Source organism: Chelonia mydas, chromosome 10, assembly GCF_015237465.2.
Source record: "Chelonia mydas isolate rCheMyd1 chromosome 10, rCheMyd1.pri.v2, whole genome shotgun sequence".
Taxonomy (NCBI): Eukaryota; Metazoa; Chordata; order Testudines; family Cheloniidae; genus Chelonia; species Chelonia mydas.
This window is the reverse complement of record NC_051250.2, coordinates 10,059,062-11,150,561: the sequence shown is the minus strand read 5'-3', so window position 1 is coordinate 11,150,561 and position 1,091,500 is coordinate 10,059,062. Positions and strand designations below refer to the sequence as shown.

Genomic DNA, 1,091,500 nt, shown 5'->3' with positions numbered 1-1,091,500 from the left:
CCCCTTTCACATAGCAAGCCTCTGAGTGTGACCCCCCCCCCCCCTTATAAGTTAAAAACACTTTTTAATATATTTAACACCAGTATAAATGCTGGAGGCAAAGCAGGGTTTGGGGTGGAGGCTGACAGCTCGTGACCCCCCTCTAATAACCTCATGACCCCCTGAGGGGTCCCAACCCCCAGTTTGAGAACCAGTCTGCCGTGGTGTTGAGAACTTAAGCAGTTTGTCTATGTTGCCCTTCACTCCTGAGCACCAGTGATCACAGTGCTTTCCCCAAGGAGACTGCCTTGCTAAGTTCATAACAGACCCCTGAACTCTCAACCCCAACGCAGAGACCAGAGTTCTGCTCAGGTAGAATCTTCAGCAGGGCCTACAGAGCACATAACCTGCTTGTTCAGAAATATGCACGCTGAACACACCACCGCAATGCTGCAGGTTTTGCTCTCTAGCACTTCATTTTTCTAGGTTGGGGTAGTGGTCCCCTTAAATTGTGTATATCCACAGTACTGATGGCAACAGTCATCATTCATGCTGGGCGAAGGGAGGGAAGGGATTTTGTGGGTATGTGAACAGGAACACGTGCTCATCAGCATTCGGAACACATGTTATGGTGGAGGGAATCCAGCACTGCGCACACTGCCTCCTTGGGGGGGGGCACTGTGGAAGCACTGTAGCTTTTATAAAACTTAGAATGTTAGCTGCTGCCATAGGGAGACTTTTCCATACACACAATACAGCCCGTAAGCAAAATTCCCCATTGCTGTCCGCTCTTAATTTGAGTAACAACTTTAGGCTGTGGCCTGCTGTATCCACATTTTGAGTATCAGAGCAGTTGGATTGAAGCTTATTTCACAGGAGCTTTTTCTAAACACTTGCAGTATAAGTCCTGTTGTATGATCTATGAGGGGATGTGAAATTCTGTGGGTTACTTCTTTTTTCAACAAATTTCAGCACAGCTTGAGAGAAAGGATTTGTCCCTTTAATGGCTCATGCAGAGCCACCAACAGAGAGCATAAGAAAACAAGCATTTTTGGCAACCAGCAGGTCTGCACTGAGATGTCCCTGTCTGCAGAGATGAAGCCTGTTGCAGAGTATGGCTTGGAAATCTGTTAGAATTGTATTTCTTAGTATGCAAAGCCACTGTTCGCAAAAGCAAGTGACAAAGGCCACAACAAAGGTGTTACTGCTGATTCCCCCTGTATAAATTGTAATGCAATTTTTCATAGTGAAACTGCTGAACCAGTTTCCTCCCCATAGGTGGGTGGCTTTTAAAACGTAATTCTGTCACGCATGCCTGTAGAAATGTACATTCTTCACCAGCGATCTGTTTGTATTACATATATGAGACACTTTCAAAATGACATGACATTTTCCTTTAAGAGCTATGGGTTAATGGAACAACTGTATTCATTTATGCCCTGCACTTGACCAGTGAATACAATTGTTTAATTGGGTGGAGGATGTTCTCTGAATTCTAAATAGCAAATTAAAACCCACCAGTGTGTTCCCGCTGCATTGCACAGCTTTAAAATGCACAATGGGGAGCAAATAAGGACTTGCCCACACATAAGTTGCATCACTTTTTAACGATACCAGTATGGCTAGACCAGTACAATCTCACCGCCTCCCCAGCGTGGATGCAGTGACCCTGGTATAATTAAAGGGTTGCAACTCTGCTAGTGTGGATGCAGTCATACTACTATAGCTTAGTCCCATACAGGAACGGCATAAACTATACTGGTAGAAAAGTTACTTTGATACATTTAACTGCATCCACACTGGGGGTTGGACAACAATTTCTGTAAAATAAATTAATAATCCCTAACCAACAGTTGCACCAGCGTAAGCCCTGTATGTAGATCAGGCTCAAGACATTTCAAAGGAACATTTATCATAGCTATAGTATGGTGCTGTGACTAGAACCCAAACTTTAGGTAAGATCCTAGCTTGTAAGGAAATGTATCAGTACATCTGTGCCGCTGTAAGCTTGTAAGCGTAGACATGGCCTCAGCCCTCCAGCTGAGTCACACATAGTCTATATGTGAAATAAAATCTCCTTCTCGTCTGATGGGGGCCTATCCCAGTACCCCTCAGTTGGACTTTCTTTCCTGTAGTCCTCCCTGGGCTCAGGCCCTTAATTAGTCCAGCAGTCTTTAAAATGGCCTTGGCCCTGGTATTGAGCCGGGGGGGGGGGGGAGAAAGAGAGTTGACAGTGATAATCAAGGTGGGCCATTTCCAGCAGTTGACAGACGTTCTTGTCACTACAAAAGGTGTCCTTGATTATCACTACAAAAGGTGTCCCCCCCGCCCTCCTGCTGATAATAGCTTACCATAAGTGATCATTCTGGTTACAGTGCGTATGGTAACACCCATTGTTTCATGTTCTCTATGTATATAAATCTCCCCACTGTATTTTCCACTGAATGCATCCAATGAAGTGAGCTTAGCTCACGAAAGCTTATGCTCAAATAAATTGGTTAGTCTCTAAGGTGCCACAAGTACTCCTTTTCTTTTTTAAAAGAGTTCAGTTCCCTTTATGGCATGCATTAAAGTCCAGGCCACTTTCCCAGTGGTTGGTGAGGGGGACCTAGGCCCACCCTCAACTCCAGATCCAGGCCCAAGGACCCTAAAGAAAGCAGCTGTCTGCTGTGTCCCTTTAACTAAGCTGCCCCAGCTGCTGATTCCCTGGGCCACTTCTCCACAGCCCCAGCATGTTCTTCACCCTTATATCTCAGGGCCTTGTCCTAGTTGAGTTCCTGCCACCAGCCCAGAGCTCCTTCTCACTCCTACCAGCCTCTGCCAGTACTGTTCTGTCTGACATCCTATAGCTCCCTGAACCAGCACACCATCCACATAGCTCCAGCAAGAAAAAAAGAACTCATCTCACTTTGGCCCTGCAGCTCTTCTTATACTAGCCTGCTGGGCCCTGATTGACTGTGTGGAACACAGCCACTCTAGGCAGCTTGGAAGACCCTCTCCACTGCCCTTTTCTGGGGTGGGTTGTGGCAGTGCCACGAAGCCTCCAGCCAGGGGACCTCACGGCCTGGTCCACCCCACCACAATCCCAGAGTCCCAGGCAGTCTTCATTTCTTCCACTTTCAGAAGTGAGGCTCCCAGCTGACTCCTAGGGTATGCTGAGACCAGAGTGAAAGAACTGAATAAAGAGACAGGGCATGTCTAAAGTAGGAAAATTGGTCACATGATCACAACCAGACATTTTTAAACATGACTCACCGTGTCTAACAAGATTTTAGCTGGGACTTCGCACCTAGTGAAATTAAAATGCATTAGCTAACACAATTGATTTTCCTAGTCTAGGCATGTCCCTCCACTAGGATAATCATCATGCAGTGAAGGTACAGTTTAGTGCTGGAATTCATCATTGTCTAAGATAAACCCCTTCCATGAAAGAGGCACAGATTACAATTCGTGTTATATTCTAATAGAAAACTGCATTTCAAAAAACAGCTGTGGTTGCTAAGTGACAGCATTTGTACAAATCTAGCTGTAGTAGGGTGGCTACCCCACTCCTAGAACAGAAGGGGTTAAAAGCAGCCCTGGAGAGGGCTGTGGCTGGGGATGGCTGATTGGAGAAGCAGCGGCAGCTGGGCCACGCCCCAATCAGGCCCCAGCTGGCCTGTATAAAAAGGCTGTGAGCCAGAAGCCCAAGGAGTCTCTCTCCAGACTGGGAGAGAGCAGGACCTGGCTGCCTGCCTGACAGTGGTAGTGCCACGCTGGGGAAAGAGCTGGCTGAGTGGGGGTGCTCCAGGCTGGCAACTCCCCAGGCTGTAGGGCCTGGTCCAAGGCCCATAGAGGTACTGGGAGGCAGAGGAAGGCAGCTGGTCCGAGCCCCCTTGCCTATGATGAGTGGCCTTTACACTGCTGTCTGCCCCAGGGAGCAGGGGCTTGGCGATGACTGGCAGTAGCCCAGACTGAGACAAGGTGGGGATAGTGGGTTGGGGGTTCCCCAGGAAGGGGAGAGGCAGAGTGTGGTGTACTGCCAGGGGGCAGAAGGAGGTGCCGCAGGGGTGAGTCCGCTCCTTTACACTATCATATTCACCAAACCGAGGAAATGAATCGCTACAACCATCGCAAACCTGAATGTGGCCCACACGTAATCAGACACGTTCTTATCAAGCACAAAGAAATGTGTATTTCATCATAACCCAACATCCTTAACCCATGGCTATTCTTTAAGGTTGTTGAGCTGTGAAAGAAAAAAAACAAAGCAGGTCCACAACTCCCACTGAAATCAGTGGCTGTAGGTTTGGGCTCCAAGGTCTCCACAGCAAAAACTGTTAATTTTATTTCATTTCATCCTATTTTCTTGCAAAAATAGCTGGTGCATAAATTTTCAAGATGAGCGGACAACATGGCAAGTTTGGTAGCTACGAGCCATTTCTGAGCAAGAGAGAGACAAAAATCAACATTTCAAATTAGGGGTTTTGCTTGTTTGTCTTTAATTACTTTCAGCTCAACATTCTTGGTGTCCAGGGTCAATCTGGCAATTTCCAGGCCAAGCCAGAGTGACAGTGGGTTCTAAAATAGAGCTTTACAATAGGTCAGGGGTGGCCATCCTGAGCCTGAGAAGGAGCCAGAATTTACCAATATACATTGTCAAGAGCCACAGTAGTACATAATCAGCCCCCCCTGCACCACCACCTCCTGCCCGCTGGCATCCCTGCTGATTAGCACCTCTTCCTCCCTCCCCATGCCTCCTGCCCACTGCGAGCAGCTGTTTTGCAGCGTACAGGAGACTCTGGGATGGAGCAGGGAGGAGCAAGGGTGCAGCAGGCTCGGGAAGGGGCTGTGGGGTAAGGGGTGGAGGGGGGACAGGGCCTGGGGTTGAGCAGTGGAAAGTTGGCACCTGTAGCTCCAGCCCCGGAGTCAGCACCTATGCAAGGAGCCGCATATTAACTTCTGAAGAGCCGCATGTGGCTCCAGAGCCACAGGTTGGCCACCCCTGCAATAGGTGGTGGTTGCAATCTCACCCCGGGAGAGATTACCCACAGCTTTCTATACAAACTACATTTCACAAGGAAGATTCCTGCAATATTCATGACCTATGATAAATATTCCAATCATCTCCTAGGTTTACAGGAGCTCTGGGAGACTCATGCTGGTTTCCTCCCTTCATCCCAATTCCCTGAGAGCCTGTTAGATGCCCAATATCCTCCCAGTCAACGTTGATAACGTGATACATCTAAAATACTAGAGATGATTTTCTAAGCCAAGGGATAATTGTGCTCGACAGGGTCTGATCCAGCTGGAGTCTTTTCAGTGACTAACGAAGTCGGATCTGACTCTTAGCAAACAACTTCTCTTCATTTGTTTTTTTCAAAATGGCATCAGTGAGCCTCTTAACCCAAGTCTGGGTGTGTGTGAGGAAAAGAGGAAGAAACGACATGAGTGAATCCTCCTCACCAATGAGAGAATCAATCCCTTAGTGTTTCTTGCAGTCCAATACATATAATTTTACGCACACACAAATCACGGGCACTTTATACAAATGTCAAACACCTTTGAAGCCTGGGCCCAGTTTGGCAGTAGCATTTGCTTGGGATAAATAACAAATCCCACCAACAAGAAGGGCACTTCAATTTCTTTGTCTCAGGAAATCATAGTATTAGACAGCATGGTCTAGTGGATAGTGCACTAGCCTAGCACCCATGAGACCTAATTTCTATTCCCGACTGTGCCACTGACCTGCTGGAGCAAGTCATTTCACCTCTCTGTGCCTGTTTCCTCTCACACCCTTTGTCTGTCTTTCCTATTTAGATTGTCAGCCTTTCGGGATAGGAACTGTCTCTTACATTCACTTGTACAGTGACTGGCACAGTGAGAAAGGGTCCTTTAGGTGCTATCACAATACAATTAGCAACAGGCAGACTGCTGCTGAGTTCTCAAAGGCTGTTAGATACTGCAGGCTGTGAAGGGCCTAAATGCTTTAGTGAAACTTGCATTGGTATGGACATGGGAGACCTGTGTAGCAATGCAAATTCCCTAATGTAGACAGGTCCTAAGAAAAAAAGCAAGTGTGGTTCTGATTGGGAGATGCCACCTTTCTGAGTTTAATGCCCCTAAAGCAGAGATGTACAAATGAGAATTACGGGGGGGGGGGGGGGGTCAAAATCAGAGTACACACAAAGCTCACTCATCCTGGGTATTATGCATCTGACGAAGTGAGCTGTAGCTCACGAAAGCTTATGCTCAAATAAATTTGTTAGTCTCTAAGGTGCCACAAGTCCTCCTTTTCTTCCTGGGTATTATGTAACTTCACAACCTCACAGAAAAACCTTGCATGGCTGATGCAGCAGCCTTGCTGGAAGCAAAGATAAGGCAGCTGAATCCGTCCACATCCAATAATCAGTGGGACAGATAGGAAGTGACAAAGGAAAAGCATCACCTAGAAGTTAAGGGAAGTGAGAAACTTACAAATAGACATGCAGAAATATGCATACATGCAAGCCTGCTGCACATGTACACAGATCCATGTATACAGTACCCACACAGGTACTGTACAGATACTGCAGCTAGGCATTCAAGCCAATATGAACGTGTTCATCTGTCAACATGCATCTTTGCGAGTAGAATACACTGGCCTAGTGCATGTGGACATGTTTCCTTCAAGGGGCTGATCCCAGTGTCGATAACAGCCTCCTGTTCTCACAACCCTAAAAACATTCTGTATTGTCAAGATTCCTTCCCCACTCTGAAGTCTAGGGTACAGATGTGGGGACCTGCATGAAAGACCCCCTAAGCTTATTCTTACCAGCTTAGGTTAAAAACTTCCCCAAGGTACAAACTTTGCGTTGTCCTTGAACCCTATGCTGCCACCACCGAGTGTGTTAAACAAAGAACAGGGAAAGAGCCCACTTGGAGTTGTCTTCCCCCAAAATATCCCCCCAAGCCCTACACCCCCTTTCCTGGGGAAGGCTTGATAAGAATCCTCACCAGTTTGTACAGGTGAACACAGACCCAAACCCTTGGATCTTAAGAGCAATGAAAAATCAATCAGGTTCTTAAAAGAATTTTATTGAAGAAAAGGTAAAAGAATCACCTCTGTAAAATCAGGATGGTAAATACCTTACAGGGTAATCAGATTCAAAACATAGAGAATCCCTCTAGGCAAAACCTCAAGTTACAAAAAGACACAAAAACAGGAATATACATTCCATCCAGTACAGTTTATTTTGCCAGCCATTAAACAAAAGGAAATCTCACGCATTTCTAGCTAGATTACTTACTAATTAACAGAAGTTCTGAGACTGCATTCCTGATCTGTTCCCGGCAAAAGCATCACCCAGACAGATGAACCCTTTGTTTCCACCCCCTCCCAATTTGAAAGTATCTTGTCTCCTCATTGGTCATTTTGGTCAGGTGCCAGCGAGGTTATTTTAGCTTCTTAACCCTTTACAGGTGAAAGGGTTTTGCCTCTGGCCAGGAGGGATTTTATAGCAGTGTATATAGAAAGGTGGTTACCCTTCCCTTTATTTTTATGACATGTATGGAGCCAGCGTTCATTATACATGGCTACAGAGATATACGCACATGACCACAAACCCCAGGTCAACATGGTAAATGTTTTTAATCTTCTTCCCATACCAGTAAAATGAGAGACCCTTCTACATCCCATCCATAAAGGCAGCACGCCTTGTACATCCCCTCTGTACCCCATCCATAAAGGCGGCATGCCGTGGTATGTTCCCCATTGCCCAAATCACTTCTCACCACTCAAGAAGAAAATCAGAATGCCGCTTACTGCATGGTGCATATCAAAGCTCTGTGTAACACAGGTATCTATGTTCCACAACACGTGCTGGCTAATGCTTTGGGGAGGGTTTCAGAGTAACAGCCGTGTTAGTCTGTATTCGTAAAAAGAAAAGGAGTACTTGTGGCACCTTAGAGACTAACCAGTTTATTTGAGCATGAGCTTTCGTGAGCTACAGCTCATGCTCAAATAAACTGGTTAGTCTCTAAGGTGCCACAAGTACTCCTTTTCTTTTTTGGGGAGGGTTGTACCTACAGGCATCTGGCTTGACCTCACAGCAATAGCAAATGGAACCAGCTCAAAGATATGCCATGTTTTCTGTCTGCCTGAGGAAATACCATATGCCAAAATGTGGCTGCCCTCCACTCATAACCTTGCATAGCACAGGCAGGAGGGCATCCTATTCTAATCATCACTGCAGACCCTGCAGTATCACAAAAACAAAAAGTCTTGGATCCAATTGCTCTGATTCCCAACTACACAGACACAGGCCCAGCAGGAATGAGCCCTTTCTGCATTTCTAGATTGGGACGGTCTTCTCCTTTGTTTATTACTAGATCAAAGATGTGTCTCCATGGAAACATCTTAGCGCCAACAGTTTCAGTACTGTGGCTTTAGATCCTGCTTACTGTTTTCAGCTCTGTTTTTAAACTGGAGCCTCGAGATTAGATAGATCAGCATTCACTTCTCTGCATAAATGATTTGATTAGTAAAACTGATAATGTGAGCAGCATACACATGCGTGGGAGTGTAATTAGTACGTGTGCATCCATGACAGACTGGAGCAGGGCCAAAATGCAAGTGTGCATGCGTTCCTATACAGATGTTTGTATACTTGTGGGTCTCCCTTCTGATCTGCACAGGGGTACATAAGAGAATGGGAATGTGTGTGAGATTGTGATGGCCCACGTGAGTTTTGAAGCTTGTGAGTTTTTGCATTTGGGTTTAGCTGGAAGATTGTAATTGTTCTTGTTGCATCTAGCAGCTCTCGACAGGATTACTGTACCTTAAAACCACTGGGAAACTTCAGGCTGCACAGATTTGCTGGTACCCACCTACTCACTGAAGCATATTACATCTGTGCTCCCAGGGCTGTTTCCTGTTTGCTTCCGGTGTAATTCAAAGTGGTGGTGGATGGATAAAGCCATAAATAGTTTGGGTCTGGGATTGAGGAGAGAGCCTGTCTTTCTCTGCTTTGTCCCCCACAGCTGAGATCTAGTTGGGCACTTGACAGGTCCCAGATTTGTCCACTGAGGAGATGAGACAGTGGAGGTGCCTTCTGCTTTGTAGTTTGTCCCCACCTATGGTCTGACAGAGCCCAAGTCATGCAGGCCTTGGAGGAAGTGGGCTGTGAAGGGAGGAACGCTGGGGGAGCCGATTGCTATTGCTAAATGAGTCAGGAGATGGTAACAGAGACAATCGACAGCAAAACAAAGTATACAGTGCATTAAATCCTGAGCTGCAGGGAGAAGCCAGCAACGTGTATGCCTGTGAATGTTTGTGAAGCTGTGTACATGCTAAAGCTTGGGACAATATTAACCCTTCTTGAGTCAGAAGCAGCATCCATGAATTCTGTACTGAGGCAGCCAGGCACAAATGAAGGCCAGTGACTTTCTCCTTTTCTTCCCCTTGAAGCCCCAGCTGTCATGACTTACAGACCTGAGCCAGCCCAGGGAAATCAGCCCTAGGATTCAGCAAGACTCCAATTACTTTGACTGAGCCATGCCTGAAACCAAAAGGAGATTTTTAATTTGGTTTAAATTTCTGAGATCTCCAAAAAAAAACAATGGCCCAGACTGAAGAAAATTCGAGTCAGTGTCAAGACCCACATTTTAAAATGCATATCATGAGATGAGCAAAACGGGTAGGAGGCATCAAGTGATTTAACTGGCTGATAAGAATGCCAAGCCATGCCTAATCAATCCAATTCACTACTGAACTGGATAATGCTCCCAACATTGCCGAGAGGCGGATCCTGCTCCCACTGAAGCCAGTGGGAGCCTTACTATTGCCTTCAATGGGCATAGGAGCAGGCCCTTAATTACCAACACAAATACATTTTTATAATCACATTAAGAAATTCCAGAGTAAAAACTGCTGTGTCAAATCAGGCTGCCAACACACAGCCTTATCCCAGGGCACAGGCAGAATATGCTACACAGGAATGAAATTCACAAAAGCTGTACCCTGCTGTGTCTTATGGCTTCATTATAAAACAGAAAGCACAAAAACGAAGGGATCTGTTGGGCTAATCAATGTTCTGAGTACTCTGACTGTGATAACAAGAGTTACAGTCAATGGGGGCCAGGAACATACATTTTAAAAGCAGAGTATTTTGTACTCACATGTGCTGTATTAATTCAATCTGGTTGCAATGATTACACCTGGGCATTATGCACAACACCACACCAAGCACATCACCACTGTCATTGAGCCAAGTGCAAACTAAGGTGTAGGTTAATCTTAAGGAAAAATAACAGCCTCACTTACATCACGCCACAAATGAGGTCAAAACAACAAAGACACTCAGACTGAAAGTGCGACAGACCAAGGGTCTGATCCTCCACTCTTGCACCTTGTATGGTCATTTATATCTGCACCGAATGCACAACGGATGTCAAAATGCTACACCGTGCAAGTGATTGGAAGATTTTGGTTTAGTAGCATCTTGTCCGCCCCCGCCCGCCCTTTGCACAGATGTAAATAACCACACAAGCAGCAAAGCAGGGGAGAAATCTGGCACTAGGGATATCCTGCATATAATCAGTTCTCCAAACATCTGTGCAGTAAAAGAGCTAGAAGTACTGATCTTTCTCAGTGTCTACAAACAGCTCTCCTCAACTCCTCCATGATCTCACCTCAAACCAATTCTTATTTCACAGTCAGCTTTTCATCAGGGTTCATTTCTCAGTCACAAACCTCTCTTGTTAAACTGAAATTCTTCCATGAACGGTATTTTGTCTGACTAGACAATTTCCTGTAATAAACTTCTTGTGTTTCCACCTGAGCTGGAGAAAAACTCTCAAAGGAAGCTTAGAGCAGTGACATTGTTAGGCAGAACCTGTCCACCTGCACAATATATACACCAGTTAGTTGTACGATCTGAATTTCATGATCTCACTTAGTCAGGACCTTACTGTTTTATTAAGGGATGCCATCAGTGAGACAGTCCTAGAGCTGAAACATTACAGTATTGGTTACCAGTTTTTACTACATACTCTGAGTAACAAAACCTAGAAGAATCTCAAACACTTGTTTCCTTTAGTTAAATAACCTGTTCTATCAGAAACAGCTTCTTTAATGCAACCCTCTACAAAGCACAGGATTCCTCTAAGAATTTCTCTGCACTGAAGATCAACTATCAAACACCAGTACTTCAAAGGAAACATCTATCCTGCCTGTCTCAAATTAACCATGTTCTACTTAGCATCTCTCTTTTTATTTTTGGTTGAGGTATTATTTCTGCTGTCTTCATAACATACCTCTGTAGAATCCCTTCTATATGCAGAGAAACTTCTCAGAAAGTATATGGAGCGTCCAGCGATCACTCAGGCCCAGTACTTAAGGTACTTGGGCGCCTAACCCTAGATATAGGCACCTAAGTCCCATTTTTAGGCACCGCTACAATTCACAAAACCCCCATTCGGCTGTTGCCTTACCCAGTGGTGGCTAAACTCATGTGGAGCCTAAGGTTTTTGCTGTAAAAGTTCTCTAGGCACCCATGTTTCTGCCTCCAGGCATGAGCACTGCTGCCTCATTCTAGACGTCGGGACCCCTCTGTGCCGCCTGAGCTCCAGAGCGACCCACGGACTGGAGGAAGACAGACAGAGGAACATCTATCTCGCCTACGGGGCCAGTGGAGGAGGAGAGGGCATGCCCCTATAGTCCTTAGCCCAGCAGTTAGGGTATTCACCTGGAATACAGGAGATACCCAGTTTAAGTCCCCCCTCTGGCTGATAAGGAGAAGGAACGTGAACAGAGATCAGCCACCTCACAGATGAGAGCGCTAAACCTGAGGCTATGAGTCTTCCTCCATCTCTCCTACTGAAGTTGTTCCACTTTAATTACATATTAATTGGACCAGAGAGAGAGAGAATCGCCCTCCAGTCCAGTGGCTAGGTCCCGTACCTCAGAGGTGGCGAACACCTGATCAAATCCCATCTCCTTATCAGGCAGAGGTGGGACTTGACTGAGGGTCTCTCACATCCCAAGAGAGTACCCTAACCACTGGGCTAACAGTTTTAAGGGAGGTCATCCTCCTCCTGACAGCCTACTTCCCCCTGGCTACCTAACCTTCTCTCACAAGAAAGTCCTTTGGCGCCCATAAGCTGCCAGACTCCAGGAGAGAGTTCCCAGCTGTGGATTGTAGCCAGAGACAGGCACCTCCCAGCAGCCTGGATTTAAGCACCAAATTCTGAGAGATGGGCAAGGCTTAGGACACACCCCTCATCAGCATCTCCCATTGGCTGGCTTTAGCAGCTCCCCACCTAGCATGCTGGCTTTTGGGGATCCCACTCTCAGGCATCTATCACCCCCTGCCCCCATGCATTGTACAGGGAGCCTAGGTGCCTAACTCAGGCTTTGTGGATCCATTGTTGTTTCAGGGATTTTCTAGGCATCTAAAAGTTAGGTGTTGCAATGCCCAGGTCCCTTTGTGGATGCAGGCCTATGTACTTGCAAGAGCTCAGCTCTGTGTCCCAGTCCAAGTGTTCTGCATAACAACAAGAACTTCACAGCACCCCACCCAGACTCTCTGGGACGCTTGGTCCTTAAAAGGCACAGTCCCCAATACGACAGGAAGAAAAGGAGTACCTGTGGCACCTTAGAGACTAACAAATTTATTTGAGCATAAACTTTTGTGAGCTACAGCTCACTTCATCAGATGCATGCAGTGGAAAATACAGTGGGGAGATTTAATACCACAGGTTACACATAACAATGCCCAAGTTGTAAGATTCCATTTTCCCCACCTACAAATCCTAAACATTACCCATCCTCCTACCCCCAAAACTGAGTGTCTTATTAAGGGATTGGTACTAGGATACAGGATCACCTCAAGGAGAGTGATCAGACCCAAAGTATCCACCTCTTAAAACACATCTTGTGAGGAGCTTGGATACTGCGCTGATGCCATGGTATAAGAACCTGGATCAGTATTGGGCCAGATTCTGAATGGCACCTCTCTAGAGGTACAGCCCAGGGTGGAGCAGAGAAAGCAAAGATGGCTTTAAGCCTCCTTTGGGCCTCTGGAATTCTGAGCCTGACTGGAGGCATATTTATTCCCCAGCATAAATCAGAGCAGCCCCAGAGGCTGCTCCGATTTAAAATAACTTCCCACAGCTGCCTATAGGCCCCCATTCCACCAACCCAGTAGGAGAAAAGCGATCTCTAGCCACACACCCTCTTGCTCTACATTACAGGCTGTACAGGGAACCAGGACAGGCTTCTCTCTCTCTCACACACACACACCCTGCAGTAGGTGATATCAAAGAAAACAGCACTTTATACATTTGCAAGAGACAGTCCCATGCATCAGCAATCCTAAAAGAGGCATTGGGCTTTGTAGGCCTGTGGTGCACACTAGCTCCAGGACACCTGCATTTTCAATCTAATTCACTAATTGGCAGAAGGGAAAAAGCCATTTATTCACAGGTGGGAGATTAGCCAAGGCTTACAAATTGAACTGCCTCTTGGATTGCATGAGTTCTGGCCCCTCTCTGGCAGCACAGCTGCAGACATGCACATCCACACCGCAGCCAACATGGGTTCTTTACACTTGCCATGTCCATTACAGAAATTAAACCCAGAAGATTAAATGTCCCCTAAAAACAAACAAACTGGGACAGAACAATGGTCCATCTAGCCCAGTATCCTGCCTTCTAACGCCTCAGAAGGAATCAACAAAACAGGGCAATTTCATCCCCTGTCGTCCAATCCCAGTTGGAAGTTGAGGGACACCTGGAGCATGGGGTTGTGTCCCTGACCATCTTGGCTAATAGCCATTGATGGACCTATTCTCCAGGAACTTATCTAACTTTTTTGAACTGAGTTATAGTTTTGGCCTTCACAACATCCCCAACGAGTCCCACAAGCTGATTGTGCGTTGTGTGAAGCAGTACTTCCTTTTGTTTGTTTTAAACCTCTTGCCTATTACTTTCACCAGATGACCCTTAGTTCTTGTGCTAGGTGATGGGATAAATAACAGTTCTATTCACTTTCTCCACATCATTCATCATTTTATAGACCTCTCTCATATTCCCCCTTCGTCGTCTCTTTTCTAGGCTGATCAGTCCAAGTCTTTTTAGCCATGCCTCTAATCATTTTTATTGCCCTTCTCTGTCCCTTTTCCAATTCTAATATATCTTTTTTGAAACAGAACAACCAGAACTGCACACAAATATTCAAGATGTGGGCATACCATGGATTTACATAGCAACATTATGATTTTTCTGTTTCATGATCTATCCCTTTCCTAATGGTTCCGAACATTGTTAGCTTTTCTGACTGCCACTGCACACCGAGCGGATGTTTTCAGAGAACTATCCACAATGACTCCAAGATCTTTCTTGAGCAGTAACAGCGGATTTAGACCCCATCGTTTTGTTTGTAAGTAAATTGGTGTGGATTGAAATTAAATGTGGGTCAATAATATTATTTGTATTATGGTGGCACCTGGAGTAATCAGTCTGGATCAGGGCCCCATTGTGCTAGACACTAACACACATAGCAAGAGCTTATTGTTCAAATAGACAAGAAATGGGGAAACAAAAGCACAGAGAAGAAGGGATTTGCCCAAGGTCACATAGCAGGTGAGTGGGAGAACTGGGAAGGTCTCCTGACTTCCACATCAGTGTCCATGCACTAGTTCATGCCACCTCTACTAATGAGGGTCAGCTGAGAGGTACCGTTCCAAGAAGGGTTTGTCACTTTCAATGTTTTTCAAGGTTGTTTAACTGCTGGTGGTTACAGTGACTCCAACAAAAGAGTAGTCCTCCAGACAACCAACATAGCACTTTAGAACTTCATGCCAGGGGAATTTCTCCTCAGAAGCAAGTGATCTTAAGGACTTCAGGTGGTGGATCCTTAGACTTTGCATTGATGTTTTCTATTGACCTGGAACAAATTCACATTTCATCTACCTTTCCTAAGTCCATGTGCTGGTCCTAGTCTTTGTGGTGTTTAAGCATGCCGGGGGAAAAGATTGTACCTGTTGGGTGGCCAGATCTTCAACTGCTGACAGAATCATGTACCACATCAGCCATCTCCCAGACTCAGACTTCCAAGATTTCTGGTGGTGGCTTTAATTTGCTCCTGGATTCAGGCTCCCTACACATTGGTCTAAGAGGAAACACACACACAGTTGGCTACAGCACCTGACACACTGGCATCTCCCGTCCACCTTGTGGTGATCACCACCACGATTTTACAGTGAGCTCAAGCATCTCTGGGCACAATGTCCGCGACTGGTTTAATAAGTAAGGGTCAAGTACACTTCGAATCCAAAGAGAGGAAAAAAGAGTGGATTGGGTGCACAGACTGCCCAGTCACTGTCTGACAATATCCACTCTGAAAGGAAATAGCTGCTGTTCCAGCTAATCACTGCCCTGCAGTTAACTAGGTGCCTCTGATAAGCCAAGCTTTCTGCCGAATCAGGTACCACTGCCAGGAATTAAATTGAGTTTGCAATGGAGGAGTTTTTATTTTCTATTAAATCAAAGAAGGGCCAAGTCACAGACAAATTCTCCTGGATGAAACTCACCATGGAGTATGAGCTGACCAGCAACTGATGAGCTGTAGCTTTGGAATGGCACCTAATCTCTTGAGGTTTGTAACAATGCGGCTTCCATCTTAGAAAGGAATCATGGGGTACGTCTACCCTGCATTTCAAAACCCGCTGTAGTGAGTCTCGGGCCAGGGGCTCATGTGACAGCACTAAAAATAGCTGTTCGTAGAGGTTCAGGATCAGGCTGGAGCTCAGAATCTGAAGCCTGGGGAAGAGGGCGGGTTTTGAAGGCCGAGCTCCAGCTTAGTTCACATCTACGCTGCTGTTTTTAGTGCAGTAGCCTGAGCCCTGCTGAGTCCACAGACCTGGGCTCTGAGACTCGCTGCTGCAGGTTTTAAACCCCAGGGGTAGACGTACCCACGCTGAAGGTCTTGAAGGACAACAGAATGGCACGACTGGCAAATTTACCAGCATCCTCATCCCCAGAAAACGTCCATTGCACAGTCAGCTCCAGAGGAAAAACAAACACATCGAGTCTGATCCTTGGAGGGCCGTAAGTCAACGTAGCTTGTTGGAGATCAACAGAGCAATGCTACTTGGGCCAGAGTTTCAGCTGCTGTTAGAGTCCATATCCCAGATCTTGTCTCCAGTACCTCGCTCTCTCTCTCTCTCTCTCACATGGTGTGAAAACAGGCCATGGAACGAGCCTTCTCTTCACTGCCACTTCTCCCTTCCCCTAGCTCTAGCATTCAGATCCTCACCCCTCCGTCCCTATAGCCAGGATCAACACCCTGCCTAAGCCACCTCTTGATTTATTTCCTTGCTCTCTCTTGTGTCCTGCGTACAGCGGAGGGCTTTTAAGTGTGGCAAGGACTGGAGGAGTGGGGGCTGGTTTAATTACGTGGGTCCACTGCAGTTTGTTAACTCTTTGCTGCCGTTACCCCGTTTGTGATTTCTGCACCAAGGGCAGGCAGCATTAAGAGGACTGGGCCGTGGAGGGCTAGAGAGGGGAGTAGTTCTCCCTGTCGCCTTAGCCAGGCCATGCCTTCGGCTTTGCAATGCTTTGGTTTGGCTGCTCTGATCAAGACAGAGCATTGTACATGGCATCTTGTCCTTTTCTGGGACCACATTGCTTGCACCAAGACTGAGCACTGCCTACCAAGCTCCTGTATTGCCCGCAGGTGGCACTTTGAACTCTGGCAGCATTTGACCACAAGCCACACTTTGGCGACGTATACCGTGGTGCAGCTCCTCCTGGCAACCCTGCCTGCTTCTTCTACACACCTTAGACAGAAGGACAAGGCCCCAATCAGATGCTTTCCCTTTCCTTCCCTGCCTATTAGCTTGCTAAGGCCCAAATGGGGGGGTCAGTGTCCTGAAGAGAGGCGCGCCACAAAGAGAATAAAGCAAGAAACGAGAAATTGATCTCATTTCCTTAACATAAGAAACATTTTCTAGAACAGCGATTAACTGACTCAGTGTTCCTGGCGTAAAATAATTCACAGGGACAGAGCATAGCCCCCAGTCCACGAGGGACAGAGGGTGGGAACGGTCCAGTGTATATTAGAGCCAAATGCAAACACCAGCTTTCACACTCCTGAGGAAGCGATCTTGTGATATGCTGCAGAACCAAGTATCCAGAGCGCTGGTCTCCAGGCAGATGTGGCTTTGTTCATTTCTCATTAGAAGATGGAATTCAAGAGGGCTTTAGTACTCCTGGGCATCATCACATTGCTTGGCCCCAGGCTCATTCAGGCATACAGCTTCTTTGCTCTCATCCATCCCCCAGTCCCTGATCTACACCCACGACTATCCATCAGGGCTAGGACAGAATTGAGACTGTCCACCCTGGGCATGGTCAAGGCCATCCCCGCCTAGAGCCCTGACTTGAAAGCCCCCTCCCTAAGGCTAACAGGAGATATTGCTTTCCCCACACTGTTCCACCTCTTCCCCCATCATCGGGGCTGACGCCTCCCTGGGCTGAGAACAACCAGGGCACTGCTCTTCCACTCGACCAGGGATCCGGGGATGTCCTGGAATGACTATCAACCTGCCCTTCCAGGGATTTGTAATGGCCCCTTAGTTACTGTGTCCTTTGAGAGGTAACAGTGATAAAGCAAAGCCCCCTCCACCCCAGCCTGATGGAAATGCTCTTCTGAGCACCACAGATCTGAGCCAGCAGTCCCGAGGACCCCCAGGGTCAGGACAGACACCATACACTGACGCCAGGCCGTCTGAAGGGCACCCTAACAATCGCAGCAGCGCCGATGTGAACAGACCCCGCTCTCCAACCGGCTGCCCTCGGACCCTTCGGGGCTGGCGCTGAACTGCGCTTCCCCGAGGGCTGAAATCGCCGCACACGCGTGCTCCGGGAGCCCGACCTGCACGGGGGGGACCTTCACCCCGCCACCCGCTTTGGGAATCTCCCGGGCGCTTCGTGGCCGGCGAACGCGGCCCGTTTCCTCCCAGGGAAGGCGCAGATTCCGCCCCCCGCGGGTCTCGCCGCACCTCCTCTCCGCGGACCCCCCCACCAAGAACAGACGTCACGAGTCCTGGAGCCTCCCCATCCCCACTCACCACCGCGTGTCTCTCGCCTCCTCGCCCGCTGCAGACAAGGCGCCGGCCGCTGCTTCCCCAGGTACGTCCCGGCCTGTTCGCGCCCCGGATCCAGCTGCGCTGCCGGGGGCAGGACGAGCGGAGGGCGGCGGGGTCCGCCCCTCGGGGATCGGTGACGGGGCGGGAGAGACGGTGCCGCTCAGGTCCGTGGGGAAATGCAGCCACCGTCTCCCCCCTACCCGCGCGGGGGACCAAAGCCGGGCCCCCCGTGCTGCAGCTGAGGGGAGCACATGGCGGCGTGCAAAACAGTGAGCCCCCGCCCCTCACGGGGAGAGCGGGTCACTCACTGCCCTGGGCGGGACCCCTCTGCGGCGAGGGGCTGGCGCGGCCCCCGCAGGCTACTCTCCACCCCTGGGTCCCTTCTGGTCAGTCTCCGCCTGGCGCTGGAGGGTCCGTGCCGCCCCTCTCTCCTTTCCGGCCGGCGTGCACGGGAGTCCCGGGCCGCCCCCTGCCTGTCTGGGCTCCAGGCTCCAAGGGCTGGAGGCGGGATTAGGAGCCTGGTGTAGCCCAGGCGCCCTGCCCTGGTACCTCGGTCCAGGAGCTGCTGCAGGGGATGCGCTCCCGGTGCCTGGCTGCTGGCACAGGGGTGGGGCAGCGCTAGGGCTTAATTTGTGCCAGAGCGGAGGCCCGGCCCCTCTAAGCTTGGCAGTTCGCAGCCCAGGCACTGGGCTTGCTGCATCAGTTATGAATATTAAAAAAAAAAAATTGCTTAAGTGCCAGCACCTGTTTCATGACACGTTAAGCCAGGAGCAGCACATTCCAGGATGCCCGGAGCCTGTCACATGTAGGATTCCCGAGCCCCAGCAGGGATCAAGGCAAATGCTAGCTCCTTGTATGTAAAAGCCCCCTGATAGACCTGACAGGGTTGATGGGAAACCACTCCCTTTGCTGCCAGGGGACAAGGGTTGTGTGCAGCGTATCTATAGCCCAGCTCCAGGTGATACAATACTCCTGGGGGCTGTGGTTTGGGAAAACAAGAGGCTCGTTAGCCTCTCCCAGGGTAGAGGCTTTTCCCTACAATAACGTTAATGCAAACATTTATTAGCCTCTCCTGGTAACTACAGGAGCCGCACGTTGCTGCAGCTCTGGGACTGACTCAGTAAAAGGGAGACAGGGGAGGAATTGTTGCATTGTCAGTCCAGGTCCAATGGACTGAACCAAACAGGAAGCCACCATGAGCACAGAGGCTCCAGCTGTCATCAGAACAAGCATGTGCTTTTACATTTTCAGTTTATTTAAAACAATCTTTTGAAAATATGCCTTATCAACTATGCTGAAGGGATTTTATGCAAGACAATGCAGTCCAGGCTAGACAAGATCTGGGATTTTATTCCCAGATATGCCCCTGGCTGTGTGGCTTTCGGCAAGTCACAGCAACTTGGTGTGCCTCAGTTTCCCAATTTGCAAAATTGGTAAAATAACTCAGCTTGGTGCAATAAGCAAGGATTAATGTTTGTAAAATGCTTTGGGCATCAGTACAATGCATCTACATTTAAATAAAAATGAAATGTTACCATAACAACTGTCAAGGGGATAAGTCAGAGCACAGACATGTGTATGTTAAACCATTATGATAACACTGCAATTTTATTTAAACTTTTAAAATGTTCAGGAACCTACTTGGGTCCACCTGTAGAAGCATTAGGTCTATCTGCGTGTGTGTAAGGAAGACTAAGGTGCCCTGAGCGGTGAATGATTTGCACTTGGGTACTTCTCCAGCAAGATTTTTCTATTAAAAAAAGTTCTGCTAGATGATCTCCCTGCTTGTGTGCACATTCGGTTGCTCAGTTATCAGTTACATGTGAAACAGCAATAGTTTGCATGGGACGGGGGATTGCTCTTGTCCCCTTTCCATAGGTCTATATGCTCCATTATGTCTTCCAGTCCCCGCCTGACTTTGCAGGATATAATACACATACCATTCTATCCACTGACAACTTTACCCCTCTCCTAGTTTTTCTGAAATGACACCCTGATATAAAGTAGCCAGCAGTATCTCCTATAGGAGCAAGGAAGGGAGAATGCAGTCACACCACCACCACATACATACACATGGTAGCATTTTCAAAAGCACATAAGTAACTTAGGCACTGTTGAAGGTGTTACCCATACACATTAAAATGAGCACTGGAAGAAATAGCCTATTAAAAACTGAATGAAATGATCTACTCATCAGTTCTTTTGGTGACTATTGGGTCCAACACTATATAAAATAGTAACAGTGACAGTAAGTCCCCCATTTCATTCATCCTACCTGCTGGAGGGTTGTGAGGCTGTAATTAATGTCTGTAAAGTATTTCGAGCTCATCAGACGGAAGGTGCTATAGAAGAGGGTAAAGAATTATTATAACGTGATCCATCGGGGAACACAACATATAAAACCCTTGAGAGAGAAGAATGAAGTTAGGGTAATGGATCTGCTTAATACATATTAATATCCAAAGGAGTCTGTGTTGGAATCCACCCTTTTCTAGAAATAAAACAAAGCAAGTGGCTCCCCTTGAAACCATTCACTAGACCTTATCTGCATCTTTAGGCACCTAAATACTATTACAAATCTATCCCTTAATCCTGCAAACCTTTACTCATGAGGCATTTTTTTCAATGCAGCTAGATGCCTGAGGATGATACAGTAAGAGCTTGGATGATTCCCTTCCCCCCTGCAATAATAAAAGAGACTAATCTCAGCTACAGTGTGACAGGTAAATTGTCTTACCAATAATGCATATCTATGCATGTGAAACCCTCTCAGCCTGGGAATGATTCATGCCAGGGAGACTAAATGAAGCATCTGTTTCAAAGTGACAAACATTTATAATGTCTCCAGGAAAATAAGTCTGAGTAGAATCAGGTGGTAACTGTGGGGACAGGACACTTTAATTTACCCTTATGGCATGAAGCACACAAGGCCCTGCACCTTCTGTAGCCATTCACCCCAGTGCAAAGTGGTTGCAAAATGACACAGTCCTGATTGGGTGGTACTTTACATTGATACAGTAATGATGAGTTAGGCCCTGGTGCATTTTATTTTCTCCTTGAGTAGAGGAGCCTGATCTTGCAAGGTGTTGAGCACCGTCAATTTCCTCTGAAGCCAGTGGGAGTAGCAGGTCTTCACCACTCCTCAAGATTGAACCCAGCAGAAAGTTTGTACTCCTTTGACCTCAACAGCTGGGCCCACTTAGTGCAGGATGCATCAGCCTAAACATGGGAGTATGTGTAAGCAAGTACCACCTGGGCCAGGGGAATGCGAATTTTGTTTGCATAAGGGTTAAACACCCTGGCTTCTCTTAGTGCCCTCCCTTCCTCTCACAGACCTTGACTCTCTATACATCAAGAGTTCAGCCTCTTAGTCAAAAAGTCTTTTTCAATACATGTCAACAAACAAATTGAGAAAATTGCCTTCGGCCTTGCATCTTCCTGTGTACTGGAAATAAGAGGATTATCTGAAAGCAGCAGTAGCAAGCAGTGATTGCAGATCTTGGGAAGGGACCTACTGAGTGATTAGAGCATTTGCTGATAATTAGCTAATGTTCTTTATATGCACTCTGGGCTTTTCATTTAGGTTGACAGGCTATGAATTTTCTGCACTATGACTGCTTATTTACAGTAGAGGACATAATTTAACCAATTAATCAATTTTAACAGACTCAGCTAGCATCCCTCAGATATTCAAAGTGCCTAGTTAAATTAATTAGTCTCCAAACACTTCACAGAAATTCAGAGGGGAAGAAACAAAATCCAAAAGATTCCTTCTCGGAATCTGAAATCCATAGTTTGTATGAAAGTGAGTAGAATGATGTATAAAAGAAACAGCTTAGAGGGTGGTTTTTAAATGACCTAAGCCCAGGTTAGGGCTAGATCATGGAAGAATGCTGAGACAATCCCATGAGGTTCTGGGCATTTTTTCTCCCACCAGACCAACACTACATATAATCTATTCACCTAGGGTCCAATCCTGTCTCCTCTCAGTACTTGTGCTGTTTTATTCTACAAATGTTCTCAATTATGCCGTTACTGTCACCTCCAAAACACATCTATCCTAGGGAGCAATGTCAATATATTGAGAATAATTTATAGAATTAGAACAAGAATAATTCATAAGTAATTGTCAATTACAGGGAATAATTTATAGGTAGCTGATTTACAAAGAGAATAATTTATGAGCAACTGAATTGCATGTAGAACCATTTACGGATAACTGTCAGCTCTGGAGGGAATATACTGACTATACCCAACAGAGATGAAGCTGTATTTTTAGGGAGCATTCCTAGGGAAAACATCAACCATTAGAATAAAGTTCAAGTCACAAACTCCCCAGCAAAAGTGGTTGTATAATATGTACAATATAGTGTGAAGTCCCGAGGTACCAACAAAAGCCACACTTACACCACAAACAGCTAATATTCTTCTCAGAAGGTCCCATCTTACAGCATCTGCTCATCCAGACAACAATGCCTGGGCTGGAGTCTTTCAGCTCATCTTACAGCTCCTGTAAGAAGACTGCTTCAGTGCTCCAAGCCTTTGCTGGTCTGGAGTGTGAGAGATGAAAAGCCAAAGCCTTCGGTTCTAAGTGTGTGTATCTGCCTCTAGGCAACTGTCAATCCACTTGATCATGGCGTGCACGTCGGAGGTCTAGTTAGGTGCCTGATGAATCTGCTTATGGCTGACAAGCCCAAGATCCATGTGTTGTCTGAGTTGGAGACCAAGATGACAGCACGCTGCTCTCTTTTTTTCTTGCTTTGCTTCCATCCTCTGGATCAAAGCTGGTTCATGTTGAGCTGCAGCCAGTGCCAGATGTTCCCTCCAGATTGGATGGGATTCTGCGCCCTCCTCCCAGCTTTCTACCTGGATGTTGAACGACTTCATATCATTTTTGTACACATTGTGGTATCGCCATATAGGGTGACTCCGCTTTCTAGAGCTGTCACAAATCTCTGGACAAAATATTCTTGGGGGTTCCGTCTCCTTCTATTCTCTCAACATGATTGAGCCATTGCAACCTCTTCTTAATAGTGGTTTCTAAGTGCGTCCGTGCTGCATGCTCCAGCACCTCTGTGCTTGGTATTTTGTCTTCCCACTTTATTTTCAGGTTCTTGCGCAGGCATCTCATATGGAAGCTGTTCAGTCTCCCGACGTGCCTAGCGTACATAGTCCAGGTTTCTGAGCCAGAGAGCAGGGATGACACCATGCAAGAGTCCTAGATTTGCATCTTCCCCTTGGGCAACAGTTTGCAGCAAGTGGGATGTTTTTCTAAAAGATCTGCTCTAGGAATTATTTTGGGGAAGTTCTATGGCCTGGGTTATACAGGAAGTCAGACTAGATGATCGCAGTGGTCTCTTCTGCCCATGGAATCTATGGATACATCCCCTGGCAGATCCAGAGGGCTGGGCACAAACAGTGTTGTAGATGGTTTCTGAATGTAAAGCTTTGATTGGAGTAAGCCCCCACTGCCTCCCTCAGTGTTACCGACAGGTTTCAGAGTAGCAGCCGTGTTAGTCTGTGTTCGCAAAAGAAAAGGAGGACTTGTGGCACCTTAGAGACTAACAAATTTATTTGAGCATAAGCTTTCATGAGCTACAGGTCCCTTCATCGGATGCATCCTGCTCATCCCTTTCTCTCTCTGGAGCTCTCCTTTTCAGCCTCAGGAAGGCCACACAAAAATGAGTCACTGTTAATGCTTGTTTACACACATTTAGTCTTTCCAAAGGTTATGTTTATTTAGTTGTAGAGCATCTCGGACATACAGAAAAGTTATATATAAAATTTGACCCATGATATTTATTAACAATTAATGAATTATTGGTAGCGCTACCCTATAGGGCCACTGATTGTCACTCTTACTCCACAGAAATACGACTGCAGGTGCCATTATCTAGCTGTACACATGGAGGTGGCATTGCATTTGCAAGAGCCAGTTTCCTGGGGCCATCCTCTGGTTCATTATCTATTAACTATTTACATATGCATAGGCACAGAGTACTCCTGAAACAGATATCACCACTAAAGGCAGTGACTCCAAGCCAGCAGCACCACAGAACTCTGAGTACCCAGTGATATCTCAGCTGAAATCGTTAGGCAGATTTACTCAAGTGCAAATCCCCAAGTCCCTTGTGAGGCTAAATCCTGATGATTTGATTCACTTTCTACAGGCAGTGCCACAGCCCCAGGGCCTGTCAGCAATGTTGCAGTGCAGACACGCTCAGGAATTCAGCTTTGGGCCCCGAGCTCTGAAGGACGCACTCATCTCTACCAACCCTGCCCTCCAGGAGCTCTATGCCAAAGCTTTCTCCAGCGCAGAGAAACTTTTCCTCTCCGAAGCATACAATCCCCAGAGGACACTCTTCTGCACTCTGTTGATCAGGACTGCCTTCGACTGGCTCCTCAGCCATCCTGATGCCCCTGAGGACTTCGAGACCTTCTATCACTCCATGCTGACGAAGAAGCAGCGTTTCTGCCAGAAGCATATATACCTGCAGCCTATAGGTAACACAAGCCAGGAGCCACAGCATCTTTGATGTGGGACACCTTTTAAGAAACGGGAGTTTGTTGTTTTTTAAACATTGTCAACCCTCCATCGTTACCTCAGCCTCCTCTGTCCAAGGGCTGAGCCTGCAAATGGCCAATGGCACAGCAAGGCCTTTTTGGGCAACCTTTACATTTGGATCATACATAGTGGTGCTAAGGGCTGCCTTTGATCCACAGTAAGGAGCCATTGCTGACAACTGGAGATCGGGTCCCAGCCTGAGGGCATTATGTGCCCTTGGGAGTGGTTTCTCCATGAATAACTGGAAAGAAATACATACAAAATGGTGAACTAAGAAAGTGGTCCCAGAGACTCTCGCCCTGGCTAAGCTCTCTGCATGGCCTGCCTGCCCCCAAATGACTTCCCGGACACCCCACATAGAGCTAACTTCTTTCAGTGGCCTGCCCTGTAAATGACTAGACAGATACACCCCATAGCACCTAATCCCCTAAGCAGCCCGTCCCTGAGAAACACCCCCCAGTCGGAATGACTGGCTCCAGAGAGACCTCGCAACACCCTGAAACACGCTTGCAGAGCTAACCCCTTACCATACCTTTGACTAGCCCCAAATAAATCCCTTAAGACATTTTGACCTGCCCCTGTGTACAAGTAACTGACATCGAGGCTTCTGCTCTTAGATCTAATTGAAGAGTCTGCCGGGATCTCGCTGCTGGATTCCCTCAGAAGCTGCCTAGAGTCTTTCTTCTTGGGCCTTCGCGTCAAGTGCCTTCCCTCTGTTCCCATCTCCTCCATCCGCTGCTGCTATCGACAGAGCCAAGATTCAGACAGAGCGCAGCTCCATGCAGGTAAGGAGGGAGAAGAGTGGAACCAGCAGAGAAGTCTGTCTGGCTCACAGGCTCATGGCAGTCTCTCGGCCCACATTCGCTCCCTTAGGAAATGCCTGTAATATCACCTCGCTGCCTACACAGAGGAGGAAGGGAGGGAAGAGGGAGAAATCCTGTTTTCATGGAAAACCCAGCTTTTGGGCTGGAAACCACAACAATAACTAGCCAGGAGGGCAGTTCTCATCATACTTTTTCCTCTAGGTTTTTATTTTTCAGAGTTTTTAATCTTTAAAGTCAGTTTTGCCAGGTAAAAGCTGCTGCTCACCTTCCCTCAGCAAGTACAACGTGCTTTTAGATTTCATTCTGTTTGACTATTTTATGTCATTCCCTCATTTGTTGCCTAAAGCCAAATTAAATGAATGCCTGGGTGGGTTAATGCACTAGCCTTTCATATGAGGAAATTTGAGTTCAAATATCAGTTAGGTCTCAGGTGAAATGGGTTTGTTGGTTGCCAGGCTAGTGTTGCGGGACCATTCATCCACAATGCAAGACTGCCACGCTGCTTGGTACAGCTGACAGCGCTAGCTCTGGAAAGGCCCAGTGCTGGAACAGTAGGGCTGTTGCAGGTCAGGTGTGAGGTGCCCATAGGGAAATTCTTTGCTCTGACCCATCCTTCCTTTCTTTCATGTGGCTTGGACAGGATTCACTCGTTTCTTGGTACTTAGAATTCTCTTTCGGCTTTATTCTGTGCAGCAGTAGCATCTCCAGGGAAGCCAGGTCTAATGGTGCCCAGAGTAGAGGGAATGGGTGATAAAGAGCAAGGAAAAGGACCACCCCCTTCACCCTGGATATTGAGTTCAGCATCTCCACCAGCTTGTGGCTTGGACTTCAAGTTCCATACCAGTGACAAGAGAAATGGGGGTTTTGGCATTGCCCTCTGGGCAGATTGGATTTTTACCTTCTCTCTTCCATTTATCCAGATGGGATCCTGACCTTCCTGAAGAACAACAAGCCTCCGGATGCCCTGTGTGTCCTTGGACTCACTCTCTTGGACCTGTACCCCTGTGAGACCTGGAGCTTCACCTTTGGCAAATTCCTGCCAGGACAAGGTGCAAGTGACGTCCCGTATTCTTCCCATGCAGGGAATGAACAAGAAAGCGCTTTACCTTAAACCACTGCTTGGGAGGCAGAGTACCCAGGCCTTCCCCACAACTTTAATCAACACCCCAGTGGTAGGAAACAGGATTTCCCAATGTAAAGCATGAGAACTCAGGACTCAAAGCCACCAAGAGGCTGTTGGTCCAGGCAGGGAAGGCTGACTAGCTACAAGCTGGTGACTAAACAGTAATAAGTCACCAGGACCAGCTGGTACTCACCCAAGAGTTCTGAAGGAACTCAAATGTGCAATTGCAGGACTACTAACTGTTGTCTGTAACCTATCGTTTAAATCAGCTTCTTTACCTACTGACTGGAGGATAGCTAACGTGATGCCAATTTTTAAAAAGAGCTCCAGAGGTGACCCCAGCAAGCCTGACTTCAGTACCGGGCAAACTGGTTGAAACTATAGTGAAGAACAGAATTGTCAGACACATAGATGAACATAATTTGTTGGGGAATAGTCAACATGGTTTTTGTAAAGGGAAATCATGCCTCACCAATCTACTAGAATTCTTTGAGGGAGTCAACAAGCATGTGGACAAGCAGGATCCAGTAGATATAGTGTATTTAGGTTTTCAGAAAGCCTTTGACAAGGTCCCTCACCAAAGGCTCTTAAGCAGAGTAAGCTGTCATGGGATAAGAGGGAAGGTTCTCTCATGGATTGCTAACTGGTTAAATGATAGGAAACAAAGGGTAGGAATAAATGCTCAGTTTTCAGACTGGAGAGAGGTAAATAGTGGTATCCTCTAGAGGTCTGTACTGGGCCCAGTCCTATTCAACATATTCATAAATGATCTGGAAAAAGGGGGGAAACAGTGAGGTGGCAAAATTTGAAGATGATACAAAACTACTCAAGATAGTTAAGTCCTAGGCAGACTGCGAAGAGCTACAAAAGGATCTCTCAAAACTGGATGACTGGGCACAAAATGGCAGATGAAATTCAATGTTGATAAATGCAAAGTAATGCACATTGGAAAACATAATCCCAACTATACATATAAAATGATGGGTCTAAATTAGCTGTGACCATTCAAGAAAGAGATCTTGGAGTCATTGTGGATAGTTCTCTGAAGACATCCACTCAATGTGCAGCAGCAGTCAAAAAAGCAAACAGATTGTTGGGAATCATTAAGAAAAGGGATAGATAATAAGACAGAAAATATCATATTGCCTCTATATAAACCCATGGTATGCCCATATCTTGAATACTGCAAGCAGATGTGGTCGACCCATCTCAAAAAAGATGTATTGGAATTGGAAAAGGTTCAGAAAAGGGCAACAAAAATTATTAGGGATATGGAACGGCTGCCATATGAGGAGAGACATGATAGAAGTCTATAAAATCGTGACTGGTGTCAAGAAAGTAAATAAGGAAGTGTTGTTTACTTCTTCTCATAACACAAGAACTAGGGCTCCCCAAGTGAAATGAATAGGCAGCAGGCTTAAAACAAAGAAAGGAAGTATTTTTTCACACAATACACAGTCAACCTGCGGAACTACTTGCCAGAGGATGTTGTGAAGGCCAAGACTATAACAGGGTTCAAAAAAGAACTAGATAAATTCATGGAGGATAGGTCCATCAATGGCTATTAGCTAGGATGGGCAGGGATGGTGTCCGTAGCCTCTGTTTGCCAGAAGCTGGGAATGGGTGACAGGAGATGGCTCACTTGATGATTACCTGTTCTGTTCATTCCCTCTGGGGCATCTGGCATTGGCTACTGTTGGAAGGCAGGATACTGGGCTAGATGGACCTTTGGTCTGACCTAGTATGACCGTTCTTATGTTCTTAAGCCTTGAGGGGAGCACGTGCCCCCAACATTCAGTGCAGTGGAGGGCGAAGCGCTATATTGGATGAAGCTAAAGCAGTTTGCCATCATGGGGCCTAAGGCTAGAGGTAGATGCTGGAGGCTGACGTTAGGCTAAGAGGACCTGTCTCACTTTTATTTGCCTCTTTTTGTAGAAGTGGGTGTCTGCAGCTTTGCCAGGTTTTCTGGCAATTTCCCCCAGCCAGACTGCACCACCTTAAATCCAGCTACCAGGCGAGAGGAGCTGCACGAGGTCACCGAGAAGGCCCGAGACCGGCCGTTGCTGTTCAGTGTGCTGGAGATGGTTCAGTGTTGCAAGGTGCGGTTAGCAACCTACACAGAAGCCAATGTCCTGCAATGTGGGGTTTATGTGCCAGTAGCCTGTGACAGTTCCCTGAAAGAGGAGTGACACCGACCTAGCAAAAGCCATTGGAAGTTCCCGCAGCGTGCCTATGCTCACATAACACTTTACATCTTCAAAGCATGGCTTGACCATTCTCCACAACACTCCCAGGAGGCGAATCTAGTAGTTAGAGCAGGAGCTGGGACTCCTGGGTTGTAGCCTTGGCTCTGGGAGGGAATTGGGATCTATCATCTCCATTTTAGAGATAGGGAGAGGTCATGCAATTTGCCTTACATCACACTGCAAGCGAGTGGCAGAACTGGGATTACGAACCAAGTCGTCTTTGGCTCCCAGTCTCATGCTCAAGACATTAGACCGTGCTGCCTGGCAGGCACTGGGTGGATGAATGGATAATACTTTCTCTCTCCCCGAGTCATTGTTCGTGGTCTGGTAGTCTCTTCGTAGGCAGTGTAGCAGAGTTGTGTATAGAATGTTGTGATGGATTTGGGAGGCAAGGAGGATTCGCAATTGCATCTCCCTCCAGTGGCTGCTGTCCATATCGGAGGAAAACCTGGCGCTAATCCCTGCCAGACCTGCCTGTGCGAGCTCATCAAAAAGCCTGAGAAAAGTTTGCACATATATTTATATGAAAATGTGCTTATAATCCTCATAGACATATCCACGTCAGTGTTCCTTCCGAGACATCTCCTATGCTCTCTCCCAGCTGCCCCTTCTGGCCTGCGGGCTGGCCTCTGAGCAATAGTAGCAGCTCCTGCTGCAGGGCTGGCCCTGTATCTCCCTCCCTCTCTGTTTCCCCAGCTGGCACTTGGCATTCCCTGCCCTGGGCACCTTCCCTAGCTCCCTCTGGATCGGACTGGGAGAGGGAGGCAGCCTGACTGGCTGGCAGGGGAAGGAGAGGGACTGGAAAGTCAGAGAGTGGTGGCTGCTGACTGAGGGCCCAGCTCTGCAGGCAGCAGCGGAGAAGTCAGGGTGGCAACGCCATCCCAGGCCATCCTTACTTCTGCGCGGCTGGTGGCGGCGGCTCTGCCTTCAGAGCTGGGCACCTGGCCAGCAGCTGCCGCCTCCGAAGGCAGTGCAGAAGTAAGGGTGGCAATACCACTACCCACCCCTAAAATACCCTTGTGACCCCCCTGCAACTCCCTTTTGGGTCAGGACCCCCAGTTTGAGAAACGCTAGTCTCCCCTGTGAAATCTGTGTAGCGTGTGCGCTTTTACCCTACAAGACCAGATTTCACAGTCCCCGACGTGTTATTCATGGCTGTGAATTTGGTAGTGCCCTACCTATGCCTATGTGCCACCTAAAGGGTCTTCTCTCAGTTCCTTACTAAAACATCATCCAAACTCTCCCTTCTCAGCCCATGCATGGACATTGCCTCTAGGGATAGTCTGGGATTCAGGGTACTGAGTTCCCCTCACACCCCAGAAAAGGGTCCTCCTCCTATGTCAGGGTTGGAGTGCATTAGTGGAAAAGTCTGGTGCATATGTCCAAACAAGGAGCTTGGATTCCTCTTTCACCTCCCTGACTGAGGAAGGGTTGAGCAAGAGGAGGTTGTGGTGAAAGTTTGGTTTGTTTGTTTTTAACAACAAAGCAACTTTGCTTTCCTGAAGGTCACGTGTCATGAGATCTGCCACCTGATTGGCTTGGGGAACTGCAGATGGCTACAGTGCATCATGCAGGGCGTGCTGAGTTTGGACGAAGCGTTGTTGCGGCCCCTGGAGCCCTGCCCAGTTTGCCTCAGGAAGCTGCAATACGTTGTGGGCTTCAAACTCATCGAGCGCTACAGGGTGAGAGATGGACCACTGAGTGGTCCTGGGGGCAGAGGGGTAAAGCAAGAAGTTCTACAGCCAGGTCGCCCATCTGTGAATCTCAGCCTCTTGCCACCGTGTTAAAGTAAGGGCTGGGCTTAGAATTACACAGAGCTCTCTCCTGGCATTGGTTATGAGTTAGCAAGCTATTTAACACAAGATCCAAAATAGAGAGGGTGGGCATCCCAGACACATTCACTGTGACCAGTTCTTCGCACTTTAAACACAATCTCCAAAGCTCTTTGCAAACAATAATAGTACAACACCCGAGCACAAAACTGTTCTCCCTGTTTTACTAATGAGGAAATGGAGGCAAAGGGAAGGTGACACAAGCAATGTCAGAACTGTGGTTAGCGTGTGGAAGTTCCTGGGTCCCAGTCCTCTGCTCAGACAGTGCTGTGTGATTTCCTGGCCCATCAAGGAAATGCTAATAGCACAACTAGCTTTAGACACCATCACTGCCCCTTAATGCTGGAAGGAGTATCTCCTTCCAGTATCTAGAGAGCTGGACTCTAGCCATAGGACAGGTTTATTACATAAAGCATCAAAATAAGCAAGCCTACAATTCATGCTCAGTGCCCTATCTTCTACATTATTTTATTAGTTGCATCATCTTCAGAGACTGGATTTTTCCAGGCTTGCCTATTTTAAACTTCGGTGCACTGTATATTCACTTTGTATAAAGTTAGCTGTGCAGTTCCAGGAACTTTTCTAGGTCCCCCCCCAAGTTCATGCTCATTCAGCTTGAAAGTCAGACACATTCACACAGAAGGATGTCAACATGCTTGGGGGAGAACACACTACCTGGTTGTGCTGCCACTCACTGAGCTGGTGAGGCTAGAACTAGTGCTCTTCATCTAGATCCTGGGCCATCTGCTCTACATCCAAAACTGAGTGGTCCTCAGGCCCAGCACATGCCAGAGCAACAATAGCAGCAAAAGTGCCCTCTGCAAGGCAGCTCTCCCTTTCCCACAGAGAAACACTATCTGAATTAAATGTTGCCATAACTGATTTCCCTCCACACCTGTTTCATTGCAGTAATTAGCTCAGCTTCCCCGCAGCTACAGTGAAAGAAACCCTGAAAAAGGGGAGCCAACTCGCTCCTCCCCCACAAATGTCTCAACTGCCTCCAGGATAATAAAGAAGGAGCTTGAGTAGACTCTATGCAGCGCTATATAGTGGGGTTGTGCCTTCCCCATATCAGATAATGGTGCCAAGGCCAGAAACAGCAGCGCGGGTCATGGGCAGAAGGGGCAGTGGTGGAGGTAGGCAATCTTTCTGTAAGAGGATGAACTCTTTGCCATTAACTGATTTGAGTTTGCACTCAAATATGCTCTATTTTGACATCAGCCAGGGTTTGTTTGATCTTGACAAATTTAGAGCAAAAAAATCCAGGCTGCACTTACGTTACACCAAGTTTCCCTGTTTCCCTTACAGTGTCACATGCTGTTTTGTGCCGCAACATTTCCCTTCACGGCTCTAGGATAGAAGAGCAACTGGATAGCGACTAAGGGTATGCCTACACTACAAACACTCTGGGGCACTGAGTCTCAGAGCCTGAGTCTACAGATTCGGGCTTGCGCAATGACACTAAAAATAGCCATGTAGCTGTTCCCACTCATGCTGGAGCCTGAGCTCGGAAACTCAGGGTGGGGGTAGGTTTCAGAGAACTGAGCAGGAATGTCTGTGCTGCTATTTTTAGTGCCGTAGCGCAAGCTCGAGCCTGTAGCCCTGGCCTCAGAGACTGACTGCTGCAAGCATTTCAGTGTAGCCATACCCTAAGGGCTTGCCTTCGCTGCAGTGTAAGCTCGAGCTCAGGCTAGCTGGAGGGAGAGCAGTCACACCGCAAAACACTCAAGCAGCTCAGAGTTTCTGCAGCCCCACTGCATGAGCACCCTGATGGGTCAGCTAGCTCAAGTTTAAAGCACCAACTCAAGCGAGAGATGTTTGCGCAAACAGGATCTGGGTTGGGGCAACGCTCAAGTTACAGTTCAAGTAGAGTGACCAGATGTCCCGATTTTATAGGAACAGTCCTGATTTTTGGGGCGTTTTCTTATATAGGCTCCTATTACCCCCCTCCCCCATCCCAATTTTTCAGACTTGCTGTCTGGTCACCCTCAGTTTGAGCTAACGCTGCAGCAAAGATGAGTCCTAACTTACTGCTCAGCCAGTTCCAGCCATCGGGAAGAGAATTGGTTAATACGGCCCATTAATGATGCTCAGATTGGGGTGTAGCAGGGTTTGGCTTGAAGCAGGGGATATCCCTGTCTCTGTGGAGTTCGTTCCCTCACTGGCTGATGTAAATCAGTGCTGCTAGGAATGACTTCTCTCCGGCTCACTATGAAAGATTTTTTTTTCCTTTTTGCCTTCAGAATGCAGCAACTGGCAGCTAATTGCAGATGATTACACCCCAGCAGTCCCTAAGTCAGAGGCTTTATTCTCTCTGCCCTCTGCAAATTGCTCAGTTCCAGTTTTTTCACCTTTAAACATCACCAGGTCAAACTGCTCCTGCCTAGCCTACAGTGCACTGATGGAGATGCCACTGATGCTGACAAGGACAGGGTGACTCTGTAGTAAAATCTGAGTAGCACGATTCCCTTGTAATATCAAAAAGTGGACTTCAAGCAGTGCTCAATTGCATACTGAGCAGGCTCCATCCCATGACCACAGATTTCAGGGATCACAGGCTCCTGCAGATAAGAGAAGCATGTGCAGCATGCCCCCATCTGGTTAAGGAGCAGAACAGAAAAATGAAGTTAAAACCACACAAACCCTTAAATAGCTTGTGTAAAATGCACCACAGAGTCTGAAAGATAGAAAAGGATTCCCACCCACCCCCACCCCTCACCTGCATTACAGGGATTTCAGGAACAGCTCTTCCCTCTTCTTGACTTGAAATAAACAAGACCTTAGAGTTGGTTGAATTTTTCTGTAAAAATAACTATGCAGATTTGGCAACACCAAAGCATTTTGTAACTTCATGTCAACTTCACCTAATCAAAATGTTTCACTGACATTTTTGAAATGCTAAGTTATTTTTGGTTCTAAATGACTGCATTTTGAATTTCTTTCAGTTTGATATAAAAATCAAAAAGGTTTTAAAATTATCAAAATCAAAAGTAAATGTTTTGATTTTGGTCAAAACAAAATGCCTTGGTCAATCTGAAGTTAATTGTTTCCCCTACTTTTTGGTTTGCCAAAATTTTTTCAAAAAATTTAGTTTTCAGGTAGACCCAAAATGTTTTCCCCCTGGAATTACCTGAAAACAGAAAAATCCCTTATTCACAGATCTCTACCCGACACCTCTGTGTGGATGTCCTGGCTTCAGCTATCTTTTTGCTTGGATACACATGTTTTCCCCCCCTTACGTGGTTTTAGACTGAGTGGCAGTTCTGATTATTCTGGAGTTTCATTGATGTCTTAGGAATTTAAAGAGCCGTGATAAAACCCAGGGTGTAGCTGCGGCTTTCAGACAGCACCACTGCCCCTCCCTCCACTCTGGCCCCTCCGCAGGCTCTGATGCATGTTCTGTTGAACATGTTTATGGGTGGTCAGGGGTGTGTGCACAGCTGGCTTTAACTGTATAATAGTGTTCACAGCAAGGCAGAAAGAAAGTCTTCCCTTTGCATTTTTTTCTTGGCTATAGGGGATCTCAACTGTTCAGATGCATCCCTGTACACATAGGTGCTGCCGCAACCCCTGGCTTGAAGTGGCTTCCATTATATACACAGGGTTTACAGTTTGGTTCAATGGCTCTCACTGTACAATGGCTCCCACTATACAAATTGTTCCAGCAGCCCTGTCTGTACAAAACTCTTTGCCAGGGCTTCACACAGAGACTGAAATAGGGAACATGGCTGCCTTGCCCCACCCACTCAACTTGGTCTCGGTACTGCTTCTGTCACTGGCCTGGGGAAAGAAGGCAATTATAGAAGGGGGATGGGGGAGTGGAAAGTTCTGGGGAAAGGGACCTCTGCAAATGCCGATAAGGCCTGGAGACTGAGCCAGAGTGCAACACTGATGCCCTCTGCTGGACCACGCACAGTACCATCCTCCATAGGAGCAGAAAGCACAGTACACTCACACAATTAATACATTACCTACCAGCCCCATGCTAGTATTTTCTAACTGCTACCACTGTATTTGCTTGAGGAAGTGTATAGCTTTGCAGAGATACCAGCTGGGGAGTAACAGAAAACAAAGATAAGATACATCAGTATGCGAGAAGATAGGAGTGGGGGTGTGAATGCTAAGGAACAAAAAGAATCAACATGTATGCCAGCTAAATAGACAAGGAGACCAAATTTTATCAGTTGGCAACTGTCAAGTGCTATGATTAATTTCCCACAGCCTAAGGAATAAGTGTGCCAGAAGCAAGCAGCTGTTTGACATATTATAGCATGAAAAATTTCTGAGATTTAAAAAAAATATTACTTTCTGTTAATTCTTTGCTAGAGCCCCAGCCTTTCCTTATGTGTTTCAAGTGAAGAGCTATTCTTGAGACTGAAAATGCATGCTAAATAGGAATGAATACGTTCGTGAAACAAGGCTCCTCAGCTTTGCCACAGGAGCATTTATATTCATGTAACCGAACTTCCTCTAGAGAGATGACACTTGTTTGTTTGTTGCTTTTACACAGATCACATGGCACACAGATTCTGGGGGGGGTAACGCCAGGGGAGTACACAGCTACTTCTCTACCATCATCTGTAAAGTATTCACGGGTAGTTTAGTGTCAGTCTTTTCGAGCAGCAGTCACTGCAAGGAACGGTGCAGAACCACAGGCTGTGAAAGCGGTTTTAAGTATTCCAGGCCCAGTCTCTCCCAAATAGGAATCATCACTGAAGGATATTTGGAATGCTAGCAGTGTTATTCTACTCTTGTTACCGCACGGTCAAGATTTTAAAGAGTGCCTAGTGATTTGGGATGTCGGAGTTTTGGGATGCCCAACTTGAAATGCCTTAAAAGGGGCCCAGTTTTCAGAGGGTGGGTGCTCAGCACCCCCTGGAAATCACACGCCTTTAAAGTGTCTTACAAACACCCCAAAACTGAGGGACCTGAGATCACTTGGCACTTTTGAAAATCTTGGCCAACTTACGTTGTTGTGCTAAGTTGCTCTAACATGAAAATCTTTTCCTCCCACCACAGAAACTCTATGCTTGGACTCAAACTATATTGTCTACCTGGCCTACTCAAGAGTCAGACCTGTCAACATCTGAGGACATCCTGCCATTCAGCTTGGACTCTGGGATGTGCTGTGAGAATGACTCTGAGCCTTTAACTTCCCTGTCTGAGCCATTGACACCAGACACTTGCAGCCAAGCCTTCTCCATTGGGCAGGAGCTGGAGCATGACCAGCAGTTTGTTTCTCCGCCTGACACACACAGCCAGCAGCAGTTGGGCAGGACCACCAAGTCCACAGATATCATTAAAGATTATCAACTATGGCTGGAAACATGCATTGCAGCCCTGGAGAAGAACGTCTCTGAGGAGGAGCTGGCTCAAGTGGACAAAACTGTGGATGCCCTGGCTAAGTGGGAAATGTTTACGGGGCAGCTCCCCACCATGAGAAAGGATCTGCCCTTCCCCAGAGACAACGTGGGGCTAAGGAAAGTTCTTGGAGACAAATTCTCCTCCTTGCGGAGGAAACTAAATTCTAGAAAACTGTCCAAAGCTGAATCTTCCCCTCATCACTGGAGTTGGGAGGAAAACTAGCACTCGGTCGGACTTATCCTTCTGCAGTCCTTGCTCCTTTCTGGGCTAGGAAAAGCAAGCTCAGCTCATCATTTTGATTTAAGTTTTGTTACATGATTGCCATGCATTTGGTCGTTCTCACCAGAAGTTACTGTCTGAGAAGGAAACAGGAACTCCCTACTGGAATGAAATGTGTTTCTTTTGCTGAGGTTCCGAACATGGAATTTCTTTCAATCATTCAGGCGCTCTAAGAGCTTATATACATGAGAAAGTCGCACCGGTTTAACCCAAGATGTGAATCCAAACCATGAACAAAGCTCTGTGTGGATGCTCATGTTTTGGTATAAAAGTGGCATATTTCAGTTTGGCTTAAGTTGGCTGGGAACTGGCTTATGTTAAATCAAAACAAGAGTGTCCACATAGGAGTATGTACCAGCTTAACTAAAACTGATGTAAGTTAAACCCATGCAAACTTTCCAATGTAGTCATGGCCTCAGGCCATGGAGCATTTGCGCTCTAAGCATGGAAACTGTTTCTTCATTGTGTTTTATACCAAATGTCTATTTCCAGCCATGTCCCTGGCCCACACGTTGCAGATTGCACCAAGCACAGGCGCAGAGCTGAGGCTTTCTAACCATCGCCCTGTGGAGTCCGGGTGAAGAGCAGACACGTGGTCTGGGAGAGGCAGAGGGGAACAGGCACGGAGGTGGGGGGGGGGAGGTGGGGGTGGCATAGCAAACAAGCAAGCAGGAAGAGCCTTTTCTGCTTAGCCAACATAATCAGTGGTGTTCGCTTAAAGGGAACTATTGGCTCCCCTCCCGTTTTAGCTCCAGCAGCTGAAAAGCTGCCATCCCTTCTTTTCCCCAAGATCCGTAAGTCTCCGCTGCACAGGCACGGGTGCCTCTACTGAGAGAGAGCTGCAGCAGAGCCTGCCTTTCAGTTGCTACTACATAATAACTTTTCAGTTATTTATAGCTCGGTGCTCCAGAGGCCGACAGTTTTTCAAGCCCTGTAATAGCGAGAGCCGCATGTGCTGGCGGAGGCTGACTCTCCCCATTAGAGTCTCACTCAGAATTCCAACACTGATAATACACTCATCAACTTGCAGCGTAGTGGTCGGAGTTCAGATTGATCTGATCTAAAAATACCTTGAGTTCCCAACTGTCCAAAGCAGAAAGGAAAGTAAAACTGAGTCCATTACATGCAGCGTGGGGGGGGGGGGGTGGGCGTTTCCTACCAGGCTGGAGCTTTGGGCTTTAATGAGAAAACTAAGCATGTCCCCTGCCCGCCCCCCTACAATCTGAGATTGAGAAAGCCACAATAACCTGTGGATTCCATGGGGGATAGGGGGAAGGGAGGGAAGGGTTCAGGGGAAGACACCTGAGGAAAACTTGTGGCCTGCTAATGCAGGTGATTGCAGGAGAAAATCTGTAGTGACCTAAGTTAAGCTTGCTTAAAGAAAAATGTATAAAAAAATTAAAACCAGCATGATTCATACAAAGAACAATGGGGGTTCTGACTTCTAAAAGACTAATGATGTCAATTACTGGAAAGGCATTTTTTCCAGTCTGCACATCTGGAATCCATGTTATGTGAACACTGCTGCTGCTGCTGCCACCTGCTGGCTGTCTAAGGACATTTAAAAAAAAACACTCCATTTAAGATTTCTCAGACAAGCAGAAACTTTAAAACAAGTCATACTTGAACTATAAATCCATCCACTAGCCTAAATCTTGGTCTAGAGTGTTTCTTAAATACATTGACTAGTTTTTGACAAGAGCTTATTCCTTTTTGCCTCTTTACTGCAGGATCAAGCACGAGCCAAGTTATAAGGCTGAATTTAAGAACGTTTCCAGAGAGATGTTACTAATGCAAGACGGGGCTATTGCTAGAGAATCCAGTGGGGAGTGTGGCAGAGGCAGCTCTCAGCTCAGACGCAATGGCGAAGGGAATACAGAAGAGGAGTGGCTAAGCTGAAGTGCCGAGATATGGAAGTGTCCCTTATGGACAATGACAAAAACAGAGGGAATGCTTGGCTATTCTCACTCACTATTTAGGAGAAGCCAAAAACAGGGAGGGACAAGAAACCTTGCTGGGGGTTGGGGGGGGAGGGGGAGGGCAGACTCTGGTTGGCTATAGACATTTTTGCTTATACAGTTATTAGTAACCTGTCAACAGTATCCCTGCTTTCATGGAAGAGTTTAGATCCTCCTGCTTCATGCTCCACAACCATGGAAATGTTTGCAATAGTATAATCACGGATATAGCAACCACTTACCAGTTCAGAGAATCTAGGATCACTCCAGGTAAGGACTAAAGGAGCTCTGGAACTCAGAGCTTCACACATCCACATAGATAGCTGAAGAGGATCCAGGGCCATAATTTAACTTCAGAGAGATAGACGTAAAGCCCCAACGCTGCTCTGCTGAGCCTTCAAGCAGCTGTACAGTAGAGAGAGTCTGTCCAATACAGATCAGTAGACTTTTGTTCATGCAGAAGTATCACATTCCTTTGCAGCAGATTATACTCTGCACCAGTAGATAGATGTCCAGTGAAGTCCTCTTCATCGGGGCACAGTCTTTCATTCCCATTAAGAAAATGTCCAGTTAACAGAGACTACTTTCATTGTAATGCTGCTAAGCAGAGAGCGCTGTGCAGCCCAAGAGTTCAGAAATTGTTACTGGTCAGACTCACGGGCAGCTTATGTGCCTGAGAACATCAACTGACAGATCCAGCAGTAGCCAACGTACACTGATATGGGGCGTTGACACCGAAGGTGCAGATCAGTAATGCTTAGCACACTCACATAGCAGGTCTGATTACCAAGGTGAGCAAGTATAATTACCCACTTAATAGAGATGGAGAAACTGAGGCACAGCATGGTGAAGGGACTGGCCAAAGGTCCTGCAGAAAGTCCTTTTCAGAGCCAAGTCACAAAGATGCATTCTTGCCCTTCGTGTGTGTCACAACTGTGGATGGATGGAAAAGGGGAGGAGCAAACAGCCAGACTATCCCAACAGCTGTTAAATTAGGTGAAGGCTGCCCTGTTAAAAGGATTCAGAGTAACAGCCGTGTTAGTCTGTATTCGTAAAAAGAAAAGGAGTACTTGTGGCACCTTAGAGACTAACCAGTTTATTTGAGCATGAGCTTTCGTGAGCTACAGCTCACTTCATCGGATGCATAGCATATCGTGGAAACTGCAGAAGACATTATATACACACAGAGACCATGAAACAAAACTTCCTCCCACCTCACTCCCCCGCTGGCAACAGCTTATCTAAAGTGATCCTCAAGTAGAGCCATTTCCAGCACAAATCCAGGTTTTCTCACCCTTCCCCCCCCCCCCCCCACACATACAAACTCACTCTCCTGTTGGCAACAGCCCATCCCCCTTTGAAACCCCTCTTTATAATGCGCATGATAATCAAGGTGGGTCACCTCCAGCACTAATCCAGGTTTTCTCACCCCCCCCCCCCTTTTTTTTTTTTTTAAAAGGAGTTATCCTCCCCTTTAAGTATCAGTCAGTGCTATTGAGCACACACAGTTTTAAATTACTTCCCTCCTAGACATCTTGATCAAGGAGAGTGCGCTGGTGAAGACATAGGTTACAGCTATTAGCTGTAGAGGGGCAGGGCACAAGAGGAGGGGATTTGGGCTTAGGAAGTTAATTTGAAGGACCCATAATCAGCAAGAGGTAGATGAGCACTTTACACACACTGTAAGCCAAGAAACTTAGTCACAACCCACTGGTGGGGTCACGGAGTGTTACAAATGGGTCAGGCACATACAGAGCTCCATTGTACTGTAAATAATGGGTAGGAGGGCCTGGGCCTTTTGTACTACGCAGCACTTCAGACCTCAGCTGGGGAGGCTTTGCATAGGGAAGCAGCGTGGAGGGCACAAAGCTTCATGGCTGATGCAGCGTTCATTGATTATTTTGGGAACACCCTCCATTGCATTAGGATAGTGTAAGTGAAAGCACACCACCACTACCCGAAGGCAAAGCACTCCTATGGATCTAAGGAGCTCCCCAGGATCCCAGGGAGACCATTTACAGTGGGTTGGTGGCTCATGAACAGAGCAAGGAGAGGGAGACTGGCATACAGGAGGAGCACTGGCTGCTACCAGAGAAGCTTAAGCTGCCCATGAGCAGAACTTTGCTTCTGCGAGGTTAAGCAGCTCCTTTTCGTTGCTGCCCAGCTCCTAAGCTGTGCAGGGCTCTTCTGCAGCTTCGGTAGCAGCATAGGGCAGGCTAGCTACAGTGTATAACTCCCTAGCCCTGCAATAACAGAGCTCCACTCCTGAACCGAACTGCCTAGAAGTCTTCTCTGCTGTACTACCACTGAGAATATCTTGCTGTCCTGAAGCGCAACAGGTCTAGAACAGCCTTGGCTACTACCTAGCCACTGTCCTCGTGGCAGCAGCTCCAGGAAACCCACCAACTGCAGAGGCAAAGATACAAAAGCACGTAAAATAGTGAGGGGGTGGTGTGGACGTACACACTGGAAGGGGCTAAGATGACTGTCATTTGTTCTGGATTTATGCAAACATCTGCCCAGCTGTATCATCATGCGCAAGGGGCCTCACTTCCACCTGCTTTCTGAAGTTGCCACCTCAATCTTTCAAATGACAACCTAAGAGCAGAGATTTCAAGAGTGCTTTAGAGGTGGATCAGCTAAGTTCAACTGGTGCCACATTAAGTGTCTGAATTCAATATACTTTCTAGCCTGTTACCCAAAAGCTCAGTGGTAGTTCCAGTATCCATTATGTTGATACTGATAAACACTAAAAGCAGACAGACTATTTTAAGCCCTTCTTGCCATTTCTTAAACCTATAATTCTCCATACGGCACCAATGGGCTTAGTGGTTACTTGACCTTACAAGCTCAAGAAAGCAGAAGCCTCCATTAGGAAGGACAAGATCTAATGGGTAGGTCAGCCTTCCACTGCTAAACCATTGACACCCTGTGGGTTGCATTCACATCATCAATACTAGGAAGTTAACTGTGCCCTACAAAGGCAGGGGAGCAAGAGAAAGGCATTAGAAGGATAGTTTCACCCAACCATGCGTGCAACAGCTTGCAAACAAGGGTCTGCACAGGAAAAGAGGGAGGCTGCTTTTCCTTGTAGATAATTCCATTAGTTGAAGACAAGGTGCTTAAGGTATTATCTTTTATTGGGCCATCTTTTATGGAAGAAGCCAAGAAGAGCTTTATGGAGCTCAAAAGCTTGTTTCTTGCACTGTTCATTTAACACAAGTTGTGGTGGGTTTTGTTGGGTTCTTTGTTTGGGATGGGGGGGGGAAGGTGTTATTTTCAAAAGATCCTATTTTTTAAATGAAACCCAAAACATTCCTACAACCAAACTTCCCTCAGTTGACACTACTGTATGGCTTTCCAAGGCTCCACAGTCAGGAAGGCAGAAGTATGGTCCTTGTTAGATTAATAACTGAACAACCCTCCTTTTCATAACCATCACCCACAGCTTTAAGAACAGGAGTACTTGTGGCACCTTAGAGACTAACAAATTTATTCGAGCATAAGCTTTCATTGGCTATATATATATATACACACACATACACACACACTGTGACAAAGTTCCTGCTCTACCTTGGTAGGTCTTGCGCTTATTGGTGGATTTGCTCGCCTTGGAGCTTCACAGCAGCCCTCAGCTTGACCGTTTTTCTGAACCCACAGTCTAGGTCGACTCCTGTGTCTGACCAGGAGTTGGTAGGATTTGGGGGGAACCCGGGCCCACCCTCTGCTCCGGGTTCCAGCCCAGGGCCCTGTGGAATGCAACTGTCTAGAGTGCCTCCTGGAACAGCTGCGTGACAGCTACAACTCCCTGGGCTACTTGCCCATGGCCTCCTCCCAACACCTTCTTTATCCTCACCATAGGACCTTCCTCCTGGCGTCTGATAATGCTTGTACACCTCAGTCCTCCAACCGTCCGCATTCTCACTCTCAGCTCCTAGTGCCTCTTGCTCCCAGCTCCTCGCACGTGCACCACAAACTGCAGTGAGCTCCTTTTAAAAACCCAGGTGCCCTGATTAGCCTGCCTTAATTAATTCTAGCAGCTTCTTGATTGGCTGCAGGTGTTCTAATCAGCCTGTCTTAATTGTCTCCAGAAGATTCCTGATTGTTCTGGAACCTTCCCTGTTCCCTGTTACCCAGGGAAAGGGGACCTACTTAGCCTGGGGCTAATATATCTGCCTTCTATTACTCTCCTATAACCATCCTGACCAACTCTGTCACAATACACACATACAGAGAACATGAAAAGGTGGAAGTAGCCATACCAACAGTAAGAGGCTATTTAATTAAGATGAGCTATTATCAGCAGGAGAAAAAAAACTTTTGTAGTGATAATCAAGATGGCCCATTTAGACAGTTGACAAGAAGGTGTGAGGATACTTAACATGGGGAAATAGATTTAATGTGTAATGACCCAGCCAGGCTCTATTCAAACCCAAGTTAATGATATCTAGTTTGCATGTTAATTCAAGCTGAGCAGTTTCTCATTGGAGTCTGTTTTTGAAGCTTTTCTGTTGCAAAATTGCCACCTTTAAGTCTGTTACTGAGTGGCCAGAGAGGTTAAAGTGTTCTCTTACCAGTTTTTGAATGTTATGATTCCTGATGGGAGCTGAAGATGCTCAGGGCATCGGTGGAAACAAAATTCAAGCCAATTCATATACCCGAACAGTGATATCTAACCTGGGGCAACCAACATTTACAGTTAACAGCCAAGACTCCCATTAAAGAGTCAAATTGTGCTTGTACTGCCCTGTTCAAATGGGATTGGCAATGTAGTGTCAACCTACAATTAAGAACTGCGCTAGAAGTTTCAGTCATACAATAAAAGCAATACTCATATAAGAGGGGGGAAAAAGCTATATATGTGACCTGCCAAAGTACAAGAGAGGAAAGGTTGAAGGGATTGTAAAGAGTAGGAGCTCAAAGCTTGGTAGAATTAGCTGGTGCTAAGACTGCAATACTGTAAGAGGAGGCCAATGAGGTAGATTATTAAAATTGTCCTAAGGTCAGTAGTTCTACACTAGTGATAAAAAGCAAGTGAGGCTGACAAGGGAGGAACTGGCACCATGAGAGAGAGAGAGACAGACAGACACACACACACACACACACAGGTCATACTGCTATTATTGGATACTACACAGCTGAAGAGAAATTATTTCTAACAGGTGTTGTCAACTGAACCAGCTTAAAAATCTTCCCTGGCTGAGTTTGAAATACATAAGCACAAGTGGTTCTAGCTGTACCCCCATCAAACTTTAATATTTACACCAGCTACTGAAATTCTACAGGATGAATCTGAATTTTAACAGTTCTAGGTAACAGTTCATTAGCATTTCCTCCATATGCCATACTAAAGGTCCAATTCTTTGACAGACTCAGGAGCAGCAATTCGGAGCAGAATCAAGGGAAGGACATATGGAATACGTACAGGCTATGGGTAGGTCTGTCAAGCAATTAAAATAATCACAATTAATCATGTAATTTAAAAAATTGTGATTAATCGCGCTGTTAAACAATTGAATACTATTTCTATAAATATTTTTGGATGTTTTCCTCATTTTCGAATATATTGATTTCAGTTACAACACAGAATACAAAGTGTACAGTGCTCACTTTATATTTATTTTGTATTATAAATATCTGCACTGTAAAAATAAATATTTTTTTTATTCACTTAGTACAAGTACTATAGTGCAATCTCTGTCATGAAAGTTAATTCTACATTTGTAAGTTCACGTACAAAAAAATAACTGCATTCAAAAAGAAAACAATGCAAAACTTTAGAGCCTACAAGTCCACTCAGTCCTACTTCTTGTTCAGCCAATCGCCCAGACAAACAAGTTTGTTTACATTTTCAGGAGATAATGCTGCCCTCTTCTTGTTTACAATGTCACCTGACAGTGAGAAGAGACGTTCACATGGCATTGTTGTAGCCGGTGTTGCAAGATATTTACATGCCAGATGCACTAAAGATTCATATGTCCCTTCATGCTTCAACCACCATTCCAGGAGATGTGTCCATGCTGATGATGGGTTCTGCTCAATAAGTATCCAAAGCAGTACAGCAGGAGAGTGAGTTTGTGTGGGGGGGGCGGAGGGTGAGAAAACCTGGATTTGTGCTGGAAATGGCCCAACTTGATTATCATACACATTGTAAGGAGAGTGATCACTTTAGATAAGCTATTACCAGCATGAGAGTGGGGTGGGAGGAGGTATTGTTTCATGGTCTCTGTGTATATAATGTCTTCTGCAGTTTCCACAGTATGCATCCGATGAAGTGAGCTGTAGCTCACGAAAGCTTATGCTCAAATAAATTGGTTAGTCTCTAAGGTGCCACAAGTACTCCTTTTCTTTTTGCGAATACAGACTAACACGGCTGTTACTCTGAAAAGAACAACACATGTTCATTTTCATCATCCTGAGTCAGATGCTACCAGCAGAAGGCTGATATTCCTTTTTGGTGGTTTGGGCTCTATAGTTTTAAAATGCTCTGTAGTTTTATAGCTTTAAAAAGTTTTATAGCTCTGTAGTTTCCGCATCGGAGTGTTGCTCTTTTAAGACTTCTGAAAGCATGCTCCATACCCCGCCCCAATCAGATTTTGGAAGGCACTTCAGATTCTTAAATCTTGGGTTGAGTGCTGTAGCTATCTTTAGAAATCTCACACTGGTACTGTCAAATATAAAGGGTACTGTATACAGTACTATAAAATCCCTCCTGGCCAGAGGCACAATATCCTTTTACCTGTAAAGGGTTAAGAAGTTCAGGTAACCTGGCTGGCACCTGACCAAAAGAACCAATACGGGGACAAGATACTTTCAAATCTTGGGGGGTGGGGGGAAGGCTTTTGTTTCTCTGTTGTGTGTGCTTGCTGAAGAGAGATCAAGCAAGCAAGCAATCCAACTCCATGAGAATTAGGAAGTACTAGCAAGGAAATGCGTTAGTTTACTTTTGTTTTGGCTTGTGATTTTCTCTGTGCTGAGAGGAAGGTGTATTCCTGGTTTACTTTTGTAACTTTAAAGTTTTTGCCCAGAGGGAAATCCTCTGTGTTTTAAATCTGATTGCCCTGTGAGATTAGCTTCCCTTCTAATTTTAGAGAGGTGCTTCTTTTACCTTTTTTCTTTCTAATAAAGTTCTGTTTCTTTTAAGAGCCTGACTGATTTCTCTATTGTCCTAAGACCTAGGGGTTTGGGTCTGTGATCACTTTGTAAACAATTGGTTAGGATATTCTTCTCAAGCCTTGCCAGGAAAGGGGGTGTAAGGGTTTGGGGGGATATTTTGGGGGAATAGGAACTCCAAGTGGTCCTTTCCCTGATTCTTGGTTAAATCACTTGGTGGTGGCAGTGTACCCTCCAAGGGCAAAGAGTTTGTGCCTTGGGGAAGTTTTACCCTAAGCTAGTAGAAATACGCTTAGGCGATCTTTTATATGGGTCCCCACATCTGTACTCTAGAGTTCAGAGTCGGGAGGGAACACTGACAGGTACCTTATTTGCATTTTGTCAAATGTGCAGTGAAAGTGTTCTTAAAATGAACATGTGCTGAGTTATCATCCAAGACTGCTAGAACATGAAATAGATGGCAGAATGTGAGTAAAACACAGAGCAGGAAACATACAATTCTCCCCCAGGGAGTTCAGTCACAAATTCAATTAACACATTTTTTTAACGAGCATTGTCAGCATGGAAGCATATCCTCTGGAATGGTAGCCAAAGCATGAAGGGCCATATGAATGTTTAGCATATCTGGCATGGAAATACCTTGCAATGCAGACTATAAATATGCCATGCGAACGTCTGTTCTCACTTTCAAGTGACATTGTAAATAAGAAGCGGGCAGCATTATCTCCCGTAAATGTAAACACACTTGTTTGTCTGAGCGATTGGCTGAACAAGAAGTAGGACTGAGTGGACTTGTAGGCTCTAAGGTTTTTACAGTGTTTTCTTTTTTAGTACAGTTATGTAACAAAAAAAAAATCTACATTTGTAAGTTGCACTTTCACGATAAAGAGATTTTACCTCGTACAAATACTAATTCTTTTATCACTTTTACAGTGCAAATATTTGTAATACAAATATTGAGTACTGTACACTTTGTATTGTGTTGTAATTGAAATCAATATATTTGAAAATGTAGAAAAACATCCAAAATATTTAGTAAATTTCAATTGTATTTTATTGTTCAACAGTGCGATTAAAACTGATTAATCGCAATTAATTTTTTTAATCGCAATTAATTTTTGAGTTAATCGCATGAGTTAACTGCGATTGACAGTCATAGTTACAGGACAAGTGTTCTTCCACCCAAGTTTTCATTGTATGACAGCGCTGGTCTCGTTTTTATTAATTTCTTAGAATCGTAGAAATATAAGGCTGAAAGAACCTCGAGAAGACAAAGTCCAGACCCTTGTGCTGAGGCAGGACCAAGTAAACCTAGACCATCCCTAACAGATGTTTCTCCAGCCTGTTCTTAAAAACCTCCAATAAGGAGATTCCACAACCTCCCTCAGAAGCCTATTCCAGAGCTTAACTTCCCTTATAGTTAGAAAGTTTTTCCTATATCTAATCTAAATCTCTTTGTGGCAGATTAAGCCTATTACTTCTTGTCCTACCTTCAGTGGGCATGGAGAACATTGAACATTGTCCTCTCAGGTCCCCCTATAGTCTTTTTTTGAGACTAAACAGGTCTAGTTTTTTAAACCATTCTTCATAGGTCAGGCTTTCTAAACCTTTAATGATTTTTATTGCTCTCTGGACTCCCTCCAATTTGTCCACATCTTTCCTGAAGTGTAGTGCCCAGAATTGGACACAGTACTCCAGCTGAGGCTTCACCAGAGCTGAGTAGAACAATTTCCTCTTGCATCTTACGTACGATACTCTTGTTAATACACCTGAGAATAGCAGTCTTTTTCACAGTTGCATCACATTGTTGACTCATTTGTTATCCACTATAACTCCAGATCCTTTTTGGCAGCACTATCATCTAGCCAGTTATCTCCCTATTTTATATCTGGGAACTTGATTTTTCCTTCCTAAGTGAAATACTTTGCACTTGTCTTCATTGACTTTCAACTTGTTGAATTCAGACCAATTCTCCAATTTGTCAAGGTTGTTTTGAATTCTAATTATATCCTCCGAAGTGCTTGCAATACCTCCCAGCTTGGTGTCATCTGCAAATTTTATAAGCATACTCTCCACTCCATTATTCAAATCATTAAATGAAAATATCGACTAGTACCAGATGCAGGACCCCACTAGTTACACCCTCCCAGTTTGACACCACTGATAACTACTCTGAGTATGGCATTTCAAACAGTTGTGCACCCATCTTACAGTAAATTCATCTAGACTGCATTTCCCTCATTTGCTTATGAGAATGTCATGGGGGACTGTGTCAAAAGCCTTACTCAAATCAAGATATCACCCCTCTCCCCCATCCACTAGGCCAGTAACCTTGTCAAAGAAGGAAGTTAGGTTGTCGTGATTTGTTCTGGACAATTCCATGCTGGCTATTCCTTGTAAACCCATTATCCTCCAGGTGCCTACAAACTCACTGTTTAATCATTTGTTTCAGTATCCTTTCATGTATAAAAGATCAGTCATCCTATAAGTCCCCAAGTCCTCTGTGTTCCCCTTTTTAAAGGCAGGTATTGTTTGCCCTTCTTCAGTCTTCTAGGATTTCACCCGCGTCCTCCATGAGTTCTTAAAAACTGCTAACAGTTCCAAGACTGCTTCAGTTAGGTTCCTGTATTATCATAATAAGCATGTGAACAAGGTTAAAATATTACCACAATTCAGGCCCTGTATTGAAAGATCCAACACTCCATAATGAACAGTATAACAAGTCAAGTTTTAATATTTATAAAATTCATATATACAAAACAAACTAATTCACCAAAACTATAAAATACACTTTTTACACATCACAATATAATTTTATCTAGTACACAGTTTTCATAAGTTGAGACTATCACAGCAAATAGGCCGATTGTATGGTGCATGCTGTTTTGGTTCTACAAAGACACTTACATGAGCAATGCCTTTTTCACCTCAACTTATTTTAGTTCGTCACTGTCTTTAAAAAGAAGTTTTATGTGAATTGTTAGAAATTAAGGCTAAACTCAGGCCTTTCCTGCCCAATGCAGCAAACTGGTTTAAAACTAGTTGTATGATATTGCATAGTATGTGTGCTACAATACCTAGGCACCACAGGGCGTTATAGCAGAGAAGGTAACATTTTAAAATCGATTTCCAAGATACAGGATTGTGTCACAAAATTAACGAGTGTTTTGTCATTTCTACAGCTATGATTTTGGCAAAGGTATTTTTATTCAAAGTCACAGATAGGATGCAGGTGATAAACAATAAATCATGCTGAAACCTGAGCTCTGCCGTGCGGGGCTGAAGCCCAAGCAGGGCTGAAGCCAAAGAACTCAGAGACCTGTGTTAAAATCACAGAATCTGTGACCTGTGTGGCACTCATAGCCATAATAATTTCATTTGTATGTGATTCAAATCAAATTAAAAAAAAAAATCAGACAGCTTGTTTAAAAGAGTAACACCACACTTGGCCAATTTTTAAGCAAGGGTTTTAGAGACATTGTTGTGTGCAGTCAGTCATTAATAAAAAGGTGTATTCGCTGTTCTAGTCTATTGGGCAAATTCAAACAACAGAACAGGCTTATCCTGAAAAATGCGCTTTATCCAACAGACTCATGTCTATGAACTGAAACGCAACTTCCAAAGCAGACTTTACCACAGGACCTTTAAATCCTGTGGATTGTTGAAAGATCATTTACTCACTATTGTGCCAAGCATGTGAGTTTAACACATGTCTGTGTGAAGCCGTACTGTAAGAGCAACAGCTGGTTTTGAACAAGATGCCCTCATGTCTCAAAGTAACCTGAAGCAATCTGACCCCTTTAAAGCCGTTGTCTCTGCATACTCCTCACAATTTAATACCTCAAAGCAAGGTTAACTAGTTTTTAAATTGGGGGAAGGCATGCTGACTGACAAGAGGCTTGCATGTCACAAGTTAGGAGGGATTGAGTTTATAGGACCCAGTTACAAACGGTTGGAAACAAAGGTTTATGATGGAAATGCACACAGCTACAGCTGTGCCAATGTGCTGGTAGATACACAGCCAAATAGCTTTCCTGGAGACAGTTCTCAAAGAATACGAACTGACTACTGATTGCATTTTGTTTCAATATACAGACAGTATTTAAGCAGAAGCATTTGGGATCTATTTAGAAACTAGATCGCCGCTCTCTCTCCTCCCCCCCGCCCCCCAATACCCTTGGACTGTTCACCAGAAAGTCCATCTTGGACAACATCAGTGCAGCTCTTTCCTTCTGACTGTGGTTATTTCCAAGTCAATCCGATGAACCATGGACACACGCCAAGAGCAAGACTGTAGTAGTTTACAGAGTACAGCAAGGCAGCCACAGAACTGCTGGCACTGGAGCCATCCCATGTCTCCCTCCCCCACACACGGAAAGGCAAGCATGTCAACACAGAGACAGAAACCTAAACACTGCTTTTAAAAAGATACCATTAAAAAGAGATACAGACTTACAAAGAGCCAAGCAATTCGGAGTCAAGACTAAACTGACTCACACAGAGGCACCACTCGATTAGTTAACAGAGAACCAGCCTCAGTTCTGACTATCCTAGCTGCCCTTCATCCCCATTTGTGTTAAACAATTTAGTGTCATTGTTTAAAAAAGAAGAAGTGAATTTAGTGCTCACAAAAAAAAAAATCCGATTTACAGCACCAAGTGGGGGATCCCTCCAGCTAGCCACAAGAAATACTCAACACTGACAGCAGCAACCCAAGCATGGAGGCAGGTGCTGCATTGTCCTGTCAACATATCTCACTCTCAGGCTGGAACATTCAGAAGTGAGAGTGGAGGGGACTTCATACTTATTCAATTTAAGACTAGCACTGATGAAGCCAATCTTAAAGATCTGTCCTAGGAACACGTCTTCCAAGAAGCAGCCATTGTGCAAATCCTTAGATAATAATTCCCTTACCAAAGAGGGTAATTGCTTTACAGGAGCTGAAGTATCTATCCACCAACTTTTATTGTGTTACAGAGTAAGGGAGAAGGGACACACCTGTAAACAGTTGGGCTCACAATGGAAGTGCAATCTGAACACCGGGCTCCTTTAACATGGGTGGAGGGGTTGATCAGTTCTCAGGCCTACAACCTCACTACACTACTTTGTTTACTGCATACTGGACAACTGATATGGGGAAGAGACTAATACTAGCTTGCAAAAATAGGTACTGCCTTCATCATGGGAGATCAGCATTTGATTTATAGCAAGTTGCACTTTAAAAAATCCATGTTTGTTTGTGTAGTTTTTATTGCCCCAGGATGGCATACAGCCGGTTGCTTGACAGCACCAAGAGCTGTTCTGACGTGAACATCTGTTGATAACCATCAAACATCATGCAGGCCTCAAGGCTCATTCCATTCAGAAGTTGTGTATAAAGGCCGCCTTAAACACCTGAGGGAAGTTTTCTGCATGCAACTTCTTTCAAAGTTAAGAATCAAGGCCCCACCATGTAGCATCACTGCTCACAAAGGCAACTATATGGAGAACGCAAAGCAGAAGGCATGTTTTGTTACTGCAATCAAACAAGGGTGGGGGCTGTTCTCTAGGCTGCTAAACAAGTAAGTTCAGCTATTTCAAGGGATATTCACGATCAAATGCAAGAGGGGCATATCAAGTGAGGAGCATTTACATTTTACCTACTGTCAAAGCAACAAGAGCTAGAGGACTGAACAAGTTATTGTTGTGGGCATAGCCTGGAATTACAGAATAGGTTACAGTGCCACTGCCCTGTTCATTGGTGCGAACAGAAAGGCCATATTGATATTATCTTTATCAAGTGGAGTCAAAGTGCTGTTCCCTGGCAAGTTTAGGGCACAAGTGGAAATGAACATGGGCCTTAGTTTGTCTAAGGACAGGATAAATGCGTGGCACGAAAGGGTTGCTAATCCCTTCAATGGCTCAGTCTCCATCCTGCAATTTCATTGACCAGGAAAATTCCTTACAGGATACCCCTGTGCTTCTGTCCATTCACCAGGACTGTTCAGTACCAAGTGGCCTATTAATGGGGAAGCCGTGCTGCAGAACATCAGCTTAGAAGCAATTTTGTAGCACCTGTTCTCCAGGGAGGTAGAGCTCGAGTGCATGGTTGGATTTTGAGGGCATGGGGGTAGTTGGTCAAAGGCATCATTTCTTGCTAGTCAGTTAATTAAGCAGCCTCAGCCTAGAAGTATGACAGCTACAATCAGCCAAGATATTTTAAAGGAAGAAATACAAGTGATTCGTCCAGAATAAGGCTTGCAGAGATTCAACATTGCCCCCCACTTTAAACAACTCTGGAAAAAGCCCAGAGAAAATGGGCTTCACATGAACAGTAATAAAACACACCCATTATAAATCTTTACAGAGCACTAGAGGACCAGCACTAAATTGAAAGACCATCACAGAAGTAGGGAATACACAAGATACAAGTAAGCTGGACAGACTCAATTAAACGCTGAGTACGCTAGGTACCGCCTCATAACACACCTAAAAGACTTGTGACGCTATCCTGGGCGGAAAGGGGAAATCAGTGTTGTGAATGGACTGATGGGATGCATTTCACATGTCCCAGACTCCATTTCAGCTGCTGTCACAGTGAAATTTTAGTCTTTGGCCCGATCAGCTCCTCCCACACTGTTTAAACTATAGCTCCTGCCATACCAAAATCTCTGAGCTACACCAAATGCTCTCCACTCTGTTTGAACTTAAGCCAGCAAATCTGTTAACCCTTTAGTTAGCTTTGAAAAGCCTGGAGAAATGCGAGTCATTGGAAGCTCCTTCAGACATATTAGCAGCACAGTTCTAGGTTTGACAGCACAATTTTAAACAGGTAATTTACTATGAAGTTGGCAAGCTCAAACAGCCTACTGTGCTGTATTACAGGGAATGAGATTCAGATGTGTAGTGACAATGGAAACTAGACATATTCTTAAGAGTTGTCATTTAAAATAGAGCAGCTGTTAATCAACTCCATTAAATCTGTCACCACAATACCTTGTGTTCCCCCTACATCTCAAGAATATTGTTCAATGGGTTGTTAAAAATAGCAGTTACCTATTAAACATGTAGTTTATCAACAATTATAATGTAAAATTTTAAAGATAAAATTGTTTAAGCCCAATTCACTTGGTAATTCTAGAGCAGTTACTGCCTTGTAGGTAGCTAATTCAAAAAGCAACTTATTGGTTAGCTACTTTGAGGGAAAGGCACCTGCTGGTGACCTGAATGAGTCTTCAAAACATTGGCTTTGACACAAGATACCAACATGATTTTCAGTATAGGCTCCCATCTGCCACTTTTATAAAACTGATAGTAGATCACATTATAGGGCTCTCCTGCTTAAACATGCTGCAAGCATTTCCTCTTTGTCCTTGCTGGAGACAGAACACACGGAGGACCCTTGTCAGTGACCTGCATGTGCCAAATGAGGGAGAGCGAAGAGCTTTTTTTTTTTTTTTTTTTTTAAAAAGCATATGTTCAAGGCCTCCACCTGATTGTAGGCCTGCCTGTGACCCATTTCCTGACTAGTCAGTTGAACAATAACTTATGAAGTCCATAAAAAAGAGCTGTCCCTCGCAGCTGTGTTTACCAGCAAACGTCTTCATGATGTCACTGTAAAATACAATTATTAGTTGTTTCTTGCAAAAGAATTGAGCAGATCACCAAGTCTGGCTAAAGATTGTTGCACAATACTGGGTAGTACCTTTCGAATTCTGCACTAGTAATTACTAGTACCACAGATGACTAGCTTTATTGTACTATTTTTACATAGGGGAATCCAGTAGGGCTTGTATTTAAAAGTATGTCGTAGCCAGGTAAATGTATTTACCACTTTAGAATGCGTGTGTCTTCACAAGAGGAAATCTTGCTGGATTGAGGTTATTTAGATTTTCTAGTGGAAACTTTCAATGAAGTTTCACACTATGACTGGACAATGCATGTTATAACTACACCTGAAAGATGTATATTCACCTAACACAGTAGATAGCTAGTGTCTCCAAACTACTATTAAGATGGTTTAATCATGCACCAAACAAAGACACAGGTCCATTCAAACCTGTTTCAAACTAATTTAAGTATTGCACTAAAAACAGTGGTGCACTTGAATCCTTGAAGCAGTCAGTAACATGGCATAGTGTCAACTTACATCAAGGTGTCTCATTTTGCGTTAAAGTAGTTAAGCACATCATATTCCAGTCTAATTTTTGTTTGTCGTTATGGTCAGAAGAGTGACTAAATTACATTTTCCATTTACAAATACAGAGCCATATTGATTACTTTTGACAAAGACAAGTTTGCTATTTTTTACCGCTCTTTGTTTTGTTGAATTAATATAGCTATGGAATACTGACCTGAATTGTTTTCTAGTTCCCTCATCAAAACTGTTAACCAACTTTAAAGTCTTGATGGTTGGATGATAATGCTTGAGCAAGAAAGCTTCTTACATTACAGAGCCTTAGAATACACAAGCTTGCAGTGAGTAAAACATGAGCTAGATCCTTAGCTATGGCTGAGAGGTGCAAAGCCCTACTCTGACTTGTGCTTCATGATCTGTGCACAAAAAATTCTCCTCTGCATTTCCTCAGTCACAGGGCTACTGTGTGAAGGGATGGTCCCATACCAAAGCTAGGCTGCTCTTACACCTAATGGCCCCAAGGGGACAAAACAGCACCTGAGGATTGATGCAGTCTAGGGGCATCATGATCATGCAGCCCTATGTCCCTACCTTCCTCCTAGGAACCTAACAGGCCAACTTTATGGTACAAAGCAGTCACAGCATGCCAGAAGAACTGGTTGTTTTACTACTATTACAAAAAAATGAAACTTGTTAAGAATTGTCGATATTAAACATGGAAATGCATGCTGTTATTTTTCAGGGTGCAACTGTAACAATGAGAGTTGCTTTGGAGAACCTCATATTTATTAGCTCAGTTCTTTTAAAAATCAATAAGGTGACCAAGAATACAAGACCTCAAATGTGCATTAAAAAGAAAAGTAGTTTCATGCTCCAGTATTGCAGTTAAAGCTACGGCAGACTTCATATGTAAAACCAAGGTAACTTTTCAATAATATCTGGTTCTAAAAAGGGAATGTTTTCTCAAGAGTTAAATGGGCAGCACATTATTCCAAATAGAATACTCAGTAAAATAATGAAGTACACAAAGAATCAACTGGGAAGTTAGGCAGTTTGAGTTGACCTGCTATAGCTCTAAAGCCTTCTGTTGAATAGAAACTACTGCAAAGTCTAAATACAGTATCTGAATGCTTAAGTAATGAAGAAATCTGAATGCTTAAGTAATGAAGAGTAAACACCTTTAGATCTCGTTTAACCAAATAAAGAGGCACGCCCAGAAGAAATATATTGCTCTAGACCCTTAAGCCACAATTTGTAATACCTCATGTTGAAGCATTTACCTTTCCAAATGCAATTACCATAACAGAATCCTCATCTGTAACAATGCAGAACATTCAAGACAGGACTTGATATTTAAAAAAAAAAAATCACTAAATGTTAAAAAAAAAAAAAAAAAAAAAAAAAAGTAAAATTGGTCCATGGTGAGTAAGACTTTTCTAACCAGACAATTAACTTCTGTTTACATTTGAGAAGTAGTGGAAGTGTAATTTTAAAATAAATAGATTTTTCCTATCTGTAGCTCCTTACGGGTTTACTTCACCAAACATTTTATATGCATTATATATAACTAGAATACAACCACATCCTTTTCACTCCTGAAGCCAGCACAAAAAGCTACAAGGGCAGCAGATTTCTGCATTAAGAAGCTGCGTATACCGCACACAGAGAAACGAACTTCTGCAAGCCACAAAAAGAAGGATTCTAGATTTTATCCAAGTTAAACACATGAAAACTCCAGCGCAGGGTTCTTTTTAGACCAGCATTTCTCTTGGGATTAAATGCCGAAGTGTTCCTTTTTTGACATGTCATTACAGTTTTAAAGGGGACAAGAACTACAGAGATTCGACTGACTTGGTCTAGTTAGAGAAAGCCCTTCTGATTTTTTTTTTTTTTTTTTTTTTTAATAAAATCAAACTATGGTACCAATTGCACAGTAAACATTTGTCTTTGAAAGTTCCCTGTCAAGGAAAAAAAAAAGACTGCAGCATTGAAATAAAAGGCAGATCTTAAATTTTGTTTATGTACCTCATTGTAGTAGACAAGGTTGGAATTATCTGTACACAAAGAAAGGCACCTGATAGTTAACTACGTAAGTTTAGAGAGCTAGAAAGTCAACAGTTCACATCAACATTATTCACAGCCTCTTGCAATTTCACACGTATATACCATCGCCTGAAATGGGCAACTAATTTTGACAGTTTACGCATACTATATATAAATTAATATAGGCTAAAGATCCCATTAACAGATTAAAAATGGGCTAGTTTACAGCAGGGTCCTGCTGTCCAAATGTATCAGTGCAGCTGTAAAATTGGGATCTCAAGAGTGCTGGCTCTTCTTGTGTAAGAAGTGTAAGGTCAGCTGTTAGGAAGTAATCAAGCAGCTGCTCTACCACCAAATATTTTGCTAAAAAGTTTAATCAGCTTCCACACATTTGGAGACAGATAAAGCCCTGTGATGTGAAAGACTGGAGCTTTACAAATACTGCCAACTGCAGGTGTGAGAACAGTGATGAATTTCCATAAATAACACCTCACTAGAGCACCCACTATGTGCAGATATGTGGTCAGATGTTCTAGTACATGCCTCAAACTGTATTACTGTGGAAGTCAGTTTCCCATGATGTAAGACACTGTATATGTAGTGCAAAACAAAATCTTGTCCTCATCAGCCAGGCCTTAATTTTCTCCTCCATTTGACTTCAGAGTGGCAGGACAGAGGACTCATATAGCCTGGTGGGTTTCATTCATAGTTCTACTGCATTTCATTTATAGTCCTAGACTTGCATGTCTCAAGAGACTGATGCAAGACCTTCAGACAAGAGTTGTGCATCCACACTGATAAGTGGACTCCAGATCCTTGGCAAACACTGCACATGCAAGGAAGATCTGGTTACATATTTAAAGATTACATGTGGAATTGTGATTAATATATTGCCATTTATTCTCTAGTACAACTACCAACCTCATTATAATTTACATTAGTTTGACTGGTTAACTCAGCACCTCCAAAACTGCAGAGAAAGGCAGTCTGTACAGTTACTGTCCTTGCAAAACAACAGTTTTCATTAAAAGTCTTCCTTACATAGTTTGTCAAAGTTAGATTTTTCTAAGATAGGAAGGTGATTGTGTTATTAAACATTCCAAACTAGGTGTCAAACCCTACAACGGCCACTTTTTTCAGTAGTGTTACTCGTCAAATGATTCAGTAGCTAACATCAACGTTTGACTCCTTCTGCCTCCATGACTGGCTAGTTTCAGCATTCCTGAGCCAAGTGAATAGCATGGGTCCTAAAACCACACGCAAGAGCCATAAAGATAAAATAAAAGCTTGACTTATAACCCCTGGGTAGATTTCAACAAGACAAGGGGTGCTCTTCTTCACTGCAACATAATATCCTTCAGATTCTCTTGAAGGATTGTGTCCTTCACTGCATGAAACACGAAGCGGATATTTTCAGTGTCTATGGCAGTTGTGAAATGATGGAAGAGTGGCTTACTGCGGTTCCGCCGCTTTCTGTCAAAACACTGCACCAAGTAACGCTGAACATCTTCTAGCCTGTGAGGATCACCCTTGAAGTCTGAGAAATACTTCTTAATGCTCACTGTCTTTACCTTCTCTACAAGGAGATCCATTTTGTTCAGGAATAGGATGATAGAAACATTAAAGAAGAGCTTGTTATTGACTATTGTCTCAAAGATGTTCATGGACTCCACCAATCTGTTTGTGCGTCTGTCTTCCATGAGAACCTGGTCATATTCACTGGAGGAAACCATGAACAAAATAGAAGTTATCCCATCAAAGCACTGGAACCACTTCTGACGCTGAGACCTCTGTCCACCCACATCCACCATCTTGAAAGGGATTTTTTTAATGATGAAGTCATGCTCTACGATCCCCTTGGTGGCTTTTCTGGCCAACAAAATATCTTGTTTGCTGGGGAAATAATTCTGTAAGAGAAAGGAGAATAGTGACAAATTGCCTCAGATCTTCCTTTTAAAATATGCAATATCTGCTGGCATTTTAAAAATAAAATTGATCATATCTCAGTGTAATGATAGCTGTGGGGAGCTATAACATTCCAGTTCTAGGAGCTCTAGGTGACATCCGATACTGAGTGACCAAGTGAAGGACTTACTATACAAGGTCAAAATTAATGGACTTGTTGACCAATGGATTGTACATTGAAAATTTGCTGTTGAAAGATGGAGGACTGTGATGGAGCACGTGAAAGTTTATGTATAACTCCAGTACTTTCCTTCAAAGTTTCACCCCTTCTGCATATTAAAATTCAATTCTTCCTTTCCAGGTTGGAAACTACTTTACTATTAGGATATTCTTGCCCATGAAACTATTGATTTGTGTTAATGAATGCAAGTCTCCATAATGTCAGTGAAATTATCTTTTAAACCTGTTTAAGAAGCTTGATACATTTACAATAATAATTAATAATAATAAATAATAAATAATAATAATATCTTGCAGGTTGTAGTGACAGCATCCTTCCACAGTAGGTATGTGCTGACCTCTATCACAAGTTTAATTCTGTTGTAAGTACTGGCCAGTCTCACTGACACCTATGGGAACAACAGTGAAATGGATGAAATTCTTGTGTCTTTCTCTATGCTCAGGAAGATGAGCAGCAGTACATCCCGTCTCACCTTTTCTCCCCATTAGACCTTTTGCAAGAACCCAAGCTATTTTCCCCATTACTGTGGCCCTTACAGGTGGTGGTAGCTCAATGGGCAATTTCTTGTAAAATTCACACTGCTGCTCAGGGCAATTGTGAGCAATTGATCAGCATAGGAAGTGGATGTGGTCCAAAGATGGTGAGAGAGGAGACAGAAGAGGAAGATGTAGATTTTTGTTTTTGTTCATGTAACTTTTCATTGTATTCCTGTTTACTTGTCAATACAAAGGCTTAGTAAAATGTCCAAACATATATCAAGCTGCATAGGCCAAAGTTTAACACATTCCAGGGGAGTGCTGTTTTCTTGATTAAAATATTTGGAACTTATGCTTACTAGTATTAAACCAGGGATATTAAAGCATCTGCAAGAATGCACTTCCTAACTTCAACCCCTGTGGACTATAAATAGTTACATCTCACCAGCTGGCCAATCCGATCCAGGTTATCCAGGAAGTATTTCACCGATTCACCCTGTTGAAAAGGAAAGAAATGCTTCTTAAATCTTGTTTCTAGGCTAGCAAATCAAGCAGTTTATTGAATGAAAGCCTTTTTTGCCCATTTGCTTTTCCACATACACTGAAGTTTAAACACACATACACAGAAAATTGATGTCTGGACTGGATCCCGATGTGCTGAGAGGCTGTAATGAGAACAGTATTGTATAATTTACTTTGAAACAAACTGTTGGTAAGAATATTGGAGCAGCTTTAACATAACCATAAGACAGTACAGCACTTCCTGTGGAATGCCTGTAAAAAAAGAGACCAATGCACATTACTTAAAAAGCAATAAAGAATGTTTACAGCAATAGGTTTGTACAATAAGTGCTCAAAATTCATACACTGAACATGAGCTGCTGCTAGAGCCAGCTCATGCTCTCTCAATGCACTGGGTCGTCTTTTGTATGTAGAATACAGATTAAATATCACTGGGTAACAGTACAGTGGACTACATTTACTGGAAACCATTGCATTTTTGTCTTAAAACTCATGGCAGAGAACAGAAACACATGCTACACATCAAAAATTGCCAAATGAAGTAGCAATAGGTTTAAGCAACCTGGGACGTGTCTGGCTTAAATGTTCACTAAGGAGACAAGCTTGGCGGAAAAATATAGGTTTTTTTTATTATTAATTAATTTCCTTCAAAATATGGTCCCTCCTGAAGGATACACTGGTTTTCAAAAATCTAACCAGGTTGTTTTTAAAACTGAAGTGTCTTTTTCTAAAACTATATCAGACTATTGTTGAATTGGGTATGTAACATTAAGCCTCAAGGGTTATTTATATGTATCTTTTAAAAATGCATTTCTTTGCAAGGACCTCCAATAAATCATTTAAAATAAGTCAAATCAAAGGTCATTTAAAGCTGACACACACGCAGAAATATATTTATACTCCTTTAAGAAGTGACTTTTTCCATTTAGAAGGAAGCTTCAATTTTGCCCCAAAGGGAAACAGGAATCTTCTTCCTCAAACCCATCTGTCCTGGAGTACTCCACATCCTAGACTGAGAATCTAAATTAGCATCCACTCCTCCTTGCATCACTAGTCACCATCCTTGCACCTATAAAGTTGTCTGAAGTTTCCCTTCAAAGCCTATCCATTGCACTCCTGGGGAGCAAAATGTATGCACTAGAGAGTGCTACCAGTAGACTGAACCAAGATTAAGATTGGTAGTTTGTGCTCACCAAATAGTTACATTCAGGATCATATTTATAACTAGGAGTATAACCTATTATCTCCCACAAGAAAGAGCTACCTACTTATTTTTGTATGATCCCCATCACCATAGTGTGTGAGGTGAGAACCAAATTCCTTTCCAGAACAAATTAAAAAGGGTACCATGTTTGGAAGAGTCCCATGGAAGACTGGAGCACTCAATACTAGTTTACTACAACTCAGCAAAAGCTTTCAGACTAAGAGCCCCAAGGAGCCCTTCAATGCCAACTGGCAGAGGGCCCACCATACTATAACTCTATCACACATTCCCCCAACACACGGTCATTGTAATATCTATCTAAAAAGTGTCATGTAAGGTATCATATAACAACTGGTGACACATGAGGTCCTGAAAATCATTTTGTGATGTATATACAGGTTGTGCACAAAGAGGTGTGTGTGTTGGAAATACGTTCTTAAAATGTGTTTGGGAGGCAGTGCATAAGCCCAGCCTGCCCAGAACAAAGGAATGTGTATTTAGCTGTCTGACCATCTTGATTACTGGCAGAGGACAATGAAAGTATATTTATATAAACGATAAACAAAGCTATCAAGCAGCAGTTTAGTGAGCACACCAGGGGGCAGAGTCTGCACCCCAGGAATTCTTCCTGGCTCTTGGGGACAGACAGAGTGGATTTTACGTAATATAAGGGGAGCAAAGAGACTTTAGTAATCCATCACTTGAGGGACAAAGGGAAAAGCACCCTTTGATTCTGTGTAGGTGGAACCCTGGGCTTGGAGATGCTGCTAACTTGGTGTAAGGAAACTGCTTATGTAAAGATTACAATGTGCTAAGATTAGACACTAGAAAGCGGGATTTATTTTGTTTTGTCTGTAACCATACCTGCGCCTCTCTCTCATTTAGCATCACGAATATCCGGTCTTTGTTAATAAACTTATTCTTGTTTTATTACAAAACCATCTCAGTGCCGTATATTGGAAGTCAAGCATGAGTCTTCAGCTATTCTAACAGGATGATGTGTGCTCTGTCTCTTTGGAGACAGCAAACCTAACCATTTTTGAGTGTCCAGTGAGGGGGACTGAACACTGCAGGGAGATCCCGATGTACTCGAGAACTGGAATTCATTGATTTGTTACCTCTACAAGCCCGCTACTAGTGGCCCCCCTCCGACTTGGGTCAGACCAACAAAGATGAAGAACATGCTAAGAACCAAGAATATACCAACATGTCATCTGAAGGCTCAAGTGGCGTATCTACATCCGAACAGCCAAACACACAAATACAGCTACCTACTGAAGAAACAGGTCTCCAAAACCTAAAGGCAGTTCCTGATGTTTGCTGGTCAAACTTTTCCCATTTATTTAAGTTAGAAAAGATGACAACTGGTGCACCTCTTGCAAAAAAAAGCTTACAAAGAAGGAAAGCTTCTCACTGCTTCAGTTGGTACAACTAGAGGAGCTTGGTTTGCCAGACTGATCAGCAAAGCCAGTGCTGACAAACTATGTGAAAAGGCTGCAAAACACCAAGCCTCTGGACTTCAGCGATATGCAGCAAGCCTTATAAGCCAGTCACTGTCAAAGCCAATTTTAGAAGTACTTAATGAGGCTGTTAAGAATGCTAGACTCAACATAGTTTATGCGAACAAACATGACTGTTGCATCATACTTTCACTTAAGCAAGAGATACCTCACACTACAGACAGGAGGCCAAAGTTAAGTGCATTGTCACTGGTTAACCCTGAAGTTGGACACTGGTTCCGAACAAGACCAGCAAATGCTCAATATCTTTCTGCAAGAAACTCAACTACTGGTTAGAAGCATGCGGTGCAACAGCGAAAGACAGCAGTTGAAAAAGTGAAGAACTCTCACCACATTCAAAAAATCTGCATACATGGCTAATGAATACCCTGATGCAAATGGGCATCAAGTATTAAGTCACTGCATACGTTATCTTGATGTCAGTGGTAGGCCAGGAGATGCATTTCTACATGTTCAGGTTACAGCAGACACATCTGTGTCAACCCACATCTTAGAATTAAATGCTTGTAAACTGGACCCCAAGCAGATGGCACAAGCATTTGATGGAGCTTCAAACTTCTCTGGAAGACATGGTGGGATACAAGCTTTGCTCAGAGGAAAGTGTAACCCTAATCTCTCCTACACACACTGCAGAGGCCATCTTAACTTCAGTACCTGGAAAGATAATGGAGCAAATAATTAAGCAATCAATTTGCAAACACCTAGAAGATAATAAGGTGATAAGTAACGTCAACATGGATTTGCCAAGAACAAATCGCATCAACCAACCTAATAGCTTTCTTTGCCAGGGTAACAAGCCTTGTGGGTAGCAGGGGGAGGCGATAGAGGTGGAATATTTTGACTTTAGTAAGGCTTTTGATACTGTCTCGCATGATCTTCTCATAAACCAACTAGAGAAATACAACCTAAAGGGAGCTACTATAAGGGGAGTAAATAACTAGTTGGAAAACCATTCCCAGACAGTAGTTATCAGTGGTTCACAGTCAAGCTGGAAGGGCATATTGAGTGGGTACTGAAGGGCTTCATCCTGCATCTGGTTCTGTTCATTATCTTCATCAATGATTTAGATAATGGTATAGAGAGTACACTTATAAAGTTTAATGGACAATATCAAGCTGAGAGGGGTTGAAAGTGCTTTGGAGTATAGGATTAAAATTCAAAAGGGTCTGGACAAACTAGAGAATTAGTCTGAAGTAAACAGGATTAAATTCAATAAGGACAAATGCAAAGTACTCCATTTAGGAAGGAACAATCAGTTGCATTCATACAAAATGAGAAATAACTACCTAGGAAGTAGTACTGCGGAAAGGTATCTGGGGGGTCATAAATATAAAGGGAAGGCTAACCACCTTTAAATCCCTCCTGGCCAGAGGAAAAAACCCTTTCACCTGTAAAGGGTTAAGAAGCTAAAGATAACCTCGCTGGCACCTGACCAAAATGACCAATGAGGAGACAAGATACTTTTAAAGCTGGAGGGGGGGGCGGGAAAGAGAACAAAGGGTTCTTTCTGTCTGGTGGTTTTTGTTTTTTTTTTTTGCCAGGAACAGGAAAGGAATGGAGTCTTAGAACTTAGTAAGTAATCCAGCTAGATGTGCGTTATTTTCTCAGCCATTTAAACAAAACAGAATCTAAGTTGTGCTGAATGGAATGTATATTCCTGTTTTTGTGTCTTTGCGTAACTTAAGGTTTTGCCTAGAGGGATTCTCGATGTTTTGAATCTGATTACCCTGTAAGGTATTTACCATCCTGATTTTACAGAGGTGATTCTTTTACTTTTTCTTCAATTAAAATTCTTCTTTTAAGAACCTGAGTGATTTTTCATTGTTCTTAAGATCCAAGGGTTTGGGTCTGTGTTCACCTATGCAAATTGGTGAGGATTTTTATCAAGCCTTCCCCAGGAAAGGGGGTGTAGGGTTTGGGAGAATTTTTGGGGGGAAAGACGTTTCCAAGCGGGCTCTTTCCCTGTTATATATTTGTTAGACACTTGGTGGTGGCAGCAATAAAGTCCAAGGGCAAAAGGTAAAGTAGTTTGTACCTTGGAGAAGTTTTAACCTAAGCTGGTAAAAATAAGCTTAGGGGGTTTTTCATGCAGGTCCCCACATCTGTACCCTAGAGTTCAGAGTGGGGAAGGAACCTTGACAGGGGGTCACAGTGGATCACAAGCTAAATATGAGTCAATGTAACACTGTTGCAAAAAAGCAAACATTCTGGGATGTATTAACAGGAGTGTTGTAAACAAGATATAAGAAGTAATTCTCCTGCCGTACTCTGCACTGATACGGCCTCAACTGGAGTAGTGTGTCCAGTTCTGGACACATTTCAGAAAAAAATGCGGACACACTGCAGTAAGTCCAGAGAAGAGCAACAAAAATGACTAGACGTCTAGAAAACATGACCAATGAGGAAAGATGGAGAAAAGATTGGGTTTGTTTAGTCTGGGGAAGAGAGGACGGAGGGAACATAACAGTTTTCAAATACACAAAAAGTTGTTACAAAGAGGAGAGAGAAAAATTGTTCTTGTTAACCTCTGAGCATAGGACAAGAAGCAATGGGCTTAAAATGCAGCAAACACAGTTCAGGTCGGACATTAGAAAAAACTTCCTAACTGTTAGGTTAGTTAAGCACTGGATAAATTGCCAAGGGAGGTTGTGGAATCTCTGTCATTGGGAAGTTTTTAAGAGAAGGTTAGACAATCACCTGTCAGGGATGGTCTAGAAGGTAATACTTAGTCCTGCCTTGAGTCCCGGGGACTGGACTAGAGATCTCTCAAGGTCTCTTCCACTCCTACAATTCTATGATCTACTCAACTAGCAGTAGTACAAGTTGCAGAATCTTCAAAAGCCATTTTAAAAGCCATTTAATGTCTTTGTTATCTTTTCAACAAGAGTCCAAAAGGACTGGACAAAACAGAAGATGCTCTGGGACTGACGTGCATATTAGTCCAACCTGGGAAAACCCACTGGCTTTCTCATGAGTGATCCTTGGCTGTTGTCTTAAAATTACTGGAACCAGTATTACTGGTTTTGGAAAGTATCTACCAAGACTCGGCGGATCTAAGTAGCGAGGCTGGTGGACTACTTTTGCTGCCACATTTAGAGAAGACAATCGCCATTCTCTCTCTTGTAATTCTACTGTTGAAACCACTTGGGTCATTAAACAATTCCATCCAGGCATCTGCTCCAACATTAATAGATCTTCGTCCAGCAACAGAAGCTACATCTGGATCAATCAGAGATATCCACTGAAAATGTACTGTAAGGAGGCAAAGACTGTAGTCCAGAAGTTGGCTAATGAAGACTCTTATATTGAATCTTTAAGTGAAGACTACAAGAAATGTTTGTTAAGCCAGCTGGAGAAAGACACAGACTTGATTTTTCAAATTTACAACAGTGACTTCTGGATTCTACTCAGCTTCTATGTAGCTTTTACAGATGCCTGTCTTATAAAACACCGACAGCTGAGTGAAGTGAGGCACTACCAGCAATGGGGCTGCCATGGGATCAGGACAAAATAGAGAATTTGAACACAAAGTGGAATGTCATATGACGAATGAACAAAGATCTGACTTCAACTTTTTTTTTTTTTTTTTTGGAAACACCGCTAGTGGCTTGATCTGATCTTTGTGCTACGTGTCCTGGGATAAAAGTAGGAATTCATCTCTTGCTACTCCCAAGTGAGCGTTTGTTTTTGTCATTGAATAGAAAGAATTTTGTGTTCCAAAAGAAGCCACCTTCTGCCTGATCTTGTGAATGAACTAATGAGCATATCAATTCAAGGACTGAAACTACCGAACATGTGAGAAGCCACCAAAGATTAACGCACTGCATTCAACAAGTTCATTAACAGAGTTGTGCAAAATTACAAGAAGAAACCAAGAAGGATGCAGATGTAGTGCTTCATAGAAGGCTTGAATAGCCAACTTTAATTTGTGTGATGATTTTAAAACAGTTAAATCTAATAAAATGGTTCTGAAACAGTTTTCAGTTTTTACTATGGTGCCATACAGCCCACCTTAGCCCTCACAGTCTCATCCCTCACCCTTCATCCCCCTGTAAATTCAAACACTTCCCCTAATTTCAATTCTTGGGGAAAGTAATGTCTGCAAGGGAAAGTTTAGACTGGCAGAGTCTTGAAGAATTTGCTGGCAAGGCAGACAGGCTGATGTGTCAGGAAGCTGACACACAGCTTAGCAAGAGAGCTTTGCTGCTGCTAAGGCAGAGGAGTAATACAGTGGCTCAGAATTCTGGGCATCATGAGCAGGATGTCACTCTAATGAATGGAGACAACGGAGCTCTGACTCGTCATTTTCCATCTTCAAGTAAAATGGGAAGAGTTTGTTTCATAAGGGATCCAGCACCTGCACACTAAAATGCAAATAGTCACTACTTGTAAGTGATTCTGAAGGATTTATAGATAGATGGTAGGAAGAAATTACTTTTTTCCAGGACACATTTTCTAAACAATTGCTAAAATAAGAGCTTCTTCCTTGCAGTCATGAATTTTCAGAAGATGAGTGTAATATCCTGCATTTTCTGGCACTCTTTTAAAAAGACTGTCTTGTCAAGGCAGCATGGGTTTGTGCAGAAGAAATCTCACAAACTCCAAAAATAAAACTTCCTGTACAGCATTAGTCACATGGGGGAGTGGTTGGAGGGCCCCCCCCCAAGAGGGAAAGGTCACGGAACTAAAAGTGTATCTTTCACTATATCCCTTGTCCTTAACAATGTCTCTAGATGTGGCACAGACTGAAAGTGGGCTGTATCTGACAACTTGTTCTTTTCTTCAATTACTTTGTACGCACATCCTCCCACGCTCAGAACAGGAAACAGCTGTGTGCATGTAAACTGCTGGAATACATAAGTAAGTTTACCTGATTTATTGCTTGTGCCTCCCCATATCCCCAACCTTACACTGATTATTTTGTTACATATATGCTACAGTTTTAAAGTCAAAACAAGACTGAAGAATAGGGCAACATATTTAACAAAGCTTTCATTAGTGATTTAGTGGAAACAGAATAATCTTTAGCCTATTTTTTTTCCCCAGAGCTTTTCTAAAGCCCTATAATTAAGGAACACAATCACTTTTTAAGGGGGTTCCAATCAATGATTTTAAGCAAAATATTCTCTATGATAAATCCCAATAAGGAGCATGACTACACCAGCGGGTTGAAGCCCATGCTAAGAGCATACAAAGAAATGGACAAATCTAAAGAGTTCTGAATATTCTCTCCTACAAAGGAATGGAAAGAAACTAAGTACTTAACACAAACTACATGACCTCCACATGGTTTCAAGGTAAGAACACCTCATTGCATTTAAAATGCCCACAAAAAGCTGAGGAAGGAGACAGTTTCTACCAGAATAACTTGTCTCATCAGTTTGCCAACAAAATATTTTTTTTAAAAAAAAAGTGTTTTCTGCATAACACATAACAGGACCCAAATATAAATCTGAACTAACCCCATCAGTTTAACACACTGACAATGTAAAGTTACTACAACATAAAAATGGAGGCCAACAAATGGTCCAGTGTTTAGGGCACTAGCCTCGCATGCAGGAGCCTGGGTACAATTCCCTGTTTTATCAAATTTCCTGTGTAATAGGAAGTCACTGTGTGATAGGAAGTCAGCATGTCACCGAGTCTGTACCTAATCTGTAAAATGGGGACAATAGCACTCCCCTACGTCACAGGAGTGTCGTGAGAATAAATGCACTAACATTTTGATGTATTCAGATACTGTGGTAATTGAGGCCATAAAAATACCTGAGATAGAAAACTCAAAGCTATACATAACAGGTGCCAAAATTACAAAGTAGCTTTTAAGTCAAACAGCATCTATTGTACCAAATTATCTGCTCACCTTATCTTGGAATTAAACTTCTTCCCCTACAGCTATTAGCAGCAATGAAATTTAAAATACGAACAGGAAGAAGTGTTCCAAATCATTTCATCATGTATGTCAGTCTCAACTCCTATCAGGAAGAGCTATCCACTTCAGGAACGAAGTCTCTTCCAACAACACCTCAATCCTGGGTTCTCTCTAGAGATACTAATACAACATAAAGTGTTTGGATATGAAAGAAGGCAAGCAAGGTCTCTGAAGATATGTTGTGTGCAAAACAAAAAAGATCCAAAGCTATATACCGTTAGATATGTTTGGCTGTTCTACTGACTGCATTGTTGGTCTACCTGGTGTGTAACAGATTCTAACACATTACCACAGTCCAACCTCCACATATTCTTGACTTTGCATACAGTTTAAGAAGCTAACAATGGACTTCAGCTCTTTACAGAATTAAGGCTATGCTGGATGACAGCTCTAAACCATCAATCTAGCCATTTTCTCAAATTCCATTTCACTGAGTTATAATATGCAACTTCAGAAAAAGCATGTATGGCACAGCCTCATTGAGTAATTGCTATGAAAAAAGCCAGAGAAGATGAATAGTTGGAGGAAAGAGGGTGAGAGAGGAGTGTTGCAATAAAGAATATGCTCTGTACAATTTTCTTGACTCCAAGAAAAATCCCACAAACCAGGGGAAGGACAGTAACGATTAGATTAAAAAGTGAGACCAGGCTAAGACAATTTACACGAAAGGTTGCAACCTTCAGGGGTCACTTAAAAAAAAAAAGTAACTGCCTAAACATTCTAGAGCAGTGGCTCTCAACCTTTCCAGACTACTGTATCCCTTTCAGAGGGGGTCTAGTACCAGGTGACCCGATCACCTAACCCTGTAGTGTCAAAACAACAACCCCTGTATCTTCCAAGTCTTATTGTTGTTCCTAATGGCTCATTGAGGCTGATTGGGAGACACCCACCAGACAGTAGGCAAAGACACACAGTTGTAATTGTTACATAGTCAATATTCCTAACATCAGATACAGAAGTGATACATGAATACAAATTGGATAAACACATTCAGAAGATCATAACCTTTCCAAGGATACCTCACGACCCATCTTGCATAACACACATCTTAGTTATGCCATATTGATAACAATATTTCTATGAAGAATATGGGGTGCAGTGTCACCATAATTATAAAATAAATCAATTGGAATATAAATATTGTATTTACATTTCAGTGCATAGTATATAGAGCAGTATAAACAAGTCACTGTCTGTATGAAATTTTAGTTTGTACTGACTTCGCTAGTGCTTTTTATGTAGTCTGTTGTAAAACAAGGCAAATATCTAGATGAGCTGATGTACCCCCCGGAAGACCTCTACGTATGTGTACCCCTGGCTGAGAACCACTGTTCTAGAGTTCCTAATATTTGGGTTAATGAAACATTCTGAAACAATTGCATATGACAAAACAGACATGGAAATCATTAGCTTCCATTCTACTCAAGGTTTTACCTAACTGATACCATGGTATTGAACACCTTCAACAACTAATTTTGGAAGAAAAAAAAAATCATTCTCCCTTTGCTTAACATTCTAGTTATGGGATCAAAATAGTTTCCCCTGAAAACAGATGAGGCCATACACGAAGGTTTTCCTGCACCGTTTCAGTAACACCAACTGTATGTAAGGAAAAAGTAATCACACCTTTCTGACTCTTCAGTTAAAAAAGGTGAAACCTCTTCAATGTGTTTTTAACTTCTGAAATATTCCATTACTGATTTAGAATTAAGATCTTAGCATCATTCACAGTGAATATTTAAATGCTGAATTTGTTTGTTCTACTTTAGCTGGCACTGTAATTGTGGCTTATGATAGTAACAGCTAGTATCCTCAGTGAATTAAAGTGTAACGTTAATGGGAATATAGTTTTATAGCAAACCCCCCCATGCTCCTTTTTCCACTAACACATTTTGCATAAATCTGTGTTGCTCAAAAGCTTGTCTCTTTCACCGACAGAAGTTGGTCCAATAAAAGAGATTATCTCACCCACCTTCTCACGTGAACACCACCACCACAAACATTTAGCTTTAGGCAGTTATGTTAATGCTTGTGCAGCTCAAGATTCTTTATTACAATGCTGCTACATATCAGATAATCCTGATGAAGCAAAATATGGAGTTAAGTCAAACTGTTCAAGTCCTGCCCCTGACTCCATTTCATTTACTAAAAATAAAAATAAAAATCACAACTCAGTTTTTACTTGTTTTGCATTACTAGGCAACTCTTGGTTAATGCTGAAGTGTTGAACATAATGGCTTCTTAGACTAAGTCTTCCTTAACTCCTACTTTACCACATGAGAGTTATCACAAACACTTGGATGACTCATTCCAGCCCTGCAAATTTCTTCTCCCTTTGCAATGCATATCCTCTAACAGCTTTGCCAACTGGAACCAAGTGAAGGAATAGGAGATGCTGTTCCCATTGTTCAGCAGCACGATGAGTCACTGCACATCTGGGAAATGCAGAAATGCAAAGAGCAGGCCTGAAATGAGCCACAAGTCCCACTGTGCAGCAACACGTCAGGTTTTACAGTTTGCTCTTTACAGATTTTGTGAAAAGTAAGTTTGCAGTTCCAGAAAACACCACAATTAACTTAAAGGGTGATCTGCAGAAGAAAGGAAGATGGGCCCAAGTGGACAAGCCTTTCTACTCCTTTATGATGTAATCAAGCAGTCCGGAAATGTCCCTCTCCATCCCCACAGAAGTTTTTAAATTTTAACACTAAAAATTCCAGGCCAGACAAGACCTGAAGACTCTATGGTAACTGGACAAGTGAAATTACATCACAAGACACTGAAAGCTGAAGAATTCAGAGGGAAAAGTTTAAAAGTAAATTTAAACAGTCATTTCCTATTTTGTGAACACCTATTTAAAACCACTGCCAAACAAACACCCCTCCCTGAAAGAATATTCCAGCAAAACCATAACACTAGATTTGATATCACTGATAGTTCTAGAGTAGGAGGCAAGCAGAAAAAAAGTTGGCAAGACATCCCACAAACTTTTCAGGCCTTCTATATACAACAAACATACAACCCATTTTAAAAAGATCCTTTGCAGGTCACCTTTAACAGTCCCATAAAAGCTTCATACTAAAAAGATTTACTAGACGAGAAAGATAAAAAGCATTAACTTACCACTTGAAGCCTTGGCCAGAAATTCAAAGTAATGCTGGGTTGCTTAGATCAATTATAATGAAATATCAGAATTGTCTACACCATCTAAAAATATAGGCTAATATCTACAGCTACTTTTGAAAGACAAAGTCCTACTGAACTCTGCTCTGAACCAAGAGGACTCAAAATGGGACCCTCTGTTCTATATTTTCTGTTTTCCTTTGCTTGTCCCAATGCCCCTTTCACACAAAATTAATTTAGCCCTTCCTGATCATTCTGTCTCTGTGAAGCCTAGCTGCTAAATTTAGATGGGACAATTTAAGGTAGATCAGTCAGTCTTTGCCTGGCTCAGATAAAAAATTAAGCCAGAGACATACTTTAAGGAAGATTATAACAGTGACAGACTCCCTCAAATCATAGCAAAATATTCTCTTCATCATCAATTCTTCCTTGAGACAGGTTGGATGACAGGGAGAGTCACACTCCTAGACTTCAGCAAACACTTAAAAGCTCAAGGTGGACTAGCTTTTCAGTGTTTGCTGAAGTGATCAGAATATAATAGTGATGTTTATATCACACCTTCCATTCAAAGGGAACCTACGTTTTGTGAGGTATTAAGGAGCAAAGAAGGACAGAGTCAGCTATCACAGCCAGCACAAATGATGAAAACTAGCACACCTCAAAAACAAGTCTGAGATTCAGCCTCCAAGAAGTGCATAGATTTCTATCGTACGTGTACCAGACTTTCTATTTGGCTGACATGAAGGTGGAAAGAAGCTGCTCCACTAGACCATTCGTCCTAGCCTTCCTGGGATAACCAATTACAAGCTGCACAATATGCAAGGGCCCAACTTCGGGGAAAGGTGCCATTTGTGTACTGTTTAAGTTTGTTTAAAGAAATTTGCTGAGAGAAAAACAGGTATACATAAAAAAGCAGGTAACATGAAATGCTAGTATTTCAGAGGTATGAGTATTGCGAAGTCCATTCCACCATAATTCCCAGCAGTCTAACTGCTGAAGCTATGAAGTTGGAGGTTATAAATGAGATGTGTTACAGAAGCAGGTATCCAAGCTGGCCCACTCACTACACGACAGTGGAAACATGGGTTGGTAAACAACCATGCGTATGTCTACACAGCAATGTAAGCCTAAGGTTAGTGGGACTTGAGTCAGCTGACCTGTGTCAGGGAACCCTGGGCTTGAGCATCTAAACTGCATTTTAACCCTAGGTTAAGGATTTTCTTTCCCATGCTCGAACTCAGGGCTCGTGTGTCTACACAGCAGTGGACAGACCTGTCAAAGTAACCCTACCCCAGAGTGCCTGGCATGCCCCTCCCCCACATCAACACTCAGCCCAGTGGTGGGCAACCTGTGGCCCGTCAGGGTAATCCGCTGGTGGGCCAGACAGTTTGATTACATTTGCACGGCCACCCGCAGCTCCCAGTGGCTGCAGTTCGCTGTTCCTGGCCAATGGGAGCTGCAGGAAGCGGCGTGGGCCAGTGGACTACCCTGATGGGCCACAGGTTGCCCACTACTGCTCTAGCCCTACAAGTGTGCTGCCCACCCTATTTCCTAACAGTGAAGGCATGCCCATAAGGAGCACGAATACATAAACTGCATAATTAGCTTCTTTGGGGGCTGTAGTTTGTGAAAGCTTTATACTGAATTACCATCTAATCTGAGAACTGGGCTGTGCACGTATAGGCCGAGTTACATTGGCAAGAAAATGCTCATGTGCACCTGTTCTGAGGTTAATTAGGACAGCAGTCTCCAGGGCTGTCAAAGTATTACAATTAAACTTTGCAATTCTTAATTTTTAAAATGGGATGGTTCAATGAAAGTGATTTTTCTTATTTGTTTTTATTCATTTTTGGCTGTTTGAGAGGGGGCTGCGTGTTGGGCGTCATCCTCCCCAGGCCATACTAAGCCAGAAGCTTTGCTGCTTCCCCTCACTGCAGGGCAGCCGCTTAGCCCCCGCTCTGCTCTCTGGCCCTTACTCCTGAGCCCTCCCGGGGCTACCTATGCAAGGTGCACCAAAATCTGGCTCTGCTCTTGTGACCAGGAAGCAGCTCTCTTTGCAAAAAGCTTCTTCTAATCAGTCTCCATCAAAAACCCTATAGGCTCTCTGACAGGGTGCTTGCAGACCAATGTTCAGATGGCAATGCGTTAACGCTGAACTGAGCTGCTGCCATTTGCAAAGGGAGGTGCGGCTTCCCTTTGCAATAGACTGCACCACAGATTGTTGGTGTAGAGGACTAAGGAAGTTTCCCCAAGGAACTCTGGGATACATCCTAAAGACTTCCAGGACCCAAGTCAAGCTAGAACTACATACACACAGGAAAACACTAGACCTCAGATCATAGGTCTCCGCTTAATACAGGCTGAGATCCTCCAGCCCTGCATGGTCCTGGGATCCCAGGTTCACACAATTGGGGTGTGGACACAAGGGAGTTAGGCTTGAGCCCAAGCTCAATCCTAGGCTTACACTGCTGTGAAGACATACCCAAAGAGACTAGTGCATACAAACTATGAAGACAGTGCTCGAGTGGGTGGGTCCCTTTAATAGGGAATTGGGACTGACAGCACGACGCTGCTTTTCCTACTTTCCTATTTCAGTGACTGAAAATTAAAGGCTTATGCAACACTGCCTGTAGCTTAGCATCCTGCCACAATAACCCACTTAGGCTCTGAATGCTAACACGCAGCCATGCCTTCAGCCTGTCCTCTTGAACCACCACCCATCTGAGAGGGGAACAATAACCAACCAACAGATGTCAGCAGAAACCCCTCATGAGCAGCAATTGTCAAACTGCTTTCAAATGGATACGTCATATAAACAGCACCAACCAAAGCAGAACATTTACCACTGTATAGTCAGATTGGTAATATGCCTGGGAACTATGAAAAACTTTTTCACATAAAGCAATACTCTAAATATGGTTTGTTTTGAATGAAAATTGATGGAATCTACATTAGCTATCTTCCAAGGGAAGAAGTACAGTGAAGATGTTTATATATGTTAACAGTTAACCCCAAAAGATGCCAAAACTAACTAAACATGCATCTGAAATGTTTAAACCCATTCTGTATCTTATTTCTCTACTTCAGTGCATTCCAACTCCTGTCTGTGCACTGGGATTTACTGGCACCAGTATGCACTCTGCTTTTCAATCAACAAATAATTAGGAGGTGGAAATTAACCATTTCTCCTCATTTAAGCCATACAGCATTATAACTGTATCAGATCTTCCCCAATACCATTTAGATTTCCTCCTTAACTGCCAATTGAGTTATTGGCTCCCATCCACGTCTCCAGTACTTATCCAAGTTGCTACTATCTGCACCCTGCAAATACCAATTACAAAAAAATTCACTACTAGTTTCCAAATCCTTAAAAAAAAAAAAAAAAAAAAAAAAAAAAAAACCCCACCCACACACCACATCCCCTTTCCACTATGAAAGGACTGACAGCGAAGCTATCGAGCTTCAGCACCTGCAGAAATCTTAGAAATTTGCTAGCTTGGTACAAACAGGCTATACAAAATCCTGTTCATGCTAGATAAACACAAGGGCTCTCTGCAGGTGCAGCCATGGCTGCACCTTAGCAGACTTATCCAAGAATTTCATGATATGGTTCAACGTCAGTCACTTTTTAGTTTTGCAGTGTACAGGTTAACTATTGCGGACTTGATGTTTCAGATATTGGCAACAGTGACAAGTTGCAGATAAGACAAGATTGCACATCGACTGTACTGTGGGGGTCAGTGAGTCATACCATGCCCCATAATTAAGGTCTAGAGCCATAAGTGGCCTTGTCAAGAGACTATCCCCACATATATATCACCTCAAATGATTTCATACATTCCACAAAGCTTCTATGAATTGGGGTTTATCCCCCATTTTACAGATGGGTAAACCGAGAATAGTAAATTAGCTTATCTAGGTCACAGTCTAAGAGCCAAGAAAAGAATCTGAAGTCTCATTCCTAGTACCCTGTTTTAACTGCTAAAACACAATTTTTATTTGCACTGGAACCCTTCCTACTAGAACAGCCCTTTTCCCCAGAAGTAAAACTGGGAAGACGTGCCAGTTTTGTGTACTGATGTCTTAACTAATTCAGTCCTACACGGAGGCAAAAGCTGTTAGTTCCGGCACAATACCCAGCTGTGAACAGATTATCAACTCTTTCTTCAAACAAGAATGCAAAAGCAACCTCTTACCAAACAGAGGCTGGAAAGTTGGCATTGCTGCAGTAGCAGAATTAACATGTTTTAGATGTCTTAACTGTGCGTTTACACACATTCACATTTGGGTCTCATATATAAATCTTACCTCAATGACCTGGGTTTTAATGGGAGTTTGATAACTACAACTTTGTCAGTATTGTACTACCAAGCTACTGATATGTTCTCTCAGCCCTCACTGTAGCTTGAAGTTATGGCTGAATATTCAATCAATTTTCATTCTCCGTTTCTAGGGCATGAGAAATTAAATGGTTGAATGTTATAGATCACTGCTAGGTAAATGACATGAAGTAATCTGTTTGGTTTGGTCTCCCAGAGGCCTAATGGAAATCGAGACTGCCCATTAATAAACAGTAATAGATCTTCCTGGGTAAGTATTTACATGTAGGTTTTTGGACCTACATCCAAAAAGCTTCTCCTAAAAAAAACTCCACTGTAAAAAAAATGGATCCTCTTGCAGACACTCAAGACTATCTAAAGAAAGCACTTTCTGAACAATTAAGTATTTCAAAATGCTGGTCAAAAGCTTTCAGTGAAGAGGCTACACTTCAGGAGATCTTAGCTGCTCCTATCCTAAATCTCCAAGGAGACTGAGCACCCCTAAGATCACATACTGTAATGTAGTTACCAGCACTGCTATTTAAGCAAGCAAGTTAGATTTGAACTGGATCTTTTCACTAAAAGTTAACAGCAGGAGCAAGTATTGGCGCGAACTGGCCGGTCGCCACAGCCGTGGATGGCCAGGTGTCCTACTATAAAAGCTCCTTTTCAGTAGGTGCAGGGCTTATGACTAAGCACACAACCCAGTCCATCTGTCGCACAGATATGCAGATCACTGAGTGTGCCTTAAAATAAAGTGCTGCCGCCTCCACACACTAAGCCTTCTTCTTGCCAGGAGCAAACACCAACAAAATAGCTTTGCCGCGACTGCAGCTGCCACTGTCCACAAGCAGGAAATTGAAGAGATGTGTTTTATTTACAACTAAGAGGGGTGGGGATCTTGGTAGCTTCACAGAGTTTAACAAGCCATTTACATTAAGAATTTGGCATATGTAGCTGTCTTTAGGCCATGCAAATGTCAGAGTACAGGGAAAAGCTGTTCTAGTACTATTTTGTATAGTCTTTCTGCAACATGACGTACACAACTTGTGGGAATCCTTTAGATTTAACCATCTAAAAACAAAACAATTCTCTCACCAAGTCATTAGTTCAGCTTCAGCCAAATAACCAAAAATTGTTATCACCCAATGCTTTCCATGAAATGGGTTAATGGCATCAGCCTGCAGGCAGGGGTCCAAATTGGCTTTTTGGAAGTCAGACACAAAGGAGGAGCATGGACACTCAACAACCCCACGAAAACCTGAGCTGTTTCCCCTGCTGCCCTTCAGCCATGCCTAGAGTGAGGTCTGCAAAGCCATTTCCTTTGAGGTGCCTGTTCTGAGTTCACTAGGTGAATTCATTCAAGGGGGTCAAGTCAACACATCTTTCCCTACTAAGTAACCTCAAAAAACCTAGATGAATGTTTAGGACAGGGTGGCCATTAGTTTAGAGGAGGAAACTTCATACCAGATGAACAATCTTAATATCCTGTACCCTACTTTAGGTGTGTGAATCCAAAGAATGGTAGACTCCCACCATTTTCTTAAAAATACACCTTCTGCATGTATACAAAAGTAGAATCAGATTTTTACCAGCTGACTCAAAGATTAGAAAAAAATTAAGTGGCTCATAAGTAGCTATAAATGAAAGCAGTAAAATGAGGTTAGAATGCTGTGCTGCTTTATGTTAATCATTAATTATCCTCCTCAAGCCATACAAAGAAAAATCCCCTGATGAATATTTCTGACAAATATGCTTCATTAGTCTTGAACTTGTGTGTACACAAGCTGTAACAGATTTAAGCAAACCAGTTACTGGAACAAGATAAACAGATATAATTGGTTTTAAACAGATAAGAATGTGTCCACACAAGAACTAGTTATAACTGTGTATTTATAACATAACTGTTTAGAGTGGGCCTTACTTGGTCCACAAGACTGCTCTCTTGAAGGGTCAACTTGAATGTTTTTAATTCATGATTCTAGGATTCTAAAAGGTACTAATTCTGATAAGAGTTCCCACTGAACTGTGTATCTTGATGCATTTTCTTTAATTCCCTTTTAGAAACAAAGGTTTTCTGCTCCACTATTTATGTTTAGAAAGACCTTTATGCAATCCTGAAACCAACATGAGGCCCACCCCTTCTCTGTACATATTCCTGTGTGCTGCCTCTTGAGTTTCAGCACTGCTGCTCCTGGTTAACACTATTGCTCAGATTGGAAGAAAGGTATGTACAATTAACACACAAAAGGCTATCATATGCACAAAGCAAGCCCATATTGGAGAGAAGTTACGTATAGTCTTTATTCTGTTAATTGTAGAGGTTACTTTAAAGAGAAGTACAATATTTTCAAGTTAATCTGTTCCCACCTCCCTTCGTTGCTCACAGCAAACAGAAAATGAAGATGACAGACATCTTGTGAGTATGACAGAAGCACAGGAATTCAGCAACATGTTAATTATTCCACTCCTAAAACGTTTTTTCTGTATTTTGAAATCTCATCCTGCACAGCATTCTGCATACCACCAGATTTACCCCATGCACAAATGGGATTTTTACTCAAGCTTGCAGGTAGCTCATCTGGCTGCTTATTTCCCCACATCCCCAAGCCTTCTGCTGACTTGCAGTTAAGGATTCAAAGAACAGGATTATTTTAAACACAGACAGTTTCGGGTATGAGGAGATTACATACCCAGTGTGTGTGGGAGAGGTGAAATTGTTTTGGACACACTAACGCCTCATCACTGTATCCAACATCAGCAGTGTGCCTAGCTCACCCACTCAACCTGGTACAGACTAGAGGCCTAGTCATAAGTATCCCATTAAAAGATTCTTTCCTGTTGCCCTGCCAACTATCTGAGTGAACACATTGCCTGCAATTGCTGTAAGAACCCTTTTTCTGAAGCACGGAGGTTCTCCGTGGATTTGAGCCATGCATGCCAACTCAACTTTTGATTCTAAATGACACTGACACACAGTCAACTAAGCACAGAGAGGGAGCAACTGAAAGCAGCAACTTTGCTGCAGCTAAACTAAAAACATTCCAAATCTAACTCAGAGGGTGTATCCTAGACCCAGGTTAATGATTGGCGAGTAAGTCTGAATTATTCCTAATGGACAGCTGCCAAGCAAAAATGGGCAACTCCACTTACTGCTTCAGAAATTTATGAAAGCAATTAATCGCTTTTACACAGTATCAAGAAACATGCATAATAAGGTTATGAAAGGGAACCTGATCCCATACTTTAGGGTCCATTTTTTAGCCATTGCACACAAAGTCAACACACTTGTGTGTCTCCAGATGACACTGTAAAGATAGATGAATTTAAGACAGAAAAGAGGGTCTTAAGATAGGTTTGATCTCTAAGTTGACAGAGCAGTCTAAATCACAGCAACAGAGCTTATTAATCAGTTTCCCTTTCAAATTGTTTCATTAGGCAAAGGGATTGAAATAAATATCCAGGGTCAACTCTCTTCCTCATGGACTGAGGAACAGCTAACACCAGCCATGAGAGAAGTTTGAGCTTGGACCTTTCTGTGGCAGAAGGCCAGCTGGCAAGTTAAATGCTTTCAAATTACTTGCAACATGCACATCCCTGAGTATTTCACAGAATTTTATCTAGTCTACCTCTACGCCAATGCAATCTTGTTCCCCCAGAATTTTCTAATGCTTTGTCTTATCCAGTTTTTAAAGAATACCATCAATTTAAAGAGACATGGCTGAAAGTTTCACTACATTTATCATTTGTGCCTACTGTTACTATAACAAAGATTGGAGAGAAGTCTCTCACTTTGTAGATTTAAGATCATTTTTTAAAAAGTGAGTTTTACTGCTTTCCTTGTATACTCCATTTCCCTTGTTTGTATGAGAGAGAAAAATCTGTCATTAAAAAGGGATGATGTCATTGTGAAGCCAAAACCTTAGGGGTAGGTGCACTATCTGAAGCCCATTAGATTTTGAGTTGGACATTCCACTTTCATTTTCCTTTTGTTAACTGCACCCTCTTAGTCCTATTTACGCTCAGTTATACTATCCTAAAGAATTCATCTCCTTCAGTATTTACACCATTCAAGTACTTTTAAACAAGTAAAGTTTTCAAACGTGTCTAAGCCCCATTGTTTGTCAGTGAGACTTAGGCACCTACGTCACTTTTGAAAGTTGTATCCTATATCCCTTCATCCCCCTCAATTAATCACTTGCCCAACCTATACAGAGTTTCATTTTCAATCTCTTCAGATGAAAATCCCTGTGGCATGGTGAACTTCCGATTGTTCTTCAATCTATTTTGTATCTATTTGATAATAGTATCTACAGCTAACCACTGTAATCACAGTAGTGTTTCACTAGTTGTAGAAAGGAACACCACCTCCCTTTGCATAAACCCAACTGGTCAGTTTAAATTACAAGAGTTGACTTATTTTGAAAACTGCCATCATGCTTGCTTCTCCAATAACTCCTCAAGTTACCAGAATTTCACGAAGTTTCCTAACCACTATACTCAATACTATGAGATGTACAACACCCAGACCTGATTTTCATTTATTCCTTACTTATGCTTTGATGAGTATTAATGGTCAATTCGGCGGGGGTGTGAGCGCGCGGGGTGGCTTTATATTTCCCTTTCAAAAGCCTCAAGTGATTTGAAACAGACTTGTTTGGTTCCCTGTTCACAATTTCTAGTTTTCTTTTTACTACGATATCTATGCAGTCCCTTGAAAATCAGGTTGTAATCAGTTACACTGATTACGGTATCCAAGGGCTCTTAGTCATCCTTCTTCCATTGCATACAATGTTCAAGTTTGTTGCTTTTTCAGAAAAAAGTTTCCAACACTTGCTTCCTTGAAACTTAATTCTATTGATGATTTAAACCATTTCCTTAGTATGCAGAATGCAAGTAACTTGATCAAGCTCTCTTATTTTTTAGTTTGAAAATTGTTTCTTCGTCATGAAAGATTGAGGACTATTCTTCTTCATTCCCTCACTCCCCTGCCCCACCACTTCCCAAAATTCATGCACTCAAAACCCTGAAGGGAATTGTTACTATGAAAGAAAGTACAGATCATTTCAAACTGCTTCCAGTTTCAGCCTATCGGGGACTAGAGCAAGTGCTGTAGTAGCGTCTTTACGTTCAGGTAGTAAATTAATTCAGACAGTGAATTCTGGAAGACCAAGGGCTTGTGAGATATTTCAGTTCTATAGTGGATGGACTAATCACTCAAACACACTACCCTGAAGTGCTATTCATTAAAAAAGGGAATTAATGGAACAATGAGCAATATTTACAAATGACATCCAATCAAAAAGCTCCTCTTATTTATTCTGAGACCCATTTGCTTTACACATATCAAACACTGCAAAAAACAAAAACAAAAAAAACTTAGAACAAGATTGGAGAAAGGAACTTTGAGAATAGATGAAATATGAATACATCCCCATCTGTTTCTTTAACCAAGCTGGTTAAAGTCTTAGCAGCTCACTATTTTAAGATAGAAATATATAGGAAAAAATTATACCATTAAAACTCAATTTATTCAACCTAAGATTTTACTGAATTAATTTTCCAAGTAGAATTAAGTGAGTATCATGAAAAGTGAGCGGAATGAAGAGGCTTTGGGGGTGGAGTGGGGGAGCAGACCTTCTTAGGACAAACACCAATGGTTTGTTCGGGAGTGAAGCCAAGTGAAGCACAAGTCCACCACAGTCTGAACTGAAGGAATCTGCGTTGTACACAGAGGAGACATTTGAAAGGTGTCAATAAATTACTTCTCAAAGCAACATGTTTTCCACCTTCTCAAACAGAAAATCTTGCGTGATGTTTCCAGGAGCTTTTTTTCAAAATGCAAAGTAAATAGAGTGAATGAAGTTTACTTCACATAGCCTCTTTTCTTTAAGCATAGCTGCAAACTAGTAGGAAGCAGAGAAGAGATTTTGCCTCATTTCTGCCTTTATACTAGTGAATATTCCCCGAGTTACTTTATCTCCTTTTTGGGATGTCAACTAATAGTTAGCCTGTGGAGTTTAGTATACTCCTTAGAGAACAGTGACATCTTAGCAGTTCTGCTCTCTCCACTGGGTTTAATTATCATCTGGACAGCTTGTGACAGTGTGGAAACATCTCACAAAATATTTTCTGCAGAAAAATTACACCCATCCTCTTTACCTTTTAAAGAGAAAACCCTAACTCTCAAAAAATGATGAGATTCAAGCCATCTGTCAAGTTTTTTTTTTTTTTTTTTCCCCTGTGTCCAAGAGTTGAGGCAGGGAACCTGTCTGGGACAGCAGGAGTCCAAAACCTCCTTTCTTTCCCCCAATTGAATACCATGAGGCAAGAGCCCTGAACCACAAGCTCCCATTACACTATTCCAGAGACTTCAGTTTCTCAAGGAGGTAGACGAGGGGTATTGAACACAGCGATTCTTTTACAACTGAGAACATCCTCACAGTACTGATACAGACACTACCAGAATGCACCTAAATTATGACTTAACTGACAAAGAGACTTCATGGGATAAGTTTCATCACTAGAATATTGGTATAGAGGGGCATCGCTTGCTGAGGAAGGACAGGCAGAATAAAAAGGGAGGATTTGTTGCGTTACACATCAAGAACAAACATACTTCTGAGGTCCAGAAGGAGGTGAGGCAGTCCATGTGGAGTGCAGTTCAGAATATCTGGGTAACGATAAAAGTGGGTAAAAAATAGGGCTCTCCTATATACCACCAAATCAGGAATGACCATTTCTAGCACAAACAGAAACATCCAAAACAAAAGACCTGCTAGTAATGGGGGACCCAGATATCTGTTGGGAAAGTAATATTACAAAACACAAAATAGTTATTGAAATGTACTGAGACAACTTTTTGTTTCAGAAAGTGGAGGAAGTAATGAGGACGACAGCCATTTTAGACTTGATACTGACCAACAGGGAGGAATTGATAGTGAATCTGAAGGTGGAAGGCAATTTAGATGAAGTGATCACGATGTGACAGATTTCATGATTTTAAGGAAAGAAAAAAAGAGCAAGAGCAGCAGGACAGGGACAATGGACTTCAAAAAAGCAGACTTTAACAGACAGAGCTGGCAGATAAGGTCCCGTGGGAAGAAAATCTAAGGGAAAAAGTTGCTCAGCCAGGACAGCTGGCAGTTTCTCAAGGAGACAATATTAAAAGGAACAACTGCAAACAATCTCCATGTGAAGGATAAGTAAGAACAACAATAAGAGGCCAATATGGCTTCACCAGGAGCTCTTTAGTGACATGAAAGTCAAAAAGCAATCTTACAAAAAGTGGAAATATGGAAACTTGCTAAGGAGTACAAAAGAATAGCACAAGCATGTAGGGACAAATCAGAAAGGCTAAGGTACAAAATGAGCTATGCCTAGCAAGAGTCATAAAAGGAGATAAGAGGTTCTTTAAATACGTTAGGAACAAGAAAAAGGCAAAGAAAAGTGTCCCCTACTTAGCAGGGAAGGAGAGCTAATAACTGGGGACACGAAGGCGGCTGAGGTTTTTTAAAACACCAGAAAATTATATTAATGGAAGTGTTGTTTGAAAGACACAGAAGGTAATGGTCTCTTCCTACCTCACACCGGTGGGGCCCCTGCTGAAATACTGTGTCCATGTCTGGGTGCTACGCTTTATGAAAGATGTGATCAAACTGGGAGTCCACACAAGCACCACAAAAGTGAGAAACGTTTAGAAAAATCTGACCTATGAGGAAAAGTTTAAAAAAAAATTGGCCATGTTTAGTCTTGAGAAAAGAAAATGATGGGGGGGGACCTGATAAGCCTTCAAATATGTTAAGGACTTTTTAAAGGAAACAGTGATGAATTGTTCTCCATGTCCACTGAAGGTAGGACAAGTAGTAAAATAGCAAGGAGATTTAGGTTAGATATTAGGGAAACATTTCTAACTATAAGGATAGTTAATACGCTTCCAAAGGAGGTTGTGGAACCCCTGTCTCAGGAGGTTTTTAAGAACAGGTTGGACAAACACCTGTCAGAGATGGTCTAGGTTTACTTGGTTCTGCAGGGACTAGACATGATGACTTCTTGAGGTCCCTCCCAGCCCTCTATTTCTAGGATTCTATTAACTACTTATTTCAGCACTGAAATGGGGGGAGGAAGGGGTTTGAGAAAAGGTGAAGGCTTGTCTACACTGGCACTTTACAGCGCTGCAACTTTCTCACTCAGGGGTGTGAAAAAACACCCCCTTGGGCGCTGCAAGTTTCAGCGCTGTGAAGTGCCAGTGTTGACAGTGCACCAGTGCTGGGAGCCTTACAGTGAAGATGTGCCCCGAGAAGAGGGATTTGTGGATGGCGAAGGCAGTAACTGCCTTGAGTGAGATGTGGTGGGGTATTAGAGATGAGGCTGGGTTGAATGCTGGGGTGGAGAGGGAGTTATTTCTATCATGTAGCAGAGCAAACATGTTAGAGTGTAAAAAAAGGGGGTGGATTAGTGAGAATGATATCAGTAACAGAAATTGTACAGAAAGATCGGTTGATAGCTGGCAGGAACACAATAGATGAAACTAGGAAAATGATTAACGTTTCACTCCCACTTGCATAGTGTCTGTAAAGCTTATTCTTTAGGACACGGCCTGCCTTGTGTCTGAAGCACGCAGCACACTTTCAGTGCAGCCAGTCATCACTGACGTTGCCCTGACCCTTTTAAGTGTTTCAAACATCTGTTCTCATTAGAAAATAAGCATTTACAAACTGATATGCTAGTTAGTAATAAAAACTTAAGTATTTGCATGAGAGATCCTTGTTGTTTACGAGTTTGTTTACACCTAACACTTATTCTTAGTTTTGTCTTCCTAGCCTATGTCAGGTTAGCCTTTTCAAGGAGCCCAAGAGAGTTCAGTATCCAAAACCCATTAAAACTTAGGGGGATTTTGAAACCTAGCTCCTTTGAAAACTCCCCACCTTAACTCAGTCAAGATTATAGCAGAATAGCTCCACTATAGCTAAGGTTTATGTTTAAAGGCTGACTTTTACATGCTCTGAAGTCCACGTGGTTATTCGTATTGCACAGAAACTTGCTGTACCTCATGGAGCGGAAGGTAGGGCTAGTGATCAAAATCTGGAATCATTTTGATCAATGGGTTCCCAAGATACAGCTTTTCTTAAAAGGCTGGAAATTCTGGGAATTTTTTGTGCAGAACTAGAGATCAAACTATGGCTCTGATCCTAGACAAAATGTCTTTATTGCTAGATATTTACCTCAACTAGTGTATGGCACCCACTACCTTTGGAGGAGCAAAACTGAAAACAGTATTCAAAAATAGTTTAGCTCCAGCCCAAGCCCAAGCGCCTATACTGCAATTTGTAGCCCCGCAGCCCAAGCCTCACAAACCTGAGTCAGCTGACCCAAACTCAGAACTGCAGGTATTTTATCACAGTGTAGGTTTACCTTAAGAGTCATAGGGCCCATGTAGCTTTGAGGGAATGCTATGGCCATCAAATCTAAGCACTATCCAGGCACAACAAGTTTAAATTGAACTCAGGGGAGAAATCTGAAATTAAAAAAAAGGAGGCAACTTGCTAGAATGTGTATTTATCATAAGGTTTGTGTTTTGGGGTGGGGTGGAATAAGATTTTTTATAACAAGATTCAGAAGGCATTCAAACTAACTGTGAAAAGAAACAACAAATGCAAATGTTTTCAGGGAGGACAGTGGGAATTAGGACGCAGAAGACATGTGACAGTAACAGGAGGAGAGGGGGTTTGGGACTGCATGCAGATGAGTGACAGAGGAGAGGGGGTTGAGGTTAAGAGGTAGGTGCCAGGGCATGTGGAAAGAATTGGGCTGGGAAACCTGTCAGTCCCACATTCTCTCCTCATGTGTACCCCAGGATCTTGGGAGAAGGGGGCAAAGTCCCTCTCCCTACCCCTTTGGGTGAGCTGAAAGTGTCTGTCCCCCTTGAGGGTCTGAGCCCCTCTTGCTGTCACTCCTCAGTTAAACCAGGATTTGGGATGGCATGTCAACCTCCCAGCCTCATCTTGTCCCTCTAGGGAGGGTATGAGCCCCTCTCCCTACCTCCTTTGTGAGCTAGCATCTGGGGAAACCCTGACTGTCTGGGTTGGGAGCTGAGAAAAGATATGCTGGGAGCACACACCAAGAACATAGTGCTGAGTCTGGAGTGAGGAGTTGAGAATAGGCATGCTTGCATCATATTACAGGCTCTCCAGTACCGAGAATGGGAACACCTACCGACATGAATGGAGCAGTTCACGCTTCTCAGAGGGATTGTTTCAAGCTGTATTCATCTCCACGGAGCTGTTCTCATTCACCTAGGAACACTAAGATGAATGGACCCCTTCTTCACACCTCTGAGCCTTTTATACTGCAGATGGACATGCAGAGCACCTCTTCCCTCCAATGTCTCTATCCTTCCTAAAAATAGGTCTCCTTTTTAAAAGGCAATTTCCCCAGGACATCATAATCCCGAAACAGCTTGTAGGGTAGGGCTCCCTGAGCTGTGGACACAGGAAGCTGGTCCTAGGACTTCCAGGTTTCCAATTCTAGGGCAGGGAACCTGACAGCCCACAAATCCCCAACTCCAGCGAGGAGCCTAGCAACCCTAAGAGCGCCAATGGGTTCCCTGCCATGGAGATGTAGACCTTCAGGTTTCAGTGAAAGTTTAGTGGAATCTGCAACAGATACTGTAAAACATTTTGCCTCAATGAATCAGCATTTTCCAAGGAAACCATTTATTAAGAACACTTCTCGGCCAACACCCAATTAAGAATTTCTCTCTGTTTAAAGCTTGACTAAGTGCTCTATAATCTGCATGGTTACTCAAAACGGGGACACATTGTAGGGTCAGTGATCCAAATTTAGGGTAATTTGGAGAAGGTGTTTCCAAGATATGCCTCCCCCACCAAAAACACTTTTCTTAAAGTTCACAGATTCTACCAACTTTTGGGAGGCACACCTGGGTTCGAAAGTTATAATGGCTTAATGGGACAGGAAGGGGAGGGTGAGCTGAAAGTGGAGGCGCAGGGGTGAGAGTAGACAAAAAGATACCACGTGCTTGAATTTACTGTCATGACCACATAATAAAACTGTTCATGTCTGGATTCTCTCACCAGCCCTGTTAGCAACTACGCACAGACAACATTATCCCAATTCCATGATAACAAAGTTTGTTTGGGGGTCAGGGGGCACTTAGGAATCACATAGCAACAGTGTTTCATTGTAGAGAAAAACAGTGGACTCTCACTAGAAAGCCTGGTCTCTATTCGTGGCCCAGGTCACCTTGCAGACCAGTGGCAGAATCAAGTCACTTCACCTCTCTGTACTTCAGTTTCCACAACTGTACAATGGGGATAATGATGTTTTTGTCCTTGGTAAAAGTCTTTCATACTTACAGATGAAAAGTGCTACAGAAGAGCTAAGTAGCATTCTCATTACCTGGCCGTTGCTGCATGTCAACTGCAAGCCTATATACATACACCACTGCCATGACCACTAACTCCTACTAAAAACAATTGTCTTTTTTTTTTTTAACTGACAAAAAAAAGCCTGACAAAAGCCTTCATTAACACAGAATTAAGGTTGCCCAATGGTATCTCATACCATTCCAGAACATCGAGTTCAGAACACTTCAAAAACTTGGAAAAGCAGGGAATACAGAGTGAAGGTATACCACCTTAACTCCACCCCCATACTCCAACTTACCTTTGCACTGTCCAGAACAGGAGTTACCTACACCTGTTCTATACTCAGGCAGTTAAGCTACTTCACAGAAAGAATAACACAGCTGCTAAATTTTACAATCTCTTCATCATCCTGATGCGCACGATGCTATCCAACACTATACTTTCATGTACCCTTCACTGAACTTCAGGCCACACTCAGCACCCACCCTAATTGCTGACAATCCCTAGGGAAAGACAACCCCTGTGCCCACTACTGTCACAACATGGCACTGTAAAGAAGTATACTCAAGGTACACATGCACCTCTTTTCTTTGATCATATACACAGCGGTCAAGGAGAGGGGCACTCACACACACACACACACACACACAGGGGAGCACCCTACCCCCCCCCACCCCCCCGATCATCTCATATCAGTCACAGGTCTGCCAGACTGCTCTAACTTACCCCCCCTCTACCATTCAATACAGCTACATGTAACAGTGAATGCAGCTGGAGTGTATGCAGATAATTCCTAGTAGCTACTGCCAGCTCAAGGGGTAGTTAAGTTTCCATGGGTGTGTATCTTCACTCTGAATCCCATGCTTTTCTAAAGTTTAAGCTTTGCTGAACTTGATGTTCTAGAAGGGCATAAGATGCCAGTGTGCAACCTTAACTCTGTTAAAGGAATTTGTCAGGGAATATATATTTTCCTTCCAAAGAAGCTTTTGGTAGTTTACACTTACAGCACCTTCACTCTCTCAGAACAAGAGCTCTTGTGAAGGGATTAAAACTTTAGAAGCTCTAACAAGTATCTTTGAAATGAAAGGAAGCATGAGGCTTAGTTTTCAAGCTGCTGTAAGCCTCTGTAGCTCCCTCCAACAATTCAGCTTGAAGAAAAAGTAACCTACCACTCAACCTACTCCCTTCCCATAGCTAACAACCAACGTCTGGGGCCTGAGCCTTGCCAGTATCACTCCTCTGGCACCCAGCCCCAGCTTCCCACTGACAGGGCTGGACCTCAAATCCCCACGCACGACAGCAAGTGGCCATTTACAAGAGAATGTCCATTTATCATGGTAAGTATATGGAATCAGTGTATAGATGACAAGCCCTCAACTCACAAGCTTGGAACTTTCTGGAATGCAAGTGTGGCGCTGGGTATGCAGCATAGCTAAGTCTTTACATTTTCTGACCGCAACTCCAGCAGCCACCACTCAGTTCTGTTCACTAAGGTTATGGCGGTGCTTGCAAAAAGCAAATCTAGTGCTGTGACCATATGCTGATGATAGCTACTTCATTCTGTGTACAGCTGATGTACAGTAAGTCTTTGAAACGTGCCCCTAGATTATATGCAGCCATCCTCCAGTAGCCAAAATAGGTGTAATTCAGGGAAACATGGTACTAAAGTCTTTGAATCCATGAAATGGCAAAAGGCCATATAATTACAAACAAGATTTGGACAATAAAGCCAGCCAAAGAACTAAAACATTTTTAAAGCAGAGATACTTTGTGCTATTTTATGTGCATACAGCAAGAGTCATTGCAGAGTAGGAATTACTGTAGCAAAAGCGACACCAAGCAGTTATGTATCCAGTTAAAAATTAATCAGATTACCTGTATAGGCCCTTTGAAAGTTAACCAGCAACACAATTACATGAATGGAACATGAGCACATTAAACAGGAAAAGACTTTGCATAAATTGAAGTAATTTCGTTGTGTTTGTTTAGTAATCTGAAAGATGAAGGCCTGGTAAATGAAGTAATACTTCTGTAACTAAAGGGACAGAGAAGGTAAATTGCTTTAAGGGAACTCATTTCACAAATCAGAGGGTCCTGCAGAACTACACCTGGGAGCACTGAAAATACCTTGAGAACCCATGAAGTGGAAGCAGCAAAAGATAATCAACTAAAACTGCTAACAAGTTTATCAGTTAGTGCTTTGAGACTGACCTCTTCACTTTGCAGCTTGGTTTATTTGAAGGAAAAATAAAAATAAAACCCCAAACACAGCACTGATGAACCATATTCTAGAAGTGCCTTTAGATCCTCATGTAAGGATAAGACTAAAATTAGGTGTTTAACAGCCATATCTTTGTATAGTGGAGATATTACACACCTGAGGAAGAAACTGGAGGGTTCCCAGCAGCTGCAGTTCCCAGCACACCCTAAAGGACTGAGGGGGCAGCGTGCAGGAATCTCCATGCAAGCCCGGGACCCAGCATCAGGCTGTTTCTCCCTCTGGATCCCTGGGCTCTGGGGGGCAGAAGGTGAGCATGTCTGGACCGGGGGAAGGCCCGCAGCTGGCCTCTGTGGCGGGATAGGAGATCTAAGTGTCTGGGCTTGGGGTGGTCTGTGGCTGGGGTCGGGGGGTAGGGGGCAGAGAAACAGGTACTGGGTTGTCAGAGGAGTTTCTTTAACTCTCTGCTCCGGGGGGAGGGGGGAAGGGAGGGAGAGAGAGAGTGTGTGTGTGTGTGTGTGAGTACTGTTACATACATACTTGCTAATGGGTATTTTGAAATAAAATTACCAAAATAATCAAAACTGGTCTGATTATATAATGTTATTTTAACAAATAAAATCTGCAGAATTTTAAGTGCACAATTTTTAATTTTTTGGAGCAGAATTCTCCCAGGAGTAATATTAAGCATGCACTGGTACCTCGTGTTATCAAAAATGGAGAAATGCCAAAAACTAAGACTGAGGCAAACAGGAAAAGCAATGCCATCACCACACTAAGCTGCAACACAGCTGCATCAATGAAAAGTGTAGTCAGGGGCAGATTCCTAGTGCAACTTCTTTATAATCTTCTGATCCATTTCTAATCAGTAGCAGTTTAGGAGGATATTAGTTTTAAAAAACAAGACTGAAGTTTCTGCCGTAAAGAAAACTCTTGAAAGAATTCAAATAGAAGATACATACGAGTTCTGGAAACATACTTTCCATTTCTGCCACTGAGCATTGACACTGATGTACTGTATGCTGTTTTGTGTGTTCACCGATTTTGTTCGCCACAATCATTTTAGCAGCATTTCTGTGATCATCATCACTTCATACGAGAATGATGTGAGAACATAACAGTAACGCTTTCATAATTAATTAGTGAGCCCAAGTAATTCAGCTTTTACAGGACAAAGACTTCCTGTTGGTGTCTGATCAGCAGGCTTCTTTTAATGTGAAAAATTTTAACATTATTGTTTAAGCCTCTAACAAGTGTAGTTAATCCCTATGTTGGAATCAAGTGGGAGGTTTTTCACAAAAAAAGGACTTAGGCACCAACTTGCACTGAAATTCAATGGGAATTGTGCATCTACCTCCCTTAGGTACACAAATTAGATCTTAAAATTTACAGATACTTCGTTTGACCTCCAGTACAGAAGAACACATTCCTGAAACTGATGTCTCCCTGAAAACTATTTCAACAATTTGAGTCTTGAAAACTAAGATCTATTTTAATTACTTCCTAAACATGGACACCAAACAGCTTAATCAAGAGCCAACTGGGCTGGATTTCGGTCTGTGCAGATCTGAGTTTTCTTGTACACTAGAGAGCAGATTATACCAGTGGATTTTAGCCACAGTTGGGTAGTGGCTCAGTGAGAGGCTGAGCTGAAAGTTTCCTCCCTTGTTTCTCACAGCATATGCCAGCATTTCTTGATAGGAATGCAAAGATTAATTACAGCTGGACTTACTCTGAACAAATCCCTATACTCAATAAAATCCTGCAAGATTTAGAGTAGGACTAATTTGTATTTTTGTCTTAATACTTAAATTGTTTCTGTACCTTGGTTGTATGCATAATAAAATTAGAGCCTTCTGCTAGGAGTAGAGAATGCAGTCTCAGGAATTAGGATCCCAAGTTAATTCTTCATTCTAAAAAATCTAAGATTTCATGCTTCAGCAGAAAAGTGTTTAAGGGAATATGCACTGGTAAACATGAAAGACTAGAGCCACATGAAAAGAAAGAGCAAGGACTGGTTCAGCATCTAAGCTAGAAACCCTCACAGGTAATTCTGAAAGTCAAATGTCACTAGACATGAGCTGCAAAGGCAAACAAATGAATCCGGATAAGGATTGGTAATGTACATATAAGTAGGAAGGATTTGATGACAGGAAGTATTTTCAGAGCAAAGTACAGCCATTATTATGCAAGATGCAAATTATGGTCACAGATTCTGAACACTGGAATTGGGATCAAATTACTTTCCGCCCTGAACATACCAAACTCAAAATAAATACTCATCTGCATTTGAAGGGACAGAAGCAGAGACTCCTACAGAATTTGTTTAGTGTTATAAATATGAAGCTTTACACTTACCTCCAAGACCATACTATTTGAACAGAACCAGACAAGCTCTAAACTTTAGCCATTTGGAAGCAAGCAGCAAGCATTAATAAAAATGCCTGGAACATACTATGTTTTATAGACCTAAAATATGGTCCATAACCTGAAGAGTTTACAATTTAATTAGAAAGAATACAGATGAAGGATTGGTTTCAGAGTAGCAGCCGTGTTAGTCTGTATTCGCAAAAAGGATTGCAGCAGGGAGGGGCAAATACAATATAGAAAACCAAAGCAGCCCATCGGCACAGGTTCTCATTCCATATTTTATTTAAACATGAGCTATCCCCAGCAGCCTCTCTAGCCTCCCCTATGTCCATACCTGTTCCTTATTAGCAGCTCATGTTTATCATACAGACACATATTCCTTTTACTCTTTGCCTCATCCTCCCAATTCCCATGATGACTGCACTTCATCCAGCTGTTGAATTTTGCTATAAACCTAGACTGGAAGCTCTCTGGGACAAGAACTGTCTTTGTTCGCAAAGAACTTAGTACAGTTAGCTTTTAACCCTTAGTTGGAGTGTAATATAAAACGTTGGAGAAAGGACACTGTAACACAACCATTCTCCAACGTTTTAAATTACAGATAAAACAGCCAAGCAGAAGATAACCCTGAAGTAGAGCAAAGGGTAGAAACATGTCACATTGTCGCCCCTATTCTATTTATCAGGGGAGAAATCACATAATTGCTCTGTTCATGGAGCAGCTTTTGTTGCATGTGCTCCAGCTTGGGAGAAGAAACAAGCCTCCCGCATGAGGGAAGGCTATCGCACCAGTGTTTCATAACCTACATGGACTTCCAATTGATTTCCAGTGAAAGATTATTTCTCTTTGAATACCTAAATGGTTCAAGTCTTACCTACCTTAGAAGCAGGGTTTCTCCTCATGATGTTCCCCAGCATTTGTGGTCCAGTGAGATGCTCAAGCTAAGGGTCCTTTGTTTAAATGAAAAGGGGATACTAAGCAGAAATTTCTTAAAAGTAGCAAGGAGGTCCTCAACTTTGGAGATCACTCCCCTTCAATCCTGAGCTTGGATTTTGGTGACCTTCAAGATAGCCTGTTTAAGGCAGTTTTTGGGGTGAGAGAATAAATGCTGGGAGGGTTTTGAAGTAGTCTACTTGGGGAGGTTTCTGTTGGCACTGGGTCAGTTTGTTGATCTCATTTAATTACTTTTAATCCTGTAAATATACATAGGATTACACGCTGCAGAAGTACAATGCTAAAAGCATGCAAAGTTGGTCTATATCCAGTAATTTGTATAGAATTTTGCAGTTTTGTTTTGCATGGTGTCAGCCCTCAAGTTTTAAGTTTTCAAAAAGATACTGCAAGTACAGTACTTTAGGGGACAAGACACCCAAAACCAGGGTTTTAAGTCTTGGTTCTGTCATTTAATTGCTGTGTGGCTTTGAGCATCTCACATTACTCCAGGATCAAGTAGAGAAGAAAAGTATCACTGCTCTCAAGGTCCACCCATAACTCAAGATCCAGCCACCTGTTATGTCAAAGCAAGATGTTATTTAGCTTGTTTAGATCTTAATATGCAAAAGTGGAGGAAGTGGAATGTTTTGATCAGCAGTTAAATGGTTAAGTGCTCACATTTAACTTCAGCATTAATGCCTCTTCAAATGAACAGGGGCAGTTTACATCATTGAAAACTATTGTTTCAATGCTGTCTGCATACACTACTACATCATATTACAGCAGGTTCACATTCTTCAAATTATTTTCACAGCCATGTTAGGCAGAGACAAATTTAAGTGAAAGTTTAGGTTCTGGAGGACAAGATGCAACCATCAGCACATAGGGCTGCTAAGAGACAGCTTACACAGAACTTTACAAATACTAGTAACTGCAAAACATGAAGGCCAGTGCGTGACAAGGATGTTTCTGGCTTGTAGCCCCTGTGCTCAACCAATAGGTTATGCTGCTTGTAGGGACACCATGGACTTCCACATGGATACTAAAGTGTGGTGTTGAATAGAGATGTAAATGATGTTGTGCAAAGCTTCCCCATGATGCTGCAATTTCACAGAAGTTTTGCAAACTTGAAAAATCCTGGAAATTTTTAAAATAGTTTTGCAATGAATATTGTGTGAAGAAAAGGTTCTCTCTGTAGCTGGCACCTTGTTTAAATTATGCTCAAGATGAAGTAATGAATAGTTTTGTTATTTCTTTTGTTCATCTTTATCAGAAGCCTCCATGGACACAACTGATAGAATATGTAAGAGTAACTGGACTGAAAAAGAGGTCAAAGTTACAGAACAAGCAACATTTGTAGCCTCTTGTGTAAGTTTATGATTGAGCAGTGGTTTGGAGAACAGCGGTCTACGTGTAACATTTGTTTTATGAACTATTGTACAACAGAGCTAATTTGGCACTTAAAATTCCTGAAGAGCAAATCCACAGTAAATATATAGAGTTGACATTAGATACACAAATCCTCTTCACCATGATTGTATATTATAGTTATACTATTTCACATAGTAAGAAGAGAGCAAAATGCTATTTGAGTCATGCGCTTATGTCTAAAATGTAAAACCACTGAGGGTCTGAGATGGAGTGAGAGCTTTCAATCCATGTTTCACCTTGAGTACTGGAGACAGACTGCCACATCAGGTTACATAGAGCATGTCTACACAGCAATAAAACACCCTTGGCAGGTCCACATCAGCTGACACAGGCTCATGGGGCTCAGAGCTATAAAACTGCAGTGTAGATGTTCGGGCTTGAGCAGGAGTGGGAGCCCTGGGGACCTGCGGGCAGTCCACCCTACAATTTTATAGCCCTGCAGCTTAAGTCACCTGACATGGGCCAGTCGTGGTGTTTTACTTCAGTGCCGACAAACCCATGCAGTGTTTTGATAAAACAATGCATACTACTGAGTTTTCAGATACTGGGAAAGCACCATAAAACTCCATTAGCCTTCCCGTGAAGTCTGATATCCAACAGAAATTTATATTTATATTATCAGCAAGTAAATGAAGTGAACCCTTCGGGGAGATAGTGTTCCAAACACAGGGGTCCCATACAAAGACAGGGAATATCAAAAGAATCTATAAAAGAACAGTTAAGTATTCTTCTTGAGCTTCTCCCGCAAACTGCCCCCCCAAAAGGCTTCAGGGGTTCTAGATCATTTATGGCTCTCTGCACAAGGAATTGCATAGAACACTCTCAGTAGTAGTAGTTTAACATGAGCACAGCAGGAAGTTTCCTCCTACCTCTGCAACCCGCACAACCCCTCCATATATGCCTCTCATGGATTGCTGCATCATATAAAAGCTAATATTTGGTGCTCTCTCATAGGTTCCAAGGTCAGAACAGACATTGTAATCATCTAGTCTGCATTCCTGTAGAACTCCCACAAAATAATTCCTAGAGCATCTCTTCCCAGTTTAAAACTTGCCAATGATAGAAAAAACCACCACAATCCTTGGTAAGTTGTTCCAGTGGTTAATTACCCTCACTGTCAAAAATTTACACCTCCTTTCCAGTCTGAATTGGTCTAGCTTCAGCCAGGTTATACCTTTCTCTGCTAGACTGAAGAGCCCATTACTAAATATTTGTTTCCCATGAAGGTACTTACAGACCATAATCAAGTCACCTGTTAGTCTAATAGGTGCCACAGGACTCTTTGCCTCTCTTAAACCTTGTTTCTTAAGGTAGATTCAAGGAGCTCAGTTTATTTATCAAGGTAGATTTTCTAATCTTTAAGAGGGCTGGGGTGCTGGGATAAAATTCACATTTACACTGACTGAAACAGGAGTCTCTCTTTTTTGCTTAACAAGTCCTATTTGGCCCACGTGTGTTAACGGCTGTATCCATTGCTATGGACCAACACCAAGATACCGATAGCCAATTGAGCTGAGCTATGCTCACACGTCAACTTTTGTGTGCACCAATTTTGGGTAAGAAGTCCCCCATCTCCCCCAAAACACACTAAAGTGAAGAGCAAGTGTGTGCACAGGAAACAGCTTTTGCAAGTTCTATCCCTTGTTGTTTGGGTGCAAGATCTGCTGGATAAAAGGAGTAATCTGCTGCCAGTCTTACTTTCAGAGAAGTGGAGAAAGAGGGTTGAGCCTATGCCATCTCATTGCTGCCAAAGAGAGTTGCCATGATTTCCCCCTCACATGCACAGAGTACACCCAGTGCAGGAAGAGGTGAGAGTAAATCTACCACCATTTATTGCATCCATAGGGCAGCCACTATTCTTGCACTGAGTTTCCCCTAGTACCATTGACACAGAATGGAGCCTTCAGCTGGACAGGAGGCCACCAAGTACTCAGTCTGATGGACTTGGAACCAGTGCTGTCATGGCTAGCAGTCATGGCTACAACACCTAAGCCCTACAACCCCGAGATGTTGGTACATATGGAACTCCAGTTTACACAAGAGCACTGGAAATTCTTCACTTCCATGTATTAGAGACAAGCAACAAAGGATTCCGAAATAACAAGCTCCTTTGTGGAAGTAGTCATGCAAATCAAGTATTCTGTCTCCATCTGCTGGCAGGGAGGAATGTACTGCTAGCAGGGAGGAATCTGAGGTAGCACAGAAGACCTGAGAGAACAAGTGTTACCGGGTAGCTATAGTGAAGTGATAAAATGTATTCCTTTCAAAAATAAAGACAGAAAATATGGGGGGAGGGGGGGGGAAAAGAGAGTCACATACTGATTACAAAAGAATTCTTATTCTTGTAGCTAAAAAAAATGAGGACAGCGACCTGACAATGTAACCAAATACACAATGAAGCTTTTGTCCCAGAACTACTTGCTTGCATACAAGGAAAAGAGGAACTTGGGGGGAGGGAGGAGGAGAGGAGAAGGGGCGGGATGTGAAGAGTGAAATTGGTTAGGCTGCTTTAGAAGGAGAGAGACACTGAAGCAAAGAAAATACTGCTATTGTGGAATCCACCCACTCAGTTCTAAGAGGCTCACATACCCAGACAGGGATTTACAGGCAGCACTTGAATGCATTGTGTACGAAACAGAAAGTGCTGATAAATGCCTAGAGGCAGCTCCTCTGGTCCAAGTGAAGAAAATTTCAGATATTAGGTTATAGTCAAACAGCCATTTTATCCAACAAGCTTTCCACTGCTAAACCAATAATTCAAGTTTAGCATTACAAAGGAAGGCACCTATAGATTAGATTTTTTTAGCTATAGGTAGTCAATCCATGCATCATATTTTACTTTACTTTTTAGTAACCACTATTTTTTTAAAAAAAAAATATACAGTTCAAAAGCAGAATTACTACTATAGTATGGTTTAGTAGACAGGTACATTGCATAATGACTGTACAACATGTTACTACACAGAGCTTAAGTTTAAAAAACAAAAGACGTTTAGTGTTAAATTGACTGCAAGACCACCCTGAAGATATTTTACAGTGTTAAGGAAGGTCTTCACTGCAAGCATCCCTAAGGCCTGGTTTACACACAGTTGTACTAGTTAGGTATTAAAACAGGTGCAAGAGACTTTATAGGCACTTGTTTCAGTTAAGATTAAAAAAATCAGGCTTATTTCAGTTTAAATCAGTAATTGGTTTAAACTAAGAAGCAAACTTCTACGTGGATACTTCCATTTGACCAAGTCAGTTTAAAGTCACGCCTTTAGTTAAAGGAATTCAGTTGCTCACATATACAAGACCTATAAATCAACAGAGACATGTTAAATCTGGTTTACATCTATTTAGACCAATTTAAGTGCCCACGTAGGGATTTAACCAAACCAGTGCACAGGTGTGGACAAGATCTAAACCAGTATCTACAATATGGGGTTATAAATAAGCCTTCCACTTAAACACAAAAAAAACCAGACCACAAGCTACTCCCAATCTCCATGACCTCAGCTATCAGCCTTTTGCTACATCCTAATGAGATTAGGCATTGCATGAACAGCCCTAAGAGCCAACAAGAGGAAGCAGAATCATTCAATTTATTAAGCAGCAAGATTATTTTTGAAAGGACTTGTCTAGTAATGCATCAGTCTGAAAACTAGTACCTATGCCCTCAAGAACATTTTAATTCCATGCACCACATATAGTAGAACCTCAGAGTTACGAACACCTCGGGAATGGAGGCTGTTTGTATCTCTGAACAAATGTTGTGGTTGTTCTTTCAAAAGTTTACAACTGAACATTGACTTAATACAGCTTTGAAACTTCACTGTGCAAAAAGAAAAATGTTGCTATTCACCATCTTAATTTAAATGCAACACAGTAACTGTTTCCTTACAAAGGGTTTTTTAAAATATTATTTATTTAATTTATTTATTTTAAGTATTTTACGTTTAACAGAATACTGTACTGTGTTTGCTTCCCCCCAACCCCCATCTCTGCTGTTGCCTGATTGCATACTTCCAGTTCCAAATGAGGTATGTAGTTGACCAGTCAGTTCGTAACTCTGGTGTTCATAATTCTAAGTTCCTACTGTACACTTATGAAGCTTTAATGCAATAAACTATAATTTACTTATATTTAAGGCATCATTCTGATTGTATCTGTGTGCCATATCATGCATTATAGTTGATAACTTTGAATTCCTGTCTTCTGTCTTAAACTATGTTATTCACAGCAGGCTGAGTTACAAGTAGTAATCTGTACTACTATAGGTTACATTTATGCCTTTGTATATAAAATATTCTGGGCCCATAACAGTTTTGTTTCCCTCAATATCCATAAAATATATTTCTACATAACCACTTTAAGTCATGGTTACATTAGTTCAGAAGTTCCCAAACTGTGGCATACACTGATGAGTTTACTGGAGGACGCAAGGACCTGATAGGTCAGCACTAAAGGGCTGGGAGTACGGAGGGGGCTCTGTCTGAGAGGTCTTGGCTGAAGGGACAAAGCTCCCTGCCCATCTCATTCCTCCATTGCTGCAGCCACCCACCAGCTGTCAATCTCCTCTGCTGGGAAGGCCGGCGGGGGGGACGGGACGGACTCTGAGAACTGCAAGCTGAAGGCCGCACCCCAGGAGTACTGATACTCCTGCCTGACACAGCCCCCTGCTGACTCCAACCCTGCAGTGTGCAGAGCCCTGTCCCCTTGCCTTTCTGGACAGAGTCTGCACAGGGGAAGCAGACACGACCACACTGAAAAGCCAGGATCAGGATGGGGCAGTGTCCAGAAGACAGGGAGGGGGACAGTACTCCACTCCCCTCTTGACCCCATCCCTTCAGCACAGTCCTGTGAATTTTCCCTGCAAAATGGGGGGGGGGGAGGGGGAGGAGAGGGGGAGTGGAAAGAGAAGAGCAAGGACAGGCAGGGAACCAGGACCCAAGAGTTGAGATCACCTGACCACTGCAGGGAGCGGAACACTTCCTCAAATCCCAGTGGTGAATACCCCCATGAACCCTCCTATGGGTACTGGGTACCCCTCCCTCTCCCTCCCTATTCATGGGACATGACTCTGAATGGAGGAGCTCAGCAAAAAGAGTTTGGGAATCTCCGCATTAGATGTTACAAATATTACTGACTTCAACATAAAGGTGGAGCTCTGGTGTCTTTAGCATGAATCTCTGCCTTCTGTTTGTTTAAAGCTTGTAGCTGAAGTTCAAGAATGCAAAAGCAGCCTTAATTTATAGTCTTGGAAAAAGTCTTGTATCAAGGAACTAGTCTTTCCAATATAATAAATTTCACTGCTATTTAGTGATGTGGAGGGAGCATCTGACCTATGTAACAGTTCTCCACTCTGCCACCTGCCCCCCACCCCCTCAGTATAGTCAGTCACTTTTTAACATTCAAAGGTTGTTTTTCCTGTAACCAACTTCAGCCACTTACAAGGGGTGAGTTTCCAATCCCACTATCACAGCTCAAGTAGTCATAAAGTGTTTAGGTCTAAATAGTCTCAGTTATTTAGGGTTAGCAAATATAACTAAGCATTTTAAGAAGATAATAATTTACAGAGTTAAGTTGGCAAGCCGGACACCTGCATGAAAGACTTCAATCTGCAAATTAAAGGATGTTTAGGTATGCTGAAAATATACAAGATTAATTCATAAGTTGTTAAAATACCTAGGAAATATTTATCCTAAATACATTTCCAAGGACTATTAGTTGTGGTGCTGAGGTATATTGGCAAGGGTTTGGTTGTTTGTTTTGGCTTTAAATAAAACCCCTTGTGGCATTACCACACATAGTAAAATAGAATATATAGCCTTTTCTTTGGGGAATGAAAAACAAAACCAAAAAAACCCAAAAAAACTTACTAAACTGAAAAAGCTCTCTAGCTATTTTAAGGGAGTCACTCCTGATCTGAGAATTTTTAAGTCATGTTTCAGCAAAAGCACAATTTTAGAGTTAAAGTTAGAGACTTCTGGAAAAGGGATATAATGGAACTACTGACAATCTTAACTGTAATGGCACAAAAAGCAGAGCGTTGACATTCTGGCACGGACCCTTACTACTAAAAGACACTGCTAAACAGAAATGTTTGTTTTAATCTTGTTATAAGCTATTCCATTAATTCCAGTTCTTCCTTTTAGGGCCAAAAAAGGAAGACACAGCAATGCTGTAATTCCTGCCCTTAAACTTCAAGCACATTCCATTTCAAGAACTTCAGAGTTTATTTATGCAATTAGTTTTCAGAAATGCTTTTCCAGAGTCAGGCAACAATGAGAATATAAAGAATGGCATATATTATGTTTTATGACATTATTGAAATTAAGCCAAAAACTTGACTCCTTAGAAAAAGAGCAGAGCTATAGGGCCACTTTGCTTCCTTGTATGAAAGTACTAACAAAAACACTGCAGACTTGTGTATCTGGGAGCACAAGAGCATGGTGCAAGGGAAGACAAAGAATAATTTCTGATATAGGCAAAGAATGTGTTTTAGTGCTATGCCTGGTCTAGGTAAATTATTAATGTTACATTACTGTCAGTTACATTACATTACAATATCTGTTACTTTTACACGTCAAGACCTAGGACGCAAAAGGACCAAGATTATTTTGGACTGACTATTTCCTCCTTAACTATGAACTGACAGTGTGTGGGTGGAAGTCTGCACAAGTAACAGTTTCCCGTTCCAGACCTTAAAAGTACACAAACTAATCTCAAATCTGGAGAATTACAATCCCAACCGGATGGAAGAGAGGCTCTTAAACTCAACATTTTAAGAGGTCTCAGATCACAGCAGCACCCAGAAAGGAGTCTTCAGAGTACTTCTCCATTTCCAATTTTTATGTTTGCTTAAATCTAAAACTCTGCACTTGACTTTGCTTCTTTCCCTGTGCTGTCAGCCTCAAACACTACGGTTGCTCAGAGGTGGGAGAGGGAGAGATGGAATGGCGTTTCACCTCCTGTCTGATGAGAGTGGTAATACTGATAGTGTAATATACTAAGGGGAGGCCCCAACTTGGAATTCACTACTGCTGGGCTCACCTTTGCATCTGGCAATTCTCACATAAGAAGTCACATTCTCCATCACACAGAATTAAATTCCTTTCTTTGAACACAATGTTATTTATAGCAGCAAAGCAAGGAAAACACTATTTAGAATAAACATCCCTCTTATGCCCAATTTTAGGAAGTCACAACATCTCTTTTCAATGAAAAAAAGGAAGTGTTTTATGTGAAGTTACAGAGTGAGAAACATGGAACATAACTTAATATATAAGCTTAGAAGCTAAGCCACTTAAGTGACTGGTCAGATTTTAGTTATACCACTGTTTGAACCCAAATAGGTAGCCACATCTTGAGGTTAGTGACAACCAAAAAACCCCAATCAACCAAAAGAGGCTATAGTCCCTCAACAATCACCTCATTATTTGGGGCTAGGGGGAGAGGGGAGAAAAGAGGTGGGGAAGGTAGGGGAAAAGACAAGACAGGGGAATAAAGGGTGGTCATCAACTGCTCCAACAGGCATAAAATAAATAAATAAATAAAATGTTCAGATCAAAGACAAAAATGTTCAATATCAGAAGTGCTCTTATATCTGCATTTTATATTATGTAATGAGTTTTGTGATGAACTCTAGAAGTCTGTTTGAAAAGAAAAACAGGGGAAAACCGTTATTTTTAGGATGACATCCAAATGCTGCCTCAAGTGCAACCTGCAGATATAAAAAAGGGAAAAAAAAAAAATCCAAGAACAGCTTGGAAAGGGATCACATTAACTTCAAAAGAGCTGATCTGCAAATAGTAACAGCCTGCCAGCATCAATATAATACAAGTTGGCAAAACTGGACAAATATAAAGAAGTGTGCCTTAATCAGTGGCCTACTATGATCAGCCCAACTGAGCAGCTCAGGTTTTGGGGGTTTTTTGTTCAATCATTTCCTGCCTTTTTTGGTTCCTCTTGTTCTTCCAGTCTATCCAGTCTTGTCCACTCTTTCCTACTGCCCCATATTTTTTTTCAGTTTGGCTCCAGTTACTACTCATTCTTGCTGCTATAGCATGCTCAGATTTATAGCAGTGCTACAGCTTGCTTGTATTATGGCCACACACTGGGTTTAGCAATCTGCTCTTAAACTGGATTCAGACTGAAAAAACCCTGTTTACAACTCTTCAATCACCATACAGTTGGATATACTTACCAGCTGATACTCGCTCCGACGGCTAAAAGCTTCCTTGATCCCAGAATCCCTCCACAGTGCGCTCAGTGCAGGTACGTACAACTGGAATGTGGCAGGCTCTATAGGCATTCCAGCTTTGTTTTCAAAAGCCATCAAAAACATTCCATGCTTCTCGTTCTCCGTGTACTGCCAAGGAATCCCTAGTTTGTCCCGTGCATCAACGAGAACCTTGCAGCCCTGCGGAACGATTCAGATAAAACAGAGTCAGTGATCAAAAAATAAAAATGTAAACGAACTCGAACTTAAAAGTACATGAAGCTTACGGTAGCACAAGTCAGTAGTCCTGTGGGAGGACAATTCAGAAGGGGATACAAAATATGCTCCATTGCAAGGAGCAACATATGAAGGAACAAAAACTTTCCTTGTTCCAGCAACTTAGCTGCTATATATCTGGTGGGGGATGGGGAGAAACACTTTTACAATGACATGGTCAGATAGCAAAGTATAAAAATAAAGACCTATATCAAATGTATACTAGAATATTTTCTGTCTAGCAACTTATAAGCAACTCCCACCCCATCACTGTATTATCTAAACACCTACTGAAGCAGACACATCTGAAACAGTGTTAAGTATTAACATCTCTTTCCACCTGTCCTAAGAAGTTGGATACTGACATCAGTTCATGTCACATCCTGCCCCTGAGAAAGTTAGACTAACTCAGCCCCACGAAAGGCAGTTTTAATGACGATTAATTGAAAGACTTGGCTGGATTGAAAAGCTGAAATAATTTTGGTTGCACACACCTGAAAGGTTTCAGAGTAGCAGCTGTGTTAGTCTGTATTCGCAAAAAGAAAAGGAGTACTTGTGGCACCTTAGCGACTAACCAATTTATTTGAGCATAAGCTTTCGTGAGCTACAGCTCACTTCATCGGATGCAGCATCCGATGAAGTGAGCTGTAGCTCACGAAAGCTTATGCTCAAATAAATTGGTTAGTCGCTAAGGTGCCACAAGTACTCCTTTTCTTTTTACACACCTGAAAGTCCTTCAATTCAATAGTGCACTCCTATTGCTCAACCCAAATTATTTTCCCCCCTCAAGTACTGCAGAGACCTGCAAGTCTATTCCGCTTATTAGCCTTGACCTGAAATACACAATGTATTGTAAGAGCTACCAGAAAAGTCTGCTGGAATATGAAACTGGCTTAAAAAGGAGGAGATGGGAGCACTCTGGAGGTTATTTAATAGAGGGAGTGTTTTACAAAGTTTTCTTGCTACCGAGCCTGGGGGAAATACCTTAGGAAACTTTGATGGTTGCCATGTAAAAAGAAACAGGAACTCACCAAAAAACATGATTGTTTGTTGGGTATGTCACACATGGAGAGCTGGTCACACCTCCCCTCTAAGCTTAGAAAGGAGTTACTCAGCATGGAAGCCAACCCCTGTTTTAGAAAGGGCATTCAGTAGACTATGCTGAAGTAAATCAGGCTGGTTTACAGATCATTGTCTCTATGCCCAAGAACTCTAGGTCAAATAAAAAAAATGTGAAGACGCATGAGACATGTCTATGTGTTTACCACATAGCCTTAAAGAACTAGTGCCGTTTTGCTCAGTCACGTAGTTGGAGTTCACATTAGACGTTATCAATTTTAAATTGCCACTGACATTTTTAATGGACTCCTAGAGGCGTTCGTGTTGCTGTGAAACAGGGCTTTGACACTGGCAGTGTGGGTTCCAATATAATGCCATGGCATTTTCTAGTGGACTTTAAGTCAAATAGCTTAGATCAGGGGTGGCCAACCTGAGCCTGAGAAGGAGCCAGAATTTACCAACGTACATTGCCAAAGAGCCACGGTAATACATCAGCAGCCCCCGCATCAGCTCCCCGCTCCCCCGCGGCTCCCAGCACCTCCCGCCCACTGGCAGCTTCATCAATCAGTGCCTCCCCTTCCCTCCCTCCCTCCCTGCACCTCCCAATCAGCTGTTTCGTGGTGTGCAGGAGGCTCTGGCAGGGAGGGGGAGGAGCGAAGGCATGGCAGGCTCAGGGGAGGGGGCGGGAAGGGGTGGAGTGGAGTATGGGCAGGGCCTGTAGTAGAGCCAAGGGTTGAGCAGTGAGCACTCCCCGGCACTCTGGAAAGTTGGAGCCTGTAGCTCCAGCCCCGGAGGCGGTGCCTATACAAGGAGCCACATATTAACTTCTGAAAAACCGCATATGGCTCCGGAGCCACAGGTTGGCCACCCCCTGGCTTAGATCCTATTCTAAGTTCTCAAGACACCTTTTTTCATCAAGATGGCTGTCTCCAGCCAGTTCGTAGGCAGAACAAGACATTTCAGTTTCTTTGTAATAAATATTTCATATTATCCTGCGAGTTTTCGTACTACAGGGCTGGGCAAAACAGGCACAGTTTGTTCTCTAATAGCAAGCTTCCTTTTAACTTGCCACATTCACAAAAAGGGCTTTTGGTGAGTAAATTGCCACCTTCTGATTTCATTTTTCTAACAATCAGATTTTGTGGGGAGGGGAGGAAATATCTAGTTCTCTAACCAAATAGTTCTTGACAATACAGAATAGACCGAGTCAGTCTTCATGATTTGAAGTTTTACATAAGGCTTGTATTTCAGACTGAATGCACAAGTTTAAATTTGAAAGGCGTTTCAACGGCCATTAAAGCACACCCATGTTCAAGAGTTCCAAGTAGTAGACATCTAGTTCTTAAAATCAAAAGCAATTGGAACGATGGATATATCAACTACAAGGTCTGGTTTTATATGAGCTAACTGACTCATTGGTACAGCATGTCATCTGTTGTAAGCCAATTTAAAAATGAAACTGCTTTGTTCAGAGATGTGAGGGGTTTTTTGTTTTCTTTTAATACACAGAGCACTGAAGTCTTTTTTTCAGCAGGTTTCAGCCCAAACTTCTAGACCAAGGGTCCGAAGCTTGTTTAGGATATTTGACAAAACATTTTGTTTAAAACACATGCAATCTTGGATTACTTAACAAGTCTGCAGTTAATGTTGAAGTACAGACATAAATACCTCATCCGCTCCAGCCCTTTAAAAACACACAGCAAGGATACTGCGTTAAAAAAAATTGGAGGGGGACAGAACTGTGAGATGTTAAACAGTTTTGAGTGCCACAGAACATGAGCTTATAACCAAAGTACCTCAGAAACCATTATATAGTAACATTCTTACTAGTGTGGTTTCCCAAATATAAACAGTTAATCTTGAACGACATTCATTTTAATACAACATAATCCTCCAGACACACTATTCAAAGAACATGTTTTTGTGACACCAAGCACAGAGTACAATTCACCATTTATATCCTCAAAATGAGGTACTAAAGATACGCATTTAGGATTTTGATTTATTGGACTGACCCAAAGCTGAAAAGCCTATTCTCATTTCCAAATAGTTAATCCACCCCCTCATTGTTACTGTATTTGAAGCTCTCACCATAACTAAGAATAAAGAAGACAACAGAATATACAAGGCTATCTTTCAGAATTGCACAGACTCTACACATTCTTTAAAACTAATCACTTACGCAAAAGTACCACTCTGGGAGGAATTCAAAGTCACTACTATTTTTTTTTCAGAACTGGTTTTGTACTGACCAGTGGAAAACTGCTATTTTTGGACTTAACGTCAAGGTTGTGTTTTATTGTCTATCAATATGCAGAGCAATGTTTGGGGGTTGTTTTTGTTTTTTTAAAGAGGAATGGTTATTTGGGCTGTTCTCCAGGGAAGCTATCCAAAATACAATCACATCAGTTGTTACCATTTCTATCTTCCACATCTCTTTAAGTTTGGTTGCAAATATGCATGTAGTGCTCCAGCCCATGCAAGCCAGCTCTGACCTTTCACCTGCTTAGGCTCCAGCTCTCCAGAACCATCTCACTCAGCCCTTTACTATCTAGCTTCTCTATCTTACAATTTTAAAAGTTTCAACCTTTACCCATCTCATTGTTTCAGCATTTCCTTAAGACTCTCTCCAATGAATGGCTAAATGATGTTACAACAGCTGCTTACAAGATAATGGGAATTCCCATCAACATCACAACTTCAGTATTTTTTAAAAGTCTGATATACATTTTATTTCCATACAATGGTCAGCTCTGATTTTTCCTGATTCCACATATACAAAAATACCAAAGAAGTGGAGTTTATTCTAGTTAAGTTTCCCTATCTGTTTGGAAAACAGCCTGATAGCCGACGTAGAGATGTTTTGCAACTGTCGCCTAACAAATGTGACCATTAAACCAGTTTCAGATTCATCCATAGATGCTTCCCAAACTGACAAGTTCTATAACCTGGGACAAGATTTTCAAGCGCAAATAACAGGTTTCAGAGTAACAGCCGTGTTAGTCTGTATTCATAAAAAGAAAAGGAGTATTTGTGGCACCTTAGACACTAACCAATTTATAAGTGACTTCAGGCTCCAAAGTCCAAATGAAAAGTCGATGGAACTTAAGTCACTTTTGAAAATGATACTTAAGTGCTTTAAAAATTTTTAAATAAAAAAACAAACAACATAGCTGGAGTCAACGTATCTTAGGCTGAGTTATCACAGGGTCTACACTGCGGGGGGTCGATGGGAGAAACTCCCATCGACTTACCTTACTCTTCTCATCGGGGGTAGAGTACAGGGGTCAACTGGAGAGCAATCTGCTGTCGATATGGTGGGTCTTCACTAGACCCGCTAAATCAACCACCAGTGGATGGATCTCAGAGCGTCGATCACTGCTGTAGTGTAGATATAGCCTTTGTTAGGATAGAAGCTTTAGACTGATGGTTATAAACTTGAGGTCATTTTAGATCAAGCAATAGGCTGCTCAGACACTTAATACAAAGAGTCAGCCAAGATAAGACTATTGTCAAGATGGACAGAGAAGTAACACCTAGTCACTGCAATCCTATCACTTCTGCAACTTTTTTCCTCCACAAAGATGGAATTTCAGAAACAGATATAGGACAAATGCAACATAAGAGAAAGGGAGTCAGATTTTCTCTGTATGGCACAACAGGCCACCCCCTTTTAAAGGATTTACTACAGTAACTATCTCTGGGGCACAAGTGGAGTTTAGTCTACATACCCATTTATTCCTACTTGTACAGAGTCTTAAAGATAGGTACATTTCTATCTACCTGTAACGTTGCCTTCTTTAAAGTAGAACGTGGTGGTCTATGATCCACTATGACTGTACTCTTCCTCCTCATCAACCAGCCACAGAGAGGCTCCCTCGTCCCACCCACACTCCCCTTCTCATGCTGGTACGACATTGGAGCTGGAGAGAGCAGTTGTTCAGAGAACTGCTTGCCTCTAGCTACCTATTCATCTGCCACAGATGAAAAAGGCAGACTAAACTGCAATTAAAATGAACAATTAACCATATCTTCACCTGTATACTTTCTTTGATCTATATATTCACTCACTATGTAATAAGCGAAGACTAAGATTTAGGACAAAGCAAGATCCCAATAAGAGGGAATCCAATCCCAAGATTCCTCCATCTCCCTAGAGAAACAAATAAGAGAATGGGAGTGAATGGGAAGGGAAGGACTGAGATTTCCCCATCAACTGGAAATTATTCAAGTTAAGTGATGCCCCAGGTTAAGTGACATGGAGCACCAGGTGCCCACTTCAGAGAAGGCAAAAATTATAAGTAATATTTTTACCTCTCCTCTCTTGGGAACCTGTTGCCCCTTGAACCATTACAACTGGAAAGTAACCAGTAGAATAAGTTTTCACAAAGAATGAAATCACATTTCCCTCCCATCTCAAGGATTTTAAAAAAAGGAGAACCAAGAGAAATACTGCAGAACCTTTTGTCCAAATGTCGTATCAGATGAACACAACACATGTAATTTATACCAGTTGGTGAAGGAATGGCACAATTCCTTGAACTCCGTACTTTTAAGCCCAGGAAGAAGCCATGTGCCTCAATGAGTGAGCCTCACTGAAATGGAAGATATTTATAAACTGTATATGGGCTTGAAGAACTCCTGAGTTCATCCATCTGGAAAGAGTGAATATGGTTGCTTTATACCACTTTAGGTCCCTGTATAATCCTAAAAATGGAATAAATCATTTGTTTTGCCTAACCAGAATTTGAATGCTCAGTCTACACCTAAAGTGTGCAACTGTTTCTCCTGGGTATGGAAGGGCTTCGAACATAAAGAAGGAAAACAGGCTGACTTATGTAAAAACCCTTAATTTATTTGTGAGACAGAAATATTGGTGCAAGTCAGAGAGACACTTCATTTGGACAAAACCTCACATAAGGATCCCACTCGGATAAAGATCCCAAAACTGAAATCCCCTGAACAATCTGATGGCCAACAGGAAAGTTACTTTAATAGGAAACATAGCCCTATATATAGTTTGTCAGGACACCTCTGACCCTCCCATTAAAAACAAAATCAGGCCATTCTTTCCGGACTCCTAATAAAGACTCTTCAGGGACACAGCTTCAAGAAAAAGGAAAGTGCCATGATGAAGGAAAAGAAAAAAAGATTAGGAGAAGAAAAAGGCTGCAAAGCTTTAACTTGTACCTTCAAGAAGCTAGGTTTTTGATGCAATCAGTAACCATCTTGATAGAACTCCAATGTGTCTCCTGCATGTGAGACAAATGGGATCCTACTATACTCCATCCAGAGCCTTATCAAATAACTTTGAATTGCCAGCACAATGCCTGCAACTCTTAGCCCTGGTCTACACTACGGGGTTAGGTCGATTTTAAAATGAATGCGTCTACACAACCAACCCCGTTCCATCGACATAAAGGGCTCTTAAAATCTACTTCTATACTCCTCCCCGGCGAGGGAGTAACACTAAAATCGACCTTGCTGGGTCGAATTTGGGGTAGTGCAGACGCAATTCGACGGTATTGGCCTCCGGGAGCTATCCCAGAGTGCTCAAATGTGACTGCTCTGGACAGCGCTTTCAACTCCGATGCACTAGCCAGGTACACAGGAAAAGGCCCGGGAAATTTTGAATTTCATTTCCTGTTTGGTCAGCATGGTGAGCTCAGCAGCACAGGTGACCATGCAGTCCCCCCAGAATCTCAAATGAGCTCCAGCATGGACCGAAAGGGAGACACTGGATCTGACTGATGTATGGGGAAAAGAATCTGTGCAGGCTGAACTCCGATCAAAAAGAAGAAATGCTAATATATATGCCAAAATCGCACAGGGCATGGTGGAGAGAGGCTACAACAGGAACACACACAGCAGTGCCGCATGGAAGTTAAGGAGCTCAGGCAAGCCTACCAAAAGAAAGGAGGCAAATGGTCACTCTGGGTCAGAGCCCATACATGCCACTTCTATGATCAGCTGCATGGCATTCTAGGGGGGGACCCTACCACTACATCACCACTGTCCGTGGACACCTGCAAGGGGGGAGTCTCACGCAACAGGGAGGAGGATTTTGTGGATGAGGAAGAGGAGGATGAGGAGGAGAATGCGCAACAGGCAGGCGGTGAATCCGTTCTCCCCGGCAGCCAGGACCTTTTCATCACCCTGGAGCCAATACCCTCTCAAGGCGGGATCCCTGACCCTGAAGCTGGAGAAGGCAGCTCTGGTGAGTGCACATTTGTAACTATAGTACAGGATTTAAAAGCAATAGTGTTTAATGTTTGATTTGCCCTGAAGACTTGGGATGCATTCGCGGCCAGTACAGCTACTGGAAAAGTCTGTTAACATGTCTGAGGATGGAGCGGGAATCCTCCAGGGACATCTTCATGAAGCTCTCCTGGAGGTACTCTCAAAGCCTTTGCAGAAGGTTTCTGGGGAGGGTTGCCTTATTTCATCCTCCACAGTAGGATACTTTACCAAGCCAAGCAAGTAGTCTGGAATCATTGTAGCACAAAGCATGGCAGCAAATGGTTCTGGGTTTTGGTCGCATTCAAGCAACATTCTGTCTATATCTTTCTGTGTTAGCCTCAGGACAGTGTTATCATTCATGGTCACCTGGTTGAAATAGGGGAATTTTTGTAAGGGAACTGTAAAAGGACCCCATTCATGCTGGGTTGTTTGTGCTTGGCTAAAAGGGGTCATCCTGGAGAATAGCCACACAGCGGGGGGAGGGGTGAAGGGATCATCCCAGAGAATAGCCACACGGTGGGGGGAGGGGTGAAGGGATCATCCCAGAGAATAGCCACACGATGGGGTGGGGGGAGGTGTGAGCTGTACATCCACCTGAAAACCGCAGCCCCTCCTTTTAAACGTGAAACCCAACCAGCATTGCTTGCTATGGGAAAGGATGGTGCTTCAGTTTGAAACCATTCCCACATGTTATGAAGGTGTAAGAAGCCAACCCCGCGTACCAAAAGGCTTACCATGGCTGCCTGGAAACCGAATTCTGTTGCCCAGCCGTTTGTGATGTGTCACCATCCTGGCAGGCGCTCAATATAAAAGGCAAAATGCGACCTTGTACCTAAAGCACGTGTGCTGTCTGCTGTGAATTGCTTGATTCACTGTGAAAGAGTCTCCCTTTTGTTCTCAAACGTATATTCTTAAATTTTATTCTCCCTTTTTATCTCCCCCCAGGTGCAAATGTTTCTATGCTCTCCCTATCATCTCCGTCCCTGAGGTTACCACAGATTAGAAGGCGGAAAAAACAAAACAAAACACGCACTCACAATGACATGTTTTCCGCACTGATAGGGCACAGCTTAATGCATGGAGGCATTCAGTGGCAGAGGCCAGGAAAGCATTAAGTGAGTGTGAAGAGCACAGGCAGAAGGCGATGCTGAGGCTAAGGGGGGATCAAATGGATATGATGAAGCATCTGTTGGAGCTGCAGGAAAGCCAACAAGAGCACAGATCCCTGCTGCATCTATTGTACAACGGCCTGCCCTCGTCCCCAAGTTCCATATCTTCCTCACCCAGATGCCCAAGAATGCGGGGGGGGGGGGGGGGGAAGGGAGCGTGCAGCAGCTCCGGGCACTCAGCCACTCCACTCCAGAGGATGGCCCAAGCAACAGAAGGCTGTCATTCAAACAGTTTTGATTTATAGTGTGGCTACAATAAGCAATGTGGTCTTGTCCTTCCCTCCTCCCGCATCCCACCACACCCGGGCTACGTTGTCAGTTATCTCACTTTTTTTTTTTAATTAATAAAGAAAGAACGCATGTTTTTTATTTCCTTTGCCAGCTGTGATTGAAGGGGGGGGAGGGTGGGTTGGCTTACAGGGAATTAAAATCAACAAAGGGGGCGGGTTTGCAGCAAGGAGAAACACACACAACTGTCACACCGTAGCCTGGCCAGTCATGAAACTGGTTTTCAATCCTCTCTGATGCACAGCACGCCTAGCTGCGTTCGAATTGCCCTGGCATCTGGCTGCTCAAAATCGGACGCCAGGTGATCTGCCTCAACCTCCCACCCTGCCATAAACGTCTCCCCCTTACTCTCACAGATATTATGAAGCACACAGCAAGCAGCAATAACAATGGGAATGTTGGTTGTGCTGAGGTCTAACCTAGTCAGCAAACAGCGTCAGGGAGCTTTTAAACATCCAAAGGCACATTCTACCACCATTCTGCACTTGCTCAGCCTATAGCTGAACTGCTCCTTACTACTGTCCAGGCTGCCTGTGTACAGCTTCATGAGCCATGGGTGCTGGGTCCCCAAAGATAACTATTGGCATTTCAACATCCCCAACGGTTATTTTCTCGTCTGGGAAGTAAGTCCCTTCTTGCAACTGCTCGAACAGCCCAGAGTTCCTAAAGATGCAAGCGTCATGCACCTTTCCCGGCCATCCCACACTGATGTCAGTGAAATGTCCCATGTGATCCACCAGTGTTTGCAACACCATTGAGAAGTACCCCTTGCGGTTTACAAACTGGTTGGCAAGGTGGTCTGGTGCCAGGATAGGGATATAGGTTCCATCTATCACCCCACCAAAGTTAGGGAATCCAGTTGCAGCAAAGCCATCCACTATGACCTGCACATTTCCCAGAGTCACTACCCTTGATAGCAGCAGGTCAGTGATTGCATTGGCTACTTGGATCACAGCAGTCCCCACAGTAGACTTGCCCACTCCAAACTGATTCCCAACTGACCGGTAGAGGTCAGGCATTGCAAGCTTCCACAGGGCTATCGCCACTCGCTTCTCAACTGTCAAGGTAGCTCTCATCTTGCTTCAAGGCGGGGGAAAGCAACTCACAAAGTTCAAGGAAAGTGGCCTTACATATGTGAAAGTTTCGCAGCCACTCTGAATCATCCCATACCTGCAACACTATGTGGTCCCACCAGTCTGTGCTTGTTTGCCGGGCCCAGAATCGGCGTTCCACTGTATCAACCAGCTCCACTGCCACCGCCCATGCTTTCAGGAACATCTGTGTATATGTCCTCATCACAATCGTCCTTGTGCTGGTGTCTCTTAGCTCAGTGCTGCACATACTCCAGGATAATGTGCGAGGTGTTCACAATACTCACAACAGCAGCGGTGAGCTGAGCGGACTCCATGCTTGCTGTGGTATGGCGTCCCCAGGAAAAAAGGCATGAAACAATTGTCTGCCGTTGCTTTCACGGAGGGAGGGAGGGACGAAGGGGCGACTGACGACATGTACCCAAAACCACCCACGACAATGTTTTTGCCACATCAGGCATTGGGAGCTGAACCCAGAATTCCAGTGGGCAGCGGAGACTGCATGAACTGTGGGATAGCTACCAATAGTGCACCACTCCGTAAGTCGATGCTCGCCACGGTATTGAGGACGCACTCCGCCGACTTAATGAGCTTAGTGGGGACATAAACAATCGACTGTATAAAATCAATTTCTACCAATAGACTTCTATAAAATCAACCTAATTTCGTAGCGTAGACAAACCCTTAGACTTGAGAACCTCCTTATGTTTCAAAAAAGGCATTTTCTATCTATTTTATGGCTTAAGTATACTAAATCAAACGTTTAACAGGTGTGTTTGCATTACACAAATTGCACAGACTTGTGGATATTGAGACGATATCACTGCCTTGAAGGCGCTGCAATCTAATGAAGAACTAAGAATTTCTACTGGATCCAGTTAGTCTGTTTTTCTATAACTTAGTTGTTTAGTTGTGTTTTACTATTTCCATACAAAGCCTTGTGAAAGGAGCTACCTTTAGATTTAGTCATTTGTGAGGGGACGCAAGAACTCCCAATTTGTCCCCAAAAGTGTTAGTGAGGAAATAGCAATTGGGATCCATCTAGTTACATAAACAACAACTTGCTGGGAGTTTGTACTGGTATACCATACATAAAAGGAGAATTAGGAGGCATAAAGATGCTTTCTAGTATCAATGCAGTGGGTCAGCATTACCACAGAAAGTTACAATTCCCTACTTTCAAGCTCAGAAGCAAGTGAGTCACAAAGTTCATCTTCTCAAATGTAAGGAGAGATCTCATTTAGATATTTTTGTTCATTTGACAGCTATGTCAGAGAATGCAGATTTGCTGTACTCCAAAATACTTATAAAAAGTGGCTATTTACCACTTTTACAAGTTTTAAAAATTCTTACATAACCTGGCCCTCTCAGCTCAATGAAGTTCAAGATAAGGAACACCAAAATTAAACCATAAGAAATCCTCACCACTCTGGAATGCATCAAAAGATCATATAACACTGTCCTTTGTCAAGGCAATCATAGAGTGACCCCTTGTCTGTCTCTTCCAGATCTTCGCTGGCTGAGCTTTTAAGAGCCCTCCAAGATGCTGTTACCTCTGCCATCACCCTCAGCAACAACATTCCATTTCTTCCTTGCTCTGGAGAGTTTAGTTTGTGTTCTTGTCATGGTGCTATCCCTTAAAGCAGTGGTTTTCAACCAGCAATTTGCATACCTCTGGGGGTACACAGAGGTCTTCCGGGGGGTTAATATCAGCTAGATATTAACCTAGTTTTACAACAGGCTACATGAAAATCACTAGCAAAGTCCGTACAAACTAAAATTTCATACAGTGAAATGTTTATACTGCTCTATATACTATATCAGTGTTTCTCAACCTGGGGTAACAATTTATAATTATACAGTAAAAACGAGAAAGTAAGCAAGTTTTCAAGCAAGCATAGTGTGCTGAAACTTTTGTATTTTTATGTTTCATTTTGTAAGCGAGTTGTTTTTAAGTGAGATAACATGTGGGGTATGCAAGCCAAATCAGTCTCCTCAAGGGGGTACAGTAGTCTGTAAAGGTTGAGAACCACTGCCTTAAAGGAGCCATTAAGCATCAACTCCAAATAAAGTCTAAAAAAAAAAAAAAAAAAAAAAAGATTGACTGACTGCATAGACAACTTTTGATCATCTGAACCCTAGTAAACCCAGTTTTTAGTACAGCCAGTGTGAGAAAGCATTGCCTTATTAATTCAAATACTATACTTGAAGAACCAGTAGTTTTATATAATCTAAAATGAGGTCCTCATTTTCAAGTACGGAAGAAAAGTGTAATTGAAATTCCCAGGCCATCATGGGTCACTGAAGACAATTACTCTTTCGCATGGTTTCCCTGTACACGTAATTCAATAAAAGTATCAATGTATTTACAGAGAATGAGGACTACACAAGCAGATAGCTAATAAAGGAATTTAGCATTTCATAAGTTAAAAGCAGACTACTTAATAGTATATTCAGGATTTGACCTTTAAATATCTATTACAGTTATAAAGGTTTCACGTAGTAGATAAAACAATAGGATCTATAGCAAAACTGCTTGAACTAGAATTTGCAGAGCTTTGTGTCAGCCAACTTCTCTAGTTTATTTTAATCCTCATCTATTTGTGATCCATCCCAGGTTTGAATTTGCTTATGTTCACTTCGTGATCAATTTGAATGATTAAAGATTTGATTAAATTTAAAAAAAGGAAGAGGGTTATGCTACTTGTACAGCTACTTGACAGTTCCTGGTGTGTCAAGGCTTTGTTTTCCCTACGATGGAAATATTCACTAGCCTTAACAAAAAACAAACAAAAAAAACCCACAACTCAGAAGCATTGAGAGCATTCTCACTGCAAGTTCTAAAAAGGTAGATGCCAATGATGCACTATTTTCACTGTATAGTATATTTCATGATGAACCCATGAGCTCTATCAATAAGTCAGAAGATATGGGGGACAGTGAAAATCTTATTTTCAGTCATTTACTTTGCGACCAATTAGAAATCTTATCAGGAGCTCAATCGCTGAAATTGAGAAATACTGGTACACCCTTTCACTTAGTGCTTGTCTACACTTGAAACAGTACAGCAGCATAGCTGTGCCACCGCAGACACTACCTACACCAACTGGAGGAGTTCTCCTGTTGGCACAGGTAATCTCTCTCCCCCCCCCCCCCAAAGAGGTGGCAGCTAGGTCAAAAGAAGAAATCTTCCATCTACCTAGCACTGTATGCTGGCGGTTTGGCCGGCTTAACTACATCGCTCAGGAGTGTGGATTTTTCATACCCCTGATCAATGTAGCTGGGCTGACCTAACTTTTTAGTTAGGCAAGGCCTTGGAAGAAATGTAGTTTGTTTTGTCACCTATTACTACAGCATTCTTTCCTATACTCCAAATAAGAAGAGTAGACACTATCACAGAGGTGGGCAAACTACGGCCCGCGGGCCACGTCTGGCCTGCGGGACCGTCCTGCCCTGCCCTTGAGCTCCTGGCTCGGGAGGCTAGTCCTGGTCCCTCCCCTGCAGTTCCCCCTCCCCTGTAGCCTCAGTGCGCCATGCCACTGGCGCAATGCTCTGGGTGGCTGGGCAGCACAGTTGCAGAGCCGCGGCCTGACCCAGTGCTCTGGGTGGCACGGCTGTAGCGCCGCCAGCCACCGGTGCTCCAGGCAGTACAGTAAGGGAGCAGGATGGGTTGGACAGAGGGCAGGGGAGTTCGGGGGTGTGGTCAGGGCGGTCAGAGGGCACGGAACAGGGGGGTGGATGGGGCAGGGGTCTGGGGGGGGCAGTCAGGAATGAGGGGGCGGTTGGATGGGGTGGCAGGGGGCAGTCAGGGGTGGGGGGAGTCCAGGGAGCAGGGGTTGGTGGATGGGGCAGGAGTCCCGGGGGAGCAGTCAGGGGGTGAGAGGCGGGCGGGGGGGGGGGGGGTGTCCAGATAGGAGGTGGGGGCTGGGCCACACCTGGTTGTCTAGGGAGACATAGCCTCCCCTAACCGGCCCTCCAAACAATTCTGGAAACCCGATGTAGCCCTCAGGCCAAAAAGTTTGCCCGTCCCTGCACTATCATAACAAAAAAGCTTTTTCATTAGGAATTGACTTTTGACCAGTTCAATTGACCTACCAGGTGATTTTCTGCTAAGATCAGATTTTTTTTTAAAAAAAATAGACACAAGCCTAAATCTTGCAATGCATTGGATAAGGAAATCTCCAGATATTAGAATACAACATGTAAACTATGAATGCCCTGGAGGCAGACTGTTTGCTGCTGCCTATGGGCTTTATTTTAAAAAGCCTTTTTTTGGTCATTTGTAATAGATAGCACAGGACTAGTTAAAAGTAGGATCTAGTTTGATTTTCCAAGCTACAGTACTAACCCGAGCCAAAAAAGCTTGTTTTGTAACATTTTAGTTATACTCATGACAGCTAAAATTTCATTATTAGTATTTGTATTACAGTAACACATGGGAGGCTGAAATCAGGACTGTATCTTGCCTATTGTCATGCACACCAGTTCACCAACAAAAATCCAAATTCACATGAGATGGTGCCTTCCATAAATCACAGAAAGATGAAAAACAGTTTTTTTATTTTGCTATGACCATTAGCATGGAAAAAAAGGATTATTTCTACTTGCAAGGCAAGTTCCCTCTCTCAGAAAAGAGGAGTTTTTTGTAAGTTACCCACTGATCACATTTCTTTAGATAATAACAGAGCAAAATGTTTATTTTAAAAAGTAATTAATTAATTTGGTAGAAGGGAAAGATTGTTACACTGTTTTGAGATAACTACTGAAATGTTTTAGACAGACACCTTTCACATGAAAAGTTAATTCTTAGCTGTAACAAAGGAAAAAACCGTAACGTTTAAGATAATTGTGTATTCCGTTGGATGAAGTCTTTCATTATCCCAAAAGATCACATATCTTGCTGAAGACAGCCTGACAGATAGGCTGTGATTATAAAGGTGAGGGAAGCAGAGGTAAGTACTACAGAGGAAAATAAAGCATTTTTGGCAACCACCAGCTCATGTCCATGCTGATTTCACGGACATGGGAAGAACCAAACAACTCAAGTACCACCAACCTGATGGTTCTACTCAAGCACCTAAGTCTACTAACATGAAATACTATCCAGAGTTCTACATAACTGAACATTAGTAAAGTTTGCTCTATCTGACCTAGGAATTGTCTTAAGGAGCCACTTCAAATGCATTTCAGTTCCCATGTAATTAGCAACATGATTCATTTCCCTACTTTACAATAGATGGGCAACAGAATGTAAGCAAGCTACATGTGAAGCAATAACCTTCTCCAGGCTTTTAGCTATTTAAAAAAAAGTTGTCAGACCTCATACAAAAAAACTGTAGATGGCCAATAGTTTATACTACACCATTCAAGATAGTATATTCTACATTTAGGAACTGATGTGACAAATGAATGCAGTTCTGCCAACTCTTATGATTTCATCGTGACTCTAGCCTGAGTTTTTTTTAAAAAAACCCATCTCATGAAAACATGGTGAAGAAAGGTTGCCAACTGATGAGTTTTCACTCATTCAAAATGGCCACCATCTCCTATTGCTGTGAATGGGGCTGACACCAGCAAGATGGCTGCCACTTCATTACAGTCAATCTGCATGAGGCAATGAAACTGCCAAATCCTACTGTTTTCAATGAGACTGAAGTCATGCCCATGTGCAAAATGGCTACAACTCTATGGTTCAGTGGCCTAGACAGGACACGGACTGTGAGAAGCAGCAGACACACTGTACAAGGTAGATGGGGAGAATGAGGAAGACCAGGAGGCAAATTAAGGGGCTGCAGGGGAATGGGGTGTGGAAATGAGTGGAGCGGGGTCCGGAAGAATGTGGGAGCGCTACCCATCTCTGGCAGAGAAGTGTGACTTCTTATAAAAGACTAAACCAATTCCATAGTCTGTACTGTAATATCACTGATATGACTAAGTTTTTATATCTTTATCTGTAACTCATCAACCCTAAATGTAATAAGTTTATGTATGAGTGTGAATCATGATGCATTAAGCCACTAGTTCTCAAACTACTTACCATTCAGCTCTTCTTTTATTAAAGGGAATCAACTAGGAGGGGAGAGTAACAGGAAATGGATGGCAGTTCCCTTATCTTGGGAGCGAGGGTAAGTGGAGTCTCCATCTGAGCAGCCACGGAGAAGTGTGCATTTTAGGAGTGACTTTTCAACCTACTACCACCACAAATGAATTGGTAGAGGACAGTTAAAAAGACAGACTGAAAAAAACATTATGTTTTTAAAATCTCATTATTTTTGTTCTCTTGATATTGACAATACTGTGACTGTCAGCAACATCATCATTGTATGCAATGTTGCTGTAGCCATGTCAGTCCCAGGATACCAGACACAAGTTGGGTGAATTAATCTCTTTTATTAGACCAACTTCTGTTGACAAAGAGAAGCTTTTGTTCTTCCATAGAGCTGTACTTCCCCAGACCCAAAGAAGAGCTCTGTGTAAGCCTGAAAGCATCTCTCTCTCTCACCAACAGAAGATGGTCCCATAAAAGATATTACCTCATCCACCTTATCTCAGCAAAATCACTCACTGAAACACTGGTCTTCACCATGAAGAAAAGAACTGCTGTAGTTTTCAGACTAGACTCATTTTCCCCATGCTGTATTATATTAAAAACTAATGAAGTGTTTGGTGAACAGTATTTTGTAACAAATTAAGAATTTTTGGTGATTTAGTGTTCTGAAGCGGTTGCTTGAATTCCTGAATTCACTCTGAGTTAAAATTCACAAGCTTTTTCCATAGAACACACCAATGGAGTGTTTAAAATACAGCTACCTCATTTAATGGAGTGTTTGAATCAGAAAGGAATAGACAATACCATTAACTTCAATTTTTTTATAGCTAAAACTTAGCCAAATAGATGTTTTACTCTTGATTGCTATAGAAAAAGTAGTAATTTATAAGGATAAAATATTACAGTCTTCTAGCGAATGGAAGTGTTACTCAGTACAAGAGATATACCCCAAAATGCCAGAAAGATCTTTTAGCATTTGAGTCTTACCTCACCTTCAACATGAAACTTACATCAAGTACTTTATTTGAATGGTGGAAGGATAATATATGTAAATACTTAATCCAGTGCTACCCAGGTGAGAGCAGGGTAAACAGTAAAGATGACTACTCTTCCAGACTGCCAAATAAAATATATGAACAAAGGAAAGTGTCATTTACTTAGTCCACAGGAACACAAACATTAAGAAACATTTGGATTAGCTGCGGAATCTCTGTATTTGTAGCAGCAGTGACGTCTGCTTGTCTGCAAACTGTGAAAAGACTTCTTGTCTCCAAATTAATCCAATGAGATGGAGAGATGCAGCAGAACAAAAACGTCTTGCTGCAAATGAAGCTTGCAACTAGAATTCAAGGTAGAGTGACTGCTGAACCCAGAAGTGCAGGTTGGCACAAGCCCTTTGAGAACTTTCAGAATTATGTTAGTAGTTTTTTCATTTAATTTAGATCTTTACAGATCAAGTGCTATGAACTTATGACTGACCTTTAGCGCATAATTGGCTAATGTGTTGAACATTGCTGAAGCAGCTTCTAGTGTTCTGAACTTAATGTGTTGATTCTGATCTATGAAGTGGATTGAGACCATCCCTCCCCTCATACTATACTGCCATAGTTGCAATCAGCAGAGGTGCACACAGTGTTGCCAACTCTCATGATTTTGTCATGAGTCTCATAATTATTGTTTTCTTTAAATCCCCAGCTCCTGGACTCAAGCGAACGTGTGATGATTCCAGCCTTCATTTTTAAAAAAAAGTAAGTTTCTAGCTCTCGTGGCTGTGAAAAAAGCTTCAGTGTGAGACCCCAGTGTATTCTAAAGGCTCAAAAAGCAGAAGGCAAATAAAAAGACCACCACATCTATTATTTTTTACATAATCTCATGATTTTAAAGCCAATCATGATTTTTTGGTGAGCCTGACTCATGAGTTTTGAACATTTTGGGGTGGCAATAATATCAACATGAACTCTTGATCTGAAAGGGAGGGGGACTGCTGGTGGCTCTAGAACAAAGTCTCTCCTTCCCCCACTCCAAGATAGCCCAGGTCTGTTGACCTTTAGAGCACAATGCCAGGTGTTTCTATTTGCATGGAATGATACAAACACAGGCTTTTGAGATTAAACAGATTTGCTAAAAGAGCTGTGGCTCTTTAATTTTGTTTCTGTAATTTACAGAAGGGGTGCTCAGAGCCTGTATACATATTCCTTATTTAGACATACAAACCTCCCCTCCCCCAGAAAACCAACAAATGAATTATCACATGCACAGGAAGTCCCTGGGGTCTCAAGTTCATATTCTGTATGCAAATGGCAGCGACTCTAGCCATCACTCAAGCGTATTTCAATGGCTAGAGAATCTGTTTGAACTGTAATTGGGTATAGGGGTGATTTCTCCACCTTCTGTATTCCCAAGTGGTTTAAAAAAATTAAATGTGAGGCGAAGACTGGAAAATGTCAAGGTTTGTGTCTTTACTCTCCAAAGACTAATCATGTTCTGTGAGAACCATATGGGTTCACCGAATGCTATTTTGGATCAAGAGTGAATATTTATCAAAGAAATAAGCATCGATAGTAACTGTTGATGGTACTCATTATCCTGTCAGCCATGATGTAGTCAGTTACACTGACCACTTCCCTCCTCACCCAAACAAGAAACTATCCAGATCTACTTAGGGTTGATGGGATTTATTACAGTTATTTTGCGCTGTGCAATTTATTAAGTGTCTTATTGATTCTATTCCAAGTGCATTGCAAAGGGCACCCGGAAACAAATTTCAACAACAGTGGTCCTCTACAGTTAAGTCAGGAGTAAAGGTGGTAATGATGCAGGTAGTTTTATTACAAAAGGATCCATATCTTGAAGACATATTGAGAGTGGACTGAAGATAACACTAATTAAGTACCAATTCAATCATACAGTGTACGGTCTAATTAATTACAAAGCCAGGTGTATACTTCCAAGGGCTGACAGTTCTATTACAGCACTTATCTACTGAATTTTCTTTAATTACAAAGTCAGCTTTAATGTAAGAAAATTCAATAGATAAGACTGTTGTAATAGAACCACATCAGTCCTTTGAGGTGTGCAGCTGTCACGATCGAGAAGAAAATGATATTGTCCTGTGACAGACTAATCAAGAATCAACCACACCTACTACAAAACAAAAAACCACTAATCAAGAATCAATACCCAGAATATTTTACCTCAACAGTGAAAGACTATTGAAGGTCAAGTATTACTATTCCCTCACAGGTTACTGAATTCACTCATGTGCAAACCCAAAACATTGTGGATCAAGACCACAGCAGCTTGTGGAATTCCCAATAATGAGATGACATTTCTCCCTGGATTCCCAAACTAATATAAGGGCCAAGTGTGTCCAAGGAGAACAATCAGCTTGCTCACATAAGTACAATTTACAACTGAATGCAACGGTATTCTCCAACTCCACCCTTTCTATTGCCACATAAAATTTGTATGTGTTTCAGACAAACCTCTGATCAAGCACAAACCATTCTGCTTGTGCAGCCATAAGGAGAGTGCACATCTGTACAGCATCCTAGAACTTTTCTATTCAAAGTCCACAACTTAAGTTATGGATTGGAGTTTCTAACAACAGTTTCTCTGGAGTCCCTTCCTACTCAAATATGAATTTTTCAGTCACTCTCAAATTATTCAGGTTGTGGACTGAAAAAAAGAAAAATCACTCAGTGCTCCTTACAGCTTTAATTGGTTTGGTCCATTTCAATATCGACACTAATTTGAAAAAGCTCCACAGATTACACTTTATGCTTTTTTTAAAGCTGAATTTAACTGTTAGATTTCTGTTCGAAATAATCACATGTGCTGAGACAGGCATTGCTTCGGTGTTAGTGGGTAATTTTAATTGTTTTCTCAGGCAGTGAAGCCTGCTTCATTTCCATTTTTGTGGTGCTCTATTTTAATAGTCAAAAACAAATAGAAAATAGCAACAAACATACACAAGGAACATCGGAGTTATAACTCACCAGGTCACAGTACAACCAGAAGTCCCTAAACCTTCATTAATTGTAGTCAGAGGGAGCAAGAGTGGGAGTAGTTATTTTATGTTTGAAGAGTAGTTATTCAGTTTGTTCTTTGACACTCAGATCGGAATTCCAACAAACATTTTTACAGAATAGCAGCAGCCATTCACCAGATCTGAAACTTGCAACATGCAAAGACTTCCTCAGTCTCTCCATACATTTGAGATTCTTCTTTAAAAAACACACCACAGCAGTTACTCCTGTACTCTCCATTTTCCACTTCCAAGTGGGTGTGCTGAAGTAATGGAGTCTGTGTACTCAAAGCAGAACATTAACACTACCGCTTTTCACTTCAATCATCAAAAAGTTTCAAAATTACTTTGAAACTTAGCCTTGATTAACAAGCAAAACCCTAGTTAACCAGTGATTATTTATTTACTTTAAACCAAAGCAAGACTAACATATTTGAAGATTGCCCCACAATGCCAGAAAAAGCTAGCAAGGCTCTGAACCGTCACCTGTACTATATGGAAAAGTAAATTTTGGATCACAGGTTTACTTATTTCAGCATTTTGTTTTTAAACTGTGCCTCCCAAAAGGAGAAGTCTAAGAACCATGCATTCATGCTCAATTTGCCACAAGATACAGGAAAAGTAAGAGGCTGTGAAGTCAGAAAGAAAGAAGTGGGAGTGTTAGTAATAAAGGAAACAAACCAGTTGACATCAGAGTCAATATGACAAACTACCTGCACCAATTCATGCCATTTTCTTTAATCCATATAAAATGACCAAGTACTACTGTAAGAGGCACTTTAGAAAGAACACAATGCAAACCATCAGGAGGGCATAATCTATTCTCTTTCAGAGAGAAATTTAATCATATTGGGGAATAAAAGGTGACCACTTAATCCAAGATATTTACACTACATTTCTAGCAGAGATCCCAAAACTCCAGAAGCTTTAACAGAACTGCTCTTTGATAATGCTGACAAATAGTGAGGAAAGAGGAGCTAAAATGCAGTTCAACTGTCAGCAATAGGGTCAAGCAGAATTAATATTTTATAATGTTAAAAATGCTTAAATACTGGAGGAGAAGACCAGTTGTTTAGATTCACTTAATTCACGTTTAAGATTTAGTGCTTGCAATATTGTTTAGATGATCTAGGTATTTCCATTTAGAGTTAATGGATGGTTACATTAGTTTGAAACAGTATTCCCTCTAATTTTTTATGTCCGTGTGTGGAATAAATTTTATGTGCACCAATATGGAGGTGGTGTGTGACGCATCACACACCACCAAGGGGTTTGAAGTGTGGAAGGGGGCTCAGGGCTGGGGCAGAGGTTTGGGGTGCACAGGGATGAGGGCTCTGGGGTGTGGCTGTGGATGAGGGGTTCAGGGTGCAGGAGGGGGCTCAGGGCTAGGGCTCTGGGGTCGGGTTGGGGATGAGGGGTTCAAGGTGTGGGAGGGGGCTCAAGGCTGGGGCTGCGGATGAGGGGTTCGGGGTGCAGGAGGGGGCTCAGGCAAAGGGTTGGGGTGTGGAGGGGATGACGGCTCTGGGGTGGGGCCAGGGACGAGGGTTATTATAACTAGGGTTTCTCATGCAGTTCTGTCCCACTTCTTTTCCTACCCTCAAACATTTCTGCTGCTTTTTACCATCATTTTAACTCAGTTTAAGGTAGCACTAAAATAAACACACTAATCCAAGATTCATACTACTCACTTTTGGGTATACTTGAAACCTAGTGATATTCTTCTCTTCCCTCCCTCCTCCCCCATTCTGGAATACTAGGGGAAGAAAGAGAAGCAAATTGTCAAGCTATGGATTTTGTGGCCTGAGCTCTCCTTGTGCATTATATGTGCCCACTTCTTCCTGCTGCAGTGGAGTGCAAAGCCAACCCAGGGCACTTGATACCACAGGGAACTCCTTTTTTCCTCTCCTTCCTACCACCCATTTTCAGTGACTTGCCTCATGTTTTTGTAGTGCTTCTTAAAAGCAATTCAGGTAGCGGAATTAAGCTATGAATGGTCTTCCCATTCAGTTTGGATGGAAGCGGAAGCTTCTGAAGGAGTTCTAGACTGCAAGAGTCACTTCTTCAACTTGTACTTAAAGAGAGCGCTGTTATAAAAAGGTTATCCTTGGAAGCGCATCTTAAGACACGGAAACAATTTTCCTTATCTCAGATGGTGCAGTGGCCCCTCCCTTGATTTTTGCAGGAAATCCTGCAGCAACTACAAGTTTCCTCACAAGTATGTGTTCATGCAGAAGTGAGGAAAGTCCTGTACAGATACCTTTGAAGGAGCGAGACTTTTTTTTTTTTTAAATGTAGGCAGGGACCCTTCCCCAGAGGGGAACAAGCCCTCTTGGTAGCCCTGCATTTGAATGGAGAATATGGGAAATAGCCCTTGTAAACAGCATATATCTATTTTTCTGAGCACAAGGGCTCCTTGTATTCTCTTGGCGACCAGCTTTTACGCACCTGTAGGATTGTTCTAAAACAGTGGTTTTTCTACCAGCAATCTGTGGTCCCCTACGGGGGCCACAAAGAGATTTCAGGGGGTCCGCCAAGCAGGGCTGGCATTAGATTCGCTAGGGCCCAGGACAGAAAGCTGAAGTCCCACCATGCAGGACTGCAGCCTGGGGTGCTGAACCCTCCCACCTGGGGCTGAAGCCAAAGCCTGAGCAACTTAGCTTTGTGTTGCCCCCAATGGTGCGGGGGCCCAAGCAATTGCCCTCCTTGATACCCCCTAACACAAGCCCGGGCTTTTATATGCAGAAAACAGTTACGGCACAGCTAGGCCATAGAACTTTTATAGCATGTTGGGAGAGACCTCAGAAAGAAAAAGGTTGAGAACCCCTGTTCTAAAAGATGACCACCACCTGGTTATTATGCAGAACACCTAAGGCCCCCAGGCAGAAGATGTGGGTAGTCAATTTCCCCAAGCTCTCTACACCTTGAGGATGTTCTTGTACATCATGGCCCTGAACTCCAGCAATTGTTCTATCCTCTCACTAGGAAGTCATCATGCCATGAGCCTCAGAGTGCTGGGGTCACCACAATAAAGATGTAAGCATTGACTGAAGGCCCAACTTCTCCGCCAGTATCCCAGTCGGGGTGCTCTGAATCTTGAGGCTATCATGCATAATGTCCTAGACAGGCCTTGGGGCAATCTCCACAGCTCTTTGGTGTTAAGATCCCCCCTATTCTCTTAAAAATGTTCCTCAAATTACAGCTTTTAACTCCTGTAATCTATGTACACCAATACAGGGGACCTCCCCCACCCTTCTTCAGGGTCATCCTCCAGGAAAGGATCCTCAACACTCACTCCTCAGGGGGGAGATCCTTATCTCCTTTTCACTTGCTTCTTCCAAATATGGGGGTCCCCAACTCCTCTGAGGGTGTTCACATCATGGTTTCCCAGAACATAAGCCACACCTATACCTCCTTCTCCTCTGGGTCTTAAAAGTCTCTCCAGCACCCCTCCATGGGTGTCTGGGCCCTTTGAAAACATCTTCTTGGGTGATAATCCAGAAACTCAGGAGGCGCTGTACACAAACTCACCTTTCGGCCACCCTCATTCGTGGCACGGAACCCCTGTACCCCAGCAGCCCCAAAGGGCCAGATGGCGGCCCGGAACTCCATCGGCCCAGTAACCCTTTATCCTGCATGGGGTCCCCCCTCCAACCTTGTCCCCAGCCCCTTGGGGGTGGCTCTCAGGTCGGCGCGAACTCCAGCTGCTGGTGCACCCCGTTCTCTGTGGCAGGGTCAACCCCCGGGCCCGGGCTCCGGCGGCCCCTCTGCCCCAGCCCGGGGCTCGCCCGTACCTTGACCATGTTCTCGTAGATGATGGCCCGGAACTCCAGCAGCGCCTTCTGGTCGAACTCGCGGCCGTGGATGATCCGCATCTGCTTGAGGAAAGTGGACTTGCCGCTCTCGCCGGCGCCCAGCAGCAGGATCTTGACCAGGCGGCGCACGGCGCGCCGCTCCCGGGCCAGCATCGCGTCGATCTCCCGGCTCCGCCGCCGCGCCTCCCGCTCCGAGTCCCGGCTCCGCTCCTTGCCCTCCCGCCGCGACTCCCCGCGGCTGGTGGCTTCGGCCGGCAGCAGGCAGCGGCTCAGGGTCCGCACCACCCCGGACATGGCTGCTGGGGACGGGATCGGCACTCACAGCCCCGGGGACCCCACCAGCGCCCCTAGCAGCGGGCGGCGGCCAGCCAGACGCTCGGAGCAGCCGCAGCTGAGGAGGGGGAGGGGGAAAGGAACCGGGGGGGTGGGGGGGCTAAGGGCCGGGACCGCCCATTCCCCCGCGCAGCGCGGCGGGGGCACGCTGTGAAGGGGAGGGGTGGGGCCCAGGGAGCCGCTGGCCGGGAGGGGAGCGGGGAGCCGGCGGGGCGCGGCCCGGAGGCCCTGACCGGGGCGGGGCTGGTGCCGCGGCGCCCCTCAGGCCGTGGGGGGCGGGGCGCGGGTCAGATGCCTGAGGAGAACGGGACACGGCCGCGGGAGCGCCGCCCACTCGCAGCCCCGCCGGAGAGGTCGGCCCGGCCAGCCGCTGGGGTGCCGCGGGGCGGGGAGCGAGCCTGCCGGACCCTCGGTTACTACTAGCCTGGCTGGCGCCCCCGGAGCGCTGGCCGTGAGGGGTGCGGGCGAGGGCGGGACTTCACTCCGCTCACCCTACGTCTCATTGGGCAACGGGGTGTCAATCAATGTAGGCCGAGATCCGACTGGACACACTGCACTCAGGGAGAGTTGGCGGGGGAAGGCAGGAGGAGGGGCCAAGGGGAGGAGATCCGACGGCAGGGGAGGAGAAGAGGAGGAGCTCCAAGAGGGGAGGCGGGGTAAAGGACAGAAGCACCAATAAGAGACAAAGGGACAAAGAGGCGGAGTCCCTAAGGAGGCGGAGCAAAGAGGCGAGGCCTTAAAAAGGAGGAGGAGGGGGCGTCGCCCCAGAGAAAGGGGCGGTGGTGTCAGGGGAGGGGAGGGGAGGGGAGGGAAGGCTGGTGTCAACCTGTCTCTCTGTTCTCATTGTTGGGCTTTTTGAACTCAGTAGTGGTGGGAAAAAAATTGTGTTTAAAAAAAAAAAATCATAAGCTAGATATGTTGCTCCTTTCTCCCTGGACTGCTTAGGGGGGTTGCTAGTTGATAGCTGGAGTTGCCAACGGCATTTGAAATCAAATCAGAGGTATAGTTAAGGCTGCAGTAGAAACCCTTACACAGTTTATTAAGAAAACAGGGTCAGGATTGGTGTATTGAAAGCCATGCGTGAGCGTCTCATTATTGGAACTACACAAGGGCTTGTTCCTACACAGAGCAGCTGAGGAGTATTGCTAACATATGCACAAGGTATTAAGTGATGACCTAAGAGGAACTGCACAGTGTATTAGGTCCTGCTTTAGCAGCCCCTGACGTTAATGAAGAAATCCCTACTATCTTTAATACATGCAGGATCAGTCCCTCAGTGAGAGTATCGCTGCCAATTCAAAAGTTCTTTGTTCAGTCAAAATGTTATAACCATTACAACAAATCTGCAGAGCAATTTTTAATAGACCCATCTCTAAACTGCCACCTAGAATCAAAAGTGGGTTCCTGAAACTGCAAATCTGACAACGTGACCTCCACATCAGGAAAAGATAATGCTGCAGAATGAATGTATGTTCAACTGTCTAATGATAAAACATTCTGCAAGATCTAGAGTAGCAGACTCATGTACTTTTTAATTATTTCTTAGGCTACTCCTCAGGCCCTAATAAAGGAAGAAATTCAGATTGAAACAGCATGATTGTGACTTTCTTGTTGTATTACCATTTACTTTTATATTTCAAGACAAAGACTCTAAAATAGAGTTAAGTTTAGGAGTACAGAGCAGTAACAATAGTTAAACAAATTATAGTTATCTCCAAAACCATGTATTACCAACGCAAGAAATGCAGAGTTAAGACTTAAAAGAAATTCATAGAATCTTAGAATATTAGGGTTGGAAGGGACATGTTACATGTTAATGTACAGAAATGCACAGGGAAAGCACCCAATGAATGTTAAGTGCCCCGTATTGACACCAGGCAATAACCATACAATTACGATTAAGGCAATTTAGTGTTTGTCATCCCAGATTAGAGGAGACAGAGTTTTTTCATTTTTTTCTCTTCACAATGCCACTACAGAACCAGGTTAAAGTTATTAGTTTGCTTTAACTATGTGTTTCCATACACAAGTTAAAACAAAACAAATTGTAACCAGCAGTTAAGACCCTAGTAAACTCTAACAAAACAAAACTCAGTCCCCCCAAATCTCCCCTCTTTCAGAACCATCAGCCTCTATCAAGCACCCTCCTCCACCCAAAATGAGAGCAGAGAAATTGAAGTGCCATGATGATCAGCACATTATTTTGGACCAAGGGAGGGGTAGATTCCAAAAGAGAGAGCCTCTCTGAAGAATGCTCTGCCCCTGGTACCAACTCTTTCAAATCAAGGGTTTCCAGCTCAAACATTTCCTCCAATAGCAACTGTGGCAGCATAAAACAAAGAGAGAAGCTGTCTTCCAAGTAGGCAGGTCCCAACCTGTTTGGAGTTGAGTTTTACAGGTCAAGACAAACAATTTAAATTCCCGTGGAGAGCAGTAATCAGCAAATGGAGCTCATGGAGCACTGGTGTTCTATTCTCCCACCAACAAGCAGACTCCAGTTTAAGTTTCCAGATTGACTTTAGGGGTAGCTCTATGTACGGCACACTGCAGTAATCCAGTGCTGAGGTGACAAAGGCATGGATTATAGGAGCAAGAGCTACATCTGAACAAAACTGCCACAGTCTCCTGGCCAAGCACTGGTGGAAAAAAGCACTCCTGGACCTGCTGTTTGTGATTCCCTGACAACAGCCAGGGATCCAATACCCTCTGGCTGCAAACTCAAACAATAAATAGCCACACACCCTCAATGAAGATAGAGAGGTCTCCATATCTTGTTGCTTCTCCCCCCTCTCTTGTCCCCCTCTCAATTATTGAATGCACAGACGTACAGGGAACAATTAAAAACAAGCTCATCCTTTCTGGAAGTGTACAGACTGAACATTAACCACACATGATGCTGTTGTGAGCACTCCAAAACAAACCCTTTTAGTCTTAGTAAGTGCAGTGACTTAGGCACTGCAAGAATCTGGAGCAGCAGAGCATAGCAGTTTGTCACAAACTGTCCTCTACTCACTATTGCAGGACCTAATGGGGGTTTTGTCTTCCAGGACCTTTCCTCTTTATAGGGGTTGAGATGCTGCATTGGACCTATCTCCATGGGCTGGATGACTCTAATATATTACATGTAATTCACCAATTCAGTCACCAGATGTCACCAATGTCCTACAAAGAAACGAGTCAAAAGAATAAGATGGGGGGAAAATCCTATGGCCATTCAGAGCAGCTGAGAACACAGGCGTCACTCCAGCTGACATCAGTGAGATGTGCAGGTGCCCAACACTTGTGAAAATCAGGCCCGAAGTGCCTATAAAGTGAGCAGCCTGGTATTTTCTCATTAGCTCCAGAACTCTCCTTTAGTATAATGCTGACACCACTTCCTCTCTGCACTCCAGGCTGCTTCAGGGATTCAAGGGATTTAGAGAGTTCAGACAAGTACCAAGCTTAATTTCCCTGGACACTATGGTCCCAGATGAATTGCTCAGCAAACAAACCAGCAGCTAGAGATCCTCAGCTCCCATTACTGGATCCACATTAACAATACTCACTTGTGGGTTGAAGTGGCTTGTCCATTCATTCTTCCATCCAGCAGAAGGAAAAGGTCCATCCCCCCTCAGCGCTGCGGCTGTTCATCCAATCATTGCTAAGCTATTCTCACTGCAGTGCAGAATGAAGTTTGATCACCATTGCAAAGCTGCTACAATACCTCTTCTGTCGTCATGCTGAGAGGGTGGGAAAGAACCTCACTATGGCTGGGCAGTGCTCGTGTAGCCACCTACTGATGTCGTTGCTAATTTTGTGTGTGTGCAGCACCATTAAGTGTGTGAGCACCCAAAGAAAACAGCTTGTAAGCAACATACTGTGCTCAGTCTGCCACTACTCCTCAAATACACCACACTCCCCATTTCCTTGACTCCTGCCTCTCTCCCCACCCCATGACTCCCAACCATTCCTCTCCCCCATCCTTCCATTTAGGAGACATTAAAACCACAACCAGTGCATGAGTAAATTAAATACAATGTAGTGACCATAATACTGAGTCTTGCCTATCAATTTCATTCTCTCACTCCCTCTGTCTTCCTCCACCTCCCAGTTTCATCCTTTTTTTATCTCTATTCCATACCCCCTTGTTCCTTCTCTATTAGTTCCTCTATTATTGTTCTTTGTGTCTTTTTCCTCCTCCTTCTGAGGTGAAGAGCTAGCTGAGAAGTTGAGCATATTTCTTACCTGCCTGTCTCTCAGTTGCTGGCAGCATAATGAAGAGGAAAAAGTAGAGTGAAAGATGAGTGTGGGAGAAGAGAAATAGGGGCAAGGTGGAGTAACAGTCTCTCCATTTCCCTCACCGGCTGTGCAGCAGTTGAGTTCTGAATAAAAAGATGGTTCTCAGGGAGCTGTTGGGTGATGTCACAGGGTGGCTTGCCCCTTTAGGGCTGGAGGCTTGGTGCCAGCCAATCCTGAATACTGAAGGAACTGCTCCAGTCCACCTGTACTGTGCATGGATGGGGCCTGATGGAGGACAGGTGATTCACCTATAAAAGAACATAAGAACGGCCATACTGGTCAGACCAATTGTCCATCTAGTTCAGTATCCTGTCTTATGACAGTGATCAATGCCAGAGGCTTCAAAGGGAATGAACAGAACAAGGCAATCATCCAGTGATCCATCCCCTGTCATCCAATCCCACCATCTGGCAGTCAGAGCCCGAGGGACTCCCAGAGCATGGGGTTGCATCCCTGACCATCTTGATGAATAACCACTGAAGGACCTATCCTCCATGAACTTATCTAGTTCTTTTTTCAATCCAGTTATAGTTTTGGCCTTCACAACATCTCCTGGCAACGAGTTCCACAGGTTGACTGTGCGCTGTGTGAAGAAGTACTTCCTTGTGTTTGTTTTAAACCTTCTGCCTATAAAGGCAGCAGGAAGCTGTGCATAGACAGTAGAGAGGATGGAAAGACACTTGCAGTGAAGATCCTGAAACAAGGAGAAGTTGCCCCACCCAAGAGGACTGGGAGTAGGCTGCTAAAACAGGAAGAACACCCTGCTACCAGAGCCTGAAGGCTGAGGTCCATCCACGTAAAATCTGAGCACTGGTGAATTAAGACTGTGCTTGGAAGGAGGGCTGGGAGATCCCTACCAGAAAAAGAGAAGGAGGCGGGGGGCGGATATTGAACTGGGAATTCGGCTTGGAGGGCCAATGTGAGTAAAGACTAAATAAACTGGATCCCATAAAGGGAGTGTTCTAATTACCTTTTGAACTGTGCTGTTGATTTATTGAAGCAGAGGCAGGGTCCTACAGAGTGACCTTTGGTCATGAGTGGGTGCTAGGAGGCAGCTGACCCACTACGGGGAGAATGCTGTGGATTGGAGGTTTTGAAGCCGTTGGGAGCTCAGTTGAATGAGGAAAAAAGTAGTAAGCTTGAACCCCCAACATCCCTGTTTTACTCTTCCAAGTTGACCCACTGCACCTAGAAGGCCCAGAAGAGGACACAGTCACAGAAGAGAGCACAGGCACAAGGTAACTGAAATGAGGAAGGGTGGTGCCACGGTCCTGCCTACCTCCAAAGCATCTACCAAGCGGGCCGGACACGGAGTGGGGCAAGTGCTGCAATTCTTGAAAGAAGGCAAAGCTGCCACTTCTGGCTAAGCCAGAATTCCTCATAGGGGACTCCATGGATAGCACAGCCCCTCCACACCCATTCTGTCCTCTAGTGTTACAGAATTATCTGGAGGCAACATCATCCTATTGTGTCCGGTCAGGAGAATGAGGTGTCACTATCATTTCAGTTAAGAGCTTCCTGTGAACAGAATCAAAATTAATAAGTGTTACTTTCATCACACACTGGACACTTACCCATGCTGGGGACACTGATTAGCAAGAACATGACATTGCAATCACAGTTGCACCTGCCTGGTACTGGCATTACTAAAGATGCCACTCAGAGCTGCTGTGGAAAACAGGTTGAAATGGATCAACAAACCAAGTGACAGCCAGTGTCTTAAACTTCTGAGCCATGTGGGGTTATAGAACTGGGAAACTTGAGAGGAGGAAATGACAGAATATGTAGCAATGGAATCCCTGTTGATAAATCACCTGAGTTGTCCTTTCTGATCAGTGGGTTAGGCAATCAAACTGAGTCAGATTACCAGGCTACTATTACTTCAGGGCAAAAGCAGTCGTGGTTTCTCTTAGTTTAGTTAAAGACGCCATAGAATTGCTTACTATGCTTTTAGATGGCAAAGCTGAGATTTGAAGGAGTTTTATGATCTGAGCTCCCTTTGCTTCTCTTACATCAAGGTGATTGTGACTATCACTGCCCAGATGAGGAGGTGTTCAGTTTCCAGGTACACTTCAAACACTTAACTAATCTAGTAGATTTGTAATGTTAAAAGACCAGGCTCCTGTTCCAGTCGCTGTGTTGCCTGTGGTTTTATGTGAATCTCTTGACAGCCTTCTCTCTGTGTATTCTTGATAGCTGAATAAAAAGAAAATGGTCAGACACAAAGTAAACAATGAAATTTATGCGGAGGAATCAGAAAAAAATTGTTCAAATGGAGAGGATGCTTTCTAGAGATCTCAGCAATGGGACCAGAGGCTCCCAGTATGGTAATTCAAGTTCTGGTATTGGAATCTTGACTGAATAGTCTCCACATGTCTGATCATCCCTAATACAACTGGCTTTTTTCTTTCAGGGCCCTATCCTTCAAAGTGCTAGTACCTGTAATCCCCAAAGAACTCAATGTAAATTGATGTTATCCAGCATCCCCAGGATATGACTCTTAATTAAGAATTTGGCTCCCAGCTTCTGCCTTTTTTCCATTTCACTTTACTTTCCCCCACAGTGGAGCCTGGGAATATTCAAACCCCTATCCCACACAATTGGCAGTAATTTGGGATCTGAAGTTTCCCAAGATGTAATGGGCTCCAGGTTCATAATTAAGGGCTTCATTGAGCTATTGAGGGCAGGGGAAGAGACATTTGAAACAGGACTGGACAAAGCACAAGAGAACAGGCAACAATCCTGCATTGGTCACAGTGGACTGGATGGCCAGATGGCCCAATAGCATGTTCCAACTCCTGTGTGATTTCAATACATTTCTATGTTTAGTTATTCCTTCTTTCCGCTTTCTTTTGTTAAATTCACAAACACAGAGTCAGTTCTTGCTCTGTGTAATTTATTTCCAGCATGCGTTATGCTGCGGATGGTGCACCCACCACTAAACAGTGCGGGAGCTTGAGACAGGGAGGAGGGACAAAGCAAGTCTGTTTCTTTTATAAAATTTGTAGCAGAGGGATTTTTGGTGCATGTTCTTTGTAGCACTCATTTTTTGTCCCCTAGGGGATGAAATTGGAATAAAATAAATATGTAAATTGTGGCTTTTTACCCAATTAATCTTCATTCGCAGACTAGTTGGCAGCAGCCTGTTCTTTCCACGCAGCGCCAGCCACTGTCACTCAATTAACTTTCAAAACACTAAACCTCCTATTAGTCTCCAAATTATTAGTAGTTGAAAGAAGCTGATATTTTTAAATCTAATTTGTGGCTTCCCCATAGAATTTCTGCAACATGATACGTATTGTGTACCCTAGCAAGTGTCCTGATGAGTATAAGGGTAGGCCTCGAGTGCTCACAAGGCCTAGGTTCTGAGTATAGGGATATCTTGAGAGCATACAGGGACTGTGACTTGTGGTTCTGAGTGCAGGACTAGGTCTTGAAAGTACAGGGACTGAACCGCCAAGTTGTGCTGGGATGATGTGTGTCATCAGAGTACATGGGCCTTTGGGGTCCAAGCAATGGGCCTCTCTGAATGTTTGGTTATGTCCCAAGAAAACACAGAGGCTGGCTCTTATGTTCTGCCTGGGAGGATGGGTCTTGAAAGCACACAGGGACTGGAATCGGAGAATGGGCATATGTCCTGGGAAAGCACACATAGTGGTGGGCTTGTGGCTTCTGAGCATGGGAGGTGCAGCCCTAAGTAGTCCTGTTGGTTCACACTTGTCCGTGGAACGTCTATATTATAAAACCAACCACTCAGTAATAACATGAGAAACGGGGAGAAAAACAACTTGGCAAAAATGACAAATGCAAGCCAGGGAAAATGGAGCTCCCTGAGAACGGAACTCATCACAATCACTTCTAAACTATGCCTGGTTTTTTCTGCAGTGTTTTTTAAAATGACTTATTTAGTGATGCTGAGCCAAATATCTCTATGGGTAGTATAGAGCTTCCCAAACCAGTAGGAAATTAGCAAGGCTTAATATGTGCATGACCTGATAGTGAAGCTCAAATATAAAGGGGACAACAGATGTTCTCTTTGGTTATTCTCTCAGATTCAAACAAGGGCTCTGTTAGTTACTTAAAAAAAAGAAGCCAGGTGCTAGCTGTAAAAAGGTTACAATGATGTCAATTTTATTAATCTATTGCAGAGCTGTCCAGTGACCTGAATCTTGGAGGTGACACTCACAAATGCAGGGCCACCCACTTGCCTGTCACCTACTTCTTAACACCTGCACTTTTAAGAAGAATGAAACACTGTCCCCAGTGTTTGCATGAGGTCATTGATGGGCTGGTATGTTGGAGGTCCAGCCTTGGTGTGGAGATCAGTATTCTGCTCACTCTGCCTGGGTTCGTTTCAGAGAACAGACAGAACAACTGGAGCATGAAGTTTGGTGGTATTTGAGTTGCCGCGGAGCGAGTCCATCTCTGAGGAGAATCTGAGCTCTTTTACAAGGAACTCCTGGCTCCCCTCCTCTAATTTATGGTGTAGAATCTGCCCATGTAATTTTGCACTGAAAATTGCAGGTGGACAACCTTCTCTTTCCACTTCTACACAATATTTTCAGGGTGTAAAAACAGCAGTACTTACAGTAAGTGTTTTCCACTTGAAAGAACGTGCCACTGCCAGACTGTATGCATGTGTCCATGCATAGGGGTAACCCTCATTTTTCACTTTATAGATGTGCATCTAACATAGATTTAAAATCCTAGCCCACAGTGCTTGAGAGTCTAGTTGGTCCTGTGAAATGTTTATTCATTGTCCCCTGGATGGGGTGATTACCAGCCTTCTCTAGTCTTCTGCAGAGATTCCTGTGGAAAGGGGACGCTTATTAACAGAAAAGTAAATTTCCAGAACAAAAGTGCAATAGATATTCCTCCAAGTACTGACCTGGCATAATGTTGCTTAGCTGGTGAACAGTTCGGAGGTCACAGACAATCGCATGCACCCAGACAAGAGATTACTAGCTAATTTGGGATTTACTGGTCTCTGATGACGAGGAGGAGGGGACTGTGTAATTTAAAGAAAAGGTAGTAAATGCTGCAGAACCTGGCCAGCAGGAAGGCGGAGGAAAGCTGGCAGAAAGCTAACCAGAGGAGTGATCAGCATTTCACTGAGACGATATGTCTGAGTCCACACAGAGGAGATTAAGTATCCTATCCCCTTAATGCAGAAAGGGATAAATAAATCAGGCTTTACTGCAAGCAGGGTGGCAGGGAGTTAGTTAATAATGGAAAAACATATTTCAATTCACAAAGGAAAAGAAATGAGTGAGAAAGTAAACTGGAATAAACAGAAAGCAGTTTGAAGAGCACCTGGGGAACAGAGACTGAGAATCTGGCAAGCAGCCTCAAGCTACTTACTCTACAGCAGGGGTCTGCAGCCCCAGTGGATTCACAAACCAGGTGCTGTGTGATCTAGCCAGCTGAGTTAAGAACAGAAGCCTAGTAGCCACTCCAACCTCCCCCAGGAAGAAAGTAAGCTGTGGACCATTCCACTTCAGCAAAGTGGTATTGCTCTGCATTGCCACATAGAAGCCTAAGCTTTTTATGTCCTGTCCAGCTCTCGCTCTCACCAGCAGCAAATCTGGTGGAAAATGGCCGGGTTGTACACACAAACCAGGTTCTGTTGTAAACTAACAAGCTGTTAAAAATAAAAAGCTGCAAATAAAGATTCAATTTAAAGTTGGGGATAAACTCGCTCAGCTAAATCCTGACAGGTGCTGAGCGCAAGGCTCTGACTTCAATGGCTAGATTGCATAGAAGCTGACCTCTGGGTTTTACCCACAGGGCAGAATGTGGCTGGTTTTGCTACAAACAAACAAACAGAAAAACTAAGAGGGTTGATAACTTGGTGTGCACCACTTAGTGGCAGTGTTAGAGGGGCAGCTGCAGGTCGGAGTATGGTGGTGAAGCAGCTCCCCTGAGTCACTCAAGAATGAAAACTAATTGATGAGCTGCCACGGGACTTATGCTGAGTTACGCCAGCTGAACATATGGCCCTGCATTTATATATATATCTGCCCAGTGGTACGGGAGCACAATGCATGGGCAAATATTCTTCTGGATGAAATCTGACCTGACTAGCCAAGTGTCTATGGTTACCACCCTCTAGTGTCTGGCCCACAAGGAGACTATAGACCCAAATGCTAGTGACAGCTTATTGATGGAGGTTATCTTTTACCTCAGTGGCTCTCAACCTTTCGAGACTGCTGTACCCCTTTCAAGAGTCTGATTTGTCTTGTGTACCCCCAAGTTTCATCTCACTTAAAAACTACTTGCTTACAAAATTAGCCATAAAAATACAAAAATGTCACAGCCACACTATTACTGAAAAATTGCTGACTTTCTCATTTTTACCATATAATTATAAAATAAATCTATTGGAATATCAATATTGTACTTTCATTTCAGTGTATAGTATACAGAGCACTATAAACAAGTCATTGTCTCTATGAAATTTTAGTTTATGCTGACTTCATTGTGCTTTTTATGTAGCCTGTTGTAAAACTAGGTAATATCTAGACGAGCTGATGTACCCCCAGGGAGACCTCTGCATACCCCCACGGGTACACGTATCCCTGGTTGAGAACCACTGTTTTACCTCAAGTGATAAAAGCCTGTGTTTTGGGAGCAGAAGATGGTGACTACTAGGTCCTGGGCAGCGTGTGTGCAGGATAACTGGTCACTGCTGTGTCTCTGTGTAACACTGTGTCACCTGCCAGTGCACATGAGCATGAAAGAACAGGTCTAGGTTTTCCGCCCCATCCATTATTACAGGAGCACAGCTGTAGGGCAGCAGAGCAAGAGCACAACTGCGGGTGGAATGGTGCAAGAGGGAAGTGAGAGTGCTGCCTTGCAGCAACTAACTCATGACTCTGTATTTAGAGCTCTTATTTATGTTCCAAGTTACTTTGCTTGCAGCATTGTGCTGACAACTCCTTGATTCCAAAGGCATTTCAGCCTCTGACCGTGAAGCAGAACAATGCACTGTTCCTGTTAAACAGCCTCCCCACCCCCCCACTGTTGTCAGAATGCAGGGATTAGATGCAGAATAATGCAGTCCCTGCTCAAACCTCCAGCTCTAACTCAGTCTCTGGACATTGCTGCTCAGGGATGCTGGAACAATTTGTATAGTGGGGGTGCTGAGAGCCATTGAACCAAACTGTAAACCCTGTATATGATGGAAGCAACTTCAAGCCTGGGGGAGGGGTAGCCCTCCCAGTACCCCTAGTTCCAGCACCCATGTTGCTACTGCCATAATTTTGTGAGGAAAGTGCAGCTCAGCGGTTTGAGAACAAAAGCTGGTGAGTCCAATTGAATTACAGCTCTGGGAGGCAGCTGGGATCCCCCTGCGCAGGACTATTAGTGAGGCTAGCCAGGCATAAGGGGACTGTTGCCCGCTTACTACCATTCAATAGAAGTGTTTTAGTTGCAAGCTCCCAGTACTAAAAAGGGGGAAGGGTCGATGGGGAATCCGGACCCTGAGACTGATAGTCCCCAGGAACAATGGGGAGAGGCCAGTGCTCCAGGTCAGCCTGAATGACAGGGCGGGCAGGCTAATCAGGGAGTCAGGAGGCCAGGGAGGTCCCGTCCCCCGGGAGAGCTGGATTTGCGTGGGTCAGAGAGTGGGGCTGAGCTAAGGAGAAAGCAGCGGCCAAAGCTGAGCTGGGGAGCAGAGCTGTGCTAGATCCAGAGGGACCAGAAAAGCAGCCCAGAGAGAGCAGACCCTGTCCTGGGAGCAGAGCTGGAGCCCCAAAGCCAGAGGCACAGCCCAGAGAGAGCAGACTTGCCCTGAGAGCAGAGCTGCAGCAACCAGAGCCAGAGGGGCCAGAGAAGCGGCCCAGGGAGCTGGAGGCAGAGCAGCAGCACCAGCCGTGCAGAGACAGAGTGGTGCAGCTGGGGCTGGAGCAGTCCGGAGTTGGGTGCGGTGAGCAGCTCGGGAGACCGAGGGGGAGCCTGGGCAGTGGGCCCAGCACAGGGAGACGCCTCAGCCAAGAGGCTCTGCAGGCCAGGCTTGGATCGTAACCCCGACAGGGCGGGGGCGACACTGGGAAGACGGGTCCTACCACTTAGAGCCTGAGAGCGTGTGGCCACCACCAGAGCAAGTGTCCAACCCACAGCATCCCTGCAGCAAAGCCAAGGCCAGAGAAGAAGGCCTGGGACTTACAAGGAACAGACTGTGAACTGCCCTGACGTTCCAGAGACACTGTTTGTGATGTTCCCTGCCACAGAGCGGGGTGATGTGTTTCCTTTAACCTTTCCCATTTTTCCTTATTCTTTTTAAAATTAATTGATGATTAAATAACTTGCATTTGCTTTAACTTGTATGAAATGGTCAGTGGGTCAAAAAAGTGCCCAGTACAGAGAGAGTACCCCGAAGTGGGGACACCCTAGCCCCTGTCCTAGGTGACCACAGCAGGGTTGGGGGTCGAGCCCCCCAGGAATCCTGGGCCCAGCCTTGTTGGGGTTACAAGGACTCTGCCAGACAGGAGAGTGGAAGGGGAGTCCTCAAGGGCAGGGAGGCCACTGGGTAAAGGAAGTGGGAGGAAGGACTCAGATCCTTTCGCTAGCCAACTTCACGGGGTAGTACAGAAGCCAGGAAGGTTCCCCACAATAGCGGGACTATTCCCCCGCTTACACAGGGAATGAATTTAATGAAACAGATATCATTTATAACCTAGGGTGGAAGAGGAACAGGTGACACAGGGGGGAGTTGGGTGTGGGTGGCAGGACTGGATAGAACAAGGAACCCAGAATAACCCAAATCAAAGTGCCTCCAACAGGAGGGAGCAAGATGACAGCGTCTTTGATAAATCTGGAATGTTTTAGCAAATGGCTGCAATGCAGTGTGGATCCAAGGAAATCATTCCATGTAAGGGCCAGATGACAGAGACAAGGCAGATGACACAAGTTACAAGATGGAGGTATATCCCTTTGACTCACCACAGCCCGTTTATAATATTTTCAGTGTAATCTGCCACGCTGAGATTTTCTGAGCTGTTGCAAAAGGGACATAAGACCCTTTGGGGACACACGAGGTACATATCATGCATAAAGGCTGCAACTAAACACTGCCTCTATCACTATGAACATGTCTGGAGAAATAGGATGGTGCTCAGAAGAAGGAGAGGGGCTCAAAAGTGTCCAAAACCATCATAGTCCATCATTCCAGAATCCAATCACCAGGATGTCATGAATAGATAGTACTGACATTCTCATCAGATCATCATGTTCAGCTTGTTTTATGAGGATCCAGTTTTGGCATTAAATGGATATTTACTGGCAACAACAACAACAAAAAAAGCAAACTGCTAAATATCAGTTGAAACAGGGTGAGGTACGGTTCTGTGGCATTCCCAGTCTTGGAACATCCCCCCATTAGTTCAATATTCTTTGTAATACCACACTAGGGAATACAGCTGGGCTCACAGTCAGGCCCGTGGTTATCAGGGACAGGGAGTGCGGAGTTCATACCGGAGACATGGAGATGAGAAGATCTAGGGAGCAGTAAAGCGTTCGTTTATAGCCAGGAACACATGATGGATAATTAAGAGGAAGTTACAGTGGTGTTTACAGCAGAGGCTGTCAGACTTGGGGCTCGCAGCCAGAGGCCTGCAGCTCAGGGATGATTAGAGTGATCTGGGACACACAGCAGAGGGGATGAGACTTGGAGCTGGCAGCGGGGGGCACAGGAATCAGACAGAGTTCAGAAGAGGCGGTGAAAAGTGCCTGGCCTCTTGGCTTTACGTACATTTTTACAGAAAGTAAATCAATATTGCCTCACTCCAGTGCACTTGTATGATATGGCTGAGTTACAAGGTGATCAGGGCTGGAACATGTCTTGTCTGAACTGAAAACAGCTTAACCCAAAGAGATTTTTTCTGCAAAACGTACGAAGTGGTCTATTACCCTATCCCCTCTTGGCATGACCCAGAATTTTATCCTACATCGCAGGAGTTAGGAGGGAGAAAAATCCCGTCCTACGACTAAAATGATAATTCATTGTCATTCGGGGCATTTTAAAAGGCTGTTATTGCAACGGGGGCATTAAAATGGGATTTAATATACAACAGTTGGAAATCAAAGATAAGGGGGGTTTCTATGAGACAGAGCATTATAAAAGTAAACACCTAACATTGGGGATTTGACCCCTTAGATTGGTCACATCATTAGTTCACATACATATGCACTCCTGTGCGCACACGTCTGCATGCCCATTGCTTCTGGAAACCGAAGTTAACCCCTTTCACCACTAGAGGAAGATAGAATTCTTTTAAAAAGTCAGTAACATCTTTTGTTGGCATAAATGCACCAAAGAAAGGAGAGGAATAATCTTGAAAACCTTTGCAGCTGATTCTGATCCAAGCCAGCTGCAGTACATCCTGGGCCCTAATAACAATAATAAAAAAAATGAATGAACTAGTGCCAGATTTACAAAGATATTTAATGCTTTCACCAATACAGCTCAACTGAATCTTATCCAGACTTCTGTACTTGGTCCTGGTTAAATCCATCACTAATGTCTAGGTACCTCACCTCCTCCCATCACTCACAAGGCTGTGCTTGTAAAAACACATTTACGATACCAACTCCTCAAACGCTTGTTTCCTAACTCTGGGTGTGAAACTTCACGTGTGAGCAAATATTGGCTTGATTGATGGGGTCATCTGAGTTTCCACTGACTGTGGCCTGGTGGCCCACTGTGCAATCACTCAACTACCCCTCCCGCTGCTCCAGAAACCCGGTAAGAAAACAATTATTTGGTGTAGCCCAAGGACCTCAGCCACAGGAGGTGAAGGGACCATCATAAAAACTCAGTCACCCCACTCAGATGCTATGGGACAGCAGAGCACTATATGCATGTGGTACTGAGAGGCATCTCCAACTTCAGAAAAGAAAGGCTTCGGCCAGTGGGGCTAAAGGAGCTATCTGAGCAAGTAGCGGAAGAATGGTTCTCTCTGATCAATTCTGCCACGCTCTGTCAGAAGGTAGTGGTGACACACTCCTTCCCCCTCCCCAATCAGTACAAAACAGCATCTGAACAAGATAAAGCACATGATAAGACAGAAATTCCTGTCTGAAGGAGACTCACATTTCCAGTAACAGTGAAGAACCACCCATGGAAACTTTCAACGCAGCTGAATAGTTGTGGTTTCTTTTATGAACTTTATTAATGAAACGGTGCTAAGGGCCTTTGTCACCTGACAGCTGCCCCCTCACTCCTGACTTGGGCTAATTATAAAATACAAGTAGAAAAACAACTCTCTCTCATCTATTTTCATTACTTCCCTCCACAACTGCCTTTCACACCCATGACTGCAACCAACCCTGGGCTTCCTGTTGTATTCCTTGAATAAGGCAATTGCAGAATAAGTACAACCACAGGCTCAGATGATTGAAAATCGCTAGTGTGAAATCTTGGTCTCCAATAAAACCAATGGGAGTTTTGCCATTGACTTCAGTATGACCTGGATTTCACCCCTAGTACCTGGGGACTCTAGGTTCACCACTACTTTATTTATGGGGCTCAGATGTCTATTGAGGGCGATTTGTAAGTCCTGTTGCAGCCTCAATCCTCCCTTTATTGATGCAAATGTCAACTTCCATGAGAACATTTCACTGGCCACTTCACACCACCACCAGCTCCAATCTTTTAGATCCGCCCTGCTCTGATAGTCTAGGCAACAAGGAGGAAATCTGCAAAATTTGCTCCAGTTGTTCGGAGATTAAAGTCAAATTGCCAGGAATGGTGATTTGGGAGATTAATGGAGATCCAGGGAGGAAGAAGGCCGAGTGTATTTCATCACCAGCACAGTCTCCATTCTTTCCACTGCAAGACAAAAGCCTCACCATGAAGCTGCCAGACCATCCTTGCCCTGAGCCAAATGTAACCATGCAAGTCCTATCCGTTTATCAGTTTATCCCCCCACCTGCTGCAACACTGGCCAATATAGAGGATCTGTCAGACATAACATCTTGGGCTCCGGTTTTCAGGGCACCCATGGAGCTCACTGATTCCAGCAGGATTTGTGGATAGCAGCTCTGAAAATCTGGACTTCCATATGTCTCAGAAGGACTCCATTTCTATAACAACTCCACTACTCTTTCTGTCCCTTAGTAGAGAAGATACTGACCCCTAGCCATTGGAGAACTAGTTGTTCTTACGGCCATAGTAGGAATAGCAGGTGCTAAAAAGAGAATCACAATAGGTACCCACCACACATTACAGTTCAATCTCTTTTGAGGCACACAAAGTAAATAATAGTAATAAACTATGACGGGAAAATCAATCAGTACAAACGAAGCGCCGTCCACAGCCTTCTCTGTCTTACTGTTAGTGCTTTGATTAATGAACAGCAATCTGGTAATGAGGGGAGCAGCTCACCACCAGGGTGTAGAGAAGCAGCAGTGCTACAATGGCAGAGTTCAGACTAAGCAGCATGAGGTTGTCTTTAGAAAAAGGCTCATTTATTCCAGGCTTCTAGAGAGAAAAAGACCATTAGCACAGGAGGGGCCGGCGCATTCCAGGGCAGAGCTCACTGGGAGCAATGCCTATGGGAGCCACTTGGTTTTCAGTTATGTGTTCTCCCTGAATATTTAGAGGCACATTCTGATCCCCTTACTCCCCCTAAATAGAACTGTGCCCCACTAGCAGCCCCATGGAGGGACGTGAGTACAGGAATCAGAATCTGGCCCTTACTACTGTATTTAATCATAAATTTACATTGGTGTGAAGAACTCAGGCTAGGTCAGAGAAGGGACTCAGCTTAATTCCTTCTGGACCATATTTAAGACCAGCTAGAATGAGGTGCAAATCAATGGAGTTATGGCCACTTACACCAGGAATTAATTGGGCTCTTTTCTCCTCTCTCTTTCACCTTGTTTTGCTTAATTGTGAATTATTCTTTACTTTTGACAGCTTGGCTTAATTTTCTTCCTTCCTGCACATTCTGGTCTTCTCCGAGCACAATGCTAGGACTCGGTCCGTGTATGTTCTGGCCTTCTCTGAGCACTGTGCTGGGACTTAGCCCTTGTACATTCTGGCCCTCTTTGAGCGTCACACCAGGAACTGGCTCCCTGCATGTGTTGGCCCTTTCTGAATGCCACACCAGGATGGGAGCCCTGTGAGTTCCGGCTCTACATGGGCTCTGATGGGACTTAAGTGTGCTTCCATGGGCATTTCCTCGCTGTTTTGATAGAGCCATAATAAACGAAATTACTGCGGGCTGTGCTGGTGATTCCTTTTGGTTTCTCCAGACCCTTTTGTTGGCAAAATGAACCAGCTTGTAGAGCACTTCTCTCCTGAGAGCACAGGGAGCACCGTGCTTTAGTGAGGTACTTATAAGAGGAATAGTTATGGTGACTTTAGCTCAGAGAGGAAGGGACATTCTCCAGTGGATAAGAGGTACCTACCCCTTCCCATCAAGAAATGCTTCCAGAGTCTACTTGTCAGCCCTGCAGTTAATGACAAGAGAAGCGAATGGGAGACAGTGCAAGACAGACGCCATCCTTCTCCTAGATTGCGGTCTGAATTCTTCCACTCTCTTGTTCTGTGTTTTCCCTTTTCTCCACCTTCTCCTGAAGCTGCTTACCACTGTGCAGATTGAAATAGCAACTTCATGTGATGCAGGACACCCCTGATCAAAGCTGACAGGTTCTGGTGCAGAAAAGGGGAAACTAACTCTTTTAGCCCTTTAGTCTGGGGCCTTGCTCCGTGATGAACTGCGTAGGCTGAACTAGCCCGCACATCCTTCCTGATAACCTCCAACCTGCTGTCTGCTATTTACATACTAGCTGATTCTGGTGCTGCCGTTACTTTGCTAGCTGGCTTGTCCTGGCTTGTTATTCCCCCCAGGCCTGATCTGCAGCCTAGGGTTTTCTATATGAAAGAACCACCACTCCATCTCTCATGAGGTCTGTAGTTTGGAATAAAATCAATACTGCTGTTTGTTGCTAAATTGACAAACGGCTTTTGATACTAATATCTGATGAAGCAGCTGGGCTGGTATAGATATTTACACTCAGAACAGTTTTTCTATCACCCACCATCTGTTTTTAAAGGGTCTTTTTTTCCCCAGTGACTAATGGCGCATTTAACCCCCGAGAATCTGCTTGTGATCTGAACATCAGAGGGTTGCTGCAGCGGAGGAGCAGAAAGAGACGGCGGGGGAGGAAGGGGGAGTGTGTGAAACAGGACTCATGCAGGAGCTTCCTGTTGTTCTAAACTTGGCTTACTGGTAAGGTTTTCAAGTCAAACTAGAAACCTCACCTGATAGGGCAGCTGCCACTCAAATGCTAGACAGGCGTATCAGAATTGGCCTGTGTGTTCATTCAGAGCCTTGAGCCTATTTCAATGTATCACTCTATATATCTATGTGACTCAGCATTGTCCTGTGGCTAGGGCACGAGTCTAGCAGTCAAGACTAGACTCTAGAGTGCCAAGTGCTCTATTCTTGGCACTGCCACTGACCTGTTGTTTAACCTCGGGCAAGTCCCTTCACGACTCTGTACCTCTGTTTTCCCCATCTGTATGATGCAGATAGCAATACCTTCTTTTACAGATGGAAATCCTAAGAGCTAAGTGTTATTGTTCATCTTGGAGACTCAGGGGTGGGGGCCTGGGGCCAGAAGAGATTTCCCTAGAAAGACTCAGGGGACAGTCTCTGAGAGCAGAGGAAAGTATCACGTGGAAGGGTCAAGGATGATCCTTGAAGGCTAATGGTATCTCTGCAGAGAGACTGAGCGCTATCTCCAGAAGCATAAGAAAACTCTATGTGCCTTGCAAGATTCTATGAGCAGCAGCATTGCAGTGGCTGAATTAGATGATCTGCTCAGGAAAGGGACAGACAGAATGGCCACACTGGTTCCATCAGGTATTGTGTGGGAGCTACAGAGCTCTGCCAATAGAAAAACTACTACTCCAGACTGAGACGTCTCAACCAGATACTCTGTTAACATGTGGCTAAATGGCCATTTAGCAGCGAGGGCAAAATAACCTGATTTGTTTCACTTGTTGCAAAAATCACATTGGGATTCAGGTCTTCCATGCTGAAAGACTGTTGCACTGACCCACAGTAGATTTGCCCACCCACCTTCCCGCCTTTCCTTGTGTGGATAAATCTGATAAAGCCAGTTCTCATCTGGGATTATTGTTGTTGATTACCCCTCCCCCATTTTAATCATTTGGTGCCACGCACTGCCACACAGGACAGCTCTACAGTGAAGGACCCTAGGGCAATGCAAGTGCACTGCAGGCCCTGATTAGATGCATTTATAGATGGGCTGGCCCACAAGAACTTTGACAACTGGACAAGGCAGTTGCAATGGGAAAAAACAAAAGAACTTGTTAAGAGACGAACCAAGCATTTAGTGGCTGGCAGTTTTCTTGTACATTTTAATTTTGTTCAGTGGGTAGAACAATAGAAACAGTGCTACATTAAAACAGAAATTGCAGTGCTGCACATTGTCTTACAGGCCCTGTAACAAGACTGTTCTGATGTGTGTGCGCATGTAACTCACCCTCTGATTTACAGGGGGACTAGATGTACAGAGCAGACCCATCGGGGCAATAATCCCTGAATAGAAATTGCAAATGATTTGGGTTCCAAGGATGTTATTTCTCAGAGCTGCAAGTCTCTTAGCACACTTAAAAGGGGAAGTAGTGAACCAGCCACAAATGCAATCAGTAGGTCTAACAATATGGGTAGATTAAATCCCAGTGCTCCAGCTCATTCAGCATTAAACACAGATGCAAAATGCTCGATTGTCACTGTTGCAGAAGCCCTAAACCCCTGGCTGTGCCTTGCCTCCCCAGAGTCATCATGAGATGGAGTAATTACTGCAGCTTAAAAGCCCCAATTTTACGTAGCCATTTGGCATGTCCTAATCCTCCTGAGAGCACTGAGTTTACACACAAATTCTGAATCCCACAGCACTGAATTCAGTCTGCCTGGATACAGCATTCTGATTTCAGCACCTGGTCACTGCTATAGTCCTCCAACCTCAGGCCATGAAAATGGTTCGGCGTAAACCAGCACAAATATATAAGTGACGTACAGACATTTCTATAATTGCAGTTGACCTCCATCTAAACTTTGTAGGGAGGAGTCTGCTTTGTGCATGCTCTCCCTCCCTGGCAAATTGTTTGCTGTCTGCTACTGCAGAACAATTGACAGGTTAGCCTCCGACCAGCATGCTGATGCAAAAGAAAAACAAATAGTGTAATAAAGTTTGCATGAAATTCTTACATGCAACAATTCCCCACTGTGCTGACCTGTATGATACTGACTTACATAATACAGCATAATTTAAGAGTTGGGCAAAGCAGAATGGAAAGTTGTCTTTAGTTTGCTTTTCTTTATTATCATAAATACTGCCCCACATCTGATGACTGGAAACCACTATTAACGTTACTTTAAAGCTATATAAATACACTTTAATACCCCACCCACGACTTACTGGTACTTTACCAAAAATATAGTAAACATAGCTTGTTTTACTAGAGCTCTGTGGGAACCAGAATTTTTGTGTGTGGAAAATTCCATTATTTTTGAGATATGTTTTTGTTCTAAATTGGAGCAAAACATAGAATTTCAAAATTTCCTGTGAAATTAAATTTTTGAAAATGTTTTGTTTTTGGTCAATTGAAACATTTCATTTCGATTTCAACTTAAAAAAATGAACATAAACACTTCAAAACCAAAAATCAAAACATTCCATTCTGAAAATGTCAAAATGGAATGTTTTAACATTATCAGAAGGCTTCATTTTGATTTAATGATATTTAATCAAAATGATCTTCCTTCTGTGGAATGTTTCGATTTTCATGTAATGGACTTTTTGGTGGAAAACCATACCATTGGAAAATTGTCAACCAGCTCTTCTTATTGCAATTACTTAAGGGTAAAGAAATTAGATTTTCCAACAGTTCATTTTTTAAAAAGATTTTTATTTCCTGGTTCTGTAAGTGTTCTTAGAGAATAAATAGCTCATCAAGTGACAAGGCAATTACCTTGGATGTTGGAAATCTCACCTCTTCAATTTAAGATTTTGAAGAAAGTTGAGACATTTTCCAGCCTCCAATTACAAACCTTCAGCAACTTGTATTTTAAGAGTCTGATGTAAACTTTGCTTACTTACTATAGGCCTATACAAATCAGATGCATCTTCAGTAGAGATGGGCCTGAGCCAAATCTCCAGATTCAAACCCTGGATTCCAATTTTAATGTGGTATAATTGAAGCTTGAATGTTTCTTTAATGGACTGCCTTATTGATACTATTTACTTGTATCATGGTAGCACCTAGAAGTCCCAGTATTGGACCAGGACCCCCATTGTGTTACGTGCTGTACAAATGAAGAACAAAGAGACACTCCTTGAGCTAAAGAGCGAACACCCTGAAATTTGGGAAAGCTTGGATTCTAATCTGGATTTCAAATCCCCACACCCAGGAGAGTTCAGACTGGGATTTTTGGCCCATCTTTATTCTACAATAACTTAAACCAATTTCCAATTAGTTGTCTGGTGGGCAATTTGCTTAGTTATTGCTTCTAATCCTTACAAACTCTGAATAAATGTGGTCTGCTATCCAAGGATGATTAACAGATTGGCTGTGCTCAAAACAATGTCTGGGTGACTGTGGGAGGTGGGGTTGGTAATTTAAAAAGATACATCACAAATAAGAACTAGATGAATCAAAAACCTGGAACTGAGCCCCAGCTCCAAGGATGGATCTCAAACCTATCTCTGGAGCAGGCGGAATCCAAACACAGATGCTGAACACCCTCAAATTTGGAAAAAAACTCATTCACATTTCAAGCCTGCATGTTTGAATATGTGTAGATACCAGAGCTATCTTTGCCCCATCACAGAGAGGTGGCACTTGGATCAGGATCCAGATCCTCAGCTGATGTATATTGTCATAGATAACTCCACTGACTTCAATGAGGCTATGGCAACGTACACCAGCTGTGGCTCTGCCCCTTGAGTTCACATCTGGGGATCAGATGGGGAATAAAGCTTCCAGCCCACCTCCAATAATTCAGCCTGGAAAAATGGATAAGGATTACACATACTATACAGGTTGCCAGACACCTGTGTAAAGGAACTGGGCGTAGTAGAACTGGGAGCTCTGCCTGTTGAGCTAGGGATGACTCCACTAGTTCACACCAGCAGACACTCACAATTCCTTACAGTATCAACGGCCTTGGGAAACACAGTAGGTGCTTTAAGGTGCCAGGAGACTGCATCTCTTCCATGGAGTCACTCCTTTTACAAAAAGAATTCGTTCTATCGTCTCATCCAACCGCAGTCTCTATTGCCACCTTCCCATAGTCTCTGCATAAAGATGGTTCAACACTAAGACTTGTGATCTCAGGACATTACAAATACCTGGAAAATGCCACTCTGACATGTATCCTAAATGATATTGCCTTCAGCTCTTGTAAATGACAGGTGACCTCTAGAGAATCATGCAATGTGCTGAGTACACCAGTTATTTGTTACCTCCTGCCACAGAATGGCTGCATGTCATTGCATATGTATACGATAATCTGTAAATAACTTTGGGATTACAAACTACTAGGAGTGGTATAATCTCTCTACTCCCCACACTGCAGAAGAGGGCAGACTCCCAGCATATGGAGTGGGACAGACAACTAACTATTCTCAGATAAATACTTGCTATGAACAGCTTTTCAAACATTAATGATGTGATGGGCACAGTAGCAGGGAATGAGAGGGAAAATAGGCAGTGATTTCTATAAGGTACCATAAGAAAAAATAAATAAAGTACACCACTGCACGTGTAGGCCCAGGCTGGCAAGCTGACCAGGTCAGAAAAAAGTGCATCACCGTGGAGAGGCACCCAGCACACATGAACATCAGAGACACCTCCCAAGGAGAATGCAGTCACTCATCTAGCAACTGTGACAGTGCCAGATGTTTTGCTTGGGCTCTGTGTGCCTTTTTATTACCAGCTGCTGCATGCTGGCCCGAAGCACTGAAACCAGGGACTTTGGATGAGCACAGGAGCAATGACAACTTTCAGGGTAGAATCCATCTAAAAAGGGAGGCGAATGGGGAGGCCTGGATGACTCAAGGGAAAAGGGATATACAGCTACAGGTCCCTGTTTCATTTATTCCAGGTCAGTAATGGTGGACATCATTATTATTGGAAGGCTGCTGTGAACATTAATTTGGTGGTTTCAATCCAGTGCCTAGTGTACAGGCGTAACATTTTCGAAAGCACATAAGTGGCAAAGAAACTTACGCTCCACTGACTCAACAGAAGGCAGTGCTTTGAAAACGGGGCCTACACTCCTAAGTAATTGGGACGCTTTTGAAATTTTTACCCCAGCTGTCTACAGCCAAGTGTGATACTCATTGGCTTCCATTCTGGCAATCATGGCAGAGGCCAAGGTCATGAAAACTGAACTTCCCCTAGAGGAAGAACTTCCTCCACCTTCCTCTAAAAATGCCCCCTCCCTTTCAGAGCAGGCATGTTGGCAGATGGCAGTGCTGGGGAAGCATGTAGGTCTCTGGGGTAAATGCAGACACCCAGTTTCCAGGAGTGTTAGTCCTGCACCCTCCCACAGCACTAAAATGCATCATCTTCTTTCTTGCCACCTCCCTATTGGGAGTCAGCGACTTTTATAGCCTTCTTCCAAAACTCATGATTGTATGCCTGGCTGTCATGCAGATTGGTCTCTTTGAGGTCTACAGATATTTGGTCTACATACCGAATCTTCGGTCTCCTCTTTTGTCCTCTTCTGTCTACAGACATTGCAAGAGCCATCCTACCGATATAGCTCTCAGGTCTCCATACTGACATAACCTAATCTTCCTCAATTTGTCTTCAATCAGCAACCCACATTAGGCCCCTTACAACCTCATTACATTTCCTATCACAGAGCATCCAACCATTTGACAATCTCAGCATCTTCATTTCCATGGCGGAGAGCATACTGATTTCCTGTCTTGTGGCTGGCCAAGTCTCTGTTCCGTAGATTAAGATAGGTTGAGTTATAGTTTTATACACTCTACCTTTTAATTATATTGGCATCTTTTTGTCACAGAGAACTGGAGTCAGCTCCCATCGTTTGCACCAAGCAGCTTTAGTACTAAAATATGCTTTTGAAATTAAGGATTGAAGTGGTGGGACTAGTAAAATAACAGTAACAGGGATAAACTAAGTGAAGTGTGGGCAGATTTGGAAAGGTTTGATTTGCCATTGGGGTGCTGGGAGTTTGCTTTGTTGAGGGTGCCATGACTAGGCAGGCTCCTGAAAATTGCTAAACAAACTGAGGTTTAAAGATAAAGGGAAAATTGTCATTTTCATTCATTCCAGGAACAATGATTATTTTCTTTCCCTCCAATATGACTGCACATGCATGTACACACAGGGCGGTGTAGCTGCTGAGGGTATCAGCTGCAGTGTTTCTGTTGCTACTGGGCACCCTGTAGCTTCTTTAATGGAACATACTCAGCTTTTCACTTTGGATTGGGCGTGGGGCACTCCATAGATTCCATGTCCTTCAACCTGACCCTCATCCTTTATCTCCCTATAGATTTCACTACTCTGGTCACGTCAGGAGATTAAATGAGGTCCATCTTTATACATAATAAATTACCTCAAGCTCCCTCTCGAGATCTTTGGCCTTCTCATATGTTAAACAGCTGCCGACTCTGAGTGGGGGATCCAGCGCTATGCTGGTAGCCGTGTTCTCATCCATGTCCTAGCTACCTAGCATCTGTGACATTGTTAAACACACAGCTCTGATTCCATTCGACACACAAATTCTGCCAGCAGCAAGAGTCCCCAGCCAGCAAAGACGAAACAGGAGCGGCCGGCACTGCATCAGAGAATTCTGAAAGCCCCAGCTCCACTTTACTGTGTCCTTTCATTGCCACTGAGCTCCACTTTATTTGCTGCTATATTTATAGCTGATCTTCGTCTATCCAGATGGTTTTACGCTGCTCTTCCCCAATCTTCTCCTTAATTATTCGGATGAGATCCTCAATACTGCTCCACATGTCTGCCTCTAAGGGGGCATAAAGGCATGGTAGTGCCTCCAGTTCTTTCTCCTTCTGGCGACAGATGCGTAGGAACTCCTCCTCAGTCTCTGGCTTTGGCAACAGCTTCCTGCATCAGATGACCAAGCCGAAAATAAGCAAAATAGGTTTATGTTTAAAGTGAATCCCTACAATCTCCCTCTCTCCCAGCAAGAGTTGATGTAAAGAAGGGCAGAGGAGAGCTAGAACATCACAGCTACTTCGGCCATGTTCTCTCCCACCAAAACTGACATGGGGAACAATGAAGGAGTGCTCGTTGTAGGGAAATTATCACTACTCCAGACCCAATCTTTCCCAGCAGGAATCACTGTAGGGAATGGCAAGGGAGTGCTAAGTATGGGGGAGCACACAGATATTCCAGTTCAGTGCCATCCTCCTGCAACAAACATTGCCATCAGGAGTGGTGATAGAGTGCTGGATTTGGGGAAACTCATAGTTACTCCAGTGGTCATATTTCTAAGGAGGAGTCATGAGAGGAAATAGTGCCATACTGAAGTACTAGATTAGCAAGAAGAAGCTCTCTCTCTCTCAATGATAAAGTCATTGGACTATAGTGTTATTCAGTGACAAAGACAGAATAGCAAATGTTCGAAAGATTTGATATGTTACCTGAACCTCTTGATGTTTTTCTCTGAGACTCTGATAAAGATAATAATAGGATATATCTTGGCTTTGATTAAATCCTTTGTGCAGCTTATTCCAGCTTCCAGTAGACAATGCTTATTCTAAAAACAAAGTCATAACAGGGTCATGAGGGAACATCCACAGCACTAATATCTTGTGATACAGACAGACATATCTCAACAGGGTCAGGTGAATTGCTCTTCATTCATCAGACCTGATGTAAAACCTTTAAATCAAATGTACATTTCAGGTCCAAACTCCTCGCATGAATTCAAAACTAGCCAATCAGACAAAAGCTAATTTTAGTACTCAGTTTGAGAGCTCTCCTTTTGCAAAGATTTAAAAATGAGTGACTCGATCTAAAGATAACGAACAAGCTAAAATACTATAAATAAAAAAATAAAGTCATACATATATTATATATTCACATGCACAGGTGTGGTCTTTGTTCAAAGAGAACATATACTGTAATTTCTTCTGAAAAACAACCAACTACTCACTTTAATCCTCCTTTTTTTCTCCACCGTGTAACAAATACACTGTATTTGAAGCTATCTCTCTGTCTTTGACAATGTTATCTTTATACTGCATATCATTGTCTCTCTCTGTGTCCCAGTCTATCCTTTTCCTTGTCTAGGTCCCTGTCTCTCTCCTTTGCATTTGCACACAGATGAAACAAAAGGGGGACTGACTAGGGAAGAATGGGTAGGAAATGAAAGGGTATTTCACTATGTCAAGGTAGGCCATCAGAGAGAGAGAGCGCGAATGTAAAAGGATATGGTTAAGGATCAAAAAGAAAGGAAAAATAACTGCACAAAGCTAAAGCTATTTGGGGTAAGATAAATAGAAATCTGGGAACAGGATGAGAAAGGGAGAAAAAAGAAGTTACTCTGAAAACATAAGCCCTTAATGTGGCAGTTAATTGACCACTTTGTTTATGAAAAGCAACCCGCTCTGTAGACAGACTCACAGACAGCCTAAATACTGGCTACATTCCACTCCCCTCACCTTGGCAGTGACGGCCTCAATATTGGCAGGTACAATGCATTCATAGGTGTTTGGATTCTTCTCTCTGGAAAAGATGACAGTCTCCGTCCTTTGCTTCTTTAGGAACTCTTCCTTTGTTACAATATCTGGAGAGGGAGGGGGATGAAGGCAAGGTTAGTAGGTTCACATAATATGTGCACCTAGGAAACTGTCCAGCAGGAATTCAGACAAGACTCTCTGATGGTACAATGAAAGAAGACCAAGAGTCTTTCTGAGTGCTGGTCTCATTTCATTCATTTAATTGAACTGAAGCCTTGGCTCAGTACCTCAAATATGGCCTGCCCCAGTGAATTTCTGAGCAATCACCACAACACAATCAAGGCACCAAATGATGACAATATGATGCAGTAAAAACTATACCAACACCTAAGATCCAAGAGCAATTATGTTCCACAGCACCAAATCACAAGGCTGGAATATTACATAGTAGCTGAGACAGCATTTCACACAGTAATATGTTACTATATCACCACATTATTACTGATGTTGCCATGGGGCCAAGGCGTCCAAGTGCCATTGAACTAGGTCTTGGACAACCACATAACAGAAAGATGGTCCCTCCCCCGACGAGCTTACCCAGCTCTTGTACTCATATTAAATAAACACTGCAAACCAAACTCTATAGCATTGTACAGAGCCTGCGAATCTGAAAATCAATCTGACTAGCAACAGACAATTTCACTGTCCAAGGTGCATGAAATGCAGAATAGTAAACAAACCATACAAATATCAAAGAGTAAATCAGACTATTAAAAATACTGTATTTATATTAGTCTAAGTTGTTCATAATAACACAGACCAGGGTACTTGGATTTCAGAACAGATGGTTTTTAACCTAAGAGTCTCTCTTCATGAGGTAGTTGTGATGGTCTGGGGAATCTGTTTGTATAATTTATTATTTTTGTGTGGGATTATGAATTCTTTGTCTGTAACTCTACCAAGCTGCAAACTCCATTTTGAATGTGGGGCCTTGTTACCTTCTCTGTGACCTCTTTACCTCCGTGTTGGACTGAAATTCGAAAGGGTATTGATACAGAGCTGACAACAGTGGGTCATTAACTCAGATGGTCTTCTATTCAAATATAAACATCCTGGACAATCGACAGGTTCCCAACCAGGAAAATTGGTTTGTCAGGGGAGAGATTACCTGGCAATGAAGTCACTGATTATGGTCTGGGATCATCAGAACATGTTGGTTGCAGAGTCACCTGACCGAAGAACTGAAAGGCTAGGAAAGGGCTCACAGGGAGACACACAGAAAGTGTGGGCAGGAGAGGGGAAGAGGATGGACTGGCCAGCCAAAGTTGGCATGGGTGAGCCTGGGGAGAAGGCTACATGTTTCTGAACACAAATCATGCACTGCAACGGAAGGATGCTGGATGACCTCAAAGGACTCTGACTCCCTAATGCTCCAGAATGGTGGAGAAACTAAGGCAGTGCAATGCACGTAGGGTTTATTATTTGTGTATAGGGATGTATGTCTAATGCTATTAAGAAAGAGCAATAATGTGTTAGAATCCTGTGCGAAGTCTGTATGTGCTACGCCTTACCACGTGCCCTCAAGAGGAAACCCAGAAGCCTCAAAACTTCAGGTGGAGTTCTGAAAGAGGGTGTGTTTAAGCTATGGCAGGAGTCTGAGGGTGCGTTTTGATTAGTTGCTGTGGAATTGTTGCAACTTAAGCTGTTGCATCCCTACTGTATTACTCAGAAGCACTTGAGCTTCAGCCCAAGACCCCACCAATGGGCTAGCTAGCCCAAGCCTACAGCACCAATTCAAGCTAGAGATTTATGTGTGTGGATGGGAATTGAGTTAGTGGTCACAGTCAAGTTATAACCCGAGGTAACTGTGCTGTGAAGACATATCCTGACGGCCCAGCACTGGTTCTAGGGACTGGGCTGTGCAGTCTAAGCTCTCGGGACGGGGTGCCAGATTAAGATCTGTACGCTGAAGGTGTGTTAGGGACCCTAAATCAGGGTAGTGACTGTACTCAGTTCTTAGTCTGCAGGCTTAAAACACAAGGGATTCAGCACTTGGATCCTCATAGCTGTCTGGGGAGTGGAACTCAGGTGGCGCTTAATTGGAGCGGTGACAGTAGTATCCCAGAGCAATCACGTACAGGATACTGCTTTGAATGGTAAACAGTTAACAAGAAAGAGTTTCACTCAGAAACCCAGTCTTTGGAGAAGATCAAATGCAAGATCTTCATGCCCTGGACTGGAAAGAAACCTATAATTGCTTGGAAGGAAGATATTCATCATTATAGCAACAGCTAGACATGAGCTGATCAAAATGTCACATTACCTAGAGTTAAACACATTAGTACTGACAAAGAGCACTCACAACATGCCAGTCCCTGGAGTGTATCATGACAACTGTAGAACATACACATGTACAACATTCACAGACAGCACCTCAGGACCATTTATGATGGATATCTCAGACACATTCAGAATATTCTTACAAATTGTCACATTGCAGGATTCAGAGCTACCCTGTGTGGTGACATGGCAGCAGGAGTCCCCAGCAGTTGGCATTTGTGTATCTACAGTAAAAAGGCTTGATAAATTTAGCATAGTAAAAAGGCTTGCTAAATTTAGCATGTAAATTTAGCACTGCAATCTTTTACACAATTACCTGGCTTGCACATGTTGAATTCCAAGGCACCTCCAGAATTGAGAAGCTTCTGCACCAAGGTCTTTGCAAGCATAGTGGGAGTGAAGAGGACCGGGCGCCTGCGGTCACAGTGGATTGGTCGCACCAAACTATAGGGGATCAGACTTAGGCTCTTATTGATTTCACTTTCTGAATCCAAATCTGAGTAAAGAGGAGACCGTTTACAATCTAGTTTGTTCTTCACCAGTACTGGGAGAAGGATGTAGAAGAATCACATATGTTAGAGAAGGGAATTGCATGTTTGGTCATTTTATCAATCCCTCCACCCAGAGCAGTACTATCCCCTACAGTATATTCTCCAGTGCAATGTCCAGTCTAGTTGTAAATGACTCAAGCAATAGGCCCCTCGTCATTTTCCTCGGGAGACTATTTCACAGCTAAATAGACCACTCAGTTAGACATTTTTCCTGATTAACAGCTTAAATTTTTCTTTGCTCAACTCTAATTCACTACTTGGAGTTATGCCTCCTTGGAGGAAGAACAGGAGAGAACTTAGGAACAGTTGTTAACAAAATAGGCAGTTTCAGTCCAGCGGACTTGTTTTCAAGGGCTATCTTCTCCCTGCCTCTCCAGAAAAATCCAAGGATTGAGTCACATGCAGAAGATCATAAAAATTAGAGATGGAAAAGGCCTCGGACCTGATTGTGCCCTACCTTCCACCTGTGTAGTCATTTAACCTATGTCAAGTGGGTGTAAAATGTTGTCATGCTGTTATGCCCTTACCTTCCAGTTTATCAGGCAGCAGCTTCATTGCTTCAGAAGAGGTCCGGGCCAGACTGGAGGGATAGCCAGTGACAATGCGGACTCGCTCATTGCTGTTCATACGTTTGTATTTGTTTTCAGACCTGCTAACAAACTGAAAGGAGCAAACAAAGAGGCTTGACCTTCATCCATTCTATGGAATTATATTCTTTATTCTTCCACATATTTGTTTGCTCCATGTCCCCTTCCATTATCTACCAGATTTGAATTACCTCAAAAACAAGGCTACAGGTTCACCAACGATTCCACAGAGCTGCTGGCTGAATTCCAGGGCTATTTTAAACAACGTAGATCTGACCTTCAGCTTTTGTTATTCCCTTGTGGGATTTTTTGCCTCTTGTTCTCTCTACTTATGAGTCATGTTCTATTTCTTTCTCAAAACCCTCCAGCATCAACCGAGTTACTACAGCTGGACTCACTGGGGAGTAGCATGCCCACTATGAATGTTAGCACAGCAGTTCCACAGACTCTCCCCATTTCTGTACCCTTAACTTATTGCAACCCCCACATTTAGCTTGTCAGCACTCGACATTTTTTCCTATAGCAGAATTTAATACCTAACAAAATGCTTCTTTCATCCACCATCCACCCAAATATTCATTCCCCAACCTGGGCATTCTCTAACCTTCCGAACCACGCCCTTAGGGATTTTTGTTAATAATGTGCTCTTCAGTCTAGCAGAGAAAGGCATAACATGGTCCAATGGCTGGAAGCTGAAGCTAGATAAACTGAGACTAGAAATAAGGTACAAATGTTTAAGCCAGAGTAATTAACCATTGGAACAATTTACCAAGGGTCATGGTGGATTCTCCATCACTGACAATTTTAAAATCAAGATTGGATGTTTTTCTAAAAGAGCTGCTCTAGGAATTGTCTGGGGGAAGTTCAATGACCTGTTATACAGGAGTTCATACTAGATAATCACAATGGTGTCTTCGGACCTTGGAATCTATGAATCATACCATTCACCCACCCATTCTCCATCCTCTCCATGATATCTGCCCCTGCAATTAAAAAGCTATTCTCTTCTGGGATTTCGTTCTCCTAAGTACCAAGAAAGTTAGTCTGGCCAAGAGAATTTATTGTCATGCTTCAGATGAGGTCCATTTCAGCCCTTCAGGGCAGGGCTGTATGATATATCCAGATTATATTAATAATGGAGATGAGAGTATTAAAAGCTAAAGGTCCCGCATGATAGGGACAGTTAGAAATCAATCAGATTTCTCATATGTTAAAGTTCTTTGTCACAATCATAAGCACTTGTACAATGTCTCCAACATGGGAAGTTAGACTCAGAGAACATGATACCTGAGAATGTCACAAAGAGATGTCTGACTCAAAGCTCCCAGTGAAAAATCATGCTCTGAGGTTTTGTAAAGGAGAATTTTAACTTTATTACCTGTAAAATTTGTCCCAAAAGGAAGCTTGCACGGGAGAGGCGAGGGCTGGCTTTGGGGTCATTCTGTGGGTCCTCTGGCTGCAGTGTATTCTGATAAGAATTGTACAGGAAAAGATCAATTTCAGTAAATTGCAGCATCCAAAAACAAAACAGGCCTTGAGCAGCTATTGGGCTATTTACAGTTAAGGAGACAGTGACTCATTAGCATTCATATCCATTACAAAGTCAAGGAGTTTTTCTGTGCAAACTACAGACCTAGCACTGCCTATGATGAGAAACTCTGCTCCTGTTTCTACTTCACCACATGCCTCTCTTCAGAGGAAGCTCTGTGACTGTGTCTGCACTAGAGATTTGACCAGAGGCCACCTGTGCAGTGACTAGTTTGCTGTGGGATGGCAGGGCTATTTGCATCCAGGAACGCTTTTATGCCAGTGATTGCCATCTACCCTGACACTTGATCAGTGGAGACTGGAGGACCATCCGGTGCTTTGCCTTGTTTGAAGTCTAATCCAAATGGTGATTGTAGCATCTCTGCATTATTGGAAGCATTCTTACGTGTGATCCCAAAGTGCGTTAAAGGAGGGCTAGGTGCACACAAAGTGGCTAATACAGCAGAAAACTAATGTACTAGTGTAGATAATAGGAACTCTTGGGGCTAAAGGAATAGACTCGACCCAGTATCACTGTGAGTAGGGGAAAAGGTCTGAAGACCTGATGCACAGAAGATACAGTAATCCCACTTCTCTGCACGGGATATACTTTTGGAGGAGACAGATTCTTTGGGCCTGGGACAAAGAGAACTCTAGGGGTTAGATGCTTGTTCAAGATAGGGGAGAAGAAATTCTGATTATTAGCTCTAAAGACATAGCTTCTTCCCCAGGTAGGATTGAGGGAAAGACCTTTGGGAGGTTTGAGGTGTGGAAGACTTAAAGAGACTAGAGACCAGGTAGAGTGGATATTAAATATATGGAGACTTCTCCCTGCCAGCATCAGGAGTTAAAATTACACTGGAGCTAGCCTCTGAGCAGGGAACACTGTGGGTAAAAGGAATGGAGACACAAGACAGTTACCCACAGGGTGGACCAAAGGAAGCTTACAGAGAGTGATTCAAAACAGGAATGTAATGTAAAGATGAAGTAGTGATCAATAAAGAATGCTGGAACAATTGGTGTGGAAAAACCCTGGCTGTGGAGACCTACCCGGAGTGCTCGAAGAGTGTTGGATGAACTTTCCGTCTCATCCCTGCTGCCTCTGTGCATCAACCGCTGTAGCTTCACCAGAAAGAGTTGCTGGGCTCTGCAAGAAACAGTGGACATGTGGATCAAGAAGATGCATTTGAGACCATCTAGAGGAAGAGTGGATGCAATGGTCAGTGTTTGGGAAAAGACTAAAGAGAACAGCAGTGAGGAATGGCTGAATCACACAGTAAAGACATGGAACAAAATAGTCAGTGGTACGGAGCTGAGGAAAAGGGGGTCTCCGTTGTACATCTTCCTATCCTGCTCTCTGAGAAACTCACAGTCTCTTAATAAAATCTGGAAACCCTTATGCTCACCTTTCAACCAAACACCCGTCCTGACCACCAACTCTGAGAGTTGCACCTCCCCCCATTATAGCAGGTACTGATTTACACAACAGTGCTCATATAGTTGCTGCTCATGGTCATGGTCACTGTCCTATTTCAGCCTGCATTATGCTCACCTGCTGTAGCTGGGGATGGTCCCCATTTCCAGGTTCCTGTCAGTGAAAGGGTCAACTCTGGCACACAGCCACTCACACTTCCCCTGGTACATGGTGTCAAGAATATGCACAATCTCATCACACTTCACCGACAGGGAGCAGCAGTCCAGCTGGCTAGAGATGTTCAGATTCAGGCGGATGTGAAATGAGTCCCCTGATGTGATCAATCCTTCTTCCAGTTCCGTCAGCAGTTTCCTGTAACCTGTAGCAACAAAGGAAGGAGCCAAGCCTGGTCAATCTGTGGCCAAGTGCTGCTGTATTCCTAGCTTTCAATGAGTAGGCACCGTTGTGGTAGAAGTTCACCACACTGAAATCCTAGTTTAAATTGATAGGGCACTTCCGAGAGGAAACTCATACTTCTAGAGTGATAGCTGGAATGGTCTGGGAGCAGCTCACACTGCAGGTATCCCAGTCCATAAGAGAATCCTGTTGTAAGGATACATTTCTGATAGGTTATATACAAATCATCCATAAAACAGTGAACTTCCCAACAGAGTCACAGGCTGAAAAGCTTAAGCTGCATCCTGCAAATATAACATGAATTCTACCAGGCGGTCTAATGGCAGGCTATTCACTTTATTAGCAGCTGTAACTGGCACTCCCACAATCTGTAACATGCTTTATCTGCAGCCAAGTGGTGCTCAAAAAAATGTGATATTCTTTTCTACTTAAACATCAAAAGAAAATCAAAGCAATCACTTCCAGCATGATCTGTACAACTGAATTCCCCTGACCAGGATAAAGAAGGGGCCAACATAGCTACACAAGTAAAAAATGGGTTTTGGAATGTAATTTTTAATCCAAAATACCAAATTATTACTACAAGCCATGATCATTAAAACCAAACTCCATTCACCATGCATGCACTTCAGCTGCTAAAGATAAGATAAAACTGCAACAGTAACAAAGAAGGTAATCTCCAAAGTGTAACTGTTAAATCAGACTTTAGAGGTGTAAAAGAAAACTTAGCACACCATGTTACATCACAGAAAATAGTATACAAAAATCATCTGGCGCATTGTGATTATTGTTTCCAATGACCCACCCACTAAGCTCTGCAGACTCTTGGAATGCCAGATGTATGGGCTATTTCTGCTTTCAGTTACATTGGTGTAAATCTGGAGTAATTCTATAGAAACCAATGGATTTACCCCAGGTTTACACCAGTACAACTAAAAGCAAAGTTTGGCTCAGTGGATTCTGATTTAGCAGTGGACTTGCCTTAACTAGAATTCTGGCAATCTGTGATGAGCCAAACTTCAGGTCTTACCTTCATGGTTTGGTTTATACTGGAGTGTTACTGATCCACTGCACCTCTGAATTGTCCAGTGAGCTTCTTCCTTTGTGCAGGTATCCAAGGGAACGCTCTGATTTTCCCCTTTGATGCAGCCTTCCAGCTAGATGAAAGAGAGACTCTTAGCTGTGAGCTCAGTGTGTGAGCCAACAATGTCACCCATTACATTCTATAGTTTCTTTCTAGATTAAACAACCTGCCTATTTTTGCTAGCAATGCAATCACATTTAAATTATTTGTCTGTAGCTTCTTTTCTCTCCTCTAGAAATTCTAGAAGTTGATGGAACTGTAACTCCATGATAATCCATGTTTCTCCAGTAGGAGTCACTACTGGGAATGGTATAGGGATGATGGCTTTAGGTTAAGCTGGCAGCTATTCCTTTCCCAGCTTCTCCTATCAAGAGCGGCAATAGGGAAGGGTGTAGGAATCCTGGTGGTGGGGGGAAGCTCATAGTATGTCCAGTTGCTGCAGGAGTTATAGTAGGGAATGGTGCACAAGCCATGGGGCTGGACAAAACACAGAGCTACCACAATGACAGCTTCTCCAGGCAGAAGTGGCTACTGGGTATAACAGTTTAAAGGATAACAGCTCATAGACTCGTAGACATTAAGGTCAGAAGGGACCCTCATGATCATCTAGTCTGACCTCCTGCACATTGCAGGCTGCAGAACCTCACCCACCCACTCCTGAAACAGACCCCTAGCCTCTGGCTGAGTTACTGAAGTCCTCAAATCATGGTTTAAAGACTTCAAGTTACAGAGAATTCATCATTTACACTAGCTGAAACCTGCAAGTGACCTGTGCTCCATGCTGCAGAAGGTGGCAAACCCCGCTCCCCTCCACCCCCCCGGATCTCTGCCAATCTGACCCAGGGGAAATTCCTTCCTGACCCCAAATATAGTGATCACTTAGACCCTGAGCATGTGAGCAAGACCCACCAGGCAGATACCTGGGAAAAAATTCTCTGTAGTAACTCAGAGCCCTCCCCATCTAGTATCCCATCTCCAGCCATTGGGGATTTTTGCTATTGGCAGTTGCAGATGGGCCACATGCCATTGTAGGCAGTCCCATCATACCATTCCCTCCATAAATTTATCAAGCTCAGTCTTGAAGCCAGTTAGGTTTTTTACCTCCATTGCTTCCCTTGGAAGACTGTTCCACAACTTTACGCCTCTGATGGTTAGAAACTTTTACCTAATTTCAAGCCTAAACTTTTTGATGGCCAGTTTATATACATTTGTTCTTGTGTCCACACTGGCATTTAACTTAAATAACTCCTCTCCTTCCCTGGTGTTTATCCCTCTGATGTATTCATAGAGAACAATCAGCCTTCGTTTGGTTTGGCTAAACAAGCCAAGCTCTTTGAGTCTCTTCTCATAAGGTAGATTTTCCATTCCTTGGATCCTCCTAGTAAGCCCTTCTCTGCATCTGTTCCAATTTGAATTCATCTTTCTTAAACATGGAATATCCAGTGTGACATTCTATACCTTGGGGGAGCGTCCTGTAATCCCCATATTCCTCATTTTTATATCATCATGATCTTACATATAAAGCATGCCGTGTAAGGTATCAGGGGAAAGGTTATGATCTGCTGAAAGTAATTTCTCTATCCATATATGTATATCATTAATGCATATGAAGTTATGAGAATTGTGTTGTATGGTTGTCACTAAAACATGCTGTAAATTGGGGAATCAGCCAGATATTAGCTCCCCAGATGCAACAGCAAGGAAAGTAACCAATGCCTGGGAGGGGTGTCATACAAGCATCAGCAGCCATTGTACAGCAAGGGAGCTACAATTCAATGACTCACCTGCACGAGGCCACACCAGGGGAATTGCTCAACCTTGCCTAGAGACTCAGTAATGCCACCAGACATGCCTGAATTTGTGTGTTCCCCAAGCACATGGGACTGAGGGTATAAAACAGAACAGAGCAGGCCCATGCTTCACCTTTCTTCTGCCCCCACCTATGCTGAAAGCAACCAAGACATTCGGAAGAAGACTGAAGACTCCAACAGAGTAGACTGGTCCAGATTTAAGGGACAAATCTGTATATTAAGAACTGCAATATCCAGTGGGGTGAGAAAAACTGCGTAGTCTAGTTGGTGCCCAGTCTAATAGGGTTGAGAGTTTAGACTGTGTGCTTATATTTTGTTTCTTTTGGTAACTAACTCTGACTTTTTGCCTATCACTTATAGTCACTTAAAATCTATCTTTTGTAGTCAATCCATTTGTTTAATTGTTTATCTTTATCAGTGGGTTTGCCTGAAGTGTGTGGTAAATTTGCTCAGGTTTTATACAAAGACTGGTGTATATCCACTTTCCATTGATGAAGAGGCGAACCAATTAATGAATTTGCACTGCTCATCTTGAGCAGTGCAACGCGGTATATTCCTGAGGTACAGTGCTGGGAGCTGGGGGGATTTGGCTCTGGTGCCTTTCTCCATGTGATTCATGAGTGGCTCTGGAAGCATTCATGTAATCTAGCTGGGTGTTGGGTCTCCACATGCGGTTGTGCTGAGTGATAACAGCCCCTGGAGGGATTTGCTGCAGGTCACTAGCAAGGCATTCTGAGAGACAACTCAGGCTGGAGAGAGTTCAGGGGGCACAGTTCAGGCTGCACCCTGGGGATCCCATCACATCCAGAATTGCACACAGTATTCCAGATGAGCTCTCACCAGTGCCTTGTGTAATGGTACTAACACTTCCCTGTCTCTACTGGAAGTGCCTCACCTGATGCATCCTAGGACAGCATTTTTCATGGCCGCATCACATTGACAGCTCATAGTCATCCTGTGATCAACCAGTACACCCAGATCTTTCTCCTCCTCTGTCCTTCCAACTGAAAAGTCCCCAACTTACAGCAAAAATTCTTGTTGTTTGTCCCTAAACATGATCTTGCACTATTAAATTGCATCCCATTTCTATTATCCCAGTTTACGAGGTCATCCAGATCTCCTTGTATGATATTCCGGTCTTCCTCTGTATTGGCTATACCTCCCAAATTGGTATCATCTGCAAATTGTATTAGCACACTCTCACTTGTGTCAAGATCAGTAATAAAACTGTTAAGTAAGATTGGTCCCAAGACCGATCCCGGAGGAACTCCACTAGTAACCTCAATCCAGCCTGGCAGTATGACATGTTGTAGTCTCCCCTTTAACCAGTTCCTTATCCATCTTTCAACTCTCATATTAATCCCCATCTTCTCCAATTTACCTAATAATTTTCCATGTGGAACTGTATCAAATGCTTTATTGAAATCCAGATAGATTAGATCTACTGCATTTCTTTTGTCTAAAAAAATCAGTTATCTTCTCGAAGAAGGAGATCAGGTTGGTCTGGTAAGATCTATCTTTTGTAAAACCATGTTGTATTTTATCCTGATTACCATTCATCTCTATATCCTTAACTACTTTCTCTTTCAAAATTTGTTCCACGACCTTGCATACAATTGAGGTCAAACTAACAGGGCTGTAGTTTCCTGGATTACTTCCCCCCGCTTTTTAAAAAAATATTAGCCATTCCTTTCTACATTGCTGTGTCCATTCTTCCTTGATTTTCTTTCCTCTTAATGTTAAAAGCAGACATGGAGATTACATGAGCATCTGCCAACCATCTCCCCCTGAATTCCTAATTTAAAGCTCTTTTAATGAGTTGTGACAACCTCCATCCCAGAAATCTATTTCTCTTCCTACTCAAATGGAGTCCAACCCATGAGAACTGTCTTCTGTCCATGAATGCCTCCCAATGGTCAAACATCCCAAAGTCCTCCTTATAGCACCACTGCCTGAGCCATCTGTTGATCATCATAACTTTGTCTCGCCTTCGTTCTCCCCCTCTAGGGACAGGAAGAATCCCTCTGCACATCAAACGAGCCTCCATTTCCTTATATGTTCCAGTGAGAATCTAGCTGTGTCATTTGTTCCAACATGAAGGATAATCAGTGGATTCTTTCCTGCTTCCATTAGGATCCTCTTCGGCCTCAGGTCCACATCCCATATCTTAGCTTCTGGCAGACAGCACACCCTTCTGTTCTCTGGTTCAGCCCTGGTGACAAGCCTGTCTGTTCTTCTTAGTAGGGAGTCCCCAGTCATGTAGACCTGCCCTTTCCTGGTGATGGTATGATTTTCCAGCCTTCCTCCTGTTCTTTCTGGCTGCGAGTCCTCTTGTCTTCTATTCTCCCTTACAATCTTCTGCAAGTCATCCTGAGGCTCTGAACTCCGGCTATCTCCATTGACTCTTCCCCTCTTCTTGTAGGACTAGCAACTCTTCTCTTCTTCCTTGCCCTCCCTCCTTCAGTTACAGCCTGCTGTGCCCCTTCTTCATTTTCCAACTTGGCAAACCTGTTCCTGAGCTCTATTTCTCCTTCACCAGCTGGTCTTTTCCTCAGCCTGGTTCTTGTAGTCACACGCTTCCACTGACCACTCTCCTCACCCATCAGACTCTGCTCTGAGTCCTTTCAGTCTAGCTTGCATCTGCAAGTCTTGACTTTCCCCTGCAGCCTCCTCTTGCCTTTGCCCCATCATCTTCTGGAATCCCCCTCGAAACTCAACCATAGTTTCCACCTGCATCTCCATGCCTCGGATCTTCTCTTCCATCAGCTCTATCAAGTGGAACTTCATACAAACAAAGCTTTTTTCAGGTACCCGCTGTAGGATCATGTACATCCCACAGCTTCCACGTCCGGTCATCTTCATTGTCTCTTCCATGGCTTGGGTCACTACCACTGCTGCCTCTGTACCTGCCATAGCTTTTCTGCCTAAATTCCTGTGAAAGAAAAAACAAAGACCCAAAGACCCAAAGAAACACCAGATCAAAATCAGAAGACCACCCATCCCTACCCCCATACTCCCCTTACACACTGCCACTCAAACTCCCCTGTTCACAGCTCTGTTTGCTGCACTTGTGCCGCTGGCTGACTGTTTGGCTGCCCAATCAGGGCTCTGTTTCTCTCACAGCACGCTGCCTCCTACCAGCCTCTACAGACTGAACAAGAGAAAACAAACAAGCAAACACACAAGACAGAGGTGACAGGGAAAGCTCACGGCCACTCCCGTGCTAGTCTTTTCCAAGGGGTATCACTATAACGAAGGGTGTAAAAGGAGGGGACAGTCACTCCTGTCCCAGCTTCTTCCAGCTGGAGTCATTGTAAGCTGTAATTGTGCAGGTGTCTGGGAAGCCCACAAATACACCCACTTCCAGACTTGCTCAGCAGGATTCCTGATTGGATCTAAAGATGTAGGAATATCGGCTGCAGAGACACTCAAGTTTTGTCATTACTAGAGAATTAAAAGAAGAAAAAAGAAACAAAGGGGATTAGTGCAATGAGCACACACTGTTCGTTGTTTGTTTAATGCTCACCAGAAGCAGCTGATGTCCCTCCCGGAGGCCTGCTTTCTCTGCTAGGGATCCCAGCTTGACAGAGCTGATGAAAGTTCCTTTGTCATTCCCCCCCAGCAGAGTGATTTCTGAGTTGAGGCTGTCTCCATTCAGTGTGACGCGCTGGATAGTGTGGCAAGAGTTCTTAATGCGACCAACAGACGTCACAGAAGGACGGAAAGGTCTGTGTTCATGAAACAAACAAACAGCTTAGACAATGCAGTTCTCAGCTTCTCTCAACTAGTCTGGGACCAGCAGAGAAATTCTCCACTCAGGATAAATGTGGGGAGGGAACGGGGCATGCAAATGAGCTTTCTACATTTATCAAGCACTAGGATCTAATACCCCCGAGAAATCTGTCCTCTCTGCTACAATACTACATACGTTGTACTAGAGAGCTGCATCTGGGCACCTCCTAAATGCCCAAACAAAACTGAACAGCTTCAGATATATAATGGCACAGCGTCTAGTAACTAGCAGCAGGGAGACAACAAGGTCACTAGGGTGAAGCTACTTTCTTCAGATCACTTGCCTCCCCTGATTTTTCTGAGATAATCATGACAGTCAATCACAGCCTCAGTTTGCAGGATAAACGGTCCTCACATAACGTGTTGTGTTGCTGCGCTGTGACATGAGGACATAAGGAAGCGAACTGCCCATGCAACATTGTGATATCACCATGCCATACGATATCCCAGCCTCTGGTATTCATGGAGTGATCTAATATCTTGCATTTAAAGATGGCAACCCTACCCTGGGTAGCCTTTATGCCCCCAGATCAGCCTAGGGCAGATAAACCAGCATCCCCAAAATACCTTTCCAGAGAGAACTTCCTAAAAATGGAGCTGACGTGCTCAAGGTCATAGGCTTCCATGCCTTCAGACTGGTGAGAGGAAGAGGAGGAGTGCACTGAGGGAGCTCCATGAGAGTATCTGTCATGACTGTCATCTGAAAAAGGACACAAAAATCAGAAGGAATTCCCAATGCCATGAGGAAACAGAGACTGGGGAAAGGTGCAGGCATAACTGATCCCAGGGCAAGGATTGGGGAGAGACACATTGTTTTGATTCACAGCAGGGAATGGGATCCACCAGCCCTGGAGGCAGGAATGAGAATCCCCCTCATCCAAAGTCTATCTGGTCACTCTCAGCTTCATATTTCTGTCATGCTGTCTATTAAGCCTGGAACAGTCACCTAGTCCTTACCAGCCAAATGCCCTCTGTCTCCTCCAAATCAAATCCCTCCCTAAGACCACTTCTTCAAGCAATCGCTCCCCCCTCCTTCTCATCACTAATCACCACCTTGCCTTTCCTCTTCTGAAGTGCAAAACCGGGCTTTTTCTTGTGCTTTTGTGTCCCATCTTATTTAGACTGTTAAATCTGCAGGACAGAGGATGCATTGATATCTGTAAGGCACCTTGTAAATTAGCAGCCCCACAGAAATGGTTTTCCATAAATGCTCCAGGGCCACTGGAACAGTGAAAGAATGATGAAATGTAACAATCCCTTTGAGAAATTCTTTATAAACATTAACTAATGGTCCCAACAGCCTAAGAAGAAAAGCATCATTATCCCCACTCTGCGCAGGGATAGACTGAAATACAGAGTCATTCAGGGACATGCCCAAAGATCACACATCCGTCCTGGACCAGAGCCAGCATGAGAACTCAGGAATTCCTGGTTCCCAGTCCCTTGCTTAGTCCACACTACCTCTTCCTCCAACAGCCAGAATCCATTCACCATTCCCTATAGCAACTCCTGCTGGGAAAGGCTGGGCTCAGAGAACTGCTCCACAGCCATTGCCCCTATATCACTTCTCATTGTGACTCCCGCTAAAAGAGGTTTGGACGAAACAAGCCGCAGCTCCCTCTCCAGCCAGTGCTCCAACACCATTTTCTAAAATACAAGGTTCAATTGTCATTTGTTTCCTTTTCAGCACTGAATGTCACTTCTGGTCATTACAATCCCTGCATACTGGGGTCTATTCCATATGAAAAAAAGAGAGTCTTGTGTGAATTGATTTGGTCTTAATTGTTACATTTTCCAAAAGGTGTGAGGGTGGGAGTCCTTTATATCCCTGCTGAGGTTCTACCTGTGTTAATGGAGGTCAGTGAACATCAGGCATCCCTCTCCTATCCCAGTTCTGCCTGTGATAATGGAAAGCCAGTGCATATCACGTATCCGCCTTCCTCCAACCATATGTAACACCGGCAGACCCCGGGAGCAAACCTCGGGAGCTAAATGCATGAGCCTCTACTACGTGAGCTAAAAGCCACGTAGCTGTTAGCTAAGGCTGTAGCAGACTCATTAATCTCTTTCTAAGTGGTCTCAGTGCCATTAGATGGGACAGAAGACCACATCCAGGAGGTGTTATACCTTTATGTGATCATAGGGGCTGGTGGATAGTATCTGAATCTGGTGAGTTAAGGAACGATGATCATGGCTCAGAGCTAAGGTTACGAACTGGTATCCTCCCCTCACTTACCATCTAGTTCCAAAGTATCATAGGCAAAGCTGTCATTGTCCTCTTCAGCCAGACTGGAATTAAAAAACAAAGAGAGAGAGAGAGAGAGACTCACTTTTCAAAATTCAGCCGGTATCGGTAGGCTCTGACTGAGGAAGCTCTGTGATGGAAGAAGGTGTTGAAGGTGGCAGGTGAAACAGCAGGACAGCACCAACAGACTAAGCTTTACAGACACGTGTGGCACGGGGAAGAAGCAGGAAGGCTGCATAGGGAACATTATCTAGAGAGGCCTGTGGAGGAGAGAGAGGCGCGGGAAGCAGCAGGCAGTTCAGAAGGAAGAAGTGTTAACAGAGAGGTAGTGAAGGTTCTGACAGGTGGAAGGAAACTGTGGTCTCTGGTGGCCTGAACTGGTTGATCTGCACTTACTATTTCAGTTCTTCTTTTGAACACTTTGATGCAGTGCATGCATAGTACCTGCTTTAGACGGCAATGTGCTTTATTCCACACTGGGTACAAAATGTAAGGGAAGGGCTTCAAGTAGAGCAATAAGAATGATTTATTTTAGTGATACCTTTGAAGTGTACTTGCAGTATTATAACAGCTGCACGGGTCTTTCTGAGGGACCTTTGACAATGGAATGTCTGGTGAAATCAGAGGAATGTCTGGGTGTACCTGGCTATGTGCAGAACCTCCCACTCCACAACCATCGTCCCAATCCAAATCCCTTTGAAATCAGTAAGATACATCACTTCAATGGAAGTTGGATCAGGCACCATGACAAAATACTAGCCACTTCGGGTCTTGCTGACATCTTTACTAAAAATAAAAATAAGGGGCCAGATTGTGATTCCCTTACAGTTACTGAACAGCACCTTCCTACACAATAGGTGACTTCACAGGGACTTCTTGAGAAGGGAGTAAGATGCTGCTCATCATGAAGACGATCAGCCAAGATTAAAAACATACAATTTCCATTTCTGGTGTTGACTCTGACTTGCAGCCTCACTGCTGGAAAAAACACAGGCCCAGCACCTGGTTGTATCAGTCACTCTGAGACCTGACAAACTGGTACCAGCACTGGGCTATTTAGGGCATTGCATTAGTTGCCTTTTTGGTAATAAGCTTTTCTTAATAGACAGAAGGAAAAGGAGAGGATAGGAAGGTGAAACAAGGTGGGGAAGGAAAAGGACACACAGGAGATGACAGTCTCACACCCAGCTTGTATTTGGCATTAGCTGGAGTCAGTGTAGATGGTGATGTCATCTGGTCCCTCTCTATTGGCCCAGTTAGGACACCTTTCAGGATCGGATGACAAAGGTCAGGGGTCCCAGGAGATGGTGGGGGAAGTAGCCATGATGATGAGGCTTGCTCCTTCCCTATCTCCTGTCTTTTAATCAGCTAGTTTTATGGTAGCCAGCTTACCCTGCTACCCCCAAAGTCTCTTAAGGACCCCAAAAGGGAACGATGGGTGGAATAGCCCATCCCCTCATTATTCTGTCCACCAATTAGGCCTAATTTTCAACACATCAACTTTGGTTCATTAATTTCCGGTCCCACACTTCTCTTGTTTACCAGGCATGATCTTAACAGTCCTTGAATTATATTAGTAGCACCTTTTGTTTAGACTAATTCAGTCTGTTTCCCTATTGCATCTTTTCTCTCCAACATTTGTTATTATAGGTTATTGTGACATTTTATGAACTTTCATTCACTTTTCACCACTGAACTCACAATTAAGGTAAATTTGTAGGCCCAGTTATTATAGGTCCAGCCAATTGAGTGATCCAATTGGCTAAATATGTAGACTCTAACTCTGCTGGACACTATGCACATCTGTCTTGTCAGACAGAAACAGGATGTGCTGCTGGGACAGCTTGCATGAAGGAAATGTGAGTCTCTCTCTCTCTCACAAACACACACACACAGCTCCACAAACTAACAAACAAACAAACAAAAAACCACCCCAGTGCCGTAACATCTGGAACTAGAGACAGTCATGGGTCCAAAGGTTTGCGAACATGGCAGATACTATGATTTTAAGATGGCATTATAGTTTTTACTGCATGCTGCAAATGTTAAGTTTTCGTTTGAAAATACTAAGACAAATTTTCAAAAATGGCCACTGATTGTGGGTGCCCAGGTTGAGATACGTTGGTTCGGATTTTAACAGGCTCTGAACCCTCTGCTCCTAGTGACTTCAAATGCACAAGGGCTTGCTCCTCTGAAAACTAGACCCAAGCTGCCTCAGCCTGGGCATTCAAAAACGGGGGCAGCCCAACTCAGTGGCCTAGATGTCTATCTTTTTCCCATGCTGACACACAGCCAACACCTTGTACGCAGATGGGCTGCTCTCTCCTCTCAGCTCAACCATGCTGAAAACTGTCTCAAAGAGATGTGAACTCTGCTTCCTCTTCCACCCCATTTACCTCAATGAGGTGTGAACTTCAGAACCTCTTTGGGACCATTTATGTGTTAATGTTACCAAAGCACTGGCATTTGCCTATTCTCTCTCCTTTGCCTTTATAAAAATAGCTATCACATGCAACCCTCTGGCCCCCACAACAGAACAACTGACAGAGGGCACAGTTAAACCAAAGAGAGTCAGGAAATGTGAAAAATTAAGTACTTATGGCAACATGTTGTACATTTTACAGTAAACATGTAATGAAACAACCAAAAATGTAATACCCTAGATTTTAAGAAGAAAAATAGAAATAAAAATGCTACATATGTGCAATGTACCAAAGTTAACATTTTAGTAAGAACCTTAACTTCTGTATTTCTCGCTTTTTAAAATTTCCACTGATGTTAGAAGTGCTGGATGAGTTGGGATTACCAGTTAACATGAATGAATGGATTGCAGTAACTGTTTTTGTAGCCAAAAGAGTTATTCTGAGAAAGTGGAAATCTGCAATTCCTCCCTCAAACACAGACTGGCTTAGTAAGCTCTCTGCTACTGCATTAATGGAAAAAATGACTCTGTTTAATAGAAATGCTTGGAAAAAATTTGGTCACACATGAAACTATTGCATACATTAGCAGTTCAGTATATATTAGTCCCCGATACTCATAGGTTATGTTCTCACTTATTTATCTAGATAGTCACTTTAAAAATTGATACCCTGCATGACCTCTATGGGTTCACGTTTGTGTTTGTTGGTTTGTTTGTTTCTTCCAGGTTTTACAAATAATGAACACTGAATTGTGTTATTTATATGGTATTTCCATGTTGTGCATGCATTTATATATGTTTTGTTTCGTTATATGTTTATATAAAAATAAAGTTTAAAAAAATTTCCACTGTGTGTCCGGAACACCAGTGTTTTGCATTTCCTAATAAAAGACCAATATTTGGTGTGACAACAATAGCAGCAGTTGGGGTGCTACAATCCCATATGAACACGTATCAAGGTCAGGTCCCAGGACTTCTGCTTTTTTTTTTTTTTTAAAAGGAAGTCTGAACTTAAATGACACATCAGCAATTATGATGAACTGGGAAGTATCTGTATTATTTGTTATGAATATGGTTCAGGCTTCTGTATGTTTGGTTATGATGGAGGTACTTCCTATGGAGTTTAATTAAAGAAACCAAGAAGGACTGGTAAAACAATGACACAGATAACAGTTAGTTGGGGAATACCCCCTAACTGACTCCATCGAGACTGGAATGGATTACTCTTCCCAAGGTTAAAGCCTGGAATCAAGGGGGACCCTACCCTCAAAGACCTTAGAAAAGGGTGGGGGGTTGCAGAAGCTAGGAGAGGCTGTTCACAGTGTGTCAGTGAAGAGCTAACAGGCTGACAAACACAGCAGAAACTGCAGCACGGTCAGTCTGTTTCCCCCTGCCAGAGATGGAGAGAGCTGGGCTGAGGGGAATTTACAGAGGTGTAATGATAGCCATGCATAGGCAGGCCATTCGTCTGGTTTTAAACCAGACAGCCCTGCTTTTCTAAATCTTTGTCCCCTGCCGAGTACTGAGACTAAACCACCCATAGTTTTGTCCAGTATCGGACGAGAGATGCTGTAATGAAGAGTGCACTGCTCTGCCCTTGCCAATGTAATGTCGCATGCACTGTGTGAGAGAAGTCACGCCGGCAGGGGCAGGGTGGCATGCTCTTCAAAACGGCACCCCCATGCGGCATGACCTGGCCCGAACCATGCACATGAGGTCACAACAAGAGAGGTATGGTTATGCCGGCGAGGGCAGGGCCCATGCTATTCTCAGAAGTACCAGAATGTCCGCTACTCCAGGAATGTGTGAGTGGCCATCCTACCCATGCGTGTAGGGGCTTTTTATTTTTTTAACCCTGGGTTCTATGTACTTTGCACCTTTGAAGAATGAATAAAGAAAGCTTTGTTTTGAAGATGCTGTTTCTGTATCACTGCAAACATATGCCTGTCACAGGCTCCTCAAGGGAAATTCGTACCAGTGCCAAAACCAAGCTGGGCCTGTATCATTAACATAGTAGGGAGCCATGCATCCAGTCTGAGTCTGGTTGGACCACAGGATTCCACTCAGAATGAGGTGTGGGAAGCCAGGCCAGTCACCTGAGGGGTGTCTTGGGAAGGACTGAAAGGGGTAGGAGGCACAGTTAGTTCTATAGCCTTAACAATGTTTTTACCCATCTTTCACCAACACAGCTACTCACCTGCAATGAGGAGCATCTTCTTTGCACCGTCGGACAATTGAATCATTTCCTGGAGGTTCTGGAGTGGTGGACATGATACTGTGGTTGCGATTTCTCAGGGTTTGCTTTTATTTTAAAAAGAAAGAAAGAAAATCCATGTTAAGTGTCATCCATTTCTCATTTTCAGAGTAACAGCCGTGTTAGTCTGTATTCGCAAAAAGAAAAGGAGTACTCGTGGCACCTTAGAGACTACGTGCCACAAGTACTCCTTTTCTTATTTCTCATTTTAAAAGTCATAAGTGTTTTGGTCTGGTGCTTTACTGACAGTCTCTGTCTTATATGGAGTAGGATAAACTCATTCCATGGTCACAGAGTACAATGCACATGAGCAATGCAAAGTGGCTGATTCACTGCAGAGTTTTAGCTTTAACCTTGTTAAGTGGGACATATGTTGCATTGTGAATACATGTATCAGAGGATACAGAAAAAGAGGGAAAAATACATGTCTGCTCATTCTAAATAAATTAATAGCACCAGTTCATAAACTATTCTAAACTGCACTATAATCAAGACAGTGTAATTCATCAGTGTATCTGACTAATAATCCCAAGAGTATCCCTATAAAGGCAGCTGAGCTTATTACGAGTGGCAGAGGGTCCCCCACTGGCTAGTCTAGGCTATAGTTTTTAATTTGCTGGGGGCAGCATTTCTTACAGTGCTCCGGCAAGGTGTTTTGTTCTTCATCAGGTCTTTTATTAACACTCTGCAAGATCATTCTAACTACACCTGCTGTGCCAGTGCTCACATTGTGTATAATGGCATGTCTACCTTGGGAGATTATGGGGCTACTGCAGAAATGGATTGGTTAGTGTGTGCAGAAATTAGCAGCTGCTAGCTGCGCCCCTTCTCTGACCCACTGTGGGTTATGGACATGAAGGGCATGAGAAACTCCAATAGAATTTCAAATGTTCCACTAAAATCAATTACAAAGCAGCCTTTGAAGAAAAGCCTCCACCTCCTACACTAAGTGTTAAATGGAGAGATGAGATACCGAGAGCCTGTAAAGTCCTGTTGAAATATCTTTAAATAAACATAAGCCAGGTATGTGATTTTGGGAAAGGTTAATAACATGGTTCTAATAAAATGCTGGTAAAAAGGATTAGGGAACTAGTGACAAGGCCCTGAGTTTGATCGCAGCTGGGCTGCTAGTGCAGAGCTAGTGCTAGGGTGTGGGAGCTCTGAATCACATTACAGGGAAGGTCACAGACAAACAAGGGGCACCCGAAGGTTCCTTACAATTTTGCCAACTTCACAGCCGCTGACTGAGTTATTGATGGAAACAGGATTGGAGGAACTGGTGTCTGTGCGGCTGCTGCTGGCATCAGCCCCATCTTCATCCTGTGCTCTGACTGCTGTGCTCACAAATGACAGAGACAAAGGCAGAGAGGGAGACGTACACCAGAGATATTTATATTAGATCCGCTTCAGTATAAAACTCTTCCTCACATTCCCAACAAGACGTAGGATTTTCCAACCATTCGAGCTTATCTTCTGTCTGTCCCTTCATTCTCTTTACTAAATGGGAGATTGAGGAAGCTCTCCATTGGCTTCTGATTCTATCACCCTTTCCTCCTTATCTTGTTGGTAGATGCTCTAAAGCAGGAATATGTACACTTCTGGGGACCACCCTGCCCCTCATTCAACCCCTTCTTTAAAACACATTTCTCCTATGAGGTTCATGAACATTAAAAAAATATCTTATTTGTATAAAAACTTAAATGAGCTGGAGCTGGTCATCTGCTCCATGGGTGGAGATTAATCCATCTCCTCATTTAACATACTGTGTGTCTGAACTCTACTGATTGTCTGCTTAACATGTAGGCTCCAAGGAGCAGTGACCATGTCTTCCTCTACCTTTTGTACAATGCTGAGCATACTGCCTGCACACAACAAATAATGCACATACTCCCTGCTCAAACCATTACTTTTTGTTAAGTGTCTGTTAGTTAAATGCAGGGCACTAGGAAAATTCAGACAGCCAAGATGCACATGGTAATTTGGCGAGATTACAGCTAACTGATAGATATGTAAAAATTAATATCAGCAGTTAAAAATGAGTTAAAAATGGACTCCAGCTTGCCAACAGATAAGGGGACTGTTTAGATGACCCAGTAGATTAGGGGACCTTCTTACTCAAAGATTTCATCAATATTCAGAATCAGAAGAATGGTTTGATGATCTTTAAAGTAGATCTAATTTTGTCCCTTTTTAAATTATAATCAGATAGAAGATGCAAGTTAAAAGTAGCTAGAAAGCTGAGACTGTCTATGGGACAGGATAAAGGAGTCTATAGAGTGACCATGGATGGAAAGAATGATCAGACAGCCTCTCGTCAATTTGAAATGATGATTAACATCATTTAGTGCAAAAGAAGACTGTTCCTTAGGTCTCTCAGGTTTAGTTCTGAGTTCGCCCTGTTGGCAAGTTTGTTAGAACAAACTGACACAGATGGACTAGATGAAACAGACTGAGACAGACATTTGGGACACTGGTGCTCTCTCTGACCTTGAAAATCTGATGCTTTGCTTGTATTGATGGGGGATTTAGCTCGTGGTAGCTGAAAGAAAGAAGACAGAAATCAAGCCAAACTCAGGGTAGGTGTCACATTCACTGTAAAACAGAGACCTCCCTTCCTTCCCCTTTGTCACACTGCAGAGTCTATGTGCCTTCATCAGACAGGGCCTGGAGAAGAGTTATTTAAACACCAAATGCACTGCAGTTCCCATATTCTGGAGAGGGAATGACAAAAGATGAAGTGGGTCTCTTGTGACTGGTTTCAACAAGCTGCTCATACAAGAAGCCTCCCTTTGCCATATAAAAGGGAAAAATGGACCTCTACTGCTCCCGGCAATAAAGGCAGGCGGGGCTCAGAAAGGTTAGGAAAGGCAGAGAGAATTCAGATGAGGACACAGAGAAAGAGCAGCTCATACATTCTATACCAATCTTAGGTGGTAGGTTTTTACAATTCATGAATGCAGTGGCAGCCACAGTCAGCCCAGTAGTCAGGGAAGTCAAGGGCCTCAGTCAGGCTGCCGCTTATATTTGAATGAGTAGGACATGCTTCATGTAATTCCGAATTAGCTAGCTAATTTTGCTCCAGATTTTGTTTATTTCTTCCGATCGTTCCTTCCAGACGATGCCAGCTTTTCCATCAGTGCTGCATTTCCCACCAGCCATTCCACATGTGCTGGGCTTAGGGCATTAAACCAATTTTCAAGACATACTTTTTTCACTACTATTAAGGAGGCAAAGATCCATTTTATTGAAGCCACAGTGAGAATATAAATGAGCAGCACGAGTACGGAGAGCATAGGGGAGGAGGAAAAGGGGGCAGCAATTGTCTCGCAAAACCTGATTGCTTTCTCCCCGACAAAGCCTGACTGTATCTCCTCCACAACCCATCTGAACTACACAGTTCTGGCCTCAGATTGGGACACACCTGGATTCCCTTCAGGTTCATTCTTCTCTTAAGTCGAGACTGATCAAGGAGGAAGAATTTATTGTCTTCTGCTGACTCTTCAGAGGTGGAGGAGTCATCTGCTTCCTGACCATTGGCTTTGGGGCTAGGAGCACCAAAGGTCTGGGAAATCATGGTAACCGGCAGATTCCTTGGTAAACTCTAGAGATAAAAGAGAGATTTTAGTGACCTTTTTCTGAAGGCTACTGCCAAAAGCATAGCACCACTTCTGGTGGCCTCCCTTTAGTACATCTGGCAGGACTGCCTGTGGATCGAGTGAGGCCCGCATGCTCTGTTGTCATGGTGTTCAGGCCACATACCTGTAGTTCAAGTGGTTCAGCCGCTGTCTATCGACCAAACAGATTGTGGTTCAGGTCTCAAACTAGAGACTGAAACTGAAATTCACAGAAATTTCTGTTCGTCTTTAGCAATAGTTCATGGCCCATTACCAGTTTTCCTATTTGCAAACTTCATTAGAACTAGCTCCTCAGAAAGAGTTGTTAGGAGTTTCCTTCCCCAGTATGCAGGTAATCCACCCTCTACATTTCCTCCTCTTCCATTTGGTGTCAAGGCTCAGCAGAAGTGAACTGCCAGTCTCGTGGTGGCAGAGCCAAGTTCCAACCCTTAGCCCTGGAGGGCTTCTCACAGCATTGAAATTGAATAGAAGAGAAATTTCCCTCAACTGCTTTTTTTCAGGCTAGCATTGCTGCTCACAGACGGAATAAAAATAAAATCCCATCCTCCTCTACATCATGCTGTAATTGAGACAGAGCCATGAAGAGAAGAGAGCACAGCTAGCTCTTCCTGGACCTACCTGGTCATTACAGTTCTCCTTAGAGAGTCGTCGGAGTTTGCACTCCAGGTTAACAATGCAAGCCTCCTTTCGGACTGCCTCGATCCGAAGTTCATCGTTCCTCTCCTCCAGCTCCCGGATCTGCTTCCTGTACTTGTCCTTCTCAATCAGGCACTGTGAGTACTGGGTCTGTGCCTCATCTCGGGAACGGAACGCCTGCAGAGGAAGGAAAACACTGCTTCACACATGTGTGTCACATGGGTTCTCGTCTTAATTTAGATTGCGCCGTCTTTGGGACAGGGACTGTCTATTACTGTGTGTTTGTACAGCTCCTAGCACAATGTTTGGGACCTCTGTGCACTATAGTAGTACGATTAATGAAGATGATGATGGCTGACAACTTTTAGTTGGCAGCAAATGTTGCAGAGTGCTAACCAAAAACCGTGACACTAATAAGCAGCTTACTGTGTTGGCATTAAAGAGTCAGCACCCACTGGCAGCTGCCACAGAACCTCGAAGAATTTCCCTATGCTTAGACTAGTAGATAATAGCAGTATTGCAAATGCCACTACCTAGCAAGTGTTTCCTTTTTTTAATAGCAACCATTATATGTAACAAATGTAGTGACAGTTTGGGTCCAATTACCCCCAATTCCCAGAGGTGGCTTCCAACAGAAACAGAAGAAAGAGAAGATCCAATTTCTCATTGTTACTTCGCCCCCCTCCAAATGTGACGTACCTGGTCTCGCTCCTTCTCTACCTCCTCGAGCTGTATCATCACCGTGGTCATACGGTGCTTGTACATCTCACAGTCTTTCCCCAGAGTTGAGCACTTTAATTCCAGGTCTTCTTTCTCCTCAAGATACTGCAAATGACACAGACTAATCAATAAAAGCAGAACATCAAAGTAGTCGGGAGGTCTGCCCTGTGGCACGGAGGAGATTCCTGTTCACCTGCAGGTGCACACTAATCTATACATTTACTTATATAAGACATAGACACATATGGCTAGAGTGTAGCTCCGTGCTGAAAAGGCATGGCTGTGAGGAAGCTCAGACTACTGCAGTCCAAGCTGATGCTGATGGAGTCTTGTAAATTACCCTCACAGCAGTGAATGTTGTCTATGTGAAAATTAATTGATTTCAAGGAATTGCACCTGCCCTGCCCAGATGACCCTAGACAGATTCATGTGAACAGCTCAGGATGGGAAGTGAGGACTGAACCAAATTGCTACTGCACTTCTCCATCAGCAGTCACCTGCAGGTATCACTGGTCATCGCAATCAGAGATCCCTCAAAGAGATCTGATCCCACTCTTTCAGTCCTGTCTTTCTCTCACCTTGTCTCTCAGATCCTCCACATGACGGATCTCCTCCTGGAGATAAAAAATCTTGTTGACCAGCTCCTGGCGGTCCTCTAGCGCCTCCTTACGGTCATGCTCCAAGATATCCAAGATGGCTTTGTCCGAATCTGGCAAGCTACGTTTGCCCGCCTGAGGGGACAAGGTTTAAAGATACAGGACAGGAGGAGAGAGAAAGAAAGAAACAGAGGGGTGGGGAGAAGAAAGAAAGAAACAGACAGTAGAAGAAAAAGAAGAGAAAATGAGATTGCAGCGGGAAAGTAGGAGAAAGGAGGGATATTTGTTAATGTTTTGAAAGCTGAACAAAGCCCAGCTCACTGTCAGAATGGCTGTGGAGAAGGGGTTGTTTTTACTGGATCTGATAAAATTGGATACATTTTGGATGCAATGACAATGAACAGCCTCTCCTTTGCTCCAGGCCCTGCATTCAAAACCTCTCTCTATTAATCAGCCCACACTGAGCAAAGAGTTTGCCCTTTGCCAAGGAGCAGGGCCCAAGAAAACATGTAGAGGAATTTTTAAAGCATGCAGACTTTGCATGACTATGCTTAATGAATATTAAACACATGCCTAGAGCCACCAATGCCCCTGCCTAGAACAAATACTTCATTTTCTACATTGTCCAGAAACTTTCTTTTCCCCTTTAGGAATTAAAGTTAACAAGATGACTGTTGGAGAAATAAATTGCATCCAAAAATAACTACATAAACCGGGAATCAAAGACAAAAATCTTAAGCAAGAAAAATGCAAATTTATTTTAAAAATACTTATACTAAGTTAGAGAGTCCACTGACATTTTGGTTACTGAATAAAATAAGTATTTCTAAAATAAGTTGGCTTTTTGTTATTTTGAGAGTGTTTTGTTTCCATTTTTAGATAGTTATTTTTTGGTGATTATTTCCTTATTTCCTTGTGTGTCATAGTAATCATCATGTTAATTTTTTAACAGCATACGAGTCTTCAGATTAGATCGCATCTCAATGTAAGATTGGATAGTTTTATACCTTTTTTTTAAGATTTGAGCTTCACCTTGTAGAAAACTAAGGCCTGGTTTATATTAGGAAATTAGGTTGGTATAAACACATCGCTCAGGGGTGTGAAAAATCCACACCCCTGAGTGACACAGTCAAACGGACCTAATGCCCGGTGTAAACTGCGCTAAATCAATGGGAGAATTCTCCCATCGACCTACCTCCTGGGAGATGGAGTGCCTACATAGCATAGGTCTATTTCAGGTGTCGATGATAAAGCTAGATTCTGATCCTAGTTAGAATCATAGAATTTCTGGGTTGGAAGGGACCTCAGGAGGTCATCTAGTCCAACCCCCTGCTCAAAGCAGGACCAATCCCCAATTTCTGCCCCAGATCCCTAAATGGCCCCCTCAAGGACTGAACTCACAACCCTGGGTTTAGCAGGCCAATGCTCAAACCATTGAGCTATCCCTCCCCCCCTACATAGCATAGGTAGCGTCTTCCCTGAAGCACTCTAGTGGCGTAGTGGTTTATGGGAAGGCAAGCCCTAAGGCTTCTTAGGCACTGCCAGAGAGGCTACAGCTGTGCTCTGGCATAAGAATGAGTTGAGAATCTTTAAAAGGTGTCATTCTAAAAAGGAAAGTCTGTTCCTGCAAGGTGCTGAGCACCCACATGTTGAGATAGATCCTGGGGTCTGGCCAAGCCCTGCTTAGCACATCACCTGAAAAGGAGGGCTAAAGTGGCTGTGCCCTCCTTTATGCCCTTCCCTTACCCCAAACCTGGAGCTGGCCACCCCCGGTGAAGCCCCCAGTGCAAGTTAGAGTAGTTTTCTGCAATAACCCACAAGGAGGTCGTCTCAGTAGCTTGTCCCTTCTGGAGAGCAGAAACATTCTGAACAGGCCTCCTTTCCCCAGTCAAATCCTTTACTCCAGCGTGGGTGATGACATAGGGCTGGCTATGCAGACCCTGCACCAGAAGAATTTAGGGGAGCTTGCTAAGGTGGTTTTGCATTGGTGAGGTTGGGCAAAACAACTCCAGCAGAGCCAGGATTTGGCTCACTGATTTCAATAGGAATTGAGAGGGCTCAGCACTTCATAGCAGACACTCAGCACCTTGCAGGATCCAGCCCTGTATTTGCATCTAGCTTTACTAGGTTAAGAATTCCTTTTGCTTGTGCATCTGTTTTATATGGGGTAATCTGCAGAAAGTTGGGGGCTGTGTAACTTTTTGGTCTTTGCAAACACGGTGATTGGGTTCATTGCAGTTTTGGGGGCACAGCTTCACCCCACATTTCCCACCAGTATAATGGGGGGGAGGGTGTACTGATTTCGAGGCAGAGAGTAAGAGGACAGGGTGTAATTCCTCCTCTGGTTTACCTGAATGATAGATTGTAACTCTTGGATTTTGGTCTTCATGATCTCATTCTCCCGCTCCAGTTCCAGAACCTGTTCCTTCTTGGGTCGGTTTTCAATGTCATTCTTCAGCTTCAGTGACTGATTCCTCTCCAGCTTGCATTCCTCCTCCATTTTATTCAACCGATGCTTCAGCTGGTCAATCTAAGACACCCCAGGAACAAATGAAAAGCAGAGAGAGGCACAGAAAAAAAAAGATTATCCAAAATACATCAAGCCTCTGGTATATGCTTCTCTAAATACACCCTCACCTCTAGCTGAGTGCATACAAAACATGGACTTCATGCTCTTGGGGTGGTTAATTCCCAACAGCTCAATACAGTGCTAGCACGGTATGTTGGAATCCTTGGATAATCCACCATGAAACTTTAGTGCATCCTTGGGTAACTGTCCCAATGTATTATTGATGCTGAAAAAACAATGTTTTTCCTTTCTCCATAGGCTGCGAAGTGCCACCCCTCACAGGGAATCTTACACCAATACACATCATCTCAGCTTAACATTTCATTATGCTGTGAGCCTCTAACCTGGATAAGCAAAGCAAGGATGAGTTCTACATACCTTTAGCATAACTGAAAATATCACTGAGCCAATTGTTACACTTCATCCTCCATCTGTGATTTAGACCCAAACCAATCCAGAGCATCTCTTTTACCTCTAACTGGAGGTCCCGGCTCCTCATCACAGCCATGTTCTTCTCTTCGCTCAGCTGGGCGTATCTCATGGCCAGGTTGTAGTTCTCATCCTTCACCTTGATCAGCTCGTCATTGTAGTTGTTCCTTTCCTCCTTCATCTTGTTGTATCTCTCCTGGAAGGTCAGTAACTCTATATTGTTCAGTTTCAGCTGCTTCCTGTCATCCTCCAGCTGGCGGGACTTGGCCAAGAGTTCACAGCGCTGCACATCCTTTGTCTTCACCTGCTGCTGTAGCTTAATGATTTCATTCATTAGGAAATGGGTGAGACCTTCATGTCCCTCTTCCACTGAAAAGAATGAAACAGCCCATCAGCTCCAAGGTCTTTTGCACTGCTCTAGAGCAGGTTAATAATGTGGGTTCAGGCAAAGTTGGAACAGCACAGGTGGGGAACAAACAAATGCACACACACAATACACACACAATGAAATAAACAGACACAGTCAAACTCACTAACAGACACACAAATACCAAACATAGACAGTACAATCATCCATATATGCACCCCATCATATATAGAGTCACTATACACACACACACACATACGTATATTTATAGTCATGCATGCACACGTTCAGAGTACACACAGACATCATATGCAACTGCATATGTACACTCAAACTCACCTAGTCAGTCTTCACACACATTCTAATACACAGGCATATATACTACAATGGTGAATACACACATATACATGCACCTGGTTTTGGACTTGGTGGAGCAGGTTCATGTGCACCCATTGGACCTGATTCTGATCTCAGTTATGCTGTTGCAAAGCCAGAGTACCTTTGTCTATTTCAACAGAGCTACCCCAGACTCACATCAGTGTAACTGAGATGAGATTCTGGTCCCTAATTTATTTCCGTGGGGCACCTTGTAATGACTACCATTCTAGAAATGGAGGCAGACTGGGTAGCACTCCTACTGAAGCTCTTCAGCTTCACTCCAGCTTTCACCAACAGCTTAGTCAATGCTAGGCCATACCAGACCAGAGAGTGAGAGGTGGGAATGAGCTACCACCCACCACTACGCCTCATTAACACTTCTCATCTGAAAAAAGAATCGGAGTCTTCTCTCATGCCTTGACTCCAGCCCTTATTTCCTCAGGGACTGATCCTACTCACCGACAATGGTAGAAAATCTCCGTGTGGGCTCCTTCCCCGTCACCAGTTTGTAGAGTTCAGGATAGTAAAACTCCAGGCTCTCTAAGAAAACTACATAGCCCCTTTGCCCCTTGGTATGAAGGATGTCCAGCAGTCGGCCTAGGGACAACCCAAAAATAGTGCAATGAGAAAGGACACAGGAGTATTGGGAACAGGATAATCAGATATTGTAACCCTGAGGCCAACCCCGTTTCAGATTGAACAGTCGCTGGCACATAAATACACTCCGGAAAAGCCAGTCTTGTCACACTGTACGCAGCTGATCTCATGAAGCTATGCCATGTATTCGCCATGTTTGTGCGGGCTGTTATTCTGAAGGAATGGGGTAGGGAAGGTAGTGTTTGGATTTGAGCCTTTGAAAGACAGTGGTATTCAACACAGCCCACGCTGTACAGTACTGAAATGCCAGAATGGCAACCTTTCCACAAAAAGTGATGCTCAAATCAAAGGGTTGCTGCTGACCAGCCCCGATTGGCAGAGATATCTGGGCACCTGGCATGGAAGTGGTTGCTGCCTATCATAACTGCAATGTACTGGCAAATGTAGGAATGAAAGCTTGGTGAGCGCCATTCTGTACAACACAGGCTTGGCCATAGTCACTATTACCAAACAGCTCTTCATTTTCGTGAACATCAGATTTTTCCCAAAAATCTAACTTAAAGGGAACAGAGACCCCTTCATAGATTTTAATTCAATGCTGGGGTCAGGTCAAACCCAACCAGGCAATGCAGCACACAGTCTTGGCTGTTCAGGAATGAATTACCTGCTCGGTTAATTTTGGAGAGCAGCATATGCGAGTTGAGCACCTCATCCTCATCTTGCTCGTCGATGACTTTACACTGACGCAGATACGGGGTCAACTTGGCTGGATTGATGTACCGGCTCAGCATGTGCCGATTGCACTCTACATTCTCCCACAGGGCTTCCTCCTCATCTTTCAGCATCTCTAGGCAGTCATCCATTTCTGGCTCGGCTCCTTAGCAAGGGAAACAAATCAGCACGGACTCAGGGGGGTTTCAGTCCTGTTTACCATTCTGAGCTGCCCTGTCACATACGATGAACTCGGCTGCACCTCTCAGGAATGCTGATATTGCCCTATATTAAAACTGTTTGTGCTGAAGTGCAACCTGTCTTCAGCTCATCTGAGAAGTGACAGCTTAGAGAGGTTCTAGCTAGACTCTGAATGACGGCATATTGCTCAAGTGATGCTTCTGCATCCCAGTGAACTCTATGATGGTCCCTAAACATCAGAGAATTCCTCCTCTGAATGGTTACTGTGCTGCAGGAAGTGTAATGGAAGAAAGGGGCCTGAATTTGCAGAGCTCAGCAGCCCAAAGACATGCAGTCACTAAAGTACTATGGGGCATTCACTCTCTTCCCGCCCCACGCAGGTTTAGCTCAGCTTTACAGATTTGAGCATGTACTCTTTCAGGTGTATGTGCAATGTGCAGGTACATGTGTAAGTGACTGCATCTGAATTTCCAAAAGTAGCTGTATGCATGGGCAGTACATGGGGGCTGTCTGTGAATCAGTGCATGGGCATGAATGTAAGTACCTGTGTGCGTACAGGTATCTGTGTGTGTGTGCATGAATGGGTTTAAATGTGTGTGACACCATCGGAGCATGAAAATGTTCTTGACTCATGCAAATGTGGTCACATAATATTTGACCTGTTGCTAAGCGGTCTCCTGCCAGCTTTTTCTCGGTGACCAGCTCATCTGGGGAGGTTACAGGGCAGGCAATGAGGTGAGAAAACATGTCGCGAAGTAAGTCAGCACACAGTAAAAGAAATCTCCCAGGAATCAGGTAGGAACGCTAGGTACTCTGAATTTTTATAATGCACTCTAAACTCAGCAATCAAGTCAGAGTTAGCCATTCTCGCTGGCTGGACTCAGCCTGTCTTCAAGATGTTAACAGCAGCCTCCCATTACTATATCACAGTAGTGCCTGAGAGAGCCCAACCCAGACTGCAGATCCACTTTACAAATACATAGGGAGAGATAGTTCCCCCCTGAGGAGCTTACAATCTAAACAGACAGGACAGACAAAGGCTGGAGGAGATGGGGAGCTGAGAGCACAGAGAGATTTAGTGACTTGCACAAGGGGCCGTCCACAAATTACATAACTCATTAGGGGTCCTTAATCTCTGTGTTTGTTCCAGCGTTCCAAGGGGGTGGGTGGATCTTAAAAAAAGTCACCAAAATGTGTTATGTAATTAATGGACAACCCCTAAGTTCACAGGGAGAAAGTCTGTAGCAGGAGCTGAACCCAGCTCTCCTGACTCCCAATACAGGGTTTCCAAGACCTTCCTTCCTAGCGATCTGTTTGAGAAAATAACTTTCTATGTGCATGGCCTACAATCAAGTGTAATAAGTGTGAAGAATGCTGCATATAGCAGATATATCATGTAAACACCACAACACCCTCAGATGGGGAAAGGAAAGGCAGAGACAGTCTCCTTAAAGCTCCTTCCAGAGGGCTCAGATCAAGGATGCGGTAACAGATTTTTGGATGGAACTAGGAGAAGGAAGTGCTCTGGCCCTACTGCAAGCAATCCCCAAAAAACCCTGTCGAGCCCTGAAATCCCACCAGGGACAAAAGGAGGTTAGGGGCTCTATCCAGGAGGTTTCCTTAAGCCAGATATTGAAGCTTTTAAAAGGATAGGTTTCAGAGTAGCAGCCATGTTAGTCTGTATTTGCAAAAAGAAAAGGAGTACTTGTGACACCTTAGAGACTAACAAATTTATTTGCTTATGCTCAAATAAATTTGTTCGTCTCTAAGATGCCACAAGTACTCCTTTTCTTTTTTAAAAGGATGTGATCGAACAACAATGTGCTGTTCTCCAGGTCTGAGAACAGAGTTCTGCTTTATGAGACTTTTCTTAGTAACTGACTTTTAATCAGTAACTAATTAGCTCAATAAACGATTTTCCTTGGGCCAGAAGAGTTCTCTTCAGTGTGTTATGACTTCCTCAGCCTCCAGTTTCAGGAACTGCAAAACTGCCTGGCAAACACTGGGAATCACTGGGCTGAGCCAGCCTTTAGGTCTATGAAGCCTGGGGCCGAAAGCGCCTTCTAATGTGGGGGAACTAGAAATTTGACACCTTGTCTACGTGAGAAAGATTTTTCTGAATATGGTTTACTGCTAGAACTAATGCAGAATAACATTATAACATTCAAAAACCAGTCAGAGAACACTTCAATCTCTTTGGTCACTCGATTACAGACCTAAAAGTGGCAATTCTTCAACAAAAAAACTTCAAAAACAGACTCCAGCTAGAGACTGCTACATTGGAATTAATTTGAAAACTGGATACAATTAACTTAGGCTTGAATAAAGACTGGGAGTGGATGGGTCATTACACAAAGTAAAACTATTTCCTCATGTTTATTCCCTCCTCCTTCCTCCCCCGCCCATCGTTCCTCAGACGTTCTTGTCAACTGCTGGAAATGGCCCACCTTGACTATCACTACAAAATGTCCCCCCCCACCGCTCTGCTGCTGGTAATAGCTCACCTTACCTGATCACTCTTGTTACAGTGCGTATGGTAACACCCATTGTTTCATGTTCTCTGTGTATATAAATCTCCCCACTGTATTTTCCACTGAATGCATCCGATGAAGTGAGCTGTAGCTCACGAAAGCTTATGCTCAAATAAATTTGTTAGTCTCTAAGGTGCCACAAGTACTCCTTTTCTTTTTACAGTAAGGGAGTATGCACACTGCTTTGTTGATGCTGTCTGTGGTCACTTGGGTGCTTTTGGCAGTTGTTACAGTGCCATCCAAGGCCTTCCTCCCCATGCTGGGGTTTGGTGGTGATCTCCCTTGCAAAAATCCAGTCCAGCTCCTCATACTATGGACAGGTAGCGGGCACATTACTGGAGGTCCCATTCTTGTCTCTTGCCAGAGCTCCTTTATTTTGTAGCAGCACTGGCCTGTGTCCCAGGACTACCCCTTCTCCTCCATTTGTTTCTCCTTGCATCTAGTGATGCTGTTCAGATGGGCCTGGATGATCTACTCTTGCCAGAAGGCAAGGAAGTCCAAAACTGCCAGATGGGAGCACGAGGAAGCACAGGGCATGGCTGCTATATTGGGTATGCGGCTCCAGGTGTGTGAACTCACCACAGGCAGGAATTGCAAAGGAATGCACTTGCCTGAGTGCCAGCATTTAAAAGAAAAGATGACATCCATTCAAAACAACCCCAGAACAGAAGAGGGCACACAAGAGGGCACACAATCCAGATGTGAAGCTATGCAGTTTCGACAGCAGTGGGAGGACTGCCTGAAGCGAAACAGTTAATCCAAACTACAGATGTGTTCACAGGAACATTACACTGAAAAAACTCATTCTGGAATAGTGGTATTTCACTTCCAAAGTAGAATAATAAGTGTGGGATACGATGCCAGAGAATTAAAACAGAAAAAAGTATGTGTGTGTAAGGTAGTTTATCCCCGCCCCCCCGCAAAAAACCCTAAAGTTATTCCATGCACACAAGGCCTAAGAGTATTGTAGCTTCCATTCTTTTAAAGCTAAATTTCTAGCCCTTTTCCTTGAGAGGATGGACCAAATGTGGGCCAAAGCTTGGAACTAAAGATCACAGGGCTAGTCTTTTGCATCCAAAAGCCCAATGCCCCAGAACCTTTGATTTTTGATAGGTTCCCAAAAAGCTCACAGCTGGGCCTTGAGGGGAGCAATATAAACTCTTCTCTGGAGTTCACAACACCCCAGAATCTCTTCTAACCTGCTCTTTGGAATCAGGAACTGTTACATTCTTTGCCAGTGCTCCCTTGGGACATCACTGAGGATCCCTCCATGAGATGATTCAGAGCGGAGTTCACTCAGCAATACCACTCTATTGCAGAAACGTTTTCATAGGAATTAAAAAAAACCCTCCATCAAGATCCCCCACATTTAGGAATATAAGGATTTCATTATAAAACAAAGATTTACTACACATGCACTAGCCATCAAAAACATCCAAGAGGCGTGGTCCTCCGTCTCCATACAAGAGCCTTTTTGCTTCTTTCTTTACAACTCCCACCTTTTGAAGTCCAGCATGACAAACATCCTTGACTCCTCTCAGAGCTGCTGCTTGGTCTATTACAGGGGGTATTAGTGAGTAAAATACAGCACCCTCGTCCCTTCAGGAGCTCAGGGTTTTGCTGTCGTGGGATTCCTTGGGTCCGATTCTGTTCTTATTTACAAGAGTGTGAGCCTAGAGTAACTCCATTGTCTTCCATAGAATTACTCCAGCTGTTCACTGGAAAAACTAAACGTGATTCTATGACAGCACCAAATGTCTATTTAACCTAATACTCTATAATGAATTAAATAATAGTGAGAGGCTGGAGCCTTGGTGCTCTGGTCAGGAAACAGAGGTCAACTGAAGGCCAATGAAAACTAACAAATTCACTGCATGAGTGGCTAAGCGTTTTAAATGGAGAAGAGACTTCCAGCAGCACACACTTCCTGCATGTCTGAAGTGCATTATTCCCTGCCTCTGCCCTTCCTTCTTCTGACACCTTTGCAGAGAAGCTGTTTTCACTTAAAATAAAAACCAATTAAAAATGACAGATTTCAATGTCCTTGAAATGTGTAACCATTTATTGCATCTGATCTTTATACGCATTCTCTAGCATCTGATTCCAGCACTTCTTGAGTTGTAACCTGACACCTTAGGAGACTATTAAATACCATGGAAACACTTTGGCATCCATCACAAATCACAGGTGCAAACACACAAACTTGGGCTGACTTGAACAGTGATTTGGCCATAAAGAAATAAGACTAACCACAGCAGTTGAGAAATTGCTCTCCCGCTGTTCCTTTCAGTGTTTAGTATACAAGATATTCTTTAACAGTTGGAGATCTTAATCCAATAATAACCTCCAGCTAGCCATAACTATTTTAAAGGTCTTCGTGGATTCAGAAGAATAAAAAAGAGAATCCCTTTTTACATTAAAAGAAGCATTCTCTTCCCCTCTCTCTTTCTCTCTCAGCCTTCTCCTGGCTGTTTCACACAAACGCACCTTCCTATGTGTTTGCTATTTTTTTCTTTTTGTTATATTTTTTGACTGAACAAATCACCTCACAGTTAAAGCTCTTCTCTGGTCTCTCTCAGCCTTCACTCTTTCACATGCCAGGGACTGCTCTCCACTGATCAAGGGGAAAAAACCACCCAGGCTTCAGAGCCAGGGTTCCATAAAGCACTCATCTCCAGGTCAGATCTAAAGCTTCATTTTTAGACAGATAAAATGCTTGGGGTTTAATTCTTATTCTAACAACAGCCAGTGAATGAGTTTAGCTTTGAATCCTGGGGTTTCTTAGTTAGGCGGAAGTCCAAAGGCAGGACAGGCAAGGAGTTTCCCTTAAAAGCAACAAGAACAGCATGGGAAAAATGCTGGGGATGGAGGAGTTGTTGTTCTGCAATTCAAGCGAGCATCGCTAAAACACTGTTGTGAAAAAGCTCCCATGGCCAGACTTCTATTCAACACAGCAGCGTTCACCATGATGGTGCAGAAGTTAATCCCTCTAGCCCCTTAATTGTTTCCATTACTTTGATCTGAATTCTTGCCACTCTATCAGTCCTGAGGTGACCAGAACCAAACCCTGCTCTCTAGAACTGAGTGGGAGCACAGTGTTCAGCTATCTCTGTGGGTCACTTGGTTGCTCCTTCGTGAGATATGAAAAAACACAGGGTGCCGTGCAAGTGAGGAGGAGGAGGAAGTTTATTCTGGAAGTGGTGAATTATCTGGGTCTCCTGGACTTCCGCATTTTGTTCACAGATGTTCATAGTGTGGTGGCAGTTAAAAAGAAACCACAACACAGAAAATTCTCATGTTAACTTCACATTAATATACAAACGGGGTGGGGGTGGGGAGAGAGTGGGTTAGTGTTTGATGCTAAATAGTTGAAATAAAAGCAAGGTCTTAAATAATATTTATAAAAAAGAAAAGGGTTATATAAGAAAGATAACATTTTAAAGCTGGAACCTGCAAGCTGTGTGCCTATTATCATCAGCAACACTTTGTGTGTATGTTTTAGCTCATTCTCTTCCTTTGTATGTTTCTTTGGCACACAAGGGACAGGAAGTGCCCTCCTAGCATGTGTCTGCAGAGCACCTAATACAATAAATCATAACTAAGGCTGCGAGTTTGTCACGGAGGTCACAGAAGTCACAGATTCCATGACTTTCCAGGACCTCCGTGACTTCTGCAGCGGCCAGTGCGACTGGCCCATGGGGCCACCTGAGCAGCTCAGGCAGCCCCTGGGTCAGCCGCAATGGCTGCTGCTGGGGCAGTCTCAGGTCACCGTGCCTCTCTCCCCGAGCAGCAGGAGTTTGGAGGTGTGTGTGGGGGGGGGGGGGGGGGGGGGGGGGGCTCAGGGCTGGGGGTTGGGGCACGGGAGAGGGTGAGGGCTCTGGGTGGCGCTTACTTTGTCGGGGGGGGGGGGCTCCCCAGAAGTGGCTGGTATGTCTGGCTCCTAGGCAGAGGCGCAGCCAGGGGGCTCTGTGCACTGCCCCTCCCTCCCAGCACAACTCCTGCAGCTCCCATTGGCGGCCAATGCAGTTCATGGCCAGTGGGAGCTGGGGAGCTGGTGCTCGGGATGGCAGCAGCATGCGGAGCTGGCTGGCCATGCCTAAACCTAGGAGCTGAGGGACAGGGTTGTCGCTGCTTCTGGGGATGCATGAAGCCAGGTAGGGAGCCTGCCAGCCCCACCAACCCCCCAGCACCAGCGGGGGTCCTGGGCTGCACGCCACTGCCGCCCTCCCCCCCAGCACCCGCGGCATCCCAGTCTGCCCCCCCAGCACCCGCAGCACCCCATGTCTGCCTTCCCCAGCACCCGCGGTGCCCCCCGGCTTCCCCCCCTCAAATACCCATGGCACCCTTGGTCTGCCCCCCACCTCAAGATTTTGTCTGGGGTATATAGCAAAAGTCATGGACAGGTCACAGGCCATGAATTTTTGTTTACTGCCCGTGACCTGTCCGTGACTTTTACTAAAAATACCCTTGACAAAAACATAGCCTTAATCATAATAATAATGACAGCAGAGAGCTTTTTTCATAAGCCCTCTCTTTGGATAGATGCAGCTTTGCAGTATCAGAGCAACATACAACAACAACAAAACACAATAAAAAGAGAAGGATTTAGTGCTATTTTTTCTCCCAAAGGAAAATCAGAAATGTGAAATGTGATAGGGAAATCACTTCTTTTTTCTTAAAGAACCAGGAAAAGTGTTTTTTGTCTTGACTCTGCCACTAGTTTTTCATATAGCCTTGGGTAGGTCATTGAAGGCCAAATGTTCAAAAGTGGCCTCTGAATTGCAGGTGCTGAACTTTAGACAACCACAGTCTAGTTTCAGAGGTTCTGAGCACCCACCACTCTCACTGATTCCGGCTGGAGTTCTGGGTGTTCTGCACTACTGAAAATCAGGCCCCTTTTATTTAGATGCATAAATATGGATTTAGATACCTAACTCTGGGCACCACATTTGAAAAGTTTGTCCAGACAGGTGTCTAAATTTGGATACCCTAAAGGAGGAGAACCTAAAATCAGAGCCTGCTTTTGAAAATTTGAACCTTAGTCCTGGTCTACACTCATGGGGCAGGGGGCGGATCGATCTAAGTTACGCAACTTCAGCTACGTGAATAACGTAGCTGAAGTCAACATACTTAGATCGACTTACCGCGGTGTCTTCACTGCGGTGAGTCGACTGCTGCCACTCCCCCGTCGACTCTGCCTGCGCCTCGCACGGCAGTGGAGTACAGGAGTCGACGGGAGAGCGCTCAGGGGTCGATTTATCGCGTCTAGACTAGACATACCCTTAGTCTCCTTGTGTTGCAGTGTCCCCATCTGAAAATGAGGATAGCAATAAATACCAACATCACAAGGCAGGATTCATTAGTAACTCCAAAGCACTTTGAAATCCCAGGATGGTAGGTATTCGGGAAGTATTATTTATTATTACTACAGTATTATTACTTCAGATTCTGAAACCCTCAAAGTATCTCTAGGAGGCTGAGAGCATTGCTGGATAATCAGGGTTGAAAATAGCTATGTTTCTGCTTTACGTAGTTTGGGTGGACACTGAAACAACCACTGCTATCAGCACTCGCTTTCTCTGTCTATAAGAGAGTCAACCAGCTTGCTAAATGCCCCAAGGTCAGCAAAATGTAGAAGATATAAAATGATGGACCCATAAAAAATAGAATAGAAAGTTTTAAACACAATATAGTTTTCCATTAGCATAAATACCTTCTATCCACTTCTCTTACTGAGTCAGGTTTCTTGTTACAAATAACTTACAGAGGGAAAGAGACCATTACTAGATTTGCAGGGAATCAGTGAGGTAAAGCTGGGTCCTTGTCATAAGGCATGCCCTCATCCCAATCAGGAGAAGGCTAACAAGCTTCTCTGGGCTCAAATGGTACCAAATTGGCATATCTGCAAAGCGTGTTCCAGCTAAAGGAAGCAAGCTTAAAAAAGAAAGCTTGTCACAGGAAGAAGCAGCAACCAGGAGGAAAGCTGGTGTGTCTCAGAAGTAGTTGACTCTTGCAACAGAGCAGCTGAGAGGGAAACAGCTGACAAACCTCTGCTGCCTACAAGGACTTACTAGTCCCAGGACAACCTGATCACTGCAGGGCAGGGGTTGAAGATAAACCCTGACCCACGTCCATCTGTGCCAGACTGACATACAAATCAGACCTCTATAATGGAACTCAGAGGCTGAATGTCCCCTTAAGCAGGAGATCCCCATAGCGCCATAGAGTTTGGAGTAAAGTTCCCAAATGGGGAAAGGACTCTGGAAGTGAAAGAGACTCAAACTGCCTGAGTGTGACCCAAAGGAGAGGCTCAGCCTATCACAGTCGTCACTGAGGACAGTTGAGACGCACGCTCATACATCACTCGATTTCACTCCCAGTTCACAAGAGAGTTACCCGTTATTCAGTTTCCCTCTGGGTCCACAGGGAACCAACTATCATTTTCAGTACACATCAGAGAAGCGAGGGAGGGACAATCCAAATCAAACACCTACACTGTGGTTCAGAATGCTCTAGAAGCAAACCCAACTCACTGCTGGCAAAAGGAGAGAGAAAGAATTCCTCTTCACTTTTCATATTTATCACTTCCTCAAGAGATTCAGACCTAGAAGAATAAAAAGGAGAAATCTACAAAGTTGTCCCTATATTCATGTTTATGTCCTTATGAAATATTAAACGCGTGGAATAAATCCCAGGAGATTAGTTCCTAGTCAGGAGTTGTAAACAGGAGAGAACAACTGGAATGAACCTCAGAAGAGTTCTACTTTCCCAACTAATAAGAGAACCACATAAAACTCCTTTCCACCAAAAGTTAAAGAATCATGCAGGGATGAAGCAAGGATCAATTATTATTGTTACTGCATAGTGCTCAGAAGTGGCTTTGCACTTTACAGTCTAGAAAAGATGACACACATCGAAGACAGAATGCTGGCAATTGTTCCACATGCCAGGATAATCTTGCTTAATATCTGAACCATACACACTCTTGCTTATTCCATTTAGTTTTACTTGAGGTTGCATGGGGATTCCCATCCCTAGCTTTAATCTATTTTGTGGAAGGGCAAATTGCTCCTTTACTGAGAATGCTGGTTTGTCCTATAAGATGTTGCTGTGGAGGTCATGTGTTCTCCTAATCAGTGCAATAATATTTAGTATGTCCCTGCAGTGACTTCAGTCCAGTACAAGATTAAGATTCATGTTTTCTGCAGTTCTCTCCATCTGGTAAGATATCTGTGGTCCAGGGCAAACCTACTGTATATTCCTCAAGTCTGTTAGCGCTAGCCCTTCAGAGTTCTTATCAAGTTCTCATACAGGAAGGAAAATGACTAATTTTGTCTGAATAGCAAAACCCACAACAGATTGTAATAGCCCAGACAGGCAGCATCCAATCAGATTCGCCTGCACAACATCCATTACCAATAATAAAAACACAGAAAATGGAAAAAACCCTCCTTCGCAAACAGCGGGGTAGCTACTCTTAGGCTTTTTTGTCACCCTTTCTGTGTGTATTCTCTTCTATGCAGGTATTTCTATCCCACCCACCACCATAGCATCTGAGCACTAGTTGTGTGAGGAATCATTCTGAAAAGCATCTGTGAGTGACTTAGGAGTCTACATCCCATTTTGAACATTGTGAGGCTACGCCTGCACTTAAAATGCTACACCAGCATAGCCGCAGCTGTGCCACTGTAGTGCCTCAGGGCACACACTCCCTACAGTGCCGAGAGGGGTTCTCCCATTACTGTAGTTAATCCACCTCCCAGAGAGGTGGCTAGGCTGTAGCTCGCAGTAGCTAGGCTGACAGAAGAGTTCTTCCATTGACCGAGTACTGTCTTTACACCAGGATTAGGTCTGTGGATTTTTCACACCCTGAGACATAGCTATGCCAATGTAAATTTTCAGTGGAGACCAGCCCTAAGACAATGAGACTTGGGCTCCTAAGAGTCTAAGTCATTTTTGAAAATGGGATTTAACTTAGACTCTTCTGAAAGCGTTACCCATGGCATTTCCCAATACATACTAAGAGAAAAAGGAATGATTAAACCTGTGATCTGGACAGACAACTTGACAAGTAGGACTTGTGGCACCTTAGAGACTAACAAATTTATTTGAGCATGAGCTTTTGTGAGCTACAGTTCACTTCATTGGATCACCCATTGTTTCATGTTCTCTGTGTATATAAATCTCCCCACTGTATTTTCCACTGAATGCATCCGATGAAGTGAGCTGTAGCTCACAAAAGCTTATGCTCAAATAAATTTGTTAGTCTCTAAGGTGCCACAAGTACTCCTTTTCTTTTTGTGAATACAGACTAACACGGCTGCTACTCTGAAACTTGACAAGTGTTACTCCTGGGGGAATTCTGCGCCACTGCACAATGCAGAATTTTGCAGAAATTAACGTTGTGCACACAGAATTTCCTTTTTCCCCCAACAGAAATGGGCTGCAGAGATGCTCGCTGCCACTAGGGCAAGTGCAGAGCCCAGCTCGCAAATAGAAGACAAGGCCGGGGGAACTGGAGGGTTCCCAGCAGCTGCAGTTTCCAGCACACCCTGAAGGAAGGAGGGGGCAGTGCGCAGGAATCTCCATGCAAGCCCGGGACCCAGCATCAGGCTGTTTCTCCCTCTGGATCCCTGGCCTCTCGGGGGGGGGGGGTGTGGGGGGTAAAGGATAAGAGTGTCTGGGCTGGGGGGGCCATGAGTGCTGTGAGTGTCTGGGCTGGGAGGGCCATGGCTGGGCTCTAGAGGGGAGAGAGTGTGAGTGTCTGGCCCCCCGGCTGGGCTCTGTGGGGGAGGGAGCAGAGAAAAAGGAACTGGGTTGTTGTAGGGTTTCTTTAACTCTCTACTCCTGGCGGAATTTTTGTGAGTGTCTGTATTGTTACAAACATACTTGCTGACAGGTATTTTGAAATAAATTACCAAAATAACTGAAACTGGTGTGATTATATAGTGAAATTTTGACAAATAAAATTTGCAGAATTTTGAAGAATTTTAAAATCTTGTGCGCAGAATTTTTAAGGTGCAGTATTCCCCAGGAGTGTCTGAAGAAGGAAAGGTGAGAGAGAGGGGAATGCAGACAGAGACAAAGAGGAGACACAAGAGAGATGGGGATGAAAGTAAGAAGGGTTGTAGTAAAAATGGAGAGAGGTGAGAAGCAATTGGGGAGATACAGGGAGTGTAAGATTGGGAGGTCCGGAGACAGACCTTGGCATGCTAAAGATTAGGGTTAGTTCAGAGCATGCAAATCAAGCTAATGGCACAATAATTTTAATAATTTACCATAGGAATTTACTTCGTGCATTTAAAAGGATTTGAGAAGCAGCAAGCAGAGAGACGAAAGCTTGACACTTAGTAAGTACATTAATTTACACATCCTCCATGCTACTGTGCATGATGATGAGGACAACGACAATGAGGATGATAGTGTAATACAAACATGTTTAAAAACTGGAATTTTTTTGTTTGAATGCAGCATTTAGCTGCTGACACAGACACTCTCTTTTTACTTGTGTGTGGGAAAAGCAGAGGTATAAAAAGAGGCTGTTGTCCTTGGGTAGTACATGGCTCATGAGATACTTGATCTAGGGAAAGGTGTTGAGATTGCGGAAAGCCCGTTGCCAGGCTTCACACTTGTTTTTCGTGGTGGTGAACAGTCTGCTTTTACAACTGGGATCTGGACTCCAACGAGGCTAAGAGGAGGAAGAGTTACGAGTTAAGAGGAAGAGGAGGACAAGATGCTAGGTAGAGGAAGATCAATTCGCCAGCCTTTCAACTCAGGAGATCTGGGTTCAAAATTCACTTTGGCCACCAGTGCAAATGAGTCTGGTGATTTTAGCTTAGGTCTTATTGTTAAGGCTAAGATTTTGTCACACATATTTTTAGTAAAAATCACGGACAGGTCACGGGCAATAAAGAAAAATTCATGGAAACCTGTGACCTACCTGTGACTTTTACTAAAAATATGCATGACAAAATGGGGAGCTGTGGGGTCCCCACACCATCCCAGAGGGCCCCAGCTTGGAGCTGTGGGGTCACCCCACTTCCCATGGCTCCCAGCTTGGGGCACCTCAGCAGCTTGCGGTGACTTGGAGCTCCAGGGCACCCCCACCGCCCGTGGGGAGCTGCGTGGCACCCGCCCGCGATGGCTGGGAGCTCCCGGGGGCCTTGCCACCCGTTGTTTGCCAGGGACTACGGGGCACCCCCACCGCCCACAGCAGCTGGCTACGGGGGCTGGGGGAGGAGGGAACCCTGCAGCTCCCAGTTGCCGCGGGCTCAAGTCACGGAGGTCTCTGGAAGTCATTAATTCCGTGACTTCTGTGACAAAATTGTAACCCTACTTATTGTATATATTTGTGTGTGTGTTCGTCTCCATCATAAACTAGCACATAACTCTGGTACAGTGAGCCTTGGCTCATGATTAAGTTGAATTGACAGAGCTGTGTGGGAACTAAGGTTGGGACAGAGATTTATTCCCACATTAGCAAAAGCTCCCACTGCCCTTGCGTGCATTATAGCCAGTTTTCACCAGTGCTATTAGCATCTCCCTTTTATGAGTACAAATAGATAAATATTAAGAGAGAAAGAAATGTAATTGTACCATATACAATTATCATAGGTGTTATTTACTTAAGTTTTGGCTTATTGTAAACCCATATGTTACCTGGGTTAGAACATGCATCCACAAAATTCAAACTTGCAATGTTTCTCTCATCCAGTGAGGTCAATGGGATTCTTGTTGAAAGTACAGTATTCTGTCATTTCCAAACAACCAATTCATGACATGGAATGTCTGAGAGTCAGGACCAGATTGTCTCATTTTCCAGGAAGTGTCCAAATTCAGCAAGAAATAAGCACAAACTCATGTGACATTCCAATGAGCAGAAAGGCCCAAATTTTCATCTGTTACATTCATGTAATTCCGCTGTCTTCATCTTGGCCCAGATAAATTCATGAATAATACTTTACTCAAAAGACTGTATGAGATCCAATAACACCATACTGTTAGGAATGTATTGTCACACTCCCGCTCACAAATGAGAGTACTACACTGTGGCTAGACAAAATCCCAAGAAATATGAGATATGAACAAGTGACAAGCTGACTGACAGTTTCAGCAGACAGATGGATCTTCGCAGACCTACTACTCCCAACACATAAGGCAATATAAGACACAAAACCTCACCACTAAAATAAAATATCACAATACAACAATTCTGTCCTTTCTTGGGAATATGACAGCTATTTCAAACATCTCAAGTGCACTATACACAGGTATAATGATTTCACACCTAGCTCTCTATATAGAATCAATTACTTGTATGTTTACCAGCTAACTGTTTACCATTGAATTTGCCGTCCCAAAAAACCGCTCAGCATCCTATGACCAATGGTTGTTAACAGCTGTGTCCTACTTCTTGAACCTCAGATATATAGTATTCACCTAACTACTTATTCAATTTTGTACCTCCTTGTAATTAATGCCTTCGAAATGCCAACAGTTGCAATGTAAAGACTACTCTTTGGTGCACCATCCATTAATTTACTAGTCCAGGTGCTCACACCTTTCTTTCTCAGATCTGCCTGAAGAATGAAGTAAATGCCATACATAACACAGGCATCAGGTATCTTTCCAAGCCAGAATCAGTGGGTCATATGATGGGATATGATGCTGTGCTACAACTTAGCAGAGGGTGTGCTAGCCTCTGGGGGGCACGTACTTACTCAGCTGGTGATAGGCTCCATTCTCAGTCATGAAGCTGCTTGGAAATGCCTCTTGATGGGCAGTGCCAATGTTCCTCAGACTGCCTTTATGGTATCCCTGGCTTAAAGCCGGTAGTGCCATGAGCTCTTCCCAGCCAGCAAAGCACAAACCACACACAGAAATCTGGATGTCACTTGGCAAGGAAAGTTACCCAACAGATAAAATGCAACACTGCTGAGGAAGGACAATGCCCTGCTAGGAGTGAGAAGCAGCTCCTGGCAGGTTACCTGCTGTTCTGCTGGTTAGAAAGCTGTGCCTTTCATATAGAACTGGCTGAATCTTTTAAATAAGTTTCATCTCATTAAACTGGCTTCCCCTCGTCGTGACCCCCTCTGATCCCCTCTCCTTCCTCTCGCTCTGCGTCCTGCCTTTTCACTTGCTGCTGCAGCGGGACTGTGTGACACAGCTCCGGAAGCGCACACCCACCATCCTCTCTCAGAAATGCTGTGTCTATATATAGCAGGTGGAGAGGTGTTGGGGGCTGCCTCACTTCCCCATTTCTTCTAAACAGAGGCTGTGGGTGACTTTAAAACATGACACCTCTGTAAAGGGAAATCAAAGAGGAAGTATCTCATGGAGATAGAGAGCTCTGCTCTGGATGTGATGGGGGAGACGGGTGTTACCTGAAGGCAGCCCTCTCTTCCGCAGACATTGCAACAGAGGTCCTTCTGCAGTGACGTGCATCAGTGAAAGGGTGGAGAAAAGAGAGATGGAATGCACAAGATCACTCCCAGCCTGGGAGAACATTCCCTTGAGACAGCCTATTAGGGAAGCAGCATGATGAGCCCCACTGTAATGAACTCCTAACTCCTTAACAGGTGGGACTGTACTTTGTTCCTGTAAGCAACGTTCTCCATTAATCATTATCCCACTGCCAGGGAAAAGGAATAACAGCAATACTCAGGATCTTTATAGCAGGTCCTGTAGCATCAAACATTACTGTTTGTGCTGTGCAGACATTACTTAGTTAAATACCTTTGTACTGCTTTACGCTGAAACTGTACACATTCCTTTAGCCAAGGAGAATAAGATGAGGTACAAACTCCAGTATGGAAAAGTTGTTCCCAGAAGGACTAGTGAAACATGGCAATTCCACTTTCACTACAGAAGAGGCCAGTTTGTACAATTCAGAGTCAAGCTGCATCACTGATGAAGAGTGGAGAAGCCAAGAACTGAATGAGTCAGAAATCTAACTACCTTCGTCTCCTAAGAGAATGTGGTCATCATGAGGAGCAGTATGGGGAAACCCAGGATGAAGGAGTACTATTGACTGAATTCCCCTTTCTCACCATAGGAAAGGAGCAGTTAGGAACTGCCAGATCAGATCAGAACAGTGCTCCATCTACATGCATATTCTGTTTCTGAGAGTGGCCAGTACCAGTAAAACACCCTTTCTGGACAATACTGTAAAAACATGGCGGGGGGTGCGGGTGGAAGAATCCTAATCCCAAGCATTTAGGGAGACTTTTTTTTAAAGGCACGGTACCAGAGTATCATTTGAGCCCTTAAAAATTTCCCCTTTTGTATTTGGTTTCTCTCCTGAAACATGAGGAACAACAATCCTTACCCATGTTTCTTCTAGCTCGTGGAACTGAAGAGATTGCAGGTACAAGTTATACGCCTCACTATCTCATTTCACCCACTACCAAGGGTTAATTATGTTTTATGCAAAAGAGCTATTCGCTTTCATTAAACATGTTGCCTTTGAGATCCATTGATGGTCACCTTCTTCTTGTAATCTGAGAATGGGTAAATAATTCCCACACTTGAGGACTGAATTCTTTCAGCTCTCACCTCTACTCAAGAGCCTTAGGACTAGATTTTTTATTTTTTTTCAACAAGCTCAGAACCCACAATCAAGATCATATTTTGCAAAGAGCTCAGCTGCCATGAAAGCAGCAAAATAATGGCTGGTGTGACTCAGGGACCCCTTGGTGTCATTTGGCAGAGGACATAAGGGATGCATAGGAGTTTACAGGGATAGCCTGGGTCTGATATCTACATAATAGTGCATCAAAGGGTGGGATGTGAGGTCTCTACCAACAGCTAGTAACACACTGGTTGTCCTAATCATTGCAAGACGTATGTATGGATATTTAAGCAGCTATGTGTCTACACTGAAAATGATATTCTTAAGGTATGTAAGTCATAAGACAGCTCCCCAGAAGATGACAAACAGGTTTGCATCAGGCAGGGGGTAGTAGACGCTTCTCTCTCTGGCTGATCATTGTGTGACTTGCAGTTTAATCGTGGCTGGAAAATGCTGCAAAGACTTTATTTAGATGGGCTAAACTTCACTAGACAGGAGAGTATATCAGTAATTAAGTCTTGTGTATCATGATGTTATTTTACATGTAACCTTTTGTTTTCAACACTTTGACTTGCTGCTTCTCAAATCTCTAAGCTTTGTTAAATAAACTTTTACTTGTTTTCACTTCAACCATATTTAAGTGCTGTGTGTTAAATAGAGCAGTGATCTGAAGGAAAACTGGTAAACTGGTGCACAATACTTCTTTGGGAGCAGCTAATCTGTGAATACTGTGAGTTTTCAGTGGAACAGGAGCTAGACACTCCAGGGTGGATGCTCAGAGGGCTCAGGGGTTGGAGTGTGCTGATCACTAACCCGCAGAGGGAATGTGGGGCCTGCACATGTCTCGAGGGGAATGCTTGTGTTGCCGGTGGAGCTGGGGAGCTGACTCCTGGTAGGCACAGACAAGAATTCCTCATGCTAATGGCAGGTGGTGGTGGGGTGCCTCACAACCCTAGATGCCCTCGGGAAATATCACAGCTGGACTTTTGAAAGACCTAGCCCAGATGGTGAGGAAATCTGGTCCTATGTGTCACAATGGGTGGGAGCTGCTGGGTACCAAGCCCTTCAAAAAATCTGTCCCTTATTTAGGTTCCTAAATTGCCTGAGCTCTTTGAAAATCTTGGCTCAGTTATAGATGCTGAGCACTTGAAAATCTGTCCCTTAAAGCCTTCTTCAGATGTTCGCTTTGCATGAATAGGATGAGGCTATAGAGCACTTTTTGCATACAAAGCTTGCTGGGAGTAGTAGTTTATAGTTCTGGTTTGCTGACACCATATAAACTCTACACTACTACAGAAAAACTACAGATTCCAAGAGGAAGACACTTGGCACCATGAATCAATGCTTATGTGTGGTAATATTTAATCCTTGGGAACCCAAGACACAGACATTCTACTGGTGAGTAGATGGTGGTAATCATTGTTAGTGGACCAGTCTAAAGTCTTTTTCAACATATTATCTCCCATCACAAACAAACTTTTGAGAGTTAGATTAGTATTTACATCCTGAACCCTTCAAAAATCAAAAAGGTTCTTTCCCCTCTTCTCAGCAACACTGCTTTCTGAGAAGAGCAAACTGAATTGTTTTTCTTGCATTAAAAAATTAATATAGTGTAATAACTACATGGTTTCAGAGTAGACTCTCCTTCCATCATTATTTGTTCTATTTATCTTCCTTGTGAAAGCCGCTAAGTTTCATCTTTGCAGATGCTCTACTGCTGACTCAGCTGCCTGAGCCAAAATGCAAAAAAAAAAAAAAAAAAGAAAAAAAAAAGGGGGACTATTTAAAAAAGGGTCAATGATTTTATTTTCTCATCATAAATATGAAATTTAATTAGCAGCTCACTGCTAATGAAGTCACCGTGGAAAATGAGGTGACAGGCAAGCATAAAACACAACTGTGATGCAGCAACCAATTTAACTCCTGCTTTGCCCTGCCATAACTTCAGCTCTTCTAAGGCCGTTGTGCCCCATTTTTCTTTACTGGGAAGGATTCTCTGTCCTTGTGGTAGCAATCACTCCAGTGTGAAACAGCAACATAAACAGTGCAGAAGAGGAGTACTGGGGGGCTTACCAGAGTCCTACAAAATATATAGAAACCTAGTGTCCCTCACAAGAGTCTTCAGCCCACATCCAGGCCTCCGTGGGCTGTGCACCTTTCCCTCTGGGCTTACCATGTCTCTAGCTCCCACAGCTCCGGAGGGAAAGGAGGTTGTGTGAAGGGGTAGGGTTCCCGAACTCGGGCTCCAGCCTGAGCCTGAATGTCCACACTGCAATTGCCTGAGCCAGCTGACACGGGCCTAAGACATACCCTAAGAGCAAGGGGCTTGTTCCTGGGAGTGTGTGTACGTGTGTTATTCTGCCAGCTCCTCTGAAGTGGCTCCTGAGCAGCAGAAGACAGAAGTTCTTGCAACTGGGTCCGTGTATCAGTGTGAGTGTAAGGGGAAACGAGTGTGCCAGGTTCCTGCACAATCACACAGCCACAGCTGCCTGAGGTAGGTTCAGAGCAAGGATGCACAGGTCCTTTTTGCCCTAGTGGAGGAGCACAAATTGCCAAAAAAAACCCCAAACAACCCTGTACAGAGTCATCACTGAAAAGCGGGGAAGCACTGTGGGAGAACACTGGGAGAGCTGAGTGAACCAGTGCAACCACAAAATCTGCACTTCCCACCTACTCTATCAGTAAAAGGTTGGAAATGAATTGGTGGGGGTGGAAATGTTCACAGGAGCTGCCCGGGGCTAGTGCAAGTGAAATGATTTCTGGACTATTTGGGAAGCATTTGGAGCAATGCTGTGGGTGGGCAAGAGTACTGCTGGTACTTGAACTAGCTGTAAATGACAACCTTTTCTCATTGTTGTATGCAGTGTTGTTGTAACCATGTTGGTCCCAGGATATGAGAGAGACAAGGTGGGTGACGTAATATCTTTTATTGGACCAACTTCTGTTGGTGAGAGAGAGACAGAGTCGAAAGTGTGTCTCTCTCACCAACAGAAGTTGGTCCAACAAAAGATATTACCCCACCCACTTTGTCTCTCTAATATTTTCTGAAGTAGATGGGCCTTAACAGCACTGGCCCTGGTTACTATTTAATTCTTAAAAAGAAAAGGAGTACTCGTTGCACCTTAGAGACTAACCAATTTATTTGAGCATAAGCTTTCGTGAGCTACAGTTGCAGCCGATGAAGTGAGCTGTCGCTCATGAAAGCTTATGCTCAAATAAATTGGTTAGTCTCTAAGGTGCCACAAGTACTCCTTTTCTTTTTGCGAATACAGACTAACACGGCTGTTACTCTGAAACCTATTTAATTCTTCTGGCTTCATTGCTGAGACTTCAGGGCAGGGCTTGAAATCCTGAAAGACGCAGGAATGAGGCTGCATACAAAACAGTTTGCCTACCAATGTGACATACCCAGTGGCTAAGAACCAGCAGCATTCTACCCAGTGTGGAACTGCTACAGAGATGGCTCGGGGCTGCTGAGGATTTTCCAGATGAAACAGGATCTTGTCGTCCTCAGCGTGGCCTAAAGGCAGGGAGTTTACATCTCTGATGTTTGTTTGGAAAAGTAAGAGCTTTGTAATGCTGGCCCAGGAAAGTGCCAGGTGCTGATACCTGACTGCTGGCAAAGCCTCTCAGATCAAATCAAGCTCACTGGGTGTTCGCACAGCACTTTTCAATGGAGGATCACAGAGCATTTTACAAACATCATTTAACTCTCACAACACCTCCATGGGGCACATAAGTATCATTATGTGCACTTTACATTTGGGTAGACAGAGGAACACCGTGAATTGGTGGCAGGGCCAGGAATGCATCCAGGAATTCTGATGCCCAGTTGCCCTACTCTAACCACTGCACTGCCCTCCATTTCTCATCATAGATTTTTCCCCAGCTGAGATGGCAGCCCCTATTTATACCCTGATGAAGAACAGTGAACAACAACTCAGATTCTGGATTCTATTCTCACTCTCCTCCCTGCAGACAGTAGCTGAAGCTGGATCTGAGCAGGTAAAAAATAAAGAAACCACCTGCCCTATTTTGGCATTCTGGCTACTTCTATTTCCTGTAATTAACCCTTTCTCTTTTTGTAGCCTGCCTGTTCAGAATTACTTCTTACCAGCTGAGGATGTTGGGGGAGAGAGGGCTGGAAGAGTGATAACACACCAGGAATAATGAAAAGGGAGTTAGCAAAGATAGAGGTGACTTTTCAGGTTTCCACTCACCAGCAGTGATTAATATGAAGCTTTTACATGCTAATGTTTTCCTGCCTTCTGCCAGTAATAAATAACCAATATGCTTTAATACCTAGTTATTATTCATCCCTTTCAGATATTTGGATTTTGATTCTTTGCTGCAGCTCAATCACATTGAATTTCTTTAACCGGGACAGCTCCATTAAGGCGCCTCTCCAAGGACATCCTGGCAGGGCTGGTGACAGTAATGGATAACATGGCACATGAAAGAGAGGAAAACTACAACACAAAATATTACTAGCCATGGGGAAACATAAGAGAAAACTCCAACATACACAAAACTACATTTAAAGTAATGTTAGGCATGTAACACAAGCCAATACAACGAGAAAACGCACAATTACGCCTGACACTCCATTCTTAACTTGCTCTGTAATGTCTGGGCACTACAGCAAATAAGTTATGCTACTTAATCATGTTTGACATCCTTACACTACCCTAATATAATGTGGTGAGTTAAGAAAGCAATGGCACCATTAACTATGAATTTCCTTGGGTTTTTCTTTTAACTCATCTGTCACAACTTTAACTTTCGTGTGTTAATTTTTTTGGTCTTTTCAGAGGTTTTTTTTAAGAAGAAACGAAGGGTAACATTATCAAAAGCACTTGAGTGACTTAGAAGTCTCAATCCCACTTTCAAAATTTTAGGTGCTTAACTCCCATTGGGATTTTCATTAAAATAAATGGGACTTAAGGGTTACCATATTTCAGGTTTCTGAAAAGAGGACACTGTCGGGGAGGGGCGAAGGGATCTGGAGGAGCGTACATTTGGGGGAGCTGGAGATGATACGTGCAGCAGGGGTACTCACTGGAGGTGGTGGTGGGGGACAGCGTCACTCCCTGTCATGGTGGCAGGGCAGCTGGCGCAAGTCCAGGATGCAGCAACAGCTGTCAGTCAGTGCCTCTCTGCAGGCCCCCACCCTGGGCTAGGAGCTGGGGCCTGGGTGGGCGGGATCTGCCAGCTGTGGCTGCAGAGGAATGGACCAATCAGCTGTCAGTGCAGGGAAGGGACCCATCAGGAAGCGGACCAATTGGGGCTCTTTCTGAGCTGCAGCATCTGGCTCTGAAAAAGTCCCGGACATTGCCTCTTTTTTGAGCCTCCATCCTCTGTCTGGGAGGATTATTCAAATAACAGGCAATGTCCAGGAAAACTCAGTGTATGGTAACCCTGCTTATGAGCCTAAGCCACTTAGGTGCTTTTGAAATTTTTATCCCAAACAACATTCATAATCATAAAAAGCTGATTAATGGACATTCATTTCTAGGATACATGCTCTGCAGTAATCTGCCAATATACCCCAATCCTAACCGGCAAAACTTCTACTATACCAGTGCTGAGGAGACCTTGGGAAAATTCAAATTAAATTTGGCAGCTTCAAATATAGGTAAGAGTATGCTTATAACATTTTCAGATGATACCAAATGGGGGAGGGGGAGAGGAAAAGGGAAAGGGTTGCAAACACTTTGGAGGACAGGATTAGAATTAAAAATGACTTTGAGAATTGGTCTGAATTCAACAAAATGAAATTCAGTAAAGACAAGTGCTAAGCATGTTCCAGATGAATGGAAGAAATTGAAAACAATACTATTGATGAAGAAAGGTGATACAAAAGAACTGAGCAACTACTGTCCGATCACACTCCTCTCACAAGTGTATTAAGTCTTCACCCGTGTCATACTCAATCAGATTAAGCAGAGAACAAGCACAAAAGCACAAAAGCACAAAAGCAGAGAACAAGCTGGTTTCCGCTAAGGGTATTCAACAATTGATCACATCCACTCATTTGAAGGGGAATGCAGTAGGAGGAGAAAGGCGGGGTGGCCAAGTTTCAACAAAATAAAGATTTCCCTACTGGACGATGAACTGCCCATGAAGAAAAGGAAAGAACTGTTTAACTCCACTGTTCTGCCAGCAATGATATACGGAGCAGAAAGCTGGTCAATGACAAAAGTGGAGGAAGAAAAATTTGCTGTCACCCAGACACCAATGGAAAGGCGAATGTGTAAGATATAGCTCCATGATCATATACCGAATGAGGAGATCAGAAGGCATACAGAGGTGAACAATGTAGTGCAGGCGATGTACGATGCAAAGTGAAGGTGGGTGTGTCATGTAGTCCGCAGGCAAGACAATAGGTGGACAACCCGCATCAGTGACTGGATCTCCAGAGACCACAAGCGACTGATGGGCAGACCGAAAATGCACTGGGCCGATCCCATGACAAAACTCTTTGGCCAGAAATGGAAAGAACATGCTTGCAACAAAATAGAATGGTGTGGCATTGACTTGCGTTCGTAGAGGGACAGACGAGGACAAGCCAGACAAAGGTGACAAATGCAAAATACTTCACTTAGGAAGGAAAAATCAAAATGCGCAACTACAAAATGGGGAATAACTGTAATACTGCTGAAAAGGATCTGGGGTTATAGTGGATCACTAATTGAATAAGAGTCAACAACGTGATACAGGTACAAGGCTAATATCATTTTGGGATGCATTACCAGAAGTGTCGTAGGTAAGACACGGGAGGTAATTGTCTTGCTCTACTCAGCACTGGTACATAGCTGGAGCACCAGTGCCAAGGCCAGACACCAGCTGGCCTCAGCTGGAGCACTGTGTCCAATACTGGGCACCACACTTCAGGAAAGATGTGGAGAGTCCAGAGGAGAGCAACAAAAAAGATAAAAGATTTAGAAAACCTGACCTGTGAGGAATGGTTAAAAAAACTGGGCATGTTTAGTCTTGGGAAAAGATGATGGGGAGACGGGGATCTGATAAGTCTTTCCATATGTTAAGGGCTGTTAGAAAGAGGATGGTAATCAATTGTTCTCCATGTCCACTAAGAGAGGACAAGAAGTAATGGGCTTAATCTGCAACAAGGGAGATTTAGGTTAAATATTAGGGAAAACTTTCTAACTCTGAAGGTATTTAAGTTCTGGAATAGGCTTCTAAAGGAGGTTGTGGATTCCTCATCATTGGAGGTTTTTAAGCAGGCGTTGGACGAACACCTGTCAGGGATGGTCTAGGTTCACTTGGTCCTGCCTCAGCCCAGGGGCTGGACGTGATGACTCCTAGCCCTACGTTTCTATGATTCTATCAGTATTCATAAATTCAACCTTTTCTTCTTCTTCTCACAAATCAATAATGGGCCCATTAAAAACAAAATTCAGATATATATGAAATTCAGGCAGGTGAAACCTAGATATCAGAAAAAGAAACAGAAACAAAGAATGTTTACAATTTGTCAACTTTTATCCAAATTGGAATTCTATCCCTTGCTTGCCTCCAATAGCTAATGTTTCAAATGTAGGCTCAGGATCCCATATAGGGTTGGTGACACCTGTAATTTAACAGGCTCAAAAGCCATTTTTCTGATGTTGTCCCTGAAACAGCTTCAGGTTGACACGCTATCAGGTTGTGACTTAGCATCAACGCCATGATGATGCAACTTTGAGTCATTGTGGCTTCCACATTATAGAAAAAAGGTCAGAACCTGTTGCCAGAGCTTTCTGACAACTTGCCAGCCTCCAAAGTGATGGTTAAAATTACCAGCATTTCTGCCCAGACTGTCAGCCATGAATATCATTTTCTGATTGCTTTCTTCAAGTGGAGAGTTCAATCTATCCTCAACAGTAATGTACATAAAAGGCCAGCAGATTCTCACACCTGCGCAACACCCCTGAATTCACTGACATTGCATGTCCATAACTGTCAGCAGCATTTAACCAGGAGCTCCTACTGTCATTAGCCCCAACAAGCACAGGGGAGTCATACAAACGCCAACATGTACAACAACACTCCAAGTGGAGATGCCTCAGAAGTCCCATCCTCCCTTCTGACCAGAGAGTTTCAGGTAAAAATAAACTGACTCAGTGTTTCCAGCCCTATAGGAAACATAAGGCCCCTTTATTTCTTCTAACAATCAAAGCAGAAGAAAAAAAAAAAGCACCCCCTTTCTGACTTGAGACAAGAGTTTAAATACTTTGTGTTTCATATTGCACCAACATCTTTCACAGCAAAGGCTGCACAAAGAAGCACAACTCTCCCAGGTCACCAGTGAAATGAGTTTGATAATCTCAACAAAGTGGATCTTTGGGTTTGCTACAAAGCCATTAGAGATTGATGGAACTGCAATTCTTTGCTCAGGAGAAGCCAATAAATAGAAGCTGCAGTGTGGGAGCAAGGTCTGGAATGGAAGAGTTCATTCTTGTTCAGGACTAAGGTGCAGTGGTAGAGTTTTGGAAGAACCCATAGAGTGCTGCAAGTAGAAAGTAAATAATCCTATTTAAAACACACACACAGTAAAGTGACTTCAGGTGTTTTCCCAGCTTACTTATGCTCAGGATTCAGAATTCACAGAGGGATATATTTTAAGAGTTTCTTCATGGTTATTTCTAATTTTTATGGAAATGGCTCTTCTGCGTAGTTGTAGAAACAATATCCGGAAACCCATTAAGCAAACCCATAGCCATTAACCAATCTAGCATTGCACATACTGATATCTGTTACAATGATCATTATGTAGAAGGATTTTATGTATCACATATAAATTTTTCAGAATTAGTTTATGAACATATGTCCACAACATACTCACAAAACAAAAGGGAAACAATCTGTTAACTGCTAATGGCATCCATGTACATACTACCACCATATAGCCTATTCCAGCATTCACAGAGCAAATATCCTATTTTATCCACATTAATGAGGAAAACTTAATCACCAATGAAGGACCCGATCCAGTGCCCACTGAGGTCAATGGGAGTCTTCCCACTGACTTCAATGAGGTTTTGATCAGTTCCAAAGGCTGTTTTTCTAACACTGATAAGGAACCTTCATGCTTATGAATTTTCTCACAACTCACCCAATTTACTTTAAAATGTTACTATTTAGGAGGGCTCACAGAATAGCGTGATATTCATGCAGAGAGAAAGTATATTTGACTATGCCAAACCAGACATTAGACACCAGAATCCAAGCATCTGTCATCGCTATACCTATTTACTTTACACAGAGATTCAGTCACCGAAGAAACAAGTATTAAGCCTATAGTAATTTTTTACAGAACTAAACTAAAAATTTAAACTAAAAAGTCTTTAAACTAAAACATTTAGTTTGACATTTCTGATAGACTTCCAGGGATGTTTGACACATTCCTCTTTCCTGTTGAGTTGCTACACAGACCCATCACAGCTGATTACATTGGAAAGCAATGCAACATACAGCAGTGAAAGCAGATGAGGTTTAGTGGGGCTTTCACAAGAACTAGCCCTCTGCCACACTTGCACAGGAACTACATACATTATGCCCAGCTGTTAATGGTGCTATTCGTTCTTTACTTTCATGAGCTTTGCAAAATTTACTAGGTTTTTTTGTATAAAAATGGAAGAGCCCTATCTGCCAGTGATTTTAAAGGTAAAACTCCCCACCGATTTCAGTAGATAGTTTTGCATGTGGACTGATGGCAGGATATGGCCCCCACTAAATTTCGTCTCTTCTGGAATCCAAATATTTGGCAGGAGAATGTGGAGCGGAAGAGACGTCTAGATTTAAAGTAAAATCCAAAAACCATTTTTAACTTCAACTGAAGTCATTGTGACAATCCTCCAGAAAGAAGTAATTCACCAACTACATTTAGGACACGTCCTATGTGAAATGGGTATAACCCAGTTCTGCCAAAGCTGCAATTTAAACGGACTGACATTGTTTTCCCTTTTTGTCTGCAAGGGGCAAAAGTGAGGGGGGGCCAAGAGGAGAGAAAAAAGTGACTGAGGAAGCTAGAACAGACACACTTTTTATTACCTTGTTGGATCTGTGCCACAGACAGCAATCATATAAATCTTATAGCGACCATTATAACTCCTGAGCCGTTGAACAAATCACAAGCAGAAAGGTTACTCTCCTGAAAATATTCACCTCCATTAAAACTACTGACCCAGAGAGGAGGGTGAAGGCAGCATTTCTGAGGAAACGTTGGGGCGGGGGAGATGGAAGCTGTTTTACGTGCACGCTTGTAAAAATCCATCATCTGTACTGAAAATAAACTTATTCTTTTTCTTGTTTCCTTTTTTAAAAGTACAGGCACTGTACCCTCAGCCATGAGGGCAGCACTCTATCAGCCCAATCCAGCTTCTGCGGAAGTCAGTGGGCAAAGCTCCTATGGGGTGCCAGGGAAAAGTCAAATGGAGAACTTTATTAACTGTTTGATTTACGGAAACACTTTTTGTCAGTTTCTGGTGTGTTTTCATAAATTCATCAAAACTCTTGACATTGGAGCATGGAGCATTACATTCTGGGGGTGAAATTCTCCTCTCTGTTACACTGTGGGAATGCTACTGACATCAATAGAGTTGCACTGGCAAAACCATGGAGAATTTGGCCCAAGGTTTATGTTAAAACCAATAAAGGGCTTGATCTTACATTCCTTGCACGCCCAAGGAGTTTGGGGTGCATAAGGAGTCAGGATTGGGACCAAAATGTGCTAAAAGCCTGTTAAAGCAAAAATTCAAGATAGTTTTTTATTATAAACAGTACACTGGAAATACCACATTTGCTGTTTTTGCAGCATTGGAGATTGTCTACAAAGGGTGCTGGCGGACTCTTGAAGTTCTCACAAAATGCCTTGGAAGCTCGTCCCAGAAAACACCAGGCTCCAAAGGGGATGAATTTGTACATAATTCAGAGAAAATAAGGTCTGGTCTACACTACGGATCTAAACCAGTATAACTGCATCACTCAGGGGTGTGAAAAATCCACACCCCAGAGTGATGTAGTATATTGACCTAACCCCCAGTGTAGACAGCGCTATGTCGGTGGAAGAGCTTCTTCTGTCATATAGGCGACTGCCCCTCGGGGAGGTGGATAAACTGCGCCCATGGCGAGGCGAGCTCTCTCCCGTCGACAACTGCACCAATGCAGCATGTTAAATGTAGACCTGCCCTAAGCATTTAAAAAACTGTTATTTGCTTTTTAACAGGAATCATAATTTGCCCGAGTAGCAAAATGAAGATTCAGAGAAAAACTGTCTAAACCCCTCATTTTCATAAGTGGTCCCAATTGCCATGCTGCTTTCCCTTGGCTATGAACTGGCAACAGCTCTTGGTCACTAAAGTTAAATTAGTTGGGAGAGTTTGTTCAATGAAGGGTCCAAATTTAGTTGCTGGAAATCAGAATGGTGATAAATTGACAGAGGTGCATGGATGAAGACTGTACTGTTTCCACATACATTATAGGGTTTGTTATTTGCTTAGTTCAGGGCCATCTCTTCCTGGAGACAGCGACATGAAAACATCTTGGAGTCAAAGCCTTATGTCCTGATTCTCCATTCTGGAGTAACTGTTCTCAGTGCAGTGGAAGGGAAGGCAAAGTGGCTTTAACCTTTAGACCTATATTGGAGCAGACCGAGGAAAAGCTAGAGGTTAAGAGAAGTTGTCCATGCAAATTCAAAACTTCTACTAGCTACAATGACAAAGAGCCCACCTCAGACCCCTCCTGGTAATTAATGAAGCCACTGTAAGTAAGCTCATGAACTGAATAACAGCCAAGACATTGTTGCCCTGGGGAGAGATTTTCAAAGGCCAGTTACTTATCAGGTGTCCCAGCCTGCAACTTGGTGCAGTGAGAGGGAAATGCTCTGAAACGGGAGGTCTGATTACCTATGGCGATTGTATTGTAGTCCCACAATCCTTGCAGGAGGACATAATGAAAGGGTACACGAGACATGCCAGGGCCTCACAAAATGTCAGGTGTGGTGACCCAGCACACAGAAGAACCTCAAATGCCAGGTGGAATCATGCAGAATGACTAAAATGGTGCAACTGAAAGCGTGGGGCGGGGTGGGGGGAGAAGGAGGAGGAGCAAGGGGAGCTACTAAGACTGGGGAACAGCAGGGAGCTGGCTCCAGCCTGGGAAGAGGCTTCCTGGTAGTTCCTACAGCCGTTCCTCTGTGGTTAGTGCCCAGTGCCCCCTGAGCTCCAACACACACTTCTTAGCTACTGGCCCCCTGCCGCCCTGCTCAGGTGCTGGTGCCCTGTGCTGTTCCCCACCCCAGCACCTGATGCATGTGTTCCTGCCCCTCCCCCATGCTGGGCTTCTCCACCAGGACCCACTGTGGCTAGTGTCTGAAAGATAGGCTCGGGCTGGGCTGGGGAGTCCTACCTGCTCCCCGGTGGCCAACCTGATCTTGTGCACCTTGGTGGCCACTCCAGCCCCTCCTTCTGGTCCCCCTCTTGTCTGCATGAGATATTGTGGGGGTGGAAAACATCGGGGGGGGGGGCAGAAAGATAGATCCACACCCCCAATATTTTCACTGTGGGGGCACTAATCCTCCCCCTCCCCAGTGCCCCTGACTCAAAGTACTTTTCATGCCCACAAAACTAGCCAACAGACTATGAGATATAATAGCATGAGCTGGAGGGAGAAAGGCTCCCAGATAGTCGATTGCTTGTGATAATATTCTTGACTTGTAGAAATTCTACTTCTCAATAGGCCCACAAGTCAACAGGTGATAGAAAAATTAGACTGCAGTTGTTTCAGCATTCCGGAAGGAATGGTCACTCACAAAAGGCCATAGATTGCCAGCTCTGCATCCCTGAAACTCTTGGGATGCTGTCACATTTCAAGCATGCTATTTGCAGACCCTCCCCCCCTCCCCCCCCCCCCCCCCGCCATCCACAAGATTTTACTTTAAATCTAGACATCTGAGAGAGCAGGACAGAGTGCTAGAAGAATTCCAGAACATAAAGACCCCTTGTTACTTCTGCTGGGATACGGGGCAATTTCCTTGCTTTACGCTGAGAAATCTGAAATCAGAACAACACCGCCAGCCCTGGAAGTAAATCTTCATCTTAAATGGCCCTGGTTTAAGGATGTGAGGGTGTGAGATGTCAAATCTAAGAAGTCTCAGGCCTTGCTTTTAAGTGTCACAATCCAGTCCAAAACGTATCCAAACTTAAACCAGGACACAATATCAGCTGTTGTCACTGGGTGTACTTTTACCCCAATATCCTACATGTTTGAGATGGATCAACATTCTCAGTACATAAGAAACAGGGAGCCTCTTCAGCTGTTTCTAACCTCTGCTGAATTGTTGTGAGGTTCTGGTAGCAATCACACCTTAGTCTTAATGGAGAGACACACACTTATCGGAGTCTACATCTTTGGGATTTGATAATCCAAGAGAATCGACAGGACAACCTCCTCCTCAAGGCTCAGAAAGTCCTGAGCAGAACCTTTGCAGTCAGGCAGAGGGAACAGTGTAATTGTTTTCTCTGTTTTAATTAAGTTCCTTGTCCAGCTTTTGAAGCACATATCTCGTTCTATGATTCTTTACCAAGGACATTTTGGACCAAAGCATTCCCTTTCTCTGCCCAACCTCACTCCCCTCACTGCTCTGCTCATACAGCCTGCAATGGAAGGGGCAAGCACAGATATCGCAGTACTTCCTCCAAATTTCCTGCAGGCACCACTGGGGGATGCAAAGGCCGGGAGGCAGCAGAGAGCTGGACCGCCCAGGTGGGCTCCGGTCCAGTATGGCAGCACCAGGAGTGAAAGAGAAGAAATGGACAAAGGAAAACTGGGGGAGAAGAGCAAATAGGAACATGGGGGAAGCAGGAAGATAAGTGGGGGAGACAGGGATACATGGGGGAAGGGCTGGGCCAGAACTTGGGGATCAATGGGAGGACAGAAAAACTGGGAGGGGTGAGGGGAGAGATAGGAACTGTGGGAAGAGGAGAACACTTGCAGCAGGAGAGAATGGGTCCTTTTCAGAGGAGACCGTATATATGTGCAAACGTGCATGGAGAGGAAGCAATGTGCGTATAAAGGGAGATACAAGGAGGCTCTGTGCTTGACAGTCAGACAGTGTGGGGAAGGGGGAGGCTGTCTGTTGTGTATTAGTGAGAGAGTTGGAAGAAACCTGCATATGCATGTGTGTGTGAGTGAGTGAGTGAGAGATGGGGAGATGTTAAGGGGGCTGGGGAGCTTTTGAAACAAATCCTCCAAGTGTGGACAGGAGGCAGCATGTGTTTGGAAGGGTAATTTTGGGGTAAAGCAAGAGCAGTGCACAAGACTGATTTTGCAGGGCAGGCAGCCCTATGTGTGAGAGAGATTTTGGGGAGAGGAAGTGGAGAGAGACTAGAGGAGGGGAAGAACAAAGAGATGGGAAAGGGGAACAAGACAGAAAAGAACAAAATAATAGAGGGAGAGGGGAGAGAAATTAATAACTTGGGGGAAGAGGTACAGCCCACTGCAGAGGCTAAAAAAAGAGGAAGGTGATGGAGGAGGATGAAAGGAAAAATAGGAACAGTTGTCATACAATAAAGAAAATATGTTGGATGGAAAATAGACGTAAAAAGATGGCAGAAAAGATAATAGACGATATATCAGGGTCAAAGAAAACAGAGTGGAAGAAATGAGAAGTACAACTATAAAGCAAGAAAACATTCAAAGTGGTTTTATTACTTAGAGGAAGCATAAATCCTCAAACAAGAGTTTTACAGAAAGGGGCAGGATGGATTGTACTGTGAGTGGGAACAGAAACTTCCCTATCACCAGCCCTGCTCAGTCAATCTCCTTCCCTCTTACCTACCCCCTAATTCTTCCTCCTGATCCCCCCAAAACATTTTGATTTGTGCTTGCACCTATGAATGCAACCTGGGCTTCATATATCTGTACATGCAAAGTGGACCTAGACCTGCCGAGGGTGAGAAAGGAGCTCGCAGAAAGACTATCAAAGAGGTCACCTCGGAGGTGGGGGGGAGGAGTGAAACTGAAAGCTGCAGTGATCAGAACCAAGTGCCATCCCAGCCGACAATGGTGTGGAGCTGGTCTGGCAGGTGGCTGCTTTCCTTACCTTGGGCGCTCATGAGTGACCAGGCTCACTTGCTGTCCTGCTGCTGGGTGAAATTCACTAGGTCATCTCCATGCACTTGTCAGTATCCCTCTCCAGGAGCCCTAGAGAGGTGAACCTTGCTCTGCATCTGCTGGGACGGAAGGGAACGGCAAGGGCCAGAGCCCTGCAGATAGCCAAGAGTCTAGGGAGAAGAGGGCTCTGGAATACAGGATGCAAGTGCACCAGTGTCAGAATGAGCAAGTGGCAAGACAGAAAGTAAGAAAAAGTGTGTCACAGGCTGGGAGGGGCGGAGAAGGAAAATGCAAAGACCTGACAGGAAACCAGACTCAATTAATCTGCACAAGGTTAAAAAAAAAAAGAAAAGAAAAGAAGAAGAGCTCTGCTCTGCAGTATAGGGACTGCTTGCAAAGGCTTCTGGACGCAGGTGGAAGCAGAGCCCAGAGGTGCGCACTGCAAGCAAACTCCAGCCTCTAAACCAGAAAGGGATTGGGCAGCCCAGCAGCAGCACAACCACAAACTACAGCTTTCGGTGGAAGTATCAGATTGCCTCCCTGCCTCTTACGAGTCTGCCTGCATCACCAGGGCTCAGAGTCTGCACAATCTGTTCCCCTTTGATGCAAAGGCAGACATGGCAAATGCACATGTTACAGGTATTGCTCCTTTCCTAGCACAAGGTAATAGCCCTTCCCTGCCCACAGCCCACGCCAGCCAGAGGGGGGAAGGGAAAGGACGAATGGACACTTCAGCCTGCAGTGAAAAATAAAAGATTCAAGAGCAGCAGTTTCAGGTAGAGTTTGGGGGGTTCCAGCGTTTCCAAGTTCCAGAGGCTTCTCCAGGGGACATCCACCTTATTAGCTGCTTGTTCATTTTGTTGTTTTTAAACACGGGGAAGGGAGGGGGAATTTAAATACTATTATTTTTAAAATAACATTTTACATGTTTTACCAAGGAGGAGAAAAATCTCTGTTGACTTCAGTATAAAGCAGGGCTTTGACTTGCAGAACCTCTGCAGGCTTGATGCTGGGCTGCTGGCTCAGGGCCATACGTGGGCAAACCCCCATATACTGGGGTCTTACTGAGCACCTTCACCTTCCAAAATGTGGAAAGAGGCCTCTTACCATAGGCACAGCCACAAGGAGTAAGGGGGAACAGAATGCAACAGATGGCAGCAGTATAGTAGTACACTAACTCCCCAGCAGGGGGCACTAGGGCAGCCATAGAGCTGGACCCACCTTGATGCTTCATCAGGAATCAGCACCAGGAGTTAAGTGGGAGTAAAGAGACAGATGAAGAGGAGACTGTGAGTGTGTGGGTAAGGGGAGCCACCATGTGTGTGCCCCAGTGTGTGGGGGGAAAGAGACACTGGTATGTGTGTATTTGCTGGGGGGGAAATAGGAGAGCGTGAGAGATGCTAGATGAGTGGAGAAATCAGAGAGACTGGAAATGGGGAACCTAGAGAGAGAAGAGAGCAAGGGCACGGGGAGAGACCACGACACTGGAAAAGAACGAGGAAGGGAGAGACGGAAAGAGGAACAGTTGGTATGCTATAAAGAAAAATACAGTGGACGGAAGAACAATGTAAAAAGCCAATGGAAAAATACCGAGAGACACAACAGGGTCACAGACAACAGCAAGGAAGTGAGGGGGCAAAGTGAAAAGAATGAATGCAAAGGCAGAAAATGCAAGTCTCAAATACTTGTATTACTGAACAGAAAACTTACATCCCTCATGAAAGCGTTTTTTAGAAAGGGGCCAAATGCGCTGTGGCTGGCTGAACGACATTTTCGTAGGGCAGCAAAATGGCGAGGGCCGCCTGCCTCTTCTTCCCTGTCCTCAACTTTAATTCATCCTCTTGGTTCCCCCACTTTGCATCCACACCTCCGCCTCTTTCCTTGATGGCTGGGGAGCACTTGCAAAAGCTCCTCCAAGGGGAAGGAACCGGTGAGGGCTCAAACTGAAGGGGAATCCAGTTTCCTGTTAAAATGCTGTAATTACTTTAATAAATAGAACAAGAACCCAAAGATCAAAGGATACTGGAGTTCCTCATTTCCAGCAGAGAGCTGCAGTAAGTACGACACACAGCCCAGTACACCTCTCATTACCGCCTTCTGTTCCAGTTTTAAATGAGGGCCATCTTTTATCAGACCTCTCACAAACATGTCCTCGTCAGCCTGTGGTGAAACCTCTGTACTGCGTGTGTGCATTTACAGAGAGGATTAGTGGGAGACCGAGGAATGCTGCTCAGCTGCATGCTTCCCTCTTTGAGCAGGAAGAAAACAGTGAGAGGACTTGGGGGGATGGGAGCGTGAATTGACCCCGCAATGTTTTGGCACTTGCTTAAAGTTCCACAGGCCTCAGAGCTGGAGGGGGCCATGACCCTACTATTTTTAAGCAGTGGTCCTGTCTACATCAGTACACTGCTATTGGAGTGGTCCAGAGCATCGCTCCGGCTGCGTGCCACAACGCCATTGAAGTTGACCCAACTGCCCTTTCATACGGACAGAGGGGCAGCCGAGCCTAGTGGTGTTGTGACCAGGCGCATGGGGAATCTGCCAAGAACTTGACTCCTGGCAGTGCTGGCTCATGCTCTGGTGACTGAATTACAGTCAATTAGTGCCTACATGGGGAACAAATACTTAATAATAGACTCTTCAGTCTAACAGAGCAAGGTACAGCATAATGCAATGGCTGGAAGCTGAAGCTAGACAAATTCAGAATGGAAACATGTAAATTGTTAACAGTGAGAGTAACTAACCATTGGAACAACCTACCAAGGGTCATGATGGATGCTCTGTCACTGACAATTTTTAAAATTAATATTGGATGTTTTCTAAGAGAGACACTAGGAAATATTTTGGGGACATTCTATGGTCTATGTTATATAGGACGTCAGACTATATGATCATTCTGGCCGTGGAATCTATGAAGGAGAGAGAGGAAGGTTTCCTGGCCTAGAGAGAGCTGGACTCTCAGAGCAGGAGGGAAGCTGGAATTTGCCTCGTACCCTCCCCAAATATCTGAATTGGTGCTACTGGCAGAAGTGCCATTTAAACACTGCATTCTAAGAGGTTCTGCAGCTTTTGGGGAAGTGTGGCCAACAGGCTGGGGCAAAGGAAGGAAACAGAAGAATAATTTTTGAGAAACAAGTATAGTACTAAGTTCTGTTTTATGCTTTCTACTCTTTTCACAGAGGAAGCTGATATGCAGATGCACGAGGGGAACCATTTGCAGCACAACTACTGGGACTAACTATGCCTGTAGCTCTCACTTCCACACAAATACCAGGCAGTTCAGAGCTGAGATTTCCCAAAGATCTTTCACATAAATACCAAGCCACAGCTCCTTTACAACACTGATAATCCCTCCCTGACTCCAGGGGGAAAATGGGTTTGGAAATAGGGCATGAGGGAATTAGGATCTGTTCCTGGTTTGTTTTGCAAGGTGCTGTTAGGTAAACATAAACAGCTTTCAAAAGACTCAGTAACTTGTTTTAAAGAAGAGCCAAGCATTCACTGGGCTCAGAGTGGGGTCTTATAGACTGGTTAATTATCTGCTGGGGCTTTAGTAACCCTAAGGATCCTGTCACTGAAACCTGCAATGATTTCAAATTATCCTTAATCATAAAATGGAAAGCCCCATACGCTGAGATTAGCCCAGTGTGATCCAGCTCCCAGACACAAGGTCACACTCAATCCCAATTTCTTTCATAAGAACTTTTTTTACCGTTTGATCCCGATTTTCAGTGTCATGGAGAAGGCTCTTGAGCAAGTGGTATTTTCCCCCTGTAGCTTCTTAGTCCAGATTCACTCAGCCTGGTACGGGAAAGTATAAATTGCATCTCTCTGACAAGAAGGGCTCTGGCATTGGAAGAAGAAATTCACCAAGAGGGAAACATAGGTGGTGTGTCCACTGCCACTCTTCATCAGGATAGCTATAGGGAAGAGGAGTTTTAGTTTCCTCTGGTGGCTCCATAGAAACCCTGCCAATGGAGGCTGGTGAATGAGTGCGCCCTTCAGCTGCCCTGTCCATAACCCTCCCCCCCAGCCCAACCCCACCACTTTTGGGGCTTTGCTCATGCCCTGCACTATCCCACTATACCTTCCCTCCCTGTAGGACTTGATCCATTGGGAGCCTTGTATCTGAGTTTACACCTTCAGAAACCAGTATAAGCTGGAGGTGAAGCTAGCTCATTTGGTCTACCAGGGTGGCCAAGCAATAGAGTGGATTTAGCACATTAACAGAGTCCCTTGTCAGGTTGCTGGACTTGCTTTGTAGGCATCCTTCCCATTAATTGCTTTCAAGACATAAACTAGAACTCTTGTGGTCTGTAGGCAGGCATCCTCTCTTTGACTAGGCCATAGGAGCTGTGCAAAGCGTCTCTCTCACTGGAAGATCACTCTTTGCACAACTTCCCATGTTCCTCTCTTTCCATGGCAGTTAGATCACTGGCACCCAGGAAGGCATTCTGTAGTCCAGCAATAAAGCTGCTGAATGTCTTTGGATATTCCCATGCTGGAGAGGCTGACCAGATCAGCCATGGGATGCAGAGGAACACCTAAACTATCCAGCTCCTTAAATTGTCATCCCTGTGCTTCTCTTCCTTCTCGCCAAGACAGTAATCCCAGCCCATGCAAAAGACTGCCCTTAACTCCTAGAAAATGTTTCCTTATCAGCATAATAGTTCTGAAAGTCCCTGGATACAAGAAATGCATTTCACAAGCCATTGATCTGAGAAATAATATGATGCATTTGTCCTGGAGGCCATAGCTCTGTGCTCCTGTTATATATGGTTAACACAACTCCTTTACAGCAAAGAAACAGAACTAAGGAATACCTTTCATGACAGAGATGTCAATTTCCTGCAATATCCTTGAAGAGCCTTATTGTATTACATTTATGTATTATTGCGATCCAGGATTGTGTTATCCTCTTTAGTGGGGAAATGTGACAGAGGTTGAGGACCTGGGAGTTCAAAAGACTATACTGAAATTGTGCCTGAGAAGTATTGACTTTTGAGACAATAAGTGTTAAATCGATTTCCTGGGAAATCCCTAGGGGAAGGTTAACCCAAATTCCCCAAATCCAGTTATACAAAAACGCAGGCCTTTTGAAGCAATACCCACAGAGGGTAATTGTCTGCTGTGATTACCTGTTACAGAAGGCCAAGAGCAAAGGCCAAACTGTATAAAGAATAGATGATCTGCCCAGATGTTGTTCTGGATACTAAGACAGATACGAACTTTAAACCATGGGGAAAAGCCCAATTCTGGGTTTTGAAGGACTGAACCTACCAGAGTCCTAGGTTGAAGTTGGGGGTGGCCTTTGATAAGTTTTTAGCATGTGTGTAGGCTCTTTTATTGTCTTAATATGTTTTATCTGTAATGCTTTTACTGTAAGAATAAATGTGCTTGCTTAGAAGGAGCTGTGTAATAACTTATAACTGTGGGCAATACACGGGTCATAGCCCTAGGCCTTTTTAGGCTGTCTGGCTTGTGGGGCTATCACAATGTAAATCAGGGAGCTGGGAAGCCTTAAAATCGCTGCTCAGGGAGGGAGAGAGACATGGGTCTCCACCCCACAGAGGTGATGGTTGGGAGCCAGAAGTCTAAAGTGGGGTGCCCTTGGTAGACCATGGAGGGGGAATCCAGGCATATTTTAATATTATTAGTGTTTTTAATTATCCTAGATCAATGGTTTTCAACCTGTGGTCCACGGATTTCTGGGGGTTTGCAGACTACGTCTAAGATTTCCAAAGGGGTCTGCACCTCCATTAGAATTTTGTTAGGAGGCCCACAAACATAAAAAGGTTAAAAAACCACCGCCTCAGAACATCATTCTTAATTAAAGATATTCATAATTTATTATGTCGCTCTGGAGGTTTGACTCAGATGTATTTCCCCATTCATTTCACCACCCTGTGGACAAGTAGCTGTTAAGCCTTCAGCTCTAACATCAGATATCAGAAATGCCCTTGATCTTAAAAAGCAATATGCAGGTGGATTTTTGTAACACCTATGGGGATAATGGTTTAAATCCAGCAGGAAAATGTTCCCATCTGTATGCTTATGATACACATTCAAATAGTGTTTCAATTGCCTGAACTATGAAATATTGTGCTAGTGAGGCATATATCACATGGGCAACAGATAGTATAAAATTTTCTCATATGACTGTACAGGATTTTATGTATTTTTGCACAAAATTTGTAGCCGATAGTGACTGGCACAGTATTATTGAGTCTAGCAGTGTGTGCCCGTTCTTAGCACATTCACCCTTGTTCTGTAAGGTGTTGGGGTCAAATCCCACTCCAGGACTTTGGTTTGTATCCATCAAGACCTCACAGTAAAGTAATGATGGGTGACAACTAGAGATGTAAAAGGTTAAACGGTTAACTGGTAAGCATTAGGCTTACAGTTAACCCTGGTGACCCTGCACCGACTGGAGGGACCCCAACCCTGGCCGCGTCAGTCCAGCGGGACCCCAGCCCCAGCTGCGGTGGCTGCTTGGAGTTACCCCAGCCCCAGCTGTGCCAGGCCAGCCGGAGCTACCTCGTTTAATGGTTAACCGATACAATTTTAATCATTTAACTGGTTAACTTTTTAAACCGGTATTTACATCCCTAGTGGCAACCTATCAGAAGAGCAACCTTCAGCTGAAATGGTGAACTCGGATCCATTTTGCCTGCCTCTGGGGTTGCATAGGTGAAGGTTTAAGATACTATGGCACTCTTTCCAAAAGAATACGGGTTTATTTAATGTCTGACTCTAGGCTACAGCCCACGCTAGCTACACAGACATTAGTTACTAATGCTGTGTGTGAGCTATTTCTCAGCATGCTAGCTGCACTATTGGCTTTAATTATACTTTCTATAGGGCTTCAAATCCAAGGATCTTAGTTTTACAGATCAAAAATTTAGCCTCACAGCAACCCTGCGAGATAAGTATTCATATCCCTGTTTTATAGATGATGAAGCTAACTCATACATAGGGAGGTTAGAAGTCTTGCCCACTCACCCAGGAAATCTATTATGAAGACAGGAGAAGAACTTAGGACTCCCAGATAGCATTGGTCAAAAATGCCAATTTTTTGGTCTTCAAAATTTCCCATGAATATATTTGGTGAAAAATGAAAAAAAAAAATTAAAAATAATTAAAAAAAAAAGTTTGGTTTCCAAAACAATATTTTCGGTTATCTCTGCCCACCCACAGTGTGTGTTTGGGTCTTGTAAACCAAAAATATTGTCCAAAACCTGAAAAACATCCAGTTTCCGTTTTTCACTGAAAAAACCTGAAAATGTCATTGTTGTTGAAACCATTTGTTGTAAAAAAAATGTTTCCACTATAGCCCTGATCAGCTCTATTCCCAGTCCCGAAGCACATGCCATCCTTCTGTCTATGCAGTGACTCCACTGTCCATACGTACTCTGTAACAGATTAAGCTTGGGAAGAATGTTAGGACACCCAGAGTGAGAAAGGCCACTTCTATCAAAATTAAAATCGAGCAGCTCTCGGGCTGGCAGGCTGCTACTTCTTGTTCCTTTATGTTAAAGTGGAAATTTTGCAGTCTTCTTCACAGGTCAACATTTATTTTAATTAGTAATTTGCCTGTATTTTTAATGGAAACAAATTGAAAACATCTGCACAGTCTTAATGATTGTGAGTTATTATTAATTTTCTCTCTTTTTAATTCCATAAAGTTTGCATAAAAGGTCAGGAGGAAAGCAAATCTTTGCTAAGTGCCATACACAGAGGGATCTACTACATACACAGACATAGTATAATAAATAATAATAATAATTAACAAATCCAAACCCCTTCCAGTTCTGTGGGGAGGCAGGATTCAGTTTAAAATATTGTTTCTGAGCCCCCCCCGTGGTGTCAGTTCCAGTTTGGGTCTGAAATCAGAAGATACTTGTTTTCTGGGCCCATTCAGCTGCAAATACAACAGCTGTTTTTATGAGAAATCTCTTGAGATCAGCTGATCCCACAAAATTTCTTATCCCAAAGAGCTTGAAAATTTTCGCTTGCTCCTAATTGGACCCTAGTCTTTTACCTTAATTTAGCTTCCAACCTGAACCATACTCTAAATCTATTTTGCATTTATAAGCAATTACGTTTTTAGAGGATCTGGCCGAATGTAAGATAGGTAGCGGGGAAGTGACTCAGAGAGAACTATTAATAGCATACCCAAGTAAAACCTTCTACAAATGCACCTCCAATGCAACTATATGAGTAAGTTTGGGGAGCAAACGTGACATAACTCTATGGCAAATTGGAAAAAAACCCAAAACCCTGTAATTCCAAAAGTGGAATGCTATAGGAGTCTACCACAGAGCTGAAAATAAGTGCTATCTGAGGAAGACAGGAGCTGATGCAATTGTAAAGTTAAAATACGAGTAGATCCAGCTGGCTATCAATCACTGTTTGAAAAAATAATTGTGTTTCAGATTTATTTACATCCTGTCAGATTTAGACTTCCCTTGAATATCAAAATTGTAAACAGGTTTCTCTTTGTCTATAAATACAAAGGCTGAACTTCAGAGTTATAATGGGAAAATATCCCTTGTGGAAAGGAAAACCGACGAAGAGAGGGATATACAGTAGAAGTTGCATTAAGGTTGTTTGAATTTCCGTCATCACGGTGGAGGGTGATACATTCATTTTGGTCATTGCTTGAGATATTCTCGGGGTGTTCCTGCTACTTCCCTTTTTTATTTGTGGGTGTGTGTTGTTTCAAAGCATGAAACTCTTCCACCCAAGGACATTTGAAGTAAGCACTGTGCCACCCAGCATCAGTACACTATGCACTCAAGTGGCCTGCCAGGCTATTTTCTGAGCCGAACCACTCGTACTGCAATGCAGTAGTCCCAAATGTCACATGTTCCTATGTCATATCCCAGGGCAACGGAAAGCCTTCAGGCAGACACTGATTGTTATAGCATTGTCATGGGAAATCAGCAGAAAACCAGCAGGACTTAATCAAAAGTTTGTCACTTAACTTCAAGGGTGAAAAATGTAGATCCCTGCTTGTCCAGGACTAAAAACTGCGAAGAGGGCCTGAAGGTGAAATTCAATGCCATTGGAAAGACACTGAATCCCTGTAGTGGTCTGTAGTGGCCCCTCCCTCTCAGGCTCGGAGGGGAGACCACTCAGATTCCTGCATCAGGCAGAAAAAGCACTATTAATGAGCAGTGTATATGCCCTGACGCTCTGGATGGGGCCGAAGAACATGTGGTCTTTTGCCCAGCCTCCTGGCTAGGCCAGACAGCAAACATAATCTGGGGCTCTGACCCTCAGGCTGGGGCAGAACAACAAAGCAGCCTTTAGCTTCAGCCTTCTGGCTGGGGCATGCCACCAACAAGGTACAGGCCTTCTGACCTAGGGTGAGTAGGCCACCATCCCAAGGGTGGGGGTTGGCAGCAGGCCAGACCCTGGCCCACCCTACTCCACTAGGTCCCCAGCCCAGGCCTGTAACAGAGGCAGGTGGTCCCAACCAGTGGGTCAGCAGGGATCCTCACCAAAACATGCTGACTCATTTCCGGGCAGCACAACTGGACTAACGTCTGGTTCCCCTGGGCTACTTCCCTACTGCCCTCCGTTGGCATGGCTCCATAGTCTGCAAGTCCTCAGACTCTTCTGGATAAATGGTGGACGGCAGTCCCAGCAGCTCCTCTCTGCATTCAGTCCTCTGGGGACAGGGTGCTACAGGGCTCAGCAGCAGGGCCACAGTCCTGAACTGGGCTAGAGATGTAGGCCTACTTTCCTGGCTCCCACCCAACTGAATTGAAGGGCCCGCCTCTGAAACTGTCTGTCCTGCCGCTCTGCTTCCGGCTCTGGCTTGGCTCCACCCACCAGGGGGTCTGTAATGGCAGTTCCCTGTCAGGCTCAGAAGGAAACCACTCAAAGGCGCCGACTCCGTCGCTGCTCCGGGGCTGGAGCACCCACAGGGAAAAATTGGTGGGTGCTCTGCCCCCACCCCAGCTCGCCTCTGTCTCCTCCCCTGGGCGCATCGTGTCCCAGCTTCTCCCCTAGCTCCCAGCGCTTGCCGCCATGAAACAGCTGTTTCATGGCGCAAGCGCTGGGAGGGAGGGCTGAGGAGGGGAAGGGGTCCAATAGGGCAGGGAGGGGGTGGAGTTGGGGCAGGGACTTTGGGGAAGGGGTTGGAATGGGGGCAGGGCAGGGGTAGAGGTGGGGCGGGGCTGGGGGCGGGGCTGCGAGCACCCGCTGGCGCCAGGGAAAGTTGGTGTCTATGAAACCACTCAGCCTCACTACAGTCCTACAACTAAGGAAATACATTAGTAGTTTGGAGAAAGTAAAAAACCAAAGGAAGGAGAAGCTGGTACGTGTTTTGTTTTAATAAATCTATTCTGACAAAACATCAAGGCACTGAAGTAAAAATGATCCAATATACACGGATGATGCATGGACAGTTGGGAGGTAAGAGCAAAGACAATAATAAAAAACTAAATGGAAAAGCCTGGCTTTGAAAATTCTGGACACGGGATATGAATATAGGAATTAACTTTATGGACCAATCTAGCTTCAGTAGAAAGTGAAAGAAACCCTGTAATGGAGTAACCTGCCCATAAATAGAATTTAAATGGCAAAACAAAGGAAAGATGTTACATGTGCTGAAAACAAGCAGAATCTATTATCTTCCACTTATTCACCCTATTCCTCACTTGTAAAGAAACCATTGCAGGAAGAGGGATTGGAAGCAGCTAGACCGCAGGGCAAATGTGAAGGGAAGATACTCTTAGTTTAGGACCTGTAGTCTGCAGAAAAAATTTGGGATAGGTTAGTAACTTGACGGCAGTTGAGGAGAGGTTATCAGGGTCCAGAGAACCAGTTTTCAGACCTTTGGACTATGATATGAACATATTGTTATAACTGTTATTTCTCTTTATGGGCTCATTAAAATAGGACAAGATTCAGGTAACAAGTTACAGGGTATTCAGAAGTCAGTTTAGACAGTTTAGATGCAGTATGTTTGATTGTTCTATGACTTGTTGCTTGTGAAAGATTTTATCGTATTTGGTTCTATTTGTTCTTTTCAGGCTCTGATGTTCACTTTTTAACTGTGTGCCCCCCAAAGGAATGAAACTAACTGTAAGTCTGGAGGAACGCTCAAATTGCTTATAAATAGCACTCATATTTCACTCACTATTATACTTACATGCGATTAAACATGGCTGTAAAATTATATGGCTGCTATTTATTAACCCAAAAAGAAAAGGAGTACTTGTGGCACCTTAGAGACTAACCAATTTATTTGAGCATGAGCTTTCGTGAGCTACAGCTGAAGTGAGCTGTAGCTCACGAAAGCTCATGCTCAAATAAAATTGGTTAGTCTCTAAGGTGCTCACAAGTACTCCTTTTCTTTTTGCGAATACAGACTAACACGGGCTGTTACTCTGAAACCATTTATTAACCCGTAATACCTAGTTTTACTTATGTTATGTTCCTACGTTTTACATTTTTCATAGTCCTCTTTGAAACAATGGTACTGATAGGTAGAAGCTAGGGCTCCCTCGATGCATGATACATCTATGAAATTAATAATTTTGTGTGTGATATATATATATATATATATATATATAGATATAGATATAGATATAGATATATATAGCATTTCCATCCAGCCTGGTTCCAATGCTTTTTACACACACTACACATTGTGGGCCACACACATTGTGGGCCATTATATACTGTAAAATCCATCGTCCACTAGGTATGGCCAAGTGGCTAAAGCAGTGGATGGGGACTCAGGAGACCTGCCACTGGTCTGCTGGGTGACCTTCGGCAACTAACTTTCCTTTCCCTGACCCTCATGTTTCTCCATCTGAAATGGAGGTGATGATACTGCTCTTTTGTGAAGTGTTTTGAGATTTAGAGATTAAAAACCGGGCCTCATCATCATAATATATGGAGTTACTTCAGATTTACACTGTGGAACAGGTTGGAATCTGTACCACAATATGTAACTGAAATCTAAATGTATATAAAGACTGAGCACAGGTGTTTTTTGTGTTCACCATATAACTCCAAGTTCCCATTACGATGATGATTTATTACAGTACTTCCCAGAGGCCCTTATCAGAGCTGGCGAGGCACTGCACAAATTAAGTCCCCAGTTCAGCAATTTATAATGTACAGGGAGACTGCTGTGCCCCTTGTGGCTCCCTGCCGGCACAGCGTTCTGCCTGCACATTGTACATTGCAGGTTTGGGATCAAGGAGGTGGACACTGTCCCTTTCACCTACAAGCTTAATTTCAAACAGAATTTGTGCCTAAATTTGGGGTAACCTTTAGTGAAGCTCAAATGTTCTGGAGAAAACATACAATTGCCCCAAATATTATTTCAGAAAGATAACCATTATGGCATCCATAATTTTATAGGTCATGTAGCTCTCAGAAGCTGCTCAGCAACCTTCAAGATCAAGCTCCTAATGAGTACAATACAGTGCATCTTGGGAAATGATTTAATCTTTGTCCAAGATGAAATAGCTTTTTCTCAGTATTTTATTTTAGTGGTTACAGCTCTGTTGCATCCTGTTTAGCACTACACTTGAAGGACACTCTGAAACTAAAATTTAGCATGTGGTTGGCCACCTATTTGGTGGTAATACTCTCAGAGAGGATAGTCCTTGCCAGCTGCACTGGCTTCCTCTTCTCTTTCAACTGAAATTCAAGATGTTTGAGAAAAACCTGTATGGTTTGTATCCTGGCTACTCGAGAGACCATCCCTCTACTCATATATTGGCCTCAGAGTTGAGGTAATCCAAGGCAAGCACAGCTATCTGTCCCAAGACTGAATTAGCAAATGGTACTGGTGTGATGTTCTCAACAATAAGTTCTGTTCTCTGGAATTTGCTTCTCTGCTTCCCAGAGCATGTTGACCTTTAGACACAAGGCAATGGGTGTCCCTTGGCACAAGCTTTTACCTGGGAACAGTTGTATGGTGGAGTTATATTTCTTTCACTTTTGGCTTTCATTAAAACTGTGTTGAGAAAGGGGTGCATTTTATAAATTAAATACATATGCTGAATATGGAAATTCATTCGGAAGAAAGTTTAATTAAGAGAAATGAACAGGTGGTTGCCTGGGGCAGCTTAATTTAACTGTGTATTTTGCAAGTGGCCATGGGCTTGGAGGGGACTATATTTTCCAGTTGTATTAGGGCAACAATATTCTATAAGGCCTGAGAGCCCACTGAGCCCAGGAACAGGTGCTCAGCTCTCTTTCATGGGAGCACAGAGCTGGAACACCCTGTTAGACAAACCATAAAGTACTTTCATTCTGTGACAGTTTAGGGACTGTGAAGACATGGAGAGTGGGAAGGATTTATTTAAAAGGAAAACAAAGTTCTGCATTTTTAATGAGCTGGGAACCATTACATTGATGCCAACTACAGTCCTGAACTGCCAGAGACATGAGTGAGGACAGATGGCAAAATTGTGACCAACTTTGGAAACAAAAACAAACTACCACCCAAATCCTGCAAAGATTCCCAGCAGATGCCCTCTCATCGGAACCCGTAAAACAACAGTGGTTTAGTTTATGGCTTATTTGAATCTGGTTTTGGTCCGCAAGATGTTTCTGAACAGCTCTGTAATATGTGACTGAATTTCTTGAACACCTGTAATTTAGTTCAAATTGCTACTCACCAAGGAGCTACTGCACACTAAAACAAACAAGATTCATACTTATATTCAAATGTAACTGCAATACAAGCAAAATTAACTTAGTAAATAAGATCCTACTGTCACAGTAAGCATGCATGCGTAAACTATTCTGTACAAAGAAAAATAATCCAGAACAGCAAGTACCCAGTAATAAAGAGAAGGACTACAGGTTTTATTTTTATTTTCATGCTGCAGACAAATAAAGAGAGGCGAGGAGGGTGGAGTCATTCTCACTGGGGTACAATTCAATCCAATTTATTTTGCATCCTTCATACAGACATTTAACAAAATGCATCACTTGTATGTGTAGGTAGAGACTGTAAAGTATGCAGGTCACAATATAGTATACAGGCAGCATCTGCAGACACCACGGCAGTAATGAACAAGGGTACAAAGGATAAAGCTATGCTACTCTTAAACCACTACAGCACTGCTGTAGCTGCAGCGCTTCAGTGTAGCCACTCACGACAGCGATGGGAGGGATTCTCCCGTCACTGTAGTTAATCCACCTCCCTGAGACATGGTAGCTAGGTCAGCAGAAGAATTCTTCCATTGACATAGCGCTGTCTACACTGAGGGTTAGGTCGTCCTAACTACGTTGCTCAGGGATGTCGATTTTTCACACCCCTGAGTGACATCGCTGGATCAATTTAACTTATTGGTGTAGACCAGGCCTTAGTTTCATGGGAAATAGCTGAACAAGGGGGAAAACAGCCAGACTGCTTTTGGAGCCTCTTTTTGATGGTTTTATTAGCGAGGAATAGGAGCCGGGGCCAGGCAGAAGAGAATGCACTGGAGATGGAATTTGAAGGGAGTCAGAAAGTCAGTAACAAACAAGGACATTCGAGGTGATGAGGGAAGCTGAGAGAAGGAACCGCTGCCCACTGTGGAGAGACAGAGGTGGGGCATAGGAAGAAATCTTGTACATAAAATGTCTACGGGTCAGGCTGGAGAACAGGAGGAGATAGTGAGGCATGAGAGGCTGAAGCTCAATCCCTAGAGAACCACGGAGACTAAGAGGAAGACTTTTCTACCAATTGCTTGAAATGGACAAGGAGTTAATATTTCTGAACAGGGAGACGGGCAACAACTGTAAGTAACAGTACTCTGCACCTCCATTAGAGCCTTTCATTTGAGGCTCTCAAAGCACTTTGACTCTAAATAAACTTCACCCTGTGGGGCAGGTAGGTAACAATTATTCTCCTCCTGTCATAGCTGGGTAAAGTGGGGGCACTGATAAGAACAAAATTTGCAAAAGGCTTGCATGGGAGAAAAACTGTGATCTGGGTGCCAATACAGGGGCACAAGTTGGAAAGGGGCAGCTAGATTGTGTTAGATCACAGCCAAGTTCTCTGAGCATTCTAGGACTAGTGTGCTCTAGGTGAGTCCTGATTCCCAAGCCCCTCTCTGACCACTAGACAACACTTCTCTGATCTTCACAGAGAACATGCCCAAGTTCCAAGCTGCTGTTGTATAAGAACATGACGACCCTAACTGAGTCCTCAACATGTGTCACTAAGAGATAATTACAGTCATACACAGAAAGAGATGAAGTCACGAAAAAAAAGTGTTGACAGAGGAGTGATCAGCCTAGGATTAGATACACGGGTGGGGGATCTGGAGCTGAGTAGTTAGCATTGTAGAACTGGGAGATGTGAGAAGCAAACAATATGTCAGAGTCAAACCAAACTCCCATGTTAGGTTTCTGGCACTGGGGGCAAATATAGCAGTGAAGGTAGTTTTGCTGGGAGCACATTTATTGCCATTCAGAAGGATTTCAGTTTTGGATGTGTTAAGCAAATAATCAGAAGATATCATCTGGGGGTAGGTCCCAGAAAAAATCCGTATGAAAGATCTCTGGATGAACAACCTAACCTACACTGCACTAATTACAAACAGAACAGAGGGACTGAGATGGAACCCCTGGGCATTTCTTTAGTGGCTACATATCTGGGATCAATTAAAAACGTTCTGGGCCTGGCATATTAATGGAGTGCACACACGGATGCACACACGTGCACTGAACAGCTGGAAATGGGGATCAGCTGGCAAAAAAAAGGTATAACTATGTGGACAGGGAAGCAAAAACAAAGGATGAGGCAGTGGTCTCACAATAGGTTATTTTTCTGATCCTAAAAAGCTACCCTAGTCTAGGAACAGGCCTGAGACACTGATTTGAGAAAGCCAAGACCCCTGTGCAGGGCTTTATCCTGAATGATAATAGATTCTACCTCAGGAAGGAAAGAATTAAATGAATTTCTCTCTCATACACTCGGATGACTGAGCAAGGAAACAGAGAGGACAATGGTTGCCATTTTGTCTCAGAGAAAGAGCCTCATTGATACTGACCTACATGTGTAGGAAAATGGGGCCATGACACTTTGTGCAGAGAGACATGAAGCACAGGAATACATAGCACTGAGACCTTCCTGCAGTGCCCCTATCAGACAAGGTACAGCTTGATACCTATTTGCCATACAGTTGTGCCCTGACTTTCCTTCAGCAGGGGAAACCATGGCTGACACCCCATCAAACTCAGAAAAAAACCCTAGGACTATAGCAAGTAAGAAAAGGATTAGTAGCGATGAATTAACAAGGAAAGAGAGTGAGAAGAAAGACTTGGAAGATGTTCACAGTGCTTTCGGCTGCAGTTCTCTCTTTGCAGAGTCTAGTCCAAAGTGACAGCCCTTGCTGGAAGCTAAAACACAAGTGTTCAAAGGGGTGGAGAAGTGGATTTCACTTTATTTTTTGCTGAGTTGAAAAGTGTCACTTTCATTTTATTTTTATAGTTGCCTGAGACCATTGCAGCTCACCCCATATTGGCTGTCTCTGCCCTGGAGAAAGTGGACGACATCTGAGAATGCAATAACTGTGTGGTTTATCGGCCCATTACATGGTATCCCATGAAAATTACCACAGGCTTATCTATAACATTTGAGCTTTATGTCAGCTAGATGAATCAGTGAACTGGGGGGTGGCTACATTTGTTTATATAAATCTCAATAATTTTACACTAGAGAAGCAGGAGGACGATGTCTGCTCTGACAGGTCTAATAGGAAACCGTGATCACCACAGAGGACATTTGAGGAACTCAATGCCCTTGAAACGAGACGGGGGGGGGGGGGGGGGGGGAGGAAGGAAGAGGAACCAGGGGTGTAGCAGAGAGCAGACCAACTTTATTTTTGGAGTCCAGAATAGACACATTTTTGGCAACTCAGAATGTCTCCATATGCTGGGGGTGGGGAGGAGATACTGATTATTTCTGGCATAACCCCAAAGGCAAAGTTGGGGCACTGGAACGGTCAAATAATTCTTTTTGATTGCAGACAGATCTTAGATTGACCCACTGCAGATCATTTGATGGAAGAGACACCTCTGGGGATAATGGCACCTCTCTTTTCCTCCCCTGATTCTCTAGTGCTCCCAGGGGAGAGGAAAGGGGGCAATGCCTGGGCCATACTACTGGATAGGTCGTGAGTGAAGGCTAATTAATTCTGTCATGGTGCAAATAAAGAGAGAAGAAAAACAGGAAGGAGAAGTGTTGGCAGATGCTCTGTGAAAATGAACTTTACCAGGGCTGCATTCACAGAGACCATATGATTTAAGCAGAAGCTAAATCTCTCGCTCTGCAGCTCTCTCTAATTGAGATGGAACAACTGTCCTAGACAGTCACCTGGGGAAAGATACAATTATAGTTAGGAAAATACAAAAACACAATTAACATTTTAGGCCTTGATCCTGCAAAGACTTAGGTAAATGTTTAATTTTTCACACTGTGAACAATCCCAGTGAAGTCAGTGAGCTGCTCAGAGTACACGGAGTTAAGGCTGTGCACAAGTCTTTGCAGGATGGGCACCTTGGTTTGGATTTTTAATGTCATGTTACTCCATGAAGGTGGCAGATAGACATGAAAGGCTTTAAAAAAAACCCAAAAGTCTTTTTAAGATTGTTAAGATTCAAGAACCCCCATAAGCCAGACTGATTAACACTTGTTGCTCCCTGATGACACCTGAAGAGAGGTTAACATTCTTGCTATAGTAAAGGATTAAAAGCAGTACTGGGAGGCAGATCTCTCTGCTGGAAAAAGGGAATGCAGTGTCATGTCTCAAAACAGGAGCATAAGGAACAAGAGCCAAATTCTCAACTTATTTACACAAGTGTAAATCCAGAGTTATTTCATTGGCTTCATTGTAGTTGCTCCATATTCACACTGGTGTATCTGAGATCAGAATCCGGCCTCAAATAAGCACTCATTCTGCTCTGGGTCATTTCCAGCATCAGACTTCACCAGTGTGAAACAACCCAAGGCCAGGTCAGGACCACAGTTGCCAACTTTCACGTGGTAAATAAGCACAATAAGCCAAAAATCAAGCTAATCCCATTTCAAAACAAGGCCAAAACAAGCCAATCCTTAAGAACCCCAACACTCTACATCAGAGATTCTCAAACTGTGGTCCGCGAGCTCCATTCCGGTGGTCCGTGGATAGTTCCCTCTAAAGTGCACACCTGGGCGGCCGCACACAAGAGAATGAAGGGCCACCCACCTAATTAGTGGAGCCTCACAGGTGTGGCTCCACTAATTAGGTGCCTGGACCCTGGAGAATATGCACATGTAAGGTGAGGTGGTGGCCTTGGGGGGCAATAAGAGGTAGATGGGAGGGGGCAGTGGGGGGAATTTGGGATGTGCAGGGCTGCGGTGGCCAGAGAAAGAGGCGACTTTCCCCAGCTCCAGGGCTGAAGCTGCTGGGGAGAGATGGCCCTCCTTCCCAGCCCCAGCTCTGTGGCGGGAGAGAGACCCCCATCTCCTTCCCAGTGCCAACTCGGGGGCTGCTGCGGCAGGGTAGAGAGGACACATCCATCACATTAGAAAGGTAAGACTATTGATATTAAAATATGAGTTGTGTGCTTTAATTTGTAGAACAAAAAACATTAATTATTATTAAGGCTTTTTTTATATAGACGTTTAATCAAAAGTGCTTTACAATAGTTAGCTAACGGTACAAACAACATCTGGAAAGATCATTAAGTGGTCTGCCGAGATCCTCAGCAATTTTCAAGTGGTCTGCGAAAAAAAACTTTGAGAACCACTGGTCTATGTGACTAGATCCCCCCGGTGTGCAGTCTGGGACTGTGGTGGGCCTACTGTGCACCCCAACTCTCTCCCCCACTTGTCCCTGGTTGCCCCCAGCTCCTGCTTGCCCCCAGCCCCTGCTTGCCAGGAGTCAATCAAAAAAAGGAAGCAACAAGCTACAAGCCAAAAACTAGCCAACAAGCAACTCACAAGCCAATTAAGCCAAAACCAAGCCCAATTTCTGCATTTTTTTCGCAGGCTTGGCATGTCTGCTCAGGACAGAATGAAGGAGAAAGAACCTACAGCATGCGTTTGTGCAGGTCTGACATTCCATCCAACAGAGGGTACCTGCTATACATACACACACAAATGTTTATTACCCATGCAACTGATGTAGAGGAAAGGGGAGATTTTTTTGCATGTGAAAAAAATAGGTGAAAAACAAAGCTCTTTCATGCTGCGTTTGTAATGGTGGCTCCCTCTGTTGCGTTGCCACAAAGTTATGTTAACAAACAAACAAACTACCAGGTATCTTACATTATTTCCCTGTGGCTGTAGTGCAGATCATTTCAGACATTTGCTTTTTATTCAGAAAGTTAATGATTTCAAATACCTTAACAGCACAAAAACCATAACAAAACAAAACAAACACTAGACTGGAAGTTTGAAAGGTCTGATTTAAACTCATAAAAATTAGGAAACTCAGAGTCAGAAGGAAGACTTTCAGGCTAGAGAGAACTCCAAGATATGTTTCACTCTCTCTGTTACTTTTTCAGATTTGTTTTAAACTAAATTATTGACTCTTCCACTTAAAAAATATATAGTTGAGTTTAAACAAAGGCTTTCGCCCTACAGGGCATCTCACCCTCTTAACCTGTAGAGCCCTGCAAATCCAGAGATATCCACTTTATATCCGCATCTGCGGATCGTTTGCGCAGACCGAATGCAGGCACAAATTTTGTATCCACGCAGGGCTCTACTTACCTCTACTTTCAGTTCCCATTTAAAACCACATGGAAGGAGAGGACCTACCTTGGATATTTTAAAGGTATCCTTAACCTCAAAAGCTTGACATATGCTCCTCTCTGTGAGGCAGAGTTGGTGGTCCAGGACTGACTGGGGAGTCACCTGTTGAACACACAGAGCCTGAGAATCTGAGTTATGCAGGTTCAAAGCCCTTGGGCCACCCACGTGCAATGTACAACTGTCTCTGTTCTCTTTCTCCTACTAGTGGCAGGCAGCAAAGCTGCCTTAGAATGGTGCCTTGGTGGTATTGGTTTCTCCTCTACTAGCCGCACCCATGTGACCCTGACTCCTTCTGCCTTCTCCAGGTCAATTCCTTTTCTCAGGTGCTTCCTATGACACATGGATGTGGATGGGTGGGGCTGGTGGCAGCTAAATTGTGGGAAGGAAAATTCTGCATGGTCATCTTCCCCACCAGACTGCACAATGGAGGGAAACAAAGTGCCCAGATTGCTGAATTTGACACTGCAATACTTCTCCATCACCGGAGATTTTTAAGAGCAGGTTAGACAAGCACCTGTCAAGGACGGTCTAGATAATACTTAGCTCTGCCATAAATGCAGGGGACTGGACTAGAGGACCTCTCAAGGTCCCTTCCAGTCCTACAATTCTATGATTCCCATGGCCACGAGCACATCAAGCCAGTAGAATCTCACAAACTCTCACTTAGCTACTCCAAAAAACTATTTATTGTTACCTTGGACATTTCCCACTTCAGGAAAGATGTGACAGATGAGAGCTTTAGCATGGTCTCTTATTACAGTGACTTTGTTACGCTTACAAAATATGCTGCAGCACATTTACTAGTGTGCTGTGAAGTATTATAAATAATTAAAACTAAGCCAGACTTGTCAGAAATAAATGAATAAAGCTCATTTTGCAACGCAGCATCCCTGATTTATTTTTTTATTGTGTTCACTTACAGCACTTGCTAATTCACAAAATTCAGTAATCCACAATGGGTCTCCCAATCATTAGTGAGGTTCTGCTACACAGGATTATGTTTTCACTACAGGCTCAGCTAGGAGAAGTAGATGAGTTATGAGGAAAAAAAGCTTTTATTCAGAAACATATCTTCAAAAATAAATATCGGATACCCAAAATTACTAACCAAGTTAATTGCTTCTTGGATAAATGTTCTATTTTCTTTTGCACCATTCTGGAAGCCTCTTGAGGATCTTATCTTCTTTTATCTGAGACTATTGTGCTTCTGGGTATTGCAGTACATAAAGGCACATAATATCGTGTAGAATCACATTCTAATAATCACACATAATATTAAAGACAACCACAGCAATATCTACACCTCGTGGGAGTGAGAATTCTTAATCCTGACTATCCAGGCTTCTGCCTGACTTTCAATGTGTTCGTTTGTGAGGAATATAATTAATGTTGCTTCTTTTTAAAGTTTTGTTTCACAGGTTTGTTGTTGTGTCATTGTCTGTTTCACTGATATATTTTGCAAGACAGCTGTGCCCAAGCCTAGGAGAGGATAAATATGCATATTGCTTCTGTGATGTTACCAGTGATATGAAGTCATGTTGACAGGAAAAAACCCTGCTTTTTCTGCTTTGTTTCATATTTCTACAAAGCAGATTCTGTTTGGATGCTTATGCAAACCCAAGGGCAAGTTCTCTCATTACCAGTACCTGTGTAACCCTACTGAAAGCAATAAAGTCGCCCCGGTGTCAGTGAGGTTAAACATTCAGCCCACAATCCTTTTTAAACATGAACAGACCCAGTACAAATGTACTACTACAAAAGGTAAATGTACCATATATAAATGACTAAGCATGCATGACCAGATGTGGTCTTGGAGTCATTTCGGACCCTTCAAACCCCATTCATTTTATAGCATACCAGCACCTCATTGTGGCTCACCCCCTACCAGAAGTTACACCTTTCACAGGAACAGCTCACTGGGCCTCTTTTGCTGGAAAAACGCCCAAGCAAATTGGAAAGAGTCTGAAGTCCATGCGAGAAATGCAAAGTGCTAGTTTGCTCTCAAGCTTCTTGTCTTATTCTGCCAAAGGTTCCAAAGCTGCTGCATGTTTTTTTAATGCTGTATATTGAATTAATTCATTTAAGTAATTCACACTGTCTAAATATGAATTATCCTACAAGAATTCTCATCTACCCTTTGTGAGATTTCTCAGGCTCATTTAGTAAGGGTCAGTAGTTTTTACTGCACATATGTAATCCTTCTGCCCGTCAGAGTTGGCAGCAACAAGGGCCAGGTTCAGTAGCTGGGCGCCTCTAAGAGGCAATACTTCCCCTCTCGCAAGCAGAGTCGGAGTGTAGCAAAAGCCTTTTAATAACAGAGAGAAACACTGTGGCATTATGTTGGGGAAACACCACCAACAGGATTCATAATACAGCCCATGAGCAAAAAACCCACCCCAAGCAATTTGGGGCGTGTCCTTTCCCTTTGGTTCTTGAGTCCAGCAACCCAAAGTCCCAAAAGTCCAACAACCCAAAAGTCTCTGTCCCTGCTCAGTGCAGCACAGCACCAGAACTCAAAAGTTTATCTGCAGAGTTTTACCTCCCAACCGGGGTGGAGATGGGGGGAGGGGGAGATTTAAGGGGCACCTTATGTGGTCCAAAGCCGATTGCCCCACCTCTCCATGGGGCTCCGCTCCGCTCCACCAGCTGTCCCATGAATCGCTCCTTTCTGACAGCCATGCCCCATGAGCTGCTCCAGCCATCCTACAAACTGCTCCGCTCCACCAGCCACTCTGGTCTGCCAGCCATTCCACGAGCCGCTCCAGCCGTCCCATGAGCTGCTCTGCTCTGCCAGCTGTCCTGCAAATTGCTCCGCAATATATCTTCAGGGTCCCCCACTACTTAACACAACACTCAGTGATTTCAGCTCTTAGTAAGTTTAGCTCTTTTGTGATTTCAGCCTGTAGTAGGGGAACCTCAGTGCTGGTGCACCATTAGCCCAAAGTGAATTCAGCTCAGCAGCCTGTAACTAGACTCCTAAGGGAATCAAAATTAGCTCTGATATTCCACAGTGAAAAGAGGAGGAAGTGCAATTAGCATGTAAGGCCCTCATCAGCAGCCCCATACCACCAGATATTAATACCTGTCCCCAGCCTCTCTCAATTCACTGAGTTTTGGAACCTATGTCCCTTGCCTAGCGAGTGCTACTTAGTTGATGGCGAGTCCCTCCATCATAACAAAAGGCCAAATACAGTTCCACTTTCCTTGATTCACATAATCAAGATAATTACAATTTATTCTTCCTGCCCCAATAACAGAGAAACTGGGGATCCCACAGCAGCCAAAGTGACCAGTTGGGCAGCTGTGGGCTCATGCCAGGCGGGGTGGGTGTGTCTATGCAAATGAGATCAGCCCCTGAAGTTCTTTTCCACAACTTGCCACACCTCACCACCAGATGTCAGGGTGGAGCTCATCCTGACTCTGCTTACACATATTTTCCACTGACAGCATTTTTTTTAAGCCTTGCTGAAGTTTCTCTGAGATGAGCTATTCCTTCATGCCTCTCAAACAGGATAAATCCCTTCAGACACTAGGGATGGGAGTGGTCCGGGAACAAGAGCAGGGGGGAGGGAGTCCTGACTCCCGGGTTCCATATGTGCCGATTCCGTGGGTGCTCTGGGGCTGGCATGCCCTGAGTGTGCCGCGTTCCCGCCTATCTCCCCGCGTTTCCTGCCCGGCCGTCGCCAACAGCAGTTTGGCGGTGTTAGCACACTCCGGGGGGCTGGAGGTGGGGGAGAGGGAACATGTCGTGCTCAGGGGTGGAGGATTTGGGGAAGGAGTTGGAATAGGGGCAGGGAGGGGGCAGAGTTGGGGCGGGGACTATGGGGAATGGTTTGGAATGGGGGCAGGGAAGGGATGGGAAGAGTCGGGGTGGGGGGGCCTCATGGAAGGGGTGGAGCGGGGGCAGGGCTGGGGGCAGAGGTGGGGGTCGAGCACCCAGGGAGAAGAGGGGAACTCGGTGCCTATGCTAGATTCTGGTTCCAAATCTGCAATTAGCTTGCTATGTGATCTCAAGTCACTCCTCTGGGCCTTAGTTTATCCATCTGTAAAATTACAGTAAACACTTATGTATATCACAGGCCTTCTGTGAGAATGAATGGTCCCAATCTTGCAATCTTTGGGTTGTCATAACTCTTACCAAAGTCAGTGGTAGCTTTGCCAGCATTAGGCTGCAAGGCTGGGCACACAGGCCCCTCCTACAAACAAACACTCACTAACCTGCATAGTGTTTTCTGCCATGAGTAGTCTCTGCATTGACATCCAGGAAACCACTTGTCAAGGTTCCTCCCCCACTCTGAACTCTAGGGTACAGATGTGGGGACCTGCATGAAAACCTCTTAAGCTTACTTTTACTAGCTTAGGTTAAAACTTCCCCAAGGTACAAATTAATTTTATCCTTTGTCCTTGGAATAACCACTGCCACCACCAAACTCTAACTGGGTTTACTGGGAAATGTAATTTGGACACGTCTTTCCCCCCAAAATCCTCCCAACCCTTGCACCCCACTTCCTGGGAAAGGTTTGGTAAAAATCCTCACCAATTTGCATAGGTGACCACAGACCCAAACCCTTGGATCTGAGAACAATGAAAAAGCATTCAGTTTTCTTACAAGAAGACTTTTAATAGAAATAGAAGTAACTAGAAGTAAAGGAATCACCCCTGTAAAATCAGGATAGTAGATACCTTACAGGGTAATTAGATTCAAAACACAGAGAATCCCTCTAGGCAAAACCTTAAGTTACAAAAAAGACACACAGACAGAAATAGTCATTCTATTCAGCACAATTCTTTTCTCAGCCATTTAAAGTAATCCTAATCTAACACACCTAGCTAGATTATTTACTAAAGTTCTAAGACTCCATTCCTGGTCTATCCCCAGCAAAAGCAGCATACCAACAGACAGAGACACAGACCCTTTGTTTCTCTCCCTCCTCCCAGCTTTTGAAAGTATCTTGTCTCCTCATTGGTCATTTTGGTCAGGTGCCAGCGAGGTTACCTTTAGCTTCTTAACCCTTTACAGGTGAGAGGATTTTTCCTCTAGCCAGGAGGGATTTTAAAGGGGTTTACCCTTCCCTTTATATTTATGACACCACTCATGGTAGTAACCACTACATCCAAGAGTACACATTCACAGCATCAGGCCTATCATCTGGAAAACATATTGAGATCCTTGGATGAAAAAGCACTCTGGAAGAAATCCAGCCTTCACCTCCATAACTGCAAAGGCTCCACCCAGTGGAACAAGTGTGCTCTGCTGTGCAATGGAAAGTGCTCAATGTAGGGAGAGTGCAAAGGAGATGATCTCCCACTCTGCAGTATGGAGCTTGGTGAGCTGCAGGAGGGAGGGAGTGAACACTCATGGGGCTCATAGTTGGCAAAATGTGAGCAGACTGGGGGAAGCAGATCATCCTGTCCTATCTCACGGTGGGAGACAACTGGCCTACTCCAGCCTAGCAATTGGGCTAGCAAATTCTTCATGGAATAGCTGACAAGCTGGTCTGCAGCTTGCAGGAAACAATTTCTTCCTCCCCTCTCCACACCTAGCACCCGATCTAGCTCCCACTGATCTCAACAGAAGGAATCCAAGTGACTTCAATAGGAGTAGGAGCATGCAGCTGGCTACTTGTGGCATGAACTGGGCTCTGGGTTTGAGCCTATACACAATTATTATTCCAATCTGATCATCTTTATGCAAGTCCTGGATTTATTTTATTCTTATGAGCCATTACTTAACAGAGCATGCGATGCAGAAACTAAGGAACTAATACCATTACTGCTGCCCTATAGTGCATGTTCATATGGCTGCAAATGTACAAAATGTCAGCTTATATCAAGTAAACTGAAGATGCTTCTGGGCCCAATGGAGCATTGCAGTGATTTAATTTGTAAAAATTATCTTTCCCAATAATTACGTTTCTAGTGCCGCGCTTTCAGCACTCAACAGTTTGTTTTTCAAAATTTTTCCTTACTGAGTTTTAAACATCTACAAATTATGAATGCCAAACATTTAATAAAGCTACAGAGCTCGAGCTCTCAACACAGACAACAGTTTTTAGAGGAGCAAGTTTATTATGGCTGAACTTTTACACAACCTCCAGCAGCGGAGGCATCTATTTCTTACAAATGAAAGAGCTCTGTTATCTATTTCAAGGCAATTAATATTAGTGACTCAAATACTGAGACTCAGGCCTCTCAAATGTCCCTTATTTCGAGGGATGTCACTCAGTTTCAGTCCCAGAGTTCTCCGCATTCCACACAGTTTGTGTCCCTGCACTTTTAGTATTGCAAATTATTTCCTCAGAAAGAATCATGAAACTAAGATTACATAAAGAGCTATTTACATTAGATGAATGAATCTCAGAGTTGTAAGTTTCCGCCACATGTACATTTTTTGTGTCTCTCATTTTAGAGTCTTTGTCACACATTGTATTCAAGTGGGGAGGTTGAGAGGTATGCTGATGTGATGGTCATTATCTAGGCAAAAACACCATGGCTTGAACTGGGAGCATTCAGAACTAAGTGCATGAGTCTTCAGAACTTGAGATAAAGATCTAGGCTCTCTGGGCAACATTGTAACAGATTCTAATCCTCTGTGCATCAGGCACAGTGAAGGACACATCACATGCACTGAACAGTGGATTACATCTGAGTCTCACAGCAGTGGAAATCCCAGATGAGTAGTTATGCGATGACCACCATATTTTCATAAATCACTATAGCTTGAACTAAAGAACCAGGCTCCCAAGCTAAGAGCTGTAACAGACCCATTGCACACAGAAAAGGGACACATAATACACATTGACTAGTGAATTACACTGTGACTTTGGTTCAGTCAGCCATATTTATGCTATCATAGCTTAACAACCCACACCAGTAGATCTCAGCACAGAAACACAAATACATTACAGTGTCCATTCTTCTTTGTTAAGGAGACACTGTTAACTTTTTTCACTCTATTCTTTCTAATACTCTATTAGAACACTAGAAAAAATCCCACTTAAGTGGTGGTGAGATTTCCTTTGACAAACAGAAGTGGATCATATCATCAGATCATGTACGTTGTCATATCTCCATTAAAATCAACGGACTTTTACAATGGTCAGTTTAAACCAGACGAGAATCTGGCCATAATGAGATTTATTTTAATGCATTTGTAATGCTGGTTGAAATTAACATGAATTTTTTCTTTGTTTGCTCATCTCAATAATAAATTAGGCCAGCATAATGTGCACAATGGGCCTTTCATCTGTGTCCTAAATAAATATTAGCCTTTAAAAAAAAATTATCCGGATTGTAGTGATTGATTAGAAATCCTGGAGCATTTTGGAGCAGATTACCCTATTTTTAAAATCAAGTATGGGGCCTAATCTACTTGACGTGTCTAACTCAGAGCCCCTTTACATGTCAGAAGACTTATCAAGTTAAAAGTTAAAAAAAAAGAAGACAAAAAGGAAGGTGAAAAAAGAGGGGTCACACACCAGCTGTAGAATCACAGCTGAAATAAACCACAGTTAATCGAAGTGTTTCAGAGACATCTGCAGGCTCCCTTCCTGGGAGGCCTCAGCAGTATTCTTCAATTATAAAGAATCTCATAACTGGAGCTATTCAGAAAGCTTCCGGGTATAATTTATCCTGTTCTAATTTATTAGAATGTCTCTCTATATCACTTTTCTTATTTTAACAAAGAGGTCTTTAAACAAATAGAACTAAAGGTAGGTTTAATTTGTTTTGCCCAGTAAAGAATCCTTGAGAAAATCAATTCTCCTTTACAAGGATGTCCTGGCAGGTTGGAAGCCCCATTATTATACTATTGTACCTTTTACATCCAGGTTTATGTGACATATGGCATCGTTTTTCCTCCACGATTTCAGAAAACTATGTTTAAACAGCATTAAAGGTCTAACTTCAACTGACAAAAGTCAGGAAAAACAAAGTGAGTGCTGACAGCCTCTTTAACTTGTCCTATTATAGATGGAAAAAGCAAAACGAGTGGGTAAAGAGCAAAGTGTTGGCAATAATGTAGAATTCCCTAGCTTTTGTCAATTCACGCCAAACCCTATATGTTATTTAAACAGAGAGCATTTTCTCTTTCCAATGAATGGGGATCTATCCATGTAACTCTCATGGACTATTCAGTATCTGGGCTGTTAAGTCCAGTCTTGCAGTCTTTACACAGATAAAACTCTCAGAGAAGTTAACAGGCGTTTTGCCAGCGTGGGGACTAAGGCCCTGATTCAGCAAGCATCCTTGTTTAAGAATGCAGTTAAGCACATGCTTAAGTCCCATTTAAGTTGACAGAATTTAAGTATTTGTTTAAAGTTAAGCACACTTTCCTAAATCACAATCAAAGGGCTGCAGAACGGCGCAGTGGGACTGTCATTAGAAACTCACTACCACTATCGAGTATCATCAACCCTGTACTTCTGCAGCCATGTGATCAGCTAAGTTTATGTTGTACCTTCCATCTCCCCTACCTTCCATATGTCTACTAATTCATTGCCACTGGCACTATTTCTGACCACCTAAGCCTCTGAGCAGCTTCCATTTCATTTAGCCAAAAGAACCTTCCACAAAAGGTATTTTCTTCTTTCCTCCCATGTGTTTAATTTCCTAACCCAAAATTACACTGATCTAAGATCCAGGATAGGTAATATTTAGTGCTGAGCCAGGGATAGATTTAAAATCTGCTGGCTAGAAATATGTGCTGCATTTCAATAGGGAGATGGGAATCCCCATGTTCCAGTGGCATAAAGTTTTTGTTTTTGAGGGGTTTTAATTTTATTCTAGTTTTTCTATCATTCTGAGGCCTGGTAGATGATAACTAAGGCAACTTGGCTATACAGCTGTAGGGATATAAAAATAATGCCAATGTGTGCCAATGCAGCTCTAAGAACAATTTAAAATAACCTCTACAATAAAATGAGGCATAAATAGAATACATGCTGGTGTATGATGATATAAAAGCATGTCTGGGATGACCTGGTTGTATTCAGGGGAGGAATCCTACTCCTGTAGTCCAGGCTGTGTCACCATAGTTGATCTCTTGACACTCCTTTGCTACAGTTTCTTCTGACCTTTTACCATGCAGCACCAACGAGCCAAAAATTATGCCCTATAGAGTAGAAGCAGTGGTTGGAAAGATAGTCTAACACAGGGTTTCTCAAACTTCGTTGCACTGCGACCCTCTTCGGACAACAAAAAATTGCTACACGACCCCAGGAAGAGGTACTGAAGCCCGAGCCGCGCCGCCCTGGAGTGGGGCCGAAGCCAAAGCTTGAGGGTTTCAGGCTTCAGCTTAGTCCTGGGAGGTGGGGCTCAGACTTTGGCTTCAGCCCTGGGCTGCAGCAAATTTAAACACCAGCCATGGTGACCCCATTAAAGCGGGGTCACAACCCACTTTGGGGTCCTGACCCACAGTTTGAGAACTGCTGGTCTAACAAACTAAGTACATTCAGGCTCCAATGCTACACTCACCTCCATGTCCACTTGATTGTAGATCCTGGACCAGGCTCAACAGGTGTAATGCCCAGGGTGGGCTAGGGGGCAGTCCAGAGCAGCAGTCAAGTGTGTGAGGGTGGTCCGATAGCCAGCAGGTCAATCCGTATCAGAGGCAGTCCGGGGCAATGATCAGAGTTCTCACAGGGGTCAGAAGCCGGAAGATCCAATCCAAGAAGCTGGGTCAGCAGTTAGGGAGATGAGGTTAGGCAAGGCAGCAAGACTGGGGCCAGTGAGGCAACAGGGCAAGGCACTCTAGGCAGCAAGCAATGGGCGGCTGCTCAGACAACTTCCTCTTCCTGTTGGGCGCTTTATATAGTGCGGGTACCCAATGAAAGCGCTGCCTGTCCATCTAATCAGGGACCTGGGGAGTGGTTGCTGTGAGTCTGTAGCCTTTAGCACCAAGGCTGTTGGTCTGGGGCAGCCGTGCAGGGACAGCACCTCAGGATATCTGGTGTCCTCCCCAAGTTGTGACTATGGTGCAGCATCACCTATAACAACTCATTGTGCTGGAAGAGAGCCCAGCCCAACATCTGGAGGGCGGTCTACAATGCCTAGCCTCCCTTGATACAGAGATCCTCCTCTGGTTACAGAACCTGGACCTCGAGCTCTGATGCCTGCATATGAAAGATAGAGAGACCCGAATAACTCATATGTGGCTTCCTCCACTTGTGAGAAATGCAGCCAGGATAACTGCCTCATGTCAGGGTTTCAGGATTTATTAGGCCCTCAGAACTGCCTCCAAACTCAAGCCTTTTGGCACTTGATGCAGCCATGGTGGTTTCTGCGCTAAGGGCAGGGGTGGAGCATGGGCAATGTGACAATGCAGGTGAATCTCTGCTTACCCTGTGTACTGCTCGGATGGGCTCCAAGAAGCTGGGGGAGAGAAGCCATCAAATGCAAGGGTCCCTGGAACCAGAGTTACACAGATTCTACTGCAAAGCCCCACTCCCAGCCCCAGAGTTCCATCCCATTGATTCCCATGTAGTTCCACACACCAAGGCTTTGGGCAAAGTAGAGTACAAATGTGTAAAAGTTAACAAAACCATTCAAAACCTCTCAGCCACACTTATCAATCATTGTAAATTTCACGTCAGACTTGTAGCAACTGTTGCCAAGAAAATACATATTTGCATCTACAGTCACCAGACCCTGACCTTCTAACTGTAACAAAATAAGGATCCAAACCTGCAATCCCTTATGCGACTGGTTGACTTCAACAGGGCTATTTACATGAGAAGGTTTACAGGGTTGGGCTTAGCCTGACATAAGGCATGTCCCTACTTTCCCCTTGTTTTAAATCTACATTTGCATTATCTATTTTCACTGGCTTTTAAATGATTTTAAATAATTATTAGCTCGGCTGCCCCAGATGGCTTTTCATTTTAATGTTATTGTAAAGCAGTGGCCTTGGTATGATAAAGCTCTATAAAAGCTTGTTATTTTGGTTAGCAAATAAACCCAAGCATGGCGGTGATATTTAATTCTTCTGCTTCATATAATGCTCTGTTGAGAAAACCACTGCAGAAAAGAAAAAAATAGCTGTGTGAGGCATGCTATTAAATATAAAAAAATACGTGTGCATGTAATAAATAACAAGCAGCTGTGAATTACAGGGCTATAATTCCATCAAGATGTTCTGATGACATCATAAACCATGGGAGAGAAGTTCAAGTAGATTGTGTAATCAGCAGAACTCAGAGCAGGAATTATAGCCCTGTAATTCACAATTGGTCTGCTTTATATTTTACATAATACGCTGATATGAGTCCCTGTGGGTCCTGCCTCCTCCAGAGTCCTGGATTACGACAATTCTCCCCGCCCCCATACTCTTTGATAGCTCCTGCTGAGGCCTCCCCAACTATAAACGTCATCCCCAAGCAGTTTCTGTTTCTGCCTGCTTTCCACCAAAGTCCCCAATTATTATCACTACCAACTCCCCCATTCAAAAAATGCCAGCAACCCCTACAGCTACCCCAAAAAACATTCAGTTTCTGAGGCTGCCTCTTTCCAACAGTACCCAAACTGGGCTACGTTCTGCTATCATGCCACCAGTGAAAACTTGAGGAACACCACTGAAGTTAATGGAACTACCCTGAATATACACTAGTGTAACTAAAAACAGACTCTGGCTCACGGCCTCCAAACCAGCCTACCCCATGCCTATGACGGTTATCATTTTAGTGCCACTTCAACCTACCTCTCATTCAGTGTAGTTTATCCTGTCTCTCCAGCATCAGATCCTTGACAGGCACTAGACTGCTTGACCTTGACTGCTCATGGCTCTTCTTCAAACACTGTTGGAGAATTCTCATAGGTGCGCTTTTGTAATTTATGAGTGCAACATCACACAGATGAATGTTGATTTGAGTGCATGCTATCACACCCACGATTATGAGGGCCTTTTCCAAGAACTGCAGTGTCCACAGTACTGTAATCAATATATCATAGTTCATCCATATACTAAACAACCTGCCTCAACCCCCCCACACACTATTTTTAGAGAACATTACGGTTGCAAAGCTAGACACCCAACAGTCAAAAAATTACAAGGTTAAGGATGTTCACGAAACCTTAGTCCATGAAACCTTTAACTTCCAATAAAGCTTAGTGGGGGCTGAGTGGAGAACTTCCTTAGGACTTGTTTACGTTGGGGTACCCAGGAAAATTAACTCAAATTAACTAAAGGTGTAGATGAGTAGATGATACTGAGATGTAGATGAATTAAACTGCATTAAATCCCTGTATGGACACACTCAATCAGAATTAAAGTAGCCTTAATCTGGTTTATCTTAATTCATTTTAATTAACTTCCAAAGTGAATTAGGAATCCAATTCTTACCTGTGAATTTTCATTCTAGGCTCTCCCATGGCAGACAATTTTCACAGTGGGGCACTCCCCATTTCATGGCAACTGGAGACAGATCAGATCTTTCCTTTGAGCCTGAGTATAGGACTGCCCCTCAGGAAGAACTCTTCAGAACAATAGCTTCCAATACTAGCTATATAAAGGTTCACAGGTGCTATTCAATTCCAATCATTTGCAGCAGAGCCTTGACATGAAATTTAGGGATTCCTCAGAGGAACACCCTTTTCCCTTTCAAACTACTTAACCAGCAAGCAGTAGCTAGAAACCCCCCCCCCCCGAACATAATGCAATCCTCTGAGTGAGGGTCAGCATGCTTGACGTGGCAGTATCCTGGAATGAAAATTCACAAGTTAGAATTTTTCCTTTCTCAGTCCTCTCCATGTCATGAAATTTCCTTCACACTGGGATGTAGCAAACAGTGTCATTCCTAGGGAGATAGGATGATTCAGTTTACCTATGTAGAAATGAAAAGGCACCTGGTGGTTACTGGAGAACCCTGTTTCATAACACCTTTCTACCAAATGTTGCACCAGCAGATGTGAGGACGTCAGTTCTATAGGATTTGAGAAAGTATGGAGGAGAGGCCCTGTAGCAGCCTTACTGATCTCCTCATAAGATGCATGTGATGTCTCTGCTTGCAAAACAGCTGCACTTTTCACAGAATACATAGTACTGAGAGTGTCATACCTGAGGTTTTGAATGCCTCTTCTATATACACCTTTATTCCTTTGCAGACTCTGTTTCCATCTAGCTGATGCATGTCTCCTTCCTTCAGTCCAAAGGGCAACAATACCACTTATTATATGAGAAAGATTGTGGTGCCTGAGATGGAGGCTGGGTTAGTTCACAGAACTACCATGTTTGACAGAATGTGTAACCAAGGTTTCATAAAGAGCATACCAAGTTCCAAAACCCCCTTTGGCAAGGCAGTGATGAGTAGACAAGCTACCTGCACTGAGAAAAGGACAAAAACTACCAACCTTGATGGAGTAAGGTAACTTTATTAGGACTTATGACCCACAGATCAAACTCATGACATGTATCTGCACATGGGGCCAATGGAAGTGGTAGCCCTCAGTAATCGGTTGTGTGCCAGTGACTAGAGATTGTTATGGGTTTCTTATTGTGTAATATGCTTGCAGTTCCTGACTTGTCTTTCCAAAAGTTGATAGCCTTGAGCCCCATGGGTAGACCATCTTGTAAAAATGCAAAACTGTCCTTTGCTTCAGATGACTTTGACTTTGTGTGTGTCCCTTATATCACCAACATCTAGATAGACCCCATTTGTGAATTTCCTCCAAAATGCTAGGAAGGTGTTTATCAGAATGAGTGGCTATAGTTCCTTCCTCTCAGCTTCCCAGCTGACAACTTAGGCAGCGCTAGATATTGGTGCAGGATAGGTCCCTGTTGTACTGTTTTGTATGGGTGTATTAGGAGCTTGAGAGGAAGTTCCAATTACATCTGACTAAGGTCTGAGAATCAAGATCTGAGGATTAATGAGAAGATGACTACAGTCATAGCGGCCTGTTCCTTTACAATCTTCTTTACCATCTTTACTCTCACTGGCTGCAGGGCGGAAAGCATAAAGGACACCTTTAGCCCACTGAGGTAAAGATAAAGCTATGTGACAAAGCGACCATATCATCCACTTTTGACCATCTCTTCCTCACACAGGACTTCCTTTTGTTTTCTTAATTGAGTTTTGATGGACATCGGTTCCATTACTAGGTTTCCAGCCCGGGCAGCGATGCACCGAAAGGCTAGCTGATCTAGACGGCCTTACCTTGGTTCTAGGTACGTCTTGCTGAGCCAGCTGACTCTGACTTTTCTTTTTGGTGTGGGAATCCTGAGAAATAGATAGAGCTTCTGCCCAGGACATGGACAAGGCTACTTTCTCTAAGCAGTGCTGAAGGTTTGCTGCCCTCATAGTAGTTGTATAGACATCATGCTTAAGAATCATCTGCTGAAAATGGAGGACTGAGCTTGGGGGCCATAGACAGGGGGGCCCCATGAGCTTGGGGGCCATGAGACAGGTTATACTACACATCTCCTCCTTGGGCCTCAACCTCCCCAGAATCACATCAGACTCCAAATATGTTCCCTCTATATGGGGTCTAATATCTGCCCCGATGACCAGCTTCTCTGGACCTAACATCAAATAACATTAAGAATGAAGTCACCAATGGGTTCTAGTGACGATCTTCTTTATTAAGAGGCCACAGCAGGCTTAACCTTAGGCAGAATAATGGATATTTTAGTACATTTAGGTACAGGAAGTTCTTGATAGGGAATTCCTACTCCACTTAAAAACCAACCTTCAAAATCCAAGTGAAGAAGAATTACACAGCTCTTCAACTTCGCTTGGTCGGTGGGTGGTGCGTACAGCACTTTATTTTCTGAAAACATAATGTATGCTTAATTCTGGGAAGCTTAGTTGAGAGGCCAAGGCATTTTGCTCAGAGCCCCAGCTTGAGAGAGCTCTCATTCTCTTTAGAGGAGACACTCTCTCATGAGAAGTTTTAAGACTTTGTGCTGCCCCTTAAGGAGCTGGTTGTGAGCAATATCCTTCACCAGTCCCTGAGCCAAACCCCTGCAAGAAAGAAGAAGGGCCCCTGTAAAGGCGTTACTAGGCAGATTGAGAGTCTGCAGGCATGCATCCTGTATGTCTCCCTAAAGAAAATAGTAGCCACTTTATGACCTCCTGTGGGACCCCAAAAGGCTGGAAGGGGAGACAAGGTGGGGCCATCTCCAAGGGAGGGGGAGCTGAATCACTTCACCTCATGCTGCCTGCTATGGGGTCTCAGCTGAGTGGGGCTCAACCACACAAAATGAGGAATGAACCAGACCCAACGGAGAAAATGATTCATTGGTATCAGCAAGGTTGTAGGAGCTGGCACCTGCTGTGACAGGTGAGGTTTTGCAAGTAGAACAGCTTGTTGGAAAGGGGAATGAAGCTTTCTCAACCATCTCACACCAGACTTTGCCTACATGCTGGCTGGGAGCAGGAATTTCTTCCTCCTAGTTGCTATGGGACAACCTTGCTTTCACCTAATATTAGGTGCAAGAGAAACTTTCCTGCTTCTTCCATGAGCTGTGGAAATTGGGGTCCCATGCTGAGGGGAAAGCTGGAGGGGGGGGGCTTTAGAAAACTTCTCCCCAGTTCCATGCCACTGATTCCGGCTTGGTCTTGCTCGATTACGTCAGTGTGGCTCTTGCCCACACAACAGATGGGAGATGGGTTTCACTGTAGCCTGCTCAACTGTCTCAGCATGCACGGTGCCCACTGTCACACACACAGCCCTCAGTAAAGCACCCTCTTCCGGTGCTTTACTGCGGGCTGTGTGTGTGACAGTGGGCACCCTCACACCCTCACCCTCGCCAGGCTGCTGTGTTGGCTCCCAGTCCACGGAACTCACATGCTTTAAGCTTCCCTGGCTCTCAGCAGGCTGCAGCAGGTACATTTCCTGGGCACAGGCGCTCGTCTGTTACCCTTTCATGGAAATGGAACCACACAGACCAGATGCCCTCGGCCCCCAGGACTAGCGATGACCTCTGCCCTAGATCCCCTCGTAGGTTAAGCACACCCTTTCTCAGAACATTCGCGGTGAGGGTGCTATGAATTTACAGTTTAACCCTTCAGGGACATCTGACAGCGAAAGCAAACATACACTAAAGGCTTGTCTACATGAACAGTGAGTTCGTGGCAAGCTGGAGTGTGCAATCTACCCTACACAACTCTGTCTATGTGCATCCTGCTAATGTGTGCTAACATTTCATGAGTATGCTTTAATATACTCCAGTTTCATAGAATCATAGAAGATTAGGTTGGAAGAGACCTCAGGAGGTCATCTAGTCCCATCTCCTGCTCAAAGCAGGACCTACACCAACTAAATCATCCCAGCCAGGGCTTTGTCAAGCTAGGCCTTAAAAGCCTCTAAGGATAGAGATTCCACCACCTCCCTAGGTAACCCATTCCAGTGCTTCACCACTCTCCTAGTGATATAGTTTTTCCTAATATCCAATCTAGACCGCCCCCACTGCAACTTGAGACCATTGCTCCTTGTTCTGTCATTTGCCACCACTGAGAACAGCCGAGCTCCATCCTCTTTGGAACCCCCCCTTCAGGTAGTTGAAGGCTGCTATCAAATCCCCCCTCACTCTTCTCTTCTGAGACTAAATAAGCCCAGGTCCTGCAACCTCTCCTCATAAGTCATGTGCCCCAGCCCCCTAATCATTTTTGTTGCCCTCCGCTGCACTCTCTCCAATTTGTCCACATCCTTTCTTTAGTGGGGGGCCCAAAACTGGACGCAATACTCCAGATGTGGTCTCACCAGTGCCGAATAGAGGGGAATAATCACTTCCCTTGATCTGCTGGCAATGCTCCTACTAATGCAGCCCAATATGCCATTAGCCTTCTTGGCAACAAGGGCACGCTATTGACTCATATCCAGCTTCTCGTCCACTGTAATCCTGAGGACCTTTTCTGAAGAACTGCCTCTTAGACAGTCGGACCCCAGCCTGTAGCATTGCATGGGATTCTTCCATCCTAAGTGCAGGACTCTGCACTTGTCCTTGTTGAACCTCATCAGATTTCTTTTAGCCCAATCCTCCAATTTGTCTAGGTCACTATTGACCCTATCCCTACCCTCCAGTGTATCTACCTCTCCCCCCAGCTTAGTGTCATTGGTGAACACAAGTGAACACCTGGCCCATGTCAGCTTAGTGTCATTCGCGAACTTGCTGAGGGTGCAATCTATCCTATTGTCCAGATCATTAATTAAGATGTTGAACAAAACCAGACCCAGAACAGACCCCTGGGGAACTCCACTTGATACAGGTGTAGCTGTTTCTAAACTAACTCATGGGAATGATGGTCAGGATACACAATAAAAATGCCTCTGTATACCTCCTTATAACCATTGCTTTTTTATTTGCTGCAGCTAAGTGATGGATGCTTACAAAAATAAGTATTGTTAAGCCTGTAACAATAGCCACTGGAGTCAGTGGATAGTGACCTCGCCATGTGACACAAGGCAATAAACTATTACCCCTGGCCCATGTCAGGTGACTGGGGCCTGGAAATAAAGAGCAATCTGTTGCTAGCATTCCTCTGTGTCAGGCCTTTATTACAAAGCCCTATCTCCAGCAGCTCTGGATTGTAATTGGGGGAGGCAAAACATACTATATCCCTCATACAGAACCACCAGCCTAAGAATAAATTCCAGCAAACCATTAACTCCACAAGAATCAATGAAAAACCAGAAGCCAAGCTGTATCTATATAAGATCAGAATTTCTTTATCACTTGTCCTATATATAGACACACACTGTTAATTCCATACCAAATGCTGTTATCACCTCTCAAGCAGCATGTCGGAAGTGCTAAGCCAGTGACCACCATCTTTATCTTTGTCTCAGTCTTCATCCTTCCCTCCCCCACCTCCAGCCCTTACAGAAAAAGCAACAACTACTCCATCCCATGAAGCCACGCTGAAGGCCTTTTCAGTCACTATTGATGGACCTGGACTGGTCATTTTTGCATATTTCATCTTTATAGCCTTCACATCAAATTCAGAGTAAAAACCTAAAAAGGACTAATATGCACCAAAGGCAGAACCAAAAAAGGAAATCACCTTCCAACAAAAGGGCCTAGGAAAAAATATGTATACTCTCTTTAAATTCCCTGTCCCCAACACATGCAGGTTTGCTTTGACATCTTTAATCATTTTCTTTATATACTATTCTTTAATGAATGATGCTCAAGGAAATACAATACCTTTGAGAAGAGCATGTGCAGTATTCTAGCATGAGGGCATAGAAGAACAGGAAGAAAAGGAAGGGCTGCATTTGTGTATGTCGGGAAAGATCAAACAATAGGAAGACAGAGTGAAAGGGACTGGGGCACAGGCAGTCTTACTTAGCAGCTGCAGCTGGGTGGAGGTCTGCCTACCAGGGACAAAAGTCACCGGGCCAGAGTTAGAGGGAATTGTAAGACCTGATTCCATAAACAAGAGCCAGGGTCAGAGACCAGAAATAGTACCAGGTTTGAATCAAGAGGCAGGAATTGGGGTCGAAGTCGGGCTGGTGTCAGGGTCCAGAGATGAGGCAAAGTCCAGCATAGTAACAGGTCAAGGTCTGTATGGTTGCCCAGACAACTTCCGGGGGCAACCCCCGGGGTTAAATATGGGCACTGGGCCAATCAGAGGGCCGCAGGGTACTGTGATTCTGGGTCTTCCTGGCAGTACTTCCTGTGGTGCCTATTCTCCACAGTGCTCCCTTTGTCCCACTAGTCAGCACTTCCTTTACAACAGCACTACTCCCTAGAAAGCTGCTCTTCTATCGCTAGAACACGTGACACTTTTGTCACATGTGGTCTGCTGAGCCCAATTCTAATTAGGCTTAACTGGGGGGGCCACTTGTACAGAGAGAGTTAGGCCCAGAGGGAAAGATTCAAAGCTAAGACGGGGAAGGTTACAGAAGCTTTTATACAAAGCGTGAGAGGATGCCTGACAATACTTAAGAAAAACATCCCTCCAGTTGTCATCACAGGCGGTGTAAATATTAGCTATGTGAACTGGAATAAAAGGGCCATTGTCTGAGAGGACGCCAAGTAATAGATAAGAATGGGATCATTCTCGATTTGCATACAAATTAGCTAATATTTTCCCCTTCTCACATAGAGTGTGAAAGGCCAAAGTCTCTCTTTCACCGCCAAAACCTTCAAGGTCTTTCACAGTTGAGTCCAGCTTATGTTTTATTTTTTAGACAAATTGTTTACGTTTTCATGAGCTTTGCTAGCACATCTTAATCCTGATGAGCAGTACCTGCCTTATTGCCAGCTCCATCAATTCTGCCAATATCCCTCAAGCAGCAGCTCACTTTTCCAGTCCCAGCACACCAGCTCAGTCAATGAGCCTCCACCCTGCTCTGGAGTACCCCTCATACTTCACACCCAGTCTTGCTTCCTCTTCCCCTCCACTCGGTTAGTAGCCTTCAGATCTTTGTAGTTCCCCTGCTATTCTAACCATAGCCTCTCAAGCTGTTCTGTCAATGCACCAAGGTACTAACCTGCAGGACCTATGTAATTTCAGCCCTGGTTAATCCTAAACAATCTAAATTCCACAGTAGGATTGTATGTGATATAGTTCTGTGAGATCAGGTAATTTCCTCCCTGAGTTTATGATACATTTCAGTGATGTGCTTCACTGTCTGTTGCAGAGGCTCACAGCAGTAAGGAAAGAGGAGAGGGAGCCAGTTAGATGGAAACTTTTGAAATCCAGTGACAGCTCTTTTGTGCTTACTGATCCCTTCCCTTAGTTAATCCTGTAGCCCTTTCTCATGTTGTTCATATGGCAGATGGATAAGGCTGAGAAGTCAGACACCATGTGGTTCCACTGAGAGCACAAGCATTAGAGAGACTATAAATGCGAATTAGGAAAACTATCACTTTCCAGATTGATTTTTATAAAGTATTTTAATATTTCAAAGAATTCCTTCTAAATGTTTTAAGAGCTTTAAATTAGAAGCTGTAACCTGATCATAAATTAAAAACCAGCCTTTACCAGTGAAAAGCACTGCAAAGTTATTTATATGTTTATAATTTATTTCCATTTCCCACCAAGTTTTCTCTGGAGACTATGATTCTCATCTCAAAGAGACTTGTAAGAGAGAATGCAGCATTCATGCTAAATCTTCTACTACACCTAATTTAAGTATCTGCAACACTTGTCATTTGTCCTCATGCACAAACATCTATCCACAGAACATGAAATTTTAAATATCAATAAATATTCTGATGTCCACACAAGCAGAGCATCTAATTTCCACATCAGAAGGCAGATAAGTAGGAATACAGGTGTATATTCATATCCAAAAGGAATCTCAGTTGGTGCAACATCTCAAGAAAAGAGATCTAGGCATGTGCAGGAGCAGTGTTAATGCAAGTTTCCCTCTACAGATGCAGGGGAAGCTCAGACTCACAGTTGTGCAAACAAGGTAAGACTGAGTTTTGTATTATTATATTATTTGTATTACATCTCTCATCTGAGTTGGGCAACCATTGTGCTAGTTATAGTACAGACATACAGAAAAAGATAGCTGAACATCGGCAAGACTGGGGGGATGCTGGTATGAAGAAAAAACAAGCTGATGAACTTGCCTCCTCTTTGATATACCCCACTATTGAGGGCACCTTCCCTCAGACTGTTAAATAATTTCACAGCCTTGGGATTTGCTTCAGGCTTCTCAATGTTAATGGGTGTCCTAATAGCCATTGCAACAAAACACATCCACTTCCATCTGTGACTGGCTAGAAAACTGAGCCCCATCCAACTGGCCACAGTGTTCCACACATTTCTATTCTGTAAGTCTCATGTCTGCAACTTGTTCTATTTAGGAATGAAGACACCCACCCTGAGTAAAGTCCAACTAGTACAAACCATAGCAGCCCAGCTACTCAGCAACATAGGTCACCATTAACACGTCTCCCCAGTACTCTGCTCTCTGTGCTGTCTCTCTATTTACTGCAGAGTGCAAGTTAAGATCTCTGTCCTAATAGTCAAAGTTCTCCATGGGTTTCATCTTAGCTACCTGAGAAACCTTTTCCTCTGTAATCATGACCTCTCATGACAGATACATTCCACTAGAACAATGAAACTGTCACCAAACATATGAAAGGTTGTAAGAACAGGAGGCAGACTTTTCACAGAAGCTGGATCTACACTCTGGAACTCATTGCCACCAGAAATGAGAACGACCATGGACCTCACCACATTCAGAACTAAATGCAAAACTTTTTTTTAAACTTAGCATTAAATTAGATTAAACAAACAGTTTACAATAACATCCCCCCCACACACAAAAAACCTCCACCATGCTAGGTACTCAGATATCGTGGGGATGGGGCCCATAGAAATAAAGAGTCAGACAGACAGCAGTTAGAATTACTAGAGACACGATTTTGATCATGCCGTAAGAGCTGGAAGAAAGATACAGTCATTGCTTTGCACACTACAAAATATCTACAAGGCCTCATCGCTTTGTTTCATTTAAAAAGTCTCCCTACTTTGTTCCGTGTAAATTAAAAGGTAGATGATTCACCAATTTTCACCTTGGTTCCACAAGTTATTTCATGGCACACCATACCTGCCAAACCAACAGCTCTAAAGCGCCACCTAATGGCCTTAGAGTCAAGTACATATTTACGAGACTTGCATAGCAAATAAAACCTGGAGAGAAACCAGCCACATTGTTTTGGGATTTTCTTTGCATTTTTGTAAAGGATTTATCCAAATGCCTGGCATGTCATTAGTAATTCTGAAGGTCTGCAGGGGAATAATTCCACAGTGGCTCCTTAAAACTGTTTGATAAACAAGCATTTTGAGTATGATAATGAGGTTAAAGCCATAGAAGAATTAATTAGAGTGGTTACAAACTGCTGAAAACTTTGATACTCAAGTTGCCTTTGTTTAGTTACAGTTTGACTGCCAAATGACTGCAATTTCATACGCATTTGTGCTGAGTGGCAGTGACATGCTCAGCCCTGCTAAATTAATCTCAGTTATTTCTTTTATTTATTAAGATATTTGCACAGGGCAGGATCAATTTAGCTGATATAATCTATTTAGCAACGCAGCCCTGTTTTCAAGGTAGGTTTGTGCCTTGAAAGGCATACTGAAAATACATCCATCCATACATACTGGAGCCATGGATAACATTAACAACTGTGATATAATTCACAGAAACTACATGAGAAAATTATAATTACATTACAGAAGAAATACCACAGTAGCATACGCTAATGCACTTAGCCGTCAAACAAACAGGGTTCTTTAAACTCATTGAGTATTGAAAAGCATTATAAGACTGATAAACAGATACAATTTATTTTATGTAACATCTTTCATACGATGTATTATGTATATTATTATATAATATATTATTATATAATATATAATATTATAATTTATAATAATTTACAAAAGCAGGTATTATAAATGTGGTGGAAGAGCTACATGTTAAATAAATGACTTACATTTGGTTACGTACTTAGTAGCCAAACACTGAAATATAAAGGAGGTAGTAGAATTTGCATATACTCTGCAAATTAAGATACCTTTGGATCAATGCCAGTTTACTATCATTTGGATACCTGGTTACACTTCGGGGAACAGGTTCAATGGAAGATTTAGAAAATAGAGATGTTTGGGTGGGATTACATGGGGTTTTATCACAAACAATACATCCCACCATATGGAATTTGATGGCAAGAGGTTCCCTCAAAACTATATTTATTTCAAATATTACAAAATATACATGTACATAATACTTTCCCTTTGTTTCCAACAACATATCTAAATGAAGCAAAAGCGGCCCTATACCTCCACAATAATAGCAAATGAATACAAAACCAGATAGTAATTTTAAGTCTGTTATTTATTTTGAAATAATTGATAGTTTCCCATTTCCTTTCAAACAGCTCTGAATTCCGTGTTGCTCTTGCTGAGACTTGCTTCATTATCAAGTTCAGGTTGAGCCATTCAGTCTTTGGGTCCTGTCGAGTTAGTGCATGCCATCAGAATTGCTTTTTTTGGCTAGCGTTAACAACAGTAACAGAGCAATTATATCTGTTTTATGGAGTTGCAACACTTCAGTAATATCTCTAGGATACCATTGTGATAACTGAGCCTACAAATTTATTCTAATTGTGAGCTCAATTGTAAAAAATATGTTAAAGTTCATAAGATTTCACAATAGCCTACAACAACAAATATTGATAAGAAAAGGTATGAAAAGGTGACAGAAAAACTGAATTAATGTAAACAAAAAGACCTACTAATATAACTCAAGGACTGTGTGAAGATCATGCCTGGTAAACAAGAAAATGTGGGTCCAGAAATCAGTGAACCAAAATTGGCATGTAAGAAATGAGGCCTAATTAGTGGACAAAGTAATAAAAGGATGGGCTATTCCACCCCTCACTCTCTTTTTAGGCCCTTAAAGAAAGAGACTTTGGGGGGAAAAATAAGGAGAATAGATGAAAGCTACTGAAGCAAGCTTCACTATCATGGCTGCTACACCCCCACGATCTGCTGGGATCCTATGCCTTCGTCATCTTGGTCCTAAGGGATGTCCTGACCAGACCCATCCAGAGAGAGGAACCCAGATAACATCACTACCTATTCTGGTTCCAACTGAATCCCAAACACCAGCTGGGATGAAATCAGATCGGACTTCAACAGCTTCAGCACATTTCCGCTAACTTCTTCTCTTTTCCCCAAAATGACAGTTATCATCATCTCTGATACAATCTAAGAGACTGTCAAACAAGAGGCTTTTCCTTTTAAAAACTCTCTCCAGCTAAGGGGAAAGGGATGTTGTTAAAATGAAAGCCATATTTAATACTTACTCAAATTTTTTAACTGTTTTTACTTCTTTTCCTTCACCTTTAATAAAAAGTTAAAAGGATTTTTAATGATGTGTTTGTCATGGTACTAAGCAGGCTGAGGTCTCTGTATACTAAAGCCTGAACCTTGCTTAACATTGTTTAATGGTGCACAGTGACCGGGTTATGTTAACACCTTTGGCTCATTTATTCCATCTAATTTAATACAACAATTGTGGTATTTTAGGAACAAAAAGTTCTATGGTGAGCATTAGGCTTATATAACTGACACAAACACAGTAACACTGCATGCTTAAGCATTCCCACACATGGTAGTGACCTCCAGTAGAATGGAACTTCATTTATAGTGAAGTAGGATGAACATTCTAAATTCCATGCATTCCAATGTGTGCATTTAATTCCAGGTCTAGTGACCCTCTTCTGCTTATTGTGAAGTTCTTTTGTGGGGAAGAAACTGACAATTATAAGAGGTTTCACTTTGCTTGGAAGGAGACAGATGATCTTACTTAATGCAGCATTTGAAAGAGATGCAAAACCAAACTAAATTAATTCTGTGAACACCTAATGAGATATGGGCCAGGCACTTTTATTTGCTTAAGGATGCCTGTTAACTCATTACTGGCTAATGTTTTATGTCCTTCCATACTGATATTCCAAACTGGAGCCACATAGGCCAGGTCCTCAGGTGTGGCTGAGGAATGCATAGAGCAGGGGATGCAAAGGTGATTTTATGCCACATTCACATTCTCTTTATACTGATCCAGCTGTGCACCAGACCAGTCCCCCACCATAAATTAAAACAGCCCTAAGACTACTCCATCCCCTACATAGGCAGCAAGGCATATAGGGGACACTGCTAGCTTTCTACCACTAGAGGATCTACCTTGCATTGGAGTAATAATCTCAGTGACAGCTTTGCTGGGTTCAGGGCGATACTTTGCCATGATCACAGCAAAAAGCAGCCACAATAGGGAAGAATTTAGGCCACATATCTTACGCTCCTTTACAGAGGATGGGACTCCAGTGTGGTCTCCAGCACAGGATCTCTCCTACAAAGTCTTTAAGCACAAGGACAATGCCACACTAACAGAACTAGAGACGCAAGGATGTAAGCTAATGAAGACTTAATCCCCTTATTCTGCTGGCTATTGATCTTTGCCATGAAGATGGAGCTGGCACATGTGATTCAAACCGTGCTGCAGGCTGACTAACTGACGGGACCAAAGGGATAAGGAAAGAATGAGCTGGTCCAGAACCAGAGCCGGATGACAGGGCTGGCCTTAGACAGAGGGAACTCAGCTGAGCATTTGTTGACATTTTGGCTTTGTGTTTGCTTTCCCCATTTCACCACATTCACACTCTGGAGGTTTTGCACTGATTCACACTATCCCTTCTCCAACAATAGCACCCAGGGGCTGCAAGGTCCCCTGCCAAGCCAAATAATCACTTCCAACAAGGGGTGCCAAGCGGTAGCTTGGGGCCTCACAAATTGTAAGCCCAGCCCTGTCAAAAGAGAAATAAGGGTATGTCTCCACCATAAATGGAGCATGTAATTGCAGCATATGTAGACAGACTCAGCACATGTAGACACACTCAAGTTAGCTGTGAAGCCATGGTAGCATGGGTTTCAGTGCGGGCTAGCTACTGAGTAAGTGTTATGCTATACAGTACCCAGAGTCCTAGGTGGGCTTGTACATCCTGCACGGAATCCCGTTCTGCCACATCTTCACTGCTATTGACGTACCTGAGCTTGGATATCTCTACATATGCTGCAATCAGACTGCCCTACAGACATAACCTAAAAGGCAGAAAATTCCCCAAAGGGATTGAAGAGTCCAGGCTAGAGGCATTTCTAAAGAGATGCAGTTTAAAAAAAACAACATGGTATATGCATATGTGTTGTCCCTACCTTATTACCAGTCAGTGCTGGTGCTACAGTCATGTACACTAAGCCTTTAAATGGCTGCAGTTTATCTAAGTATTATACTCAACCTGCCTTGTATTGTGTCACTGGTATATTTTGCTAACAAGTGGAAGATGCATTCGTTATACCTCTAATTACAGCAGGAATTGAAACTCTATGCTCTATCTTAGTGGAGACTAATTTCCACTGCAGGTGTCCGTAATTAGCAGAGCATGAGTCCGTTGATGTTTGCAGACACAACCTTTCCAACTTTTTATTTGGAAATAAACTTCCCGAATATACAGCTCCCCCTTAATGTATGTGTGTAACTTTCCACTGTAATTCTGCATAAATAATTTAAAATAAATCAATAATGGTTTCCTCCACTGATAGAACATAAATGAAATTTGCAGGGAAAAGAAAAAATATTTTTAGTGAAATCTGTTGAAAACTGCATGAGGTTTGCATGGAAATTCTTCTCACCACTTCCCCTCCTGTTTCCTATAATCATAAATAATTCACCACCAAAATCCCCATCCTGAGCAGGGACTGAACAAATGAAATAAACACAAGACCTGCAGATATCTATGCGCTTTGCAAAAGGCGTAAACAAAATTCTACTTAAACTAGATTTTCACTTGTTGGGAAACTTGCATATAGATGGAATTGTGCTTGAGAGGCTGAGATTGATTCCCTTATTAGGCTCAGTAAGTTGGCCAACACGAAGCAGAGTGTTTGCAGTGAGCTCCTGTATTTCAAACGTGGGGAAGGAAAAGTAATTTCACAGAGATGGTTCCAATTCATGGTAAACATACGTTACTAAAACAGGTGAACAATTCAAACATCACATATTTGCCAAGGTAGAGGACTGGGCCAGGCTTTCTGCTGTCAACTGCAAGATGTTGCTAGACCTTTCTGCGTCTGTCTCATCATGCTCCAAAGATCTTGAAGGCAAAGAACCTTGTTACTGAATAATCCACTTTTAGATCAGTGGAATACGATTTGTAATTGTAGGATGATGTTGTATACTTTCATGCTATTGGTGTCAATATCACTCATCCCCTCCTCCCTCTCTCCCCCGCAGTTCAAACATCATTTCTAGTAGAAGAAACAAAGCCATCTAGACAGAATACTGTTTCAGATCGGGGGAGCCTGTTGAGGCCGCTGCTCCTGCAGTGACGCCTCTCTGATCTCTAGGGGTTAATTTGAGAATTACAGCTTGACAGTGGAATAGTGTCTTCTCAAAGCAATAATAAATAATAATAACCACCAAAGTGTGAACTTGCTTAACTCTTTTTAGTTCTCATTAGAGAGACACAATTATAGCACTGGCTGGAGACATGTACTGTGTGACAGGCACTGCCTCGGCCCTGTCACAGCATTGCATTCTCCCCTCGCTGAAGTTGGTGTAAATCAGGAATTGAAGTCAATGGAATTACATCAGTGCTGAAGTAACTTGGAGGAGAATCAAGCCCAGCATTTGGCCAGAGTGCATTAATCCTGACCTGCAGCTGCCTCTTTTAATCTACTAATGGGTGATACTGAAAGGAAAGAGTCAATAGAGATAGATAAGAAAGGAAAAGCAGAAAGAATATAACAATAGGAGGAAGGGAAGAGCTGTAGAAAGGTGAAAGGCATCTTACCAGAAACACCACCTTTGGTTGCTCACATTGAGGGTAATGAACTTAGAAAATCCAACTCAGGCCAGGTGTCAGGAAGTGGGACAAGTGACAAGAACCACCTGACCTGGAAAATGCATTTGAAAATAATAGATGGAAAGGGCAAAGCATGTTGCATTTCTTGTGGCACAAAAATTCTCCCTGATTGAATCACTTTTTTTCCTCAGAAGGATCCATGGATTTAGCCCACAGCCCCAGAATTAGGATTCAACCCTCGTAGCACATCCATTTGTTCCTCTTCTCCCCCCATTTAACTGTGAATTAACTGCAAAGACAGCACACGCTCAGCAGGCCTTCCCAATGGAACCTACTCCAACTACTCCTTGTCACAGCCCAGTCCTCAAGTCCTGGGTTTTAACAACCTTTATTTCAGTTTCCTGATCTAAAACTTCTAAAATACCTCTAAACCACTGGTACGGCCCCCAATAAGCTCTTCTTGTCACTTCATTCCTGACTAGCAACTCCCTAGCCGTTCTAGTCTCAGGCCTCTCCTGAGCTATTACTGCCAGGCACACTCAATACCTAGGGCTAGATATTCCCAACTGGTATAAACTGACATAGCTCCACTCAAAACAGTGAAGCTATGTGGATTTACATCAGCAGATGTTGTTTCTGATGTCAAAATGCTTCCTAAGGGCAAATTCATCATCCTGTGACTTAATCCAGACATGAACCTAGGTTGCCATACATAAAAGGTTTATGCATTAAATCACAGCTGATCTACTAAACACTGGTATAAACTCAAAGATCATTTTCCCCAGCATGTGCATTGTGCTTTGAGATAATTTACCAGCACGTTAGGGGAAAAAAAGAGAACTGGAGTTCAGGTCATTACATTATTCTGCTGTTGACCCTACTTGTCCCAAAACAGCCTATATGTTGAAGGACGCTTTTGTGTGTATTGTACTGGAGACAGTCATTACTGATTCATCTACAGGGCAAAAACACCAGTTTTGTGAGGCCACGTTTATCGTGTGGTTTGGTATTATCTGTACAGAGGACCCCAAATCATACTAATTGTGAGACAACTGCATGAAAACTAGGACTGTAGCAAAGTTCCATCACACAGTTACAACAAGGTTTTGTCCCATCTACACAGGCAAGACCAAATCACATTATGAAACTATGAGGGGGCTATCATGTTATAATACTGTAGCTGTCCTGCTGAGTGGTTGCAGATGTCGGGGACATGCAGGTTGGTTTCCCATTGGAGAAGAAGTCAGTGTCATGGAGGCATTTTTTAAAGCATACCTTGTTTTATTTAAATTATATACATCAGTTCTTGAACAGAGGTGGTCACAAATGGTATGCAGAAAACCCATCTTTAAGAAATCTCAGCCCAGAATCAGTGCCCAGTTTTTAGGAGCAATTCTTATTAATTATTTGCCATAAAAATTGACTAGATAGAGAGATGAAGGCACAGAACAAACTCTCTTGATATTGGCAACTGCTCCTCCCAAAAGAAACTACAACCCAAAACAATCAAGAATATAGCATTTCTTCAAAGATTCAACACTAGCTGTTAACCATACCATATGATGATCAAAAATCCAATTTGTGGCATAACCCGGTCTTTTGTAGGAGATGAGAGAAAACTGATGTCATCAAAGGGGAAATATCTCAGCTTTGTGAAAGATTTGCATGGGTAAATTCTGCAATTATTAAAGGTACCTCCAGGCAACCCAGTTAAATTCAATAGGGTTGCATGGGTATAACTCAAGATAGAATGTAACCTGCAATTCATAATCTATTCTGTACTCTGCAGGAGTCTGTAGCTGCATTGTGCTGATATTTAGCTGTTCTATTATGAGCTTCTTACTTTGATATGAATGACATACATTGATGATAGAAAGCCTGGGCAAAGTTAAACTCAGGGGGACTGCAAAAGGGTTTTTTGTTTGTTTATTTTTTAAAATTACTTCAAATCCCTTCAGTGGTTTTATTTTGGGGACCAGGATTTTTTAAGGGATCCAGAAGAACTTGCAGAAAATATCAGCTGCCTATCTTACTTTCTGAGTTATTTTTTTTCAAGAAGTTTGTTGCAAGATAATTAAACACACCCCATGCTAACAAATTCTGTCTCTGTGGAAGCAGAAGTGAGAGAATTTGCTAGTAAAACAAAATAAAACAGTTGTAAAAGAAGATTATGGATGTCATTGGGTTCTGCTGCAGCACTGATCTTTGGGAGATAACACCAGTAGCCCACTCCTCCATCCCAAAGTTTGTGGGGGAGAGGGTACACTGATGACCATCTTCTGAAGTCCAGAGATAGCAGGATCATAGAATGTAGCAATTCATTCAACACATATGCCCACCATCAGCTAACTGTACATATGCAGCATGGGATATCAAATCACAATATTCAGCCCTCGGACCATGGGTCTACACTGGGCCAGGTAAGAATGCAGCTGCACTAAATTTAGGTAGGATATTTTTTACTGTTCTAGAGCCCAGTGCAAAGTATCCAGTTGATAGCAGTGAAAAAATATATGCTAGCATGGTTAAGCCACTACAGTGCTTTGGTGTTACTGACTATTTGGCTGTGTGACATACTGGCAGCAAAATTGAAGGTCTGAATGAACATGGAGACTCGGTGCTCACTGGGTTGCATTTGAAAAGGGGATGCCTACCCTCAAGTCCATTGACCCAGCAATAGATATGCTCCAAAGCCCCACTGAAGTCAAAGAAAGACTTTCAATGGGCTTTGAACCAGGCCGAATGTGGGGAAATCCAGGAGGACTAATTCCCTTTTTGCTTCAGCAAAAGGTATCCCTGCTAGGTCAGAGTTTAGGATTTAGTTGATGAAGCAGGGTTAGGGGAACTCAGGACCGAATGCACATAAGAACTAATTTCTGTTTCATCCCAGGACAAGGTGATCCACCAGATGGGAGCTGGGGTACAAAGATGGAACAATATGGGGGGAAAACAATGCTGAAGCAGGGAGGCTGAATGGCCTTCTTATCCTAGAAGGGAGAAGTCACACCAGGTGAGTGGTGCAGTGCACTGGTAGAGAAGGATTGTGAAAGCCCTTGGTTGATTTTGCTTGAAAATTCCCTTAACATCTGCTTCCTTCATCTACCCTTACAAAAGTGATCCTCAGCACAATGACAACAGTGGCTTTTGACACATTGGCATCCTGTTTCTCTTCATCATTATTGTGAAGCTTTACTGGTGGGGAGGTGCAGTTATTGTCAGTCTTCAGCACTAGGTAAGGTGTGAAGCTCACCTTTTCTATCCTCTCTCCTTGTCTGTTAACAAGTGAGAACCAGCTTGTGCTGGAAATGGCTGATCCAAAAGACTGGAGAATTTTCATCTCTCCCATCATTCCAAGCAACTATTTCTGACTTCCCTCAACAATCAGACAGCTCTGCTGCTGCTGCTGTATTGTTTGCATTTAGGGCTCAGTCCTGCAAGGTGCTAAATACTCCCGACTTCCACTCAGCACCACAGATAAGTATTCAGCACATTGCAAGATCAAACCCACAGAAAGCAATACCATATCAACTCACTCTCTCCAAGGCGTGAATCTGATCACAGACCCTGTGTGAAAGAGCCATTGCTCTACCCACCACCTCATGTGTCTGCAAAGCCTTTGCTGCATAAACAACAACAACAATCTCACCCTCACATTTTGAACCTTCTTCTAGCCAAGCCATTGGGCCAAGTGAATATAAAACTTTAAACATAAAGAAGCAAGCAAGCTCTCATTTGCAATTTTCTCCCAGTGAACCCGCTAACACTGAAGACTGCATTACAAATTCTCAGAATGTTTAACTGCAATCAAGGGATTACCCTCCATCATTATCCTATAACTAAGAGAACAGGTTAATAGCTGTCACTGCCATTTCTAAATAGAGTACTATATAATTATGGGTTGTTAACGCACATCCCCACCACAGCATATCTGTAACCTAACACAATAACAGCAGTTATGTTTCACAAGACACTTTGATTTCTTGTAGTCTTTATGAGATTTTAGTAATCACAGTATTTATGGGAAGTGGGGGGAGGAAGAGGGTAAATCTTTTTCTTCTTTTTTTAAAATTTTTGTTTACCACACAGTTCTTACAACTTTTCTGACATGCGAGAACTGCCTGGGGGAAGCCAGTCTCTAGCAAAACAGCCAGTAAGCAATTTATTTACTGTAAGAACAGGGGTGTAGTTACCAAAAAAAAAGGCACATCTCACTTCACGGGTGTGTGTGAGATTATAAACACGTGATAGAATGATGACCAGGGGCTGGCCTTTAATAACCCCTTTCCCTTCCAAGCACCCTAATTTATTTTCCTCCGTATAAATCCCCTGACCACATACATCTTTCCTTTCCTTTCTTCTTTGGAATATTAACAAGGGAGAGGTGCCAGCTGACTCTTGTTATTTGTGCCTTGCTCTCCGGCTCCTCTGGTCTGACAGCAGCTGTCCATCTGCAGACGGATTTGGGGTGGAAAGGGACATTTGCCATGGTCTGTAACCCGAGGGTCTCCCCACCCAGCACATGAGACGCCTAGTCAAAGGCCAAATGCTGATCTTGTTTGCCCAGTGCAATCCCAGTGACTTCAATATGGTAGCACAGGTTGCAAGCAAGGGTGATTTTTTGGACCCCAGTGGGAAATAACTGGGTATATGTAGGAGCTGCCCGTGTTGCATGGGCCTAAAACAGCATGAGCCCAATTGCCCTACAGAGCATAAAAAAGGTGCATACAAATATTCATGATCTTGGGGGGGGGGTGTTCAGTTTAACCCTCCTATCCCCCCACAAAGTAATGTTCAATAGCCCTTTTCACTGCATGCCTCAGTAATGAGGGATGAGTTGAAGCTGCCATAAGTTCCTTTCTATTATGACAATTCTTAAGACAATAAGAAGCAGGAGCAAGCACTAATGAGATTCCTATAGGGGTCTCCCCCATACCATTCAGGCAAAGTGTCCACTGGCTGCAGCAAAAGGAACACTGCAGGCATAGCGTTTGCATTGGCCTAGGTGGGTAGGGCATGATGCAAGCAACTTGTCAATAGGTGACTGCATGGTTTTCCCCACAGTAAAATGGGTGTTAATTACAACTATTACAGAGAGGCAGCATGAGCCAGTAGAGAGTGGCTGCCAGGTCCAGCTGGTCAATTTTTTTTGACAAAACTTGCCCTTTTGTGCAAACTGAAAAGTTTCATGAAAACATATTGGTTTCAACAAAAATTTAAAATGGGATGATTTTTATGGTCGAGGATGGAATTTCTGGTCAAAACAAGAAATTGAAACCCCTGAACAGTCATTAGCCCAGTGATCGGAGCACTTGCCTGGAATGTGGGAGACCCAGGTTTGTGTTGCTGCTCCATATCAGGCAGAGTGTGTGTGTGTGTGTTCTTCTAACACTACATAGCCAATGATGGAATTGCAGGGCCACTGTGCCAAGGCCTACAAGCTTACTGCATAATATATCAGAGTCTAGACTACAGTGTTCCCTTTGCTCCTTTTACAAAGGTGCTCCTCCTGAACCTGTCCCATGGAAGGGTGAGAGAACCCATCTCCCCTACAAACCTATACCATCTTGAGCAAGTTAAAACTGCTGGCGGCAGCTTTAACTTGCAGCCTCTGTATACACTGTTTTACATGGCTTTTGGGTGCAGCATGTAGTGACCAGCATGGACCCCACACCTACTTTTCATTTGACACTTTCATAGTGTCCCCCTTCCTAACCAACATGTCTCTTGTACGTACAAGTTCCAAGAACAGCTGTGGCCTCCCTCACCCTTCTGCTGAAGGAACAAAGGGTCTATCTTACATACCTGCCTAAATCGTGGGGATCAGCTATAGGTATTTTGTGAGCAGATACCCTGACTTCAATGGGAGCCAGACCACTTATGCTAGGGTGGTACAAACTTATGAATGTAGTCCAGCGTTTCATCTGTAGCTTATTTCAAGGGAGGGTCTTTGCTGCAAGGAAATGCACTCCCACACATATTCTCTTTCCTCCCCCAGCCGCCACTCACAAACGCTCCTGCCTTCACATGAATCTCTTTGCAGCATACTAATTAAATATTTCAAATGGTTTTATCCATGGTTAAGCAAAGATAAAATTTTAATGATTTAATTAGCAAGCTCTAGGAAAAAAAATAATAATGAAGAAAGGCGGGTGCAACTGTCCTGGGCTTTCAGTGTCTCTCTTTCATGTTGCATAAGAATTGCAGGAAGATGCAGCTCTTGACAACCATTCTCCTACTGCGCTCTGCAGCGGAGACCCCAGCCCAAGCCCTTGGGGAGATTGTACTGTAGTGAGTTATGCCAGCTCTCAGCTGTGTGTCAAGAAGGGCATCTCCCTAGCACAAGGCGGCAATTTTCCTGTAGGGGGAAAACAGCCCAGCTCTCATTTGGCCCATTAGCCTTGAACTGAAGTGGAAAAGCCTGATGCTATTTTCCAAAGGATAAACCGAAAACAGGTTCTTTTTAACATCTCCTCAAGATTTTGGTATTTTTCTTTATGGTTTACTGCTTTACCCTCCCAGGCCTCTGCATTCAGGGCTTATTAAAGGAAATTCCAGTTCTGTGTTACATGTTTTGGAGGAAAAAACTAATTATCCTGTTTGAATAATTTACTTATTATAATTTGGATATTTTTCTTCCGCTTTGTTCTCCCTCTCAGATTAGTCTGTGCAAATTGCTGCACAGGTATTACTGACACAGATCACGATACAAAGGCTGTCTGAGTCTGCCTCTGGGATACAGCTATTCCAATCAACCCTTTCTGCTTCCCCTCCCCAACCACAGAGAAGTCAGTTATAATATTCTTCTTCAAAACATGCACTGTGCTCTAATATGCATATTGAATACCAAAGGCAGGCTAGGAAGGAGGGGGAGGGGCAGAGAGTCTGGATTGTTCACTCATTAGAAAGTGTCCCCTGTTCAGAGATGTTAAATATGCCAACAGGCAATCTCGGTAGAAGTCAGAAGGACCAACGATGCGCTTCGCTACTGCTTTAAGAATTAGAGAGGAGACCGAGCACAAGGAGGGCACAGAGAACATGCATTTTACAGCGATTAGAATTTCAGCCCATTGTAATTTATACATTTATTTAATCATCGTTTTAAGTTCAGAAAATTTGCAGTTGGCAGAGATCTCATTCTGTCAGATGCCACAAAGCCTGCTCCAGAAAGACCAAGGCTTTGTTCACAACCGGTTGTTGGAAAAAGGGGTTGCTGTGCAGTCGCTCAAAGCACTGTGAGATCTATATCTCATGATATCCATTCTTGTCAGTCAGACTCCCCAGTCAGAAGGAATAGCTGGCTACGGTCTATGTGTGTGTGTGTGTGGTTACTCATTTGTTTTGCGCTATATTTTATTGAATCCACTCTATTCTAGTCTGGTTCTTATACAACGCCCAGGCGTAGTCTCTACCTAAAAATTAGACTGACCTAGCTAACATCACTAAGTGGGGTGAAAAATTTTGCACCCCGTGCAACACAGTTAGGTTCACCTGACCCGCATTGTGGACACGATTAGGTCAGCGGAAGACCTCTTCCATCAACACAAGCTACCACCTCTAGGAGAGATGGATTACCTACCTGGACAGAAAAAACCCTTCTACTCTGGCACTTCAGTTGCACAACTGCAGTGCTCTGGCTCTGCTGCTGCAGTAAATGTAGTGTAGACGCGGCCTCAGCACCATGATATCTGGGCACCACCTGTGCCTTTAGTCTGCGAGTCCTTTGAAGCAGGGATTCTATTCTACGTGTGGCACATTCAACCAACTGTAAACCCCTGGATACAACTACTAGCACTATATACATTATTAATAATAAACCAGTGATAATAGGGGTGGTGAGGCATCTGGAAAGGTAAGAAGAAGAGCACAGGGAGCACCTGTAGAATTTATATGAATGTAGAGAGAGATTGGACTGAGTACCACGAGTTCTACTTAAAATTCAAAGTTCTGGTGTTTGGCTTCAGAAGCAAACTGGGTGATATGTGTATATCCTAAAGTTCCTTTTTCCTGCACTTTTTTATACTGCTCCCTGTCTATGAACCGCATGCTTTTCAACACCATTCTTTTCCCCAGCAGGAAAATGACAAGAAGAAATAAGGTGCACATATCAAAAGTGTTGCAAACCATATTATTCTGTTCCACTTCAGCTGACATTTTCCAGTTAGTCTGTTTTGCCCAGCCTCCCCCTGCCCAAGAGTCAAAGGGTTTGATGTTCTGGAGCCAATGGAGTTATGCTGATTTACATTAGCTGAGTATTTGACCTTTTATCTTTAAATATTAAGTAAACAAGAATCATGACTTATATTCCCAGTATTTAGACTGGATAAGACGACAGAAAAGCTTCAGGCCGCACCAGACCCTTGTCGTCTGTTACATTTTTTGCTGATCTTTCTCCAATACTTAACGGATCCACAACATCCCTGTCATTTCTAGGGAGCCTCTGTCTTTTCCCCCTACTTTAAATAACCCAAGTCATGGCTACAATTTTTGCATGAGAAAGACTTGGAGGGGTTTCCTTTGGAAACCCTCAGTATTAACCCTTAATCATCCGGAAGGATTGTAACACAAGGCACGTCCTCCCCCACAAAGGATAGGTGCACAATCTCAGCATTGATCCTTACCCTGATGACCTGGGGACTGAAAAACAGGGATGGGGAATCAAAGTATATCTATCTTCCTAAGGATTTTTTATAGTGTCTATCACTATAGAAACATCTAATTATTACCACGTAGCATGGTACAGCACTGCCACCTTAGTTCATTGATGTTAACAATGGATTGAAGCTTGTGATATAGACGGGCACACACTAGCCATTTGTGGCCTGTTTTTCAGAGGTTCCTAGTGTGACAGATTGACAATTTCCTGCAATGTCTCTGAATTAAGTTAAACCTTATTGAATAAGGGTTTATACCTTTGGGGTACATTGTATAAAAACTGCAATTGTGTATATGTTATTGTGGCATTGCACATATCTTCTCTAATAGGAATGGGGATGCTAATATATTTCCTCTGTTACCAGCCCTTTGGAGCCAACTCCTGGAGGGTGCACATATCCTTGTTCAAACTGGATTCTCCAGGGACCAATAGACAAAGAAAGGGTTTTTGGATAAATACCCTGGTTTTAAACCGGCTCAAGTCCTTCTTCCTGATCCAGCAAATGGACAGGACTGCTGGTCCACAGAGGGCCACGATCCTTAGGTTAGGGTTGAAAAGGGCTGGGCATACTGAGGTCCCATCAGACTGAGTACTTATTCTGAGCTGAAGCTAGGATGAAGTGGTAGCCACAAGGAATCTCCCTTGGGTGGGGATTTGAAAGACTACTCCTGCCAGAATCCATGTTAGGGTTGCAGTTAACTCTAGTAAACATATTAACATGTGTGTAGGTTCTTTTATTGTTTTAAATAAGTTTTCTCTGTAATGCTTTTTATCTTAAGAATAAAATAAGCTTGACTAGAAAGAACTCTGCAGTACTTAAAACTGTAGCAATTACATCTGTTGACCATCTCTGAAGAGAAAGCAAGCATTTGCCTTGGGCAACCTGTTTGTGCTGGGAATAATGCAGCGAAGGCAGGAAACTGTACAGACTGGAAACACCTCAGTCAGAAGGGAGAGAGATGCATATCTCCACCCAAGAGAGGTGTGGGTGCCCTTGCTGGACCATTGCAGGGAAATACAGGTACAGTAGCCCTGTGACAACTAGCACCCAAAGATCTTACTGAAGCAAATGTGTGTTCTCTGCAGAGGAGTTGGTGAGGAGAGTTGGCAGGAGAGGAAAGAGGAGCCACAGAGATATAAAATATTTGGGATCTGTGCATTTTCTCTGGCTTTCCATATGAGTTAAAACACTGTGATTATTTTCAGTCCTTTTGAAAATGGAAAAATCTTAAGTTACAGGTGAGATTGACACTGATGAGAACATGGCCAAGGCATGGAAGCTCCACGCTAGAATTACTAACTACTTTGCTGCATAGGCATGGCCTGTTTTGAAGAACTAAGCTGGACAGAAGCAAACCATGAAAGTGCACCAATATCTTTAAAAACGTTGAGCAGAGATTCTCAGAGTGGTGTTGCTTTAGTAAAACATCTATCGGCATTTCCATTATAATTCCTGTTTAATTCAACTGTGAAAATCTGCTTGGGACTGAGACTTGTGATTTAAATTCTTCGCCTGGGAATAAATTTTTACTTTTACACATTTTGAATATAAATTCGGCAATAGCTCAGTTAGAGGAGAACAAAATGGTCTCCTAGAAGTTTACCTGTTACAGAAGTTGGGAAGAGCTGGGGGATTTGCACATTTGAACAGTGAGAAAAATCCCATTACCACCCTGGCTGACTTGTGCATATGCATGATGCCTGACATGAGGAATTAATTCATAGGTTACTAGATATTCTACAGCTGTGTCAAGAAAGATGGAATGAGTAAGAAAATTTAATAAGCAAACCTTCTGAATGAAACTATATTTGAGCAGTTTGATGAGCTTAACTAAGAAATTTTAGAACATTTCCAAGGAATCAAGGTCTTGGTCTTTATCTTCAAGGCACTTACCAGTCTGAACTTGGGATACTGAAAAAATCACCTATAATCTCCAGGATGAGAACTGTGGTCAGCAACTCCATTCCTCTGGAACAGTGGAGATTTATGGCGCCAACGTAAAGGCAGGACTCAGAGCTTTCTCAGGGGCTGCTCTAAGATTACTTGTGGCACCTTAGAGACTAACCAATTTATTTGAGCATAAGCTTTCGTGAGCTACAGCTCACTTCATCGGATGCATACTGTGGAAAGTATAGAAGATCTTTTTATACACACAAAGCATGAAAAAATGGGTGTTTACCACTACAAAAGGTTTTCTCTCCCCCGACCCCACTCTCCTGCTGGTAACAACTTATCTAAAGTGATCACTCTCCTACACATTGTAAAGAGAGTGATCACTTTAGATAAGCTATTACCAGCAGGAGAGTGGGGAGGGGGGGGGAGAAAACCTTTTGTAGTGGTAAACACCCATTTTTTCATGCTTTGTGTGTATAAAAAGATCTTCTATACTTTCCACAGTATGCATCCGATGAAGTGAGCTGTAGCTCACGAAAGCTTATGCTCAGATAAATTGGTTAGTCTCTAAGAGCCACAAGTACTCCTTTTCTTTTTGCGAATACAGACTAACACGGCTGTTACTCTGAAACCTGCTCTAAGATTGTGAGGTGAACTCCCACAGGGAGTAAGAACCACCATCAACCTCACCAATATTTAATTCTAATTGGGTCTTTGCTAATAAAAACACATGGTGTGTCATACATTAATTTAAAAAATCAAATATTCAAAAATATTGTTTTTTAAATCCACAAATGATTTTCCCCCTGAGGAGAGGCTGAGAAAAAGAAAGATCAACCATACCTGACAGAGGGTAGTTATATCAGTTAGTGGACTTCTAGAAGGTGCTCAGACACTGTGATGATGGATGTAGTACAAGAACATTAATAAAACAGAACCTATTCATCCCTAACTGATTGGAAAAACAATACTCTCGTCCATTATTCTTAGCATTCTTTTGTGATCTCTCTCTGGGTGAGGGGTGGGATGTTGCTTCCCCTCCAATCATGGTTACAGAGTGAGCTGCACCACTGACCCATCTCTGAGGGCAGTCCCCTCTCCCAGACCCTCCAGCCCAGGTGACAAGCCCCAAGCTTTCACCTCTCTCAGGGTGGACTCACATGGTTCTCCCACTCAGACCCAGTCCTGGCTTACGGACCCCTGTATACTAGTGATTGCCACCTCAGAATACCTGACTTAGGTTCAGTACCAATAGCTTTGCTCTCTGGGGCTTGTGAACAGTGGCATATACAAAGGCTTTCTGATTTTTGGTTTTAACCAATAAAAACAGATAAAACTTGCTAATACATACCCCCTCCAGCACCCCAAACCCCTCATCCCTGGCCTGACCCCAGAGCCCAAATCCCCAGCCAGAGCCCTCACCCTCTCCCACACTCCAGCCCCCTGCCCTAGCCTGGTGAAAGTGAGTGAGGGTTGGGGACAGCAAGCGATGGAGGGAGCAGGGATGGAGTGAGTGGAGGCGGGACCTCGGGATGGGGCAGGACAGGGACAGGGCCTCAGCTGAGGGGCTGGTCAGGGTGTTCATTTTTGTGTGATTAGAAAGTTGGCAACCCTACTTTGAGGGTGTCAACAAGGGTGATCCAGTTGGTATAGTATACTCAGATTTTCAGAAAGCCTTTGACAAGGTCCCTCACCAAAGGCTCTTAAGGAAACTAAGCAGTCATGGGATAACAGGGAAGGCCCTCTCATAGACCAATAACTGGTGAAAAAGACAGGAAACAAATGATAGGAATAAATGGTCAATTTTCACAATGGAGAGAAGTAAACAGTGGGATCCGCCGGCACTAAGGATCTGTACTGGGAACTGTGCTGTTCAACATATTCATTATTTCTTTGGAAAAGAGAGAGAATAATGAAGTGGTGAAGTTTGCAGATGATACAAAATTATTCAAGATAGTTAAATCCAAAGCTGACGGCAAAGAATTATAGATCTCACAAAACTGGGTAACTGGGCAATAAAATGGCAGATGAAATTCAACATTGATAAGTGCAAAGTAATGCACAATGGAAAAAAAATCCCAAATACACATCTATAATGATGGGTTCTAAATTAGCTGTTACCAATCAAGAAAGAGATCTTGGAGTTATTGAGATAGTTCTCTGAAAACTTCAAGGGTAACAGAATGTTAGGAACTATTAAAAAAGGGATAGAAAATATGACAGAAAATATCATAACTTCACTATATAAATACCTGGTGTGCCCACACCTTGAATACTGTGTCCAGTTTAGTCACCCCCTCTCAAAAAGGATATAGTGGAACTGGAGAAGGTCCAGAGAAGGGCAACAAAGAAGATCCAGGTTATGAAATAGCTCGCATATGAGGAGAGGATAAAAAGAGTAGGGCTGTTCTGCTTAGAAAAGAGATGATTAAGGGGTGGGATATGATAGAGGTCTATAAATCATGAATGGTGTGAAGAAAGTGAACATAGAAAAGTGTTATTTACCCTTTCCCACAATACAAAACCCAGGGTGAAATTAGTAGACAGCACCCAATGAAATTAATAGGCAGCAGGTTTATCTTTAAACAAGAGGAAGTACTTTTTCACACAATGTACAACTAACCTCATGCCAAATGCCATGGGATGCTGTGATGGCCAACAGTATACCTGGATTCAAAAAAACAACTAGATAAATTCATGGAGGATAGGTCCATTAATGGCTATTAGCCAAAATAGTCAGGGATGCAACCCCAAACATCTGACTGACAGAAGCTGGGAGGGGAAGACAGGGGTGGATCCACGGGCGCCGACTCCGTGGGTGCTTTGGGGATGGAGCACCCATGGGGAAAAATGGTAGGGGGGCTGCCAGTGAGAGCTCAGCACCCATCAGCTCCCCCCACAGTGCCTCCCACCCACTGCCAGGCCCCACCAATCAGCGCCTCCCTCTCCCTCCCATGATCAGCAGTTTTGCGGTGTGCAGGAGGCTCTGGGGGGCGAGGAGGGAGGAGCGGGGACAGGGCAGGCTTGGGGGAGCTGGTAGAATGGGGTGCAACGAAGCAGGGCAGGAAGGGGTGGAAAGAGGTGGGGCAGGGGTGTGGCCTTGGGGAAAGAAGTAGAGTCGGGGTGGGGCATGTGGGCAGAGCCGGGGATCAAGCACCCCTGGCACACTGGAAAGTCAGTGCCTGTGGGTGAACCTCTCAAAACCTGCCCTGTTCTGTACACTCCCCTTGAAACTCTGGCACTGGCTACTGCCGGAGACAGGATACTGGGCTAGATGGACCGTTGCTCTGACCCAGTATGGCAGTTCTTATTGTTTAATTTTCTCCTTGTTTTTCCTAATAGCCCCTTTTGACTTAATTCCCTACATTCAGGAAACTTCCTTTACAGCTACTGGACAATGGTATAACATACGCAGAAGATGTAAATAATACAGACCAGGCCTATGTCCACCTCCCCACTCCCTCAATCAATTTTATCTTCATTTCTCTATTGGATTATATTGATTACTTTAGCATTTAAAACTGACAAGATCTAAAAAGAATTTAAAATACAAAATTTAAGGTTGCATGAAGGGACAATTGTGTCTGAGTTACCATCTGACTTTTGCCAAACGCTCAACAATCACTCCCAAAACATCTGGAAAGTGGTTTACACAGAAGCAGATCAGAAATTGGATATTGGCTATCACAATGGCTGGACATATGATCAGCCAATGGTAAATTTAAGATAATTTTTTCACTTTCCTCTTTTGCAGAAATTGCTTTATTGGAGATTCTGTTAAAACTGATTACAAAAAAAAGTGTGAAGAGAGAGAATGGAATATTCCATTAAAAACCCCTTGAAAAAGTCAGAATGCACTTTTTCCTCTTTCAGTCTGTGTAAGTGGATTTTAATTTTACTGCAGTGACTGTCTATCATTGCTCTCAAAACATTCTGGTAGCAGCATGAGGCAACACAAAACTGGAAATGACATAGTCCTGGATATAACACAAGTGTAGGGTTGCCAGGTGCCCAGTTTTCAACTGGAAAGTGTGCTCAAAAAGGGGCCTGGCAGTGTCCAGTCAGATGTACTGACTGGACACCAAAAGTTCGGTTACTGTGAGGTGAGGGGAGGCGCTGGGTCATGGGGCTGGGGCTGCCTCCTACCTGCAGACAGCTCCTTGTCAGGCTGCAGCCACTCCTGTCCCAGTCCTGGAGCAGAGGGAGCCCACTGAGGTGGAGATGATCCAGTGAGGAACTGTGGGAGAGGAGCAAATGAAAGGTGTGGGACCTTGGGAGGAAGAGGTGGAGCGGGTGGGAAGAGGCGGGGCCTCAGAGGTCCAGTTACCAGCAATTAGAAAGGTGGCAACCCTAAACACGTGACTGCAAGTGCTGAAGGTGGCAGAATCCTGGACATACGGTATAGGCCCACAAACTTCTGGAAATTTGTTCAGGATGTTAGGCACATATGCACAAGATGCCAGAGACGCCATGTTCCAGCACACAATTCCAGACATGTCAATATTCATGTGTCCACGGAACAAAAATGTGTAATAAATCCTGAACAGCAACTGTGCCCATTCACCATACAAACAGCATGTGTGTGTTTTTCCACTGTCCAGGAATCTCATCGATAATCCTACAGATTGTTTTCCATTTCCCCTCCAGTATTATAATTTCTGCCAAACTGTTCCATCACCATAGAGCCTAATTGTAAAATGATCGAACAAAGAATAAAGGGACAAACTTGCCAGACTTGACTTTGACTAGTTCCTATGTTCTTTGTCTAGGTGAGCGTGATAGGTATTTCTTCTCCAGGCCTTAGTGGACTATCTACTTGGGGACACACCATTATTTGTCTCCTTCTACAGTTCCCCACAGCTGAGAGCTTGCATGACAACTATTTTCAGCAAACTAGAAGACTGATATGAGACTTCGTGAAGGAGTGTGAAGAACTGGCTGGAGCCTACAACTGGGTCACCTGGAGTGTAATCAAGCAGGCCTTGTCCCACTCTGGGGCTGAGCAATTTAAACAGGAGCAGGAAGCAGCAGAGCACAGGAGAGTCCAGGAAGGCTACAGCGGGTGGTGGTTTCTCTCTCCGGAAACTAGTCTTCAGGAGTCTATTCAGTGACTTGGTTTTGTGGATTTTAAGTTTGGGATCTCTGAACCAGGGTAATTATTCCTGTCTTGAAACCTTGCTAACCTAATTAAAGAGGGACATGCTATTTGGTTAGCACTTCTCCTTGCCCCAACTGGGGGAAATTAAGGCAACGACACAGCTTTTCTGGTGATCCCTCAAGCAACCTCCTCTGAAAAAGCCCTCGAGGTCAATACATTCAGGCTGGAATGGACCCAGAGAAGTGAATTCCAGAATTGAGCGTCTTCCATGGAAAAAGTTCTGGCCTCAGCTTCCACATGAATACATCTAGAGACCATCAATCAATTAATCCATCTCAGACTATTTCAAATGCCAGGGTAAGACATGAGGAGAGAAGTGGTTTCTAAGCTATCAGGACCCACACCATTACAGACGTTATACTGTAGATCCAAATCAAGACCTTGAATTGTATCCAAAGACTAAATGGATGCCAGGGCAATCTACAGAGAACAGGGATAACTTGGTCCATTATGTAAGTAGCAAGTGGCATTCTGTGATCTTCAGGTGTAGTCCCAATATAAAGTACATTGCAGACATCCATTCTGGAAGAGATAAAGCTATGGATAATTGCTGTGAGGTCTCTGGGGACTGTGATTATTTTAAAAGTAGAGGAACCCAAATGAAATTCAAAGAAAACAGGTAATATTTCAAAATTCTGAGCACTTAAAAAAGTTTCCTCTGCTTAAATTAGTAAATATTTTACTTAAAGATTTACACAGGAAATTAAATTTTCCTATAAAAAGTTACTGTGCCAAATCTTGACAGTAAATTAAGTCATTAAAGTATGAAAGTCTTTTTTACATTAAAATCTCAATGCAACCTTAACTACAGATTCCCTGCCAATGCCTATAAAATATCTAATGTTACAAAACATTGGCCAAAATTTTCCAAAATGGGTGCCTAAAGTTAGACTCCTAAATCCTTTTTGCCTGAAAGCTACTAGGCACTCACCAATTTTGCTAATCAGGCCACTTACGTGCCTAAATATAGACTTAGACATTAAGTAAATAATCATCACAAGCCTTCCCCCTGCTATCAAGTATTAATATTATGTGAGGTAGTAATATTATCTTACGCACCTATAGGTTTTGTTTCCCAGTGCCAATACCCCCAGGTGTGTTGTGACATTTAATCCATCACTCTGCAAAGTGCTGTGAGATCCCTTGATGAAAGGCACTAAAGATGTGTTTCCAGGATCCTTTTCAGAACTCTGGGAATATTTAAAAACCATGGGAGCTAAAAGGAAGGAGGGAGACCCCTGCAAAGCCCCTTCTTCCTCTATATGATTTACAACACACGCTCTCCAAAGGAAATATAAGCAATTCCCGTTTATATACACTGCCAATCAGAATTCTGCCAACCGGAGCTCTTTTCCCTCTAGCTATGCTCTCTTCTATTTTTGCTTTTCTCTCGCTCTCTTTCTTCCCTTTAATGGTAAGGAAGGCAGACCTACTATAAGATGTGTACTTTTAAGGAAAATAACATACACACCTCACTTCTAGCTTATTAGGACTATTTTACTTTATTACTCTCTGTATATATGCTTGTTTCTTTTAAACTTTTTTTTTTTTTTTTTTAAATAGCATATGCTGAAAAAAGAAAGGAAAGTGTATGTTAAGTCTAAGGCCACCAAAACGGGATAAAATAATTAGGCAATCTTCCAGCAAAGTCACAGTAAAAGGAAGGCACTAGCTTTTGTTGCATATTTGATCTGTCCAGAGCTTTTTCGTATGTCATGACATCTGGTTTACAGCCTTGGTGCCCGATTTAGTGAATAATGAAGATTGTCTCATTAACTCTATTAAATAAACAAACCAAAATGTTCTAGTGACTGCACAGGTTGAAAAGGCTATCTCTACACTGAAACTAGAGGGGCTGCTCCTTACTGTAAAAAGCATGGCTGGTTTGCAAACGTTCAGTTAGCCGGTCTCAGGATACTCAACTTTCAGTATAGAATGAAATTGGAGCTGAACTTCTGCAAAACAAAACTCCAGTGCCCTGTTGCTCTCACGCTGACTGGAAAACTTAGTCACTGGAGAAGCAGGAAATAAAATACAGGGGGAGGGGTAAGTAGACAATAAAACCTATTCTCTCCACATATTTTCATTTGCAGATTGATATTAAAGCCTACTGAGTGGTTTTTAGTTACATTCAGACAAAACCTTGGCTTCGTTTTCCCTATGAAGCTTTAACTTCACTCACTGAGAATAAATATCACTAATTCTGCATAAACAAAAAACGCCTCTTCTGAATTTTTTGTAATTTTAGTTTTTAAAAAATGACAATGGTGTAGCAGTGAGGCAGAGCAGCGCAGGAAGACCAAGTGGAGGACATGAAACTATTCAAGCTTTCATGCGGGAGTCTTGCGTAAGAAGAGGGAGAAATGGGGAAGCAGGCTGAACTCCTAAGTACATTAAAACAGCCCTCTGCCAAAAGGAAAGCAAAGAAATTACACAGCACTTAAATGCTGGTATAAATCAGAGGAAAATCCTCTGACCTGAATGGAGTTACAGTAGGTAAAAGTGTTGTAAGAGACAGCAGAATAATGCCCAACATGTGCAAAACAGTTTTCTGCTGCAATACAGAGGCCAAAGCTACCCTACACTTCCGTTCTAATATTCACATACATACCTACACAAAACCCCCTCTCCCAGGTGCACAATGTGGGATGGACAGAGCAGGAATTCCATTCCACTGAGATAAAAGGTCTCACTCCTTTTCGGCCAGGTGTTTCTGATAGTGCAGCGCTTTAAGCTCCAGCTGTATTGCAACAAATTAAAGCCACATTCATCCTATTCATCATACTGATCTCCCCCTGTCACCAAATTCTCCTCCTCTTCCTGATGAAGGCAAAAGATCTTTCAAGCAACAGGCCTCTGACATGCTGTAGTTTGTCCTATGTTATCTTTCCGGTCTCATTTTGGATGGGTCTCTGCTTATCTACACTGATAATAAGGTCTGAGAGTTGCCATTTTTCGGAAGGGGTGGAAAATAGGACAGAAAAGCCATGTTGGCTTCATACACATACACAACCATATAAAGGCATACACGCTTACATATAGAAACACACTACATAAAGAGGATGGTGGGAAGTGAGAGATATGAAATTGATAAAGTCACCATGCAACTGGCCTCCCACACATTTGTAATGTGGTATAATGGCCATAAATATAATGATTTACCAATATGTTGCTTCCTGTTCTGTAGTGGGTTCCTATAAGACTTGGGGAGAGATGAGGAAAATCTCCCAACAGCCCTCCTTAGCACAGAACATATATGGTACCATATGGCTGCACTGCTACCACACACAACCTCCAGCCTATAGCTACCTCTGCAATACCTAATATTTCCTAAGATCTCTAAACAGTAGATTATCAAAAAACAATGCTAAACAGAACTGGGAAGGACATATGTAAAGGAAAAATGGCCATACAACAGTAAGTCACAGAGCTATTGGCAGGAGCATCCATGCTACATAGGACACGGGTGCGGGGGCGGGACACAGTGAGGAAAAAAATGTTGGCAGCCCTTAGGAAATGAGGAACACTCACTGTATATGGTATGTCTCCAAATCAGGTTCGCTGACTAAGACAGCACTAAATACACAGACCCTCAGATGGAAGGTGCAATAAAAGTGCAAAGTATCCTACCAACGTTTCTGCCAGCTGTGTAAACACAGGGAACCATCTGCCACTGTTAGAATATAATACATAGGAGATCTAGGACAGCAACAGGCTCAAAAACATGATCTTCCTAAGTAGATGAGGCTGGATTGGGTCCTAGCCTCATTGACAATAGATCTGTGGGTTAGGACACAAGCTCCTATGTCTTTCCCAACAGAGCACCTGCACTTAGGGTCTTAGATTAATGGGTTTTATGGTTATGCCTCTAATGCTCTCAGACACCGCATGCGGTACTTGAATCTCAGGGGATGACAACACTCCAACACAGCTTTGCAGTGGATGTTGGCTTTCTTCACAATTTCCACCATAAAGGAGACTGTGCGCACAACAAGAGAAAAAATAGCAAAAGTGTTTTTGTGGCCTAATAGTATCTGATTTAAAAATCTTGTATTGCTTTGTTTCTGCTTTGCTAACACTGCATTGCAATGTATGTCATGTCAAACTGTATCACATTAAAGTATGCCATACTCTTACAGTACCTAATACAATGTCACAATTACTATAACAAATATACATTACTTCAGACTGACTATTCACTATCAGTGCATATGTGAGAGATCAAAACCTCAACTCATGAGGAATGAATGCAGCTTAGTAATATGCAGAAAACAGGAGCTGGGGTAGTTTCTATTACTTATAGCTAGGTTATTATTCTGTGTCAGTAATGCTGTCTTGCAGAGGTTACTGCAAACACTGACTATTTATTCTTGTAAGCAGACTAACCACTTGTGCAACATATTGGAAAACGTACATTATAAGGAAAGAGAGAATGCTAAGGCAGAAATTGATCTACAAATCTAAAAGGACTAAATCATAGTTTCATATTGTGAATGCTTAGCACTTATATTGTGCCTTACATTTCCAAACACCGTACAAATATTAATTCTCAAGAATGACTTATTTTTGAAAACAAAAATAGTAACATCTCAGTGATATCTTGTGTCCCATTATTAAACTGTGGATGCTGCAAAGCATGTATTTAAGTATATATTAATCCATAAAATTGTACAATTATGGAATACAATCCACTTAAACGCAAACTGCTTATATACATAGCAGGCACCCACTCCAAATCTTTCTCTCATGAACCCAGGGGTGAAAGTAAGTTAGAGGACTTACCAGTACTCGGAGTACTGAGTAGGGGGCGTGGCCTCAACCGGAAGAGGCAGAGCCTTAAATCCCCAGGCCCTTTAAATCTTGATTTCAGGGGCCAGGGCTCCAGCTGCGGTAGTGGCGGCTGGGAGCCCGGGGCCCTTTAAATCGCCCCCCAGCTACCAGCAGCAGAGGCGGCTCGGGGGCGATTTAATGGACCCAGGGCTCCAGCTGCTGCTACCGCAGCGGAGCCCCGGGCCCTTTAAATCACTGAGGAGCCCTGGGGGCTCCCGGCTGCCACCGCTACCCCAGGGCTCTGGGGTAGTAGCTGCCGGAGCCCCGAGCCCTTTAAATCCCCGCCTGAGCCCTGCTGCCCGAGCCCTGGGGTAGCGGCAGTGGTGGGGCTTTGGCGGGGATTTAAAGGGCCCCGCTACAGAGGGCTTTGGCAGCAGAGCTCCAGTGGGGATTTAAAGGGCCGGGGCAGTAGGAGTGGCTGGAGTTCCGGGGCTCTTTAAATCCCCGCTGCTGCTACCCCAGGGCTTTAAATTGCCCTCTCTGAAATCTGGTCCTGGTACAGCGCACCGGCTCTTACCGGTACGCCGTACCGGGGCGTACCAGCTTACTTTCACCTCAGCATGAACCACATGTTGATTCCCCTCCATAAAATGTGTATATTATTTATATAAATAACCCAGTTAAGTGCTTGCCTAATTGTGTCACGAGTTGCCTTCCCCTATACACTGTGACTGCATAAATATATAGGTAAAATGCACTGCATTGGTGGAATGTGAAAATGCAGCACTTGCATGAAAAAAGTATCACATGGACTGCTAATTCATCAGTGTTACTGTGACATACTATGAAAATCAACCTGTGGAACTCATCGGCACAAGAAATCACATGCCAAGAAGTTAGTAGGATTCAAAGAAAGGATCAGACTTTTATAAAGGTAATGAGATCGTCCACGATTATAAGGGAATATAAAGCCTCATGCTTCAGGGCATAAACCAAACAATTAACTGATGGGGGTTATAAAGGACTTTTTCTTACAGACAAACTATTCCTTAAATGTTTGTTATGGGCTTTCTTGCACCTTCCTCTGAAGTACCTTGCACTAGCCACTGTCAGATACAGGATATTGGTCCAGGTGGACCACTGGTTTTGATTCAGTATGGTAATTCCTATATCCTAAAGAGCAACTATCAATGCTTTTGTAACTTTCATTGTGAAAGCCAGAATCAATCAAAATCAAGTCCAATACAGTAACTACACTTTAATGTTTTTTAAAATGAATGTACAATAACATTGACAGTGTTAACAGGTTAACTGAATTTTTAATTTGAAATGTTTGTATTAAATGTGACACATGGGTACCATACAGTACTATGGTTTAATTCTTTTTTTTTTTTTTTTAAATCTTTGCTTCTAAAAAATTCAGTAACCATGTTACAACACAGTGGTTTTTATACAGGAGTTATTAAGTGCTCATTAGCATACTGTATACTTTTGAGCTACATGTATACTTTAGTAACAACCACAATTAAAAATCTATATCTTTTAGTACTTTTCAAGCATGAAACTGCCTTATTTAGATGAAGGCACACTGTGCATATGTGCAGACTACTGCGATGGCTCAAGAACTATGCAGGTAAGAGTGCATTGTATATACACAAGAACAAAAGAGTGTACCTCTTCTCATGTTCATATACTGTAAGGCCTTTTCCATTAAACTGTATTCTCTTGATGTCTGTCTCTCTCTCCCCCTTTCACACACACAAAAGCACATACATGCTGTCTACATTTCTCAAACTATAAACTTTTCCCACCTGCAATGTAAAGTTATAAGTGATAGCCACTGGAGGCTAACTACTGAGAATTTCTTTATATGCACTGAAAAAAATACATAGTTTCTTGGCTAAATACTAAGGCTTTAATTAAATCACAGGGTTCTGCTGACATTTATAACTTCCTCCAGCTTCTATGATTTCAGCACAGCACCATCTTTTGAAAGACAGACTGGTGTTCAACTATAAAACATGTATTATTCTAAACGTACAAATACGGTTGTACCCACATGAGCATTAACCTAAAGGAGAGCTGTTCTTTCTGGTGAGAATTACTGATGCTATTCACCAGGATGAAACGTGTTTCCTTGGGTGTGGGGGAGGAGGCAAACCTGCCTTATACTTAAAGGCAAAACCATAATGGAAACCAGACCAAAAATGTTTCAGATCAAAGGTTACCTTTCTCTTACTACTATTGCAAGATCTTGTACTTTGTACTGTAAGGAAGGGGTGTCTGGGAGTCTTGTAACATGAGCTAGCAGCACCCTTCCCAGAAGGCAGTGTTTTCATGGGATATATTTCATTGTCATAAGCAGCATACAATTACAGTAAGAAAAACCATAAGCTTGAAAAAGCTCAGGGAAAGCTTAAAGAAAGCCAATGGAAAAGAATTAGGCCACCGGGGGAAAAATCCCTGATAATGAATATTAGAGGAGATAATGACAATAAGGAAAAGAAGAAAGATGTTATTTCTTAGCTGTGCTTTGGATTTTTTTTTCTCGAAGTCCCCAACCATCCTTAGTTCAGCAAGAGAGATGTGATGTGTTATGCATATAACTGCAGCCTCTCTCACATAGCTATATGTTTCTAGAACACACATTTGTTTTTGTTCCTGCTAAGTAGGCAAAAGCCATGATATTTTGGGAGGGAGGGAACAGAGACAAATCACTTGAAATTAAGAGGGAATGGAGGAGAGAGTTCACTTGCATTAATTCCCATTCACAACCACCTTCATGCTTGAGCCAGAATCATTCCTCTCATCTTTATTATTATTGCCTCTTTTTCTGATACCAGTGTACCATTCTGACACCAACATAGTCCCTCTGACAAGCAGCAAAAGGCATTGGAGCCTTGGAGGTCAGCTTCCCCATGGAGAAGAAATCAGTGATGTAAATTCTGGGTATATTATAAGCGTAACTTGCTTTATTTACACACATATACCAGTCTTGAAATGAAATGGTCAATCAGCAAGCAAGGCTATCCCTCCCAGAAATCTCAGCCCAACACCAATGCCCTGTTCCCAGGGAGCAACTCTGCCATAAGAAGTGACTTTAACATCCTCTTTCCTCAAATTGCCTCACTTCAAAAACCTTGTGTTACATAACCCAAAACTACGAGCAACTCAGCATGTCTTCCTAAGGGCCAAAACTTGCTCGGACACGAAGAAATATAACTTGAGATACTGTGTAACAGCTCCACCTGGGGACACCTGCCATTACATTATTTGCATGATGCCTGGCACTGACCACTGTTACTATGGGGTACTTATGGAAGCCATGGGGTTTAAAGAGAATCTTGAAGGAAGAGTATGGGGCCCCTGTCATCACCAGTTTCTTTACACTTCATCACACATGGGTGGAAGATTTTTGACTGACACTTACCAGGCATGTGGGGTGGGAGGAGGTATTGTTTCATGGTGTCTGTGTATATAATAATGTCTTCTGCAATTTCCACAGGATGCATCCGATGAAGTGAGCTGTAGCTCACGAAAGCTCATGCTCAAATAAATTGGTTAGTCTCTAAGGTGCCACAAGTACTCCTTTTCTTTTTGCGAATACAGACTAACACGGCTGTTACTCTGAAACTTACCAGGCTATTACCAAAATGTTCAGTGCTTCCATGAGTAACCTCTAGTGAGAGGTTATTCAAGTTTTTCTTATGTCAACAACTCTGCTTAGTCTTTTAACAGCTTGAGATAAAAAGGATGGCACTTGGTACGGTTCAATAGTTTCACTGGTTTCCCTATTTGGGAATTAGCACTGACACCCTATTGCTCTTCAGGGGAATTTTTTCCAGGTCAATTCCAGGTCAATTCCCAACTTCAGCAGCAGCAGCATCTCTCTCTCTCTCACTGGTTTTAGACTATTCCAACAGAACTTGTGAGGCCTAGAGAAGAGGGACTCATTGTAGTGGTTGCGGTCACCCATGTTTTTTAGAAAGTGTGCATGCGTGAGAGTTGATTTTTCATCTGGCTAGTAACCCAGGAGAATGGCAGAGGAGGGATGAATATGGGGATTATTGCAAAGAAAATCCAATAAATTAAAACATAACTAAAAAAAGCAGGTTTTTTGGATGTGGTTAGGGTTGTGAATGGGACCCACAACACCATCCGAGAGAAACAATCACAAAGGAGAAGGTACACTGAGCCAAATTTTATACTCAGTTCCAACCATCTCTGTTGACTTTCAGGGGATTGTACAGTTGTAACAAGAGCTGTAATTTGATCCTTTGAGAGGCAATAGGAATCAGGCAATCTAGTTAATTTTTGGAGAGAGATGTTCTCAGGAAGCCAATATAGGGCCCAGATGTAAACTTTTATCTGAATCCAAAACCAGCCACAGTACCCCTCCTCCAGCTGAATATTTCACAAAATCTATACAAGTAGAATGAGTTTGTACCTAAGTAAAGACAAATCTGATTCTAAATACTTTGAGTCCAATTCTCTACTGCCTTGCACCTTGTGTAGTCATTTATACCTATGCCAAGTGAGTGTAAAATGCCACTGTTGCCAATCACTTGGCAAAGTGTAAATGACTTCACAAAGCACAAGGCAGTGGAGAATCAGATCTCTTATTTTACATATTGCTCATCTGTAAATAGCATTTCTGAAGTGCCTCTTGTCTTCTTCAGAAATCCTTCAGTTTACGTATGTCCCTGCCCCTGCTTTTTTCATCCATTTATTTAAATGAATCCTGTTTTGGAGGAGCAGATTTGGTAGATGAAAGTCCCACCTGTACTTTGCATGCTCTGGATCCTGAAGACATAACACTATTGTATGTCACACATTCATCCTTCTGTACTGAAGCTCTGTCAGTTTTAATCCTAATGCATTATCTCCCCTTTTTGTTTTGCTTTGCTATATTTGGTTTTTGTGTGAGCATATTTTTTTAACTTTTAGTCAGGCCAACACAGAAGCAAGTCAAAACGTGCTGCTTATATTCTAACCTAATGCCAGCTGATTTCATGTGGGCTGGCTAGTAGCCAGTCTCCTAATGGATTTTTCTGTGGTTTGCATGAACAGAGGTCACAGGCTGAAATCCTGGGAAACCAGCAACATATTTCCATAAATGCTTGATAATCTAAATCCAAAGTAACTGAACAACCATTTCTCCCTCTGTTTCCCCAAGATAAATAAGATGAGCTGCCTGACCTTGCTTTCCATTCCAAGTTTCCATCTGGAATAGGTCAGAGATAGGATTTCCTCAGTGGAGGGAGCCAGCCTATTGCACACCCTTCCTCGTTATTTGCAGTGCACCACAATCCCTGAGTTACTAACTTCAGATCCATGAAAGAGACTCTTTCCGTCAGCTAATCTTTATTGATTTCAGCCTTCCTTTTTACCACTTTTTTAAAAGTCTTATCTTTTTGTCCATTTTTTTGTTTGCAAGAATGGCTGATCTTTTTGGGGGGAACCATTGAGTCTGGGTTGTATATAAATATTATTGGAGTTTGTAACAGCAATCCTGATGCTACAGATGGATGTCACAAAATTGATAAATATAAATTCCATCGCATAGATGGACCCCAGCCACAGCAAAAAGTGGTATGAAAGTGAAGAATGAGATACCATATATCTTTTATACACCAGTGTAGGAAGATTCATGATTCTCTCTTCTACAAGGCGTCCAAGCCTAATTAGATAACCTGAGACTTCCTACTCTGCGAAGGGCACCAGAATAACAAGAGACTCTTTCAGTATATGAGAAAACTGGACAATGAGGTCAAAAGAGGCAACTTGACTTTCTTTACGAGCAACTACTTTCTCCATAAACACTATCTACTTGTTTCTCAGATAAATACAGAAAGCCAAATTCTGCCTGAATTGTACAAATGCAAGCCCTATCACATTTTTTGTTGTTGGTTATTTGAAATCAGTGGGATAGCTGAGGTAAATGAGGTTAGAATTAGGTCCTGAAAAATATTTAACTGTCTAATGTACTAGCCCAGTTAACAGTTTCACGTTTGTCCTTCTACAGTATGGGGTAGTTCCCTCCTACTCACATTTAGCCATTTAAACTCTGAGCGCTACTTTCCCAGGCTTGGCCCCAGCTGAAAATCAGCCCTGAGGAACTCCCATCTTCTCGGTTCTAGAGATTGCCATTTTTTCTGTCATCAGATTTCACCACTCCAAAAAATGGTGGTTGCAAACATCAAATTCTGACCAGAGGAACAAGTGAATCGCTTCATTTGAGTCTGATGCCAACACCACTTCTTGCAAGGAGGACTTTGTACAATGAGCAAATACCACTTCTTTTCCCTGTCACTTCACTTGGACTAGTGGGTGAGAAGAGTGAGAGGGAAGAGTGGTATTTGCTCATTATACAAAAAGCCCAAGTGTGTCATTCCTATTTAGTGCCGGATTTTCATCAGTCTGGGCAATGGAAGAATCCCACATCACAAGGCCAAAGCATTCAATCAGTCAGCATTCTGTGGTTTTCCTATTGATCCTTTTCAAACAGGGAGAAAATGTTCAACCTTGAAGTTCCTGCACATCTTCCCCTTTCTTTGCAATGAAATCACCCAAAGAAATAAATGATTGTTCTAAATAAAGCTCAGCCTTGCTGTAGCAATATACATGTCTGCTAATGTATGTGACTGTCAGCCAAAATAAGTTAACCGCCAATAAAAATCATTTTAATGAAATTAATTATTCCCATGTCAGCTAAAAGAGACAGGTGCACTGTCACTTTTCCTTCACCCAGACTTGGCAGAGCAGTGTGGCAAAAGCAGGGAGTGTTCACCTGTACTGGGAATGACCCTAGCTTGTAATATCAGTCCCTCCCATTCATAAACATCAAATTTATACATATAAAACAAGTGAAAACAATTATAGGATTCTTCAGGTTTATGTACTAGGCAGCCACACCTCTAGGTATCTACTTACCTCGCTAGGTAATACAGCAAAGCATACTAATGGAACTTTTAGTGCAGGGTAGCGGGGTCCAGAAAGATGTGTGTCATGGATGGCAAGCTGGTGTGCTATGGACTTACACCTTAGCTTGCCGTGCACTAGGTCTACCTATAGACAAACCCTGTACAAAGAATTTGAAAAACTGAAGGAGATAAGTAAAGAAGCCCCAATCCTGAGGTACTATGACAGTAAGTACAAAACTAAGTTGTCCACAGAAACCTCTAAGGAGCATATTGGCATGGTCCTCTTACAGCAGTTCGGTCAACACTAGAGACCAGTAGCTCATGTGTCATAGGCACTATCAAAAACTGAGTGTCAATATGCTCAAATAGAGAAAGAGGCTTTGACTGTGCCCCATACGTGTAAAAAGTTTCATGTCTTTATTTATGGAAGCCCGTGTTAACTGAAGCTGACCACAAACCATTTATTGCCATTGCTGGAAGGGACATGGCAAACATCCCCTTCAGAATATAGATATTATTTTTTCAGCTACAAATGCATGATTTGCAAATTAAATATAAATCTGGGAGAAAGCTGGTGGTTCCAGACACACACTCTAGAGCATTTGACAAAAGCGCAATGGATAAAAGTCCAGAGCTAGATTTTGCACGTCAATCTGATTTAAAAAAACCTGTCCAACGTCAGACGAAATGTGGACTGTGATTGTCAGAGACACTAGTCAGGATGAAATCCTTCAGCAAGTAATTAAGCCTATTAGCACAGAGTGGCCAGGTCAACAGGTTCTTAACTCCTATTATCAATTTAATGGGGAGCCTTCAGTACTCGATAGGACCTTTTCTAAAGGCACCAGGTTGGAAAGTCCTCCTAAAGTGTTACATAAAAACATGACTAATTGAACATTGTTTAGTTATAAGCATTTGTAACTGTGATATATTAGTTGTTGGGTTTTTTTTAAAGTATTATTGTTATTAAATTTTCAGATGGAAAAGAAAGATGTGGTATTAGGGACTATGCCTTTAAGGGCTGAGCTTCCCATACAAGAACCTGGATGAGGTGCTGCAGAATTTCATATTGTTGTCATGCAGACAGTTGGCACTGATCACAGAATGCAGCAAAGATTTGCAAGCACCTTGAACTCCACAGTCAAGTCACTCATGCCAGTCTTTTCACAGAACAGACACTGAGATCCTGAGTTGTAGAGCCCTTCAAATCTGCAGATATTTGCTTTAAATCTGCAGACCATTTTTGCAATTGCGGCTCAGGTGCAGATACAAATTTTGTATCTGTTCAGGGGTCTGCTGAGTTGAGATCCTGGGGTCTGAACTCCAGTAGTTCTGAGCACTCACAGCTGCAATTGAAGTCTTTGGGAGGTGTGCTTTGAGCATATAAATTTGGGTACACAAAATTAGTGGATACTTTTGATCTTAATCTCTCTGTGTCCCAGTTCCCCGCCTGTAAAATGGGGATAATGCCTCATTTCACAGAGGTGTGGTGAAAATAAATTCATTAGTATCTGTGAAGCACTCAGCTACTATTGTGATGAGCACCACAGAAAAGCCCACAAGGAAATTAGTAATCTGTCGTCAGAGCAGGGTTTGAATAATGTGCAGTAAATAAGGCATGGGGCCACACATCGAACAATGAAAAGAAAAAAGTATATTGAATAGTATCTTGTTAAGTGATCACTATGCATCCCGTGCACTGAATCAGGTTGGGGTCTTATGTAAAAAATAGTATGTGATCATGTAATTAAAGACAGTAAAGACCATATTTTGTAAATCACTGGGCATATTTACAGTTCTATATATGGATGATTATTAATTCTTTAGACTCTGGTTATGACTCCATAGTTAAGACTGAATTTCATTGTGCACCTAAAGCAGGGATTCCATGTCTTTGCTATGTATGAAAAATAAGTATATCCTCCCCAAACTTACAGCACTTACCCTGTGTTCAGAATGAATTCTGAGAATTTACAAGTAAAAGCATTAATTATTTTATAAGTTAAAAATAATTAAAAACTGGGTCCTATATTAAGATAGAGTTTAGGTTGAGAGTACATATCAGTAACTTAAAGGTAAAACAAACAAAAACATGTTGTAATTATCCCAAAACCAAATATTACCAATCTTAGCATTAACCACAGTCTAAGAGGTAAAACTTAAAAGAAATCCAAACACGTCAAGGTTTGGAAAAGAATAGTTAAGGTGCCCACCCTTCATTCTGCTCTGTAGTGACACTCTGAGTTGGAGGGAAGTATGTTAAAAAATAATCAAATGCATCTTTAAAAGTCAATTTAATCTAGAGCTACAAACATGAAAATGTCTTAATCATAATCATATAGCTATTGCATGGTGTCACTACACGAGAAAGTTAAGGTTGTTTGTGTACCTTCACTCTGCATTTTCATACCTTAACATATTTGGATTTCTTTCAAGTGTATCCTTAATCTGAATTTTATAGGTTTGCAATGCTTGGTTTTGGGATAACTACAACTTCACATCTAATAAATAAATAAAGTTTATCTGTCTGAAGTTCCTCTCTTCCAGTTCCATCCTAGACCCTTTCCATTCCAGCTTCTGCCCCTTCCATTCCACTGAAGCCACTTTTGTTGACATCTCTAATGACCTCTACCTAGTGAAAGCTCAGAACCAGTACTCCATCCTCAGCTTCCTTGACCTGTGAACTGCCTTTGACAAAGTTGAACATGCTCTTCTTGAAATCTTGTCCTCCCTTGGCTTCCAAGACTATGCTGTCTCCTGGTTCTCCTGCTTCCCCTTCAGTTGCTCCTTCAGCATGTCCTTTGGAGGATCCTCCTAATCTGTCCTCCAACTTTCTCTGGGGGCTCCACAGGGCTTTGTCCTTGGTCCCCTTCTCTTCTCCCTCTATATCCTATCCCTGAGTAATCTTATCTGCAATCACAACTTCAGCTACCATCTCTGCTGATGACTCAGAGATTTACCTCTCTCTCTACTCCAGACCTGTCTTCTTCTGTCCAAATGAAAATCTTGGCCTGTCTCTCTTACATTTCCTTGTGGATGTCGAGCCACCAACTCAAGCTAAACATGGATACAGCAGAGCTCTTAAATCTTCCCCTGCCCCACAAGCCTTCCCACTTCCTCCTTTCTGGATCATGGTGGACAACACCACTATCCTGCTCATCATGCAGGCCCATAACCTGGGCATCATCTATGCTTTGGACTTATCTGGTATTCTCATCCAGGGTATGTCTAAGTCTTGCCAATTCTTTTTGCATAACATCTCTAAAATACAGCCTTTCCTATCTATTCACACAACTAAAACTCTCATCTAAGATCTCATCATCTCAATTACTGCAACACCCTTCTCTCTGGCTTTGACAAATGTAATCTTGTTCTGCTCTCCACCACTCAAAATGCTGCTGCAAAGATGATATTCCTAGTTCATCACTTTGACCATGTCATAGCTAAGATGGTGAAGGACACAACCCCATGCTCCAGGTGTCTTTAAACCTTCAGCTGCCGGAAGCTGGGACTGAACGACGGGGGATGGATCTCTTGATAAACTGTCCTGTTCTGTTCATTCCCTCTGTGCCATCTGCCGCTGTCGGAAGACAGGATTATGGACCACGGCTCTGACCCAGTATGGCCATTCTTATGTCACTCATCTCTTTGAATCCCTCCTCTGGCTCCCCTTTCTCTGTGGCATCAACCTTTAAGCTGCTTGTATTCATTTCATTTCATTTCAAGCAGAGGTGCAATAGGTGGGGGAGCTGGGAATCTGGGCTCCTTCCTTGGTCTCTGACTGGAGCTGGCTGACTTAATGGTTGAGCCCCTTCCCTGCTGGCTTAAAGCAGGAGTGGCTGGGCTGAATTTGAGTGGTGTTGTGACCCTGTGCACCAGGTCACAATACCATTGCTACATGGACAGCTGAGCCAAATTTGAGTGGTGTCGTGACTCTATATGCCTGCTTGGCTCCCCCTACTTTTGCAGTCTTTCCAGCGAACATGGACACCAGACACCCCCCAGTCCCTAGGGAAAAACAGAATGGGAGGCACCTGGAAACCCCAATCCCTAGGAGTGTGAGAGGACTGGATCCAGGCTTTTGGTGCTTCCTGGAGAAGCAGAGATGCAGAAGGAGGAGAGGGTCTGGGTTCCCAGAATTGCCTGGCACCTGGTAGGGATGGTGCTCTTCAGCCTTACCAGCTTTCTGGGTGTGAGCTCAGGGCTCGGTATGGAGTAGGGAGACTTGGGGCTGGGTGTGGGGCAGTGTCGGAGGAAGAGCATAGGGCAGGATGTGGGACTGCAGGAGTGGAATGTGTGCAGAGCTGGATGAATGGGGGAGAATGTGGAGCTTGGTGCATGGGCAATGTAGGGGAAGAGCATGGGTCTGGTTGTGGGGGCAGCAGGCAGGAGTGTACGGAGTTATGTGCAGAGTGGAGAGCATGGGTCTGGGTGCACAGATAGCATGGAGGGCTCAGGGCTGGTGATGGGGGAGTAGCAGGGGGAGAGCTTGGGGCCGGATGCAGGGGCAGCAGCGGGGAACATAAAGGACTGGCTGCATGGCAGTGGAGGGAGAGCTCTTGGCCTCCTCCTCAGGAAAATTCTGCTTGTGTCCCTACTTTCAAGGCCCTTCACAGTTAATCCCCACCCTACCTATCAACTTTCAGTTGTTATTGAGCTCTCCATGCTTGCCTCCAATTCAGCAGTCATGCCTAGTGATGAAAGCAAGAGTTCAGCCTACCGGTTAGAGCTGGGTCCAGGGTGGGCAGAGTCGAGGAAATGAGTCACGGGTCAGTACTGAAAGAACAGAAGCCAAATGCTAGAGCCAGAGGAGGTAAATCAGCTCCTTAAGCCAGAGCTAGGGGTCAGGGCCAGAAGTTTGAAGCCAGAAGGGAGCAGGGGCTGGAGCGGAGTAGAGACTGGAAACAAGCTGGAGCGGGTGCAGGGACTGGAACAAGGGCAAGCTCAGCTCTGGGCATGGTATGCGTTGAGCAGCCACTGAACTGCTGTGGGGGCCAGGCCTATAAACAGGACTTCTGAACCAGCAGGCAGTGCAGCTGGGCTCATTAGCCGCCTAGCAGCACAGTTATTCGGGGAGCAGGCCAGCAGCTGTTCCTAGTTGGTCTGGTCCCTGAAACCCTGCATTCCAGCCTCCACCACCCTTGTTCAATATTCAAACACTGTTGTGCTGTCTCCCATCCTGCCCCACTTGCGTGGCAGATGCTCCCCCTAAGCATTCACAAAGCCACCTCATTATTCACTTTCAAATTCCCCCTCAGAATTCTGCTTTGTCATGATGCCTACCAAAAAATTGCAACGATTAGGCTGCTACTGTGCAGCCTTTAATGTTGACTAATATTTGCCACTGTTTACTTATACTCCTCCTTCTGTCTCTATCCATTTGTTGTCTTATGCTTAGATTGTAAATCACTGTGGGGGAAAGGACAGTCTTTTTGTTCTGTTTTTGTACAGCACCTAGCACAATGGGTCCTGGTCCATAACTAGGGCTTCTAGGGGCAATGATAATACAAATAATAAAATCAACAACAACAACAACAACGTTTTTTACCCTTAAGGTTACTGATCTGTACTCTCAATCTTAACTCCATTTTAACCTAGTTTTTTGTCTGGAAATATACAGATTTGCTGTGTTATCATAATGGTATATTGAAGGTGACAGCTACATATTAGTGGTGGAGGAGTTTAACCATACAGCAACTTATATATGGGTAGGGAAAGATCATAATGCTCTAGACAAGGCTTTGTTGCTGAATAGATTAATCTCCTTCTGCACAGAAGTACTTTTTTTTTATCACAACATTCCAAGAGAGAACTGGAGCATCTACTATTCTATTTTGCAAAACTGTTGAATTGTGCACTTGAGATGGTAAATATGGACAGCATGATAAACAGACTGTTTTTATTCCAGGAAAATATTTTGTGTTGATGTTTTTTGTCATAAGATGCATAGAAATAGCTGCCCTGGGGCAGGACCCCACTGCAATCAAGTTGTCAAGTTTAACACAGATATGCTATAGAAATATCTTTAATAAATAAATGAAGGGTTGGGGCTACTTGCAAAGTAGGATACTTGCTATTTCACAGGCAGTTCAGGCATTTTTTTTTCTGTGCAATAGCAGGCTGCCATAAGACATTTAGAGGGTGATTTTCATCACCTGCAGGATAAACAAACCCAAGTTCCCCACCCTCAATCTCTTTCCCATCTATGTTCTCACACATCAGCACACTAGTGAGGACATGTGCCCTGTCAATTTGTTGGGCTAAAGGACTGGGTTCAAACAGATCTTAGAATACAACTTCAAGTTTATTTCATGCTGCTGCCTGTTTTATTATTTGGAGATTTGAAAAAGCTTGGGGGAAATGAACATCCAACTTAGAATGACATAACAAAAGTACTGTTTCCCCACCTGCTAGCGTTTGCACCCTCTTAATATATTTGCTTCACAAAGGATAAACAATATGATTTTAAAAGAAATACTCCATTAATTATTTGATCGGCATTATTCTCTTTTGCCTAATCTCATGTGAAGTATTGGGACAGAACAGAAGTGTTAGAAGAAATATTCTTTTCCTTGTTGTCATTTTTGGGCAACAAATATACAGTGGGATTCTATTTGTCTGGCTAAACCATAGAAAAATGAAGGTATGATCAACAGTTAAATTGGTTAATATCAGCAAGGAATTCCCAACAGTGGGTATTTTGTTCTCATGACTTCAACAGTTGGGAAAACTAGTGACAGTAATTAGCAGTAAGTTTGGTTTGCACAGCAAGGGATGAAGGGAATAACGTCAGCGCAGCTGTCTTTTTCACAGGTACAAGGAAAGCAGAGCAGATGCTCAGCTAGGCTCCTTCGCCCAGTTGGCTTCGTGGACAGCACTGGAACAGTCTTGACAGAGCTTTCAGTCATTTGGATGTTGTTATGGGAACTGCAAAATTAGAGCCAAATTGGAGGTGGTGATAAAAGAAAAGAAAAAAATTGCTGTTTCTCTTCAAACATATTTTGGTTTTTTGCCATATGCTTGGAACAATAAAAATCAATGGGTAGCAGAAATATTAGGAGCATTTAGCCATTGTCATGGATTATGGGCCAGGTTTTATATTTGATAAGATGGTTTAAAGAAAGAATACTGTAACATCTTATTTTCTCTTCTATGTTAACTTGTGGAAACATGCCGTAATTTTGGGTCTGTGCAGAAATTCAATACTGATCAAATATTTTGCTTTTGCTTTCACTTGTCACTTAAGCTAACGTAGTATATGTCCAAACCTTATTATTTATTGTACTCTAACGACCCTTGCCCACATTTAATATTTTATTCAGAGTAGCCCTACTGATTTCAGTACAACTGGTCATGGAGTAAGGCACCACTCACCATGGGAAAAAGTATCAGAATCAACTCCTTGGGGTGTGGATGGAAGGGAGGACGGAGAATAAGAGAGAAGAGCTAAACACTTTACTTTGCTGAATATAGGCCCCAGCAAATACTATCCTGGAAGGACTGCTACAATCTCTACTATGCAAATGAGTGCCCTACAAAAAGCTAATTACAGAAAACTAGTAACCAGAAGACAAAGGCAATACACTGTTTAATTTAAACAATTCTCTAATACTGTCATCAGCACACCATAGTTCATGCTTTGTAACTAGCAACTGCTCCAGAACTAAAGAATTATTTACCTAATCATATTCATCCACCCTTGAGTAAAGTTTTTCAGCTGAAGTTTTTATAGTGTGGCATGATTTTAAATTGAAGGAACATAATGGGGTTAACATCGCTGAGTGCCAATACTTAACAGCCTTTTAACAGAAACGTTTGTCATGAAAGAAAAGTGTAACTGAAGAACAAAAACCTCTACAATTTGGATAGCAGTTAAGAGACTCTTATTGATGTGAAATTCTGCACTAAAATACAGCTAGAAAGCACTTGAACAGAAAACAGCAGTGGAATTTGTCTTTATAGAGAGCAACTTGTATGGAAAATAAATCACTAAGGGCCGGATTGTGCCACCCTTACTCATGTTGAGTAAACCTCACTCCACTAACTGTAACTGATTCAATGGGACCACTCGCAGGGTGACATACTACTATGTGAGCAAGAATAGCAAGAATCTGTCCCTAAACATGGTATTGACTGCAAAATATTCTAATATATTGTGACATATTTCCCATGGGATGAAAGTTTTCTGATATTCTATATGTCTGTGGCCATGTGTACAAGCTTTACACTTTTGTTAATTTTATGTCTGATTAATGCAAAACTTACAAAAATATATTTTATAATTAACATTTTTTGTCATTAGAGGCACCCTGCAAAGAGACTTTGCAAACATATCCAATTTCATCTATAAACAGCACATTAAGTAATTTTAAAATCATTTGGAAAAAACCCTAAAAACCTAATTACAGAATTCAAATTACAGAACTTATTCATGCCAGTATTAAAAAACAAACAGACCCTATACAATTCTCCAATAGAAATTACTGACCCATTCTTGAAAAGTAAATCCAAGAAATACTATTTGTCTTGAGGCTTTTGATAAGATTTTAATCATTTAAAACTTTGCTGGTCCCCAGTAAGTAAGGCTCCAAGACAGTTTTGATCCATTGATGAGTTCTATCTAATATATTCCCTAAAGTACAGTTCCCCTAAATCTATTAGACATTTACAGCCTTTCAGAGTGTGCTGCCTAAGATGCTCTATCACACTGTATTAACTTGACAAGTAATGTACTGCTATCCTTTATTTTCATAGAGAGAACTATATTTGACCTTGAAACTACTAACAGTAGTTTACTATAACCTCCCTTAAAGGGCCGTTGTGATGTATTGCCATTAGATATCATACTGGACTTCCAAGACTTGCAAATATCCTTCTAGGAAACTATAGGATTTTTCACCCTGGACCAGACCATTGGTCCATCAACATTCAGTATCTTGCTCCTGACCAATACCCAATGCTTCAGAGAAAGTCAAAACAAAAAACCCCTTCCCATGATACATCTAGCTAATTATGCAACACAACTAATGGAGGGAAAAATATCCCTGACCATCTGTCTTTTGCTCTGTGGTTTCTACATAGTGCCTAATACTGCAGAATCTTAGCATTGACTCCTGTGGTGATCACTTACCACTCGCAAACATAGATGCAATTTCTCTTCTCTTAACATATATGATTACAAATATTAGTGGTCATAAATTATCCTTCCCTTATTTGTTCCTCAGCAGCTTTCAAAAGAGCACCCATATATAACTGCGCTCATGTAAAGAGATGAAATACATTAAGCATAGTCGTAAACTCACCTTTCAATGGCCTTTGTAAGTTTATGCCTCACAATAAGCTTCCAGGAATAAGAGCTATTTGTACATTAATATTCACCCGAATAAACCCTTTGTTCCAAATAATTTAACTATACTTAGCTATGTAGAAAGACAGTGAACTGCACTGACCAGGAAGAGAGCTTTGCTCTCATCTTTCTTTTTCAGAACTGCTCTCCACTCAAGTGCTTATCAGCCAACCTGTGCTACCATGCCACCAAAATGCAAGTAAGATTAAAAGAATCCATCTCCTCCACCTCTTAACTGTGCTGCTCTGAAAGAAAAAGATTTCAATGTACATAAAAGAAAATCTAAAATTGGAACCATTTAAAATGGTCTTTATTATGAAAATGCTGTATCTGCAGTGTTGGGTAACAATATGGGATTTATTGTTTGGTTGACTTTCTAGGGAGTTTATGGTCAGCTATATTCTAGAAATTTTCCAAGGATGTTTTTAACTACTTGTTGCTAAGATAAAGAACCAGAAGTGACTGTAAACCTGCACAACTTGTCACTGAGATCATCCAACATGTGTAAGTAAAGAACAATGTCTCCTCATATAGCACCAAATTCTGCTCTAAATGACATTGGTTTAAATCTCGAGTAACTCCTCTGAAATTAAATCCTGCAGAGATTTACACACATGCTTCATTTTCATCTTATGAATAGTCCCATTGGACTATACTGGATTCCTCTGGCGCTTAAAGTTAAGCATGTGTGTTAAGAGCAGAGCTTTATTCTGGATTTACACCAGTGTGACCAAGTAGAAATGGTCTCAAAATTACTTAGGAGTGGCCTAACAGCTCCAAGTATGTACAACTGTTTGATGAGAACTCTTACTGATTACATGCAAGTCTCTGAGACTTCAAACATCCATAACAGGAGTCAGACTTCATCAAGATACTCAAATGTTTAAAGCTATTTGCTTGGGCCAAAAAAAGACGCATTTTGTAAAAAAATTAATTAAGAGTGAAAGAAACAACTCTCTGAACATATGGTTTTGAGTTTTGCCAACATTCAATGCCAATTTATTTTTTATTAATCTATGCTTGTAAGATGTCTGAGCCACTCTATAAATCCTCTCCTTTCGAGAGGCTAAAAAAAGAGAGTCTCTGGAAACGAATGTAGGATGGTGTCCTTGATCAGAGGATGCCACATTAGGAATCGCACTGCAAAGCTGCTTTTGTCAAATGTCAGAACTAAAAAGGGAGACTGCAAAATATTTCTTTATTTACATTTTTAAAGCTCCACTTGTTTTGGATTTTTCTTAGAAGATTTAAATGTCTTCCTTCACCAATTTAGTTCTTACCTTGGCTACCAACATGTTTCCCCCACCCACCTACATTTCTATTGACAAGTGGAATTAATATATCTTTCTTTGTTTACTTTGCTTGTTACTCAGCTTCACTGCTCTCTGAGCCCAACTGCAGTAGGTGCTGACTGCTATCTATTCCCATTAACTTCTACAGGAATTGAGGGTACTTAGCATCTGACAGTATTGGGTGAAATTCTGGCCCCAACGATGTCAATGGCAAAACGCCAATTGATAGAGTCATGATTTCACCCCAGGTTAACTAATTGCTCCTATGTGTCTTGATCCTTCCTGTACCAAATGAAGTTAATGGCAAAACTTCCATTAAATTGCAGTGGTGCAGAATCACGCTCACAGAGCTTGAAGAGGGAGCATACACATTATTTTTATGTAGGGCCAACATATAAACATTGGATTTTGAAAAATCTCTTTCAGTAGGAAGGAACAGATCTTGTTTAAACTTTTAAATTTATAGAATTTTTATAAACAAACAACATATTATGACACATTTCACAACTCCCAAAGCATGTACTCTGCATGCTTAAAGAAATCACATAGATAAGTGTGCATCAAGACTGGATTTAGCAAGCATCATAAATATCTTGAAGAAAGAGAATATATCTATCTTATCTATTTAATAACTTTTAGGTCACTGTTTATTGCTGGGGAGAACAAAAAAAGAGAGGGAAAAATATGTCAGTGATTAAAACAAACCTGTTTACTACAGGAAGAAAAAAGAATAGATAAACTGAAGTAGTTACATATTAGCCACAGAAACAAGTCAATGTACCATTAAAAAGTCTGACTTTTCTAACTTTATTTTCTCCTTTCATATGGTAACAGCGTCTACCCAGTTTGGTGAACATTCACGAATAATAGAAGAGTCAGTAGGCTGTATTCCTTCATTTAAAAACAATATTTTAAATGTTGTACTGCTGCTTTACAAAATACCTGCACCTCAGGCAAAGTACAACTCCTGGGCTACTTGATGTATTGCAGTCAGTATGTCATAAGATTATACTCTGATTAAAGGGAACACTGGAACATCAGGGGAATGCTGCAGGAGTAGGGAAGCAGCAGCAAAACAATGTACGTGATGAGAAATAACACACTTAAGAAAGGAGTATTATACAGAACACAAGGTAAAGCAATATATTTCTGCTTTGACTAGGGCTGCTTTTGGGTGCACCGTTTGTTTCTGCTAGTTTGTACAACGTGGTGAAATCTCTGCACAGGATCTCTCCTATACATCTCAGTAAGGCAGCAGCAAATATCCCTTGAGGGTATGTGGACATTTAAAACATAATGCGGAGCCTCATAACCAGCTCTTAGTGGACTGCTGGCTTCATGCTAAGCAGTCCACGATGGGAGTCTCCAACACTGGCATTTCAGCAATGACTTAGGAACAACTGCCCCTTTTTTCCACCACCCACTCTTATTCCTGACTACTCAAATGTATTATAGTTCTTGTTTAAACCACCCAACAAAATAAATGCCATACACGAATCATGTTGCTATGCCACAACTTTCAGCTAACAGCGGCTTAGAAGTCTGATCACTGAGTAGCCTAGCCTACCTCCACACTGTGATTCTCAGAGGGTTACTGTGTCCATGGAGTACTGTAGGGAATCATTTTCATCTTGTACTGGTAGATTCGCTCTTTCTCTGCATCTTTACCACAGATACCCTGTTGTTATGGTTTGTTGCCAGATTGAATATAGACTCATAGACTTTAAGGTCAGAAGGGACCATCATAGAATCATAGGGTTGGAAGGTACCTTGAGAGGTCATCTAGCCCAGCTCCCTGCACTCATGGCAGGACTAAGTATTATCTGACCATCCCTGACAGATGACTGTCTAACTTGCTCTTAAAAATCTCCAATGATGGCGATTCCACAACCTCCCTAGGAAATTTATTCCAGCACTTAACCACCCTGACAGTTAGGAAGTTTTTCCTAATGTCCAACCTAAACCGCTCTTGCTGCAATTTAAGCCCATTACTTCTTGTCCTACCCTCATAGGTTAAGGAGAACCATTTTTCTCCTTCCTCCTTGTTACAACCTTTTATGTACTTGAAAACTGTTATGTCCTCTCTTCTCCAGGCTAAACAAACCCATTTTTTTCAATCTTCCCTCATAGGTCATGTTTCCTAGACCTTTAATCATTTTTTGTTGCTCTTCTCTGGACTCTCTCCAATCTGTTCATGTCTCTCCTGAAATGTGGCACCAGAACTGGACACAATTCTCTAGTTGAGGCCTAATCAGCATGGAGTAGTGGAAGAATTACTTCTTGTGTCTTACTTACAACACTCCTAATAATACATCCCAGAATTATATTTGCTTTTTTTTGCCACACTGCAATCATGATTTTGTGCAATCATGATAATCTAGTCTGACCTCCTGCACACTACAGGCCACAGAACCTCACCCATCCACTCCTGAAATAGACCCATACCCTCTGGCTGAGTTACTGAAGTCCTCAAATCATGATTTAAAGAATTCAAGTTACAGAGAATCCACCATTTACACTAGATTAAACCTGCAAGTGATTCGTGCCCCATGCTGCTGAGGGTCTCTGCCAATCTGACCCAGGGAGAAACTCCTTCCCGACCCCAAATATGGCAATCAGTTAGACTATGAGCATGTCAGTAAGACCCACCAGCCACACCTGGGAAAGAATTCTCGGTAGTAACTCAGAGCCCTCCCTATCCAGCATCCCATCACCAGCCATTGGAAATATTTGCTAATAGCAGTCGCAGATCGGCTACATGCCATTGTAAACACTCATCATACCATCCCCATCAAACTCAGTCTTGAAGCCAGTTAGGTTTTTAATTTAATTTTAAATCTAGAAGGGACAATTACGATTCTCTAGTTGAGTGGTTTTCAACCTGTGGTCTGCTGACCCCTGGGGATACACAGAGGTCTCCCGGGGGTACATCACCTCATCTAGATATTTGCTTAGTTTTACAACAGGCTACATAAAAAGCACTAGCGAAGTCAGTACAAACTAAAATTTCATACAATGACTTTTTATACTGCTCTATATACTACACACGAAGATGTAACTATAATATTTATATTCCAATTGATTTATTTTATAATTGTATGGTAAAAATGAAAAAGTAAGCAATCTTTCAGTAATAGTGTGCTGTGACACTTTTGTATTTTTATATCTGATTTTGTAAGCAAGTAGTTTTTCAGCGAGGAGAAACTTGGGGGTAACACAAGAGAAATCAGACTCCTGAAAGGGGTACAGTAGTCTGGAAAGGTTGAGAGCCACTGGTCTAATGGGTCTACAAAAGGTGGTTGTTACCATAGAACAGTGGTTTTCAACCGGTGGTCTGTGGACTCTGGAGGTCCGCAGACTATGTCTAAGATTTTCATAGGGGTGTGCACCTCCATTCAAAATATTTTAGGGGTCCACAAACAAACAAAAAGGTTGAAAACCATGGATCTAGTCTGAAACGCTGCATCACAAAGGACAAAGAATCTTGCCCAGTAATTTCTGCATCAAATTCCTAACTTCTGTTACAACTATAGCATGTCTTTTAGAAAGGCATCCAGTCTTGATTTAAAGACTTCACGTGATGGAGAATTTGTAAATTGTTCCAATAGTTAATTAACCTCACTGCTAAAAACTTGTACCTTATTTGTTGTCTGAATTTGTGTAACTTCAACTCGCAACCGTTTGGTCTCATTATACCCTTGTCTACTAGATTAAAGAGTCATTCACTATCACAAATCTCTTCCCTACATAGGTGCCTGAATAACACTGACCTGAGACTGGGTCCCCATGAGACCCCATAAGAAACACCTCCAATGGATGATGATTCACCATGTATGATTACTTTATAAAATCTATCACTCAACCAAAATGTATGATTTCATTAAAAAATTATTAATTTGTTGGACAAGATAATTTTCAAAAAAAATCATGTTAATTGGCATTGATTAAGCTACCATCTTTTAATTATTTACTAATTGTTCCCCCATCTCAGCCTTTTCATAATTTTGTCTGGATAGATGTCAGGTTAACCAGCCTATGGCTACCTGGGACATCCTTCCCTTTTTAAATACTGCTACCACATTAGCTTTTTTCTAGTCCTCTGGAACTTCCCCAGTGTTCCAAGCTATGTTAAAAATTAACATTAATGGTTCATAGAGCTTCTTGGACAATTCTTTTAATATTCTTGGATGTAAATTACCCAGCCCTGCAATTTTAAAAGTGTTTAACTTCCTCCCTATTTGCTGAAGGAATAGAAAGTATTTCATTGTCACTGTAAGATATGAATTCATCATTCTGCTTCTCGCCACATAAAAAAAGAGAACTATAATAGAACAGAGGGGTGACTGCAGGTCAATTGTGCAGCAGCCTAGGTACCAGCCCCCTACCTTTTATCAGCCATATATGTGAATATTCTGGCATTTGTGGGTTGTTGCATTATAATCTTTATATTTACTTCAATATACTGTATGGGCATACATGTTACTATTGGGTATTGGAGTTAACCTACATTTGGTACATTTCTGTTCTCATAAGATGGACTCCGAAATGCTCTTCAGAAGATCACCATGAAGAACTGCAATGTGCACACTCTGGAATATGTTATGGGCTTGATTCAAAGTTCACAGGAGTCCATGAAAAGACCACTATTAACCTAAATGGGCTTTGGATCAGTCTCTTCTACAGATATAAATCAGAAGTAATCCCACTGAAGTCCACAGAGTTGGATCAATTTAAACCATATGTTAGTGAGATCAGAATGAGGCTCTATATTTTCTTAGTGCTCCAGACTTGGCTGGATCCTGTTTTGCTATTTGTTAGATGCTGCAACAGGTGCACAGCTGTGACTAATGAGAGATTTATATGTCATGGCAGCTCCCCAAGCAGTTTTGTAACGATAAGGGCTCTGTAGGACAGCTCTACTGGGGAGCTCCTTTACTAGCGATGGTTGACCTTAAAATACTTAAAAACTGATGATATATATACACACACACACGTGCGTGCGCACACACATACACACACAAAATCAGGAACTATATCAATTTTAAATATGAATCTTAAGGTTTACCGTGATTATTTAGAGTGGTATGTTTTAAATGGAGCTTATGTTCATAAAGCAGCAACTGCAAAAAACTTCATACAGTTATCCCTCCTAATGCAGTTTCCACTCAGAAAATGCTAAGGCGGCCAATGGCATTTTGGGATGTATAAGTAGGAGCATTGCCAGCAGATCGGGGGACGTGATCGTTCCCCTCTATTCAACATTGGTGAAGCCTCATCTGGAGTACTGTGTCCAGTTTTGGGCCCCACACTACAAGAAGGATGTGGAAAAATTGGAACGTGTCCAGTGGAGGGCAACAAAAGTTATTAGGGGACTGGAACACATGACTTATGAGGAGAGGCTGAGGGAACTGGGATTGTTTAGTCTGCGGAAGAGAAGAATCAGGGGGGATTTGATAGCTGCTTTCAACTACCTGAAAGGGGGTTCCAAAGAGGATGGATCTAGACAGTTCTCAGTGGTAGCAGATGACAGAACAAGGAGTAATGGTCTCAAGTTGCAGTGGGGGAGGTTTAGGTTAGATATTAGGAAAAACTTTTTCACTAAGAGGGTGGTGAAGCACTGGAATGCGTTCCCTAGGGAGGTGGTGGAATCTCCTTCCTTAGAGGTTTTTAAGGTCAGGCTTGACAAAGCCCTGGCTGGGATGATTTAGTTGGGGATTGGTCCTGCTTTGAGCAGGGGGTTGGTCTAGATGACCTCCTGCGGTCCCTTCCAACCCTGATATTCTATGAGCTTATTCCTTCCCGTTCTCCCATCTTTCAGTCAATAACTGTGTCTGGCACACAGCTTCTTCTTCTTGATTCCCCCTGCCCAAAAGGTAGCAAGAGACATAAATGGTCACAAGAAAACATTCTACAAATACATTAGAAACAAGAGAAAGACCAAGGACAGGGTAGGCCATTTACTCAATAAACAGAAAGACAATAACAGAAAATGTGGAAATGGCAGAAGTGCTAAATGCCTTTTTTGTTTCAGTTTTCACCAAAAAAGTTAGTAGTTATCAGATGTCTAACATAGTGGGGTTGGATCTATGGGGAAAGAAGAAGTTAAAAATTACTTAGACAAGTTAGATGTCTTCAGGTCAGCAGGACCTGATGAAAACAATCCTAGAATGTTTAAGGAGCTGACTGAGCCATTAGCAATATCTTTGAAAACTCATGGAAGACAGGAGAGACTTCAGAGGACTGGAAAAGGGCAAATATAGTACCGATCTTGAAAAAGGGAAATAAGGACAACCTGGGGAATTACAGACCAGTCATCTTAACTTCAGTTCCCGGAAAGATAATGGAGCAAATAATCAAGCAATCAATTAGCAAATACCTAGAAGATAACAAGGAGATAAGTAACAGTCAACATGCATTTGTCAAGAACACATCATGTCAGACGAACCTAATAGCTTTCTAAGACTTTTGATACTGTCTTACGTGACCTTCTCATAAGGACACTAGAGAAATATAGCCTAGATGGAGCTACTATAAGGCAGGTGCATAACTGAAAAAACATTCCCAGAGAGTAGTTATCAGTGGTTCACAGAGAAGCTGGAAGGGTATATCAAGTGGGGTCCCATGGTAGAGTTGCCAACTTTCTAATAGCACAAAACCGAACACCCTTGCCCTGCCTCCCACTCACTCGATCCCCCCTCCCGCTGTTGCTCGCTCTCCCCATCCTCACTCACTTTCACAGGGCTGCGGCGGGGGGTTGGGGTGTGGGAGGAGGTGAGGGCTCCAGCTGGGGGTGTGCACTTCAGAGTCAGGCCAGAAATGAGGGATTCAGGGTGCAGAAGGGGGCTCCAAGCTGGGGCAGGAAGTTGAAATGTGGGAGGGAGTAAGGGCTCCAGTTGGGGGTGTGGGCTCTGGTGTGGGGCTGGGGGGTTGGCGTGTCGGAGGGGGTGAGGGGTGCGGACTCTGGGAGGGAGTTAAGGTGAGGGAGGGGGTTCTGACCTGGGGTAGGGGAGGCTGTTTAGGGTATATGCTCCAGCCAGGTGGCACATACCTCAGGTGGCTCCCGGAAGCAGCCAGCATGTCTGGCTCCTAGGTGGAAGAGCCAGAGGGCTCTGCACACTGTCTGCACCCGCAGGTGCCACACCTGCAGCTCCCTGGTTCCTGGCCAATGGGAGCTGCGGAGCCAGCACTCAGGGCTAGGGCAGCGTGTGGACCCGCCGTGGCCGCCCCTCCACTAGAAGCTTGACATGCTGGCTGCTTCCGGGAGCCATGCAGAGCCAGGGCAGGCAGGGAGCCTGCCTTAGCCCTGCTGTGCTGCTGCTGACCAGACTTTTAGTGATTTGGTCAGCAGCGTGGACTGGAGCCATCAGGATCCCTTTTCGACCAGGCATTCCGGTTGAAAACCGGATGCCTGGCAACCCTATCCATGTGGGGATCAGTCCTGGGTCCAGTTCTATTCACTATCTTCATAAATGATTTAGATAATGGCACAGAGAGTACATTTATTAAGTTTGTGGATAATACCAAGCTCAGAAGGGTTGTAAGTGCTTTGGAGGATAGGATTAAAATTCAAAATGATCTGAACAAACTGGAGAAATGGTCTGAAGTAAACAGGATGAAATTCAATAAGGACAAATACAAAGTATTCCACTTAGGAAGGAACAATCAATTGCACCCATAAAAAATGGGAAATGACTGCCTCGGTAGGAGTACTGCAGGAAGACATCTAGGTGTTACAGTGAATCACAAGCTAAATGTGAGTCAACAGTGTAACACTGTTACAAAAAAAGCAAACATCATTCTGGGATGTATTAGCAGGAGTGTTGTAAGCAAGAGAGAAGTAATTCTTCCATTCTACTCCGCACTGAGACTTGTGTCCAGTTCTGGGCACCACATTTCAGGGAAGATGTGAACAAATTGGAGAAAGTCCAGAAGAGAGCAACAAAAATGACTAGAGGTCTATAAAACATGACTTATGAGGAAATATTGAAGAAATGGGTTTCTTTAGTCTGGAGAAGAGAAAACAGAGAGGATACATGATAACAGTTTTCAAAATACATGAAAGGTTTTTACAAGGAGGATGGTGAAAAATTGTTCTCCTTAACCTCTGAGGATAGGACAAGAAGCAATGGGTTTAAACTTCAGCAAGGGAAATAGGTTTAGGTTGGACATTAGGAAAAACTTCCTGTTAGGGCTGTCAATTAATCGCAGTTAACTCACGTGATTAACTCAAAAAAATTAACTCTGATTAATCGCAGTTTTAATCACACTGTTAAATAGTAGAATACCAATTGAAATTTATTAAATATTTTTGGATGTTTTTCCACATTTTCAAATATACTGATTTCAATAGCAACACAGAATACAAAGTGTACAGTGCTCACTTTACATTATTTTTTATTACAAATATTTGCACTGTAAAAATGATAAAAGAAATAGTATTTTTCAATTCACCTCATACAAGTACTGTAGTGCGATCTCTATTGTGAAAGTGCAACTTACCAATGTCAATTTTTTTGTTACATAACTACACTCAAAAACACAACAATGTAACACTTTAGAGCCTACAAGTCCACTCAGTCCTATTTCTTGTTCAGCCAATCGCTCGAACAAGATTGTTTACATTTCCAGGGGATAATGCTGCCCTCTTCTTATTCAGAAAGTGAGAACAGGCATTTGGATGGCACTTTTGTATCCTGTATTGCAAGCTATTTATGTGTCAGATATGCTACACATTCGTATTCCCCTTCATGCTTCAGCCACCATTCCAGAGGACATGCTTCCATGCTGATGACGCTTGTTAAAAAAATAATGTATTAATTACTTAGTGACTGAACTCCTTGGGGGGAGAATTGTATGTTTCCTGCTCTGTGTTATCTGCATTCTTCCATATATTTCATGTTATAGCAGTCTCGGATGATGACCCAGCACATGTTCATTTTAAGAACACTTTCACTGCAGATTTGACAAAATGCAAAGAAGATACCAATGTGAAATTTCTAAAGATAGCTACAGCACTCCACCCAAGGTTTAAGAATCTGAAGTGCCTTCCAAAATCTGAGAGGGATGAGGTGTGGAGCATGCTTTCAAAAGTCTTAAAAGAGCAACACTCTGATCTGGAAATTACAGAACCCGAACCACCAAAAAAGAAAATCAACCTTCTGTAGGTGGCATCTGATTCAGATGATGAAAATGAACATGCATCTGTCCGCACTGCTTTGGATCGTTATCAAGCAGAACCCGTCATCAGCATGGATGCATGTCCTCTGGAATGGTGGTTGAAGCATGAAGAGACATACGAATCTTTAGCGCATATGGCACGTAAGTAACTTGCGATGCCAGCTACAACAGTGCCATGCAAATGCCTATTCTCACTTTCAGGTGACATTGTAAATAAGAAGAGGGCAGACTTATCTCCTGCAAATACAAACAAACTTGTTTGAGCGATTGGCTGAACAAGAAGTAGGACTGAGTGGACTTGTAGGCTCTAAAGTTTTACATTGTTGTGTTTTTGAGTGCAGTTATGTAACAAAAAAAATTGACATTGGTAAGTTGCACTTTCACAATAAAGAGATCGCACTACAGTACTTGTATGAGGTGAATTGAAAAATAATATTGGTTGAACAAAAAGTAGGACTGAGTGGACTTGTAGGCTTTAAAGTTTTACATTGTTTTGTTTTTGAATGCAGGTTTTTTGTACATAATTCTACATCTGTAAGTTCAACTTTCATGATAAAGAGATTGCACTTCAGTACTTGTATTAGGTGAATTGAAAAATATTATTCTTTTGTTTTTTACAGTGCAAGTATTTGTAATAAAAAATAAATATAAAGTGAGCACTGTACACTTTGTATTCTGTGTTGTAATTTAAATCAATATATTTGAAAATGTAAAAAACATCCAAAAATTTTTAAATAAATTGTATTCTATTATTATTTAACAGTGCAATTAATTGTGTGATTAATCACGATTAATTTTTTTTAATCGCTTGACAGCCCTACTTGCTGTCTGTCAGGGTGGTTAAGCACTTGAACAAATTGCCTAGGGATGTTGTGGAATCTCCATTATTGGAAGTTTTAACGAACAGATTAGACATATACCTGTCAGGAATGGTCTAGTTATAACGTAGTCCTACCTTGGGTGCAGGGGACTGGACTGGACGAGCTATTGAGGTCCCTTCCAGTCCGACCCTTCTGTGATTCTATTTTCTTTTAAGGACCCTAAAACAGAGTGATGGGTGGAATAGCTTATCCTCCACATTAGTTTGCTTACCAATTACACCTAATTTCTGGACACACCAATTTTGGCTGATTGATTTCTAGTCCCACACTTTTCTGGTCTACTAGGCATGATTTTAACACAATCCTTGAATTACATCAGCAGGGCTTTTTTTGTTTGGAGTTATTCAGTCTGTCTCCTTTTTGCCCCTTTCCCGCCCATCAGCATTTACTGTTATAGGTTATTGTGACATTTTATAAACTTTCACTCAATTAGGGTAAATTTGTAGGCTCAATTATTACAAGAAAACATTTTAAATTACTACTATATCTGGATAAAAAAGATGTTCAGAATAAATTAAAGTGGCATTATAAGAAGTGACCACAAGGCTTTGATGCTTACTTACTTCTTTAAGGATTCATTTTTACTTTTTTACTGCAATATTCCCCCTTCATTTCATCTGCCTTAGTATTGCTGCAAGTGCAACATTCTGCCATTTGGTTAAGTTAATTACAGTTGAGTATTGCTATGGCTTTTTCAAGGAACATGTATTTCAGATCATGTTTACTACTGAAAAGTGACAGTCAGAATTTGAATCAAATGTGCACAGCCAGATAAACTTTATTACACATTAAAATAAATTTCTACAACTTACCTAAAGAATGTGCAGGAACAGCCCCTTGGAAAATCTTTGTAATTAGCTACTTTTAAATAGATGACAATGGATATGGACAAGTCAGAATTTCTGTTACTGGGAAATATTCTTCCCTTCCAAAGCAAAGAACTGCCCTATTGACCTTGAGTCAAAGACTATACTTATTGCTACTCCTGAAATGGGAACCATATAAATGTACAGAGCCTGACTTGCTATTTAAACTACTTTTCTGTATGTATGAGCAGGATACGAATGGCAATAACTAATCAGGTGAGCAAAATTATTGTTAGTGTTCTTCTTGCTCTGACCCCAGGCCTAACTTGACTACATTCAAAGATATAGTCTATTTGCTGTTGATCACCTTTAAATGAATAACTCCATGAAGAAGGGAAGAATCATGTCACTCAGAAGAGCAAGGCTTGAAAAGCAGAGAGGTGCTGATTAGATGCCGGGTGAATAATGGAGAGTCAGTCCAGAGAAGGGGTGAGTTGATTTATGCAAGGATACAGCCAAGGAGAACAGTGGCAACAATTAAATTATTTTGGCTGCTAAGGATAAGAACCTGTTGGTGAAGATCCTCAGCACCAACTGCCTGGGAATAAATATACTAAATGACTTTAATATTGTGCCAACACCCCAGAACTTGTAAAGACAGCTAGCATATTCGCTCATCTGCTTTAATCCTCTGTCTTCATCTCCCTTGAGTCACACAATCTAGTTTAGCTTTTGTTTCGGCCACCTGGAGTTACGAGATTTAAGCTTGATGCCTAAACTTGAGCCATCAGTAAATTCGGAAAATTCTTGTATATGCAAGTATATGCATGCACAAAAGATTAGCAACCAACAGAATATCATTAAAAGATAAGCAACACTCTAAATACAGGTAAAAACTCCGTTGAAATCAACATAATGGCAAATTCCACTGGATTTGAATCTTAGTCTAAATCACTACTAATTAATACCTTTTTATATCCTTCCAAAAGAAACATAATTTACAGTTAGGTCAGGAAGCCTATACTGTAATCACTGTAAACACCTAATGTGTGTTTAGAAACTTATGCTCTCATTTCATGATCCGTTTATTGTTCAAGTCCTCATAATAATTGTTTTCATCCTTCTCTGTTATATCTTTATTACCTTGTATTAAATATGATTTTTTTTTAAAATTACTCCATTATAATCATGTCAACCAATTAAAAAAATGCAGCCTTGTAATAATGGAATCAATATTTATTTCTATGCATTTTTCAACTAACAGTTACAGTAACTCAAGTATATACTAAATTTATTTTAAATTAGGTTTTCTTTGTATATGTTTATATATTTCTTTAAAGAAAAATACTGATAATGTAACTTCATAATATCAAAATTCAACAGGTATCCTTCCTTACGCAAGATAAAATAGCTATGAACAGAACGTATGTATATCATACATTTTGAAACAAGTCTTGTATTTAATAAAAATATTATCATTTGTACTTCTATAGTGCTTTTCAAAATACTTCAGAAACTTTAACTGAGCCCTCACAACACCCTTGCAAGGCAGGTAAGTGATACACAGGGATTATTTCTTCCACCATTAAAATGCAGCTCTCTCTGCGGTGAAATTCAGCACCTAAGAGTGCAAAGGAACACTCCATAACAGTTTAGGTCAGGAAATGAAGAAAATTATGATCAGCTGAAACTGCACTGGAATTAAGGTAAAAAGAATATAATCCCTTAGCTGCCTTTTTGCCAAAACACTGAGGTCACCTCTTCTCATATAGAAACTGCCATGGAATCTTTAATTATTACAAGTGGTCAAGACTTCAGTTTTGTGTCTCGCCTTAAAGACGGGACCTCCAGCAATAGTACACTCATAACATTATGCTCAGGCACTGGTTCATTAATGGCTCAGGGGGTAACTGTACTGAATCACCAGCACCTCTCCCTGCAGCCCTAGGTGTTCCTTGGAGGTCTCCCATCTGGCATGACCCTGCTTAGGTTGACATATTACTGGAATTCAGCATGAAGTGGTATGACTGCAGGTTTAAATGTAATTTATTAGAAGCTTTCTCTTTTGTACAGATGATCAATTTTTACTTGTATTTTAATCCTGATCACTAAGTAGATTCAGAGACCTGCAGGCAGATGCAAAAGGAAGATCAAAATTTAAGAAATTTAATATGATGGAAGAAGTACGGTATAAAGGTTTGGTACAACCTATACATTTTGTGTCTATAGTACTTATGGACAATCCCAGCCATTGCTCAACTTGCTCAGGTCACCTTTGCCTGGGGCATCGTCTGAATCATGAAAGGTAATCATTGCTGCCCGTTGCTGGATGTCCAGACCGATTGGTGTTTGAAGACTGCAGACTTGTTAAAATAAGTCTCTCTCTACATTTTATCCAAACTCGTCTGGAGTAGAATCATTACAGCCCCTGTGGTCTTCCTCCTGGAGGCTCTAAGAATGTTTTCAAACATCTACATTTCAAAAACGCAGAACCTGTTGTCTTGATCCTTTATGTTACTCCGCTAACACTCTACTCCACAAAACACAGCAGGGAAACATGGCCAGGTCATTGTAAGTTTCTTCTGACAGGGAAATGGGATGGCCTTGTGTTACATTGGCATAATGCAGAAGATGGGGGTAATTTAGAAGCTACACTTATCCTTTTCTAGAGACTGTACAGACACTATCCAAATCTGCTCATCTGGCTTTTGAATATATTAAACACAGCTGTGTTAAAGCACTATGAGGATAGGTCTTAAACTCATAAAAGCCATGAAAAGTGGAGTTCAGTCAGTCTGCTCACTCTGCCCTTAACTCTTACCGCTGTGCCTTAGTATTGTAGCTCTACTGTTCTCAGATTCCTATGTCTTGGCACAATGGTACTACGCAGTAAGTGAAGAACTTTTAACTCTGAATTTGCTGGCATCTTGGAGCTTAGGTTCAAATGCCATCCAGAGTCTGAGCCTATCTTCTATGGTTAACTGCTTTTTAGTAAATTAAAACCAAACAGAAGAAAACACAAGACTGTTACTGTGTTTGTGTAAGAGGCATTATAACTCATATCATATTAAGTTCTTTAAGCCTAGAATTCTATCTGAATTCTTATTGTTATTCCTGAGCTGTCTTCTTTGCTAAAGACACTTCCAGAAGTATGGTGAGGTCATTGTATAATGCTTCTCATGGGATTCCCAGCTATGTAATGTGATATTTTTTCATTCTCTTCCAATCTTTATTATTGATGTTGGAGCAGATTTACACCATTAAAGCAGAGCAGCTGGCTAGTGACGCTTGGGACTACCCCCTTGTTTAGGAAGATTTCAGACCCTCCAATAGTTTACTATACTCAGACTGATTTAGTGGGTTCCAAAATCATCCTGTTTGTAAAACAAGTTATTTTTCAATCACATATCTGTTGTTTTCTAAAGCTTTGTCTCTTGGGAAGAAAGGAAGAGTATTCAAAGTAGTATAAAACCTTTTGGGACAACCATATAGTTAAGTTAATGCAATTGTTTTTCCTAGTGATAAATTTGCACTGTAATTTTAGATTAAAGCAAAATCCAAGTCTAGGAATAAGCTCCAGCACTCAGGAAGCTGGGAATTCTTATTGTCACTATTGTACAGACAAGTGTTGTAGAGAACCCTTCTGTGTATACATCAGAAACTTGAATTGCTCTATGGTTTAGCAGCTTATTCAAGATGGAGCAAGGAAGGCCTGGATGGAGATCATAGAGCAAGATATGATGTTCAAGTACAAGAGGATAAATAGTGTTCTTGAGAGTTTGAATATTAACACCTACGCTGATGCCACTTCTTTGTTCTATGGTATTACCTGTCAACGTAGAAACGTCTTTCCTCTTATCTTTCAAAGCTATTGCTGTTTTTTTTCTTTACCAGCTATATTTTCTGAGTACAGTAAAACATCAAAGAAAACATCTTGGTGAAAAATACTATATGCTGGCATAAAATTAGTCAGAAATGCCTTTTCTAGAAGAATGTATGAAAGGCAATGACTAAGTTTAATTACAGGACTAATATAAGCAACAAAATCATAGTGATTTCCTGGTTGGAAAACTAGGATTTGGTGTGATTTGCAACCTTGCAATTCAGTATTATCCATCAGTGAATGGGATAGTTTTAGGAAAATAAGATGGGATACATTTGTTGCAAATAAATATAATCAGGCACGTTTGAGATACTCTCTCCACAGGAGTCTGACTGGCTGACAAAAGTCACAACTGTAGCAGTATTCAGTACAATTGTATGAGTCACGACAAATTAACTATTTGTGACAAAATTACAAAATTTTTGTTAATGTCAGAAGTACAGTTACAACAAATACACCCAAGCCATATGAGTAACATAAAGATGCAAGTTATCAATTGGTTGCATGGCAATTTGTTTTCCCCTTCTCTTTTCTACCAAACCAAGAACTGTGTTGTTTATCTTTAGTTAGGTTCCTCCATAGAGTGGTTGTATGATCCTTCTTTTTTAGCTAAACAGCTGCCCTTAGGTAGCTGGCATCTCTTCGGTAGGTGAGTTTTTTATTCCTTCCTCCACCTTTTCTCTGCCCTCTATTCCCAATGTTTCTCTATGCTCTCATCACGTATGTAAATAAAATGATACAATATTCTACAATGCTGATACAAAACTATATAGCTTACAGTAGAATTGGTATCATGTTTGCATTTTAGACATTTTTAAATTACAGGATCTGCCCCATATTCATCTTTTTTTCTCCATTATCTGCCTGTCTTTTTATACCATTGGCTCCATCTCCTTCTCTTCTATGCTTCCCCCTACTACTGGTTTGCCTTCATAAATCTCCAGTAGTTGTCTTGGTCATATGGGAGAGCTGATCTACTGCCTTTCCTGCCACTGGTTCCAGCAGTTTGCTCCTCACTCATAATGTACATTAGGGAGAGGGGAGAGCAAGTGTAGAACGGCAGCATGGAAACAGCAAAAGCAATATTACCAACATCCAGGCAGGCACCTCACATTGCAACACTTAAAAAACCCCAAAACCAATTCTCCAAAACAACAGAGCTGCATTTTAGAGATATGGCCAAAATGGTATTGTCTTCAATTGTCTTAGCTTAATACAATTTAAAAGCCTTCTAAACACTTGTTAAGATGAAGGCTAGCTTCTTTGAAGTCAGGCTGGTTGTGTTGCAGCCTAAGTTCTGCTCAGCCCCACTAGCTGGTATCCAAACATGTTATTCTGTGTCTTAGCAAACCAGGTAAGAGGGCTGTTCAATTGTGTGAAACTAATATGATTGAAGAAAACACCATTTTTGCCCTTCAGGAGACCAAAGGCACTTTACCAGGTCAAAAGAAAGTAATCAAACACACACTGCCTCCCTACTGAAAATAAAGGGGGGAATAATTTTAAAGAGACATTATCAAGTTGAAGAGATTTTTTTTAAAAAAGCAGATACCTTTATTTGTTACTAAAAGCACCCTGAAATATTAATTTTAAAATGTTTTAAAACTGATTTACTGTTATTTAGATGGTGTATTTATTTTTTTAATTTTACTCAACTTCATATGCTTGGAGGATGAAAATTGACTAGTTTAGTTTAATTTTCCTGTTTTTAGACACCAGCACAATCCTGTGGGTTTGAGACTACTATAAATGAATGTTTAATTCCAAGGAAAAACATGGCTTCAGTGAAAACAAAATTATGGAAACAAACATATTAATGCTAGATTTTCTATAACTCGTCTTTTATAAAGCCTTAATTTGGGGCCTAAACTGCCCGACGATTATTTTAACAACCGCTACTTCTTCAGTAATGATAACCACTTTCAACTTCACTATAACTCAAATAGAGAGTACCTGAGCCTTTCTTCCTACATGCAGGGATGTCATTTCAAGAAAAAAAAAAGAATTGGGGTGTGTGGCAAAGTTGCATCAGCACATAAAACATTATATATCATATTATATCCTCCAAAGTCCAGGAGGGGAGCTAAAAAGTGGAGCACATATACCTATGTCAGGGGGAAGTTGCCCTATAGCAAATGACACCCACTGATTTCAAACTGACCTTAAAATCTGAAACTGAACTTCCAGACTTGTCAGGCAGATCTACAGTCATAATACTGCTTTGTAGTAATTAAAAACCCAATTAAGTGTATTATGCATTCCCAGTTAGGGAAAATTAGAGCTCCACCCCTCCGTCCAAACAACTAGTTTTAAAACACAGTTTCTCCCCACTACAGTGAATTGTTGATAGCTCAACAGAAATTATAAACACAGTTGTACCCTTGAGATCAGTTCTCTACAGTTTAAAACAGGCTTGGCTCAGCTTGTAACTGTAATGAAAACAGACCTAAGGGAGGGATGAGTATAAAAGTAGAGCCCTGAGTTTTATAATTATTCACCTGTTTCATACCAGAGAGGGAAAATGTACTGGGACACAGTGTATCATGCATCTGGTTGTTAATAAGGTTGGGGCTGAGATATAGCTTGTATCTTTCGGTTACTAGGGAGGGGTTACAAAGCACTGGGATAGCGTAGATCTCCAGTTAGTGGATATGGAACACAGTGGGATATCGGTATCACAGAGATGTTAGATACTGGAGTGGAAAGAGTTCATTTGTAGGGGCAGAGACATACTATACACTAATTCAATAATGGAAACAGAGAAAGCCTGGAGAAAAGCTGGGATATATAATGTATTTATTAGATAATAAGTGGAAGAGGGAAAGAATGTGCAGGGCACTGGCTATCATGAGCCTGATACTGACTGGGGCTGTTATAATCACCTATTAGTTACTGCATAGGGAAAAACGTGCACAGGTGGCTATTAGATATCAATGGACCTGTTACACATTAGGGAGAGGAAGGGGCTAAAGATAGATTTCACCTGTCGGATACTATGTAGGAAGGAGGTGTGGAGCTGGTAGATATCATGCACCAGTTTGTGAGGTAGCGTGGGAGACTTTCCTTTTTATTATGCAAGAAAACAGGGGAGCCTGGAAAAAGAACTGGCTTAATTTAAATGCCTCTCATTTCTTTGCCAAAGCTTCCTACATCCCCTAATAATACAAAAACCTCTTACATTTGACGTGACAGTTTACTGTGTGCCCTTGGTGAATCCAACGCAATAGGTATCTTGCCAAGGTATAAAAAAAAAAGTTGGGAGCAAACCTAGTTTAAACATTTGCTGGTCTATCAAATAAAACAAAGCTCAATAACTTTGCAGCGCTGCTAGCCCTTGCACGCTGAGAAGCACCACACAAAGAGAGAAGGGGGGGGTGTTAATTTGTACCTCTAGGCTCCCTGGTTTTCGTCAAATCCCTCTTTTTGCTCGTTGCCGCAAAAAATTAATAGCTGCAGGGGATGCACAGACAAAAAGATTCTTGGCCAGCGGCTACAGCAGTCTCACCCATTCTTTGCTGGGCGTGCCTACCCTTTCGGCTGCAGAGGCTGGCTTGCAAACCTAAAGGGGGCGCAGCGAGCGCGAGGACCAGGGGCAACGTTCCACCGGGCTAGCGCGCGCGGCCGTTAAAGAACGCCCCACCCCTCCCGCTCTCTTTTTCCTCTTCCCCCACGCGTCTTCTGGCCAATCAGCCGCCCGGCTGGAGGCGGTGCCTCGGGAAGGGTCGCGGGGGAGGGAACAGAACCGGTGGAACTGAAGGTCGGGACGCCGAGCGTTCCTTGCGGCGGCTGGAAGGTCCCGCGCTCGTTGCCAGCTAGTGTGTGAGGGGAGGGGAGCTGGCCTCCCTCCTCCTCCTCCTCCTCTCCCCCCCCCTCCCCCGCGCCTGTACAGAACGGGCGCGCAAACCTGTGTGAATACACCCAACCCCCGCACATCGCCTGCCTCTGACAGCCCCCCCCCCGCTTTGCTTGGCCCCGGGAGGGCTGTTTTCCCCACACAGACCCAGCCCTCCTAGGTGTAGGTCAGGGGATGAGGGAGGAAATGGGAGGGCTGAGGGAGGGCAGGGGAGGTGGTGAGATGGGGTATTTATGGCTGGGGAGGAGAGATGGGAGGTGAATGCGGATTGAGTCAGAGGGGTTGGGGGAGAAGGGAGGCGCTGAGGTAGGGGACGCGAGAGGAGTGTCCGGGCGCAGTGTAAAGTGGGGGGTGGGGTGGTGAAGTGTGGGCGAGAGGGGTAGGGTTGATACCAGGTGACAGAGAGCGAGAGGTGAGGAAAGTTCAGGCTCAGGCTTGTGGCGGGCAAGGGAGGGAGCTGGCAGGATTTTTGTTTGATCCGTTTCCCTCCTTGGTGATTTGTTTTACTTTTGGTCCTGATTCGCTTTTTACTGTTTGTATTTTAAGAATCAGGACAAAATCTGTGCAGGAAAAAACCTCTTAAAAAAAAAAACTTCCCCCCACTCTCTTTAAGGAGGTGGGGGAGCAATTCCCACTGTTTGTTTAAATGTTAAACCTTTAGTGTTTACTTTTTTTTTTATTGTGTAGGGGTTTATTGCTACTGCTGCTGCTGCGATAGAGCTTCCCCCCTTGTGTTTACAGCCTCTGTGAGGGAGAGACACACAGGAAGAACCAGGAGCCCTGGGCTGAACAAACAAGGAACGTAGGAGGAGTCCATATAAGCAAAGGGACTGGAAGGATTTCACCTTGTTGCTGCTTGTTTCAGGCGATTTTGCGTCCTCCTCCTTCTTGAAACGCCCCAGCAGAGGGTTTCTTTGTTGCTTCCACAACCAAGCAGAAGCAAAGGCTTTGCATGTTTTTGGAGGTGGTTTTTACTGCGGTTCCCTTGCAAGAAACAGACCAGCACCTTCCTGCTAGGAGGGAAATCTGATCAACTGAGGTTTTCCCCACCTCCGGCTGAGTGTGAGAGTTCGAGTGACACCCCCACTGGCCTGTAGCTGACTTCAGATCTAACTGGAATCACGCCTAGGGCTGCTAAATTTACCTGGTCAAGGACCCTTCAAACCCTCATATTGATGACAGATTTGTAGCCAAAGGAAAATCGGATTAATATAATTGTGGAGCACTGGGGGGATATCTGGAGACTACTCTGTCTGCATGGCTAATCTTGAAATTGTCTGAAATAAATCCTTAGTGCAAGGAGTAGTGCGATATTTCCCCTTGGTTTTAGGTTTATTTTCTTCTTATACAAGAATTTAACACTTCTGTAGCAGGGGTTTCACGAGGAATGGGACATCTACAGAAAACTAACCTGCTCCATAAAAATCACAAGTGGGAATAGTTTCCGTCATCTTTGCGGTATGGGAAAGGTGCTCTCTGAATTGTCTGCTAGTGGCTCTCTAGATGGATCAATTTCTCTCTGGTTTTGCTAGCGATGTGATGAAGGATCCAGATTTATTGGAATACTAACGCCAATAAACTTACTCTCTCAGCGTTGAAGGCATTGGATGTGACGGTGCAAAGAAACATGTGTTTCACATTTCTGCCTGGTTGTTTTGGTGCAATCAATACCTCCACAAGATACATTGATTTAGATGGCGATTATAACACAGTCATGCACACGGCGTGCTGCCTTCGGGTTGCATGCAAAGTGAGCACAAATCACCGAGTCCTCCGTTCTTGTAAACCGGGGGTTTCTGTTCCCCGCAAACTTCAGGATGAAGGCAAAGGGAGATCTCCTCAACCCACCAAAGAGAACCCGGTCTCGGGGAGTGGAGTGATCAATGGCCAAAGAGCTGACAAAACTGTCATCAGGCAGTCGGATCGACTGGGGATCCGTGAAGAAATAATGGTTGGAAGAAAGGTGGATCGAGAAATTATTGCACGAAGGAATAGCTGGAGAGACCGGATGATGATAAAGTTAAACTTCTGTTTCTTCTTCTGTCGCGGATGGTGGGCGTTTCTGTTGATTCAGCTCCACATGTTGCAAGCACTGGCACAAGGTAGGGCTCAGAGACATTTTTGTTTGGAGAAACGCTGCATCTGCCCTTTAAGACGTAGAAATCCTGTTCAGGCATGGATATAGCCTTTTGCTTTAATCACAGAGAACAAATTTCAGAAATCGTAATTAACAATTGATTTATTATATAATGGTATTTTATTTATAAATAGCCCTTTCTTTATAGGAACAAGCGTTTACCCCCTTACCTAATTCTGTTAGTTTACTACCCCGTTTCGACCCTCTAGATAAGTATCAATAGCTATATCGGGACCTCGCTGTTAATCGTCACACAACCTTGCATGTTATTTAATTGGAGATAAACATACGTTTCTGTTATTTCTTAGGCAGCAGAAGAGTTAACTTCTGTGTGAGTTTAAAAAAAAATTGTGACTGACATAAGTTGTCAAGAGAAACGGACTCATAAATTCACCGACAAGAACTAAATCAGGCATGTAAACAAAAATCTTTAAAAATAGTACCAATGCATGTGAACTTTGATTCGAGTCTTGTTCATTTCTTATATTGTTAAAAAAACAACTGCGATTGATTCGTATCTGAGTATTTTCAAATCAGAGATCCTTGCTGTCAAATGAGTCTCTTGTAAACAACCAATCGACTTCAAATATCAAGTGGCAATCACTTTCCATCTAAATTTGCCTCTTTAAAAAAATCGCCAAATGCAGGGTAATTCTAAATAATCCTCTGACAGAGTAAACAATAAGTGGTAGGCGATGGCATTACGGTTGGCTGAGCAAAATAACATGCTGAACAAATGCAGCTTTCACTTTCTTTGCTGTTTTGTGTTTTATTGCTGAGTGTATTGTGTATGCTCCACTAGTGTGTTCGTCTCTATAGGGTGGGCTGACGAGTCAGCGATTAAAACTCAGAAATTAATAATATCTTTAACAGGAGAAATGAGTCCTGTGAACAAATCTTTAAAATAAAGTACCCTCTCTGTTTTGATTAACGCTGTATTTAATAGATGCTTATGAATTTCATTTTTAAAGTCTAAAACAGTATATCTTGATTTAGTCAACTAGCCTTTTACAAATAAAATCAGTGGTTTGCTTCTCTTTGAACGGTTTGTGTGGGTGCTCACTAGCGCTTTAGTTTTTGTACATAGAGGAGAATGCTACAGATAAAGTTTAATAACTGGATAGTCTGTTGAGGGAGAGGGCTATGAAACAAAGTTTGCTGTAATCTGTCTACTCAGCCTTTACTATTGCACCCTTTCAAACATTTTCAGCCCCAGGGTATGGAGTAGTTCTAATCCACTGTCTAATAGTGAACTCCACCCTCATAAATCTGTCTCTTTTTTGAAGTTTTGTTTATGCTGTCATTCCTATTCCCAAACTACTTGTGCTGAGGCCTGCAAACCTTAACAGAGGGTATTGTTATAGTAAAATAGAATGTACTTAAATCTAGTTAATGTAATCCTCTGCAAATTATAATTCACATTTCTTCTCTTTTTTTGTATCCTTGATTGACATCTACCAATGTGACCTTTTATTTTGAGAGGCAAATATTTTAATATATCCATTTAAATTAGACTTCTTGAGACTAGCAGTGAAACCAGTTTTACATGTAGATTCCTGAATCAATTAAATTGACTCTTTAAAAAAATATTTTCGATGAATAGTAAAAGTAACCTTCATCTTGCAGTAAAAACTATGCACATACACGTGTGCAGTACTTAATATACTGAAACAATATTTCTTTTAGTACCATATTTCAAAGTTTACTAAGCACATTCAAAATGCATCTTTATTGAATTTGTTTGGGATTTGTACAAAGTCTAGTGTTACAAACTATCCTAAACTTTAAAAAAGCCCTAACACCAAATCAGTTTATTAAATGCATAGACAAAGCATTAATTAAATAAGCAATAGGCCTGCGAGGGGGCAGAAAGATAAACTACTTTCTCCTTCAGTAGAAAAGCACTTGTGCAACTACATGGGGTTGGGGTTTAGTAACTATTAGTCTGTGAAGTATGAACAATTCATTCAATGAGGTGGCAACAAAGGGTGGGCTACAGGAAGGAACCTGGGCATTGCAGTGCTGAGGGTCTGGGCCCCTAACTTTTTAGATGCCAAGAAAATCGCAAGAATACTACTGTGATCCACAAAGCTGAGTTAGGTGCCTAGGTTCCCTGTACAGTAAAATGGGGAGAGATAAGCACCTTAGAATGCAATCCACAAAAGCCAACATGCCAGATAGGGACCTGCTTAAACTTGCCAATGGGAGATGGTGGTGAGAGTGGTGTGTCCTAAGTCCCATCCTTCTGTTGGAGATAGGTGCTTGAGCCTGGGCTGCAGGGAAACACCCTCTCTCTGCTTAGCAACCCATGAATGGGAATCAGGCTCCTAAGGTGATTCTTGTGAAAATGAGTTAAGCACCTGCCTCACGCCATACAAGATGGCTGCAGGAGGAGGTGTTGCCGGTGCTGCCATCCACCTTATAGCTTTTAGCCCAGTGGTTAGAGCACTCATCTGGGATGCAGGAGACCTAAGTTAACTTCCTCCCTCTCTGCCAAAGGGGAAGAAAAGATGTGAACAGGGGTCTCATCGCTCAGGAAAGTTTAGGGTGACCAGACAGCAAATGTGAAAAATCGGGACGGGGTGGGGGGTAATAGGAGCCTATATAAGAAAAAGACCCCAAAATCGGGACTGTCCGTATAAAATCGGGACATCTGGTCACCCTAGCAGAGTTCTCTAACCACTGAGCTATGGGATATTCTGATGTGGGGCTCCCTCAGTGTCTCCTGCTAAAGCTGTTTCAGTATGGATGAACTATGATGCAGGGGGACTGGACCTAGGGTCACCCCCATTCCAGATTAGTGTCCTAATCACTGGACTAGCGAATCCATCTCACATTTTCTCTCTCTCTCTGGCTCAGTGACTAATGAGGTATTTATCTACAGTGGAACAGCCACTGGGCCAAAAAGAGAGAGTGTGTGAGAATGATTCTGTAGTCCAGTGGTTAGAGCACCCATCTGGGTGCTGGGCAAGCCTGTGTTTAGTCCCCATACTCTGATCACTCTTTTGTTATTTAGCCACAGTGGAACAGCTTGAACAGGAGAGACTGAGGAAGCCCCACATCAGTATATCCCATTGCCCACAGTAGTATTCCTTTTAAAATGTGATGTAATAAAAAACAGTACCAGTCTTAATGCGATGCACTTCAAACAGGTTATCACAAATTTTAAATTCAGTGACAGGTTGCTGTTCTCTATGCTTTCTGAATTGTATGATATATCCATCATTTTTATATCAAATTGAAAATTCACATTATAGAAGATATGTCAGTTTATGACAAAAGCTCATGTATCTTGAAAATGAAAGTTCTGGTACAGCTACACAGGGTTTCTAATGGGATGATGAGTTGGTCATATGGACAAGAGTATTACATGACTCTCTAATCTTTTTATCTGATAAAAATAAAATACAGCATTCTAAATGTGAAGTCTATGGCTGTTAGGATCTGAAATCTTCACAGATGACTGTTCCAGCACTTTTAAAATTAAACCAGGTACACTGAAATGCACTATCAGTTCTCTTCCCAGTAAACTGAATGGAAAGGATCGAGACTAAGTATTTAATATTTTCTAATAAACAATAAAATATTTTTGTGGTTGTAACTAGTTTGAGTACTGGCCACAACTGCATGATCTACATAGAACTTTGGATTCAGAGATGAACATACAAATAGAACATTTTAGCAATATGCTTTGCTCAAAGTTTTCATTGCAATTTTCTTAGGCTATGTGAAGAGGATATTTAAGCATTAAATATTCATCAGCTTTTCAATCTTCATTGATGGCTAACTGTGATACTGGCTTATTGTGGTGGATTTTTATTTTAAAATTAATCCAGTGCTTACGAAAGGTACAAAGACTGAAAGTACTGGAAAGTGAAGTCTTCCCTTCAACTTGCAACATTAGTGCAAGCCTTCCCACGTTGGTCCACCAATGAGCTTGAACTTGTTTGGATAGACAACCTTTAAGGATGAGAGTGTAATTTAAAATTTTTATGTGTATTCAGTCCTTGGTCTTTCTGCGGAGCCTGCCCGCCATAATGCTTGTTGTGATTTTTGACAGGTTTTCCCATTAGGAATGAGCTAGTTAGCACCATAGAATCATAGAATCATAGAATATCAGGGTTGGAAGGGACCTCAAGAGGTCATCTAGTCCAACCCCCTGCTCAAAGCGGGACCAATCCCCAATTAAATCATCCCAGCCAGGGCTTTGTCAAGCCTGACCTTAAAAACTTCTAAGGAAGGAGATTCTACCACCTCCCTAGGTAAAAAATTATTCATAGAATATCAGGGTTGGAAGGGACCTCAGGAGGTCATCTAGTCCAGCCCCCTGCTCAAAGCAGGACCAGTCCCCAATTTTTGCCCCAGATCCCAAATGGCCCCCTCAAGGATTGAACTCACAACCCTGGGTTTAGCAGGCCAATGCTCAAACCACTGAGCTATCCCTCCCCCACCAAATTATCATAGGCCATAAAATAGCCATAAGACAGTCATTTATAACCACTGTTAGTCACTGTTTAGGAATTTCAGGTTCAGATTAGCAGATTAGTGATGAAAGGCTTCAGATCACATTAACAACACCCTAAATTAACGCGTGCTCCTGTAGGTAGCTACTGTATTTTAAAACGAAGGTCCTGATCCTGCAAATTACTCTCGTTCGGTGGATCCCTGTGACTATGCAGAGCCCCACTGATTGAACAGAGCTCATTACAGGATTGGGCCATTAGTGTTTAATAGCCCTGGTCTACACTACGAGTTTAGGTTGAAATTTAGCAGCATTAGATCGATTTAACCCTGCACCCGTCCACACGATGAAGCCATTTTTGTTGACTTAAAGGGCTCTTAAAATGGATTTCTGTATTCCTCCCCGACGAGGGGATTAGCGCTAAAATCGACATCGCCGGGTCGAATTTGGGGGTAATGTGGATGCAATTCAACCGTATTGGCCTCTGGGAGCTATCCCAGAGTGCTCCATTGTGACCGCTCGGGACACCACTCTCAACTCAGATGCACTGGCCAGGTAGACAGGAAAAGCCCCGTGAACTTTTGAATTTCATTTCCTGTTTGGCCAGCGTGGCAAGCTGATCAGCACGGGTGACCATGCAGAGCTCATCAGCACAGATGACCATGGAGTCCCAGAATCGCAAAAGAGCTCCAGCATGGACTGAATGGGAGGTACTGGATCTGATTGCTGTATGGGGAGATAAATCGTGCTATCAGAACTCCGTTCCAAAAGACGAAATGCCAACATATTTGAAAAAATCTCCAAGGGCATGAAGGACAGAGGCTATAACAGGGATTCGCAGCAGTGCCGCGTGAAACTTAAGGAGCTCAGGCAAGCCTACCAAAGAGGCAAACAGCAACTCCGGGTCAGACCCCCAGACATGCCCCTTCTATGATGAGCTGCATGCAATTCTAGGGGGTGCCCCTACAACTACCCCACACCTGTACATGGACTCCTGCAGGGGAGCCTCACGCAACAGGGATGTGGGTTTTGGGGACGAGGAAGATGAGGAGGAGGAGGAGGTTGAAGATAGCGCACAGCAGGCAAGTGGAGAAATCATTCTCCCCGACAGCCAGGAACTGTTTATCACCCTGGAGACAATACCCTCCCAACCCGGGCTCTCGGACTTTGAAGGTGGAGAAGGCACCTCTGGTGAGTGTACCTTTGTAAATATAATACATGATTTAAAAGCAAGCATGTAATGATTAATTTGCCCTGAAGACTTGGGATGCATTTGCGGCCAGTACAGCTACTGAAAAAGTCTGTTAACGTGTCTGGGGATGGAGTGGAAATCCTCCAGGGACATCTCCATGAAGCTCTCCTGGAGGTACGTCCAAAGCCTTTGCAAAAGGTTTCTGGGGAAGGAAGCCTTATTGCCTCTTCCATGGTAGGACACTTTACCATGCCAGGCCAGTAGCACGTAGTCTGGAATCATTGCATCAGAAAGCACGGCAGCCTATGGTCCCGGTGTTTGCTGGCATTCAAGCAACATCTGTTCTTTATCTCTCTGTGTTATCCTCAGGAGAGTGATATCATTCATGGTCACCTGGTTGAAATAGGGGAATTTTATTAAGGGGACATTCAGAGGTGGTCGTTCCTGCTGGGCTGTGTGCCTGTGGCTGAAAAGAAATCATCCCCGCTGTTAGCCACACGGTGCGGGGGAGGGGTGAAGCAATCATTCCAGAGAATTGGGTGTGAGAGGGGGTTTAGTTGAGTTTGTGCTGCATGTTAACCTGAAAACCGCAGCCCCTCCTTTTAAATGGCCAACCCAATGGGTGCTTGGTATGGGAAATGAGGGTGCTGCTCTTTGAAACCATTCCCACATGTTATGAAGGTTAAAGAAGCCAAAAGACTGTGGCTTACCATGGCTGCCTGCAAGCTGAAGTCTGTTGCCCGGCCCTGCGTGTGTGATCTCTCACACCAAATCGGTAGGCCCTCAATATAAGAGGCAAAATGCAACCTTGTAAAGAAAGCACATGTGCTATCTAACGTTAACAGCTTGGTTCACTGTGAAAGAGTCTACCCATTGTTCTCTAAAATGTGTCTTTTTAAATACTGCTCTCCTTTTTTCCCTCCCGCAGCTGCAAATATTTCAATGCTCCCCCTATCATCTCCGTCCTGGAGGCTAGCGCAGATAAGAAGGCGAAAAAATGCACTCGAGATGAAATGTTCTCTGAGCTCATGCAGTCCTCCTGCACTGAAAGAGCCCAGCAGAATGCGTGGAGGCAGACAATGTCAGAGTCCAGGGAGGCACAAAATGAACGCGAGGACAGGAGGGATGCGTGAGCGGATAGATGGCTGGAGCAAGAGGAGTGGTGGCGGCAGCATGATGAGAGGAGGGAGGAAGCAATGCTGAGGCTACTGGAGGATCAAACTGATATGCTCCGGCATATGGTTGAGGTGCAGGAAAGGCAACAGGAGCACAGACTGCCACTGCAGCCCCTGTTAACCAGCTGCCCTCCTCCCCAAGTTCCATAGCCTCATCACCCAGATGCCCAAGAATGCAGGGTGTGGGGGCTCCGGGCACCCAACCACTCCACCCCAGAGGACTGCCCAAGCAATGGAAGGCTGGCATTCAATAAGTTTTGAAGTGCAGTGTGGCTTTGTCCTTCCCTCCTCCCCCACCCCTCCCGGTCTACCTTGGCGGTTATCCCCCTATTTGTGTGACAATTAATAAAGAATGCATGAATTTGAAACAACAATGACTTTATTGCCTCTGCAAGCGGTGATCGAAGGGGGGAGGGCAGGGCGGTTGGCTTACAGGGAAGTAGAGTGAACCATGGGGGCAGGTTTTCATCAATGAGAAACAAACAGAACTTTCACACCGTAGCCTGGCCAGTCATGATGTTACCTGGGATTCTTTCAACCCAAAGCTCTTGGTAACTTCTACACTGTGCGAGGTGGTGTCAGGAAATAAATCAGGGGAGACACGGCTGTCTGACCGTTAGATGGCTGGCACAAATAGGACAACACAAGAGTGCTTTCACTTAAAGCTAAATTTTACTTAGTCTCAAGCACTTATACACACGTCCACAACAGGTTAGTAAAACACCTCCAACCTTTGATAATTACCAAAGCTGAGTGTGGCTCTCGAGTGGCACAGCGGCAGCCCGTCTGCTAGTGGGGAACACAAGATGCATCCAGAGGGAGAGTCCAGTCCTGAAGAGTCCCACCACCTCAAACTTTTCCCCTTTATTTATACATTAGTAATAGAATGACATGTCCCTTAAAGAAAACTTGTTAAGCAAGCAGTTCCAATGGGCAAGCAAGAGGCTCCTTCTGATTATCGATTAACCATAGATTCATAGATACTAAGGTCAGAAGGGACCATTATGATCATCTAGTCTGACCTCCTGCACAACACAGGCCACAGAATTTTACCCACCCACTCCTGTGAAAAACCTTTCACCTATGTCTGAGCTACTGAAGTCCTCAAATCGTGGTTTAAAGACTTTAAGGAGCAGAGAATCCTCCAGCAAGTGACCCATGACCCATGCTACAGAGGAAGGCGAAAAACCTCCAGGGCCTCTTCCAATCTGCCCTGGAGGAAAATTCCTTCCCGACCCCAAATATGGCGATCAGCTAAACCCTGAGCATATGGGCAAGATTCACCAGCCAGATACTACAGAAAATTCTTTCCTGGGTAACTCAGATCCCACCCCATCTAATATCCCATCACAGGCCATTGGGCCTATTTACCATGAATATTTAATTTCCAAAACCATGTTATCCCATCACACCATCTCCTCCATAAACTTACCGAGTTTAATCTTAAAGCCAGATAGATCTTTTGCCCCCACTGCTTTCCTTGGAAGGCTATTCCAAAACTTCACTCCTCTGATGGTTAGAAACCTTCGTCTACTTTCAAGTCTAAACTTCCTGGTGGCCAGTTTATATCCATTTGCTCTTGTGTCCACATTGGTACTGAGCTTAAATAATCCCCCTCCGGTATTTATCCCTCTGATATATTTATAGAGAGCAATCGTATCTCCCCTCAACCTTCTTTTAGTTAGGCTAAACAAGCCAAGCTCCTTGAGTCTCCTTTCCTAAGACAAGTTTTCCATTCCTCGGAACATCCTAGTAGCCCTTCTCTGTACCTGTTCCAGTTTGAATTCATCCTTCTTAAACATGGGAGACCAGAACTGCACACAGTATTCCAGGTGAGGTCTCACCAGTGCCTTGTATAACGGTACTAAAACCTCCTTATCCCTACTGGAAATACCTCTCCTGATGCATCCCAAGACTGCATTAGCTTTTTTCACAGCCATATCACATTGGCGGCTCATAGTCATCCTATGATCAACCAATACTCCAAGGTCTTTCTCCTCCTCCGTTACTTCTAATTGATGCGTCCCCAGCTTATAACTAAAATTCTTGTTATTAATCCCTAAATGCATGACTTTATACGTCTCACTATTAAATTTGATCCTATTACTATTACTCCAGTTTACAAGGTCATCCAGATCCTCCTGTATGATATCCCTGTCCTTCTCTAAATTGGCAATACCTCCCAGCTTTGTATCATCTGCAAACTTTATTAGCACACCAGGTGTGGGTTTTCCCAGAGTTTGCAGCCTTGAGGCCCCAATAAACATTCCTGGGGCACATCCTGCTCTTCTAAGATGCATGTATCAGCAACTTCAACACAATTCTTATCAGAAAGGACACGGGGTCAAGCTGCCCTCTCTGTGGCACCCAAAAACCCCCCTCCCCTCCTTCCTTGGTTAAACTGAGACTGCTGAATGGCCAATTTACAGCCTGCTGCCTTGGCTGCTTTTAGCAATAAGCCATAGTGGTTTCTGGCACTTTACTGGTTTGCCAAAGTCTCCCCGTACAATGAAACTGGTTTTCAAAGCTTCTCTGATGCGCAGTGCACCCTGCTGCGCTTCTAACTGCTCTGGTGTCGGGCTGTGCATATCAGCGGCCAGGCGATTTGCCTCAACCTCCCACCCCGCCATAAATGTCTCCCCCTTACTCTCACAGATATTGTGGAGCACACAGCAAGCAGTAATAACAATGGGAATATTGGTTTTGCTGAGGTCTAACTGAGTCAGTAAACTGCACCAGCACACTTTTAAACATCCACCATTCTACACTTGCTCAGCCTATAGTTGAACAGCTCCTGACTACTGTACAGGGTGCCTGTGTTTGGCTTCAAGATCCATGGCATTAAGGGATAGGCTGGGTCCCCAAGGATAACTATAGGCATTTCAACATCCCCAACGGTTATTTTCTGTTCTGGAAAGTATGTCCCTTGCTGCAGCCATTCAGACAGACCAGAGTTCCTGAAGAGGCAAGTGTCATGTACCTTTTCTGGCCATAGCACGTTGATGTTGGTGACATGTCCTTTGTGATCCACCAGTGCTTGCAGCACCATTGAAAAGTACCCCTTTCGGTTTATGTACTGGCTGCCTTGGTGCTCCAGTGCCAAGATAGGGATATGGGTTCCGTCTATCACCCCACCACAGTTAGGGAATCCCATTGCAGAAAAGCCATCCACTATGACCTGCACATTTCCCAGAGTCACTACCCTTAATAGCAGCAGGTCAGTGATTGCGCTGGCTACTTGGATCACAGCAGCCCCCCCAGTAGATTTGTCCACTCCAAATTGATTCCCGACTGACCAGTAGCTATCTGGCATTGCAAGTTTCCAGAGGGCTATTGCCACTCGCTTGTGAACTGTGAGGGCTGCTTTCATGTTGGTATTCTTGTGCTTCAGGGCAGGGGAAAGCAAGTCACAAAGTTCCATGAAAGTCCCCTTACATATGCGAAAGTTTCGCAGCCACTGGGGATCATCCCAGACCTGCGACACTATATGGTCCCACCAGTCTGTGCTTGTTTCCTGGGCCCAGAATTGGCGTTCAATGGCATGAACCTGCTCCATTTCCACCATGATGTCCAAATTGCCAGGGCCCGTCCTTTGAAAGAAATCTGTGTCCATGTCCTCATCACTCTTGTCACCACGCTGCCGTCGCCTCCTCACCTGCTTCTGCAGGTTCTGGTGCTGCATATACTGCAGGATAATGCACGAGTTGTTTACAGTGCTTATAACTGCCGTGGTGATCTAAGTGGGCTCCATGCTTGCCGTGTTATGATGTCTGCAGGAGAGCAGAGTGGCAGCAGAAGCGGTCGTTAGATGATGATGGTTTGCAGCCCTACTGCACCGTCTGTTGTCAGAGCAGGAGAGCAGAGTGGCAGCAGAAGCGGTCGTTTGGTCATTCGATGATGATGGTTTGCCGCCTTACTGCACCGTCTGTTGCCAGAGCAGGAGAGCAGAGCAGCAGTGGAAGCGGTCGTTCAGTCGTTCGATGATGATGGTTTGCAGCCCTACTGCACCATCTGCTGTCAGCAGCACCCAGGACACAACACTGGTGGCTGAGCTGAGTGGGCTACACGCTTGCCGTGGTTTGGCGTCTGCAAGGAAAAAAGGCGCAAAACGATTGTCTGCCGTTGCTCTCATGGAGGGAGGGGCGACTGACAACATGGACCCAAAACTACCCGCGACAATGATTTTTGCCTCGTCAGGCATTGGGAGCTCAACCCAGAATTCCAATGCGTGGTGGAGACTGCTGGAACTGTGGGATAGCTACCCACAGTGCAATACTCTGAAAGTCGATACTAGCCTCGGTACTGTGGACGCGCTCCGCCGACTTAATGCGCTTAGTGGGGACACACACGATCGACTGTATAAAATCGCTTCCTAAAAAACCGACTTCTATAAATTTGACCTAATTTCATAGTATAGACATACCCTATAGTGCCATGTCTACTAGTGGATTGGAATTGAAGTACTACTGTTTGTTTAAATATGATGGAGGTTGCTAAAGGCTGGGATACATTTTGGGGAGTGTCTTTAAATACTAACAACAAATGATCTCACTTTTTATTAGGATTGAATGAATACTTTTTAAAATTTGATGGTAATGGGTAATTTTGAAAAAGATAAAAACCACTGCAAAGCTCTAAGCATTTCTTAAGAAGAAAAACAGTATCTTAATATTTAAAGAAAGAGAAGCTTGTCTGATTCTTAGTTTAACAGAGATGAAAGTGTAATTTTTCATGCCACTTGATCAAATTTATAATTTAAAATTGTATAAGAAGCAGAATCCTTATTTAAAGTGGTATTAATATCCATTATGCTTTTGATAGAACCTGTGAAATGGATGGTTGAGGAATGTATTTTCATGGGGTATGGTTTTTGTTAATGCCAGTTTGTAATCTGGTGGGATTTGTAAAGTGTTAAGTGCAAGAAACTTGTGAAACAAATTGTACACTGCATTTGATACAAAAAGAGGATGAGGAACTTGCAAAGGATACTTAGCAAATTATGTCAAGAGATAAATAGCTGTTATGTAAGGGGAAAGACAGGCAGGCAGATGAAAGGATGAACTTATTGAAGAGCAGAAGGTATGGCAAGTTAAATGTTAGGAGAGGTATTTTTAGTCTTATAACAGCCTTATGCTATTTGTCAGAGGGCCATCAGATCACAATACATTTTCCTTTTGTGTTCCCTTTTCTTTAGTACGGTTTTTACGTCAGTTTTCAAATGTGTGAATTCCTCTTCCTGTGCATTTAAATAGATTTATTAAAATGGATTCATTTGTATACTTTGCTAAAAAACTTAAATCTAATATTCTAAGCATCATACATAGCTGCTAATTTACTCATATTTTCAGTGAAGTGCCTCAGACAAATTAATGAGAGAAGACCTTAAAGGTAGTGTGAGAGAGGATGGAGAGAGTGTATGTAAGCCACAGCATAGATATTGGTCTTGTTGCTTAATGCACTACTGGAAGGTGGATGACGTAAGAATCCAAATGGAATCGTGTGATAATAGGGGTTTATACTCATGCCATTGTTCCATAAGCTGAATTTATAGCGCCAGGTCATCAACCCCCACTAAAGTCAACATGCACTACTGTAGTGGTGCAAAGTGACTGTGAAGATGTCCTAAAGGAGGAGCTGAGGATTCGTACATTTTAGGGTAATTGTCAAATGCCTCTTGTGGCATCATCAGTGCAGAGGGCATGGTTGGTCCAGCAAAGGGCATGAGAGGGTAGAGTATGATGCTCTTGACTGTTTTCTGACCACTGGAAAATAGGGGACTGTTTTAGCAGATGTAAGTTCAAACAGTCTTATGGCCTGATTCACCTCTGCATTTCTCTGTTTTATGCTGATGTCACCGGTTTCAGTGAAGTTAAGTTACAGTGGTGTAAAACTGGAGTGATGCAGTATTGAATCAGATTCTTTAGGAAAGTTTGAACCAAATGTGTTCAGATGACTTTGTGATAAAAATGTTGAAAAAAAATCAAATGTTTTCTGCTTTAAAATGCCCTATTTGAATCAACATCATAAAACTTCAAATTCAACATATAAGAAAATTATTCTCTTGTTTTCCCTTCCTCACCTATTGATGATATTCAAAGGAAACCAGCAAACCTGGTAGCTTTTCTTCTTGACCAAACACCTACTGTAGTATGTTGGGAATAGACTGTGAAGTTAGTTTTGGGGGTTCCCCAAACAATCTCACGCAACTGCCTCACAAAGTTGTGATGTCTTCATCAGATTTCTCTCCTGATTAGTTCAGGCTCCCTCGCTCTAGGAGTACAGCTTCTACTTAGTTCAGGCTCTCTAGGAGCTCCCCTCCTCCAAAACTTTCTTTCTTCTCATGGGTCTCCTCTAACTGAGCTGTCATAAGCCTTTATTTAATTAGCTTCCTTATTTACTTAACTCACTGTCATACACCTAAGCAGTTAACTAGGGGATTAATTGGGTTGGCTGAATTCCCCTGTGAAGGATGTCAGAGGTGCGTAGGGCTTCTGACCCCTTCACATGGCCAACTACCCTATGTCATTATGTTAAGTGGCATCATATTGGTAGCCACATGGTTCAGCAGGATTGGAATCTATAGATCCACCACACAGACCCGTCACTTGAACTAATGGAGAAACTGATAGCAGTAGTAAGTTGTCATCTTCAGTATGGATCAGCACTAGCATGGTATGGGACACTTTATCAGTGGATTTCACAGATATTAGCAGATGGCAGAGGAATGGTGAGAGACAGGAATCTTGGGTTCTATTCCAGGCCCTGAAGTGGAGTATGATCTGGTGGACACAGACTCTTCTACCCATTTCTCCCAAGCGTGGTCCCTTTTGACCCATCTGACTCCAGTTTCCATATCCAGCATGTCCCTCAGGACATCCTGTTTCAGTCTCTGTTTCCCCACCTATCTCTGTTCCTGTCTCTTTGCTCAGTTGCTCCTTGTCCTCAGTTTCCTTGCCTAGACTTTCCCAGTCCTGTCCCTCAGCCAGCTCAACATCCAATCTATTTCTCCCCTACTCTGGCCTCCATTAACCCCTCCCTGCCCACATTCCACATCCCCATTAGCTCCTTGTCCAATCTCAGTGTCCCATTCCCCTTTCCCCCTCTTCGCTGGCTCCTTGTTCCAGTCTTCTTCCCCTGCTAGTCCTAGTTCTCCTGCCTCGCAACCTGGCTCTTCATCAGATTTGATTCTCCTCCTTCCTTCACTTCCTTCCCCCTACTCACTGTCTCTCAGGTCCAGTCTCCTTGCCTAACAAGTTCCAGTCCCCTTTGCCTGGCTCTTCCTTATCCCACTCTCTCCTTGTCCCATATACTCCTCCCCTGTACCCCGGGTCCAACTCTTGTTCCCTCTGCATCTGAATCAGGCAACTTTCTCCTCCATGTTGCCTGGCCGCAGCATGGGATCACTGAGAGCTCATGAGAGATGGTATCCTAGCTCTCAGTTCACATTCCCAGACATAGAGGTTACATGGCCTGCAGCAGCCCAGAGCTGCAATGGCATGGAAAGTCCTGCTCACTGGGCTGAATAACGCCCAGTGCAGATGGAATTACTGGGGAATTCAGCTGCTAAATCTCAGAAGTCTCTACTGGCCATGTGCAAATTGTGATGATCAAAGTCTTATAACTTGGCCAAATTTGGGCAGATTTTCATGGGAACAGTGAAAGGTACATCTCTGATAACTAAGAGCTTCTGTCCGTCTTATTTAATATCTTTGCTCCAGGGTGCTAAAGTTTTTCACAGAAAAGACTGCCAGAATTTTTTAACATGGCCAAGATATTCTCCCCCCCTCCGCCCCCACACACATTGTTTTCAGAAACAGCGGAAACATTTTGTCTGAAATTTAAAGAAAACAAAACAAAACAGCCTGAGGCAGACACCTAAAACAGAATAAATAGATCAGCCAGTTGGTTAAACTTTGGAAAAGTTCTAAGCAACTGGAAAACAGAGTGTTGGGCAACCTTCTTAATAGGGATTGCTACCAGCTCTATTTCTAATCCCAACTGTAGCTATTTTTCTTCATACAGCTAATTTTTCTTCATAACTTACAACTCTGGCATCCTATATTCCATTGCTGAACAATTTCAACAGTGTCCTTTCTATATTTAGTTTGCTGTGAAAACATATAGAAGTGCCTATCCAAGACGGTAAGAGTCTTTTCCAAAAATTTAGAAAGCTGTCCAATCAAACATGGCAAACAGAATAGTTAATTCAGTCCACAGATGCTGAGGAGTAGTTTTTAGATGCAGATAAGTTGTATAATCTTCAAATGTGCCATTATTATTAAGGTAAAGTGACCCAAGTTTTATAAGACCCAATGTATACTTTGATTAGTATCATCTCCACTTTCCCTAAGTGGTTGGAAATCAATTCTTACATTGGCTGCTCAGTCATAACAATGAAAGAAGCCATGGCGCGCCATGCACTTGAAGATTAAGAACATAAGAGCATAACATAGTCTATCAATCTGAGGCCAATTGTGTGTCAGCATGAGCTGCCAGAAGGCAATAGAAAAGGTTTAGAAACATATCTAGAGGTGGTCTTAGCACTTGTCGGGATAGGATTGGCTGATAGAGCACTGGGAGGTGTGTTGGGCCCAGGTCCACAAAGGAGTTTAGATGCCTAAAACGAAGATTTAGGTGCTACTGCAACCCACAAACCACACTCATTCAGCTGTTACCTAAATTTGTAGGCACCTAATCTTACTAAGCACCTACATTTTTGCTGTAAAATTTCTCAAAGCACCTAAGTTTCTGCCTCTTGGCATGTGCATTGCTGCCTCAGGTTGATTTCTGGACACCAATGGCACGCCTGAGCCCCATCACGATCCTCAATTCAGATAAGGTGGATATTTGTATTCTTCCTTCTATGTCACCTGTGGTGCCTGATCCCATAAGTATGCTCAGCACATGTCTAACTCCACTCAAAATGGCTAAGAGAAGAGGAGGCCTATCCTGTAGCCCAGTGGTTTGGTTATGGTAGACCCTGGTTCAATTTCCTCCTTCCCCCTGAAAAGGAGGAGAGATTTCCCAGGTGAGGGCCCTACCTGCTGGATTATGGGATATTTTGATGAGCTGTCTCACAGTCTCTCCTACTGAAGTTGTTCCACTGTGTATTAAATATGCAATGGACCACAAAGCTCACAAGAGTGACTTTGTAGTCCAGGGGTTAGAGCACTCACCTGAAAGCTACTTAAATCCTTTATGTGGTGGGGGAGGATAGAATGGGGGGGGTCTCCCCCATCCTGGGGAGTTCCTAACCCCTGGGTTAACAGGGAGTCTGCCTTCCTCCCTCCTGATGTCTTGTGTAGAGTTTGGTGTATTTTGCCACCATTCTGTGGAGAAACAGCTTAGGCACCTGTTTTCAGGAGAGGGTCCTGTGGGTTGCAAACAGAGATAGGTGCCTCCTGCTAGCCTGGATTTAGCAGGACTTGAGAAGGGCAGGGTTTAGAACACACCGTTTTTGTCAGAAACTCTGATTGGCCAGTTTCAGCAGCTCCCTACCTAGTGTGCAGGCCTTTGTGGATCCCATTCCAAGGCCCCTATCTTTCTCCATGCATTGTATAGGGAGCCTAGGCACCTAACACAGGGTTTGTGGATTCCAGTGATTTTCATGGCACCTAAAAGTTAAGCATTGCAACACCTAAGTCCCTTTGTGGTCTGAGCCTTGGTGCTGGAAGAAGAGTTGTACTCTGCCTAGGGTGACCAGACAGCACGTGCGAAAAATAGGGACAGGGTGTGGGGGATAATAGGAGCTAATATAAGAAAAAGACCCCAAAATCGGGACTGTCCCTTAAAATCGGGACATCTGGTCACCCTAACTCTGCCTGAAAATGTCTGGAGTATGCAAGGAGCGAGTGTGCTATTGTGGGGGAAGGGTCTTGGAGGAAGGAGTCTCCTAAGACAGTGGCTGTGAAGGTTTCCAGACTACTGTATCCCTTTTAGGAGTCTGATTTGTCTTGAATATCCCCAAGTTATACCTCACTTAAAAACTATTTGCTTACAAAATCAGTCATAAAAATACAAAAGTGACACAGTACACTATTACTGAAAAATTGCTTACTTTCTCATTTTTAGCATATAATTATAAAATACATTAATTGGAATATAAATACTGTACTTTTACATTTCAGTGCATAGTATATAGAGCAGTATAAACAAGTCATTGTCTGTATGAAATTTTAGTTTGTACTGACTTCGCTAGTGCTTTTTATGTAACCTTTTGTTAAACTAGGCAAATATTTAGATAAGTTGATGTACCCCCTGGAAGACCCAGGGGTACATGTATCCTTGATTGAGAACCATTGTCCTAAGACAGTGTTGCACTGCGGCTATGCTTATCATTTTGTCTAGGGGAGGTATCCAGACATAAAGATCCAGACATTATGTGAGGGGGTGTACAGTTCTTTTAGCAACTCTGGAGGATTCTGTGGCTACAGTGTGTTCCAATCCAGTGGTGCTATTATGGGGAAGACCTTACGAAACCAGAAAATAGCATGGTATTTTTTTGGATTAAATTCCAGAATGGATATTCAGAGTCCTACCTTGGAGAGCCTCTCTCATATGAGGTAATTGGGTGGATGAGAATCTTAGAAAGAAACTGGACTGTTTTAATGCTGGAAGGAGAGAAGGGTTTGTTTTCTTGAAGCTGGGGCAGGCTGCTCTGAAGATGGATTTGGTTTGTTTATATAGCATTTGTGTGATGAACTTTTAAAAAAAATATGAATATACAGATTTTTACTATCAATTTATATCACATTTCTGAGAACTTCACATATTGTTACCAGAAAGGTTGTCACAAAGGTTATTATAAAACAAAGAGATTAAAGAAAAAATGTTTTTACTGCATGTTATGTGTAGACCAGTTTTATGTTCCCAATCTAGTGAATTAGTTTCTCATTGTATGAGTTTTTCACTCAGTAACAGGGGATAGAGAAAAACACTTTAAATGCAGCACAGTGTGATATTACAACTGCAAAAATGTCAGGTGGAATATCTGGAATTGCTTTTAACTAACTTTTTTTTTAATTGACTAGATTGCCAACTTGAAATGTCCCTTTAATCTCTAATAAGGGGAATGTGGCCATTGACTCCTATTGGTTATGTTTATAATTGTACACAATAAGCCTTATAAAACAAACATAAAACCCCAGAGAGTACCCTGGGACTCTTGCAAAGTTTCTCCTGAGCTCTGCTGATGCTGGTCTTACACTAATTAGTTCAAGCAGTTGATGTAATAGTCATTCAGTAGCACAAGATACTTTCCTTCCTATGGTCATAGTGCTCTAGGGTAGTGGCTCTCAACCTTTCAAGACTACTGTAACCCTTTCAGGAGTCTGATTTGTCTTGCATACCCCAAGTTTCACCTCACTTAAAAACTACTTGCTTACAAAATCAGACATAATAATTAGGGCTGTCAATTAACTGCAGTTAACTCACATGATTAACTCAAAAAATTGTGATTAAAAAAATTAATCACAATTAATCAGTTTTAATTGCACTGTTAATAGAATAACAATTGATATTTAATACATTTTTGGGGATGTTTTTCTACATTTTCTAATATCTTGATTTCAATTACAACACAGAATACAAAGTGTACACCGCTCACTTTATATTGTTTTTTGAGTACAAATATCTGCACTGTAAAATGATAAACAAAAATAGTATTTTTCAATTCACCTCATACAAGTAGTGTAGCACAATCTCTTTATCATGACAGTGCAACTTACAAATGTCGATTTTATTTGTTACATAATTGCACTCAAAAACAAAACAATGCAAAACTTTAGAGCCTACAAGTCCACTCAGTCCTACTTCTTGTTCAGCCAATCGCTAAGACAGACAAGTTTGTTTCCATTTATGGGAGATAATGCTGCCCACTTCTCATTTATTATGTCACCAGAAAGTGAGAATAGGCGTTTGCATGGGACTTTTGTCACCAGCACTGCAAGGTGTTTACGTGCCAGATATGCTAAACATTCATATGCCCCTTCATGTTTCGGCCACCACTCCAGAGAACGCGCTTCCATGACGTTTATTAAATAATGCGTTAATTAAATTTGTGACTGAACTCCTTGGGGTAGAATTGTATGTCTCCAGCTTTTTTACCCGCATTCTGCCATATATTTCATGTTATAGTAGTCTCGGATGATGACTCAGCACCTGTTGTTCGTTTTAAGAACACCTTCGCTGCCGATTTGACAAAACGCGAAGAAGGTACCAATGTGAGATTTCTAAAGATAGCTACAGCACTTGACCCAAGGTTTAAGAATCTGAAGTGTCTTCCAAAATTTGAGAGGGACCAGGTGTGGAGCATGCTTTCGGAAGTTTTAAAAGAGCAGCACTCCAGTGCTAAATGACAGAACATGAACCACCAGAAAAGGAAATCAACCTTCTGCTGGTGACATCAGACTTAGAGGATGAAAATGAACATGCATCAGTCCGCAATGCTTTGGATTGTTACCGAGCAGAGCCTGTCATCAGCATGGATGCATGTCCTCTAAAATGCTGGTTGAAGCATGAAGGGACATATGAATCTTTAGCACATCTGGCATGTAAATATCTGGTGATGCCAGCTACAACGGTGCCATGTGAATGCCTTTTTCTCACTTTCAGGTGACACCGTGAACAAGAAGTGCGCAGCATTATCTCCTGCAAATGTAGACAAACTTGTTTGTCTTAGCAATTGGCTGAACAGAAAATAGGACTGAGTTTTACATCGTTTTATTTTTGAATGCAGTTATCTTCTGTACATAATTCTACATTTGTAAGTTCAACTTTCATGATAAAGAGATTGCACTACAGTACTTGTATTAGGTGAATTGAAAAATAAATATTCCTTTTGTTTTTTTTACAGTGCAAATATTTGTAATAAAAAATAAATACAAAGTAAGCACTGTACACTTTGTATTCTGTGTTGTAATTGAAATCAATATATTTGAAAATGTAGAAAACATTCAAAAATATTTAAAGAAATTGTATTCTATTATTAAGTGTGATTAATTGCACTATTAATTTTTTTAATCGCTTGACAGCCATAATAACAATACAAAAGTGACACAGCTCACTATTACTTAAAAAATGCTTACTTTCTCATTTTTACCATATCATTATGAAATAAATCAATTGGAGTATAAATATTCTACTTACATTTCAGTGTTTAGTATATAGCGTAGTAGAAACAAGTCATTGCCTATATGAAAGTTTAGTTTGTACTGACTTTGCTAGTGATTTTTATGTAGCCTGTTGTAAAACTAGGCAAATATTTAGATGAGGTGATGTACCCCCTGGGAGACCTCTGCATGCCCCCAGAGGTAAACATAGCTCTGGTTGGGAACCACTGCCCTAGGGAGGTGCCAAGCATTTCTTAAGTTGGAGGCTTGAAGTATCTAGCTATGTTTACTTGTAGACACTTAATTGTTAATTAATTGGTTTCCACTGAATGCATCTGATGAAGTGAGCTGTAGCTCACGAAAGCTTATGCTCAAATAAATTTGTTAGTCTCTAAGGTGCCACAAGTACTCCTTTTCTTTTTGTGAATACAGACTAACACGGCTGCTACTCTGAAACCTGTTATTAAATAGCTGTTACAATAAAATATTTTGTTCTAAATAGGGCTTCCATATGCCTTTGCAGATCTATGGCTTGATCTGTCAAATGCTCCATTCTTGGAACTCTAATTGACTTCAGTGGGAATTAGTGCACAGAGCCTTGCAGGATTGATCCCACTGGGCTATACAGTTGGGAGGGAAAGAGTTTCTCTTTTAGTGTGCTTTTTACCTTTATTTCTTAACAAATACTTTATTGCATTAAAACCCACCTTGCTATTGCAAGACCTCTCTGCATTATTATTTGGCTTCTCACAATGGTGTTGTGTATTGTATTTTACATATTACTATTCTCATTTCAGAGGTATTATTTTACTCTGTTTTGCTATAAAAATAGAAAATATTGTTTAATGTTACTAGAATATTTTTCGTTCCATACTTTGTTGCCAATCCTGTGGCTTACCTGTATGTTGCCAAACATGTACAAAAATATATTTTGCCCATGAGATTCAATGTTAACAGCCTGCTCACTAATATTTAAGTATAGGTTTAGGTTTTCAAAAGTGTGCAGTGTTGGTAAAACTCCCACTGACTTCAGTGGGAACAGAGTTAGTCCAACATTGTGCTTTTGAAAATCCCACCTTTTATGTTGCACAAATGATTGTATGTGTTGATATAATGTAGTACCCTCTGGCAGTTCAGCTATACTACAGTCTTTTTTTTTAAAAATTAAAATGATTGAAATACAGAGTGGACATTTAACATAATACATTTGGAAGTTTAACTGATGGATTTAAGTGACTAGTTGATCAACTAAATCCTAAAAAATAAAAAAAATGTCTTGAATGGATGTACTTGAATGTACTTTTGTGCATTTGAAAACTATACATGAGGATGGAATTCTGTCAACACATGTCCATTTAATTTTCAGCTATATTTCAGGGCTGCATTTTCCCTTTTGGGGAGATTTTCCTCCTCAGCTCTGCTTCATTTCTGAAGTGTTTGCAATGGTTGGTGCATTTTTCTAATAAGGACAAGGCCCTAAGTTACAAGGTGTAGTGGGGAAGGACCTACCAATCTGAATAGGCTAGCACCTAAAAGCATTTATGAATTCACCTTTTATCTCTGGAGACTTGGTTTCAAACATAGGTGAGGTCATAACTGAATGAGTTTGGTAGTCTCAAACTAGTCCCTATTAGACTTTTTTCTAAATTCCTGAAGTGCAATATAATTTGGCTTGATAACGTTGCATATTCTTGGAACAGCAGAAGTGTTGGAGGATAGGAGGAGTGAAGTTTGTTGACAGAACTGCTAAAAAGAAACTAGCACTGTCTATACCATGCCTATTTCTAGCCAGTCCTGCCACTTCCATCACTGTGTAATGAAATTCACTCCCCAACATCTCCCCCACCCAAAATAATTAATGGGGAATCAATTGTCTCAACAAAGTGAAGTAGTTAATTGTTTTATGCTAAAGAAAATTTCAGACATGTAATTAAACAAATCCAAAAATCAAGCAGAACATATTTATCCATTCAGTCAATTAGAATTCTCAAGTATTATGGAACTGGAAATTGGCACAGGTAGTTGTTTTTGTTTTATTTTTTTAACACAGCTAATGTGTTCCTTCTGAAGAACTGGTACTTCCATCTACACAAGCCATCACAGTGATATAAATTGTCCTACCAGCAGATGGAGAAGGGGAAAACATTTCTGTGACATGATCATCCCGCTCTCTCTAAAGGTGACCGACTAACCCTCTTGATTTGTTTTCAGATCTCCTCGCAATCTGGCTAAGCACGAGTGCGCACACTCTCTCTATGTAATTAGAATTACCTTTGGTAATTTCCTCACCAATCTTTTACTTTTTAACAGGATTAAGTAGGTTTGTTTTGGATGTTCTGTAATGAAGTTTTATTTTCCCCTCATTCTTTTTGGAACACACTGTGTGGAGGTAATTGTCCAGGTGCAGTATGTTCTGCTTTTTCTTAAATGGGTAGAAGCTGGATAATCATCTCTTGAGTCAAAGAGAGGATAGCTTCTTGTCCATTGACTCAGTGGAAATAGACTTAGTGTGTGCTAATGTCCATGGTTGCACTGATTCTGCAAGGCCCCAAATCTGAACATGACCTCCCAGTGTGATGCTATGGTGAAAAGAGCTAATGTAATCCTGGGATGCATAAACAGGGAAATCTCGAGTATGATTAGAGAGGTTATTTGCTTGTATTTTTTGGCACTCGTGTGACGGCTGCTGGAATATTGTGTCCAGATCTGGTGCCCACAATTCAAGAAGGATGTTGATAAATTGGAGAGGGTTTAAAGAAGAGCCACAAGAATGATTAAAGGATTAGAATGCACGCCTTATAGTGATAGCTTGAGCTCTTTGAGTGTATTTCGATTAACAGAGAAGGTTAAGGGGTGATTTGATTACAGTCTATAAGTATTGATAAGAAGAACAAATATTTAATAATGGGCTCTTCAGTCTAGAAGAGAAAGGTACAACCCAATCCAGTGGCTGGAAGTTGAAGCTAGACAAATTTGGATTGGAAATAAAGCATACATTTTTAACAGTGAGAGTATTAACCATTGTAACAATTTACCAAGGTTCATGGCGGATTCTTCATCACTGAGTATTTTAAAATCAAGATAGGATGTTTTCTAAAAGATGTGCCCTAGGAATTATTTTGGGGAAGTTCTATGGCCTGTGTTATACTGTTACAGGAAATCAGATTATAGGATCACAGTGGTCCTTTCTGGCACTGGAATCTGTGATTATATGAAGTCCCATGTTGGTGTATGATAGAAAATGCTTTGAGCTCAGTAGGTTGTTGGTACATCAGTTCTGCTGTAGATGTAGTAGCTAGTGGAGTAAGGTGAACCCTTTCTGAAGGAAACTGCTGGATGTGAATCAGTTCTGTTTTCTTGGTTGCTTACTATGCTGTTCATGGAAGTTGATGTGGCCATATCACACAAAAGATTAGGAACTGCCAGTGCTTTTGGAAAGGGAGGCCTTCATCAGATAGCTTGATATTTTAAAAAACTCTTTGTTTTGCAATTTTTTAAAATGTTGTTGAACAAAATAACAAGTAAGCAAAAGTTATAGGAAATGTAATAAAACAACAAAATGTATCATAATACATCTAAGTCATCCAAAAAACTGAAAACATTTTCCTAGTGTAAGATTATGCTGCTGGATTCTTTTTTCCTTTGCATGCAAATAAGGTCCTGGATATTTTTGCAGATAATGACTTGTAGGCTAAGCTTTTAGTTCAAGATAGACCCACTTAGCAATGATGGTGATGACATGGAGAAAGGGGTTAATTCCTGCATGGTATATTTCCCTTAGTTCTTTTCTTTTGTGGCCTTGATCCTGATCTGTCAATGCAAAGTTTTGCCTGAAGTTTTAGAATTCTTAAGGCTCTCAGATGAGTGTGGCATAAAAAACAGGGTGGATGGATAGAAAGCCATTTTGTCCTGTAAGTTCTGTTTTCCCTTTTCCCAAATTTGTCTGTTGGGGTGTGTGTGTGTGTGTTGGGGGGAGCATATCAGCATATATACCACGGTGATCAGCTCTCTACAGGAACATAAATTCCTTTCCACTATTTCAGCCTCATCATGTGGATGTTGCTGATAATACAGCAAAAGATGATAATACAGATATGGATGATAAACAGGAATGATGATAGGAGGAAGGATGGCTTTGTAGTGGAATAAGACTCTGCCACAGACTTTCTTTGTTATCTTAGGCAAAACACTTAATCTCTTTGTATCTCAGTTCCCCATCTGTAAAATAGGGATAGCATGTCTATTTTGTCTATTTAAATTGTAAACTCTTTGTGACTGTCTCTTTCTATGTGTTTGTGTTGTTCATAGCACAATGAAACCCTGATCTTATTTGGGTCTCTGGTTGTTAACATAATACAAATAATAAAAAATGTGAACTCAGCAGATACAAGTGGTGGTACAAGAACCAACAACCCTGATAAGGGGGAAATCCTTTATGACCAGTTTATGCTAAATGTAAGAGGGGATTATAGTGTTTTATTATAAGCCACCCCAGATATATTTTGAAGTTATACTCTTTAACAAGTGATAAGGTATATATGATGATTAAGCACATTCTTAATTTGAAAGATGAGTTGCTAGAGGAGGAAGGTTGGCAGACAGAGAACATACCTTGGCTGGCCAGAAAAGCAATTCTACTTTTTCACATTTCAGCACACTATCATTACTGCTTGAAGAGAGAGTAGGCTGCTCCAAATAAATCATTGTCCTTTAGACCTCTTTAGACACCTTTCAAAGGATAAGACTGATAGCCTTCAAGAGTAGACTCTTATGACTCAGGTGTTACCAAGAAAACTATTCTCCATGTCAATTGGATAATGAACCTCATAGACCAAAAGGCAGAGAGGAGTGTTCCAGGGTCTCTGTGCAGACGGCCAAGGCAATGTGGTTACAATTAGTTTCTGAGCAAAACTGAAGAACTCTTTTCTCTGGGTGATCAACCCCTTTTATTCCTGGTACAGACTATTTTCTACCATGCCTCATAACTCTTCCATTCTGAGATTCAAAATTAGATAAAGATCAACATCTATTAGTTCAGAATGTTGTGGTTATGACAACAAATTCTTGTATCCCTTTAGTATTGTGTACATAGGAAACATGCCCAGTGCTTTTTGTGGCTTTTTTTTTAAAGGAAAATGTCAAGGAATTAATGAGGAAAACAAAAGCATTTACAATTTTTTGAAAGAAAGTAGAATATATTTATGTATACCAATTATACACACACATATGCACACAAAATTTATGCTGTTCAGTTATACTGGTACTGTTTTTGTTTATAGCCATTTTTAAAAGAATGTTTATGGACTAAGATACTCTCAAGAAGATACAAGAAATGGGGCAAAAATAACACTTAATGAATAGCTGACTTAAGTTACTGATTGTTTGTAGTGTGGCCTAGGGTATAGAGTGCTGAAGCGGGCCTCAGGAAATCTGGGTTCTACTCCCAGAGCTACCACTGGCTTGTAGATGGCCTTGGGCAAGTCACTTGTTCAGTTTTGCCATCTCTAGTATTGGGATAATAATACTAACCACATTTGTAAAGTGCTTTGAGACCTATGAATGAAAAGTACCGTACAAGAGCTAGGTATTATTATTACAGGGAGAAAAGAAAGACTTTTTCTATAAGAAGAGAGCTATCATTTGAATTTACCTTAGTGTGAAGGCCCTTTGCACCACTTAAGCCTTGTAGAGGGGGCTGCCAGCAGATTGGCCCTACTAGGAAGTCTTCTCACTTCTTGTCCACTGTGGTGCAGACTCCAGGTTGGCATCACATAGACTGATGAAGAGGGAGGCAATGGAGGTTTCAAAGGGGAGGGGCCACAGGGGATGCATTTATGCTGATACAATGTCCTAATGCCTTGTATGTGGGTGTTGTTTCAGTTTATAAACTGGCAAAGCATCTAAGTGGGGGGCTTACCCCTGACTTTTTGAGGTGGTGGTGGATTTCATTCCCCCAATACTTTGCCTGCATAAAGACTGATTACTTGGGCTTTATGAAAGTAAAGTGACTTCCACTTATTTATGTGCTTTTACATGTAAAGACATATTAAAGGCATATCAAACTTTTATGAGGAAGAAATCTAAAATCCACTTCTCTTTTGGAGGTATGGTTTGGAAAAATATGTTAAACAAAAATGCTGCAAAGACCTGCAACAGTAATGCAGCCCTGTGCACTCAGAGAATCACAGTTTTACCCTTGCTTTCCCCTTGCTCCAGGGGGACAGGCATCTGCACTTGGTACAAATTGCTTCTCACCTCTGTGGTTGCTATAGGGCTAAAGCTCCACCCCCTCCCCACCTCTGCCTGTCCACTTCCCCGCATCTGCACAGGAGGTGTAGTAGCAGCCTAACAGCAGCTGCTCTCCCCCTTGCACAGGCTTTTGTGATGATGCAGCCCGTTTGGGCTTACATGGGGAGTGAGTCCTTATACCTCTTTTCTCCTCTGTGTGGGAGTGCAATAAGAAATAAATCATCCACATATAAAAACACTATTTACTTCTCTTGTTTACAACAAGTTTAGTTTACTTAGATGCCAAGTAAGGCTGATCCATCCAACTTCCACATTTTATGGGTCAATATTTTAAGGCATCCTTGACACACATTTGCACTGTGCAAACTTGTACTAATAGTCAAAATTAAGTTTGTCATGCTGGTTTAAAGTTCCTTCTTCCTGTCTGTCAGACATGGAACTAACTCGTTAGTCATTCTCTAACTGAAATCTACACAGAATATCCTATCTGTGACTAACATTATCTGAAGCAGGGCTGTTATTGTGCTGGAAGACCAAGTTCACAACAGATAATCAGAAAGATTGTTACATGATGAATTATCCCAGATGTTGTTTTTCAAAAATGTCAGATAACACTAAGAGGCAAAAGATCAAAAGCAGTAATTTCTGTGCTATGCCTTCTGTCAAGTCATTTTTATTATCCCCAAGACGTTAGATTTTTTCTTTTTCTAAAAGGGAGTAGTAAGAGTTGCAGTATTTTTTGTGGCATTATGCATGCATGTCATTGAAACAATAGGCATGGCACACACCTGTTTTTTAGAAGTATATCACAAAATATTGTAATCGTCTCTTATATTGTCTTTTTTTAAACAAATATTTCCTAGCACACTAGGTGTATTTAAAATAGTTAGGAAAATGATTACAGTTTACTTTTATCAAAGGTGCATCCTGAAATTCTCACAGCAAGATTTGATCCTGCTCAGTTTGTGGGGCAGTCTTTAAAGCTGTCAATCATAAGCTGAGCCACTGGAAGAACTAATCCATTAGTTCATTGTGAGAAATTTTGCCCATGTAAGATCATTTGAAATCCCTGGTTTGTTTTTTACTAGTATTGCGCCTTTATCCATCTAGTTACCTCCTTTAACCCCAGTCTCCTTATGGATTTTGTTGGACAGGCCTGGGTTCATCTGGATCCTGACCCCCACCTTGCACCTTCCTGGCAGTCACTAGGGCAGGTTGGAAGGAAAATTGTAACCACAGGGTAACCCTCACTTACTTGCCAGATAGTTGGATACTCCCAAGAAATAACACAAACACACACAATATATTCAACAGAGTAATTATATTAAATAGGAAGTAAATATAACATGACAGGGTAAAACACTACTCTCAAGGTCACCAGTGCTTCAATAGAAGGTTCTGCCAGAATAGCCACTCCCATCTGAGCCTCTTGAGGTTTGGATGCTGGTACTCAGAACTGATCCTGTCTTCATATGAACGTTTAACTCCAGGTTCTGGAGAGCACAGTAAATTGTCCTTCCATCCTTCTCCCCAGCTTCAGTGCAAAGAGAAATTGTGGCATCCTTTGCACATCCACAGAGCTCTCCAAACATATATTCACCATGCAGCTCAGTTCAGAAAGACAAATGTTTTGTTTGTGCTTTCTTACTTCGTGTCAAAGGGAAAGGTTTCAAAATCATCCATTTTTAGGTGGCTGAGGTATTGTATGGTTTTGACATGCAATTCAAAAAGTGTAACTTCATCTTCCAATATCAGAACTCACTCTCTCAGAACTGTGGCAACTTCATGAGCAGGAAGATTATATGCCTCATATGAGGAAATCTGTAAAGCTGCCATTTAGTCATATGCTCTTCAAATTCAGCCATCTGGACATCACTCATTGACTGATGTTGTCCTTTGTAGATGAGTGATCCTCACTGTAGTAACCCAGTAACTATTAGGAAAGGCCTGTTGCCTTTTGAATCTCTTCATAACTGTAGATAGTTGACCCTCCTCCACTCCAGTGGACACTGCTGTGAAAATTCTACTGTCATGAATCTGTGGACATTTTTATGAATAAAAATAGGAAAATTATCTCTGCCTTACTTGAAAATTTACTATTTTAGAGTAATGAAGTCCACAAATCCACCCCACCCTGAATGGGCTGTTACCTGAGGAACGATGTGGGATTATTAATTGGTACTCAAGAGTTTGTTTTTTCATTCAATTTGTTGCTCTGCAGGAGGATTGTTCTGTTTAGTCATAATGTTTAATTTTTCCTTACCAATATAAAATAAACAGTTTTCCTAGGCTATGGAAATGTTTTAACTGGCAGTTTGTCAGTGGTGGAGCCATACCTCCCCTGTCACTGATTGATAGGTTTAGTCTGCCTCCAAGGTTTTATAGAGAAGAGACCCAACGTCATGGATTTATGGACCTTATTATTCCATCAGCCCAGTGGTGTGGAGGCTGCAACCTGGTTAAGATGGTCCTCTTAGTGGCTCCTGTAGTCATCTAGATAGGCAGCAGAGTAGGTGCTCTGGGGCTGTAAGGCACAGTCCATCAGCCACTGAAGGTCAGTAGGGCTCCATGGAGACCGAAGAGCATCTGTGTGAACTGGTATAGCCCGGTCAGTGTAGCAAAGGCTGTTTTCTCCCTAGAGCTTGAATTTAGTGGGATTTGCCAATACAGTATTCCTTTGTGAGATCCAAGGTGGTGATAAACTGGGTGTCACTGAGTCGATTGAGCAGCTCATTGATTCAAGGCATCGGGTATGCATCATATTTCAAGATGGGGTTCACCCTTGGAAATTGATGCAAAATCTAAGATCCCATCTGGTTTCAGGATCAGAACAATGGGACCGTGCCACTTGCTTTGGGATTTCTCAATTATTTCTAGCTCCACCATGGTTTGAACCTCCTTTCCCACTATCTCACGCATCTGTCACAGAAGGGGTTGGGAGGTCTCGTGGACGACTTCTCCTGGGCTTGTTAATAATGGTATGATGGGCGAGGGAATTTTGGCCTGGCAGGGGTGTGAAGATTTTGGGGAAAGGCTTCAATAGACTCTGGGCCTGCCTCCGCTGTTCTTTGGTGATTGTGTCCCCCCAGTTGTGGGTTTCCAGAGTCTGTTGGTTGGGGATCTGGGGACCCAGATCTGGCTCAGGGAGATATGGGGCAATTAGCAGCCCTCATGCTACTGCCACGGCTTTAAGAGGTTAACATGATAAATCTATCGTCTCTTCCATCAGTCAGATTGCCGTATTTCATAAGTGACCGGCCCCACCCAGCGAATAATTTCATAAGGTCCTTTCATCGGGCCAGGAGCTTTGATTTGTCCAAGGGAAGCAGGACGAGGACCTTCTTGCTGGGTACAAAGGTTCGTCTTCAAGCTCCCTTGTTGTACATCAGCTCCTGAGTTCCCTGTATGGCCTGGCGGTTTTCTTTGACCAAGTCCCTTGCTTGGATCAAATGCCCTTGCAGCTGTAAGACATACTGAAGGAGGCCCTGGAATGGAGATGGCATTTGTTCCCAGGTCTCTTGCATAAGGTCTAGCAGCCCCCATGGCTGCTGACCATATAATAACTCAAAGACTGGGCTACTTCTTGAATGGCTAGAAACAGGGGTGGGACAAGCTGAACGCACTGGCAGAATTCCTTTGGAGGGAACTTCTGTAGTATGTCCTTAAGGGTCTGGTTAAAATGCTTCACCAGTCCATTGGTCTGTGGATTGTAAATGGACTTCTGCAATTTCTTTATCCCTAAAAAAATCACAAATCTATCGGGGCAGTCTTGAGATAAAATTCATGCCCTGATCTGTCAATATTTCACGGAGAGGCCTACCTGGGGAAAGATTTTAAGGAGTCCCCCAGCAATGGTTGAGGCTGTGATGTTCCACAGGGGGATAGCTTCCAGGAACTGGATGGCATAGTCTAGGATGATGAGGATATACTTGAATCCTGCGGCACTCTTTGTAAGGGGCCCCATGAAGTCCATGGTGTCCCTCTTGAATGAGGTCTCGATCACTGGCAATGGTAAGAGGGGGGCTTTTGGTACTCCTTGTGGGGCCACAAGTTGGCACTTGGGGCAAGAGTTGCAGAATCCTTTATATCCTGGTGTATCCCTGGTCAGAAGAAGCGGGTCAATGTTTGGGCTAAAGTCTTCACTTGTCCTAGATGTCCTGCTACAGGGTCATCATGGGTAAGCTTAAAGACTGTATGTTGGTGGCACTGTGGTACAACCAACTGGGTCTGAGTGTCTTGGATCTGAGGGTCACAGTAGATGCGGTAAAGGCTGTCACATGTCAGTTGAAAGCCGGGGTCCTGCATCACTTGATGGGGTTCAGTCACTTCCCTGTTGACACAACCAACAGTTCACAGGCCCAGCTGAGTGTGGGGCCTTCCCACTGGTCCCAGTTGAAGTCAGTTCCCAAACTCGGGGACTCTTTGCAAGTGGGTGGCAGTCGCAGTTAGTCTCCCAGGTTGGCTGGTCATCCAGATCAGGGTGCTTGGGAGGCTCATCTGCTCCTGTGAGGGAATCTCTCTTGAAGGCCATCTCAGCATGTGGGGTCCCAACGTTCTGCAAATTCCTACCAGTCACACCATAGGATGACAGGGTATGCTAGCTTCAGTGCCAGCCTACCGTCATGATCCACATCACCCCATTCACTGTCATATTGACCCAGGCACTAGGGTATGGCCTCACATCTCCACTGACGCACTGGAGCCAGATAACCCCAAGGGATGTATCTGATGTTCTGACAAGATTCTGATGGACAAGGGTCAGCTCACCACTGCCCACAGCTCTTCCATGTCCAAGAGGATCGTCATGTTACCAGCGGGCTGTTTGTGGGCCCGCGATTCCCCAGTCCAGACATGGCCAAAGCTGCAGTCCATCATTGGACACTTGCATTGCAGGTGCCCGAAATGGCCCGAAATGAAATGGGCTGATTTCAGGCCACCTGGGCCTATCTTCAGGATTCGGTGAGTGTGTGGGCTGGCCCAGGGTTGAGGATCTTCCCACCACATCGGGACCTCTGCAAGACGCCAGGGGTGAGCACTGAGCATGGATGACATCCCTCCTGTTGGGGCATCTCGGGCTGGGCCAAGAGTCGTTCTTTTAACCCTGAGTCCTCTCTTCCCGCAGTAGGGTCATCACTGGTATCACAGGGCAAGCACCGGGGTCATAGGGGTCTCTGTCAACAAAAAGCCTTACGTCAGGGAGATGGCTGCTCTCAATGTTGTCGGATGGTGGTGAAGGATCCAAGCCCTCTCTCAGAGTGGGAGAACATTTGTAAATTGTTCGAGTGCCACTTGGTCCACATCTTTGGTGCTGGAGTGCTGCTCAGGCTGTAGTCACCACCAGCATGCGTCTTTTAGCTGTTGCACTACCATTGTTGGCCAGGTGCTGGGCAGGTAGGTCTTTCCCCGGAATCATCACCAGAATGTCTCAGGTGCGATGTCGAGAGCTTTCAACTGCCATTGGGCTTCCTTGACTGGCAGTGGCACTGAAACAATTTTTACAGTGGGGTGCTAAAAGCCATTGAAAAAAACTGTAAACCCTGTATATGATGCAAACCACTTCAAGCCAGGGGGTGCTGCCATGCCCCCAGCACCCCTAGCGGTATGCTGCTTGTGCCAGGCCTGTTAGATACGGGGCCACTTGGCAGCTGAGGTAACCTGCTCAAACGTAAAGATCCGGGTTGTCCTTGGACCCCATCTTCACCAAGCCTACAGGTACCGCGGGGACAGCCAGTGGTGCTGCTTCTCTGGGGTTTGAGCCTCCGGGGTTAGGTAGCAGGTCAGAGAGTTGTTACAAACATTGTAGCTGCTGCTCCCAATGTTGGGCCCCCAACTCTCAGACCAGCTGCTGCTGCTCATTACCATTTTGTTGCAAGAGTTGTTGTTGTTGCTGAAGCTGTGCCACAAGTTGCTGCTGCTGGCTCTTGGCTAGCCGCTTAATTTTTTGACGTCCATTCTTTATGGTTGGGTAGTTCACTTCTGCCTTAGGCTCAGCCCTTTATCTCAGGGGTGTGGCGTTGCCCACATTCTACACCACATGTAATGGTCCCTCACTGTCGAGTCTGGAGGGACGCCACTCTGTCTCTTCGTGGCTGACACCAACAGTTGGGTTTCTGGGCCTCTGACCAGGGTAGAGTAACAAACAGTCTATAGCCACAGCTTCCCAGCTGGGCAGACAGGAAATAATTAATTTATAGGCTCTGGCCTACTGGATAGGGTAGAGCAACAAACAGTCTATGGCCACAGCCTCCTGGCTGGGGCAGACAGTAAATAAGCAGTCTATATAGCAGTGATCCCCAAACTGGGGGTGCGGAGGAACTATATAGCAGTGGTCCCCAAAATGGGGGTGTGGAGGAACTTTCAAGGGGGTGCAGCAGGGCCCGGGCCAGTCCCCCCAGGCCCGCTCTGCCCCCACCCCTGAGTCCAAGCCCTGGCTCCCAGCGGTGGCCCTGGCTCCCACCCCCTGCCATGGCCCTGGCTCCTGGCTCCCAGCCTGGGCCCCGAGCCATGGCTCTGCTCCCTTTGCTGCAGCCCCGCCCCCAGCCTCATCCCCCAGCTGTGGCTCTGCTCCTGGCCCCAACCCCGCCCCCAGCTGCAGCCCCAGCTTTGGCCCCTTTACCTCTGTTTGCACCCCCCACCCCCACCCCCGAAGTCGTGGCCGCGCTTCTGACCCTGGCCCCCGGGGAGGGGGGGGGAAGAGGAGAGGGCACAGACAAGGGTAAGGGGAGGCATGACGTGAAAAGTGTGGGGACCACTGGTCTATATACTCTGGCCCTGTGGGCAGGGTAAAGCAACAAACAGTCTATGGCCACAGCTGTAGGCCTCAGGTGCATTGGTCACTGGCCCCAAGTGTGGGCTGTTGGTGAGAGGGGTAGGTGGTCCTTGCCCCCCCACCACTCCACTGGGTCCCAAGTGGCAGGTAGTCCCACCACTGGGTCAGCAGGGGAACAACCGAAACATGTTGCCTCGCTTCCCAGCAGCACAAGCAGATCAGTTTCTGGTTCCCCTGGGCTACTTCCTACAGTGGTGTTGCTCCGCTGGCAGTTCTCTCTCTCTCTCTCGCTGTTCTGTAGTCTGCTGGCATTGGCTCTAGCAACTCCTTGCTGCACTCAGCCTCCTCCATTGGCAGGGCACTGTGCAGCTCAGGGGCTGATCTGGGATCCTGCAGAGGGCTCGAGACGTCCACCTGCTTGCCTGGCCCAACACCAACTGAGCTGTAGGTCCCTCTCTTTATACTTCCTGTCCTGCCCCTGTGCTTCCAGTGTGGGGGGCAGGGTGGGTTTGGCTCCGCCCACGATGAAGGCGTGTAATGGTCCCTCCCTCTCTGATCTAGAAGGAGGCCACTCTGCCTCACTACGAAAGGACTGCTAGTCAGTCTGGATTAATACAGTCCAGTCATAAAGGAATTGTTGGGTAATAAATGAGCAGGTAAGAAATAAGCCTATTTGAGACATGCCCTGCAGGTTTTGTAGAATTTAGTGCAAAGCGTTCATTCTGTCTATTTTACTGTACATTTTTTAGATTTCCTAACTTTGAAATGAGCAAATGCATATCTTCTTTTAGGAACTTTCTGTGTTTTTTCAGTGTTATTGTCATAGCACTTCCTGAATAAACCAGCTCTTGTATGAATGTGCACTATTGTGGAATAAGCGTTGGCTGTCATTTTCTTTGTATTAATGGTGTACTTGTGGTGTGTTTACTTGGAAATCATTGCAGCATGAAGTGAATAGGCATCAGTGCTTTGGTAAATTATGGCATACTCCACAATCTTTATTCCCCATCTGTCAGTGACTGTTGGGGCTGGGTACAGCTAGCCCATTCAGTTGTCAGTTGCATTGAATATTGAGTTAATGTAACACCAAAGTCTATACATATAGTAGAACTGTTCTGTGTCACCCATCAATGCATGACAAAGTGGATTAATTCCCAGCTTGCAAAGGCAGTAGGCATTATATCATTAGGGAAAGGAAAAGCAATTTTCTACTTTGCGAAGTGATGTTACTTTTATTATTTTTGTAGACAAATTATTACTTATATGTAAGACAGAAGTTGTGGATTAACTTATTTTTATAGCTATTTTTGGTCTCTTACATAATTCAGTTTTTGTTTCAAAATGCTATTTTAAAATCTCTGACTGGCTCTTTAGTATTCTTGCTACACAGGTTGATTTTTCACATATCTTGAGGGATGTTTCTTGTCATTTGGGGTCAGGTTAAATAATTATCTCTCTTTTGGCCTTTTTTGTCATCTGGCTGTTCAGAAGAATGGCCTTCAGGGTGCAGTGTAAGATGGGAAATACTGTTCCAGCGGCAATAGCTTAGCATTCATTTCCCCCCAAACACTTGTCACTTGGCACAAGTAGAACTGAGAGAAGCAACAGGGGAACTGTCTGAAGCAGTGCTTTGAGCAAGGAAGAAAGAAAATACCCTGAAAGCGGAGTTAAGATGCAGAAAATGGCATTTGTAACCTTCAGATGTGTGCATAGTGTGTTCTCTTAACATAGGCCTTCTAATGTGTCAGTTTTCATAATATTCATTTTGAAGTCCTCCTTTCTCTTCATTTTTATGATTTGCTTATTCCCAGTTCGTTATCTGCTTTAACTTTTGAGAACTTTCACTGTATTAAGATCCTTCTGATAGTTACTGTGTTGAAACTTCTAACCTCTGCATTGATGATTATTAGTACTTCTTGAAGGATTGCTTATGCAGTGCTTAACTGGATTCTAGACACATCAAATTGCCAAATACAGTAGATGTTTATTTCAGTTAATCATATTAACTTGGTTTAAATTGATCTCTTCAAAATTCATTAGCTATCTATTTCCTTTTTTTCTTCATTAGATGTCTATTTTGTATAATGTGAAAAATTGCACTGTGGTTTAATAATTTTAGCTTCCCATTTGGACCATAATAGCTATTCTACACATGTACATATTCCCCCTGCTTCTTTGTTAGGTGTCAGAAACTGAGTGGAAGGAGTGACACTTGAAGTAATCAGCTGAAAAATAGTGACCATCATAAACAATAAGATGTCACTCAGAAGCCAAATGATATATCATAGTTTGGATTATTTTTCATTTTAATTTAAGATAGGTACGTTAATGTTTTATTTTGTATGATATGTCATGGAGTAACGTGGGAAAAAGTCAAAACTGTTTTTGTGATCTACATTTATGTACTGCTGAGTTTCAGATTTCTAAGCATATTTTAAATTTGTTAATGCATCTAAAGGAGGTTTCATTTTAGCTTATTTAGGGCAGAGCCAAAAGTATAAACTCCTTCTGTAATCATGAATGCAGATCCCAACTTTCATAAATCTGTGTTGTCAACTGTAATATTAGAGTAAAAACACTGGAGTGCTTATTGAGTTATTGAATTATCCTTTGTTTCTGTGCGTGTGTGCAATAGTTCTATCAGAAACAAAGATTATAGGGTTGCGGCAATGCTTCGTTTTAAAGAAACAGGTAGCTACAAGAAACAGGTTTCAAACTTTTTTTTAGCCTTGGCTATGAGTTTGGTAAAGGAGGGCCTATCGCCATGTTTGGTCATTGCACATGCTGTTAATGTTCGTAAAGAAATGGAAGATCATTAAGTCCTTTACATATAATATTTGGAAACTTTAAATTTTTTGCCTAACGCTATACACAGGAGAGTGAATGCAGAACTTGTATCTTGTGTGAACTTCCAGTAAAGTCTAGGACAGTTCCCAATAAATCCTTTGGGCATGTGGAAACTAATGACATTTGAATTAGTGTTGTAAAAACAAAGATTGTGGCTTGATTTGATTAGCATTGTAATTTTAATATTTTCAGTTGTAGTTTAAAAATATAGTTGATTTTAATTTCAGCTTGAATATATCCCAGTCAAACTGCCTCAGTCCAGGTGTTAAATTATCATTCAAAATAAAGTTTTTTTTAATTTGAAAATATTCTTCTTAAGGATTATTTTACATTCTGTGAATTCTTTTGTTGATATGATGAGATTACTGGTACAGAATACTTAAAATTTTATATTTTAATAGGGAGTTTTAAAAGCATGACTTGCACTGGTCTGCAGCTTTTAAGCTCTTCATTTTTTGTCTGGGTAATTAATGTGTAGAACAGGGCTTACTAATAAGTATCACTGAAGTTATACAGATTGATCCCAGTAAAGTTCCATTCTTTAATGTAGTGTAAGTTGTTCTCCTTTCATTACTATTGCTCTGATCTAATTTCTTGCACAGATATAAGTCCCTTTTTTGTGTGTGTGGAAAGGGATATGGTTCAATAGGGTTCAAGAACTGAAAAATTAGTCTGTCCACTTAAATTGTTAATGGGCAATAATTCCTTTTCCAAGTAAAGAGTCATTTTAAATGTAAGGCATTTATAATGGAATCACTTATCTTTTTGGTCGTGTAGATTTTATTGGTGTTCATAATAAAATCATATGGTCTTGCATTTATTTAAGAAAAAATTATGAGATTCCTGGATCCTAAAAAGGTTCAAGAGGATAAAAAAGATGAAGTACTCAGCTGATAATTGTCAAATTTGAAAAAAAAAAAAAAGGTAAACATAGAGGAATAATTTATTTGCATGTTTGGAGCAGAGGGAAGGAAAGGGGAAGTTTATGAGAGAGTGTGTGTCCTCATATGTGTAATACATATTTTTTAAAAATGAATACTTAACTAAAGAAATTTTCTACACTTGGGCTGAAAATTAATGTCTGCATTGCAGAATGCACTGAGCAGTTTGATGGCTCATTTAGTACATTACCATTGTCTATCACTGCAGATCATTTTTTACTAAATTAAAATCACCTGGTGCACACAGTCATAAGCTTTAACCAGTTCTGCTGGGGAAAGTATAAGCTGTTGACTAAAATTAAATATTTTTTCCAAGGGTTATGTCTAAGTCTTAACTTGAGATGCATATTAATGCAAGTGTCTTAGACAAATACAGTCTGTTGAATATTGAATGAGAAGTGTGTCCATTTAATGTGATTGAAAGGCCTAGTTTTAATAATTGGATCATCAATAGAAGGTGAAAAATTTAACAATGAAGAAATAAAGCGAGAGGATTCAGTACTCTAAAATCCATTTTAAATGTAATCATTTGGATATTTGGATTTATTTAAAAAACTTAGAAAAAAAATGCAGGATATCTGATTTAAAAACTGAAAACAAGTTAGTTGTTTTAAAATAACATTACATTTAGCAATGGAAAATAATAAAGAACTAGCATAATATCTTAAAAATCAAAATGAAGTCTATCATCTTTCAGAACAGTCTGACTATGGAGGCAGCTTCCACTTCTTCATTTTAGGGCGGGTATGTCTGCAGTGCCTTCTTTGGTCACTGGGTGGAAGTCCAAGGAGTGATGCCCATCCTGACAGGAGCAGCCGTGTGAGTGGGGCTGACCAGGGAGACCTAACTTTGCTTCAGCAGCAGAGTTCCAAGACAACTTAGACAGGGAAATGGAGGAGAAAGAGAAAATAAAGCAGAGGATTTGGCCTAGATCATGAGGAGTTCAGAATTTTTCTATACTTGGACCAATATTCCAGGATTATTCTGATATGTGTGTCCCTCATTCATTAAAAAGAAATATTCTAGTCTCTTCCCTTCTCCTTTCCCAAGATCCAAAGAAGAGACAATAATCATTGTGATCCTTCAGCAACTCATTTGGATAGGGCTTATTACCCTGGTTTGGGTACATTTTGGTTCTCAAGAGGATGGAATACATATGCCTTGTCCTGGACTGAGAGTAGCTAAACCAATTAATTAAATTATAACTGTTGAAGGTAGGCAGTCCTTTTACATGACCCTATCAGCTGTAGATAAAGAGGAATTTCTTCCATAAGTTTCTCACTTCCCCATCCCCACTGCTCCTTTCTCCCACTCCCCCGAAGTACCTTTCAGTTACAGTATGGCATTTGTATTTCCAGAACCGGTCCCTTCTTTTCAGCCTGTCCTCAGTTTCCTGTATATTTTACAAAAATAATGGCCACCTAACAGAGAGAATGTTCATGTAGGAAGCATCTTCAGGTGGCCTCATCAGAAGATGAATATAATCTTCCTATTCAAGAACACAGAAACTAGATCCATCTTGTAATTATGTTTCTCATGAAAGGATCCAAACCTCTTGTAAGTTCTGTGCCCACTTTTATTCCTGACCTTATAACAGTCCCTCCTGTCCATTCTTTCTTGGGCAAGACAGTTTGGAGAGACTGGTACCCTTCCCCCTTGGAGTAAAATCATTCCTGAATTGGTGGCTGGACAAATCCCCCTTCATTGTACTTAGCAAATTCACATTACTGTTGATGTCAGCTTCGTTGTGTGGGAGGCCCCATTCAGCTCCTATGTTAGTGCACGGGAAATCAGTTAGCAGCAGATTGAGGACTCTCCAAATCAGTGCTCTGGAACTTTGAGCAGTCTGCCACACTTTTCTGTCCATGGAAAAAGTCATGTCAGCATCATTACATTTTGGTTCATATGGACAAGTCGATCGTAGCCCTTGTTCCTGCTTTTTGACCACAGCAGCTGGTCAGTGTTTGGGCCTTGGGAATGTATCCAGTTGGAAGTAGAAATTGGTGATAGTTAGGTATTTCTTTGCTACAGTTTTGTTTATTTAAAAAGAATGTACAAAGTCCTGTTTCTCTGAATACAGAAGAACTAAAGGAGCAGTTTCTTAGCTCAGCCCCTCAGTCTTAGCCAACATCAGATCCTAAAACTCTCTTTCTCTACCTTTTTTCATACCACATTGTGCTTACAGGTTCCTGCTTGGCTTTTTCTTGCCTCTTTTCCTCCGTCTTTCTCTCTGTTCTTGTCCGTGATGTCAGTATTTCTGTTCTCTCAGCCTCCCACATACACCTGTCCGAAACAATACTGAGCCCAAAAGCTCCTGGGTGGATTCACACACACCTTTATCTTAGGTGGGTCTTATTTTTACAGTTATCTTAGGTGTGAACTCACCCTTCAATTATCAACCTCAACGGGGCTTTTAACCCAACCCATAACACACATCTAAATAGCCCAGGGAGGATCAAGAGTAGCCCCCTCCTATACAAGTTCCTTATACTGTTCATGTGATCAGAGAATAAAATGAAATCTTTGATGGCTCTGCATATTACAGTAAAGCAAGATCAATAGGAGAACAGGCTAATGAGTAGTTGGTTCTTTCCAGGACAGTGATCTCACAGGGACATCTTCTTGGGACTGATCACCAAGATGGGCACTCTATCCTTGGACCTGCTTGCGTATCTTAGATATTGCCGTAGATACCCTGGCTTGGCACATGGACTTAACCATATTCTGAATGGGGGAGTTTGCTTACAAATTTCCACTCTTCCCTCTAATCTGGAAAGACTTGGAAGATTGCCAATGGGGAGCATTTTTCATGGTCACTCACTATAGCTTCATAGTGGCTGAGATGGTCCTGGTTTATTTATCTTCTTTATCTCTCAGAGGGCCATTGACTTAGCCAGCACATTATCAATAGATTTGTTTGTTAAATTGCAACCAGTTACACCTTTGTAAACCCTGTGAAGGTAGTGGGGCAGCACAAATACCACCGAATGAGATTGCACAGGTATAACAGAGGGCCTAATTTCTCATGTATGTACTTTTATTACTGGTGTTGGTTTTCCAAAAGGAAAGAACCCAGGTTGACTCTCATCTGCTAGGTTGAGCAAGACTGTCAGTTACCAAAAAAACCCCTTTTTTATTTGCAAATAGAAATCATTGAAAGACAATAATCTTGGAAGCACATTACCAATTTTACAATCTCTTTTCAAAGTAGAACAGAGCTTTAAAGTTCAGGCATGAGCTAAATCAGTACTAAGGGACAATACTGGGAGGTTTCATATGGTGAAAATTTTTTGTGTCTTCCAAGGCAGTCACCTATCTTAGGCCTCCACTTATTATAATTTATTATTTATTTATGTAGCACCAAAAGTATGGTACACTAAGTGCTTTACAAATAATTTAAAAGACAAGGTCTCTAATCTCAGAGTTTATAGAAATCTCAGTTCCCTTCCTGAAGCCTAAATTCAGTCTACCTGTAATGTTGGGACAAGATTTTAAAATGTGCATATACCTGACTTGCATATTGGGAGTTGCATATGTACACGTTGAGCTTGGATAAATTTGCAAATGTGAAAAACTAGCCCTTGGAAAGTGGTTTATTTAGTGGGCATTTATTGGCTAGAATGATAGAGTTATCAGCCCTTTTCTGTATTCTTTCTCCCTATTCTGAATTGTTCATTCATTAGAACACTTTTTGTCCTTTGTACCAGTTTCCTCCCTGAAATCAGTCTCCCTTCCACTTAAAGGAATGCTACCAACTTAAAACGCACATTGCTATCTAAAAATTTAATAACCATAGTTAAAGCAAGTAACACTGAAGACTTCTGGAGCTAAGAGAATTTAGACATTATTTCTACTTCTTTTTTTAAAAAAGTGGTTACCCTGTGCATTTGACAGCATTCTGTATATAACTGGTTTCACTTTTTCCCTTATATAGTTAGTCAATGTCCCCTTTATTTAGATATGTTCTTCACACAGCAAACATTTAACAAAATAGGAAAATGTGATAATTAAATCAGCAACTTACGGGAGAACTTAGAGTCAGATGTAATATTTGACACCGCTAAGTTCACAAAAGTGATTAAATTTTAGATTGACGGATACCTTTAAAATAAGGAGCTGTTCTGCTTAGTGTCTATCCCAATCTGAAGGGAGAGTGGAGAGGAAAAAAAACCTGGTTGAGGTTAGACATGCACAGGATAGGGTTATTAAGCTTGACCACATCAGAGTCCAGGAAATTGCCTTAAAAGTCACAAATCAGACCCCTAGAACTTATTTTGTTCTGGACATATGATAAGCTCTGTGAAGTTGTGGGCATCCATTGTTCCTGTCATAAATAAGGCTCATTTATCCTCTTTCATATCCTTTTGGGCTGAAAGGGGAGATGCTTCAGCTGAGTAACTGCGATGTTGTTACTTGGTGTTTCCACTCCATGCTTTCACTAAGAACTTTCACCTCATTGTGCTACTTTCAGCAGATGTCACCTTTGTGAATCATTACCTCTGATCAGTTTTTTAAAAAAGATTTGCTCTTTTCCTTTTAATTGGAGCCACAGGTTAATTTTGTTGATTGGGGCTCCTTTTCTTGAGTTCTGAAGTAAGTACATGTTACTCCCACTCCCGCCCCAACTCTTAATTTTATGTAGGCTCTGTTTAACTAAGGGCTCTTTCTTTCCCCCTCCCTGCCTTTTTGTGTTTTTTTTTGGGGGGGGGGGGGTTTGAGGGGTGAGAAGGAAGGAATACTATGCCAATTCCATCTCTTTGCACTGACAACTAGGATAGGGAAAAGGAAATTTCGTACTTGCTAACTATTTTCTGTTTGTAGCTCCACCAATCAAAAAGTTCTGTGACATCAAAATAGTTATGTTACTCACTAATCTAAAAGATTTTACATCACGGTAAATCTTGCACTGGAGAAGAAGAAAAGATGGTGAGGCTTGGCTGGCTATGCGGAGTGAACTTGGAAGAATTCTATTGTGTGCCACTCTGCCTAGCAGATGGATAAGAAGGAGCCCAGCATTGCTGCGCAACTCATGTTACTAGCTCACAGAAAATAATCAATAGATAAATTATTTTATCAGAACCAAAGTCCTTTTTTGTATTTAGCCACTGGGAATTATTCTAGTTGCCATATCTTAAGAATTGGAAGGGATTTTTCTTGTCCTGTTTAAATTCCTGGCTCACTGTTGTGCTTAGACCATAGGTGGATGGATGTCCATGAACCTCTTTCCACTTTTGACACCTCTACAGAGGTAAAAGTGTAGCACATGTAAAACAATATGTTACTAAACTCCTTGAATCCAGATTTTAATTATGTGGTCTGATGTCATACCACAAGTTATCACTCAAGTTAAAAAAAATGGAAAGCAACACTATTAACGTTAAAGAGCAGTTATTCTGAGATTCTGCTGTCACTAATCCCAGTGAGTGAATACTCCCTTGTCAGAATTTCATGCCTTCTGTTTTGCTGCTGGTCAACGTATCAGCAAATTTTACAGAAAGAACATAATTTTGCCATCTACAAGTATACTTAGAAGCCCAGTGTTTGTGGTCCTCCCTGTTCAGCACATTCATTACTTGTGAAGGTTGCTGTAGGAACATGTAGAAATATGGACTTCTCCACTTCTATGAGTTGCCATAAAAATAGAACTTCTTTCTTCCTAGGTTCAGTTTGGAAGATTGAGGAGCTCGTGGTCCTTTTATGTTAACAATCACTTATGTACCATTCCATGTTTTCTCTGAACTGTAGGTCAGCTTTATCCATTTTTTGCCTCTGGCGCTCCTCTGAATACGAAAGGATGTTACTCTTTCTATAAATTAATCTATTTTAAAAGTTCTGTTGCCTTAAGATGCTGGATCCAATTATTCTGCTTGTGCTGTTAGAAGACCCTTAATATTAACTTTGTAGGTCCAGCAGTGCATCAACGATGAACTACAATGCTAAAATGAAAACCCAGAAAGATATACTGAATGTCTCCACTAACCAGACACTTTTAACTTTACTCTTTTATGTTCTTTTTCACTCCTTTTGTGAGATCTTTAACATATCAGCACTTCCTGGTTTGCTAATGATAACCTAGAATTCATCCACGGCATCACTGATACCTGATGTATCAAGTAACCTAGGGTAGTCAATCCTTAAATTTAGCATGCTTGGTCTCAGAGGAGAGCTGAATAATTTAAGAAAGTTTCAGCTTCAAGTAAAAATTTTAAAAATATATTGCATTAATATTATTTGGCATAACACTGCTTTTTCTGCTGAAATACTTCTACAGTTAAAAAGATAGGTGATAAATCATTCTTCTTTGATTTTTGCTAATAACTTCATGTGTGGATCATTAATTCCTGCATCCCCTCCACAAAAAAATAAAAATAAAAAAGCTTAATGGAAAAAATGGTATTGAACAGAGAAATAAAATAAATTTACTTTCCTTTTTTAAATAATAAAAGTAAAATCCAAAAATCACATTGCTGCTTTTTTTTTATTATTATGAGCGGCAAACATTGTTTTCCTCATTAAGAATTTACCTGGCAGTTGCTATTTAAATGCCCAGTGGAGCTACTCATCAAGCCTAAACTGTTTCAAGTCCCAGCACTGTCATGACAACAGACTGTGAATCACTGAACACAGGGCTATACCTATACAGCTGATGTTAATTATGTATTTACACAATTTGTAGTGTCAATAATATGGATTTAGAACTTCCAATTATTTAAATGGACGTTAAAGATTCTTATAAAAAGGGATAATGAACATTCAGTTTCAGAACAAGTTTGTTGACAACATAGCATAATTTTAAACAAAGAAAAATGGTGTTCAAAGATTTGAAATAGAGATCTTATGTTTTTCTATATTACTAAACAACAGTTTAGGAAAAAATGAAATCGGTTAGCTTGGGTTTGTAGCTAAGGACATTGTTGTTTTAAAAGAATTGCACAAGACAAAAAGTCTATATAGATATACTGCCCACTTTGTACAGAATAATCTTTTATTTCTATCATGATTTGTGTGTGTGTATGTGCGTATTTATGTGTGTGTATATATATATAGTGCATCATAGCGGGGTAGACATGAAACTACTTTTCTATTTAACAGAAAAAAAATCATAAAGCACAAATCTGAGGATTGAAACTTCAAAGACATCCGTGGTCAGAGTATACTAGAGACTAAACCATTCTCATTCGTGCCAGCTCATGTAGAAGTGTCGATAAGGACATTTGAAAGGTGAATAACGTGTGGATTCTTAGAATAGTACCTGAGGAAAAGAGAAAACTCCGATGTCTGGATAAACTGAGAGGAATTTTTTTAAACTTCTTCAGTAATTTTCATTAATAAGCTAAAATTCTTTTATAACTGGTCAATTTATACATTTTTAAAACAGGGACTTGTGGTTAATTTTGTATCAAGTGATTGGCTGGCATAAATAATACTTGATATAATGCAAAATGTACATTTAATTAATACTAGTAGTTTCTTTCTGAAAGTTTGGTATTGTAGTTATCCTAATTTAACATCAGCATATATTGTCATCTAAGGCAATATGACAAAATACATGTGGAATTTCAGTTACATTTTTATTGGAAAGTAACTGTAAAAGTTCATCAGCTTTGCATAGAGATTTGTTACTTTAAGCCTGAACACCCAATGGAGATGAATGCAACCTGAGACAATAACTTTGAAACGTATGAACTACTCCATGTCAGTGGATATTTCTGTCCTCTCTCCCCAATGCTGGAGAGTTTCTGATATCTGTTAAGCAAGCCTGTTCTCAGCTCTTCACCCAGTGTCAGTAGTGGGGTGGTGCATGGTCCAAGCATGCCTATTCTAAGCTTCCCACCTAGAGGGGCAGGGCTTCCCAAAATGCTGAATTATGTGGGAGGGAGCTCTGGGACCCTCCCACCCTGCAGGGTCCTAGAGCCCAGGCTCCAGCCTCAGCCTGGAAGACTACACAGCAATGAAACAGCCCCGCAGCCTGAGCCCCGCGAGCCCAAGTCAACTGGCACAGGCCTGTCACAGGTTTTACTTTGCTGTATAGACATACCCTTGGTTCATTAGCTGTTGTTGCATAAACACTATCAGAAGCATCACTGAAATTGTATCTAAAGTTTAGATGCAGGCGCACAAAGGTGCTTTTTCTTCTATGGAAATTTCTAGTCTTGTTCTACTTTAATACAGAGTGAGGCCTGGTCTACACTTAAAAATTAGATTGACCTAGCTACGGTGCTCAAGGCTGTGAAAAATTTAGTACCTTGAGCGCCTAACCTCTGATGTAGGTTGGCTTAACCTCTGGTATAGATGCAGCCACATTGACAGAAGAAGTCTTCTGTCGCCCTATCTACTGCCTCTTGAAGAGATGGATTAATTACATTGATGGGGGAAAAACCAACCCTTCTGTCAATGTAGGAACATCTGCACTATGGGGATACGCTGAACTGCAGTGCAGTAGCTGTGCCACTGCAGTGGTTGCAGTATGGACATGGCCTGAGTTGCACAAGCACACTCCTTCAGTATGGCTGAAATAGATTTGCTTCATTTTGATTAATTTTCTAAAGGGAAATTAACTAAAATACTACAGTGCTGCAATTCACTTCAGTCTATGAGCTGGTCTACATAGGGACACTCAGAAAAGTTAAGAAGAATTGACTAAAGGTGGAAAGCTAAAGTGCATAAATTAAAGCTCATTAAACCTGTGTATAGATATTCTCATACAGAAGAAAAGTGACCTTAACTCACTGCAACTTAATCCTCTAATGCAATCAGGCAAACAACTACATTGACAGAAATAGATGTTGGATTAGAAATCTTCCTCCAAGGAGGATTAAGCTACAGTGAACCATGGCCATTTTACGTCTGAATGAGGAAATCCACACAGGGATTTAATGTGCTTTAATTTATGCACTTTAACATTCCACCTTTAGTTAATTCATCTTAACTTTCCTGAATATCCATGTAGACAAGCATTATGAGCCTATTTACCTTTTCCTGCTCTACTACAAATTCTCAAGATGGTCTTGCAGACACCTTGTACACTTCACCCTTCTATGTCAAGTAGTTTTGACAAACCTGTTTCAATTGCACTGAAATATGAAGAGATTTACTAACTTCATAACCAGTTTCATTTTTCAGATGGATATGTAATTGTCCTTATATCTTTTCTTCTTGAGCTGCACTTTAATAGTGAAGGAGAGGGAAAAATACAAGCTGTTTACTCAGTCTCCTTCTCCAAGCTTCCAAGTTCAGTGTAGCTAGCTGGATATGTTTTACAAACTAAATAATATTGTCAATCTGTCCAGGATTAAAAATCTATTCTTCCTATTCTGTGGAAGCCTCTTGGGCAGAGGTGAAGCTGGTCAGGAAGAGCTGTACAACATGGCAGTCTGAGCTTCCCTAAATATCTAAATAAAGTACTACAGACTGGATGCTTTCGCTTCTGCTGATATGGCCTCTGGTCAGGGAGTGCTCAGGACCTTTTTTTTGCCCAGTATGGGTTTAATCCTTCTCAATTTAGTGCATTCCCTGCATTTTCTGGTGTCTTAGTTTAGCAGTCCCAGAAAGGGAAGTATTCAGACCTCCATTAGCTTTGAACAAGAATGCTAAAGATGCAGAAACAGATTTTACCGTGCAATTGGATTTCTATATTTGATTATTCCAATTTATTTCAGAACTACTTATCTGAGGATAGGCCAATGAAAATTCATTCTTTAGGATAAGTTAAAATATAAGGTTTAGTTTTCTTAGCCTGAAGTTCAGCTGCATTCTCCTTAGTCTCCAGTAGTTAAGCTTAAAATTTTTTGTTGTTGAGAGAAACTGAAAGTTATTCACGTTAACAGACGGGTTATAAAGAGTATGTATTCTACCATATTATAGGATGTAGCTCTGGGAATGCCATATTAACTAGTATGAGCAACTCTTGGAAGGGAGGGCCAGCAGAGGACACCAGAGATCATGCCTCTTTATTGGTTATTTTCTGCTCAGTGCATCGATGAACTCCAAAGTGCAATCTGTCAATTCTGAAATTCAAAAGTCAATTATAAAGTAATATAATATTAAAAATATAAATGGCTTTACATACAGCACCCTTTTACCTTTTTTGGCAATGGTGCGTTATAAATTATCTAAATAATTTATTTAATTTAGTTGAAGTATAATCTCTCTTTTAATAATCTTAGTTGCAGTATAACCTGTCTTTTTATAATACAGAAAGGATGCAGGAGGACTAGTTTGTGGCATTTCAAATCACCACGGAATCACTTTACCCTTTACATTGAGAATAGTTTTTTAGGTTAATATTTATAAGGTATGCAAAAACGGTACGGCTGACATTTTTGAATATTTTTCAGTTTGTAAACATGCACAATAAAGTGCTCCTATCAGGCTGTGGCTCTCCTACCAACACTTTAAATTACAAATCTAGAATACATATCCCAATCAGCTTGACCCCTTTACAAAAATCTAGCATTCTTTAAATAAGACAAACCCACATCCCTTCCCATGTGAACCCTAACCCTCCCCAAAAGTCAGGTAGACTTTGCAGCATGCCCAAAGGTCAGCAGATAGTGGGGCAATGAATCCCAAACTCAGGAGGTCCTCAATGAGAATACCCTGCCAACCCCCTCTTTTATTATACCATTGTTTTTCCAATAATAGCTTGTGTTGATGGACTTTTCAGTTGATGTCAGGAGAGTGTAAGAAGACTTATGCCACAAAACTTCTCATTTTATTGAAAAAAATCTCAACACTTTTATTGAACACTAACTTCCTACTGCCTATGCTTGGCAAAGGAGAGAATTACTAGTATGCAGTCAAAATCCATAGAGCAAAGATTATATTGTTTTACTGGTGCTTTGCATTTTTTATTTCAGATTCCTGAACTTGGCTCATTCTATCTATGTTCTGCATAAGTTTGGGTTTTTTTCTCCTGCATTTTTACTAAATGTAATCTGCCACTGCTGAAATTGTTTCATGAGTTTACACAAAGTACAGCTTCTCAGTTGCATACCATGTTCCAATTTCTTAGGTCTTTTCCCCAGAAGCTCTGCTGCTGCAATACTATTGAACAACTTTAAGCAAAATGATAAAATGTATTTTCTTCCTAAATTTGTACAAGTACTCCTTTTCTTTTTACAGGTCATAGACTTTCCCCAAAATAATTCCTAGAGCATATCTTTTAGAAAGACATCCAATTTTGATGTAAAATTCAGTGAGGGAAAATCCACCACAAATTTTGGTAAATTCTTCCAATGATTTACTACCCTCATTGTCAAAAATTTAAACTTTATTTCCAGTCTGATTTGTCTAGCTTCAACCTCCAGCTATTGGATTGTGTTATACTTTTCTCTACTAGAGTGAAGAGCCTATTATTAAAGATTTGTTTCCCATGTAGATAATTATAGACTGTAATCAAGTTATCCCTTAACCTTGTCTTTGTTAAACTAAATATATTGAACTCTTTGGGTATGTCTACACTGGAATTAAACACCTGTGACTGGTCTGTGTCAGCTGACTCGGGCATGCAAGGCTAGGGTTGCAGTGCTATAAAATTGCAGTGTAGACATTTGGGCTCATGCTGGAGTCTGGGCTCTGGAACTCGCGATGGGTAAGTGTGACGGTTTGGGTCACAAAAACCCCCTTGGGACTGCCACCTGGTGTGCTAAGACTACCTCTGAGCCTGTTTTCCGTGCCAGCTTGGGACTTCAGTGTCCTGCCTGGTTGTGCCAGACACGCTAGCCTGCTACAAACACAGACCCAGGTCAGAACCACATCCCCCAAAAGCTGCAGGCTTAACTGAAAACAGCTTAAGAAGTGCTCCTGTCTCCAATACCCAGATGCCCAGTTCCCAATGGGGTCCAAACCCCAAATAAATCTGTTTTACCCTCTACAAAGTTTATACAGGGTAAACTCATAAATTGTTTGCCCTCTATAACACTGATAGAGAGGTATGCACAGCTGTTTGCCGCCCCAGGTATTAATACATATTCTGGGTTAATTAATAAGTAAAAAGTGATTTTATTAAATACAAAAAGTAGGATTTAAGTGGTTCCAAGTAATAACAGACGGAACAAAGTGAATTACCAAGCAAAATAAAATAAAACACGCAAGTCTAAGCCTAATACAATAAGAAAACTGAATACAGATAAAATCTCACCCTCAGAGATGTTTCAATAAGCTTCTATCACAGACTGGACGTCTTCCTAGTCTGGACACAATCCTTTCCCCTGATACAGTCCTTGTTCCAGCTCAGGTAGTAGCTAGGGAATTTCTCATGACTGCAGCCCCCTTTGTTCTGTTCCACCCCCTTATATATCTTTTGCACAAGGCGGGAATCCTTTGTCCCTCTCTGGGTTCCCACTCCTTCTTCTAAATGGAAAAGCACCAGGTTAAAGATGGATGCCAGTTCAGGTGACATGATCACATGTCACCGTAAGACTTCATTACCCACTTGCCAGCACACAGGTATACAGGAAGACTTATAAGTGAACAGAGCCATCTACAGTCAATTGTCCTGGTTAATGGGAGCCATCAAGATTCCAAACCACCATTAATGGCCCATACTTTGTATAATTACAATAGGCCCTCAGCGTTATACTTCATATTTCTAGTTTCAAATACAAGAATGATACATACATACAGATAGGATGACCACACTCAGTAGATTATAAGTTTTGTAATGATACCTTACAAGAGACCTTTTGCATGAAGCATATTCCAGTTACATTATATTCACACTCATTAGCATATTTTAATAAAATCATATAGAGTGCAGTGTCACAGTAGGGTCTCAGTGCCTGGGCTACAGCCCGAGCCTGGATGTCTACCACTGCAGCTTTATAGTCTCACAGCCTGAGCCGTACGAGCCCTAGTCAGCTGATACAGGCCAGCTGTGGGTATTTAATTGCAGCATAGACATACCCTTTCAGTCTATCACTGTGCATGTTTTCTAATCCTTTAATTATTCTTTTGGCTCTTCTCAGAATGCTCTCCAATTTATCTACATTCTTGAATTGTGGGTAACAGAACTGGAAACAGTATTCTAGTAGTGGTCAGACCAGTGCCATATGTAGAGGTAAAATAACTTCTCTGCTCCTCAAGATTCTTCTGGTTATGCATCCCAGAATCGCATTAGCGATTATTCAGACAAAACTGAGTAAAGGAAAGTTTAAGGAATCACTTTATAATAGTGAAGTCTATGTTTCATAGTATGTATCATTGTCCCAGGAACGGTAGTGGAAGTCCCACCCTTGAATAATATAAAACTAGACTGGACAAAGCACTTGAATGTATGGTAGAGAAATATCCTGCATTGGTAGGAAACTAACAAGTTGAATGACTGTCTTCCATCTCTAATTACTATTCACGCATTTAAAATTAACACTTGTAAATGTATTTTTTTAAGTTTCCAGGTTGCTGCCTCTTATTGCACACACAGAAGCCATTTGATAGCTTCTCCCTACTGTTCATTAAAATGTTTCATGGAAACTAATTGTGTAGTTCAAAGAATGTCACCAAACTTTTTGGACTAACGACCTTCCTAATCCATGTGGTGTCCTTGATTAGGGTTCAGATATATAGGCTTAAATCACTCTTAATAAGTAAATTAACCCAAACTAAAATCCTTAGAAAACTGGATGGAGATTCCCAGAGCACTCTATTTTTGTCTTCCTTGATTGTTTTCTTCCAACCAGTCTGTTAGATGATAAAAGGATTCATAGAAAAAAGGATTTATTATCTTATAAATTCTTTTCTAAGAGGCCTATGTTACTACAGATGTCTGCCCTAGAATTCAGGGATTTTTTGTTTTGTTTTGTTTTTAAGACTGTACTTAAATCTTGATGGATGGAAGATCTCAAATAGAGAGAGATGAATGATGTGACATTTCTCACTTCCATTTGATTGATCATCAATGGAAAGTGAAAATGGTCACAACTTTCAAACATAAAGATTGTCTTGAGGGAACGGTGGATAGTCAGCCTGTAGTTGTGTAATCATATTTCCAGAAAGGATAAAGGAGAGACATATTTTTCTTTACAGACCTGCAATTGTACAATATTTACTGTGCTGTCTTAGCCTTATTAACATTAGTTAAAACAAATATTTACCTGGAGAATGATTGCAAATACAGTGGCTGGGGCACTGATTGATTGCAGCTGAGATATATATGACAGAAAGTAAGGAGAAAATGAGTAGACAGCAAGAGAAGCAGTGTGAGTTTAGCCCGGGGAGGAAGCCCAGAGAAAGAGTTTCTTTTGGATAGAGTACTTGCTGTCTTCTGGTGTCCATGCCTTTTGGCAGGACAGCTTGCATGCTCTAACGATCCCCAAAGTCTGTGTCCGCTGGGGCTTTTTGCTCCTGATAGGTTCAACCATGCTGGACTTGTCTGTGGGGGACCGGCCAGACAAAACAGATGCCCTGGTCCTCCAGGTTGGGGGTTTGGCACAGGGCTAACAATCCTATCCCATAAAAAACAAAATATGTTACGGAAACAGTGCCGGAGAAATTGACCATTATGTTTGTGATGGCCTTCAGGAGTCAATGACCTATGTGATTGCCAGTGGTGAAAGCCGAAAGGAAGCCACTGGCATGAAGACTGAAGTGCTCAAAACCCAGACAAAAACCAAACTTGTTTTTTGGAACTTGTGGACATTTACGAAACAGGGAAGCTAGCTCAGGTCACAGCAGAGATGAGACGCTACAGCTTACACATCCTGGGTGTCAGCAAGATCAGATGGACGGAATCAGGAAGATTAACAACAGCCTTGGGAGAAACTTCGCTGTATTCTGGATGGGATGATGGACAACCCTGAGGGTGTTGCCATCCTTTTGAAGAAGGAAATGGAGCGGTCCCTGCTTGAGTGGAAATCCATCAGCAGCAGACTTATGAGAGCTAGACTGAAAAGGAAACACAATAATATCACCCTGATTCAGTGCTATGCTCTGACAAATGACAGTGATGAATAAGCAAAGGACAAATTCTACCTTACATTACAGATGGAGTTAGAGAGAGTATCACGCCATAACCTATCATCAGGCGAGACCTGAATGCCGAGGTCAGTAAGGACAACACAAACAATGCCAGAGCAATGGGAAGACATGGGTGTGGCACCATGAATGAAAATGGAGAAAGGCTTGTTGATTTCTGCAATATGAACAATCTAGTAATCGGCAGAACCCTATTTCAACATCGTGAAATTCACAAGCTGACATGGTGTTCTCCAAATGGCAGACAAGAACCAGATTGACCATATGACACTCACTGACAGATGTGAAAGTGAGAAGGGGAGCAGATGCTGGCAGCGACCACCACCTGCTGACAGCCTCCATCAAGCTAAAACTGAGACGTGTGGGTTCACCAAACAAGCGACATAGACATTATGACATTAACAAGCTAAAGTTCCTTGAAATACAGAAAGCCTTCATTCTGCAGTTAAAGAACAGATTTCAGGCACTTGAAGACCTTGATGAAGAGGAGGGGAATGCAGATGAGGGGACCAACAAGAAGTGGACAAAGTAACAACAATCTATAAACAGAGAAGTGAAGCTTTTCTAGGCTACCAGCAGAAGAGAAGAAAGGAGTGGATTACACCCAACACCACAGAAACCAGACGAGCCCTGAAGAAAAAAGTTTTAGACACAGAATCCCAGAAGCTAAAGGACAAATACCATGAGCAGTATAGCAAGGCATACCAGGAGGTCAAACGTCTTGTGAGAGCAGACAAATGACACTATATTGATAATCTGGTAACACAAGCAGAGGATACAGCTGCTTGTGGTGAACAAGGAACTGTCTACAAAATGACGTGCTTTATCAGTGGTAAACGGCAGACACCAACAAATAGTCTCATCGGGGACAAATAAGGCCACCTACTGACAACAGAAAAAGAACAAGAAATGCACTGGACAGAGCATTTCAAAAAATTGCTCAATAGTGAGCCACCTAAAGAGTAAGCAAACATCCGGAAGGCAGAAGAAGATCTTGATATTAACACAGAAACCTCAACTAAGGAAGAGATCATTCAAGCCGTCAAGTCCTTAAAAAATGGGAAAGCTCCTGGCAAGGATAACTTGAATGCAGAATTGTTTAAGGTAAATCCTGAATTAGCAGCATCTATCCTGGCCCCTCTATTTACATCAGTCTGGGAAAGGGAAAAAGTGCCAGATGAGTGAACCAATGGGGTCATAGTGAAGATAGTCATAGTGAAGATACCAATGGAAGGAACTCTCAGTGATTTGTAATAACTGGTGTGGTATCACACTTTTATCTGTGCCAAGCAAAGTACGGCATAAGATCATAGTACAGAGTATATCAGAGGCAGTTGATAGTGTTCTCAGAAAAGAGCAAGCCAGTTTTCGGAAAGGGTGTGGATGCACAGACCAGATCTTCACTCTATGAAACATAATAGAATAATGCTTAGAATGGCAACGGCAACTCTGCATAAACTTCATAGACATTGAGAAGGCTTCTGATAGCATTCACAGGACCAGCCTATGGTGCGTTCTGTGGGCAGATGGAGTCCCTCCCCGTATAATCAACATAATTAAAAGCTTCTATTCCAACTGTATATGCAATGTTGATCACAGTGAGCTCAGTTTTGAAGTCAAAACAGGAGTACATCTGCAAGTCTGCAATCCTCTTCAACATTGCCATTGACTCCTATGTGAACTCCTCACATCTGAGGAGTTCACACAGGAGTCTCACATTGTCTCACATCTGTGAAGTCAATGTGAGACTTTGAATCAATCTCACATTTGACTCACATCTCACTTTTGAGTCAATCTCACATTGACTCACATCTGTGAAGTCCAGGTCTTCAAGGGATGAGAAGGGTGTTCATTGAATGCCTCTTGGCATGTCTTCTGTTGTACGTCGCATTACCCAGTCAATCAAAGTTTGAACATTTTGTAAACCTCAGAAGGTGTTTGGTGGCCTGATTTTTAAATTGTCATAAAAGTAAATCTTGAGTATATGGGTACAGTGAAATGTTTATTTTCCAGCATGATAATTATCAGACAAGAACTGTATTCCAGACAACTTGGCAGATGGTGCTCTCTTAAATATGGGTTGTGTCAACAAAAAGAGACAGCTACACAAATGTTAACCCTTAAGGGATAGAACAATCTCTGTCTTGCCACTCTCCCCCTACCCATTCTTCCCCCTGCCCCACTATTTTGTTTTGAAGAGAATATTGAAATGGTAATTTTGGTCTAATTATTGAAAAATATTGCATTTAAAAAAAATTATCAGTGCAAACCTTTCCAAGTTCTCAAAACTCTCTAAAGAAACACAGCATACTTTGGAAGCTGATATTTAACATGTAGTTGCATAGATGAGGTGTGAAAAATGCACTCTTTGCCTCAGGTCAAGTGTATATCAATTGCAACATCATGAAGATGCTGACATACACTTAACAGAAATGGTTCTTAACTTGTAGTACAATTAACTTGTGCAGGAGAAGAAAATTAAGTTTACTTAAGAAGTCTTGCTATATTTTGATGTTAGAATTATTTGGCTCTTAAATGCTTTATCAAGATCAAAGCTTTGTCCATTGCCTAGAAAGAGATAATTGTAGGAAATCATCAAAGTTATCCTTGACTGACAGAGCAAGAAACATCTGTTAAGAAAATTATCCCACTTTGAGAAGTCTTTGGTCTTTAAGAAATGCTCAGCATACTGAATATTGGATTCTCCAGTGTCCATCTATGCCATCCCAGTCAAGTGAGTTTTGTCCTTCTTTTCTCAATGGGTGAAGACAAGGAAACAGTTTAATATTACTCTCTATTTGGGGGCGGGGAGGGCTTCCTCCTTGCTATACTCCAGTTATTCTTGTTTCCATAAGGTGAAAAAGCTTGCCTGACTTGAGTGACTTAGCTTACTAGGAAAGGTAGATATACATTGTTCTGTGTGGGGTTTTTAGCTTTAGATTAATTAACTTAAATTTTGTTTGTTCCTTTAATGGAACTTTAGTAAGCTCTCAAAAGTGCTTATCTTTTCACAGAAAAAAGAATATCTGCCATCCCTGCCTTTAAAGCTTACAGTCTAAATTTGACAAGACAAAAGTAGTGGTGATTATAAACAGACAAAAAAGGGAGAATTGGCAGAAGGACAAGGGTTTAAATAATAAGATAACATGATTATTTAATAAGGCATTTATACTTCTCAGTGGTTCTGTCTGTTAGATCAGTCTGTGAATTCTTTTTACATCCTCTTCATAGGTGACGTGGTGTAAGTGAGTTTTTAGTGCTGATTTGATCCAAGGTGAGGGAGCTGGCTTGGTGGACCACATGTGGAAGGGGCTTTAATGCGTTGAGGGTAGCATAGAAGAGGCATGAGATGGGAGTAGGATATAGAAACGGGTCATCATGGTTGGCTTCACTGGTGAAATGGAAAGGACTGAAGCGTCTCTCTCTCTCTCTGTCTGTCTCTCATATATAGCATCTGCAGAGCAACATTCTATAGATGCAGTTGTAGGTCCATAAGCCATTTCAAGGCCTTCTCTGTGATGTTGTGGATATGATCTAATTCACCTTTGAATCCATATTTGGGGCAATGCATTATGATGTGTTCGATGGATTGGATGTTCTTACCTTAGTTTCACGAAGGGGAGTCTTTGATTTTTCACTTGTACATCAAGTAGCTGCATGTTCCATGGTTTGTTCGGATGCAGTTCAGTGTGGTGCAAAGTCTGCGTGGCAGGTTGAAACTGGGAGAGTGGCTTGTTGGGTCAGTAATAGTGTGCTTGTTTGGAATGATAGATGAGGTCCATCTGGCTGGATGCAGAGACATGAGGTGATCACCTGTGGTCAATAGTGGTTTTTGTGATTTGAGGCATTGTTGGGGTAAAGTGAAGGCTCACATCAACATTACTCAAAAGTCAGTGGGAACAAGCTCGGGATCAAGTGCATGGGTGCTACCAACATGCCTTGGGCCTGATGTATTCAGTTGCAGAGTACTGTGCACTGGTATGGACAAGAAGCTGCCATACCCAACTTGTGGATAGGGAGAGGAATCAGACCATGCAAATCATCACAGGAATTTTAAAATCAACATCTCTACCATAGCTTTCTGTATTAGCAAACATTGAACCTCCAGCTATCTGCTGAGATATAGAAATAGTTTTTGGTACATTTAATTTCTAGTACTATCACCCATCCATCTCCCTCCACCTCAGACTGGAGCATGGTGCAACAGAAAAGAAAACGAGGTCAGAGATATAGGCTTACAATGTTTGCTGCTTCAGGATAGTTATCTGTGAGCCTAATGCTCAGAAAGAGACTAGCCTTGTTACTCTTTTTTTCAACATGCGTAGGAGGTACCTCTCATGTTGGATGGAAATAAGTTATTGGCAGTCCAATGGGTGAAAGTTCTACTGACTCAGGGTGGTGAATGCACCATTTTGAGATAGAAGAAATAATTTCCTCGTAAAGAGAGTGACTTGCCTGAAAGCTAGTAGCTCATGGTACTTTCCACAAGGGTGAGGGGAATCAGTTATTCAGCAGATGAGTGGATTTGTAGACGTTCGGACTCAGGCCGGAGCCCAGCCTAGGATCCTGTGAGGTGGGAGGGTTTCATAGCTCAGGCTGCAGCCTGAACCCAAACATCTACATTGCAATTAAACAGTCCCTTAGCCTGAGCCCTGCAAGCCCGAGTCAGCTGTCTAATCTGTGGGTGTCTGAGGCATAACTGAGGAGCAACTTGTTGATGTTTTGAAATACCTTTAGTGGGGAAGTAAAGGCATGTTTAGGTGGCTCTGTCTTCCTGCTTTTACATAGGAGTTCACTAAAAGCAGGAGGATCCTGTTTTCTATCATCAGGAAGCGTTTGAACCTCATTTTACATATGTAATGTCCTCATTCTAATCCAGTGTCTCTACTGGTGGGGGTACCCCAGAGATGTCTCACACACTCTGGTCTATGTGATCAGTGGTTTCCTAACTGAATTGGTTTTGCATCATACTATTTTAACATCATGTTATTTATCAGCTAGGATATTTCTTTTTATTCTGATCAAAGAAATAAGTCAGAATCTCTTAATGGGATACTTAGACTTTGGTGATAAAGACAGTATCTTAACTTTTCCATTTCTTAATTTCATCCCATGAACTCTTACTTACTCTATCTACTTGGTGTTGTCAGAGGCTTGTAGATGGTTATCATATCCTCCCACCCAGTAATAAATTAGCTAAGATTTGCTTATTTAATTCTCTTAATTATTCCTCATAAAACAATCCTCACAATCGCCTCACAATTTTTTGTCATTCTTTTTTGAGCTTGCTCCAATTTGTATCTTTCCCAGAGCTGAATGCAGTATTCCATGCCCTGTGCCTTGGTTTTCTCATCTGTAAAATGGGGGTAATGACAATGATCTCCTTTGTAAAGTGCTTTGAGATTTAAAGATGAAAAAGCACTATATAGGATTATGCATTACTATTGCATTCTAGGTGTGATCCCATTGAAATCGTGTAGAGGAACTTGTCTCAGTACTATGACATCATATTTCAGTGCATGCAACCCACAATTTCATGTTTTTTGTTTTGTTCTGTTTTTTGAAGAGCTGTTTTATTTTTCCTATTGACTGTCACCCTCAGGTCACTTTCAACATTAGTACTTCCCAGATTTCTTTCTTCTACTGAACATTTTTGCATTTGGCATTTTTCCTAAGTTGTACTAACTTGCATTTTGTCAAGATGGATCTCATATGTGCTGCCTATATTTCCAACTTCTCTAAGGCCATGATCCAACAAAGTGCTTAAACATGTGCTTAACTTTCAAATACATTAACTTCAAGGAACTACTCGTATGATTAAAAGTGAACTATGTGATTGAGTATTTTGTTGGATTGAGGACAAGATCTCTTTGTTTTACTATTATGGAGCAGCATACCACCACAGTTCAGATTGTGTCCATTCTATTATCCATTTTGAGATAGATGATCAATGTCAAATACCTATTGTACTTTGCGAACTGCTTGAATTTTCCAGGACATTTTGAAGAAAATCCTTGTTATAACTAGAACTATTTCAAAGAGCACCATATGACCAATTTTTTAAAAGGGACTAATGTTTTCTTCAGACTCTTTTTAAAATGTACTAGAATAGTATGAGGTATTAAATGCATATAATGTTTTTCTATAAGAAGTTGGGAAGAATGTTTATTAAAAGGCGCACCATGTTTTGTATAAATAAATAAGGTTAAAAACTTACTATTTTGAATATCAACATAACTTGTGTTGACACAATGTTACTGATGACATAAAGTATGAGGACCTCATAGGTGTTATGTTGACACAATGATAGAGGATTTAGGATGAAACAGTGTATCAGACATACTATTTAGTATGATTTGAGAAGATTCAGAAAATATGATTTTTACCCACCATGCAAGGATCTGATCCCAACACAGCCCCTCCTTGAGGTGTTGCAGTGGATTTGCATGAACTCACTCAGGTCCAGTTACTCCAGCAGGGGCATTCCATAGAACTCTGCCAATGTTGGGTTCTAAGTTGTCTGGCCAAGCCCTTCTGGATACTTCTCCCTCTTTTAAAATTCCAGGGAACAAATAAAGTGCTCAGTAGCAGCAACAGTAAATAAACAAAAGAAAAAAAGATACCAAGAGTCACAGCCAGGACACTGATCGCCCTTCCTGAAGAGGGGCCTTAGATGGGCCACAGTCCAACTCAAAGTCCGCTAGTTCTTTAGCAAAAATTATAGATTACAGTCTCCTCACTTCATCCCAAGAGATCTGCTTTCCTTTTAGTCAAGGGCATGGCCTCTGCTTGCTACCGGGCTTCTTCCTGGGAGCTGAGAAGCTCAGCAATCTGCTCCCCTCTCAGAGGTACTCCCTACTGAGCTGAGTCTCCTCCTTTTAAACTCCTCCTCCATTCCTACATGACTTGCAGGTGCAGTGGGGTAGGGCTACTCCAGCCCAGAGCAACTCCTTAATTCCTGTATGCCCCATATCACCACCCTAAAGTTATTTTTCCTCCCTTGGTATCCTGCTGTTAATTGATTTAACTCGTTAGACTGACCTCACACTTGGTAAAGCAACCCCCCATTCTTTCATGTATTTATACCTGCTCCTGTAATTTCACTCCATGCATCCGATGAAGTGGGTTCTAGCCCGTGAAAGCTTATGCCCAAATAAATTTGTTACTTTCTAAGGTGCCACAAGGACTCCTCGTTGTTTTCACCCTAACATACTGAAGAAATAAAGTGTCTCTTTATCCCTCTGTAGGGCTAGACCACAGGTAGTGATTTATGAGTCTGCTTCTGCCTTTAGGTAATGAATCTGGTCCTTTAGCTCATGCACTACAGACACATGCTTTTAGATCCAGATGGCCCAGATTTAATCCTTGCAGACATGTATGGAGATTTCATTTTTTGTGGACCTCGGATATTGGAATGATCTTCCCTTGCTGGCCTACTTTGCAAGTATGCACTAAAACAATTAGGTTTTTGTGTAGCCACTAGAGTGGAGACAGTTTGTAATTATGCCCCTATTCAGGTCTCTGGATTTAAAACCATGAGCCTTTATTGTTTGAACTGAAATACCAGGTCCATTAACTCAAAGACAGTACCAGACTCATAAAACTCAATAGGTGATATAGCTGTTACAGGGGAACAAAGCCAAACTGTGTTAGCATGGATTACACAATATTTTCTGTAGCAAAGGAGGCTCAGGGCATTTTGGAATAACAATTACATTACTATGGTGGTGTACAAAATAGGGTCAATGTATTATTTGTTGACAAAATTTTGTTCATGTATTAGCAAGCATGATTGATGTCATTCACTGCTGGCTCTGAGTGTCAAGGAGCTTGGTCTCTCCCACTGGAGCCTGTGCCTCCGTTCCTCTGTCCCACCCCTGTTTGATTCTCCTCAAAACCCAGATTCCAACCTCTTTCACCCCAACTTCTGCTTCTTCCTGATGTGAACAAAAAAGTACCAAGTTTGTGTTAATGTAGTCCTATAGTGCTATGCTAGCAGGGTCTACACAGGACAATTAGAGTGAAACATTTCAGAGCACTCTACAAATCACACCCCCATAGTCTGGCCTGCAGCACCATGTAGACAAGCATAAAACCAGCAATCACTCATGTGAGTGTAAGGTTTTACTGCCTTGGAAACTCTTCTGAGGAATGCTGCTAAAGTTAAAGGCTATTTTATGACTGGAATAGTCCAGCTTAAAATAAGTATTGGAAAAAATGCCGCTTCTCATTCCAAGTGTCCACCAGTCCATGGAAATTAGAACCATGAAGACTGAAGGGAGTTCTTAGAATTATCAGTGCTGGCCAACTAGGGCCTGCTCTCAACATGTTCTGTTTAGAACATTCTGCCCTGGTTGTGTGGACAGGCAAAGCACTTCAGCTGATACCCAGCCTTCTTCGGGAGAATTTTCAGATTTCTCTTCTTTCAGTTTCCCCCATAATTTCCAACTGTTATTGAGCCACAACACAAAGCAATCTGTCAGGACAAACTAGAAAAATTAACTGAAAATAAAAATCCATGAATTTGGCAGATCAAGAAGATTCCACTGTGATAAATGAAGTAAACCTTCATAACGGAGTGTAATAAATGGGCTAAATTCCTAGAGCTCAGATTTACACAGAAGGAAACCTTACAAGAGAGACAGAATTTTCCTACTCTGTCCTGTGTCCTGAAATGTTAATGGTCCAAGTATTGCTGTTTCTGAGCAAGAGCTGACCTCTTAAAATGCAGCTGCTTGAAAAAATATTCCAGGGAAAATATCTTGCAGAGAAGCTAGGCACATCAAAAAATATCATTAGAGTAAGTGAAAATATCAATTCTAATAGCACTTCTATTGCACTTGCATCAGGGACCTTGGTACTCCTTTCTGAAGTTTTATGCAATGCCTCCAGCATTCAGCATGAGGAAGAGGACATTGTACCAAGTTTTGCCTTGGCTAAACAATCTGTCCTCAAAGAATATGGTCATAATATTATCATTTCCTCTGCAATATGAGGCTATATTGTCTAAAGATGAAGATATTCAGAAAGCTGCCTCACCCCGAATAAGGAATCTGAATTCCTAATTTTACATTTTCTACTCTCTTCTGACAAGTCTTTTGGAATCTACTCAATCACGAAAAAGTAGGAAAACTCGATCAAAAAGTAAAAATAGAAATAAAAGGTATTAATTTTTGTGTTTCTTTGGATATCAGTTTAAATGGAGCCATCAGTATATAGTAATTATGCCCAAACTTCAGTACAGGATAAGTAAACACATAATTAATATCCATGCACACTCTTCCCAAAGTGCACAAATATTTTGGGGAAAAATTAAACAGGCTTTTGAGAAGTTAAATTCAAGAGAGGTATCAGCTCTCATTCTAAAATTTCTTAAGATGGCATGAATATAGGCTTGAGACATTTCACATATGGCAACACTTAGTATTCTTGGTCAACGTGGAATTCCATCCTCACATTATAAGTTTAATTTATGCTCTTAACTTACACTATCTTCATCTAAAATATCTAGACACCATCAAGCTCTAAAAATAAATACAAATGGAGAACAGCCCAAAGTAAGGGGTGTTGTGGAACTCTCCTCGGGGATACAATGCTTGCTCAAAAATTCACTAGAGTTTACTTAAACTCTGTTTTAAAATGAAAAAAATTAATTGAAGTATGGGACAGTGAGCAAAAGATCAGATTTAAATTGAAACTTTTTTAATTAAGTATTTAGTTTTATTTTAGCACTAGTTAAATGAAATTGAAGTGCTAAAAATAGTTTTAAGATACATATAGTTCCAATACGCTGGTCTAATAAAGTGTAATAAACAAATTATGAAATTCACATTGTAATACCTAGCAGTTACAGATTCATGGTAATATGAAGCTGTTCAATTGCAATCCATCTGAAACACATTTTTTTTAAGGGATATACATATAATATGGACTTTGTGACTGATTACTTATGCAATTTGTTTCCGAATGAATACCCTTTATAAACTACAGCTTATGCAATACAGAGGATAACTTTACATTGACTCAGGAACCTCTGAGGTAATATTATTTGTTACATAACATTACTATTGACAGTATGTGACATAAAAAGGACCTTTAGGATAGAGCCGAAAGAATGTTTTTAGAACATTTACGGTAAATGTTCTTTAAATCCTTAAAACCTTTAAATTTAAAAACAATATTAGGGGCTTTTATGAACATAAATATTTGTTTTCTCTCATTCTTGATAACTAAACTGTTATATGTTTGTGAACATGAAAATCTTTACTGTGAATTAAAAGTTTTGCTGTGAAGGACTGCTGTTCGTGATTTGCCAAAATCCAAAGCACAATCAGTCTTTTAAAGGAAGGACTCCAAATCTGGTTCTGAAGGAATCCATGGATATATTTTTTTAAAGCGAATTGTTCTTGTATTTTCCATAATTCTGTGGTTAATTAGTGAGAACATTCATTGTGCTGATAGTTTTCACTCCTTTTGCTTAGCAATAATCCTGCCTGTTAGCATGCAAAAAAAAAAAAAAAAAAGGGAAATCATCATATTGTAAATATTGTCGTGTGGATTATGCATTTTTGTTGTTAAATGGTTAAAGAAAAGAGACAGAAAAAATGGGAAAGATAAGTTCTACTTATACACATAAGATAGCTAACAGCAATCAAGACATGAAATGAGCTGACATAGGAAAATTGAAAGATAGTGAGGCAAAAACTAAGTTAAGGATTTAGAGCCCATCAACAAAACACTTCAGAGGGTATCTATGGGAAGAGAACTTTCATGGTTTAATTTGAAGGGTAGTAGGATTATTAGAAATGAACTGTATCACACGAGATCATAAATTTCTTTATGAATTGGTACCATATGTCAGCCTGTCAGTTTGCAAATATTTACAGAATGAATATGTCTAATAGACACATCTCATTACAGCTTCTATTTTGATTATCAGAAAAACCCATGTAACAATAAATGGGTAAGAAACAGAATGAGTTTAAAGGGCAAGTGTAGTTTCAGTTGCAATTGCAACCTAAACAGCCCCAAATTGTAATTTTTAAAGCTTTTTATTAATTCTTCATTATATTATGTGAGGTGAAAGAGATGGCAGGTTACATGGAATGAAGGAGTAAGAATTCATACAGGAGAAGGATTCTGTCATGAGAACAAGTGTTGTATGTTGGTTTGAAGTGTTATATTGTTCAATTTTTCTTTGTGGACCAAGAAAATAGCATTTCTTTGTACTGTACTTTATTTAATATTTTAACCAAATCTTACTGCTCAAAACAAGATTATACAATCTGAGCTAAATTGTGTAATTTATGCACTGCCCTCCATTGTGGGCAGTAAAGAGCTTCCGGAATGGATTGTCCCTCATAATAGCTTCCAATCGATGGGTGAATGCAAGGGGGGCAGGCATGCTACATCCACCCTTAGACTGATGCAACATGCTCCTCTCTCCATGTCTTACTGGAGTAGTCTGCTCCTTCAGAGACACTCAACAGGGAGCAGTCTCTGCATTCCCCTTATTACGGGGAATGTGATTTCCCATAGTCCTTGCACAGGAGGCACAAAGCTGATGGAACCACTACTGTATTTGCATTCCCATCTCAGCACACTTGCATAAGGCTCAGGTATAACCTTAGCCCTAAGTGTTTTGGCTTAACAACTGGAGAACATTCTTTGTGAGAAAGGTCTTCAAATGGAAGCATTACTTCTTAAGTTATCTTTTTTTATTGTTTTCATAGTTGGTGCATTAACATTTTCTGATGTTTCCTCCTGTACTTTTACTGCACCAGTAGCTTGCGTTAGGGAGTGCTTTCTGTCCCTTTGGCAGACTAGAAACCTGCTACGGGCATATGCACAATTAAGGTATTATGTGTTTCTAAAAAATAGAGCTGTCTTGTGGAAGTCCTAGAAAGATACTGGTGAATCTCTTGGCAAATCACTACCTGATACACTTAATTGGTCGGCAAATAATTTCCCAGTAGCAAAATTCTATCTTTCTCATTTATCTTCAGTGAACAAATGTATAAAAATAATCTAATTTCAATAAAAATATAAACAAATGACACAACAAAGAAAAACATAATGGGTTTGATTCTTGACTGACTTTCACTTTGCATAGTCATTTATCCCTGTGAAAAGTAAGTTCACCACCCATGCAAATTAGTGGACAGTTCTGGTCAGCTTTATAGTCATAAGTGTAGTGACTATGCTAGTTGCAAGGCAATGGAGAATCAGGCCCAATAAACTGGATTTTTGTTGTTGCTGTTTTGTTTCAGCTTGGTATGTTTGAAGAACTGAAGTCCAGTTCTCCAAAAGTCAAAGGAGGCTGTCACATTCCAGGGTGCAGTCCAGATCAGTGATGGGTTGTGTCACCATCTGCCCTGCAAACGTAGCTACCTCACAATGCTTTGCTGTTGTAGTACCAACCTGGGTTGCTCACAAACAGTCAAACAGCATGACAGTCACATCCTGAGTATCTGTGTATAGCTGCAGTCCTGGTACAGCAACTCTGACCCCAGCAGCCTATCAGCAATACATCAGCAACATTCCAGCATCCAATAGCCTTTGTTATTACGTGCAGGCTGAGCCCAACACACTCCCAGTCCCAAATTTTCCCCAGATTTGTTCTGAACTGTCCAATATTCTGGACAGTTCATATATTAAAGGTCTGTTGCCCTGTAAGGGGTCAATATCCAACAGCATGCTCCTTTAAATGGATTCACCGAACAGCTCACTTTAAACACAACACTGAATTAAGTTTGATTAAAAAATAAAGTTTACTTAACTACAAAGAGAGATTTAATATATAAGTATAAGGTATTAAAGTCAGAAATGGTTACAAGAGAAATAAAAATAAATGGGTTTCTAGTAGCTAAAACTTAACAAATTAGATGTGGTTCAAGGTAAAATCCTTACCACATGTTCCCAGCAATATTGCTAATCCAATTTTTGTGTCAGGATCTTTCCCAAAATCAAAAGGCTGGTTCCTTTGTCTTCTTAGGTGATAGAGAGAGAGAGAACCTGGAGTATTTTTGCCCTTCACTTTTGTAGTCCAGTCACCCATTACAATGCATTTTCCTGAGGGTTACCCCTAAATGTAATTCCTTCCCACTGCTTGAGTCAAAAAGGGGTAATAGTTTTTTGTAGCACACTGGACCTAATCACAGTTGAGACACTCTCGTTTCTGTGATTTAGGGCATGTCTATACTTATGGCTAGATAGATGCAGCGGTGTCAATTTAGCAGGTCTGGTGAAGACTTGCTAAGTTGATGGCAGGCACTCTCCGGTTGACTTCTGTACTCCAGCTCCCCGAGAAGAGTAAGGTAAGTTAGCAGGAGATAATCTCTTGTCAACACAGTGCAGTTTAGACCCTGCTGTAAGTCAACGTAAGTCATGTTGACTTCAGTTACGTAATTTACAGCTTACAGCTGTAGTGTAGATCAGCCCTTAGTAGTGCTAAATTCTGTGTATGTTTTAACAGGTTCCAAAATCATGCCTTCCTGTATGATTTAATGAAATACATCTAATAATGGGCCACATTTTAATATATGTTTAACACTCTCTCAAATATTTGCTCTGTGAAGATGGCAAACACAGTAACATTTTCGCAGTCTCTTCTGATTTGTAACAGAGAAGTACCACCTGCCATTTATGGGCTGCAAATGGATACCTTTAACACTTCATATTCCAGATTTATAGATGTTCAAAAAGCTCCCTTTATCTGTACATTCCTGAAAAAGATGACAATGACCATATACCAAATGTGAACAAAGGCAGGGGAAAACACATGAAACCAGTTTACCCGATAGGAGGGTGTGTGTGCGTGTGTGTAATATATATACTAGGGGTAGTCACATAAAAAAAAGGCGGGGGGGGGACGGCAACAAGTACAGGATACAGGATGAAATACAAATGAATTGACAGGAAATATCTGAAAGAGGAAAACATGACAAGCTAGTATGTTGTGGTGGAAAAGTATATAATTAGAGTGGGAATCACAGAAAAGTAAATGTTCCTTTTAAAACATCAAAATTCTTTGAACTTTGAAAAATAGTATGTAATAAAATTTAGTTATAAAATTAAATACAAAGAAAAAACAATCTATAAAATAGAAACAAATGTGCACCCAGAAGTTAAAGGAGATGGCATTTTAAAGTAATATGCCAAGGAATTTAAAAAAAAAAGGCATTGTGCCAATTTTTGCTGCTTTATGATGTGTTAAGAAGGTCTGAAAGGTGTGGTAGGTTTGAGTTTTTAATTTTACTTTTTCTGCATGGTTTTTAAACTTTGAAATAAAGTTAAATATACTCTTCCCCGATTTTGTTGGTGGACCAGTAGGAGGAACAAGATATGTTTATAACATCTTAACTGAAGTGCTTAGGCTGTTTGTATATTTTACAAAGGCTTCATTGATTCATAATGATAGTAACTGAAGTTAAAGATTTCAGAGTGGTAGCTGTGTTAGTCTGTATCACTCTTGCTAAGTCAATTCACACTTGGTAAGTCAACTCCCATACTTTTATGTATTTATACCTGCTCCTGTATTTTCCACTCCATGCATCTGATGAAGTAGGTTCTAGCCCACGAAAAGCTTATGCCCAAATAAATTTGTTAGTCTCTAAGGTGCCACAAGGACTCCTCATTTTTTTTTTGAGGTTAAAGAGGTACGGATCAAACAAACACATGTGGAAACTGAAAAAATCACTTCCCCTTTAACCATCTCAGTTTTCACTCTTACTTATGCTCTTATCATGTCATTATATTATCTCCTATAATCTTAATGTAAAGAACACTTTTAGACTTTCTTTTATGCATAATGAAAAAGGATTCAAGCTCAGTTTGTTTATTTTAACTTTGCAGGTTACTTTAATAATTAAAAAGAAAAGGAGGACTTGTGGCACCTTAGAGACTAACAAATTTATTTGACCATAAGCTTTCATGAGCTACAGCTCATTTCATTGGATGCATCCGATGAAGTGAGCTGTAGTTCATGAAAGCTTATGCTCAAATAAATTTGTCAGTCTCTAAGGTGCCACAAGTCCTCCTTTTCTTTTTGCGGATACAGACTAACACGGCTGCTACTCTGAAACCTTTAATAATTAAAAATATCAAAACTTAGAGGTACTAGTTTTAGTATGGGGATGCTTCCTGTGGTCGTCTTTTGCTGCAGTAGAAGGAGGTGTGTAGCAAGCATTCCATATGAACTTGTCAGTCAAAAGGTGGGGGGGTCTTTGAACTTTTATTTACAATGTATAACCCAACATATATCCTTTGACTAGTGGAAAAAGCAGGATATGTAGGAAAGTGAAGAAGCACAAGACGGCAGCTGAAACTACTGCAAATGCAGCAATGTTGTCAGGAATTTCCCTTTCCTTTAGCTCTTGCCCCCTGTGACGGTACACACTTGTCCCGCACTGGTACTGCGAGAGTTAACTCTACTATCTGGGCCGAGGAGGTCACGACCCCGCAGCCCTGCTGGGCATGCTCTGGCTGGAGACTAGGTATAAAAGGGAGCAGCTCAGCTCAGCTTCAGGCTGACTGCTGAAGAGAAAGGATGCATGCTGCAAGCTCCAGCCCAGGAACCACAGAAGCCCCAGACGGCGGAAGCCAAGGATGCTGAGACTCCAGACGACACCCAAGGAGTGGCAGAGCTGTTGGGAGCCGCGCTGACCAAGGAGCGCAGAGACCCTGGAGATGCCGGGACCATGACATCAGGAACTGGGTAGGAAATAGCTTTGGAAAACTGGCTGTGGTGCTGAGTGGGGTCAGCATGTTTTGGACGGATTCCCCACTGATCCACTGACAGGGCCCTGAGCTGGGACCTAGTGGAGCAGGGAGGGCCTGTGTCCCCCTACCCAGCTGCCACCCACCCTGGGGTGACGGTCCACTCCCCTGACAGGCCACTAGGCCACACAGCCCCACGGAAGGGGCAGTTATACGGACTCAGGCCGATAGGCTATGCAGCTCCATAGAAGGGGCAGTTATACTGACTCCGGCCACGAGGCCCATGCGGCCCTTAGAACAGCCCTGACCGAGGGAAGCCCTCCGGACTTTTGCTATTACATATTTTGCCATTATCGAGACAGTTTGCTTGGAAGAGGGCAGAGATATTGCTTGGAAGAGGGCAGAGATAGATATGACTATCAGAATGTAGGCTTAATTACCTTAACCCTCTAGGTCAATGGTATAAGCAAACAGTATTCAGAATAAGGTTTTTAACCTTTCCATAATGCATTAGACCATTTAATTTTTTAGATACAGAAATCAATTATTTAAAAAAATGAGTAATTTGAACAATGGTTGATTGCTAAAATGTATTATTGCAAAGGGAATTATCTTTTTAATTATGATTTGGAGTTTGATATTTAACTCCTGATTCATCTGCTTAATGAAAAGTAGGGGTGTTCTAATTATGCTGTATTTTTCACATAGTGATGAGAAATAATAGAAAAAGTAATATCTAATATATGTTTTGTGAGTTTATGAGGTTTATGCCAAACTGATACTGGTTTTTATTTTGAACATTCTGAAAGAGTAAATAATCAAATATAATACATTACTCTTATATATTTTTCTAGCTAGTATTTGGCTTCTAATTCAGCTTTGTACGAATGCTACAATTACACATTTGGTATGTCTCTAAATTCCCTGAGTAGCTCAAAATTGGTATTCGGAAAACTGGTGAGTATGCAATTTCATACTTTTTAATTCAGAAGATTTGGCTGCCAACAATAGCACTTTTACTTGTCCTTCAAGCAGAATAAAAATTCCCAATAGTAAATTCTTGAACTTTCCTCCAAGATTAGTTGCAAGTCTCTGTGTAGTCAGTTGTTTTAAGTTGAGTGTTAATAAACCCTATTAAAAAATGACCATAAAAAGTTTAAATTTAGTTGCTGCTGGGGTATAAAAAAAGGACAATTATTCCAATGAGATTCCCCGCCCCAGTTAGCTCTAACTGAAGCGTGTATTCCCAGAAGGTTTAGATTTTGTAAGGGTCTTTGAGAAAGCAGCCTTTAAATATGGGAAGGCAGAATCTCTGTTTGTTTGGGTAGTGCTGCTGTGGGGTGGTGGTTGTGTGTGTGTTCCCTGGTTAATTTCAGATGAGGTGGCCTTGTGTGTTGCAATCTATTCTGCTGCTTCCATCCAGCTGACTGACAATGCCATTTTCACAATATTTCTAGCATAGACAGTGTGAAACTCGATAGAGTTCAAATCCATGTCTCTTCTTGGTAGCGCTCTATAGCAGTTAATTTAGTTTGCCTAAATAATTCCTCATGTCATAGCCCAGCATGTATGTATGCAACAATTTGAGTTCAATTAAGTTTTAATTTATATTTCTATCCCATTTTAACAAGTAGCAACATCTTCAACCATTTGCTTTATCTAATGATTAGAATCACCCTTTTTTATGCCATAGGAAGAGGCCAAAATCTAAGAAGCCTGATCATATTTATCTATTAAATATTGACATATTGTTCTATATCAATGTTTTCTGACTGTGAGATCCTTTCTTCTTTAAAACATAGTTGGTGACCGTACCATTGCTTCTCACTCTCCTGTGGTTACTACCTCATTCCGTTCAATCGCATACACTTTTAAAAAATGTTGTTGCCACTGCTATTTAGAAAAATCTGATCAACTTTTGCACAATTGATCAGGGATCATTTAAGACCAAGGTTTGCTCCTTGGTACACAATTCCAATCTTATATAGTTCTGCCCCTCCATGCCCCCTGCCACCCCCCGTAGCGTCATGGGCTTCGCCTTCTGATTTCTGGTCATTATCACTTCAAGAGTTAGACACTAAAACTGATGCTAGTATATAGCTCTAGATGCTCAAGAGGGAGAGTAATAAGAAGGTAGGAAGAGTGTGATCAAGGGAAGGAATATTATAATTCTCTCTCAAGTTAGCTGCCACTGATCCTCAACTGCTGGGTTGAGCCCTTTCATGGCAGTGTCAGGAGGTAAGTACAGCAATTAGTCTTCCTGAACCACAATGTGAAGCAGACTGCCCAACACCTGTCTGATCCACATTTTCTGCTCCCCAGCAGGAGTGCATAGCACTTCTGTGCTGTTGCCTTTAGAAAAAGAAATCTTCTTCCTACTTTTTTTAATCCAATTTTTTTTAAAATAAATCTCTTATTGCTTTTTCTTCTCTTCACTCAGCAGCATGCAGGGCTGTCATGTTTTACAGTATCTTTAGAGCAGTAAGCTTTCAGAATTGTAGAGAGAAAGTAGAAAAAATGGCCAGGTGTAAGGCATCTCTCTCTCAGTTCTTAAGATTCAAGAATTCTTCTTGGATTCAACCTAACACTCTCTATATGAGGGGATTTTTCACATCCCTTAGCGATGTAGCTGTGCTGATGTAACTTTTCAGTGAGACCAGCCCTTAGAAAGTAACAGGAATAAAACCATGAGTGTTCTGCAAATATCCTACTTAGGGCATGTCTCCATGAGGACACTTAGGAAAGTTAAGGCAAATTAACTAAAGGTGTGAAATGAAAATCCATTAGTTAAAGCCCATTAGACCCCTGCATGTTCACTCTTCATTTACAAGTAAAGTGGCCTTAGGCCTGTTCTACGCCTAAAATTTAGTTCAACCTAGTTATGTCGCTCAGGGGTGTGAGAAATTCACACCCTTGAGAGATGTAGTTAAGCTAACCTAAGCCACAGTATAGACAGTGCTAGGTCAAAGAAAGAATTCTTCCGTTGATTTAGCTACTGCCGCTTGGACAGGTGGATTTAGTACAATGACTGAAGAACCATTCCAATCACTGTATTGCTACAGCTGTGCCACTGCTGCATTTCTAGTGTAGACATACCCTAAATTCACTTTAGCTTAATCCCCTAAACTAATGCCTCTCTACTTCCGAATAAGTGTCCACACCGGGGTTTAATATGCTTTAACTAATGCACTTTAACTTCACACTTCTAGTTAGTTCATTTTAACTTTCCTGAGTGTCTGTCAGACTTGCCTGTAGAAGCTGAACTTTGTATGTCAAGCTGTTACAGCTGAACCATTCAAGCCACTAGTGGACACTGAATATATAGATGAATGGCTAATGTCTTCAGGAATTGGAGTCCATTCACCACCTTAGCCTACCTAAAAGACAAAGTGAATATTAATTTCAAATGCGGCAAAGACTAAATTAAAGAGAGGAAATTTTACCAAATGTTTCTATGAATGTTTGAGGATTTTAATTATGAAAACTCAACTGTGGTTGATTGTTGAATGGAAATTACCAGGAAGTTGTTATCAAGCTGTGACAAAAATGCTTTAAAGGTCATACACAAAACACAATTATATTTCTCAAATGAAACAATAACATGCATTGTGAAAGCAAAATAATTTGAAGTATTTTTAATGCTGAATAATGCATTATGACATTTGAGTTATTTAAATAAATCAAAATGTGTTGTTCTTCCTCTTAATTGAACTTTTCCCCTTCCACTTTGGTATGTTCTTTAAATACAGAAGTTAAAAGTCTCAAAATTTAGAGCTATAGTCACCTCACCTGTTCATAGGGTTATGCTAGACGTACCCAAAAATTAACTGGTTCATTCTTCAGTGAAAATGTTGCTGTTCTTATACCAGTATCTTTGAAACAACTTTTAGTTGAGTAACTAAGCTTTAAACTACCTAATTGTTTATGGTAGAATGATAAAATGTAATCCATTAATTATATGCTTTCATAATTTTTAATTATTTTATTGTTAGTTTTATAAAATGCATCTATCAGAGTCCCAGAGTGAGTTTACAATTAAACTATTTAAAAATCACAACTATTTCACAATGTCTGGTAAATAAGTGTGACTAATATTTTAAAAAAAGAACTCTCACAAACATGTCCCTTTTTGTCTGTAATAAGACCATGTACTGAAATAGATGTAAGGGAGGGAGTGAAGGATGAGGAAGATAAGTTTTGGTCATCCTATTTAAACTAAACTGTTTTTTTCCCCATAATTCAGGAAAGAGGCAACAATCTTACATTAAGCAATACATGCTGGAAATGTTTACACTTTGTTTTGGACAACTATATAGAGCATATTAATAATATAACAGAGCATTCCACTTGGGTGATTTGGAACGAGGGGGAGAGCATAATGGATAATATTTTATGAGGGTATTTTCCCCTATTATAACTTAAAAAAACCCTAACAGTTGTGGCAATCTGGTAAATTCCAAAGAAAAAGGATTTTGCTTTTCAGATGTGTTTTTTATGAAGTAGGGGTAAAAGTAATTTCTGGTAGGGATGATTTAGCAATATTTAGAGGGGGGAGAAGTCACCCCAACCCTCACTTCATTTGGTGTCAGAATCTTTTTTTTGACGCGCCCATGAACTCCATACCTTGTCCAGCATATCATTGCACCCACTCACCCCAGCTCAGGAAACAGCCTGAGTGAAAAGGCAAGGCTTACACTGTATTACTGAAGAACAGTACATTTGGTCTCTGTCTAGGACCTACAAGTTTCACAGTTGAAAATTTCTCTTCCTTTATATAAATATAATACCTTATCAATTAAATATGTTTATTTAGATATTTAAAACGTGTTTATAGTTTACAAGTAGAAAACTGGATGGAGCAGTGCAGAGATGTAGTAGGGGATCCAGGGGGACAGTGGTCAAGAGCCAGTGTGGCTTCTGACAGTCTGTAGTAGGGCTAAGGTTCCAACTCATCAAACTATTTAAACATTCATATATGTAAGGTCATCTTATTCAATAAAAAACGTAAGAATTGGCTGAACTATACACATGTGCTTCATTCCTATTGAAGTCAATGGAGCTAAAACACACGCTTGAGTGCTTTGCTTAATAGGGATGGGCTTAAAACCCATTCAATATTCAGTATTTGCAGAATTGGGGCCCAGGAGAGGAGCTTCAGTCTTTTTTACTTTTGGAGGTTATGACCCTAATAGCATCCTAGTGCCAAACAGCAAGGGGCTCACTGGTAACTGGTAATGAATTTCAGCTGGCCTGAACAATTCAGTGTGCCCCAATTCACTATGGTTATAATCTGTATTTAAAAGGTGTCATGTCATTGGAAAACTAATAACTCACTGATTATTACTATTCTTGCATGATGTATGTACATAGTATGTATTAAGAATTATGGCTATCCACTGGAATTATGCCTAAAATGTGTTTAAACCGGGCATGTCAGGGGGTGTTGGTAAACAGATCTACCCGAGACAAAGGAATGTATTTTCTTCTCTGACCAGCCCAATCATCAGGCAGAGACAATGAAGGTCTATTTACATATTAGGTAAACAAAGCTATCAAGCTAACAAGTTGGGGAGCAGACAGCCTAGTGTCTGTTCTCCAGCTGAGAAGAGAAACTTTATCTGGGCTATCAAGACAGGAGGCTGAACCTCAAGCAATAAGCAATTGACTCCACTGATTGTATACAATATTACAGTATTATAAAAGTATAACGAGCGAGGTGTTTGATGAAAGACTGACACACTGGTTATGAATATCATCATAAAAATGTATGTGTTAATATTATATAAGGAATTATGGATGCTCACTGATATTAGGCTTTACAGTCTATGCCCAAACAAAGGGAGAAACCGATCTGTTGCAGACAGGAATATCACAGCTATTTACTTGTCTCCTATGTAATTAAACATGGTGGAATTGAAACAATGGAAGCCCTATTTACATACAGGGGGATGGGAAGCCCACAGGAAGGGAAAAACAGCAAGAGGACATCCTGCCTCTTGAAAGATGTTCATTGAACTTTGAAAGATATAAGACAGAAGCATCCATCACTAGACAGACACAAGGAGCCAGAGCTCTTGCAAGCTGAGAAAGATGGATGCTTCAAACAAACGGAGGGGTTGAAGTCTTTGGAAACTGAACATAGGTGAGAAGCCATCTTGAACAAAGCCTTTACCTTGTTAGATTAAGTTTTAGACTTTTAGATGCACGTTTTCACTTTTATTTGCTTATAATTCTTTCTAACTTTATTCCTTTTATGTGGGATCATTTAACTTATGTCCTATTGTTAATACAATTGTTTTATTTTTACTATAAACCAATTCAGTGCTGTGTTTGAAGGGAAGGGTGTATTTTACCCCAGTTAAGTTAATAAGCTGTAATGTGTTGTTGTCTTTTTAAAGGAGCTATGAACCTAATTATTTATCTGAGCAGTTCAGAAGAGGGCTGGACATTTCAGGGCACATGGTTTTTGGGAAATTCAGGACTGAGAGTGTGTTGGGGTGGCTTTGCTGGTTGTAACCAAAGCTGGTGGAAGCCAGAGTGGGACTGTGGGGCTGTCAACAGGCTGCTGGGGTCAGAGCGGCTGAACTAGGGCTGTGTAGCATGGCAGAGAGTGTCCCAGGCTGGGAGCTTCAGTAGCAAAGCACTGTAGGGCACTCAGGGTTGCAGGCAAATGATGACACCACCCTTATTGGTCTGGATTGCATCCAGAATGTGACAGAGGTGCATACGAGGGGAATTCTTCTGCTGATGTTAGTAAGCTATTTGGGACAGGAACTATCTTTTTGTCCTGTGCTTGTAAAATGTCTAGCACAATGGAGTCCTGGAGCAATAGTAATAAAAATAATACAAATATTACAAATTACAAATTAATACAAATATTAATAAATAACAAGAGCAATTCCTCTCTTGCAGACTTCCCAGGAGCTAGGAGTAAAGTTCTGGTTGTGTGTACTTTCTTGTAGCCCATCCAGTGAACACTCCATTGTTTTAAAAATGGTTCACATTTTGGGGTGTTCTTTGTGAGGATTGCACAAGTGCCAAGTGAGGGTGCAATCTTGTATGAAAAATCTTAATGGTGATGACGCATGTAAATGAAAGAACCCAGATTGACTTTCAGATCCCACCACGAACTTGTTCGGAGACTCCATAGTGACTTGTTAAGAGCCTCAGTAGTGATTTTGAAGGTTCCCTGGGCTGGAAGCCAACTCATTCTTGTCAATGTTCTTACATTACTAAGGTCAATTACTGCAGCATTCAACAGATGCAGACCTGGTAAATAGTCCAAATCTGGCCAGTCAATACATTATGTGATTCTTTTTAATGTTATAATTGGTATTTTAATAAATGTGTTTTGATTGGACAAGAATGTAAAAGCTGTTTTGGAGTATTTTAGAAGACACAAGTTTACTGTGGTGTAACTTCCTAACCTTGTTTTTCAAGAGTAATAAAACTGAGCTTTCAGTGTGTACAGTGAATGAATGTTTAAAAATAACCAAGTAAACCGAAAAGAGGTATTGTGTTGTATGTATATTGGAAATAATGCATGTGCATTATTAACTTCAGGCATGTGCTTAAATCCATACCTACTCAGCAAAGCACTTAAGCTTACGAAGGGCTCTAGGCCAGGCCTAGAGCCCTTCGTAATAGGCCTAGGAAATCTTGTTGTTCATAGCATATTCATTATGCAAGAAAAAATTTGACTTTTAAAATTCCCACAGAAGGACAGGGGAAAAATCACACATTGTGGTCTGAATTTCAGTGACCAGACCCAATCAAGAATGGTTGCAAATTGGATGCAGCACTAGAGTGAATCCAACCCTTTGTTCAAATTCATCTGTAACATGCAGAATAGTTGGTTTAATATATAATGTCTTTTTCCTGTTGAGTAGACTTAGAGCATTAAAATCCCTTTGTTTTAAAATGATCTTGATATTCTTTCCCCCCACTTATTTAGCCATTTTATTTAAAACAACAACAAAAACTTTGAACAAGAAGTTTTATAGTGATGTTTCTGATCAGTAAAAGTGAAGGTCACAAATATTTTTATTTGGTTAAGGTTTCGAATTACAGCATGATTTCCTGTGTATTTCCCTAGTGTGTTTTTTAAGCAACAATACACGTGCTCTTTCTATGAGTTCTCTTCATATTATTAAAATCATTAATTCCAGGAACTTATAAAATAGAAGCTCAATTTACATCTCCTACCATTGATTTTGTACACACATCTGATTAAGAACTATCCTTTGGAGATGATGTTGGAGGAGCTAGTGTTTTGCTCTGATTTGTTCAGAGAACAAATCTGCTGTTCTTCCAAGCAGTCATGATGATATTTAGATTGTCTGTAAACTTTAAATTACTAAACCACTTTTATCCTGTGTCTGAACATATAGACATTATTGTAAATGTTCTGGAAAATAATATAAATCAAACTAATCTGGTTTTCCAATATGGGGAGCAGATTCTGTTGCCAAGAGATTTCCATGCTTGTCCCCTTAAGCTCCTAGTAAAAAGGGCCATACGATCTGCAGGAAGAAGAATTACTATTAACACCTTTTGAGGAAAGACTTCTAAGAAATTCATCAAGGTTTCAATTTTTTTCCAAGGCAACATAGTAGAAATATCAGGTCTGAAGGAACCACAAAATCTCACATACAGCGTATGTTCATCTTGAAAACTGTAAGGGTATTCAGAAATATACTGTATCCGTATAGACTAGATATAATAGTTTTCAGTGCAGGTAAGTTGAAGTGTTCTATGAAAGAACTAGGAAAAATGCCTGAAATACTAGAGGTGTGAATGACCCCAGATCCTAGTAGAGAGCCCCCTTTCAACCACTCACTGGATTTCTGTGAGGGAAACCAGCTGCTGGGTCTCTGGGGGCATAGGCTACGGAGGGTGTGTTTGTGTTTGTGTGTGTGTAAGCAGCACCATGGCCTGACCATCCTTTCACTGGGCCGTACCTGAGTGGCGCTGCAATTCTGTGTGCAAGGTTGTAGCACCACTCACTCAGATGTGTCCTGGCTGCCCCTCCGTTATGACAGATGAATCTGAGCCAAACCTGAGTGGCACTGCAACCCCATGCAGCTGATCGTAATGCCACTTAGTCAGATTTGGAGGAGGTGGGTAGGGGGGCTTGTGGGCCATGAGGACTTGGGAGTAGGGAGTCTCAGGCTGCTGGCAGGGGCGCCTGAGTGGAGTAGATGATTAAGCTTTCTTGGTTCTTGTTTGTAGATTTTTCAAAATAGCTTGTTCAATCATCTCCTTTATATTTTTGTAAAACAGGGTCTAAGATGAAAGGTAGTATTTTTGCATTTGGGTCATCTTTGGAGTATGGAAAAAGAAGGCAAGATCAATAATTTTTTTTTTACATAGAGTGAAAGAGACCTTCTGACACAAATACACCTACAATCTTTTAAGTTTGTGACCCAAATAAATAAATAAAAATCAACAGTTTGTTTTCTCATCAGTCACTATTAAATATACTCTGACTTCTGTTAAAAATAGAAAAATTCACTATCTTTGAGAGACAGAAAGGTTTTACTGTTTCCCTGTAAGTTAAACAGGGTCTAACAGGTTGATGATATTCCTTCAAAAAGATGTAAATGGAAAACAAATGTGACTTTTTATATTGGAGTCCCTGAATTAGTGTTTGCTGTGCTCTATCCACTTCTGAATTATGTATGGATGTCCATAGGTGTATTTTATATGTGTTTAACTGCAATTTTCTTTAAATGCCCTTTTGGTACCTAGTTAGTTATTCTCTATATATTTTTGCATTGCTAGTCTGTCAGTGGGAGGGATTTTTTCCTGTGAAAACATAATTATGACGACTTTGGAATATGGTAATATTGGACTTAGTACTTAGATCCGTAAGGAGAATTACTGCAAATCTTTTATTATGCTTGTATCTTTATAGATAATATGACAGAAGACAAGATGTTACTGTGGTATATGACATTTAGTTTGATTTGAAGACTCCTTTTAAAAAAAATATAGACTGCATTATTTCAAAATGGTGGTTTTTTTCTTTTATAGTCAGGTCCAGTATTCCTAATGATGAACTACTTTTATAACCCATCTGCCACTTGTAAATATCAGGAACAAAGACCAGGTTCACTCTGATGTTTAAGAGTCCCTTTTAAAATAGATCAGCAGTTCTGAAACTTCATTGCATCACAACCCCATTCTGACAACAAAAATTACTACATGATCCCAGGATGGGGGACCAAAGCCTCAGCCTGCTTGAGCCCTGCCACCCTGGGTGTGGGGTCAAAGCTGAAGCCTCACCATCCCATCTGGAGATGGGGAGGAGGGGAGTGCAAAGCCAAAGCCAGGGCTTCAGCCTGTAACCTGAGCCCCACTGTCCAGGGCTGAAGCCAAAGCCTGAGCCCCGCAGCCCAGGGCTGAAGCCCTTGGGCTTCGACTTTGGCCCTAAGTGGTGGGGCTCAGGCTTCAGCCTCAGGTCCCAGCAAGTCTAACACCAGCCATGGCAACACCATTATAACAGGGTCAAGATCACAGTTTGAGAACCACTGAAATAGATAATATGTCTGGTTTGAGCTCCTCTCTACAGCCATACTCATACTTCTGGTTCCAGGGAGAAAAAATAAATACCTTGGTCACCTTTAACAGTATTTATCTTCCCCTCTTGCAGGCACACACAGGAGTCTTGGTAAGTGGGAGGAGAACTAATTTTATTTTGGGGGAGAAAGCAAACTAATTGGTGTATGGTCCAGCCCCCCCAAAACTCTGTGTCCAAGCAAAAGCCCTATCTAGGCTTCACCCACAAGTCCTGTCCAACCTAGTCTCAGTCAAGTAGGCTTAGGGTTCCATTCAGGTGGTCCTCTGAGTTGTAGATTTGTTTCAGCTTGCCATTGTTCAGCTTGATTTTCTCTGGCACCTAGCTGCCATCTGGTTTGCTCCTGCCATTCCATGAGGTTGGCTTGGGTCCATAGCTGCTTGCTCTCACCTGGTATCTGGAGAGTCCAAAATGCTCAGGTTGAGCCCCTCTTTTCAGAGCCAAGATGAGACCAGAAGGAACCCCATATTCTTTCTCTGTCCATCTTGGGCCTGTATACCCGATCTAGTCCCCAGGATTTCCAGATCAGAAGTCCTCATTGAATAATCCTCCATGAATTTATGCATTGCCTTTATTAAACAGATAGTTACATAGCTTATTTAACACAGTTTGAGGGTAGAATATGGGGAAACTGCATATGGTACAGATTTGAGCACTTTATGGAACTCCTCAGAAGCACATCTAAATTATATCTGTCGTTAGGAAGACTACCCATTTTTCCCTTTTTACCTATTGGGGGAGCCAGAGATTAGAATATACAAATGACCTTGTCATCTGGTATGAAAACATCATCAATCCTCTCATTTCATTTATAGAGGGAGTCAAAGAGTTGTTTCCACAAGCCTGCCAGCCTTAATGCTTACACTTTCCTTTGCTGCTTTTGATGCAGAACAGCACAGGAACAGGATTTAGTTCTCTCTGCTTTGAAGAAACTGACAGGACTGTTCTGCCTACAGGGAGTGACACAGGCATCATTTTCTTTCCACAAGGGACATTCAAAATTTATCTTTTCTGCAATTAAGCCTTTTCTCTGTGGGCACACAATAAAAATAAGTAGTTTTCAAAGTGTGGTATGTAAAACATGTATTGGTGGTCTGTGAGGAACTGGCCAGGCATTGGGTATTAATTCTCTTTGTTTCCATCTTTTAAATTATATGCAATTAAAATACACTAAGTACTTTCCTAATACTTCCAATATAAGCAATTGTTGTCGTTGCTACAGGAATAATCTACAATCATGAATAGGAGGGGAAGTGGTCCATGGAAAATCTGTCTATAAGAATCAGAATATACAAGGAAAAAGTTTGAGAACTTCCGATCTAATTGCTTTTAAGGCTCTGTGTGTAGGAGGAAATACTCTCTTCCACATCTGTGATGGCCCACCACTTCCAAAAGCACAAAATGTCAATACATTGGCTGGAAAGAAAAACAGGAAGTTCCAGGTGCACCCAGCCAAAGCATAGCTATATTGAGATTGGAAGCTTAACTTTTAAAATTGTTTTTATTTTGTTTGATCAGTAGGAGCAGTCCCCTCAAGCACTACCAACTTCTACTCTCATCTCTTCAGACACTTCTAAAACAGACAAGGAACATATGGGAGGTCCTACAGAGTACTTGAGGCAACCAACACTATAAAAACTTAGAGTTAAGTCATCTCTACTGCAACTTTCAAACAGGCCTCTTTCAAAACTGCCAAAGCTAATGACATCAGAGAAATAACTTATGTCCCCCTAGCCTTCTCTTGTACCTTCATGGTTCTGTGTCAGGCATACCTTTTTTAGACAGCAGCAGTTTCTTCCCACAGGAGGGAAGCCTCTCGTCTTGTCTTGTTAGATATATTGCTCCATGAGGAGAAACAGGTACCCTTTCAATGCCTGGCTTTCCACTACCTCCACTTTCCCTCTCAGACTATAGTATCATTTCAGAGAACAGTTTTTATGGTATTACCCTTTGGGACCTCCGAGCTTTGAACCCTTTGGACAGCCTCTCCAACCTCCCTGCACCTCCAGAGGAAGGAAACTTCTCAACATTTCAGAGACCCTTCCAGGCCATAAACTCCCAGGAACTTCCTGCTCAGAGACCTAGACCAGGATCTCTCCTAGCTAAAGGTTAAAGAAAGGTCTTCCTCCTCTTTCTGTCTTCACAAGGTAAAGTGGAAATGGAAGTTGCCTACTGCACAATCTTCCCCATCTTCAAACGGAGAGAATCCAAGTTCTAAGTTTGTAATAAAGAAAAAGAAAATTGTCCATATCTGTAGAGGCTTCTGAGCTCCATCCTAAATCCAAAAGACAGAAGGTTTACAATATTAGGACACAGGTACTCCATGTTAGGAAAAAAGATGTCCATCAAAAATGGGGGAAGTGGAAACGGTGCTCCTATGTTTGTACAAGTGCATGAGGAGGAAATCAATTTGTGTAAGATTAGAAGCCACTATAGTAATATTTCTCAATGACTAGATGTGTGCATGCAGCAGGCTGATGGCACAGGAAGTAAATGGTATGCTCAGGTGAACACAAATCAGCATCCAGTAGAAATCTTTATCTCACCTTTCAAGAGTATGAACAGACAATCTAGGGGAATTGATCCTCAATAAATACTACTTTGTTACTCTTCTGATCTTCCATTATTGGGGAACATAGATGTGATGGGAACTAGTCTCTACTAAGACGTTCCTAAGTCTACAATAGGGGTTCAGAATACAAAGCAGAGGGAAATTTGAGAATAAAAAAACCTCTTCATCAGGGTATTGCATGATCGTAAATTTGTGTGCTGTTGGAGCAAAAATGTGGTCTTATAAAATTATATAAGGGGAAAATGTACCTTTGTCCAATTAAATGGAAATTATTATAAATTCTGTTTGAAATATTAACAGTGGTGTAGTGGACAAAGGAGGACTTGCAAGGGAAGATGTGAAGAGTCCTTTTCCAAAACTAACATCCTGTTTAATAAAACAAAATTCCATTTAATATACAATTCCTGGATTTAATTATTAATTGGTATTAAATTGTGAGTGATAAAATTAGAAGAGGAATGTTGTAGTATTTGCCTTATCAAAAACTTGCAAAATGTGTACATGGGATTGGCCCATTGAACCTGAAAATAAAGTTTTAAACAAAAAGATTTCAAAATGGTTAGCTAGATTAGTATTTACGTTACACCAGTGGTGGGCAACCTGCGGCCCGTGGGCTGCATGTGGCCCATCAGGGTAATCTGATTGTGGGCTGCAAGACATTTTGCTGATTTTGATTGTCTGCAGGCACAGCCCCCCGCAGCTCCCAGTGGCTGCAGTTTGCTGTTTCCGGCCAACGGGAGCTGTGGGAAGTGGCGGTCCGCAGAGACGTGCCACCATTTCCTGCAGCTCCCCCCCATTGGCCAGAAACAGCGAACCGTGGCCCCTGGGAGCTGCGGGGGGCTGTGCCTGCGGACAGTCAACATCAGCAAAATGTCTCGCTGCCCACAATCAGATTACCCTGTTGGGCCACAGGTTGCCCACCACTGCTTTACACAGTTTGATGGATTGCCAGGAGCCTGGTTCTGGAAGGTTTTACAGCTGACATGGTTTCAACACCCGTCTGTTCTGCTTTCTGCATTTTTGTTTAGATCTCATTAGTTCTTTTTAAAGCAGTAAACATTTTCCTGGAGGCAGAGAATGATTCTTATGTGGAGAGGTGTTAGTGAATCCCTCCTGTGCATGTGTGTGTTTGTTTTATTACAAGTTTTGACAGCCTAGTGCTTATCTGGAGTTTTCTCAGTCTGCTAGTTCTGTTGGCTTAAAATAATAGCTTGATTTTGGGATCTGTTTTTATCTTTTACACTGCCTATTATGTGGGTTGAGAATGTGCAAGGTTATAGTAAGTTAGTGTTCACGTTGTTAAGAGAAATGCAATGCTATCTTTTGTTGTTCATTTCACATAGATAAGTTCATGATGCTATTGTGGCTTAAAAGCAACTGCCATGACACTGTAGAAGATCTTGCCAGGATTCATGACAAGTTATCTTTCAAGTACTTTGTTTTCTACCTTTATGTTATTTATTATCCTTACTGAACTAAGAGAGTACACCAAGGCTATTTGGTAAATAGTGATTTCTCTGATTCCCCCCGCCCCCCGCCTTTAATATCTTATCTTCACCAAAACCTACGTTAATGCACCTCTTAGTGAATTGATAGCAGAGCTATAACTAAAGCCTTCTTCATAAGTGATCTGCTGAACACCTGTTGTATGTTATCAGAATGTTCTCTTTGTATTAGATCTATTCTCGATCAGCAAACTTGTTGCTCAATAGCCACAACTAAAAAATCAGGTAGAACCTGATTTTCAGAAATGCTCAGCAATTACAGTTCCAGCTGAATTCCATAGAAGCGATTAGTACTCAGCACCTCTGAAATCTGATTTGGTTTCCAGCATGGCTTCATCCCATCCTAACTTGATCTAGCTGAAGAGTGGTTGGGGAGCTACTTTCTGTGGTATCATTACACATAAATACATGGGGATTTTCTAGGGTACATTAATGCTGACATATTTCTATCTGGGGGCATGACTTGAACTTCAGATAGGAAAATATCATTATTCTATGTAAGCAAGTAAAGAAAACCTGGAGGTGGGAATATTATCAACACCATTTAAAAAAAAACAAAACCCTGTGAGGAAGATTCTGCCTGGGCAATAAAATGGCAGATGAAATTCAGTGTTGATAAATGCAAAGTAATGCACATTGGAAAACATAATTCCAACTATACATATTAAATGATGGGATCTAAATTAGCAGTTACGACTCAACAAAGAGATCTTGGAGTCATCGTGGATAGTTCTCTGAAAACATCCACTCAATGTGCAGCGCCAGTTAAAAAAGTTAACAGAATGTCATATTGTCTCTGTATAAATCCATGGTACACCCACCTTGAATACTACATGCAGATGTGGTTACCCCATCTCAAAAAAGATATATTAGACTTGGAAAAGGTTCAGAAAAGGGCAACAAAAATGATTAGGGGTATGGAACAGCTTCCATATAAAGAGAGATTAATGACTGGGACTTTTAAGCTTGGAAAATAGATGAGTAAGACGAGATATGATAGAGGTCTATAAAATCATTACTGGTCTGAGAAAGTAAATACAGAAGTGTTATTTACTCCTCATAACTAGGACCCTATCAAATTCATGGTCCGGTATGGTCAATTTCACAGCCACAGGGTTTGAACATTGGTAAATTTCATGTTTTCAGATGTTTAAATCTGAAATTCCACTGTGTCATAACCGTGGAGGTCCTGACCCAAAAGGGGATTGTGAGAGGGGGTGTCGCAAACCTGCTGTAGGGAAGTCATGGGATTGCCACCCTCACTTCTTTGCTGCTTCAGAGCTGGAGCGCAGAGCTTTCCTGCAGCTGCAGGAGGTTCCCAGAGGTGGAGATGGGTCTGATCTCCCTCCCACAAGTCCTGTCCCACCCCAGCCCAGCCAGAGCTAGGAGCCCCCTTTGCTGGGGTGCTCCCAGCAGCACAGGGAAAATCGGACCCAACTCCACAAATCTCCTCCAGCTGCAAGAACCTCTGGGGCTGCTGCCCAGTCCCAGAGTGTCCTGCAGCAGGGGCAGGCATCCAGAGGTGGGTCTGATCTCCCTCCCCAACCGGGCAGCTACAAAAGGATCTCTCAAAACTGGGTGATTGGGCAACAAAACAGCAGATGAAATTCAATGTTGATAAATGCAAAGTAATGAACATTGGAAAACATAATCCCAACTATACATATAAAATGATGGGGGTCTAAATTAGCTGTTACCACTCAAGAAAGAGATCTTGGAGTCATTGTGGATAGTTCTCTGAAAACATCCACTCAATATGCAGTGGCAGACAAAAAAGCGAACAGAATCCTCACAAAATTGGGGTTGGGATGCGGGAGTGGGTGAGGGCTCTGGTAGGGGCTGGGGATGAGTACTTTGGAGAGGAGGAGGCTGCTCTAGGCTAGGACCAAGGGGTTCGAAGGGCAGGAGGGGGATCAGGGCTGGGGCAGAGGGTTGGCATGTGGGAAGGAGTGCAGGCTAAGACTGGGGGTGTGGGCTCTGGGGTGGGGCTGGGGATGAGAGGTTTGGGGTGCAGGAGTGTGCTCCAGGCAGGGGCGTGGGGAGAGGCTCAGGGGTGCAGGCTTCAGGCTGTGCTTACCTCAGGCGGCTCCCAGAAGCATCACATGTCCCTCCACCAGCTTCTATGCGTAGGTGTGGCCAGGGGGCTCTGCACGCTGCCCCATCCGCGGGCACTGCCCCTGCAGCTCCCATTGGAGCATTGGAGGGGACCATTGGAGTGGGGCCATTGGAACTCGTAGGAGCCAGAGTGAGGCCATGTCGCTGCTTCCGGGAGCCACGTGGAGTGGCCCCCGACCCTGCTTCCCAGCTGGAGTGCCGGCGAGTAGCAAGCCCCAGATCCCGCTCCCCAGCAGGAGCTCAAGGGCTGGCTTAAAATGGCTGGCGGGCCGTAGTTTGCCCACCCCTGCTTTAGATAGTCACTTAACCTTCTCTTTTTGAATATGTCGAGGAGTCCTCCCTTACTTTCTTTTGGAAATTCTTCCTGTTAGCCAGGAATGTTAGGGCTTGTGAGAGGGTGTGATTTGTAGAGCTCTTTAGAGTGTTATGCTCTAACTGCCCCCTTTAGAGCCTGCTGGTGTGAAGTAAAAGGCACCTAACCTTAATGTGAACTAGGTACCTTTTAGTTTGCCCCAGCAGGGTCTATGCAGGGTACTTAGAGTGCAGCACATTAGAGCACTTGATATATTACATACCTTTAATTTGCTTTGTTAGTGCTGTGTAGACAACACCTCAGTAAGTTTGGGGACTGTATTCACCTGGAATGCTTATGTGCAGTTTTTCCCAGATAAGGTGATTTCAGGCCTGAACCAGAATCTGGTCCCATAAATTTGTTTTTCACTTGAACCAATCTATTTATTTGATTTCTGGTGTGCCAAGCCCCTCCACAACTAGAAGAATCGGTTGCACGCCTTATTATTGTTTATGCAAACCATATCCAGGAAGAAAGTCAATACAATTTCAGAAATAGTTGGGTGATCTAAAAAGGGGCACAAGTCATCCATAATCACTGTTTTCATACAGATAAATTCAGTACTTTGGCTTGCAAATTGTTCATAAAATATTGCTCTCCTTCCGCGATGGCTTGCTCAGGCAGGCACATGGCTATTTCTTCTGCAGAACAGCACAGTGCTTCATTCCAGTAAATTTGCTCTATGGCTATGTGGTCTTCAGTGTATTCTTTTATCCATTACTTTAACATACATGCTGTTTTTCTTCTTGATTCAGATTTCTTGATGTTTTAAATTTTCCTGCCATTTGTAGAGATTGTTTTTACTGCTGGCTACTTCCCAGATATAGTGGCTCATGGAGCAACAGGTGCTCACCAGGGAGTACGATAAAATGTACTTACTTACCCAGCTGTAATTTTTCCTTCTCTGTAGTGGACACCTGGTGTTCCCTGAGACCCCAGCCTCACAAAATCTTCCATTAAATTCCTGTTGCAGAGGAAATATCTGTTTTTATTTTTTCCCTTTATGGAGCATTCCTACAGAGAGAAGGAGAAGTCTTAGATTTCCCTCATATTGGAACCAGAATTTGCAATGTCTTCATTTCCATTTTTGTATAATAAATGAATAAGTAGATAAAAGATAAAATTTTCTGCCTTCATTTGGCTAATTTTTTAACGTTTGTTTATAGAATATATATAGTTTGTTTTCTCAGCTTGGGCAATTGGTTAGGGAGTTAGAGAGGTAGTCACTTCTCTGAACAGCAGTTGGTGGAGCTTATACATTGTGAAGCTAGAGAGAGAGGGGTTTAAAAACAAAAACAACCCCCCCCCACAAAAGAAGAAGAGCTTCCTTTTGAAAGATGAGGAAGAATAATCCTGTTGTAATGGATGGAGTACCAGGTGAGCGCTTCAGAGGAGGAAAAGTTATGGATGGGCAAACAATTGTTACTATTTTTGAATAAGAGATCCTTCAATGTGTTCTCAATCCTTTTCAGGATGAAGGTGTGTATAACTAAGTAAATACATAAAAATTATATGTAGATATATGTAAAATTATTCCTTTTGGGAAGTAGTAATTTGTGCATGCACAGTTAATTGAAAGTAGAGTTTGATGTATATTTCTAATCTCAGGTCAATTATAGTTTGAGTATGGTCTTTTCATTTGGCTCACAGTCATCTCTGTAGTTCCTTTATTTGAAAGGACTATTTTTGTATTTATTGACTATTTTATAATCCTCTGTATGTGGTTAGTGGTTGTTAAGGCTGCAAGTCCATGACTTTCCGTGACCTCTGTGACTTCTGCAGAGGCCGGTGCTGGCTCCAGCTGCCTGGGCAGGGCAGCCCCTGGGCCAGCAGCAGCAGTTTTGGTGTGTGGGAGGGGGCTCAGGGCTAAGGGCAGGGGTCGCTTACCTTGGGGTGGGGGGACTCCCTGGCTCCCACTGGCATGGCCCTTCAGCTCTTAGGCAGAGGGGTCAGGGGGCTCTGCGCACTGCCTGCGCCCTCAGGCCCCACCCCTGCAGCTCCCACTGGCTGCAGTTCCCAGCCAATGGGAGCTGCCAGCGCTTGTGGTGGGAGCAACGCGTGGAGACCCCTGGCTCCTCTTCCGCCTAGGAGCTGCAGGGACATGCGCAGCTGGGTAGGGAGCCCATGCCAGCCCCACCAAACATCCCCCCCAGCACCAGCGGGGGTCCCGGGCTGTGCACTGCTGGTCCCCCCCCCCGAACCATGGGGTCCCTGGCCATGCACCGCTGCCATCCCCAGCTCCAGCGGGTGTCCCGGGCCACCTCCCCCAGCACCTGCAGCATCCCACCCAAGCTTTAGTTAGGGGTATATAGTACAAGTCATGGACAGGTCACGGGCCGTGAATTTTTGTTTACTGCTCGTGACCTGTCCATGACTTTTACTAAAAATACCCGTGACTAAAATGTAGCTTTAGTGTTTTTTGATCACTGCTTGCTACTTTGAGTTATGATTTCTATTCAGAGAAGTGGATCCATCATAAGAGAAAAGCAAAGTTTGATTTCATATATGTAATGATCAATTGTTCAGGACAGACTCTCTCTGTGTTTACCTAGTATTTATTTACTTATTTATATTTATACAACAAATTAAAAGGACTCCTCTTCTAGACATCCCTGTCATAAATTATATAAAAAAATAAGTTAAATCATCTGCAGAACACCAAACTCTGTCCCCACAAATCTGATTTCCCTCAAAAGTCCACCTTGTAATTTACCCTGAAGATCAATAGATTTGGGGTGTTCAGATCTAGTGGGGGGATCTGTTCTGTAGAGATTTGGCTTAACATAGGATTTCTGTCAAGTCAGGAGAAGAGGAAAAGTCAAATGGAGCTAAAAATGTCACAGAATGTCATCAACATAATGCTTATGTTTATTTAATCAGTTTAAATGATAATTGTCCTATTTGTTGCATCTTCTCACCTTTGGAAGTACTCCTCTGGGGGAATCATGGTTGATTGAGCCATCAGGAAGAGCTTTAAGTTTTAGTTTGACACACAAATGAAGGAGGAACTCTGCCTCACCTCCATTTATTTGACTGGATGGACATGCTTTATGATCTCTGTCCAGAGTAGTGGATCCATATTGGGAAAAATGAAATTACATGAAACCCCCTTCTTTTATCTTTCTAATAACTCACTTTTAATTAAACAAACTGATGATTTTCTGATGGTTTTTAATAGAGTGAGAAGTAGTTGGTAGTTCTTTATTCAGTAGTTCAATAACTTCGTAGTAGTACATCTAAATGTTCTTATTTTACATATAGTATTTGTGTTTCAAAATTCCTAAACTTGTTATCTGCAGTGCCAGATCTTTTATTTTTATGTTTGAAGTAATAATTACACTTTTTGTGCCTTAGGGCCCTTGCTGGATATTGGCATAATTGAATCTGTGGTGGTGTATGTCAAAATGCACCTTTTCTTTTATAAGAAATATATTAAGCTTTTTTATTTTAAGAACAATAATTTCTGACTACTCTCGTATAACCCAATTGAAAATACATCAAATGCCATTCAGTCTGTACACCTTGTTTTTATTGAATAATGTAATTACAGAATTTCACTGGAAAATGAAATTATTTATTTTTATTGTTTTTATACAGGATTTTATGTCTGTCTTTCCATAGTTGCTCTAATAGAAAATTGAAAGATAAGTGTCTCTTGGGCTTCTTACTGTGGGATTACCTCTTTAAAATTCGATGATCTAAAAAGCTTATAACCTGTACACACTTGTATAACCCCAGCGCAATTCTCAACATTCTGTTGACTGTACTGATTATCTTCATAGCCTTATTGCTCCTGAATTTTTAAGGGGGTTGTGGTATTTAGAAAGTTAAGGGAAACTCTGAACTGATTAATAATGTCATCATTCAAATATAAGTTTCAGAATATGGCATTGATTATTACTGGGTAAATTTAGATGGTGAAGAAAGAGAGGGATTTGTAGCACTGGCTAAAATCAGGCATAGTATGCATATACATTATACTCATTTTGCCTGAATAGTTCTTCTAAAATGTTATAGTACCATTGCTGCCATCTCATTTGCAGTCACACCTAAGTAGGATATTGTGTGATTGTATTTAGGATCATGTCTAAGCAATTGTATCAGATAACATGGTGGCTTTGTAATGTGGACAAAGGAATAGCATGAGACTGCTTACACCAGGGGTTCTCAAACTTTTGTACTGGTGACCCCTTTCACATAGCAAGCCTCTGAGTGCGACCCCCCTAATAAATTAAAAACACTTTTTTATATATTTAACACCATTATAAATGCTGGAGGCAAAGCAGGGTTTGGGGGTGGAGGCTGACAGCTCACGACCCCCCATGTAATAACCTCACGACCCCCTGAGGGGTCCCGACCCCCAGTTTGAGAACCCCTGACTTACACCCTTTCACTTGTTTTAGGATGGAATTTGAATCCAGCTTCTTAGAGGTAAAAAGCAAGTGCATGAAATTGTGCTATCTGTAGTAACATCCTTGAGTCCTGAGCATAATGCAGGGCTTCCTAAAACCTTTCAAATGTACCAAGAAATGTCTTCTTAATATAATTTAATAAACACTAGCTTCCAAAATTCGTCTGTGAAGAGTAGAAATTACCTTTGTATATTTAATCAAATTCATCTTAAAGGTAACCAGAAAGTATTGTTTTAAATTACTTTACTGTAGTGTTATGTACTGAACACCAAACAAGAATATGAGGGGCCTTCAGAGCACAGATTATTGTTAAGGAAAATTCTCTGCATCTACAGCATACTGGTTTGGAATGATTTCAAGGGCCTCTCATTAGTTCCTTTTTCTGTAACATCTTGTGTCCCATTGTTGTTCTGCCTGCCACAGTAACACACTAAACAGTTAGTTTCTAGCTCCTTTCTTCAAAATTTAACCAGAAAATAACTGGCTAAAGGAACAGTAAATATGCTTTCATTAATATACACAGCTTGTGATTAGAGCACCACTGACAAGTCTGGCAGACAATTCTAAGACCTTCTTATTTGGTCTTGGCTCTAGAGGTACAACTTCACAAACTGGTGGTTTGACACATTCTGGCCTGGCCATCAACAGACTTTAGTCTTTTATTCTCAAAATGTAAGACTTCCCATTTTGGGCCTATTGAGTCATTTGTGTGCATCGTAATAGATAATTCCTCTGTAGCCATCTACAGAGTTTTTTGCAGGGGTGAACTCATGCAGCTCCATTGATGGCATACCAATCCACTGCAAATATATCTTGGGCTTTGTCTACGCTACAGGGGAAATTCGATCTAAGCTACGCAATTTGAGTTACGTGAATAGCTCTCCCATCGACGCCTCCTACTCTTCTCGATTCTGTGGAGTACAGGAGTCGATGGGAGAGCGATCTGCAGTCCATTTAGCAGGTCTTCACTAGACCCACTAAATTAACCGCTGATGCATTGATCGCCACTCATTGATCCCCCAGTAAGTGTAGACAAGCCCTTGGTGTATATGGAGGTAGTGTAGGCTAATAATTCTGTAAGGCAGAATGTTAGACTCTGATTTAGTGGAGGGATAAAATGAAAATTGTGAAGTTAAGTATGTCCGTGAGTTATCATCAGTGAATTTAAGGTGCGGAACTTAATGCTGGATTTAGAAAAAAAGAGGATCCTTTTATAAAGAAAACAAAAAAGTTTAGAGTCACTTTTGTGCTGATAGTTGCTGTTTTATTGTCCCTATTTGAGATGTATAGCCCAGAACCCTTCTGTTATGTAATTAAAAACCCCTAATATATATGAAATTCTTCTTTAAAAGGGCAGTTTTGCTGTGCTTTTTATGTGGAGGAAAAAAACAAAGCCTTGTAATGGTCTATGGCAACTGTTGCTGGGTGCATTTGGAGACTTTATGGGAAACAGACCTACAGTACATATGTAATGTACATTTATAATGGCAAATACAGTTTGCTTCTGAAGATCACTCACAAATAAGATTGCCTACAAGTAACAAAAACAGCACTTCCTTGGAATTGTGTTCTGGGATTAACAGAAAAATACTGTCTCTTGTGGGATTGTGGAAGTCAAAATTCACCGAATAATTCATGATGTAGCAGACCAATAATGTCAAGCCATTTAGTGCATGGTTTCTGGGCCTCTTTCAGTCTGCAACTCCAGATCTACCTATGTTCCTCCCACACCCATCTTTCACTCTTATCTAGGAGTTCTTTGTATATTTTCAATCTAAGACCAAAAATGCTGTGGTACATCATAATTTATTAAAATAAATTCAGATTTTCTCAATATATACATTGAATGTAATTGCCTAATTTCACATTAAAATATATAATTTATACATTGTTATAAGGTGTCGTAAACTTCACACTCCCCAATGTTTTTATAGCTAATACTTCAGGATGTCACATATAGCCCTAAAAGTGGTATAAAATTCAAAATTATTAATAGAATTTCAATATTCAATGATATGTAGACCCTGATACTGCTGTCAGGATCTATGTGGGTAGACCGTTGTGCCCATGTGGAGCCTAGTAATTTAGATGATTCTGTTCAATAATTCAAAACAGTAAAACAAAATATTATCAAAATATATCCAGCTCTGTGTATGCACGTGCATACACAATGTGAAAAATAGGGAAACAATTTCTTTAGAAATATATGTTAAAGACAAACAATATATTTATAAAACACTCTTCTTGAATGTGAGTTATACCATAACTGATTATTCACTGTTTTTTCAGAAGTAGTTACATTGGAAAAACTAGAAATGGGTAGAACAGAAGAAAATGGGCCTAATTCTTGGGGCTGGCCAAGCTATGCTAGATACACTACCTTGATGGGGAGGGGAAGCAATCATCTGATTCCAGTCCATAAATTAGAGTAGCCTCAGTTTATATTCTGAAGATTATTTTTATAGAGTCTGGAAACATTTATTTTTAAATGAAAGCTTTAGAATCTGTAGCATATACCTCAACTCTGAGAAGACAACTTTGGATTCACCAGGGGGTTGAGCACTGGTTGGGGCCTGAAAATATTTTCTAGCAGCTGTAGTGCTTACTACTGTGAATAATCCTATCTATAGCAACATCAGGTAAGAGCATCTGCAACAGCATAGCACCCACCTCTCATGAGCATCCCTTCTGGTCAGGTGTGTCTGCAGTCTTTAAACAGTCCTGGCCCTGGTGTCAGGCCATACCCCCAGTGCTCTCCCTGGAGGCAACGATTTTGCCCTCTTGGTCTGTTCGGGCTCCAGGTGGGCCTCTTAGCAGTTCAGTCCCCCTTCCAGGGGTTTATCACTGTTCAATTATAGGCCATGGGGAAGTGGCCTACCCACTACTCCAGGTCCCAGCCCAGGGACCCTAAGAATAGAGGCCACATGCCACCATGTCCCTTTAACAAAACTGCTTTCAGTTCCCTGAGCCACTTCCCCACATCCCCAGCCTTCACCGATGCTTCACCTGTAGCTCAGGGCTCTTCTGTGTTCAGGCCCAACAGCCAGCCAGGAGCTCTTTCTCATTCCCCCTGTCCCTGCGAGCACTGAGCTGTCCAGGGTGCTGCCATTCCTTTTGGCCAGCTCAAAGCACAAACTGCACCCTTCCAGCTCCAGCAAGGAACTACTTGTCTCTGGCTCTGAAGCTCTTTTTATATGGCCCTCCTGGGCCCTGATTGGCAGCTCTCTGCAGCCTCTTTGGTTGGCTAGCCCTTTGCAGCCTCTCTAGACCACTTGGAACACTTAACTCCACTGATCCTTTCCTGGGATGGGTGTGGTAGGACCCCATGGCCTCCAGCATGGGGCTTCTGAGCCTAGTCCACCCCATCATAGCATCTTAAATAGTTTTCTGGAAATATCTGATCAGTTTTCTAAAAATAATGCCGATAGGGGTTAATCAACTTGTCATGATGGAATAATTTTCTTCCTTATAAAAATGAACAAAAATGAGACACTAAATAACAGTTGGTACACAACTAGGATGCTCGCCATTTGGAGACATAGCTGCAGTCACTATACAGAATTTTTTTTGACAGATAAGCTATGTGCTTAAGAAGTTAAATGTTATGCTAAGACTTTGGAAAACAGATCACAATGTACAGTGCTGCATTCACATAGAAGACATAAACAACATTAGCTGCACCATATAGGTCTGTTTGCTAAAACTCTTATAGCTATTGCGTAGTATATGCAGAGTTAATAAACTATATACCAAACACCCTTAAGTTTTGACACAAATATTAATTTATTTCTTTTAGTGAAAACAGTTCAACTAGTGTTTTAATTTAGAAATTTACATTTCCTTTTTTCCCCTCTCTCATTAAGATGGTCTTCTGTTATCTTTTTCTTCTTGGTGGCCATCAGCTTGGCCAGAAGGGTCTCTGAAATCAAGGCCCTTATGTTGGAACTGCCTTACATGGTGTTCTTCAAGGACAAGATCCAACTGCGCCTCCTCCTGGCCTTCCTGCCAAAGGCCATGTCACAGTTCCATAGCAACTAGACCATTTTCCTGCCAGTTGTCTTTCCGAAGCCTCACAAGAACTCTGAGGAATGGAGTCTTCTTTCATTGGATGTTAGGTGTGCCCTCACCTTCTTTATTGAAAGGACTAAACCCTTCCGCAAATTCACACACCTCTTTGTAGCAATAGCAGAAAGGATGAGAGGGCTATCTGTGTTAGCCCAGAGGATCTCGTCCCGGAGAACTGCCTGTAATCGGGCTTGCTACAAGCAGGTGAATGTCCTGCCACCAGCCTGTTAAGTGTTCACTCCACAAGAGCACAGGCTTCATCAGCAGTGTTCCTCACACAGGTTCCCATCCAGGACATCTGCAGGGCTGCAACCTGGTGATCGGCATATACCTTCGCATCTCACTATGCTATCACCCAACAGGTCTGAGATGACACCAGATTCGGGAGAGTGATGTTACAGTCAGCATGTCCATGAACTCCAAGTCCACTTTCTGGGTACTGCTTGTAAGTCACCTCACATGGAATGGACACGAGCAAGCACTCGAAGAAGAAAAACAGTTATTACCTTTCATAACTGTTGTTCTTCAAGATGTGTTGCTCATGTCCCTTCTGTGACCCACCCTCCTGCCCCTCTATTGGAGTTAACTTGCAAGAAGGAACTGAGAGGTTGCATGGCCAGCGGCACCCCTTATACCGGTGCATAAGCGTGTGGCACCAGAGGGTTCTAAAGCCAGCCTGACAGGTACCACTGAGGGAAAAATCTCTGGTAGTGGTGCACGCAGTGCACACACACCTAACATGGAATGGATGTGAGTAATATATCTTGAAGAACAACAGTTACAAAAGGTCAGTAACGATTTGTTTTCATCTGCAACTAGCAGGTGGAGTCAGGAAAATAAATCAGCAATTTCAAAAGGTGTGGAGACACAATACTAAAACAATTACCATCATTTACACTGAAGAAGCAAATGCAGCCATTTTGTTGATAACACTGACATTTGAGCTCAATTTAACATTCTCTCTTGTCCTCACTTGAAGTAAGACAAAATTCCATGCTAAACCACACCTGTATAGAATACTAGATATGCATAGGGAGTGTCAGTTAAGAGCGATAGATTCATATTAGGAGAATTAAAAATTAAAGGTAAGAAAACTAATCTTGCCATTGTTCTGAAATGGATGCACAGATCAAGACAAAAGCCATAACTCATGAGAAGTAGCTTGAGGACATGCATATCTGGACTGTTAGCCACCACGCAAGTGCAGCTGTAGGAATTTCCAACATGTTCCTCCATGTCCTCTGGAAATTGTGTAATAACCAGGTAGAGAGCTGTCAGTCCAACACAGAGAGCACTTAAAGTGCTAAGGCCCACCTGATGCCTTTGGGACATAAGTAAATTATTATAGTAGTTTTCTGCCTGGGTCTTTATTAAGAGTTTTCCACCCTTTACCTGCAATTGCTTAAGGCTTTGTGGGTTCAGGCAGGTTTTGGTGAGGAAGTAGACTGTCAGTGTTGGTTCAAAAATGCTCTACTGCTGATGTAAAACTGTTGCCAACAAAGTACAAGGGCAGCTTGGACAGAAGCATCACTCTGACCTTGAGAAGACAAATTTAGGTCCTAAAACTATTTTGCTGAACCCTCTTGATATGTCCACAATCTGTTGGGCAGCAAAGTAGGGCACAGCTAAGATTCTGGATACATGAGCAGAGGAGTTGCTGCTGAACAATATTGGTGGGGAGGTAGGGGAAGAAAACCTCTGATGCTAAGAGAATATGTCCCAAGTGCTCTATTCCATTTTAAAAGAAGAATATTTTCTGAACTGGAAAGCATAAGCAGGAGCCATTTGTTGTTGCTGTTGGTCTGCACAACTGCTTCAGTCACTAACAACAGCTGTGGATTTACTGCTAAGTTACGGGAATCCCTGCCCTGTCCCCAACATGCTCCAGTGAAGATCTTCTCCTTTCCAGATGGGTGTGGGCCAAGCTAGAAGAAGAGGAAGAAAATGAGCAGGAATAAATAAAGGGAAACTTGTTTGGCAGGGTAAAAATTCCCTTACAACAGACTGTCCCGCAGGCAGCAGAAGAAACATTTGCCCCTCTCCACAGAGGCAGAGACACTGATGAGGACACAATCAGTTCAGCAAATATACTATCAGGAGGAACTTTTTACCTCCAAAAAGGAATTATGCTTCAATTTTGCAAATATTCATAAGTTATAGGTCCTGTTCAGAAAAATGGATCTGTTACAGGAGAAAGTTGTTTCCTGGACCCTTTTGTGGTTTAATAATTATGTCTAGCAAACCTAATAATAACTTCCTTGAACTTCTCAAGCAGAAGTATGGCTGTGCAAGTCCTCTTGCTAGGGAAAGGTTATAGCACTGGATTGACCTGTCAAGTAGAAGAGCAAAATCCATAAATCCAAGTTACTGTAAGGAAATTGCAGAAATCTGATTTACAGGTCGGATTTTTTCTTAGTAATAATAATAATAATTAATAATAAAAAGCCCTAACCATATTGTGTGTGGGGAGCAATTGACATTTTAAAAAAAGATTCTCTTTAATCATTTTGTTTTGGATAAAAATATCATATATGGCTTTTCTAAACCTTGCTCAGCAATCTCCATTCATGTTTGATAACTAGTGGTGTGAGCTCCTAAACTCTGCTGCTGGCGAGGAAGCATCTCATTAATCCAATAGGTATTTTTATTAAGCAAATGAGAACCTTATGAACCTTTTTTCATTTTGTGATGAAGCTTTTCCCTCCAGCAAGTTCTGAGATGTATATCTTATACTGAATTTACTGCATATGTGTTTTTAAATACTAAGCCTTTGGTCGACGTAAGTTACGTGGGTGTACACCTGCCAAAATTAGTGTATTGCCTACCTCTTGCTCCCCTGGCTCATGAAGCCATATACTGGCTGCCTTGATAGCACCAAGGAAAGATTCAACTACCAGCTAAGCAGGTGCAGAATGACAGTTAAATGTGCTTTTGTTAGATTGAAGCGACGTATGCTCACTGGATTAGATCTCAGAGAGAAAGAAATATCTCAACAGTTACAGCTACCTGTTGTGTGCTGTGTGATATATGTGAGGCAAAGGGAGAAAAGTTGCAACTGGGGTGGAGGATGAAGGTGGAGCAGCTGTCTGCTGAAATTCCAACATGGAGCTTTGCAACTACAGGAAGTCTTGAAAGACCTCTTTTATGGTCAGCCTGTGCTTGTCTGCACTCTGGCCCTGAGGGTTTGTGGGCTGTTAGGAATTGTGTAGTGCATGGTGTATGTTTATGGATATAACACTGTGTCTTATAATGAACCTATGAACTATTCTATTTTGCTATACATTTATAACTGTTGCACTCATTCACTGAAACTATGAATTATGCGGTGCTTACTGTACATTTACGCATATGACAGTATTTTCTTAAACCTATGAGTTCTGTGGTGCAGTACACATAAGAATACTGGATGGTTTGAGTACTGCTATACATTCTGCAGTATGTGTGGTGAACTAAGAAAGATTAATTTATTTTCAAAAATTGAATTTTATTGACTGTCAAAAGAAGTGAAAAAAACACTGTACAAATAAAATAGGACATTGCAATACAAACTTCCAATTTAAGTGAACTGAACATTCTGTGGGTGTGGAGGGGACACCCCTCAAGGTCACAATGGTAGCAACTACAAGTAAAACAAACAGATGTATCATTGTATTTGTAGTCATAACGGAATGTAAAAAATAAGTATCAATGCTCCCTTCCCCCATTCCCACTACATTTTTAAATAAATCTCTGCACAGCAACACTCTCCAGCCCAAGCCATAGTGAGTATTGTCCGTGAAGGGGTTGGGGGGAGGAGAGAAGGAGGGCATTAAAATTTTTAGTTGCGTGAAACAATTTGGTCCCTATTTTCATGGGTACAAGTATACGGCAATGGCACTGGAAAAATGGCACTATTTTCCACAGGCGGTGGTGATTTTAGCTGATATCTCACTCCTGAGGATCACAAAGGCACAGAGAATGCAGCTGCTGCTGGCTTCCCGAAGCCACCCAGGCTGTTATGCCACTAGACTGTTTACTGCAATGGGTGCCAGCAGAAGTTATCACGAACTGGTGTGAGAAAGTGCCCTGCTGCAGAGGAAGAAGTAAGGTGGTCATCCCTAGACACCTTTGGGAAGATTGCAGAGTACTTCTGTGAAAGTTTCATCAAGATCTCTCAGGAAGATACTAGGGACATCCCTATGTACATCAACAAACTGTTCCGCATGCCGCTTCTCCCTCCCGCCCCCATCCTATAGGGGAATGAAAAGCAGATAACAACTCTACCTGTTTTTTGTGCTACCTCTTCTCATATGACTAAAAGAACGAAAAGTCGATACATGTGTCTTTGGTGACTTGGAATGAGCCTGATGCTGTCTTTTCATTTAAACATTGCAAGGGAAGATTTATACACACACCTGAGGTTCCTTCCCCTGCATCGGGCTTGTCCATGCATGGCTGATGGGCCTGGTTAGACTGCAGGGGAGTCTCAAACAGGTCCTAGCTTGCGGCATAGCTGGATTCCCCTTCGTGCCCCCCCCCTCCCCTGCCACATTTTCGTGCTCCTGCTCCACCTTTTCCTGCTCTTTATTCATGGCAGGGTTCTCTGTCTTGGGCTCCACTCAGGTATCCACAGTGGTCTGTGGGGTGCTAGTGGTATCTCTGCTGAGTATGGTTTGTAGGTCATCGTAAAAGCAGCAGGTTTGAAGCTCAGCACCAGATCAACTGTTGGCCTCCCTGGCCTTGAGGTATGCCTACTGTAGTTCCTTCACTTTCATGTGGCACTGCTGCTCATCCCTGGCCAGAATGTTCATACGTTGGTGTCTAAATTTAGGCACCTAAATCTAGGTGCCTTTGTCTAAGTAAATGACCGGATTTTCAGAGGCTCATGGTGTGAAAGTCTGAAAAATAGCTCCCTTGCATTACTGCAGCCACTTACACACACGCTTCACTTGACTTCAGTGGGACTACTGGTATGGTTAAAGTAAAGCATAAGTGTTTGATGGATTGGGATTATATTTCATTTTCTAAATATGGATTTAGTTGCCTGACTTTAGACACCCACATCTGAAAATTTTGGCTGAGCTTCCACCAATGTGTGTTATAATTTTGTTGGAGCTGCATTTTCTTTTGCTTGAGATAAAAGGTGCTAATTCAACTGTAAAAAGTCTGGTAAGAGACCAGATTCTTGGTAGTTTAACAAATAATTTAATATGGTAGCCTGCTCAACTAGCATTTTATACTATCAGTAGAACAAAAATGATATTCAGATCCCCAAAGGGATCCTGCCAGACATTGTGATTCAGAGCAGAGGTGTATTCTGCTGTGCTGCTTTTCTAATAAAGAATTTTGTCACTGATCATTTGCAGTCTGTAGAGTCAGGCTTGTCATTACTACTTATAATTTGCAGAGAATACCGAATAAAACCATTATATTTTAGGAATTTTCTTATACCACATATAAGATTTCTGTGTAGTCATCATTAGCATTTCTTTTCAATACATAAGTCAGGAAAAGATTAAGTCAGTATACTAAACAGATTGAAGAGATCTGAGAAATTTCACCTGTCATTTCCCTTCAACTTAGCAAACTACATTTATTATCAAATAAAGTGCTCTAATATTACTTTATGTAACTGTACTGGAAAAATTGGTTGTCTTAGAAAGATTAGTTTCTGTCAAAAAAAGTGTGCTCATTTTTGCTTGAGGAAGGAACTCTGGGCATCACAAATGTTTATTAAAAATGAAGATGACTCCTGTGGTGACAGCAACTGACAGACTTAATAACACTACCTTCTTTAAAGTTACCATTTTAACTCTATATAGCAGAGGCTTTTAAGAAGTGACAAGCTCCAGCTCTTTCCTTGAAGTAATTTTACAGAGGATGTTTGACTGCTACCTGCAGTTTCAGAGTTATAGTTGTTTCTTTCTCACATATGTAAGAAACAGATCGGTGTGCTATAAATGCACTCAAGTTTAACTTTTGCTTTCTTTAAACTGACACAGTTGCATTATGTGTTAGAGGAGTAAAGTAATTTAGTGAGTGAAAAAGCTACCTTGTTTCCAAAAAATTTCCAGATTCAGCTGTTTTGTGGGAGATTCTTCAAAAACATTGTAATAATTTATTAGGCAACTAAATGCTTATTGGGGCAGGAACCTTGTCATTTTATGTTTTTATAAAGCAGTATGCACACCAAATATACTGCATGAATAATATTAATCTGTAAAATATAAATAATTCCTGTGTAAACTTAAAAAGTTGAGGATGTTGGAATGGTAAAATGTTATTGCTAAAAAGCTTAATAATAATGTAATTCTTCCTGAATGGTGCTAAATAGAATATTTCAATAGGTTTTTGGATGTCAGTATATGTCGTATATTTTGTTCTTTCTTTACTAGAAAAGCTTAGTCAAGATAAAATGTTTTTTTTTAAATTTATTTTCAGTTTTGATTGAAAGGGAATAATACAGTGAGTGACAGGTTGTTGTGTTGTTGGTATTTGCTTTATTTTTATGATCCCTAAGCCTGTGATACAGACATATAGCCGTAATACTCTAATATCTTGATGAATCCTGTTGCTAAGAAGGACTATAACTGCTCTCAAACGGCTTTCAGTAAATATCTGAGGAAGTGTTTTAATCAAATCTTAGTCACTCTAATTACAATTAATAGTAAATCAAGTGCTGCTCAAGGAAAGGTAAGGTTTAACTGACTTTTCAATCATTCTCTTTTAGCATATGTTAATCAGATTACCAACCACTTTTGCAACAAATAAAAAGTATTTTATGGCAGAAATGCATTTCATCACCTGCAGAAAGTGTGGTGCAACTGCCTTTCTAAAGCCCAAATCTTTGCCAGAATGTAAAGGAATATGGTTTGATGAGATGTTTGCACCTCCTGAAAAAGTTTGAACATGACCATGGTTTTGTCTGCACTTCTGCAGCAATTACATATTAACCCTAGTCTGCTCACTGTAATGTCTTCCTATAACACTTTAGAGGCATGCCAGTTTCAGTGACCAGGCCCTAATCATAATATATGCTGAAGGGCCTATAAAAATGTAGGGCTCCCCACATTTTGGGATCCAAAACTACGAACTCCCTTTCAACATACCTGAGGAAGCTTGGTGCTGTATATTTCCAAGGAGGTGCCATTGTTGCCACTATACCATTTTCCCTTTAAAAAATATTTTTAAAGCATCTTTATTTCTGGGAGATCCAAGCCACATTTAGCTTTAATTCTCCAAGACCTCCTGTGCTCTTGCTCTTCATTGGGCTCATTTACCAGTTTGGAATTAGTAGGAAGGAGAAGGGGAAGCTCAGGTCTTCTAGGTCGGGGTCTTCCTGTGTTAGTATGTATTTTATTAGTGTGTATCCTGGGACTGCTGAAAAGACACTTTTCTGGGATGGCTCTATTCTCAGTATAGTTTGTGATATTATTTACTGGAATGAGCTGTGATTTACTGGGAAGTGGGAGTTTAATACTAGCTACCTGTTTGGGCAATTTTTAGCCTGCAGAAAGCAAATAGTTACTTGTTCTAAACCCACCCTCCTCATCCCAAAGGAATTTAGGTATGGATCCCTCATGCACATTTTAAAGTGGTTATTTACTGCAGTTATGTTCCTCCATGGTGAGGAAAACTGACTGGAATTTTGGTGGTATTTACAGACTTGGGAGCAATTATTCAGACTTTTATTAATAACAAAACAAACAAAAGAGTTCCCACAAAGAGCACACTACTAGTGTGATCTCAGAATGAAGCATTTATCAAAGCATATGTTTAATATTACTGATGTTTAAAGTTACTGTGGGAGGTAGTTGCTCCTTTTGTATTTACTGTACAATATATAAAAGTTACTTTGTGGTAAATACTTTCCTTGTGGGAAAAAAGTTCAAAATAGCTTTGTATTACAAGGGCATAATTTAATTCTAGTTGTAATCATCACGTTAAAATCAATACCACTTTTCTAGAGCACTTCATATGGAAGCATATTCTTAAATACAATGGTATAATCAATAATCAATTGGACACTTCGTTTTTAGTAATTAACTTTATCTAGTAATTTTTCAAAAGACCCTACACGAGCTTATACCATACAATAAAGCTCTTTCATCTCATTCTGTTTGCAGATGGACACAAACTTAGACAGGACAAAATTACTTTCTGGATTCTGGATATATATGTTTTTTCATTTGCCCTCTTGGATTTTTTAATTGTCATCCTGGGAATGTGTGTTCAAAAGGTTAAGGCCTAGCTACTTTGCAACAATCAAGTCAACAGTATTTTTTAAAAATCAACTTGTTAGCAGATCTGGCACATTCAGGTATTGTGTAACTGTTCTGGTAAAAAGAAAAGGAGTACTTGTGGCACCTTAGAGACTAACAAATTTGTTTTAGCTCACGAAAGCTTATGCTCAAATAAATTTGTTAGTCTCTAAGGTGCCACAAATACTCCTTTTCTTTTTGCGAATACAGACTAACACGGCTGCTACTCTGTTCTGGTAAAAATATTGTTTGCAGTCTAGTTGAAGCCATGTTGATTCCAGGATATTAGAAAGATAAGATGAATGAGGTAATATTTTTATTGGACCAACTTCTGTTGATGAAAGAGACAGAAAATGGTCCAATAAAGGATATTAACTCACCCACCTTGTCTAACTGGTATAAATACAACATTTTATTTAATTTAAACACAGGACACAAGGCTATTACACGCCAATTTGTTAGTGGGTAGCTTCCTATTTTCATACCTGGCCTGGCAAACTAGCTGAGATCTTGAGTATCTCCCACCATTTTAAGAGGACACAGCGGCAAGGGAGTGACCCCAGGCTCTGATCAGAATACTTTTCTGAATTTATTCACCCCCATAAACATAATGATATTAAAAATCAGTGCTGAACTTCACAGATGAACTTGATTTTAAATAAAATAGGACATTTTTATTTATGTATTTGATGGATAACCTTTTCTGTGACACTTATCACTGTGGAATCTTAGTGCCTCACAACTATTGATGAATTTATCATTTCAACACCATTGTGGGGTGTGAAAGTATTATTTCCATTTTACAGATGGGGAACTGAGGCACAGATGGATTAAGTGATTTGCCCAAGGTCACTCAGGAAGTCGGTAGCAGAGCTGGAAATGAAACCTACATCTTAAGGCATGCTTAAAGGAAACAAAGCAGAGTTTTCCTTTTCTTTTGAAAACTGAAGTAATTTTTTTCTATTTCTGAAGAACTGATTCCTCATACTGACAAATTTCCTTCAGCAGAGTCAAAACTAAAAACATTTTTGCCTTGCCTTGTTTTCTCTAACAGTATTATCCATGTTCAAAGTATTTATGTTTAGTAAAAAAACAATGATCTAAAACAATTTTTTCCCAGAATGATAGCTCTTAGAAATGTCAAGAGAATGGTTGTTGTTGTTTTGTTTCAAACAAACATTCACTAAGGGCTAAATTCTGCCACCCTGACTTGTGTTGAGTAGTATCTTGCTAAGTGAGTAGGGGTTTGTTCTATGTATGCTTAGTCATAGAATCCAATTTCTTAGCCTCCATTTGAGAGACCTACTGATATAAAATAATCCTATAAATCCACGCCCCCCCCCCCAAAAAACCCCCCCAAACCAAAACAAAAAAACAAAACAACAAAATAAGGAACCAGTCTTGGTCTTCTTTAAAAGCAAGGAAATCCAGTTAATCTTATATAGTGTTGGGTGCCCAGTCTAATTATCTCATTTCCTCCTGTTTCTTAAGAATAGTGGAGGACAAGAGGTATAGCACTCTTGGAGAGCTCACTGGGTGAGATATATGCAGTGAATCTATTTGCTTCTGCTTTCCTCTCTAGTAGCAGACTTTATTGTTGCCAGAAAAAAAAGATCAGTCAATTCGGCAATCTGTCACACATACCTCAAACCAGGTTGCAGTGGTCCTAGCAAAAAAGCCCCATTTCCTCTCAACTGCTGATGGTAATGTGCAGAGGAGTAGAGGAGGGAATAGAAGCAAGAAGGTGGGTGGTTCTGCCAATGTAAGCAGTAGTATGAGAAATATAGCTAGCCTGCTGATTTCCTTAGGGCACAACTCCCTCTCACGGTAGTGTTAGTATGGGATGATGTTTTTCCTCTGGACACATCCTCAGTCCTGGATATGTGGTGGGAAGAGCTGGGGAGAACAGCTTCTTCTCACATTCCTTTTGATTGAAGCTGCTGCTGAAGTTGGAAATAAATACAACTTCCCCTCCACTTATGCACTGAAGAAGATGAAATATGTAGACAACTTTGTGACAGTTTGAGGAATGTCTCTATGTCCAATTATGAATTCCATTTGTTATTATGAGCACTATTTATGTAGCAAGGTGAGAGAGACCAGAACCAGAAGACTCCGCTGGAGGAGTGGGGAGAGCATGCATAAACCATTAGGAAGTCTTGAGAGGTTCAGCACTGATCTCAGTGTTGAGGGCAGTTGGACTCCAAATTACCATATTCAAAACTGGAAGTCTGGCCTGAGAACCCAGAACGAGAGAGAGAGAGGATCTGGACACTACTCAGTCCCAGCTGATATATAGCAATGATGGGCAACCTGCGGCCCATCAGGATAATGTGATTGCGGGCTGCAAGACATTTTGCTGACATTGACCGTCCACAGGCACAGCCCCGCGCAGCTCCCAGTGGCCATGGTTCACCATTCCCGGCCAATGGGAGCTGCGGGAAGCGGGGGCCAGCAAGTCCCAGTGGCCCGCTGCTTCCCGCAGCTCCCATTGGCCAGGAACGGCGAACCGCGGCCACTGGGAGCTGTCGGAGGCCGTGCCTGCGGACATTCAATGTCAGTAGAGTGTCTTGTGGCCCACAATTAGATTACCCTGATGGGCCACACGAGGCCCACTGGCCGCAGGTTGCCCACCACTGGTATATAGCATGTGAGATTCAAAGGTTGGATCCAACACAGTAGACCTGTGACTATCCAGTAGGACTGAATCAGCCCGGGCTGTATCAAAGAGTCCTTCCTTTAAAACGAACAAACAAGCAACCCCACACATACAACACCAGGAAGGCAAATATCAGATATTTTGTAGTGCAAAATTCTGTTGTCGTCTACCGCACTGTGTGAAAGCCACTTGAAAGATCTTCTTATCCATATCTATACTTCAGGATGATTTGATAATTGATTTGGAGTTTTATAAACAGAGAGTTTAACTGACAAACCATTCAGTAAGGTTGGGATCAACTTTCCATTTTTTCAGTTATTCACACTGAGATGGGTAAGACTTCAGTGAAAAAAATACCAGTAGCAGTTTAACTGTACTTTGGACTCAAAAATGTGTCCATTTCTGGTCTTAGTTTCATCTGTTGTGAATTCTAACCAGTTTTTCAATACTCTGACTCTGCCAAGTCAAACAAAATATAAAAGAATGACTGTCCAAGAAAATATTAATCTCTGAATGGCAGGCTCTAGAGACAACCATCTAGTGCAAACACGCAGGGGAAACCTCTTGCCATGCCAACTTAACAAAGTAAAAAAAAATCCTTGGCATTTTGGATTTTGGGAGCAATGTAACTGGCTTTGAATAAGATACCTTAGAAGTCTGACATTTCAAAATGTTGCTAGAGTCACTATGAAACACGCCTCCCTTTTTTTAAAAGTAACATTCAGGGTGAGAAAATGACCAATCAAAGTATTTAACTGTTTTTAATTTTAGCTATTTTGAGACTCTGAGGGATTCTTTCCCTTTTCTTCCTGCTTACAGGAGGAGTTGCTGTCTTGCTGCTCACGTGGTTTCTAGTGTCATCATCAGGGAGCTGGGGCCAGAAGAAGCATTAAGGGGGTAACATTCTGCTAATGAAACAGCAGTCTAAGTAGTACAATGAAGAGTGTCTTGTACCAATGGCATCTAGAGCAAGAACAGTGGTTCCATCTGCTTTTCACTTCACCGAGATACTGGCAGGCAGGAAGCCATGTGATACAGAGAAAATAGGGTAGTGTAATTCTTTACATCTCTATATTTTACTCTCATTAGAGCTAGAAATAATTATAATGTTCAGCTAGGTGCCTTTACAAAAATTTAAATAATCTAATAGCTATGATTAAACTTTCACTTGGTAAAGTTATTCGTGTTTGGAAACAAATTACTAATTTCTTATACGGCAAGGAGCATATATAATAGAATAGTGATTTGGAAGTATCAACTACAAAAAAGTCTGTAAATAAAGATAAAGAACTAGCAGAGGGCACCTGAAATCATTCTTGGTTATTGATAGTGATGGTTGTCCTGCAGGCAGTACAAAGAACTGCAACATATTCATTTTGTGTCTGTACACTGATATCAAGATAAACAATTACTAGGCAGGTTTCAGAGTAACAGCCGTGTTAGTCTGTATTCGCAAAAAGAAAAGGAGTACTTGTGGCACCTTAGAGCTCACGAAAGCTCATGCTCAAATAAATTGGTTAGTCTCTAAGGTGCCACAAGTACTCCTTTTCTTTTTGCAATTACTAGGCAGATTTCTATTTCCTATTCAAGAATGCCCCAGGAAATTTGTAAGGGATGCTTAACAGAAGCTGTGCTTTCAGCACATATTTCTACCCTTCAGACTCTCAGCTGCCCCAGCTGTATTTACATAAACATTAATTTTGGTCTTGGCATCACTGAGAACAAGGGGAACATACTTATTTCTTCCATCTGGTGGCACATTAATAACATTACAACTCATAGAAGCCACATTCAGAGCAGCGATATCTTGGTGGTTTCATCCCTTCAAAACCTTGCAGTTTTAAGAAACTTGGACGAGAGTACTTTGAATCCTGCTCAGAGCCTGGTGTATCTGGTATTTACTGGTAAAGTATATACACTGTAGTGAGAGTATTCCTATAACATATATCTGAAATCTTGCACTATTTGTCATTTCAAAATGGAAAGGATGCAGTTAGTTTAGCATCTGGACAGCCAGTGGCAATAAGGTGTTTCTTGACTCCCCTCTTGATCTCTTTGCCTTAGGGAATCAGTTTTCTCCAGGAGTTGTATCTCTCACAGAAAGTAGTTCATAATGAGAAAATGGCTCCAAATCAAGGAACATTTAAGCTGAAAAGTAAAACAAATACTGTACTGAGCAATGTGCAAGAAGACAGCTGCTGATCTGGAAAAGAAGCAAGTAAGTCTTACAGATAAATTTAAAGCCTCCATACTTGCTCTTGGGCCTTAAAGAGGTGATTCCACAAACCAGCAAATCAGGGCAGTCAAACTAAAGCCTGTTCTTGAGTTAAGTGGTATGACTTTAAAAACTAGTGAGTGAAGAACCTGGTGTTATATGACTTTGGGACACAGTAAATAATTTGTTATCCCCAACCTGTCTGGTCCCAGTGTACTATTTCAAAGAACTTTTTTTTAAAAAAGATGATTATACTACACATTCCACACACAGAAAATGTGTCCTGGTTGATGGAGAGCAATTAATTATTTAAAGGGGGACTATTAGCCTCTGACTTGGCAGGTGTAAATTGTGAAATGATTTTTATCACCCCAAAAATGATAATCAATCAGCTGAATATGTAGAGCATCCCTAGAGCTCTATGAAGCCACTAGATGGTTTAAAGCAGAGACCTAGGTTTGTTTGGCAAGATTTTTGGCTAAAGAGTTTTTAATATTTAAACATGATTCATCAAACTCCAAAAAGCTTTCAGAGGCTTTAGTGCTAAAAGAGGACACTGAAATAATTGGTAATAGTGAAGTTACGTAAAGCCCTTAATTCAATATCATTGGGAAAATTTCCCTTCTAGAATATCCAAAATAAATTCTTCATGGACAAACTTTTCAGTTGCATGAAAACCCTTTTTACCTTTGGCTGGCACATCCTATGGACTGCTGAGCCTATCTAGGATTTCTTCCTTATCACTACATGCTCCCCTCTCATTCTAGATAGTTTGGCAATTTATTACTTAAGGGATTACTATGCAGATACCATTTTTTCTAAACTGGCATACAGAAACTGGCAAAAAATAAAATTGTACTTGCTAACTGACCTGCTGCATTGGCAATGTGCTATTTTAGAATGATGTTGCTTGTAAAGAATCTTACTATGGCTATTCCATGTTGAGCTAGTTTCTTATAGCACTTACTTCCTTTCTCTACATGTTGATGGTTTCCATTGCCATGACAAGTTTCAGGTATTGCTAATAGCTTGTTGAAGCATTTATTTGAGAATGAGCAAAACTCTGGAAGTCTAATCTGAGGAAAATATTCTTTTAGGAGGTTTCCACTGGAGAGTGCTAAACAGTCCCCTTTCGTGAACAAGATGCTGTTGCCTGTGCAAATGTACTGCTGTCCATTAGTCCTGAAGGGGGATGCACCTGGAACAGTAAGACAGTTAACTGGAAAAGTCTCCATGAATGACAGACACAGAGATGGATTTAAGCAGCAGGCCACTACTTCATGAATTAAACTCTGGGGTGGGGTGTGATACTCCCACTCTTCAATCTTACATACCAGGTATTTGACTGGGTCCACTGTCGGGTGAGAGGGCTCCCAATATTACTAATTACTCAAGTTAGACCCTCCTTGGCCTATCCCATCTCACTTCTGAATCCTCTCACCTTCCCCCCAGATAGAGGTTGCAACAAGCTAAACAGTCTTACTTTTCCTTATATTAAACTTTCAAGTCCTCGTCTTTTCATTGTGATGCAAGGAATGCAAGAACCCTCTGGATCTCAGACAGTTTGGCCCAATGGGAAAAATTCCTTCTTGATCTCAAAACATGTCATCAGTCAGTACCACAGCATCCTGAAAAACACATCTCCTGTACTCCCCCTAAGGTGACTGACTGAGAGTGGGGCAGCTAAAGGGGCACAATTCTTTTGAAAAGCCCAAGAAGGATTTAAATAGAAGCATGAGGAGTCAGGGTGGAGTGCAAGAGCCAGTCAGCACACCCAGTCCCCCCTGCCTGGCCAATGGAAGATCGAGGACCCAAGGAGGAGAAATCCAGCTCTTCCCTCCCCAACCTTGCACTCTCCCTCTCCCCTATACCCTTTCTGGGCACTGTGTCTTATCCCTTCTGAGCTGACTAACAAACCTTCCCATTGAGAGGTAAAACTCCAAGAAAAGTAGATCTGAGAATTCTGGAAAATTGCAATAGCCTCATTTGTAATTGAATCCAAGTCACCCTGATGAAAGATACCAAAGTACTGTCATTACAGTCAGTGACAATAGTTTGCTCTCTACTTCATATTTCTGCAATGACAATTCAGATCACTATAATGAGTAGACACATCTGTATGAAGGGAGTGCCAAACCTTTTCAAGTTTTCATAAAGGATTGTGATCTGAATAGCTGTCAGCCTGAAGGGACAGAAGGGTCTGTGACCCATTTCAGAAGGAGAATACTCGTGGAAACAATGGAAACCCCCACTGAGTTCCAACAAGAACAAAAGACAGAAAGACTGGCTTCCTAAGGATTCAGTCATCTCACTGGAGAATAAAATATCATGTTGGAAACATGACAGACTTCATACATAACCAATCAGAAGAGTAGAAGAGTAATTCTGAATCAGGAGGTAATAATTATATTGAGGTGAGCACAAATTAATGTGTTATCAGACCTATGGGTTTAAGATATAAGACTGATTAAATTCAAAGTAATTTAATCTAGTTAAAATGGTGGATACTAGGAAAGTTTGAAAGATCTGGAATAATTGACCTCTTTTAGGTACAGAAGAGGAGCCACAAAGTTCAGGTGTTAAATACGTTACCTCAGAATTGGTCCAATTACCTGATTTTTCACATATTTTTTCTCCAAAATTAATTTTTTTTAAACTTACCTAATAAAGGTAGTTCTCAAGTGGCCCCAAAGATCTGGTACTGAAATCTACCATTTAAACAGGAAATTCTGAACTAGGGCACAGTATTTATCGAGACACCATTAAACTGAACCTGGTTATTGAAAAAGCTGGCATTAATTTTCCTCAATGGACAACGCCTGCAGCATGATCCATACCCGATTTACCTTGGTGTGACATTGGATAGGTCATTAATGTACTGCAACCACTTGAGGAAGACGGCAGCCAAAGTCAGCACTCAGAACAACCTTCTCAGAAAATTGGCTGGTTCAACCTGCGTTGCGACTGCATGGACACTCAGAACATCAGGCCTTGCCCTCTGCAATTCAACAATAGAGCACTGTGCTCCTGTCTGGTGTCACTTACCTCATAAGAGGCTGGTCGATGTAGAGCTTAACAAAGCTGTGGGTATTTTTACCAGGATTTTACAGGCAACTCCATTGCCACAGCTACCAATACTTAGTAACATAACACTGCCCCATATTCGCCATGAGAAGGCCTCTTTCATGCTGCTGGCCAAGATCCATGAGAATAGTGACTTGCCTTTGTATGCAGACCTCTTCAACCACTCGCCAGCTCTCCTGTCTTCTAGATGCTCTTTATAGTCATTTATGCCACCACAGGACATGACGGTGGAATCTGCTTGGCGCAACGAGTGGTCAGCAGCAACAGTTGTTAATCACTCTCTTGTCACTGACCCAAATATCTGTCCACCAGGTTTTGATCTGCCAAGGCACCTGTGCTCATCTCCAAACCGGTTTCAAACAGGACAGGGACACTGTGTGGCCAATCTCTTTAAATGGGGTTTTCTAATGACCTGCGATGCAGCTGTGGTCAACATCAGACTATGTTGCATATCCTTGATGAGTGTCCACTGACATACTTTGACAGCAGGCTCTCCACCTGGCTGACGATGACACCATTAAATGGCTGGGCAGATTGCACATACACTGATATATGAGAAAGGATACTGCAATTCTCTGTTACATTAATCTAAGTAAAACCTCAACTCAAATTATTCTGGAGTCTGCACATTGGGTGGGTGTATTGAAAAAGAGATGAATCCAAGAAAGCAGAAGATTTCATAGATATCAGTTTTTACTTAGGATGGACTTACTTCTTAGGGCTTAGTGTTAATACGTTAGGAGTGCAGTATGATGCTTTGGGAGTTCACCCACACCAGTAAGGGGCTCTGTCACTACCTGCCCTGTAACCCTCACACAATGACCTCACTTTGGCTTCTGCCAGCCTGGTTACTCCTTGCAGGGAAACACCAACAGCCCTTCCAGTCCTAAAACTACCCAAAACCATCTCCCTTGCAGTGTCTAGTCCATCTTGCTGTACCCTCACAGAAGTAATTAAGTTTGCTATCTCCAAGGAGACAGAATACATACTAGCCTGTTAGTTTAGCTGAAGGGCCACAGTTCAGTTTAATACACAGCACTGAGATGTTTTTGTAATATAGTTACAAGTAAAACAAAACAAAACATGCTTTCTAGTGATAAAACTTAACTTCAGCAAGTTACAATCATTGTCTAAGCAGGTTTATCACCTATAGTTAGTTCCTAGAGACTTCAACCCTCTTGCCTGAAGGATTCACCTTTCTCAGTTTACAAGAGCTCTGGTCTCTTGTGTCCCCCAGGTGATGGATGCCAAAATGGCTTTCTGCCTTTGTTTGTATTTCTCCAAAACCTATTGCCTCTGTTTCAAGAACTAGGGAGGCTTCCGGGGGTGCAAGCTACATCCCCCATCATAATAATTAAAACTGCAGTCTTCCCCTTCCTGCTTGTTTAGTTTGATGGCTTTATTTACCTTTTATGTAGATATACTTTTCATTGTCCTCTGAGGTGTTACCTGTCTTGCTTTACGTAGGAGACACAGGAAAATAGGCAAAACAACTTTCCTGTGGCTAGGGCAGGCTGAGTGTATGCACTGCTTGCAAAACACCTTTTAAAAACATATTTCCAGGACACATCTATAATTCATTATACTCTGCCTGTACATACATCATGCAATAATATTCATGACCAGTGAGTTACTGGATTGCATATGATACCTTACATGGCACCTTTTAGATACAGATTATGACAACACTATGTTTGGGCAATGAGTGTACCAGGCCTGATGTGATTTATGGCATGGTGTGCACTCTGCCCGTTGGCATTGAGGGACTTCCTGGGTCATATGCATGTATCTCCGTTGAAAGTATAATTGCACTTGACAGTTAGATTAGCCATTTGATACATCCACATAGTAAAAGATATCTAAAAGCATCAAATGGACTAAAACCCTCACAAATTAGAAAATGTTTAATTTGGGCACTGAATTGAGTTCTTCAGGCTATTATGAGTCAACCATTTGAACTTTTAAAGTTAATTTGAGTATATTTTCCATTTAAATTGCTTTTACTCATTGCAGTAACATCAGGCAGGATAATTTACAGATCAGAGGGATTGTTTCTTTAGAAGGTCAGTACTATGTTTTTCAACAGTATAAAATAATCTAGGAATCTCACCTTAATTTATTCTTAAAAATATTTGAAAGATCACAACAGCTAGTATTGACTTCCTTCTGTCATACTTATGTGAGGAGAAATTATGGCATAGACTAGTTAGTAGAGTGGTGAAGGTGCACATTAAAAGGACAACTGAATTTAGAAAGATGTGTGCTCTTTTAGCAACATTTCATCCTAATGTCAAAGGTAATAATGTGTCAAGATCATTTATTTCCAGCTGGAACAGAGATGTATTTTCAAAGCATAAACCTCTACGGGACTGTCTTCACCTCATGGTATAAGAATTCAGTCAACTAGAACTATAGCATTATCTTGGGCAGATAACCTTATGTACTTTTAGTGTAAATATGCAGAAATACTATTTGATCTAATAGTCATACTTGTGATAAGTTTAGTAAACCAGATTGGTTCTACAAGCCTCAGTTAATGCAGTATTTGTAAGAGGTGTTCTACACACGGAAGTAACTCAGTAAAAACAATTAAGATGGGGATATTTTATCTTGCTTCCTTTTATTCCCTTACTTTCTGTGGTTAGAGGCTTGTTATGACTTTCTCCTCATATAGTTCCAATGACTGTATCACAGAAATGTAGAGAAGTAGTGGGATGTGGTAAATATGAATTGGAATCCTGCTTGCTGGCAGGACAGAAAAATGTTGCTATCTTATCAGCAATACATTTTCTCCCAGTTTAGAAATAAGAAATAGTGTGCTGCAAAGATAGTGACAACTTGAAAAATAGTTTTAGTATAAACTGATTAAATTTTTGTAGCTATTTGGCTCCTGTATTTCAAATTCAAGCATAATTTAAGTACAATAGTTGACAGATGTCAGGCATGCTAACAAAATTTTGATACTTATATATTCTATTTGGTAATTCACTCTACAGAAAATGAGATCTGTTTTTGTCACAAAAGGCTTATTAATGAAGGGGATGATGACTAGTTACACAAAAGCTGGTATTAGCTGGGTATGAAGTTTAAGTAATTTATTTTATAGCTGGTATGTAGAAGAGTTGTACTAGCCCAGTACTTACATGCCCTTAATGCCATCATACAACATTGACAAGAGGAAAACTAATTTTATTGTATTTCTCTGGGTAACCTTGAAGATACCAACTTTATATTTTTCAGTGAATAATTGTGCCCTCATTTTAAAGTTCCATGTCATAAAGCTCTTGTGCCACTCAGCTAGCATCAGTCACAATTATATAAATCCACATAATGAAATGCAAACAAATGACTTCAAATTGCATTAGTACCACAAGAAGTATTAAGTATCCATAAGGCTTATAGACATGCATGTACAGCATTTGTAAACTGAAAAGGATTAGCATCAAAATACGGACATAGAGCTGTTGTTCATTAAAACAGCATTAGTTTATAATCTAAGATAAAAAATACCAGGTTGGAAGATGTAATTCTATATATAATAATTAGTTCACATTGGAGTCCTGTCAGCTGAAAAGTTCACTTCCTGAAAAGCTCCACCGATGGTACTATTAGAGTCATGATGCCTGTTTCAGACCTCTGAAATAACAAACTTGACTTCTTCATTCAATCTGCCCTCTTGTAAGTGAAAGAGTACATCAGTCCTAGAGGCATTCCTTTAATTTTGAGAAAATAAATTTGTAAATAGTCTGATATGTGATCCCTGAAACTTAAAGTTCTTACAGTACCAATAGATATTGCCATAGTTTTAATTATTTTGGGGTGGATTTTTTTGGAAAATATGCTAGACTGAAAAAACTGTACAAAAATCCTTTTTCAGAGTCTAGTATTTTAGTAATATTTGGTCAGAAATCGGATTGAAAGGTAAATTATTCCCAAACTTGCACAGAAACTAAAAACTGATTAGGAACTGCTCTGTTATCTTTGCATAATTCTTAATAATGAGTCTAAAACTTCTCAGCCAGACTGGTTAAAAATACACAATTGCGGGAAACCTTATGCCAAACAGGATGGGCTATTAGGCTCTACTCTGTAGAGAGCCATCACAAGACCTGTGTCCCATTTAAATTCCATTATTTTAAGGTCTTAAGTTGTGCATAGGACATGCTGAGTCTTTGCCCAGGGGAAAATTTCAGCCATAGGCCCCAGTTCATAAAGGTACTGAAACACAAACGTAACTTTAAATCTATGAGTAGTCCATCCTTAAAGTTAGGTATATGATAACTTGATGAATAAGGCCCTTAGTGAGAAACACACTTCAGGAAGACTAACAAAATAAAATGAATACATTTTACATTTGCTTTAGGAGATGAATGCTAGATCTGTTAACTTGTAGGCAGATTTGATTTCATTATCATGCCAAATCCCAAAGGGATGTGGGCTCTTTGCATATCGACTGCCACCTGGATCGATCTCTGGTTACGTCCTTAAGGTAGTCTGGCTGGATATCCAGTGTATGTCCATCACTAGAAATCTTTATCGCACTACTGAAGCATTTGACACCCACGTAATCAATGGGCACGTAGTAGCATTCCTTGGTAAATATGCTTTGGAATTCTTTGATCTTCCACTCAAATAATATGTCCATACCAAGAAAGCTGCCAAAATTGAACCCAGGCGGATGGAGGTGGTTGCTGAGTTCAGCTTCAAATATCTTCATTTCTGATCCTGTCCTACCTCTTAATATGGAGAAGCAGATGAAGACAGTGAGAATGGAAACATCAGTCAAGTATTCTTCAGCGTTCCTCAGTGCCACATTTCACTTCCATACAATAAAGTTGATATAGTCATGGTTCTACAAATTCATAGATTTGTGGCAAGCTTGATGTCATGATGTCCCCACAGGGTTTGGTGAAGGACCTTAAAAATGGCAGCAGCTGCTGCTATGTGAATATTCACATATTTTGAGCATTTTCCAGCACTGTCTATGATGTTGCCCAAGCATTTGACAGTTGCTGCCTCTTCAGTGTTCTGTCTGTACAGGTTAATGCTGAGCTGATTTTAATTTTGACCTGGAGGATGCTTGATGAAAATGTCCAGGGATTTAGTTTTATCCAGATTAATAAACAGGCAGTGCATGCTGCTACTTGCCTGACCAGACCAGCCACCAGCTGCAGCGATTAACCAAACTGAGCCAGCAAGACAACATCATCAGTGTATTCCAGATTTCAAAGCAGAATAGTGTTCAGCTCAATGCCACAGACAGCTGCCTCCTCAAGCTTATCCATCATCCAGTCAATGCCAGTATTGAACAGTGATAGTGACAGAATGCAGCCTGGCTGATCTCCCATGGAGATACAAAATCTTGCCATGTTTCTGCCATTGATGCAAGCACAGCTTTCTGTTCTGTTATAGAGCTCTTCTATCAATAACATTCTCTTCCTAGCAATTCCGAGTTGCCTCATCAGATCCCACAAACTTGCTTGCTGTGCTGATCAAAGCCTGGATGGAAGTCTTTAAAAAGTGCTATGCATGGTTTATTGAATTCAGCTATCTTCTCAAAAAGTTGTTGCAAGGTAGAGATCTGGTCAGCAGTGGAACTACCAGATCTGAAGTTGCACTGAGTATCCAGCCAGTGCCATGAAGTCTGCCTGTTGATTGAAGACATTAACAGGGAAGTGAAGACTTTCCCTGGCACCGACAACAGTGTAATACCTCTCTAGTTGCTACATTCAATTTTATCACCAATTTGACTTAGCTGAATGATGAATCTGCCCAACTGTCATAGAAGTTACCTAAAGAAGGAGAAAGACAAAAAGGAACAGCATGCTGTATCCATAATTTCATTGACTATGCAAAACTGTACAGATAAAAGTCAGTTGTGGAAATAAACTCACTTCAGCCTCAACGAATGAGAATAACCAGTTAAATATCAGACTGAATTTCCGAGGGCTTGTCTATATGATGGTGGGATAATGTGCACTACAGGGGTGTGATTTCTATAGCACACTAATATGCTGTGCATTAATTGGTCCATGGAGATGCTGCTGGTGTGCACTATGGGTATGTTTACACAGTGAAGAAAAAGCCATGGCTGGCCCATGCCAGCCGACTTGGGCTCACAGGCTCTCAGGGCTCTGAGACTCTCCAACTTCACAGGGTCCTAGAGTCTGGGATCCAGCCTGAGCCTGGAAGTCTACACAGAAATGAAACAGCCCCACAGCCCGAGCCCCTTGAGCCCCAGTCGACTGGCATGGGCCAGCTGTGAGTGTCTAGTTGCTGTGTAGACATGCCCTAAATGTTCCTAGTGCACTTTAACATAGTGCTGCTTGAAACGTACTTGTTAAAGTGCATGGGGAACTTTTAGCGTGCACCAACAGGGCAATGCACAAAATATTAGTGCTCTTTAGAAATTACATCCCCATCATGTGTATTACACCACCATGTAGACAAGGCCTTAAGAACCACATTTGGAGAAAAAATGTCATTATCATTTGATTATTTGAAAGGAGTTTGGGGGCAGAACCCTGATCTTATTTAAATAATGGATTAAGCTATTATTTGGTCCTGGACACTCAGTCTGACCCTATATATAGGGCCCTACCAAATTCACGGTCCATTTTGGTCAATTTCATGTCATAGGATTTTAAAAATAATACATTTCATGATTTCAGTTATTTAAATCTGAATGTTCACAGTGTTGTAATTGTAGGGGTCCTGACCCAAAAGCGAGTTGTAGGGGAATCGCAAGGTTATTGTAGGGGGCGGGGGTTGCAGTACTGCTAACATTCCTTCTGCACAACTTCTGGCTTGGCGTTGTCTTCAGAGCTGAGTGCCCGGTCAGCAACCACCCAGTTCTGGCTTCCCAGTTCTAAAGGCAGCACAAAAGTAAGAGTGGCAATACCATGACCCCCCTAAAATAACCTTGTGATCCCACTGCAACTCCCTTTTGGGTCAGGACCCCCAGTTTGAGAAACACTGGCCTCCCCTGTGAAATCTGTTTAGTAAAGGGTAAAAGCACACAAAAGACCAGATTTCACGGTCTGTGATGCATTTTTCATGAATTTGATAGGGCCCTACCAATATACCACTATATTGATTAGGTCCTGTATGATTACCCATAGGACCAATTATAGCATACCAATCAGGGAATTGCAACAACTGTCTTGGTGAGAATGTGCAGCCTTTAGGACAAAGACCAAGGCATCACTCTTGCAAGCTGCTGTGTATGCAGAATAGCTTGCAGGATCAAGGCTTTGCATATAGTAACAGTTTGGAACTACTAGAGAGGATATATTTTTCCTCAATTAAAAATTATTTTAAAATAACAAGCAAACTTCTCATTGTAAACCTCAACTATAGTATCAAGCCAGCAACACTAATAACATATTATACTGTAGATGCCTTCTCTTTTATGGATGAGAGTGTCTATCTTGCACATAATGGGTTAGCTTCAAGTCACAGTTGTGGGAAATAAGACTAGTATGACTGACTTTCAAATTTCTTCCCAAAAATTTCATAAATATGTAAGGAAGACAATCCCAATTGTATTGGGCAACTGGATGTAATTATAAGTTTTATAAACAGAATAATCAAGAGCATGACTTTTGTTTGACTCTAGTCAACACTAATTGTCTAGTGCCTTTCCGGGAAACTCTTCCACAGACTTTTTTCTTTCTCTGGAGAGCAACGTGTTGTAAAATTTCCCTTTCCCACAGGCTGAGAGTAGGTTTCTCAGGGCTTTATTTAATTCTCTAGAATGTGGATCTCAGGGAGGTGCTCTCCAAGTTCAAACGGACTAGATAAAGTCACCTCAGTCAATCCCATGTTTGATGTCCCTCAATTTTGTGATTTGCAGTGTAGATGTATATAGTTCCTACTATCTTGTTCCCGTTCTTGATCTGCTCAAAGCACTCCCTCTGCCCAACAAACTTCTTTTTGAGCTACTATAGTTTATGATATTGTCCTTCAGCCTATTCTGAGTTCATTCCAAAAATATATTACTGTGTTCAGCTTCACCAGCAGATTACCCCTGATATCTTTTAAATTAAATCTTAGGAATCATAAGGAAGAAAAGTCTGCATTACATAAACGTCAGAAAAGCACTTAGCTTCCTTTGTTGCACAGTCTCTCAGTCTATTCAGTCTTTTCTATTTAGTACTCAGACAAAGTGATTTATAAGTTGAAATGTGAGTGGAATACTTCTGAGATGGAATGAGAATGGAAAAGCCCAAAGTCATTTATTTCTCTGTTTTTATTGAATATAATTTCTTTTTATCTGAGTTCTTCACTGTGTTAAAACTACAAATACTTGATCATCCAATTATTGCACTTGGGTTGCGTTGTCATTGTTGAAATTTGTCCTTCCAGTGAGCAAGTCATTCAGCACGGAGAGGGCAACTGAGCAGACCAAGTACTTGGAATGGATAATAGATAAAGACAATCATTTATGAAGTTTAAGTTTTATAGATGGTGTGACAATGAAATAGATTGATTCCCAATCTTCTTGGAACTAAACTTTGTTATTCAGCTCCTGGAGTGTATGTTGTATATATCAACCAATTTTAATTAGGATATACTGTTAATTTAATGTTTTTCTGTATTCTACTGTTAGCTCCTAAAGTAATAGGAGATCAAATTAATCACGTGGCTTCATACAGTGAATGTAGAACCAAGCTGGCTTGTTCCTCTCAAAACCTAAAGAGTCCATCTTTTAAATTTGCCTGTGTTGTAGAGGAGTAATGTAGTTATGAGGTTTTGCCTAAGAAAAGGCTTAGACAAAAGTCACTGTTTATCCAGTTCTTTGGTGAGTCTTCTACCAGCACGAGACATAATGGATCCATTCATCAGTTTGAGTGATCTGTGCCTGAGAGGAAGAGTGGGGGAACATTGCTGTATGCCACATTTATGCCTCTCCAGTATTGGTGTTACCCAGGAGCTGGTTGGGTCTCCATCACAAATTAGAACAGACTCAGGACTGCTTTAACTTACAGCTGGCTGTAACTTCTTTCCAGGAGCTATTCTGCCAGCAGACAGTTGCTAGCATTCAGTGACATTCTGGCCATGCTCCCTTGCCCTCCAAGCTACACCTCTGACAATTTAGGACAGATTTGAGTCTTCTTTGCATTGCTGGAATGGCACAAAGCAGCTTTAATGAGAGGCTGTGATATGACTCTGATTGGTATTTGGTATGAGTTTAGACTGCCTTCAGATATGGAAGTATTTTAAGGTGCTATTTTTGTGTAGTCTGATTTACTGAAACTTACCTCTGATTCAGATCCCAGAGGTGCTTTTAAGGGTAGGATCTGAAACCTGGTTGTAATCAGGTTCAGTAATCATCCCTGATGGACAACACTCTTAGGATTCCAGCTGCAGAATTAATGATACTGCTTCTCCAGCCAGTGCAATAGTTATTTTAAGTTCTGCATTGATTAATCTATTTTACCAATAAATTTACTATTAATTTTGCCTTTAATTCTAGATTCTCTGTTTTCTCTAATAACTCAGATGGGGAGCAGCAAGGTTGTGGTCAGTAAGCTTCCTTTCTGCAAGTGTAAGATAGAATTACAAAGGTTTAAGGGATAAATTCCTCATTTGTAAGTACAGTATATACTATACAGCATATGCTATAGCAGAGAATTAGTGTAATTATGTTCTCATGATAGTTGCCAAGTAGAATGCTACAGTTTGTAGCCTGTCAGTGTTACAGTTGCTGATATCATCTAAACTACAAATAAGGGATGTTAATATGTAGATTGAAAGAAGTGGACCTGAGAAAATAACGTTTTTCACTGGTAGACTTACTAGATAGTTTGGAAACAGAAAAGTCAGGTGAGAAGGACTGCTTTTCCCTCTTTTTGTCTATATTAGGGGTTCTCAAACTTCATTGCACCGTGACCCCCTTTTGACAACAAAAATTACTACCTAACCCCAGGAGTGGGGACTGAAGCCTGAGCCTGCCCAAGTCCCACTGCCCCAGGCAGGGGGGCCAGAGTCCAAGCCCCACTGCTCTGGGTGTGGGGGGCCACAGCCTAAGTGCTTCAGTCCCAGGCAGGGGACCTGTAACTTGAGCCCCATCACCCAGGGCTGAAGCCCTCAGGCTTCGACACCAGGCAGTTGGGCTCGGGCTTCGGCTCTAGCGACTCCATTAAAACAGGGTCGCAACCCACTTTGGCATCCCAACCCACAGTTTGAGAACTGCTGGTCTGTATTATGAAGAGTGGTCTGTCTAAAGGGGAAATGTTAACTATTTTGAACAGTACTACTTATTTTATTTTTATGAGTTACTCTTAATTCAAGAATCCTGCCTTTCACTTGATGACTATAATATTGTCCTTGAGGAGCTTCTTACGCAAATAAGATTGGCAGATGCTTTTCTGGTTTTCCTAGCTTGGTAACTGTGAGAATGAATCACACTTCTGTTGTTTCTGTTAATACTGATCCACAGTACACACATTTTTTGTCATTTTTCCAAGGTTAGAATCACAGAATCATAGAATATCAGGGTTGGAAGGGACCTCAGGAGGTCATCTAATCCAACCCCCTGCTCATACTTACATAGAATCTCATCTTCTGACTAGTGATTACATATCTTCTCCAAAATTATTTCTTTTGTAGTCCCATTGGAAATTACTTAGGGACTATATAATGTCTCAGAAATGTAGTTGTCCCTTTAGGTTGCTGATTGTTGATGGTACTTTTTTTAAATGATCTGTTAACTGATTTTTTATAAAGACATTTTACATACCAAAGAAGCTATGTTAGTATGTGTAGAGCAATACAGTATGTTGCTTTCACTAGTAGAAGATAGTAATAAGTTATCATAGTAAACCTGAAATGAAATGAGTCAAAGTTCACGGCATTTATAAATTGTAAAGAATGCCAGTAACAACAAAAGATTAGCATAAATTGTTAGAAGTTAAAACTAAAACTAAGTTTATTGTTAAGAACTCTCATTTGTCTTAGTGGGTGAAATTTAGCTACTATACAGTAAAAAAAAAAGTCCTTTAAAAGAAGAAGCTGGCATGGCAGTGAAGTGAAGATGAACCTGTAGACATGGTTGTCAGGACAGGAATATATTATTTCAGTATCTAAATTAAAAAAAACATACTGAAGCTAGATATTCCTGTCCCTGCAGCTCTAGTCAAAGGTTCATGCCCATTTCAAAGCTGTATATAGCTTATTATTGAATTTTTTTTGCATAATAAATATTACACTGCTAATGGACAATGACATGGGTCATATGGGAGAACCAAAACTTTGTGAAAGTTCTCATATTTTATAAAATTAAATTTTAGATAATCCTCTGGAAAAAAATATTGAGTGAATGGATAAAAATGACACTATAGAAGAGTGATTACCAAATTACAATTTGCAGACTGCCAGTGATCTGTGGATCTTTTGCTGGTGCTCCACAGCGAGTTGGCATATTATATGGTGCTGACACTCCTCCTTGTGTGCAGCTGCTAAATAGCATTTTAAAAGATTAAATAGATTCCTAATATTGTTTAGCCATTTAAGCAGTTGCTACATTATTGTTTATTTGTATTATGGTTGTGCATAGCAGCCAGGGCCCCATTGTACAAACATGTAACTAAGAGACAGTCCTTGCCTCCAGTCACAGCAATGTTATTCAATTGCCAACACAAGGGAAGGTAGTGTTCAAGGCGCTCGCTCTGTTAAGACACGATACAAACAGAAAATGCTTAAGGGATAGGATAAGAGAATCGGCTCTAGCTAATCATGTGCGATCCATTTTCTGGATTCAAATAGTAGATTTGTCATTATCTGGTTATCATGGTTTGTTTAGGGCTCTGTGAAGTCCTACAGCACATCATGGAGGATGAGTGGAAGTAGATAATAGAAAGACCATATGTATAATCTTAGACCCTATGAACTGTCAAAAATGATAGAAAGATTGGCATGTATTCCCAAAACATAAAAAATATAAGAGCATTAAATTGGGTTACATTTGGATGCAGGAGGGAAACTGGCATCCTAGAAAGGATAAATGCCTTTACATCCCAGTGAAGGGCAAATAGAGAATTTCTTAAATATTTGGAATTTTTTTGTGAGGGAGTGGTCCAGTTCTCAGTTACAAACTATATGTTGCATTTCAAAACAGGGAGCCTCTGAGGCTTTTGTTAGGAATTACAGAAAACAGAAATTGAATCAGCCAGTAAATCTTTCCCTTAAGAAAGGTGATGAAATGTTTTTAATACCCAGTTAGTTTAATAAGACTTAATCAGATTCACCTTTATCCCTGGCAGACATCCCCATGAGTGTTGTCATTATAGTATACCAGTTTTATGGGGGTCTTGTTAAATTAGTTTGGTTACAGTTGGGACTTAAAATTTTACATACTATCTGCATTATACGTATAAAAGATTTCACTTCTGAGTATTGTAATTGAGGAACATATTACTTCCTCCAGGTAATTCAGAATGGACAGTGATCTTTTCTCTCTCAAATTGCTGTTAGATGTAGAACTCATGCGTTTGGCCCTTCAGCTCTGAAGAAAAGTTAGAGGAAACAGAAAATTGAGGATTTTACAGCAGATACTTCTGTGACAGGTTCCCCCCGGGGTCCCACCACGAACTGGGGTACCACTGAGCTTCCCTGACCCACCAGCCTGGGCTCCCTTTACACTGTACTGCTGTGACCAGCCTGCACTTTCACCACACACATACAGGTAGGGACACACCCAACTGCAGTTACAGGCAGATGCTGTGAGCAGCTCTGCATGGGAAGGCTCCAGCTAGGGAACTTACCGGCTACTCAGGCATGCACCTCATCTGGAGTATAAACCCAAAATTATACTGTCTTGTGCTGCACAGGGAACTGTACAGTGTAAGCTCATGAAATTCACCTACCTCAATGTGGAGAGGAATACACAACAGCTTTCTGCCCCGAGTTATGACTCTCACACACTGGTTTAGACAAAGTAAAAACAAATGTATTAATTACAAAAGATAGATTTTAAGTGATGATAAGGGATAGCAAATAGATCAAAGCAGATTACCTAGCAAATAAACAAAAACACAAACAAAGCTTAATAGATTAAATAGATTGGATATGAATAGCGGATCCCCACCCTAAGTGATGATATAAGCAGGCTTCAGATTCTTAAGGGGCAAGCTTCACTTGCCTACAGCTTGGGATCCCCAGATGTTCCTTTCACAGGCTAAAAATCTCTTTAGCTTGGGCCCAGCACTTCCCCCCGTTCAGTCTTTGTTCCTCAGGTGCTTCCAGGAGTCTCTTTGGGTGGGGAGTCAGTGAAGAACCAAGATGATGTCACTCCTCTGCCTTATATAGCTTTAGCGTATCGTGGGAATGCTTTGTTTCAAAGCTTGGTTCCCATGCCAGTCAGTGGAAAAATACTGATATCCCAAGATGGAGTCCAGCACCAGGTGACCTGATCACATGTCCCTGTAGTGTCCCAGTAGCCATGACTTGGAGGCTGTCTGCAGCATCTTCAGGAAGGCCCCCAAGAGAGAGATAAGCTTCTTCTAATGCCTATTGCTTTCTCTAATGGCTCTTCCCCACCCACCTTTTCAGAATGAAAGCATCTTGTCTAGTGGGCGTTCCCCAAGTGTAAACACATTTGTAATACAGATACATAGTCAATATTCCTAACTTCAGATACAAAAATGATACATGCATACAAATAGGATAATCATATTCAGTAAATCCCAACCTTTTCAATGATACCTCACATGATCTATCTTGCATAAAATACATCATAACTATGTCATAATCATATCATAATAATATCACTGTGAAGCATATGGGGTGCAGTGTCACAACTTCTGTTACAGATATTTGCTGTGCAGTTGGGGCTGATGACATTTTGTGAATGAATAGACAGATTGACAGGTAAAGTGTGCTCACAGCAGTAGGTACTGTAAATACGGATATCTAACTCTTCTAGACAAAGCCTGCTGTGGGCTGCCTCCATTGCTTTTGTATGAATTGTTCAGTTAATAGTTATTTCAAAGTTGGGTGATAATGCTATTTGTGTACTCAACAAGTCAGAAATAGGTTAAAATTCACAATCTCCAGATCTGCTAAAACCAAGGAAATGGGAGTGATGAAAAAAATGATAAACTTATTGCAAATTTTTGTGTATTTTGAAGAACAATCTCTGTGTTGGTTATTCCTATTAAACAGTAATGTATGGTTTTGTTGAAAGCTAAGAAAAGTTTTATCTGTGGTAGGACTTTGGAGAAGCAGTTTAGTTTTAAGAAATTCTCATGGGATTTGGCACCAACAAATGGAATTCAGAATAAATACTGAAGTTTGTGTAATAAAAAGCAACTGGAAAGAGTATTTTTAAGCAGCTTTACTATTTTATCTTTAATTCTGCACATTAATGACTTAAACTCTGTCCATTGGACTTTCACTTCATGGCCTGCAGCAACAGCAGCAGAAGCTTATACCCTAATTTTACAACAAAGATATCTATATTTGGGGATAGTTAATGGACCAAATTTTTTACTCCTGATAACCCACTGGAATTGCTAGGGATGTACAGGCCTAAGTGAGGGCAAAATTTGGCCCAGTTTTCGTATAGAAGGTAAGGGTTTAAATGTTTCTTGGTGGACACAAATTTTTGATGCCCCTCTTAGCGTTATTAATCAATCTGGCTCTTTTCCTAGGTACTGAGATATAAATATTATAATTCCAGTTTTGAAGGAGGGTGATAAAATTGAACCTTCATGTTATGGACCCATTAGCCTTATTGATGTCACAACTAAATTCTATGCAAGGTTTTTGCTGACCAAACTATTGCAGTAAGAGGCTGAAGTTTGTTATTTTTGTGAAGAACAGATTGGCTTCTGGTTTTCTCATTCTGTTATTGATCAGTGTTTTGTATTGTCTCCCTTGGTCAATAAATATGTAAATATCCCAAAATCAAAAGCTGTATGCTGGGTTTGCTAACCTTTGGGCAGCCTTTGATTCCTTACATATGAATCTTGTGAGCTGCAAGATGCTTGAAGAAGGGATTGAAAATGAGTTTGAAGTAAGTTTGAATTTTCTTATAAGAATCCTTCACTTCTCTACTGTCTCTCAGGACAGACAACATGGGGAACTGAGACTGGGACAACATGGGGAACTGAGAGTGGGACAACATGGGGCAGAACTTCTTCTCTGAGTAGTGTCTCTATGAGTGCCACTGTAGGTGTATCTGCGCCCCTGCACCTCTAACTGGAAATTTCAGGTAGCAGTGTCCATTCAGCCCACACATTTGCTCTCACTTATGCTATACTATTGTGTATTTAGCTGTAACACTTTGAGTACCTTTCCTAGACCCGAAGAAGAGCTCCGTGTAGCTGGAAAGCTTGTCTATCTCTCTCACCAACAGAAGTTGGTCCAATAAAAGATATTAATTCACCCACCTTGTCTCTCTAATATCCTGGGGCAGGGTGTGTTAAACCGTGAGGCCTCCAGGAGGGAGCCTCAAAGGAGCTGTTACACCCTGTCACAGCTCCTCAGTATATCTATGTAATATTCCCCTACCTGAATGAACAGTTAGATCACAAGGGGTTATTAAAAGAAACCAATCAGAAAAGGTAAAACAAATGCCTAAGATAAGAAGCATTCCCTCAAACAATAGCCAGGTTTATAGCCTTGATGAGGGACTACTCAGGTTCCAGTGCTGTTTGGTCAAGGCTGAGAAGAGAGAGATCAAAGAACACTGATCTGTTGAAAGGTGCCCCTTGGAGAAAAAGAGCAGGGAAGGGTCAACAGGCAAGCTGACACAGAGACAGCAGGCTGACTGAGAACCAGGATCTATACTAAGCAGGTTATAACTTGGTCCCCAAGATAATGGAGGACACCAAGGCTGTTATGTCCACCTAGGGACTTGAGAGGAATAACAAGTGTAGATAAGACAGGATGTGTATAGGTTTTTTTGTTGTTTTACATTCACTTCTCTGTGTACCTTTGGGCAAAATAAAACATACTTTCTTTTGGAGACGCTGCTGTGTGACTGTTACTATCAGCAGGCTCCCAAAGGGAAACTCTTGCAGGCACCAATCCCATAGGGCCTACAAAGTAATAGAACATGGTTGGCAACCAGAAGGATGTAAGCCAGAGACCCAATGTTGCAATGAATCATAAAACTAGTGTCTATTTAGTTCATGGTTTTTAATGTCTAGCAGAGATATGAATTTAAATTTAAATAGCTCATCTTTTGAAGGGGTTGTGGAGCTTTCCTTTGAGAATGAGGACAGAGGTCAGATATGGACCTTCAAAAAGATGAGCTTTGGAATTTAAATTCATAACTCTGTTATATATCAGAAAACATGGCCTAAATAGAGACACTGGTTTTATGGTTCATTACAACAATTTGTAACAAACCCTACTGCCTGATAACCCTTAACTGCCCACTTCATTTTTAATTGATTTTCTACAGAATGTGTGAACCCCTTATGCTTAACAATCTGTCCCAACTTGTATTTAGCTCAGACACTCTGGCTATCTTCCCCAGACCTGAAGAAGGGCTCTATGAAGCTTGAAAGCTTCCCTTCCACCTGCAGAAGTTAATTCAATAAAACACTATCTCACATATGTTCTCTCTCTCATTAGAACTATCTATCAGTCATATTGTTTATTTCTGTCATTTGTCATTTAAAATGTAACAGTGCAGCCATGTTGTACATGTCGGATTATAATTGTAGCATTGCAATTAATTCTGTTCCACTTTGTACAGTCCCTCCCCCCCCCCCCCGAAATTCACACAAACATCTTTTTTTTTTTAAATGGACACTGTTCCGATACTTGCAGCCTGAAATGACTAGAATATTTTTTGTCAAATGTAGTGGCTCAGGAAGAACATTGTAATGTTTTGATGAGTTTTGCTCACTCATTGTAAGTTCAGTGCTCCAAACTGACTCCTTGAGCTAATCAGCATTGTTCCTTTAAATGGTCATATTGGCCACTTGTAAGATTCTTTACCTCCCTTTTCCAAAACAATGTTCAATGTTAAATCAGATGTATCGCAAGTACTGACCGCTCCTTTCTACTTTACCATGCCACTACTTTGTGTTTTCTCTCTAATGTTGTGCATGTTTTGTTCGATTGTTAAAAAAAAAAAAGTTCTATTTATTGGATACCAAGTATATTAAATTTTATTATTTGTGGTTCTTCATACAACTCAGAGATAATCATGCTTTTAACAACTAATTTTATTTCTGCTGAGATTATTTAATTTTTACAATATTTAAAAAAAGAAAGTAGAGAGAAGTTGCCAATTCCCCGTGCTGGAAGAGGTAAAGTGCACCCAGTCTTACTACAGTTACTCTCAGTGAAGAGGAACTGATCTTCTTACATTCCTTGGAAATGAACATATGGCCTTCCAAAGACATCTTCCTGCCAATTGCCAGTGTCCCCTGCAAGTGCAGAGAGTGAAAAGGAATTATGTCTCCACTCTTGAGTGAAAGATGTTTACCAAGTAGGCCCTTTCCTCTTGCAATGAAGCTCTACAAACTCATTTTTTGTTGGAGGAAACTCAACTCTCCGGGTATACTATGAATATACTTCTGAATGTCAGTCTGTGTTTCAAAATTTCACTGTGTGCCAGTACTCATTATTTAAAGCACAAATAGAAGGGATCTTGTTACTGCACCTTTTTCTTCCTCTCTGCCTGATATAAAGTTTGTTTAAAGATGTAGGAGAAGAGACGCAAGGCCAGACTGATCTTTTTTTTCCCCCTTTAGGCATTTGCTTACCTCTTGTTGTCTCCTGTGTTAAAAATCACTGAAAAATACTGTTTTTTTTTAAATTAGTACACTAATATAAACATGACCAGCACGTGATTTAGCTGATAAATAAAGTCACCATGGATTAGGTATTGATTTGGGAAACCAGTGTTGGAGCTATTCTCAGTATTTGGAAAAACATCACCTAAGTGATTTGGAAGCTTACTCTATTATCTCTATATAGTTATCACTACTGTAGTTATAGAGCTCCAGTAGTATTTTAAAACAAAATTAACATTTTGTTAAGTTTAATTGAAAATTAAAATTGAGTTTAATTGAAAAACTTTACATATTTTTAATGTTATTGACTGAAAGCTTTGCATGAAATCTTCAAACAAAAATAAAAAATTAGCCCTAATATCCTCTCTTCAATTCATTTAATTGAAGGAAATAATACTCATAGGACACATTTGATATTGTATGTATTGTGAGTTTATGCTGTATTTTTCTTATCTCTAATTTGCAATGAATCTTTGACATTTAGTTTTAGAGTGCACAAATTAGTTTTTATTGAACAAATAAATGACAATAGCTTGATTCACTTGTAGGCTTTATACAAAGTGTACTCTGAATATCCCTAAACCACGGATACATAGTTTAGATGGCCACAAACTATTGAGGTGTCTATCTTGCAAACACTTATGTTCACACTTGAAGCCAATGGGATTACTCATGTTCTTAGAGTTCAAGCACGTGCATAAGTATTTGCTGGATCAGGGCTTCAGTCAGTAACTTCTGAAAAATTGAACTTAAGGTATAAAACTTAAATGATATAAAATCTGATATGTATAAATGACAAATGATTATCTGTTTCATATGTAAGGCCGAAAGTAGTTCATTAAAAGGCTTATTCTGAATGATCTATCCCTTTTCACCATGGCTGACCATTTTAATTATGTGAACAAGGAAAGGAACAGAGTTTAATTGAGGCTTTAAATTCTAGCAGGAGATGTGTGTGCATGTTATATATTTCTCAATGTACCACCTTCACTTACAAGATTATCCCCAAGAATCATATATTATAATAGTTTCATAGTTAGTGAACATTAGTAATGTAAAATAAAATTAAAAAATAAAGTAAATGTCCTAGGCAAAAACAGAATAACTTCAATCATTGCCAAGGTTTATCTAAATCTTTCAGGTAATCACAGTGTTATTGTAAAGTATAGTAATTCATTTCTACACTAGATTGGTTTATTACTTCTACAGTAATTTCTCTGTAAGCAGAATACAGGTGTGTGTGTGTGTGTGTACACACAAACACATAACATATATACATTCTGCCCCCAAATAAGTGTGTGTACACACATACACACTTAATTCAAGAGAGGATGAAAGGTAACCCTACTGTATTTTAATGGATAATTCTGATTCCTCTTACCCCCAGCACAGAAAATATACAGATTAAACAGGACAGCAACTAATACAAAACTTTCATTTTGGTGCCTTTCAGCTAGCCTAGCTTCACTTCATTTCCATTCCATTGGTTTCTCAGTCTCTCTCCTATCTTGCTGGGATGAGGCAGCAGAATACAGTCTTTCCTGCATTCTGAAGTGGTTTCTGCCATCATGCCAAAGTAGCAATCTGGGTTTCCAAGCTGCCCAGCCTGCACCAAGGAGGACAGCCAGCTTTGTAGGGACTCGCATTAACTGGAGTGTCCCACTAGGGTCTTAGAACAGAGTGCCTGAAACCTGTTAGTTGACTCTCCTCCTCCTATCATCTGCATAGCACATTAAAGTGATCTTCACCTCAGGGGTTGTTGCTTGACTAAACAAGGACTTTGCCAGATCAAAGGTGAATATAGGGAACCCCTCTTCCCCCCCACTCCCAAGTAGCTCCTACAATTGGGCCTCCCCAGAGTGTTATTTCATTTTGGTGGGCAGAGAATAATTTATCTCCAAGTTCTTCAGTAGGGTGGCCAGGTGCCTGGTTTTCGACTGAAAAGTCCAGTTGAAAAGGGGACCCGACTGTGTCCGGTCAGATCTACTGACCGGACACCCAATGTCCAGTTACTGCAGGCAGGAGAGACCCATGCCAGCTCCTATTCAGCCAGGGCCACCTCCTACCTGTGTCAGGCAGCTGCAGCTCCCAGCCCTGGCTCCACAGGTGAGTCCCTCCTGACCTGGGTGGGGGAGTGGGAGGGGAAAAGCAGTGAAAACAGGGAGAAGGGGAGAAGAAGAGTGGATGGCGTGCAGGGCCTCAGGGGAAGAGGCAGGGCGGGGCCTCGGGATGAGGTGGGGCGGGGGAGGTTCCCGAACTCCTGCTGGAATGTACAGTTTTTAAATAGTACCAAGTTGGCAACGCTATTCTTCAGTATGCCCAGGTCTGCTTTTCCTCCTTTTCTCTGCTATTCACATGGACAGAGGAGTGGAAAGTTCTGTTTTCTTGAGTCTAAAGTAGTGGTTATAGATGCTCAGAAGAGGATTTCTGAAAAAAGACGGGAACATTGTTATTAAATATGTACCTGGTACATTTAAGATTCACCCATTAGGGAACAGGAAGATGATTTATCTCTGTTTTTTTGGATGAACCCCAAAGGGAGGATACCTTGCCTATCTACTCTTCAGTTAAAAAAAACTGACAATACTTGTTGGGAATCCCCAGATGCCATGGTTTATGTGGCCACACCAGTGCAGTATAGTGTAGCCAGTGAGCCTTAGGAGCTCTGGTAATCAAACCTACCTCACTCTGGATGGATCCCTCAGTGACAGCCTGTATGAAGCCTTGTATGAGACCAACGTTTTATATAAAATCATTTCAGGAAGAAAGATCGGTTTCCTCTGTAGGACTTTTGAGTTGGCTGGGACTCAGCTAGAGTGATTTCTTTAGGCCTCCTTTATCTCTGGAGCTTGTGTACATGGTAGGGTTCACGGGGGCAAGATTAGTTTCATTTTCCTTATGTGGGGGCTCAGGTTTAAAAAGTTTGTGAAATGCTGTTCTAATCCAATGCTTTCTGAAAACGCAGTTTTAAGCTAAAGAACCAGCAGCTTTGTTTAATATGACCTATCAGAGAAGAAATCTACATAGGCCAGATAAACTCTTAAGCGTTCTATCTCAGGATACACTTTGTCTTGTCTTAAACCTCAGATTTATTCTTGAGGGAATATCATTACTTTAGTCAAAAGCCTGGGTCCATTATATGTAGTTATTTCCATGACTTTGGATGGTTGTTTCTTCCCAGTTTCAAACTGGTCAGCTAGAATGACAATAGAAAAAATATTCCTCATCAGGAATCATAGTTTTTTCAGCATTTCTTCTGGAAACACAGTCTTGGTGCTTGAATAAAAATGTTTTGCTGCATGGGTCAGTCTCTGGCTCTTTTATGATTTGTAGAGAGACAAACCTATAATCAATAAAGGATATTTTAAAAGATAAAGGTGCATCAGTTCATAATTGATACAGAAATCATCACTGCAGTTTGAACTATTTTTTATATGACAGGCTATTTTACTTCTTGTCCTACAACTTGTTACTCCAATTGAAGGATGTTAGTGTGCAGTCATTTTTTATGTTCAAGCATATCAGTATTAACTACTTTGCTGAAGTTCATTCAAGTTAAGACCTCCCTCTCATAAATCCACTTGGGCTATGTCTAATCAAGTTCTGTTTTTAATGATATCCTCTAAAAATTCATTTATAGTGTCTTTCTCCACACACGCTGGAAAGCCAACTGGTCTAACAGTTTGCTGATTTTTTTTTTTAAATGCTTGCTACTTCCCAGTCTTCAGGCAAGGGGACCATTAGCCCCTGTTACTAAGTCCATTGATCATTAGCCTTTGTGGCCCACTGTATCATCACAGCTCTCTCATAATACTAGCACCCCCTTCTACTGGTCACTGGAATTGTGGTGGTTTCTCTGCCAGTTAACTCAGCCCTCTGGCTGGGTAACCATCTTAAGTTCACCCCTTTCAGGGTCACAATTGTCCAAAGTAAAAAGTTCCCAAAATGTCTTAATACAAAAGATCCTTCTCCCCTCTCTGGGGCTGTTCCTCAGTCTGTCTTTGAGGTTCAGCCCGCATCCCCCTTCACTGGGGCCAGTAGCAAAACCCAGTCCCACCCTTGACTCTGGGTTTAAGCACAAGGCCCTATATAGCACAGCTGAGTCAGCTCCTTTACCTGTATCATGATTTTGCCTGGGCCATTTCCTATCTTGGCTCTTTACTTCCTCTCTGGATCTCCCAGTCTCTTCACTGTTTTGATCAGGATCTCTCCCAGGCCTCCCTGCCTGAAGAGCTTGCCTTCCTACTCTGAGTTTCGTTTCGTTTCATTTCATTTCATTTCATTTCATTTCCTGCTCTGACTCTCTTTCCACAGTTGCGCCCTGTCAGTGCTTAAAATCTGGCTCCTTTTATACAGGAATCACCTGATTCTTCACAGGCAGGGCTAATCCTATAATTAGGGCCTGATCAAATTCAAGGCCATGAAAAGTGCGTCAGGGACCATGAAATCTAGTCTCCCCCCTGAAATCTAGTCTTTTGTGTGCTTTTATCCTAAACTATATAGATTTCACAAGGGAGACTAGTGTTTCTCAAATTGGGGGTCCTGACCCAAATGGGAGTTGCAGGGGGGGTGCAAGGTTATTTTAGGGGGGTCACGGTATTGCCACCATTACTTCCACGCTGCTTTCAAAGCTGGGTGGCTGGGGAGCGGCAGCTGTTGGCCAGGCACCCAGCTCTGAAGGCAGAACTCTGCCAGCAGCAGCAGCACAGAAGTAAGGGTGCCAATACCATACTATGCCATCCTTACTTTTGCGCTGCCGCCTGCAGACCCCGGCAGCCAGAGAGTAGCGGCTGTTGGCTGAAAGCCCAGTTCTGCAGGCAGCAGCACAGAAGTAAGGGTGGCAATATCATACCAGGCCATCCTTACTTCTGCGCTGCTGCTGGTGGCGGCTCTGCCTTCAGAGCTGGGCTCCCAGCCCGCAGCCACCGCTCTCCAGCTGCCCAGCTCTGAAGGCAGCGCCGCCGCCAGCAGCAGTGCAGAAGTAAGGGCAGCAGTACCGCAACTCCCCCCTACAATAACCTTGTGACCCCCACACAACTCCTTTTTGGGTCAGGATTCCTACAGTTACAACACTGTGAAATTTCAGATTTAAATAGCTGAAATCATGAAATTTATGATTTTTAAAAACCTGTGACTGTGAAATTGACCAAAATGGACCATGAATTTGGTAGGGCCCTATCTATAATCAGGTTTGGCTTAGCCCTAGATTCCCCAGCTATGGGCAAACCACCTTGTTACAGTCCCCAACAGATACTGCTTATTCCAGTTTATTGAGAGAATCCTTTATCCCTCAGTAACATCTTTTTGGACAGCCTGTACAACATATGAAAAGGTTTTGACATTTTTTGATGTAGAGCATTTTAGAGTTTAGAGCAGCTTGTTCCAACTGTAGTGTATATGTGCCTTTTCACTCACTTCCTTTCTTCTAAAAATACGGCCAGATCTTGTCCTTCATCTCTTTGTGCATTTTGCCCTTCTCTCTCTTTATGAACAGGGGGAGGGAGATGTTCATCCACCTTCTCTGCACTGTCTTTCCTGCTGTTGGGATCCAGGAATCTCACACATGGCTGCACTTAGTTCCCCCACTAAGCCCTTGGGGAATTTGACTAAAAGTTAATGCTTTGTGGAGTTTTTGCCTTTGCTTCTTGGTCCCCTCCTGCATGCTTTACCAGTCGTCAGGCATTGGGCAAAGGTGTGTGCCGGCACTCCTGAGGAATAAGGCTCATTTTGAAACCTCAACTGATACTTCTTCTGTGAGACCTCCAACTGGTCCAAATTACCAGCCTTCATAGCCTCTGTGGCTACATCTTCATCTAGCACCCGGTATGCTGCTTGTGCCCATCCCATCAGAAAAAGGGCCTGTGAAGGGTTGGATCACAGAACCCCCTATGGACTGCCACCTGATGTGCCAAGACTACTTCTGCCCCTGCTTTCCTGCCCCGTCAACTTAGGACTTCAGTGTCTTGCCTGGTTTGAGCCAGACTCGCTAGCCTGCTGCAAACCCAGACCCAGGTCTGAACCACGTCCCCTAACAGCTGTAGGCTCAATTGAAAGCAGCTTACAGAAGTGTTCCTGTCTTTAACACTCAGATGCCCAACTCCCAATGGGGTCCAAACCCTAAATAAATCCATTTTACCCTGTATAAAGCTCATAAACTCATAAATTGTTTGCCCTCTATATCACTGATAGAGAGCTATGCACAGCTGTTTGCCCCCCCCCCCAAGTATTAATACATACTCTGGGTTAATTAATAAGTAAAAAGTGATTTTATTAAATACAGAAAGTAGGATTTAAGTGGTTCCAAGTAGTAAGAAAACAGAACAAAATGAATTACCAAGTAAAATAAAATAAAATATGCAAATCTAAACCTAATACAGTAATACACTAAATACAGGTAAAATCTCACCCTTAGAGATGTTTCAATAAGTTTCTTTCTCAGACTGGACACCTTCCTAGTCTGGACACAATCCTTTCCCCTCGTACAGCTCTTGTTCCAGCTCAGGTGGTAGCTAGGGGATTCCACTTTGTTCTGTTCCACCCACTTATCTATCTTTTGCATAAGGCGGGAATCCTTTGTCCCTCTGGGTTCCCACCCCTCCTTCTCAGTGGAAAAGCACCAGGTTAAAGATAGATTCTAATTCAGGTGACATGATCACATGTCCTGTGAGACCCCGCAAGCATTCATTCCTCCCAGCCTGACGCACAGGAAGGCCTGCCTGCAAACAGAGCCATCCACAGTGAATTGTCCTGGTTGATGGGAGCCATCAAGATTCCAACCACCATTAATGGCCCACACTTTGCATAACTACAGTAGGCCCTCAGAGTTATATTTTATATTTCTAGTTTCAGATACAAGAGTGATACATTCATATAAATAGGATGACCACACTGAGTAGATTATAAGCTTTGTAATGATACCTTACAAGAGACCTTACAAGAGACCTTTTGCATGAAGCATATTCCAATTACATTATATTCACACTCATTAGCATATTTTTAATAAAATCATATAGAGTGCATCACAGGGCCAAACAAATATCCCTGGATTCCTCCCAATAAGCTTCAGTAACTACCAACTCAAAAGTGATCAGGTAGACAGTGTGTCATCTTCCAATCCAGTTTGGGAGGGGCTAAGACTTAATTAAGGCCTGCTTTTGTGTTAATCATCCTGTGAAGCACCTGCTCCTGGAATTGTTAATATTGTTGCTATTGAGTTGTAGCCTGAGCTTATTGGTCCTTCTTAAACTGCAAAAAACATGCTGCTGTTGCTTCCATGATTCCATCATCTATTTCAGCATCTTTCCATTCTTTGGACAGACGATGTTTCATACCACTTCTGGTACCATATGTAAGCAGCTGGAGTGCCTCCTATGTTCCAGACAGAGTGTACAAACCGTGGATGTGATGAAAACTTAGCTCATTTGTGGGATTTTTCTTAACTAACAACAAAATACAAACCCAAGCCTAAGCTTTCTCTTGATAATGGACATCTATAGGGTTTTCTCCCGCAAGACCCCCAGGGTTCTGCTCAGAAAGTCACTCCAAACATTCATATATGCTAGTTTGGAGCTAATAGGACCCACCTGCAAGCAGAAATAACCATCTTTTTAATGGGTTCCTACCAGCTGACATTAGGGCGACTTAGCAGAAGGGCTCCATGTCCCTCTGAAATTCCTAAATCCTGAGCCCAGTTAAAATATGTAACAAATCTTTTTGTGGAATCATGTCTTTAATGGCTGAAATCATTTTGGAAGGCTATGCAGAAGAAATGTATTTAAAGGAAATCTGAATAAACTCTTGCCCCCAGTTTATTTGGCAGAACCTGGTCAAAGTAGTCAAATATTCTTTTTTTTTCTCTTTCTTTTTAAAAAAGAATCCCAAATTTTCTTGATTAAAGTTGTTGTGGGCATTGTATTACATGGTGAGATAGCTCTGTTCCTGAGATACAAGATTCCAGAAGATACAAGATACCAGCAATGCCCCTCTGCTATGTACATTGGCCAAACCGGAGAGTCTCTATGTAAAAGAATAAATGGACACAAATCAGACATCAAGAATTATAACATTCAAAAACCAGTCGGAGAACACTTCAATCTCTCGGGTCACTTGATTACAGACCTAAAAGTCTCAATTCTTCAACAAAAAAACTTCAAAAACAGACTCCAACGAGAGACTGCTGAATTGGAATTAATTTGCAAATTGGAAAGCATTAAATTAGGCTTGGATATAGACTGGGAGTGGATGTGTCATTACACAAAGTAAAACTATTTCCCCATGTTTATCCCCCCCTCTCCCCCCCCCCCCCCCCCGCCACTGTTCCTCACACGTTCTTGTCAACTGCTGGAAATGGCCCACCTTGATTATCACTACAAAATTTTTCTCTCCTGCTGGTAATAGCTCACCTTAACTGATCACTCTCGTCACAGTGTGTATGGTAACACCCATTGTTTCATGTTCTCTGTGTATATAAAATCTCCCCACTGTATTTTCCACTGCATGCATCCGACGAAGTGAGCTGTAGCTCATGAAAGCTTATGCTCAAATAAATTTGTTAGTCTCTCAGGTGCCACAAGTACTCCTTTTCTTTTTGCAGAAGTCCATACAGTAATTAGAAAGTTGGTCTCTGGCTTGAAAATCTGCCTTGGAATTGGTCCTCTTGAGCATAAGTGCCAATGACATTTTTGAGATTATTTCTTTGGTTTTGTTAAATTAACATTTGAACATAGATAGCCAGGGACATTTATTCTGTCAGCCCAAATGTAGACACTGTTAAGTAAAAGCAAAAACTATTTTTGAATATAAGCCTCTTGCATATGCTCAGACATGCATTTTAAAACAGAAACTCGTTCTGTCTCTGAGTGTTCTCATTAAAGGCACTCATTATCACATCTTGGAAACACTGAAATCTATACATTAGGATGTTTCAAATAGCCTTCAGAATCTAACTTTTTTTTAACATTTATCTGCCAAGTGTATTAATTAAGTAGTATGTAACCCACCTATTGTGACACTCTGTCTCTCTCTAGTGGTGACTGGATTACATATAGAGGTTTATGAGCATGCTACAGCCTTGGTTTACAGAGCTAACTCTTTTTTAGCTAAAGCAGTAGAGGCTCATGCTTTTAGAACAAGAGGTCCCAATTTCAATCCCCTACTGACAACCCACCCAGCAGTGCGGCATTACAAGTATGTAGTATTCTATACCCATGTTTGAGTTCAAAAAATGTAATGCTTATATTTCAAAATAATCCAAGAAGTAAATATTTGAATGTACCAGGGACTTTTTTTTTCATTTTACATTTACTTTGATCCTGGAAAGCATAGTACTGAGAGACCATAATATTTTACTATTTGAGCATTTTAGTTATTGTTACCAATTTGATTTCAAGGCAGGTGTCACAGGAAGAAACCAGTTATCAAACAGAACATTTTAATAATGGATGGTCAAGCTTGAGTTGAGAAGTTCTGTTAGAAATGAACTACCTTTTCTCACTAACCAAAAAATACATTGTACCTTAAGAAAGAAAAACTGTGGGCCTTGCTCTACCTTCTCTCTCACCTTGTGTCTCCATTTACACCTGTGCAAATTGGATGTAAAATGCTACTATTCTGTTTTGGAGGCATTCTACCTCTTTGCCCAGGTTTAAGTCATGGCACAAGGTACAAGATGATGAAGAATCAGGCTTCCTTATTTTAAAGGTCCTCTCCCTGCCTTTCAAATATTGTGGGTAGTTGATACATTATTGGAATTCAATGACTGATAATTTGTTGGGCTTCTGTTTTCCAATTAAAGCTTATATCTAATGTCATTCTGCTATGAGTTACTGTAATTTTGAGTAATTTTCTGAAACTCAAATTGAGATTAGCCATCGGGTCACTGGATTTTTTAACACCCTGAGGTTTTTTAGTTTGTTTGTTTTTGGGGTTTTTTTTTTCTTTAAACATTTGATTAATGTTACTATTAGGAAACCCATTTATCTGAAAATGAAAAGTGCCACTTCTTAGTGTATGTACGGTGTTTGTTTTTTATCAGCAGTATTTAACTTTGTTAAAGTGGTTCTCTGCTTAAGAGGAACAATTGTTAGCATGACTAAATTCCACAGTTAGTGGTTATTTCCAGGTTGGTTTTCCAATGACATTTTTTAGCAAATGCCAAGGTTTTCTTCTTCTTTTTTTTTAATCCATTGACCTTTTTTAGGTTTTGTACTCTCCATTCTGCTGCCTGATTACTTAAGAATTCACTGAGCAGTTCGCTTGAAGGCTGTTCTTTTTCGTAGCCACTGGCATGAAAATGCATCTGTCTGTCTGAGTGAGGCCTCTTTGATCTTCAGAGAGCTTTAACTAAAAGCAGATTAAAAAGAAAGCTGTCAGGCAATTTTTTTCCTGTGAAATTGGAAGTACTTCCTAAGATTTCAGGTCAGGTGAGGCTTTCCCTTCTCAAGGACTTAAGATTTGGGAAAGTGATCAGACTGTTTTGACCAGCATTCTAAGATACATAAATGTGTGTGATGTACAGCTTTAGTGCTGTGCCAAAAACCAATGCAGGGCATCATATAATCATATGTTAGTTAAAACCCAGAGGGATAATGATCCTGCTAACCCCTGGATAAAGTAGTATTTAAAAACCTCATTAAGAACCTAGAGTCCAATAAAGTAATTAAAACTGAATCTGTCTCTAAGTAGTCTGAATTTAATTCCTATACTAAGGTGCTGATTTGCAGATAAATCAAGTGACTCCTTAAAGTACCTAGTACCTTTGTTTGTTTATAGGATAAGGACTGCAGAAATTTACTCTGCAAATCTTGGGATGTCTTGAAATCCACTGCAGCAATATGAAATATTCTTTTGCAAATACATGCCTACAAAAGTGGATTGAAGGAGCCTTAATTAAAAAACCCACATAATTACATCTTTTTCGTTGTGTTTCTTTGAGCCTGTGTATTGATAGTAAAATTATATAGAATTTGCTCTACTGAATCAGACTGTTGATCTGCCTATAGTAGTCAAATATTTTACCTCCAGTAGTGGCCAATTCCTGGTTCTTCAGAGAAAAGCAAAAGACTCTTAGGGCTTGTCTACACCTACAGTGCTGCAGTGGTGCAGTTGTTCTGGTACAGCTGGGCCGCTGTAGTGCTTAGTGAAGACATTACCTACACTGACAGGAGAGCTTCTTCTGTCAGCATAGGTATTCCACCTCCCTGAGAAGCAGTAGCTGTGTCAATGGGAGTGTTAATTCCAACTGGAGTTTTAAAAGTGATAAAGAGTCCTGTGGCACCTTATAGACTAACAGACGTATTGGAGCATAAGCTTTCGTGGGTGATGACATGCATCCAAAGAAGTGGGTATTCACCCACGAAAGCTTATGCTCCAATGCGTCTTTAGTCTATAAGGTGCCACAGGTCTCTTAGTCTGGATCTGTAAAAGTGGCAAACACAGCTACCCCTCTGATACTGGAGTTTTAAGTTATTCTCCATAATTTTTACTGACTAAAACAATTTAGCATCATCAGCAAATTTCACCAGATTGCTAACCATTTATTTCTATAAATCATGAAGTTAATTAAAACACTGGGGGTAAATACTCCACCACTTACCTTTCCACTTTGAGGAGAACTGTTAAGATTTTTCAAGGGGAAGTGATCTGTAAAACAGTAGTACTATAGTATTTTTCTTGTGTCCCTTATTTCACTTTAAACTAGGGAAATCTGATTATTATTTTATTGCACAATATAAGGAGTTTGTGTTACTTCTAGTACATGATAGTCTTTATTTTCCTTAGTTTTAGTAATTAGTTAACAAAAGTATTTTGATTTTTATATACAAGTGCTTATTAATTATTTTATCATGAGAAAAATGAGTGAGATCCAAGTGTTCTATTAAAGCATTTCAGTCTGGAAATTTTCTTATAATTGGCTTGGCAAGTGGAATGAGTGAGATTAGTTGCTAATGAGAAGATAAGTATAGTAATTTTTGCATGATATAAACCTGTGATTGTCAGTAGGTAGAAAAAGGAAGTTAGATTATTTTCCATGAGACCTTGCTGCTTTGTGAGAAATCATTAACATCTTCTGATATTGTAAATTAGGTTATTTCACACCTGTATTTTTATCACTAACCATTAATGCTCCAGCCACAGATTCTGATGTTTTGCTAATTAGGGAGACATTAATGAAGTAAGGGATATGAACAATCATTTATGGCTTGTTCTAGTAATCTAAACAAAAACCTAATTGCATAAATTTATCTTGTACGTCCACCCGTTGGCAGGATATTTGTGAAATGCAGCAAGTGTCAACTTTTCACAAGCAACAGGTGTGACCTATATACATTCACAAGTCTTTCTAATGTTAAATTGCAAATAACTTGACTTGACTCATTATATGAAGTGATAGATTAATGGCTTGTTGAAATCCAGGGGCTCCTGTAAGCAAGGATTTTGCATTTATGCTCTGGTTCATTTTCCTTGAATTATTTATGTAGCTAGTTTCTGCTAGGTAACTACTGTGTGTTATTATTCTGAACGTCTACTGATTGTTCACAGATTTCAACATCGTTAAGTTTCTGTGTGAACAAAATGAGGCACTTCTCATCTCCTGTTTCAAATTCAAATGTATTGTCCTCATCCTCAAGGGCCTTCAAAATCCCTGACCCTGCCTAACTCTCAGCTTTCATCTTCTCCTCCTGTCTTTCCCACTGTTCTCTCTACCCAAACCACCCTGGCATGGTACCATTCCCTATTTATTGCCTCTTAATGATTTCTGTATCAGATTTCCTTAATTTAGAAGTAAAAATAGTTATCTAATTTAGCAGCCCTGAGATATAAGAGTCAAGCTAGCATTTTAGCTTCTTATTCATCACCACCAGTAATGAAGTCTTTACAGACCAAATCGTACCCTCGCTGAGACCTGTGCAACCCAACTGATCTCAGTGTATTTACATAGATTTAACTGAATAGAACATAACAAACAATTCTGTTAATGCACAAGAAGGAACGGAATCCAGGTCATTGTTGCAGCTTGGGGCAGTCTGGGCTCGAGGCTGCCCGGGCTCGAGGCTTCAGCCCCTGCGGCTCCTGCAGGGGCTCAGGGTGACCCAGTAGGAGCTTCTTCCATGGCTGGGGCACCCATTTTTCCTGGGGGCTCCCAAATTGGTCAGGGTCACTTGCCTTAATCTGTCCCTGGCATGGACTCGCAGCTAAAAGCCCCCAGCTGGGCCACTCCGAGCAGCATGGAGGAGATCCTGCCCACCTCCAGCTCCAGGGGAACCTCCTCTACCTGCAGGAAGCTGGGCGGGTCCTGCCTTCAGAGCCCAGCTCTGAAAGCAGCACAAAATTGAGGGTGGCAATCTGGGGACCCCCCCTACAAAAACTTTGCAACCCCTCTCCCGATCCCATTTTGGGTCAGGATCCCTATGGTTACAACACTATGAAATTTCAGATGTAAACATCTGAAATCATGAAACTGACCAATTTTAAAACCCTGTGGCCATGACATTGATCAGAAAGGACCGAGAATTTGGCAGGGCCCTAATTATGTATCAGTCTGAGATACGGTGAGGATATGAAGGTTTTAATAGATACTAACATCTGAAAGAGGGATCTTTTTTGCCTCAAAGCCTGTGACTTATATCTGTTTCTTGGCCAACAGATGTTATTACATTATCTACGTTGTTCAGAGCTACTCAGGTACAAATTTGGGAAAGAACTGAAAAACAACATTTCAAAAGACTTAATTAGGCATTCCGTCATTTGGGGGGTTTAGTTATTGTAAAAAGTAACAGGAGTTTTTTCATGAAGTCATAAAACTAGGAAAAATTCTAAGAAAAAAGGCAGGATTCTTTTTTAAAGCAAAGCAATATCAAAATTTGCCACCTTTGCAAGCTTATGAAAACACAGAAGCAATGTTAAATTACTAGTCTCAAAATACACCAGTTAATTATTCCAGAGCTAAAGTGCTAAATAAAAAAGTGAAGTAAACAGTTTTCTTAGAGGAGTGTTCTTGGAAGAGAGTTATGGTTAGATAAAAAATCTTGCACCAAGGCATGTTATGAAATAGTGCCCACTATGTATGAAGCAGTCAAAAGTTAATACAGCTAATTGCTGGATTTTTAAAAAAAACTTACTTTATCACTTGTTTCTTTGGAGGGACTGATCAGAAATGATATACTGTCAGTTGCCTTCTAGCTGGAATTATTTTGAAGTTTAGGTTTAGATTCCAAATAACTCAAATCTTTCTTCACGGAAATTACCACAAGTGTAGTGTATTCTTGTCAGTAGCAGTTTGATCCTATAGCTGCTAGGTTTCTTTAGCAAGTAGGCAGATACTTTAACATGAATGATGGGTTATGAAATTCCATTTATAGGAAGTAAACATATTTTAGGTTAATAGTTCTTATAACTGATGCCAATTAAAGGAAAGAAAATGAATTATTTTTCTCTTGATAGCTCTCCTTGAATAGCTGTCTCACTGGGATTGTGGAGAGATGTTTGCTAGCCATGCCTACTAATCTGTGATATTATATCTAGTATGAAAGGAAGTGGCATGTCCCTGTTAAGTCTTTTTATACTTGCACTTTTGGCCCTAGGGAAATTGTTCTTGGCTTTTCTGTATCATTTAAGATGTGTGTAAAGGAGCTCACATCCAAGTGTTAACTCTTTTGAATAGAACACCAGCACTGATTCAAAAGTATTTTTTTGTCTCTAGTGCCAGAAAGAACTTCCTCTGCCATCTCTCAGCTAAGCCTCCCAAGTACTGTTCACAAACTCCAGGCAGAAAGATAAACCAGCTCAGAACTTCTTCCACTGATCCAAGACCCATCATGTTAAAGCACATAAGAGAAAGGAGTGGTTTCTCAAACAGCCAGAACCCAAACTTTTGAGGGCCAGTCTTTGAAGAAATAGCTTAATATGTTCTCTGAAGTTTGAGTCAGAAACTTCCAAGTGATTTTTAAGGCTAACCCTATGTAGAGCATATTGCAGTAATCCACTCCTAAGGTAACAAAAGCATGAATAATTATGGCAAGGTGAATATCAGAGAGAATAGGTGATGATCAGTTTATCAGGAGTAGACAAAAAAGCAGCATAGGCCATCAAGGCTATGTGGCAATCCTGGAGTAATTAAGACCCATAAAGTACCTCTAAATTGCTAATCTCAGGGATAAGTATGGGGGAGCTCCTTCAGTAACATTAGAAGACCTCCCCATCAGTATGTCCTGCTTTATGATCTAGAGCAGATGCTTTTGCCAGCTTACCAGTGTCACCTTCAAGTTGTCTGGCTTGAGCTCAAGCTTTCCTACTTTTCCCCCTACTTTTTTCTCACATTCCTAGATCCCATCTTTTTCCACAAGAAGGTTGTTCAGTATATCCAGCTGTGTTGAAGTACCATTCCTGATCAGAATAAAGGATTCATGGTTATTCACTCTAAAGATGTCCTTGTTCTCTTTTGGGTACTGCTCCTTCTGAACACATTGAACATCTCACATATCTCTATTAGCTTAAATATAATCTTTCTTTTGTACATTCAGAAAAAAAAATACCGAACTAATACTAAGCCTCTTCCCTTTGTACCTACAGCATGAAGAATTAACCTTTTTCTGAGTCTTCCTGCTGAAACTTCCAGTGATGTAGAGCAGTGGTGCCTATACTTTTCCTGTTGGGCCCCCCTTACCAGTAATGGAATCTATCTGTGCTCCCGCCCCCATTACTGCACAGTTGGCTCAGCAGAGAGGCTTGGGCAGACAACAGAGCTAGGGGCAGAACTGGGGATGAGGGAGAAGCTGGGGCTAGAGCTGGGCAAGTGGCAGAATGGGAATGAGGGCAGAGCTGGGCTTGGGATGGAGCAGGGGGAAGAATGGAGCTGGAGCTGGGCTGGGGCTAGTGCAGGGGGCAAAGTGGAGCTGTGGCTGGGGATGGAGAAGAGTTGCAGCTGGGGCCGGAGCTGGGCTGGGGGCAGAGTGGGGCTGGGTGGTGCTCCTGCCCCCTGTGGGGGCTGGCCTGTGCCCTGCTGTGCATGCCCTCAAATGTTCCTCTGTGTCCCCCTACGGGGGCACGCCCACAGTTTGTGGACCATGATGTAGACGGAAAGGGTAAAGAAACAAATATCAGTTTCCCTAAGGGGATCATTCAACTCTAGAAGTTCTGTTATGGATAATAGCAATTGAGCATGTGAAACAGTTTAAACATTTCTTCAGAACTTGTCTTATTCTGGAGTACATAAGAATGGCCATACTGGGTCAGACCAATGGTCCATCTAGCCCAGTATCTGTCTTCTGACAGTGGTCAGTGCCAGGTGCTTCTGAGGGAGTGAACAGGACAATTTATCAAGTGATCCATTCCCTGTCATCTAGTTCCAGCTTCTAGCAGCCAGAAGTTTAGGGACATCCAGAGCATGGGCTTGCGTCCCTGGCCATCTTGGCTAATAGCCGTTGATGGGCATATCCCTAATTACTTTAACTGATTTCAGAGTAGCAGGCGTGTTAGTCTGTATTCGCAAAAAGAAAAGGCACTCTAAGGTGCCACAAGTACTCCTTTTTTTTAACTGAGTTATACTTTTGGCCTTCACACCATCCCTGGCAACGAATTTCACAGGTTGACTGTGGGTTATGTGGAGAACTATTTCCTTATATTTGTTTTAAGCCTGCTGCCTATTAATTTCATTGAGTGACACCAGATTCATGTGTTATGTAAAGGGGTAAACAACACTCCTCTATTCATTTTCTGTGCATCATTAATGATTTTATAGACCTCTATTCTATCTTCCCTCAGTCATCTGTTTTCCAAGATGAACAGTCTCAGTCTTTTTAATCTCTCCTCATATGGAAGCTGTTCCATACCCCTTATAATTTTTGTTGCCCTTCTCCATACTTTTTCGAATTCTCATATCTTTTTCTGAGATGAGGTGACCAGAATTGCATGCAATATTCAAGCTGTGGCTGTACCATGGATTATATAGTGGCATTATGATATTGACTGTCTTACTATCTAGCTTTTTCCTAATGTGTCCTAATAGTCTGTTAGCTTTTTTGACTGCTGCTGACCATTGAGCAGATGTTTTCACAGAACTATCCACGATTACTCCAAGATCTTTCTTCAGTGGGAACAGCTTATTTAGACCCCATCATTTTCTATGTATAGGTAGGATTGAATTTCATTTGCCATTTTGTTACCCAGTTTTGTGAGATCTCTCTGTAACTCTTTGCAGTCTGCTTTGGACTTAAATATCTTAAGTAATTTTGTATTGTCTGAACATTTTGCCATCTCACTGTTTACTCCTTTTTCCAGATCATTTATGAATATGTTAAATAGCAGTGATCCCAGTATAGATCCTCGGGGGACCGTAATATTTACTTCTCTCCTCAGTGTAAACTGGCTGCTTATTCCTTTTTGTTCCTGTCCTTTAACCAGTTACTGGTTTGTGAGAAGACCTTCCCTCTTATCCCACGACTCCTTACTTTGCTTAAGAGCCTTTGTTGAGGGACCTTGTTAAAGACTTTCTGAAAGTCCAGGTACGCTATATCCACTAGATCACCCTTGTCCACATGTTTGTTGACCTCCTCAAAGAACTGCAATAGATTGGTGAGGCATGATTTCCCTTTACAAAAGCTGTGTTGACTCTTCCCCCAACATATCGCGTTTATCTGTGTGTCTGATAATTCTGTTCTTTGCTATAGTTTCAAACAGTTTGCTTGGTACCAAAGTTAGGCTTGTAAATTAGGCCTGTAATTAACAGGATCGCTTCTGGAGCCTTTAAAAGAAATTGATGTCACATTAGCGATCCTCTAGTCATCTGGTACAGAGGCTGATTTAAATGATAGGGTACATACCATAGTTAATAGTTCCACAATTTCATATTTGAGTTCCTTCAGAACTCGTGGGCGAATACTATCTGGTCCTGGTGACTTCTTACTGTTTAATTTATCAGTTTGTTCTAAAACCTCTTCTACTGACACTTCAATGTGGGACAGTTCCTCAGATTTGTCACCTAAGAATGGCTCAGGTGTGGAAATCTCCCTCACATCCTCTGCAGTGAAGACTGATGCAAAGAATTCATTTAGCTTCTCCACTACAGCCTTGTCTGTCTTGAGTGCTTCTTTAGCACTTCAATCATCCAGTGGCCCCACTGATTATTTGGCAGGCTTCCTGCTTCTGATGTACTTAAAAAAATGTTGGTGGTTAGTGTTTGTGTCTTTAGGTAGCTGCTCTTCAAAGTCTTTTTTTGCTTGCCTAATTATACTTTTACACTTTACTTGCCAGAGTTTATGTCCCTTTGTTTTCCTCAGTAGAATTTTACTTCCAATTATTAAAGGATGTCTTTTTGTCTCTAATCATCTCCTTTTCTCTATTTAGCCATGGTGATATTTTTTGGTCCTCTGATTTTTTATTTGGGGTATACATGTAGTTTGAACCTCTATTATGGTGTTTTAAAAATGTTTCCATGCAGTTTCCATGCATTTCACTCTTGTGACTGTTCCTTTTCATTTCTGTTTAACTAGCCTCCTCATTTTTGTATAGTTCCCATTTTTGAAGTTAAATGATGGTGTGGTGGGCTTCCTTGGTATTTTCCTCCCACAAGGATATTATATTTACTAATTTTTAAATGTATGTTACTACCTTTTCATAAATGCCTTTTTAATACATAACATTTTTGTAGCACTTTATATCTTCAAAGCATTATTCAAACATAAACTAATGCTTAAAACAGTCTTTTGAGGTAAGTAGGTAACTATATTACTATTATCCCATTTTACTGATTGAGACTGAAGAACAAGGAGAGTAAGTTACTTGGCCAGAATTAACCAAATGAGTCAGTGAGTAAACATGTTCTTCACTTATGTTAGTTCATTGTTACTTAACTGAAATATAGAGCATATTATTCAAAATTCTGTTGCCTCTAAATCAATCACTTTCATATGAACACTTATCAAATTATGAAATAGCTATTTAAAGTTCCTTTCAAAATGATGGAGAGAATATTAAATTGAAACTTGAGCAAAATCAGCTAAATTCAAAAGCTGTTGCAGCATGTATCAAAAGCTTAATGTGGTAGTGAAAATGAAACATTAAATGCATTTTTTTTTACTGTTTTCAAAGATGACAAACCTTCCCCAGAGGAAACTTTAAAAATGTAGTTAAGCATACAGTGTATGAGGATGCTTTGTAAAACAGATACAAGATGATTATGTTATTGCTGTTAGCTAATTGTTAGTGAGGACAAATTTGTGGCCTGATCCTGTAAACATACACATGAGTAATTTTATTCATTGTCCCTTGACTAATAAAGTACGGTAATATATTTACAAATATTGGGAAGAGATGTAAGAGAGTACCTTTGACTTAGCCATATTTGTGAAAATCCAAGGAATACTTATACTTGATTGGAATGTTTTATTTGACAAGTTGATTAATGTATGTAGGTATATGGATGCTAGTATAGCATCCACCTCTGTCATAATTTTTAAGGGTTATTTACCCCAAGAAGCACTGACTTTTTCAACAGCTTTCTTAAGGTTTAGAATTAATAATACTGAATATTAAAATACTAATGCTGGGGCTACTTGATACCTAATTACCTGAAAGAGCATCTTGTTCCTTGTGATATACTGTCGTACTTGGGATCAGCAGAGAAACTTGAGCTGGAGTTCCCTCAATACAATGGAGATGGAATTGCTAGCAGGGCATTCTCTGTCAAGTGTCCTCCATTTTGAAAATTCCCCTCCTCTCCCACCTTGTCTGCCATACCCCAGATTTGTTAACTTTCCAGGTACTCTTTGTTGAGGATGTTGAGGAAGGTGTTGGCTGAATGGACATTCTTTTATTTATGTTGTAATTTTTAATTTATGGGATAGAGAACCAGAGCACTGGATATGTGCCTGCAGATGTGTTTTAATTATTTGAATAAATAAATAAATTTGTCAGTGCTCACAATGAGCAATTTTATGCCTTCTTTGTCTAACTTATAAGGGGTGTGTGTGCGTACATACTCACATACAGAGTAAATGCTTAGCAGTTCTAAAATAATGTTAATATTTAGGATTTTCTTTAAATATCCTTGTACTGTCTGGGGAAGAAAGATTATGTAAAAAACATTATGTAATCTACTATTAAGTGTCAGAGCCCTGGAATTCTGTGGCAGTTCAGTGCAAGAAGAAAACTTTTCACATATTAGTTCAGAAATACTGATGCTAACTATCCCTGTTTCCCTTTGACAGTGCACTATGAGTAAAATAACATAGGATTTGCAATGTCAGATTAGATCATTGGTGTCTTTTACTATATTCTGCAGAATTTAAACATTTTCTGGTTCTCCTGACGTTCTTCCCTTGTTTCACAAAATAATCTGACCCTCACTTTAAATCCATTGAACCAGAAAAATTAGCTTAGATTGCTAGACACATAAACATGGCGATCTTTTTCATTTTTGAAACTTAAATGTTGGCAGTTCAACATGATGTCTATAATTCTTCCGGAAAATGCATGAAAGGCATGACTGTCCATTAACATTTTTAGCAGGGCAATATAGGCGGGTATGAATGATGCTTTAGAAATAATTATGACCATTTATATCATTGATATATTCCTGTTATACAGTTGCAACAAATCTTGTACACAATATGTCATGTAAGGTGTCAATGGAAAAGTTATGATTTGCTAAGGATGCTTATCCTGTTTATATGCATGTATCATCTTTGTATCTGAAGTTGTGAATATTGGCTATGTACTGGTATTATACACATGTGTTGTTATCCTGGGTAACACCCCCCAGATAGAATTTACATTGAGGCCAGACAGAAATATATTGATGGCCCATCAAAGACACTTAGCTCTCACAATGGGCCATAGAAGAAACTCATCCCACCCAGTAGGTCTTCCTTCAGACTCCGAGAGGTGAATAGCTACCCCTTGGAAGTCATCAAAGCATATACGGTCATATGATATGCTCCTGTGTCCCTAGACTCCATCTTGGGCCAGTAACTTTCCACAAACAGAGGCTGTTGCCTTTGTTTGTGACAGTAAAATTCCATGCACATGGCAGAGAATATAAAAGGACCCCCCGAGATATCTCCATTTTGTCTTAATTTCCTGCTTCATTTCTCTGGGCTGGATTCTAACAAGGAAGCTTTGCACAAGGACTGATGAACCCCAGTATGTCTGGGTAAATCTAGAGAGACTTTTGCAAGCTCACAGTTTATTCCATCACTGCTATGTTTCTGATCTATGAACAATGAAAAATTACCTGTATGTATATGATCTATTAACCATTTACAACTCTCTTCTTTTCTTTTATTATTAAACCTTTAGTTTTTAATTACTAAAGGATTGGCATCAGTGTGATTCTTGCGTAAGATTTGAGTTACATATTGACCTGGCTAAGTGGCTGATCCCTTGAGATTAGAAGGCCCTATATTTGATTAAATTGTTTTTCAGTAACCACTCATCATAGAGTCTAGTATCTGGGTGGTGGGTCAAGGTCTGGAATGCCTAAGGAGACTGCATTGTTGGCTTCTTGTTAACCAGTGTGGTGAGACAGAAGTTTACTTTTGTTAATCTAATGATAGAATAACCACCATTCTGGAGTGAGTCTGCCCCATTTCTCAGCAGTCTGTCCTGAATTTGGTATTCTCAGCTGTGACCCTCTGAGGCACGGTGACAGTATGCTCTAATAAATAAAAGGAGATTTACTCATCCAGGAAGAGAAGATTCTTGTTAACTTTGTTTCAGTAAGTCCTCTAGAGATATATTTAGTCAAATATGCCTGTTTCCCCTTATGAGAGAAGAGGGACTATCCTATAGTTTGCAATGATATAACAAATCACAGGAAAGAATAGACATGCACAAAAACCATATTCATTAAAATGGAGGAGACCAGCTGATCATATATCATGATTTAAGCAATATTTCTGATCTCATACTCTCTGAGATTAATAATTACAAGATAAAAGCCCTGTATTTAGTACTGTATTCCTTAACTGGTTTGGACATTTATTTTACTTTACAGTGATTTAATATTTACTGAATTTACTGTGTTGTATGTCCTAGTGCTCCTGAGGAAATTCTGAACTATTGCATGTGTGCAGAATTCATGTGGCATGCAGAATATTTTCCTAACAGAAAATATGTTCTGCCAAAAAGGTGTTGTAGTTACTCCTTTTGCCCACCAGGGGCTGCTGTGGTGACAGAACAGAGACTAGCCACTCCCGGGCCAGTGCCAGCTGTGGAAAGGGAGAGAGCAGTGGCTGCCTTCCTCACAGCACCCTGCCTGTGGGACCAGGTCAGGAGGCAAGGGATATGGGGGGATGCACAGCATGGGGCACTCGGAGCTGCTGGGGGGGCGTGTCACAGACTGGGGTTCAGAAGGGCTCATGGAGGGGAACAGACTGGGGCAGGGGCTGGATGGGAGTGGGGGCACAAGGGCACATGGGGATAAGGGGGTGGCAGAGTGGGGGTGCAGGGCCACATGGGGATTAGAGGGTGGATGAGTGGGGGTGCAGGGCCACATGAAAATGGGGGATGGGGTTCAGGGACACATGGGGAGGAGGGTGGCTGAGCAGACAGGGTCTGCATGGGGAAGGCTCCCTAACAATTGCTTCCCCTCCCTCCCCCAAAAAAACCCTGTTACATACTTCTCACACCCAACAACCCTTCAGGTTTACACCCAAGCTCCTTCCCAGCAATTACTTCCCTCTCCCTCAGCTCCTCTGTTACCCCTAACTCCCTCAAGCCTTTTCACTGCTTTTCAGGGGTGCAGGAAATACATTTCTGTATTCTATTTTAAATAAATTATTACTCAAAATTCTGTAATAATATTGCTATAAGGAATCTATTTGTCAAAAAACATTTCCTGAATCTTTTTTGTTGTCTATATTGTTACAGATATACTTATTGACAGGTATTTTGAAATAAATTACCAAAATAATTGAAACTGGCATGATTATGTTGTGTTATTTTGAGAAATAAAATATGCAGAATTTTGGAGAATTTTAAAGTATTGTGTGCAACATTTTTTAATTTTGTGGCACAGAATTCCCCCCGGGGTAGTCCTAGTCAATATGGCTATTTTTACTATTAACAGAATTTATACGTCTAAGCTAAATTGCAATATCTGGAGATGTGAGAAATTTTGTACTGAAATTATATGAAATTGATTCAGTGCCATATACCCAGGCTTTGTAACTTTAAAAATACGATTCAATAAACTTTAGCTAATACTAAAAGTTTTATGCACATTAGCACATCAGAGACATATGCTATATTTTATTTTTTAATTTGTGCTTTTGTATACAAACACCTAAAGAGAAGTGTAGCTCTAATTTCCTTAGTGTATGGTGGGAACATTTTAAAATGTCAGAGCAAATAGTTCTTATTTTTCTGTTTCATTGTTTCACATAAAACACTTAACACTAATGGAAAAGTTAGTTTCAGTGGGTAATTTGTCATATATAAATTATATGAGAAGTGTTCTATTCAAATGGTGTTTGACTATTTTTGGTGTTTCTAGAATAAAATATTTATTAGTACTAAGGCTATTAAACATTGCAGGGCTACATATTATAACTATAGCTTGAGGGGAAATAGACATACTGTACTACTTGTTTTCACTTGAGTGATATTAGTTCATTTATTTTTACTTTGTTATGCTTTTAGGGAAATAAAATAACATTGTAAGGAAGGTTTTCAGGAAAAAAAAATGGAGTTTAGGTTTTAATTGATCTGCTGAAGCAGGTATCTACAGCCAATGCTGACATTTAAGCAGGATGGAAGTTATCTGGATGGTCAAAAAATCTTGAAGACGTTGATAAGGACAACCATGGCCACTGGGAACTGCGGGCGGCTGTGCAAATGTAAACAAATGGTCTGATGGGCTGCATGCAGCCCACAAGCCACAGGCTGGTGACCACTGTGTTATGTGCTCATCCCCTGCTCTCACATACCAGGCATTTAACTGGTTCCAGTGTGCGGACACAAGGCTCTCAACATATAACCAATAACTTGCAATAGACAGTCCTTGAGTTAGGACTCAGCTCACTTTTCGTCCCCACACAGTGGTTACCAAAAGGGTCTCCATCTCCTATAGGCACAAGATCCACCAGCAAAATCCTGGGTGTCATTTACCTCTGGGAGGTGGACTTTTTAGCCTTTATCCTCACTAGACACCAGACACAAGTTGCAATGAGCTAAACAGTCTTACTTTCCTAGTATTAAATTTTAAAGTCCTGTTGGTTTGAACCTGACTGTGCTTCCGTAACGCTGTAAGGAAGACAAAAAGACCATCTGGACCTCAGCCAATTTGCCCCAACAGGAAAAATTCCTTCCTGATCTTAAACCAGCCAAATGAGCATACTCACAGCATCCTAAAAACACGGCTCCTATACTAGTAAGGGGAGGCAGGGTCCTGCAGATAAAATAGGCAAGAGGCTTTTAAAATGCCCCAGAGAATTTAAATAGGCAGGGCTGGGGGCATGCAAGAGCCAGTCAGCCCACCCAGTCCTCTTAACCCCAGCCAATGGGAAGGTGGAGGACCTGAAGAAGGAAGGGCCAGCCTTTGTTTTGCCAAGTAAGTGTTCTCACATTGCCACACACACTCACATTCCCTCCTCTCCAACCAAGATCCCTCTCCCACTGAATATGGGCATGGGGTGGTGGGGTGTTTTTGTTTGTTCTTGTAAGTTAAAATTCTTGTAAGTTAAAAACTTTAAAAGTGCTTAGCCTGCGTTGCACTTTTTTATCTCATAATGATATATGATCTATATCATCATTCATAAGAACTTTGATTGTATAACTATAGATATAATATCTGCTTTATGATGAAAGGAATGTAACTTAGTAGTCATTGCTATTCTATAGTGAGTTTCTGAAGCAGCAGGAGAGAGATTATTTTGCAAATCGTAATATAATACCAGATATGATCTAGCCTGAACCTGTAATATCTGTCCCCTCACAGAAATGACATTTAATTATGGTAATATCTTTCCTGATAGCTGATACACAGCATGGTGTATGTTAAAATTATGCAGTTTGTGGTAAAATATTTTAGAGCATTGTTTAAAAATATAAAGAATGAAAATGTTCGCACTTTGGGGAAAACGCTAAGAAACTTCTATTAACTGTAGGGACAACAGCTTGGGGTTTGTTTTCTTTCTTTCCCCACAAAGGTAAAATAATTTGACAAACACTGTCAAATATGGTAACCCCATCTAATTCCTTCACTGCACATCTTAATCCCTGATGGACTCTTCTCAAATAGATGGGCTGTGAGGTTAGGGAGTTTTTAGATGTGACGCCTTTGCAGCAGTCTCCCACTGACAGATGCAGTGACCTTATCATACAGACAGCTCAATCCAGTGTGACAGCCCAGCCATCTGGCTTGTATCGATTATAATTGATTTAAAGAAACTGATCCTCCAAAGCTTGGTGCAGTTAAACCCCACAGCTAAACTGACATACATTTTATTTGGAGATTTGAATCTTAAGGATTTTTTCCTTTCATTACAGACTGATTTCTAAACCACAGTTTTAAAAAATGGTTGTAAAACAGTCTGCCTTTGTTTTTTCAAACAGTATATTTAAAACTCAAGACAGAGGCAGTTCAAACTCCAGGGGGAAGGGACAAGAACTGGAATTCACTACTATTGAAATAGCTAATGACTGCCCATTTTTTAAAAAATGACAGGCTCTTTTGTATGCTTCCACAAATTGAGGATAAATGTACTCTTCAGTTCTCCAACACTGTTTACTGCTTTCATGAAAATGTTATGTTACATATATATGTGTGTGTATATATACTATGACAAAGTTCCTCCTCTGCCTTGGTAGGTCCTGCGCTTATTGGCGGATTTTCTTGACTCTGAGGTTCACGGCAGCCCTCAGTTTGGCCACTTTCGTGGCTCAAATCTGCTGTTCACTCAGTTAGCCTCATCACTGGCCAGCATGGAAAAAGGAAGAAGAAAAATCCCCGCAGTCTTTGCTGATCCACCTACTGGATCGGGGAACAGGCCAGAGACCTTCCCCTCTGGTGGAACCCACACAGTCCAGTTCAACTCCTCCAGTATCAAGTAGGGAGTTGGAGGGATGGGGGGAACCAGGCCCGCCCTCTACTCCACGTTCCAGCCCAGGGCCCTGTAGGTTGCAGCTGTCTACAGTGGCTCCTGTAACAGCTGCGTGACAACTACAACTACCTGGGCTACTTCCTCATGGCCTTCTCCCAACACCTTCTTTATTCTCACCACAGGACCTTCCTCCTGATGTCTGATAATGCTTGTACTTCTCAGTCTTCCAGTAGTGTGCCTTCTCACTCTCAGCTTCTTGCGCCTCTTGCTCCCAGCTCCTCGCACGCACCACAAACTGAAGTGAGCTCCTTTTTAAACCCAGGGGCCCTGATTAGCCTGCCGTAATTGATTCTAGCAGCTTCTTGATTGGCCTGGTTGTTCTGGAACCTTCCCTGTTACCTTACCCAGGGAAAAGGGACCTACTTAATCTGGGGCTAATATATCTGCCTTCTATCACTCTCCTGTAGCCATCTGGCCTGACCCTGTCACAATACGTAATATGTATATAACTGTCCACAACCCAGCTATGTCTTATGATAATGTATTTCATCGTATAGATAAGTGAAAATATATAACAATGCACACAAATTATATGCAACAATATATATACTGGCTGTGCCAGTTTTCTCCTTTAAGTTTTAAATCACAGAACCTATCTAGAATAACCTTAATATTTTTTTAGTTGTATTTTCCTATGCAGTTCAATAGATTGTATTACAATAAAACATCTGGAATATTTTATTTTAATTTTGAAATCTGTTACTTAACATTTAATCAAAAAAGTAGTATTTCTAATAGTGAAGAACTGTAGTATTAGTTTCTGGTATGAAACAAAGTCCTGGAGAATGTCTGGCTTAGGGGTGGGAAAGTTTGGAGTGAACCATACACTGTGAAATGCTACTATATAGTCCCCTCTATCCTGAAGGATCCCAAAGCACCAAACAGGAAACACTTCACCTAACGTTAGAGTGCTGCCACCTCTGAGTAGGAATGTAGCAGATGTTTAACACTGTACAGTAATGCTACACAACAGTTTAAAACAGGTGGTGAAGAATGTTGTATTTGAAAGAAATTGCAAGGCATTCAGCATACTGCAAAGATTGAATGGGCATGGAGTTTAAATTATTCTCTCATTTCTAGAGGTGATCCCTTCGGGTCAGGTTTTAAGTACATTATCTGTGCAAGCATGCATACCTGCTCACAGATTATACCTGTTTTGTGGGTAGAGGGCTTTAGTCTGCAGTGCTGTCAGTTCAGCACTTTTCAGAAACTCTAATGGGGAGATCGTCAAAGTCACAAAGGAGAGTTAGAAGTTAAGTTTTTAAGTCTCATCCAAAAGATGACATCTGTGATGCCACAGTGGCCATTACATCATCCTTGAGAGAACCACTTTCTTGAGGTCTCAGGACCAATGGGAAGAAATATTAAAATCTACCTATGTAGAAACAGGCTGGGGAATCCAAAAAAGACAACATAATCATGATGCAGCAGAGTACTGTTCTTCTGGAAAATAAGAATGTAAGGAACATGAAGGGGCCAATGTGTCCTCACTAGAGTACTTGCAGATCGGAAGTTTTTAAAAGATAAAACTCCAAAATCCACAACCAATACTGTAAATGGAAAAGGGAAGAGGCATCCAAACAAATGCACTGTTTATTAAGACTTGCAAGAAAAAGATAAAGAAAAGGAAAAAATAGTTAATGATAACTAGATGTGTTGAGGGATTATGAAGAGTTTTTGTGTATGGTGAGAAAGGTGCTGTGAAGAAGGGAGTTCTATAAAAATGAAAGGGATAAAATTAATTATAAATTCAAAAGTAGCTAAAATACCAAAGTCCTTTAGAAAATATTATTCAAAGAGAAAAATAAAGCAAGCAATTTAAACAACTAAGAAGTGTGGAAGACCTTACAAAATAGTTATTGATAAAGAGAAATTAAAATATGTGTTTAGGTAACCCTCCCCTCCCTCTGAAGAAGGATAGATGTGCCTCCTTGTGGAAGTAGGCAACATTGCCCCTAACATTTGATGAAAGTTACTAGAGTGAAGTGTTTCAGAGTAGCAGCCGTGTTAGTCTGTATCCGCAAAAAGAAAAGGAGTACTTGTGGAACCTTAGAGACTGACAAATTTATTTTTTGAGCACAAGCTTTCATGAGCTACAGCTCACTTCATCGGATGCATTCAGTGGAAAATACAGTGTATTTATATACACAGAGAACATGAAACAATGGGTGTTACCATAGACACTGTAACAAGAGTGATCAGGTAAGGTGAGCTATTACCAGCAGGAGAGCAGGGGGTGGAGGAAAAACCTTTTGTAGTGATAATCAAGATGGGCCATTTCCAGCAGTTGACAAGAACATCTGAGGAACAGTGGTGGGGAGGGGGGTGGAATAAACATGGGGAAATAGTTTTACTTTGTGTAATGACCCATCCACTCCCAGTCTTTATTCAAGCCTAAGTTAATTGTACCTGATCACTCTCATTACAGTGTCTATGGTAACACCCATTGTTTCATGTTCTTTGTGTACATAAATCTCCCCACTGTATTTTCCACCGAATGCATCCGATGAAGTGAGCTGTAGCTCACAAAAGCTTATGATCAGATAAATTTGTTAGTCTCTAAGGTGCCACAAGTACTCCTTTTTTAGAGTGAAGTGATATACTGCTCTTTTCTCCAGGAGCTTACCATGCTGCCTTTGCTGGTTTCACAGGTTTTGTGGGCCTGGGAGCTTGTATGGCATTTTGTTTTGGTTACGCTAGATTGCCAAATTGACCATCTATAATTAGGTCTTCTAGTGAAAGTGGACATTGGGGGGGAGGGAGAAAGCTGCAAATGTTCCTTTTGAAATTCTGCAGTAGAGTAGTACTGTGGGTCCAGTTACATCAGCTGTAGAAGGTCAACTATAGTTTATCTATAAACACCATAGATTAAAATCTGTGTTTCAGGAGTATAGTTGCCAGTCTTGATGATGGTCATAGCAGTAAAGATTTAAAAAAATGTTTAATAAAACTTGATAGTCAAAAATACTTAAAACAAAAAATAGTAAACACTGGTGTTCTGGGAATTTGGCAGCTAACTTTTTGAATTAGTACAGTAAGCTCAGTAGACTCATAAGAGCAAAAACATTTATGGTAAAGTAATCCACTTTTTGCTCAGCTGTCTTCATTTGCTATGGCATGGTTAATGTCTTATTTCACTGTGCAAGCTGCATGTACTGTGCAGCATTGTCCTCTGACCCAGAAAGGTAGCTAGTGGTTGAAATATCAACAAGCCACCAATTCACTATCTAAAATGCAAAAGAGACCCTGCTTTGACCTCCAGGCTGTGTGTACTTTGAAAATGTTTTCAGGTTCTTATAGAATCAAAACTTTGGAAAATATAGTTGTTGAAAGGTGAAATCTTTTAGTGGCTAAGAACATTTCATTTGCAGATCAAATCTTTTTTTATTGATTGGAATTACTTGATTGCAAAGTTAATTATTTAAAATGAGATTTTCCCCCTTTGGTCTATTATTACATATTGCTTTATTAATTTAAGAATTTCATCATGTGATTATATATGCAGTTGTGTATGTATTATATTATACTATTAAGCACTGACTTTGAGCCAAAAACAAAACCGTTATGAATTCAAACTAATGTAGTTTGCATTTATAATGCATTTCTGTTGGACATCCAGCACTATTCATTTCTAAGCACCTTGCAAAATGCATTTCTGTCAGACACCCTGAAATCCCACAAGATTCTACAGGATTCCCCAAACTGCATTTAAGGTGATGATATTTTATACAAGCAGAACCCTCTAGAACAGCTGTGTTTAATTGCTTGGCTGCTGCTGAATTTTAAACAGATTATACCTGTCCTTTTGTGCTACCTGCCTAATATAACAGGTGTGTCTTGTCATTCTGTTGATTTGAGTATCTCTGGAAAGCTGCCTCATGGCTATTGAAGTGAAGAACCAGCAACAAAAAGATTAGATTTGTGACAGCTTTTCCACTATTAAATCCTGTTTTTAAGGATTTAGAATTTTATGGCCAAATTTTGTTCCCAGCTAAGTTTTGGGGTAATAGCATACTTTTTGCTTATCAAATGTGTCTAGGTTTATAACTGCAAAAAAGTAGCAGTAATTTTTGTGTGTGCGCTCACATCCTTTTAAAAAATGGCTCTATTTAATTAATTGAAATGTAGAGTAACTAAAAACTCCGAACTTTTTTTGTTCTTAATAAAGAAAAGCAGTTTACTGCAGTTGCACATGTTTTCAATGATAAATATTAAGTATTCATGGGTAACTTTTGTACGATAAATGCACTGACTCAATAAATGTACTTCTACTTTGATACCAGCAGTTGGCAAGCATTATCAAATACTTTGGGTGTCTTTCACCTTACTCAGGAGCATTGATTTAGGGATCTTTCCTTAGGGTCAGATAGGTATCTCACATATCAAAAATTGAAAATTGAAAGGGTAGTGGAGTAGTGGTAGTCTTCAATCTGTCTCCTACCATGTTTCCTTTCTAAGGTAAAATAACAATAAGAATATGTTGTGATTTTTCTATTTCTGGCAGTATTATGTATAGAAGAATGTTAATAAAGATTCTTGTGTTTCCTTTTTGGGGTTATACTCATATATTTGCGTAATGTTAAAACACCTAAAAAAAATTAGATGACTGCTAAATTGTATAAAACTTCCTAATGGGAAAGACCCTATAAACACTGGACCTCTTGTTAACCCTCCTGTTTGGGGCAACAAAATATCTTGTTAGGTATGGAGTCTCCTTGACTCTTAGCTCTTATGCTAAACTTGCTATATGAATGCAAATTAAGTACAATTTTAAAACTTGAATATAAAAAGTTATGTATGAAATACACAGTCAATGTATTTATACACATTATCAAATATTCAGTGTTTCCAGTAAACATCATTACAGGCAGTGATGAGCTGCCAAAATCTTAACAACAGGTTCCCTCCTCACCCCACGAGGGAGTCGTTGCCCACCCTGGCCCCGCGGGACTCCTGCCACATCCAACCCGCCTGCGTTCCTTGACGCCCGCCCCCCCAGACCTCTGTGCCATCCACCTTCCTCCCTTGTCCCCTGATTACCCCCAGAGCCGGGCAGGAGGGTCTTGTGGGCCACCATAGTGGGTGCCCACCCCTAAGAGCCAGAGGCACCTGCCGGGGGGCAAGGTGGGGAGTCCTGGCGGTGCTTACCTGGGCAGCTCCCAGGAAGCATCCAGCAGGTCCCTCTGGCTCCTAGGGATGGGGGAGCATAGCTGTGGGGGAGCAGGGGGAGCAGCTTATCACATCAAAAGTGGCGCCTTAGGTGCCGACTCCCTGGGTGCTCCGGGGTCGGAGAACCCACGGGGAAAATTTGGTGGGTGCAGAGCACCCACCGGCAGCTCCCCGCCCCACACCCAGCCCCAGCTCACCTCACCTCCGCTCCGCCTCCACCCCTGAATGCGCTGCCCCGCTCTGCTTCTCCGCAACCCCCTCCGCCCCGGCTTCCCGCGAATCAGCTGTTCGGTGGGAAGTTGGGGAGGGCTGAGAAGCAAGCTGCGGCTTCCCGCTCAGGCCGAGGGTGGCGGAGGTGAGCTGGGGTGGGGAGCGGTTACCCTCCCCCTGTTGATTTGTTGATCAACCCCCCCCCCTGCGCTTCCCCCCCCCCCCCGGGTTACCTGCTGCGGCGCAGGCGGCCCTCCTCACGCCCCCGCGCCCCAGCTCACCTCCACCTCCCTGGGCCTGAGCGGGAAGCCGCGGCCTGCTTCTCAGCCCACCCCGGCTTCCCGCGCAAACAGCTGATTCGCGGGAAGCCTGGGGGAGGCGGAGAAGCAGGGCAGGGCGGTGCGTTCAGGGGAAGAGGCGGAGCAGAGGTGAGTTGGGGCCGGGGGGGGCGGGGAGCTGCCGGTGGGTGTTCTGCACCCACCAAATTTTCCCCTTGGGTGCTCCAGGGCTGGAGCACCCATGGAGTCAGCGCCTAAGCCACCACTTTTGGCTGGTTAAATTTAGAAGCCCTTTTAGAACCAGTTGTCCCTCGCAGAACAACCGGTTCTAAAAGGGCTTCTAAATTTAACAACCGGTTCCAGTGAACCGCTGCAAACCGGCTCCAGCTCACCACTGATTATAGGTCATTATTATAAATGTAGCCTATTTAAGTAATTCTAATGTCGTTAGACATGTTCAATGCAGTGTGTTAGATATTGACGCCATTGTTTTGTCTAATGTGTTTTTTTTTAATTAAAATTACATAGAATTGTTGGGAAACTTACTGCAATCATGTCCTCACTTGCAAGTGGTGAATGAGCATAAAGTAGAAATATTTAAATTATATATAATTGCTAGGTTCTTGACAACAATTTAGTTAGCTCTACAGAGAGGGAAAGGGGAAGAATGGGGACTCAGGGATTCAATCCAGGGTGTTAAAAGGAATTAGATTATTTGGTTTACAGTGTCCTTAACAGATTCAATTTCAGCCAAAGATAATTAAGGTCTTGTCAAAGTTGTGTGCATCACTGACAGACACACAGAAAGACATGGCTCCCAAGAGTTCAGTAAAATGATATAGAACAACATGGAGTAGCTGTTCAGAGATTTAACTGGTATTACATAGATTTAATGAGAATTAATATTTTTAGAGTTTTTCTTCACTGATGTTTGTTCATTAATTATATTATTTTTCTTAAAACAAGTTACGTTGAGTGCTTGAACTATAGTAATCCCTCAGTGTTTTTGATTACTCTAGTACCTCTCTAAAACTCTCAACATTTCTCTGTATAATTCTTCATTACTGTAGGTCTGGATTCGATTTTAAAGCCTTTTTTATGCAATGAACACCATTGCAGCTAAAGTCAGTCTGGAAATGTTTGGTTTCATTACTATTTGAAGCTAGACCAAGCTATATTAGCTGGAGAAATTCACTAATCTACCCTTCAGTTCACCATCTCAGCACAGACTATTGTTACCAATTTCAGCTCACTGATTTGTTGTCTACACTTTATATATTGCAAAGGTCGTTGACTGGCAGTACTTTGTTTGCCAGACAAGGATTCTACCACAATATCATAACCAAAGAGGTTCCTTCATGATGCAGCACAGGACAGACTTAGTTCTGTTTTCTTTTACATAGGTGATCTGCTGGAAGTCCAGGTCATCTTTTAAATAAGAGTATGGTAGCTATTTCTTCTTAAGCAGGAAGACAACAGGAACAAAAATCCCCTGAGGTACTCAGGAATTGGTTGAAGTCCATAGAGAGTTTAGAATTGCAGCACCCTTTTAAACTATTTTAACTGCTTTGATGGAAAGGAATTGCTTGCTATAAAAAATATCACAACTAAATGATAACAGAAACTTCCAGAGGGAATAGATAGTTCTTTTGGAACTCATACAGAAACTGTAGGAATTTTGAGAGAGACTTGATACAGCAAGAAAAGGTGCTGTAAATGAAACAGAGGAGAAGGTAGACTTAGCCAGGACAATCCTTCCTCCATCAAGAGCAGTTACTATTATAGGAATAGCAGAATGACTACGCCAGGCATCTGGAGGGTACTGAAGCTAAGGAAAATACAATTGCATTTTGCCATAGGATGAGAAAAGTTACCACCAGGATGGTGGCTATTGGAAGCAGTAAATCTGGGGTATTCCTTATAGCTTGGGAAGTTTCCAACTCTTCATGGTAAATACAGTCTTAGGCTTCCAACAGCCCCCAACAAAAGCATATAAAGGAGTTGGTGACAGCCTGTTTTTTGTTAGAACTGGGAGTTATAAAAATCTTAGTCAGAAATTCTCAATACTATATTCAGTTATCTTCATTGTAAGTAATCTTGAGTGTCATATTATCTCTCAAGAAACTCAGCAGATGCATAGGACAGTCAACATTCCAAATGGATGCTGCATCCTGTCTGTGAACTATGATTTTTACTGCCTCTTGGCTTGCAAGGACAGGATATGCTCTTTTGTTACCCAAATCTGTTATCTTCAACACATTTAATACATTATTTAAACAAATATGAATTGAGATTCTGAAATCCATAATAACAATCTTTTAGAGTACTTCATAGATTTCTGTAAGATCTGCAGAGGTTATCTACACATGCCTGGAAGGTCAGGCAGCACAATAGTCCACTGGTTTGTTATTTTCACAACCATTATCAGTATTGAATCCTTCTGTTTGATCTCTAAACAACACATTGAGTCTTAACAAAGCTTCTAGTGACTGTAGGGGCAAAAACTAGAGGAATTCAGGTTTACCCACCTCAAGGGATTCATATTTACCCATAATAATTTATTATTGCTCAGGGAACAAGCCAAAGAAGCCACTGCAGTTCTGAGGAATCAGAAACTCATCCTAAAATTGTACAAGTTCCACCTGAAGCTGACACTTCACCACTTCATTGGACAAAGGTTCATGTACATATTGCTTCCAGCAGAGGTTTCCTAATGGAGAGAGGTGTTTCAAGGTGATCTAAATACAAGTCTCTGTTAGACTATGAGGTACAAGGTACAATCAGGCTCAGATTAAAAATTTTCCCATTTGACCTTTAAAAATGTTCATGAGGAGCAATTGGTGTTTTCTCAGCATGTCACCGCTTATGACTCTGTTACAAGTCCACTATTCAAATAAAGGTGTCTGATTCTATGTGACATTGCTTTCCAAGCTGAAATTTGCAAAAATAAATCAAATTAAATAATAAAAGCTACCTTGCTTTTGTGATGTGAACCTTTTGTAAATGGCATAGCACTTCTTCATGTCTTGGTGTACTTTAAGGTGAATGGTATATTTACTCAACCAGGAAGAATAAAATTATTATTTGAGTTATATCATTACCTATTTCCTTTGAAAGGTCACATCTGGTGGGTTGGTTCACACTCTTTAGTTGTCAGTTCATCCTCACTTAAACATCTATTTAGCTTTAAGCATGAGAGTAGTCCTGTTGATTGCAATAGGACTACTCGGGTGCTTTGCTAAATCAGTGCCAAAGAGACACTATGGCATAGGAGGCAGATAGTCCTCGACTCACTCATTGACCTTAGAGAGGTTCTGGGGAGAAGTTCCCTTCCAAACACCACAGAGAATTACTATCCCATTTGAAATCAGTCTTAGGGAAACAATATGTGAAACTACTCAGCCCATGCACTGTCTACAGAAAATGAAAAAGACAGCAATATCAGCATCCTAGAGATTTAGGCAATACAACTGGTGCTTTTATAATTACAGTGCCTCCTTGAGAAGAAAACTATTTTGCTAATGTCAAATGTGACAAAGCTCTGTCGTTGTCTCCGTGGGTCCTGCATTTCCTGGCAGATTTCACTAGCCTCAGAGGCTCACTGTGACCCTCCACGTAACCCTTCTCTCTCTAGAGACAAGGGTCACAGTCTACTGAGCCATTTTCATCATAAGCCAGTGAGGGAGGTGAGGAGAAGCTATCCTCCCTTGCACAGGCTCTGTTGTCTCCCAGTCTCAGTGATTAATCGGGGGGGGGGGGGGGGGCAAAGGGCAGAGCCCAGGCCCACCCTCTACTCCAGGCTCCAGCCCAGGGACCTTAACAGTATCAGCTATGGTAGCTGACCTTTTAGAAACATGACACGTACAATTCCCTGGGCTCCTTTCCCACAGCAGCCCCCACTTCTTCAAGCTCCACTTCACCCTTACCTCAGGGCCTCCTTCCTTGTGCTTGATATGGTGTGTACTGCTCAGTCTCTCCAACAGCATAACTTCCTCCCACAGCTCCTGAAATCTGCACCCACCTGACTAACTGGGAGGCTTTTAACTAGTTTCAGCCAGTCCCCGATTGGCTTCAGGTGTCCCAATCAACCTAGCGTTCTCCCTGCCTTCTCGAAAGTTCTTAATTGGCCCCAGGTGTCTTAATTGACCTGGAGCAGCTGCCATTTAACTTATCCTGGTACCAAGGATTTGTTTAGCCTGGAGCTAATATATCTATCTCCCACTACTTTTCTATAGCCATCTGGCCTTGCCCGTCACACAAAGTACACCACTGTGGTGGTGGACAGGTATAAAAGGAATCAGGCTATCAGGGAATTAATGTTCCTGTTTCAGTGAACAAAATAACACGTTTTCAGTGGACAGAAGAACAAATTCTCTTGCTCAAGGCCAATCACGTAAAAGGCACTCTAAATAGGATGGTAAAGATGTTCATCTGAAGCATGTCAAGACCAGGGAACTGGTCATTGAATCCTGCAGTATTATGGTTGATAACATACAAATTTCAGACAACCACACTTTTGCTCTGCTTGCAGAGGTGGACAAGTATTAAAGTCTGATTAATCAGTAATGGAAAATAAGATCAGTGGATTCACTAATCCAGGAGTGATAACCTACTGTCTAAGGTTTTAGGAGTATAGATTAGGGGATAGAATGGCTTCCGTATGAGGAGAGATTAATAAGACTGGGACTTCTCAGCTTGGAAAAGAGGCGACTAAGGGGGGATATGATAGAGATCTATAAAATCATGAGTGATATAGAGGAAGTAAATAAGGAAGTGTTATTGACTCCTTCTCATAATTCAAGAACAAGGGGCCACCAAATGAAATTAATAGGTAGCAGGTTTAAAACAAACACAAGAAAGTATTTTTTTCATAGAATGCACTGTCAACCTCTGGAACTCCTTGCCAGAGGGTGTTGTGAAGGCCAATACTATAACGGGGTTCAAAAGGGAGCTAGATAGATTCATGGAAGATAGCTCCATCAATGGCTATTAGCCTGGATGGGCAGGAATGGTGTCCCTAGCCTCTGTTTGCCAGAAGCTGGGATTGGGTGACAGGGCATGGATCACTGATGATAACCTGTCTGTTCGTTCCCTTTGGGGCACCTGCCATTGGCCACTGTCAGAGGACAGGATACTGGGCTTGATGGACCTTTGGTCTGACCCAGTATGGCCGTTCTTATGTTCTTGTGTTTACCAGAGCAGTACAGATTATTAAACAGGACAAGGCCAAAGTAATCCTACTTTCCAGTTTCAGCTTCCTGGTACATTAGACAATGGTTCTGAACTGACATTCCTTGCATCCCAGTTTGACACTGCACCCCATATTCGTCATAGTAATATTATGATGATATGATTATGGCATGATTATGGCATAATTATGATACTTTTTGTACAAGACTGGACATGTAAAGTGCCATTGGGAAAGTTATGATTTGCTGAATATGATTATCATATTTGTATGCACGTATCATTTTTGTATCTGAAGTTATGAATATTGAGTATGTATCTGTATTTCACATGCTGTCACACCTGGTTGACACCATTAAGCAATGCTTCCAGTCTAAAGAGCTGGTTGTGAAGGGCCCATTCAGGATAATTGGCCATTAGGGAAAACAATAGGCCTCAGGAAAAGCTTATCCCCTGCCTTGTGAGCCGTCCTGTGGATGTTTTGGCCAGCCTGTAAGTAATGGCTGCTATGACTCTGCAAGGGCATGTGACCAGGCCACATGACTCTGGACTCCATTTTAGGATGTCTGTATTTTTCCACAAACTGGTCTGGGAACCAAGTTTGAAACAAAGGGATTCTGGCCCTATTCTAAAGCTATATAAGGCAAGGAGTGACATCATCTGTTGTTCTTCACTCCCCACACAAGAGGACTCCTAGAAACACCTGAGGAATAAAGACTGAACTGGGAGCAGTGCTGGATCCAGGCTAAAGGGATTTCTAGCCTGTGTATGGAAACCTAGGAAACCCAGGTTCTCAAGCAAATGCAGCTTGTGCCTTAAGAATCAGCAAGACTGCTTGTATCATCACACAGGGTGAGAGACTACTAATTCATATCCAATCTGTCTAATATGTTAAGCTTAGTTTGCGTTTTTGTTTATTTGCTAGGTAGTCTACTTTGATCAGTTTGCTGTCCCTTATAATCAATTAAAATCTATCTTTTGTGGTTAATACACTTGCTTTTGCTTTATCTAAACCAGTGAGTTTGAATAAAGTGCTTGGAAATCTTAGCTCAAGGGGAAAAGTTTGTTGCATTTCCTCTCTACATTGAGGGGAAGGCAAACTGGATAATAAATTCATACTGGTTGGGGTTTTGACCAGGGCAGGATGGTACAGTTCTGGGGTCCTAGGCTGGGAAATTGGTGGTTATTTTTGCTGTAGCCTCTCTATTGTTGGTAACTGCAGCTAGTTGTGTTCCTATCTGTGTGAATGCTGGTGGAAGTGTAGTACTGGGAGCGGGTCTGCAGCTTGTCACAGGAGCACAGTGTGAGAGGGAGCCCAGGCTGGTGAGTCACAAGGCTCAGTGGTACCCCAGTTCCAGGTGGCATCCCAGGGGGAACCCTTCACACCTAGTTTCTGCTACGACCACAGGATAGTCTGCTTAGACAGAGAACTTTCATATAGAGGAATCCTGGAAGCCACAGCCTAGATACTGTCTACATAAGGTATTTGTAAGTTACCTATCACCTTGGTATATAAACATATGAAATTATGACATTTCTGCCTACAGTGAGACAACGTACTCCTAGGGGAATTCTGCACCACTGTGCATGTGCAGAATTCATGTCCCCTGCAGATTTCACCCCCTGGCCCCCACAGAAAATATATTCTGCTGGGGAGACACTTCTATTACATCTTTCACCAGGAGTTGTTGTGTTGGCAGCCAGCTCAGGGTCTGGAGCAGCCAGCTGTGGAGAGGGGAGGAGGGACAGAGGCTACATTCCTCAAAGTGACATGCCTGCAGGGCCAAGTGAGGGGGCACAGGATATGGGGGGGATGGACAGAGTGGTGCACATGAGACTGTTTGGGGGGGGTCACATAGATTGGCATTCAGAAGGGCTAGTGAGGGAAGAAAGACTGGGATGGGGACACAGGATCCAGGGGGATGACAGCATTGAGCCAGGATCTGAATGGGTGGGGTGCAGGGCCACATGGGGACAGAAGAAGAGGCGGAGGAGGAGGAGTGTTCAGGGACACATGGGGACGGGGAAGGAGGAGTTACTGAGTGGGGGTGCAGGGACACATGCGTACAGACAGATGTACCTGCTGAATGGGAGAGGCTATGGGTCAGCTGGGGTCTGCATGTGGGAGGCTCCCCAACTCCCTAACAATTCCTCTCCTTCCCCTCCCCAGAAAAAAACCTGTTCCATACTTCTTCCACCCACACCCAACAACCCTCCAGGTTCACTCTGAGGCTCCTTCCCAGCAATTAATTCACTGTCCTTTAGCTCCTCCATTACCCCTCACCCTCACGCCTTTGCACTGCTTCTGAGGGTTTCGGAAAATACATTTCCGTATTTTATTTTAAATGAATTATTACAAAAAGTTGTGTATTAATATGCCTAGTAAGGAATCTATTTGTCAAAAAACAATTCCTGAATCTCTTTTTGTTGTCTGTATTGTTACAGACTTACTTGCTGACAGGTATTTTTTTTAAAAATATCACCAAAATAATTGAAACTGGCCTGATTATATTATGACAGGTTTCAGAGTGGTAGCCGTGTTAGTCTGTATCAGCAAAAAGAACGAGGATACTTGTGGCACCTTAGAGACTAACAAATTTATTTGAGCATAAGCTTTCATCGGCTAAAACCCACTTCATCGGATGCATGCAGTGGACAATACCATAGAAAATATATATACACACAGAGAACATGAAAAAATGGGTGTTGCCATACACACTATAATGAGAGTGATCAATTAAGGTGAGCTACTATCAGCAGGAGAAAAAACCTTTTGTAGTGATAATCAGGATGGCCCATTTCCAACGGTTGACAAGAAGGTGAGAGTAACGGGGGTGGGGTGGGGGGAGAAGAAGCATGGGGAACTAGTTTTACTTTGTGTAATGACCCATCCACTCCCAGTCTTTATTCAAGCCTAATTTAATGGTGTCCAGTTTGCAAATTAATTCCAATTCAGCAGTCTCTCGTTGGGGTCTGTTTTTGAAGTTTTATGGTTTGGCTAATGTACATGGCAGAGGTCTTTTTGAAGCCTTTTTGTTAATAATATTGCAACCTTTAGGTCTGAAATCGAGTGTCCAGAGAGATTGAAGTGTTCTCCGACTGGTTTTTGAATGTTATAATTCTTGACATCTGATTTGTGTCCATTCATTCTTTTACGTAGAGACTGTCCAGTTTGCCCAATGTACATGGCAGAGGGGCATTGCTGGCACATGATGGCATATATCACATTGGTAGATGTGCAGGTGAACGAGCCTCTGATAGTGTGGCTGATGTGATTAGGCCCTATGATGGTGTCCCCTGAATAGATATGTGGGCACAGTTGGCAACGGGCTTTGTTGCAAGGATAGGTTCCTGGGTTAGTGGTCCTGTTGTGTGGTGTGTGGTTGCTGATGAGTATTTGCTTCAGGTTGGGGGCTGTCTGTAAGCAAGGACTGGCCTGTCTCCCAAGATCTGTGAGAGTGATGGATTGTCCTTCAGGATAGGTTGTAGATCCTTGATGATGCGTTGGAGAGGTTTTAGTTGGGGGCTGAAGGTGACGGCTAGTGGCGTTCTGTTACTTTCTTTGTTGGACCTGTCCTGTAGTAGGTGACTTCTGGGTACTCTTCTGGCTCTGTCAATCTGTTTCTTCACTTCAGCAGGTTGGTATTATAGTTGTAAGAACGCTTGATAGAGATCTTGTAGGTGTTTGTCTCTGTCTGAGGGGTTGGAACAAATATGGTTGTATCGTAGAGCTTGGTTGTAAACAATGGATCGTATTCTCTGAGTGTGTATGTATATATATATATCTATCTTCCTGCTGTATTTTCCCCTGCATGCATCCGATGAAGTGAGTTTTAGCCCATGAAAGCTTATGCTCAACTAAATTTGTTAGTCTCTAAGGTGCTACAAGTACTCCTCATTCTTTTTGCTGATTATATTGTGTTATTTTGACAAATAAAACATGCAGAATTTTAAAATATTGTATGCAGAATTTTTAATTTTTTGGTGCAGGATTCCTTCAGGAGTAATAACATATCAAGCAGCTTGATTACTCATCAAGAGGGGGATGGAAAAGGGGAGATTCTTGGGCAAACTGACATCTAAAAGAAGTTACTGTTTATATGCCATATATTGTTTTTCTGACCCAACAGACTGTCGTGCCTTTAATATATTCATATAGGCCATAGCACTTTAAGTGTCTTTTAATTTCACATTTAAACAGTGGTGCATAAAATTACCAAAGAGCCTTTAAAATTTATTCTATTGCCTCATGTATTACAGTCAAAGATTGCTTTGTTTTTCTTAGCAGGATGGGAAATGTTGCATACTGTTTGACTAGAACTGGATATATAACTGATTTTTCAGTTGCTGGCAGTTCTGGAAAATAATATTAAAAAATTTATTTCATGTCAAACCAAAAAGAATTTTTAAATTGTGATTCTAACAGTTAAATAAAATTCAGTTTGGGTTGAACAAAATATTTCATTTCTATTTCAATCATTTAAAAACATTTTTTGATTGTTTTTGTATAAAAGAAATTTTTAAATGAAAAGTCATTTTGAACTGAAAAAAACAAAACATTTTGTTTCAATGTTTTGGAATTTTAAAAAAAATGTTTTAAACTGAAATAATCTGGTGAAGTGACACGAATTTGTGGAGTGTTTCAGTGTTGCCAAATCTGCATTTTTGCCTCCTCCCCACATTTTTACCCAGGTCTGTTTGACTTTAACTCGCAATAGCAAGGAAATTCACAGTTAAAGCTGGACATCTGGACCAATGCTTCTGCCTTCAGTGAACACTGTGGCTGAAATGTTCAAACTTGGGTGCCTTATATTAGGCACTTAAATACATATTTAGCTCCTAAATAAATTGCCTAATCTTCAGAAGATATGAGGACCTACAACTTTTTTTTTTAATTAGTGGGCATTCAGCACAAAACTGCTTTTTTAGGTTTCTAACTTTAGGCATCCAGGCCTGGGCATTTTGGCCTGTCTTTTTCATTTTAATAGAATATTCTGAGTTAGTGCTTGTAAAGTTGACCAGAATTGTATATTGTATACTTATACGATATTTATTTAAAAGCACGTTGGTAATTTAATTAGAAGAAAACTTTAATTTATTTTACTGGACTGAAACTTGAACTTTGCTTTAGATTTAATTCATGGCAGTCTAAAGAAATGTTTCAACTTTTAAATTTTGGAAACTGCTTTGTGACCCTTTTTAATAATATTACTTCTCTTCCAACTTATCTCTCACTTGGGGCTTGATTTTGTGAGCTGCAGAATGCTCTGAACTGGGGCCTTGAAGTCAGTTTTAAATTTGTGGTTATGACCTCTGTATTCATAGGAATGTGATGTCTCAAAGAGAGAAGGTTGACATCAAGCAAGAAATAAGCAGAAAAGACAGAAGCAATAAAGATCTTGTTTTCACTCACTTGTTCCTCGTCATAAAATGCTTCAGAATTAAAACACAAAGTATGACATGTAACAAGTGTCACTAAAAGAATTTTTAGTAAGGTGGTAATGGAGAAAAAGAGATCAGAGTGCATGTGCTTCATAACTGACCAGTAGAGTTCCAGATGCACTGCTTCATAACTCATAATATCCTTTTTTTAAACATGGTTTGTGGTCTAATAGGATTTGTGTGAATCATGATGTGGTAAATATGTCCTTGGGGACATCAGTAAGAAGAATTCACATCAACAAGTGTCTGCTTTTCTATGGCGATCTGATTACTGTGTTGAAATTACAAGCAGCATTTTAGACATGGTTACAGTAAAGGTTACAGGTGCTCTCTGGAGCTAAAACTTCATTTTGGAGCAAAAGGTCCCCAAGGGCTGGTTTCATTTATTTAATTACATTTTACAAGACATGGGTAATAGTTTTAGATCAAAGTATAAAAACCTACTTCCAGGCAAATTTGTAATGTAATTCAAAGTGGTGAAATTGCTAAACTCTTTAACATTTGTTTCACATGACAGATGAAATATAGAGATGTGGATTGAAATGAAATAATAGAGTTCAAGCTTCATATTAAAATAAATAAGCTGAAAAATATATCTTTAATTTTAACAGCAGACCTTTTTGAGAAGATAGAGGTATAATACTACATAAAATAGTTCCTAGAAAGCCTTTTAACTTTACTTTTCCTTTTTTAGTCCTGCAACCTTACTATTTTGGACAAAAGTTGGATTGTTGTGAATCTAGTATCTTTTTAAAAAATCATTTGGTTTCAAATGGATCTTACTGTAGTAAGGCTGATTTCATCAGTTTTACACTCTCTCTCCCTATTTAGATGAGTATACAGCTATCTTTATAATTTCATTTTTCGTATATAAACCATGGAAAGGATATTATATTGTCTTTTTGCTGGAAAAGAAGTTCCTCAAGTAGTTTCCCTGTCCCAGGGTCTTGGGATTTATTTATATCGGAAGCATAGCACAATTTCTCTGTTAGGTCCCTTTGAGCTTGGAATTTAGATGACTGCAGTTTTTTTTCATATCTGTTAGGTATCTTTGAGAAGTCTGCCATATTATCTACTTAATCTTAGTGATTCTCTCAGCGCAGCTAAAAGTTGTGATTCATCTAAGTTGTTTTCTGTCTTGTGTTCTTCCACCTTCTTAAAATTTAGTCCATCTAAATAAAGTACAAATACAGAACTTCTTAATATTCAAACTGTTATTGTTTGGAACTTGAAAAAGAACAAAAATGTATATTTCAGATACTAATTTTTAAATTTACTTGAATTAAAAATAAGGGTTTATTAGATTTAAAAATTATTTCTTAAAATGGAAATAAATTGGTAGTTATTCTTTGATTTACCCTTTATCTTAGGTTTCTCTGTAGTACCTATCAATGTTATAAGCAAGCACTTTGTCATATGGTTATATTTAAATTTTATGGTGGGAGTAATAGATGTATCAGTAAGTCTTTGCAAGGAGGAAAACGAGACTCTTGGGGCCAGATTCAGTACTTAAGCACGTGCTTAACTTTACACATTTTGAGTAATACCAATGACTTCATCGAGAAGTCCCTAGGTAGTCACATTGACTTTGAATAATTTGCTAGTGTATTTTCACTGTTCCCTCCTCTTGCGATCTGTTTAATCATTTCCTTCAATAGAACTACTTAAATGCTGAAAGGCAGGCAAGTGCTAAAGTACTTTGCTTAGTCTGAGCCTCTGTGAGGAAGGTACATAGCTGAAGTGTGGGTAGTGAGGTTTTTAGGGATTGCTTTTGTTTTCTTTTGAGGGAAAGGGAGATCGGATCGGCTAGAGTTCATTAGGATCTCTGTAAGGGAGTGGTTGGAGGGCCATCTCTGGAACAGAAGCACTACAATGTGGTCTCTAATGGGAAGTAAAGAGTATTTGGGAGTCCCTTGTGAATATAAGAGCTCATGGTTTCTAGAGTTTAAAGGCAAAGAACAGCAGAATCTAGTGGCATAATCCACTTCAGATATAACTTGCTATGGATTGAGTGGCTTCTCCTTTACATCCCTCAGCTCCACTTACTGATCTGTTTTTTAATTTGTCAAGAGACAAAGGTTACTTCTTGCCCCTCTACTGGATCCGTTTTGAGTGTTTCCTTGATTAAGAAAAAATATGTTGGCTCCTTCCCTTTCCTCATCTCTTGAGTTACTTCTTTGTGAGTATTTTTACTTCTGGTTTAATCTTTTATTCTTTAAACTTGCAGTTAATAATTTAGGGAGTCTTTTCTTTTGTATCAGTCTGGAGATCTCAGCTGAGAACCCACAGTAAAAATATTAAACTCTGTTTCTAAAGAGCTGTCACCATATTTAAGCCCTTTTATGTAACTAAGAATTAAAGTTGCTCCATTGTAGCCTTCTTTCTCAGTTTCTTTATATTATCAGGCATCCTTTGATCACTATTAATAAAAACAAAACCCAACTATTTATTCATTTATCTGTCAAGAGTGGATGGGTACAGTTTGGGAAACTGCAAACTACTTATATGTGATATTTAAACGCACAATGGAGTACCAAAAGGTAATGTTTCCAAATGTTTCTTGGCCCAAGCATGAATGGATCCATCTTATCAACTACTTGCCGGACTATTTTACTAGTGGGCAAGACTGTTAGCCTAAAGGCTAAATCAGTGGTTCTCAAACTTTTGTACTGGTGACCCCTTTCACATAGCAAGCCTCTGAGTGCAACCCCCCCCACCTTATAAATTAAAAACACTTTTTAAAATATATTTAACACCATTATAAATGCTGGAGGCAAAGCGGGGTTTGGGGTGGAGGCTGACAGCTCGCGACCCCCTATGTAATAACCTCATGACCTGAGGGGTCCTGACCCCCAGTTTGAGAACCCCTGGGCTAAATCAATGTGGTGCTGAGAAGGTATATGAATAATCTGGAATTTTAAATGTGGACACCCATTTTTTTCAGTCTCAGTAATGACTGATGGTGTGATTACATCTGAGCCTTTTCTCCATGGGCAATGGGTATAATAGGCCAGGAGAGGCTAAGCTTGCCCAAACAGCTAAGCTGTGGCCCCACCCATGCTCTGGGTGGCTCGGGCTGGCCGGAGCTCAGGGCGGCTTGGGCTGGCCCGCGGGCTTTGGCCAGCTGGTGGCCTGGGGCTGCCAGCAGCCCGGAGTGGCCCAGGACTTAGGCCGGCCTGTGGCCTGGGACTCGGGGCAGCTGGGGTGGACAGGTCACGGGCTAGCCGGCAGACTGGGGCTCAGGCCAGCCAGTGGCCTGGGACTCTGGGCAGCTGAGGTGGGTGGGCTGGAGCTCGGGGCTCCTCCAACTCCGGCGGGCGAGGCAGAAGGGGCAGGGCAGGGGACTAGCCTCCACAAACAGGGGGTTCACATGCCACCCATGTTCTTCTCAGATCCAAGTTATATCTGATTTACATTTGTATAAGCAAGAGGAGAATCAAGCACATTGTCTTTAATTAACTGACTCAACTCAGCCCCCCAAATATTTCTTGTAAATCTATCATTTAGAAGAGAGCTGTTATTTGGAAAACTGTAGTCTTTTCTGTTTTAATTAAAAAGGAAGGGAGGGTCCTCCACATTCCTGCCAGAGGGTTCAGCATACTCCAGTTTTCCCTCAACATAGTTTTTCAAGCAGAGAACTGGACAGGTCTTCCTTTGCAGGCAGTCAGTTACTCATTAATGAGCTGCAGTGATTATTACTGAGTGCCATGAGGGATTTTTCCTTTCATTCCAGAGAACTCCAGCCCCTGATTGCACAAGGTTTGAGCCTTGGATGAGCAATCTAGTCAGAGTTTCTTGCTGAATGGCAATGCAGAGCAATGCAGTTAAGACTGTTGGGCTGAATTGTCTACAGTTCTGAAACTATCAATTTTGCCTGCTTCACTTCTTTAAGTAGAAAAAAATTCCCAAATCGAGTTGCTGGTCTGAGTTGTAGTCTCACCAACAGACTTCTAGTTCTGAGAGTTTTCATCCAAGTTTTAGCTTTAACTGATTTATCCAGCTTCACTGAATTAGAGTTTATTTCCATAGAAGACTTTAAAACATCTTTCCCCTCTTCTACTTCCGTTTTTCTGTCTTAATCCACAAATCTCTTTTGAATGGACTAGAAATCTCTGGACCACAAAGCTTGGCCATTCATATGGATAAAACCCAGTCTTCTTTTCCCCTTCAGGAATGGTTACCTGTTGTGACTGTGGTGGATAAAAGACAGTTGAAGCAAGGGATAGTGCTAGGTTGCCTTTCTCTCACTAACACTTTTTTGTGTACTTGTGGCGCCTTAGAGACTAACAAATTTATTTGAGCATAAGCTTTTGTGAGCTACAGCTCACTTCATCGGATGCATGCAGTGCAAAATACAGTGGGGAGATTTATATACACAGAGAACATGAAACAGTGGGTGTTACCATACACACTGTAAGCAGGGTGATCAGGTAAAGTGAGCTATTACCAGCAGGAGAGCGGGGTGGGGGGGGAAGCCTTTTGTAGTGATAATCAAGGTGGGCCATTTCCAGCAGTTGACAAGAATGGGTGAGGAACAGTAGGGGGGAAAATAAACATGGGGAAATAGTTTTACTTTGTGTAATGACCCATCCACTCCCAGTCTTTATTCAAGCCTAAGTTAATTGTATCCAGTTTGCAAATTAATTCCAATTCAGTAGTCTCTTGTTGGAGTCTGTTTTTGCAGTTTTTTTGTTGAAGAATTGCCACTTTTAGGTCTGTAATTGAGTGACCAAAGAGATTGAAGTGTTCTCCGACTGGTTTTTGAATGTTATAATTCTTGACATCTGATTTGTGTCCATTTATTCTTTTACGTAGAGACTGTCCAGTTTGGCCAATGTACATGGCAGAGGGGCATTGCTGGCACATGATGGCATATATCATATTGGTAGATGTGCAGGTGAACGAGCCTCTGATAGTGTGGCTGATGTGATTAGGCCCTATGATGGTGTCCCCTGAATAGCTATGTAGACAGAGTTGGCAACGGGCTTTGTTGCAAGAATAGGTTCCTGGGTTAGTGCTTTTGTTGTGTGGTGTGTGGTTGCTGGTGAGTATTTGCTTCAGGTTGGGGGACTGTCTGTAAGCAAGGACTGGCCTGTCTCCCAAGATCTGTGAGAGTGATGGGTCGTCCTTCAAGATAGGTTGTAGATCCTTGATGATGCGTTGGAGAGGTTTTAGTGGGGGGCTGAAGGTGATGGCTAGTGGCGTTCTGTTATTTTCTTTGTTGGACCTGTCCTGTAGTAGGTGACTTCTGGGTACTCTTCTGGCTCTGTCAATCTGTTTCTTCACTTCAGCAGGTGGGTACTGTAGTTTTAAGAATGCTTGATAGAGATCTTGTAGATGTTTGGCTCTGTCTGAGGGGTTGGAGCAAAGGCGGTTGTATCGTAGAGCTTGGCTGTAGACAATGGATTGTGTGGTGTGGTCTGGATGAAAGCTGGAGGCATGTAGGTAGGCATAGCGGTCAGTAGGTTTCCGGTATAGAGTGGGGTTTATGTGACCATCGCTAATTAGCACTGTAGTGTCCAGGAAATGGATCTCTTGTGTGGACTGGTCCAGGCTGAGGTTGATGATGGGATGGAAATTGTTGAAATCATGGTGGAATTCCTCAAGGGCTTCTTTTCCATGGGTCCAGATGATGAAGATGTCATCAGTGTAGCGCAAGTAGAGTAGGGGCATTAGGGGACGAGAGCTGAGGAAGCATTGTTCTAAGTCAGCCATAAAAATGTTGGCATACTGTGGGGCCATGCGGGTACCCATAGCAGTGCCACTGATTTGAAGGTATACATTGTCCCCAAATGTGAAATAGTTATGGGTGAGGACAAAGTCATGAAGTTCAGCCTCCATGTTTGCCGTGACATTATCGGGGATACTGTTTCTGACGGCTTGGCTGCTACTCTGAAACTTTTTTGTATGTGTAAATTCTCACTCTTCTGAAGCTTTTTGAAGAAGATAAGAGAATAGACCATCTAATCCAGGGGTTCTCAATCTTTTTCTCTCTGAGGCCCCCCTCGACATGCTATAAAAACTCCAGGGCCCAGCTGGAGGACTGGGAAGGAGGGAGCTGGGGGCAGGGGTCTTAGGCTTAGGTGCAGTTTGACATCTATGGGTGTGCGGGGGTCAGTGGGCTCAAGCCACAACCTCATGGCAGGGTCCAGGGAGGAGCACCACCTCCATCCCCCGATTCACTTCAGCAGGCCACTCGCCTGTTTGGGTTGCGGGGGGCAACCAAAAATTATAACTCATAGGTATGGGGGCTTAGCTCTGTAAATTTGAAAACAGCTTAAGGCACAGGAAGGGGGTAGCTAGGAGCTGTGTGCAGGCAGTGGGGTAGCTCAGGATGCAGGGAGGTGTAGCTGGGGCTGTGGGTGCAAGGAAGGGGGTGGCTAGGGGCTGTGTGCGGGCAGGGGGGGTAGCTCAGGATGCAGGGAGGGCGTAGCCTCAGGGTGCAGGGAGAGGGATACTAGGGGCTATGTGCTGGGAGGGCTTCCCTGCAGTCCCTGTTCCCAGAGGGTCTGCCAGCCGTGGAGCTGGGTCTCCCCACACGGGCGGCTCTTACTGGCTGCCTCTGCGGGAGCAAAGGGAGCTGGGACTCTGGAGCTTCAACTCGGGGCACCAGCAGGAGAGGAGGGAACGCTGCTGCTGCCTGCTCCATGCACCAGCCAGAGCAGCAGCTGCTCCGCGCTGCCCCGTGTAAGGGCAAAAACAGCAGCCGGCACATTTTCCCACCAATAGCAGTTACCTACTGAGCCCGCTCAGTTCGGTTGAGCATGCTCAGTACAACCTAGATAGGAAATTCTGTCAGGGAGCTGTTTGTGCCGCTACACTTGGGGCTTCAGCTCCATAGGGGGCGCCGGGGACCGGAGCTTCAGCCCTGCGCCTCCCAGCTTCAGCCCCATTGGGGGGGGGCCCCGGCGGCAGGGATCGGGGCTTCAGCCCTGCACGCTTGAGCCCTGTGTGGGAGCGGTAGGGCTAAGACTCTGGGTTTCAGCCGCAGGGACCCCTTGAAAGGGCTCACGGACCCCAGGTTGGGAACCGCTGATCTAATCTACGTGTCATAAGAGGTAGAACAAAGACAGGGTTTTAAATCAACTAGCTGTGCAAGTACAGTATACTATTTGTATATGAGTGGAGACACTTGAGTACATTTCTGTTAAAGATTTCTTGACTCTTACCAATCTGTGCTGTATCTATATCGGTTTCAGAGTAGCAGCCGTGTTAGTCTGTATCCGCAAAAAGAAAAGGAGGACTTGTGGCACCTTAGAGACTAGCTTTCGATGAATGCATCCGATGAAGTGAGCTGTAGCTCACGAAAGCTTATGCTCAAATAAATTTGTTAATCTCTAAGGTGCCACAAGTACTCCTTTTCTTTTTGTATCTATATAGGCATCAATAGGCCATTTTGATAATAAAAGATCCTTAGCAATGCAAGAAGCATTGTTGATAATGTCATGCATTTTGGCTTGGTGTCGTCACAAGTAGTATTTATCAAGCTTTTAGGTATTATACAAGTATTTAAAGCTCCTTCTACTTGGATTCTTAAGAATTATTGTTGAACAGTAAATGAAAACAAATGTCCTGCATTTTTCTAGGATTGTAACACACTTGAAAACCATACTTAATTCGGATAAAGAGAGAAAAATTTAAAACTGCAGGTAGCCTCACTGATTATCAGGTAAAAAGTTGTAGTATTGCTTGTAAATGGAGAAAACTAGTTCTGAAGGCAGTGTGGCACCACTAGCACCACCTTTATCAAATTCATATATACGTCATCGTTTGAGTGGATTCAAAATCTTCTACGAAAATATTCTCCTCCAGCCCTGTCTCACCCCAACATCCACATCCTCTGGTCCTGCTCTCATGCTGTGAAGTGACTCTGGCAGAAATTCTGTGACTAGGCTAACATCGTTCAATAAAAATTTGTTCTCTCCTTCTTCAGTTCTGCCATCTTCCTTGCTAAACAATTTTACTTTTCCAACTTAATTGAATCCCACATCCACAATCCCAACTACCTTTTCACCACCCTTAACTCCCACCTCAAACCCTCCGTTCACTTTTCTGTCCACACAGGATCTTGCAGAGTTCTTCAAAGATGAAAACTGAGAAAATATAATGTGTCCTTTCCCTTCTTCTCAGCTTGCCTTTCCTTCCTACAACTCTCACCTCCTTCTCCCTATCACAGACACAGAAGGTGTCTGCTCTCCTCCTCTAACTCCTCCACCCTCCCCAGTGACCCCATGCCGTCCCCTGATCTGCTTCATGCACACTCATCCTCTGCCTTACTCTTCTCCTTAACCTCTTGCTCCATCCCCTCACAATACAAATGTTTTAGTTTCTTCTATCTTTAAACCCCATCTTTTATTCCATTTAATTCTCTAACTACCAACCAATTTCCCTTCTCCCTTTCATCTCTAAGCCTATTGAACACGCTAGCTACATTTACAGTCTGAAGTTCTTATCCTCCAGTTTCATTCTCCACACTCTCCAGTCTGGCTCCTGCTCCTTGCACTCCACTGAAACTACGCTGGCTGAAGTCTCTAATGACCTCTTCATAGCTATAGCTCTGAACTGGTACTCCCACTTCTCATCTTCTTTGACCCGACATCCACCTTTAACAGTCAACCATGCATCTCTTGTCCTCCCTTGTTTTCCATGACTCTGTCCTTTCCTGGTTTTCCTTCTACCTCTCTAATCAATCCTTCCTCATGTCTTTTTGAGAATCTTCCTCATCTGCCCTCCAACTTTCTGTGGGGGTTCCACAGGACTGTCCATGGTCCCTTTCTCTTCTCCTTCTATACCTTATCTCTGGGTCATCTCATTGGCAAACACAAATTCAACTATCATCTCTATGCAGATGACTCATACATCTGTGTCTACTCCAGATTTGTCCCCTTCTATCTAAATCAAAATCTTGGCCTGACTCTGTGACAGCTCCTGGTGGATATGTAAGCCATTAGCTCAAGTTCAACATGGCTAAAACAGATGCTCCTAGTCTTTCCTCACCTTCTCCACACAAACTCTCCTCACTATCTCTTTCCTCAATCACTGTGGAATATACCACCATCTTGCATGCCATGGCCAGTAATGTAAGTGTCCTCTCATACAGGTTATGTCTAAATCTTGCTGATTCTTTTTGCATAACATCCTTAAGATACAGTGTTTCCTATATATCCACACAGCTAAAACTCTTATCCCACCTCTCATGATCTCATCTAAATTACAGCAAAATCCTTCTCTTGGGCTATGACAAATGTAGTCTTGCCTTGCTTATATCTATTCAGAATGCTGCTGCAAAGATCATTTTCCTAGCCTATCACTTTGACCATGTCGTTCCTCTCTTTGCATCTCTCCATTGTCTTCCCCTTCTTTCTCACATCAAACGTAAGCTGATTGTCTTCACTTTCAAGGCCCTTTATGATCGATCCACACCCTATCTTCTCATATTTGCTATTGAGCTTCCAATGCTTACCTTCAATCAGCCCATGATGCCAGCCTCCATTGCCCACTTGTTAAAATTTTCAAACAAGCATCTTTGTGCTTTCTCCGACGCTGCCTTTCATACCTGGGAGATGCTCCCCAGAAACACCTACAAAACTACCTCATTATCCACCATCAAATCCCCCCTCAAAATTCTCCTTTGCTGTGATGCCTATCAAAAACTTGACAAAGATTAGACTGCTGGTGCACTGAGACCACTTCCTATCGTACAGATCATTATTGTTGTATTGTTTCCTTATACTCTGTATACTCTGTATCCAACTGTTATCTCTTGTCTCATACTTAGATTAAAAGCTTCTTGGAGTAGGAACCGTCTTTTTGTTATGTGCTTGTACAGTGCCTAGGAGAATGGGGTCTCGGTCCATGACTAAGGCTCCTAGGTGCTCTGATAATAAATATCATAAATACTAACAGTAATAATATAATATTTCACAGGGGAAATCTCAGTCAGTAGAATCTTGAATCTTATTTATTTGGGTATCATATAAAGTCTAGAGGGGATGTGTAAACATGGTAAGACATCATACATACATACAGAATAATTTCACCATGAAATATGAGAATAATCACAAATATCAATATTCAACAATTAAATGTAGAGCTCATTTAAGACAATGTGCTTGAACTTCCAGTTATAAAGTTCAATAAGGAAATTATATTTTATTTATTATAGACATATCAAATGGGAAAACTCCATTGGGTTGTTGATTACTGGACTTTAAAGAATATCCCAGGCTGTTAAAAGAAAATAATGAATAATAAAAATAATATGTATGAGTTGTCATTTAAGTCTTTACATATTATTAACAAATTTGATGGCAACTTTGTTATGCAAAGACAACTGCATCCTGTACTAATCAAAATAAACAAAATAGCATCACTATAAATTAGAAGGTTGGGGGGATTTTTTTTTGCTCACCCCGTTTACTCCCTCCCTCCCTTCTCTTGATAAAGTAAAATGACACAAAAGAAAACACAATATACACATAAACAAAAGAACATTTCAGAATAAACCACATCCCTGTTATTCATCAGTTCTTAAATTAACTGGGTAATAACCTTTTTTCAAATAGACAAAGGCACATAAGAATTTTATATTCTATCTCAAATTCATCTTGGATATAAGTTAATGTGCACATCAAAAAGGAAATGAGAATCTAAGCAAACACCTCAGTACTTAAATTCTTGCATAGAGTGTAATAATATCCCATCAAAGAAATGAATACTGAAAGAGCCTATGAATTTAACCAATTTGCATCTACAGCCAAATAACAGGCAGATTTTTTTAGGTTTTTAAAAGCAGTATATTCTTTCTTTTTTTTTTTAAAGGAAAAGGTTAAAAGCTAGCAAAATCCGATTGTAAATCTTGCAATATAAATTAATAGGACTGAGATGATGATGGCGATGATAAGGTGTCAGTATTATGTCTATTATAAGTTTAGTACTAAGCAAAATTTAGGGAAAAATATATAGAAAATGGAAATTAAAGGGCCTGAAATCGACTCTTATGGTTATTCAGTGTAGCTATAAAATGAATAAATAATAGTCAGTCCTACATTGTTTTGTGCTTTTCTCCTGCAGAGCAAAGAGAAGAGAGCACAAGTTAATTAACAAATCTTACTTGCATATATATTGATTTCATCTGTTATAGTCATGAAACAATAAGAAATAAAGGGCATTAAGCCTAGTTAATTTTAAGGAGCACTGCAGTGAATTAATGTTAATTTATGGTCAAAAACTGGAAACATTTTGTGTAGAATAGTAAGGATAACTTCTTTCAGGGTAGAGCTCTCTTAAGGTATGTCTACACTAAATCTGGGAACAAGCCTCCCAACCTGGATAAACAGACTTAAGCTAGCAGGGCTTGAGCTAGCACTCTAAAAATAGCAATGTGGATGTTCCAGGTTGGGCTCTCAAGATCGTCTCAGCTCCAGCCCAAGTTGGAACATTTACATTGCTATTTTGACTCTGCTAGTTCAAGCTCCACTAGTGTGAGTCTGTCAAATTGGACTGGGAGGCTCACTCCAAGCTGAAGTATAGACAAACACTAATGGCCTGATTCTACAACCCTTGTCATATTGATTAGTATTTACCCATGTTGTCCCAGTAGAGTTACTTGCCCACATGCTCAGGGTCTAATTGAATGCCATATTTGGGATCAGGAAGGAATTTCCCCCTAGGTCAGATTGGCCGAGACCCTGGGACGGTCGGGTTCTTCTTCCTCTGCAGCATGGGGCATGGGTCACTTGCAGGTTTAAACTAGTGTAAATGGTGGATTCTCGATAACTTGAAGTCTTTAAATCATGATTTGAGGATGTCAATAACTCAGCCAGAGATTAGGGGTCTATTACAGGAGTGGGTGGGTAAGGTTCTGTGGCCTGCAATGTGAAGGAGCTCAGACTAGATGATCAGAGGTGGGCAAACTATGGCCTGCGGGCCTCATCTGGCCCATGGGACCGTCCTGCTTGGCCCCTGAGCTCCTGGCCTGGGAGACTAGCCCCTCCCCCGCTGTCCTCCCTCCCCCACAGCTACGCCGCTGCGCAGGCTGCGCTCTGGCCAGCGGGGCTGCGCGCTCATGCAGGGCAGTGCGTCTGTCTCCAGCCTGGCACGCAGCTCCAGACATGCTGCTCTGAGCGAAATGGTAAGGGGGCTAGGACCAGGGGGTTGGATATAGGACAGGAGGTCCCAGCGGGCAGTCAGGGGACAGGGAGCAGGGGGTGGTTGGATAGGGCAGAGGTTCGGGGGGGCAGGGGACGGGGAACAGGGGGGATTGGATAGGAGGTGGGGTCCCGAGGGGCCTGTCAGGGGGCAGGGGTGTGGACAGGAGTCGGGGCAGTCAGGGGACAGGGAGCAGGGGGGTTGGATAGGGGGTGGGGTCCTGGGGGCGGTTAGGGGTGTGGGTCCCGGGAGGGGGCGGTCAGGGGACAAGGAACATGGGGGGGTTGGATGGGTTGTGAGGTTGTGAAGGGGGCAGTCAGAGGGTGGGAAGTGGGAGGGGGTGGATAGGGGGTGGGGGCCAGGCTGTTTGGGGGGCAGAGACCTGCCTACCCAGCCCTCCATACAGTTTCACATCCTGATGTGGCCCTTGGGACAAAAAGTTTGCCCACCCCTGGACTAGATGATGCTCCCTTCTCACCTATGAGTCTATGAGTAAATGCTACTCAGTGTCAGTAATGGTTTAAGACAGGGGTGGGGAACCTTTTTTCTATCAGCAGTCACACACAGCCCAGAGTGGGGGGAGCGGGTGGAGGCTCGGGGCTTCCCCCCGCAGCAGGGTGAGCCAGCACTTGTGGCTCCAGCCCTGGGGGGAGACACGGGGCTTCCCCTAGGCTCCACGGTGGGGCCAGAAATGAGGGGTTCAGAGTGCAGGAGGGGACTCCAGTCTGAGGCAGAGGGTTGAGGTGCAGGAAGAGGTGAGGGCTCCAGCTGGGGGTGTGGGCTCTGGTTTGGGGCTGGGGATGAGGGGTTTGGGGTGCAGGAGGGGGCTCTGGGCTGGAACGAAGGGGTTTGGAGTGCAGAAGTGGGCTCAGAGCTGGGGCAGGAGGTTGGGGGGCAGGAGGAGGTTCAGGGAGTGGGCTCCAGGAGGGAGTTAGGGTGCAGGAGGGGGTTCCAACCTGGGGCAGGGGGTTCAGGAAGAGGGCTCTGTCTGGGCGGCACTTACCTTAGGCAGTTCCCGGTTGGTGGTGCAGTGGGGCTAAGGCAGGCTCCCTGCCTGCCGGGGCTCCGCACTACTCCCAGAAGCAGCTGCCATGTCCACCCCTAGGCGGAGGGGCCAGGGGGCTCTGCACGGTGCATCCACAAGTGCCACCCCCGCAGCTCCCATTGTCTGGGAACCATGGCCAATGGGAGTTGTGGAACTGGCGCTGCAGGCAAGGGCAGCGCGCGGAACTTCCCTGATCACCCCTGCTTCTAGGGGCCACAGAGACATGCCGATCACTGCTGGGAGCTGCGCTGAGCCGTCCAGACTTCTGGCAACCTGGTGAGCTTGGGGGGTGCTGAGGGCTCAGAGCTTCCAGTCTGCGGTGCGCAGACTTGCCACAGACTGGAGTAAAGGAAGCAGTGGGCTGGATCCAGCCCATGGGCCGTAGATTCCCCACCCTTGGTTTAAGAAACATGACCTGAATCTGGAGCACTCTGCAATTTAATTATTCAATATGTACAACATTGTGTGTATACCACTCTTGACAGTCTTGTATGCCTAGCTTCCTCACCCAGTCTTGAGTGTGTTCCCAAGACTAATGCCTTTCTGTTTCCATGGCCCTAATTCATTTTCATTTTCCATCACCTAGAGCAGCAGTTTCTTCTCCAGCACCATAACTAGATGATGTGAAAACGAGCAGAGATGCAATTTCATGTATAAAGATTGTATTAGTTGATCTGATTTAATATTATTGACAGACTGATTCAAATTTACCCATAAATTTTCTTCTGTTTCCAAAGAGATTTAATACATAGATTCATACAGGTAAGAAGAGGAAAAGACTAATTATATCCACCAGTGCTTCTCCTGCAAATTCAGAATTTAATCAAGCCTTTTAGCCCCTGTTCAGCTGTTGGATACTTTTGCAGTCAGACTAAAGGGATTCTTTCTTTCACCAAGAATGATGCAATTTGCATGAAGTCTAATATATGCATGTCTCACATGTATCTGTCCATTTTCCAGCATGTTCCAAGGTGCATTTCCAAGATGGAATGAGTATCCCTTATTTAGTACTCATGTTTTTAAGGGTTCATTTCCTTTCCATCTTTTTCTTTGTCAAGCCATATTTCTCCAGTTTACAGTACTGATTATTTTGGAGATGAAGTTTTTCTGCCCATATTTTTTGCCTAGTATGTTTAGAAGTACATTATTTTAGGAAGCTGGGACAAAATCTCAGAATGCTTCTGCACAATCCTGTGCAGTTGATAATAACTAGTTAGTATGGATCCCATGTTTTTCTTGAATTAACAGAGGAAACCTGTCTTTTACTACCGTTTGACTCTGCACCCTGGATTTAACTCATGAATTTAAATATATATTCTTAACCAGAATTCAGTATGAACCTTATTTTTACAACTCAGATCTCCTACCTAAAATAGTTCAGCAATATGGTTTTTAACATATTTTAATTCAGCAATAGGATTTTTACTAGTCCTTCACACTTCTTGTAATCTATTGTTCCCAGTTTAATTTATTATAATATTTTACATGATCCATTATTGTAACAAGCACACTGACAACTCTGTCTGAACTACATATTATAACATTAAATTACATTGCACTGTATGTTTAAGTAGAGCTAAACAAAGTCCCGTTAGTACAATGCTTATTATGATTTTACTTTAATATCAGCAGGACTTCTCTAAAGAGTGTACATTACATCCAAATGATACGACATCCAGTCTCTTACATTTCTACATTTATTGTTTAGTTTAGCTCTCTAGTTTAGTATAGGCCAAATGCTACTACCGCAGGGTTTCAAATGAACTGATAGATGACCAGAGGTGTCTTGACCAGACCTGCCCACCTATTCTTCCTAATCCAAGGCATTTGGCATGCTCCAGGAACTCCCTCCCTCCCCATGCCTTAGCTTTTTCATATACATTATAAGATATGAATGACTGGTATAGAGAAAGAGATATATAAGGGGTTTCCCTTTCTTATTTGTCCACAGTTTCATGACATTGGGTCTCTGCTCCATGCAGCCTTTGAGGCAGACAAAACCTGTCAGTCATTGGCAGGGGAGATGTGGCTGTACCTCTGACAAACTGCTAGTTTTTTGTCTATCTCTGTAGCTGCAGGTAGGCAAACCAGCTCATCCCTGCTGCAGAGCAGATTTAAAAAACAAAACTTCAATTGACTTAAGATCTCGATGGGATTGCCCATTTCCTGTAGTTATTGGGACTCTCCGTACCTCCCCACCCTGATCACCCAATCAGAGTACAGCAGGGTAGAGAAGAAGAAAGGAAAAGCCAGAAACTGTGTGTTCTGCATCTCTCCAGTGATTGTGGCTGGATGGAGATCTGTGCCTGTTCTGTCTCCTGCCCCTCTCAGGCCAGGGAAGCATATTCTGAAGCCTCCCTCCTCAATTAGGAGAACTCCCAGAAAGCAGCCAAATCCCTGAAGTCTGCCCCAAGACCAGAACAGTGGCAGTTCCTTTCCCACCCATGCTGTGGAAGGAGCATAGGTTGAATCACAATATGAAAGGGCCAAGGAAGCTTCCTGCCCATCCCCTGCAGTCTTTGTTCACAGCAGCAGTTGTCCAGGCCCTTGTGGCAGCCAGAAGGTACTAAAATGGATCCAGAGCAGACAGAGCCTGGTAAGGAGCCCTTGCTGTGAATGCCTCCCTCCATTCGACAGCATGCCCCTCTCTGTCAGCTCAGCTCTGTCTGCCAGTGCAGCAAGCAGGCAAAGGAGAAGGAAGAAAACCTGTCTAATAGGGAAACTAAGACCATTAAGTGACATTACCCCTCTGGTTCCAGGCTAGAACCTCATTTTCCTTTAACAACAAAATTATAAAGGAGGAATGGGAGCTTCCAGGGAAGGCCAAAAGGCTGAGGGCAGTGGCTAGACAACACAGTCCACCAATCAAAATCAGATCTGGCCTCCCTCCCTAAAGTTTATGCGGTCCTGTCCTCTCTGGTAAAGGACACAACAATTCCATCAGAGAAGTCCCTGCCACCAGAGAACCTTCCAGATAGGAGGGTTGAATCAGCAACAAGAACAATTTTTGAAGCTTCTTCAGCTGCCCTTAGAGCTTTGAGCGCTACTGATGTAAAACACTATATGGTTTTGCCAGACTAGCATGGTCTAGCATGGGTTGAGAATCTGGCTGACACAGTACCACTAAATTACAGAACAGCCTTAAATCTAGGCACATCTCTAAAAAAGATATCCTTAGCTGTTGCATTGGTATCTGCTGCCTTCCTGGTTGCTTTCCAATATGCTGCAAGGGCCATGGGCTACAATGTGGTAGCATGCTGACATACATGGTTCTGGAACTGGAAGTCAGACCCACTGGCTATGCTGCTTTTAGCCACTTCAAGATTCTCTGAAGGCAAGCTATTCAGTGAACCCATGGATTGGGTGTTAGTGGACTTATCGGAAAAGTCAAAGACCTTAGTCCCCTCAACAATGAATGAAGGAGAGAGACGGGAGAGGCTGAGGAATTTCATCAAAAAAGTCTTTTCTGGGATCAGTGGTCTCCTGTGTGGTTATTCTTAGTGATCTCATGCTCTCATGAGGCTGCTATAGAGCTTCCTCTCAGCCCTTCATCAACAATCTTTTATCCACCTCTCAGTGAAGGTCTCTCTCCCCAGGAGGATTCTCAGGTCATTCAGATGGTGGATGAATCCAAACAGTTGCAAATCAGACTTTCCAATAAATGAGACTGTCAGGACATTTATCACCACAGATGACAGCCTGGAGGGACAAGAGACACTGATGGAATCCAAGCCTGATCCAAACAAGAAAGGAATACCATATAAACCAGTGAGCACTCAGGGCAATCCATTATGATCTTTAAGCTCTGCTCTCATATCTGGATCCCTCTCATTTGCTGATCATGACATACAACACTTGAGCCATGTCATACTTCAACAGACAAAGGGGAGCAATATCTACAGTCCTTCAAAGGAAAGCTCACCTGCTGATGACTTGGGCAGAGGAAAATCTGTAGTCACTCTGCTTCCTTGACATCCAAAACTCACAGTAGTAAATGCTATATCACATATTAAAGGTTTCCAGGACTGGGTCATAGGTATATAACTTTTATTTTGAACTTTATAGATCAGCTTTCCATATAAGAGGGTTATCATTTAATTTACTTGCAGCCATTTTTCTCCTCACAATGGCTCCAAATGCATCGCAATTTGATTATTAAATTATGTTCAGAGCAATTGGATTAAATACATGCAGTGTGCTGCTATCATTGACCCCTGGATCTTATATAATTGTGAGTTACAGATCCGTAATGATACTTTGCTGGCATGAACCTTGTTTTCTTGTATCTATTAGAGCATTTTATTGCCCTGTCTGAAATTCTGCAGCTTGAAACAGTTCAGCTATTGGTTTTTAACCTTTTTGAGCCATTCTAGAAACTAACAAATGTTGTACAGAGAGTTGAATGTCTTCAAATAACCAAGAGTAATGAATCCTTCAGATTGCTCTCATATATTAAATAGGATCTTTTATAAAGCTAGGAAAAAGATCTTGAGTACTAATTACCTACATTAAATTAGTCCAGTGTGCTAATTTGTTTTCAAAATAATCCCTTAATAAAATAAAACCCTGTACTTCAACTTTCATTATAGTGATTGTGTGTTAAGTGTATGTATTTCTCTTTCCTGCAAGAAAAAAATAATGACAGGAATGGTGGAGAGCGTGGATGTAGTTTAAAAACTGATAAGCAGCAATGAAGAATATTTTGTGCTTCATGATCCATTGTTGATTTCTGTATCATTCCTAGTATAACTGTCATTATTTCTTTAAACAGTATCTAAATGAGGCATAGTGTGATGGACTGGGTTTAATTTAAAGAAGAAAAGTGGAAATGACATCTAAGAAAATGAGGGGCAGGAGCAATTGGTGGCAGTGTAGAAGAGTGCAAAATAAAATGCAACAACAAAGCAATGCTGGAGAGCGCTAAGCACCCGTCACAGAAATCTGATTGGAATATAGGCTAGATGCAGAGTATGTAAACAAGACTTGGAGGGGAGTAAAAACAGTTTGTGCATCAGAAAGAAGCTGGGAGCCAACCTGAAGAGAGTTGGCCTCCTACAAGTAGCTGTTAGAATAGGCAAATTCTGAAAAGAACAAAGCTCTTTGGAGAAAATCTGGGAGAAAGACGGAAACTTTTGAGCATCCAAGTCAGTAAGCGTTCCAACTGATTCCCAGCTTGCCACTAACAGTGCAGATAAATTCTTCTGTGTAACTATAAGAACCCTGTATGCCAGACACTAGCCAGTTGTAGTGTTACTGGAGTATCCTGAGAATTTAAGAGTGGAGTTCCAGGGACAAATCCAATGCAAAGCCAGGATGTATTATTGGATATGACCAAGGAAGAGAGTATATTATTATAAAATGGGTACTTTGTAACCTATGTATGACTGAGAACCAGCAATTGTGAAGCTGTGCATAGAGAATGCTGGATGAAGTCCCAGAGATTCTTTGACAGGTGCTAAGGGTATTGCAGGCAGTGACCAATGGGGGACTGAAGAGAAAGACATTTGGATTGAAGCCGGGGCAAATAGCAGGAGCAATGCAGTTCTGTTGTTTTATATGCCTAACAGAAATCTCAGACTCTACTAGCTGATTCTTATTGCAATCTGAGCAACTTTGTCATGAACTTTGCAAAGCAGCCTAACTGTTTAGTTTGTAAATCATTCCTGTGCTCTCTGAGTAGCGTGACCAGATGTCCCGTTTTCAAAGGGACAGTCATGTATTTAAGCCCTCCTGCAGGTGTCTCAACTTTTTCTTTAAAACAGGCAAATTGTCCTGTATTTTCTGTCTCCCCCCCGACATCAGTACTGGCAGGTCCTGCAGCTGGCTGGATCTCCCCACCAGTGGTCTCTGGGGGAGACCAGTGACCAGCATTGTGGGCGGGTGTGCAAGGTTGGTGGCAGGGCGAAAATACAGTGCATGGGGCCAGCTGCTCCCCATGCTGGTCCTTCAGCACAGCCCCCGCTGCATGCTCTCAGCCAGCAGGGCCCCATCCCGTTTCCGGCTGGCACTGGCTGCGCGCTGCAAGCTGCAGTGGTTGGGGTGTGTTGGCAGCCGGTTACGTCTCCTCTGCTACCCACCCATTGACCCTTTACATGCTTCTCCTCTCGCTGTCTTCTCCCTGCTTTGTCCCTTCACCCACCCCCAGCCCTGCTGCTCCTCCATATTCCCCCCCAGCGGGGTGCGTCCCACTCTCAGTGCTGGGCAGAGAACCAGCCCCTGGTCTGAATGCTCAGCTCACCAACAGCCTGGCTTCCCCCACTGCCTCTGGCTGGGCCGGTGCCCCAGGAAAGCCCAAGACCCTCTGGCTCAGCCAGGAGGAGCTGAGCCCTGCATGTGCCAAAGCCCCACACAGCACTGGCACGGGGAAGCCTCTCCGCCTCTCAGCTAAGCTCTGGAGTGGGGGGTGGGGGGGGATTGGAGGGGGAAGCGATTTCTAGTCTGTTCACATCCCCAACCTGCAGGCTCCACAACTGCCTCTGGGGCAGGGGCTTAGCACCCTCTTCGCCCACCCTTCCAGGGTCCTGCCGACAGGGAGCGTGGGGCTGCTCTGTCCCCTAGGCACCCTCCTCTCCTGAGCCACCTCTCTGGCTGGTTCGCTGAAGTCCCCGCAGCCAGGTTCCCTGGGCCCTGGTGCACAATGCAACCTTAGGACTTAACCCCTTCCTGCCTGCATTGTAGCCAGGGACTGGAGTCGGTTGGATTATGTCAGTGACCACCAGCAGGTTGGAGGTGTTAGCTGCCTTTCGACACTGTGGGGGCAGGAAGGGATAAGCTGCTTCCAGCCACATGGGAGCGGGGTTGGGGAGGGGGGGAAGAGATGAGCTCTGCATAGATATAAGCTTGGTCATCCCTTCCCCCCTTCTTCCTCCCATGTGGCTGGAAGCAGCTCCCGTCCCTTCCCTCCCACACAGTACCAAAAGGCTGCTGCTGGCCTCATTTTGGGGTGAACCCTGGCAGAAATCTTGGGAGCGGGGGCATGTGACCCTGCATGCCCCCCCAGGTGTTGTCTCAGGAAGGTGTGGTGCCAAGTACCAGGAGAGGCAGGTCCGTCCTGGAGTTTCAGCCAGGCATGGAGGGTGGAGAGCACCAGGCAGGGAGGGTCATGTCAGTTGGTCACCCCCACTATGTGAGAAAGGTGTACGGGAGTGTGTGCATGTCATCCCTCCCCCTGTGTGTGGGGGGGGAGGAGGAGGGGAGGGGTGTGTGTGTGACCCTTCCCCGTGTGAACCCTAAAGCCTTAAAGATAAGAAGGTAAATAAAAAGAATCCAACTACACAGTATTTCTTTTTAACAGGGGCTCAGTCAACATTATGTTAATTTGAACATTTGTACGATTGATTGCTGTTGAACTCGCTTGAATACGAGTAATTTTACCAGGTGTCCTGTACTCACCATAGGAAATATGGTCACCCTATCTCTGAGGTTACCTTATACCCCAATCTGTGCAATAAACTGAAGCCTTAGCCAATCTGAGTAAAGTACTACCAATCATTGAGACAGACTGTGACATTTGGCCACTGGCTATACTGATCAGGAGACTTTTTGCTCTCTGTTCCCCATATTCTTTGAGTATCAGTTCTCAGACAGCACACAAACTTGCACATACTGGTAATACTTCTGAAAAGAAATATTGCCTCACAGTAAATGTTTGGACTTAACAAAGCTACTGCTGAAGTCTGTACTGGCTGTTTTGAAATGGCACTGGCCAAAAGTTGATTGTATAGAAATAATAGATGCATATTCATAGTAGTTAATGTGAAAGAGCTGTTAATGTTAATAGTAAAACTTTAGATTATTTCAGAAAGTATTGCAAAGTGTTTAAAGCAAATCTAGTGATAGGGGAAATAAATTACTGATGATAAATGGTTAAAATCCTGGATCTAATTTAAGATAATTTTTGTAATCCTATGAAAAACAAAAAGGATAATTACTATGTATTTGTTTCATGGAATAAGGGCACACTCCAACAATTGTTTTGTTGTGTAATAAATACATATTTGCTTTACCGAATTTAGTATTGAGAAACTATAGTAATAAGAACCATTAATGGTAATGAGTATTGAAAATTGTCATTTTTGTCTAAAAGAAGAAAAAACCCCTTGTTTCTTAAAGTAAATAGTCACTCCTGACTGTTAAAATTGTGTGTGATTTGAATCTTTCTGGAGAGTTATTTTGAAAAGCCTAATCAAGGGATAATCTACAGCTTACAATAAAAAGTATGTGCACAGATGCTAGCTGGTCAGATAGATAGCTACTGAAAACACAAACTTTATAAGTAATAAGTCCCATACAATTTTGATAAAGTTGCTTTTTAACTTAGTTACCTGTCACTTGAATTGACAGTTTTATCGGAGGTAGGTGACTGCTGCAATATTCAAAATAATTTATAATTTTGTGTACAACATTGCAGCTGTAGCTCATACATATAAAAAGATAAAATATTTAATAAACTATGCAAAGTTAATGACAACTTTTTAATATACAAAAAAGTTTGTAGGTTTTTTCCTTCTTGAATGACAATGCTCATGAGGTGTAGCCTGGGTGGCAATATGAAGTCAAAGATGGCTTTAGGCCAGCTTTGTGCTTTCCAAATTCTGGACCTGGTCCCTGATTCATCATCCCATAGCAGTGTTATGGCACCTCAAATGGACACACGATGGTTGCTCCACAAGTCCAGGATAGCTGGAGTGTAGTGTGCTCTGGCCATGCTCTCTCCTGTCCTAGGGCATGTCCCTGGTATACACCACATTGGAAACTGCCTGGCGTGGTGGTGTAAGGCTTACCTACCAGCCTTATGCCACTGGGAGGACTGTTTTATTAACGGGTGATGTTTATTCATGTATAGTTCAGAAGGTCTGGCTTCTATGTTTTGGCTTTATTTTAATTTTTTGCTTTCCAATGCTTTTCATTTTTACACTAGATTTACAGGAAGATATTGCCATTGTGGTATTCCACTCTCTTTAATATATATTAGGGTTTTTACTTATGTCAAGGTTCCTTCCCCACTCTGAACTCGAGGGTACAGATGTGGGGACCTGCATGAAAGACCCCCTAAGCTTATTCTTACAAGCTTAGGTTAAAAACTTCCCCAAGGTACAAACTTTGCCTTAAGAAGAAAAGGAGTACGTGTGGCACCTTAGAGACTAAAAAATTTATTTGAGCATAAGCTTTCGTGAGCTACAGCTCACTTCGTCGGATGCATGCAGTGGAAAATACAGTGGGGAGATTTTATATACACAGAGAACATAAAACAATGGGTGTTACCATACACACTGTAATGAGAGTGATCAGGTAAGGTGAACTATTACCAGCAGGAGAGCGGGGAAGGGGGGACAGAAACCTTTTGTAGTGATAATCAAGGTGGGCCATTTCCTGACAGCAGGATTGTCTGACTATGTAGACTCCCTCCTCAGGCCCAATGCTACTAGCACTCCCAGCTATCTTAGAGACACCATTGACTTCCTGAGGAAACTACAATCCATCGGCAATCTTCCTGAAAACACCATCCTGGCCACTATGGATGTAGAAGCCCTCTACACCAACATTCCACACAAAGATGGACTACAAGCCATCAGGAACAGTATCCCTGATAATGTCACGGCAAACCTGGAGGCTGAACTTCATGACTTTGTCCTCATCCATAACTATTTCACATTTGGGGACAATGTATACCTTCAAATCAGTGGCACTGCTATGGGTACCCGCATGGCCCCAGAGTATGCCAACATTTTTATGGCTGACTTAGAACAATGCTTCCTCAGCTCTCGTCCCCTAATGCCCCTACTCTACTTGCGCTACACTGATGACATCTTCATCATCTGGACCCATGGAAAAGAAGCCCTTGAGGAATTCCACCATGATTTCAACAATTTCCATCCCACCATCAACCTCAGCCTGGACCAGTCCACACAAGAGATCCACTTCCTGGACACTACGGTGCTAATTAGCGATGGTCACATAAACACCACCCTATACCGGAAACCTAGTGACCGCTATGCCTACCTACATGCCTCCAGCTTTCATCCAGACCACACCACACGATCCATTGTCTACAGCCAAGCTCTACGATACAACCGCCTTTGCTCCAACCCCTCAGACAGAGCCAAACACCTACAAGATCTCTATCAAGCATTCTTAAAACTACGGTACCCACCTGCTGAAGTGAAGAAACAGATTGACAGAGCCAGAAGAGTACCCAGAAGTCACCTACTACAGGACAGGTCCAACAAAGAAAATAACAGAACGCCACTAGCCATCACCTTCAGCCCCCCACTAAAACCTCTCCAACACATCATCAAGGATCTACAACCTATCTTGAAGGACGACCCATCACTCTCACAGATCTTGGGAGACAGGCCAGTCCTTGCTTACAGACAGTCCCCCAACCTGAAGCAAATACTCACCAGCAACCACACACCACACAACAAAAGCACTAACCCAGGAACCTATTCTTGCAACAAAGCCCATTGCCAACTCTATCTACATAGCTATTCAGGGGACACCATCATAGGGCCTAATCACATCAGCCACACTATCAGAGGCTCGTTCACCTGCACATCTACCAATGTGATATATGCCATCATGTGCCAGCAATGCCCCTCTGCCATGTACATTGGCCAAACTGGACAGTCTCTACGTAAAAGAATAAATGGACACAAATCAGATGTCAAGAATTATAACATTCGAAAACCAGTCGGAGAACACTTCAATCTCTTTGGTCACTCAATTACAGACCTAAAAGTGGCAATTCTTCAACAAAAAAACTGCAAAAACAGACACCAATGAGAGACTGCTGACTTGGAATTAATTTGCAAACTGGATACAATTAACTTAGGCTTGAATAAAGACTGGGAGTGGATGGGTCATACACAAAGTAAAACTATTTCCCCATGTTTATTTCCCCCCACTACTGTTCCTCACACGTTCTTGTCAACTGCTGGAAATGGCACACCTTGATTATCAGTACAAAAGGTTCTTCACCCCCCCCACTCTCCTGCTGGTAATAGCTCACTTTACCTGATCACTCTGGTTACAGTGGGTATGGTAACACCCATTGTTTTATGTTCTCTCTGTATATAAAATCTCCCTACTGTAGTTTCCACTACATGCATCCGATGAAGTGAGCTGTAGCTCACGAAAGCTTATGCTCAAATAAATTTGTTAGTCTCTAAGGTGCCACAAGTACTCCTTTTCTTTTTGCGGATACAGACTAACACTGCTGCTACTCTGAAACTTTGCCTTGTCCTTGAACTGCATGCTGCCACCACCAAGTGTCTTACACAAAGACCAGGGAAAGAGCCCACTTGGAGACGTCTTCCCCCAAAATATCCTCCCAAGTCCTACACCTCCTTTCCTGGGGAAGGCTTGATAAAAATCCTCCACAGTTTGTACAGGTGAACACAGACCCAAACCCTTGGATCTTAAGAACAATGAAAAATCAATCAGGTTCTTAAAAGAAGAATTTGAACTGAAGAAAAGGTAAAAGAATCACCTCTGTAAAATCAGGATGGTAAATACCTACAGGGTAATCAGGTTCAAAACATAGAGAATCCCTCTCGGCAAAACCTTAAGTTACAAAAAGACACAAAAGCAGGAATATACATTCCATTCAGCACAGCTTACTTTACCAGCCATTAAACACAAGGAAATCTAACGCATTTCTAGCTAGATTACTTACTAACTAACAGGGGTTGTGAGGCTGCATTCCTGATCTGTTCCCGGCTAAAGCATCACACAGACAGACAGACCCTTTCCTCCCCCCCCCTTTCCAGATTTGAAAATATCTTGTCCTCTCATTGGTCATTTTGGGTCAGCTGCCAAACTAGGTTACCTTGGCTTCTTAACCCTTTACAGGTGAAAGGGTTTTGCCTCTGGCCAGGAGGGATTTTATAGCACTGTATACAGAAAGGTGGTTACCTTTTCCTTTATATTTATGACAACTTATTTTAATAGATTTCATATGGGAAATGTAGCTCTTCCCGCCAGCTTGTGCCTGCATTGTGGAAGTTAGAAAAGAGTCAGCAGGAGGAGAGTCTCAGGAGGGATTTGTGAATGACAGCATGACATAAAGCAGCTGACTGTCGTCCATTATAACAGGAGAGATTGGTTTGTAAACTAGGCGAAACAGAGGAAACTTTTTTACATCAGGTCAGTTTGCAGCACTGATTTGGCTACAGCTTACTGTCATTCAGGAGATTATTTACTGAGGACTGGAATTTTGTCTGTGTACATGGGGAGGAGAAGGCATTATACTCACACTTCTGCCATCTCTTTTTCAACAGCTGCCAGAGCTGTGAAAAGAGATTTATCATAACCATCTATACTCCACAATTCAAGCAGTTACTAATACAGTTTTCAATTCTGTAAACATTTGACATAGTCTGCAGCTTTTGTATCATTTAGAATAAAATTATGTAAATATGTAGCTTTTGCTTTGGAATTACAGATTGAAAGTGGCATGCATGAAATCATTGAAGTTCTGAAAATTAATCAAGAGTGGTTCTGGTGTGAAACCATATTAATTTTTATTTAATTATTTATTTATTATAAAGCCATTAATCCAATATAATTGAATTAGAAAATTTTGTTTGTCTTTTGGCATCCTCTAAGTACAAAGTCTCAATCTCCTCCAGCAAGGGAATATTGCACTTCTTTATATTTTAGGAGAATTTCAGTATAGATAATTGAAGCTCCTCTGAAAACATTGGGGGCATACCATTAATTTTCAATCAGTGTTCACTGCAGAAGCTCAGAAACCCAATATCTGTCAAATTAAAATAGAAATTTGAAGCCCTCCAATTATTTCCAATTGCTCAACTTGCAGTATATGGTTTGTTTAATATATATGCTTCAATTTGAGGGTGAATCAAGGTGCAATCTTGTGTGATGACCTAAAACACCCAGAATGAAAGTTTTTTGTTTTGTTTTTTAAGTTCACCTTCATATAAGGATGAGAGGCTGTTTCAAAGTCATGTCTGATTACAAACTCCAACTCCCTCAGGCTCAGATATGTAACAGTCTCTTAATATATACTAGGTAATGACTCAAGATGAACCCAATTTGTTAAGAAAAAAGGTGCTCGCATGTTAAGGTGGTAAAGCTGCCATTTCTCCGATGTAAGTGTGGTAAATAAAAGAGGGAAGGATTTCTTGAAAATACAAGGTGGCACATGATAAGTATTACATAACATACTAGATTGTTTCAGGTGTATCTGGATTTCTTCTTCTTAATGTCATGTTTTAAAATTTACTGTTAGAGCAATGGTTAACCACTGCACTGGTTAATAAAACCACGTCAGAACTTTCACTGCAAACTGGACTTCTCAGACTATTGAAACTCTGAACTCAGACATAAAATTTCTCTTTGGGCTGTAGCTTGACATTCAAGACCTCAGCTTGGAAACATTTTTTGTTGTTACAGAATTTTTGTTTAAACAATAAGGTTTATTTTTGTTTTAGTATTAGAATATTTCATAAATGATAAAATAAAAAAGCAATTGGACAGTTTTTAAATGACATTTGAAACTCCAAATAAAAACTGTTTTTATTTTTAAAAATTGAGTATATATTAGTATAACTGTTTTCAATATTGCAAAACAAATAAAACAGTAATATTGTAATGAAATTGCTGGCTGCAAGTGTTGGGTTACTTCTCCCCACTCTGGTTGAGCTGGAGGGAAAGTTCTAGTCAGTGGAGTGGATTATGTTATCCAATTCAACAGTTAGTGATAAGAGGGCTCCAGGATCACCAGACTAACAAGAAAAGGAGGAATTATCCTGAGATCAGGAGGAGATCAATCTAAGGAGGAACCTGCATGACAGCAGGAGCAGTAGGCTGGAGGGAAGTCTGGATAGTAGACTGAATGGGAGCTGGAAATGGAAAACTGAGAGCTGGGCTCACTGTTCCCTCTAAGCTGTGCGCGTGTGCACACAGATCTTAAACCCCATGTACATGGCGAAACACCGTGCGCAGTCTGGCTTCGGCGGCTTTTTTTTTTTTGCTTCAGCGGTGGCACAGAAGAAATTTTTTGCACACGGCCTGTTAAAAATTAGAGGGAACACCTGGGCTAGTAGTAGTCACAGCAGGAAGATATAAGGCTGTAGCCCGTAAGCAGGAGCGCAGTGTAGAGATATTACAATGAGACATGTTCACACTTATACCCCTTTACTAGACTGTCCCTATGAGCTGCGCTAGGAGCTATTGGGTTGATCTTTTATTTTAACTTAAACTAACTGTACCTGGATATTTGCACTGCTTCAATTCCAGCAGCGCTAGTAAAATAATTCTCTGTTACACCAAGTGTGTGAATGTTTATGGGCAGCTACTAAGGACTAGTGATAGAACTGCCTAAAGCTTGGAGTGCCTGCATTGCTCCTCTCTGGGAACTTGGTACCCAGAGCATGCTACCCAACATCTAAAGGGAACTGATGTACTGTAACATTCACAGTGATACATTGCAGTATGATTGGTTATGTTATCTTCCTCATGTTGCCCAATGTCACACACAATTTTAAAATATTTTAGTTGTAATTTTTTTCTGCATTAAATAGTATCCTCTGCAATGTAGTCACTGCCACATATATTTTTGGGCATTTAACACAGAATTCTCAGTCGTAGACAGAAGTCCACCATCTGATCCAGAAGCTGCACTCACCTCGACATGTGAATAATTTTATTCATATGAAGTGTGTGTAGGTTGGTCCATTAGGGTGGCTGTGGCTATCATCATAGCTGCTTCCAGTGCACTCATTTGCTTTCAACAATTTTCATGGCTAAAATCCATTAAATTGAGCTGGTGATGTCAAACGATGATAATTTTTCCAAAAGAAGTCTTATACCTAACATGACCATCTCATGGAAGAAACTGATACATTTTGTAAAATGTTAGAACCTTTGTAACAGAAATGTCTAATTCCAGATTTGGGTTTTCCCCCCCATGTACTCAGTGTCTCATAGCGAATATGTACCAAATATCATGACTGTAAGTCAAGGGGAATGCAAACATTAATTGTATCACTTCACCTTGTACATTTATCTGCGTCATAGTGATGTTATAGATGATGCATAGCCACTCACAGATAAATTCACCTGTTCCTATTTTCAATTCCATGTAACTTTTTCTTAAATTTCAGACTGAAATTTTCTCAGTCTTGTCTATGCTTGTAGGTGAATGTTTTTGGAAAGTTTGAACAATAACTGTTCAAGTACTTCTGAACATCGAGAGAGGGGGCAAAAATAAGGTGTTGTCATTTAAAATTAATTCACAAAATTGTTATAAGAGCTTTAGAACCTGTTATTAGGGTTAGAGACATGAAATTTGGTATAGAGATAGTCATGTGCCTTTTAGTGGTCCTAGGAACATCTGCAGTGATTTGGATGAATTATAGCTGTTTTTTAAAAAGTGTATTCACAGTGATTTCTTTTTTTAACCCATACGGGTTACTTTCACTAATGATCCACCAATATTCTATTAGAAATTTACATGTATAGGTAATTAGTCATTTATCTCTGATGTATGTGGAACAAAGGGGAGTTGTGAGGCAGTATTTAATTACACAGTTGCATGCTGTGTTTTTCTTCAGTATTGATCCCTGCTTTGTTAGGACATAACCAGACAAGAAGATGAACACCCCAAACACCCATTGAAATCAGTGGAAGTTAAGGGTGCCCAGGACTTCACAGGAATTTTCAAGCACCTTGCAGAATGGAGATCTCAATATTCAGGTTGGACGATGTTTGGTGAATGAAGCAGGGACTTGTATTGAAAAATAGGTCCTGGGTATCTGTCCCTTATTTTTGGCCAAATTTTACTTGTAGTTACTATAATGTAACTATGAATTTACTCCAGTGTGATGGAAAACATATTTGAACCCTCACTGGCAGCTCACGCATCGAACAGTGAGGATAAAATTGAATATTAAACAGCTGCTATCAAACTTTTAAATATTGTGGTTATGTGGAAAAAATAGTGTATGAATGAGTTCTCAACCTTTTTCCTTCTGAGGCCCCCCCAATATGCGATCAAAACTCCACGGTTCACATGTGCCACAACAACAGTTTTTCTGCATATAAGAGCCAGGGCCAGCATTAGGGGGTAGCAAGCAGGGCAATTGCGTGGGGCCCTATGACACAGAGGGCCCTATGAAGCTTAGTTGCTTAGGCTTCGGCTTCAGCCCTGCGTGGTGGGGCTCCAATGAGTCTAACGCCGGCCCTGCGTGGTGGACCCCCCCCCCCGAAATCTGTTTGCAGATCCTCAGGGGGCACAGACCCCTGGGTGAGAACTGCTGGTGTATGATATACCAAGCACAGTATCAAAATGCATACACTTAAGGGGATGCTACCTTAGCTTTGGCATTTTCTTACACTCTAGTTACCCACAGGCTATTTCCCCAAACTGCACTTTCCAAGTTGGTTTGCAGACAAAGAAAGGGAGTTATTGCAGGTTCCTCCATCAGTGGTTTCCAGGCAGCTGCTCATGTGCTTTCCTACGTCTTTGCCTGTTTCCTTCTAGCTACAGAGCAGCTGCAGTAAGGTCTCTATGCTCTCTGGGACCAGGGAGGAGCATATATTGACATTTTTGTTGGTCTCCCCTACTGCTTGTTTCGTACATTTCACATCTATGTGCATTAATAAGTTGGGAACATTTGGTTCTGAGTTTCTAATAAAAGTTTGATTCTTCCGCAGAACGCATCAATAGTTTAAGCTTCATTGACTTCAAGGATTCTGATTTTTTTCTACATTTAAACTGAGTTTCTATCATTTCAATTCTCCTTGATAAAAAGGTGTTCTCTCTTATAACTGCAGTTGACAATGCCTTTACAGGATCAAATTTAATTTTTAAATCTTTCTTGAGAGGTACTTACAGCTTTTAAATTCTCTTGTCTGGATTCCAAAGAAGTCTTCCCCTTAGAAATCCAAGGACCATGTCCATTCATCTTTGCTTTTGAATGGGTTATAGCTGCCAGAATAGATTTAAGTGAAATTTTCTCTGCAATTTGATCTACACTAGAAGACTCATTAGCAGTAACAACAGGGTAGAAGTGGGAATAATAGCTGCCATGGATTTGTAGTTCCTTCACCCGACATCAAGGTCTAACCTTAAGGCTCAAGGAAAACTACTGCTGGCTTAAGTATTCTAGAGAGGTGTGAATGCCTGACACCATCACACAAATATTCAAGAAGAAATACACCAAGGAAATCACTAAGAGATAAAAAAGTCTAGAAACTAACATTTAAAAAATGAAAACTCAAGCAAGCACACAGTGATTATTGTGTTCACCGAAATGCAGTTCAGACAACAGATTCAACATCATGGGCCACCTATTACACAGTATTTAGACTATGAAGAAGATTAAACCAGGCACACTCTGGGATCTGGCTGATTAACTCAATTAATGTTGGTGGGGTTGAAATGTGTTCTCCAAAATGTTTAACTACTGGTTTTTGCACGTACGTATTTATGCTATAGCCTATATTGCTTCTTCTAAAGGCTATTAGCTTATCTTATGAAGTCCTGTAAAAGTTTGGAAATGCATGTCCATTATATAGTATTGTAAGCGGTTGGAAATCAGGACAGATAGAAGTTTTAATGTACATTAGATTGCATTATTTAATGGAGTTTCTGACTGGTATGGGCTATCACTTTGACTTTCCAGGTAAAATTTATGTCGTATCTTAGCTCTTTTCATAATACATATTATAACAATATGGTTTATAAAAGAATCTTCCCTGTAGAGACTTTCTGTGATATTTGCTAAATAAGGCCTGAAATGGACAAAGTTTCAGATCAGAATTGTTAGTTTGCTTCCAGCTTTTGGTAGATGTGTTTTTATTGGTTTTTGTTTTTGTTTTTTTGTTTTGTATCTGTAGAGTTTTGTAGTAAAATAACACGGGCATAACAACATGATAAATTAAAATACTTGTCCCGAAATGGAGTTTTAGAAAAAGCTATAAAAATATTGGCACTATGTAAATAATTAAACAAATAAAATGGATACAACATCATTACAGGATGAAGTATCTTCAGCAGTGTTTCCTCTCCCCCTTTTTAGGGCCAGAGGTTGAGTGTTACTAGTTGCAAAAACGCATGAATCATTAAGAATGATCATTTCAGAAGTGCTCGCTGTTGGGCTAATTGCTTCCAATGAAGCCACTGGGAGCAGAGTTAGGCCAGCATTGAGTGCTTTTGAAAACCCCTCCAAAAATGTTGTGTTTGGACAAAAATATCAGATCATCGAAGCCATTTTCACAATCTGATATCGATTAGGTCATGGGAATGTAGATCTCCATCTAAATGTTGGCAAAAGCAAAAACACTTCCAAAGTTGTAAGGTAACTTCTGACCTTTAAAAGGATGATTAACTTAATCCAGAAATAGTAATATAGCCAAATGGGAGAAAAACTGAACTTAACTGCACAATTTTGACTGTTTTCTGCCTTTTTCCCTACGATCTCTATGTATTACTCTATATTATTGTAACAGGTTTCAGAGTAGCAGCCATGTTAGTCTGTATTCGCAAAAAGAAAAGGAGTACTTGTGGCACCTTAGAGACTAACAAATTTATTTGAGCATAAGCTTTCGTGAGCTACAGCTCACTTCATGCATGTGATGAAGTCAGCTGTAGCTCACGAAAGCTTATGCTCAAATAAATTTGTTAGTCTCTAAGGTGCCACAAGTACTGCTTTTCTTTATATTATTGTAGTAGTTCTTTTACTGGGAAACATCAGAAGATAGCATATCTCAGTGAGTAGTATTATTTACTATGCTTGTTTTTTCACCATGTATATATTAGCTTCCATGGCGATGTGAATGTAACTATTCACAAGTTTTTCTTTTAGTAACAATTCTAGCAGTTGCCATTATGATGCAGTGTAGTTATTCTACATGATAACTTAGATTTCCAACCTGATGATATCTGCTGGAAGAAAAGTGTAAGCTATTGTTTTGATCTTTCATTTTGTTGATTAAAAGTGAATTTAACAATTGTGTAATATGTGACAATGTATGACATCTTTTTACTTTGATAAAATTAATCCTTAGTGTAAAACCTTGAGCAAAGCACTTGTAACTGAAGTAATATTGGTGAAATGTTTTCTGAAATACGCTTCTATTAGCAATATTATTTCACACAAGTAAACAGAAAAACTTATTGAAACAAATAACTTATTTATCTTGATCTACAGTTTCCCTCTCTCTCCAAGTAAACTCTGGTGCTAAGTTCCTTCTTTGCATCATGCTGTTTGTGTGATCTGGCCCTAGAACTAGCTAAGGAAACAGGATCACCTCAGAGCAAGGGTGTCTCTATGGTAGTGTTGAGCTGATGTAGGGGTTTTTATGCCATTCTCCCTCCTTGCTGCCAGAGTAGCAACAAAAAGGTCGCACCGCTGAGATGCCATTGTCATGTGTATCCTGGATACACTTTCAGCTCTCTAGGGCTTTTTGCAGGCATTGAAAGTTGTAGCTCCCTGAAGACTTTTCTACCTGGTGTAATACCTCTGCACATAGTCTGCAGTAGGATCAAGGGAGCCCTGGACCTCTGCTGTGAAGATTAGCCATACTCCAGGCTCTGGCCAATTAACTGAATTAATGCAGAGGAGTTGAAATATATTGTCCAATAAGTTTGAGGCACAAGAATTGTGTGCAAGGAAGTAATGTTTTGTGTTGACTGGTGGGCTCAATAATGTATCATTCACAAGCTTCCATTCCAACCACTTTTTTTGTGTGTGTGTGTGCATCTTTCAACAGACAACAAAGAACAGATATTATCTACCTTGGAATAATGGCATACTTCCAATTTCACAGTACATGATACAGTGATTTTATTCTGACAGCTGTCTACTTATGGACAAAGAGAGCTGCTGTGTGTCTAATTCTTTTTAATGTTTGCAAAATATAATACTATGAAAATTATCTCTTGTACCAAAGAAAATCAGAATTTTTCCCAGAGCTGACTGCTTCACACCTTACAGCATTCAGAGAAAAGTAGATATCCTTGCTCTGGTATAAAGACCCATCATCAAGCACACAATGCATGCACACTGATTTTATAATGGTTGCTTCCTACTGGCTGTTATCAGAGACCTCTTTTGCCTCTGTGTATGGTTTTGGTTTTTTTTTTAAATGCTTATAATATTGAATGCTACATCACAAAGAAGCTGAATTTTTACTTTTACAGAAGAGCTGCTATGGTTCATTATCAACAGTGAATGATCCTAAAACTAAATAAAAATACTTTTCATACAAGCAAGAAGTACTATGTGTGTAGCTTAAGGAAGGTGTGTATATTATTCTAGCTTTTACCAATTTTCTTCTGCAAGCAAAGTAAAGCAAACTAAGAAACAAGGTTCAGGAACCGTATTCATAGATTTAATGTTTCCTCAACTCAAAGCTCTGTAAGAAAAGGAACCATCTGTACAGTGCAGATGTTGGAATCCCAGTCTTATAAACACTGTATCAGTGCCAAAGTGAAGCTCACCACACCCTCATTTAAAAATCATTGTCTGATCTAAAGATATTGCATTATGTGTTGTCTTTCAAGTCCATTAAACAATACTTCAGTTGTGATGATAGCACCTCTCCATTCATTCATTCATTCATTCATTCATTCATAGATTCATTCTAGCAGTCCTTAATGCATATCTACCTAATGAATAGAGCTGACTGAATTATTCATCCAGTACAAATTAAAAAATAACAAACTTATTTTTGTGAGCCGATTCTCCTTTCTGTGAATGTATTTATCTGTGTCTGCTGAATAGTTCAGATAGACAATGGATTTAGCCTGTGGATTGATCATAATTGGTTCATTTCAACTGTTTGCTGTTTGTTATTTGTGGTATGTAAATGGTCATCTTGGTCACCAGGTATTGTTTTTCCTCCCTGCCTATAGGGCTGAATGCTTTTAAACAAAAAAACAAGAAATCACTAATAATTAAAAAAGGAATAATTTTGTTTGCATGCACAAACCCATGTATTATTATGAAGAACTGTCATTCATCAAACATTTATGTGAACAAAAAGCTGTCCATGCCTGTTTGAAAAGAGCAAGTAAAAGGGGGCACAAACATAGTCAATCAAAGTAACACTTGAAAAGATTATTTGTTTTTGCAGTATTCAGCTAGCTCTGATCCCAAAGAAAATGGTGCATGAAGATGAAGTGTAGCTATATTTAAGACTGTATTAATAGTATGAAAGTGACATTTTTAGTTTCACCAGCTAAATGGTTTAAGTTATTTTAAGTAGCAAAGAAAACAAAGTCAGCATTTATTAAACTGCACATTTATGCAGGTTTTAACCTTTACATTTTAGTCTTTCTTTTGGAATGATTTTGGTCTCTACCTCTAGCCTTCAGATGGGTCTGTCTATTTAAAATTGTTTTCAGATGTCAAGAACAAAACTAAAGATGTTGGCACAGGTTGGCACAGATCAGGGTAGGTCTTCTTATTACTAGGTACCACACATCACCCTTCCTTTTCAGAATGTCTGGTCTTGAGTGTCAAATGTTAAATCTCATGTGATTGTTGCCCACAAGTATCTAGTAACAGTGTTTAAATGTATAATTGTGTGCCTGTGTAGTGTGAATTATTTTGGTCTCCTGTACCCTTCCTACTTGACTTATCGCCACTAAAAGTGAACTTTCAGAACAAATGTAGAACAAGGCAGGCATGGCCCTGTTGTGTTGATAATATCAATTTGACAGGTGTATTCTGAATTTTGCCTGCAGCTATTTAAAATGGGAAGCAAAGTCTGAAGTGTTTTATGTGAGTTTTTTTATTATTATTATTATTTTATTGCTTGTAGAGGCTAGTATTGCACTTATTTTCTCAGAGAAAAACAGCCTTTCTTGTAACACACTTGTGGTCCTGTCGACTCCCAAGTGGAATAAATGTATTTTAGTGCACCTTCATATAACTTTACTGATTAAGAGTTTACCTGCAATAATGCACAGGGTCCATTTTCTTTTACAGTATTATAAACCAGTGGCCAAAAGGCCAGATGAAATAAATGTTATGTTTATGCTGATTATTAGCAAAATTTGTTGGCTGGAAGCAATAAAGAGGGGTTACTAAAGTCACTCCAGAGCTTTGTGTACACGATTTCGTTATTTTGTCATCTAAAGATAAAATCTGCTCTGACCATATTTTATTTTGTTCAACATGTAAATCACTTAAGCAAGCTTCCCCTCTCCCCCCCCCCCCCAAATAAAGCTATATTTGATATTTGTAAACTATGGAGTACAGTTATACAAATAGCAGATTGTGGCCAGATGTTGCAAGCTGAGAAGAAACAGATGTAGAAAACTATATAATGCAATTTAACGTATGTTGCTTTAATTTAAAACTTATCAGTTTTGTTGTTGGCCTCCTGATTTGGCACTTGTCCAATAAGTGTTTTCTGTAATCATAGAACATGCTAATTTAATGTATTTGCACCTGAAACCAATTTCAAAACTGCCATACGTTTAGTATTGCCTCAGGATGTTAAGCAAACAAAAAATGCAACTAATTTACATTCTAGTGAACCAATAATAATGTGTTATTATTTCAGTCTATTTTATTTTAGGTCAGGCACAAAGATTTCTGGGTAAGCACATATTTTTCAAAGATCTGTTATTACAAGTAGATCCTGAATTGTTTGTAGTCAAAGGGAATCTTTTCATAAACTACATGAATATAAGATTAAAGGAGTTGTTTTTCTTGCTGAAAATTGTATAAACAGACAATGTTCATATAACACTCTACAGTTTTTTAAAAAAGTAGATAAAGGTATTTAGAATGTGAAGTAATTTTAAGATGGTTCAATTTTCAGCCTGCAATGCTCGGCTTACTGCAAGCTATTTTTCCTTCTGTAATTTGAATGCTAAAAATAGTAAGATGAAGTATATCCAATGTACCCTTCCTTTCTTTGTGCCTTAGTTACATTACAAAAGAAGGTGAAGGAAAGCAAGTGTCCATCACAGAAAGCAGCTCATTGTCTCAGCCTGTCAGTATCACTGTGATACCCCCTCTCAGAAAATGTGTATCCTGCCTCACCTGTTAGTTCATTTTATAAATTCCTCTATCTTCACAGTAGGTAATGTAGCAGAGTATTATCACAGAATTACAACATCCATTGGTTTACATTACAAAATACATCTTCATATTGTATCTGACTAAAGCCTCCAAAATCATTTATTTCTAAATGTACAAAGATCTCTTTTCTCCTGTTACCCAACATATATGCGAATCATGAGGCTCAAGAACATACAGACTAGGTTATCTTCCAATTGGCTTAACACCAAATATCCAAAACTTGAAGTCAAAGTTAAGTATTATGGATTGGGGGGAAGCAGCAGATGTGACATGTCTAGATTTTAGTAAGGCTTTTGATACAATCCCACATGACACTCTCATAAGCAAATTAGGAAAATGGGGTCATAGATGAAATTATCATAAGATGCATTCACAACTGGTTGAAAGACCATACTTAGAAAGTAATTACCAGTGGTTCACTGTCAAACTGGGAGGGCATATCTCGTGGGGTCCCACATGAGTCAGTCCTGGGTCCAGTACTAGTAAATATTTTCATTAAGGACTTGGATAATGAAGTAGAGAGTATGCCTATAAAATTTGCAGATGACACCATGCTGGGAGGGGTTACAGGCACTTTGGAGGACAGGATTAAAATTCAAAATTAAAATTGACGAATAGTATGAATTCAACAAGATGAAATTAAATAAAGATAAGTGCTTTACTTAGGAAGGAAAAATCAAAAGCACACTTACAAAAGGGGGAGTAACTGGCTAGGTGGTGGTACTGCTGGAAAGGATCTGTGGGTTATAGCGGATGACAAATTGAATGAGTCAACAATATGATGTAGTTGTGAAAAAGGCTAATATCATTCTGGGTGTATTAACAGGAGTGGCGTATGTAAGACACAGAAGTGATGAGGCCTCAGTTGGAATACTGTGTCCATGTTAGGAAAAAATGTAGTCAAACTGGAGAGAGTCCAGAGAATAAAAATGATAAAAGGTTTAGAAAACCTGACCTATGAGGAAAGGTTAATAAAACTGGACATGTTTACTCTTGAGAAAAGCAGACTGAAGGGGGACCTGATATAGCAGTTGTGGGCTGCTATAAACGAGGACTGTGATAGATTGTTCTCCATGTCTACTGAAGGTAGGACAAGAAGAAATAGGCTTGCAGCAAGGGAGATTTAGGTTATATATTAGGCAAAGCTTTCAAATGATAAAGGAAGTTAAGCACTTGAATAGGCAGCCAAGGGAGGTTGTGGAATCCCCATCATTTGAGGTTTTTAAGAACAGGTTGGACACATACTTGTCAGGGATGGTTTAAGTTTACATGGTCCTGCCTCAGTGCAGGGGCTCTGGACTTGATGACTTCTTGAGGTCCCTTCTAACACTATATTTGTATGATTCTATGATCATTTGGAAATTTGTTATTTTTTTCCTTATGTCCCCATTGGTGCTTTGCTGTAACAAGAGGTCAGAGTTATTGCTAGGCAGTGAACTGTTCTTAATTGTAAAAAATTATCTTCTTTGAAATAGTTGGCAAGTGTATTTCCTCAGTGAAATAAAAAACATTACTTTTTTTTTGCTTTGTTCAGTGGCAGTTTGCTTATTGGGAAAAAGCATATTATTAGGATACATTTCAGTTATCAACGTTTTTCTTATCTAGTGGACCTTGCAAGAGTGACCTCAGAAGAGCAGTACACTATAATGTAGTACCAGTAAATATGTGTAAAATGTCAAATATAGCCTTCTCAGTCTCCCACACAATTTGCAGAATAAATTATTTTGATTAATAGCTTTTACTTTTTACAAACAACTTTGTTGTTTTGGTTTACAAATCTGTCTGGTCCAATTTCTAAAGTGTTATTTAGATGATGCATTTTAATGTATACAGCAGAAACAGATGACTGAAGGGACTTGTGAGATCTTGCAGAGAATCAGAGAAATCAGTGGTACGGTAGATTGTCTCCTGCAGAGAGTGATTTTACAAAACTGGCAGACATGCCCAGGGCTCACTCTCTACAGGACACAGGGGCTCTCGTAAGTCAAGAGTTAGAATTAAGAAAATTCTGTTCTGTTTGGGTGTAAGCTCAAAAAGAAGGGGACAGATTGAAATACTTAGGCACTGTACAGTGTCTAATTTCCTAATTCTTAGAGTGGCTCTGCATATTCCCACTTATAGGTTTTGTGCCTCCCAGTGCAGCCTAATGGTTGAACCTTTTCCAAGCAATGCTTGTTGGAACACATGTGCATACCCTCCTATTCCTCCCTTCAGCATCTTCACATGTCCTGAGGGTGAGGCTCTGCATTCTCTGCCACCTCAGTTCCTTCCAAGTATTGCACCAGACAAAAGTGAATTGATACGGTCCATTGGATCCGGGGGTTTCTCCTACTGAGTGCCTCTGGATAATTTATAATAGTTTAGTTTAGCGCACAGTGTAGATTAAGGTAGTTATAGTTAGTTAGCAAAATTTGTAGGTTTGGTTCCATGTAATCACAGAACCAAAGAAGAAGAAGCAGGGATTTAACAAATGTGCTTCATATCCAGTTGTATTCCTGATGTCAGATGACCACATTAGGTGCCTTAAGTGCCACAGGGAAGGTCATTCTCCTTCTGAGTTGTCATAAATATAAAGGGAAGGGTAAACACCTTTAAAATCCCTCCTGGCCAGAGGAAAAACCCTTTCACCTGTAATGGGTTAAGAAGCTAGGATAACCTCGCTGGCACCTGACCAAAATGACCAATGAGGAGACAAGATACTTTCAAAAGCTGGAGGGAGGGAGAAACAAAGTCTCTCTCTGTCTGTCTGTGTGAAGCTTTTGCCGGGGACAGAACAGGAATGTAGTCTTAGAATTTAGTAAGTAATCTAGCTAGATATGCGTTAGGTTCTGTTTTCTTTAAATGGCTGAGAAAATCAGCTGTGCTGAATGGAATGTAGATTCCTGTTTTTGTGTCTTTTTGTAACTTAAGGTTTTGCCTAGAGGGATTCTCTATGTTTTGAATCTAATTACCCTGTAAGGTATTTACAATCCTGATTTTACAGAGGTGATTCTTTTACTCTTTCTTCTATTAAAAGTTTTCTTTTAAGAACCTGATTGCTTTTTTATTGTTCTTAAGATCCAAGGGTTTGGGTCTGTGTTCAGCTATGCAAATTGGTGGGGATTTTTATCAAGCCTTCTCCAGGAAAGGGGTTGTAGGGCTTGGGGAGGATTTTGGGGGGAAAGATGTTTCCAAGCGGGCTCTTTCCCGGTTATATATCTGTTAGACGCTTGGTGGTCGCAGCAATAAAGTCCAAGGGATAAAGGAAAATAGTTTGTACTTTGGGGAAGTTTTAACCTAAGCTGGTAAAAATAAGTTTAGGAGGTTTTCATGCAGGTCCCCACATCTTTACCCTAGAGTTCAGAGTGGGGAAGGAACCTTGACATGACTGTTCTATTTGATGGACCTTTACATCCAGAGCACATAAGGAACAGCAGAACTTAATGAAGCTCTTGCTGCTAAACTGTTGGATTCTGAGGGATTGTCAGATCTGAAGACTAAGACCTGTTTCGGCTCTGGTTGCTTTGTCTAGCAAGACTGAGATACCCAATGGATCCCGGAGATCAGGATCTTTGTCAGATCTGGCTCCTGTTCCTGTTACATCAGATCCTCCTCTTAAAGCTGTCAAGGCATTGAAGGCACTGTCTAGCTAGCTGCTAAAGAACCTAGGTCTGTGTCTGTGAATGTGGAGTTGGATGGGCCACGCTGAGAATGCCAACTCAGGGCAGACTGGAAGATTTAAGGCAGACAATCCCCAAAACTGGTGATTTATTCTATAATTAGATTCACCAAGCCAGTAACAGAACAACTGCTGTAATACCACCCTTATTAATCAGAAGTCATATACAGTCCCCTTTAGGCAATCCAGCGTTTGGCTCGCACCTAGACAGCCAAGTCTAATATAGCGAGGGGTTATCAAAAACCTTATTCACCATACTTAAAGTTCTACCAATCCCAAAGGACCAGACACATTTCCCACCAGCTCAATGAATATTTCAGATCTTACCCAAAGGCACACTTACAGCCAATCATTAATTAAATCTAGGATTTATTAACAAAAGAAAAAAGAAAGAGAGAGAGAGTTACATGCTAAGAGATCAATATACATACAAATGTGTGTGAAGTCAGTTTCATAGCAGAGATGGTGAGGCTGCTGATTTGTAAAAATCTTTATGGAATCAAGTTAAGAGGTTATAGTCCAATAGGCAGTTCAGGTGTTGAGTCTGTTAGAGTTTCTCCATGAGAATTCCAGGGTAATCCAGATGTCTACCTGGAGACCTCAGTCCTATGGCTTAGGCCTTCCCTGTTAAAGTTTAAGCAGACCTGAGATTAAAAGGATCAGACCCGAAGCTTCCTTTATAGTTGAAGCAAGCTAGGTGCTCACAGGTAACTCCACCTGGTAGGCTTTGATTCATAGATATTAAATTCAGAAGGGACCATTATGATCATCTAGTCTGACCTCCTTCACAATGCAGGCCACGGAATCTCACCCACCCACTCCTGCGATAAACCTCTCACCTATGTCTAAACTTATTGAAGTCCTCAAATCATGGTTTAAAGACTTCGAGGAGCAGAGAATCCTCCAGCAAGTGACCCATGCCCCATGCTACAGAGGAAGGCGAAAAACCTCCAGGGCCTCTTCCAATCTGCCCTGGAGGAAAATTCCTTCCCGACCCCAAATATGATGATCAGCTGAACCCTGAGCATATGGGCAAGATTCATTAGCCAGATACCCAGGAAAGAATTCTCTGTACTAACTCAGATCCCATCCCATCCAACATCCCATCACAGGCCATTGGGCCTATTTACCATGAATATTTAAAGATCAATTAATGAATCAATCGATGAAAGCAAGCTGACAGTTTGATCTCTACTCAATAGGTCCTTTCTCAGACAATACAGTTAGCAATAGCCATTCAAACTATCAAGACAGTTCACTATGTGGAATTACAAGTTTCAAAGAGAAATGAGGACAATAATATTATTACACCACAAGTCCCATCTAAATGTAACAGCCCCTGTTGCTTTCTGAATCAATAGAATACAATAATGAAGCATTATGAGACAGGAACAGGATTTTAGCATCTACAAGCTCATTAGATCACATTGTTAAACTTCTAACAAGATACATATAAACACAGACAAGTACATTTAGCATCTGCTCTTAATTCTCTAACAATACAGGCAAACATAAAGATACGAGTCTAGTTAACATGACTTTGATAACTAGCTACAAGGAATGGCCCTGTTTACCATGGCAATACCCTTTTGATATGTCCTTAAGGGTTGCTTCCAGGTCACCCAGATTGCTGATTGTTTAACCTTCGCTGGTTCAGCATTACAGTGTCATTGGTTCCAGCTGTGTTGGTTCAGAAGGCAAAAGTTGAGGCAGAAGAAGGCCACTCTAAGCAGTGCCAGATCCGTATGTCATACTTGTCGGATCCATCCAAGTCTGACACGGCCTCTGCATTTCCCACTCTGAAACCTAAGATGGTTCCTGGTTTGACTTCAAAGCCCAGAAGTGTGTGGAGCTAAATCTCATTTTGGATCCAATGCTCTCTAGGTCTATGGGATCAGCACCATCATTCATTCCTGTGCCAGGGCCATCCTCAGATCTGAAAAGGATCTTTGCTGTGATGGCGACATTGATTGTTCCACTTTGGAGCATTCCTCAGATCTGAGTGAGAGACTGGCGGGGAGAGGACGAGAGGCTTCATTGGTTCCTAGATCTGCATCCCCTTCACCTGAAAAGAAGGGGAGAGCAGAAGATATTGAGAGACTTTCTCCAGATCTATGTTTTCCTCCTCCTTCTAAGACTCCTACAGGATCACCAGGCAGATTCTTCTCACCTATTTCTCCAGTGCTGTTGTTATCTTTACTGAGGTCTGTAGTGGATCCAAGGTCATACCCTCAGTGGGAGAAGGCTAGAGGAAGAGTTAAGACCTGAACCATACTGATTTATGCTACCTAAGTCTGGGTTTCTTCAGCCTTTTGGACAGTTTGTCACTCCTCCTATGGGTATGTTTCCAGATCCCAGCTATTGGAAAGATTGGCAGTCCTGGGCGCCAGAGCCTTATTGGGTTCCACCACCTGAATTCTTAAATCATCCGACTTATGGGTTGAGATATGACATCTCATATGATAAAGATCTGGTGGCTGGGGAATCCTTGGATCCAGTTCTACTAGATCTATCTGCAGCCCAGGCAGTAGTGGCTCATACTGTGTCTGAAGAGGAGGATGAGGAGGTGGCTTCTCTTTTTGAACAGGATCAGATGGATACAGACTTTGATCCTGATTTCTCACTTGGTAAACATGTGGGTGTTGCTTCTACAGTGTCAGTTTGTGAGGATGATTTTCAGTTCTATGACCTAGTGGATCATATGGCATCCACTTTGAATTTACCCTTAGTTGCTTTGGAGGAGGTGTCACATCTGGTATTTGACTTTGTTGTTGCTCCTTCCAGGAATAGAATGTTTTTACCCTATACTTGGTGGTCTTTTGCCTCCTGTTTGTGCTACCCCTGCTTCTTGTCATATCTCTCTAAGAAAGTGGACAAGATGTATCAGATTCTTCATGAGGGGTTTTTGTATTTTTACTCACTCCAAGCCAAATTCTCTGGTGACTGCTACTGCCAGTAATAGGCTCAGGTCAAGCCCATTCGATTCCTTCAGACAGAGAGGGGAAGAAGATTGATGCTCTTGGGAGGTATTTTTTTCTTCCTATTCTCTTGGATTTAGGGTGGATAATTACCAGGCAGTGATGGCCTATTAACAATTCCCTCTGTGGAAAAAGATGTCTTTGTTTGTGTAGGATCTCCCAGATTATAAGAGGATATTAGCAAATGCAATATCAATGGAGGGACAAAATGTGTTGAAGCATGCTTTTGGGGCTTCCTTTGCCTCTGACTCTTCAGCCAGAGAATGGACATCTGCTGTTACTTTGAGGAGGCATGCATGACTGCCTTTGTCTTCACTGACTGTAGATATTAGAGTTAAAGTGGAGGACTTCCCTTTTGAAGATCATAGTCTTTTCACTAACAAACTGTATTAACTTTTAGAAAATTTGAAAGAAACTAGACTGATGCTAGAAGGAGACTGCATATTCCTTTTTGTTATCAGAGGCAGTCCTATCCTCAGTCCTTATCTTATTGTTCATCTCAGACATTAGCATCAATATCAACAGACTATGTCTTCTTCAGAGTCCTAGAATAAAAAGAAATCATTCTGGTTGGGAACTGCAATCAGTCAAAACTATCTGCGCCTTCCTCTTTGACTTTGATGAATACAAGGCCTCATATTTGATGTGAGGTTTGGGAGTTGTGGACCAATTGGCAAGGGAGCATCTCTTTGTTTGAAGACAAGCTAGCCCATTTCATCAACAGTTGGAGCCTTGTTACATTGGACAGGTGGGTCCTAGAAATCAAACAAAAGGGCTGTGCAATAGAATTTGAAAAATTACTATGACAGTCTATACCTCAAGTTCATCCTTTTTCAAAATTATACTATGACATTCACCAGGGTACAGCCTGGACTGTTAAATAGCTGTGTCCCCTCAATTCTCCAGTCTGGAGTGCCTTTTACACTGCTTTGCTGTGAGAACAACCACTCCTGATCCTGCTCACACACAGCCTCTAACATGCAAAATTACTTCCAGCTGAATTACATGAACGTACTGATGAACATTACTAATGTACTGCCTAGTGGTTAATCTCCTGCAGCTCCCATTGGCCGGGAATGGCAAACCGTGGCCACTGGGAGCTGTGGATGGCCGTGCCTGCGGACAGTCAATGTAAACAAACTGTCTCATGACCTGCCAGCAGATTACCCTGATGGGCCTCATGTGACCCGTGGGCCACAGGTTGCCCATGACTTCCCTAGATGCTAGAAAGATTTTAGCCTATTATTTAAATAGAAATAAGAGTTTTAGGAAGTCATCCAGGTTATTTGTTTCTTATGCTAAGAATCACATGGATTATAATGTACCTGCTCAGACTGTTTTCAGTTGGGTTTAACAACGTATCATTGAATGTTAGAAGTTAGTCTCAGTCCTGGTGCCTTTTGTTGTAAGGTCTCATTCTACTGGGGTTATGTTAGCATCTTTTGCTTGTCTTAAACATATTACTATTCGAGAAATCTATAAGGCTGCTACTTGGAAGTCAGTCCATACCTTTACTAAACATTATGCTTTGAATCTGGCTGCAAGAGTGGATGCTAGATTTGGTAGAGTGGTGCTTCAATTGTTATTTAATTAGGACTCCATTTTCCTCCTCATGAATTTTCAGCATTGCTTGCCAAACTACCCACAAGTGGAAATGTGCAGAGCCACTCTGTTCATGTTCACACTTCCTGCCCACCTTCCCCTTTTTCTCAGAGTCCTATTATGGTTTTTCTGGGTTGGCGGTGTAAGGAACTGAGGCAGTAGAATTTGCAGCAGCCCCTTATATACCTTTTGCCCTCAGGACATCTGGAGTTGTTGAGAGGAGGGCCAAGAAGGAGTGCACATGCTCCTCTGATAGGCACTGCTTGGTGAAGATTCTGCAAGTAGGCTGTACTGAACAGTGCAAAACCCATAGACATGAATATGCAGAGTCATCTTGAAGAACTCCAGTTATAAGTAAGCTTCATATTTTCTGACAGCAGGACTTGACAAGGTTCTTAGTGTTTGATTGGTTTAGGTTCCAACAGAAACTAGTAGATGTTTCAGGGATTAAAGAAGAGAAAACAGTAGAGTCTCATCCAGATCTTTTCAGAGAATACATAAGGTGCAGTCTGTTTTCAGGTCACTGGTACCACATAGGAATTTTAACCTTGTTTCAAGAATTCAAATGGAGCATTTTTTTAAACCAAGACTAGTAATAATCATAACACTTCTCATGCCCAGAAGTATTTATGTTGAGGAAAATCAGGTTGGTTGGGGTGGGGACCACAATACAACACATGCATCATACAGTATGGAACCATGTCTGTTGTTTTTTTCCCCATGAAACTAAAACTAGTGTGATACTTCACATCATTCCCCTTTATTTCTCTGGCTTGATACAGGAAGTGGTATTTTACTTCATTCTATACCAAAGTTTCCAAAATCAGAGGAATATGTATTAGGAACAGGAGCCATTATGGAAAATGTTTATCATTTTGGACAGATTGTTGACTTCCAAATGGATCAGAAAAGAAATGCTACAGCTCAGACTTAACTGAGCTTTTGTAGATAAGTGAATGTCAGCTGGTATATATAGTATGTTGAGTGGAAAAAAGGATCCTGATCATTTCAAACTCTTTTCTAATAGAGAACTGGCTAATTTGTTGACTTACAGATCAGAGACTTTGGGCTAGAAATGCAGATCAGGTGCTGGGCTTTGTTAGATGGTAGCTGGCCCTCTGAAGGGGTCAGAGGCCCAGCCTACCTCTGACAGGCTCTACAAGGAGTAATGAGATGACTCAAGTTTACCTGGGAGTAGTTATCTCACTGAGTAACTGGGAGACAGTTAATAGGCAGGGAAGGACCTGGGCATGATAAAATGTTAAGGACCTCAGAAAGACTCCTGAGGAGAAAGGAAACTCTAGAAGAAGGGAAAGAAGTACTAGTGGCACCTTAGAGACTAACCAATTTATTTGAGCATAAGCTTTCCTGAGCTACAGCTCACTTGCATCCGATGAAGTTGCATCTGAAAGCTTATGCTCAAATAAATTGGTTAGTCTCTAAGGTGCCACTAGTACTCCTTTTCTTTTTGCGAATACAGACTAACATGGCTGCTACTCTGAAATCTAGAAGAAGGGAACTCCCAGGGAGTCTGAATCAGGCAAGAGCTGTGCTCCTAGGATAGAGAGACTTCATCAGGTGGAAGCTGTACTTTTTAAAGTAGGGAGATTATGCAAGGCAGGATCTGTGCTCCTGGGGCAGGGAGCCTGAGTCAGACAAAAACAGTGTTCCTAGGGCAGGAAGCCAGAGTTAAGCAGAAGTAAATCTTCTAGGGCAGAGAATGTATAGGGGGATCCTGGAAACATGGCAGCCTACCTAGGCTGGGAGCCTAGGGAGCCTACCAGGCTGGGAGCCTGGAAGAAATACTTCAAGAGAGGAGAGGCAGATACACAGTGGACCCTGCCTAATATGTGGAGTGGTCCTGGAGAGATTTCAATCTTAGAAGAAGATTCTACCCTGGCAGCATCAGGAGACCTGAGGTGGGGACAACCAGATTGATGTGCCTGAACAGGGGTGAATACTGAATTCCAGGGAGGTGGCAGATGGGCTGGGTGGAACTGACTGAGTCCCTTACCCAGGAAGCTGAGATAGAAAGGGGGTTGTGTATGCAGTTTAATACCAAAAGCTGGCCTGGACTTGTTTACACTCCAGGTTGAGGTTAATCAAAGCATGACTTGCCTGCAGTGCTTTGCTTGACTATGGGGGTATGTGCCAGGGTGACTGTCCATGTCTTTACAGGAGTTTAATAATTGTTGTTTCATAAAACATTAGATACTGAGGCTCCCCAATGGCAGGTTTTGAGCATGCGTGTGTTGATCTCCATTGCACATTGAGAATGGGCGCATAAAAAGCTTTTGCAGAAGTACCGTATTGCCAATTCCAAACTTTCAGAAATCATGTCAGATGGTTTTTGAACTTCTTGGTTTGTTTCCTAGCTTTTCTCCACAACTAAGAGGGCTAAACATTTATTTTAATGAAATTTGAGATTCTAATGTAATTACATTACTCTAGGACCTGGGGCTTTGCTACAAATCTGATAGGTGTATCTACTAAAATCCTGAGAGTTTCCAGTGCTGTAAGCATCTTGAGATCAATTTAAGCCTATTTCATTGCATATCTGAAATTAATTTCCAATTGAATGTTCAACTTTCAGTGTTCACACCCTCAGATGCTTAAGATTCTTGAGTAAATATTTTATTCAATATTAAGATTTTTTCCCCATATGGCTTTAGGGAACGAGTGTATTTGTGTTATAGGAATTAAAATAGTCTAGTCTAATTTGCTAATAGTACAGGGAAACAGGCAAACAACTGTTTTGTGGTGGTTTTGTTTGTGTTTAAGCTATATGGATGAGAGTCAGCTGAACCTGAACTTGAAACCTTTTTCTAAAATCACTGTACTGTTTAGCACATTTGTAAACTTGAGTTTTGCTACAGGACTTGAGAGCTGCAGTTGAAATATTACTGATTAACAGCTATGACATCAGTTGTTTCTCCTGAGTTGAATCCACTGTGCGGGACTGAAGTCATAACTCCTTGGCATTTCTGCTTAATCCAACAGAATGGAGTAAATTTCCTCTTTTCCTTTTGAAACATAAAGTTCCTCCTGATATGTATGTTGAACTGACCAAGTCTTCCATGGTATAGGTGTCTCCACGGAAGAGAGCTGATGTTTCCTCTTCTGTTCTTTATGATACAGTCTGCCACAGAATGCCTTTTCTCTTGGCAATGAATGTCCCTTCTCTTCCTCCCCCTCTCCAGGTATCTTGTTTTTGGAATGTATTCCCTAAGCACCAGAGGTTTTTCCTCAGGTTTACCTACAACCAGCAAAGTTGAGTGGCTCCTCATTTGCTCATTCAATCTTGCTGCACAATAGATTGTCCCCAAATGAGAGGTTGAGAGAGAATATCAGGAGCTTGTTTAGGCTCAAATTTCAGCATAACTTGCTATGGACCTTATCTTCTTCTGCTATAGAAGTCTTCAGTGCCATCCCACTATTTCATCTTTGTAGTTGTGGCTCATGGTTGTCTCCTTGTATGAACTCAGGTTTTCTAAAGTGTTGTGATAAGCTGTCATTAAAGTCTCTTACAAACAGCCAACCAGGGACTCTCCTTATTTTCTAATTTTCATGGCTTTTACTTTAGTGAGAAGGTTAAGTGTGCAGAAATTCTCTTTTGTAGATCTCTATTTCCAACTCTTTGGTAGGGTGGTCTGCAGGCCAGCCCTAGACTCTATCAAACTTGTATAACTGAGCTCCACCGAAAGTAGTTGATTTTTCTCTTCTTTTCCCAAAGCCTTTTGACTACTTAGAAGTGCATTTTCACTTTGGTCTGGACAATTTTAATCAAAACCATTTAAATCTGTGTTTTCTTCTGGTGTTTGCAGTTCCATGAAAGTATTACATTATCCTCCAAGTCCTGCTTTGGCAGACAGACCAAATTCTCTGACTTTTTTTTTCATTTGAGTTTGCAGTTTATTAAAGATATAGTGTAAATCCTATTTAATCTCAGGCCAGTGCTAGTCTGAGAAGATTGCTCAGTGTGGGGTTGTGGTTTGTTTTGTTTTTCTTTTTGCTTTGGCTTCACCCATAGTCACCGTTCTTTTCTTTATTTGCAGTGATTTTTGTTTCCTATTTCATTACTCTCACTAGGTGATTAATGGATGATAGTCACTGTTTTCTTCTTCCCATGACCTTTGTCCAGGCAGTGGATCCAACTAAGGAGATTCTGGTTATGCCTAATTTAGTTTTCTATATGAATTTGATACAGCCTGGGATTCTTTCATTTTCAGGTCAGAACAAATTAAGCTGAAATGTCATGTCAACACAACTGTCTGTTTCTTTAATTCTGAATTCTAATTTTTCTTGTGTTGTGTTGCTTAACCTTTGCAAATACTACGAGAATGTCATCATTTTAGGAAGCATGTCATAGATTCACAGCGTTTAAGGCAGACGGGACCATTAGATAATCTAGTCTGACCTCCTGTATATTGTCACAGGTCATTAAATTGACCATTCTGTATTGAGCCCAATAACTTGTCTGACTAAAACATAACTTCCAGAAAGGCATTTTGTCTTCATTCAAAGACATCAAGAGACATAGGTGCTGGAACAAGGTATGCTGGGGGTGTTGGCTTGAAGTGATTTCTATGATATACTGGGCTTAGAGTTTGGTTCAGTGGTTCTCAGCGCCTACACTGTACAAATTGTTCCAGCACCTCTGTCAAGAGATGGAGACTACACCATTTCCACTGGTAGTTTGTGTCAATGGTTAATCATACTCACAGTTAAAAATCTGTGACTTTTTCTAATTTGAATTTGTCTAGCTTCAACTGTCAGCCATTGGTTCTTGTTATGCCTTTCTCTGCTAGATTAAAGAGACCTTTAGTACACAGTATTTTCTCCCTTGTGGAAGTACTTATGCACTGTAATCAAGTCACCTCTCAGTCACAGTTGCCAACTTTCACATGGTAAACAAGTACCCCAACTTTCACAATAAGCCAAAAGTCATTTCAAATCTCATTTCAAAACAAGGCCAAAACAAGCCAATCCCTAAGAACCCCAACACTCTATGTGACTAGATCCCCCCAGAGTGCAGTCTGGGACTGTGGTGGGGCCCTCTGAGGACTCTCCCTGACTCTCTCCCCCCTTGCCCCTGCTTGCCCCCCCCTTACCCCTGCTTGCCGGGAGCCGATCAAAAAAAGAAGCAACAAGCTTCAACAAACTACAAACCCAACAAGCTACAAGCCAAAAACTAGTCAAAAAGCAACTCTCAAGACAATTAAACCAAAAACAAGCCCAATTTCTGCATTTCCTCCCCTTCCCCTCCTGCCCCGTGTTTGGCATGTCTGCTCTCAAATTTTTTTTGACAAGATAAACTGATTGACTTCTTTAAGCATCTCTACTCTTCAGTTTTTCAGTATCCTCTTTTTAAAAAGTTGACACCAGAACTGGATACGATGTTTCACTGTCTAACTAATGCCATATACACAGAATCACCTTCCTCCATCTCCTCCCCTGTTAATTCATCACATTGGCCCTTTTTGCCCAAGCATCCCTTTTTGCTTTGGATCCTGATCGTTCTTCTTATAGTGGATTTTTATCACTTCTAGGAGTGAGTTGCATTGTCAGAACTTTCACAAAAGAGATCCGATCTCTTGGGCTCAGTTTTTCTGTGTTTGACCAACAGTTGTAGCACTGTAATTGAAATTATAATGCTGTGTGTATTAGGCTAATCTAAAATATGATAGCGACGTACACTGACATCAAAAGCAAAAGATGATCTATGCAAACATTTAAACAAATTATAACACCTATTTTCAAAATGCGGTTTTAAATTCTCTCTCTGGCTAGCTAAAAGTTAAGCTTGTCTCGCTTTCAAACAAATCTTATTTTTCTTTTTCTTGTCATTTGAATGCAAGTATGTCATTTACTGAGGTTAAAAAGAGCAGCAAATGCATTTATCTATTACTACACTTGACAAGCTAAATAACATTTTATGTAAGTAATACTGATTTATAAAATGCAGTACATGTAATTAACATTAGAACTGTCAAAAGATTAAAACAATATTAAATTATCTTTTGTTTATAATCTGAAGAAACTAAATAATGGACAAGTTTCCTCATTAATAAGCTAAAAGCATTTCTGCCTTGAAATATGTTGGGCTGAATTGTGTTTTCAGGTTCAGTGAAATGTTTCATCCTATTCCTGACAAGTATAAATTAGGTGTTTAGTCAGTATTGGGATTTTTGTTTATCACTCCTTATGAAGGCAAAGTTGCAATAATAATATATTACATATTCAGGATCAGGGTAATAGTCCAAGAACCTGGCTAAAGATTCTGGCTTGCTGGCTGCAGAACTCTCCTGCTGAGTGTGCTAGAAAGGGTGATCAAATTTCTAAATGCCTGTTTCTTTCTGGTGCTTCCCTTGTGTACATACTTTGTATGAAAGATCTTCTATTGCGAGGGGAGTCCATATTTTACTATACTACAATTCATAGGTGCATTGCACAGTTTCCAATAATGTGAGACACAAAGTCTAGCTGCTTGACAAATTAATTTTTATTGTTTTCTGTTTAAAACATATGGAGTATGCTGGGGGCCTGGGAAAAAGGGATCTATGAGCCCTCTTAATATTAATGTGATCTTTGTTTCCCAGTTTTAATTTGTCTTGGAAAATAACATCTGTGTGTCCACAAGACATCTCCCTTCAGTCTCCTCTGGAGTACCTTTTAAACCTTAAGTTATTCCTGTATTCTCTATTTTTCCATGTTTTCCAGTTTTAATTTTGTCTTTTTTTCCCAATTATTTGGATTCTTTCATCTAGATTAGTAATCCTGTCGAATTGCTCACTTAATTTTATCTCCACATCTGATATTTTCCCACTAATCTAATTTCATTTTTCATATCTTTAACATAAGACCAGGACTCTTCCCTTATCTCCTTATCCATCTTTTTAATTTCTAACAGCAGTCCTTTCAGGTCAGCCTTAGTGACTAGTGCTGCTTCACCTGTCTCCATTGTTTGCAGGAGGCGAAGTTACGCTCTTTTGTGACTCTTTGTTTTAGTGGGGACAGATCTTTATGTCGGAGGACTCCTTTCCTTTCCTGGCTTTCCTCCTTGCATGTTACACCTCTTTCATGGTGTCTGCTGCCACATTCTTTCCCAGCCACAGTAGTACAATTTTACTTATTTAATTTTAAATCTTATTGCACTCATCCACCGTTTCTTTATAGGATAACAAAGGTCCAGTTCAACATTTGAGTTTGCAGAGCCATTTCTGCTGATAGCACTGGATTCTGTTGCTGGATTTTTATTACTGACACACTCTGTATCTCAAAGTGGCACCCTGGAAGCCCCATATGCACCACTGATATTGATTTGTACAAAGTATGCTTTGTGAGGTATCATTTTTAAAGTCTTGATCTGTTGAACATTAATATCCTGTTGGATTGTATGTGCTGTCATTACATGTGAAGTTATGAAGTAATGCTGTATGTGTCACTGAAATATATTGAGGTTGGGAACACCCACAACCAGCCTTTCAGGTACAACAAAGGTGTAGCCATCAGTAGCCAGACAGCATTAATGTCTCTTCAACACTGATCAAGAAAAGAATCCACTATCCTAGAGACTTCTCAAAGGAGGCAGGTACGCTCTGGGGGTAGACTAACCCACGTCATAGTAAAGATCCTTCCAGCAAGCTGGAAGAAAATATAAAAGACAGTAACATCAGTTGGCCTCTCTTTTCCTGCCCCCCCAACTCAATACCTGGAAGAATGACTGGAGGATGAAGACTAATCTGGGGAAGGGTGGTCCCAGGCTGGGAAAAAGTCCCAGCTTGTGTATTGAGGATCTGTAACCTGCTTGTACCACTATCAGGGTGAGACACTGATTCAAATCATGTTTAGTTTGTAGAACTTAAACTGTGAATTTATTTTTGTTAAGTAACCAACTTTGATATTTATGCTTGCTACTTATAATCACTTAATCGATCTGTAGTTAATAAATCTGTTTTATATTTTACCTAAAAAACAATGTTTTGGTTGAAGTGCTTGGGAAATCCCAGCTCAGTTTACAAAGATTGGTGCATGTTCACTTTCCATTGAAGAAGTAGCAAACTAGATAATGAACTTACACTTGCCAGGTTTCTGATCAGTGCAAGATAGTACAGTTCTGGGGTGCAAGGCTGGGGGAATTGGCTGGATCCTCCCAACTGATTCATGAGTGGCTGGGAGATCATTCATGTAATACAGTTGGGTGTGTCCCTGCCTGTGGATATCTGTGTGAGTGTCGTGCCTATCAGAGGTTTGTAGCTTGACATCAGCATCACAGTGTGAGAGTCAATCCAGGTTGGTGGGTTTGGAAGGCTCAGTGGTTCCACAGTCCAGGTTGCACCTTGGGAACACTCAATCACCCAGAGGCTGCTCTTTGGGACTAGGATTTGCCAGCTTTCTTCAGCCTCCCTCCCTCTAATCCCTGCACAGATCAGTGGATTCAGGTTGCCTTGGTTCTTATCATCTTAACCTTTTTCATTTATTCCCACCTTATTTCAGAGAGCAGGATTAAGCCACCATCTTCTCTGCTGGTTTATCCGCACCCCTCTTTAGTCAGTATTGTTTAAAATACTTTGTCATAAAATATATATGTGCCTAGGGATGACACTAAAATCTTACTTGGATAGCTTCCTAAAGGATCTACTAAAGTTGAGACAAGCTTAGTGCCAAATTTCCAAGGGTGCTTTGATCTGGCCTTGAATTTTGTGTCTGCACTTTTGTATGGAGGGGGGAAAAATGGTTTGTGCATCCACGTATGTGTGCTGCAATATAGGTGTGTGCAGATTGTTATTTTTGAGGGCTCAGATGTCTATGTGGCTGTTGTTGTTGGTTACAGGTTCAGATGCAAACCAAACCGAACCAAAGCTTGCTGAAGTTGATGGGGAATTTTTCCGTTGACCTCAGTGGAGTTTGGATCATGCTGCTTGTCAACATTGATGCCCTAATTCAGCAAATGACTTATGTGAACCATCCCATGCCTACTCAGCATAGCACTTAAATCAACTACAATCAGACCACTCAGATGCTTAAAGTTGAGCATGACTTTAAGAGATTTATTGAATCATGCCTTCCCATATATATACATTTTGCTAGACAAAGATACTTAAAAGTTATGTACATAAAATAGCAATAGTAAGGAATGCACATAATTTTATAACTAAGAACAACTGTACATAAACCATTTCCACTTTAGCTCCTAAAGACTGTGCCAATAAATCTATGTTACCTTTCATAGATATTCTCAATTGCTTTGCTATTTGGAAATCAGTATCATGGTGACTTTCTCCTCATAATAGGGAATAGGCCTACTTACTTGGCTTCCAGGTCTGGCAGTGCCTCTGCTGTGCCATTGTTTGCTGCCACTGCAATAGGGTTTCTATTCTTGGATTTCCAGAATTGGAGGCTCCATCAGCAGCATAACCTTATGACTTATAGTATGTGATCTAAAATATCCAAATAAGAGTGTTTGCTGCTCTGCCAAGGGCAGACTTTTGAAATGAACACGTGTTCTGAATTTTTTCCTCTTTTCAGCTGTATTGAAAGGGGTCATTTGGATCTCTGATAATGCAGTGGAGTGTGTTCAGCACAAGGTCCTTAATGCCCTATTGGAAAGCAATCGATTACATGGTACCAAGGCTAGCTGCGCTCTGAAGTATTGGTGGAAGTCTTTCTGCAACAAGCTTATTTCCTGTTCAGTCTCTATTGAGGAAGAAACTGTATTCTGCCTGCTGAGATTTAAACTTTAGCAACGTATTTCCTTCAGAACTCTGTAAGTCACTGGAAACATCACCAGATATTAAAAAATCAAAACCATGATTTCCTATTGAGTCCGGCCTGAAGTGTTGTAGATTGCTGCATTTCTTTGTTCCCTCTTTCCTTGATTTAGTAACATTTTAGGACAGAAAGAGGCCATATGATGCTAGGCTCATCCACCTGCTTATGTAACATTTATACTCTGTCATGCCTTTTTCATTTAAGTGCATTTCTAACTTTCTTTAAAATATGTTCATGTTGCAGCTGCCTTCAATACCATTTTTCACAGATTAGCTACATAAAGAAGTTCTTAGAGCCTGATCCCTTTTTTTAGTGTTGGTTCTTATCCTTTTGTTTCTGAGCCTGCAACCTCTTTGAACAGTTTAGAACCATCCACCATAATCTTTCTAATTAACATAGAATAAATCAAACTTTTCCTAAACTCCGCTTATAAGTATAATCCCAGAGATTCTTTATGTATCCCCACTTCTTCCCCCTACCCCACACATTCTGTCCTATAATACAGAGCTGAAAATTGTGAAATCACTCCATAAGTCATCCCACAGACTCTTAGCAAGGATGCTGCAATGGGAATAAAGCACACTTGAAGAGACTGTGTTTACAGATGTTCAGAATAGAAATAAAACTCTAGCAACTACCAGAGGTTGAGCTCTTATGTTCTCTCAGCCTGCAGAAAACCCTAACAGAGCTGAGTGAGCTTGAGCCACAGTGTGTTCTTGTATGATACCATGGCAGGCTGATGTACTGAGGCTCTTGCTGGATCTGCAGTGTTTGGTTAAAATGTCAGTGACTTATACAAACATGAACTTTTACTAAATTGCAGCTGCTGAAGCAGATCTAATTGCATACCTGAAACACTGGCTCTTATTGCCCAAGTGTAGGCCTTTATTTGGGCTTTCTTTTTTTTTTAGATACTAAGAGCATTTGTACTGAGTTTCCTTTCGATAATCTTGTAGCATTCAAAGAAGCTAATAACCTTGCATTAATTCTGACAGGGCTATGGGAAGTGTACAGTTTTCATGAGATGATGAGTTCTCTGTTTGAGTTCTAGTTAAGGGACAACTACCAATAATCTATTTTTATTAAGACTGCAATTTTGTCAAATAGAGAGTAAAATGCTTCTAAATATCAGGAGTCTTCCCACTTATTCTCAAGGCAAATACTCAACTAGTCCTCTTTAGCTTTTATTTCTGTTCATTAGAGGAAAGACTTTTCTGCCAGTGTCTTGCTTTTCTTGCAGCAGATAAACTTGAAGGTTTATTTAAAATGAACAAGAATATTGAGATTATGGATTTTCATAGTAGAATCTGGAGTTTAATTTAGTATGTTTCTGCAAATAAAGATAGCATTGTCAAATAGCTAGAGAGCAGGGGGCTGGGAGTCAAGAGGCTGAAGCCTGCAGTTGCCAGCAGGGACTTTCCCTCAGGCTTATAAGATGGATTTTAATATCTACTGGGGGGCAGGAAGAAGAGAGCTATAAAATGGCAGAATATCATTGCAAGATTCAAGAATTTTAGCCCCATCCTTTTTGCAGGTGAAGATGATGATCAGCTGGGAGTTAAATGTCTATTCCTATCTCACTGTTGTAGCCACATTGGTCTCATGATATGAGAGACACAAGGTGTGATCGGTAATCTTTCATTGGACTAACTTCTGTTGGTGAAAGACACAAGCTTTTGAGCTCCACAGAGCTCTTCCTCAAGACTCTTTTACTAACAGAAGTTAGTCCAATGAAAGATTACTTCACCAAATTTGTCTGTCTGTCTGTCTGTCTCTCTCTCGGAAATGGCTTATTACCCCATCCAAATATGAGTGGTGGGAGTTGACCTCTCTTGGGTTGAGCAATCAAAGATAAACCCAAGGAGCAGCCAAGTCTAGGGAGAAATGTTGGTTTGGTATTTTTTGTGTGTGTGTCTGTGTGGGTTTTGTGTCTTTGTGAGTAAAGTCAAGCTCCAGGAAGTTTTTGTTCTCACCTGCTACAATTTATGAGTACTCTGTTTTGGAGCAGGATGGGGAAACCACCTGCTAAGAGACTCTGATAATCTTAAAGTTACATTATTTGATACATTTTCTCTGCCACACCATTAATAAATGTTTAAAAGGCACTCAGCAAGGTGAGCCAAGACCCTAGCAACAGTATTCTGAACGTAAATTACTATTAAATGTGTGCGTTTTGTTTTTCAACAATTGTAATTTCAACAAACTTTTATTCTCCTTCTCTCTCTTTGCTTGACAGTTTCTCAGTTTGATCAAATGCCCTTCTTAGGAGGGTAAGAGAAGTCGCTTTTAGTTCAGATCCTTTGATTTTGTTACAGGCTGTTCTTGGCTTATCTTTAGCCAAGAAGACACACAGAGGAGCAAGAATAGTAAAATAGAACATCTGGTGCTGGGTTACAATTCTGTTGTTGGAAAAACCACATGTACCTATCATTCAGGGGTGCAATTCAGACCAGTGAGGGGTTGTCACGACCTGCTCTGTAACCCTGGATGCCTCACAATGCTTTGCTGCTCTAGTTCCCAATGTGGGCTCACAACTAGCCCACCAGCATACAGGTCACACCTTGAATGTCTGTATATAGCTGCAGCCCAGCTCCAACAGCCTGCCAGCAACATACCGTTCGCACTCTCGAGCTTCTACCAGCCTTGGTTACAACCAGCCAGGTGATCCCAACACAGTCCCAAATTTCCCCAAAACCATATGCCTGGATTGTGTCCAGACCTCTACTGGACACCTCAAAGAAATGATAAGGTTTGTTGCTCTTGTAAAGAGACACAACCACATCACAGCTTATTAACTTAACTGGGGTAAGTACACCTTTTCATTTAAACACTTCACTGAGTTGGTTTATAGTAAAAAATAAAACAATTTTTATTAAAAATAAGACTTGGGTTAAGTGATGCTAAGTAAAAAGGAATAAAGTTAGAACGGGTTATAAGCAAATAAAAGTGAAAATATGCATCTACAAGGCTCTCTCACATGTCATTTTTCTTCCAGCCATGGCTAACTTACAACCTTCCCTAAAAGTACATGGTGCTGGCTTCCCTTGTTATCTTGGGTGAAAGATCTCTTGCCTAAGCAGGTTTCTTGCCTCTAGTCAGTTCCAGAGACTTCAGTCTCCCAATTTGGTTAAAGGACCCATTCTCCTCAGCTTGGAAGCATTCTGGTCTCTAGTCTGTCTAGTGATGGATGCCAAAGATGGCTTCTTTCCTTGTTTATATCTTTCAAAGTTCAATGAACTTGTTTCAAGAGGCAGGATGACCTCATACTGTTTTTTCCCTTCCTCTGGGCTTCCCATCCCCCTATATGACATCTATTTAAATAGGTTTTCCATTGTTTTTTGATACCACCATGCTTAGTTTACATTGGAAACTGGTAGATAGCAGTGGTATTCCCTTCTGTCTGGGCACACTGCATAGCCTAATATCAACAAGCATCTACAATTCCCCACACAGTGCTAGTATAATACATTTCACAATGATATCACCAGTGTTATTAGCTTTCAGAAAATACCTCACTCTATACAATCAGTTGATTCAATTGCTTATCACTTGAGGTTTAGCCCCTTATCTTTATAGATCAGTCAACCTTTGAAATAGATTCTCCTGAAAAGAAAACCCCAGACCAAGCTTGTCTTTGCTGCTGGTGTAGGCACCATGCTGTCTTCTCCTCCAGTTATGTGTGAGGTTTGCATCTACTCCTTGTTAGCTTGAGGGGGTCTGTCTACTGCTTGTATGTAAAATGAGGTAAACACAGATTCCTTTGTTTAGGATAGACCTGTTTAACAACTCTCCCTGAGGTACCTGATTAACACACCCTTTACTTATAACTCCAGTATATAGTCATAATTTAATACCTATTGCATGCATACATATATCACACGAGAATATTTATGATCAGGTGAGATCAGTTTTAAAATCTCACAAGGCATATTTTGTTCAAAGATTACTATAAAAGTACATAGGCTGTGAATACAGGGGTGCTTAGTGTCACAGAATGGTGTTGCTTTTAGCTTGCCAAACTAATCACAGTAAAATGTGGTGATGTTAGACTGTCCTTGTTGACAAAATGAGCGTATTCCTAGACAGAAGGTGGTAAAAGAAAAACTGAAATGGGAGAGGTGGAAATTGACATGCTACCAAGGGAATTTCAGAACCTGAGGTTAACATCTCAGGAATTGCTCAGAAGTTAGCCATGAAGATAGTGATGGCAGCTAGTTCCCTTGTCTGGTCAAGACATATTTCAGGCTTAAGAAAAAGAAAACCGAACGGTATAATGGCACATCCCTTTCAGCGTTTGGTGGTGGTAACCAAGATGGTGATATCCTTAGTTCTAAACACAATGAGGTTATTGGTCATCCTCAGCCCTTGTGACAGTGCCCAGCTCCTATAAACATTCTGTTTTGTTCACTTACAAGTCAGCCTCCTATTGGTTCATAATTTTGTGATTCCAGCAGAACATACCTGTTTAGCCTTTGATTAATGTAGGCTGCAAAAATGCCAAGTCACTAAAAACAAGTTCTTTTATTCAGGCAGCTACTTGGTGAGTCATGTACAGAGAAACACTAAGACTTTTTGTTTAGCACTTACATACAAACAAATACAATAGTAACCATAGAAAAGATAGATAAGTGTAGCAAAATGACCTTTTGCATTGCACATACTCACAGCTTTGTGGAAACCATCAGAAGTGAAGATGGAAAGAATAAGATGTGGAGAAGCATTAAGTGGGAATGAAAATGTCATTCCAGTGTCTCAAGTAGGGGTTGGTCTGACAGCCTTTTATATAGGATGGATTGATTTGAACCAACACTATTTAACTTATGATTTTAAATCACCAAGTGGAAATTTAAATCAATTTTAATCAACTTTTCTATTTCTACTTTAGTTATTTTCAAAAGAGAGGTGCATTCTCATTCGTTGTTTTAAACATTAAAACATGTTTGATTTACAAGCAAATAGTCTTTCCTCTAGATTTGGTACATATTTTTGCTGTGTAGGAGGATACATTAACTATATACATTTAAGCAATGTATATAGGTTAATATGTATAAATGCTTATTGTACATTTCAATATGTTAGAAAATGGTAAATTTTAACTTTTTGCTCATGGTTTGTCAAGCTGCATTACAATGGTTACTGGAATTTAATTAAACAAGTTTTTTTTTTATTAAACAAAACTACCTTAAATGTTTGGATACTTAAAAGCTTATCAAAACATGTTTCACATTTACAACTAAATGATTTATTAAGAGGAACACGGATATTAACTGTAGTCAATTAAATAAACTGATTTCAGGTCAGCCTGGGAAAATTTTCAAATATGACTAAATGAAAGGTGACTGGAGCTTAAGTTTCTACTTGCCTAAGTCTCTGGAAAATGTGTGTAAGTTACTGTCATAAATATAAAGGGAAGGGTAACCACCTTTCTGTATACAGTGCTATAAAATCCCTCCTGGTCAGAGGCAAAACCCTTTCATCTGTAAAGGGTTAAGAAGCTAAGGTAACCCCACTGGTATCTGGCCCAAAATGGCCAATGAGGGGACAAGATTCTTTCAAACCTGGAGGGGGGACGACAAAGGGTTTGTCCTGTCTGTGTGATGCTTTTGCCAGGAACAGATCAGGAATGCAGCTTTACAACTCCTGTTAAGTCAGTAAGTAATCTAGCTAGAAATGCGTTAGATTTCCTTTTGTTTAATGGCTGGTAAAATAAGCTGTGCTGGATGGAATGTATATTCCTGTTTTTGTGTCTTTTTTTGTAACTTAAGGTTTTGCCTAGAGGGATTCTCTATGTTTTGAATCTGATTACCCTGTAAGGTATTTACCATCCTGATTTTACAGAGGTGATTCTTTAACCTTTTCTTTTATTAAAATTCTTCTTTTAAGAACCTGATTGATTTTTCATTGCTCTTAAGATCCAAGGGTTTGGGTCTGTGTTCACCTGTACAAATTGGTGAGGATTTTTACCAAGCCTTCCCCAGGAAAGGGGGTGTAGTGCTTGGGGGAATATTTTGGGGGAAGATGTCTCCAAGTGGGCTTTTTCCCTGTTCTTTGTTTAACACGCTTGGTGGTGGCAGCATAGGGTTCAAGGACAAGGCAAAGTTTGTACCTTGGGGAAGTTTTTAACCTAAGCTGGTAAGAATAAGCTTAGGGGGTCTATCATGCAGGTCCCCACATCTGTACCCTAGAGAACAGAGTGGGGAAGGAACCTTGACAGTTACGTAGACTATCCTTCAAACTTTTAAAAGTAGTAGATCTCATCCTCCCCCTTGTCATTTTTATTTCTAGCCTAGAAAAGAGAGACAAGTTTTTCTGCTTTTTCAACTCCCAATCAATTCCTTAACATTGAAGGAGTTAGTCCAAATTCTTCCTGTGCCTGCACAGGAGGCTACTGCTGTTAAAAGCTGGTTTAGCACTTCAACAAACTCTGGTTCCAGGTGCTTAGCTAGTGCCTTCCAACAGTTCAGTGGTATGACTTTCTTTAAAACATCATCAGGAAACCTGTATTAGGTAGCTGGGGTACATACACTCCATGACAGAAGCTTTGCTCATGTAATATCATAATGTGAGAATTTCAAATCATAATAGTATTTAAAAAAAACAATCAGGTATCTTAATGGTGATTTATCTGTTTTGAAATATACGCTTGGAGAATGGCAGTAAAACATTTGTTTAATTTAATTGGTGTGTTCAACGATTTATCACACTTACAGCCAAAACGATCTGAATCACAACTAGCGACATATTGGCTAGAACAGCCTTCTTGCAGAGCAATACTGCTAAGGAGACACCAACATGTTAATGTACCTTTGACATTGTAGATGGTGATCTTCTACTGTGTCTCAACGCTGTATTTTAAAAGTTTAAACTCAAGCATAAGACTAATTTAAAAAAATCTGGGCCCCTGAAACGAAGCCATTCAATTTGGTCTCTATGCTGTAAGGGCCCAAGATTCAGTGCCTGACCTTCCCCATACTCCTAAGCCATACAAGATAGGCAGGTTCAGTTGCACAGGGGAATAAATCTTGCATCCAGAACTTGTGGGGGGGGGGGAGGGGGGGGGAGTTAAGTGGGTAAGAGATGGAAGTTTCCTTTTGAAAAGAAGGAAGAGAAGAGACTTGGGATGTGCCCAAGCCAGGGCATGATAAAAAGAGGTCTTGATTCCCCAGGAGGTTCTAGTTATCAGCTGTCAATCAGTACAAAGCTGTTTGCACTCCATGCCATGTGCACTGAAGCATCAGTAGTAAATGTTACACCAGCATTTTAACCTGTCTTTGATGGGGTGTTGCTCTTGTCTGTGGTTAAAGATTTGGCACTGTTGACAGTACTGGCCCTGGAAATGAAAATTTCTGGTATCTCCGTAGCATTATAGGTATGAGAAATGTAACTTGGTGGAATCAAGACCATTATCCATAGAAGAAAAAATCCATAAAGGGAAATATAAATATATGAGTTTAATTTTGATTAATTCATAACATAAGACTCTGGATATTATTCAGCATGATACTTTCAAAATGTATGTAAAATAACAATGATGAAAGTGTTTTCTTTGTTGATTTCATTATTTTGCTTGCTTGCTGTTTTATATATTTGTATTCCATTTCTTTTTATTGCATTCTTCTTTCAAGCTCACTGAAAAGATTTTTCTTTCTTTCTTTTAGTCTGTTAACCCCATGCTGTTCCACTTTGGTTTTCTTAATTCTGTTGTTATTAATTATTATTATTATTACTATTTTTAAAAGTAAACTTAAAGTAAACTGCTATAGTTTTGTGTCATCCAGTTAGTCATCTATGACCAATCACAACCAATCGCCAACCAACAGGATGGACTGCCTTTTGGTGCTCTTCTTTCCATGTTGCTCAAGTTGGCTTACATACACCCTGCTTCTTCAGCACAGCCCTTATCAAGGTCCACTTTACAGACTAGAAATAAGATCTTGAGGGTCAGATGCTGCAGGACAACTTCTGTACAGAGGAACTGGAGATAAATTTCCCTGAAAGGAGCTGGTTCAGGTACAAAGCTCCGACTTAAGATCCGTTGACTCTCTAGATCTAAGGCACTCCTCTATCTAAGGTACTCACAAGGACCCACTTACCACAGTATCTGAGCACCTCATAGTCTGAACTTTTATTTATCCTCTCAACAACCCTAAAATAGGGAATTGCTGTTCTTCCATTTTACAGAAGGAGAATTGAGGTGCCGAAAATCTAAGCAAGTTGCCCAAAGTAGAAACTTGAACCTACATCTCCTGAGTCTCAGGCTAACACCCTTACCACTGGACTATCCTTCGTCTCATTGTGCTTTGAATCTGAGGTGAATATTTTTTGAGATAATAAGCATCACAGTTTAGTGGCTGTTTCCCATGATATTGTACCTCAAGAATGGAATCCAGTTGTCAGACGCCTTTGTCATTTGTCTCTCACTAAGCTATCACTATGAAGTAATGTTCCCTCAGTTAAATTTTTAAGATCTCAGCAGTGGCCTTTAGAACTTTTGCTCCCAGTCCGTTCTTACAGGGCTATGCAGTTAGACCTCCTCTTCCTCCTGGAGACTAACACATTTATTTGAGCATAAGTTTTCGTGAGCTACAGCTCACTTCAGTAGCTACTGTACTACTGTACAGTACTACTGTAGATCATGAAAGCTTATGCTCAAATAAATGTGTTAGTCTCTAAGGTGCCACAAGTACTCCTTTTTTTTTTTTTTTTTTTTTTTTTGCGGATACAGACTAACACAGCTGCTACTCTGAAATCTTCCTCCTGGGATTCTCTAGTTGTAGAATCTTTGCCTGACTGATTTTTCAGGGCAGATATTGAGTATTGGACAGCTAGCTCCTTTTATCTGATACACCATACCTGCTAGAGCTATCGAGAAATATATAGTAGACAATCAAATACAAAATAATTGTATTGTATTTATATAACACCATCTACCAAAAGGGCGGAAGGATGGCCCACTGGCTGGGACACTGGCCCAGCTTCAATTCCGTGCTCCACCATGGACTTCCTGTATGATCCTGGACATGTCACTTAGCCTCTCTGTGCCTTAGTTCCCCATCTGTAACATGGGGATATAGTTCCCTACCTCACAGGGTCCTGAAGAGGACACTGGCACTGCTGGGATAAAAAATCTCCCATTGAAATATCCTGAAAATGACATCCCTACAACCAAGACAGTCACAGGTTACATATATCTATCCAAAGCATAGGGTAAGGCTAGTTTGCTGGGATCATCTGGGTATATCTCACCAAATTATTTCCCTGACATTACCTTGGACCTTGGTGCACTTCCATTCTTCCTGTAGTTTAGTCTCCTGTAATACTTTAGTCTAATCCAGGTTATTAGGTTCAATACAGGGATAACTGGGTGGAATGTAGTGGCCTGTGATGTTCAGGAGATCAGACTAGATGATCAGGTGGTCCGTTCTGGCCCAAAATTCTATGACTATCACTGACTTCTTTCGGAGAAAGAAAAGGAGTACTTGTGGCACCTTAGAGACTAACCAATTACATATGTTGATGATCTTGGAACTACAGTCTGAGATAAAATCCATCCAGGCTCTTCATGTGCTGCAGATAGAGGGAATAAAAGATAGGTAAAATGGCTAATTAGGCAGTGCATTCCAGTTGTTGGTGAATCACTTGGGCATAGGAGGAACACTGACAGATTTTTCAGCAGATATCCAAACCATGAGGTATGATTGTTTGATCCCATTTTGAATTCAGTTAGTTGTATGCCGTGTCTCTCTCCTGCTCCTTTGGGAGGGTGCTGAGAAAGATAAATTAGAGCCAGACAACTGTCATGTTAGTAGTGCCAATCAGTGTCTAAAGAGTTTGGACATTTTCAGGAGGCCTGAAAACAAAGACATAATCCACCACACAGATCTGCTGTGCCTCGACTCTTTCCTGCATCCCAACTGAAATCCACTTTTGCTATCAGCCCTTGAATATGAAAGGAACATGCTAAAGAGACTGGGGATCTCTAAGAAAATCAAGAAGATTCCATTAGCATCTTGGTAGCATACTGAATATAGTTCAGGGTGTACTTGATGCGTTGTGCTAAGGAACCCCCTTCAGCTACAAATCTGACAGCTTCACTGTTCTGTCTTTTCTGCTTGCAAGATTTGAAAAAGGCCTTTCCCTCTGTTTTCTGGTTTATCATCCTTAGAGAGGAAAGGTTGGAGGTGTTCTTGTGGGTCCACATCTCCTTGCTTCTTAAACTGTCAAACTTTTTTTTCCCCCCCTTACACACCCAAATGGATCTTCCTTGCCTCCCAGGAGCCTGGTCAGAGCCCTAGTTCTCTGCCTTTATCCCTTCAAACTGTTTTATTTAAATCCCCTCTTCCTCTGTCCTGAAGATTGGTTTCTTGGGGACCATTGCTTTATGTAGGTAAGTCTAGGTCTTAGCAACACTCCCCTACAGTTTGTTTGTGGGATAAAGTAACCTGTGCTTATCTCAATTTCCTTCCCAAAGTTTTTTATCCTCTTTCTGTCCACGGTTATGGCTTACTTCTGTCCATAATCCTTAAGCAATGAAAGAGAAATTATGGCATAGTCTCAACATATATCTGGCTTTACAGTTTTATTTAGACAGAGTGTATAACTTCAGGTGTTCTGAATCCCCTTTTGTTAACTTTGAAGGCTAGAGGAAGGGCCACAGAGTTTCTGTATATGTGATAGCAAGGTGGACAAATTTTCCCTCCTACCCTGTGTAGTACACACTGAGCCTTACTCTGTTTGAACTATTGCACTGTTCTGGGATGAGAGAGGAAAGGTTACAATAAGGGAATTTAGGGTAGTTTATGTTCAGTTCCCTGCATCTAATCTCTAGAAATTAGGTTTGATAGTCCTGTACCTGTGGCTATACCCTCTGGTAGATGCATCTTCCATATTGTAACTACTTGGCCTTTCCCAAATCAGTAGTCCTTAGTTTGGGGCCCCAGCTGTCTTCTTTTGGAAAAGTTTCTTTCTATGAGATCAAGATAATTATAGCATCTTCTATCTTTTCAGAAAGGGGTTAGGGGTGTTAGGTGCCCAACTCCCTCTGAATTTCAGTTTCAGTCAGATTTACCAGCAGGTAAAGCTCCAGTCAGGTCAAGAAGAGTTGATTACCAGAACAAAACATATAAAAAGAAGCAAATAATGTGAATGTATAAGGCTTTGGTGTGCAGGAAATATATGCTTCTGGGCTATGCATGTATAAACGCTACTTTTGCTTCTAAATTATACCCTGGCTTTTTGGTGGTGAGGGGGAAAATTAATTAATTGGTTTTATACAGTTAAAATGTATGTATTTTATTAATATGTTCAGTTTTGCTTGTGTAGCACTGTGAATAGAAGGGAGGGTTGAATGGAATATACAAGCACAGAAGTACTCACTTGAAAGCTGAACCAAACTTCAGTGCAGTGAAACTGAAATAGTGCCTTAAAGGAACTTGTCGTGGGGCTCCTTTACTTCTTTTGAGCTCTGCTGAACCTTGAGTTGCCCCGGTCCCTCTTTGGATTGGGCTTTTCTGTCTGTCCAACAATTGAACTAATAAAGAGAGACTCCCTGTGTCATGTTGAATTGCTCAGCTGTGTCCCCACATTCTAACTAGCTTCTGCATCCTTCTTTTCTTCCTGAGTCAGCTTTCCTCATTCTGGCTGAACTTATACTTCCTAGAGTGGTTATTCTGGGTCTGTCATATGGGAGTCACAGTTAACTTCCCCCTAATAGTCCAATTTGAAATTTAAATGCCTCCCACTTTAAATGCCTCTATTTAACTCTGTTTAAAACATGCTTTGGGGGCATAAGTATCACTATACTCTCTATAAATGAACACCAATACTGAAAATATGGCTAGTTCTCCATGGCACTACACTTGGCTTCGAAGAACACACAGTCATCAAGGCTTTTTGGCTACCTTTTCTTTTAGGAGCTTTGCTCAGTATCTTATTTTCATTTTTTCTTTTAGTGAATTTTTAGTGATTGCTGATTACATAATTGAATTTGTTAAACTAATGGTGAATGCTTGATGAGAAAATCAGGAATAAAAGATTAGAGGATAAAATGACTTAAAGGGTTTAAGTAAATTTTCTGGATCATCAGGATAATTTATATTGTGTGCTATATTCTTTTTTAAAACATTCCAGTAGGTCTATTAAATTTTAGCTTCAAAGAAAATTTGATTGAATTCTGAAGACCACTTTAATACAATACCAGCTTGATTATAACATTTGAAATCTGAAAAAAACCTCTTGGTGGGCTGCATCAGCAGTGAGGTTTTAAATCATTGTGGATAAGGCTAGGTGCAAAGTTTTGGACAGCAGTTTTGCTCTGACTTTTAAATAAAATTGTTTTTTAGAAAGGGTAAATGCTTACATAGGAGTGAAGTAACAGAAGGATTTTTACCAGCATAATGTCTGCTTCTTATTAACATGGATGTTGAAACAGGAACAAATAGCTTATTAGGGCAACCATTTATTTTGCTGATGTCCATTTCATTGGAGATTAATCTCAGTGGATGGCTCAATAGTCTCATAAGGAAGAAATATGACAAATGGTCTTATTCCATGCATTTCTTTACACATCTGTGGTTAGCTTGGTTAAACAAAATCTGCCACTTTATTTACTTAGCAAAACTCCACGAGAATGGATATATGCACTTGAATGCTTTTTATTATTAGATTGAAGTATTAAAATGTATTTATCCAGTTATATACAGTAGAACCTCAGAGTTACAAATACCCTGGGAATGGAGGTTGTTTGGAACTCTGAAATGTTCGGCACTCTGAACAAAACATTATGGTTGTTCTTTCAAAAGTTTACAACTGAATATTGACTTACCATAGCTTTGAAACTTTACTATGCAGAAGAAAAATACTTCTTTCCATTTATTTATTTATTTAGTACTTTACCTTTAACACAGCACCCCTCTGCATTTCCTTCTTTTTGTTTTGTTTTTTGGTGTGTTGGGGTTTTTTTGGTGGCTGCTGCTGCCTGATTGTGTATTTCTAGTTCCAAATGAAGCATGTGGTTGACTAGTCAGTTTGTAACTCTGAGGTTCTACTGTATTTTTTCTTATTATTGATTCTCTGTACTTACAGCTTTCAATACATTTTTAGAAAAGTTAGACATATTGGAAAAAATTTTCTTTCTTTTGCCTTGGATGAAATTGATGGGATTTGATTCCGTATGTCTGACATGTTCTGTACCAAGTATAAGACAAAAACTGTAGAATCTTATTAATTTGCTCTAATCACTGACCCATTTGGAATTAATGAATTGTTGAACATTTTCAAGGAAGTGGGAAAATATAATTAAAAAACCCCAGCAAAGATGATAACATCACAGAATGCACTGTCCATTTATTTTAGTAATGGCTATGTGGCTGGGTTTAATTTATGATAGTTATAAAGCAAAATACCTGGAAATGTGCCATGACTTATTATGCTAAAGTATTGAAATCTTTCTGCTGTTAAAACTTTGAGAAGTTTCTTTGCGGTAATCTGTGCATTTCATAATTTTCGTAGTTTTACTGTTGTACCCAAAACTATCTGCAAATGAAGTTTGGGTGACTATTTACCAAAACAAGAAGAGATCCATAATTTTCATATTGATTGACTGACCAGAGAGATAACAAATAGTGCATTAGGTCTTTTCCTCAAACTGTAAAGCTATAACTTTCAGTCCTTCAGTAGTAAATCCATGCAGTGTGCTGGAGAATGAAAATGTTTGAGTTTGATATAAAATAAGTTTTGAAAGGAAGATTAGCAGTTTTAACCAAAAGGTTAGTCGCCCTGGGAAATTCAGCTGTCTAAAAACCAGAGCGCGATTAATAAAGGTCCCATTCAGGCTGATTGCTCCATTCATGCTGAGATTTCTAATCCTTCCTCAGCTGGACTCTAACCTGATTGATAGCGCTTATTATGATGGCTTAATAAATTTTATTGTCACTTTACAAGAACATTTTAGAGAATTTGTGTGCTAGTGGCACCCCTTGTTTATGGTACAATTGATTCTTCTGGTATCTAGGGGTGGATTATTATTTCTTTTTTTTTTTAAAAAGGAAGGGGAAAATAAAAGAGAAGGTCAGGTTAGGAAATAGATTACAGTCATTAGGTCTCTCAGCTCAACTAGTTTATAAAAATTTGGGGGGGGGGCATTCTTTGATGTCCTGTTGTCAGTTTGAAAATTAAAATACAAAAAGTATTCAAGTTAATGTGGTAAAGTGGATAATGTAAGATATTTACTTTATTAGTTCCTTTATGTAGACTATATATTTAAATTCTTTAAATTTAAAACTATAATTATATTGATAAATTATTGCTAAATCATTGGCAAAATAGAAGCATATACATAAGAAAAATATAAGATCTAAATTTTAGTGTACTATAATTAAAACCTCTAAACATCTAGGATAAACATTGCCATTAAAAATATAACCACCACCACAACAAAAACCCCATGCACTGCTAGAATATAATGTTTCATTGATTCTTAAGAACAGTATTGCCACAAATTGGTAACATAATCACAAGATGTCTATTTACAAAAAAAAAGTGGGGTGGAAGAATGAATAACATCCGAGTTACTTTTTTTTTTTTTTTTAAGAATTCCTATCAGAAAGCATAGAATAAGATACAGTAGCATCATTGTACAACCCAGTCAAGTTAACGTTAATCATAATGTCATTACTTTTCATTTTAAAAGGTAAAAAAAATTAATAAATACATATTTTTGTCTAGAACAATAACACCAAATTTGTTTGGAAAAAGTACTGAAAGTTTTTAAAATGTAATGAAAACAAAACTTTATAAAATGTAACTGAATTCAAAAATCATCTGGTGTAACTGAGTAGACATTATGAGACCCAGATAGATATAATTTTCCTCCTTAATAATTTGGAATATCCATGCACTTCTCCATAATTCTTTCTCTCTCTCACCATTAATGGGCATAAAAATCACAATAAAAGTTCTATATTCAATCAGAAGAATTGGGTATGGCAGTGGAGTGAATAGAGCTTATTTTAATAGGGATTTTTAAGTATTAAAAATGATGAGAAGGAATCATTCAGAATGTGATATTAATTCTAAAAATGTAATTTATATATCTAATTCGATGAGTTTTTAGGTAATACTAACATATAAATGCTACATACTTTGGTATTGTTTTCCAGGAGCTCAGCTTTTATGATCTACAGAAAAGTTATAGAGTAATAGAAATGGGATGAAATTTAATAGTCCAAAGTGCAAGGTCATGCAATACGGAGTTAACAAAGAGTTTTTGTTATAAGCTGGGGCTGTATCAGTGGGAAGCACAGAGGAGGAGAAAGACCTGTGTGTATTGGCTGATCTCAGGATGACTATGAACTGCTAATGTCATAAGACTGAAAAAGGCTACTGCAGTCTTAGGAAGCATTAGGTGAGGTATTTCCAGCAGCAATAGGGAAGTGTTAATACCATTGTACAAGGCACTGGTGAGGCCTCACCTGGAATAGTGTGTGCAATTCTAGTCTCCCATGTTTAAGAAAGATGAATTCAAACTGGAACAGGTGCAGAGAACGGCTTCTAGGAGGATCAGAAGAAGGGAAAACCTACCTTATGAGAGGAGACTCAAGGAACTTGGCTTGTTTAGCCTAACCAAAAGAAGGCTGAGGGAGATATGATTACTCTCCATTAATGTATCAGATTAATAAATACCAGAGAGGGAGAGGAGTTATTTAAGTTCAGTGCCAGTGTGGACACAAGAACAAATGAATATAAACTGGTCATCAACAAGTTTAGGTTTGAAATTAGGTGAAGGTTTCTAATCATCAGAGGAATGACGTTCTGGAACAGCTTTTCAAGAGCATTGGGAGCAAAAAGCCTAATTGGTTTCAAGACTGAGGCTGATACATTTATGGAGGAGAATTGTCTGATGAGACTGCCTACAATGGCTACAGTGCCTTGCTAGCACTTACCTCTCAAAGGAGCTCTGGCATGAGCATCTCCACTGATTTCACCAGCAGCTATATGTTGGGTTCCTTTCAGGTTTTTCTTTTTGATTTTTTTTCTTCAGTACACAGGTGAAATTGCTTTCACACCTGATTAAACCTCTATCTCTTCATATTTTTTGTACTGAAACTCTGTGATCTGGAAAGCAACATATTTGTATTTATGCACTATTACACCAATGGGAGCTGAATTGTGTAGACTTTCTTGTTGAATAACTTGGTCTAATTTAATTGGAATTTGACTAGTGCATAAAACCAGCGTTGACTTATACTCTACTGGAAAGTAATATTGCTATAGTTTAACACTGATAGGAACCTAATTTTATGGAATGTTTAACTGAATAATCTGACAGACAAAAAAGCAGTTTTGACTCAATTCCATATTGACTCTTTTTCTTTCAAGCTCTATCTGGACAGTAACGTATTCTATTAATGGGGCTCATTTTGTATTCAGTATCAGGTCCACATTTTGTGTAATGCGGTAAATGTAAAGTTTGTCTTAGTTTTCTGTTAGAACCGTCCTATATGAGCAACAGAAATTCTTTTATATTCTTAGGTTTTTAAGTTGCTTATATTTTTTTAATTTTGTCCTCACAACACCCATGTGGGTAAGGGAAGTATTATTATCCCCAAATTACAAATGGAAAATAAAATATAAAGACTGAAGTCCTTGATTTCATACAGGGAGATTAAGCCAGTTTTTCACCTGGTGTAAATTGTCATAGCTCCAGAAACTTGAGCAAGAGCTATTACAATTTAAACCAACTGAGGCTCTGCCTCTAAGTGACTTGCCCAAGGTTACACAGGAAGTCTATAAAACAACTAGGAAGAGAGTCCAGATTCCATGCACAAATAGGCCTTGCATGTTTACTAAACAGGCTCAGTACTAAAATGGGGTATTTTGTCAGTGTAATTTAAATAAAAATATACCCAGAATAAGAAAATCTGAACATTCAACTTTCTTTTGATCTGTCTTTTCAAAATGGTCTATTAGTAGTGGTAATGTCTAGTTTCAGGTAGTTTGGTAGTTGATGATAGTTTGAACTAGACTGTATCCGTGACTAGATAATATCGGCCAGATCCTGCTTTAGTGAATGTCAGTGGGTGTTTGTTTAGGCTCAGAATGTTTCAGAATCCTATTGGATATTTCCTTCCACATGAAAGAGGAGCATCTTTTTTGTTTGCATTAACAACCCCTAATTTCATCTAATGGAGTATGGTTAGCAATTGTGATCCACAGAAGAATAAGAGTTTGCATGCTACATCTATCTGACCCTTGAACGTTATTAAAACACCCTAATTCAAAACCTGTGATTGGTCACAGAAAATATAATTTAAGACACTGTAGTTAGAGACAATATTAAAAGATATATTAATCTTGCTATTTTGTAAGATGTTTTGTTCTAAGCTGATCTTTTGTCAGAATTCTTCATTTGCCCTGAGACTTGTCCTGCTGTGATGATCACTTCCGTTCAACCTTGGTTTTCTGATCCTTTTTTTTAAAGGGATTTTTAAAGTTTTGTGAGTGGATTTAGTGTTAATGAAAGTAAGAAACTAATAGCAATGGCTACTACCAGACACATTAAACACAGATGTAGGCACTGTGTAGATTTCTGTTGTATAGCTCTGATGAGCAGAGGCTCAAGAATATGTTCCAGGTTGTCCAGTGCTTTTGCCATGTAAATAAACACCTATGAAGAGGAGCCTAGGCTGAGGATTCCAAACTTGTTTTTAACTTGTGAACCAAGCAACATTTTAACCAGTAGCATGTTTCTAGATACAGACGGTTGATGCTTAGGAGGTTGATACTTAAGTACTGGACAGCCTAGTCCCCTATTTTATTAAATAATTTAGGAGGAAATTGGCTAAATATTGGTGGCCTAAAATCAAGGATAATATCCATTTTCATAGTCATGAAAACATTTTTTTCTCTTGTATGTTTCAGATGACGTTGCACCCTACTTCAAGACTGAGCCTGGTTTGCCCCAGATCCATCTAGAGGGGAACCGTCTTGTACTCACGTGCCTTGCGGAAGGCAGCTGGCCTTTGGAATTTAAGTGGTTACACAATGACACTGAAATCACTGCCTACTCCACTGAATATAAGTAAATGGATTTTTTTTAAAATATCGTTTTAATTGCAATATTTTTTGTGATTGCACTTAGAAAAGATTTGCTGTTAGTCACAATAATACAGTGTGGTAATGATGACAGGCAGTGCCAATGCATCATGAAGAAAGTTGGAACAATGGCACTATATAAATAAAATGTGATGCTACGTACAGTAAATTGAGTGGAACTTTGAAAGTGTCTTGCTGTTTTGCTAAAAGAATGCTTATAACTTGCTACAAATCAGGCCCTAAAATAGGAATGCAGTAGAAGGGAAATGCTTACAATATCATCTTCAAAGATTTCTTAAATGATGCCTATATAAGTGTACTCACCTTTGAAAATAGAAATTTTCCTGGTACAGTAGTGTCTTCTAAAACAACAAAAAACCTGTGTTTTAAATTAACAAAAGGCTTTTCGTTTCACTCTCCATTTTTACTTCACTCTAGCTCCTACTCTAGTACCTTGCTTCTCCATTTTGGAGACCAAGTATGGTGGGTAGAAAGCAGAGCTAATTTTACACAGTTGTATGTTATATTGACTTAGCTACATTCCCCTAATAGAGAACTGAGTTCAGAGGGGCTATTGTCCTGGCCAAGCAGGAAGAAAGACAAGATGCAAGGAATGTGGTTTTAATTCGGCCTCAACTACCCAGCAAGAAATTGTACAGTGCAGGTCATCATTCCTTCCTTAATCATTTCCATGTGTTTGGGGACAGCTGCCATCAGCCCTCCCCTCTCCCATTCTGGCCCCAACTCATTGCTGGGACCCCTCAGCCTTCCCCTCATATGAGGATTTAAAGGAGCTGGGGAAAGGAGGTTGAGTCCCCAATTTACTAGATGTTAGAGGCTCCAGCTCCCCTTCCTCAGCTTCCCTAGGGGGTGACTTCCCCTAAATCCAACTCCCTGGTTTACCAGGGAGCTATTCTTCCTTATGGAACAAGTATCTGCACTGGACACCTCCCATCTGCTAGGTTGTGACAACCCAACCAGGCCACTGACCTGCTGTGGGGAAGGAGTCGGGGAAGCCTGCTCTGCCCTGGACAATCTAGTGAGGGAAGAAAAGGAGTACTTGTGGCACCTTAGAGACTAACCAGTTTATTTGAGCATGAGCTTTCGTGAGCTACAGCTCACTTCATCGGATGCATATGCATCCGATGAAGTGAGCTGTAGCTCACGAAAGCTCATGCTCAAATAAACTGGTTAGTCTCTAAGGTGCCACAAGTACTCCTTTTCTTTTTACGAATACAGACTAACACGGCTGTTAGTGAGGGAAAATTCCTTTCCAGCAGAAACAAGTAACTAGTGCAATGCCTACAGCAGATGATAAAACCTGTTTATTTTCTGATTACATGGCGGGGAGGATGGGTGCTGCTGCTTCAGGGTGAAAGATGACTGTCTGCAGGGAATGGAGTAGAAATACCCCTCCCCCAGATGCACATGGGCCAATGGCCCACCTGAGCTCATTTCAGTCAGTCCCTGACTCAGGTGATGCTCTCCCATCCTCCCTTCTTTAGCCCAAAAGGGTGGGATCCCTGAAAGTAGCCAAGAATCTTCTTCTCACTGGCCAGACAAAGCCCCCCTGCATTCAAAATTATAGGAAGTGCAGAATGAAGCCTGTGGTATAAAATCACCACTCTTTTTATTTCTGCTTCTATGAATGTGAAGTTTAATTATGAAATTAAAAAAAAGCTGCATCCTTCTGTTTACATACTCAAGGTAAACAAAAATGGTTCATAACTTTGTATGTGGAAATAATGCCAGTGCATACATTCTGATAACTATCTATTTTAGAGTTTTATACCACTGCCCATCTCCATAATGTGTGAATGCCTTCCATGTGACATCAACAGCAAAGTTCCTGGACTTCAGGACGTATCTGGCACTTCTCTCTTCCTGGGCTCAGATATTTATAACTATTTTATATATTCGCTTTGATATCACTGCTTCTATCAAAATTGCTTCTTAAAAATCTCTGCTCACACCAATAATTGTTCTTGTAACTCAGTTGCATAAACAGACTAGCTCATAATTCATTTTTGTAGATTTTTCAAAAATATAGTTTACTAATATTCAGCATAATTTTTCATATTCTCTGCACTTCCAATAACAACAGCAACAACAGACTTTTAAAATGTTGAACATTTACATTGGGGAGGAGGAGGAGGTGACATCTCGGCACCTGTACCATAAAAATGCACAAACATGTGCACCATTTTTAAACAGTATCCACAATTGTAAAGAATTAATCTGATAATACATCCAATCAAAATTCACCCTACAGCGGTTTCCAAGGTAACTAACACATAGTTATTAGAATATAAGACTGCACATGTTGAAAGAAACAAAAAATATGGGTAGCATTTCTTCTTTTTATTAAAAAAAAGATTTTGAATAAAGTTACAAAAATACAAATTGGTAAAATAGTAATACAATGCAAACTGGTAAAGCTTCATGCTGGCCACTTGAATACTTTATTGACATATATATTTTCCTAGATTTGGGGTTTTTGAAATTGGGTTTTACGTCATTGAGAATAAATTAAATGCAATTAATAAAATGAAGTTTGCTAATCTAAAAGTTGTCACTTTCACCTATTTCCATTTCTCTACTCCCTCCTTTTACTCTTTCTTCATAAAATCATAGAAAGTAGAATTGAGGGAGCCCAATCAAGTCTCGTTGATCCTTTAGCAACACAGGATTGTTACCTATCGAGAGTGCCTCCATCTTTCTTGGATTATTTTTTGGATTTTATCTGCATGTCATTGTTTTTCCATTGCAAAGCAAGGCATTTTAGAACATACAGTCCCCTTACTTATGTAGGCCACACCTCTTTCATAAACATGTAGCGTAGCAGAAATGTGCATTACAGGGCTCTGCTGGCCACATTGTGGCCACCTTTGCAGTATACAGAGTTGCTGGCAGTGCAATATTATTTTAGGATACAGTTGCCACCAGAATAGACATACAGAAGGAAGCACTACCATTCTCTATCAATCAGGTAAGTGACAGTAACTCACAAGGGAACATTTTCTCATCATCTCTCCTTCACCTCTACTCTCAGGAGTATGTTTCTTAGTTCACAATACTGGTTGTTTTTCTGCCTCTTAAGATAGTTGTTGACTATGGAATGGGTCCATTTTAATGCCATTTATACTTTCAGCTTTGTTTGAAGGGCTGCAGTGCTTTGGGGCTGTTTGTGGCACGACTGGAATGACCATTTCATCACAAAGCATTAAAGACACACACAAGCAGCTGCACCACTTTCAGTAGAACACTGTAAATCGGAATACTGAAGTTAAATCACTTTGCTCTGCTTCCTTCACTGGATAGTCTATTTGCAGTATCTCATGCCAGCATCACAGTTTCTCTTCTTTCAGACAGTACAGATCCAGCCGAATGACATACCCAGCTGACTGTAGCATATTTATGGAGTAAAGCCTGTTCCCTCTACTGAAGAATATAATAACCTAAGTATTAAGTTTTCCTGCATTATCTACTTTATGCTATCCCATATGCCTGTGTTCTTGGAAGACAGAGGTATTCTTGCCTTAAGTCTCATCTACTTCTTTTAGGACTAGCTCTGTTAACGTCTTCATCCAGATCTATTCTTGTCTAGTATAGAAAGACAAATCTAAATTTCCTTACTGTGTATAAACTTAGATAGACTTATCATTTCTTCTGATTAAGCCCAGGAAAGGGTTTCTTTCTATAACTTTAATTTTTACCAGGACCTTACTGTGGAGAAAAGAAGCTTGCTTTTCCCCAAAACCAGTGGTTCTGTACTGCATAGAATATGTGGGTTTGGGTAATAACTTTTGGGGAATAATTAACAGAATTCCCTGTATCCTCTTTCAATATAGTAAATGCCAGTAAATACCTTCTACCCCAAAGAAGGGAATGCTTATTGAGACATTCAGAGTCTCTACTTCCACATCAACTTTACTTCTGATTGCACTTCTGCTAAACATTAAGGGATTCTACTTTGTGGGACCACTTACGGTTGAACAGTTTTGTGAATGCCAGCTATTCAGATATGTCAAAACGTGCTGTGTACACACCATGGACTGTGGTGTTTAGCTTATAAAATGGAGATTTTTAATATTTTTTCAGAAGAAAACATCTAATAGGATGATTAATCACAGCAGGAAGCATGAGCATCACTGAGTCAGTGCGACACTTCTTTTGATTGACAGGAGCAAAGTTGACTGCAGTGTATCAGCAGCAGGGAAGCTGGTAGAAGGATCTGAAACCACTAACTGTCACTGAAGGGGCAAGAAGGAAGAGCGTAAGGGGAGGGCAGGACCTGGGACCTCTGGGGTGGTATCAAAAGGCAGAGAGTAGGACTCAAGAACATTAAAGATGCTTGGATGAGTGAGAAACTTCTTATTTTCTGCTCCTGGGAAAAAAAATCTGAATAACAATATGTCTGACACATGTGAACTGAAACAAAAAGTTCAGATTGCCATGGTATTCAGTATTCAGATTTGCGCACATCTGTAATAAATTAAAACAACAATTATTTTACCATGTACTGGTCTTGTAACAAACTCAGATCAGTGGACTGTAACTTTGTGTGTGTGTGTGTGTGTGTGTGTGAGACCACATACCTATTACATACACAGTACCTTGTTTCTTATCTTTATATTCAATTTAGTCTAGTGAATTTCAGGCCAAGATATAAGGCACGGTTATTTTATTTAGCACTTAACTGTTCTTGTTTTTGATATCTAATTAAAGCACATTTGCTACAGCTATATGTGCTTGAAAAGCTCGTAAAATATGATCTATTGATCATTACAATAACTGTTACAAAATATTAATTTTGCAAGCTAAATAAAATTTTTTAATTTTAATAGCTCTCTGTAACCCAAGATAAGCACAAAAGGGTTGTGAACTTGTATGAATGAAAAACCTCTAGATTTGCTGTCTTCATATTCATGTGCTCCCCCAGGAAGGTTTTTGTGCTGTACGTATGTTGGAATGTATTGCAAGAAAGGGCACGTTTTGACATAAAGATTTTGGTTGCAGGATTTAAACTCTGGATGTGATAAAACTGGTTCTGGTTTCATCTCAGGAGATAAACATCCTCGTTAAGCTTGAAAGCTGCAAACCAGTAATGCCACTGCCTGCCAATCCCCATATATCCTTTGGGGATTGTCTAGTGCCCTTTTTCCACACTTGGAGTGCAATAACCATGGACAAGTGGGTATTAAATATCATCCATTCTGGCTATGTGATTGAGTTTACATTAACCCCTCCAAAACCTTTTGCTCACACCCTTTCAGGGGCCATCCTTCTGAGTAGATTCTCAAACAAGAAGCAGAATCTCTTAGAACGAGGTGCAGTAGAGCCCTGGTACCTCTACAGTACCAGGGGAAAGACTTTTACTCAATGTACTTCCTAAAAGCATGGCCTGATACCAATTGTCATTCTCCACTATCTCAACCATTTTATTTGGAAACTCAAGTTTCCAGTGGTGACACGGGCACATACCAGGGTGGATAAAAATAAATGATTTTTTTTAAAAAATATGGATTTTTGAAATTTAAATTGAATTTTTTTGATAAAATGCTTTTTGCAGGAAAAAGCCTATCTAAAGATAGTTTTAATTAAGATATATTATAGCTCAAAGATATCTCATCATGGAATAGGGATTATGAATTCTAATTTGATAGTATAAGACAATATATTCATGTAATGTTTAAGAAAAGTTTTGTAAATGAGTTTCAATAGTTCATGGATTAGGGACCCAATCTTATGGAGTTCCAGGGGCTTCTGTATAGATTATGTAGGTTAATCTTTTTATCTACCCAATGGGACTCAGTGCTCAGTCTAGAAGATACCATCAGAGATGCTTAGTTTTGCAGTTCTCAAACTGTGGATTTGGGTCTCCAGCGATAACATGCTTGTTAACAGCAAAAATGATTTTAAATAAATAATATATAGAGGTGAGAAATAACAGACCTCAAGGCTATTGTTCCTCTGCAAATTTGTGTACATAGAGACAATCCCTTACCTCTCTCTAAAAGTGCAAAGTTTCAAAAAGTTGAATGAATAGAAGATTGTTGGGGGAGGAATAGATCTGGACAAGGAGAAGAAGTCTAGAGATAAATGTGAGAAGGGAGGAACGGGCAGGAGAAACAAAAGTGAAACTGTTTGTTTGAGCAGCATATTCCAGAAGCCTTGAGGTCTTTCTGAGTGTAGCCTTCATTGATTTGAGATCTACCATACCATTCTCTTACTAGAAAGGAAAACCTATAATGGCAGCAGGCCATAAAAGAGCCCCAGTTTGGGAATAAGAACCATTCAAGAAATATACGTTTGCTGATGATGTTTTAAAGAAAGACATACCAGTGAACTGGTGGAAGTCACTTAAGCATTTGGATTGAGAGACTGTTGAAGTGATAATCTCACTTTTAACAGCAGTAGCTTCTTCTGCTGGTGTCGAAAGAATATTTTTTTCTTTTGGACTAATTCATTCCAAACTGAGAAATCATTTGGGACCTGAAAAAGCAGGAAAGTGTTCAAAAACAAACAGGAAAATGAAGGTGAAGACAACTGTGTTAGCTGCAGAAACCAGTATTTTAAGTTTCTCATGTTGACCTGGCTGACATAGAGATTTAATTTGTTTGTTTTTTTTAAATATTTCCTGTAACTATTTTAGTTAAAAGCAATTTTAACAAAAACAAACCTGATTTTAAAAAACGTGAATGATTAACTAAATTCAAAAATTCATATGCTTGTTTTGTTAAAATATTGTGTGTTTGCTGTTGAAGAAAAAAATACAGAATACATAACGTTGTTGTTTTAGTTAAATAAAACAATTTAAATGTCTGTCTGGTGATGTTCTCCTCCTAATACAGCATGGCAAGAAAATCCTCCAAATATTAATGATTAACCTGTTGAATTGGAGATATTCATCTCCCAATGACTTCATAAATATCTGCTTCAATGACCTTTGGTAAATGAAATAACCAAACAATCATTCATTTTCTGATTTAGCTGTAAAACTAATCTGAAAAGTTTTCATAATAAATCACTTAAAATGTATAGTGTGTACCTTCTAAAAATGAAACCTACATCTATCTCTGAGTTCTGAAGAATATGTATTAAGGTTATAACTGCCGACAAGAATGCACTTTTATGTAGAAATCCATGATTAAATCGAGTCTTCCTGGCTAGTGATTTAAATCAAATCCACCCTGGCACATACCATCCCTAGAAAAGGACATGTGCTTTGCAGCTCTTGATATGAAGGGCATGTACTTTCAGGTGGATATTCACCCTGCTCCCAAATGTTTACTCAGGTTCATGGTAGGGTTCGACCACTTTAAATACAGAAAAGGAGTACTTGTGGCACCTTAGAGACTAACCAATTTATTTGAGCATAAGCTTTCGTGAGCTACAGCTCAAAGTGAGCTGTAGCTCACGAAAGCTTATGCTCAAATAAATTGGTTAGTCTCTAAGGTGCCACAAGTACTCCTTTTCTTTTTGCAAATACAGACTAACACGGCTGTTACCCTGAAACCTTTAAATACAGAATAATTAGAGTCTTTGCACAGTACTGTCTTAACACAAATGATCCTGAATGAACACCTTACGTTCTCCAGGTTAGAAATTATGTATGCAGAGCATGGCTAATTAAGTATGCAGAGCATGGCTTTTGTAGTGACTTTGCATACACTAGTTTGTCTTACATATTTATAGATGAACCTTATAACTTTGTGGCATGAGATAGACACGTCACAATGAAAAACAAATCACTACTGGCTGACTGAAGTAAGGATATTGGTTAATACACATTAGCATGCATCAGGTCTGAACTAGTATGTCTGAACTTCAGACATCATTCCCCCCCCCCCTTTTTTTTTAATTAGAACAAGACTCCTTGGATCTCATCCACTCCTTTGTCCCAAATTTGGTGATCTTGGAGGTTGAAGCAAATGTTATTTAGCTTATCATAAAGGTTTTTGAGCAGTAGCATGATCTAGTTTTCTATCTGGCAATCTCGGTGTTTTGATGTGTTTTTAATTTTAGTGGGCCACATTTTACTTTAAAAAACTATATATAAAAGAGGCTAAATCGGTAGATGGATAAGGCTCTGGTAACATATTTTGAATAGACATTAGTCTTTCCAACAGCTTTTTTTTTAAAAAAGAGGTTTTTTTTTTCTGAATTTGCCTTGTATTGGCATCTTTATGGCCACAGCTATAAAAAGCCTTTCTCCAGTGCTTAATTTGTGCCAGGGTATGCCAGGGCTGAGCCTGGTACCTCTAGACTTGGTAGTTTATATCCCCAGCACCTCTGGGCATGCCACGTCAGTTATGAAAGTAAAAAATTGCTTGAGACCTGGACCTACTTGCTTGAGCTCCGGCATGTCTTTCATTACAAATCAAGCACTGCCTTTCTCCTGCAGCCACACCGTCTTTTAACTTACATTCTGCATTTAAAAAAAAAAAAAGGAAATTTGAAAAAGTCGTCTAATGAACTAAATTTCAACTTGCAGTTCTGCATAGATCTTTGGTCAAGGTTTTGTCCTTGAATCCCAAGATCTCACAATCACTCTGGCTGAGTGAGCCCTTATGTTCTGGAACAGGAGCTTTTAAGGTTTCTTTGCTACATGCCGCAATCCATCTTGCAATAGAAATCTTCTAGGCAGCTAGTCTCTACTTGGCTGTTCCATTCAAAACAAATAGGCTGTACATCTTTCTAAATTACTTGCAGAAACTTTAAGTGCCCTGCTGGCATCCAGACAATGGAAATTCCTTTTCTCTTGTGGTTTAGAATGCATACAAAATGAAAGCAAAATAATCTCTTGATCACTGTAAAAATGCTGTACATTTTTGGGATGAAGTTATATTTGGATCAACTTTCTGCTTATGAATTTTGAAAGTATTATATTTCTGTCTCTAGCAGAAAATGCTGAAGCTTTGTTAAATGTGGAGAACATAACATAAAATGGCTTTTTTTCAACAGCTGAATGGATAATCCTGATTTAAAAAAATAAAAATCAGTTTTTTGGATTACAATATTTTTTAAAAATATGTAATCATTTTTATTTATATTTTGATGATTTTCTGTGTTCTTCCTATCTCATGGTCTTAAATCACTGAAGTAGATGTTTTGTAATTGTTTCTTTAGTTTCCTAGTTTTAGAATTGTAAAATTTCAGATTTTATAAGGCGGTATTTTCTGCTAAATTTCATACATAAAATGCTTATATCTTCTAAAAAAGACAAGTCTGGGGCTTTATTAATATCCTTTCTGTGAGAACCACATAAACTCAGATCCAAAATTGATAAGCAATTGTCCCATGCTATATTTTCATCCTACATGACCTTCTGGTATATTGAACTTCTAAAAGTCAAGAAAGCTGAAGAGATTCAACCTGGCTAAACCTCTATCAGCATTTTCAGTTTGAAGTCAATGGGACTTGTGCTCCTATGTCACTTGAGAGCTTTTCAAAAACCCACTCTCAAGTGCCTAAATTTGGACTAAAGACCCTAACTTTAGGTGCCTTGTAGGGCTGTCAAGCGATTAAAAAAATTGAGATTAATCGTACTGTTAATAGAATACCATTTATTTAAAATTTTTTGGATGTTTTCTACTTTTTCAAATATATTGATTTCAATTATAACACAGAATACAAAGTTTATTTTTTATTACAAATATTTGCACTGTAAAAAACAAAAGAAATAGTATTTTTCAATTCACCTAATGCAAGTACTGAAGTGCAATCTCTATCATGAAAGTTGAATTTACAAATGTTGAATTATGTACAGAAAAATATCTGCATTCAAAAATAAAGCAATGTAAAACTTTAGAGCCTACAAGTCCACTCAGTCCTACTTCAGTCAATCACTCAGACAAACAAGTTTGGTTACAATTTTCTGCCCGCTTCTTGTTTTCAATGTCACCTGAAAGTGAGAACAGGCGTTCTCATGGCACTGCTGTAGCCAGCGTCGCAAGATATTTACATCCCAGATGCGCTAAAGATTCATGTTCCTTCATGCTTCAACCACTGTTCCAGACAACATGCGTCCATGCTGATGACGGGTTCTGCTCAATAACAATCCAAAGCAGAGTGGACCAACGCATGTTCATTTTCATCATCTGCGTCAGATGTCACCAGCAGAAGGTTGATTTTCTTTTTTGGTGGTTCGGGTTCTGTAGTTTCCACATCAGAGTGTTGCTCTTTTAAGACTTCTGAAAGGATGCTCCATGCCTCGTCCCTCTCAGATTTTGGATGGCAGTTCAGATTCTTAAACCTTGGGTGGAGTGCTGTAGCTATTTTTAGAAATCTCACACTGATAGCTTCTTTGTGTTTTGTAAATCTGCTGTGAAAGTGTTCTTAAAATGAACATGTGCTGGGTCATCATCTGAGACTGCTGTAACATAAAATAGATTGCAGAATGGGGTAGAACAGAACAGGAGACGTACAATTCATGCCGCAAGGAGTTCAGTCACAAATTTAATTAACGCATTATTTTTTTTAACAAGCATGGAAGCATGTCTTCTGGAATGGTGGCCAAAGCATGAAGGGGCATACGAATGTTTAGCATATCTGGCACATAAACACCTTGCAATGCTGGCACCAAAAGTGCCATGCGAACGCCTGTTCTCTCTTTCAGGTGACATTGTAAACAAGAAGCGAGCAGCGTTATCTCCTGTATATGTAAATGAACATGTTTTTCTTAGCGATTTGCTGAACAAGAAGTAGGAGTGAGTGGACTTGTAGGTACTAAAGTTTTACATTGCTTTGTTTTTGAGTGCCATTATGTAACAAACAATCAACATTTGTAAGTTACACTTTCACAATAAAAAGATTGCACTACAGTACTGGTCTGAGGTGAATTGAAAAATACTATTTCTTTTGTTTATCATTTTTACAGTGAAAATATTTGTAATCAAAATAATAATATAAAGTGAACACTGTACACTTTGTATTCTGTGTTGTAATAGAACTCCACATATTTGAAAATGTAGAAAAACATCCAAAATATTTAATAAATTTCAGTTGGTATTCTATTGTTTAACAGTGTGATTATTGTGATTCATTTTTTGATATAATCATGTGAGTTAACTGCAATTTATTGACAGCCGTAAAAAATGTTCTATTTTGTTTGTGTGTGTGTGTGTTTAAAAAAATTCATTATAACTTCATTAATGTATTGGACATCTAAATAACTTTTCATTGTTAATGCTGAAGCAATTTTGTTTTGAAATTACAAAGATTTTATACCTCTAAGAGGGACATTTTTAATAAAGATGCCATTTTAGCCTCATAATTCTGCAATCACATATGTTCATATTTAAGACCATGAATAATCCCATGTAAATCAATCGGACTAGTCACGTGAGTGAAGTTACGTTCCTGTTTAAGTGTTTGCACAATCAGGGACTTAATTTTCAATTTAATATTTATTTCCTTTAGCAGTTTGGGAAAATTCAAATACGATTCCCTAGCAGTAGTGGCATTTGAAAACAGTGTTTATAATTTAGTTCCCGATAAATTTGCAATCATTTTCAAATTAGACAAACTTCAAACTGATTGAAATCACCTTGATTTCAGTTGCTCCATCATGTTTGACTGATTAAGGGTATCAATTAGAGGTTAAAATGGAGTTTAGTCGATGCTTGAGCATTTTTTTTTCTGACTGGCCATAATATACTTGCTGTTCTCAGAAATGTCAAGTTATCTAGACAGTGGTATGGCATTTGCATGTGTATGGATATGAATATTTTGGATTTACTGGTAATGCCACTAGCTTCTTGATGCCAGAGATCAAACAAATGGCATATTTTGTGTTGGTAGTGTTCTTTACCCACACCAAGCCTCAGAAAATGTAGGTGAATGGCTCAGGTTGGAACATGTTTTTAGACTTCCTCCAAGTCCATTTTTCAGAGTGGTAGCCATGTTAGTCTGTATCTGCAAAAAGAACGAGGAGTACTTGTGGCACCTTAGAAACTAACAAATTTATTTGGGCATAAGCTTTCATGGGCTAAAACCCACTAAAACCAAGTCCATTGAGACTGCAAACAGTCAAGACTGGACAACTAAGGAGTTAGAGTGCAACATCTGCTTGAAAACTTCTGATTTAATAGAATCATTGAATTGTAGGACTGGAGGAGACCTCAAGAGGTCATATAGTAAAGTGCGGTGTACTCATGGCAGGACTAAGTATTATTTAGCCATCCCTGACAGGTGTTTCTCTAACCTGCTCTTTAAAATCTCCAGTGATGGAGATTCCACAACCCCCCTAAGCAATTTATTTGAGTGTTTAACAACCTTGACAGGTAGGAAGTTTTTTCTAATGTCCAATGTAAACTGCCCTTGCTGCAATTTAAGCCCATTGCTTCTTTTACTCTCCTCAGAGGTTAAGGAGAATATTTTTTTCTCCCTCCTCCTTGTAACCACCTTCTAGGTACTTGAAAACTGTTCTCACATCCCCTCTCAGTCTTCTCTTCTCCAGACTAAACAAACCCATTTTTTTCAATCTTCCCTCATAGGTCATGTTTTCTAGACTTCTAGTCATTTTTATTACTCTTTTCTGGACTTTTAACAATTTGTCCACATCTTTCTTGAAATGTGGTGCCCAGAACTAGACACAATACTCCAGTTGAGGGACATTGCTGTCCATATTTCAGCTCTCTTTGAGAGGGTATTCTGTAATGAGGTCTTGACATGGCAATAAGGAAAATGGCTCTGAGCAAATGACCACTGCTAAATTTGGAGATTGCCTCCAGGGACTGGCTTGGATTCATGGATCCACAGATATTCAGGAGTACTTAGGGAAGTATAGGAAGAATGACTTCTCTCCTACATCTGTTACCACTGAGGTCTGGAACTGATGATAATAAAACTTGAATTCATATTCCCTTTGTCTGAGACTGAATAAGTTCTGTTCTTATGATGTTTCTGGCAAAAGGTTGGAGAAGAAAAATATTCCTGAGATTGAGAGTCTTTCCAGTCCTGAATAGCAGATGCCTTTCATAGGGAATCTGGTTAGTCATTTTTGTAAACCAAGATCTGAGCAATAAAAGTTGGCAGGCATAAGCACTAGTCTCTGTGATCAAAAGTCACATCACTGGCTCCCCATGGCACTGCGAATGAAGTTTAAAAATCTTGTCCTTGCTTTTAAGGTTCTACATCATAAAGTTCCTGTCTAGATCTTTTTCCCTGTCTGTTTAGCATTCTTCCTCTTAACCTCCCGACATGCAGCCAATCCCCCAGTTATACCAACCTTGATTCCTGTTTCATCCGCTTCCATAAAAGGCTTTTTGCCTTCTTTCATGCTGCCGTTTGCTCATGAATCACTGTTCCAAAATATTTTGGAACCTTTTGCCTCATTCAGATCGCTTTTAAAAGCATATTATTGAAGCATTATATATAAAAAAAGACCCAAGTTTACACTCAGAACAGAAACTAACAAAAAATATGTTGAACCCACATTATGTACATATAGCTCAACCCAAAGACTGTGGAATCGGCTCTATAATCATCTCCTTCTTAATCTCTCCTTCCCAATGTATGTTACAGCTTCACTTGTCTGATCCATCATCCTGACTGTAAGAATTTTGGGTAGGGACTTGTCTTTTTCTTTTTTCTTCCTTTGCAGCATATGGGAGCATTTATTATTATTTTGTTATCTAACATTTATATTGTGAAAGCATCTGAAAGCCCCAGCCAGGCACTGTATAAACATATAATAAATGGCAATCACTGCTTCAAAGAGTTTACAGTCCCAAAGCAGACTGGAGTGGGGAAAATGGGGTAGCAAATACATATTTATGGGTGCAATGAAATAACTAACAATAGTTATGGTATAATTGTGATGTCAAATTTAACTGTTACCAGAAACTGATGGTATCTGAATTCAAGGGGACAATTTGCCATTTTAAGACTGTGGATGCTTCTGAAAATGAAAACCTGCCTAAATCACAATACCATCCTTCCATCTCTTCATGAGGACTTGATGGTATAGGTTTTGTTGTTGAAGTAGCAGCATCCACCTTTGGAGCTACTGACCAGAACCTGTATTGGGAAATGGGAAAGAGAGGTATATGGACTTTCCCTGAATGTAGCATAAACAAAATGCATTTAAATTGACATGATCAATAACCACAGGATGCAGGTGGACATCACAATTAATGGTCAAGTGTGAGGCAGTAAATGCATTTAATTACGTGGGATCATACATATCCAATGAAGGAGGCTGCTCCAAAGAAATCTGAAGACTATAGATAGCTTGCTCAGCCATTGTCCCCCTTACAAAAGTATGGAAAAACCATGGCATCTTGAAATGTATGGGGGTTCAACTAATGAAAAGCTTAGTTTTTTTCCATAGTGACTTATTGATGTAGTTCCTGGGAAACCAATGCTTCTGACAAGAAGAAAATCGAAGCCATTGAGATGTGGTGCTGGTGAGGACTCTTGCATCTCTTCTGGACAAAAAAAGAAAACAAATGCTTGTTAGAAGTATTGTAGAGAAATGAACTCTGTTGTCAGAAATCAACAAATGCAAACGTATGTACTTTGGTCACATCAGGCGTAGAAATGGAAATAACTTGAGAAGTTATCATGGAAAGCATGGTGATGGGTCATCGTAATAGGGGACAGCCAGCGGGGAGATGGATAGATGATTTGCAGCAGATCACTGGGAGGTCAGCTGCTGAGTGTGTGATGTTAGAGATGGATCGAGAATGCTTCTAAAAATTCTACTATGTCACCAGTATTCAGACATGACTGAATAGGCTTTACACTTAAATTGAAGAGCCTAGAGCTAAAATTTTGGACCTGCTTGAAAATTGGATGTTAGAGGAACTGAGAAATCTTCTCCTTTTTAAAAGAAAAGGTTTAGTAGGTTTCTAAGACACTTAAAATGTGCTCATAATCCACTAGAGAGTAACAGAATGATCCCCCCCAAAGTGTGGGAAACTAATTCTCTTGTGCATCCAGTTGCATTTAGGAGTTCCATTCCTGTGCTGGATATTTGGTAGGTGAATGGGGTTGAAAAGGAAAAAGACCAATGGCTTGAGTCCACTGCATTGGGCTATAAGTTGTATAACAACTTCCTGCCGCGGTATACTTGCTTCAAGTGTAAGCCGATATCTGCATAATTTTAGAGCATATGCTGCAAACATTTGTGCCAGAAAGTGTGTCTCCACTTGCCCTACTTGACACATGGGAAGACAGTAGATCCAGAGTTAGAAGCTATCTCTTATGTGGGTTTAAATGGTTTCTTCTTTGCAACCTTTAAAGGGGTTTAAAGGGTTTTCATTCTGATACACAAATAAGTCTGAGAAAAGGACATCAAAGCAGCACACTTCTGATCCACTCGATCTGGTCTACTGGCAGGAAATCTAGCTCTGCAGTCCTGGCTTGCTGCAGATGAACACAGGAAAAACGAGTGTTTTAATTTTGGCGCCATTTAAAACACAAGGGGGGAAAAAATCTAGTGGCCAAACAGAAAATAACAAAATATTTTAGAAAAAGTAAAATAAATAAATTTTAGCTTGTAAGAGCTATAAACTATAAAGAAAAACTAAAAATGACTTGTCAATGTCCAGTTAAGTCACTCTTTTTTTTTTTATGGTTTATGGTGTTCAGCGTTAGTCTTCTTCTTAGCAAAAAAGAAAAACATTAGTCATATTTAATTGCTGAAACTTGTTGATTTTAATTTATTGATTGTAGTCTACCTTACCTAGATACAAATGTGTATTTAGTGGTAATTATAATACAGGAATCATAGCTGGTGACTCAGTTCTATATTTGTTTTTAAAAATGACTTTCCCTACCTCCCTCATTTTCATTGCATCTGATTCTGTTCATGGATTATTTGTGTGTGTGTGTGTGTGTGTGTGTGTGTGTGTGAGAGAGAGAGAGAGAGAGAGAAAATGAACACCTTTTCCTCTAATGGCATAACATTGTAAAGATTAAAAGTCAGCAGTATTATTTTTCCTTATTTTTTCATAAAGGGTTTCATTAATCCTGCCATAAGATCTCCAGAAGGTGACCTGAGGGTATATGTACTTTGATTAATATTTGTTTAATGCAGGATGATCTATACTACTCAGATGTTTTATTCATATTACAATTGTGCCTATCAGTTGATTTTCAGGTTGACTAGTCGGATATAGTTGAATGAAGAAGATGAACGATTAGTAGACTAAGTGACTTTTAAAGTGTGCTGAGGGGCAGAACAAATACAATATATAATGCACCTTGTCTGTTCAGTACTCTTATGAGTTAAGTTGGTCGCACAGTATAGTAAAAGATTTTTCCATACCTGAATTTTAATGTTGTTGGAAAGCTTTGCCAATGCCATTATTTAGATTTCTGTTTTGTTATAGCACCTCTGGGAAAAGTATTAGACTTTTCTTGCCTTATGGATGAAGGTAAATTGAGTTGAGGGAAAAACTCAAATCAATACTACTAGGCAAAATGTTGAGTCTAGTTAGTCTTATCATAAATGGATCTTAAGACTGTAAGTTTGCCATACAATTCAAATGTTTTGTTCTTGGATCTAGTACAGGATGTATCAGGGGATCATTGATAATTTGAGAGTGCAAGTCATTTATGCATTTTTGTTCACGGGAAAGAGGTGCAAGATATGCATGAGGCAATGTAAGATGTTAGAGTAGGATGTAGAAACTCAACACACAATTTAAGAGTGGATAGGACACTCTTCTTAAGGCATAACCTATTTTTGGAAATAGATAGTAACATTTTCATCCATAACAGAGGATATGTTATAACTCTGCCTTTCTCTTTGTGTCTCGCAGATACATTATCCCAACCTTACAGAGATCTCATGCTGGGTTTTATCAATGTGTGGTGCGGAACAGGATGGGGGCGCTCTTGCAAAGGAAATCTGAAGTTCAAGTGGCATGTATGTGTTATCTTGAAACTTATTAACAAGCCAATTAAGTTCTTATTTGCAGGAAGAATAATATAGCAATAATGTTTGTCAATTCATTACAGGTATGTCTTGAGATAAGTCATATGTTTAAAAATTGTTATATTGCAAGAATTTTCACATTGACAGTGGTTGCCATCTGGTAGGAAAGTTCGAACTGGAGCAGTGTGAAATGTGTGCAGCAAGTACTGAATCACTCAAACCGAGATGGGATTAGAGGCTTGCTATGGCTTACCTTCCAAATCTCATGGGTCTTTTTGCACAGCCAGTAAGCAGGGCTGACTTCCCCTTCACACACTACTGCAGTAGACATAATCAGACCAGGTAAGGCTAGGGCCTTCTGGGAAAGGAAAAAGAGGGATCTCAAAAAGTGGTTTAAAAGGGGAGACAATATTTTGGGGCTAAACTATGGAGAAATGAGCCCCCCCCCCCCCGAAAAAAAACACCTAAAATGGCACAAACGTGGAACAATAATGGAGGGAGTTGACAGTTTAAAGTCACTTATAGCTGAGCTTTTAGTGTGTTGGAAGTAAAGAAAGAAACTTTGGGGAACAAGAATTTACTGGAAATCCATAAGGATTTTGAGACATGGTGATACCTTGGTGATTATGGCCAGCAAAGGTACTACTCTCTGAGAGGGACAGATTGTCTTCTCCAATGAATCAAAACACACAAAAAGGAGCTTTGGAGCTGATTTGTCATGTAGCTGATATAAAGGGCAGGCAAGCACTGATTGATTGTTCTTGCTTTCTGTGTCCTCCAATTTTAGCAATGGCTCCTACTTGCAATGCCTTGCTCCTGGAGGGAAATAGGGAGGAAAGATGTGTCTCAATATAGTTTTAGTTTAAACACACTCTTCTCACAGCAGTACTGAGAAAGGCCTCCTAAGAATCCATAAAAGTTCTGTGGTACTGTCAGGGCCTTGCAGGAAAAGAAGGAACCCTATATAATTCCCTAGCTAACATGCTAAGCCTAGTGGAGTGCTACCTGCCCCTGGATTTAGTACAGGGCCGGCAACATCAGAAGATGGAGGATTTCCATTGGCTGCTGTTTGTGGGGGAAAGGATGTCAGACAAATTTCTAGCCCCAACACGACTCTTTTGGGAGACAGTGGCCCTACTGCCAGTCCTCTCTTCCTGATCTCCAACAACAGAAAATGGAAAGAGCAGCCAGTTGTCACACTCTACTCTCACACTCCTTCAAAGACTCTTGGGAGGGAGATAACTAGAGACAACAGGAGGATGATAGGAGAACACCATGCCTTTCCCTGAAGACATCAATGATAGAGGCCCTAGAACATGAAGGAGGCATGGAGCTATTAGGAAGACAAGTACAGAATACCCAAGGAAGAGAGAGGTGGGATGTTGCCTTGGAGGTTCCAGTTAATCACCCTTGCAATAGAAAATTAATGGGTTTATTCACAGTCAATACCTCACTAACTAAACTCTGAGATTCTGTTCCTGAACATGAGTGTGAACCAAATTTGTATGATGTTCATATCTGTAGTTCAGAATACAAAGGCTGTCAGACTTGACCTCTGATTTGATTTTTGACTTTCATTTGGAAATATTAGTTGATTTTCTCAATCATTGGTGCTGAATTATTTGACTTGGCCTGTAAAATATGAAAGATGTCATAACTCAATGTACTTTTGCTCTTGTTTCCTCCATTAACATCTAGAAAATATAAATCAAATAACTTGTTTGAAAGTATTTTTAAAGAATTAGACTGTGATCAATTCATTACTCTTTAAAAAGTTTGTTTGAACATATGCCAGCTTTGGACTTAAATTCAGCTTCTTACTTCCAATCCTCCTTCTTTCACCAAAACAATAGCATTCTTTTGAAGTAAATATTTCAAAATCTATAAGTAAAGTACCATTTGTTTGTAAGACTACATGTTAGCTGTCTGATGCATAGGATACTGTTCCTTAGGGTACATAACTGGAAGATCAGCAATAATAAAATAGATAATGGTTGATAAATGGAAGTAAGATTAAGTAGATGAGTTGAATTCTTTTAGTCATAACCATTTTCAAGTAAGTGAGTAGACTGTACTTTAAAATGAAAAGTTGTAATGAGAATAATACATTGCACTCATACACTCTTTTACAAAGTTCAAGTAATTTATCCCTTAAAACATCAGTCTCTAATAAGTATTCTTATTATCTCAGTTTTACAGATATAGAGATTGACACAGAGGGTTTAAGTGACTTGCCCAAGGTCACACAGCAAGTCAATAGCAAAACTGAGATTATGACTCATAGACTGAGCATGGAATTGGGATTTCCCAAGAGTGTGCTGCAGCGGCATAGTGATTTTGCAGAACATAAAAGTACTATACAATTGTTTTCCAATTAAAAAAAAAAAAGAGAGAAGACAGGAGTGGAGGAGATAAAGCATGAAGGATAATAGCACAACTGGAAATGTGGTATAAGGATAAATTTGAGCGTCTCTATTCTGATGGTTATACCCAAATGGTCAATAAATGCTATTTCACAAAAAACAGTGAATTCCCAAATCAGACATATCCTTAGAAGCACAACTTCCATCTCAGAAGGACAGAATGAGTCCTGCTCATTTTAGTCTGTTTAGTATTGTCTCTATTAGCAATCCCGCAAGATGTGATGTTCTACACCTATAATCAAATGGTACCCAAGAAAGGTGTGAAATTCTTTCCTTCCTTTGAAAACAAACAATAAAAATTACAGAAATTATTTCTTATTTGGTCTTCACAACTGACTGTCCCTGGATTAGTATACATGATGGACAAATATGTCAGCTATGGTATAAAATAGCTTTTGAAAAATCACTTTGGTCCATTGTTGAATTATCTCTGTAAAATACAATCATTAAAACTGAATTCTATTGTAAATATTAATCTGTCACCATTATATTTAATACTATTAAATACCAAAAAGCCAATTTTGGTAACAAGAGTCTGAAATACTGTAAATCAACACAAATCTGGAAACTCAGCACCCAATGCTAAGATCTGTTCCTACAGATTAAAATAACTTTTAAAATATCATAGAAGTTTTTAAAAAATGTGTTAAATACCAAGGGACTGGATTTCTGTACCTAGTAGTGACCGCTGCTATCTTATGACTTAACATTTGCAAAATTTTAATTTTCAAATCTAAATAGTTTTAAGCAATGTGCATGCAAGGAAGTACCTCAAACTTTGTAGTGTTTTACTGTTGTCACTTTCACAGTATAAAAGTCCTCCAATTTTTTTTCAATTCATGCTCAGAAAAATTAGTTGAGATATAAATGAATGAAAAAAGATGTTTATAAAAAAAATGCTGACCAGTTCTTTTTGGGCTTAAAAATTCCTGAATTCTGAAGGCTAGACCAGTCACATGACAGTGAGATTAATTAGAACTATCTACATGGTTCAAAACTTCTTTTCAAGTAGGTGATCTGATTAGTTATAAACAAAAACATGGAGCAACAGTGCTGATTATGTCTGAATAAGTAACTTGCAAATCACAAAGATGATTAAAGACAGAACAAAAGCAGGAAGAAAAAACATAGCATTTTTAAAAGGGTTTTAGTCTCTTATTTCCATTCTTAGACAGGGCTGCAGGTTCATGTTCTTCTGCCGTCCCTGCATCCCTTTCTGCTCCAGAGAACTTGAATACTGACCCCTTGACCTTTGGGAGATGGGAATTCAGTGGGGAAACCAAAACAGTTATTTCTGTACACCAATTCGTAATTTATAGAAAAATAAAATGTATACAGATTTTTAGATGGCAGAAGAGTAGAAACCTGCAGCTCAAAGACAATGCTCAAAAGACCAAACAAAAGCAGGAAGAAAAAATGCAGAGTGTTTTTAATGGACTTCCAATTCTCCGGTCCTTGCCCATAAAAATATAAACTACATGAGTGCACTTGTGGGAGGACCCATAGTAGAAGTTTGCATTTAAAAAAAAAAGTCAAATACATAGATTGGGTGTTTGGGTCATGGAAGGAGGCCAGAAGAACCAACAGCTAATGAAATATTGCAGATAACCATGGCCTTGATCCTACAGTTTTATCAAGTGGGCACACAATGGTCCATCAGCGTGAATCTGATTGGCTATTGGTGCGACTAGACCATGATACAGTTATGCCTGTGGGTGTAACAATAGACTGAAGGAGTATCATGATCAGAAGGACTTGAGAACAAGAAAACTGTGCTAAAGACTTCATAAAACATTTACACTACTTTTGCATTTACGTTACGAAGTATTTTATCCAATGTAAGAATATATTCCAAAATTATTTGTACATTAAAAATGACACTTTCTGGTTTAAAAAAAAAGTCAGTTATTGCAATAGGACACGTTAAATTGTGTAGCAGTGCTGAGTGATGCACTTGTGTGCTCTGGAGGTACTGTGTTTTGCCTTGTGCCTCACCACACACCTGAAATCTGCATTAATCAACACTATTGTCAGATCTTTTTACTTAATTATGGCAATGCCGTAAAATATAACTTTTTCTCTGATGCCTTTTAAAAGAAAAGAAAGGGGAGAAGAAACTTCCAAAACTTTGAATATAACTTTTCTCTTCAGATATGGGAAATTTCATGGACACAGACCAGAGAAAAACAGTATCACAAGGACAAGCTGCAGTTCTAGCCTTCCTGCACATCATCAGCTATCCCAAACCACAAGTGACTTGGTTTAGAGATGGCCACAAGATTATTCCAAGCAGCAGAATGTAAGTTGATGTGAAGTTCAAACAATTGCAGATGTGAAATCTGACTAATTACATTTGTTAACAGCTTACATTTTAAGCAGACTAATTAAGGTTGAAAGAAAATGAAGTAGTCATGAAGTAGCTCATCCCAAGTTTGAGATAAATGGCTATTTCAAGACTGGCTCTGAAATTCCTAAGTAATTCAACAAAATAATTCATGTGATCTTAATGGTGGTTGTACAGCAGCGGGCAGTGGTAATGGAGAATGGCTGCTTTCTCCTCCTCCCATTCATTTTCCTGGTGTGCTTTAGAGAAGTAAGTGTTTGTCCCTGGATTGTATTTACTTGAATGCACTAATTTAATGAATGCTGGTATTTACTTATAAGGCTGCATTTTATATTGAGCTCTGCTTGATGCTATTTTCCTTGACAATAAAACTGTAATCACTGATTATTTCTCTTTATTCTTTTATCCTACTGGCAGTTTTATTTCCTTTGGTCTAATTAGCAGTTCATCCACTCGTGGCAAGGTTGTTGCACTGTGATTAGCTAAGCATTATCTCAAGGTTTACTAGTTTATCCCTTACCTAAGACATTTAAAATGCCAATGTCTATCAATACACTCATGCGTTTATTTAAAGCTTTGTGTGGTCAGCTGGAGTGTTAAATTTTTTTTTTTTTGTCCCTGCCTCTTTGTCAAATTTAATAGAGAATTACTGGGTTTTTTGGAGAATGAGAATTTCTAAAGGATCCAGTAGCTGGCAGCTTATGGTGAGAGATATTTTTAGGTTCCAGGATGGCTGCTGAGCGCTAAGAGTTCTTCGTAGGGAAAAAAGGCTTTTGAGTTTTGACTTTTTATCTGGAGAGTCATACTTTTATAAGAGCATAAGATCAGCCATACTGGGTCAGAACAATGGTCCGTCTAGCCCAGTGTCTCTGACAGTGGCCAGTGCCAGATGTTTCAGAGAGAATGAACAGAACCAGGCAATTTCAAGTGTTCCATCCCCTGTCATCCTGTCCCACCTTCTGGCAGATGGAGGTTTAGGGACACCCGGAGCATGAGGTTGTGTCCCTGACCATCTTGGCTAATATTTTACTGCAGTCCATTTATACACTTTGTAAACATGAAAGCTAGTGTTACAGGCTCTTTTGAAAGTCAGTTGGAATTAGTGTGGTAAAGGATGTGGAGCAGCTCTGTAATGAGTTATGACTATATGGTCTGCTAATTGGGGTAGTTACTGTACGGCTATATTCAGTTATTGGAATATTTAGTGTATATATGTTGGTTTAGTTTAATAGCAGCTAGTTGGGGAAACAAACTGGAAGCAGAAACAGTACGTTGTTCCAGATGAAACATCTCCTGGTAAACACTTCAGTGGGGCTAAGAGACAATGCCTGAACTCTTTACCTGTGAGGAATATACTCACTGACACCAGTCAAGTTACAAAGCTTGTTTTGCCAATGCTGGGAACAAACAGATCAAAAGAGCTACAGGCAGCTAAAAAGTCTCTTTCCAGAGGTCAGGCATTTCTTCGGGAGCTGTTTGCAGGGAACAGATTGACACAAGCAGATACCTGTTTGAGTGTCTGAAGGAGCAAAGCTTTCTTAGGCCTTCCATCAAAGGGTGGGAGAGCTTTAGGTAAGATAGATATGCATATAGGCTGGCTGTTTATTTTAAAATCCTATTTCTTGTATCTTATGCTGCTTCCAACTGTTAAGGTTAAACAGTACTTTGATCTAAGAAGGCTGTTTTGCATCCCTGTGTTAAACACTGGTCACGAGCTCCTGACAGGAAGAACTGCAGGAATCAAACCTACTCAGACCTATTGGGATAAGTGCAGTGGATACCCAGGTACTGGTCTAAGAGTGGGAGAATCACAGGATTCCATCTTGAGAGAAGTGAAGGCATGAAATCTGAGACCTCAGGGGGTGCAGTCAGAGGCTAGAGAAGGTGTCAGATGTGCACCTAGCCCTCTAAAAATCAACTTGGAAGTTTAGCCTTGACCTCACCCATCACGTAGAAGATGGAATATTTGATTCTGGAAATTTTAAACAGTTCCTAAAGGAGAAGGTTAAGGTCAATGGAAAAACTGGAAACCTGGGGAACATAGTTCACATTGAACGTTTTAAGAACAAGATCACAGTCATATCTGAGAAGCAGTTCTCTAAAAGATATCTGAAATACCTCACAAAGAAATATCTCAAGAAGAACAGTCTTCATGACTGGCTTTGTGTGGTCGCATCTGATAAGGAGACAGGAGCTGCGCGACTTCCAAATCAGTCAAAATGAGGAAGGATGAGAGTCTGAGGAATAAATGAAGCTTTTACTGAAAGCTTTATACTCTTAAACAGCATACAAAAGACTAGACATCTATTTATGACAGCACTTTAACTTACTGGTGAATAAAGGTTTTGTACACTGTTTAAAAAAACCAACTATGAAAATGTGTAATGCCTCCCTTATGGGGACTGAACTACTTGCCTCTGGGCAAAAGTTTTCTGAGCAGCAGCCCTCCAATTTTAAATAAGGCCTTATATACACACAAGTTGTATCAATTTAACTGAATCAGTTTAGAAACTGATCTGATTAGATTGTTTTGACCCTTTGTGTGGATGCTCTTAAATTGGTTTGAGTGCTTTATATTCCTAAATCAATACAAATCACTTTATATCCTATTAAGAGTGTCCACAGAAGGGGTTTGCAGCCCTCTACCTAAATCAATCAACTAGTCAATCAGCTACAATATTTCCCAATAATGACAACATTACACTTTATGCAGGCTGATGAAACATTCAGGGCATGTCTGCACTGCAATTAAAAACCCGTGGCTGGCCGATGCCAGCTGACTTGGGCTTGCAGGGCTTGGGCTAGGGGGCTATTTAATTATGGTGTAGATTTTGGCTTAGGCTGCAGCCCACACTCTGGGACCCTCCCACCTCACAGATTTCTAGAGCCCAGGCTCCAGTCCAAGCCCAAACGTTTACACTGTATTTAAACAGCCCCTTAGCCCAAGCCCCACGAGCCTGAGCCACCTTGCATGGGCCAGCCACAGGTGTCTAATTGTGGTGTAGACATACCCTCAGTGCACGAACTGGAGAGAGCATAGGTGGTTATTCCATGCTGAAACTTCTTATTGCCACCCCAAAGAAAAGTTGACACTTATTTTTTCACTGTAACATCATTTAAGAAAACCATTGGCTCAAAGACCAATTATTGGAACTGCTTCTCATTTACACTAAGGCCCATCCACTGCTTTGCCAGTGTAAAGTGGACTTAAAGTAAACATACTTTAAAGTTATGCACCCTTTAAGGTCCCTTTATATTTCCAGAATGGTGTAAACAGGTGTTAGTGTAAATGAGAACCAGGCCCATTAGGAATACAGGGATAACTACCGTTATTCAATCGAATTTACATCACTGTAATAGAAATTCAGGTGAATGTACAGGCTTTGTCATTATTGTATAAACTTAAAAGATCAAAATTAATAATAGTTATGCAAAAATATGAATTCTTCAGCAGTTCGTAAGAATCTGTCATTTAATTTTCCATTACTGGCATTCGCAGTGGAGCTGACATAGCAGTTTTAAAGCAGCTAATGCTCATTAATTTGCTTTTTTTTAAACTAATATTTTCAGTTTTTTTCCTGCCAGTGTGTTAATGTTTCAGCATTCCCATCTTTATTTGTTTCTGGGGAACACAGGTAGCAGAAGATATTATTGCATTGTCGTAAATTCTGGCATCACATTATTATTTTGGAGGTATTTTACAAATATATTGAATAGGACTAGCCTTTGTTCTTTTTCTTTTCTAATGTCAACTTCACATCTTAGCATGGTCTCCAGTTGTAACAGATACTTCTTGAATTTAGAATAAGCAAATGTAACCTTTCTGCCTGTCAGAGTTGGCAGCAACAAGGGCCGGGTTCAGTATCTAGGGGATCCATTCCAATAACACAATGCAAAACCGGCTCGAGCCCCCACCCAGTGACCTGGGACAAATATATTCCACCCCCGCTGGGTGCCTCCAAGAGGCAATACTTCACCTCTCGCAAGCACGTAGTCTGAGTGTAGCAAAAAGCCTTTTAATTACAGAGAGAAACAATGTGGCATTATGTTGGGGAAACACCACCAACAGGATTCATAACACAACCCATGAGCAAAAAACCCACCCCAAGCAAATTGGGGCATGTCCTTTCCCTTTGGTTCTTGAGTCCAGCAACCCAAAATCACCCAAAGTCCCAAAAGTCCAACAACCCAAAAGTCTCTGTCCCTAGTCAGGGCAGCCCCAGAATTCAAAAGTTTATCTGCAGAGTTTTACCTCCCAACCTGAGTGGAGATTTGGGGGGGTGGGGTTTAAGGGGCACCTTACGTGGTCCAAAGCTGATGGCCCCACCTCTCCATGGGGCTCAGCTCTGCCAGCCACCCCATGAGCTGCTCTAAGCATCCAACAAAACTGCTCTGCTCAACCAGCCACTCCGCTTGCCGTCCCACAAACTGCTCTGCTCCACCAGCTGCTCCGCTCTGCTCTCCATCCCGCAAACTGCTCTGCTCTGCTCCACCAGCCGGTCTGCTCGCCGTCCCGCAAACTGCTCCACCATACATCTTCAGGCTCCCCCACTACTTAACACAACACTCAGTGATTTCAGCTCTTAGTAAGTTTAGCTCTTTTGTGATTTCAGCTTGTAGTAGGGGAGCCTCAGTGCTGGTGCACCATTAGCCCAAAGTGAATTCAGCTCAGCAGCCTGTAACTAGACTCCTAATAGAATCAAAATTAGCTCTGATATTCCACAGTGGAGAGAGGAGGAAGTGCAATTAGCATGTAAGGCCCTCACCAGGGGGGCCCATGCCACCAACTATTAATACCTGTTCCCAAGTCACAGAGTTTTGGAACCCATGTCCCTTGCCTAGCGAGTGCTACTTAGTTGATGGCGAGTCCCTCCATCATAACAAAAGGCCAAGTACAGTTCCACTGTCCTTGATTCCCATAATCAGGGTAATAACAATTTATTCCTCCTGCCCTAATAACAGAGACACTGGGGATCCCACAGCAGCCAAAGTGACCATTTGGGCAGCTATGGCCTCATTCTCGGCAGGGTGGGTGTGCCTATGCAAATGAGATCAGCCCCTGAAGTGCTTTTCCACAACTTGCCACACCTCACCACCAGATGTCAGGGTGGAGCTCATCCTGACTCTGCTTACACAAAGATAATAGACCAATTTCTTATTCCTCTTACTAAGTCGGTTGGTTAGACTGGAGAAAAAAACATTGATTCAATGGATAGATTAGTCTTCCCGTTCTTCCACAAGTGAAAAGTCATGATGATAATCCTGCTGTGTGAGAGTGCAGAGCTGTGATATTTACTGGGATGGGGCTTCCTTTTGAGATACAGACAATTTCTTTCAAAGAGAGTGGATTTTAATTAATTTAAATGGCAATGAAACTCATGGTGGAAAGATTATTCGACTTTGTAGAAAATAACTGTATTAATTCAGATGTTAACCAGTAGCTTAGCTGCATTGATTAGATAACAAATTCTTAAATTGTGTTAAAGCCACAGGATATAGATCGGAATAATGGCTTAATTTGTACAGGCTTTTCACTTTCAAATCCACTCTGAAGATCTTTAGTTCCTGCTGCATGCAATCACAGGTGGGCTGATGTAAAGATAACACAGGCATATGGAGCTCATCATATCTAGTAAGAAGCCTTTCATGTAGTCCTGAGGTTGCTGATAAAATTCCTCATAGAAGATGACTGATATGCCACAGAACATTTATTCAAGTAAAACAATGGAGTATATTTACAGTATTTCAAAGTCCCAGATACTTTCAAAGCCCCTGAGTTTGTTTTCTTTCCACCCTATTTCAGTGTATTCATGTGTGGTGTGTAATTCAACAAACCAATATAAATTTTGCCTATTGGGAGTTTTCTTTCATCAAAGTCTTATTTTGATATTTTAAAGGGATTTTTATGCACCATCAAAGAAAAGCCATGTTACTTCATCTGTAATAAAATTTGTACGGTGCTCTTAATCATTATTCTCTTCAGAATAAGGGAAACTTGGCAATGTATTCAGATGAATTCATATGGTGGCCAAAGAAGGTGTGTTCATATAGAAACATCATAAAGGATTAGAATGTTTTGTTCATTATTTCATTATGGAATCTTCGTTTATCACAGGATTATGAAAATCTTATTTGCAGTACAGGTGTTCTATTACCTGAGTCACCAGTTTCCTTGCTGCATTGTTTCCTCTCTTGTGTCCAACTTTTCTCCACCTGTTCATGGGCCATTTGGAATTTTTTATGAAGCAAAAATATTTGGGAATCAAACTTCATTTTGTAGAATGTTGGTCAAATATATTGCTGTTCAGAAATACTTTTCATATGTAACTAGCTAGTTTGTTTCTACTAGGAAGTGGTAACTTTAGTCAACACTCAAAGTAAATTTGAGAAAGTATTGGAAAAAGTGTGGAAATTCAGTGGAAAGACTCCTGTTGACTTCAGTGGACTTTGGATGAGGGCCTTAAATATTGTAGCAGAAGACCAAACTTTGGGGAAGAGCACAAAGAGCTGAAGCGATACACAGCTATTAAATTAGTAGATGCAAGTATTACAGAGTAGGAGTGAGGAAAAAGGGAGGAACAGTGCAAACCTTCATTTGAGAGGAAAGTAACTGGAAAGTGACACTTGGTAGAGGATGGAACCAAAAGTTATCCAGAGAAATATTTTTCTCTGTGGCTAAGCTGTCTTTGCTTTGGAAACTTACAGTTTCTCAGGCAATCGGCATCTGGTTTAAGTAGTTTACTGTAATTCTTCCTTCTTTAATCTTTCTGTTCTGTGAAATCTATTCTCCCGTTAATACACACACATGCAACATTCATTAAAGTGTGGATTTGAAAACCAAGAGTCTGATTTTCAGCTCCTAATTGGGTGCACGTTTGCAAGGGATGCACCTTTCTAGCCACACGTGCACAAATCAATTATTTTCACACATCTGTCCACATATATACATGCAAAAATATACATACCAACCTACACCTAAAATTAATTTCTTGTCCAAAATCATATCTCAAAAGCAAAGAAAAATCTGTAGATGCCTTTATGAATATGACTAACTGGGTATTAAAACCATTTCTTGCAGTTCTGCACTGGTATTTATAACTGAAAATTTAAAATGATATAGTAGGGGCATGAGATGAAATCATCACTTGAATATCTGCCCGGAGCAAGGGGTTTCATGTAGTTGTGCTGCCCTAAGAGCAGCCTGAGAAGCAGATTGTGACAATGAGGGTATGTATCCACAGCCATTACAGGTGTGGTTGCTTCTCATGTAGACATACCTGAGCTAGCTTTGATCTTCCTAGAGTAACAATAGCTATAAAGCTGCAGTAGCATGGAGGGTGACTGCTGAAGTATGTACCCAGGGTCCTTGGTGGGCAGGACAAATCCATGCCCCAACCAGTGCTGCCATGGCTTCACGGCTGCTGTTGCTCGATCTAACTAGATTGCAAATTTGGGTAAATCTGGAGATTCTGTAGTCCCACCTCCTGGTTGCAGTGTAGACAAACTTTGAAAGGGACATGGACTTCAGTGAGACTTAAGCATATACATACAGTTAAGAACATGCTTAAGTGCCCTTCCTAAAAAGGGATGCTTTCCTAAATTGAACCCTTCGTGATTTTCACTGTGGAACCTCAATTTTGCATAAATATTTATTTTTCATTTATAGTATTTTACATTCTTGATCCCCATGCCTTTTCTAGATAAAACAGTAAAGTTTTACTCAGTACAATCCACCCTAGCTGTTTCTGAAGTGCTGCTAAGCACTGCAGTCTGGCTATCAGAAAAACCTGACAACTTCATTTGGACCATGGCCGGTAGCAAAGATCAAAGAAGAGTCTGGGCTGTGATGTTTGTAGGATGGAGAGGGAGGCTGGAGGCCATAGTAAAGATAAACTTGCACTCTTTTGGATGAGAAAGGGGAGTGAGGGAGAATCTGCTCTTTGATATAAACACAATCAATGCTCTCCTGGAGAAAATTTGGGTCAAATTTGTTCACTGATTCATAGATTATAAAGCCAGAAGGGACCATTGTGATCATCTAGTCTTACCTCCTGCATAACACTGGTAACAGAACTTCCCTGTTTGAAGTAGAGCGGATATTTTAGGAAAAAAATCCAATCTCGATCTAAAAATTGCTAGTGATGGAGATTCTATCACAGTCCATGGTAAGTTGTTTCAATGGTTAAGTACTCTCGTTGTTAAAAATGTGAGCCTTATTTCCTATTTGAATTTTGCCTAGCTTCAACTTCTAGCCATTGGATCTTGTTGTACCTTTTGTCTGCTAAATTGAAGGGCTCCTGATCAAATTTCTGTTTCCCACTCATGTACTTATAGACTATGGTCAAGTCACTCCTTAACTTTCTCCTTATCATGCTAAATAGATAAAGTTCCTTGAATCTAACTATAAAGGGCAGATTTTCCAATCCCTTAATCATTCTCATGGCATTTCTCTGAATCCTGTCCAATTTATCAACATTCTTCCTGAATTGTGGACATGTAACAATTTAGATGGCATATAGGGGCCCAAAGATGTTACTATAACCCAGTCCAATATTAAATGATTTTTTAAAAAGGCTTGGTACACAGAGACCTCAGCCTTCTTAGTACCATGGCAAACGCCCCATTAAAAATATTTTTTAACCCTTTATTAAAGATAAAAAGGGAAAATGGTTATAGCATTTGAAATATAAACTATTAAGTAAGGCCTTTTTTTTTTTTAAGCAACATCCCTTTTTCCTTTTCCCTTTAGCTGGAGAGAGTTGTTAGAAGGAAAAAACCTTTGTTTTGACATTTTCTTAAATGGTATTAAAAAGGGTAATAACTTTCCTTGGGAGGGGGTGGAGGGGAGAGAAGTTAGTGGAGATGGGGTGGAGCTGTCATTGCTGCTGCTGTTAAAGTCTGCTCCTGTTTCCTAGAAGACAAAACAAGACAAGCACACACACCCAAGGAGAAAAAAGAACAGCAAAGATAGAAAATGCAATCTCTGGTGTTGGCTCTCTCTTCCTTATTGCTGGAGAAACAGGCATAGCACAAGGTCTTATCAGTCACCTAACAAACTTATACCTGCATCAGGCTGTTCAGGGCATTGCCTGTAGTTGCCTCTTTCTGGTCACAGGCTTACCGCAGTGTTGCAAATATACAGTCTTGCCTGGCTAAGCCAGACTCTTATTAGACAGAAAGCAAAAAGAGAAGGACAGGAAACAGAAGAAATAAGATGGGGAAGGTAAAGGAGACATGGGGGCAGGGATGAGGGGAGACAGTCTCACATCCCTGGTGGTATTCAGCTGGAGACAGTGGAGGTGGCGGCATGGGCGTCGAATGTAATAGACTGGACAACTGGGCCACGGTGCCTGCCCTCCCCCCCCCCTGAGACCCTCACCACCACTTCCACTCCACCCCCCACCCACAAGGTCCCCGCTGCTCCCCGCATCCCTTTGGGGGAGTGAGGAGCGACGTGGAGAGCCTGTGGCCGTTGGAGTGAGGAGGCTCAGTTGGGCACTGCTGGGGCCGGCGGCTTGGCAGGGGGGTGGGGTCTTCAGGGCTTGGAGGAGCTGGCGCTTGGGGAGGCTGCTGGTGGCTCTTAGTGGGCCGGGGGGAGGGCCGTCAGGGGTGGGGAGAGCTGGCGGCTCAGCCTGGCCCAGCCCAGCGCTCGGGGAGGCTGCTGGCTCAGCCCGGCCTGGCTCAGCGCCCGGCCTGGTGCTCAGGAGGTCCAATGGCTTGGCTCGGTGCTTTGGGGGGCTGGTGGCTCAGCCCAGTACTGAGGCTGGCCCAACTCTGGCGGTGCTGGGGCCAGCCTGGCACTCGGGGGGCTGGCGCCGGCAGCTCGGTCTGGTGCTGGGGTGCGGGACGTGATGGGTCAAGGGCGCGGCTGGGGTGGGTGAGCCGGAACTCCTCTGGTCCGGGGGGCCCTCAGGGCTTTTCCTTTTATGGGGGGAGTGGGGTGTTGGGGCTCTGGCATGCAGGGGACAGGGCCTTGGACAGAAGGTGCACACCTGGTGGGCTATCCTCCCCAAAGTGGGGGTTCACTTGCTGCCCATGGGTGGCAGTGTCATCTGGGTCCTCCTCTTTCTCTGGCCCCATCTGGTCAGGACTCCTACTGTGGTGGGGAGGCAGCAGTGATGGTGGACAATGTTTCTCCCAAAGTCCTTTCTTCAAGGACACCAAAAGGGAGTGATGGGTGGAATAGCCCATCCCCTCGCTATTTTGTCCACCAGTTAGGCCTGAATTCTGACATACCCATTTTGGTTTCCAAGTAGAGGATTTTCAGTCCTCTGCTCCTCTTATTTACCAGTTATAATCTTAACTCAGTACTTGAATGTCATTAGTTCCTTTTGTTAGTACTAATTTAGTCTCTGTTTCACTTTTGCATCTTTTCCCATCAACATTTATTGTTACAGGTTACTGTGGCCCTGTATGAACTTTTACTTACTTTTTACAGTTGAGCTCACAATTCGGGTAAATTTGTAGGCCCAGTTATTACAATGCACGCCAGAACTGGACACATTCCAGCAGCGATTGCACCAGTGCCAAATATAGAGGTAATATAATCTTTCTACTCCTCCTTGATATTCCCATTTATACATCCAAGGATTGCATTAGCCCTTTTGGCCATTGCGTCACACTGGGAGCACATGTTAAGCTGACTTTCCACCATAACCCCCAAGTCTTTTTCAGAGTCACTGCTTCCCAGGATAGAATCCCCCATCCTCTAAGTGTGGCCTATGTGCTTCGTTCCTGAATGTATAACCTTACGTTTGGTCATATTAAAATATAAAATTTGCTTGTGCCCAGATCACTCAGTATCAGTGACCTGTCTTTGTTATTTACGCCTTCTCCAATTTTTGTGTCATCTGCAAACTTTACCAGTCATGACTTTGTTTTCTTTCAGGTAATTGATAAACATGTTAAATACTGTAAAGCCAAGAACTGATTCATGCAGAACCTGACTAGAAACACATCTACTTGATGATGATTCCCTGTCAACAATTGCATTTTGAAACTTGGCAGTTAGCCAATTTTTAATCCATTTAAATGTGTCTCAAGTTAATTTTGTATCATTCCAGTTTTTTAATGAAAACGTCATCTGGTACCAAGTCAAATGCCTTACAGAAGTCTAAGTATATTACATCAACACTATTCCCTTTATCAACTACACTTGTAACCTCTTTAAAAAAAGATACTTTAGAGTCTTAATGGGCTAACTGGCTTCTTTCATACTCCAGCAATTGTTGCTTTTATACTGAAAATTGTAAATAAGGATTCCAAAGTTAGTTTATGTTCTGAGACCAAAGAATTCAGGCACTGGCATTGCAAAGAGCAGGCGTATGTTCATTTACCTTGCTCCATTTACTTTGCATAACAAAAGGTGGGAACAGTCTTGCATTAGACATGTAAACAGCAATATCCTCATTTGAAAGTTCCAGTTATTTGAATTTTACCTTTACACATTTGTAACTTCTTTTTCTTCCTTGGAAAATGAAATGTATAGACTATCAGTCTGGGGTTTTTTGTTCCACGAGGAGGTAATTTCTACTGGTGTTTATCAGATTAGTATGCAAGGGCATGTTTTGTACCATGCTAGGCTCCTACTTAATTGCAGGTTCTTGTCTTCAAATTGCATCCTGTGGCCTACCTGACAAGAATGTTAGCAGAGTCTCCTTTTATATGTTGTTTTCGTTGTGTGGTTTTCCTTGAGATATGAAGTTTATGGTTTAAACATCTAAAATCTCTAGTTAGTTTTGCAGTAGTATGCTTTCCTAATAATAATCTTAATTGTTACATCTAGGGGGTAAACTGTATCCCAGGTGATTTAGAAAACAATATAATGCACAATTGCATATATTTAAATAGTTCAACGTCCATTAACTTATTACTCTTTCACTTCAATTACCTTAAGAAAGATTTGTCTAAATTTAGCATTTGTAATGGAAAGAACATAGTGATGTCAAATGTTTTTCATTTTTACTGGACTTTTAGTGTACATATTTATTTTTATTGACTTATGAAATAGTGGCTCTGTGTTAATACTTCTGTTAAGTTGTGGTTGTCATTCATCAGCTTCAGTAAAACTCTTGATAATTCTGAAAATGGAGTCTTGGTTTAAATGTATAATAAAGTCAATCTGTCACTATACACATACATATATAATGATTATGCCATACATTGGGCCTTTTAAATATATATTTAAATATTTTAACTTAATTTTATTGAATTTTTATATAGCATAATAAAAAAGAAACCCTAACATTACAGCAGAAGTTACTCAGGTAAATATTTAATTATTAAAAGGTAATTTGAAAGGACTATTACAATGTGTTCAGGAATGAAATATTTTAGATATAAGATCCGAGCCTGGGAATTTTTTTGCAAAAGAGCAAACTAAGTTCATTTTGCTGTGTTTTAAGTTGAAAATGAGTTGACTCATTTTATAATATAATAATAAACATATCTGTCTCTGGTGTTTTTCTAAATTCAGGTATAAAAATATCTTTGTTTTTCAAACTAAAATTTTGTGTCAGCAGTAGTTTATAGTGGTCCTGATGCAAAGCCTACTAAAGTCAGTGGAAGTCTTGCCATTGATTTTCAATGGATCAGACCCATTTTGAGCTAGTTAATGTGTATTTCTGAATATTTGTTTACATTTAGAAAAATTTAGACTTCAGGTGTAATATATGCTTGTTTCACATTACTGACTGGGATAGTGGCAGCAAGAATGCAAGTAGGGTTAGTTCATCTTTTGTTATTTTGCTATAATTCTTTTAAAGGCAAAAACACCTCTTCTTGTGAGGTGACCTCTCTTTGGCCTCTAAGGATTTGGTTAAACTAATTGTGATTTTTTTCCCGTTTCTTCACTGAGATTTTACTGCATTTTACTTCATTTTCTAATGGTTGATATTTAAATTTTTTTTATTGTAGCAAATGTCTAGTATTGAATTAATGTCCCCTGGTGCTTTTAAGCACTAACCTAAGTGTGCCCAAAAGATGTCACTCATGGCCTGTTGTATTTTGGGGTGGTCATGTTTGCTTATAGTTGTAGGAATTGCTTGAAGATTTCCTCAGAAGTTTTCAAGGTCCAGTAGACACGAAAGATCTCCTGATGTCTTTCAAGTAGATGCCCCACTGGTATAGGATCCTGCTTCAAGATCCTTCTCTTCAAAGAAGCCTCAGCATGCTGTGTCCCTGAATTAAACTCTGAAATTATTGAAGTGCTCCACAAATAGAGCTTAAGCAGAGAGAAAGGGGAGGTGTTAAGGCATTCAAGAGCCCTTTTGGAATGATGATATGCTTCATCCTCAGTATTCTCTTTAGATACATGGTCCTCAGCATTATTTGTTGAAGGGCCTACAAGGTAAGGTTTTGAAAAGCAGTCTCCAAATTATCTACTTATGAAGGTACTCAAGGTACAATATAAGGAAAGTCTTAAAGAAATTTGCTTAAAAAACGCCCCAAGCCCAAAAACTAGAACTGGTGAAAACATACAGAGTGGATTTATTTAAGGTTCTTACTGACTCCAAGAGATCAGGAGAATCACAGCATGGAGAGAAGCTAACAGAGAATTTCTCCAGAGTTTAGTAACTGAGTCAGTTATTAACAACTTGGAATTTGAGGTAGAGGAAATAGTGCAGTGCCAAAAGATATCATTGTGAACAGCTCAGTGAAGACACTTGCTTTAGGCATTGTGGCAGTCAAATAAATACATTTTTGTTCTGCAACTAGGTAAGAATATGGACAATATTCTGTTTCCATAATATAAAATAATGGTATATTCTCCCATTGAACACTGCCTGCATGTTTAGTAGCCTCATATGAAAAAAAAATGACAGCGGCAGAATAGAGTGACCTAGTGATTGATGTGTGATGTTGCACTCCATATTTTTATAAAAATATGTTTATAAGTGTGGATATGATCTACCTTGAATATGCTTTATGCACAAGGTCTCTTGTAAGGTATCATTGCTAAGCTTATAATCTACTGAGTGTGGTCATCTTATTTGTATGAATGTATCATTCTTGTATCTGAAACTAGGAATATGAAATATAACTCTGAGGTCCTATTGTACTTATGCAAAGTGTGGGCCATTAATGGTGGTTTGGAATCTTGATGGCTCCCATTATCCAGGACAATTGGTTGTAAATGGCTCTGTTTACTTGTAAGACTTCCTGTATACCTGTGTGCCAGCGAATGGGTAATGAAGTCTCACAGGACATGTGATCATGTCACTTGAATTGGAATCCATCTTTAGCCTGGTGCTTTTCCATTTAGAAGGAGGGATGGGAACCCAGAGAGAGAGACAAAGGATTCCTGCCTTGTGCCAAAGCTGTTAAAGGGGGTGGAACAGAACAAGGGGGCTGCAGTCATGAGAAATCCTTTTTGTTACCACCTGAGCTGGAACTAACAAGAACTATACCGGGCAAAGGATTGGGCCCAGACTAAGCGGGAGTATAGTCTGTGAAAGAAGCTTATTGGAACATCTCTGCGGGTGAGATTTACCTGAATTCAGTTTCTTAATGTATTAGGCTTAGACTTGCATGTTTTTGCTTTATTTCACTTGGTGACTTACTTTGTTCTTTCTGTTATTACTTGGAACCACTTAAATCCTATTTTTCATTCTTAATAAAATCACTTTTGTTTATTATTGAACCCAGAGTAAGTGCTTAATACCTGGGGGAGCAAACAGCTGTGCATATCTCTCTATCAGTGTTATAAAGGGGGTCAGTTTATGAGTTTACCCTGTATAAGCTTTATACAGACTAAAACGGATTTATTTGGGATTTGGATCCCACTGGGAGCTGGGTGTCTTGGTGCTGTAGACAGGAGCACTTGCTAAGCTGTTTTCAGTTAAGTCTGTAGCTTTGAGGGCATGGTTCAGACCCTGGGTCTGTGTTGCAGCAGGCTTGCGTGTCTGGCTCAACAAGGCAGCGTTCTGGAGGTCCAAACTGGCAGAGAAAATGGGCTCAGAGGTAGTCTCAGCACATCAAGTAACAGTCCGAAGGGGGTCTCTGTGACTGAACCCGTCACATGATGTATGTCAATTAATCAATGGAATAGAAATGGTCAATTCCTTTGTTCATGTGCCTGTTGTTGCTATGAAAATCTTTACATATGTCTTTGTATGTCGCTAAAATTACTGCAGTTTTGTTGTCTCCTTGCTAAGGCAAAAAAGTGAAGATTTTAAGAGCGATCCCTGTAACTATAGCTCTAATCAAATATTTCAGTGTAGAAGATGACAAAGGTGGAAAAAGTCTGAAAATTACTTATTAGGCTTTGAATCTAGGTTAGAATGTTTTGCCTTGATGGTGACGGTTCAGTGTAATGTTCCATGTACAGATTTTTCATTTGAAAACAAACATCACTTCATTTTACATGAGCAGATTCATTGCCAACAATGCATTTCTCTACAAATATTATCCTGTTACACAATTTACACTGGTCATGCATAATTGCATTTCACATACACCAGATAATACTTTAATTAAAACTGTGATAATTAGCATGTATATTTAATCAACAATAAATTCTGAGACTGCCAAGTCTTTAGTGCATTAGCTGAATAATACTTAACTTTTTTTAGCAGAGTTTCTAAATCTACAGTTATGAATTGGAATGGGCAGCTCTTTTGAGCAAGACAGATGATAGTACAGTACCTGAATAATCTGGGCTGTCTCAGTATATATGCAGTTGTACAGACTTCACATACAGTTTAAAAACAACCTCTTTTAGTACTTGGGAGATGGTGTTTTCTTTGGGGGGGAGGGGACTCATGGAATTATATCCTTAAACTCATCCTTTTCTTTGCCAAATGCTGCATAGAGTACTTTCCCTTCCAAGGTCCAGCCAGGACTAGAAAACAGCTGATATAAAGTTTTGTTATTCCTCTAGGGCATCTACTGTGAAAATTATAGGTAAATCTTCCAAATTTTGCTATAACACTGGTACAACTTGAGCAGTGCTAGATAGTCAGAGAACTAGTGCAAGTGGTTTGCTATTATATGTAGTGGAAGAAGGACACTAATACTTCAGAATAAAGGAAGCTGGGATTATTCTCTCAGGCTGAGTTGACAGGATTCCATCTCTCTGTTCTACGGAACATAGGTTCATCCCTTTGCTCATAGTATCTTCTGGAATATGTTCTCCACTGGATATGAAATGTATAGCTCAGAGATGATTTCATTACATGGAAGGACTTTTATAGACTACTTTACATTTTGTACTAGAACTAAAAAGTGCAAGTACATTTGTAGGAAAAAAGTGAATTCTTGGGGCATGTTTATTTACTGTGATGGGCTTCTTAGACCAAACTGTACCTGGAAATCCTTCAGTGCAGTCTTCAGTAATCATAGACTCCAAGGCCAGAAGGGGCCATTGTTATCATCTAGCCTAACCTGTATAACACAGGCAATAGAAGAACTTCCTCAAAATAATTCCTAGAGTATACATTAAAAAAAAATCCAATCTTGATTTAAAAATGGTCAGTGATGCAGAATCCACCATGACCCTTGGTAAATTGTTCCAATGGTTAATTACCCTCACTGTCAAAAATTAATGCCTTATTTCCAGTCTGAATTTTTTTAGCTTCAACTTCCAGCCATTAGATCATGTTATACCTTTCTCTGCTAGATTGAAGAGCTCATTATTAACATAGATTGAGCTCCTTGAGTCTATGACTATGAGGCATATTTTCTAATCCTTTAATCCTTGAATACTGCCTGCAGATGTGGACACCCCACCTCAAGAAAGATATATTGGAATTGGAAAAGGTTCAGAAAAGGGCAACAAAAATGATTAGGGGTATGGAACAGCTTCCATATGAGGAGAGACTGATAACACTGGGACTTTTCAGCTTGGAAAAGAGACCACTGGGGGGGATATGATGGAGGTCTATAAAATCATGATGGGTGTGGAGAAACTAAATAAGGAAGTGTTATTTATTCCTTCTCATAACACAAGAACTAGTGGTCACCAAATGAAATTAATAGGCAGCAAGTTTAAAACAAACAAAAGGAAGTATTTTTTCACACAATGCACAGTCAAGCTGTGGAACTCGTTGCCAGAGGATGTTGTGAAGGCCAAGACTATAACAGGGTTCAAAAAAGAACTAGATAAATGCATGGGTATTAGCCAGGATGGGCAGGGACGGTGTCCCTAATCTCTGTTTGCTAGAAGCTGGGAATGGATGACAAGGAATGGATCGCTTGATGATTACCTGTTCTGTTCATTCCCTCTGGGGCACCTGGAATTGGCCACTGTCAGAAGACTGGGCTAGATGGACCTTTGGTCTGACGCAGTGTGGCTGTTCTTATGTTTTTATGTTCTTAATCATTCGCATGGCTCTTCTCTGAACCTTCTCCAATTTATCAACATCCTTCTTGAATTGTGAGCACCAGAACTGGACAGTATTCCAGCAGTGGTTGCACCAGTGCCAAATATAGAAGTAAAATAATCTCTACTCCTACTCAAGATTCCCCTGTTTATGCATCCCAGAATCACATTAGCTTTTTTGGCCACAGAGTCACACTGGGAGCTCAGGTTCAGCTGATTACCCGCCACAACCCACAAATCTTATTCAGAGTCACTGCTTCCCAGGACAGACTCCCCCATGCTGTAGGTATGGCTTACATTCTTTGTTCCTAGATGTATACATTTACAGCTGGCCATATTAAAACACACATTGTTTGCTTGCTTCCATTTTTCCAAGCGATCTAGATTGTTCTGAATCACTGACCTGTCCTCTTTGTTATTTACCACTTCCCCAATTTTTGTGTTTTCTGCAAATTTTATCTGTGATGATTTTGTGTTTTTCTTCTAGGTTATTAACAAATATATTAAATAGCATAGGGCCAAGAATTGTTCCCCACGGAAATTCACTGGAAACACACCTGCTCAATGACGATTCCCCATTCACAATTACATTTAGCCAATTAGGCAGTTTTTAAATCCATGTAATGCATGCTGTTAACTTTATATCATTAAAAATTAGAATAAAAATGTTATGCAGTACCAAGTCAATTGCCTTACAGAAGTCTAATTATATTACATCAACACGATTACATGTATCAACCAAACCTGTAATCTCTTAAAAAAAAAAAAGATATCAAGGTAGTTTGACAGGATTCGTTTTTCATAAACCTCTGCTGATGCTTTAGAGCAACACAGTGCAGGAGACTATGCCATTACTGAATTACAGTACTGAATCCTGAATAGAGATCAGCACGGTGTCTGTATCGCCACAGTTTGTTAACCATAGATGTGGAGCTGGTGAAAGTAAGGAGAATGGGAAGCTAATCCTCATTGGACAGGAGCCTTTTAGTATTAAAGATGATTCAGTTAACTCTGCTTAGGTTAGGAAGTTGATTTACAAGTTTGTGTAGGTTCTTAGAGGCAAATGGATTTTGAGAGTAAATATAAACTGCCAAAAGAGAATGAATAACATTCCTCTTTCAAAGGGTACCCGTGATATGTCTTTTCAAGAAAGAATCTCCAATTTGTAGGTAGGAAGATTATAGGATTTAAAAACAGAATTTGAGTATCACTTCTGTGATTTATGTTATCAGAATTATTTGAGATTAAGTCAAATAACTATAACAAATAGTAGGTTTTATAAAAGCATTATTTCTTTTAGAGATGACTGGATATCTACCTCACCCTCGTATATTGTGCTTTCTGCAAGTGAATTATTCTTATCGTAACCAAGACAAAATTTGCTTGGCTGTTTTTGCAATAGCCATTCTTGGAAGTTGGTTGTGCAAACAGAAGAGTCTTGCGTTGTGCCTGAAAAGTTGAAATACTTCAGATCTATACTCTTGTGACCACCTCACATAGGTTTACTTTTACAGAAATAGATGCAAAATGCTTGTGACTTATCAAATGATACACTAGGTAATGCCTTATGTTTACCAATTTTATTTTATTAATTGAAACTGACTCATGTAAAATGCATCTGTTAGTACTGGTTGCTGCAGACTATGATGAGACATTAATTTTGTTCTTGTGCAGATGCAAGCAAATCCTGTCTGGTTCAGATGCCTAGTGAATATTTTTATGATGCGTAAAGATGAGTAAATTAGTAATAACATGATGGGGATTTTTGATGAATGATTTTAGAATCCTGTCAGTTTGGGGAAGATTCCTTTTCATATAAAAATTTTTAAGCCTAATTCAGAAAAAAAACCACAACTTTCGGATATACTGTGGCTTTTTTGGTCGATTTGCACCAGGTCAACTTTGAACAAAATTCAACTTGAGTTCTAAGAATTTGGTCCATTGAAGCAAATGTGAAGCAAACCATACATTAATTAAAGCTGGAGAGGAAGGAAGGAGCTGGCAGCCTGCCTGTGGCTTATCTCTTATCGTTAGTTGTGAGTGGAATCTCTAGCTGTTTTGTGTCTGGCCTTCATCTAGCAGATTCAAAATGAATATAAATAAATTGTAAATGCCTTGTCTGAGATTTCATGGATCTGTTTGATCTGTAGGAGAAGCATGATTCTTGTCTCTGGTGAAACCTTTTGATGGAGCCTAACAATTAAAAGTGAGAAAAACATTGCCTCAAAATACTCATGTAGAAATCCATCTCACTGATGTAAGTTAAAATTGTCCCCTCTTTTGTGAATGTGTGCACACATATTTAAATGTTGCATGAGCTTACTATTATTTGCTACTTTACAGAAGTCACAAGTTTGGTAGCATTTCAAAAAATCACAAGGGAGATGGGGGTCAAGCTGTTTCGAGTGTCTCAGAAGCGTGCGTACCAACCTCTGGGCAGATTGTTAAGAAGCAGGTTACAAACCCCAAACTGGTTGTGAGTTCTATGCTTAGATTTCACCAACAAAGTATCAAGTGTGAATTCCTCAGGCATTATAATAGCCTTAACATGGAGTCACAGACAGACCCCTTGGTACTCCAGTCTATCTTGCCACCCAGACAAGAGTAACAGAAGCTGCTGTAATATGCAAGCTCTAGAAGTCCTTTAGGGTTAACCCAGGCCAAGCACTGAGAATCCTTTGCTTATGCTTAGAAATCTTGCCCACTCCAAGTCGAAGCAGCAAAGAGACCCAGTTGTTTCTTGTCAGGGGGCTTTATTCCCTTCCTCCCAGAATTCAAGCTGATGAGATGAGTTCACTTGCGGGGTCTGCTCTTCATGGGGTGTCGGGGGAGGAATGCAATGAACAAAGTCTTTCTCCTTTGATTTTTCATGATGGCTCATTTGGTTTCAATGGGCCTTCTTATGCGTTGGTCCTAACAGCTTCTGTATATTCCCAACAGCACCTGCCATTACGTTAATTAATGCTTCTTTCCTGTTTAGTGAGTACACAATTACAGAGGCTTACAATGCAAACAGTTGATCTAACCTGATAACATGGGGTACATGCTAAGTGAGATTAATACATGTAGTATCCTACAAACATTTCATAAAGTCTAAACACATTTTTATACATCTAATACCTATTTTAATAATACTAACACACAGGTGAGCAAGACTGGTTTCCAGCTTTGAATTCACCAGTCTTCAGCTGGGGCCTAAGGGCCTTGGCATGAGTTGGCACTTGGTCTGCCAGAGTCACAATGAGTTCCTGACCTGAGGAGCCTACAATATAAAGCCCCGCCTCTGCACATTTTTATGCATGTGTGTGAAGTTGTATGTGTGTTTGCAGGATTAGGGACTAAATGATAGGCTTGATAGAGACATAAGGATGTGACATACATTAAAAAGTAGGGAGAATGAGGAAGGACATGGGTTATAGATACCTGATTATGTAGATATTCAGTTCAGGCAACTTCCTACCTGTTGTAGGAATATATATTACTGGCTATTACAGTTCTCAAGGCAGAGTTGGGGATAGAGTGGGAGGGAATGGTTTAAAAGAAACCTATGTTTGTTATGTTTTGTGGGCTACTCTCACACATGATTAGGGGGTACCTTACTGAAATCAGCCAAACAAAAGATTTTTGTGTACAATATAATAATTTATATACTCTTTCTTTGAAAGTTCAAACATACATTTTGAAAGAGACTGTTTACTAAAATGTCTTAGTGGTGCTGATGAAACTGCATTTGCAGTTGTCATTCAGCAACCAATGACATTTGCAAGAGTTCTACCAACTTTGTTTCTGGCTTCCAGCTGCCATGTGTTCTTATTTCCACTCCCTTGGGAATACAGGAAAAAGAGTGAGGTGCTTTTATAATAGATGCTGGTTCAAAACACTGATTATTTTAAAGCATCATTTCTCATTTTTGGCAATCCATCACCTGTTTCCATGGGAACCAGAATGGGAGCAAACAGCCGCCAGAAGCAGAGTTTATTGGAACACTTGTAAATTTCAGTGACTGCTGGTAGACAGCTGCAAATGCTGTTTTCCCAACAGCACCTGCAGACACTAGGACAGAACACCCTTCCAAAGCCCAGTGTTAACTTTGTAAACATTTTACTTTAAAAAAATCTTAAAATAAGGAAAACATCATATAGATTTTTCTCTTTATTTTTCCTAACCTACCATAAGTGTTAAGATCAGGGAAAAAGTAAACTGGCCAATAGTTCCCAACACATGGAGTTAGTACTGGATAGTTGCCGTCAGAATCCTTGCGAGCTGAACTGAGTGCTTCCCTTTATACTGCTCATTAACCAAATACATGTAGTAAATCATTATAGCAGTGTGCATTAAAACGTTGTTTCACTGTGGCTCCTTACTGAGGAATAAAGCATTACAAGAAAGAAAATCAGGCAATTAGTTGTATACAGTATCAGCATGCATGTCTACAACTGACCAACAGTTTATCATTTTCTCATCTCCTTTTTTATTAGAATGCCTTAGCCTTTTAATCTGCTACTATATGGTGCAAAATAGAGACAGGGTCAGTTGGGATCCCTAGCAAAGCTGTTCTATTACAAGGTGTTACACTCCGCAAACTACCCTACCCTCATCTTCCTGACACTACTCTGTCATGCCAGCTGGATGGGTCCCAGGAGGGGGTGTAAGCAGGTGGAATAAGTTGTGTACTGATAAGTGTGCTGATAGAGAGACTCAGTGAAATAGTGGATGGAGGTTTCTTGTTAAACAGGAAGAGAGAGGAAACTGTGATCTGCCCCCTCTAGGGCGAAGATGCCAGGGGAGACTTCTTGATTTCTCCAAGGCCTTAGATTATCACCACAGAGCTCAGATAGCATGAAGCATCTCATAAAACTAATCAAGAGGGTAGCAAAAAAACAGTCTCCGTCTCCAGCTCCACCTGTCAGTTGCCAGTATCCTGAATCTTTCTTCTCAGTCAAGCTTCAGGCCAGTGTACAATATATAGACAGCACTTGTTGCTCTGATGGATGACCCTATCCTGTCCTCAGACATGGGAAATACATCCATATTCATTCTGCTATGGTATTTGATAGCACTGATCACAAAATATTCATATCCCATCTCCAAGAGGCTGCAGAGGTAAATGGAAATGCCCTGAAAAGGTTCAGGTTCTTCTTGTGTGTGTAGGAGACAGAATTTTCACTGGAGCTGGACCTAGACTATGGATGTCAATGCCTCAAGAGATAATAATTACCATTGAATTAACCACTTTTAGAACTAAATGCAAAACCTCACCTCTGTGACTTTGCTTTTCCTCAATAATTTCTTTATACCCAGAGACACAAACTATAAACAATTCAAGCTATTTCTCCTTTAGGCTGGGAAGAGGGTTGATTATTTTGATTTCTTTTTAAAATACTTGGGTGGCATTCAGGCACTATGGTGACAGGGATACATAAAAGTACTTGGATAAGCAGGTGATACCCCCTACAGTATACAACACTGGAGAATGAGCAATGAATGTCATGCTAGCATTTTAACTGTGTGCCAGGGCCTGCATAAATTGCTTTCCCCTCGCCTCCCACCCGCCACCCCCGGTAGATTTGGCAATATTGTCTAAACTGACTCTCAGCAGACAAACAATATAGTATTATGATTTTTTTTTGCTAAGATACCATTTTGATTAGAGGGGTGGAAATATGACCTTGTGAATTGTGTCTTCACAATGTGTCGATTATTTAGATTTCCATTAGCAGGGGTAAACTGATACATTATTGATAATTTAATGGACAAGTAGCTTGCAAAATCTTTTTGTTCAATGGAAGCAAAAAGAAGTGAAGGTTTAATAGTTTAATGCCTGATAGCTTTTAATCCATAGTTGTCAGTGTTAATTTCATTGAATAAAAAAAGTTCACGGCACTGAGCTTTACTAATCAAGATGCATAAAGGTACAATTTCACTTGTCACCTTCTTATTGTACATGATAAACCAATTTAATTCAGAAAAAACTCCACATGGGGAAAAAAGGCCATTCCATTGAATTAAGAGCTAAAATGTTAACGTCATTTAAAAACGTATACAGTTTTCTCTGCTGAAAAATATCTAAGCAACCTCCTGATATATTGCATTTCAAAAAAAAAGTTGTCATGTGCAGCTCGGGTCATTGATTATGCCATGCCTTTTAGAAAAATGAGGAATCCCGTGGCACCTTAAAGATTAACAGATAGTCTTTAATCTGGTTAGTCTTTAAGGTGCCACTGGACTCATTGTTTTTGTGGATACAGACTAACATGGCTACCCCTCTGATACTTGATGCCTTTTAGAGTTATTTTGTTATTCATTGGTAGGAGCTAATGAATTATGGGTACTCTGAGAGTTATATTATAGACGCTGGAACTCACAGTTCCCAATGGAATATTTGCTTCATCTTTTCAAATAAATGACAGTAGTTATTGCTAGGTGCTACGTTTTAATCATCATCATAGCAAAATATATGTTCATTAAGTATTCCAAATATTTTTTTTTCTGTTCTGTGGGTAAGTTTGTGTTAGGTAATGACAGGCAAGTTTTTATGTCAGAGCATAATAGACACCCAAATCATTTTAAACAATTTGCCTTATTTTATCTGAGTCCCTTGAGTTATACCAAGAGCATATGCATTAGGTTAGAATGGGGAAACAATATGAAAATTGATCTAAAATGTCCAGATAGATGCAGATTGATCCACTAATCATTTAAATCTTGCAGTCCCTAAAGTTTCATTCATGCCTGTGAAATAACATCATAGTAGTGTCTTTCATGGACAAGATTATCAAAGCACTTTAAAAAATCTGGATTATTCTTTTACGTCCATGTTTTAGTAAATGGTCATCAACGTTTCACTCTCATGGAAATATTGAATGTCTCTTCTTAGTAAACAAACAAAAGGGATTTACCAGAACTACATAAAATAATCTGAATTTGTACTTTATAAAATGCTAACATAAAATCTAGTCTTACGCATTTTTAAATTTAATTTTGGGGGTCAACCTTTTTAAAAAAATTCCCCCATTTTGATTCTTACTACTTGTTCCAATAGGGTATCCCATTCCATTAACAGAGCCATAACTCCTGATTTATTGGCAGTGGGAAGTAACCCTCCCGCTCTGTGTCAGCTCAGCTATGCTTGCCATGAGGATGGGGTCAGGGCTATGCTCAGCCAGTCCCCACCCATATGCACAGGAGGGGAAGTAGCAACCTTGCAAAGGGTGATCTCTTTCTTCCTCATGATGCACAGCAGCAAAATGCCCTTTAGCAGAACAGTGAATAAATAAATACTAGATATTATTATTTGGTATTAAAAGGTTAAAAAAGCTGGACATTATCCATAATATTAGTTAGAAATTAGAAATTTAACTTGACTTTGAAATAAAAGTATCAGTCTCATTTTCTCTTAGTCTGGTGGTAGCAGTGGCATTTTAATTTATATGAAAGTGAGGGAGACAAAGTGAGAATCAGAGTCAACTAAAAAAGAATAAAATGGGGTTGCACAATAGTTCAACAGAATGGAGAGAAATACGTCACTTTATACTTTAATATTAGTATTAATAGTATAATAACTGTTACTACAGCAACTAACACCTAGAAGCCCCAGTCATGGATAACGACTCCATTGTGCTATGTGCTGTACAAACATAAAACAAACAGATGTTCCACGCCCCAAAGACCTAACAATCAAAATATAAGGCAAGCGACAGCAGATGGATAAGGCAGACAGGGAGTACAAGAAAAACAATGAGGAGTCCGGTGGCATCTTAAAGACTAACAGCTTTCGTGGGTAAAAACCCCCACTTCTTCAGATGCCTGTATCTGTAATTTTCACTCCATGCATCTGAAGAAGTGGGTTTTTTTACCCACGAAAGCTTATGCCCAAATAAATCTCTTAGTCTTTCAGGTGCCACCTGGACTCCTTGTTGTGTTTGTGGATACAGACTAACAGGGCGACCCCTCTGATACTAGGGAGCACAAGGAAACAGTGAGACAACTGGTCAGCAAGACGGGCAGTAGTTTCAGCACACCAGCTGCCTAGTCATGGTCAGTTTTGGGGTTTTCTTTGTAGGCATCATGCCAATGGAGTGTTTTCAGGAGGGTTTTGGAAGAGGATAATGAGTTAGTTTTGTAGATGTTTATGAGCAGCTCCTCCCAAGTCTGAGGGCAGCATGGGAGAAAGCTTAACAAGTGGACAATGGAGGCTGGCACCACAGATCAAGTGGAGGCAAGAGTCAACATCTCAGTAGCAAATGAGAGGTGATAAGTACAGTGGGGATAGACTATGGAGGACCTTGAAAGGTGAAGACAAGCATTTTTGATGCAATAGTGAAAAGAGAGCTAGTAGAGGGATGCAAAGAGAGGGGAAACATGGTCAAAGCGAGAGGCAAGGAGGATGATCTTTGCAGCAACACTGGACAAGATTGCATTTGTCAAGGCCAGAGAGAAGGATGTTGCAATAATCGAGATGCTGGGCTACTGGGTGACCTTGGGCAAGTCATTTCACCACTCTGTGGGCCTCAGTTTTCTCATCTGTAAAATGGGGATAATGAAGCTTACTTCATAAAGCACTTTGAGATCTACTGATGAGAGGTTCTATATGAGAGCTAGGTGGTGGTGGTGGTGGTGTTATTATTTATTCTCTCTCTACATCTCTTGGCCAGTTTCTGATACCTGACAGCACTTTGCCTCTTATCCTATGACTACTTAGTTTCTTAAATAGCTTCTGGTGAGAGACTTTGAAAAGACTTTTTGAAAATCCAAATAAATTGTCATCTGGTTCTCTTTTATACACTGGTCTGCTGTCATTCTTTAAGAATTCAATTGAATAGCCAATTAAAGGAGATGACAAAGTGTGTATGTATATATATATATTCATTTATCATTACTGTGGAAATTCCCATTCCAAAGGCACTTTCATAGTGATTCAGTGTGGACTTAACAGAGACTGAATCCCCTAAAGAAGAATCCTTAAGCCACTTTATATTCTTATATATTAAGGACACAATATTGCAAGGTGCTGATTCAGCAAAGCACTTAAGCACATGCTTAACTTGAATGCATCCATTGCATTCACATGCATAAGTATTTGCAGAATCTGGGTTTAGATTGTAAGATTAGAAAAGTACACTTGATTAAGTATAATCTAATCAGATCAAACCAGCACAGTTTTTATCAGAGAAGATTATGCAGCTCTTACATAAAGATTATGCAATTCTAATAGTTGATAAACTAGGAGGTAAAATGACTGAATGTATAAAATTTACTAGGATTTTTAAAAAAAGAACATTTGATAATCTCACTCAGAATAGACTACTAGTGGTGAATAATAAAGGTTTTTGAAGAAAAAAAATTCCAAACTCCTTGATAAGGTTCCAAACCAGGAAATCAGTACAATATATATATTATCCATTGTTTAAAACTGAAACAAGCTTTGTATTTAAATAAAATGCATATAACCACCTCAGTAATAAGAATAAGAATACTTCCCCCTTCTATGGTGGCGTTTTTTCTGGAGCTCTCAAAAATTCTGAGAAATCTGAACTGCAGACTTTCCGGTTTCTTTGCCAGGCTAAATGTCATCATCATAAATACAGTACCATATGCTTGAGTTTGAAAGAACCATTTCATTTTATATGCTTTTTTTCATTCCCATGCTTTATATTATGGTAATTGTGGTGACACTTATTGTTGCAGAGAAAACCAGAAAATCTGGTGCTCAGATTTCTCAGGAATTTAAGAAGCAATTTTGTAAAACTACTGTGTTAATTACATTTTTTTTCAAAATAGCCATTTAATAGATTCTGCTTTTGGAACCCTACAAACATGTTTTTAACTTGGAACTCTTCAGTTTATCTTTGGAAAATGTATAACCACAAGACAAGGGAGTGAAGTCTTATTGCAGATCAAAAACTGCCAAGCAATAGGAAACTATAGTTGATGGTTGCCCTTCAGAGTGAACAGAACTTGATAAGATTGGTTCTGGATCCAATATTTTAATGTATTCTTTAATAATTTTGGCAAAGGAAGGTACATCCAGTTGATTAAATCTGCTGATGACATTAAATTGTTGGTTTTTAGTCAAACTTTGTAGGACTGAGAAGCTCTAGATGTTTAAACTTGGTTGATTGGGCAGGTGGATGCCTGAAAAAAGTTAACTTGAGTAAATGTAATATATTGCACATTGGCAAAAAGTAGTATAAACTTCTCAAATACGCTGATGGGCTTTGAATTTGTGGGATGCTCGGAGGGAAAACTATGGATAGCTCAATGAATCATTATGGATAGTTCAATGAAGATATCTGCCCAGTGGGTAGTGGCATTACAAAACAAATAGGATGCTTGGGTGCCTTAAAATAGGGACACAAGATATAGTAATGCCATTATACTGAACTAATGGTATGCTTTTGTCTGGGGTAATGTATCCTGTTTTGGACATCTTCCCTTAAAATATATATAGCAGGGATTGAGATAGCACAAAGAATGGCAATGCAAATGGTTAAAGGTATGGCAAGACTTTTCTCCATAGAGAACATAATCTACTCTGCTTTACACTCTGGATCTCAGTTAACTTCAGTGGTAATCACAGCTGAATTTGGACTAGTCTGAGAAGATATCAAAAATGCCAGGATTATTCTGTACTGAGGCACAGTATTCAAAATAAAGACACAATGAAAACTCATTAGTCTCTTCTTTTAGTGTGTCAATATATCAGAGCAATGGTTTACTCAATAGGTTTAGAACAAATGAAAACAAATATTCCTATATTCATGCCCAACCTGTAGAATTCACTGCCACAGGAGGCCTTCAGCTCAAATGCTGTAGCTGGCTACAAAAACATTGTTGGAACTTTTTATGACCACTAGTAACATAGGCGCTAACATAATGCTAAAATTAATCAAATCTCATGCTTCAGGGCATATGCTAATACTTACTAACCTACTTCACAGGGGTATTGTGAGGATTAATTAGTTAATGTGTGTAGAGCATTTGGAATAGTACCGTGTAAGTGTTCAGTGTTACTACATGCTGATCATCTGAGAGGCACAGGAAGTAATTTGGCCATGTGTACAACACTGTACAAATGAAAAGATGCATTAAGAGTTTTTTCACCTTTTCCTGATGATGCCGATATTGGCTACTGCCAGACTTTTTAGATCAGTTATATAGTCCCATATAGCATGCACTACAGTATGTTCCTCTAAATCATCATATCTGGCAGTTTCTACATTTTTTGGCACTATGCAACATGTTTATGAGCAACATTCTTCCTATATCGCAAAATTTGTAGCAAAGGCAGGACTTAAAACCCCTCAACATTTTACATGAATTTCCTGACAAACTGCCTAAATGGCCAGTTTACAGCCAGAGTTACAAAATTGACACAAACTGATGCATAGATGAAGGAAAAGAACAGTTTAGTGATAATGCTGGGTATAGAACAGGTTGAAAATGTCCTGCATGGGGTCCTAAAGGTATTGCCTGTCTCTGTCTGAAGCAGACTGTGATATTACCTAAACTACAGTATTTCAATTCAGTGGTAGTGAACAGTGTCTTTGTAAAGTACTTTATGGGGTTTGTGTAGTTAGTACTACTTTTGGATGAAAGATGTATAAGAGTGAGATTTATAGACTCATAGACTTTAAGGTCAGAAGGGACTATCATGACCATCTGTTCTGATCACCTGTACATTGCAGGCCACAGAACCTCACCCACCCACTCCTGTAATAGACCCCTAACCTCTGGCTGAGTTACTGAAGACTGATGAAGATCCATGCCATTCGTGAGTTACTAGGTCTCCTGAAGCTAAATGCCAAAACAAATGATGGACCTGCATGAAGTCTTGCCCTTTCATTAACCACTTCATCCAGTCAAAAAGAAAGTTAAGAAGTGAAGAATAAAATTGTCAAAGGAAGGATAGCAACTATATGGCTCTTTCTGAGCACATGTTCAGTGGAGTTTTCCATCCCACCACCCAAGGAAGGCCACTCTGTCTCCAAAGACGCTCTCCATTTTCCCTACCCACCTTGGCCCCTCAAAAGGTGTCCTGTAAAGCAGTGGTTCTCAAACTTTTTTTTCCACGGACCACTTGAAAATTGCTGAGGGTCTCAGTGGAGCACTTAATGATCTTTCCAAATGAAGTTCAGGAGGGCACAAAGATGGTTGAAAACCACCTTAATACCCCTTCCTCCTGACATGCAAGTTTTGTGTTGCCTCGCTAAGAAGCACAACAGAAAATCTCACTTTGCTGTAGACAAGGCCTTAGAGACATTAACTGTGACTTGGAAGAATTATATGATCTTTGCCTTTTAGTAGTGTGCCATTTTTGAAAAACATTGTCTGGCAAAATCCATTGTGGAACAATTTTATTGGGGTGTTGTTTTTTTTTGGCTGTGATTTTAGCCTTTCAGTGTAAGCATAAATGTGCTTTAGTTAACGTTATTCCCAGTTAGGGTTATACTCTCTGAAGGTACAAGTTAAAGAAGCTGTAAGGAGCTAATTTAGTGCTTGATTGCAAGTGCAACACACATATTTAAACCAACACTACAATGTAAGGCAAGCCCACAAATGAGACTATTAATAGAATTAGTGATTATGTGTTTTGAGCTATGGGGAACTGGAAGCCTCTGAGTACCCTCCCATAGCCAGATTGCTTTTGCAAACAAAGAAGATTTCCTCATGTTGAGTTCTACTGGATAAATATGGTGACAATTACTTTATAAGGGTTGGCTGTGGATAAATGTTTTTAGTATCTGATAGTAAATATTAACTCTTTTAGTCCTTTACTTTCTGTATATTTGATTTATACATTATTCTTTAGCATCTTTAGGTTATAAACAAAGAGTATGTTGAATTCTAAGGTCCAGAACAATGGTCCTTGATTGATAAGTAACCCTATTCAGGAATTCTATGTGTTAGACTGTATTTTACAATCTTCGGCGCCTCTATGTCCATAGAACTCCAGATAGTCTGGGAAACTATTCTCTTTATATATATGTGCTTATTTAAGCATATGTAAACCTGGGAAACTGATAAGGGATAATTTTTACAGCAGATAAAAAGAATAATTGTGGGGGAAGAAAGACCCACTGAACTATATTATCTTGTTAGTCTTCTCTGCTGTAAATAATTATGCCTTCACAGATAAATCAGGCAAACTGAGAATGTATAGAAATGACATCAAAACATATTTCTTTTGGCAAAAAAGGTTTTCTTTGTTTGGAAATCCTATATAATGCCACTAATATGGGAATTTAGTTGGGGAATGAATCTGCTGCATCCCTCCAGATACGGTGAAGGAGAGACATATAACCAGCTCTTTATCATCAATCATCATCATCATCACATCAAAAGGTGATAATGTATCTATTCTTTCAGTATTCTGGATAGTTCTTTCGGTATTCTGTGTAGTGCTGTACTAATCTCTGATTAATAATATTGGATTAAATAATTCCAATTGAGCCCCTTATTTGACAATCTTGAGTCATAATTAACTCAAACATGCAAAAATGTGCCCTTATACACAGGGATTTTGCTAAACTCCGTGCCTACTTCTGTCCTCAGAATTGAAAATGAAAAAAGATATAGCCTCGTCTGATCTAGGGTGCCTGGATTGTCCTGATTTATCAGTCCTGAGAGGCTGCTTTGATATTTGGACTGATTTTTATAGAAATTACATTTTTGTCCCAGCTTCAGCATACTTCCACTAATATTACAATGTTGAATCCACATTATTCTTTCTGGAGCAGTCCCTTCTCCCAGCAGCACACCCTTCTCCCTTACAGGAACACGAGGCCCTGCTGCCTCTGTCTTGGGCTCTGGTGCATCACCGGCTGGCTTCCCTAGTAAAGCATGGGTACACTGGTGCATCTGATACAAGTGCCTCTTTCCTGCCTCATTCAGCTGCTCCAGCCCGGCTGCTAACATAAGCCATGCCACAGCTTCTAAATCTCTTCTACGTGTACACCCTCTTTTCTTGACAATATTAAGAATCCCTCATTTTAAAAGAGGCCATTTGAGGAGAAAAAATGAGGATTGACAGAAACACAATACAAAATGTTAATTAATTTCTGATGTATTGGTTCTCTAATTGCCTTGTTAAACAGAATATTGAATTTAGAATGAACGTTTAATTGCAAGTAAACTATTACCAGTAAAAGAAAGCATTTCAATATTTTAAAACCTGTGTCAGATATCAGAGCCGTTGAGATGGGGAAAGACCTCTGATATTTTAAATACTGATTTTCTAAAGAAAATATAATTTACAGTCACAAAATTCATTCCATATATTAAATGGCTCTTTTGGATGTAGCTGTATATTTTAAAATTCCTTTGAAGAGCTTGATCAGGAATGGTGGCCTCTTTTTTTTTTCTTTTCTTTTTTTAAGACTGAAAATTAGAAGGTGAAAGAGAAATGCTACTTGTATTTTTGTTTCCTGAATTTCTCTTCTCTAACAGTGTCAGACCAATTTCTGTAATGAGACTAGACTCAGTGAGTGAAGTAAAAATCATCCATTCCCTGCCAGCATTCTACACTCCCTTTGGAAAATAATGATAGTGATTCCGTGCGAGATTGTGGTTTTTAAATTGCTCGTCTGCTAATTATAAGAAAAGCCAAGATACGGAGATCTGTGTAGTGCTAATTATGTGTGCCTTTTCTGCCCAGTGTAATTTACAGTACTTTTTTGGAATGTCACTTGCTCCTCGAGTACTTCTGCATGAGCTTTGTTTCAGACATTCAGATTTCATCTTCAACTAATGAAATAGAGGAATCTGGCAAACATTAGGGCAGGTTTTCCCCTCCTTTTTCCCTGGCCCCTTTTGTGTGCTTCTTCCCCCACCTGGTCTGATATGTGCTGCTGGGAATGGAATGCATATTGCCACAGCTGCATATTTCCAACTCGAACCCAAGCAGTACAGGCCGTTGTGTTAGGCCTTGTTTACACTACACTTATTCTAAAATCTCCCATTGGCTCAGCTCCAACATGGGGAATACCAGTGTAGAAGAGGCACCAGAGACCATGAGCATTTTAAGCATCAAATTCTACAGACCTGCTCGGAGTGGTTAGACAACATGATGCTTAAAACTCTAGGAGCCACTTGAAGCCATTGTTACCACCAGTGAAGTAGAAGTGCTGAATGCAGCAATTGGAAAATTTTGGCCAAATTGTACATATCCCCTTAAATACAGCAGTTGTTTTCTGGCCGCATTGTTTTGGTTTACCTTCCCTATCTACTCACCCTACCTCATTTTCCCAAGCACCTGCAACGTATGGGTTGGAGACGCCCACCAGTTGCTATATAAAACTGGATTCATGTTCTGTGAAATAAATGGGATTCCCTCTTACTATTTTATTAATGAAAAGTTTGGATTCATGTCATGTAATTCAAATCACGAAATCACATTATTCCAGGAGCTGGGTCCCTAGGTAGGCTTTATAGTGCTCTGGGTGTTGTGGGAGTCAGACCCTTCTGCCACAAGACTCTCAAGTTTCTCTCCCAGATTTCCGAACCAGGTGCTGGGAACCCAAAGGGAACAGTAGTTGCTCTGTTTGACAGTAATGCAGTGTGTGGATGTGAGGGCAAACAGTAGCCAAAACAGGGTAACTAGTGTGGATGCACTGCATCATGGTTCTTTACGCTACTGCAGTCCCATCGGTTAAGTTAGCAATGGAACAGTTCTCTTGTGTAGATGGGTGCTCAGTGTCAGGGCCCATAATTTTAACCCTTCCTTTGTTTCCAATATATACCACTCGTCATCAAAATGAATTCTTAAAGGAAATTTTGTGTGTAACCTTATGTCATGCACCAAACAAAACAAAACATGGACAATGATGTATGGAAACCCCAAGCTCCTTAATACGTTTAAATGTTCAAAAGGTAGCTTAAGGACTCTTACTGAATGTGAAATCAATATCTCTTATTTCTCATTATAATCTAAAGTAATTGCATTTATAAGTAACATTCAATTAACATGAGTACTACTAACTTTGAGTAATCCATTCACAGATGTGCTATAACAGATTGTCCTAACTTGATAGCAACCAATGACAATCTTCTAGGCGCTCTAATTGGCCTTCAGAAATGAAAAGTGGAGTTTTACTAATTTAACAGTCAAGTCTGTTACAACTCATTATATAGCTTTATGTAATCATAAATACACTTTTTATAAAGAATTAAAAGAAGGTAATATATATAATGCCAATCATCATGGGTTTATGGAAAACAGATCCTGTCAAACAAACTTGATATCTTTTTTGATGAGATTACAAGTTCTGTTGATAAAGGTAATAGTGTGATGTCATGTACTTAGACTTCTATAAGGCATTTGACTTGGTACCACACAACATTTTTATTTCAAACTAGAATGATACAAAATTTGACACAGCACACATAAAATGGATTAACAACTGGCTAACTTACAGGGCTCAAAATTTAATTATAAACAGGAAATCATCATGAAGCGAGTGTGTTTCTAGTGGGGTTCTGAAGGGATCAGTTATGGGTCCTATGGTATTTAACATTTTTATCAATGACATAAAAGAAAAGAAAATCATCATTGATAAAGTTTGCAGGTGACACAAAGATGGGGTGAGTGGTAAATAATGAAGAGGACAGGTGACTAATACAGAGTGATCTGGATCACTTGATAAGCTTGGGCAGAAGCAAGCAATTTGCCTTTTATATGGTCAAATGTAAAGTTATTAATCCAGGAACAAAGAAGATAGGCCATACTTACAGGATGGGGGACCCTATCATGGGAAACAGTGACTCTGAAAAAGACTTGGGACCAAGGTGGATAATCAGCTCAACGTGAGCTCCCATTATGATGCTATAGCCAAAAGAGCTAATGCAGTCCTTTAATACGTGAACTTGGAATACTGAGTAGGGGTAGGGAGATTATACAATCTCTGTGTTTGGCACTGGTGCAACCACTGCTGGAATACTGTTTCCAGTTCTGGTGTCCATTATTCAGGAAGGATGTTGATAAATTGGAGCGGGTTCAGAGAAGAGCCATGAGAATGATTAAATGATTGGAAAACATGCCTTAAAGTGATATACTCAATGATCTCAATCTATTTAGCTTAACAAAGAGAAGGTTAAGGGGTGACTTGATCATAGTGTATAAATACCTACCTGAGAAACAAAAAATTGATAATGGGCTCTTCAATCTAATCAACAAAGGTATAACAAGATCCTATGGCTGGAAGTTGAAGCTAGACAAATTCAGACTGGAAATAAGGTGCAAGTTTTTAACGGTGAGGGTGATTAGCCATTGGAACAATATACCAAAGGTTGTGGTGGATTGCCCATCACTGGCAAGTTTTAAATCAAGATTGGATGTTTTTCCAAAAGATACACTCCAGTTCAAACACGAATTCAATTCAGGGAAGTTCTATGGACTATCTTATACAGGAGGTCAGACTAGATAGTCACAATGGTCCCTTCTGGCCTTATAATCTGTGAATCTATGAATTATGGCATAAACTGGTAAATATTATGAATTCATGGACAAGTAAGGATTGTATGAGTACCATGTACTTACCAAGGTAGTAGAACTGGGTGAATAAACAATTTTTTGGTTTGTTGCCAACTTCAAAAAGTTGAAAAAAAGTAGTTTGGATTTGAAAGAAACACTTCATTTCGGCAAAATTGGAATGTTTTGTTATGATTTTAACCATTTTTAAACTTATTTGAAATTTTAAAAATAAATTATAAGAGATTTTGAAATGAAAAGTCATTTCAAACCAACAAATGTACACATTTCATTTTGAAAATTTTCATTGAAATCAACATAAATTTGCCAAACAAAGAAAATAGTATATTCACACCATGATTAAATCTTAGTCTTAAAATTCGGATTGGCTTGGATGGAAGAATCTAAGACTGGCTAAAAGACATTGAACATAACAGCCATACTGGGTCAGATCAATGGTTCATCTAGACTAGTATCTTGTCTTCTGACTGTGGCCAGTGCCATATGCTTCAGAGGGAATGAACAGAGCCAGGCAATTTTGAGGGATCCATCTCCTGTCGTCCTGTCCCAGCTGCTGGCAGTCATAGATTTAGGGACACAGAGAGCCTGGGACTTGAATTTAGTCCTTATAAGTCATATAGCATGCTTATAGGTCCACCATACGAGCCCCTGGCTCGGGCACAATTAGAACATCTCTGTATCAAATCATCATTCTTAATAGCTAGCACCTCTTCTAGGAGAGTTAATGTGCTTACTGCTTGATGGCCACTCCCCCCCCTACAGGACGGTATACAGAGATAAGTTGCCATGAGGCCTCAAGGTAGCTTTATGCCTATGATGTCTCAGAAGAGATGTACTGAACACTGCTACTGCTTTGCTAGGAAACCAGTACCTGTGGGGTTGAAGGCACACTCCACTAAGGTCAAGGCTACTTCCATAGCCTATTTAAGAAAAGTTCCCCTGGTAGAAATTTGCAAAGAAGCCATTAATATGAATGCACAGAGGCAACTCTCTAAGAACAGCTACTAGTAAGTAACCTCTTCTCTCTTTTTTTGGTAGTATAACAGTATCTACATTAGGGCTTTTGCTGATATAAAAATATCATAAAAATCACACTATAACCAATGTTACTGTAACGGTAAACGTTTTCATTATAGACCTTGCCTGAGATTGTGGTGGCCATTTTAACAAGTACGTAAAGCGAAAACAGATCCTTGGACTCTCTTACTCCCTGTGCATCTGTCCAAGAGTTGTCATAATTTGTCCCATTGTCATCATGTTGAAATGCTTTGAGATTGCAGTAATATGAAGATAGTCCACTCAGCCTCAAGAGAAATGGGAAGATAAGCGATGTGTCATTCCACAGCAACACTTGTTTTCTGATTACAAACAACACTGAATTACAAATGAACAACATAGAGCAAGGGAAGGTTTAACAATGTGTTCAAAGAAGAGGTTAAGTAAATGTGGTGGTGGTGGTGGAATATGGTGATTGAAAGCAGGCTCCACCTGAACCACTGCTCCCCAGAGCTCAGATTTCACAATCTCTGCCCCACATGAAGAGGTTCCAATCTTTGCCAGTTTCTACCACTGGTGTGGATAGAGTCAGACAGCAATTGTGTGACCTTAGTGAGGAAAGGAAAAGTAGGTTAAAATAGAAAAATATTTTTTTTCACTTTCCACATGAGAAATCCATTGCACACTACAAATACCTATAATTTGTCCATGGTGAATTACTACATCCTAAATTAAGAAGTAGGCACACCTATGGTTATATTAAATAATTGAGGACATTGTTATACTTGATTTTTAATTCTGGAATCACTCCTTTTGATCAGATGGTGCTAATGAATGACAGTTTCTCTAAAACCAGAGTTTGCAACTACAATAAAGTTTCTGAGATTTCAGCAGTCAAAATCCAATTACATTAAATATTAAATTGATTGGGCACTACAATGTACTTATACAACTTTAAAAAAGAGATTGGAATGAACTAAAGATTTTGCATTTTCATGCCCACCAAGCATGCTGCAATGAGGTTCATTGGTAAAATCACATGAGAAAAACTTATATAGCAACTGCCTGCACTTCGCCTGGCTCTAGTAAGTGTCATCAGTCTTTGTACTAGTGCGGGATATGGTTAGACTAACAGCAATGCTACGAAGAGGGTGTGAACACCAAGACACAGCATGAGAAAGGATCTAGATCTAGGAATACATTTAGCAAAAAGAATTAATAGTGATCAACATCTGGAGACAAATATGGTCCTGCAGGAGTACGTAATCTATAAAAGCAAAGAGGATAATAAAATTCAGGGTAGAAATAAACGATAAGATTAGAAGAGACATTTCAGCTTTTGAGCTCTTCTTATGGCTGTAGGAAAATAATTCTATTTTTTTCCACAGCCTGAAATGGTCTCATGGCCTAAGTGTCACCTCTTATTTTGTTTTCCCTTACTAGTTTGAATTAACCCTTTGTTCTGTCTTTTGCAATCTGTGCACTGCTAAAAAGTAGATTAACTGTTTCTATTTTTACTTTTAACAATCTTCTTGTTTTCTATCAGTCTAACTAGTTCATGAATTCAAAGATAAATAGATTGATTTATGCCATCCACTTACAAATGCAATCAAGATCAGGAAGAACCATAAGAATAATTAAAAGAGTTGGAGAGAGATATGTTTTATAGCTTCTGTTAACAGGAAATCTTTCCTTCTCTCATAGAACAGAAGTTCTTGCCTCTTTCCCCATTCCATTGCACAATTGTTTTAAAACCCTTACTGCACTTTTATTGGATAATCTTGATTAGAATAAAATCTCACAAACAATTGTGTCCCCTTCTCTATTCCCTTCCAGGCCTAGCATCATGTAGTTGCTTTAAATTAATTATACTAATGCATTATTTTGTCAGAAATCAGTTACTCACTTACTATATGATTAAATCAAAGTAATAACTTAAAATAATAACACAGAGCTTAATTGTTTTCAGTAAGTCTTGGAGATGCATGTACTTTTTATATTTTTGACCTTTTGTGTTCTGATAAAACTCACTGATCGGTGCTTAGGAAGATTTCTTAGTTTGCAAAGTGAACAGAAGCACTGTTTATTACAAGCTTTACAATCTGCCTACTAGCAATATTGATCATGATAGAGGTGTCTTCTTTTGACTGACATTCCTGGGAATGTGATTTTTAGTCTTTACAAGGGTGGCATGACTGCGATAAGAAACAAGAATGGGTCTTTTACTGTTGTTACAGAGAGACACTGATGTTTCCTGCCATTGAAGTGTATTGACTTTTTTATTTTGGCTTGCATCATAAATAGGCTTTGGAAAAAGGTACGACTCAATGATTGTTTACATGGCAGAAAGAGAATCAACTTACTTTTAGTTTAAAAGGCAACCTCATTGCTGCATTGATTTTATCTGACTCCTGTTTGTTTGTGTGTACTGATCTAATGTATAATCAGAATCACTAAATAGGGAACACAGTCAGTAACTACCATTATATGTTATCTAACAATAGCAGGAAAGTACAAGATTTGTTTTCAAAAGCACAGTGTAAAACTTGGCTTTAACCTTTTCAACTAGCTATTAAAATAGCTAAGAATAAAACATCTAGTCACCGTGTTATAAGAACATAAGAATGGCCATGCTGGGTCAGACCAGTGGTCCAGCTAGCCCAGTAACCTGTCTTCCAATAGTGGCCAGTGCCAGATGCTTCAAAGGGATTGAACAGAGCAGGGCAATTTATTGAGTGACCCATCCTCTGTTGTCTAGTCCCGGCTTCTAGTAGTCGGAGGTTTAGGGACACCAAGAGCATAAGGTTGCACCCATGACCATATTGTCTAATAGCCATTAATGGAGCTATCCTCCATGAACTTCTCTAATTATTTTTTGAATCTAGGTATACTTTTGGTCTTCACAACATTCCTGGCAATGAGTTTCAGGGGTTGACTGTGTGTGGTGTGAAACCCTTCCTTTGATTCATGTGTTATGTGAAGGGGTAAATAGCACTTCCCAATTCACTTTCTTCAAAACATTCATGATTTTATCATCTCCCCCGTCAGTAGTCTCCTTTCTAAGCTGAACAGTACCAGTTTTTAAAAATCTCTCCTCATATGGCAACTGTTTCGTACTCCTAATAATTTTTGTTGCCCTCGTCTGTACTTTTCCCAGTTCGAATAATCTTTTTTGAGATGGGGTACACACAGTATTCAAGCTGTGGGCCTACCATGGATTTATATAGTGGCATTATGATATTTCCTGTCTTATTATCTATCAGTTTCCTAATGGTTCCTAACATTCTGGTAGCTTTTCTGACTGCCACTGCACATTGAACAGATGTTTTCAGAGAACTATCCACAATGACTCCAAGATTCTCTATCTTGAATCATAACCGTTGATTTAAACCCCACAATTTTCTATCTGTTGTTGGGATCATGTTTTGCAGTGTCCATTACTTGCCATTGACCAACATTACTTTTCATCTGCCATTTTGTTGCCCAGTCACCCAGTTTTGTGAGTTATTCTTTGTAACTCTTCCCAGTCTGCTTTGGACTTAACTCTTTTCAGTAATTTTTATTGCTGCAAACTTTGCCACCTCAGTGTTAACCATTTTTTTCAGATTATTTATAAGTATATTGGACAGAACTGGTCCCAGTACAGATCCTTGAGGAACACCACTATTTACCTCTCTCCATTCTGAAAACTATTTATTCCTACCCTTTTTCCTATCTTTTAACCAATTACTAATTCATGAGAGGGCCTACCCGCTTATCTCATGACTGCTTAGTTTCCATAAAAGCCTTTGGTGAGGGTCAGAAGCTTTCTGGAAGTCCACCTACACAGTGTTGACTGGATCATAGAATATCTGGGTTGGAAGGGACCTCAGGAGGTCATCTAGTCCAACCCCCTGCTCAGAGCAGGACCAATCCCCAATTTTTACCCCAGACTCCTAAATGGCCCCTCAAGGACTGAACTCACAACCCCTGGGTTTAGCAGGCCAATGCTCAAACCACTGAGCTATCCCTCCCTCTCCTTGTCCACATGTTTGCTGACCCCCTCAAAGAATTCTAATTGATTGGTGAGGCATGATTTCCTTTTACAAAATCCATGTTGACTCTTCCTCAATATATCATGTTCATCTGTGTGTCTGATAATTCTGGTCTTTACTATAGTATCAACCAATGTGCCTGGTACTGAAATTATGCTTACCGGTCTGTAATTGCCAGGATCGCCTCTGGAGCCTTTGTTAAAAATTGTTACATTAGTTACCCTCCAGTCATCTGGTACACAGGCTGATTTAAGCAATAGGTTACATACCACAGTTAGTCATTTTGCAATTTCATATTTGAGTTCCTTCAGAATTTGTGGATGAATATCTCTGGTCATGGTGATTTATTGCTGTTTAACTCATTGATTTTTTTCCAAAACCTCCTCTACGACACCTCAATCAGGCACATTTCCTCAGATTTGTCACCTAAAAAGAATGGCTCGGGAGTGGGGATCTCCCCCACATCCTCTCTATTGAAGACCAATGCAAAGAATTCATTTAGCTTCTCTGCAACAGTGTGTTCTCCCTTACGTGCTCCTTTAGCACCTCGATCATCCGTGGGCCCCACTGACTGTTTGGCAGGCTTCCTGCTTCTCATGTACTTCAAAAAATGCTTGCTGTTAGTGTTTGTATCTTTAGCTAGCTGCTCTTAAAAATTTTTCTTGGCTTGCCTTATTATACTTTCACACTTGATTTGGCTGAGTTTATGCTCCTCTCTATTTTCCTCAGTAGCATTTTTCTTCCAGTTTTTAAAAAATGTCTTTTAAATGATGTCTAAAGGCCTCCTTTACTCTGCTGTTTAGGCACGGTAGCATTTTTTGGCGCTCTTACTGTTTTTTTTTAATTATTATTTGAGTCTACCTTTAGTTTCAACCTCTGTTGTGGTGTTTTTAAAAAGTCTCCATGCAGCTTGCAGGCATTTCACTCTTGTGACTGTTCCTTTTAATTTCCATTTAACCAACCTCCTCATTTTTGTGTAGTTCCCCTTTTTGAAGTTAAATGCTGCTCTGATGGATTTCTTTGGTTATCCCCCCACAAGGATGTTAAAAGTAATAACATTATGATCGCTATTACTGAGTGGTTCTGCTATATTCACCTCTTGAACCAGATCCTGTGTACCAGTCAGGACTAAATCAAGAATTGCTTCTACCCTTTTGGGTTCCAGGACTAACTGCTTCAGGAAGCAGTCATTAATTCTGAAAGCTCTGAGATGAGTTCACTCATTTATTCCACCAGTCACAGGGTGGGTGAACCCTTTAGACCTTCAGCTTTGTGTCTAAAAATATCAGTTAAAAATTGTCAGGAAGACTTTTAATTGAAAAACCCTAATCACGACAAGTGCATGTATTGGGATCAGCCTGCTTCAAGTATGAACCATCTTCCCAAATGATCTTTCTGTGTAATGTATCATATTTGCCATGGTTGTTCCTGGAAAAATCTAGCTCCCTGTTAGAACTAGTGTTTACTACCAAACTTTTATTGTTGGAGTCCTTTCCATTGTATGAGTTTTACTACCAGTCTCCTCCAGGATTTGCACAGGTAGTTCCCAACCAATTATATGTTGCTGCATCATTTTCAGGATTTCTTTTTCTTTTCTTTTCTTTTTCTGACCTGCTTTTCTTCCAGGTGAAAAACAGGAAGGCCTGTATATGTCTAGATTTTTATAAAGTAACCCATCACGGTGATATCTGACCACCTATATTCAAGATTTTTTTTCTGTCAATCACCCAGAGATGTTTCCAAGAGGCTGCTTTTGTCCTTTGTATCAACACTCTTCAGGGACTGCACTGGGCTGGTTCACCATGGCTCAGTAAGCCGTAACGTTTCCATGGTGGCTATCACCCTGTGCTCTAGAATCTAAACTTTATGAATTTTTTTAATTAGTCTGTAGCCTTCCTGGAACTTGTCTTCACTAGCTATTTCACTTGATTTATGATTTGACTGTTCTTTTTATCTCACTAACAGTCCAGGTACAAAACCCCTCAACTGTGTGTGGTTGGTGGAATTACTTGAGACAGCTGGCATATGTAGAGCTATAGGGCAGATCTTGAGTGAACTTCACTTGAGAGCTGGTCACTTGAGCTGTCTCTAGTATGGACTCAGGTTAGCACTGTGACACAACAATCAAGAGTTGCTAGTCCTCCAATGCCTTCCCACAACTCCCTAGGATTCCCCCCCTCCACCCTGTGACCTATCTTGCCATCTACCTATTCTCAGTTCCCTGGTTGGAGGTCACATACCACTGAATACAGAGCTGCATCTTGGTCCTCAGTTGCATGTTGTTTCCTGTACCAGCAGCTTCCCGCATTTCTGGTACAGAGCTTTGCCTTTCAGGAATGCCTGCTGTGAAGTCATAGAATATCAGGGTTGGAAGGGACCTCAGGAGGTCATCTCGTCCAACCCCTTGCTCAAAGCAGGACCTAATCCCCAACTAAATCATCCCAGCCAGGACTTTGTCAAGCCTGACCTTAAAAACCTCTAAGGAAGGGGATTCCACCACCTCTCTAGGTAACCCATTCCAGTGCTTCACAACCCCCTAGTGAAAAAGTTTTTCCTAATATCCAACCTAAACCTCCCCTACTGGAACTTGAGACCGTTACTCCTTGTTCTATCATCTGGTACCACTGAGAACAGTGAGCTGCTCAGTGAGCTGCTAGGTGGGCAGAGACTGAGGCTATGTCTACATTAAAATGCTAAAGTGACACAGCTGTATACCGTAGCTGTGCTGCTGTAGTGCAGATATTTACTACAGCGACGGAAGGGGTTCTTCCATCGCTGTAGTAAATCCACCTCAACCAGACTAGCGGTGCCTACACTGGGGCTTAGGTTGGTTTAATTACATTGCACAGGGCATGACATTTTTCACATCCATCAACTGGGTAGTTAAGCCGCCCTAGCTTTGTAGCATAGACCTGCCTGACACCAAGGCATTAGTGAAACTTTTGTCTGAGGCTAGCAGGACCCATAACTTAAGGAGAAAGAACAGAAATGCAAAGCTCTGCCAGGAGGTGTTTGACTGTAATAAAATGTGAACTGAATATAAACCAATGCCATGACATTTGCCTGAGTATGCAAACACATGGAAAAAACCTCTGAGAGATGTGTGGATTGCCCCATTCATATCAATGGAGTGTCAACATTGAAGACTTAGGATGACAATGTAAATATTAACATTTTTAAACAGTATCACCAGTGATCAAAACACACAAGAAAGAAGTGCCTCATTTTTGTATTTCAGTATATGTTCACATTGCAAATAAAAGGTGTACTCGTAACTCAGGTTGGCTAATCCATGTTAACTAATACCAGTTAAAATAGCAATGAAGACATAGCAGTTTGACTTTTAACTTGGGTTAGTTAACAGCTTGAATTCAGCTCTAGGCTTCCCTGTAGGCTTTAACTCTAGCTACTAATATGAGTTAAAAGATGAGTTGCCATATCTTCACTGCTGTTGAACCCAAGTTAGCTAACTTGGATTAGCTAACCTGAGTTAAGAACACACCTTTTATTTGCAATGTAGACATACCCTTAAAGCTTGTCTGCATGGGAAAGTTATACCAGTATAAGGTCGGGTGTACATTTAAATCACTCTGCTTGTAATTTGGTAAAAAGTCCCATATGGACAGTTATTCTGGTATAAGAGTACCTTTTCCCAGTTTAGTTTATTCACTAACCTTGTGTCACTTTGGAAGCAGTTTAAGCTAAAATGAAAAAAGCCACTCTTATTCTGAATATGAGCATCCACATGGTGTGTGTGTGTGTGTGTGTGTGTGTGTGTGAGGTGTTTATACCAGCCTACAACTATAGCAGTCTAAGTTTACTGGTATAATTATACTGCTATAGTTGGAAAATTTTCGCATGTAAACAAGCTCTTATTTTGGTGTCATTGCTGAGTGGAATTTGTGAGAATAGCATACTCTTTTTTTCTCCAGTCAGACCCCTTTTGCTCTGGACCAGACCCTCCTTTAAGTGACTTTACCAGCTGCTGGCAGGACATGCTTGAAAAAGAGGGGAGAATACAATTGTGTAATATAGGCAGCTACTTCTTCTAGGAACATACGCTCTTTAGAGGACAAGGTGGCATGACTCAGCTCAGTTTAAGCTTCATCAGATCCTTAGGGGGATTTTCTGTTTGGAGAATTTCTCCCCTCCATCTTTTGTAGGTTAAAATGGAGCAAGGAAATGAAAAGAAACCTCCTTGCAGTTCTCATGATGGCAGAAATGCTTTTTTCTTTCTGTGTGTGAGTGGGAGGAAGGACACAAGTAGATTTAAAAGACGAGGTGGACCACAGCAGTGGTCCAGTCACCTGAACTTCATCTATAATCTGGGAATTTTGTTACAATTGTGTAAACAAATAACACTTATGTTATGTTTGTACTTAATGATGAAACTGTTGTGATTAGTTGTAATTGCCTGGTGTGCATCCTGCAACCCTTACTCATATGCATGAATAGCCTCATTAAACTCTATTGGGTCTGCTCTTGTGGGTGAGATACTACTGTCCATGAGAAAGGATGCCAAAACCAGAACTGGACAGTAAAAACGTAATAGTAAAAATATGGGGATAATTAGAAAAATCTTAACCACAATCAGATGTAATGATCAGAGCAGCTTTTATATCACGTTACACTTTTCCTTTATTGGCAGTCTTGGCCCCTAGGAAAGTATAGTAATTTCTTTATCATCAACTGAGTCTTAATCATCACAAATTCATTGTCATTCAGAATAAAGAAAAATGTTAAAACCAGGTTTCTCACTTGTGTTTTGATTAGAGTAGAAAATAATGGGACTGTTTAACTGCAACTATATAGTGTTAAATCTTGTGAAAACATTTTGATTTTAGCACCAGCTTTGATTTTAGCATCAGTTTGTTCACTGTCAGCTCAGCTTTAGGGTTAGCACTTAGCAGTAAAATGCTACTGCAGTGCTAACAGAAATCTGTATCCGTTTTGGTACTACAAAAACAGTGTTTATTAATTTTGGATCAAGATTACAAGCTGTTGAGTGAACTCAACTCCCTTTGAAATTAATGGGAGTTGAGAGAGCTTAACAGTTTGCAGGATAGTGTCCTTTATTAACTGATTTCAGAATAGCAGCTGTGTTAGTCTGTATTCGCAAAAAGAAAAGGAGTACTTGTGGCACCTTAGAGACTAACAAATTTAGTTGAGCATAAGCTTTTGTGAGATGAAGTGAGCTGTAGCTCACGAAAGCTTATGCTCAAATAAATGTGTTAGTCTCTAAGGTGCCACAAGTACTCCTTTTCTTTTTATTAACTGAGTGGGTGTAATTTAGACAGGAGAAAGGTAACTATTTAGAAACTAGAGATTGCCAAAATAAGTGTTTAGTAGCACAAAAGGATAATGGAAGTGTATGCTCTACACATCAAACTTTAAATCACTTTAGCTAATATGGCAGTAAGTTCAGGTTGTATTAATTTTCTATAATCACAAATACAATGCAATCGCTGAGCACTAGATTGAATCTAGCCCTGCACTGGTGTTTTGTGGGCAGAAGGGTTGTCCTTTCCATCTCCAAATGCCCAGGAACTTGTGCAGGAGTGCTCAAAATCTCAGGACTTGTCTATTTGGGGAAATTGACCAGAATAGCTATTGTGAGATAGCTATTTCACAGCAGTGCAAATTGGATACTATTAACTTAGGCTTGAATAGAGACTGGGAGTGGCTAAGTCATTATGCAAGGTAACCTATTTCCCCTTGTTTTTTCCTACCCCCCCCCCCCCAGACGTTCTTGTTAAACCCTGGATTTGTGCTGGAAATGGCCCACCTTGATTATCATACACATTGTAAGGAGAGTGATCACTTTAGATAAGCTATTACCAACAGGAGAGTGGGTTTGTGGGGGTGGGGAGAAAACCTGGATTTGTGCTGGAAATGGCCCAACTTGATTATCATACACATTGTAAGGAGAGTGATCACTTTAGATAAGCTATTACCAGCAGGAGAGTGGGGTGGGGGGAGAGAAAACCTTTTGTAGTGGTAAACACCCATTTTTTCATGGTTTGTGTGTATAAAAAGATCTTCTGTACTTTCCACAGTATGCATCCGATGAAGTGAGCTGTAGCTCACAAAAGCTTATGCTCAAATAAATTGGTTAGTCTCTAAGGTGCCACAAGTACTCCTTTTCTATTTCACAGCAGATATTCCAGAAACTCTTCCTTTGTGGATGCTGCTGTTTTGAAATGAGTGTCCATCTGGGGAGCTATTGTGGAACATCTGTGTTACTTTAAATAATTCACACCCTACCTTACTCTAGAATAACTTCTCTGTGTAGACAAGCCCTGAGTAAAAGTTAAATTCTGATGGTTGTGATAGTCTTCTTAAAGGGATAGGGATCATTGACCTCCCTTTCCCCAGTGCAACTGGACCCTTTCAAAGGACATAGCAGTGGTTACTTGATATGTACTCCCCTAGATATCTGAGAGCCAGGCACAATGCATGTGAGACCACCTACTAGAGGACTATACTTCCACAGCTTTGCTGTCCATTGCTTTCTGTAGCTTTGCACAACAGTCTATCCTTACATTGCTTGCATATATTCTAGCACTCTCTTTTCAAGTCAGTTTCCATTCCTTAAATCATGTCAACATCAGCAAGGAAAATAAGAGTGAATTCTTACTTTTGTTAGCATGTACCCATAAATAGACTACTCAGCTCACATTCAGTACCCGACAAGGATGTTCAAGTGAGAGACTTTTTTAATGGAGAAAAAGACAGAATAATGACACTTTCCTATATTGGGAAACACTTTAAATTGATGCTTTTAGATAGATTTTATAAATCTGCTTGTCTGTTAAAAAAATCTTTTCAATGAAATTTTGATTGTCTGCTACTAGTTGTGAAGTCGTGAAAAGATATGTAACGTATAATAGCAGGGAAAGATAAGATAAAGGGCCAAATTCAGCAGTGATGAGTAAGATTGTTGTTAGAACCCCTTCCACTAGTGGATACCCTTTTATGCTCAGCTAGCCTCTTATGCTATTCTGTTGATGTGTGATGGGGTATAAGTGGTCATATCGTATGCAGAAGAAATGTGTAAGCTAAAGTAACCATAAGTCCTACTATTTTACCTTTTGTACCTTTTTATACTTCCAACTCCTCAGGTTGTAAGTAATACACAGTTAGACTCCCTCACGCCTTGGAGAAGGATTAGGTAGGTCTAAGGAAATAGGGGATATAATTTATACCACAATACACACCATTTCTGAATTAGGCCCAAATACACTGAATTTGTTTTTTTAACAGAAAATATGTATCCAGTGGTATAGGGCTCTTACTGAGTTGAAGGTTTAAAAATATTCTATGGACCTTGCAGGGCTTAAAGAAAATCTGAACAGACATAATGAGATGTGAATGGATGCTGAGTTTGTCTTTGGAAAAATCACATACACAAAATATTCATTTCTAAATTAATTCAATAGAGCATAATATGAAACAAAGATAGGTGCTGCTATTCCAACTCACTTACTAAGATTGTGTTGGAAAGTACTAAGTTGTGCCTGTAATTTGCTTGGCATTTTTTTCTCTCTTAGACTTGGAGCTGAAGGAAAGCCTATCAAGTAATAATAAACTTTGGGTATTAGAAAGACATCAGCCAAGATGGATTGAAATATGTAGTCAAATATTGTTTCCCTTCCAAAATCAGGGGATATGATCTTTCCTTCTTGAGCAAACATAATCACAGTTAATTAACCAATAACCCCATTTGTAGTTTTAGACAATGTTTGCAAATACCAAAGGCTGAAGGCCAAATTATTTCTGAGATGTATGAGACATTTATACTGGTTACTCCTGATGCATCTAAACTATTTCAGTTTATATAGTTGGGTCTTTGGAGAGATAAGAGTTCTGTCATAAAACTGCTTGTCTGTTCCTTTACAGGAACAGATGACAATCATCTTACAGCTATGGTTTGTCAGAGTGAAAAATGCCAAAAGCCAAGCATATTCATCTGCACCCAAAATAACCTTTATTTGGCCATTGATAATAGCAGCATTGAATCGAGTATGCTGTGACATCTTAATGGCTTTCCTATTTACTGGTACATATACCAAACACAAACATGACTCCTATACCACACCACTTCCTTTGTCCATATATTTGCATGCATGCGTGTTTGTGTGTGTGTTTGTTATGTACTATAGAGGTACCACAGTGGCTCTGTAATTAAGGTTGTTTTAAAATTTTAAACTTGCAAATTTCTTACACTATATTATTCCTATCTAAGAATCCTCCTCCAGTTTACACCACTTATTCTTTTTTCAGAGTAGCAGCCATGTTAGTCTGTATCCGCAAAAAGAAAAGGAGTACTTGTGGCACCTTAGAGACTAACAAATTTATTTGAGCATAAGCTTTCGTGAGCTACAGCTCATTTCATCGGGTGCAGTGGAAAATACAGTGGGGAGATTTTATATACACAGAGAACATGAAATAATGGGTGTTACCATACACACTGTAACGAGAGTGATCAGGTAAGGTGAGCGATCAGGTAAGGTGAGCTATTACCAGCTGGAGAGAAAAAAAAAAGACCTTTTGTAGTGATAATCAAGATGGGCCATTTCCAACAGTTGACAAGAATGTGTGAGGAACAGTGGGGGGTGGGGAATAAACATGGGGAAATAGTTTTACTTTGTGTAATGACACATCCACTCCCAGTCTTTATTCAAGCGTAGTGTAATGTAAAAAACTAGTAACAAAGTAGAGACTCCAACAAGAGACTGCTGAATTGGAATTAATTTGCAAACTGGACACCATTACATTAGGCTTGAATAAAGACTGGGAGTGGATGAGTCATTACACAAAGTAAAATTATTTCCCCATGTTTATGAATGTTCTGAATATTTACAAGAATATCGGTTAAAGTATATGCATTTTAAAAGGTACACCTGTGCAAAGCAAGTGTAAAGAAGATGAAAAGTGGCATCATTCTCATTTGGTAGTATGTTGTACTCACTCTGCAGAGGTGAAAGTTGGTGGAGAATGAGGCCCTGAGGTTTTGTCATTTTTATGGTAAGAGCGACAGATATGTTCTATGCATACAGCTGCCATCTGGGGTAGATGGTGAAGCCACTTTCCCATTAGAGGCTGCATCAGAAATCCACACAATGGGCTATGCTACCTCGTGCTTACTTTTGGATGATCCATACTCATGTCAGAGTTTTTGCAGAAAACTGCCTTGATATTTCTCACTAACTCTTACAAAGACTCAAATTTACTCAACTTGTTAATTATTTACTCAGTCTATGAATTATGTTACCATTATTTAATATTTATGTTACCATCTCATCAGGAGACTCCAAGCAAGACTGGGGCCCTATTGTGGTTAGTGCTGTACAAACACACAGGTAGATGCAGTCCCTGCCCCAAAGACCTAACAATCTAATAATTGACTCAAAAGAACAACATGAATCCTTCAAGACAAGATTTCATGTAGTGAATGTGCAATTAGTATGGATCAGAGCTGTGTTTCTCAACAAGTACAAATTACTGGGCTAGATTCACCACTGTGATACGCCAGTTCCATGCCAATGGAATTCCACTGGAGTCAAACCACCATAAAATTAGAATAACAGAGCAGTGAATCAGACCCTCTTGTTCTGTGGTGTTCAGATAAACCCAGTGTATTGTTTCCCTCCCTCCTCCCCCCCATGACTACTTCCCTGCTGTTTAAGTTCCTGTTCTTGCTGTACTGCAGAAACCTGTTGACATCAATGACACTGTGATCCTGTCATGAGATTTATTACTGTGGAAAGGAGAGGCAAAACAAAACTTAATGCAGAAGGAAACAAAATGGGTAATGAGAATATTTTATAGACCATAATTTCATTATTCCACACCTCAGAGCTTAATCAGATGGTCTAATGTAAAACAGTGTTAGAGAAGGTCAGATGGGAAGGACACTACTCAGTATCTATAATAAGGACAGCGAAGAGGTCAGAATTTAAAAGGGCAGTTAGATTTTTGCACGAAAGATGATAAATAAAATACCTCTCCCAGCATACATGGTTATTTCATGCACTTAAAATTAAGAATCACTGTTTTGTACAAGTTCTTCTGTGAAAAGAAGAGCTGCGGATTTAAAAAGGTGTGTCAGGTCTTTTGTGTGAAGGAAGTGCTGAATTTAAAAAAAAAATGAAGAAAACCTTTTGTGCTGTCAAAGATCACAGGCAGAGTTACATAATATTGTTTCCACATTCCTGTTTGAAAACATATTTCACTGTATCTTCTTGGGTGCTCGCAGCAACCTACACTGCTGGTGGGAGGGGAGATCTGTAGCAATAACAAGAAACTGAAATTCAAGACAGTGATTCGGAGAAATATCTTAATCTTTAACAGAGTTAACAGGTTTTTTTCTTGTGATATCAAAGTAGAGAGGAAACTATAACAACTAGGATTACATGGCTATTTATTTATTTTCTGTTAAAACTTAAAGTCAAAATCATAGTTCAGATTTCTTGCACAGGAAGATATTTATAGATATTCATGGGTGCTGCTTGGGCCACTGTAAAATAGTGTAGATATGTGCAAGAAGGGGAGTTAGACTCCAAATACCTTTTCACCTGTAATGTAATTAGTTTATTCACCTAGACTAGCTATGTGGGTATATCCTTTGAAAGCATTGATTAAAGCACTTTCCATGGTCACCATCCACTGCTGCTTGAATGGTGAAGACACCTGCTTCCATTCTACCTGTTGCAGAGTTAAGTGGAATAGAATCAAACCTCCTGTAAGAGGTAAGGCACTGTGAACAAAAACCTGCTTGGGTGGTACTGTCTTGACCCATGGGCCTCAAGCCCAGCTCCCTTGGGGTCACTGCAGCCCTCCGCCTAGCAGCCTGATAGTGCCTTACCTGGGATCCCATAGTACAATTAGCAGACCCCCAGAGTGGCTGGTTGGCCCATGAGCCCTACTTAAGTCAGCAGCCGGAACAGGAAGCTGTTTGAACAGCTGAATTCTCTCCTGTGCTGGATTGTGTGCCTTTTACTTCCACTGAGTGATATCCTGGCCTCTGGTTTGTTTCCTGCCTTTGACCCCCTGGTATCCTGACCCAGCCTGACTCTGATTCTTGACTTGTGGTTCTGATCTCCAGTTTGTATCCTGTTCCTGGGATCCTGACCCAGCTAACTTGATACTCCAATAGAATCATAGTCTCTAAGGCCAGAAGGGACCATCATGATAATCTACTCTGACCTGCACGTTGCAGGCCACAGAACCTTGCCCACCCACTCCTGTAATAGACACATAACCTCTGGCTCTGACTAGTAGGTCTGGCTGCCCATGATCTGGCTGTCACAGGTACAAGAGATGAAACAAGCAACTTTCCCAGAAGCATTAAGAGAACTGGCATGTTTAAACATTCTTATAAGAGAACTGTCAATAAGAAAAGGAGTACTTGTGGCACCTTAGAGACTAACAAATTTATTTGAGCATAAGCTTTCGTGAGCTACAGCTCACTTCATTGGATGCAGTGTTTCATCATCGCATCCAATGAAGTGAGTTGTAGCTCATGAAACCTTATGCTCAAGTAAATTTGTTAGTCTCTAAGGTGCCACAAGTATTCCTTTTCTTTTTGTGGATACAGACTAACCCAGCTGCTACTCTGAAACCTATGATAGTCCTGTAACTGATCGGGTCAGGGGGTGGGCAGGTGTTAGGAAGATGTGTGCTAGTTACATTATACTGGTAAAACTCTGATTTTTTTTAAAGCTATTTATAAGGCCTCATCAAAAACCCACTGAAGTCAGTGTGCAGGGATCAAAAGGGAAAAGAGTCCAAGTATTGTGGTTCTACATAGTGTGTACAAAATTAACATGGACTGTGCAGGAAGAAGAAGTCACCTTGAAAGAATAACTAAAGCACATATTTTGCTGTTTTGAATTAAATAAAAACACACAAACCAGAGATCCATAACAAGAGGCAACCTAGTTAGGTGTCTTGTAGATTATTGCTGGGAGTACTTAGCATATATAGGAAATTTTTATTTTCTATTGATAGAGTTTATGAGATGGTTTACAAGTACCTCATGGTTGAAGGGGTAAAATTGATTTTGGTAACTTGCCTTCCACAAGACTTATTCTGTGTTGTGTAGGGCTGTAATTTTTACAATCCATTTACTTAATTAATTTAATAGACCTATTTTTTTCCTGTGATGTATTCCTTCAAGGGCTTTAAAATTCTTTTTTTCCCCCTGAGTCCTTTTTGGTGAGCTTTCCCCCCCCCTTCCCAAGGCTTTTCATGCCTTTTGTTTTCATACTTACTTTCAGAATATAAAGACTTGAATATATTTTTACTCAATGGCTTCACTGGATTAAATACAAAAATATGGAGTACAAAATATCATAAAATTGCATACCTTTAGTATCACCTGGCAAGGTGACAGCAACAGAAGAGAGGTAAGGATTTGGGGGCTATTTTTTGTTTTTTACAGTGATGCCCAAAACATGGATCCATGTTCAAAGAATCTAAAAGGCATTGGTGTGGAAAAACACTTTTATTCTTATGTACCTTTTGTCTCTTTTTCCAGAGTTTTGAGATTCTGCCAGTACCTAAAATTCTACTGTAGAGTTGCCCCATTTTTGATATACCTGGTTAGGATTTTAGTTTTCCAATAGTACACCAGCCTCAGGAAAAAAATGATTCAACTGCACTCCTCTTCATATGCTTCATGATATATTGTGCAGATTATACAGAGAGACAAACCTTTATCCTTTAGGGCTTGCCTTTTTGTAAGAAAGTGATAAGGTTTTTTGTTGGAAGGATAAATATCAACGATTGCAATTATCAGTAGTAGCAAGCATTTAAATGGTATATATATTAACTTTTTTTGTCACTTTAGCCTCACATCCTGCCTGTTTCCTCTCTACTCCTACCCCATGGACACATGCTTTCTCTCTCTCTCATTATATGTATGATGTGCTTTTTCTCTCACTCTCTTTTTTATCTATATCTATATCTCTTTATCTCTCTATCTATCTATGATGTGATTTTAGCATTTTTAAGGGCACCCAGAGCACTGGAAGGGGTTCTGTTGCTTGGTTAAGAATCAAAGTAAGTGTTGCACGGGTACTGTAGCATCTGATCTCCTTCTCCCTCCTCTTTCAGTCATGGTTAGGAGCATGTACCAACTGTTTCTAACTAGTTGTCAAGATTCATTAAGAGTTGTACCCAATTTTTTTCCTTCCCATTTAGGGCAGAACCAACAGTTTTCATGATTTTTTTTAGTCCTTGCCTGCCCCAAAAGGAAATGGCCTCATCCAAGGATCAAGTATTTTTGCATGACTGTTACTAGTTCATTAGGTCTGCTTTATTGCAAGTGTGTGTATAATGGCTGAGGGTTTCCCTATTTCATTCATATATCACTAGCTTTAAACATTAAAGGTGTGACTTTCCTTTGAAACACTCCGTATTTTAATCTGTACTAAGTGGGCTGCCAAAGTAAACCATTTGGAAGAAATCGTCTATAACATGCTATCTGAGAAGCATTTTCATACAAGCCACAGTGAATGTCACTGAAATTAGTAAAATGGAGTTCTCTGTGGTGTATGGCTTTGTATATCTGAATACTTCGTAATCATTTGAAGAAGCAGTTGTTTCTAGGAATTCAGTCACACTCCATTGTGGCTAGGGATCAGAACTCTGACATAGTATGTTTTTTCTCATCATCATTAGCTTCCTCCTAACAGGTGAGGTCAGATTGCTATTTATCAAACAACTAGTTTCAGAACACGAACAATACAAGCCTTTGGCATCCTAAAGGAAAACTGAACTTTATAAATAAAAGTTAAATTATTGATTTGATGAAGAAAAATCAATTTCCACAAGAATATCTTTTCTTGTGTGCACCATTCTTTGCAGACATTTGAACTTTGTGAAAATGTATGGCTGGAGAATTTGCAAGTTGTTTGGGAACATAGTTTCTGAATAGCTATCGGTGGTATAATGAGAGCTATGAAGAAGGGTCAGAAACAGAATCTTTATTCAACTGAATCGAAACTCTTTTATAAGCCCAAACTGTTATTTTTAAGCCACTGTCTTGGTTGGTACATGCTAGGGATTTGTGTCAGGTTCATAATTGAATATTGTACTTTGTTTCTGAATACCAATAGTTATTGCTTTCCCCCAACAAATTTTATTCTGTCATAATACCTTTAAACCATATCAGGTAATTTAGCATACATTACTAGTTCCCTTTTATTTTAGATAGCTTGGGAGATGCTGTTGTATGTAGTAAGGAAGAAAAGCTTTTAGAAAAAATGCAAGAATGTTAGCTTATTATTTAGTGAATCATTTCAGTCAGGTGCTGGAAGTTTTCCACCATTAATTTCATTTAATGCCTCTGAGATAAGCGGATGGAGTTTCTTTTCCTGGGACACGTAGGTAGGGGAATAAAAAACAATTTTCCCTCTACACCCATACCCTCTTTCCCCCAGCAAAAAAACGTTTGGTTATTCATGGTGTACTGAATAATATCGGCATGACCTGGTTTCCAGGCAACCAGAAAACCTTGTCAGTGGTAACAATACGCAATGAATAACTCCAAGATGATGAAAGAAAGGGTCTCGTTTGACAAGATAGCACCTGTTTCATTGTAAACAGCCAGTGTTGAAATAATGATGGCATTAGTCAGGGGAACACAAGAGGTTCAAAAGGGTTTTTGTGACTTTGAAAGTGAATTGCAGCACAGGGAGCCATCACTAGTTTCCTCTTTAGAGATTAGTTGTTATGCCTGTTATTTATTTGGCATCTTTTGTGATTTTTTTTCTCCTCCTAATCTCTTTCTGAACTCTTGCTATGGCTGGTTGCAAATATGGATGGGCTTACTTCTGAAAAGTGAATTTATCTAACAATATGAGTTGTAATAAGGTATATGAAAGCTCTGGTGTGTAATGAGAAAATGATTACAATGTTGGCAGAAATGTTTCAGTTAGTGATTGTTCCCATGTGTGTCATAAACAATACTTCACTGATCTTAGTTAGCTGGTACATTAACTTTTCTCCTGCTGAACTGTCACCCCTTGCAGTTATATAGCAGGTTAGTAGATTCATAATCTTGTGGAGTGGAAAGATGCAAAAGAAAAGTAAGTGGAATGTGTGACAGTGTAAAAATGGAAGAAATACAGACTGAAATGATCTAAACAGGGACCAAGTGTGAGGGAGAGTGAAGGCATAAATGTAGAGAAGCTATGGAAAACCCAAAAGCAGTGCAAGCACAAGAAGGCAGGAAGATGTGGAAATTACAGAAGCAGCTCAGTAGGGGACAAAAAAAATGTAAAAATGAAATATTCAGATGAAATAATGCAGGTCTAAGACAAAGTAGAACTTAAAATTTTATCAGGAGGGAACTAGCAGTATGAACATTAAGGGACATGACTTAGGGAAACTGGATGGACCTAGAAAGAGTTTTAATGCCTCATGTGACCGGTACCCACAGCAAGTCCTTTCATCTCTAGGTCAGTTGTTGAAATCTAATCAAAAGTTGTTAGTGACCAAGATTCATTGCCATATTATGGTGATTTGGTGAGCTATGTGAAATGAATTTGTGGTACCTGGCTGTGTCCATCAAATAAGTATCAGATTGTAATGGCTTTTGATCACTGCCAACTGTGGCTAGATGTGCAATAATGAAGAGGTAAAAAGCCCCATATCCCTAGTCTATCCAATCACCTTTGTCAAATTAAAAAAAAATGGCATGGAAAGAGGAGAGAGGGAAAACAGATGAGATTTAAATGAAAAAAGTAGACAGTAAACTGGGTTGGAAAAAGCAAACACAAACAAAGTAAATAGAAGAGTAAAAGAGGGGCATTAATTGTATGTGGAAAGTACATCACCTTCTCCTTGCAGTTCAACTCTGACATGCCTCTGACTTGGAAAGGAGAAAGCAATTGGAAACTGGTTTGTCTGTGAAGCAGCAAACCTGGAACTGGAAAAAAAAAGTAAACTGGTTTGTATTTGTATAGAAAAAAATAGTAAACTGGAATTAGGTATCAAATGGAACCTCAGAAACAGGACATAAAAAAAGGAAAGACTAACAGAGCAACACTTCACTCTTCCCTTTGTGCTCTACCACTTTCTTTCTAGTTCCATCTAGCTTCACTTTCTTCTGTTTCTGGTGTTGCCTCCTTCTCCTTTGTAATTTGTTCAGTTTTATCATAGCAGCTCCCTCCCAGTGTTGGGTACTATGCCTTTTCCACTCTAGCACAGCATCTTCCCTCACCTTCTCTGTGCAGTCTAGATTGTCTCTTTTCACCAAACCAGTAATGGAGGTGTGATGTTGGGACGGTCTGAAATTAGACCATTCAAGAGCAGAAAACTAGAAATTGAGAGGGATCAAGAAGGGAAACAAAAGAGGCTGGAATGTTTCACAGCTGACATAGTAGGAAACTGAAATGACTTTGAAATGGAATGATCAAGTGACAACAGACAGGCAAAAACCTCTACTTCATCAATTTTAATGCCCAAAATTTGAGGGATTTTTTGAAGTTTTTTTGTGAAATATTACCCAGAACAAATTCCCAAATTTCCATCGTAGATTCAACTTTTCCACAGTGTACTAACTTTGCTGGTTTTCACCAATCAGCACAGCTTCTTATGACCGGGTGATCAAACTTCCACCATGGCTTTGCCTCTAGGCAACAAACATACATGATGCTGGAGTGTGACAGAATACAAAAATAAACTTTTTCTCAGGAGGGAGAGAGGGGGATTTGTGTATAACTTTCCACCCTAGAGGGCTTCAGAAAGGACAGAGTAGGTTCTAGGAGAGTTTCTGGGGGTTCAAGGAGTATTGTGTGCTTGGTGTTTATATGGGGAGGTGGGTCAGACCTACACGTTGTATCAGTCCTGAACTTTGTATAGCTTTTCAATTTTAGTGCTAAAATAAAAAGGCTTTCTGATAGCCTCTCTCCAGAAACTAGAAGAGAAAATGCACAGATTTGCTTTTCTTAAAGTTGGGTAGAGACTCTCTTTGGAAAGAATTCTTTTCATGCAGTTCAGCCTGCAAGCAAATCGGAAAATATTAGAACCATCTGATGCATGCACATAATGGTACACGGCAAAGTTTGAGGAAAGCCTCCAATTTTTAAACTGTTAAAATTCAAATGCAGTTCAATAACTGACTTAAAATACTAAAACTGCTTCAAAGAAAGAAATGGATATAGTGAATGGATATAGTGAGTAGTGTTGCTTTTGGACTTACTTATATGGTGGACCCCATGGGACTGCTCAGTTATATTTCCTAAGGCTCTGGTTAGGTGTGAAGTGTTGATGGGTTCCTAAATTGAGCTAGTCAAATGTCAGTTTGAGACTGATTTTTTTCCTGCTGAAGTTACTTTTGTCTGTTGTTTGCAACCAGCAGTCAAAGAGTGGAGTGGCAGTGTCAAAGAAAGAAAGGGGAAATCTTCCCAGAGTGTACCTGTTTATTCACCTTCAATAGACTTCATTAATACTTACTTCAGAGTTATTCAACCTGTTGCTTGAATCCCCAGGAGTGGTTGGAGTAGCCTGGACTCTTTCCTGTTCTTCTAATTCACCTATATCCACTTCACATAAAGAAGACAATGCAAGTGGAACTGTTGCCTACAAAAAAGATGTAACTTTAGCAATTATTTTAAGAACATGAAATAAGTCTGTTAAGAAAACAGACAATGTTCAAGACTCCTTAGTAAAACAAATTTCAGAAGATATTGTGGTAAAATCTGTGGCTATCCATTGGACTAAATTGCAAATGTTGTGGGCAGGTGTAAAAATGCTAATTGAAGATTGAGACAAAGTAGGTGAGATAATCTTTTATTGGACCAACTTCTGTTGGTGAGAGAGACAAGCTATCGAGCTTACACATTATCTCTCACCAACAGAAGTTGGTCCAATAAAAGAGATTAACTCATCCACCTTGTCTCTCATATCTTGGTACCAACACTGCATACAACTAAAGATAATGTTTGTTTTCAGAGAAAAGCTCAAAACACTGATTATTGAGAATCTAGAAATAGAAGTTGGTGGAAAAGTTCTAATAGTTTATCAAACTTCACTGGCAGAGAATGATTGGATAATCTCTAACAAATATTAGCAAGGGAACAACTAAAAATAGTGAGTATCCTTAAATAGTGTCTTTTTACCTCTTTTATTGTTAGTGTTACTCTTCATTCTCAATACATTAAATATCACAAATACCATAAGTATCTTACCCACTGTTAAAACACTATAAGAAAACTTTCTTTAGGGTATTCGCTGTACACTCAGCATATTTTCAAGAAGATCTGAGATTTATTGAGGGGATTCCTCCATCTTCTTGTTAAAGTATGTTATTTGCTGGTCAAGTGTAAAAAGTTATTTTCTATTTTGGCCATTGTGAGGGAATGAAAAGTATCTGTCCCCACAGAACAGACATCAAATCCTTGCATTGGGTCAGCTATCATGAGGAATGCTATAGTAGCACCTCTGTCAAGCAGTAGCAGAGGTCAGGGCCTTGCAGGTAAGTTTCCCATTGGAAGAGAAATCTGTGATTCTTTCTTTAGTGTAACTTGTTTTATTTACACTGCATAATGAGTCTCTGAATGACCGTGGGGGTCAGCACACAGGTAATCAGTCCCCAGCAGTTAGGCAATCCTCTCTTTCAGGAATCTCAGCAAAAATACCTTTGCCAGGTTCCCAGGGAGCAACTCTCCTCCAAAAAATTCTCTCTAATTAGAGAGGTTAAGGCAGAGAGCACATTTCACTACCGCTTGTGACAGCTCCGCCTAAAAGAGCTGCATCACAAAACTAACAGTAACACAGCATTTCTTCAAAGACTGAACAGTGCTCATGAGCTAAGAAAAAGGTCCGGCAGCACTGTCTGATTTCCACCATAACACCATTATGGTTTTTCTGCTGATAGAGACTGGATCTATGAGAAGACTCAGCTCATAAAATATTTGTTCCCTAAGCAGTGCAAACCCATAGATAATTTTTTCTGGTGTATAACAAAGGGACATTCTGAATTAAGCTCCTGGGCCATATTTGTTTGTTATATGGATGAATTGCTGTTGTTCGTTAAAGAAAAGAGAAACCCACTATTTCTACTGAGTGGGAACTGGATCAGTCTCCTGAGATCAGTATCAATGATAATATGGCAGGTAATTGAATTGGGACACAATTAATCTGGTAGAGTGGACCGGGTTGGGGCCAGGTTGCTCCACTTCCTGCTGCCTGGTGATTGCAGGGTGGGCCTGACCCCGCTCTCACGGGGTAGGTAGTTTAGGAGTTCACCATAGGTGTGACCGTAGGTACTTTCCCATTCCACCACCAAATTCTGTCCCTCAGAGCACATAAAGAGGGTCATCTCCCACCCCCGCTTTTGTCTGCATTTTACTTCCAAATGTTTTAAAAAAGAAAATAAAAAATGAACTTCCTGTATAAGACCTTTCCCTCCCCTGTGCTGCCCTAATTTCTTTGAGATGTGCTGAATAAATGTTTGTCATAGAAAAATCAGACATCAAACTATGTCAAAATAGTGAGAGACAGACACTGAAAGAGTTTTATCCTTCAGTTGTTTTTAAGCTATCCAAGAGGAACCATCACTTAAAACACAAGCAATGTTCCTGATCCTGGTTATCAGGTAAAAACCCGACAGATGATCACTCCACTTACAAAAGAAATGTTGGAGAAAGTGCAGTTACAAACTTCTGATTTAGACAGTGCTAGTACTTTCTCACTGTGAATTAGGTGAAACACCGTGGAAGGCAGTTTTCAGATAGATCTGATTCTGAAAAGCTTTCATAAGCAGCATTGGGAAAAGCTCCCTGAATTAAAAAAATAAAAAAATTCCCCAGGGTACTAGCTAACTCCCTAATCTCAAATCTTTAAAATAAAACAGATCTAAGGAATGGGAGATCATGCAGTTTGCAGGTAATGATATTTGGACTGTATGTCTAAAATGGATCAGATTACTGAAGCATGAATTTGCAGAGCATTCAGACTGAGATGGATGGAAAATTAGTTTGCATATTTTACATTACCAGTGTATATGAAATACTGAGGTGGCAAATCTGATCTTATTACATAATGATAATACTTCCTGAACATGGAAAATCCAGGTTAGTTTGTTTTGTAAGATTCAAGAGGCCAGTCTTCAGGAATAAAACGTTAGAACTGTCACCGAAAAAATGTGGTGGGTTTGTCAGTGATGTCAATCCCTGAACATATATCAATATTAGCAAATTGGATCCAATCACTCAAAGCCAAAGAGATGCTGAATGAACACCCACAACTCCTACTGATGTCAGTGACCACACATGCCCATTAAGCTGGAGGGCTGTTTGGCTTGCTGGAGAAAGGTGTGTACCTATTTAAGTAGTAGGCATGGAGTGATCTTGCAGCAGCTGCAGAGGAGATCAGCCTGGGGACACTGACCCATCCCTTCAGGTGACCAGAAGAGAGAGGAGGTTATCTAAGTACAGGCCGGGCAGGAGAAGCTCTCTTTTATCTGGACCAGAGGGAGCAGGATCCACCCATGGAAGGGATAAAATGCCAGGTTTGCTCAGGATCCACTGTGGGCACTGCACTAGTCACTCCTTCATTGTGGGCTTGGAAGGAATTTCTTCCCTCACCGCCAGATTGGCCTTGGCAAAGTGGGGTTTTTGTTTTTTGCCTTCTCCACAGCAGGTTCGAGGGGAGGGGCAAACGAGTTATGGTATTATAGCCTTTCCCCCATTCCATTATATTGATGTGGGGTAGATGTCCAGTGCAGGTACTCCATAGGGAAGGGATACAGTGATCAGATAATTTGATTGGTAAAGTATTTAAAGGAGGTATTTGTTAAAGGAGCGGACACAGGGGGTTTCAGGGCTCCTATCTCTGGCATGACAGGGAGCCAAGCCCCGTCCCCTTTCTTTATAGTCCACCCAGGGCCGTTCTTACCCATACGCAAACTATGCAGCTGCGTAGGGCACCAGGAAATTTGGGGCACTAAATTGCCCCAAATTTCCTGGTGCTCTATGTAGCTGAGAGCTGCTCCAGCGGCCAGCCTCCTAAACTCCTAAACTACCTATGGTAAACTCTGATGTAAAGAATCGTGGTTGAATAAGGAGGTAGCTTTACTTTAAGTTAACTTGTCATTTCATAGATTACCTTCCATTTTATTAAACCACATGAAACTGTGCAATAGTAGATATGTTGTTGAATTCTCTTGTACTTATCCTTCATTTCTATGAAGAGTTAAGCTTTGAGTTGTATGATCAGTTGGTTAAAAGCCTGCATTTCAAAGGCCTCTTAGGTTGAAGGAACAGCTACAGATGGGATCTGAGCTTGTGCTTTTGCTGTCCAAAAGCCATGGCATATTTCCCATTACCCAAGAGAGCTGACAAATTCTTTCTGGAACTCCCAGCAACTAACCCTGAGTTTTTCTTCTTTTGATCTGTAAGAGGGTATTGCAGCTGCCTGTTTGACATAAAAGCTTGTTTCTATTTTTCCTCCTTTCCTAGTTGAAACCATATTGTATAGTAGATACAGCAGCTTTACAAATTCAATTATACTTCTGTCATCATTTCCTAGTCTTAAACTTTTGTCCAATTTGGTATAATACGGACTATTGCCCTAAACCCCATGCCTCATCATCCTATTAATCATTACTGTATGGAAATTTAATTTTGAGACTTAAGATTCATGACAAGTGTACTTAGCCAATCTTGTAAGGGTGATTGGACACAAACATTCTCTTCAATGCTTTGAACCAGTTTGAAACCTTCATATCAATACCATTAGAGTGGGTGAATGATTTGCCAACTCTGATTGATACCCCCTTATAAAATTAAGTTGCACATTACATGAAGAATAGTATCCATTTAATAGGCTTTTCTCCACTGACAAAATATGCAAAGATGTGTAACAGGGAGCCTGAAAGATGTTCTATCAAGTCTACAAATATTTTACTAAAACTTAAAAAAATCCAAACCTTAACCTTTTACTTTTCCACTCTGAAATCTTTCTTACATACAGTGTGGTCTTCAGCAATAGGTTTAATGAGCTGTTGGGTTAATATCTTGTTTGTTCCTTTTACTCTCCTATCTAATCATAAATGTATTACTTCCCACTGATACTATGAATTGATCAATGAACATGCAAATCACCAAAATAAGTAAATTGTTTTTTCAGCACTTCTGTAAATGTTGATTTGACCCTCATATCTTAACAGACTATTGGGTCTCTCTTCTCCTTTGAAATTTTTCTGCTGTATTTACCCAGTGCATAAATCTCTAAATATACACTATCATTATTCAATAAACTAGAACTCCTCTCTGGTTAGTGGACAGTTGATGAAACAGACAACGTCTGTAGACATGTTTTGCCCCAGTGAATATTTTCCTTGTTGACTGAATACCTTGCAAGTCATTAGCAATGAGATTACTGGAAGTATGTGGATTAAAGGCTGAGGGGAAAAATAAACTCACAATAGAAAAAAAAATCACTTGAGAAAATATACCTCACAAAGTTGGGAGGCAAGTCAGTTTAACCTTCTCTCACTTTAGTGTTCACATGTTCAAATCCAGAGATTTAAACTTTGGTGAAGAAACCCCAGTAGTCTGTTAGAAATCATCCGGAGAGCAAGGCTATTTGAAGAACAGACACAAAATGAAAAGTGCTAGAATTTATATTTGATTACTCATTTGTTTTATGTGAGAATGAGACCAGTTAGGGGGCAAGGCACTTGATCACAAATAGCATATATAACTACTTTTTAAATGGAAAAAATGTTCCTCTCTCTTTATCTAGATTTTTTTTTAAAAGGAAGGAGTATGCATGTATAATAAAAGTCATTAAACAGGCAACACTTGCCAACTGATACCACACAGTTATCTCCTATTCTAAAAATTAGAAGAGAAAAGGTGAAATTTGGTAGTCTCAGATAATGCCATTTGAACAGTTGGTAAATATTGCTTTCAGGGGGATATGTTAGTGCTCAGCACCTTTGAAAATCAGCCACTTATTTCAGTGTGTGCAGGTAAATATGGATTTAGGCACCTGTCACAGGGTCACCCACCACACTGGTGCCTCCTGCTGGCCATTTTGGGAATTAGCTCTGGTCAGCAGGTGTGCCCTCCGGTGGTGGTGGCTCTCCCATCTTTGTTGCCACCTGCAGACCCACTGCAGTTCTAGTCTCACTGCCTCTGCTTTGTGACACAGCCCTCTGGAAGGGGGGGGAACCTGGATTGTGAGAAAGTCTAGCCACTTCTCAGAACAGCTTGGCAGTCCATAGCCTGGCCACTTCTTCAGTGGCAAATGGGTGGGTAAGTAGGTGGAGGGACCCAGGCCTGCCCACTACTCTGGGTCCCAGCCCAGGGACCCTGTAAACAACAGCTTCCCGCTGCCCCTCCTTTCTTTCTCCACCAGTCTGTCTCGATCCCCTGGGCCACTTCTCCGCAGCCCCAGTACCTTCAGCTCTTGCTCCTTCACCCTCTTCCCAGGGTCACAGGCCTACAAGTCCTAGCAGCCCTGTTCACAGTGCTAGTTTTGCAGCCCTCTAGGAAGCCAGTCCCCGCCCTTGAGCTTCCTGCAGCAGACTGCCTTGCTTTGGCCTGCAGCTTCCTTTTATATGGGCCATCTGGGTCCTGATTGGTTGGTCCAGCTGCTGCCCTAATTGGCTGTTTCCTTGCAGCCTTCCAGGCTGGGTTTTAACCCTATCAGGGCCAGTGCGGGGAAGACGCACCTAACTGTGGAGACCAAGTGTGGTGTAAAGGTGCACCAGTCAGAGACTGAACAATGAAGTTTCAGCTATGAGATCTCATCACATCTTTCAGGGCTTGGTTTAGTCCCAAAACACAATCTCAAAACTACTGGATACTAAACAGCTGAGGCCTTTCCAACTTCATCCCTTTAGTAGCTCTTCCTGACTACCGTGGAGATACCCATAGTAGGTTTCCCCTAACCATGGTTCTCTCCTGTCTTCTCTTCCTGCCTAAGAGGCAGAAAGGCTTACATCTGCCTTGTTCCTACTTATGTGCCCTGCAACTAGAACTCCCAAATTTAAAGGGTTCTGAGTCTGTAATAGGGGCACTGGGATGTGCAGATGTGTCCCAAGGCCCAGTGTCATTACACCATGACTGAAATTTTTGCCTGAGTTAAAAGCCCAAATCTACTTTAATATCCAACACTTTTCATTCTATTGCAAATTGCATCATGTTGTAATATTCAGTACACAATTCTTCACAACTATGGTAATGGAAAACCAACCCTTGAGTTGCAACACTGACTTACAACCAGAAGTGATGCATTCAGAATAGTTGCAATTTTTACCTTTAACTGTTCAGCCATTATTAAAGTGATTGGAGACCATCATGTAAAATTGGAGCTTTGAGTAATAATACTGTGAGAGATGAGGATGTGCTTTCTTAATAAGAGACTGCTCACTTCCCCAAAGTTGATTTACATGCTCTCTTACATGTGCCTCAGAAACAGAGTGTGAAAGTCAGGGAGAACTGGAAATGTTGTAGTTTGTCTTCCCCCAGGATACTGGTTAACACAGAGAAGAATGACTCTTCCATGCCAGAGTGATGACAATAGATTATTGTTTCAGTTCCTCTTTAGCTGATGCTTGTAATTTTATTAACAGTTTTTTTCTGGTTGTAAATACCATCCTTGTCAAATCAGCTAGAAGTAAGAAAGGAAGCAGAGGAGGCATAATATCTTCTGGAATCTGAACAGAAAAGCTGTTGCTTTGAAACTCTGGAGGATACAGAGTAGAATGGTGTAACAGGATTACACTGTATTAAATGGAGGGTAGATCCACAACTCAGGAGCAGTGTTCTAGTGAGTAAATAAAACAGGGATTCAGTATACTGATAAAGTAGTTTATGATCACTGCAAGGGAAAAGTTCTGAGGTGAGCCTAATAGATATCAATGTAGATACAGATATAGATACTTACAATATTTTATTGAGCAACTAGGTCTCTTTTGCAGTTTTTTCATTGCCATGCTGTCCACGTATTTATTTTGACATCCATTTTAAATGGAACAACAATTCAGAGGAATTGAACTTTATTAATTATTACTTATTATTATGTATTATTATTGTTATTATTATTTATTATGGTAGTACACAATATACTAGGAACTGTAGAAACATACAGAAATATATAGTCCCTGTCCCAAAGACCTCAAAGTCTGAAAGGAAAAATATAATGAGTAGTGATCACAGTAATGGCTAACGTGCAATGTAAATTTCATGTTTTTGTTTTCAATCCTGCACGTATAATCTCTTCCCAGCTTCCTCTCTACTTAATCATAATTAGTTGGCAGTTGCTTGTAGAAGTAACAACAATAATGACTCTTCTTGAGGGATATGAATGAGGAACATTAGATTCATGTTGAAATTTCCAGCTGCATTGAAGGTGGGTTCTTGAGGATGATATATCTCACACTACTTATGTGGTTATCTGTTCTATGAGTTGGCAAACATACAAATGCACATACATATTCTGTATCCTACCCTTTCTATGTTGTGTTCAATAATAAGTTAAGTCACACTGAGGATACTTGTATTGAAAAAGGCTCACAGAATGCGTTTTGGCTCTCTTATATTTATTGATGCTTAGATACCACAGTGACAGGTGCCTTAGAAACATCTAAAATAGATTAAAGGTCTTTCATATTAGTAACTTTAACTGTAGAAGCAGTCTATCACCAAAGAGAAAACAAACGTGGTCTCAGTCTTCTGGCAGAGATGACAAGATTAGTATGAAATCTATCTGGTAGGACTCCATTCTACCAACAGGGATTAGGACAATGAGATCAAGGAATCAAACCAGTTCTTGTTACAATCCCAAGACTGTTATTCACTAGTCCTGCTTAATAAACATAGAATACCACTGTGGGTAACAAACATCAGATTCATCATCATGGTCTATGCATACATTGTGTGTGGTATCTTACACTGTGACAAAATATATGTAACAGTGACTGATGCTCAAAAGTGAGTTGGCATCTACAGGGAAGCATTAGTATGTGACTAACCTCTTCACAACAATAGCTTGAATTTCTTACATACAAACTTCATTTTACGCAAATGCCTAAAAGTGTCTTCTCAAAATATTCTCTCCCCTCCCATGGGATCAATGCCCTTATGATAAGGATACTATTTTACACAAACCCTCATTAACTGAACCTTTCCATACATCTTCTATCCACATCATGCACTATCAGTGTACTGATTTCATTAACACAGGAGATAGATAACAGAAATGTGTATGGAGTTGATAGCAGCTTTTATTAATACATCAGTCAAGCTGAAGCTCATCTCTTGAGTGTCCCAGACTGCAGCTTTATAGACATTGAGCATAATACTGTTTTCAGTTATTCCAGAGTAAATTCAGTGTAATTCCATTGACTCAAGTGGAATTATGCCACATTGTTCTTGGTGTAACAGAGCAGAATTAGACCCACTGAGTTTTCCCACTGGCAAATATATCTGACTGAATAAAAGAGAAGTGTGTGTATTTAAAACAAATAAAAATACCCTGCAGTTTAATTCCTAAAGGTAATACAACTTCTAAGCAGCTTATAAGGCTTTTAAAACTTCTGCTGGAAAAATCCATATCTACCTTTATACCTCCTTTTTTACTCACTGTGGACAAAGTCCATAATTATGTATTTTATATCTGATAAAGAGAGATCAGTACAAATTTGTTTTGTTTAGCAGTTATTTTTCTTTTACTCTGCATCGTGAAGTCATGCACACATACAGAGTATAAATATATGTGTTCTGTAGATCTGCAGAGATCTGTGCATACAGTATATAATGTATTTCAAATGGCTCACAATTTTACAGGTTTTATTAAGAGTCAGATAAACTTGCACTGTATAACTGTAAACTGTACACTGTATAACTGTATGTAAAGATTTATTTGAAATCTGAACTGAATAGAATTTTTGAAAGCGGGACACATCTGACACTAACTTTACAACAGTGCTTTAAATGTATTTTAATCTGAAAGTTAACTAGTGTAAAAGTGGCACCTTCTTACAACGCAGCTCTGTTCCTTGAACATATTCAGTCCTATCTATTTACTTTTTGTCAGAAGTAGGCTTTTACTGTTTTTATCTTCTGTTAGCAATGTTGCACCAAAACCAGCTATTGAAATGTGAGACAGATTCTTTTCTGAGTTTTGCTTAATCAATGGAATTGCTAATTAAGTTTCAAAGCCAAGGTCAAATTCTTCCCTGAGTTACTCCTGTGCTAATCCAGAGGAGACAAGCAATTACTCAAGTAAAATCCTGTGCATTGTGATCAGTGGTTATGCAGGTGTTTTTCAGGACATAATTTGCAGACTACGAGGTTCCACAGGTGCAACTAAGCAGAATTTGAGCTGCAGAACCTTTATTACTGATGATGATATACAAGAAGAGGGAGAGCCCAACTTGATTCTCAAATTCATTTGGAGTTTGCAGGGCTGGTAACTAGGAAAAAAAAATCCTTACTTAGGAACTGAGAAAATTTAATCAGGATGTAATTAGTAAACAGAAATCTGCAATGCCATATTTGCAGTCATTTTTTCAGAATAGAATCACATTTTAAACAGAAAGAATGAGTTCATAATTATCCAACATATGGAATAAGGTTGAAGGGTCCTTTGGGGTCCATTACATCAAAGTGCTGCAATGATTGTACGTTTCTAGACAAAATTTTACCAGTAAAACACTATTCAGATGGGAAATTAGATGGCAGAACATCATTTTTATTAAAGTAACTTAATGACTTTAGGTTAGGAGATCTTTAATTTTGTGGGTTTAACATCCTTGACACTTAGTAAGATTTGGGATCCCATTGTAACAGCTGCTTTATTACATGGCATTTTAATTGACTGCCTTAGAGTAATATTGAATTAACAGAAGAATGGTAAACTATTGATGTTTTCTCCTTCTTCCCCTCTTCTTCCCCCCTCAACAAAGAAATCTGCAGGTTTTCATTTCTGATGGTACTTTTTCTGTATTGACTGATATGAAATAAACATACAGTTGGTCTTACAGAGCAGTTCAACATCAGTTGGTCAAACACATTCTGAATCGAAAAGGTACAGCGCTGAAGTTTGCCAAGCTGCCTTTCTTAGGCTGCAGAAATCAATTGCAGCAGAGCTGCAGTTGTTTAAAAAGGGCCTGCAATAAATCCCTGTTCCTGAGTGGTGTAGGCAAATCTGTCTTCTGTGTTATGGTTTACAGGATTACAAATGATGCTAAGGGGAAGAAGTAGGGGGAGGAACAATTGCTTTTGTAGCTATAAAAAATGATGTCTGTTGGTGATTTTGGTGTTACTAGTACAATAGCCAAAAATTCTTAATCCAAGATTTACATATCCTGCAGGAGTAAACAAAGTTCAGTAATGTACTTCCAAAGTCATCTGAGAACAGTAGTACCTGAAGACAGCTTGTTAGTAGCTTTCATTTTGGGATAGGCATATTAGTGTCACTTGACAAGAACTTTAGAGTCTCACCCTTTAATACAGTACAGTGTGGGGGGAAAATAAACCAGCTAAATTAAATCACTAGGGAAATCTATGATGTCTGTGAGCACAAGAATAAAAGTCTTTAGTCTATGCCAAAAGAATGAGAAGTGTGACATTTGCAGGAGAAAATGTGTAAATAGTAAATAATAAATGCCCAAAAAGTTTTCCTTACAAAACTTTCTCAGTGTAATATTTTTCAAAGTGAGCCATTTTTCAAACTTATTTAACCTATTTTCTACACTATGATATCAAAAGGAAGATGGCTCTTTATCACACATCATCAAAACACCACATTCTGATGACATAACTGATCAGTGAGAGCTGTTTCTGGGAATTCAACGCAGTAAGAGCTTTTTAAATAGAAGGGTCTTGATGTCAGAATCCATCTCACTTGCCTCCACTGTGTCAAGTAATTTGTTTTCCACTAGCACAGCTGATTTTGTTTGTTTGAAGGGGTATGGGGTTTTTTAAGTCTTTTTGTTGTTGTTTGTTTCTAAACTGAACACCAGTTGTGGGTATACAGAAATTGAACTAATTAAAGATCTGTTTATCAGCCTATACTTCTGCCATTTTTCTGCCTGTCTTTTGCTGTATGGAATTGGGATTTATTAAATGTCCATTAGGGGATACTGCTACCATTAGTGCACAGGGGAGGTTTTTTTTTTGCAAATTATTATTAAAAAGCTGTACAAGGTTTACAAAAAGAAGTCAGTGGAGGGTGGGGATATGTTTCGTGCTCTTACATTACTCTCCTTAAAACTCTGAATCCTTCCTTTCCTTTCCCATCCCTTGTCTCTTCCCCATTAGAACCCATTCATGCACTGACTCTTCTATTTGCAAGTCACATTCTAAAATGATACAAATGTAAATGTTAAGATACAATATACTTCTAATGGGCTTTTAGTTCCTAAAACTGAAATTAAATTGTACTTGGCCCTATAAGTTACATTTAAACTATGTTAAAGGTTATGGTGCAGAACAATGAAAGACACTTTGCAGTGAAGGTCAAGTGAAATATTACCATAATTTATGTTCCCCAATACTGAGGCACAAATGGGAATGAGAAAGGATGAGAGGTAGAACCCTCTGATGCCTAACTACTTCATGTTTAAATATGGACATTGGAGTAAAAAGAAAAATCAATTACTTTTGGTACTGAAAATAAAGAGAATGCTACAGTCTTTGAATGTTTAAGAAGAGTCTGAAGTTCAAGTGGCATGTGCATGTTTAATATGGATTTCTGCTCACTCATTGCAGTTGCATTAGAAATGAGTCTCCAATAATCAGACACTGGAAAATGCAGGGCCTGACTCCTGTGTTGTAGTCCTTACTCGTACAAACAGTCTCATTGATTTTAATGAGAGTACTGAAAAGGTTGCTGAATGTAGCCCCTAATATCTCACCTGTAGCAAGTATCTCCTGTCAGAGACTGAGTCCTAGTCTACAATACAGATTTAGCTCAATGTAAAGCAGCTGACGTTGACCTAACTCTAAGCATCTACCCTCAAAAATTAGCTCCCACCAATGTAACTCGCCCACTACACTGACTTACCTCCACCTCCGTGAGAGACATAGAACTTATGTTGATGTAGTTAGGTCAACGCAGTATCCGTATAGACCCACTCCTACCATGAGTTATTGACTGTATGGTGGGAGCCTGTAACCGCACGCTAGATCCATTTAAATACCTGGTATGGAAGAGGGTGTAGGAATACTGTGCCCCTTTTCTTTGTTAATAAAGCTGTGGCCTGTTACTTAAATCCATTGCTGTTTGTCTTTTGCCCATGTGTCCTGATCAGTCAGTAACCCAGAGCTCTCAGAATCTCTTTACAGAAATTCCCCTCCTTGTCCTACACTTGGCAAACCCTCTACCAGCCCTTGCCTCATGTGTAGGGACCTTGTATGTTGCCCCAATAGAGTACAGGTGAGAATGGGAAAGAATCTCTCCCTTGAATGTTAACCTCTTCCCAGAAAGGTTGTTCTGTAGGGTCTGTCTTTTATGCATCAATATGTCACTCCAATTAATCACAAATCTCTAGCCTCTATTATTCACAGGTATCTAAAAGTTCTGTGTAAATACCCATAGATTAGCTCTCTACTTTTGCTACATACTGGCACCCTATAGTATTGTGTAACCGTTCTGCAAGGTGGAGCCAGCAGCAACCAGGATCACATTCAATATCTAGGCATTCCTTTTCAACAGTGCAACACAAAAACGGCTCAAGCCCCCAACCAGTAAGCTGGGAAAATTATGCACCACCATGGGTGCCTCTGAGAGGCAATACTACCCCACTCGCAAGCACAGAGTCTGAGTGTAGAAAAGAAACTTTTCATGAAAAGGAGAGAAGTCACCCAACATTAATTAGGGAAAACACCACAAGCAGGATTCATAAACATAAAACTGTGAGCAGGACACCCACCCCGGTGCACGTTGGGCAGTGCCTTCTGCCTCATGTTCTTGAGTTCTACAACCAAAAGTTCCTTTAGTGTGCCTCCCTCTGCTCCCTCACCATACCCCACTCACAGCGGTTATCCTTGGTCAGTGAGGACCCAGGATTCAGAGGTGCATCTGTGTGAGTTCACCTCCCACCCTGGGAAGAAGGCACCTTGCTCACTCCACCATCTGAGAGCTTGTTCTGGCTGGCCACTCTTGCTGGCCGCTCCTGCTGGCCACCTGCTCGCTGCTTTTGCCAGTTGCTCCTGCCGGCCGCCTGCTCACTACCCATCAGTCACTTTCTGCTGCCACCTGCCTCTCTGCTGTGACTTCTTCAGGTCAGTCTCTCAATGATTTTTAGTTATTTGCAGACTGGGCAGAAACATAGTTCCACTACAACTGATTTTAGATCTGATTGAGCATTTAAAATAACAAGGAGGCTTCTAATGAAGTCTGTTTAGCTCTTTCTTTTAACAGTGGGGAGGAACAGGTTAAACAAGACCAGGGACCGTTGGGGAGAGTCCACATCTCTTGGCTGAGACACCTGTCCCCACTCCTCTTCCTTTCACAGGGCTCTGGCATTCGAGCCCCTGGCTTAAGGAGGTCCTTTCAGCTCAGGGTGACCCCCTCATTTGGGACAGGTTAAGCACAGTTCTGCTCCCCTTTATTCATACAATAATGACAATATTGATAACAGCATTTCACTACCCCTGCATTCAGTACTAAAGTGTTTTGTAACCCAACACCAGCCAAAGTTGATCACTTTGAGCAATACACCGTTCTATCTGCTGGATATCTAAGCAGAATAGGTGTGTTCATGTAAATGCAGTTTGCTCCTGAAGTCTCTTCCCCCCTCCCAGCTAGCTGCATGGGGAAAATTCATTCAGACCCTGCTTACATGTGCTTTATGCTATATGATATCCATGTTCTCTGCGGTATTTTTAAAATTAACTATTGCAAACTCACTGTAAAAGGAAAACTGCTGGGAGGCGCTCATGTGGTGTGTGAGTATTTAGATGTCTCTTGAGACTGGTAATGGGATATTGAACCTTTCACATCTATGTCTATGGTACTGACCCATTCGGGGACCCATATGAAATGAGCTCATTATGTGCTCTTGTAATCTACAGTACTTTCAGCAATCAGTCTAATTGTATAGACTTTCCTACTGGAGTGCTAGCTGAACTCTTCGAAAAAGGCCAGACGTTCATAGAAGAGAAGGCAAATCAGACAAACTTCAGCAGCTAATTGGAGGACTCCCAAGAGAGTGGCATGAACATATTAGGACCTGTCCTGAAGAAATTCCTGCCTATGCAGAGGGCCACCACATGGTCTGTTCATTACTTAAGCTCCACTTTAACCCTGCTTAAACAGTGCATATACCTTTTTTGGCCTTCTGCACAGGAGTGACTTCCCCTGTGTGAGTGCTTGCATATTACTAAAGGTTAAGTGAATTGGATTCAGTTTCATCTAGGAGCACCAACATTTGTCAATTATAGCAGGCAGAAAATGTTTTGCTTTTGTTCCTCTTTAAAAAGAATGTACTGAAATTTGGCCATTTTTACTTCTCTCTTTTCTCCGGGGATTTGTGTTCTGATGGAGTAAAAGCTGGCAGCAATATTGCATTGTATTCTGACACTCTATGAGTAGCTCTAAAGGAATAATAGAGGAGGGCAGAAAACTGGAACCACACAATCAGATGTTTGTTCATTTTGTGGTTTTGAGCAGAAATTGTTAATTTATTTGGAGCTGACTTCAGGGTCAGTTTAGAAAACAAAACTGTTACCCTTTGTCAGTGAAATAAGATTTTTTCCCTCTCTCCTACCCATTACTGCAGCAGAGCTCTTCTTATTCATTTAACACATACGTGAGCTTTCCCTGTAACATTTTATAGTAGGTAGCTCATTGTTATCTCCCTTCCCCCAGAAAGTTTCCCATGATGGCCCCTTAGTGCATTGAGGAATATAATTTTTCATGGAGCTGTGCAAAAATCCTGTGTCATCTAGTGTTCTGTTACTTTCTTACTGCAGTTGTTATCTCTAATCAAAAGTAATAGTTCTTTTGGGGAAAAGTTCGCACGGGCATCATTTCCCCCTGCATAGGGCTTCTTCTGCTCTAGTATCATTGTAGTTCCGCAGTCAACTTTGAACATACTAGGTGATTTATTGTGCAAATTCTGATATTTTTATTGTAACTTTGCATTAATTAATGCCCATGTATAATAAAACCTTTTGGAAAACTGCAGTATTATGTCCCATATTAAATTCTGCTAGGTCAATTTGGTTATCTGTTGTGTGGCTTCTCTGAACTATGATAGCCTCTCATTTGCCAGTGTTAGCATGGTGTTTCTACATTTCCTAATTCCAATTTCAACCAGGTACAGTATTTACATTCATAATCTGTTAATGTGGTTGCTGCTGTAATAAACAGAACAACAAAACCAACTATATTGATTGTACTGAGCTGCATTTAAAAATACAGACAGAAGAAGCCTACCCATTCTCTGCTTTCAGGGCTGTACTAGAGAATAAACTCTAAATTAATTTCCCTTGCTACTAATCTTTTAGAGCTATCTTTTGAGCAGCCTCGGTGAAAACTCCATAAAGCAAATTTGAACTCCTTCCAGTTATAGAAACTAGAAACAGGACAAGGCTTTATTACATGAGATGTTCTTTGTGCAATGCAAATGTTTTGCATACATCATTTGGATTTTTTTGTCTCAAATATTTTATTTAAAGTAATAAACACTTATACAAGCCCTTATTCATGAAAACCTTTATAAGGATGAAGTGGGAAGTCTAAAAAGGGAAGTCTGCACTATGGTACCACCACAGTCATTCAGCAAAGGTAATAGGTAAGATTACTGTACGCTTATACTACATGGGAGACAACAGTAAACAACAAAATTATAAAACTACCAACTCCTAACATCAAAAGTTAGAAACCAAAATGTGCATCACATGGAGTTTTACAAGTGCACATCTGTTACACTGAACTGGCTACTGTGCATTTGTATACCACTGCCCTTTACTGTATAGACTTTGAACTTCTGAACTGAGTCATACAGCTATAAGTTAATGGAGATTCTCCTTTAACTCAGGTGGGAAGAGCCAATGCTTTTGGAAAAGAAGAATTCAAGTTCAAGCTATACTTCTGCTGTGAAACTGAATGGCCATTGTACGCATCGTAGTGACAAACAGGACACCTTAGCGTGGTAGCCGTGTTAGTCTGTATCAGCAAAAACAACCAGGAGTCCTTGTGGCACCTTAGAGACTAACAAATTTATTTGGGCATAAGCTTTCGCTGGAGCCCATGCAAGCTTATGCCCAAATAAATTTGTTAGTCTCTAAGGTGCCACAAGGACACTTTAGGTTGCCCTAGATTTGTTACACTACAGTGGAAGGGAGGTAGGAGTCAGGAGTAGAACACACAGACTGGAACCTTCAGTTTAAATATAGAAAAAATATTGTGGTTTGGCAAAAACTGAGTTTTCCATAACAAATGATACCAATGTACTGTATAATCTGATCTTCGTTCACTTTTTATATATTCCTCTTTGGGAAAATCCTGAGATCCAAGATATTTTTAGAGTACTCTATTATAGATTCAATAGATGTTTTGATAATTCTAAGATAACATTTATGCTATTATAACAGAAAACAAAGGATTTTTTTAGAAGATTGACAATGAACAAATGTAATTGAAATTCCTTCCTTCCCCCTCCACCCCTCCTACTACAAGGCAACTATTTTAGCAAGTTTGGTTGTGACCTTATTTAGACAAAGGTGTGGTTCTAGAAGGTTCCTTTTCCTCTTTCCTTTGCATCAACAAATATATACAATAATGTAACTTATGTTCACAAAAGCATAATTATATAATAATTCTGAAGTGTGCTTCCAAAGTTAATGCTTAAATCTGTTAAAGTTTTATAAATGGTAGGCATACACTGTATGTACTTGATAATAAATATTTTGATTGTTGAATAATATTCAAAACATTCCACAATTATCTGTAAGCCTACAAGTATTGAGCAGTAAAAACATATGTTGTGCTAATGTCAAACATTACAACATTGTAAAATCACATTTAAAATACCCTTAGAATCATCCTGTTGTAGAAGCTCAAAAACAAAAAAACAAAAAATGCCACCTCTGCACCTTCAAGTTGTGAAGTTGGCTAGGAGAGGGAGAGCACTTGCAAATAAGCTCACAAATGTGCTATTCTCAGATTTGCTGAATTCCTTCTCCTGGCCCTAAAAGATATGAAATTACTTGAATTCCTGATTTGGAAACCGTTCAGTATAAACACAGGTTAACGTTGAATGGGCTCCTGCCTGACTTGCTTCAACATTACTTTTTAAATAACAAATTAGCATGTTTTGAGAACGGGTGAAGAATCAGAACTGCCCTGATAATCAATATATAATTTGCCTAGACACAGATCACTAGCCATGACCAAATCACTGTCTTTCATCTTTGTTATGATGTTAGAGTGGTGTCCAGCCTCTTCAGCCTGAGACCCAAACCTTATTTCAAAACGTACAGGATGCCACATTTAATACTTTGGGTCACATTCTTTGTCCTGTTGTTCCACTTTTTTTGCACCACTCAGGGAGCTCACAGGAGTAGAAACAGACCATGAGTTCCTTGCACACTTCTCTCCTTCCCTGCAGTCCCTAGAGTGTGGGGAGAGAATGTGAGAGAGTGTGGCACACTACACTCTGGCTCTCCCAAGCTGGCATATGGATTCTGGGGCTAGAGCAGAGAATCATAATTGATTTTTGGTTCCCAGCTTTGCCTCTGTTTACTCTCTCTTCATCTACTATGAATGGCTCTGAATGTGTTGTGAAAGAGGAAAGCTTCATTCAAGAGGTGCCTGAGTCTAGGGGAGTTCCCAAAGTCAGAGCTACTCTTTTCCTCCAGTCCCTCTGTTGCAAGAGCCAGCCAGCAGGGGACTGCTGAGCAGCTGCAGCAAGGAAGTGACAGCAGCTGCCCAGAGCTGCACTTCCTGCTCAGACCAGAGCTGCTCCTGGGGCTGCAGGAGAAGTGGTAGGAGGCATTTGAAGAGACATTGCCCCATTTCAAAAGTGCTGATTTAAACACTTCCCTTTACAAAATACAAGGCACAGCTCAGGGAACATATTTTCAGTTTATATTCACTTTCTTCAGTTGCTCAAGGGTCACAGGTGACTTCTGGGTTGCCACAGGTTAGATACTACTATTCTAGGGCAGTGAATGCTGCCATTAACTTATACCGATTGTCAAATCCTAACATGGCTGCCAAGTAGGGTTGCCAACTTTGTAATATTTAAAAACTGGACACTTTCAGCAAGAGTGCTGGAACCTCTCCTCCCACCTCTTCTGCCCGAGATCCCGCCCCTCTGTCTCACCTCTTGCCCCAAGGCCCCACCCCCATTTGCTCCTCTTCCCCTCATCCTTCCTCGCTCACTGCTTTTCCCTTCTTCTCTCCCCACGGCCCAGGTCGGGAGGGACGTGCCTGCACAGCTGGGGCTGGGAGCTGCAGCTGCCCAACACAGGTAGGAAGTGGCCCCAGCTGAGTAGGGGCTGGTGCAGGTGATGACCTGGTGCCTCCCCACCCGCAGTAACTGGATTTTGAGTGTCTGGTCAGTAGATCTGACTGGACACGATTAGGTCCCGATTTTGGTCAGACTTTCCGGTCAGAAACTGGACACCTGGACACCCTACTGTCAAGGTAACAAAATGTAAATTAGTAGTAATAGAAATCCATAAGGGGCTTACATGATTTGTATGATGCCTTGTGAAAACAGGCAGCCTTCCATTTTGATTATGTGTAAATATCCTTCCCTCTTGCCTAATGACATCTCTTCCTCCAGGTCATTATTATTTTGTTTTGTTTTACACATGTAAGCATTTTGGGGCAGAGTTCTGTGTAAGCTTGGAAGCGTGTCTCTCTCACCAACAAAAGTTGGTCCAGTAAAAGATATTACCTCACCCACTTTGTCTCTTTATTGAGGTTGAAACTTGCCATGGGTACCTAAGTCCATAATCAGATATTTAATAATAACAATCATAAAGCCATCCTACCACTGGTTGGGGAGTTAGATGTAAATAAGTAAATAAAATGCTCTCCTAGATAGCACTGCCTCGGTGATTTTTGCAATAGCTCAAGAATAAAGCGTAAGAATTTAGTTGTGATCTCTATGAAATTCTCTTCTGTTTGTAGAGAGCTAGCTGTTCAGCCAAGGTAAAATATACTTCCACTTTAAGAAGTATGGGGTTTTCTCTGAGAACAAACTGGGTAGCAGCTGAGCTGTGTAGAGTCAAGGAGTATACTCTTTCCCTTTCCAACGTGGGGTTACTAAATCAGGCATTTTGCTGAAGCGAGATCCTTGTGTCATTGTTACAGGACAAACTGTGCTTGAGACCCTTTTAGTACCTCTCAAGTGCTCCCCTCGGGGAGGGGGAGGGTACACCTTTGTACCTTCACTCCAGCTTGAGCAGAACCATGAAATTCAACCACTCAGGGACTGGATCTCTTGGCAGCAGCGCAATATTTCTCAACCATGTTAATGACACAGGCCCAACTGGGTGTGGCACCTGTAAGCCCTTTTACTCTGCGGGTTTATGACTAGTGAGCTGATTAAAGCAACTCAAAACAGCATCTTCAAAACAAAATATTCATTCACCCACAGATACAAAGGGTAAAAACAATGGTATATTTCTCCTTATCTAATCCTTCATCTTTCCTTGCAACTTTGGTGCATTTCATCTAGTGCTGTGCAGTTACCTCTCTCTGTATTCAGAGAAGCAGACTGCTGCTGTCTCTCTGCATGCCTGTTATGCCCTAAGCAGTCTCTGACCACTCACTTAGCCCCCACCATTTTTTAGGCCCAGGGTCCTCTAATGTTTGTTAGCCTACTTTTGATGCTAGGCTTAGTCTTGGGAAGAGTAAACCATTTTTGTCCTGGAGGGAGTCAGGTAGGGGGTATTCCCCAATAAACAGCTTCCCCATTGTTTCCTCAAATACTCTTTTCTGTGTCACTGTTTTACCTGCCCTGCTTGGTTCCTTTAACAATCCCTTTTAACAATCTAACTCCATAGCGAATACCCCATCATAAACAAACACTGACACATGCACAATATTAACAAGAAATAATACAGAGATTTCCCAGCATGTAACACCTTGTAAGAATTGCCTTTAGAGAGTGTGGATATTAAAAGCAAGCAATCTGTGGAGCTACTATGGACCAGCAGTCAGAGAAACCACTTTCTCTGTTTTGAGACTGAGACGTTTAAAGAAGTCAGGATTTTTAAAAAGTGTGGTGTTTTGCTGGTAGTTTTTAAGGTTCATCAGGAAAGATTCTGAAACAGCTGAAACCATTTATTTCTTTTACTGACTGAAAACTAAAATAGCTTTACAAATTTCAGCAGTTGGTTTGTTTTGTGTTAGACAAAACACATACATCCAGCTGTTGTATTTTCTGTTCCTGCCAGGTAAGAGCATGATGCACAGACTAAAGGAAGTGCATCACAAATGCTTACTATATCAAGGCTTCCGTGCACAGTAGCAAAATCTCATTGTGTATATTATCTTTCATCTATGTTCTTACACCACACCCATCACTGTGTATGTGGCTTCTGTGCTTCAATAAACTGCATACCAAAAATCTATCTTCATTGTGCAGTTGCAGGTTTTGTGGCTTATTGAAAAGTAGCTTAGCAAGAATCTGCTGTATTGCACTACGTGGTCACTTTGTGAATCAGACTTTCTGATGGCTCTTATTGTAACAAGATTTTTTTTTAAATTTGGTACTATTGAGCAATCTTTGTCAAGACCTTCCTGTACCACCTTAGTCTGCATTCAGTGGGGGGTCTATTACAACTGGTACATTTGGAAATATGAAAACTACTTATCTGTGCTTTGTCTTTGAAGATAGACTACGTGGTTGCAATAGAAACTCACTTAGCCACCCACAGTCCCTAAGAGATAGGGACATAGTTTTGTCTGAGGTATTATGGTTTATTATTTTGAAAAGAAGTGAGGAGGGGAACTTAATGGCTGTTAGCATGCACAGGTTGCAGACCTTTGAGCTCTGAGATCTGAATCTGCACAAGATTCACAGGGTAGTGTCCGTTTATTAGAACTACAAAACCTCATAGCACAAAATGTATAGATGAATAACTTGTTAATGTATCAAAATACTCATTTTAAGACATTAAGAGCTACATAAGAATATAATTATTTAATATGCATAATACACAACACTTAATATGTTTGACATTGCATATCACAAAGCATAATGGCCACAGATTGTAGTTCCAGTAATAATGGTTTTATACGCACCAATTGATAGGAGCTTTGAAGCAGACCCCTGAATTCTGCCCTTTGCAACTTCTAGGCAGATTGCTGCTGTGTTGATTCTGTAGTCCTTGTCAGCTATTTGGCAATCTCATTTTTCTATAGTGTTTTGGCAGAGATGAACTGCGTCGTTTTTAACCTTCTGCTCTCCTGCCACTTATTTAGCTGTTGGAAGCAAAGCTTGAATAGGAGAGCAGGCTTTGAGGATACTATTTCCTCCATGGTCATATGCCTTTTCTCTCCCAAGAGCTCTTGAAGCACGGAGATGATTTAAATATATTAAAAGACTAAAGTGAAATCAGAATTTAAATAGTTGCTTTTTAATTAGCATTAACATTGTTAATTTCCATAACTACCATAGAAATTCCCTCCAGGATGACACTTATTTTACAGATAATCTTTAATTTAGAAGAAATTGTAAGATTCTGCAAATAGTTGTAGAGACATTGGGACATATTTATTAATTAATGGCCTGAGCATTTAAGCACATGAGTATCTTTATTCATCTGACTAGTCCCATTGAACTCGATGACTTGTTGATTGTTTAATATTAGTATTGCCGTAGTGGCTAGAGGTCTCACGAATCCATTGTGCTAGGCACTGCATACACATATAATGAAAAGATAGTCCCTGTCCCAAAGAATTTATAATCTTAGTGTATGACAAGAGACAATAGGTGGATACAAGAAACTGGAGAGAGCCCATTGTAACAGTGAGTCTAACATTATCAGTGTAATAAATAGCAGGCACCCCCACTGCTTGTCCTCCTAGACATTTTCAGCTGTTTTGTTCACAATTGGTATAGCTAAGATTTGAAGGAGCCTAATGTAATGGCTTTGTGCATTTTTACAGACATTTCCTCCCCCTCATGGGAGAAAGTGTGAAGGTGCTTGTAGGAAAATTTGAGTAATGGTCTATAAAGGCTGGCACCATTTAGCAGAACAGAGGTAGTCATCAAGTAAAGTTAGTCACATGGTTGTGTTGGCAGGAAATGGCACTTAGGCATGCACTGTGCATACCTACAACTATGTGAGCCTAGGTGATGTGTAGAAATGCTCACTGTGCATACACAAGCCACGTAGCCGCACACATACATGGCCAATTAAACGCATAATAAGCCATGTGTACACACAAGTACACAATTTCTACAAGCATCTTAGGTATTTGCATGCCTAATTTTGGTGTGTGTTGATTTGGAAAATCTGGTTCAGAATTTTCTAGCACAAGGGGGTGCAGAACGGGAGAGATTGCTTTTCCCAATCAGGTACTAGTTCTCAACGTTGAATGGTACCTTGCATATTTTAGAAGTGGTGTGGTAGAACAATAACAGTTTTAAAATGAAGCTGCTTTTTTACCAACTGGCTAGTTTTTATAGTATTTTATCCAATTAGTGTTTAATTCCATTAATCACAAAGTAACAACCATAGTGCATCAGCCTGCATTCTTTGAGCCCCCAGCCAATCACCTTCGGAAGTTAATGGGAGTTAGCAATGGGCAAGGAATGCAGGATCAGGCCCACCGTGCAGCAAATCTTTCATATCCCTTTATCTGCAGGCAGTTTCTTACAGATGTAAAAACCTCCCTAGGAAACTGCTTAATCTACATTAAATGAATACGGATGTGACTCAAAGCAGGAAAAGAATTGAAATTCACAGCTCTGTGGGTTTAAACTGCCGTCTTTGCATACTACTTTAATGCTACCCCGGCGTGCTTCGTTGAGCCTGTGTGCAGATGATTTGATCCTAAATTGTGAATTTCCATTCTTATGTGGATGTATGTTTCATCCTTACAATAAGAATTACCACAGAAGACCATTCTGTAAGCTCCTTGGGGCAGCAGAGATTCTGCCTCTCTGTAATAGATAGCTACAGTAAAACTTCCAGAATTAAAGGGCTTTTTTAGTTGATGATGTTCCCTTCAGCCAGTGAAGCATGGGGTTTCTTCAAGCCACCAGCCCTCCTTCTTCTGAAGGTAGCACCACTCAGATGGTGTTCGTGTTGCTGGTTCCTGTCACTTTTTCTTCATACCTGGACTGGTAACAGGCTGTATCTTTCTACAGAGTGAAAAACTGAAAGCTTGTTCCAGGGTATGACTCTCTAGTTTCCTCCTCTGAAGTATGCAAATGTGTGGCAAAGAGTAGAGACTGGGGGGTGAGGGGGGAAGACATTTGTTGTACTCATGATTTTTGAGTGAAGAGTACTACACTGAACACTTTCAGACTATTGTCTAGGGACCAATACCTTTAGCTCTGTTGAAATGTGATTCTCTGATTATAACGATCCATGTTCCATGCATACACTACTAACCTGTTTGAGGCATGGGGAATTGAATCTAAAACAGCTGCTTCAAAAACTCAGGCTGTCCGATGAGCTAAAGGAGCAATTTCAGCACTTCAGTCGGAACAGGGATCTATAAAGTAGCAGATCTGACACTTCTCCCATGGCACATGTATATGTTAGCATGCATATGCATAGGGCACACTCTGATAGTCTTTTAAAAAATTACGTGTGGGTTTTTTGTCAGTGATCCCCAAGACTGCTTAGAAAGCTTATTGAGGTAAAAACTGAACTTAAACATATCAAATACCCAGAGAGAACCTGCTTCAATACAGAAATAAAACCCCATCCAACTGTATACCCCTAGTTGTCACCTATCACTCCACACTGGAACCTGTGTGGGGTATCATCAAACAGCTACAACCCATACTTGATGGAGACTCCATCCTCAAAGAAATTTTTCCTGAACCCTTTCTTCTGGCCTTCAAACAACCTCCTAACCGCCCAAAGCTCATCTGCTCTCTTCTTCCCCTCCCCTTCCCAAAAGAAGGTAACAGGCAGGAACGAATATTATCACTAAGAATACGAGTTGGATAATTCTAAGTGTAAGAGAAGGTGTTGTCTGCATTCCTCTTAAGCTGCATTAGGAAGCAGTGGAATTTATTTTTATCTAACCTAAGTAAGATGTAATGTAACCTTTCATTATTCATCTTTACAGTAATAATCAAACCATCCTTTCAACATTTACAAGGTTTGTTTAGAAGAAAATGAAATAAATACATTTATCTTGTTATTTTCAACTGAAAAACCATCTCCTCTTTCATGTTCTATTCCTGCAGCAAAGGGATAAGGACATTTTAATGTTTTCCTGCATCTATTTGTATGTTTTTATTGTGTTGCAGGATTAGTAGGATTAACCTGATGCTGTTGTTATATAAATGTGAGTAAGTGAGGCGAGATTCTCAGTATAGAGTGAAGTGGGTAATATAAATCAGTAATTTAAGGTGATGGCAAAAAGAATGAGGAGTACTTGTGGCAACTTAGAGAGTAACACATGTATTTGGGCATAAGCATTCGTGGGCTAAAACCCACTTCATCAGATGCATGGAGTGGAAAATACAGTAGAAAGATATATACACAGAGAACATGAAAAGATCGGGGTTGCCATACCAACTCTAACGAGACAAATCAATTAAGGTGGGCTGTTATCAACAGGAGAAAAAAAACTTCTGTAGTGATAATCAGGATGGCCCATTTCAAACAGTTGACAAGAAGGAGTGAGTAACAGTAGGGGGTAAAATTAGCATAAATAGTTTTTAGTTTGTGTAATGACCTGCTTGCTGACCATTAACTCAGCAATGACACCTCTTCTCCGGATGAGGGGATTAACAGCCAACAACATTCTGCTGAGTTGTAGGAGCAAATCCCTAAAACTTGAGCAACAGAAGTGTCCACGGGTGAAAAAAATTGAAGTACAGGCTCTGGGGCGTCACAGGCTTTCATTTCCTGGTTTGACTGTTATCTAGAGTTATGTGCATTGGTGATACAGGGCACATTCTGTTCACAGCTCAAGAAACATAAGACAGTTTGGTAATTCACAGGCATATTTATTGGGATTTGTAAATTCTTATAACTGAGTATTTTCAACGCTGAGGATAAAAAGGCTGTACATGGCACATTGTAGCCATAAACCCAGAAAAACCAAAGTGCATCCAATGACAACAGATCAGTGTTCCACTGGACTGCTCACTGAGCATATCTTTTATGTATCACCCAACATATCTGAACAAAGCAGTCTTTCATTTGCATCCTCTGAGTTCCACATTGCCCTTCACATTAAGGAATATGTTGTGGTGCTTCCAGTCTCAATATTCAATAGTGCTGTGACAAAGGGGGTTGAAGCTCTTTGCTCCCCACATATTTGATAGATACTTTTAAAGCTGAAGTCACTCTCATTCTATCCTGGGGCTGGCAAGATTGACTGAAAAAGCTTTGTTCTTCTAACATAATCAAGCTATACTGGTCTAAGGAATTCAAGTATTTGTTACTGTCCGACTGAAGTGAATTTTATGTCATTAACTCACAAGTCAAATAGGCTATAAGTCATATAAACAACCAATCTATTGATTTAATTTAGAAATAAACGGAGTTGATAGATTACCTACCTTTCTGTTCTTGGGAACACAGCCCAGGCTGAAATAAAAAATCCTATGATCTGCTGTGTTTTAATCATACATAATCCAAATTTTTGTTGGTTATTGAACTCATCTTTTAGTTTATGGACTCAAAGGCAACACTTTGGTTTCAGGTACAAATACAAATGCACTCTTTATGGGGCTGCTTCTTGAATTTCTAAGAGGCTATCTCTCAGAACATTTGTTTTTAAAAGGCACTGACATAAGTGAAGTTTCATGGATACTAATATGTGTACTATTGCAACTGGTGGGAAGAAGAACTCCTGATCATAAGGATATTGAAAACATAAGGCCATTTCATGCTTCCCATATCAGTACATTACTCCTGGGGGAACTCTGTGCCAGAAAAATAAAAATTCTGCGCATGATATTTCAAAATTCTGCAAATTTTATTTGTTAAAATAACACTATATAATTAGGCCAGTTTCAGTTATTTTGGTAATTTACTGTCAGTAAGTATGTCTGTAACAATACAGACACAGAACAAAATTTCCTGAGGAGTAGAGAGTTAAAGAAACCTCTATGACAACCCAGTTCCTGTTTCTCTGCCCCCCAGAGCCCAGCCGGGGGGCTGGACACCCACAACCCCTCCCCCTCAGAGCTGAGCCATGCCCCCCCAGTCAATTCACCCACACCTCTTCCCCCACATAACCCAGCCAAAGGGTCCCCCCAGCCCAGATACTTGACCTCTTCACCTCCCTGAGCCCAGCTGCAGGCTCCCCCTTGTCCAGATATCTGCATCCCTCTCTCCCAGAGCCCAGTTGCGGGGTCCGCCCTTGCCCAGGTACCCGCATCTCCTTCCCCCCAGAACCCAGCTGTGTCCCCCCCAGCCCAGATACTTGCACCCCCCAGAGCCCAGTCGCAGCCCCCCCCAGCCCAGACACCTGTCCCCTCCCCCTCCAGAGCCCAGCCATGCCCTTCCAGCCCAGACACTCACCCCCCTACCCCTCAGAACCCAGGGATCCAGAGGGTGAAACAGCCTGATGCTGGGTCCAGGGCTTGTGTGGAGTTTCCTACGCACCACCATCTCGTTCTCTCAGGGCGTGCAGGGAACTGCAGCTGCTGGGTACCCTTTAGCTCCCTCCCCCTGTAGTGTCTTTGTTTGAGCTGAGCTGGGCTTTGCTGGGTCCAGTGGCCCCTAGTGGCGGACAGCAGCACTGCAGTCCATTTCTGTAGGGGAAAGGAAACTGCAAAAAACATTTAATTTTTGCAAAATTGTGCATTGTGCAGTGGTGCAGAATTCCCCCAGGAGTAGTACATCCAGAGAATTCTCTGCCAGCAGGTCCTTCTCTGTTACTATAGGAGGGGATAACCTGATCTTTTTTATATAATTTTACTTTCTCTCTTAAACATTGGTAGGTTTCACCTTATTCTATTCACTTGTTAGGGTTTGGAAACCTTGATCTGTGCCCTTGAAGATTTGACCTCTCATTGGGTATCATTTCTGCTCATTTTTACATAATCTCAAGTTTATAGAATTCTGCAGCGATCAAGTTATAACACAAACTATGGTGTACCATGTCATTATACTTCTAAATACCTAAAATACTGTAGAGATCCCAGGTGGGCATTATCTTTTATTGGTTCAATTTCTGTTTGTGAAAGAGACAAGCGTACACAGAGCTCTTCTTTATAGGTCCTTGGCTTTCTATTTGACAAAGAATTGATTATGAAGTGTTACTAATTGTATAGAAGTCATTACATAGAATGTCTCAGATATCTTAGTGATTTGGTGGTCCCCTCCATTCCCAGAGCTCCCTGTATTCTGCTTCATAATAGACTTTTAAGAACACCGTATGGTTGAAGATCATGTTTGCTTGCCATCTTGCTTACCATATATCCTGCCTGTGTTATAAATATGGAATTGTTAGTTCATTTTAAATCTCTGTTAAAGTCCTATTTGTTTACTCGTCTGTATTTTACCATTTGTTTTGTCGTTATTGGATTAAAGCACTCTGAGGTGTTTGCATTGAGGGCACCATTCAAAGTAAAGTGAATGATGGACTGGCTTGAAAACAATAGTACAGAAGAGAGGCTTTCAGCAGAGAAACGGAATTTACAGGGACCAAGATAAACGTATACATTACTGAATATGTATCTACAGTAAATACAAAATTGTTCAATTCGAGAGATGGGGGATTGTAGTTAGCAAAGTATTGCAAAACCACTAGTTATTGGAAGACAAGTGTTTGAAATATAAATACACCGTGAGTGGGTGGATGGGTATAATTAAAGAGATATTAAAGGAATTTAAAAATGAGCAGGCAAAAAGAAGTTGTCTTTAGTCTGCAGTCATGACAAAACTTCTGATAGTCAAACTGAAAAGCAGAAGTAAGGAAAATTAAGACTAATAATAACAACATTTATATAATCCTTTACGTCTTTGAAGTGCTATACAGACTAACAATTTCATCCCCAAAATACATTCCTGAGGTAAAAGTGTCAACCCCATTTTACTAATGGCAGAACAAATACACAGAGAGGTTAAATAATTTGCCCAAAGCCATACATCATTGGCAGTGCAAGAATTAGACTTCTGTCATTTTTGGCTCTGAGTCCTGTGCTCAGTCAAGGTTGTGTCACGCTAGTATGTATGTTGATGGTGGGCAAGTAGCAATATTTGTGCAAGCCCCCAGATTTGTACATATATGATGAACATCAAGAAATATTAAACTTTTTATACTCAACAGCAACAGCAGAAGTAGTGGTCACAGCAAACTGCAATCTTTTACAGTGGTACCACCAGCCACTATATTGCTCTTTAATTTAATGTCATAATAAAAACTTATTTGAATAAATTGCTCTGTCATCACCCCATACCACTGTACCTGTCCTACTTCAAATGGAGCCCTGAGATTTTTAACACGTGACACTTGTTTCCTTTTAGCATTCTCGTTGTTGTTTTGGTTTTGGATGATATGGAGGAAAACTAGTGCTTGTGAAAACGCTGGATTACTGGACTGACAACCCTGGAGAATAAAGTCCTCAGGTACATCACAGGCTATGGCAGGACATACTTCTCCATGCCACCATATCTATTTGCCCTAATTCTTTTCTCCACCTATAGAGTTGAAAAGTAGTTTAGTTCCTGTCTTCATTCAGTTCTTCACTTGTCTGTTGAGATAGCCAGGACCACTGCCAAGTTTGGAAGTAGTTTTTGTGAAGTGGACATTTGTCTTCTGAGAGCTGAGGAAGAGTGAGGCCACTAGGTCACTTACTAATACCTTACATATAGAATAGCACCTTTTTTATCTTGAAGGGTTCCAGAATGACCTACAAACGACTGGATACTCCTTCTTCGACATGCAGTCACATCAGGAAGTGAGGTCTGCAGGCAGATTAATACATTCATAGATTATCAAGCCAGAAGAGACCACTGTGACCATCTAGTCTGTCCTCTTGTATTACACAGGCCATAGAATTTCTCTGAATTAACTCCTGTTTGAACTGGATCATATCTTTTAAAAATTTCCAGTGATCAAGAGTCTACCACAACCCTTGGTTAATTGAACCAAATGGTTAATTACACTCACTGTTAAAAACTTGCATCTTATTTCCAGTCTGAATTTGTCTAGCTTCAATTTCCAGCCATTGTTATACCTTTGTCTGCTAGACTGAAAAGCTCTCTATTACCAAATTTTTGTTGCCCATGTAGATACTTATAGACTGTGATCAAGTCATCCCTTAACCTTCTCTTTTTAAAAACTTTTTGCTTCTTGAATTTGTCGCCATAAGGCATGTTTTCCAATCATGGCAACTTCATGGCTCTTTTCTGAACCCTCTTCAGGTTTTCAACATCCTTCTTGAACTGTGCTCACCAGAACTGTACACAGTATTCTAGTAGCAGTCACACCAGTGCCGAATACAGAGATAATATAACCTTTACTCCTACTCGAGATTCCCCTGTTTATATATCCAAGGATCTCATTAGCCTTTTGGCAACAGCATTGTATTGAGAGCTAATGTCCAGCTGATTATCCACCACAATACCCAAGGCCTTTTCAGAGCCACTGCTTCCCAGGATAAAGTTGCCCATCCTGTAAGTGTGGATAGCTGGCACAAAACACTGCCCAACTTGTGTGGATGTTGAAGGAGGAATAGATTTTTAGCCAAGAAAATTGGGCAACATCTATTGGAAAGATATAGCTGAATTGTGTTTGTCGGGATTTGAACCTGTGACTCCAAAAAGTATAGATGCTTCAAATGCTGTGGTACAAATGGTTAAAACCAAACATTCTTGAAAAGCCATGGATAAGATTCTGCTTTGAATTACACTGTGAGAACAGAAACAGTGTGTTCAGGGGAGAGTTACAGAAACAAATGGAAAATGGCAGAAGCAATGCCAATGGCAGATGCAGAATTGGCAGTAAATAGACGTAGGGGCATCAAGATTAGCAATGTTATGGCACTTCTAAATTTATCTGGTAAATAAATTATTAGGGAGTTGAAGATTCATCTCTGTCATTGTCACTTAATCCACTATATATATATATAGTGGTGTGTATATATATATATATATATATATAAGTATTTCCACTATTACTCTCTCTACTGGTTGCTAGCTATGAAGCATTTTCTTGTACAGAATAAAAGAGAGTTCTCTGTTCATTTTTTACATTGGCTTTTTACCTGTGTTCATTGTGATGCCCTGAGGCAAGAGGCATGCCATTGATAATTTGTTTTTGTTCAATACAGTTCATTGTCATGGCTCACTTTTGTAATTATTTTCAGGACTAGCTATCAATGAAACAGTGCTAGAAACATATAAGTAGCGGCGCAAGTAGATTTTAATTCTTACCGGTACGCATAAGTGACTCATGGGAGGGACATAAGGGGGGGCACCAGTTAAAGAGGGGGCACATGGCCTCCTCATGTGACCCCCCCACATGACTCCTCCCCACTCCGCCCCCAGCCCAGGGCCCCCATGCTCTACACATCCCCTCCCTATCCCACTTTTCCTGGGGCAGGCTCTGTCCTCCCGCTGTGCCGGATACCAATTTCTGAACTGCAGGGCTTTCCCGGGAACCACAGCAATGCCGCCAGGTCCTCCGGTGCGGCTGTACCGCCCCATGTCCCTCCCTCAGCCCTGTCCTCCAGCAGGGCTGTACAAACCCCAGACAGGAGATGCAGCTGCGTGGAAGGCTGGGGGCGGTACAGACATGCCGGAGGAGCTGGTGGCGTGGGGCTGCCCATCGCCCCCTCATTCTGCTCCTTTCACCACTGTGGTTCTCGGGAGAGCCCTGCGGTTCTGAAAATGTGTCTTTCCGGTACAGTGTACCGGCAATAAATACCTTAATGGTCCAGCGTAACTAACTGAACGTGCTTACTTGCACCACTGCATATAAGACTCTTCCAGCAGGAGATCTTTAAAACCAAACTACAAACTATAATAACACTACATTATAGTGATCTGCTGTAGCAGAAAGGTAGGTGCTATTTGATAACACCAAAAATATTCCTTTCACAACAGAGGAGGTAAAAAGCCAATGTAAAAAATGAACAGAGAACTCTCTTTTATTCAGTACAAGAAAATGCTTCATAGTGAAGCAATATTTACTTGTATTTGTATCTTAAAATTGGCCCGCCAAATCTCAAACTAATACAAATAGCCTCTTGCTCATCTTTAGTGTAGTCAGCTAGCTTTATAGATCAGTGACCTGTGAATACCTCCCAGCAGCCAGATTGTGTTTAAATAATCCATTTATATATAAGTATTTCCACTATTCCTCTCTCTAGTGGTTGCTAGCTATGTCCATAGCAACAGATAGTGATGTTTCAAGTGGAGTTCAATGGGTTGATTGTATGATAAACCGGAGAGAGAGCAGAAATCAAATATTCTGTTGACGCACACATACCTTGATTACAGTAACAATTTTATAAAAGAAAAAAGACTTGAAAAGAAAATTGACTTTTTCCCAGAATTTCTGGCTTCCATTCTTGACGGAGTTTTCTGGTTTAGCTTTAAAGTTTGGGATGTGCTCTTGTAGTTTGAGGAACACTGTTACAATAGCATGTCCAGGAGAACAGTTATCACTACACCATGATTCAGATAGATACCACTTGCATACTGTGATTCAAGCATATCCATTACAGGTACTGATGTCTGCTGGACTGAGCTCTTGTTACTTAACAATAATTAAAAAATTAACATAAATTTCTTTTCTGGGGGGAGAGGGATGATTATGTCTCTTTAAAGAAAAACTAAAATTCAGGGCAAGCTTGAAAGATAAAGAACATTTAAACAAAACCTAACTTATGTCGCTTGGCATTTTCTGTATTCATTAGTTTATTATAGAAGACATTTGCTGTGAAGAGGAGCTTTCTCTTTCACTGCACAGCATCTCCTTCACAATTCTGCAATGCTGTCGTCATCCTGTATTTAAGGTATCACTCTGTGATGTCCCTGAGGGTGCTTCTTCTTCTTCATCCACTCTATTTGCAGTGGGAAGGCAGCCCTGCCTCAGTTGTCTATTTCCCCCTTTTTAAAAGGTAGTTACACTCAATTTTATCTTGCCCCTCACTTTGCAAAAAAAGGCACTATCTGGGGTGCTAACTAACATGGGCATAATTTAAAAAATATATTTGAAATAAGTATTTTGGGGAACACCTCCTGAGAACCCCCCATTCCCAAAGAAGGAATGAGCCTTACGTCTTGTTGTAGTACCTGAGAGAGAACCCTTAGGGCTCCTTCCAGGTGGCAGGAGCAGGGAGGGTCTTTCGTTGTTGACAGCTCTCATGATTTTATCAAAGTCTTGCAATATTTGGTGGCTTTTTTAAAGCCACAGTGCCTGGAATCATGTGATTACATGAGAATCTCAACTTTCAGAGGTTTTTTTAGAAAACCATCTTGGCTGCAAAGGAAAGTTTGAAAACTTCTCCCGAGTGCATGCTAAAAATGTTTTTAAAAAACAAAGACAAAAAATCCAACACTTATATTTTTAGGCCAATCCCCTGATTTTTGGGGCCTTGTCTCATGTTTTTTGAATGCTTGGGGTTCATAATACTGGGCTGTCAGTCCAGGAATCCCAATCTCTAGAAATACTTAATAGCGAGTAGAGGGAGAGGAGCAGATGCCCCTGGAGATATAGGCATGATCAGTATACCAAGAAGGCTCTGCTATTTCATTAGTAACATTCCCTCTAAAACAGTATTGCCATGGGGAGTGGAGCTCATGATGGGTATAGGGGGAAGTGTAAGTCAAAGCAACAGCCAGGGCCGTCTCTCTGATTTCCTTTCTGCTGAGGCAGTCAGAGCTGCCCAGCTTCAACTCTGCATTTGGCAGGTTGGCCCCCTAGGCTAGCAGACAACCAGCTAAAAGGTCTTAAGACATGTTAGCCTGTACTTCAATGAAAGTTTTCAATTGTGTTAAACTAACTCAATTTTGCTAACATGATTGAAAAAAAACACAGTCTTTTTATGCATCAACTCATCCTTGGGTGCAGAGCTGCAGGCTGGGGAGGGATATGTGCAAACAGTGCCTCAAAGGAGTTTTTAACTCCCTTTATATCCTGTAGGAGGATAAAGATGAATGGCATAGGAGAGCAGCCAAGTATTGACTGTCTTCTGTTGCCTTATTTCCTGTATTTTACAGACTCTGTAAGAACAGAGATCAAACAATAGAAACAACCAGTGGACAACCTGCTTCAATTTTCTTCCCCAGATTGTCTTGGTGGTTCCTAATGTGCACTGGAAAATTCTAGGGGAAAACAAACACTGTAAATGATTGGTATATTGCAGTTAACCCATTAGCCATCTCTCTCCTCTGCTTGGGGAAGGTCTTAGGTATGCTGTGAAGGTAGTGTAAATAACACACAACTGTAAATAAATTGCACAGGGTGTTGAACCAGCAAGAGTGTCTCCATGTGATTTGTGGACTGAGACAGAGGCAGGACCAAGGCAGCCCTGTTACATGGGGGAGGGGTTAAGTAAACTGGAGAAGTCTCCATCTCACTGTGTTTACAGCTAATCTGTCCCGATTGGCCACTAGTATCCTACCAATGCCAGCACTGTTTTTGGTTCCTTTTCTTTACTGTAGGTCAGCTAATTGGTTTTGTTTGGACCGTTTTGACTGAGTTTTGGGAAATGGCTGTTCCACAGTATACGTATGAATTGCATATTTCTTTTGTTAAGTGTGAAAGTAAAAAAGAGGATACTCTCTCTTAAAAACAAATCTTCATGAGAAATCTTGACTGGCTACAAAAACCCTAGAAATAAAAAAACAGGCTGTCAGCTATTGACTGTCCAAAAGGCCTTTAAGCAGAAATGTCCAGAAGTTAGAATTTGGTTTATGTTCTGTTTAGTACACTGCATTAATTGATTTATGCAGTATTAAACATGTGTGTTTGTGTGTGTACTTAATAAGTACACAGCTGTTTTGCAGTATTAAGTACCTGAAATCTGAATATTTTGTTCTGCTCAAGAATGAGATCTGTCCAGGACCCCTCATACTCTGTTGCTACAGTTATGTTATAATATAGCCAACTTCATAATACTTTAGTATAGGATTGAGTGCTGAGGAAGGTGAGCTCTTAGTTTTATTTAAACATATATTTTTCTTCTGTCATTAATAATTACCAAAAGTGCCAAGGAAATTTTGGAGGAAAACATGGTGAAATTCTTGTTCCACTGAAATTTGAAAAAAATTCCCATTGTCTTCAATGGAGCCAGGATTTATATATATTTATAGCCAGATAATGTATATTTATATATGATATTACTGCATATGTTCTGAGGCCAAAAATCCCTCTGGGAATCCTTTAGTATTTACATCTTCATTACGCTATAATCTCTGCATTTCTTAGTAAAATCATTGTTACTGGCGGGGTATCAGCCCTTGTGAAGAAGGATCAGCTCTGGTTACATTATATAAACAAAAGTTTTAAAAAGAAATACAGATTTTCTGGAATTAATGTCTTGTAAAGAGGGTTTTGATGTTTGTATTAGCTGGATGGTAGCATTGGAAAAGAGGCTTTATCAAAGGCCTTTTTACTAAAATATTGCATTCTGGAGCTTGAACAGATGGCTCTGTTTTAAGCAGAGGCTGAATCAGGTTATTCTGTGGTTTCGGTTTTATTACTGCAATGATTTAGATTTCCAACATCTGTTTATCCACCAATCTGTTAACTAACAGTCTAGCAAAATATGACTTTCTGAAAATTAGTCCCTTACATTAAAAATTACTGTTTCTATCCATTGGTTGCGATTTTCTATGCAAAAATCCAACAGTTTAGTAATCTGAAGATTTCTTTGAGATATTTTGTTAAATGTTAAAAAAATCCCTTAGTAAATTTATCTTAAAATTTCCCTTGCCTTTCATTCCTGAACAGTGGCTATATGCTTATTACCCACTATTTTGGGAATTCTCAACCAATCACTTACACTAGTTAAATCAATAACAGCAAGGTAATTATGCATCACTCTTTCCAAAAGTGCTGCATCACCTATAAGGCTTTTGGCTACAACTGTAGCTGGTATTGGATCTGCCTGAAATGTATTCCAGTATTTAAAAATAATGTTCCTTATTGCTGTATCTTTTTGGAATAACTGCAATAGGAACAAATATAATATGCATGGTATTTAAAGATGCTATCATTACTATTTAATAGGAAATTTCTCTTTATCCTGTTTGCTTTATTAAATGCAGTATTGATTACATTTTATATCCTCATTCTGTAAATCTATGAAACATTTCCTTTGATTCAATTTCCAAGTCAATTAAGCTAATACAGTTCCATTCAACATGGAAAAATTGACCCACAGGGATATTTCCTATATCTTTTTTGAATACAAACTTTCAAATGTGATACAATGGGCCATATATGCAGCTGGTGTAGATTGGTGTAACTCAATTCTATGCAACGACACTGCTCCAAGTTACACCAGCTGAGGATCTGGCTCTCTGTCTTTATCAGGAGGTTGAGCTGTCAATAATTATGGGTATCTTTACAAATGGTTACTGTTATCTGTCTTCTGATTATAAAGTCAAAATGTCATGGATAAAATATAACAAACATAGCTTCTATTTAAACAGTCTTCCCACAGTTATTTTGTTCCTCGTTGTTCAGCATACAGCAGTTGGGAATACATGTTCCTTCCATTGCTGTCCCTTTTATGAAGAAGAACATTTCTCCAAAAATAAAATAATTGTGAGTTAATATTAATGGAACCAGACCATGCAAAAACACTATAAAAGGAAAACTCCTTACTGCTCTATTGGAGTGAGAATAACTCATAATGTTCACAGGCTATTTAAGTAATGTTAGTATGTAAACTTTTTCCATCTAACATAATCAATCATTTACACCTGCAAATGTTCCTTTAACATAGATGGAACAGAATTTTTTGCATTTGTTCACAATTTTGTTACATAATCGATAATAAGAAAAATCCAGGTCCCTTGATGGCATCTCAGAGAGTATTTCTAAAATGATAGGTTTTCCCAGGGGGTTTACTGAAAGCATAATATTGTAAAGAGAACATGTTAGATGATACTGTTGGGAACTCAGGCTTGTATCCTTTAAAAATTTTTTTGCTTATTTCACTTTCCTAGTCAATGGGACTACTACCAATACATCAGGTTAAGCACATGCACAAATCTCTGCAGACTCAAACCCTCAGTTGTGAAATCTTTTTTTCTAACAGCAATGTATTCATTATGATAGGATTCAATAGTTAGTTCATCAATGCCTTTGAAATATTGGGCTTGTGTTATGAGATAACCATTGATTAAAAAAAAACCCCGTTTGTTAACAATTGTAAAGTCCCATTTCATATCTTTGGCAACTGCTCTTTTGCTAACAATTACAGTATAATTTTCTAATTTATTTAAAGCTCTCTTCTACAGACAGTTTATGGGGTGGGTGGAATACACATTCCTCTGTCAGTGCCTATATATATAGCTTCTTAAAAAATCTGTGAAACTGTTAGTGCTAGGAGGTTTAGATTAAGATTTTTATTTTAATATGCCCTCTAACTTCTTCAGTCTGTGAACCTTGTGAAGTAGTGAGATAAATATTATTATTCCAATGTTACAAGTGAGGAAATCAAGACACAGAAGGATGAAGTGATTTGGCCAAGGTAACAAAGGGTTCCATTCTACCACTCTTACTTCTGCTGAATTATACCTTACTCCACAATGAGCCCCCATTACTTTCAATGAACTAGAGTGTGTCTTGTCCTACATAGCTGCACAGGGGAGTAAGATCCTTCCACTCCCACTAAACATACCCTCTGAAGCTGCACAGGACCAGTCCAGATAGCAGTTCTAACATAGCTGAAAGAGCAGAAGACTGCATGCATGATATTGCTTTATGATCAAGTGGACAGAGAGGGTCAGAAAGAGAGCATAAATATGTATCCCCACCCGTATGGGCTAGCCAGAACTGTTGGGGTACGCAGTGGGGATCAACAAAGTTACTTCCCTCTGAGTCTGGTGAGAAATTGTGCCCCCAACCCATATTCAGGGCTATGATTTATAGGTACCCTTGAGCCTAGTGGACTACTCAGAGTACTGTGACTATGGGTGGAAGATTTGGGCCCAATATTAGGAGTTTCTTGCTTCAAGTTCCATATTCAGATCACTAGACTTTTATGTTTTTATCAAATATGTTTTTATCTTTTATGTTTTTTTATCAAAGTCAACATAAAAATGACTGCTGCCTGACTCACAACTCTGCCATTATAATGCTATGGGATTCCTATTTAATTTTTATTTTATCTTTGAGCTTCTCATGTCCTCCTAAACCCTCTATTCCAGTGTTTCTCAACCTTTTTGATACCAGGGACCAGCTTGCTGCCTTCCTAAACTGTGTCAGGGAGATCTCAGGGACTGGCACTAGTCTACAGACTGGTTGTTGAGAAACACTGCCCTATCCACACTAAGACCGTATCATGTCAGTGCCTCTTAATGGCTCCAACCCTGGAAATCCAAAAAAAGACCCAATTCTGAACATGAAGTTTAATCTTCTAGGTGGCAGAATATTGTGCTCCTGTTATATGGTCAAATCAGAGTTCCTCGTCTTTTATAATTTGTGAATGTGGCATTCTGAATAGTTAATACGGCTGCCTTGCACCATTAGTGATAGCAGGGCTCGTGTTTGGTCTGTGTTGTCATTACAAACCAGATAAGGAGAACTTAACTTGTGGAAAGGAACAGATTGAATGGAGAGAATATATTTATTCCAAGCACTTAAATTTTTACATATTTGATTTATATTTTATCTAATACGCTCAAAAGATTATACAGCACACGTAAAATGCAAACATACTGATCTTACTGCAGTACAAATGATTAGCACTGTCTTACAAGGGAGTTTATGAAGACAACTGTTATGTAGCAGCTCTAAGAAAGAGTAAATTATATTAGACCATGACATTTATTGACTCCCCTAGGACTACACCACCACCTACTACAGAACAGTGCTGTGCTCTCATACCTGGTTTAGATTAAATAGTTTTGCTCTTTGCTACCTCTATATACATGTTTCTTCAGCTGAGCATGTTAATTAGTCTCTTGCTCTTTTTGTATCTGTAACTGAGATAATTATGCAGGCCATAAATATAGACTATTTATCTCCTGAAATTCTAGTGCCTCTGATTTTTAACTGAACTAGTTGCTCTTATTCCCAGAGTGCTGATCTTCTCACTTTCTGAGAAGGTTTTCAGTCAAACTGGATTTGCAGCAAAATGGTGTTTGCCAGGAGCATTGACCATAACTATATGGGTTACCTGTTCTAACTCTTTCTCTCATCATTCCTTAAATAACTATTTATTTTTTATATATCACTTATTGTAGTCTTCTATATTACTGGAAGCATCTTAAACAAGGAAGAGAAAGAGAAAAGGCTCAAACATCACAGACCCAAAAGTTCTTGAATCCTTCCTGTGGTTGTGTTTGAAGATAAAGTCTTGCTGTTGAGTTCCACGCATCTCTGTTTGAATGACCTTTGAATATTGTGTAGTCCTGCCAGCTTCTGTTCAGCTTATGCTTAGTTACTATCATTGTTCCTGTTTTAACATGATGCTTTGTTTTCCTAAACAGAGCTATAACACTGGAGAATCAGTTGGTGATCCTTGCAGCAGAAGCAACAGATGCAGGAGGTTACTATGTGCAAGCAGTCAATGAAAAAAATGGAGAGAACAAGACGAGTCCATTTCTTTATCTGAGTGTAGTGAGTGAGTATTGAAATCTCACCAAAATTGCTTTGGTATTGAGGTCACTGAAAATGTTCCCAAAGATCGGCATGCTGAAAAGAATTTACTAACAAAGAAATCCTGAAAGGAGCTATGCTTCTCCTGGGAGGTATGGAGCACACTCAACTCCCAGTAAAGTCAGTGGGAGTCCAACATTAACTGGTTTTACACAAGATTTGGGGTTTGGTATAGAAAGACCTCAGCCTGCTTGGTACCATGGCAAGCACACCATTAATAATCCTTTTTAATGTTTTATTAAAGATACAGAAAAGAAGGAAAAACAGTTAAAGCATTTGAACAAATATTAAGTAAGGCTTTCATTTTATCAACACCCCTTGTTCTCTTTCCCTTTAGCTAGAGGGAGTTTTTAGAAGGAAACCCTGCGTATTTGACAGTCTCTCAAATGGTATTAAAGATAATTACTGTCCTTTTAGGGAAAAGAGAAGAAGATAGTTGAGATGGGCTAGAGCTTCTGCTGTTGCTGCTGTTAAAGTCCAATCCCTTTTCCTAGAAGACAAAACCAAGACATAAAGCCACAAAAGGGGAGAGAGAAGAACAGTAAGGATAGTAAATGCAGCCTTTGTCTTTGGTGTTGACTCTCACTTTCAATCTCACGGCTGGAGAAACACAGGCGTAGAAAATGGCCATATTAGCCACTCTGAGACCTGGCAACTTGTACCAGTATTAGGCTATTTAGGGCATTGCAGTTAGCGGTTTCTTTATGAGCTGGTGAGGACATCTCTCAGGATTAGGACAAAGAAGGCCTGGGGTCCCAAGAGATGGTGGTGGTTGTTGTCAAGCTGTCTGGAGTGACTCAGGAGCATGAGTACCAACTTCAGGTCAAACTGTGAAGAAGCAGGGCACACACCCCAAATTGGTTGTGAGTTCTATACTTAGATTTCACCAAGTGTCAAGTGTGAATTCCTCAGGCACTATAACAGCTTTAACAGGGAGTCACAGACAGTCCCCTTGGAAACTCCAATTGATCTTACCACCTAGGTAAGCTTGCCTTTGTGAAAAATAGTCCTTTGCATCAAAAAGGGTTACTCCCTGTCCCAAAGGACCAGTCACTCACCCCAGGCATGATTTTAACATAGCCCTTGAGTTTTGTCAGAAGGCCTCTTTGTTTGGATTAATTCAATCTTTTTGTCTCAACTTTTGTACCTTTCCCCCTCAACATTTGTTGTTGTAGGTTTTTGTGACATTTTATGATCTTTGACTCACTTTTCACAGATGAGCTCACACTTAGGGTAAACTTGTAGATCCAGTTATCACAACAGGTCCTTCTGAACAATCAGCCAGTTGGTTTTGAACCATACCATACTAATCTGGGGATAAAGCTTGACCGCTTTCTGGCCTTTCAACAACAATTGAGAAGGTGTGTACTACTATCCAGTCAAGGGTCGCATTGCTCCACAGGCTTAAGTAATGGGGGGAAGAGGAAGGGGCAAGAAACTATCTCTGGCATACTTCTAAGATCTTTCATTTACCCTATCAATATTGCTTCTGTCTTATCTGGGTCGAGTCTCAACTCACTGTTATCAATAGCCTAAGGCTGGCCGCACTCTGAAAAGGTTGGCATAGCAACATGTGGATTGGATGAAAAAGAGGAACAGAGCTTTGTGTAATCTGCATCGTGATGATTGTGCAGCCCAAATTGCCACACCGTCTGCCCTATTTGCTTCACGCATGTATTAAACAAAAAGGTGCAAATCAATGAGTAGTTTCACCAGCTGTGGAAGTTTAAAACTCTAGTCAAGTTCCATATTCTCAGTTACTGTTTTCCCAACTTTGGACACCTGGAAAAAGTGCTGAATACCTACCTGCTGGAAATTGGGACCCTTTAAGATGTCAATTTGACCACCCAAAAACTGAGGCACACAAAATAGATATAATTAAAAATGTAGCCTAGAGGTCCAATCCAGCTCCCTTTCAAGTCAGTGGAAATATTTCCATTTATTTCGAGGGCAATTGATCAGGTCTTAGATGACAAAGGAGCAATTTATGAGCTCAGATACCACAATGGTGAGTGCTATGGAAATATCTATAATAAATTAAACAGAAATGGGACAGAATTGTGCAAATAATAGAAAACGTGCTTGATGGGCTAGTGACTGCTGGTCTTTTTGTTCTGAAGAGGTTTCATAGTCTTATCTCATAAAAGCTAGAGTGAATTATGATTGTATCCAACAGACAGCACGGTAAGAAAATGTCAGTTATATGTCAAATGCAACCTGAACCAAGAAGAAAAGGAGTACTTGTGGCACCTTAGAGACTAACCAGTTTATTTGAGCATGAGCTTTCGTGAGCTACAGCTCACTTCATCGGATGCATAGCATATCGTGGAAACTGCAGAAGACATTATATACACACAGAGACCATGAAACAAAACTTCCTCCCACCCCACTCCCCCGCTGGCAACAGCTTATCTAAAGTGATCATCAAGTAGAGCCATTTCCAGCACAAATCCAGGTTTTCTCACCCTTCCCCCCCCCACACACACACAAACTCAGGAGAATGAGTTTGTGTGTGTGGTTTTTGGAGGGGGGGGTGTGGGGGGGGGTGAGAAAACCTGGATTGGTGCTGGAGGTGACCCACCTTGATTATCATGCGCATTATAAAGAGGGGTTTCAAAGGGGGATGGGCTGTTGCCAGCAGGAGAGTGAGTTTGTATGTGTGTGGGGGGGGGGAGGGTGAGAAAACCTGGATTTGTGCTGGAAATGGCTCTACTTGATGATCACTTTAGATAAGCTGTTGCCAGCGGGGGAGTGGGGTGGGAGGAAGTTTTGTTTCATGGTCTCTGTGTGTATATAATGTCTTCTGCAGTTTCCACGATATGCTATGCATCCGATGAAGTGAGCTGTAGCTCACGAAAGCTCATGCTCAAATAAACTGGTTAGTCTCTAAGGTGCCACGAGTACTCCTTTTCTTTTTACGAATACAGACTAACACGGCTGTTACTCTGAAACCTGAACCAAGAAGTCATAGATTAGTCATCAATTTAAAATGTCTTATCTTCAACTGAAAAACCTATTTACAGAACTAATAAGTCGTGATTTTTATAAACTATGGTTTCTGAGTAGCAGCCGTATTAGTCTGTATTCGCAAAAAGAAAAGGAGTACTTGTGGCACCTTAGAGGCTAACAAATTTATTTGAGCATAAGCTTTCATGAGCTACAGCTCACTTCATCGGATGCATTCAGTGGAAAATACAGTGGGGAGATTTATATACAAAGAGAACATGAAACAATGGGTGTTACCATTCACACTGTAACCAGAGTGATCACTTAAGGTGAGCTATTACCCTCAGGAGAGCAGGGGGTGGGGGGAACCTTTTGTAGTGATAATCAAGGTGGGCCATTTCCAGCAGTTGACAAGAACGTCTGAGGAATAGTGGGGGGGGAGGGGGCGGGGGTTTGCCTAGAGGGATTCTCTATGTTTTGAATCTAATTACCCTGTAAGGTATTTACCATCCTGATTTTACAGAGGTGATTCTTTTTACTTTTTTTTCTATTAAAATTCTTCTTTTAAGAAACTGAATGCTTTTTCATTGTTCTTAAGATCCAAGGGTTTGGGTCTGTGGTCACCTATGCAAATTGGTGAGGATTTTTATCAAACCTTCCCCAGGAAGGTGGGTGCAAGGTTTTGGTGAGGATTTTGGGGGGAAAGACGTTTCCAAACGGGCTCTTTCCTAATAAAATAAAACCAGTTAGATGTTTGGTTGTGGCAGCGAAAGTCCAAGGGCAAAAGGTAAAATAGTTTGTACCTTGGGGAAGTTTTAACCTAAGCTGGTAAAAGTAAGCTTAGGAGGTTTTCATGCAGGTCCCCACATCTGTACCCTAGAGTTCAGAGTGGGGAAGGAACCTCAGACGTTCTTGTCAACTGCTGGAAATGGCCCACCTTGATTATCACTACAAAATGTCTTCCTCCCTCGCCCCCGCTCTCCTGCTGGTAATAGCTCACCTTAAGTGATCACTCTGGTTACAGTGTGTATGGTAACACCCATTGTTTCATGTTCTCTATGTATATAAAATCTCCCCACTGTATTTTCCACTGAATGCATCCGATGAAGTGAGCTGTAGCTCACGAAAGCTTATGCTCAAATAAATTTGTTAGTCTCTAAGGTGCCACAAGTACTCCTTTTCTTTTTATAAACTATGTATCCCAGCTTCTGTGTAAATCAAGGAGGAATTTTGGCTAGTAAAGCCTGGGAAATAGCAGTTTGTGTTCTGTTACCATTTCTGTCACTTGACTTGCTGTGTAAGTTTGGGTAGGTCATTTAAACTCTCTGATAAAGATCCTCAGCTGGCGTAAATTGGTGACTTCAACAGAGCTCTGTGTTGGAGTAAGGGTATAGCCCCAGTATGCTGCTGTTGCTATATCACTTTATACCAGTGATGGGGCCTCCCCAGTTAATATAGCAAGTATAATAACCAGCAGTCTGATGGGGTGTTGTGAGGCGTAATGTTTATAAAGCACTGAGCTCCTAGCATGGAAACACTATACTATTTAGATGGAAGTATTATTTTCATCATAAAAACTGTGGAACCTTGCATATGTGTGACTTCACCAGTGTCACATTACTGGTCAAGCTCCCCTGAAGGACAGTCACTAAGCTGCTGTTTGGACCCACACATTGGGCCCATGGGCTTTTTAAGCTCCCTTGGGTCTCAGTGGGCTCCAGCCACCATCTTTGGCCCATTTGGCACATTTCCTGCACAGAGACTCTGTCTGCTGTCCCTTTTTGGCCCTGTGGGCCAGCTGTGCTAGGCCCCAAAACCAGTGCTGAGCACCCTAAGATTCCCCAGTAACTTAAGCACATGATTTCCCGGAGCACCATTCTTGTGGACACTCTGGTTGATAGTTTACATCTTCAGGGACATGTGATACTTGAAGCAAATAGACACAAATTTGGCAAAAGGATTTCTAATACTTACTTTTTATTTTAGATAGCACAAGAGACAAAAAAACCATCCATGCAAAATAAGAAATATCTGCACACCGTTCTCTGCTTCAGTTTCCCCATGACTTGACTTTTCTTTGGGATTTGGTTAAGAGTCCTCTAGGGAGTCCAAGGTCCTTCCTCTTTCCATTCTCTTGTAAATGGCTTCTCCTTCAGAACATGGAGTCTCCTGTCTGACCCTGCAGCCAGCATCCTTCAGGTTGACTTTTCCAGCAATCAAAAAGCTTCCCTTTCCCTCAGGAAACATGTCCTTTATTCTTGTCCCCCAAATTTCTCAGCCTCTGTGGTTTTAAAGGGTTGTACCAACATCTTGGTTCCTTTGTTCCCCTCCTGGGGATTTTCTGCTCTTTCTCCTCGAGAGATCTGGAGAGAGCTGGTTTCACCTTGGCAACAGCCTCCCCATTGTTCTGCAAGGACCTGGTATATTCATCTGTTGATAGTCCTTAATGACTCTCATTCAAATATAGGCACTCAGTTGCCACTCCATCTTCTTAGCACAAGGAGTATCTATGGAAATAACTAATTTCTTGAGACCAAGTAGGAATATAACAGTAACTGAGTAAACTGATAGGTTTCAGAGTAGCAGCCATGTTAGTCTGTATCCGCAAAAAGAAAAGGAATACTTGTGGCACCTTAAAGACTAACAAATTTAGTTGAGCATAAGCTTTGGTAGCCTACATGCCACTTCATCGGATGCATGCAGTGGAAAATACAGTAGGATGATTTTATATACACAGAGAACATGAAACAATGGGTGTTACCATACATACTATAATGAGAGTGATCAGTTAAGGTGAACTATTACCAGCAGGAGAGAAAAAAAACCTTTTGTAGTGATAATCAAGATAGGCCATTTCCAGCAGCTGACAAGAATGTGTGAGGAACTGTGGGGGTTGGGGGGAGGGAAATAAACATGGGGAAATAGTTTTACTTTGTTTAATGACACAGCAACTCCCAGTCTTTATTCAAGCCTAATGTAATGGTGTCCAGTTTGCAAATTAATTCCAATTCGGCAATCTCTCACTGGAGTCTGTTTTTGAATTTTTTTTGTTGTAATATTGCAACTTTTAGGTCTGTAATCGAGTGACCCGAGAGATTGAAATGTTCTCCAACTGGTTTTTGAATGTTATAATTCTTGACGTCTGATTTGTGTCCATTTATTCTTTTACGTAGAGTCTGTCCAGTTTGACCAATGTACATGGTAGAGGGGCATTGCTGGCACATGATGGCATATATCACATTGGTAGATGTGTAGGTGAACGAGCCTCTGATAGTGGAAATAAATAACATACTTTTGATCTTATCAGACTTGGCAGAACAATTAAAGATAGAACTGTTCATTAAAGTAAGGCCATCACAAAACTCTGATGCTTTCTCCAGGGGCACACACTATGCACCCGAGCATAGTGAAGCTTGAAGCATCTTTCACATGTAACAAAAGCCAGCTGGAAGTACAGTGGTAAACAGGAAATTTCTCTGCAGTTTCTACCACTTATAGATGAAAGTAATTTGGAGTTTATGATGCTTCTTGATGAAATTACAGGTATTCTAGAACCCAAGCTTCATGAAAGGCAACTATAAGTAACTATCAAGCATTCTTACAACTACAGTACCGACCTGCTGAAGTGAAGAAACATATTGACAGAGCCAGAAGAGTACACAGAAGTCACCTACTACAGGACAGGCCCAACAAAGAAAATAACAGAACGCCACTAGCCATAACCTTCAGCCCCCAACTAAAACCTCTCCAATGCATCATCAAGGATCTACAGCCTATCCTGAAGGACGACCCATCACTCTCACAGATCTTGGGAGACAGGCCAGTCCTTGCTTACAGACAGCCCCCCAACCTGAAGCAAACACTTACCAGCAACCACACACCACACAACAAAAACACTAACCCAGGAACCTATCCTTGCAACAAAGCCCGTTGCCAACTCTGTCCACATAGCTATTCAGGGGACACCATCATAGGGCCTAATCACATCAGCCACGCTATCAGAGGCTCGTTCACCTTCACACCTACCAATGTGATATATGCCATCATGTGCCAGCAATGCCCCTCTGCCATGTACATTGGTCAAACTGGACAGACTCTACGTAAAAGAATAAATGGACACAAATCAGACGTCAAGAATTATAACATTCAAAAACCAGTTGGACCAGTTCAATCTCTCGGGTCACTCGATTACAGACCTAAAAGTTGCAATTCTTCAACAAAAAAACTTCAAAAACAGTCTCCAACGAGAGACTACTGAATTGGAATTAATTTGCAAACTGTATACAATTAACTTAGGCTTGAATCGAGACTGGGAGTGGATGTGTCATTACACAAAGTAAAACTATTTCCCCATGTTTATTCCCCCCCACCCCCCACATTTCCTCAGACATTCTTGTCAACTGCTGGAAATGGCCCACCTTGATTATCACTACAAAAGGTTTCCCCCCGCCCCCCCCACTCTCCTGCTGGTAATAGCTCACCTTAAGAGATCACTCTGATTACAGTGTCTATGGTCACACCCATTGTTTCATGTTCTCTATGTATATAAATCTCCCCACTGTATTTTCCACTGCATGCATCCAATGAAGTGAGCTGTAGCTCATGAAAGCTTATGCTCAAATAAATGTGTTAGTCTCTAAGGTGCCACAAGTACTCCTTTTCTTTTTGTGAATACAGACTAACACGGCTGCTACTCTGAAACCTATAAGTAACCAGGTTCACAAGAAGGTGTGATCCCCACATATGTAGTTGACTGAGGTTTCTGCTGTCAGTATATAATAAAATGACAAAGATGATAAAATAGTACTCTGTGGTATCACTTCAATAAAAAGGTGAGGTTCTGAGAATCCAAGCTATACTGAGATTTAGCTATTAACCTAAATAGAAAACTATAGATAATAAGAAACACTACACCAATATAACCCAGTCTAGGAACTTTAACAATGTGCAGTTATATTGTCAATTCTCTCCAAATATTTTATGAAAAATCAGAAAGAGCATAGCCCTGGTATATGAGTGAAAAGGCAAGATTGCAGAAGGTGGGCATATGTAAGCTGTTTTGACAGCATAGACACTGTTGGTTGAATTGCTTTTGCAGCACTAATCATCTGGAACTGCAATTCAGGACCTTGCTGCTGGACCTTCTTGTTAAGCTGTGAAATATTGAGGTGCATGTCATTTCAGTAGATATATTAGTAAATTAGATATTCTCAAGACCTAGTCAAACTGCTAGGAAATATAGAGCGTTCTGCAGACTTGGACATCTTTTTTTGATGCAGGCTTTGTAAAAACACAAAACAAGATTGATGAAAATTGTAAAAACCTTGCCAGCTAGCATTTCTGAAGAGTCAAAAGATAATAAAGACAATTATCATTTAATGAAGATAAATTTCCTCCCTGAGCATTGGGAGTGTAAAAAGGAAACCGTTGTGCAATTGGTAAGATTGGAATAGTTGGGGTCTAAAAATTATACTCCTGGCATGGTTGTATTGTAATTAATTTAAAATACAAGGATGTCATATTATCATTCCTAGCTTCCACTTGCAGTAAGAAGGTATATTATTCTGTGGTGGTAGTCACCTATCAGATGAAGCTAAATAGACCTAATTATCCCTGGCTGAAACCCATTTAATTATTCAATTAACTGTTATCAAAACACAAAATTTAAAAGACAAAAAATATTCAACTTCAGAACGGCAGGGTACTGATTTTTCCCCAAAAGTATTTGAACAATAAAATAAAAGGATCTTATTACAGTACAAGATGTCTAGGTCACTGTCAGAGTCCATGGAGATCAAATAACTATAAAAGGGTTTTTACACAATGAGCATAACATTTTAGAAATTAATTGTAACAAATGGAGGCAAGGTATTTATTTAGTTTTGGGGCCATATCTAGAGTCTTTTATCACATTCCTGTCCACACTTCATGGCACCCCAACCTCATCTTTCCTTATTTTCTTTTTATTTAGATAACTAAAAAAAACCTCTTATGACTTGTCTTAATTTCCTTGGCAAGAGCTAATTCTGGTTAACTTTTAGCAATTCTCACTTTTTTTCCTACCATTTTCTAAGCTCTGGGATGTAGCTTTTCTTTTCTGATCAATCCCTTCTTCCATTCCCTATAGGCATTCTGCTTACTTCTAATAATATTTTTGAGGTAGTTGTGCATCCAGCTGGGTCTGGAGCCTTTCCCTACAAGTTTTTTCCCCTTGTTTAGGATGCATTTATTTTTGAAATACTTCCCTCTATCAGTATTGTTAGGAAGATAAATCATTAGCAGGTCCCGAGTCGATATTTTCCTTTCAGGAAGGAAGCGTTCCTAAACCATAATTTCTCTTATTCACCATCAAAGTTTACTGCAAGCTAGAAGAGAGAATTCACTTAGAGGTTTTAATGTGAAGTAAAATCAACAGATGTTGAGGGTATAGAGGGGGGCGTTTGAAACATATTGTTGCATGAATTTTTCATAGCTAACTCCAGCATGTCAGGTGTAGGCAGAAAAAAGGAATTGGCCAGACCCTCCTGAGAACAGACATTTCTATTCTGAGGTCAAACTCAAGCAAGCTCTATGAACTTGTCACACTGTTTTTAGTCCTTGCCATGGGACTTTTACATTCACTTCGCCTCCATGGATTAGTTCTGCTGAAATAAAATTAATGCTTCAATAAGACATTTTTGTCTAAAGAAAAGGTACATGGGATGGAAGCTGAGAAGAGAAAATTACATTTCTGAGCAATGATTGTCCTTTATAAGCCGTCCATTCTGATCAAATGCGAGGAAAGTCCAGTATAGCCCAACTCTGGGTGCTCCATCAGCTGTTCCATTTTTATTTCTTTCTTGAAAATAATGCCATTTCATTTCCCCTCCTTTTCTTCACAATATTTAAAATTTCTCCTTGCCAAGGAGAATTTCCAGGAAGACTATCATTGTGATTGTTCCATCTTATCAGGCTGGTCTTTATGTGCCGTTCATTCTGAGAATTGATTGGCTACAACTTAAATAAATTTCAGAGGGAGGGCTAGATATTTTCTTAAAAGTCAAATATATATTTACAGTAATTGAAGTTATAAAAAAAAGATTCCATTCAAATGTTAAAGGTTTGACTTTTAAATCACAGAAACAAATATTAAAGTTGGACTATAGCTGATCAAAGCTAGGAATTTTAGCGAAGGCTGTTATCACTAATTTAACCCATTATAGCTACCTGGGATATTGAATCTGATATGTTGACATTGGACTACATCATATACATTAAATTGGAATAATGGTGTGCATTTAGGACATAATGGCAATCTTAAACTGCAAATTTCATGACTCCCTTTAGATTGTCATATCTTTTCCTGTAAGGAAAGCTTCCCTGCTTTTTAACAACAGCTGTATAGAAAATAAATTATGTATTACAAAGAATATATCATTAAAATATTGAAATAATAAATATTAGCTAATAATTATCTCTGGAAGTTTCATCTCTCTTCTGGCCTTATATTCTTTTAGTTGCCTTCCTTCCTGTAGAATAGAAGGCAAAGTGACAATCTTATGTCCCTCTGTTCCACTGCACTATTTTGGCAATGCTTCACCTTCCCAGCAGGTTGCATTCCACACATTTCACATCTGCTGTGCCTCCCTGGTCCAGATTGAAAACATCTCCCCTGCTGATTTGAACTTGAATTCCAGCTGACTTCACACCTGGAGACTGGTATTCAAGGTTCACACAGCATGAGGGGAAGGTGAGATTGAACTCCAGACCAAGGAATGAGGTAATGAGCAGATAAGATCAACTTATAACTACAGTGTTAATATTTTCAAAGCCAATGTCATTATTTTTGATAGTAGATAATATTTCTGCAATAAAAAAGGCAGGTGAAATTTCCTTTAAAGTGACAAAACAAAACCCCAAATCTTTGAAGTTTGAGAGTTTTCGATTTCTAAATCATCATAACAAAATATTGAAAAATCAGAAGCTGCATGTCTGTGAAATGTATCATTTTAAATATTATTACACTGGCAAATGTGTATCCAAATTGCAAGTTTTTCAAAATGACTACTCTGTTCTTGAATTGGGTGAGCCACTCTGTGCTTCTCACTGCTGCTGACTGTAATATGGAAAATAAGTGGGTGGAAGAGGAAACAATCCATCCCTTTTCTCCTAGATACAATCATAATAATAGGGGGCAGAGCCTCTCCCATTGTGCATTTTCATAGTTCCATTGACTTCAGTGGAGCTATGAAAATTTATACCCACTAGAGATCTGCCCCATAGTGTGTATAGATTATGCACATTGCTCAGCCAAATAACTGGCTTTGTTTTTTGAAAACCCAGCCCTTATTTTAACATGGGTTTATATTATATATTGAACTTTGTGAATGTAGATCTATATATCTAGCTATATAATACATATGTATAATATATCTAGGCTGTCACCGAAATCTTTTATTTATATCTGACACGTGCAATTAATCTCTCCCTCTCTCTAATCAGTTTTGCTATTACATTTATTGGAGTGATTTGTCTCCTATTTTTGCCACTGCTCTGTAAGTGATATGTGAAGTTAAGAGATTCTTAGAGGACACAAACAGGGAAAATAGAAAATTGAATTTACCTTCCAATCATTTTATGAAATGTGACATACATCAATTATACATGCCAGCTAGGGTAATGCCATGTTCATAGAATCATAGAATATCAGGATTGGAAGGGACCTCGGGAGGTCATCTAGTCCAACCCCCTGCTCAAAGCAGGACCGATCCCCAATTAAATCATCCCAGCCAGGGCTTTGTCAAGCCTGACCTTAAAAACTTCTAAGGAAGGAGATTCCACCACCTCCCTAGGTATTCTAAGGAAGGAGATTCCACCACCTCCCTAGGTGTACAAAGCATGATGATTTTCTGGAAGACCATCATAGCAGTAGTGCCAAAAAGCTTTTATCCACAGAAAAGTTTTATTATGATAGTGGACCTATAATTTGTAACTTACTGATGTGCCTAGAAAAAATATTTTAATTATGTTCTGCAAATTATGGTGAAAACATACCAAATGCCAAATGAATTAGGCTTGTATCAAAATCTTAAAAAGTACAGTCACTTCAGTGAGATATAGCATATACATTTTTATGTCAGTCAGGCCTTGAGATATAAGTAAATTCATACTACAGTTGTAGGGTTAATTTTTAAGAAGAAATTAAAAGCATGAAGAGTATATGAATGGGTAGAAGAGATGGGTAATTAATAATCCTGAGTCTCTTCAGAGATGGGATAAATTTCATGTGAAGTAACCAGATAGTCCTGTTCTAGGTACTGTACAACTCGCAAAATCTGTTTACATTTGGTTCTTAAGTATTTGGGTTAGGATACATAAGTTCAGATTCTCAGCTGTGGCTGAGGAGTGCTTGGCCTAGTTGAGGAAGGGGCAAAAAGATGGCTTAAAGCAATATTTGGCTCCCTGATCCTGGAGCCCTCTGGTCCCTAGCATAAATTAGAGTGGCTTTATTATAGCTTTTTTCTTGGACAGTCGCCCTGTACAGTAGCCAGGCTATGTGCATAGGCAGCTACTCGGGCAGCTCTATGCCACTCAAAAATCCCCTTAGTCTGGGGGATATCTTGTGCAGTCTGACTGCTGCGTCAGTTTCAGGGCAGCTTTGGATCATTAGAGTGGTGGAGAGCAGCTTGAGAACACTGGAGAACCAGGGCCATTGACCCTTGTAAATCAGTTTTATTTTTCATTCTGATAAAAATTGTTTTCATTTCATTATGCTGATTGGATGTTCAGAAAACCACAGATGCTGGAAATGGTAACAGGAAAAGGATTAACTCCTACATCCAAACTCACCAATTAATAGTAATAAAAGATGTATCATAACACCAAGAAACATACTCTGTTCTGCTTTCTACTGTGTTCTGCTCTGGTTAGATATATTTCAGTTAAACCATTGCAGTAATAAAGCTATTGACAAATAACTACTTGTCACCTTTCTACATAGGTCCAGCTATATCTCCTTGGAGTGTGAGATGTCACAGTAAAGCAGGGTCAGGCCAGGTTTTTAGGTGGATAGGAGACTTCCGAGAAACTTCTGTGTGCTGCAGAAAGTGATAATGATCATTGAAAAGGTGGCACTTTCATGACTATGTCGGTTTTGAACCAGTACACTAGCATGGCTTTAGAGGGCATTGGGCTGCTTGAAGATGGCAACTTTTTGATGGGAAATAAAGCTAAGTTCTTATCCACTTTTGATCATTCAAGCGCTCATGCCAATTTTTAGAAATCAGGAACTAACCTTAATATTCTGGACCAATTCCATCTTAAGTGTATTCTGCCTACCAAAAATCCCTTGTGTAGTTTCAGTTGGCTACATCATTACTTCATTTCCTAAACATTATGTGCTGTTAAAGAGCTGCAACCTTGCATCCCTGAATTGTCTGATTTTTTCCTGTGTAGGAAGTGATAACTATGTATACTTCAAGTTTGCAAAATACTTTGGGATCTTTGAAAAACTCTTTATATGCATTAGTATGTATATATATATATATAATTATTTCATTTATTGGAGTAGAGGGAGCCATTAAAACTGAATAACAATATCCCATGCTGACCATTTTCTGGGACTGTATGACTAACAACAAATAATTTAGAACTGTCAGTTTTTCTCAACAATGTATTCCCACCCAAATGATCAACATAAACTGAAAATTTTTAAACTCCCAGATAAGAGAACTTTATTAAACATGCTTTAGAAGCATTTATAAAATGTTTTTTAATCAAGATTTTATATTCTCACCTCTACCAAAGAGAAAAAGATGTTTTGGTTTATGTTTTTCTACATTGTTTGATTTTTGTTGTTGTTGTTGTTGTTGTTTTTTATTCTGTGAAGTCTAAGAAAGAATAGCTTCCGGAGTCCTACATATCAGTTTATCATCTTCTTTTTCTTCAACGCTTAGCTGAATGGTCTGCCATAGCAATCATTCCCCATTTGGTCCATTCCTGTGCAGCTGCAAGGGCTTAATGGGTCAGAAGTCCAACATCAGAACAGACTTGATGCATCCATGTGATAGGGGGTCTACCTCTAGGCTGCCTCTACCACTCAATTGGTGGAATTTTATCCCGGATGTTACAAGCTGCCCAGAGAATGGCAGTAGCCAGTACGTCTTGTGATATTCTGGTGACATGTCCAAAAAGCAGAAGATGCGGACGATGGCCCCAGTAGCCTCTAGACCGAAGCTACCATAAACGTCTGTGTTATAAATGAAGTCATTGCACTTTATGCCCAATATACGAACTTGGCGTTTTGTGTGGAAAGCCTCCAGCTTTGCCCAGTCTGAGTGGCAATAGTGTCCATGTTTCGCATTCGTATAGTGGTATGGAGAGGACACAGCTCAAATAGATCCTGAACTTGGTTGTCATGCTGAGATCGTCATGCTGCAGATGCTGTGATGCCAATTCGGTGAAGAACCTCTGTATCAGAGTTGGAGGAAACTGGTGAGTATAGAACCCAAATAGCAAAAGCTGGAGACTGCTTCAACTGTTTCATTATTCAAGGAGATTGGAGTCGTGGGAGGACCTGACATAGGTTTTGCAGCTTTGTCTTTGACCATGAACCATGGAGCCTAACCTTGGCCAACTCTGGCCTCGCGAAACCAGTCGTGGCTCTTTACTAGAAGAACAATGTCATCAGCATAGTCAAGGTGTGAGAGCAAGAGATCACTAATCTTAATGCCTATGGACCTAACGGCATGCTGCAATCTGAAATCGGTTGCCCGACAAAAGAGTTGAAGGCAGTGATGAGCTGCCAAAATCTTAACAACCAGTTCCTTCCTCACCCCACAAGGGGGTCGTGGCCCGCCCCCGCCCTCCGGGACTCCTGCCCCATCCAACCCCCCACGTTACTTGATGCCCCCCCGGGACCCCTGCCCCATCCACCCCCCACCCTTGTCCCCTGACTGCCACCAGAACTGGGCAGGAGGATCTTGTGGGCCACTATAGTGGGTGCCCACCCCAGCCCGCCCCTAAGAGCCAGAGGGACCTGCCAGGGAGCGAGGTGGGGAGTCCTGGCGGTGCTTACCTGGGGCGGCTCCCAGGAAGCACCCGGCAGGTCCCTCTGGCTCCTAGGGTGGGGGAACGTAGCTGGGGGGGAGCAGGGGGAGTGGTCGCTCCCCCCGATCACATCAAAAGGGACGCCTCAGGCGCCGACTCTGTGGGGGCTCCGGGGCTGGAGCCCCCGTGGGGGAAATTTGGTGGGTGCAGAGCACCCACCGGCAGCTCCCCTCTCCGCCCCGTGCCCAGCCCCAACTCACCTCCCCTCCGCCTCCTCCCCTGAACGCGCTGCCCTGCTCTGCTTCTCCGCCCCACCGGCTTCCCGCGAATCAGCTGTTCATGTGGGAAGCCTGGGGGGGCTGAGAAGCAAGCGGCGGCTTTGTGCTCAGGCCCATGGAGGCGGAGTTGAGCTGGGGTGGGGAGCGGTTGCCCTGCGGGGCCCCCCCCCCCCCGGGTTACCTGCTGCGACGCAGGCGGCCCTCCTTGTGTCCCCCACCCCCACCCCAGCTCACCTCCTCTCTGCCTCCTTGGGCCTGAGCGAGAAGCCGCCGCCTGATTCACAGGAAGCCGGGGGTAGGGGGTGGCGGTGGAGAAGCAGAGTGGGGTGGAGCGTAACTCAGGGGCGGAGGTGGAGCAGAGGTGAGCTGGGGCGGGGCGTGGGGCGGGGTGGGGAGCTGCCGGTGGGTGCTCTGCACCCACCAAATTTTCCCCGTGGGTGCTCCAGCCGGTTGTTAAACTTTTGGCCGGTTGTTAAATTTAGAAGCCCTTTTAGAACCGGTTGTCCCTCGCGAGACAACCGTTTCTAAAAGGGCTTCTAAATTTAACAACTGGTTCCAGCAAACTGGTGCGAACCGGCTCCAGCTCACCACTGGTTGCAGGGGCATAGACACAGCCCTGCCTGACATCAGATACTGATTTAAAAGATGCCAACATTCCAATTCCAGTTTACTCCCTTTGGATATTGCCTTCTGATCTTTTGTATGAGTCTTTCTACTCATCCAACCCATTAGAGTATGTAAGTAGCTAAGATGAATGATTAGAAAAATTTCTGTGTAATTTATACATTCTGATCATCTAACCTATATAAATCGGGAATTTCATCTATCTAAAGTTGCCGGGAAACAATGGAAGGTGCCTGCGCAATTTCAGATCTCATAAATTTCTAAAGGTATACATCAGGAGCCATATTTGCCTGTAATGTCAAAAATTCTAGAAGCTGTAGCCTTTTCTGTGAGATTTACTAAAGTTACACATTAACTTAGAATTGCTATTTTAAGAAGAGCTAATCACAATTATTTTCTTGTGGTATGAGGCTGCAACAGCTCTACGTGATTTTGTAATAAAATAAGATTATACGTGATCAGTTCTAGGAGTTATAGTATGAAACCATATAGGTATCTTGCTCAGCTTCTCAGTGATCTTCATGTCAAAATATAATCATCATGTAATTTCTTACAAATGAAAAGATGTAATTTAAAATGACATGTTCCAAGGATATGAACAGGGCTCACATGTTCAATCATCCAAAGTAAACAGTTTAGGAGATATTTGACAGCAAATAAGTTGAGGTTCTCTTTTTTATCTACCCCTGTATCAGAAAATTGCTTATAAGTCTCTCTCTTGTTTTATGCATATTTATTTCTTAGCAGAGTAGCTCAATATAATAAGCAGTCACTGAAAAATAGTTCTATTAATGAAGACTATGATATAGCTGAGAAACAGTATATTTTAAAAATCTACTGCTTTCCTCTTGCATTTTTGACAAACATAATCTGAAAAAAATAAACTCGTGAAAGATGAGGGATTATTATTGTAATAGATGTTCATGTTAAAGAGTTTCTTTTTAATCTTTAATCAATATAAAACACAGAACCAGAAAAGGAATAAGCCTGGAAAGTCTCTTTGTGTTCTGATGCCAGCACTATCATTCTGACAGCAGACCTATGTGCTGGGAGTATAATATTATTACTATTATTTTATTAGAACTGGATACATTCATGGAGGTTGAGTCCATTAATTAAGGAATGGTGTCCCTAGCCTCTGTTTGTCAAGAGGGTGGAGATGGATGGCAGGAGAGAGATCACTTGATCATTACCTGTTAGGTTCACTCCCTCTGGGACACCTGGAATTGGCCACTGTCGGTAGAGAGGATACTGGGCCGGATGGGCCTTTGGTCTGACCCAGTATGGCCAGTCTTATGTTCTTATGTTATTAACCATGTTTATTACAGTAGTGCTTAAAGGCCAACCAAGCATGATGCCCCAGTATGCTGGACACTGTACAAGTATATGTATTCAACTCTAAGCTATATAGGCAATGCCATGCAAAAAGGCAATATGAACATATTAAGGTTGCAAAGTCAAGCATTCATAAGATAGGAAGTGCCAGATTCAAGGTTGCCCATGGAATCTTAATTCTATCGTTTGTGCATATGCATTATGATACTACCTGTAACATGATCACATCCTATTTTTTTCAGTCGGACCTCTGCTTCATTCAGTTCACAACATGGACAGTGCTTAATGAATTAGTGAGGATTCTGTAGTGAGTGAAATTGTTGTCTGTAGGACTCTTACAGAAGTTGAAAAGTGTGCAGTAAATGAGACATGGAGAGAATGGATAGTCTTGTGGTTAAAGCATTTGATTGCAACCCAGGAGGAGAATCATAGAAATGTAGGACTGGAAGTCACCCTGTGAGGTCATCTAGTCCAGCCCCCTGTGCTGAGACAGGGCCAAGTATATCTAGACCACCCCTGACTAGTGTTCGTCTAACCCATTCTTAAAATCTCTGAAGACGGGGATTCCACAACCTTCTTTGGTAACCTATTTTAGTGCTTAACTATCCTTATAATTAGAAAGGTTTTCCTCATATTTAACCTAAATCTCTCTTGCTGCAGATTAACCCTTTACTTCTTGTCCTACCTTCAGTGGACATGGAGAAAAATTGATCACCATCCTGTTTCTTACAGCCTTTAACATATTTGAAGACTATTATCAGGTCCTCCCTGAGTCGTCTTTTCGGAAGATGAAACATGCCTGTTTTTTTAAATCTTTCCTTATAGGTCAAGTTTTCTAAACCTTTTATCATTTATTTTTTTGCTCTCATCTGGCCTTTCTTCAATTTCTCCACATCTTTCCTAAGTATGGCTCCCAGACATACTTTAGGAAACAGTACTCATGCTGAGGCCCCACCAGTGTGAGTAGAACAGAACATTTACCTCCTGTAAAATACATACAATACTTTTGTTAATATGCCTCAGAATGATGTTAGCCCTTTTTGCAACTGCATCACATTGTTGATTTGTATTCAGTTTGTAGTCCACTATAACCCACATCCTTTTCTGCAGTACTACTGCCTAGCTAGTTATTCACCATTTTGTAGTTGTGCATTTGATTTTCTTTTCCTTCCTAAGAGAGGTACTTTGCATTTGTGTTTATTGAATTTAATTTTTGTGAATTCAGACCAATTCTCCAATATGTTAAGATTATTTTAAATTCGAATCCTTTTCTCCAGAGCACTTGCAGTGCTCCCCACCTCCCCAGCCTGGAGTCATCTGCAAATTTTACAAGCATACTCTGCACTTCAGTAACCAATATTTTCATAATAACTTGAATAGTACTAAACCTATGACAGACTCCTGCAGTCCCCACTTGATAGGTCCTCCCAGCTGGACAGTGAACCATTGATAATTACTCTTTGAAAATGGCCTTTCAATCTGTTATGCATCCACCTTATATTAAAATTTCATCTAGACCACAGTTCCCTAGTAGCAAAAGTCTTACTAAAATCAAGATATACTATGTCTACAGCTTCCCTTTATCTACTAGGCCAATAACCCTATCAAAAAAGGGAATTAGTTAGTTTGGCATACTTTGTTCTTGACAAATCCATGTTGGCTATTACTTATCACCCTCTCATCCTCTAGGTGTTTACAAATTGATTTTTTAAATCAGATGTTCCAGTATCTTTCCAGATATTGAAGTTAGGCTGACTAATCTGTAATTCTACATGTCCTCTTTGTTCCCCCTTTTAAAAGAAATGTATTATGTTTGCCCTTCTCCAGTCCTCTGGAATTAAACATCTGTCTTCCATGAGTTATCGAAGGTAATCACTAATTGTTCCAAGATTGCTTCAGCTTCTTCCTTATGTATCCTAGGATGAAGTACATCAGGCTCTGCCAACTTGAATACTTATTTAAATATCCTTTAACCTGTTCTTTCCCTATTTTGGCTTGTGTTCCTTCCCCCTTGTTGTTAATATTAATTGTGTTAAGTATCTGGTCACAATTAACCCTTTTAGAGAAGATGGAAGCAAAATAGGCATTAAACACCTCGGCCTTCATGATGTCAACCATTATTAGCTCTCTTTTCCCTGCTAAGTAGTGGATGTATACTTTCCTTCATCTTTCTCTTGCTCCAAATGCATTTAAAGAACCTCTTCGTAGAGCCTCTTATGGACCTTGTTAGACATAACTCATTTTGTCCTTTAGCCTTTTTGATCTTGTCCTTGTACGTGTTTTTGAGGGTGCCTCTGACAACACGTATCCAGCAGTGCCTTCACCACTGAGTGGGTTTATCATGTATCCCTGTCAGTGATCATTTCACAGCTGTTAAAGAAGGTAATTGGTAGTGAGTGAATAAAGTTGCAGACGGTCTTTTCAAGGTGATTGCAAATATTAAATCAAGTCTTTAACAGATAGGTGAAAGGGTCTGTGAAACTGAGAAGAGAATATTCTGAAGATCATTGCAAAAAATTGGAATAGTTGCATTTGCTACTTATCTGCCATGCCTTTAGTCATCACAAAACACTGGGAAGCTTGGCAAATTGCAACAACATAAGACAAATGGGCCTACTGAAGAGGAGGAACCAACTATGTATCTGGGGTTTTTTTTAGATTGTAAATCCCTCTGGGCTGGGATTTTTTACGTGTAACAAATCTAGCTATGTACTTCGGTGTTTATTATCTCATGCTCATCATTAAGACTGAGCATCTACAGATCTGAATAGCCCGATGCACACCTATGATACTATACAATTAATAACAATCTTGGTTCTCTCCTCCTCTGCTATTCAAATCATAAGTGATTATGACAAATGCTCACTTCCACATAATCTCTGCTTCTGCAGCACAGCCAAGAATTACGATTGAGTGTATTTTAATTTTAATACAGGAAACTTTGTGTCACAATAAGAAAAGGCTATTTTGGCAATTTTATTTTAGCTAAGCATGCACTGCCTTTTTTTAGATTTTAGATTGGAAACTTAGAAGAGAACTTTCTATTGTGTGTTTATCATTTATTATCTTTTGTTTGACTGGAAGCAATTGGTTTGTTTAATAATTTAAGATTTCTTTTTTTTTTAAGAGAATTCTTCTCCTTATCTAAATTTTGTTGCACATTTTGTGAGTCCATTGTTGTGTTAAAAATCTAAAATGTATTGTTTCTTCAACTAAATGAATATTACATCATTTATGTCAATTTCCCTGGTAAATTTGATCCACAATTCTGTTTTTCTATTCAAGTAATATTTATTTTTAGTCATACTGCTTAGAGTTGTGTGCTTGCATTTGTCCAGACAAATTGGAGTATTTGTAGTATGCAAGTGTTGAAAAAGCTGTTCTAAAAAAAATGAAACATTAATTATTAGTCCAGTCCTAGTGAATGTAACAGGCATGTTTTTGAGGAATGAACTGTTTAAACAGATGATCACCACTCCAATTTAGCTGGGAAAGGCAAACTCCACCTTTCACTGCAAATGGAAAACAGCCACGAAATGACATAGATTTGAAAGAGAAAGCAGTGAGAATTTGTTTCCCATTAAAAAAAAATCTTTATCCATAAACACATGCAAAAGCAATATGTTGATCTTTGACACTATTATGTTCCTTTGCTCTGAAGACATCTGGTACATTTCTAGCTATGAAAATAATTTGAGTAGGATTTTGGAAACTAACCAAACATTTGGTGCCACTCTTAGGATTTAAGATTCTGCTTCTTATGCCCTTCTTTAAAATGAACAGCCTATACCATAAGGTATGTAGGAATTGATGTGTATAAATATGTCCTAGAGCTATTTCAAAAGAATGTACTATCCCTTATATTAGAATGAGAAGTTTCCAAAATTTCTATCTTCCAATCTCCTTAATTGCTTGAATCAATCTTAATAAAATTGTAGTCCTTCCTAAATATTAAGTGCATTACAATTGTTGTTATAATGATTTCTGTAAGACGGTTAGTGACTTACTTACCAGATTGATATGTTTTAGGTGGTTGTCATGACTCAACAGTACTATATCAATGTTGTCTTAAGATGGGGCATAATTCCGGTATTTTACAACTGTGTAAATGCAGGTTTAGTTTTGCGAAATGCAATTCATCGTGAGTAACAGATAAACTCAATTTTGCTTTCAGATGCAGGGGTATAACCTAATCAATTCAGCTGAGTTTAGTATTGTACATGAGGTTAGCATTTAACAGTGCCTTCTATGGGCTCAATTACTGATCTCAAGTTGTGAAGGACCTAATGATAGTGATGATTTAATTCTCCTTTAAAAAATACATTGAAGTTTTGACTTGGTGCTCTTGAACAGATGAGCAAAATAGCTATCACCCAGAACAAAATGATGGAATAACTATGTCTCATCAATTTGAAAGAGTTTGAATTCAATATGTGGGCCCAGGAAAGTACCTCCTTTTGTAAGATCTTTATTTGAATGGAGCATTTGTCTTTTGATCAATATAGTGGAAAATATAATTTGAGCTACACTTTTTTTAGATTTTTATATTATAGATATTGGGGGACTGGTTCTGCAAACATTCGTGTGAATAGTTCTTTCTTAGTTTGTGGTTTCTTTGGCTTTGATGGGACTACAGACCTTGGTAAGGACTACTCATATGAGCATTTGCAGGACTCCTCGCATGTAGTCTGATGGGATACTACTGTATCTCAAGTCAGACAAAAAGGGGACGGTTCTCATTCAGATACAAAAACATAACTCAGATTGATGCTAAGTGAAAGTGCACATACTGAGGTGAGAGTACAACCAAGAAAGGGTATTAATTGAACGTTTGGGCTGGAAGAAGAGTATCTTCAATTAATAAATTGATTGTGAAAAGCACTTAGTATGAGGGGCCAATCACAACAATGCAATGTGAAAGTTCGGTGGACTATCTCTGGGTGCATGTGGCTTTGCCTTATATTTATGTGCTTGTTAAAGAAATCCCAATAAAGGTAAATGTGAATTGGTAAATTCCAGATTTAAGTTTGTGCATAAAACCTTAACCCCTTATAAATTATATGGATTCTAAACACCGTAAAGGAGGCATGCTAGAACTTTTGATTATCTGCTGTCCACTAGTTTTTGTGTAAAGATATTAAATGTTTTCTATTATATAGTTTACACCAGTAGTTCCCAGACTTGTTCCACTGCTTGTGCAGGGAAAGCCCCTGGCGGGCCAGGCCGGTTTCTTTACCTGCTGCATCTGCAGGTTCAGCTGATCACGGCTCCCAGTGGCCGCGGTTCGCTGCTCCAGGCCAATGGAAGCTGCTGGAAGCGGCGGCCAGTATGTCCCTCGGCCCGCGCTGCTTCCAGCAGCTCCCATTGGCCTGGAGCAGCAAACCACGGCCACTGGGAGCTGTGATCGGCCGAACCTGCAGATGCAGCAGGTAAACAAACCAGCCCGGCCCGCCAGGGGTTTTCCCTGCACAAGCAGAGGAACAAGCTTGGGAACCACTGGTTTAAACTGTTATGTTGGAGCTGTGAAGGGCTTGGATTCTTCAGAAACTAAACTGGAGATATTGTCTGTGTTGCCAACAAAACAAACAGTTTTATTATACAGGATGAGAGAAGGTGAGAAACACCGCCTTTGATTAAACTGTGGATGAGAAATCTGATATTATGTTCATTGATGGAGAAGGCAATTTGCACTTCACAGGCTAATTCAGAGAAAAATTATGGAATCTGGCAGACTTCTTTGGACTTCGTAATGTCTGCTGAATTCCTATTTCAAGTATAATGCGGAATTTATTTTGATAAATTACTCTGGGACAATTATATATTTTGGTTATAGATTGGAATGTTGCTGATATCCTGCCATCACCTGTGTTGCACATATGGTCGATAAAGTAGCTGGGCTATTTATTTCTTCTCATTGTTTTAAACATTCCATCTATCAGTGTACATTCATAAATAAATCTTTTCTAAAAGGCTGTTACAAATGCTCTCAAAGGGAGTTTATAATGGAAAAAGTGACAGATCCTTAATTATGGTCGCAGTGAAAGGCACACGTGTGTGTGTGTGTGTGTGTGTGTACACATAAGCATATGCAGAGAAAGGTGGGAAAGGGAATGGAAAATAATAATGTTTTCAGAGGTCTGGAATGACTACATAACTTCCAAGTGGAGGAGTGACCAGAAGCCACAAGTGAATTGTGTTAGGGTATTTCTAGCAAAATGTAGGTAGATTGTATATTTTGCTCCTCACCTTTCTAGTGTAAATGCCTGCTAAGAGAAGGAGTTTTTAATTTTGTCAAAAGATTTTAAAAACTGTTTGTGGTCAGTGAAACTTAAAATACATAGACTATGAACATGCTGGTATTATGGCTAATAGCTCAGTCAATTCTCTAAATGAATCTTTTTATGCACAATTTCTTTAGGGTGAATATAATCATTTCTCTACACTACCTTTCAGTAATTTACATCCAGTAAAGGTGTTATCTGGAAAGGGGTACTGTGCCTTTAAAACAGAAAGGTTTATGAAGTCAACTGACAAATCTTTATTGAATTCTCTAAAAGATAGGAATTTAATTAGGTAGTCATCCTGTGTTAGAGTTTCATATGGGACTGATAATTCGTTTCAGTTTCATGTTAATGTTTATAATGTTGTAAGCAACATTGGTGCTTTTAGTTGGTGATTTTCGGTCTCTCACTGCAGCACTTATGTTAGTTTCATGATCTATCAGTAGGGCTGGAAGTTCAAAACTAATCTCTGTATTACAGTTATAGATATTAGATTTGTCACAAATGGTTATCTTTAATGGGATAATATTCTAAAAATATTCATCACAAGTGAACTACCATTTAGATCAGTAATATTTGTGATGTGAACACTTGCCAATCATATTTTAATAAGAGCATTGCAAACAAAGTCGGATTAACCTGCATGAGTTATGTGATTTATAGGAAGGTTTATGAATGACTATACACACCACACAAGTCAAACTTTCTGCATAGACAGTCTTTGTGACTCTAGAAGTAGTAGTCTTTGAAAAAACACTGGACTGCAGTCAATCACTTCTACAATTTTGCTCTGTTTAGCACCTTAGTTTGCATGCCTAAAATCATTCTAAGAGTTTTACAGACTACATGTACTATTAAGAATAGTGTATACTGTGAAACATGGTAGTTTTTGAAAAATCAGATGGGAGATAGGTTTATTTTATTAGAAGAATGACACAGCAATATGGATTATGTGGTGTCAGTGCAGACACGGTTACTGAGATACGAGTTTTAGAATGGAAATAGAATTGAATTGAATTGCATGATCAGTGCAGAAAGAAGGGAGGCATGCATTAAAGTAGTTGTGTACTAACTCTGAGTTCCACAGATGGAAAGAGAGTGCTTATGTTTAGTTCCATAAGTTACTCACTTTGATTAGCCTTTAAGAATAACATTGTAAGGCTTTTCTCCTTTTTATCTTTGATCTCCTTGGGATCTGTGTAATCCATGTTTTAGAGAGGAATCCTGGCTAACAGCCCATGCAGATTTGTAAAGCTGATCAACACTGCATGACAAATGGCGTAAAATACCACTGAAGAATTCAGATCTTGTCTGGAGGTGAGGGGGTGGAAATGTGCTGCATCAGAGAAGCACTTATAGCTCTGGATGCATTGCTGCTATCAGGCACAGCAATTGTAAACATACCAGCTTTATGAGCCTTGCAAAAGATGGAGAGCAGTAACATTTGTTTAAAGAATACATTGTATGCAGTCCACTCAGAAGCTGTCAGTCATTTCAGGAAAGAATGAGAAGCCTTTGTAAGGAACCTGACTTTTAAAGGGGTTATTAGAGATAAGTCTCCTCCTAAATCAATCTGCTCTCATGAACAGGGAGGGTCATTTGGAGTATATTGAGTTTTACCCTGGTTTGGTTGAGGTAATTGACTGTTGCAAGGTGTTTTTTGTTTCTTGCATGATCCTCAGTTTACCACCTACTGCTATGGTTTCACGAAACTGTAAGTGAATAAGAAATGTGAAAATAATTCTTAAAGAAAGCTAGTGTTATTTCAGTGCTTGGAGAGAATTTGGTCATTTATACAGGGATTGATTTATGGTGCTCATTGCTGCTCATTCAACATCTGATTATTAATTATTATTATTATTATTTTATTATATTTTTTGTGAATGCTTCTTTACAAGATACCATCATGACCCTGAAATAATTCACAGAGACTGATTTGTAAAACATTCTGAATCAATTAAGGCTTTAATCAGCAAGCAGCAAACTTCAGATGGCTTCTGGACTAATTTTACCATCTCCCATCATCATGAACCTAAGCTGAGAAAAGAAAACAATTAAAGGGGATGTAATTATCTGTCCTGATTAGAGAATTAGAAGAGTTTGTGTTTATTCTGTCCCTGTGTAAAAGGGGAAATCTGCTTTGAAAAAACTGCTGCTGAAATGCTAAGGTTTTCAGTGCAAAGTTCAGATGTTTGAGAGGAAGATGCAGTCAACGACTGTAACACAAAATGAACAACAATATATCTAGTTACCAAGCTTGGGAGAGTCTGGCCTCCCAGCAGGTGCTCTGCACGATGGTATGCAAGACCTGGGTTTGAGACTGTCTTTGGTGCTTCTGCTGTGCAGGGTAATTGGTGTCACCACACGTTTGGGCATTTGAAGCAGGATTTCAGTAACCATTTCTTTTCCAAGCTCTCCTCAGATGGGTCACTTCAAATGACCAAACAGTGGTAGTCTCACAGAGGCCAGCATGCTTGTATTTAAGGCAGTGTGGAGCAGTGCTGGGTAAGAAATGGTGGGGCAAAATGCACATCTCAATGATCAGGTTGGCAACTTGCTGTGACATACCCAGGGTACTATCTTGACTAGTGAGTGCTTATGTCACTCTTGACTTCTAACGTGGGATGCCCTTTATGCTGCTTTGCCACTGTAGTCTCCAGTTCTGGACTGCTCACAAGCAGCCTCCAGCATGCAAGTCATTCCCAGCTTGGTCTGTGTGTCCAGCCACACCTAGGACATTATCTGCTTATACTGCAGGGTGACCCCAACATACTCCTACTCCTAGATTTCCCCCCAGAAATGGGTCTTGTACTTTCCAGCCCTCTCATGGACAACACAAGTTTATGCAAAGTCCATCATTTTATTAATAGAAATGATATGCACATATTCTTTTATCCCAAATGGAGTTTCCCAGACACCTCAATTCAAATACACCAATTAGATAAAACAATAAAGCAAGTTTATTAACCACAAACAGATAGATTTTAAGTGAATACAGGTAATGAGGCATAAAAGTCAGAAATGATTACAAGAAAAATAAAAATAAAATGCAACAGTGCCCAATTTAATAAACTAGGTTAAACTCAAAGCAAAGTTTTTCTCTCTGCATGCTATCAACAGTCTTATTGGCTAAACTTCTTGGACCAGGGCCCCTTTCCCAGTTGAATGGCTGCTCCCTTTGTTCCTTCTGGTACAGTGAATCGATGGACAGAGAGAGAGAGAGCAAGGAGGACGAGGGGTACATTGGCGTGTCTGCCCCTTCTTTTTATAGTCCTGTCTTCCCTTTGAGAATCATTTCCATCTGGGAGCATGGCAAAAAGCAGAGGGTGGCCAGGAATTCCATGCTGTTTCTTTGCTAAGATGTAGATTTTTTCCCCACTGCTGCCTTTTCTTCTAAAGAATAGCCACTTAGCAGGTAGTGGCCCTGTGACTGGTTCCCCTTGGGGTGCCACCTGGAACTGGGGTACCACTGAGCCCCCCGACCCACCAGCCAGGGCTCCCTTTTACACTATACTGCTGTGACAAGCCACCAAGCCCCCTCCAGGGTCCAGTCTGCACTTTCACCAGCACACATACAGGTAGAGACACACCCAGCTGCAGTTGCATGCAGATGCTCTGACCAGCCCCTGCATGGGAAGGCTCCAGCTAGGGCACCTCCCAGGTCCTAAGGCACACACCCTCTCTGGAATATAAGCCCAAAATTATAATGTCTTGCGCTGCACAGAGTAAGCTCATGAAATTCGCCCCCTCCCTCAATGTGGAGAGGAATGTGCAACAGCTTTCTGCCCTGAATTATGATTCCCACACACTGGTTTTAGATAAAGCAAAAACAAGTTTATTAACTACAAAAGATAGATTTTAAGGGATAGCAAACAGATCAAAGCAGCCATTATTTGGAAGGCTCGCCTGGGGAGATAAGCATCTCCTAAAGCCTATTGTTCTCTCTAATGACCCTTCCCCACCCACTATCTAGGTTGAGAACATCTTGTCTAGTGGGCGTTCCCCAGGTGTAAACACATTTGAAATACAGATACATAGTCAATATTCCTAACTTCAGATACAAAAATGATACATGCAAAAATGATACATACAAATAGGATGATCATATTCAGCAAATCATAACCTTTCCAATGACACCTCATATGCCTTGCATAAAATACATCATAATTATGCTATAATTATATCATACTAACCTCACTATGAAGAATATGGGGTGCAGTGTCACAGGCTCATTGACCTTGTTTATACCTGGCTGAGCTGTCAGCTTGCTGTATGTCTTTGAGGAACTGGTTTGGCCACTCCCCAGACTTGGAACATGTTTTAGGGCTAGTCTACACTGGCAAAGCTAAAGCGCTGCTGTGGCAGTGCTTTAATATGGCTTGTGTAGTCATGGCAGAGCGCTGGGAGAGAGCTCTCCCAGTGCTCTAAAAAACCCCACCTCCAAGAGGGATGTAGCTACTAGCCAGGCTCCCAGCGCTGGTGCACTGTCTACACTGGCGCTTCACAGCGCTGAAACCTGCTGCGCTCAGGGGGGTGTTTTTTCATACCCCTGAGCGAGAAAGTTGCAGTGCTGTAAAGTGCCAGTGTAAGACAAGCCCTTATTAACACCATATGGCGAATCTTCTAACTTTACACAAAGTGTTGCCACATGTCTTTTACCAGGACAATAACGACCAGCAAATTATGAGTTTTCAAATGATACCTCTCAAGGCCTACTTTGTAAAAAGATTATTACAATAGTGGACACAGGGGTACATTCTGTCACACTTGCCCAGCCTAGGATGCCAGGTTCCTCCTGCCACCAAAATTAAGTGATTGTTAAATAGAAAAATTTGGTAGTTTGTTTTTGAGAACGGCTTAGAAATATTATTTGGATAATTGTTTCTTGAAAGAAAAATTCAAGTTTCTAGGTAAGAACCATCATGAAGATGTGGCTAGAAGAAAGGCAACAACATCACTGTGCATCCTCTTGAGCAAATGTGAAGGGTCCCATTAGAGATATGTGGTTAACGATAGCTGGGTTCCTCTAGTCTTGCTTTTTTCATGTTATCTCAGTTCCTGGCAAACTGAATTCTTAAGGTTGGATTGCTGCATTTCAGGACCACTTACCTTTTCGGAGCACTCTGCAATCCATTTTGGTAAAGCCCCAAAAGCTCTGAATTTAAATAATGGGATCATAGTGAACTAGGGAAGCCATCACATCTTAGAGGACATCCCCTGTAGGTGCAAGCTATATTTGTAGTCCCTCAGTACCTGTGTACAATGGAAAAATAATACTGAGATTTCCCTCTTACTCTAACTCCCCTCCACATGTCCCACATTTGTAGCTTTTTTCTTTAAGATTTGGGAAAATTAAACTCTTTATCTCTCCTCTCCTCTCCTCTCCTCTCTCTCTCTAAAAATCAGAAAAATATCACCCACTTTAAGTGAATCCAGACTGTGGAAATCAAAAATTCTTTATACTTTGTGGCCTGCCTAGACAGGACCCATCTCTGTATTCCTTTTCAGTTCTGTCCCATTTCAAAGGCTTAGCACCCCTGGCCTTTGCACTCCCAACTCTGACACTATCAAGAGTCCTGAGATTTTTTTAAGGCAGTCATGAGGGAACAAGACGTCCTTAAAAGCCTTGAAATCAGTGAGGTTTTGGCACATATGGAGCAGCTTGCGGGGTAAGGTCCTTAATGTGCAGTCTGATTCCTCCATGCATCTGCCACAAGCTCCTATGCCAGACAACTGCAAAGTATCTAAGGCCAGAAGAGGGAACAAGTAATGAGTCTAGAAATGGTAAGTGTATTCATGGAAGGAGTTAGGGGAACAGTGTTGGAGATTTCCTTTAAAATAGGAGAAGAAAAATCTGTGATTCCCTAGGAGACTCAAATTATCACTCCAGAGCTTCTTGTTAATGTGCTGTAGTTGGTACTTGACATCACATGGCACTGGAGCATGAGCAGTAAACATCTCACCAACATTTCATCCTGTCCCTTCTGAAGTGGCAACATTGTCTGAACTGGCCTCATGCAAGAGATATAGGTAGATTGGCGGGTGGTGAAGTGGCAACATTGTCTGAACTGGCCTCATGCAAGAGATGTAGCTAGATTGATAGGTGGTGGTGTAGAAGTTACGCAACGGACAATGACGCAGTGATCTACTGTACGAGTCAGTAGATAGTCGGGTTGTAGGTATGATGGGAGAAAGCTTAGAAGCATATCAGAGCAAATTCATGGTCTGCTGCCACCACCAGCAAAATTCCTATGAGTTCATGATTGTGGGAGGCAGAAAAAAATGTGAAGATACGTATAAAAAGCACTGTTATTTAAAGGGGTCTGTAAACGAACAGGAATTAATTAAGAATTAAGCACTGAAGGGTACATGGGGTCCAGGCACTGGCAACAAAGGTATTTACAGTTCATAGGTGAAAATCCACAAAAAAGTATGTTAGCTATGTGTCAAATGAACTGATAAAACTGGGGTAAAGACGATGATTTCACTTGTGTGTCGCTTCTGTTTTGGCCTTTGTGGAATTTTTCTAACAATTTCAGTTTAAATGAGGACAAAATATAAAAATATTTCAATTTACTGTAAAATTTTCTCTTATTCTCTAGTTTTTGTTTCTGTAAAAAGACTTTATACTTCTTACTGCTTTTCCATTGCATTAGCTGGGTTTTTGCTTAACTGAGAGATAAGTAATAGTCTGCTAGGAGATGATATTTATCCTTTATATCTTCCCAGAGCTGATCAGAATCCACAGATTGCATAAAACCTCTCATAACCCCCCCTTTTACAACTCTACTGTAATTTCTTTTTTGAATGTTTAGCAGAATGTTAATCCTGACATATTTAGATGCCACGATGAAGGATTGCCACTGCATTCTGTGCAAAGTTCAGAATAAATGTCCAGAAGTCTGGCGAGTTATAGGTCATTTACAGTAATTGGACATAAATGTAATTAAGTAACCTCAGTATTATCCAGCAGGAATTATAACCTTTATTGTTTATTAATGAACAGTAAACAAACCTATCACCAATCACTGATTCTGAAAAATTTGTCACATAATTTATTCCAATAAATGGAATACGGAAAGGGTGAGTCTTTTGATAGCACTGGGGTTATTAAATACTGTTGAGCAAAATCTTCAGTGTAATGAGATTAAAACTGTCTACATAAGGAAAATAAATTTTATTAAAGAAGAGAGAAAGAGAGAGGACTGCATTATCAATGTTGACTTTATAGTGTTGGCGACACCCAATTAATGGCTCACTGTTTTTTTGAGACTTAATTTACATTACTGTTAAATGAATTAAAAACTCAGTAGATGTACAAATACCAAATAATATCCTAGCCGCCTGCTAGAACACAGCCAGTGCAAAGACCCAACAAGGCTCTCATTTATGCAGAATAACACACATTTAATTTTAATCATATTGTAATTTATGCTGCTTTAATGAATATATTTGGCTTTCAGTATAATAAAACTGGTTATCACATTATTATAAAGGTAATGATCGATGCTGTTGTCTGCTGCATTTCACTTTTCAATTAGGAGGATCCATAATGATACATATATGTGAGAGAAGTGTATATAGATTTCCTAAAGACCTTCAGTTTTACTATTCACCTAATTCAGTACTGTATATTATCTGCAACCGATCTGTTATGCGTCTTCTGGTAGGATCTGGAGTCCTCTTTAAACACCACCTTCCCCTGCAGGAGCAAGAAACAACTGTACCTACTTTATTTGCCTCTGTTATCTAATGCAGCAAGATGAAAAAGTAAAGTCTGCAGTGTTCGTGATCTACACATAAAAAATAAATTATGCTATCAGGTGCATGCGAGTAGTTGGTGAAAGGGAAATCTGAAGTCTATTGACTTTTGTCATTAGTGAATAGGATCATGCTAATTGTGACTTGTTCTGTTTCTGGAATTCATGCTGTAGGGTCTTTTCCTTTTTTAAACAAAGGAAATAGAAAGCAATGTGTAACGTTGTGAACAAAGATTTTCCCTGTTTTTCCTCACTGAGAAGCTCAGATGTGTATGGGCATGTAGAAGAATCTGCCCAAAAGACAGTCTGTCTGCTTAAAGAGAGAGATTATGGTTGAAATAAGTTTTCAAGTTAAATTAAAAGCTATCATAGCACGTCTGCTGCATTGTTTTTTAGTTCCTCTTATTCCTAGTGGTAAGAAAAGTAAAATGCTATTAAAATTGATATGAAAAATGCTCGGCAGGGTTTCTTGTCCCCATGATAGTACATTTTCAGAATGTATCTTTTGGCTTTGTTTTAGATAATTTCGCAATTGGGCTGTCATCCTGTGATGAATGTGATTTTTGGATTGTGGACTGTCCTTTCCTACTGTTCTTGTCACTTGCTTTTCCAACCAGGCATAACTTGTAAAAATGTGCACTCATTCAATAGCTCTGTCACTGTTGAGACTTCCTACATGCTCATGAAGCAAACAAGTTATTGGTGAGTCTTTTGGGGAGAGTGGGGAAAAAGTCATGCTTTCCTTTAGAATGTTTTCTGTGTTTCTTAATGCAGGCATGTTTAGTGTTTGCTGTATGGAGAAATTTATTGTATCCTAGAGAGGTAGAGCTCAGATTTCTGAAAAATACCCTAAAATGCTGCAATATAAAATGGGGACCAGGGAGAGGATGGCATATCTCCCAACATTTAAAGTGGCTAAAGCGGGATGCAGTGCCACTCCGGTTTGGTCCATCTGCCTCTCTGTAGATGGAGACAGAGAGGCAGACAGGCCAAATTTAATTGGCATTGCGACCTCGCACACAATGTTGCAATGCCACTCAAATTTGGCCCAGCCACCTCTTCATAGATAGAAATGGAGGGGTGGTTGGGTCTACGGGGTCAAAGCAAGACAGTCCTGCAAAACTTGGAACTGTTGGGAGGTCTGGAAAGGGGTTAACTTTTTTGTGCAACATTTTCCCAGTTTGTTTTGCTCAGTTTTCACTTCCTTGTAGGCTTCCAAGGTTCTGGATGTTTCTCAGGTTGGCTTTCAAAATGCACTTCTAACTTGAGATTTCTAATTTTTGAAATGTTGAGCATTGGATCTCTTTCCCAGAAGTAACATTGTCACCATCTTTAGTGACTTTTGCTTGTGGAGAGAAAACATGGAAGGGATAACGCAACTCTTAGACATTTATACACATGTTTATAATCTATTTTATACTGTACCCAGATACACACACTAGGTATGATGGGGGCATGAATCACTTGTGCAATATGCACACTGATTTCTCTTCTACAAGTGATAGGATTTAATGATGATTTCCATATGTCCCAATATTCCCCCAACTCATAGTCCAGCCAGCATGGAGGGCTAAATTGAGATGTCAACATCCTCAAGAAGGGCAGCAGTTGTTGGGAGCAGTACATATAAGAGTAGGTTAGTGAGAACACATAAATGCAGCCACTCCATTTTTAAAAAAAAATGAGTCAAAATACAATGGGGAAGGCTCAGCCATTCAGGGTAATAGAAATAATGTCCATGTGACTTATGAACCAATCACAACCGACCAATCTAGCTTGACATTTAAAAAGTAACGTGAAAATTTGCTATCAAATTTTCAGTCATCCTAATAAAATATGAGTGTGTGTAGCATGAAATGTACTCATACATTTCTGACATTTAATAAAATTGCTCTAATTGTTTGGACATTTTGCAAACTTGCGAACAGGTAAATTAGGATGCAAAAAATTGCTACAAGTATTTCTCCAGTTAGAAATTGAGCTGATTCTGGAAAATTAGCCATCTCGCCTGTGTATTTTTTCCCACCTGGTTTAATGGAGTTTTCAATCAGCCTAAGTAGATGAATGAACAGGTGCTTTACAAATCTAAATAAATAAGGTTCCCTTATATTTATTTATTTATTCATTCACTTTCTTTAGGTTTATTGCAGTTATAATTACCATCCAGAGCTCTGAGCGCTTTCACAACAGTTAAAACTCAGTGATTAAAATAGTCACCACATATTATAAAATAATATGCCCATATAACTCTAACTCACCAACCAATAATGAACATTAGATTCCTGTTACACCATATACCCTTCCTCCTCCCCAAATGCTTGATTGAAAAGATGGCCTTTGAAGTGTGTGTGATGTTACACTCCGTATTCTTCATGTCTATATGCTTATGATCTGGATATGACATAACTAAGATGTACTTTATGCAAGATGGCTCATGTAAGATATCATTGAAAAGGGTATGATTTACTGAATGTGATTATCCAATGTGTATGCCTGTATCATTTCTGTATCTGAAGTTAGGAATAGTGACCATGTATCTGTATTTCAAATGTGCCCCTTTGGGTGTCACCCACAACTAGTCCTTCAAGTATAACATAGAAAAAGTCAGACTGGGCTGGTGGCCTGTTAGGAAGAAACAAGAAGACTATGAAGATACTAATCTCTCTCCTTCCTGAGAGTCCCTGGGACTAGCTGTGACACTACTAGGTGTGGGGGTCCTGCCACCTAGTCCTAAACACTATCTTGAACTTCTAGTAATTTTCCACTCACAGGAAGGGGGAGGTCAAGTTTGGGAAACAAAAGGCTTCCTGCCTTATGTAAATTCTATTTTGGGCTGGGAGGGAAGGCATTCCAGACTCTCCTCCATGGCCTACCCAAGAAGAAGGACTGCTGAGAGAACCTGAAGGGACAAAGAAAACAACCTGAAGGGAAAGGCAGGGGTGAGTCCAGACTGAGACAGGGGTCCAGTCTGTAAGAAAATAACTAGAACTCTGAGCTATAGAAGTTCTGCATCCTGCCTAAATTCAACATTTAGGGTGAGAAATTACATTTTATAACCTGTTTCTTTAGATAATCAAGCTTAGTTTGCGTGTTTTGTTTTATTTGCTTAGTAAGCTGCTTTGTTCTGTTTGCTACCTCTTTAACCACTTAAAATCTGCCTTTTGTAGTTAATAAAATTTGTTTTATTATTAAACCCAGTTTATGTAATTTATAACTGGGAGGGGCAAGAAGTTGTGCATATCTCTCTTCACACTGAGGAAGAGGCGAAATTTGATGAGTTTGTGTTGTGCAGATTTTTCTATACAGTGCAAAACAATATACTCCCAAAAGAGATGTGTACGTGAGTGCTGGGTGAGCCTTCTCACACACAGCTGACTTCAGTCTGTGTCTGCAGCTGGGTGTGGCCCTACCTGTGTGTGTGTGTGCTGCAAGAGGCTGGAGAGCCTAATTCAGTAAAACGGAGAGGGAATCCAGGCTGGTGTAGCTGGAGGGGCTCAGCGGGATCCAGTACATCAGGTGGCATCCTGGATGGGGGGGGGGTCCGACCCATCACACTGTGTCCAAAAGGTTAATGGAGCTGTGTTCTGATGGGGCAGTAGTGGAAATGCTTGAACCACTGCATGAGTTCCAAACCCATGGGCAAAGAATTCTTGACTTGCAATCCTCAGCAGTTATGGGCAGTATGGTGTGGAGTTCCGTTTCTCTTTCTCTATGGTGCTTGTGAGATGGGGAGGGCTGGGTGTGTTTTTCCTGCTTTGTGTCCTATAGTTTAATGAGCTACATCATATACCTGGGGTTGGCAGAAAAGGTGAGGAGGGAAATTACAACAGTACTACTACATGTTTTACAATAGGATCTAAAGTCCCCAATCAAAATCACGGTCCCATTGTGCTAGGTGCTGTAAAACACAGAATGAGCGACAGCCCCTGCCTCAAAGAGCTTACAATCTAAATAGACCTAGATGTACAAAGGGTGGAAGACAGCAAGTTGTATTATCCCCATTTTACTGTGATGAAGTGAGGCACTGAGAGATTAAGTGATCTGCTAAGGTCACATAGGGACTCTCTGGCACAGCTTTTAATTGGACCTAAATGGATCTTTTGAGTCCCAGGCTAATGCCTTAAGTACTTGGTCACAAATGCCCTGCTTTTCCAATCTCAAATTTCATTGTGATGTTGTACCTTTGCTCTCCAATTGCCTACCCTGATTATTTAAACTGGATTTCTTATGTGATGTTACCTCATGAAAAGACTGGAATGAACTAGACAGAGGCCAAAGAGGCAATGTTTGGATCCAGATAAGGTTTAGAGGAGAGTTTGGGTTATGAGTCCAGCTCAAGGCTGGCACTGAACTAGATTTCAGTTCAGATTTGATAGTGCTGAAGTCTCTTATGCTCTTCTCCTGAGATTTTGCCCCAATGTGATAGAAATCTTGTGAAATGAAGTTCTGCCACCTTGAACGACAGAATCTTATAAGAAGAGTCATATTAATGAGATTTCAGCAATTTCTGAGACCGAAAATAACATTTTCCTGTTTTGGATCCAAAGCAGAAACATAAGATCAAAAATGACCAAGGTTTTGACTTTGAATCCTCCTTCTTCCAGTTGTAAAGGGATTCAGATTCAAGGTTCCTGATTTGAATCCTTATCTAGTATTTAATTTCCAGAAAAAAAATGTTTATGGTGCTCCTATATAAAGAAGAAAGGAGAAATAACAGGATGTTAAACTACCAAAATGTAGTTTGGTCACTTATGGAGCAACATCCACAGTAAGATTTGGAATTGGCAAAGCAGGACATTTCAGATCCAGCAGTACCTTTAAGCATCAAATTAGGTGGATTGAGTGGGTTTTACTCGATGGAGAAAAAGTCCTCCTTTCGAAGGAGTACATATTTTGGATATTTGGGTTTATTATGTAATTCTGGAAATTTGCTCACAGATGGGTGGATTTAAAAATAAATCAAAAAGAAGTAAATTCTCTTCACACACTTTTATGTTCTCCTGGTGATAGCCAGTTTGATTCTTCAAACCATGAAGAATTGGTAGGTTGAAATGAAATAAAAGGAAACAATGTTTAAGGTTTCTGCTTGCCTGATAAAACAATGAGAGAGGAGCTTGAGTCCACATCACCTACCCCAGCTTGTTTTTTTCTCTTTGCAGTATAGTGCTTATTTAGGGCCAGCTAGTGGTCTGGAATCCCACTTTGCAATATAAAGGTAAAACATCCTGAAAATTATATCTTGCAGAAGTAGCATCATGCCCTTTGCATTGCAATCCTGCATTGTGATGTGAATGAGCCTTGTGATGAGGATAAGTTTGGCCTAGAGAACATACTATTAAAAGTGGCAACACTGCTTTCACATTTGCATCATGTATATCAATTGCTGCTAGGGTTGCCAGGTGTCCGGTTTTTGACTGGAAAGTCTGTTTGAAAGGGGCCTCGTGCAGCGTCCAGTCAGTACTGCTGACCGGACACTAAAAGTCCAGTTACCACAGTAACTACAATCGGACTCTGCTGCCGGGAGGGTGGGAAGAGCAGCTGCTGCTGCTGGTTAAGAAGGGATCCTGACAGTGCACAGCGTTTGAGGAGTGGGGCCAACAGCTTGGCTCACCACCCATAACAGCCTATCCTGCCTTCTTAGCCTCTCGGGGCCCTGGCTCTCTCCAGCCCCTTGCTCCAGGTACTGACCCCCCAGCTCTGCCCTGACATGCCCCAATTGGGCAGGCAGGCTCTGCATCAGCCCCTCCCAGCCGAGCTCTGCAGGCCACACGTGAGTGTCAAGGGAGGGGAGTGTGAACAACTTAGTGGGGAGTGTGAGCGGTGGGGGTGGGGGGAAGTGAGTGACGGGGGGCCATGTAGTCTCTGGTTTTGAAATACTGGAAAGTTGGAAACCCTAGTTGCTGCTGAGAGCTCTGGATGCTCCCCTCTCCCTAGACATCTTGAAGATGTTCTGATTCAATCTGAACAATGCTTCCATTTTTTTCTGGGGGAAGCTAATGCAGATTTGTCTCTTCCTTCTGTATTCCAAGAATGGCGCTTCCTCCCCTTATCACAGGGGTTAACATTCTTTAATAACTAAATACTCCTTATTCCTCACTCCAGGAAGACTCCCATAAATGAAAGATTTGTCTGAGTAAGATGTGAGCCAGGAATACTGAATAGGGCCTATAATAATCATAGCAGAAGTTTTTAAAAGGAATCCATTGTTCTAATGTCAGATCAGGGTACTCTGTTTTTTGTAATATCATAACAGTTAGTTCTATCTCTTTCTCTGCTACCATGCAATTATTTCCCTTATTCCTCTTTTACATTGCTGGAACAAGCAAAATTGGAGGTGGAGAGAGGGCTACTGTTTGTAAAACCCCTTGTTAAGAAGGTGCTTTGTTTCAGATTTTCAGTCCGTGAGCTGCTGGTTTTAACTCTAAACTGGAGAAAGACTCTAACCCCTTTTTCAATCACCCGTAGCCATCCTGCCTCCATTCATAGACAGAAGCCTAGGCTTAGTCTTGTTGTTCGTCTGATAGCTTTCACAGTCTCTTTGTTGTCTCTGGTTAACGTACCATATTTTTTTTCTCCCCCCCCCCCCCTTAAACAAATATTGCCAGGCTCGAAGTGCTTCTCCTGCTTGTAGAAAAGTTATAGCCTGGGATGGAGCGTAACTGTGCTCTGATTAAAGTGATTAAAACTATATACAGCATGCATAATTAACCTTTGCGCTGGCTGTCATGGGGAGCTGATGCATGGAGCAGATACAGTATCTATCCATGGCAGGAGGCGTATGCTACATGACCATTTTTTTCTCTGGAGAATTTTAATCACTTGAGATAAAGAGCCAGGAGAGAGAGATCAAGGCTGTATTAATCCTCTCAATGGCTTTATAATTTCCTCACTATTCTGCTGCTGGTAATCAAGAAAAATAATGCTGCCTTAATCCTGGATGCCAAGGTCAATCATCCCTGAGCATTTTGATAGTAAGGATGTCATTATGAAAAGTTTTTTAATGAACATAATTTCCCATGCATGCTTTGGGGGCAGGGATGCGCGTGGGGATTTCATACTGGTCGTCCTCTAAAAAACTAATCCAAAGGGTTCCCCTTCGTCCCTGTTCCTGGTGAAAAAAAGTTAAAAAAATAATTGGTCTGTTTTGGAAGTAAATTCTTCATGTCTGGTCAAGGCAGCCACATGAGGCAATGAGCATTTGGAAGGTACAGTGGGAGGGCAACACCAGGCAGTCAGCAGGTGAAGAGAGGCAGCAGGAAGGCTGTTCCAGGTGATCAGCAAGTGGACAAGGAAGTACAAGGATCACAGTAGACAGCCATCAGGAATATAACACTACTTAACATTAGTTCCCTTCCTGGAATTATGCCAAGCTTCTGCACAGACGTGCAATGACACTTTAGAGCCACATGCTTCCTTTTAAGAATGTGCAAGCTAATGATCTTTTGGGTTGCTGCTGCTGCTATGACCTTGCCAGGTGGACATACAAACTGGAAAGAGGCTGCTGGAATCCTGTTGCCTGACTGGAATCTATTTTGTCATGACTTTGGAACATAGGAACATTGCAGAGATCAGGTTCCTGCTGTCTTTACCTGGCACTTTATTCATTTCATTAAGTGAAAAGTGTTTTTAAAATCTGTTTTTCTAAAAGCCTGTATTCTGAATACTTAAAAAGCCTGCAGTGTAAATTATATTATTTACCGTGACATTTAATATAATCCTGCAATAACTTCAAAAATATAAAAGAAGAAAAGAAGTGTCCATCGTTAAGACTGAGTACTCCTATCAATTACAGTAACTAAAAAGACAGACATGGGGTTAGTGCTGCAATTATTAGTAATATGGAATGCATGCTTTAAGAAAATAAGTCTATTCTCTTGGTTTTGGTTCTGGGTTATTTTTAGATACAGAATATTCAGTTTTGGAAAAGCAATTTCGTACTTACAGCTCAAATTAGTATGAGGCATGATTAGGATGATTATTCCATACTCCCATGTCTTACACCATTGGTCAAAAAAAATAGTCAAGCCCCACCCTCTAGAAATATCTGTTGTCACAGATCGCTAGATCCTGGCCTTCTCTCAATTTCACCAAGGTCCCAGCTTAAAGTCAAAGGGATATTAAAAGAAAAAGCATTCAACGTAAAAAGGATCTTTGGATGCAAGTGAGGTAACAACCTCTGGCATCCAGACTCCAATGTATCCTTAACAGTTCCAAGCTCATTTACTGCTAGTCTGAGCATGAAACAACGCTGATCACTGTAGAAAAATATTAAACGCAATAAAAAACATACCCGAGTAAAAGTAATGTTAAGATTTTGACTTAATCCTACAAAAGCCAGGAATTTCAGGGTAAAGGCCTCTTATTCCTCAACTCTCACTGCTATATCTATTGTTATTGCAGCCCATATATTGTATCTATGATCACATACTGTTCTCAGCCTCTAGGAATACCTGGGCAGACCAGTTAGCTTCCTTGCAATTGTATGAAATCCTTTATCAGGCCTTTAAAATCCAGGCTATTGGGATTCAGGTGGCATCAATTCCTGGAAATACAGGAGTTTTGTAATACTGGCCTTTTGTAATTTAGCACTTTCATAGGAGGATGCAGAAAATTCATGATGGAAGAAGCTTTAGCCACTGGATTTAGGTAAGATGGTGTCACAGGTTAGATTCTCTAGAGACAATGCATATTGTTTTATCTTGAATGTGGAAGTTTGGGGCTTTTTATGGCAAGATGAGTTATACAATCTAAAACATCATTTCCCTCCCCTCCCCCCCCACAGAGAAATGACAGGGTTTTCGAGGGGCACAGCCAAGAAAGTTTTAATAGCTTTTCTGAGTGATAGTTTGGTTTGACCAAAACAAATGGCAGCCTCTCCACACAATACTTTTTGAAACCATAATATCCTATAAGAAGATAGTATATTAAATGAAGCCAATTCCAGTCCTTGCTATTCTGTTTGCTGAAGTATTTGTAGAACCAGCCTTTTGCTAAAATACAGCCTGTTTATTTTTTAAATAAGATGCTTCTCATGAACATATTGCACAGGAAACCAAATACAATCTTTTTCTATGTCCGCCTAATTGTATTTGTTTATTTTAGAATGTATTTGAGGGTGGTGCTCATTACATGGACATAGACACGGATATGCACATTAGCACTGTTTAGGATCACATGTAGTGCATATAGCAATTAATGTGCAAACAAACACAACAGGTTTGTTGCAGTGGAACCCAAAATGGCCTCAGTGTTTTCCAAATTTAGAGGAGGACACAATCCCTATTCCAAAGAGAATACAATTTAAAAAACTTCAAGTAAGTCCTGAGCTGCAACATTCTTGCTACTTGAGTCCTGAGTTTATACTGGACAGAAATGGTAATGGTGTAGAATTGTGTGGTAGCTTTGTTATGTGAGCAAACAGGCTTTTTTTTTTAAACGGAGTAACAATATATATATTTTTAAACTTACTTTTTTTTCCTTCTAGAGGCCTCCTCTTGGTCTCTCCTGTAGGAACACAACTACCACTGAAAATTAGGCCACTTATTTAAGTACCTAACTCCTGGAAGAGTTTTGCCTCAGGCCATAAATGCCAGTTGCTCATTAATTCCCCAGAAATGCCATGGGCTAAGGTTGTTATTGCTAATCTGATTCATTTGTTTTGTTATTAAACAAAACAAAAAAGAACTTGTTACCATTTTCCCATGGAGTCCTCATTTCTTCTGAGAACTGCAAGGATAATCAGTCTGAATATAGCCCTGCTGTGGTATGAGGATTTTCTAGATAATTAATATACATTCCAATGGCCAGTCAGGTTTCCTTTCCTCAGTTCCAACCTGGAATCTGGGTTATAATTAAGAGCTAATGTCACTGGAATAGAACACTGTCACAGGATAATGGTCTCCTGCTGCTAGATAAATGTCAAGGCAAAGCAAGAGGTATTTCTGAAATAAAAAACATCAACTGCTATGGCATTATTAAACCAAGTAAGTGATATAGCAGGAATTATTTTGTCAGATGAATGCAGATGCAGAATGGTTAGTTATTCATTGTTCCATTACTGACTTGCCTAATTTGGAGCAACTAAAAGAGCTAACTTATTGTATGCTTCAGGAAAGCAGATGGCAGGTGAGCTATACAAAAGTTTTGTTTTTGTTTTGTAAAGGGAAATATTACTTTAATAACCACCCTGGTTTCTGACTTCCTGAAGTTTTTTCTTTTAGTTTCTAGCAGTGAATAATTGTCAGGTGTTCAACATTCTGAGTGTCTGACACACAGGAAGAAATAATGTGACTCGAGTTGAGTTTCTGGTTGTCTTCTCTGTGCTGTTTGTTATGAAGACAGTGGGTGAATCCCTATTCAGAAGAGACTGACACCTGTCTAACCCAATATAATGTTTTCTTATTGACACTGCATCCGAAAGTCTGTGCGTCGATAGCCCAGATGTTATCTGCAGCAGTCTGTACTAAAAGCAAAAAGGGAAACAAAACCAAAATGCCCTGCAGAATAGTTATATTGGCTAATTGCACTGCAGTGGATTTTACAAAGGCTTTTGTGGACCAGAATACAGGGCACATCACTGAATAAATCAATAGCAATACATTAATAGACTACTGCTCAGTTCTTCATTCACTCAGTGAAAATCCTTGATAATGACATTTTGTTCAGTATATCATTTCAAAACAATAGTCATTTCACCACAATGGTAATGGCTTTGATAAATTATACATGAATGGGATGCTTGAAGTTAGACTATAGATCTGATTTGGGGATATCAGTATTCATGGACAGGATGGTTCTATTAGTACTAGATGTTGATGTACTAATATGTTGGTACTAGAGTATTAAGATTTGAGTAAGAAGTTTGCAATTTAAGACCCTCAATAATATACAGTAGTATTCCAAAAACAACAAAGCCAGAGGTACATTTCAAAGATTTTTATCTTTTTTTACATTGATATCTTTGTGTATCTACTGTGAGATAAATTGTGCTTAATTTATCTTCTCAGTACACTGTACTTGAAAGTAAAGCTGGAGTAGACAAACTCTGATGTGATCTGAAATCTGAAACAATTAAAGTTTGCTTTGAACTTATTTAGCAATTTTCATCCAAGGATCCCAAAGCACTTTACTATTACTAATATTAATAATTATAATAATACTTAGTTCTTATATAGAGATGTTTATGAGTATCTCTCAAAGCACTTTACAAAAAAGGTACATATCATCCCAATTATCCTTATGTTACAAGTGGAAGATGGAGATACAGAGTGGTGAAATGACTTGCCCAAGATCATCCTGTGACCATCAGTGGCGGAACCAAGATTAGAACTCAGATTTCCTGATTTCCAGTCCAGTGCGCTTACCACTAAATAAAACTGACTCCTAAATACAAGAAAAGTTATTTTCTAGAGTATCTAATAGTTTGCCCTCAAATATGAATCTCTACTGTAGAGGACAAGGCCGTGTGAGTGGTCAGAGAGGAGAGCACATATCAGCACTGGTCAGATGAAAGATCATGGCAAGGATGATGAAATGGAAATAGAGACAAAACTTAAAGGGAAGTTCTGCTAACACTGAGATCTTTTTCAGTGAAAGATGAAAAGGTGGTATCTTAGATCGCATTAATTTTGTTCTTTCTTTTCCTCTCCCAACCCTTAAAAAATTGTAGTATTTTGAAAGAGGCCTCCCTGAAGTTTTTATATTTTTCTTTGTACACCAACTCTAACCGTACTAAACTTTTCCACAGTGCATTAAGAGTTCTTAGGGGCATGGTCAACTTTGTGTGTTAATGTCACAGGGCCAAATTCCACATTCGCTTTCACCAGAACAATTTCATTAATGACCAATTAAAGGAGTAACTGAAGGAAGAATATGGCCACAGACTTGACTGCAGGTGTGAAATATTTTATTGGTGGGATTCAGAGCATCCTTGGCCATGTTAATACTCCCTAATGTCTGCTAGAGCATCAAACAATAGCACATCACAGACAGTGCTAAAGAGAAAAAGTGGAATAGGTTTTGCCTTATTTCCCTTAAGATAGCACAAGAAAAAGACAAATCTTAATAACGATCCCCTAGCTTTTAGGCTGGGAACAACTATTTTTTGTTGATACAGAATCAACCTATTTTAGGTGATTTGTCTGGCAAAGAGAATGTTTATTAAAATCAGCATGTTTTCAACAGATATTAGCAGCAGTTTATTTTTAATGTATTTTGCAATTTTTTCCATCACTGGATTATTTTGATTAGTTCTCAACAAATGTAGGAGAAACAAATATTACTAGTTCATCATGGCACTCAATTTATCTGCAAATGCAGCTAGTGCATAATGAGGCTTTTTTTGGCAGGATCTAAGCAATAAATTGGAATTATAGGGAAGATAACATAAAACTGAAGAATAAAATGTTGGAAATTAGGTAATGGGAAAAGAAAGGAGTCAATGCACAGAGAATTTATGGGTGCAATTCCCAGTAAGGTTAACAGGAACTGTTCACATAAATCTCCCCCACATAACAATGCCAAGAGGACACCCCAAACAAATTACAGTTATGAATAAACAACAAGATAGGTACAGAATGTGATGCAGTGTAGGGGAGTATGTTTTCACTTTGATTTGCAGGGATTTACATGCAGGGTTTTGTGATTATAAAAAGTGGTGAATGAATATAGCACATGCAGGAGCAAGAAACTAATAACCATGGTTTGAGCCATGCATCTTGCAGAAAGACAGCCCTCTACATTCTTCCCCTACACAGTTCTGCCAATGCCCCTGAGTCCTAGCCATTAAAAGTCCAGTCAGGGTGCTGCAGGGCTAAGGCAGGCTAGTTACTACTTCTCCTGCCACCGCGCTGGATCCTGGAAGCGGCCAGCAGCAAGTCTGGCTCCTAGGCAGGGTAGGCCATGGGGCTCCACGTGCTGCCGCCACCCTGAGCACCAGCTCCGCACTCCCATTGGCTGGGAACCATGGCCAATGTGAGCTGGGGTGGCGGTGCCTGCAGGCGTGGGCAGCGCACGGAGCCTTCTGGCCCCCCCGCGCCTAGGAGCCGGACCTGCTGGCTGCTTCCAGGGTGCAATGCAGTGCCCGGAGAGGCAGGAAGCCTGCCTTAGCCCTGCTGCACCGGTAACCAGGAGCCGACCAAAGTAAGCATGTGCCCCAACCCTGAGCCCCCCCCCAAATCCAGAGCCCCCTCCTGCACCCTAAATCTCTCATCCCTGGCCCCACCCCAGAGTCTGCACCCAGAGCCAGAGCCTGTACCCCAACTCCCTGCCCCAGCCTGGAGTCCCCTCCCGCACTCTGAACTGCTCATTTCTGGCCCCACCCTGGAGCCCTCACCCCCAGTTAGAGCGCTCACCCCCTTCCGCACCCCATCCCTCTGCCCCAGCCCAGTTACAGTGAGTGAGGGTGGGGGAGAACGAGCCACTGAGGGAGGGGGAATGTAGTGAGTTGGAGGTGGGGTCTCAGGGAAGGGGTGGGAAAGGGGACGGGGCCTCAGGAAAGGGGTGTGGCTAGGGTGTTCAGTTTTGTGCAGTTAGAAAGTTGGCAACCCTATCTCTGGCTTCAGGTATGTCTATACAGCCCGTAACAGCAAACTTCCTAGCCCAAGTCAACAGACTCAGGATAGTGGAGCTCACACTAGCGCTTAACAATAAATGTCTAAACAGTGCTTTGAAGTTGTGGTTCAGGCTTGTGCTTAAGCTCACTTCCTCCCTAGGCTTCAGAGTCTGAGCTCCAGCCTGAGGCAAGGCAACAGCATCGACTGTACTGAGTAAGAACTGTGTAGAGCTGGGTGTCACCAACAGATTGATGGCACTGTAGTCTGACACACTTCAGAATCTCTGCTAATGATAGTACAGTGTTTAGAGGCTGAATGCAAAGTTTCCAGTCTCACAAGAAATAATGGAATATAGGAGTTAAAATTATAATAGATCTGGTTTTCTTTGTGTTTGGAGAAGGTCAGTTAGTGTTGTTTCAGATGCTAGTAAGAGGGTACAGAGAGTGAAAAAAGCAGAGGAAAAGCCACAGGGTGAGAGACAGGGGAAAAGAGCAGGGGAAAAGGGTGAGAGACAAAGGCATGAGGACCTTAGGAAGCATGCGGGCTAAATAAACCACAGGTCAGAAGTAAAGAATTTTGCTGAGTAAAAAGCAAGGCAAGACAGAGGTAGAAAAAGACACAGAACTGCAGAAAATATCTGGCTGAAAGGCCTGCACAGGTGACATGGGATAGACTGCTAACCCACAAAAGTCTCTGGCCATCTATCACCTTCCTCCATCATTCTGGCCAGCAACCCAGGTGAGGATAATTTCCTTCTAGATAATATGGTAATTTGTGCTCTAGGTAGGTTAGATTGGATAGATTTTTGGTCACATTTTTAGAGCTAGGTCACTTTATATGTGAGTGTATATTGTACTTCCCATTGCAGAATGCACAAAAAATGTGTGGCTATTAAACTAGGGTGGTTTCTAAACAAAAAATATACAGTATATGTATTTGGACACTTTGGAGAAACAAAATGTTTGGGAATTCTCGAATCCGAAAAGCAACAAATGAGCACAGATTATTGTGTGACAAAGCCTACAAATGTCCAGAATCCCAGTTTCAGTGAAACCTCAACACCATAATTGGTGAAGATCCTGCTTACAAATTCTTATCCGTAGCCCTTGCTATGAACATTCATAGATTAAACTAGGCAGCTCCTTTTTTAGTTTTACTTCATCTCTGCTGCGTTTGCTCCTAGGGCCATCTACAGTACATTTTCTAAGATTTAGAGAACGAGTGAAAAATTACAGAACATGAAGCACCACAGAAATATTCTTTTAAGGTATTGGTTTTATGAAAAGGAAGAGAGGACAGATTGAACTTTGGGTCAGTTATAATTGAAACCACAGTGGTCTTCAACCTATAAGCTGTTGAATGCCTTTTTGACCCGGAAGTCAAAAACTGTGGGTTTTTGGCAAACTTTGTTGTTGTTGAAACATTTAAAACATTTTAATATTTCTTACCCTAATTAGGTTTTTCTGAACATGGCAGCTAAACAAAAGGCATACAGTGAGTTACATTAAAAGCTAACAGATTTATTTGGGCATAAGCTTTTGTGGGTAAAAAACCCGCTTCTTCAGATGCATGGAGTGAAAATTACAGATACAGGCATAAATATATATTGGCACATGAAGAGAAGGGAGTTACTTCTCTTCATGTGCCAATATATATTTATGCCTGTATCTGTAATTTTACCCACAAAAGCTTATGCCCAAATAAATCTGTTAGTCTTTAAGGTGCCACCGGACTCTTAGTCTGTATCCACAAAAACAACAAACATGGCTACCCCTCTGATACATAGTGAATTACATTGATGTTAAATGTTACAGCTAAATGCTCTTTTTTGCAATGATATTTGTCAGTTATTTAACAGCTCATAGCCAACTTCAGGGGAGTCTAGGGGATGAATTGAAAAAGGATTATGTATCCAATAGAACTTACAGGAAGAATTTTAGGTGCATAGAATATAGTTACTGTCACTAGACTGTGGCCAGGACACCAGAGTTAATGTACTCTTTTAAAATGTACTGTGGCCAGGACACCAGAGTTAATGTACTCTTGTAAAAAGGCAGGAGATCTCAGTATCCCACCGCAAAAATTGTATCTTCTTTACCCTGGAAGTCACTAACGCCATTATGGGGCATTAGTTCGGTACAGACTCAGAGGGAACAGTGCTGAGAATTTTTGTCAGACATAATTTTATGTTAGCATCAAAAGGCTTTAAAAATCATTAATTTATTTATAATTGAAAATTTGGGATTCTGCTTTTCATGACTTGTACTGATACGTGTAGGGTGTGATCAAGCTATTCTGTAACATTAAAAGTTTAAAGTTTTTCTTGTTAAAATTAAAATAAATTAAGAAATTTGTTAGGATATCTAAGAGATATTTATCTAGCAAAAGAAGTGAAACACTGAATTAACCCTCTTGCACTTTCCTTAAATTGAAACACACAAAACTAGTAAGCTCAAAAGGTGACTTGTCAACTGTGTTTTGGGTTGAAGACATACATGTAAGATGTGGGTTGGTGTGAATGAATTCTTTCCTCTAACCCAAAGACTTTATTCAAAGTTTTTCCTGCTGTTAGATACTACTAAGCATAGAAATGGATAAGAATCTACCTCTTCAAAACATTTCAGAGAAGAGTAATCAATTTCAGAATACTAGCAACTCTGGGAGCATCAGGGGGCAGTCACAGGAAAAGAAAGCTCCACATACAGCCCCATGATTGCCGAGAGAAACTGTTGTTGTTTACATATGTGGAGGACCAAGGGGAATTCAGTTTGTTTTTTGAAAAGCAGGCTTTGCAGCCTCTATTTTGAGAAATGCTATGTGGACATTAAGAAGTAATTATTGTTTTGAGGGAGGTCAAATTTTTGTTTTACCAACGTTGACGGTATCTTTTTAACTCAACTTGTATCTAAACAATGCAGGAGCGTATAATGTTGCATATCATATATGCTACTCACTACTTAGGGATGTCCCTACCCAGGACAGTGATAGTCTGAAACGCCCTAAATACACTGCAGCAATTGCATTTAGTTGTGGATGTTTTCAAGCTCAATAATTGAATTGATGCCGTTCCTTGTATCCTGGGATCTAACTTTACTTTTTTTCTTTTGCCCTCATGTCTTATTTATTGATGGGAGGCAGAAATTAACTGTATCTTTTTAAGTACTAGTACCCCTAGAAAAGTCTGCGATACATGTGGTGTACAATGTTACATAGAAAGCATAAATTTACTAACAAATAAATAAGGGCTAGGTGCACACAAATGAATAAAATGCATTCACAGACTGAAAAGCTGTCTGAGAGGAGTGTTAATTTTTCTTGAAAACAGTGATTGAAGAACTATTTCGTTCTTTGCTGTAATGGAATGACAAACTATATGAATGGTTCTTTGGCACTGTGCTGCATCAGCAAACGGTCTTCATTTGGTTTTTCTGTGGAGTGTGCAGTGTTTTGTGTCTCTGTTCAGCAGCCCATGTGCAGAATCACAGGGTTATTTTTTTCTTACTTTTTTTTTAAGACAAACAGAACCAAAGTAGACTCTTTTGCTATGCTGTTGCCTTACCCTAGCACAATAGTCTGTTCATGGCCATCTCTTATCAAAAATGTTGTTCAAGCAGAATTAGATGCACCCAAATTGCTCTGTGCCTACAAAGGCATTCTGTATTTACTAGTGAATTTGACTGTGCTAGTAATATATCTGCATGTTATAAAAGCCGGACAGGGTCATTAAAATACAAAGCTATGGAAATAAATGTCTGGTTCCTTATTTTTTACATAACATAAATGTGTGTATGCCATGTACTGTGTGTACCATGTCACCCTGATCATGTATCACTTTTGATGCCTTGCTCCTTAATCATTTTTGCATCCAGTCTGAAATAGCTCTCCTGGTTTTCAGAACTTTCCACAGACTTGCTCTATTCCATCTTTCTGATCTCTCGTTCATTTCTCCTCCCAGTTTTTCTGTCTGTGCAGCCAGCCATAGAGAAGGGGGGGAGGGGAAATGCTCAGGAATTTTGCAGAAGCCTATGTGCATTAAAAAGCCACCATTACCCATAGAATTTAGTGGCACCACAACTAGTAATAAAAAATCTTGACCTGGCTTTCTGACATCTCCTAGTGGATGTCTAGTGGTCAGCTAAAGCGCAACATGGCTGAAACAGAGCTCTTAATCTTTACTCCCAAGCTCCTTTCTCCCCAACTCCTTTCTCAGTCACTTGATTACTGTGGTGATAGTCTCTCAATCTCTGTAACTATGGACAACACCAACATCCTGCCTGTCACTGAGGCTTGTAAACTGGGCATCATTTTTTTATTTGGTCCTCATATCCAGGCTATGTCTAAATCTTGCAGAATTGGTCTGCATCACAACTTGAAGATATGGCTTTTCCTATCCATCCACACAGCTAAAATTCTTGTCTGGGTTCTCATAAACTCATGTCTCAGTTACTTTAATAGTGCTGCAAATGTTTTCCTAGCCCACTGCTTTGATCAAATCACCCCTCTCTTTGCATCTCTCCACTGGCTTCTCCTTCTCTATAGCATCAAACTGCTTGTCTTTACTTTCAACGCCCTTCATGGTCCATCTCCACCCTACCTGTACTGTCCTTTGCTGTCAAGATGTCGACTCTCCCCTCCAATTGTCCATGATGCCAGCCTCCATTGCCTGCTTGTTTAATTTTCTAACAAGTGCCTTAACGCTTTCTCCCATGCTGCCCCTCTCATTTGGGAGGAGCTCTCTGTAAACATCCACAAACCTATCTCATTATCCTCCTCCAAAACGCTCCTTAAAACTCTCCTTTGCCATCATGCCTACCAAAATCTTGACAATAGTTAGGTTGCTTGTGGGCTAAAATCACTGTCGTCATGCTGACCAATATTGTGTCATTGTTTCCTTCTACTCCCCTGTCTGTCAGTCTATCCATCTGTTGGCTTTTGTCTTAAATGGGCAGAGGGACCATCTTTTTGTTCTGTGTTTGTACAGCAGCTAGTGCACTGGGGTCCTGGGCCATGACAAGGGCTCCTAGGCATTATGATGCTAAAAATAATCAATAATATTATCTTTGATCAGCTTTCCTCTGTGCCTCGTGTCACATTTTCCCATGTTGGTAGAGGGAGAAACCCTGATTGATTTATTTATATTTTTATATTGATTTCTTTGAGCAAGATAACAATGGTGAACTAATAACATATGGGTCAAGTTTGTGGAATATAACACATCTGAAGATCTGGATATCAGTGGGTGCATACTTCTTCACAACTGAAATTCTCTTTGGGAGCCTTAAATCTTAGCATTCTAGAAATGAAAAAAAAATGTATTAAATTAATTAAATAGTACTGGATTTTAGTACTGATCCAAAAATAATGTAATATCAGTGTAGTAAACTATAGTGTTTTGGACCATTACTAAAGAATAACCAAATTATTAACTACTCACAAATTGAGTTACTGACAGCAAACACAAGTCTTTGCAAAGATGAGGAGCAACAAAAGTTTAAAATGATTTGCTATGCCCAGTCCATGATGAAGTAATTAGCCCTAATGTTTTGCTGTTTTGTTGTGTTCTTAATAAACTCTTTGGCACATCCTTACTAAAATATAAATATTAAAGTTAACATTTCAAGAAGAGAGTTAACATTTCCAAAAACTCAGTATCTTCAAATTTAGAGATAAATTGGCTCTTGAGGGTCTTGCAATTTGTACATGTTTAGTTCTGTGGCATAGGAAAGCCCCTATATTGAAAAGCTTTATTATTATTATTATTATTTATTAAACAATCCAGATTTTGATACAACTGCCCTGTATCATGAAAAAAATCCTAAAATATCAACATTTGATGATGTGAAAACTTTGTATCACAACAAGGCAACAAACAGTCTTGTCCCAGAAAACAAAAGCAGTAATCACATTTTGCGTTTATCCATGTTTTTTCAGCAAACGTGCAGTTAGTTTTAAAAAAAAGTGATTTTTTGGTTGCACTTAGATTGAAGTGCATGAAGATTACAGGACACTATTGAGTATAATAGTTTGTCCCTGATTATATTTTTTTCTGTGAGATAAGTTTTTCTTGGAGATATATTGAGCTCTCACATCTGTGAAAGAGGGAAAGTCTATGAGGAAATGTTTACTATCTTTGGTTCCTTTGCTGTACAGTTAAAGTATTTTATTTTATTCAATCTCAGGACAGATTTTAATCTTTTTTCTTTTTTTGGTATTTCAAACACCATACAGAGTCTCACCTGGATTACATAGTGGCAGGTTGTAAATTAACATCTTATATGATAAATAATTATTTTGCCACATCATAATTATAATTTTCTGATATTGCCACCTTTCTTATGTTTGTAAAAAACTGTTTAGAGTTTGGCCGCATAGTAGATATTATATAGTCCAACCTCATGTACACAGTTGTGAAGTTCAATGTATTCCAAATCCTGTTTTTTTTAATAGGGCATAAATGGATAGAACCAAGGGAAGACGTAGATGAGAAGTATCTCTGTAAGTCTGCAATACCATGGAATGATTACAGTCAACTCTGATTTGATGTCAGAATTATTGATTTCCAAACCTTGCAATATAAGATGAATTTACTTAATTCAGTGAGACAGAAAGAAGAGTGTATTGGGGGAAGAAAATCACAATGGAGTAAGAGACCAGGAAAATGGCAGGAGAAGTACTATGGACTTGTCATTTATTGTTTTATTTCTTTTTGTAATACTTGTAGTTGTGCATGTGCCTAGAATATAGATTCCTCATTTTAAAAGTCCATAACAATAAATAGTACAGGGAGAAGTATATTGGTGGTGGGGGGAGGGAAGCGAGGCTGACATTCACCACCAGCATAAATAGGTGTAATGCCATTGACTTCCAATTAAGTAAGTGATTGATTAGGCCTAGGGAGACAGAGAGAGGGGAAGGGATGATGGCAGAAAGGGACAAGGGGAGATATACAAAGATAAGGGGCACAGACTGAGGGAAACATAGAACGGAGGTGGGGACATATAGATGTAATAAATGGTTCCAGATAGCTCTCTTAGCAATGCAGTGCTCCTCCAGTTTTAGCCTCTTCTCAGTCCCTCCCTTGGCTTTCCATAGTTTGGGATGCACAGGTGAAACAGGGTGTCCTATGAAAATGCAACTCTTTCTCCCTTCCTCTGAATCATAAGCCATTGAGTCACTCATTCTCCACAGATCTCACCTATAAAGAGTTCCCATTATTTTAGGTTAAATCTCATCTACCATTTCCTTCTCATGTTCCTATATTCTTCCCTTCACCTATGAATCGGGGGGGGAGGGATAGCTCAGTGGTTTTAGCATTGGCTTGATAAATCCAGGGTTGTGAGTTCAATCCTTGAGGGGGCCATTTAGGGATCTGGGGCAAAAATTGGGGATTGGTCCTGCTTTGAGCAGTGGGTTGGACTAGATGACCTCCTGAAGTCCCTTCCAACCCTGATATTCTATGAATGTAATTAGTATCTAAGACAGCTCATCCGCACTAGTTAATGCTTTGAATTTATCTTTTTCTTCTACTCCTATCACCTTGCTTTGGCTTGCAGCGTATATACCTATTTCTCTAAAGGGTTTTGACTTTCTCTCTTTCTAAAATATTTTATGATACTTTATATGAAAGAGCCTATATAAAAATAACATGCATTGAATGGAGTGTGAATATGGACACAGATAAACTATGAGGTTGTGACAGACAGTGCAAACAGAAGTTTGCCAATTTAAGGGAATTTTCATGCTTCTATAACTCACATTTCTTAGATCTAAAAACTGAAAGGTTTTCAATTGCTCCATAACAGCATCTAATTGCTTTGCTATTTATAAAAAGAAAAATAAAAAAAAATTTCTAAAGCATAGAAGTTCAAAAACCTGCTGCTGTGAACACCCAACAATCTTTTACAACGATAAGTTTATAATGATTTTTAGCCTGAGGACAAGTGATGTGCATTTGTGGCAGCAAATTGACACGATAGAGTGTAACGGCTCCAAAAGAGCTATTACAGTCTTTTGGGTAATTAAAAGCTAGATGGAATATTGAGAAACGATCCATGCAATCTGATTGGCTAATTTCTTTGCTTTTTGTGGATTTAAATCATTTTTGACCATTTTATCATTTTTTCATGTGAGTTCATGTTGTTTAAACCACCATGAAATCATGTTCAGGCCCAATGTTATGTGAACTGAGTTGTCAAACTTTCGCAGCTTTTTGTGTATTCTGTATGTAATTTTTGCATCTCAAACCATATGTCACACTTCTTCTGGGCAAAGGTAATGTTCCACTGACCTGATAGTGAGAACATATATTTTATTTAGAACTTTCTAAAAAGTATCACACAGATTCTCTGCCCATTCTGCTCCCTTTGCACTGCTCAGGTAGAGTCAAGGGAACATAGACCGATTGCATAGACTTTCCCCCAAGTGTGATGGAGTCCCACAGTGGGCATAGGACTGGCATAACTGCCTCCTATTCCAGTCTTCCCCCAGCTCTCAGGGTGTTTCAGAATGGAGAAGAGGCGTGACTAAAGAACACTGGTCTCCATCTGTCCTCAGGTGGTGAATGGCCCTTGGGAACCATTGCTCTAATGCTACCCAGACTCTTCTAACCAATGTCTCAGGGCATGGCTGGACAGAAAATCAGGGTGATGTAACTGGCTCCCTGACTGTCCCTCACCCCTTTGCTGTCCTCAGTTTGGCCCTAAGTTACTACCTAATACTGTGTATTATTGAGTTTTAGTGAGGCCTCTGGAGTTCCAATTTCTGCTGCTGCATTAGTAAGGGTACAGCTGTATTTTATAGATTCTGCTACATTACTCCTGCAGTGTGGAAGTGTGCCTGCACATTCCACTGTTGCAGAGTACAGGAACTGTTTTTAATCTTTTATTTAAATAGCTTAGATGTATGTTTTCAACTTTCTCAACTCTCAATTAAGCTTTTTAAATAAAAGAGGAGAAGACTGAAGAGTGCCAGCGTATGGTACCGGGGACTCCTTAGGAGATATGGGGCTTTTTGGAAGAAAAATGGATGACTTTAAAACATAAAATCTCCTGCTTCTTACCATTCCATTATTATTGCTTGTTGAAGCATTAGTGAGCATCTCCAAAACAAAGAAAAGAAGGGACAAGACGGGGTTATGTATGGAGTGGAATTTAAGTACGGAGGAAGAATTTGCTCATTGATGCCAGATTTAAAGGCATTTCTGCAGTCATCCATAGATTAGACAGTATTTCCCGTGGCCACAGAATCGGGGTACAGTATAGGCCCCGAGGTTTTTTCTCCTTATATGTATTATTCTGAACATACTTAAACCTTAAAATAAGCTCTGCGATGCTATGCACAAATTATTTCCGGTATTATTCCTTCTGCTGCATCCTAAGGGTAATCCTTTGTGCCACAAATACACTCTTATGGATTTCCACCAGTTTTTCCCCTTTGGATTTCTTCTCCCATGAAGCATGCAGTTGTGGCCAAAATTAGCCCAAGGACGACTCCAGTCAAACAAGATTTTCTTCAAAACCCATCAGACCTGCTCCTAAGCAAAGCTCATATGTGCCATGTTTCACTCATTTGGAGGAAAAATCTCTAATTTTGAATGACTGTTATTATTTATTGAATGCAGTCAGTGTGATTAGAGTTGAATAAAGATAAAGGAATACATGCGACCAGATCTTCTGCTGGAGTGAATTGATTTAGCTCGTTTGAAGTCAAAGAAGTTGGGCCTGACTGAAGATCTGGACCATCAAGTAGTTTGCAATCTGAAAACCAGATTTTCAAACCTGTGCACATGCACAGATACTGACTTGTACTTGAGTACAGGAGTTTGCTCTGTATTCCTAGACTGAATTCCCACTGCTAACTATTTTTCTTTCTTTAAGCCCTCTGACTCGTACCTTGGTTTTGATGCATTCTATAGTGTTTCATTCAGAACTATATTGTGAGTGTGGCTCCATCGGAACTGCTGAGTCCATAACTTTGTACAGTAATTAATAGTGATCTTCCACACACACTGCCATGATATTTTAATTCCAGTAGTTACTCTAATTCCTTCTACGTGCTTTATTTCCCCCCCTCTCTTGAGTATGTGGCAAAGCTTTTTGTTTGGAGGGGAAGGGCAGTCTCTCCAATAAATAGCCCTCTTCTCTTGTATTTCAGGCTTTGGACTCTCACTAACTGTAGCCGTTGTAATTTTAAACCTCTGGCTGGTGATGCAAAGAAGCCAACTGCATACACTCAAGTGGGTCAGGACCTACAAGTTCCGGCCTCTTAATCTGACCCTTGGCAATGCCTCTGTGGGTTGATATTCACTATTTTATTTTTTTCTTATCTTCTTAATTGCAGTTATAGTGTAAATCTGTCTATTAACACAAATGGTTGAAGTAAAGAAAAGAAATGCAGCTATTCCTGGGTGCTTTGGCTCTCAAAGTAGCTTCTCAGCCCTATGGCTGTGTTAGAACCAAGCATAGAATCAATGCCACTGATAACTTTTCAGTCATATGTCATTCCAGTGTTGAGTAGGAGCACTGAAAATGTTTTAAAAAACAAAAGCTTCAGAACTGTGATAATGTTGACATATCATTACTATGACTGACATGATAAATAAGTCAGGTCGTAAGGAATAATGCAGCAGTGAATCCCTGGCCACATGAACTTCCTGAGGGAAAAGGGATCTATTAAATTTTCTTTATAGAAGTTGCAGTCAGTGGTGTATAAACAATGTATCTATAGCAACCTGTTCATTGCTCAAGTTGTTATTGGCAGGAGCTGTCACATTTTAATAGTTATTAGAAGAAACTATCACTATTAATCTGCAGTCTCTAAGATTAAACAGGTGTAATCCTGAAGCAGATCACCAAATAATGGCAACATGTCGTAGTGCTTCATTAAAGAAGTATGGGCTGGATGAATGGACTATAAGGTGGATAGAAAGCTGGCTAGATTGTCGGGCTCAACGGGTAGTGATCAATGGCTCCATGTCTAGTTGGCAGCTGGTATCAAGTGGAGTGCCCCAAGGGTAGGTCCTGGGGCCGGTTTTGTTCAATATTTTCATAAATGATCTGGAGGATGGTGTGGATTGCACCCTCAGCAAGTTTGCAGATGACACTAAGCTGGGAGGAGAGGTAGATACGCTGGAAGGTAGGGATAGGATACAGAGGGCCCTAGACAAATTGGAGGATTGGGCCAAAAGAAATCTGATGAGGTTCAACAAGGACAAGTGCAGAGTCCTGCACTTAGGACGGAAGTATCCAATGCACCGTTACAGACTAGGGACCGAATGGCTAGGCAGCAGTTCTGCAGAAAAGGACCTAGGGGTTACAGTGGATGAGAAGCTGGATATGAGTCAACAGTGTGCCGTTGTTGCCAAGAAGGCCAATGGCATTTTGGGATGTATAAGTAGGGGCATTGCCAGCAGATCGAGGGACGTGATCGTTCCCCTCTATTCGACACTGGTGAGGCCTCATCTGGAGTACTGTGTCCAGTTTTGGGCCCCACACTACAAGAAGAATGTGGAAAAATTGGAAAGAGTCCAGCGGAGGGCAACAAAAATGATTAGGGGACTGGAACACATGACTTATGAGGAGAGGCTGAGGGAACTGGGGATGTTTAGTCTACGGAAGAGAAGAGTGAGGGGAGATTTGATAGCTGCTTTCAACTACCTGAAAGGGGGTTCCAAAGAGGATGGTTCTAGACTATTCTCAGTGGTAGCAGATGACAGACCAAGGAGTAATGGTCTCAAGTTGCAGTGGGGGAGATTTAGGTTGGATATTAGGAAAAACTTTTTCACTAGGAGGGTGGTGAAACACTGGAATGTGTTACCTAGGGAGGTGGTGGAATCTCCTTCCTCAGAAGTTTTTAAGGTGAGGCTTGACAAAGCCCTGGCTGGGATGATTTAATTGGGGATCGGTCCTGCTTTGAGCAGGGGGTTGGACTAGATGACCTCCTGAGGTCCCTTCCAACCCTGATATTCTATGATTCTATGATTAAAGGCATTATTTCCTCACCGGATTGCCATTCTAATAATATGCTAAGGAGGGGCTGTGGACTGTGGCTTTCATTTTTAAATTTAGTAATTTGATAATGTGCATTAAAGAGTCTTCTCCCCCAGAATCAGGAAGGTTCATTAAGGACTGGAGTTTTTTTGAGATTCAGTAGCACACACTGTCTGTATGCAGCTAGGCACCTCATTCAGTGGCTCTCCAACATTCAGGACATTGCTCGTTATCTGTCAGCCAGATCAAGGATTAAGAAGACTCAAAAAAGCTGTCTAAATGTAAACAGGTGGAAAATCAGTGACACAAGTCAGGACAGACTAAAACTGTCAGCCTAGGGCTTGGCTAATAAATAACTCAGTGGACAGCAGGGCTCTGTGGCTTTAGCCCTGGTTGAGGAGAATCTTGACCAATTTTAGGATAGTATTCCTGGCATTTAAAGGAGTTTCAGGGTAGGTTGAATCAAGCCCTCAAAGATGTCAGAGAACCAAATCCTCTCTCTTTCAAATCTAGGGGATTTGAGTCCCATTGAGCCACCCCTACATACAATAGCTCTAGGAGAAGGTGACCATATAGTTGGTCTTATTGAGGCTCTTCCTTCAAAAGATGCTCCCAGCGTGGACCCCAAGAGACTCAGAACTATTTCTGACTTGCCTACATTTATACTTCCCCTTCCTCTAGAAAGGCCTTGGTTTCTTCTGGGACATATGGGGATCTGTCACCACAGACAAATAGGTAGCTGTGATTCACAAAAGTAAGTGAACAGAATTCAGTTTCCTTGATCTCCATTCCCCAGGGAATGCCATCTTCCTTTCTCAAAAATCCCTTCAAGTGCTCCAGGATTTTGATACCGTCTCTCACTTATGCTCCATAAGCACAGTTGTTCCAGTTCCAAACTCAGAGTAGTGGTATTCAAGTGACTAGGGAGAAACAGACTGATCCTCAGTTTCAAGAAGCTGAACCAGTGCTAAATGTCCTCAGAAGCCATTTCCCGATATAATCTAAAAAATCTTTGTTCTTGATCATCCACTCAGAGATACCTTAGTATCAGCTGGCCTTTCAGACATATGTATTTATCCATGCAACATCTCTAACCATGCATTACCAGCAGTGTTTCTATTTTACCAAAGAAGGATCTCCAGCCCTACCAACCTAACTCACACCTGCACCATGCATACTGACCAAGGGGTTGTTGATAGATGCAGCATTCAGGAGTGAATAAAAGCAATGGCATTTTACCTGGCTGCTCACTTCACCCTAGTTGATTGGTTGATTTGTTATGCCTGGAGACTACTACAGTTTACAATGATCTCTGGGAGCTGAAGCAGCTGGGGCATAGATTGGAGAGCTGTCAAGAGAGCATCTTGGAGTCTGGTCATTTTCTATGCACAAGTCCTAAGCTAGTGTTTAGAAGAGTTGTCACTGAGGGCAAGAGATGTTATTTGTCCTTGGCCATTAAGAGCCAAATTGGGCTGCCTTGCAGTGGCTCACTAAGCTGTTACTTTTTTTTTTTTTGATTCTCCAATATTGTATTCCACAATCTAAGTTTTCATTTAAAAGAGTGTCCAACCCATTTAGTTATGAAGATAACTTTCAAACTGTGAACCAAGTATAAATCAGTGCAGTGATGTGTGCCTGAGTCCGCAGGCAGCGTGAAATAGCTTTGGAAGGTCTGAACCATCTCTTTTGTTCTCATTTTGACACCATGTGTGGTGGAGCTTGGGGAGAATAACATGGACTTATTTTTTTCCAAGCCAATCATTGTTGGCCAGAGACACCATGAGGAACTGTCCAGCTTAATTCTTTCAGGAAGCATACAATTGCATTTAATCCAGACTGCCTCGCAGCATTAATAATTCTTTCAATTGAGCATTGTGGTGAAAAGGGAATCTGGGGAATGCAAAACAATATAGGCGCATGGGGCATCTTCAGAGCCACAAAATCAGTATGGATCTTGGTTATCTGCTGATATGGGGGGGAAGAAACCCTGCTTCTTCCTCCAGTGAGAGAACGTGTAAGACGCTCAGAGAGGGAAACCTCAGAGTTTCCTGTCCTCCTCCCCATGCGGGAGCTGAGATGACTCAGTAAAGAGGAGAAGACAGATGTTTATCTGTTGTTGTCTCCTTTACATGTTGCTCACGCTGCATTTTCCAAGAGCACATTTGACTTCTTATGTTTTCCTCTGGTGATAAATTTTAACTTTCTAATAGTAGGAGCAAAGGTTTTATTTATGCAGAATTAAATTAGCTATTTAAAATGTTTAGCTTCACTTCCTTGCTCCATTTTACATTTTATGTATTCCTACGCATAGATCTAAATATGAAAGGGCAGAAAAATTCTTGGTGTTTGAAATGTTTGCTGTAAAGGATTTTTCATGACAAAGTAGGCTGTGACTATGGAAGTTAAGGGAAATAGGTCTTTTTCAGTGAATAGTGTTGTTTCCTTTTGTCTTTAATATTAGTTACCACTATTATTTGTAAACTTAATATTTTTTGACATTTTGTGGGTAAGAAAAAGAGACAGTCTGCCTGCAATTCTTTGTAAAATGCACAATTTTTAAACTGAACCTGCCTTTATTAGGTTCAGCCACCCGCTCTGATTTCAAAGACACTTGTTGTATGGTCTAATGTCATGTATAGAAGGTTCATAATAATTTCCATCAGGAATGAAGCTAGTCCTACTCTGGCCACTATTCAATTAGTTATGAACCTAAAACCCCTGAAAAACAGGCAGGACCGCCGTGTGGGAGGAGCAAAAGTGACAGATTTGCTTCCCCCCCACCCCATTTGAGAGGGCACTCAAGTGACACTGTGACCTATTGCACAGAGTCACAAGGAGGGGCAGCCAGGCCAAACCTGAATGGTGCTGCAACCCCATGAACCAGGCCCGGAGTGGGGAGCTGGGCCCAGCCCTGCAGGACAGGAGCTGCTCCTGCAGGGTGAGTGTGGGGAGGGGCTCACTCTCCAGTCCATTCCCTCCCAATCTTCCTGAGGCCACCCCTCAGTGGCAATTTTTTGGAAGGATGGGGCAGGGGCAGTTTCAGATTTTGTTCCAGGCACCCAAAAACCTCTTTGCACCCCCAAAAATAGGAAGTCCAGAGAAATGCTCAGGGCCTCAGTCCTGCAAATACTTGTGCACATAAGTAGTCCAACTGATGTAAAAACATAAATGTGTCACTGCTTCCAGGATCAAAGTCAAAGTAGTGAACAAATAAGAATATAAAAAATCAAGTCTACATCAGTACTGGTGAAATAAGGCTCTTTTAGTCATCTGGGAAACCAGTAATATAGAATGAAATAGCACAGGAAGGAGAACTTTATATGTACACCACTATAGGCAACATTGTAAAGCCACCATAGAACAGTAAGATGAAATACCAAGTTGTTGGGTTTTTTTCCCAAAAATAAGAAGTGAGAATTCATCGATTTTTATTTTCTTTTAGCATCAACAGTAGTTCAGGATTATTTCTTGAAAGAACTATTGAGAAAGCAGAACTTTAACATCGTCAGAAATACTCCAGACAAACAGTCTTAGGCTTCTTTTATATCACTCTTAGACGTTGTTTTGTTGGATTTTTGGGGAGGGGGGGCTGGTTGATTTCTGTTTTGTTTTTGTTTGGGCACGGGGGGTTGTTTGGATTTTCTGAGGGATTTTTGGCTAAATACATGACACATTTTATTTTCCTAAACCCACTCTGTATAAAAAAATATTGGGATCTTGAATTAACCAAAATCCCCTGGACCCATTTAAAACTCTCCTTAGTAATCACTTTGGCTTTGCCAGCTTCTGATCAACTGCATCTCTCCCTCTGTGGAGTGCTTCTAAGAATCTGTAAAGGTGGCCGATTTTTCATGTCTGTGATCTATTCACTTAGTGTTTCCTTTTGTCACAGACAGTTATGGCTGCTCAGAATTTGTAGAACTAATAGCAAAATCAAAAAAGGACAGAAGTCACAACGCAGAAACGGGAAAACACTGTGCCGTGTTGCTGACTGACAGGCATCCTATAGAGAGAATTCTGTTTGCCAATCAGCAGAAACCAGTTACCTATTTCTACTTAGGGCTTCCATTTTCATTTCAACTGCCTGAACATAATTCAACATAATTTTAATCCATATCTGAAAGGCATTTTATATGTGTGAAAGTGACTCTCTTTCCTTTCACTAACATGTCTGTCTGTCTGTCTATCTATCTAGAATATGTAAACTTAACAATTTATGGATATAGTGGTGGAGGAGTCTGTTTTGTTTTCAGAAGACCCCTGTTACACTTTTCTATTTCTTTTGCTGATGTGAGAAGGTTCTGCCCTAATTTCTCCGCCCCCCCCCCACCCCCCAGATAGTAAAATCGTAGTGATGGTATTAATTCCAAAGCAAATCTGAATGGGGTTATGTTGACTAAAAGAAAAAGCAGTGTAACAGACTGGCTGACTACAGGACCAGTTAGTTTTAAATAGATAACCTGGGGCCATATCTCAAACTGTCTTATACTAGCTGAGCACTATGTTTCTACAATCTAGGAGCAAATGTATTTCTATTTAAGATAGCTGGGGTAGACAGGAAAGAAATACATACATTTTCACTTTATTTTATCTTTCTTTCACTCCTAAGATTTTCCTGTTTATCTGCACCTCTATTGTGACACCCTACAGTCATTGTGATATAACAACTTCAAACAAGAAGCAGCACAAAGTAGAGGTTTGCAGGGGTGGGTGATTAGTGGGAAGGGAGACATGAATTTTCCACAGCCACAAGCTTCCGTTTTCTTCTATTGAAGTAACTGCCATGTGCAGTGAGGGGTATTCACCATTCATATTGCTAAAAACAATTACCCATCTGTTCCCTAGAGGGTAAAAAGCCAATATGGGATCCAAGAGACATTGTGCTCCCGAACGCTGGTCTTATCTGGGAACACCAGATAGAAGATAATCAGTACATTAATGCAAGCAGCCACTGTACTGGGCAAGTAAGGTGCATCTAACAATTTATTCGTAACAATGCTGACACTTCCCGTATTACAGAAATAATAACAACAAAAAGCCCTGAGTAATAACTTCCCCGTAGTTTTCTTTTTACTGTACTTGCGGTATTCTTGCAGTATGCATTTATATACTGTATATAAATAGATACAAAACCCCACACCATCTTTCAAAAGAGAGATGCTATTTTATTTTATTTCTGACTTCAGAAAATTAAATGCTTATCCATCTGTGGAATTATTTTTGAATGAATATGTTTGTAGGCTTTGTTTAGCTGGCTTATTGTTTACCATTTTGGAATGCTCTATGTATTCACAGTTGTTTTGTTCTTGCTACAGTGGAAATACAGCAAACTGTATTTTTCTCCTTGCTGAGGTCTGAGGTGACCTTCTAATATAAAATATCCAAAAGTTTGGTAATCACAAAGGCTGAATAGGTAAAGCATCACATTTGGAAGAACTTCTGTGCTTAAAAATGTTGGGGGGAGGAGGGATTTCTTTACATTGGATAAATTATTTCTGATCTGTTTATGGTTCTGCCCTGCTTTTAGGTTTTACAGTGCACTAAATATGTAACTGAAAGATTTTTATTTGCTTCTGGAACTCTATGACCTGCACAACTTATTAAAGATTTTATTTCTTTGTGGAAGAGAAGAGGGAAGTAGCCTGGTTTGATGAGGTGAATGGGGAACTTCAAAACATATGGGGTGGACCTCAGGCCCCTCGTAACCTATTTCTTAAAATATTATTCTGACAAGTCATTCCATATGCTTGTTTCAGTTAGTTGTTGGAGGAAGGCTGTGGGGTAGCTTCTTGTTGTTCTGTTCTGTTCCCATTATGAAAATGATCAGAAACAATAGACCTTTGGGAGCAAGGTAGCAAGCTGGATCCCAAAACATGTTACACATATAAATAGAATACAACAAAAGTTGACCTTGAGCTTAAAATGCTGTACGTGTGCCTTTTGTATTGAACAATGTTTTGTTCAGCAAACAGAAAGCAGCTATGTTAGTACAATTTTCTAAACATCTTTGCATAACCCTTCCCCTCACCCTTTAATAAATGGATTCATGTTCATGAATTACAGGGTTTGAAGTGGTGTTATGTGACATTTTCATGTATGAAAAGCATTTAGATGTAACTAAATTTCTTCAGGGACCTGGGGGTGGGTTTTCTGTGGATGGCTTTGACTGACACATCGCTTATCCAATGACTGATTTTCCTTGGTGGATCACTTATCATGTAAAGAACAGGTGGTTTTTAGAAACTTATAACTAAAGCTGCCTTTTTGTCATTGGAGACATGGATTCTTTGATTTTTATTTTTTTAAAAGCATTTAGGACTTTTGACATTTTACTTTTTCTGTCCATGGGCAAGTGGATGAGAGAGTAAACAGTTTCAGTGAGAACATTAGGAAGCTGCCATGTTAAAATCTGGACTATGTGGAAGGATAAGACAGATAAGAAACTCTCATAGCCCTTGTCCTGCAATCAGATCCCCATGGGTGGACCTTTGCACTGGTGCAGAGCTCCACTGACTTCAGCAAATCTAGCCCTGGCTGCTCAGGGAATAATACCAGTGTCAAGGATCTTCCCTGGGTCTTTTGCAATGTAATATGCTAACCATCTAATCACTGAACCACTAAACTAACCAGTCAACAGTCTCTTGATTTAGTGCAATTCAGATGACTGAGGAATTTGTTACTGTTCTGAATAATTAGGGTAAAAATGGCATTTAGAATGTGATCTGTAACAAATGCACTCACAGACATCGTGGTGATGGCAGTTGTATAAACAGATGAGAAGGGTGGACATCTTTGACGTAGTCTGTGTGAGCTCTAATGGGTTTGCTATGTGCTTAATTTGTAATGCCAGGGCTCAAGCAATTTTTTTACTTTCATAACTGATGCGGCAAACCCAGAGGTGCTGGGGCTATGAATTGCCAAGCTTAGAGGTGCTGGGGCTGGCAAAAATTAAGCACTGGTTTTCTATAAAACTTGATTCAGGAATAGTGAGGTGACTCTCCTTGTAGCTCACAAATCTGCTCACTTTACACATATGATGAAGTCTCATTAGCTTCAGTAGTACTCAATGTGAGTACTGTGAGAAGGATTTGGCCCAACATTCTATAAAAAAAATTCCCTTCCTGAGCAGAAATTCCACAGGGTTTTGGGCAGAGAGGCAGGAATCCCCTACAGATTCTGCCTGAATGACCTGCAGATCTCTATTGTTTCTGCTAATATCTTTTGATTAGCATGGGTTGACCCTAACTGTTCAGGTTTCCCAGATTTGCAAAGAAAGTATGCTCTGACTTTGCACCATTTATTTTCAAAGCTGAAAATCATCTACATTAAAACAAGTTAATTAAAAAAAATAAGCCTTTACGTCAGAGAATTTTGTTACGCATCACCTGGATTCTTCCTTTACCTGTTACAGCCTGCCATTCAAATGTTAAACTGTGAATGCATCGAATTTTATAAACCAGAGTTGTTTTAACAGTTAAGGCCCTGATCCACCTCCATGAACCTTCACACCCACCTAGATTTCCTTTGATTTTAGCGAAACTGTGCGCGAATGTAAGGGTCAACATGGATACTTTGCAGGAAAAGGGACCAAACTGAACTAGATATTTCCTTGGCAGCTGTTGTTTCAATTTTTATACCCAGAAATTAAGCTATTATTTAATCTTACATGATTTCTGAAGTAATTTTATCTGAAAGTGGCTCCTCACCCCTTAAAATGACCCTTTCAAAGTGCAGAGTCAGCAGAGTTGTTTTTCTTTATCCCTGTCATTTTTCTTAGCCCAAGAAATGGCAGATGAGAACATTTTCTTTGTTACATCTCATTCATTTGAAATGGAGGTGTGTTCAAATATGTTACAAATGAGGGGGGAAAGAAACAGCTAGATAGTTTGTCAAATTGTCATATTTTATTTATTTTCTCTTGTTAAAGAGAAGAATCCTGAAGTATATAAAAAGAGATAAAAATGGTTAGAGAGACAAGGTGGGTGAGGTACTATCTTTTATTGGACCAACTTCTGTTGATGAGAGAGACAAGTTTTGAGCTTACACAGAACTCTTCTTCAGGTCTGGGAAATGTACTCAGAGTGTCACAAGGTAGAATAGATTGTTTAGCAGATATCTAGTGCGCTAAACACCCCAATAGCTACTATCGATGAAAGAGACAATTACAACGCTCTCAAATGAACTCTCACAGAAAAATAATAAGACACAAACATCTTATCACCTGTGGGTGAACACTTTTCACAAAGTGATCACTCTATATGTGACCTCTCAGTCCTCATCCTCAAAGGAAACCTGCACAACACCTTCAAAAGATGAGCCTGGAAGCTTAAAAGATGAGCCTGGAAGCTTAAATTCATAATTTAGCTAGATACTAAAAAAAAAAGGACTAAATAGAGACACTGTCTTGATGGCTTGTTACAACAATCTGTAACCCACTTACTTCCACCACCACCCCCCATCTTTTTCTCTCCCTTTCTGCCCTATGACTGGAGAGATATTAATCAGCTACTTCACCTTGAATGGTCTCTTGAAGTATGTTTTAACTACATACGCTGAACATTCTGTTCTACCTTGTATTTACCTGTGACACTCATTTCCCAGACCTGAAGAAGAGCTCTGTGTATGTTCGAAAGCTTGTGTCTCTCATCAGCAAAAGTTGGTCCAATAAAAGATATTACCTCACCCAGCTTGTCTCTCTAATATCCTGGGACCAACACGGCTACAACAACATTGCATGTAAAAATGACTGTACATATGAAGATGAAATTGAAAATAAAATGTGGCACTATATTCTGTCTCATTTTTCTTTTCTTCCTGCTCTTGGACAGCAAAAAGTAAAAGGTCCCACATCTAGGCTTCCATGAAAGCTGTCATTATCTTTGGTAATACAACTATGCCTGGCACCCAGCCCTTCCTCTTTGTTTCTTTCCTCAGTTTTGGTCACTCCACTACTGAACCTCTCTGGCCTGAATTTAATGTTTTAGAACAGATTTTTTGCTTTTCTCATTATCTATTCATCAGATTAATTGGCAATTCTGTTTGCCTTTGTTTAAATTAGAAACACTAACAGGTAGTACAATAAATTAACTCAAATCCATTGTTGAGAAAGGGGGTGATAAATACATGAAACGGGTACATGAAACACATGGGCTAGAAGAAGAAAATGGGGTCCTGTTCCAGCAGAAAGTGACTCTTAATGTTTGCCCCAGATGTTCATGTGCAGCAAAGCACCGTTTTCATAACTTTTGGAGAGCTGTCTGTGTGAACCTCCCAAACCTCGCAAGGATGTGTTGTTCCTTGACTTTAGCAAAGCTTTTGACACGGTCTCCCATATTATTCTTGCCAGCAAGTTAAAGAAGTATGGGCTGGATGAATGGACTATAAGGTGGATAGAAAGCTGGCTAGATTGTCGGGCTCAACGGGTAGTGATCAATGGCTCCATGTCTCGTTGGCAGACGATATCAAGTGGAGTGCCCCAAGGGTCGGTCCTGGGGCCGGTTTTGTTCAATATCTTCATTAATGATCTGGAGGAGGGTGTGGATTGCACCCTCAGCAGGTTTGCAGATGACACTAAACTGGGAGGAGAGGTAGATACGCTGGAGGGTAGGGATAGGATACAGAGGGCCCTAGACAAATTGGAGGATTGGGCCAAAAGAAATCTGATGAGGTTCAACAAGGACAAGTGCAGAGTCCTGCACTTAGGATGGAAGAATCCCATGCACCGCTACAGACTAGGGACCAAATGGCTAGGAAGCAGTTCTGCAGAAAAGGACTCTCTAATAGTCTAGGACCAAACACAGCTACAACAACATTGCAATCATCATGCACTATGTCTAATATTACTAACACTGTTATTACTTGACTTTAGCAAAGCTTTTGATACGGACTCCCACAGTGTTCTTGCCAGCAAGTTAAAGAAGTATGGGCTAGATGAATGGACTATACGGTGGATAGAAAGCTGGCTAGATCATCGGGCTCAATGGATAGTGATCAATGGCTCCATGGCTAGTTGCATCTGGTATCAAGCAGAGTGCCCCAAGGGTCGGTCCTCGGGCCAGTTTTGTTCAATATCTTCATTAATTCATTAATTAATTCAATATTTTCATTAATGATCTGGAGGATGGCGTGGACTGCACCCTCAGCAAGTTTGGAGATGACACTAAACTGGGAGGAGAGGTAGATACGCTGGAGGGTAGGGATAGGATACAGAGGGACCTAGACAAATTAGAGGATTGGGCCAAAAAAAATCTGATGAGGTTCAACAAGGACAAGTGCAGAGTCCTGCACTTAGGATGGAAGAATCCCATGCACCACTACAGACTAGGGACCAAATGGCTAGGAAGCAGTTCTGCAGAAAAGGACCTTACAAAGGAAAAGGGTTACAGTGGACGAGAAGCTGGATATGAGTCAACAGTGTGCCGTTGTTGCCAAGAAGACCAATGGCATTTTGGGATGTATAAGTAGGGGCATTGCCAGCAGATCGAGGGACGTGATCGTTCCCCTCTATTCGACACTGGTGAGGCCTCATCTGGAGTACTGTGTCCAGTTTTGGGCCCCACACTACAAGAAGAATGTGGAAAAATTGGAAAGAGTCCAGCGGAGGTCAACAAAAATGATTAGGGGACTGGAACACATGACTTATGAGGAGAGGCTGAGGGAACTGGGATTGTTTAGTCTGCAGAAGAGAAGAATGAGGGGGGATTTGATAGCTGCTTTCAACTACCTGAAAGGGGGTTCCAGAGAGGATGGATCTAGACTATTCTCAGTGGTAGCAGATGACAGACCAAGGAGTAATGGTCTCAAGTTGCAGTGGGGGAGATTTAGGTTGGATATTAGGAAAAACTTTTTCACTAGGAGGGTGGTGAAACACTGGAATGTGTTACCTAGGGCGCTGGTGGAATCTCCTTCCTCAGAAGTTTTTAAGGTGAGGCTTGACAAAGCCCTGGCTGGGATGATTTAGTTGGGGATTGGTCCTTCTTTGAGCAGGGGGTTGGACTAGATGACCTCCTGAGGTCCCTTCCAACCCTGATAGTCTATGATTCTATGAACCTGTGTTTCCTTCTCCTGAGCGGGTGCCTATTTCTCTTATTTTAGGGTGTCATAGAAAAATATAACCTCAATTCCACTGATCAGTTATTTTTAAATCTTTTTAAACCCAAGCAGTCATATTGCAGATTATATCATTGAAAATACAAAAAGGTTCTAGTTATTGACCATGGAGAGGGAATCAAAGTGTCCAGCTTCCCCTGCTGGCTGTCTGGAACAGGCTGCAGTACCTGTTGCTTCTTGTTTGCTTTAAAGACTAAAGCTAATTGATACCATTGCTAGAGTATAGCTTTTGTTCCCTTGACTAATGTTGAATAAGACTACACATTCCATCCAGTTAGATATTTGATATTAAAGCTATTTGAAGAAATGAAAAGCCACCTGAGTGTCCTCTAGATAAAATGTCTTGGTGTATATATTTTCTCAAGTTAAAAGCCCTAATGATGTGTAGGATGATAAGTTTCTTAGCAAAAAGAAACCCCTCACTGTGCATGGGGGAAAGTTAGGTCAGTGAAAAAGACTGAACTTCCAAATTGCTCTTTTTGCACACGGAGTTGTGAGAAGGCAAGTTCAGAGTGTAGAACAGAAATTTCGTCTGCGTTTGAGTTCTACTGCTGAGAAATAACAGAGAGCTATATAACTAAACAGAGTATTAATTTCCTCAGCACTACATGGGACAATGTAAAGAATTTATTTCTGGAATGTTCTTAAAATACAAGCCTGGTTCATGAACTTGCGCAGGAGCGGAGAAGAAAGCAAAGACCCTCTCCCCTCTTTATACAGGCAGGGAGAGGTCACTCACAAGAGCAGTCCTTGTATTCCCTGCATCTGGGTAGCACAAGGACTGCTCACTTCTGCTTTTCCTCAGAGCAGGATCCTGGCAAAAGAGTTGGGACATGACTCTATGCCCTCTCCTAGCCTGTCGATACAGGGCTGGTGCACTGTGGGGAATGACGGAGCAGAGTGCTCGCTCCCTGAGTGCAAGGAGTGACCTGGAGAGATTGCGCCAGCATGAGGTCCAATCACTCTGGTGCCTCTCTTGGGACAGTGTGACCCTGCACCATCCCCCACACAGGGCTCTGGCTTAAAAAGCCAAGATCTTGCCCAAAAGGTATTTTCTGTAGGTAAATTAAATCTCTGTGGAGCTCCATAAATTGTCTCTTATTACTCCTGCGGATTGGGCTCTAGAGAACTCCCTCAAAGATTTCAGAAGCTTCTCAGCTCTGTATTTTAGGCTCTGTCATGTGTAATATAATATATAACGTGCCTTGTTGCCAGGGTATCTGAGGCAAGTTTCCTGTTGGGTGGAGTTCAGTTCTCCATTAATCTTTCCCTAGGGCTAAAACTAACAGTTCTTTCTGTCTGCATGAAAGTCATTACAAAGAAAAAAATACTTTTTAAAAATGTGTAAGGCTGTTAAGTGTTTAAACATTTGGACATATTTATATGGTGAATTTTAGCTTATTTCATGTTTCTGCTAAGCTCTTGTTAGTTTGTCTATATTGTCTATAAGTTTTCTTCAAATTTGTCAGACAACGGAAACAGCTCACATAAAATATTGTCTTGCATAAGAGCTATGGGTTTACATGATTAATATATTTTCTGTTTTCTTATAGAAAGCTCTGGATCCTGAAAACACTTCTACTTGTGCTTAACCTCAGGCACATGAGCATTCCTATTGAATTCAATGGAACTAGTGACATGCCCGAAGTTAAGCACATGCAGAAGTGTTTGAAGATTCAGAGTCTTAGAAAATATGTTATTGCTTTTATGATTTCAGTATTTGAGGGGTACTTCACTTTTCATTAAAAATTGGGTGTACTTTTGTAACATATACACTGTATATAACACACGGTGAAAGAATTTGGTTGTATGCGATGCAATCTTGATTGCCACTAGTTTGAGGTGACTGCATTTCTCATGAGTAGGCTCGGTGTAGGAGTCAATTTTAATCTATAACTATCTGTAATTGTACATTTCAGCTGACGCACTGAAAGTGACCAAAAAAATATCAATTGGTGACAGTGAGCATGCTTGCAGGGACTGGGTATCACCAGCCCCGCAGCTGTGACATGAGTCCTCTCCAGCTCTGACGTCACAGGAGTGAGTGAGCAGATCCCTCACAGCAGAGGGCCCTCTGCGCTGGTTCAGGGCTGGTGACACCTGATCCCTGCAGGCACAAGGTACGGGAGGAGGCAGATCTAGCGTGATCACTTTATTTCATGACCCCAGGAGGAGGGACTAAGACCTGCGCCTGCCTGAGCCTGCCGTCCTGGGTAAGGGGCCCAAAGCCAAAGTCTGAGCCCCGCCGCCACGGATGTTGGGATCAACGCTGAAGCCTGAGCCCCACCGCCACTGGTGTTGGGACCAAAGCTGAAGCCAAAGGACTTCAGTCCCAGGTGGGGGGCCTGTAACCTGAGCTCTGCCATTCAGGGCTGAAGCCCTTGGGTAGTGAGGCTTGGGCTTTGGCCCCAGGCCCCAGAAACTCTAATGCCAGCCTTGGCATCCCCATTAAAATGGGGTCGTGACCTACTTTGGGGTTCCGGCCCACAGTAGGAGAACGACTGGAATAAAGATACTGGATTTATGGCTTACTACAACAATCTGTAACAAACTAACACTCCCCCCCTTCCTTTCCTCCCTATGAACGGAGAGTTGTTAATGGGTCACTTTACCTCGAATGGTCCCTTGAAATATGTCTTATCTACTTATGCTAAACAATCTGTTCCATCTTGTATTTAGCAGTGACACTTTGAATTAGTTTCCCAGACCTGAAAAAGACCTTTGTGTAAGCTCGAAAGGTCGTGTCTCTCACCAACAGTAGTTGGTCCAATAAAAGATATTACCTCACCCATCTTGTCTCTCTATTATCCTGGGACCAACATGGCCACAACAACAGTGCATGGAAAACCTGAACAGTTTCTCTCTTACCTATCTGAAATTGGTGGTCCACTTCTCCCAGGTTGCATTGAAAAATGGTTTACATGCTGTTGCTATGGTATTATTTCCTTTCTATCTAAATTTAGATGTTCTGGTACTTTGTACTTTGTAGGTTTCTACAAAAGGATTTCCCTTAAGACATGTTATGGGCACATAGGTATCCACTACATGGTTACAATTGTGTTGAGATTTATACTTTCCGAGAGCCTTTAGTCTTGCTTCATCATGTATTGGCCACACACAATGAAATGTTATGGATTCCGTCCTGCAAAGGGAACCATGTGGATGCCCCTGCTGAGACCCATTTGCAGGAGCAGGGCCATAGTGGATTTCAGCAGGTGACTCTTTAGTTGTACAAATGGAACGTTTTGACTGTGCTTGAGTATGAACTACAAATTTGTATGCTGCCCAGTTAATGTTTGTACAGTGGTTTGAAAATTTGGTGTTCTATGTATTTCTATGTATTATTTCTGCAACTGACATTTCTAGGTATAGTACCTAGCAACCAAGCACCAAGCATTGTGATGAGCCCCTATAATGTGAGAATACAGCATATTATATTGGATATAGTAATGGGCACATTAGCTTTCCATTAGATAACAGTTAGAAGAATATTGGCTTTCTATGTCATGATTCAAAAGAAATATACTAGATCCAGATCTGTATCTTCTTAACCCCACATGTTCAAAAACCATTATCAGACGGCTAATTCTTCTAATAGATTTATTCTAGGACATTGTGAATATGGCTCAAATTCTATTCATTAGTGTTCTCATTACAATTATTAATAAAGAAGTAAATGAAGCCTTGCCTATGTTTCTCTTGTTGCAAGGAAAATAAAGTGCACTTCTAGCTCTTGTGCTTATCTGTTTATTGCACAAAGAGCCTGTTTCATATGGTGAACTCCTGGACGGTAGCACAAAGCCTACTTCTATTCTGTGGTTGTTTTTGGAGTGGTGTGAACCAGTCCTCCAAAGGTGCTGATCAGCAGTGAACATGGTTTTCCTCTTTTATAGGTGAAGATAAGTAGTAAATAATGCAAAATTAGTACCCTGCTTGTTGACCTTTTAGCATTTACTGCTGCTAACTTTCCCCTCACACAAAACCAGTAGAGAACAGTTATTTACCACCTGCTAATAGCCACCCCAGCAGTCCCAGTAATTTTGCAAAAAGAGTTCTGAATGGAAACAGAAGTAAAAATCACTAACAATTTAAATCTTTATGGGATCTTTGGCTATAACAGTTAGTGGTTTGCTTTGGGTGTAAATATACTGAAAAGGAGGAATTACTAAATGCTTACTTCAGGAAAGCACCTCTGCTGAGGATGCCACTTTGGCACAGGCCCAAAGTTGAACACTTGCTTAAGTGCTGTTGTGAACGGGGATGGACTTAAGTACTTCTGGGGCCTGAGGTGGAACGACATGCTTTCTTCTCTCATCCTGTGCCTTTCACTGTCGGCTGAGAATGTGTTAAAGAGTAAAAATCTTGTCACTGTGAGATTTAGAATATTTGTTTTGCAAAATGCTGCTTTCTTCTCTTCTCATCCACCCACCCCCATTTTAAATGTCTATGGGCCCGTCTACTAAAAGGCCTGTTCCGTCCAAAATGTGAAGGAGAGAATCAAAGATTTTTGAAGCACTAGATATGTAGCTCACGAAAGCTTATGCTCAAATAAATTGGTTAGTCTCTAAGGTGCCACAAGTACTCCTTTTCTTTTTGCAAATACAGACTAACAGGCTGTTACTCTGAAACCTAGATCAACAGTGAAATTTCTTTCCATTTTCCGCTCTTTGTGGCTATATCATTGTGTCAGAAACAGCAGAGTTTGGTACCTTTTATTTGCCGGTTTCCTATTGCCATTACCCATAATGATGGATTTTGCATTGGTAAGCCTCCTTAGCATAAAGCATTTGATGAGCCAGTTTGGATTTGCTTCAGTTTAGATGTATTTTCATTTCTTTTCTCTATAATTCCTTTATTGAATTCTTTATTTTTGGAAATCTTTCATTATTCTCTTATTCAAGTTACCCTCCCACCCTTTCCTCCCCTCCAAATAAATAGCTAGAAGCAAGGCAATAATACTTCGGCATTTTAATTCACTTATTAAATGCATGTACAGAAAATTTTAAAATGAAACAAGTAAGGCACCAGCCTTTTTATCATTTTTCTAGTGTCTATTGACTGTTGCATAAGCTAAATTATTTACAGTTTGATGCCTCACAAAAGAGAAGCAGATTTGGGTTATTTACTTCTCTGATAAGAAAAAATGGATTGAAGTTGCTGTGATATGTTCCTTTGTTAATTTCATATTTGTTCCCTTGTGTACAAAATCTCTTTAAAGAACTAATGCAAGACTGGCAGGCTCTTTGAAAATGGTATGGAAGTTGTAAGATTAAACAAAACATGAAAAGGTCTTAAAAATATAAGTCAGCGAGGGTTTGATAAAAATAAGTGCTCAGCAGTTGAAAACCTTTAGGATGCTTAATTTGTTTGCTTTATATTTGAGTGTAGTCCTTGTGAGTTATGTGTTTTGAATTATTGTCAGCAGGGCATTTTGAAAGTGTGTGTTTGTACAGTATAATGAAACTAAATGAAAATGACCATATTGAAGATCTCCTTCTAATGAGGAGATTACAACTCTGTAGCATGGGGCATGGGTCACTTGCTGGAGGAGTCTCTGCTCCTTGAAGTCTTTAAACCACGATTTGAGGACTTCAATAGCTCAGACATAGGTGAGGTTTTTCGCAGGAGTGGGTTGGTGAGATTCTGTGGCCTGCGTTGTGAAGGAGGTCAGACTAGATGATCATAATGGTCCCTTCTGACCTTAGTATCTATGAATCTGTGAATCTATAAGAGTGAAATTCATAGGCAGGAGTTGTAGACCAAGCTGGATGAGCAAGCATCTTAGAGAGGTAATTAAGAAAAAGCAGAAAGCATATAGGGAGTGGAAGAAGGGAGGGATCAGTAAGGCAAGCTACCTTATTGAGGTTAGAATATGTAGGGATAAAGTGAGACAGGCTAAAAGTCAAGTAGAGTTGGACCTTGCAAAGGGAATTAAAACCAATAGTAAAAGGTTCTATAGTCATATAAATAGGAAGAAAACAAAGAAAGAGGAAGTGGGACCGCTAAAAACTGAGGATGGAGTGGAGGTCAAGGATAATCTAGGCATGGCCCAATATCTAAACAAATACTTTGCCTCAGTCTTTAATAAGACTAAAGAGGATCTTAGGGATAATGGTAGCATGATAAATGGGAATGAGGATATGGAGGTAGACATCACCATATCTGAGGTAGAAGCGAAACTCAAACAGCTTAATGGGACTAAATCGGGGGGCCCAGATAATCTTCATCCAAGAATATTAAAAGAATTGGCACAAGAAATTGCAAGCCCATTAGCAAGAATTTTTAAGGAATCTGTAAACTCAGGGGTTGTACCGTATGATTGGAGAATTGCTAACATAGTTCCTATTTTTAAGAAAGGGAAAAAAAGTGATCCAAGTAATTATAGGCCTGTTAGTTTGACATCTGTAGTATGCAAGGTCTTGGAAAAAATTTTGAAGGAGAAGGTAGTTAAGGACATTGAAGTCAATGGTAAATGGGACAAAATACAACATGGTTTTACAAAAGGTAGATCGTGCCAAACCAACCTGATCTCCTTCTTTGAGAAAGTAACAGATTTTTTAGATAAAGGAAACGCAGTGGATCTAATTTACTTAGATTTTAGTAAGGCGTTTGATACGGTGCCACATGGGGAATTATTAGTTAAATTGGATAAGATGGGCATCAATAGGAAAATTGAAAGGTGGATAGGGAATTGGTTAAAGGGGAGACTACAACGGGTCCTACTGAAAGGTGAACTGTCAAGTTGGAGGGAGGTTACCAGTGGAGTTCCTCAGGGATCGGTTTTGGGACCAATCTTATTTAATCTTTTTATTACTGACCTGGGCACAAAAAGTGGGAGTGTGCTAATAAAGTTTGCAGATGATACAAAGCTGGGAGGTATTGCTAATTTAGAGAAGGACAGGGATACCCTACAGGAGGATCTGGATGACCTTGTAAACTGGAGTAATAGGAATAGGATGAAATTTAATAGTGAGAAGTGTAAGGTCATGCATTTAGGGATTAATAACAAGAATTTTAGTTATAAGCTAGGGACGCATCAACTAGAAGTAACGGAGGAGGAAAAGGACCTTGGAGTATTGGTTGATCATAGGATGACTATGAGCTGCCAATGTGATATGGCTGTGAAAAAAGCTAATGTCGTCTTGGGATGCATCAGGAGAGGTATTTCCAGTAGGGATAAGAAGGTCTTAGTACCGTTATATAAGGCACTGGTGAGACCTCACCTGGAGTACTGTGTGCAGTTCTGGTCTCCCATGTTTAAGAAGGATGAATTCAAACTGGAACAGGTACAGAGAAGGGCTACTAGGATGATCCGAGGAATGGAAAACTTGTCTTATGAAAGGAGACTCAGGGAGCTTGGCTTGTTTAGCCTAACTAAAAGAAGGTTGAGGGGAGATATGATTGCTCTCTATAAATATATCAGAGGGATAAATACCAGAGAGGGAGAGTAATTATTTAAACTCAGTACCAATGTGGACACAAGAACAAATGGATATAAACTGGCCACTAGGAAATTTAGATTAGAAATTAGACGAAGGTTTCTAACCATCAGAGGAGTGAAGTTTTGGAATAGCCTTCCGAGGGAAGTAGTGGGGGCAAAAGATCTATCTTGCTTTAAGATTAAACTCGATAAGTTTATGGAGGAGATGGTATGATGGGATAACATGGCTTTGGTAATTAAATATTCATGGTAAATAGGCCCAATGGCCTGTGATGGGTTTTAGATGGGGTAAGATCCAAGTTACCCGGGAAAGAATTTTCTGTAGTATCTGGCTGATGAATCTTGCCCATATGCTCAGGGTTTAGCTGATCGCCATATTTGGGGTCGGGAAGGAATTTTCCTCCAGGGCAGATTGGAAGGCCCTGGAGGTTTTTCGCCTTCCTCTGTAGCATGGGGCACGGGTCACTTGCTGGAGGATTCTCTGCTCCTTGAGGTCTTTAAACTACAATTTGAGGACTTCAATAGCACAGATATAGGTGTGAGGTTTTTTTTGTAGGAGTGGTGGGTGAAATTCTGTGGCCTGCGTTGTGCAGGAGGTCAGACTAGATGATCATAATGGTCCCTTCTGACCTAAATATCTATGAAATTTGCAGCTGTGTCATTTTCTGAGGTCCTTTCCTGGAATGTTTAAGTCATTGCTGTTTGCAAAAGTACAGTGTTTTCACAAGGTTTTTTTTCTGCCCTTTGTAGATGCCAGCAATGTGTCTGACACCATGGCTCCTGTCATTGTAGTCCCTCCACGCAACACCAGTGTGGTAGCAGGGAGCAGTGAAATCACACTGGAATGTGTGGCCAATGCAAGGTATTGTAAATATAGTAGTAGTAATAATAAGGAACTGTCCTCTGCTAAAAATGGAGTGAGAACCTCTTTTTTTTTTAATTTCATGGTTGTAATAAGCAGAATATAGCACACAGCTTGCTTTGCACGACTGATAAGGAATCCATATTACTTGTTTAACATATAGATTATTTCTGGGAAAATAAGAAACTCGACATAATTAATTTCCCACCTTTATTTATGCTGCAACAGAGTAAAAATGAGAAGGTAGAAATGTGACATTGGCCCATCAGCAAACACTCTGTAACAGGAGTCCACAATGTTAGTGGTTAATCCTATGACAGTTATAGATTAATATTCTACACTAAATTATGAAGGGGATCCTCGTATTTTCCTCACCCCACATAGATAAAATGGACAAGGCAGAGTACTGCAGTTACCTGTTACAGCTGTTCTCAGCTTACAGTTTTTACAATTAACTTTTTGTACATACCATAATGTAGAGTGTAGGTTAGGAATCTCACTAAAGGCTAGAAATTGTTCCTGTTAAAGCCAATTGAGTGTTGGGAGTAGGCTTGAATCCTAAGAGAGGTAAAGGGCTGGGGCCTTTGGATGATAAGAGGTCCAGCTGATTTCCTCTCCCTCTGAAGTCAGAGATGTTCTTGGTACAGTTAGTGCTACCTCTGTAACTGTGCTATAATGAAAGCCTCGCCCATGTAGCTGAGTCCCATAGTAGTCTTTATTTTTAATGTTGTTTGCTTAGACAAACCAAATCATTAGCGCTTAAGTTCCAATTCTATAATAACTAGCCATCTTTGTTCAGTAGTACTTGAGCAGTCTGTACCCTTGATGAGTGATTGTTAAGACCTCAGAGTTATGTCTGAATTTATTTTTAAGTGTCGATCAATCTGCCAGGGATATTGGGAGAGTTAGGTGAGTTATATTCTCTGTGTATTCTTGGTGATAATCTGAATGTTTTTTACTCCCACAGACCTGTTGAGAAACTGAGCATGACCTGGAAGAGAAATGGAATAAAAATAAGCAGTGGGGTTAACAGTTTTGAGAGACGTCTTACTATCACCAATCCAACCACTGCTGATATTGGGATGTACTTCTGTGAGGCAGAGTTGAAAGACAGCACTGTTGAGCCAGCAAGAGCAAAGGCCTTCCTCTCTATAATGGGTAATTCTGAAAGCAGTCTCTTTTATAGTAAAGCAGGGTTTGGACTCAGGTATAATAGGAAATAGAATTGATATTTTAATATTTCATCAACCTTACATCTGAACCTCTCTTCAGTGAATGGGACAAACAAGGTGAAGTGGGATTTTCTTCCAAATTAATTCTGCTGTTCGTCTCCATGAATATAAATTAATTAAACATACTTTTTTTAAGCATTGATGTGACTCTGAATACCCTTCCAAACTTAAATGTAATCGTGAAGCTGGGGAAACCCAGTACTAAAATCCTTATCATGCAGCTTCCACATCTCGGCTTTTAGCTACATTAAATCCTGATTAACTTCCAACTTGCTTACTTCTTGCTTTAACATGTCATGTTGCTGTTTTTGCAAGAGGATCTTTTAGGAGAGCTTTAGTGTATTGCCCTTTGCAAATTCTAGTCCCAGGGTGAAGGACATTCCCAGGCACATGTGCTGGCTGATGTCACATGAGAGAGAGAAAGACGAAAGTTGAACTTCAATGTAACAAGCCATGTCTCCAGTGCTTAATTTGTAATGAAAGAGGTGCTGGGGCTCAAGCAATTTTTTTACATTCATAACTGACGTAGCAAGCCCAGTTGTGCTGGGGCTATGAACTACCAAGCCTAGAGGTGATGGGGCTCAGCGCTGGCACAGATTAAGCACTGCATGTCTCTGCTAGTCTGTGGGCTCTAATACTTAAGCTGCATTGTTACATTCAGGCTAAACTTTTAAACTATAGCAGCTTACTAAATGCCCATGAATTTATCATGGACTTTTTTATGTTTCCTTTCCAGTTTTTACTAATTAGCAACATGTGTGTGTGTAAATTAAGCTTTCTCCAGCTGGGGTTGCCCATGTGGCCCTTGACTAATTAATCGTGGCTCAATTTTTGAAGCTGCCCTAGGTGCTAAACTCCCACTGACTCCAGTGGGGGTGCTCATTACCACACAGGAGGGCCTAAACACCTGGGAGGATCAGGCCTCAACAATATCCATTATCCATCACTTTGGAAGATATTGTGAAGGCTCAAGCACTAAACCTGTGGCTTTATTGAATGGATTAGGCAGGAGCAGTCTGGTTACAATTCAGAGGAAATAAAGATCTTGCAAATCGAGGTGTAGGGATGCTCATTGGGGAAACAACTAAAGAAATGCAGAATTGTGTCTGGCTTGATAAGAGAATGCATACTGTAATAATACAGTGGTTTTGCTCCAATCCTTTAAATATGGAGCTTTTCTAAATGTTGGTGACTAAATGAAAGTCTCTCCTAGCATCAGGTTTTTTTGTTGAGCACATTGGACACTTTACCAAGCTTGGTGGGATTTCTTAAAAGGAAAAGAAAAGAGAAGCTTTTGAATTACAAGCCAGTGCTGATTTCAGACTCCGGATCTAATTTGATTCTTTATCAGATATCAGGACAAATGACAGCCATACAAGTATCCTAGATAGGTAGATTATTGCTTTGTTAATAACACCCTGGTTGTTGATGTTGATCAGAATTGGTACATATAGTACTTGTTGCACATTATAGTTTAAATGGAAAATGTTATATTGTAAGACTCTCGCATATAGGCTTCATTCTGTAAAAGTGCTTTAAGGCACTTTATGTAAGATGACAAACAGCTCCTTCCTCTAGCAAGATGTGTTCCAGTTTCATGTTGCAGCACTCTTTCCCTTTATATTTAGATCCTCCTGTATGAACTTTAGTTCCAGCTTCTTTCCTCTATATTCAATTTCTTACAATTATTACCTTGCAGCCTCTCTTCCTTTAAGGAGCAGGGACACAATTCATTTATTTATGATTTTGATTTAAGCCCTTTTTTATTCATAAGATTTTATTGTGACTAGTTTAATTTTGCTGCTATGCTGTCAGATCCTGCCTACTGTAATACTTAAAGCAGCCTCTCAGTGTAAAAGGTACTTGAATATAGTTAAACTAAAACTGAGAAAAAAAATCACTGGGGGCTCATAGTAAAATGGTGATGCCACCTTTGATTAGGAGCATGTCTACTCTCTTCTTTTTAGATGTTTTATTTATTTCTAGCCCAGTATTAGGGGGCCGTCAGGGAATGAAGTTATGAAAAGAGCCATAGATATGAACAAACAGATGAAAGAAAGCAGAAACAAATTGGTTACCAATTACTTTTATTTTGTCCTGATGGAACAAGACACTCTAGTTGCAGGTGTTTACTCAATGTGTCAGCATTACCTGCTACGTTTCTTTATTTATGAGTTTCTTGAACAGCAGGATGGATGTCTAATTCCAAACAGGAAGCAGAATCAAGGGATTAGTAGTTAATTCATGAAGAACTGTTCAACCTCAGAGTTCCAAAATGGAACAGAGCAACTGTTTAATTAGCAAGGGAATGGATTCTGGAGGAAACTGGAGACAAGACTCAAACAGCAGAGGCTCCTTCTGCTAATGGCATATTCTTTCTCTGAGCTTTCTTTCGCGGTGTTTCCCAATCACTTACATTATTAAAATCTGTTTTAGTAGCACTTACAGGGATTCAAGTATGCCTGTCTATTTACATGTATAAAATATTTGTAGAATGCACAAATTGATACCACATCACATCAAGAGCTGCACTTCTGGGCAGGATAATGTGGAATTAATTTAATGAGCAATCTCATGCTTACAACAAAAAATTGTGTTAATTGAACAGTTTTTATTTTTTAGTTATTATGATATATCAAATGCACATGCTCAGACGATGTAGTGATGAGAGCCATATAAGTACTGGATGGATGCATACCTGGCTAGGTAGACCCTGCAATTACCATATTGAACAGCAACAAGGAGAAGATATCAAGAACATTAAACAGATTTAAAATAGACAAAATGTTATAAAACACATGATTCCTTCCATTCCCCAATCAATATGTCATGCAACTAAGAGCCCGTTCCAGAGGTACTGAGCATCTCTACTTCCTGCCGACTTTTAATAGAAGCCAAAAGAATCCAATGCTGAAGGGCTTGTGGTCAATTTAAACCCCTAGTAGAACCTGCAAGAATGTTCTTTTTAAAGTACACTTGAGTTGTATATTAAAATCACACATAGAATTTGCAAAATCTGAATACATAGAGTATTAGAACAGTGCATTCACAAGTATAAAGCCTGCTAGCCTCTTGCTACGCTGCCATTTTCCAGTGAAGGTGGAAACGCTCCTTCTGACATCTTCATATTATTTCAGCAAAGATAAACTGAGGCGGTTCCAAACTCTGGTTTTATTAGCTGCAGATGTTAGAAATTTTTTAAAGGGTAGCATGTTCCTCAGTTGGCGGAGTAACAGTTTGGGGAAGATTTGTTGCAGACTAGATAAAAGCACATTTGTTTTACCACTAACCATCTGAAGATTAAGTTATTGAAAGAGTCTGCTCATGACCAGACTAATTTAAAAACTGAGCTAATTTTTAAAAATCTTTTGCTCCAGTTCTTCAAATTACTTTAACAGTTATTTTTAAACTGACTTTTTCTATGGGAGATTATGAATTCCAGGACTGAGAAAGTGTGGAAAATGAAAATGATTGTGCTTTAAAGCAGAGAGAGATTGAAAACAAAATCTGAACAAAATGAGAGAGAGAGAGAGAGAGAGAGAGAGAGAGAGAAGCAGCAATACAAAGACATCAGAATGGTCTTTTGGGACAGAGTAGCAGTATAAAATTTTGTGCCAAGTATAAGGGAATTGAAGAAAATATGATGGAACAGAGGAAAATTACATGATGGAAGATTAATCTTTCTTCAGTATTCTTTCCGTAGCTGGAAGCATTGGCCAGCATTTTCTTTCTTTTATTTTTCTTTTCCTTCTTTGTTTTCCCTTGAGAGAGCTTTTGTATCCTAGCTGGGGATGTTTATTTCCAAGAATAAGATCCTAGGGGGCAATACGGAACGAAAGATGGGAGAGATGTCTAGGCCTTTCCCCTTTTGTGAAGGCAGCATGGAGTTTTATCAGGCACCAAGGGTACAGCATTGCGAGTCCACAGGATTCGGAGGCCAATCTGAAAACAATTATGAAGTTACTACAGAGGGCTGACCTGGTTGGAAGCTTAAGATGAACTACAGTTTGGTTGCCAGACACAGGTAGGTGACCCACCATGACTGCCCCTCAAAGTAAGAAGCAAGGACACCACAAACCAAGCCTAGAAACCAGAGGAGGGAATTTTAGTTAAGGATTCTGTTTTTTCATAGAGGAAATAAAAATACAATACATGGCCCTTTCAAGGCAGGGAATTCTGGGAGTTACCTTGAATATAAAAGCCACTTGACTTGCCCAGACTTGAGTTCAGGGGCGCAGAAGGGGAAATCTTTGGGGAGATTACCTAAAGCATCTGGAAAGAGTAGACCTGAGTTGTTCCTGGGCTTCGCAGACTGTTGAGCTGTATTTAGAATCCATGTGTCAGCCTTTTAAGAATCTTTTTTGCTTCATTATTTCATTAGATTTATTCTGTGGTTGGTACCTTTCTCCCTTCTTTATTTTAATTTTTTTACAAAGATCTTTCAGATGTGTATTTATTTGATTTATTCAGGTGTCTGTCATACATTAAAAATGCAATCACATAAAAAGATATTAGGTTCTCCCCACTCTGGGGACAAAAGTGTGCTAGTTACAACCATGCTTGAAGACAATTGTTGCTAACATGGAAAGGGATTTTTCCTGAGATTCATATTCTCCAAACCACATTATCGACTACCTGGAGGTAGTCTGTGTAGGTTTATAACAATTCTGTGATTGATTTCAGACAAAGAAAAGTCCTGGTTCCAGGAAACTGTTATCAACATTTGTGTATAGACATGGGTGTATGCAGTGATGAGCTGCCAGAAGCTGAAGATCCGGTTCCTTCAATCGCTCCGGGTCTTCGGCGGCACTTCGGCGGCAGGTTCTTCACTCGCTCTGGGTCTTCGGCGGCACTGAAGGACCTGCCGCCGAAGTGCCGCCGAAGGCCCAGAACAAGTGAAGGGCCCGCTGCCGAAATGCCGCCAAAGTCGTGCAGTGCCGCCAGGTGAGTACAAAATCACAGGGGGAGCCGAGAGGGTGGGCAGGAATGTCAGGACAGGAGTCAGAGGAGCCGAGAGGTTGGGCGGGACGGGCAGGTCAGGAGTCAGGGGAGCCAAGAGCTTGGGCGGGATGGGCAGGACAGGAGTTTGCCCACCCCTTTAACAACCGGTTCTCAACCGGCTGAAAAATTTAACAACTGGTTCGTGCGAACTAGTGTGAACCAGCTCCAGCTCACCACTGGGTGTATGGGATCGTTCTACTCCCAAGATGGACAGATTCTTATCCACCTTCACACTTTGTACTCTAAGTTACTTTAAAGCCGCCAGTCCCATCTTCCTTACAGGATGTTCAGTGACTAATTTAGTTTACATTAATAATGGAGATAGATTCCAAAGTTTCCACTCAAATATGCAGGGCTGAATTTCTGACTGATGTGGAGTATTGGCTTGCGGTGGAACCTTTGGGGCTTTTTCTGCTCTTTCTGACTTCCAGGCATGGATCTTGGATTAGGTCACACATCTCAGATGCAGCTTGAAGGGTGTGTAATGGATGCTGACTGTTATCTTTAGAATTTTAAAATCATTCTCCATGTAACTCTCTATGTGGGAGAGGTTTGAATAGTATCAGATTTTGCAGGCTCCCAAGGGGATTGTGGAGAGACTGTTTACAGAATAATGTCAACAGTACATAAAAAGCCTCAACAACTATTAAAACTACCTGTTTATATTCAGATATTCCTTCTTCCTTTTGCTTGTTCTTGGCCCTTTAAGATAGACCCAGTATCTGTACAACTATAGTATCTGAACCCATATAGTATCTGTTCTTCTGGTCTAATATCTAATCTACCCTTTCTTGTTAAACATCACCCTGCACTGTCAGGAGGGTGAACCTGATGATTTATTGTGTCTCTTTCACCTCTTACTTCTGATTCTATAGTGAATGTAAATCAGACAATTGGCCTGATCCCAAGATATCACTGCCATCCTCTTGAAATTTGTGTTTCTGGGTCTCCTGGTATCACAATGTGTAGTTGGGTGGGCATTATAATTTCACCACACATTTCCCCACCTCATTTTTCCCTAATATGACAAATGCTCAAATTCACATATTGTGTGATTTAAACCAGTCATTAATCTATACCCTCTAAATATGTAATAGATTCATAGAGAAATACAGGATACTACTGTAGAATATTATTTGACGCAATGAAACGTCATTGTAACTATCCTGGATGCGCTCCCCCTGGCTGAGGCTCATCAGGCTGTTGTACTGGACCCAAACCTTGGGTCCTACATATGCTTAGCTTGCTGGGGCTGGGCAGAGTTCAGGCCCTGTTTACTGGTTCTGGGTGAGACGGGTTGGGTCACAGAAACCCCCCCTTGGGACTGCCACCTGATGTACTGGGACTACCTCTAAGCCCATTTTCCCTGGCAGCTTAGGACTTCAGAGCCCTGCCTCATTGTGCCAGACACACTAGCCTGCTACAAACATAGACCCAGGTCTGAACCACGTCCCCCAAAAGCTGCAGGCTTAACTGACAACAGCTTAAGAAGTGCTCCTGTCTCCAACACCCAGATATCCAGTTCCCAATGGGATGGATCCACACCCCAAATAAATCCGTTTTACTCTGTATAAAGCCTATAGAGGGTAAACTCATAAATTGTTTGCCCTCTATAACATTGATAGAGAGATGCACAGCTGTTTGCTCCACTAGGGATTAATTACTTGCTCTGGGTTAGTTAACAAGTAAAAAGTGATTTTATTAAATATTAAAAAGTAGGATTTAAGTGGTTCCAAGTAATATCAGACAGAACAAAGTAAGTTACCAAGCAAAATAAAATAAAACACACAAGTCTAAGCCTAATACAGTAAGAAACTAAATGCAGGTAAATCTCACTCTCAGAGATGTTCCAATAACCTTCTTTTACAGACTAGACTTCCACCTAGTCTGGGTCCAGCAATCACTCACACCCCTGTAGTTACTGTCCTTTGTTGCAGTTTGTTTCAGGCATCCTTTAGGGTGGAGAGGCTATCTCTTGAGCCAGCTGAAGACAAAATGGAGGGATTTCCAGGGACTTATACAGTCTCTCTCTTGTGGGTAGAAACTGCTCTCTCCCCCTGTGTAGAATCACCGCTACAAGATGGAGTTTTGGAGTCACATGGGCAAGTCACATGTCCATGCATGACTTAGTTCTCTACAGGCGGAGCCATTGCCCACATGTTAGCCCGAACATTCCCAGGAAAGCTCAGATGCATCTATCAAGATCCATTGTTAGCCAAGTACTTCCATTTACTTGAATAACCCCTTCACACTATGTTGACCAAATCTGCCTTAGGTACTTTCTACAGCAAACACTTTAAATACAAGCATAGAGCCAACGCTCATAACTTCAGATATAAAAATGATACATGCATATGAATAGGATGAATACATGCAGTAGAACATAATCTTTGCAAAGATATGTTACATGGCATATCTAGCATAAAACATATTCCAGTTATGTCATATTTACACTCATAAGCATATTTCTATAAAGAATTATGGAGTGCAACATCACACTGGGCGTCTAGGCACACATTCCAGATGCAGATCCTGTGTCAACACCACTCTTGGCACTGGGGACCCTGTGGTCTAGTTGCCTTGACCCTGAAACTAGAGCCAGCTCCCAAGCCTCCCCAGTGGCTGTCACATGCTGTCAGAGTTCCTCCAAAGCTGTGGGTGGACCCTCTAATTTATTGTTTTCCTCTTCCATGGTTATGTGACTGTATCAACAAGTGACACCAACTCTTCAAAGGAATTTTTAAACACACTCTTTTTAATATTAGGCAGAACAAGAGATACACAGATATAGGGAAAAACGAGGTCTGCATGAAAACCCCTGCCTCAGTTTCCTCACCACTCCCAAAAGCTCTTTGGGATTTGGTCAGAATCTTTTCAGGGCCCTGGAACCCTCCTTTCTTCCTTCATCTTCTGCCCAGTCTTAATCTGCTTTTGTTTCTGGTCTCTCCTCCCAAAATGGCTGGTGAGAGAGAGCCCTTCTTTTATAAAGTTTGTCAGGTAACTACCATAATTGATTTCAAGTCCTTCATCATGGGATCTCACTTGGAAGAAAAGGTTTATCTGGGCAGTAGCTCAGTCTTTCTCCAAGGGAGCTTCTATTTGAACAGGACAAGATGCGTCAGGTTAACAATCTGATTACTTTGAATTGCCCTCTGTCAGTGCCTTTATGAATCCCAGTTCCAGATGGAGGCAAAAAAGACAACAGGGAAGGCACAATGCAGTTTTACAATCAAAATAGTATTCATGAAACAAAATGGAGGTTGTACTTTGATATAGATACATACAGGCATATACTAATTCATGACACTCAAAAAAGCCCATTTCAGAGGGAAATAGAATTTTTTCCTTTTAGGTTACCAGTTTGAATTTGGTTCTAGATCTATTACCATCTGATAGCTATTAGTCTCAGTGAACACATTTGTGTCACCAAAAAAACAAAACAAAACAAAACACCACCACAAAACCCGAAACAAAACACCATCATAACTGGTTGTTATGTTGGCAATTAGCAGCTGGAACTTGCATTGCACTGGCAAGGAGGCTAAGGCCCCAGTCCAGCAAAGCCACTAAGCACCTACTTCACTGTTTCAAAGGATTGGGGCCCAAATTATCGTTTTCCATGCTATACCTGGTTCTGTAGATAAGCGGAGTTCACTCTCCAAGGCTGTAAAGCTATAGTACTTTGTATAGTACTAAAAATCATTTAAGTATGCCTAAAAACACATGTAAATGATTCAGCGTGAGTTGGTAGCAATTGCACTGATATGTTAGGTAGGGTTTTTGGCTGCTTATTGTGGGTTCAGTTGTCCAAGGTATTAAGCACTCTATCCTTGGTCTCGCAAAGCACTTAAAAACATTTTATTTTAAACGATATGAGTAGTCTCGATTAAGCCGATGAACTACTTTAATATTGCCAGCCCAGATCATTCAAATATCATGCATCAGACCTCCAGAAATCATCAGATAACATTTCATAATTTTAAAGTCAAACAAATAAATTCTGGGTTCCTTTTATTTGTCTTCTGCGTTTCGAGCCTTCAGACTTCACATTTTTAAGCTTTCCTCCACAACCATGAGGACTAGAAACTTACTCTTTTTCTTTAAGTGAAAGTTGAGATTCTTATGTAATAACTTAATTGCAGGAGTTGGGACCAAATGTAACAAAATTTGCAAAAAAGTCACAAGAGTTTGCAACTGTGGTACTCTTGTGTTTAAAGTTAAACATGTTCTTTTGCTGGATTGCAAAGAGAGTGCTCAGCAACTTGAATCATGACGTCTATGACCTGCACTGTGATCCAACAATGAGTTTTGGTTTTATGTTTAGCTTTTCAATTTGTGGTTTAGAGTAATGAACGACACTTCATATGCAATATATAACATCTTATTATGTGTGTTATCAGTAGTCGTATAGCTGGGCATTCCAGATCAATAAGGTTTACACATTTATATTATTAAAATGTAAGAAATCACTTGGACAGTTCAATTTATTGGTTTTGCCTTGTAGATTTCTAGACAGTTTCACATCTTTGACCCCCTCAATCTCTGCACAGACTTTGAAAACTGATTTTTTGACTTTGTTTAAAACGAATATAGAAATGTAACTTCTGTAATGGGTCCTAAGAGGAATGCCACTTCTCTACATTGGAGAGAACATTTTCTAGTGGTTGGAGCAGAGGAGCGGGGATTGGAGTCCTGAGTTCTAACAGTGGCTCTTTTACTGACTTGATGGGTGGGTATGAGCATGTCACTTAACGTCTCTGCAAAATGAGTGTAACAACACTTAGTATACCACCAGAGGTACTGTGAGGAATAGTTAATTAATATTGTAATGTAATATACGTTGAGATTGTTGTATGATTTTATTCTATTTATGAAAACAAGTCATGCCATTTAGTTAGTACTAAGTGTGCAAGTCTGGACCGTGGAATTATTTATATGTTGTTGGGGTGGGGTTGAGATGTAGACAGCCTAAAGCTACCTTGGGCCGTCTTTAACCCACTACACTTTTTCTCAAATATATTTGTATTCTTCGAGAGGAAAATGCATGGCAAATCATATCCCTTTTTCTGTATTTTCCACTCTTTTAAGAGGCAATCAGTGCATGGTGTTTGTGCTTAGTTATGCTATGATAGAATTGTAGTTATAATCAAATAAAATGCTTCTGAAAACAGTACTCGGATGATAATCACATTGAGTAGAGTATGACAGTTTTTAGTTACCATGATAATCACTGCAACCTTAATGCCTGTGGGACTTTGACACAATACTCCTGAAATTTTATCCTGCATAGATTAAGTAGTTACATGATAGTGTGTTCTACAATCCCCCATGTCTAGTCTTTGTTTAATGCAACCTATAATGTCTTTTGTTTAGTCCTAATGATAAACTGTCCGTTTTGTTGGTTATTACTGCATGTTCAATTAAAGCATTACATCTGTTTGCTTTCAACAAATAAAACTGTTAGGGTTATTTTTTAATATACTGTGCTTACTTTCTGATATAGGGTCACTGACATGGTATGGTACTTTATTTGACATGCTTCATTACTTCATGAGAAGCTGGTGTTTAGCTTAGATACTGAAGCAAACTATTCTATAAAATATTATGCTGTAAATATAAACCTTTATGAACCTCTTGGGGTGGCCCTTCTAAACAGAGAATTAAAACATTCCATGATTCAAACCTATAAAATGAAAAGTAGCCCCTGCACTGAGTATTAATTTGTGGTGTGAAACCCTAAATTTAAATTGGCATTGGCTCAGCTATCTTTGAAATTCATATTCATCATAGCAAAAAACAACAAAAAGCCCTCCCATGATCCCCAAACAGGAGATGAACTAGGCAATTTGTATTATACTATATTAAATACAGCATTTGCGAGGAAACTATATTAAATTCTTTAAATCAACTTCAGTTTTCATTTTGTTGTTTATTTCCTTTCTGTTCTAAAGAGCCACCCTATTTCACTGCTGAGCCTGAGAGTCGAATTTTGGCTGAGGTGGAGAAAACAGTGGACCTCTTATGTCAGGCAATGGGTGAGTGCGCAGTACATAAAGTATATGAAGCTGCTTAAAATGAGTACAAGCTTGGAAAAAATAAATGCACCCTCTGTTGAACAAAGCACCCAATACCAATTCCTAACATTTTCGGGTAGATTTCAGTCAGCTATGACCATTTACAGCAGTTGAGGAGCTGCCCCTTCGCCTTTAGAAAATTGGGCTGTTCTTTTAGTTTTGTTTTGTACGTGTGATACAAGTAAGTGGAATTTTGGTATAAGAGCTGGGTAACAACATTAATGCTGCTTTTCTGCTGGGCAAAATAGCCCCTGCTCCTTCTCTTCATGTTCTTTGCTTTAGGATACTTTCTACAATTGTAGTTGGCTAAAAAAGATTAGGGTCTCGAGCCAGTAAATTAACTGAGGTAAAACAATGGCTTTGGGACTCATAACTTGGGACGCCGAGAAACAATCAATAATTCCAATACTTAAACCTCCTTGTTGAAAATTATGGTGCTTTTACACTGAGTAGAAATGTCAGTTGCAGTAATGTTCAAGTGTAGTTACACTTCTACAGAAGCACTCTTTCTTTCCGTTTTTAATTGGAAGGTGTTTTAATGCCATAACAACCCTCAAAATACTTACAACTCGACTTAAAATGAAATGCCTTTTTCAATACAATTCCAAAGAAGCAGAAGCATGCCCTCTAATTAAAAAACAGGAAGCATCATAATCTAGTAATTAGAACAGTGAACTGCAAGTTTCTAACCTTGAATATTATGTTAGACTCTGCCACTGAATTGACTTATGAACTTGGCAAGTCATTTAGCCTCTCAATGCCTCAGATTCCCAATCCTGTGGAGGTCTGTGCACTCAGCCTTTGTGCACTGTGAGTGTGAGAGACAGATTAATTTCACAGTATAAGTAGTGATTAACTATAAATAAAATTGCAACCTGCACAGACTAGCTTTTTACTTCCTCATAAATGGAGTTTCAGTATATCCAACTATACTGTAACCAGGCTGTGGTGTATATCTCTTGATGCTTTGTACATTTTCAATGCACTTTTTTTATCCTGTTCCTTATTTACTTATAGAAAGTATGGAGCTGCAGGCCTCATTGGTGGTGTCATGGGAGTGCAGTTAATTAGACAACGGTTCTTCCTGTGTAGACAAGTAGATGGAAGGATACTTGTGGGACACATCAGCAGCCCACTGGGAGATGCTGGTGCTATAAAAAATAAATAACAAAAATAATAATTTAAACTTCTCTAGTCTTTAATTCATGTTCTCAAATCACTTACAATTGCTAAAATTCAGAACATGGCTATAAGATAGTTAAAGGTTGTTAGCCCTATTTACAGGTGGGGAAACTGAGCCACAGAGCGGTTAAGTTACTTGCCCAAAGTCATATAGTGAGTGGTAAAGCCAGGAATAATGTCCAACTTTTCTGGCTCCCAGTCTCCTCTCTAACCATTAGATTAATTTTCTAATCTTGGCAGAAGTGCTTTGGAAAATGTATGGCACTCTATAAATGCCAAGTATTATGATAATTTTATTTTATGAGTCTTTAGATCACACTGCATCCCCTCAAACAGCAAGGTAGGACTAAGGGTTGGCAAAATGCTTAGATGGAGTAATAAAGATCTTTAAAATGTTTCCTTCTCTAGATTTTCTGTTAGGAAGGTTCAGGGAGAAATAAAGACAAAATTCATAATTGTTTTTTCTATTTTTAAAATTTTCATTGCAAAATGAAAAAAGGGAATTTTGTACAATTTTAGAGGCAGTTGTCTCTAAGAAGATCACTAAAAGCCCAAGTGAATGCTATTGACAGGCTCCTAAATGCTTAGATAAGAACCTTGTTTATCCATATGAGATAAGATTCATAACTGTGGGGTAGGGGAACGTATTCACGTCTGAAACACAGGAAATAAAGAGATGGTAATATTCAGTTTGTCATCTGAGGTAGTGATGGAAAGGTGTATTTCACAATGATTATAGGAGTAGGATTTTTTTTGTTAGTGGGAAGGGATTTGAGGAATGATTCTAATGTTAAAGGTAGGGGTCAAAGTACTGAATGCCAGGTTTCATTATCTGAATGCCTGTCAAATTTAATGTGTGGGAAAAAGGAGTTGTTATTATTTAAACTTGAAATCATTTCCAGCCTCTTTCATATCAGGAGGACTATTCCATTCTGTTTCTTCATTACTCAGTGATAATTTGTATTTGCCATGGGGATTTTCAAAAGATGAATAACACACACACTGAGAATTCTGAACATGAGAGTTTATACTAATTTTGTATATGGGCTGTTGTATGAAATTGAAATTGTGCCTGTTGCATGGTGGTACAGTGCATCTATTCATATCAAACACCACACACCATGTACAGTGGATTTCTTTCTGAGATGATTATCAGCTTCAGGGGTGATTTTGGCAACGGATGCATGTTTGTATAAACAACATTAGGATGAAACAAATATTCTTTTTCTTTTTCTTATTTTTTTGTACATTTTTATTTGGGTAAATATAACTTTGTCCACACCCAGAGGATTAGTAAAATTGAAAGGAGATACAAATTGACATGTCATATTAGTAACTTTGGGATTTTCAAAATAATGGTAATATTGTGCTCTTCCATAGTGCCTCCCATCTCGGGATTTCAAAGTCTGTTAACATTAGGGTGAAATTCACTGTCTGCTCAAGGCTCTATGCATCACTTGGGCCCCATCCTAAGGGCTTAAATGAGGCAAAAGTCTTTCACTAGGGTGAATTTCACTCATTAAGGAATTAAACCTCACAGCTGCCTGGTGATGTAGGTAACTACTATCCCCACTTTACAAATGTGAGACACAGAGATTGCTCAACACCTCTGAAATCAGGCAACTTCAGTTCCCATTGACTAATTCAGTTGCCTAGATATTATTGTGATTGGTGGGTTAGAGATGTATAAGGTAGACAGATAGATGACAGACATGGACTGTAATGTGGTCTACAAACCCCATACTGAGTATAGATGGGAGACTTGCAGGGAGGAGAGTCTCTCCTGTTTAAAGCAAACAGCCTGATCATACCCCCATGAAGCTACCAGAGCTGCTAGTCATGGAGGCAGGCCCCCACAGCTGCAACCAATAGAGAAAACAAGGCCTGCTATAAAGAGGAGAGTGAAGAGCTAGAAGAGGAGGCAGAAAGATCTGGGGGGTAGCAAAGAGGTGACAATGCCGCCTCTAAGAAAACATCCAGGCAATTGCAAGGCCTAAAATTGAAGGACTGATAGAATTAACTGGTGGTGAGGGTCCAGGAACTGACCTGACTGAGAACAAACTAAGGAGGGTCAATCAGGAGAAGTGGAGACACATCCAAAGACCACACCAGGAGACAGTGACTCTTACCTTAGAATCAGTCAGTGGTTCAGATTCTGGGCTGAGTTCCAATTGTGCCCATAAGCTCAACACAGCTTATGGTGGAGACTAGGGGTGGGCCAATGTAGTTTGAGCATTTATGCCCTCCCAATCTTGGGGTCATCCAATTCCATCATAAAGTAAAGCAACTTTACAGCCGGGAAAGAAGAGGAAGAGCCAGGGACTGCTGGAGTGGGTGGACAATGCAGGGATCGTGCTGGAAGTGGCATAGGAGCTTCTATGGCTACCCTACACCACTGGATAACTCCACTAGGAAGGGGAAATCCCCCACTGGCCCGATCTGCTGAATTTACAGCCACTTTTGTGCAGCAGACTGGTGCGAAGTAGCTATAGCATAAGTGAAAACCCTTGCCAGTATTTCTATATAAATGTGCATGCAAGAAAAGAGTAATACGCAGTAGGAGGTGTTATTTTTAAGGTAGGATTTCTGTTTACACTTTGGTTTGCATTAATGCACAAATGTTTCAACCACGGGTGAAGCAGAAAATGAATCAAAATAAAAATTTTAAACAGTCTTACTGAATACTGTTTGTACATTATCGCTTAAAGATACACTGCCAGTTATCATGAAAAGGATGGTTAAATTAAGAATTAAAATACCTATTACAGTCACTTCAACATTTCATTGCTAATTTGTAATTTGTCATTTTCTTTTAATTTTGACAATTTCACTGTAGCGGCATATAAGATTTTTATTCAGGATGAAACTACACTATAGGAATTTCTATGTCACAAGCGTTGCTATGGTTTACATTTACAGGATTTTGTTTTAAAACATTTTTCCCGAAGTGTGGTGTGAAGTATGATTATGAGGAAGAAAACATGATAGGGTTATCTTCACACTCTATGATTATTTGCTGTTTTTGTCATCACGCTTTCTACAGTATATTATTGTCGTTGATAACATGACCTGTATTTACCATTGATCAAACAGTGCTTTTGTACTATATCTATATCTATTTGGATGGGGCAAGTTAGGCTACACTGGGCTCAATTTTGCGCTCAGATATTTGAATATAGCATTGCTGCGTACTTTGATTGTACAGAATATTCAGTGATCTGCAAAGAATAATAGTGAATTGGTTTTGTTCGATATGTAGGCATTCCCGTTCCCACTCTAGCCTGGTATAAGGACTCTGTTCCTATCAACGAGCTACAAAATCCTCGTTACAAAGTGCTAACGAATGGGGGGCTGCAGATCCAGGGACTGCATCCTGATGACTCCGGAATCTTTCAGTGTTTTGCCAGTAATAAAGCTGGAGAAATACAGACTCACACCTACCTGGATGTAACCAGTGAGTAAGGAACTATGGTAATGATTAATGAGAGCAATGTTCCCATTTCAGATAATTGATTGAAGGGCCACAATCATTTGTATAGTCTTCTGGACAGCTTTGTGGGTGCAGTGGATTGATTCAGATTGATTGAATTAAATCTATAGAGGCAACACCTGCACTTCCATAACCTTGTAAGTGTTCTAGAGCTAATGCACTCATTGTGGCCTGATCCAAAGCACACTGAAGTCTATGGAAAGACTCTTATTGCCATCAATGTGTTTTGGATCAGGCCCTTATTGCTACATTTTAAAAAAAAATGGGGGGGGGGAATTGGGGTCTCTCTCTCTTCCTTTTAGTTCTGTGGTTGAGTTTTCCTATTCTAATGCTTTATATAATTCATGCTACTGTTTTATGATTGTGTAGGATGAGACTTTAGGTATATTTTGCATGGGGGGAAAAACACACATAAAGTCAGAAGTTCGAAGTAAAACATATTTTTCAACAGTAAAAACCAAGTTAAATGTTTTAGTTATTGAATCACTCTGTCATCTTATTTGTTGGGAAAATTCCATGGTTGCCAATGTAATGAGCTTTTTTTAAGTCCAAGGACAATATACAAGTACTGACCAGAATTCTTTGGGCTTTAGAAAACAGATCTGCAACAGTTCGATATCTATGTGGGAAGCGGCAGTAAAAAAATGTAATAAAGTGCACCTGGGGGAAAATAAGAAAGAAAAAACTTAGACAATGTATTGAATGAGAATCAGATTCTAACTATTTTTGGCTGACATTTAACTTTGAAAGTTAATGTCATTCTCAAGTTACTTTTCATCTTAAAGAACTTTGTATTATGAAGATGAAAGCAAATAGTTTTGTTTATCTAGATTTCTGTATTCCCCAAAACACTAATTTTACAACTTTCCACTTTTATCATTAAGATCTCTTGCTTGTACTTGTACAAGCACTATTAGATTTTATTTTCCGTTTAGGTAATAAACTGTGTTAGATCATTCCTAGGAGATGAATAATGAAAGGTTACAGTCACTGCTGAAGGGTTTTTATTTATTAGTGTCATGTCCTTCTCCACGATCGGCTCTATAAAAGTGGAAGCAAACCACTCCAGGATGGTAGTTAAGGGATTGTTTTGATAGATGATCCAATGAATTTTTTTACTTTTTTGATTCCAGATATTACACCAACATTTACCCGACCTCCAATGGACACTACTGTTACAGAAGGGATGACTGCAGTATTAAGCTGTGAGGTTACCGGGGCTCCAAAACCTGCCATAACATGGAAAAGAGGTAAACACTTATTCTGTTGTGAAACCATAGTGAATTCCTGCTCTGTTCTCCCTTCGAATACTTTGGGAGAGTCCATTCAGTATGCACTTCTCACTTTTCTCTAGTTTGTTCTGTGCAAGAAGAGGGTGTGTGGGTGTGGGTGTGTGTGTGTGTGCGCGCGACTGTATAAGCACCTTGTGTGGTTTTGTTACTTAATCTTTTGGAATTTCATTGCTTAATTCATGCATTGCAAATAACAAGAGTCATGCTGTTTCGTCGTCCTGTGTTTCAGGGAACCAGATCTTAGCCAGTGGCTCTGTCCAGATTCCCAGGTTCATTCTTCTTGAATCTGGTGGGCTCCAGATTACTCCCGTCTTTCTCCAGGATGCTGGCAATTATACCTGCTATGCAGTCAACTCTGAAGGAGCCCTGAATGCTTTCTCTATCCTGACTGTCTGGAGTAAGGATAATGCTTTATTTTAAATCTAACATTAATCAAGGATTAATCAGTTTTTGGTGTGCACTCAGGAAATTGTCAAACTATTATGTAGTTCCATTTTATAGAAAAACTTGTATAAATTAATAGGAATAATGTGTCTATTTAAAGAAATCTTTCACAAAAAGGATAATTTGATAGGATGGATATAAATTTTGTATATTTGGATAGCTATTCAGGATGTTTTTGTGAAAGAAACTGAAATTTAATAAAGAATTAGTGTGAGTATGATCTCACGTACACAGGTTTTACACTGGTGTAATTTCATTGGCGCTGATTCTCTGGCAGTGAAAAGCAGCCCTAAAGCTGAAAGAGCTGGCCACTTCTGGATTCCCCCTACCTAAAGGAACCTTCAGATGGTATAGAACGGCCCTCATAGCTTCTGTGCCACCAGCTCCCTGACGGCTGCCACAGGGTGTGTGACCATGAGGTCATAAGTGATCCCTTGCTTATATAGTTCCCTCTGACAGTTGTTGACAGCCAGTGCAAAATACGTCAGGCTTCAGATGCTCTAAATTGATTTAGGGATCAGCCTGGTACCAATCAGACTCAGGTTTGGCTTGCCCTCCACCACTCCCTGGATTTGTACTGAGTAACCCCTTAGCTGATCTACAGAGTCTGACCCATTGACTTCACCTGAGTTACTCCTGGTGTACGGGAGCTGAGATACAATCCCACTCTGGGAAATCCAAGCTACAAGTTAAAAAAAGGAAGGGTTAACGTGTTGCCGTTAACAGCAGAAAACAAAAATCCTGAGTTAAGAATAAAAATCCTTTTTATAAAAAGTATATTGTTCTCCTCTCCTTCCCTCTCTTCGAAGTGCAGCTTGGGGACTGATTATCCTTGGGGCGGATGGTGCACATTTTACATCTATTCATTCCCAAAAGAATGTAAACATTCCACCTTATGATCTTGAGCATATCTGTGGAATATACTGGCAGTAAATGTAATGTAAGACACACTTGTCATATATGGATGTCGTATTGATATTACTGACTATGCATATGGTTTAAGTATTAGGATGTGTATTGCTTGGTATTCAGATGTATTTAATGGTGCACAGCAGGGGGTCTCCATTATAATTCATTTCTCGATGGAGCAAATACCTGTAATAGATAGGGTCCCTGTTCATTTTTTCTCTCTTGCTGAACTTTTATGATTGAATATAACTACACACTACATGTACAGCAATGAGAACTCCATTACAGAGCTAACAATCTTACACAGGTACAACAGAAATAATACTGACATAGTACATGGTGTTCATAGACTCATAGAATATCAGGGTTGAAAGGGACCTTAGGAGGTCACCTAGTCCAACCCCCTGCTCAAAGCAAGACCAAACCCCAGCTAAATCATCCCAGCCAGGGTTTTGTCAAGCCTGACCTTAAAAACCTCAAAGGATGGAGATTCCACCACCTCCCTAGGTAACGCATTCCAGTGCTTCACCACCCTCCTAGTGAAAAAGTTTTTCCTAATATCCAATCTAAACCTCCCCCACCGCAACTTGAGACCATTACTCCTTGTTCTGTCATCTGCTACTACTGAGAACAGTCTAGATCCATCCTCTTTGGAACCCCCTTTCAGGTAGCTGAAAGCAGTTATCAAATCCCCCCTCATTCTTCTCTTCTGCAGACTAAATAATCCCAGTTCCCTCAGCCTCTCCTCATAATGTGTTCCAGCCCCCTAATAATTTTTGTTGCTCTCCGCTGGACTCTTTCCACATTTTCCACATCCTTCTTATAGTGTGTGGCCCAAAACTGAACACAGTACTCCAGATGAGGCCTCACCAATGCCAAATAGAGGGGAATGATCACATCCCTCGATCTGCTGGCAATGCCCCTACTTCTATACATCCCAAAATTCCATTAGTCTTCTTGGCAACAAGGGCACACTGTTGACTCAAATCCAGCATCTCATCCACTGTAACCCCTAGGTCCTTTTCTGCAGAACTGCTGCCTAGCCACTTGGTCCCTAGTCTGTAGCACTACATGGGATTCTTCCGTTCTAAGTGCAGGACTCTGCACTTATCCTTGTTGAACCTCATCAGATTTCTTTTGGCCCAATCCTCTAATTTGTCTATGTCCCTCTGTATCCTATCCCTACCGTCCAGCGTATCTACCACTCCTCCCAGTTTAGTGTCATCTGCAAACTTGCTGAGGGTGCAATCCATGCTATTCTCCAGATCATTAATGAAAATATTGAACAAAACCGGCCCCAGGACCGACCCTTGGGGCACTCCGCTTGATACCAGATGCCAACTAGCCATTGATCACTACCCGTTGAGCCTGATGATCTAGCTAGCTTTCTATCCACCGTATAGTCCATTCATCTAGCCCATACTTCTTTAACTTGCTGGCAAGAATACTGTGGGAGTCCGTATCAAAAGCTTTGCTAAAGTCAAGTAATAACAGTGTTAGTAATATTAGACATAGTGCATGATGATTGCAATGTTGTTGTAGCTGTGTTTGGTCCTAGACTATTAGAGAGACAAGGTGGATGAGGTATGTTGGTGAGAGAGACAAGCTTTTGAGCATACACAGAGGTTTTCTTCTTTGTGTAAACTCGAAAGCTTCTCTCCCTCACCAACGGAAGTTGGTCCAGTATAAGATATTGCCTCACCCAGGTTGTCTATAATAGTATGATATCTCTACTTGTACAGATCTGATTCAGGAGGTCATCTCTTGTACACCTGTGATTTCTCATTTGTTACGGGTTATCATCTCTACTGGAATTTGGGACTGCATTCCTTTTATCCATCCATCTTCCACACTTTTCTGTCTGTCTACCTGTTTCAGCTGATGATATGAGCTGCCACCACCTCTTTGCTGAGCATAATAGAGATCTTTCACATTTGATCTAGTTGCTATAGTTACAAGCAATTATTATGTTCTGTGTCTCCAGAGGTGTTTGAATGAAGATAGTTTTGCAATATTTGGGAAAACACCTCTGTCTTATGAGCAGGGCCAGCTCCAGGCACCAGCTTTCCAAGCAGGTGCTTCGGGTGGTATTCAGAATGGGGCGGCAGTCCGTGTCCTGCGGCACAAATTTGGCGGCAGCTCCGCCGCTCTTCCTGCTGCGGCGGCTTTTGGGCAGCCGCTCCGCCACTCTTCCGGGCGCGGCGGCAATTTGGCGGCTGCTCCGCCACTGTTGCAGCGGCGGCAATTCAGCAGTGACTGCTTGGGGCGGCAAAATTGGTAGAGCCGCCCCTGCTTATGAGGAACGTTCATGCTCCTTGAAACTGCTCCTCTTCCACCCTCATTGCATAGGCTTGATGGGATAAGGTGCCATTTACATTTTCCTGTTTCTGAATAATTTTTAGAGTATCTTCTTTCCTTGCATGGTTTTTGACTCCAAATAGCATGACTGGGCTCCTGAACAACGATATATTATTGTTGACTTATATGGCACCATAGATGTTCTTGGTACTTTATGACTTTGGGATTGCCAGTAACTGGTTGCAGCAAAGACAACAAATAACATTTAGTACTCCTCTAGCACTTTTCATATTCAAAGCACTGCCTGCAGATTAACTAAAAACTGCTCATGCTGGTGTCCTCTGCTGCTTCTCTGAAGTCTCTTCGTCACATACTTAGGACCTCACCTTTACATAGTTAAATTAGATTTGGGGGTGGGGGAGAGAGAGAGATCCACATAAAGTAGTCGTAAGAGTGTCCTGCCTGTTAGATTTAACTGCTGGGCAATTTTCCATATGCCATACAGAAAGCTTCATGCTCTCAAACTCCCATTGCCAGAGTGAAAGAGAGCTTCTTGCCCTGAGTGACAAATAACTCATTCATTGTCTTTTGAGAAAGACAAGATAAAAGTCTGCAATTTTACCTGAACACTGGCTTCTGTTCTTTTCAGATCGCACTTTTATTGTTCGCCCTCCTGAAGACAGCACTGTTATTAAGGGAACCACAGCCACTCTACAATGTGATGCAACTCATGACCCTAGAATTTCAATCAGGTTGGTGGTGTCCATTATTGTTTGTGTGGCTTATCTGAACTTAATTTTACAAACTATCTGAGTGTCATTAGGTGAGAAGTTTCAGGATCCCAGATTTCAGCATCAAACCCTTGATTACTGCATCATAAGGTTGTAGACTGCATCATTAATCACATAAATTCCATTTTCTACTTCAGTCTTATGTATTATTTACAATGAGCTATGTTCCACTTCATGACTTCAATACAGCCTTCCATGATTTTACTGTCAAGGTTAATACACTATCAATAAAACCAACTTGTCAGAAGCTGCTACTTAATGAGAGTAAAGCCCAAAGGGATCAAATAGGACTTCAGAAGTGTTTACACTGGGGGTGCTGAAACTCTAGGAGAGGTGTTGTCCCCACTCTCTGAAACACTTTAATAACTAAAGGCTAAATTCTCATTTAATTTAACCCAGTATAATGGAGAGCAGAACTTGCCTCTAAACTAGTAGAGCTGCACACAGGATTTAGAGGAAGCTCACTGCTTTTAACAAAATGACAGCATTGAAATATGCACAGTTTAAAGGCACCACACATGAATGAAAAAAATTATTTGTGGCTCTGAGGATTGTTTTCAAAATGTTAGAAAATGACAGTGCAGAGAACCTATAAAATTATGTAAACACTTTTAGACCATACTTGATTGTATGGCTATGGGCTGTGTATACACATGTTTTGTAGCTGTATATATGTATCTAAATCTACACACACAAGGCTAGATCCTCTGGCATGGCAGCCACTTTGTATTGTGTTACTGGTGTAATCTGGCAATATACCTGGTGTAACTAGCTCAGGGAGGATCAGTTCAGTGTACGTGTGATCCTACACCAAACAGAGGGGCTCTTAAGCCGCATTCCTTCCCTTCTGCTATCATAACAAAGTATGGGGGGTGTGGCTGGAGAAATAGGGAAGGCAAGATGGTTCTATTTTACACTGATACTGGGCTGCATTTTTGGCCCCTTTTGGTTAGAACAATAGGGTGAATGGTCTGCACCAAATATCAGCTGGATCAGGAGAGTGCAAAGGAGAGCTTTAAACAATCTTTGCACATATACCACCTCCTGACTTTCACTTTGTGCATTTTGGCCACACCCAAGGATCTGGCCCATAAACACATACAGTATAAAAATCACAGTTGGGTAAATACTTGTGGAAAATTTTTGCAGTATTTGCTTAAATTGAAAAAATGAATTAACTTGGGCCACAACTTCCTTGCACCGCTTTTGTATTCACTTTTTGCAAATATTTTTCCGACTGAGTTTTACTTGTACAGACACCTACTGGAAGGCTATTTTAAGCTTATGTTTGGGCGTCCATACCTGAAATGAGACAAGGAGTACTTGTGGCACCTTAGAGACTAACAAATTTATTTGAGCATAAGCTTTCGTGAGCTACAGCTCACTTCATCGGAGGATGCATCCGATGAAGTGAGCTGTAGCTCACGAAAGCTTATGCTCAAATAAATTTGTTAGTTAGTCGCTAAGGTGCCACAAGTACTCCTTTTCTTTTTGCGGATACAGACTAACACCGCTGCTACTCTGAAACCTGTCATACCTGAAATGGTATTTTTTTATGGACTGGGATAGTGTTTGATATCACAGAGATAATGAAATGAGTCAGATGAAGATTCAATCACACTGCTTTTACCTAAGAATGTGTATTAAGTTACTTGCAGTACAGTACTTCATAAAGGCTTTACCAGCACCTGTTAAAGATGGCCTACAAAATTCACTCATAATTTTGCCACTCATGGGTAATATACTCATTCCCTATAGCTATTCCATCATCTATACATTGTTTGTATATATCACATTTTCTTTCTGGTCACTGGTCTAAGATCGAGGTTGGAAAAGTTTAAAGGTCCTGAAGATATTTGCAGTGGTCAATCAGTTTAGCTCCATTTTTACTGTAGATTTTTAACAGCTGATATCTCCTTGTTGTACAAATCTTTCTGAGCTTTCTTAGTTGTACTTGTTAACATTTTGAAACATTGTAACATCCAGGTATGTTTGGAAGAAGGACAGCATGGTAATAAACCCATCTAGCAGTTCCAGAGTTACAGTAGAGAAAGGTGGTACCCTCCTTATTAGCCAGACCTGGTCAGGTGACATCGGAGACTACACCTGTGAGGTTATTTCTTTCGGAGGAAATGATTCGAGAAAGGCTCGACTAGAAGTGATGTAAGTATTCCGGCTGTCTGGCTTTTGATGGCACATTATATTTGGTTTTTAATTCTCTTGAGCATTTTGTACTGTTTATTTCTATTACTTTTTAAAAGAAAAAGTTAAGGCAGTTCTTGCTAATGACACTGCCTTAAGAGAACCTCAGTTTTGTGTTTGCATGCCACAGTGCATGGACTTCCAAATGGCAGAAGCCAGTTAGCCCTCCTGGGAGCCACCATGTATGGACATGTGTGCCTGCTGTAGATGTTCTGACAAATAGCAATAATAGCTCAGCTCAAGGGACTTGAAGTTATAAAAATGCATCTCCTAGTTTTTTTTTCTTTCCTCACAGCTCAACAGATCTCAGAACTGTTGGTCTCTGAGGTATTTTTTATTCTCCTGCTTGCTTTGCATTTCTAAATTTTTAAGTAAAGTTTCCTCAACCACATGCATTTCTCGGCTCTTAATGATAGTTTTAAAAAAGACCTTTAAAGTGCAGTCTTCTGCAAAAGGACTGTTTAAAAAAAAGGCATTGTGGGATTCTGTATCTTCTGTCTCTATCCCTTTAGATCAAATATGATCAGTTTACAAGTAAGATGTCTTTTTCTGTCTGCCAGCCCAGCATATTCAGGCTATAGTCTGAAAATCAAACTATTTTCTGGCTTGTGCATCATCAGCAATAATAGATAAATATTCTGCAGGCCAAATTCTGCCTTCAGTTTTACCAGTGGACCAAATTTTGCTTTCACTTATACCAATCTAAATCCAGAGTAACTTCACTGAAGTCAGTGTAGTACAGAAAGCAGAATTTAGCCCATTATCTTCTATGACAAAGTTCCTGCTCTACCTTGGAGGGTCTTGTGCTTATTGGCGGATTTGCTCGCCTTGGAGCTTCACGGCAGCCCTCAGCTTGGCCGTATTTCTGAATTCACAGTCCAGGTCGACTCCTCCTGTGTCTGACCAGGAGTTGGGAGGATTTGGGGGGAACCCGGGCCCACTCTCTACTCCGGGTTCCAGCCCAGGGCCCAGTGGAATGTAGCTGTCTAGAGTGCCTCCTGGAACAACTGTGCGACAGCTACAACTCCCTGGGCTACTTCCCCATGGCCTCCTCCCAACACCTTCTTTATCCTCACCATAGGACCTTCCTCCTGGTGTCTGATAATGCTTGTACACCTCAGTCCTCCAACAGTCCATGTTCTCACTTTCAGCTCCTAGTGCCTCTTGCTCCCAGCTCTTCCCACGCACACCACAAACTGAAGTGAGCTCCTTTTTAAAACCCAGGTGCCCTGATTAGCCTGCCTTAATTGATTCTAGCAGCTTCTTGATTGGCTGCAGGTGTTCTAATCAGCCTGTCTTAATTGTCTCCAGAAGGTTCCTGATTGTTCTGGAACCTTCCCTGTTACCTTATCCAGGGAAAGGGGACCTACTTAGCCTGGGGCTAATATATCTGCCTTCTATTACTCTCCTATAACCATCTGGCCCGACCCTGTCACACTTCATTAAGGACAGAATTTGGCCCTGACATTGGTATTTAGTTAACAATTCTGATGATGATGTGTGAGCCAGAATAGAATGTCCTTCATTCACCCTTAGCTGTGTTGATTCTGTCTAACCGGAGTAAAATGCAATAGAATTGTATTGGTATCACTCAAGTCATAAGCTATGACACTGATATATGTATGGAGCATATCTGTTGAGTATGAAGGTAATGTTTTTATATAGTCATTTTTCTGAGTTAAACTGCACTTTAGTGTAACTAAAATAGCATCTGTTTCTGCTGGTCACTCCTGATCGTCTCTTAGAGAAGATTCTTATGGTTCCTCTTACTGCCTGGCAGTGTAATGTGTTCCCATTTGAGATTTGCTACACGGCGCTCAGTTTTATACAGCATTACTCACAGCACCAAGGCTAGATCAGATGCCCATTTTGAGAGAGCTGTCATACTTTCTCTTGCTAAATAAGCATTCTTCCACTCTCCTCCTGGAGTGCATTTCTACTTCTGGGTAGTCTCCAACAGTGGGAATTTTTGAGGACCATTCCAAATATATTACCTCCTCTCAACCATCTTCACTTTCCATTTATCCAGACTTCTTTGGAGACTTTGTGGGCTTTGGCAATGTGTGTGGTATTTTTTTGAAAGGTGGACAGGCGAGAAGGAGGAAAGCTGCCACATCTTTATAACCAAGGCTTTGAAGCCGAGCTACAAATCTGTGTTGACGTGTGTCACACTCCTGTGTCTTAAGTAATCTGAATAGTTCTCAAGTCTATTCAGCAAAAGGCAGCCTTTTATGTTGTGTTCTGGAGCAGCTGCACCAACAGATGCATTCACCCCCAGAGGATGGTAGGTGGTGGTGATGTCACTGCTCGCCTCTGGGGGTTTTATCAATAAGGAACAGTGTTACACCCCATAGAACTCCGGCCAGTGGAAGTTACCTGAAAGGGGCATATCTCTCAAGTGTCCTGGGCCTGTCCCTCTGTGCAATCCTGCCCACTTTCTACTCTGCTGGCTAGTTTTGGGTCCCCAGGCAGAGTGGAGTCCGTTGTCACTCTGTCCTCACTCCTTGGGGATATTCTGCTACTGATAGCCTATACCCAGGCTTCTACCACAAGAATCCAGGGAATAGATCAGACCCAGTCTGTTTAGAGAACTCCAGTAACTGGCAAGTCATTCAGTTATACTTTTGAATTGTAATATTTTTATCTCAGTGAGATAAAGTACTGCAAGAACACAAAGGAATACTGTGTCTTTTGACAACTTGCATTATTATTTGGCTCAGTAGCACAAATCCACAAAAAACAGAGACATATATAATACAATAGAAGTGAAATTGAGAAGAAAATACTTGGGAAGGAAATTCTTGAAGTAAAATTTTAAATTAAAAAACAGCTGCTGTATGCATGATAGATCTAGGCAATTCCCTATTCTCACAAATAACTCTTGTGGAGAATATTAACAAACACTGGATGTACATTCTTATCTGTGAGCATTCACATCAAAGGCTTTGGCCAAATGCTCAAAAAGAGGCTCTCAATCAGTGATACCCTTGAGTATTATATCTTAGTTAACTTTGCAATCTGTTAGAGTTGCCTCCTTCCTCCACCCTGGATACCTGTGTATCTTTCCTCTACCTCTATGCAATTAGAGGGATATTTTCTAAGCGTCAGGATCCCAACACAGGCTACCAGGGCCAAGGGACAGAACAGGGGCAAACCTGAGCCTTAGGAGTAGCTGAGGAGTTCATAGTCAGGGATAGACTGGGGTAGATATCAGGAGTCAGAGTCAGGTTTCAGGATCCAAGACAGGAGGTGAAGTCCAAATCAAGCCGAGGCCAAGCCAGAAATTCAAGACCAAGGAGCAGGAACGGTCATCATGGCTACAGAAGATCTGTGCTGTTGCCTGGACACTTCCTGGAACTTTCTATATAGTGCAGGGAGAGAATCAGGAGCCGGGGGCTGCTGTAGGTCAAGCCATTAAGGTGGAACTTCCCATCGTCTGTGTCAACTGTGGGTCAAGGAAAGTGGAGCATAAGGTGATTACATAAGGTGACCCTAGGCCATTTAATATTTCTTTGACTCAGTTTTCCCATCTGTAAAATGGGAATGTTACATAACCCTAGTAGACCTCCCTCTTCTGAACACTCCAGGCTGTTGTGTTTGGCCTCTACCTCAATAGACTCCCTGTGCTTTAGCCTTCCCTTGATCTGAGTAGGCTGCAGCCTTATTTCTTTCCTTGATGTCCTTGGCACATTTCCTAGGCACAGGAGCTCTGTCCATTCCCCTTATGGAAATGGGACCATGAGGCCCAGCTGCTATATGTACCAGGACCAAGTCTAATCTCCCATATTCTCTAATAGTATAAGCACACCCTCTCCCAGAATTCCACCCTGTGGGCACTCTGGAGTTACAGTTCACCTCTTCAAGGACACATGATGGGTTCAGCACATAACCCGTACAGACTTTGCAAAGGTTTCTAAACACAATTACTCTTTGCTTTAGCTAGCAGAAGAAATATATAGTTCTAGACAAAACAATAAACACATGCTTCCCTGCTTCAGATCTCTCACTAGTATTTAGCATTCTCTGAGCATAGAGCAAAATCATCTAAGATCCACCCCACTTTCTGCACTACTTCTCCTCCTAATCATGAAGTGTGTCTCTCTCCTGTCAGACTGTTTCCTTCTCCTCACTTCCAAAATGGCTAGTGAGAGATCCTGCCTTTTATAACCTCCCATCCCCTTTGTCAGATGACCCTCTGCTCAGCCTTATCACATCATCAGGTGATCTGTTGCTTAGTAACCTCTCCCCTGGAATTCAGACCAGAAAACTGGTGTGCCATGGGTTAGGGTAGCAGCCAACAATTTGTCCAACGGTGTGCCATTTGAATGGATGATTGTCAAAGTTAAATGTCCTTCTGTTATTAGCCTTGTGCCAGGTGCATGAATTTCTCCTTTTGCAACTTTTGCATTTTAGCTCAATATGGAGACAAAAGATAGCAGACAAGACAACCAAGTTCCACATTCAGAGTGGATTTTGCAGTCTGGTACAAATATACAGAAAATCCCCAATATCAACCAGAATTCATAAGCTGCACATAGGCAGATTCCCTGAATCGCCACAAGGAACAACAAAGCTTCCTTCTCAAACCCTTTGTCTGTCTTGTCTATTTAGAATATAAGCTCTTTTAAACAGGAGCTATGTGTATATGTGATGCCTAACATAATGGGTCCCCTACTATGATACAAATAATAGATACCATTAATTGGTGCAAACAGTACAGAGTGTCTTCCCTGATGCATATCGCTTATAATATGAGGTTTTAATTTTTGATTTATTTTATGCTTGCAAAATTTTCTCAATTGCAAATAGAGAAACATGTGCAGATTGACCTTCTGTTTCTGTTGCATCCAAAACTCATAATGTTTGATCCTGAAAGTAATTGCGAGTAATAGAGCATGCCAGCTTCATTCATCTTTGTCTTTATAGTCCTGCCCAATAAGAAGATATAAACAGAGGAAACTTTCCATTTTCCCATAGCTCAATAAACTCAGGGAAGATCAGGCTGGATCTCTCCAGACAATAAGGTTTGCTGATTCCAACTCAGAAGTATGCTAAGGGTTCTTGATACATTTAAAATATGTAACAATATCTATACCTGACATTACCTGCTGCACCATACCCTCCTCCCCCACCATTCATTTGAGGAATATTTTTTTGTTGAATGAATGAATGTGACTGAGAATCATGGTAATACCCTACACTGTTGGGAAAATAAAATCTCCCCAAAGACCAAAAGCTTTTTATTCTCTCCCCCCCCCACTACAAAGGAAATTACTTGTTAAAAATTTAGGGGGGGGGGAATACCCATAATACAAAATAGACAATTTATATTTGGCAGCCATTCATCTTGCTAGCTTTAGTCCTTTTTCCAGAGTTTTCCACTTCCATTGTTCTTCCCCAAAACTGGAAATCAAGGAACTGGAGCTCTAACCACTTACAGCAGATATCATCCTATGGACTTCAAAGTACTCCTAAGTATTTTAATTGTCAGTCACTTGTCGGGGAATTTTGGTACCAGATAAATAATGGTAGATCTTAGCAATGTGCAGTAACAAAAATCAAAATGACACCTAATTAAAAAGCCATTTGCTATGGATTCCATATCCCACAGTCATCTAATATCTTGGCAGTCCCTTGCCTTTTCTACCTTCAGTCTCTGTGGGATGGAGCAGAAAACCCCACACCAGCAGAGAATGGGTTAAAGGGAGCCAATAGGCCCAGCTAGCCCCACCCTGCTACAGCTGCTATTCCTGCAGCCAATGCCAGGCCTGGAGGGGGAAGAGACAGAGAAAACTCTGAGCTAAGGGCTGACTGACGAAGACACGGAATGCAGTTCCGCGTCTCTGCAGCCACGACAACCAATGAGAGAGAAGTGCTGCATCCCTGACTGGAAAAGACTGTTGAGGAAACTGGGGAATGCCCAATAGTGATTGGACTCTATTTACTTGAAGGACATTGTCGGGCCACAAAGATCACAGAGGGCTGAAGGTCATAGAAACACCCAGTGAACATAGGGCATAGAGACTTCCTCTCCTGCACTGAGCTACCTGCAGCTGTGGCAGGAAGCCAGAAGAGTCAACCAGGAAGCGTTAATCCAGGGAAGCCATTAGAGAATTGGTGGAGAAGATGTGCATTGACCTAGACCCTGCGTAAGGGAGTTGATGAAGCCTAAAAACCAAACACACAAAAAGCCCCCAAAGACCCACACTTCAAACAAACGTGTCCCTACCTTGCTACAGTGGGTATGGATCATTTGCTAAAATGAATGGCCAAGCAGAAGGCACAACAACAGCAACTCTTTCAACAAATGGCCAACCAGCATCCGTGGCAACTACAGCAGCAGCTTGTACAGCAGGTGGTCACCGTACTACGGATATCCACCACACCGGAGTCTATAAGCCTCAATCCAGCAGTGGCCCCTGCCCCTGTCAGGCTTGTAGTAAAGCCTGCAGAGCTGCATCCTGCTTCTTTGCCAGTCAGCCCTGAATTGAGCCAGGTTCTTTCCTTTTCTTCCCCCTTCAGGGATGGCATTGTCTGCATGTATAGCAGCTGTAGCAGGGTGGGACTAGCTGGGCCTTTAGGCTCCCTTTATCCTTCTCTGCTGGTGTGGGATTTCTCTGCTCCACCACACTGTGTATTTCACAGCTTCATGGGAACAGGAAGGAAGTCAGGCAGAAAGCCTCCTCCTCTCTAAGGAGAAGGTTTTAGTTGTTTTCGAGCTCTCTATTGGGCTGTTACCCAGGATATAAAAATTACTGACAAATCCAAATTGGAAAAAAAACAAATACAAAACTATTTTTAACTATTCACCATCAAATGTAAACTAGCAATAATGATGGTTAATTTTTAAAAGTATATGCTTTTTTAGACCAAGAAGACAGAGTAAGATACAAAAACTCTCCCTCAGGCATCTGTGGATTTGACCTCCATGGAGGTAAATCCAGTGTTGGCTCCAGGAATGAAATCAGAAATAAATCTGTCTGATTTGACTCTGGCCAAACTTGTAATTTCTCAATACAGCCATGATAGAGGCTTTCAAGAAGGCACGCTCACCTGAGTGTCTGTTCTCTGTATGGAGTACAGTAATCATTCCTGTGTTAGGAGTTTGGTGAGACAAATGGGAAAGCTCTGAACAGAAGACAGGCTCTTCATTTAATATGTTAGAAACGTTTATGACGATGCCATCAAGGCAGTGTGATTTGTTAGATTTCCTACCTTGACTTCCTAGGAAGTTGTTGGGCCATCAACTGAGCTACCTGCTCCAGAATTAACCTCTGGCAGTTATGAGCTGACTCAATATTTCAGTATTTGTTTCTAACATGTATCATCTGCAACTCTAACATTATTCTCTAGCCCTATCACCATGACTGCACATTCATTCTTGTTTGCATAACCCCTATTCTAATTGCTTTGTCAAAGTCCCATCACATGACCATCACATGACCTCAGTGGCTGTCTCAACCTCAGACATGACAGTATGAGGCAGATGCAAAACTATATCACCATAGCAAGTCTTCTTGTGGAAGTTATGGAGAAAAATGACCACACCTGAGTCCTTAGCGTGAGAGGTGCATGGTCTGAGCTCATGATATTTCTTATGTGAGAACTTCATATATTCCTATTTGTAACTTGGGAGAGTGAGAAAAAAAATCAGTTCTTGAATTAAACTAATGACAACTGTCCTAGGAATGTTCCATGCCCCATACATCATTGTCCCAAGTCTCGTTCACTTCCTTGGTTTGTTCGAGGCAGAACAGTCCTAGGTGGAAGTTCCTCTCAATCTAAAACACAGTTTAAATTATCATGCAGGCACGTGACTTTCAGTATGTTTAAGCAGCAAGGGAAAGCAATTTCTTAGAGAAGAAAAAAAGCAGCATTCTCTTGGGGGGCATGAATATTCATGACGTTGATGGGGATTCATTTATCATTTCCTTGCACGCTTTCCTCTTCCTTTGCCACCATCTCTTATGCACAAAGTGTAAGTGTTTTATAAAGTGGGGAATTCATATTTGTTAATCTCCACTTTGGGGCATTTCAGAGAGAGCAATGCACTTCCCCACTCCAATTTCTTTTTAATTTTAAATGTTCATTTCTCGTCAGGTGTGTTTCTTACACACACTCTGTATCTGCCTCAGGGGGCTTAACTCTGTGCACACCATCTGTTGCTAGACAAGGTAGAACCTTAAGATTAAAGGAAATTACATTAGTGGTGCTAGGTGTATTGCATGAAAGTTACAGTTCATGGTGTTAGGGCTCTCTGTGAACAGAGTGCACCTCCCATTTCCTTCACGCTGCTAACTGATTGTCCTGCATATTAGCATTATCATTTGGTGTGAATCTGACAGAATAATCAACTCAAACCAAATCCTAAGAAAAAACATGTTTAAATTCAGTTTATGCTTAAAAAGAACATTAACTCACATATCACTACCCCAGACAAATCTCCTGGGTCTCTAGACAAGCTTGACAGTCTCCTTTTTATCTGTCAGAAAGCCATTTTAGGTCCCCTGGACAAGTTTCACCACAGAACTGAGAGTGAAAAATGATATGTCCATTTTCCTCTGTAAAATCGTTCAATACTTACCCCTCCCCCCCAAAGAAAAATGCTATCCTGCAAACTCTTCCCCAATCGAATAGCTTCTTATATCCCCAAATGAACTTAAATGCAACTCTCTACATTTACAAGAAAACAGGATTAACCAATCAGTATAAATACTGACAACATCCTTAATACATTCAAATAATTGTTTATGAAGTGCTTAATAAAACACTTATTTGGGTGGAGATTGTTGCAACCCACCCCGCCCCCTTACCCCCCCCCCCCATAGCCACTGCTCCTATGCGATGCCCTGTGCTAGTGTCTTCTTCTGGAAGAGTCTGGGGCTGCAGCACATCTTGGCCCCATTCCCCGCAGGGCCTTGTGATAGATGAAGGAGGGCTGTGACATTGGTGAGCAGCTACGCAACCAGACATTTCACTCTCCTCCCTTCAGCAGGTTCCTTTGCCAGCTTAATTGCAAATGTGTTTTCTGAACCAAGGTGCACAGGTTGATCTGGGATTAGGATGGAATACAGCACAGGACCCTTAATGTGGTTTAATGTTTAATTCAAAAATAAATAACCCACCTTCTTCCTCCCACAAGAAATCTGAAATTCAGAGCATGGTTTGCACTGCTCTGATTTAAAGATACGGTCTGCATTGGAATAGTTTGTAGGTTTATATGTGCAGGCGAAGGAGTTTGTTGTGCTTTTTAGAGAGCAGTAAATATCCAGCAGTTTAATGAATTAAGAAAATAAATGAGTGCATTTGCTAATTCAGGAATGTCAAGTACAATTATGGCTTTTTGCTCTGACTGGCATAGGTCAGCAATAATGGATGTTGAGGAAGAATTTACAGTCAGCTCTGACAGTGGGAGGAGAGGTAGATCAAATGGGTGACAACCAGCACTCCCTCTTCTTCTGCTTTCCCTGACTGGGAGAGCTTGGCCCTCAGGGACTGAGATGGCAAGAAATAGAACTCAGGTTTATAAAATATAATGACTATCCCTGTTTTGTATGCGTTGTAGATCAGCATTCAATGAATGCACCAGAATTTGGTTTCCGCACCTCATTGTACAGCCTCCATCACTTTCAGCCAATGAATCCAAATGAAGTATTTTTCGTGTCGCATGTATTTTTAGGAATTGCACTTTTTAATTGAGGTTGTGGGTTTTTTTTTTAAATGTTCATTTAGCATTTCCATGGAGTTTCTGCAGGCATTTTCTCTACATTTTCTGCTTAGATGCTTCCAAAATCAATTTTATATGAGGGAAAGATTCTACCAATGACAGTTAAAAGCCTTCATCCACCAGTAATCAAGCTGTTTTTTGTAGCCTAAAAATACATATGCTAATTTTGATTACTAACTCTGTTTGGATAGTGTCAATGAGTATGAAAAATTCCATGTTAAATAATGTCTCTCGTGTGTTTTACTTTGTATATGTTTTACTTCTATGCATTGCTAGGATATCCTTGTGTTTTTTAAAAAAGAAAGAAGTATTAACCAAGTTGTCTCAATTTAAAAAAAAAAGTTTGAATTTGGCTTTTTCCAAAGCAAGTCACAGTTCCATTAGCTGTTGCTCTGTCAACCATAGGAATCTCGGCATAAATTACATTTTAGAAACAGGACAAAACTGGATAATTCAGAGATCTATTTTATTTATTTATTTATTTTTCCAGTGGCTACTGGTACGTATACAATTATCGAACTGCACGGTCTCAATGAGTGGATGAGATGATGGTGTAGGGAGGTGGGGTTTAGATTTATTAGGAGCTGGGGAAACTTTTGGGAAAGGGAGAACCTATACGGGAAGGATGGGCTCCACCTAAACCAACATGGAACCAGACTGCTGGCACTTAAAATTAAAGAGGTCATAGAGCAGTTTTTAAACTAAGGGCTAGGGGAAAGCCAACAAGTGGGGAGGAGCACATGGTTCAGACAGAGACATTCCTTAGGGGAGGATCTATTAACGGAGATTCACTATGTTCTAGTAAGGAGGAGAGGATAGAAGATGATAAAATACAGGTAGGATCTGATGAGAAACAGTCAAATGAAAAAAATCCCATTCAATTACAGCAGACAGCTAAAAAGAGACAAGTTTTTAAAGTCCTTATATATTAATGCTAGAAGTCTAAATAGTAAGATGGTTGTACCAGAGAGCATCATATTAAATGAAGATATTTATATAATAGGCCTCACAGAAACTTGGTGGAATGAGGATAATCAATGGGACACAGTAATACCAGGGTACAAAATATATCAGAAGGACAGAACAGGTTTGCTGGTGGGGGAGTGGCACTATATGTGAAAGAAAGCATAGAAATCAAATGAAGTAAAAATTTTAAATGAATCAAGCTGTACCATAGAATCTATATGGATAGTAATTCCATGCTCTAATAATAATATAGCAGTGAGGATGTATTACCAACCACCTGACCAGGATGGTGACAGTGACTGAAATGCTTAGAGAGATTAGAGAGACTATTAAAATAAAAGAAACTCAATAATAATGGGGGATTTCAACTATCCCCATATTGACTGGGTACATGGTACCTCAGGACAGGATGCAGAGAAAGTTTCTTGACACCTTAAATGACTGCTTCTTGGAGAAGCTAGTCCTGGAACCCACAAGAGGAGAGGCAACTCTTGATCTAGTCCTAGGATCTGGTCCAAGAGGTGAATATAGCTGGACCACTTGGTAACAGTGACCATACGATAACTACATTTAACATCCCTGTGGTAGGGGAAACACCACAGCAGCCCATCATTGTAGCATTTCATTTCAGAAAGGGGAACTACACAAAAATGAGGAGGTTAGTTAAACAGAAATTAAAAGGTACAGTGCCAAAAGTGAAATCCCGGCAAGCCTCATGGAAACTTTTTAAAGACACCATAATAGAGGCTCAACTTAAATGTATACCCCAAAATAAAAAAAACACAGTAAGAGAATCAAAAAAGTTCCACCGTGGTTAAACAACAAAGTAAAAGAAACAATGAGAGGCAAAAAGGCATCCTTTAAAAAGTGGAAGTTAAATCCTAGTGAGGAAAATAGAAAGGCACATAAACTCTGGCAAATGAAGTGTAAAATATAATTAGGAAGGCCAAAAAAGGATTTGAGGAACAGATAGCCAGAAACTCAAAAAGTAATAAAAAAAAAAATTAAGTACATCAGAAGCAGGAAGCCTGCTAAACAACCATTGGATGATCGAGGTGCTAAAGGAGCACTCAAGGACGATAAGACCATTGGGGAGAAACTAAATGAATTCTTTGCATCAGTCTTCACGTAGGGTGACCAGATGTCCCAATTTTATAGGGACAGTCCTGATTTTTGGGTCTTTTTCTTATATAGGCTCCTATTACCCACCAACCCTGTCCCGATTTTTCATACTTGCTTCTGGTCACCCTATCTTCACAGCTGAGGATGTGAGTGAGATTTCCAAATCTGAGCCATTCTTTTTAGGTGACAAATCTCAGGAACTGTCCCAGATTAAGGTGTCATTAGAGGAGGTTTTAGAACCAATTGCAGTAATAAGTCACCAGGACCAGATGGTATTCACCCAAGAGTTCTGAAGGAACTCAAATGTGAAATTGCAGAACTATTAACTGTAGCCTGTAACCTATCATTTAAATCAGCTTCTGTGCCAAATGATTGGAGGATAGCTGATGTGATGCCAATTTTTAAAAAGGGCTCCAGAGGTGATCCCAGCAATTACAGGCCAGTAAGCCTGACTTCAGTACCTGGCAAACTGGTTGACATTATAGTAAAGAACGAAATTGTCAGACACATAGATGAAAATAATTTGTTGAGGAAAAGTAAACTTTTTTTTTTAAGGGAACTCATGCCTCACCAATCTACTAGAATTCTTTGAGGGGGTCAACAAGCATGTGGACTAGGGGACTCCAATGGATATAGTGTATTTAGATTTTCAGAAATTCTTTGACAAGGTCCCTCATCAAAGGCTCTTAATCAAAGTAAGCTGTCATGGGATGAGAGAGAAGGTTCTCTCATGGATTGCTAACTGGTTAAATGATAGGAAACAAAGGGTAGGAATAAATGGGCAGTTTTCAGAATGGAGAGGGGTAAATAGTGGTGTCCTCCAGGGGTCTGTACTAGGACCAGTCCTATTCAACATATTCATAAATGATCTGGAAAAAAAGGGTAAACAGTGAGGTGGCAAAATTTGCAGATGATACAAAACTACTCAAGATAGTTAAGTCCCAGGCAGACTGCAAAGAGCTGCAAAAGGATCTCTCAAAACTGGGTGACTGGGCAACAAAATGGCAGATGAAATTCAATGTTGATAAATGCAAAGTAACACACATTGAAAAACATAATCCCAAATATATGTATAAAATGATGGGGTCTAAATTAGCTGTTAAAACTCAAGAAAGAGATCTTGGAGTCATTGTAGATAGTTCTCTGAAAACATCCACTCAATGTGCAGCAGCAGTCAAAAAAGCAAACAGATTGTTGGGAATCATTAAGAAAGGGATAGATAATAAGACAGAAAATATATCGCCTCTATATAAATTCATGATACGCCCACATCTTGAATACAGTGTGCAGATGTGGTCACCCCATCTCAAAAAAGATATACTGGACTTGGAAAAGGTTCAGAAAAGGGCAACAAAAATGATTAGGTGTATGGAACAGCTGCCATAAGAAGAAAGATTAATAAGAATGGGACTTTTCAGCTTGGAATAGAGACGACGTAGGGGGGATATGATAGAGGTCTATAAAATCATGACCAGTGTGCAGAAAGTAAATACAGAAGTGTTATTTACTCCTTCTCATAACACAAGATCTAGGGGTCGCCAAATGAAATTAATAGGCAGCAGGTGTTTTTTCACACAACGCACAGTCAACCTGTGGATCTCTTTGCTAGAGGATGTTGTGAAGGCCAAGACTATAATAGAGTTCAAAAAAGAACTAGATAAATTCATGGAGGATAGGTCCATCAATGGCTATTAGCCAGGGTGGGCAGGGATGGTGTCCCTAACCTGTTTTTGACAGAAGCTGGGAATGGGAGACAGGGAATGGATCACTTGATGATTACCTGTTCTGTTCATTCTCTCTGGGGCACCTGGCAATTGGGCACTGTCAGAAGACAGGATACTGGGCTAGATGGACCTTTGGTCTGAGCCAGTATGGCTGTTCTTATGAACAAGTCTGATGTTATATGAATGTCTAACCTTCTACAAGCATCAGGACAAATGAAATGTAGATTGATTTTCTGTGGGATTTATCCCTTCATTTTTTCTTTTCTTTTCTTTTAAAATAGTGAGCTGCCTCACTCCCCTCAGAATCTTCTGGCCATCCTGAATTCTTCATACAGCCACAGTGTGATGCTTTCCTGGGTGCGTCCCTTTGATGGAAACAGCCCGGTTCTCTACTATATAGTAGAGTTGTCTGAGAACAGTAAGTGGAGTCAATACATTGCAACCTCTTGTGTTTCTTAACTATTCAACCTTCATTTCAGGCTTAGCTTTTACCAGAGCTAGGGTACTAAAATCTTAGTGCTATTTGCATATCCAGAGAGAAGTATGGTCTCCGCACAGGACTGGGAACAAGAACTCCTGAGTTTTAATCTAAATAAACATCACATCAGAAAGGTTATGAAGAAAAACAGGCATGGTCTGGTGATTAAAGTAATCAGCAAACCTGGACTCCATCCCCAGCTCTGCTAGTGAATTGCTGTATGATCCCAAGCAAGTCACCTAACCTGTCTATGCCTCAGTTCCCCATCTGTAAAATGGGAATAGTAATACTTTTTCTCTCACCCTCTGTCTGTTTTGTCTATGTATTGGAAAAGGGATTCTCTCTTGCTAGGTGTTCATATGGCTCCGAACACAATGGGGCCCCAATCTCAGATGTAGGCTCTAGACACCATGGTAATGTTAATAATTATTTTAATGGCTTACCAAAGATGCTGGAAGTGGAGGTAACGATGCACTCTGCCTTCAAGACTCCCATCCTTAATGCACATACAGTTTCATATGTTACCTCCTGCTTTCCCTCTTCTGCTATTTTAACGCCCTTCCTCTAAGTTGGCAATTGAGGCTAGTGCCTAGAAGGATACCTATCTTCATAGGTTGCAAAGCTGGCCATTCTGAACTGTCACTCCTCACAATTCCCTCAGGCTGCCACTTCATGGCGCTTTGTTTGCAGTGTTATCCAGGGACATAGCTAATGCCACTTTAGAATTTGACTGAGGGTTGAGGTGTACAAAGGGCAGTTATTTTGCCGCTCTTTCCCGTTTTGGGGGATCAGTCACCTTAGCGAGACTCTCTTGTCTCTACTACCCTGAGAAGTGGAAATGCAGGCCCCAAAAATGGATTTCCCATGGCAAAGCAAAAAGCACTGTTTTTGTACCATCTGAAAGTTAGCTACTGTAAATCTAAAGGTAAATTGTGATTATTTCAGATCATCTCGTGAATAGCACCTTGTTTTGCTACATGGAGAACCTGGGGTTGGGATCATTCTTAAGACTCACTTTTAGGCTGGAGGGTATGGATCTTCAGATTTAAAGGTTCCAGAATTGATTATTTTAACATCAACCAGGCAGAGTGCTTTGAAGTGCTACTCATAGCCATTGTCATGGAAGCAACTCTTGAAAAGATTCTTGATGGGTGATCCCTAGCCTATTTAGCATGGAGCCCCTTAGAACACTCTGGAACAATGTGCAGGTGCAATGTGATGCCTGCTGGAAGCACTGCTAATTAGGTGGTCAGCCTCCTTCACCAGCTGAAGTTTCTTAGTGGCCTTCATGTGTAACCTTGCAGTATTCCAGTCTGGTGGTCTGAAAGGCACCACACAGTAATTCACCTTACAAAATATGTAAGAAGTTCAACAAACGTCTGAGAGAGTTCTACAGAAGTCATGTGAATAATACCTCAGAACTCCACAGGGTCCTCTTAACTCTTACACACAGTGAGATAGCTCCAATAATTTTTATCTGAAGGCATTTTAATCTACCACTGAGTGAATCTCATCACAAATCATAGATGTGTGTACTTGAGTAAGATGGATAACTGCACAAAAAAACCCCCCAAAACCCAAACCACTTGCGTTCTATGAACGGAGTACCTTCTCTTCAAGTGAGAATTGTTTCTCTTCCAGGACCACTCTATACTATACTGTACTTTGAGTTTTCACTGTTTGTTTTATCTACATTGCTTTCATGTTCTCTCGCTTCATAATCACTTGTTTACACAGGGCAGAGGGGACTCTGAGTTCCTGAATGTCCGTGCCCTTGTTTCAGTCCTCTCCTTTTATGTATTAATACTCATTTGCTATAGATTCCAAAAGGACCATAAGCAATGTCAGCAGTGAGTTTGGTTTGTATCATTGATTTTAATTAGTGCACAGCTTCACGGTTTCCATCTTTTTTTTTTTTTTAATCTTGAAATGTATTGATTGAGAGTTATTTTCATCTGATGAGTATATGGTTTAGCCTTAGTTGGCAGCTACCGATTTCCTACTTGAGGTAAGCTTGGCACCATGTCTCTCCTTTCTTTTTTCAGCAGTGTTCCTGATCAATGCTGAAGTGTGATACGATACTGTTGACATAGCTTTGTCTCATACATTTTTGTAAACAAATTCTCCCTTTGTTTTTCATAGACAATTTTCTTTACATTTTTTTTCTGCCTGTTCTTTTTGGGCCACAGTCGCCTTTTCATATACACAAAATATTGGGGATTTTTTGCATATGCCCTCCATGACCTCATTTGCTTGTATCTGTAGCTCTTTTACTGTCAGCAGCAGTGCAATATGTTAGGTATCCTATTCCCCATTTGTTGTTATATAGATGAAGATTGGTGGGGTTATTACTTTTCAGTTCCCAGTGATGAACAGAAATCTTCTTTCTGGATTCTGTGCAATTTTAATACACGGATTTCATTTTACAGTGTTATAGTTGCCAATATGTGTTCTGGATTTTGTTGATTTTTCTTTTGACTGTTGTGGTTTGAATACATTTCTAATAGCTTTAACATCCATTGCACATTTTAAAGTACATATAGTGAGTGAATACATAATAAAGGTATCTGTTATAGAAAACTAGCTGAAGAAGGCTCAAAATAATGAGTGAAAATTTCAGGGGACTAATAACTAGCTTCACTGAAGAATGGCATATCGCTCCACCTGGCATGGATTAAAGCTCTTTTCCATTGGTATCGGTGCAGTAAAGAGATGTAAACAACTGATTTTAATTGGGGGGGGGGGGGGAATAGCAGCAGATTGTATAGATGGATTGCAGAAAAAGCATCTGATTCCATTCACCTTGTTCACCTAATCTTTAAAATGAAGTATATGTACCTGGCAGGATACAGCAGTTTTCAGACTGTAATTAGTCACAATAGACCACCACCATGGGTGATTTTTGAGTCATAGGGCTTCAAAAATGTTGGATTTGGGGAAAATGTATAGTTTGATTCATAAAATACATTTTCTGGGAAACAGTCCTTAAGCATTCAAACTATATGCATATGAGGGTAAGAACCCACATTCACAATAGACATTCCAAACAAGTGATTGTGTGGCTTACTGTGGATTTGTACTGGCATCATTCTGTATGCCTTCATAAGATGGTTAGCCACTGCTCTGGTGTACCTAGGAATTCTGTGTTGTATATATCTTTGAAGAGTTAGAGGTTCATTCATGTTATTGCCAGGGTGTCAATGTTTCTGGGGTTAATCAAAAGTTACTTTTACGTGGTAGCTATCTGAGCAAGCATTTATGGAGCTTTGTTGGATGCAACTTAGGTGAAAGCCTGTTTCTCTTTTACTGTATTCTTGGATATTGTGCCTTGAGATATAATAGGATAACTCAGAGCCACTTGATAACGAGGTAAGGACCACATTAAATCCTTGCTCCTAAAAAAAAATATGCACACGCTTAACATTTAGTCTGTGTATAGTTCTACTAACTCAGTAGATTTACTCAAATGATTAAAGATAAGTAGTTGCATAAGCCTTTGCAGCATCAGGATTTAAATATGTATGTCTTGAAGGCTATTTGTTAGGACCATGACTTATTTCTACATAAGGCTTAGAGGATGGTGGTCCGTAAGGCCTTAGAGCAGGGGTGGGCAAACTAGGGCCTGTGGGCTGGATCTGGCCTGCCAGCCATTTTAAGCTGACCCTCGAGCTCCCGCTGGGGAGTGGGCCTGGTGCTTGCCCTGTTCCCATGGTCCAGCCGTGGTGCAGGGTCAGGGGCTGCTCCACACGGCTCCTGGAAGCCACAGCATGGCCCCGCTCCGGTGCTCCAGCCGTGGTGCAGGGTCTGCTCCACATGGTGCCCGGAAGCAGCAGCACGGCCCCCCCTCTGGCACTTCAGCTGGGGAGCAGGGTTGGGAGCTGCTCCACATGGCTCCTGGAAGCAGCGGCATGGCGCCCCTCCGGTTCCTACACAGACCAACGGCCCTGCTCCAGTGGCCCCCTCTGGCGCTCCAATGGCCCCCTCTGGCACTCCAATGGGAGCTCTAGGGGCAGTGCCTGCAGACAGGGCAGCATGCAGAGCTGCCTGGCTGCGCCTCTGCGTAGGAGCCAGAGAAGGGACATGCCACTGCTTCTGGGAGCTGCTTGAAGTAAGTGCCGCCCAAGCTCCCCCCCTGCATCCCAACCCCCTGATCCCAGCCCAGAGCACCCGCCTACACCCCAAACTCCTCATCCCCCGCCCCACCCCAGAGCCTGCACCCCCATCTGGAGCCTGCACCCCTTCCCCCACCCCAACCCCCTATCCCAGCCCTTATCCCCCTCCCACCCTCCAAACCCCTCGGTCCTAGCCCAGAGCACCCTCCTACACCCCAAACTCCTCATCCTCAGCCCCACCCTGGAACTCTCACTCCCCCAGCCCATGGCCCCCTCCTGCACCCTGAACACCTCATTTCTGGCCCCACCCCAGAGCCCACACCCCCAACCAGAGTCCTCATCCCCTCCTGCACCCCAACCCCAATTTTGTGAGCATTCATGGCCCGCCATACAATTTCTATTCCCAGATGTGGCCCTCGGGCCAAAAAGTTTGCCCACCCCTGCCTTAGAGGATGGTGGTCTCAGACCCAAGTGAAATCCCTAAAATTACATTTGAATAATAGATCCTAGTGGATTCCTGCAGGCTGGTGGAAGCCTTGAACTTGAATCTTTCACATTCTCAAATTGTTATGAACACAGATGTATTTGGGGAGACAAGAGAAACTTCAGTACTTTCCAGTAGTCCAGGCTACACAATAGCATCTTGAAAAGGGGAGGCATCTGAAATATAGTCCAGAGCTATGGAAATCAGCTTTCTGCTAAGAAAACAATAGTTCTGTATCAACAAGCAGGAAGGAATAGGACATCCATCTTGAGTCTTTTAACTCAGTCGATATCCCCTAAGAACAGCAGGCAGACTTCAAATGTGTAGAAGAAATTCCTCTTGGTAAGTCACTTGTCTTAGGAAGGAATGTCACTGGTGTCAAATAAGTGCCTCCAAAACAGAAATTCTTTGACAATCAAAACAGAAGCTCTTGACAGGTCAAGAAATCAAATGGTAAAGTATAGTGTCACTTTCTTATTTTCATGCAGCTTAATTTGAAAAAAAGATAAGACAGCACTAATTCAAATAGCCAGCATGTCTGAGCAGATTGACAACTAAATGAGAAACTTTTTCAGCCAACAGCAATTAAATTGGAAGACTGAGTGAGCGGAACCCAGAGTATGTTCTGGGCAGCTTAAGTTAAATGAAAGATTAGCACTGTCTGCTCAATATAATGGAAGTTTATTTAATAGATTGACCTGGCAAGTCTTTTGTCACCGTGGAACTTCTCCAGGCTTTCTGGGTCAGGAGACTGACAGTAATCCCTGAAGGAAGGGAAAGTGGGTGTTGAAATTTTTATGGAAGGTTTCCTATGTCAAAATTGTTCTTCTACGTGGTAAAACAAGTTTCTTTGCAATTCTGTTTTGGCTGTGCATTTAAGCTGGAAGAGCAGCCTTTCAAAGGGTTTAGTTTATTGAGTGTCAAGAGATGACTTGCTATTTAAATTTTAAAGATACTTTGCAAACCCGCTGTATCCGCTGCTCCATGAGCAAGCAAATCCTCCCCAAACCACTTTTCTGAACAAATCAGAGTACCCAGGAGATGAATAGGGTTCATTTATATTAGTTTTCAGTTTAATCTCTCTTCCTGCCAGATCTTTTATCTTCCACCAGGAGAGGAAAAAGAATAAATAAAGTATTCTACAGCTGCAGTATATAAACAGACCAGAGCCCCAAGGTGCTGAGGAGATTAATAAGCCCCGTTGTTGAATCAAACTGTTCACTAGATCGAACTGTTTGGGTTAAGCACTCTCAAGTGGTGTTTACACTAGCAGTAAACAAATGAAACTGAATTGTTCCAGGAAATGGGCCAGTGCGAATTAGCTCATTTAAGGGCATTCAGCATTCTTGTTTGTGTGTGCTTTTCCATTTTCTTGATTAAGTGGCTTCAGGGAACTTACTAAAGTCAGCCATACCTTAACTCCTGCTTCCCATTAATTTTCATTGTGCACTTGGGTGTAGTCAGGTGAACAGTTGTTTGGCCACGGTCATAGGAGAAGTTCTGTGAAAGGCAAAGTAAAGAGTGCAAAGAGAAAACTTAGCCTGTGGTTTTCATAGTTAATAGGGGTAAGCATATTCTCACAACGTAGGTTGCTATCAAACTCTTGTAGTCAAGATCATTGTTAGCAAACCTTTGCCAAACAAACACCTACTGGTGTGAGAAATCTACTGTTCTGCAAGTATCTATCCAGGATTCCTACTACTTGCTGTGTCAGAAATCACATTAAGATGACTTTGCTCTCAGAAAGCTATTACTATAGTAAATATATTTTGAATAATTAAAAGATGCAGCCTATATAGCCCAACTGGCATCAAGCCTGAGGGGGTTTTAACTAGTTAAAGAACCAGCCAGCAAAGCACTGAATTAGTGATTTGCATGTTGGTGTGACATTTAACACATTTGGAACATCTCATCTTCATTTGCAGGCAGTGTATGGTTTCATCTAGGTGATCTGTTAGGGACTGCAGTGTAGTTCTGTACCGTATGCACAGATATGTTGCCAAAATCTCTGGCTAGGTCCTCAGTTGTTTTCAGAAATGTTTGTAATTTTGAGTGTGGAATGTGAAAAGAACTGGTATTATTAAAAACTGAACAAGTCTTTAAATCAGCGGACAAGAACCAAATGTCACCTCTTCTTGACTGCCCCAGTCATGCAGGCCATGCTGTGTAATAGAATGCTAAACTGTATATATGTTCAGCCACTAGGTGGCACTGCAGCACACATTATTTAAGCTACCCTCAGCCATACTTGGCAGAGCATTAAAGAACTTATAGTGAACAGCTGGTATGTCCCTCTCTGAGAAGAAAGCTGTGGCCACTTCATATCTAGTACACAAGCATGACCTGCTAGTAGCAGACCTGCAACCTACCATGTATAAGAAATACATGATGTGGTGTCAGAAGTAAACTAGCCCCAGAGGAAAACAAACAGAAGGAACAAAATCAACAGAGGTTGCAGGCTGGTAAAAAAAGCAACAAAGGATCTCATCAACATGCCACTCTTCAATGCCTCAGAGAGTTTCAGCTTTGACAGACCTTCACAATGGACAGACTGGAAGCAGTATTGTGCATGATTATCAGTTGCTACAAATCTCTAAGGAAAATTAAGAATTTATGCTATTGGGAAGGAGGAAGAGCAATCTTTAAATCCTTTGCCTTTACTGAAGACAGTCAAAAAAATGACTATGAAAGTGTTCTGGCTATGTTTGATGCATACTTTGTCTCAGAAACAAGAGGTTTATGAAGGTGCATGTTTTCATCGGAAATTTCAAGGGCCAGGGGAAAATGTTTAATATTTTTAGGAGTTCTGCATGCATTAGCTGGAAACTGATTTTGGAACTGCAAAACATGAAAATATCAGAGTTAGTGGGTTAAAAGATAAAAATTTGTCACAGCAGGTGCTATTTAAAATAGACTTAATTGTACACACAGCTATTCAAATAGCCAAGCAGTCTGAGATGGTGAGACAGCAAAACCAAGAGCAACTTATCAAACCTGAAAACCAATAAACTAGCTTGGATGCTGTTAACAGATGCAGAACGATTGCTACAAGTCATTACCATAAGAACCCTGAGGCAAGGAGAAAACTCCCACACTATGAGGGACAAATTCCAGTCAAACACCAAAGCCTTATACTCAAAATGCACAAAATGTGGAAATAAATCATATCCCATGGGATGAGGCATGTCCAACCAAAGGTGCAGAGTGTAATAAGTGTGCAAAATATGGATATTTTGCAGCTGTTTGCCACACTAAAACAATCAAAGAGCTTCACATTACAGACAATGAAGAGCCATTGTTTCTGTGGATCTATCATGTGTGATGACTAATGCTAAGATTTTGTCATGGATATTTTTAGTAAAAGTCACGGACAGGTCATGGGCAATAAAGAAAAATTCACGGGGGCCAGTATTTATTTTACTAAAAATATCCATGACAAAATGGGGAGCTGAGCTGTGGGGTCCCCACATGGCCCTGGAGTGGCTAGGCAGCTGCAGGGGTCTGCTCGAAACTCCAGGGTCCCCCACCAGCTGTGGTGGGCTTGGAGCTCTTGCCGGGTGGGGACCCTTTACCTCCTAGCTGTTGCAGGCTGAAGTCACAGAGGTCGTTGGAAGTCAGATTTGTGACTTCCGCGACCTCTGAAAAAATCTTAGCCTTCGGGATGACAAAGAGCCTGTCTAGAGAGTGAAACTTAATATTCATGGAAAGACTTTAAAATTGACTCAGGAGCAGATGTCACAGTTATCTCTGAAGGGACTTACAATAACTTTCAAACCTCCCTGCCACCCCCGAAGCTGAAGTTACCTGACCCAGCTCGGACTTGTCCTGGAGGTATTTTGAACTGCATGGGTCAGTTCACCACAGAAACAATAGCTTTGCATTCAGAGTGCATGTGATCAAAGACTAGGGTTACCATATTTCAGATTCCCAAAAAGAGGACATTGCTGGAGGGGAGGGATGGTGTAGGGGGTACAGTTGGAGGTGCTAGAAGGGTCCTGTGGTGGGGGTCCTAACAGGTGTTGCTCCCTATCATGGTGTGAGGGCAGCTGGTGCAAGCAGTGACAGCTGTCAGTCAGCCCCTTCTTATGGGACCTCCATGGGTGAGATTTAGCAGCTGTGGCTTTCAGAGGAATGGACCAATCAGCTGCAGGTGGACAGGAGGGACCAATTAGGAAGTGGATCAATCAGGGCTCTTTCTGAGCTGCAGCTTGTCTGCTCTGCAAAAACCCCAGACGTTTCCTGTTATTTGAAAAGTCACCTGAACAGAGAAAGAGGGCTCAAAAAGAGAGGCTGCATCCAGGAAAACCCAGACAAATGGGAACCCTATCAAAGGCCAACAACCTTCTTAGGCATGAAAACCACGATGGGCCTAATGAAAAAGGTGGAAGAACTCAGAGAATTTGAAGATATTGGACTTTTGAAAGGAGATCCAGTACAAATAAACTTGAGACACAATGTAGTGTACAAACACCTCTACCAGACAGACTTTGAAAGAGACTAACTCGATTTATGCTAATTCAGAAGACATCATTACCTGATCATACTGGTCTATTTTCCAAGTGCATAGACATAATTAACTTGAAAGACAAAGCATGATGCAGTGTTATTAAACTCAAGTGCACTTCTGCTCGCTTCAGTATTCCAGAACTAGTGACACACAATGGACTACAATTCACTGCAGCAGAACTTAAGTCATTCTAAACTAAATATGATTGATCATATTACTAACAGTCCACATTACTCACAAGTGAATGGAGGGGCTGAGAGACCTGTAGAAACAGTCAAGAAAATCCTACAGCTGGAAGAGCCATTTCTTGCTCTGAGTTACAGATAACAGCAAAAGCAGCTACTGGATCTAGTTCTACACAACTTCTGATGGGAAGATAACTCAGTAGTACTGTTCCAACTTTGGAGATAGTCTTTTCCAAAGTGGCCAGACATGAAGAGAGTTGCTAAATTGGATAAAAAGGCAACAGCATGCACCACTCAGAGAACTACCAAGTCGAGAACCTGGTGACTGAGTTCATGTCAAATTGGAAAGAGAAAAACTTCAGCTGTCATAAAGAAAAAGAATTCATTGTTCAGATCATGTGTGATGGAGGCCAACAGTGGAGAGTTCAACAGAAACTGTTAACATCTACAATTTGTTCAGAACTGAACAATCGGAGAAAATTCTACAGATGGCAGACATAGAACAAGAAGATGATGATTCAAAGATTCCAAACGGAGCACAGCCAATTGTTGCAGCAAATGGGCAGCCAGATTACAAAGTTGCTATGCATTCGGGTCATGTAATTAGAAAACCAGTATGATTCAGAGACATTTAACAGATTGATCTGTACTGAACTTCAAAGACAGCATGATAGTGTAAATTTTGTAAATGGTAGGAATGTAGAATTTAAGGGGGAGATATAATGGAATGCTAACCTGTATTATACTGATCTGTCACTAGGTGGCACCGTGTATACCATACCTTATTTAAGCTAACCTCAGCCACATCTGTTCACTATAAGAAGAAAGCTCTGTGGCCACTTCATATCTGGTACAGAAGTGTGACCTGCTAGTAGCAGTCCTGCAACCTGCTGTGTACAAGAAATATATGACATGCTAAGGTGAAAAGACGACAGAATATTTAATTTCCAACATATTTCATTTTTCACCTCTCTGAAACTTGGGAATGTAATTCAGGCAGCAGAGAAGCTCAGAGTGTGAAGTATGTGAACTGACAATGGAGGTTTTACACTACTGCCAGAGCAGTTTATTCCAAGGAGCCAGCCTAAGAAATGATTAGACTGAAAATAAGACAATACATCTGTAGAAAACGTCCAGGCATGTAGAAGCCTTCCCGGGCCTTGCAGCAAAGAGCTAATTTGGATGACAGTCACTCTTCCACACCTGCTAAAGAGCTGGGTAGAAAAATGTTGTAGACTAGCTGCGAATTTCATTACAGCCCTTCAGCCAGAGACTACTCATAGGTGTGGTGTTGTAATGGCCTGCTAAACAGATGGGTCACGAAATACATGGCCCATCTGTCTTTATTATGCTCATTTCCTCTTTTATTAAAATGAGAATGAATACAGTTTTTAGGTATTACACAGTGACAAGTGTAGCATCCCTTTCCAGTAGACAAATGTGCAATCTGCTGAACCATGGGGATAGACAAGAAGGTTTCTTTTGTTCATCTGAGGAAAGAAGGTTCTAAAGTTCCTTTGAGGAAAGAAGTTAAAGGAAGCATATTGCAGTCATAGCCATTCACTCACTTCTTAAGGTGTTTTAACAAGCACCTCAATATTATTAACATGTGTGTGTTCCTCCACCAGACTCTCCCTGGAAAGTGCATCTATCAAATGTTAACCCTAAAATGACCAGTATCACTGTGAGTGGATTAACTCCAGCCCGTACCTACCAATTTAGGGTGTGTGCTGTTAACCAGGTGGGCAAGGGCCAGTACAGCACTGAGACCAGCAGGTAAAGTAAAAGTAGATCCCTATGTAAAATGCACAGCATGTGAAGTAACCCCTAATCTGTCAGTTGTTCAGAATTGTTAAAATTAAGTTACTTTTTGTATCATAGTGGGGGGATGTGGGCACTCAGGGGATACCCCTAGTAACATGAAGTGCCTAAGAACTTTGAACAGTATTTAGCCATCCTGGCAGTTAGCAGCAGCAGCATATTCTGCATGCACTGGGGACAGAGGTCCATCCATCTTTGCAGAGTAACAATCAAACAGGATCATAGAAGGAGATGGAGTGAGTGCACGTAGGGCCAACATATTTTTTTCCTGTGGTTAAAGACTCAGTGGTTAACTCTGGACTGGGCAGAGCACTCACCCAGTCACTGCATTTCACTTCTGTAATTACTTCAGTTGTGACATAGAAGGATGGCTTCATCAAGTTAAGTTTCAGATGCATCCCCCTTCCTTTATAAACCAAAGCTTGCTATGAGTTTGAATTGTAGAACAGCTGAGGTTTAAATGGCTTTTTCAAAATGTAGGCGTTTGATATGAAAAATATTGAAAGAGTCAAAGGAGTCACAGATTCTGATCTGAGCTCTAACTCATTCAGGCTTGTAATGTTTTTATATAGTTGGAGCAGCATGGGGGATTCAGAGAGAATAAGGTTACCTCAGCTGTCCTCCTTGTTGCTTGCTTAACTGATTTTCTATTGTGTTGATTTGTTGTAACTATTTCATGCAAGTCGTCAGTAGTTTGGTCAGCATTATGCTTCTTTCTAGTCTTTGGACTTTAGTAAATAAAGCTGGTTCACATTTAGTGGACACAAAATAAAAAGCTAGAGCTTTGTTTTTATCTCAACGCCCACATCCCATCACATTCTTTTGTGCTTAGATTGATGTTACCTGAAGAACCTCCCAGCGCTCCTCCTAAAAACATAGTAGCCAGTGGACGTACCAATCAGTCTATCATGGTTCAGTGGCAGCCTCCTCCTGAAAGTGAACATAATGGGGTTCTCCATGGGTACATCCTAAGGTAAGTGATTTGTGCTCTAGCCTAGAGGGATCTTAATATAGAGTCTGGCACTAAATATCTTAGTGTGTTATAGGTGGACATCCTAGTGGTTTGACAAATAAAAAAGAAAGAATGTTTAAAAGACAATGTCTAATTTATCATTACTTATTATTTGCACTGTACCATATGTGTGCATAGTGCTTTGCATACAAAGCAAAGACTCCCTACCGCAAGTAGCTCATAATTTAAGTCAGACATATCACACAAGTGGAACAGTGGCATTCTGGGTTCTGAAAGAACAAGGATTCTGCCAATAAAGTAGATGGCACAGATCGGGTGAGCCATAGCCAGATTAGGGTTTGGAGTTGAAAATAAATTAAGTAAATAGTCTTTGTGCAGCCCAGCTATACTAAGTTAATGAAAAGGGACTTCAAATGGGTAACTGCTACTCTGAAACTTATTTCATCCAATTTTTCCGCTTATGTATGGAGAGGATGTGGCTCCTAAAACAGGTATGATCATATTGAGAGACTTCCCAGAGCACATTCATTTTCTAGTCTCTTTGGGAGTCAGTAACCAGTCCAGCTGGACTCAGCGATTGCATGGTTCCAGTTGGCTCGCTAACTGTCCCTGCAGTGAGAGCAGGCAGCGTGGCATTCACTCTGCTCAGGAAGGCCTTGTCTACAAGATTATTTTCTGGAAAATCTAGCAGTGTACAACCACTGGTATAGCGCCATGGAAGGTTGGAGCCCCAGTTTAGACAGAATACAGATTGCTGGTGGCATTTTTACCAGTGTCCTCTAGAACTGCTAAAGGATATGGTGGTAAAAATGCTCATGCCCTGTTTACACTAGTGTTACCACTTTGCTACTGTTGATGGAGCTGCTTTGGTGGTATTGCTGAGGGTGGAAATTTCCTGCCAAGCCTAGTGCAGACACAGCTGAAGAATGTTAACTGTCTCCCTGCCACCCAAATAATGAAGTCTGTATGCCCAATCACAGAGGATACAACAGTGTGGTTTATATAACTCTTGACTTTATGCCTGCACCCCAGCTTTCTCACCCAGCAGTTTTCCAAATGTCAAATTTGTAAAAAAAAAATTTTTTAAAGTAGTAAAAAGATGTGTACACAACACACACTGTATTTGGTGAGCTCTCACTATGGTAAGCTTTGCACTTCTATGCTTTCTACACCACACCTTTTTTATTGTCATCTTTTTCTGTGTTATATCTATTCTGTAGACTATCTGCTCCTCTGGGCAGGGATTTGTCTGCAGCAACTATTGTGTCATACACATCTATGGGTCCATCTATAAATAACAAACGGTAACTGTAGGCAACACTGTTTGCACGCCATCAGTCTTGGCCAGTTTACTACATGTCTTGATGAAAGCCTGGTGAATCAAAATTTAAATATGCCAAAGACTAAAGCTGAAGCTTTGAGTTCAGATGGATTGCTGGGGAAAGCTGCAGGCCCTTATTCTCTACTGGGCACAGATATAATGGAAAGGGGCAGCCCTGGCAAGCCGGTTGCAGTTCCCTCATTCAGGGCTCTGGTTGTGGTAGAACAGGAGGTGTCCTGCTCTTTGCTTACACCACTGAGGTGCCTAATGGCAGTGTAGTGTCACGTTTGGTGGAACTCAGCTCTGCCGTGCCCCTTTCTGCCGCTACTGTGCCCCTTTCTCCCCATTTATTCCAGGGTTGATGCAGGAGGTTAGTTTAGGAGATTTCCCCCTGCAGAGGAAGATGTCTTCAATGGGAATTTCTGGTTGGTAAGCAACCTTGGTGGATCAGAGAATCTGTTACCATTTTCTCTGGGCGCTGATATACTGCTGAATGAGTGGGATCAAAAGGCACTCTAGTGGGTCAGCTAGTCCATTCCTTTGCTTTGTCACAGGATTGGTTTCATTATTCCTAAACCAGCCCTAATAGATTGGTAGTTAATCTGTCCTTAAATACCTCTGGAGACAGCAATTCCACAGCCTCCCTACCCGTTGCAACTTGCTCTACTGTCTGACTGTTTCATATAACATGCTGACTAATTTTTAGGTTAAACATTTCCTTCTGCAGCTCATGCAAAATTAGCATAATTGATCCCTGTCCTCTCTAACATCCCTTTTCATATTAGTAGAGAGTTATCCAGTCCATTGGCATCAGTCTGTGTGAGTTTGTGGAAAACATTATTTAGACGTTTAAATTATTGTGTCTAGGCTCCTGAGTAGGGAAACAAACCATTCAATGGGAATTTAAAATTGTCATAATAAAACTTTCCCCTGTAATATTCCAGGGTTATTCTTGGGATTCAAAATGAGAAGATTACAGGAAGGTATTTGCTGTTAAAGGGATTTTCTGTACTAGTTTCAGCTGAGTTTGACTACAGTAGCTCTGTATTAAAGGTGCCTTTTTAAAATTAAGAATGGAAAAGACCCACTATAACATCAGGTCCATTGCTCTGTCTGTGCAGCAAAGAGTCCCACCACAGAGGATGTATTGGACTTAAACTGACAGAATGCCTGATCTTAAAAGTGAGGGTGCACTGCACAAAGCCTATAACAATAGGCATCAAAGTGTACATATAGTGAGAAAAGTCACTAGGACATGACATTTCTGAACTGGCCTTTTTCCTCTGCTCTTTTTCTCCCCAGCATTGTGTTGTTTTTATAGGGGTGTCATACTAAGAGCACAACAGATTAGACCACAAGAGCACTCCACATTTTGACTGCTACCTGTGAGAGAAAACAGAGTGCTGAGTAACGAATTGACATTGCCAAGATTCATACAACCTTCCTATCATCTCATAAGTGGAGGAAGGGGAGATCTTGCATTGAATGGGGGCAGAGAGAGCCACCTAATAGTCCCAGGGAGAGATCCTGACATTGCTTTGCTATATTTTCCTTGTGATTTTGTGTTAATATTTCATGGAGCTATGCTAATGTAGTCTCACAGTACAAAACGTGACCAAGTCAGGAAGCCACACTGCTCTCCCAACTCTTTGCGGTTGTCTGTATCACTGCTATTGGATGATCAAGAGCTGCACGGAGATCTCTCTAGGAACAACAAAATCTCTAAGAATTAGGCCTTGTCTAAACACAGGGATTGCACTGATTAAACTTATATTGGTTTAAAATCGGACCATAAATGAACCAATGAAACTCTCATGTAGATAAGCCTTTAGTTATTGTTAAGCAGGGGCTCACTTAAAACAGCATAAAAATAGTATGATGAATAAAAATCCAAACGTTCCCATATTTGCCTTTTCACAGAATGACAATGCTTCATTTGCAAGTCATAATGCCATTTGGTCTACTTATTTCTGATATGTTGATTAGCATATTGTAAGTATCTACTACACAGCTTGTTTCCTAAAGGGAAAAAAGCAAACAGTCTCACTTGAAGTGTTCAAATTTCCAGGGACTGTTTGAGAGGAAATGATAGAGAACAGTGGATTCTCAGAGTCCAAAAGGACACACCAAAAAAGGGCTCTAAAATATGCATCCAATTCTATTTTCCATAACAACTGCTACAGGGAAACGTATTCAATTGCTCCACCTCTTTGGCAGAGGTTCATCACTATATAGATATATTACTAATCCTTATTTGGCAAACTGTTTCATCTCCATATTGCCATTCTTCTGATTCCCACTCTATAGCAAGCTCTTCAGTCCCTAGGCAACCCCTGTTTCAGGCCTTGTTATAATCATTCTGTGAAAGTGGGTTCTTGTTGCAGGCTTGAGCTGACAGTCCCTTAGACCAGAAGGTTTGAACACTACCGAGATCATCTTGCTTTTCAGGTTTAGAGACTGAGGAAGAAAACATTTCTCAAACTGATTTACATCAGCACCCTGATAAAAATCCTGTCCAAGATATTTTTTATACTAAATCATAGCTTTTACTAGACAAGCCACATTTTAAAAGCTATAATTTTTCTACAGCCATAAAACAGGATAAAATGCCAGTTTTGTTTAGCCCTGAGCGTGTAATTTCATTGAAATCAGATTATAAATACTACAGCAGTCAAGCAGGCTATGGTCTTATCAGGGGTTAGTCTGTTTTTTTTTTTTTGAGGACGTTCTATTATCCTTTGTATAATTCTGCAGTAAAAGTATGAATATTGCATCTTCAGAGAGGAAGCTGTTTTGCTAGTCAGTGCATTTGATAGAATTGATGTCTTTTAACTGACTGCATTGAATTTTCCTTTTCTGTATGCAGGTATCGCCTGGCAGGCCTCCCTGGGGAGTATCACTATAAGAACATCACCAGCGCAGAGATTAACTACTGTTTGGTAAAAGACCTGATCATCTGGACTCAGTATGAAATCCAGGTGGCATCTTATAATGGAGCCGGGCTGGGACCATTCAGCAGAGCAGTGACAGAGTACACTTTACAGGGAGGTGAGCTCCACTGTGCAGTCTAAACTGCAAATCCTTTGCAGTCACTAATTTTAGACAGGGTGAACAAATAGTGCAAGGATTTGTCGTATGTTTACCTTTATGAAGGGAAACATACTCTAGAGACAGGATTGTACAGGAGAGGTTCAAGTGAGATAGAGGCATTACCAAGAGGAAAAGGGAGCCATAATTCTTATTCTCATTTACACTAAAGCTCCTTTATACCTCTCTGGCAATATACAGGTGCCCTGAAGTGGGTGGGAATTACATCTATAACAAAAGGATTTGTAATTACTTTTACACCTACTGAAAGGCGTATTTACACTACTGGATCAGTATGAAGAATCCTTAGCATAATTGAGAGTCAGGTCCTTAAGATGTCCATTGATTTCCAAGATTGCAGGACTGGATTTTGAGCAATAGACAGTCTCATGATATCTGCTTTAGTAGGTCATAAAAACAATTAAACTATTTGAAAAACTAACACTTTTACAGTGCATGCTAGTTTATAATCAGTGAAGTATATGTAATGGTTTGCTAATTGTTGGTAGGAGTACATTATGATGTGAATAAACATATTGTGAGTTAGAGAGATTTTAAAAATAGACTATGCAAGTGCAGCACCAGTTTACCAAGACAGTTAAAGAGCAAGGAAACAGTCCAAGTTATCTCTCAGAGGTAGTGAACTAATGAAAGATAACAGCAGCTATCTGTTGTCATTTGTAAGGATATAAATCCTCTGTTACAAACGAAGTGCAGTTGGTCCTGCATTCAGTTTGACTGGTAGAAGTATTTATAATGCAGGACAATCTGCAATGCCCTATTTATCTTTATGTAATTCTTACCTAGTACAAATGAAAAAGCTAGGGGTTCCCTTTTTAAGTAATTCACAATAGCAATAAATAGCTCCAGAATGGATGTTGCCATCCCCTAATGCATGCCTTGCGGAAGTTCTTGCGGATATCCTCAGGCTTTCAACCCACTTTAAAAACAGTTTGAAGCCTTTTCACATTTGGAGTTGAACAGAGGGGAGGCTGCACAGCCCCAGTCTAATCTGAAGCAGAGTTAGTATCATTTTTCCATACGTTAAGAAATGTATCATGTCCTATGCCACTCTCCCTGCACCTGGAGAATGTACAGACACCTGTTTGTGACCATTTATCACTGCTGACTGTGCCTCCTAAACCAAACCAGGAACGTAAATCAGAGCATGGGTGGAAACTGTTTTATAATCCATAATATAGTTTAAAGATGAGCCTAAGAAACCTGCATCTATGCACCTTGCCCACCTCTCCACACACACACCCCACTTCACACACACTAGTGATTCAGGTTGCACTGGCAAGAACCTTCCTGTCTGTGGATAGAAAAAATACCTAAAATACCTGGCATTAGTTGAATGTGCCATGCAATCAAAACCCTGGCAGCAAATGAGTGCTCAGAGCAGATCAACACGTTAATATTGAATTCCCCTCCACCTCCTACCTCATTGGCCACGTGAGCTGTGGCCTTGCCCTTGAATGCACATGATTGGACTTTTATTGTTTATTGTTATATAATTTTATTATTTTTGGCATTTAGTAGTGGCAGCCCAAGAACCCATAGTTGACGATCAGCTGCTCGGAGCTCTTTTAAAATAACTCGTGGCCAGTGTCTAAGTGAGAATGTAACTTGCAAGATGCCTGAAGACCTGAACTCACAGAAACTGAGTTATAATGTCAGTCAGGTCCTTTGAGATATATTGGCAAAGCATGCAACATCCTGAGGTCTAAGGGCTTGACTGTTTCAAAACCCCAAAAGTCTTTCAGTGGGATATTCAGCATAACCCTTTGATGCTGTGTGTGTGTATATATTATATATATGCATGCCTTTCTTCATCAGGGTTTCTCCAGCTGTTCCTTACTTCTTTGATGTTATCTTTGACAGGGATTTGTGCCAACTTTCTGCACAGAGTAGCTGTTGCTCATTTGAACAGAGTCCTTCAGGACTTTTCATCACTGTGTGAAAAGTTGAGGCTTCCGAGTATCTCTGCACAGAAGAGTTATTTCATATACATAAGTCTTTTGGCGGGTGATGCAAGTCATCTCCCTTGCTGTGTTTGGTCCAGGAGAGAGACAGTTTTTCTTCTCTTCACTCTGGGATCTAGCACTTCGATCTCAACAATCTTATTGACTTCTTAGGTGCTCTCCCTTTGAACAGCTCCTCACAAAGTTAAATGCCAGTCCATGGATTTACATTAGCCTTCAAATAACTTACATAGTAGATGGACATCACATTCCCCACCCACTTTCAGAGCCCTCAAGGGTCACCTTTGTGATGTGTCTGAGAGACTGTGGCTCCACACTGAGGAGAACTACACCTGAGTCTCCAGTGCTCAAAAGCTGCTCCCAAACCCCAAGGAGAAAGTTATAATTTCAATATACATCTGTCTGATTTCGTGAGGAAACAGTCTGTAACATTGGTCCCATTTCATACCATTTTACTCAAGCTATTTCTCTGACAAGTGTGGCAATGAGAAAGAATTTGTTGTTTTAAATACTTGGGAAGTGCTATGGTAATGGGAGTACGGGGGCAAAATAGGTTCCTAGGTGGCCTACTGTACTTAGAATGTGTAATACGGAAAATGCCCTCCAATTATGGTAGGGCAAAACTCAAAACTATGAACACTCAAAACCTGCAGACATTATGGACACGAGCCATACTACCAGGCAAATTGACTCAAGATGTTCTTTTAAGAGGAGATAAATGAGATTAGTAAAGAGAGTGCCAAAAAGAGAGTGCCAATAACAGTGCCAACAGGTTGAAGAACCATGCTTGCCCAGCACAACCCAGAACTACCAAGATTATGTGAACCCTGCTCTATTTTATTTTCTGCAAGAACTGAAGTACCAAAGGGACCAGGAGAAATGGCACCCATCCCAGAAGAAAATGCCTTTGTGACCCACTCAGAATAAATTTGATCACTTAACATTGCTTCAGGAAACCAATAGGTCTACTCTAAATGAGCCAACTGGAAAAGAGAGGGGCCATTCATGCTGGTCCTGAAACCTGAGGTTTAAGTTGTTCTCTGATTAATTCTTTTTGACTGGAAAGTTTAGAGCAAAAGGAAATGCATCTCTTAGAGACATAGCGTTTAGGCCAGAAGAGACCACCAGATCTAGTCTAACCACCTGTGAATTGCAGGCGGTCAACACCACCCAGCACCTACACACTAAACCCAACAATCAAAATTAGACCAAAGTATTCCATCAACACAACCTGCTCCCATGAGAGGGGAGGAGGAGAGAATGAGACTCATTGGCCAGTTTAGCAGCCCCCGTGTTATTCATGTTGTATGTGACAATTCACCATTTTTCCTCCAACTGATAGCAGGAAAGTTCTGAGGGCCAGTCTTGTAGCCCAAAGTTTCAAGACATGGATATGCAGTCTGATCTCTTTTTTTCTTCCAAAGCTGTGCAGTTTAGAGACGTCCTCTATTGGATGCATCTGTGCTTATCATAAAGGTTAGGAACAGTTGAGTGAATGGTGCTTCTTGAGTTCATGAAAGGTCAGAATCACCAGATTAGTGAATCCTTGACAGACATGATAGGGAGAGGCAGAAGAGCAAGAGGAGTATACTGAAGATGTTTCCTCCTTAGCAATATGAAGGGAGTCATAAAGGAAATCTCGTTCCCTTTCATTGAAAACTTGTCAGCAGGGCTGCCTTCTGTGTGTAGAAAATAGTCCCGAGGAAGAAATGTAGCTGCTATCCTTGAATCAAGAATATCATCTCCAAGTGTTGGGTTCTTTGTTCTTTAAAAAAATAGATTTCTCCCTGTTATTCCTTTAGGCCAAGTTGTTGAAACAAAGACCAAGAGACTTGCAGAAGGGAATCTGCTTAGAGCAGGGGTGGGCAAACTTTTTGGCCCAAGGGCCACATCAGGGTTGTGCAACTGTATGGAGGGCTGGGTAGGGAAGACTGTGCCTCCCCAAACAGCCTGGCCCCTGCCCCCTATCCACTCCCTCCCACTTCCCGTCCCCCTGAGAATCCCCCGACCCATCCAACCCCCCCTGCTCCCCATCCCCTGACTGCCCCCACCCCCAGAACCTCCACCCCATCCAACTGCCCCCTGCTCCCTGTCCCCTGACTGCCCCTTGGGACCCCCTGCTCCTTATCCAACCCCCCCCCCACTCCCCTCCCCTTTACCATGCTGGAGCCAGCCATGCTGCCACATTGCCCAACAGGAGCAGCGGGCCAGAGTGCTGCCCGGGCAGCGGTGTGGCTGCGGGAAAGGGGAGATGGCAGGGGAGGAGCCAGGGGCTAGCATCACCAGCTGGGAGCTCAAGGGCTAGGCAGGACGGTCCCGCGGGCCATAGTTTGCCTACCTCTGGCTTAGAACAACCAGTTGTCTACGGTCAGATTGTGAACTGCTGCTTTATGATTTATCAAGATGGGAGGAAACAAGGAGCTCACTTCCCCTTTATGCCCCTACACAGAAGGGGCACAGAATTACAGGCCTGGATCTCAGGCCAGGTGCTTAGGGAGAAAATGCTTCATTCCCTAAGGGGGTGTATCAGCAGCTGCACAATAAGAATTGTGTGCTTTTGAGGCAAAATTCTTTCCGGAGCTCCCACTGGGGCTCTGCAGCTTAGCACCTGAAACCTCTGCATTAAAGGAACAACCAAATTCTCAGATAGAGAAAAATCTTGGCATCCTGAAAGCCAGGAGCTTGGGATCTTTCTGCATGCCTTTGTTGAAGATTTATATTTAAAACTGGTAGTCTGTCTATCTGAATCTGTGTGCGATTTAAATGCCTATTCACACATAGCTAGAGACATGAACATGTGTTTATCCTTAATTCCTTCTTATTCCCATAATCTTGTTGGCCAACCCCATTTAATGGCTTTTATCTACAGTGCCTCCGTGACCTTTTCTGCTAAGAGTAGTTTTAGAATGTTTTAAAATTCAAGCAGTTGAGTTCTAATACATTTCTAGCGAAATTAACTTTACTGGGAGGAATATAAAGGTTGGTTCTGTCATACCAACTATGCTCTGAAATTCAGGGATGTCTCAAAGGTGTCACACAAATTTGGAGCTGTACTCCAATGTGAGATCTTCAGTATAATCACAAACATGACCAAAATTAGGTTTAAAAAAATCCAGCATGCAATTACATAAGGATTTCTTTGTAAATACTTTGTGTTCAATAAGAAACAAACATGATTTAGCCAGATCTGCATGGCTAAATACTGTGTATAATTAGAGATACCTTAGTTGCCAATTTCAGCTCTTGCTACTTACTGATGATTTAATCTGGAGCATTGTTTGAGAGATCAGCCATGATGTAAATGTAGCACAGCTCAAGTTAATGTTTTAATATACACTTGTTCAGATAACCATGGAGGTCAATTTTAACTTCAGCACATAAAGAGAGAATTTAGCGTTATGCTTTGAAGTAAATTCAGGATTATATTGCCACATTTTTACTGATAAAAATGGATTGTAGTATGCTTATTGTATGCAATAAAATTAAGCTTATGCCCATTAGCCAGCCTTGTTCTCTCCATTTTTAAAATGCATTAAGATGTAGATGTTGATTTTCTATAAAGAATTCCAAAGATAAATTATACCATAAATCATGCTTTCCAGCATACCAAAGGTTTTATTTTTCTTCTTGTAATAGGTATTTTTGGACTAGAATGATTTATTCTAATTTCAGAACATTCATAAAAAGAAATGGAAAAAATGGTTATCCACATTTCTAAAACTTTTGTAAACACTTCTAAGTGTTTGCCTGGCCTTCTTAGAAGTTTACTAGCATGAGAATTATAAATGAAACCCCATGTTTTTAGGGCCATGCTTCTTTTCTGTTAGTAAATTCTCAATGCTGTGGCAAATGACAGTTCCCACAACGCAGATTTCCCAGTTCCTAAAAGGTCCTCTGGACTCTTAGGATAAAATCCAGGCACCACTGAAATCAATGGTACCAGGATTTCACCCTTAAAGAAAAAGGTGATGTCCAACAAAATGCCAGCTTATTCCTATTTTGGAATGTGCAGGATACAGAAAATGTTTTAGAACAACTTTTTTAGGAATGTGCTGTTAGGACTGGCTTGATATTTAACTATCATATATCCTGCATAACAATATTCGGTCACCTTTACATATATTCGTTGTACTCTATGAACAACAAACTATTCCTAATGGTATTCTCTGATTTATATGAATGAGTGTTAGAATTTCATTTTTCTGTAGGCATATCTGTCAACCAAAACATTCAGATTTTATACACCCCCCCCCCCCCAATATAGTCAGAATTAATTGAGAAGGAAAAAGGGGAGAGGATGATGCTTGATTTACCCCTCATGTCAAAATACCATGCAGGAGGATATTACAATCCATCAATGAGCTGTTGTCAAGGCTGATTCCCCACTCTGGCACTTCGAGTGCAGAAGGTGGGGGCCCGCAAGGATTTTAAAAATTAATACTGGCCACTCCAGGCTTGTATTAAACTCCCAGGGTTACAGCTTCTCTCTGACCTTGGATGGGTAGATGCTGCCACCACCCAAGTGCAGAAACCCCTTTGAAAACAGAAAGGTGCACTTGGGAATTCCTTCCTTTGGGGTACCCTCAAACCCTTTCATACACCCGTCTGGGGAAGAGCGGAGAAAGAAAAACAAAGGAAATCAGCTGTTACCACCAGTTAATTAAACATGCACAAACCTCTTAGGACTCAAAAACCCAATCCTGTTTTTAAAAAAGGTAAATATTTATTAAAAACAAAGAAGAAAGAAAATACATCTGGAACTTAAGCTTTTTGCTAGATCTAAAAAAAGTTACAAAAATTAAACATCAAGATAGCTCTCGAGGTTCAGCTTAAAGGTTACAAGCAAAACAAAAAGCATCTGGAGTTAGCACAGAGGAGTCCACAAGCCAATAAAAAAATAAAAGAAATAACCCTAATTGCATCTTTCTAGACATTCCCTAATTTATTTACATTTCTGGGGTTCAGATAAGCAATCTTTAGGCATGATCTGATGGTTTTTCATACCTGGCTTAAAGCTTCTCACAGCATAACTGCTCTCCTCTTTCCTAGAGAACAACAACATACAGACAAAAGGAAGTTTCCCCCGCATTTTAAAAAGTTCTAGCCCTCCCATTGGCTCTTTTGGTCAGGTGCCCACTACTTTCCTTTTACCTGTGGGCTTGTTAACCCTTTACAGGTAAAGCAAGTAGAGAACAGCTACTAAGAGGAATTTTATGGCTAACTGACTGGCTGGCTGTCCATAAAAGGGAGCTCCCCACCCCCCTTCATTTATCACAGTTGTTCATAACTGTCTAATGTCAAACTAAGTGTAAAAAGGTGTTTAAAACAGTTTTCTCCTATAATAGGAAATCTGAAAAATATATTCTAAAAATAATCAAGAAATATACAGGAAGGCAGGAATTTTAATTTACAAAATAAGCTTTTCTAATGTGAGCCATCAAACATACAAAACACTACACAGGGAAGCTATGAATAGGACTATACACACACCACAGGACTCCAGTGACATGAAAGGTTTCATCAGAGTTTTGGTAAGAAGAGGTTTGTTTATGAGTGTTACAGGGTGGGACTCACCACCTCCTGCTAGTCATCCTGGGAATTAGCTCTCGGCCGTTCCAGTCCACCTTCATCTAGTGGCGTCACGCCTGCCCTCACTGCTGTCTCCACTCTTTGGACCCGCGTCACTCCCCAGACCGCAGCATCCTGTTCTGGGCATGGCCATCTGGCTGTGCCCCACTCTGCTTTCTCCCTCCCTTCCAGGGCAGGGGAGGACAACAGTCCTTAGTCCCACCACTTGCTTCAGCAGCCAACTGCAGTCCAAAGTCCAGCCCCTTACCTCAGGTGCAAACTACAGTCTGGATACTGGCCACTCTCCTCATTGGCAAGTGAGGTGAAAGGAGGGGGAGGGGGAGAGACCCAGGCCCTCCCACTACTCTGGGTCCCAACCCAGGGATCTTTTATCCAGCAGCCACCTACTGCCCTCCTCCAACCTGCTGCCTATTTGCCCTGGGCCAGTTCCCCCATAGCCCTAGAACCCTCTCAGCCCTTGTAGCAAGGCCCCAGCCTGGCAGTGGTCAGCCAGAAGCTCACCCTCACATTCTGCTCTATATATGGTGTTTCCTCAGGCAGCCAGTCCTCCTCCCTTACCTTCCCGGGAGAGATTCCACTCTGCTCTGCTGAGCATTCCTTTATATATGGCCCTCGCTGGCCCTGAATGGCTGCTCCAGCAAGCCTTCCCCCTATTGGTGGGCTCAATAAGCCCTTTCCTGATTACTGGGTTCTGCGCAGCCTCCCTGATGCTGCTTTTAACCCCTTCTGCAGCTGCCCCACCACAATGAGGGATAATATTTCCTAAGCTATGTATCATACAGCTGTAATGCTATCAAAACATTCTCATGAATCTCTAAACCATAAGAACTTTATAATGGCAAGAGATAGCATTATAAGCCTTATAATGCATACTGGGGATTCTAATGTATGGTAGGAATAATGTTCTACTTTCAGTGGTAATTTAGAGCATTCTGACCCCAAACTTGCTGATTTTGTAAAATCCATGAGTAATGACATCAGAAGTCAGTTTAAGGGTATAGAATTCTGCTTAATCAATGTATGGTGACATACTGTTACAGTGTATATAGAAGGGCGAAAGGGTAGTAAAGATGTAACAGAAATTCCAAGCCATATAGTCATCAAGGAATTTCAGTGACATAAAATTAAACAGAAGAGTGATGCTTGAGTAGTTTATAATGTCATTCCTGAAATGCTTGGTTTATACCCCAATTTTCCTTTGTAGGGCCCATCGGAGGAGATCCTCAACTGGTATAAATGTGTCATGGCTCCATTGGCTTCTATGCAGCTGGGACTAATGTATACCAGCTGAAGATCTGCTCTCTTATCATTAGCTGATTGTGAGTTTTTAGTAGTTTGGGGTGGGTTGGTTTCCACTAACATTTTTATTTCCACTGAGCGCAGCTTCTGGTGGATAAATAATCGTTTGTGTTTTTTCAGACCTTCTGGTGGCTTGTCTTGCTTTTTAGTTCCTCCATAGCAAGAGGATTTTCCCACAATGCCTTTGAATCTTTAAAAGCTTATGACCTGATTTTGAAAAGCAGGGAGCAACCACAACTCTCATTGGACTTAGTGGGAACTGGGGATATTTCTCAGACTCAGGTTATTAATTTTTCCTAGAAAAGTCCAATTTGAACATAATGAAAACAGTACTTTTAAAGCATCAAAAACCATGGTGGAGAATTCTTCCCTTTATGGAATATAAACAAACATGGCCACCAATGGATAGGTCTCTGAAAACATCTATTATTTGTGACCTATATTATTTTTGCTAACTTTCAATGGGTTTTGGCACATCTTGGTTGAATATGCATATATTATATGAATAAATACCATAATAGGATGGAAAAAGCAAAGGAGAAAAAAATACTTTATTCCAGGGGATAATCTGTATTTCACAGGAGATTTCTTCATCATACATTTTTCAGAACAGTAAATGATATACAGATGCAGTCTCCTTATTATGATTCCTCAATTAGAATTTCTATATGTTCACATTATATCTTTGCTTGTCTACTTAGAAGGCTTGTTTGATTTTAAAGGGCTTAGGGAATTTCTTGGTGAAACCATTGATTGCCCTTACAGCCATGGATAATTGAAAGAGATGTATTCACCTATCATCATCTAACCTTCTGTCTCAAGCCCTTAGGAGAAGCTCATCGGTGGAATAATAAGCCACAAGAACTATTTCATCCCCTCACTTTACCCATTAAAGGAATCTCCACTAGAAAATGAGAAATAACCCAATTACCTTTCTCTTTAAGTCGCTGCTGGGCACCAAAATCATAAATCACACGTCCCTTTTCTCAGCACTGTTGTTATTTCCTGTGAATCATGAATGGCAACTAAAGGTTTCTAAATTCATCTCTTCTTCTCCTCCCTGTCTATCCACCCCACCCTCAATCTATCTTCCCTGGTGACTTTGAACAGTGCCTACAGCTCCACCACAGAATGTGCAAGCTGAAGCTGTGAACTCCACAACCATCCAGTTCCTATGGAATCCTCCACCACAGCAATTTATCAATGGTATCAATCAGGGATACAAGGTAAACCAAAGTTTGGATCAAGGCAGCATAACTTTCTTGATATATAATTTTCTTGGGGCCAGATTGGAGAATTCCGTGTATCTCCAGAGCCCTGCTGTATATCATCAGAGACAATGTCTTACATCAGAAGGAAGCTTATGTTAAACTAAGTGAGCTGTTGTCACTGCTAACATAACATCTGCTGATTATGTAAATTCTCACTGAGAGGACGGGAACATTCGATCGGTTGCAAATCCTAATTCCTTTGATGCTAGGGTAGAGATTTTCAAAGGCATAAATGGGAGCTAGGTGCCCAGTAACTTGGAAAGTCAATGGGAATTGGGTGCATAAATGACCTTTGTGCCTTTGAAAATCAATTCCTATATTTCTATCTACTCTAAGGCAAAATTCCCACTGACCTCACTGGGGCCAGGATTTCACCCTAAATTCTTTTTTCCAGTTTCCCATGTTTTAGATTTTCTCTTTTGTTTCAATCAGAAGCACTTAACACATGTAATTCCAACTTTCAGTCCAGCAATTTTGGAGACTTTTGTTGCATAGCTATTTATGTAAGTTGCAAATTCCTTTGCAACTGTATAAAATGACTAAAAGCCTGATATATACCTATCAACAGATAGTGAAAACTTTATTGAAACTGTCAAAACCCTATTTGCTTGGATTTCTTTAATTCCATTAGATTGCAACAGCTTTATAGTTCCTGCTTCTCATGGGAATTCTGAATTGTATTATGTCGGGCATGAAGACAACATTTCTGCTACATTTATATCTACCACATAATTTTTTTCATGCTTTATAAATTACTAGTTGAAGTCAGGTATCTTTTCTTTTCAAAAGGGTTTCACCAGTTACATCTTTCACTGGCACTTTATAGGTCTGTTTCTTAAAGAAACCTGTAAGGTGCCTAAATATAAATGCCCTGATTTTCAAAATTGCTAAGCATCCAAAAACCCAGTGAAGTCAGTGGGAGCCACAAGTGCTGAGTACCTATGTGAAGAAGGCTAATACAGTCCTAGGATGCATCAGGAGAGGTATTTCCAGTTGAAACAGGGAAGTGTTATACAAGGCACTGATGAGACCTCATCTGGAATACTGTGTTCAATTCTGGTCTCTCATGTTTAAAAAAGATGAATTCAATCTGGAACACGTGCAGAGAAGGGCTACTAGGATAATCCAGGGGCTGGAAAACCTATTTTGTGAGAGGAAACTCAAAGAGCTTGACTTGTTGAGCTTAACCAAAAGAAGATTGAGGGGAGATATGATTGCTCTCTACAGATGCATCAGAGGGATAAATACCTGAGAGGGAGAGCGGTTATTTAAGTTAAGTGCCAATGTGGACACAAGAAAATTGGCCATTAACAAGTTTAGGCTCGAAATTAGGCAAAGGTTTCTAACCATCAGAGGAGGGAAGCTGTGGAACAGCCTTCCAAGGGGAGCAGTGGGGCAAAACCCCTAACTGGCTTCAAGACTGAGCTTGATAAATTTATGGAAGGGATGGTATGATGGGACTGCCTATGATGGCATGTGGCCCATCAGCGACTTCCAGTAGCAAAAATCCCCAACAGCCAGAGACAGGACACTAGATGGGGAGGGCTCTGAGTTATTACAGAGAATTCTTTCCCAGATATCTGCCTGGTGGGTTTTGCCCGCATGCTCAGCAGCTAACTGATTGCCATATTTGGGGTCAGGACGGAATTTTCCCCTAGGTCACATTGGCAGAGACACTGGGCGGTTTTCGTCTTCTCCTCCAGCATGGGTCACTTGCAGGTTTAAACTAGTGTAAATGGTGAATTCTCTGTAACCTGAAGTCTTTAAACCATGATTTGAGGACTTCAGTGACGCAGCCAGAGGTTATGGGTCTATTGCAGGAGTTGGTGGGTAAGGTTCTATGGCCTGTAATCTACAGGAGGTCAGACTAGATGATCACCATGGTCCCTTCTGACCTTAAAGTCTATGAGTCTATCAACAGGTTACTTAAAGTGCTCAAATATGGATATAATAACCTAACTTTTTGCACCCAGCTTGTAAAAACTGTGGCCATTTATTTTTAAAACATGCTTTTTATTCTCTGTCAAGAGTTGGTAGTAAGGTACATATCCATTCAGTGAACCCAGTAACAAGATTATCTCAAGTTGCACAATGATAGAATTTACAATTGTTTTCACTCTATTGTTTTTTGTAATTGGACTAACAAGGTCTTGGCAATGAAGTGTATTGTGAAAAGAAACAACTTTTAATGAGTGTTAATCTATATTTAAATTTTCTCTATTCCAGCTCCTGGCATGGCCAATGGCTGCACCAGAGTCTGTGACCGTAGTCACCATTGCTCCTGATTTTCATGGAGTTCACAGTGGCTGCATTACCAACTTGAAGAAATTCACTGCTTACTACACATCAGTTCTGTGTTTCACCACACCAGGAGATGGACCACGAAGCCCACCACAGCTGTTGTGCACTCATGAAGACAGTGAGTATAGCCAAGTCCAGCCAGAAATCACCTGCAGTGCCTGAAAACGGTTCTGCTAAAGGTGATGGCCAAAATTTTCAAACCTTGGTTCCCAAGATTAGGCTCCTAAATCCATATTTAGAAAAGAAATAAAAGCATAAAAAAATAAAATTCCATAAAAGAAAGTGACCTGATTTTCAGAGGTGCTGTAGCACCCACTGAAATCAATGGGAGCTGCAATTGCTTGGCACTTTAGAAAATCAGGCCACTAGAAATTAAAATATTTAAATATTCAAATAAGGATTTAGCAGCCTAAACTTAGGCACCAGAAGTGAGGGGTTTTTTTTGCCAGTAAGTACATTGAAAATGTAATTACTTTATTTGCATGCTGCAAATGTTTTATACAAATATTTTTTATGTTCACGTATTTGGAAGGTGAGTTCATTGTTCTGATCCTGTCCGCCAAATCAGGCTCAAATCTGTACCAAGAGATAAAAATGAGTCTGGTAGTTCAGTGTGGAGGTTATTTCCTGCATCTCAAACCCCACACATTTTAGCCCAATTTGGTTCATGTGGAGGTGTCTGTTCAAGAGAGGTTTTGGATTGATATATCTGGAGGGGTGAGGGTGGGGGGGTTGTTGCAGGTCAAGATTAAATTGCAGTGGCAAAGCTGTGTGAAGGAGGCTTGCACAATTGTCTGTCATCAATAATCTTAGCTCTGGGCAGTATTTTTAATCCTCTTCCCCTCACTGAGCATTGTACTGGCAGCCCAAAATTTAAAAGTCAGTTAGAAAAAACTGCTTAAGATATCCAGGTTAGCTAGTGGTTTTAGAAATATTGTTTTGTCTTAATAACTGTTGGTTAGGCTAGTCATTGTTCTTACAAAGAAGAGACTGGGTATGGGCAGCATAAGCGTTCAAGAAGTAAGACTTCAAACGCTGGCCCAGTTGTCCATGAGGGAGTGTTGAAAGAACATAAAAGAAACTAGCTATTTATCCAGAGAAGTGTGATATCTCTGTGCTCAAAGAGCAGATTTCCTGCTGCTAGAACTTTAAAACGTTAGCAGATCACTGAAAAAGCATTATAACTGTCAGGAATCTATGAGCCAATAATTTAACCTCATACGTGTTTACCGAAGGATTAAAGCTGGAAGACAAGGAAGAAAGAGGAACAGTTATTGTATTTGCCTAATACTGAGTAGGTGGTATGATTTTTTAAAGACTCTACAGAGAATAATTTCCTTGGAGTTGCAATTGCTAAATGGAGAGCTGCCGTTAGGATATTTGTACATACTGTATGATCTGTGCATTCAGAGGACACACCAAATCCTTAGTGTGGCTCCAGGACTTGAGTATAGGTTGACCAGATGTCCCGATTTTATAGGGACAGTCCCAATTTTGGGGTCTTTTTCATATATAGGCTCCTATTACCCCCCACCCCCGTCCCGATTTTTCACATTTGTTATCTGATCACCCTACTTGAGTATTTGAGCTTGGTGCTTTTATGTGGATTTCATTTCATATTTCACCGGACACTTCTGCATGGTGAAAAAAGATGCAGACTTTAAATCTAAAGAGAACATGATTCTTCCAGACCTCTGCTCACACTTGAGTTACTTTCTGCCTTTCTTTACAACAATGCTTGTTGATTCTTCAAAAGAATTTGTTTGCCGATCAGTTATAGATCAAACATGAACTGACATCCAATAAAACCCAGCTTTTGGTGGCTTAATATAACCCATGCCATCTTTTCAGAATTGTACAACAAAATTAAAATTGGACTGTAACTGCAGCAGCAAATTGGATTGCAACTTTGTGGGTAGGGATATCAAGGCCAGGGATATAGATACCCGCTCCTGAATATTGCATACCTACTGTTGTTAGATATTCCTGAGATTTGTACCAGAGTAGCAGTTCTTTCTATAATGCTTTGACTACTGGCTATTGGAGAGCGGTCTCAGAGGTTTCCCTCTCTGGGATTGCACAATTGCAAATGTGGCTATAGCCAGCCTACTGGCAGGCTTTCTTTTTTCATGGTGGAAAGGGAATGAGAAACTACACAAAAGTGAAGAGGAAATAAAATACAAATTTGCAGCCCAGAAATTCCCACCTGGTGTCAGCAGAGCTGGAGGACAGCATATTCGGGTAGGAATCCAGGTAACAAAAAGCACAGTGAATATAAAGTAAGCCAAAAGCTCCCTTTTCCAGTTTATCGATTGAAGAGGAAACAGCAAGTTGGATCAAAAATCAGTCAGGTTGTCTTCCCTGAAGATCAGAATTGAGGGAGAATAGTGTATTCTTGACAGTCATTCCGTTTTGTAGTTTCGTTGCACACCAGGGAACTGAACATTTCAAGAGCTCTTGAGCTACACCATAAAAATCCTTTAAAAGTTTCACAAAGTTGTATAAACTTTACAGAAGATAGTTACCATTATACTGGAGATTTTTTAGAGCTGTTTTGCAAGAGTTTATCCAGGTGCTGATTGGATAACACTGACCTTGATTCGTGAAGTTAAAAGACCCTACCCAAATGAGAATTCTGCTGATACTGCTTCTGCAGATACAAGGCCTGATAACTCAGCCCCTGTAAAGGCACAGGAAAAGACTATAGTCTGCATGATATTGTTGAGGGAGAACAGCAAATACAATTGCTTTTCAGGATCCAGCTAGCCTGATTGTTCTAATTAGATTAGACCAAGAAGAGAGACGGACAACAAGTTGTGTGTAAATCTCCTGCTGCCAGTCTCTTTAGTTCTCTGCACAGTGAGGATGAGGACTGGATAAAATAATTTATGTGATGATAGCCAGAGTGATTCTTATCACCTTGCATTCCCCCTCTCCCTTGCAGCTCTTACAGATGTCTCCTGCTGGTTCCACTGGCCCTGTCTCAGTGTTTTATTTCTTCAGTGCTAACCTTGCCGCATGAATCACATCAAAAGTAAATGGGGATCTCCTATTAACAGATTTCCATTTCTGATTGCCAGAGCCAGGAGCTGTGGGACACCTGAGTTTCACTGAGATTCTGGACACGTCTCTCAAGGTCAGCTGGCAGAAACCTGTAGAGAAAAATGGCATAATTACAGGCAAGTATCAGATGTTATCCTTTAAAAGAAGGTGTTGGAATGTATTGTTGCAGTGAAAAAAATGGCTGGATAATAGAACATTTTGAGAGAGCTGCCTACCAAGAATGCACACTTCCCACTTCCTCTTTAGGGTAATTGAAATGTCAACTAGGGCATGTTACAGAAGGCACAGGTCCAGTTACCACCAGTCCATGATTGTGGCCACTGAGAGTGCACTCGGTATTAGAAATCAACTCCCCACAGAGTCTTCAAGCTTGTTAAATCTCCCGCCGGTTCCACCTGCATTACTAGATTTCTGAAACTCTTTGAGACTCTGTTTGACCCTTGGTGCTAAGGATCAGGACTTCCTGATGCTGAATTTACAGCTGGGAAATCCTGATTGGCAGTGCTAAGAGGTTACAATTAAGATGAAATAACAAGTTAGCAGAGTTCTTCACACTCTGATCAAGCAGTCTAGCTATGGGTCATTTGACAGAAAGACTTGAACATTATTGCTAAAATATAGAATATATTATAACAGCACAGGTTTCACACTCGCATGCTACTTCACCCTTTCCTGCTATATATCCATATACTGTATGTCAATGTGGTTCAGAGAGCAGCCACGCGCTATTCTGACAAGGGGAGTACATACCTGAGAAAGTTCGTGCAACTTATCCACATCGGTAATATTGTCATCAGATGGAAAGCCTTAGAGAAAACAAACAGTGTAGAGGATGAAAGATCTGTTTCTCAAAGGAGTATGATTTTTCAAAAATTGGCTTCATTCCAATTTTGAAAAAGCCTGAAAATTTCAAAATTCTCCAGTGACAGGGTATATAAACCCTACACTTGCGTGGAAGGGGATAAGGCTGCTTTGGGCTGGAGTGGTCCTGCCTCTCCGCATTGGCAAATGGTGCCAGGACTGGAGCAGGAGTTAGAAGGAGGGAGCTCCACTCAGAAGAGGGCGACCCTGGGAAAGGAACAGGCTGTTGAGCTTCTCCAGTCTCAAAAAGAGGGTGGAAAGCCAATAGAGCCTCTGCCCTTTGTGCAGGAGGTGCGGATCTCTTGAGCTAAAAGGGGGGAAAGACTGAGACTTGCATTGAAGACCCAGTAAGCGCTGAAGGAGACTACAATGCCCCCGGGACCCTGTGAAGTAAGGGAGGCCCATATCCGGAAGGGAGCTGCCTAGTGTTATTTCCCCATTCTTTTCCTTCGTATCTTTACTTGACCTCATTTGCTCACTGCAGGCTGTTTCGTAGTTTCTTCTGAGAAGGGAGGAGACAGCCAAGAGGCTTTATCTGGCTGGTTGAATGCTGGCCCGCTAGAAGGACATAGCCCTGCAGCACCCACTGGGGTGGGGGTAATTGGACTCTCACCATGCGCTCCCCTCAGAGCTCCTAAAGGGGGCACTGTACTAGGACAGATCCATGACATCTCTGCAAAGGAATTTTTATTTAATTGTTTTGGGTCCATGAAACATTTTGTTTTGACAAAATTGCAACATTTCATTTCAAGTTTTTTATAATTTTGTATTATATTGAGCATGCGTACCACATTCTGATGGCTCTGAATAGAGGTAGCTCTTCTGAAGTTTTGCTCAGAGAAATCATGCCTTGATCTCAGTGGTCTTGGGGCAAAAACTGATGGTTGCAGAAAGCAGATCTGTAACCGTTGTATAAATCTGGCCAAAATCTTCAAACCTGGGTGCCTAAAATTAGGCACCTGAGTCCATATTTAAACACCCAAATAAGTGGCCTGGTATTCAGAGCTGCTAAGTGCAATCAGCTCCCACTGAAATCATTGGGAACTGTAGGTAGGTTTGACACACGTCCTGTTTTCAGCCGAAATACTCGGTCAAAAAAAGGACCCTGGCGGCTCTGGTCAGCACTGCTGACAGGTCCATTAAAAGTCGGGTTGGTGGCACAGCGGGAGCCCGGGGCTAAGGCAGGCTCCCTGCCTGCCCTAGTTCCTGGTAGCTCCCGGAAGCAGCCGCCATGTCCCTGCAGCCCCTCGACGCATGGGCGGCCAGGGAGGCTCTTTGCACTGCCCCCGCCCTGAGGGTCAGCTCCACGGCTCCCATTGGCTGGGAACCGCGAGCAATGGGAGCTGTGGGGGCAGCACCTGCGGGCACGAGGGCAGCGCACAGAGTCTCCCTGGCCGCTCTTGCATCTAGGGGCTGCAGGGACCTGGTGGCCACTTCCCGGGACCCACGGTAAGCACCGCCAGGACCCCACACCCTCTCCCACATCCCAACCCCCTACCCCAGCCCGGAGTCTCCTCCCACACCCAAACTCCCTCCTGCAGCCTGCACCCCCCCACAACACCCTACCCCAGCCCCTCCTTCTCCAAACCCCTCATCCCTGGCCCCACCCCAGAGCCCATGGCCCCAGCCCAGAGCCCTCACCCCTCCTGCACCCCAATACCCTGCCCCAGCCCAGAGCCCTCTCCCACATCCTGAACCCCTCATCTCTGGCTCCACTCCAGAGCCTGGCCCCACCCCAGAGCCCTCAGCCCGTCCTGCACCCTAGTCCCCTGTCCCAGCCCGGTGAATGTGAGTGAGGGTGGGGGAGAGCTAGTGACAGAGGGAGGAGACAGATGGAGCAACAGATGGAGTGAGCGGGAGTTGGGCCTTGGGGAAGGGGCGGGGTAGGGGTGTTCGGTTTTGTGCGATTAGAAAGTTGGCAACCCTAGCTGTAGGGTCTCAGCACATCTTAATAGAAGGGCACTTATTTAGAAAACTAAATATGGTTTAGATGCTTAACTTTAGGCACCCAGATTTAAAAATTTTGGACCATGACATTCTTTGAGGATAAACTTTAAAGATAAATATTTTCTCCAATATTTACCAGTTACATATATTCGGTTGTATACATGAATTCAAGTGAAGTATAAAAATAAAATGTGTAAATAAACACATTAGCCATATCATTTTCAACTATAATCTCCTCATCTCTCATAAGGGTCAGGCACTTTTGCCAGTTTGAGTAGCTATGTTCAGTTTATCTAATTGCTCCAGTACTTTGAAGTGGATATGAGATTCTTCTTTAGTTCCTGTCATAAATGCTTCTGTGATATTGTGGATTATTTCAGACAGCTGCCCTATTCTATCCCAGAGGTGAGTACATTTTGGTTTGGGGATAGGGGAGTGATTCCTGGCTGTATGTTACTAATCTGATTTAGCCTGTCATTTCTGTTGCTGCCGTCACTGTAATATCTAGCATAACATGCTAACTATGTGAAGTTTGTAAAGCATTCTGGGTTCCTTTGGGGTGAAAGATGCTATACAAATATAAGATATTATTATTACTATTGAATGGTTTCAGTGTTGCTTTGACAATTCCCCCCAAATTAACACTGCACTTAGCAATCTGCCCTCTGCATAGCAGATCACAATATATTTGCTGCTCCAGAGCTGCTCTGCTGGAAACAAGCTGCCATCTCCCAGAATGATTTGGAAACCTGATGGAGCGAGATGATGGGCTGTTTCATACACAGGGTAAATTGTTTTAGAAGAAAAGAACTAAAAAAAAGCGCTGTTGTTTATGAGGAAATACAGGCAGGAAAAAACATGGCAGCCAAGGTTTATAACTTCCCCTTTTAGTGGTGTACATTGTGTTAAGGCTGGGAGAAAAGGATGGCAAAACCATTAATTTCCCTGAATGGCTCAAGGCTTTTACACAGTGCTGCTTGGAGATCTAAGAGTGCTTAGAAAGCCACTGCTTCATCACTTCTGCTCATTGATATCATTTACTATGGCTCCTTTTTAATTCTGGTGCATGGAATGAGAGGAAAACGCAGGGGGCATAGCAAGGCAGGCAGCCAGCCTGCTCTGCTAAACTGCCCATAGCTCTCATTGTAAATTTCAGTATCTTCCTCTCTCCTTCAGTAAACTCTGATTTATGAGAGCCTGGATGTAGATGGACAGTTTGTGATTGGATGTACTGGTCTCTTGTAGAGAATTTACTCCAGATCAACAGAAAATTATTTCTGAAACACCTCTGGTCGTTAGTTTTGGTTAGACAGCAGTTTAGGGAGAAGGTGTAGTGCCAAAGCATAAGGAAGACTCTGTGTTACCTTTTGTCTTCTTGCTTACACTCAAACCAGATGAAACCATTGCTGTCCAGCCCCATTGGACTCCACTGCACACATCCCTGGCATAGATTATGTCTGTAAAACAAAGAGGGCATTTTTTCCAGCCACATGTCCCAAAGTTCTGCCCATCTGTCAGTCACTGGTGCTTAAGTGCTATGTCTTTTGGATACTGTTTTTGGAGTTCCTTTCCTTCATTGCTGTGTTTGTTTGTTTGTTATCTTGCCTGATTTCACTAGGCTTCATTTGTGTGTGTGTGTGCGCATTTTGGTTTGTGTTTTTATGTGGATAGACTCTAATTGTTTTATTATTGGAATTGAAATATCCACAGTAAATGGTGCCTCTGCTTTTGCTCTAGATTGGCATTGTAAATGATACGTCTGGGTGTATTTTTCCTGGTGACTCTTTTTTCAGTAAATAAAACCATCAATAATACTTGCCCAATATGCAGCAAAACTGGATCTCTTTCCACATGCAGTACAGCTTTGGAGTAGTGATGGGCACCCCATAATATGTACAGAGGTGAATCCTCAAAATTTGGTGATTAGCCAAAGCTTCTCCTAAACATACTACATCAGCAGAGGAAAGTTCACATTGTTTAACTTAGGACAGGATATTGTCACTTGTCCTTTGGGCACAGATGGATAGGAAAAACATTGCAAATCCCTTATTGATCGTTTAGTTTAAAAACATCTTCAAAAGTTTTATTTTGTTTGTGCATTATGGGTGAAATTCCCCCTTCCCCACACACAGCCTCAATAATCAGGATGCTAAGCAGGAATGGAGAAAATATCAGCCCTCTCCACAAATCATGGGCAGATTGCAGGGCTGCAGTGCAACTCCTCTCTGACCACTACCCCAGCTGTGAACTGCCCTTTGGCAGCTTCTGGGCTAAGAGTGGCTACTGATTGTGTACCCCATGCAGCGGTTTTGAGTCACAGGATTCTGCATAGTTGCGGTTTTGTTGGTTCACCTCCCAACCCCCCACCCACCATACTGGTCTATTTGGAGCAGCAGAGTGCCCTCCTCTGAGGTGTGCAAGGGATGAAGAAGTTCCCCGTGAGATCATTCTGCCCATAACCCCATCACTGGGCAGCAAAGAGTGGGGAGAGCCTTGCTCTTACTCTGTGTTTCTGTGACCTTCACCCTTTATTAATAGGTCAATAGACCCCTTGTTCAAAGTCTGCATCCTCATAGACTCATAGACTTTAAGGTCAGAAGGGACAATCATGATTGTCTAGTCTGACCAGCTGCACATTGCCAGCCACAGAACCTCACCCACTCACTACTGCTCTTAATGATTTTTTTCAATAACTATCTGTGCTACACAAAGTATGATCTCTCTGGGAGATAATACTGCTTGCTTCATGTACGTTAATGAAACCCCACAACACCTCTGAGATGTAAGTTGATTATTATCATTCCCATTTTACTGATGGGGGAAACTCAGGCACTGAGTGTTTAAATCGCTGATCTAGGATTAGCATTCAGGAACTCCTGGTTCCCTCTCCAGTATCTAATTTGCTAGATCATGTTGCTTCTCTGAAGTAAACACTTCTGATTAAAATCACTGGACATTTTGTTATTTCAACTTGTACGTATTAATCACTTATGATGTTATCGCTGAAAGCAACGTGAGTTGTCTGAGTTCAGTCAGCACTGGGAGACGTTGAGGAAGGCATGTGGTTGGAAGGCCTGGTTTTCCCTTGCCAGTGTGTTCCCAGTACAGTCAGAGGTGTTCCTTTCTAATACTCATTTGAATCACATCCTTTGATTTCGAGAGCTGCATGTATTTTTTGCCCTGAGCCAAATCACAGGGGCTGACACAGTAAGGTTCAAATGTCCTCAGGGGAGAATAAAGTTGCCATAGGAGTAGGAAGGGGCAGAGCAAGCAAGGAGAACAAGGAAGAGAACAAACACATTCAGAGACAAAATTGAACAAATCAGGCTGTAGAAACTTTTGAAAGTTCCTGGAAGGCAAATGGATATAAAAGAGATAAGACAGGAAAGATTTAACAGGCTGGTTCCAATAGAAGAATGAGGTGGAGGGTCAGGCTTTGTAGGGATTAGGATGATAGGTTGGCTACACTAGGTTTTTAGAGGACAGGATAATGATTCACCTTGCTAAAAAGTGTATGCAGCAGGAAACTATGGGGAGTAGAGGTTTTTCCTGCAAGATCATTATCACCTGATTTGTAAGTATTTCTAGATCCTCAGCCTAGGAAAGGAGTCGCCCTGGTAGCTGTGCATAGATTTTTCACTGAAGTTTCCAACTACTTGCTGGTGAGAAGAATTTGAGTTTTTCAGTGTCTCTTCCTATTCATTTTTTAGAGTTCATAAATTGAAATCCCACCCTTCGGAGAAAGATGATTCCTGGGGTTCCTCAACCTTTTTATTGTGTATGCTACATACTGATAGAAGGCTCTTCCATGTAAACCACCTGCCTTCCCCTTTGGAATTTCATGGTCACATGATATCCCAGTCGCCGCCACAATAATTGCTCATGTGGAAAAGTAGTATTGGAAAAGTATGTATTTTTAATTGGCCTTAATGCATTAAGTGCGTTTTCCTTTCTGTACAAAGGTATCCATGCTGGAGGAGAGCCAGCAACATGACCAGCTAACTCTCCACAGCCCACCAGCAGCAAGTGCTCCACCACAGTGTGAACGTCTGGATTATCATGGATAGGAAGACAAAGAACACACCATTGTTACAACTCCTTGACGTCTGTGTAATTGTTTTCTAGGCTACCAGATCTCCTGGGAGGTGTACAGCAGGAATGAATCTCGTCTGGCTTGCACTCTAGCCAACACAACCCTTGAATACAAAATCACTGGGCTGTCGTCTCTCACCACCTACACTATTGAGGTGGCGGCTATGACTGCAAAAGGCACTGGGTTGGTCACCTCCTCTACCATTTCCTCTGGAGTGCCTCCAGGTTGGTAAAACTACAGAGAATGACCCAAAGTATACTGACTCCCATGTGCGGCCGTTTCCAGGAAACACTGGTTTCCTGAGTACAGTAATAATAATTCTTTTATTTTTAACGACGAAGACACAGTACAACATAATTTAAAAAGTATAGAAGGGATGGATGAATGAGAGGGAAAGGTAATAAAATAAATACTTATTATAGAATCTTTCTGCATTTATAAAGTAACATAAGATATGGGGCAAGCAGTGATCGTTATTAAAAAAATCCAAATAAACCACAACTTTGGGGGGGAGGGAATTTAGATGCTTTTTAAAAATGAAGAAAGATTTTTCTCTTTGTAAGGATTAGAACTGCAGTGCACTTGGACTGTAAGATATTTGTGTGATGCAAATAAAAAAATATTTACAAAAGTGGGAAGTGTTGGCATGCGAGAGATCTTGTAGAAGAAGTAGTTCTGCATCCTAGAGCTTAAGTTGCAATAGTGGGACTGCTAAAATGGGAGTGGCAATGTACAGCTACCTTTCAAGATGAGATTCAGAGGAGGAGGTCTCAAATGCAGTAACGCTGTTTGACTTAGATCTGCTTTGAAAATCTAAATCAGCTTGGCTATTTACTCTGAGGTGTCAGGTCTCTCTCTGGTGTTACCTAAGATTTTCATTTCCTCTAGAGCAGTGCATGGCCTAACTCCTTTTGTGCATTCCGACGTAGATGTGTCAGTACGTTTAGACTAGTTCAGTGCAGTTTGCCTTCTTTTCACTCCTACAAATATATACCAGTACATTTTGTCCCATTTTGGCAAGGTCATTTACCAATCATACTTCCTGTGAATATGAAATATGAGTCAAGAAATGCTGTGCGTTCCTGTATCCTCACAACGCATGCCATAAAAGTCTCCTGTTTTAATTTTGCAGTTTTTTACATAGTACAACATTATGAATGATTACTAATTATAATAATAATACTTGGTAGTGCAGTTGGAGTTTCTATGCTGCTTAGAATACAATCTACAAAAAAAGGTATTTGGTCCAATTTTACCACATTCTTGGGGTCTGACTTTGTTGATAACTCAAATACCAACATCAAAAAACATGTACAACTCTACCCCAATATAACGTGACCCAATATAACACAAATTCGGATATAAAGCGGTAAAGCAGCACTCTGGGGGGGGCGGGGCTGTGCACTCTGGTGGATCAAAGCAAGTTTGATGTAACGCGGTTTCACCTATAACCCGGTAAGATTTTTTGGCTCCGAGGACAGCGTTATATTGGGGTAGAGGTGTAGTTCAGCCTAAGCTTTTTGCTTAAGCTTGGCTGATCATGGGATTTCTCTGGAGAGACTTCTCTGTCCTATACCCCCATTTCTTCTGCCTAAAGAGTCACTCCCACCTAACTTATTTCCAGCATGTAGTTAACAAACCTGATCTGCCACACTGAGTCAGCAGATACTGGTCAACATTTCTCTGCAGAGTTCCAACACCTGCTAACTAGGTAGGTTCTCAGAAATCCCTATTCCAAGAACCTTCCATCTCATAGACTCATAGACCTTAAGACCTTAAGGCTAGAAGGGACCATCATGATCATCTAGTCTGACACCCACTCCTGTAATAGGCCCATAACCTCTGGCTGAGTTACTGACTTACTGAAAAACTCAAACTCTTCTCCTCAAATCTTGATTTACTCTAGTTCAAACGAGAAAGTGCCCCATGTTCTACAGTGCAGAGAAAGGCAAAAAACCCACAGGATCTCTGCCAATCTGACCCAGGGAATATTTCTTCCTGACCCCAAATATGGTGATCAGTTAGACCCTGAGCAAGTGACCAAGACCTAACAGCCAGACACCAGGATCTCAGAGTCTCTTACTATCATTTATATATTAAGCCTCTATACATCTTATGAGGTTGGTAAATATTATCTCCATTTTATAGATGGGGAACTGAAGCACAGAGAGTTTAAGTGATTTACTTGAGGTCACACAGCAATTCACTAGCAGAGCTGGGAATGGAGCCCATGTTTCCGGACCATTTTAACCAACAGACCATGCCTCTTTTTCGTATGTAGCCTTTATGGTGTGATGTTAATCTAGATCCCTCAAGACAGGGATATGTCATTTTATTAGTCTGTAAAATGCCATGCATACATATGGTGCAGTATAAATAATATAATTATATATGCCTGTGTAGAAAATTAAAGTATTTGCTCTATTATAAGTGATATACTGTACTACTTGCTGAAATATTGAATGTCTACTTATTGATCTGCATACTTGTACTCTAAATCCCAAAGTATTTCTACCCTTTTTAATTTGTTTTAATTTCTACAGAACTCCCTGGTGCCCCATCTAATCTGGTTATTTCTAACATCAGTCCTCGCTCTGCCACGCTTCAGTTCCGGCCTGGGTATGACGGGAAAACCTCCATCTCCAAGTGGATAGTAGAGGGGCAGGTACGTACATGACAGAAATCTGTTGATGAGGTTCCTGATCAGTAATAGATCATCTGAATCTTCCACTGGTATTCAAATAACATTTTTTATGAGCTTCAGATACAAGGTCTTGACCAGTGGACTGACTGTTTTGGTGATGTTTGGTCTCTTGGGAGAGAAAGTAGAGGTTAAAACCCAAGAGAATTCAGAAGGGTTAGCCAGGAAATGGCAATGGAACAACCAGAGGGAGAAAGGGGTGATCTGTATGTTTTAATTTCTCTGCACAGGCAGAACAAAAAGATCAACAAAGGAAACACAGGAGCAAACTGAAGGTTTCTTGTGTGGGTCCTAAGATATTTACCGTACATAATATATCTGAGAGGTCTCATCCTTTGAATAATTCACATGGACCTTTGTAAGGAGCTTTGTATGTATTTTCAGGGAAAGGTAAGATGAAACATAAACTAAGCGGCAAAGAGTCCTGTGGCACCTTATAGACTAACAGACGTATTGGAACATAAACTTTCGTGGGTGAATACCCACTTCGTCAAATCATTACCAAGTAATGAAATATGCCTGTGTTTCCTATCCAGGTCTTTAGATATGTATAGGGTGAATTGTCTTCCTTGTTAGTTTTAAACAATATTCCTCCTGGTTTCTGTCATTATGCCTTGGAGGAAATAAACATTTCTCAGTTGTTCTCCTGACAGATGAGTTGTGCTTCTTCTTTTCTGCCCACAAATCTTTATAAATAATATAATCTGTTTTTGAACCCAAATGTTGGCTTTCTTCAATCAGTGTTATCGCTTTAGATATGTTGATACAATTCATTCATTTGGTAATGAGATCATTGTGAACTAATTGGTACATTTTGATCCATTGACCTACACTTTATTGCATATTACAAAGTGAAATGGTGAAACCTACAATCTGATGGTTTGGCATATTCTGAGCAGCATCTCTATCGTGGGACACCACAAGGATGTTGCTGGGAACTTGTTAATTTGTGAGCTACATTGGATCACAAAACACTATTGAAATAAAATGAATCTCAAAGTCTTAAAACAGCTTAATAACAATTAAGGGCAAAATCCTTTCCTCCACATCCATGGAGGGTCCCAGATGCAGCAGAGCTTAGAGGCCTTCTGCTGTGCCAGGTAAGGGTATTCTTGGAACCCCAACAGGAATCCACATAGTATGCATGCTCTGAAGCCACGCTCTGTGTGAGCTCCCTCACATAGAGGGATTTTGTGGCCAGGGGAGATGCAGGACCTGGATGAGGAGTAGGAATAGTGTCTGCGAAAACACAGATCCACCAGCCATATTGTCTTCTGTAGAAAGGGTCTCACCAGGACTGACTGTGGAGTAGCACTCCTACTGCTGTGCAGCCTGGGAGTGAGGAAGGATTCCTCTTCCATTGCTCTCTTCGAATGTCTCCTCTGCACCAAACCCAGCTCTGTGGACTTGATATGGTGGGAGGACTTGCCCATGAAGGCTTTAAAACTGTTACAGCCCACAGTAATGATTTATAGTCTTTCAGATCTTTTCCCTTCACTGACCTAACTGCATTTTTAATAGCATTATTTTTGTGGACAAGGTTCCCTTTTAATTGTAGCATTCTATGAAAAAGAACCCAACTAAATCAGGGATGCTTTGAGCCTGAGATTTATCACTCATGAATTACTGAAGGAATGTTTCCAGTCACTGGTGCGTCTGCTGAAAGCCCCTGATGCCATGACACGGAAACAACTGCGAGTTTAAAAATAGAAATTGCTAGCCTGAGCAAGGCGCTCTTCATGCCTCTGGCAATATAGTGAGCTGAACAGCTTCTTTTGCTTCTTGTGTTATATTTTACCTTTCAGAGACTCTGTTTTAGGGTAGTGTTTTTCCTTTGTCATTTCCCCTTACATTTGAATGTTACAGTTAAAGCACACATGGAAACAGCCTGTGGTTTTCAAATCTAAAGCTTTTACTGTTTCTATCAACTAGAATCAAATTTAAACATCTGATTTTCACAGTATCACAAAACTGTTTTAAACTGTCATCTCTGCAGCAGTCATGGTGGTGGTAATGGCTGCTGTACCAATACGGTTACATTTCATTCCTAAAATTAAAATAAAAAAACACTTAATGCTTCTTTGTGCATTGTAGCACTATAATAGCTGCTGTGCCCAGAGGCTCCAGCCTCCAAATGATTTCCCTGTGGTAGGGGGATGCTCAGTGGTTGCCTGTTTAGGGGGCATTGCCAGGGGAAATGAGGTGTGGCTATTGGTAGCTAACGCAGATTTGAGTAGCCTTTAGGTTGCTCTAATGTGTGTCTTAGCTCCAGCCTTTGAGCAGAATGCTCCATGCTCAGAGGAGTGCAAAGGGCTGTTGTGCTGCCACCGCTGAGGATCTGGCCTACAACCTGTTATAAATGCAGCAGTGTGCCTTAGGTAGTACACTGGTCCTGGATTCCATCACCTCTGGGATGACTGAGGGCACTTGAGGAGTCACTGCTGATTTACTCTCTTGTAATTTAGATCAGAATCGGAAGTCAATATCCATACGTGAACAGGACGGTTTTACTGCCTGCTAATACCTGGGTTCAAACTTCTGTATTTCTGCTGCTAGTGGAATCTTTGTCACCTGAGAACTTGTGGGGGATGGAGTTCTCTATGCCGCTTTACTCTGATAGTGATCTCCTCAGCTTCTCCAGGAGAAATACAGAACTCTGAATGGAGGTATTGGCATATAAGCAAGGAAGAAATTAATTTTGCAATGCATTGTTTTGTTTGAAACTGTCTTCATTAATCTGCACATGGACAATGCTAGATTACCGATTAGGATACCTCTTAAACTTCTTATTTATAGTCTTTTGGAAAACATAAAATACTCCAACACAATTCAAGGACTTAATTCGGCAATACTTACTTATGGGAGTAATCTTACTCATTATAAGTAGTTCGATAGTCTTTAGTGAGACCACTTGTGTCAGTCAGAATTATTGGACTTGTCCCAGCCATATATCACGTCACAATATCTGGTATAAAAAAGATTAAAGAAAAAAAGAAATACAAGCTGTAGGACTCTAATAGTAGCTACTTAGTTAAATTTAGGAACTTAAATAATTTGTTTTTGTTTTCATCTTTTTAAAGTCTTTGGAGTTCCTCTTAAGCTTCATACTTGACAAACCCATCTCAGCTGTGTGGGTGTGCAGTGTACATACATTCCATGGAGTGCTGTTGCCTGCTGTATATTTGGATCACTAGCTTTCTCTTATGCAGAATTAAAAGTGCTCTTTAAGTTTCAGTTTTCAGTGAGGGAGGTCATTGTTTTAGGCCCACAGGGAAAGAATATTTAGCCCATGGTTGTGTGCTGGATACCCACACATGGGCCAGATCCTGTAAGATGCTGACCATCTTCTGAGAGGTGCTGTGCACCTTTTACTGGCATTAGCTTCATGAAGGAGGCAGCATGGGTCAGTGATGAGGTCACCAGTCTGGGCATCAACGGCTCTCAAACCCTTCAGGAACTGCTTGGCACCTTGTAGAATCAGGCTGAAGAGGTGCTGAGGAGCTGTTGTTATAATTGTTATTGTATTGATTGGTTTCAAACAGACACCATAGGGAAAATTCTTGCCTCATTGAAATCAAGGGGAATTTTGCCATTGATTTCAATGGGTCCAGGACTTTACCCTTGTTACCCAAATTTAGATCTTTCCCCAAATACGGAATTTCCCCCCAGAAATACATGGGTTTGGTCAATATTCAGTCTTTGATCATGGAAAGCTTTGAAGAACAAGATCTAGTAGAATATCAAGGCTAGAAACAAGTGCTTATACGCCAGTAGAAATCTGGGAGTTCCCTTCTATTCAATGGGGTGGCTGTTGTTTAAAATTCTAGTAGATGGAAACATCTGATACTGTCATTGTGACACTTGTATGGAAAGAGTTTGAGAGGTCAAATTTTATATTCTAATGTAGTGGTTTTCAACCTTGTTTCATTTGTGAACCCCTACAAAATTTCAAATGGAGTTGTGGCCCCCTTTGGCTATCTTAGACATAGTCTGCGGACCCCCACAGGTCTGCAGACCACAGGTTGGAAATCGCTGTTGTAATGAATGAAACCGGATTGGATGTGTATAACTCTTATACTTGGGGAACAGATATAAAACCAGGTGTCTTATGTGAGCAATCACAACCAGCCAGCACGGATCATGTTTCAAATATTGAGAATTAATTGCTTGCGGTGAACTGTATGCAGCCAAAAAGAATGGATGAAAAAAGTACTGATTAATTTAGAATAAAGCATCAGTCTGAGGAAACTGCAATATGCTCATGAACATTTCAGGAATAGAGAGAGAAGCTGATTTTGTCAAATAAATTATTCATTGTGAATAATTCATTTAGGGCCAAATTGTGACCTAGCTAATGCAGTGCAATAAAGGCGTACCCCCTTGCAAACCCACAGTGGCCATTTGCATCATGGGTAACAGTGCATTAGGACAAAGCCACTATTCCCCCCACCCCCATGTAGGTGGGCTGCATTGTATCAAGTATAGACATATTACTATTCACTCTCTCTCCGGAAGTGCAGGGGAACAATCTCCCTCCCAGGCTGTAGCTCCTGGGGCAGCACAACAATGTGGGCTCATGACAAAGCATGACTGAGGTCTCAGCTGACCTAAGTATGATATTGTACTCTCACACTCTGTGTTTTATGGGAACTTGGTAACCATGAGGTTATTTTCCTTTATTTCTGCTTCTGCAACCATGAAATAAGTTTAATTTACTTTGACCTTTTGACTTCATTCCCTGCACTTAGCCCACTATTCCGTCTCTACTGGGTCTTCTTCCAATATTCCAAATCTCTGAGCCACTACAAACAACTTCCACCAGTTGTTTGTAAGGCTGTCAATTAATCACAATTCATGCATGTGATTAATGCAAAAAAAAATTAACTAGATTAAAAAATAGTTGCGATTAATCGCACTGTAAAAAAGATAAACAAAAGAAATCTTATTTTTCAATTCACCTCATACAAGTTCGCTCATTCCAATTTCTTGTTCAACCAATTGCTAAGACAAACAAGTTTGTTTACATTCACGGCCGATAATGCTGCACAGTTCTTATTTACCGTGCCACCTGAAAGTGAGAACAGGTGTTCGCATGGCACTGTTGTAGCCGGCGCTGCAAGTTATTTACATGCCAGATATGCTAAACATTCATATGCCCCATCATGCTTAAACTTATAGGCTCTAAATTTTTACATTATTTTGTTTTTGAGTGCAGTTATATTAAAAAAAAATCTACATTGGTAAGTTGTACCACTTAATAATCTCTCAATAAAGAGATTGCACTACAGTACTTGTAGGAGGTGAACTGAAAAATACTATTTCTTTTGCTTATCTTTTTACAGTGCAAATATTTGTAATCAATGATAATATAAAGTGAGCACTGCACACTTTCCATGCTGTGTTGTAATTTAAATCAATATATTTGAAAATGTGGGAAACATCCAAAAAATTACAATAAATTTAAATTGGTATTCTATTATTGTTTAACAGTGTGATTAAAACTGTGATTAATTGCAACTGTTTTTTCTCTCACGATTAATTGTGATTATTTTTTTAATAATTTGACAGCCCTAGTTGTTTGTATATATAACAACACCCTGCCACTAGAACATTTTCCTTCTTTCTTCCAATATATGGTAGGAGGCTGAGTCAGATAGGAGCAGGTGCAGGACATATTATATTCAATTTTTGGATGAGTGACCTTTTTAAATGTCTAATACTGCATGAACTCTTTGAGCTAAAAACACTTGTTTCATAACATTGGGGAGCTTGGAATCCCAGCTTGCAAGTAATTGATTCCCTCCTCTTGTCCACTGGTGTATCTCCACTGAGGTCAATGGATTTACTCCTGATTTGCACCAAGGAAAGTGAAAGGAGAACCAGGACCTTTAATTCTAACTTTGGCTGGGATTGCGATATCAAACATTAAAATCTCATCACCCTGATTTATAGTGAATCGACATGGCATATTTCTTAAGAGGTTTATTAAAATTTATTAGCAGTAGTTTTCCTCTTTCATTTTGTACAGTTAAACCCATAGTACTGAAGCAAACTGGATTTCCAAACCAGAAGTACAAAAAATAGTCAGAAGACCATTTAAAAACATTTTTAAAATTGGTTTTCTGTGAAACAACCAGCATTGGCAAAGTAGAGAAGGGTGTGGTGTGGACATGAAGGCTTTATTGACATCTGTTCGGAATAACTGACTTGTGGCTTTGCCACTGATGAGTAATGTGGTCATTGCAAACTCGTGTCAATAAATCCTTCATATTGCCACACACCACTATGTACTCCAAGATATATTCACTGCCTAATATAAAGGGCATATATGCTACTGATTTTGGAGGGGCAGTTCCCCACCAAAAATACGTTTTAGATCCTGTCTGTTGTTCCTCATTGTTTCACATTTGTATTCTCTCCACGCTGCAGTCTAGTTTCATCCTGATTCTCTCTTGCTGGATTTTTTGGGACTCTGGCAGGAGTCGTGTGTAAATGACACCACAGCGAGAGTGTCTTGCTGGGTGTTTTGCCCATCCCATCAAAAATTCAGTAGATTATTATTACATTAACAGCTGCCAAGTTTGATTCACTGTGGGTATCAATAATGCTGTCACAAGGTGAGTAGAAGACTTGTGGCAAAGTATGAGGTCCCACTGGGATTAGGTATTGCAGGATGTCATGGTGTAACTGTCCCCTTTAAGGGGAGATGGGGCCAGCCCGTCTCCCCCAGTCATAAATAATTAGTTCCTTCCCAGGCTGAGGGGATGGGACTAAGGGGGTCAGGTGATAGGCTAATGAACAGCTGGTTCTCATAAAAGAGCTGAAATAGCTCAATTTGGGCAGGAATCACAGGGAGCAAATTGGGCTCCTACCGAAGACCCGAGTCAGGATCTGCAGGAAGTTGGGTGCTCCAAAGGAACCAGCCTGGCGGCCAGTGCTCTATCATGGACAGGGAAGGATGCTCAACAGGGGCAGAGAACACTACTTCAGGTGAAGTAGCCCAGGAGGCTGAATGTTCTATACTGGAGCAGGGGAAGGGTAGAAAGGGAGCCCAGAGGTGCCAGGAACAGGGGCTCGCAGGTCAAGCTGAAGAAAAGCCCACAAGGAAGGAAGAACCTTTTTGTTTGGGCCTTTTCTTACCCCAGAAGGGGTTAAGTTTGTTTGTGACTTGGCTGGAGGGCCAGACTACATCTCCTAACTGACCAATGTGTGGAAGGCTGAGGAGACCCACCTCAAGGAAGGAAACTGAGGCAGGGAGCACCAGTTGTGCCACGCTTAAGCAATAGGAAGCTCTACGAGGCGACCCACAGGGTCTCAGAACTGTGGGAGTACGTACCATATGTGCTGAGCGACAGAGAGCACACACAAAGTATTTCTGCTGGTTTGAGAGAGATTTCCTGTGCATATAATGGAGAATACTGTCAGAACTGGAAAACAGATTTTCAGCCCAGGAAAATGTTTAAGTGCTACCACAATATGGAGCCATAACCTCAGTGAGTTAAGAATGAAGTGCTTACTTTAACTGAGAATTACTCTTATTTCACGGGTTAAATCAAAGCCTCTATGTTAATGGAGCTATTCGGATTCATCCACTGTATAAGGTACTTCTTCTCTATTTTCACTTTAGAGCTTGGTAAATAAAGTGTCTGGAACTCTGACAGTTTTATACTTTTTCCAATCTTTAAATCAAAAATGGCTGAATCAATTTTAAGTATTCTTTTGTAAGGAAAATATTGCATCTGGGCTGACAACCTCTGTACCAAATTTCCTCCCAAAGTGACTTCAAATACCTGTTTATAAACCTCTACAATGAAAACTCTGACATACCCTGAACTATAGCAGAACACAAGTTGCCTCTATAACATATAAAGTATGTCTACACTACAGACAGACACCCACAGCTGGCCTCTGCTTGCTGACTCAGGCTCTGGCTAAGGGGCTGTTTAATTGCGTTTGGACTAGGGCTGTAGCCTGAGCTCTGGGACTCTCCTACCTCGCAGGGTCCGAGCCTGAATGTCTACACAGCAATTAAACAGCCCCTTAGCCTGAGCCCCACAAGCACAATTCAGCTGGTATGGGCCGGCCGTGGGTTTTTAATTTCAGTGTAGATATCCCCATGGAAACACGTTCCATTTACAGCAGTTGGTACTTGATAACCATTCTCAGGTTTGGAACCATATCCACTCTTTGTATTAGCATTTCTTGTAAAAGTGAAGAGGCGAACACCTCTGATTTTTCACTCCAGTATTTACTGATAATTCGTTGGAATTATAAATCTGGTACTGTTCTATATTGTCTGATTTCTAAAAGCATAGAACCATAGAATCATAGAATATCAGGGTTGGAAGGGACCTCAGGAGGTCACCTAGTCCAAACCCCTGCTCAAAGCAGGACCAATGCCCAACTAAATCGTCCCATCCAGGGCTTTGTCGAGCCTGACCTTAAAAACCTCAAAGGAAGGAGATTCCACCACCTCCCTAGGTAACGCATTCCAGTGCTTCACCAACCTCCTAGTGAAAAAGTTTTTCCTAATATCCAACCTAAACCTCCCCCACTGCAACTTGAGACCATTACTCCTTGGTCTGTCATCTGCTACCACTGAGAACAGTCTAGATCCATCCTCTTTGGAACCCCCTTTCAGGTAGCTGAAAGCAGTTATCAAATCCCCCCTCGTTCTTCTCTTCTACAGACTAAGCAATCCCAGTTCCCTCAGCCTCTCCTCATAAGTCATGTGTTCCAGTCCCCTAATCATTTTTATTGCTCTCTGCTGGACGCTTTCCAATTTTTCCACATCCTTCTTGTAGTGTGGGGCCCAAATCTGGACACAGTACTCCAGATGAGGCCTCGCCAATGTCGAATAGAGGGGAATGATCACATCCCTTGATCTGCTGGCAATGCCCCTACTTATACAGCCCAAAATGCCATTAGCCTTCTTGGCAACAAGGGCACACTGCTGACTCATATCCAGCTTCTCGTCCACTGTAACCCCTAGGTCCTTTTCTGCAGAACTGCTACCTAGCCATTCGGTCCCTAGTCTGTAGCGGTGCATTGGATTCTTCCTTCCTAAGTGCAGGACTCTGCACTTGTCCTTGTTGAACCTCATCAGGTTTCTTTTGGCCCAATCCTCTAATTTGTCTAGGTCCCTGTGTATCCTATCCCTACCCTCCAGCGTATCTACCACTCCTCCCAGTTTAGTGTCATCTGCAAACTTGCTGAGGGTGCAGTCCCCGCCATCCTCCAGATCATTAATGAAGATATTGAACAAAACCGGCCCCAAGACCGACCCTTGGGGCACTCAGCTTGATACCGGCTGCCAACTAGACATGGAGCCACTGATCACTACCTGTTGAGCACGACGATCTAGCCAGCTTTCTATCCACCTTATAGTCCATTCATGCAGAGCATACTTCTTTAACTTGCTGGCAAGAATACTGTGGGAGACCGTATCAAAAGCTTTACTAAAGTCAAGGAATAACATGTCCTTTGCTTTCCCCTCATCCACAGAGCCAGTTATCTCGTCCTAGAAGGCAATTAGATTAGTCAGGCATGACCTGCCCTTGGTGAATCCATGCTGACTGTTCCTGATCACTTTCCTCTCCTCTAAGTGCTTCAGAATTGATTCCTTGAGGACCTGCTCCATGATTTTTCCAGGGACTGAGGTGAGGCTGACTGGCCTGTAGTTCCCCGGATCCTCCTCCTTCCCTTTTTTAAAGTTGGGCACTACATTAGCCTTTTTCCAGTTGTCTGGGACCTCCCCCGATCGCCATGAATTTTCAAAGATAATGTCCAATGGCTCTGCAATCACATCCGCCAACATCTTTAGCACTCTCGGATGCTGTGCGTCCGGCCCCATGGACTTGTGCTCGTCCAGCTTTTCTAAATAGTCCTGAACCACTTCTTTCTTCACATAGGGCTGGTCACCTCCTCCCCATGCTGTGCTGCCCAGTGCAGTAGTCTGGGAGCTGACCTTGTTCATGAAGACAGAGGCAAAAAAAGCATTGAGTACATTAGCTTTTTCCACATCCTCTGTCACTAGGTTGCCTCCCTCATTCAGTAAGGGGCCCACACTTCCCTTGATTTTCTTCTTGTTGCTAACATACTCTTAACATCTCTTGCTAGCTGCAACTCCAAGTGTGATTTGGCCTTCCTGATTTCACTCCTGCATGCCTGAGCAATATTTTTATACTCTTCCTGGTCATTTGTCCAATCTTCCACTTCTTGTAAGCTTCTTTTTTGTGTTTAAGATCAGCAAGGATTTAACTGTTAAGCCACGCTGGTCGCCTACCATATTTACTATTCTTTCTACACATTGGGATGGTTTGTTCCTGTAACCTCAATAAGGATTCTTTAAAATACAGCCAGCTCTCCTGGACTCCTTTCCCTTTCATGTTATTCTCCCAGGGGATCCTGCCCGTCAGTTCCCTGAGGGAGTCAAAATCTGCTTTTCTGAAGTCCAGGGTCCGTATTCTGCTGCTCTCCTTTCTTCCTTGTGTCAGGATCCTGAACTCGACCATCTCATGGTCACTGCCTCCCTGCTTCCCATCCACTTTTGCTTCCCCTACGAATTCTTTCCGGTTTGTGAGTTCTGCCCCTAGTTGATTCCTCCAGCACTTGCACCAGGAAATTGTCCCCTACACTTTCCAAAAACTTCTTGGATTGTCTGTGTACCACTGTATTGCTCTCCCAGCAGATATCAGGGTGATTGAAGTCTCCCATGAGAACCAGGGCCTGCAATCTAGTAACTTCCATTAGTTGCCGGAAGAAAGCCTCGTCCACCTCATCCCCTTGGTCTGGTGGTCTATAGCAGACTCCCACCATGACATCACCCTTGTTGCTCACACTTCTAAACTTAATCCAGAGACTCTCAGGTTTTTCTGCAGTTTCATACCGGAGCCCTGAGCAGTCATAGTGCTCTCTGATATACAATGCAACTCCCCCACCTTTTCTGCCCTGCCTGTCCTTCCTGAACAGTTTATATCCATCCATGACAGTACTCCAGTCATGTGAGTTATCCCACCAAGTCTCTGTTATTCCAATCACATTATAATTCCTTGACTGTGCCAGGACTTCCAGTTCTCCCTCCTTGTTTCCCAGGCTTCTTGCATTTGTGTATAGGTATTTAAGATAACTCGCTGATCGTCTCGCTTTCTCAGTATGAGGCAGGAACCCTCCCCTCTTTCGCTCTCCTGCTTGTGCTTCCTCCCGGTATCCCACTTCCCCACTTACCTCAGGGCTTTGGTCTCCTTCCCCCAGTGAACCTAGTTTAAAGCCCTCCTCACTACGTTAGCCAGTAGCCTGCTTGCAAAGATACTCTTCCCTCTATTCGTTAGGTGGAGCCCGTCTCTGCCTAGCACTCCTCCTTCTTGGAACACCATCCCATGGTCAAAGAATCCAAAGCCTTCTCTCCGACACCACCTGCGTAGCCATTCGTTGACTTCCACAATTCGACGGTCTCTACCCGGGCCTTTTCCTTCCACAGGGAGGATGGACGAGAACAACGCTTGCGCCTCAAACTCCTTTATCCTTCTTCCCAGAGCCACGTAGTCTGCAGTGATCCACGTGGAGAAGTAGGAAGGGGTAGCGATCCTAGGGCTTGATGAGTCTCGGCAGTCTCTCTGTCACATCGTGAATCCTAGCTCCTGGCAAGCAGAAGACTTCTTGGTTTTCCCTGTCAGGGCGGCAGATAGATGACTCCGTCCCCCTGAGGAGGGAGTCCCCAACACCACCACCCGCCTCCTTCTCTTGGGAGCGGTGGTCGTGGAACCCCTATCCCCAGGACTATCATGCCTTCCAATCGGCGGAGTCTCCTTCTGCTCCCTTCCCTCAGATGTATCATCTAGTCCACGTGCCACATTAGTACCTGTGGAGAGAACATGAAAACAGTTGCTTACCTGTATCTGCATTGCTGGTACATGGACACTCCCCTTTCTTCTTCTGGAGATCACATGCTGCCAAATTACTTCATGTCCTTCTGTCCCTGCTGCACAGCCTGCTCTGAATCTTCAGAATGTTGTGTCCGTAGAAGCATATCCTGATGTCTGTCCAGGAAATCTTCAGTTTCTCTTATGCAGCTCAGGGTCGATGCTTGTTCCTCCACACCTTGAACCTTCTCTTCCAATATGGAAACCAGGTTGCACTTTATACAGACAAAGTCGCTTCTGTCCCGTGAAAGAAAGACAAACATGGTACATCCTGTGCAGGTAACAACAGCTGAATGCTCACCATCCATATTACCTTCCTTCTAAGAGCTTCCTCAGATGCTGTAGTAATTACTCAGAGAAGCATGTAAGATGAAAGCCTCAGTGGGCTCTCCCCAGGCGAACTCCCAGGCAAACCCCTTCTGTTAGCCTCTCCGCTGTTTGCAGCTCAGCTGACTGGCTTTTTATAACAGTCAGGCCCACTGAAGGCTCTCCTGCGACAAAGCACTCCCAATTCATTACCCTCTCAGTGATAATTCCCTTGGCAAAGGGACGGATGGCTTATCATTATGTGATGGCTGATGTTTAGTGTCTTAAAAGGAATGAGTTGATGGGCATTATTATATTTGTAATGCTGTAGCACACACAAGACCCAGTCAGGATTGCAGACCCATTGTGTTCAGAGGCAAACTACAAGATAGTCCCCTGAATTGAAGTGTTTACATTCAGATAGCAACTGAAAGGTCTGCAAGGGGCATTATAGGCAGGCAGCATTCCAATCCTGCTCCTAACGCAGTACATGCATGTATCTGTGTGGGTCTTTTCTAGACTTAATCCTTTCCTAGAGTTGCTTTTATTGTTATCTGAAACAACAACAACAAAATATAAGCCTTAACCTAAACTTCCTCCTGTTCCTAAAGAATTGTTTTCCCTGAAGGACCCCTCTGTCCCTGCCCTTAGTTCTCTCTACCTGAGGAAGCTCCTTTTATACTCCTTTATTTGAAACTGATAGGACACTTCTGAACTGACATCAGAGTGATTTAGCAAAAATAACTGCAACTTTGTGCAGGGTAGGTCCTAGAACCATGTATCAGGATGAGTAACCAAAAAAGTTCTGCATCTCTGTATGTGGAACCTAGGACGCTGTTAGAGACATCAAAACACTTAAACACAAAAGTCCACCTTTACACATTCTGCTGTAAGCGTGATTCCTAACATTACTGCTAAATTCATAATTTTTTACCTAATTAACAGTGGCCTATAACAGTATTTATGTCTGTCCGGTCATCCACAGCACCCTCCAGTTGTCTTCATTCGGCTCTTATACAGGGGAAGTGCACTCAGAATCCTACTGTTGACTTCAGTGGAGGTAGGATGAGGCCCTGTATGTGGAAGTTGCCCTGCTGCTGGTACCAGAATACTGGAAGATGGGTGGGATGTTGCCGGGTTTCCACAAAAGGAGTTCTCTGAGTCTGTATTCTATTTTTCTTCAAAGTTCTGCTGAGAGATCTGAGCATCTCCTGCAGTTGTTTGCTTCACTCCTCCTCCTTTCATCCCCCTCCCTGTTTTTATCTTTCACCAGTGTACAGGTCTAAGCAAGGTTAATAATTACTGTCTGTAAAGCCATTCTGCTCATAGCCTCCAAGGCCCTGAAGCAGGTAATATGCCACCTGTTACCCAGCTGGCTTTAGAGTGAGGAAACTTCCAATGTGCCAGACTGGTCCTGGATCTGCCTTTTCTCAGAGACTGCACCAATCATCCTTATCTGATACAGAAAGCTTTGTTCTGATATGGGGTCTCACTTGGGACATCCTTTCTGAGTCTCGCCAAGATCTTAAACACACAGAACCTTCACTGTTATCCAATCAGTGAAAGATCCTTAATGTCTCCAGCTTCACAGGCAGCTGGTAAATGCATACCTGCAATACAGGCAGGGAATTGGACACCTCTCAAGCTTGATTCAGTGTCAATTGTTTACAAAGTCTCATGGGCCTCTGTGGTTGAGCCATGTGGTCCTTAATGTGTATTAATGACCTGCCTGCTGCTGCATATGGATTGGAACCTGTGGTGTGTTTTGCTGTGCAATAAATATTCCAAAGGGCTATTATTGTTCTTAAGTTTTAAAAAGAAGACTCTAAATCACTGCAGGAGACAGAAAAAGAAATTTTGCTGTCTTTGAAACATTGTGGATTGTTACCGCATACTTACTGCGGCACTTTGAGGTGATACCGTTAAGAGCCAGGAGCCTTTCAAAAATAACCATTTACCAAAGATTTCCGACAAAATTAATCAAAAACTCATTTTAGAAAGTATTCTCTGCTTCTGCCTTAAAAATTCAGCACCCTCCCATTTGGAGTTGTTAAAGAAAACTTTTCTTTTTATCAGATATTTATTCCTTGGGCTCAGTCTGGGGCTGTTCAATTTCAGAGTGGAGATATGATTTGTGATGTCTTCTCTATGCTTCTGTGCCCTGGTACTGTGCAAAAATCTCTGTAATATAAAGAATTGGGATCTTTGCACAGAGCGTTCAAAATTTCCCAGACTTTATTTTTTCTGTAAGAAGTTTCTAGTTCTTTTCTGTGAAGTTACCAATGATCTCCTTGGGACTGGCCCTAGGTATCTGAGAGACCTCCTCTCCCTCCACGACCATGACTCTCCTTGAAAGCTGTTGTCCACCAGAATGATCACAAAACCAAACACTTTCTGAATCAAATGCTAAACTGATTTCTTCAGTTTAACTTTCCCTCAATTTCTCCATTCACAAGCTCATAGACACACAACACACCAACTCATACCCAAACAAACAAGAAACTTATACATTAATCAAGATACTTCTCCTATAAGAAGAAAGAGAGAATGAGGTAGAGATTTATTTCTATTTTAAATAGTTAGCAGTGCTACACACTACAGTGATGGGGCCATGTAAGTATCTTGATAGACAATGTACACGAGTACACAGTAGCTGTCCAGAATCTGTTGCCATAAAGAGTAAACAACAAGAGTACTCATTTCCCTCATTTAAAGAGAAACAGAAAGGTAAGCGTAATGCAGAATTCCTGTATGGTGTTAGCGGGTGTAAGATTATATTAGAGGGCTCTCTGCTGCACCTCTCTGAGGCACTCCTGAATCACCAAGCTAATAACTAATCCTCCTCACTCTCTTTTCCAGCTCCCTCCCAAGATTCTTGCTATCGCTCTATCAGGCCTGACCCAGTCTTCAGCGTACTGTTGCTGCCAGCTTCTGAGACCTAGTGCCAGACCCTGGCTCCCCTCTTATCCACTGGTGTCTCTCTTTTAAGTCCTGATTGTTCCTACTTCAGTTTTTCCCTGGAGATGGCATGTGGAACGAAATACTTTAAATTCCCATGAGCACTAGCTGAGGGGCTGTGCTGAGCTGGCTCTTGGCCACAGACAGTGGTTAATTAATACAGAGCGCTGCGTATAGAGGAGCGTGGTCTCAGCACAGAACAAAGCTCCTTTGTTCTTCGTCTTCTTTTGTTCTCTGACTTCATTACTGAGGGGCCCTTGCTTTGCCTCCACTCAGACCTGGTTAATCTGCATCAGTTACTGAACTTATTCTGATGAAGTCAACTCTTCATTTTTGTTATAACACTAGCGAATGCTTTTGCCTTCTAGATACTAACATGCACACGAATCACACATAGCTTTAGCCCTCTTTACTCTGGATTGTTAGGATGTGTCTTTGCAATAGGTCTCACCAGTGAATCAAAAGTGAAATCCCAGCAGTGATAAGGAAGGCTGGAAGTGCCACTGTTTCATATTTACCATTGCTGAGTGCCACAGCACATAAAATAAATGTTAGCTATTTACTCTTGATTTAAAAAGAAAAGGACAAAGCTTATGCTCAAATAAATTTGTTAGTCTCTAGGGTGCCACAAGTACTCCTTTTCTTTTTGCGGATACAGACTAACACAGCTGCTACTCTGAAACTCTTGATTTAAAGGTATCCGCCCTTCCACTGCAGCAATTAAACGTTGCCAGTGTGGACATTGTGTTGTCTGGTTAACATTTGTTCCTCCACTTCTCAACTCTAGGTTGGTGTTCTAGGAGAGGAGGAGGAGTGGGTGAGTCTATATGAGGTGGAGAATGAACCTGATGCCCAGATGCTGGAGATACCAAACCTCATTCCATACACTCATTACAGGTGAGGACAGCTGGTAATTAAATGCAGTATTAACAACCTAGAAAACTGTAGCATGGAGGAGCTTTTCCATTCATAAGCAGCTGACTGTAGTTTGCAATATGAATGAAAGGCAAAAGTTCACACCCCATAACAGTTACAACCTGTTTAGCGCATTTAAATTTTGACCTACGCATACTAAAATAACTAATCGTGATGCAAAGGGGAATAAACCAACTAAATGGGGCTATTGAGTAACTTCTTAGATCATGAGTCTGAGGCCTTGTCTATACAGAAAGGATGCACCAGTTTAACTAAAGCTGATTGATTACAAATCAGTCTAGTTAAACTGTCACAATCTCCTATCTACACACTTACATCAGGTTAAAGATGCTTCTATTGCTTTATCTTAATTTGGTAATTTAAACTGGCTTAAAACTTTGCTTACAGGAATTCACCAAATTATGATAAATCAATATATGTAAAGTTTAAACCGATTTTAGTGCATCCGATGTAATTAAACTGGTGCGGTTTTCTAGCATAGACAAGGTCTGAGAATGGGGATGCCCAATCCTAATGGAAAATGCCTACATTAAATAGTGTACTAATAAAAGACTTAGTAATCAGGGACTTCTGGCAGCCAGGGCAAAGCAGTTTGCTACAGACACTGTCCACTTTGAAAGGCCTGTTACCTGGGTCACATAATAATGTGAATTGCTAAGCAGTAAGATACAAACAAGGTGAAGATCTTATCATTTGTAATTAGTTCAGTGCCTGTGCACTAATTTTCTTGATTTTAGTAAAAACCACCAGAGCATATTGGACTCTTCCTCCCAGTACAGCTTATTGTCAATCAGTTTTATCTGATACATACGGACCTGCCAAGAATTTCTAAAAGCTATTTCCAGATGTGGGAGATTTCTAATAAGGCAATTTTAGAAAAAAGTGTATTATCAGGATGTCTTTGTAGTCTTTCATGATGACAATGGATAGTCACTGGGCCAAAGAAAGAGAATGAGAAGGATTCCATAGCCTGGTAGTTAAGGCACTCATGTAGGATGTGGGAGGCACAAGTTCAAATCCCTGCTCCAGTGACTCTTTAATTGTTTATATAAAAAGGGCAGCTTCAAAAGGAGAAACTGAGAGAGCCTCATATCAGAATATCCCCTAGCCCAGTGGCTAGACCCCTCTCTGGTAATGGGGGAGATCCACATTACATTTCTGTTCCTGTGTTAGGTAGAGGGGGAACTGAGCCCAGGTCTCCCCCATCCCAGCTGAAGGCTAAAGTTAATAAGGGATGCAGCATACCACCACCTCCTCCTCTGTGAATCTAGTCCTCCTTTCACTTTTCAGGAATTTTGATAAAAGGAAAGGGAACAGAAATGTTCAGGTCTAAGACATTTCAACATTGCCAAAATGTTTCATGGAGGTTCAACTCAATCTTTTCAATTTGCCGAAAAATTTCAAAACCCATCATTTTCAGTTTGGCCCCAAACCATTTTTCCCCCAGATTGCCTGCAAAGTAAATATTCACTCAGCTCTGTTCATAGGATCATTGAAAGAGATGAATTTCCCAGTTGTCACCAGATCCTTGAGGTTATCAATGGTACTGTGCTGTCAGGAGAGCCAGAATGTTAGTGCTAGAGCTGGGTGGGGGGGACCCTCTTGTACTCCTTAGCCTGGTGGTTAGGGTACTGGCCTGGATGTGGAAACTCAGATTTAAGTCCCAGCCCTGCCTGAAGCGGAGTGGTCTGGGATGAAAAACTCTGTTTTGAATAAGACAGAGTAGGGATTCAAATCTGGGTCTCCCACATCCTTGGCCAGTGCCCTACTACCAGGCTACCTACATGCTTGCTCGTTCTCTCTCTCTCTTTCTCTCTGACATTTCAACACAATTCTGTTTTCATGAAAAAAATTGCAAATTTCAAAACCTCAAAAATTGCTGAAAAACAGAGTGGTCATCCTGCCAGCTCTAGTTACAGCACGCTGAAGGGATAAATCATGGGCCCTAATTATCCGTTAGACAGTCTTTGTCAATTGAGCTTCTTTTCTACACTCTTTGCCAGTGTTTGAGTGTGAAATTAGGGACGATGTTTGTTTGATGTATTGCTTTTAATGCACTTCCTAAAGTGATCAAAGCAGATAGATAAATGGTGCTTCATAGTCTAGCTCAACCCTTATCCAAGTCCAATCATTAGAGCCAGATTTCCACTGTTCAGTATAAACAAATCGAGCAGCTACATGCTAGCCTTAAATAATTGGAACTGCAAGACCCTCCTGTGTTTGTCACCTGTGGGTATCTGATGCCTACAGCAAGTCTTAACTTTTTTGTGATTCCTTATGAAGTTGAAAAAGGTTTTCATGCCTTTGTAGGGACTCCTGCTGTAGAAGAGATCATTTGGAGCAAACAGGATGGCTTTTAAGCTGTGTATCCATATTAAATAACTTAATCATTCTTGTGCAGGAAAGGAGACAAGGCAGTCCACAGAGATATATCAGCCCTCATTGAATTGACCATTGAAGGGAAATGTAACTGATGCATTTCTGATATTTGCAAGGACACTATGATATCCAGATACCGATATTTGTAACACCCTTTCTGAATGTAACACGTAGGCATCTCAATGGAAAATCAGTTAATGCTGGCATAATCTCCTCAAATTTGGTATAACTAACATAATCTCCTTATATTGCCCATCTGTTTCTAATAGACACTAAATTAGTCTAATTTTGAGGATCTTGCCATTGTTGCAGTAGTGGACAGGGCGATGAATTTAATGGGTATTCATGAGCAATGGCATTTATGTCTCAAATTGATGACAGCCTGGTTTTCTTTCATATTGGTGTAGTTCTGGACAAGAAATAGCATTTGTTCAGTTTTCAGGTTAGCTTTGCTTTGGAACATGTTTGCACTGTGCTTTCTTTATGCTTTAGATTCCGGATGAGACAGGTGAATATTGTCGGCCAAAGCCCACTCAGCCAACCATCTCGTGTCATCCAGACACTGCAGGCACCACCAGATGTTGCCCCAGGAAGTGTTACTGTACGCACTGCCAGTGAGACTAGCTTGTGGATCCGATGGATGGTGAGTAAATGTAAATTGGAGAGTCTGGGGGAGATGCTGACATTTGAGGTGTCAGTTTCCTCAGAGAATGTGTCCAAAGTTCATGAATTACTTTTTCATTCATTTGACCCAAAGAGCAACAGCAAAAATATTCCCTTTCCCAAATTGTCTGAAATCTGAGATTTATCTAAGTGCTTTACTAATCAGCTCAATTCCCCACTTCCTTTGCTTACAAGGGAAATATATGCCTTGAGTAAAAGGCCAGAGATGTGAGTGCCTTAGCTTGTGAGGCTCTCCATTTCCTCAGCTTCAGTCGGCACATACGGGCAATATGAATACTTGAGCTCATTTGCTGCTTCTTGCCTCAGAGTTCTTCACTGAGTTCTGATCACTAAAATATGGTGATCTTGCAGATATTGATACCAAGAGATGTTAGCGAGGTTGGGGGGGGGGGCGCATCTGAGATCATTTTAAAAAAAAAAGGTTGATCACGTGGTGGTGAAGGGAAGATGAAATGGGCTGTCCATAGGAAAAAAACCCAGAAGTATGTTGTAATGATAAACTGTTAAAGAACTAAAATTGTAATAAGTTAAATGCTGCTTCTGCGTTACACTGATATATATCTAGAGTAACACCCTTTATATTTAGAGAGTTACTCTGGTTTTATGCTAGTGTAACTGAGAGCAGAGTATTTTCATATATACCTACACATCACTTACGTGGAAACTGTATCCAGGTGATCGACTGCAGAGCTATGTGATAAATTGTGGAACCAGGTGATTAATTGCAGAGCCATTCGCAAATTAATTTATCATGCACCTTTGACTGCCTCAGTTGCCCATGAAAATATCTCACTGGGATTTACTCTAATATTCTAACTTCCTTCAAATAGTCACCTTTCTAAATTATAAATCTGACCCCAAAATAGTTCCTTCTGCTGCAGCTTCCTCCTCCCCCACTCCAAAATGTGACTAGATAGGAGCAGTATTTCATTGGAAAGGTGAGATCCCAGCTTCCAAATGGCACCCAGAACTTGTCTAGACCTTGAAGGGCTGAGACGTCAGGCTTATAAATGGGACATTAGTATGTATAGAAAAGCTATTACAGTTCATTTGGTCATTGAGCTGCATAACTCACTTGTGGCTTCACATATGAGTAACATGCTCGTCCCTAACCCATGCAATCACACTTTAATAGCATATTAACCTTCATATCTGTGGTCTGTACTCTGATCATTTAAGAGCATTTTAGGGGCTTGTTAAAACTTTCATTAGGACTGTTTTATGTTCATCTACCTGTACAGCTAGATGTCTTATTTACCATGAGACCAACAGTGCAGAGGTCAGAGGGAGCCACAAACACATCTGAAAATGACCCAGTTTAGCTTTTCTACACAGCATAATGTCAGCATTTTAAAGAATGATATCGCTGCCCTTCAAGGCCAACAATGAGTTCTGTGACCCTTTGGGAACTTCTTTCCAACTGAATGAAGTTTACATTTCTAGTCCTACTGGGCCGCAGGATAGAATACTTTAAAGCTATGAAATGTTAATGTAGAACAAAACCTGTTACTGAAGCAGTGTTGAATCTTGCTCATACTTGATCTCATACAGATATAATTTTAAGGGGGAAAATCCACACTCGGGTGGAGCAGGTGATGACATTTCTGGGGCAAGTTAATTTTTCTTTTAAGAGTCTGATGCTGCTCAGGGAGTTGGAATGTTAGAATAAATCCTAGTTAGATTGATTAATAGGCAGAGGGCCAGTGAAACAGTCTGAGGTGCATAATAAATTTATCACATGGCTCTGCAATTTATCACTAGTTTCCACAATTTATCCCATGGTTCTGCAATTTACCATACTGGTATTACCTCCACATATATGGAGTGAGGGGTGTATGTAGGTATGGGAGGGGCAGAGAGAGGTGTTATTTGCTATAAAATATTTAGGTAGGGTGGCATGGAAAAAAATTTAAAATATTACATACAAAATAAAAAAATATTATAAATGGTCAACAAAGGTAAACAAAATGTATAATAAGCCCTCAACATCTCACAATTCTCTCACCTTCTTGGAGTATTTGTTAAGTATATGAGTACAAAAGGCAATGACATATGATTTGAAAAGCATAGTCCACCCATTCTGTGCAATAATTTTGTGCTCCTCTTATTATTAATGGCCAGCCTCTCCCTGATGCTCAATATAATGGCAACCCAGAGTCGGTGGGCTACAGGATAAAATTGTGGCGTGTGGATCTGCCATCTCCAGTGCTCATGAAGGTTATCGGTGACCGGCTAGAGAGGGAATATACTATTGAGGATCTAGAGGAGTGGGTAGAATATGAACTGCAGATTCAGGCCTTCAATGCCATTGGAGCAGGACCATGGAGTGAGGTCGTGAGAAGTTGCACACGAGAGTCTGGTAAGTAACAGGAGTATATGTGCTTCTATGAAGAATGGGCTCAGTGTATTTCAGTATCTTCAGCCCTTTCCCTCAACCTCTCTCTCTTGCAGATCTGCTAAACCTAAGAGTGCACTCTACTGATCCAATGGGGGTAAAAAAGACACATTTGCTAGCCAGGCAGCTTGTTGGGGAAGATTTTAAACGAAGTAGATAGTAACCAAAGAGGAAACTAATGATCTGAGCTATCAGTGCCACCTTCCAAAATTGTGCCCGTAGATCTGCATAAATGTAACCCACATATGCGCAAGCTAACAAGAGCATAGAAATTGTTCTGTCCACCTGATCTGAGTATGCAGATATTAAACTAGTTTAGAGACTTCCAGTTGCCAGAAGAAAGCAGTCTCTATAATATCAAGGCAGTAATAAATAACTGGTAACTGTAGCAACAGCAGAAGCTAGATCTTGCAAAGCTGTTAGCTAGGGAACTTCAGACAAAGCTTCTTTCTCTGACCCAGCCTGCATGCCTATGACGTAAATTGATTTTATATTGCAGGTGAATAATTAGATGGAGTGATCCTACTTGGATAAAATACTCAATAGTAAAAGTGAATTACTCTTGCATGTGACCTGTATTTAAGCAATGCTCATGTTTGTTATTTTTCTTCAAAATCATTTAAACCTGAGTGCTTTGAAACTTAATACTGTACATGCTGTGTGTGTATATGCACATCTGCTTGTATGTAAATAAAGACAATGTGCCAAAGCTACCAATGGAAGCAACAGGTGCTCAGCACCTTGCATGATTTGGTCTCCTGGTTCAGACAACTAATCTTTGAACTAACTGAAGGTAAAAGGTTAAACAAACTCTTGGAGCCCCTTCCTTTTAAAGTGTTGGGTTTTTCCTAGTAACTGGAATGTTATTGCTAGGGGTATTTTAAACAAGACATGTTTGTAATGGAGTTTGAGATAGTATGTCCCAGAATAAAATAGTTTTGAAGAGCTCCGTATCATTATAAGGAGATAACTGCATTTCCTCTTTTCTCTATTGCTGTTCAAACAATTCCTCTGAAAAATAACAGATACTGAGATTAAGTGATTTCATAAAACCTTGGGATGATAGTGGTCCAGATCATCCATTAAAGATCAAAGGTTCCATGTGTATATTTCAGCATTTTCTCTCCCAATGTTAAAAAAATATTTAATTTGGCAAGCAATTCTAGAGGAGAAGGAAAGAAAACCAGAATCAAAATGATGCTGAACACTGGTTTGGGTCATAAGGACTAGTTTGTTTGTTTGTTTGTTTTCCATGTATTTTCTTTGGTATCTGTATCTGTTGCGAGAATAAAGCATCTTGGTGCACAGTTAAGAATCATACATTAGGCTGCATCTTTTCAGATGAAGTAGCACAAGAAAACAAATGTTGGTGGAGCAACCTGCCATGTTGAAAACAAAAACTTCATCAAGGCTGAAATTAACCTGACAGGCCTTGTATTCATGGGCATGGCTGGGCTAAAGTGTGAGTAGGGTACCCCTAAAGCCAGAGCGTGGAGAGGGAGGATTCAAGGCAAAGCAAGTCCCATCAGCCACTTCTTTCAGGGAGTGAGCATAATAGTAATACTTAACATTTATACAGAGGTCTATATGCTCAGAATGCCTTACAAAAATTCTCCCAACATTCCTGTGAGGTAGGTAGAAGGTGGGTAAGAATTGATATCCTACATTACAGATGGGGAGACTTAGGCTGATTTTAACTGGAATTGTGGGTGCTCAGCGCTCTTGACAATCAGGCCAAAGTTGACTCATCCAAGGCCACGCAGTGGCAGAGCCAAGACCGGAGCCTGTATTTCTCAACTGCCAGTGCAGAGCTCTAACCGACAGCCCAGGGTGGCAGCCTGAGAAGTGAGTTCAGGCACTAACCTCATTCTTGGTATCCTATATGTCAGTGCAGCTGGATGAGTCCACGATCCTTATTAAAAAGAAAAATTGCATCTGGATGACTATTTTTTCTAAGATTTGTGATTATGTCACTGTTAGCTGAGCAAACGTGCTAACCATAAGTTGCATGTCACTGCAGCTACTCTGTCTTTTAATGCATTTCATTATAAAGAAGGCTTGAGGCAACCAAACAGACTGAGCACGGAGAAACAATACTGGGATTGGTTGGGGGATGGCTTAAGAGTAGACAGCAGGAAGGATGAACAAAGTGAAAGGAAGATCCACATCCTGGATACAAAAACAGGTTGTTGAAGAGGAGAAAGAGATGAATTTGGGCTTCAAAAAGGACAGATTTTATTGATCCAAAATGTTTTTATACTCTGGGAACTTAAATAATTCAGTTAATTTCACTGTGTAATATAATCACAGAATGACAATTTACAAACTCTGTTTCCACTCATTGTGATGGGAATTGGTTTTCAGGATTACATATTTCAACTACAGAAATGCTAACTAGACCTTCACAGCGTTCATACAACCTTGATTCGAATGTTTCTTTCTTGATCCATAACCTCATGTTTTCACATAATTCATCTCAAATGCGCCAATCCACTGCCCTAGTATTTGTGGGCTCATAATGCTCCCTGATTACGTGGCTGTGCATAGCCACTCGTCTTACAAAATCAGCTGCTACACAAGCACAGTCACGTATCTGTGGGAGGATCAAGTTCTTAGTGTTTCAGACATTGATCCTCAGGAAGCAATTAAGATTCTGAGATAAAGCATTGCTTTATTGCAGAAATAGGGCCAAATCCTCAGTTGGTGTAAAGAAGCATTGTTCCATTGTAGCTGATGGAGCTATATCAGTTTACACCGGCTGAGGAGCTGGCCTATAAAGTCTAACTCGCTTTATAGACAAAGAGGGTTTCATGGTGCAACACTGTTATTTTTACCATAGCCATAGGTCTGAACCCTCACCTCTAACTAACATAAGATGTACAGATTGTCAGCTTTCAAATGTGACAATGATTCAGTCAACTTAAATGAGCTAATACAAGGAACCAGTGGACCACTCCACATGTGGCGTCTTCTAAGACAGTTGAATTTTCCTGGTCAAATCCAAAATAGAGACCAATAGTTTGTAAGGATTGTCACTGACATAGATAAAGACTATGAATCGTTGTTGCATTTTCAGTATGAGACTGTTCAAGTCAAGACAGGGATGTATAGTCCTGCCACAGTGAGGCACTCCAGGTACAATGGACAGAATGAGGCTATGGTGATGCTGAACGTAAGTGCAAAAGCATGAGCTTCTGCTAAGATCCAGTGGAAAATACCAGTAGATTCTCTGTAGTTTCCCAAGTCTGATCACGGAAAGTACCCTGTGCAGTTGGCATTACTTCTAACTACCTCATGGAGAACAGTAGATTGTCTCAACATTTAGCTTCAACTTTTCATGTCTTTTTTTCAACATTGTATTCTGGTTGTGGCACCCGATGAAAAACAACCATAAATTCAACCACCTTATCACTAAACACAATACACAAACACACACATTCACGTTCCCTGTCTAATGATCATTTTGAATCTGGTTCCCCCTTGGAATAGAAACATGACCATCAAAAAAAGAATTGCAGTGGAGTGCCAGAACAGACACAAACTAAAGATTTGTTAAGCACCTGATACACAAAAAAAGCTGCCATTTAGGTATTGTGCTTACATTCCTAAGGTAAAGTTTGGGGAAATATTTGCCGTGTCCATTACTGAGAGGTGAGAGAGACCATCAAGAGTCTGGGCTAGCAAATCTTCAGAAAGCTCCATGTCCTGCATTGTTAGACTTAGACTCTTCCTAGCAGTAATAAGTGATCATATACACAGCCTAAAGATGCATGCATACACTGTGGGGACAACTTCAGCCGCAACCTTCTGTGAACTCTGGAGAACTTATGGCAGCTGACCAAAAAGCAAAAGATTCTTCATAAAATAAAGAAGTCTTCTCTTGTAAAAAGGAAAATTCAAAGCAAATAAAATATGAATAAATCTGGCTAGAAAGGGGCTGCTTTCCTTTACACTTACTCTGATTCCTTTCCCTCTCCCTCCAAAGTAATTCATGTGGGAGTAGCTCTTTGTGAAGATCTACAGATAAAGTTATGGCAGGGATCCAAAGACATTCATGGCTCCTGGCAATCTGTTTTCCTCTAACATAATTATATCCTTGTGGGGGATAAATCTAGAAGAAGATAAAAAACACTTCAGCATAGAGAGGGGGAAAAAAATCTGATTTCAGTCTGCTGCATTGTCATGTGACGGTACTGTGTTTCTCTTGTCCCAAGTAATTGGTAACAGGAAAATTGTTTCAGAAATGACTGTATATGCGATTAACCTTCAGTGCACTGGGGTGCGGGTTGGTGAATTTTCCCCCCAATATATATTAATTCTTGTGTCATACTCATTATACTGTTCTTGCTGCTTACAGCCTCAGGAGAGAGCCCTCCATAACAGCTTTTCTTCTGCTTTCATTTGGACTGCAAGGAGAGTGCTGGCTTTTTCAGGGGCACTGTGCTCCCTTGGTGATGCACTCAAAACCTTATTCAAGCTTTCTTTTCCACGTGTGCTTGTGTAACATTCTCTTCCTTGGCAAATGAATGGTCTCTGAAGCTTGACAGGTGTATCATGCTTTAAAAAAGGATTACGCCCTTCAGACATTAGAAATGCACAGAAAAAAAGATGAAAGAGCCGAAATAAAATCTTGTTCATTGAACCTTTAAAAGCAGCCTCCAAATTTAATTGCATAACTGCATGGTGTTAAACTTGTGGTTGTGTGGTTCTTCTGTGATGCCTGGAGAGGTAATATAGTCAGAGGATGCAGAATCCCTCCGCTCTCAGGTTAGTGAGGAGTCTGTAATTTCAGTTGCAGTCGTATTTCTAGTTTCATAAGGCCCAATAATCACATTTTATAATTTAAATGAAATAGACGTCTTTCTTTTATACCCTGCTGATCCAAGCCGAGCTCCTCAGTGATAGATCTACAACATTGTCATTTTGTACACTACACCCTAATCGAAAAGCTTGCAGGTTGGAGCAGTCCTCAGTAAATCGGGAGGTCTGGGCTCAATCCAGAGGCTGGAATTGTTGCCAATTCTAGACAAGATGCTGTAATTTCCTTTCAGATAGCATAGGAAGCAGGGCAGATGTAAAACTTCTTGTCGGAACAGATTTGCACCTTCAGATAAATTTCCAGCATATAAGGATCTCAGGCTTTCAACACAGGGAAATAAAACGTGTGACAGAGATATTGAGAAAGATATTTACATTAGTCCAATGTTAACTTGATTCTCATTATTATAAAGTATATAGAATGCTGAGTGTTTAAATCCCAATTTCCATCTTTATCATTATTTTATAAAAATAAAACAAATGAGCACCCAGGAATGGACTGTCCATAGTTTAGAACCTTTGCTTGTTCACAAATGTCATGATCTGCAGGAAGAATTAGCGTAGAAGGAGGGATAGAGCTAGGAAAAATAGGGTAGATTTAAGAGGGGGAAATATAGGGTGAATATCAGAGAAAAATGGACATTCATCTGTTTTAGGCTGTGGAGAAGTCTTGCAACGGACACTGAAAACTAGACTAAACAAGACAGATGCAAATGCTCTGTAGGGAACAATCCTGAGCTGGCAGGGCGATGGACTAGGTGACATAATAGGGAAGACCTGTCTCTAATGTCTGTGATTCCATATGATTGCAGTTCCTTCTGCTCCCCCTGAGAATGTGTCAGCTGTAGCTGTAAGCTCCACCCAGATCCTACTGACATGGACATCAGTACCTGAACCAGAGCAGAATGGACTTATCCTGGGCTACAAGGTACACAGTTGAGATTTCATGCTGTCAAGTGTTTTAATACATTTGCTAGGCTGTTTTTCCATTTGATAGTTATTATCTACCAGATGCATATTAATTTACCCATTTATCTTTTGAGAAGGGTCAGGAAATGTGCTCTTTCTTCAGAGGAGTGATCTGATTGGTTTAGGGTATGTCTACACTTGGAGCTGGAGATATAAACTACACTAGCTCTGATCAAGCTAGCATGCTAAAAATAGTGTTGCCACAGTGATGTGAACACCAGGAGCGGGCTAGGTACCCCAACTTCATACAAACTCAGATGGGTATGTACTCGGGGCAGCTAGCTTCTCCTGCTGCTCACATCGCATGTCTACTTTCTGTTTAAAGCATGCTATGTCTCCTTGAACTGGAATTTACACCTGCAGCTCAAAGTGGAGACCATAGAAAGGGATATCAGTCAAGATCCTGGAACAGGCTTGCCCATACTCACCTCATCATCCCAGATCATTGCAGTTCAGTCACCAGAGATCAGGGCAAAGTATCCAGCAGAGTTGCATTGTTTCTAACAATGCCCTCTGTCTTCTAAAGTCATAATCTCTCAGGTTCAAGCATGCAGTATCACTGATTTCCCTTCACATGTACAGCAGTTCATGGCTTATCCTCTGTGTTATATACAGCCAGTGCTCATGTCTATGGGATTACCTGTTTACTCTGTGCAAAAGAGTGCAGTTGAATCTGTTGTTTTATATTTTAAGATCAGGAAGAACTCAAAATACATACAATCTTTCTTGCAATCCTTTTGAATAATGATTGATAACCGTACTTTTTCTGTTGTGTTTATTCTTGCAGATTCTGTTTAAAGCAAAAGATTTGGACTCTGAACCAAAGACCCAAATAGTGAGAGGTAACCACACCCAGTCTGTCCTGCTGGCCAGCTTGCGGAAATATGTGCTTTATGAGATTCAGGTGCTGGCGTTCACACGTATTGGAGATGGGGTCCCTAACTTCCCTCCAGTCATAGAGAGAACCAAAGATGATGGTGAGTTTATGGGTCGCTCAAGTGTTCTTCCTATACATTCTAGCATTTCTTTTTAAAATCAAAGCTGTTTTCATTATGCAAGCTTTAAATGTATAGCCTAGATTTGCTTACAATTTTAACATAAAGAATCTGATCCTTGGCTAGTGTCAATTAGCACAATGTTGGGGGCAAGCTGAGGTTCTGGGCCCAAAAACTGAAAACATTTCCCCTCATAATTGACAAAAGCAAAAAACTCTATTTCTCACTCATTCAAACCTCATACAGTTAGTTCCAGTTGGAGTGAAGTTTGACAGCCCAGTTATGAACTTCTACAGAACTACAATCTTAGCACTAAAAAAAGAAATGCTATAATAGGACACAATAAACAAATTTAGCCCTGAATGGTCCTGAAGGAGATATGGAGTTTCGCATTCCAGTAAGAGGATCTATACCAATGTTCTGCAAAAGAATACCCTGTGCTGCCTTTACCAGGAAAGGTACTTTGACTGGGCATCAGGGAATGAGAGAAGTCCAAATGCATGCACAGCAGCGAGGGGGTTTCCCCCGTTCAGTTCTCTCCTTAGCCATTGGCTGGGTAAGGGGGTATGGGGACAGTTGAATGCGTGCTGCATTCCCCTCCCCACCTTGCCTATTTGAGCCAGCTGCATGGGCAGCCCTGGCTCAGGCATGCTGGCTGCTGCAGAAGTCATAGAGGTCACAGAAAGTCACGGAATCCGTGACTTCCGCAACCTCCGTGACAGACTTATAACACTGTTATAATTGCTGACTCGTCATAACTTGCAGCTGGTGCCCAGGAGTAAAGGCGAGAAGAGCCAGCTTCCAGAGGTCAACAAGACCTCCAGGATTGTGCAGCTGGACCTTGCTGTCATGAAGTAGAAGAACTTTGAAGTCTTTGAGGACTGAGGTTCCCCACTCATGCCTTTGTGGCCTCTGTCACTCCAGCCTCCTTACGTGGAGAACCAGGGGAAAGAGGTTTCACAACTGAACTGAGTCCCTGAGTAGACCAGGAAGGATGTACCTCAAGTTATTTTTTGGTTTGTGGTAAAAGCCCTGGAACCCTCGCTGGAACAAATTAATTAAATGCCTCATATGTGAGAGTGGGGCAGGCAATGAAGTGCCCCTCCACAAGGTAAAATTAATAAAGTTGCAGCCTGCTGTTTAAACCCAACCCACAGGTCTGTCAATCATTCACCTTCTTGTTCTGGTCAATAAGAGACTGATCTTTGAAAAGTGACCATATAAGCTTCCCTTTGTAATCCACCCCCCCCCCCCCCCCCAAGCCCGGCCACAGTGCTTCCTATGAGCTCAAACATTCCTCTGTGCAGTTTGATGTGCTGAAAGGACTAGAGCCACCCCCTGTTTCTGTTTAAACTTGTCCGTATGATGAGAGTATTCCTGGTGTATTTTCACTGCAGTTTCCATTAGCAGTAAAAATATTTTTCAGCTTTACAGATGTCAAACACTTAAAGGTAACCATTTTCTCTGCATTTTCAGTAGAGTATAAGCAAGTATAAAGAATGTGTCAGTTGAAAACTCTTTTTTTGTATTCATCCTAATAAAAATAAATAAAAATAAAAAACCCAAATACTTTTGGATCTAAAGCTCCCAACAGAAATTAAATAACTGTAGATTTCCATAAGAAACTTTATTTAAGTAATTACATTGGACTGAGAACATGTTCAGATTTCTGATTTAGTACAATATTTTCTGCAGTCCACAACAAAGCACTAAGGATGTGCCTTGCACATAGGAAGAGCGCAATTACCCCCAATCATTGCTTTAGTCATTCTCCTAACACACTAGCTGTGTGGTAACTTGGCCTTTTTCTAAGAGACGAGGCAGAGAGGAGATTATTGTTGCAAAACTCTTCAGGGAGATAGTGCATTCACTGAATTCCATAAACCAGAATGTAATGAGAAATGTTTAAGGTTGTTTGTCAAAGACAAGCTCATTATACCAGTTCCCTCCTAAAGTACATGTTGGCAAATGTCACAAATTGTTCTTCCATCTCCAAACTCCTGACATAAACATGTTGTGTCTTCTTTCAGTTCAATTTAATTAAAAGTATCATCAATGAGAGTGCAGGTGAGATTTGTACGTAAGGAGAATTTCAGAGCCTGCGTATTTGTGAATTCGCATAAACTCACCTTGTGAACCTGAGATGGACAACCTGGGTGCCAGCCATCTGTGTTAATGGGCTTCTGACCTCGCAAAGGTTCTCGAGCCTAGACACGCGTACAAAATGCATATGTAAAATCAGAAGGGAGTTCAAAGCTAGGGCTGCCAGCACAGTTAGACGATATTATTCAGTTTCAACAGGCATGAAGGGGATTAAGCTGACACATTATCTCTCTCTGTAAAGGTAGTTCAGTGCCTCGCACCCTAGAATATAATCAGCTATGTAGTGACTTAGATGAAGTGTGTAATCTGATTGGCTCACAGGGATTCCCAGCTATGTTGTTATGAGATCATTCTCACATAGGTCAGAACTCATTTGTCAAAGCATCCTTGTAACACACTTTTATAGGAGCAGCAAAACATTCTAGGGTGTGTGGTTGCGGTATTATATTTACTCTTCTGTGGTGCTAGAGGCACCCAGCCTTTCACAGAATTCCTCACCATGTAACCAGTGTGTGAATGTACAGCATCATAAGCTCACAGCCATCTCTGCAGTTCTGGTTAGATACTGCTTGGCCTGACGTCTGTATAGAGTAGACAGAGGAGTTTTTAAACAAGCAGCTGTCACAGAACTAGCAGTTCCTTTGGTACGTAATATCCACTTTTGTGATTTCGGTTGTTCTTTTCAGCCCCAGGACCTCCTGTAAGGCTGGTGTTCCCTGAAGTGAGACTGACATCAGTACGAATTGTATGGCAACCACCAGAGGAACCCAATGGAATTATTCTGGGTAAGAGAGGCAACATTTAAATTTCCAAACACAACGGTTAGGAAGAGGCGGAGATAGAACAGAAGGAGAACTATGAATATGTGCTTATTCTCCTCTTGCTTTCAGTACTAGAAAGCACATCCAAGCCAGTTCACAGGTGAACAAATGAAAATATTACATTGCTGTCAGCTGAGACGCATGGTACCCCTTGGTGGGATTTGGAAGGGTCAGTGAGATTCTGTATAACTAATGTAACACTCTTCTGATCCCCAGGGTGCACATTTGCATGAGTCAGATGCACGTCATCTCATGGCACTATATTTAAATTGTGTCCCATTTTTCTGTTTTGTATCCTTTTTAGATGAGTATCTGGGGAGTTGCCTCCTACTCTATGGCAGGGGAAGAGTTGGTTTTTCCCTTGTGATGTCTGGACCACCTAAGCTCTTAGTTGTATGTGTTCTTGTGTTTTGCTTTATTACTTTTCTTTGGAGAATACCATCTGTCAGGTCACAAGGAGTTAACTCACAATTAGCTTTTCATCAAGAGCAATAGTAGTAGCTAACTGAATGACAAGAATCTATGAAATATCTTCTCACCTTTCCTTTACCCTGACCTCTCAAGATGGCTTTCCAGCACACAAACCAGCAGTCACTTTTACAAAAACAATGTGATCTGTATGAAGATGTTTACAAGATATTAATCCATTCCTGCCTCTAATAATAAAGTACTGAGTAGTTAAATAGCACTTTTGTCTTCAAAGCTCTGGACTAATGTTAATAATCCTCCCACCAGCCCTGGTAGGTAGGTAGGGATGCTAATCCCCATTTTAAAAATGGGGAAATTGAGACCCTGACTTCTCATCTTGTACTCACTCTTTTAGACTCTGCTGCCTCGGTTCTGTCTCTAGGGTTACCTGGCATCGCTGTAGTTTGGGTTTGTATTTAGAATTCTGAGATAATTTCCCATAGCATTAGGATAATTTTAAGGGAGGCCCATAGTTTGGGTTTTACTAGATTGACAGTGTCCCTTTAAATTACAGGCTTTTTTTTTTTTTTTTTTGCATTTTGTTCAAATCTTGAGTCAATCGCTGTAGAAACTGCTCAGGTTCACGTCCTCCAAAAGTGCTCAAGTGAGGAAATCCTGGCACCTGAAGCAGCAGGCAAGTCGTCAGATGTGATTTGAAGGCAGCTGCTGCAGGGATCTCCTGAATACAAGAAAAAAAGTCTTTGCATGAAAGTTGGCACCAGTTAGCTGTCAGAGACAGAATCCTGCAGTTTGAGGTGTTGGGTGTCTGTCTGTTTTTTAAATAAAGGAGAACTACCTCCTATGTGCTTATTTCCAATGGAAACTAGGATTTGAAGCATAGAATGTGTCTACAGAAAATCCCAACTGATAAAGAATATTGGGAAAATATAAAAAAATACTTTATAAACTGTGCCTCCTCTGTCACACTATGCCTCATTGCTGATCTTTGCCTTATCTGTTTAGACTGTAAGCTCCTTACAGGAGAGACTATCTCTTATTCTGTGTTTGCACAGGGCCTAGCAAACTGCAGCCCCATTCTTGTATGGACTCTTAGGCGCTACCTCAATAAACATGATAAATAATAACATGAGGGTCCAAGGAAGGAAGTAGTTAGTTGGCAATGTCACAATGAAAGGGTAAGAATTACCCACATAGGGTATATCTTATCCCTTCTAACAAAAGAAGAGTACCCCAAAAATATGTGAAAAATAGCATAGCACTGCGACACTGTTGGAAAATGAAGGTTACAATTTGCTCTTTTTTCCTGTATTGTTTTTTTAAATCTCCTTACTGCAGTGAACTTTTAGAAAGCAATTGTAACCATCACAGCCAAGTGTACTGAACTGGAAATGTTGGTGAAAATAGGTTAATACAGTTCTGGAGGGCGCCCTGCAAACCATCAGTGGTGCTGGAAAGAGAAAATGTCTTTTTTTTCCCCTCAAGAGCAACATTAGAATCAAAGGCTTAGAATCAATGTTTCTGCTCTGCTAGTGTGGCCCTCTGAGCATTCAAACACCTTTGTAGCTAACATTTTTGTAATCCATATTAAAACATGTTCTAGCATTTCAGAGAGGGATTAGCAGCATGCAACACTGGCAGGCACCTAGAGGGAAAAATACTTGTTTGTTTAAATATTTTACTATAGAGAGCTGCAGATATTTCTAACTCCTCTTTTGGGAGTGTTGAAGTAACCACCTGGGCCCCTACTCTTCCTTCTTTTCTGCATTCCATCCACTTGCCACGAGACACAGTTCCTTTACATACTATTTAAACAAAGTGATGCATTACTATGGATATGTGCTCTTCATATCTGTGAGCGGTTCACTGAGAATGAGAGCTCATTCGGCACCCTTCCAGTCCCTGGTTAGTATTCCTCATGGTATCCTTGTGTCTAACATTTACCTGCAGCTTATTGCAAAACTGTGTGTAAGAACTCGTCTGAGAATTAGAACAAAAATTGGATATAATCCATTTTTGCAAATTCACATTTTAATCCTGTATTGCGTTTGCACACACCCTGGCCCTTAAATAGCACAAATGGTAAAATAAACAATCAGGCAGGCTGTAACTTTCCAATATCATTCCGCTTTTCCTAAGTTCTATGACAAATTAGTGAGTGTTTATCGCTCTGATGCATCACAGCCCATGTGAGCAGTGCTGTCGGTTCTGAAAGGTTTTGTATGGTGACAAGCTTGAAAGATGCTTTAGTATTCACTGTCTGTAGTCATTCTCCTGCCTGTTTGCTTTGGGGAATCAAGTGGTTGTGTTACAGTGACCTAACATTTAACAGGCAGTTTAAACTATTGCCTTTTATTCAGTTCAGAAAGCACAGCCATATGAAACTGATTGCAGACACTCAAAAAGTATTTTAAAAGATGCTCAGGCAAATGTAAGCACATTTGAAAAAAAAAAGACATTCCTAAAGAATATATCTATTTTTTTGTTATGCACTGTGGGCCTGATCCAAAGCCCACTGAAGTCAATGGAAAGGCTCCCAGGGATGGTAGTGGATTTAGGGTCAGGCATTATGTGGGAAAAGAGTAAGGAAAAGGCTAAAACAACTTAAAGTTAAAGTCACAGTTTCAAGGCAATTGCATCTGTATTCCTACTCTAGGGTCCTGGCTCCTCAGCCATCACCTCTCTTGGGTAAAGACCTGTGTTCCTCTCCCTTCTGATGGGTTTTCCAGGCTGCATAGCTCCCTGCCTACACTGAGATATTTCCAGTAAACCAGACTACCTAAACAGGCCAGCGTCTGCACTTTGCTTCTCTCCAGAGGCTATGAACAGCTGTAATTGCTCTCACAAATTACCACAGCTCTTTGTAGGCAAGCACATTTATTCTTAAGGTTAAAGCATTCAGAGAAAACATTAATAAAAATGAACCTAGACGCATACTAAAAAGCTTACAAGACGTCACCCCACCTGCAGCTTCAGGCTGTGGTAGGTATCAGTCCTGCAAAACCCACAACTATTTTTTTCCGGGATTACAAGTTCATTACGAGGTCAGATTCAGAGCCAGAACAACGAGAAATAGTTCAAACTTCCCTTTATATAGTTTGAACCTTTGATCACAGTTTGGCTTTACATAACAGGTGATCCAAAAACAATCACCCTCTCCACAGGGCATAGCTTCAGAAGGCTGGGGTTTTGTATAACTGGATGTGGGGAATTTTCACTCAACTCTCCCTAGGTATTCTCCCATCAACCTAACTACTACCTCATGGGGAAGTGGATTACTTACACTGATGGGAGAAGTGCTCCGATCAACCTAGGTAGTGTCTTCACTGAAGCACTGCAGCATTTTCATTGTAGATATTGCAAGAAATTGCTGTATCTGTCATGGTTACTGTGATTGGCCCTCTGGAATATCGTTCTTCTAGAATATCTTCCTGTCCCAGAAGACTTACTTGAGCCACGTCTTAAATCTTTTACTCTATTTTCCCCATGACCCTCTGGTTTCTTATATCTGAAAAAAGCCGTATTGTCATAATCTGTGTGTAATTTTTTTCATTCTGCATTTAAGTTTTATTCATAGAATCATAGAATCATAGAATATCAGGGTTGGAAGGGACCCCAGAAGGTCATCTAGTCCAACCCCCTGCTCAAAGCAGGACCAAGTCCCAGTTATATCATCCCAGCCAGGGCTTTGTCAAGCCTGACCTTAAAAACCTGTAAGGAAGGAGATTCTACCACCTCCCTAGGTAACGCATTCCAGTGTTTCACCACCCTCTTAGTGAAAAAGTTTTTCCTAATATCCAATCTAAACCTCCCCCATTGCAACTTGAGACCATTACTCCTCGTTCTGTCATCTGCTACCATTGAGAACAGTCTAGAGCCATCCTCTTTGGAACCCCCTTTCAGGTAGTTGAAAGCAGCTATCAAATCCCCCCTCATTCTTCTCTTCTGCAGACTAAACAATCCCAGCTCCCTCAGCCTCTCCTCATAAGTCATGTGCTCTAGACCCCTAATCATTTTTGTTGCCCTTCGCTGGACTCTTTCCAATTTATCCACATCCTTCTTGTAGTGTGGGGCCCAAAACTGGACACAGTACTCCAGATGAGGCCTCACCAGTGTCGAATAGAGGGGAACGATCACGTCCCTCGATCTACTCGCTATGCCCCTACTTATACATCCCAAAATGCCATTGGCCTTCTTGGCAACAAGGGCACACTGCTGACTCATATCCAGCTTCTCGTCCACTGTCACCCCTAGGTCCTTTTCCGCAGAACTGCTGCCTAGCCATTCGGTCCCTAGTCTGTAGCGGTGCATTGGGTTCTTCCGTCCTAAGTGCAGGACCCTGCACTTATCCTTATTGAACCTCATCAGATTTCTTTTGGCCCAATCCTCCAATTTGTCTAGGTCCTTCTGTATCCTATCCCTCCCCTCCAGCGTATCTACCACTCCTCCCAGTTTAGTATCATCCGCAAATTTGCTGAGAGTGCAATCCACACCATCCTCCAGATCATTTATGAAGATATTGAACAAAACCGGCCCCAGGACCGACCCCTGGGGCACTCCACTTGACACCGGCTGCCAACTAGACATGGAGCCATTGATCACTACCCGTTGAGCCCGACAATCTAGCCAGCTTTCTACCCACCTTATAGTGCATTCATCCAGCCCATACTTCCTTAACTTGCTGACAAGAATGCTGTGGGAGACCGTGTCAAAAGCTTTGCTAAAGTCAAGAAACAATACATCCACTGCTTTCCCTTCATCCACAGAACCAGTAATCTCATCATAAAAGGCGATTAGATTAGTCAGGCATGACCTTCCCTTGGTGAATCCATGCTGACTGTTCCTGATCACTTTCCTCTCCTCTAAGTGCTTCAGGATTGATTCTTTGAGGACCTGCTCCATGATTTTTCCAGGGACTGAGGTGAGGCTGACTGGCCTGTAGTTCCCAGGATCCTCCTTCTTCCCTTTTTTAAAGATGGGCACTACATTAGCCTTTTTCCAGTCATCCGGGACTTCCCCCGTTCGCCACGAGTTTTCAAAGATAATGGCCAAGGGCTCTGCAATCACAGCCGCCAATTCCTTCAGCACTCTCGGATGCAATTCGTCCGGCCCCATGGACTTGTGCACGTCCAGCTTTTCTAAATAGTCCCTAACCACCTCTATCTCTACAGAGGGCTGGCCATCTCTTCCCCATTTTGTGATGCCCAGCGCAGCAGTCTGGGAGCTGACCTTGTTAGTGAAAACAGAGGCAAAAAAAGCATTGAGTACATTAGCTTTTTCCACATCCTCTGTCACTAGGTTGCCTCCCTCATTCAGTAAGGGGCCCACACTTTCCTTGGCTTTCTTCTTGTTGCCAACATACCTGAAGAAACCCTTCTTGTTACTCTTGACATCTCTTGCTAGCTGCAGCTCCAGGTGCGATTTGGCCCTCCTGATATCTTTCCTACATGCCCGAGCAATATTTTTATACTCTTCCCTGGTCATATGTCCAACCTTCCACTTCTTGTAAGCTTCTTTTTTATGTTTAAGATCCGCTAGGATTTCACCATTAAGCCAAGCTGGTCGCCTGCCATATTTACTATTCTTTCGACTCATCGGGATGGTTTGTCCCTGTAACCTCAACAGGGATTCCTTGAAATACAGCCAGCTCTCCTGGACTCCCTTCCCCTTCATGTTAGTCCCCCAGGGGATCCTGGCCATCTGTTCCCTGAGGGAGTCGAAGTCTGCTTTCCTGAAGTCCAGTCATATTTCACTGACTCCGTTCAGTAATCTTTCCAGCTCTCCTCTCTGCCAGATTTCTGGGACTCTTTTATCCTTTGTTCCTTTCTGAGCTTCCTTGTTCATCTGCAGGAGCCTTTATAGCTCCTTTCGCAGTTATTGCTACATTGCTTCTTAATGCCCTGAGGCATGTATTAATTTCACTTTGAACACTTTCCATTTACCTCTATTGATTTGTCTTGTTTGATTTTACCCAACTCTTCCTGCATTCTTCCATCCTTTTATTGCTAAAATTCAGCAACCTAATAATTTTACCATTATAATTTCACTTCAGCTTAACTTAACCAAGCTCGATTGTGGCTTAGACCTCCATGCTTCAGATATTGCCTGTGTGTCACTCAAAAATAAGACAAGACTTGCTCTACCATGACTGAGCGTCTGCTGGGTACTCTGGAACATCAAAGGATGACATAGTAGAGAGTGACCCAAGAAACTAAAGATGCAGATTCCAACTATCTTTCAGGTGCTTTCGTGATAACAAGAGTGAGTTGGGCTTTAGATGTGGACTTCTGAGGAAACATCTGAGGGAAGAAGGTTGGAGTCTCTGATTGCATCAACTCTTTTTGAAACCACCAAGAAGGGGAATGCTTTCCCAGACTGCCAGCCAGCAAAGCAAATGTGGGAGAGAATGACGATAGCTTGTATTTTTTCAGATTGCACTGAAGGAGTTTGTATAGCTGTCAGAGACAAGTGAGTCTACTTGTTAATCTTCTAAACAGTAAAACTAGCATTAACAGTAGTGAGAATGTGTTCTTCTAAAAACTTGGTTATTATAATTCCCTGTATGTCAATCTATTTCCTTGATTCATTTGTACATCTGTCTATCATTAGTCTTAGCATTTAGTAATACACTTTTTTCTTTGCATTCATGTCTAATACTTAAAATTTTATAGTTCAGAGGGATTAGAACAGGTAGGAAAGTGACCAACAATAATTTGCCTTTGATAACACACTTAACCTTTAACAGCTAGATAGTGAGTTTGCTTTTCTCTTAATAGTCCATGTTTTGCCTCCAGGCTCTAGTCTTGCTGTTTTACTACTTGTTCTTATCTTCTCTTGTTGTACTTCTTTAACGATCTTATCTGCCTCTTCCTGCATTGCTCTTGCTACTGTATAAATTCCACAATGCATTCTTTCTTCTGTTTCCCCCACTCTGGTCCCCTGTCTCTGCGCTCTCAATTCTGCTTTCTGTACATGTACAGAAACAGAAAAAATCACAACGTATCCCTTCCTCTTCCTACTGATCTGTCTTTCTCTGGACTTTAAATAAGACAGACAGCTCTAGTGTTAAAGATGCTGAGATACCATGGTGATGAGTGCAGGACGGACGAGAGGCTTGGAACCATAGGTCAAAAGGGATAGATTATATATACTTGCCTGAAAAGTGTAAGGCTGGAAAGTTCAAAGTTGGGTACCTCTGAGACATCACTGGGACTTGTGAGTGCTCAGGACCTATGAAAATCAAATCATTTTTTGTTTAGGTACCTAGTTTTAGTCACCCAACTGTGAAAATGTTAGTCTAAATTTCCTGATAGCGCTGCAGACCAGTATAGCTTTGAGATAGCAAAATGGAATGTCTTCTGGCTCATGGGTCATCAACACACTTGTTAACTGAGCCCTAATTGCACCCTCTTTATTAGTGATGCAGCAGCCAGAAAGTACATAGCTTGACTTTCAGATCTTAGGATGAATTTCAGAGCTATAAGCTTGGAAAACCATCTTTATACTCATAAAATGAAAATATTTGATCTGGAAGTCACAGAGAAATGTAACGGGGGTGCTAGCCAACACCTGGAAGAGATCTATGTGACTACTCCTCTATAAAAAGCAGCCGGAGGTTGCAATGAAGTAGGGAGAGATCAGGAAATTGTAGAAACTACAGCGAGTGTGAAGGGCTTCTGTAGGAGAGACCTGAGATCAAGGGTGTGTCAGAGAGGAGCCCAGGCATCACGAGGCACCTGTGAGGAAACCCAGATGACGTTTGGGTCTCAAAGTTTGGGCCCTAAATGCTGCTGCCCAAAGGCTAAGGCTCCAGCTAGGAAGAGCTGGGAGGATGCACTGTGACAACCGTCTGGGACAGAAGACCAAGCTGTGCCTGTGAGAGAAGGCACCCGCACAAAGTATAGACTTTTGTGTGATGATGGTCTTTATTTTGGGACCCTGTGGTCTGTTAAGAACTATTTCTGTTATTAAACTGTGTTAATGACACCCCAGGCAAAGAATTGTTTCTGCTACTAAACCTGCCCCAGGCAGGGGTGGTATTAATCCAGAGGGAAATCTATGTGTTGTTTTTAAGGGACCCTGAAGAGAGGGAAACAGAAGTAGGATGTTGCAAAGCAAGCTCTGGTCATGAAAGGGTGCTTAGGAGATGGCCAACCCTGTTACAAGAGACAGTAAATGTGGAGCCTCACCATGTCATGTTACAGTCACTGTTCATAGTAGGACAGCACTTTAATCCACACGCTCAGGTTTCTAATCTGTGCTATCTCAGATGGCCCTATAATGTTTCTGAGAAAGCTACCCAACCTCTTACTATTCACCTTATTTTCCAAAGCCAGAAGTTTCCAACTTGGGTGCCCAAAATTAAACACCGAAATCCATGATTATGCACCTAAATAAGTGGCTATATATACAGAGGTACTGCAAACTCACAGCCCCCAGTGACTTCAATTGGAGCTACAGGTAATCTGAAAAGCAAGCTGGTTATTTAGATGCCTACCTTTATGCACTCTGGTTTGAAAATGTTGGTCTTCCAGTCTATCATCTGTATATGTCATTATTCTTATATGGGCTGAGACCATTGGCTCCCTCTCTCTTTTTTACCTGCTGTAATTTGAATACCAAGGAAGACTGGTCTCCTACCCTTGTCCATGTGTAGCCACAGGGTCTGAAACTCTGGGTCACAGCTGCATACAGTACTAACATTCAGAATCCCACTGCTAACCATTGCCACAGATTTCTTTATAGCCTCCAAAGAAAAAGACAAGGAAATATAAGGAAGAGAAATGCCATCAGTAACAACATGGAATAGGATGGCCCCACCTGAATCACCCTTCTGCAGCAGGCCATGGCAAGACAGTCTCATTTGCCTCGGTTTCCCCTTTCAGAGTCCACATAACTCCATGCAAACTTAACCTCTAGTCCATCAGCATTACCATTACCAAAATATAGCTCAAATCATCCCCACCAAAAGTCCCAAATAGTCTATTTCCCACACCCAGTGTATATAGTCCTTAAAACCCAAGACATCTTGCCCCTAGCTGCCTCACATACCACAGACTGACACCTTCAGTCATGCCTGGACACTGTCAGTCCTCTCTTTTCCTTGTTCCAGGACAGCTACCCCAGCCCTTCCAACTGGAGTGTAGCCCCACTCTTCCTAGCAGGAACCCTACAGCCTCTCTGCTGGGAGCATCTTTCACTCCCCCTAGCGCTCTCGTGGTTACCCTGGGTTCAGCTTTCCAGCCCTGGGGATGTCAGCAGGTAAGCTCCTCTGCCGCTCCCCTGTCTTCAACCCTCTCTGGTCCTGGCTCTCCGGCTTGGAGATGCCAGCCAGCAAATGCCTCTTGCAGCTCTCCTTGCCTTCAACTTTTCCCCAGGAAACACCTTCTGCTTCCTTCCAGGATGTCTTCCAGTCCCACTAGTCTTTGACAGCTCTCACCTGCCCTTCCTGGCTGAACCAGTCTGCTCTCATCTCTGGGTTCCTGACTAACCCAAGCAGCCCTCCTAATTAGCCAAATGGGAGCACCTGCTCTCATACCTGGGAGCTAGACCTACTTCATTTACTGGGGCTAATCACCCTGTGACACCCCATCCCCATCATCACCACTGTCTGCATACACATATAACACCATTTGTATCCCAGGTAAATTCTATGGTTCACAAGATAATACACATACTTATATATAGAATTCACTCTAAAAAGTACATTAATTCTCTATTTGTGCATCTTCTTTCTTTGTTAGTTGGTGAATGACAATCACTGCAGTTTCCCAGTGGGAGATAGATGCCATCAATTTTGTCTAATGTCCACTAATATCCTTAGTTTTCCATGCATTGACCTTCATGTATGAAACACTCTTTCTGCTCTTATTGCAATCAAGATTTAGTAGGCATTCAACACTGTAGCGGGGATATAAAGTTCAGGGGGGAAAATCAGTGTCTCTGCAGAGCTGTTTGTATTTCAGAAGATCAGCAAAGGTTTGGCAGAAATCTGTCACAACTGAATTCAGCTGTTTTATTTTGTAGGGGTTTTTTGGCCATTACCCTCTCTCACGTAACTTGATGAAGCATTTAACAGTTCTGACTTTATTCAGCTTGGACAACAGAGCACCATACAAGTTCTAGTATGAATTGATTTTGGAACATAGTTGCTGGACTAAAAGTTGCCAATGCGCTCCAGGAGAAAGAGAACCTGGTGCAGTTGGTAGTATTTCCAGAATGGGTTTGAACATTTGGTATTCTCTCTTTGGGGGACAGTTGTTGTTTGTGGTGTGTGAGAATCCTGGACACACTAGTTTGCACAGTTGGATCATTAATAATGTGTGATAAACTGTAAACTCATAACCATCAGAAAGGCCTGAGAGGAGATTAGAGTCGACTGAGCAGAATTTACTAAACAGATGACGTGTGGTATCAGCTTTTCAGCATACAGGGTATTTTTCAAGCAGGACCCCACAGTCTCCTGATCTCCTAAAAAAACAATGAGGAGTACTTGTGGCACCTTAAACGCTAACAAATTTATTTGGGCATAAGATTTCATGGGAAAGCTTATGCCCAAATAAATTAGTTGGTCTGTTTAAAACGTAGGTAAAGAAACAAGCTTTCGTGGGGAAGCTTATGCCCAAATAAATTTGTTAGTCTCTAAGGTGCCACAAGTACTCCTTGTTTTTGCTGATACATACTAACACGGCTACCACTCTGAAACCTGATCTTCTGCAGTAAAGGAGAAGAGCAGGAACACCAAGTGACTAAAAGAAAGAGGCTTGTACCATCAACTACAGCATGAATTCTAGATCTACACGTGGGCAGGAAAGATGAAAAAAGATATCTCCAAACAGATGTGAGAATTAACTGAGTGTGAGATATGAATGTTGCATTACCTAAGCAATCTGAATACCCATGTTTTAAAAAATTCTCAATCAGCATGCTCTGCTCTGCAGTAAATGTGTATGTGTCAGCGGGAGGGGAACAGTAAGGGGAGATTAGTTTCAGTGAACTGACTTGGCCTGTCAAAGTCAATTGTTTGGACTCTGTTGGTTCCTGTGGCATTCTCTCAGTGTACCAATATGCTCAGGAAAGATTAAACTGTTTTCATATCCCATTCTGGTGAAGGATGAAAAGTGAAACGAGTTTCATGGTGGATTAATACTCAGAAGGCCCTTCCATTCATCACAATGTGTGTAATTTCCCTGATAATGTACTGCATCTGGCTGGGGGAGAGGGTGTTATAAAGCTGAATTACTTTGTTTTGCCTTCAAATAAATAAGTAATTAGGATGAACTAATAGTCTTGGCATTTTTCCCCCACTAAAAGATTGAAAAACAGCCCTAACCTCTCTTCGCTCTTCTGCTTTTTGTTGCTATGAATTCAGGATATCAAATTGCATACCGCCTGGCAACCAGCAGCCCTAACAAGTTCACCACAGTGGAAGTTGGGTCAACAGTCAGACAATTCACAGCTACCGATCTCAGCCCTGAGTCTGCATACATCTTCCGGACATCTGCCAAGACCAGACAGGGCTGGGGAGAGCCTCTGGAAGCCACAGTAATCACTACGGAAAAGAGAGGTAATGCCTGTAGCCATCATAGCTTCACTAGTACAATGAATGTGATGAACTGTGTAAAAGAGGATTCTCGGAGACTGAACTTTTCCCATCAAGCAGTGTGTTGATCATGCACAACTCCCTTCTGCAGTCAGATATTTTCTTTCAGGTCTTTGCTGATCTTCTAAATAAAACATTTAAGTGGCAGTCTCAGGGAAAAAAAGAGGATTAATTGCACTAATTAGGAGAGGCAGCTGTGAGCAGACATTGTGCAGGCTTCCCCCACGCTGCTCTGCCACTGCATCTTAGTTCTGATCTAAGGAGTTCCCTGTTATTCCATTCTTTGGTTCTAATGCACACTGCCAGGGCACCCCCAGATTTTAATCTGGCTCAGAATTACTAACTACATTCCAAATCCAGAGTCACTTCTGCCCTCAATTTACACCTGTGGAACCTCATTGGTGACAGTGAGGTTGCACAGATGTAACAGAATCCAGTTAAATACCAAGGAGATGGGTTCCTCAGAAATATTATAGAAAAAATAAGATATGACAGAATCTGATCTGTAGAATTTTTGCTACTGATATTTTTACATCAGCAGGAAAGAATCCCACTTGCCTTGGAGATCTTCAGTTTAGTCTGTGGATCTGACAGAAAAACTTTTTTTTTTTGCTTATAAATGAAGAAAAGTTGATTGGCCTGAAAGAATATAAGCATGGAATTCCAATATACCAATTATACCAAATCACTTTTCAGAGTAGAACCACATTTCATGAGGCGGCAATAACAATAAAGCCCCAACATAAGCAAGCCTGAATGTTCAATTGGTAGCCCTCCTGCCTTGGAGTAAAACGATTGTGGGATCAGCTGGCAGACTTTGGCTCTTGCCTAGTTCTGACATAACAGTGCAACACTAGGGGGTTTTGCATTTTATTTCTCAGTTCATAAGATATGATTGTCCAACAAGTTCTAGATCTGAACCTGAATCTGAATCCTTCCTGTACCATCAATGTGAGGGGCATGAACAAGGCTCCACCATCCCTGTGTATTTCGCTGTTCTCTGGAATGGCTACTTTATTGTGTTTCTATAATTTTTTTACAAGCATACCATTGTTGGCCTATTGCTCCACCCCCAACCTGGAGGACCAGTGGGGCTGGGTTTTTTTGTCTGGTCCCTACCATTTGACCTGTCCAGCTTGGATGGCCCCCCAGGGGGTAAAACTTCTACTAGCATAGCTCTCAGGGACAGTGGCACACACAAGTTTTCCCGTCGCATCAAGGTGCTGTCCCCAGAGAAGGAAAATAGCTGTAGAAAAATTTTAAAAATACACATGCTAACACTCCCATCCATCTTACGGACTGATAAGCCCAAATGGAAGGTTAAACAATGCATGGAACTTTCCAGTAAAGTGTAGATGAGAACCCCAATGTCCTGGGAAACATTCTCTTTCTCAAAAATAGCCATTCTAATTTCCAACGCTGCACATTAGCTGTTGCTGAGCACATAATAGCTCACTGCATAATTCCCACTTTCACTACAATAACAATGTTCTCCATTATCATCAAGCCCGTAGGGATATCTTGAATGTGAGAGTCATTATATAAAACAAAACCTTTCCCTCTCTAATAGCTGGCTTCGTGTCCCTGCATGTATCCCATAAAGTTGAGACCAGCTGTCTGGTCTGTGTGTCTGGGAGAGAAAGAAAAATGGTGAAGCTCATATCAATAAGATGAGAGGAAATGCATAAGTTGCAGCTGTTCAGTTAGGAAACAAACCAGAATATGAGAGTCTTTATAGTGTATGCTTTCATGAATGAATACTCACTTCTCCACTAATAAAATTCACTTAATATCAAATAAAGATGGAAATTTCAAAGGAGTTTAAAGTAGATAGGCACCCAAGTCTCATTGAAACTCAGTCAGGATTGGACACCTGTTTTAGGGCAGTGGTAACCCAGCTGGATTAGAACGGCCCATGCTGTGAGCTCAGCCTCAGTCTTGAAATGGTTCAGCAATAAACAAACTCTAAATTTGGCTGTCCGCACCTTTCAACTAACAACTAAACATAAAAGCTATCTATTTTGTTGCAGTGTTTTAAGCAAAGGCTCTGATCTGGCCCTGGGATTCTGGGTTAACACTTAGGAGCTCCTCTCCTGTCCCAGCATTCCCCCCCATGATAGGAGGTGAGGCAGGCAAGCCTTCTGAACAGGACTGCTGGCTCCCGATTGGTCAGTGTCTCCTCTTGGCCCTTCCAGGCCCCTGAAGGACGAAGGCTTTTTGGTTGCCCAACCTGACTGGATTTTCCTTAAGCTGGGGGGCATCAGCACTGCCATCTCCAGCAGGAGGTAGAGAAGGCATGATAGACCCCACTACACAGGTTCCTATGAAAATCGAAGTCTAAAACTTTATATATGTGGTGCTTGTCATGACTTAATTATCACAAGGTGCTTCGTGGCAATAGTTATAGCTAGACAGCATGGTATTTCTTGATCCTTTGGATTTACACTTTACTATAATGCCCTTCAGGATAGTGACACCTGCTGGTTAGAACAGAGCTGATGAGCCTTGAGATTCTCCATTGTTAAACTTAACAAGAAACTCGTGCCCCTGCCTGTGAAAAAATTCTGTTGAGTCATGTGAACTGGCTTAGCTACTTCTGCAGGAAAGTTAACCTTTGAGTTTGCTTGTGGATAAACTCCGGTAATGGGGGCCCTCTGTAGGAATAGTTTCCTACTAACAATCAGGGAATTTATTTTAAAAAAACGAAGATGGTAATGGGTCATCAAGACTTTAACAACAGACTAAAACCCTGTCATGGGAAACTGGATACAATATGTGATCTGCCCCAAATTGCAAGCCAGTTAAAGTTTACCAGATGAGAGTACTAAACCCCCACAAGACTTTACCAGCTACTCACTTCCTCTGATAGAATAACCCTGAACACCTGTCTAGTCCTGCCAGTGCAAGACAGTGACTTTTACGTTTAACTCTGCAATCCACACTACTGGCACTTGCTGACTCTGCATGGCTAATAGCTTACAATTCTTTTGGCATTCATGCATCAGCAAGAGCGTGCTGCGGAGAAATGCCAAACCATAAAGGAAATGTTTTGAGTTGGGATGGGGGGAGAGGGAATGCTCTTCATACAAAGCTAGGAGAATCATGCAGTCAGAGGTGTGTGTTTATGGAAACAAGTGCTGATTAAGGTGAATCATATCACTTCTTGAAGGCAGGTCACTGTGGTGTCTCCAGTCAATTCCTGCTTTATTACATGCACACATTTTAATCAGAATCAATAAACTTCATGATAGACAATTAAACAATTATTTCTCTCTCTATTGAGTTTCTCAGTTGAAATCGATGGGGTGAGCAGATACACTGACAAGGTAGAGGAGATCTATATTCAAACAGTTAGATACTGGCTTCTGCAGCACCTGCATTCCCATTCTTCACCTCATATGAAAGATATTAACCATTAATTGCTCTGGAGAGTTCCCCATCTGCATTGGGACTAGCTTTCTTGCCTCTGCAGGCTCAGGGTCAATAAGTGTGAAGGAAGAAGGAGGGGTGGGTCTGACTAGTGAGCTGAATGAGGCTCTTAGACTCCCAATTCTCCACTCCACCAAGCTGTGCTCCGACATCAGCAACCACAGGAAGATGGGTGTGGTTTCCAGATCTTTGACCAGCTGGCTCAAGTGAAAGTTAGAGTAACACTGTGGCCTCTTTTACTTCTGCTGCTGGCCCTTGAAGGATAAGGCATAGTGAAATCTGACCACCACACTCCAGCACACCCTGACGCATCCCCTCCTCCCATGTATGCTGGGGCAAAGGAGCAATTCTTTGTCCAAGAAGGTGTATGTAGAAGGTGCAGGTGTTCTCTGGTCTCTAGAGATATAAAATGTATTGATTACAAGATCAGCTCCTCAGTGTCTGGCTATTTAAGGGCATGGCCACCCAAAAGTGTCTTTTTTTCCTAGGGAGACAAGAATCATTCCTAACACTCCTCTTTGCAGCTGAAACTTGAGATATGGTACAGAATATCTGCTTCACTGTTTCATGCAGCAAATCTAAAAGCAGCAGTAATCTGTTGCATTACATCTGGGAAGCTCCATGAGCACCTCTAGATTTGTCCTATCTTGAGTTTCCTCCCACAGTAATACCCATTGTTTGTTTAATTGCAGAGCGGCCAGCACCTCCTAGAGAGCCGAAGGTACCCCAGTCTGAGGTGTCATCACAGACCCTGCAGCTACAATGGGTTCCTGGTAGTGATGGATCTTCACCAATACGGTATTTCACCGTGCAAGTGCGGGAGCTACCAAATGGAGAATGGCAAACCTATTCCTCTTCCATCAGTCATGAGGCAACATCCTGTGTTATTGAGAGGTATTGTATAACATCAGAGTGTCATAGAAAGTACAATACTTACCATTCCAAATATTTTATAATTTCAAAGCACTAAGCAAACATTAGATAATGAAACCTCACAACCCTTCTGTGAGGCTGGTAAGTAATGGTCACTATCCCTGTTTTAGAGTTGGCAAAGCTGAGATACACAGGTTTAGTAATTTGCCTAAGGACGTCCCACAAATCTAATTCAGAGTTGATTTTGTAGCTAACCATTTCTAGGCTCCTCCCCCAATGTTTAGTATACTAGAGGATAAAATCATAGAATTGTAGGACTCAGAGAGACCTCGAGACTTTATCTAGTCTAGTCTCCTGCACTCAAGGCAGGACTAAGTATTATCTAGACCAGTGGTTCCCAAACTTGTTCCACCGCTTGTGCTTTCCCTGCACAAGCGGCGAACAAGTTTGGGAACCACTGATCTAGACCAACCCTGACAGGTGTTTTTCTAACCTGCTCTTAAAAATCTCCAATGATGCAGATTCCACAACCTCCCTGGGCAATTTATTCCAGTGCTTAACCGCCATGATAGTTAGGAAGTTCTTCTTAATGTCCTACCTAAGCCGCTGTTGCTGCAATTCAAGCCCATTGCTTCTTGTCCTATCCTCAGAGGTTAAGGAGAACAATTTTTCACCCTAATCCTAGCAACAACCTTTTATAAACTTGAAAACTGTTTTCATGTCCCCTCTCAGTCTTCTCTTCTCCAGATTAAACAAACCTAATTTTTTCAATCTTTCCTTACAGGTCAAGTTTGCTAGACATCTAGTCATTTTTGTTGCTCTTCTCTGAACTTTCTCCAATTTGTCCAGATTTGTCCAATCTGGCACCCAGAACTGGACACAGTACTTCAGTTGAGGCCGTATTAGTGCAGAGTACAGCGGGAGAATTACTTCTTGTGTCTTGCTTACAACACTCCTGCTAATATATCCCAGAATGATGTTTGCCTTTTTTGCAACAGTGTTACACTGTTGACTCATATTTAGCTTGTCATCCACCCGCAGATCCCTTCCCACAGTACTCCGTCCTAGGCAGTCATTTCCCATTTTGCATGTGTGCAACTGACTATTCCTTCCTAAGTGTAGTACTTTGCATTTGTCCTTATTGAATTTCATCCTATTTACTTCAGACCATTTCGCCAGTTTGTCCAGATCATTTTGAATTTTAATCCTATCCTCCAGAGCACTTGCAACCCCTGCCAGCGTAATATCATCTGCAAATTTTATAACTATACTTTCTATGCCATTAACTAAAACATTGATGAAGATATTGAACAGAACTGGATCCAGAACTGATCCCCACGATATGCCCTTCCAGCTTGACTGTGAACCACTGATAAATACTCTCTGGGAACCCTATAGTCGCTCCATCTAGGCTGTATTTCCCTAGTTTGTTTATGAGAAGATCATACGAGACAGTATTAAAAGCCTTACTAAATTCAAGATATACCACATCTACCACTTCTCCTCCCCCCCACCCCACCCCATCCACAAGGCTTGTTACCCTGTGAAAGAAAGCTATTAGGTTGCTTTGACTGATTTTGTTCTTGACAAATCCATGCTGACAGTTACTTATCACCTTATTATCTTCTAGGTGTTTGCAAATTGATTGCTTAATTATTTGCTCCATTATCTTTCCGGGTACTGAAGTTAAGATGACTGGTTTGTAATTCCCTGGGTTGTCCTTATTTCCCTTTTTATAGCTGGGCACTATATTTGCCCTTTTCCAGTCCTCTGGAATCTCTCCCATCTTCCATGACTTTTAGAAGATAATCGCTGTCATGGAGGATAGAGCACTGACTTATTAGTCCACCCAGGGGTATAAACAAATTGCTACTACCCTTTGTCTAACTGTGCAGGAAAAAGAAAACTTGAAGATTGTAGGAAAATGCAGACCTGATTCATTGTCCTCAGTGGAGTTACATCAGGCCTGAATTATGCCTGGTGTCTTTCTAGTCAAGGCCTCTGAAATCAAGGAGACCAGCTATGTATTTTGGAACTGACATTGTAGTTACTGAAAACCAAAGATCTGTATTTCAAGAAAGACCATTTAAGTTGCTGAAGTTTTCTAATAGGGTAGAACTAAGGAAAACATTTCTTCTCCACCTTGCTAAAAGCATTTTCCTGGGGGAATCCAGAAAAGCAATATTTTGAGTGCCACTAGACTATTGCCCATCCCTCAATAGTTAATCGTCCTGTGAAGGAATGTGTTACCCCTCTAAAGGAAAGACTGGAGCCTGCAGCTGGGACAGCCTGGAGTGTAATCAAGGAGACCCTGTCCTAGGGCTGGGCTATATAAATAAGAAGAGGAAGCTCAGCAGGGGAGTAGAATCCATTCAGGCTGCATAAGGTTTTTCCTCAGGCTCCAGCAGACCAGGCTTACGAGACTCAGAGGGTTGGTGTTATGGACTTCAAGTTTTGGGAGCTCTGAACCAGGGTCTAGTGGTGAAGACCTTATGAAATTTGTTGTAATTGCTCCTTTCCTGAAGCCTTTTTATAAAAGGACGTGCTGTTCTGTTAATGTGTGTTGAGTTCTCCTCAGCCTGAGCTGATAAAGCAAACCTTTTGCTGCCCAATCTGGAAATTAAGGTGGGACACACCTGCAACACTGCACTGGGACACGAAGGCGTGCAGGGGGATGGCTCACCCCTTTACACATTCCTTCCCAGTAGGTTTTTGGACCTGTAGTCACAGTTGCATTTGCTGGTTGGTGGACAGATAACTACCAATTAATTAACTAAACTCCCCATAACTTGTAGCCCTGAAATTGAAACTCGTGAAGGTGACTCAAAAGCAAATCTTCCCCCTCGCCAAGCTAGAAGAAGCTTTGCTAAGGTTATATCAGTTGGAAGTTGCTCTTTGCATATGTTAAAGCCATGCGTATACAGAACTGTAGTGAATCTGCAGTCACGGTCCATACTAAATAATTCAGGGAATTGCATTAGCTTGAAATTTAATAGGAATGAAACATGCCAATCTTGCAGCATGACAGAGGATTAACTGGGAGATTGGTGGCCTCAGGGTTAATGCCAGCTGTGCTATTGACTCACTGGGTGGCTCTGGGCAAAACATTTAACCTCTCTTTAGCTCAATTTCCCTATCTGTAAAATGAGGATGATAGTCTTTAGCTGCGCCACAGGTGTGTTGTGAGGATATATTAGATAAAATACGAACAGCGCTCTGAAGATCTGAAACACTAATATACATGATGAATTATATTATTATTAATATGCCCTGCCCTTTTCCAGAACCAAAAGCTACCATAGATATGTCTGTGAATCATAGCTATGGCTATTCTGTAGACCATCAAGAGCACAGAATGCCTGTGTTTAAGAACTCTGTCCAGTCAATATTTGAGAAGGTGATGACAACAGTGGAGAGTTTGAGCAAATCCAGTGCTACGAAGAAGAAGGACAAGGCCAGATAGAAAGGGAGGAGTCTTAAGAGGAGATGAACTACTCTAATAATTTAATTTGCCTTTGGGCAGGTTCTTTGTAAGAGATTTGGTCTCAGACAGCTTTTGAAGAGAATTCATCCCTCATCCTCATTGTTATGTTTTACAGGCTGAACCCATTTACCTCTTATAAGCTGCGTCTGAAAGCAACCAATGATATTGGAGATAGTGACTTCAGTGCTGAGACAGAAGCAGTCACTACTCTGCAGGATGGTAAGAGAGATGGAGAGGGAATATGATCCTACCCTTGCCATGGGATGGGCATGGGTAGATCTTGCTATAACCTCTAGAACACACTTTCCAGTGGATTTAATTCCATTTTGTGCCTTAGACAGTGGTACCCACCCACTTAAACACAGTTCTGTTCACAAACAATTGATATGGGTGGTAAATAGCTTAATTAATAACAGGCAGCTTTAAGTGTTCTGGTGTGCCCTCTGAAAATGAACCATGTTTTCAGGAGTCTCCAAATGGAATTAAACTCTGTTTCATTGGTTTTCAAACTCTGTTCCAACCATTATCTTTGCAGAAATTGAATAATTTACAAGGGATCATTAAAAATAAATGTGGAACTGTGCATATGTTTGAAGAAATGTCTTCAATTGTTTTCACTCATGATCCACATTAGGCAGCAGTCCATCCAAATGGCTGAGGTGTGTTTAATTTACTTTGAGTTTAGTTACAGGGAATCCAGAACAGTTTGGCCTCCTTACAATCAAATGGGTGAAAACTGCAAAAGAGTCTCGCCTCCTTAGCAAACTGTAATCGTTTATTCTGCTGAGCAAACCTAGTGCATTCCACTGTGGAGAGCTGTGAGCCCCTGATAAGCTTTTCCTTCTTTATTCCTGAGATGATACATACTGGGTGTTGAGAGGTAGCGTAGACAGAGAGGAGGTATGGTAGGTAACTGGCCATGCGTAGGAGTACTCTTGTTCACTCTCTTTCCATTGAGCAACCTAACACTGAAGCTGGGACAGAAAGGTCAGTAGTGAAGGAAGGAGGGGTTGATGGAATAAGTTTTCTGTGTTTTGCCACACTATTATAACTTTTTATTATGTTTTGGGTTTTGTTTAGTTCCAGGTGAACCTCCACGCTCTGTGTCAGTAACTCCCCACACTACCTCCTCTGTCCTCGTTCAGTGGCAGGTAGGTAAAATACAAAAATTACTAGAACATTTCTACAGTGACCTAAGATTGATGAACCTTGTTGGCCTAATGGCACAATGCAATGAATAACTTCTCTGCAAAGCCAGTATTATAGCACACTAGAAAGACCGCAGCCTAGTTCCCTACTGCTGATCCAGTTATATATTATGATGAAAGATGTAAATTTCTGGTTCCTGGCTTTTACTCTACGGGGGACTGGATAGTTATGCACCTTGAGGGAGACCGGAGACATAAAGGGGTTTCTACAGATGCCTGAGAATGTTTCTCTTACAAGTAGTACTGTCATCTTGTTGATAATACTAGGTATCACAGTTTGCCTGTACAATCCACAGCAGAGTCATTGTCAGAGTTGTTAAGGATCAGGGAACAAAAATCTCATTCAGTTCAAATTGCATATAATCTCCTTCAGATGATAAAACAGGCAAATATGTTGTGTCTGAGACAACATTCATACCTCCAAGGAATTCCACGTACACTTGAGCTCTTTCTTTTTGAGGTCTAAAGAATGGAAGGTTCTCCAGAATAATGGATGCTGAGAGTAACCATGCCATATCTGCTTTAGAAATGTATGCATTTTCAGTTTCTATCCTATCTTTTCAGTCTGGCCTTGATCTACTTAGGTTTACTGGAACTCTTTGTATGCTATTACCCGAGACTTCCTCTTGCTAGTCAGCATTAATATAGAAAACCCAATGGGTTAATACAAGGTATCTGTTACCTGTGCCAGAAATTCTGTCCCACCCCATGCCTAAGATAGACTTCTGCCCAAATAAGAAGTGCATCTTTGACAGGTTGGATACTAGCGGAAAACATACTGTTTACAGTGTAGATCAGGCTTCCTGTATGTTGGAAGAATTTTCTTTGATGTATGAGAGCCTGTTTATTGCTGTGCAACTGTACTTAGAAGGTCTGGCTATTCAAATGAGTAGTGAGCACATTTTCATGCAGCAACACACTTTGTAACTCTCTCACTTTTACCGCATGTTGACAAATGGAAGACATACTGAACAACTTTACCAATGGAGCTAGTGTAGGTATCAATCAATAGCCCCACCTCCAAATCAATGTAGTCCTTTGCAAGGACAAACAGGGAATGTGAAATGTAATGCACAATAAAAAAATCACATTTGTCCAATTGACTGATTATTGGGGGGTAATTAATGTGAAATAGGTGGTTGTTTAGGTAACTAGATGCTTTTTATTTCATGAAAATGAAATGGGATAGTTGTACCAGAGCCATGTCAAGGGAGTTGCAGGCAATTACATGTCATTACTACATGTCTTATATGGGATCTCAGTAATTCAGCTGTACTTTATTTTTCAAATAAATAAAAATCTCAAATCCCACAGTAGCCTACAATAAACAGGGCATTCTACAGCAGTGTTAAAGAATAATGTAAAACTGAAAACACCAGCCAGTCTGAACGGAGAAGAGGGGAAAGAAGAGACTATAGAGTTCCAAGCAAAGCTGAATTTTTAACTTTGAATTTTGTTAATAACTCACAAAACAAAATCCAAATGCACTATCTGTATTTGAATCCACTTATAGACTCATAGACTTTAAGGTCAAAAGGGACCAGTGTGATCATCTGATCTGATCTCCTGCACATTGCAGGCCAGAGAACCTTACCCACCCACTCCTGTAATAGACCCCTAATCTCTGGCTGAGTTACTGAAGTCCTCAAATCATGGTTTAAAGACTTCAAGTTACAGAGAATTCACCATTTACATTAGTTTAAATCTGCAAGTGACCTGTGCCCTATGCTGCAGAGGAATGTGAAAATCGCCCAGTGTCTCTACCAATCTGGCCACGGGGAAAATTCCTTCCCGACCCCAAATATGGCAGTCGGTTACTCCCTGAGCATGTGGGCAAGACCCATCAGACAGATACCTGAGAGAGAATTCAGAGCTCTCCCCATCTAGTGTCCCATCTCTGGCCATTAGGTGTCTTTGCTGCTAGCAGTCCCATCATACCCTCCCTTCCGTAAATTTATCAAGTTCAGTCTTGAAGCCAGTTAGGTTTTTTGCCCCCACTGCTCCCCTTGGAAGGCTGATCCAGAACTTCATTCCTCTGATGGTTAGAAACCTTCACCGAATTTCGAGCCTAAACTTGTTGTTGGCCTATTTATATCCATTTGTTCTTGTGTCCACATTGGCGCCTAACTTAAATAACTCCTCTCCCTCCCTGGTATTTATCCCTCCGATGTATTTATGGAGAGCAGTCATTTCCCCCGAGAGCCTCTCTTGGTTAAACAAGGCTAAACAAGCCAAGCACTTTGTGTTACCTCTCATAAGGTAGGTTTTCCATTCCTTGGATTATCCTACTAGCCCTTCTCTGCACCTGTTCTAGTTTGAATTCATCTTTCTTAGACATGGGAGATCAGAATTGCACACAGTATTCCAGATGAGGTCTCACCAGTGCCTTGTATAATGGTACTAACTCTTTCCTGTCTCTACTGGAAATACCTTTCCTGACGCATCCTAAGACTGCATTAGCCTTTTTTCACAGCCACATCACATTGATGGCTCATTGTCATCCTGTGAGAAACCAATACACCCAGGTCTTTCTCCTCCTCTGTCGCTTCCAACTGATAAGTTTATGGCAAAAATTCTTGTTGTTAGTCCCTAAATACATGATCTTGCACTTCTTGCTATTAAATTTCATCCCATTTCTATTACTCCAGTTTACAAGGTCATCCAGATCTTCTTGTTTGATAATCCGATTCTCCTCCATATTGGCAATACCGCCAAACTTTGTGTCATCCGCAAATTTTAATTAGCGCACACTCACTTTTTGTTCGAAGGTCAGGAATAAAACTGTTAAATAAGATTGGTCCCAAGACCAATCCTTGAGGAACTCCACTAGTAACCTCCCTCCAGCCTGACAGTTCACCTTTCATTATGAACCATTGTAGTCTCCCCTTTAACCAGTTCCTTATCCACCTTTCAATTCTCATATTAATTCCCATCTTTTCTAATTTAATGAATAATTGCCCATGTGGAATTGTATCAAATGCCTTATTGAAATCCAGGTAGATTAGATCAACTGCATTTCTTTGGTCCAGTCAGTCCATTATTTTTAAATGTAACTGGTAGAAAACAAGTCCTTTCCATCAAAGCCAGTTACAATAATAATCTAAGATTGATTTTAAAAGTTCTAAATGATGTTACTGTTAACTTCAAGATTGTGTATCACTTTACTTCCACCTTAGACACAAGAGTTTCTGTAACTCACATGATATAAACAAATTGTTGTTATTACTACTGCACACCATCCAGGCAGCCACTCATAATCACTTTACCTACCTCAGCAGATCCCTTAGGCCTTTCTCCAGATAGAGAAAAATCCTAAATAATCCATTACATCAAAAGCGGACATTTATCCGTGAAAGACTGATAGGAGTGGAAAGACCTGACCTTTCAGCAAAGTACCCTTTTCAAGGAAGAATCATCATTTTCATGGCAAAGAGAAAAACATCCTGGGCCATTTATCTTCTGAGTATCCCTGTGCTATATTTGAAGGAGGAAAGGACTGGGGAAAACATGAAAGCATAAATACAAGTTCGTTGTCAATGGATTCATGTGGAATTAAAGAAATATCCTTTAATTAGATGTATAACATAACATGGCGCATTAGTGTCCCTCATATACTCTTATTCAACAGTGTTTACCTTTTTTTACATTATATAGGAAATGGTACAGTAAAGTATTTGTCCATAAAAAAGTCTCTCATGTTTTTTGAAGTGCTGTATGACACTTCTCATTAAATAAAAATAAGCTGCATATGTTGGATGTAAGAAAGGGCCTTGCTATTCTACTTTGACAGGACTAGGCCCCTCACAAAATTCTCCAGGCTCTTTGTGGCTTATGGGGAGGGGGCTAGCGGACAAGTAGTGTCCATCTATCCAGATGGATAGCCAAGTGCATCAGATCATGTTATAGACTGGCAGGGGCACCTCTTCCTGGCAGCGAATTAGCACATTGCACAAGGGCACCGGCTATGTCGGTGACCTCTTTAGTGTGCATACTCCTCAGAGACATCTGCAGAGCAGTAAGTTAGTCTTTTCTTCACACATTCACAAAGTGCAGGTGACCAGGGATGATGCTAGATTTAGCAAGGTGCCAGCGCAGTCACTCTGACTGTGAATGCCTTGCACCTGCCTCCGGTAAGTTCTACTGTTTAGGAGTCAGCAGCTGTGGAATGTGATAAGGACTATCACTCGATACAGAAAAGGATGCTACTTATCTGTACAGTAATGGATCTTCTTCAAGGTATGTAGTCCATATACATATTCCATGACCCGCTCTCCACTCGTGCTACTGCCGACTCCACAGGCCAGGGGCTCTGAAAGCCGTGGAAGAACTGAGGTGGGCGGGGCAGGTCCGCCCCTGATTCTGTCACGCAAACTCCTGAGGAAATGAAAGGTGCATGTGCTGCCCCTCCAGGCACTGCTAACTAGAAAGTTCTTCAACACATGCACACTGGTGTGATGCAATCACCAGCTGTGGAATATGTTTACAGACTGCACATCTCGAAGAACGTCTGTTACGGCACAGGTGAGCAATCCCCTTTCCCCTCAGCCTTAGGTTATGCACCAAGCCCCCCAAAATACCTTTTGCCCTAATACAGAGGCATTTTTTTCTGTAGTACAGTCAGTTCTGGTGGATGCCTTTTTGTTGGTGGTGGTATGGAGCAGGGGGTGTTATGTTCTTTTTTTCTTTTCATAGCAGTATGCTAGACTGTTACCAAATTCTTCTTTAAATTTCACAGTACTTGCCTCTCTCCCTGTTTTAAATGATTGAATTATTGGTTTTCACTTTCTTCTTTAAAATTACACAGGGTGTTACCTGGTACTGTCACTACATTTCACCCAAGTAGTTACTGTTTCAGTGATGGACAAAAGATATTTCTATGTAAAGTTTCCAATGTACATGGAGATCTTTCTGAAATTTAAAAGCAAGATCATTATAGCTACAGGCATGATCATTTACCCTTTCAGTTCCTTGCTGCTTAAATTTGAGAGCAGGGATCTTTAGAAAATAAGGGCTCAAGGTCACTTTTCTTCTCTGCCACATTAAAACTACAGTGAGCTCCTGAAAAAACATTTTTTTTTCCAAACCATCATGACTCCCATGTCCTGTCTATATCTAAGTAAGTCACTCAGATAAAAAAATCTCCTCTCAGTATAATGGATTTCTTAGGCTTTTTTATCTCTAGTTGGAGAAGGACGTGGGGGACTGCAGTAGCATTCCTCTGCTGAGGTATAAGTACTATTGAGTGGCAGAGTATGTTCTAGAGAAATAACAAGTGTATGGATGGCCAGCCTGATGGCCCTACATAATTACCATATAGCTATGCCAGAAATCCATATTTAGTTCTCAAGTTAAATTTCTTGTTCTTCAACTTAGCCCAGTATCCAAAGTGGATACCTTGCTGATGTGAGAACAGCAATGTTGGGCTCCATTCACTCCTCAGCCATAAAGAAGGTTCTTTGAAGCAGGAGGCTTGGAGTGAGTGGAAAGAGCAGAATCCTGGGGGTCCCAATATATTATGTGCAAGACTCCTTGGGGAAAAAGAAACATAGTCTGAAGGAGTGTTATAGGTGAGACTTATATTCATGGCACAAAAAGGGAGAGACCGTAAACATCCTTCACTTCCTAAATTGCAGCTATTCTGATGACTTGTGTATTTCTTTGTTTGTTATAGACAGACCCATGTGGCTTGAGGGATGTGTGTCCTGCACTAGCCAAATGTAAATGAGTGGCAGTACCTCATATGGAAGTAGGGCCATTACCAAAATACCTGGTTTTCACCTAATTAGTTAAAACTACTGATCCTTATTCCGCTTCTCATCAGCTACACCTCATCTCCAACCATGCTGAATCCAGAAGCTGTCCTCAAGGAGAACAACCAGGAGAGAATCGCTGTTTAATAATAACGCCGTTGCCAAAATTTTGAATTCCTCTTTTGCGGCTAAATGTGTGAAAAATTGGCTTCCTTTTCTGCTGTTTTTGTGCCAGACAACATGTAGCCACATCTGTGTTTTTTTGCCATTGGTTTGTCCAGACAATTTGTCACACACAGGCTCTTGTGCATTCAGGATGTAGGACGCTCATGTTCGTGTGAATCATATAAGCCATGGACTACTAAATCCAGGGTATTTTTTAACTACTGTCTCTGAGTTAAAATAACAACGATGCCTTTAAATGTTGTTTTATAACTTCCATGAATGTCTTTCTCTTGTATTGTTGAGGGATCTGTTTTCACCATAGAAGTTTGAGTCCCTGTCGCACTGAACCCAGACTCTGGATGAGACTGTCTAAACCAATGTCTTAAACTGTCTGATGTTTGTTGCATTGAACTTCTGACCAAGCACATTCCTAATGTGAACTTCTTGCAGCCACCAAAGGTTGAGAGTCTGAATGGCTTGCTGTTGGGGTATCGGATTTATTACCGGGAGCTGGAGTATGAAACTGGGCCTGGAACAGAGTCCAAGACTATTAAAATCCCTTCAGCTTTACGAGCTGAGCTTACACGTGAGTAGACACACTCCTGTATTGGAAGCTGATAATCTACCATTCCATCAGAGTCCGCACCCCTCATTACTCAGTGGAGAGGATGTAAAGATGTGCCATGGGTGCTAAATTATTTAACACTTAAGTACAAAGGGCAGAGATGTTCAAAGATGCTATTAACTATGTTCTAATCTGCATTATATTTAATGGCACACTCCAATCCATGCCAGCATGCTTGAAGTGGCATTTTCTCTCCCTCTTTTTCTCCTCCCTCCATGCATACTCCGATTTCCTGCTTTCTCCTATTTCCATCTGGTGGTTACTGTGGTACACTATGCTCTGGCTTCATACACAAAAGGTAGCAGATACATTTTGGAAAATGTATTATTTCAAAAAAGGTTTTTATTTATTTTTTCCGGTATGACCAAACAGCTGATGGGAATATTTAAAGTTTCTAAGTGTTTGTCATTATTTAGGGTCAAAATGGAAAGGAAATAAAATAAATAAAAAGCAAAAAGAAAAGGCGTACTTGTGGCACCTTAGAGACTAACAAATAGTCTCATCATATTGGCGTATAGGTTAACAATAATCAGGAAACATTTTATTGATGGAAAGAATACTGAGAAGGAGAAGAGTAAGAGAAAAATGAAGAGGAGATTTAAAGAGAAGAAGGAAAGTAGGAAGGAAGAATAAAGCATAAAAATCAGGTGGGAGAGGAGGATCAAGTGACGGCTCAGTAGCTTGAGAGACGTAGACTAGCAATAAAATGTCATCGTGACAGATAAGCTTCTGCCATGATTGAAATCAATGGGATTACTCTCAGAGTTAAATACTACTCACTGTGAGTAAGGGTGGCACAATCTGGCCCAGCAGGATTTACATGATATGATAATGTCTTGCAGCATTTCTCGGGACTGGGAGAACCCATTCAGGCTGTCTCTTATAGACACTATTATGATAATATCTATAGAGAGTAGATTTTCTTTGAAATAGCTTATGCATCAAATTCTGTCCTAATTTACAATGGGATTGTACATAGTGTAAATCAGGGCAGAATGTGGCCCTAAAGGTTCTATAGCTGATTTTCTAATAGTATAAATCACCCTACTGTGCTTTTTCTGGAAAGACAGAGAGAGAGAGAGAGAGAGAGAGAGAGAGAGATTTTCAAACAAAATTCCCTCTTCTCTTAAAGCAATACAGTGATATTTGTACCCATGCGTACCTCTCCCACATTGACCTGCTGTTTTTATACAGTTTATTATTACTGTAAATACCATGAAAATGAAACTGTGGGAAACTTAGTTTATGCTTTAAAGAAATAAATCCCATATAAATTTAAACATTAGCTGTTTATGTCCCACATCTGGGGACTTTATCCTATCATGCTCCACATTTAAGCTTTGGTAGGCTGAGAACTAACAATTCAGTGCGGTGTTGGGAGTTTTCCCCATAGAATTTGCCTCCCTTATACTGACTTGTTCTATTTAATCTAAGGAATCAGTACATTTCCCTGTGCTGTATTTTTGTGTGATTCTCTCTGTGGTGATGAAATGAAACAGCCCCTTGTGAGTGAGATGCTTTTGATGTGTTACGAGAGAGTGATGTGATTTTATTGCCCTTCAAGGTAGAGTCCTAAAGCTCAAACTGCGTACGTGTGTGCTGCATCATTTCCCTCTGTCTCTGCTGTACATCATTTGCAATAACTGTTTCCTTGCACTGTAACAAGCTTTCTGCTTTGCTTACCCTGAATAGCCCAAAGCAGCTTCCAGACAGTGAATAGCCCCTCTGCATTAACGACGTATGAATTAACACGTAAGTGCACGCTGCCTTGACTTTTTGTAATGGTTGGGAATACACCATGGGCACACTTGTATGGTTCTCCTCACCGAATCATGCAGAAACCAACTCCAGATTAATGACTCGGCTTCCTTGAATTCCTTTTCTTTAAATGCTTCTTTCCAATATATCAAGACATTGATGATGCAAGTAGGTAACAGTTTAAAAACAAGGCTGCTGGGAAAGTGAAGCATTATTGACTCTAACATCTCAGTATTTCTGTTGCTAAATGAATTCTGATTGTGTTCGCCTCATATTTCACAGTCCATCTGAGTTTAGCTGAGTCACATCATTAGTCCTTTGATTCGAGCACTGGGATGCTCAGGCAGTCCCGCAGTTAGAGGGCTAATTTAGAAAGAGCCCAAAGAATGCGTATGCAGCTCAGAGGTGTGTTCAGTTGGAAATGAATAAAACAGGGTTCGACGGAGTTAAAAGGCAAATTGCTTTCTGGTGAGGATGGTTCACTAGGCAGGTTTCGCCCCAGGCTTTTAAGTTACAGATTGTTAGGGGGGGAAAGAAGAGAAGCCCCAGCCCCACAAGCATTCGGATGCCTGAACTCTCATCTGTTCTGTTTTCCTGGCATTGAAACCCTCTCGTGATTTTTTAACAACAGCAGCAATAAAAGTTCCTCTGTGTGAGCTGACAAATGCTGCAATTCTTATCAAGATGGCTGTTTCCTACGGTATATCAATGTTTTATTTATAGGCTGGCAAAGCCTTAGCGATGTATCAAAAAATCATCTACTGTGTATCTGAAACAAGTCAGAGATGCTGGACTCTGACTCAGATATGTGGGCAGAACACTTGTAAATACTTCTGTGAAGCTGAAATTAGAAGGACCCCTGTGATCAGATGCATTGAACCTTTACTGAACTGTTGGCCTGCCATGAGCTTCAGAGCTGGGGGTGTAGTGTGATTCATAGATAACAGAGAAAAGGTATTGACAAGGGGAGAAATTCAGATCCATATCCACAAACACACCTGTGTGAATAAACTCAGTGCTGATTAAAGTACAATTTTATTATACCATTGATCTGTCTTTCCATATGGTTTTGCTATGGGACCCTTTTAGGTGATAAATATTAACTGTAAAGACGGTTATTTCATTTTCAGTTGCAAATCCTGGAACTCTGGGCAGCGGCAGCCAGCCCTCTGTGAGGGTATTTCCATGATTCTATTCTGCCTCTTGTCTTTCCCTTGTTTATTAATTACCGTAATGCCATGGGTTTTGCTAGCTTCTTTTCTCCCTGCTGTCATTCTTTCCACAGCTGTTAGTGTATTTCTTAGGGTCAGCTAAGAAATTGTTGCCCAGTGGCCAAATGGAGCATAGAAGAAGTTGATCTTAAAAAGGAAAGAGATTTCAATGTTCAAACTGTGATTGCTGCAAGGAAAAGAATTCTGTGCAGCCCTTTGAATAGGACTACAAATTCCATCCATGAGTCTCCCTCTGCACCCCGCTTCAGCAGCAGCAAACAGTAATGATGCTGCTGTTGACTGTTCCCAAGGTGAAACTCTTTGAGGCTGGGGGAAGGCCTGCAGCTATGAAATCTCCCACTGGCAGACATGAGGATGAGTCTTTTGAACTTTTGGAGCACAGTGCAGAGTCCATTCCATGCACATGCTTCCCCCTGAGTAATGGCAGCTGTGGAATAGCCCAGCAATGTTACCTCCCTCTAGTCACCCACCAAGTATTATCCCTTTTACAGAAGCAGCAAAATGAGGAAGCAATAGGAAAGTCAGGTCCTTTCTTGGGGCAGATATTGTGTCTTTCATAATTATGGAAGTACAATGATGATGTGTGAATTAGATATGGTTATAGCCAGGGAAATACGAACTTTTCAGTGACTTACTGTTCCTAGTATTCTAGCACTGTATCGAGTGAGAGACAGAATTCTGGGTATAAAGCGATGAGAGAGTATTAAGTGGGATGTTAAAAGTGTCCATTTTTTTAATCTGCTGATTTAAATTTCCAGAGCTGAAGAAATACAAGAGATATGAAGTTGTAATAACAGCATATAACATCATTGGGGAGAGCCCTACCAGCACACCTGTGGAAGTGTTTGTTGGTGAAGCAGGTAAGCAAATGGAAAATTAATTGATTTAAATGGAACCTGAGTTTTTTCACACTTTCAAGGTAGTTGAGACAGGAACTGAGGAATTTGAGAGATTCCCCAGATAGCTATGATTCCTAAACAATTTTCCGCAGCACCTCCTGCTGGCAGAGGTTGGGACTGGAGTGTGATAGTCATTTGCTGTTCAGAAGCCCAACACATCTAGAATACCCAAAATAAAGAAGGAAAATGCCTCTTGGAGAAAGAGGACAACAACTGTTTTAGCAATTTCCAAAAGATTAACATCTGTACCAAATTAGCTGGGAAAGGGAAACAGGAAGTGTGAGGAAAAGGTGACTCAATTTAAAGAAGTAAAAAGTGGAGATTAGGAAAGGAAGAGGGGTCATAAAACAAGAGAGACATTGGAAGTAGATCTTTTTTTACAGCCCTTTTGCATGGCAATGTTTTCTGTGCATGCACCCCACAAATAAATAAAACGTTGAATCCATGGATTCAGCTTACTGGTAGCTCTGGAGCTGAAGTTCCCAGTCACCCACAAGACAATGAATACTCTTTACCTCTGCTTCTAATCTAACCAGCTGCAAACCCTCCCTCAGCACCTAGATATCTGTCTTGCCATGCAACTTTGCATTACTTAGCATGGATCTAGTACAGAAATCTACACTGCACTTTACAAAGTGTAACTTGCAGATCAAAGTACAGTCCCTGTCTCTAAAGGGCTGAGAGTCTAGAGGCACAAGTCATCACAGTGCTCATAACCAAATACTTACCATTTGAATGCTTCATGAAACAGGGACCCTGTCCCGCACAGTAATTCTTGCTGGAAGGGGATGGGACTGGAGTAGCTGTGAGCTTCCTCAGCTAGCACTTCTGTACCATTCCCCATAGCAACTTCTCCCATTAGAGTCTCAGGTAAGATGGGAAATCCACCACCACTTGGTCTCTTGCCCATTCAACTATATGAACCAATTTGATTTCACTTTTACTCTTTCTTAAATCTAAGATTTAAAGGTTTGAGTTCGAACTCTAGAGATGGCTTTTTATTGCTACATTAAATACTAGATTTCTGTGAACTAAGAAAAAAAAATTATTAACTCTGTTTAATCTTTTTTTATTTCAGACATAGTTGTAATGTTCACTGTTATATAAAACTTCATCAATTAATCAGAGGCAGCCCTGCTCTCCGGTTACAGCTGGAGATACTTACATAATTGAGATATTTCAGAGTAGTAGCTGTGTTAGTCTGTATCCGCAAAAAGAAAAGGAGTACTTGTGGCACCTTAGAGACTAACAAATTTATTTGAGCATAAGCTTCCATGAGCTACAGCTCACTTCATCAGATGCATGCAGTGGAAAATACAGTGGGGAGATTTTATATACACAGAGAACATGAAACAATGGGTGTTACCATACACACCGTGACGAGAGTGATCAGGTAAGGTGAGCTATTACCAGCAGGAGAGAAAAAAAACCTTTTATAGTGATAATCAAGGTGCGCCATTTCCAGCAGTTGACAAGAACGTGTGAGGAACAGTGGGCGGGGGGGGGGGGGGAATAAACATGGGGAAATAGTTTTACTTTGTGTAATGACACATCCACTCCCAATCTTTATTCAAGCCTAATGTAATGGTGTCCAGTTTGCAAATTAATTCCAATTCAGCAGTCTCTCATTGGAGTCTGTTTTTGAAGTTTTTTTTGTTGAAGAATTGCGACTTTTAGGTCTGTAATCGAGTGACCAGAGAGGTTGAAGTGTTCTCTGACTGGTTTTTGAATGATGTTATTCTTGACGTCTGATTTGTGTCCATTTATTCTTTTACGTAGAGACTGTCCAGTTTGGCCAATGTACATGGCAGAGGGGCATTGCTGGCACATGATGGCATATATCACACTGGTAGATGTGCAGGTGAATGAGCCTCTTATAGTGTGGCTGATGTGATTAGGCCCTACGATGGTGTCCGTTGAATAGATATGTGGACACAGTTGGCAACGGGCTTTGTTGCAAGGATAGGTTCCTGGGTTAGTGTTTTTGTTGTGTGGTATGTGGTTGCTGGTGAGTATTTGCTTCAGGTTGGAGGGCTGTCTGTAAGCAAGGACTGGCGTGTCTCCCAAGATCTGTGAGAGTGATGGGTCGTCCTTCAGGATAGGTTGGGAGAGATGGGTCTTTCATTTGATTTTGGCTCTGGAGACCCATTTTAAAAAGATCACACAATAAAAAGTGAGGGTTGCCAATAATGGGAATGGGAGCTGACTAATCCACTGGAAGATATAGATTATCATACCATCACCAGTGGCACACATATAGACAAAAGGAGACCAACACCAGTTCAGCATACCCCAGCTAGTCTGTTGATGAGTGCTGTTAAATGGCTGCTGCATTCAATCCCACAGGTTGTAGTATGTGGTTGGGTAAAGTGAGTCCTTTTGTAGTTTATACCACTCCTCTGGAAGGAAGGTGCCATATAGAGAGAGAGATGCAAGGTATATATTTGGGGGGAATATGTCATTTCTAAATTTAGAATCCACTATTCTCAGAAAGTTAAGATCTTCTGGCATTGTTTTCATCTTTATATCTAGTGCTGCATGGAGCACAGTCAGCACTAAATTACCACTACACACTCATTGAAGTGCAGTTCAAACAGTCTGCATTAAGGGTTTATCCTTAATCTCTACCCTCTACGTATGGTGGAAGCAACTTTCTGCACAGGAGGATTACCTGCAGATCTGCCCCTTCCCTCTCTTAGATTTGAATTATTCCTATTTGTTTGGATTTTATGTATTACAATAATGCTGCTTTTCAGTACTTGGAGCATGCTTGACAATTATTTTAAATGCCCTAATAGATGAAGAGATCTGTGGGTTACCCCAGATCAAATCAAACAACCCAGTAACAACACAACTATAACAAGACAAGAAGGAATCACCTCCCCACCAGAGTCCTACACCACCACTACTAATCAACCTTACCCAACACCCATCTCCTCACAGGCAAGGATCCTAGCCATTGGGTACCCATTGTGATGCACTTGGCAGTCAGGGCAAGAAGGAAGATGACAATATTTCTGTGAGCGCCACATGCTTGTTGACAAGACTGGGCAGTAATGGTGATAACTCTGTCTTCTGATTTGAGCAGTGAAATAGTGGGGTAGATGCAAGCGGCTTTTTCCTAAGGGACGAGCACACAGACCAGTAGATTCCTCTTCTCAGTGGACTAGAAGATGCTTGTAATGGTCTAATGTTGCCTTTTATATCCAGCCACAGCTCTGCCCTGCTCATTAGTAAACTGTGTGCAGCTCCTCACAAATAACAGAAAAGTGGAAAGCTGCTACTTACAGAAATTAGAAAGGGAGTCACAGCCCCTTCGGCAGGCCCCCTTCTCTCCTTGTTAATTCATTTAACAGTTCAGCTGTCAGGGTTCCAGCTTTGTTGGAAAGCCAGTGACTGTTCAGTGAGAGCCTAGGTACTGATATTAATCCTGGTCCTAAATACAACTGCTACCAGAGGTGGTGGTCTGCTCGAATGAAATAAAGATTCCTTTATAGCTGCTGCTATGCCAGGAGCATTGGCTTGTTGTTGTTATCTGCTTGTGGGGTGGGATCTGGAGTTCCAATATCTGCATAATACTTGAATAGAAATCACGGATTTAGGGTAGTCATGCTTCCCCTAATTTAGGGAGGCGAATAAAATGGAAACAGTACAACTCCTTTGCTGGCAGGCGTGCGCACACTGGTGCTTCCTCTCATCCAGCAGAGCTGCCCTGGATGAAATATAATGGAATTCTTAATTTTTTCTAGCAGCTGCTGCTGGAGGTGTATGTTTGTGGGGAGGAAGTCATGGAAAGGGTGAAATAAGCCAAGGAATACTTTCCTTTCAACAGGGGATGGAGGCACTTGTGGGAAGGGGAAGGGGAAAGTGACGCGTGTCATTATAACTGACGGTGACACCGACTGCCCTTCATGCTTCACGGGAGCTGACGCATCTGATTTTTTTTCTTTTTAATTTTTTGAATAATTGAGCTCTGCCAGCGGGCTCGGCACAGGAAGCAAAAAGATGCCGCCAAGGACTGGGAGATGCAGACCCCCTTCCCGGGAGTCCTGTATTGAAATGCTACCTTGGCTGCTTTAACATCAGCTTTTGGGAAAGTGTCTGTCTTGCTTTCACTTTGTCTAATGAAAGTTGCCGTCTGGACAGTAATAGGACCATTTCTTCCCCTCCACCATCTCCTGACTTGAATTTGCCCCCACAGTACAAAGCTTACAGAAGCCAAAGCAAATATCTTTTCCCACTGTTACCCGTAATTATTTTCCTCTCCTCCCTGCCTGCAGCACCACAAATGTCCCTAGAGCTCGTGAACTTGTTTATTTTTCATCCCCCTGCCCACCTGCATCTGAAGCACTGATAATGCACCCCAGAAAGCTTTGTTCCTGTCCATTACAGCAGGAAGAGCATTCAGATTCTTCTGGGATGCCTCTGGACTGGTACAGACAGGTGAGGAATAGAAAGAGGCTAAGGAGTGCCAAGGACATGAATAGGAGATCGAGACTTAGGGGAACACAAGGTGCAGTGGAGGTAGGGGGGCCTGAATATCTAGGTGGGAGAACAGGGACGGTGCTCAGGAAGGAGGAGCAGGTAACAGCATTTTGGGGGATGAAGGCTAAATTCTAGACACCGGTTCAATGCCGTGAGCTGCTCCCAGCAGGGTGCTTTCTGTCTTTGATTCTTGTTCTGCTACGGGAGGAGGATGTGGGTGCAAGGACTTATCCTCATTGACGGTTTTCATTCCCTGATGTAAGCCCTCTCCATTACTTTCAAATGTCCTTCCAGAATGCCCAATTTGGCATCATTTCCCCACACCCGCAATTACTTGGAGGGAGAGGAGAGGGAATCTTCCCCCACCCCCCATCTCAAACCTCCCAGCCCTTAGAGAAGAAGGGCTTCCTCTTGTTCCCTTTCCAGAGTGTAGTTGAAATGATGCCTCTGGAGAGAGGTCCCGGGAAAACCAACACTTCAACACATTACAGCTGGCAACTTCAGTCATTCTAACTTGGCACTCTTAGCTGCTTTCCCTCTATCTGTGTGGGGCATGTGTGTTGCAGCCATAGGTGCTGGAAATAGAGGTGCTGAGGGTGCCTCAGCACCCCCTGGCTTGAAGTGGTTTCCATCATATACAGAGTTTACAGTTTTTGTCAGTGGCTCTTAGCACCCCTGCGATACAGATTGTTCCAGCGCCCCTGGTTGCAGGTATGTATGTGAATGACTGTGCGTCTGCAGATTGGAAGTACAGTGCTGCCAGCAATGCTGCAAGAGTTAGTCGGACATTTCCACTCTAAACCATTTTTAGGGAGGTTAAATATCTTGGCCATTTCAAATCGCATCCGTTTAAAATGCAGGATGCAGTTTGTCAGCCTAGCTGCCGTTTTTTCTTCTGTTAAAGAGGTCGGGGTAAGGAACCGGTTTCATTTTGGCCAAGCTTTAAACAAAGTGCAGCTTACTTTAGCACCCATGCTGCCTAAATAAATCTGCACTATAATATCTTGTACTGGCAGTGGGCTGATCCCTCTTAGCACATAGAAGTACCAAGCTTTTGAAATGTAGGAAATATTTTAATTTTAAGAGTTATCTTCTGACTGTGAGTAAAAGGCTTCTTTGGGTGAGGTGCGGGGAATAAGGAGTATGTAAGATGTTGATTTTCTATTTAAATCTGAAGGGGCTGCAGAGCCTTCATGGTGGACAGTGGTACTGGGACATTGCCATTACACAGTGTGGGGTGCTGTTCTCCAGCAGAGATGTTAAATCCTTCCCTCAGCTTCTTGAGTAGGGAGAGGTTTCGGCTGACTCCTTCCACCTTGCTGCCTAGTTTACCTGCCCGTGCTAAGCCACTCTGCTTTGCATAGGGGCCTAGCAACAGCAGCAATGCATCTGTGAAAATGACTAACAGTCTGGTCTCTGAAGCACTGTACTGGGGTTCAGAGTTAAGGATTGCTAGCTAGTTTCCCTGACATTGCTGCTTGAAAGAATGGAGTGAAAGAGAAGCAGAACAAGAAAGGAAAAACTCAGGAAGGTGGAAAGAGAAAATGGAGGGGAGGGAGAGTGTTCTATCTTGACTGGGGTTTCCAGTCACATACCTTTCTCCAATCTCTTGTGCCTTACAAGAAGCCAATAAAATAATGGCTTATATCTTATATCTAAATGGCATGGCCCTCTGGGTGTGTGATCAGCCATTGGACTTCACAGGTATTGCCTTGTACCAGCATTTCTCTGGTGATCCCGTCAGCTTCTGTGAAATGTTTTATGCTTCCATAGTCTCATTCTATACATGGGCATCACTCTGGGTTTGCCTGCACTAAGCCCAGATGAGACCTGTAATTCACTATCGATGCAGCCTCACTTGTGGTAACACTGGTGTGGATAGTGCACAGCATCTCTTTGGACCCTAGAAGGTTGATGAAAACACCTGAGCCTTCCCTACGTTAGAGTTTTCACCACTGCACTGGAGTTGCATTGATGGTGAATTATGGATATGAATTGTACTAATCTAGACAAGGCTTATCTCTATCTCCTCCTTCCGTCACCCACCCAAGCTACTCTTTTAGAGGTAATTTTAGGATCTCACACTTTTTGTAGGAGATCAAAGAAGTTTATTTATTAGACACCCAAACTGAGTAACTTCAGCTCTGTAGATGTTATAATAGAAAGGGAGAATCTAACCAGGTCAGTGCAAGTCCCTGGAAGAAGTGTTCTAATGTAAATGTGTCAAAAAGATATCTCTGCAGGTTGCTGGGGACTTCAATCCATTGTCAAGATAGAAAGGAAGGAACCAGGAGTCATATTGCTGTCAGAGCACGTTATTCTACCATGTAGAAAAAGGAATTTTAAAACAATGCATTGAAAAATGTCAAGATTGAGACATAGTTTTGATAGTTTTATCTGACATATTTAATTCCCCATCAAGAATGCAGAGGCTTACTGAAATCATTTGCTTTATTTTCATGCTGCAAGTAAAAGCAGCTGACTGAGCACCTCATTAACAGTTCATTAAGCTGTTAATATCAGTCATACACGGCCCTCGGTACAACACAATGCTTTATACAGTGCAGCAGTTTCTTGTTTAGCTCTGGCTTAATTGCCGCCTTCTATCATGTTGCGATCCAGGAAAGATGTTAGTGTCCGAGCTAAAGGGATAAACGTTTTTTGATCAACAGAGCTTACCATCTTTTCCCCTGTTATCATTTATTTATGTCCCATTGTACCATACTTTGCCATGCAACTCTTGCCTGGACGATTAACTTACCTCTTACAAACCCGACAGTCCCCTGGCAGCTCTCAGCAATGACCAGCTGAAGACATAGACTGTAGCTACACTAGCATGTTTCAGAAAAACTACCATCATTGCACAACCACCCATGTAAGCAATGGTGGGAGTACTAGTGTAAAGCAGCTGATAGCATTGATACTGTTGTGTTGTATAACCCTGATAGGAACTAGTGCAGGGACAGAGGATGCTGTGGTGAAACTATTTGTGCCCAGTAAAGCTGCATCTGCGCTAGGTCTCTTTGTTCTATATTTGTCCAGGGCCTACGATGGTGGGGTCCTGGTCCATGACTATGGTCCCTATGTCCTACAGTAATACAGTAATAAAAATGGTAGGAAATGTGCTAGTGGATACATGGCCTTAATGAGAAAATTAGCAAGACTCACTCACTGAAAGTAAAGAAATTAATTTCCCTTAAAAAAAAAAACCATGAACAAGCACTGTTAAAATAAAATGGGCCATATATTGCAGACATAAGGTTGGGGCTATGACAAAACCACCTCCGCTTATAACTCATATTCAAGCGGGGATAGGCTTTAGATTTGGACTCTGGTTGGCTCAAGGGTTAACCTTGCAATCAGCTTTTGTTTCCTCTCACTTTCCCGTCCTGCTCTGCTTGCATACACTCATCCTGGGATAAGTGAGCAAGGTATTGTGATGTTTCTCTTGCACACCTCAACTCCCTATGGTCCTGCCATCTCACTTTTCCTCCCGTGTGCCTGCTGTGAACCTAGGCACAGGGGAATGTTGTTTTTTTTGCTTTCAGATTTCAGCATCCTGGCCATTGTCAGGCACTGAACTGAAGGCATTCTCAGCCATTTATCAGGGATTGAAAGTAAAAAGGCCTTGATTTTCCTCATGAAAATGTGAATTAGCAACTGACTGAAATTATATGGCCATAGCACGCACAAATATTCAAGCTAGGAAAAGCTAGCTTCTACTGAGTGCAAGAATGTTACAGTGAAAAAACTCCAACACCCAGAAAATGCAGGGCTTAGTCTTTCCCCATCTGGACCCCAAACTCCTCCAGTCACATTAGCCTCGTTGCAATCCTGCAGCCTCAAATGAACCAGATTTGGCTCCTGAACCCTAAATGAGCCAAAATTGTGACCTCTTGTCTGATACACTTCGAATTTTGGAGAGAGTCTACCTTAGTTCCTGATTTTCCCTACTAATTTTAAGACTGATATGTTGTTGTTTTTTATGTAGTGTTGTAGCCTCATTGGTCCTAGGATATTAGACAGACAAGATGGGTGAGGTAATATCTTTTATTGGACCAACTTCTGTTGGTGAGAGAGAGAAGCTTTCGAGCTACACAGAGCTCATCTTCAGGTCTGGGACTGTGGCTGTTAGATACAAGGTGGAACAGATTGTTTAGCATCAGTGGTTAACGCATGTTTCAAGGGACCATTCAAGGTGAAATGACCTGTTAACACCCCTCCAGTCATAAAGAGGAAAGGGAGGGAGGGAGAAGCAGCTGCGGGTGTGTGTGGTTGTCAGTGGGTTACAGATTGTTGTAATATGCCATAAATCCAGTCTCTCTATTCAGTCCATGATTTTTAGTATCTAGCAAAGTTTTGACATTTTTGTGGGTTTTGAAATTTGAGTGTTGGGTGTTGTATGTAAAATCAGGTTTATAATGGGAACTCTCTCAAGAACTAAAGACCATCACAAACCTCACCACTTTCCTTTCACCAGGCATTTGCTAACATAAACACATAGCAACAGGTATAGATATATTAAAAAAAAAAAATCCACCTCCTGCCCACACACACACACGTAACCACACCAGTACACTCCACTGCGTGTGCTTCTCCCTCTGGGGAGAAGAGGAGAGAACAAACAATGCTTGACAGATGTTAGTCAGACAGCTGAACTCACTACTGGAAGGTGCTCAGATACTATGGTAATGAGGGGGGGCATAAGAACCTACATAGAATGAAATAGAACTCAGCTGCAGCCTTAACGATTTGAGGGGCTGACACGGTCAAGGTGAGGAGTAGCTTCATTTGCTGTGAGGATGGAGTTCCCATGCAGACTAGGTAGTCTTTCTGGCTTAAATATGTGCATACATTCTCTCATAGTGCAAAATACCATAGGGTCACGTCACAACGAATAGTCAGGGAAGTACCAGCCTCTTCCAGTATGGGAGCTTAGCCCCCCTCACCGCAATGCCTGCCCTTCTTCATGGGCTCCAGCCCCTGCTCGTCCTCTTCCCCTCCCCTCCCTGAGGTCCTGCCCCAGGGCCCCATCAGAGGGCAGAAGCCGAAGCCAGGCAGTGTGGGCAGTGCTCACAGCCGGTAAGAGTCGCCTCGGCAAGGGGGACCTAGCTCTGGGGGCTGGCAGAGCCCTCAGGGTCCAGGGCTCTGTACAGTTGCTGTTCCCCGGACCCTGAGGGCTCTGCCAGCCCCAGAGCTGGGTCCCCCCTGCCGAGGCGACTCTTACTGAGGTCCAGGGAGCAAGAACTGTAGAGAGCCCTGGACCCTTCACCTGCCCTGGATGGTGTGCCCTGGCAGGCAGGAACATAGGCTAGGGCCTGCTTTCAGGCATCCCTGCCCAGGCTTACTTCTCCGATGCTGCTCCAGTGCTCTCTCCGCTCTGCCTTCAGAGCTGGGTGGCTGGAGAGCAGCAGCTGCTACGGGATGGCGGGGGGGCTAAGGCAAATTTGGGGTTGGCTATAACCCGCACCACCGACCCTGTGAATAGAACCCACAAAACAGGAATCATTGGCCAGCAATCTTCCTCTGTGTTTCACCGTCTTCACACAGTTCTGACAGGCACGCCATACCACATCCCGTCGAGTCAGTCACATTGTCAAACCACACTTTCTGTGGGCACCCCCGAGCACCTGGCACCAGATTCTGCAAAACTGACTTTGGCAAGCTTCCTCTGCTCATCAGACCCAATGTCTTGCAAACTCAAGTTTTCTTCTTTGGCTTAAATGGAGAAATGCTGTTAGAAGATACTGTACATTACCATTATGTTAAACATGAACGACTTCAGATCCAAACCATAACTATGCTTTCCAAAGCCGCAAAAGTGGCTAGTCACCCCGTTATTGCTAGAGGACATACCATGTTTGTATGTGAGAACAAAGAACAAATAACTGTATAGCACACAATGCCACTGAATAATGCATTCATTTGGTCTGTTCAAGACGAAAAGTCATTACTCTTTCTCCAATCTGTGAACCAAAAGGTGCATGTGGACAGCCCAATACTCTGTTAATAGCACCAGATTTGAGACTCTGGTTTGGCCCTTTATTCCTAAGGTGGCAGGAAATGAGTCTGCTGTAGATGCAGCCCACGGTGGGTGGTGGGGAAGGGTGTAGCAGTTCTTGGCATGGGCGACTCATGGGAGGGACACAAAGGGGGACACCAGCTAAAGCCTCCCCACATGACCTGCCATGTGACCCCCCCCCACACACACATGACTCCTCCCTGCCCCCAGCCCAGGCCCCTGCACCATCCTCGTTCCCTCCTCATCCCACATTACGAGAGTGGGGAGCTCTGTCCTCCCACTGCGCCGGATACCAATGTCAGGCAAAAAGAAGGCAGCCCTGCACCGACAGCTCCTCTGGCAGGGCTGTACAGCCCCCAGCCCTTCCATGTATCTATGTCTCCTGGGGTCTGTACAGCCCTGGCAGAGGACAGGACTCGTAGCTTGGGGCGGTACCAGTACAGCTGTGCCAGAGGAGTGGTCAGCGCAGGGCGCTGGCTCCTGGGTGCAGTGGTCCCACACCAGCCGCTCCTCCAACACAGCGGTACCAGTACCGCCCCCACACCAGCCACTCCTCCAACACAGCGGTACCAGTACCGCCCCCAACCCTGTCCTCTGGCTGGGCTGTACAGACCCCAGGAAATGCAGCTGCGTGGAAGGGCTGCGGGCAGGGAGAAGGCAGGACAGCCCCACTGGAGGAGCTGTCAGTGGCACCACGTTCTGCTCCTTTCGCTGTTGCAGTTCCCTGCTGACTGTGCCCACCCCCACCAGGCATCTGGAGAGGGGCATGTGACCCTATTGAACTTCCCAGGCGTCGCCTTTGGATCTTGGGCTACCCCAGGCTATGTGTCATCTTGTAACCCCCTGCCTCTAGCAAGAGGGAGTCTTGCCTGTGATAGTTGGGTGTTAGCTCCCCAACACCACCAGCTCTGTCTTTGCCTTGCAGGTTAAGATTTTTGAGACCAGGTTAGACAAACACTTGTCAGGAATGGTCTAAATAATACCTAGTCTTGCCATGAGTGCAGGGGACTGGACTAGATGACCTCTCGAGGTCCCTTCCAGTCCTGTGATTCTATGTCCCTGACTCCCCTTAGATCATTCCCCTGTGATATCCAGCTCCTGACACTGGGTCCTCACAGAAATCCCAGATCCTCTGCTCTCAAAGGAACAGTGTCTGCAGTTTACTGGTTTTACTGTAAATCATCACTCCTGTATCACACACAGGACTTGTGAGCAATAAAACAAAAGAAAATTGATTTAAGAAAGAATAGTGATTCCACAATTAAAAGAGAATGATGGAAACAAATGGTTATAATATAAAACAAAATCATAAAACATGGACTAGGGCCTACACGGTTACATTTCCCATCTAATGAAGTAGGTTTTCCCCTTCTGAGTTCAGCCTGGCTTGCTTCTCAGGAACCAGGATCCAATCGTTCATGAAACACCCCTGCTCAACAAGAGGTCTCCTCAGTGAAAGAACACAGAGTGTCTTTTTCCATCCTGTGACACACTGAGTGGTTCTTTTGCCTTTTTTCATGGACAGGGTAATCCCGTCAGTTATGTTTCTTTTTATCTTCAAGTCCTGTCGATAGTTTGCAGCTGTCTTTGATGGTTTTCCATTGACCGTTCTAGGATGGGGCAAAGGTAGACAACTGAACCTTGCATTACATCATCTGCTGATCAGGGAGAGGTGACATATCCCTCCTGCTTGAATGGGTCATGAATGAGACTAACCTTTACCCCAAGGCCATAAGGCATAGTTTCAATACAGTAGATCTTCCGAGTTACACACACCTCGGGAATGGAGGTTGTTCGTAACCCTGAACAAAACTTTATGGTTCTTTCAAACATTTACAACTGAACATTGCCTTATTACAGCTTTGAAACTTTACTATGCAGAAGAAAAATGTTGCTTTTAACCATCTTAAATTAAGTGAAACAGACACAGAAACAGTTTATTTCTTTCCCTTTATTAGTTAACCCAGTACTGTAATCCTTTTTTTTTTCCTCTGCTGCCTAATTGTGTTCTTCCAGTTCCAAATGAGTTGTGTGGTTGACCAGTCAGTTCACACTATGCTTCATTGATAAATACCATGAAAGTGATGTATTAGGGATAGTGAGTTTGTCAGTTCTGAGGCATGAGTTGCTTGTAAAGAACAGTGAACCCTTTGCCCGTTGGCACCAGTGGGTCTCTGCATCACAAAGGGTGTGTCATTGTGTTGCTCTACAAGGTGACTGTATGTAGGGAACAGTCCTGCTATGGCAGAGATATGAACTAGCTAGTGTAACAGTATTTTCCATCTTTAATTTCTGAGATACAGAAGTGGTGCTGACTGAAGGAACCCCATCCATTTTCCTTTGTCTGAGAGACAGCCCTTGTGACATAGCGTATTAAGGGAGTGAGAGGAAACTGAGGAAGGTCAGGGGATTCTAAGGTTTCTCTTCTACTCCAGGAGGAGTTGGCTTTTATACCAACACTCTTTGGTATTTAATGTATGGTTTTATACTTCATTTAACACTTGCTTTGGTTTGTCAGTTTTATCCTGTAGCCCTGGCCCTCATAGCAAGAGTGTCTGGGATGATGAGGTGAAGGAGGGAGCCTTTCATTCGGGAGGATGAAGGGAAAAGAGCAGAAAGGTATCATTTTAAAATGCATATTCTGCTGTGACTGAATGGTACACATGTATTTTAATTTCCCTTTGATTTTGATAGGAGAAAAGATTACATGTAAAGATTACAGCTGTTTTAGCTCCCTCTAGTGACACTTTGAGCTATACTGAATCCCGAGCAAATGAAATTTTCAAGGATCAAGGACAGGATGGATTTTGAAGCTTGGGTCTGTAATTAACGGTCATTTAATTAAATGATATAGTATTCAGTATTACCCTCTGCAAGAAATTGAAAATCATGATTTGGGCCCCCCAAAAGCCATGAGATTTAAACAATATATATATTGTGTTTTTGAGTCTTCTGATTTGTGAGCGCCTCCTGCCCATCCCCAGGCTCTGTGCGTGCATGTGTTTGTGACAATTAGTGCTGACACTCTCCCAAACATATTGGGTAAGGTGATTTTGGATCCTGTTGTTGGAGCTCTCACCCCGACATCTGCCTGTCCCCTACCCAGCAATTAATCCCGTTCCTCAATTCCCCCACATCGGTTCTGTCCCCCCGAGCCTCTCCCTCAGTTCAGCCCCATCCCATTGGTTCAGCCCCTCCCACTCCATTGCTTCCACCCCGTCAGTTCAGACCTCTTCCAGTTGCCCTATCAGTTCAGCCCCTCTCAGTTCAATCTCCTGCCCATCCTCACCATTGCTCTTCCTGGGTTTCTTCACACACACACACACACACACAAACCCCAGGCCTGGGGGCTGCTGCAGGGTCCCCTCGCCCCATTTCAGGTCTGTGGGAGGCAGCTCCAGGGGCTTCTTCCTCTCTGCCCCTTCCGAGGCCAGGAGCTGCAGTGGGGAGGAGAAGAGGTGCCAAGGAGTAGAGGTTAGTAGAGAGACTCTGCTGGCTTCCAGCAGGGATTAACTTCAGGAGGAGGCTGGAGCTTCTTGCGGCACCCTAAGTCAGCTTCAGCCCCCATCACACTCAGAAAAATGGCAGGAGTTGGCAACACTGATTACTAGGAACATTCCCTACATTCTTAAATTCTGGCTATTCTCATGCTTTGCTAACTTCCCTGATGGGGTCTCTGAGATACCCTAACTGCCTCTAGAGGGAGCTAAAATGGCCTGTTTTCAATGACATTCTTGAGTAGAGAAATCCATATATTGACTTACAAGGTAAAGCAGGTCAATACTGGGGAAGCTGGGACCCTTTCCTAGTTGATACAGACAGACGCACACATGGAGGATACAGTATATATTTGGCTAACAGCTCTCACATCCCTGTGATACCAAACATACCTGGACACCTATCCTGATGAAGAGCTAGCACAGCCTCTCCTTAATAGAACTATATATGCACCTCTATATATACCCATAAGCATGTGAAAAGTCTGTGGCCCTGATTCTACTCTCACTCCTACTGGTTATACACCACTGCAACACTACTGACTTCAGCAGAGGATTAGAGAGACAAGGTGTGTGAGGTAATATCTTTTATTGAACCAACCTTGATGAAAGAGACAAGCTTTCGAGCTTACACCATGCTCTTCAATCTGAAGAAGAGCTCTTTGAACGTTTGAAAGATTGTGTCTTTCGCCAACAGAAGTTGGACCAATGAAAGATAATAGCTCAGCCACCTTGTCTCTCTAATATCCTGGGGCCAACCCGGCTACAACAACACTGCATTCAGTGGACTGCAACAAGTTGACACTGTTTGCATGAAACACCCCAGTCTATTAGCAGATGTTGATCCTGCTAATAAATGTTAAATGGATGCTGCTGACTCACTGATGTAGGTGACTTATTACCCCCTCTGGAGATAAAGGTAGTGGGAATGGCCCTCAACAAAGACAGGAACTAGGATGTGGGCTGAGCAGGGGGAATTGTGGGGGCAGGCAAGCCTGAGGAGAAGACTTGAACAGAACTTTGTTAATTGCTTGGTTAATAAAGCCAGGCCCCGGGAAGGATGTGAGTTTTGACTCCCCACAAGGATAGACTTTGTTTTAATGCAGATCAGAAAAGGCACCTTCTCACATGGCGTTATCCTAATTTATACTGGTGTAGTAAGGGAGAAGAGAATCAGGCCAGTACGTTCACACAATGTCAAACACCCAGCAGTGTCTTTGCCACATATTCTTGCATACTTGAACAACCTTCAATACATCCTTGGGGCTGAATTCTGAATTGTGCTGTCAGTGGAGCTGACTGTACTCTCAGGCCAGGTCTACACTATGAAATTAGGTTGAATTTATAGAAGTCGGTTTTGTAGAAAGCGTCTTTATACAGTCGATTGTGTGTCCCCCCACACAAATGTTCTAAGTGCATTTAGTCAGCAGAGTGCGTCCACAGTACCGAGGCAACCATCGACTTCTGGAGCGTTGCACTGTGGGTAACTATCCCACAGTTCCCGCAGTCTCCGCCGCCCATTTGAATTCTGGGTAGAAGTCCCAATGCCTGATGGGGCAAAAATATTGTCGTGGATGGTTCTGGGTACATATCGTCAGGCCCCTCCTTCCCTCCCTCCCTCCATAAAAGCAACAGCAGACAATCGTTTCGTGTCTTTTTTCCTGGGTTACCCGTGCAGATGCCATACCACGGCAAGTATGGATCCCGCTCAGCTCACCATCACCGTATGTCTCCTGGTTGCTGGCAAACATGGTACTGCATTGCAATACAGCAGCAGTTCATTGCCTTTTGGCAGCAGACAGAGCAGTATGACTGGTAGCCATCGTCGCCGTACTCCAGGGTGCTCTTTTAGCCGACCTCAGTGAGGTCGGTCAAGGGCGCCTGGGCAAACATGGGAGTGACTCAGCCAGGTCATTTCCCTTTTACGTTTCATCTCATGGCGATTCAGTCCTGCCAGCAGCCCTACTGCACCGTCTTCTAATGAGCAACCAGGAGACGACGATGGCCAGCAGTCATACTGCACCGTCTTCTGCCGAGCACCCAGAAGATGACGATGGCTAGCAGTCGTACTGCACCATCTGCTGCCAGCAAGATGTATAAAGATAGATGAAGTGGATCAAAACAAGAAATAGACCAGATTTGTTTTGTATTCATTTTCTCTCTTCCTCCCTCCCTCCGTGAAATCAACGGCCTGCTAAACCCTTGAGGGGGCATTCTGTTTCTCCTTGATGCAAAGCCACCCATTTTGTTGATTTTAATTCATTGTAAGCCAACCCTGTAAGCCATGTTGTCAGTCGCCCCTCCCTCCATCAGAGCAACGGCAGACAATCGTTTTGCGCCCTTTCCCCTGGATTGCCCAAGCAGACGCCATAGCAAAGCAAACATGGAGCCCATTCAGCTCACCGCAGCAGTTATGACCATTGTAAACACCTCGCGCATTATCGTGCAGTTTATGCAGAACCAGCATCTGAAAAACCAGGCGAGGAGGCGACAGCAGCGCGGTGATGAGGACATGAACTCATATTTCTCTAAAACTGCAGTCCAATTTGGAGATCATGGTGTCACTGGGGCAGGCTCATGCCATGGAACACCGATTCTGGGCCCGCAAAGTGTTGCAGGTTTGGGATGATTCCCGGTGGCTCGGAAACTTTCGCATGCGTAAGGGCACTTTTATGGAACTTTGTGACTTGCTTTCCCGTGCCCTGAAGCACAAGAATACCAAGATGAGAGCAGCCCTCACGGTTCACAAGCGAGTGGCAATAGCCCTGTGGAAGCTTGCAACACCAGACAGCTACCGGTCAGTCGGTAATCAATTTGGAGTGGGCAAATCTACTGTGGGGGTTGCTGTGATGCAAGTAGCCAACGCAATCATTGAGCTGCTGCTATCAAAGGTAGTGACTCTGGGAAATGTGCAGGTCATACTAGATGGCTTTGCTGCAATGGGATTCCCTAACTGTGGTGGGGCTATAGATGGAACTCATATCCCTATCTTGGGACCAGACCACCAGGGCAGTCAGTACATAAACCGCAAGGGGTACTTTTCAATGGTGGATTGCAGCACTGGTGGATCACAAGGCACGTTTCACCAACACCAACTTGGGATGGCCAGGAAAGGTTCATGAGGCTCGCGTCTTCAGGAATTCTAGTCTGTTTAAACGGCTGCAGGAAGGGATTTACTTCCCAGCCCAGAAAATAACTGTTGGGGATGTTGAAATGCCTATAGTTATCCCCTTAATGCCCTGGCTCATGAAGCCATAGACAGGCACCCTGGACAGTAGTAAGGATCTGTTCAACTATAGGCTGAGCAAGTGCAGAATGGTGGTAGAGTGTGCATTTGGATGTTTAAAGGGTCATTGGCGCAGTTTACTGACTCGCTCAGACCTCAGAGAAACCAATGTTCCCATTGTTATTGCTGCTTGCTGTGCGCTCCACATTCTCTGTGAGAGTAAGGGGGAGATGTTTATGGCAGGGTGGGAGGTTGATGCAAATTGCCTGGTCGTGGAATACACGCAGCCAGACACCAGGGTGGTTAGAAGAGCACAGCAGGAAGTGCTGCACAGCAGAGAAGCTTTGAAAACCAGTTTCATGACTCTGTGACACTTCTGTTTGTTTCTCCTTGATGAAAACCCACCCCCTTGGTTGCCTCTAAATTCCCTGTAAGCCACCCGCCCCCCCCCCCTTTGATCACAGCTTGCTTGCAAAGGAAATAGAGTCACTATTGTTTAAAAAACATGTATTCTTTATTAATTGATTATAAAAATAGGGAGATAACTCACAAGGTAGCTCGGGTGGAGTGAGGGAGGAGGGTAGGAGGGAAGGAAAAGGCCATTTTAAAACTTCTTGAATGACAGCCTTCTGTTGCTTGGGCTGTCCACTGGGGTGGAGTGGTTGGGTGCCCGGAACCTCCCCCGCCCGCGTTCTTGGGTATCTGGGTGAGGAGGCTATGGAACTTGGGGAGGAGAGAGGGTGGTTAAACAGGGGCTGCAGCGGCAGTCTGTGATTCTGCTGCCGTTCATGAACCTCCACCAGACACTGGAGCATGTCCATTTGATCCTGCAGTAGCCACAGTGTTGCCTCATGCCTCCTCTGATCTTCCTGCTGCCACCTCTCCTCACATTCATTGGCCACTTTCCTGTACTCTGCTATTGTGTCCCTTCACACATTCTGTTGAGCTCTGTCAGTGCCGGACGACTACATGAGCTCAGAGAACATTTCATCCCACGTGTGTTTTTTTTGCTGCCTTATCTGAGATAGCCTTTGGGACGGAGGAGGGAGGCTTGAAACATTTGCAGCTGCTGGAGGAAAAAAAGGGAGTGAAGTATTTTAAAAGATACATTTTACAGAACAATGGCTATACTCTTTCACGATGAACAACACTATTCACGTTACATAGCACATGCGATTTTGGTACAAGGTCGCACTTTGCATCTTATGTTGAGTGCCTGCAGCTCTGGTGCTAGAGATCACACATGCAGTGCCGGGTAACAGAATTTGGCTTGCATGCAACCATGGTAAGCCATAGTCTTTCGGCTTCTGCAACCTTCATAACAGCAGTGCTCTCCTCTGCCATACCAAGCTAAGCACGTTGAGTTGGCCATTTAGTGCTGTGGTTTTCCTGTTAACGTGCAGCAGCAGAAACCAAACTAACCCCCCACCCATCCAATTCTCTGGGATGATCGCTTTACCCCTTCCCCCACCACGTGGCTGGTATCAGGGAAGATCCCTGCTAGCCAAACGCGAACAGCTCAGCGCCAATGCCCACCCCCCACCGTGTGACTAACTGTGGGGAGGATTTCTTTTCAGCCACAGGCAAACAGCCCAATAGGAACGGCCACATCTGAATGTCCCCTTAATTAAATTCCCCTATTTCAACCAGGTTACCATCAACGATATTACTCTCCTGAGGATAACACAGAGAGATAAAGAACGGATATTGCTTGAATGCCAGCAAACACTGGGACCATACGCTGCCAGACTTTGTCATGCAATGATACCAGATTACTTGCTACTAGCATAGCGTGGTAAAGTGTCCTACCATGAAGGACGGAATAAGGCTGCTTTCCCCAGAAACCTTCTGCAAAGGCTTTTAGAGTACCTCCAGGAGAGCTTCATGGAGATGTCCCTAGAGGATTTCTGCTCCATCCCCAGACACATTAACAGACTTTTCCAGTAGCTGTACTGGCCACGAATGCATCCCAAGTCCTCAGGGCTACTTAATCATTAAAAAACGCTTGCTTTTATAACATGTATTATATTTTAAAAGGTACAGTCACCAGAGGTCCCTTCTCCGGCTTTGTTGGGTTGGGAGGGTATTTCAGTCAGGGTGATAAAAAGATCCTGGCTGTTGGGGAGAACGGTGTGCTGTGTGCTTTCCTCAAGCTTGTCCTCCTCCTCCTCATCTTCCCCATCCGCAAAATCCTCAGGCATGGCGGAGAGTACCCCATCATCGGAGTCCACAGGCAGGGGTGGAGTAATGGTGGCGGGCCCCCCTAGAATGGTATGCAGCTCAGCGTAGAAGCAGCATGTCTGGGGCTCTGTCCCGGAGCATTCGTTTGATTCTTTGGTTTTCTGGTACACTTGTCTGAGCTCCTTAAGTTTCACACGGCACTGTGTTGCGTCCCTGCTGTAGCCTCTGTCCCTCATGGCCTCGGAGATTTTTTTTTTGCATTTCGTCTTTTGGAACGTAGTTCTAATAGCACGGATTCCTCTTCCCATACAGAGATCAGATCCATTACCTCCTGTTCGGTCCATGCTGGAGCTCTTTTTCGATTCTGGGACTGCATGGTCACCTGTGCTGATAACCATGCACAGGTGGTCATCAGCAAAGGTGACCATGCAGAGCTCATCATTCGCCTGGCCAAACAGGAAATGAGATTCAAAAGTTCCCGGGGCTTTTCCTGTGCACATAGTCAGTGCGTCCAAATTCAGAGTGCTGTCCAGAGTGGTCACAATGGTGCACTGTGGAATAGCTCCCGGAGGCCCATATCTTCGAATTGCGTCCACACTAACCCTAATTTGAAACGGTGCTGTTGATTTCAGTGCTAATCCCCTTGTTGGGGAAGAGTACAGAAATCGGTTTTAAGAGCCCTTTATGTCAAAAAAAAAAAATGGCTTTGTTGTGTGGATGGGTGCAGGGTTAATTCGATTTAATGCTGCTAAATCTGACATAAACTCATAGTATAGACCAAGGCTCATTTACACAAGTTTCACACTGATTTAACTCCATTGACTTTAATGCGGTTAATCCTAATTTACATTGATGCAACTGAGAGCAGATTTTGGCCTTTGGGTTTAACCCTGTCTATTCATTTGTAGATACCTAATGTTTGTAAGACTGTTCTTGTTCCTCCCAAGCTTTTGAAGCGAAAAACTGATACCCAAATAAGAAAATAGTGTACAATTTAGGTCAAATGACCCTATATTTGTTAATTGTATTATTTTTGAGAATTCAAGGATATAATATATATGTACTCTGTGTGTATGGATGTCTATATTATTACACATTTAAAATTAATATGGAACTTGTGTACTTAGAGGGACATCGCCACATAATTTAGTCCCAAAATGTGAATTACCTGAAAATGGCTAGAATTGAGTGGAGAACATCCTCTAGATTCTGAACATCTGTTTCTAAAAGATCCCATTCTGTCAGTGAAAAACTGCTTCATCTCTGGCTGTTTCTATAACATGAACTAACTAATCATCCTAGTTACACAGCTATGGTGATAGCGTCAGTGTTGCTGGAGGAGATGCAATAAATAGTATGACATACCACACCTTCATTCCACAAAGGTGCCAGCTTTGATTGCCCAGTTCAAAAATTTTCCAAGAACCATCTTGGCGCTGTCTCCCATGCTGCCTCTTGTGCATGGGAGGAGGTACTGCAACATTTGAAAAGCTGTCTCTTTGTCCTCCTTTAATTTATTTCCTTAAAAGCTTCCTCTGTTGTGATGCCTGCAAAAACTCCACAATAATTAGGCAGCTGGTTTGCTGTGACCACTGCTTGTCATGCTGATCTCGATCATCTCTTAGCTTCCTTGTGCTCTTGCCCCTTCGTCTAAGTTTTTATTAATCCACCTGCTCTCTACAGTCTTATACTGTAAAACCTTTAGGAAAGTGGATATCTTTTTATTATATGTTTGTACAATTTGTAACACAATGGGATCCTGACTTCTAGATGTTAGCATAATATAACTAATGATTAGAGGGGAATTAAAGCAGCCAGGTTAATTTCAAGCTCTTGTTGAAGAATAGAAAAATATAAATAATGCTCACTAGATAAAAAAGGATCAGATGTGTTAGCAAAATAGAAACACAGAATTGTTTGCAACTTGTGGAATCAAAGAGAATCATGCTAATTAGCATGCTGCAGTCCATCTTTGTTTCATTGCATCCCTCCCCTCAACTTTCAAATGAGTGTTATCTGTTTAAAAAGCAAGCTCCTGAGGGCAAGGATTTTGTCCTATACTTGTCTTTAAATTGCCTTGTATAATATTGACATTATATAAACAATAATAAAATAAGTAGAGAGAAAATTCTCAGCTACCCACAAATATCACAGACACAACAGTAGCAGCAGAGTGCATTTCATAAAGAAAGTTATTATGTTTAAACAATAAATCACAAGGATTTGTAGCCTATGGAGTGCTACAAAGCATCATAGCAACTGTCACTAAGAAAAGAAATGAAAGGCCAACTGCAACATCATATTGGTGAGAAGTTCCCCGTGCCACACAGCCTTGAGAGGTAACACTCCACACTAACAAGAAGTAATGCTGGGCTACATATGCAACAATGTTTTGTGGTGTTGGGTTTTTTTGGTAATTCTCCCATCATTCAAGTAGATTGTAAAACCAGAAGGGACCCACTGTGATCATATATCTAGTCTGACATCCTGTATAACACAGGCCATAGGGATTCTCTGAATTAATTGCTGTTTGAACTCGTGCATAACTTTTAGAAAAACATCCAATCGTCTTTTAAAAATTGCCACTGATGGAGACTCTACCACAACCCTGGGTAAATTGCTCCAATGACTAATTGCTTTCATTGTTTAAAAAAAAAAAGTGCTCCCCATCTCCAGTCTTAATTTGTCTGACTTTAACTTCCCGTCACTGGATCTTGTTGCACCCTCATCTACTAGATAGAAGAGATTATCAAATTGTTGTTCCCCTTGTAGGTATTTTAAACTGTGATCAAGTCACCCCTGAACCTTCTCTTTGATAAGCTAAATAGAGAGACTCAAGGAGCTCAATCAGTGCAAGGCATGTTTTCCAGTCCTATAATCATTCTCATGACTCTTCTCTGAACACTGTGCAATTTGTCAACCTCCTTCTTGAATGGTGGACACCAGAACTGGACATGGTATTCCAGTAGCATTCACACTAGTGATAAATACAGAGGTAACATGACCTCCCTACTTCTAGTCAATAGTCTCCTGTTTATTTGTCCAAGGATCATATTAGACCTTTTGGCCACAGTGTCACACTGGAAGCTCATGCTGAGCTAATTATCCGCCATGACCTTCAAGTCTTTTTCACGTTTCAGATTGGCAGCCGTGTTAGTCTGTATCCGCAAAAAGAAAAGGAGGACTGAATGCATCCGATGAAGTGAGCTGTAGCTCACGAAAGCTTATGCTCAAATAAATTTGTTAGTCTCTAAGGTGCCACAAGTACTCTTGTTCTTTTTAAGTCTTTTTCAGAGTCACTTCCGAGGATGGAGTCCCCCATCCTGTAAGTACAGCCTGCTTTCCTGGTTCCTAGATGTATAGCTTTACATTTGGCCATATTAAAGCACATATTGTTTGCTTGCTTCCAGTTTACCAAATGATCCAGATTTCTCTGGATCAGTGACCTGTCCTATTCATTATTTACTGCTCCCCTAATTTTTTGTGTCATTTGCAAACTTTATCAGTCATGATTTAATGTTTTCTGCCAGGCTATTGATAAAAATGTTAAATAGCATAGAGTCAAACGCTGATCCCCATGAGACACTACTAGAAACACACCTGCTCGATGATTCCTCATTTACAGTTACATTTTGAGACCTGTCAGTTAGCCACTTTTTAATCCACTTATTGTGTGCCATGTTAATTTTATATCTGTCTATTTTTTTATCAAAATATAATGCAGTACCAAGTCATATGCCTTAGAGGAGTCTAAGTATATTGCATCAACAGTGTTACCTTTATCGACTAAACTTGTAATCTCATCAAAAAAGGTATCAAATTAGTTTGACAGAACCTATTTTTCATAAATCCCTGTTGATTGGCGTTAATTATATTACCCACCTTTAATTCTTCATTCATTGAGTCCTGTATTAGGTATTCAGCTATTGATGTCAGGCTGACCAGTCTATTTACCGAGCTTGTCCTATTTACCCTTTTAAGCACTGGCACAGCATTAGCTTTCTTCTAGTCATCTGGAGCTTCCCCAGTGTTCCAACAATTACTGAAAATCAGTGTTAATGGCTCAGTGCAACTCCACCAGTGCTTACAATACAGGGAACTCTCTTGTCGCCTGGCCATTGCATATTTTAACCACCATGTTATGTAAAGGTGATTGGCACTTGCAGCTCCCATTGACTTTGCTGTGGGACAAAAATTAGGCCAGTTGCATTTTAGGTGTCCAAATACAAATGTAGGTGTCAAACTTTAGGCACCCATGTTAGTAAATTTTGGCTCCAGCTTTCATCTTTTTGTGTCTCCATGTGGTATTGTTGATTTGCTGTCCTTGTGCCATTCTATTAGCATCATACCAATCCATAATTAGTATTATTACTGTATTAATTAATTATACAATCTGCTCACTCAACTCCTTACCCCGTCTCTGTGTTGCTGAGTGAGTTTTTAAAGACAGCAGCCTCAAAGTAAACTGAAATCCTATTACAAAAATAAGCGCTTGCAAAAAGCTACATGAGATCCCAAAAAAGAATACATGTGCGGACTTAGAAATGGCAACTAAATACATTTTTCAAAGGAATTGAAATGCTTTTTACCAGCCAAGAGCTGAGTTCAGGCCCTCAGGGTTCTGTGTCTCTCCTGATAAAGTTGATAATGTCACTAACAGCTACACCAATGTCAGGGATGCAGTTCCCACTCTGCTTTATGTTTTAGTGAGGCCAGCAGCTATGAAAAACTGAATTCCTAGAAGGTGAAAGGCCTTTCAGCTCACCTTTAAAATGTGTTTGCTTGTACTGGTAAAGTCTGCCCATGTGTTCAGTGAAGGTTTTGGGGTCTCAAACAGGAGCGATTTTAGGGATGTGTTTCATTCTTTTTAAAATATTTCACTTTGCCCCTAATGTAATGTGCTGTCTGCAGAGCATCAGGCATGCACAGCACTATTCTGCTGTCCCTGTTTATTTCAACAGGAAATCTGTGCATGTAGGGAGAGTGAGGCATCTGAGTTTGAAAATTCGATAGCGAGACAGACTCATATGGCACCAAACCAAACATAATTTGCATGTCATCAGGATTCTGGGGTTATAAATAGGAGCGTCGGGGTGGAATGATCACTGGCATTTTTAAACGTGTTGTCTAGACATGCTCTGAAAAGAGTTACATGACACGGTTAAAATGGCAGGAGCCTGTGTACGCTAGCTCTCCGGCTGTTGTTTGCAGCATAGGAGCTGCACTGGTTCTAGCCCAGCACTGGGATTTTGAAGAAGAATGCTAGTGTAGATGTGGCCTCAAAGTACAATCTGTCTGTCAGTACAATACATCCAGTTGTGTCACTACGTAGGACAAAAGTAGATGGTAAAACGGATCTGTTTTTCTCTGTGGTTATGCATATTTCTGTTTTCCCCAATATGTCGTCATCGCCAGATCTCAAAGATGTATTTGCAGGTTTCTATTGTATAATACGCTCAGTTGTGTGCTCTGATGTGTCCTATAAAGCCCTCCACATCTGAGAGTTTCAGAACTCAGGTAGCAACGTGAAGTTGCACTGAACATAGCCATCAGGTGAGCTTGCTGCTATGTTCACATCACCAGTGAAATCTGGAAGAGGGGTTGGATTGCAGAGCAGCAATTAGATGAGTTCACTTGACTAAACAAGCCCAGCTTGTGTTTTATTTATAGCCATTCTCACCTCCTGCATTTGACATATCCAACTGAAAAAAACACTAAAAAATAATAATAAGCAAACAGTTTTAACTGAGCACCAGGATAATGACCCTGCTCAATTTTGCCTTTTACATTTTAATTGTACAACAATAATTTTGCAATAGGGTTGCCGATGGCAAACAGGCAAAAGACATTAACTTTATTTATGTTTTGGATTATTAATGTGGCTGTTAAAATTCCTCCAGTTAGTTTTGATTGAATTGTTTTTGTGGCTTTTTTGTGCGATTCTGTCGTTTAATGGAGCGGTAAATAAGAATTTCTGATAATGAGCCCAAGCATCTGTCACAACAACCTGGCGCTGGTTATTAACATTTCCATTAACGGCAGGGTGGGCAGTGATAATATAGAAACCACACAGTTAGAACAAAATAAATAGTTGGTGTCAGGCTGAGTGGGTGTTAATTACTGTTTTATTTTATAACCCTGGAAGGCGGGCGGGTATAGGGAGAGTCTGACTTATGAAGGTCATTCTTTCTAAAGAAAGAGCTCTCTAGAGGAACAGATAACCAGAGCTATCTTACTCGGGTGGTGAATATTTTATCACTTCTATTTACAATCTATAAATGGGCAGGAAGCTCAGACACTGTGGGCAAAGGCTGCAGTACCATCTGCACATGCACAAGGAGAAGGTAGGAGTGGTATTGTTTTATGCTCTGCGCTCTCCTTCCCATTTTGGGAGCTCAAACAGGACATGTTTAGACATCTTTTCTGTAACCAGAACATGCTGTTTGTTAAGAGCTGCTGTAGGCTAAGACAGAGGATCTAGGAAACAGACCATCCCCACCCATCACTTGGGAAGAAGTTTCACTTGCACTGAGCTGGATCACAGCAAAGGGAAAAGATTGTGTGACCCAGGTGCGCACAAAGAGGAGAGATTAGTTTTCTGGTATGGTGCAGTACACAGGAGGAGAAATGGCAAGCATGTGAATAAATTACACATTCAGCCAGAAAGAGACACAATTCCAGTCTGTGTTTATATTTGAAGATACAATGAAATCAAAACTAAAAAGTATCAAAATCCATTTACTGTACAGAAAATGTTACTTTCATTGGTTTGTTTCTAAAGTGTTCTGGAGATAATTTTAAAGATGCTAGTCTTTTAAAGATGCACTCCTCTTGCTTTTTGTGTTTGCAGCCCCAGTTGTCTGAGCCTCATGGCAGCAAACTGCAATAGCATAAACAGGACATTATGGTGACTCTTGCTAAGGAGAAAGGTTGGGGAAACCTGAGCTACTTCTCTATATGTTTATCTTCACCAATTGGCCATTCAGGAAAGCAAAGTCACCATCAAACCTTTGCCTTTGAAGCTTAGATGAACACAAATAAGGAGATTTTTCTCTGCCATTTTCTTCTTAAAGAACTGCCTGGTGGACTGAGTGTGCTCAGCTGGTCTGTATGAGACAGAGAACACAGCCACCTCCAAGAGGCCCAAGTGATTCTCATTCCACACGCACTGCAAGTGTTTATCTGAGACTTCTCTGCGGTGTTAGATGGATTTAAAGCTGATTCTGTTTCTTAGCTCACTTGTGGCATAAACAAAGAGACTAACCTGGTTACTCCATAAATGGAAAAGTACAACTTGGATATCAGTTTAGTTCTGCTTGTCACTATTAATTCTCCTTATTTCCTTCTCTTACTGTCTCTCTCTCTCTAGCACCAGCAATGGCCCCACAGAACATCCAAGTAAATGCTCTTACTGCGAGCCAGCTAGAGATCACCTGGGACCCACCTCCTGTCGACAGCCAAAATGGGAACATACAAGGCTACAAGGCAATAACTTTTTCCTACTGCTTTCATTATCTCACTTGGCTTCAGAATTACCTTTGCTGCACGAGGCAGACTAAAGCAATACTCAGGCTACAGTAATGAACATGGCATTATGTCCCAAAACCAGAGGGAGAGAGAATGAGGCAGAGACAAAGAGAAGGGGGTACTACTGTTCAATGGAAATTCAGTGCATACAGAGAGTTGGGGAGCTCAGTGTAGGCAGGCAACATGTCTGCTCCAAATACCAAAGGCACAGGAAAAGTGGGGGTGGGAACTGACAGCTGTTATGAGACATCAGGAAATCTATAACTTTCTCCGAGCTGTAAGAATGAGCCATGTCAGATTTCAGAGAGTTTATTTCATGTCCTTAACTTTTTAACAAACTTAAACAGTAGTATTTATTGCACTTGGGTTGCAGAAACACAAGGCACATTGCAGAACCATCTTGTTTTGTCTCTCCAGATGGGAGAGGACCCTTTGAGAGTGGAAGTGGGCAAGACTACAAACGCTGGAGGTTGGCTTGAGTTCAGTGTCTGGCTCTGCCTTTCTCCATGTATTTAGGTCTGCAACTGAAGGAAAGCCGAGCCAGTGAGAGAGAATAATCTGGCATTACTTCTTGGCCATAGCAAGCAATGTTATATATCAATTTATACATTTTCTCTCTTGTATGTGTATAGATAGTTCTAATAGCTTAGCTTGTCGAGCCTAGGTTGACTCTTGGCTCGGCCCTGACTTTATGCCCTGGCCTGTTGTATAGTTGTCACTGCTAGGCCTATCCACAAGCCGTGCTACCAGTGGCTCTGGAGGTAGCCTATTGGAATCATCATCTCTGGAGTTTAAGTTGTATGGCTGCAGGATAAGTATGGGAGAAAAGGGGAATCGGGGGGAAGTACCTACATGAAAGCTAAAGAGAGAGCCTTTTTCAGAGGAGGTGGATCTGTGTCTGGGACTAAGGACTTTCTTGTGTAGTTTGTAGCCATACCAGAATGCCAGCACTAATGGGCAACTCACACCTGAGAATGGTTTGGTACCTGGCCACTTATTCCTGTGTTCTGGAAGGTCTTATTTAATGTCATTAGGCCATGTCACATTGTCTGTACACTATTTTTAAAAGGCCTTTCTCAGGACGCTCTTTTTGAACCCAAGGGGAGTTTTCCTCAGTAAAAATAAAATAAGGCCTTCAGGATTGGGCAAAGAGTGAATAATACTATTATACCCTATAACTGAATGGTCCAAAGCTAAAACTGCCAACGTCTTACTGGTCATGGGGAAACAAGAGTACCTGTTTTACAGCCTGCATCGCAATGAGACTGTAATCTGAGTGCAGGATTGACTTCAACATCTCTCTGTTCTTAACAGATTTATTACTGGGAGATGGACATCCAGAATGACACTGAGAAAGTGAAGGTCCTTTTCCTCCCAGAGACAACAGTTCGGCTGAAAAATCTGACCAGCCACACCAAATACATGGTCTGCATATCTGCCTTCAATGCCGCAGGGGATGGACCAAGAAGCAGCCCCAGGCAGGGCAGGACTCACCAGACTGGTATGAGATTATTTTTCTTTTCCAAACCACAGTTTAACCTGTTTAGAGATAATGATCATATAACTGTTCATCTGTGTGTCTAAGGAAACAAAATACAGAGCTATAGGATGGTTGTGTTTTAGATCTGATCATTGGGTAAATTATTATATTGTATTGTTATTATGGTTAGGCAAACAATTTGGATCGAATCAGAGTCAACCCTTTGGGAAGGGATTTCAGAATTGATGCTGCAATATGAAGTAGAACAGGCTGGGATAGCAATAGAATCTCTGTCACAAACTGGTCCAACAAAAGGCTATGGACCTGATTCTGATCTTACCACTGGAGTAAATTAGGAGTAACTTAGTTGTAGTAAGTGGAGATACACTGATAAAACCATGCGAGAGAAGAGTCATGCTCTTTTTGTTTTTTATTGGGCCTCTGGCATTATGTACAACTACAGTAAGTAATATCTGTGCTGGAGATGCTGATCCCAGAGGGACACGTATTCTATCGATGTTCCATAGTCATTAGGTTCTGTGAGGGGGTGTGCACCAACAGCAGACTCCCTCTTATTATCTTTCTGCCTCTGAACCCTCACTTTTTTATCACTGGGGAAGACTATACAATGCCCTCTGGTTCTCTTTGGGTCACATTACTAGCCAAGAAACTGATATTCCGCAATGGGAGTCTACATCCCCATCTGAAACTGAAGATTGTTGCACAGGATTGAGAATGAAATTCACCCCAGTGCAGAGAGCACACACAAGGCACCGTGCACCATTTAAACCCTCAGGGCCAGGCTGGCCTCTCTCCACCATGCAGTGACAAAGGGCTGCAGCAAGCAGCACACAGTAACAGTCCCTGTGCTCTGGGATAACACAAAATGCCATCCGTGTGCACAAGATTTGCAGGCCAACAACTCCATATCAGAAGTTTGGCTGCTTAGTCAAACTGAGACCCCCAACACGAAAGCATGTGAACGCTGATGCATGCACGTAAGCTGGGGATTTGCATGCACACATACAAACAGTATACTTGAGTACAGACCTGACCAGCACATGCACTTTGGGTATCTTGTGTGTTCAATTCACATACAGCCACTTAACCACTTGGACCAGAAGCCCTAAACTTTTGATGTTTTTTCCTGACTCATTTTTATGTCTTCCAATCCCAAAAAGGTTGTAGAAAAGGCATTCTCACCGTCCTGGTGATGCAGTCATTTGGAAATGAAGCTCTCTGCTGTTCTCTTATGTCATTCCTTCTACATCTTTGTCATTTCTTCTTCCTAGCCTGTTTAATTTCAGTTTTGCAATTTAGTGTCTGCTGATTTTAGTACACTTTTTATATTTCCAATCAATTACAGGAAGACCTGATGCTGTCGATAAATCCTGTTCTCATCTTATTTCCTTTAGATTCACACTGGGTAATATATACCGTTTCATAATACTTATATCAGAATAAATATTCCTGCTGCAGTTCAGTGTGTTTGTAATCCTTTCAGCTCCCAGCGCTCCTAGCTTCTTGGCATTCTCAGAAATCACTTGCACGACACTCAATGTGTCTTGGGGAGAGCCGACGGCAGCAAATGGAATCCTGCAGGGTTATCGAGTGGTGTATGAGCCCTTGGCACCAGTCCAGGGTAAGTAAGCCCCAAAGAACCTATATATTCGGGCTAGGGAAAAAAGCACCATCATGTCTTTTATCTCTGTCCAGCTTGCCATTCTTCTCCATCCAAGCTCTACATGTAGCTGTGACAATTTAGAAAAAGCGTGGGTACTCTTTATGAAATCTTTGTGAAATTATGAACTCTGTGTATGTATCTTTTCTAAGCTGCAAAATCCATTTTGAATGGAGGGCTAGTTGCCTCTCTGTGGTCTTTTTAGGTATGTCTACACTGCGCATTAAGCCCAGGCTCTGACTCCAGTTTGAGCCCAAGCACCCCTTTCATTCATGCACAAATCAATCTGACTTGGATCAGCGAGCACTGAGGACCCTGATCCTAGGGCCTTGCTAGGAGGGTGGGTCACAGCCCAAGTCCCTCTGGCACTCGGGTCTAGAGCCTGTCATTTTGCAGCTCAAACTGCAGACCTGAATCAGAACACCTGCATAGTGTAGAAATGATGTGATAGCACGGCTGTGAGACCTGAGTTCGGTGACTGTAAGCCCAGGTTTACATTGCAGTGCAGATGCTCGAGCACGGACTTGGAATCACTGAGTTCACTTACTATTTTTATTATTTTATTGCAAATATTATTTTGGTATAGATTTGTGTACTTCTCCTGCTATTAAAGAAAGAGTAATGCTGTGTTTGGGTCTTGTGCAAAGTCTGTCTGTTTTGTATACTACACCTGATTGTGTGCCCCTGAGAGAGTTAAACTGGAACCCAGAAGGCTCACACCTTCGGTGAGATTCAGGGAGAAGGTGTGTTTAAGCTTGGGGGGAGCTGTGAGGCCTGCTCTGGTTCCAGGGACTGGGCAGTGGATCGCATGGTCTAAACTCTCAGGAGTGGGTGTTTGATAGAGAATAGGCACCCTGAGAGTATGCCTGGGGACGCCAAGATAGAGACAGTGTTCAGAGCTCTGCTCAGACTCCAGAGACTGAACACACATGGGATCCAGCAGCTGTGTCCCCTCACAGCAGTCTGGTGAGTGGCCAAGAGGGGGTGCCAGCCTGGAGCTTTGACAGTAGCCATGTGGACACGGGTGGTTGGGGCAAATGTGGGTGTTCCTGCTTTGTTAAAACTGCTCTGTAAACTATATAACTGTGGGATACAGCTTTTTTCCATCCTCTCTCATTTCCCTGCAAAGATGTATTCAGCGTGTTCTTGAGTGGCTTGAAAAGCCATTACACTGCCATTGTTACTCTCTGTGGCAGAATAGGAAACAACATATTCGTGTCCTGATTGTCTCCCTGCGCTTCATCCCAAAACTGCAGCATGGGCCTTGCCACAGAATACCCCTCACTGAGTCCCATTTGTGTTGCTGCTGGTGAACTATATCATTTGTATCATAAAACAAGGGTCGTATTGGCATCGTGTGTTAGCTTTCAGTGGCACTTTAGAAGAGGAGAATGGCAGTGGTAGAGATTTCATTGTATCTGTGTGTTTATACTGAGTTTTCAAATTGCATTTTTAACCCAGCACTAGATATAATCCCACCTGACGACAGTATGACAGTCACAAATGCATTATTAATTTGCCAGAAGATCGGCAGAGAAGGAATTGGCAATCTCTCTGAAAACAAATGTAAAATCATTCTAAAGATGATTTAGAGAAGATTAAAATGTTTAGGGAGGGAGTTATTAATATTTTTTATATTCCTGATACATTTCCAGTAGTTCAATAGGATGTCTAGCTTTGGCAGAGTGATAGCGGGTCGAGTAATTTCAACCATTGCCAATCCATTTTAAACTTCTTTCAGAAGAAATAAGGGTATCAATCACTAGCATTTGTTTCTGCTGTAAGGAATAAAGTATTTCTTTATAGCTGACTTTCCATGTCTTGTGCATGGGGAAAGTCATACTCAGAAATGAAAGCAGGAGAATAAAAGCACCTTCACCCTTTGTAGAGTTTTAGCATGAAGAGCTAGTGCAGAACGGATGCATAATTCTGATCAGGAAATGTGGACAGGGCATAAAGGACATTCAGATACCTTGGAGTTCTCCTGCTTCTTATTCTCTCATACATAAAACTTAAAGGGAATCCATCTTTTATGTGGAAATATTAGTGTTTCAAGTACTCTTGTCCAGTACTGAAATAGTTCTTTCATGAAAGCAGTTGGGCTTTCTCAGCAGACAATCAAATCTCATGCTTCTCAATCTATAATCTGATTGTTTGTAGGGTCAGGAAGGAATTTCCCCCTTCCCTGCCCAACATCTACAGATTTGCACAGTTGGCAGCTGCATTACTTGTGAAGGGATTGCCTTCTTCTGAAGCATCAGATTCTGGCTTCTCCTGGAGACAGGATATCAGACTAGATGGATTACTGATATGGCAAAAACGGTGTGTCTGATCAGTTGCTGGTGATGGATGTCAGGGTAAAGGGATATTATGCAGCTGCCATTACTGTGTACAGTGGAGGAGCACAAATTGATGAACCTTCATGAAAAATATACCTGCTAAAAATTTCTGGAGCTACCCAAGTACTTAACCAGTTCAGAGGCCCTTGAATGGGCAATTCACAGAGTTCAGAGTTGCCCTCAGGATTCCAGCAACATGGGACGGGTAAAGTCCAAGCTAAAAGCACCACCTAAAAAGTGGTCATCAGGGACCCAATTCATGTGCAGCTGGATGCTGGAGAGAACAGAAGGAGCTGCAAGAGGACTGCAGCCTCAAATGCCCCTTGATCCATCAGAACCCATTCCTTGTAGATGTGTTGTCCCCCTTTCGCTCACAGTTGGCCAAGAAAGAAAAGTTCATGCTCCGGTGTTGGAGATCCAATTGCTGAAAATAAAAAGAAATGTGTGATGTGTGTGTCTGGGTACTGTGTTTCACAGTATATCTGTGAAAATACTCTCTGGATTATCCTGAACTTTTGTTTCAGTATTTGTTGTCTTCCCTTTTAACTAGTTGGCATGGATGGCAATTACAATGTAGGGGGGACAAGGAAAAATGAGACTCCAGGAACACCCTCTCATCTCCATATTTGATAGCAATAAATCATTTTCCCTTCCTCTGTTCTACTTCTCAGATCCCTCTCTCTCCTTCTGCGTCTAGTTTAACCCATTCACCCTTATCTTCACCATTTGCTGCTCTTCCCTACCATGTCTGTTTGTGCTGTCTTCCCCTTCTCTGGCTGCCCCACTTGTACCCTGAATGCTACCAAATCCTCCTCCCTAAATCTGTCTTCTTTGTCTCCTCTTCCAACTCATGATTTTGTGCCTTTTCTCGTAGGACTTGGAACAACCTCTCTCTTACTGTGCTCTAAGCGCCATTTAAAACCTTCTTCCTAAAGTCTCTTCTCTAGTGCTGTCTTCTCCACATCATTCATATTTAGACATGTACAATTTTATGTTTTACCAATAACTGACAACAAAACTACCCTGGAGCCTTTTTTCACAGTTTAAGGGTGGGAGGGGTGGAAAAGCTTGTTTGAAATTTCAGAGGTTCTTGCTTTTCAGTGTTTTGCCAGATTATGTCTCCACATTTGTCACTGAGAAATTAAATAATATACCTAGATGTAGAGGGAGAAGTTTTGCAGCTTAGAGCTTTTTCTCTTTTAAATAAGAAAGGATTCTTTGAATAGGAAGTTGTAATTGGGATGAAATTTTGATCAAAAACCCTTTGGAAAACATTTTTTAATTTAACTAGTACAACTGCATCTTGAAAATGGATGATAATTTGCATAAACTTTACATCAAAAACTGGAAATTCTATTCATAATGTATTTCCCTGAATACTGCAAAACTAGTACACTCCTCCTGACAGAGCAACCTCTCTTATTTGTCTGGAAAGGGCTACATACATTTATTTCACTGGCAAATATTAAAAGAACGTTGTCAACTCAGATTAGCCCCAAAATTTTGTAAAACAACTTGTACAAAACTTAGGAGATGTTTCCATGTAATTATATTAGAATATTCCAGTGAAAACAGTTGTTTTCAAATAATCTCGCCTCTGCAGTTTTGCAACGTACATAGGGCATCATTGAGAACCTGAATGTGAAACTGACTCTAAATGTTAGTGAAAGAAACTGAATTGATTTTCATTGTTCTATGAGAGAGGAATGCCCGTGAAAGAAAGTGTTGCATAAAGAGTGAAAAGTAAATCGAATCCTTTAAATTCTTGCAGGCTTAATCCAAAGAGATGACAGTAACATAGTTAAAGTAATGTGTGTGTGTATAGAATATAGGGTAAGGCTCTACAGATCACAGCACAGAAATCGCAGCGCTGGAGAATGTGCCACTGAAGTAGTTTTAAGTCACATTTGCACCCTCTTGATCCTGGGCTCCTCCAGGAGCGGGAGAGTCCCTCAGTGCAACTCCGACAATCTTGAGGATCTGTCTCAGCTATGACAACCTCCTGGGGCTGCCCTGTGGACCGTAGTGCAGCCCAGAATCTCTTCAGTGCTGCATGCTACAGCGCCACCCCTGACACATCACTCCCATACCCAGTCTTGCCCCTGCGGATCCACCCCTTATGCCATGGCTTTTGAGGAGGTCCTTGGAAGACAGCCTTATGTTTCTACCCCACTGTGCCTCTACTGAGGGAATTCTTCCCAGACCAAGCCATGACTTTTAGGGCCCCTTTATGCTACTCCAGCCCTTTTTCCCCGGCCTAAAGAGGCCTGAACAGGGGGAGGATCTCACTGTCCCGTTAAATAATAATGCAGCTGATGAGATTCACCACTGCAGTGCACCTTCTGTGGTCATTTACTTCAGTGTAAAACACTACTGAGTCATGGTAACTGTTTATACCCATGGTGCACTCACTTCACACTGGTGTAAATGAAAGTACAAGGTGCAGGGCAAAGATGAATTTGGCACAGTATTTTTTTGCTTGGATTAGTGTTGCAAGGTACATGGCAAAGAGACACCACACGGAGAAGCTGTGGCTTAGGAAGACCTGTGCCGCTTGCAATCCCCTTCATCTACCTCCTCCTTTTTTCCCAGCGTAATTAGTGAGGTTGCGTATAGTCGCATGGTAATTTCCCAGTTGTGTTGTAAGGTTTTTTTCTTGTCAGCACCCACTTATCAAGCTTAAACTCTAATTACACTTATCTGTGCTGAAAATTGGCTATTATCACTATTTAAACTCCCACTAATTGTAAGAAATACTTTCTTAGCAAACTGTGAGATAATTTCACTTATCTAGACATGATAAGCTCTGCTCAATTGCTTTTTTGCATTGAGACTCTCTCTTATTTTTCATCTCGATGGCTACTCCAGGGGTGAGTAAGGTGGTGACTGTGGACATAAAAGGAAATTGGCAGCGTTGGTTAAAGATCCGAGATCTCACCAAGGGGGTGACCTACCTATTCAGAGTGCAAGCCAGAACCATCACCTATGGACCTGAGCTACAAGCCAACATCACGGCTGGGCCAGCAGAGGGTAAGTGCAACCTTAGCAACATGCAACAGACCAGAGCCAATTATATTAATTCAATCCAACAGCAGGGAGTAATACAGTGTATGCGCAAATACATTTCCAGTCCGAGGAAGAATTGAGTCACAAGGGGTCTAGGCATGATTTAGTGGGTTCATAACATTCCATGAAAAACGTTTTTCCTTTTTTATGAAATCCAGAAAGACTGACTGCAAAAACCTGTGCAAATAAACTGAAAGACAAACCGACTAGCCAAAGGAATTCAAAGGTGTGCCTTGACAGCATGGTCCTGATTCTGATTGCACTGATCACACTCCTGATTCAGACCTGAATTAACCCAATACAAATCAATGGTGTTTCTTGTGATCTCATCTTTTGAAGGTGCTATATGATCATAAATAGCTCTCCTATAACGTTTGTGCAACAGTTATAATGTTCTTGAAATACCTTCTGCACCATGTGAATGCGATGGTGATACATGATGCTGCAGTTTAACTCATCCTTATGCTCACATCACAGGCATTATAACTACTGGTCGGATGTGTGAATGACATGGTATTGAATGACTGAACAGGTAGCATGTCTTTGCTGCTGCTCTCTGAGTTTCCAGGGATGGTGCTGGGGTGACTCTGTAGGCAGGAATACCAGAGATAATATGCAGATGTTTGCAAAGATGTAAGTGGTGAAAGTACAGGGTTTTTTGTTTTGGGGTTTTTTTTTGGTCTGCTTAGTTGATGTGGGTACCCCTGTAAAACCCAGCAGCTGATATTTTAATCTGTGGTGCTCGAACCGGGGGAGATTTGGGCCAGCACCCTATTAAACGGGTTTACCCTGTGTATATGTTTGGCTTCTGTGTGTGGTTTTTATGTGCATATTTCTGAAGATGTTACAAAGTATAATGTGATCAATTCTCACACTCCCTGATGTTTGCTATTCTGGTCTCATCCCTTAGGGTCTCCTGGTTCCCCTCAGGAAATTCTGGCTACAAAATCTGCTTCTGGGCTGACTCTGCAGTGGACTGAGGGAGATTCAGGGGACAAACCCACAACTGGCTACATCATAGAGGCACGGTCATCAGGTAGGAGGAACTACTGCTGAGGAAAAAAAAAAGATCCATAAAACATGGACAGGATTTGGTGGTGGGAACTTGTTCCCTTTAGTCCACACCATAGTCCTAGCCACAGTGTAATAGTTTGGAAAAATTTATTTGTCCATGAAGCAGAGGAATGGGACCTTTTGAAGAAAGATAAGAAAGACACAGCTCTTCTTTTCTAAACGCCCACCACCAAGTGTTTTTGACATAGTTCCTATTTTTGCCTTCTGTAAACATATTGCTATGTTAATGGTCATATTTCCTCCTGCTTGGAAATAGTCACAGAAAATTGCCATGAGTACTGTGCCATTTTTCCTCATATGTCACCAACAAAGCTGCCAGTTAAGGAACTAATGTTATTCATAATTTAAAATAATGGACATGTATGCAGTCCCTTTAATGCAGAAGGATCCTCAAGCACTTTGCAAACTGTATGTTTGAGGATCACAGATCCACCACTGAAATACACCTCTTCTGGGCAGAATGCAGCAGCTATCCTGGATCAGTAAGAAAACATGGCTTTTTGCAGTGGACGTACAGAATAACAACATCTCCGATTCATTCTACAGGAGGAATGTGATCAAGACAACAAAGTTATTATGTCATGGGATCTTTATTGACTATGGGTATGTCTGCACTTCGAGCTAGGGGGAGACATCCCCATGCTCGCCCTAAAGTTAGAGTGTAGCCACAGCAGCACAACAGGCTAGCCACCCCAGATATATGCCTAGGGTCTCTGACAGGCACGTATTATCCGTCCCTCTACTCGCACTGATGTGGCTACATTTTGGTTTTAGTGCGCTAACTCAGTGAGAGCTCGTGTGGGTATGTCTCCTCAAGCCCCGAATTCCAAGTTTAAAGACACCATATAAGGGGTCAAAGCCTCATTTTTGTATCTGCTCTGGCAGATGGCACCTTCAGTCATTCTAACTAATGCTGGATGTTAATTCAGACCTGTGTCAGAGAGAGGAGTGCCACCGATGGAATTCCACTAAGGTTTTTCGTTGGCACTCTCCCAGTACTGATTAGCTAAACCATAGGCTGAATTATTGTGATCTTCAGCCCTAGGGATATAGGCTTCCCTCATGAATTCCAAGGTTCCACTATGATTCCATTACCTTTTCCTATTTTCAAGGACTCAACCTTGATCATGGTTTTCAAACAAAACTAATAAAATGTGCACATTCTTCAAGGATTGGAGTATCCAAGTTTAACAAGGCCTTACGTGGACTGGGTTTGGGCCCTGCTGCTGCCTCAGTTTCCCCTTTTTGGGCTTCCCAATAACTGCACCCAGACTTCTGTGAGTTGAGCAACAGCTCATCTTGGGTGGGGTGGTTTATTAAAACAGTGCAGCTTAAATGTAGTATTAAACTAAAACAAATTACCTCCCACCCCCTCCATTGTCTCTTCAGCCCCTTACTGGTCTCACCAGTTCTTTCCACAACCCAGTTCCTGCTGCCTAGCATTTCTTCAAGCCAAGCTTCTTAAAGCTGTTGACCCTCTTAAAGTTTTTGTTCCTGACCCCACTGCAGGTAGCTCCAGCCAGGCCTTCTCCTCTGGCTGTTGGGGAGAGCCTCTTTCCCACTCCTCTCTGACCTTGGTCCCCCCTGAATCCCCGCAACAGCCTCCTTGCAGGTGTATCTCCCCAATTACCCTGGTATCAAGACTTCAAATCCAGCTCTCTCACCTCCCCAAATCACTCGAAGCAAAGGTCAGATTTATCCCAGATTTAGATTTAGCAAAGATCAGATTTATCCCTGTCAGATTAATCCCAGACTCTGGGCTTCTCTGAAGAGACCTCCCCTAGGTCTTTCTTAGTCCCTATTTTCCCTTTGTCTAAGGGAGCAGACCCACTCTTATAGGAAGCCTCATCCCCAGATTGCCATCATCAGATATTCAGTCACCTGACCCAACTACTGGCCCAAGCCCAAACTCATCAGCTAGGACCAGACAAGGCACAGGTGGGGCTAAGTCAAAAGCCCTTAAAGGGCCCATCCTGTAACACTCAGACAAAACAGTCATTGAAGCTTGTTAGCCAACTTTTACCAGTCCAGACAAATGGCGCTCAATAAAACAAGAGTATTTGAGAGTGAAGCCTACATCCCACTTACCTATCACATACTAACAAGAAAATTTTAAGTGCTGTGCTGAAAAAACAAGCATACGTAAACTATAGGAGATCCATTAGCTTCAACCTTCCTTTAAGATATCCTGGTGAATCCACTGTCACTTACGTCTTGCTGTAGATGGCTAACCCCGAGTTCTAATGTGTTCCCCTAACACTGTGGAAACAAATTACAAGACTTCAGAAGGAGCATTTCCATGTAAGCAGATAACACTGCAGTGCAATGGCTACACCACAACTCCCTCTCATTGTCATGCGTGGCTCATCATTTAAGTGAATGTTTTACATTCACTGCCTAGGGATTCATAGAACGCTGGCGCTTTGTGCGGAGAGAATGATCCTTCCATGGCAAGCCTGAGCCACATTAACTCATCCTGGCCCTACTCTACTGAGCCTGCAAACAAACAGGGGAGAGGTGAGGTCTCTTAGTGCTCCTGCTCTCAGGATCTGATTGTTAAACCATTTAATTCCTCCTCAGATTATTTTAATCCTATTCATTCTGCTGTAGCAAGTGAACTAGCCATTTGTATGCTAGATTCCAGTTATTAGTTCTGGTTGAAGCTGTAGAGAGCGTGAAATGTGATCCAAGTGAGGAGAGGGACTAATTGCAATGTTTGTTTATTTCATGCAGGCTTCAGCTTCCTTTAAATATCTCATTCTTCCTCATCTCTGCATGCAGGAATTTGCCATCTGAATTTAGAGCTCAGCAAAAGAAGGGGGCTAATTTCCACTGCCCATGCTGGGCATTTCAGAGAAACATCTTTTTTTAATATAATGCTAAGAAGCTGTTCCTGCCTTCTGGGTTGTTACTGAGCAATGAAACGCAGGTTGGAGAGACTTTTAGTTTTGTTTTTAAACAGTTGCTGTTTCAGAGAAGAGCAGTTGACATGTGCCTTTCACATACAAAGCAAGAAAGGGGAAGTCTCCATCTTTCTGTGACCAAGAACAGAAGCATCTAATAGGCAAATAAAAAGCTTTAGCATGATGTCAATATTTAAACACTGTACCATTACCTTAGGGCTTTGGATCTCAGGTGTCATCTATTATAGGCCTCATTACCCAAAACATTAACTGCTGTATCATCTCATTTATCCTGCTGTAGATCTTTGCCAGAGCTGCCTTCCACCAGGGAAGGAGGGGGCTTAGTGTAATAAACGCTGGCCTCTGCTCTGAGTTGCCACTTTGTCAGGCTGTTCTTTGCACTGCTCTGTTTCAAGAGGCCCTTCTGTCCTGCTGCCTTTTTCTTTTTATATACACAGGTAAGGGTATTTATCCTGCCTCTCTGCTGTTCCCCTGGATCTATGTCAGGTGACCAGCCTGCCTACCTCCTCCACATCTAGCATATAATTCAGACACTGGCACAGAACAGACAAAGCAACATTTTTTCAAAGATTTCAGGGCAAGTGGGAGAATTTTCAGAAAAACAGAGGTCTCTCCCCTCCTGCCTCCATTCTGTGGCAGGAGAAATAGATTCCAGCTCAGTTCCTCCTGCGTTACAGTAAATTCCACTGAGAAATCTCTGGCGCACTCACAGTAAATATCACCTAGGCCACTTGTGTAATGTGTATCAGATCATGCCCTCTGCTTTTATGTGCAGAGAACAGGTAGAGAATGGCAAACCTGTCCAAATGGCCCTAATTTTACCACAGGGAAGAGTTAAGTGGCTTTATCTGCATTCTGCGACACTGTGGCATCCCGTGTGCTTCCCCTCCATGTGGCTGGAGACTTGTGGCTGGTGAGGAGAGGGGTGTAGTCTGGGGAGCACCATTTTGCACAGAGTTGTCCCCCTCCAAGCCCACAGCTTTCCTCATGGATGATGTTGCAGACTCCGAGCCCCCTGCTACTGGCCTCCCAAAAGGTTCCTGAGGGATCCATGCTGCCATGGATATGTGGAGGGAATGGCACAGAGGCATTGTGCCTTAATGCCTATGTTGGCCTGCTGCAGATGCTCTGAGATCTGTGGAATTTCCTTGCAGATCATAGGATATCTCCAGGGTAGGCAGGCCATGGATCTGCCTGCTTTGTGGGACAGACACCCAATGCCCAGGACAGGATGATGCAAAGTTTCCTGGTGCTGACCTGGTTTTTCCCTGTAGGAGGGCATGGCTTAACCCTATAGTAGGAAAATGCATTTAAACATGCTTTCAGTTATTGTGGTTTCTAATATAGGCCAAATAAGCCCCCAATTGCCATGAAGCCCATATTTAGAATATAGACAAATCAGGCAAATATTGTATCTTGTCCTCAAAATTACTCTTCCCAGAGGGCAGACATTTTCGGGAAGAACTGTTCCACTCAGCGTGCGGGTTTTCCCTCCCCTAAATGGCTGAGGCATTTTGTTTCCCGGAGCCCTGTGGACTGATCTCTCTCTAGCTCGTCTCTGGTCTCTTGAGAAATGTTTCTTTTTTTTTCTTTTTTCTTTTTTTTTTTCTTTTTCTATTTATTTTTAAGCAAATAAGTAGATACCTTGTTTAACGTGGACACAAACCAGCAAAATTCAGTAAATTCAAAGTGAAGGATGCAGCTGCATCTCTGGCTCCTGTCATGGGGCCTTTCATTTGCTCCTGCTTCCGAACTGCGTGCAGTGATGGTTTGTCAGCCTTCACTTTCCATTCTTGTCCTTTTGTTAGTTGGCATCATAACCCAAACCTTTCCCTTTACTCAAGAAATTAACATTTTAATCTTGTCATTTGTGGGATGAACACTGACCAAGTATAGGAGGCCCTAATGATCAGTAGCTTCTATTCTTGTAAATCTCCTGATGTCTGATTACTAGTAAGTTTTATAACACAGCTTTCCGGTTACACAAAGAGAGAAAACCTAGAGTTTCAGAAATGAATAATTGACAGGTTTCCATCTAGCCCAGCTCCAGCATGCCAGTCATTTGTCACCTAGCCTGTCTTATAAGAACCAGAAGCCTCTGTTACTGACTGACAGTTTTATGCAGCATAGAGACCCTGATTAATTGTCCATGATATCAAGCTTTTGTGTTGGTGTGGCGTCTGTTTGAACACCTGCAGTGCACAACACTGCTCACCATTTCAGAGGAGTAAACTGTGTGCGTAGCCGAGGCTCAACATGACGATAGGTAGGAGGGATTAGTGTCTTTTAGAGCAATTAGAGCCTTCTCGCCACACACATGCGATTGCCTCTCAACGCTGATGGAGAAATCGAAGCTGGAAGATAGAGATCAGATTCTTGTGTCGGCAGGAAATGAGGCTGGGCCTTGATGCGGTGTAGCATTTATAAAAACAGGAAGCAAAAGAAGATTGATTTTTCAAAGGAACTCTCCCTTTGGTGTCATATATTTACCCCTCCTATCAGATTCCACGTACACAATGAAAGGTAATAAGAATTGAAGGAATGGACAGATGTTATTGAGGCAAAAGCAATTGAGAGTAATATGACTGCATCCCCATCACCAGCTGTGCTGAATCTCACAGTACGTTAAACAGGAATTGAGTGGGACTGGCTAGCCTTGCATCTGTTTTGGGGGTGTTAGTCAGTGGTGCAAACTTTGCTTCTCTTGTTGGTTTCTCTGCACTGATACACGGTTGAGCTATTAGTTTTTGGCATGCAAATCCTTCCTTACCATGACCTGTGTGGGAAATATTGTGTACAGTATGCTAATGATTTTCCACTTAATACAGAAGCCAATCTGCCCCCTCCACCCCCCACTTAGGTATCTCATTAATGAATTCTCTCTCCCATGAGCTGCTGACATTTATAGCAAATGTGTTTTGGGGAAGAGGGAAAGTTAAATGCAATGAGGGATTTCATAACTACATGCAGCGACACCGGATAGCAAAGTTTGCCATCAAAATAAGCAGTCTTTTTAACCCGACTTTGCTGTCCATCTACAGGCAGACCCAAGTATTCCTGTCAGGAATAGGACAAAGTCTTGTTGGCCAGGTCTTAGTCTTGAAAACCCAAAGGACTGGATTGTGTCTGGTGTGTGCATGTGTTGTGCATTGCAGAGAGAACAAGGAGCCTTCCTCCACTTTCCTGCCTGCAGTGCATGGGTTAGCCCCAACTGCAGTCCTTCCTAGCATTGTGCAGCTCTGCGTGGGCTGGTTTCCTATAGGGCACAATGTGGCCCAAACCAAGGGTAGTTTGAACCTGGGTTCTATTTCATACAGGTCCCCAAAGTTTGGAATGGGGGATGTGAGGTAAATGGCTCCATTTTGGCCCAGCTTCAGGAGGCAGTCCCCTTAGGATTGGAGCAAAATGTGAGCCAAAAGTGGAGGCGGTCAGAGCAACTGGAATTTCTCTGATACGGCAGTTCTCTGAAGAAATGCCCACCAGCAAACTTCCATGGATAACCTGATATAAACTTGCATCTGAAGGGTTTTTTACCCACGAAAGCTTATGCCCAAATAATTCTGTTAGTCTTTAAGATGCCACCGGACTCCTTGTTGTTTTTGTGGATACAGACTAACACGGCGACCCCCGGTACCTGATATAAACTACAGCTGTGTCCTCTCTCTGCCACCCTCCCCAGCATGGGCCCGGGGCAGGGCAGAGGCAGAAATGCCACCATCAGTCCTCAGGGGGTAATTTCCCCTTGGATGCAGGCTGCACTCTGAAGTTGACTTTCCAGCTCCCTGCAGCAGCTCTGCTGAATTTAGCACGCTGTCTATACAAATAATTTCATGGACTATTTTAAGAACAACAGCAAGAGAGTGGTAGGTTTGTTTCTGTTGAAATTAGTGTTGGAAAAATCGTTATTTATGCTGTTATTTTTTTCCGCCATCTAAGCAATTTGCGGTGCTAATGAATTGCTTTTAAAGCAGATCACAGTGGGCTGAAATTCTGTATCAGTATTTGCAAATGTGTTTATGAAAACTCATTCAGTTCTAGCAATTATGACAATATTTTATAGAATCAGATGCAGGATCTAGTGTCAGTGATTGCAGCAAACGCTCTTTGAAAATGTATCCACACTCCACCCACTTCAAGTAAAAACCATTCCAACCATTTTTTATTACATTGTTAGCTTTGCATGGTGAAAATAATCTAGCTTTACACTGCCCTACATATGGGAAGTCAATATTTTATCTTCTGTTTTACACACATTGTAAAAAAAGTAATTCATAACAATGGTACATTATGATAACTTCATTAAACTCTGAAAATGCTGGTGAATAATGTATTGGTCTGAATTTTAAACATGACAGAAAAATTGCCTATTCGTTAGTATTTCTCAAATGTGGACAGAATAATAAAATTTTCAGCCTCCTTGTTCAGTCCACTTGGGACTGCCAATCATCTTGATCAGAACAGGTGCAGCGTGGGGGACATGCAGCGCATTACAAATTAGTATTTACTTATGGCAAAATTAAAACATTCACATGGAAGTGCACCTACAGCATAAATCATTCAGTTCTGCCCATTGTTTTCTGTTGCAAAGGAATAGGCTAAGGGCCCAATTCTGCTTTCACTTACACTGGTGTAATTCTGGAATAACTACAATGACTTCAATGGGCTTGTGAAATCTAGAGTAAGTGAGAACAGATTCTGCTCCTGACATTGCAGCATCGGAACATGACACCAATGATAATGCTGCTGGCTTTTACTTTACTATTATACTGGTGGCACCTCTAGTCAGAAAGAATCATGGATGTGATAGACTCTCAGTGCAGAGGGCTTTCTTTCAGTGCAAGTATCTCATACATTGTATTTGTGCAGACTTTGTCTTTCTATTTTTATATTGTCATTAGGACATACTGGGGGGGTAATGGAAATTAATTACCAAAAATGTTAAAATAGAATTAATAGTCATTGGGCTAGGTCCTTGAAGCCATGCCAGTTTACATCAGCTGAGGATCTGGCCCATTGACCTCAGCGCTGCAGCTTGAATGCTCCTGTGGCAATAAGCACTACTCCCCAACACACAAATGGTGCCTATATTTCATCAGTGAGAAGTGAATGGAAGCGGTAGGTTTGCCGGTCATCTCTGGAAAATAGGCCACTTAGCCTGACGTTAGGGTCCAAAATTCAAAATTGTTGGCCAGAGTTTTTAATCACAGTTGTAATTTTTTATCCTACCACTGGCAGTAACCATCTTGTTGAAAATGACCTCTTTTCATTGTGCTTCAAGTAGATATGAGAATATGACTTAAGTAATAGGAAAACAATGTGATACATGCTCTGGATGGTTATCAATATAAATATTAGTATGGCTATTGAATATCTAGATTATCTAATTGTGCACATCTGGGGTCTAGAACAGAGAGGATTTCGTCACACTCCAAGTTCTATCTGTAAGTTTCACCCATGTGAAGGTTTCACGTTTGGATCCTGACATAATGTAAAAGTAATCACAACCTAGAATGACTGTGGCTCAATAGCCTACCACATTGGTTTGATTTATTTGCTGCGTTGGACAGCAGTAGTTCAGGTATGCACGGAAATTGCCTCATGTTGAAACACATGATTAATAGCAACTCATTTCCACAGAGCAGGAGAAAGAGTGTCCAGTAATAATGCTAATGATGCTCTTTTTTTGTGTGTGCTGTTTTCCTAGATGAAGGACTGTGGGATACGTTTGTGAAGGATATCCCCCGCAGTGCTACCTCCTACACAGTCGGTCTGGACAAGCTAAAACAGGGGGTGAGCTATGAATTCCGAGTGGTTGCAGTAAATGAGTTTGGCTATGGAGAACCAAGCATCCCATCTGCAGCAGTATCAGGTAATCGTGCATTCTGTATTATACTTTCTCCACTAGGCTTCCTTTGTGGGGAAAGAGGAGAGAGAAAACCAGAGCCAACAGTTAAAATAAAGCACTGAGGCCCTTCTTAAAAACTGTGCTACTTTCCTTTATGCCATGAAACCCCACTGAAATCATGTTAAAACCAGTATGGTGCAATGATGAATCAGATGCTGATTTTACAGTGGGCCTTTCTCTCAAGGGAAACCATTTTGTAGGAAAACAGGTGCCTACCACTTTAATATTTGCTGAAGAAACTCCCCCCGGAGTCCGCATGTAAATTAGCATGTATTGCAACATGACTATACAGTTTGTGATTTGTTAGCTTTTTCCCCCTCCCCAATTCCATTTCTGTTTCTTCTCTTCACCTGGGTCCATTCCCTCCCCAGTCTCCTGGGGTAGATATTTCTATATTATTTTGTATATATCGCTCTCAGAAATGTGCTAGGTGAAATTTACTGGCAGAGTAAACTGTATCCTTCCACTGTATCCTTCCGCTGGCAATTCAAATTCTCTAAGGGCCCTACCCAAAACGCACTGACCTCAATGGAAAGACTTCCATCACAACATCAGACCCTAAGTCTGTACGGGTTGGATTGTTGATGTTCTTCACACACCTTCCTGCCAGCTCTGTTGTGGTTATCACCAGTGTGTAGAGATGTGGCCTGAACACCCTTCAGAAATCTCTTTGAACTCAGAGTTCAAGACTTGCCAGAAGGAGAGTGATGGGACTTTGTGAGGTAAACTAGGCTGATGCTTGCTATGTTCCATTGGTATCCCCGCAGCTGGAGTTTGGTGGCCTGTTGCAGAAGCAGGAGAAGCGGCCCTGGTTAAGGCCTTGCACAGGTGTCTCCTTACTCTTGCTTCCTCCTTCCAAGTTGCTTTTAGGCAAACTGTTAAAACAGCTTTGTGATTCAAAATTCTGGAGCTTCCTGGGGGCCTGGCAGTGCCAGTATCTGAAGCAGGACTTATCTCTTTGCTCCTGGTGTAAAGAACACAAATATCCCACAACAGTTGCACAGCAGAAAGGGGAAATAAATGGTACTATCGCTGTTGCTGTTGTGTTCATTCCCTTCTTTGTCCCTGGGTAACTAACCACTTAGCCCCTATGAACTACCTCTGGATTTCCGCGTGAACTGTCTCATTGCATTCCTCTCCAAGCACAAGGGAGAAGGGGAACCCACTTCACATATTAGCGTGTTTCTCCATTCTGTCGTTTCACACAAAATCTAAAGGGATGTTCTGTAGTTGGAATCATGTCAGTCCCGCTATCCTCTCTTCCCATTAGTAGTTGTTTCCTCTAAGGAGCTCATAGAGTTTCCCGTTCGTATGTTCTCCACTTGAGCAGAACAATTTAATTCACTTCCTTTTGATGCTCTAAAGTTTATCTCAAATTGCAGCATGAAAGAAAGAAGTTTCTACTGAGACTCACAGGCTTAAAAGCTGTAAAGCATTACAGGCTAGTCAGCCTCGCTGGCACAGCTGGATGGTCCATTCAGCCCCCAGCCTGGCCTGTACCACTTGTCTTTTTGGCTTTTTTGGTCCGTGCTGGCCTCCCAGCAGAGGGGAGATGGCAACCGCTTTTCACTGCTACAGAATTCCCAGTGCCCTGGGATGAATCAGGCCCCCCACATCATAAGGCTCATAACACGGCTGAGTTTAGATTCAGGGAATCTGGGCAGTGAAGTGCTCTTCAGAGCCGTAAGAAAGCTAGGAGAGTGTTGGGGGGGGGGGGCTGCTGGCGCCCCCTGCTGCAGGGAGCCGAAGTTCACCACTGGGGGCAGCTGCGACTCCACCATGGGCAGCTCAGTGGTCTGGGTTCAGCTAGGGCTTTGGTCCCAAGTGAAATAGGTTTCCTGGAATCAGCCATTCGAGCAGGTATTTCTCTGTCTCGCTAACTACAATGTAGTTGTGCACAATTGATAATCTATGCCCTAGTGGGAATGCTGAGATGCCCTGAAAAAGGGGATGACTGGAAAGGAATAATAATAATTAATAATTAATAATAGTTACCATTTTTAACCAAGGATCTCAAAGCACTTTATAAAGAAGAGTAAATGTCATTTACCTATTTTGCAGTTGGGGAAACTGAGGCATGGGTGGAGTTAAGATGGGCCACATCAAATCTGTGGGTAGGAATAGAACCCAACTCTCTGAATAGCCAGGGTGCTGCTGGTCAGGATGGTTTAAACTGACAGCAGGTGAGGGATAGAGCTAGAATAGCAGGGATGTTGAGAGTTTGGGTTGAGGCACATTGGCACTGGAGAGTGCTTGGACATTACCCACAGGCACCAACTGTATCTCTTGCGAGCGCTGTTGGGTGATGTTCTGGGAAGGCCCAGTCCTCCAAGTGAAGTGACATTTGAGGTGAGTCAGCAGGGCTCTTTTTGGATCCAGGACTGGAGTATCAGAGGCCAGGAAGACCTGAGCACTTTGGAATTGCTATGGGGGAGAAATAGGCACAGGACCTTCCTCTGGCACTAATCCAGCCTCTTAGCCCCATCCTTTCCTGAGAACTAACGGGTACAGATTTCAATGGGGAAAAGGTAGGGAGATGTTAGTGGGGCTTAGGGGAGGAATGTGTAGGAATTGTTATTAGGTGGAGGGGTCCTAAACCTTTGTTTATTCTCTCTGTAGCCCAAGTGGAAACCCCTTTCTACGAAGAGTGGTGGTTCCTGCTAGTGATGGCTCTGTCTAGTCTCATCCTCATCCTGTTAGTGGTGTTTGCGTTGATCCTGCATGGCCAGAGCAAGAAATACAAGAACTGCAGCACAGGTGAGATAGTGGCTCCATTTCAGTCCCTCCCATGCCACTGACATTCTTTTTCCATTTGAACCAGTGACTCCGGCAGCGTGAAATCTCTCGCTCTCTGTGTTTCTTTGGAGCAACCAATCAGGTCTCTTTGATCTCTAATCTGGGAGAAATGGCTTGTGCTTTTCCATGGGTACACCCCATATAAATATTTGATGGAGGGATGTATTTACAAAGCACGGATGGTGCTGGGAGTAGATAATATCCCATCGATGATAAATGGTGTATGTGGGTACTCCACGTCTCACCTCTGTTCGTTAGTGCTATAGTTGTCATGGCAGTGGGGTCTAATGGCTGACCTGAATTGGACTTTAAGGCACTATAATATAATCTGAGCCCCAGGCCTCTTAATTTGCCTTTAGGAGTGATTTTTTGACAGTCACCTCTCTCACAGAAAACAGGACCAGCTGGTCCATCACTAGGAATGTTTAAATATTCCCCTTTCAAATCCCAGATCTCTGGCTGTGGAGCTTTTAAAATCATTTTTGCCTTTCCCCCCTTTAGTAACCTGAGTTCTGGCAATGTTGTTAGTGTGCATGTTTCTCCAAAATCCAGGAGACAACTACGTTAATTCTCAGGTGCTAATCAGACTAATCAACAGGAGCAGGCAGCAGAAGTCCCAGCTCTCCTGATGCTGAGGGGTTAATAGAATAAAGGGATATGGAAGGAACCTCCCACTTCCCCTGGCAGCATTCAGTGGTTCAGCCCAAAGGAAAGATTTATTTTTTCTGTATAAATTCACTTCTAACAAGTGTTAGTAAATCAGATTTTATCCCCATGGGATTTAAAATGTATGAATGCCATGGCATTTTACAAAGCTAATACTAGTACGGATTCCTATGCATGGCACATAGAAAATCTCTCATCTTCCTACTTGTGCTCTACATTTGGAGGACAGACATGAAAAGACAGTTCTGATCTGCACCTTCTGATATCCATGTTCACACTGAGCCTTAATGTAACATTGTAATTGAAGCTGAGGATAAAATACCTGTCTACAGCAGACTGGCAATATGACACCAGCCTTTCTGCCCAAGACACCAGCAGAGCTCAGACCTGTGGAATTACACACTATGAGCATAGGAAAAAATCTCTTGCCATGTCTTCCTCTCTTCTTCCCCCCTGCCCCCCGTCTTTTGTCTTTGTTCTTTACTTCCATCAAGAGCTCTTTAATGACCTAAAAATCAAAAAGGAATCATACAAAAAGTGGGAACGTGGACAAATTGCTAAGGAGGGGAGCAGAAGAATAGCACAAGCATGTATGGACAAAATGAGAAAGGCTAAGACCCAAAATGAGTTAAAACTAGAAAGGGACATAAAAGGGAATAAGAAAAGGTCTTTAATACATTAGGAGCTAGAAAAAGACGAAGGAAAGCATAGGTCCTCTATTTAGCAGGGAAGTAGAGTTAATAACAGATGACATCAAGAAGGCTGACGTGGTTAATACCTATTTTGCTTCAGTCCTCACTGAAAAGGTTAATGGTGACCAAATACTCAATACAATTAATATTAACAACAAGGGGGAAGGAACCAAAGCCAAAGTAGGGAAAGAAAAGATTAATGAACATTTAGATAAGTTAGATGTATTAAAGTCAACAGGGCCTGATAAAATTCATCCTAGAGTACTTAAAGAACTAGCTGAAGCTATCGCTGATCTTTGAGAACTCATGGAATATGGATGAGGTTCCAGAGGACTGGAACTTAGTACCTATCTTTAAAACGGGGACCAAAGAGGACCCTGGGAATTATAGACCACTCAGCCTAACCTAGATACCTGGAAAGATAGTGGAACAAATTACTAAACAATCCATTTGTTAGTACCTAGAGGATAATAGCGTTATCAGGAATAGTCAGAATGGAATTATCAAGAACAAATCATGCCAAACAGACCTAATTTCCATCTTTGACATGGGAATCTTTCCCCCAGTAGATAGGAGGGAAGCAGTAGACATGATGTACCTTGATTTTTAGTAAGGCTTTTGACACAGTTCCACATGACATTGTCATTAGCAAACTAGGGAATGCAGTCTAGATGAATTTACGATAAGGTGCGTGCACAACTAATTGAAAGGCCGTACTGAAAAAGTAGTTACCAATGGTTTGCTGTCAGACTAGAAGGGCATATCAGTACTGGGTCTGGTACAGTTCAATATTTAAATTAATGATTTGGATAAAGGAGTGCAGAGTATGCTTATAAAATTTGCAGATGACACTAAGATGAGAGGGGTTGCAAGCTCTTTGAAGGATGGGATTAGAATTCAAAATGACCTTGATGAATTGGTCTAAATTCAACAAGATGAAATTCAGTAAAGATAAGTGCAAAGTACTGCAGTAAATGGGAAAAATGGGGAGCAACTGGGTAAGTGATTGTACTGCTGGAAAGGATCTGGGGGTTATAGTGCCTCACAAATTGAATATGAGCAACAGTGTGATGCAATTGCAAAAAACGCTAATATCATTCTGAGGTGTATTAACAGGAGTATCATATGTAAGACAAGGAAGGTAATTGTCACACTGTATTTGGCACTGGTGAGGCCTCAGCTGGAGTAGTGTATCCAATTGTAGGAGCCACACTTCAGGAAAGATGTGGACAAACTGGAGAGAATCCAGAGGAGAGCAACAAAAATTATAAAAGATTTAGAAAACCTGACCTGTGAGGAAAGTTTAGTCTTGAGAAAAGAAGACCGGGGGGTGCCTGATAACAGTCAAATATGTTAAGGGCTCTTATAAATAAAGACTATGATCAGTTGTTCTCCCGGTCCACTTAAGGTAAAGCAAGAAGTAAATGGGCTTAATTGGCAGCAAGGGAGACTTAGAGTTAGATATTAGGGAAAACTTTCTAATTATAAGGGTAGTTAAGCTCTGGAATAGGTTTCCAAGGGAGCTTATGGAATCCACATCATTTAAGAACACCTGTCAGGGACAGTCTAGGTTCACTTGGCCCTGCCTCAGTGCAGGGGTCTGGACTTGGTGACTTCTTGAGATCCCTTCCAGCCCTGCATTTCTCTGATTCTATGATTTCCCCCATCCTGTAATTTCTCATTTACATACCTTCTCTCTATTACAGCTCCAAACCCTTTTTCTCCTTCACTGTCCACCCAGCCATTCTCTCTTTCTCTGCTCTCTTTCCTTCCTCACTTTTTTCTCTTCCCATTTGTCTCCTGCTCTCACTTCCCTCCTCTTTTATCTTTCCCTTCCCGCCTTCAGTCAGTCTCTCTCTCACGCCTTTTCCTGGTCCGCAGCCCACTGCTGATCTTTTGTCTCCTTTTCTCTCCCACTCCTTGCTGAGCTATTCTACCACTATGAAAGAAGGGAAAGAGCATTATGGAAAGCGAGGATACAAAAGTAGCCATAAAAGGAAGGACAAGGTTTGATGCTTGTTTGTAGTGGTTCTTTAGGTTATCACTAGGCATGTAGTTGGTGGAGCAGTGCCTTTGTCTTTGCTGATTGTTTCATTGTTTGACTCCAGGTAAAAACATCTCGAATGTGGAAGAGTCGGTCACATTGGATAATGGAGGCTTCACAGCCCTGGAGCTCAACAGCCGACACCTCAACGTAAAGAGCACTTTCTCCAAGAAGAATGGGACAAGGTAGGATGACGGACCCTCTTTGTCTCAGTTTTGGCCGTAGCATTCAGTTATTGTCTAGCTTCATACCTACCGCAGGACAAGCAAAAGGGATCATGGGGTGGAGCTCTGTTTGGAGGATATGGTGAAAACTGTGGGCTAATAGCTAAGCCTCTGCCCCAGAATGCAACATCAGCCCCTGATGGTAGATGGCATGATCAATGATTAAAGAGATCTAGGCCTGGAGTGGGACACTAAACTTCTCATTTCAGGGTTAAGGTAAGTGCCTGTGTTTTTGGAGTTCAGAGGGGGGTGGGAACTGGTAGATATATTGTGTCCAGGTATGAAAAGGATTGTAGAACATGTAGTTCACCCATTATTTAATGTGCCATATGCTTTCTCCTGATGTCCACCTAGGTCCCCTCCTCGCCCAAGCCCTGGTGGGCTGCACTACTCAGATGAGGACATCTGCAACAAGTACAATGGAGCAGTGCTGTCTGAGAGTGTGGCCCTGAATGAGAAGCCCTTGGAAGTGTCAGAATCAGAGGTGAGTACATCCCTTATCCCTTGCCTCTCCTCCCATAATGCAGTGCCAGGGTCTTGCACAGTCACTGAACTCACTGCATGCAGCATGTTCTCTGGAATCAGATTTCCATGCCTGCATTATGCTACTTTTGCATCAGTTTTTCATATTCAGGCACTGTACTTCAGGGTGCTCAAACCTTAGGGTCTCATGGCCCCTCCCCTCTAAAATAGCATCTGTCTTTAAAACTGAAATGCCGTGGTGAAGAATAATGAGCAGGTGCCAACCAGAAAAACTTGGGGTCATGTCAGATATTTCATAATCTCCCAATATTATTAATAAAAGGCAAATGCAAGCAGTTGGCTTCACTGGTTAGGCACTGAGCTCCCTGCTCTCCCTTTGATGTTATCGCCCTGAAGCTCCTGGAAAGAAAGCATGAAAGCACATGTTGTGAGAAGTCCGTACATAATCAGCTCTGCGCATCTACTGTCTGAAGTGACATTTAATCAGAAATGAATTTCACATCATGGAACTGGCCCAAATGTGGGAGATGGTTTGGAATTTACAGTGAGTATCTTTCACAGCTGCTAGGCAATTCCAGGCACTACTGAGGTTCTGCAGAGCGGGTCCTTTATCTGTAAAAATTCTACATCACCTTCTGTTCAAGAATCTCTAAGCACTTTACAAATGTTCATTGTGATTAAGCCTCACAATCCCCTTGTGAGTTAGGTAAGTATCCTTGTGTTACAGATGCAGAAACTGAGTCACAGAGGACTCAGATCACATAGCAAATCATTCTTAGAGCCAGGATGCAGGTTTTCTGATCCCAGTCCTATGCTCTAACCACAAGGCTACTCTGCCTTCCTTTCTGTTTGCTAGTGGTTTTCAGACTGGGAATCACAAGCTCTCGGCAGGGGGGTACGCAAGAAAATTCCTATAATGGCTGACAGTGCATTTTATTTAGTAAGACTTGGCAGTCTAATCCTAGATATATTATAACCCCATCTCGGATGGGGTATGGAGCAGACTACATTATCTGGAAAGGGGTACGCAGCCTAAAAAGTTTGAAAACCATGTATTCTGTGAGGAAGACGGTACTGTGTGCTATTGCTATGTGTTTGACAGTCCTCTATTTTCTGTCTCACATTCGCTTTATGAAGCACTTATAGTCTGTATAAACTCAGCAGTAGCCCTGGCTTCAAAGGCAGGCTTTAGAACTGGCAGTGAGGAATGTGCAGAAAGGTACATTTGTCTCTAAAATTGGGTGCTGTCCGCTGAAATCTTGATGAATCAGAGCAGACAGCACAAGAAGCAAGAAGTGGGCCAAAATATTCTGAATCTGACCCTTCCGGCAAGAATAAACCAAAAGCAGCGAGTGGGGAAAGAAGATGACAGTTTTCATCTGCAGCTTTTCTGCACCTGCAGCTACAGTTGGTTTGTTTTTGTTTTTTTTCTTGCTGGTTTCCTGGCTCTGACCTCTTGTTAATTACCCTGGACAGCCTGCCATTTTATGTTGCCCTGTGACTGACCCTCCCTGCAGTCAGTGTTCCTTGTTGTAGCTCAAGTAAGCTGCTCTCTTTGTGATGTAGACATATTACCTACAGATTAAACCCATGATATCTGTGGTCATGTCCCTGTAACAACCCATCATGAAACCTGCCATTAATATGGTTTGTGAGCATGATCATGAATTTAGCACTGGCACTTTCTGACATTTAATTTCAATATTCCATGTGTTGTTTTCTGTATAGTGCACAAAAACTTTCTCACAAGTCGTCATTTCTGCCATACATAAGTGGGCACTGTTTACACAGGATAGACAGAGGAAAGTGATTTTTATCCTTGCTGTTTCCTTTGTATTCCTTTCTGTGCATGCTTCTATGCAAACAAAATGTGCTACCCATTTTCCCTTGGGGCTTAGATATGCAGCCCTTCTATATAGTGTCTTTGATGCTTGCTTGTTTTTCCGTGGGAAATGCTTTTAGGCATGACATGTTAATGGGCTGCCAACAAAGGTATCAGTAAGGGATGCTGCCTTTTGATCAGCCTGGAAATGCTGTTTAGTTCGCGATCGTTGACCACTTGTATCATGCAGAATTTGAGTGTCTTTTATCTCTTCCTGTTTGGTGTTTTCTGCTCGTTTCGTTTCAGTTCTCCTGGGGTTTCTTAGGAGACAAGCTTTATTTTCCCAGGATTTCCGTCATCTTTAGCAGAAAGAGATGTTCTCCATGATACAGATGTCTCATTTCCATGTGGGCTCTGCAGAGACTTTGTCCTTTGCAGCAGGAGATGTTCTGATACTGTTTTCTTCTGATGCCTCTTTGTGTGTGTCTTGGATTCCACTTAATACAGTGTGCAGTTGGCCAGCTAAGGCCAAAATTGTGTTTTTTACTTTCAGCCCAGATGTCATCTTGTTGAATTTTTGCTTTAACCTCTTAGCCTGAAGTGCCAAGATTTGGCATGGTGGAGAGGGAAATCAGCTGCCTCCACATCCCGTGGGGTCACTCAAATGTGAACAAGGCCATCATAAGAGACTCATGGACTGATTCTCCACAGTTAGATCAGAACACAGCTGCCTGGGAGCACTGCCTCTGAGCCCCCCCAGTGAAGGAAAAAAAATGGGGCAAGAATATACAGTATTCAAATATGCATATGTAAAAATACTGACATACACTCCATGTCCTAGAATCCAAGTATCTGCAGTGTTACAGAGAGATGGAAATTATTTAATTGGCATCTACAGTAGATGGGGCGTCGAGTAATGAGAGTAAGTGCCAAATGATAATTAATGATAAAAAAACCAAAGCTCTTGGATACAAGCTCAAACAGGTTAGGCTCTCTGCAGATACGTTCAGGAAGTTCTGAGGTCTGTGCGTAGAGTAGTCACTTGGCACAGCTCACCTTTCACCAGGCTAGGGGAGGAGCCATCATTTTTGGGGAGGTTGGAAGATTGTTTGTTTTTTGTCATTTCCTAAAGAGCTTCTCCAGAACCTGATGCTTTCACAAATGATCTAGCCGTGCTGAATGCTAGTGCTTACAATGGTACATTGGTGCTCTATGCACTATAACTGAATTGTGTTTTCTCAGCTTTGTATGAATGTAGTTTGTTATTCACTTATAATTCATTTTTGAGAAGGAATTAATTAGTATCCAATAAAATTCTCCAACTGATTTTGATGAAGATGGTACCATGTGAAAGCCAGATGTAGATGGCACATTAATAATAAAACCTACCTCTCCCAAAGGCTACGTCTACACTACATGCCAGGGGTGTGATTCCCAGCTCTCATAGGCATACTTGCGCTAATTCTCGTCAAGCTAGAACGCTAAAAACAGAAGTGTAGCTGCGGTAGCACAGGCCACAGAGGCATGGGCTAGGTGCCCCAAGTGTGTATTCACGAGCTTCAGGTGGGTTTGTGCTCCAGGCAGCTAGCTCAGGCCACTACAGCCGCTGCCGGTGCTACTGCTACTACACTACTCTTTTTAGCATGCTAGGTTGACGATAGGTTGTGTGCATACTTCTATGCGAGCTGGGAGTCGCACCTCTAGCTCATAGTGTAGATGTACCCTCAGTGAATAGATATCAGAGTGTCCACAGACATCTCTTTGCCTGTCTGTTTTTGTCCTTTCTCTTGCTCCTTACTCTCATTGTGGCTGACTCATTTCATTTCGCCCAGTAGGGTGCAGCTGGTTCGTGCACTCACAGGGGAAAGTGATGACCGGTCCTGCTACCGTCACTTGGCAATGAGATGAGCTGTTCATAGGGCAGGGAGGAAGAAGTGGAGAGTGAGGAAAAAGTAGATGTCACAGGAAAAAACATCCCCACCTGTGCCTGTATTGGTGCAGGCTGCCGGCTGGCCTGCTCCTATTTCTACTGCAGTCATTGGCAAGGGCTGCTGGGCTCTGCCTTGTTGGTTATAAATGAACATATACGTGAACACTTCAGCTCCAATCACTTTTTAAGAAATTTGACAACCCAGAACTATTTTCAAATTTCCCATAATACTAACCCAATGGTCCCTCATTTGTCTCCTAAATAGCATTTGTGTCTTTCATCTTACCAATAAAATACTTAAATTGTCAGGCATTTTCTTTATTTGTTTCTTCAATGGCATGCACGCACCTTTGCTGTCAGATTAGAAACTGACAACCACATCCAATCAAATTCCAGCCTACCATAGTTTCCTAGGTAACAAACCCATAATCATGGTAAATGGCTGCATACAACAGGGAAAACAAATAATAATAATAAAAAAACCCTACAGCATTTCCTTGTACTCAATAGTTTTGAATCATTAAAAATAATATATCCATTCCACGAATGATCCTGTAAGCAATCTGGGTCATAATGGGAGACAGTGGGGAAAATATACCTTGATACTCCCTGGTTTACCAGCACAGAGAGAGACCCAGGACTTGAGCCGGGAGAAACTTTTTGGATAAACAGTTTGTTCACTGAAAAATGCAGTTTTGGTCAACCTGAAACTGTTCCCAAATTTTACATGAATTCATCAAATAGTTTTGGCAAGGGGGGAGGGTCCAAGAGCTTAGGCTCCAGCCCAAACCCAACTGTCTACACTGCAATTTTATAGCCCCGTAGCCCGAGCCCACAAGCCCGAGTCAACTGACACGGGGTCAGCATGGGTGTTTTATAGCAGTATAGACATACCCTATGTAACTTGTATCATCTATGTCTGGCCTGGAGGTTGCCACCTTTCCTTTCAGATATGGACTTTGCCACTATTATCCATGTGTAAGCACGGCCTGAATGAACTCTCTGCTGACAGCTAGTTGGGAGGGGGAGAGACTTCAGGAGCAAACTGTATTTACATGAACACATCTACTCTGCCAACATACCCAGCAGATAGAGCTGTGTTACTCAAAGTGATCAACTTTGGCTGGTGTTGGGTTACAAATCACTTTAGTACTTAATGCAGGGGTAGTGAAATGTTATTATCAGTGTTGTTGTCTTTATTGTATGAATAAGGGGAGCAGAACTGTCCTTCACCTGTCCCAAATGAGGGGGTCACCCTCAGCTGAAAGGACCTCTTTAAGCCAGGGGCTCGAATGCCAAACCCCTGTGAAAGTAGGAGAGGTGGGGACAGATATCCCAGCCAGGAGGTTTGGACTCTCCCTAAGGATTCCAGGTCTGGTTTAACCTGTTCCTCCCCACTGTTCAAAGATAGAGCTAAATAGGCTTCATTAGGAGCCTTTTGTTATTTTAAGTACTCAGTAAACTGAAATCACTTGTGGTGGGACAGTGTTTCTGTCCAGCCTGCTGAGAGCTAAAAATCTGTAAGAGACTGACCAGCAGAGATCACAGCAGAGAGGCAGGTGGCAGCAGAAGGTAACTGATGGGCAACTGGTGAAAGTGATGAGCAGTTGGCCAGCAGCAGCGGCCAGTGAAAATGGCAAGCAGGCAGCTGGCAGGGTGGTCAGGCGGTGAGCAATTATAGCTGGCAGGCAGCCAGGTGGCAAGGGATTGTGGTTGGTGGGGAGGCCACCAGACAGGAACAGCAGCTGGTGGACCAGCCAGCCAGAGCAAGTGCTCAGATGGCAGAGCAAGCAAGGTGCCTTCTTCCCTGGTGGGAAATGAACTCACACAGATGCACCTTTGAACCCTGGGTCCTCACTGACCAAGGATAACCGCTGTGAGTGGGATATGGTGAGGCAGCAGAGGGGGACATAGTAAAGGACCTTTTGGTTGTAGAACTCAAGAACATGAGGCAGAAGACTTTGCCCCGTGCACTCTGGGGTGTGTGTCCTGCTCACAGTTTTATGTTTATGAATTCTGCTTGTGGAATTTTCTCTAATTAATATTGGGTGACTTCTCTCCTTTCATTAAAAGTTTCTTTTCTACACTCAGATGCTGTGCTTGCGAGTGGGGAAGTATTGCCTCTCAGAGGCGCCCAAGGGTGGTGTGTAATTTTCCCAGGTTACTGGGTGGGAGATCGAGCCGATGTATGTTAAAAAGGAACCTCTAGATGTTGAACCCAGCCATGGCTGCTGCCAGCTGCACCTGACAGAAGGGTTACACATGCTTTTGTTGCCTCAGGATTAGACTATTGCAATGCACTCTACATGGAACTACACCTTAAAACCATTCAAAGACTGCCGCTGCTGCAGAATGTAGTGGCATGCTTTCTGAGCAGGACATCTTGCTGGGAGCATGTGATACCAATTGTGATGGGTTGCCCCCCACTTCGGGGTGCCACCTTATGTACTGGAGACCCACTGAGCCTGGCCGTTCCACCAGCCTCGGTTTCCTCACCCTGTCTTGCAGTGCCAGGCCCTCAAGCCTCCTGTAGCACACACACAGATAGGGACATGCCCAGCTGCAGAAAGATACAGACACTGATTTCAGCTCTGCGTGGGAAGAATCAGCTAGGGGATTGCCCATTACTCAAGTGCCCACTCCCTCTGGAGTGCAAACCCAAAATGGTATTGTCTTGCGCTGCACAGAGAACTGTATAGCGAAAGCTCATGAAAATCATCCCCTCCCTCAATGTGGAAGAAGATATGACAGCTTTCCTCCCCCTCCCCCAGTTATGAATTGCACAAACTGGTTTAGAGAAAACAAAACAAGTTTATTAACTACAAAGGATAGACTTTAAGTGACTATAAGGGATAGCAAACAGATCAAAGCAGATTACTGAGCAAATAAAACAAACAGACAAACTAAGCTTAATATATTAAAGAAACTGGTTAAAGTAGTAATTTCTCACCTTAAATGTTGGTTTAGACATTCTTTTCGCAGGCCAGACACCTTTTACAGCCCGGGCTCAGCTCTTCTGCCCCCCTCAGTCCCTGTTTCTTAGATGTTCTCAGCAGTCATCTTGGGCGGGGATTCAGTGAAGAATGAACCGGATTATCTCACTTCCCTGTTTTAAATAGGATTTACATATCGTGGGAATCCTTTGTTTCCCAGTTTAATCCCCATCCCCTACTAGTGGAAAAATACTAGTAGTCCAAGATGGAATCCAGTACCAGGTGACATGATCACATGACCCTGCAGTGTCAAAGCAGCCAGGAGTCAAAGATTGTTTGCAGCATCCAGGAAGCTTCTCAGGAAGGTGGGAGATGAGCATCTTCAAAGTCCTATTGTTCTCCCTAATGGCCCATCCAGGCTGATTGCATTCTGTCTGGTAGCTGTTCCCCAGGTGTAAACCCACTTGTAATTGTTACCTAGTCAATATTCCTAACTTCAGATACAGAAATGATCCATGCATACAAATAGAATAATTATATTCAGTAAATCACAACCTCTCCAATGATGCCTCACATGACCCATCTTGCGTAAAACACATCTTAGTTATTCCATATTCGTATCATAACAATGTCTGTATGAAGAATATGGGGTGTAGTGTCACACGAACGCTCTGGGATCTGCACTAGCTGCCTATTGGTTTCCAGAGAGAGTTTAAGGTATTGGTTACCTAAATGGCCCAGGGGACCAGCCAGCCTGAGGGATTGCCTCTCTCCCCATGCAATACTGCCATAGCTGCAGTCAGCAGAGGCACTAGAGATGGATCCATGTGTGATAAGACTCTGGAAATCACTTAGATCTGAAATAGCCCAAATTTGGTGACATTCCAGGCATGCCACAATAGACATCTGTCCAACAGGGTTTTTGGATGAGGCTGAAAGTTTGCTTCCCAGGATGATGACAGAGTGGAAAGGAGCATTTTGTCGTTAGCAGGCTGGCTGAGTTCCTTTTGGAAAAATTGTTTAATGCTACTGGGTTTGGTTTTGTTGTAATTATTAATTATGTGTCAGTATGCCTGGAGTGTTGTGTACACATCTATTTTATTATTCAAAGTGAAATAAATAAGTAATAAAAGTACAATAGCTCTGGTAGTGCCAACCCTTTGTTAACAGCAGTAGGATTTTTTTTGCAAAATTTCCATTGTAGAAAACACTACTATGTTATAAAAAGCTGGTCTGCAAAGATTTTCAAAGCACAGTGGTTAAATGGCCTAAGACCTGTCTACACACTGTTGCGGGGGACTGAATTTACTAGTGTCAATGCATTGTTACTGACAAAGGAATAGGATGAAGGATGTGACATCCTTTTTTAACAATAGTTTACAGGGCATCTGATGCTTGTTCTTTGGGGAATGTTAAAGGGTGATTAAAGAGGGATTTGAAGGAGGAGAGGGCAGTCGTGTGGCATACAGGAGATGAGTGAACATGTGTTTGCTGTTCAGTGTCACAGATCGTAATGACATGGAAACTTCCTAGAGATAAACCAACACTTTATAACCAATGCCAGTAACTATAAACTGCAAACTCTAGTTATCCATATATCTGTTGTATTTCTTAAGCAACTACTGCTTTGATATCTAAAGACTTTCAGAAACAACCAGACTATCAAAAAAGAGTAAAGCAATTTTTGCATGACAAGCCCGATGGTGTTAAGAAAAGACCTAAATTATGGAAATTTTTGAGCAAATATTTGTCCATTTTACATGATGTCTGTTCTTGGTGGGAACAGAAATACAAGACAAAGGTGCACCTGAAATGCATCCCTCTTGCAAGGCTTTGCCTTTGTCTCTGTGTTCTGATGAGATCTACAAACCAGTTGAGATTCTGTCTGCTGGGTAACAGCAGCACCATTTCAAAAGCAGGGCAGACCTACAAAGCTTGTTTGATTGCACCGAAAGGAGCTTCCAGACTCCAGCTAGCTGGTGGAGGGAGTGGGGGTGCTCCTTAGCTGGCTAGCCACCTTGTACAATTGTTTGTTGGAATAAGAATCTATCTGAGCACAGGCTAACACATGGACCATCCCAGGAAAAAGAAAAGGAGTACTTGTGGCACCTTAGAGACTAGTACTCCTTTTCTTTTTGCGAATACAGACTAACACGGCTGCTACTCTGAAACATCCCAGGAAAGCAACCCCACCACTTTGGAAATGCTCTCTTTCAGGTCTGGTGCTCAGTTATCTTTCAATACTGCTAGTTTTGTAAAAACAAACTCATAAGGTGCAATAAGGGCAATTGTTCTGTGCTTGAAATCAAATGTGATTTTGTTTAATTTCCTTTATAACGATGTAGCTAATTTCAAAAATCAGTGGGGCTTGTGAGCAAAACCCAGTGACATGTGGGTGCCTCAGTGTTATCATCATAAACAAATAGCAAATTTGGCTCGAGCCAGGGGATTTGCATGGATATTTTTTTCCTATATATTGAAATGTGATAGATACAGAGAAACTTTTTCTGCTCAACATTTAGTAAGATTTCACTTGTCTTGAAATTGAAACTGTGAGCATTTTGATGAAATGATTGAAGGCTTTTTATTTCACTGTGACATCTGTACATTCCCTTGTATCTTCTGCTGAAATGGAGCTTGTTACGCGGACAGCAGTACTCCCAGTGAATCAGGACAGATCTGTGTCTCTCCTCCAGCCAGGGTTCATTTCTCTCCAGCCCAGTTCCACTGTCACAGAGCTGTGCTGAATCAGAGCACCGTACTTTTCTACATGTGCTGCACTTAGACTGCAGACCTGCCTATCCTGAAAATACAGGATTGTGGTGTATGTGGTGGTGGTGGTGATTTTGTACAATCTGTATTAATAAGGAACAAGCTAAGTCCTGGATGCTAATGGCTGTTTTCTCTCTAATGCTGCAGGCCACTGACTCAGATTACGAAGATGAGGTGCCAAAGCACTCTTTTGTGAACCATTATATGAGTGACCCCACATACTACAATTCTTGGAAGCGTCAGCAGAAGGGTGTGAAGCACCCAACGCCCTACAGGTACGAAGAGTGTGCGGCGAGTGAGACAGAACCCTATTTCCAGACTGTCATCACAACGCAGAGCACAGGTGGGGTGTACACCCCAACAGGACAGCCTGCTCCCGGCTCACGGACTCCAGTGACAGGGTTCTCCTCCTTTGTCTGACACTGGGAGTGACGTGACAGCACAGTGGAAACTCCTGTGGAGATGAGAATGACCTATCACAGTGACTGTGTGCGTGATCGGTGCAGTGAACTGTGGGTAAATTTCTCTATCAGGGTAGAACAGAGGTGAACATGAATGAGTCTATTTTTCTGAAGACAATCAACTCTTAAAATCCGGAGCTGAACTTGCTAAACTTTTGTTTAAAAAAAATATTCTGAAAAGGTACAATTTTAACCACTTGTGAATAGCAGGGGGAGTTTTTAACCACTTTTGTAGCACTGCTTCAGGAAGCCGTTCCCCTATTCTTCTTCTTTCCTCTTTCCAACCAAGGAGGTGAATTCCCTTGATGCAGTGTGTGACTTTGTGATGTAATTTGAGGAGAAAACACAGGAAACCTCCCAAACTCTCTCCCCACCCCCCATCAGGCTCAAGTAGGAATATTTAAAGAGGGGGGAATGTTTTTCATGAAAAACGACAACATTCTTTCCCCTGCTCCTTGTCACCATTCTGCCTCCACCTTAGAAACACCAGCTGATTAGTTTACAGTGATATCACTTCTCTTGCCAGTAGGTTCGCTATGGGTGTTTCTGATAACGAATATCTTACCTGCTTTTCTATCCTACTCAAACAGGGTTTTTGAATTCCTAAAATATTCCCACTCCCGGGCTCCTCTAAGAGGAGACAGCTTGAAAGCGCTGTAGATGGTACTGGGTGAAGCAGTAGGGTGCTGTTCTGATGTGGGGTCCCTTTGTTCTTGGTGTGGCTCTAACCCTCCTTTGGTAGACTGCATGTGCCATTTCAATTGCAAATTTGAAAGGAAAAAATAGCAAGCAGAGGGAAATTTGAATGAACGTGACAGTTACAAACTGGGGGATATGCTAATTGATAGATTGGTTTTCAGTAATCAAAGTTGTCCTTCCTTGTCGATAGAAGCCGACCGCCTTCCTCCCCGTCATGCCGCTCTTACTTGATTCTGCAGCTCTGCACACTGCTCTGTAAAAAGTACATATTGTTAATTGTGTCGGTTTGATTTTTATTTGATACAAAGACACATCACACAAAGGGGCTGAGTTTTGTTGTCCACAGGTGCCTTTTATTGATTGTTGCAGCTTTGTACATGAGAGAAGCAACAAAATGTCTCCAAATAAAGTTCAACGGGTTTTCAAATGTTAGGGTTGCAAATTACCTCGTGCACATTTACAGGCTCGGTCTGTGCACCAAACCTCCAACCTTTAGAAATGAGAGAGCTTTTTTCGTTTTGTTTTACATCTGTTTTGTACTGCCCCGTTTTTGACCCGCAGAGCTGCAGGCTTTTACCCAAGTCTGTTGTGTTTATCAGCAAGTGGTTGTTTTCAAGGGGAAACTGTCAGTGATTTAAAGAATCCCAGTCCAGTTTTTGGATTTAGCAACAGTCCTGTAATACCATTTCTACGTGAGGTGTTTGAAACAATTACTGTGAACTAATCATGTCCTTGGCACTGCTGCCATCTGGCAGTTCCTTCCAGATGTGTTTGGGGAACAGCCATGAAAAATTGGCACTGCTGCAACTTATTAAGGCTCCTTTAGGGCAGGTGTGGAACAGCCTTGGCATTACTATCGTTGCTATTTGTCCACATCTCTCAGCAAAGGCGTGAAACAGCTTTGGCATTGTCTCGGCTGCTCCCTGCCAATGGCCTTTAGGGCAGGTTTGAAACAGTCATTGCATTATTACTGCTGTTACCTGCCAATGCCTCTTCAGGGCAGATGAGGAATTGGTTGGGCATTGGCACTTCTTCTGGACAGGTGTGATGCAACCACAACCTCAGCACAGCTGTTACCTTTTAGTGCCTGCTTAGGGCAGGCGACCTTAGTACGGCTTTATCCTTCAGTACAGTACTGCAGCTCTAGGTGCATACTCTGTGTAGCCTTGACATTGGATTTATGTTCCTTTCCAAACGCTCCAGAAAAGAAAGCGATTCCAAACCAAAAACTTGAGAGAGTGCGTTTAACAGCTTTTGAAGTTGAGATAACTATCCACAGTTCTTGGGCTGGAAAGTGTCTTGGAGAGAAATGTGCTTGAGGGAAGAAGGGAGCATCCCTCTCTTCCACTGTTGCTTGTGCATGGGGCTCCACGGGGGACAACTGGAACTTACTGTGAAGGTGAATGTAGACATGGAGAACATGGGAGGAAACGACTGCCTTTCTGTGCACTTTGACTATTCTCTTAAGCCATATGGACATTGTTTTAATTAATTAACTGAAAAGAATTTGTTTGAAATCTATTATTTGAATTTTTGTTTTGTTTCTTGGGGAAAATTTCATGAGTGAGGGTTTTGCTTTGATTTTTTTAATAGCCTCATTATTTCCTGTGATTTGATTTTTTTCACCTTATTATTTCCTATGTCTGAGTACGTATTTTTAGATTTGGTTTGGTTTGGGGTTTTTTTGTACAGAATTGTTTCTATAATGTAGCTGCCCTGGCAGTGTGATTGCTGTTGGAATTTTAGTAACCCTGCACTGATCCAACAGCTTTGAGGGATGATGTTACCGGAAGCATGTTTCAGGGCCCTTTCTGGTAAGATACGTGGATTGGAAGGGCTTAGATCCAAACCTGGAAAGGCTTAGGTCCAAAGTCAGGCTTAGTTTAAGTAGGTGCATGCCACAGATGACAACACCAGGTCTGAATGTGGCACATGAGAGAGCACTTCCTGGAATAGTGCTACCACCACATTGCTTTGTATCCCAACTTCCCTCATTGAGCAAACAGCTCGTGAACAGTGCATGATAAAAGGAAATAGACCTTAATGGCCACCATTCCCCTGTGGCTTGAAGAGGGGAACGGTGAGAACTTGATAGGGTGAGGTGAAGGGAATACTCCTCCTTCCTTAAACCCTTCTGCTACTTAACTGTCAGGAATTTTGTTGAGTTCGTTGAGGGCCTGCTGACTTGGCTGTATGAGAACTCTGTCTCCCAAATAAAAATGTCAAGTGTGATTCTTTTAGGACCTGTTGACACTAACAGAGTAAGTTCTACTCAGTTCTACTCTAACAGTCATTTCCACATCCGTACATTTATTTAAGTTACCCTATCCATAAAGAATGGAAGTGCATGGCATTAGTTACTCTTAGCAAATGGGAATATAATGTGCATTACCCCTCCCACTACCATGTATCTTAGTTAAATACATGATGAGGCTGAACCTCCCATCATCTGCTGTTAGCATTGTGTAGTTGAAAAGGTATGATTAATAGTTGTGTTTTATTTACTGGGATTTAAGCAAAATTGCCATGTCTGGCAAGACGCACCCTTAGTTAGCAAGAAAGTCCTGTTTCAAAGCTGTGATCTTTGGGGATCAGATCCTTTAAAAGTCATGTTTCAAGTTTGAGGAAAACTCAAGACACAATTCCACATTTTAGCCAATAAGAACTGAGTATGCAAATAAACTAAAGCACACTATAGGCTGAGATAGCTGTATGTCAAAATCCTTCTATGCATCACACCCACCTTCCACCATATCACTGTTCGGAACAATCTTTTAATTCAAAGCTTACATTTAAAAAATCCGTTTCGCTCTTTTTCTCCCTCCCTCCCTCATGGATCTATTAAAAAACAAAAACAGCATAATTAACGAGTCCATGCAGGAGCACAGAGGGACATCTCTGATCTGATGGAAACATATTTTTCTTGTGGTAGCCTTCAAATATATCAAAGCTCACACAGGAAAACAGTGCATAATATTACACACCCATCTCTGGGCTCAGATGACACTGCAAACCACTCAATGATGTCATCTTTGATGTGAGCATATAACCTGAATCTCAAGTTTCCCGTGTAACGAATCTAACTCTGTTGGAAAAACTCACACAGATTAAAATCCCCTCTATAAATCTTTTGTATCATTTCTGCATATCTTTAAGTATGTATTTTTCTTAACCTCTGATTCTGTTTCATAAACAACACTGTCCCGCACCAAGCCTCAATCATTCACTCACTCTTTTGAAATGCTCTACAAGATCTCTGTTTAATGTATCAACCGAGAAACAAGGTGGGTGAGGTAATATCTTTTATTGTACCAATTTCTGTGGGTAATAGAGACAAGTTTTCAGGCCACACAGACCCTCTTCTTCAGGTCTGGGAGAGGTACCCCCAGCATCACTGCATGATTTTTAGTGTCTAGCAGAGTGTGTCCTGGTCTGTGGGGAGCTTGTTTCTGGTCTTCAAACTCCTCTGGCCTTTAAACAACACCCCAGCCTTTCCAAGCTCATCATCAAAAGCAAGCTCCTCACAGACCAGGAAACACCAACTCAAAGCAGCAACAGACTCTGCCAGAACAATAGATGCAACATCTGCAGACATATATCTGCTGCTACAATGACCAACAAACCCCCCCTGCATACACCTTTCAAGACCCATGGATCCTCTACATGTCTATCCCAGCTTGTGGTGTACAGCACTTCATCCAGTGCATAAATGCCCTACTAACAGCTATGTGGATGAAAACGGATAATCACTGTGCTCTCACATGAACTCACACAGGAAAATGATAAAAGACAAAAACACCCTATCATCTGTGGATGAACACTTTTCACAAAGTGATCACTCTGTATCTGACCTCTCAGTCCACATCCTCAAAGGAAACCTACACAACACTTTCTTTTAAAAGCCTGGGAACTTAAATTCATTACTCCGCTAAATGCTAAAAATCATGCACTGAACAGAGACACTGGTTTGTGGCTAATTACAAAAACCTGTAACCCACTAACCCCCTCTTTTTATCCTATGACTGCAGAGGTCTTAATGGGCCACTCTACCTTGAATGGTCCCTTACAATATGTGCTAACTACTTATGCTACACAGTCTGTTCCACCTTGCATTTTGCGGTGATGTTTGGAGTACCTTTCCCAGACCTGAAGAAGAGCTCTATGTGGCTTGAAAGCTTATCTCTCTCACCAATAGAAATTGGTTCAATAAAAGATATTACCTTACCCACCTTGTCTGTCTAATATCGGGGACCAACACAGCTACAGCTACTGCGTACAATAATGAATGTATCAACCCTAATTTCTGACAATTGCTGAAATCGTGTTATGCTGCAGTACTAATGAAGAGACAGGAGAGGGCACTGTTTCACTTTAATCAATGACAGCCTCTTGCTTTTTTCTTCATCGTCAGCAGTTGCCCAGGGACGTGAATGGAAAGGGGTGAAAAGTTCCAACAACATTTACTAAAGGAATCGTGTTGCTTTTGGAAGTAATTGCTGCCACTGCAGAGAAGAAGGAATATTTGAAAAAGGGGACTGGATGGTTACCCAGTGGGAAATGTTTTGCCTTTATCTGAACGCTAAAATACAGGCCTGTGACATTTTCCAGATTGGCTGAGATCTCATTTGAATCCATACTCCCAGGTCAACATCAGATTGCTGCAGGATTTGGTAGGAGCAAGCATCTGTCTTTGGCTCCTCCATGTGAAGATGCACTGACTATCCTTATCATTGCTGCCCTCAAGAAATCCATGGCTTACACAAAAGGCTCCAAGATGCTCCTCAGAAAGGAAGTAGAGGTAGCTTTTTGTTCATACGTAGCACTGCTGTCTTCCTCGTTTACGCTTCACAATCCTCGTAATCAAAACACATTAGTCTGCGATATGTTCACTCATTGCAGAAAATGAAATTATCAGGATATGAAAATAAATCGCTTTGACAGGCCTACTAGAAATCAGCTGAGTCTTGAAAACGAGGGCTGTACAAGAGACAGAGAGAGCGTGGACATGATTTCAGACACTGCTTTCTGTCTGAGAGCTCCTCCATAAATAGCCAGCAGCAGGGTGTGTGCATTAATGGAGTACTTGTGGCACCTTAGAGACTAACAAATTTATTAGAGCATAAGCTTTCGTGAGCTACAGCTCACTTCATCGGATGCATTAATGGATGAGCTGTGGAGGAGAAAGGCCATTACAGAACTAGGTGCTGGTAGGCGCCTTGTGTTATGTACAGACTGGGAGTCAAACCTCAGTGTTTGCCAGTTTCCAGTTAAGTGAGACATAACTAAAGCTCATTTGGGGAGCAGAGTTGGTGTTGTTTTTTGTGTACACAAAAGCCACTGATTAAATTGGTTGTATGATAATACTATCCACTGAAACGTTCTCACTGCAGAAAGTCATCCGCCAAGTTTGGAGCGGAGTTATTGCAGGGCATGAAAATGATAGAGAGATGCACGGTGAGTCTGAGATCTGCCATAACTCGCTCAGAAAGGTTCTTCATCTTTGTAGATAACCCTCCACCCCCAATAGCCAAACAAACTTGGTTTGCTTTCCAGCTACTGGAAGTGGAGTACCTGCACTCATAAGCACACTCACCATGCATGGGACAGATGAAGGAGGAGTGGATTGGATCAGACAGAATCAGTCAATGACCTTCCATATTCCTGGATAAGGGCGGTATTTCCATTGTGATGTTTCAGGATCTGACCCAGGATTATTATCCTCTCAGAGCTGCCACAGGCACATTTTTAGTAGTGTCTTGTTCCTCGAGGTTAGTTGTGACTTGTTAGGAGAATCATGATTTTCAACCCAGTTAGATCTGATCATTGATCTTGGCGCTTACATCTTTGGATTTGGAGCCTGAAGCAGGATTGCAGCATTTTATTAGCAAAGGTATTCTCCATGCATGTGTGTTTCTCTGTGCTGCACACTAAGCCCAGGCTCTGACTCAGGTTTGAGCCCCATCCCCTCTCTTCCATCCACACACAAATCAGTCTGACTCGGGTCATCAAGCAATCAGGACCCAGGTCCTTGGACCCTGCTGCTGGGGGTGGGTCAGAGCCCAAGTCCCACTGTAAGTCAGGTCCAAACCCTTTCATTTTACAGTGTGTATGCAGGTCAAGCCGCAGTCCCAAGTCAGATGGTCTGAGTAGTGTAATATGGACATGTTAGCATGGCTGTGAGACCTGGGTCCAGCAATTGTAAAACCAGGTTTACAGTGCAGTGTGGATGGACTTGCAAATACTTGGTATGTCTACACAGCCATTAAACACCCCCATGGCTGGCCTGTGTCAGCTGACTCGGGATCCCGGGGCCCAGGCTTCCCTGACCCCGACAGGGTCCCAGAGCTCAAGCTCCAGCCTGAGCCCAAACGTCTACATCACAATTAAACAGCCCTCATTGCCCGACTCCTGTGAGCCCAAGTCAGCTGACACAAGCTAGCCATGGGTATTTAACGGCAGTGTAGACATACCCACCAGGTTCACAAGCCCAAGTCCCACAGACCCAGGCTTAGTGTGCAGAGCAGATATACTTTAAGGCATCTAAGGCAAGTCTGGAAATGAGATCTTCCTAGTAAATGCGACAGGTGGAGTCTTGCAGGTAGGGGTATGGTACGTTTTCAGTAGACCTAGCATACTGTATATGTTAACCCTGTGAATAGCAGGCACTGCTGTGATCTATGTCTATACGTAAGCGGGGGAATAGTCCTGCTATCGTGGGGAATTTCCTTGGCTTCTGCACTACCCCAGTGAAGTGGGCTAGCGAAAGGATCTGAGTCCTCGCTCCCACTTCCTTTACCCAGTGGCCTCCCTGCCCTTGAGGACTCCCTTTCCACTCTCCTGTCTGGCAGAGTCCTTGTAACCCCAACAAGGCTGGGCCCAGGATTCCTGGGGGGCTCGACCCCCAACCCTGCTGTGGTCACCTAGGACAGGGACTAGGGTGTCCCCACTCCGGGGTACTCTCTCTGCACTGGGCACTTTTTTGACCCACTGACCATTACATACAAGTTAAAGCAAATGCAAGTTATTTACTCAACAATTAATTTTAAAAAGAATAAGGAAAAATGGGAAAGGTTAAAGGAAACACATCACCCCGCTCTGTGGCAGGGAACATCACAAACAGTGTCTCTGGAACGTCAGGGCAGTTCACAGTCTGTTCCTTGTAAGTCCCAGGCCTTCTTCTCAGATCTTGGCTTTGCTGTAGGGATGCTGTGGGTTGGACACTTGCTCCGGTGGTGGCCACATGCTCTCAGGCTCTAAGTGGTAGGACCCTTCTTCCCAGTGTCGCCCCCGCCCTGTCGGGGTTATGATCTGAGCCTGGCCTGCAGAGCCTCTTGGCTGAGGCGTCTCCCTGTGCTGGGCCCGCTGCCCAGGCTCCCCCTCTGTCTCCCGAGCTGCTCACCGCACCCAGCTCCGGACTGCTCCAGCCCCAGCTCCATCACTCTGTCTCAGCACGGCTGCTGCTGCTGCTCTGCCTCCAGCTCCCTGGGCTGCTTCTCTGGCCCCTCTGGCTCTGGTTGCTGCAGCTCTGCTCCAGGGCAAGTCTGCTCTCTCTGGGCTGTGCCTCTGGCTTTGGGGCTCCAGCTCTGCTCCCAGGACAGGGTCTGCTCTCTCTGGGCTGCTTTTCTGGTCCCTCTGGATCTAGCACAGCTCTGCTCCCCAGCTCAGCTTGGGCCCCTGCTTTCTCCTTAGCTTGGCCCCACTCTGTCTGACCCAGGCAAATCCAGCTCACATGGAGGACGGGACCTCCCTGGCCTCCTGACTCCCTGATTAGCCTGCCCGCCCTGTCATTCAGGCTGACCTGGAGCATTGGCCTCTCCCCATTGTTCCTGGGGACTATCAGTCTCAGGGTCCTGGTTTCCCATAGACCCTTCCCCTTTTAGTACTGGGAGCTAGCCAACCAAAACACCCCCACTGAATGTTAATAAGGGGGCAACAGTCCCCTTACATATACAGCATGAGGTCTCAGGTAGCAGAAAGGTGCAAGAAAACTGTACATTGAGTTTGTAGCCACACAGTTGTGGCTCTTCAAATGGAGATTTAGTCTTTTGATGTGTCTGCTGTCAGCTTAGGAAGTAGAACCAATGTTTCATAGCTTGTTTCAAGAATTAGTCTCTTTTTACTGTACTGTGGTATTGGGTCCTGCTTTTACTTTGGGTTTATTTCCTTCAGGATTTGACCTGTTTTTTGTCCCACTCCTGTTGTTAGCCTCACTCCCACCACTCCCCTCTTTTATATGAAAAAAGTATTTCTTCTTTTGCAGAATTGCTTCTGATTAAAAGAACCTTTTTTTGAACATGAGTGTCCTGGGTACATTTGTTTTTGAAAACTATTTGCTGCAAGGTGGCAGTTATTTTTGGTTTGCAGAGCGTTCTCAGTGTCTTGCCAGTACACTCTTGGTTTAGCTCTCAGAACAGTGAAAATCTAACATGGGTGAAATCACAAGCTGATAGTTCTAGTCTGTAAAAGCTTATAATCAATCTCCTGCTGCTTTTCAGTTAAAATGATACTTCAAGTAGTTTAGACCCAAAATGTGATCAACCTTAAATTGTTGTTAAAAATGGTGCGATAAATTTCCTCCAGATTCTGAATATTAGGGGGAGGGGGAGCAGCCAGGAAATGGAAAGCCAAATGGCATCCATTTTGTGTGGTTCTCTCCCTTCACGAGACACGTTTGGCTTCTCCCTGCAGACTTTCAAGCAGCAGTGAAGCTGTTCCCAGAAGCGTGCTGATGTTGATGGGGCCAGATCCTGAGCTGGTGTAAATCAGCCCAGCTCCGTTGATTTCAGTGGTGTTCTGCTGATTTATACGAGTTGATGAGCTGACAGTAGAAAATCAGCAGAGCTACACCAATGTACACTGCTCAGGATCTGGCCCCAATATCAGTGTTTGCCAAATGGAAGAAAAGAGCTGAACCTCTAAGGAAGGCCTTTTATTTTCCAGCTCCTGCAAGGAACATTATAAATAATCCAGCGTTGTATAAACACAGCAGCCCGCTGGTAGCTCATCATAACCCAGAGATATCAATTTGCCCGTTTTGAAGATGAAAATCCTCTCTCTGCAGAACAGTGCGAGCAAGACACTATTCTACAAAATTGCCACAAAAGGCAGCCGTGCTTTTTTGAGGTCATTCAGCTCCAAAGCATATCATCCTCCCACTTCCAGCCTTAACTGTTTTCAGCACACGTTGTCCCTGCACATGGTTTTGTGTTTAATAGCAGAGCATGGATATAAACACTGCAGAATGTAGGAAAGCTGCCATGGCATTTGCAGCCTAAACAATCTCACAGAAAAATGGCTTGGCTGCCTGCCCCAATCTGAACAGTGCAGGCAATGAATGACTTGATGGAACCAAGAAATCTGTTTTGGTTGCTGACTCTCTACCTGGTAACTGTCTCCTTGTTTCCTCCTCTTCACCATGTAGTTCCACCTTGTAGTAACCACTTCCTCTGTGGTTATTTTACTTCACTCCCTTCCCTTTTAATTTCTCATTTTTTTAAACTTTTTCATTGAACTTACCCTTCCGGTTGATTTTCTTTTGTATATTTTCCTCCTTTGCTTGATTCACTCGTTATTTTCATTTCTTGCCCATTTCTTCTTTCCCATCTTGGCCCTTCTATAAAACCAAAAGAAACATCTTTATAAATGCACATTTATGTTCCTTTGGATGCACATGGCTTAGAGAAAAGGAGTCCTCCTTCCTCCCAGCCTTGCCTTGCCATTACAAGCCAAGTACAGCGTGAAGGAATGGCTCATACTGTGAAGCAATCACATGTGCTTAACAAAGTATTTTAGAGGGGAGACTTATCTCTTCTATATGATTTCTAGTCTGCTTCCCACCTCCCCCTCTAAAGGCCTCTGCCCAGTATAAATGTATGTTCCTCCCCACAACTGCCGCACTTCCTGTCTGGTGTTTTTCAGGAGTACAGCGTGCTCTGCTTCTCCACAAGCAATGGTTGTAGCACCCCATAACTGTGCATGTGCACACAATGCTGCAAGCGTCGGGATGAACTGGAAAACCCAGGACAACAAAACTAGGAGCTGAAGCGGCAACTGTCCTATATCGAGAATAGGGTAGAATCCTGTAGTAGGGGTATTCCATTGGAAGGGGGGTCATTGTATAAACACTTCAGACTCTCTTAGTGCGTGGGTTCCTAGATGAGACTGGGAAGAGGCATATTTGTTCAAGACATTGGACCTCTGCTTAGGAGAAAGGAACTAAGTGCATCTGCTTATTTCCATTCATGTAGAAGATCTGTGGGCCAGGCGTAAGGGAGAGCTCAAAAAGCAAGGAACATGTTGACTAGAGGCAGATGATTACTGGCTGGGGGTAAATCAGGCCAAACCATGTCTGAGGGGTACAGGGAATGGGCAATGGGGAGGGAACCAATTTGAGGAATGTCTACTGAGGCAGAGGACATAGGAATGGGGGTGAAAAGATGGTAGGGAGTTTCCAGGCAGGGTGTTGTGTAGGACACAACTCAGAGATAAAGACTATCTGGGCTTAGGGGCAGTAGGTAACCTTGGTGGCACAAGACACCCCTTAAAAGGAAAAAATAATTGAAAATATGTTTAAAAGAGCCTCAGATATGGGGCAGGTGCTGGGCATGCAGAAAATTTTGCCCTAACTGAATAAGAGCTTCAGGACTATAACTAGCCACAATAAAAGCAACATTTTTGAAGTTAACGTGTCTTTTGTGTCTGAAATGGTTGAGTATCTGAACAGCAGCAAAAAGGTTTAACATAACGGGCCAATTTCTCTGCTGGCCTAACTCCACTGAAGCCCATGGAGTTTCACTAGCAGAGAATCTGGCCCAATAAATGGAGAAGTTAAGAAAGCTCCAGGGTATGAGAGTGCAACGAGATAAAAGTTCAGGGAGGAGGAAGCAGCCAGCACAAAGCCTATAATATCAGGAAAGGGTATCTCCCCAAATTGCTTAATAACCTGGTGACTGATGAGGAAACAGCTTCCTACAGGTGTTACTCAACAGCATGTGATTTTGTGACAAAGCAGGAGATGCTGTCTGAGGCAATGGCAATGAAATACATTTGTCCTGCCCTTTATTCTTGTCCTTGTGAAAAAAAAACCATGCATAGGCAAGACATTAATTATTTGTGCACTATCCAAACAGAGAACTCATGGTCAGGTATAAAGATAGCCATGAAAGGAAGTATATGTAATACTATTGGGCACCTATGTAGCACCTTCCTTTTAAGGATATCAGCATGCTTTACAGTCAGTTAACATAGTGATTTCATTCATGCTGTACCAAGTGAGTTAATTAGCCTTTTATCAGTACAACTCTCTGCTCTTAAATACAAATATTTTTTTGATGTTGGGGTAGTTTTTTAGCCATTCACACTTAGGGTCTGGAGGGTGTAAACACCAAGGGGATGAGGAATGTTTTTATTTGACCCTGGCTGGAGGAATAGAACTAGGAATAATGGGACGAATTTGAACTATGGAAAATTTGGTGTGAAGTGCAGGATAAATTGCCAGACTGATCTATTAGCCTGTGGAATGATCTCCCAGGAGACGTGAAGAAAACCTTATCATATGAGTCATTTAAAACTAAACTGGACAAAGCAGCTAAGAATAGGAAGCAATCCTGCATTAGCCATGGCAGGGACCGGACAAGAGGTGGAAGAACTTGGCACAACAATGCTGGGTATGAATTGACTAACACCTAGTTGACTGACATATGAGGACTCATTTATTAGTTCATGTAGGTGTTGCTACCTCATGGAAAGAAATTAACGAGGTAAGAGAAATGTGCTTATTTCTTTCAAAAGTAAGTAAGGGTTAAAACCATCTATTAATACTCATGTTCTGTTGCTATGGCAAATGCTTCCCCATCAGGATGAGTGAGCAGCTTCCAGTCACCCCTGCTGTGCTTCTCAAAAGTAGCATGCCCAGGCATGCCCTGACCTGGAGCAAGCCGCACAGCTTGCTAATGTGATAACTATGATGAAATAACTGCAGACCTAGGAGGTTACATCACTCACCGATGAGGTCGCTGTTTGATCAATATGCACGGTACTCTCTCTCTCTCTCAAAAAAGATGGCTACTTTATTCACAGATACTGGAGATGGCAAGGTAAAGTGCAGATTCTGCTCTTAGTCAATGGGTTTAGATTAGCGAAACTGAGAACAGATTCTGGCCCTAAAACTCAGTGTTGCCGACTCTTGCGATTTTTAATTGGGATTCTTATGATATTTGATGTTTTTCTTAAATCCCCAGCTCTTGGGGTGAAGAGATTATGAGAGAATTCATTTTAAAAAAAAGAGTTTCTAACCCTCCTGGTTGCAGAAAAAGCTTGTCACTGTGACCCGAGTGCACCCTAATGGCTCAGAAACCAGAAGACAATGAACCCAGTGTTTGTTTTTTAAATCTCATGAGTTCCTAAGCCAATTTCGTGATTTTTTGAGGCCTGACTCATGAGTTTGGAACGTTTCGGGGTTGGCAATACAGAACACCCCTGACAAAGTAGAGGAGAGTGTTTTGCTCAGTGGGTGAGGTCATACAACACGAATTCATCAAAGTGATGTAGTTGCTTTGGCCATGTTTTTTTGAAGTGTTCTGGGTGACTGCTAAGGGGAGCCCCAGTATCCTGAGCAGAGCTGTTATCCAAGGATTGCCTTCTTGAGATGTAGTCTCTCTTCGTGGAGGGGGGTGGAGTGTGAGCAGTTAATTTCATAAGAGCTGGGCGGTAAATACGAAAATGGATGGCGGAGTACCATGATGCAGAATAACTAGAGAAATATGCTTGAATTTCTAAAAATGTATGAGGCCGCTTTCAGTGGGTGCTCTGGCCCAGGACTATAAAATATTGAAGGCTTTGATCGTAAAAAATCATTTGTTGCGCTTCACCGACCAGCTCGAAAATTTCCAGATAAAAATGCAAACGTTCCATTCTTACAGAAATCAATTTGCAACACAGTGTAAGGAGTAACTGCTATCTAATCTCTGGCTGTCGAGGAATTTCTAGCATGCTCATCCCAATGTCTCAGCACCCGTGCTGCTGTCTAGCTCATACACAATGTTTACACAGTAAAAAGAGGATGCTGTTAAACTCTGCTTGTTGTCTACAATGCTCAACCATGCAAGAGACTCTGTGTTGATTCCCAGCCCTACCGTCTTGATTCCTGGGAACGGATGTGTGCAACATTTTGCATTGTTCCATAGCAATTTCCTTCCTATGAATCACTGGGAACCGAAGGACATAAAGCAGGTGACAGTTTGGAGACAGAGACCTGTTAGACCCCTCCAGAGGAGGATGAAGATTTCCTTAAACTCAGACGATTGTGTGCATACCAGGCTAGAAGAGAAATTTCTATCATGATATATTCATGACTGGTCACTATTTAAGGAGATGATTCTTCCGCTGCATCATCCCCCTCCCATCCCTCAATCAGGCTTTGGAAATGCACTGATTATTCTGGAATAAAAGCAACTTTTATTCTGGAATAGATTGTCCACCCAGGCAACTATTCCAGTCAAATTCCCTAGGTAGGCACATCTAATATCTGCCTACACATGACTTCCCACAGCAGCACCAATGAGCATTAGTTTGGAATCCCACCACCGTATCTCCTCAGTCCTCTCCCTTCACCTCCCGGATACTTTACTCACTGGTGCTGTTTCAGTCCTCTTCCAAAAGGACTCTGCTTGCTGGGAAGATGCACAGTGGACTATCAAGAAGCTCAGATTTAAACTGTATCTGAAGCGCAGATGACACTGTTAAGATGTACTCCATGGCATTAAAAATGCGGCATCTCCACCCTGCCCCTGAATGGGTCTCTGGACTGCACTGGGTTCTCTGATCGTAGGTGAGCCAGGGTTACCTGCTTGGAGGTTTGAGACAAGGAAGGCACATTGCCACTTGGCTGTGCAAAACTCCTTCCAGGTATTCAAGGGACCACAAGGAGCTGGGCCCTTATTTCAAGTTGCTCCTTTCTGGCAAAATCATTTTCCAGTTATAATTAGGTCAGAAAGAAAACAGCTGAACGACCTGCCCCTGGATGCGGCATTTGATCGCATGGAGAGTGCTCTAGCCTTTCTGTTCTTTATAAATTGCTGTGTGCTGTAATTCTGGCTATGAACTATAATTCTCTCTCTTCACTGGGAAATTACAGAGTATAGAGGGGGAAATGCTCTTGAGCTGTCAGCACTTCAGGAGCAGAGCAATTACTGATTTAACAGAAATAGATTCTTGCTCGGGCAGAACAGCCCGTGGTATCACAATGCAGAAGTCATGGGAACATGCAGACATGGTGGGCTTTGTCCCAGGGTCCATGAGAAAGAGGTGAGAAGTGAACGCCAACACTCAGTCACTCCCTGAAAGTGAAACCCTTGGAGGAAGTTATACATCTCATGCTTGCCCGGGTAGTCTCTACATATTCAGGAGTGAGCAAGAGGCTCATTGGAAGGTTGGGTTAGTGGGAAAGTGCTTCCTGGCCTGGAAGGAAAGGAAAGGAGCATCACACAGAATAATCAAAGGTGGGGCAATCAACTAATCTAAAGTTGCTTCATTAACAAATCTAAAGTGTTGCTTTCTTCTGTGCGAGATGGTTCTGTGTTGCAATATGATCTTTTCAAAGGGTGAAGGGGAAATGAGGAACCTTGTGGCTACATTACTAACGTTCCTCGTAGCTGAAGAGCAATGGGAGGGGGGGCCGCAGGGGACTTCTCTCCCGCTGGTCATCCTCTAGCCCATCCTCCCCTGGGCAATGCAGGATTGTTCCCACAAAGCTCTGTTCAGTCTAGTATTCAGTGGCCTGAGTGGCAAGGATCCCACTGCCAGAATGTCTGTAGCAGCTCACAAGCAAGAATACCAACCCCAGGACTGACAGTTAAGAAGCAGGGCACAGAACTGAAACTGCTTTGTGAGTTCTATAATTAGATTTCACCAACCAAGTAACAAATATGAGCTCCTCAGGCACTGCACAACCTTACCATGAGTCACAGACAGTCCCCTTGGGCATTCCGATCTATCTTGCCACCCCAGCGAGCTTGACTCTGTGCTAGATGGTCACTTTACACCAAAGATCACAACATATTCAGGTTACTTCCAGTTTCAAAGGCCCAGTCACTTAACCTAGGTCAGTTTGCACCTTAGATTGCACACCAGAGACAACGCTGGTAGCCAATCCTGTAATTAACTAAAGGTTTATCGCCTAGGAAAAAGAAATGAGAATTATTTACAAAGTTAAAGCAGATAAACATACACCCACAAATGAGTTGCGGTCTTAGGTTTCAGAAGGTGATACAGCTCCTGAAATATGCCAGTTCTATACGTCCAATAGGGCTAACCCAAGTTTGTCCTGGAAATCTCTTGCTTATGTTTAGGAATCTTTGCACCTTAGAGTCCAAACAGCATAAAAAGACCTAATTCCTTCTGGTCAGGGATTTTTCCCCCAGCCCGCTAGAGTTCAAGGTGATGAGACGAGCACTTCTGCCACAATGACCCATTTGGGTTCAATAGGCCTTCCTGATGGCCAGGAGATAATCCTTTCAATAGAAATGCAGCATTTTGCATTAGGTGACTTTTTTCCCATTTGGTGAGTTACAGCATTTCAGAAAAAACATTCAACAGTTATAGAGCAAACACTTAAGTATTACTTTATAGCGTGGGATGCAGATAGTATAACTAGGATTAATGCATGCAACGTCCTACAAGCCTTCCATACATTCTTATAACACTACTATGTATTTTGACTGTACTAACCCACAGGTGAGCCAGACTGATTGCTTGATATGCATGTATCAGTGTTCAGTGGGGCCTGGGGCCTTGGCATGAGCTGGCACCTGGTCTGCCAGCATCACACCCACCTTTCCCTGGGGGAGGCTATTCCAGCATTTGCTAGGGTTGATTTTACTGGTTGTATATTTGCTTTTCTCCCTTATCTGTAGGGTCCTACCAAATTCACGGCCATGAAAAATGCATCGTGGACTGTGAAATCTGGTGTCCCCCATGAAAGCTGATTTTTTATGTACTTTTATCATACTATACAGATTTCACAGGGGAGATCAGCATTTCTCAAACTGGGGGTCCCAACCTAAAAGAGGGTAGCGGGAGCAGGATGTCACAAGGTTATTTTAGGGGGGGGTCATGGTATTGCCATCCTTACTTCTCTGCTGCCTTTAGAGCAGGGTGGCCAGAGAGTGGCGGCTGCTGGCCAGGTGCCCAGCTTTGAGGGATGCACCCTGCCAGCAGCAGCACAGAAGTAAGGGTGGCAATACCGTGACCCCCCCTACAATAACCTTGTGACCTTCTCCCCCTTTTGGGTCTGTACCCCTACAGTTACAACACCATGAAATTTCAGATTTAAATATCTGAAATAATGAAATTTACAATTTTTAAAATCCTGTGACCTTGAAATTGACCAAAATGGACCATGCATTTGGTAAGGCCCTACTTATCTGACACCTCCCCAGTTTTGCATGTTTTCAAAAATAATTGTCAATCTAGGAAGTTCATTAGCCATTTCTCTTAACACAGTAGGAGCCATCTCCCTGGGCCCCTTTTGAGGCCCATCTGTGCTACAGCTGCAGCTGTAATGTTATGGTCACCATAGTGTGTTTATAAATAATACGGTTCATTTAGTGTTCGCTCTGAACCCTTGAAGGGCTATTTGGACATGTTCATGGAAGCTACTTACTGGGTTCTCAGAATGAATCAGCCTGTGCCCCTGGAACGGTGGTTTTTGCATTCACACCTTCCTACCATGCTGCTCATCCATTTCTGAATCAGTGCAATGTGGGAAAATTGGGGCAACTATCCTATAGTGTACCCTGGGGTAGAGCACCCTGAGAAGGACACAGAGCAGCACCAGCCACATATGGGGCAATGCACTCTGGGATGTCCGTGGCACAGAGAAATACAAGAGCAGAAGAAAGACCAGCCAAAATGATTGTATAGACATGGTTGAATAGGATTTCCTATCCATATTGCAAAATAAGGGTGCTGAACTGGTTAATGGCTGAACCATGCACCTGCTAAAGACTCTGGCAGGGGAGAGACATTGCTGGCTACCACAGTTACTAACTATACTGTGTGCTGACACAGTCAGACCATGCCGCTAACTAACAAACATAGGTGTGGTACCGGACTTTTGCCTGGAGTTCTATCTGAAACCTTGAAGGGTTATTTTGACACGTTAGTGAAGCTGCCTGCTGGGTTCTCAGACTGAATCACCCTGTGTCCCCAAACTAGAGAAATAATCCTTTATATCACAGTGCATCTAGTGGAGGTTCACAGCCATCTCCCTATTCACTGGGGTCCCGGGGCTTTATTTCTTATTCAATAGGGAATGTAATGGCACGCTGTCTGTAAAATTCGAGTAACAATGGCATGGGCAGGAAAGTTAAGAAGCCACTTCTACAACAGCTCATGGAGCCAGGGAAGAAGACTTCTTCTGACTCTTCAGGAATCTATAGCATCCTCCATACTAGAGACACTTAACCCCTCAAAGATACCACTTCAGTTGCAAGCCACCTCCTCTAATAGCTAATGGTGCACTTAGACCCCTGAAACAGAGGCTTGTACCAACTTGGTGAGGTTCTCAGGGTGAATGGCTCTCCAAGAGAGCAGGAAGCCAGGGTTCTGTTTGTCCCTGGCCAAGGTCAAGACCATACATGTATGTTCCGTAAAAGGGTGAAGTCACACGGGAGCATGCAGTTTGTCTATTGCAAAACTGCTGACTCCCACGGCTATCATCACTTTTTCTCTATTGCTATAATGTTACTTCATGAAGGTTTGGAAACACCTCTGCCACATGAGATCAGTGGAAAGTCATGTTAATCAGTGCACTCGTTAATCAGTAATGCAGTTCGGGGTGTGCCGTGTTTGCTGTTCGCCTACCATGGCGATAGTGTGCTGTTGGTGTCACTCTTTTCTTAGCAGCAGAAGGTAAGTCCTTTGGGCCAGGGACTATCTTCCCATGTGTGTGACAAGTGCCTAACCCATTGTCGGTGCTACCATAATACAAACAATAATCCAGCCCTACCCCAGATGGGCTGTTATACAAAATGTTGATCCTCCCCCTTCCCACCACCTCTGGTCCCTCTCATCAGCGGACAAGGTCCCTATTTCCCTTCAAAATATGGAGCTGGCAAGCCATCTCAGCAAGGCCTTCAGGGAACCAAGACTCCCTCATCCCTCCCCACACCACCAGCCTAACTGTGCAGGCCTGTGTCCCTCTAAATACGAAGAGCCATGTTCTGGCCTTTCCTGGTTTACACCCTGTTGATTACAATGGGGTTGCACAGGATGTATGTTAGGACAGGATTCAAAACCTGGCCAGATTTTTACCTAGAGAAGGGACTGATACACCCCAGTAATCTCCTCTTGAAGCACTGAGGACTATTCAATAAAGGCACTGAAATCCTTCTCAAGTCCCCAAGACAAGTAACCACAGAGTCTGGATAACCTACCCTTATGCTATGAGAAATAGGATATTTCCCTCTTTAGGTGCCAAATAGCTGATTTTCTTAATATTCCATGGTATGGCCGAGTGAAGAATCTGGCCCTTGGTAAAGGGTCAGTCTTTGCATTTGGTGCTATGGGACAATCTCCGTGGATTCCGGGGAGCATCTCTTCCCTTTAGTAAGGGGTTTTCTATCACCCATGTTCAATGAAATCACTCCACCTTGGAAGCTCAGTCTGGTGCCATCTTGTTCTGTCAATTTTTTTCACCCGAGGTGGCATTTTTGGTTCTGATTCTCTCAGCCAGGAAGCTAGGACAAATCGCATTTGCTTTTCTGGCAGATTCTCATTTGTCACCAGTCATCCTCCCCGAGTAGACTTGACTGCTGTGCCCAGTTCCATCCCAAAGAAGAATCCTGGCTTTCACCTTCATCCAGAGAGCATCCCTCCATTCCTTCTGCCCCAGCCCCCTGTGGGAGAAGGAAAGGTCCTACACTCACTCAGTGTGATCCAACCTGGAAGTATAAAGGAAAAGACAAACAACTCTTCCACGAACTGATTGCCCTTGTGGCTGTTTTGGAGCAGCATATACAGTCCCCTTTCTCAGAAGGAAATGAAACTCTGAGAAAGGATCCCTGTGCCCCCAATCAGCGAAAGTCCAACAGACTAAGGGGATAACCTCTATGTAAGAGCTTCACAAAGCAGCCGCTGGAAGTTCTTTGCTAAGGCCTGGTCCAGGGATCTGGCTTTCCTCTTCTGAATGTGGCTCACTAGTACTGCTACTAGACAGAGTCCATTGTTAGGGTTACTGCAGCTAATTGCTGCAGGAAAGATATTTTCTCCCAAACAGTACAAAGGGTTTCTGTGTGAGCTGCTCCAATGACCTGCCTGGTTGTTGTTCTTCTGTATCCCTGATGCATGTTAACCATTTCTATTAGTTTGATCATTCTAGAGAAGTTGGTTTCCTATGCGTGACAGCAGCAGTGATGCCTTCTGGTGGAAGACTCTTCTGTCTTCTGATCTGTCCCACAGCTGGTGGACCTATTAGCATGAATCATTGGAGCTGAAGCCCATTTTGCAGGTAGGGAAACATTACCCTGTATGGAAGGTGCTACATTGAACTAATCCTCTTTTGTCTGGTGCCCCATCTCTTCCTTACCTTCTGTCTGGGCCAGTCCACTCTCCCTCCTTGGGGAAACTGGCTTTGCCATCAGCTGCTCTCCTGTGATTTAGCAAGGAGGGGGATGAAAACTGGAAATACAGGCTGGGTTCCCACTAAAGCCCGTGAGAAAATCACAGCAGTCATTAGCAGAGGTTACTGGAAAATCAAAGGGTTTGTGTGTAGGAGATGGAGTGCAGCCAGCCCTTATTTGGGATATTTACTACTCTTTTACAGAGCTGTGCTCTCTCAGATGGCTTGTTCTTCAAAACTGAACACTGGCTAATTCACCTCCCTCCCCATAACTGTGGTCTCTAGTCTGCTTTCTGTATTAAGCTGGATATAATTGCTCTGGGGTTTGGAAGAATCTGCATCATATGACAAGTGGGAAGGGTGGCTGTAAAAGTATGTGGCATAATCAGCACTTTTGTGGAGCGTGTGAGGTGAGAAAAATAAAAGAACCAGATTTCTGAAGGGCGGAAAAGGAAGCATAAAGTTAAAGAGCCAGAGTTTCTGGCCCCAAACACTCACAGCCAGCCCTGATCAGCGGAGAGCTGGAAATTTGCTGCAGCCTCAGAATTTGGAAATCAGCCAGGCTCCCCCAGTAAACAGACTGACTGATTAGCAGATAAATCACTGTGCAGGTTATGGCAGCGAGAACCTGTGGCTGCCTGTGATCTTGTCCTGCCAGAACCAGCACCACTTTGTCTCTCTTTCGTGTGGGCTTTAGCTAGAGAGCTTCTGCAGCTTCAAAAAGACTGGCACTGGATGTGTCTTATGGTGTGAAAATAAGAGCTTGGGCACAATACCAATGGCCTGTGATGGGATGTTAGATGGGGTGGGATCTGAGTTACCCAGGAAAGAATTTTCTGTAGTATCTGGCTGGTGAATCTTGCCCATATGCTCAGGGTTTAGCTGATCACCATATTTGGGGTTGGGAAGGAATTTTCCTCCAGGGCAGATTGGAAGAGGCCCTGGGGGGTTTTTGCCTTCCTCTGTAGCATGGGGCACGGGTCACTTGCTGGAGGATTCTCTGCTTCTTGAAGTCTTTAAACCACGATTTGAGGACTTCAATAGCTCAGACATAGGTGAGGTTTTTCGCAGGAGTGGGTGGGTGAAATTCTGTGGCCTGCGTTGTGCAGGAGGTCAGACTAGATGATCATAATGGTCCCTTCTGACCTTAGTATCTATGAATCTATGAATACCGTAGCCTCCCCCAGCATCCCTACCAACTTAGCCCCCGGGGGTTACACTGCAGCTACACAGTGCAGCGTGCTTCCCAGCCTGGGTGGAGAGACTCATGCTCACAGGGCTGAAGCTGGCACGCTAAAAATAACAGTGTGGGTGTTGTGCCTGGGGCTCTCACGTCCACCCGCCTCCCTCAGCTTGAGAGCCTGAGCTACAACACCCACACTGCTGTTTTTAACAAGCTAGCTCTCGCTTGAGCCCCACTAGTGCGTGTCTGTCTACCAAGGGGGCATGTCTCACTTACCCCTGACAGATATAAGAGAGCGGTCCTATTGAAAATTCCAGGGGAAGTGGGCAGGCGTAAGCCCGCCCACAGCTAAAGGACCCTCCAGGGAGGATCCACTGAGCCCAGGAACTCAACTGATTACGGGAGACAACCAAAAAGAAAAACAAGGTTGGGTGTGCAGGTCAAAGGGTCAAAAAGAGAGAACCTAAAGAGGACACCAAGCAGAGAACCCCGACAGCAACCACTGCTCCTCGAAGGTGTCAAGGGAGCCAGCGGATGCCGCCCAGAGGAACTCCACTGGGAAGTGTGAAGGGAGGGAGGACCAGAAATAGGCCCCACAGTAACAAAGAGTGGAAGGCAGATACATCAGCCCTAGAATGATGAAGGCCCTGTTCCCTAGGAGCTGAAAAAGGAAACTAGAGACTCCTGAGGTCAGTTAAATGCAACCAATGACCTTTAAAAACCCCTCTTCCCGTGAGAGAGGGGAGGGGAGAGACAGGCTGCAGCCGGGGTAGTGGCGGCAGGAAGGAAAGGCTTCCCCTGGGTGGAAGGCTGTCTCCCCTCCCTATGGGGAAAGAAAGTAAGATAGCTGCTTGGGGAAACACTGCAACTAGGAGCCAGTATAGGAGAGTAACACCCCAGAAGAGAGGCCTGGGGAAAATATTTCTGTTTGCGTTGTGAGTTTGGAGGTTTCTTCCTTTTTTTTTTCCCCCAAGGAGAACTTTTTGGGCCAACCCTGAGGCCCACCATGTAAATAAGGGAAAATAAAGCTCGAGCAAAGAGAAAACCCTTCTGGCATCACCAGACTGGTTTACCCCAGGCTCCCTACTGCCCAAGGGAGAAACGCTGAGGCCAACAAGGCAAAGGAAGTGCCCTGCCACACTTCACAAGAGAACAGGACCTGCCAGACAAAACACATTGCCTTCTGCAGTCACAGGCCCAGAGTGGATGGGAAGTCGTGACCGTCTCCAGGATACAGGTGACAGAAACCCGGCTGGAAAGCCCTTCACTGACATTGGGAGGCTCTGAACATAAGTGCCACTTGCTAGATTTGCCAAATGGCCTTTTGGGCCCTGTGAGTTTACTTAACATCCAATGAGCTTCCTCTCAGAATCTCATTCTTGTCAGGTCTTCCCAGGGCCCAGGGAAGGAGCAGATAAGTCACCACATCTAAACCATATGGTGGCTAGGAGTTATCTGTCCTGGCCAGCATGGTTCCGCCTGTCTTGCTTGCCCATGCTGTGCTGGAGGGGACCTGCTCTGCCATGGACAGCACTGTTATGTCTGAGGTAATACAGCCTTGGAGAGTCCAGATGCAAAGTGGAAAACCAGCTCTGTTCAGAGAGGTTAATTCAACCATGCAAGCAAGAGGGAGTCTGCTCATGGCTATAGAAAGAACTCCCCATATCCGCCTTCTAGGATACTGAGTGAAAGGACAATCAACCACAAAGAAAGAAGCAAAATGTCATCAGGACAAACTCCCAAAGCCTGAAGCAAGGACTCTGTTAATAATTAGCTTCTGAGACCTGATATAATCTTTGGTTATGTCACCTTATGGCCCTGAAATAGTTCTCATGTGCAGGGCCAGCTCTACCGTTTTTGTCGCCCCAAGCAGGGAAAAAAACCTGTCGCCGCCGAATTGCCACCGCGGACGGCATGGGAGAGAGAAGCTGCCGCCGAATTGCCGCCACGGCCAGCAGAATGGAGAAGCTGCCGCCAAATCGCCGCCGCCGCAGAAACTCTGCCGCCCCTTTCTGACTGCCGCCCCACGCGCCTGCTTGGAACGCTGGTGCCTGGAGCCGGCCCTGCTGCCTGGGTGGCCATTACATATCTCCCACGCACCGTGAGGATCCCAGCCTGACAGCGGCACACCAGGTGGAGATGAGCCCTTTGTCCAGTTTTTCTTTGCAGAGAGGCTGAAACAATAGCTCTGAGGGATTCAGGTGCCCATAATGGAACTTTAAATATCAACTATTACTGTTAACTGCAGCACTGCCTGTCTTTATGTATCACTATCACAGCGGGTCGGAAAGGAATGGGAGTATCATCCTGAAGATTTGCTCAGTCTTCTCATTTTGCAGAGGCCTTTCACTGGGATTGAAGAGGGGTGCAATTGGTTGCAGTTATCTGAAGAGGGGGCTGTAATGAGGGTCACTCACCACTGAGGCACCTTCTTATGGCTGTGTGTGGGGATTAGCGCCTTTCAGGCCAGGCGCCCGCCCCTTTCCGATAGATGCTCACACCACGTCCCTTCTCGCTCTCCAGGGCTTACAGTGCTCCCTCTTCAAGCCTCAGCCCTCCGGCAGATCACTGTAGAGCCCTGCCCTTCTGGAGCATGAAATTCCCATTGGATCAGCTGTCCACATGCTATTCCAGGCAGTCATCTGGTTCAAGACCAAGACTTGTGCCACTTCCCCAGGGGCTGGTAGGGGAACCTGGGCCCGTCCACTATTCCGGTGTCCAGTCCAGGGACCCTATGTCCAGCAACAGTGGCTTGCTCCCAGACCTTGTTGCTATTTCCCTGGAGTCCTTCCTACGTCCCTTCTCTATCTTCTGCCCTCTCCCCCTGGGTTTAACAGCCCAAACTCCCTCCTCCCAGGGAGTAACTGTAGCCTACTTCCCCTGCAGCCCTCTTCCGTTCTCAGCTTCCATCCCTTTACACAGACCCAACCTGCTCCTTCCCAGGCGAACGTCATCTTCCATTAGGCTTTATTGCTCTCTGACTGATGCAGCATACAAGGTTAATTGACATAATTTAACCTGCTTTGCCTCGAGTGGGGGTGGACACCCCATCACAGGGGCTCAGCTTTGAAAAGTTTGGGAGACACTGCCTTAGGCCATGTACGCTACGAAGTTTGATTGACAGAAGCTACATCTACATGCAGCTGGTGCAGTCACTTGTGGGACATGTTCACAATGCTGTGTGGCATAACAGCAGTTCACCCAGGGATTTCTGGGAACTAGGGGTCAAATTCCTACAATGCCACCTGCTCCATCCTATCATGCTCATTCCATCTCATAATTTTTGTGCCATTTAACAAACTTCCACAGTCCTGTGCGCTGCTTTTCGGTCTCTCCACCATCTCTCTGGCAGAAGCATGGACCCTGCAGAGCTCAGCACAATTCTAATGACTGTTGCTAGTACAGGACACACAACTGTACAATATTTGTGGAACCTCGGTGAGTATTACTACAATCAGTTGTGTGAGAAGGAAGAAGAGAAGATGTTCGACGACAATGACTGAATGCTGCTGGACACGGCAAATAAAAATACCAGGTTGCTGCTGGCATTCATGAAGCAGCTCCACATAGTGTCTTCTGGGCCCAAGACATGAACACTGTGTGGTGAGATGGCACAGTAATTCTGGTCTGAGACAACGAGCAAGCAGTGGCTGAAGAGATTCTGGATGCAAAAGGCCACATTTCTGGATCTGTGTACTGAGCTTGCCCCAACAGTCCAGTGCAGAGACACCAGAATGAGAGCTGCCCTGACAGTGGAGAAGCGAGTGGCAATTGCATTCTGGAAGCTTGTAACACCAGCTTAGTACCTGTCACTGGCCATTCAGTTTGGAGGTGAAAAATCTACAGTGGGGACCATTGTTATTCAGGTGCACAAGCCATTATTTGTCTCCTGTTGCACATGACTGTGACTCTTGGCAATGTGCAGGAATCAGTGGATGGATTTGCAACAGTGGGGATCCTGAACTGCAATGGGTTGAGAGATGGGACACATCTCCCTATTCTGGCACTACCCCCACCTTGCCAATGAGTCCATAACTGTGGTTATGGAAATGCTGGGGGAATCTACTGTGGGCTGGTCAGGGGAGGAGCAGGATGTTCACATCTTTAAGAACATAGGACTTTTCCAAAAGCTGAAAACAGGGACATTCTTCCCTGATCAGCACATTCCTATTGGCAATGTTGAAATGCCAAAAGTTGTTATGGCAGACCCAGCCTACCCTTGGCTCATGAAGCCATACACTGGCCGCCTTGACAGCACCCAGGAAAGATTCAGCTACCAGCTCACCAAGTGCAAGACGACTGTTGAATGTGCTTTTGATAGATTCAAAGGTCACTGGCAATGTTTACTGACTAGATTGGATCTCAGTGAGGCAAATATTCCTGTTGTTAGAGCTGTGTGTTATGTACTAAGGAATATCTGTGAGGTAAAGTGGGAAAGGCTACCAGCAGGGGGGAGGTTTGAAGTGGACTGACTATTTGCTGAATTTGAACAGCCAGACACAAGGACTATCAGAAGAGCCAACTGTAGAGCTATAGAGGTCTTTTAACAGTCAGCCAGAGCAGTGCTGTGTGATGCTTTTATTAACTAGTGAGCCTTGGTGTGTACAGAGCTTAAATATGGGTGGGTTATTGACTCCTGTTACAAATTTTGTAAAATGGTATTTATGCTTGGTGTGAACTAATAAACAAATTCCGAGTTTCCAAAAATATAACTTTATTGTGTGCCAAGAAATGGGAGACAACATGAAAGAGCAAATACACAAGTTAAACACATTTTAGCACCACTGTAAGAGGGTGACCCATACTTGTAAAACCCAAGGAAAGGATAAACATGCATATTAAAAAATATGACAAAGGTTCATTCATGTTGCAACACAAGTAGTGCACTGTGCCCGGGGCTGGCCCTGCGGTTATCACTAGTCACTCGAGGTGTAGTTAGAGTTCTCCTGTTTTCCCCAGGTGTGCAGTGGCCACAAGAGTAAGGGTTCATGCCATGCTGCCACCTGGTACGTTGCGGGTTACAGGGAGCAGTGACCAGAGGGTCTCCCAGGAACTGTAAAAGATGCTGTTCCAGGATATTTGTGCATGAAGCTCAATAATGTTCTGCAACAGCTACGTTTGTTGCTGACCAAAGCTGTAATGTCCTGCTGCACCTCTCTGTCCTTTTGCCTCTCCTCCCACAACAGATTTCTCCATTCCTAGTCCTGCTCCTTGTTCTCAGCCACTTGCCCCCCTCTAATCCCTGCGTTCACTGTCAGCAGCTGCAGACAACTGAAGGATCTCGCAGAATGTATCTTTCTGGTCTGCTTCTTTCTGCTCCTGACCAGGTCACATATTCAGCAGGCATGGAGGGGACACCGTCAAAGGCTACCATGCCAAAAGCTGCTGATTAAAACAGACAGATATAGCATTAAATTTACAGTCACAACGGAAAGGGAAAGATAAGTCTCAACATTCCCTTGCATTATTTCTATAAACACCTTTCATAAGAAGTGGTAATTGTCACTTTAGCTTTGGAGCACCACTCTGCAGCGCAAGCCATGGTGAGTACACCCTAGTGGGGGACTGGGGGCAGGGGGGGAAGGTCTGTTGCATGGAAGGATTAACCGCTGGGTGCCTCTGGGTGTGAGTATAAGGAAAGTGCAGTGAATATTGCCAATATTTTCACAGGCAGCAGTGCTTTGGGCTGATGTCTCACTCCTGAGGGTGACCAAGTCACAGAGAACCCAGCTGCTACTGATGTTCCAAAGCTGGCCAGGACCGTATGCTGCTAACCTGTTTACTACAATGGTGTCAGCACAAGTAGTCGCAGAATGGCATGGGAAAATCTCCTATCGCAGGGAAAGAAACAAGGCCTCCCTCCCTAGAAATGTTCAGGAAAGGATTGCAGAGTATATCCTTGAAAGTTTCAGAGAGATTGCTCAACAGGATAAAAGGGACATCCCTGGTCACATAAACAAAGTACTCCACTTGGCCCCCGCCTAGCCGAACAAGCCAAAAAATGGAAGAGCTGATGTTGCCTCCACCTCTTTCTTCTCCCTCTGTCCGAGCACAGGACACTGATCTTATGTGGACTGTGTAATGCAGACGGCCAGAATAATCTGTATGAATTTATTTTCTAACATTTCACAAGGAAAGTGAGCAATCAAGTCAATGCCTTTGTTCTCTAAACACGCAGAGGGGTGGGTGCCATTTTTAAGTGGGGAAGAAGGGGCAGGGAGGGAGAGAGGGAAGACTTGGGGCAATGAATAGGTTAAAAAAACACTTATAAGGAAGAATGCCTGTATACACTTACCTGAGCTCCCTTCCCCTTCATCAGCAGGTTCATCTGCACTTGGCTCTGGCAGAGGTTCAAACAGCTTCTGGCTGGCTTCATGGTTTGTGTCTCCCACCATTTCCCCCATACCCCCATCCGCTTCTTCCTCCTCACTGTGCAGTTGCAGGGATCTCCTGGTCAAGTTCTCACTAAGTGTCCACAGTCCGACGTGGGGTGCTTGTGGGGTACCTGCCACGTATGGCATGTAGTTCACTGGAGAAGTGGCAGATCTGCCAAAGTTTCTTTGCTTTCGCCCCCTGCTGCTGTCCGTCTCTGTCCTACCCCAGTTTCAGCATCCCCTGTGCAAGCTGCACATAGATATCTATATTTCTTTGGCTGATCCTTAGCTTCTCCCCACAGGATGAGGAGATCCAAGAGTTCTCACCTGCTCCAGGCAGGAGCACATCTAGTAGCATGTGTGTGGAGCTGGCATGGTTAGTTGCTTGCCAAGGTGGGCTAGTAGTTGTGCTCAGGGCTTAAATTCAGCTGGAGCTCGGTAAATATTTTCACTCCCCTGGAGTTTTAATAGCATGGGGGGGACCCTCTGGGACTTCTCTATGAGAATTTAAGCTCTGGTTGTGCTCGTCAAAGTGGGCCCTCAGGAAAAGACATTTTAAAAACAGGCTAGGGGAGGGGGAGGATAGAAAAGGGGGAGAGGTGGACTTCCAATGTCTGTGACCCCTGGCCAGTGAAGTTCAAAATTGTGACTGAAGCAACTACTGTTGCAGGGACAGAGGCATTGTGGGAGAGCTGCTGGAGGTCTATGAGGGTTGATGCAGGTAATGCAGTGTCTACACTTGCCCTGTGTCGATGGAAGTAGATTGACTGTGGCTCTGCGTTGTTCAGGGAGGTGGTGTTATTGCGTCACTGTAACGGGGTACTTGTATCGGTGAGAGACAAATTTAGGTGCAGACACATGCAAAAACTAGGTCAAACAAGTCGGCTTAGGTCCACCTAACTCTATAGTGTAGACCAGGCCCTAGTCTGTGTCTTTCTGACCAAGGAATCTGAGCAGACCCAGCTGCAGAGACCCATTTATCATTCCCTCTTCTCAGTGGCTAAGATTGTTACATTGTCTCAGCAGGTTCTGGCCAAGATTTCCAGACAACAATCTAAAGCAGTGGTTCTAAACTTGCAGCCTGCCGACGGCCCAGTCAGCACACAGCTGCAGCCCATGTGACATCCTCCAGGCCATACAGGTAGTATATATATTGTGTGGATGCGGCCCAAATAACACATACACAGCTGTGTATGCGGTCCACAATGGTAAATAGGTTGAGAACCACAGGTCTAAAGACACAGGGTTGTAGCAAAATAAGACAAGAAAAGAGAGTGGGTAGGTTATAGGGAGACAAATGGTCTGCTTCACCCATCTAGCCTGGAACCCTTTGGCTGGGTGCCACTTGGAGAGTTTCTGTATAGCACATCCTCTTGTCCTGTTCGCCTCTGACCCCATTCCAGGCAGCATGTCAGAGAAGTGGCTTTTTGTCTCCATGTAGCACCCCTTTAAAACTTGACGCCCAGCACTGTTCTATATTGCAGGTTAGTTCAGAGTGCTTGGAACCCCTAAGACTAGTCCCCTCCCTACTCACCTAGGTGTTCCTATCAGCGTGGGTTGATGAACAGAAATGGCCTTTTGGGTGCATTCACTGTCGCTCACTGGTTTATCCCTCCCGCTGTAGTCAGAGCAATGAGGTGGCCGTAGGCTGCGTTTCAAGACTCCAACACCGGGCACCTCTCTAGCTTAGGAAAAAGGGAAAGCAGCATGAGGGATCTTATGGGTAGGTTGGCTACAGGCCAGTAGGCTTTGCTAAGGCACCTCAGAGCTCAGAGGATACTGAGGGAGGCGATGCAAAGAGAAAGCAGATACAGTTGTTCTCAGGCACTCAAGGGAGAAGCCCATTTGAGGGTTAAAGATTGTGCAGTGAGAGTAAATAACTTACTAAGTCATGTGACCAGGAACATCCCTTGCAGAAAACCTGCTATACTCGGCTGGAGGGCTGAAAAACTTTAAAGAACAGAGAAGCCTCTTTGGAGCTGAGAGTTGTTCGCTTGGAGCAGGCAGGGAGTCGAGATGAATTTCCTTCCGAGTTTATCCCTCGAAACCTGGATTTTACTCATTGCCTTTGTGAGCCTCCTGATGCTGTAAGTAGCGCCCCGCCTCTAACTGGCCACGGGACAGGGGATTTTTCCTTGTTGTTCTGCCAGCACTTGCAAGGCCTTTGGGAGAATTTAGGGGAGGAGCAGACCAGGGAATTGATGGACATTCAGCTAGAGAAGAGGGACTGGCCTTCCTAACAGGGAAGTGCATGGCCTTCACTGGACTTCAGGGAACTCCTTATGGGTAGAGAAAAGAGAAATAGGGGGAGAGGATAATACACAGAGGAGGGGGGAACGCCTTTTGCCAAAGAAACTCAGCAGAAGACACTCTGGTTTGCATCTTGTTTACTGTGAAGCAGAGCTGGTCCTTTCGGTCCCACAATCCTGTGGGCACAGCACCTCCCCCCTTCAGCTCCCCAGTTTGGGTTCGCTATAAATACAAAGACAGAACCTGACTTTCGGTTTAGAAAAAGAGAACGTCTCTCACTCGTTCCACAGGGACCCTTAAGGTAGGTCTGCGCTACAATGCAAGCAGCGCAGACACTTGCAACAGCAACAGAAGGGGCTTTTCCATCCATTCAGTGAATCCACCAGTTTGAAAGGTGGTAGCTGAAGAATTTTTTCCTCAGTCTACCTTGGGGCTTAAGTTCGCCTAACTACATCTCTCAGGGGGTGTGACTTTTTCACACCCCTGGGCGACATAGCTAGGTCGACCTACGTTGTAGGTGTAGACCAGACCTTAGAAATGTACCTAATGCACTAGTGGCTTGCAAGCTCCCTGATAGCCATAGGTCAGCAGGCAGCATGACCTCTAATTGCAAAGGGGGGCAGCCCAAAAATATGAGAGGCAGTGAGGTCTAATGGCAAGGGACCAATCCCAGGTTGGATACTGACTCTCTGGGGCTTCGGTCAAGACACACAGGCCAAAGTGCTCAGGCTAAGGCTATGTCTACACTGTTATTAGAAACCCGCGGCTGGCCTGTACCAGCTGGCTCGGGCTAAGGGACTGTTTAATTGCAGTATAGATGTTTCAGCACAGGCTGGAGCTCAGGCTCTAGGATCCTGTGAGGTGAGAGGGTCCCAGAGCTCGGGCTGCAGCCTGAGCCCAAATGTCTACACCGCAGTTCAACAGCCCCTTACCCCGAGCCCGGCAAGCCCGAGTCAGCTGGCACTGGCCAGCTGTGGATTTTTAATTGCAGTGTAGACTAAAGTAGGTCCCCAGAACGGAGAGGGGAAGGTTTACGTGGCTAACCTTACAGCCCTGTCTGTAAGTGCTGGCCTCCCCTCCAGGACTGAGGCCTGGAGCTCCTCGGGCTTCTCTCCTGGCTCTGTTGTTGTGGCAAAAGGTGGTGTTTCCAAAACAGCAACAACCACCTGTTATACTATATTGAAATAAAATCTAAATGCTTCTTGCAAATGAAGCAATGCCCCATTCAGGTCTTTCATGCTGCTTCACTGAGCTAAGGTAGCAAAAGCCCAGGGAACAGAGATGGGCACATCCACTCTGCAGGGTCTCGTGCCCATCAGGAGGGTACATCTGGGACCTTTCCAGCTCACCCTTATCCAGCAAGAAGGTGTCATGTCCCCGCACCAGGCACATCGGGGCAGGTTTCCAAATCCTCTGTACCTGCTGGGGATTCCCATGCTGCGCCCTTTACACGTTGGCAATGGAACACACTTTGTGCCCTTATAAAAAAAATTATCAGGGTAACAGATCCAAACTGCAGAGCCCCTGCTGAAACTGCTATGCTTTGGGCAGTGACTGTATGCTGCTTTGTCAGAGCATTCTACCTGCATTTTAAACACCCGCGCTACTTCATGTACGAGGCCACATGGAGTAACATGGCAAGGAAGCTAAGGCAGACTATTGGGACCATCTGGAAGCTGACTCCTTGCTGAGCACTGCAGGGGACAGTATCTGTGACACAGAGAGCTGGTGCAAGGCCCTCCACACTGTTCAACTCTTGCATAGGGTAAGCACTTAGGGGCTGCAAGCTGATCTCTGAACAGCTGATAGCCATGGTAAGAGCCTCTGCGCTGGCCCCTTATAGTACCAGTCAGAAATTCATGCATGGGCTGCTTTACGCTGATCCCGTGGCTACTGTATCCTGCATGACTAGCGCTGAAGGGCTGTGGAATGCTGCCACATTCCAGCCCATAGACAGGAACAGCAGCTGCCCCTCACCCTAGCACTGGACTAGGGGGTGGGTTTCCTCTCCCCTCACTCCATCTGCATGGAGTATGATCATCTGGGCTTTAGCTGGGTGGAGAGGATTTTGCCATATGGAGAATGGCGCAAGAAGATAAATGCGACTGCAACACGCTTATACCCTTCTCACTAGACAGAGAAAGAGACAACTAGACAAAGCCCTGCTCCTTCGTACATGCGTTCTCTCTCCATTATTTCAGCAGTACCTAAGTGACAGTGACAGTTGTTTAAACCATCAGCACGAAGGCCATTCATGTATAAATGACCTGTCGTTCATGTATTTGATCTCTGTTTGCTCCGCAGTTATGGGATCTGGCCATACAGATTCTTTAAGAAGCTGGGTATTCCTGGGCCAAGGCCTCTGCCTTTCATCGGAACATTTCACGAATACCGGAATGTGAGTGATGGGAGTTTATGCTATCTGCCCATTCAGAGGATAATGGCTCTTAACTAATCTGTGGTCGTAGGGTGGGGGGTGTCTCTGCCTTGCTCCTGTGGGAAGGTTTAATAGGAGGTCTATGCCTGGTGTCTATAGGAAACTCAGGGCATTTCTTCATGGGGATCTTCAGGAAAGTTAAGCTGAATTAACTCAAGGCATGAATCTGAAGTTCCTTAAAGGCCACTTTACTTCTGAATGAAGAACATCAACAGAAGGGTTTAATGTGTTTTAAATAATGCACTTTAAAGTCACCCCTTTAGTTAATTCATCTTTCCTGAGTGTTCCCGTGTAGATGTTCCCTTAGAGAAAATTGTACCCCAACCATGGGAGCAACTTGGCTTCAGAACTTTAGGAGAGGGGAACTGATGTCAAGTCTGTATTGTGGTTCCTAATTCACCATTGCTAAACCCTGGTCTATAGTAATAGTTAGGTCAACACAGTTACACCAGTCAGGGGTGTGAAAAATCCACACCCCTGACTGACATAGTTACACCAGCCTAACCACCAGTGTAGATGCATTTTTGTCCAAGGAAGAATGCTTCAGTCATTGTAGCTACCATTGTTCTGGGAGGTGGTGGTGTTGCCCCAAGAGAAAAAGCCCTCCCGTCGGTATAAGCTGCATTTATGCGACGGCGTTATAGATAGTTAGGCCCTCTCCAATGCATCATCAAGCATCTACAACCTATCCTGAAGGATGACCCATCACTCTCACAGATCTTGGGAGACAGGCCAGTCCTTGCTTACAGACAGCCCCCCAACCTGAAGCAAATACTCACCAGCAACCACACACCACACAACAAAAACATTAACCCAGGAGTCTATCCTTGCAACAAAGCCCGTTGCCAACTGTGTCCACAAATCTATTCAGGGGACACCATCATAGGGCCTAATCACATCAGCCACACTATCAGAGGCTCGTTCACCTGCGCATCTACCAATGTGATATATGCCATCATGTGCCAGCAATGTCCTCTACGATGTACATTGGTCAAACTGGACAGACTCTAGGTAAAAGAATAAATGGACACAAATCAGACGTCAAGAACTATAAAATTAAAAAACCAGTCAGAGAACACTTCAATCTCTTTGGTCACCCGATTACAGACCTAAAAGTGGCAATTCTTCAACAAAAAAACTTCAAAAACAGACTCCAATGAGAGACTGCTGAATTGGAATTAATTTGCAAACTGGATACAATTAACTTAGGCTTGAATAAAGACTGGGAGTGGCTGTGTCATTACACAAAGTAAAACTATTTCCCCTTGTTTATTTCCCCTGCTACTGTTCTTGTCAACTGCTGGAAATGGCCCACCTTGATTATCACTACAAAAGGTCCCGTTCCCCCGTCGCCCACGCTCTCCTGCTGGTAATAGTTCACCTTTCCTGATCACTCTTGTTACAGTCTGTATGGTAACACCCATTGTTTCATGTTCTCCGTGTATATAAAATCTCCCCACTGTATTTTCCACTGAATGCATCCGATGAAGTGAGCTGTAGCTCATGAAAGCTTACGCTCAAATAAATGTGTTAGTCTCTAAGGTGCCACAAGGCCTCCTTTTCTTTTTGCGGATACAGACTAACACGGCTGCTGCTCTGAAACCAAACATTACATTGAAGCTTTTGATAATTACACTTTACACCTAAGGACAGGAGAGATGTTCTCTTCGGAGAAAGATACACGGTATGCCACGGGAAATGGCTTGTCCCTAAAATGCCCCTAAAAATAAAGCATTGACAATTTTTTCATGTGGTTTTCCCTTATTTCCATCCAACAAAGATGGTCACCCTAAGTGTAGGTGATACCTTTAGGTTGGATTCACACTTAGGGGTTGTCTTCCCTGCAGAATAAAAGGTGTGTTAGCTAACTCAAGTTAAGAACACACCCTGTTTTTGGCAGTGAAGACGTATCAGCTCCTCAGGGCAGCCCACCTTTCCCCTCTGCCCACCTGACCCATCTCTGCCATTTATTTCTGGTTTGCTGCGGAGAAATGTATTCCAATGAAACCCAAGCTGCAGCCCTCCTTTGCTCACTGTTTACCTGCAGACATCTAACCTCTGTCTCTCTCTGGCAGGGAATTCTGGATTTTGACAAGAAGTGTTTCCAGAAATATGGTAAAATTTGGGGGTGAGTTTTCCACTGCACAAAATCTCTAATTCATGGGTGTCCCGGGGAGGCACAAACTGTCTCTCTCTGTGCTCTCCCTTGTTCCTCAGCAGCAGCGCTTTCAGAGATGCCGTTTCTGTCTGTGGAGTGCTTCCCCTTCCGCCTAAACCTGAGATAATGGCACCTCCCATCAGTGCAGTCCAGACAGTACCCCTGTGCTCCGAGTAAGCCTTTCCAGCCAAGGAAGGGAGACCGCCTTTCCCCAGCTTTACAACCCCCTCAAGAAATCATGGCTTCTAGATCCCAAAATGAGCCTGGAGCCTTTGAAGTTGCCATTCTGTCTGGCCCTCACAGAGCAGAGCCCCAGGCTGCTGCTGCAGGTTTTTATCTTGCATATCAGCTCCTCCTACAATCAGGGCAGGAGCTACCTTCTAGTCCTGACTGCCTCTTTCACAATGCAGGTTTTGTGTGGACAGAAGTACAGGAGGCTTTCTCATCACATTTCCCTTAGGATCCTCTTGGAGGGAAATTGTTGCATAAAACTCTGAAAAGTTTCATGAGCTCAAAACATTTTTAAAAGATAAAAGTGCTGTGAAATCTGAGACACACACATGCACCGCCGGCTCTCCTGCCCCTGGGCTCAAGCCTTGGATTTTAATGTTTTTCTACATACTTTGATTTAAAAACAGACACTGCAGATGTTTGGGTTTTTTCCCCTCTGTTTGTCTGAGACGCTGTGCAGAGAAATCCATTTTTCTTCCATTTGGGCTAATCTGGGTGGATTTATTAACACCAGGTAGCAGCAGTGAGGGAAACAAAGAGAGATCAGACAGCACAATCAATACAGTGATAATCAGCATCCCCCTGCCCAAGCACACCCCGCTTTGGCAATGGTGTTTTCAGCAGTGCAGATATTTGCTAGAAATGCTAGATATCAATGCTTGGAACTATTCCTCCACCCCCTTTTCTCCTTTTTACTGAGTAATAAAACAATTTCAGAATCTTATCCCTTTTGATGGGTTTTAGGGGAGTTTGCAGGGGGCGAGGGGGGGAGAATTGAGGCCCATGGGTATTGGGCATTGTAAATTAGTATGGATGATTATTTATTCATAACTAAACCAAGACACTCCTGCTCTATCTGATACACGCAAAGGACTGATTCAGAGTTTCTCTTTGGCCTAGATTTTTTGATGGCAGGCAGCCAGTCCTGGCTATTCTGGACCCTGTAATCATCAAAACCATCCTGGTGAAAGAGTGCTATACCCTCTTTACCAATCGCCGGGTAGGTATCCAGTATAGGCCTTTCCTATGCAGACCTGATACAGCACGTGTGTGGTGGGAAGGCAGGGTTTCTCCTAGAGCAATGCAAACTTTCAGTAACACGGGTTGCTCACAGGACAGGCCTGGGAGACAGGACACCTGCATTCTATTCCCGGCTCTGCCATTGACTCACTGTGTGACCGTGGGCAAGTCACGTTCCAGCTCTGTGCCTCAGTTTCCCCATTTATAAAATAAAGGTAATGATACCTACCTCACAGGGGGTTGTAAGGCCTGCTTGATTGATATTTGGAGTGCTTCAGTTCAAATATACTGTAGCATTGCACATAATTCATTGTTTCACCCACCAGGCAGGGAAAAGCCTTTGCTTCCATATTGCAGTAGTACGATAATGGGCCTGATCCTAGAGTTTCCTGGTGCAGGCAGCAGGGGTCCCATTCCTAAGGCGTTGTGGGCATGGTCAGAGTTCCATGTTCAGGACGACCATGTGAAGGTGCTGGTTGAAATCCTATGCACTGTATAAACAGGTACCTTTTACTTTATTCTCCCCATTTAGGTCTTTGGTCCAAGTGGAGATTTGGAGTCTGCCCTTACGATAGCTACTGATGAGCAGTGGAAAAGGATCCGCACTGTGCTCTCTCCAACGTTCACCAGCGGGAAGCTAAAGGAGGTGAAGTCCAGATTACATTAATAGTTCCAGCTTGGGCCAGTGGCTTGAAGACTATTTGGGTTTGGTGCCTCAATACAGAGCCACCTGGAAAATCATCTTGCTGTGCCACCCATCCCCTTGCCAGACTCATTTTCCAAAAGGGCCTCCGCCAAAAGCAACCATCCTTATGGGCATTTCAGCAACATGATGTTTTTTCAGTCAGGGTGAGGGTGGTGGGTTTTTCCCCATTCTGCTCCTCATCATGGCTTTCTCAGTAAGGAACTGACCTCTGGGGAATGAAATGGCTACATTCTCTTTCCAAGGTTTGACATACAAGGTTTGACAATCTGTTGCCGGGGATCCCACCATTGACCTGAGATTTCTTCTTGCTGATCCCTCTTCACGAAGAAGAAGGCAGCACAATGGGTAGATCTTCAGTCAGAGCGCTGGGGGTGCGATTCCCAGCTCAAGGAGACGTATTCCTGCCAGCTGTGATCCAGCTAGCATGCTAAAAATAGAGTGTGGCCATGGAAGAATGAGTGGCAAGACAGGTTAGCCACTCCAAGTGTGTACCCATCTGAGATAATAGGTACATACTCGGTCACTCTCACCGCCACGGCTTGTCACTCGCACACTATAGAGCACCACCCCTCCTTTACCTTTCCATAGGCTGAAGGCATAACGCCGATTAATTTAGTCACCCCACCCTTACCCAGCTCCGAGGGTTCAGGGCGTAATCTTCTGCGGGTTTGTGGGGCCTTTTACCAGTGAAAGATCCTAACACAGTAATATCCTTAACCTCTATTTATTAACAGTTACCAAAACACAATACACACACTAAGCATACGATGTTCACCACTCCCAATAAGGCAGATGAATTTTTCCTGCTGGCCAGTCAGGGTCAGGTCATCTGGGGCTCCAGCTTCTGTGTGATATAATTGGCTGGGTGTTGAGGTCTGGTAGCTCTGATTTTGGGCCGTGTCCTGTAGTTAGATTCCTAAGAACTTCCTTTTGGACCCCAGTTGATATAGTGAAACTTGAGTCCTGCTTAGCTATACTGTAACCAATCATTTTAAACTAAAGTACTACCAAACAGTATTTTTCATCAATCACAGCCCATTATGAAACAATTCTTTAACCAATCACACCCCACCACCTTAGTTGATTTAAATCTTGCGAAATTAGTTATTCAACAGACAGAAACAATTAAAGAATCAGAGACCCTACAGATAAAGTTTACAAATGGTGAAAATCTAAATGAAACATTTTGATTTTGTCAAAATGAAACATTTTGTTCAACCCGAAATGAAATATGTTTTTCAACTGTTTGGTTTGCCAAAAATTTTAAAAAAAGAATCTCGTTTTCAGTTTGACCCAAAACAGTTTTTTCCCCCCGATTTTTGGGAATTGCCCCCAAACCAGAAGAAAACAGTATTTGCCCAGCACTAAGGGTGGGTGCTTGACCGCTGGCGTCAAGGAACATCCGTCTCCCTTTCCACACTGTAGCCTGGAGGCGCACTACATGGGTTTCTCAATCCTTTTCAGCTATGCTCTCCCTTCAGGGCAGACAGCTACAGAATCTACCCGTGTCACTGATGGACAGCACCCTGTTGGCCTTTGCACCAGGTGCTGCTTTCTGGAGGGGAAGCTGGGTGTGTTGTCGGGGGGACGGGACCCTTTTTAGTTCACACCCAGATGATTCGGTGGACCAACTACAGAGATAAGAGCAACCCTGTTTTTTCCCAACCATGTTTGAGCCCTGACTGTAATGATACCCCTCTCAAACCAGAGTATTGATCATTATTAGGGGCAGCCAGCAAATAGCCAGGCTGAGCTACCTAGCGGTGACCCTGCCTCAGGAACCGGAAGGCATCTGCAATGCCTTGTGCTTTGGTTTGCATTTCAGATGTTTCCTATCATGAATCGCTATGGAGAGATTTTAGTGAAAAACATCCAGGAGAAAGTGGATAACGATGAGTCCCTGGAAATGAAGAGGTGAGTAGCTTTGTTGGGCTGGCAGGAAAGAGCCTGTGTTCACAACAGGTGTGGGGAGCAAGTCTTGGGAGTTCGTAAGAGAGCCCCAGCCCCAGAGTTTGGTTTGGCTCTTTCTTACCCTAAGCATGCTGCATTTCATCTCTGTGAAGTACAGCTGAGTTGGAGAGGCCATGATAGCCTTCACACAGCATCTTCCACTCAAAATGTCCATCACACTGTAAAGATGAGTTTACTTTTATTTAAAATGCACATGGATATCCTGATGCTTCCACAATAGGAACCAGGCCCCCACAAAATATTTCCACATTCCCACTTTTCTCCCCCACCTCTCCTGAGATGTGACATGAAAACAATCTCCATACCAGTCCTGCTCATGGCATGTTTCTCGGTTGCACGCTGCCCCTCTCTGCCCGGATCAGACCAGACCGGTACTAGTCAGTACACTTCTGTGGTTTTGTCACTCTACTAGCTGTTGGGGGGTGGAGGGGCGGTGCAGAGTCTCGTTGGGGATGGGAGAAATCAGGCCTATCCTAGAAGTGTGACAAACTGCAGACGGGGAAAAAGCATTTTAAGGTTATTTTAACAGTCGCTTTTACAGATGAGAGGTGTGTAACGATGCTGGTTCTGGCGGGACCCAACTGAGAGTGCCAATTCAGGACAAATTGCTTAAAGCAGGGCAGTTACAGCCCAAGGCTGGGGTTTCTGTGCACACCAAGGCAAACCAAACCAGCCAAACAGAGAAGACTTTGGTTTTACCCCACTGGCTAACCACAAGTCACACAAGCAATTCCCTTAGAAACCCCAGTGTCCCAGTATCACCACCAGTGCCACTCGTTATGGGGACAAATGGTTAGGAAAACCAATACCCCAGTAAAAGAAAAAAGGTTCTCTCGATCCAAAAGGACCAAGCCCCAGGCCCAGGTCAATATACAAATCAGATCTTACCCACAAATCACGCTCTTGCCAATCCTTTAGAATCTAAAATCGAAAGGTTTATTCATAAAAGGAAAAGATAGAGATGAGAGCTAGAATTGGTTACATGGAATCAATTATATATAGTAATGGCAAAGTTCTTGGTTCAGGCTTGCAGCAGTGGTAGAATAAACTGCAGGTTCAAATCAAGTCTCTGGAGTACATCCACAGCTGGGATGGGTCTTTCAGTCCTTGGTTCAAAGCTTCAGAGTAGCAAAGTTCCTCCAGAGGTAAGAAGCAGGACTGAAGACAAGATGGGGGAGCTGCAGCAGCTTTTTAGATTCTCTTGCCATGTGGTCTTTCTTTCTTTGTTCCAAAGACAAGCTGTCCATCACATGGCATGGAAAAACCTCAGAGTTCTGTCCATAGGCATGTCACTGCATACCTTGCGGAGTCACAAGGTGTCTCTGCCTTCTCTCAATGGGTCAGTTGTACAGCTGATGGTCCTTAATGGGCCATCAAGCAGGCTAGGCAGAGCTGACACCAACTTCTCTGGGGTGTCACCCAGAAGCATAGCATAAGTTTCAAATACAGACAGTATAGAGCCAATATTCTTAACTTCAACTACAAAAATGATACACACATATAGACAGCATACTCATTGTCAGCAAACCATAACCTTGTCTTAGACACCTCATTTGCCCCCCTTTATATAAGATTTGGTGCCACTACAGGACCTTGGTTGCAACAATGATCTATACGGTCCCAGATTATGTCAATAACGTCACAAGGTGCTTGCTCTGAAATGCTGATGGAATTTAGAGCTTGTTCTTTGCTACCGTGCACTGCAGTTCAGCTCCATCCACCTACTGTCCAGTGTGCTGGGCTCATAAAGAGAGAGATTGAAGGCAATTTAGTCATAAAGGGAACTGGCAAAAACTGGGGAAATGTGTCCTGTTCGTACCCAAAGTGGGGCAAGGACTTGATTTTGACAGGACCAAGGTGCCAGGGTTTGGGGGGTATTGAGTCCTTGAGGAGGGGAAGTTCTCTGTGCTGAGGATTCTCCCAGGGAGGATCCCCTTGTCCTGCTGAGTTCCTCGCATTCATTTTCTCCACCTCTCTGCTCAGCATCTTCGGCACCTACAGTTTGGACGTGGTGGCCAGCACTTCATTTAGTGTGAACATCGACTCCATGAACAACCCCAACGACCCCCTTGTCGCCTACATCAAGAAGTATCTCTCATTCAATTTCTTTAACCCACTGCTCCTGTCAGTAGGTATGAGGATCCTACACACCTAAAGACTCAGACTCCTAAATTAGTGCCTTAGGGCCTGTGTACCCTATCTCCCATCATCTCCTTTGGGATTTCAGGGTCCCCTTCACTTTTCAGGAGGTGCTCAGCCCCTTGTAAGATCAGGCCCTCCCTGACAGATTTGTAAAGATACTTATATAGAGAGATTGTCCCCCATTCCTTTGGCCAGCTCAGTCTGCAGCACCCAGGCAAAATAACTGGATACAGAGGTAAGAGGGAGAACTTTTATTCCCTTGGCAGGACAACTACACTGAATGTGGCACCACAGTTGGCTAAGTAGAGGGGTAAAAGTCAGGAGATTCTCAAGTGAAATTCCCACCCACGCCACAGCGGTGGACTCCTGTAATCCCTCTTGACCAGGGGTCTGAACTAGGTGAAGTAAATTGGGAGTCACCAGTTGTCATTAGAGCCAGAAGCACCGGAAAAAGGTCATTTGGCAGGCTAGTTGTCCTTGGCGAGTTACCCAGACCCTGCCCACTTTCCCGCTGTGCCTTGGAGCACACATCCCACTGCAGCCCTCTTTGCTGAGCTGCAGCCTGTTAACCACGAGGGGAACTTTCTCTCCTTTTCAGTGATGTTCCCCTTCCTGACACCAGTGCTGGATAAGATGAACGTGAGTCTGTTTCCCTCGGGCTTCCTGGACTTTTTCCTCAACATTATCCAGAGCATCAAGAAGGAGCGGCAGAAGAACGACCACTCGGTCAGTCTGGCCCACCTCGTCTTCCTTAGCATGCATGCGCTTGCTCTGAGATTATGACTAAGATGGAGATGTAATTTCCAGCTCCATGAAACAGACCCGTGCCAGCTCCGATGGAGCTTGTGTGCTAAAATTAGAAGTGTGGCTGCAATAGCTCAAACAGCAGGAAGGGTGAAGTGCCCCAAGTAGAATTCCATCTGAGACGCTCGGTACATTCTCAGGTGGCTAGCCCCTCCCGCTGCTCATGCTGCTGCAGCTATGGTTCTATTTTTAGCACGCTAATGCAATCGGAACTAGCGCGGGTATGTCTCCTCACACTGGAAATTGAGTAGTCATACCCTGGGTGGGGAAGGTTTCTGAGCCCATCCCCAGAGGCGACGCTCCATACTAGCTCTCAGTTTGCCAAATTTGGGTGAGACTGGATAGGTGTCATGCTCAGGCTTTCAGGAGAAGAAAATAATCCCCTTGCTCAAAATGGGTCTCCAGCCTGCACCTTACGGAGTCTCCTATCCACCATACTTTGAGGTCTTCCTTCGCATCCTCCTTATACTGCTGGACTGACGGAGGAATTGGGGCTGAAGCATCAGAGGGGAAGCCTGTGCTGGACTAGCCTTTCATTCCACCCACTGCTCCTCTGAGGGTGCACCTACACAGCACAGGAAGGTGTGATTATAGCGCAGGTGAGCATAGCCCACACTAGCTTTAATTTAGTTAGCATGGGTAACAGTAGTGAAGATGTGGCAGCATGGGCTTCAGTGTAGGCTAGCAGTCCCAGTACAAGCATGCAGGGAACCCTGGGTATGTACTCAGGTTGCTAGCCTGCACTGAAGTCCCTGCCACCGTGTCTTTACTACTATTGTTACCTGTGCTAGCTAGATTAAAGCTAGCACAGGCATGCCTATCTGCACTTCAAGCACATCTTCCTTTGTGCTGTAGCTCTGCCCTGACTCTGTCCTTCCATCCCCAGGTCCGGGTGGATTTCCTGCAGCTGATGGTTGACTCACAGAGTTCAGATGGCAGCTCTGAATCTAATGAGAAGACACACTCCTATAAAGGTAAGGCTGCAGGCCCCTCCTCCTCCCAGCCACTAGCTGGGATATTTTATATAGGGTTTTGGCGGGGCAGGGTTTTAGTATACGTCAGCAGAATGACCAGAAATTCCTTCCCTCCCACCCCCATCAAAGCAAGTTCTGTGCTTTCCAGAAATCCGTGCTGTGATCTGGATCTCTTTCAGAAAGAGAGAAAGGGAATTGACAGCTGGAGTTTCAGAGATGCTGAGCACCCACAATCCCTACTGAAACCAAAGGGAGTTGTCAATTCTCAGCGCTCTTGAGAATCAGGACAGTAATGGTTTGTACTGCATATGAAAAGGGATAGAATCAAACCTAATGAGCGAGGGGCAAATCCCAAGGCACTTAATCAACCGAACTGGAGATTTACCTGTGTGAAATCTGAGTCAAAGCCAGCAGGGCAGATGACTCAGGAGTTGACCCTAGGTGCTCCAAGTTGCTATAATTATAAAAAAATTCCTTACTTCTCTACCCTTGTCTCTTGCCATATCCTCCCTTACTCTGCCAATGACTTTAGCCTTGATCACTCACTTGTCCGTCATTCCCATCGCTCTTTTCATCCTGTCTTCCTCTGCACATGGAACGCCCTCCCCGGAAAGCCAATAACTACTCTCCCTTCCTGTATGCCATTCCTCAAGACCCTATAGAAGAAACTTGGCCAGCAGTAAAAGGGAGGCCAAGGGTAATCAAAGAGTTCTGATGTAGCTATTATATTTTAAAACAATTCATAATAAAGTATAAAAATGTGTGTCATATAAGTAAAATTTGGACATAGTGTGACAGGGTCAGGCCAGATGGCAACAGGAGAATGATCGAAGGTAGATATATTAGCCCCAGATTAAGCAGGTCCCCTTTCCCTGAGTAGGATAATGGGCTGTTCCAGAACAATCCAGGAGGTGGCTGGACCCAATTAAGGCCAGCTAATTAGGACACCTGGAGCCAATTAAGAAGCTACCAGAATCAATTAGGACAGGCAGGCTATTCAGGGCACCTGGTTTTAAAAAGGACCTCACTTCAGTTAGTGAGGTGTGTGCGAGGAGCTGGGAGCAAGAGACGCAAGAAGCTGAGAATGAGAAGGGATACTGCTGGAGGACTGAGGAGTACAAGCGTTATCCGATATCAGAAGGAAGGTCTTGCGGTGAGGATAAAGAAGGGGTTGGGAGGAGGCCATAGGGAAGTAGCCCAGGGGGTTGTAGCTTTCACGCAGCTGTTACAAGAGACACTGTAGACGGCTGCAATCCACAGGTCCCTGGGCTGGAACACGGAGTAGAGGGCGGGCCCGGGTTCCCCCTATCTCCCTCAACTCCCTATTTGAGACAAGAAGAGGTGACCTGGATTGTCGGTCCCACCAAAGGGGAAGGTCCCTGGCCTACCCCGACCCACTAGGTGGTTCAGCAGAGACTGCGGGGATTGTTCTCCTCCCTTTCCCCATGCTTGACAGTGATGAGGTTATCTGAGTAAATGGCAGGTTTGAGCCACTAGCAAAAGTGGCCAGACTGAGGGTTGCCGTGAATCTCTGAAGCGAGCAAATCCGCCAATAAGCACAAGACCCACCAAGGCAGAAGAGGAACTTTGTCACAATAGCTTGATTTTATCCCTCTCCTTCTTCTTTTGTAAACTCTTTGGGTTTGTGTTTATACAGTGCCTTGCACGATGGGTCCCTAATCCTGACTGTGGCCTCTGACACTGCTGCAGTAGAATTGTTAAATAATAATTATTGCAGAGTGCTGCCAGCATGCTTAGCACAGTCCAAACCTTCCCTTAGGAGCTTGCAGCTCACCTCAGAGCCTAGGGGAGAGTGTCAGACATCTGTCCACCTATGAATATCTCTGTTATGTTCTTATATTTTCAAACCTACTGTGGAGCAGGAGTGCAGTTCCGCAAACCCTCTCCAGAGCAGGGTCTCTCCTACCCCTGCTCTTCAGGCTGCTGTGTTGCAGTGAATAAACTCAATGGGCCTGTTTCCCACCTCACGGACGCGGATGTGACTCAGCTGATTTTAATGAAGTTACTCCTGATTTACAGCAGGGCGAGAGGGGAGTCAAGTCCACCACTTGCCGCTGTTGCTTATTGGATTCTAGAGGGGTTAACCCATGTCAGATGGACCTTTTGCTGTTGTGCTTAAATGATCAGCAAAGGAACTTTAGTAAATGGATGCCTGGGTAGGGCTCTCATCTGAGCTGGGCAGTGTATAGGAGGGAGGCTTTACCCTTCCTATGTGCTTTCTTGCCTCTTTTTCCAGCTCTGTCTGACAAGGAGATTATGGCGCAGGCCCTTGTCTTTATCTTAGCTGGTTATGAGACCACCAGCTTCACCCTCAACTTCCTCTCATATAACCTGGCCACTCACCCCGACGTGCAGCAGAGACTGCAGGAGGAGATTGACGCCGCTCTTCCCAACAAGGTTAGAGGGGTTTGCAGTGCTCTGTGCCCAGCAGATGCACTCTGGTCGCTGCTGCGCGGGGGCTGAGCTGAACCTGGGTGGAAGGTGGAGCATCTGTTCTGTACACAGGAGGTTTCCCCCACCAGGGCTGTCAATCCTATACCATGCACCATTGTGACCTGGGCTTCCTTTGGCCATAGCATCCCAGTCTTTCGATAGCATCTGGGTGCATCAGGGAGTAGAGACGTCTAGGGAAGTTCCCTCGTGTGACCTGCCTGTCTGTGCCAGGGGGCGCCTGGAATGGCGGAGCAGGACCAAGGATGGGGATTGAGGGGACCTCACTAGCCCCAGTTTAACCATTGGCATCCCCATGCTGCAGTATTTAAAGGAGCAGCCCTCTGGGTCAGCACTGTACCAGTACCTCAGCCTCATGCTAGAGGGTGTTGTCCTGCTGGACGTGGACAGGACAATTTGCCCCCGGGTCCCATGGTCATCCCGATTTGTTTAGCATGGCTATTGTGCGTATATGCAGCCAGGCAAGCCCTGAGATGGCCTCCTCTGTACCTGAAAATCTGGTTCCCTCTGCCTTTCCCTCCCCAGGCTGCTCCCACCTATGATGCCATCCTGCAGATGGAGTATCTCGACATGGTCGTGAATGAAACCCTCAGGCTCTTCCCTGTAGGTGGGCGGATCGAAAGGGTCTGCAAGAAAACTATTGAGATAAACGGAGTGACCATTCCAAAAGGCACCGTGACAATGATCCCAGCCTACGTGCTGCATCAGGACTCGGAATACTGGCCAGAGCCAGAAGAGTTCAGGCCCGAGAGGTAAGGGCCAGGGAGGGGGAAGAAATGCTGCTTCCTCCTGAAGTGTGTGGGTGAAAATGGCAGCAAAGGTGGGGGAAGCGTGACTATAACATTTAAATGAGGCATTTATTAATGTCTGACGTCCCGTCCTGCCGTTGCCGCGCGGGGAGTTTTATGATCTACATCCATAAACTGTGCATGGAATTTAATGAACTGTATTGAAGAAAATGACACTGAAACCAGCTCTCAGCAGCTATAGCACTGAGGGGTTTATGGCCAGACATTAAAGCCAGAGCAATCGGGTGACTGGCACAGTGCCATGCAGATCAGCGATGGAAGGGCAAAGAGGTGTTGAAAATAAAATTTAATTTTCCAGTTCACATTATGAAATGTTCCCTGCTCAGGAATTACTGATGGGTCAGACCCTGAGAAATGAGGCAAGAATCTGATGGAATTAGGTGGCCTAACCCTCACTGGATTGCAAAAGGCCCAGCAGCCATTCCAAGTTGGCACAGAGAGCCAGGAATAATTGTCTCTCTCAATAATGATATTAAGAGCTGACATTTATCTCGCAGTTTTCATGTGAAGAGCCCAAACTCTACAAACTATTGCAGACTAATCCCCAGTCATTGAAATGCACCCACCTCTGGAGTGAAACAGGGCAGCTGTTTAACAGTGCATGGCAGCACGGGGCCAAAGTTTAGGAGGAGACGTGAAGAATAACATGTCCAGCTGAACCTGCATGAGGAATCTTAGACAGACAAACTGTAATTACCCAACAGGATTTACGCACAGTGATGAGAACTGTGCTAGATGGCCAACTCTGCTCTAGTATCAGATACATGGCTGGCAAGTGGTTCGACTGAAGGAAGATAGCACCACTTTTCAGTGGAAAACATAAAAATGACTAAAGAACTAGAAGTTCTGCGCAAGTTACTGAAGTCAACTTAACCTCTTTGCGATGAGCTCCAAACAGCTCTCCCAAGCTAGCCATGGTAGGAGCACCTCATCAGTTGGATGGGCGAGATCCAAGGAACACCTGCCATTGTGTGTGTGCGCTCTGGGAAGTAGTGTTGGGAATTCAGCAGGTGGAACACGATCCTCTGGGTCAGCACTGCACCTGTACCTCAGACTCAAGCTAGAGTGCTGGCCTTCTGGAGGTACTGTTGGTTCAGATGCAGAGTAAAATAGAAATTTTGTCCACTTGTGGTGATTAATGTTCCCGTGCTGCTTTTTATAAGAGTATGGGTATTCTGGCTAAAGTCCAGTCTGGGGTATAATAATCTACCTTGCCTACATTTCCCCATTACAGTTAGATAGAGTATTCTTCTTCACTTCCTCGTCTAACCGTTTGTGTAGTGTTGTTGTATGCCATGAAACAGCTGCTCCATTCTACCCCAGAGTCTGTATTTCAGTGGTGATTGTCGTGAGCCTTACCTAGTTTGTAGATCCATTTAAATCTGTGAAGTAGTTTGGCATGGAAAGTGCTATAAAAATATAAGTTGTCATTTTGACTTAGGATTATTGAAATGTTTCACTGGCAAAGCTCTTTTATTTTACGGATCCTGTCTGGTTTGCAGCACAAAGAAAGAATATCTCTTCTCTTCTGAGCGGCATGTCTCAAAAGCTAGCTCTTGTGCAGACCGGACAGGGAGAGACACTTGCTCTGTTTGTCGATTTACTTGTTCTAAGAAGAAGATCTAGAGCTGTTTTTTGTGATATGGACTCTGGGTTTAGTTTCTGGGACGAGAGGAATTTCAACTTGAGTTCTGAGAAGAGTTCCCATGAAATCACAAGTATATTCTAGGACTTCCTGCTCATTTGAAAGCCCTGGAGATGTACAGCTAATTCTAGGCACCAGCATGGAAGGGGGTGGGAGGGTGTTGTACGGTGATGGAGGAACATGGAAAATAGATAAGTTCTGATTGAAATATGCAAAACAGGCCTTTGCCTCCTCCCAATCCATTGAGCATGACAAATCCAACAAAGAGGACAGGTCCTGAGACAGTAGTTTCTCCTAACTTGTTTCTTCTTTTCTCTGATTGGAACCAGGTTCAGTAAAGAGAACAGAGAGAGCATGGACCCCTACATTTTCCTGCCCTTTGGAGCTGGTCCCAGGAACTGCATTGGAATGAGGTTTGCCCTTCTCAGCCTGAAAGTGGCCATGATTGTGCTGTTGCAAAGGTTTTCCTTCAGAACCTGCAAAGACACCCCGGTGAGAATCCATCCTTGTATCTGTATTGTTTGTTTTACTACCTGTGATGGTCTTCACTCGTGGGGAGCGTTGCCTAGTGGCCGGGGCTTAGGCCCTTCGACCTGCAGAGGGGATTTTGATAGGGGAGCCCAGCCCCTCCCACTTCACAAGGCTCTGGCCCAGGGCCCTGTGAGGGCAACACAGGACTCCAACACCCAGAAGAGCCTTAAGCCAGCCCTCCCTAGGTCACCCCTCTATTGTCCGCAGGTAGCACTCTGTACCAATAAACTGAGTCCACATGAGAGAGGGGGAATGGCTCCCCCTCAGGGTGCCCCTGATGCAGATCCTCCCCTCCCTCAGGGAGAGAGCCTACCTTCCCTCAGCTCTTCCCTCAGGAGCTGCGAGTTGCAGGTCTGCTCTCTTCCTTGCTCTGCCCCTGAGCTGTTCTGCTCCCACCTCCTCCAGCCTGTGCATCTCTTACATGCGTGGTAGGGCAGGGCAAGCTGAGTCCAGAGCAGCTCCTTAACCCCTTGTTGCCCAATGAAGGGTTTGTATACCCCGTCACGCTACCATAGTCTCGCTGAGATAATCACATGTGCGCATTGTCACCTGTGTCTCAGAACAGATGGGGCACTGTGTCTCTCACGCACATAATCCCTTTCCCCATTCAGAGGCTGATAGATTCTGGAGCACTGAACCTGGTAGGCAGAGTTGGTTTTACCTTCACACTACGAAAGCAGGAAGATTTCACCGTGGATTAGAGGCGTGTGGTGGTGTTTGGGGTTTTTTTTTGTTTGTTACCATGGTTATTTGGGCATCCGCTAACATTGAGTCTAAAAGGACCCCAAGACTGTGAGCTGATTAAGGGTACATCTACATCCACTCATTAAAAATATACCCACAGCAGCGAGTCTCACAGCCTGGGTCTCAAGAAGGGTTTACGGCACTAAAAAGAGCCAAGTAGACAGTCCTGCTCAGGCTCTGAAGCCAGAGACGGGGGTGGGTTTCAGATCCTGAGCTCCAGCCCGGCTGGGAACCTCTACATGGCTATTTTTAGCACCATACCACAAGCCCCGGGGGTCTGAGTCTGTAGAACTGGGCTCTGAGACTCACTGCCATGAATGTTTTTTGCAGTGTAGACATTTCCTTAGACATCTGAGAACAGATACCCTCAATATTGGGAGATCTTATATAGAGGAGGCAAATTCTTCAAACAACCTCCTTCCTCCTGTCAGCATGTCCTCAGTCTTGCTTGGGCTTCAGCTGCATACATGTGCCAGTTGAGCAAGGCACGCAGAAAGTTGGAGATGGTGCTATTTATATTTGACATAAAGTAGGTGCAATTTGCTACTTGAAAGTATATGTCAAATAATCCCTGCTGTAAGTTCTTTGTCTGTAACAGCTTCGGGAGCAGTTTGTTCTGTTCCCAGGCTAAGCAAGCATTATTCTTAGGTTTTCAGGGCAGGTTCTTGCAACTTCAAATTCTAGATTGGCTTTCTGTGAATATTCTACAACGCTCCAGTAGAATGTGCCGTTTCCAAGGACGTCCTTGTCCACGAGCTTGTTTGCTGGGGGAAGATGAGCCCAATGGCCAAGAACATGCTCAAACCAGATTTGTTTGAAAAAGCAAACAGATATTTACAGAAGTTTTTCTTGGCTGTGAGTGCTCAGCTCTAAACTCTACTGACGTGAGCTGCCGATAACTGACCTGTTACCTTGGAGGTGAAAGACTGTAACAGCCCATTAACAATCCACTGGCCTCCTCGGCCTCCCCTGAGTCTAAAGACACTTTTCTAGTCCTGAAATGGATCCGTTTAATTTAATTAAAGGAAGACTATTTAAATTTGTATCATATCACTAATGCCAGCAGCTTTATGTAGCTCCTCCGGCTTTCCTGCCAAAATACCACTCCAAAATATATGTCCAAAGAAGCTGCTTTCCCCTTGGGCTCAGTGATGCAGGCTGTGCTGAGAGCCAAACTTCAGACATCAGGAGGTTACTCAGGATTCCTGGTCCAAGCCCATATGAAGCCTGAAGCAACCTGTTGCATTGTGGATGTGTTCATGTTGTCTAGTTGGGAAGGAAGATGCTGGGTATCTTGCTTGCACTGGTGAATCTCAGCAGCATTGAATCCCCTAGGTGCTAGGCAGGGAAATAGAGCATCTCCGCCCATCCTCTGCTAGTGCAAGACTGTTCCCAGCACTCCATCCTCTGATGCTCTATCCAGACTAGTTTTAAAAGTTTCATGGTTCGATGCTTCCAGCCTGTCCTTGGGACAGACAGTTCCATAGCCTGGTACATCTGACTGACAGGAAGTTTCTCCGGCTATTCAGTCTGATAATCCTTTCTTAGTTTTGTTCCATTACTCCTGTATGTCACACACAATACCTCTCCCTCCTCAGTGTTTACACTCATCAACTTTTAACAGACTGGTGCCATGTCTCTGCTTAGTCATTGCTCAGCCAAGCTTGACAGATTTACCTCGTGAAACCTTTCCTTGTATGTCCAGTTCCCGCATCAGTTGTGTGGTTCTCCTTTGAGCTCCTCCCAATATAGCAGTATCTTGGGGGGGGGGGGGCCAGAATTGAAGGCAATATTGCTCCTGCTACTGGAGAACATTATACCTGTACTGCACCCTTCTCACTGGACCTGTAGCAACATATTTGGGAACAGTGGGCTCATGCAGTAGGTCAGAAAAATGCAAATGAGTGAAAGCAAAGGGTATGAGACATGAGTGGGTTCTTTGTAGGGTATGTCCACACTTGGAGCTGGCAGATCAAGGATACATATTCATGTTAGCACTCTCTGAGCTTGCATGCTAAAAATAGAGTGTAGCTTCTCTGAGCACGTGTCCGACAGAGACCCGAGGTATGTACTCGGGGCAGTTAGCTCCTCCTGCTGTTCACGCTGCGATGGCTACCTTCTATTTTTGCATGCTAGCTCGATGACAGCTAGCGCCTGTATGTCTGCTCAAGCTATGAATCATAATCCCAAACCGACATGTAGAAATTCCCAGGGTGTTGGGCTTTTGTCAGAAGGAGTATAAGGTCTGCTGTGTCCCTCCCTAGCTCCCCGCATTCACTGGCTTTCTTTTCATTTTTCTCTACTAATGGTGAAGATCCCTCTGGTGCTGGACACAAAGGGTTTTTTGCAACCCAAGAAGCCAGTCATTCTGAAGATGGTCCACAGAACCCATGTCGATCCAGAGGAGTAAAAGAATTTGCAACGGATCAGAGGCTGCTGCCAGCTGCTCCTTCTGCCTCGTTTGTCTCTCTATCAATCACATGAGAATAGGAATGAGCCATGTAAAACTGTAGAGGGAAAGCAAAAGCAATATCTAGAAAAAGCCCCAGCTGTCATGAAAGCAGGGCCTTGTGACTATACAGCATACCAAATTTGATGGGCCCTTCTGTCCAATAGGAGATTGTGCATGGCTTTTCTACCAAAAAACCCCACACAAAGTACAGGCTGAGCAGAGTTCAATTTTTATAAAGCAATAATAGAGACCCAGGCCTATTTCTCATTGATACCAAGACCCCTTTATGCTGTTCAGACAGTCTAAAGGGACCTTTAAGGGTATGCACCCGCTTTCAGGCCCCCTTACACTGCCAGAGTGGGGTTTAGCATAAATGAGAATCAGGCCTCGGGCACTGAGACAAAAACTGTGTCACCTCCCATCTGGCTAGACTCATCCGAAGTTGAGGTTGTTATGACTCCATATAAAAATCACATGCCCCAGAGTATTTTACACTGCCGCATGGGTAGACATACCTGAGCTAGCTTTAATCTCACTAGCTTGAGTAATAATTGCAGTGAATCCAGAACCACCGGGGCTGTGTCTACGCTGGAGTCAACAGTGTGAGTGGAGCATGTGTAATCATAGCTGAGCTTGCTTTGAACTAGCTCAAATGAAATAATGAAGCCCCAGCAGCACAGGCTAGCTGCTTGTGTCCCCAGGTGCAGCTGGGGACACAAGCAGCTAGCCTGTGCTGCTGGGGCTTCATTATTTCATTTGAGCTAGTTCAAAGCAAGCTCAGCTATGATTACACATGCTCCACTCACACTGTTGACTCCAGCGTAGATGGACTCTCAGTCTATGCTATGGACACTACAGTGGCATAGCTGCAGCGACACCACTGTAGCTTCATAATGTAGACGCTTCTGACATCAATGGAAGGGGGTTTTCTATAGGAATGTAGGAGGTAATCCACCTCCCTGAGAGGGAGTGCAGCTGAAGCCTGACATGAGTATTTAATACATGGGCGGGGGGAGGCCTCATTTTTTGGAAGACAGCATTAGGAAGGTAAATGAATCATCAGGCTGAAAACAGGACATTTGTGCTAAATACGATAAGTAAATAGGGTAGTAGGCTGAAAAGACAGAATGTCAGAGCCGGCGAAGAGAAGAGGGAGAATACCCCGGGGACTATTTACTATGAACTAGATAGCAAGGGACCAAATAAGTTAGGAATGTAGAGATGAGGTAAAGAGGAAGTCAAAACAAAGGCAGCATGTGGACAGATGCACACGGTCCAGGGGTTGGTCTCGGAGGGAGCTAGGTTGATGAAGGAATTCTTCCATCTGCCAAGCCAGGTCTACACTGGAGGTTAGGATGGCTTAACCATCGTGTGCAGGGGTGCTCAGGAATTTTACACACCCCTGAGCTCCATAGCTAGGTCGATCTACCTATTAAGTGTAAACCAGGTGTCAGACGTCAAAGAGCCTGCTGGCCTCAATGGCTATGTCATCTGATGCTACAGTAGCACTGTCTCTGCCGCTGCATCAGAGGTTTCTGCTTGGTTTGAAAGACTCTTTGGTGTTGTTTCTGACCCTAGTCCAAAGTCACTGCCAGCCTTCTGGGTAATCTGATGCTTTAGAAGGAGAGGTCAGGATGATGTTGGGTCAGGTGGGTCTCTCTCTCTCTTAGTGCCGGTCAAAGTGGTGAGGTTTCCTTTCATACATTCCCCTTACTGAGGCTTTGCTTCTGCTTGGTTGCTTCATACCAGTGGAGCCACACATTGCAACCCCCTCAGAGCAGATGCTGTATAGTGGTATAAAACAGGGCTTGGAACTTTACTGGGATAAGCTGCATTGATGCCAACCCCATTTTGTAGAAGTGCAGTGTGCCCACACTAAGGGTTTGCCCCAATGTAAATACATCAGTGCTATACCGGTGCAAATTACCCTAGTCTAGGTGAGCCTGAGTACCCCTCGTATCATGACCATCACCCTTTTTGCTGAGCACTGCCTTTGAGACACCAGCAGCACTGCTAGGTTCAGGTACTTTTATGAAGCTTTTTGGATATTGGACCCTGCTCAGCAATTTTATTCAGACATTGTCAGTTTCTTCTGGCACTTTAATTGAAATCAAGGTGTAGAGCAAATTGCCCATATGTGACTGTGGCTGCCTATTTTGTCCCCATTCCTATTTCTTGCCAAGTTGGCCCTATCTGTTTTCTGGTTTTACAACCCCAGCTGGGTGGTGACATCCAGGGCTATTTTCCTGGATCATGTGATGCTGCAGCATTATGGCTCTGTCAGGTGTTAAAGTGACCACATCCTTGCAGGAAGTAATGCATGTGACCAATTTCTAGAGCTGACTTAGCTAGATTCTGGTATGTTTTTAGGTGGCTGTTATTACTAAAGACTTGTAACATGCCTCAGCTTGCAGATGAGTTAACCAGAGCAGCCTAGGTGTAAGCAGTTACCATTTATAAGCAGTGGTTTGCAGAGTGGGAGTGAAGCATATTATCTGTTCTTTCTGTTTGTTTGCTTATTGTATCCAGTGGTCTCCTGTGTAATATCTTTACACAGATATTAGCCCAGTTATGATTTTTTAACTTTGTTCTCTATTATTCCATTTTATAACTTTGATCTGAATTGTAGGAATATGGCAAGGTGCAGCGCTGGGAAAGACTTGGGTTTGGAAGAAGGATGTCTCTCTCTGTTGGATACTGAGAGCAGAGAAGGCTCACTGGACCTTGTCATTCTTAGATTCCAAATGAGCATAATGCTGAATGCTCTGTATAATATGTGGTGTGATTTCCTATTTATTAATCCAAAAAGTACTAATAGAAGGATAATTAAAATAAAAATCAACATAATTCCTTATCATTTGCACTGAGATGATGCCAACATCTGATTCCACTCCCCCCTCTTCCACACACAAATCAATCCTTTTCCAGGGCATTGGAGCCAGTGTCCGTGCAGTTCACAGAATCTCGTTACATCTCCCAAACTCAGCAGGGTTGGGCTTTGTCATTAGCTAGATGGGAGACTTCTAGGGAAATCCCAGGTGATGCAGGGAAGTTACATTAATGACTGAGGTGGGGACCCTCTTCCCTCTGAGTCAGGAATGAGCAAATACCCCAGCATGAATCAATGAACTACTGGAGGTGCCATCTTTTAAATGAGATGTAAAACCGAGCTCTTGACTTTCTGAGATCTCATCCCTTGGCACTTTCCACAAGAGTACAGTGTTCTAATTATTGTATCCTTTCCAACTTGTAAATTAGCTCGGCATATTCTGTGATATAATACATTTCACATCCTTTTATAAGATGTATGGCACATTATTTCTATGCACTATTTAACAGCTGCCACGGTTTTCCCTAATAGTGGCTGAATTTCAGGGTGGGAGAAGTGATTTCCATATATGCTTTACAATCTGTAACATTTGCGATGCACGTAGGGATTCCTGTGTGATGGAAAATCATTATTATAATCAATCTTTACTGTAGAACACAAAGCATTATAGCATTATGTCAGCAGCAGGAAGAGCCACTTCTGGCTGCAGCTTAGAAACACAGATCCTAAAATTGGATACTTCTGAATCCTATTAACCAACAGAAATACACCAATCCTTCGGAAAAGGCTGCGTAAAGCTCTGGAGACTGTCTAAATGGCTTTTATACCAACCATCAATTTTCAGAGCTTTCTTCTACTATTGCGTAGTGGCTGGCTGTACAGGAACACACATGTTATTTTCTCGATTCTTGTATCCTTGTGGAATTTGGTAAAACGCTACATTCGGGAAACATAACATGCTTTCTATACAGGATGACATTCCCAATATAGGGCTTTCCTTACCTAAAGGGAGATAGAGGAGGATTTTTATTTTATTTTTTAATTTTGGGGAGCCAGCTATGAACTGGGAGAGAGAACACTGAAAGTGCAGACATGGATTCTGACGTCTGAGGTTACTGCTTCCACCTTTTGTTTCATAATCCTCAGTGCTGCAGCTTCCTGCTGCTGCTTCTACCTGAGAGCAACCCCCTTTACATATTTTAAGTTCTTTCTCTCCTCTCTCTTAAATATAAGGCACATGCAGCTAGACCAGCAAACGCTGAGAGGGAGCCCAAGCAAGGCTCAGCCCTCTGAAGGAAGAGCCAAAAGGGGGAATCCACTGACTCTGTGGTGCCAAGGCTCAGGAGGTTCTCTGGTCCCTGTCTTGAGAGGTGCCCCAGTCTGTCAGATGGAACAGTAGCAGGACCCAGTATTGCAGTTCAGGAATCACAGCTATGAATTCATAACTCAGCTGTATTTTGCTGTCTGCTGCACAGAAAGCCACGTCCCAACCAACCATGTTCGGCTACATGTCCAACATCTTTCAAAGGGGCTTTGAGAACAGCAAAGGCGCTCTCCGCTCACTCCATTGCTATATTGAGTTAAGTCACATGTCTCACAACTAAGCCAAACACACTCATATGTATAAAGTACAACCTTACTGATAAGATCTTTCAGGATAGTCACTTTCTTTCTCTCTCTCTCTCTTTCTCAAGCACAGCATTGCAACAACATGGTAATATTAGTAATATACAGTTTACCTTTTCTGGCAGCGTCAAAGGAGTTCAGCCACTCTGATCGCCATTCAGAGCTGTGTTTGTACCCTGACAACCTTATCCTGCATCAGTACCGCTGATTCAGCTTACAGTTTCCACAGTTTTGTTGATGCAGCACAGCTCTACACATGGAGAATTGGATGGTGAAACTCACTCCACTCTGTCTCTTGGTCACAGTGCATTTACACTCAATTCAAACGATGTAATAACTGAAGTGCTGATACACGTGGCAAGCTTTAGACTGAATTCAACAGGCTTTAAGAATAAAACTGCAATCACAGGATATTACCCTCTGACAGCTGCTGGGGCTTATGTGAAATGACTCCGTGGTCTCACCCAAGTTAGTTCTCAACAGATGTGTGTTTATATCACACAACCAGCAGCAGTCAGCTTGCTGAAGGCAAACAGGGTGTAACCGTGCCTCAATGGGTCACAACCGAGAATGCCAAAGTCAGGCCAAACTGCTGAGAAATAGAGCCGATATACCCCAAGACTGGTGGTTAATACCCCATAGGATATACCAAACCAGCCACAAAAGTAAACTTCTGTTTCACCACAGTGGCTAACAAGAAGTCAGGAAAGTAGTTTCCTTAGGTATTCCAGTCCTTGTATCCCCACCAAAAACATTGGATTTAAAGTTGAGTGGTTCTTTAAAGCAGTCTCATCAAACAAAAGGTTCTTCTGATCCCAAAGGAACAGCCACACACCCAGGTCAATATAATACTTAGATCTTACCCAAAAATCCCACTGATGCCAATCCTTTAGTATCTAAAGGTTTATTAAGAAAGAAAGAAAGAAAGAAAGAAAGGTGAAAGTTAAAATTGTTTAAAGGAATCAAATACATACAACAATTTCAAAGTTCTTGGTTCAGGCTTGTAGCCGTGATGGAATAAACTGCTGGCTTAAGTCAAGTCTCTGGTTGCTTCCAGATCATTGGAAGATCCTCAGTCCCTTGGTTAGAATGCTCCCATTAGCATAAATCCAGAGGCCTGAGCAGGAAGGAGGCTGGAGCAGGAAAGAGTTAAAATAGAGGTGTTTCCATGGCCTTTTGTAGCTTCTGCCATGTGGAGGGAAACCCATTGTTTCAAACAAAGCCCTCAGGCCAGCTAGTGGAAAATTACAGGTAAAAAATGGATTTTGGAGTCACATGGGCGAGTCACATGTCCATGCATGACTTTGCTTAGTCATGGCAGAAGTCATGACCTATACCTCAAACAGCATGTTCACAGGAAAGTCCATTCAGGGTAGGTGGGTGTCCTCCATTGTGAGTTAAATGTTCTTTTGATGGGCCAGTCAATTTGAATAGTTGCTCCAAGATGTGCTGGCTAACTACCTTGTGGGCGTTACCCCAGGAGCAAACATTTGAAATCCAGGTACAGGGCCAATGCTCATAACTTCAAATACAAAAATGTTACATGCATACAAATAGCATAGGCATATTCAGCAAATCATAGCCTTTCCATAGACACCTTACTTCACAACCTTTGTACAATATTTGTTGCAATTATATAACAGTGGTAGCAACAATTATCAACATGGTCATAGTTTAATCAAATAACGTTACACAGGGTAAAGATTGAATGAGACAGAACCTGAATTCCCTGATCAAGTGATCTGTCCAAGGCAATATTCAGGCAGCATGGGGTAAATTTTCACCTACTGTGCCTATTCTCTGGATCATAGAATATCAGGGTTGGAAGGGACCTCAGGAGGTCATCTAGTCCAACCCCCTGCTTGAAGCAGGACCAATCCCCAACTAAATCATCCCAGCCAGGGCTTTGTCAAGCCTGACCTTAAAAACTTCTAAAGAAGGAGATTCCACCACCTCCCTAGGTAACGCATTCCAGTGTTTCACCACACTCCTAGTGAAGAAGTTTTTCCTAATATCCAACCTAAACCTCCCCCACTGCAACTTGAGACCATTACTCCTTGTTCTGTCATAAGCTACCACTGAGAACAGTCTAGATTCATCCTCTTTGGAACTCCCTTTCAGGTAGTTGAAAGCAGCTTTCAAATCCCCCCTCGTTCTTCTCTTCCGCAGACTAAACAATCCCAGTTCCCTCAGCCTCTCCTCATAAGTCATGTGTTCCAGTCCCCTAACCATTTTTATTGCCTTCTGCTGGACATTTTCCAGTTTTTCCACATCCTTCTTGTAGTGTGGGGCCCAAAACTGGACACAGTACTCCAGATGAGGCCTCACCAGTGTCGAATAGAGGGGAACGATCACATCTCTCGATCTGCTGGCAATGCCCCTACGTATACATCCCAAAATGCCATTGGCCTTCTTGGCAACAAGGGCACACTGTTGACTCATATCCAGCTTCTCGTCCACTGTAACCCCTAGGTCCTTTTCTGCAGAACTGCTGCTGAGCCATTCGGTCCCTAGTCTGTAGCGGTGTATGGGATTCTTCCGTCCTAAGTGCAGGACTCTGCACTTGTCCTTGTTGAACCTCATCAGATTTCTTTTGGCCCAATCCTCTAATTTGTCTAGGTCCCTCTGTATCCTATCCCTACCCTCCAACATATCTACCTCTCCTCCCAGTTTAATGTCATCTGCAAACTTGCTGAGGATGCAATCCACACCATCCTCCAGATCATTTATGAAGATATTGAACAAAACCGGCCCGAGGACCGACCCTTGGGGCACTCCACTTGATATTGGCTGCCAACTAGACATGGAGCCATTGATCACTACCTGTTGAGCCTGACAATCTAGGCAACTTTCTATCCACCTTATAGTCCATTCATCCAGCCCATACTTCTTTAACTTGCTGGCAAGAGTACTGTGGGAGACCGTGTCAAAAGCTTTGCTAAAGTCAAGGAACAACACATCCACCGCTTTCCCCTCATCCACAGAGCCAGTTATCTCGTCCTAGAAGGCAATTACATTAGTCAGGCATGACCTGCCCTTGGTGAATCCATACTGACTGTTCCTGATCACTTTCCTCTCCTCTAAGTGCTTCAGAATTGATTCCTTGAGGACCTGCGCCATGATTTTTCCAGGGACTGAGGTGAGGCTGACTGGCCTGTAGTTCTCAGGATCCTCCTTCTTCCCTTTTTAAAAGATGGGCACTACATTAGCCTTTTTCCAGTTGTCCGGGACTTCCCCGGATCGCCATGAGTTTTCAAAGATAATGGCCAATGGCTCTGTAATCACATCCGCCAACTCCTTTAGCACTCTCGGATGCAGCGCTTCCAGCCCCATGGACTTGTGCTCGTCCAGCTTTTCTAAATAGTCCCGAACCACTTCTTTCTTCACAGAGGGCTGGTCACCTCCTCCCCATGCTGTGCTGCCCAGTGCAGTAGTCTGGGAGCTGACCTTGTTCGTGAAGACAGAGGCAAAAAAAGCATTGAGTACATTAGCTTTTTCCACATCCTCTGTCACTAGGTTGCCTCCCTCATTCAGTAAGGGGCCCACACTTTCCTTGACTTTCTTCTTGTTGCTAACATACCTGAAGAAACCCTTCTTGTTACTTTTAACATCTCTTGCTAGCTGCAACTCCAAGTGTGATTTGGCCTTCCTGATTTCACTCCTGCATCCCCGAGCAATATTTTTATACTCTTCCTGGTCATTTGTCCAATCTTCCACTTCTTGTAAGCTTCTTTTTTGTGTTCAAGATCAGCAAGGATTTCACTGTTAAGCCAAGCTGGCCGCCTGCCATATTTACTATTCTTTCTACACATTGGGATGGTTTGTCCTTGTAACCTCAATAAGGATTCTTTAAAATACAGCCAGCTCTCCTGGACTCCTTTCCCCCTCATGTTATTCTCCCAGGGGATCCTGCCCATCAGTTCCTGGAGGGAGTCAAAGTCTGCTTTTCTGAAGTCCAGGGTCCTTATTCTGCTGCTCTCCTTTCTTCCCTGTGTCAGGATCCTGAACTCGACCATCTCATGGTCACTGCCTCCCTGGTTCCCATCCACTTTAGCTTCCCCTACTAATTCTTCCCTGTTTGTGAGCAGCAGGTCAAGAAGAGCTCTGCCCCTACTTGGTTCCTCCAGCACTTGCACCAGGAAATTGTCCCCTACCCTTTCCAAAAACTTCCTGGATTGTCTGGATAAACAGAAGACTTCCATTTCCAGTGCTGGCACCTGCCACACACAATAAACTCTTGTCAAAGTAACATAAATGATCACAGTGCAAGAATAAATTCCATACTGTCGCTTTTTGTCATTCAAACTTTTGTCATTGACGGGGGTGGGGCGTGTGTTCACATACCTGACCAACAAAAGTTTTAAGGATGGAAGTGCAGCGTAGACAAGGTCTCACATGCTTTCAGGGACTCACATGATATTGTTGAGCTATTCAAATAGTTTTAGGCCAAAGTATAAGTGTGGGATTCAACTTGGAAACAGGCATGTAAGTACTTCTGGATTACGGTGCAGAATATAGGCTGGACTTGCTGCTAATGTCCCTAGAGCTAGGATGAGAATCCAGGTCTCCTGATTCCTAGACCCGTGCTTCCTATTGTAAAATCAGTCTCTAACATCCTGCAGTTAGCCCATCCCATGTAAACATCCAATTACTCCTTCCTTGAAGCACATTTATATGGTTTTCTGGACAGGCTGAAGCCCTTGTAAAAATATTTTGATCGTTCATTTCTAAATGACACTCTTTAATGCCCTATAGGGATAATGTAAACCTGTCTGACAAGTTACAGTGGAGTGTACAACGTTAAGTAAAATACGGCTTGATTAACCATGTTTTTACTGTTTACGTAAACATGTAAGTTGAATGTCATATGTCAAAGTTCTACTTCTGATTAAAGGCAAAGGCAAATAGCTATGTATTCCACCATCACACCCAGCACACAGCTGCTTGCAATTAAATTATTGGAAAATCCTAGCATGTCAGGATGGAAAATACTTGTTAGATCAGAGCTACCAAGTCCTCCTGACACTATAGGGTTGGTCCCTACTGTATAATCTCAAATGGTTAATCCTGGCTAGTTTTATATGTGCCAGCAGGGGGCCTTCCATCACCTCTTTGGCGGACTGTTCCATAGGGAGGCCCTGCTCTTCCTTATAGCATGGAATACAGACCTTACCAATAAGATTAATGGATGTAATAACTTACAAACATGCTACAGAATCTAAACACTGAATACATTCTTATAAGACTAATACCTATTTTGAGCAACACTAACACATAAGTGATCTGGTTTCCAGCTATGAGTTTGTCAGTTCTTAGCTAATGCCTGTAGCCTGGCAAGAGCTGGCACTTGGCCTGCCAGTGTTACATAACTGACAGGTATTGTTATGTGATACTATTAAAGTCATCATTTGACAATATCAAGACCACATGTAATTCCTCGCCCCATTGGTTTTCAATAAGAAAAGGGAGACATACTAATCCAAAATGAAAAATGGATCAAAGGCATCAAACTTCTTATCTTCTTAATCTGTTTAACAAGGGGATGACTGGGGTTGATCACTGAGTCAGTAACAGAGGGGTAGCCATATTAGTCGTATTAGCCAAATTAATGGGTTTTTTATCCACAAAAGCTTATGCCTAAATAAATATGGTAGTCTTTAAGGTGCCACCAGACTCCTCATTGTTTCACTGAGACAGTGTTTACAGTAAATGAGGGAAGGACATCTATAGCCAAGCTGCAAGGTCCAAAGGTGCTACAAAGAGAAAGAAAATGGAAGAAAGAGTGATGTCTTGCTGGGGTGTTAAGGCTACTTGACTCTGCCCTGCCAGCTCCCCACATCAACTGCTGCCGCAGGGTCCAACTGCCCCCCATTCAATAACGGCAGGGCAGGCTGCCCTTACCCTGCCCTTCTGCCCTAGCCCTGAGCCTCTCCAATGCCCCAAACCCGGCCCCAAACAGAGGGGGGTGGGTTCTGGGCACCACCAAAATTTCTACAAGCCTGCCACCCTTGATTATATATTACATTTTACCCAAGTTAAATGTCCTTTATTAAAAGGCTGCCCAATTCCCCCCAACAAGGTTAAATTTGTTGAGAGGTTCTCACAATCCTCCATAGTCTTTATTAAATAAAACAACACAGCTTTACAGCAGCAAACATCACTTTGTCCACTTTGTGACCCAAATCATTAATAAATACATTTAAAAATTAATAAATAAGATGATGTGGTGACTGGTTTGGTTAATTCTCAAGATTGACTCCCTTTGGAGACCTGGGATCCAGCTTTCTAGTTAAAAGTGGCATGTGATGGGGTTTCCCCAGCACTGGCTCCAAAAGGGCAAAAAGCCCAACAACAATTAGAGCCATTCTCCACACCTGGGGGTTGATTGATTGCCTCCCAGCCAGAGGGGGCAGAGTGAGGTGATGAGCCGTTATTCACCTGGACCTTATGTGAAGTCTGAGGGAGCTGAGTTGGAGAAACACTGCAGAGGGGATGGGACTCTCCTGTAAGGGATGGCTCAGTTGTTTGGGCTGGGTTGTGGCTGGAGAGATGAGCCACATGCACCTCTGCAACAGTCTATGTGTCCTGGGCATATCCTGGGGCTGGTGTTTTGGAAAGGGAAGAGGGAATAGATGGGACCCACAAAGAGAGCAGGGTCCAGGATGGCCAGCATGGGCTGCCTGCCATGGAAAACCATTAATCTATATAATATGTTAAACTACTCTCATTCTACTCACAGCACTGGTGGAGGAGTTTAATGACAGTGCTTTACAGGGGGCTATGATTTGTTTTGTTTTTAGGCTGGGGGGCATTGTGAATGCATTGGATATGTGTGACTCTGTATGAGCCAATGAGCTCTCTCCACCCAGGACAGCACAGTAACCAGGAGTAAATGTGTTGACTAGGTGAGTCTAAGGTTAGGATTTTTCCATGCTGGGCACACCGGGCCGTGTACGCTTGCAGAGAGTGAAGTAAATCCTGTGGTTTTATCAAATAGACAATATCTATGTGTCAGGACACTCATGCATTGCGCCTTCCTTTACACAACGTTGCTGGAATTGCATGCTCCCACCAAATCTGCAGGTTTCCTTGCAGTTCCTCAGTCACTGACTGCAGCCAAGGAGAGCAGGGAGACTGTCTCCCCTCAGAGCTGCCCAAAGGGGCATCTTGCCTGTGAAGTGCTGTACTGGGTAGGCAGAAGGAAGCCCTGCGTGCAGGGGCCTTGGAAGAAAGCGAGGGGGACGGAGACTCGAGGGGAAGGAGCTGAGGAAGGACTAGAGCCTTGCGGGGGATGGAGGATGGGCAGAGGGGTGTTGTGGGGACTCAAGGAGGAGTGGGCTGTATGGGGATGGAGTCCTGAGGGGGAATAGGCCAGGGGGGGCTGGGAGGTCAAGGGGAGCTCCAGGGGAACACGGTGTGAGGGGAGATGGGACTCAAGGAGAGGCAGGGCTGAGGGAACACAAGGGGGCATGAGGAGCAATAGACTGAGAGGGACAAAAACCTGAGGGGAAGCAGGGTCTTGTGGCATGACCTTGAGATCCCTCCAGCTATCTTTTTCCACTTGGACACCAGGATTTGAGCTGGGAGCAGAGCGGGTGTACACTGAACACCATGAGCTGGGGGCAGTGCATGTAACACCGTGTACAGCACCGGAAGAGTCAAGTCAGTGTTACTGTGATAGAAGACTATTCCCCCCAAGATTTTCCCATATATCTGAAAACACTCCTCCCTGAAGTTCACAAACCCCTGCAAGAAAGTGGGGGAGCGGAACTGGGGTTATGAGCAGGGTTAGCTCACAGACCTGTGCCAACAAGGGAGTGTAATTATTCAGTCAGCCCAGGGGTTGTGCCACTTTAACACTGGAAGCCTCATGTAAGTCACTTTACAGTACTCCGGGCACATTTCAAAGGAAGACCCCATTTCTTGAAGAAAATGAATGCCCAGATTCCATACCTGCAGAGAAACGAAGAAAAGTGTGTGTGAAAGGTGAGCGACAGTGTTATAGGGAGTAAAATGTTGTGTGGAACCATTGGATTGCCATATAAACTTGGGAAGCTGGAAACCCAGGCTGCGTTCCTGGGGAGGGTTTTCCCCTCAGTCAATGTCAGTCCCTCAGCAATGTGTGGAATTACCTCAGACCTACGGGGTGGGTGTGGGTGTGTTTTAAATCTGGTTTTATTACTTTTAGGACGTGGGTAATATAAATGGTATTTTATAGCGCAGGAGAATGTGCACACCATGTAATCAGTCATTAATCGTTACATAAAGAGCTAAAAAAACGCTGCCCAGTTGATCCACGCTCATCTCTCTGGTCCGCTCATGTGTTTCAGGCTGTGTGAAAGGAGTGTTCATTTGACTGGCAGTTGGTTCAGTGCTCTGCAACTGGCAACATAGGAGCGATTGGCCGGGGGTGGGGGAGGGGGAATGGACTGCTAGCAATGTTGGAGTTTGGGAAGGAAAAAGAAGGGGAAACCCAGATCAGGCAGGAGAGAGAGGTTGCGGCGGGGCGGAGGAGGAAGTGGTGGGAGAGAAAATGGGAAGAGCAAAAGAGGAAGCACAGGGGAGAAACAAGAAGATGTATTAATCTGTGGGTGTAGATGGGACTGCAGAAAATGTCAATGGAAAAAATCATCAAGTCTATACCCCTCTAAGCGCAGTGTCCAGCATCTCCTTCCCACCCCCACCCCTGGACAAGTCTGTCAGGAATTTTTGCATCAAGAACAAAAGTGAAACATCAGCAAAGCACATTTTCAGAAGCAATAAGGAAAATTATACTTGAAGTGCCAGCAGAGATAGCCATATAAGAAGAATCCAGATTTCTATAGAAGGAAACTCATTTTCATTCTCTCTCTTGTCCTCTCAGTCTCTCTTCTTTGCTTTTCCCTGAATTCACGTGGGTCTGTGGTTAAAATGAAAGGCACGGTGCTTCTTTTTGCTTCCACTCCAATATGCCTCACTGTCACTCTGTCAACACTTTGCTGACATGTGAAAGGACTTGAGAATGTACATTTTGGGGATAAAGCAGAGTGCAATAGGATTTTGCTACCACCATTTGGGAATGCTTAATAATCAATTTCAGAACTTTTTTCCAGAGTGCACAAGTTGCTTTTTCTCAGTAAATCCCCCTACTCATGTTACTTTCTTTCTGTCATGCTGGTGTGAGAAAGATCCCATACTGTCCCAGCAAGCTCCTTCTCATAACAGGAATTAGAATGATTACAGCTGTCTATATACAATCTAGATGTTGCCGGCACCCAGTGCCAGAGGCGAACAACAGCAGGGGTTCGTTACCTGGTATGCGTTACCCAATAATCACAATGTGGTGGAGAAGCAGAAAAGTTTATTTGCAGCTGCAAACAAGGTACAGGGAGAATAGAATCTTAAATTTTGCACACCAAGCAGGAAGTTACACAGGCTTTTATACATTTTTTTTAGCATACTTATTTAATAGCAAGCTGCCCTAAGTATTCATATAGCCAGCCAATCCAGTTACCAGCTAGTTCCCTTGTTCTTTGTACCATTTGTTAAACCATACATAAAGCTGCTTTATTTAGCATTGTTTTTTTATATTTGCCCTGTTTGGCCTTGTTTAGTTTCAGGCAGTTTGACTCTGCAACATATTGTTGCAGATCCTCAGCATAACTGCTGTGAGTGCCTCCAGGCAGGGGGGCCAAGGACACTTGGGCCTAGTGCGAGGGGGCTTCATCGACACTCGTGGTCTTCCATCCCCTCGAGTTACCTGGTGGCCGTGCCCAGTGTCCCCAACATAGAGAACTTGAAAAGTAAGAAATATATTTAGAATAATCTTAAAAATTGTGGTAACTTCAAGTGCTAATGAAATGCATCAGATTACTAGGACTTCAGTCAGTCTTCTGTGTCTCCTCAAATCAAGTAGATCATGACCAGAATTAGTACAAGCTACCTTGCACTGCCCTGACAATGTCCTTCAAGCCGGTCCCATAAAGACCACCTCTGAATTTGAGAACAGAGTTTATACGCCATTCCATTCAGTCCTCTCCTCTACTGAGATTGGAACATGTGGCTGGTTTTTGTGATTTAGACATCTTTACTCTAGGAAAAGGACAGAGACGATCAGATAATTTCATCCTGGTCAGTGACTAGGCATAAAAATGGTGGTAGTTTGAGGACATCATTGACACGAGTCAGAACTGTACCACTGAACTTGAGGTTAAAGGCTCCATCTACAACTATCTGTACTGTAAGTGTAGAGGAACACTATTTCTACATTTAAGTTAATATTTCACTAGTAATAACTATTCTCCAAGATAATGCAAGAACTACAGTAAACAAACTTCTGCTATTGACATTTCATCGTTTCCATCCCTCTGCAAATGTCGAGAGGCTAGAAGATAACAGGTACCCAGTCATTACTAGCATTTCTGCAACACCACAAGTCCCTCTCCACTCCTCTATTCAGGCCCTCTTCCTTGAAAGCCAATAGAGCTCTCAGATGATGTGCCTAGCCAGGCTTAGGTATGACGACTCTTGGACTTCACTTCCATGACTGAAGATGACACAGAAGTCTGGAAAGTGTTGGGATACGCGGGAACCAGCCTGAATAGTCAGATTAGTGTGATGCAGTTAAATCACAGTGGCTCTAATTTCCTTTCTTGGAATCTTATTAATGTTATCTTGCTACCCCATAATACATATAGTCCCATGTGCCAGTGGTGGCAGGTTATAATTGACCCTTACCAGCGAATTATTCATATTTTTCATTCTTGAAAGCATGAACAGCATATACAGTTACATTACTTCATTTTTATGGACTCCATGCCTGGGCTGTTCTTACTATATTGTGGCTAGATTAACAGTTTCTCATTCTAATTATCATCTTTAGGAGCATATGTTTCCATCACTAGACGCCATGTGAATCCTCTTCTGAAGCTGCTAACTAGCCCACATGTGATTTTTGCTGGATATGTTTTGCTATTCCTGATCTTTCTTTCTCCTTCATTGTGGTCCCCTACCCATCTAAGAGGTAGAGTCCCTACCCCTCACTTTTAGCTGAAGGTTTTCTAACTCCTTGCCTGAGACGAATGACAGTTGGAGCAAGAGAATGCAGCCTTTCCATTATTTTCAAGTATGCTGTTCTGAGTGTGTACCAAGGCACAAGCAACAATTGCTTATCAATGAAGTCCTTTTTCATTCCTTTTCATCTTCCCCTGGGAAGTCTTCAGTGGCTCCATGGAACCCTGAGTAACACTTTAATTTCTCTCACTTTGGTTCTTGCTCTTCTTTGGGGGCATCTTGTTGGTGCTGCCATTCTGGCCAAGAAAGATGATGGTCCTTAATCAAGCAGAGAAGTGACTGTTGAGTGACACAAAGCATTGCCTCTCCACATGGGCCAAGGGCACTCGATGCTCCAGCAGTGTTCATAAAAATATTTCCATGCATTTGTTTGTAAGCTGCCTTTACCCAGCCAGAAAAGATATCCCCTGTAATCAAATAACCAACTGGGGTGGGAAGAGAGAAGAGACGAAAAATATGTGAAAAAGTTCCTAGAAGAAGAAAAACTACTGTTACCGGGTTAGAAAGAACTTAAACAGATTTTGAGATATTCTATTGCACAGTGAGACAGAATAAACTCCTCACCATCCTCCATCATTCATTTTAAGAAAAATCTTTCCAAGGGCTGATTAAAATGGGTAAAGAAATTAGATAGAAGAAACATGTGCATGTGTGAGAAATGTTTGAAGTCGTCTTGTTAATTTTTTCATAGTACAATTAAACAGCTACAGCCATATTTTGTCCTTTATACAAGATACAAAGTCATAAAAAGGATGATGGAGCCTGTTTACGGTAGCTACTAACAATGGTACGGCATGTTCAGGCCCACACATTTAAGCAAAGAGAATCATTCCTGCATTATAATTTTTTAACGACTGTATAGTAATAGTTTCCCTGTGGCAAACAATGGTAATGACCGTCTGGAATCTGTCGGTACATTTCTAGAGCATCCATTACCGTGGTATCTGGGCACCATTGATCACAGCTCGTTAATACTGATGTTAACAGAAACTAACATTCCATCAGGTTCCTGTGACTGTTTCTGAAGGTGTCAAAGCGAGGATACCTGTAGACCTATTCAAGCTGAAATCCATTTTGGGTGCAGGGGTTGGTGCGTAGGTATAGATTCGGGGACAGAAGTGTGAATGTACAGTCCATGACAAAGCACCACAGTCTTGCACCTTGAAGAAAACACTGTATCTGAAAAGTGCTGTGGGAAATACAAGAATATGTACTATTTTTTCCTTTAGTTTGTGAGGTATCCCAGGGGGAACTCATCTGTAGAACATCGTGAAACCAAAAGGATGTTGACGGAACAACAACTGCTTCACTTGGCTAAGGAACAATATCTTCATGAGGTTCTAGCCAGAAATACAGGAAGCATTTCTTGCCCAAAGTACAAGTGTAGTGATACGATTTGTGACAACTGTGGCGACTCTTGTGCCCAATCCCACAACAAGAGGTGGTCATGTGGGAAACTGCATATCAAATCTGTCTAAAAGGCTTTTTATCATATTTACTTCATTCATTTGACCAAGTGGATTACAAGATGGAAATGAAATTAGTAGTATAGTGTGGAAGTAGTTTATTAGATTGAGTCCATTCCTATCGCTTTGACTGAACTAAGCAATTCATCTCCTCATCCAGACGATGAGGACTCTCATCGCAGATTGTTTAGCACACACATGCCAATGCTCAGAATGTCTTAAACACAAATTTCCAATATAGTTTATCTTGTGTCTAGTCTGAATGAAGACCCCTAAGACAATTGGTCTTCTCTGTTGATTAAACGGGAACTTCCTATAGCCAGTGCTCAAATTATCAAATATTTGCCCAAAAGCAAGCCCATTTATCAAGATATGTGGAAGCTGTATTATGTGTAAAGCAAATGCTTGTGTTTTGGAGATTTTGAGCAGGATAAATTATCAAGATTATCAGAGATTGAATTGAGTAGAAGATGCTATATATTCATAAATTTCAGCGGTCAAGACTACATATTTCTTTCAAATGACAAGTGATGAACTCATTCATAATATAAAACAGACAAATGAGCTCTGCTCAACATATTTTTATTGATTTCTGTCATCTCTGTAAATTACCACTTTATACAATAGATGCACTATACAAGCGATTAGTTAGCAGAATATAGCCTTACTGCAGCCAAACAGTTTGTTTCCTGAACTGTATCCAGACAAGAACTATTTGCACTATTCAAAAAGAATCTTGTCATGCACCCATTTTTCATCACCAATATTCCCATTCAATAATCATTATTAATAATAACTGATTCCTGTTGGTATCAAACAAGTCTCTTCTGCATCTTGAAAGAGACTGTACTTTTCTCCCTTTTGGGAAGGAATACCGCTAAAAGAGAGCCAGACCTGGCCTGCACTGAAATTTAACAGCGCCTGACTCAGCACAGTTGCCAGCAGTCATGTCTGTCAACAAGGGTTAGGTGTGGTTGAGTTTCATTAGCTAACAATACTGAACATGGTTTGCCCATGCTTTTTATATGCAGTGTTGTTGTAGCCATGTTGATCCCAGGATAGTAGAGAGACAAAGTGGGTGAGGTAATATCTTTTATTGGACCAACTTTTGTTGGTGAGAGAGACACAAGCTTTCCAGCTACACAGAGCTCCTCTCCAGGCCTGGGAAAGGTGCTCAAGAGTGTCACAGCTAAATACAAGATTGAACAGATAGTTTAGCATAAGTAGTTAGCACAGTTTCTAATGGTTCCTTACCTCACCCACTTTCTCTGTCTCTCTAGTCATGCTTTTCTGCGAATATTTAGCAACTGTCTTCTGAATTAAGCTCTTGTGTGTCTAAATCAGCTTCCCAGAACAATGTGTACAGCATCTGTTGGTACAGCAGCTATTGGCCTCTGAAGAGCTGCTATAAAACGCCACTGGATTTTACTCCTTCGATTCTGTGGTTCTGGAGACTAACTTCAGAATGATAGGTTCCACTGGAGTTATGAATCCTTTTGAAAGCAGTTTGAGAGGTATCTGCAGCAATTAGAGAAGATCATTTAGATCCCACTGAATAAAAGACAGATAAAAAGGAGACATAGGACAGAGGCATTTTGTCCTTGGGAATAGGACTGTTTCTGGCCTTCTCAGGAACACAAACCCTTGTATGTCTGTGTCATGGGTCTTTGGTTTTCCCTGTTTGATTTAGCACAGCAATCTAGCACAGCAAGATTTGTGCTAAACATGGATATTTCACTTCACAGTGACTTCATGCAAACTTCCTGTGGTTCACAGCCCGCCCTCTACCACTGGTTTAGTTGACTTGTAGGTGTAAACTAAGCCAAAATCTCTAAATGAAACTCATATTGAAAAGGTTTGTCTGATTTTGGGGTAGAGGTGGGCCTGGACCAAACCACATATCCAAATGGCTTATTTTGCCAGTCAGAGCATTCCATTAACATTTTGGCTAGGATTTGGTGAAGGTAAAATTAGAACTATCCGCATATATATCACTGCCTTTAGGTAGAATGGTGTCTTTCTGTGTAGTCCTAGTGAAAGGAAGTGAGTTGAGTCCTGATGAAACTAAATGAACCAATAACATTCACTTGCCTTCCTACAACAAGTTGTCCAAGAGAGAATTCTTTTGGATGATCATATGGGCACCTGCTGAAATGTTATTTGTGGAGATTGGTTATTTATGATCATTCTTACAGTCCCTGCTCCCTTTGTCTCCATGATTCACAGCTAAATATTTCTCCATGATGTTCAGGGAAGGAGATAAATGTGCATTTCTGAATAGCAAGGATCCTAGTTCCAGGAAATGACAGATTCTCGACAAAATCCTCTCTCTAATATGTCTGTGTCACAGTACGTCTGCGTTACAGTACTCCTAGTTATAGTTTGTGAAGGCCTTTGGCTTTCATATATGTAGTGTTCATCTCAACAAGAGTTTGTTTCCTGCTAAAAATGTTTAAAGCCTGTGACCTTCATATTTGTCAAGGCGGGTTATGACTTTGCATTGGAAGTCTGGCAATATTTTGACTCAAGCCATTGTTTTCTTCGGAAAATGTTACGTAGGCAACTAAGCAAAAGGGGGGTTTGGACTTCTAAGGAGCCACTTTACTAAACAGATGAAGGATGAGCCATGATTAGCAGAAACCTCACCTTAAGCTGCCTAGGGACTTGAACAACAAAAACAAGGACTCATTGATAATGTGTAAATGGATAGGAGTCAAGCCATTTCATTTCTGTATGGAACACTATGTTGATATCAACTAATGTACTTGATTGAAGGTTTTCACTAAAGCTGATTAATCCTTCTCCCTCTCCTCTGCCCTCTAATTTCTCTCTCCTGGACAGTCTCTTTCCCCTTTCAGAATATTCCATTGCAAATTTCAGACTACTTCACATTAAATATGGTGTATAGTCTGCCGTGTATTATACCTGTACGCTTTGCATCTTGTGTTGCATATTTCTCTTGCACTGTATCCCACTGTTCTAGCCAGATAAATTGAGGCAGTTTTATATTAACTGTTTTTGCAAATAACTGCATATAAATCTGGATTTCTCACCGGAGTTTCTTTGCAGGGTCTGAAGCTGAAATTCTGCAGCAGACTGGTGATAGCAACTTTCATGGAGAGGAGAGCAAATCTCATTCCAATGCAGTTCCTGGGTCCAGCTCCAAAGGGCAAGTACATGTAAGGATCCATGGTCTCTTTGTTCTCTTTACTGAACCTGGTTCCAAATACAAGCACCTGAGCGTTTATACAGGAACTGAGACACAAATTCTTGCCTGCTGTAACTCCATTGACTTCAGCAGAGCTACCCCAGGGGTGACTTCACCTGAAAGGTCTTTTTAAAAAAAAAAAAAAAAAAATAGAGAGAACGCGCTCAGTTTTGGGGTGCAGAAACATGATCTGGTTTTATGAATAACTTGTATTTGCCACACAAATGGTCTAACAGTTACCCAGCCCCTTGCCATGTGGAGGAATTTCAGTTCAAGATCAAAGTTCTATGCTTTCTCCCCAGGACTTCATGGTAACTTCATGAAAGCAAAGTCAGGGGTTGCTTCACAGCACCAGGGCCCTTCCTGGCCTCTACAGAGGATGTCCTGAAGAATGGCTAAACTGCCCTGTTGCAGGCAGGAATGAATCTTGGGATGAGTTTGGGTGGGGAAGAGGCTATTTCAAATGGGAACCGTTGGCAATGTTTCATGAAAGCCCAGGGGCTAGCTATACGAACTTGCAGGGCTAAAACCTGGGACTGTGGTCCCCTGATGCCTCCACAGGAGGCTGGGCTCCTGTCGGAAGGCCCCGTAAGGCTGAGCCCAGCAGGAAGTACTGCCCAGCAGATCCTGAGTGGCAACTCCTTGCAGTCCACTGATTGACTGGCATTGGTACTTAAGCCAGGCAGCCATGACTGGGAGTTGTCGGAGCAACAGTAGAAACTGCCTGGCTGTCTTGCTTCAGACCCCATGTGTGAGAGATCTCAGACTCCGGCTTTTGGCCTTGCCTTTCTCTTGATGCTTGACTCTTGGTTTACCCTCTGGCCTATCTGGGACCCTGCCTGCCTAATGATGCCTGTCTCTTGATTTGCCCTCTGGCCTGTCTTGGACTCTGACCCTCACATGGGTGTTGTGAGATTTAACTGAATAATTTTTGTGAAGTTTTTTTTAAATCCTCAGGTGGAAAATGCTATAGGGGTGTGATGTATAATTGATGTACTGATAAGGAGTATACACCGCTGGTCTCTACCAGATGGAATGTCAGACCTACTCAAATATGTGCAATCATGACACCCTCTCACTGGCTAATGGAAGATGTAATGCCTAATGCTGCTGAAGCTAATGAGGATTCTTCTTAATCGGAAATGATAAAAGCCAGTGGTTTTTTTTGGACAAGAAGTTCCTGACTTTTGGGCACACTTTTGATTATATCTGTTTGGCCATCGAAACTTGACAAAGTACATAGAAGTGTCAAGTGGTGTCAGAAATGAATTTCCACCTCAGGCTGGACAGGAAAGTGAACAGCAAAAACAAAGAAACCGAGCTGACAATCAGCTTCTCTAGGATACAATGAGTTTTCCTGTGGAGGTTCAGTTGATAGTTCTTAAAGCATCTGAGTGAGAGTTCTAGGCAAAGCTTCTGCAGAGTAATGAAGTCCCATTAATGCTTGTGATTACCAGTTATATTCACCTTCCAGCTGTTAATGATGTTGCATTGCAACAGTACCGCCTCATCATGGCATGGTCTGTCCTTGGTCAGGCTACTGTAAAGTGTAAGTGCAGGGCCATAGACATCAGTCAGCTGGATCAGGCAAAATGTTTCTCTATATCTTCTATATGTGACTGTTATAAAGAGGAGTGGCACCTTGGAAACATGAGCACTGAGTTCATAAAAGAAAGACCAACAGAACTCAGGTACAGTTGCTCATACTGGGCATATAATCTTGTTCCTGTTGAAGTTAATAGGGATTTTGCAATTGGCTTCGGTGGGAGCAGGAGCAGGTATTCTGATATTCTCTGAAGACTCTCTGCCTGCCTTGTTACAAACAATTATGAAGGTTAACCATGACAAGGAATTTCTTTGCAAGAGACTGATATTCAAGAATGAATTTAAAGATGTCAGTACTGTATATTACTACTTCCCTATCGATATAGGTTCTGTACCTTTCAGGTCTGAACTCCTCTGGTTCTGGCCAGTATTCTGGCATACGATGCAGAAGGAAGGATGGGATCATAACGACAGTGCCCTTGCAAATGGTCACTCCATTTATCTCTACATCTTTCTTGCAGACCCTTTCAATTCGCCCTCCGAAAGGAAAGAGCCTGAGGGTTTCACTCAGTGTCATGTCAACATACTCCATCTGCATCAGGGCATCATACGTGAGAGGCGCCTTTAGTGGAAAGCAAAAATGTTGGTCAGGCATGAGGGAGTTTACACATCTTGTTTTAATCTGATCAGTGTTAAAACCATCCTGTCCTCCCCAATTTATCTCTTGTCAAAGTACATGTCCTAGGTATACTGGGGGTAAAGCTGGGAGTTCACCTTGATTTTCCTTTCCTCAATGTAAGTTAACAGGAATCTGTGCCCATTTTCCTTATGCTGAAAGCTTAGATGGAAAGGGACCCCACCTAAACACAAAAGCTGTTTGAAAACAAAGCTTGTAGTTAAAATTGGCAGTTCTGAGCCCCTTGCTGTGGCCAAAATATTGGTGAAAAGTGGCTTCAGTGGAGAGAGGCTGGTACAGGAGCCCAATGTAAGAGATTATAAACACAAGTTGGTACCTGTGAAAATGCGATGTTACCATATTGCCCTGTCACTGCTCCATGTCTCTCAGCCAATCCCCCCTCAATACTGTGCAGATGCTTTCTCTTCTTACATTCTCCCCTTCCCTCCTCCTTTGCCTCTGCCCCATAAATACCTTATTGTTGAATAGCAGGATTAAGAAAACAAATGTAAATTGTCCCTTTTAATATGCATTGTTGAATGGTGGGATTTTGAGGAGAGATAAATGGCTGAAGTTGGTGGAAGGAGGGAGACATAAAGACAGATACAGAGAAGACTTATATGTGGGTTGGTGAAGATTTCTTTTATTGTCTTCTCACTGTCCTTCTGAGCTCCCAAAGGATTGGTGAATCAACACTTAGAATATTTTTTTAATATAACCATTTAATTTCTTTAAAGAACAGTGTTGCTGACTTTGAAGTAGAGGAGAGGGATTTCCCATAAAGAGATGCTACATATCACTGAGCATCCAATACTCTTACCTGGTTGGGAAGAACAGAGTCTATCTCCTCCTGCAGCTTCTGCTGTACATCGGGGTGAGTAGCTAGACTGTAAGCCAAGTAGCCAAGAGTGGAGCTGGTGGTCTCATAGCCAGCAAAAATAAAGATAATTGCTTGTGCCAGAATCTCAACATCAGTCAGGACTGTGAAGAGATTATAAACGGGCAGAAAAGGTGAAGTCCAAATTCACAGTATGTAAACTGTGCTGTTTGGGGCACAGTACATATTGTATTTTATATGCATACACACAGATGAGGAAGGTTTCTTTTATTGTCCCATGTGCAGGAGCACAGGGTTGAGGTAGGTGAATTAGATGCTAATAATTGATTTGAGTCCCTGGTATTGATAGTTCGCCTATTCAGAAAACACCAGTCAAAACAAGGAAGTCAAGTTTGCTGTAGTTCTTCTGCAGGTATTATAATTATAGTTTACTTTAATAAAAAAAATCATGTAACATGTATAATCCTGCTACAATCCCCATGAAAGTTTCTCCTGATTAAAGCAGCAAGACCTAAAGAAATTACTAATTGCAAATTATGGGTGTATGCATCATCCTGTGGCCTGATGAACTTGTTCGGCCGTGAGTCTGGTGTAAGGTCACTGAGCTCACTACAGCCCTGAAACCTGGAGCGGGAGGCAGAGACCTTGGTCTGGAGTTGGTGTAATCATCACATCCTGTAGAGCAGGGAAAAGGCTACTGAAGGGGTTAAAATGAGAATGTCTGTGTTTGGATCTCAAGCTCATCCCTCACCCCGAGACTTGAGTTCTACAGGGAAAGTAAATGCAGTCCCTGTGTCCCTCTGAAATGACCCTGCTAGCTAATGAATGGTCAATTGCTGGGCTCCAGAGCCAGCTGTGTCTTCTCCCCTTTAGGCAGAGAAGGGGTGTCAGATGTGAGGCTTTTTGAGGAAGGTGTGAGAAAAGAAAAAAGGGGGGAAATTCTCTCACATCACCTGCCTCCATCCACCCCGGAAAAGAACTGAGAATATTTGCTCATAGTGATAAATACAATGCTGACAAATATTTGGGGGAGCGAGGACGGACAGTTTATCCCTGGGTATATTGGTACATACCACCCCAGTATCTTTTATTGGCCAATCTTAATTAATATGCTGTAGAAGATGCCATGGAATGCGCTTTTTGTTTTAACTGCAGGAAAGGAGACAAGTTACCTATTTTATACAACACTGTTGTGCAAATGAGCACATGAATGAGTATAAATCTTCTCCCCAGCTGCACAAGATGAACAATCCAATTCCCCTCAGTCCAGGAGCCTCCAAAGGCACTCATGATTGTAAATAATTTCATGGTTTTACCTTTATTTGGGTGATCCAACCCATTGCTCTCGTGACTGGTGTTTAAATTCTGGGAGTCAATCATGAGCTGCAGGAAATCCACTCGGTCCTGGGAAGAGAAGTAACATTCAGAAGACAGCTGACAGTGAAGATGGCAGACTTGGACTCTCATTCGCACAAGGAGCAGAGAGCAGAGCCTAGAACCACAAAGCTAAACCTCTTGTGGCAAAATACCTTGTTCGCCTCAGTAGGCTCAGTCCTTTTTAGCCTTGGAGACTCAGGTTTGGGGCAAGGCAAAGCCTTATAGGTGGCACAGGGTCCTGCTACTCCTCTCCTCAGTCAGTCCCTTGTGCTTATTTTCCTTCCCTCCTGGGGAGCAACTGCAGCCTCCCTACTGGAAAGGTTTGGTGTCTTGCTGCAAACAGCCTACTGACAGCTTCCCTGCTCCTCTCAGTCCTTCACTCTCCCTCTCCTAGCACCCAGGCTAGGGTTTAAAAAGGTCCCAAGTAGTTGGAGTCAGCTGAACCTAATTGGTTCCCTAGCAACCCCTTTTCCAGCTGAACCTTATTGCCCCCCTGATTCTCTCTCCTCAATGGATAGGGAGGGGCCTTTTAAACCCCTGGGACTAATTATTACCCCCCTTTTGTAGCTGTTTGTCCTGGGTTTACCACACTCTTTAGTCCGGATTGCTTGGCATCCTGATATGGCTTTACAATTTCGGGGGGAAATAATCACAGTAAGTGTATTTCAGAAGTACCACCTCTACAGTTGGGTTTAATATTCTCCCTGGGACTGGATTGAGGAAGTCCTGAAGGGTAATAAGAGCGACTCTGTCCTCTTAGCTTTCGTGTGGAGACCACATCTTTTATGGGACTCAATATTCAGCAATATGGTCATTTGTCGTCATTACTATATCTACTGCTTACTCAGCTGTATCCCTCCCTCTCTCTGCTCCAGCGTCCCTAGTCCACTCCACGGGTGATCACATCTTCTGCCAGTTTGCTGTCAAATCAAAAGCATTGCAAGCCCAAACTGCAATTGCTTTTACCCTGATATAGCCCAAGGTCACTGCTGCATTCATTCTGTTCTGTGACTCTGCTGCGACTTTAGTTCCAGCAAAATTCTGGATGTGTTGTAATGCTGGCTTCTGGTCATTATTTGACTCTAGTTGCATTTTCAATGCTGTCACATGAAGAATTTTTCACGTGGGCTAACTGAATGGATAATATTCTTTGGTTCCATCGTTGAAAAAGTCTTCCTTACCGTGGGGGTGTCTCTCTTGCGCTTTTCCTTTATTTTGGTGATTGACCGTGCGAAGAATTCCAGGGCATCATTTGGGAAAACGCCCACATTCAGCATCTTAAGAAGAGGAGTAAGGAATGGAAATACATCTAGAGTAGAGCGAAATTCATTGTGAGAGTGAGGCAACCTGGGCAAAAAAATCCATTTCCTTAAGTTATCAGTGGAAAAATGTAATCAGAACAATGACATTCTTAGCTGAACCAGGCACTGAGCAAGAACATCCTACAGTTCAGTGATTCAAATGCAGCTCCAGACAGTAGCAACCTAGTGCCCAATTCACCCCTGAAGCAAATGGGCACCACTCCCATTTACATAGGCAGATGTGCTGACATGGTATAGTGTGTGTACTACCCAAAGGCAACAGGGAGTTGAGAGGGATAATCCCGCCCCAAATGCAGTTCCTTCTTGAGCTCTGCCTGGGGCAATGCAGCTTCACACTACCCCTTACTAAGGTTGCTGCCTCACTGCTGGGAGTTAGCCCTGTGTATGAATACCTGCCCCAAGAACATTCCAGTCTCTCAAGCAGGACCGGATTAACTCTCCTGTGGGCCCGGGGCAGTTAGATTTTTATGGGGCCCCTGTATACAAGTCTGTTTCCTAATTCAAAACAAAATGATCACAATTATGGCATTGAGGCTATTAAATTATACTATTATTATACGTTATACTAAACTTGCCTTTTAATTAAGATAAAGCTGTTCTGTGGTTACATTTCAGTCTTAAAACATGTAGAATAGAGTTAAATTAATTCAAAATAGCCTACTTCTTACCTTAGAACAGCTGTTATATTAGTTTCTTTCTGGGAGGCAGTTTGGGTGCAGGAGGGGGCTCCAGGCTGGGGCAGAGTGTTGGGGTACAAGTGAGGGGTGCGGGCTCTGGGAAGGAGTTTGGTGTAGGAGGGGATTCTGACCTGGGGTTGGGGTGCAGGAGGGAGTGCAAGGTTCCCGACCAATGGGAGCTGCAGGGACGGTGCTGGGGGCAGGCTCAGCATGCGGAGCCAGGGGCCGAAGAGACATGCCACCAGCCAGCCACTTCCAGGAGTGGTGTGAGGCTGCAGCCTGCCTGAGCCCTACTGTTCCGGGGCCCTGGGCTGCAGTCCCTAAAGCCCCTGTATTAATCCGGCCCTGCTCTCAAGCCGTGTGTGTCTGGTGTCTTTTTGCCATTGAGACTGGGGTTGATTATGCTCTCTGAGTGCAGGACATTCCTCCAGCTAGCACTAGCAATATTCCACAGAAATAGCTTCCCACCCAAGAAATCTTTGGAAAAACCAAACTAATAACAAAGCCTGGCATACTCAAGATGAAAATATTGTTGCCCTTTTGTCCTGAGCAGCTAGTCAAGCTTTGGGGCTGGAAATAGAAACTGGTGGTAACCAGGCATTTCTTTGAAGTAGTTTTGTTTATTTACAAAGACTGTACAAAGTCCTGTCTCTCTGAATGCAGAAGGAAGCAAGAACAAAAGGAGCAGTTTCTTAGCTAACAGTCCCCAAGCCTCTGTAGCCAATATCAGACCCAACATCACGCTCTATCTTTTTCCAGGACCAAATTTGTGCTTACAAGCTCCTGCTTGGCTTTTTCTTGGCTCTTTGCCTCTTCCTCTCTCTGTCCTAGACTGTGACCTCAGTATCTGTGTGTACTCCCACACCTGCTGGTCACAAGACCCAGTTGAATCCATTGCCCCTGCGGTGCTAGTTTCTGGGCAGACTGTATTAGGCTTTGTTTTAGGTGTGGCCCCTTAAGTGTCTCATACAATTATCTTAAATGGAGGACACACTCACACTTCAGCTTGAATGAGGCTTTACCTCAACCCATAACAAGGTTTCACCCAGCTCATAACAATATTCTGAAAGCTTTTGAAGTTTGTTTCAGACTGGCTTGAATGTTCTCAAATCCTTTACTGTCCCATACCCTAGGAACCAGCTCCAGATCTCCACTACACTGTTGTGACCCTTCCTACCTGCTATACAATAGAATGGCCAAATGCTGGTGATCTTTGTGTCAACACAACTCCACTGACTACAAAAAATCTTGCCTCTTCTAGAGATTACCATAATCATTGGGCATAGCATGGGTATAAAGAAGTATAATTTGACAGAGATAAGACCATCCCAGTGTAATCATAGGACTGGGAGGGACCGAGGAGGTCATCTAGTCCAGTCTCCTGTACTTATGGCAGGACTAAGTAATCAAGGTGGAGAGTTTAGTTTCCCTAGACATTGGCTAAGGTGTAGAATGGAGCAGTATGTACTGTTGCTCCACATATCCTTACTGAACGTCTGGATCACAAACTTGGCTGGAGTTTTCAATGAGCAGGAGCCAACTTACATATGAAAATAAAGAGTTGGAAAGAGAAGTCAAACTTCACTAGTTTCTTAATCTCCTTCACAAATGGGTCTTGGGGGTTGTTCATGGAGTCAATATTCACACCAAACGAAGTGCTTGTGATAACATCCATGCTGTAGGCACCAAACACACTGAGAAAAGATGGAAAATAAAATACTGATTGTGGACTTAACATTTGAAATAGGTGATTATAATCTTTCACTTGCTTCCCATATGACACCTCCTTAAAGAAAACAAAACCCTCAGGAGGAATTCTCTTTCCTTCTTCTGAAAACAAAGAAAGATACGCAATACTAGTATTGCATCTGTGAGGAAACAGGCAAATTTCCATAAAGCCTCATTCAGAACAAGCATAGCCTAGAATCTCGTAATCTTCCTCAGGGTATTACACAGTTATTAGCTCATGTGTAGGTATTCTGGTGGAATCAGGCCTGCTCAAGTGCTGTGATTAACTTGTCAGCGAATGGCTGTGGCCCTTGAAGCCCTAATACTAAGACAGTATAGTCTGTTTGTTCCAGTCGTAAAATCTGTGGTTTTGGAACCAAGTATGCTAAGTTCTGTCCCGCATGCTGCCTGTATGGTGACAATGAATTTATTACCATTAGTTTTATTTATTATTTGCACGCCGTTAGTACAAAATACTTGGTGCGCCCCGGACAGACACAATCCCTGCCCTGAAGAGCTCACAATCTAAAAATCACACCATACCAACAGCTGTTCTCTGACAAGTCCCAGCCTTGTAGGACAGAATTACTCACTCTTTAACAGCTATGGGTTCATCCTTTTCCACTTGCTTCTGAACATTTCTCACCAAAACCTTCCCATAATGCATCATGATGGGAAACATCTGAAATATGAATCAGAGCACACAAATAAAAATGTCCTATTTATAGATAATTAGTATAGTAACTTTTCCTCTTGTTTAGAACATGGTTTCTAATAGCCTAGGGGAGAATCATAAACATTCACAAGCATCATGTCTTTCGGCTTTCTGGCATTTTCATTTTAATCCTTTTCCTTTTTACATGAGGAGGTGCAAAGGAAACAAGCTGATTTAGAAATCTGATTCTGACAGAAGAGACCAGACCATTGTGACTATCTTTGCCTCAGTGCTGTCTGCACTGACCCAATGGTTTAGTTTGTGACTGCTCTTCTGGGTTTTACCTCCTTTAGCTTCCCACTGGTGAAGGTTGGAGAGAGCACAGTGCGAATCCTCTTCCACTGCTCATCCTCAGCGATGGAGACAGCCGACTCCAGCAATCCTGTTGGACCAAATCTCTGGGGGGGAAACGCAAAGCACAGAAAGGATCATATCTAGCTCTCATTGATTGTTTCAACTGAGTGGAATTTCTCCTGAGTGTTTTTTTCTATTCCCAACTTCAGTAAAGTACCCTAATAGTTTCAGCTACTTGTGAAGTGCAGTCAAATAGGTTTCTCTGAGAACCAAAGTACCCTATTCCAACTGAGCTTTTTCTCCCTCCTTCTTTAGTGCAGGAGTGGAGTGACATGCAGTGGGAAATGAGCTTAATTCTGGATGTACATTCATTCTCCTATACTAAGAGACTCTAAAGCTTTCCAATACTGTGTGTTTCTAACAGTAATTGAGATTGTTTTCATTTAAGACTTTATTATGTCTTAATGAAGAAGGTTAAAGATTGGAAACCTACCCGTCGGTTGGTAAAGGTGGTGTAGCACTCTTTCACCAGCACAGTTTTAATGAGTGTAGAATCCAGGATGGCCAGCACAGGCTGTCTGCCATCGTAAAACCTATGGAAAAATAACACATTGCAAAACCCACCACTGTCAATGGAGAATAAGGAATTAAATGGAAGCTCCTTCATCAAATTTTCTATGATGGCTACAAGATCTAGTCTTCATGAGCTTTTATAGTTAAGTCTGTGACTGGATATGAAAAACAGAAATATTTTTTCTGTAATCTCTTTCATTTATAATCATCAAGGTGCTACTGGTAACAATAGGTTAAGGATTTGCAGACAGAAATGTGGTTTTTAAATTGATGATGCTCATTTAATTTCATCCCATTCCTCCTAGTTATGCCTTTTTCTAATCCAGTCTCAACACCTCCAGTGCCTCCTTGATGTTTACATCCTTCAAATACATGTAGACCATTCCTTACAAGTCCTCATTTTGCCAAGAAATACATACTCAGTTCCTTAATCTCTCTTCATAAATCAATCTCTTCATGCCCACTGGAGCTAGAATAGACTTTTTCCAGAATTAGATTTGTACTGAAAACATCTTTCCAAAACCAGACAAAAGACACAAGTTTTTCTGTGACACAAGCACCTTGTCCTGTGTCATTAGGGAGCATTTCTACAATGTAGAAATAGAAAGTTTTTTACAAAAAAAGAATGTACAGCAGGATGTCACCTTGACTAATAACACAGTGTGAAAATTATGAGATTTCTTCAAGTTTCTTTGCAAATCTTAAAGAAAAGATCCAGGCGTACAGGGGACTGAACACCTCCGACGCCCACTGCAATCCATGGCAGTTTAAGGTGCTGTGAATCATCAGTTGTTAACTCTTGCAATTTTAGGCATTTGTGTTAAGTTTCTGATGGTGTACCAATTTCTGGCATCAAACTCATGACTTTTGCCCTTCTTCAAAATGCCCACCATTTCCCATTACTTTCAAAGTGTTTGAAGCTTGAGGGTGCCCTTCGTGAAGATGACTTCCATATCTCTACTTTGCGTGTAGAAGCGAGGCCGCCTCTAGTAAAGATGTTTGCTCTCTCACATTGTTTCCAATGGGCTACCCTCAGGAAACATGGCTGTCCTTGGGCTCTGTACTGGGAATTGTAAGGAGACAATGGGAAGGAGAGAAGGCAGGAAGATGGCTGGTGCAAGGATATGTGGACTGCTGTAGGGAGAAGAGTAATGCGGGTTGCAGAAGGAGACTAGGGCAGAGGAGGCTGTAGGGAACAGGAGGGAGGATGAGGGAGCTCAGAGAAATAGGAGCGGCAGAGTGGAAGACCCACTGCCTATCGTGCTGACTGGTATTGTCTCGTTGTTTCCTTGTCCTGTTGTCTTTTGTCTTATTCTTGGATTATAAACTCTGTGGCAAAGACTGTCTTTTTGTTCTGTGTTTGTACAGCTCCTACCACAATGGGGTCCTGGGCCATGACTTGGGATCCTATGTGCTACAATAATACATAATAATAATAACAATTAGTGGGTAGAAGAGTTTGTGGGGAAAAGGAAAGAAAATTGGGGAGGGGTGGGGCATTTAAAGGTATTTTCCCTAGACTCTGAAACTCTTTCAGAGATGTTACAGTGAATAGATATATCCATTATTGAAAACAGCAAGGCGTGTTTCAGGTTTAGAGCCTGAGTTATAATCATAGTGGCAAAAGGTGAAGCGAACATCCAGTGCAGAATAAGACTGGTGGTAATGCAGATGTATTGCCCTTCATCAGGTCAGGGTCAGGACAGATGTGACAAGGCAGATCTATCACTCTATCTTAGACGCTATAGAACAGTGGTTCCCAAACTTGTTCTGCCGCTTGTGCAGGGAAAGCCCCGGCGGTCCGGGCCGGTTTGTTTACCTGCCGTTTCGGCAGTTTGGGCCGATTGCGGCTCCCAGTGGCCGTGGTTCGCCCCTCCAAGCCAATGGGAGCTGCTGGAAGCGGCGGCCAGTACGTCCCTCGGCCCACGCTGCTTCCAGAAGCTCCCATTGGCCTGGAGCAGCGAACCGTGGCCACTGGGAGCTGCAATTGGCCAAAACTGCGGATATGGCAGGTAAACAAACCGGCCCGGCCCACCAGGGGCTTTCCCTGCACAAGCGGCAGAACAAAGTTTGGGAACCACGGCTATAGAAATATCCATTAGCTACAGTATTATGGCTGTTTCTCAAAGGAGTATCTGGGGTATATAAACCCTTTGTCACAGGTTTTAAACAAGGAGAATAGGACACCTGAGTTATAAACCCTGATGGATCCTGTTCCTATTAAAGGCAGTGGGATTTTTGTTATTGACATGACTGAAAGCAGGATCCAGTCATTTGGATCCAAATCTGAACACCTTTCATCTGACAGGCCAGGTAAAGCTCTATATAACATGATGTTAAGATCCCCTCTTCTGGCGGATTATTTTTCACCATCTCATTTAGATTTTGGATGAACTTTAAAGACTCTGAGCTGATGAATACTGTCTAGTAAAATACTTACCCCCAGATTTTCCCATATTTCTGAAAGCAGTTTTTGTCAAAGTCCACTAAACCCTGCAGAAGAAATGTTAAAATGGAATTAGAAGTGGAGGAAGAGTACTCAGGCAGAAATTTCATCAGCTACATGGCAGAAACTGCCTAGGGACTCTTGAGAATCTACACTATGAGCAAAGGCTGCCTTCAGATAGACAGGCACATTGACTTTGATGGTTAAATCATACATGTACCTGTGCGCATAGTTCAGCCTGATGTTCGCTACTGTGATTTCTTTTTTAAACTACAATCATAGGTGGGTTGGCTTGATGGGTCTGCCTGTCTGCTGGGTCTGCCTGTTGCTTGGTGGGTCTACCTGTCATTCCTGGGATGGGTTGAAGGAAGGAAAAATTCTACCGTGTTTGGTTAGGGGCGTTCAATCCAACAGATGCCCAAGTAGTTTAGTAGTTAATAAATAAACAAATAAAAATTTTCCAGTTATGCAGATACAGTGTAATGGTCATAAGGGACAGCATGCTGCCCTTTTAAGAAGGAGCCATGTACTTCTCCTTTCCCCGTGCCATATAAGGAGGAAGCAGGAAGCCTGCTGAGATGGGAAAGTGAAGCTAGAGCTGGCAGCTGGGCTGAAAAGACTCCCTTATCGGCTGTTCCTGAGGCCTGTGTGATTTCCCAACAACCTTGTGAGCAACAAGACCCTCCTAAGAACATCATTGGATATGTGTGCCCATATTTCAAACCTGAACTTAAGGAGACTGTAAGTAAATGACAGTTTTCAGAGTAGCAGCCATTTTAGTTTGTATCCGCAAAAAGAAAAGGAGGACTTGTGGCACCTTAGAGACTAACAAATTTATTTGAGCATAAGCTGTCGCTCAAATAAATTTGTTAGTCTCTAAGGTGCCACAAGTCCTCCTTTTCTTTTTGTAAGTAAATGGTGTACCCAGAAAAAATGGTGTAAATGTAAATGGTGAGTCTGCAAACCAGCTACATCTATGTTTGTCTTTTTTGAGTTAGCGCCAAGGTCTCACTGGGTGCTTCACTTGAGCTGTACAGAATAGGTGTCATGGTCTACATTACAGAGACTCTGTGCTGTTGTGGGTCTTCACATGCCAGCAGAGAAGCTTGTACAGGATACATCCATCAGTGCAGTGTAAATGTTTTGGTACTGTAATATAGGGGACGTGTATTTCTGGAGCTCTCAGTCACTTACTTTGTCACACTTGAAGACGGTCCCAAAGAAAGGCAGGGGTGTTGGCCCAGGAATACCCAGTTTCTTAAATAAACTGTAGGGCCAGATCCCATATCTGTAAAATAATAAGAATCTGAAGGTCACATAACAGTGACAATAGGCTGTTGGATCTCAAAGCTATCCAGGAGCAGCGGAGCTGTTGCACTATAACAGGAACGAAGCTGTGGAAAATTTGGTCCAAAAATTAGTATTTTGTAAATCTGTTTAATAAACACAGCAAGTGATATGCTTCACTGCTGTAATGGACCATCAACGAGCGAGCCCTGAGGTAAAAGCAATCATCTCATAAAGGAATAATTGTTCCAATAGAATGGGTCCTTCAAGCCATTAGCAAAATGCAAAAGAGAAGCCTCTCTAGGCTCATTGCCAGCAAAGGGAGAGGAGCCAATAAAGGGAGAGAGAAACACAGGGGAAAAAAAGCTTACATATGTTTATTACGGACAAACCAAAGCCGAGCCAGACATTATGTCCTGAGCGGAGCTTTTATAAGGCTGCACTTTAATTTCATGTATTGTTCTCCTTGTGCTTAGCCCAATGTTACTGCAGTGGTGTGTCGGGGAGCCTAGTCCGATGGGTTTCTGTTTGGATTCTGTTGACAGCTTTGCAGATTTCTCTCCTCTGAAGCACCCTTTTTTTGGTGTTGTAAAGTTATTACTCCTACCTCAGGGCTCTCTGCTTCTCTATAAAGATCTGGGCTGTAGCATTTTGAAGCTTGTCTTGGGCTGTGTTGAAAGAGCTTTTCAAAATATTTGTTTCTGGATGGAGGTTACCAACTTCCCATGGAAGAACTTTATCACTGGGTGAATGTTATAGCTCTAATGTTTACCAAGGAAACTTTAGCAGAGGCTTTATTTAGGCCAGAACAAAGGGGGGGTGGCGGAGCGGGTTAAAAAGGGTAAGTATATTGAAAGGTTGACTTCTTGCTGATACTGTATTTTATTGTGCATCATACTGACACTGGAAATTGTACAAGATGTTTATCAATATTTATAATTCATTCCATGGATCCCAAAGCAGTTACAGACTCAGCAATAGTCCCCCCACTATCTAGCCCAAATTCTGCCACATTAAATCCTATAGGAAGTCCTTGAGGCTCAAACTCAAAGCAATTCACAAAAATACTGTTTGCAGATCTCCCTAGATTGGATTATGGCTGGACCATCCCTTTGCCAATATGTCTTTTGAAAAGGTTTGCTAACCAGAGAGCCCTTCGAGTTCAGAGGCTACAGATCCTACAGCAGTGGTTCTCAGCCAGGAGTCTGGCGCCCCCTGGGGGGCTGCAAACTGGTTTCAGGGGGTCTGCCAAACAGGGCCAGTGTTGGACTTGCTGGGGCCCAGGGCAGGAAGCCAAAGCCCCACCATGCGGGGCTGAAGCCTGGGGCCCTGGACCGTGCCACCTGAGGCTGAAGTCGAAGCCTGAGCAACTTAGCTTTGCGGGGCCTCCTGTGGTGTGGGACCCTGGGCAACAGCCTTGCTTGCTACCCCCTAACACCGGCTCTGGCTTTTATATGCAGCAAAAAGTTGTTGTGGCACAGCTTGGCCGTGGGGTTTTTATAACATGTCCGGGGGGCCTCAGAAAGAAGCAGGTTGAGAACCCCTGTCCTACAGGACTGACATGCAGGTTGCTTTTCAGGAGACCATTGGAATTAAGGCACTGACAGTTCTCAAGATCTTGAAGGAAACAGCACAAGAAGAGAAGCTTTAGTTCAATAGAACTTTACTTACAGTATCAGGAGAGCGAGGAGGGTGATCAGAAGAGCCCAGGTCTCAATGGAGAAATGTGGAAGGAAGCTCATCCTCGCTCTGTACTCCTCTCGCTGACCAGTCTAACTTTGTTTTTCTCTTCTCTGCCCTGGATTAGGTTAGCGCCCTAGGGAAAATGAGAGAGTTTCACGATTTTGTCTGCTACTCATATGACGCAGTGGCCTCTAAATGAGCCTTGGGTTCTGCCTTTATTTCATGTGAAAGGGGAGGAGGAGTAAATGCCAGAGCTAGTGGAAAGAGGCCAATCCGGAAAGGTTATGTTATCTTACGATGTAAGAGCACCTGAAACTAACCTCAAAGGTCTTAAATTTCTTCATAACAAATTGTTCAATCCATAGTCAGCAATTCCTAACCCATGTGAGGGAAGTTCCTTTATCATGGTGACAATCACATAGACTTTAAAGCCAGATCATCGAGCCTGACCTCCTGCAGAAGACAGGCCAAAGAACCTCATCCAATAATTGCTACATCAAATGCATAACTTCAGTTTGAGCTACAGCATCTCTTTTTAGATTACAATCAAATCATTTTAAAAATTCAAGAATAATTATGTTTATTTAGTATCCAAATGCCTCTGGTCTCCTTAAGGGAAATAAATATAAATACAGTTACAATTTAAAAAAATAAACCCTGTTCCCATTAAAATATTTCTAAAATCCGGAGTCAGAGCTGGCTTGAGCAGGAGTTAGAGTTGCAGTAACCATACAATCACATCTTCTGTGATCCCATCAGTTTAGTCAGAATTTAAAATTTTCATTTAAAAAAAAATGTTGCTAGCCCTACTGAAGAAAACCTGTCTCATGTGAACCAATGCAGGAATGTCCTCCTGAGTCTGCAGGCAGAGAGACTGAAACAATGGGCATGATTCTCCACTCTCTTACACCAAGCTAACATCGGTGACATTGCTCAGGATTTAGACCAGTGTGACAATGTGAATTTCCCATTCATGAATGTGGGGGTGTTCACAGTTTGTACGTCATCACTGTTGACTGTTGCACTGAGTAGAATTTGGGCTTGTGAGCAAGACTTGAGGAGAGCCATCCAGAAAGCACCGTGAATGGCAGCATCTGATCTTATTTCAGGAGGATCCGTATTGCTTTCCACCTTCCCCTGGCTTTTGCTGAGAGTTTTGGATACAAATCAGTCCAGATTAATGTCTATTAAAAACAACTGTCTTAAAATTATTACATGTGTTATGTAGACAAGTTAATGACAGGATTCGGTAAGCATGTGGCAAATTAGTATCCTATTCTCCTTAATGCAGGGAGATCGGACTCTGTCATCCAAACGGCATTTTCCAGTTATCTAGTATTATCTAGGATTCGACAATAACAGTGATTGGCCATCTCCAGGATCAGGGAGTTAGTTGCCAAGGTTGTGCCTGCCACCTTCTGAGCTGTGCAGGAGACAGCTCAGACCCAGTTCAGGATATGGAGTGGAGACTTGATTTTTTTTACTGGCTTTCCACAGCAGCCAGTTCTTTACAAAGCAATCCGAGATGAGCTGATACCCCATAATCCTATTTGTTGTGTTTTTAAAGGTCAATCACGTGAGTCCTCAAGTGAGGACAGAGTCCCTTTAGCTTTTATTGATACAGTAAATACCATATCCTGTCAACAAACTGGTGTAATCATAAGGGCATGCAAAGTTCATTAACTAAGAGACACTTTCTTCTATCTTATGCAAACAAAGAAGAAGGCCATAAATTGGGCTGTCAGCTTTTCTCATTTCCAAACCTACATCTCCTGTAGAAATTGCTATGGGAGGAGCTCTGGGGGAAGGTAAATCCCTTGCAAATCCTCTAGCAGGGGATCCTCTGGGTTCCACAGGAGCCCAGGATCTTCTGTGATGAGGCTATGAGCCTCAATGCCTCTTCTAGGACCACTAACAGCGCTCCTCAAGTCCCACATAGTGTGATTAGCTTATTTAGCTGGTTAAATAATAAAGCTGAGATCTCCATTGGCAACAAACTCAATAATATAAATACCTTGTGTTCATTTTAACAATTTCAATTCTGCCCAAAAAGAAAAGGGAAGAAGCAACCATCTTATAACGTCATAGTGGTTTTATTATGTAGTGTCTGCATGGGATATATGGGAGAGGTTGTACATGCCGGGGTATGTAATTTCCTTGCAGATTTAAAAAAGCATATGATCTTTCGGAAATGGCCATTATATGTGAGTAGATTCCAAGTGATTTGGCATCCTGATAATTCTCCAAACCGATTTATTAATGACAGCAGGGGAAGACCGAAGAAGAAGAATTCCCAAGTAACAGAAAAAATCATCTGCATGCAAACTGCTCTTTTGCTCTTTGTATACCTTTTGTTTCTTTGTAGGCTTGCAAAGCTGGACTACTTTCTTAGTCTTATTACTAGATAAAAGGGAGAGGGGACAACCTTGCCGCATTCCTCCTTCCAGCTGAAATATATGTAAAAGAATTCCATTTGTCAGCGCCTTTGCAAAAGAGGTATTGTAAAGGACTTCAACACAGTTAAGAAAAATTGGACCAAAAATTAGTTGTGCAATTAACAAGAGACACTCCACCCTATCAAATGCAGCCCTAGGGATAAAATTATTGATGGACTACCTAGTAACTGGGCTTGGTGAATTAAGTGAAATATTTTTCTTTTGCTATCAGCAGCAATTCTGCCTTTCACAAAACCAACTTCACTTTTGTAAATAATTAAAGGGATTGCATCATTTACTATAGGTGCTGGAACTAGGGGTGCTGGGGGTGCTGCGCACCCCTTGGTTTTAAATGGTTTCCATTATACACAGGGTTTACAGTTTGATTCAATGACTCTCAGAACTCCCACTATACACATTGTTCCAGCACCCCTGTCATTTAGGCAGGCTGCTAGAAGTTTGGTGAATATTTTCTATTCTGTATTTTACAGAGACATAGGAAGGAAATCTTACCAGTTATGACCAACACTACCTTTCTCCAAAATTAACAAGAGCCGTTCTTGTATCATGAGAAACTCCCCTTTTGAAAAGTTTCAGCAAAGACTTTAAGTAGGATGGGAGATATCTGTGCAGAAAACCTCTTCTAGAAGCTTGCCCGGATAACCAGCTACCAGTGGTAGATTACCAAGGTTTGAATCCTGTATTACTTTTTCACTCTCTTATACTGATATAGGATTTCCCACTAACAATACTAATATGATGAAACAGTGTTTTTAAAATGCCTTTGAGAAACCAATCAAATTTAATTTGGTCAACTTAATTCTCAGAGCAAATAAGGCTTAATAAAGTTTTTTTAAAACTACTTGTGTACATTAGAGTTCAAGAGTGACACTCCCATTCTGAATTAGGCTGGGGTTTAAGAAATCATCCATGATGAGGAATTACAATTAAGCACTTGCTTCAGCACCCATCTTGAATAGGAATGGACTTAAGAGTCAATGAAGGATTGTGTGTGGTTAGAGCACTAGTTTAGGGCTTGGGATACCCAGATTCAATTTCAGTTTCTTTGCTCTGCCACTACTGTGTGACCTTGGGCACGTCACTTTGCCTCTCTAGGCCTCAGTTCCCCATATGTAAAATGGGGATAATAGCACTGCCCCACTTCACAGGATGTTGTGCAGATAAATACATTCAAAGATTATGAGGCACAGAGATACTACAGAGATGGGGCCATATAAGTACCTAAAATAGAATTACCTTGCATGTGCTTAAGTGCTTTCCTGAATAAGGGCCAGAATTATGGGATGTTGTTCACAGCTTGTTCCACTTTCAACTTTTTATCTTTTTGAGTTATTGGGGAGGGTTTTAAAGAGGAAGTAAAACAGAGATGTGCCCTTAAATTAACTCGCATGCTATATTGCATTTGGAAAACAAATAATCTGACATAGAAAGGGCTTGGCCACTGCGATGCAAGACCTGATGCAAAACAACGGTCCAGACATGTCAGCTGTATGCTATGAGCATCAATAGGAAAGGACAACATCCTAATAGCAGTAAAGCCGATATAAAGTTGATGTGAGGGATCACAACCCTCAAACCTGTGCCTATAGGTTCCTAGCTAGTGCACAGATCACCTGAGCCACTGGAGAAGGGGGCTAATGAAGCTCTAGCTCACAAATGGCCCCACCCACAAACTTCCTGGTTGGGGGAGTTCTCCAGCCCCAACAGTTGGCTGGGATGCACTATTTAAACCAGAAAGAGGCACAGGAAGTTGTCTGAGCAACTAGGTGAATCCTCGTTGGGTACTGTTATTGACCCTGCCTACTTACCTGACTACTGCCCTCCTTATCCCAGACCCCTGTCTGTTCCCAGTTCTTGCTTTTCTGCCTCACTCCAAGTCGCTGCCTTTATGCCCCTTCCCCTGATGCTGACTGCAGCTCCAACGTTTTTTGGCTTAGCACCTGCCTCTGACCCTGGCTCTGACCGCCTCAGTCTCTACAGTTAATGTTGTGAATTAACATGGCCTTCTTGATATGCAGAAGGTAAACAAATGGGATGTTGCAGCCCAGACAGTAGAGTCTCTGGATTGAAAAGGAATAAACTCACATAAATAGGGTAACTAGCTGGCTAGTAGATTGGATAGAGTGATCACCCATATCACATACCTAGACAGTTTTTTGGTAGCTGAATAAATGCCAAAAGCGATGATGGTTAACAAAGAACTTTAGAAAATTCTGGGATATGCAGGGAGCAGCCTGCATTGGCAAAGCAGTTTTATGTAGCTAAGCCACTGTGGATGTAATTTTCTTCTAGAAGATGTATTAATGTTATCTTGTTACATAGCATATATATGACTCCATGTGCTAGTGCTGGCAGGTCATAGCTGGCCCTTGCTGGAGAATTATCCATATTTTTCATTCTTGAAACAATGAACAGCATATAGTGTCTACACAGCAGTCGAATGCAGTTTACCTACTCCACTTTTAATTCACATGTAGTTAATTTGGATTAACTTTCCTGAGTGTTCTCATGTAGACAAGCCTAGCGTGTTACCATATTATAGAGTGAGCATCATTACAACACCTATGACATGTTGTTTCTAGTGATTTTTATGAACACAAGAAGCATTTCTTGCCCAAAAGAGGAACTTAGTAAGTTATATTTTGTGTGTTTGCTGTAATATTCTACCTCGTCCTATGCCAACCAAAACAAGTTCTGTGGAAAGGGTATATCAAGTATTATAGAGTGAGCATCATTAAAACACCTATGACATGTTGTTTCTAGTGATTTTTATTAACACAAGAAGTATTTCTTGCCTAAAAGAGGAACTTAGTAAGTTATATTTTGTGTGTTTGCTGTGAATATTCTACCTCGTCCTATGCCAACCAAAACAAGTTCTGTGGAAAGGGCATATCACGTATATGCCCAAAAGGCTAGGTTTTTGTTATCACATTTATCTGAATCACTTGACTAAGTGGCTTACAAGATAGAAAGAAAATAGATTTAATAATTTTATTAAGATAATGTTAAAATAAAAAAATGGTACAAAGTTTAAGCGTAGAAGTTTCTGGTTATCAGGGAATAAGGTACAGATTATCAAGGGGTGCAAAATTCGGTTTAGGATCAGATGGCATAAGGAATACATAATCTGCAATATCCCCGATCGGGGGTAAAAGGTTAGCATGTCAAAGTACAGACATTGAGATATGAGGGTATGTTCTTCATATAATGGCTACGTTCAGGTGTGGAGTATAATGAGTGGATACGATGATGAGGATGGATTTACCCTTATTTGGTGAGATGCCTACCTCTTATCTTGAGGATCTCTTCCTATCAGTTTGACCTTACTAAGTGGTTGATCTTGCAACCCATACAATAAGTAGGGCTCATATCACAGAGTGCCTAGCACATAGCAGTGCCTACAGTGTCAATAACAATGCCTAAATAGTGCAACTTTCATTGCAGTCATCTTGTTCATTGTCGTATGGCTCTTCCTTGGTCTCTCCCACATTCAGAATTTTGCTCTGCTTTATTGATTAAATGGCAACATTGTGTGGTTAGTGATCAGATTAATAACCCTGCCCTAAAGTGATCCACTTAACCAAAATACTAGGTAGGAGTCGTATTATTTGTAATACATTTTACAGTAAGAACGGAAGCTTTGATCAAGTTAAATGAAGGACCAAATTCAGTAAATTAAATGGAAGATGCTGTATGTGGGTAATTTCAAGGGTCCAGACTGAATATTTTTTCAAGGCAGAAGTGAACAAAGTAAGTGACAGTAATTCCCTCTCCAGATGGAGGAATCTCACTAGAAAGGAGTCAGGGAAGCAGAGCTGTGCCTCAGTAGAATTTTTCCTTTACATACATTCTCTAAATCTGATGGTATAAAAACTATTTACAGTCACTGTCCAGGTTTACATTTCTGATAGTCACAATTTTTCTGTAGATATTTAGTAAATGCCTTCGGAATGAACGGAAGCTCTTCTTCTGCATCTGTGGCAGAGACCCAATGATGTAAAGCCTCTGCTGGTACTCTGGAGAGCTGCTGTGAACTCTGTTGGGTCTTATTCCTCTGGGTGTGAGGTATAAGCTCTGGGGACTAACTTCAGAACAATAGGTTTCTCTGGTATCAGGAATCCCCGGTAATTCAGCTTGAGCGGGATCTGCAACATTAGCAGAGAAAAGAACATTTGTAGCCCAGCAAATAAAATATACACAGATTATCAAAGAGACATTATGCCTTTGTTTTCTCTTGTTTGCCCAAAATCCAGTCCAGGTTCACTCAAAACCTGCCCTACCGTTACTATAAGTTTTACAAATTTGGACATACTTTTGGTTTTCTATCATAGCCCCAGTCCAGGAGAGTTTACTCCTTGCTTGGGGTTTTGTTATGGAAGTTTCATCCATCCCCAGTGGGCCCAGACTAATGTACTTGAATGAAGGTATCACTAATGCTGATTAACCACTTTCCTCTCCTTTCTGTCCTGTAATGTTTCCTTGGTTGCTATTTTTTCCCTTATAGAATAACTCCTACGATATATTTTAGAATACTGTATAATACACACAGGCATGCAATATACAATCTGCTATGTATTACACTTCTATGCTCTATCATCTGTGTTGCACATTTATTTTGCATTTTTCACCATCTACCATCCGTTTACCCAAATAAAGTATTTAAAACTGTTTTTAATTCACTCTTTCCAGTGAGTAATCATCTGGTTTTCACATCTGAGTTTTCAAATGTAAATCTGGGTTTCTCACCTGGGTTTCTTTGCAGGGTCTGAAGGTGAAATTCTGCAGCAGACTGGCGATAGCAACTTTCATGGAGAGGAGAGCAAACCTCATTCCAATGCAGTTCCTGGGACCAGCTCCAAAAGGCAGGTATGTGTATGGATCCAGGACCTCTTTGTTCTCTTTACTGAACCTGATTCCAGTCACAAGTGTAAGAAAGAAATTAGGGAAGCAAAAAAAAGGAGGCCAAGTATCTCTCTCTCTCTCTCTCACTCTCTAAAAGAACCTCTGATTGTGTGTTAGAGAAACTTTGCTTTTTTATAACTAGCACATCTTTGGTTATCCCAGCAGTCTAATACTTACACAGCCCCTCAGCTGTTTGGGGTGGGGTGAGGCAGAGGATCTGAGTTCAAAACCCAGATTATGTCCTTTGCACCCAGGCTAGCAGTATCATGAGTTCCACTCTTTCAAAATGACCACTACTTCTTTCCTATTGTTTCCTGAGAGAGTGAAGCCAGCAGACATCTTTGTTAAGAGCAGCCTGTTGTTTCAGTCCTATTGGGAACAATGGGAGATAGGTGGCCATTTTGAAAATGAAATCTAACTGTGGGCAAGTATGACCTCAGTCCCACTGAGACCAGTGGGAGATGGTATCAGTTTGAAAGACGGCAATTCTATGTGGAATTCTCTATAGCCAACCCCTTCTGAAGGAAAAACTTTCAGTGATGAATACTAATGGGAAAAATTATCTTTAATCCTAATGGTTTTCAAATGTAGCTTATAGAAAAGATTTCAGTGAGTTCTGACTATATGGGAAGTTTTGAAGTGTCAGTATTATTCTGTTGTTGAGATGGGAGAAAGAAATAGTCTGACAATGGGTGCTAAATTTCTCAAAAGGACCAATTTTTTAAATTAATTTTAACTCCTAAATTAATCAACCAATGTACTTGCACAATCTCAGATAGCTCACTTTGTACTCAGAGAGGAAGTGCTGTACTTCTGAGGAGAATATGCTGTATTCTTCATATGTAACAGAGTTGTTAAATCCCTGCTGTAAGTGCAAAATTCAACTCGGCCTTAACTATGGACTCATGAGTGGTGTGTCTTCACAATGGTGAATCCTCTCCAGCTTTTGTATTGACAAACAGGTGTTAAGATTAAACACAACAAGAATTTCTTTGTAAGAGACTGATATTTAGGAATGAAGTAATATCGGTAAAGGAGATAATTATATTGCTCATTCCCTATTGATATAGATTCTGTACCTTTCCGGTCTGAACTCCTCTGGTTCTGGCCAGTATTCTGGGATACGATGCAGAACAGAGGGTGGGATCATAACCACAGTGTCTTTTGGAATGGTCAGTCCATTTATCTCTACGTCTTTCTTGCAGACCCTTTCAAGTCGTCCTCCAAGAGGAAACAGCCTAAGGATTTCATTCACTGCCATGTCGAGATACTCCATCTGCATCAGGGCATTGTAGGTGAGAGGAGCCTTCAGGGGAATGGGAAAAAGATTGTCAGGCATGTGGGAGTCTAGATCAGATTTCCATGTGATCAGTGTGGAAACCATCATGTCCTCCCCTCTCATCTGTTACAGTGCACATTCTACATTCAGTCCTGAACTGAACATTCAGTGTGAACCTAAGAATTCACCTTAATTTTCCTTTCCTAAATAATGTAAGTTACTGGAAATCTCTGCCCATTTTTGCAAACAAAGTTTGTACTTAAAATCAGCAATTCTCTGAACCTCCTGGTGTGGCCAATACGTTTCTGAAAAGTGGCATCTCTTGAGACATGTAGAGAAGTCCAGTGTAAGAGATCACAAACACCATAATATGAGTACCCATAAATAACGGTATGAATTTCCTGAGTTGTTCCAAGAATACTCCATGTCTCCCATCTAGCATCTCCTTTCCATGAGCGTAACTATCTACTCCTGATCGCTCCTTGTTTCCCTTTGCTACTGCTTCATAAACAATTCACTGTTGTTTAGCAAGTTAAAGTAACTAGAGGTAATTTGCCCCTTGCTGAGTGTGTGAATTCTGATGAGAGAGATGAATAGGTAGCAAAAAGGGTAGTATGGGGAAACTATATAGACAAGCAGATATAAGAAAAACAAGATGTGTATGTGTGTGTGTCTCTGTGTCTGTATATATTGGTATAATATACATATATGACTCAGTAAGAATTTATTTTATAGTCCCACGGGCAGAGTTACTGGTGTGGGTTTGAGATTGGGGATTTAAAAATTGTACTAAAGACTGATTCGCAATCTCTGGTGTTGCCAGGCTACTGTTATCCGTGTTCATCATCCCCTCAGCCTCCCTTCCCCTCATATATCATCTGGAGATTTTGAGAAATGCACAACAGCTATTATGCGTGTAATAGTTACGGTGTGGAGTTTGCAAGATTGCCGTGGTATATTCTACACCTGGTACTTTATGTAACACACCTGAAATGAACATATGCCATTTTGGAAGCAAGTTATTGGCTCTCCTTTTAGTGAAAGCAGAACTTTCTTAAAGTGTGCCCACCAAGAGCTTCCACAGGATAGCAGAGTCAGTATTTATTAAATGGTAGTTTTTTAGCACATGTATTTAACGTCTTTAAAGAACCGTCTCCTTAACTGGACTTAACTAGAGGGAAGAAACTGGCTTTAAAGAGGCTCTGTGCAATCACTGAGCAGCCACCATTCTCTTACCTTGTTTGGTAAAACTGAGTCTAGCTCGTCCTGCAGCTTCTGCTGCACATCAGGGTGGGTGGCCAGCTTGTAAGCCAGGTAGCAAAGGGAGTTGCTGGTGGGCTCATATCCAGCAAAAATGAAAATAAGCGCTTGTGCCAAAATCTCAGTATCAGTCAGGCCTGTGAGAAGAGAGGAAAACAGGTAGAAAAGCTGAGGCCCAAACATTACAGCACATAGGCTGCGCTCTTTGCACATCGTGTATTTTATAAAAGTATAGATGGCCAACGATTTATTATTATTAAGGCTAAAAAATTTTCACGGAGGTCGCGGAATCTGTGACTTCCAGCGACCTCCGTAAATTCAGCCCTGCCGGCCGGGAGCTGCGGGGTCCCCCCACCGCCCGCTGCAGCAGGAAGGCCCCGCAGCTCCCCGTGGCTGCAGGCGGCGGGGTCCCCTGCAGCTCCTGGCGGATGCGGGTGGCAGGGCTCCCCTCGCAGCTCCCAGCAGATGTGGGCACCGGGGCCACAGCTCCCGGTTGATACAGGTGGCGGGGCCACAGCTCCCGGCTGCCGGCAGCTCCCGGCGGACATGGACAGCGGGCCTCCCCTCCCCCGGGAGCTCCGAGCTGCTGCAGGCGGTGGGGACCCCCCCGCAGCTTCCAGCAGACACAGGCGGTGAGGCCCCCTGGAGCTCCCAGCTGCGGCGGGCGGCGAGGCTGCGGCTCCCAACTGCCTCGGGCAGTGGGGGCTCCCCCACCGCTCCCAGCCACCGCAGGGCCCCACCCCCTCCCGCTCCTGGCTGCTGTGCGGGGAGGGGGCCCAGAAGCTCCGAGCGGCTGCAGGGGTACCCCGGAGCTCTGAGCCACCGTGGGCACCGGGGATCCTTCAAAGCTCCCGGCCGCTGCAGGTGGCAGGGTTACCCTGGAGCTCTGAACAGGGGGACCCTGGGGTTCGGAGCGCCCCCGCAACTGCCCAATCTTTGCAGGCGGCGTGGGGACCCCGCAGCTGAGCTCCCCGTTTGGTCAGGGATATTTTTAGTAAAAGTCAGGGGACCGGTCACTGGCAATAAAGAAAAATTAATGGAAGCCGGTGACCGGTCCCTGACTTTTACTAAATATATCCCTGACAAAATCTTAGCCTTAATAATAATAATAATCACTAATTATTATTATTCTTCTTGTTACTGTTATTATCCCATAGGCATGGCTGATGTGTCTGGTGGGAAAATTAAACAGGGACTAATGATTGCTTTGTAACCTCTGGCATTGTTGATTGGTGTATGCAGAACACACAAAGCAAAAAATGGGTTCCTGCCAAGTGTGCTGTGGTTCATTTTCAGGTTATCTAACCCAAGTATTCTGTGGTTACATAAAAGTCACAGGACACCTGCTATCTCCGAGTCCTGAGAAGAATTGAGGATATTTCTAACCAAGCTGTAATTGAAGCAGTTGTATTTAAAAGAATTGTGAATAGTGATGCAATGCAAACGAATAGCTGGGGAGCAGAGCTGGCTTTTGCCTCTTACCATATTGGCAGGTACCAACTCCATATTTTTCACTGGCCAAGGCTAATGATTATACAGCAGGAGTTGGCCTGGAATGCATGTCTTCTATTCTACTTGTGGAAAAAGTGTTACATAAAAGGGATGATCACTTGTCCGCATCTAACTCTGTGCTGGACAAAAATGTATGTATAGTCCAGGTGAGTCAACGAGTCCTCTCCCCAGCTGGAGACGGCGGGAAGAACCATTTATTTCCTCTCCAGTACGACACCTGTTCCTATTCCCCTCACTCCAGCAGCCCCCAAAGGCACTCACAAGTTTGAGTATTTTTATGGTGTTACCTTTATATGTGTGAGTCACTCCATTGCTTTCATAGCTAGTGTTAGAGTTCTGGGATTCCATCATCAGCTGCAGGAAATCCACTCGGCCCTGGGAAAAGAAGTAACCACTCAGTGGAGAGCTGGTTTGGGGAGAGATCCCCTAGGGAAGGCTCACAAAGATGGGTCTCAGAACACAAAGGTTGTATTTTAAAGTCCCCAGGAGTGGCCAGAGAGGACCCAGCAGAATGTAAATGCCTTTCTTGTTACAGTGGGTCAAAACATGAAACTCTTACGCTTCTGGGAGGTTTCCATCTGCCCAGTCCCAGAGAGATGTCAGCCAAGACAGCAGACTTGGTCTCTTGCTGTCGCAAGGAATGATGACTGCAGAGCTAAACTACTTTTGTCCACTTTGCAAAGCACCCTCATTAATGTAGCTGTGCAATTTTAGGGGAAAGTAATAACTACATCTCAGTAAGTGACTTTCACAAGTAGCTCCCTTAAAACAGGATTACTCTGGGGGAGGCGAAGTCCAGCAGGGAGATAAATCTGATTCTGTCATTTTTGGAGAGTGAAGACCGCCTCTTTTGGGGACTGTGCTCCTGAATACCACAATATCAGTGACGCTGCACTGTGTATTGATGCACAGCTCTACTGCTTGCTCAGTGGAGTCTCTCCCTCTGTCTGCTCCAGCTCTCCAAGTCTATTCCTACTGGTAGTTTTCTGTAAATCGTAATCTTTGCACGCCCAAATTGCAATCCAGTTTGCATGGGTTTTACCCTGATATAGCCTGAGATATCACACACTATTGTGGTCCTTTGCTGGACTCTAACTCAAGCAAGTCAGTGTTTTTCTCTTGGGCTAATTGAATAGAGAATGTTCTCTGGCATCATGACTGGGAGAGTCCTGCTAACCCCTTTGGCCTCTTTTTCACGGTCCTCCTTCATTCTGGCGATCGACTTTGTGAAGAATTCTATGGCATCTTTGGGGAAAACATTCACATCCATCTTCTTAAGAAGGGGAATGAGGAACGGGCATACAACTAGAAGGGAGACAAAAATAACTGTGATTGAAGCAAGGTCCAGGGAACAGAAGTCCATTTCACCTAAGATATCTATGGTAAAATATTAATTAGAACAACTGAAAATGTTTATTAGAAAGATGAGGCTGCATCTAAATGATGGCTCTATTTGATCATTTCTCCTGTGTACTGGGGAGCTCACTGAGGGCCTGTCTGCCACCATGTTCCTTGTGGGGCAGATGGGTTCCACGCTCCCTCTTCTCAGGTTTCTGCACAAATGATATAATTTAGCCCTAAATGTAGATGAAAGCAAAAGGAACGTTCCACTATGTCACACCACGTCTGACTGGAGGCGCTGTCACTGAGACTGGGGAGTCATATTCTGAGTGCAGGGCATTCCTCCAGTTTGCACTAGCAACACTACAGCGATATTGAGCACAATGAAAATAATCTAAAAGTTTTGAAATTCTTCCAGTCATTTCAGACTGACCTCAACGTTCTGATATTCACTAACATCTCATGTCCCAGCAAACATCTCCAAACCTTCCCCACAGCATTGTGATCCTTCCCACAACCTATAGACCAAATTCTGAGCTTACTAGCACTTGCATAACTCCAGATGATTCTCATCTGTGGGATTGTCTGGGTATAAATTAGAGCAGAATTTGTCTAAGGTGATCCTTGAGACTTTTATCCTTGGCAGTAAAGTTGCCTACTCATTGGCTTATAGGCTAAGGTATAGCCACTTGTACTGTATAACCGATAGACCACTTGTCTGATTCTGATGCTGAAGTCACGGTTCAAAACGAAACACTTAAATGGAATTTTTAGTGAGCAAGAGACAATTTACATATCAAAATGAAGAGTGGGTGAAACAAGTCAAACTTCACTAGCTTCTTGATTTCCTTGACAAAAGGATCTTTGGGGTTGTTCATGGAGTCAGTGTTCACACCGAAGGAAGTGCTAGTGACAACATCCATGCTGTAGGCTCCAAAGATGCTGAGAAAAGACAGAAAACAGAACACAGATAGGGGAGTTAATGTTTGAAATAGGTAATTACAACTTTTCCCTCCCTTCCTATATTGCATCTCCTTAAAGAACAGAAAACTCTCATGAGACTTTTCTTTATGCTGTTGTAAAGAGGGGGCAAGGTACTCAACACAAGTAGAACATCTAAAGGCAAAGGGATAGAGTTTCATGAAGTTTTACCTAGACCTCTCAGAATCTAGAATCTGGTAGCCTTGCTCTGGATATTACACAATGTAATGTATTGGCCTATGTGTGTGTCCTCTGGTGGAATCAGACCTATTCAAGGGCCTGTGAATGTCTTGTCAAGTGGCTGTGGCCTGTTAAGAGGCTAGGAGCCCTAGTTCTGCTGACAGCTGATATTAAATCTGTGTGCTCCAGTGGTAGAATAAATGAGCTATGAAAAATAAATAAAAATCAAATAATAATATATTATTTATTATTGATTTATTATTTGTATTCTGGTAGTGCCCAAACATGCTGGGTCAACACAGGCAAAAAAACACAGTCTCTGCCCCAAAGAATTCACCATCTAAGAACTTTCATGGAAGCACATATTTACAAACAAGTTTTGTCTGACCTGCAAGTCTTGGTCCTCGTATTAAATCGCAGACCTTAGAGATAGTAAAGGTCTGCTAGACCATCCTCTCAAACTCCTTGCCAGTGCAGGGTTGTTCCCTACACTACATTTTCTAGTGTTTTTTCCACTCTAGTTTAAAATGTGCCAAACTTTGGGGTGTCCACCAGTTCCCTTGAGAGAATGTTCCACAGGTTTCACCCCGGGGAGATTTTCTTGAGATTTAACCTCTATTTTCCCTTTTAAATTTCATTTTAGCCCTTCAGATAGTCCTGTTCATCACTTCAGAAGTCTGGTTTATTCAAAGAACAACCTGCATTGCCAGTAATGAATGAACCAAAGAGTTGCTAACAAGATTTGCTGTTCCTGTTCCTGGAAGAGTTACTCACTCCTTCACGTCCACGGGCTCATCCTTTTCTGCTTTCTTCTGAACATTTCTCACCAAAACCTCCCCGTATTGCTTGATAATGGGAAACATCTGAAATACACATTACAGGACATGACTTAAACATACCAAATGTTACTTCTTCGTTAAGCCTAGCTTCTGAAAAGCGGAGGGGAGGTTCATTAATACTTACAGACTTGATCCGTTTCTACTGTCAGGGGCTTTTTGTTTTAATCCTTTTTCCTTTCTTTCTTTCTTTTTCTTTTTTTTTACATTAGGAGGCACAAATGAAATAGGCCAGTTTAATCATTTGAAACGGACTGAAGAGACCAGACCATTATAACTATCTCAGCCTGAATGCCACCTGTCCACTGACCCGAGGGTTAGTGTGTGCCTGGTCCTCTGGGTTTTACCTCCTTTAGCTTCCCACTGGTGAAGGTTGGAGAGAGCACTGTACGAATTCTCTTCCACTTCTCATCCTGAGCCATGGAGACAGCCAACTCCAGCACTCCCACTAGACCTAAATTCTGGGGTGACAAAGGCAAGTTTTTAACTGTCAAGAAGCTATTGGGTTTCTCTACACACACACAATCAAATTCAGCTCTCATTTATACTGGTGTAACTGAGAGCTGCCTTTGTCCTAAGTACTTTTATTTTATTTAATAAATAAAAATAAACAACCTAAGCAGCTTTTAAAGTGCAGTCAAACAGTTTTCTCTGAGAGCCAGGGGATCCAGTTCCAGGTGAGGTCCCCCTGCTCCCTTGTTCCTTTAGGGATATGCAGTGGCCACTTAGATTAATGCCAGCTGTGCATTCGTTCTGAAGGCATCTCCGAAAGAAATCTTGTGTATCCCTACAGAGTTTAACTACAGTATTTGATGTTCTTATGGCTTTATTGCATCTTTCTGATGAGTATTAATGATTACAAGCCTACCCGCCGGTTGGTAAAGGTGGTGAAGCACTCTTTCACCAGCACGGTTTTAATTATTGTTGGATCTGTGACAGCCAGCACAGGTTGCCTGCCTTCATAAAACCTATGGGAGAAAAGAAATAAAAATCCATGATTAACTACTATCAGTGAAAGTCAGGAGTTAAACAAAAGCTCCTTCCTCCCTGGTTTCAGAGTAGCAGCCATGTTCGTCTGTATTTGCAAAAAGAAAAGGAGTACTTGTGGCACCTTAGAGACTAACCAATTTATTTGAGCATAAGCTTTCGTGAGCTACAGCTCACTTCATTGGATGCATTCAGTGGAAAAACTGGTGTTTCTCTGATAGCTACAAGTCCTAGTCTTTATTAGCTTCTATAGCAAAGTGCACTGGCTGGTGCACATACAGATATACAGAATCATAGAAATTAGAGATGGAAAAGGCCTTCAGGTCATCATATATTCCTGCCTTTTCCAGCCACTGCAGGAATGTTTCCTCTGAGAGACTATGCCTGTCTGAAAAATCTCTCTCACACACACATAAATATCCCCAAAAGACAGCCTACCTCTATCTTTTCTGAAAGAGACCCAGCATCATATTTTAGTCACTTCAAAAACAGTAAGTTAAATGGAGTTTTAGGTGCAGTACTACACCCGTTCCCAGTTCCCCCTGTTATGCTTACAGTACTACCGTTGTGTTTTAAATCAGTTTTCTGTTTCTTGTAGTTGCATTAAAGACCCACACAAAGAATAGGAGGAACTGACTATCCAGGGGAAATGGTGAAAATGGCATTATACAAAGTGCTGTCAAACGCAGATAGTTAACAAACTGAAGCTACAGAGAGAAATACTGTATTTTCTCGACTTTCTTTCATTTATAGTCATCTGGGTGCTACTGGTATCACTAGTAAGTAAAAGATTTCAGGCCAAGCTGTCATTTTTAAATGGGTGATGCTCATTTAATTTCATCCCTTTCCTCCTAGTTGTACTTCTGTCTGCCACCCTAAACTCCTCTCCCTCTTTGGTGCTTATGCCCTTCAAATGCATGTAGACAGCTCTCTACAGTTCCTCATTTTCCCAAGTAAAACATTTATTCCTTTCCATTTTTCTCAAATCAATCCCTCCCCTCTCACTGGTCCTAGAATAGGATTTTTCCTGTAAGAGATTTGTACTGGAAAATCTTTTCCAAAACCAAACGATCAATAGTACAAATTTTTCTGTGATACAAGCCCCTCACTTGGTGTCGTGCATAACTCTAATTGTAACAAAAGGTTTATCATAAGCAAATAATGTTCAGCAGGATGTCACAGTAACTTATCACACAATGTGAAAACAAAAGGATTGCTTCACTTTTTTTTTTTTTTTTTTTTTTACAAATGTTCAAGAAAGGGTCCAATCCTGTAGAAGGCCAAACACCTTCTAAAATCAATGAGAGGTACTGAACACAGAGCTACTGAATCCTAAAGGCAGTAGGTACCTTCACTTTCACTCTTTGGACTGTACGTTTCCAGACTCTTATACACTTGTTATGATGTTAGCAGTAAATTTGTTGCATCCTTTTGATTCACGTACTTAAAACTTTTCAGCAGGTTGCACTGAAATACACCTGTAGATTGGCTTGAATTCTTGTTTTAAATCATGGTTTTAAGACCAGATTTTTCAAGATTTATTATCCTATAATGGACGTAAGGTAAATGTGGATTTATATGGGTTTTTGAATGGATGGAAAAATGTTATAAGGGCCAGTTGGATAGATTGCAGAAGATACCAGAGCATGTAGCCCAAGTAATAACCGCAGTGGCAAATGTAGGGAATATCCAGTGTAGAGTAAGAGCAGCGGTAATGCAAACGTATCACGCTTCAGCAGGTCAGGGTTAGAGACAGAAACAGAGTTGGTAGAACTGGGATCTGTGTACAATAACAGCATATCTGTGTAGTATCTGGAATACATATACCTTCCTTTACAGTTTGCAGTCCAGGAGAACTGGACTTCTAAGTTACAAATTTCCTTTTACGTCAATGGTAGTTTTGCCATTAACTTCAGTGGGAGCAGAAGCTGGCAGTCTGCATCTGATGTGGAACAGCTTTCATGTGAGAGTTCAGATTAACATGTACATAGAATGTCTGTGGCTTGGATCCTGCAGTCAGATCCATGTGGATGGATGCTTGCATCTGGGCGCTGCCCAATTAACCTTTTTGGGGTTCCACATGGAGAACAGGGTCCAGTTACAGGATTCAGGCCTTTGAGATCTCCTCTTCCAGTGGGTTTTTTTCACCCTCCAATTTGGATTCTGACTATAGGATAATGTGAGGAGAATACCAAACAGTATTGGTTGGTCAACATACTCACCCCCAGATTTTCCCATATTTCTCATAGCATGTACTGTCAAACTGCAAGAAACCCTGCAGAGAGAGAATGTTAAAATGGAATTAGAAAAGAAGCAGGGTTTCCAGGGGAGGGGCTGGGAATGGGGCTGTCGTGGGACTAAACATCTAGAACTAGCAGCCAGGCCAAGCACTCCTGTGTGCAGCTCCTGAGACTTGTGTGACTCCTAATGTCTTTGTGAGGGATAGAATCCTTTAAGAACATAGTTGGATCTAGTTATTCTAGGGGCGTATCATGCTTGAGGTTAAGGAGTCTGTAAGTAAACTGTTTGCAAGGAATTCAATAAATAGTGACAGCAAACCAGCCACCTACATGTGTTCACCTGTTTTAGGCAATCACCCCGGGGCTCACCATGCCCTTCACACTATAATCTGCATTACAGAAATGTTATCCTGCATTGGGTCCTATACACCCTGTGCATTAGCGCAGAGCTTAGCACACAGGAGAACTCATCAATGCAGTGTACAAATCTAGCTATTGTATGATGAAGGACATATATTTCTGGAGCCAGGAGAAGCCTTCAAACACTCACTTTACGATACTCCAAGACAGTTCCAAAGAAAGGCAATGGCTTTGGCCCAGGGATACCCAATTTCTTGAAAAAACCAAATGGCCAGATCCCATATCTGTAAAAATAACAGAAGACTCTGAAGGCTTCAGGACACTAATTGCAGTGATGTTGAGGCTGAAAGATCTCAAAGCCTATCCAGGGGAAGTGAAGCTGTTGCATTAGCTCAGGAATGAAGCACCACTTTGGAAGCTGGAAAGTGTGGTCCAAAAAATTTGTGCTTTGTAAAGCTATTTAATAAGCGTAGCTAGTGATAAACCTCACAGCTGCACCACAAATCTTCAGAGAGATAGCCCTGAGGTAAAAGAAAGCCTCTCATAAAGGAATAGGTGCTCCAGTAAAAATGGGGTTTTTGACCCATTGGCAAAATGCAAAAGAAAAGCCTCTCTAGGTTCATTGCCAGCTCATGGAGAGGAGCCAGAAAGTAATGAGGAAATGAGAACAAAGCTTACTTTTTCTTTTCTTTTTTTTGCAGAGAAATCAAAATGGAGCTGGAAGTTAAGTCCTGAGCAGGGCTTTTGTGAAGACTGTACTTGAGTTTCATGTATTGTTCTCCCTGTGCTTAGCCCAATGCTACTGCAGTGGTGTGTCGGGGAGCCTAGTCTGATGGGTTTCTGTTTGAATTTTGTTGACAGCTTTGCAGATTTCTCTCCTCTGAAGCACCCTTTTTTTGGTGTTGTAAAGTTATTACTCCTACCTCAGGGCTCTCTGCTTCTCTATGAGATCTGGGCTGCAGCATTTTGAAGCTTGTCTTTGGCTGTGTTGAAAGTGCTTTTCAAATACTGTATTTGTTTTCAGATGGAGGTTACCAGCTTCCCAAGCAAGAGCTTTGTCACTAAATGAACGTTATTGATCCAGTGTTTGTCAAGGAAACCGTATCAAAGGTCTTGTTTGGCCCAGAACAACAGCTGCCATACAGCCTGCCTTTCTTCCAGGTGACTCCTCCCTGGGACACCAGGAGCCATGCTGGGGTAGGGAGCTGTAACTTACACCTCTCTTTATTATTACTAGTTTGTATTTGTATGATGGTCATGCCTAGAAACCCCCGCTGAGAACAGTCCCATTGTGATAGGTGCTCTACAAACACACTGTATGACAGTCTTTGTCCCCAAGAGCTTACAGTCCAGACAGCCAAGACTGACAAAGAGTGAGGAAAAAGGAAACACCATTATCCTCAGTTTGCATGTGGGGAACTCTTGCCAGAGCATTTGCCAGTTTGGATGAATCTGGTCCAAGTGTGCCTGTATCTACAGGGAATACTTGCTCACCACTGTACTACAGCGATCTCTGGGGTTTAGCATTGCCTAGTGGGCTTAGCACGGGCCTGTAAGAAAGGAAATGTGGGCTTTTTTTTCAGGGTATGTCACTGGCTTGCTGTGACCCTAGCACAAGTCACTGGCTCTATTTCCCAATCTTTAAAATTGGGATGATGACCCTTGCCTCCCTCCCAGGGCTGTTGGGCTCAATTCACCATTTGTAAAATGCTGTGAGATCCTCAGACAGATGGTGCTACAGAAGTGACGGGTATTAGTAGGACAGGACAGAAATGTAGCCAGGAGAATAACACACTTGTTGTAACCATTACATTTTCAAACAATGAAAACAAACAGAAGGGCCTTCATCTTAGTTTGTTTGAGATCCAGGCTATCCCAAACCCCATGTAAGGGATGGAAAATAGCATATTGAACCGGCTTACATAACTTTATTGCACAGGAAATAAAGCAATATCCTGAACAGCACCACTGCCCTAGACAGACTCAAAAGTGCTCAATTGTGAATCATAAGCCTGATGTGAATAGTCAGTGGATGTTCTATTTCAACGCAAATAATGGAGGCATGTATTTTTGGAGCAGTTCTATCCCTGTTGCCACAATGAAATTCCAAGTAGCTACCGAATGCAGCATGACAACCAAGAAGTCTTGAGTGGCCACAGAATTGCTGCAATATGAAAATGTGGGCCAGCGAAGGTGAACAGCTTCTCCCAAACTGAAGATCAGAGTGTACCCCCGGAAGGGTCCTTGAATGGCTCCTCAATGCAAGTAACACAAACAAGTTCAGGAACAGGGTTGATAGTTTCAGAAGGCAGATGTTATTGACTAGTTGCCAGTGCAGAGCAAATAAGTGGACCGTGCTATTGATCACATTGATCATTAGGCTCTATACCTAAAAACGTGCAGTCTTTGTCTGACTCTGTTCTAGTCTGTGTCTGTGCTGCTTTTCCTGCATCACTGGAAGTAGTTGCGAGGAACAGTCTTAATATAAAGATTCCCTCAGCAACTTCTTAGCAACTTCAAGCTTGCAGTAAGTCACCTGCGAGCCATTAATAGCAGAACAGCATTGGCAGGTGAGAAAACCAGGGTCCACTTCCACTCCCGCCCCCAGTTGTGGTGCTAGCTCCCAGCCCCGCGCCTGACCCTGTCCCCAGCCTTGGCACGGCTCCACTCCCGGCCCCACCCCAGCCTTGGCCTTTGGCCCTGGCTCCATTCTCGGCCCGGGGCCAAGGCTGAGGGTGGGAGCAGGAGTGGAGCTGTTGACAGCCCCGGGCCTGAGCCTGACTGCCAGCCCCCACTGCGGCCCAGCTGCAGCTCTGCTCCCACACCCAGCCTCAGCCCCTGGCCCCGTCTCTGGCCCTGGCCCCAGACATGGACCCAGACCCACCCCCAGCTGCAGCCCCCAACCTTGGCCCTCTTACCCCTGGCCACATCCCTTCCCCCCACTCCCCCGGAGCTGCAGCACTGCTCCTGGCTCTGGGGTGGGTGCAGACAGGGCATAACTCTCAAAAGTTTGGGGGCCACTGCATTAGAGGTTTTTAAGAGCAGATTAGACAAACACCTGTCAGGAATGGTCTAGTTATTACTTAGTCCTGTCTTGAGTGCAGGGGACTGAACTAGATGACCTCTTGAGGTCCCTTCCAGCCCTACGCTTATATGCTTCTGTGAAAAGACCAGTAACATTTAAATTAACAGTGGCTCTCCTTCAAGAATTGGAAAACAGCACAAGTAGAAAAGCAAAGTGTAGAATTATACTTACAGTATCAGGAGAAATAGCAGTGCAATCAGGAGAGCCCAGGTCTCAATGGAAAAGCTAGGGAGAAGGTTCATTTTAGCTCTGTGCCTCTCAGTTTCTTGTTCTCTGTCTAACTTCTCAGTTGTTGTGTTTTTCCCTCTCTCTGCTCTGGTCAGTCTTGGGAATAGGGAAAGAACAGTGTCGCAACTTTTTGTCTGTTTGTCTCTAATCACTTGGCTCAGTGACCAAATGAAACTTGAGCTGGTCCTCTATGTAATCAAAAAGGTGGAGTGAATGCCAAAGATAGTGAAAATGCCAATCTAGACAGGTAATGTTACCTTTAATAGCTCATGACAAAAGATATAATGTAATCTCTAGGAATACAAAGATCCTCAGTACAAGTTCTTTAATATACACACAGTCAGCTATTCCAGTTTTCTCTTGATAAAGTTCCTCCTGTGTAATATTTAGTTTTAATGAGTAACCACCCAATGGGCTCCTAAACAGAAATAAATAATGTCAAAGTGACAATAAAAAGACAACATACCTATATAGAAAGTGTGACGGGTTCTCCCCGGGGCTGCCACCTGGAATTGGAGTACCACTGAGCCCTCTGACCCACTGTTCTGGGCTCCCGTTCACACTGTACTGCTGTGACAAGCTGCAAAGCCCTCCAGCCTGCACTTTCACAAGCATTCACACAGGTAGGGACACACCCAGATGCAGTTACGCACAGGCTCTCTAACCACCAGCTTCCCAGCCTAGGACCCCAGAGCAGTACCGTCCTGCCCTGGTCAAATCTGGCCAGTATGTGGGTTTATTACCCGGTCCGCCTCTCCCTCAATGTGAAGAGAACAATGCACACTTGTGGTAACCAAGCAGAGATTTTCCCCAAGCACTCCAGTCAAAGCTCACTGGTTTAGATTAAAACAAAAACAAGTTTATTAACTACAAAAGATAGATTTTAAGTGATTATAAGTGATAGCAAACAGATCAAAGCAGATTACCTAGCAAATAAACAAAAAATGCAAACTCAGCTTAATATACTAAATAGATTGGATATGAATTACCAGATTCTCACCCTGAGAAATGAGACAAGCAGGCTGCAGATTCTTAAGGGGCAAGCTGCACTTGCTTTACAGCTTGGAATTTACAACCTTAGGCGAGGTTTTTGTTATCACATTTATTTGAATTTATTTGAAAGCAGCCGTGTTAGTTTGTATCAGCAAAAAGAACAGGACTACTGTGGCACCTTAGAGACTAACAAATTTATTTGAGCATAAGCTTTTGACGGCTACTGTTCCTCACACGTTCTTGTCAACTGCTGGAAATGGCCCACCTTGATTATCACTACAAAAGGTTCGCCCCCCCCACCCCGCCCACACTCTTCTGCTGGTAATAGCTCACCTTTCCTGATCACTCTCATTACAGTCTGTATGGTAACACCCATTGTTTCATGTTCTCTGTGTATATAAAATCTCCCCACTGTATTTTCCACTGTATGTATCCAATGAAGTGAGCTGTAGCTCATGAAAGCTTATGCTCAAATAAATTTGTTACTCTCTAAGGTGCCACAAGTACTCCTTTTCTTTTTGCAGATCCAGACTAACACGGCTGCTGCTCTGAAACCAAACATTACATTGAAGCTTTTGATAATTACACTTTACACCTGAGGGCAGGAGAAATGATCATTTCGGAGAAAGATACACGGTATGCCACGGGAAATGGCTTGTCCCTAAAATGCCCCTAAAAATAAAGCATTGACAATTTTTTCATGTGGTTTTCTCTTATTTCCATCCAACAAAGATGGTCACCCTAAGTGTAGGTGATGCCTTTAGGTTCGATTCACACTAAGGGGTTGTCTTCCCTGCAGAATAAAAGGTGTGCTAGCTAACTCAAGTTAAGAGCACACCCTGTTTTTGGCAGTGAAGACGTATCTGCTCCTCAGGGCAGCCCAGGTTCACCAGTCTCAGTTCCTCTGTGCTGAAAATATGACTGAGGCTACTGGAACACACTGAGATCTTCCGCTGTGTCTCTCAAAGGCTCTTTGTAATGGGGAGTGCTCATCTCAAGAGTGTCCCCTGGTGTCAGGGAACAATGATGCAGGGGTTTTCATCTTTAGCATCCCTGGCAGGCTATCTGTTTTTGGGCACCATTCAGCCCCTCCAGCTGAGAAGTGACTAGGCCCAAAAATAATAAATGTCCAAGTGCAGTCCAAAGTCCCAGAGTCAGCCTATCTTCTGGGTCCTGTGCTAAACCCTTCCCTGGGGTTCCACTGCCTTTCTCCAGCTCTGTCCCACCCAACCTAAGTCTCCCTGAGGCCTCTAGCCACTAAGGGTACGTCTACGCAGCGAAGAAAAACCCAGGCTAGCCGACTCAGGATCGCGGGGCTGTTTCATTGCTGTGTAGACTTCCAGGCTCGGGCTGGAGCGCAGACTCTAGGACCCTGCAGGGTGAGAGGGTCACCGAGCCAGCCCTGGTCAGCTGGCACGGGCCAGTGGCAGGTTTTTCTTTGCTGTGTAGACATACCCTAACAGTGCCCTTCGCAGCAGCCTGCTTGCCTGAACTCTCTCAACCCGTTTATAAGGCCCAGGTGTCCGTGGAGTTATCACCCCGTCCGTTTTCAGTCCCGTCCTCTCTGGCTGACAAGCTAGGATCTGACTATTGCCCAGGTAAACTGAATGTGCCCAGCTGGCCTTTAACCCTTTCACCCCATCACACTCTTCTCTCACCCTTTGTTTCCGGATGGGATTGTAACGCTCTGATCAGTGTTGGGATGATGGCAGATAGAGCTCTGATCTTTTGTTTGCACATCAGCTTAGAAAATAGCCCAGTCCTACCCCCTCTGGGCCAGATTTGACATAGCACTACAGTCCCTTGTGCCAGCTAAGGTTGCAGGGCAGGCATGAGGGCCCCCCCCAGGAATACCTCCAGCACAGGGAGCCCCTAGACGTGACTCTGACAGCTAGGCGGAGCTGCTCCCCTACAATCACAGGGGCATTCTGGGATATGGAGTGGGGGCATAGCAAAGGTTGGAGGAGGCATGGCTGAGACCGGCCTGCTCCTTGAAGATTCAGCTCCCCTGCCAACCCTCATAGGGGTCATTGTAGTCAGACACAAATTTGAGCGGCCCTCAGGGCTCCTGTAGCCTGTGCCGGGTGTCCCAGGGAGGCACAAACTGCCTCTCTCTGTGCTCTCCCTTGTTCCTCAGCAGCAGCACTTTCAGAGATGCCGTTTCTGTCTGTGGAGTGCTTCCCGTTCCACCTAAACCTGAGATAATGGCACCTCCCGTCAGTGCAGTCCAGACTGTACCCCTGTGCTCCGAGTAAGCCTTTCCAGCCAAGGAAGGGAGACCGCCTTTCCCCAGCTTTACAACCCCCTCAAGAAATCATGGCTTCTAGATCCCAAAATGAGCCTGGAGCCTTTGAAGTTGCCATTCTGTCTGGCCCTCATAGAGCAGAGCCCCAGGCTGCTGCTGCAGGTCCTGTCAAAATCAAGTCCTTGCCCCACTTTGGGTATGAACAGGACACATTTCCCCAGTTTTTGCCAGTTCCCTTTATGACTAAATTGCCCTCAATCTCTCTCTTTATGAGCCCAGCACACTGGACGGTAGGAGGATGGAGCTGAACTGCAGTGCACGGTAGCAAAGAACAAGCTCTAAATTCCATCAGCATTTCAGAGCAAGCACCTTGTGACATTATTGACATTATCTGGGACAGTATAGATCATTGTTGCAACCAAGGTCCTGTAGTGGCACTAAATCTTACATAAAGGGGGGCAAATGAGGTGTCTAAGACAAGGTTATGGTTTGCTGACAATGATTATGCTGTCTATATGTGTGTATCATTTTTGTAGTTGAAGTTAAGAATATTGGCTCTATACTGTCTGTATTTGAAACTTATGCTATGCTTCTGGGTGACACCCCAGAGAAGTTGGTGTCAGCTCTGCCTAGCCTGCTTGATGGCCCATTAAGGACCATCAGCTGTACAACTGACCCATTGAGAGAAGGCAGAGACGCCTTGTGACTCCGCAAGGTATGCAGGGACATGCCTATGGACAGAACTCTGAGGTTTTTCCATGCCATGTGATGGACAGCTTGTCTTTGGAACAAAGAAAGAAAGACCACATGGCAAGAGAATCTAAAAAGCTGCTGCAGCTCCCCCATCTTGTCTTCAGTCCTGCTTCTTACCTCTGGAGGAACTTTGCTACTCTGAAGCTTTGAACCAAGGACTGAAAGACCCATCCCAGCTGTGGATGTACTCCAGAGACTTGATTTGAACCTGCAGTTTATTCTATCACTGCTGCAAGCCTGAACCAAGAACTTTGCCATTACTATATATAATTGATTCCATTTAACCAATTCTAGTTCTCATCTCTATCTTTTCCTTTTATGAATAAACCAAGGTGCCAGGTTTGGGGGGTATTGAGTCCTTGAGGAGGGGAAGTTCTCTGTGCTGAGGATTCTCCCAGGGAGGATCCCCTTGTCCTGCTGAGTTCCTCGCATTCATTTTCTCCACCTCTCTGCTCAGCATCTTCGGCACCTACAGTTTGGACGTGGTGGCCAGCACTTCATTTAGTGTGAACATCGACTCCATGAACAACCCCAACGACCCCCTTGTCGCCTACATCAAGAAGTATCTCTCATTCAATTTCTTTAACCCACTGCTCCTGTCAGTAGGTATGAGGATCCTACACACCTAAAGACTCAGACTCCTAGATTAGTGCCTTAGGGCCTGTGTACCCTATCTCCCATCATCTCCTTTGGGATTTCAGGGTCCCCTTCACTTTTCAGGAGGTGCTCAGCCCCTTGTAAGATCAGGCCCTCCCTGACAGATTTGTAAAGATACTTATATAGAGAGATTGTCCCCCATTCCTTTGGCCAGCTCAGTCTGCAGCACCCAGGCAAAATAACTGGATACAGAGGTAAGAGGGAGAACTTTTATTCCCTTGGCAGGACAACTACACTGCATGTGGCACCACAGTTGGCTAAGTAGAGGGGTAAAAGTCAGGAGATTCTCAAGTGAAATTCCCACCCACGCCACAGCGGTGGACTCCTGTAATCCCTCTTGACCAGGGGTCTGAACTAGGTGAAGTAAATTGGGAGTCACCAGTTGTCATTAGAGCCAGAAGCACCGGAAAAAGGTGATTTGGCAGGCTAGTTGTCCTTGGCGAGTTACCCAGACCCTGCCCACTCTCCCGCTGTGCCTTGGAGCACACATCCCACTGCAGCCCTCTTTGCTGAGCTGCAGCCTGTTAACCACGAGGGGAACTGTTTCCTTTCTCTCCTGTTCAGTGATGTTCCCCTTCCTGACACCAGTGCTGGATAAGATGAACGTGAGTCTGTTTCCCTCGGGCTTCCTGGACTTTTCCTCAACATTATCCAGAGCATCAAGAAGGAGTGGCAGAAGAACGACCACTCGGTCAGTCTGGCCCACCTCGTCTTCCTTAGCATGCATGCGCTTGCTCTGAGAGTATGACTAAGCTGGAGATGTAATTTCCAGCTCCACGAAACAGACCCGTGCCAGCTCTGATGGAGCTTCCGTGCTAAAATTAGAAGTGTGGCTGCAATAACTCAAACAGCAGGAAGGGCGAAGCGCCCTGTCATAAATATAAAGGGAAGGGTAAACACCTTTAAAATCCCGCCTGGCCAGAGGAAAAACCCTTTCACCTGTAAAGGGTTAAGAAGCTAGGATAACCTCGCTGGCACCTGACCAAAATGACCAATAAGGAGACAAGATACTTTCAAAACTGGAGGGGGGAGAAACAAAGGTTCTCTCTGTCTGTGTGGTGTTTTTCCAGGAACAGAAAAGGAATGGAGTCTTAGAACTTAGTAAGTAATCTAGCTAGATATGCATTAGATTCTGTTTTGTTTAACTGGCTGATAAAATAAGCTGTGCTGAATGGAATGTATATTCCTATTTTTGTGTCTTTTTGTAACCTAAGGCTTTGCCTAGAGGGATTCTCGATGTTTTGAATCTGATTACCCTGTAAGGTATTTACCATTCTGATTTTACAGAGGTGATTCTTTTACTTTTTCTTTAATTAAAATTCTTCTTTTAAGAACCTGATTGCTTTTTCATTGTTCTTAAGATCCAAGGGTTTGGGTCTGTGTTCAGCTATGCAAATTGGTGAGGATTTTTATCAAGCCTTCCCCAGGAAAGGGGGTGTAGGGTTTGGGAGGATTTTGATGGGAAAGACGTATCCAAGCGGGCTCTTTCCCTGTTATATATTTGTTAGACGCTTGGTGGTGGCAGCAATAAAGTCCAAGGGCAAAAGGTAAAATAGTTTGTACCTTGGGGAAGTTTTAACCTAAGCTGGTAAAAATTAGCTTAGGGGGTTTTTCATGCAGGTCCCCACATCTGTACCCTAGAGTTCAGAGTGGGGAAGGAACCTTGACACGCCCAAAGTAGAATTCCATCCAAGACTCTAGGTACGTTCTCAGGTGGCTAGCCCCTCCCGCTGCTCATGCTGCTGCCGCTATGGTTCTATTTTTAGCACGCTAATGCAGTCAGAACTAGCATGGGTATGTCTCCTCACGCTGGAAATTGAGTAGTCATACCCTGGGTGGAAGGTTTCTGAGCCTGTCCCCAGAGGAGACACTCCATACAAGCTCTCAGTTTGCCAAATTTGGGTGAGACTGGATAAGTGTCCTGCTCAGGCTTTCATGAGAAGAAAGTAATCCCCTTGCTCAAAATGGGTCTCCAGCCTGCACCTTAAGGAGCCTCCTAGCCACCATACTTTGAGGTCTTCCTTCACATCCTCTTTATACTGCTGGACTGGTGGAGGAACTGGGGCTGAAGCATCAGAGGGGAAGCCTGTGCTGGACTAGCCTTTCATACCACCCACTGCTCCTCTGAGGGTGCACCTATACAGCACAGGAAGGTGTGATTATAGCGCAGGTGAGCATAGCCCACACTAGCTTTAATTTAGTTAGCATGGGTAACAGTAGTGAAGATGTGGCAGCGTGGGCTTCAGTGCAGGCTAGCAGCCCCAGTACAAGCATGCAGGGAACCCTGGGTATGTACTCAGGTTGCTAGCCTGCACTGAAGTCCCTGCCACCGTGTCTTTACTACTATTGTTACCTGTGCTAGCTAGATTAAAGCTAGCACAGGCATGCCTACCTGCACTGCAAGCACACCTTCCTTTGTGCTGTAGCTCTGCCCTGACTCTGTCCTTCCATCCCCAGGTCCGGGTGGATTTCCTGCAGCTGATGGTTGACTCACAGAGTTCAGATGGCAACTCTGAATCTAATGAGAAGACACACTCCTATAAAAGTAAGGCTGCAGGCCCCTCCTCCTCCTAGCCACTAGCTGGGATATTTCATATAGGGTTTTGGAGGGGCAGAGTTTTAGTACACATCAGGAGAATGACGAGAAATTCCTTCCCTCCCACCCCCGCCAAAGCAAGTTCTGTGCTTTCCAGAAATCCATGCTGTGATCTGGATCTCTCTCAGAAATAGAGAAAGGGAATTGACAGCTGGAGTTTCAGAGATGCTGAGCACCCACATCCCTACTGAAACCAATGGGAGTTGTCAATTCTCAGCGCTCTTGAGAATCAAGACAGTAATGATTTGTGCTACACATGAAATCGGATAGAATCAAACCTAATGAGAGAGGGGCAAATCCCGAGGCACTTAATCAACCGAACTGGAGATTTACCTGTGTGAAATCTGAGTCAAAGCCAGCAGGGCAGATGACTCAGGAGTTGACCCTAGGTGCTCCAAGTTGCTATAATTTAAAAAAAAAAATCCTTACTTCTCTACCCTTGTCTCTTGCCATATCCTCCCATACTCTACCAATGACTTTAGCCTTGATCACTCACTTGTCCGTCATTCCCATCGCTCTTTTCATCCTGTCTTCCTCTGCACATGGAACGCCCCCCCCACTGCCCCCTGGAAAGCCAGTAACTACTCTCCCTTCCTGTATGCCATTCCTCAAGACCCTATAGAAGAAACTCAGCCAGCAGTAAAAGGGAGGCCAAGGGTAATCAAAGAGTTCCGATGTAGCTATTATATTTTAAAACAATTTATAATAAAGTATAAAAATGTGTGTCATATAAGTAAAATTTGGACATAGTGTGACAGGGTCAGGCCAGATGGCAACAGGAGAATGATCGAAGGTAGATATATTAGCCCCAGATTAAGCAGGTCCCCTTTCCCTGAGTAGGATAATGGGCTGTTCCAGAACAATCCAGGAGGTTGCTGGACCCAATTAAGGCCGGCTAATTAGGACACCTGGAGCCAATTAAGAAGCTACCAGAATCAATTAGGACAGGCAGGCTAATCAGGGCACCTGGTTTTAAAAAGGACCTCACTTCAGTTAGTGAGGTGTGTGCGAGGAGCTGGGAGCAAGAGACGCAAGAAGCTGAGAATGAGAAGGCATACTGCTGGAGGACTGAGGAGTACAAGCGTTATCAGATATCAGGAGGAAGGTCTTGCGGTGAGGATAAAGAAGGAGTTGGGAGGAGGCCATGGGGAAGTAGCCCAGGGAGTTATAGTTGTCACGCAGCTGTTACAAGAGACACTGTAGACAGCTGCAATCCACAGGTCCCTGGGCTGGAACCCTGAGTAGAGGGTAGGCCCGGGTTCCCCCCATCTCCCTCAACTCCCTATTTGAGACAAGAAGAGGTGACCTGGATTGTCGGTCCCACCAGAGGGGAAGGTCCCTGGCCTACCCCTGACCCACTAGGTGGGTCAGCAGAGACTGCGGGGATTGTTCTCCTCCCTTTCCCCATGCTCGACAGTGATGAGGTTATCTGAGTAAATGGCAGGTTTGAGCCACTAGCAAAAGTGGCCAGACTGAGGGTTGCCGTGAATCTCTGAGGCGAGCAAATCCGCCAATAAGCACAAGACCCACCAAGGCAGAAGAGGAACTTTGTCACAATAGCTTGATTTTATCCCTCTCCTTCTTCGTTTGTAAGCTCTTTGGGTTTGGGTTTGTACAGCGCCTTGCACGATGGGTCCCTAATCCTGACTGTGGCCTCTGACACTGCTGCAGTAGAATTGTTAAATAATAATTATTGCAGAGTGCTGCCAGCGTGCTTGGCACAGTCCAAAGCTTCCCTCAGGAGCTTGCAGCTCACCTCAGAGCCTAGGGGAGAGTGTCAGACATCTGTCCACCTATGAATATCTCTGTTATGTTCTTATATTTTCAAACCCACTGTGGAGCAGGAGTGCAGTTCCGCAAACCCTCTCCAGAGCAGGGTCTCTCCTACCCCTGCTCTTCAGGCTGCTGTGTTGCAGTGAATAAACTCAATGGGCCTGTTTCCCACCTCACGGACGCGGATGTGACTCAGTTGATTTTAATGAAGTTACTCCTGATTTACAGCAGGGCGAGAGGGGAGTCAAGTCCACCACTTGCCGCTGTTGCTTATTGGATTCTAGAGGGGTTAGCCCATGTCAGATGGACCTTTCGCTATTGTACTTAAATGATCAGCAAAGGAACTGTAGTAAATGGATGCCTGGGTAGGACTCTAATCTGAGCTGGGCAGTGTATAGGAGGGAGGCTTCACCCTCCCTATGTGCTTTCTTGCCTCTTTTTCCAGCTCTGTCTGACAAGGAGATTATGGCGCAGGCCCTTGTCTTTATCTTAGCTGGTTATGAGACCACCAGCTTCACCCTCAACTTCCTCTCATATAACCTGGCCACTCACCCCGACGTGCAGCAGAGACTGCAGGAGGAGATTGACGCCGCTCTTCCCAACAAGGTTAGAGGGGTTTGCAGTGCTCTGTGCCCAGCAGATGCACTCTGGTCGCTGCTGCGCGGGGGCTGAGCTGAACCTGGGTGGAAGGTGGAGCATCTGTTCTGTACACAGGAGGTTTCCCCCACCAGAGCTGTCAATCCTACACCATGCACCATTGTGACCTGGGCTTCCTTTGGCCATAGCAACCCAGTCTTTCGATAGCATCTGGGTGCATCAGGGAGTAGAGACGTCTAGGGAAGTTCCCTCGTGTGACCTGCCTGTCTGTGCCAGGGGGCGCCTGGAATGGCGGGGCAGGACCAAGGATGGAGATTGAGGGGACCTCACTAGCCCCAGTTTAACCATTGGCATCCCCAAGCTGCAGTATTTAAAGGAGCAGCCCTCTGGGTCAGCACTGTACCAGTACCTCAGCCTCATGCTAGAGGGTGTTGTCCTGCTGGACGTGGACAGGACAATTTGCCCCCGGGTCCCATGGTCATCCCAATTTGTTTAGCATGGCTACTGTGCATATATGCAGCCAGGCAAGCCCTGAGATGGCCTCGTCTGTACCTGAAAATCTGGTTCCCTCTGCCTTTCCCTCCCCAGGATGCTCCAACCTATGACGCCATCCTGCAGATGGAGTATCTCGACATGGTCGTGAATGAAACCCTCAGGCTCTTCCCCGTAGGTGGGCGGATCGAAAGGGTCTGCAAGAAAACCATTGAGATAAACGGAGTGACCATTCCGAAAGGCACCGTGACAATGATCCCAGCCTATATGCTGCATCAGGACTCGGAATACTGGCCAGAGCCAGAAGAGTTCAGGCCCGAGAGGTAAGGGCCAGGGAGGGGGAAGAAATGCTGCTTCCTCCTGAAGTGTGTGGGTGAAAATGGCAGCAAAGGTGGGGGAAACGTGACTATAACATTTAAATGAGGCATTTATTAATGTCTGACGTCCAGTCCTGCCGTTGCCGCGCGGGGAGTTTTATGATCTACATCCATAAACTGTGCATGGAATTTAATGAACTGTATTGAAGAAAATGACACTGAAACCAGCTCTCAGCAGCTATAGCACTGAGGGGTTTATGGCCAGACATTAAAGCCAGAGCAATCGGGTGACTGGCACAGTGCCATGCAGATCAGCGATGGAAGGGCAAAGAGGTGTTGAAAATAAAATTTAATTTTCCAGTTCACATTATGAAATGTTCCCTGCTCAGGAATTACTGATGGGTCAGGCCCTGAGAAATGAAGCAAGAATCTGATGGAATTAGGTGGCCTAACCCTCACTGGATTGCAAAAGGCCCAGCAGCCATTCCAAGTTGGCACAGAGAGCCAGGAATAATTGTCTCTCTCAATAATGATATTAAGAGCTGACATTTATACAGTAGTGTTCATGTGAAGAGCCCAAACTCTACAAACTATTGCAGATTAATCCCCAGTCATTGAAGTGCACCCACCTCTGGAGTGAAACAGGGCAGCTGTTTAACAGTGCGTGGCAGCACGGGGCCAAAGTTTAGGAGGAGACGTGAAGAATAACATGTCCAGCTGAACCTGCATGAGGAATCTTAGACAGACAAACTGTAATTACCCAACAGGATTTACGCACAGTGATGAGAACTGTGCTAGATGGCCAACTCTGCTCTAGTATCAGATACATGGCTGGCAAGTGGTTCAACTGATGGAAGATAGCACCACTTTTCAATGGATAACGTAAAAATGACTAAAGAACTAGAAGTTCCGTGCAAGTTACTCTGAAGTCAACTTAACCTCTTTGCGATGAGCTCCAAACAGCTCTCCCAAGTTAGCCATTGTAGGGCCACCTCATCAGTTGGATGGGCGAGATCCAAGGAACACCTGCCATTGTGTGTGTGCACTCTGGAAAGCAGTGTTGGGAATTCAGCAGGTGGAACACGATCCTCTGGGTCAGCATTGCACCTGTACCTCAGACTGAAGCTAGAGTGCTGGCCTTCTGGAGGTACTGTTGGTTCAGATGCAGTGTAAAATAGAAAATTTGTCCACTTGTGGTGATTAATGTTCCCGTGCTGCTTTTCATAAGAGTATGGGTATTCTGGCTAAAGTCCAGCCTGGGGTATAATAATCTACCTTGCCTACATTTCCCCATTACAGTTAGAGTATTCTTCTTCACTTCCTCGTCTAACCGTTTGTGTAGTGTTGTTGTATGCCATGAAACAGCTGCTCCATTCTACCCCAGAGTCTGAATTTCAATGGTGATTGTTGTGAGCCTTACCTAGTTTGTAGATCCATTTAAATCTGTGAAGTAGTTTGGCATGGAAAGTGCTATAAAAATATAAGTTGTCATTTTGATTTAGGATTATTGAAATGTTTCACTGGCAAAGCTCTTTTATTTTACGGATCCTGTCTGGTTTGCAGCACAAAGAAAGAATATCTCTTCTCTTCTGAGCGGCATGTCTCAAAAGCTAGCTCTTGTGCAGACTGGACAGGGAGAGACACTTGCTCTGTTTGTCCATTTACTTGTTCTAAGAAGAAGATCTAGAGCTGTTTTTTGTGATATGGACTCTGGGTTTAGTTTCTGGGACGAGAGGAATTTCAACTTGAGTTCTGAGAAGAGTTCCCATGAAATCACAAGTATATTCTAGGACTTCCTGCTCATTTGAAAGCCCTGGAGATATACAGCTAATTCTAGGCACCAGCATGGAAGGGGGTGGGAGGGTGTTGTACGGTGATGGAGGAACATGGAAAATAGATAAGTTCTGATTGAAATATGCAAAACAGGCCTTTGCCTCCTCCCAATCCATTGAGCATGCCAAATCCAACAAAGAGGACAGGTCCTGAGACAGTAGTTTCTCCTAACTTGTTTCTTCTTTTCTCTGATTGGAACCAGGTTCAGTAAAGAGAACAGAGAGAGCATGGACCCCTACATTTTCCTGCCCTTTGGAGCTGGTCCCAGGAACTGCATTGGAATGAGGTTTGCCCTTCTCAGCCTGAAAGTGGCCATGATTGTGCTATTGCAAAGGTTTTCCTTCAGAACCTGCAAAGACACCCCGGTGAGAATCCATCCTTGTATCTGTATTGTTGTTTTACTACCTGTGATGGTCTTCGCTTGTGGGGAGCGTTGCCTAGTGGCCGGGGCTTAGGGCCTTCGACCTGCAGAGGGGATTTTGATAGGGGAGCCCAGCCCCTCCCACCTCACCAGGCTCTGGCCCAGGGCCCTGTGAGGGCAACACAGGGCTCCAACACCCAGAAGAGCCTTAAGCCAGCCCTCCCTAGGTCACCCCTCTATTGTCCGCAGGTAGCACTCTGTACCAATAAACTGAGTCCACATGAGAGAGGGGGAATGGCTCCCCCTCAGGGTGCCCCTGACGCAGATCCTCCTCAGCTCTTCCCTCAGGAGCTGCGAGTTGCAGGTCTGCTCTCTTCCTTGCTCTGCCCCTGAGCTGTTCTGCTCCCACCTCCTCCAGCATGTGCATCTCTTACATGCGTGGTAGGGCAGGGCAAGCTGAGTTCAATTCTGGAGCACTGAACCTGGTAGGCAGAGTTGGTTTTACCTTCACACTTCGAAAGCAGGAAGGTTTCACCGTGGATTAGAGGCATGTGGTGGTGTTTGGAGTTTTTTTGTTTGTTTGTTACCATGGTTATTTAGGCATCCGCTAACATTGAGTCTAAAAGGACCCCAAGACTGTGAGCTGATTAAGGGTACATCTACATCCACTCATTAAAAATATACCCACAGCAGCGAGTCTCACAGCCTGGGTCTAAAGAAGGGTTTACGGCACTAAAAAGAGCCAAGTAGACAGTCATGCTCAGGCTCTGAAGCCAGAGATGGGGGTGGGTTTCAGATCCTGAGCTCCAGCCCGACTGGGAACCTCTACATGGCTATTTTCAGCACCATACCACAAGCCCCGGGGGTCTGAGTCTGTAGAACTGGGCTCTGAGACTCACTGCCGTGAATGTTTTTTGCAGTGTAGACATTTGCTTAGACATCTGAGAACAGATACCCTCAATATTGGGAGATCTTATATAGAGGAGGCAAATTCTTCAAACAACCTCCTTCCTCCTGTCAGCATGTCCTCAGTCTTGCTTGGGCTTCAGCTTCATACATGTGCCGGTTGAGCAAGGCACGCAGAAAGTTGGAGATGGTGCTATTTATATTTGACATAAAGTAGGTGCAATTTGCTACTTGAAAGTATATGTCAAATAATCCCTGCTGTAAGTTCTTTGTCTGTAACAGCTTTGGGAGCAGTTTGTTCTGTTCCCAGGCTAAGCAAGCGTTATTCTTAGGTTTTCAGAGCAGGTTCTTGCAACTTCAAATTCTAGATTGGCTTTCTGTGAATATTCTACAACGCTCCAGTAGAATGTGCCGTTTCCAAGGACACCCTTGTCCACGAGCTTGTTTGCTGGAGGAAGATGAGCCCAATGGCCAAGAACATGCTCAAACCAGATTTGTTTGAAAAAGCAAACAGATATTTACAGAAGTTTTTCTTGGCTGTGAGTGCTCAGCTCTAAACTCTACTGATGTGAGCTGCCGATAACTGACCTGTTACCTTGGAGGTGAAAGACTGTAACAGCCCATTAACAATCCACTGGCCTCCCCGGCCTCCCCTGAGTCTAAAGACACTTTTCTAGTCCTGAAATGGATCCGTTTAATTTAATTAAAGGAAGACTATTTAAATTTGTATCATATCACTAATGCCAGCAGCTTTATGTAGCTCCTCCGGCTTTCCCACCAAAATACCACTCCAAAATATATGCCCAAAGAAGCTGCTTTCCCCTTGAGCTCAGTGACGCAGGCTGTGCTGAGAGCCAAACTTCAGACATCAGGAGGTTACTCAGGATTCCTGGTCCAAGCCCATATGAAGCCTGAAGCAACCTGTTGCATTGTGGATGTGTTCATGTTGTCTAGTTGGGAAGAAAGATGCTGGGTATCTTGCTTGCACTGGTGAATCTCAGCAGCATTGAATCCCCTAGGTGCTAGACAGGGAAATAGACCATCTCCGCCCATCCTCTGCTAGTGCAAGACTGTTCCCAGCACTCCATCCTCTGATGCTCTATCCAGACTAGTTTTAAAAGTTTCATGGTTCGATGCTTCCAGCCTGTCCTTGGGACAGACAGTTCCACAGCCTGGTACATCTCACTGACAGGAAGTTTCTCCGGCTATTCAGTGTGATAATCCTTTCTTAGTTTTGTTCCATTACTCCTGTATGTCACACGCAATACCTCTCCCTCCTCAGTGTTTACACTCATCAACTTTTAACAGACTGGTACCATGTCTCTGCTTAGTCATTGCTCAGCCAAGCTTGACAGATTTACCTCGTGAAACCTTTCCTTGTATGTCCAGTTCCCGCATCAGTTGTGTGGTTCTCCTTTGAGCTCCTCCCAATATATCAGTATCTTGGGGGGGGTCCCAGAATTGAAGGCAATATTGCTCCTGCAACTGGAGAACATTATACCTGTACTGCACCCTTCTCACTGGACCTGTAGCAACATATTTGGCAACAGTGGGCTCATGCAGTAGGTCAGAAAAATGCAAATGAGTGAAAGCAAAGGGTGTGAGACATGAGTGGGTTCTTTGTAGGGTATGTCCACACTTGGAGCTGGCAGATCAACGATACATATTCATGTTAGCACTCTCTGAGCTTGCATGCTAAAAATAGAGTGTAGCCTCTCTGAGTGCGTGTCCTTCAGAGACCCGAGGTATGTACTCGGGGCAGTTAGCTCCTCCTGCTGTTCACGCTACCATGGCTACCTTCTATTTTTTGCATGCTAGCTCGATGACAGAGAGCCTGTATGTCTGCTCAAGATATGAATCATAATCCCAAATCGACATGTAGACATTCCCAGCGTGTTGGGCTTTTGTCAGAAGGAGTATAATGTCTGCTGTGTCCCTCCCTAGCTCCCCGCATTCTCTGGCTTTCTTTTCATTTTTCTCTACTAATGGTGAAGATCCCTCTGGTGCTGGACACAAAGGGTTTCTTGCAACCCAAGAAGCCAGTCATTCTGAAGATGGTCCCCAGAACCCATGTCGATCCAGAGGAGTAAAAGAATTTGCAACGGATCAGAGGCTGCTGCCAGCTGCTCCTTCCGCCTCATTCGTCTCTCTATCAATCACATGAGAATAGGAATGAGCCATGTAAAACTGTATAGGGAAAGCAAAAGCAATATCTAGAAAAAGCCCCAGCTGTCATGAAAGCAGGGCCTTGTGACTATACAGCATACCAAATTTGATGGGCCCTTCTGTCCAACAGGAGATTGTGCATGGCTTTTCTACCAAAAAACCCCACACAAAGTACAGGCTGAGCAGAGTTCAATTTTTATAAAGCAATAATAGAGACCCAGGCCTGTTTCTCATTGATACCAAGACCCCTTTATGCTGTTCAGACAGTCTAAAGGGACCTTTAAGGGTATGCACCCGCTTTCAGGCCCCCTTACACTGCCAGAGTAGGGTTTAGCATAAATGAGAATCAGGCCTCGGGCACTGAGACAAAAACTGTGTCACCTCCCATCTGGCTAGACTCATCCGAAGTTGAGGTTGTTATGACTCCGTATAAAAATCACATGCCCCAGAGTATTTCACACTGCCGCATGGGTAGACATACCTGAGCTAGCTTTAATCTCACTAGCTTGAGTAATAATTTCAGTGAAACCAGAACCACCGGGGCTGTACAACTGCACTTGGGGACACAAGCAGCTAGCCTGTGCTGCTGGGGCTTCATTATTTCATTTGAGCTAGTTCAAAGCAAGCTCAGCTATGATTACACATGCTCCACTCACACTGTTGACTCCAGCGTAGATGGACTCTCAGCCTATGCTATGGACACTACAGTGGCATAGCTGCAGCGACACCACTGTAGCTTCATAATGTAGACGCTTCTGACATCAATGGAAGGGGGTTTTCTATAGGAATGTAGGAGGTAATCCACCTCCCTGAGAGGGAGTGCAGCTGAAGCCTGACATGAATATTTAATACATGGGCGGGGGGAGGCCTCATTTTTTGGAAGACAGCATTAGGAAGGTAAATGAATCATCAGGCTGAAAACAGGACATTTGTGCTAAATACGATAAGTAAATAGGGTAGTAGGCTGAAAAGACAGAATGTCAGAGCCAGCGAAGAGAAGAGGGAGAACACCCCGGGGACTATTTACTATGAACTAGATAGCAAGGGACCAAATAAGTTAGGAATGTAGAGATGAGGTAAAGAGGAAGTCAAAACAAAGGCAGCATGTGGACAGATGCACACGGTCCAGGGGTTGGTCTCGGAGGAAGCTAGGTTGATGAAGGAATTCTTCCATCTGCCAACCCAGGTCTACACTGGAGGTTAGGATGGCTTAACCATCGTGCGCAGGGGTGCTCAGGAATTTTACACACCCCTGAGCTCCATAGCTAGGTCGATCTACCTATTAAGTGTAAACCAGGTGTCAGACATCAAAGAGCCTGCTGGCCTCAATGGCTATGTCATCTGATGCTACAGTAGCACTGTCTCTGCCGCTGCATCAGAGGTTTCTGCTTGGTTTGAAAGACTCTTTGGTATTCTTTCTGACCCTAGTCCAGAGTCACTGCCAGCCTTCTGGGTAATCTGATGCTTTAGAAGGAGAGGTCAGGATGATGTTGGGTCAGGTGGGTCTCTCTCTCTCTTAGTGCCGGTCAAAGTGGTGAGGTTTCCTTTCATACATTCCCCTTACTGAGGCTTTGCTTCTGCTTGGTTGCTTCACACCAGTGGAGCCACACATTGCAACCCCCTCAGAGCAGATGCTGTATAGTGGTATAAAACAGGGCTTGGAACTTTACTGGGATAAGCTGCATTGTTGCCAACCCCATTTTGTAGAAGTGCAGTGTGCCCACACTAAGGGTTTGCCCCAATGTAAATACATCAGTGCTATACCGGTGCAAATTACCCTAGTCTAGGTGAGCCTGAGTACCCCTCGTATCATGACCATCACCCTTTTTGCTGAGCACTGCCTTTGAGACACCAGCAGCACTGCTAGGTTCAGGTACTTTTATGAAGCTTTTTGGATATTGGACCCTGCTCAGCAATTTTATTCAGACATTGTCAGTTTCTTCTGGCACTTTAATTGAAATCAAGGTGTAGAGCAAATTGCCCATATGTGACTGTGGCTGCCTATTTTGTCCCCATTCCTATTTCTTGCCAAGTTGGCCCTATCTGTTTTCTGGTTTTACAACCCCAGCTGGGTGGTGACATCCAGGGCTATTTTCCTGGATCATGTGATGCTGCAGCATTATGGCTCTGTCAGGTGTTAAAGTGACCACACCCTTGCAGGAAGTAATGCATGTGACCAATTTCTAGAGCTGACTTAGCTAGATTCTGGTATGTTTTTAGGTGGCTGTTATTACTAAAGACTTGTAACATGCCTCAGCTTGCAGATGAGTTAACCAGAGCAGCCTAGGTATAAGCAGTTACCATTTATAAGCAGTGGTTTGCAGAGTGGGAGTGAAGCATATTATGTGTTCTTTCTGTTTGTTTGCTTATTGTATCCAGTGGTCTCCTGTATAATATCTTTACACAGATATTAGCCCAGTTATGATTTTTTAACTTTGTTCTCTATTATTCCATTGTATAACTTTGATTTGAATTGAGTTAAGTCACATGTCTCACAACTAAGCCAAACACACTCATATGTATAAAGTACAACCTTACTGATAAGATCTTTCAGGATAGTCACTTTCTTTCTCTCTCTCTCTCTTTCTCAAGCAAAGCATTGCAACAACATGGTAATATTAGTAATATACAGTTTACTTTTCTGGCAGTGTCAAAGGAGTTCAGCCACTCTGATCACCATTCAGAGCTGTGTTTGTACCCTGACAACCTTATCCTGCATCATTACCACTGATTCAGCTTACAGTTTCCACAGTTTTGTTGATGCAGCACAGCTCTACACATGGAGAATTGGATGGTGAAACTCACTCCACTCTGTCTCTTGGTCACAGTGCATTTACACTCAATTCAAACGATGTAATAACTGAAGTGCTGATACACGTGGCAAGCTTTAGACTGAATTCAACAGGCTTTAAGAATAAAACTGCAATCCCAGGATGTTACCCTCTGACAGCTGCTGGGGCTTATGTGAAATGACTCCGTGGTCTCACCCAAGTTAGTTCTCAACAGACGTGTGTTTATATCACACAACCAGCAGCAGTCAGCTTGCTGAAGGCAAACAGGGTGTAACCGTGCCTCAATGGGTCACAACCGAGAATGCCAAAGTCAGGCCAAACTGCTGAGAAATAGAGCCGATATACCCCAAGACTGGTGGTTAATACCCCATAGGATATATCAAACCAGCCACAAAAGTAAACTTCTGTTTCACCACAGTGGCTAACAAGAAGTCAGAAGAGTAGTTTCCTTAGGTATTCCAGTCCTTGTATCCCCACCAAAAACATTGGATTTAAAGTTGAGTGGTTCTTTAAAGCAGTCTCATCAAACAAAAGGTTCTTCTGATCCCAAAGGACCAGCCACATACCCAGGTCAATATAATACTTAAATCTTACCCAAAAATCCCGCTGATGCCAATCCTTTAGTATCTAAAGCTTTATTAAGAAAGAAAGAAAGAAAGAAAGAAAGAAAGAAAGAAAGAAAGAAAGAAAGAAAGAAAGAAAGAAAGAAAGAAAGAAAGGTGAAAGTTAAAATTGTTTAAAGGAATCAAATACATACAACAATTTCAAAGTTCTTGGTTCAGGCTTGTAGCCGTGATGGAATAAACTGCTGGCTTAAGTCAAGTCTCTGGTTGCTTCCAGATCATTGGAAGATCCTCAGTCCCTTGGTTAGAATGCTCCCATTAGCATAAATCCAGAGGCCTGAGCAGGAAGGAGGCTGGAGCAGGAAAGAGTTAAAATAGAGGTGTTTCCATGGCCTTTTGTAGCTTCTGCCATGTGGAGGGAAACCCATTGTTTCAAACAAAGCCCTCAGGCCAGCTAGTGGAAAATTACAGGTAAAAAATGGATTTTGGAGTCACATAGGCGAGTCACATGTCCATGCATGACTTTGCTTAGTCATGGCAGAAGTCATGACCTATACCTCAAACAGCATGTTCACAGGAAAGTCCATTCAGGGTAGGTGGGTGTCCTCCATTGTGAGTTAAATGTTCTTCTGATGGGCCACTCAGTTTGAATAGTTGCTCCAAGACGTGCTGGCTAACTACATTGTGGGCGTTACCCCAGGAGCAAACATTTGAAATCCAGGTACAGGGCCAATGCTCATAACTTCAAATCCAAAAATGTTACATGCATACAAATAGCGTAGGCATATTCAGCAAATCATAGCCTTTCCATAGACACCTTACTTCACAACCTTTGTACAATATTTGTTGCAATTATATAACAGTGGTAGCAACAATTATCAACATGGTCATAGTTTAATCAAATAACGTTACACAGGGTAAAGATTGAATGAGACAGAACCTGAATTCCCTGATCAAGTGATCTGTCCAAGGCAATATTCAGGCAGCATGGGGTAAATTTTCACCTACTGTGCCTATTCTCTGGATCATAGAATATCAGGGTTGGAAGGGACCTCAGGAGGTCATCTAGTCCAACCCCCTGCTTGAAGCAGGACCAATCCCCAACTAAATCATCCCAGCCAGGGCTTTGTCAAGCCTGACCTTAAAAACTTCTAAGGAAGGAGATTCCACCACCTCCCTAAGTACGCATTCCAGTGTTTCACCACACTCCTAGTGAAAAAGTTTTTCCTAATATCCAACCTAAACCTCCCCCACTGCAACTTGAGACCATTACTCCTTGTTCTGTCATAAGCTACCACTGAGAACCGTCTAGATTCATCCTCT

At 42.0% G+C, this 1,091,500-nt stretch overlaps 8 protein-coding genes, 4 long non-coding RNA genes and 1 pseudogene across 17 annotated transcripts; 7 read left to right on the top strand and 6 right to left on the bottom strand.

The window, feature by feature from the left end:
* Window positions 1-18,071: 18,071 nt before the first annotated feature.
* On the top strand, window positions 18,072-36,606 carry AMZ1 (archaelysin family metallopeptidase 1). The gene is made up of 7 exons (XM_037910932.2): window positions 18,072-18,132; window positions 24,260-24,593; window positions 25,272-25,439; window positions 26,399-26,527; window positions 28,537-28,700; window positions 30,353-30,529; window positions 35,699-36,606. The coding sequence occupies exons 2-7, from the start codon at window positions 24,290-24,292 to the stop codon at window positions 36,263-36,265; spliced, it is 1,509 nt and encodes a 502-aa protein (XP_037766860.1). The 5' UTR covers window positions 18,072-18,132; window positions 24,260-24,289; the 3' UTR covers window positions 36,266-36,606.
* Window positions 36,607-48,102: 11,496 nt separating this feature from the next.
* GNA12 (G protein subunit alpha 12) lies at window positions 48,103-125,871 on the bottom strand. Its single transcript, XM_037910658.2, has 4 exons — window positions 125,327-125,871; window positions 101,322-101,537; window positions 58,620-58,670; window positions 48,103-57,459 (listed from the first exon to the last, which is right to left on the bottom strand). The coding sequence occupies exons 1-4, from the start codon at window positions 125,639-125,641 to the stop codon at window positions 56,890-56,892; spliced, it is 1,152 nt and encodes a 383-aa protein (XP_037766586.1). The 5' UTR covers window positions 125,642-125,871; the 3' UTR covers window positions 48,103-56,889.
* A 21,567-nt stretch (window positions 125,872-147,438) lies between these two features.
* Window positions 147,439-215,715, bottom strand: CARD11 (caspase recruitment domain family member 11). 5 transcript variants are annotated; one of them, XM_043523868.1, is made up of 24 exons: window positions 215,168-215,715; window positions 183,716-183,928; window positions 182,914-183,051; window positions 181,753-182,078; window positions 181,062-181,241; window positions 178,694-178,846; window positions 178,095-178,220; window positions 177,378-177,572; window positions 176,546-176,725; window positions 175,612-175,663; window positions 174,343-174,458; window positions 173,068-173,171; window positions 168,440-168,492; window positions 166,771-166,903; window positions 165,938-166,139; window positions 160,547-160,673; window positions 159,238-159,478; window positions 158,736-158,832; window positions 157,537-157,626; window positions 156,099-156,231; window positions 155,337-155,516; window positions 152,663-152,787; window positions 151,640-151,755; window positions 147,439-151,100 (listed from the first exon to the last, which is right to left on the bottom strand). In XM_043523868.1, exons 1-24 carry the CDS (start codon window positions 215,178-215,180, stop codon window positions 150,896-150,898), a joined length of 3,498 nt encoding a protein of 1,165 aa, XP_043379803.1. In that variant the 5' UTR covers window positions 215,181-215,715; the 3' UTR covers window positions 147,439-150,895. The 5 variants fall into 5 exon arrangements, with proteins under 5 accessions (XP_043379803.1, XP_037766956.1, XP_037766955.1 ...); XM_037911028.2 differs by having other exon boundaries at window positions 155,337-155,564; window positions 215,168-215,509; XM_037911027.2 differs by lacking the exon at window positions 215,168-215,715 and adding an exon at window positions 198,878-198,980 and having other exon boundaries at window positions 155,337-155,564.
* Window positions 215,716-215,782: 67 nt separating this feature from the next.
* Window positions 215,783-219,208, top strand: LOC122461963. The gene is made up of 3 exons (XR_006284273.1): window positions 215,783-215,817; window positions 217,175-217,232; window positions 218,358-219,208. It is a non-coding gene; the product is annotated as an uncharacterized LOC122461963 (long non-coding RNA).
* Window positions 219,209-318,797: 99,589 nt separating this feature from the next.
* SDK1 (sidekick cell adhesion molecule 1) lies at window positions 318,798-965,143 on the top strand. Of its 2 annotated transcripts, XM_043523779.1 has the most exons (46): window positions 318,798-319,072; window positions 319,598-321,012; window positions 562,616-562,775; window positions 579,565-579,671; window positions 584,255-584,402; window positions 681,054-681,187; window positions 757,314-757,425; window positions 758,393-758,583; window positions 769,610-769,693; window positions 774,174-774,368; window positions 775,538-775,654; window positions 775,926-776,093; window positions 779,997-780,099; window positions 782,125-782,301; window positions 796,161-796,297; window positions 807,274-807,421; window positions 808,299-808,439; window positions 812,627-812,808; window positions 822,831-822,946; window positions 825,218-825,410; window positions 828,373-828,471; window positions 835,289-835,480; window positions 837,800-837,921; window positions 853,930-854,039; window positions 856,950-857,100; window positions 859,263-859,500; window positions 865,167-865,282; window positions 866,111-866,300; window positions 869,108-869,206; window positions 881,040-881,234; window positions 885,392-885,593; window positions 889,172-889,275; window positions 890,137-890,207; window positions 896,630-896,765; window positions 898,497-898,556; window positions 900,553-900,654; window positions 927,474-927,589; window positions 928,946-929,132; window positions 930,616-930,753; window positions 936,000-936,161; window positions 937,108-937,233; window positions 945,900-946,064; window positions 948,720-948,857; window positions 952,363-952,483; window positions 952,877-953,006; window positions 962,610-965,143. In XM_043523779.1, exons 2-46 carry the CDS (start codon window positions 320,538-320,540, stop codon window positions 962,880-962,882), a joined length of 6,831 nt encoding a protein of 2,276 aa, XP_043379714.1. In that variant the 5' UTR covers window positions 318,798-319,072; window positions 319,598-320,537; the 3' UTR covers window positions 962,883-965,143. The 2 variants fall into 2 exon arrangements, with proteins under 2 accessions (XP_043379714.1, XP_037766837.1); XM_037910909.2 differs by lacking the exon at window positions 898,497-898,556.
* On the bottom strand, window positions 447,407-452,291 carry LOC122461951. The gene is made up of 4 exons (XR_006284231.1): window positions 452,155-452,291; window positions 450,721-451,381; window positions 450,329-450,465; window positions 447,407-447,669 (listed from the first exon to the last, which is right to left on the bottom strand). It is a non-coding gene; the product is annotated as an uncharacterized LOC122461951 (long non-coding RNA).
* On the top strand, window positions 586,359-586,695 carry LOC102939308 (annotated as a pseudogene).
* LOC122461952 lies at window positions 624,280-639,450 on the bottom strand. The gene is made up of 3 exons (XR_006284232.1): window positions 639,440-639,450; window positions 633,475-633,477; window positions 624,280-624,478 (listed from the first exon to the last, which is right to left on the bottom strand). It is a non-coding gene; the product is annotated as an uncharacterized LOC122461952 (long non-coding RNA).
* A 27,524-nt stretch (window positions 965,144-992,667) lies between the features above and the next one.
* LOC102939531 (cytochrome P450 3A24) lies at window positions 992,668-1,017,442 on the top strand. The gene is made up of 13 exons (XM_037911364.2): window positions 992,668-992,884; window positions 995,352-995,445; window positions 997,560-997,612; window positions 998,774-998,873; window positions 999,426-999,539; window positions 1,001,425-1,001,513; window positions 1,003,554-1,003,702; window positions 1,004,311-1,004,438; window positions 1,005,403-1,005,490; window positions 1,007,748-1,007,908; window positions 1,008,488-1,008,714; window positions 1,010,746-1,010,908; window positions 1,014,006-1,017,442. The coding sequence occupies exons 1-13, from the start codon at window positions 992,814-992,816 to the stop codon at window positions 1,014,099-1,014,101; spliced, it is 1,533 nt and encodes a 510-aa protein (XP_037767292.1). The 5' UTR covers window positions 992,668-992,813; the 3' UTR covers window positions 1,014,102-1,017,442.
* An 8,007-nt stretch (window positions 1,017,443-1,025,449) lies between these two features.
* Window positions 1,025,450-1,034,288, top strand: LOC122461950. Its single transcript, XR_006284230.1, has 3 exons — window positions 1,025,450-1,025,504; window positions 1,026,488-1,026,585; window positions 1,034,187-1,034,288. It is a non-coding gene; the product is annotated as an uncharacterized LOC122461950 (long non-coding RNA).
* LOC119567257 (cytochrome P450 3A21) lies at window positions 1,032,329-1,049,680 on the bottom strand. The gene is made up of 13 exons (XM_037911565.2): window positions 1,049,475-1,049,680; window positions 1,047,711-1,047,804; window positions 1,046,511-1,046,563; window positions 1,043,991-1,044,090; window positions 1,043,488-1,043,601; window positions 1,043,082-1,043,170; window positions 1,042,306-1,042,454; window positions 1,039,943-1,040,070; window positions 1,038,701-1,038,788; window positions 1,037,367-1,037,527; window positions 1,036,266-1,036,492; window positions 1,034,171-1,034,333; window positions 1,032,329-1,032,635 (listed from the first exon to the last, which is right to left on the bottom strand). The coding sequence occupies exons 1-13, from the start codon at window positions 1,049,543-1,049,545 to the stop codon at window positions 1,032,543-1,032,545; spliced, it is 1,530 nt and encodes a 509-aa protein (XP_037767493.1). The 5' UTR covers window positions 1,049,546-1,049,680; the 3' UTR covers window positions 1,032,329-1,032,542.
* A 5,600-nt stretch (window positions 1,049,681-1,055,280) lies between these two features.
* On the bottom strand, window positions 1,055,281-1,071,239 carry LOC119567199 (cytochrome P450 3A9-like). The gene is made up of 13 exons (XM_037911062.2): window positions 1,071,077-1,071,239; window positions 1,068,011-1,068,104; window positions 1,067,443-1,067,495; window positions 1,065,102-1,065,201; window positions 1,064,581-1,064,694; window positions 1,064,172-1,064,260; window positions 1,063,030-1,063,178; window positions 1,062,073-1,062,200; window positions 1,061,183-1,061,270; window positions 1,059,360-1,059,520; window positions 1,057,924-1,058,150; window positions 1,056,689-1,056,851; window positions 1,055,281-1,056,087 (listed from the first exon to the last, which is right to left on the bottom strand). The coding sequence occupies exons 1-13, from the start codon at window positions 1,071,145-1,071,147 to the stop codon at window positions 1,055,989-1,055,991; spliced, it is 1,536 nt and encodes a 511-aa protein (XP_037766990.1). The 5' UTR covers window positions 1,071,148-1,071,239; the 3' UTR covers window positions 1,055,281-1,055,988.
* Window positions 1,068,545-1,089,292, top strand: LOC114018935 (cytochrome P450 3A19-like). The gene is given in 9 exon segments (XM_043523778.1): window positions 1,068,545-1,069,017; window positions 1,075,582-1,075,730; window positions 1,076,346-1,076,414; window positions 1,076,417-1,076,472; window positions 1,078,239-1,078,326; window positions 1,080,596-1,080,756; window positions 1,081,336-1,081,562; window positions 1,083,592-1,083,754; window positions 1,086,651-1,089,292. Coding segments are annotated over 9 exon segments (1,017 nt in total). The 5' UTR covers window positions 1,068,545-1,069,009; the 3' UTR covers window positions 1,086,747-1,089,292.
* Window positions 1,089,293-1,091,500: the final 2,208 nt, after the last annotated feature.

Bases quoted from the DNA above. Each gene is read 5' to 3' on its own strand.
- CARD11 (XM_043523867.1), bottom strand. From the start codon at position 198,335: ATGGCACTACCGGCTTTAAGCCAGGGATACCATAAAGGCAGTCTGAGG. The intron at 174,459-175,611 runs GTCAGAGAGAGC...TTGTGAGCACAG, and splicing joins CAAAGCATCAGATTTTCAAG to CAGTCAGAGCACAGGATGAA. The intron at 155,565-156,098 runs GTAAGGGCATAA...TCCTTCTCCCAG, and splicing joins GCTGCCTGATAAACTGGAAG to TACTGGTGAAGAACAAACTA.
- LOC102939531 (XM_037911364.2), top strand. From the start codon at position 992,814: ATGAATTTCCTTCCGAGTTTATCCCTCGAAACCTGGATTTTACTCATT. The intron at 999,540-1,001,424 runs GTGAAGTCCAGA...TTTGCATTTCAG, and splicing joins CCAGCGGGAAGCTAAAGGAG to ATGTTTCCTATCATGAATCG. The intron at 1,007,909-1,008,487 runs GTTAGAGGGGTT...TTCCCTCCCCAG, and splicing joins ACGCCGCTCTTCCCAACAAG to GCTGCTCCCACCTATGATGC.
- SDK1 (XM_043523779.1), top strand. From the start codon at position 320,538: ATGTGTTTCACATTTCTGCCTGGTTGTTTTGGTGCAATCAATACCTCC. The intron at 780,100-782,124 runs GTTGGTGGTGTC...TGTAACATCCAG, and splicing joins GACCCTAGAATTTCAATCAG to GTATGTTTGGAAGAAGGACA. The intron at 812,809-822,830 runs GTGAGCTCCACT...GACTTTGAACAG, and splicing joins AGAGTACACTTTACAGGGAG to TGCCTACAGCTCCACCACAG.
- AMZ1 (XM_037910932.2), top strand. From the start codon at position 24,290: ATGTTGCAGTGCAGACACGCTCAGGAATTCAGCTTTGGGCCCCGAGCT. The intron at 24,594-25,271 runs GTAACACAAGCC...TTCTGCTCTTAG, and splicing joins TATATACCTGCAGCCTATAG to ATCTAATTGAAGAGTCTGCC. The intron at 26,528-28,536 runs GTGCAAGTGACG...CTCTTTTTGTAG, and splicing joins CAAATTCCTGCCAGGACAAG to AAGTGGGTGTCTGCAGCTTT.
- LOC119567199 (XM_037911062.2), bottom strand. From the start codon at position 1,071,147: ATGAACCTTCTCCCTAGCTTTTCCATTGAGACCTGGGCTCTCCTGATT. The intron at 1,058,151-1,059,359 runs GTAAGAGAATGG...ATTCCCCTGAAG, and splicing joins ACTCAGTTTTACCAAACAAG to GCTCCTCTCACCTACAATGC. The intron at 1,056,852-1,057,923 runs GTACAGAATCTA...GACTGGAATCAG, and splicing joins GAGGAGTTCAGACCGGAAAG to GTTCAGTAAAGAGAACAAAG.
- LOC119567257 (XM_037911565.2), bottom strand. From the start codon at position 1,049,545: ATGAGCTTCCTTCCACATTTCTCCATTGAGACCTGGGCTCTTCTGATC. The intron at 1,047,805-1,049,474 runs GTAAGTAAAGTT...ATTATTTTACAG, and splicing joins CTCCTCGCTCTCCTGATACT to ATATGGGATCTGGCCCTACA. The intron at 1,037,528-1,038,700 runs GTAAAACCATGA...ATCTCTTCACAG, and splicing joins GTTGGATCACCCAAATAAAG to TCCTGACTGATGTTGAGATT.
- GNA12 (XM_037910658.2), bottom strand. From the start codon at position 125,641: ATGTCCGGGGTGGTGCGGACCCTGAGCCGCTGCCTGCTGCCGGCCGAA. The intron at 58,671-101,321 runs GTAAGTATATCC...CCTTTTCAACAG, and splicing joins GTCGGAGCGAGTATCAGCTG to GGTGAATCGGTGAAATACTT. The intron at 57,460-58,619 runs GTGAGATGTAAC...TTTCTCTTACAG, and splicing joins TGGATCGGATTGGCCAGCTG to AATTATTTCCCCAGCAAACA.